This window comes from Dromiciops gliroides, chromosome 2 (assembly GCF_019393635.1).
Source record: "Dromiciops gliroides isolate mDroGli1 chromosome 2, mDroGli1.pri, whole genome shotgun sequence".
In the NCBI taxonomy this organism is placed as follows: Eukaryota; Metazoa; Chordata; class Mammalia; order Microbiotheria; family Microbiotheriidae; genus Dromiciops; species Dromiciops gliroides.
Window position 1 is genome coordinate 270,502,812 of NC_057862.1, and position 1,084,798 is coordinate 271,587,609.

The 1,084,798-nt window shown below is 36.1% G+C and overlaps 4 protein-coding genes, 1 non-coding gene and 1 pseudogene across 6 annotated transcripts; 3 read left to right on the top strand and 3 right to left on the bottom strand.

The window, feature by feature from the left end:
* Positions 1 to 7,549: 7,549 nt before the first annotated feature.
* Positions 7,550 to 9,754, bottom strand: NKX2-8 (NK2 homeobox 8). Its single transcript, XM_043980492.1, has 3 exons — positions 9,631 to 9,754; positions 9,120 to 9,341; positions 7,550 to 8,115 (listed from the first exon to the last, which is right to left on the bottom strand). The coding sequence occupies exons 1-3, from the start codon at positions 9,752 to 9,754 to the stop codon at positions 7,550 to 7,552; spliced, it is 912 nt and encodes a 303-aa protein (XP_043836427.1).
* A 164,954-nt stretch (positions 9,755 to 174,708) lies between these two features.
* PAX9 (paired box 9) lies at positions 174,709 to 188,686 on the top strand. Its single transcript, XM_043980654.1, has 4 exons — positions 174,709 to 175,411; positions 177,739 to 177,741; positions 178,628 to 178,767; positions 188,432 to 188,686. The coding sequence occupies exons 1-4, from the start codon at positions 174,709 to 174,711 to the stop codon at positions 188,684 to 188,686; spliced, it is 1,101 nt and encodes a 366-aa protein (XP_043836589.1).
* A 3,700-nt stretch (positions 188,687 to 192,386) lies between these two features.
* SLC25A21 (solute carrier family 25 member 21) lies at positions 192,387 to 937,748 on the bottom strand. Of its 2 annotated transcripts, none has more exons than XM_043989383.1 (10): positions 937,231 to 937,748; positions 560,900 to 560,948; positions 431,622 to 431,705; positions 299,844 to 299,910; positions 260,483 to 260,542; positions 257,796 to 257,903; positions 233,706 to 233,870; positions 197,386 to 197,567; positions 196,462 to 196,494; positions 192,387 to 192,972 (listed from the first exon to the last, which is right to left on the bottom strand). In XM_043989383.1, exons 1-10 carry the CDS (start codon positions 937,301 to 937,303, stop codon positions 192,945 to 192,947), a joined length of 849 nt encoding a protein of 282 aa, XP_043845318.1. In that variant the 5' UTR covers positions 937,304 to 937,748; the 3' UTR covers positions 192,387 to 192,944. The 2 variants fall into 2 exon arrangements, with proteins under 2 accessions (XP_043845318.1, XP_043845316.1); XM_043989381.1 differs by having other exon boundaries at positions 196,462 to 196,514.
* LOC122744940 lies at positions 389,599 to 389,706 on the bottom strand. Its single transcript, XR_006355270.1, has one exon. It is a non-coding gene; the product is annotated as a U6 spliceosomal RNA (small nuclear RNA).
* Positions 480,919 to 481,361, top strand: LOC122744052 (annotated as a pseudogene).
* Positions 930,733 to 931,809, top strand: LOC122744053 (pyridoxal phosphate homeostasis protein-like). Its single transcript, XM_043989384.1, has one exon. It carries the CDS (start codon positions 930,745 to 930,747, stop codon positions 931,519 to 931,521), a length of 777 nt encoding a protein of 258 aa, XP_043845319.1. The 5' UTR covers positions 930,733 to 930,744; the 3' UTR covers positions 931,522 to 931,809.
* Positions 937,749 to 1,084,798: the final 147,050 nt, after the last annotated feature.

The window sequence follows — 1,084,798 nt, forward strand, 5'->3', positions numbered from 1 at the left end:
GAAATAAAGTAATTTATGATCACTTCATCTCTATAAATGTTGTCTTTCTAAGTAGATAGTCCCTGATGTCAGAGTGTACTATCTTTTATATTTGCACTTCCACAATGCCTAACTTAACAGGTACTTAACAGATTTGTTGATTGACTCTGTATTTACAAGACAATGCAATAGACTACAACATCATCTGTATTTTAATAAATATTCTCAAGCACTCTGTATGAGACATGCTAAATGCACAATACTCCCATTTTAAAGAAAGGAAGTTAATTTTTCTAGCAGTCCTGGTTGAATGAATAGAACACTAGACTTAAAAGCATGAAGACCTAGATGAGAATCCTCCAAAGGCACTTAAAAGGTGTGTGACCCTGACCATGTCTATTAACCTCTCTGGGCTTCACTTTCCTCACCTGTAAAATGAGGATGTTGAACTATATTTATTCTTTGAAAACTTTCAGCTCTAAATAGATAAGTCTGATTCCTTTTTCTCTTTTGCTATTTATTCAAACATCAGTCCATTAGGACTACAAAGGACATGCACATGTTTCTTCTCAGAGTTATCACAAATAGGATTAGAAAAAACAATTTTAGTCTCCAATTAAATTGCTTGAGTTGCTTTCTGAGCCAGCTGCTAGTACAGTCTATTTTACCTCTGGCAAAGGAGGGGCATTTTACAGTCAAAGCAGTAAGAGAAGTTTCCCACAGTTATAGGTCTTTGCTAAGAATTCTTACACAACAGTCTCTGACATACTCTTCCATCCAGTGACACTGTGCCATGAACAAACAAAACACTCTCAGCTCCAGGTATTCCATGCCTGGAATAGTTTCCCTCCACTCCAAGTATTAACCTTCCCAGCTTCCTGTAAGTCCCAGCTAAAATCCCACCATCTACAGGAAGCTTCCCCAAACCCTCTTAAATCCAATGCCTTCCCTCTATTAATAATTTTCTGTTTATCCAGGATATAGTTCACTTTGAATATATTTGTTTGTATGTTGTCTCCCTTTGTAAGCTCCTTGAGAACAAGGTCTTTCTTTTGCCTCTTTTTGTATCCCTAACACTTAGTACAATGTCTGACACATACATAATAGGAACTTAATAAATGTTTATTGATTGATGTGGCAGGAAACTTCCTTTTTCTACTTCATACTCTAGACTAAAGGCCCTACTTTAGGGCCATGTTGGTAAGGTCAAGGTGGAGAATAAGACTAGATCTACTTCTTACTCCTAAGGACCTTCTCTGGGCAAATGTACCACTTTCCGATCTAATTCCCAAGTCCCTCCTGCTCTAAGAGAGGATTTCTGAGGTCTCACAGGATGCAACATCATCACCACCTGCCACAAACGTAAATCTTCTAGTCATCTTTCTCAAACAGAACTCTATCTAGCCATTCTGTCTGAACTTATTCCTCAATGTTCAGCAGACTCCAACTTTCCTCATCCCTGGGATTCTGAACTAAATTTTGTTTCTAACCATCCACTTCTTTATTCCCCATCCATTTCAACCATACTCCCTAAAATTTCCCATGGCAGATCTACCTGCCCCTTCCACTGTGCCCTTTGAAATACATGCTCCATAATTTATAAACTTCCTTTCATCTTAAACCTGTCCTTTTTTTTCACTCGTTCCATCTTCACACACTCAGTGAGAACAACATCTTTCTTAATGACATTGCTTCCCATAACATTTTCCAGTACTGGCTATATTTTCTTTTGTCATCACCTCCACTCCAATTCTGCTGATGACAGAGGACTCAGGATGCTTCTTGCTCCCCAAGTCACTTTCAAATCATCAGAAAGCCTTTCCTCCTTTGCAGTTCATATTATCTATATTTACCACTCAATTCAGATTTTGGTGGCCATTATCTATCAATTCCTAGAATATTTTCCTTTCTTCAATGACTCCGATGACATTCTAAATCTTTCTTTCCACCCTCCACTTTTGCCCTTGTATTAGATGACTCCAAAATATATAGATACTTCCACAAATACTTTGGCTTCCCACTTCTTCAGTCTACTCAATTCCCATCCTTGCTCCCCTACTCTTCCTCAACTACATTTATTGGCCTTGTCATTACTCACAAATGTTCTACTTCCATTTTCTTGAATTCTCAAATTCCTTTATCTAATTATAACCTTTTATCATTCCATCTTTCCATTTGCTTATGACTTATAAGCCTGTCTTCATTCTCACCTTGATCTCTATCCCTTTCACTCTTTAATACTTCTCCAGGTCATTGTCCCCTATACTTCCCTATCTTAACTAAACCAGCTAAAATTTGTTTGAGTTTGGTTGAGTAAACAAGCTAACCCTACACTCTACTCTACTCTAAAATATTTTCCACACTGTCCTATCACCAATCACACCTTGCCAAACCCCAGCACTAGATTATTCCTACCATCCACCTCCTTCACCTCCCACCATTCAGCTCTTTCACAAGTTGTTGATCAGAGCTAGAGAAAATCACAAAACTATGCTGACAAATTTATGTTCTCCAATCTGAAATGGATGTTTACTTCAGCAAGACAATTATTTTATTCCTTCCTAATTGATCCATTCACCACAGTAGCAGTTCCAAACCCTCTATTCTCTATTTAATCTCCCATAGCATTCCCATTCTCATCTTCTGAGCTAAGAACCTTGCCTCATGCTTCACTGAAAAAAAAATTGTGAACATTTTTCATCAACAAATGTCTCTCCTCCTCATCTCACTCAATCAGACACCTTCCTCCTCTATCATCTTTTTTTCTCCAGTCTCTAATGAAAAAATGATCCTTCTTCTGGGCAAGACCAACCCTTATATAATCCCCTTAATCTCATCATCTTCTATCTTCTGTTACAAATTGCCTACACTATCATTCTCACTTTCTTTTATCTTCAATCTCTCTTTATATACTGAACTGCTACCTACAAATATACCCAAACATCCCTCAGCCTTTAAAAAATCTTAGATCCTACCACCCTCAACATATGTCATTCAATGTTTCTCCATCCCTTCTTTAACAAAATCATTGGGAAAGTCATCTAAAGTCAGTGCCTCCACTTACTCTCCTCTCTCTGTCCTAAAAACTATGCAATCTAGCTTCCAACTTCGTTATTCTACTGAAACTGCTTTCTTTGAAGTTAGCAATCTCTTAATTGGGAAATTGAATGGCCTGTTTTAAATCTTTATCCTTCTTTACCTCTTTGGAGTACTTGACACTAATGATCATCTTTACCTTCTGGATACCATTTCCTCTCTGGATTTTTGTGACACTGTTCTCTCCTGGTTGTCCTCCTATCTAGCTGATCACTCCTCAGTATCCATTGTTGGTTCTTTATCAATGTCACACCTACTAACCATGGGTGTTTCACAAAATTCTACCTTGAGCCCTTTCTCTTGTTAAGGTGTTAACCTTTTTTCTGTTATGGTTTCCTTTAGCAGTCTAGTGAAAGTCTATGGTACCCTTAACAGAATAATGTTTTTAAATGCATGAAATACATAGAATTGCAAGGGAACCCAAATATATTTAAGTTATATTATAAAAATATTTGTTCAAAGCAAAATCACAGAATCTAGGTTAAAAACATCCTATACTATCTCATTTGTTAATCTTATCTGCTCCTTATGCATTCAGTTCTCATCTCTATGCACACCACCACTGAACCTATGTATCCAGTCATAGTATCACCAAGATCAAATATAAGTTACTACTTAAAGACCTTCATAATCTGTCCCCTTCCTGCCTTACTAGTTTTCTGGTACTTTACACTTCTCCAAAAACTCTGCACTTGCTCTCTAAGATGACCACTCTTCCTGTCTCTACTTTTGTTTTGTCTGTCCCTCATTCATGCCTAAAATGCTTTCCTTCTTCACCTCCACCTCTTACAATCCCTGCCTTCCTTCTAGATTCAGCTGCAATAATACCCTCTGCAGGAAGCCTTTTCCAGTCTTCCTCTGTCCTCTCAGCTTCTAGTTTCTTCCCCTGCAAAGTGATCTTCCATCTAATCTATATTTATCTTTCTTATACCTATTTTTATCCATAACGATTTTACAGATTACAATGGAAGCTTCTCAAGATCAGGGACTGTTTTTGCATTGCATTTTATCTCCACTACTTAGCACAGTAAGCATAGTAAGCATTCAACAAGTGTTTTTTGACTGACTGTCCATAGGATAGGAGAAAATCCATAGGCTTATAGAATAATAGATTTTGAACTGGAAGAGATGTTAAAGATGATCTAAGTCCAACATCCATATTTTAGATCTGAGCAGACTGAATGAGAGGAAAAAGCTTCTTGCCCAAGGTCACAGAAGTGATAAGTTGAACAATATTCAAACCCATGTCAATGAGCTTTAAATCCAGCACTCTTTGGGACTTGAGTAAAAAAAAAATAAGGTAATTTGTGGAAACCTTAGTTTCCATTAGGGGCAGAATCAGAATGTGTAAAAAGTTATTTCTCTTCCAACTTCTGCCTTATCTGGATTCCTCCAAGTCTCAAATAAAATCCATCCTTCTACAGGAAGTCTTTTCTTATCCTTCCTTACTGCTACTACTGACTATTTCCAATTTATCTTGCATATAGTTTGTTTATCCAATAATTACATGTTGTCTTCTCCATGAAACTGTGAGCTTCACAGGGATTGTCTTTTACCTTTATTTTTATCTTCAGGACTTAGCACAGTGTTTGGCACATAATAGTGGTCAATAAATGTTTATTGAATAAATAAGGGAGATGTGTTTTATTCCAGTGCTCTTCTACAGAAAATGATGAAAAGCTTTGTTATTGAAAATAGCAGGAAACAAACTGTGGACTTTTGTTCCTATTAATGGAGAAAACACCCTATTTCTAGAAGTTGAAAAACATGTAGGTGGACAAGATCATTTGGGTGAGTTTTTTAAAGGGAACCCTTCCCTCCTCCCCTTCCCCAAACTTTTTACATAAGGTTAACCTATAAATCAATCTGTTAGGTTTGAATATATGACTTACAAGGTCAGGGCTACTTCCCCAACAATCATTTATTGGAAAAGGATTTTATGATACCAATTTGATAATTGCCAACTCACAATGGCAGTATTCTAATTGAAGTTGTAAACCCATAAAATTCAAGTCCTTTGTCTTCCTGAAGGCTGAAAGGTTTTAAAAGATACCATTGTCTTGCCTAACACCCATTACTTTGTCACCAGGGACTGATTAAACAGTTTTGAATTGAAACAGTTCTGATTTTGTCCAGGTCCTTTTCAGGCTTGACAATACACTTTTCAGCTCCCAAGACAAAAAGAGGTTTAAGGATCTAGATTCTTCTAAGATTACACTATCCATATGGAAGACAAGGTGGCCAGCAGCTGAGACCCAAATATCCCAATCCCTTCCCCACTTATTTCCCTTCCTTAGCTACACCCCTCCCCGCCCCCCACCCTGCATCTCAGGTGATAAATCCTGGGATGTTTTCCTTAGAAGAGGGACCAAGGTTTCCCAATTTCCCGCTACATACTATTCAAGGTAATTACAATCCACTGTCTCCTTGAATTTATTAGGATCCATCTTGCTCCCTAGTTTCATGTCTTGGGGTTCCTGAGTCAGAGTCTGGAAATACACACCAGTTTAACCTCCTCACATCAAAGCTCAAGGTCCTGCTCCTTTTTTGCTTGGCAAGAGACAGGATTTAATCTCTGTGGAGATAGCTAGGTAAAATAGTGGGAAGAGAGCTGGACTTGCAGTCAGGAAGACTGCATTTTAATCCTGCCTCCCACATACTAGCTGTATGATCCTGAAATCACTTTACTTCTCTGTGCCTCAGGTTCCTCATCTGTAAAACAAGGCAGTTGAACTCAATAGCTTTGAAGGTCCTTTCCAGTTCTAAATATACAATCCCATGATACTATTAGTGAGACAGCAATTTCTGACAAGTGGGTTGGGCTGCTGGCAGAGCTGGTGAAAAGAAAAAGGCTTTTTTTTTTTTTTCAGTCATAAGGGAATGGAAAGCTGGTGACAGAAATTGGATCCTGTTTCTGAGTCCAGGTTTATTCTTGTGAGAGGTGGGAATCAGAGTATCTTCTCAATTACCTAAATGTAAACTGTGTTCCTTTTAATCAAGATCTAATCCCCAACCTTTGTCAGCTATTCCATCACTAAGGCTCTTCTTTTACAAACCTCTTCCTCCCCTTATATTTGACTCCCTTTCCTCTTAGGCATTTCTCTAGGCTCTTGTTTTTTGTTTTGTTTTGTTTTTTCTTTTAACTTATCCCAAAGCTTCTCTTCTGATCATGAGTCAATTTAAATATCAGAAAGAAAGACAGAAAAAACTTTAAAAACCTATCTGGAAGCAAGATGCAGAAGCAATTTGCATGAAATAGTAAAATGTTTTTACTTTCTGAAAAGAAGACACCCAGTAACTATCATCATTATCATCACTATCATCCTCATAGTCTAACATTTATATAGCTAACTTTAAAGTTTTTATCCTTGCAACAATCTTGGGAGATAAGTGCTATTATTATCCCAATTTTAGAGATGAGAAAACTTTGGCAAACAGAGGTTAAGTGACTTCCCCAAGGTCACACAGCTAGTCTGGGGGCAAATTTGCACTTGTCTTTCTGATTTCAAGTCTACAGTTTAAGTCTTTTTGCATAAATCTGTTGATCTGTTTATATTGAATGCAGGAATAATGTAGTGATGAAGAAGCAATTTACATCCTATGTTTGTGCTCTTTTCCTTGTCTGTACAATGAAGTGATTGATCTACACAACCTCTGGCATTCCTTTCAGTTCCAAATATATGATTCTATTATCCTTCAGAACCACTTAGGGCAAATATTTTTTATCAAAAATTGCAAAAGGGAAAGATCAGAAGAAATATGTCTCTGCCCAAGATTGTGATGTTGAGTTTGAAATTAGAAACCACAGCTTCCAGAAGGGGGGGGGGGGTAGACACAAACTTGTACACACAGGCCCTTTCCAGTAACAACTGTTTGCCACACTTCCACTACCATCTCCTTAATGCTGAGTGTGGATTTCAATTGTACTTATTTTGCAGTAGTGAAAGGAGGGAAAGAGCAAAGTCTTTAAAGCCAAGAGAAACAGGTATCAGGGTAATGTGTGCTCTTCAAGAGCATTGCTTTCTCTAGAATGTTCTGCAGAAACAGAAAGAGAAGGGATCCAAATACACTTTATTCACATTGTTACTACCACAAAAATATTCTATTTCTTTAAAAATAGATTGTTTTCCATACAAATTACTACTTTAAAAATATACAAATATGGTTTGAACAATTCATTTGACTGATGAATTTGCAGCTGGGGAGAGGACGAGAATATTGGCGAATTCTATTCCTGGACTTCTCCAAGACTTGGGCGCTTGACTTGGAGAGAACTAGGAATCTCAGAAAAGTCAGGTGTAAGGAGGGCAAAGAGCTGCCACAGTCATCCACTGCCCCTAAAATCTAAAAGATGGATTCGGGACTGCCAGGCAGGTTCTAGGTCTCTGGAGTGAATTTCTGTAAATCCACTTGAAGAGTGGAAATCAGTAGTGAGAGAGACCAAAGACATCCCTTCCACTCTGCGCTGCCGATCTCACCAGTTCCAAGAGACTAGTGCCGGGTGCGCTAAGTGCTGATTAGCCTGGAAGAGACTGAGTGCCGCTGTAGAACTGGTGGGAAAAGAAGGGTAGCCCGGAAGGACGCAAGCGGAGGCAGTGGCAGCTAGAGGCAAGTTGGGCTTGTCAGTAGCTGCGGCCAGACTAGGTTCGCAACCTTGGCAAGGCTTTCGGTCACGGACCAGCACCGGGACTACCACCCGGCGTAGCAGCGCAGGAGTTGGGCTCAGATCCACGGCACAGGTAGGACCCAGAGGCCCATGACCCCGGGCACGCTTCATCTTGTAGCGGTGGTTCTGGAACCAGATTTTGACCTGAGTAGGCGTCAGGCTCAAGAGCCGAGCCAGCTGTTCCCTCTCTGGAGCTGAGAGGTAACGCTGCTGCCGGAAGCGCCGCTCTAGCTCCAGAGTCTGAGCCTTGGAGAACAGCACCCGTCGCTTCTTCCTCTTTTCAGAGTCGGAGCCAGGCAACTGGACAGGAGGCAGGGGCCGCAGCCGCGGCGTGGAATCTGCAGGACTGGTCTCCGGGCTGCTCTCGTCTGAAGCTGAGAAGACGGCAAAGGAGATGCACCACGTTGAGGACGCGGCACAGAGTGTCCGAGTCCTAGCAACCCATGCAACTACCCCACATTGGTCTAGAAAGATTGTCTAAGGGCGCTTGTATCAGATACTCCCATCCCTTCCACCCACACCCTCCTTTCGGAGCGCTTGCCCAACCACACAGGACTTCAATATTTTGTTTCCCTTTCTCTGATTTTGCTACGGCACCAGTCCTTCCCTCGGAACACATAAATAATAACAGTGACACCGACCTGAGATTGTAACCTAAATACGCGTGCCGATATTACCCATTCATTAACATTTACCAAAAACACTGGTATTTAACTGAATTTGGATTATGTACCTCTGAGCATCCCTTAGTAGATAGTCTGCCGTAACGTCACCTATTCCCCATCCCTCCCCAATTCTAGTCGGCAAGGGAGGATGAATGAGTCCCTAAATCCCACTGATGAGCATTTCCCTGATCTGGCCTGGGGAGAAACAAGCTGCCTTTTCCAGCGTTTAAAATGGACATTAAAACCAAGGTGTGTGGGGAGGGAAAAGAAAATTCGAAATGAATGGATGGATAAAAGGAATAGGTTGGTGCTTTTTAAATTGTCCCTTTTAATAATCAGGAAACGGAATTCTAACAATCGGGAAATCTCATTCATAACCACAGCTCCAGTTTTTCAGGACTGACAAGTTTATTATTCCTCTCTCTGCCTGCCATGATGTTGAGTTTGAAAGGACAGAGTTCTTGGTTTCAGAGTTTTAGCTTAAATCCAAGAGCTATTCTGGGATCAGAGGCTTCCCAAAGCTCCACATGGAGATCTTCATTGAAACCTTTTGCTTTCTGGCTGCCTAGCAAAAGGGCTCCTGTGTGTTTCTGGGTTAGAGACATTCCTTCAGAGTTCAACCTAGTCAATTCCCCAATTGGAATACACCTCCCCTGTCCAGGTTACCCTCCCCGCAACCCCCACGGAGCAAGCCGAAATCGCCACTCACTCACAGGGGTAGTGACTCCGGTCAGTCTCCATCCATTCAGAATAAGGGCCGGGGCGGCGATGGGTTGATGGTTCTGGGTCCCGCCTCCGCAGGTGTTGTGCATCTTGTTCGGGTAAATCCAGGAGGCTGCGCACAGTGAAGCTAATACGTCCAGATGTGCCCATGGCTGCACTGGCCTGCAAGGGGTGGACGCAAGGGAGCTGCGGGGCAGCGGGAAACACGGAGGCTCCTGGTGTTGTGTGACCAAAGGAATATTAGTGTCGTTTACAGGAGGATCTCTATTTATATAAACAGTTCTCCCAACCCTGGCTGCTTTGAAAACTGTCTATAGGATATTAAGTACCTGAATTAGATTGGGGGTTTTAACCCTAAAAGGAGACAGTAAGGTGCCACCTCAGTCCTCTTCTCAGCCCCTCCCCTCCCCGTTACCTCCCAGAGACAGCAGGAAACAGGCTTTAGCTTTAGAGATTCTGTCTGATTAGCCTAAAGTGAGGACAGATAATGGGGATTCTTACCAGTGAATAACATCTTGGGTGGCAAGTGATGGTCCACCACCCGCCCACCTCCTCTATTCCCCATCCCCCCAGCCTTCACTAACACCCGCTTCCTTCTCCTCCACTGACACAGTCTGGTCCTCATCAGAGTCCTAGAAGTATGGAGGAGGGTGGGGGTGGACATGAGGGTGAGATGGGTGTGTTTTACGAGGATCCAGGAATTTATTCCCTGTTTGCTTTATTCATTGAGGTTGTTTGCTGGTTTGTTAGTTTCCCCCGCAATTATCTGGAAAGTGATTTACAAGGGTGGAGTTAAAAAGCCCTCCCTCCTCCATCTTCTCGCTCCTCCCCACTCTGCTTCCCCCTAAAGAAACAGTCTGCCATTCATCCATGTAGCCGTATATCCACAGAACGTTGGCATTTCTGTTTCTGCTGATGCCGGCCACACCGGATGAAGAATCATTCCTCATTTAGTTGAAATGGTCTCAAATTCTGGCTTTTCATTGTGAGCTGAAAGCGAAGTCCATATTTACATTTGTGGCTTCACAGGAGTGTTGAGAGGCAGGGCCAAGCTCCTCATGGCTACACAGCAACTCCAGACCTGTCTCGAGGGCTCCACAGGGAAAGTACAAAGAGGATCAAAATCCCACTTTCCTGAGCTACACAGACGGTTGGTTCTGACTTCCACTCTTATTTTACCTGGTGAGACCCACTGCCCAACCATCATACCCATTTTCATACACTTATTCAGCTCAGATGATGACTGTGGATCCAAATTGGTCTAGAAATAGATTCCCATTCACTCTTTTCCTACTGCTCACCTCATCTCTGACCCCTAGAGCTTTCAGGAAAAAAAAGCTGAGGTCAGTGTGATATCCCCAATTAAGGTTCACTAGACCTGGGGTTTAGGATTGCATGTCACTGCCAATGTCCCATCTCAGGGGTTCCAGAGCCAGTCATGTCTGATGATTACCCTAAACTGAAGCACTCTGGAGTATGGTAATATTGTTTTGAAAGCAGTACAATTGCTGCATATCCCAGCTTTAATCGGAGTGTCCCTCTGCTTGGCAGCACCAGCCAGAGTTGTGGTGAAAGTGGTGGAAAGAGGCAAGTCTGACTTCTGGAAAGGTGGGTTACCACCCATTTCAGCAGCAACTGGGGTACAAAAGTCCCCTTTCTCCAGAGATCCTGCAGAAACTATCCTGGAATTCTTGACCCTGCCACATCGAATTAGGGAAAAGGAAAGTGAGGGATAGGAAATCCTGTAGGTCACTGGTATCAAACTCAAATAGAAAAAGGTGGGTTATGAATCCACATGTGAGGATCCCTGCAAGAACATATGGACTCAGTTTTTAAAATGTGATGTTATCTGTTTTGTTGTATTTTTTATTTATTTTGTTAATATTTTCCAGTTACATTTAATCTTGGGAGTGTAATGGGCCTCATGTTGCCAGCAGATTACATGTTTGATACTTCTGCTATATATCATTTTCCTGGTGTTTTGTTTGTTTGTTTGTTTTTAAGATAAAGGGAGCCATCCCATGGAGCTTATGAGTTGCCCTCATTGGGCAATTCAAGAAAACAAGTAGATAACTTCTTGTTGTTTTTGGTTTGTGTGTGTGTGTGTGTGTGTGTGTGTGTGTGTGTGTGTGTGTGTATTGTTTTTGGGTTTTTTGCGTGTTGGGCAATGAGGGTTAAGTGACTTGCCCAGGGTCATACAGCTAGTATGTGTCAAGTATCTGAGGCTGGATTTGAACTCAGATCCTGCTGAATCCAGGGCAGGTGGATAATGGCCCCCAAAAGTAGCTAACTTCTAAAAGACTTGTTGCTTTAGAATGACACAGTAAACTGGGGATGCAATGGTCTCATTTCTTGAGAGCTAAAGGTGGGGAGAGGCAGGGAGAGCAAAAAAAAACCTGCCTCAAAACTGAAACAGGATAGACCTGTAAACCAAGGGCAGTGATCTTCTTAGTGGCCCTTTAAAAAAAAGGCATGATTGACTCTTAGACTGTCTAGGTTGCAGTTTGTAACTGGAACTTCCTTTGAGAGGAAGGGATGGTTAGATGGTCTACTTTTGGAATATGGAGAATGCTCTACCTACTACATTGCAGCTAGGGTACGGTTTGCAATAGGCCATATGAACAGAGGCCTTAAGCACCTTGATTCTAAAGCCTCTTCCGCTTTTTCTTTCCTTCACTAAGCACTGGTGACTGAATATGAATTGGAAGATAAACTGGACACTTATCTAGTGTTGGAGACAACCTTGTGAATTTGAGAGATCAGGAGGATCCCCCCAGTCCCTTCATCTGGGTTTCTCTAATGTCATGGGGGAGTTTCTACACACCAGAGGATATGCCAATTAACTAGCTGTGTGACCCTGGGCAAGCCACCTAACCTCTCCCTGCCTCAGTTTTCTTCAATTGTAAAATAGAGATAATAGTACCTAACTCACAGCATTGTTGTGAGGATCAAATACAATTGTTGTAAAACACTTAGGGCAGTGCCTGGCACATAGTAGGTACTTGATAAAAACTTATTTCTTGCCCCCCTTTCATGACAAGGAGAGAAATTCAGACCCTGGCTAGGCTTACCAGAAAACATGGACCTGGAGGAACTTGATTAGATAGTATAGATCTTAGGTGATATGTAAAATGCCTATTCATTGGTTTCTCAAATTTCATCATATATTGATGTTTCAAGTATTTCTCTCTTGGGAGAGTATAACAGTTCTTTTACTGCTGCTGGAGGTTTTTTTTTTTTTAATCTATTGCATGCTTGTGGATTCTATGTATACTAAACATTTCTTTTGTTTAGAGGAAATACATATCTGAGAAAAATCCTAAACTCCCTTTTGTGAAGTCAAGCTTCCCTAGGATTTAACCTAGTCTGCATGTCCATCTGGGTCCAAAGTAGAGTGACCCTTTAGTCCAATGGGAAATGGTTCAGTTCCCTAACCCTATTAACGTCATCATTAGGTAATTATGTTTACATTTAAATTTCCATCTATCATACTATATCATACCAAGCAGTAGCAAAATGATACTTCTCGATGTTGTATACATAGAATTATTGTTATTAAAGTGCTTTTCTACCCAAATTGTTTGGAGGCATTGATATATGTAGGAAAAAGAGGACTGGAAGAGTAGTCCTGTCAATGCAGGGTAGAGAAAGCTATAGCAATTAGAATAATACTCCCTGAGCTTGAGGCTTAGCTGACAGACAGATAATTGAAGCCGGGCAGTAACGGAATCCAGCTAAGGGCTGGCTTTGGCTCATAGTGGGGTGAAGCTCCAGATGTGGCCCTTCAGTTCCCAAGAAGCAATTACAGTATCTTGATTTCTCCCTTCCCCTTTTGTATTCCCCCCTCCCCAACCTCTTCCCCAACCTTCCCATCCTTGCCACTCAACCCCTACTCCCAAGTGTTCCTGGTTACAGCGGTTCTCTGCTACTTGCATGCTGGGTGGTCGGGCAGAGGGGAAAATCAGTACAGGCCAACTGCTAGGCCTCAGACAAAGGGGAAATGGAGCTCGACTCCCTGGACCTGTTGGAAGCATTTGTTCCAGTCAGGATTTTGCATTTGTTCAGATGGAGAATAATGCATGATTGACACCTCTTCACAATGCTTTTTAACTCACTGGGATAAATCAGAGCTTGTCCTGTGTTGTCATGGTTTTGAATAGGGTTCAATAGGATTAGTACCAAGATCGACTCTGCTGGCCATCTCCCGAAGGCCCAGGCCATACAGATTTATTAGTTATGCCTTTTTAAATGAGGTTAAATGGAAATGGCTAGGCTGTCCTCTCTGAGGCCATGTTGGGGAAAGAGCTGCCGAGTGAGGAACATGAAGGAGAGTTAGAGTCCAAGTTAACCCCACAACCTGATCTCTTCTCCCCCTCCCATGTCTAGATGCTGTTATTCTGTGATGGGTAGATACAAATATCCCTTAGGGCTACATTGATGACAACCCCTCCCTCCTGTGGTATTAAGAACAGTCCAACTTCCTTTTTCTCTCTATCAACTACTAAGATAGCTATAGAGAATATGTGAAAAATAAATCAAATGCCTAAGTAGATACATAAGGGACATTATAGGGCAACATTGTTAAAACAGGCAACAAAATTCAGACTCTTTAAGCACTGCAGACTTTGGAGACAAGTTCTAGTACAGAGTCTCCCAGTAGACAGCTGTGTGACCTAGGACAAAACACTTAGTCATAGTTTACTCATTTTGAAGTGATTAGGTGAAATTACATGACATAAGCTTTCTTATTTAAAAAAAAAAAACCCTTGCTGGAATTATTCAGAATGATCATGATCTGGATTATATAACTTTCCTAGTGAATTTGTGTCTCTTTCTCCATCCCTTCACTCCTCACTCCTGTCCCCTGAAGTCTTATCCTTTTCCCCTTGAAAGTACAGGCCCTTAATGAAGGGGTTTCATATATTACATTTCAGCAGGATCCTCCAAGGGGGGAAAATAAACTTTTGAAGAGAAACAAATCAGAAGAAGAGAAAACAAAGTCTTCCCTTGAGTGACTGACCTCTCTTAGCCTTTTAATCTATTTAACATCCTAAGCTCACAGTGAGGAGCAGAAATAAGTAAATGACACTCTTCATCTGTTAAGAGCCCTTCAGCATCAAATATTTGCTCTTACTCCTAGAGTTTGCTCCCAAAGCGGGAGAAATATTCCTCATCTAGCAGTTATACTCCAGAATTATATCTAGGTTTTAGAGTTAACTCAGAATATGTATTTTTTTCAAAGAGAAATATAATAACCACAGATGTTCTGGTCATAGAATGGGCTTCTGGGGGGGGCACTTTTTTGACTTTGGAAATTTTTATTAATATACACAATCTATCTCCAGTCTTCTCACTTCTTTTGGGTTACTCTGATTACCCCTTTGGAAGGAGAAAACATGGTCTACATGCTGCCTTGCTGAGGTAGATATCTTTATACCTTTTTTCTTCTTTCATTTCTGGACTCTCTCTTGCCCACTGTAATACACATCTGAAAATCCTGGACATAATTCTGTTTCCAGATTTCTATAAAAACAGAAAAGTATACTTGGTGGGGGAGAGGGGGGTGTTGGCATATCTAAGAAAAAATCCTTTCTTTGTTATATATTGTCCTCATGTATTCTTCTCATATGTTGTTCCAGCATACCAAATAACTTTAGGATTATATGATGTGAATTTAGCAAATTCACACTTTACATGTGTATGTATTTATGTGCATATATTCACATATGCATATATCCTTATGTACATATATATACATTACAAAAACCATAATATAATCTTTTGTGCACCTAATTTGTATCCGAATTTTCACACACATATGCATATACATGTGCTGTGCCTATCTTTGAGAGATATATACAGATTATGTTACTATAAATGGACACACATATAATTATTTCATTACAACTTCTAATGTGACATAATATGCTTACACATCAGTAGACATTAATTTGTATGGTGTTTCTTTCTAGTTTTGATCTATTTTCTTCATATCCATTAAACCTAAAAGTACTATTTTCTGAATTCACATAAAACTCTTCTTTTCCCCAGTTATCTTTTGCCCTGCTTTTGCTGGTCCACATCCCAGATTGAACCTAGGATAGACTATGTCTATCCTTAGAAACCCCAAGCTGCTCAGCTTTGAACTCTTAACCTAGGAAATCTAATTCTAACCCTAATTCTGTTACCTTTTTCTTTCCACTCTCTTATTTTGGCAATTGTACTAAAATCAATATTACCATTGCTTCTGGAAAGAGGACAATCATTAATTTCCTTTTTGTTCCACTCACCATCTCTGTAATTACTCTGATTAAAGCACTATTCCCAGGCCATCACTCCACTGGATATGTTGTCCCCATATTTGAATATAAATTCCTCGAGGGCAGGGATTTTGTATTTATATCCCCAGTGCTTAGCACAATTCCTGGCACATAGTAAGTGACCAATATATTTTTTTCATTTGTTCACTTGTAGCCATGAGATAATTTAGTTGAATTTTTTCTCTTATCCAAAAATGGAGAGAAATTGGAAAGCACTTCTAAGTTTTAGTTAATGAAACTCTTTGGGCATCAGTTACATTACAGTGAGAAGCAGTATGACACTTATAGTGAGGGCAGATCTCTTCAAATCTCCCTCTGATGCTGACTTGCTGCCTAACCATGACCAAGTGTCTTAAGCTCTTGGACCCTCAGTTTTTTCATCTGTAAAATGGCAATACCTATAATAACTATCACATGGTTTTAGTAAGACTCCATTTTAATAATCCATGTAAAGTATTTTGCAAACAGCCCTATTTGTATTGGTTGTTATTATCACAATAATATTTTTGCTATTCAAATGGTATTATTTTACCTCTCAGACATCATAAGGACACTGAACTTATGAAAATATTCCACTTTAATGAGTTCAAAACATTATCTTTGGATTATTATCATTACTTTCAGCCTAAAAACTGAGACAGAAAAATCTGAAATCAAATGGTGGTTCTATGATTTTTTAAATGATTGCAATATGCATTTACTGCTTGAATACCCTTTAAAAATCTCTCCATTTTAGATGAGAGTCTCACAAAATCCTTGGAATCTATACAGTATTGAAAAGAAGTAGCATTTCAAATCCTCATGATAGATGGAGGGCTCTCAACTGTCAGGAAATTTTTCTGTGCCTCATAGCAACTGCTCCCCCCACTCTATCAGTGTTCTAGTTAAAATGGTGAAAGGAAAATAAAAATGGGCTTTTTGACAGATTCTTAGAAGTGGATGATCTTGATTAGCCTTAGGATGGGAAGAAAAAGCAGCATTTAAAATCAAGTCCCTTTACCTTTCCTCTTGAAAACTGGTGCCATGAATAAGTAAATGGCATAATCAATTGCTTGATCGTGGTTTAAGCAAGACTGCTATCTCTCATGGTTATATTGGTACACATAGTGAAAGTAACAGAAATCAGGCCAAGACTTTCAAATATAGTATATTCAATGAATTGAGTTTTTATTGTGTTTCTATGCAAAAGCATAAAATAGTTAAGATCTTGTTGAAGGCTTTTTAAAAAAAATACTGTCTCTACATATAAAATTCTCATTATTTGATTCATTGGGGAAACAGTGTTTTCCATGCCTCTATATGCTTGCATGTGAAACATATAACAAAACTGGACCACAAATAATTTTATTTAATACAATAGAGTTAAATTCACTGTGACAAAAATAAAATAATTACATTTATTTTAATATAATAAACCTTACAACATTTTGCATCTTAAAAATGAACTTTTAAAGTGTCAATCTTTTGTTACAATCATTTGTCTGACATGATTTGCCATTGAGTTCACAAGATTTTGATACAGGTTCTTTAATTCATCATGAAGTCATACTTATATCAATTGGAAGAACAGTCCATTCCCCCTAATTGTAACCTTAATTATATATAGCCCACAATTTTCCTTTCCTCTCCTCTCCTTTCTTGTTTGAGTTTCTTTCTATCTCATCCAGGCTAGAAGTGCAGCACATCCGATTTGCAATACTGATCACCAAATAAGCTTTAACCTTTTTTCTAACATAGACCAGTTCATCCCTCCTTAGGCAGGCTGGTGGCCTCCTATTCCTGGGTTCAGCATATTAAGGGCCAGACTTTTTGTGGATACTCAATTCGTTTTAGGCCTACTACAGCTCAGAACTCTCAAGTTCAAGTGAATCACCAGTCTCAGCCTAAGTAAAAGATAGGGATTACTGATATTTGATAGTTTTTCAATAAGATTTAAGTCACTTGAATTTCTAAACTAATTAAGCTTGGTTCTTTCTATTTATTGCTTACAATTCTTAACTTTTTCTGATGTGTGGCATAATGCAAGTTCATGTCACAGAATTCTATCTCATTTTAGGAATAGTTATAATTCCAGGATAATTTATTTTTTCTTCCTTTCTTTTTCTCCTTCCTTCCTTCATTTCTCTATGTGTATGTATATACATATATGAATTTTATTGTGTTTCTATGCAATAGCATAAAATTCTAAAGGTTTTTTGAAGGTTTAAAAAACACTATATTAAAAAATTCTCAATATTTGATCCATGAGAAAGCTTTATGTATGTGTGTATATAGAGTACCAGTTTAAAAAATATTTCATACAAAACATTTCACATATATGTACAAACATATACATATTGATGTATATATGACATAAATATATGGTTCATCTGAGTTCATCATTCTTTTTTTTTTTTGGCAAGGCAATGGGGGTTAAGTTACCTGCCTAGGGTCACACAGTTAGTAACTGTCAAATGTTTGAGGCCCAATTTGAACTCAGGTCCTTCTGAATCCAGGGCCAGTGCTTTATCCACTGTGCCACCTAGCTACTCCCTGAGTTCATCATTCCTTTAATGGAAACAAAGTTTCCAGGTACACTGGAAGTAAAAAATTTTGAAAACTTATTTTTGTGTTAGATGTGATATAGTCTGATGAACATGCCCAGATCTCACACCCTCACCTGGACTTCTGACAATAGGTTTTTGTTTTTTTTTCATGAAAAATTACCTTTTCACAATCTTCAGTTTTCCATTGTTTATGTTGTCTTAGACATGACAAGTTTTCTTTTTCCTTCTAAGCATTGGTTCGCAGCTCTTTATTTTTACTGGTCTTCTTTCTGTTCTTCCAACTTCAGGAAACCTATACCACACTATAGAGGAAAGAATAATAAGCTGCTGAAAGTACCTCTGATGTTCTTTGCTTATTTTTGAAGGATCAACTAGACAGCAATAATAGTGTTTTTCATTTTCAGCTTCCTTTTTGATTGTTCTGATCCAGTTTCATTGTGGCCTTAAATGAGCTTTGAAACACTTGACTTCCCAAGCCAATAGACAATATTATACACATTTTCTTAGAGTAATATCCATTTAAAAACATATAAATAAAACATATGTGTATGGCTTTAAATCTAGTACCTACCAAAAAGAGTCCTAAGTAAATATGAGGAAACCAGTTAAATCTGGCTTTATCTACCCAGTCAGGCTTCTCAATCAGCCTACTGTCAATAGAAGCACATATATTTGACCATAGCTATCACAAAATGAAGCTATATCAAAATGAGTGCTTGTGCCAAGCATTGTATACATTATTTTATCTGTATTGCTCTCTAATATCAAGAAACACAAGTCTTTTCAAAAAGAAAAAAAATATATCTGATCAGCCCACCAAACTTTCTTAATCTTTCCTTTGATTCTGAGAATATCCCTACGACGAAGAATTCAGTACAATTTAATCCAACATGTATTTATTAGGTAGCTTCTATGTTCAACTAACAGTTGTTAAAAAGATAGTACCAGTTTGTACATAGAATGTTCTAAGATTCATAATGCAGCTTTTAGTTCTTTAAAATGCACTAAGACTTTTGGAATGTGTGCATGCACAAGCACACACACACACACACACACACACACACACACACACACACACACACATGCACAATCTCTTTTGCCCACTCTGATTTTTTCCTCTGCCCTCCCTTCTTCTCCTCCCCTCTTCTTCCTCCCCTCCCCCTTTCTCTACTTTTTCCTTCCTTTCTTCTTTACTTTTTTCCTAATGTACTTTTTTCCCCCTTTCAGTCCTTGGATTTATGAACTCTGTACTTATTTTATTGTTCAATATGCTTAATAAGGTAGAGTAAAGACTAGGATTTTTTGGTCCTTCTTACTATTCACTCTGTCTTTTTCAAAGAGGGTCCAGGGTAAAGAAAAAAAGCCACATGGAATGTCAGGTGTATAAAACTCATTTAGCAGAGCTGCAGCCACACATTAAAAGGGGGGGGGGAATCTACTGTTCAAAACACCCACATATACCCACATATAAATGGAAAATATTTAAAAGTAAATATACATTACAATAATTTATTCACTGAATCACTCCCCCCCCCCATGCTACTGGGAAAACAGCCTGAATATCTTTAAGGTTTCGGTTCATTTTCTGTGGAAAGATCCACAATTCCATAAATTCCAATGGTCACTTTTTATAATTTTCATATATAAAATTGAGAGTTTAATTGTGAGCATTTTATTCTCTCTTGAGGGTTCTCTGTCTAAATAGACATAGTAAAGAGCTATATGGGGTAAATTATGACTCTATATTTGGGAAGAGGAACTAGTTAAGAGAAATCTTTTTAAAGAATCATTACCTGTTTCAGTATCAACTTTCTGGGAGAAGTAAGGCTTAAGCCAGAATTTACTAGAAGGCAGGCAGTAGCTTGCCCAAATTTCTGGTTAATTTGAATTAAAGGATCCAGTGAGAGCAAAGGGAACTGCACAGGTAGAGGTTTATATAGAGATAGAAAAAGGCAATAAAATGTGGAATGGAAATGTTTGAGTGAAGGGGAAGATGGAGAAAAGTAGAAGGAGAAGAAGAGGGAGGAGAGGAAAGAGAGGTTTTAAAATAAAACTAGGTAGAATCATAGAGACATCAAAGTTGATTAAAATTTAAGCTCATATTGGTGACAGTAAAAACAGAAAAACCTCAATTATGGCTCTAATAAATATCCAAATCCACATTTGCCCATGTATTCCCATACAAAATAACAAATTATATAATCATTTAATGTAATACTACTTTCCAAAAATTGATAATAAAATTAAATATTCTTACATTTTAAAAACACACTGTATGTCATATTTAGATAAGACTCTTCAAGACTTTCCATTCTATTAAAGATATCTTTCTTCATATTTTCAATTGAGGAATATCTTTTCCCCCACTTTTAAGGAAAATTGGACATTTATAGAATATTTATAAAAAGAAAATCTTTAACTTCTTCCTACTGTTTTAGCAAGATCTATGAGAGGCTGTCTTACAAGAACTAATACAGTAAAGGTGACTGTCTTTATATCATTGATTAAATGGACATTTTAGATGAAGCCGCCCCCCCCCACACACACACATACAACACAAAAGAAAGTAAATAAAAAAGCCCCACTTTGCTAATTTTCAATCGTTTGTTCAGTAGGAGGTTCTTGGCTTTTAAAGTTGTCACAGTGAACAGTTGTGCTGTGGTCATAGACATTCCCCTCACCCTGTTTCTTGTGTGTCCAGAGCTTACCATGGAAACTGCCACCAGAACCATCAGACAAATGTATAAATGACAAAGCTGAGTACTAGGGAGTTTAGGTTTTATCTTTTCTCTCAAAGGTTTTAGATTTTTCTAAAAGATGGGGGGAGAGGAAGGTGTTGAGAATTTCTGGAGCAATTTATTTTTATATTTGTCTCATTCACAATCAAATAGGGAATACAAAGGACTGATCCTAATAAGGAAAAAAAAACTAAAAGATATCAGACAAAAGGATGCTTTTCTAAGGTATCCAAATATATATTTAGCACAAAAAGAAGCAGAAGTCTAAGACATTTTTAACTTTCCTATAAGAACATGAATAATTAGAGGGGTTTATTTTTTTTTGAATGATGAGAATGAAAATTCTACTCCCAGAAATGTTTTTAATTTTCTTTTCAGATTTGTCCATCTGGTGGTGTTTATGGCCTTCTTTTCAAAAATTAACATTTTGCCTCCAAAAGTCAACTCAAGGGGATTAAGGCAAGCGTTTTTTGAAGTCATATTTTAATTTTCATGCCCCACTTGCTTGATAAGACCTTATTTAAACCTCACAGCTTTTCCCAGTTCATCATAGTACTAGAAACGGACTCATAAGAACTTTTGAACTCCAGTGTCCACTAGCTCAGTATCTCAGTCAGTTATATAAAAATCATCTAATTTTACTTTCAGCATGATGATGACCTTTTTTTGCTGTTTATGGAACTGGAATTTAAATGATCTGGACTTTCAAGCTAAGTAAAGAGAGGTGGTATGGTATAGTTGGTAGAGTGATGAACTTAGAGTCAGGAAATCCTAGGTTCAAGACTGTGCCTCTGATCTATGGGATAGCTCTAAACTATGAGCAATTCTTTAAATGACAAATTATGTTTTGGTTGCTGTCTGCCTCAGGGAAAGGAATGGGGTAAGGAGGAAGAGGCAAAATGGGAATATTAGTCCCATGAAAAGTTGTTTTGCCTGCTTTAAACATTTTTTTCTCTTAGTTTTAAAGGGCTCATTTTTAAAAAATAGGCTATTCTAAGTGAAAACAGCAAATAAGCATTTTGATGGGGGAGGTCAAAAAGATTTCTATAATTACATGTGTGTCCAAGTTAAGAATGATATTACCTATGTTGACATGCTCTTAGAATGTAGAATTGGAGAACTGCTCTAATAACTCAGATGTCAGGTGTTGTATGTGTATTTTGAAACAGTGTAAAGGGGATGTCCTGGAGATGGTCGAGTGAAATTGATGAATCATAACAGCTGAGTTCCATCACAACTACTTTAATAAGGATTAAAAAGGAGGTAGGGGAGACAGGGACAAAGACAGAGAGGGAAGGAGAGGGAGAGATAGACAGAGAAGAGATGGAGAGACAGAGAGAGATAGAGACAGAGACAGAGAGACAGAGAGAGACAGAAAGACAGAGAGACAGAGAGAGAGAGACAGAGAGAGAGAGAGACAGAGAGAGAGAGAGAGAGAAAGAGAGAGAGAGAGAGAGAGAGAGAGAGAGAGAGAGAGACAGAGAGACAGAGAGACAGAGACAGAGAGACAGAGAGAGAGAGAGAGAGAGAACTTGACAGTCCAGGTCAATACAGATCAACAGTCAGTAGCCTTTAGGTAATAGAGAAGGGGTCCCAAGAGCAAAGCACAGTCCAGGAATCCTGCACACAAAAGCCTTCCTGCACATGGACGAGCATTGAATGAAGTTAACAAGCTGACTAGAACTGCCAGGAGAAGGAGATGGGATGCTGGAACAGGGTCTAGCTAAAAATATCTGGAATTTGCAGCTATATTGTTCTGACCTTGCAGGGCTAGCCTTGAGAGGGAAATAATCAAAGCTTGCTTTGGATCAGGCAGTCCCAGTGCAAATGATCCCTCATCAGAGTAGACAGCTCAGAAATAGACAACACTTATGTAGCTAACCCATGCCTTGGCGAACATAGTAATATTCATTACCAATAGCAGGCCTTGCTACCATTACCAAGGGAGGCCTTTCCCTTTCTTTTAGAAGTTCCCATAGCCTATACCTGACGCAAAGTCCAAATTTGGGAAATAGGGCTGGAAAAATGAAAAAAAAAAACACGAGAAAAAAAGTGATAATAAAGAAATATTATGGAGCCAGAGATATTTCAAGATGCAAACTCAGAACAGAATTATTCCACATCATCTACAGTTAAAGTCTCAAAGAAAACATGGATTATATATGTGCCTTATTGAAATTCTTGGAATAAATTAAGCAAGAGTTTGAAAATAATCACATAAATGAAATGAGACACTAAGAGGAAAAAATGAGAGAAAATTGAGAGTACCATAGGAAAGAATCTGAAGGTGAATCAATAGTTTAGCATAGAAATGCAAAACTTTATTCAAGATATTCTTTGAAAATTAAATTGAGCCAGAATTGAGTAAATCAATCAACTCACTTTGCCCTACTTAAAGTCAGATGCATGATGCCCAGATGTGTTAATGAAATATGACCAAATTCCAGTGAATTAATCAAATATTATAGATTGTCAGAAATATCCTTTAATGGTGTGAAATTGACAAGAAATGTTCAAGATGACTGAGAAAATTTAGTTTTGCCTTATGGGTTATCTGTAAAATAGAAGACCAGTTCAGAGTCCAGGTAATTTTTTTTTCAATTTTCAGTTTAATTTTCTCTCTCTCCCTCCATCTCCACGCATTGAAAGACATGAAATACATATATTTAAACTTTAGTCATGTTGTGGGGAAAAAGTAAGAAAATAAAAGAAAAAAATGTGCTTCAATCTGTAACCAGAACCAATCAGTTCTCTATCTGGAGGTAGATAGCATTTTTCATTATGAGTTCTTTGGAGTTGTCAAGGATTGTGATAATAATCAGAGTTGTTAAATCTTTCAGTTAGTTACCATTATAGTATTGCTGTTACTTTGTAGAATTTTCTGGTTCAGCTCATTTCACTTTGTATCAGTTCATATAAGTCTTTTCAGGTATTTCTGAAACCATCCCCTTCATCACTTCTTATAGCACAGTAGTATTCCATCATATTCATATACCATAATTTGTTTAGCCATTCCCCAATTGATTGACATCCCTTCAATTTCCAATACTTTGCCACCAAAAACAGAGCTGCTATACATTATATATGCCCTTTTCCCTTTTCTTTGATCTCTTTATGGTAGAGGCCTAGTAGTTTTACTGCTAGGTCAAAGGGTATGCTCAGTTTTATAGTTCTTTGAGCATAATTTCAAATTATTGAAATTATTGTACTAGTTTACAGCTCCAACAACCACCAATAATGCTATTAGTGTGCTTATTTTCCGCATCTTTCCAGCATTTGCCATTCTCCCTTTCTATCACATTAGCCAATCTGTTAGGCATGAAGTGATATCTCAGAGTTGTTTTAATGTACATTTATCTAATCATTAGGGACTTGGATGGTTTTTTTCATGTGAATATCGATAGCTTTGATTTCTTCTTTTGAAAACTGCCTGTTTATATACTTTGTTTTTGTTTGTTGTTGTTGTTTTTTTTAGTGAGGCAATTGGGGTTAATTGACTTGCCCAGGGTCACACAGCTAGTAAGTGTTAAGTGTCTGAGGCCAGATTTGAACTCAGGTCCTCCTGACTCCAGGGCAGGTGCTCTATCCACTGCACCACCAAGCTGCCACCTGTTTATATACTTTGACCATTTATCAATTGCGGAATGGCTCTTAGTTGTATAAATTTGGATCAATCCCCCTCTTTTTTTTTTTTGAGAAATGAGACCTTTATCAAAGAAACAAGCTGTAAATTCTGCTCTTGCAACTTTTCTGCTTTCCTTCTAATTGTGGCTGCATTGATTTTGTTTGTGCAAACTCCTTTTAACATAATCAAAAGTATCTGGTTAACCTCCTATCATTTTCTCTAGCTCTTGTTTGGTTATGAACCCTCCCTTTATCCATAGATTGGACAGGTAATTTCCCCATGCTCTCTTAATTTGCCTGTTATATCACTCTTTATATCTAAATCATGTACCCATTTTAAGTTTACATATGGTGTAAGCCTTTGGTCAATACGTACTTTCTATCAGACTACTTTCCATTTTTCCCAGAAGTTTTTGTCAAATTGTTATTTCATGCCCAATAGCTGGGGTCTTTGGGTTCATGGTCAAAGTAATATTTTTTTTAATGTTGATTCTGGGGCAGCTAGGTGGTACAATGGATAAAGCACCGGCCCTGGATTCAGGAGTTCCTGAGTTCAAATCCGGCCTCAGACATTTGACACTTACTAGCTGTGTGACCCTGGGCAAGTCACTTAACCCCCATTCCCCACAAAAAAAAATTTAAATGTTGATTCTAAGTAGTGAGGAATGGGTGGTGAGAACACTTCATCTTTGGTCTTGCTCTCCTTTCCTTCATCCCCTATATTTTTGAAACTTCCCATCTACATCTTAGCATTGTAACCAGGATAGTTGAAGTTGACAGCAATATCTGTATTGGGAGCCCTCATAAAGTGGATATAGATTCATATCTCTACAAAGAGCCCAGAAAAGAAGCTACATCATGCATAAGTGAATTGTCTTCAGTATCATATGAAAGAGAGAAAAGGAACTTCCAGTAACTAGGAGTTTTGAGTTATCCCTTTTCCATTAGCGATGTCTAATCCTGAGCACTATTTCCCCTGCACTCTGTACACAGCTGGAGGGAGTGTCATATAACTTGAGTGGGAGAAGGGATGTTTTATGCCAACTATACCACTTTAGTAAATATCCCTTTTAAAAAACTAATTATGGCAGGCAGACTAAGTGATAATCAATCCATGATTGTGGCAGAAAGCACTTTATCCATTGCCTTAAAGCCAACTCAAGAACCCTAAAGGGATATACTAGATGAACTTTGGGGACCCAGCTCATCAGAGTGAATGGAAGGCGGATTAAGGGTGCTCAGATCATGTGCTGCAAGTGAGTCTATTGGGCAAGAAGAAATACTAAAGCAAAATTGAAAGACTGGAAAAATAGAAGAAAATGTAGGTATTTCCTATCTTTTGATATAGACAGAAAAAAAGGTAAAGAAGAAATAATCTAAGAATTATAAGCCTATTCAAAACTTCAACCATAAAAAGACTACATGTACTATTTCAAGAAACTATAACTTAAATCTCTATTAGAACCAGAGAGAAAAGTGAAAATAGAAGAAACTTACCAGAAACTTCCAGAGAAAAAGGGAAAACTCTCAGGAACATTGTAGCCAAAACATAATGCTTCCTATTCAAAGAAATAATACTCTAAGTTGTCAGAAATAAAGAATTCAAGTAGCAAAGAAACACAGAAAGGGTCACAAAAGACCTGACAACTAACACTATAAAAGAGAAAATACCTTGAAATATGATATTCCAGAAGGCAAGAGATAAAGGCTTACAACCAAGACTATAATAACCTAGGTGACAAAACTCAGTACAATCCTATTGGGCAAGGCACTTTATAGGAGAGATGCCTCCATGGGGGTGAAATGGACTTTAATAAAATAGAAGATTTCCAACTATTTCTGATAAGGAGACCAAAACTTAGGAGAAGTTTGAAATGAAAACCGATGAATAAAGAGAAACTATGGTAAATACATATGAACAATTAAAAAGTATTCTACAATAATAAAAAATTCATGGTGAGAAAAAACAAGCATACTCTCAGAACACTAGTGCCTTCAATGACAACAGAACAAGAAAGATGGCTTGGGAGCAATTTTGTAATATTGTAAGGAGAAATTTTGTAATAATTTTATAGGGAAAAAGAAAAGGGAGGGAAGGAAAAAAGAATAAAGGGGAGAGGTAGAAATACTATTTGACATAATATGGATGCATAAAAAGAAAAACTTACAAATATGGAAGAAAAAGTGGAGAGAATTATACACACTGTGACATACAAAAGAAATTAACAAAATTGAAAGCATAACACATTAATTTCATGAATAAATTATATTGTATTTTCAAAATCTCCAAAATAATTCATCCATTAACTACTCTGAAATTCTGTTTCAAAAAAAAAAGAAAAAGAAAAAGAACAATGAATGAAGAAAGGAAGAAAATTAATACGATTTTTGCTTAGTTGTATATGCCAACAAAATGGGCCACAGAAATAAAATGAGTAGATTTCTACAAAAATATAAATCATTCAGGTTTATAGAAGAAATAGATTAAGTAGCCCTATATCAATAAAATAACTTGAAGACATAATAAATGAATGCCTAAATACGACTAATAGAACAATATGAATATACAAGTGAATTCTATCAAACATTCAAGGAACAATTCAGTACAATTATTACATTAAACTATGTGCAAGAATAAGAAAAGAAAGCATCCTACCAAATTTTTCTATGAAAAATGTGACAGAAAAGGGCAGAGTAGGTCAGAAAACTTCAAGCTCCCTAAATTTGTTCCATAGAAAAAGGATAGAACATCACCTCAAAATGAAAGTAGAGCAGAAGAAATAAGCAAAAGTCAGATAAAGTAGTTGTAGCAAAAAAGTGTAGAACTCAATGGAAAATATGACATATACGATCCAGGAGAAATATAAGGTCAACATTAAAGACCAACTATAAGGTGCTCAATAAGGTCAAACTGTTTACTTCTATGTCAAAATGTTATTAGTACTCTTATTACTATCTTCATTATTTGGGTAGTTTGAAAGAAAGGCTTGGCTTGAGCTGTACAGGATGGGCTCATTCAAAAAAACAAAACTGCATAGGAAAAGATGAAAAGGAGTAATTTTCTCATACAAATATGGCATGAAAGGAAGAATTGATACAAAAATAGGGGTGGAAGGCTGGGTGTGCTGGAACCTTACTCTCATGGGAAATGGTTTAAAAAGGGAACAGCATTTACATCTAGAAGGGCATAAAACCCTTCTAAATTTAGAAAGAAATAAGAGGGTTAGGGAATAGGATAAGGGAAGGATTTTTAGAAGTATGTGTAGATTAAGAATTAGGAGTGGGATAAAGGAGAAACTCTTAGAAAGACAAGTAGATTAAGGTAGAGGGTGGGAGGATAAAGCAGTGACTCAGAGGGGTGGCTTGATTAAAGAATGAGAGGGTAAGGTAGTGGGTAGCAGGAAATTAGATAAGTGAAGAAGGATAGAGCATATAGGGCAAGAAGGATAGTGAGGAAAAATAGGATGGAGAGAAATGCGCAATAAGTAATTATAATTTTAACGTGAATGGGATGAATTTACCAATGGAAATGTATAGCAGAATGAAAGAAAAATCTGAATTCAACAATATGTTCTTTTTAGAAAACACAATAAAATGAGATACACAAAGAGTTAAAATAAAAATGGGTAGAATTTATTATGTAAGAAAATAAGGAGGGGTAGTAATCACGATCTCAGACAAAGTTAAAGCTAAAATAGATTTAAATAAAGGAAAAAAAATAAGGAAACTGCACTGTTACCAATAATTCAGTATTGTTTTAAACCATTTAAAATGACTAGACAGTATAAAATACCTGAGAGTATATGCTTGCTAAAACAGATACAGGAATTACATGAACAGAAATATAAAATACTATACAAATGGGCACCTAGATGGCGCAGTGGATAGAGCACTGGCCCTGGAGTCAGAAGGACCTGAGTTCAAATCCAGCCTCAGACACTTAACACTTACTAGCTGTGTGACCCTAGGCAAGTCACTTAACCCCAATTGCTTCACCAAAAAAATAAAAACAAAAACAAAAACAAAACACTATACAAATGAAGTCAGATCTAAATAATTAGAGTAATATTTATTTGTCATGGGTGGACAAAACCAATATAATAAAAATTATAATTTTACCTAATCTATTTATTTGATGCAATAGCAATTAAATTACCAAAAAAAATTCCACTGAGTTAGAAAAAATAATACATTTGGAAGAACAAAATTTCAAGGAAACTAAGGGGGAAAATATAAAGATAGTATGGTCTAACAAATATGTATATGTGTGTGTGTATATATCTATATCTATATCACATATATTACATGTGTGTTTAATTGTAGCCTATGCATAGTATGGTCTTATATACAAATTTGTGTTAACATACAGGTATATATAATAGGCACACACACACACATATATGTATATGTGATGTAGGAGGGGAAAAAAAGGTTAATAGAAAAACCTAAGACCCAAGCTCTAATACAGATATTAGCTCTAAAAGGGAGTCAGATCCCAGTTAATGGATAACTTATGTTAGGTTCTCATATCCATAGTGATCAACATCCATAACAGACCAGAACAGATCAGGTCAAAATAACAATAAAGGAAAAAGACAACCAATAGAAATTCTAATTAAAAATGGAGATGTTTTGAAACTAGCCATGGGAATCAGAAAGAGACATGTGCAGAAAAGGCCAAATTTGTCCCCAGACTCACCTTATGACATGTAAACCCCCAAAACACACCTCCACTGAAAAAGGTACCTGCCTCGGGGGTTGGCTCAAGACCCCAGGAACTCCAAATTAGGATAAACCCTCCCCTGTACCTCCCCAAGGTGGAGATTATTATAATGAGACTGATAATCAATTTATCCATACTATAAATATAACTGTCTTCCTTTCCTCATTTGAGAGATACCTTTCCAATATTCTGGTTCTCTCCCTGTGATCACCCACAGTATTGCAATAAAACTTAGGAAACTGAGTCACTGAGTCTTGTAATTCTTTTGGTATGTTTCACAATCAATTTGACCCCAAATTCTAGCCCACATCATATATGTGTATATCTATATACATATATACATACATACATACATACATACATACATACATATATGTATATTCATGTTCAACATGAATTTGTAGTCAGTAGGATTGGAGGGGGAAGGAGAAAAAAATAAAATTTAAAAACACAGCAGAGAACAAAAGAAACCTAGAAGGAAGCACAGAAAAGCTGGGTTGCTTTGAAAACAACATGTAGGATTTATTACATATGTTTTTGTGAAATGGAAATTTGTTTTATATTGAATCCTCTCATGTTCTGTTGTGTAATGGAAATACTTATTTTCTTTTTTCACTTGGAGTTTAAATTTAAAAGGAATTTTAAAAATTAAAAAAGCAAAAAAAACAATTATGCTTTCAATATCTCAAGATATAGATTAATATCCATAAAATATACTGATGCAAAAATTTTAAATAGAATATTAGCAAAGAGAATCCAACAATACATCAAAAAGATTGTACATTATAAGCAGGCAGAATGCAAGCTAGGGATGTAGGGTTAGCTCAATACTAGGGAAATAAGTATTAACAGACTAAATTTTTAAAAAATCAAAATTATGGTTGTATAAATAGATGAGGAAAAGCTTCTGATAAAGTACAATATTTATTTTGTTTAAAAAACAATATGAAGCATAAGAATAAATATTTTATTACTATCCCAAATTGTGTATTTCTCAAACTAACAGCCAGTATTCTATTTAATGGAAATAAACTAGAACTTTGTCAAATGACACCAGGAATTAAGCAAGGATATTAAATAATAATAATAATAGTTGTTGTTGTTGTTGATGATGATGATGATGAGGCCACCTATATAAGTGCTTTAAGGTGTATAAAACTTGGGAGGTAGGTGCTGTTATTATTCTAATTTTATGGTTGATGAAACTGAGGCGGAGAGAAGTTAAGTGGCTTGCCCAGAGTTGCCCACATAGTGTTTGAGGCCAGATTTGAATTTTTACCTTCCTACATGTTTTACCATCCAAAAGGCATATACAGATCTTCATACTGGCTACTGAGTGGACAGAGGAAACACTGGTTCTTTACTCATGTGATTTGTTCAGACATGAGAAAGGGTAGTTTTTCCATTCCTGTGTGAATTTTCTTGTGACTGTTATTTTATCATTGGTAAGTGGAAGATTCTTGGAGGAATCTATTGCTTATTTATTTTTCTGGGGGGATTACCTTGCCATTCTAAGTAAGTACTGGGCTATTCAACTTCTGACTTCTATATAATCTGTGAACAGACTATATTGGAATGGAGGCTCAAGCTTTATTTGTATTTGCAGAAAATAACAAAAGAATGATGCTGCTTATTGCTTTAGGTGTGTCTGTTCCTTAGTTTCTCAAGGAGTTTTTTTTTAATTTCCCCCAAAACTTCTGAGGTACTCTGGGCCCATAACAACAAAAAAGAAAAAAAAGAAAGAGAGAAAGTTATACTTCAGTATGTATTCAGAGTTTATCATTTCTTTCTCTGGAATTGGATAGCATTTTTTCATCATGAGTCTGATCAGAGTAACCACTTGTTTCCATCATATCATAACTACAACATTGCTGTTACTATGCACAATGATCTTTCAGTTCTTGCTCCACTTTGCATCAATTCTTAATAGTTCTTGCCATGTTATTTTCTGAAATCATACTCTTTATCATCTCTTATAGAACAATAGCATTCCATCACAATCATATGCTACAAATTGGTTAGTCATTCTCTAATTGATGAGCTCAATATCTAATATTTTGCCACTACAAAAAGAATTCCTTTAAATATTTTTGGATATATAGATCCTTTTCCTTTTCATTGATCTTTGGGACACAGATGTAGTAGTGGTATTTCTGAGTCATAGGGTATGCACAGTTTTATAGTTTATAGTTTTATAGTTTTTATGGGCATAATTACAAATCATACTTTTGAGTGGTTTGACCACTTCACAACTTCATCAACAGCTTATTAGTATAGTATTTTCCCCTATTCCCTCCAACATTTGTCATTTAAGATAGGTCTAAGGTGGTACCTCAGAATTATTTTGATTTACATTTTTCTAATCTATAGTGATTTAGGAGATTTGTTCATATGACTACAGATAGCTTTGATTTCTTCTGGAAACTACTTGTTCATATCCCTTGACCATTTATTAGTTGGGAAATGGCTCTTAAGGGCTTTATTAGAGGAACTTACTCTAAGTTAAGTTTATTTTTACTTTTGCTTTTGATGTTACCACTGCTTTTTTTTACTTTACCTGAGGAATGATAGATTTTGTTCCAGCTCTATATTTTAACTCCGTGTGTGTCTTTCTGTTCCAAGTATGTGTATTGTAAACAACATTTTTCTTTTCTTTTTGGATTTTGGTTTCTAATCCATTCTGCTATCTGCTTCCATTTTATGGGTGAGCTCATCCCAATGACATTTATAGTTATGATTACTAACTGCATTTCCCTCCATCCTATTTTCTTCTGTTTATCCTTCTCTCTCTTTTTATCCTATCCCTCCTCAAAAGTCTGTCTTGCATCTGACCACTCCCTCCCTTAGTCAGGCCATCCTTTTATCATTGTCTCCATCTCTTATCTCTTTCCCATACCCAACTAAGTACATATGTTTTTCCCTCTTTGAACTAATTTATTTATTTATTTAGAATTTTCTCCAAGTTACATGTAAAAAATCCCAAATTTTTTCACATTGATTTTTTAAAACTTTGTGTTCCAAATTTTCTTTCTCCCTCCCTCCTCACCCCTCCCTAAGAAACCAAGCAATTCAAAATAAATAAATGTACAGTCATGCAAAACATCTTCACATTAGTCAAGTTGTGAAAGAAAACAGACAAAATACCTTTAGAAAGAGGAATTAATAAATAAAATTGTACTTCAATCTGTATTCAGATACCAACAGTTCTTTATCTGTTGATGATTTGCATCCTGTTCTTCATTGTGGTAACATCATGTTCTTCATTTCTTTGACAATTATTATTGCTAACTGTATTACTCTCTATCCTATTCCCTCCCTTGATATTTACTCTCTTTTTTTGTAAATTTTGGGGCAATGAGGGTTAAGTGACTTGTTTAGGTTCACACAGCTAGTGTCAAGTGTCTGAGGCCGGATTAGAACTCAGTTCCTCCTGAATCCAGGGCCAGTGCTCTATCCACTGCACCTCCTGCCTGCTCATATTTACTCTATTTTTTATGTTCTTTCAACCTATCCCTCCTCAAAAGTGTTTTGCTTTTTATTGCCCCCTCCACCAATCTTCCCTCCCTTCCTTCACCACTCCCCCCTTATCTTCTTCCTCTCCCCTTTCCCTTAAGGAAAATATATTACTATACCAACCTGAGTGTGCATGTTATTCTCTCTTAGAGACAATTTTTATGTGAATAAGGCTCACTCACTCCCCTGCTCCTTCCCCATCTTCTCCTCTACTCCATAAGGTTTTTCTTGTTTCTTTCATGGGAGCTACTTTACCCCCTTCCACCCTACCTGCCCCACAAAAGACAAGGATAAGCAAAAACAAATGCTTTATATATATTATCCCTTCATATTCAATTCACCCCTGTGCCCTCTAAATATATTCATTTCAGCTTCCCTAACAGTGAGAAAGTTCTTATAAGTTAGAAGTATTATCTTCCCATGTAGGAATGTAAATAGTGTGTGATGTTTAAAATCTAATGTGTGGTTGCCTTGTTTCTACTCCCAGTATGGGGGGACAACTACCTAAGATTTACTTATAAGCTAGAAATGTCAGCACCAGTTTTTGGCATTAAACATTTATTAAAGAGTAAGAGAGAACACATGGAGTCCAGAAAGTACAGAAAGAAAAGCCTATCACCGTTTGGATTCAGACTGGCCTCCTTTTTCTCCTTTCCTTTCTGCCATCAACCTGAAGTTTGGGAACCAAAAAGACCAGAGCCAAGAAGTCAGCCTCACTTCCTACTTCCTGTCCCCCTCCCCCAGAAGGGGAGGTCCTTCAAGCTGATTGGTTGAGGGTGGTCTTGTGTTGATGTCATAGTCCACAGCCTCTGAGAACAATACCCCACTCAAGGCCAGCCAGGTGCAGTCTGAATTTAAACATCCTTAAATAGATTCTCAGTCAGTCTTTCAGTCAGTCTGACCCAATTCAATCAATTCCAAATCAAACTTCAGGTGGGGCCCCTGGGTGTCTGCCAAATCCCATTATTTTCTCACAAGTGTAACCTAAATATCCCTCATGATGTCTTTTGTTTTTTTTAAGTGAGGCAATCGGGGTTAAGTGACTTGCCCAGGGTCACACAGCTAGTAAGTGTCAAGTGTCTGAGGCCGGATTTGAACTCAGGTACTCCTGACTCCAGGGCTGGTGCTCTATCCACTGCATCACCTAGCCACCCCTGATGTCTTTTTCCTGTCTACCTTTTCATACTTCTCTAGGGTCTTGTATTTGAAAGTCAAATTTTCTATTCAGTTCAGGTCTTTTCATCATGAATGCCAGAAAGTCCTCTTTTTTTTATTGAAGTCCCATTTTCCCCCCTGAAAGATTATACTCAGTTTTGGTGGTTTTTGGTAGTATTCCCAGTTCCTTTGCCCTCCAGAATATAATATTCCATGCCCTCTGATCCTTTAATGTAGAATCTGCTCGATTTTGGGTTATCCTGACTGTAGCTCCACAGTATTTGAATTCCCTTTTTCTAGCTGCTTACAGTATTTTCTCCTTGACCTGGGATTTCTGGAATTTGGCTATAATATTCCTGGAAGTTTTCCTTTTAGGATCTCTTTCTGGAGGTGTTAGGTGGATTCTTTCCATTTCTATTTTATTTTCTGCTTCTAGAATATCATGGCAATTTTCCCTGATGATTTCTTGGAAGATGATGCCTAAGCTCTTTTTTTTTTGGTCATGGTTTCAGGTAGTCCAATGATTTTCAAATTAACTCTCCTTGATCTATTTTCCAAGTCAGCTGTTTTTCCAAGGAGAAATTTCATAGGGCCTTCTATTTTTATTCATTTGGATTTGCTTTATTGTGCCTTGATTTCTCATAAAGTTATTATCTTCTATTTGCTCTATCCTAATTCTCAAGCAATGATTTTCTTCAGAAAGCTTCTGTGCCTCTATTTCCATTTGGTCAGTTTGGCTTTTCAAGCTGTTGACTTTTTTTCATGACCCTCATGCATCACTCTCATTTCTCTTTCCATTTTTTCCTCTACCTCTCTAACTTTTCCCTCTACCTCTCTTACTTTATCTTCAAAGTACTTTTTGAGTAGTTCTATGGCCTCATATTTTCTTGGAAGCTTTGGATGTAGGAACTTTGGCTTTGTTATTATCTTCTTCTGAGGTTGTATTTTGATCTACCTTGCCCACCAAAGAAACTTTCAATGGTTTGCTGCTTTCTCTGATTGCTCATCTTGGCCACCTATTTCTTCATTTCTAACTCCTTCTTAATGTGGAGCACTGCTTCCAGGATGCATTGTCCCAAGCTACAGGGGTTCCCAGTTGGTACGATTAGGCTCATTCTCTGCCCACCTGTCCTGTAAGTAACCGTAAGCCTGTTTCTCTATAACCCAGAAGCAGAAATCTGATTGAAATCTGATTCTCTATGATTGAAAGTTTGGTGTGCCTGTGCCCCTCCCCTACTGGGTCACTGTTCTTCGAGTCTGCTTACTGCTTCAGAATATGAGCAATCCACCTTAGCTCCATTAGAGACTGCAGCTATTTCCCCCTGGCCAAATTCTGGATCCCTTCACTGGTTTCTGAGTCAAGTTTCAGAAGTAGCTGCTGAGGCTGATGGTTCTGAGGCTCTGGAGGTGAAGCCTGCCTGAGGCTGGATCTGCACCATGTGCTGCACTCCTCCTTATGTCTGGTTCCACAGACTTTCCCTGTTATCCTTTTAAGAAGTTTTTGCCTGAAAAATGGTTTTCCTCTGTTCTTTTGTGCTACTCCAAGAATTGTCTTGTAGCATTATTTTGAAGGTATGTAGACAGTTCATGTTGGGAGCAACAAGGGTCACAGCCTTTCCTCCACCATCTTGGCTCCACCCCTGGAGTTATCCTTTGAACCAATTTCTTTTTTCTTTTTCTTTTTTTTTTTTTTTTAGTGAGGCAATTGGGGTTAAGTGACTTGCCCAGGGTCACACAGCTAGTAAGTGTTAAGTGTCTGAGGCCGGATTTGAACTCAGGTACTCCTGACTCCAGGTCCGGTGCTCTATCCACTGTGCCACCTAGCTGCCCCTAAACCAATTTCAATAAGAGTGAGACTCAAGTATTGTCTGCCACCTCTCCCCCTATTTTATCTTTTATTATAAAAATTCTTCCTTTTTTTTTTAAGTGAGGCAATTGGGGTTGTGACTTGCCCAGGGTCACACAGCTAGTAAGCGTTAAGTGTCTGAGGACAGATTTGAACTCAGGTACCCCTGAATCCACGGCTGGTGCTCTATCCACTGTGCCACCTAGCTGCCCCCCCTTGTATAACACTTTTATGGAAGAAAAATTTCCCCATTTTACTTCTTTCTTTCCCCTTTTTCCAGTGAATCTGTCTTCCTCATGCCTTCATGTTTTTAGAGGTCATCCCAAAATAATTGACTCACACTTGTGATCTCTGTCTATTTACACTCCTTCTAACTGCCCTAATAATAATAAAGTTCTTAGGAGTTACATGTATTATCTTCTCATATAGAAATGTAAATATTTTAACTTTATTGATTGATGTTTCTCATCAATACTCTTTCTTGTTTACCTTGTTATGCTATTCTTGAATCTTCTATTTGTCAAATTTTTTCATTCAGCTCTGGTCTTTTAATCAAGAATGCTGAGGCAGCTAGGTGGTGCAGTGGCTAAAGCAATTGTCCTGGATTCAGGAGGCCCTCAGTTCAAATCTGGCCTCAGACATTTGTGACTTACTAGCTGTGTGACCCTGGGAAAGTCACTTAACCCTCATTGCCCTGCAAAAACCTGCTTGAAAACCCTTTATTTCATTTGTATCTATTTTTCTCCAGAAGGATTATACTCAGTTTTGCTGATTAGTTTATTCTTGGTTATAATCCTAGTTTCTTTGTTCTCCAGAATATCACATTCCAAGTCCTCTGCTCCTTTGATATGGAAGTTGCTAAATATTGTGTGGCCCTGACTGCAGTTTTATAGTATTTGAATTGTTCCTTACTGCTTGCAATATTTTCTTCTTGACTTGGTAAGTATGAAATTTTGCTCTAAAATGTCATTTTGGATCTTTTTTCAGGAAAAATGTAATGTCCAGGCTCTTTTTTGATCATCATTTTCAAAGTAGTTTAATGATTTTAAGATTATTTCTCCTCAATCTATTTTTTTTTTTTGGTGAGGCAATTGGGGTTAAGTGACTTGCCCAGGGTCACATAGCTAGTAAGTGTCAAGTGTCTGAGGCCTGATTTGAACCTAAGTCCTCCTGACTCCAGGGCTGGTGCTCTATCCAGTACGCCATCTAGCTGCCCCCTCCTCAATCTATTTTCAGATCAGTTGTTTTTTTCTGATGAAGTATTTATTTAACATTTCATCTTTTTTATTTTTTTGACTTTGTTTTATTTTTTTCCTGAAGTCTCGTGTAGTTGTTAGCTTCCTCATGCCCAATTCTAATTTTTCAGAAATTATTTTCTTCAGTGAGCTTTTTAACCTACTCTCCTTTTTAAGGAGTTCTTTTCTTCAGTGAATTTTTATGCCTTTTTTTTTACCATTAGGCTACTTTTGTTTTTTAAGATGTCAACTTGGTGATCTCATCAGCTCCTATGAATTTAACTACCATCTATAATCTGATGATTCACAAATTTCTCTATTCTGCCCCAACCTCTCTGCAGACTTTCAATCTTACATATTCAACTGCCTTTCAGACATCTTGACTTGGATGTCCAAGTAAATATCTTAAATTCAATATGTCTACTACCACTCTAGTATAGGTTCTACTCAGCTCATACCTAGATTATGGTAATTGCTGTCTGGTTGCTTTGTTTGCCTTAAGTCTCTCCCTATTCCAACTCATACTCCATTTATCACAAAAGTGATTTTTCTAAAGTGCAAAATATATTTTCTGACTTCCTACTCAGTAAACTCTAGTGCTTTCCTATTTCCTACAAGATCAAATACAAAATCCACTGTCATTCAAAGCCATCCATAACCTGTCCCTCTCCAACCTTTCTAATATTCTTATACCTTACCCCCTACCATGTACTTTTTGATCCAGTGACCCTAGCCTCCTGGCTTTTCCATGACGAAGACACTCCATTTCTCACCTCTGAATATATTCTGTGGTTATCCTCCCTTCTAGGAAAATTTTCCCTCCTCAACTTCACCTACTGGCTTTTCTTTTAAGTCCCAACTGTAAATCCATCTTCTACAGGTAACCTTCTCAAACCCTATTAATTACAGTACCTTCCCTCTGTTTCTTATTTCTTATTTATCTTGTATATAGCATGTTTTTTATATATTTGTTTGCATCTTGTCTCCCATTAGATTGTAAGCTCCTTGAGGGCAGGCGCTGTCCTTTGCCTTTTTTTTTCTATCCCCAGTTCTTAGCACAGTGTCTGGCACATAATAGGCAGTTAAAAATGTTTATTGGTTGATTGATTTAAATTGCCATGACAACACTTTGGTAGGTAAAAAATGAATCCTAGAAGTGAGGATGAGGATGACCTTCAAAGTGAAGCAAATTTAGCTTTTCTGGGACCACGAACAACGGATACACAGATTAAATGTATAAAAACAAAGAGCATTTGAATATAGCCTTATAGCAAATGCTATTTGAGTGTACCATATATGAGATGATACAATAGAGATATAATTCAGCATAGTTACTGTTTAATTTGGTGTATGTATGTATATGTATATACATACACAAGAGTTTAGACAATTTAAAATTGTGCCTCATTTGACAATTATAAACAGCTGAGAGAAATTGCAACTTATCATCTAAATGCTTATTTGCATAATTCAAAATGTTAATATTATTTACTTGGTAAAGACTATAAATTAAAGGGAAACTAAACTTTTGTATTATTTGAGTTTCAAGAAAATAGAGAAAACTGAGCTTTTTATTGTAAATGTTCTTGTTTACTAATTCTGTTAATTAATAAAATATGAAGGTATTTAAAGGTATGATAATTGGGTAAAAAGAACTGATGTCCCTTACTACTTAACTTTAAAAACAATACAGAAACTTAAACATGAAACAAATGCATCAGAGATGGATTTAAGAGAGGTTGGGCTTATTTGTTTTATTGTTGTTATTGTTATTTTTGTTTTGTTTTTGCTGCACAAAAGAATTTGTAACAGGAATAGGAATTGGACCTATGATTTCATTTTTGTAGGAAGCTATTGATAAGGAATTGCCTTTTCTAGATGGGCATCTTCTTTACAGTTATAGTCTTAGAGATTATCCTAGAACATCGAGAAGTTAAGTGACATGTCTAGGGTTCAGTATATGTCAGAGATGGAATTTGAACCAACGTTATCCTGGCTTTGAAACTGGCTTTCTATCCACCAAGCCACATTGCCTTCTCCATAATAGCCTTGATTTAGACAGTAAGCTCCCTTAATGCACTTGGTATGCAACTTGCTTATAAATATTTAATTTCTGCACAATGTATCCAGTTGTATATCTAAAGTATAAAACAAGGTACACCTCTGTGCATAGCTCCAAAATTCACCGACAAAAGATTTGGTTATTTTGGACAAGAACTGTAAGCAAACTTCCATTTCCAATTCAGATTGGCATGTTCTGCAGTTTACTATTTAAAGAATTGTCTAGGGTCACTGATCAATCAATCAACCTATAAAAAATTTTAGGCACCTACCATGTGTTAGGCACTGTGTTAATCACTGGAAATACAAAAAACAGGCAACAGACAGTTCCTGCTCTCAAGGAGTTCAAAATGTTATGATAACAAGCAGACACAAAATATACAAACAAGCTATATTACAGGGAAAATAAATGAACAGAGAGAAGGCACTAGAATTAAGAGGTGTTGAGAAAGGCTTCACTTAGAAGATGGGATTTTAACTGAAGTTAGGGAAGGCAATAGAGTTGAGGAGAGAGAGAGAGCAATCAGGTCCTCTTGACTCCAGGGCTGGTGCTCTATCCACTGCGCCACCTAGCTGCCCCTCCCTTACAATTTTAACTGCATTAGATTTCTATACTCAAAACCTTTAAAATGTTAAATAGCAAGAATTGTCCATTTTATCTTCTGTTATATTCTGTATCATTATTTGAGAAAGTCAATTTCTTCTTTGCTTCTCTAATTTGCTTATGTTATCATCATTTATATCTAAGTCATATGTCTATCTGGAGTTTATTTTGTACTATGAGAGATGTTGTTCTAGATCAAATTTCTGACAAACTGTGTCCAAATTTACCCAGGAGCTTTTGTTAAATGGTGAGGTCTTAACACACTAACAACAGCCTTTGGGTTCATTGAACACAACTATTCTGCTTGCTTCTATGTTTGTGAACCTAACCTAGTTCACTAAATGAACTCTGTATTACCAACCATTAATGATGCACTTGAATGATTATTGCAGTTTGAGATGTGGTATTGATAGACTATCTTCCTTTTTCTTCTTATTTTTCATTACTAACCTTAGGATTCTTAGCCTTTTGTTTCTTTACCTGAGTTTTGTTATTATTTTTTTCTAGATCTATAAAATGGTTGTTTGGTAATATGATTGTATTACATTGAATAATGAAATAAGTTCAAGTATTGTTCAGTTGTTTCAATCATGTCTGATTCTTTGTAACCTCATTTGGGGTTTTCTGGACAAAGGTACTGAAGTGGTTTGCCATTTCCTTCTCCGGCTCATTTTTCAGATAAAAAAACTGAGAGAAAGAGGGTTAAATGATTTGCCAAGGTTATACAGCTAATAAATGTCTGAAGCCAGCTTTGAACTCATAAAGATGAGTCTTCCTAACTCCAGGCCTAAATCTTGATATATCCACTGTGCCACCTAACTGCACCAAATTTAGATAATATTGTCATCTTAATTCTATTGTCTCATCCTAATATTGAACAGTGAGTATTTCTTCAATTATTTAGGGGTCTTTATTTTTGTAGAAAGTATTTGTGGTTGTAGAGAAGAGACTATTGAGATTTTCATCTTGTATCCCCAGGGCCTAGGATAATAAAAAGAAAAGTAATTGTAAATTAAATCTGTTCAGGCTACTATTCTCCACTTTATGTAAGTTGATTTTTCACTTTAGTAAAGAAACATTCAGAGGGGGCCAGAGCCAAGATGGTAGAGGAAAGGCTGTGACTCCCCAAAGCTCCCAATAAACCTGTCGACTCACTCCAAAATAATGCCATAAGACTACTCCTGGAGTAGCCTAACCCACATAAGAACAGAGTGAGACTATTTTCTAGTCAAAGACAGCAACTGGGATCACCTGCTATGTGGGCTGAGAGAGATCAGCACATGGTGTGTACCCAGCCTGGAATAGACTGCGCCTCTAGGGTCTTAGAGTCTTCAGACATCAGCAGCTTTTTCTGAGGTTCGGCTCATGGATCAGTGAGGAGGTTTGGTGGTTGGCCAGGGTGAAATGGCTGCTGTCGCTGCTGGAGTTGGGGCAAAGTGCCCTGGTTCTGAAACAGTGGGCTGAATGGAGTAGTGGCAGCCCAGTTGGGGAGGGGCACAGTTATGAGAAGCTTCCAACCATAGAGAATCAGATTTTAATCAGACATCTGCTTCCAGGTGGAGATGAGTAGGCAAAAAAAAAAACACAGCAGACCATAGAGAGCTTCTTTGGGGAAAAGATAGACCAAAATACACCCTCAGAAGAAGATAATAACAAAGTCAAGGCTCCAACATCCAAAGCTTCCAAGAAAAATATGAATTAGTCTCAGGTCATGGAAGCACTAAAAAGGGACTTTGAAGAGAAAGCTGGAGAGATAGAAGGAAGATTTAGAGAGATGGAGGAAAGAATGGAAAGAGAAATGAGAGCAATACAGGAGAGTCATGAGAAAAAAGTTAACAACTTGAAAAGCCTGGAAAAGGAGATACACAAGCTCTCTGAAGAGAGCCTAAGAATTAGGATTGAACAAATGGAAGCTACTGATTTTATGAGAAACCAAGACATCATAAAGCAAATCCAAATGAATAAAAAAAATAGAGGGAAATATGTAAATAAACATGCAAAGAGTCATAGGAACTAAAAAGTGCAGAATGACCACTGGGAAAAGCAGCTGGTAAAAAAATGGGCCTGCCCTGGACTACTTGGGTCTTTAAAAGGAATCAATGGACAGGGAAGGTCCTTGAAAGCTTACCTAGTTTCCAGTCCCTGGTTACTAGTATCTCCATCTTCTTTTTCTTTGTGAGGCAATTGGGGTTAAGTGCCTTGCCCAGGGTCACACAGCTAGTAAGTGTTAAGTATCTGAGGCTGGATTTGAACTCAGGTACTCCTAACTCCAGGGCCAGTGCTCTATCCACTGTGCCACCTAGCTGCCCCTATCTCCATCTTCTAAAGATGTACATATCAACTTTAACATAGCATATTTGTATGTTGTTTTAGTTGAACAATTAAATTAAACAAATATTTTTTGTGTATACTTAATAGTGTTAAGAATTATATTAGGTACATAGAAAACAGCTCCTACTTTCTAGGAGCTTACATTCTGTTTTCCAATATAAAAAAATATACCAAAGTTTTTTTTTCTAGGAACAACATGAATTTCTAACTATTGTCATTTTAATCACATGATTATAGTCAAATTATATATTATTGTGTTTCTATTTTCTTCTCTCTGTTCACTTCATGTACTTCCATTTATTTTTTCTCTCAATAATATTCCAATAATTCATATATCACAATTTTTTCAATCATTCTCTGATAGACATCTAATTTTTCCAGTTATTTAAAACACCTTTTCTTATTGTTAAAAATTATATATATATATTGCTTAATAGTATTTTATTTTTTCCCAATTACATGTAAAGATAGTTTTCAACATTCATTTTTATAAGATTTTGAGTTCCAAATTTTTTCTTGCTCCCTCCTTTTACTCTCCCCCAAGACAGCAAGCAAACTGATATAGACCATACATGTATAATCATATCAAACACATTTAGAAAGAAAAAAACAAAAAAGAAAAAAAGTGAAAATAGCATGCTTCAATCTTCATTGAGACTCCATAGTTCTTTCTCTGGATGTGGAAAACATTTTCCACTGTGAGTGCTTTGGATTGTCTTGGATCATTGTTTTACTGCAAAGAGCTAAGTCTATCATAGTTGATCATCACATAATATCCTCTTTTTCTTCTAAGCAATGCTAAATTCCATAAAATGCAAATGAATGGTTGAGGTTCAATTCCATTGTGAGATTGAATTTTTGTTATGGATTCCTGATTAGGTGGATTCCTGAATAGCTGAACCCCCTGTTCCTGAGTGGCTATTTCATTTCATTCTAGTTGGTATGAATTCAATACAGAGGGATAGATTTTGGGTATGCTGAAATTGTACATGTTAATAATAAAATTCTGTACATCTTTGTTGCCTAATTGTACTTTTCTATTTTAATCAGAAAAGACCAACATTAGCATTTTATGGCATCTGGTGGTGTGGGCCTAGTTAAGTAATAATTCCCTGTTGAGGGAATTTTGTGGGTAAATAAACAGTGAACTTCTCATATGTCTAGTATCCCAGAACTAGGACTCAAAATGCCAACCTGCCTCAGTGACTACTAAAGGTCATGACCTTTATTGGATAAGGCAGGCAGAATAGAATAAAATGATGCTTCTGATGATATGGTTTTTGGGGAAAAATCCAATTTCTATATCAATTTCTATTCAAACCTTTTACTCCTGTTTTTTTTTAAGTGAGTTGACTCAATAAAGAGCTCACTAAGTTGTCAGCACCACCACTAGCACCACCAGCACCACTATCAAAATGATGACAGATTCTATTTTACTGGCTAGTTCCCAAGGACTCTATAAACATCCTTCCTTTTTTACAAGCAATTATTGATTTTCTTCTAGTCCTCATAGTTGACCTATCTGGCCTATCTGGTCTTGAAAAGAGAATGAAAGGTATGAAACAGCCAGAGAGTGGAGTAGAATAGAAATTAAATGGAGGGAGGGGCAGCTAGGTGGTGCAGTGGATAAAGCACTGGCCCTGGATTCAGAAGGACCTAAGTAAAAATCTGGCCTCAGACATTTGACATTAGCTGTGTGACCCTGGGCAAGTCACTTAAACCTCAATGCCCTGCAAAAAAAAAAAGAAAGAAATTAAATGGAAGACAAATAAAAGAATCAGCTTACAGATGAATGAAATTAAATAACAGTTCCCTCATTTTGCAGTTTTCCACATGAAGCTCTTCAAGGTTACAAATGGAATTACAACATCAGTAATTGTTCCTTTTTGTTTCCTTCTATAATTGAAACTATCTCTGAAAGTTGCTCTAAAGGGTTTTCAGACTTCAGAGGTATTTTTCTTTCCACCTGATGTTTTGTTGAGTCAGTATGGCTTTGCAAAAGCATTACACTCCCAGCCTTGCAACCAGCCAGATGTGGAGACTTACACATCTGGAGCCAGAAAGACTGGTACCTCAGGCAAAGCCTTGTGCTATTCAAAATGGGAATTCTGAAAGGACCAGGGTCTCAATTGCTAGACTAAACACTGAGCCAAGTGCATAATCCACATGTGCAAAATTTTCTGAGGGATTTCCCACACAGGAGGCAAGGGAGATCACAACAGATGGTTTTAATTTTCTTTTTTCTTTAATTCTTTTTTTATTTTTATGAACTTGACAAACATCATCCAACACAAATATTTCCCTATACAAGGAAGAATAGGATTAGAACTACAAATGAAGCAGGGAACATTAGCTATGTATATGTGGCTTGTTTGCTATGGCCCTCTCTCTCAGGGCCAGGGAGGTGATATTTGCTTCTTAAGATTCTAGGGTACCCTGGAGGATTGAGGGGATTCTTCTTTCCAACACTACTGTCTCAAACTCTAACCAGTTTTTCATTGTTAGGGGCCAGGGATTAGTGCCACAGTTTAATTTAACCACTTAATATCAGGTACCTGTTAGAAAGAAATATTCACTTTAAAGATATAACAAGAACAAGAATATGAACACTTTTTCTAAAACCCCTAAGACCCTGCCCCCTCTGGTAAAAGAGTAAGGGGAGAATAAACTCAACTTAGTTCAGTTCCTACATATTATAAATCCAACAAAGTTCACATCCAAAGATGGCATCATTGCTGGATGTGTCTTTTTCTCCTTTAGATTGGGATACCAAAGGTCACTCCTAAAAGGTTACTTCTTAATCCTTGGAACACCTGAGACCTTAATTCTGGAATCCCTGGTTACCAAGGGAATCTTTCTTTCTTTTATATGTCAGGACATTGTTGCTACACTGACTTCAAATTGGAAATCTCAAACGCTGGGATTCCAAGGTCTTCTACACCTTTCAAATTTATAGCTGTAAGCTCAACTTCCTTCATTTGTCACTGTAACTGAAGGAGTCACTGAGCTTCCCTCAAGAGCACTGATACAAAGAGAGAAAGTAGCTGAAGATGACAGGCCTTTTTGAATGACTCTACAAGCCAGTCATGTGATTAGCTGATCAAAACCATTTCAAAATGTCCAAGAATGCCTGACAGTCTACCCAAGGCACTTCTGTTCTGTGTCATCATGACTCTCCTGGTAGCAGATTCCACAGTCTCACCATAGAGAGAGACTCCAGGATAGAGCCCCGGCCCTGGATTCAGGAGGATCTGAGTTCAAACTTGGCTCCAGGCACTTGATATTTACTAGCTGTGTGACCCTGGGCAAGTCATTTAACCCTCATTGCCCTGCCAAAAAAAAAAATTGTCCTGAGAGAGACTCCATTAGAGGCACTCCATACATGTGGTAGACCCTATTACATAGAGAGTGGAGTTTTGTTTTAGGGTTTGTGTATATGTGTGTCTGCATGTGTGTATGCATGCATGTATGTAAATATATGTATATATAAATTATATATATATGCATTTTAAATTTAACCTAGTTTTTCCAACAATGAGTTGTTTTGTTTCATTTCTAAACTTTCTGCACTTTTCTGGTTATTGTTTAATGATGAATTGATGTTATTTTCTTTCTTTGCTTACATTTTTTAGCATTACTATCACTACATCTTCCTCACCCCTCAGAAACTCTCTTCTGATAAACAAGCATAGTAAGACCCTTCCCCAAAATCCATACATTGATTGTATCTAAAAATGTATGCCTAATTTTGAACTTCTAGTCCCTCATCTCTCTGACAAGAGTAGGGTATATGATTCCTCATTAGTCTTATGGAATCCTGATTTGTCACTGGAATTTTGCCATCATATTTTCCTGTATAGTGTTGTAGCCATTGCAAAAACTATTCCCATACTTCTCAGTTCACTCTGAATCAATTGATACAAGTCTTCCTACATTTCTTTGCATTCACCCTTTGCATATTTTTCCCCTGGCACAATAAAATTTCATTTTGTTCATATACCATATTTTATTTTGTTATCTAATTGATGGGAACCCATTTTGTTTCTAACTCTGTACTACAAAAATAAAAAATACTGCAGCATGTGGTTCCTCTTTTATTTTTTTGGAATATAAGCTCAGAAGAGTTTTACAATTGTTAGTGATTTGGGGAAATATAGTTCCAAGTTAATTTTCAGAATGTATGAACCAATTCATAGTTCTAACAAAAGTGCATTAGTGTTCTTGTTTTCCCACAGGTCCTTCAACAATTTTAATTTTCATTTTTAATGATCTCTGCCAATCTGATGAATGGGAAGTATTTTAATTTTCATAGTCTCTTAATTTCTCCTTGTCTCTGTCTTATTATTGATGATTTGGAAGATTTTTTTCATGTGGTTATTCATAGCTTGATTTCATCTTTTGAAAGTTAACTGTTCATATTCTTTGACCTAGTCTTTATGGGGCAGCTAATCCACACAGTGGATAAAGCACTGGGCTTGTAATCAGGAAGCCTTATCTTGCTGAGTTCAAATCTGGCCTCGGACACTTCCTAGCTATATGACTCTGGGCAAATCACTTAATCCTATTTGCCTCAATTTTCTCATCTGTAAAATGAGCTGGAGAAGGAAATGGTAAACTACTCCAGTATCTTTGCCAAGAAACTCCCCAAATGAAATGATAAAGAGTCAGACATTAATGAAACAATTCAACAACAAAAAAATTTTTGACCCTTTACCTATTGGGCAATAGCTCTCATTCCTTTGGATTTGCATCAATTTCTAAAATATAATATATTATGTACATAATATAATAATATCATTTTAAATATAAAATCCTTAACAAAGAAATTTGTATCAAAGATTATTTCACAACTAACAGGTTCCTTTATATTTCTAATGCATATATTTTGTTTGGGTAAAAATTTTTCAACTTTATGTGATCAGAACTGTCCATTTTATCTCCTCTAATGCCTATTTGGTTAAGAATGCTTTCCTTATACATAGAGAAAGGCATCATCTTCTTGCTCCTCTAATTTGTTTATAACATGTCATTTTATGTCTAGGTTTCATATACATTTGGAATTTGTTATGATATATGGTGTAGAAAATTGATGTGAACCAAATTTCTGCCAGTTTACATTCTAGTTTTCCCAGTACTGTTTGTCAAATAGTGAAACCTTACACTAGTATGTGAAAGTAACTGGGGGACACAGTAGATAATGCACTGGCCTGGAGTCAGGAAGACCTGCATTCAACTACAACTTTACATACCTACTAGCTGTATGACCCTGGGCAAGACATTTAACCCTGTTTGCCTCAGTTTCCTTTTCTGAAAATGAGCCGGAGAAGGAAATGGCAAACTACTCCACTATCTTTACCAAGAAAGCCTCACAAAGTGTTGGACACTACTGAAAAAGACTAAAAAACAACACTAGTATATGCTTGCAATGCTTGGATTTGGTTGAACACTATGATGTCATGTACAATTGCTTCTTGGCCTTGTGTACCTAATCTTTTCTAATGGTCCAGTTTTAAAACAGTACCAAGGAGTTTTTTGTTTTGTTTTGTTTTGTTTTGTTTTTGTTTTTGTTTTTTTGTGGGGCAATGAGGGCTAATTGACTTGCCCAGGGTCACACAGCTAGTAAGTGTCAAGTGTCTGAGTCCGGATTTGAACTCAGGTCCTCCTGAATCCAGGGTTGATGCTTTATCCACTGCGCCACCTATAGCTGCCCCTCAAAGAGTTTTAATGATTACTTCTTTTTAGTATAGTTTGAGATCTGATATAACCATGCCCTCTTCCTTTACATTTTTCCCCATTATTGCCCCTTAAGATTTTGAACTTTTGTTGTCCCAAATGAATTTTGTTATAGTTTTGTCCAGTTCTATAAGGTAACATATTAGTAACTAGATAAGTATGACACTACATTTATTAATTAATTGAAGTAGTATTGACATTTCTCTATTACAAATAGATGTAATTTACCATGTTAAGGAAGAGTCCATTTCTTGCTATACTTTTTGATATTCTTTTACATAATGGGATATTGTATTTTGTAAAAAAGATCTTTCCATGTAGCATTTTATTATTTTATAATTAATATGATCTCTTATGTCTATAATTTTCCAAATGTTTAATAAAACCCACAAGACTGGTATAAACCTAATTTAGTCATAGTGGATATGACTATATTATTATAACATAGTGGATATGAATATATTATTATAACTATTTTGCTTATATTTTATTCAACATTTTTGCATCAAAATGTATTAGAGATATTGGCCTATAATTTCTTTCTCTATTTTCTTTCTCCTGTTTTAGATAGAAGGATTCTATTTGTCTAATATTAGGAGTTGGATGGGATCCTTTCTTCTCCTCTTTTTGCAAAAATAAAACAAATATTGGAAGTCTTTTTTTTGCACGTTTGATAGAATTATCAGATAAATCCATTTGGTTCTCAGGATTTCTTTTCCCTAGGGAATTCCTTTATGGCTTATTCAATTTCTTTTTCTGATACTGGATTATTTAATTCTTTTATTGAAGGATCTTTTCATCTTTATATTTTGTACTTTTATAAGCTTCCATCCACTTCACTTGTTATTCATTTCATTAGACTAAAATTGGACAAATATTTTCTAATGGTTTCCTTTATTTCCTCACATTTGTTGTGAATTTTTTCATTTTTGATGTTGACAATTTATTTTTTCTATCTTTTTAATTAAATTATTTGTCTTATCTACTTTGTCATTTAAGTCTGACTAGATTTATTTAGCAATTCAATCTCTCGTTTTGTTTTATTTTCCATTTTGTTTATGTTTTGTTTGATTTCAAAATATATTTTTATGAGGAACTGCATTTTTTTATTTGTTACTTTTATTATTCTTTTTGTTGTGTGTATAATTCATTATTTTGTCTTTCTGTTCTTTGGTTGATGTTTAGGGAGTCAGAAAGTGAAGGAAATAAGTGTATATATGTGTGTGGATATACATATAGGAGTGTATATACATATATATGTGTGTATGTATATGTATAGTTATGTATATATGTGTGTGTGCAGTCTGCTACATACATATGTGTATGTGTAGGCATAGGCATATGTATATGTATATGTATATGTATATGTATATGTATATGTATATGTATATGTATATGTATATGTATATGTACATGTGTGGGGAGAGAGAGAGCGTCTTCTATGTGCCAGGCATGTGTTAAGCACTTTACAAATATCTCATTTGATCTTCAAACAATTGTTTGAGGAAAATGATGCCTTTCTTGCCATTTTATAGATGAGGAAACTGAAGCAAAAAGAAGTTAAGTAACTTACCCAAGGTCCCAAAGTTAGTAAGTAGCTGAGGTTGGATTTGAACTCAGATCTTCCTGACTCTAGGCCCAGTGTTCTATACAGTAAACTTCCTAACCTCCCATACAGATTTATTTGTAGAGTTATTCACATTTCCTTAAGCTTGCTTTGGCTACATCTCACAGGTTTTACTATGTTGTCTCACCATTGTCATTTTCTTTAATGAAATTAACTATTTTGTCTATTATTTTCTCTTTAACTCACTGATTGTTTTGGATTGTTATTCAGTCTCCATTTATGTTTCAACATTTTCTTTAAAGACCCAGAGGTGAATAAAACAAAGCAGGTAACTACTCATATATATATATATATATGTGTGTGTGTGTGTGTGTGTGTGTGTGTGTGTGTGTGTATACACACACATATGAATTACAAACAGACTGAAAGGAAAAAAGAATCATGTCACAAAAAGAGCCCCAAAAGTCCAAGTCCCAGGAATGATATAACCAGATCCAGAACTCCCACACAGAGCCTCTCCTCCCTCTAATCTGTCCTCCATTCAGCTGCTAAAGTGATTCTACTAAGTCAAATTCTGTCCATGTAACACTTCCTACTCAATAAACTCCCAATGACTCCTTACTATCTCTAGGATCAAATATAATGTCCTTTATTTGGCACATGAAGCTCTTCACAGCACAGCCTCTTCCTACTTTTTCAGTCTTACTCTTAATTCTCCTCCATATACTGTACAATCTAGTTATACTGGCATATTTGCTATTCCTTGTACAATATCCTCCATCTTTCATCTCTGTGCCTTTGACCTGCTTGCCCCCCAATGTCTGGAACACTTGCTTGTCTCAGTTCCCCTTCTTAGTTTCTCTTCCTTCAACACTGAGCTAATTTGCTAACCTTTTTAGGAGAACATTCCTTGTTCCCTCAATTGCTAGAGCTTCAATTCTGAGTTTGTTTTCCAAACTCTTCAGCCCTGAGATTGCCTATGTGTTTGTATGTACCTAGTTATTTGTGTATTGTTTTCCCCACTATAATGTAAATTCCTTCAGGACAGGGATTATGTATGCTTTTCTTTAACTCTAGAATTTAGCATAGCACCTGGACTATAATAAACACTTAATAAATGCTTGTGGACTGACTCTGCCTCTAACTTTTTTATCTTGGAGAAGAAAGTAATTTATCCTTATTATTTCATTTGGCTTACTGTTAAATGTGATTGATAATCCATGTCCTCAATATTTCAAAGGTGTCACAAGGGAATGGTCAATGAGAGCTCATTCTTAAGAGCACTGAAATTTACTGAACTTGTTTCTGGAAGTGTGTGATGACATGAAATATAGAGGATCAGTTCTCTACTTCAATGCATGGGCATAAGCTATTAGTGTTTCCTGTATGCTTACTGTATGGCAAAGAGGAGCCTTTATTGGCTGCTAAGCTGCAACTATGTATATCTGAAAAGAATTAACTGGTCAAATTGATCTTTCTTTTATCATGATGGCAACTAAAGCAAAAATTGCTACAAGTTTCTAGATGGAAAAAGAGATAGTGCTAGTGTCTGAAACCAATCTTCTCTATAAGGAGCTTTTTTCCTATAGCTAAAGACTAGACACTGAATCTTTCAGGCAAGAGATCTCTGACCATCAGCAGTACTGCATTTTGAAGTGCTTATTGGGGAGAATGCTAGGTAGAAATTACTTTAAATTTGAGCCCACTATCCCCTGTGACCAGTTATAGAGAGGAGAATTGTGGTCTTAGTTTTGGGGATATTTTTATGCTTTAATTCTTGCTATATCTTTTCAGAAAATACCCCTTTAAAAAGATTATTGATATAAATTAGTTAAATGACATTGGGGTGCTAATCACTGGGTCAGTGATGGAGGTGTAAGGGGCTAAAATTCTAGCTATACTGTCTAAAATATCTAATGAGTGGTTGCCAATAAATTATAAGCTTTGGCAAGAGTAAGACTTTTAAGCATTTATTAAGGAGAATAAGAATTTGGTAAAGAGAGAGAGAAAGGCCTAGATTCCTCTATCTATTAAAGGGAGAGTGCATTTTTAGCTCCGCACTCTGCCAGAGTTCACATGAAAGAGAGCGAACCAGTACGCCAGTCTCCCCCTTCTTCCTCCCACAAGCCAACGTCACTTCCTGACACCAAAGAAAAGATGCATGGTCCTGCCCTCAGAGGCCCTCTCCTCATGTTGGAGCTTTCCTAAAGTAAGTCTCCAGCAGGTGTCATCATTCCAATCATCACAGAGGAAAGACATTAAACACACAGAGCTCCACCACAAATAGCAATAAAACAACCCCTAGAGCAGCAAACCCCACAAAAAGATGGGCTAAGATTATTTTCTAGCCAAAGACAGATTAGAGGGGGCCATGCTGGGCTGCTAGCAGAGTCCAATCACAGGATCATGCCCACACAGACCCCAGGCACATTGCACCAAAGAAACTTAGCCCCTAGCCTCTGAATCAGCTGTAGCACCTGCATCTTCTGGAACTAAGCTTATGGTCAGGTGAAAGGGCTGAATCAGGGGTGGGGGGTGGAAAATACAGGGGTGTCTGTGGGACTGAAGGAGGAATTTGGCTTTCCCACCCCAGCAGAGAACCAGGAAGAAATCATGAGCAGCAGGAGGCACAGGTGGGGGTGGGCCTCAGGCCCATCAGAGCTAAGAACTACCACAGCACACAAAGTTCTGCTGGCTGGTTAATTAGCAAGTTGATTTGAGGTTATATTTGGACCAGAGAACCGGCCAGGTGAGAGAAAAACCTTCCCTTCATCAAACCAAACACCTGGGACCCTCTGAAGCTTGGGATAGTATAGCTTGGAAGTAGGGCCCCACTGTAAGAGGGAGTTAAAAATCAAGTAAAAGATGGGCAAGATGAGCAAGCAAAGAAAGTTGAGACCTATGGAAAGTTTCTTTAGCCACAAGGAAAATCAAGGTGCGCCCTCAGAAGAGGATAGCAACCTCAGGGCCCCTACATCCAAAGCTTCCAAGAAAAATATGAATTGGTCTCAGGCCATGGAAGCACTCAAAAGGGACTTTGGTTTTTTTTTTTGGGGGGGATTTGCAGGGCAATGGGGGTTAAGTGACTTGCCCAGGGTCACACAGCTAGTATGTGTCAAGTGTCTGAGGCCAGATTTGAACTCATGTACTCCTGAATCCCGGGCCAGTGCTTTATCCACTGTGCCACCTAGCTGCCCCCATCAAAAGGGACTTTGAAGAGAAAGTAGGAGAGACAGAAGGAAGATTTAGAGAGGTGGAGGAAAGAATCAAAAGTGAAATGAGGGGGATGCAGGAGAGTCATGAGAAAAAGTCAAAAGTTTGAAAAGCCAAATGGAAAAGGAGATACAAAAGCCTTCAGAAGAAAATAATTGCCTAAGAATTAGGATTGAACAAATGGAAACTAGTGACTTTATGAAATTGAGGAGAAGCAGCCATAATGGCTGCTCAACTCTATATTATTAGAAAGACACCACACTGCCCTTCAGAGGTAACCTCAGAACTCTTAGGGGGAGGTGTAGCTAACCAGCCCTCTTTGAATATAACCCAGCAGTACAAATGTGAATTGGGATAAAATCCTCAGAATTTTTATGGGTTACAGAGGCATTGTGAAAAGGATGCTATATTTAAAGAGTTGTGAACTTCTTAGAGGGAAGTTCCTGCATGCATTTGTGGAGTCACAGTTATATAATCATAGATTTAGAGCTGGAAGGGAACTTAGAGGTAACTGAGTCCAACTTCTTATTTTACAAATGAAGAAACTGATGCCAGAGAGGTTGAGAAAATTTTCTAAGTTCACAAAGTTAGTAAATATCTGAGGCAGGATTAAAATCCTGAACTAATGACTTTCCTTCCATGTTTCCTTCTATGTAGGTCAATTGAATTTATGGCTTTGGAAGAACACTATTCTATGTGGGTCAATTGAATTTATGACTTTGAAAGAACTACTATTCCCTCAAGACCTGGAGAAAGATAATATATTTTAGTTCTTGGGAAGTCTTACTTTCCAAGAGTTACGTTAAAACTGCACTTAATCTTTCTGAGTTTTAAGTAATTCAAATCTGAGGTTGGTGGGGAGAAAAGTGGGGTAGTTGGATGCTGTATTCAAAATTTATGATTATCTGAACAAATACAGTAATCTCTTCCTCTCACTTTTACTAGTTAACTTCCTCATTAAGTCTTTCTCTAGGTTCACAAGCAGCTTGAGGATATAACCATCTTTAAAATTATAGAAATTCTCTCTTTTTCAGCATGAGCTAAGGAATATCTCCACTTTTGATTGCTCTCTTCCCTCTAAATCCAAATTTATTTGGATTGAAATAATTGTGAATGGATATATTATTTAATAAGAGCTTCAAGCAACAGAAAAGCAAAAAATATTTAAAAGAATAGGCTTCTACTTGCAGGTCATGATGCTCCAGCATAGGGGAAAGAGATGTGGGAATGTCTTTCCTTCTCCCCAACTCTTTATCCTATTCATTAGAAGAAGAATAAAAAACTCTGCACTCCTGTTTATTCTAATTGATCAAAAGCCTCCATTGTTTTTATATACTCTGTCATGCCATAATCCTTATTCATTCTGCTTGTTTTCCCTAGTTATGTATTTATTTATTTATTTGCTGTAGCAACAGGATCCGTTCCCAGAGAAGCATAAGGTACTAGTGTGGTTTGTAATATTCTTTCTCTTTCATCTTTCCATGTCAAGACTTCTTGGTGAGGTGTTACGGAAATTTGAAGCACTTGAATTACTTTTACCTAGAAGTTATACTTTCATTGTTCTACTTAACATTTTCATCTAATACAATCATCATTCCTTTCATTATTATGTTTCTTTACATGTTTTTGTTATTGTTCAGTCATTTTCAGTTATGTCTTTGTGACCCCATTTGGAATTTTCTTGGCAGAGATATTGGAGTAGTTTGCCATTTCCTTCTCCAGCTCATTTTACAGATGAGGAAACTGAGGCAAACAGTGTTAAAAGACTTGCCCAGGATCACACAGCTAATAAGTGTCTGAGGCCAGATTTGAACTCAAGGAAGATGACTACAGATCCTCCAGGCATTCTAGCTTCCCCTTCTTTATGTGTAAGGCATTTTAACATGATACCTTTGATTTTATCCAAATTATATTTTATTTTTACTTTCCCCAACAGAGAACCTATTTTTGTTTTGTTTTGTTTTTGTTAAACAAAATACAGATTGGAACAAAAGGCATACCAACCACCTCCCTGTGTGAGTTTATGTTAATTCTGTATGTCCTTATTGCAGTGCCAGGGATATTCATAACCACAGCACGTCACACAAGAATGCCAGGTGAAGACATCCAGTTGTCATTTTAAGTATAATAATATCAGCTCATTGCTATTTATGGCTTTAATTGGTCCCAATCCAGGATCCTCTGAACTCTTCAAATTTTCTTTGCCAAGCATGCTCTATGAAGGTTGATGGTGCAAAGACCTCTGTCAATCACTGAGCAGAGATGATGAGTGCACAAGTATTTCTGATTTTAAGGAGTCATTTTTAATCCAATCAATTGCCAAGATTCATACTTCCTCTGAAACATGCATGGATTAATTCTGAAAGAGTACCTTTTTAGTTAAAGAAACTGATTGCAAACTTCCTTCTCATTGTGAAAACATTCACCTATTAAAAGTAAACACTTCTGAAAAGGCACTCTCGTTTTGCCTCAGTTATTATGCCTCAGCTAAGAATAGTGGAGTTTCAGTAGAAGTTCAAGATAGTTGTAATTCAATATCCTTTAACTCTCATAAGTAGAGAAATCCATGGTTGAGGTGAGAATGTCAATCTCTAAAGTCAGTTCTGAGTCCTTCCAGTGACCTTGAACAAATAATTAACTTTCCAGAAGCTCAGTTCCTGATCTTAGGATCATTCTATCTAGAGCGAGAAGGAATTCAGAACTTATCTAGACAACTTATTCATTTGACAGATGAGAAAAATGAAGCTTCAAAGAAGGAGCTGGCTTTCTCAATGTCACTGTAATAAGGACAATCCTGTGGAACATGTTCATGAAGCATAGTCCTTCCTGGTTTTGATGGACAGTGTGGGAGCTTTGGGGCTTGCATCTAGCCGTGTGGTAACCCTAGGCTGGATGGATTTGGTTTTTTAATGTGATGTGGCAAACTCTGAGTGGTCTCTTGGTTCTTCCCCATCCTGTGCTAGCAGAAAGGGACCGAATGCTGCATTGGTCAAAAGCAAATATTGCTTTTTGCTTTCACTCTTTGTTTCAACTTCCTTGAGTGGCAAGTAATATATTGTCTCTAAATTCCATGTAAAGTGGGTTTCAGGAATGAGCTATATTCTTTTCACCCACCCTCCCCATGTGGAGCATAAAATCAGCTACTTGAGTTTGCATCTGGGTCAACTGTTTTCACTTTGTTTCCTTTTTCTGAATAGGTAATCAGATATTAACCTCAAGTAAGATATATCCAGGCTAGGAGACAACCCTATGAGTTCAATAGATCTCTAGAAGGAAGTTGAATTGAGGGGGATTTCTTCATCTGAAAAGATGACCATTGACAAGAAAAGGATTGATCCAAGCCTGACCTATTTTACCTAGCAGATATATATATATATATATATATATATATATATATATATATATATATATATATATATATATATATATATATATATATATATATATATATATATATATATATATATATATATCAGGAATTGTGAGGAAAGTATAACATAAAAGATGAAATTTAAAATATCTAATTGCCTATAGTGTAAACTACTTTATTTTTACATGTTTTAAGTATCAGTCTCTTAGCCTGGTATAATAGTAGTTAGCACGGACTTCTGTTCAGTTTGTCCTATAGTCTATGTGCCTTTGTGAAAGTCTTTTAAAAAAATTTATTATTTCTTTAGCATAGAGGAAATACATACCTTTCTCATTCTTACTTTAAACTGTAAGATGAACACATTTCTAGTCTTCTCTTTTGGGGGAACCCTAAACATGAGCCATAATCTAAGCTATAAGTAAAATTTTCTCCAGAGTATCAGAATTTAATGAGCCTTAGAGCAAGAGGAAAATGTGCCTAATCCATTAGGGCCCATCCATTTCACTAGAGACTAGCCTCTGCCCAGGACTCAGCCCTATCCGAGAAACATGTCTGGGTTCAGAGCTGATGAGGGGGAGAAGGGAATAATATTCTCTCCCCTTATCTCAGCCTGACTTCCCTGGCTTCCTTCAATCCCAGATAAAATTCAAACATCTATAAGAAGCTTTTGCCATTTTACCTTAATGTTAATGCATTCTCTCTGTTGATTATATCTAATTTATCCTTCTAATATCCTTTCTGTACACAGTTATCTGCAGGTTATCTTCCCCATGAAACTATGAGTTCCTTAAGATCAGGAAAAAAAAATTTGTTTAGGTTTTGTTTTGTTTTGTTTGCTTTTATTTATACCTGCAGAATACAGCACAATGCCTGCCATAGAGTAGGTAATTAATAATTATAGTTAAGTTGACTTGGCTTATTGACTGGTACAATACTCCAGCCCCTGCAGGGCCCAGTAGTGGTTCCTTAAGTTTAGATCACACAAACAATGATGGTAGATTTGTGATTTGTTCATTGCAAAGTTTTTCACTGAGTGAAAATACAGTGGTTTAGGCAGGAGAAATGATTGGAATGTAGTGAACATAGATGGTTATTGTGGTTCACATGAGAAAACTGCTCCCTCTCACTACCACCACCACCACCACAACAGGCATTTAAACTGAAATACATTATTATATCATGTAGTCAAGAACTCCTCATAAAGCCTACATTTAAGGAGGACTCAAGGCCAGTCACATACTCATTTCCTACCTAACTATGCTTCTTTGGATTGGATTCCATCATGATCATGTCCCACTACTGGGTGCTATTTCCTACTGACCTATTCATCTTCCTTTCATTAGTGGTCTGGACCTATTAGATTGTGAGTTCCTTGATGGCAAGGACTGTCTCTATTTTATACTTGTATCCCCAGCACTTAGCATAGTGTCTGACACTTAATAGGCACTTAATAAATATTAGTTGACTGGGGGCAGCTAGGTGGCGCAGTGGATAGAGCACCGGCTCTGGAGTCAGGAGAACCTGACTTCAAATCTGGCCTCAGACACAACACTTGCTAGCTGTGTGACCCTGGGCAAGTCACTTAATCCCAATTGCCTCACCAAAACAAAACAAAACAAAAATATTAGTTGACTGAATTGAACAGTCTAATATTTCATATACCCAGTATGGAGGACAGATTGTTTCCCCATCTGGGACTGTGATAAGCCATAGTGAAGGCTGTAATTCTAATCAAGAACTTTTAGAGCTAGAAGTGACTTTAGAGATTTTAGAGATGAGTTGCCAATGAAATAATTTGCCCAAGATCACAAAGTAGGAAGAAGCAAAGCCAACATTTGAACCAGGTTCTTTTTAACTTCAAATCCAGTCACTTTCCACTCCCCTAGGGATTTGGAGAGCTGTTTTGAGAGTGGTGCTTATGCCAGCACCCTATTAGTTCAGGTCCATGTTGGGATGAAATGAGGCACTACACATCACTGGACTTTTATCAAAGGTTTTCTTTACCAAAACATAGAAAGGACATAATAGCATTTCTCTCCACTTCACATTTGCTGCTCTGCTTGGTTTCAGCTCCACAGAATAAGATGCCCCTCCCAGGATAAACTTATCACTCCTATAATCACCATCATGCTGACCCAAACTTTGATTCACCTCACCTCCCTCAGACTCCTTTCCCCTCTGATTAGAGGCTGTAGGGCAGAGTACCAAACCCCTCCGTATATTTTCCTTTGTAGAGAGAAGAAACTGGACTCTCAGATGACTCTCTTTTACATTTACTGCCTTGCAGGGTTTCAATTCTATGGAACTAGATGAGCCATTGGTGTCCTTTCTATCTCTTTTCTCCCCTCACCTTCCCTTCTTTTTTCCTTCCTTTTGTATGTTGTCTCCCCCTTTAGATGGCAAGCTCATCAAAAGTATGGACTGTCTTTTTATTAATTGTATCCCCAGTGCTTAGCACAGAGACTAGCAGGTCATAGGTCCATAGTAAATATTTACTGAATTCGATAGAAAGCAAGGATACAGTGGTACTTAGTATCTCAGGACACAGCCCTCCTTATCTCAATCTGGAAACTATGTAAGTCATCAGGATATGGACATTAATGCTCCTGGAACTTTTTGCCCCAAGACCAGGAAATTGCATCAGGGAAACTGAAGCCAATTAGGTTGTGTGGTGGGAGGGAAGCTGCGTCAGGAAAAAGCTAGTTAGGAAAACAGCCTGGGTCAAGGGACCTAAGCAAAATATGATAATTTTTCAGAGACAGTACAGAAAAGCTTTAAGGTTTTTGCTCTATTTGATAAGGTCACATTCCAAAGTCTTGGCAAATGCAAGAAACTAACTAACTTGGGTTCCAGTCTTCATCCCTATCCATTAGGATAGGTTTTTCATTCCATGCTTGACTCAGGCTAGTCAGAACCCAAACCGGCTTACTTTGGACCAGTGAATAGAGTTAAAAGAAGGTTAGTGGTTCTTCATGACATAATTTCAGGCCTTAGGTTATAGTCATACATTTACTACTATCTGGAGCAAGATTTTCAATGTGTTTCCAACTCTCAAAATAGTGCTCTTTCCACTTGATGTACATATCAAAAATTAAGAGACCACTCAGCTGAGCCCACGAGAGCTCAGTTCTAGACCACTTCCTGCCCGGTTGCAAGTCATGGGTTTTGGACTATGTTCAGTCTTAAACAACGTGGACTTAGGTGAGAGGGAGCTCAGAATGTAGATCGTTTTCACTGTATGTTGCACATGGTGCATTCCTGAGTGACTTTCATGGAAGTTAAAGTGGAATATACCTTTTTAAGTCATATTTTCTTCTTTTGAATTTATTTTTCTCTACTATATTTCTGTTAGAAATATTTCTAAATATTTTACTCTACTGTATTTCTATGTTTTCTGTTTCTTCACATTCATTAGCTCATTAAGTCCTCCACCCCAGTTTCCCCGGGATGATTTTCATTTTAATATATAAGATTGTGGCTCACAAATCTAGAGGTTCTTGAAAGAGAGGAAGTATAAACATACTCAATGTATAATATGAATTGGGTATGGGCCAGAAATTTATTTCCTCTGACTCAAGAAAGACTAAATATAAAAAAATCACAAGTGCAATACAGGATTTAATCATTGAACTTAATTTAACAGGTATAATCTTATGAGAGACTAATATTTAAACCTCACTAATTTATAAAGTAGTGTTGCAAGACAAATCAGATAGTGTACATTTCACCCTGGTTCTGTATTATCTTGCCACTTTAAATCTGAACCTCCTTTGAACTTCATTCTTAGCCTCCTCTACAATCAGCCACTTCTGTATGTGATGTTGTAACTAGCTGCTTCTGTGAACAGTATCACTATCAAATTTGAATACCTCTGAACCCTTTTCACTTTATAATATCACCTCTTGGACATGTCTGTCTATCTTAACACTTTGTGTTTCATGGACCCCTTTGGCAGTCTGGTGAAGCCTTCTCAGAATAACGTTTGTAATTTTTGCTGTTGTTATTCAGTCATTTTTCATTCATGTCCAACTCTTTGTAACCTCATTTAGGATTTTCTTGGTTTGCCATTTCCTTCTCCATCTCATTTTACAGATGAGGAACTGAGGCAAACAGGGTTAAGTGACTTGCACAGGGTCAGACAGTTAGTAAGTGTCTGAGGCTGGATTTGAATTCACAAAGATGAGTCTTTCTGGTTCCAAACCCAGTACTCTATTCACTGTGCCTCCTTTGATTTTAAAATACAAAAAATAAAATACATTGGATTGAAAAAAACAATTAAATTAAAATACAGTTGCCAAAATAAATATTTTGTTTAAAATTCATTGATCTTAGATAAAGAAACCCTAATCTAGAGGTACTCAAGTACCTACTTAGAAAAAGAATAATTAAAAAACAGTCCTTTATTTTTTCTTCCTTTTTCTATGGGGCAATGAGGGTTAAATGACTTGTCCTGGGTCACACAGCTAGTAAGTGTCAAGTGTTTGAGACTGGATTTGCACTCAGGTCCTCCTGAATCCAGGATCAGTGCTTTATCCACTGTGCCACCTAGCTGCTCCCAAAAGCAGTCCTTTTAACATTTATACAATTTATTCATCAATTCCTACCATCAACAGAACAAAGTAATTGGGCTTAACCTCCATACCCTTTAGGCTGTATATTGCTTTTTGGTGACTGATTTGCTATTTCAAAGCTGCCCTTAATGCTCATTTTAAAATATTTGGGAAGGGACTTAGAAGAGCCTTGAATGGTATTTGTACCACACACTCTTGTGATGGCATGTGTAGGGAAGGGCATATGTGAAATAGTAGGAAATGTAGTAAATTTCAAAATTAATTTTTATATTAGACAACTATTACTGTCAAAGAATCCCATTGCAAGTGAGAAATGAGCATACATGCCTCAGGCAGTATAACAGTTTAACTAAGAGACAATATCATTAAGAGAAGCTGTTGTTAAAAAGAAGTGGAAAAAGAATTCTTCTTAGATGATTGGCTTGGTTGGATTACAACTCACCAAAACCAAAATAAAGGTTATATATCTCCATCTAGAGGCCAAAGCCTTGAAGTATTCATTGCAGAAATTTAACTGAACTTAGTTGCACTTAGGAGAAATGCCCTTACTACAAGCTTGATTACAACTTTCAGACTCCAAGTTTTAGGCTTAATGATTTTTTAAAATAGATTACTTGGCTCCACTTTTCAACTAATCAAAAAGTATTGATTAAGTTTCTGCTATGTGCCAGGCCCTGTGCTATGATCTGCAGATCACACACACACACACACACACACACACACACACACAAATACAAATGAAAAAATGCCAACTCTCTAGAAGTTTACATTCTGAGACTACACACACACATATACATATATACACACATGTAGATATATACACACATACATATAGATATAGATATGTATGTATGAACACACACATATATTTATATATGCATATACATATTTATATATACTTCTCCTTCCTTCTTTATACCTGGAGGTACCTCTTTACACAGTATTAGTGGGATGAATGGGTGCAGGCTTAATATGCTGGCTTAGAGGCCACACTCTTAGAGATAGTTGATACTGTTATTGTTGTTTGTCTTTCTTTCTTAAAGAGGACCATGATATCAGGAGGTGATGATATGACTTTCAGTGAACTGATTTAAGTTAAAAAATGAGGCTGTTCAAAGTCACCAGTCTCATTCTCTCCTCCAGAGTAATCTGGGTCCAGTGCATATATGGTCAAGGCCCTTGTCTGGGAAAGTCATTTGACCTGTCTGAATTTCAGCTTCCTCATATATAAAAATGAAAAAGTTGAATTCTATTATTTCTAAATTCCCTTCTAGCTCTAACGTGTTATGATTTTTATAATGGGAGCACTATAGTAACTTAAGCGTCATGCAAATACTTATTCTATAATAGGCGATGAAGGCCTGGAACAAAACATTGCAGCATTCTCTAAAGACCAAATAATATCTTTAGTTCCCCTCTAGAATTATCTCCTACAAGTTTTACATTGATCATTTCCTTAAGTCACTAAGAATGAGAATGTCTTGATTTTGATAAGGCCTTTAATGCTCAAAGACATTTCCTATTCTTCTGGCAACATAATTTACCCATTTCAATTTTCTCTTTGTAAACATTTCCTTGTTCAATGCAGTTCTGGTCAGTATCATCACTCCACATTTTTGCCCTCTGTCCTTCTTATTTATAGCTTTCAAATATAGGCAGGTAGGTCAAAGCCAGTTATTTGAAAGACAGAGTCAATTTTAAAAGAAAAATTCTGCTCCCCAAACATGTCTCATCTGACTTTGACATATACAGTGGTACCAATGATGATTATTTCTTCTAGTTTTGGGAGCCTTTGACTCTGAAAATAGGCCTATATCTTGTAGAGTGTTACATTCTAAGAAATGTATGTACGAAAACCTCCATAGCTAGGTCAAAATTAAAAGGGAAAAAGGGAAACAATATTTTTAATGAAATTGTCAAACAGAAAGCTATATAATGGAAACTGTTACAGAGTTGAGATGCCAGATCCTGCCACAGTGATCATACTTCATTTACCAACTATTTAAGGATGAGTTATAATCAGTCTTTGATCCATCACTTCTGGTATCTGTCTATTAATAGAATAGACTAAGAGAGAGAGAAAGTGGAGGAAAAAACTCCTTTAGGCAGTTATAACTTTCTCCACTTTGGTAGAATTTCATTGTAAAAAATAAGTACTATGGGGACAGCTAGGTGGTGAAGTGGATAGAGCACCGGCCCTGGAGTCAGGAGGACCTGAGTTCAAATCCAGCCTCAGACACTTGACAACTTACTAGCTGTGTGAACCTGGGCAAGTCATTTAACCCCAACTGCCTCACCTCCCCAAATAAGTGCTATGGACAAATGAGTTATCACTAAACTAGGCAACTAGGCAGTGCAGTAGTTAGGGTACAAGGCTTGAAGACAAGAAGACTTGAGTTTGGATCCTACCTCAGATGTGTACCTCAATTTCCTCATCTGTAAAATGGCATCTACATCACAGGGCTCTTGTGAGGATCAAATGAATTAACACATGTAAACTGCTTTGTAAAATTTTAAGCATTATATGTAGGGGATTCCATTTAGTTATATCAGCATAAAATGCTGATGTATATATACATGTCAATGCTTATGCCTTTTTTCACACACAATTCTCATTGAAATAGTGGTGGGAACATATCTACAACCATCATGCATTTGTCCATTGTCTGTTGGGGGACTTGAAATTTTGATTCCTTGCAAACTATGGTGTTGAATTATTTGCTACTATATATCATCACCAGGAGAATATCAGTATGTTGAAAAGCAATGGTGGTTTTTGTTTTGTTTTGTTTTTGTTAAAGGATAACCTCAAAGAGATTAAGGAAGAGAGGAGATGGCCTGATGATGTAGCAAGAGTGAGAAATAACAGCTGTATTGAAACAACAGAAGGTTTATAGAAAGACATAGATAAGAATAGCAGGATAAGAAGTTATGAATGGATTAACAATTTGCACTCACATCAATGAGGTCACATATGTACATTAATATAAAAAGTACATTTACATATCTGTCATGATCACTAATTATATTTTGTTTGTTAACCACCAGGTGGCTTTGGTAGCTACTATTCTGATCCTATTCAATAGTAAACATCCAAGCTGGCCCATTCCATGATCACTCTACCAGTTATGCAAATGTACTTCACAGGGTAGAAATGTAAAGGAAGTGTCCCACATTCTCTATGATTCTCAAAGAGACTGATTTTTCCATCCCTCACCTTTTTTCCCCCCTTGGGGTCAACTTTAATAGGAAAGGATGTGGATTTATGGATTTGAATACCTAATGAGAATAGGTGGAGTCCATCTACTACTGGCAAAGCCATAGCCTTCTCTTTGAAGTAGATATGTTTTAGTGAATTCTAGTCACATGACACTAGGAGAATGAAGTCAACTTTCCATGGCAGGAGATGAACTTTTTGAATAAATTGTGTGCAGAGTTTACTCAGCACAGAATTAACAAACAAATATATAATATGTAATTCCAATAAAAATGCCTAATAAAACATCCATTGAGCAAATGTGATCAAACTACTGTCTTAGACCCAGGAAGTTCAAAGAACAATGCTGCTTTATACACAGGGATTCTAGGGAAAACAGTTCAGTGCTCTTTTGAGTGGACACACGTATGATTACAACAGAATCTATCTTGGGATCCCAGCTCAGCCTGGGTTTAGAAGCCAGGGTTTGGAATCTGATAAGGTGGAACTCATGAATGTCAGAGTTTTTTCTAGTTATGTTACATGACTATTATCAGTGGCCTTTAAACATTTCTGTTTACAACTAGCCTATCACAGAGCAGCAAACTCATTATCCAACCCTGGCAATAAACAAAAACACCATATCAATACCATGTTCCTTTTTCAGCATTCAACTCAGCACCTCTCACCTTAAAAGGCAGAAGAAAAGATGGGAGAGGAAACATGAAATAAGTTATGAAGAGGGATAACACTCCATAGTCTTTGTTTGACAATATGAAAAGCTTCACTGCATTAATTAGCTGAAGAATGTCCAGGGGAGGGTAACCATGAAAATGTATTAGTAATAGTATTATTCCATTCCATGAGTTAGTAATAGTCCATGCCATATGAGATCACTGAAGCTTTGGGGGAGGGAAGTTTTAGATGAGTAATGAGTGTTGAAGACCGATTCCAAGGGTCTGAGAAGTGATTGAAATGAAAAAAAAGTAGAGGTAAGTGTTAATAGTTTTCTAAGTTTTTGTCTTGAAATGAAGGAGAGTGATAGGGCAATAGACTGAGGAAATCTTATGCTCAGGTAGAAGTGATTTTCCTTTTTTAATTGGGGAGAGCTTGGCAGAATGAGGATCAATAGATTAAATATACAAGGAGGTAAACTTTAGGCTTGTTTCTTTTGAAGGAAACATTTCCTAACAATTATTGCTCCCCAAAAGCAGAATGTATCAAGACTGGATTATTACTTCTTGTAAAATCCAGTTAAATATATCCACAGCATTCTTCTCTGCAGTAGTTTAGTATGAGAAATCCTTAACAATATGTTGACTTAACCACCAAATTCTCTTACAACTCAAAATTCTGTTATTCAGTGTTATTCTGTGAGCATTAAGTTAAGGAACTGAAGGAGGTGAGCCAGGAGAAGACTGGAATTGAAGGGAGAAGAGGAGGCAACTCTAATTATTTTCCTCAAGACTTTAGGATAGTGCCTGGCATGTAGTGACAAATACTTGTTGATTGATTGATTTTTTTACCTCACAAGAAACTTAAATTTGCCTCTTTGCGACTTCTACTCATTGTTGCACTCTGGAAACAAACAGAACAAGTCTAATCTATCATTCCACATTAACATTTAACAACTGCTCTTTGAGCAGCTGTCCATTCAATCAGATCTGAATCCAAATAATGGTAATATCCATATTTCTCCATCTCCTCCACAGGAATAATAGGATATAACTTTTTTTTTTTTTTTTTTTTTTTAGTGAGGCTTGGGGTTAAGTGACTTGCCCAGGGTCACACAGCTAGTAAGTGTTATGTGTCTGAGGCTGGATTTGAACTCAGGTACTCCTGACTCCAGAGCCAGTGCTCTATCCACTGCGCCATCTAGCTGCCCCAGGATATAACTTTTCAAAAGCTTTGTTAAAATCTAGGCATTTCCCTTGCATTTTCCTCATACACTAGTTTAGTAAACCTGTGAAAAAGCAAAATTAAGTTGGTCTGGCATGACTTGGTCTTAAGGAAGCTACACTTTTCCTTTTTTAATCACTACTTTCTAGGTATTTGCCAATCATTTTCAATGATTTTTTTTTCTAAAACTCCCCCGGGAGGGGGAGATGTTGAGTGTACAAGCAAGTCAAGCCGCTGTTACCACCTTGACAACACCCTCTCCTCAGATCATAATGGAGATAGCTGAGTCTTAAGAAGCCCAGCAATAGCAGTGCTCCTCCTAGACTGCCAGTCCTAGCAGCCATCATCCAGAGAATCACCCTTGTCAGTAGCTAGAGCTAGTGAAAACCTGGAAAAAAAAAGCTCTTCTCTCCAAAGTCTTTAGTACTGTCAAGTGGTTCAACATCAGAAATATATTTAGTTATTTTTTTTTTATTAGAGAAGATAGGTTTCCATTTGCTTGGGAGGAGAAGAAATTTCTTTCTCTTTAGATCATCCAGCTATCTTTTCTTCAAGAAAAGTCTCAAATTTGCTTTTAAACTCTGTTATCCTCCCCCTTTCTCATCCATGTAACACTCTTCCATTCCCCATCATCTTTTTAAATTTTATTTTAATTTATAGAATAAAACAAGCATTTCCATAAAATAGTACAATAAAAAGATGTTTGTACTTGAAACTGCAAATCTACTATGTACAAGTTTCTATCCTTTTCAAATATACAACTAAATCATCATGTACACTTCTTTTTTTTCTTCACTCTGCCCCCCCAAGATGGCTACCATTAGACACAAATAGGTAAAATTGTTCTATACATACAGCTAATTCACTCAAAGTTGTTCTTAAAACAATATTGCTATTACTATGTAAAATGTTCTCTTGCTTCATCTTGATAAGGGTCAAGTCTCCTCTTCTCTACCTCAGATACCCTATACTCCATTGAAATAATATTTATGTTTCTTTTACCAGCCTTCAATTCTTCCTAACATACTAGATTTTGGAGAGACATTCATCAAGTTTCTTCACTTTCTCCTCTAGAAGAGAAATTAGCCTACACTTGAAACACAGGTAATAGTCAGTTGGCTGTGGCAGAAATGCAAATATCACAATTAATTGAAAGTCACTGCACACTTTCCCTAAAGTTCCCCATAATGGTTGCAATTTAAAACCTTTTGGGGGGGGCAATGAGGGTTAAGTGACTTGCTAGTCATACAGCTAGTAAGTGTCCAGTCCTCCTGAATCCAGGGCTGGTGCTTTATCCACAGCACCACCTACCTGCCCCTAAAACCTTATTTCTTGAAATTATTTCTGGATATTTGCACCTCAACTCTAAGTACATGGTTAATTTTTTTTCTATCAAGTATCACTACTTAATAACTTGCCTATCTCACTCAAATTCTTCTCTTTTGTCTCAACAAACCCAGAGCTAGAGCCACACTCACATTTCCTTAAGTCTTCTATGAAGCTCTTGCCTGTTTTACCAATTTGTCCCAAACCAACAATCCACTCTTGGATTTACTTAATCTGCTACTTGGGCCACAGATCTTATTTTAACTTAGTCTCTTTTATCTAGTTACAAAGCTTTTCCTTATCTTTCCTGAGCCTATCTTTTTGAGTGGAAGTTCCCTTCCTTGTCCTCAAACTTTCTTTATAGTTTGAAAGTAGAACTTAATCGGTATCTGGAATTAAATACTGTTCTTCAAATTTTGCCAAATTTCTCTTCTTCACATTCACTTGTCCAAAGCCTTCTATGTCTCCTATAAGACTTTATTCCTCTTTTGGATTAAATTCTTCTCTCTTGTTCTTTCTTCCTCACTTTCTTCCATGAAAGCCAGGAATAAAAATCTGCATGCTCTTGTTTTCAGATGACATTGTACAAATTCCATCAAGTCCAAAAACACCGCAGAGTTGCTTAAATGAGACCCAAAATCACTCAAAAGAATTCAGCCTAGGATCTAATCATATTCCACCCAGCTGTCAAGATATTTTTTCTAAATCATACTTCTACTTGTATGAACTGATGTATAGTGAAGAGAGCATAATTAAGAGAACATCGTCACAATTCCCAGAGCAGCAAAACCCACAGAAGAATGTGCTGCAATCATCTTCTAATCAAGAATGGCTTGGAAGGTCAGGAGGAGGAAGCTGCTATGCTGAGACAGGAGTGGAGCTCAATACCACAGTCACCCTGACACAGATCCAGTAGCAAGAAGGCCTCACCAGAGAAAGAGACCCTCCAGAGCCTCTGAATCAGCTACAGCACCAGTGTTGTCTGGAACTAAATTCACAGTCTTTTGAGAGGGCTGAGCCCTTGGCAGGGGTAGACTGCAGGGTTCTATGCTGTTGTTGAGTCAGAACTTGTGTTTTTCATCCCTTCTGGGAACCAGGAAGTAAGCTTGAGTAGCAGGGGCCCAGGTAGGGGAGGGACATAGGCTCGTCAGAGCTGAGAACCACAACATACAAAGCTCGTTGATTAGCATGTTGGGCTGGGGTCATCTACAGACCAGGGAACAGGGCAGATGAGTGAAGAACCTGCTCCTCCCTAAATCATACCACTTGGGACCTTCTGAAGTGTGGGATAATGCAACCTGGAAATAGTGTCCCACTTTAAGGAGATAAAAGTCAAGTACAAGAAAGTCAAGATGAACAGACAGAGAAAGGTGAGGAGCAAAGAAAGTTTCTTTAGTGACAAGAAAGATTGAGGTTCACCCTCAGAGGAAGATGTCAACATCAGGGCCCCTATATCTAAAGCTTCTGAAAAAATATGAATTGGTCTCAGGCCATAGAGGTGAAGATAAAGTTAGAGAGATAAGGGAAAAAATGGAAAGAGAAATAAGGTTGATGCAGGAAAGTCATGAGGAAAAAGTCAACAACTTGAAAAGCTAAATTGACCAAATGGAAAAGGAGGTACAAAAGCTCTCTGAAGAAAATAATTGCCTAAGAATTAGGATTGAACAAATGGAAGCTAGTGACTTTATGAGAAACCAGGACACAGTAAAGCAAATCCAACTGAATTTTAAAAAAAAATAGAGGGCAATATGAAATATCTCCTTGGAAAAACAGCTGACCTGGAAAAGAGATCCAGGCGAGATCATTAGAAAATCACTGGACTACCTGAAAACCATGACTAAAATAAGAGCTTAGAAACCATCCTCCAAGAGATTGTCAGGAAAAATTACCTGATATTCTAGAAGCAGAGGGTAAAATAGAAATTGAAAGAATCCACCGATCATCTCTAGAAAGAGATCCCAAAAGGAAAAGCTCCAGCCAAATTCCAGAGCTCCCAGGTCAAGGAGAAAATATTGCAAGCAGCTAGAAAAAAGGAATTCAAATACTGTGGAGCTACAATAAGGATAACACAAGATCTAGCAGCATATACATTAAAGGACCGGAGGCCATGGACTATGATATTCCAGAGGCATAGGAACTGGGACTACAGCCAAGAATTATCTACCCAGCAAAACTGAGTATAATCTTTCAGGGGCAAAAATGGGACTTCAATGAAAAAGAGGACTTTCAGGCATTTGTGATGAAAAGACTTGAACTGAATATAAAATTTGACTTTCAGATACAAGACTCTGGAAAAGCATAAAAAGGTAAACAGGAAAAAGACTTCATGAGGAATATTAAAAGATAAAATTGTTTACATTTCTACATGGGAAGATAATACTTTGAACTCATAAGAAGTTTCTCAGTAAGGAATTCACAGAAGACGCAGGTCTGAACTAAATATGAAGGGATGATATCTGTAAAGCATTTATGTTTTGTTCTTTGTGAGGCAAATGGTGTCTTATGTCTGGAACTGAATTTGGGCTTGGGGCCTCCTGGGTCCAGGGCTGGTGCTTTGTCCACTGTGCACCTAACTAACCCCATGATGATATCTTTAAAATAGGGTTGGGGGTAAAGAAAGACTGGGGGAGGGGTGTAGGGACCAATTTTTACTTGGGGAGTGCTAGTTAAGCGGCTCGCCGCAATATTGGGGCAAGGATGGAAACCTGGCAGCCTCCCTCAAACAGAACAAGATTTATTTTAATAAGAATGAACTTAAAAAAAAAACCACACAACAGGATCCAGTGGGATCAAGGGAAGGAAATAAAAATGGGGAAAGGGAAATTATAATACCTGAAAAATACCACCACCCAGGAATCAGCTGAAAATACGCAGCAGAATGCCTCCACCCACTGGTTGTAGCCGTTGCCAGGGCTCTCACATCATCACCACTCGCCGATGCCTACATGGGCCTAGCAAAACTATAATGATTGGAATCCTAGTGAGGGCAGTCATGTGACTGTCAGAGTGGCCATTCCATTGGCTGGTACTGTGTGGGGTGTTTCTAGGTTTGGGGAGGGGAATTGGGCATTCTAGGTGGAAGCTGGAAAGCGACAGGCATTCTGCTGCGTATTTTCAGCTGATTCCTGGGTGGAGCACAGCATGGCCTGTGGAGCCCCAGGCTAGTGTGTGCTGAGACATAAAAACCTCAAATAACAATTAATTCTTTACAGGGGGAAGGGGAGAGATGGTCTGGAGAGAGGTAATTCACATGAAGGAAACAAGAAAAAGCTTATGAGGAGAGGGGAAGAGGGAGAAGGAGTGGAAGAGTGACTGAACCTTATATTATCAGAATTGGCTCAAAGAGGGAATAACATACATCCTCAAGTAGGTATAGTAATATATTTTTGTCCTGGGGAAGGGAGGGAGATAAGATGGGGGGGGGCGGAGAAGAGGGAAAGGATGGAAGGGCAGATTGGAGGAGAGAGTAGTACAAAACCAAAACACTTTCAAGGAAGGGTGAAGATGTTCTGCATAACTGCACAAGTATGACATATTGAATTGCTGATTCCATAGGGAGGATTGAAGAAGGAGAGAGGAAGAAAAATTTAGAACACAGAATAGCTCAAAGACCTTATCTCATCAGACTGGGCTCAAGGAGGGATAAACATTCACCACCCAATTGGGTGTGGAAAGTAGGAGGGGAATAGGATAAAGGAGGGAAGGGTGAAAAAAGGGGGTGCACCGCAATGGAAGGGGACAGTGAGAAGTAAAACACTTTTGAGGAGGAATAGGTTAGAAGATAGAATATAGAGTAAATATCATTGGAAGGAATAGGATAGAGGGAAATAGTTATGATGAATTGTTATAATGGAAAAAATGTATGGTGCCTATTTTGCTGGGCTATTGTGAAGAAAATTCTTTGTCAAGTTTAAGGTTGCTTTATACAGGTTATGATGAACAGGATATTATCAGAAAAACCTTGAAAGACCTACTTGAATTGAAGCAGAGAGAAATGTACTGTATACAAAATAACAGCAATAGTGTAAGATGATCTGCTGGGAAGCATGTGATTATTTTTCAGCAATATAACCCTGAATGACTTATGAAAATTGCAATCCATATACAGAGAAAGAACTGATGGTATCTGAAAACAGATGGAAACGCATTAAAAAAATTTTTTTTTGACAATTCCTTAATCTGAAGTTTTGTTTTTTAACTGTTTTCTCTTACAACCTAGTTAATGTGGGAATATCTTCCATGATTACTCGTGTATAACTTATTTTGAATTGTTTGAGTTCTTGTGGATTGGGGGGTAGGAAGGGAAGGAGGAAAGAGAAGTTGGAACACAAAGTTTTTCTTTCTTTTTTTCTTTTTAGTGAGGCAATTGGGGTTAAGTGACTTGCCCAGTGGTCACACAGCTAGTAAGTGTTAAGAGTCTGAGGCCAGATTTGAACTCAGGGTACTCCTGACTACAGGACCGGTGCTCTATCCACTGTGCCATCCAGCTGCCTGGAACACAAAGTTTTTAAAAATTGATGTCAAAATTTGTTTCTTGTTTTTTTTTACATATATTGGAAAATAAAATTCTATTCAACTGAAAAAAAGAAGTAAAGCTAGTAAATATGAGAGAAAAATCATCAAGGGCACTAAACAAGGTTAAACTATTTCTTATATGGGGAGATGATACATGTAGCTCATCAGAATATGGGGGTCATAAAGGGAATCAGAGGGCCTGGATGAGATTCTATTGTATTTTGTATAACCTCAAAGTAGAATGTAATGAGTGGAGAAGAGATGGTAATGGAGAAAAAGAATGGGCAAAATAATTTCAAATAAATGAATTGAACAAAGAAGAATGGTGTGGGAGAGTTCAAATGTTGACCACTCCCTCCCCCCACTACCCTTCCTTGTTATATAAGCTCTTGTTCAGACTCTTCAAGGGGACAAGGAAAGAAGAGTAGGAAAAGTATAAGAAAATAGGATAGAGAAATATAGAGTCAGCAGTCATACTCATGAATTTGAATGGGAACTAAGAGCTCACCTATACAATGGAAAAGAAATGGATTAGAAATGAGAATTCAACAATATATTGAAACCACCTGAAACAGAAATATATACACCAAGTTAATATGAGCGGAAGCTATTGACTTCTATTGATTTTATTTTTAAAGTAGAGGCAGCAATCATGATCTCAGATAAAGCAAAAGCAAAAACAAATTAAATAAAATAATTAACTTCAACAAAGTTGCAGGATGGAGACTAAACACATATAAATCAACATATCTAATATTACCAACCAAACCTAGGAAGAAGAAATAGAATGACAAATATATTTAAAACAGCTACAGACATTTAACATACTTGAGAGGCTACCTGCCAACACACCACACACACAAGAATGATAATGACACAATGTAAAACATTCCACACAAATAAATATATTTAATATGAGAAACATCAATTACTCATGAGTAAGTCAAGTCAACATAATATAATCACAATACTATCTAAATTAATTTACTTATGTAATGCTATCACAATCAAACCACTAAAGAATTGCTTCATAGAGATGGAAAAGGAATAACAAAATTCATCTGAAATAACAAAAGATCAAAAATATCAAGACAATCAATGAAGAGAGAGGGGGAGAAAGGGAAGGAAGGGAACTGAGCAGTGCCAGATCTTAAATTCTATAAAACTACAACCAACAAAACAATTTGGTCCTGGCAAGACACAGATTAGGTACATAAGATATAGAAACAAATATAATAATATATGCTTCAGTTTGTCCTTTTAAAATTTGAGTCATGGCAGTCTGTACGAGGTACTAACAATAGTTTTGTGGCAAAAACTAAACTAAGACAGTAATTGGACTGTATCACAGGTAAAGGTAGGCTTGCATTTGGCCTAACACACATGAGGGGATCTCCAGGGACCAATGGCAATAGGGGAAAACATGGAGTTGATCAACATCTTCTGAAAGCCATATGTTAGGAACTGCCATACCAGAGCAGTATGGTGCTAGACTTATGACCATATGACTATATTCACTCATCCTCCCTCTTCCCTTCCAGAGTAAGATAGATTGAGTCCAGGCTTCTCAATTAAAAAATACAAAATAATTTGGGGAGTCAATTTTTAATTTCACATGTCTCATACTATATACCAAGATAAGCTCAAAATGGGTACTTCATTTAGAAATAAAGAGTGACATCAGAAATTTGTGGAGCATGGAAGAAATTACCTGTCAGGTATTTGGTTTCAAGGGAAGGTTCACAGGAGGTAAAATGGATAATAATGATTACATTAAATTGAATGGAATTTTTTTTTTCATGAGGCAATGAGGGTTAAGTAACTTGCCCAGGGTCACACAGCTAGTAAGTGTCAAGTGTCTGAGACCACATTTGAACTCAGGTCCTCCTGAATCCAGGACTGGCGTTTTATCCACTGTGCCACCTAGCTGCCCCAATCCATCAGTTCTTTATCTGAAGGTGGATAGCATGTTCACTCATAGGTCTTTTGAAATAGGTTCTTAGTCATAGTGTTGATCAGAGTTAATAAGTCTTTCAAAGTTGGTTATTTTACTGATGGATTCAGAATGCATGATGAAAGAATATTTTCTTCTCTTTCTTTTCATTTTTTAAATGACAATATGGTTAATGTGGGATATTGTTTTGCATAACTACACACAATATAGATAGATAGATAGATAAAGTTTCCTTTGCCTTCTCAATGAATGAGAGAATTCAGAACAGAAAAAATGCAATTGAGTTGATAAAACAGGACTAATATACTTTTTCAATGAAAAAGTATCCCATATATAATGTATCCCAATAACCAATTCAAAAAATGGGAAAGGATTGAATCTAGAGGCAACACCTTTTTTTGTCAAGTACTTCAGCTATAGAGTCTCTTAGTTTACAAAAATGTCCCCTGTAACAAAATGACACTGCTAGTTAGACTGGGTCATTTATGGTTCAGATTTAGATAAGGCTGAAGTTCTAATGAGGATTATTTTAAACCTATATCATCAATTAGTACAGGTATTATGGGTGCATAGATCAGCAGACTAAGGGAAGGTTAGAATTACCTGACCAAAGTCTTCAGACCAGACCAAGGTATAAAGTTCTGATAAAACAGGGAATAGTTCCACATGTAGCCAGATAATAATGCCAATGATAAGCCATGTTACTTAGGACCATTTGTGTTTTATTCTCATTTTTTGCTTTCTATTTGATAATCTGTATTTTTGTTTACATTTAGTTTTGCTGTCTGACATATTGCTTAATATGACCCCTGTGTTTATTTCTATCCTCGCTTTTGTTTTGTGATTTTGAATGTACATCTTTGAAACACACATATAATGTATTATGCATGAAACTTTGGATCTTTAGACATGAAGACATTCCTTCAAGTTCTGTTTTGTATTGTGTTCTGTGTGTTGCATGTATTACTGATGTTTATTTGCTGTGCATGGCACAGAGCAATTGCCTTAAATATTGTTAGTCGTCTTTGCTATATATGTACACTTTAGTACTATGCTATATGTTAGGTTAGTTGCAGCTGATTTTGCAAGAGACTGAAAAATTCCCAACTCCAGGGAGGAATATAACACGTCTGATGGAGAGAGGGAATTGCTTGAACCTATATGGATTGTGGGATTTGCTTTCCATTATTTCTCCCATCAGATTATGAACCTAACCTTTTGTTTTGCCATGTGACTCAAATATCTGGCTCTTTAAAAGTAAGCAGGGGTTAAGACTCCATAGTGAAACATAGTTTTACAGAAGTATCCACTCATTTTACTTTAAATTAAAGCCCATCCCTAATGGCAGCAACTTATGGTAAATGACATATTAGATAACTGCCACACAGATATCTTCATGACTGGAAAGTTTTGGTTACTGAAATGAACTGATGAAGTATGGATCCAATATCTGAAAGGAGCCTAATAAGCCCTGAAAGGAAAGTTTATCTTTGGGAGGAGAGAATTTATTAGATTTTTAAAAATTTTTTTCACTCAAACAGCTCTTGATATTAATTTCTTTGAAAGTCAACCACTTTAATACCATCACATTTGATGGAGGAAAGTCTCTTACAGGATAGAGTCTTAGTAGTCATCAAATATTTCTTTCTTTCTTTTTTTTTAGTGAGGCAATTGGGGTTAAGTGACTTGCCCAGGGTCACACAGCTAGTAAGTGTTAAGTGTCTGAGGTCAGATTTGAACTCAGGTACTCCTGACTCCAGGGCCGGTGCTCTATCCACTGCACCCCCATCAAATATTTCTTAATGTCTCTTCAATTTTCCAATCTTACTGTGATGAAAACAATTCAAACTTTTGACACTTTACTCCTGGGCTACTACAACAGTCTTGACTGCCCTGTCTAACTTTTCCTGTTCCTAATCATGCCATAGCCAATTCAGTTAATCCTCCAAAATGACGTCTTTGATCACATTTTGCTCAAAATCTTCATGGTCTATGAAACAAAGTTCAAATTGCTTATTGTAGCAGGTAAGACCCTCTTAAGTATATCCCTGGAGTAAAGTCTGAATTCAGCCTAAAACCACACAGCTAGTTAGTAGAAGAATCAGGACTATACCCCAGGACTCCTAGTTGTTTAAAGCCTGCAATTTTTATAACTGTTTTTATATGATTTTGTTTAACTTTTTTCTTAGTTTCTTAGTAAAACTGTAGGAATCAGGAAAAGTTTCACGTGAAAGATAATGTTTCTGTTAGATTAACTAGTACAACTTGCTATAATTATGTTGATGAGTAAACTGGGCTCCTGAGGTTAAGTAACTCATTTAAAGTCACATAGCCAATAAGTGGGTCAGGATTCTAATCCAGATCTTATAACTCCAAGTTAAGTACCCCAAATTCAGCTCTATTTCTCCTATACTACACTACTTATGAAATGCAGACTTGTATTAGTAATCTTTCCAAATGCTGCCTATGTTCTATTTCCTCAGCTATTCTGTATAACAAACACTTGTTTTGAGATGCTAATCCCAACCTAGATTCACCATGACAAATAAGAATTCTCAAAACAGGGCTACTATTGATGTAGGAGGCAGAAAAGGGGTTAATAGAAAAAAAACCTAAGATCCAAGCTCTAATTCAGATATTAGCTCTAAAAGGGAGTCAGACCCCGGTTAATGGATAGCTTTCAAGTCAAGATGCTAGGTTCTCCTACCCACATAAATCAGTACCCATGACAGGAACAGAGGGAGCTATGCCAAGGAGACCTGAAGACTATAAGGATAAAGAAATTGACAGCCTATAGAAATTCAGACTAGAAATAAAAGAAAAATGATTATGTTTTGAAACTAGTCATGGGAACCAGAAAGGGAAAGAGGCCAAATTTGTCCCCAGATTCACCTTATGATGGGTAAACCCCCAAAACACACCTCCACTGAAAAAGGTACCCACCTCGGGGGTTGGCTTAGGACCTCAGGAACTCCAAATTAGGATAGGCCCTCCCCTGTACCTCCCAAAGGTGAAGAATATTATAATGAGTAGGACAGGCCCTCCCTTGTACCTCCCCAAAGGGGAGATTATTATAATGAGACTGATAAATCAATTTATCTATACTATAAATATAATTGTCTTTTCTTTCACTACTCAAGAGATACCTTTCCACTATTCTGGTTCTCTCCCTGTAGTCACTCACAGTATTGCAATAAAACTTGGGAAACCGAGTCACTGAGTTTTGTAATTCTTTTGGGATGACTCCAAATTCCAGCCCACGTCGCTATGTCTCCTTTGGCATTCTTGGGGTATTCCTGAAGGGTTGAGGGGTTGTCTTTCTAATGCCATAGGCTCAATTGTGTGTTCTTCTGTTCTTTCCTCTAAGTTGAAAATCAGTTTAATCAGTCAGGCTTAAATAGTTTTTTGAAAAAGGTATTTATTAAGAGTGGACATGGGGTTGGGTGGGAGGGAGGTAGGAGGGAGTAAGGGGTTAGAGTAAGAACAATCCTCCCTTCTTATCTAATCTCCTGGTTTTCTTCAAGCACCAGATAAAAAAACCTGTCTTCTATAAGAAGCCTTTCTTTATCTCCCACTTAATATTAGCACCTTCCTTTGATTGGAGATAGATAGAAGGGTGTATAAATGGATATATTCATCTGTATAGAGATATAATTTGTTGTTTATTTGTATACAATTGTTTGTATTTTATCAACTCCATTAGAGTTTTTTGAGAGTAAGAACTGTATTTAGCCTTTCTTAGTATCCCCAGTTTTTAACATAGTGTCTGATACACACTAAGTACTTAAATGTTTGTTGACTGACTGATATTTAGTACAAAACATCCCCCCAACAGCCTATCACACATTCTTCCATACATATATATGGAGTCCAGTGAAAAGTGGGCGCAAGCTTAGAGAAAAATGGGCTCCAGCTTATAATTCATGATGCCTTATGTTTGGAAATTCTCTCCCCTTTGTGACATACTCAATAAATTCCCTTTGGTGGCTTCTTTTTCAGTGTTCCTTGTGTAGTTATAAATCTGCACTCTATCCAGTTGCTGGTATCCCAGGTGACTGATAGGAAGTCAAATATCCTCTGGATTCTTCAAAGGTTGCAAAGGTCTTCTTGAAAAAGGTAGGGGGCAGGAGGAAAGGACAGCTAGTTTAGAAGTCTCTAGATGGAAATCTCTCATTCTTCATCCAAGCATTTCTTCATCTGGAGTTTTTACTGTCATTGCTATGCATGCTAAGTCACAATTAAAGTTGAGGGTTTCTAACTGTGCTACTGAAAATATCTTCCTCCTTATTTACTACTTGGTAGACTATGTATCTCTTAAAAAATTATGGTTCTCAACTAACTTGATATTGAATAGACAATTCCTAGGGAGTGCCTGAGTTCCCTCCACTTATGCAAACACTATTCCTGTACAAAGTCACTCTAAATCAACCAAGGGCATTTTCCACTTAATCTAAAATGGTTAACTGATAGATTAACTGAGTCTTGTTGTCACCTCATTAAGGTACCAATACATCTAGTTACTTACTTGTTACTTAGTGAGATGAGGTGATCTGATTGATTTACTTATTAGTGCCCTATATACAATAGATGCTTATTCATTGACAGATTATGTTGATTTGGGTGGGAAATTTCTAGAGTTATTCCTGCTTAAAAGCTACTCACTGGCTTTCTAGCCTTTCTAGGAACCTTTGCTTCTAGTCATGTTGAACTGTGGATATCATTACACTTTTTAATCAAATGGAATTAAGCATATTTTCTACCAAAGTCATTACCTTCTCCTTCAGCCTGTTAATGATGTATAGTCAAAAGAACATCAGCACAGGAGTCAGTAGACCCAGTTTCTAGTTGCCAGTTCTTCTACCTCTCTTGACCATAGTTTCCTCCCCAAAGAATGAAAATTTAAAATACACACACACACACACACACACACACATCCTAGACTGTGACCCCCTTACAGCTTTATAGGCATGTATAAAATAAAACATTATCAAGATGACTTATCTAAGACTTTTGCCATTACTAAAAGACTTCCCAGAACCACCACTGGTAATACACAGAGTAGGTTCTAACACAGCAGGGCTAGGAGTTGACTTTTCAGGGAGGGAAAGTATTATACTTCTCCCCCCACAGCAGAGGAATGACAGCCTTAATCAGTGTTATGTTTACAACTATCATCTTGTGGCCTTCATACCTTTCCTCTGGGCTTTCCTTTCCCAAAAGATGGTCTACCCCCAACACACCACCTGGCCCAAAGACACTTCCCCCATACGACTCCAAGAGTCATTTGAGGGATGAGTGGCATATCTAGGATCACCATGAGATCAATGATGAATTAGCATTCCAGTTATTTAATTTTAATTTTAATTTTTTTTGCCGGGCAAATGAGGGTTAAGTGATGTAACCAGGGTCACACAGCTAGTAAGTGTCAAGTGTCTGAGGCTGGATTTGAACTCAGCTTCTCCTGAATCCAGGCCTGGTGATTTACCTACTGCGCCACCTAGCTACCCTAGCATTCTAGTTATACGTGGTCTAATGGTAATCTCTTTAGAATCTACTTTCCCCTGCACTCCTTTTCTTCTGTGCTCCCTTGAATCCTCCCTTGCTGTTCACAAGCTCCCCCTCATCCTAGATTTCTTCTTGAATATCTTCCATCCTTGAGTGTTCACTGGAATCCATTTTCCCCCTCTGTCCTTTGCTACTCTCTCCAAGGTTGTGTTATTTTTCTCATACCACTTGTCTCCCAGATGCAGGTTGAGAAGCTGACATATCCCTTGCTTCTTCATTGCCACATTCACACCCTCTATTTGCCTCCAATTTTTAGCAACCATCTCTTTTCCTTTCAAGTTCATTCAATCTTACTCAGACCTTTGTTGCTGTTATCTATGTATTTTGAAGCCACTCACATCTCCAATAAGTTTAATAGTCAAATCATAGCCTTCTTTCTTCATGCCTGTCCTCATTAGGTCCTCACCCTTATCAACTCCCATAACTTCTGTTTCCAGGTTATCCCAACAATGAATAGGAATAGTCATATTTAGACAACCCTACTCTGACCCCTGTGCATTCAACTATGCTGGAATTCCTAGTTACAAATATGGTGTTATACAGGGGAAGATGACATATCTTGGGGAAAAGGAAGAATGTACAATGATGTACTCCCATTACATTCTGGAAAACTGAGCCTTCTGTCTTCAGGCACTTTCCTGAGTGGGATTGCCCACAATCCAAAAGAAGATTAGGAAATTTTCCTGGATGTTGCTGGAAAATTCACTATACAGATTCCATCACATTCCTATTCTCCACAGATCAAGAAGTACATATCGTAAACATCTACAGCTATTGTAAGAGAAGCATTATATCCATAGATCCCAATCTTCCTGTAGAGAAGTAAACTAACCTCACATTCTTATTAACAAGTCTATGAACACATAAGCCATAAACATATAGGAAACTAAATTTTCACGAGTTCAGGCATTTTTTTCTTAGAATTATTCATAGCCTATGAAAAAACAAAGGTGGGAGAGTAGATATATTCTTCTATATGTGTATACACACATATTCTATCTATATACATAGATAGAATATATCTACTCTCCCACCTTTGTTTTCTCATAAGCTATGAATATATATAAATATATATGTATATATACATATAAATATCTAATATTTTCATGGCCTAATTTTGAAGAAATAGGAAACAGGAAGAAAGTAACACAGAACTATTATAACAATATTTATACTTGACAAGATATCAATAGCTATTGCTTTAAGAGGAAATTTTCTCCATGTCCAGTGAGTTTGACAAACTTCTAATTACTTCAAGAAACATCCCCTTAAAAAAAAAAAAAGAATACAAAATGATCCCAAGGCCCTCAAGCATGAACTATCACCCAAAACTTGGTTAAATACACAGGTCAGTTGTTTTAAAAAAATCAGTTCTTACCAGTGCCTCATTACTTGCCAGGATGAGCCAGGTCCCAGAGAGTTTATCATTTAAGGGGAGAAAAGGGAAAGGCTGTTTACTAGCTTGTAACTGTGCCCAAAAGTAGTCTGGAAGACTACTTTCAGCTTTATTCACTCTCCATTTCCCTCTCCTTCCCCTTTTCTTCTCCTGGATAGAGAGAGGGGACATGAGGAAGAAAGAAGCAGATTGGTTGTCCATACAAGGTAAACTATTTTAGGTGACTTCATCCTTGTTTTCCCTTTGGATATACATGGAAGAAAATCTGGAATTCCAGAAGGAAAATATGTGGTAGGAGATCATCAATGTGCCTCTCTTGACTGACATAAAAAGGAAAGGGTTAAGCTTCATGGCCTCTAAGGTATGTTCCATTTCAAATCTATGATGCTATAACTAAATTGAACTAATTCTTAAAGAATTTTGCAGAGGTATCTTCCTTTTCATTTCCATTTGTCTTTACTTCATAAAAACAGAATCACTGTTGGCTGGCAGAGTGAGCAAAGCAGTGGACCTAGAGTTAGAAAGTCTTGACTTTTTTTTTTTTTTTGCAGTACAAGGAGGATTATGTGACTTGCCCAAGGTCACACAGCTAGTAAGTGTTAAGTGTCTAAGGCTGGATTTGAACTCAGGTCCTCCTGAATCCAGGGTTGGTGCTTTATCCACTGCACCACCTAGCTGCCCCATGCCACCTAGCTGCCCCTTGACTTATAATATGTCTCAATCATTATCTGTGTTATCCTGGGCAAGTCACTTTACCTATTTGACTCAGTTTCCTCATCTACATATTGGGAATAATAATAGCACCTACCTCTTAGGGTTGTTGTGAGGATAAAATGCATGATATTTTTAAAACTCTTTCCAACTTCAGGGCAGCTGGGTGGTGCAGTGGATAAAGTACTGTCCCTGGATTCAGGAGTACTTGAGTTCAAATCCGGCTTTGGACACTTCACCTGTATTAGCTGTGTGACCCTGGGCAAGTCACTTAACCCCCATTGTCCTACAAAAAACAAAAACAAAAAAACAAACCAGAAACAAAGAACATGACAAAACAAACAAACAAAAAAAACCCTTTCCAACTTTAAGGTATTATATAAATGTCATTGTTGTTATTGTTATTATTTTACATTTATCAGTGATTCTCTGACCAAACTCTCTGAAGAAAGGTCTGTTACATTTCCATTTCATTTTTTTTATTCTGCTTGACTGATTCTTGGTGTCTCATGGATTCCTTATCTTCCAACTGTCCCACTTTAATTTTTAAGGCATTGTTTTCTTCAGTGAGATTATGCACCTTTTTTTCCATTTGGCTAAGTGAATTTTTTAAGGTATTGTTTTCTTCAGTGAGATTATGTAGCTTTTTTTCCATTTGGCCAAATGAATTTTTTAAGGCTTTGTTTTCTTCAGCTTCCTTTTCCAAGCTGCTGATTCTTTTTTCATAGGTTTTTTGTTTTGCTTTCATTTCTCTCCCCATTTTTTCTTCTACCTCTTGCAATTGATTTTTAAAATCCTTTTTGAGCTCTTCCAGGAAGGCTTTTTGTTCTTGAGACCAATTCACCTTCCCTTGTGAGGCTTCAGATGTAGACAATTTGAGGCTATTGTCCTCATCTGAGTTTGTGTTGGCTTCTTCCCTATTGATACAGAAGCTCTCAATGGAGAGGGCTCTTTTTTGCTTCTTACTCATTATGGCAGCTTAATTTATTTATTCTTTAAGTTGAGGTCTGCTCTGGGGGCACCAGGGTCCCTGTTTTGGGCTTCTTGTGCAGGTGCTGTGTGACCGGGCTTTTACTCTGAGGCCTTTATGGTGTGTGGAGATCCCCCGCCCTGCACTTCCTGTCTGATTGTGCTCCGCCAGCCAGGCACCAGACCCTGGCGTCTGATCCCGCCGTTCGTGGCCCTCTCGGCCGGTGCAGGTAGGTTTTTCCACTGTCCTTCTTGGCCACCAGATTTTTGAACCAGGTTCCGGGAGCCTCAGTTGTTCGGCTGTGGCCCGAAGCTCCTGCTGACTTGCCCCGACCCCCTCGGCGCTGGGTTGCTGCCCTGCGCTGGGCCTCCCTTTTGCCCGAGTCAGACCGACCTTTTCCTGAAGTCTTCTAAATTATCTCTGGTTGGAGGACTGTGTCTCTCTGTCTCTTTGCAGGTTCTGTAGTTTCAGAATCCGTCCAGAGGCTTGATTTAATGTTCGTTTTCAGGGAACAGAAGGAGAGCTCAGGCAGCTTGCTGTTTCCTCTCCGCCATCTTGGCTCCACCCTCCGACAATGGATTTGGATGACGCCAACCAATCACCTTGAAGCAGGGTGTAAGGACCGCCTCTATTCCAGATGTATAAAAAAGCTTCCACAAACAGCTTGGGAAAGGGTGTTCCTGATTAAAGCAGGCTCATGGAGGAGGACTTCAGGAAGAACCCAACCAGGCTGGAACTCTAGGCTAGACTGGAGCTGAAGCTTCTGATTTAAGGTGACCACAATTTAGATTTTAAACATCACAAAACCAAAAGCCACAAAGGCCTCAGAGCAGAAATCCAGTGACCAGGCAACAGTGGCCCCTGTTCCACAGGAGTAGACCTCAAATTTAAAAGTAAAAAACTAGGCCAGAAACAGAAAGGGCCCTTACCATTGAGAGTTTCTTTGGCAACAGGGAAGACCCAAACGGAAACTCAGATGAGGACAATACTGTCAAAATGCCTACATGTGAAGCCTCAGGGGCAGAAGAAGAATTGGTCTCAAGACCAAAAAGCCTTCTTGAAAGACCTCAAAAAGGATTTTAAAAATCAAATAAGAGAAGTAGAAGAAAAAAGGGGAAAAGAAATGAGAGAAATGAAAGTTAGACAAGAAAATATGGGAAAAAGTCAACAGCTTGGAAAAGGAAGCACAAAAATTGACTGAAGAAAACAATTCCTTAAGAAATGAGATACTGGGGCAGCTAGATGGCGCAGTGGTTAAACCACCGGCCCTGAATTCAGGAGTACCTGAATTCAAATCCGGCCTCAGACACTTGACACTTACTAGCTGTGTGACCCTGGGCAAGTCACTTAACCCCCATTACCTGCAAAAAAAAAAAAAAAAAGAAATGAGATACCAAGAATCTGTCAAACAGAATAAAAAGAATGAAAAAATAGAAGAAAATGTGAAATACCTCACCGGAAAGACAACTGACCTGAAAAATAGATCCAGGAGAGATAATTTAAGAATTATTAGACTACCTGAAAGCCATGATAAAAAACAATACCCTAGATACCATATTCCAGGAAATTATCAAGGAGAAATGCCCTGATACTGTAGAATCAGAGGATAAAATAGTCATTGGAAGAATCCACCAATTACCTCCTGAAATCCACCCCAAAATGAAAACTTCAAGGCATATTTTAGCCACATTCCAGAATTATCAGATAAAGGAGAAAATACTGTAAGCAGCCAGAAAGAAACAATTTAAATATCATGGAGCCACAGTCAGGATTGCACAGAACCTGGCAGCTTCCATATTAATGGATTGGAAGGCTTGGAATATGATATTCTGGAAGGCAAAGGAGCTTGGATTGAAACCAAGAAGTAACTACCCAGCAAAATTGAACATTATCTTTCAGGGGAAAAGATGGACATTCAATGAAATAGAGGATTTTCAAGGTTTCCTGAAGAAAAGACCAGAACTGAACAGAAAATTTGATCTTCAAATATAAGACTAAAGAGAAGAATAAAAAGGTAAACAGGAAAAAAAAAGTAATTTGATAAGGTTAAACTGCTTACATCCCTACAGGGTAACATAATATTTATAACTTTTGAGGATTGTATCTCTATTTGGGCTGATAGAATGAGTATACAAAGAGGATATAGGTATAAATTGACTTTGATGGGATGATATAAAGAAAATTAAGGGGTGAAAAAAGGAGTGTATGGAGAGAAGAGGAAAGGGGAGGTGGAATGGGGTTAATTACATCATATGAAGAGGTGCAAAAAACCCTATTACAATAGAGGGAAAGAAGGGGCAGCTAGGTGGTGCAGTGAATGGAGCACAGGCCCTGGAGTCAGGAGTACCTGAGTTCAAATCTGGCCTCAGACACTTAACACTTACTAGCTGTGTGGCCCTGGCAAGTCACTTAATTCCAATTGCCTCACTAAAAAAACAAAACAAAACAAAAACAAAACAAAAAACAATAGAGGGAAAGAAGGGAGGGGTGAGAGTTATTTCAAACTTACTCTTATCAGATTTGATTCAAAAAGGAAATAACATATACACTCATGTGGATAAAGAAATTTAGCTTACCCTTCATGGAGGTAAAAGGGTAAGGGGGACACTGATAGAAAGGATGGCAGAAACAGGGAAGGAAAAGGGAAAGAAAAAGGAGGGGGCTGAAAAAAGGGAGGGCAATATGTTTACAAGAAACAAATTTCAAGCAGAGAGATACAAAGTGAAGGTAAAAGGTTGAGCAGTATATATATTATGTTTCAGCTGAAGTAAAAAAGCAGGGGTCCAATCCTTATCTCAGACAAATCAAAAGCAAAAATAGATCTAATTAAAAGAGATAAGGCAGGAAGCTACATCTTGCTAAAAGGTACTATAGACAATGAAGTAATATCACTACTAAACATATATATGTACCAAGTGGCATAACATCCAAATTCTGAGAGGAGAAGTTAAATGAATTACAAGAGGAAATAGACTGCAAAATATAGTCTCATTCTCACTGGATAGCTTTCCCTCACCACTGATTCCTTTTCATTTAGACTTTTTCTTATTTGGTATAATTAATTTAAAAAAAAATAATTTATCTAGTTATTTAATCCCCCCTCCCTTTTTTCTCTTCAAGGAAAGCTCCCTTTCCTTTCCCCCTCTTCAACTAGTTCTGTTCATTATGGTTTTCTTTTCTTTTTTTTTCTTTTTATTGTGGGGCAATGAGAGTTAAGTGACTTGCCCAAGGTCACACAGCAAGTAAGTGTCAAATATCTGAGACCACATTTTAACTCAGGTCCTCCTGAATCCAGGGCCAGTGCTTTATCCACTGCACCACCTAGCTGCCCCCTTGTTTTCTTAATTTCATTTTTTGAACCTTTTTCCAGATAGTGTTTCTCTCATTTTCTTTACTATCCATCTCCTCTATCTACTCCAGACCTTCCTTTTCTGGTTCATGACCCCTATACTCATCTAGTCCTTCTTTATTGTTTGTATTCCTCATGTAGTCAAAACTTCCAAAGTGTGTATTCTGTGCTCTCCTTTCTAAGAAGTTTCAGCCCTTGACTTGTAGAGTTCAGTGCAAGAATTCTCCTTTTCTGTTTTGCCTCACTCCCAGAAAAACGTGAATTCCTATAGGAGACAGAGAGAACAATGCTCCATGACCTATATCCTTCTTCTGGTCTCTTTCATTCCCCATTTGCCTCAAAATCTCTCCCTCTGTCCATACTCTCCAGTTCCTCCAGATAGTTGCTTCCAGGAATTCCAGTTTCCTTATCTGGAGGCAGTACAAGTATTTTTTTTTTCAAGTACCAAGTACCTGCAGACAATACCCAACACATGATCCCCATCATCCTCCTTGAAGAACATCTCTCTTTGCCCATGAGAGCATTTCTCAGATGAACACCCTCTCACCACCAAAACAAGGCCTTCAAAAGGCAGGGGTCTTTTGAATCTTTTCCTCCTCTTCTTCCTCCTCCTCCTCACCCATTCCCTTGTAGGTTCTTCTCTTCCTGAGAAACCACAAGGATCAGCTTTTCTCATTGTTAACCTTGATTTGACCTGAACACAAAATATACTCACCTTTATCCTTTTCCTTCCTTCCCCTCTTCCAAGTACCCTCTCATTTTGTAACAAACATACCTTGATTTACTTGTTGACAGGGTGTCACCAGGGTCTGTCCAAAATGCCACAGGCCTGCCTTTCCACTATCACCTCCACCTGACTTCCTCCTTACCCCCATCTCCTTGTATATATTTTAAAAATAGTGTCTTACTGGCCTCTCTGCTGTTACTCTGTTGCTGTTGCTGTCTTTGGCTGCTGCATTCATTTACCCCTCTTGCATTTCTGTTTTCTGAGATGTTGGAGAAGCAAATAATCTCTTTAGGTCTGTTTTTTTCCTAAGACTATTTTGAATGCCTCTTTATTATTGACCATCCTCCTTTTTTCATTTATAATTAAGCTCAGATTTGTAGGATTGGTCAATATGGGCAGCATCCTAAGTTCCATTGCTCTTTAGGCCATATTATTCCATTCCCTTCTGTGTTTTCCAGTAGAAAAAGAATAGTCTTGTGTTATCTGAATTTCCTTTCCTTTGTATTTGAATATATTTTTCCTAGTCACTTGCAGAACTTATTTCTGGGGTGAATTGTTAAATTTAACTGCTTTCTGTTTTGGAGTTTGCGGGTTTTTTTCTGGAGGCAATCTAAGATTTCTTTTGATTGGTATTTTTATTTTCTGTGTTAAGAAGTTCTAGGCAGTTTTATTGTGTTATTTATTGCATTATGCTGTTCAGGTTTGTTGACCTGTCATGTTACTCCAGGAGACCTATTTTCCTTAGGTAATTTGTACAAGCCTATCTTCAAGATCAGAATGTTTTACTTCAATAGATAGCATGCTTTCTTTTAATATTATTGCTTTCTTTATTTTTTTTCCTAGATTGTACTTCATTTCTGTGTATTTAAATTCCCGATCACTTGACATCTTTTGGGGGCTTTTTGTTTTTGGTTTTTTTGTGAGACTTGACAGCAAAGATTCAAGTTTTTTCTATTCTACCAATTTTTTTATTTTTTATTTTATTCTTTTTGCTGTACAGATCATATTCTGCTTATAATTTTCACTTCTCATTTAATCTACTCAAGAAAAGCATGTTTTCATTCCATGTTTGCCTCAAATTCCATAGAGTCATCTGCTTAATGAAGTATTGGGTGATTTTGCTTTGTTTTGCAATATTTATTCAGAAAGGCCTAACCTCATTTACCAGATCAGTTAGTTGTTGTCTGATATCACTCCTCCCTTTTGTAGCAAAACTCCTTGAGAATGTCACCTACAATTAATTGATGCTTCTACTTCTCTCACTCTCTTCTAAACAACTCCATGCAGTTTGGCTTCCAGTTTCATAATTCAACTGAAATTGTTTTCTCCAAAGGTACCAATGGTTTCTTACTTGCCTAATCTAATGGCTTTCTCAATCTTTACCCTTCTTGATATCTCTTCAGCCTTAGACACTACTGAACACCCTCTTTTTGATACTCAGTTCTTTCTAGGTTTTTGTGACAGTAAGCCCTCCTGGTTTTCCTCTTACTTGTCTGATCACTCTTCTCAGTCTTCTTTGATGGATCTTTATGCAGGTTGCTAACCATGGGTGTTTTCTAGGACTCTGTCCTGGGACCTCTTCTTTATTCTCTCTATATTATTTTCTTTTATGATCTCATCAGCTTCCATAGATACAATGATAATTTCATTGTAGATGATTCTGAGAGATATTTATCCTTCCTGAACTTCTCTGCTGACCTTTAGTCTCTCATGTCCAACTACCTTAAACTCAACATATCCAAAATGTAACTTTTTTTCTTTCTTTTTTTTTGGTGAGGCAATTGGGGTTAAGTGACTTGCCCAGGGTCACACAGCTAATGAGTGTTAAGTGTCTGAGGTCATATTTGAACTCAGGTCCTCCTGACTCCAGGGCTGGTGCTCTATCCACTATGCCCCTTAGCTGCCCCCAAAACATAACTTTTTATAATGCATTCTTCCTGACTTCATTATAAGAGAAAGAAGGCACCAGCATCCTACCAGTCAAGTAAGTTTGCAATTTAGACATCATCCTTGATTCCTAACTCTCATTCAGGCCCCATATCTACCTTCACAACTTTTCTTATAAATGCCCTCTTCTCTCTTTTGACATAGCCACCCTCCTGGTGAAGACTCACATCAATACCTGCACTATTGCTATAGTCTCCTGCTTGGTCTCCCTTTCTCAAGTCTCACCTCACATCAGTTCATATTCAGTTCAGCTCCTGATGTAATCCTCCTAAATTACAGGTATGACCATGTCACTTCTACTCATTTAACAGTGTATACCTACTACCTCCTGGCTTAAATATAAAAATAGGAAATCCTCTCTTTGCCTTTTAAAGCTTTTCACAACCTAATGACTTCCCACTCTATGTACTTCACATTTAAATGACACTGATTTACTTGCTCCATCTACTGACTGCATTTTCACTGGCAGTCCTCCATGCTTGGAATGCACTCCCTCTTCAGCTCTACCTCCTGCCTCTCCTGGCTTCTTTTGAGTCTTTTCTAAAATCCCACCTTCTCAAAATGACTTTCTTAGTCTCCATCAAAGCTTTTAGTTCCTTCCCTGAGATTACTTCCAACTCTCTCTCTCTCTCTCTCTCTCTCTCTCTCTCTCTCTCTCTCTCTCTCTCTCTCTCTCTCTCCTTCTCTATCCCTCTCTCTCCCTCTCTCCATAGCTGTTTGTATATTGTCTTTCTCATTACAATGTGAGTTCTATGAGAGCACTGACTGTTTTTGCCTTTCTTGCTTCTCAATGGAGAGAGGGAGGAAGGGAGAGAATTTGGAACTCAAAGTTTTAAAAATGAATGTTAACAATTGTTTTACATGTAATTGGGGAGGATAAAATACTAAAAAAATCATAAAATGCATGTGGATTTGACTTAGAGTTGATTAGCTATATTATCATACAAGTGGTGCCTCTATATCTTGTCCAAAATGATATGGAGAGAGATTCTGTTAAGTATCCTGAAATGCAGATATACTATGCCTGTTGCATATCTTGGGTCAGTCTAGTTATACTTTTAAAAATGAAAATAAAGCAAATGTGGCATGATTCAAGCAATCATCACTACCTTTTTACAAACTATACTTTTAATACATTATATAATTTTTGTCAAGAATAAAAGTCAAGCTTTTGTTTTAGATATAGCCTCTCTGGACATGTTGACTTGAACTACTTGACCATAGTATGATATTTTATAACCTCAAATATGTACATGTTTCTTTCAAATATAGTTGGCCATTAATTGTTTGACTTAGAAGCCATACTTTTTCTCATGAAATCTGTTTTGTATAATAGCATAAGCCGTGCTATCATACAGGATAGGAGAGGAAGAGAAGCTGAACAAGAGAGATAGAAAAGAGAGAGAACAGGAGAGATTGTAGAATAATTAGAGGGAGAGGGATGAAGAGAGAGAAAAGGGAGAGAGAAAGAAAATTGTTTAGAGCTCTAGACTTGGAAAACCTTGTTTCAGATATAGTTTCAGGGATTACAAACTTTGCGTCACTAGGTTAGTAAACAACTTGAGCCTCTTCTTAGGATAGGCATAGACAGTCCTACATGCATTGCTGTAGAAAGATCTGATGGTAAGACTTTCCCCACACTGATGAAACAACAAATTATTTGCATACTTGTTTAAGCACACACGTATATATTTCCTTTCAAACAGATCTCATTTTAGAAGTGCAGCTTAGGGGGCAGCTCAGTGGTGCAGTGGATAAAGCACTGGCTTTGGATTCAGGAGGACCTGAAATAAAATCTAGCCTCAGACACTTGACACTTAGTAGCTGTGTGACCCTGGGCAAGTCACTTAACCCTCATTGCCCCATAAAGCAAACAAACAAACAAAACAATGGAAGTGCAACTTAAATTTGGACTTTATTAAGACAAATTCAGTATTTTGTTCATCTTTTGAAACATAAGAACAGGTAATGAAGCTGTAGTATTCAAAGTTGAGCACTTCGTACTACCTGCCTAAGGCAGTCTTTGCTGCATTCCAAGGGGTTCCATATCCATGGGTGATCTATAAAATAATTGTTAACTTTTTCAAGTACTCACCAGAAGCGTCCAAGGAGGACAATCTGGGTCTGTGCTCATTTGTTTGCTTGTTATTAGAGAAGGATTAGGCATTGCAGTCTACAAGTAATCATGAAATTACTTCCAGATGATGAATCCCACTCCCGATTATGAAACTAGACTTCATCTTTTTGGTGTACCTCAGAATTATATGGCTCACACTTGTTCTAATTAGATCTTTGCATTTGGACATATGTCTTCTTCTCTTCTATGTCCTCTCTATCATTCCTTCCCCTTTCCCACTCTTTTTGGATTAATCTCCATTTAAACCTAAAGAACAAGAACAAGAACAACAACAAATCCAGATTAAGCAATAGTCCATACCCATTTTCTAGAAGGATTCGAGTTCATATTTATCTCTGGTTCTATTAATGATGATAGTGACAAGCAAAAGCTACACTGATCTGGGAGAAGAAAGAACAACTTTTTATCTTTTGTTTGTTTTCTTTTTGTTTTTGTTGTTGTTTTGAGAAGTCACTTTGAGGCACCCTTGCTAGTCCACTAAAAGGCAAGAGAGGGCCCCAGGGAAATGCTGAAAAGTTCAGCCACTCAGTCAGCTTTTTCAGTGTTCTGAGTTTTCAAAGCTTCTGGAGGAACTGTACTTATGTTCAGAGTTGTGTGACAGAGAAAGGATTATTTCCTGTTGAAAATAAGGAAGGTTAACAAAAATTAACTCACATAATAAGGAAGTAGAAGTAGAAGTCTATACAAACAAGGAGGAGGGAGTAAGGAGGAGTGGCTGACATTTGAACCTCACTTTCATTTTAAGGAGCAAAGAATACACACACACACACACACACACACACAAATACACGGATATTGAAATATATTTTACTCAGCAGGAAAATAGAAAGGAAAGGAGTAAGGGAATAGAGGATTAGGGGAAGGGCAGACGAAGGGGAAGATTGGTGAAGGACAAATTTGAACTTTTAAAAAGAAGGAAGAGAATACAGTCTGTACAGTTAAAGGCTAATGAATTTATTTTTTTTCTAGATAAAATTCTAAAATGTTATGTAAGGAAACTTGCCCTACTCATGCCCAAATCAGCTAATCTAGAGACAATTTTTATCCTATACTTTCGTGCCTGATTAATGGGAGTTATTATTCCATCAATTCAGTTTTGTCTGACTCTTTGTGAACCAATTTGGAGTTTTTTTGACAAAGATACTGGAGAGGTTTGCCATTTCCTTTTCCAGGTCATTTTAAAGATGAGAAACTGAGGGTAAACAGCATAAAGTGATTTACCAAGGTTACACAGCTAATAAGTGTCTGAGACCAGCTTTGAACTCAAGTCCTCAACTCCATGCAGGGCAAATGCTCAATATCCACTGTGCCACCCAGCTGCCTGTGGGTGGGAGTAGCTTCCTTTTATTTGATGTAGCTTGAATAGGCTGAATCTTTAAAACTGGTAAGAGAAGGGCTTTTCTTTCTGTCTGTGGATTCTTTGCTCATACATCCACAGGGCAAAGATTAATCACAGTTCACCCACAGTGTGGGCACCACAAGCTGAACATGGAAAAGTGGTTACTTTCTTTTCTTTCTGTCTTTCTACTTTATGACTCTAGGTAATGAGCCTGGGTATTTCTTTTTCTGTTGTTTCATTTGTCCTTCTCAGTTCAGGTTTTTGCAGTGAGTGCCACCTGACCAGGAGTTTGAATCATGTTGATCATGAAGACAGGACGGCAAGCAGGATATTCAGATAGACAGCCTGACTTGGAAGCCTTGAGAAGCCAAAACACCTGGATTAGAAGATTTTGGACTTGTAACTTTGCTCTATAGAAAGTGAGTTAAGATGTTTATGTATTTGCTAGTATTCCTTTGAATTTATTTCAAACTATTTATTTGTAAAAGATAATCCAACTGTTAATGGATAAGTGGAACTAAGGCATAGGGGACTCCCCGCACATACTTGAAGGAGCACAATTTGTGGGAGCTGGAGCCATTTGCATTGTCTTGACACCAATATTCCCCTTAAAGGTAGTTGAGAATCCTTAGGGAAACATGTAATGTTCTTTTTTTATTGTTTGATATTTTTCCAGGGCAATGAGGGTTAAGTGACTTGCCCAAGGTCATACAGCTAATAAGGGTCACATGTCTGAGGTCAGATTTGAACTCAGGTTCTCCTAAATCCAGGGTCAGTGCTTTATCCACTGTGCCACCTAGCTACCCCATGGGGAAAGATGAAATGTTACATACCTGGGATACACTTGGAAGTTGGAAAGACCTGAGTTCAAATGTGACTTCAAACTCTTAGTAGCTATATGACCCTGGGCAAGGCACTAAACCTCTGTTTGACTCAGTTTCCACAACTATACAATTGAGATAATAACAATACCTTCTTCTCAGGGTTGTGAAGATCAAATGAGTTAATATTTTAAAAATTATTAGAAAAGGGTTGGCACATAATAGGTATTATATAAATGCTTATGCCCTTTCCCTTCAGGAAGTGGAGTGAGGATAGTCTGTGTTACATTAGTATTGGATAGATGGAGAACAGCTAGAAAAGAAAACAGAAATCTCAGAGACAGTATGACTTCATCAAGAAATCATGCCACACTCACCTCATTTCCCTTTGCCTCACCCTTTTTTGACTGAAATCAAAGGAATGCTGCAGATATAGTTTACATACCTCTTCAAGGAGTATTTGATAAAGTCAATTTATTCACTGGAACAAGACAGAGATATGTGGTATAGATAAAGTTAGTGGATTGAGACCTGGATGACTTTTCTGACCCAAATATTAGTCATTAGCTTAGAAGGAGGTATCCGATGGAGTGTGAGATCTCTGTGTTATTTGACATTTTATCAATAAATTTTATGCAGGAATAGATGGAATAATTCTAGAATTTGCAGATGAGGGGTTATTTATATAATGACAGAATAAAGATTTTGGCTCCCTGGAACATTGGACTAAATCTAATATAATAATGATTATGATAATAATAATGATAATCAGCATCATCCACATTTATACAAGACTTATCACGTGCTAGACATTACTCTAAGCAGTATATGAGATGGATTTTAATAGGCAAAAAACTTAAATTCTTACTCTTCCATTCAAAAAGTCAACTTCACTATATCCAAGATGGGAAAGATATAGCTAGACAGCAGTTCACCTGTCAATAGTATGATATAGAAACTAGGAAAGCTATTTCAATTTTAGGCTTTGTGGTAGAAGCAACATTTATTCTACATACATAGGCTAATTTTTCTCCCTAGAAGATAATGAAACTATCATTGAAAGTTAATTAGTTCAAGGAACAGTTCTCAAATCATTGCACTTTGTTGAGACTCCTTCAAGGCACTGAGGGAAACACTTAGGATGCTTAAGTCTCTCCAAGACCTCTGACAACTTTTCAGAATTGGGGTTATATAAAAATATGGCAAATGGATCCCAGTTGACTTGCTAAAGATACTAAATATTTAAGAGGGGAAAGTATGAAGGGTACAAAGAGATTACCACCACCCCATCTCAGGATTTGGGGCTGCTTCTAGTGGACCCGATTTAGGGTACAATGCTAATGGACCTGGTGCTTTGGGATAATGTAGCAAATCCTGTATAGTCCTTTGGTTCCCTCACACTTGCGGCAAGAGCTGGCAATGAAGGTAGTAGAGTTGTTTTGTTAGACGAAAAAGAGAAACAACTTATTTTCCCATGTAGGACTGTGTGACTTAGAATTCTCTTTTTCTCTGGGATTTCCAGTGAGGGGTTGGAAGGGTTCTTCATGGAAGCCTGAGCACACATACTGATCAAGATGAACCTGATACTAGATCTTAAGTCTGTAACGATTGGAATGACGCCACCTGCTGGAGACTTACTGTAGAAAAGCTCCGCCATAAGGCGAAGGTCTCTGAAGGCAAGACCATGCATCTTTTCTTTGGCGTCAGGAAGTGACATTTGCTTGTGGGAGGAGGAAGGGGCAGCCTGGCACTCTGTGGTGCACTATGCCCTGTGGACTTGGATGGAGAGCAGAGCTAGAAATGCACTCTCCCTTTAATAGATAGATGAATGTAGGCCTTTCTCTCTCTCTTTACCAAATTCTTATTCTCCTTAATAAATGCTTAAAAGCCTAACTCTTGCTAAAGCTTATAATTTATTGGCGACCACTCATTAGATATTTAGACAGTTTAGCTAGAATTTTAGCCTTAACAAGTCTCTGGTTGCCTCCTGTACATTGTTGCTGTTGTTTCCTGAGAGATGGATTTTGGAGGAAGAGTTCCCTTTGAAGTCTCTAGGTCTATCCAGTGTTGGCTGCACTGGAGGAGTTAACCTCCCCTTCACTCCTCCTACTACAGTACTTACTTGTGAAGAAGATGGCCACTCACAGGAGGAAGCCAACCCCAATCCTAGCTTGCTATACATATATATGTGTGTGTATATATGTGGATATGTGTGTATATATATATATATATATATATATATTAGATATATAATTAGATATATAATTAGAGGATGATATCTGGACACTGCAAAGAACCTGCAGAACTAGTGATACAAGTGTATAGTCGTTAGAGGCTTAAATTAAACCTCAGGAAGCTGATCAAATGTTGCTTATTTCAGACTTCTTGAACACTGGAAGCCATGGTTGATCAATAGCATTCCCAGAATCAATTAGGTGCTGGAAAGAAGATCTCAAGAGTGGAGATATTGTTCCCCTTCTATCATGCAAATTAGGCTAGTTTTTCTTAAAATGGTATTAAAGCTATATTCATTATTTTATTGGTCCAGAAGGGCCTATTGGCCTAAGTTCCTTGTCAGCTGAGCATAAAACAACCATGAAGAGCTACAGGTAGTGTTTGATATTAGACTGGTTAGACCACAACGGGCAATTCAAACAAGGGAGCTTTGGTCAGCTAAACCAATTTTGGGTGACCCTTAATATATAAATATATAAATTTGTGCATATTCTTTCACTGTGCCTAAAACCACTTTCTTTTGTCAATTGCTTAATGACATATAAGGATATCATTTTGTTCCTATATTAGAAATAAACTACTGGGGACAGCTAGGTGGCAATAGTGTATAAGAACCGACCCTTGATTCAGGAGGACCTGAATTCGGATCTGGCCTGTAAGGGTTGATATCTGTACAGGGTTAAATTCTAGCTAGACTGTCTAAAAATCTAATGAGTGGAGTAAAATTTATTTTTACATATACTTTGGAAAATAAAATTCTATTCAAGATGTAAAAAAAAATCTAATGAGTGGTTGCCATAAATTATAAGCTTTAGCAATAGTTTAGACTTTTAAATACTTATTAAGGAGCAAAAGAATTTGGTGAGGAGAGAGAAAGAGGCCACGATTCCTTCACCTATCTATCTCAGGGAGCTAGCATCTCAGCTCCACTCAGAATGAGGTCCCAGGTGAAAAGCGAGCTTGCTCACTCGGTTCCTCCTCCCAGAAACCTCCATTTCCAACCAGAAACCGAGCTGCTCATGCACGCGCTGTGCGCATACACACACACACACACACACAGCTCAAGCTAATTGACTGGGTAGCTCTGATTGACCAATTCCCACTGGTGGTTCTATAGATGTAACTTCCGGACACTGAAGTCACATAGTCTCTAAATCAACATGCTTTCTCCTCATGGCGGAGCTTCCCCTACAGTCCCTCTCCAGTAGGGGGTGCAATTCCAATTCTTCACCAGGTCTCAAACACTTGACACTTACTAGCTTTGTGACCCTGGGCACGTCACTTAACCCTCATTGCCCCACCCAAAAAGGAAAGAAAAGAAAAGAAAAAACCTATCAAGTGATTGGACTGTCAGGCCCAGTTCAGTTTCTTTATAGTATTTGAAAGGCTGAGGCAGCTAGATGGTGCAATGGAGAGAGTGCCAAGCATGGAGTCAGGAAGACTCTTTTCCTGAGTTCCAAATCAAGCCCCAGACCATTGCTTCAATTTCCTCATCTGTAAAATGAGCTAAGAAGGAAATGTAAAACCACTAAAGTGTCTTTATCAAGAAACCCCAAATGGGGTTACAAAGAGTTGGATATGATTGAAAAATGACTGAGGAGCTGAGGCATGGAAAAGGAATTCGACTTTTTCCATTTGGTTCCTAAGGGCAAAACTAGGAATGAAGAGTAAGAACTGGACAGAGATAATTTTAGGTCATACGTTAAAAAAAAAACAAACACTTCCTATTACTTATAATTATATAACTATTCAAAACTGAATGAAGGAGTGGGTTTCCTTTAAATATAAATCTTCATTTGGAGTAAAGATGATTACCTGTTATGTATGAAATAAAAATAAATCTTATTCTAGTGTGGGTTGAAGTTGGTAACCCCTGCTGAATGAGGGCCATTTGCAACTCTGAGTTTTTGTGATTATATCTTGGTGGAACCCCAGTTTACCTCAGACTGTGATAAAGCATCAGAATAACATATATTTATATGTGCATATATTTACATTTCTCACAAAATGGACAAAATAAACAATCAGATTTCCTCTTACTTCCAGAGAATTAAGAAGAATTTCTCATTTAGCCCTCCACTTTACATAGTCCCCTAAACTATCCTTCCATGAGTAAATGATATGATCATTCACATGCAGATAGGCACAAATGCAATATTGTCCCTTGACAAATTATTTCTTTTAAATTTTTTAACATTTTCTCAGTTACTATTCCTTTTAAATTATGGCTTCCTTTGCAAATAATTCATTTTTTCAATGTGACACAATTAATTCACAGAATTAATTACATGAAGTAGGTCTGCCTTTTGCCACTCATTCTCACTCAACCATTTTTTCCTACATATGTATATCACCAGGGTCTTAGAATACTATAAAACCTAGAATAACATCACAGTGAAATATGTGCTTGAAATATAAATGGAGGCTCATAATTAAACCAAGTGGTCCCCATGTCCTCTTTAATAGTACTTTATTTTTAAAAATTATATGTAAAGACTATTTTTAAAATTCATTTTTTAATATTTTGACCTCCAAATTTTCTCCTCTTCATTCTCTTACCCTCCCTAAAAGGATAAACAGTTTGATATAGATTATATAAGTTCAGTCATGTAAAATATTTCTATATTAGTCACATTAGGAAAGAAGAAATAGACCAAAAGGAAAAAAACAAAACAAAAAAAATAAAGTGAAAATAGTATGCTTCAATCTGCATTCAGGCTCCATTAGTTCTTTCTCTGGATGTGGAGATCATTTTCCATCATGAGTCATTTGGAATTGTCTTTCATCATTGTATTGCTATAAAAAAGAGCTATTATTCAGAGTTGATCATGGCACAATGTTGCTGTTACTATGTACAATGTTCTCCTGGTTCTGTTCACTTCATTTTCTATCAGTTCATGTAAGTCCTTCCAAGTTTTTCTGAAATATGCCTGCTCATTATTTCTTACATTATTTCCATTACATTAATATAACACAACTTGTTCAGACATTCACCCCATTGATGATGATCTCTTTGGGAAACAAACCTAGTAGTGGTATTGCTGGATCAAATGGTATGCACAGCTTTATAGCCCTTTGGGAATAATTCCAAATCACTCTCCATAAGGGTTAGATCACTTCACAACTCCACCAACAGTGCATTAGTGTCCCAAGTTTTTGTTGTTGTTTCTGCAGGGCAAGTGACTTGGCCAGGGTCACACAGCTAGTAAGTATCAAGTGTCTGAGGCCAGATTTGAATGCAGGTCCTCCTGAATCGAGGGCTAGTGCTTTATCCACTGTGCCATCTAGCTGCCCCACTGTCCCAGGCTTCACACATTGCCTCCAATATCCAAAATATTATTTTTTGTCATATTAGACACGCTTATAGTTGTGAAATGGTACCTCAGAGTGGCTTTAATTTGCATTCCTCTAATCAATAGTGATTTAGAGCATTTTTTTCATATGACTACATGACATTTTTCTTTTATTTCTTTACCTGAAAACTGCCTGCTTATATCTTTTGACCATTTGTCAACTGGGGAATGACTAGTATTCCAATAAATTTGACCCAGTTCTATATATATTAGAGAAATGAGGCTTTTGTCAGAGACATTTGTTGTAAAAGTTGCTTCCCAGCTTTCTGCTTTCCTTCTAATCTTGGTTGCATTGATTGTGTTTGTGTAAAACCGCATTAATTTAATGTAATCAAATGTATCCATTTTACATATCATAATGTTCTCTCTTGTTTGGTCAAAATTTTTCCTTTTACCATGTATCAGACAGATATATGGCTCCTCGCTCTCCTAATTTCCTTACGGTATCACCCTTTATGTATAAATCATGTACCTGTTTTGACTTTATTTTGGTATAGTATTTATTTATTTATGATTATTTATGTGGATTTCTTTTATATACTGCAACTTTGCTAAAGTCCATAGTTATTCCCTGGGATTCTCTAAATATACCATCATATCATCTGCAAAGAGTGAAATTTTTGTTTCCTTTTTGCCTATTCTAATTCCTTCAATTTATTTTTCTTCTCTGGTTGTTATAGATAACATTTCTAGTAAATAGTGAATAATAGTGGTAATAATGGGCATCATTACTTCACCCCTGATCTTATTGAAAAGATTTCTAGCTTATCCCCATTACAGATAATACTTACTGATGATTTTAGATAGATGGAAATTATCATTTGAAGGAACACTACCTTTATTCCTATGCTCTCTAGTGTTTTTAATAGAAATGAGCACTGTATTTTAGCAAACAGTTTTTTGATATTAGAATAATTATATGATTTCTGTTCGTTTTGTAACTGAGATGGTCATTTATTACTGATAATTTTACTAATATTAAATTAGTATTGGATTACTTGTGTAAATCCCACCTGGTCCCAAATCCTTTTTTTTTTAAGGGGGGGTCTTCTAAATGTTCCAAAATGATCTTGCAAGAGTATAAGTGGATCTGGGATTAAAAAAAAACTGTTTTCTAATTTTTTAAAAATTTGAGTTTGAGATCCACTTGAAGGACTTGTGTTCATCTCTTAAATAACAAACAAATAAAATAATTGGTGTACATAAAGGGGAGAAAAAAAGATAATCCTTGTGAGAATGCCTTCTTGAACTTCCCATAATACTTGTAGTATTTATAACTAGAAAGTACATTAAATATCACCCAATTCAATTTTCTCATTTTACAAACAAGAGAACTGAACCCCAGAAATGTTGGTACTTGTCACAAAGTATATAAATGTCAAAGGCAAGATTCAGACATAGGTTCCATAATTCAAAACTGTGCAGTCTTTATACTATACTGGAAATTAATGTATCCAAATTATGCTTGCTTTTCAAAGTCTAACAATGCTTTATATTCTTCTCATTTTGTTTTGTAACAAATAACATATCAAAAACCAACTTTTAAAAGAGCCTTTTATCCTAGATAAATAGTTTGATGCCAAGGAAATAGCAAAAGATACTAATTTCATTAATTTAGAACTATATTCAAAATTTTGACATTAAATAATCAGTCAACAAAACATGTCACTTTCTTCTGCTCCCAGAAGGCACTGGGATATTTACAAAGTATCTCTAAGTTTCTTCACTTAAGAAGTTTGACAAAGGACACAGCCAAGATGGTGTAAAGGAAAGGCTGTGACTCCCCTGAACTCCTGACAAACCCATCCACACACTCCAAAAATAACACCATAAGACAACTCCTGGAGCAGCCTAACTCACAAAAGAACAAAGTAAAACTATTTTCCAGCCTGGGATCACCTGCTGTTCAGGCTGAGAAAGGAGCTCAACACTGTGTACAGACAGTGCCTTGGAATCTTCAGTGCCAGCAGCCTCTTCTGAAACTTGGCTCACTGACCAGTGAGGGGGTTTAGTGGTTGGCCAAGGTGAAATAGCTGCAGTCTCTGCTGGAATTAGGGCAGAGTGCCCATATTCTGAAAAAGTAAGTGGACTCCAGTGGCAGCAACCCAGTGGGGGAGGGGCACAGGCAAGCCAGGCTTACAACCATAGAGAAACAGATTTCAATCAGACATCTGTTTCTGGGTCGAGATGAGTAGGCAGAGATAGCAGCAGACCATAGAAAGCTTCTTTGGGTGAAAGGTAGACCAGAATACACCCTTAGAAGAAGATAATAACAAAATAAAAGCTCCAACATCCAGGGTTTCCAAGAAAAATATGAATTGGTCTGAGGCTATGGAAGCACTCAAAAAGGACTTTGAAGAGAAAGTAAGAGAGATAGAAGGAAGATTTAGATAGATGGAGGAAAGAATGGAAAGAGAAATGAGAACAATGCAGGAAAGTGATGAGAAAAAAGTCAATAGCTTGAAAAGCCAAGTGGAAAAGGAGATACAAAAGCACTGTGAGGAAAATAATTGTCTAAGAATTAGGATTGAACAAATGGAAGCTAGTGACTTTTTAAGAAGCCAAGACAAAATAAAGCAAATCCAAATGAATAAAAAATAGATGGCAAGATGATATATCTCCTTGGAAAAACAGCTGACATGGAAAATAGATCTAGGAGAGACAATTTGAAAGTCATTGGACTACCTGAAAGCCATGATCAAAAAAAGAGCCTGGGAAACATCTTCCAAGAAATTATTAGTGAAAATTACCCGGATATTCTTGAAGCAGAAGGTAAAATAGAAATTGGAAGAATCCACATATCACCTCCTGAAAGAGATCCCAAAAGGAAAACTCACAGGAATATTATAAGCAAATTACAGAAATCCCATGTCAAGAAGAAAATATTGCAAGCAGCTAGAAAAAAAGAATTAAAATACTGTGGAACTACAGTAATGATAACACAAGATCTAGCAGCTTCCACCTTAAAGGACCAGAGGTCACGTAATATGATATTCTAGAGGGCAAAGCAACTAGTACTACAGCCAAGAATCATGCACACAGCAAAACTGTGCATAATCTTTCAGGGGAAAAAATGGGACTTCAATAAAAAGAAGACTTTTAGGCATTCATGATAAAAAGACCTGAACTGAATAGAAAATTTGACTTTCAAATACAAGACCCTAGAGAAGCATAAAAAGGTAAACCAGAAAAAATAAATCATGAGGGATATTAAAAGGTTAAACTGTTTACATTCCTACATGGGTGGGAAGATAATACTTCTAATTCATAAGAATTTTATCAGTATTAGGGCAGCTGAAAGGAACATACTTAGACAGAGGGCACAGGTATGAATTGAATATGAAGAGATGATATCTTTAAAGCATTTATTTTTTGTCAATTCTTGTTTTTTATGGGGCAGGCAGGATGGGGTGGCTTGTGTCTGGGGCCAGATTTGGGCTCAGGGCCTCCTGGGTCCAGGGCTGGTTTTTTGTGCACTGTGTCACCTAGCTGACCCATGATGACATCTTTAAAATAAAGTTAAGGGTTTAAGAGGAATGCATTAGTAGAAAGGGAAAGGGAGAGGTGAAATTGGGGTAAAGTAGCTCACATAAAAGAAACAAGAGAAAGCTTATGGAGTAGAGGTGAAGATGGGGAAGGAGTGGGGGACTGAGTGAACCTTACTCTCATCAGAATTGGTTCAAAGAGGGAATAACATACACAGTCAAGTGGGTATAATAATATATTTTGCCCTGAGGGAAAGCAGGAGGGGAAGGGGATAAGAGAATAGAGGGGAAGTAAGGGAGGGCAGATTGGGGGAGGGGCCAGGAAAAGCAAAACATTTTTGAGGAGGGATAGGGTGAATGAAGATATAAAATAGAGTAAATATCAAGGGGAGGGAATAGGATGGAGGGTAATACAGTTAGCAATAGTAACTGTGAAAGAAATGATGAGCAGAATGATATAAGGAGGATGTATGAAAAATGCAAACCATCAACAGAGGAAGAACTTATGGTATCTGAATACAGATTGAAGTGTAATTTTATTTGTTAGCTCCTCTTTCCAAGCAAAGTCATCTGTAGACTTGCACAGAGCTGTCCATCCAGCCTCTGGCTGATTTCATGTGCAACACTAAGTGAGCTTGAATATTTTGAGATGATGAGGCATTGTCTTTATTTGCTGCCGATGGGGAGAAGCTTATGTACTCATTTTATACTAAAAAAAGTGATCCTGTTTTTAGTGCTCTCTTCCTTTCTAGCTGTGTGCAGATCATATTTTTTGTTCAGCCATTCAGTCATTTCTGACTCTGTGACCCAGTGGTGCACAGCACTCCAGACCCTTCTATCCTCCACTATGTCTCAAAGTCTGTCGAAGTTTATGTTCATTGTTTCCATGACACTATCTATCAATTTCATCCACTGACATCTCCTTCTCCTTTTGCCTTCATTCTTTCCCAGCATTAGGGTCTTTTCCAATAAGTCATGTCTTCACACCTATCAGATTGGCTAAAATGACAAAAAAGGAAGATAATAAATGTTGGAGAGGCTGTGGGAAAATTGGAACACTAATGCATTGTTGGTGGAACTGTGAGCTGATCCAACCATTCTGGAGAGCAATTTGGAATTATGCCCAAAGGGCGATAAACTGTGCATACCCTTTGACCCAGCAATCCCACTTTTAGGTCTTTTGCCCAAAGAAATCATGGAAGGGGGAAAGGGACCCACATGTACAAAAATATTTATAGCTGCTCTTTACGTGGTAGCAAGGAATTGGAAGTTGAGGGGGTGCCCATCAATTGGGGAATGGCTGGACAAGTTGTGGTATATGAATACAATGGAATACTATTGTGCTGTAAGAAATGATGAGCAGGAAGAGTTCAGAGAAACCTGGAGGGTCTTACGTGAGCTGATGATGAGTGAGATGAGCAGAACCAGAAGAACATTGTACACAGTATCATCAACATTGAGTGTTGACCTACTGTGACGGACTATATTCTTCTCACCAATGCAATGGTACAGAAGAGTTCCAGGGAACTCATGATAGAAGAGGATCTCCATATCCAAGAAAAAAAAAGAAAGAAAGAACTGTGGAGTATAGATGCTGATTGAACCATATTATTTCTTTTGTTTTGGGTGCTGTTATTTTTTTTTTTCTATTTTGAGGTTTTGCATCACTGCTCTGATTCTTTCTCTTGTAACAGGATTAATGCAGAAATAGGATTAATGTTATTATGTGTATATACATATATATGTGTGTGTATATATATATGTATATGTATAGAGATATATAGATATAACCTATATCAGATTACCTGCTGTCTAGGGGAGGGGGGGAGGGAGGGGAGGGAGGGAGAAAAATCAAATTGTAAAGCATGTATAAACAAAAGTTGAGAACTATCTTTACATGTAACGGAAAAAATAAAATACCTCATACATTAAAAAAAAGAAAAAAAAAATAAGTCATGTCTTCTCATTATGTGTTCAAAATATTTAAGTTTAAGCTTCAGCATTTGATCTTCTAGTGAATAGTCTGACTTAATTTCTTTAAGTACTGGATAATTTGATCTCCTTTCCATCCAAAGGACTCTCAAAAGTCTTATTCAGCATAACAACTTTAAAGCAATTCTGTGGCCCTCAACTTTCCTTTATAACCCAACTCTCACAGCAATACATTGCTACTGGAAAAACCATAGCATTGACTATATAGACCTTTGTTGTTTCTGCTTTTTAATAGGCTATCCAGTTTTTCCATAGCTTTTCTTCCAAGGAAAAACTGTCTTTTAATTTCATGGCTGTAGTATCTATCTGCAATGATTTTTGATCCCCCAAATATAAAATCTGATACTACCTACTTCCATCTCTTTTCCCTCTATTTGCCAAAAAATAATGGGGCCAGTTGTCAAGATCTTAGTTTTATTTTTTTTCATGTTAAGCTTCAAGCTAGCTTTTACATTTTTCCTTTACATCCTCATCAAGAGGTTTCTTAATTCCTCTTCACTTTCTCCTATCAGAGTGGTATCATCTGCATATCTGAAATGGTTGATATTTCTCCTGGAAATTCCAGGTTTTGATTCATCAAGCCTGGCATTTCACATGATGTATATTCTGCATATAAGTTAAATTAAAAAGGTAACAAAAGGTAACAGCCTTGCCATGCTGCTTTTCCAATTGGAAACCAAACATTTGTTTCATGTTAGTGTCTAAAGGTGGCTTCTTGGCCAGTATACAGTTTCCTCAGCAGACAAGTAAGATGTACTGGTTATCCCATCTATTTGAGGACTTACCACATTTTGTTGTGATCCACATACTCAAAGGCTTTAGTGTTTGTTCTGTCCTGATCTCAGGTGAACGAGTACATATCCGGATACTTGGGCTTAGAGACAAGAGTTCAAGAGCTTTGGAAATCTTAATTAAATTTGGTTGAAATTGAGTGGAAATTTAATTGCCCAAAACCCTACCAATAACTCCAGTGCATTTGAAGCATATGTCAAGTCCAAATAGAGATTTTTCAGGAGACATTGGACTTTGAGGGAGATAGTACTGAGCTCAGGCAAAATATCATATGCTTAATCAAAAGTCCTGCAAATTTTCATGTTTAAATGGTTTTAAGATAAATAATCTATGTTAGGTTTATATGCCAAAAACATCCCCCAAAAGAGAAAAAGACCTATCTGTACAAAAATATTTATAGTAGCCCTTTTTGAGGTGGCTAAGAATTGGAAATCAAAGGAATGGCATCAATTGGGAAATGGCTAAACAAGTTGTGTTATATGTTTGTAATGGAATATTATTGTGCTATAAGAAATGACAAAGGGGCAGCTAGGTGGCACAGTGGATAGAGCACCGGCCCTGAAGTCAGGAATACCTGAGTTCAAATCCGGCCTCAGACACTTAACACTTACTAGCTGTGTGATCCTGGGCAAGTCACTTAACCCCAATTGCCTCACTTTAAAAAAAAAAGAAAGAAATGACAAACAGGATGATTTCAGAAAGGCCTGGAAAAATTTATGTGAAGTGAGCAGAATAAGGAGAATGTTGTGCACAATGACAGCAATATTTTTGGTGAAGAACTGTGTGAATAACTTAATTATTCTCACCATACAATGATCCAAGACAATCCCAATGAACTAATGATGAAGCATACTATCCACCTGCAAAGAAAGAACTGATATTGATTGAACACAGACTGAAATACACTAATTTTACTTTCTCTCATTTTTTTCTTTTATTTAGGTTTTCTTATAGAAAATGACTAATATAGTAATGTTTTACATAATTGTTCATATATATCCTATATCTGATTCCTTACCAACTCAAGGAGGGGGAGGGGGAAGGAGAAAAGGAGGAATAGAATTTGGAACTCAAAACTTTAAATAAAAATGTTTATTATTATTATTTTAAAAAGAATAGTATAAGAATAAATATTGCTATTAGTTTAGTTTGCTTTTTATCAATTCAAACTTTTTAAAGTATTGTGTGTGATGTTTTTCTTTTTTGTGTATAGGAAATAAATAGCAGGCTCATTTATGATCTAGGGCATATATTATACATTTATAATCTTCCATTAGGGAGATGCTTAACATGAGTCACAAACTCAGTTTAAATAATTTGTGCCTGGTGTGCCAAGGTAAAGGTTTAACAGGCCTAAAGAATGTAAGAAAATGTAGCCTAATATAACTTCTCATGAGAAACCAGACATCCCAGGTCTGAAAATGGTTTAGACCACATGCCTGGATCCAGAGAAGAAGGAGCCCTTAGTGGAAAAATTAATAGATGCAGTGCTCTAGTCCTTTGGGACTAGCCATATTCCTTATTGTTAAGAGAAACACATTTCAAGGCAGAGATGGAATAACTTACTTAGCATTTTGCTTTCCAATTATATGACACAATCACTATGTTATAGTTAATTGTGTATGTGTCTTTTTATAAATTTATTCATTTAGAATTTTCCCCAAATTACATGTAAAACACAAATTTTCGCATAGATTTATTAAAAACTTTGTGTTTCTAAATTCTATTCCTCCCTCCCTCCCCACCCTTCCCTAAGAAATCGAGCAATTCAATATAAGTTATACATGCACAGTGATGAAAAACATCTCCACCTTAGTCAGGTTGTGCAAGAAAACAGACAAAATAACTTTATAGAGGCACTAACAAAAAAAGTTATACTTCAATCTGTATTCAGATACCATCAGTTCTTCCTCTGTTGATGGTTTGCATTTTTCATACATCCTTCTGATATCATCCTGCTCATCATTTCTCATACTTGCTATTGCTAACTGTATTACCCTCCATGCTATTCCCTTCCCTTGATATTTACTCTATTTTCTATCTTCATTCACCCTATCCCTCCTCAAAAGTGTTTTGCTTTTACTGGCCCCTCCCCCAATTTGGCCTCCCTTTCTTCACCTCTCCCTCTTATCCCCTTCCCTTCCCACTTTCCTGGAGGGCAAGATATATTACTGTACCCACTTGAGTGTGTATATTATTCCCTCTTTTAGCCAATTCTGATGAGCACATGGCTCACTCACTCCCCCTCTCCTTCCCCATCTTTCCCTCCACTCCATAAGCTTTTTCTTGTTTCATTTATGTGAGCTACTTTACCCCAAATCCACCATTCCATTTCCATTTCTTCCAGTACATTCCTCTCACCCTATAATTTTATTTTAAAGATGTCATCATGGGTCAGCTAGGTGATACAGTGCACAAAGCACCAACCCTGGACCCAGGAGGTCCCAAGCCCAAATCCAGCCCCCCAGACATAAGCGACCCCATCCTGTCTGCCCCACAAAAAGGAAAATTAAAAATAAATTCTTTATAGGTATTGTGAGGGCCAAAATTTGATATACAGGGTGACTCGCCAGAATATTAGGGTCCTGGAAATATGAAGGATCTTTTAGATTCCCCCTCCCCTCTGAACTGCCCTTTTTAGATATTTCTCCCAGGCCAATAAGAAAGGAACCTTTAAGCTTTAATTCACAAAAGGATCGGATTTTATTAATTTGGAATTAATTAAACAATGAAGGTGAAATAATAAAAATCAAAAGATAAGGAAATAGGAACATAGAAACACATATAAATACTCTTAACTCTAAACTTAACCTATTTAATCCTCAGACCATTTCCAATTAAGCTAGTTCAAAGGAATTTAGGGTTTTCCGTAATTAACTCACCAACACCTGACAGTCTATAGTTGCTTGCACCATCAAGGAAAACAGCCCCCCAAGACAGAGTGAACTCGTACCACCACCAGGGGAGAAGACTGAGAGATTGTGTTCTGGAAGATGCCTAGCATTCCAGAAGCACCCTCTGCCTACCTTCAGGGAGCATTCAATCTTTCCTCCCCCAGAAGGGGAGGTCCTTCAAAAACTGCCTATGGAGAGTTCTCCTTCTGACCTCAGTAGCATACATAACCCTAGAGTGGGCCAGGTGTGGCTCCTTCCAAATGAGTCAGCTAAAAACTGCAATATTAATCTTTACCACAAATAATTTTACCACAGTGTCATCCCTTCATATTCAATTCATACCTGTGCCCTCTAAGTATATTCCTTTCAGCTGCCCTAATACTGAGAAAGTTCTTATGAGTTAGAAGTATCTTCCCATGTAGGAATGTAAATAGTTTGACCTTTTAATATCCCTCATGATTTCTTTTTCCTGTTTACCTTTTTATGCTTCTCTACAGTTTTGTATTTGAAACCCAAATTTTCTATTCATTTCAGGTCTTTTCATAATGAATACCTGAAAGTCCTCTTTTTCATTGAAGTCCCATTCCTTCCCCCCCAGTTTTGCTGGGTATGTGATTCTTGGTTGTAATCACAGTTTCTTTTCACTCTGGAAGATCATATTTCATGCCCTCTGATCCTATAATGTAGAAGCTGCTAGATTCTGTGTTATCTTGACTCCACACTACTTGAATTTTTGTTTCTAGCTGCTTGCAATATTGTCTCCTTGACCTGGGATCTCTGGGATTTAGCTATAATATTCCTGGAAGTTTGCCTTTTGGATCTCTTTCAGGAGGTGATTGGTGGATTCTTTCAATTTCTATTTTTTGTGTATGTGTCTTACCCACTCCCAACCCTGTGTGATAAAATAATTCTTAATAATGGACTTCTTGGAGTACTCACAGATCAATCCTTACCACCACCACCACCCATTCCAGAAAGTCCAGTTCTTGAGGAAATTCAGCAAATCTTGTCAGGGACAAACCCAAGGAACAAAAGAGTGGAGATAGATTATTTTGTCTACCTCAGTGAACTGATGGGATCAAACCACAACCAGATAATTTAGACCACCCTCAAGTCATTTCAACCAATGGAATTGAATAATGCTAACCAGTTAGCTTTGATCAATGTATAATGACCCGCCTCTACCAAAAGAGCATAAAACCCTTGGCCAGGGCTGCTCTCTTGGCTCTCTCTCTCTCTTGGCTGGCATTTGACTCTCCCTCTTAAGAAAGCATAGGTCTGAAGGCCTGAAACCATGAGAAGTTAGGGAGATATGTGGTCAAGCTTTTACTATATAATTATATTAATAAAATAGTAATATGCTTACTGCCAAAACTGGTGCCATAGCATTAATTAATAAAACACTGCTTTAACTTTAATAATATTTTAAAACCACCCCACCAGATTTTAAGTTCCAAGAGAGTAAGGACAACATGTCCCAAATTGTGTATTTCCTCCAAGGCCTAGAAAGGGGCCATGCATATAGCAGGGTTTAAATATATTTTGTTGATTGACTTAAATTGTTTTATCTGTAGTATGTGTGAGGAGGGGATATTAGGTAAAGTATAGCTATTTCCACACTAAGTGGGGGTCTAATTGAAAGGAGTGATATGCTGATATAGGCAGGGTCATGAAATCAATAGTTTTAGTAATCTATAAGTGGCTATGTCCTTAAGCAACTAGCTGTGTATTCATCCAAAAAAAAATGGGACTAATAATACCTGTCCTATATTCCCCATAGTGTTCTTGTGATAGCCAAATGAAGAATCCAGGTGAAAGCATTTGGGAAAGTAAAAACTGACATTTCTATAATGCTATTCCCATTTATCAATACACTTTATATATTCAATTCACTTATTATTATACCATTTTACCAGATGTGAAAAACAAAGGCTACATAGCTGCTAAGATTTAGAGGCAAGATGAAAATCTCTTATTTAGCAATTCTCTTAACATTTGTATCAATGAAGAAAGTCCTTTTTGTCCTCTTGAGCTATCAAAAGCAACATCATGAAACAGGGTCTCTTCAAAAATTCATGAAATATCAGTTAAACCAACTTTTTGACATATGGTCTAATATCAAAATTCAGATTTTGGCATCTCCCATGTAAGTGTCCCATCCTAAGTGATCTTGGCATGTACCAAATCCTGTTACATAGAGAGTCTCTTTTTTATTGAGCCCTAATAAATGTTTATTGATACATTAAAATAAAAATAAACATATTATTTCTCATTAGTTTTTTACTAACACCATATGACTTAATAATTTAGTGGAAAATTAGTTGGAAACAGCTTTCAAACCTTTCCTATTAACTCATCTTTTCATATACTTCAAATTTATACTGAATGCTTTTTTCTTCCTGAATAATCAGTAAGAACACCTGGATATTCTGGAGAGACAGTTTGTATTCTTTGGATCAATTTCTGGAAAAAAAATAGAGTGTCTCTTAAAGATACAATAGCAGCATCTATCATTTCTATAGGAAAAACTATTGGAAGCTGGTATTCACAATTTTATAAATGATGTTCAATATTTGAAAGAAAGGATTACTAATTTTGGCCTTTAAGAACTGTCTAAATTGGCAAAGATGAAGTCTGGGAGAAGTAAGGGAAACCATTTTTTTGGATAATTTAAAGAAAAAAAACTTCTTTCACTTGAAATATCCAGTAAATAAGGGATAATTATTCAATTGACTTTTTCCATTTAGTGAGTTTTGCGCATTCAGACATACATCTCAGCAGCACATGGAACTGAAAGGTAAATTCTTAGTTATTTCTTAGGATTTTTTAGAAAAATAGATTTAATTTGAAGATTTAGTGCTATACCAATCAAATGATCAAGGGGGATGAACCTAGGACAAAATAATAACAAAATTCATTCAGAGAAACAAAATTTTTAAAATCTTAAAGGCACTCACAAAAAGTAAAAGCAAGAATGGAGGAGAAAACCAGAGAGGAGAAAGATAGGTAAAGATTCTAATCATATCCTGGAGAGCAATTGGAATTTATACTAATATTATAACCAAATGTCCATCTTCTTTGATTAACAGTTAACATTTATATAGTTGCCTTTTAAAGTTTACAAATTTGCTTTACAACTATTATCTCATATGAATTTCACAATAATCCTCTCTGGTGGTTGCTATTATTATCTCTATTTTGCAGATGAGGAAAGTGAAACTGATAGAGGATAAGTGATTTACTCAGGTGTCATAGAACTAGTAAGTGCCTGGGGCAGAATTAGAACTCAGATCTTTCTGACTCTGAGTTCTGTACACTATGTATTGTACCACCCTAGCTGCCTTTGATACAGAGATCCTGTTGTAACATCTACCTCAGGAGATTAAAGACAGAAATAAAAGATCCAATATGTATAAAAAATACATAAGTGTATTTTCCATATATTCTTTATGCTTTGGTTTGTTTTAATGAACATTTTTTTCTCTTCCATTTAAAAGTTTTATTACTGTTCACTGGCTCAGTCAGGAGAGAGCATATATTTGGAAACTGATGTAAAAATAAACAAAATTTTATCAAGAAAAAGAAACCAGCAATTATGTAAAGATTTCTATTAAGTACAATTTGAATTTTCTTAGAAACCATGTTTAAAGTGCCCTGATCTTGATTTTTTTATCTTGTTTTATGCTTTTTCATGTTGACACATGGGTATCATTATAGAGCTTTTCATAAATTTAATGACAAAAATTAATATTATGTGGGTAATGGGGAGAAATTATCCTATATCTCATTTTGAGAAAGCAACATTATCCTAATAATGGCAATATTCAACTCAAGAGGTGATGGCTTATGGCTCCCTGGTAGCTAGCCTTGGTGCTCCTCTCCCAACTATTGTGGTAGCATCATCGTCCTTCCCTCTTGCAACTCCAGGTTTACAATCTTACAGTCCCTGGAAGAGAAACAATGTTATCTACATAGTAGAATAGAGGAAATCTTCCTATCCAGAGCCAATAATGGTTCTATCTACACAGAAGAAAATTGTGTAGATCTTTGGGCAATTTTCCAGTCTCTTGGTTTCAGATGTTAGTTAACAAACTGAATTGTTGCTAGCCTAACTTTTTACTTTGTGATGCCTCGAAGTCCCTTTTAAAAGACTGTGTTAAAATGAGTGGGATTATTTCCCATCTGGGAATTATATAGTAAGGCTTCAAAACTGAATAAAATTATTTAGGCCTGTTCATTTTGGATAGTAGCAAAAGGCAAAACCTCATGTAAAATGAATTCAAACTCTTTGCTTTTTTGTGGTTCTGGAAATCTGGAAATGTGATTGTTAAACTGGTTAACAGGACATCCATGGCGCCATAATAGCCCCATAAATATCTCCTAGCCAGAGCTGGGTGTCTTACAAAGCTCTCTTTGAAGTCCTCAAGCAAGATTTGTGCACGTGGAGAAGGTATGTGACTTGTTATTGTCATTATTTGCTATAGCTTTAGAAGCTTTTAAGTAACACTATATTTATCAGATTTTTTTAAAAGCAATTTTAGTTTCATCTTGCATTTCTTCTTCTGAAGCCTGAACCTATAAATGAACTCTTCTTTGTAGTTGATCTACTACAGTAGTTCCCACATTTTTCTGCCAAGGGCCTCCTTTGGAATCTGATTTAGTGAGTAATACAACATTTATAGCCTAGGAGATCAGAACACCTGGAAGGGAGCCCAGAATTTTCTAATCTCCTGGGGACCCTCTAGAATAGGCCGGAATGGACATCACTGAATGGCTTGACCTGTGGTAAGCCTCCTCTTAATACCCAATTCCTTGAGTCTACCCTGTTCTACAACTGCAGCCTTGGGAGTAGAGTTCTCACCACTATATACAGCATTTGTTTTGTTAACACTTGATTTGGTTTAATGTAGAAATCCAATGTCCACCTAAATGGTTCACAGCTCATGAGATGGAAATAACTCTGGAGCATTACAAAACTAGTTACATGGCTTAATACAAGTTAGAATCATTGCTTCTACATCTTCAAGCTCTAATTCTCTTCAGCAATTATTACCAATACTCCTCCATTCTCACCAACTCTGTAGCTATTCAAACTACCAATTTCTCTTCTTCTGTGTAAAGGGGGCAATCCCCTTAAGGAGGTAGATATTACAAATAGTGTATGCAATAGGAAAAGGAAAACAGGAAAATGTTCATTTAAATCTTTGGAAGTCTTTTCTCAGATGATTCTTGGGATGTCATCTGGTTGTAGCTCTGGATTCTGGCTCTGGATTTTGGGCATGGTCTCAGGTGTGGTTGCAGAAAAGTCTCTCAGGTGTTTCAGATGCTGATGATCAGCTAGAAAGTCTCCTCAGCTGGAAAATTTCTACAAAACTGATCTTACTAGCAACCTTTAAACAGCTTAGCCAATAACCAAATCAACAATGAGAGTTCTCAAAAACAAATGTCTAAAGGAAATTCAAAATCTCTTAGAGATTGTAACTATTATGTATTGTCCAGTTTGTTATATATGAACCAGATAAATAAAGACAACAATGGAAACTTAAAAAAAAAACACCTTAATATCACTGTAAACCCCCCTATAGAGAATAAATTGGGAAGATGTAATATAAATTTGTGAGATTCATTTTCAATTATAATAACTTCTAACAAAAGTTGGATGCCTCCTTAAGTTACTTGCAAGACAGTCCATAAGTTACTCTGGTATACCCTTCTTTAATACAGGGCTAAGACAATTGAGATATTAATTAAGAATAGAATTTATATCTTGATTTCATCACTTTTTGCCAATCATGTGCCTAATTATCCTCAGCCAGTATAGTAAAGAATCTAATATAACTGGTAAGAGATGTCAAGACCAAATTCAACATCGTGTTCATCATGACACAAGAGATAATCAGGGGTTACTATAAAAGAACAGAGAAGTTAAGAGAAATGAGTGTTGCCAAATCTTGTGGCTCTGCAGTTGGCCAATCTAGTATGTTGAGGGAAACTGAGTTAGGCTTAATCAGATGCATGGGATTGAGACATTCCATGGTATCATGCATGTAGGAGGGGGGATCAAAATCAGGCATAGAATGAGATGAATCTAGCCCGGCTGTCTGGTGCCATGTGGGAGGGAGGGGAGAATTAAACCAAGAGAATCCCACGTTAGTCTTTTTTTGTCAATTCTCTTCTCTCTTTCAATTCCCCTTTACATTGTTAGCTATCATAGAACCCTTTATAAGTACCTGTAATGCTATTACTTCATTTAAGGAAACTATGTTTCTTAACAAAGCGGGGGGGGGCGGTTGGTGGAGAGAAAATAATGGGTTTTGAAACACCCAGAGGCTCCTGTTCAAGGGGGATATATTAATATTGATTGGATTGACTTTGCTGATTGACTCACTTGAAGTTGACTTGATTGAAACCACACCTACCTGAGAGCCTGGCCCTCAGGGGGTGGGTTCTCTGACCTGGGCATGTTTTGTTCATGGACTACCCTCAAATCCAGTGATGCTATTCAATTGCTTGGAGGCAGTGTGTAAGGGCCTCTTGTCTGGACCCAGAGGTGTAGCTTCCTTTACTCAAAGGCACAGGAACTTCCTCTTTTTGGCCTGAGACTCCGAGGTAGTGAGGGCTCCTTGTTCTGACTCTATCTAATCCTAGGTAATGTAGGGCTTCTGAACTTTCTGAACCTCCACAAGTTCTCTCTTATAATATACTAATATACTTTAAATATATACTAATATACTTTAATAAATGCTTAATGCCCAAAACTGGTGCTAAAGCTTCTAATTTATAAGTAACATGCATTCCAGAGAATGACTAAACTAATACACATTTCCACCAATGATATATTTAATATGCCTATCCACACCTTTTCAACATTGACTCTTCCCATTTTGGATCATGTTGGCTAATTTGCTGGGCACTGTGTGAAAACCCAGAGTTGTTTTATTTGCATTCTATTATTTTCAGAGTTCTGGGTCAACTTTAATGTAGTTCTTAATAGTTTTGTACATGCAATTTTTCACTGAAAACTGTTTGTTTATATTCTTTGACAGCTTATCCTCTGAGTAATGACTTTTGGTGGTATATGTTTGTATATATATCTTGATATCAGGACAAGGTGATATTTTAATGAGTGAGAAAGGAACTGTTTCTTTGAACATAAACGTCATACTTTTCAAAAGAGTGGTTTTAAACAGTCCCTTCATTATGTGATTTTGGTTACCAAAAATGATGTGTAACCTATAAAAATGTTTATCTTCAATACTTTCAAATTTTCAAGATGGAATTTTCAAATCTGTTTAGAAGTCCCAAAGGAAGAGTTTCTATGGGTTTTAAACATTATATTACAAAATATGAAAAATGGACTTGTTTGTTAAAAAAATTGATTGATATCAGGAAGACAGAATTCACTAGTTGAATTTCAAACAAAACTTTAGCATAATTGGTGGGGATGGGATTTTAAAATAAGTATCATTTAAAGAATTTTTTTAAAAACTAATTTTTTTTAAATTTTATTTGTGATATATAATTAAAATTGTACATATATCAAACATAGATATATACACACATATATGGACACATATACTGTGTATTTTCTGTTATTATATTCAGAAATACCTAGATATATTCTCGTACATATACTTAGTATTTTAAATCTTCTCCTCTTCCTTTGTTTTTTTTTTTAATAACAGGCAGTTGTTGTTGTTGTTATTGTTTGGTGGGCAGGGCAATGGGGGTTAAGTGACTTGCCCAGAGTCACACAGCTAGTAAGTGTCCAGTGTCTGAGGCTGGATTTGAATTCAGGTACTCCTGATCCAGGGCCAGTGCTTTATCCACTGCACCACCTAGCCATCCCCTGATGTTTTTTTTAATACAGGTAAATATACTGTTTTATAAATAACATATACATATCAATTTTATATGAATAATATATATGACAAATTTTTAAAATATAATTAATATGTAAATAAAGACCTAAATACCTCATATATGAACAACATATATTATGTGTGTATATTAATTTTATATATATTTCATATATATGTACATACATATCCTGTACCCTTCCCAGCACATCCCTCCCTCACCTCTTTTTTTTTTCAGGCTAAACATTTTTATTTATATTTTTCTGTTCCAATCTCTATCCCTCCTTCCCTTCCTCCCTTCTCCCCTTCCAGAGGCAGCAAACAATCCATATAAGTTATACCTATATTATCATTGCAAAACATCACAATATTTGTCACTTAACAAAAGAATGTGAAAAATATCATGCTTCAATATATTCCATCAATATCAGTTCTTTCTTTGGAGGTAGATAGTATGTTTCATCAATATCTTTTGGGATTGTCTTAGATTATTGTATTGTTGAGAAAAGTCAAGTCATTCACAGTTCTTCATCAAAAAATATTGCAGTCTCTCTGTATAGTGTTTTCTTGGTTCATCATTTCATACATATCTTTCCAAGCTTTTTTAAAGTCATCCTTTTGGTGGCTAAAAATTGGAAATCAAAGGAATGTCCATGAAATAGGGAATGGCTAAACAAATTGTGGTATATCATGGTAATGAAATATTACTGTGCAGTAAAAAAAAAAACCCTTAATTTAAAATGAAAAAAATGAGTATCATGATTTACAAAAGCACAGCTATTAATGTACTTATTCCATTTAGAGCTACATAGCTTGTGACATATCTTTTTTCAGCAAATATAATCATTAAAAACAAGTATAAAAATAAAATAAACTTAGACCCACATAAATGTGTGTATATCATTTATTTATTTATTATTATTATTATTTTTTTTTTTAGTGAGGCAATTGGGGTTAAGTGACTTGCCCAGGGTCACACAGCTAGTAAGTGTTGTGTCTGAGGCCAGATTTGAACTCAGGTACTCCTGACTCCAGGGCCGGTGCTCTAGCCACTGAGCCACCTAGCCGCCCCTCATTTATTAAAAAGATATACATATGTAACAGGAATAAAATGGCCTATAGGGACTCTTCCTAGTTCTAGTTCACAGCATGGAACCTTTGGGGGTGGCCTATTTTTAGTCATGTACAGGGGCTTATAATATATGATGAAGAGTTTTCTAATTGGCTGCTGAGCTGGAAGAATAGATGATTTGGGGTGTATATAAAGCAAGCTACTGTACTTTCTAATTTCCTTTTTCTTTCTAGCTGTGAACATGAGGACTGCAAAGAGCTGCATCCTAAGAATAAGGGTCGGGTAAAGACTCATTTCCCTTGTCTTCTACCAAGCCTTCAAGCATTCTGCGGCTCAAGGCCAGGGCTCCCTCTTTTATGCTTATTCTTTCCTGGTCTTAGGTCAATGAGTATACATACCATGGTAAATATGTTCAGGCCTCGAAGAGACCTTTGGAATTCTGAAAAGTCAGGAAGATCTGGGAGGCCTGAGAGTTTGACAGTATCTACAATGTCATTAGACTGTCTGGCTATTGATACAGTGGTAAAATGAGTGGACTAAAGGCAATGGAAGTAAATATCTGCATTAGAGAAAGCAGCTACCTGAAAGAGATTGCCCCAGTTTAGATTAGCAGCCTTGTAGTAGAATTTAATCTGTCACAAGCTAAAATGAGATACAAAATAGTTTATTGTTAATTAACTTCAAATACTTACCTTTCAAAGTATTTTATATCCTTGTGAGGTTTAAGTATTGAACTTCCAGTAATATGATGGAATTTCACTGTTACAGTAAGTTACTGAATGTTGTTTGTCATTATGTTAATGAGATCTTTGTGAGTCTTCCCATGTTTTGCATTTCAATGTAGAAGAAATTACTTATCCCATACCTAATACATATCATGCTTTGGGTGCCTCTTTTCCTTTCCCCTTTGCAGATGCTAAAACATGGCCAAAACCTTTGCCAAAATCAGTATTGTCCCCAGTTTTTATTTTAACATTTACATGAGTATAAGAAGATGGAACCTGTTCCTCTTAATTTGAAGTCAAATTTCCCAGGAATGAACCTAAGACAAACACCAGTGGATGGGTGCAGAATAGGAAGTGGTTCAAATCAAGTCTCTGGGAGTCCCAACTAAACAGTACTTTATTTTTTTTTAAATAAACATTTTTATTTAAAGTTTGAGTTCTAAATTTTATCCCTCCCTTCACTTCTCTCCTTTTTTCCCTCCCTGCGATGGTAAGCAATCAGAATACAGGTTATACATGTATAATTACGTAAAACATTACCACATTAGTCATTTTCTATAAGAAAACTTGAATAAAAGAAAGAAGAAAGTAAAAAACTATCATGTGTTCAATAAAATATCAGTTCTTTTCTTTGGTGGTGGGTAGTATGCTTTATTATTTGTCCTTTGGGATTATTTTGGATCATTGTATTGCTGAGAATAGTAAAGCTTTCACAGTTCTTTATTGAACAATATTGCTGTCACTGTGCACAACATTCTCCTGGTCCTGCTCACTTCACTATACATCAGTTCATATAAGTCTTTCAGACCTTTCTGAAATCATCCAGCTTGTCATTTCTTAAAATACAATGATATTCCATTATAATCTTATACAACAGCTTGTTTAGCCATTCCCCATTGATGGGCATTCCTTTGATCTCCAATTATTAGTCACCACAAAAAGAGCAGCTATAATATTTTTTGCACAAATAGATTCTTTTCCTATTTTGGCAATATCTTTGGGATATAAACCTAGCAGAGGCATTGCTGGATCAAAGGGTTTTATAGGGCCCAGTTTTATAGCCCTTTGGGAAGAGTTCCAAATTGTTCTCCAGAATGTTTGGATCAGTTCACAACTCTACCAACAGAGAATTACCATCCCAGTTTTCCCACATTCCCTCCAACATCTAATATTTTCCTTTAAAAAAAAAATATTTGCCACTCTGATAGGTTTGAGGTGGTATCTCAGAGTTTTTTTTAATTTGCATTTCTCTGATCAATAGTGATTTAGAGCATTTTTATATGACTATAGATAGCTTTGATTTCTGTGTCTTGAAAATCGTCTTGCCTGTTCACATCCTTTGAACATTTATCAACTGGGAAATGACTTGTATTTTTATAAATTGGACTCAGTTTTCTATATATTTGAGAAATGAAGCCTTTCTCAGTGATGCTTGTTGCAAAAATTCTTTTCCAGTTTTCTGCTTTTCTTATAATTTTGGTTCTCTTGGTTTTGATTATGCAAAAGCTTTTTCATTTTATATAATAAAAATTACCTATTTTATATTTTGTAATGCTCTCTATGTCTTTAGTGCTAAGTTCTTACCCACCCATAAATCTTACAGATAAACTATTCCATGCTTATGGTATCATCCTTTATGTGTAAATCATGTACCCATTTTGACCTTATATTGGTATGTGGTGTAAGATGTTGGTCTATATCTAGTTTCTGCCATACTGTTTTCCAGTTTTCCAAGAAGTTTTTGACAAATAATGACTTTTTGTTCCAAAAGCTCAAATCTTTGGCCTTATCATATACTACATTACTATAGTGAGTTACTACAGTGTAATTATTACCTATTCTATTCTGCTGATCTACCACTCTATTTCTTATCCAGTGCCAGATTGTTTTGGTAATTACCCCTTTATAATAGTTTGTGATCTGGTACTGCTAGACCACCTTCTTTGCATTTTTATTTATCCCCTTGATATTCTTGAACTTTTGTTCTTCCAAATGAATTTTCTTATTACTTTTTCTACCTCTATAAAATATTTTTTGCTACTTTTATTGATATGGCACTAAATAAATAAATTTAAGTAGGATTGCCATTTTTATTATATTGGCTTGGCTTACCCATGAGCTACCACACATCAGTAGTTACCAGTTGGATGTCATAAGCCAATTCTTGTATCTTGGCTCTATTGTCAGTGACTATTTGTCACTTGATTCTGAGATCAATCAGAGGATTGGGAAAGCTACTTCAAGCATGTCTAAGCTTGCCAAGCGTGTCTTGGCAAACAGTAAACTGACAAGACAAACCGAATTTGCCATCTATAGAGCATGCGCCCTGAGTACCTTACTGAATGGCATCGAAACATGGACTACATACACTAGACAAGAGAAGAAGCTTAACAGCTTCCACATTCACTGGCTTCAGTGCATCCTTGACATATCTTGGTCAGATAGGATCACCAAACACAGAAATGCTCCAGCGTGCAGCTTCCAAGCATCTACATGCTACTGAAACAAAGACGGCTGCACTGGCTCGGTCATGTGTACTGCATGCAAGAAGGGCTCATTCCTAAACACCTACTCTATGGCAAGTTAGCCTCAGGCCAAAGACCTGCTGGACGCCCCCAGCTTCGCTACAGAGATATATGCAAGTGAGACTTGAGGGCTCTGGGAATAGACATCGGCAGCTGGGAGGAGATGGCCAAGGACTGTGCCTGATGGAGTTTAGTACTCAGGAGCAGTTTGTGTGCAGTTGAGATGGGCCTCCAAGCTCGAGAGGAAGAAAAACGAATGAGACACAGGAACCAACGGGCAACAGAGAGCACCATTTTCCAATGTCCTTGTTGCTGCAGGAGCTACGGCTCCCATATTGGATTGTACAGCCACACTGTGGCCTGTGGCTCTTCAAGGCACTGATCCATGGTTATCCGTGACTGGTGGAAGGCTACTACCCATGAGCAATTGATATTTTTCCAATTGTTTAGATCTGACTTTCTTTGTGTGAATAGTGTTTTATAGTTGTGTTCACATAGTCTATGGATTTGTCTTGGCAGGTAGACTATCAAGTATTTTATATTGTCTATAGTTATTTTAAATGAGATTTCTCTTTCAATCTGTTGCTGCTGGACTTTCTTGGTAATAAATAGAAATGCTGATGATTTATGTGGGTTTATTTTGTATCTTGAAACTTTGCTAAATTTGTTAATAATTTCAAGTACTTTTTTAGTTGATTCTCTAGGATTGTCTAACTATGTCATCAAATCATCTGCAAAGAATGATACTTTTGTTTCCTCATTGCCTATTCTAAGTCCTTCAGTTTCTTTTTCTTCTCTTATTTCTATAGCTAATATTTCTAGTACTGTACTAAAAAATAGAGGTGATAACGGACATCCTTCCTTCACCACTAATTGTACTTGGAAGGTTTCTAGCTTATCCACATTACAGATAATGCTTGCTGATGGATTTAGATAAATATTACTTATCATTTTAAGGTAAGGACCATTTATTTCTATGCTCTCTACTGTTTTTAGTAGGAGTAGGTGCTGTATTTTGTCAAAGGCTTTTTCTGCATTTATTGAGATAATCATATCATTTCAAAATTATTGATATGGTCAATTATGCTGATAGTTTTCCTAATATTAAACCAGCCCTGAATTCCTGGTTAAATTTCACCTGGTCATCCCACCTGATATATTGCTATAATCTCTTTGCTAGTATTTTATTTAATTTTTTTGCATAAATACTCATTAGGAAAATTGATTTATAATTTTCTCTCTCTGTTTTGGCTCCCCCCTAGTTTGGGTATCAGAACCATATTTGGCTATAAAAGGAATTTTGTAGCACTCCATCTTCACCTAGTTTTCCAAATAGTTTATTTAGTATTGTGATTAATTGTTCTTTAAAAGTTTGGCTTGTGAATCCATCTGATCCTAGGGATTTTTTCTTAGGAAGTTCATTGATGACTTGTTCAATTTCTTTTTTTTTTTTAAATAGGGTTAAGTATTTTGTTTCTTGTTTGTTTTTTTTCACAAAACCAGCTTCTAGTTAGTTCAATGGTTTTGTTATTTTTAATTTTATTGATCTCTCCATTGATTTTCAGGATTTCCAATTTTATGTTTAATTGGGAATTTAAAATTTGTTCATTTTCTAGGGTATTTCTTTTTAGTTGCATGACCAATTAATTTATTTGCCTTTTCTCTATTTTATTGATGTAAGAAGTTAGGGATTTAAATTCTCCCCTAGGTATCACTTTGGATAGTATCCCATAAATTTTGATATGTTGTCTCATTTTTGTCATTTTCTTTAATGAAATTATTGATTGTTTCTATGATTTGTTCTTTTACTAATATGCTTTTTTAGGATCAGGTTATTTAATTTCCAATTAATATTTTATCTCTCAGTTGTTAATTTTTGAGTATAATTTTATTGCATTATGATTTTTTTTTTGCTGGGCAATGGGGGTTAAGTGACTTGCCCAGGGTCACACAGCTAGTAAGTGTCAAGTGTCTGAGGCCAGATATGAACCCGGGTACTCCTGAATCCAAGGCCGGTGCTTTATCCACTACACCACCTAGCTGCCCCGCATTATGATTTTTAAAGCATGTGTTTACTAATTCTACTTTTCTGCATTTGGTTGTGAGGTTTTTATGTCCTAATACATGGTCAATTTTTGTGTAGGTGCCATGTATTCCTGAGAAAAAATTCCCATTCAACTTTCTCCAGAAATCTATCATATCTAACTTTTCCAGAATTTTATTCACTTCCTTAAGTTCTTTCTTGTTTATTTTTTTATTATATTTGTCCAATTATGAGAGGGGAAGTTTAAAGTCCCCCACTAGTATAGTTTTGTTGTCGATTTCTTCCTGTAACTCATTCAATTACTCCTTCAAAAATTTAGATGCTATACCATTTGGTGCATATATGTTAAGTATTGATAGGACTTCATTGTGTATGGTACCTTTCAGCAAGATAGAGTTTGTTCTTTTTTAGATGTCTATTGGGAGTGTATACTAAATATATGTGTGTGTGTGTATGTGTGTGTGTGTGTGTGCGCGCGTGCGCGTGCGCGAGCGTATGCTGATAAGTATGTGTGATAAAAAAAGTTTCTTTCCCATTCCCATAAGCATAACAATACCAGAGACCAGTTACCCTTTAATACCTCATGTACTATAGCTGACAGTTGGTTGAAACCTAAAACCTCTTTTAGGAGAGTTTGGGGTTTCATACTTATGATTTCATTAGTGGAATATACTCCCACTGAGGAAACTCCCTCTAATAACATGGATTGGGAACTTTGTCATAATCAATATCTTAGAGAATTAGTATTAATAATGAATTGTACAACAAATCAGAGAAAGGACTCAGATGTTCAAGGCCAGTTCACTTACTTTGTCATGCTTCCTCATATGGGGAGAAAGTATGGGTGTCCTTAGGATTCCTCTGTAAAGAATTACACTCTCTCGCAAGTCCTATTTAGGAATAAAAGAACAGGTTTATTGGGGTACAAGAGAAACTGGCTGTGAGGAAGGTTTTGGAGAAACAAAATGCTTTCCTTCCTGACTAGCTTGGGGAGCGCCCTTTTATAGGGTTCAGATGGCATGGGTAAGAATGTCCCTTGTTGAGTGATAGGCTTGGGGTACTCTGGTGGTAGGCTGAGGTAGGTGATGATCTGTCCTGAACAATCTGGTGATGGGTGTTAACTCCATCCTGGTGGATCTGAGCAGTCTGCTGGTGGGCGGTCCCAGGTGGTCTTCTCCTGATGTAGTCACTCCCAACAGGATTACCTCATTAAGGTGCTCAGGAGGACTGGAATTCAGGGTGGTGGTCCTGGAACATGCTTAGTTCGATCTGGTACTGTTTATCTCTTTTGGGTGTGTATGTCCTTGACTGAGCTCAAGGAGAGGCCTACTTGATTTCAAGGGAAAACTCCTAAGGTTTCAAGGAAAAAGTTCCTTGATCTCCCCAGACAACTTTTGGGGTAACCAGGGCCCATAATCCTCCCATAACATTCCTATCAAAGACCTCATGTCGGAGAAAATAATACTGAATATGATATCCATATGAGTATCCCAAATCAAAATATGACCTCTAAATATTTATAACATCAAGAATATTCAAGGTACATTTTTTAGAATAGTAAGAGAACAAGTATATATAACTCTAATCCAATGAGAGTTGTATATGGAGAAAGACAGAATAAGAAATGGGAGAATGAAATGCTTCTTAGTAAATCAAACACTCACTTTTGAAATTGTCCTAATAATTGCTTGATGGACTTGTTTATCACAGAACTAGGTACATGGGTATGTTAGCTAGTTGTGTAGCTATATAATTACTCAAGGATAAAAATCATGAGAAAAATATAATATTAAGGAGTATTGGTAAAAAAAAAAAAAGTTAGCCCAAGTTGAAGTTAGTGTTTTAGGTAAGAGAAATATGTCACTAAGAAAAAGCCATCTGCTAAAGAAGCCATCTACTTGGCTTCCCACCCCCACCCCCCCACCCCCCCACCCCCCCACCCCCCCACCCCCCCGGGTTTTGGAGTGAGCAATTACAGAAACTATGTGGTGGTAATTTTCTGAAAGTTAAGGCTCCTTGGCTTCCCACAATCAGATACCTTCTGAACTTTCTGGCCTTATGTCATATTCCTCTTTCCTCTGAGCATTTTATGCTCCAGATACACAGGGTTACTCTCAGCCTCCTAGCTGGAGGAAGTGGCCCCCAAAAGTGAACGTAAGGGAAGATGAGGGTTATGAGAGGTGAAGAAGAGGAAAAGGTACCTTCTAGGAATGAGGGGGAAAGGTTTATACAAATTCACTGAGGCAGGAAATGGAGGATTAAGCTTTGGAGAAGCTATTAGTCTTATTTGTATGTAATGTAGACTTAATGAAGAAGAGGAGTATGAAGGAAGGGAAGCTGGGACCCAGGCTTGGAAGATCCTTCAATGTCAGGTTATTGAAAAATTTGCTGCAAGATGTGGGGAGGGGGGGTACTAGGGTTTTTTAGCAAGGAAATAATATGTTCAGATCTTGAGTAAATTATTTTAACATCTGTATTGTTATGGGGGAAATGGGGTACAGGTTTGGGTTAGGGGTTGGGGTTCTTAGGAATTCCTCTTTAAAGAATTACACCCTCTTGCACACAAAAGCAGTTAGAATAAGGTGGTAGTTTATTTAGGGGCAAGGGAAGGGAAGGGGGTGGGAGGGAAACCATGAAAGAAATCCTTGGACTTCTCATGGGGAGATAGCACAAAGCACGTGGCTCAGAGGTACCAATCTCCTCGAGCAGGAGAATGGCAGGTACTTTTATAGAGGACTGATGGGGGGAAGGGAGGGACCATTTGACTGTGGAAAGTTCCTTTAGTGAGGGCGGACCATCCCCCACTGGTGGTAGCTGGGGGAACTGGGTGAGGGGTGGCTATGGATCCCTCTTCAGGACACAAAGACCGAAGCCACACCCAAATTTATCTCCCCAGGGTAAGTGAGACCAGAATGAAGGGTAAGAATCCGAAGCTAGCTCAGTCTGATTTGGTTCCATTTATCTCTATAGGCGTTATCTGTCCTCTGGTTTAGTTTCTCAAGGAGAAGATTCCTTGATGTGCCCCAGAGAACTTCTGGGGTGCTCTGCACCCCATGACAGTATGGAGGGTGGACTGGAGAGATGAGAGGTTCAAAATAGGAAGACCAATTAGGAAATTTATAATAGTCCCAGTGAGAAGTGATGAGGGTCTACTGAATTATAGGGGGAAGATGTGAGAAATTTCATGAATGTAAAACCAATAGAATTTGACAACTGACTGAATATGAAAGCTGACTTCTACTTTATACAATGCAAGTAAAGCATTTTAAACCACTAGGATTTTCTAATTCACTGTTAAGAATTCTTAATTGAGACCGGCTTACTCTAGGGACTTCATAGAGATGTTGGAGCTAAATGTCTAGGTACAGAGTTACCTCTCTCCCTCTCTCTCTCTCTCTCTCTCTCTCAAAGGCATTTATGAAGTGCCTACTTTTTCCAAGGTGCTATGCTAGGCATTGGGGATACAAATATAGAGGATGAAATAATCCATATTCTCAAGGAATTTAAAATCTACGTATCTGTGAGAAATGGGTAGTTGTCTCCTTTCAATGTGGATTTAACAGTCAGTCATACTCCCCCTGAGCTGTTTGTAGGAAAAAGGTCTCAGATCCCCTCTTTCCCCTCAGGTTAGCAAGGTCACATGGTTCAAGGAGCCCTGGTCTCAATAAGGTCGCTCCAGAGTTGTGTCCATATAAGGTCCATCCTGAGTTATGCCCATACAAGGAAGAGGGGTGGGAATACTGCGTTCTGATTAGCTAGTTTTCTCGCATAGATTTTAACCCCATCAGTGATGAAAAAGGGGAAGGTCCATTCCCGTTAGGGACTAGGGTTTAAAACAGGGCCTGTGAGTCCCCTTTCTGGGCACCCACTAGCTGCACACTAGGGTGTCTCCTTCTCACGAGAAGAAAATAAAGCCTTTATCACTTTGCTGCTGGGTTCCTGAGAATTATTGAGAAGAGGATGGATTTTTCCCTCACAGTATCAAACTATTTTTTTCCCTCCTGCCAGGGCAAAAATCCCGTGCTTCAAAAGGTTCCTGTGATTAGTCTCCTTATAATAAAACTTATCAGTTGATGTACTAAGGTCTTATTTTTTAAAGATAGACTCTTTAAAGGGATAGCACCACCTTTGTGTTCTAGCCTGGGTATTCAATAGACTAGCAAATTAGCATAGTTAAGTCTTTGTTTAATTTTCTCTTTACTTTTCCAATAAAAGGAAAAAAAACAACACCTGACTTCCTGCTCCGGCGAATGGAGTGTTCCATTTCATTTTACTCATGCAAAAGGAGTTTTCTTTCATGTACTAACATCACCACCTGCTGGAATTTCAAGTTTTTGTCTCTAAAGATGGCTAAAGCCATGCAATATTTAGTAGGAATTTTGCACTGCTGATATAAGTAAAATACATGAAACTTTTAATTACACAGAACTTTCTCCAATTACCTTACATGTTTAAATAGCTACACTGATTAATCAGTAAAATTTATTAGCTGGAAACTTTCTTGCTCCCCTAATAAAAATCCTCACTGTTCCCTCGTTTGTACTTAAAATGGAAAACTGTGATCTATTAAAAATTCTCACTATTTCTCCATGGGTCAGAGAATTAGGCATTTTGTTTTAAAAGATTACTTAATTAAGCTTTTCCTCTATCTCCCTTTTCTCTCTTGTCTTCTCTGTTCTTTTTTTCTCTTTTCTACTTCTATTCTTCTCTTTCCATTCATCCCCTTTCTTCTTAAGAGATTAATTAATTTCTAAGTACTCCAAGCCTCAAAAGTTTGACTAAAATATAAAACAGAAGTTTGATTGTCTTGTTGTTTGGAAGGGAAGGAATGATGGGAGGCTAAGGGAATAAGAAAGTACTTTTAGAATTTAGAATAACCCAAGGCTAGAAAGCATTTTCTATTTTTCTGGTTCACATTTATTTTTATTTTTTGTTTCAATCCTTTAGTAAACTCAGATTTTTTTTAATGTTATTCTCTTTAAAAATAAATAAAATAAACATATTATTGTAAATATATTTTGAATTTATTTCTATTAATTTATCCATAGATATAGGGATATAGATAGATAGATAGACAGATAGATAGATCCATAATGTGAGGGATAATCAATCCTCTTCTCAATAATTCTCAGGAACTCAGCAGCAATGTGACAAAGGCTCTTTTATTTCCTTCTTGTCAGAAGGAGGCACCCTAGTGTGCAGCTAGTGGGTGCAAAGAAAGGGGGCTTGCAAGCCCTGTTTTATACCCTAGTCCCTAAGGCAAATGGACCCTCCTCTTTTTTATCATTGGTCCAATTACTCAAGGATTACTATCTACAGGCAAAAACTAGCTAATTGGAACACAGTATTCCTACCCCTCTTCCTTGTATGGGCATAACTCAGGAGTGGACCTTATACTTCCTTATATGGACACAACTCCAGAGAGGACCTTATTGAGACCAGGGCTCCTTGAACCATGTGATTTTGTTAGACTGAGGGGGGGAGGGGATCTGAGACCTTTGTCCTACAAACAGGTCAGAAGGAGTATGGTCATTGAGAGGAGACAACTACCCACTTTCTCACACATACTATCTTTTTAGTTTCTACCTCTTTATCCATTTCCATTTGTTCATTCATTTCATTTCCTTTTAAGTAGTCTTTATTTTGTTATTGTTTTTTTCTCCTGGCTCTGTTTTCATTTTCATACATCATAATATTTTCAAATTTCTTGCTGTTTTTCATTTATATAATTTAATGGCATTGTAGTATTCAACAACAGCGATATATCATAGCATATAAAGCCATTCATCAATTTTTAGAAAATTAAGTCATTTGTATCTCTTTTTTATCACAAATATGCTGTCATATTTACTTTGCTATTTTAGTTGACATTTAAAATTTTATTTTTAATTTAATTTATTTTTAATTTAATCCTGAGTTTAAATACCATGGGGAGGGAGACAGAGAAACAGACAGAGACAGAGAGATTCTGTATGATCACCATGATCTCCATTGTTTAAAAGTATAATAGTGAGTTCTACACATTAATTTCAAAACTGCTCTCCTCTGTGCTTTCTTCAGAACTCTCCTCTGTTCTTTTCTGTGAATAAAGAAATAAAGCTTTCAATTACCTGATTTTGTTTTGGCATCACTATTGTTTACTGTTTTTCCTATCTCAGCCTCTCCCCCAATTAAAACCTGAGAGAAAGAAAGAAAAATTTTAAAAAAACAAACATGGGTAATTAAACAAGACAAATTTACATAGTGGTCATGTCTAAAGATACATTCCTCTTTTATAATTTATGTCCAATGAAGTATCATTGGACTAATTCTTCTGTTCACTTCATTCTGTGTCAGTTCATACTATTCAGGATTCTCTGAAATAATCCCTTCATTTCTTATGGCACAATAATATTCTATCACATTCATATACCAAAATTTGTAAACTATTCTCAAATTGATGGGTACTTCCTTTATATTCTTGTTAGTTCTTGTCTTTCTTTTTGTTATGCCTTTTTAAAGCCCCTCTTTTGTATTAGGAAGTTAAATTTTATTTGCCATTATTTCCACCTTCTTACCTCTTCCCATTCCTTGCTTAATTTGATGGATTTTTAGATTAAACAATTTGAGTGTTTTTGTGGTTGCAGTGGGGGGTAGAAAGGGATGGGTGTTCAACACTACTTTTCTAGTTCAGGTAAGAATGAGACTTATTTGACGTTTTCTCCCTATTTCCTCTATGTATATTCTTCACACAAATCCCAATTATGAGAAATAGCAAATTCTACCACATCTCCTTTCCTTCTCCTTCATACACTTGTTTATTTGTTCTTTTTATCTTCCCCTTTCTTTACCCTCTTCAAACACTCAGTACAAAACCAATGCACCCCCAGGCTTTTTTTATTTTTTTGATATTTAACTCTTAAAATCCTTCAAAGACATTAGATTTTATTTTCTTTTTTTTCCAGGGCAATGGGGGTTAAATGATTTGCCCAGGGTCACATAACTAGTGTCAAATGTCAGAGTCTGGATTTGAACTCAGGTCCTCCTGAATCAAGGGCTGGTGCTTTATCCACTGTGCCACCTAGCTGTCCCCAAGACATTAGATTTTTAAAGCAACACTTGTTTCTTCTCCTAGAATGTTAGCACTGTGTTGTTTTTTTATTGTGGCAACTGTATTTTTCTAAAATTATTGCTAGTTATATATTAATGGCTATTTATATAATAATGAGTATTGTACCTATTCTGGCAGTATTTATTATTAATTAATATTGAATATCAGTAAAAAAAAAAATGACCACATGGCAGTTTGCACAAGCTGGAGAAAGGCCCCGGAGGGCTCATGCTATCTCTCACAGATCCAGCATGTGGCCTCAAGCAGAGTTCAGAAGCCCATCACTACCAACTCTGTCCTAAGAGGAAAGATAGCAGCAAGAGACAGCATTCTAAGCCAAAAAGTCCAAGCCAAGATGATGCCAACCTCTCGACCCTCATGTGGTCAAGGATTTTACCTCTTTTGATTGAGGTGGGTCATTATACAGTGATCAAAGCTAATTAGATATCATCATTCAGTTCCATTGGTTGTCCTGACTTGAGGGAGGTCCAAATTAAAATGAGCTCTACCTGTTGACATAATGGCCTAATTGGAGAGACCCCTGAGGACCAAAGGGAAGTCCAGATAGGTGTGGTATAATTCCATCAGTTCACCAAGCAAGACAAAAGAGTCTATCTCTATTCCTTTTGTTCCCTTGGGCTTGTCCCAAACAGGATTAAAACTTTCTCAAGAATTGAACTTTCTGAAGGGGGTTGGGGGGAAGGAGACTAAAACTGGGTCTCTGGGTCCCCAAGAAATTAATTATTAATAATTAATAACTATTTTCTCACATTTGCATTTTAAGATTCATATTCAGTTCTGGCCTTTTCCTCAGAGATGCTAGAAAGTCCTCTCTTCCACTAAAGATCCATTAGAGGTGGAACAGTGTATACAGTGCTGGGCCTGGAGTCATGAAGACCTGAGTTATGCAGACTCAGATGCTAACTAATTGTGTGACCCTGAGCATATGACTTAATTTTTGTCTGCCTCAGTATCCTGGGGATCCTAATAGTATCTTCCTCATAGAGTTTCTGTGAAGATCAAATGAGGTATTTGTAAAGCACTCAGCACAGTGCCTTTTTCTTGTTTACTCCCTTCCCTTTTCCTATTCAGCTTTGTAGGGTAAATTTTTGTTGGTCGCATTGATTTCATTAATGCATTTATCTCCTTTAATTCATAGTGAAAATGGTCAATTTTGTATGACTCTAACTGTGATCCCATGGTACTTGAAATACTTCTTTCTGGACACTTTTAGGAGGTTTTTTCTTCCTCTTGGAAATTCTGGACTTTCACTATAATATTCCTGAGACTTTTCCTTTTGGGGTTTCATTCAGGAGATGATTGGTATTTTCTTTTTATTTTCACTTTTCCCTCTTATTCTAATAGATCTGGGAAGTTTTCATATATGATTGCTTGAAATATAGTGTGTAGACTTTTGTTTTGTTTAATCTTTCAAGAAGACTGCTGATTCTGAAAATATCTCTCTGGTCTATTTTCTAGGCCATTTTTTTTTTTGTATCAGATACCTTACATTGTCCTTTCCCCCCATCTTTTGATTTTGCCAATATTTCTTCATTTAATAAAGTTTTGTTGATGTCTTTGTTTTTATATCATCATACTTTTACCCAGGATCTCTCTCCCTCCACTTCCCAGAGAGCCATCCCACAAAATAAATATTATTTAAAAAAAAAAGAAGAGGAAAAAGCTAGAAGAAATGATGAAAACATTGAAAAAGTCTGAAAATATGTGCAATGTGCAACATGTGTATAAAGAGTTGGGGTAGGAATGATTTATCATCTCTTGAGTTATGCTTGTTCTGTATAATTTCATGATATTCACTTTTGATTATTGTGAGTACAGTCATTATTTCATTTACATTGTTATAATCATGGTATACATTGTTTTCTTGGATCTGTTTACTTTGCTCTTCATCAGTTCATGTGTATCTTTCCAGATTTCTCCATCATGTTCATTATTTCTTATAGCACATTAATATTACATTACATTCACATACCTCATTTTGTTTAGCTATTCCCTAATTAATAGGTATCAACCTTGTTTCCAATTATTTACTATCACAAAGGTGTTGCCATATATGGTTCTTTTTTTTTTTTAGTGAGGCAATTGGGGTTAAGTGACTTGCCCAGGGTCACGCAGCTAGTAAGTGTAAAGTGTCTGAGGCCGGATTTGAACTCAGGTACTCCTGACTCCAGGGCTGGTGCTCTATCCACTGTGCCACCTAGCTGCCCCTGCCATATATGTTTTGTTGTATAATAGGACTTGTTTATCAGTTTTCCCTTAAAAGTATAGGCATAGTAATGAGATCTCTGGGTCAAAGGGTATGGAAATTTTAATCATTTTATTTGCATAATTTTAATTGCTTTCTAGAATGGTTGTACTGATTCACAACTCCTGCAACAATGCACTAGTGTGCCTATCTTTCCACAATTCATTCAACATTAAATATTTCTACTTTTTGACATTTTTGTTAATTTGCAAAGTACAAGATAACACCTCATTGTTATTTTTATTTGAATTAATTTTATTAGTTGTTGGTGCATTCTTGTATGGTGTCTGTATGTGTATGTGCATATGTATAAATTATTCATATATCTTGGATACCAAGCCCTCTTTGGAGATATTTGATTCAACGATTTCCCCCCACTTGACAACTCCCTTTTGTATCACAAGTGGATTAATGTGGTATCTCTAGAAGTTTTTGTCTCATGTAATCATAGTTTATCTATTTTATCTTTTATAATTGCCTCTATTTCTTTTTTTTCTATTAAAATATATCTCCTACCCTTAGCCATAAGAGGTAGACAATAGACTTCTCTTCTTTTTTTAACAATATAAACTTTAATATTAAAATTACATATGCATTGTGGAATATAGTATAAAATAGTATTCTAAGCCTATCTGCTTTATTGTTGGGGAGCTAGGTAGTTCAGTGGATAGAGCACTGGGTCTAAAGCCAGGAAGACTCATCTTCCTGAGTTCAAATCTGGACATAGACATTTATTGCTGTGTGACCCTGGGAAAGTCACTTAATTCTCTTTGTCTCAGTCCCTCACCTGAAAAATGAGCTGGAGAGGGAACTTGCAAATCACTCCAGTATCTTTGACAAGAAAAAGCCAAATTGAGTCACAAAGAGTTGGACATGACTGAAACAACAGGTTTTTTTTTTTTAATTGCTGATAAACTGCTTTCTAGTTTTCCCAGGAGAATTTATCAAATAGAATCCTTTCTGAAGTAGTTCATATTTTCTACTCTTTTGAAAGGAAAGGGATATGCATTTGGTCATAATCATATAAATAAAGGTTCACGAATTTATTATTCTCTTAAAAGAATAATCATTTATTTTAATCTGTCATTACTATGGTTTATGGCTTATTTATTTCCACTGTAATTTTAAACATTCTGTTTCTTAATTTGTTGACTTTCTAACTTTGAAAAATGAATATTCAATTCATTAACTATTACTTTTTCTATTTTACTAATGTTCATGAGGAAATGATTTTCCCCCTAAGGACTACTTTACCAGATATTGTATGCTGTTTCATCATTATACATTCTTCCACTTAATTATTCATTGTTTCAATGACTTGTTTGTTAACTTACTCATTTAAAATTTCATTGCTAGGTTCTTATTATGTCTCTGTTTCTTATTTGTAGTCCCTGAAATTATTAGTATTTTTATGGCATTGTGGTCTTTAAAGGATATATTTATTATTTTGCCATTTGCAATATCTCTGTGCCCTAACATATGGTCAATTTTTATAGAAGTTCCATGTGGTATATATATATATATATATGTGTGTGTGTGTGTGTGTGTGTGTGTGTGTGTATTTAACAATGCCATGTAGAAGACATTATAAGTCTTTTAGCTCTAGTTTCTCTAGCAATTTGGACAGTTTTGTATTGTCCGTTTTGTTTATAATTGTTATACTTATCCAAAATCTATAGTGGGAAATTGAAAATTACTGCCACTGCTTATTCCTGTTTATGTATTCTTGTATTTCATTTTTTCTTAATGTATTTAGGCATTTGGAATATGTTTTTGTTGTTCAGTCATTTTCAGTCATGTGTGACTCTGTGACTTCTCTTGGGATTTTCTTGGAATGTTTTGCTATTTCCTTCTTCAGTGCATTTTACAATTGAGGAAACTGAGGCTAACAGGTGTAAGTGAGTTGCCCAAACCACATAACTAGTAAGTATCTGAGGCCAGATTTGTACTCAGGAAGATGAATCTTCCTCACTCCAGCCAGCACTATATCGACTGTACCAATTAGCTGCCCAATTGTGAGCATCAATATTTAATTTTGACAGTTTTATTTTCTATAGGTTCTTTCAGCCTAATATAGTTTCTTTGCTTGTCCTTTTGCATATTTTAAATGTTTATTTTTATTTTCTCTGTTAATATGCAACTCTTGCATTTTGGGGTGAACTTGATGCATACAGATTCTCATTTTTATAATGTTTATATCTTTTAAAAAATGTTCTTTGAGCAGTAATTTGAGGGCTTTTGCTTTCTTATCCATTCTGTGACTCTTAAATTTATTAATTTTTTTAATGCATTCATGTTGAAAATCATGACAATTAGTCATATTTTTCTACATATTCCCATATTTCCTTTGTAAATTCAGTACCATGTTCTTCAGTTATTTTAGCTTAATTCATTTTAATGTAACTCTATTCCTACCAAATCTCTCCTCACACTCAAACATTCTCTCACCTCCACTTGTAAATCATGCTCGAGTTTGGAGTTTTTCTTATTAGTTCCATTTTTCTTGATTTTATCTACTTATTTAATTTTTCCTCTTTTTCCTTTTGGCTTAGTAGTCCAGTAGAATTTTCCTTCTTTTCCTCCCCTTTCAATTTGTTTTTTTTCCTTAATTTCTTTTCATTTCATTTTATGTGCCTTTTTCTTAAAACGATTCTCTTCCTCATTCCCTTAATTTAAAAAAAAATCTTTTTTTTCTGTCCATTCTATATTTTTATTCTTTGATTCGTGGCCCTTACTTTTTAGTCCTTCTTTAGTCTCTATGTTCCTCATGGAATTAAAGCTGCTTAAGTACCTATTTTCAGTTCCCTTTCTAAAAATGTAATCTTGTATATTACATTTTCGTGTAGATTATAAGATCCCCTCCCCTTTCCCCCATTTTCTTCACTCCTAGAACTGCCAATTCCTCAGAAAGTTGAGGAATTTCTTTTTTATAAGTATCTCTGATTAAGGTCTCATCTCTCATTCAGAGAACTGAGTCAAACTTATAATAATACAAGTCAATCCCCATTTGATAAATGGTTAAAGGGTATGAACAGGTGGCTTTCAGACAAAGAAATCAAAGCTATTTCTAGTCCTATGAAAAAATGCTTTAAATCACTATTGATTAGAAGATGCAAATTAAAACAACTTTGAGGTACAACCTCATACCTTTCAGATTGACTAATGTGACAGAAAAGGAAAATGACAAATGTTGGAGGGGATGTGGGATAATTGGGTCACTAATGCACTGTTGGTTGAATTATGAATTGATCCAACCATTAAGGAAAGCAATTTGGAAATATGCTCAAAAAGCAATCTGTAAGAGCTAAATTGGATATATGGAGCATTAATCTCCCCCTTTAAACTTATTTAAACTTTCATATATATATATATATATGTATGTATGTATATATATATATGTATATATATGTATGTATGTATATATATATATGTATATATATGTATGTATATCTCACAGACCAATAAGAAAAGGAGCCACTGAGCTTTACTCTATGATGGATCAGTTTTTTATTTATTATTGCTTGGGAATTAATTAGACAACAAGAGTTGAAACCAATTAGGGAAATAAAGAAGGAAAAATACAAATGAATAATCTTAGATCTAAGTTTATTCTATTCCTTTATAAAACTCACCAAATCCCCAACTGCCTGCCAGACCATGAATCCCTGAAAAGACTGAACACCAAACCACATGCACTCCTTTCAATCCTGCTCCATCGCTGCTAAATTCACTGCCAGAGAGAGAGAACTTTCCTTCCTGCCTTCACTTTTAAGTCAGCGTCCCGGAAGTTCCTCACATTCTCCTCCCCAAAAAGGAGGTCCTTCAAAAGCCGCTTCAGTAACATGCACAATCTCTCAAATGATTCAGCTAAAACTTCTGACATATATCTTTACCACAAATAATTTTTACCACATTCCCCGCTTTGTTTCATTTGAAAAATGAATGAGTTTGCTCAATGAAACAACCAAAAATAATATCCTATGCTAACTAACAATATGTTAATATCAATATAGAAAAGGGAGAGAGAAAAGTTTTGTCTGGAGGGTCAGTCACTCATGAACATGATGCTTTGACATTGGTCTTGCAGAGGGAGGGCCTCTACAGAGGGTACATGTTACAGATGGTATATGATAACAGAAGGAGATAACAAAAATCAACAAAAGAAAAACTGTTCACATAAAGTCTCTGAGTTCTCTTGTCTTCTTGAAGTGGTAAGATGTCATCAGGAGGAAGCTGGATTTCAATCTGGAAAACTGGGCTCTGGAATCTGGACTGGAAAGCTGGATTCTCTTCATTAACTGAATTGCTGGATTTTTTTTACTAAACCTTAGCATAGCGTTGTCAATGATCAAATTAATAAATTCCATTATAAATCAAACTGTGCATACCCCTTGAAGCAATATTCCCACTATTAGATCTGTATCCCAAAGAGATTTTTTAAAAGGCAGGAGGAAGTACTTATATTTGCAAAAATATTTATGATTTTTTGTTGCAAAAAAAAATGGAAATTGAGGGGATGTCCATCAATTGGGGAAGGGCTAAACAAGTTGTGATATATGATGTAAGGATATTGTGGTATAAAAAAATGAGGAGCAGATGATTTAAGAAAATAAAAACCTGGAAAGACTTATATGAACTGATATAAAGTGAAGTGAGCAGAACTAGGGGAATATTGTATACAGTAACAGCAATTTGTATGATGATCAATTGTGAATGACTTAGCTCTTCTCAGCAATGCAATGATTGAAGACAATTCCAAAGAACTCATGATAAAAAATACTATCCACCTCCAAAGAAAGAACTGATGGAGTATGAATACAATTGAAACAAATTTCATTTTTTAAAAAATTTTCATGGTTTGTTTTTGGTCTGTGTTTTCTTTTACAATATAACTACTATGGAAATATGTTTTGTGTGATTGCATGTATATAGCATATCAAATTGTTTACCATGGTTGGGGGGGGTGGAAGGATAGAGGGAGAAAATTTGGAACTCAATTTTTTTAAAGAATGTTTAAAATTGGTTTTATATGCAATTGGGAAGAAATAAAATATTATTTAAAAATAATTGCCAATTCTAACAAGCAGTAGATGTTATTGTCCTATGGCAGGAATTTTCCTATGCCCCTGATCAGTTCACTGTCAATTTTTGCTCTCCCTTTGATCATTATCTGCACCACCCCCCCCAACCATTTGCCCTCAAAATCCGGGTCCAGGATCTATGCCTTCCTACTCTTTTGGTGTCAGTGACTCACAGGTCCTCTGATTTCCCTACACCTTATAAAGCAGTCTTAGTGGTCTCTCAAAGCACAAAATCCCTGCAGATCATAACCACTGTAAGGTCTCTTTCTCCTTTTATAGAATATCTCTCACCAACCTTAGGAGCATGTGTCAGGGGTACTCCCTCCCACTCAAACCAAAATTTTTCCAATTTTTTTCAACTTTTTTAATCCCTTCCTTTGCCTCCTTGACTATTTTCTTGTAGGCTCCTCTCTTCCTGAGAGACTACAAGGACTATTTCACCTGGACACTATATTTAAATAAACCCCAAATGACCATTGCTTGTGTTATTATAACCATAGAACAAAGTGAAAATAGAAAAAAATACACAAATCATTTCCTGAAAACTCCAAAACTTCAAGTCCTGGAATTATCATAGCTAAATTCTAGAGCTTATACTATAAGCATCGAGAAAGAAACTACTTAAGCACCTAGGGACTACAGTAAGTTTCACACAAAATCCAGAAGGTACTACTAAAACTCAAAGGGGATCTTCGAATGCAACTTTCCAAAAGATAAACCAAGAATAATTTACCTTGAAAAGCTGAGTATAATCCAAAAAGGCATGTGGGGTGGGCGTGAGGTCTAGGGGTGGAAATTTAATGGAATAAAGAACTTTCAAGCATCTCTGATGAAAAAACAACAATAACAACAGCAGAACTGAGTAGAGACTTAAAAATGAAAATACAAGAGTTAAAAGAAACATAGAAAAGTAAACACCTTTGAGGTTGTATGATGATATAGGACTAACATTCTCAGAAGTGAAGAAGAAAATGTACCCTATCATAACCTTAATATCTTCAAAGGGTATTGAGAGAATTACATAAGAAAAAGAAAGGACCTGGGAGTGGGTTGATTTTGTTCTGAGGATGTGAAGAATGAAAAGAAAGGGAAAATTTAAAGGAAAAGAATAGTGCACAAAGGAGGAAGAAAGGGTGGAGCTTGCAATTTCTCATAATTGGGATTTGTGAGAAGATGATACAAAGATGAAGGAAGGGGTTGGAGATCAAGTATCAGCTGAAAATCATTCTTATCAGAACTAGAAAAAGGAGGATTGAACATATACATGCATAAATGGATTGGTATAGAGAGACATCAAATTGAACAAGGAAATAAGTAGGAATAGGAAAAAGGGTGATGAAGAGGGAGGGAATAATGGTAAACAAAACTCACTTCCAATTACTTGTTAAGGGGCAGCTAGGTGGTGCAGTGGATAAAGCACTGGCCTTGGATTCAGGAGGACCTGAGTTTAAATTCAGCCTCAGACACTTGACACTAGCTGTGTGACCCTGGGCAAATCACTTAACCCTCATTGCCCTGCAAAAATGAAAACAAACAAAAAACAGACAACAAAACAATTACTTGTTAAAGTCTTATTGCCAGGGAATGGTTTCATTTATTGGGGGTGTCAGAGGGTGCATTGGCTTTTAAGAAACTTGGACTGCTGCCCAAATATTTAAATAAGAGAATAAATCATTAAAACTATGGTGAATGAGGGTGTGGCCTAATGGGGCAATTGGGAATTTTTTGTCAGTTATAGAGCTCGGTTGGCAAGGAGAGCTTACAGAAGATTTGATTTTGCAAAGTCAGGTTAATAAGTGAAAGATACCATAGCGGCATTGCCCTTTGAAGGAGGTAAGATTGACCTCCTAACTAAACTATACTTCCTCCTATTCCTACCTGGACTCTGGGGGCTTCACAGAACACAACAAGCACCTCCTCCAATGAGAGTGGTTTTCCAGGAATTATTCAAAATAGTCTTATCCTCCTCCTCATTCAACAAACCTCACCCTATCCAATAATAATTTTCCCAAACTCATTGTTCAATGATTAAATTACTCCAACTCCTTTATAGTATTCCTATACTGAAATCCAGGTTACTAAAGAAGAAATTCACTTCTTTACTTTTATCTACTTGTATCCTACTCCCCCAACATTCCACTGCAGATTAGCCAAGCCCTTTGCTGTATCCTCTGTAATGCCAGCTTCCTATTTTTTAAAAATCCTTTTCCCTTCTCATGACTAGAATTCTAAGTCCTGATTCCCTCCTAATAACACAGCTTCCCCTTCTTATTCTTTCTTTCTTTTTTTTTGGTGAGGCAATTGGGGTTAAGTGACTTACCCAGGTTCACACAGCTAGTAAGTGTCAAGTGTCTGAGGCCGGATTTGAACTGAGGTCCTCCTGAATCCAGGACCAGTGCTCTATCCACTGTGCCACCTAGCTGCCCTGCTTCTTATTCTTTCTAATATTGACTATACTCATACTCCTCCCTCAACTCACTGGTCCTGCTTTGTGAGGGAGGGATTGAAATTTTACTTGCTCCACAGTAAGGCTTCCAGATTTCCCTCTACCACCATCACTTAGAAGATTTCTACTCTTTTGAGGTCCATACTATTGAAATTTATCACCATTCCAAAATGCAGTGGCCACCTTCTACCAACTTCAAGCGTATTTTCTCTCCTTTCTCAATGAGTTCATTGCCTGTATCACAGTTTTTCTCTCCACCTCAAATCTTTTCTAGGGCACTAGAAAAAGTACACTAGGACACTTTCTCATGTGCTTCAATCTACCTATCTCCCATCACCTACTCTTCCAATCTACCTTAATAACACATAGAAATGGTAATACCTTTGATCTAATTATCATCCACAAATGTTCTACATTCATGTTCAAGATCCAATTTAAGGTATCAAATCCATTTCTCTGTGTATATATGTGTGTGTATGTATATATGTATACATGTGCATGTATACACATAGGTATAGATTGTATATACATATATAGACATGTATGCATATATATATACATGCACATATATACATATATACACAATCAGATATATATGTGTATATATATACATATATACACACACACACATATAAAATTACATCTTTCACATTGCCTAATTGCCTACAACCTTATCTTTCTTCCTCACCATGACTTCCATTCCCTCTACCTCTTAGTTGTTTCCCAGACCATAATACCTTCATTAGGTAAATTCATTTCCCTTCTCTACCTTGACCATATGGTGAATCAGTTAATATTTACGCTATCCTCTATTCTCAAATCACTTTCCCCCTTGACCAACTATGCCTCAACAAAATGGAACCATAGCTTATACTCACCATCTACCTCCTTTTCTCTTTTTCACCTGCTCCTAAATGGAACTTGAGAAAATCATGAAAACTATGGTGATTGAGATATGACATCTAATATCAAACTTATGATATCTATTCTCACATCAGTTCTCCTGACAAAAAGGAAGTTCCCTTCCCTGAGTGTACTATTATGCCACTCTTCAAAATGAGTTCCAAACATGCTAATCTTTCCTGCAGCTTCCCAGTATATCCTCTCCATTACAATCTAGGCTGAGATACTCAAATTTCACTGAAAATGGAGGCCATCTGTGAAAAGCTGCCCTTTCTCCCCTCCTTCTGATATCATGTTCCTCAGACAGCTCCCCCTATTATTTCCTCCTTCCTTCTATTCTCTAAGGAAGAATTGTTACCTACTGCCAAGCTCAACCCCTCTACTTGTGTTCTTGATCCCAATTCCTTCAACCTTTTCCATCAGAGGCTCCCTTTATCATTCCCATTCTCGACACCTATTTTCTGGCTCCTTCCCTGCTACCTGAAAACTTACTCATGTCTCCAACATTTTTTAAAAAGGCCTTTTTTGATTCTACTATCCCTACTAGCTATCATCCTATAGCTTTCCTCCTCTTCTCAGTCAAACTCCTTGAAATAGTCACCTGTACTCAATGCTTGCATTTCCCTCTCCCCTCCTCTCTTCTAAAGCCTCTCCATCCTGACTTCATTATTCATTTGAAATTGCTCCTTCCAAAGTTACCAATAAAACTCTTTGTTGCTGAATCTAATGAGCTTTTTCAGTGCTCACCTTTGACCTCTATGCAGAATTTGACAGTGTTGATTCACCCTCTGCTAGAATCCACTTTCCTTTATAGGTTTTTGTAACACTGTTCTCTCTTGACCTACTCATACATGTCTAATCATTCCTCATTCTCCTTTGGATTTTTGTCCATACCATTTTTACTAATAATGGGTAGTTTTTCTCTCACTTGTATCTTACTTGGATATTTCATCAACTCTCATGGACTCAGGATTCTAAAATCTAAGAATTTTGCTTTACTCTCTCTGAGCTATTGCATTGCCAACTGCCTTTTGGACCTCTCAATCAGGATGGCCCATAGACATCTCCAATTCAACACTTCCAAAACAAACTTACTATCTTTTGCCTATAAACCTTTGACCTTTCTAAATTTCCCTAAATTTCCCACCATCCTACCAGTCACCTAGGTTTGCAATGTCAGTTTCACCCTTGATTCATCAGTCTTACTTATGCTACATGTTAAACCTGTTTGCCATGTTTTGTTATTTATACCTTCTTAACATCGCTTCCCTTCTCAATATTCACTCAGTCACAGTTGTACTACATTAGGTCCTCATCAGCCTCATCTGGAGTATTGTAATAGACCTTCAAAATGCTCTCTCAGCCTTAAATGTATCCCCACTTCAATTCATCTTCTAATAAACTTCCAAGATGATTATCTTAAAGTGCAGGATCCATCGTGTCTACACACACACACACACACACACACACACACACACACATACACACACACCCCTCTCCCCCCACCGCTATTCATTCTATTCCATTGGTTCCCTATTACCGTCCGGATTGAATAGAAAGTCTTCTATGAGACATTGAAAACTCTTTAAAATATGGCCCCTTCCTACCGGACCAATGACCTTATACTTTCTCCTCTAAATAAACTCTCCTATCCAGCTAAACTGACCTACTCCTCTTCCTCTTGCTCAACTACATCTACATCTTTGTGCCTTTGGATAGGCTGTCCTTTCATACCTGGATTGCTTTCCTTCCTTCCCTCTATCTCTTAGAATAGCTGATGTCCTTTGAGGCTGAATTCAAACACCATCCTCTTTGCTTCCTAAAGTGGCATTATATGTGATATAAAAATGACAAGCAGGATGACTTCAGAAAGGCCTGGAAAGACATGTATCAAATGATGTATTGTGAAGTGAGCAGAACCAGGAGAACATTGTAGACAGGACAGCAATATTGTTTGATGAAGAACTGTGAATGACTTGACTATTCTCAGCAATATAAATGATCCAAGACAATCCCAAAGAACTATTGATGAAACATACCAGTCCACCTCCAAGAAAGAACTGATATTGATGGAATAGACTGAAGCATGCAATTTTTCACTTTCTTTCATTTTTTCCTTTAATCAAGTTTTCTTGTACAAAATGACAAATATGGTAATGTTTTACATAATCATACATATATAACCCATATATGATTGCTTCCTGCCTCAGAGAGGGGGAGGGGAGGGAAGGAAAGAGGGATAGAAATTGGATCCCAAAACTACGAATAAAACTTTTTATTATTAGAGTAAAAAAAAAAGTGGCATTGGGGGCAGCTAGGTGGCACAGTGGATAGAGCACCAGCCCTGGATTCAGGAGGACCTGAGTTCCAATGTGACCTCAGACATTTGACACTTACTGGTTGTGTGACCCTGGGCAAGTCACTTAACTCTCTTTGCCCTGCAAAAAAAAAAGTGGTATTAACAAAGTGAAATGTACTGTATACAAAATAACAGCAATAGTGTAAGATGATCAGCTATTCTCACCAATACAATGATGAAAGACAACTCTGAAGGACTTATGATAAAAAATGCTATCCATTCCCAGAGAAAGAACTGATGGTGTCTGAATATAGATTGAAGCATAATTTTTTAACTTTATTTTTCTTGAGGTTTTTGTCTTTCTTTCACAATCTGAATAATATGGAAATGTTTTGCATGACTACACATGTATAACCTATATAGAATTGCTTGCCTTCTCAAAGGGGTGGGGGAGGAGGGGAGAGAATCTGGTATTCAAAGTCGTTAAAATGTGCCACCTACCTGCCCCTCAATCTTAGGTTTTAAAGGAATTATTTTCTTCAGAGAGCTTTAGTACCTCCTTTTCCATTTGGCCAATTCAGCTTTTCAAGGCATTCTTTTCCTTAATGGATTTTTGTACCTCTCTTTCCATTTAGCCCAGTTTTGTTTTTTGGTTTTGGGGGTTTTTTTGGTGAGGCAATTGGGGTTAGTGACTTGCCCAGGGTCACAAGCTAGTAAGTGTTAATTGTCTGAGGCCGGGTTTAAACTCAGGTCCTCCTGAATCCAGGGCCAGTGCATTATGCACTGTGCCACCTAGCTGCCCCAGCCCAGTTTGTTATTTAAGGTGTTATTTCTTTAGTATTTTGTTGTGTCTCCTTTACCAAGCTGTTGACTTTTTTTTCATGACTTTCTGCATTGCTCTCATTTCTCTTTTCCATTTTTCCTCTACCTCTCTTACTTTATTTTCAAAGTCCCTTTGAGTGCTTCTATGGCCTGAAACAAACTCATATTTTTCTTGCAAGTTTTGGATGTAGGAGCTTTGATTTTGTTGTCTTCTTCTGTGGGTGTATTTTGATCTTCCTTGTCACCACAGAAACTTTCTAGGGTCAGCATTTTTCTTCTGTTTTCTCATTTTCCCAGCCTATTTCTTGACTTTTAATCTTTGTTAAAGTGGAGCACTGCTTCCAGGGTGGAGGGTGCACTGTCCCAAGCTTCAAGAGGTTTGAGCAGCTATTCTCTGAGATACTTCTAGCAATTTGTAAGTCCTTAGTTCTTCCAAGGTGGTATGATTTAAAGAGAAGTATATTTACTACTTTCCTAGCCTGTCCCCTGGTCTGCAAGCAACCACAGGTCTACTTTTCTGCCTTGGAACTATAGATCCTGCCTGCTCCACTATGGCTGCAAGCTCTGGTGTGCTTGTACTCCTCCCCTGCCATCACCCAAGACTGTGACCTGGATCTGAGTATGGGCAAAACAACAGAGTCCTGCCTCAGTGCTAGCAAAGAGACCCCTATTATCTCCTTCTGGCCTGTTGTTCGATCTCCTTATCATCTGTGGCCTGAGGTCTGCTGCTGATTCAGAGTCTCCGAAGGCCTGCTCCTGGTTTGCTGGGGTTGGGTCTGCATTTGGTTAGATCTGTGCTGGTGTGGCCTGCACTGGGCTGCACTCCACTCTTACCCAGGTACAAACAGACCTTTTCTGTTGACCTTCTAAGTTTGGCTAGAAATGATTTCACACCCTGTCCTTTTGTTTGTTCTGCTGCTCCAGGAATTGTTTTATGGCATTATTTGAAGGGTATTTTGGAGGGGTCTTTGGGAGAGCTCTGGCAAGTTACTGCCTTTCCTCCACATCTTGGCTCACCACCACCACACCCCCCAGTTTTAAATTTTTAACTTTTATCTCAAAATGTATTTTAAATTTGAATTATAATCCAAATGGCTTTTTTAAAATAGCAAACTTTAATTGTTAAAGAATGCCAGGATGAAGGATAGCAGATATGAATCTTAGCATGTCTGGTCTTAGAGTTTATAATACAGGCATAGGGGACTCATTTTTTTTGGTGCCCTTAGCATATAACACAGTGCCTGGTACATTGTAAGTATTTAAATATATGTTGAATAGCTGGCTGACTATCCCTTTCAGGTGTATAAAAATGAGGAATTCTGCATACTTGGCCCCATAGATATCAGTTGCCTCTGGAGCTAGTTCCCTAAGGAAATACAGCAAGGGAGAGAGTAATATTTTTTAAAGTATTCGTACAATTTTTAAAAAGAGATGAGTTTGGTGAATTTGATGTGTCTCCTCCCCAGAGTTACCCTCCTTACTCCCCATGATAAGTCCGCTTTAAATGCATTTAGATCCTGTGTGGTAAAGCTCATCTAAAAATCTCAGGCTTTTGCATGGGCCTTCCTGGTCAGATCACCAGTTATACTGGGAAATATCAATTGGTAAAACTGGACAAGGGAGTTGGGACAACCCCATCACCTGTCTGGGCCACACAAATAGGCCCTCTGGGAATCTTGGGAATAGACTTGATCTGATGTTAAGTGAATGGACAACAACAATTCTTGTAATTAGTTTTTTTGTATGGCTTTTGAAATATAGGTGGAATATGATGATTAGTGGTCAGCCTCTGGGTGTAAGGAACATTATATAGAAATTAGGGATCAGAGCAATAAGGGTCCTTTTGCCCCACCAACATTTAAGACATCTTTTAAAGTTCCTTCCCCATATGATTATTGTCTCACTCCTACTATTATTCTGAGCCACCCAAACCTTTTTATTCATATTTTAGGAGTCATTGAAGGTCTACTCAGATACAGGTGGTTCTAACTGCTGAATCTTTAAAAGACTTGAGACTACATATCCAAATCATTGTGGTTTGGAGGGAGAAGGTGATGCCAAATATATAAAGGATTGGAGGACCTTGTCCATAAAGACCAGGCTGTTTGAAGCCTTTTACAGGCACCTGTAGATTACTTGATTAAACAACCATTTGACATCTAGAGACATAAACTCTCAAAGTAGACCCTTCTTTACAAAATGGTTGTTTGCAACAACTGGGTCATAGTTACTACTTGCTGAATGGATAACAAAGGGTCTATCATTATACTTCATCCAGTTACCCATTTTGGGTTGGGTGATGCAACATGGTTCTTCTAACAATATGAACAGGGCACAGGAGGTTTCTATTTTAAATGGAAATGATGCATTCAAAATTATAGCTGTCTGGATCACTTAGGTATTACTGCCCATCACAAATAGTCTATGATGTTACAAAATATTTATAGCTGTTCTTTTGTGGTGGTAAGGAATTGTGGCTGAACAAGTTGTGGTATATGAATGTAATGGAATTCTATTGTGCTGTAACAAATGATGAACAGGAGAAGTTCAGAGAAACCTGGAAGGACTTGCATGAACTGATGATAAGTGAGATGAGCAGAACCAGAAGAACATTGTACACAGTCTCATCAACATTATGTATTGATCACTGTGATAGACTAGATTCTTCTCACCAATGCAATGGTACAAGAAAGTTCCAAAGGACTCATAATGGACAAAGCTCTCCAATCCAGAAAAAAAGGAACTGTGTAAGATGGATGCTGATTGAATCATACTATTTCTTTTGGTTTTGGTGCTGTTGTTTTCCTTTTTTGAGGTTTTTCCTTTTTGCTCTGATTCTTCTCTTATAACATGACTAATGCAGAAATATGTTCAATGTTATATATGTATATATATATATATATATATATATATAAAACCTATATCAGATTACCTGTTGTCTAGGGGAAGGGGGGAGGGAGGGGAGGGAGGGAGAAAAATTGGAAATTGGAAATCTTATAAAAACAAATGTTGAAAACTATCTCTGCATGTAGTAGCAGGCTTCCAGCTGTCGCAGACAACCATGGATCAATGCCTTGAAGAGCCACAGGCCACAGTGTGGCTGTGCAGTCTGATACAGGAGCTGCAGCTCCTGCCATAAGGACATCGGAAAACTGCACTCTCTGTTGCCTGTCAGTTCCTGAGTCTCATTCGTTTTTCTTCCTCCCAAGCTTAAAGGCCCATCTCAGCTGCGCACAAGCTGCTCCTGAGTACTGAACTCCATTGGGCACGGTCCTTGGCCATCTCCTCCCAAGCTGCCGATGTCTATTCCCAGAGCCCTCAAGTCTCGCTTGCATGCATCTCTGTAGAGAAGCTGGGGGCATCCAGCAGGTCTTTGGCCTGAGGCTAACTCGCCATAGAGTAGGTCTTTAGGAATGTGCCCATCTTGCATGTGGTGCACATGACCAAGCCAGCACACTTCAACACTTCAACACAGGCACAACAATTCATGCAATCTCTGCATGTAACTAGGAAAATAATAAAATACTTTTCTTCAAAGAAAAACAACAACAACAAAAACAAAAACAAATAGTCTATGATGTTACCAAAGGTTAAGACTTCTAATATCAGCCCCAATCCTTTGCTTCCTCTATAATGACAATGATTCTCTTGCCTATGAAAACTTAGCTCTTGAGGAATATTGTCTTTCTTGGTTCACCTATGGCTCTGCCTGTTATGAGAGAAGCATACACAACTGAAGCTCAAAGGTAATTAACCCAGTAACTGAGCACACCTGAAGGGATGGGAGAAGGTGTCTGGGTTAAGTTCTCTAAGAGAGATAAATTGTGTGGCTGGCATAGTGAGGGCTTTGAGGAATAGGGCAGAAAAGAAACAGTTATTTATTGTTTTATTCCTGGGGAGTAGCCTAGATCTGGGGCCTGGAGAGAATAGGCATTGCACAAGTAAAGCTTTCCATTTTGTGATCAGGGACAATGTTAAAATTTTTCCCAATACTTCCCACTGCATATTGTATTTTTGTGTGTTTTGTTTGTTTAGTTTTGTTTTGTAAGGAATGTCTATGTTCATCAAAGTCATTATATGGTTTCTGCTGAACTGAACAATCAGGTTGATGTTCTCATGAGAATTCCATTAATTGGGGGTTAAGTCTAACATCAATCTATTTTGTAGTGCACAAGGGACAATATGATCCTCTTTAACCAAGGATGATACAGCTCAAAAAAATGCTCATTGTGTTCATCAAACATCTGCCTTTTTAGGACCAGTGTGAATTATCCCATGCAGCCTTCCTTGGATTGTCAGATTAATTAGAGCAGCCCTGTTCTTTCTTCCATCTAAGGGCAAGAGGTTTGGTGTGACTTCCAGATTACAATTTCTGCTGGGGTGAGGGAGAGAACAAGTTGCTCCTTCCCCACCCTAATGTGTGAGGCAGAAACTATCTCTCTTTTATAAAGCTTATATAGCCCTCTTTCCCTTTGCTTTCACAAGGCTAAGGTTTTGATATGGGAATTGCTTTGCCATCCCGAAGCATTTGAGTTCTTCAGCACAGAATCAGCACATATGGTTGACCAGAAGCAGATCAATCCATGAGGTACAATGCTATTACAATTGGATAATGTGGTATCTTGAGATCATTTCTCATTTCATCAATTAAAAATGTGAGAAGAATGAAACAACAGTGATAATAATATTAATAGTAAAAAAAGAAAGCTATTGAAGATATGAAGAATTGCACTGAAAAATTACATTAACGTCTAGTTGGCATAAACAGGAGAAAACTTGAACATCATATTGATTCATGGGATGATCTCTATGTAAAGTATGAACAAGGCATAGTGTAATACTTCACACATTTCACACAAGTATATGAACACTCTCTGGGCTGGCTCAATTACACTAACTTGTTCTCATATTGACCTGTCTAAAGGCCCAGAGCAAGATTATTACCACTATATTATATTCCATTTTCCCAAGGTCCTTGGAGTAACTCTGTTGTGGTGGAAGACACTCCGCTACTCACCAGTCTAGTTCTCAAGCCCCCACATATCTGCTTCAATTTATACAAAATAAGCCATTCATAATGATGGCATCTTTATATCTTAAATATAGTAATGTATTTAACAATAAGAAAAAGATAGTAGTAATAAAATAAGATACTCATATTTTAGGTAAAATTCAAGAATAATAAATACATTACAATCCACACATAAGTATAGGGATGAGTGGGCACACACTTACAAATACCTAAGAGTTCACAATTAAGAAAAACCCATATGGTAACAGTAACAATATTGAAAATAAAAATAGTGGTGTCCTCTTTCTGCCTCAAGAACTTCAAAAAAAGTTCATTACTGACCTTTGTATTGAACAAATGCTTCCATTTGTATGCTTAGCTGATGCATGCTGGGCTTAACTAGTCTCTCCCTAGACATTATATCTCAGCCAAAAATCCTGGGTGATTTATCCAATTCTCTGCTTCCAAGTTGTTCCAAGTTCATCTGAACTTATTCCTCAATAGCCATCATAATTTTAGCAAATGATGTTCTGAAATATCTCCTGTCAACTCTATGTCTGCCTCTTCTATCGCTTTGTCTCTCTGTTTCTGTGTGTCTTTCTTTGTCTCTCTATCTCTCTCTGTCTCAGTCCTGTCTCTGTCCTGTCTCTCTGTCCCTCTCTCTGATTTCCTGTCACTGTCTTTCTCTGTCTGCCTCTCTCCATTTTCCCTCCCTCCCTCTATCCTTATCTTTCTGGTTTCCTCTCTGAAAATTATCCCATCTTAGATTGTAGTTAGTTTTCATATTTTCTCTATAATCATACAAATTGCATCTATCTCATAGAACAATTCTGTTGTATATTACTCCTGTACCTACAATTTGTCACATTCAAAATGAACAATTGCTTGTCTCTGAATCCAGAGTCAGAATAACTATTTCAATAACTATTTTTCATAGAAAATAGCACAACAGAGGTGTTCTAATTACCTAAATTGATAGTAACTTCCACTGCCAAAGCATCTTACCAGCTTCCTCTCAGACACATGCCAAATTTTACTTTTCTTCCTTCCTTCCTTCCTTCCTTCCTTCCTTCCTTCCTTCTTACTTCCTTCCTTCCTTCCTTCCTTCCTTCCTTTCTTTCTTTCTTTCTTTTTCTTTCTTTCTTTCTTTCTTTCTTTCTTATCTTTTCTTTCTTTCTTTCTTTTTTCCTTTCTTTCTTCCGTCCTTCCTTCCTTCCTTCCTTCATTCCTTCCTTCTTCCTTCCTTCCTTCCTTCCTTTCTTTCTTTCTTTCTTTCTTCTTTCTTTCTTTCTTTCTTTCTTTTCTTTCTTTCTTTTCTTTCTTTCTTTCTTCTTTCCATTCTTTCTTTTTGGTGATGCAAGTGGGGTTAGTGAAATTGCCCAGGGTCACACAGATAGTCAAGTCTTAAGTGTCTGAGGCTGGATTTGAACTCAGGTCCACTGAATCCAGGGCCGTGCTCTATCCACTGCGCCACCTAGCTGCCCAATAATTTTACCTTTCTTAACAGAAGGTATCATATTTCCATTACCCAAATATTGAGAACATCAAGGTGACCTAGTGATCAATGAAAATATGTCATTATATGTTAAAGTACTTTAAACAAAACATTTAATAGCTTGTATCATTTTCAAAATATATAAACACTGAGAAGAAAATAATATATTGTCAAGATAAAAAAGGATTGCCAAAAAGTTCCAAGGGTATAAGAAGTATATCACTATTATTTGGTCAATTATTGAATGAGCTGTCCAAAATTACCTAACATTTATACTGTCTTTCTAAGATTATGTAGACAGCTTATCCCTCTTTATCATGAATATTTTATTTTTTAATGGTCGACACTGGACATGGCAAACCACCAAATAATATCAAAAAGCATAAAACTAGTACAGTTTTTTGTTTTTTTGTTTGTTTTGTTTGGTAGAGGCAATTGGGGTTAAGTGACTTGCCCAGGGTCACACAGCTAGTAGTGCTAAGTGTCTGAGGCCGCATTTGAACTCAGGTAACTCCTGACTCCAGGACCAGTGCACTATCCACTGCACCACCTAGCTGCCCTAAAACTAGTGCATTTTAAAGGACAAGAAAAAAATATTGTGGTTTTAGGAGCTAACCCCATTTCAGCTATCTCTATATGATCAGAATGGAGACTCATTAAGATATGATAAGAATGTATAGTAAACAAGAAGGAAAAGTAATAATGAGAATATGACTACAGTTAGATTTTTACCTTGTGTTAATAAACTATTAAAAATTAAAATTGGGTAATGGCCAATAGAAATAACATTGACATCAATTATAGTAATTCTATTTAGAAGTTTAAAAATATAAATTAATTGCCACCAGGAAAAAGAAATGTTTGAATAACTTGACAATTAGAGATGTGGCTAACAAAGTCAATATTTTAGAATATAAAACTATCTGTAAAATCTTATGAAAGATTGACAGTCATGAACCATATTTTATAAAACAGAAAGACACAATAGAGAGTAAAATTTATTTAAAGAAAGCTTGGCAAAATATTCAACTAAGTCACTGACAAGGTATTAAAAGATCAAAATGGAATAAGGAATACAAATGGAAGGAAAATTTTTTAAAAGATTTGAAAAAAATCAATAAATTATTTTCCCCTCCAGGATAGTGGAACAACCACATTGGAACACTAACTTCATGGGACATAAACATTGTTGCTAACAGTGGTAGTGGTAGAGCAGATAGAAATGCTACTAAAGACAAAGACAGGAGAAGCAATGGAATTGAATAAAATATATATAGAAGAGCTACAGATTGGGGTCTATAACAATGGGGAGAGTAGTGAAGGATCAATATACAAGGTAGCTAAAGGAGGGATAGATCTCTATTTTCATCAGTACCACCAAAAATCAATTAAGAAAACATTATCTACTAACCTATACTTTTACTTTCCCATCTATGCAAAATCTTTATGAGGATCATCAAAACATCATTTTTATATTTAATAATGGACCATATCATTACCATCTCAACTGACTGAAAGGTATAGAGAATATATGATCCAATTGTTACATATTGATTATGAAAACAACTATTTAAATCAGTAGAATAAAATGATGTAATATACAGGCTCCTTTAAAAGAAGATGTTTTCTTTATATTACAATCATTCAGGATATTTTGGAAAATGTAAAAAGAGAAATAATAACCTTGTTCAATGACCATCTGATAATAAACACTAGCATAAAATTAGGAGATGTGTTCTCTACAAAAGTGTTATTAAAGACTGAATAATGAAGGCCTAATCTTTCAAGGACATGAAGGTCTGCTTTTGCTGGCAAGTTATACAGAATTTATACAGTATTCTTCTTTGCTGGCTTTCCAGTGAAGAAGATTATTACTATGAGCTGCATGGGTGGGTGAAGAGCAATCAACCCTATCTCCTACAAAACTATTTCGAATACATCACACCTCTGTTTCTTTTGTCTCTTCTTCATTTATTCTTTCCAGATCATGAATTAAAAACTATCTGGACATGTAATAGACCAGATTATGATTATTTGAGTTTTAAAAGGTAAAAAGGGTCAATAAAAGTCTCTTCAGCAATTGGAGTCAATAGTAGAGACTACCAGGAGCTTGTATCAGCAGAGATAAGTCCATTGAAAAGTCCACCCAAAGAGTCACCTTTTCCCATTTAATTTTTTTTAATATTTTTTATTCTGAATTTAAGAAATAAAACAAGCATTTCCATAACACAGAAGAGAAATAAAGATTTCTCATGAAACTGCAATTCATTTATGTACAACTAGCTATTCCTTTTAAATACATAATAAAATTATCCTGTGTCTTTAATTTTTTCCTCTCTTCCCCAAAGATGGCTACCATCAGAAACAAATATGTATATGTATGCATATATATGCATATAAATACACACATATGCTATGTATGTAAAACTGTTCTATGGATACTTCTATTTATCAGTTATTTCTCTAGATATAGATAGCATCTTCAGTGATTGGTACTTTTTAGTTAATTTTGGGTGTTTATAATAGTCAAAATAAACTTAGCCACTCAAAGTTGTTCTTAAAGCAATATTTCTTTTCCAAAATTATCTTGTTTATGCTCATTTCTCTCTTCATTATTTTGTACAAGTCTATCAATATTTTCCTAAGATCATCATTTTTTATAGCACAGTAGTATTCCATCACAATTATATACCACAATTTGTTCAGCTATTCTCCAATTGACAGGCATCCCTGCAATTTCCAGTAATTTTCAATAGCAAAGAGAGCTGCTATAAATATTTTAGAATGTATAGTTTCTTTTGCCTTTTCCCTGATCACCTTGGGAAAAAGAGCTAGTTAGTGGTATTGCTGAGCCAAAGAGTATAGGCAGTTTAATAACTCTTTCAGCATAATTCCAGATTTCTCTTCAAAATGGTTAGGTAAGTTCACAGTTCCACCAACAGTTAATTAATATTCCATTTTTTCCAAATCCCCTGCAACATTTTTGCTTTCCTTTTCAATAATTTTAGACAATCTAATAGGTGTAAAATATTTGCATTTCTCTTATCAATAATGATTTAGAGCATTTTTATATGATGATAAATTGTTTTGATTTCATTATTTGAAAACTGCATGTTCATAACCTTTGACCATTTGTCAATTGGGAATGACTTGTGTTCTTATAGATTTGACAAATTTTATATATTTGAGATATGAGACCTTTATCTGAGAAACTGTTTATAATTTCCCCCCCAATTTTCTGATTTCCTTCTGATCTTGGCTGCATTGATTTTATTTGTAATAAATAAATAAACATCTCCCACCAAAAAAATCCATATTACTTAGTGTAAACAAGATAATCCATTTTATACCTAGGACTGCTCTCTATCTCTTGTTAATTCATAAATTGTTCATCTACACCAAGTCTGATAGGTGATATGTTCCATGTTTTTCAAATTTTCTTGCATTATCTCTTTATATATCTGGATCATGTATCGATTTTTTACCTCATCTTGATAAATAGTATAAGATATTGTTCTGTCCCCAATTTCTGCCAGACTCTCATTCCAACATTTCTTTTATTAACAAATAATGGATTTTTATCCCCCAAACTTAAGTCTTTACACTTCTCAAACACAAACACAAACACTCATTTGCTGTTGTAAATTGTGTGTATACTTTGTTCCACTGATCTACCTTTCCATTTCTTAGCCAGTACTTCCTAACTCATTAAAAAAATTTTGGTAATTTAATTGGGATGGCATTGTATATATAGATTAATTTAGGTGAAACTGTCATTTTTATTATATTGACCCTGCCTACCCATGAACAATGTCATGCTCTTCTTTGAGAATGAAGGACAAACAACAACAAAAACATCTCTCCCATTATTTAAATGTGATTTTATTTCTACAAAATTTTTTATATAATTTTATTTACATAGTTCCTGGTGGTTCATTGGCTGGTGCACTCCCAGGCATTTTATGCTATCTAAAGGTATTTTAAATTGGTTATCTCTTACTATCTCTTCTTGCATGGTTTTGTTGGTTATATATAAGAATGCCAATGATTTATGTTGGTTTACTTTATATCTTGCCACTTAGCTAAAATCATTAATTGTTTCACCTAAATGTTAGTTTATTATTTAGGATTTCCCAAGTATGTGATCATATCATCTGCAAAAAGATATAGTTTTATTACTTCATTCCCTATTCTGATTCCTTCTATTTCTTTTTCTTCTCTTATTGCTATTCCTAGGATTTTCAATACAACACTGAATAATACTGGTGACAGAGGGCATCCTTGTTTTGTCCTTGATCTTACTAGGAAGGTTTCTAGCATATACCCATTTTAAATATTGCTTGCTGATGGTTTTAGGTAAATGCTTTTTTATTAATTTAAGGAAAAATCCATTTGTACCTATACTTTCTTTTTTCATATTTTAATTTTAATTTTAATTTGTTTTTTAAGTATTTATTTTATTTTGAACTTAAATGAACAAACATTTCCATAAAACAGTAGAATAGTATTAGAGAATAATCCCTCCCTTTCTCCCTCCCCAAGGCAGCAAACAATCTGATATGGGCCATTCATGTATGATCACTATACCTATACTTTCAAGTGTTTTTTTTTAAATGGAAATGAGTGTTGTACTTTATCAAAAGTTTTTTCTGCATCTATTATATCATTCTATGTATAATGATATATAAATAACTGTATCATACAATAATATTGGTTTTGATACTATTATTATTAATATAATCAATTGTGTTAATAGTTTTCCTTATGTTAAACCATCCCTGCATTCCTGGTATAAATTCTGCTTGGTCATAATGTATAATATTTGTAATATAGTGTTATCTCCTAGCTAGTATTTCATTTAGGATTTTTGCAACCATATTCATTAATAAAATTAGGCTATAATTTTCTTTCTCTGTTTTTATTCTTCCTGGTTTAGGTATCAGTATTATATTTGTTTGACAAAAGGACTTGACCTTTTTTTAAATTATTATTATAATAAATAATTTATTTAGTAATGGAATTACTTGGTTTTCAAATGTTTGCTAGAATTCACTTGTAAATCTGTCTTGTCCTTGCACTTTTTTCATGGAAGCTCATTTAAGGTCTATTTAATTTCTTTCTTGTAAAATAGGTATATTTAGATAATCTATTTCCTCTTCTGCTAATCTAGGCAGTTTATGTTTTTATAAATATTTAATTATTTCACTTAAATTATTATACATTTATTGACATATAATTGGGCAAAGCAACTTCTAATTGTTTTGATTTCATCTTTGTTAGCATTATATTTACCCTTTTTATTTTTAATACTAAGGAGCTGCTTTTCTTCTGTCTTTTTAAAATCATATTAACTAATGGTTCATCTATTTTACTGTTTTTTTTCATGAAACCAACTAGTTTTATTTAGTAATTCAATTGCTTTTTTACATTCAGCTTTACTTAATCTCACCTTTAATTTTTAGATTTCCAGTTTAGTGTTTAATTGGAATTTTGTTTGTGTTTTTTTTTCTTTTCTAGTTTTTAAATGCATATCTAATTCATTGGTCAGCTCTTTCTCTATTTTATTTATATAAACATTTAGAGAAAAATATTTTACCTCTGACTATTCCTTTTGCTATTTTTCATAGGTTGTAATATTTTGTTGTATTGTTGTCAGTCTCTTTAATGCAATTATTGATTGTTTTTATGATTTGCTCTTTAGCCCCCTCATTCTTTAAGATGAGGTCTTTTCCCATTCTAGTAAAGGATTGTGCCATCATCTGAGATAACTGTCCTTCAAGGAGCTAGCCTGGCTTAATAACTGAACAACTTGCTTCTTTGTGATGCCTAATCCAGAAGTGAGCTTGGTTGAGATTGCAAGAGAGAACAAAAAGGCCACACATCACTAAGGACCCCACAGTCACACATTGTCCACATGTATATATCTGTCTATTTTAGTTTTTTAAGCCTGAGCCAACTCCTCCAGGGACTTAGTGTATGCAGAGGATAATGTACAACCCTGGTTTGGGGGATACTTTTGGAACTTCTGTCCTTAACCTTCTCAATTAAGATCCTTTTATAAAAGCTAATTCATGACTGTTTGATTGCTATTTAGAAGGGTTCAATAAGATAAGGACTTGTGGGTGACAATATCAGAAAACACCTCAAAATTAATCCTACTTCATCTTTACCCCTACTTTTATCTTAGAGGTAAAGTTATCCATGGTGGAAAGAGTGGTCAGTTGCTTCCTGGGGATGTGTTATTCTAGACTAATGTGAGTTTGGAGAGTGAACTCAGAGAAGTGCTACAGAGGTATGCACCATTGTTATGGAGGAGATTGATTATGGAGTCTAGGTAAAGAAGGGATTCCCTGTGAATAATAAGGTCCTCTAGATTTTCCAGTTTACAAATGACATTGTGTTGGTTATAGCAAGCCCTGGGTTGTTCTGGTACACATTTAACAACAAATTCTCGGGGGGGGGGGGCGGGGAGGGAATGTATGTACAACATGCTTTTTAAAGTTTAGTTTGAGGGGCAGCTAGGTGGTACAGTGGATAAAGCACTGACCCTGGATTTAGGAGGACCTGAGTTCAAATCCAGCCTCAGACATTTGACACTAGCTATGTGATCCTGGGCAAGTCTCTTAACCCCCATTGCCCCTGCAAAAACAAAACAAAACAAAACAAAACAAAACATTTAGTTTGCATTGACATTTTCTCAAGTCCAATGATTAACAAAAGAATAAATCAGGACAATTTGTAGCATTTGCTTACTTCTGAAATATAAATTTTCAGACTGAAAATTTAACAATCAGTTTGAGTTGGCTCCAATACAGCCTTTAGGAAATCCTAGGATATTACAAAATCTTGTGGTTACCCAGAGGAGTATGAACTGTCAATCAGAGTCAAAAACACAGAAGAGAGCAGGCTGGTTTCTTTCAGGAAAAAGGAAGGAAGTAAATAAGCATTTATTAAATGCTTACTGTGTTTGAGGCACTTTGCTAAGTACTAGGGATACAAATACAAGCAAAAAAAAAAACAATCTCTATCCTCAAGGAGCTTACATTTTAATGGGGAAGACAATATACAAAGAAATCTGAAAAGCAGGTGAGGGAGGTAGAAAATGAAGGTAATCTATATGTAAGAATGTTTTTAAAGATGAAAATATGTCAGGAATAGGGTCAGAAAAAATTAATAAAAGCAGGCAGATATGGGCACCTCCATAAAATGGAGGCTCCAGGAGACAGTCACAGATGCAAGAAGCAGGGATTTGGAGATTCTAAAGTAAGTGGGCCATAGAGTCAGAAATTTCTCCCAGGGAGAGAGGCCCCAGGCTTTGTGGGAAGGTCCAGGATGGGCCAACAGTGAGGTATTGATGTCCAGAGGGAATCAGAAATGGCAAAGGAAAGGAGAAGGAATTTCAGGAAGTTGAAAGCATGTTTACTGACCCCAACCTTTCTATAAAAGCTAAACTCCATCTTTGTAATACAAACATTTTACTGGTATTACTTTATTGCAATGAGTCCTAGAATACCAATTCTTTTCAGTTGTATCTGAGTGTGATCCCATTTGGAGACCTCTTGGCATAGATACTAGAGTGGTTTGCCATTTTCTTTTCCTGATCATTTTACATTTAAGGTAACTGAGGTAAACAGGGTTAAGTGACTTGCCCAGGGTCATATAGCTAGGAAGTGTCTGAGGCCAGATTTAAACTCAGGATGATGAGTCTCCCTGACTCAAGGCCTCAGTGCTCTATCCACTGCTTCACCTAGCTGGACATGATTACAGCCAATGAACCAAAAGATGAATATCACCCTGAGAAAGGCACATTGTGAGCCTCATCAAGCTTCAACATATGTGTCACAAAGAAAATAAAAATTATGATACATATCACTGCATGATATAAACATCTAGCAACTACATAACACATATCAAGACATGACCTGGTAGCTACATCATCAGAAGCTCCATATTTTTCAAGAATTTAGAGGTAACAAATCCCTATTCAGATTTCCAAATACCCTGGAAAACTTACCCAATAAATTATACTGGAACAAGACTTATCACAGATAAAACTTTTACCTACAATAACCTAGACACAATATTGATACATTACTGCTAGGGGGCCCCAGAGATTCTGGTATCCCATTGCAAGGATTGAGGCTTCCCTATCCACCAGACCATGGTAAATTCCAAGTACCAGGAATCATTTGGCTTACAACATTCAATCTGAGCCTTGAGATCTCCTGAAGAAGGCTCTACTTCTGGCTAGGTAAATGGAGGCAAGGCAGAACTTGGGCAACTGCAAATGTTGCCTTTCAAGTAATTGATATTGGGGAAGGGGAATCTCTATAAGTGTGCATTTTGTTGGAAACAGCTAGTGTAGTTCGTGCTTTAACAGGGATCATTAAGTTTGAGAAGTAAGAGATAATGTTGTACAACTCCCTTTTATTGTTGAGGAGGACTGGTGCCCATAGATGGACCTAGTTTTACACTCATGTGATCATCACAACATCCCTAGGAAGTAGGTGCTATTATCTACATATTACAGTTGGGGAAATTAAGGCAGGCAGAGGTTATGTGCTTTGCTCATATCACACAGCTAGTAAGAGTCAGAGGCTGAATTTTAACTCCTCTTCTTGACTCCAGATCCAATGTTCTATCTACTAGTACCTAAGCACCCCATGGAACATAAAGATGAAGAAAAACCCAGTTGTGTCTGTCACTTAATTCAATCTCTTCAACTCTCTCTAGCAACTGAAGGTCATTTTCTCTTATTTCCACCCCTACCAGTCTCTTCCCAGAGGATACCATAATCTGTTCTGAGTCTAAAGTTCTAAGTTGATAGGTATTCCCTCCCTTTTATATAATTACCCTAGACTACAGTTCTCAAATCACTTCAAACTTGAGCCAGAGATTCTGTGCCTTCTTCATTAGCCCAGATAGGCAATGAAAGCCCCTATTTTCCTTAGTTGGAGACCTGACTGATACTCCACAGGTTTACATATCCTCAGTGAAGGAAGAATAACATCAACTACTTGCCAGCTAGTTAAGTCCCAGCAAGACAGACAACTTTTCCAAGCCACTCTGGCACAGGAATTGCCTCCTACCCATCCAAAGGGCTGCCCAAAAGGTTTGGGTCAAGGCCAGGAGGCAGATTTCTCCCATGGAGAAGGTCCTCCTGTATTGCTCTGAGCATGTAGTTATAAAGGGATTCAATGCAACCTCAGAAAGAACAATGTGAAACTAGAAAGGTTTTCTTAGAATGTGTTTCTAGTTGTGCATAGAAGATGGGATGGGAGTGATATGGGGGGGGAGGAACAGGGCAGTGAAATTCTTACTAATGCGTTATTAATAGAAATGAACCATGAAACTTCCCTGTGAAGTCATCACATGGGAAGAAAATTACTTGACTCAGTCCTGCTGGATATGTCCTGGCTTTTCTTAGTGACATCAGGCAAGCAAAAAGTTTCCCTGGCCATTGGTTTTCCAAAAGGTTTCCTTCTGTCAGGTTGGATTTGAGGCAGTGTTGAAGAACTTTCCTTTCCCTTAACACATACACCTTCCTCTCCCCCTAGCCTAAATCCACTTGTGTGCTGAAAGAATTCTTTCACTGACCCCACCTTTCTCCTCAGTGGGAGAGGGAAGTTAAGTGAATGGGGGGATTTGGGGTAGGGGGAGGTTAAGAGACTGCTAGAATTGGTCAAGGGGCAATGGCTTTTTCCCTTTCATCTTGTCTTCCAATATTCCTCATGGGATGATGGGGCAACAAAGAAGTCTCCTTTTTGTTCAATAATTATTTAACTGAGTCAATGTAGACTATTGATTTTTCCCTGGGAAAGACAAACTTGATCTTATCAAACATAAGATTTAATCCAGTAAATTTGGGTCTTTTGGGGTCCTCACCAAAGGAGTATTTCTTGCAATGGGTTTGAAGGGATCCCAGGGAATATTTAGGGAACTGACCCACTGACCAGACACTGAAGAAATCTGATGAAACTCATTTTGATGCTTTCTGAGTAGTAGACTTTGGTTGGCAGGGTGGGTGGAAGAGAAGAAGATGAGACTTTCATCTATCTTCCCTTCCTCTCCCAAGAGAAGAGAGTAAGCTATAAGAGGAATAGGATGTAAAAGACTTGAATTCCTTCTAAATAATTAAATTGAGTTTGAAAAATCATTTTGACACATGGAATTTCTAAGAGTAAGTTAGGCCACTGTCAAATTCAGGAAATACTTTTAAATTTTGTTTTAAAAAGAAAACAGGGTTAATGAATTAAAGAAACAAAATCAAAATCCAACTTTATTTTTAAAATTGAGTTTTATAATATTTTCCCAATAAAATCCCTCCCTATCCAACCTGATGGAAAATAGGACCAACGCTTTTTCAGCCTTCAATGAAAAGGGGAAGACTTTATGACTGAGGTTAAAAGGAGAGAGTTGGGTTAAGCCAAAGGGGCAGCAAGATTTTACTGTGTGCAAAAGCATTCAGACATTTGGCATTCCTTTTGCAATAAAACTTTATTGATGATCGTTTGAAAGTTATAGCAACTCCAAAGTTATAAAACTTGTCATAAAATACCAAGCAGTCATTAGCTTACCTGACCTCTTCTCAATATAAACATTTCCCTCCAAATGTATTTTGTTCTTACCTATAAGAGGGAAAGGAAAGGAGTTAAAGAGATTAAAAGTTCTACCCACTGTTGAAGACAAGAAATATTAAGCTTCACAGTTGATTTTTATTCCTTACATTGGAAACAATGGAAGTTATGTCCAATTATTTATATTTAGTGTTGATAAATTGTTTTGTGGAAAGAATTATTATATTCTCTCCTTCCAAAACACAATTTTATATTTTTCAGGGCTTAAAATGGCTAGAATCATATGTTGTATGTTCTTGGTGAACATGGGAAATAGGCATAGGAAATTAGTTATATCTAGGGAAAAGAAAGTCCCAGTATCTCTTCTGTCCTTAGGTATGTTTTTATTTGGAAATGGTGACCTATTGCCTGCTTTATGCAGAGCTGTTCATAAAATGGAACTAGTTACATATGAACTATTATGTTACTTGAGAAGTGAATTATTTAAAATCTATGGCTAGGGGACAGTTAGGTGGCACAGTGGATAAAGCACTGGCCCTGGATTCAGGAGTACCTGAGTTCACATCCAGCCTCAGACACTTGACACTAGCTGTGTGACCCTGGGTAAGTCACTTAATCCCCATGGCCCTGCAAAAAAAAAAATAATAAAATAAAATCTATGGCTTATAGTTGTCAGCCATTTCACATCTCTAAGTAGATATCATTCCAGGGAAATATAAGTCCCCTGAAACTAAAGTAGTAATGTAATTAATTCATAATTCTATAGCCTATAAAATATTATAGCCAATTTCAGTTTTAAAACTTGGATAAAAATCTAAAAGGGTATTGCAAAAAGTAACTGAATTTAACCTGACTTCCAACAAATTTCTAGAGGCTGTGCTATATGCAAATTTTATCATTTTTTATGTATGAGTATTAATCTACTTATATTGTGTATATAGGGAATATAGGACAGAAAAAATAACTTTAGAGTAATTTTCATATCTCTGGCTCCACTTTAATTTTCTAAAGTTCATAGTTACCTAGGATTGTGAATTGAAGTCAATCTACCATTAAGAGGCATCAAGAGATATAGAAATGTTTGACTCTTCTTAGCATGATATTGATTTCTGCAAAGCATATGAAACTCTGAATAAGCTCTTAAGACTTAAAGCATATATACATATATATGCATGCATACACACATATAGATGCATGCATACATACATACACATATATATGTGTGTATGTATTAGAAGAAATAACTTTCAAGGAAAATTAAAATCTATATGTGTCTAAGCAATCTAAAGTTTAGTCAGTTTATAAACTTCTTCAAACTCTTCTTAACCTAATGTCCTGTTATATTATTTTAAAATCTGTCAAAGGATGTCATGAGATTTTAATGAGAAAAGGAAGTTTTAAACAAAATTGCATGTAAAAAGTTGCTCTTTTCTTTCCTTTTTAAAGAGATAAATGATGTATCAGGGAAATATTAGAGGAAGGGAGGGGAAAACTCTAAGTTGTTATAATCATTAAAGAACCAAATTCTCCTCTGCGTTCAAGTCTTTTTCTAATTTTATGTTGGATGTTTCTTGCAGCAAAATAGAGATAGCATTTTGCATATAATTGCATTCCTCTAATGCACTAATGACCTAATTACCTAAAGGAATAAATGTTCCTGCCCGTGGTGTTCTAAGAAGGAAAATAAGAGAAGAATCCATAACTAAGCCCAGACTGATAGACAAGACACACAAGTCATATGCTGATCAGAATTTATCTGAAGATGATTCTGACTATGTAGAGGATATTCTATCTAAGGATATTTTTTTTATTCTAGGACAGTTTTGGAAAGCTCCTTTATCACAGCATAGATATTAGAGAGGATGAAGTTAAGCAGTACTATAACTTGGGTAATGAAATTACCTATTGATATGACTTTTACAAAATGTATGGCTAATCTATGCAGTAACAAAAAAGGGAAGTGAGTTGGCATGAAAACAGTGTGAAAATACCTGTAGCGTTGCTCTCTAAATACCCTAAATTCTCTAAATTACAGCAAGCTATAAAATAAAAGATAAAGTTATTTCTTTTAAAATAAGATTTGTGTACTAAATCCATACCCACATCCCTCTTCAGTCTTTCAGTTCATTTCCAATAGGATTAATTTCCAGTATACAACAATTTGCAACTTTATGTGTATCATTCCACTCTGTTCCAGTCTCATATACCATAAATACTACTGACTTATATTCACTGCTAATAAGCACAATCTTTACCTGGTTGTTGAGGATGACAATAAGCTAGAAGAGAATTAGATTCCAAATGCATTAGAGATACTTCATTTAACCATTGTGACCACATACCCCATCTTTATGAAAGCAGTTTGATAACTATCCAAACGTAACTCTGCTTTTTTAGGTGATAAATCATAGTGATACTCTTCCCCTTCTTCTCTTTTTATGCTTTGTGCATTCTGTGTTCATGAGAAAGGATTGTTTGTTCAAATTATATACATATTTGCTTTCTGGGATGATTCCAGTGTGTCTTCAACTTAATTGTATTTGAAGCTTTCTGTGTACAGTTGGGTGGTAAGATTGTGAAATCAAAACTTGTGCCTTGGAGTTCTAGTGGCATGTACAGACAACAGAGTTCTGCCTTCATCATTTCTATTGACACAAGAAATCCTAAAGAAAAAAAATGCAGTATAAATCAGCACCATCCAATTGTAACTTATGCATTCCTTCGTAAAATTTAATGTATATTTTCCCCCAAGGGTATATGTTCTCTGATGAGACTAATTTTCATCTAATAGTAATAATACCCTGCATGAATATAATTCCTTTTATCTTGAAAGATCCTCAAGTGCCCCAGAAGTTATATGTTCAAATTATATATATATATATATATATATATATATATATATATATATATATATATATATATATATATATATATCCCTGTTTAACCCTCTGTATTCTGATTGGCTTTCTTCATTTCTTTTGACACAAGAAAATCCTTAAGAAAAATGAAGTATAAGTGGAAAATTTATTTGGGAGCTAAAGTCTTTTCATCCAAGTTAGTAAAAAAAAAAAAGAGATTCATTATAACATAATTTGATAAAGTGGGAATGGAGGAGGAAATTCCCACTGCTTATTCATTCCTTGGTTATTTGAGTTTTAAATGCTGCAGATTTCTAGAGCCTGATCCCTTCTGATGGAGGAAAAATGTTTGCTTGGTTCTAATTTTAAAACAACAACAACAACAACTGAGAAACAGGCAATTTAAATGAATAATTGTGGAGTTTTTTAGTTATTTTGGTTGTGTCTGACTCTTTGTAACCCCATTTGAGTTTTTTGTTTTGTTTTGTGGGGGGTTTTGTGGGTCAATGAGGGTTAAGTGACTTGCCTGGGTCACACAGTTAGTGTCAGGTACGGGAGGCTGGATTTGAACTCGGGTCCTCCTGAATCCAAGACCAGTGCTTTATCCACTGGGACACCTAGCTGCCTTGTGACTTAAATTAATAAGAAAAAAAGAAAAAAGAATTTTTAACAAATCCAGGTTGGCTTTTCAAGGTGCTCCAGGCTGCATAAGAGTAAGGTTAGATGTGTAGTTTTGAATGCCATAATTCTGTGAATGGATATGCTTCTATATGGAAGTTATGTAAGACTTAGTAGTCTTTTCTTGTTCTTGGTTAGTCACAGATTGAATGTCTTGGCAGATAAGTACTTACTCCTGGATTTTTACATTTCTTTCCTTTACCTTTAAATAAATTTGTTTTCCAGTAACTTTAAATGTATGTAGTTACACTGTAGAGCCATCCACCAAATAATTAACCTCTGAAATCAAGTGAAATTAAAGCATTAGCCTAGAAATCAAACATTGAAGCAGTCAAGCAATACCACAGTTTTCTCACGTAAAACATGACACTGAACATATGCTGTATTTTGGATCATAGGTTAGGCTTGTAAGTGTACTATTTACTTTGCTATCTGCACAGTTTTGCTTCTATTGAAGCAAAGACTTGGAAAGTCTAATGTTGCCCATTTCCTGAGTTTCAAGGGTTGAAATTTTTAGCCTTAAAGTGGCATTATTGTAGGTTTTTACATTTAAATAGGTAATTATTTCTCCTGCACTGAAAGGCAGTTTCTCCTAGAGGACTGAACCGTGCAGCAGGCAGGGCATTGCAGCAGAACATAATTGTTTGGGACAGGAATTGAATATAAGTTCCGTAGCCAATAAAAGCTGTTAGAGGAATTTATGTAGGCAGAACCTCAGTTGTCAGTTCGCCAGAACATTAGACACAACAACTCTAGTTCTCCAGAAAGGTGTCAGGGGACTTTTAATGGTCCCCTCTGGTCTAGACCTTTGCTTTATCCACCTTCTAAAGAGGTGGCTACAGCAAAGGGCCACTCCGCTGTTGCTGTGCTTTGGGATAAACTGGAACTAAAGCACCAGATAACCTACTGTTACGGGTCTGTCCAAGACCAGAAGAATTGCAACAAGCAAAAAAGTTACAACAAAAGCTGCATAGATTTAGTTAAAAGTCTAGGATCCTTGATGGCGTGTGTGTGTGTGTGTGTGTGTGTGTGTGTGTATGTGTGTGTGGGGGGGAGAATTGAATAGTTAATTACCCAAAGTAAAATAAAAGCCTATTATTAAATGAATGATCTAGGAATGAGAAGACAATCTGAAAAATTACAGTCAGCTCAAAATATTTCAAGGTTTTAACTCTCCTCTGTGAACACACACTGCTTCATCTTTTGTCAAGGAGTCTCATTCTCCTCTGTTTCTTCCTCAGGCATTTTTATTAACAAAAATTTGAGGAAAAAATTGGATCATCAAAATTACAGATCTAAATAGGCTTGTGTGATTGATTTGTTATTTTCCAAGTATGTTTATAAATTTATTTTGAAGCAAAAACAGACCTGTTCATTTTCACTGATGGTATAAGAACATTGTTGTGCTGCATCAAAAAGACAGTCTTTTAGGGTCTTCCTAAGAAGCTTTGAAAAAAATATCCTTTAGATACTACACATTGAAATATGTGCTATTTGATGCCAATTTTTTCCCCTTACTATTTCAGAGAGAAAGTTGATTCCTGGCAGTGAAATGGTTTTGTGCTGCAGATTTCAGTGGCTTCTACCTTCTTCTCTAACCCCTTTTCTGATTAGAAAAGATTATTCTTAATTGTTCCTCTTTGTTTACAGCACACTGCATTGCTCTAACACATACCCCAGTATCACACAGAAGAATTCCCCATTTCCTACAATAGTAGCATCACAGTATTCCAAGACCTCATACAGTCAAACCCCCTCATTTTACCAGGGTAGAAACTGAGGCCCAGGGAATTTAAGTGATTTGCCTAAGATATGGGATTTGAATGCAAGTCCTCAAACTCCAGAATTATTCTATCTTTCAAGTTACTGTGCTGCCTCCCCTGATACTTATACTGTGCCTTTAAGCCCTAAGTCACAGGCATCCCTAGAATTTGTGTACAATAACTGAGTATTGTGTGCCTCTCCTTCAAGGTTGGCACCAGCCACACAACATTTGATCTGTTGAAGTTAATACCAGATTCGGAGCTCTCTTAGGAACCTACCAAAGAGAAGTTTAAGAGCAGAGGGACAGAAAGAAAAGTCACACCAGGTTTTGTCTGGGAAGCAAAGCCCAAGTTGGCTAGTTGATGATACTGCTCATTGTAGGGGCTCGGACAGAATAGGAATTGACACAAAGAGGAGGCCTGGAACTACTGTGAGTTACTTGTAAAAGAAACATGAAGTTGCTTGCTTGCAAGAGGGAGAAGGAAACTAACATCAAAAGTTCCCTAGAGACCCCAGTGCTTGCTAAAAGGGACTAGAAAAATCTCGTTAATCTGCCAAAACTAGATGAACTCTTTCTGACAAAGAGAGGCCCTTTGTGACCCTGTGGATGACCCAAGGAATAATTTACCAGACTAGATCTGACTCTGAGACCTGAAAATTGGGGTTTAGAATGGTCTTGGGACCGTAGAAGGTTTAATTTTTATAGTTTTAGCTGGAGACTGAGTGCCTCCACTGGGCAAGAGTTTCTTCGGAATTTAGCTGGGTGTGGCTCTAATCTCTTCTATCCACTCTTTCTTCTGGACCTAGACCCTTTCAGAAGAGACACCCCAGAAAAATAATTCCTTTGGCCTAGGAAAAGATGTGGTTGTTATATTCTCCTATTCCCTACTCCATGCTTCTCCAATGTTCCCTAAACTCTTTTTTTAAGGAGTTAAACCTACTTCCCATTGCCACATTGGTGTAAGGGGAAGGCATTGTGCCAAGATATATGGATTGGTGCTGTCTGAGACCTGAGCTGTCTGGAGGAAGCCACCCTCACCTTGACAGATGTGTTAATTATCCATTTTAATGTTATTGCTTCACTGATCCTCCCTCTGTCAGTACCTAGTTTAACTCTCTTTAAGAAGAAAATTAATAATAATAATGAAGGAAGAAGTTTAAAGTATGAGGGAAGTTAATACTTAGAATTTTAACAGAAAATGAGAGAGGAACAATTGAATAACACCCCCACACACACACACACACACACACTTCTTCCCATCTTCTTCCTTTGAACTCTGCCCCCGGTTTGGAAGTTTCTGAAGAACTGGTTGAAGATAGAAGAGTCAGCAAACATTTCTAACAGAGAGATTTATAATGGACTTAAAAACTCAGATGGGCCCTCAAGCTTTGGAGTTAGGACTGAGAAACTATTGTTCATCTAGGGAGGCCACCTCTAGGTGTGAGGATATCTCCTGTGGTTACCTATCCTTCCCCCACCTCCATCTATCTAACGTTTCAGTGTTTCCATTGCCTGAACTGTGAGACCCTTGATAGATGGGTAATCTAGAAACCCTCTTTAGTTTCTTAAAGTCAGGCCTGAGTGGTGGTTTTTAGTTCTCCTCATTAAGCCCCAAGTGAAAGACAGACAGAAAGGCAGATGATAAATAAAGCATTTGCTAATGGCTTGCAATGTCCAGGCACTGTACTAAGCACGAAATAGCGGGGGATGGAGCTAGGAAAATTTAGAGTTCATCTGTGTGGTGGTTCCAAATAGGCAGGGAAGCAGAATTGTAGCTCTTTGAAAGCCTAGACACCCCATCTCTTTCCTGCTGTACTCCAAGCATGTTTTGAACTTTGTACCTTGGCAGTATACAGAATCTTTAAAAAAGGCTCAGGACAACGATGTTCCAAAGAAGGATCGATCGCATCAAGGCAGGCCTCAGGATGTTAAAGGAGACCGATTAATTTGTAATTCAGAGTATTTAGGAGATAGGTTTGGCCCCTGTAAAAAACGAGGGGAAAAGAGATTCTTAAGCATAGGTCGAAACTTTAAAAGGTAGCAAGGAGATTGTACCAGAAGTTTATTCTGTTCCCATGTCCTTTCCAACTTTGCCACGAAGGAATATTTCCCCTATAGATGGCGCTTTGACAAGATATTCATTAAATAGGAAGAGATGAGACCCCGTTACACCTAGGGATCAGACAGCTCTAGGTTGATAAGGACCTGAGAAAGGGAAAATAATGAGGATGATGATGATGATAAGTGTGTGTCCCTCTCTCTCCAGGAAAGGCAGACTGTCCAAGTCCAGATCTTGGAGACGGGATTCGGGAATGGTTAGGAACTTCTTCGTTACTTTAAGAATTTGGCGGTGTTTAGGACAGCGGCCAGAAGAGCTGACCGATAATGTCTTGTTACAATCTTCAGAAGAGGCGGGCACAATCCATCTTTACACCCTGACCGTCTGAGCCCAGGAGCTAGTTAGCAGATTCCCGCACCAAAGTAAAGTCAAAGGACTTAAGGGCTGTTTCTGCATTTCTAGAGGGAACCCCAGAGCTCGAGGGCACGGGACTGCTATTCCTGGTCTTACCTGAACACACTTTGTTGTTGATTGCTCACCATTGACTTCACCTTTAAATCTTGACACTAAAAATCTGGGGTGAAGATGGGATTTTGGAGGTGCTGGTTGTCTTTCTCCCAGGGTGGAGCACCACCAGGACAAGGGGATATTCCCTCATATGGGACTAGCACAAATTCTTTTCGCCGAGTCCGGCTAGATGTGCTTGTTCAACTACCTTGACGTCCGGAGACCAGTCTCAGGGATCTTGACATCTCCTCATTCATTTGCTCATCCCAAAGACCAAAAAAAAGTCTTAGAGCCCTGCTGAGCACACTAATATAGAAACACCCCAAATAAATCATGTGACAGTAATTGGTTTCTTTTTTTGTTTTATTCCCCAGAGAAGAGAGAATTCCTCTGAACACAGTGTGTCGACCTAGGCTCCACAGGGGCGGAGAAATTTTGATGTAAGATGAAAATAATGGTAATGGGGAACTGTATTTTAGGAGATCTGCGTCAGAGTGTGTGTGAATGAATTTGATTATTTAATTGTTTTAAATGAAACTAGTCTTTTAAAAAAATGTCTGCCTAGTCTGCCCCCGTGAAAGACATCCCTAGAGGAATCTGTCTTCAGATATCAGTTCTTAGAACACGAATCCTAGCGAAAAATTCCTTAGCTTTGTGGACTTTATAACCGAAAAATGGTTGTAATTTACTTGGCGATTAGTAAAAAGTGCAAATTTTTAACCAAGATCCTCAGGTGCTTGCCCTTCACCACAGAACTCTATTTGTTGTGACCACAAAGATGTTGTGACACAATAGAGAAACAAAATAATTTCTTTGGCAAAGAGAGTTAAATGTTTGATTTAGATTCTCTTGATAACCTCTATCAGCCCCTTCAATGGTTATTCCTCCTCTTGTGTTAATATTACGCTAACACTATCAGAGCCTTTTCCACAGAAACATGTTCGCTCTTAAATATTGCATAAGAAAAACATTAACCACATTAAATTTAGACCTCGGTAATCCTTATAAAAATTATTCAGTCTTCAATCAGTGATAACTGAATTGGGGATAAAGTTCAGAAAGAGATGTTTGACCTAATAGCATTTCCCTCCCCCCTCCCCTTTTTTTTTTTTAAGAGAAAGCCTTGCCAGATCTTTACAGTCTTTAGAGTGAACCGTACCGCGTTGCCTCTCACCTTCGAATCTTTTTCTCTTCTGAAACACAAAGTGGGGGGAAGCCGGGGAAAGAAATAGCAACTGAGGTAGATGCTGGGAAACCGAAAAGAAATTCCCATTGCGTTTAATTGGAAAAAGTGGGAGCTGAATAAAAACGAGGCGAAGTATTGGAGAGGATGGGGGGGGGGGATGTAGTGACCGGAAATAGAAGAATTGAAAGCGGGTTTCTAGAATCAGTAGGCCCCTCCCCTTAGAGAAAGAAGGGGAATGAGCGATGCTAGATTAGATCCCAGAGCCGGCATACAGATCTTGTTGCACTCTAGATTAAGCCGCTTGTCCCTCCTGCGGCGCAGCTCAGAGTTAAGATTTCACCGCTTGTGGAAAAGGGCACCAGAAAGCTCTGGCTCCTTTCTCCGTAAACCAAAAGGCACTTTTCACTGGGAGGAGCTGGCGGGGGAACTGAAAGAGTGGGGAGGGTTGGAAGGAAAAGGCAGAGAGAGAAAGATGAAGAGGAGATGTGCTGAGACAATCGCATTTCCCATCTTCTTCGTAGGGTGGCCTCTGTCTTCCTCTCTGGAGAGGAGCTGAGACTGTAGATGGGTAGTAACTATCGTTTCCAGAGTGCCTCCCATCTCCTGTATCCGGGCACTGAGAATCTCCTTAATCCACTGTCTATCAGATGGTGTCTGGGAGAACTCCGTGCGTCCATCTACCTGTGCGCCTAGAGCCTCGTTAGATATTACTTTTCCGTTTTTCGAAGAAATACATCTCTTGTTTTTCAATTCAAGATACTGAGAGCTGCTTCCTCCCTATCCCCCCCCCATCCCACAATCTCTTTATATTTCTTCTTCTTACCTTTCCCTTCCCCCTCTGAAAGCTCTTTTGTCCTTTTCTTGAGCCTACGAAACCCGCCATAAACACTTTGTGACTTTCACCATCCTAACTTCTGCAAGAAAAAAACAAAACAAAACAAAACACAAGAAACGCTAGTTGGAGCCACCTCTCAATTTAGAGAAAGGCAATGAAGGAGTAGAGGAGCTCTTGGCTGACCCATACTAGAATCCAGGTTCATCTGGACAGAGGACCCGAGCTGGTCCCCGCAGCCACTGCTCCGAGCTCTCACCTGGGTCTGTATAGTTGAAAGCTGCTCCACTGCACTCTAAATCCCAGGTTGAGACTCAAGTAGCTTTTAGAGCAGTGTTTGTCAGTTTAGCCAACCTTTTGGTTAACTGTAACCGAATCTCTGTAAGTAAGACTCAGATCACGCACACCTGCTCGGTTTCAGTACAATCCCTCCCTCCCCTTCCTCACCAGCCTCCTCCCCCCACCCCACCCCAATCCATCCTTCTACTCAAATCTTCTCTCACAGGCCCACATTCAGTCACTAACAGTTAAAACGGATCCATGTTAGTCTTTTTTTTTTTTTTTGATTCTCGATAGATCCCCTCACAAGCCACAGAAAAACTTCTGTGATTTCCAAATAACGAAGATTCTGTGGTTCGAGCTCAGCTTCGACTTTATTGCTTCCACCGTCTCTCCATTCCCACCTCTAAAGGACGGGACAGGAGGTATCTTTAGGTGTTCCCGGCAATGACATGCCCTAGGCTCTGTCATTTGCTCAACAGGATTCATCTTCTTTCATAAGTGAAGAAAGACTGAGTATAATATTACCCTTTGGTAAATTTTCCTCTCTGTTCTTTAACAATTCAACTTGAAAACATCAGGACAAATCGCTCCGTTCTCACTCCTTCCTCCTTCCCATACCCCACTCATTTGCAAATGAAAAACACATAAACAAAACTAGTGCTCCAGCCTGCGGAACAGCCAGCAGCCCAGGTTTTTCAGACTTTACCAAGGCAGCACGTCCCTCATTTTTCCTTCTCCAGCGAGGTATCTGAAAAGAACAAACTTGGTGGTAGGGGCTCAAATGGGGAAGGGCTAACTGAGTTCATAGACACAAGAAGAGGGAAGCACCTTCTCAGGCCTACTCTGCCTAAAACGTTCCAGGAACTATTGGAGAAAGACGTGGGTGCAAGTGTCTATCCGTTTCTTTTGGAAAAGGTGTCTCAGTAGGATCTATTGGACCTGGAAAAGTTCAGGTAGTGGGCTTCTCCTCCAAAGCTTCGGGGGTGGGGCGGGGAAGGGGTGCATTACAGGTGAAACCCCAGGGTTCTGATTTTGGTGGCAGATTTATTGAGTTTTTATTGAGTCTTTAGTCAGCACCGCTGGGGGGGGGGGGCGGGGAGGGGAAGCCAAAGGAACCATCCGGATTTAAGGCGCTATTGGCTATAACATTCAGTTCTAAGGCAGCAGTTCAAACTCTCTGGGGGGTATTGACTGGAGTTAAACTTGTCTCTATGCACCTCTTCCCACTTTTCCTCCCCACTATTGTCGACCTTTTCCTCCCCATGTGAAGGCCCGTAGGCTTTAAGAAGACGGGATTAGGTAGGGTGGGGTGGGGTGAGAAGGGTTTCTTTCTCCCCTTTATACTCTTTGCCCCCTTTATATGCATGCTCGTCCTTCCAATTTGGAGTTTTCCGATGAGTAAATATTTACATTGAGAACTGAGAACGGGTCTCCCCTAAAAGAAGAGGAGGGGAAGGTTTTTGGTTTTTCTTCAGTTTGGAACTGCTGGGGACCTAGGCATTGGTGCTTTTGACAATTGTCTTGAAATTTCTCTTTTTGGTCAAATTCTTTCAGTCCATGTGTTATCTCCAGGACGAGGAGCCAGGCTCTACAAAGCAGGCGGCAGACCCAAATGGACCCTTCTGCTTCCTCACACTGACTTGGCCTCTCACCTATTTCTTATGTCTTCCCCTATAAAACTCTCTTGCTCTCAATTTTCTTTCCACCCACCTTTCCCAGGCTCTTTTCGCGGTTTCTCACTCTCAGAGAAGTACACAAAGTCTATTGAAGTAAATTTCTCCAGCCCCCTCATGCAGCTGTTCCAAGAGTTTAAACCTGGGAATTTAGTGCCCTCTGATTATTTAATGTTTGAAATTAGGGTCTTTACCAGGCTAGCCAGCGGGAGCAGATGATATGCATTTGATGTTGCCCTCTTCCAATAAACTTAGTCCGTGATAAGCAGTGGCGATGACCCTTAAGAGCTGCCCGAACACCTCACTAAGATGGAAGCAAGTCAAACACGTTCGCTGCTGAGAAACCTTTTCTCTAAGAAGCCACTTGGAGACAATGGAGGATCATACAAATTCTTTTTACAGAACGCATTGGGAACACACATTCTGAGCAGGTGAAAGAGGTCCAGAACTTTCGTGTTTAGGTAGTGGGAGCAGTAAATTAGACCCAAACGCAGCTCATAGCCGATGCACCCAAGGGTGAGAAACTGGACGGGGGGGGGAGGGTGGAGAAGTTGGTAGTTTAAAGCAAACCATAAGAAAAGAGAAACAGAGATGTAAGGTAGAATGACATTGGAAATGTTCTAGATTGCAGAATGTGGAACCTGTGGTGTAGACTGGGAACCCAGGGCAAACCCTGAGATGCCTTCTAAATCACTCTCAAGAAATCCCTTAGTGTGAACCACTATTCACTCAACCCTCTAGACTCCGGGGAAGGGGGAGACAACGGGAAAAACCTAATTATCAAAGATATCGGAAGAAGAACCATCCAAGCTGGCCGTCTCCCCAAATCCCCATTTTAGTAGAAAGGTGTTATGTGGTGAAGCTGACAGTTGTAGTCAACACATACTAGTGGGGGTGGTGGGATATTTTTGCATACATGAAGGACTTTAAATAAATTTAAGAATGACGTCTTTAACACAAATTCTCAAATAGTAAAAATCATCCTTTCTTATTGAACACTTAGCATCCCACAGAATTAATAAGGTCCCAAAAGAGAACTTCTCTTGGTAAACGGCTGAAGCAAATTATCATATTCTGAAAAGATGTGTGTCCTGATCAGGGTTTGGTGAGAATACTATCAAGGCAGATTAAAATTCCAGAACACTTTAACAAAAACAGAATACGTCCGAACATTATTTCTAGTTTTGGAACTTTCACGATAACTTTTACATGACTGCAAACAATTAAGGATCTAAATATATAAAATGGAATCTGTAGAGGAGTTCCAATAAGATTTTTGTTTGTTTGTTTTCAACAGTTGGGTTTTTGTTTTGTTTTGTTTTAAATAAGGGAAGCATTTCTTCTGGTGCTGTTTCTTACTAGACGGGTGATGTTAAGAACGTCAGTTTAATGTCTCAGAGTCTCAAACTCCTCTCCTATAAAATGGAAATAACTATATACCTAACCTGACTACCGACCTCACAGGGTTTTTAGGAGGATCAAATGAAATCCTGTGTTTTGTACCATTTTGTGAATTGCAAAGTATTTTAAATGTAAAGTACTCTTATTATTGTGGTTAAGAAGATTTAGTCCTCCAATCAGGTTAAAAAAGACATATATACTCAATCTTGTTTTCATTTTAAATAACACCCTCCACAATCTACGAAAACATCAGTATTCGATCTTAGTCAAAGTATCCAAAAAAGGCAGGATGGTTGGCTTCATTTATGTATACACATACGCACACACAGGAACACGGACGCACATAAGCACTGAGGCACAACATTTTCATCTTTCTTTCACCGAATCTTTCTGATTTAACTCAAATCACTTCTCCCCAACATTTGAACCTGAACACAATTGCGTTGGTTAAAAAACAGTTACGAACAACAGCAGTTCAATGGGAAACTTCATGGTTGGTTGGTACCAGGTGAAGATTTTACCTAGAGAACTAAGATAGCCAAACGCAGCTGTCCAGCTACGGTTTTAGTATCGCACTGTAGTATTGTAATTAAAGACTACTCACAAAAGCTGGGTTCTACTTCTCTCCGACCTGGCCGTTCTTTCTGGTGACAGCTTCTACGTAGAGAAGATAGTTATTTGGCGGGGGCACTAAATTTCTTAAGGTAAAGTCATATTTATACGATATGGTGGTGATGACCACCAGCTTGTCTTCTGATTTCGAACACTTAAACAGTCTCAGATAGTGGGTTTCTATGGTAAAGGATGTTGAACATTATCAGCCTTCTCCCAGACACTGAATTTGAGTGTTCTCACTTGGCCTACCTTTCTTTAGCTATGATGCAGTTTGTAAAGGTGGATCTTTATGACAAAGTTATGGCACCATTATGTAATTCTAAATACTTTTCTTTTCTTTCCTCAACCTGAACTTTTCAACTCATGTGTTAACTGCAATTCGCCTTAAAAGGTACGGATTTACTGCTAATCTTCTACGTGTTTTTGACCCAACAGTTGTTCTTTTCCTTTCCTGATCTCCCTTCCAATAATCTGGTTAAATGTTTTAATTTGACTATACAGTATATATTTAGTCCTGATTTTTGCCTTCTCTTTGAGTTACAATCGGGCAGATGTTAAATGTACATTTCTATTGTTATTTAGTAATCCAGGTGCTGAGCACGCCTAAAAGAGAGAACGGAAAGAGTTTCCAGGATTACTCTGTCTGTTACCATCTACAGCCAATCTCAAAGTCGTTTTCTTTGAGGCCCGCCTCCTTGGAGGTGGATCACTGGTGATTGATAGGCAGAGACACCCAGCCCAACTCAGCCCAGCCCACTTTACTGCTTAGATTGAAATGTAGAACTCATACCTCTTTCATCTGGGCACAGACTTCCTTTTATTCCTTTCCCACTTTAAGTTCTTGCTGTCTGCCCTGGGATCAACAGGAGGGACCAGTGGCCTGAGCTAGAGCAGACCGAAGCGCTGAAGAGGTAGTGAAAGTTAGTTCTTGGGAATCTAAAGCCGCTGCTTATTGGTGTCTTGCTCAAAGCAATGGGTAAGTGGCTGCGTGCTGTATCGGGGAAATTTTCAGTTCTGTCAGAATGGGTGGGAGGATAAGTGGCGGGAGGAGGAGGAGGTGGAGGAGGAGAGAGAGAGAGAGAGAGAGAGAGAGAGAGAGAGAGAGAGAGAGAGAGAGAGAGAGAGAGAGAGAGAGAGAGAGAGAGAGAGAGAGAGAGAGAGACTTGTTACTGGGAGTCACAACTTGCTTATTGACTTTGCTCGTGTTTCTACAAGTTGTAACAATGAGTTAAAGGTCAGTAGTACAGAGAGATCTAATGGCTGGCTGGGTGATTATTTAAGACATTAGGGTAAAGGAACTTTTACATCCTGGATCACTAGAGCGGTGGCATTTTGTTAGACAAGCACACTCAACATATTTGGCTTCCCCTCGAATCTATCTATAGAGCTGAACATAGGGTGATGAAACATAGGGAGTTTGTGAATCCGATGGACTAATTTAAATCCCAGAAAGTGTATCCGATTCCCCCTAGGTGGTTTTGAAGAGTTTTGAGAACTCCAATGGTCCCACCGCCTTATTTTTATTTTGCTTGCGTCTGGAGCAACTGGCCAGCTTGGACCGCGGGAGGAGGCTGCGGGATGAAGCAGTCAGCTAATTTCAGCGAGTCTCCCGAACCACGCGATTTGGGGAACCCACTGGGATTGGGGGAGGAAAGAGTGTCAGTTGATAGACCCATAGGGTTTTTAGAGGAACCTTCCCAGGGCTCCTTTTTTCTCCGAGAGCTTCAGGAAGGAGGAAGACTGGTGCGATGACAGATGTCACAATACTCTGTGTTCGTGTGCGCGCGCGGGAGCGAGCGCGCGCATTGTTTGCATGTCTGTTCTTTTACAGAGCCAGCCTTCGGGGAGGTCAACCAGCTGGGAGGGGTATTCGTGAACGGGAGGCCTTTACCCAACGCCATCAGACTCCGCATCGTGGAACTGGCCCAATTGGGCATCCGACCCTGTGACATCAGCCGACAGTTAAGGGTATCCCACGGCTGTGTCAGTAAGATACTGGCGCGTTACAATGAGACAGGCTCCATCTTACCTGGGGCGATTGGGGGAAGCAAACCCCGGGTCACTACCCCCACAGTAGTGAAACATATCCGGACCTACAAACAAAGGGACCCAGGAATCTTTGCCTGGGAAATCCGAGACCGTTTGCTAGCAGATGGCGTGTGTGACAAGTACAACGTGCCTTCGGTCAGTTCCATTAGTCGAATCCTGCGCAACAAGATTGGGAACTTGTCTCAGCAGAGCCAGTACGACTCTTACAAACAGCATCAGCCACCGCCGCAACCCGCCTTGCCTTATAACCACATATACTCCTATCCGAGTCCCATCACTGCAGCTGCAGCCAAAGTACCCACTCCTCCCGGAGTTCCCGGAATTCCCGGCAATATGGCCATGCCTCGAACCTGGCCCTCTTCGCACTCTGTCACTGATATCCTGGGAATCCGCTCCATCACAGACCAAGGTAAGTTCAGGTCACTGTGAGGTTAAGGTTTGAGATGGAGGGAATAGCGGCAGCGATGCTCTTTTTCTTGCCCCATGCTCACACACAAACTCCTCTTTAAGACCTTCAAACCGATTTATTATCCTCCACTTGGAGATTGTCCTCCTGACCCTTCTAACGGGAAGAGATTTTTATTAGGTAGTATAACGAGTCTTTTCTTCCTCTGCCCTAGCAATTGCAATTCACTATTTTTTTTAACTTTTTTTTTTTTTTGCGTCACCTCGATCTACCAAACAAACTTGTACCTCATATGCTCCTTTTCTTTTTCCGTCTTCCTCCCTTTCTCCCTTCAGGATATGTTCTAGATAAATTACACATCCAGGGTAATATAACTTCAGGTTTAAATAGCTGCGTAGAGAAGAGAGAAGGATCCAGCTAACCCTTCACAAGAAAAATATAGTCTACTCGGCTCTCAAATCCCGACTCATGGAGCTAGGGCTTTGCATTGAAATTGCAGGGTTCCCCTTCTCGGATTCTCGCAATCAGGCCAAATTTGCTCAGACAGGAAGTTCAAATGTCACCTAATTGGTTTCATTCTTATGCTTCACTCTATGAAAAAGTAAGCCAAAAAAGAAAACTGTCGGTTACTTTGTGAGGCTCTCCTTCCAGGGACTAATTTTCTGCTTTATTACTGTTCTTTCCTCCGTTCTACCTTTCATTTGGGGGGTGGGGGTGGGGGCCAGACGACAAAGGAAGTGGGAGGGAGATAATGTCAATCTTTGTTGATAGCTCTTTCTCTTTATCTAAAGTCTGCACATTCTTGTGAATAGATCTTTTAACCATGAATTTTGTCTGAAGCGAAATGGACTGATTCCCTATACTCTGCGCCTTCTCTTTCTTTTTTATCCCCCTCGTACTGTTTGCTCTCCGCTTGTCTTTCCCTTAGCTCAGCTTCCTCTGCACGTATTTCAGTTCCGTAACCATAAGAGAAAGCTGTGTTTTGATTTTGCGTTTTTAGTGGCAAAAGGATCAAACGATCCTTTTCTCCTTTCCTTCTTCCATTCCTTGCCCTATACCCCTCATCCCCAACACACACACACGCACACACACACATGTTCTTCCTCCCACGACCTTTTTCCACAATGATAGACCAGGGAGCGTCGTTTTGGGCCGGGCAGATTGACTCCCCAAGGTCCAAGGCGATCAGTATTTCCGTAGGCAAAGTTTGTTTTCTTTTACTAAGCTGTTAAAACACCATCAAGTCAGAGTGCCAAAGAGGCAGATCTCAAATAATAGCAAGGACTGAGGAGTATAAACCTAACTTATGTAACACGCGTTTGAAAAGAGCAGAGGGGCAATCCCATTTTGGGAGAGGTAGATATCTTTATAATTATTCCCTCCTTTATTAATACCACATTGGCACACTTGCCTCTTTAAGTAATCAAACAAGACTCATGGCTTTTCATTCCCTTGTTGTCGATAACAGCATTTAAAAGACTCTTCTAAAAACATAATTCTTACCCTCATCAGAGTCAGCCAGGTTAGGGTGAACAGAACACTGGAAGCTGCATTCTGAGGGTTGTTTACCCTTGATTTATAGGATAAATTGACCTCTCTGACATTTAAAGGAAGCTCCTATTCATGGGAAAGTGTGAAATCTGCAGGAATGGGGGCTCTCTGAGAGATCTCAGTTTCTTAAGACATCTGCTGGCTGATGCCCATTGACTGCATTTTGCTACGGAAGACGAAGAGATATAGCTGGAACATAGTCTCAATCCAAATGAGAACACGCCTTAATTTATTTATGGGGAAAACTCATTCAACTGGGTTAGACAAAGTTGAAAAGAAAACTGTTCTTCCACAGAAATCACAGTTAGACTAAGTGTCACTTGGCAGTTTCTCTGATTAGTGAGCGAGCAAGTCTTCATTGTGATGTAATTTTTTAACGTTCTAACATTGAAAATCTTGCTCCCCAGCATTCCCTCATTTTATCTATCTATCTATCTATCTATCTATCTATCTATCTATCTATCTATCTATCTATCTATCTATCTATCTGTCTGTCTGTCTGTCTATCATCTATCTCATCTATCTCTGTGTATATAAAATGTGTATATGTATACACACATGTACATGTGTTGAAGTAAAAAAAAAGATGATGTGAAGTATACCTTGTGTCTCTTCTAAAAGAAGTATACTAATAGAAAAGTGCTGACGAATAAATGAGCAATTGGAAACAAAAAGGATTCGAGAACTTTTCACTCCTCTTCCTAAAATTTCGAATTATTAAACTTGCTTTTATTTCTATTTTTTACTCTAACCCGTTCTATAAAGCCCAGGATTTGAAGGTGGTAAACAACTTATTTATTTTCATAGTCCCTTGTTTTCTCATAAATACTTTTACTGTTCATTTCGGATATCTGACTGGTACACACATCCCGACATTACCCTCCATCTGTATAACTTTAACTGAGTCAGACAATCCAGATCAGAAATATGTATGTATAATTCATGTTACTTGTTTATTTGTAGTTACGTTTCTCGTGTGCTATGTAGACCCCTTTGGCAAGTCTAGAGAGAGACACCTCCTTCTCAGGAGTAATGTTTTATTTTTTAAAATTCATAATTAAAGGAAATACTAAATTTCAGTTCTACATTAGTGAAAATACGCATTTTTTTTCTTATCCAAGTTCAGGATTTCACCCACCCACCCACCCAATGGATCGTGGACTCTTAATTCCATCATTTTATAAAACAGATTTAAAATACAGAAGGATATTTGTAAACGCAAACATTCAAACTAATGCTGAGATGCATGCATTCTTTCCATCTTCAGCGACAGCCTTCTCGATCTCGGTTAGCCTCCTAAGTACTTTGGGCTTAGGATGGAGAGGAGGAGGCAGGGTTTGCCTCTTGCCTCTTCGTTTTCTTTCCCTGGTGCGGGAAAACACGCTTTCTCAAGCTCCCTCCTCCAGTTTCTCCACTACAGTCAGGCGGAAAATAAAAGACCAAGAGATTGTTTGGCCCAGTGCTGGGGAGGGTTAGGTTAAAACAATTCCCTTGTCTGACTGAATCTGCGAATTCGAGACGTAGAGGCATCGCTTTGCTCCTTTCTGGGCATTCTAGGTGTGTGGGAGGATAGGGTATATGCCCCGAGATCACAGAGTCGTCCTCGTGCAGCTCCAGCCAGGCTCCAGACTGCCTAATTTCTTCCTTTCTCCTGTACTTCCACCGCAGTGAGCGACAGCTCCCCCTACCACAGTCCAAAGGTGGAAGAGTGGAGCAGTTTGGGCCGCAACAACTTCCCCACCCCAGCTCCGCACCCGGTCAACGGACTGGAGAAAGGCTCTTTGGAGCAGGAGGCCAAATATGGACAGGTAAGGAAAGACTGACAGACTAGGGGCACCTCTGAAGCTCAGCTTTTAGGAAGGGTTAAGATCTCCTCTTATACCTCTCTTTCGAAAGTAGCGGTGCTGGCACACTCAGAGACCGTTGAGACCTGGGTTCACAGTGTCTATTTTTTTAAACCCAGTGGTACAGTGAAGAGTCAGAAGACCTGAGTTTGAAACCTTACTTATCTGTATGCCTTGAGGGTTTTGAATAGATAATTATAATTTATAATAACAACTGACAAGTTTTACCCTATGCTTTACACACATTTGATCCTCAAAATTGTCCTATGATAGAGGTATGATTATCTCCATTTTACAGCCGGGGAAATCGAAACTAGGAGAGATTAAGTGAGTCTCTAAAGTTTCTTTTAACTCTGAATCCAAGATTCTATGATTTTCTGGATGTCGGGGAATATTCCAGGCCTACTCACTGTCAGGAACTCTACACCAAGTTGTTAGTTGTCCTTCCAAGGAGCAGAGGCAGAGAACTCAAAGTTCCCTTTCTCTATTCTCACCTACTGTGCAAGTCTCCAGTTCCCCAAAGTTCATTTGTACCTAAAGTGGGGGATCACAAATGGATACCTAAAGTCAGAGGAAATATTTTCTGCACATGATTCACCCCTGCTAGGATGAAAACCCCAAGAGGCCCAGGATTGACTGAACAGTCTTGAGGTTTCCATGCTGTCGTCGACATTTTGCTTATGGAGCACAAATCCCTTACCGTCACCCCTACTCCTAATCCTCATGAGGCACAGAGCCTCAGTGCAAAGACAGGAGAAATGACAGGGCTAGGTCCAGGTATTGAGAATTTCAGGATGGCATTGGATAAAGACAGGAGACAGGCTATCAGATCTGGGGCCCTGCATCTTGCATTCTCTAGTCTTCAGTTCCGAATACTGGAAGAGGAGGAGGAGATGGAAGATAACACATCCCTTCCTGGGATGGGGAAAAATGTTTGATTCTTGACTAGCAACCCCTGCCAGACTCAGGGCAGATGTTTCTGGTGGCTCAGAAGTACACAAAATGGAAAAGAAAGGTATGGAGAAGTCTATAGTTCTAGTTTCAAATTCAGCTGGTGTTCTCTTTCCCAACTTACCCTCCCATTGGCAGTTCTGCTGAAATCTTTAAATAGAGGTTTCTGATTAATGCCTACAATAACTGACTTGGGAGTAAAGACAACCCATCTGTGGGTACTTTATGGCTTGGGGATTATGCTCTTTATTCTTAATTTTAAGCACTTCCCGGAATTACTGTGGCCATCACAAACCAAAACCTGCCACACAGGGAAGTGGAGCAACTAGATAAACTTAATAAAATTAGCATTTGCCGATTAAAGGTCAAATCATAATGTCCCAAAAGAGGTTTAGTGAGAAAACCTCAAATTGTACTGAGTGGCGATGGACTGTTTAATTTTTGTTTCCTTCCCTCCCCCAAAAGGAGGTATTAAGGCACTCATTTTTTCAAAGAAAACCAACCAACCACAACAACAACAACTACAACAAAACCCAAGCCAAATAAAGATTACCACCCTAGAGTTTTAAATCTAAATTCAACAGCTAAGTACACACTCAGAATTTAAGTACATACTCAGGCTTGTAAGTTACAAATTCATTCAAATGTTTCTATATTACTCTTACCCCAAACATACCTCAAGTCCAAATTCTGAAAACTCCAAATACCCAGCTTTCACTGGGTGCCTTTATTTATTTTTATTTTTTTGTTTTGTTTTAAAGATTTTTCTTTCTGGAAAAAACAAAGATTACCAATGTAAATTGAGCTTTTTGATTATGTTAAGCTCTTGGAAAACCCAGAAGACTCTTCTCTTTACAAAAACATTCCTTGCCCCACTTTAATAACTTAAGGATAGAAGAAGAAAAAAATACATATATTGTCTTATTACATTCTCCCTACAACTCAATGAGGTAAGCAAGGCCCTGGATATCAAGAGTGAGAATAATCCAAAGTAACACCACTGTTAGGTAGCCCAGTGAAAAGATTATTTTTTAAACCCTCTGGCTAGAATCTGAATATTTATTTTTGCTCTTCAGTGATACATAATCTCTACCAAAATATTTACCAACAAGGAAAGAGTTTTCTCGTTGTAGATTCTATTCCTGCTAAAAGTATTATTGGTAAACAAAAAATATGAACAGGACTATATTATTTTTCTGAGCAAACAGGCTACACTCAGAGTAATAATGCTGAAACTTTAACAACTGAATTCACTTTTACGAATTCAAGAGCATAACATATTATGTATATTCTTGATCTCAATCTTCAGGTGATCTCCAAGGACTTTGATAGATATTATTATGCATCTTCTGAATAGTATGGAGAAATACACAGATGGAAAGGATTTTATTGTTCTTGGGCTGCCACTTTATAGCTGATGAATTAGTTGCTATACAAAAAAGACCTTGAGCCTCTTTTCCTATCTTTTAACCAAAGTGTAATTTTAAAAAAATTAAATAAATTCTATTCATATATTAAAGGTCATAAAGTTAAATCAAGAGAAAGTATAAGTTTGAATACTGAATTATTTGATTTAAGATGCATTCCAAACTGTTAATAAAATTGCTTACATTTGACAGATTGAATATTCAGATTCAGTAAATCTCAGAACTGAACCAGACACAGAACTGAAAGAAACAGCAAGTCAAATAATAAGTGATGTATGTGCTCAGGAGGAGAAAACTAAAGCTGAAAACTGATTTTTTTTTTCACCCTAAAGAAAAAAGCTGGCACATGTCAAAGTAACCCATGGATATTCATATTTGCATTCTACTTTTGTACTGCTAAGGAACTAATTACTACATTATTACATTTAGACAATTAAAAATAATGCAAATGTTTAAGTAATGAAAAATGTCTAACCACTTTGAAGTCTTTGAGTGCATTGTTGTAAATTTTCTAAGGATTTGAGTATTCAAAATGTGCTGGGCATTTCAATATTACATTAAGTTTACTTTAAATATTAATCAATATTTCACTTTAACTTTACAAAACACTTTACACACTTTATCTAATTTGAGCCTCATTGTAACCCTTTACTTTAAGGTATTATTATTAGCATTTTTCAGATAAAATAACTATTTAGAAAGGCTAAATGATTAGCTGATGGTCACACTTCTAAGTGTCAGAGACAAGATTTGAACCCATTTTTTTCTTAGTCCAAGTCCAGGAAGAAATCCACTCTCACCAGTGTGATTCTATAGATTAAGAAGAAACCTGTATGGATTTGGAGATTTAAACACCTTTTGATTCTGGACATGTACTGTAATTACTTGGCTAAAAATTCATACATACATATGCACACCCTTACATGTGTGCATGTTTATATCTTTTCATTGTCCAAAAAAGCACAACCGTATTAATATTACTTTTGAAAATGCCATTAACATTTTCAATCTAAAATATATTTTAACTCCAAGTATTCAACCTTTTGGGGTTGCATGGCAAAAAGGTCACAATTCATAACATTTACACAATTTGTTACCTTTAAAGGGCATCTATGAACACAATAGATATCATTATTTAACTTCCTTATGCTGTGCAGTGTACAGTGTATTACACATTCTCTCTCTCATTTTATAAATGAGGAAGTGTAACATTGCAGAGACTGAGTCATTTATCCAACAGTAGGCGTCAGATCTAGGGGAAACCAGATTCCTTAGACTCAAGTCATAAACGCCACCAAGGTAACTTTCAAATTATAGTCAGGGTCAGGGGAGGAGGGGGTGTGGGGTTGGTATGGGGAAGTTTCAAAGGAGAAATTTAGACTTGAAGTCAGGAACAAAAACTTCCTAACAATCTGAGCTATCCAAAAATGGAATGGTCTGCCTCAAAAAATGGAGGTTTCCAAGTGGATGCTAGATAGTGACTCACTGGTAGTGTGGAGATTCCTTTTGTGTTTGGGTTCTACTAGATGGCCACTGAAGTCTCTTCCAGCCATCAAATTCTATGATTCTATATGAAACTACAACAACAAAAAACATACATTTGATTGGCTGGTGTTTTTGCTTTCCAATTTAAGCTCCAAAGAATGTCTGCTTGATTCCTCATAATTAGAGCCTTATGCACATTTCAGCTACATATTCACATGTGTGAGGGAAAGCTCAGCATAATGTTTTTGTGTGTTTTTAACATTGCTGCCCTGTGTGATTGGCATTTTATGGTACCTTTTACTACTCCATATCTCCTACCAACTTAGACAAATTGCAATGTCTTACATGTAAATACTGATAAATTCAGATTGCCTTTATCCAAAGATTTTTAAAAATCGAGATTTTATTTTTAAGCTTAAAAAAAAAGTAAAATACCTACTCTGCTTCTCAATCTATGAAGCAATTCTTCTATTCTTTCCTGGTTAGTTCTTTTCCCACTTGCCCATTGGGACCACATAACCCTTGGTGACCATTGTCACATAATATAAAGGATTTCATAAGGAATGATTGGAATTTAGCTCACATTTAACTCTTACATTTCATTTAAGGAATTGATATCTTGTATCAGTTTAAATTACTTTGTAATTTATTTGCATACACTTCACCAAAGTTTCCCAGAAATTTTTAAAAAGTTATTTATTTACTATGTAACTGAAAAGAAAACTGAGAGATAGGTTTTCTGGCTTTGGGTCACAGGTATCATCCTCATTTCAGGATAAATTATACTTCTTTGGAATTTATAATGATCTCAATTATGAAAGTATTCAACCAAAAGTATTAACAAGTAAAACAATGATGAAACATGTCAAATGTAATGCTTTCATAAAACTTCATATTTTTCAAAGGTGATATCAATTTGTACAACATTTTAAAGCTGATAATATTATACTTTTTAAATTATAAAATGTAGGAAAAACATTAATGTTTCATAGTTTTCTATGACATTCTGGTGACATTTAGATCTGCAGCTTGATAACTAAATATAATTAAGCTTCTTTTTGATGAATGTTGAAACTATAATTACAGCTGTCATTTCATTTTATGATATATATACATATACATACATATATACATATATATGTATATTTGGTCAGCTCACTATACACAACAATGAAGGAAGGGATTGGTAGTCAGGAAAAAAATGATTTCACAAAACATTTAGGGATCTTTGCTTATGTTTTTTCTTGCTTATGATTTGGAGATTGGAATTCCAGGTAAATCACATCTATAATTTCAGCCAAGTTTACTTTACAAAAGTGCCAACAAAAAACAAACTCAAATGAGTATGAGGGAAGAGTATTTGGGAATTGTTGATTGGATAAGGGATCTGGCTCTCTTCCTCTGGATTTACTTTAAGAGAGACATTATTGAGTAGACAGACAATTCCCAGAATTTAAAGAATAGTCTGTAGTTTCCAATGGCTTGACAGTTGCTATACCAGTTTCTTCCATGGTGACAATTATTTGAATACTAAGAATCTTTCATTTTTTCTCCCTGAGGTGGGAAAGACACAGACCTCAGGATCAAATAATAAGATAGATAGGGTAGAATTTTTATTTGTCAGTAGCTCTTATTATTTTGGTCACCCAGAAGACAATGTTTACTCCATGACAAACTATGCATACTGATTCAAAGGCAAAATAACATATCTGGATAAAAATTTAATGTATTCAATAATTGTGGCTTTTTGAGGTCACAGACTTGTATGAGTCCCAGTAGCTTTAGTTATTTCTTATAATTTGGCAAATTATTCCTTTTCATTTTAATAACATCTTTACTCAACAACAGTATACATTAAAAGTTATTTATAATATTATATCCTCTAACATTGTCATTCAATCATTCAGTCATGTCCAAGTCTTCTAACCTCCACTATTTCCTAAAATCTGTCCAAGTTCATGTTTGTTCTTTCCCTGGATATTAATGGGTTTCATTTTCTACATTTTTGAGAAATCTCAACAACCAAAAAAGTGCTCTTTGTAGAGGATTCTCTTTTGTCTGTTTCTATTAGTACTAGTAAATTGTTTTCAAGACCAGGCAGAAGACAGATTGGGTTTGGGGAGCCTTTATACACTCCATTTTTGGGAAGAACTATTGTGGGTCTTGAATATACACATACAAAAGAGGCTAATGGATTGAGCTTTTATTTACAATATCATTAGGTAAAATCATTTTCAAAAATGAAATTTTCATTACTGATATTTCATTTGGAAAAGTTGTTTTACTCATCCCTGGGGGTTCCATATTATTGGTTGATTTGTAAATCGTATTTGCAATATCATTAAATGGGATGATTTAGTGCTTTTACTTCTATTTATGGTGTACATTTGAGAGTCTTTGGTTAACCTAAGTGTAGCTTTTCAGATTGGTTATACACTCTTCATTGAAAACATTAAGTACATGCTGGAAATCTAGACCCACATACTGATTTAGTGGAAAGAATAAACAAATAGTGTGGCTACCTGTAGTATTTCTTTCTTTGCTGTGGAAAATTTTACTCCTTCAGTGGCTGTTTCATAAATATCAATTGACTTTGTCTTGTAGAGACCTGTGGTTTTCAGCAGTGGCACTTTCTAAAATTAATAGTAAGAAAATGGAAGTGTTTATGGAGTTTCCAGAGTGAATGTATAATGAAGGTGGCAGGGGACAGGCTCGGTTTAGAGTTTATAATCTGGGCCTGCATCTATCCAGCTCTAAATTTATAAAGTTCAGAATGTATTAAAAAAACAGAACACTTTTTCAAAGTGGGGTTATTCTTTAGCTTAACCAAAAAAGAAAGACTTTCTGGATAACCATTTAAAGGAACATTTTATTGTTCTGGGTGTTAGAGAAAGCCTTTTAACCTTTCAGTGCTGCTATTAAAGGAAGATGACAAAGTTAACCTCTCTCATAGGGGTTTTGGGAGGAGCACATAATAAAAATTACTCTAAAATCTCTAGCAAATTTTAAAGTGCTATAAAGTGCTTAATAATAATGAGATTTCTAACAAACACCAAATTTGGGGCCCTGAAGATGCAGAAATTGAGTTGACATGAAAAAAGGAAGCAAATTAGCAGCATACCTACCCTGAGCTAGTAAATCTAGTCATGAAGGGAGGCACCTGAAGGCAATGTTGGCTAGATTCCAATGTTCCACATCCCCCTAGGTTCCAAAAGTCTTATATAAGATAAGAATCTGATCCAGCATTGTTTCCCAGAGAAGCTAAGAGCAAACTTTTTTTTCAGAGAGAGACTTTGGTGTATTTAGTGAGGTGTGGGCACCAGAACAAGATACGGCTGGAATATTTTAAATAGAGAACAGAGGGGAACACAATGATGATGGGTAAGGAAACATAAGGCACAAGGGAAAGGATTCACATTAAGAGGGTAGGGAGGACGAAATTTTGAAACAAGCAGAAATTCTTTTGGGGGGGGGAAGTCTGTTGTGTAAACAAACTGATAATAAAAAAACTTTAGGGAGAAAAAGCAATAGGTAGAAAATAGAGGTTGTGAAGGTGGAAATAGGATTCCTCACCTAATATTTTTTATTCAAAAAGTTAAATGGTTTAAAGTGGCTGAAGAGTTACGCTAGCTATATGATGCAGCTATTATTGCAAATACAATGATAGGTCTTTTCATTTTATAGGGAAAAAAGGAATGCTGAGCTTTTTAAATTTGAGAGGGGTACTATGTTATTCATTTTGCCAGAAGAAATAAGATTTCTTGTTTAGTATCAGAATAAAAAACACCGATAAGTTTATGCTGCTTACAATTCATAGTAGGCATGTAGAAGACCAGTTACAGATGTGAAAAGCTTTCAAAAAGGGGAACTAAATACACCTTCAGCAATTAATTTCTCCTAGTCTGTTAAAGCCCCCTCAAAATATCTTAAAACATCCTTTAGTTTATTATTGGCTAGGTCAAGCCAGTCAGGGACCATTTTTGCTCAGAAATTTCTATCCTGTAACTTGTCATCTTCAGAATAATAGGACTTTCTGGAAAGGTAACTCACCTTTAGAATACGCATGAAGAATTAACATTATATATCCAATTTTATGTTTTAAATTCTTAGACAAAGAAGACATTTTTAATGAAAAGTTCCAATTGAAATTTATTTTATTCTTTCTAACAGATACCTAAGAGAAGCATAATGATTTACTTTGTCAAATTTCACAGTTATCCCTTAAGACAGAAAATCATAGGGTGTTTATGTCAACTGAAGGAACATAAATTGCTCATCAAGAAGTCATAACTAATAATTACAGCAAGTTGAATTAAATTGAACTAGAAAATAGTCAGAGTCATTGGATTTTACATTTTGGAAGGAATTTAGAGATTATTGCAGAAAAGATCTTGTTTTTACTTTTGAACTGATTTTTTCTTAAAATAGTATTTTAGACATATAATACATAATTACATGTATATATACACATATTTCCATTATAAAAGATACATATATTTGTGTTTATGTATGTATATGTATGTCCAAGACACCATATATGTATGGATCCTGAAAATCCAACTTCCTCAGTCATGCTTTCATTTTAGTTCATTCAAGTCATCTATAGGAAGCAAGATTTATTCTTTGCTTTTTAGCAATGTAGAAAGTGAGACAAATAGAATTGATTTGAAGAGCACAAAGGAAGTCCATGCCAGAGTCAGAATCATAATTCAAGGTATCTTTACACTGTTTCCTAAGGAGTTGTTTCTGACAGACTGCAATCTTTTGTTTTGTTTTGAAAATTACAATTTTAAATTTATTTCTAATAGTTCATTGATATAGCTTTAAAATTTGTGATTAATTCAAGAATTTTAAAATTTAATTATCCAAACAATTTCAAAATGGTTTAGGAACTATTTTTATTCTAAATAGGAAGCTTCCTTCTTAAAAAAAATCCTGATGGAAAATTAATTTCTCACCCAAACACCAATTATGTCAGAGGTTCTTAATGTTTTTGTATGTAGTTGACCCTTTAGCAATTTGGTGGCATTTATTGATCCCTTCTCAGAAAATTATTCTTAAAAGCATAACTTTACAAAGGAAACTAAATGTTGGTGAAAATAAATATATAATTTGTTTCCTATCCAAATTCATGGACCCCTGAACTCTATCCACAGACCAGCCCTCCTGACCTCTCATCCCTTGCCTCTAAGGTTAAGAATCTTCAGATTAAGCAATCAAAAACTGGGTAAACACACACACACACAAACACACACACACACACACACATCCTAACCAAAACAACAAAAACCCTGTTGTTTGCTTGCCCTTTGCAAGTAGGCATTTATGGTAAGAAAGCTAAAACACTATACCATATTTAAGGAAGGTCATGTTCATTGTAACTTCCTAATGACAGCTGTGCCCTACTGTTTTCTTTATTAGAAGGGAAACATTCACTGTGAACTTCCACAAACACTTCAAGGAAAAAGCCAGAGAAAATGAAAGGAGTTTGATTTCTATAGCTGAACAAAGTGCTCAAGAGCTTGATGAATATCATTTCTTCCCTTATCCGATATTTGCCCTAGCCCAGAGGATTGAACAATAGTAAAACAGTGTTCTTTGGGGTTTATGCTATTTCTTTTGTCCTCATAATATGAAACCAAATCTTCAGACTCTGCAGTTAAATAAGTTTTGAGCCAATTTCTTACTCTTCCTAAGTACCTGCTTTCTAGTTTTCAAATGCAATAATATTTCTTCTTTCTACTTCTTTTCTTCTCCTATTTCAGGCACCAAATGGTCTCCCAGCCGTCAGCAGTTTTGTGTCAGCATCTAGCATGGCTCCATACCCTACCCCAGCCCAAGTGCCACCTTATATGACATACAGCGCTGCTCCTTCTGGTTATGTTGCTGGACATGGCTGGCAGCATGCTGGCAGCACTCCACTCTCCCCCCACAACTGTGACATCCCAGCATCGCTGACATTCAAGGGCATGCAGACAGCCAGAGAAGGTAGTCACTCTGTTACAGCTTCTGCTCTCTGATATGAAGTTCAGTTTTGAACAACTTCATCCCAAACTCTCTCACTCTGCATCAGTCTTCTTTTTCCCCAAGGTCACACTACCCTATCCCCTCCATTCCCAAATCTTCCCCACCTCCTTTTTCAAATTCACATCCTTTGTGTTAATGACACTTAAATATTTCTCGCCCTAGCTTCTCTTCCACAGAAAAGCTGAAATAACCTTAAGATTTAAATAACAGAAGCAACATTAAAGAATGGAGACATTTTCTGTTGCCCACACAGTATTTTTACTTGTGGAAGAAACCTGCATCCCTCAAAGGGCTCAAGAAACTTTTTTTTTTTAATTTCATTGGTAAAACCACACGTGTGTATTTATTCTAAATCAACCTGAACTTTTAAAATGTGCAATTTGTTGTTGAGGTTTGTGAAAATCAATAAAGGAAAATAAACATAGAAAAAAGTTATGCTATACCTTCTAATCAACCAAGGTGACTGAGTAAGCTTTGATTTACAGTTCATCCACTTAGAGAACAAATCAACAACCAACCAGTTTGAGTGAACCAATTTATTTTGACAGATGGCTTATTGGGGCAGGGTGTGTGGAATTGTATGTAGAACCAAGGCAATATTTCAATTGCTTTTCCTTCAGTGTTTCAACCTCATTCCAAAGGCATAATTGTTTATATTTTCTATCAGTTTGTAAATATGGCTTTGGGTAGCACTTGTGTTTTCATGCCTTGGTACTTTGCTCTTCCTCCATATCCCTACCAATCTTCATACACTTTAGAAGAAACTTTAAAAAAAAAAAAGGTGACTTTCTGACAATCTCTGACTTTGGTGGTGGGCTACTCAGGCACTAGGAATGTGGACTCCACACCCCACCAATTTTTGTGTATGCAGTGAAGGCTTCAACATCTCATGAAGGACATTTTCTTTCTGCAGCAGAGGAATCAAAAGACAAACAGGACAAGTCAATTTCCCTACTGTACCTTAACTGAACTACACAAATGCCAAGAATAAAAAGGCAAGCAGGTGGAACATATCTGAACAACAACAAAAAACTATAGAAGAAGTCACTTAGAAGCTTAAGTTTAATGTGAAACAAAATGCATAGACAATTTTTACAATGAACTTAAGTTAAAAGAAAAACCACTGTGAAACAAAGTTGTACTTTTATTGTTGACTCACATGTATGTTCAGCAATTTCAGCTCAAAATTGTGTTGTAATTTAAAGAAAATGAAATGTTCAGCTCTAGTGAATGTAAAAATGGCTTGCTGTGAAGTTTACATTGTTGTACAGGAGCATGTTTCACTTACAGGCAAACTGGTGGTGGTACTAGACATACAAATGCTATATAATTTTAACAAATTCCCTTTACTAATTTCTGGATTCGCAGGAAATTTTTAATTGTTAAATCATTCCACCTCAATTATTTTTGGATTTAATGTTAATTACAAAAAATGTGGTGTGTATGTGTGTGTGTGTATGTGTGTGTCATACATCTTTGCTAAGAAAGCAAAATTCTACAGGTTCTTTTTTCTGTTCTGTTTAGAAACTTCTTCACATGCTTGAAAATAGAAGCATGGAAATGATTTGGATTCTTTTTTAATTGGCAAATTCATTTATTAGAATGTTAATATATTGTGGGGGTTTTTTTGACTTGTGCAATAACTAAAAGGGTATGTCACTAGATGTGGATGTTGAAGATTACATTTATAAAATGATCTTGATTTCTACATTTCTATGCTATACACAGTTTAAATGGCAATCCAGTTCCTACTACATCAATTTCCTGGGCTCATCTTAAACCTAGATCGCTAGATTAGCTAGTTTTTCAAATCATTCCCACATAAACAATAGGCAAACTACCCACAGAAATCATAACCAAGGAAGTCCTTTCCCTCTCCCACCCCACTCAAGCAGCTGTCTTGCAGCAGCCAAAGCAACCTAACTTCTGTGTCATAAAGTCTTATAACTAAAGGAGTAGGAGTAAGCAAAAGGAGCAGTTCAATTCTCAGGGCTTCCTTTGATCTTGTTAAACTCTTATTGACATCTTGGAGTTTCAAGTCTGGTGAAAAAGTAGACTATAAACCAAAAGAATGAGAGGTGCCAATCCAACGTTTCATGGACACTTTAAAAATTGTCCAAAGAGGGACTTTTCTGCCTGTCAAAAAAACTCACATAGGTAATAGAATACTGTCAAATGTGTTACAGAGTTTTCCAGGTGACATAGGGTCTTTAAATAACAATGTTTCTGGGCAGAAATGAAACCAAATATTTTTATTTCTTTTTTCTGTTTTCAAAAGTTTCTTGTTAATATGTTATTTATAATTAGTTTCTTCTGGTTCTTGTATTTTTTTAATATGGAAAACTTTGTTTTTTGGTCCAGAGAATTCACATGGTGTAAATTGGAAATGACAAAGCAAACCCCAAACATAATTTGCTATTGAAACTATCTTATAACTTGAAGTCACTCAAAAAACTAGAAAGGAAGTGGAATGCATTGGTATTTTTGTTTGATTGTTTTTATTCATTATCATTGACATATCTCTCTGTTTTCCAGAGGGTAAAAGTATTCTTTTTAAACTGGCAGATATACTCTTTAGATGTATTTACCCACAATGTCCAAAAAGAGAGGCTAAAGCTTCAATTACATGGCCTTTCTGCAGGCAAAGTCCTCTTTGATATAATTTGGGCATATAACCTGTATAGCTAGGATGCAATTGGATCTTATTGAAGGCACATTCTCATTTTTCTTTGCATTTCTGTTTTTAATCGTCCTTTTGTTGAAAGATTGGGCTGAAATATAATGAAAAAACCATGTTGGAAAGGATGTACAACAGAAGGCTGTGTATGTATATAAGTATATTAAAAGCCTTTTATTTTTATATTTTGAATGCTCTAAATTAATAAAAATAATAATGACAGTGCTATCTTTTAATTTTAATTTTTAAAATATTTCTAACCAAAACTTCCTCCTAGTATTAGTTTACTCAGGAATAAGTATTGTCTAGAAGGGGAAGATCTCTTTGCTGACTTAAGCTACTGGAGTACTAGTTACAGTAACTAGGTGTAGTTACAGAATCTGATGCAGTTACATAAAAAACAAAGACATATTTCTGTTAATACATGCTAGCATGGGAATTTTTGGAAATGCTAAGAATGCTTACTTATTTTAAACATTTTCACCTTCATAATATCTCATAGACAGCAGACTTCACACCTGAGCTATCATTCAAGACTAATAATCAGGAAAATAATTTTACTTGGTGCATTCTTCCTAATATTATAAAAATATGCAAACAACTGGACAATAAATAGTAGCTCTCATTTGTGATGTAGAATAAAACAGTTGCAAGAAAGTGTTTCCAAAAATGGATTCAGAAAAGGAGAGTTTATTGTATTTAAATTTAATGTTTCCCAGTCAAGAATTTCTAACATTATGATTTGTAAACTTGGTCCACTTCAAACAATAGTTTAAAAATATGATAACCAGTAAAATTTTACATACATATGTATATAAATATATGTATATATGTTTATATACATATATGATATATAATAGGAACATTAATGTAGCACTGTATTTATGGCATCATATCCATTCAGATTTACTATTTGAAATAGTGAAAGTAGTCAATGGAATAATTAAAACATTTAAAAATTAACTTTCTTATCACTATTTCAAAAATTTATGTACAACAAATGTCCATTTCCATGTTCTTGAAACATTTTCACAGCATCTTTAAAAATTAAACTACTTATTTAAGAATTTAACTACTTAAAGAATATTTAAACAAATTTTAAAACCTTGTTTTTCATCTAGGCATCTGAGCACTGTTTAAAGTGGTAACAAAATTACTTAATTTCTTGTCCATATTTTGTTACTTTGTTTTATTGATACAGTAAAGATAAAATATGAAGTATGGCATCAAAATGTTATAGAATTCATTCAAGTCATTCTTTTGAATGTGGTTTCTATATGAAAATTCCCCCATTCTGATTACAATTTGCTCTAGATTACTTTTCTCTCCATGGTCCAGAAGACATGATCACAATTACAGTTTAAAATATATCCAGAGACATTTTAAAATAATTTCTAAATGTGTCTGTTCTTGAGGAAAGTTGCTTTCTCTTTTATAGTTTGTCAACCTTAATATTAGATTCTGCTCTGATCACTGTGTTATAAAAGCAAATGTCCATTGTCTCAAAGGGAAAAAAAAGATTTCATAGGCAGTACTTGGATCACCAGTGTTCCTGAAGCCAAGAATATACATATTCATAAGCCAAAAGCATCACCGCACCACCTAGAAAAGAAAAAAAAGTCATCATTCAGTTCTTTTGGGGTCTTCAGTCTTTTCTTTCCTGTCTTTTTTGTGTCCTTCAATGCTCTATTAAATATAATAGAGAGAAGCTATAGGTAATTGTCAATGAGTGTGTATATATACACATATACACACGTGTGTATATATACACATATACACACGTGTGTATATATATATATATGTATACACAGTGATATAGTCACATAGCATCCATTACATATGTTATCATATATGTTTCATAAAAATCAAGACCATATCAAATTTCATTATTTTCCCCTAAGAATTTTAAACCATTAAAAACATTTTAAAGTAAATAGAAACATATTTAATCATGTTAAGACATGACCTGAATGCAAACACATTTTTAGAATTTTCAAATGAAAGCAAAAGATTTATATTTTTCTTAGTCTATAATTTAATTATCTCAGTAGTCTTCAGGAAAAAGCTTCACCTTCCCTTCCAAAAAATATCAGATACTTTTTCTTATAATGATGTCAAATAGACTATCACTTCAAATTGTATTTCAATGAGTGACCAATATCATCTATAACTATAATACAATAGTTGGCATAGTTTAGAAGGAAGTTGTTTGACCCTATTTTTTAATCCTAGATTTAGACAGAATGGAATTAAAGTTATAAGGATGTGAGTTGTTATTGATCATCCTTTAGAGAACAATTTGCAGACATAGCAGCTGTATAAGTGTTTTGAAGGGTATACATTCTCTTTGATACTCCTATAGTAAATTGGAGGTGCTCAATGCTGACTTTATTCACATTCATGTAAAACTATGTGAAAACTATCAGAAGTTTACAAATATTTTGTGCAGAATCTAGATAACACTTAGTGGAGGGGGGGGAGAGATGAATGATTTATATTTCAGGGGAGAATAGAACTAGATTCTGATCTGAGGTATTTTATATGCACAGCCATAAATTTTTATAAAACTATGGGCTCCATATAATTTTGTAACCATATACATAAGATAATTTTCTTTTTTAGCCTATGAATATTTTTTCTACTAGCTTCCACTCAGCTGCAGCATTCCCTTTTTATCATCAGCAAATTGAAATGATCACATTTCAGGAGGCTAGCAATATGTTTTCTCTTTTTCCTCTATTATAATTATATGTTCACAACGGAAGACAAAAACATGCAAAATTAGATGGCTCAGATGATGTTAAGAGATTAAACTACATACTACAAGATACTTTCTTTTGGGAGAAGGACTGAATTTCTTAGCTACACAGCACCAATAATTCTAAGTTAGGCAGGAGTTGGATTGGATGTTTAAGCAGTATAATAGTAGAAACAAATATTGCCCAAGGAGTTGGATAGAAAGCCCTAATTCCAGTCTTGATCTTTTTACTTACTACTTGCCCAAACTGGGACAAATGACTTAGCCTTTCTGGGACTAATTTACCTTATCTATGAGATAAGGTTCTTCATCTAGGTGATCTTCAAGGGCAGTTTGGTGATTCTTTAGCCTAGGAATAATCATGTCAATCCTATGCCTTTCCTCTCTCTTCCTGGAGTAGAATATTTATCATTACCTCCAAACTTTCACATACACACCTCTCTCATTTTAATTTTCTTTGAAATTGTAGAATGGGAATTTAATTTCTTAAAAATTGTACATTGGGAACAAAAGAGCTCAGACTCTTTTGATGGGTATCCTGTCATTTAAAACTTTGCTTAGACGTAACAGTAAATTGAGAACAATCTTACTAATTGGTTTTTAACACCATAGCAATTGAGAATACCACATGGGGAAAAAAATTTGAAAGCCAATCAAACATTCACAAGAAAACTTGGGTTCAGATCATTTAAAAGTTTTGGATTAAGGTTCAACTCAATTATCATTTTAGCTAAACTCTCCCTGGTCACCTCTGTCTTTAGGCCCTTTCTCTCCAGAAGGGACTGTGATTTGCTCAAACACAGGGTCTTTTACTGGGCGGTGAAGGAAAATATAATGTACTTGCAAAGCAATTTTTAAAAAATCAACATTCTTTATTAATGTGTTTGTGAATGGAGTAGTGAAAGTAAGGCAGGTGGACCATATCCTGGCTCAAATCCACATTCAAAGCCTGTCTGAAGAAGCAGTTTAAGTAGAGATTTGGAGTGGGGGAGAGGAGGAGGCAGAGAAAGATCTTCCTGAATGGATGAAAATGCACTATCATTATTGATTACTGACTTCCGGTCAGCTTTGGAGGTGTTAAAAAAAATCAGATTCATAAGTGGAGCCCCAAAGTTATTTCTCTTTTAATGGGGGCAAATGTAATAAGAAGAAGACAAGTTAAGAACAGAAGAGTGTATTGGAGTAATTAATTTATTACCAGGGTGGCTGATTAAATGTGTGGGCTGGTAATTAATTTGTGTTGTCTAGTGCATGCTTTTGCACTTATTCACAAGGGTGTATATAATCCAGAGGTATCTGAATCCAGAGGAATAATATCATTGTCTATTTGCATAGGGGTACCTGACTTTCCCTATAGATATAACTACCATTTTTTTTTGTGGGGCAATGGGGGTTAAGTGACTTGCCTAGGGTCACACAGCTACCAATTGTCAAGTGTCTGAGGCCAGATTTGAACTCAGGTACTCCTGAATCCAGGGCTGGTGCTTTATCCACTGTGCCACCTAGCCACCCCCAACTACCATTTTTTAAAAGTGTGTGTGTGTGTTTGTACTTCACTCCTTAGGTAAAACAAATCAAGAGTTTTCACACGGGTGTTCCCGTCTAAATACAGAGGCAAGGAAAGAAAGGTAATGTACCTACATGTATGAACTGAGAAAACATATGTAAAGTCCTTAACTTAAGGTGTAATGTAAATGTGAATTATCACAACGATCATCATCATTATAATTTAAGCTAACTTTAGGAAATAGAATTGTCATCTTTCTTGGGTTTGTCTTTTTTCTGAAGTTATGGTGACTAATCATTCTTTGGCTTATGAAGTCTTCTTACAAAGAAAAGGTATACCTCTCTAATGCAACTTGATATCTTTCCCTTTATTCCTCTTCTTTATCCCAATACTTTTAAAGGTTGTTTTCTCAAAATGGAAGCAGGGCAGGATCCAAGAATAAACTGGGAGCAGAAGTATTTTCTTGATGGGATGCTTGTTATCTTACCAAAGGTTTACCCTTCAGCAAGAAGTCACTGTATACCCTAAGGCAGTCCAAGCTCTTCACCACTTGTGGGGTTTTCTGAGGGTTTATTTTTTTAAAAATTTACTTATCCTGGTGTTTGGTTTCCATCACCACTCCAGGAAGGTTATAAATATTTCTTTTAAAAAGGTATAGACAAGTTTCTTAAAGACTCACTAACAACTTTAAACCCTCAAGGTCTCCACTTTTTTCCCCAGTGTTTTGTCATGTGGGGAATTCTTATTGTGTTGCTTATAAAAATGATTTTAAAAAGACATGAGGAAAACAAAGAAAGAAGGAAAGAAATGATGGAGACATCATTACCTGGTCCAAGCCTCATAATCTTGGGAAGCAAGCCTTTGTACAAAGCAAAAAACCTACAATCAGAAGGATTGAGAAACATTTTTATTCTGAAAACAAAAATGGGATTGTCTCTAGATGCTAGCCCTGCACTTAAAAGTAATCATTTGAAATTATACATATCCAAAACCAGACACTACCTGCCTAAGTGGCCAATGCAGTCAATTGGATGAGGAGAAAGAGTTAATCAATGTTCCATTACCAAATCTTTCCTGATCCTGTCCAATCAGAAACATGCCTTTCATCAGCAAGATGGTTTTTCCTTTCAAGGAAAGTCTTATTTTCAAGACAGCTGTTATATGGGCAAAATAACTTCTATAATTGAATTTTTAAACCTCCAAGTCAATCCTTTCTTATGAGCAAAATACAGCATAGGTCAAAATAAAAATGTTACTTTTTAGTTTGAGAGAGACATAACAATTAGAAAGGCAGAGGAAAGGAAAGATTTCACAATTGAAACAGATGATGGCTCCACACTTCTCATATTCATTTTCATAGAAGAATATGGTAAAGGTTATATTTTTGTTTGGTTTTCAGTAAAAAATTTAAATTGTCTGGCCTTAGCTTTAAAAAAAATAACTAAACATGATGTGAATTGACAAGTAAAAGGCTCATCTTGGCCTTCTCAGGCAAATATAGGCACTGGAGATGAATTGAAGTACACTGTACTGTAGCAGAACATAAACTTTGATGGTGTCAGAACCCTTTGCAAACATCAGAGAATTCTCTCACTTTACAGTAAGTTTCTCAGATGTTGCAAAGAGATCTTCAGATGCATGCACAAAGCAAAGGGCTTTATAGCCCTAATAAAAATGGAAGTAAAATACAGTTTTTACAATAGTTGAGCAAAACCATAGGCTTTTGCCATGATTAAAATAGGAATGTTACCCTTCTTCCTGATAGATCGTTGCCATTGTTTTAAAACAGGTTATATACTTGATCTCTCCAGGAACTGGTTGTGGCCCTTGAATCCTACTTTTGGCAACATCAAAAGGAATGTTAATGACTGAAGCTGTTATGCCAGAGAGAAGTCCAATCCCAAATTTTCTCCAAAACTCCAAGGTTGGATCCTAAAAGGAAAGAGAAATTAACTAACACAAAGGGGAAACAAAACCCCCTAAATATGTTTAACACTATAAAGGAATATATACCTAAATGGAAAATTCACACTGCCCAACCAGAGTGCATATATGCTGGTCCAGAGAAGCCCGTTAAGATTTCCTCGGCTGGAACTTGTTTTCTTGACAATCCCATTGGCTATGTTTTTACACATGGTCTAAATTGCTGAAGTACACATTTCCTCACACAGGATTTATAAACACAGTTCATAAAGAAAGACTGGCATGGCATATGGGGATGATTTGTATAATTGGGCTTCACAATGTACTTAGTATTACTGTATCAAAACAGGAGAAATCCAAGCGCACTATTAGCTAATTGGCCAGAATATTTTACAAATGACAGCAACTTCCACCATGAAGCCTACTAAAATGCTCATTTGTGTGTTGGACCCCCAAATGTTAAATTAAATAAAGGCTAATCTCAGTCTGCTGCTATTCCCCTCCAGGTTTTTTGCATTTATTTTCACGTGTAGCTGATCCACTGTACTAGGAAGTGCTAGCTTCCTGTTATTAACAAACCAACTTGGGACGGCTGCAAAACAGCCTGTGACATTCTGTGCATTATAAACAGTAGTAGCAAGTCACTGAGGTAATTGGCTGAAGAATTTACAACACATTGTTTCTGACTCTACTCTTCCTTCGTGGCAAGGAAAAAGAAGAAAAAAAGAATAGAACAGAAAAAGAAACAAGAAAAACAGATAGAAAACAAATGTTTTTAAAAAAATTCTTCCTCTATTTGAATTTTGGTCCTTCAAATTGGTTTGATTTGATTTCCTTTAACTTGCTTCCCTCCCCTGGTATGCTTTCTGACATCAAAGTACTTAATTAGGGCTTATGTGGGAGTCACTTTCCTTCAGACAAATTCTCAGCCTATTTTTATGCCCAGCAGAGCTCACATTAAGTTCCTTTATAATGAATTTGCTGGGAAGTTCTGATAAGTTTTTAAGCCCTCATTCTTGTACTGCAGTCTGGGTAACAATTTTTTCACAACTTACCCCATGCTGCTTGCCTACCTTCCCTCTAAGGCAATGGTTCAGTAGAGTCTTTATATATCATCAGTATAAAGAGAAACAAATACAGAGTTATGCCATGATATCACTCTATTAAACAGAAATCTCTAGAGGGTGTAAAGTACACCTGATTTCTACTTTAAAAACAAAAACATATAAAAAAAAGTTTAGCCATCACATGTTTTTAGTATCTATAAAGGAAGATAACTTCTATTACTCTAAAAATTTCATTTAAACCAAGATTCCTAACCTATGAAAATTCCTACATGACTAAGAATATAAAACGTGAAAGATTCTGTAAGACTTCTTGGACCTGGGCCATACCAGTACCTTTTAGGGTTAAAGGGATTTTAGAACCAACAGGGTGTTTCAACAGCAAAAACAATGCAGTGATTGCAGCATGAGCGAAATGTGCTTAAATAATATCTTTCTTTTCTTTTATAAGAAGAGAAAAATGCCTTCCTACTACCACTTTAATATTTTTGCAGCAGATTGTAGTCAAAAAAAGTACTAGATTCAGAGTCAGAAGACTTCAGTTCTAGTTTTGTGGCTTACTTACTTACTGGGTGACCTTGAGCAAAGCACAAGGTGTCTGAAGTTCATTTTTATTCTCTTTAAAATACCAAAATACTTAGATAATAGATAGTAGAGTGCTTTCAAAATTGTTTTTAAAAAACTCATTATACTAAAATATTTTGTGTAGTTATCCTTTAACAATACTATTTTGTAACAATATGAATTTTGTAACATTATATGAACATTATCTTGCAAGGACCCCAAAGCATTATTTAAACAATTTCATAGCATTTCTCTGACATTATAATAGCTAACATTTATATGGTGCCAGGAGAGAGTAGAGTGGGATGAATAGAATTGGGGAGTAGATTGCAACAATGGAAAAGAACATTGACTTTGGAATCAGAAGGCCTAGGTTCAAATGCTATCTCTAATGATTACTGCCTATGTGACTGTGGGCAAGTTATTAACAACCAAACTGTCAAAATACTCATTAGCTAGAAATAAAAGTAATGAAAACTTATTTTACAGTTCTACTTTATAGTTACCAAGCTCTTATGTACATTGGAACCTCCCAATAACCTTTGAAGGACATAGCTTAAATATCACTATCTTTATTTTACAGATAAGATACAGATTTGCTACTGATGCTTTTAAATTTTTTTAAAAAATATTTAATTTGTTCTAGCCAGACTTTTTATCTTTCTACCCCAAACACTTTTTTCTACTTGAAAACCCAAAGAAGATACACACACACACACACACACACACACACACACACACACACACACTGTCAATCCAAACAAATTTCCACATTGGCTGTCCAAAAAGCATACCATAACTTGTTCATCTACTCTCCAATTTATAGGTACCTCCTAGACTACCATCATTTGACATCTAAAAAAGATATATAAATATTTTTGTATATCCCTACTGTTTGTTTTAATTAATAATAAATGTAATAATAATAAATAAATAAAATAGGTGGGGGAGTGGAAGGGAGGAGGAGGAGAAGGAGGAGGAGGAGGAGGAGGAGGAAGAGGAGGAGGAGGAGGAGGAGGATTTAGAGGGCAGGAAAAATAAAGGTGGTGATAGGGATGAGGGAAGCCAAGGCCAGAAAAACTAAGGGCCACTGTATTGTTACTGTATATGCTTGTTGTCCTTGGACAAAGTAAACCTTCCTTTGCTCAATGACTCACAAGTGCCTCATTTTATCCCAATTTTGAACTTCAACTAAGAGGGAACTGGAGTTATTGCACCCACAGTAGCTTTTTAATAATGGTGGCTGCTAAATCATTGGTGCTCCTGATTGTGGTTTCTCAGTTCTTGAATTCTTTCTGACTGCTCACAATATTTTTCTTTCACCTGAAAGCGCTGGATTTTGGCTATGATGTTCCTGGGAGTTTTCATTTTGAAGTTTCTTCTTGAGGTGATCACTGGATTCTATCTATTTCCAATTTGCCCTCTGATTCTAAGAGATCTGGGCAGTTTTCTTTTAAGATTTTTTGAAATGTGATGTCTAGGCTTTTTTTGTCATAGCATTCAAAGAGTTCAATTACTCTCAATTGTTTTCTTTTTGATCTGTTTTCCAGGATAGTTGTTTTTGCCCTGAGATATCTTGATATTAGGGCTGTGGTCTGCCACACTTCTGGAGAGAACTGGGCAGGTTCTATTACTGTTTTCTTGGGGTCTTGAGTTTTGTGTTATTCTAGGATTTTAGGGACAAGCTGGGAACCTGCAAACTTTCAGTGTCCTTAAAATGATCTCATCCAGGGTAAAGTCTGACTGCTGCTCCCTCCCCTGTACTGCGGTCTGCAAATTCCTGGACTAGGTTCGGTTCTGTGCAAGAATAGACTGCTGGACTCAACCCCTGTCAGCCAGCTAAAAAGCACTGGAGGTGGAGAGCCACAGAATTGTAGGGCTCCCTATACAGGGTCTCTACCCCTTTATACGGGTCCTCTTTTCAGTCTGCCCTGAATCTATAACCTACTACCAGGTAGTGGGTGACAAAGCTGCCAGTTGGCACCTCTCTAGGACTTCATCTTGCCTTAGTTGGATGTTAGAATACTCCCAGTGTACTTTGGGCTGATTCCATCCCCAGTGTGGATAGACTTCCATCCCCAGTGTGGATCTGTCTCCCTAAGCTAAGTGGGGCTGGACAAATGAATCACTGGGACTTTTCTGAATTTACTCATTAGGATTTTGTCTGGTGCATTTTCTATATCTGTTTGGAGAAGTTTGTGGAGTGAAACTCCTCACATGGCTTCCCAACACCCTGCTATCTTGATTTCAACTCCCCTGACCCCACCTTGTTTTTTGTTGTTTTGGTTTTTTTTACAATTATTGATACCTTTTGTTTTTGACACCAAAATAATTCCTGTTATCCCCACTACCACCCCGAAAGGACACTCCTGTATTAAATAGAAAAAAGTCAAAGAAAACCAGATTGGACATAATTAGTCTATGCAAGTATGCCATGTTTGACAATCATAATCTTCCTTGGGAAAAGGGAGGTTATGAAATGTTTTCAGACAACATTGTAGTCAGACTAGGTAGATCAATCAATAAACATTTGTTAAGTGAGTACTATGTGTCAGAAATGGAAGCAGATTATCAGAGACTCATCCCTACTGTAATGGTAGAAGTTTGAAGAAGGTGAGAATTTTTGGGGGTGGGGGGGGCAGGGCAATGAGGGTTAAGTGACTTGCTCAGGGTCACACAACTAATAAGTGTCAAGTGTCTGAGGTCAGAGTTGAACCCAGGTCCTCCTGAATCCAGGGCTGGTGCTTTATCCACTGTGCTAGCTAGTTGCCTCTGAGAAGTTATTTTTAAAAAGCCTAGAAAATGGCTTTAACTTCTTGGTTACTACTAGTAATTACAAAAGTTATGTGGTTTTTTTTTCTCATTACCCATGACTTAATTTGTAACATGGTTTATTTATGTCTATTACCCAGAATGATTATGAGGGTTTTGTAAGTTTTGTTGTTGTTATTGTTTAATAGTTCCAGGAAGCATCCAACTCTATGTGACCCCATTTGGGGTTTTCTTAACAAAGATACTGCAGTGATTTTCCATTTCCTTCTCCAGATCATTTTACAGATGAGGAAACTGAGGCAAATAGGGTTAAGTGACTTGTCCAGTGTCACACAGTGTCTGATGTCAAATTTGAACTCAGGAAAATGAGTTTTCCTGAGTCCAGGACTGGTGTTCTATCCAGTGTGCCACCTAGCTATACAAACTTTTTTTACACTTGCCAAATATGTCTTCCCTCAAGTTGAGCATATATCAAGCGAAATGAGGATAAGGCTTAATTTCTTATCACTTTTCCTCTCACAACTAATAAGCTTCTCTGGAAATTAACACATATACATCAAATTAGAGGAAATATCCAGTGAAATATTCTCAGCCTTCAGGTGTCCTTAGCTTTCTATTCCAACATTTTAATCAATAATTTTAATAAAAGCAGAGATAGTGTTCTTATCAAATTTATAGATAACACAAAGTGGAGAGATATCACAATAGACAAAAGTGTCAGGATACAAAAACAGATTCTACCAGACTCAACTGCACAGTATTGGGCAGGTATGAGTAGTCAAAACTAGGCATTAAAAATGTGGGAATTTTAGTAGAATGCAAATTTAATATTAGTTGAATGTGTGACAAAAAAAGCTAATGTGACCTGAGGCTAAATTAATAGAATTACAGAAGTAGGTTATCATCTTCCTAGACTGTCTTGGCTAGAAAATGGAGTACTGTATTCAGTTATAGGAATCACACTTTAGAAAGAACATTGACAATGGGTATAGAGGATAGTGAAATGGTTTTAAAATAATTGTAGACTATGTCATATAAGGATGAATTGAATGAAATGAAGATGAGTCTGAAAAAGATAATTTATTTTTTTACTGGACATGGTAGCTGCTTTCATATATTTGAAGGGTTGACATATAGAATAAGTACTAGACTCATGCTGCATAACCCCAGAGGGAAGAATGAAAATAAAATAGTATATTGTAGGGAGGCAGATTTAAGCTTGTTTTAAGGAGAAAAAAAACTTCCTAACAATTAGAGCTGTTACAAGTAGAATGGGCTGTCTTGAGAGGCACTCCATTAGGTTCCCTCTCATTAGTGGTATTTAAATAAAGGCTGGGTGACCATTTGTCAGAAATATTTCAACAGGGTTACTCTTCATATACAGGTTAGAATAGATGGCCTTTTAAATCACTTCTAATGCTAATATTCTATGATTGTGAATTCTTGTAGGAACTGTGGCCTGTACAGATACATTTTGAGTGGAATTGGTACTTGGCATCTAGGAGTTTCAAATCCTTTAACCTTAGAAAATAGATTATTCAGGCCTCATTTCTCATATATAGAGAACCAAATCAAATTTATAACAATAGAAGTCATTCCCCAATTGATTGATGATCAAGAGGCAATTTTTTTTTAATGAGGCAATCAGGGTTAAGTGACTTGCCCAGGGTCACACTACTAGTAAGTGTTAAGTGTCGGAAGTCGGATTTGAACTCAGGTACTCCTGAATCCAGGGCCGGTGCTCTATCCACTGCACCACCTAGCTGCCCTAAGAGGCAATTTTCAAATGAAGTTAAAGATATCCATAGTTATATGAAAGGATGCTGTAAATTACTATTGATTAGAAACATGCAAATCAAAATAACTCTGAGGTACCATCTCACACCTATCAGATTGGCTAATATGACAGAAAAAGAAAATGATGAATGTTGGAGAAAGTGTGGAAAAATTGGAACACTAATGCATTTTTGGTGGAGTTGAGAAATGATCCAAACATTTTGGAGAGCAATTTGGAACTGTGCCCAAAGAACTATAAAACTGTGTATACCCTTTGATTCAGTAATACCACTATTAGGTCTGTTTCCCAAAGAAATCATTAAAAAGAGCAAAGGACCCACATGTACAAAAGTATTTATAGCATCTCCTTTTGTGCTAGTAAAGAATTGAAAATTGAGGGAATGCTCATTAAGTGGGTAATGGATGAACAAGTTGTAATATATGAATGTAATGGAATACTATTGTGCCATAAGAAATTATGAGCATGGGGCATCTAGGTGGTGCAGTGGATAGAGCACCAGCCCTGGATTCAGGAGGACCTGCATTCAAATTTGGCCTCAGTCACTTAACAGTTACTAGCTATGTGACACCCTGGGCAAGTCACTTAACCCCAATTGCCCCCCCCCCACACACAAATAAATGATGAGCAGGTAGATTACCGAAAAAAACCCTGAAAGGTTTACATGAACTGATGCTGTGTGAAGTAAGCAGAACCAGATTCTTCATGAGGTGGTCACAAGTACCATTTCAATGTATTGAATTTAAAATGAAACAAAACAAAAAACAATCTGCATAGTGAGTTTCAGGGATTTACTGCCATCACAGAGAAAGTAAGTGGTAGTCAAATAATGACATTTCAGAGAATTGTTCTTTATAATTTCCCCTACAAATAAAAATATACAAAAAGGGAATCAGGGATCATTATTACAAAGACCAAAAAGAGGAAAAGCTGATTTAGGGGGGAAAAATCAGGTAATTGATGTTATGGAAAATTATTCTTTTTATACATGTCTCTGAGGTCTTCCCACTGACTCCTAGTTCTCTCTAAGCAATTTAGCATGGTCTTTAAACAATAATAAGAACATCCACTTAGTACCTTATGGTTGACAAACTGATTTCCATGTTTTCCCATTTGATCTTCACAAAAATACTGAGGGACATTCATACAATTAAAATTCTTGCTGAAGGCCAAATGGGATAAAAGGGTTTACACTGGGACTTGAAACCAGATCTTCTCATTCCAAAGTACTTTCTGAAGTGTTCTTTCCTTTATGTCATGCTGCCTATTTGAGACATGGAAAGACTTTCTTGTAGAGAAGATGGGAGGGGGCAGAGTTGGAAAAAGATGTTAGAAATTATCTAATCTAAACACTTCATTTTAAAGATGAGGAAACAGGTTTAGAGAGGCAAAATGTGGTTGCATATCTGAGGGACTGGGAGGAAGATACTGCCCTCTACAGTAATAGAAAAAGCAGGAGGTTCCCTTTTCTCTCTTTCCTTTCCCTTCTTCCCCAATTCCTTGCAGTAGAGCTTTATATTGAACTGGTTCTCATTGTTTGACGTGTTATTCTTAGCATTTGAACTCATTAAGGCATTGTCTTTCCTAACATCTCTGACCCATAGCCCTCTCCTTAGACATGAATTGGGAACTCTTTCAAGGACTTAACCTATTGATAGCTTCACATAAACTGAAGGAGTATGTCACTGCGAGCCAATATGGGAAATCAAGGGCCAATATGGGAAACCTATGTCCTCCCAGGAGAGATTCCCTTATAGAGGATTGTCACAAAATGATATACAAAGATACATACATATGCACACACATACATGTGTGTGAATATATGTGAATATGTATATACATATACAGACATATATGCATATACAATATAAGTCCCAAAGACTATTGATTTGAGACTCTATCTTTATTGGTGGATATCAATGCCCTGTGCAAAAGTGGGAGCGAAAAGAAATCTGTTCTCTTCTGGCCTCTGGCTTTGAGAGAGATGGAATTCCAAACTCTCTTAGTACCTCCCACCCCCGAGAAGGGAAAAAGACTGGGAAAAAGCTGACATGAAAGGAGTTGGCAGTTTCCATCATGTGATTATCTACTATTTGGTGTACCAGAGACTTTGGGGGAACTTCCCCTTCATGAGATCTGGTCTCTCTTGCTCTCAACTGAACTGAGTTACCTCAATCTCACTGGAAGATCTCCTTCAATCTATATTGTCTGGGATATGTTCTCATCTATATATTTTATCTGATTTCTGTTTTGATTTGTCTTCTCTTTGCTATTTGCTATGTGTGTTTATTGTGGAAGTGGTTTTTGGTGGAAAAGGAATCAGGCTTACGAAATAAAGCTTGGGGCTCCTTTTTTTCGATGAAGAAATAAGAATTTAACTTGAACCTAAAAGTTAAATCTCTAAGGCTAATAATATTTAAGGGAGGAGACAGATCTAATCCGAGTCCAGTAGACCCTCTCTTTGAGGAGAATAGAGCAGTAGCTTCTGGTTCTAACCACCTGCTTTCCCTTCTTGTAAGAATGAAAGTCTCCTTTGGAGAAGAGTAGGGGGGAGGAGACTCTAGAGATGTATATTCTTGCCTCTATGCAAGGCACAATACCCCCATTATAAACACACAAAAATGTATATATACACACACATATATATTTATGTACATATATGCATACATTCATGTATTGCATATGCATGATGTATGTGTATGCACATGTACTTATATACATGCATTAACATGTATCTTTACACATTGAACAATTGCTTTGGCACAATTGATAGATAATCTTAAAATTCTAGGGACCTGCCTTGGTTTGCATTTTGTCCCTGTTGGGGTTCCTTATATTACCTATTAACTGGCTAGCTATGTCCCTATCTAGTTATGGGGCTGAAGACTGCTTATTTATTACACTGTCATTTCCAAAAAAGCCATTCTAAACCAAAAAGTTATATGTCCATTCACACATAAATCTGACTCCTACAAAGCTTAGAGAGGACCTGGGTCTCTACTGAAGTAATCAATGGTAATGATGACTACTAGTAATAAAGATAACCAGTATCAGTAAGGGAATTCTGTATTTTTCCTTTTTTTAGTGAGAGAAAAACCACTTTTAGTCACCCCAAATTCAATCCCTTGTAATTGATTTGAAGGGAACATGAGTTCTGAAGAAATACTCTAGTACACATATTGAATGATCAGAGACAGTTTATTCTCTAATTTTCTGTGGTGGAGTGAGGTAGGGACACCTCCCATCACTAGAGGCATTACCAAAAGCATGACAAGAAGCAACAAGGTCAATCTAGGTTCATCAGTTCTTCCGCACTGCTTCAACAGGATCATCCTGTTCTGATGTGAAAGACCACCAATTGTTCTGGGCTGGGTTTAACTTAGGCCAATTCCCTGGTGGTTTATGTCCAATTTTGGAGCATTTAGTTAACAAAAGGAGATTTACTTGGACAGAAAAGGATATTCAAAGAGGATAGGCACCAATGATGCCTCAAGATGAATTAGCCAAGTGAAGCTCCCTTATGGTCCAACAGCCAAGTATGAGAGAGAACCTGGAAATCCTTGTCACTTGTTTGTACTCAGATGAATAAGACATGGTGTCAACAGCCTGAACCTTAAATCTTCTGATAAAATCAAGTCTCAACAATGATTTCAATACCATGTAAGAATAAAAATTAGTTCAATTTGTACTAGAGAAGACATTAAAATATTACTTCTACCATATCTTGGCTAGTGATTTTTATCACCTAAAATGGTGGCAATTATATTTCCCCTTTTGTATCTTATAGAAATGTTATGAAAAATTTAAATATATTGAAGTTCTACATGAAGCATATGGTTTGATATAAAGAATGATGAACTGAGAGACTGGAGGAGCTTTTGTCCAAATCCTGCTTTTCATACATTTTCTGGTCACTGATAGTGGAAAATCCCACTTTTCTCAAAGTTGTTGCAAGTATCATATGAGTTAATTTGTAATACCATTTCTGTGGTGCTCATTCCTCCAATGCACACTGGCATTCATGAATTGAATAGAGGCAACTGTTACTACTTTTTAGGGTCTAGGGGTAAACCTATGGATAGCTATCTATCTAAAATTGTACCTAATGAATCCCTATTGGTGTGTTTTCACTAAGTTCTTTGCAAAGACATTTATTTACTCAAATGGCATAGCAAGAATGGTACTTACAAAACACCTGTTTCCCGCCCCCCCCCATGATGGGGTGTATTCTTCCACAAATACACATAGAGTCTGCAGGGGGAAGAGTGGGCACAAACTTAAAGTACAAAGGAACTGAGGCATATGTAGGGAATAATCATGGCCAAGGAAACTTGCAACTCTGGAATTACAGGGCCTGAGTGTTTTTTCTACTGAGGGTCCTGTTGGACTTTGCTGTGGGGCACAGTTTTAGTGATTAATAAGGATTGACTAGTTCATCTCAGGTACAGTCTCAGATGGGTACACTGATCCTCTAACCAGTCTTTTGTGTGCAGCTGCAATGTTTATCCACTTTGGCTTAACTGGGTGGTATTGGGGTCTCTTTCGTTGGAGTGTTACTTTGCCTCTTTCAGATGGAATACTACTTTGGACCTATGACCATTCTAACCTAGACTGTTAAAAAAAATCTGTGCTCATTTTTTGTTTTTAATCATCCTCTAGAAATCTTCAGAATTCAATAATTAGACAGTCTCCTAGGTTGAAAAATTACATGTCATTTACACTTTTGCTCATAGATTTTATTATCTTATCCACTGGTCATTTTTATTCTTTTGTTTTAAATCCATTTCCATTTTCCTTTATAAAATGTGAAAGTCTCAAATGGGCACATACCCATCAAATGTGAGGGTCTCATGCACCCAGCCAATGCTGAATATAACTGAATTGAATGGCTATTATACACACTGATTTCTTGCTACAAAACATGCTATTTTGGGGGAATTCAAGGTTGAGTAAAATTTCCTGTCATTTCTTAATCAGAAAGTACCATAAGTTTTCCTAACAGTAAATAATAAGGGGTCCCCAATGAAAAGAGAATTCAGAAAGGATTGTGGACCCTGTGATAGTCTAAGAGTTCAACCAAGACACCAGAAATGTGATCACAGGCCTCAGAAGAGTTAACAATCAGCACAAAGCAAATTATTTGACCTCAAAATCCCAACTAATTGGACCATGGCATCCAAAGTATATAGCCAGAAGCTAAAGACAGAATCAGTAATTTAATGCAAGTCCACAGAGTGGTTAACATCCATAGAGACAAAAATCTCTTCAGCAAAGCAACATATTCCTTCTCTTCTCCCTTCCTTTGAATGACATCTGAAAGCACTGTTCAGTTACTGGCCAGCTGGCGGAAAGTGTAAGCTTTTGCTTAAGCCTAGTCCCAATTTCCCAGCACTTTGTGATTAGGACTTATCTGCTGAGAGCTATTATTCACAAAGATATGCTTGAAGAAAAGAATCCAGGGAGATATGGAGAAATATCTTTTGGCATGCAAATGAAGAATGAGTAGTCAATTGGGGATCTTTTTTTTTTCATTACATTGATACAAAGATAGGACTTTTCTTGAAGCAAGAGCAATATTAAGATATATACACAAAAATTTAAGTCCTAGAATCCTCAAATATAATAGGCAAGTGAAATGTCTTGGTCCTTTCTCATCTCTGATTCCAACCCCCATCCCCCACCCCAAATATTAAGTTTGGTTTCAGCTCTGGATCATTATCACAGAATTACATAGGTAATTTGTTTCAAGAAAACCCAGGACACAAATGATCTATTAACCTCCTTTCCTTGGGTTTTCTTTCTATATCATGATTCTACACAACTAAGATATATTTGAAAGATCCAAAGGTTCAAAAGCTCAGAACTTTTAGAATTTCTTTTTTATGATATTATTATTATCTTTTGGAACTGTTCACTCGTGAGACAAAAAGAAACTTTTAGCAGACTTTTTAAGGAAATAAATAGGTAGATGTGTGTGTGTGTTTGTGTGTGTGTGTGTGTGTGTACAACTTGACATCCATATCAGTTAGCATTACATATAGTCAATTAGGGTGTCACTGAGCATATTTATCATTAGTCCCAAATTCTGGAGAATTCTCTAGTGACTACTTGTCAAACATAAAAGACATCTTACATGTACATGTTCCAACAGTATATAAGTAAATATGCATAAAAAGCAATGCAATAATAACAAGAGGGGATCTACTCATAACAGAGAAATGCATAAAAGAGAAGCATATGTAAAACATAAACATAAAAGTATATATTCTTTTTTTTTGTGGGGCTATGAGGGTTAAGTGACTTGCCCAGGGTCACACAGCTAGTAAGTGTCAAGTGTCTGAGGTCAGATTTGAACTCAGGTCCTCCTGAATTCAAGGCTGGTGCTTTATCCACTGCACCACCTAGCTACTCCAGAAGTATACATTCTTAACAGGCAAATCTATGGTATGTAATATATTATTGTATGTAACAATATCCAACAATTCCCACATATATCAATGAAAACATGCAATTATATGTCAGATACATCTTATACTCCATTTACCATCTGTGCTTTTGCATTGACTGACTATGCCTGGAGTTTCCCCCTTCCTCATCTCTATTTCTTAATTTTCCTGGCTTCCTCAAAAACTCAATTCAAATCCTACCTTCTAGAAGAAGCCTTTCCTTGCCTTGCCTTGCCTTTCCTTTCCTCTTACAGGACAATAAGGGTTAAGTGAATTGCCCAGGGTCATACCACTAGTAAGTGTCAAATGTCTGAAGCCAGATTTGAACTTAGGTACTCCTGAATCCAGGGCTGGTGCTTAATCCACTACACCACCTAGCTGCCCCCAGTCTTCTATTTTCATATTACTTTCCATATACTCTGAACCTATATCATATGTATCTAATTGTTTATTTGTTGTCCACCCCCACTCCCCAATTAAAATATTAGGCCCTTAAAGGTAAGGTCTGTTTTTGCCTTTCTTTGTATCCTATGTTTAGCACAGTGCCTAAAACATAGTCACCCCTTAATAAATCCTTTTTGGTTGAGTAATTGATATAGACAAAAATTAGGATTGTTATCCGGCTACATATGTAACCACTTCTACAGTTTCCTTTTTAATAGCTTCAGTTAGAATGGTCACAGATCCAATAGACCCAGGTTTTTTCTGATTCATTTCCTCCATTATCTGAACTAGTTGATAATATGGGTTGACCATAGTCATCATAATCATCAAGAAACATTTATTACGGGCCTATTTTGTACAAAGCACTTAGCACTTTGCTAAGTGATTGGGGATATAAAAATAAGCAAAAGATAGTCCTTGCCCTCAAGAATCTTATAATCTAATGTGAAGACAACATACAAACAAATATATCCAAAGTAAGCTACATATAGGATGAAGAGAAAATAATTAACAAAATGAAGGGACTAGAATTGAGAGGGTCGGGAAAATCTTCAAAGGGATTAAATTACAAAAAGGCTTTAAATGACAGAGACTTTTATGTTTGATCCAGGAGGTTATAAGAAGTGACTGGAGTTTATTGAGTAGGGGGTCAGACTTGTGCTTTAGGAAAATTGCTTTTGCTGTTGAATGGAGCATAGATTAGAGTAGGGGAGAGACTCAAGGTAAGTAGATCCACAATCTACCTATTGCAATAATACAGGCATAAGATGATGAGGGTTTGCACTAGAGTAGTGGCCATGTTACAAGAAAAAAAGGGATAATAAGGAATCAAGAATGATCCCTAGGTTGCATGCCTTAGGGAGTAGGGGGATGATATTGTCCTCTATCATAATAGGAAAGCTAGGAGGGGCAGAGAGTTTAGTGGAAGAAATAATGAATTCTCCTTTGGATATGTTGAGTTTAAGATGTCTCCTGGACTTTGAGTTAGAGATGTTGGTAAGATACTTGGAAATGCAAGACTGAACATTGGTAGAGAGGCTTGCGTAGAATAGATAGATTTGAGAATTATCAGCATAGAAAGCTGATGAGATCACCAATTAGGACAGAAGAAGAGAGGGCCAAGAATAGAACCCTGAGGAACACCTATGCTCGATATAAAATCTGGATGCAAATTCAGCAAAGGAGATTGAGGTAGGATCATATAGTTAGGAAGAGAATCAGGAGAAAGTAATGGACTAAAACCTTAGAGAGAAGAGAGTATTAAGGAGGACAGAGGCATGGGCATATCAGCTGCTGAAATTTGAGCAGGAAACCCAGAGAACAGCGGCCACAAGGACAAATACAGCCCAATGGGCCCCTGCCATAGTGGCCACATAGATCCTAAGGAGTGCCATTTTGCCTGCTTCACTCCCTACATGTGAATTCTTTGAAGGGATGGACCGCCTCATTTTTCTATTTGTATCTCCAAATTTTAGCAAAATGCTTGTATACCAGGAACTACTATGCTAAGCACAGGGGATACAAAGAAAGGCATAAAAAAGTTCCTGCTCTCAAAGAACTCATAGTCTAATGTGGGAGACAATATGTAAGCAATTCTGTAAAAATAAGATATATAAAGGTTAAGTTAGAAAGTCTTATAGGGAAGATACTTAGGTTAAGGAGGATTGAGAGAAGCTTCTTGAAGAAGATGGGACCTTAGTTCTGACTTGAAACACAAAGGAAGCCAAGAGGCAGAGAGGAGAAGGGAAAGATCATATTATAAATGTTTATTAAATATTTTTTCATTCTTTATTTTATTTTTAAAATATACTAGTTGATACTGCAACAAGGATGTAAAGTTGGTTCAACATTTGTGTCTAAAGAGTTTTGGCTAATGATCTCTTTTCATGTGTAAATATGATATGCCAAACAACTGTTGATTGATATGCTATAGGACTATCTTGTTCAATACTTTTATCAATAGCTACATAAATTTATTTGTCATGCACATTAAATTTTTGGATTACACAAAAGTAGGAGGGAAAATGATATGATAGATAACAGACCCAAGAAAACACAAGCTGGAATAATGACCTAAAAAAATTAACATAATAAAATATACTTGTGTTAAAGAAATCAATCAGCTAAGTTCAGGTTTGACAGTAGTGAAAAAAATAATAGTTGCCGAACTATTAATGTTCCTTAGAGGTATTTTAAGCAGAGCCTAGATAATTATTGGTCAGGGATACTGTAGAATAAATTCTTCCATTGGTTGATCATTAAGACCCTTTTTGACTCTAATGATCTAACAATTAATTAACAAACACTTCACAAGCCAGAGAAAACTCTAATAATTGGAAACCTGAAACCACATCTATCCCTCTTAGGTCACTGTGTATGAAACATGGAACATTATGCACAGGTTATGGAAATGTACATTTTATAACATTGAGTGTCAAGCAGAAAGAGGTCTAAATTGGTGCTGAGATTTAGCACTTGGGGACTGTGCAGGAAACCTGAGACCAGAGTGATATGCAAAATTCCTCTGAGTCCTGTCAGAAATATAGCAAAGGAGAGAACTAACTCCTGATTCTGGATGGCACAAGGAGAAAAATAAAGAGACTTGCTGGGGCCAGGCTACATAATGAACCACCAGGAGATTGAGATGGAAGTAAAGAAATAAGGCAGAGTGTGGTGTTTAATACCAGTCACTGATCAGATGTAGCAAGGACAGGACCAAAACCAAGGCCTACTCAATTCTTCCAAGACTTCTGGAGAGGACTTTCTGAAACACAAAATCCCAATATAAGATGTGAGGATGAAAATATCAATAAATAGAAGAAAGCACTGAACACAATTAATAAGTATGAATTAAAAGAAGATGAAGAAATGTAAAACTCAGAAGAGGAACACAACTATAAGCAAAGCCTCAGAGGAAAAAAGTAGCTTGGGCTATAAGAATTACAAGAGTAGCTGCAAGAAAATTTAAAAAGAGATTAACAGCTCAAATTATGAATGAAAATAGTTTTGGAGAAAAAAATTGAAAAGAGAATAAATATCTTAGCACAGATAAAAGGAAACTTTTCCCAATTAGTGGGCACCTTGGAAAAATAGGATGAAGCAAATGGTACTACATATTTCCATGAGATAAAAATAAATGTTAGAATGGAAAAACAAAGACAATATTTTAAAAATAGCAATTATTTTTATAAAAAAGAAGGAAAAATAGATTGAATAGAGGGAATTTAAGAATAGTCTGTCTCTCTAAAACTATGACGAAACAAAAAAGTATACACACTTCATTTCAAGAAAATAAAAGAAAACTTCCCATATCTATTTATTAGAAACCAAGGGAAAAAGAAAATAGAAAGAATCCACTTATTACTTCCTGAAAGAAATTCCATGCTGGAAACACCCAGAAATGTCAAAAACAACCAGAGTTTCTAAGTCAAAGGAAAAAAATACTGCAAGAAGTGAAGACTTTAATTAGAAAGGGACCATAGTCTGTATTGCATCATTGCCAGCAACCTTTATAAATGGGAAAAAATCTTGGAATATTATATCCCTAAAGGCAAAAGATAAAGACTTACAACTAAAAATAACTTACCCTGAAAAGCTGAGTATAATCTTGGAGGGGATAAAATGTATATTTAATAGAATGAAGGACTTTAAAGCATTCCAGATGAAAAGATGAAAGCTATGTAGAGACTTTGAAATACAAACACAGGAGTTAAGAGAAACCAAGAATGGTCTAACAACTGGAAAGTGCTATTAGAATTGAATGTACTTAGATTCCAATATTCAAAGAAGAAAAAGTGAATCCTTATAATTCTCTTGTCTTCAAGGGCCATAAGAATAATTAAATAAGATAAACATATGAACTTGAGGTGATTTTGTTCTATTTTGTTGGTTTTAAGAGAGGAAAGAATAAAATGGGAAAGAGAAATACACTAGGCAAGAAATGAGGAGAATGTAGAGCAACTTAATATTTCAAATAAATGGGGACTATAGAAAATGATGGACTATTAGGATGAAAAAGTTCCCAGATTCCTCACAAACACTCTCGCAAAGCCTTACAAATGTATCAGAAGGAAGAATGACAAGGAAAACTAAAGAGTGCCACTTATAAACTATATTACAAAATGGTAATTATCAATCTGGTTCTAGATAAGAAACAGAATGCTTGGTCAATAGAATTAAAATAGGTTTACAAAAAAGAGAAGTAAGTACCACATTAATCCTGTGTTTCATAAACCCAAACATTCAAGCTTTTGGACAAAAATACACTATTTGACCAAAACTGCTAGAAAAACTTGAAAGCAGTCTGGCAAAAACAAGGCATAGACCAACATTTTCTACTATATATCAAGATAAGTTTCAAATGAGTACATGATTTAGACAAAAATGGTGATATAATAAGCAAATTAGGGGAGCATGTAAAAATTACCTTTCAGATTTATGGATAGATGAAGAGTTGATGACCAAAGAAGAGACAGAGAGGATCATGAGAGATAAAATAGATAATTTTAATTACATTAAATTTTAAAAAGGGGTTTTGCAAAAACAAAACCAACATAGCCAAACTATATTAAAAAGCAGTAGTTATCAAAACCATATGTCAGCAGTTAAAAAATAGAAAAATTTGGTATCACTTAGGCACACAAGTATATGAACAAAATAGTATAGACTTCAATGAACACAAGGACATCAATAAACACAATAAAACTATGGTAATGATAGTAATAGCTAAAATTAATATAACACCTTAATGTTTTGAATGTACTTTGCATATTATTTCATTTGATACTAACAACTCTATGAGGTAGGTGCTACTATCATTTCTATTTAGGAGATGAGGAAACTGAGGCTGATTGAGGTTAAATGATTTACCCAGGGTGAGTATTCAAAATTATGTCTTCCTGATTCAAGGTCCAACACTGACAGACACTAAGCCTTTTAAAGTATTTGTTATTCAGCAAAAACTACCAGGAAAGCTGGAAAGCATTCTTGAAGAAATTAGATCTATATGTGATTCTCTACATTCCCTCCATTCAATTAATGCAGTCATAAGAAGGCCCAGAATGTAATTATAGTTGAGTTAATGAGGTGTTAAACTAATTGTAAAAGATGATCACTGATCCATTTATGAGGTGGGAACACCTCTCTGACTAAAGGGAACAATTCAATCGACTAAGCAAACAAATAAGTCATACTTCTGGATGCTTTACATGTTTAAGTTCTGGAAAGATTTCAGCAGTTTCTAAGAATAGGAGAGATTTCAAACCAATAGCTGCATGTGGAGAAGATACATAGTGGTGGAGGAAAAATAAATGTCTGTCTTTTCCTCCCACTTCCTTGAACATGGAACTTTGAAGGGTAGTTGTTGGATTAGTAAGGGACTTTGTCCAGTGAAGAACAGAGATACACACTCAACAGAGATAGATAATTGTCTAAGGAGTAAGCAGCTTCAAGGAGCATGGTCCCTGATAGCTGAGAGAAGATCTTGGGAGCCTATTTGAACTACCTTCCCAGAAGGGACTGCAAATGCAAGATGTGAAGCTAAATGTGAGCTGTGTGAAGACTGTGAAGATTGAAAGGACTTTCAAACCCTTTATTGGCAAGAGTGTTAATTGCCCCTGGCAAATATGCTTCCTACATGTGTGTTTCGTTAGCATTGTACTCTAAGCTTAAGCCTATTCTTTTCATGGACAACATATGCATTTATGACAGAGTAGGCCTTAAATTAATAGGGTAGGGGGAGGGTTTTTTTTAAAGTACTCTTCTTGCTGTGTCATAAGGTAAATGACTTTTTGTTGTTATTTAGTCTTTTTCAGTCATCTCTGATTCTTTGTGCCTCCACTTGGAATTTTCTTCGCAAACATACTAAAGTGGTTTGCCATTTCCTTCTCCAGTTGATTTTACAGATGAGAAAACAGGTAAATAGGGTTACATGACTTGCCTAGGGTCATGTAACTAGTAAGTGTCTGAGGCCAAATTTGAACTCAGGAAGATGAGTCTTCCTCACTCCAGGCCTGGCACTCTATCCACTGCATTTCCTAACTGTCCTATAGTTAGGCTAATTAGTCTATTTGATAGTTGTTCATAGGATAGGAAAAGAGCTAGAAGGGACACATCCATTTTCCATATGAGGAAATTAATGCAAACTATAGTTAAGTGATTTGCTCAAGGTCAGAGAGGTAATAAGTATAATAGACTGGATTTGAACTGAGGTCCCTTAATGCCAGAAGCAGTGCTCATTTTGAATAACCTTTGTTGTCATTGTTTAGTCATTTTTCCATCGTGTCTGACTCTTGGTGACTTCTTTTGGGGTTTTCTTGGCAAAGAAAGAGTGGTTTGCTACTTTCTTCTCTCGCCAGTTTTATAGATGATGAAACTGAAGCAAATTGGGTTAAGTGGTATTCCCAGGGTAACAATCTAGTAAATGTCTGAGACTGGATGTGAAATCAGGAAGATGAGTCTTAGGGGCAGTGAAGTAATGTAGTGGATAGAACACCAGCCCTGGAATCAGGAGGATATGAGTTAAAATATAACCTCAGACACTTACTAGCTGTGGTACATTGGACAAGTCATTTAACCCTGATTGCCTAAAAAAAATAGATGAATCCAGGCCTGGCACTCTACCCACTATGCCACATAGCTGCCTACAGTATAATTTTAGTTGACTTTTGGTGGGAAGTATACCACTGGGAGTTCATGAGCTATATAGTATTATGAGTACAGACCCACAGGTTTACTCCTAGAACTTTAGATAACAGCCATGCTCAGAGGTCCCTACCTGTTAGGGAAATGTCCTAGAAGAGGATCATCTCTAAACATATGCAACTTAGATGTAAGACAATAGATTATAAGCAAACTATAGAAGTACAATATGTGTCTTTCATAAGTACACATAGGGAAAACAAAGGAAATAGTGGATAACAGAAAAAAATGGACAATTTTTAATATATAAAATTAAGAAGTTTTTTTTTAACAGATAAAATCAATGCTGTTAGAAAAGTAACATCTAACTACTGACTTTTTTGGTAACAACTTTCTCTAATAAAGTTCTAATATCCAAATCTGATATAGAAATTGGTCAAAATGCATAAGAATAAGAGCCATTGAGCAATAGATAAGTGAACAGGGTGTTCTCAAAGAATAAAAAAGGGAAATATTAAGAACTACATTTTAAAATTGCTCCAAATCATTAATGATAAGAAAAACTGCAATTTGATGTTCCATTTCACACATACCAGATAGCTAGATAAGAAAAATACTTTATTTGTTGGAGGGATCTTTGGAGGGCATACACACTGATGCACAGTAGATCGAACTAGAAAGTCATCAAGTCATTCTAGAAATCAATTTCGAACTGACTGAAAGTCACTAAAATGTGAATATCCTTTGACCCAGTGATACCATTACTAGCCTTAAATGCCAAAGTGATAAAAGGAAGATCTTTGGGAAGAGGGGAAAACTCATATACACAAACATATTTATAGCAGCATTTTTTTTTTTTTGGTCATAGCAAAGGTATGGAAACAAAGTAAGTGCTCATTATTTGGGGAATAATTGAACAAATTATGGCAGATGAATGCTGTGAGAGTTGGAATAACGTCCCCCTGCTGGGAGGAACATTTTGTGAGCTCTGACCTGAGGACAAAGCCATGTGGCCTTGGTGTCAGGAAGTGATGTTTGCTCATGGGTAGTATCTATCAAAGCTATCAGCCAATTAGCTTGGAGCTCTGTGTGTGTGGATGGCCCTGTTTCCTGTTTCACAAGAGGCTTCTGGGAGGAGGAGGGGGAGAGCGAGCTCTCCTTGGACTGGGACCTCAGTTTGAGTGGAGCTGAGATGTTGGCTCCCTGAGATAGATAGATGAAGGAATCTTGGCCTTTTTCTCTCTCCTCACCAAATTCTTATGTTCCTTAATAAATACTTAAAAGTCTAAACTCTTGCTAAAGCTTATAATTTATGGTGAACACTCAATAGATTTTTAGACAGTTTAGCTAGAATTTTAGCCACTGTACAGATAGCAACTTTACAGTGCAATGGAATATTACTTATCCATAAGAAATGACAAAAGGGATGGATTCAGAGCAACCCAGAAGGTTTTGTATGAATTTATGCAAAGCACGGAGAACCAGAAGAATAATTTATACAGTCATTACAACATTGTGAAGGAAAAAGAACTCTGAAAGACTTAAGAACTCAGATAAGTGCAATGAAAAATCAGGACTTCAGAGGACTAAAAATGAATTATATTTCCCACCTCTTGACACATATGTGATGGATTAGAGGTGTAGAATGAGATACTTTTAGAAACAGACAACAATCAGATTTGTTTTGCTGGGATTATGGTTATTTCTTATACAAGAATGTTTTGGGGGAGATAATTAGGAAGAGGAGTGATGGAATAATGTTAATGGCACCAAAAAATGAAGAAGAAAAGAAAGATAAATATCAATGAATTATTTTAAAAATTAACATGAGATAAAAAAAAGGAAGTTCAAAAGTAAATACAGACAAGCAGAATGGTCACAATGCCAAATTTTAAATATACAAATAAAAAACAGCTCTATGAACTAGAGACATTATTTTTCAGTTCCTCTCTACATATGGGACTATTCATGTTTGTTTATGTATATTTGTCATTTATAAAAATAAAAGAAAAATTTAAAACAAAAACCAAAAAGACTATCATGAAAATGCATCTGAGGTACCAATATCCATTTCATAGGATAAAGAGGTAGAGAAATTCTACAAAGAACTCAAAAATACTCTCTGAATTAAACTAACATATTGTTTGGCTAACTCGATACAAAAGGAATTTGATGTCAAAGTGGCAATAAGTGAAGATGGTGAAAAATTCCTTGAAAAATATAGATCAGGAATGAAAGAGTTTGACATCTTGTAGACTACACAGAAGTTTCATACTGATATCTCATGTATACTTTTCCCTAGAAATGAATCTGTGGGCACTGGACAAGCACAGAATTAATCATAAAAATTAACTTTCTTTCATTCTATGAGAAAGTAAGTAGCTCAGTAAAATTGAGAATAGTAAATGGCACTCAAAACCATACTAGTATGTCTTATTAATAAAGTTATTGATATAAGAAATGGGATATGGATGGCCAAGGGGTTTTCATCACAATTAAAATAATTTCATACAGAAATGTAATTGATTCATCAATTGCCATATCATGGAGATCTAAAAAAAATGTTAGTCAGCAAACCTTAAAAATTTTTCAAGCAGAGAAATATCTTAGTCAAAGGGCACAACTAGCTTAAAATATACACTTATTTGTAAAAAAAATTAAGAGAAAAATTCTGGGAGATTTTGAATGGCATTGCCTTATAAAACTTATTGGATGGAATGGATATGTCACACATGATGGGCAAAAATACATAGGTGGCAATCACAGGTTAATGCAATCAGAAGTCACAGTTTGAGGGATGTCAGAATGTTCTCAATAATAAGACCTACATATGTGAAATTAAAATTAAATTAATAAATAATATTTTTAAAGTATATGAAATTCCTATGCTAGATCCCCTGAATAAAAAGACAAAAATAAAATAGCGCCTGCCCTTGAGGAGTTTATATTCTATCTCCATGAAATATCCATTACATTTCAGTTTTAATATAGTGGTTTTCAGTAAACTTCTCTTAGAAAAATCTTTTGGAGTGTTTGTTTTCTATTTAAGTGAGATAATCTTGGGAAAATGCTAGATCCTCACTCCACAGAAGGTCACTAGCTCAGAAATAAGATGGTTTAATTGATAAACATTCTTTATGGAATGTGGACTATTCCCAAGATTATATCCTGGCAGGGCTCTGGGCTTTGGAATTAAATCAAAGTCCTTTTTAAAAGCTACACATCGAAATGTAGCCATGCAGAAAATAAGCATGAAAATTCCACTTTTTTCTGTTCCTCAAGTTATCTTTTTAAAAATGTTGTCAAATGTAAGATAGTCTTAAAAGCTTCACCAAAGTAGCACGAATAACAAAATGTTTTTTGATATCAAAACAGTCAGAGTAGAATCATAATAGTAACCATCTGATTTATTAAAGCAAAGAATATACCAGACTTCTCACATGAGTGCATATTAATGGCTAACATTATATAATGCTTTAAGTTTGCAAAATGCTTCACATATATTATGTCATTTGATCCTCACAACAACCCCTTGGTGGTAGATTATTATCCCCATTCTACAGAGGGGTAAACTGAGGGTAAGGACTTTGCCCAGGGTCACATAGCCAGTAAGTGTTTGAGTCAGGATTTGACTTAGGTCCTTATGACTTCAAGCTTAGCTCTCAACTCACTGTGCCACCCAGCTGCCTTTCAGTAGTACTTTGCAACTTTCCAAGAAGACCTAGTGGATGAAGGAAGAGCTTTATGCATTCCCTCTGTGAGTTTAGAATACTGCTCCATTTTCTTAGGCAATATCCACATCTCTTCTACAATGGCTCTCAAAACTAACAATTTAGGATGTGAAAGCAAAAATTTTGGTGGTAAGACTTACAATTGAATGTATGAAAGTCATTTTTTAATCAAGGTTGTTGCTTGAGTTGTGCTCCCTAATTCTCTTTTTTATTAAATTTTTTAATTCCACCAAATAAAAGTCACTCAACATTTTACTTATATCATGTTTGATATAGTTATCTCCTTAATTAAATGACTTAGAAATGGTCAATGGCTTCAATATATACATGCACAGTAAACACTGAGAATTCAAAACTATCCTCAGCTCATTTCTATCTGTTTGTGTGATGCACATTAAGAAGTTCCTTTAGGAAATGACCATTTTTCTTTCTCTTGTGGAGTGGAATGAAATCTATGCCAACTAACAAGAGAAGGGATATACTTTATCCCCAGTAAAAAAAAAAAATTAAAATCTAGCTTAGGGTTTGATCTCACACATCTGAGAATTTTATGGATAGTATGTAGATTCAATAGTTTCTTAAGAGGAGAAATTTTGGTTCCCTGAAGCAATTTATTGCTAATGAAACCATAATGCCTTTATCTTAGTTTCATTGGATGACCTATAGGGCTAATGATAATAAAAAGGAAATATATGAAAAAGCTGTCATAAATTTAATCTTGCTAATATCCAATTTTACTCAGATTCTTTTCTTTCTAGATATAAGTAGTTAGAACTAAGTCCCCACTTAGACTTTTCAATTTCCACTGAAATCAGTGTACTCTTCAGGTAAGGATTTAGTCCTCAAAAGTGAAGTTAAAATATTTGCAGTTTGACAGCTAAAATGTGTAAAGATATCCTCAAACTAAACAAAAATGTAAAAAATGGGCAAATCATTATCAACACCAATAAAATGCCACCTAATTAGACATATTCCTAAAAGGCATATGTTACTATGTTAGTTACAAATTTAATGATACTTGTACTAAGCTGAACAGGGGATCAGATTTAAATGCTCAACTAAGCAAGATAGTTTGATTATATGAAACATTATTCACTGTTTAAATGCTTTTGATTCCTTATATTATTATATATTATATATTATTATATTATATTATTATATATTATATATTATTTTTATCATGGTGAAGCAGTACAAGAAATATTGTCAAAAGAAACTGAAAACATTCTAAATTATTATGTATTTTTTATTGTCTGCTTAGCACGGTGACAAGAATATAGATGGCACTTCATAAATGGCTGTGAATGTAATGCTATGGGCAGCTAAATGATTAATTTCTATCTGCTTTTTACTACTCACAGTATGTAAGAAAATCATGCAATAAGGAGATAGCAGTTAAAATTATTAAGAAATCTTTATACACATGTCAACGCCATAAAATCAATATGTTTTATGTCTCCTTAACTTAGAATAGAGGTTGTTTTCCCAGTGAAAACAAAGTCCTCAGAACACTTGAAATAGATATTTATGGGGTTCTCTTCATGGATAGGGAGTTAATTAACATTCTTTCCTGATACGCCTGATCCTGTGAAATAAATGACTCACTTTGGGCAGATACAATAACTTTCCCAGGTTGGTGGCTTGGCATCCCACTTATGTCACTGGGAGATACAATCCAATAAATGGTCATTTGTGGCCTGAAGGAGTTAATTCCTAGAAACAAACTATTTTCCATTGTAATTAATTATTTGTTGTTTGATACCCTCAAAATATGAATTTAAAAGATTGTAATCAATAATATAGACCACTTCCAAGTTGACAGTGTTTCTCCTGGGGTCATATAAACCCATATATCTTGTGTGGAATTTCCAATAAGGAAGAATATTATAATGAGACAGAGTTAGCATATGCATGTGTTTTTCTGATTTTGATTCAGATGATGGGTTGTTTATATTTGTTTTTTTGGTTTTTGTTTTTTGGTGAGGCAATTGGGGTTAAGTGACTTGCCTACCGTAACACAGCTGGTAAGTGTCAAGTGCCTGAGGTCAGATTTGAACTCAGGTCTTCCTGACTCCAGGGCCAGTGCTCTATCCACTGTGCCACCTAGCTGACCCCTGATGATGTTTTGATGATAAATATTTTTACTGTCATTGTTGAAAAATATGGTGATTTAGGCTATCCATAAATCATTAAAGTGGCGGCATTTCATCTGCCATCTAATATATATGATAGGGTTTTTAATCATATAAAAAAACTATATAAATCCAAATTTGGACAATATAGACAATTAACCTGAAGAAATTGGGTTCAATTACTTCCATGATCAGTTTTGTTACCTACATTTTCTATGTACATATTTATTATTTTGCTTTTTTTTTTTTAATCAAGGAGTGCAATCTTCAGACTGGGAATAACAGAATTTAAAAGGTTGGAATCCCAGATAAATGAAGAGTTAGTAATAAAGCACCTACTTTCTTTTGTTGACTGTCACTAGACCTAGAGTTGCAATCCAGGATTCTGAAAGAACTAGTGGATATGATTACAAATTGCTTTGTTCAATGATGTTCTGAACACCTAGATGAAAGATGGGATCAAAAAGAGCCACATGATCCTTGAAGATGTTCACCAGTGCCAAGAATGTCCTGTGCAAAGTCTAGATAGAAAAGGCATTCCTTATAGGTTTAAGATTCTTTAGATACTTCTGTTTGTATTGTACTGATTACATAAAACCCCAGAAAACTACAATACCTTCTCAATAAGACATGCAAAAGAGATTTAGCAATTCACTTGGCAAAAAACAAGGTGGGTAAAGAACCCATACCAAGCATATTATGAAATACACTTGTAAAGGTAAATGATTTAGTTAGTTCATCAGTACATATCCCTGAAACAGACAATCTATATGGGTCTAGAATTAAAGGGAGAGATTAATCTGGATAATATTTGGGAAAATGGATCCCAAGGCCATCTTTTAAGTACTCTCCAAGTGATGCTATATGACATCAAATCACAGAGGATTCCTATCTCAGAAAAATCAAAATTGTAGATGACCCAAAAGGCAACAGGAAGATGCAAGGTAGGCATAAGTAGTTTATAGCATATTACTAATGATTACTTATATAGCAATGAATGAGGGTGTTTCTATATCCTGGCCCCTTCCAGGGAGCCATATAGACTCTGTTTTTTTTTTGTTTTTTTTTTTGTTTTGTAAGGAGTATGCACGACCAGTGTATGGTCCCTTGTTGCCATGAAGGGTCAAGAGAATATAACAGGGGAAGAATATCCCTCATTGTGGAAAAGGGAGAGATGGCTTCTATTCCCTTTTGCCCTTTTGAGGTAGCTTCTTTATTGTGACCACCATTTATTTCTCTCTTGCATCGCCAGCAAAGGGTAGAGGAGATTTCTTTCCCAATAGATATGGCAGTTACATACACATCGCAAGAAGCTTATATAGGTGAGCTTCAAGGTAAATAAAGTATAGTGCCTGGGGTTTTCTTGAAGTAGTGGTATCAAAGAGTCAGCCATTAATCAGGACAGCAAAGCAGCAGGGTAGAAGATTTTGATAACTTCTTAGTGTGATTTTTGATAACTTGTATTTCTTAAACTTCTTTTGGCCTTAGTTTCATCCTCTATAAAATGAGAGATGGTGACCTCTGAAGTCCCTTCCATCTCTAGATGTCCTATGCCTGAAAATATCTGGTATACTGTTCTTAGTTTGGGGTTTCACATTTAGAGGGTGGCAAGAGCAATGGTGAAGAGCCTTAGGTTCATGCTATATGAGAATCATTAAAAGAAGATTGTAAATTCAGCTTTTAAATGAGAGAACTGAGTGGGGGAGGTAGGTGGAGCTATCATCTTTTAATACTTGGAGGACTGTAATATGAAAGATCTGATAGACTTATCCTGTTTAGACCTAGAGGACAGAACTAGCAAAAGTGGGTAGAATATGTAAAGAAGAAAATTTTACCTAAATAGCAATTAAAAAAAACCTTTCTAACAATTATTGCTGTTCAGTTATTTGGTCATGTCCAACTCTTTGTGACCCAATGGACCATGGCATGCCAGGTTTTTGTTTTTTGGTTTTTGTCCTCTACTATTTCCCAAAGTCTGCCCAAGATAATGCTGTCCATGGGGTTTTCTTGGTAAATATCCTGGAGTAGTTTGCCCATTCTTTTTCCAATGGATCATCTTTTGTTAAAACTCTCCACTATGACCTGTCCATCTTGGGTAACCCTGCATGGAATATCTGGTAATTTCATTGAGTTACAGAAGCCCCTCTTCCATGAAAAGGCAGTGATCCAGAGTGATTCAGTGATTCTAACAATTAGTGTAATCCAGAAGTAGAATGGGTGTTTCTTTTTTATTATTATTTTCCAGTTACATATACGAATAGTTTTCAACATTTGTTTTCATGGGATTTTTAGTTCCAAATTTTTCTCCCATCCTCCCTTCCCTCCCTAAATGGAGTATTTCTCAAGTGGCATGTCTCCTTTCCCTGAAGAAGCTGGATAACGATTTATCAAGCTTGTCACAGATGAGATATTTGTCCAGGTATACATTTGGCTCCTAAGATCCCTCTAATTCTGTGATTCTCTAAAAGGAAGAATGGCTCATACCTTTTCTTTAGAGAAGTTAACAAAGGCCTTAGTGAGTTTGTTTAATGTTATGCCCAAAGGAAAAAAGAAATAATCATTTCCTGGGACATTACATATTGCACAAGCAAGATTATAATGAAGGTAATTGCAACTTATGCTCTAGTAACTATGGTGATGATATTTTACAAAGAATTTGTCAATATCTTCCAAAGTAAGTCATCACATACTTTGATACTCAATGAGTTAGGTAGAAACAGAGATTATAAAAAAATATGTTCCAAATTACTCAAAAGTCTCATAGCACTATTTCTTGAATGCCCTTTTTTCTTATGAAAATCAGAAGGTACTGGATATGGTAAGCAATGAATACCATCATACAAAATTAAATTGACTAGATCTTATCACATAGGAGACAACTTGTTACTAATGTAAGAGTCATATCAACAACAAGGGTAAAAAATCATTATCAAATTAGAATTAAGGCTAAAGGCAAGAAGATATTGCAAACTGCAATGGCTTCAATTTAACTTATTCTTATAGATCAATCAATAAACAAATATTTATGAACTAGGTGTTGTGCTAGGTACTGGAGATACAAAAACAAAAGTAAAAGAGTCTTTGGCTTCCAGGATCTTACAATCTAATCAGGAGAGGCAATGTGTGTGTGTTTTTGTGTGTATGTACATATGTATATATGTGTACATATGTATCTATATATTTCTCTGTGTGTGTTACCTGTGTTTTGAGTGTGGCTATATATGAAATATGCAAGCAAGTGCTATCTGCCAGTTTGTGATATGTTTTAAACTTAGATTTCTGTGCCTGGGTTTTGAAGGATTCTGAGTCAAGCTGGATGAGGAGAGTTTATTCTCTATATTGGAGTCAGGCAGGCAGGATTGAGTGGTGCATGTAGTTTGGGAATGTCTGCTTAACTGCTCTTTCCTTCTGAGGTTTTCACGGGCTGCTATTGAATATGGACTTAAAAGGTATTAAACAGACTGTAGAGAAATGGTTTATGGCCTCACTCAGATGTGTCCATCTCTTCCTCTGTCTCCTTTCTGCTGTGGGAAACTGGGGAGCAATTCCCATGAATTGTCTACCTCCTTCCAGTTTTTGTCTCTCCTTACTTCCCACAAAGGAAAGAAGTTAAAGGGAGAAGGTTTTGCATATGCAAGCATGAGTGCTGACTTCTTCCAATCTATATGAATTTTTGCCCTATTGCTCAATGTTCTTTCATTCCTGTTGTTTTACTGACCCTTTATATAAAAGAACATTTGATGGCCAATAATGTTTGCATGGATAATGCTGGTAAGGGTAGAGATTTGAAGAAAGGTTTGTATTTTTTAGAGGACGACTATAGTGAGGTTGAGGTGTGGGAAAGGAGGAGGAAGAGACAGTGATTTGATTAGGAAGTCACAAACATAGTAGAGGCACATTGAAATCCTATCCCTAAGTAAGCACAAGTTTCCATAAACAGGAAAGTCTATAAGTAGAGAGAGATTAATAACATACATGTAAATATACCCTTAGACCTAGGAGAGATAAGATCATGAGACACAAGCTAGCCAATCTGGGTGGGGATGGGGGGGGTGGGGGGTCAGTAAATCTGTCTTATCAGTGGAGTCAGGCATAAACTCCTTGTGTTACTGGTGGGACATCCCACTAAGTGATACAAACAACCTACCTCCGTATTCTTGATACATGATAGCCTTCCATTCCCCTTTTCAAAGATTACACGTATTGGCCTGATACAAATGTTAAAAATATAACATAATTTGCATAGGAGGACTTTAGCAGCTGGGAAGATCAGGAAAGGCTTGTAAAAAGCAGTTTTCAAGTTAAGCCTTGAAGGAGACTGGAGATTCTAAGTTGTAGAGGTGAATAGGGAGTGAACTTCAGGTATGCGAGATAGCCTGGTGAAAAGGCATGCAGATTGGAGATAGGGTGTTGTATATGAGAAACAGTAAGGCCAATTTGGCTAGATCTTAATGTGCTTGAAGGTGAATAATGTGTAAGGTTGGAAAGATGTGGCCAGGCTTTAAATGCCAAACATAGGTATTTATATTTGGTCCTGGAGGTAACAGGGAACCACTGAAGTTTATTGAGTAGGGAATGCCATGCCTGTGCTTTAAGAAATTCACGTTGGCAGCTATGTGGAGGATGGATTGAAGACAGGTGAGAGGTGATGAGGTCCGAACTAGGGATGTATCTGTGTAAATAGTTCAAATGAACTTTTGGTTATGAAAAATTAATATAGCCATATGGTCTAAAAGTTTAGCTAATATAAAAGTAACCTCCATGAGAAACCAAGAGTGACTTGAAAATGTCTTTAGTAGCAAACATTTTTCTCTTCCCAAACAGAGAGATGGCAGCCAGGGTTAACAATAGTTTAGAATATAAACTAATTTACTAGTACAATGGAGGGAGATGATGGAAAATTAGAAAGAAAATTACCTTATAAAACACTGAAAAGCAATGGAATCAAAAGCAAACATAGAGAAAGTTTAGTATGAGAAACACCTGAGCCATAAACTACATAAAATATCTGTTGATGTTTCTATGATAAAGTATTTTCATTATCAGTTAAGGAGAAACAACCACATCTACCTTAACAATTCACTTCCCAAGATGATGTATAAAGAAATATAACTAGCATCTAAAAATATTAAATCAAGAAGAATGGCTGGTCCAGAACACATTGAGGAAATTCAGCACAGAAGTGACAGTCTTGAGAGAATGACAGGATTATAAGATACCTCCATGAAAGAAAGGTGTCAAAGAATGGAAAAAAAATCACAGATAATATACATAAAGACAGCATTGCACAGTTCACATGCTGGTCATGGAGTCTGTTGAACCAGAGTTCAAATCCTTCCTCTGACCCTTAATAGTTCTGTGTCCCTTGGTAAATAGCTTAGCCTTGCCTGAGGCAACTCTTTACAATATTCTGCTTTGTATTGGTGGTGGGAGTTCCCCCCATGAGTTCCTCAAGTCAATGAAATCAGGGACTCTTTGCATATTCAAGATATTTTAACATTCCAAAAGTTGGCTGAGAGAACATCAGTAACTATTGATTCATATAACTACTTCTCATTGTTAACAAAATCTTTCTAAGAATGATGAACCATTCACATAGAGAGAGTATCTTTAATAAAGCTGTAAGAAGATAATGTGAAGTCTTTTGCAAAATTCTCTTTAGTAGACTACATTTTTATAATTTAAGCCCCCTTTAATTGATCTCTTTTTCCTAAAATGGAGGGAATTTAGCCTAAAAGAGCTTCAGGGATTTAGGGAGGAATTGTTGGGTGTAGGTGTGTTTTGCTTTCTAATGACATAGGCAAAAGGAGAATGAAATTGTTTATACATAATTGCAAGGAAGGCAAATTCACCTGGAAGAAAGGGAATCCCTTAGCAGACTTGCTGGAAATCCTGAAACCCTGGATAAAAGTGAGGAAGCTTAAACCTTCATAGAAGGAAGCCATCAGAAGATACCTCTATATAGGGCAAATATTTAGTATAATAAGCCTGATGAGGATGAATCTAATTATGTAATAAATCACATTTGGCTTCAATTACTATTTGATCTAAGACTGCTACTATGACACCTGGTATCAGTAAGTCAACCAATCAAGGAACAAGCAATTATTAAATTACCAACAACCAATTATTAAGTACCTAAACACTATGCCAGGTGTTGGGGATATAAAGACAAAAGTCAATAGTTTTTGACCTTTAGGAACTTACAATCTAGTCAAGTAAAACAACATGGACACATGTACATAATTGTGTTGGGAAGGAATTAGCATCTGTGTAAGGGGTTAGGAAAAAATTCATGTTGGAGGTAGTATTTAGCTAAGCCTCAGAGGAATCTAGGGAATCAAAGAGGTAGAGTTGATCAAGGAGTGCATTCCTCATATGGGGCACAGCCAATTAGAGGGGATTGAGAGTCATTTATGAGAAATACTATGAAGGCCTGTTTGACCAGAATGAAGTATAAGTGAAGAATGAATAGCAACAATTATGAGAGTAATAAGCATGTATATGGCATTGTGATGTTTTTAAAGTGTTTTAAGTTTTATCTCATTTTATTTTCAAAACAATCTAGAGAGATAAATGCTACTATTTACAGAGGAGGATAATGAGGTTGAGTGAAGTGACTTGTCCAGCACCACGCAGCTTGTGTTGTATACAGGCAGCATTTGAACTCAAGACTTCCTAACTGCAAGGCCAACACAATCTACTGTGCCATCTAGCCCTCTATAATGGCAATGTGTAATAAGGCTGAAAAGATAGGTTGAGGACAAATTGTGAAGGTCTCTAAATGCCAAATGCAGGAGTTTTTACACATGACAGTGGCAAGGCCACTGGACTTGGAGTCAAGAAGACATGAGTTCAAATCTCACCATCCATACTTACTAGCCATTTGACCAAGCATATAGCTAAGTCATTTAAAGTTCTTGGTGCTTCAGTTACTTTATCCGTAAAATAAGGAGGTGAAGCTTGATTCAGTAGCCTCTAAGGCTAGGATTCAGTCTATCATCCTATGATCCTATAATTGGCAATTGCTTAAGTTTATTGAGTAGTGGAGTAATATGGTCAGATCTGTGCTTTAGGAAGATTATTTTGGGAGATGGAGCATAGACTGAAGTGGGGAGAGATTTTTTTTTTTTGTGAGGCAATTGGGGTTAAGTGACTTGCCCAGGGTCACATACCTATTAAGTGGTAAGTGTCTGAGGCCAGATTTGAACTCAGGTACTCCTGAATCCAGGGCTGATGCTCTATCTACTGCGCCACCTACCTGCCCCAGTGGGGAGAAATTTAATGCAAGGAGACAAATTAAGTTGCTATTGGCAATAGTCCAAAAAAAACTTGAATTTCTGAACCAAGGTAATGGTTGTTTGAGTCAAGAGAAAGTGAAAGATTGTGATATGGAGAGATGAAAATGATAAGATTTGGAAACTGGTTGACGTCTCAGATGAGTGATAGTGCAGAATTGAGAAAAACAAAAAAGTTGTGAACATGGGCTCTGGTCTCAATAGAATTAGGGAATTTTGGAAGATGTATATGTTTGTAGGGTAAGAGAATTAGATTTGTTTTGAATATTTTGATTTTGAGATGCCTATAGAACATGGGGAATGTACAATAGCCATTTATTGATATAGAACTGGGGATAGAGATAGAAAGAATTGGAGATAAAAAGCTGGAAAGAAATGTCATGGGGTGCAGAGCACCCCAGAAGTTCTCTGGGGCACACCAAGGAATCTTCTTCTTGAGAAACTAAACCAGAGGACAGATACCCTAGAGAGATAAGCGGAGCCAGTTTGGACTGAGCTAGCTTTGGGACCTCCACCCTTCATTCTGGTCTCCCTTACCCTGGGGAGATAAATTTGGGTGTGGCTGCAGCCTTTGTGTCCTGAAGAGAGATCAGTAGCCACCCCTCACCCAATTCCTCTAGTCACTACCAGTGGGGGATGGTCCTCCACTCCTCACCCAATTCCCCCAGCTACCACCAGTGGGGGATGGTCCTCCCTCACTAAAGGAACTTTCCACAGTCAAATGGTCACCCCTCCCCCCATCAGTCCTCTATAAAAGTACCTGCCAGTCTCCTGCTCAGGGAGATTGGTACCTCTGAGCCACGTGCTTTGTGCCTATCTCCCCATGAGAAGTCCAAGGATTTCTTTCATGGTTTCCCTTCCCTCCCCGCTTCCCTTCCCTTGCCCCTAAATAAACTACCATCTTATTCTAACTGTTTTTGTGTGCAAGAGGGTGTAATTCTTTAAAGAGGAATTCCTAAGAACCCCAACCCCGTACCCAACCCGTACCCCATTTCCCCCACATCAGAAACAAAGCCTGGATATATAGATTAGGAATCATCTTCCCAAAGATGATGATTAAACCTATGGAAACTGAGAAGGTTACTGAGAGTGTATAAACAAATATAGGGTATGTATTGGCCACATAAGAAAGACATATTTGCATAGATTATCATACAGTCTTGGAGGTAACAGGAGTAGATATCTATAATCTGGGCAACCCTTCTCCAAGGAAGACTGAGATTCCTAATTAGAAGGGATCAGAAGGGCCCTTGGTTGGCCACTTGCTCCTCCCTTCTTCTGTCTCCAAAAAGAGTATTGGGATAGATAGATAAATAGATAGATAGATAGATAGATAGATAGATAGATAGATAGATAGATAGATAGATAGATAGATAGATAGGTAGATAGATGATAGGCTGACAGATAGATGTGTGTATATAGATATCCACCTACATCAACTACATTCTATATGTATATGCTGGTTGATGGGTACACTAGGTACTTCCCTGGGTGCTCTTAAAGGTCAGGGTAGTTCCAACCTTGCACCTGTTAGCATGGCTCCTTCCCATCAAATGCTGGTTACACAAAAATCCATCACAAAAAAGCAGAGAGAAAACATATTTATTCAAGTAAAGAGTCAACAGAAAGAGGTGTATGCATGTGTATATCCACACATAAATATATGTATGTACATATATGCCATATATATGCATATGTTAGAATATACTAAAAATACACAAGAGGGAATGTGCTCTTTAGGTAGAAGCAAGATGAGATTTTTCTTTAAATCAAGAAAGAGAAATCACCTAAGGGAAAGGCCCTCAGATTCTCTAGTGAGGCAAATTGGAAATCAAGGACAAGTTGAAGAGCAAACTTTCTTTACATGTCTTCAACTTCCATAGTTGTTCTGTCTCTGCATGTCTCTCCCAAAGAGTTGCTAGATACTCTGTCCTCATACAGGTATACAAAATAAGGTAGTGTTCTTTCCACCAGTATGGAATCACCTCTTTCCACATATTTAGTCAAATCCAAAGCTCCCCAGGCTTGATTGGAAATTCAGTTAATAGAGAGCAGTGTATGCACTAGGAATGATGGGTAGAGGTTTAGGTCATACTGACCAACCAGTTCTTATCTCCAAAGTAACTTGATTTTTTAAAAGCTAAAGCTCTCATGCTCTGGATTCAGGAAGAGCTCTGTTCTGGACACAACATGTATGACAAAGTAGAAAGACCACTGAACCTGGAGTCAGATCTGGGTTTAAATTCTGGCTTTGCAACCTGTGATACTTAGGGAAACTCATCTCACTACTTTGTGCCTTAGTTTCCTCATCTGTTAAATGAGAGGCTTTCACTATAGCATGTCTAATTCAGTCCTCTTCCAATTCTAAATCCTATAAACCTTAATTTTAAAGAGTTAGGAATACATTCAAACAAGCCAATATCAAATATTGACTGTGGGAAGCTAGCCAGAACCTGCAAATAGTATTCTTTCCAAGCTGCTATGCCCCAGTACCCCTCAGATTTATCTAGTTCACTTTGATGCTCTAGCTTCTCTGTTTGGTTACAAGAAGGAGAGGGGTTTGTGTTGGCAGGGAGGGGGGTAGTGATCATGATGCCAAAACTAATTATAAACATTTAGCTCCATTGCATACCATATGCTGATTTTCTTTTTATGGAAGAAACTGAAGGCACTTATAAGTAATTTCTTGCCCCCAAATTCTGTGACTAGAGTAGTTGATTTAATATCTTTATTAACATAAATGAATTTTTATACATAATCATGACATATTTATATGGTACTTTAAGTTATATAAAGTTCTTTCTACACAATAAACCTATGAAATAGAGAATTATTGTCTCCATTTTACAGATGAGGGAATAGAGAGTTAGAAAATTGAAATGACTTTTCCCAAAGTTACACACTTTGTAAGTGTTAAAGTTAGTGTTGCAAAGGTTAAAATCCCAAGGTGAGAATTTTCCTTAACAAGCTCATTTTATTTAAAATTATGAAATTCATGATTTGCATGAAGATAGCAACAGCTGAGAGGCAGAAAAATTATGGAGATTTTATGTGAATTTATGAAGTACCAACAGAAAGATATGGGGTAGGGGGGAGAACTATATATACAGAATAATCATGATACTCTTATACAAGATGAAGTAATTTAGTATTTTTACCAATAGGAAATACTCCTCTGAAATGAAATAGCTGAAAAGAGAGCCACATATCAAATATATTGGGAAATTGTTTATGCTTTATATTTCATTCATTAGATAGTTACCTTATTGACAGGAATTATGTTTTTAACATTGAAGTAGAATCCAAAATAAACCATGTTAAAAATGCCATGCCGTCCTAAAGTAGCTGTGAGTCCTTTGTTGAGTCCCTGGAGTCCCAGACCCTTCGTTTTAATGATGTGTCTTGCATAATTCAGAGTGGTTGGTTGCTGCAGCAAGGAAACAAACAAAAAGAGCTGTCTTTGAAGCTATGAAGAAGAGAAAATTACCTCCTAAACTGCTATTTAAGTCAGAGGCATTAGAGATTTTTCAACCATGCACTGACATTATTAATAACTGAGTTAAAGAAAATGAAGAGTCTAATAAAATTAACAAGAACATATTTACAATGAAAGACTTTATGGAGGAGTTTGTTTGGAAAATAAAGGAAAACCATCTTCTATAGAACTAAAGGACCTAACATCATCTAATAATTACTACCATCTTTAATAGGTAAACAAATAGAGTCAACTCCAATTTATCTTCACTAATGGAGGGGAGTGGCAAGGTGGATAATCCAAAGCAGTGGATAACACTTGAGGCATTTATATTTGATCACTGAGTGCATTATGTGACTTCTCTTACAGCAGATTTACCTTTCTAATTATGTTTCTTTAAGACTAATACTAAAATTGCTTCATCTTTCCTAATACTTTTCCCTAGATAGAAATGGGGAAGTGAGTCCTGGATTAAAAATTAGCTATGGGTATGTGTAGGAAAAGAGTGGTACTCAGCACATCTTATGTTGTAGGAGTTATTCATAGTTTGTTATACCTACCCCAGTAGCCACATATTATTGTCTGTGGTTCAATAGCTTTGGGTTACTAAAATCTCTGTGGGACTTGAATTTTAGCCACTTCTAACATTCATAGGGCAGCTAGGTGGCACAGTGTGGATAGATAGAATTCTCGGTCCAGAGTCAAGAAGATTCATCTTCTTGCATTAAAATCTGGCTTCAGACTAGCTGTCACTTAACCCTGTTTGCCTTAGTTCCTCAATTGTGAAATGCGCTGGAGAAGGATATGGCAAACCACTCGAGTATTCATCCAGGGCTATTCCCAGTTGTCCTGATATATATCTTGTCACTGGACCAAATGGCTCTGGCAGAGAAAGTGAGGCTGGTGACTTTGCACAGCCCTCCATCACTTAAATCTAATTCATTACAAGTGAGGATATCATCTCCCAATGTCATGGTCCTCTTCTAGAATGAAGGACAAACAACAACTCCTAACATTCACCAGTGAACTCCCCTTCATTAACAAAGAGGTTTGCCTAGTGTTCATTTGACTGTTTTTAAATGATGAGCAGGAGAAGGGACTCCTACATGTTTTTCCATAGCAATAAACATGGGTGAAAAGGGCCCAAAATTTGAATTTTTGTGAACTGAATGGAAACATGAAAAGCAGGGCCCCAAGATGCAAACAATGGCATTTGCTTGAACCCTTCATCTGGAGCAGTGCTTATTAGAGAAAGTCATGGAAATATTATGAGTTTTTCTAATTAAAGCTGTTTTCTTGTTAGTAAATGTGCAAATAAAGCCAAATCACCAGGATAAACAGAGCAAGTATTATATAGTCCCTTTAAACATCTTACATTCACAGTCATCTAATTAACATGATGCGCAGGAATTAGTCTGTATGGTAAATTCCTACAGTTCCTGCTAATACATGTTTAATAAATTCATAAATCAGGTAAAATTCTCTAGTATCACTCATCTCTTCATTTAGATGGATTACATAGATTAACTAAGACAAATAGTATTAAATTCAAGGAAATCTTTTCCCCCTTATAAATCATAAAAAAACACATAAAAAAACAAATCAATAAATGATACCCTGTAATTTGGAGAGCAAAAAACCCAAGTATTCTGAGGTTTAAAGTCAGTTTTCAGCTCCAAAAATAGGACTTTCTTTGGTGTGTGCATTCCAACAATTGAATAAAAACATCAAATACTTGTTTTTATTTTAAAAATATTCCCAGGGGCTCATCCCTTCAGGCAAGATAATTATGTTCTCAAGCAACACAAACTGTCAGGGCCCACTACTGATTACTCAGATCAAGGACAATCAAAGGGGAAAAGTGAGAAGAGTTCAGTTATCATTTGTAGAAGTGGTACAGAACAGAAATAAAGTCATAAAGTTCCCTAATTCCAATATAAACATTTTTACGAAGCCTCCTTATTTTGCGGTGAACAGGATGAAAGGTGTACAAAGGACTTAGAACTCAGCCTAGCAACATTAAGAAGACTTCTACTCCTGGGGGACTGGAAACTCTCTTGGGTTAGAGTGTTCATGGATAACACATTAAACATATATTCAAGAAATATCCATCAAATGGTTGGCATGAGCTATCACTATGTTGCATTTTTCAGTGAATTCAAAGAAGTATATAGCATGTTGTCCCTACAAGGAAGGGGTTGATAATAGTTATATTAAAAAGAAGAATCAATGTTTTTGATTCTCTTCTATCCAACAGCAGGCATTATCCACTGACAAAAGTTGGAAGAGATTTGTGTAAGAGACAGAGAAACACATAGTAAGCCCTCAGTAAATTATTATTGAAGGAATGAATTAGAAAATGAATGAGTAGTCTTTTTTTAAAAATCCTGTTTCACTGAGGTATCCTTTCCTTTTCCCACAAGGTATTATTCCCATTTCCCTTTATCCCTGAATACTTGTAACCAATCAAAATCTTCCAGATCTAAATTACTTTGAAATTAAGTCGTTTAACCTGTGTAGTTGGAGATGACTTCTTCATATATATGAGCTTTTCAATACCATCCTTTCTGTAGTTCTAGTAGGCATCTCTTTGTGTGGGGGGAATAGGGTGGGGGTGGGGTGTATCTAATTAATTATTTTCCTGTTCTTCTCTTCAAAGTAACAGTTTTTATGATCAGCCCCACTCTAGCAGTCTTTCAGCTTTAAAATTATACATAATATGTTTTACATATGACAAGAATTTCATAGATGGATTCAGGTCACTGAAGTACCTAGAATTGTGAGAAGTTAGACAATAGAGCCAGGACATGGTAGAGGCAGGAGTGGAACTCAGAACTTCCTGATTTTAAGGTTAGTTTATCCACTAGTCTATTCTGACTTTATATATAATTCCTCCATAGTATGACTACATATTCATAAATTTCAGAGCTTTGGCAAAGAAGATGACTCAAAAGAATTCTTGTAAATTATTCTAAATTAAAGTGTGAAAATTTGTCTTCATTTGTTTTGTTCTTGTATATTGAATCATCTACACATAGGCAAATATTTAATTAGAAAGGCAAAACATGACTTTCACTGGGATGCTAAATAGGAAAATATAGACCCATTTTTACTAGTTCTCTGTCAACATGGGGAATTTTACTAAACTTATTTGATTACCAGGCTGCCATTTCAAAACAAAAGGCTGACTAATGAACATCATCAGCCAAATGATTCCAATAATATCCAACCGAACAAGTCATTCCTGAGGAGATGATCGAGCTCAGTTTCTTTCTAATATTTTAGTTCCACTATAATTTTCATATTTACTTGCCAGTCTTTGGTCAGGATGCATTCTAACTCCCTCATGGGTACCTTAAGAGGAAATATGTGCATGAGAGTGAAAATAAATCATCTAACACCAGGTAAAATAAAATATTCAATTCACTGAGACCTGTGAAAATTACTAACATTTTAAAGGCTCTCAAAACCCTGCCAATAATGATTTTAGTACTACTAATTACAATAATATAACAATAACCAGAACTCCTCATGTTTAAAAAACTTAGCAGAGAACTCCTTAATTGTTCATAAGAGATATGACAGTTTTTAATCTGGTGGTTAATGTACAGTTAATTAAGGTAACAAAGTAAGATGTATAATCTAATTATTGTCTGCCATTTTTATAAGAGCTCAAAGTTAAAAGTATGCAGTTTTGTTTTGTTTTTTTAAAGTCATGTAATATAATAGACAAGAACCTTTGGCTGAACAGTGCTCTCTGACACCACGCTGGGGCACTGATTCATTACAGACTGAGGGAACAGTCTTACCAATAAATCACTAAGACAATTTACGGCAACTTGCTGTATTTTTTCTGGACTCCTTCCATTCAAATGGTGACCATGTCTGGCTCAGTTTAACATGTGAGCTCACAGCAAGAGGTGTTAGTCTGTAGGCATTGTTCTTTAGGTAAATAACCACCCATGTGTGGCCAACAAGTAGAATGCTATATGATCTGCCAATTCCAAGATAAGATGCCAGTGGCTTTCCTACTATTAGAAAAACCCCTTGGCTGAAGCAACACCATGTCAAAAGATAGCATGGTTCATATATGTTCACATCTTCACTTCCTAAAAGCAAGGTGAATTTTATGGCATTCCAAAGCCAACACATTGCATGTATTACATTAGATTTAATTGTGTGACTGAAAAGCAAACCAGATGAAACCTTTACACAACTGATTGAATGTCCACCAAGAGGTTTTTAAAATGCTCTATTGTTTAAAAAAAGAGAGAAAAGAGAGGAGAAGGAAGAAGAGAGGAGAGTCAAGGAGAGAGGAGAAAAAGGAAGAAGACAGGGGGGAGAGGAGGAATGGGAAGAGGAGGGAGAAAAGAATAAAGGAGAAGAGAAGATAGAGAAGAAGAGAGGAAAGGAGAGGAGGGGAGAGGAGAGGAGAGAAAAACAATCGATTCGGGGGGTTAGCAAATACTCTTGCTTTTCAGCACAAAAGAGGTTATTAGTGCTTTTCTTTTGTTAGGTGAAGCCTTAAAAATTTGAAAAAGTACAACAAATATTTCTTACTTTTGAAAGCAAAATGCAAGTGCAGGTTTAGGAAACAAGTGCAGATATTCTACCTTTTTACATTTCCTTTAGCTTAGACTTTCATCTATCAGCTTTATTATGTGAAATAATATTAAAAATAAAAATGACAAAAAAAATAAAATAAAATAAAAATGACATTATTAAAAGCAACTGTATTTGACAATGAATAAGAAAAATTTAAACTAATTCATTAGGTCCCATCCAAACTTCTATTTTGTTGGCTGGGTTTTCATAAACAACTCCTAAACAAAGGAAATTAATACTGTTTAAACACAGGACTGTTCCCCATGCAAACCTGGCTGGCTATCCACAAAGGAAATAGGTCTTGCACGCAGGCTGGTTGTTTTCCTAGGTATGTAGTTAGTATCACTGTGCCTCTGCTCCAGTAACTAGCTACTAGCATTGTGGGTATTTTTTTTACAACTATTTTCTATTTATTTAATTAAATATTTCCCAATTGCACGTAAGAATATTTTAACAATAATTTTATGCATACATTCTTTCTTTTCTTATCTTTCTTTTGTTCTTTCTTTTTTTGGGTGGAGCAATGACTTGCTATTAAGTGCTAAATGTCTGAAGTCCGGGTGTGAACTCAGGCATTCATGAATCCAGAGCTGGTACTTTATCCACTGCACCACCTAGGTGCCCCTAACAATCATTTTAAAAAAGAAAATTTTGAGCTCCAAATTCTCTCCTTCCCTTTAGCCCCCGACCTTTCCTTGAGAAGGCAAGCAATTTGATATCAATTCTACATGTGAAGGCATGGAAAATATATTTCTGTATTAGCCATGTTTCAAAAGAAATGAGAAACAAAATACAACAATAACTTTTTATGTTTAAAAAAGTATGTTTCAATCTGCAAAGTTCATTAGTTCTCTGTCTGGAAGTAGATAAGCATATCATGGGTCCTTTGGGGCTGTCTTGGATCATTGTCTTGATCAAAGTAGCTAAATCTCTTATATTTGATGAACAATACAAAATGAACTTCAATCTGCATGAATTCGTATGTCTTCCCACTTTTTTCTGAAACCATTCTGCTCATCATTTCTTAGAGAATAATAGTATTCTATCACAATCATATACAACAGCTTGCTCAGCCATTCTCTAATTGATGGATATCCCCTCAATTTCCAATTCTTTGCCATATCAAAAAAGAGTTCCTGTAAATAATTTTGTACACATAGATCCTTTCCTTTTTTTCCTTTGATTTCTTTGGAATACAGATCTAGTAATGGTATTGCTGGGTCAAAGAGTATGCTCAATTTTATAGCTTTTTGGGCATAGTTCTAATTTGTTCTCCAGAATGGTAGGATAAGTTCACAACTCCATCAACAGTGAATTAATGACTTAATTTTTCCACATTCCCTTCAGCATTTGTTATTTTCCATTCTTTTTTAAAAATCATTTTTAGACAATCTGACAGATGTGAGTTGGTATCTCAGAGTTGTTTAATTTGCATTTCTCTAATCAGTAGTGACTTAAATTTTTTCATGTGACCATTGATAGCATTAATTTCTTCTAAGAACTTCTAATTTGACCATTTATCAATTGGGGAAGGACTCATATTTTTATAAATTTGGCTTAGTTCACTACATATGCAAGAAATGTGGCCTTTATCAGAGAAATTTGCTGCAAAATTCCCCTTCACCCTCAGTTTTACTTCTAATTTTTTCTGCATTAGTTTTATTTGTGCAAAAACTTTTTAATATATTATTTAATATATAAATTATTTAATATATCATATTAAAAAAACCACTGATTCCCTTGATATTCTTGAATTTTTTTTTCTTTCAGATGAATCTTGCTATTATTTTTTCTACCTCTTTAAAATAATTATATGGTACTTGATTAGTATAACAATTAATAAGTAAATTAACTTAGGTAAAAGTGGCCTACCCTTAAGCAATTTTTATTTCTCCAATTGCTTAGTTCTGTAATTCTGTTTGATTACAAAAAGTGTTTTGTAATTGTGTTAATATAATCTCTGAGTTTATTTTAGCAGTTAAATTCTCAAGCATTTTCTATTGTCTTCAGTTATTTTAAATGGAATTTTTCTCTCTTCCTTCTGGGTTTTGTTGGTAGTATGTCTAAATGGCATCATGGAAGTTACCTCTATTCATAGACTGTCTATAAGTCATGTCAATCAATGGACCAGCCAATTAGCTTGGAACCGTGTGTGGTGCCTGCCCTGCTTCCTGTTCTACAGGAGGCTTCTGGGAGAAGTGGCTGAGGATTGGGCCTTTTCCTTGGGGAACTGGCTGTTGGCGGCAGGGGCAGGAAGAATAGGCAGAGTAGACAGATTTTCTTTCCCCAGAGGTTCTCTTTACTAATCCCTAATATGCTTTAATAAATACTAAATGCCCAAAGACTGGTGCTAAGAGCTTTTAATTTAAGGTGACCACTCATTAGATTTTTAGACATCACAGTTAGATTTTTAAGCTTCACAACTCTCAGCAATACAGTGATCCAAGACAATCCCAAGGAGCTAATGATGAAGCATACTATCCACCCCCATAGGAAAAACTGGTCAAAAGAGCATTTGTGGATATATAACCTATATCAGATTAGTTAATGTCTTGTGGTGGGGGGAAGAAAGGGAGGGAGGGAGGGAGGGAGAGAGAAAAATTTGTAACTCTAAATCTTATGAAAATGAATGGTGAAAACTACCCTTACATGTAACTGGAAAAAATAAAATAAATATTTGTTGAAAAAAAAAGAATTTGGATGCTATGACATTTTGTACATATGTGTTTAGTACTGATATTACTTCATTGTCTATGGTTCTTTGTAGCAAGATGTAGTTTCCCTGCTTATCCATTTTCATTAGGAATATTTTTGCTTTTGCTTTGTCTGACATCATGATTGCTACCCCTGTCTTTTTTACTTTAGCTGAAGTATAATAGATTCTGCTCTGGCCCTTATTTAAACTCTGTTTCAAGTGTGTCTCATTAAACAATATATTTGGGGGTCCTGGTTTCTAATCCATTTTGCCATTCATTACAATTTTATAAATTAATTCACCCCTTTCACATTCACAGTTATGATTACTATGTGTTTCCTTCCATCCCACTTTCTTTTGTAATCCTTCTCTATTTTTATGCTATTCCTCCTCTAAAGTATGTTTTGCTTCTGACCACTGCCTTTTTTATCTCATCTTTTTATCATCCCTCCCCTTTTCTCTTGACCCTCTTCCCTCCTCCTACCCTACTGGTAATATAGAGTTCTATTACCAATTAAGTATATAGATATAGATATTGATATTGATCTATATGTGTATGTATATATTCCCTCTTTGAACCAATTTAGATGTGAGTGAAGTTCAAACATTTTCCATTCCCTTTTTCCCATTTTCCCCTCCATTGTAAAAGCTTTTCTTTGTGTACCTCTTTTATGTAAGATAATCTCCCCCACATTCTTCCTTTACCTTCCCCCTTCTCTCAGAGAATTCCTCTTTCTCACCTATGCATTTTTTACATCATTTCAACATAATTGATTCACTCTCTATGTAGAAACCTTCTAACTGCCCTAATAATGATAATGTTTATAGAAGATACATGTATCACTTTCTCACATAGAAAGGTAAACAGTTTACTGTTATTGAGTCCCTTATGATTTCTCATTCATGTTTACCTTTTTATATATCTCTCAAATTTTGTAATTGAAAGCCATTTTTAAAAAAATTTAGCTTAGGCATTTTCATCAGAAATCTTCAAGGAAAGAAAATGATATTTAATTAAATAAAGAATTTTGAGGCATTTCTGATGAAAATGCCTAAGCTAAATTTTTAAAATCAGTTTCAGTGGGTAAGTGATTCTTGGTTATAATCCTAGTTATTTTGTCTTCGGTAGTATAATATTGCTAGCCCTCTGCTCCTTTAATGAGGTAACTTCTAAATCTTGTGTAAACCTGACTGTGGCAGCACCATATTTGAATATTTTTTTTCTTGATGATTAAAGTATTTTCTCTTTGAACCAGGAGTTCTGGAATATGTTATAATATTTCTACAAGTTTTCATTTCAAGATATCCTTCAAGTGGTAATTGATGGATTGACTTGAGGTCAGTTTTCCTGTGTAATTTCTTGAAATATGATGTGGAGGCTCTTTCTTTGATCTTAGCTTTCAGGCAATCCAATAATTCTTAAGTTATCTTTCCTCTATCTATTTTCAAGGTCAGTTGTTTTTCTTTGAGATATTTCATATTTTCTTCTATTTTTTTTTTATTCTTTCAACTTTGTTTTTATTGTTTCTTGATATCTCACAAGGTTATAAGCTTCCATTTCCCCAATTCTAATTTTTAAGGAATTGTTTTCTTCAGTGAGCTTTTGTACCTCTTTTTCAATTTGGCTAATCCTGCTATTTAAGGAATTTATTTTCACTAGTGAAGTTTTATACCTCTTTCCCACTTTGGCCAACTTTGTTTTTTAAGGCGTTTTTTCTTTTTCCTTTGGTATATATTTTTGTCTCTTTTACCAAGCTACTGATTGTCTTTTCAGAATTCTCTTCATTGTCTTTTATTTCTTTATCTAACTTTTCCCCCACCACTCTGATTTTTAAAATATTTTTGGGGGTTTTTCCAGGAATTCTTGTTGAGATTGTGTCCAATTCACATTTTTCTTTGAGATTTTGCTTGTAGCTGTTTAACTTCATTTTCTTCTGAGTTTTTGTCTTGATTTCCCCTATGATCATAACTTTTAAAGGTAGGGTTATTTGTTGTTGTTTGATTATTTCCCCAACATATTTCTTGATTTGGAATTTTATGCTACTGTTCCTGTGTGTGTGTGTGTGTGTGTGTGTGTGTGTGTATGTTGGGGTGGCAGGAAGAAACAGTGTCTCAGGCTTTTTTTTGCACATGTGTTTTCAAAAGAGCTAGTTCTGGGGGTTTAGAGGTTTTCTATGCTTTTAAAGTAGCTTGATCTGGGGAGCAATGTGGTTACTGCTCTCCTGGTATGCACTCTGGTTCTCACTCAGAAAGTACCACTGATCCATTGGGATTTCAATCAATACTGTTCCTCAGGTTCCCTGACCCCTTGAAGCTTGAAGTGATACTGCCCTTCAGGGTTTCCATCCTCTCTTGACAGAAAGTGTTCCTGTCTACTTTTGAACCTAGATACATTTATAGGCACTGAAGTTGCCAAACAGTTGCTCCTCAGGACTCCCACTCCCTCATGGCCAAAAAATGCTCTTTTCTGCCCTTGAACTTTGACCTAGAATTGGGTATAGGCAATGGGGTTACCAAAAAGAATCTATTTCCTGGGTTAGCATAATGGTCCTCTGCAGTCTTTTTCTGAGCATTTGCCAGGTATTCTTACAATCTCTGTCTTTAGAGTATCTGAAGCCACTGCTGTTTCTATCACCACCACCTAGTTTCTGAGTGGTGTTTCATCCACATTGGCACTGGGTAAGCCTCCTCCTCCTCAATGTCACCAATCTCTTTTTCTGACCTCCTATGCTGTCTTGGGATGAAAGAATGTCTCACTTTGACCTTCTGTTAGCTCTGCCACTCCAAAAAATTGATCTGAGGCATAATTTTAAAGTTGTTTGGAGAGGAAAGTTATATGGGTTCAAATCGAATACTTCCTTTATTCCTCCATCTTATCTCTGCACCTCAGTATATGATATTGTTTCTTTGTTAACAAATAAATTTCATATTTATTGTACTCCAGAATGGGTAAATCAGTTCACAACTCCACCCAAATAGATTAGTATCTCAATTTCCCCACATCCCTTCCAACATTTGTCATTTTCTTTAATGTCATATAAACCAATCTGATAGGTGTGGGGTGGTAGCTCAGACTTCTTTTAATTTGCAATTCTCTAATCAACAGTGATTTAATTTGTTCTTTTTCTTTTTCTAGCTTTTCAAGTTGCACGCCCAATTCATTAATATCCTCTTTCTCTTTTTAATTCATGAAAGCATTTAGAGATATAAAATTTCCCCTAAGCACTGTTTTGGCTGCACCCCATAGATTTTGGTATGTTGTCTCATTATTGTCATTCTCTTGGATGAAGTTATTGATTGTTTCTATGATTTGTTGTTTGACCCACTCATTCTTTAGAATGAAATTATTTGGTTTCCAATTAATTTTCACTCTACCTTTCCATGACTCTTTATTACATGTAATTTTTATTGCATCATGATCTGAGAAGGATACATTTACTATTTCTGCCTTTCTACATTTGACTATGAGGTTTTTGTGCCCTAGTACATGGTCAATTTTTGACCATGTGCCATGTACTGCTGAGAAAAATGTATATTCCTTTCTGTCCCCATTCAGTTTTCTCCAGACATATATCATATCTAACTTTTCTACCATTCTATTCACATCTTTAACTTCTTTCTTATTTATTTTGTGGCTAGATTTATCTAATTCTGAGAGGAGAAGATTCAGATCCTCCACTAGTATAGTTTTGCTTTCTATTTCCTCTTGTAACTTATTTAACTTCTCCCCTAAGAATTTGGATGCTATACCACTTGGCAGATACATGTTTAGTATTGATATTACTTCATTATCTATAGTATAGCACGATGTAGTTTCCTTCCTTATCTCTTGTAATGAGATCTATTTTTGCCTGTGCTTTGTCTGAGATAAGGATTGCTACCCCTGCTTTTTTTACTCTAGCTGAAGCATAATATATTCTTCTCCAACCTTTTACCTTTACTCTGTGTGTATCTCTCTGCTTCAAATGTGTTTCTTATAAAGAGCATATTGTAGGATTCTGGTTTTTAATCCACGATGCTATTTGCTTCTGTTCAACCCATTCACATTCAGTTATTATTACTAGCTGTCTATTTCTCTCCATTCTATTTACCCTCTTTGTACTTCCCCCCTTCTTTCACCCTATTTCTCCTCACCAATGTTTTGCTTCTTACCCCTGCCAACCTCAATATGCCCTCCCTTTTCTTTATCCTTTTCTCCCCTGCTTCTCCCCTCCTCTCTATCAGTGCCCCATTTCCCCTTTCCCTTTTACTTCCCTAAAGAATAATCAAAAGTGATTTAGAGCATTTGTTCATAACACTATATATAGCTTTGATTACTTTATCTGATAACTGCCTATTCATATCCTTTGACCATTTATTGAGTATGACTCTTATTTTTATAAATTTCACTCAATTCTTTATATAGTTGAAAAATAAGGCCTTTATCAGAGAAAGTTGCTGTAAAAATTTTTGTACAATTTTGATCATTGTGTTTGCCTCCATCCTATTTTTTATTGTTTATCCTTCTCTCTCTCTCTCTCTCTCTCTCTCTCTCTCTCTCTCTCTCTCTCTCTCTCCCTCTCCCTCTCCCTCTCTCTCCTTCATCCTGTCCATGTTTTGACTCTGACTTCCACTTCCCCCAATCTGCCCTCCCTTCAACAACTCTGTCCCCAACTTCTCCTATCCCCTTCCCATCCTACTCTACAAAGTGTATGATAGATTTCTATACTCGACTGAGTGTGTATGTTATTGCCCTCTTTGAGTTCTAATAAGAGTAAGGTTCAAGTGCTTTCCAATTCTCCCATCTTCCTCTTTACTGTAAAAACTCTTTTGTGTCTTTTTATGTGAGATAATATAGCCCATTATATCTCTTCTTTCCTTTTTTTCCCAGTACATTCCTCTTTCTCATCCTTTAATTTTATTTTTGTAAATATCCCGTCATATTCAACTCATACTCCTACCTTCTATCTTCCCTAATGATAAGTTTTTTAGGAGTTACGTGTATTACCTTTCCATGTAGGGATGTTAACAGTTTAACCTTATTGAATCCCTTATGATTTCTCTTTCCTGTTCGCCATTTTATGCTTCTATTGAATCTTTTATTTGAAAGTCAGATTTTCTATACAGCTCTTATCTTTTCATCAAGAATGCATAAAAGTCCTTTATTTAATTGAATATTCATTTTCTCCTGAAAGATTATACTCAGGATTGATGGGTAGGTGATTCTTGGTTGTAATCTTATCTCCATTGCCCCCCTCCATATCATATTCCAACCCGACTTTCCCATGATTTGATCATTTAATGTAAAAGCAGCTAAATCTTGTGTTATCCTGACTGTGACTCTATAATATCTGAATTGTTTATTTCCTACTGTGTGTAATACTTTCTCCTTTATCTGGGAGCTCTGGAAGTTGACTACATTATTTCTGAGAGTTCATTTTGGAATCTCTTTGAGGAGGGGATTGGCACGTTCTTTCAATTTTGGTTGTAGAATATCATGGCAATTTTCTTTGATAATATCTTGAAAGATTATATCTAGGATCTTATTTTTAAAACTGTCTTTCAAGTAGTCCAATTAATTCTTAAATTATCTCTCCTAAACCCATTTGCAGATCAGGTTGTTTTTCCAATAAGACTTCACATTTTCTTATTTTCTTATTTTGTAATTCTTTTAATTGTTTTATTATTTCTTGATGTCTTGTGGAGTCATTAGTTTCCACTTGCCCAATTCTAATTTTTAAGGAATTATTTTTGTCATTGAGCTTTTGTACCTCCTTTTCCATCTGGTCAATTCTTCTTTCTAAGGACTTCACTTATGGGATTTTTGTGCCTTTTTTACCATTTGGTCTAGTCTGTTTTTTTAAGGTATTATTTTCTTTAATATTTTTTTGCCTCCTTAATCAAGCTGCTGACTCTTTTTTCATGATTTTATTCCATCAGTGTAATTTATTTCCCTACTTTTCTCTCTACCTCTCTTATTTAATTACAAAACAATTTGAGCTCTTCCAGGAATTCTTTTTTTGCACCTGAGACCAATTCACATTTTTCTTTGGATGTAACAGGTTTGACTTTGTTGACTTTTTCTGAGTTTGTTCCTGATTTTTCCCTATCAGCACAGTAACTTTCCATAATCAGGTGATTGTTTTTTTCTTATTTGCTCATTTCCCAACCTATTTCTTGACTTTTAACTTTATATTAAAGTTAGGTTCTCCTCTTGAGGTGGAGGGGGAGCTGTCTCAAGCTTCAGGTTTTTTTTGTTTGTTTATTTGTTTTTGTTCAGCTGTTTACAGAGTTAATTCTGGGGATCTGTAAGTTTTCAATTTTTCCAAGGTGGTATGATCTAAGTAGAGGTGTGTTTACTACTCTCCTGGTCTGTGCTCTGGTCTGTGAAGAACAACAAGCCCTCTTTTCTTGCTCCAGAACTGTAACCAGGGCCCCTGTTTCCCTGCTGCCACAAGATCTAGTATGCTAGTGTTCCTCTTGAGCCTGCTACTGTAATCTAGGACTTCAACCCAGATCCAAGTATCAGCAATGCAACAGAGTTTTGTACCCAGTACCAGCAAAGGGATCCCTATAATCTTCTTCTGAAAAGTTGTTAAATCCCCTGGCTTAGAACTCCAGAAGCTGCTGCCGCCAATTCAGTTGCCCCAAAAGCCTGCTGCTGGTTTGCTGAGGCATAGCCTGTACTGGACTATGCTCCAATCTTAACCTAGGTATGAGAAACCTTTCCTGCTAAACTTCTAAGTTGTTTTGGGCTGGAAAATTGTTCTGCCACATCAAAATTCATTTTGAAGTGTTATTTAAAATTGTTAGGAATGGGACTTTGGGACAGCTGAGGTGAGTTACTGCCTTTTTTTCTGCCATCTTTGCTCCACCCCCACTATAGTATTTTTCAAAAGCAGCATGAGAAAGCTTCCCATAATGGTGAAATACTCTAAAGTTTTTATTCTAAATGAAAAATTAGGGTTATTAATAGAGTCATATGGAAGAATATAGCTTTTCTGAGTAAATTTTAATGAAAAGTATATTTGGCTAATGAATTAGGTATCACTATGATTCATTCTAATGCCAGGGAGGATTATAGATGGGAGAAATTCAATTCATCTGCTACTGAGTAGCTCTCAGGCAACATTTCATGTACTAAATTAAGAAAAATATACAATTTAATTCAACATCACATATATTGACATTTTGATGCTGTCTGCTCAGATTATCCATAAACAGTACAATAGGCTTTTTAAAATGTATAAAAATACTTCCAATATATCCCTTTGTTCAATGATTGGAGTAGTCATAAAATAAAACAACAATTTTAGTCGTTATGTATTGGGACTGTATAAGGTAATTCAAGCAAGTAATTTAGAACCAACTTAATCAACTGATAAGAGGAAATATTTATTACTTGCTACCATACACAAGGTGCTGTGCTATGCTATGCTATGCTTTATGTACACACACACATATCAGCTAGGTGGTGGAGTGAATATAATGATAGAACACTGGGCCAGGAGTAAGGAAAATCTGAGTTCAAATATGAACTCAAATACTTACTGTGATCCTGTGACAACAACATACTTAGATAGGTAGATAGCTAAACAGATAGCTAAACACACACACACACACACACACACACACACACACACACACACACACACATATATATATATATATATATATATATATATATTTGTAGATATAGCTATATCTATCCCGGTCTTATTGCTGAGATTAAACCCTTTCAGGTGTCTTTAAATTTCAGCATATATTCATGACTATATTTTAGCCCAATTATCCTATTTATTTTCCACCATACACAACATTCTACTTCCTGTCTCTGCCCTTTTGAATGGACAGTCCATCCGTGTCTAAGGTGCATTCCTTTCCTTAACTTTAGCCTCTTTGAATTCTTCAAAACTTGTATCAAATGCCACCTCCTATATGAGGCCTTTGTGGCAAATGTCCCTTTATTGGCAGTTTTCAAAGGAAGAAGCACAAGTTATTAATAACCATATTCAAAAACATTTCAAATCACTACTAATTAGAGAAATACATAAAATTATTCATACCCATCAGATTGGCAAAGATGAGAAAAAAGCAATTACTAAATCATGCATACCCTTTGACCCATCTTTAGTACAACTAGGCCTAGAGATCAAAGAAAAAAGAAAAGGACCCATATGTACAAAAATATTTTAAGAAGCAGCCTCAAGGAGCTTATATTCTAGTGAAGGGATATAGCATCTAATTAGATGAGCAAGGACAAAGAATATTTAAAGTAATACAAAGTTAATAGAAGAGGGAGGGGACTAATACCTTGGAGTGGCACCAGAAAGATCTTGTAAAACAGGTGGGGGCACAAGTTGTATTTGTTATTCTGAGAGGTGGGCATGAGGACAAATGAATTCCAGGCATAGGGAGCTACTCTTAAAAAGGCATGAATATGGGGTGAAGCCAAGATGGCAGAAGAAAGGTAGTAAGTGCTCAGAGCTCCTGACACAATTACTCCAAAACATTCCAAAAACAGCCATAAGACAACTCCTGGAGCAGCAGAACCCACAAAAAGACAGGCTAAGATAATTTTCCAGCCAAAGACAGCTTAGAAGTTTGGCAGGAGGAGTCTGATATACCAGGGTGGAAGTGGAGTCTAACCCTGTGCTTATACTGACACAAATCCAGCCCCAGGCAGGCTGCACCAGAGAAATTGACCCCTGAACCTTTGAATCAGCTGCAGTGCTGGTGTCTTCTGGAATTACACTCATGGTGGGGAACCAGGAAGAAATATTGAGTGGCAGCAGCCCAGGTGGGGAAAGGGAGCAGGCTTGTTGGAGCTATCAACCGCAGCAACCAAAATTTTGTTGCCTGGTTAATTAGCAAGTTGGTTTGGGGTTATTTACAGACCAGAGCATAGGCAAGATGAGTGAAGAACCTGCCCCTCCTTAAATTATACCACCTGGGACCCCCTAAAGCTTGGGACAGTATATCTTGGAAGCAGGGCCCCACAAAGATGGGCAAAATGAGCAGACAGAACACAGAAAGTTTCTTTAGTTACAAGAAAGATCAAGCTGCATGCTCAAAAGAGGATAGCAATGTCAGGAGTTCTACATCCAAAGCTTCCAAGAAAAATATGAATTGGTCTCAGGCCATAGAGGTGCTCAAAAAGGACTTTGAAGATAAAGTAAGAGAGGTGGAGGAAAAAAATGCAAAAAATGCATGAGTGTGGGAGGTTTTTTTTATAACTTAATAGAAAGGCAAAATTTCAGTAATTAACCATCTAGTTTTGAGTTCTCCACTGTACTTAATAAACTATATATTCCTCTTTTCCAATAAACTTTCTCAGTGCCCCCTTGTCTTATAGTTTTAGAAAAACATCAGTGTTACTAGCTAGTTATAGATAGTTGTCATAAATAATACAAAGACATGAAAACATTTTAACGTGTCAGTTGTGAAAAAGGTCATATCCTGAGTCATCTGACATTTTCTAGATTATATATCAATGAAATGCAATTTGCCTTAGAATTAATAAAGCTAAGAATTCTAGTACTTGTGTACAAATACAGAGATAAAGTATGTACCTTGTCAGGAAACACAAAAAGTCTATGAAGGCAATCAGCTGAAGTTATATTGTTTGACAAGATTTGGAATAAAAATTTAGATTCCCCCTCCAAAAAACAAAATCAATGGACCAATCAAGCTAAAACCTTCAAAGATGCCAAAGCAAAATAGGATGTTGTTTAGGTTTAATATGAAGGATGCATGAAAATCTGGGTCTATTCCAATATTATTTGAACATATTTTTTTACACCCACTGAGCCTAACCAGGTTATGACAAAGTTGTGATTATTTTGCTTCAAGCAGAAGGTCAAACATATTTGATTTAGAAATGGGTTTTCCTTACTCCCTGTGAATTTTAATACACTAGCCAAGATGCTGACATTGGAAATGAAGAAGGTGGAGCAGAGATTATAGACTGACTGAAATGGTGGTAATTTAAAGATTGAAGGATAGTTAGGCATCTATTGAAATACTTTATATAGGAATTGGAAGGGATTTTGGAAAGGTCTAAGAGTATCAGGAATTATACTTACCATATTTGTACACATTATATCTATTTATTATTGAGGATATTTTGTGACTAAAATGGGGAATGATTTTATAGGTACTTAGCTACTATTTACCAGAAGTAACAATTTTAAGTATTTGGGGGTGTGAGATTTAAAATTGGATATAAGATCATTAAACTTCCCCTTTAACTTTTTCCTTTATATATCTCCCAGACCAGTAAGAAAAGAAGCCTCTGGGCTTTAATCAGAGAGGGATTAGCTTTTACTGTTTGGGCAACAAACAGGTGATACTGATTAGGGAAATAGGAAAGTAGAAATACAAATGAATAGTCTTGGATCTAAGCTCAGTCTATATTCTTTTATAAAACTCACCGAATCCCCAAACTGCCTCTCAGGCTGAGAACCAGAGTCAAACGTGTGCCACCACCGAGAACCAGAGCCGATCATCAGAACGCTCCATCACCGCTAAACTCAGAAGCCAGACTGTGCGAGCTGACCCTGAACTTCCGTTCTACTACTCAGTTTTAAACTGGCATCCCAGAAGTATCATGTGCTTGGCCACGCTCTCCCAGGAAGCAGCAGGCGCACAGCTGTTCATCATGGTCTCCTCCCCAAAAGGGGCTGTCCTTCAAAAGCCACTTTACCACATTCCTCCCTTTGTTTCATTTGAAAAACGAATGAGTTTGCTCAATGAAACATCCAAAAATAATATCCTATGCTAGCTAATAATATGATAATATCAATATAGAAAAGGAGAGAGAAAAGTTTTGTCCAGAGGGCCAGTCCCTCATGAACATGATGCTTTGACATTGGTCTTGCAGAGGGAGGGCCTCTGCAGAGAGTACATATGGTATATAATAACAGAAGGAGATAGTAAAGTTTCATCAGCCCAAGTGGGTTGATATGTATTAAATATAGTCCTTAACTGTGAAAGAGGGAAAGTCATGATAACCAGTAGTGGAGAGGGTGCCCAGAGGGTAAAACTATTAGTAATGGGTGGCAATTACAATCAGGCAAACCAGGCTTATGTAAGTATCAGAGTGTAATCAATTAAATCAACCAGCTACCCCACCCCAATTAAATTATCTAATAAGATTACATCCTAATTCTTCTATCAAGCAGAACACTTCTATGCAATCAACCAATCAATTAAGGACATTAGAATAGTCTTTGATTAATTGTGAATGCTATTGGATGAAATTATACTGAATAAGAAAAATATTGGTGGTAGCTAGGTGGCACAGTGGATAAAGCACTGGCTCTGGATTCAGGAGTACCTGAGTTCAAATCCTGCCTCAGACACTTGACACTTACTAGCTATGGGACCCTGGGCAAGTCACTTAACCCCCATTGCCCCACAAAAAAAAAATAAATATATATCTAGAGAGAGAGACAGAGACAGAGACAACAAAATTTATAAAAAGAAAAGAAACATATTGAGATTTCCTAGAGAGACTCCATCACTCCATCACACCTTGAGGGTACTGTATAAAATAGCAAGCCAGTTCAAAACCAAGTATTTGAGTATTTCCCCCCACCACCCGCCAAGTCCTTAAAAGGGAATCCATGGCAAGGGGATTGTTTGGGGGAAGGCAGGGGATAAACCTCTGTTACTGCCCACTTCCCTTGACCAGAAGATGAGTATGTGAACTTCAAAGTGGCAAAGCATTTGAACTTCTTATTGGCATTCTAGTAGTGTCCCTGAAACTAGACTGATATTGTTTCCATTAGAAAATTTTGTTTGTTAGTTTTGTTGGGTTTTTTGTTGCATGACAAATTAAGAATAATCTAGATATACTGAGAAAAGGCAGCTTTGGAACTTTATGAGGATTCCAGAAAAGAACCACACTATGCCAAGGAGAAACTTCATGGTGCTCCCACAAAGAGGAGGGAAGAAATTTCAGGAGAAAGGATTTCCAGGAGTAATGATTTCCCTACTTTGCCACATCATGTTCTCTAAGCTTAAGACCATTTTCACCTAGGTTCTGTGTGCACTTGTGGGTACAATATGCCACAGTTTTTGTGTGTTTGTTTTTTTGCAGGGCAATGAGGGTTAAGTGACTTGCCCAGGGTCACATAGATAGTGTCAAGTGTCTGAGGCTGGATTTGAACTCAGGTCCTCTTGAATCCAAGGCCAGTGCTTTATCCACCTAGCTGCCCCAATGTGCCACAGTTTTAAGGAATGTTTTGTGCCAACTATATCACCTTAGCAAATACCTATTTCTGAAAGGAAATTGTCTGGCTGACTAATTGATATCAACTGATGATCTTCAAGAGAAGAACTAGTGGTGGCTCATGAGCAATAGTACTAGAGAAACCATGACCAACCACTCAGTCTGGAACTAGTACTACAGGATAAAAGCAAAAAATCAAAAACCTCCCTAACAATGAATGCCATCCTAAAGTGTAATGGGATGACTAAGGATGTAGTAGATCTCCTAATGTGCTCTCACTGGAGGTCTTCACGAAAAGGCTATTTGCCAGATATGATGTTAGAAACTCATCTATTTGGGTTGTTCTAGAAGGTCTGGTTCTAGAAGGTCTTTGAGGTCACTGCTACTTATGATCCTGGGCCAACAATTTATACTTTAGGACTTATCACCATTGGAATCAAGAATTAACATTCATGCCTCATTTGCCAGTGGCCAGGGTAGCATTCTGAAGGGACCTTTTTATTTGAAAGGCCTGTGGTGGGGTGTCTATTCTGTCAATTATGACAGCTTGCCTGAATCAAAATAATATTGGTGCAGGAAGTTATTTAACTTTTCTGAGACTCAATTTCCCCATGTGTACAATGATAGGGTTAGATCATAGGAAGTGGTCTTCAAGATCTAGAATTTTATGGCTCTAATCTTTTTCTGTAATTAGTCATTGTATTTGATTCCATAGTGATGACAACTTGGTTATGATTATAAGATTGGTCCTCCTTTCTCTTTCCCTTCTAGGGACAGCTGGTAGCACAGTGGATAGAGGACTGGGGATCTGGATGACCCCAGCAAGGAAAGAAGACCTGAGTTCAAATCTGGCCTCAAATACTTATCAGCTATATGACTCTGGGCAAGTCATAACCCATTTGTCTCAGTTTTCACACACTGCTACCCCCCACCAGCACCCCATGGGGATAATAATAGCACATACCTCCCAGGGTTGTTATAAGGACCAAATGAGACTATAATTGTAAAGTGCTGAAAACAATGCCTGGCACATAGTAAGCACTATATAAATGTTTTTAAAAAATCCAGCTTCAGAGACTAAGCAAGTCACTTAACCTCTTTTTGCTTCAGTTTCCTCAAAGCTAGGATGGGGATAATAACAGTAGGGTTGTTGTGAGGATCAAATGAGATTATATTTGTAAAAATAACAGCACAGTGCCTAGCACACGGAAGGGGCTATATAAATGTTAGTCCTTTCCCCTTCCCTTCCTCTCCTCCCTATTCTTGGTGCTTCTCCCTATTCTTCTCCTCAATTGCCAACAAGGAAGAGCAATGGGAAAATAAAGAAGAGAAAATGATTTATGGGATAAATTCTAAAAAGTTCAATGTCTCTCCATTCAGTTTTAAAAAAATGTTAGGTATAAACCTCCAACAGAAGGTAAGGTTTCTCCTCCTGGAAAAGGAAAAACAATAATGCTTCCCCCAACCTACTGCTATAACAGTATAGTCCTTCATTTTACAGAGAAGAAAATTTAGGCTGCATAGAGGAATGTGAGTTACTCAAGGTCACAAATGAAGGAACATAAGAGAATAGATTTAGAATCTTAAGAGACCTTAGAAATCATAAAGCCCAACATTTTTGTTTTACAGATGAGTAAACTGAGACCCAGACATTAAATGACAGGTAGTAAGGGCCTCAGGAAAGATTCAGATCTGGTATTTCCTTGACTCCAAGTCCAGCATTCTATTCACTACAACAAGATACTTTGTAGGACTCATTTGATTCTTACTAACATTGAAGCTTCTTAAGTACAATGAAGTCAAATTGATGCTAAATCTAATAAACTCATGTTAGAGCTGGACATAACTTTCATTTTTCAGAAGAAGAAACAAAGCAGAGACTGTCAAAGTAGGGACTGGAAAATAGGCTTCATGACTTCTAGTCCAGGGCTTTTTTAGAAAGGTTCTTGATATTTGACTTTCTGAGATATGACTAAAACTTACTTTGTGTTACTGACCCACAAAGCATCAACCCATGGTCTCATGATAAGCAGGTTATCAGGACAATCTTTGGAGATGCCTCCTATGTGCACTCTGGCTTTAAACTAATACATCCCATGGAGTATCACAGTCCAGTAGCCTCCTGAGAATAGCAAGATCCTTCTTTTCTCTGTCACATTGCTAGAAATCCTAGTGCTAGCAGTATAACATAAAAAGGAACTGATAATGGGGAGATTAGTTTAAAGCCTCTTTCTTTAAACCTAAGCTGAACTAGAACCACAGTTCCATCAGATGCCAGGTCCACCTCTGGCTTTTCTCCCTCTTTGTCCATTGAACTTCTTGAGATAGAATTTAAATCAAGGCAGAGATTACTCCCTCTTTCCCAAGAAAAACTCTATGCACCTGTCCTATTATCATCAAGGCTCCAATCTTCCACAACTCCTATGGCTCTGTCTTAATTCCTTAAAGCCATTGAAAAATTGTTTACATCTCCAGATTTGGGCAAACTCCCCATCACCCTTCCCTAGTTTTAGATCTTAGTAAAAACAGCTCACAGGAAAGAAGGCTATTTACATGGAGTCTTACATACCAATAAAAACGTTGAGATCTAAGCTCTCTTAAAATGGTTTTATTTACACAAGACTTTCTCATCCATCACTCATATTTATCTTAGAAGCAAAACTGGTTCTAACAACTGATGGGATTTCTGAGATTTGGAGAAAAACATTTCCTCTCAGCCATGAGAATGATTTAGGCTCTCTTTGAGCTGAAGGTGGTCTTGAGTTATTTATGGGAGTTTTGGAAGAGATCAGACTGAGAGGAAGGAGCTGGAATTGGATGATTTGAACAACAGTAAGAGTAGATGGAGAAAGAAATTTTCATACCCAACCAGGACTTAACAATATGATTTGGAAAGAAGCAATGCTACAGGAACAATAGATAAAGGAAGGGAAAGGAAGGAAAGTTGAGCTCCTAGGAAAGGCAGAGCTAACAGTGAATATCTTGGGATAAAGAACTCACATTGATGTTGATGGTTGTAAACTCCCCTTCAAGGATTGAGGGAAGTTCATATACCCTTTTCTGGCTTCCCCTTTCAGGGACTATCCAGTAAGAAGTATTTTATACTCTTCTCAATTCCTGATTTTCTTCATATATAAGGAAACCTGGGGACAGTCATAAAACCTTGTCTTATATACTTAGTCTAAGCTGAGAAAATGGAAATGGAAGAAGCCAATGTTAGCTAGAAATACACAAAATTTAAATTGGGGAAGAGAACCAAACTGCCATCTTAATATAAGAAAAAAATCCCAACTGGGGGCTTAGAGTTATTGTGATTGTTTTAGTAACTTTATTTTATATAAATTCTATAAATAGTCAGGGAAAGGGATTATATGGATCTGAGGGTCATTATATTGTCCCTCGGCTAAAAGTAATCTAATTTTGTAACAGATTGTCTCCAAAGGGAGAGAAGCAAGGGGAAGGGGACAGTGACTAAAGAAAAGATCTCTCCCCAAACCACCCAATAGGGAGAGGATAGGCTATGCTTGGGAAGGATTTGGCTTCACCATTTTTCAGAAGGGAGGGGAAGCAAAAAGGATAAAGTACTGCCTGGCCAACACTATAACAACACCCACCAGTATAACATAAATATCTGGGGTTTTTGAGTGGGAGGGGGTGAAAATCAATGGTACATCACTTTTTTTTTTTCGGTAAGGCAATTGGGGTTAAGTGACTTGTCCAGGGTCACACAGCTAGTAAGTGTTAAGTGTCTGAGGCCGGATTTGAACTCAGGTACTCCTGAATCCAGGCCGGTGCTTTATCCACTGCGCCACCTAGCTGCCCCGGTACATCACTTTTGAAATTGTTTCACAACTTTAAAAAATAAGAGCAACCACATTATCTCTTCAATGGCTTATACCATATATTACTCTACTATATGCAGGAGTTTTGCCAAAAGTAAAGAAACTGTTTCCAAAGAAGCCACAATCAATTATAGTATAACTTGAAAACAATCAATATGGGGGGCAGCTAGGTGGAGCAGTGGATAAAGCACCGGCCCTGGATTCAGGAGGTCCTGAGTCCAAACCGGCCTAAGACACTTGATACTTACTATGACTTTGAGCAAGTCACTTAACCCTCATTGCCCCACAAAAACAAAAACAAAACAAAACAAATCAATATGCATAAACTTATTTGGTCTTCAGAACTCACTGAATTTTGGTTAATGCTTTACTTGAAAAAAAGATTTAATTCATCCCTGAGCAGCTTCCTTGACAATAATTTATATTAACACTATCACTTTGAGAGAGAAAGAAATAGATATCTTTATATATCCCTTAAAAATTAGCCTTCAGTATTCTCCAACAACATTAAAAATTATTACCTTTGCAGATGTGTCCCGATTGGCCTGCAAACCAACTTTTACAACCTCAAAAGGGTTAACCACAATAGCTTCTGTCAGTCCAGATCCCAATCCTGCAACTGCAAATGCCTAAAACAATTAAATAGATCAATATTTTAAAAACAAATTATTATTTGTACTATGTTAAAGAACTATACCCTACAGCTGAATGTTATCATGAATATGTAGAGATCTACACAAATACACAGTATACCATTACTAAACAGCTTTAGCCCTTGATTAGATGCTGACAATTCATGATGAAGAAATTACAGAAGCCACAAACCACATTCTAAAAATTCAAAATAAAATGTCAAAAGTCTATCGACAACAACCTCTTTCCATTAGACAAGAAAAAGGCCACATTACTAATTTAAGAGGTCTGTTAACATATGCCCTTATATTGAATTTGAAAAGACTTTGAACTTGTAAAGTGAGAACATCATTTTTAAACATTTAAGTGTACTTTTTAGGGCTAAAAGAGCAAAGCCAAAATAAAATGTTTTGTTTTTGTTTTTTACTCAGAATTCAGGTCATCTACAGATTGGTTTAAAATATTTAAGTATGTATTCATAGTTACACAATATTTATTCTTAAAATTAAATATTGTTATAGTTAACAATATAGCTTTTCCTAATTTAAAAAAAATCTATTTTTCATTTGACTGCCTTAGTTTTAGAACTTTGATAAAATATTAAATCAGGAGTAGTTGGGTTTTCCTATGGCATGAAACTAAAAACTAGAAATATTATGAAAAAATAGTAATATGGGAAATAGCAAAATTAGCTGTTGAGAATTTCTGCCATAGGAAGGTAGAATTCTTTGTATAAACACTTTCCATACACAATATCTATGTGTTATTGCAAATCTTAAAAATTATATATAATAAAACACATATAAGAGACAGATTTAAGAAGAAAAGTAAATGTATGTGTATCTATAATATTTCAGAAATAGCAATAGAATTTACATTTTATAAAACAAATGTCTATAAAAAGTGAAAAGTCACCCTAAGAATTGACTATCTCTTGTGGCATCATAGTAAAGAAGAAACATGGCAGATTTACATCAGAGGTACTAAGTTCAAATCCTGGATCTCTCATTTACTACTGCCTGTGAAATCATGGATCAATCATTCAACTTTTCTGGGCCTCAGCTTCCTTTTCTGTAAAATGAGAGATTTGACTAGATGATCCTTAAGGTCCTTCTACCTCCAGATTTATGACCTTAAGTGCTATTTCTTTTCTCATTTCCAGTAGTTAATTATTCTCTTCAGTTTCTAGTATTGTTGACTTACTCTCTCTCTCAAATAAAATTGTCATTTTTATATTGTTACCTTGGTCTACCTGAGAATTATTAATCTTTCTTCAACTGTTTAGATTTGTCTTTATTTGTGTGAAAAGTGTTTTGTGAATGTGTTCATATAGTTTCAGGTATACTGCCAAGTATTTTATATTGTCTGCAGTTATTTTAAAGAGAATTTCTCTATCTTTCTTTTCCTAGAGGGTTTTGTTAGTCATAAATAGAAACACTGATGATTTATGTTGATTTATTTCATATCCTGCCAAATGTTGTTAATCATTTAAACTTGGTTTTTTATTGATTCTCTGGGGTTATCTATGTATACCCTCATATTGTCTTGACTACTTCTCTTGAAAAAAACTATCTCTAGGAACATTTATTGGAAGTTCTACCATCTTGACTTGTCTTTGGTGGATACTTATATATCTGACATATTATATGTTTGTGTATATAAATACACATGTGTACATATATACACACATGTACAAATTGACATGTGTATGTGTGTATGTATCAGAGCTAGGATTCAAATCCATGTTCCCATACTCTAAATCCATCAGTCATTCCCTTCTATTTTGCTACTTCTCACTCCTCTGGGGGAATGTTATTCCTTTAGGACTTGTGTGTATATCATTACATTAAATTAATTTCATTTGTAGCAAAGACAATAAAACCCAAGAAGGAAGCAGAGGGTGGTAGGGGGAAAGAGGAAGAGAAGAGAATAAGCATTTATATAGCACCAACTAGGTGCCAGGCACTATGTTAAGTGCTTTAAAAAATGTCCCATTTGGTTCTCACAAAAATCCTATGAGGAAGATGATATAATTTTTATAATTTACATCTGAAGAAATTGAGGCAAACAGAGATTAGGTGACATACCCAGGGTCACATAGCTAGTAAGTATCTGAGGACAGATTTGAAGAGTTTAAAATCACTATTTTAATTATATATTGAAGTAGTGTTATAGCCATTCCTCAAAAAGCTCTTGTAATCATTCTTTATCAAAACTAATTTCATTCTAGACTCCTCAAATACCAAAGTGCCATTTTTATTACAAGTGAAACAAAAGCTAAAAAAAGTTGCATGTTTATACATGACAGTTCACCCACACATGTGCAATGTAAAAGTACATGTTTTAAGGTATTTCACATCATTGAATCACATCTATGCAAGCTTTCCTATACATTTTATTTTCAGGTTTGTTTCTAGGATTGAAATAATAATTTAGTAGGAAGATCATTTTTAACAAATAACACAGAATCACTCGCCCTCATCTTTTGAGTTAAATTTTATGAATAAAAATGTATTTTGTTCTATATTTTGCTTTATGAAATAACATTCAATAAGTACAGTAAAGACTTACTTACCAATCCTGGTGACAGTGACACATATCCAAGTAATTTCTTATATTGTTCAAAGGCAAAAAACTAAAATGAAACAATACCAAGAGATTGGTAAATTTTTCCTTCAATAAGACATTGAAATGAATCAAAATTCAGGTTGTACTTGTTCCAGCAAGTTATTAAATTAATCAGTACTTTAAAATGATGTGCTATTTCATATAAAATCTTCCCCATGACTTATAAATTTTAGTCTGCTTTCAGGTAATAGCTATTTGGATCTTACCCTAACATTTTCAAATGCTATCATAACCTGCAGAATAACTGATGACATTTTTTATGGCAGTAAATGAACCATGCAGCTTCCATTTACCAAGACCATCAACAGACTTCTTTTTATGGTAGTGATTCAAAGTTATATGTTGAGAAACCTACAATCTTTGCTCTTTTATGTTTTCTAAATGAACTTCTTTCTCTATGAATGCTCAAGTTTTTAAGCAATGTATGTAAAAGAAAAGTCAACCTTTCTGCCTTCATTCAGGTTCATACTACTTTTATTTCCTTAATATTCCAAGTATATTGTCACAAACTCAGTGAATATTTAGGGATGGTGAAGATCCAAATATGTGGGTGAAGATCTAAAGTCCCATTTTCAGTTTATTTGTTTTATTTTGTTTGTTTGTTTTTGGTGGGGCAATGAGGGTTAAGTGACTTGCCCAGGGTCACACAGCTAGTAAGTGCCAAGTGTCTGAGGTCGGATTTGAACTCAAGTCCTCCTGAATCCAGGGCTGGTGCTTTATCCACTGTGCCACCTAGCTGCCCCTAAAGTCCCACTTTCAAGCAGGATTTCACTGAAAGTACATTACCAAAAATATGTATTGATTGACTTAAGACCTTCAAAGTTGGAGACTCTATAAACTCCTGTGAAGATGATGGAAATAATAAGTGTGACTTCAATAGAAAGTGAATAATTGTGCTGTAAGAAATGACAAGCAGGATGGCTCCAGAAAGGCCTGGAAAGATTTGCATGGACAGATGTATAGTGAAGTTAGCAGAGACAAGAGAACATTATACACAGAGATAGCAATAATGTTTGATAAAGAACTGGAAATGACAACTATTTTCAACAATACAATGATCCAAGACAATCCCAAGGGACTATTGATAAAACATAATATCCACCTTTTAAGGAAGAACTGATATTGATGGAACATAGACTGAAGCATACCATTTTTCACTTTCATTTTTTTCCTTTTATTTAAGTCTTCTTAAACAAAATGACTAATATGGTAATGTTTTACATAATTGTACATGTATAACCCATATCTTCTTACTGCCTCAGGGAGGGGACAGGGGAGGGAGGAGGGATAAAAATTAGAACCTCACACTATAAAGAAAAATGATTATTACTTTAAAAAAAGTAAATAATGCAATTTATTCCTAAATCAATTTCCATTTTAAATAGCTATAAAACAACTACACTATGATTTGTTCTCATATGTATTTTCTCCATGAGTTTTCTACTTTGGGTATCAATTTAAATTTTTTTTCTTTGGTGAGGCAATTGGGGTTAAGTGACTTGCCCAGGGTCACACAGCTAGTAAGTGTCAAGTGTCTGAGACCAGATTTAAACTCAGGTCCTCCTGAATCCAAGGCCAGTGCTTTATCCACTGTGCCACCTAGCTGCCCCTAATCTTTAAAATTTTAACTCCTAGCACATAGCACAGTTAGTTCCTAGTATCAGGATAGAAACAATCAGGATGTCTCTCACACTACATTCTACTCTTAAAAGATGGGCTTTTTTGCACCCTATTCAGTTCATTTTCTAATGAGATCCTTAAAAGATGTATGACTTGACCTGAATATATGTCCTGCTTTATTATTTTTTATGCTATAGACAGAGCAAGAAAAAATATATATAATGCATACAGATACATATACATACATGTGCCTATATTTTGAGAGAGAGAGAGAGAAAGAGAGAGAGAGAGAGAGAGAGAGAGAGAGAGAGAGAGAGAGAGAGAGAGAGAGATTGATTTACAGTCTGAGGACTCATCATGGTGTGGAAGAAACTATGGGCTCAGTGGATTGAAAGATCTGAAGGTCTGGAAGATACTACCATCCTAGAAATGCTTTTGAAAAGTGTGGCAAGTGTGTTTCTAAGGAATGACTTAGCTAAAGTCAAAGAGATTCGTCATCAATAAGTTGGCTACTTGGTGTTTAATTCTTTGACTTTGGCCATACATGAAACTGAGATATTCATATATCAATAAAGATAACCATAACTATATAGATATACTCACATAAACATATGTGTGTATACACACAACCATATTTATATATGTGTGAGAATCAAGCATTGGGTACCTTTATCTAACCCCTCCTCCCCCCTACACACTTTATGTGTTGCCTCCCTCATTAAGATATAAGTTCTTCTCAGGCAGGTACTGCCTGTTTTTCTGTTTTTATTTGTTATATTCTTAGTTCTCAGCATAATCACTTAATAAATGTTTGTTGACTTGACTTGACTTGACTCCAAAGTAAAAGATGTTTACTAGCTCATGAAGACAGCTTCTTTTTTCTTCTTTGGAAATACCTATGCTAATTATTACCTCCTTGGAAACCTAATCTGCAGAAGATAGAATAAATCAATACCTAAAAAAGAAAAAAGCTCAAAATGGTATCAAAATTTGTTGTTATTAATTTTCTTAATCATATTTTATTTCATTTTTCAATTATATATAAAGACAGTTTCCAACATTCATTTTTGTAAGATTTAGAGTTGCAATTTTTGCCCTGCCTCCCTTCCCCACTTCCCCAAGATGGCAAACAATCTAATATAGGTTATACAATACAATCATATTAAACATATTTCCACATTAGTCATGTTGTGAAAAGAAGAATCAGAACCAAACTGAAAAACCACAAAAAAGAAGAAATAAAAAAGTGTAAATAATATGCTTTGATCTGCATTCACATTTCATACTTCTTTTTCTGGATGTGGACAGCATTTTCCATCATAAGTCTTTTGGAACTGTATTGGATCATTGTATTGCTTAGAGGCACTAATTCTATCACAGTTGATCATCACACAATATTGCTGTTATTTTGTATAATGTTCTGGTTCTGGTCACTTCACTCAGTTCATATAAATATTTCCAAGATTTTTCTGAAACCTGCCTGCTCATCATTTCTTATAGCACAATAGTATTCCATTACAATCATATACCACAACTTGTTCAGTCATTGTCCAATTGATGGACATCCCCTCATTTTCCAATTCTTTGTTACAACAAAAAGAGATGGTATAAATATTTTTGTACATGTCGATCCTTTTCCCCTTTTTTATGATCTCTCTGGGATAAAGACCTAGTAGTTGTATTACTGGGTCAAAGGGTATGCACAGTTTTATAGCCTTTTGGTCATAGTTCCAAATTGCTTTCCAAAATGGATGGATCAGTTCACAACTTTAACAACAATGCATTAGTCTTCTATCTTCTCCAACATTCATAACTCTCCTTTTTTTTGTCATAATAGCCAATCTGATAGGTGTGAGGTGGTACATCAGAGTTGTTTTAATTTGTATTTCTCTTTTCAATAGTGGTTGAGAACATTGTTTTTCATACGATTATAGGTATATGATTATAGCTTTAGCATCTTCATCTGAAAATTACCTCTTCATATTCTTTGACAATTTCTCAATTGGGGAATGACTTCTTAGAAATTTGATTTGGTTTTCTACATATTTGAGAAATAAATACTTTATAAGAAATACCAGCTGTAAAAATTGTTTCCCAGCATTCTTCCTTCCTTATAATTTTGGTTGCATTGGTTTTGTTTGTGCAAAACCTTTTTAATTTAATGTAATCAAAATTATCCATATTTCATTTTATAATGTCCTCTGTCTCTTCTTTGGACATAAATTCTTCCTCTCTTCATAGATCTGAGAGGTAAACTATTATTTTCTTTCTTAATTTGCCTATGGTATCACCTAAATCATGTAACCATTTTGACCCTATTTTGGTTTTTGGTATAAGATGTTGGTCTGTTTCTAATTTCTGCCATACTAGTTTCTAAATTCAATACCTGCATCTTGTTGTTGTTGCTGCTACTGTTGTTTGTCCTTCCTTCTCAAAGAGGACATTGGGTTGATGTTGACTTGCAGTGAATTGGATTTAAGTGAGGGAGTACTGTGCAATGTCACCAACCTCACTCTCTCCTCTGCATCTGAGTCCAATGGCAAGATGTATATATGAATGTATGTATGTATGTATGTATGTATGTGGATATGTATGTATGTATGTTGTATGTATGTGTTTATATATATATTTATGGCTGTATCTGTGGATGTATACATGCATTATGCAGCCACAAAGGTATATATGTCTAGGCACACACGTATATCACATGTGTTCATGTGCATATACTCATGCACATATATACATTAATGCATACATATGCATATGTAATACACATACATACATGCACATACATCAGGATGACTGGAGACAGCCCATAGTATTTTAAGGCAAATGGGGTAAAGTGACTTGCACAGAGTCACTGAAATAGTAAGTGTCAGAGGTCAGATTTGAACTCAGGTCCTCCCAACTTCAGGGCCAGTGTTCTATCCACTGCAGCACCTAGCTGTCCTCTATTGAGCTACCCAAATCTATTAAGGTAATCATATGATTTTAATTTGTATTATTATTGATGTGGTCAATTATACTGATAGTTTTCCTAACATTGAACCAGCCCTACATTTCTGGTATAAATCCCACCCCGGTGATAAATTTCTGTAATGTTTTTGCTAATATTTTATATAGAATTTTGCAGCAATATTCCAAAGGGGGGTGGAGGAAAGGCAGTGAGCTCTTTAACTCATGACATGATTGCTCCAAAAAACATCCAAATAACACCATAGGAAAATGCCATGAGCAGCAAAACCCACAGAAGAATGTGCTGAAATCATCTTCTAACCCAGAACGGCTTGGAAGGTCAGAAGGAGGGAAATTCTGTGCTGGTTCAGGAGTGGAGCCCAACCCCACAGTCACCCTGACATAGATCTAGTCCCAGGAAGGCCTCACCAGAGAAGGAGACACCCAGAGCCTCTGAATCAGCTGAAGTGCCAGTGTCTTCTGGAACTAAGCTCACAGTCTGGTGAGAGGGCTGAGCACTTGGCAGGCATAGACTCCAGGGGTCAATGCTGGTGCTGAGGCAGAACTTGTTTTTTTCACCCGTGATGGGAACCAGGAGGTGAGATTGAGTAGCAGTGGCCCAGGTTGGGGAAGGGCACAGGTTAGTAGGAGCTGACAACCAAAACACACAAAGCTGGTTGATTAGCAAGTTGTTCTGGGGTCATCTACAGACCAGGGAACAGGCCAGGTGAGTGAAGAACCTGATCCTCCTTAAATCATACCACCTGGGACTTCTGAAGCTTGGGAAACTGCAGGCTGGAAACAGTGCCCCACTTTAAGGAGCTAAAAGCCAAGTTAAAGACAGGCAAGATGAGCAGATAGAGAAAGGTGAGGACCATAGAAAGATTCTTCAGTAACAAGGAACATTGAGGTGCACCCTCAGAGGAAGATGTCAATGTCAGGGCCCCTATATCTAAATCTTTCAAGAAAAATATGAATTGGCCTCAGGCAATAGAGGCACTGAAAAAAGGTCTTTAAAGATAAAGTTAGAGAGGTAGAAGAAAAAATGGAAAGAGAAATGAGAGTGATGCAGAAAAGACATGAGAAAAAAGTCAACAGCTTGAAAAGCCAAATGGAAAAGCTCTCTGATGAAAATAATTGCCTATGAATGTGAAATTTAAAATTGGATATTAGATCATAAATCTCCCCTACTTAACTTTTCCCTTAATTTATCTCCCAGACTAGTAAATGGAAGAAGCTTCTGGTTTTCTAGATAGAGCCTTTATTGTATATAAGGTGTTGTTGATTAGAAGGATAGGAAAGTAGAAATACAGTAGAAATCGTCTTAAATCTAGGCTTAGTCTATATTTCTTATAAAAACTCACCAAACCAAAAAAGGCCACCTTTGGAGTGAGGGAGACCGTCTGTGCTGCGCCGCCAGGAGTCCCGCCAAGCAGGCAAAAAGGCCTCTTCCGTTCTCTCCACCCCGGAAGTCAAAAAAAAACCCCGGCAGGCAGTCTGACATGCGCAGCAGGCGGACTGCACCCGGCAGGCAGTCTGACATGCGCAGCAGGCGGACTGTTCATCTCCTCCCCAAAAGGGTGGTCCTTGAAAAACTGGCGTCCTTCAGTTATCCTAACCGACTGTTAAAAACTTTCATATTTTACTACATTTCCCCCCTTTGCTTCCTCAAGAAATGGAATGTTTCCTTGATGGAACAGTAAAAAGAATATAATAACCTTTGCTGACTAATAATATGCGAACAACAATACAGAAAAGGAAGAGAGGAAAGTTTTGTCCAGAGGGGCGATTTTTTTTTCTTTCCTCATGAACCGACGCTTTGACATTTGTCTTGCAAAGGGAGAGCCTCTGCAGAGAGTACATGTTACAGATAGTATATAACAGAAAGGAGATAGTAAAAGCTAATAAAGCAAAACAGTTCATATAAAGTCTCTGAGTTCTCTTGTCTTCTTGAAGTGGTAAGATGTCATCAGGAGGAAACTGGATTCTGGTCTGGAAAACTGGATTCTGGACTCTGGTCTGGATTCTGGACTCTGGACTCTGGTCTGGAAAGCTGGATTTCTTCTTTAACTGTTTGAATTGCTGTATTTTTTTTTTTTTTAACTAAACCTTAGCATAGCATTTTGCAATCAGTAACACTTTTTACCACCATGTGTCTGGATCAAAGCAAATTTAGTATGTGTTCATGACACCTGAAAATGTTATGGAAAGGTTATCATACCATATCTCATGGTTCCGAGACAGCCAGTGATTGTGCTAGGCCACAGGTGAGTTCAACTGAGTGAGATAAAAAGATAAATAAGTTCAGTTAAATTAGGTTAAATTAGGAGGGAGAGAGGATGAATACTGGACTGTGCCTAGTAATTGTGCTCTACATAGTCACCATCATAAGCAAACCATGGACTTATGTATACCTGTCTCTCCTTATATTCTCTCCAGGGCCTGCATCAGAGTTCACAGCAAGTTAGTCTCTGAAATGATAAGTTTCCATATTTCTGAAATCTCATTAATTTCACCAAAGACAATATGATGGTAAAAATGTGTGCTATGCTGCATAACTGAGAATATATTAGTGATATATACAATAATTCCAAACCATACCCAGAGTATAATGACATATAAATAATAAATGAATGTAAATAGCTGATTATATTAGACATTGTTACATAATCTTCTTTTAGACATTATTACATAATCTTCTTTTAGCAAGTAGACCACATCATCTTATACATGAATTCTCTAGTATAACAGTAGCAGATACTTAAAGTGGTGATTAATTCATCAAAAAGAAATGACTTCAATTAGCAAGATTCGATATTCAATAGCATATACTTAAAATGTCTTTGAAAAGTCACTTAGTTTACAAAATCGGGTTTTTAAAGAAAAGCAAAAGAAACAAAAGTAAAAAAAAAAAAAAAAAAGCAAAACCAAAAACCAAAAATAAAAGGCAAAAGATTCGCTAAGCACCCTTTTGTGCTCTTAAAGAATTTAAAGGTGTGGTGAATTCCAGGTCTTTTCAGTGCCTTTCAAAAGTCAAAACAAAACAAAAAGCAAAAAGGATTAAAAAAAAAAATAGGTATAGGGTAGGGAAAAGGGTGGGAGAAATTGAGGTGGGCCAGAAAACTAGGCCATGTGCTTCAGTGCTTTTGCCTGTGGAAGGAAATGCTTGTTAAATTTTAAGGTATTTAAGCTGCTAGAGTTTGGGGTATGCCACATTGTTTTAACTGGTTCCCCAATTCTCTGCATGCCAAAGTGGCAGGGGTTTCTGAATTGTCATTGATCTTTCTAATGCTGTCATAATGTTCTTTATGGTAGAAAATGTGGAGTTCTCTAGCATCAGTTTTGTCTGTGCCACTGATTCTCAATAAAGGCTGATTTAATTGATGAACCACAACATTCAGCTGATGCTGCTTAGCAAATGCTACAATTGTATCATTTCCTCCCCACTTTCCAAATTTCTTTAATTCATCAACATATTCTTCAAAAGGGGAGTCATTTACTATAAAAGACTCAAACTCTTGTCTATGGTTAATCATATAAGAAGCAGCTTCTTGTCTGTGTCTGAGATGATTTCTACAGTGACCTTCTAGCTGGTCTGCTAAAGCCCTAAAAAGGCAATTTCCGTCTCCTGATACTTTACGAAGACTGAGTCCCAAAGCATTTAACTGATCAGTGGGATTCTTAAATGGGAACTGCCTGTTTCCTCTGAACTTTCTTTGCTCTTTAACAGTTGCTATCGTTAGGGTTTTTACCTCTTTAGCGTCTACCTCAGGTCTATCTGAAATGTCTTCACCTATGAATGGTGCAGGCTTTATATGAGAGCAATGAATCCATGAGTCTTTTTCACCAATTTTAATGGCAGTAGGAGTTGTCAATAATACCTGAAAAGGTCCTTCCCAGGCAGGTTGAGTTCCACTGGTTCTCTGAAAATTCTTTACATATATTTTATCTCCTGGGTTGAAGTTATGCAATGAAAAGTCTAATGGTCCTGCCTGGACCACAGCTCCTGCCTCATGGAGTTCACGTAGCCTGGTTTGTAATTCCTGTATATAGGAAGCAACAGAAGTATCACCTCCCACCAGTGATGTATAAACTGGGGAAAAAGTTTTAGCTTGGATAGGAGGGTGACCAAAAAGCATTTCATAAGGAGATATATGAAGTTCTCCTCTTGGTCTACTTCGTAGATAGAATAATGCCAATGGTAGAACATCAGGCCATTTCAAATGGGTTTCAGTACATAATTTGCCAATCATACTCTTAAGCTCTTTATTCATACGTTCAACTTGGCCTGAACTTTGTGGATGGTAGGGCGTGTGGAATTTTGGAGTCACTCCCAAGAAAGAGTAGATTTGGGATAAAATCGAATCAGTGAAATGTGTGCCTTTGTCAGAATCGATGCGGGCTGGTGGGCCAAAACGAGGTACTATCTCTTTAAGGAGAATTTTGGCAACAAAGGCAGCTGTGGCTCGGGGGCTGGGAAAGGCCTCCACCCACCGAGTGAGCTGATCAACTATAACAAGGCAAAATTTATAATGTCCTGCTTTTGGCATAGTAATATAATCAATTTGTAAGTGCTCAAAAGGTGTATATGCTAGAGGACGCCCTCCATAAGCTTTGGCCTTAAAAGCATACTGATTATAAGACTGACATGTGGAGCAGCCCGAGCAGATTCGAGATGCTGTATTAGTCACACCTGGTGCTATCCAGGTTCTCTTAATAGAGTCTACAATGCCTTGTGTACCAAAATGGCCTTTTCTGTGAACAGAGAGGCATACCTGGTGGTAGAATTTCCGGGGAAGAAATGGCTTACCTTCCGGAGACACCCAGATGCCATTGATCTGTTTCGCCTTAAATTTCTTTTTCCACTTTTCTACTTCAGAATCGTCATAGGTTAGGTTGGAAGGAATATCCTCAGAAGGTGAAAGGTTAAATACATGTTCAGGAGCTTCTAATGCAGCAAGCTTGGCTGCAGAATCGGCTCGTGCATTTCCCTTTGAAACAGGATCACTATTCCCTGTGTGGGCAGGGCAATGTACAACAGCTAGGGAAGAAGGCAGTTTCAGGGCATCTAAGAGGTCCTTGATAAGGTCCCCATTGGCAATAGCCTTGCCCGAGGATGTTAGAAAGCCTCGTTGACGCCAAATCATACCAATAAAGTGGCATATGCCAAAGCCATATTTCGAGTCAGTAAAAATAGTGGCACTCTTACCTTTGGCTATATTACAGGCCTGTGTAAGAGCCACAAGTTCAGCAGCCTGTGCACTAAAATGGCAAGGCAGAGAAGCTGCCCAGAGGGTGTCATAATCAGAAACTACAGCAGCTCCAGTAAAACGGGTTCCCTCTCTCATAAATGAGGAACCATCTGTATAGAGGACAAGATCAGGATTTTCTAAAGGTGTATCAAAAAGATCATCACGGGGTTTTTCAGCCATATCAACTAAAGAAGCACAGTCATGCAACGGTTCCCCCGAGAATGGTAAATTAGGGAGTAGTGTTGCTGGATTAAGAACTGTGCAGCGTTTTAAAGTGATATTCTCATTACCTAACAGGGTTATTTCATACTTAGCCAGCCTTTGATCTGAAAAGGCTTGTGTCCTGTGACGTAGTAAGAGAGCCTCCACTTCATGAGGGCATTGCACAGTTAGAGGGTTACCTAGGACCAAATCAGAGGCTTTTTCTACCAAAAGCGCTGTGGCCGCCACTGCTCTAAGGCAAGGTGGCACTCCAGCCGCTACAGGGTCCAGCTGAATTGAATAGTAGGCTATAGGACGCTGGTTAGGCCCCAGTGACTGAGTCAGGACTCCAGAAGCCACCCCCCTTTGTTCATGCACAAAGAGAGTGAAAGGCTTACTATAATCTGGCAGTCCTAGGGCAGGTGCTGATAACAAGGCCCGTTTTAATTCTTTTATGGCTGAGAGATGCTGGGGATCCAACTGTAAACTGTCTGGAACAGAACTTTTTGTAAGAGCTATGAGGGGTTTAGTAATTTCACCAAAAGAGGGTATCCATTGTCTACAGTACCCGGCTGCTCCTAGAATGGCTCTCAACTGCCTCTTAGTAGTGGGGGCAGAGAGTTGTTGAATGGCCTGGACTCGCTTAGAAGAGACAGAGCGAGTTCCAGCAGCCAAAATAAATCCTAAATATTCTACCTGGGGCAAACACCATTGTACCTTTGTCTTGGAAACCTTGTGTCCTCTCTTGTGCAGCTCCAGCAGTAAGTGACGGCTATCTTCCTGACAAATTTCAGCATTAGGAGAGGCCAAAAGTAAGTCATCAACATATTGTACTAGTGTGGAGGCTTTAAAGGTAATAGAGGCCAGATCCTGCTGTAAAATTTGGGAAAATAATGTGGGACTGTCTACAAATCCCTGTGGGAGTCTAGTCCAGGTCCACTGTCTATTTTTCCAGGTAAAAGCAAATAAATATTGGAAGTCCTCATGTACTGGTATGGAGAAAAAGGCAGAGCAAAGGTCTACCACTGTGAAACATGTAGATTCATAGGGAATTGAGGAAATTATCATAGCCGGATTTGCGACTATAGAATGTCTAGGAATAACATAATTATTAATCGCTCTAAGATCTTGCACAAAGCGATAAACAGGTTTACCATCTGGCCCAGGCTTGGGTTTTTTAACTGGCAAAATGGGAGTATTGCATGGAGAGTGATGACATGGAATAATAATACCCTGGCTTTTCAAAGCCTCAATTATAGGGGTGATCCCTTCTATTGCTTCCCTAGACAATGGATACTGTGGAATGGAGGGGGGTGGTCCCCCCTTAACTTTAAAGGTAACAGGCATGGCAGACTTAAGGAGCCCCACCTCATTAGGGGATGAGGCCCATAAAGACTCAGGAATGTCAGAGGGGATTTTGGATACCTCCCCTGCTGTTCCTTGAGCTTCTGTAAGTAAAATTGGTAATAAATGAACAGTATCCTCTGGCAATTGTAAGGAGACAGCCCCATCTGGAGCACAAGATATGGTTGCTCTAAGCTTGCAAAGGAGATCACGACCTAATAAATTTACAGGGGCATCAGGCATGAGTAAAAATGAATGTTCTACTGTTAAGGGCCCCATAGATACCATGCGAGGATTCAATTTTGCCACTCTCTGGCTCTTTCCTGAGACTCCCACTACATTTAAATATCCTACAGGTCTACACCCAGCATCTGGTTTGCTTACTAATACTGATTTAGAGGCTCCTGTGTCTAGCAGACAATCATAATAAGTCTCCCCCACTTTTAAGGTGACATGTGGTTCATTACTCTGGGGAGGTGAATGGACTGGCACAAGTGCATTCAAAAAATCCGGATCTGGGAATATATGGCTTTCATTATCTATGTTCCATTCCTCCCCAAGACACCGTCATTCCTGTGTCCTCTTCTGAGGGGGACCTTGGTTACCATTATTCTGGTACTGCCTTTCTGTATTCCTCCGAAAAGATCTATTTCTATTTTGATTTCGCCTGTAATTAGAATTAGAATTTCTTCTCCAAGTCCTACATTCTCTCAATTCATGCCCCTCCTTACGACAGTAACAACACACCTTAGTGTCCTTGCTCCGGTGTTCACATGGCTGACTAGGAATCGCTGGTGCCAGAATGCTCTGTTTAGGGTGATCTGGATCTTCCTCACGTGAGTCAAAGACATAATTTGCAAGTTCCTTAATTCTATCTACTGTGAGATTTCTCCAGTCTGGACATTGTTTCAGAAAGTATCTGCGTATTTCTGGCAGTGAATTATAAACAAATGTGTTGAGAACGATATAGGAATCTCTTAAATCTACTGGATCCAATCTGGTGTACTGTCTAGCGGCCTCACAAAGTCTATCATAAAATCTGTTTGGTCTTTCATTAGCCTCCTGAGGTAGGCTTAAAAATTTCTGCCAGTTTTCCGGTTTTCTAGAGCAAGATTCCATTCCCTTCAGAAGTGTTTCTCTAGCATCTTTTAATCTTTGGAAATCCCTATCATCATTATAATTCCACTCTGGATCCTTTAGAGGCCATTCCACATTGGCCTTACCTTTCGCAACAAGGGCATTTCCTGCTGAGATAATATCTGTAATCTCAGTTGGGGACAGTAAAGTTTCCAAAAGGCAAGTAACATCAGCCCAACTGGGTTGATATGCATTAAATATAGTCCTTAACTGTGAAATTACAGTGTTTGGATTTTTCTCAAAACTAGGGATGAAAGATTTCCATGCGCTCAAGTCACTTGGTCTAAAGGGGCTATATTTTCTGACTTGAATTGGCACTCCCTTTTTACTATGTTCTATAGCTTCCTGCAGAGGGAGTAGTTTCTGTTGATCTGATTCTAAACTTGGATCATCTCTAGTAGAAACAGCCATTTTGAGGTCTCTCTCCATATGTGAGAATTTCATTTCGAGGTCTCTCTCCATATGTGAGAATTTCATTTTGAGGTCTCTCTCCATATGTGAGTATTTCATTTTGAGGACTCTCTCCATATGTGAGAATTTCCCCCATATCATAACAATGATAATAACAAAAACAAAACAAGACAAAAAAAACCCCAAAAAAATAAAATCCTTAGTCGTATGAACTATGGATGTGGTATTAAAAGGTATTTCAATTGCAGGCATAAAATTTCTACTTATATTAAACGTATTTTCCCAAAGATTCTCACTTATACTATTATACAAAAAACTTTTTGCTGCCTGAATGAGGAAAAAACCAATAATGTTTTGAAGGACCATTGAGTAAACTATTCCTCTAAGTCGGGACGTTATGCTGTCCCAATACATTCCGATGAGAAAAATCAAAGGGATAGTAGAATATTCGAGCATCTTGCCCTTTAAACTGGGCTGGCTTTTCTGTTTAAAGCAAGACTTTTAGAGGCTTAAAGTCTTTAAGGGAGATTAGACAAAGGGAAAGTCCGTGGCGGGGGGGGGGGGGGTATTCGGAAAATCCACCGAATTAGCCGGCTTATGGCCAAACTAGGGAGGGTGGGAGGGTCCTTAAGGTCCCTTCGGGGTCGCCAAACTGTGAAATTTAAAATTGGATATTAGATCATAAATCTCCCCTACTTAACTTTTCCCTTAATTTATCTCCCAGACTAGTAAATGGAAGAAGCTTCTGGTTTTCTAGATAGAGCCTTTATTGTATATAAGGTGTTGTTGATTAGAAGGATAGGAAAGTAGAAATACAGTAGAAATCGTCTTAAATCTAGGCTTAGTCTATATTTCTTATAAAAACTCACCAAACCAAAAAAGGCCACCTTTGGAGTGAGGGAGACCGTCTGTGCTGCGCCGCCAGGAGTCCCGCCAAGCAGGCAAAAAGGCCTCTTCCGTTCTCTCCACCCCGGAAGTCAAAAAAAAACCCCGGCAGGCAGTCTGACATGCGCAGCAGGCGGACTGCACCCGGCAGGCAGTCTGACATGCGCAGCAGGCGGACTGTTCATCTCCTCCCCAAAAGGGTGGTCCTTGAAAAACTGGCGTCCTTCAGTTATCCTAACCGACTGTTAAAAACTTTCATATTTTACTACATGAATTAAGATTGAACAAATGGAAGCCATTGACTTTATGAGAAACCAAGACACAATAAAACAAACCCAAATGCATAAAAAATAGAAAGCAATGTGAAATATTTTCTTGAAAAACTGCTGACCTGGAAAATAGGTCCAGGAGAGATAATTTGTAAGTTATTGGTCTACCTGAAAACCATGATCAAGGAAAGAGCTTAGACATCATCTTCCAAGATATTCTCAGGGAAAACTGCCCTGAAATTCTAGAGGAAGAGGGTGAAATAGAAATTGAAAGTATCCACCAATCACCTCCAGAAAGAGATCCCAAAAGGAAAACTCCTAGGAATATTACAGCCAAATTCTAGACCTTTCAGGTCAAGTAGAAAATATTGCAAGCTGCCAAAAAGAAAGAATTCAAGGACTGTGGAGCCCCAGTCAGGATAGCACAAGATCTAGCAGCTTCTACATTAAACTACTGGAGGGCATGGAATATGATATTCCAGAGGGCAAAGGAATTGTAATTACAACCAAGAATCACCTACCCAGAAAAGCTATGCATAAACTTTCATAGGAAAAAATGGGACTTTAATGACAAAGAGGACTTTCAGGTATTCATGATAAAAAGACCTAAACCGAATGGCAAATTTGACTTTCAAATACAAGATTCTAGAGAACCATAAAAACTTGGAGTTGGGAGACATACCTGGAGTCATGCAGTAGGTGATTGTCTTGTGTCTGAGGATGGGTTTGGGCTGGGATCCCCCTGGGTCCAGGGGTGATGCTTTGTCCACTGTGTCACCTAGTTGCCCCATGATGGATTTAATTGAGAGGCTAGGGGAATGCACTGGGGGAGGGGGAAGGGCAGAGGTGAAATCCTACATGAAAGAAACAGGGAAAGGCTTATTGAGTAGGGCAAGAGATGGAGGAGGAGCAGGGAAATAAATTAATTTTACACTCATCAGAATAAGTTCAAAGACCTTAATCTCATCAGAGTCACCCGAAAGAGGGACTAACACACAAACCCAACTGGGTGGAATAATCTATTTAATCTGAGCAGTAAATGAGCCTAACACTCATCAGAATTGGCTCAAAGACCTCAATATCATTAGAATTGGCTAAAGGAGGGAATAACATAAAGGAGTAATCTCTCTAACCCTGCATGAAAATAGGAAGGGAAGGGGATAAAGAGAGAGGGGCAAAAGAAGGAAGGACAGACTGAGGGAGGGGACAGAGAGAAGCAAATCCCTTTTGAAGAGTGATAGGATGAAAGAGGATGGATAATAAAATAAAGATCATGGGGAAGGGAATAGGATGGAAGGGAAACAGTTAACAATAGTAATCATGAAAAAGAGAAAAGGGGGAAAATTGTACAAAAAATATTTATAGCAACTCTGTGGTAGTTAAGAATTGAGAATCAAGGGAATGTCTATCAATTGAGGAATGATGGAAGAAGCTGTGCTGTATGATTGTAGTGGAATGGTCTTGTGCTATAGGAAATGACAAAGAGGATGATCCCAGAAAAACCTAGAAATTCTAATGAACTGATGTATAGTGAAGTGAGCAGAGCTGGGAGGATATTGTGCATAGTGACAGCAGTATTGATCAGTGAGCAATTCTGAATGAAATAACTATTCTCAGCAATGCAATGATCCAAGACAATCCCAAGGGACTAATTATGAAGCTTACTATCCAACCACATAGAAAGAACTGATAAAAAGAACACTTGTGGATTGTACATGTATAACCTGGTTGCAACCTTGTGGAGGGGGTAGAAAAGGGAGGGAGAAAATTTTGGAACTCTAAATCTTATAAAAGTGAATGTTGAAAACTACCCTTACATGTAACTGGAAAAAATAAAAAAATGTTCGTTGAAGAATTAAAAAAAAAAAAATATATATATATATATATATATATATATATATATATATATATATATATATATTCAAAAGGGAAATTGGCCTATAATTTTCTTTCTCTGTTTTGACTCTTCTTGATTTAGGTACCAGTACCACATTTTTCTTTTCTTTTCTTTTCTTTTCTTTTCTTTTCTTTTCTTTTCTTTTCTTTTCTTTTCTTTTCTTTTCTTTTCTTTTCTTTTCTTTTCTTTTCTTCTTCTTCTTCTTCTTCTTCTTCTTCTTCTTTTGCAGCAAACAAAAGCAAACAGCTTTTTCCATCATTCCTTAATTGAGGGACATTCCCTTGTTTCTCAATTCTTAGCCTCCACCAAGAGTGGCTATAAATATTTTTTGTATGATTTTCCCCTGTTTTCTCTTTTTCATGATTACTATTATTAACTGTTTCCCTTCCATCCTATTTTCTTCCCCATGGTATTTATTCTATTATCCATCTTCTTTCATCCTATTACTCTTCAAAAGGGATTTGCTTCTCTCTGTCCCCTCCCTCAGTCTGTCCTTCCTTCTTTTGCCCCTCTCACTTTATCCTCTTCCCCTCCTATTTTCCTGCAGGGTTAGAGAGATTACTCCACCCAATTGAGTGTTTATATTATTCCCTCTTTGAGCCAATTCTAATGAGATTGAGGTCTTTGAGCCAATTTTCATGAGTGTTAGGCTCATTTACTGCCCAGATTAAATAGATTACTCCACCCAGTTGGGTGTGTCTTTTAGTCCCTCCTTGAGGCAGCTCTGATGAGTTTAAGATCTTTGAGCCTTTTCTGATGAGTGTAAAATTCATTTACTGCCCTGTTCCTCTCCCATCTCTTCCCCCATTCCATAAGCCTTTTCCTGTTACTTTCATGTAGGATTTCACTTCTGCCCTTCCCCCTCCCCCAGTGCATTACCTTCACCCCTCAATTTAGCCCTAAAGGTGTCATCACCCCAGCCAAAACCGAGCCTCAGACACAAGACAGTCGCCCACTGTACGACCCCAGGTATGTCCCCCAGCTCCAATTTTTTGTGGTTCTATAGGGTCTTGGTCTTTTCATCACAAATATCTGAAAGTCTTCTTTTTCATTAAAGTCCCATTTTTTCTGATGAAAGATTATGCTGAGTTTTGCTGGGTAGGTGATTGTTGGTTGTCATCCAATTTCCTTTGACCTTTGGAATATCATATTCCATGCCCTCCAGTCCTTTAATGTAGAAGCAGCTAGATCTTGTGCTATCCTGACTGGGGCTCCACAGTCCTTGAATTCTTTCTTTTTGGCAGCTTGCAATATTTTCTACTTGACCTGAGAGCACTGGAATTTGGCTATAATATTCCTAGGAGTTTTCCTTCTGGGATCTCTTTCTGTAGGTGATGGGTGGATTCTTTCAATTTCTATTTTAGCTTCTTCTTCTAGAATTTCAGGGCAATTTTTCCTGAGAATTTCTTGGAAGATGATGTCTAAGCTCTTTCCTTGATCATAGTTTTCAGGTAGGCCAATAATTTTCAAATGATCTCTCCTGGACCTATTTTCCAGGTCAGCTGTTTTCCCCAGAAGATATTTCACATTGCCCTCTATTTTTTTATTCATTTGGATTTGTTTTATTGTGTCTTGGTTTCTCATAAAATCACTGCTTCCATTTGTTCAATCCTAATTCTTAGGCAATTATTTTCATCAGAGAGCTTTTGTACCTCCTTTTCCATTTAACCAATTTGACTTTTCAAGCTGTTGACTTTTTTCTCATGTTTTTCCTGCATCACCCTCAATTCTCTTTCCATTTTTTCCTCTACCTCTCTAACTTTATCTTCAAAGTCCTTTTTGATCACCTATATGGCCTGAGGCCAATTCATATTTTTCTTGAAAGATTTAGATATAGGGGCCCTGACATTGGCATCTTCCTCTGTGGGTGCACCTCAATGTTCCTTGTTACTTAAGAATCTTTCTATGGTCCTCACCTTTCTCTGTCTGCTCATCTTGACTTTCTTTAACTTGGCTTTTAGCTCCTTAAAGTGGGGCACTGTTTCCAGGCTGCAGATTTAAGGATGATCAGGTTCTTCACTCACCTGGCCTATTCCCTGGTCTGTAGATGACCCCAGAACAACTTGCTAATCAACCAGCTTTGTGTGTTGTAGTTGTTAGCTCAGATGAGCCTCTGCCCCTCCCCCACCTGGGCTACTGTTACTCAAGCCTACCTCCTGGTTCTCAGCAGGGGTGAAAAGTTCTGCTTCAGCACCAGCATTGACCCCTGTAGTCTGCCCCCTGCCTAGGGCTCAGTCCTCTCACCATACTGTGAGCTTAGTTCCAGAAGACGCTGGCACTTCAGCTGATTCAGAGGCTCTGGGTGTCTCCTTCTCTGGTGAGGCCTTCCTAGGACTGGATCTATGTCAGGGTGACTGTGGGGTTGGGCTCCACTCCTGAACCAGCACAGAAGTTCCCTCCTTCTGACTTTCCCAGCCTTTCTTGGTTAGAAGGTGATTTCAGCACATTCTTCGGTGAGTTTTGATGCTCGGGCCATTTTCCTATGGCATTATTTGGATGTTTTTTGGAGCAATTATGCCATGAGCTCCCCACATTTTTCTTATAAAAGGAACTTACTATGACTTCTTCTTTGTCTATTTTTTTCAAATAGTTTATATAGTATTGGAATTGTTCTTTAAATGTTTGGTAGAATTCACTTGTAAATCCATCTGGCTTTGGAGATTTTTGGCTTGTTCAATTTCTTTTTCTAAATTCAGCTTATTTATCTATTTTATTTCCTTTTCTGTGAACCTGGGAAATTTATATTTTTTGTACATATTCATCCATTTCATTTATATTGTCAAATTTATTGTCATACATATGGGCAACATAGCTCATACACAGTGCTTTAATTTTGTCTTCATTGGTGGCAAATTCACCCCTTTTGTTTTTTTCCTTTTTGTGGGTCAAAGAGGGTCAAGTGACTTGCCCAGTGTCACACAGCCAGCAAATGTCAAGTATCTGAGGCCAGACATGAACCCAGGGCCTCCTGAATCCAGGCCTGGTGCTCCATCCACGGCACCACCCAGCTGCCTGCTTTTTCATTTTTGAGACTGGTAATTTGGTTTTCTTCATTTTTAAAAAATCAAATTAACTGTAGATTTATCTATTTTGTTGGATTTTTCATTAAACCCACTCTTATTTTTATTATTAATTCAATAGTTTGCTTATGTTCAATTCTATTAATCTCTCCTTTGGTTTTCAGACTTTCTAATTTAGCATTTAATTGGGGATTTTAAATTTGTTCTTTTTCTAGCTTTTTAAGGTGTGTGCCCAATTCATTGATCTCCTCTTTCTCCATTTTATTCATATAAGCATTTAGAGATAGATTTCCCCATAAAACTGCTTTGTCTGTGCCCCATAAGTTTTGGTAAATGCTGTCTCATTGTGTCATTCTCTTTGATGAAATTATTGCTTCTTTCTATGCTTTGTTGCCTGATCCACTCATTCTTTAGGATGAGATTATTTAGTTTCCAATTAATTTTTAGTCTATTTTTCCAAGACCCTTTATTAATTATAATTTTTATTTTATCATGATCTGAAAATGATGCATTTACTATTTCTTCCTTTCTGTATTTGACTGTGAGGTTTTTAATGACCTAATACATGGTCAATTTTTGTGTAGGTCCCTTGTACCACTGAGACAAAGATACATCCTTTTCTACTTCCATTTAGTTTTCTCTGGAGGTCTATCACATTTAAATTTTCTAAAATCCTATTCACCTCCTTAACTTCTTTCACATGTATTTTGTGGCTAGATTCATCTAGTTCTGAGAAGGGGAGGTTGAGGTCCCCCAATAGCATAGTTTTGCCATTTATCTCTTTCTATGACTCACTTAACTTCTTTAAGAATTTGGATGCTATACAACTTAGTGCATATGTGTTTAGTATTGATATTACTTCACTGTCTATGGCACCTTTTAGCAAGATGTAGTTTCCTTCCTTATCTCGTTTAATTAGAACTATTTTTGCTTTTGCTTAGTCTGATATAAGGTTTGCTACCCCTCCCCTTTTTATGTCAGCTGAAGCATGATAAAGTCTGCTCCAATCTTTTACCTTTATTCTGTGTGTATCTATCTGCTTCAAATGTGTTCCTTGGAAGCAACACATTGTAGGATTCTAGTTTTTAATCCACTCTGCTATCCACTTCCATTTTATGAGAGAGTTTGACCCATTATTTTAGCCTATTTCATGCCTTTTGAAGTCGAAATTTCCTACCACCTTGCACCTATCAGATTGTCTAATATGACAAAAAAGAAAAATAATAAATGTTGGAGAAGCTGTGGAAAAATTGGAACACTAATGCATTGTTGGTGGAGTTGCGAACTGATTTAACCATTCTGGAGAGCAATTTGGAATTATGCTCAAAGGGACCCAGTAATGCCACTACTAGGTCTGTATCCCTAAGAAATCATAAAAAGGGAAAAGCACCCACAGAACAAAAATATTTATAGCAGCTCTCTTTGTGGTGGCAAAGAATTGGAAATTGAGGGGATGCCCATCAATTGGGGAATGGCTGAACAAGTTGTGTTATAAGAATGTAATGGAATACTATCGTCCTGTAAGAAATGATGAGCAGACAGATTCCAGAAAAATCCTGCAAAGACTTAAGGGGACTGATGCTGAGTGAAGTAAGCAGAACCAGGAGAACATCGTACACAGTAACAGCAACATTGTGTGATGATCAACTGAGAGACTAACCTCTTCTCAGCAATACAATGATCCAAGACAATTCCAAAGAAATCATAATGGAAAATGTTCTCCACATCCAGAAAAAAAGAACTGTGGATTCTGAAAGCATATTGAACCATGCTGGTTCTACTTTTGTTTTTGTTTGTTTTTGTTGTTTTTTCAGGTTTTTTCCTTTTTGTTCTTTTTTTTCTTTTTTGGGTGGGGCAGTGGGGGTTAAGTGACTTGCCCAGGGTCACACAGCTAGTAAGTGTGTCAAGTGACTGAGGTCAGATTTGATTTGTATCAGACAAAAACATTCTTTCATTTGCTTTAGTTTTCATCAAGTTAATACCACATAATCTTTCCTAAGGGGAAAAAAAAAGCAAGTCCAGAAGGCTCTCATACAAAAATATAATCATTTCCATTATTTTAAATTTATTTTTCTTTTGTTATACTTATCACCTTTAATGATCATTCTTATTATGCAGTAAACTATGTTTTAACCTTGGGATTAGAATGGCTATGATATAAGATTGCTTAGATTTGTATTTTTTTAAAACTAGCTAACTAGCTAAATCATTTATTAAACACTTGTGCCAGGTACTGTGCTATGGGCTAAGAATACAAATACAAGTAATCAGAGCTGTCCCTATCCTCAAAGAGGTTACATCCCAAAGTGTATGTAAGAAAAAAAATGTAAGCTAGAGTTTGAATCTCAAAAGTATAGCACACAAAAAAGTATAGCACAATTAATTAATCATTGCTTCCATTTCATATTTTTTTTATAATTTTTTTTTTGCAGGCAATAGGGGGTTAAGTGACTTGCCCAGGGTCACACAGCTAGTAAGTGTCAAGTGTCTGAGGCCGGATTTGAACTCAGGTACTCCTGAATCCAGGGTCAGTGCTTTTAACCACTGCACCATCTAGCTGCCCCTGCTTCCATTTCATATTAATAATTTTTTCAAAACTATTCATAATAGAGGATTCTTAAAAGTTGAACATGCTACATTGTCTTATTCAAGTTACATTTGATGCTATTAATGATTTAGAAAATATTTATAATCAGGTAATCATTCCTCTCACAAATTCAATATTTTCATATACTGTACCTAAAAGCCAGTGCTGTCCATCTGGCAAGTAGGAACTTAAGTCTGAGTTATGCTTAAAAAGCTTACCACATGTCTTAATAATTTTCAGGTAACATGTACTTGAAACAAGATGTCTGGTACCCAGACACAATGTATAGTTGCCCAAAATTTCATCTGTTAATCATTGTTCTGGCAGGATGCTTTTCCCTCTATATCCATAGAAACTAACTCAGTTTGGTAAACCTCAACTTTTTCCTAACTAAAAAACAGTGCTCAACTTTGATAAATCTAAATTCCCTCAAAGTTCAAATTCTTTACCATATTTAGTGTCAAGAAGAAATAGACCAATAGAATAAATGTTACAATTTATTTTGTGTATGCAAATTTCAGTAGAAATGAATATATTACTTTACAGAAACAAAGCAACTTTTCTTTTGAATAAGACCTCTGCCTTGTTTGATTATCTGGGTATCTTTTATCAGTGAAGCAGTTACATAATTCAATTCAGTCTTTTTGTATACTTTGGTGTACTTTCCCCCCCCGGATATTCCAGTGTAGTAACTCAGATCATCATGACAAACTTCCTCCTGAGCTAATAGTTAAAATATCACAAAAACTTAATAATTTGGAAGATGGAAAGACAAATTAAAGTATTATTTCAATCTTTTCATTGTTACAATCTTGAATCAAATGATATTGTTACTATGTTAATGTAGTGAAATTTTGTATATGTTTATATGTTATGTGTATTTTTTCTTTTGCCACTCTCTTTCATTATGTCTTCATGGCTCTAAAACTAGGAATAGTGTTTTTCTCTTTCAATCTTTTAATGATAATTATATTTTCTAGTTTGTTAAATCTGTCATTATCACTGTGGGTATTATCCAGAAACGCAGATATCACTATGTTTTCTAAACCTATTTAATTATTGTCCTTATCTTTGTGTGTGTGTGTGTGAGGGGCAATTGGGGTTAAGTGACTTGCCTAGGGTCACACAGCTAGCAAATGTCAAGTGTCTGAGGTCAGCTTTGAACTCACGTCCTCCTGAATCCAGGGCTGGTGCTCTATCTACTGCACCATCTAGCTGCCCCCTTATCTTTCCACAAATTTGTTAAAAAAAAAAAAACTTTTGGTGATGACTTCTGTTTTTATGTCAAAGTCATTTATAGATGTTTCTTCCCCTCTCCTACCTCCTACTGAAACCCAACCCAGGGAAACCTTACTCTATAACAAAGATCTGTAGTTAAGCAAAATTAAAATAGTCACTATACATATAATGTTCAATATTCTGTCCAGATAGTCCCCCTTATCTCCAATAAAAGAAGAGACATATATTTCTTTATTTTTCCTCTGGGACATAAATTGGTCATTATAATTACAGATTGTGGCTTTATTTTAATGTATTTCTCATTGACATTATTGACTTCAATAATGTGTATGTGCATATTCAATAATTAGATATATTGTTTTCCTGGTTCTCCTAGTTTACTCTGCACCCATTTATGCAAATCTTTTTATGCTTCCCTAAACTCCCCATATTCATCATATCTTATGGTAAAATAATATTCCATCTGATTCTTAATTTTCCTCATGCAAAAATCTTTTAATTCAATGCTACAAAACTATTTTTTCAAGAATCTTCTTCCCTTTGGAGAGGATTTTGGAACTGTGCCCAAAGGGTTATAAACTGTACATACCCTTTGGCCCAGCAATACCACTACTTGGTCTGTGTCCCAAAGAGGTCACAGAAAAAGGCAAAGGTTCCAGATGTACAAATACTTATTAGTAGGTCCTCTTGTGGTGGCAAAGAATTGGAATTTGAAGGGATGACAATCAATTGGAGAATGGCTGAATAAGCAGTGGTGTATGATTGAGATGGAATACTACAATAAGAAATGCTGAGCAAGATGGTTTCAGAAAAATCTTGTAAGACTTATATGAACTAATTCAAAGTAAAGCAAGATAAGCCAGCAGATCGTTGTATAGAGTAAGAATAATACTGCAAGATGATCAGCTGTGAATGATTTAGCTGTTCTCAGCAATACAATTATAACAAAGGACTTATGATAAAAAAAAATGCTATCTTCCTCCAGAGGAAGAGTAGATGGACTCTGAATACAGCTTGAAGCATATTTAAAAATTTTTTTTCTTGTTTTTTTTTGTTTGTGTTTTATTTTGCAATATAGCTTATATAGAAATGTTTTCCATTATTGAACATTTATTATATATCAAAGTACTTACCTTCTCAAAGAGGAGAGAGGAAAGAGAGGGAGGGAATTTGGCACTCAAAATTATTTTTAAATGTTAAAAATTGTTTTTACGTGTAATTGAGAAAAAATAAAAACATTCCTTATATGTTAAAAAAAGAATCCCCTCCCCATCCGCAATTGTGAAAAGTATATCATTTGCTTTATTTTCTAAAATATGATATCCAATATCAAATCATTTATCCTTTTTGAATTTATTATAGTATAAATGTTCCTTACTCATCCTGATCAAACGATTAGTTCTAAAGTTTGATATGTGTAAACAAGATGGTTTATACAATTTGATTGAGTCAAGAAAGAAAGTTATATGATCAGTTATGGCCATTGAGCCTAGGTATAAAATATCAGTCAGTCTACAAGTGAATTTAGTACATAAAAGTACAGTCCAGCAGTGGATGATATTAATTTGGATTTCATTTTGAACCAAGCCCATGGAGAGAAAGCTGCCCAAGAAGCCCTCTTCACCACAATAAGAGCTGCTATAAATATTTTAGAACATGTAGATTCTTTTCCTTTTTTTCTGATCACTCTGGGAAACAAACCTAATGTGGTCTTTCTGTGTCAAAGCATATACAAAGTTTTACAATTCTTTGGGCATAATTCCAGATTGTTCTCCAAAATGATCAGCTCATTTCCTCCCATTTTTTCCATCTCTCCAATTTAATTGGGTCCATTGATCATAGAGAGAAGCAATTAATAGGAAATAATACATTTAATTTACAACAGAAAGACACCAATGACAAAGTGGGAGGGGAAGCAGCTTCAAGGAGTATGACTCCTCGAATCAGAATAGAATACAGACACTGTACTCAAAGAAGGACTTCCACTAACTAGGAGTTATGAGTTTACCCTTTGTCCATGAATATTCTCTACACTGTACCTTACTACCATCATACTCTAAGTTTAAGGTCATTCTTAACCTGTACTCTGCGTGTACTCATGGGAAAGTATGCCTGAGGCTTTTGGGGGAGAAATATTTTATACTAACTGTTCTTAAAATAATATCTTAGTAAATATTATTTTTCTAATAGCTAACTGAGGCTACAGAAATCACATAGAATGAGCATAATTAAAAAAATCCCTCAGCCACTTAGAGTCCTGGAGATTCCAAGAAGGAATCTTTTCAGAGAATTTTTTCAATCTCCTCCTCCTGAGAAATAGTCAACAACTCTTTAAGAACCCAGCCTCATTTTATCAGCAAATTTTGTCAAATAAGTTATTTCCTAAAACACTTTTGGAGATTTTTTTGCATTGTCTAAGTTCAATTTTTCTGAATTTTTCTTGTTTCCATTTCATGGATTTACTTTTCTATTTTTTTTAAAACCAGCATCCAATAGTTTTTGATTATTTATAATGTAATTTGAGGAATGTAAGTGCTATTCACTTTTCATTCCTACCTTTTTTATTAGTTCCAATGACAGTCTAGATCTTTTGTTGCTACTGATGATTTTTTAAAAAATATAATTTTTTTTGTAATTATCACTTTTCAAATTTGATTTTATAGTACCAAGACAGTAATTTTGTTTTGGTAATAGTAGTCTTTGTTGCCTTTCTCTTCAGCTGTTTGTTTGGTTTATCATATAGTCCTTTTCCCTCCTAGGTTGCTATCTTTTTAAGAATTAAATTAAATTAATTTTTCATTATATTTTAACTTTAGAAAAGGCTCCCTCCCTCCCCATCCTGCACTAGAAATATATCTATATTTATATCTAACTATCTATATATGTATGTATATATGTGTGTGTGTACTTTATATAGAGAGATACACATACATATACATATATGCATATACATGCATGTGTGCACACACACTATCTATGGTTATTTTAAAAGGGGTATCTCTTACTATCTCTTCTTTTGTGTGTGTGTGTGTGTGTGTGTGTGTGTGTGTGTGTGTGTTTTTTAGTGAGGCAATTGGGGTTAAGTGACTTGCCCAGGGTCACACAGCTAGTAAGTGTTAAGTGTCTGAGGCCGGATTTGAACTCAGGTACTCCTGACTCCAGGGCCGGTGCTCTATCCACTGCGCCACCTAGCTGCCCCACTATCTCTTTTTTCATGGTGTTGTTGGTGATATATAGAAATCGTGATGATTTATATGGGTTTATTTTATATCTTGCTACTTTGCTAACATTTTTAATTGTTTCAACTAGCTTCCTGGTTGTATCTATAGGATTTTCTAAGTATGTCATTATATTATCTGCAAAAAGACAGTTTTATTATCTCATTGTCCATTCTAATTCCCTCAATTTCTTTTTTCTCTTATTGCTATTGTTAGCATTTCCCACACAATGAATAATATTAGTTATAATGTATATCCTTATTTCACTCCTGAATATCCATGTTATGAATAATACTTGCTGATGGTTTTAGGTTGATGCTTCCTAACATTTTAAGGAAAAAATCCACTCATACCTATGCTTTCAAGTATTATTAATCAGAATGAGTGTTATATTTTGTCAAATGCTCTTTTCACATCTACTCATATAATTATGTGATTTTTTGCTTTTATTTATTGATATAGTCAGTTATATTAATAGCTTTCCTTATAGTAAACCACCCCTAAATTCCTGGTATAAACCCTACTTAGTCATAACATATAATCTTTGTGATATATTATTGTAGTCTTCTAGCTAATATCTTATTTAGGATTTTTGCAACCACATTCATTAGGCAAACTGGTCTATACTTTTTTCTGGTTTTGCTCTGTTTTAGGCATCAATACCATATTTATTTCATAAAATGAGTTTTGTAGGACTCCTTTTTTGCCCATTGCTTGTTTGTCTTCTACTTTTTAAAATTACATATTTATTTCTCTCTTTTTTTCTATTTTGTAAATACATGTTTTAAGGATTTAGTTTTTCTCCCCTCAGAGGACTATTTTAGTAGCATTCCAAAAATTTTGATAAATTGATACATCATTATCATTGTATTTTGTGTTATTTATTGTTTCAGTGATTTATTCTTTTGCTTGTCCTAATTTGTTTAGGATTTGCTTATTAAAATTTTTTTAGGCCTATGTGGTTGCTTTTTAAATACAAAATTAGATTTTAATTAGATATACAGGAAATCTGAGTGTTCTAACTAACAATTCACATAGGAACAAAGGGAAAAATGAAAAAACCCACAAAATTGTTAGGTTATATTCTACAATTGTGTTTACAATACTTTGAGTTAGTCTATCAATTAATCTCTTTTAGGGCATCTAGGTGAATGATGAGCTGTATGCAATGTTTCACAGAATGGGATCAGTTGGATTGCATTTGAGAAGTCCTGGAATTTAAACTTTTTTGGGTTTGTGGTTTCAACATCTTTGCTGCTGCAAAAGTCAGCTCTTGTTATATCAATGCCCTCCTAGTTTTGCTATATGCCACAGAATTATGGAACCTATATATTTTGGAAAAATCATGATTGCAATAAATAATGAAATGGGTGAATAACCTATGAGTGTAAGTAGGTGACAGCTTATTCCCTGTGTGATTTATACATGAGATATATAAAAGACAGACACCCCTTTTCTCTAGTTGTGGAATCATGACCATGTTCTGCATACTTCCTTGGTGTTGGGAGAACACAGCTATACCCCAAGGCTCTGTATCTTTGTGGAGTCCACAGTATTTCTCCAGAGGTAATAAGGGGTGTTGTGGTGATAGAAACTTTTTTCTCTCAGGTTTTTTGCTCCTTAACCATTGGTCCTTAGTGCTCTATTTTCTATCTTCTTTCATCCTATCCCTCTTCAAAAAGGATTTGCTTCTGACTGCCCCCTCCTCTGATCTGCCCTTCCTTCTTTTAACCCTCCCTCCTTATCCCCCTCCTACTTTTCTGCAGGGTTAGATAGATTACTCCACCCAATTGAGTGTGTATGTTATTCCTTCCTTGAGTCAACTCTGATGAAATTAAGTCTTTGAGCCAATTCTGATGATTTTAAGATTCATTTTTTTAGGCCTATGTTTTAACTTGTGTTCCCTGTATTGAGAACTATTTTTATTATACTATGCTCTACACAGTATGTGTTTATTGTTTCTGGCTTTTTTATATTTATTTGAAATTTCTCTATGCCATCATCTGTGATCTGTTTTTATAAAGGTGCTTCATTTTGTTGAGAAATACACTCATAGACATATATATGTGAAGTATATATGGTGCATATATATTTAAACATATAAATATATCTTTAGAATCAGAGAGAGAAACAGAGACAGAGACAGAGAAAGGGAGAAGTCCGATTCATCAGATACCATAAGTCTTTGAGCTTTAAATTCTCCAATAGTGTGTTCAGTTCTATTTTTTTTCTATTTTGTTGATATTTCTGTTGGATTTCTCAAGCTCTAATAAAGGAATATTAACATTTCCTATTATTATCATTCTACTATTTTTGTCCTTTAAAAATTCAGTTAATATTTCTTTTCTGAATTTAGGTGCTATGCCATTTGGTATATTTATGTTTAATATCAACACAGTTTATTTAAGCACAATATGCATCTCTTATTAAAGGTTTTTATTTTTGCTTTGTATTGCCTTTTATAGTATCCTGTGGTGATTGGAATGATGCCACCTACTGGAGACTTACTGTAGAAAAGCTCCACTATGAGGAGAAGGCCTCTGAGGGCAAGGCCATGTGGCTTTTCTTTAGCATCAGGAAGTGATGTTTGCTTGTGGGAGGAAGAGGGGACGAGACTGGCTCTCTCGGGCTCTTTTGCCAGGAATCTTGTAGAGATTGGAGCAGAACTGTAGCTCCCTGAGATAGATAGATGAATCTAGGTCTTTCTCTCTCTCTTTCCCAAATTCTTATTCTCCTTAATAAATGCTTAAAAGTCTAACTCTTGCTAAAGCTTATAATTTATTTATCATTAGATATTTTATTATAATTTATTTATCATTAGATATTTTAGACAGTATAGCTATAATTTTAGATGTTACAATCCACTTTTCTGCAACTCAAGATACATAGTCAATTTTGTTCCAGAATCCTATTTTTATTCTGTATATATCTTTGCTTTTGAGATGTGTTTCTTTTAAATAATAAGTTGCAAAGTTGTTCTTGTTGTTATTGTTTTAGTCATCTATTATCCTACTAATTCAGACAGGGCCCAGACATGCTTCTTTTCATTCTCTACTCCTCCATCATCTTCTCTCCAGCCTTTTATATGTCAGAGGCAGTGACTATGCCCAGGAGATTTTTAACTCTTCCATTACCGGTACTTTTCCCTAGGACCTTATTGTACTGATTGGTTAGTGCTTCACCTGGACCATTATTTCAATCAGGTCCCAGTCATGCTTAGTTTACTCACTAATTGTTAGCCATCTTTTCATTAGCCTCCTTGTTACCACTGATCATGTCATGGAAATTTTAACCATTTCCTCTCTGGATATTCTGCCTTGTGGCCTGCTATCCTAATTAGTGAGTAAAATTTTGGCTCATTATTAGAGGCATATTCATCATGCTTTACTTCATTATCTATTTCTTTTTATCTTCTCACCTTCGTACTTGTTGCCCAGATTAAAAACAACAACAACAACAACAACAACAAAAACAAAAACATGTCCCAAACAGAAGTTCTGGGTTAAAACAGAGCCTCAGTAAATTATTGGCTGAGCAAGTCACTTAAACCCACTGGGACTCAATTTCGTCAAGTCTAAACTGGTAGAGTTGGACTAGAAAGTCTTTAAGGTCACTTGTGGTTCTAAAACTATGATCTTATAAGCCTATATTTTCTTGATTCATGAGTGCCTCAAACAGGCCACTATTTTAGGCAGACTCAGACTATATTCCCTTTTATCTCCTACTCCCTGACTGTCTTTTCAATCATTTATTTCTCCATATATAACCTATATCAGATTGATTGCTGTCTTTGGGAGGGGAGAGGGAAGGGAGGGAGGGAGAAAAATTTGGAACTAGTAATCCTTTAAAAAAGAAATTTTGGAAACTATCTCTACATGTAACTGGAAAATAATAAAATAATTTTATGATTAAAATAAATATAATGTCTGCAAGGACTTGCATGAACTGATGGTGAGTGAGATGAGCAGAACCAGAAAAACATTGTACACATTATCATCAACATTATGTATTGATCAACTGTGATAGACTTGATTCTTCTCACCAATACAATGGTACAAGAAAGTTCCAAAGGACTCATGATGGAAAAGGCTCTCCAAATCTAGCAAAAAAATAAAAAGAACTGTGGAATATGGATACAGATTGAACCATACTATTTCTTTTGTTTAAGGTGCTGTTGTTTTTCTTTTTTGAGATTTTTCCTTTTTGCTATGATTCTTCTCTTATAATATGACTAATGAAGAAATATGTTTAATGTTATTATATAATATATATATATATATATATATATATATATATATATATATATATATATATATATATATATAAAACCTATATCAGATTACCTGCTGCCTTGGGGAGGGGAGGAGGGAGGAGAGGGAGGGAGAAAAATTTGAAATTAGAAATCTTATAAAAACAAATGTTGAAAACTCTCTCTACATGTAACTGAAAAATAATAAAATACTTTTATAATTAATTAACAAATAAATATATATGTGTATAAAAATAAATTAAAATGTATTTATTTCTTTATCTTGCCTCTCCTCACATATACTCCCTTTCCCTCTTCTCCAGCCCTGAAAGCATGATCAAGTAAAATTTTCAATTCCTTCAGGAAGTTGTCTCTTACTCCCCTTTTATTCATCATCCTTTCTCATATGATTATAAATTTTTTATTTCTTCATTGAAAAACTGCCTGTTCTTATCCTTTGGCCATTTATCAATTGAAGCATGACTCATACTCTCATAAGTTTGACAAAGTTTTTTATATGTTGAAGATATGAGACCTTTATTTGAGACATTTTTACTATTATTTTTTTTTTACTTTTCAGACCCACATTCCCCTTCAGTTAGAGAAACAAGGAAGAAATTACCTATAAAAATCAAGTTTAAAGGAAGACTTTACCACCAACTCCCAAGGTTAGGGCCTCAAAATTATATCAGTCTTATTCCATGTTGGGAAATTTAGGGTTCATTGGCCTACATACATGCCCTAAGTAACTTAGGAGGGAAGAAAACTATTCTTGAAAGGCATTAATTAACTCCAATTTTCTCTAGGTCTTGGAGAGCCATGTACACTAACCCCCTATGCAAGTTCCTGTCTTGATCCTTCTTTCCTTCTCTGGCTATGTTGAATCAATATTTACTGCTTTTTTTTTTTCAGGATTAGGAGAGTATGAAAGGTGTTTCATACAGAATCTCTTCAGTATTGGGGGTCTCTATCTAAGGGGATGCCCCTGGAAAAGTGAAAAATAATTTCTTACACCTTTTCTCCTTATGACTGGTATGCCACTTGTATTAAAGGGTCATGTAGTATATGGTATTTCTTCAGAGTCTACAGTAAAAAGGGATATTAATATGTGCCCTCAGTACAAAGCCAGAATTCTCTCTCTCTCTCCCTGCCTCCATGCTTCCTTCCCTCCTCATACTCCCCACCCTGATTCAGTTTGAATTGTTCTATAACTGGTACATAATTCCTCTTCTTATTTTTGAAGGAGAGACGTTTGAGAGTTAATGGGTACTGGAGAAACTATCTAGTCTGTCATCTTGTCAAACTTTCTTTACATTGGTTTTACTATCTACTTCTCTTTCCATTATGAGGTAAAACTGTCTTTATCCTTTAAAAGATTTTAGGGAGCAGCTAGGTGGCACAGTGCATAAAGCACAGGCCCTGGATTCAGGAGGACCTTAGACACTTGACACCTACTAGCTGTGTGACCTTGGGCAAGTCACTTAACCCTCATTGCCACCCCCCCCCAAGAAAAGGTTTAAGAAGTGATTTCATATTCTAAAATAGCATTATCCTCAGCTATGGTATTTTTTTATTTCTCAATTAAGTCAAATATTTATTAATTAAACTGGTTTTTTAGGCTTTAAGTGGCAGAACAAGGCTCTTGGTATAACTACTGTAATGGTTGGAATGATGCCACCTACTGGATACTTACTACAGGAAAGCTCCACCATGAGGAGAATGCCTCAGAGGGCAAGGCCATACGGCTTTTCCTTGGCATCAGGAAGTGATGTTTGCTCATGGGTGCTGTCTATCAAGGCTACCAGTCTATCAACTTAAGGAGCCTTCTATTTTCTGGGAGGGGACAGAAAGGAGGAAAGAGGGCCTGCGCGGAGAGCTCTGTGTCTTTCTGGTTCCTGACTTCATGGTAGTGGTGGGAGCAGCAGAGGACTTCACAGGAAAATTGAGGAAAGATAGCAATACCAGGCTGTTAGAATTCTGTTCTCAATCTTTCTCTTTCTATCTTTCAATAAACCCTTAAAAACCTAAACTTGTTTTATCAGTGATTTTAGTCAGTTTCCCCCAAAACTGGGGGAACAGATTAGAACCCACATTTAGAATCTTAAATTACACACTACTCCAAATAGTTTGGCCTCTATGTGTGTGTGTGTGGGGGGGCTGGAGGGCAGGAAGTTGGAAGAATGTTTACTATTCAGATTATTACATAAAGTTTTTCCTTATAGTTCATCCTTTTCTCTCTTTATCTGCCTCTGTAGCCCTAGTGGGGCCATGATTATGCTTTTCTTCAGTGAATTCAATCTGTTCTTAGCTCCCCATGTAGACACTACTGTCAACTGCTGGTATCTGGAATATTACTAGGACAATTAAAATTAAAATTAAAAATCCTTTTGTTCTTCAAAGTTCTTTAGGCTTGTATCCAATAATGGGGGGAGGGGAGGAGGAAGAGGAGGAGAAGGAAGAGCAGAAGGAGGAAAAGCAGGAGGAGGAAGAAAATAAGGCTGAGGCCAAGCTTCTCTCCTTTTCCCTAAATGATTCCTTCCCCAGGACTTAGCTGGAACTACCCTCTCCCAGCTCAACACTCACTCTAATTTCTTAGGTTTTGAAGTAGCTCCTGGTTTTGTATAAACTCCTCACAGCACAACCAAGTCCTCACCCAATTAGAACAGACTTTTGGTTGGTTTCACTTCTAATGTTAGCTGCATTGTTTTTATTATTCAAATTATTTTTTAAATTTTATTTAATCACATCTCCATTTTATCTCCTGTGATACTTCCTGTCTCTTGTTTGGTCAAAAACTCTCCTGTAATCCACAGTTGCAAAGGTTATTTCCTTTGTTCTCCTCAAAATAGTTTATGATAAATATCTAGCTTACGTATTCATTTAGATCTTAATGTGAGATTTTGGTCTAAAAATATAATTTCAGCCGGACTGCTTTCAAGTTTTTAAAATCATACTTGAGTAGTTGAGGTCTTTTGGTTTATCCTATGTTATACTACTATTTTCTCTCTATATGTGCCTAATCTATTCCACTTTTCAATTTTTTTATGTTTAACTATAATTTTAATGACTATGATTTTGTAATATATTTAGAAATATGGACTTTGAGGACCTCTACATTCCCTCTTTAAAAAAACATCCTACTAAGCTCTAGTGTTTACACCAGTAATGTGCAAAAGTCTTCTTTTCCATTAAAGAGTCATTTTCCCAGGGCAGCTAGGTGGCACAGTGGATAAAGCACCGGCCCTGGCTTGAGGAGGACCTGAGTTCAAATCTGGCCTCAGACACTTGACATTTACTAGCTGGGCAAGTCACTTAACCCCAATTGCTTCACCAAACAAACAAAAGAGTCATTTTCCCCCAGTATAATTATTCTCAGTTTTAAAGTTATTCTTCATTGAAATCTTTTATTTATTCTTTTGAAATTTTATATTCCAAAAATTCTTCTCTTTTCTAGTCACAGCTGCCAAATATTGTATGATACTGAATGGGGCTCCTTGTTGCTTGAACTCTTGCTGGCTGCTGGTGTGTAGTTTTTTTTTTTCTTTCTACTGGAAGTTCTGTATTTTATCTATGAAAATCCTAGTTTTCAATGGGAGTTCCCTTCTGAAGGGAATTAGTAGATTCTTTATATTTTCACTTTAGACTTTCTAATTTTTCTATTTCTATTGATGAGCTCTTAAAATATGGTATTCAAACATTAAAAACATTTTTTGTCATGTTTTTCATGGAATCCAATGTTTCTTAGAAAATCTGTCTCTGATGTATTCTCCAAGGTGGCAGTTTTTATTTATATACTTAGAATTTTTTACCCCCAAGTTACATGTAAAAACTAAATTTAACATTGATTTTAAAAACTTTGCATTACAAAGTCTCTTCCTCCCTCCCTCCCCATCCCCCTTTAAGAACTCAAGCAATTCAATATAAGTTATACATGTGCTGTCATGTAAAACATTTCCACTTTAGTCAGGTTGTGAAAGAAAACAGACAAAAAAACTTTAGGAAAAGGAACTAACAAAAAAAGTTATACTTTAATCTGTATTTAGATACCATCAGTTCTTTCTCTGTAGATGGATTACGCTTTCAGAATTGTCTTAGATCATCACATTGCTGAAAATAACTAAGCCATTCACAGCAGATTATCTTAAAATATTACTGTTATTTTGTATACAGTACATTTCACTTTGAATCAGCTCATGCATGTATCTCCAGGCTTTTCTGATAGCATCCTGCTCATCATTTCTAACAGCACAATACTGTTCCATCATAATCTCAACCCACAATTTTTTCAGCCATTCCCCAATTGATGGGCATCACCCCAGTTTCAAATTCAACTATTCTTTTAAATCTCTTTTAGGATAACAACCTAGAAATGGTATTAGTAGGTCAAAGAATATGTATAGTTTTATAGCCCTTTGACCATAGTTCCAAATTACTCTACAGAATGTTTGAATCAGTTTACAACTTTACCAAGAGTGTATTAATATCTCATTTTCCCCATATCCTTCACAACATTTGTCACTTTCCTCTGCTGTCCTGTTATCCAATCCAATATATATGAGGTAGTACTGAGAATTGTTTTGACCTGAATCTCTCTAATCAATATTGAGTTAGAACATTTTTTTTTTATATGGCTATAGGTGGCTTTGACTATTTCATCAGAAAACTTCATGTCTTTTGATCATCTATCAATTGGGGAATGGCTCTCATTTTAACACATTTGACTCAGTTTTCTATGTGTTTGAGAGCTGAGGCCTATCGGACAAACTTGCTTCAATTTTTTTTTTCACAGTTACTATTGCTAACTCTAGTTCCCTCCATCTTATTCCCTCCCCTTGATATTTACTATATTTTCTATCTTCTTCCACCCTATCCCTTCTCAAAAGTGTTTTGCTTTTTACTGTCCCTTCCCCCAATTTTCCCTCCCTTCCTTCACCTTTCCCCCTTATCTCCTTCCCCTCCCACTTTCGAGCAGGGTAAAATGGATTACTATACCCAATTGAGTGTGTATATTATTCCCTTTTTGAGCCAATTCTGATGAGAGTAAAGCTCACTAATCCCCCTGTACCTCCTCCATCTTCCTCTCCACTCCATGAGCTTTTTCTTTCTTCTTTTATGGGAGATACTTTACCCAATTCCATCTCTCCCTTTTCCTTTCTCCTAGTGCATTCCTCTCATCCCTTAATTTCATTGTTTTAAAGATATCATCCCTTCATATTAAGCTCACACCTATGCCCTTTGTCTCAATATATTTCATACTACTGCCCTAATAATGAGGCAGTTCTTATAAGTTACAACTATCATTTTCCCATGTAGGAATGTAAACAGTTTGACATTTTAATATCCCTCATGATTTCTTTTTTCCTGTTTACTTTTTTATGCTTCTCTAGGGTCTTCTATTTGAAAGTCCAATTTTCTATTCAACTCAGGTCTTTTCATGATGAATGCCTGAAAGTTCTCTCTTTTATTGAATTCACATTTTTTCCCTGAAAGATTATACACAGTTTTGCTGGGTAGGTGATTCTTGGTTGTAATCCCAGTTCCTTTGCCTTCCAGAATATCATATTCCATGCCCTCTGGTCTTTTAATGTAGAAGCTGCTAGATCTTGTGTTATCCTGATGGTGGCTCTACAATACTTGAATTGTTTCTTTCTGGTTGCTTGCTCTTGGGAGCTCTGGAATTTGGCCATAATATTCCTGGAAGTTTTCCTTTTGGGATCTCTTTCATGAGGTGATCAGTGGATTCTTTCAATTTCTATTTTATCTTCTGCTTCTAGAATATCAGCAATTTTCTCTGACAATTTATTAGAAGATGATATCTAAGCTTTTTTTTATCATGATTTTCAAGTAGACCAATAATTTTCATATTATTTCTCCTGGACCTATTTTCCAGGTCAGCAGTTTTTCCAAGGAAATATATCACATTGCCTTCCATTTTTTCATTCTTTTGGTTTTGTTGTAATGTGTCTTGATTTCTCATGAAGTTATTAGCTTCCATTTGCTTGGTCCTAATTTTAAAGCAATTATTTTCTGCAGAGAGCTTTTGTATCTCCTTTTTCATTTGGCCAATTTGGCTTTTCAAGCTGTTGACTTTATTTTTGTGACTTTCCTACATCTCTCTCATTTCTCTTTCCATTTTTCCTATACCTCTCTTAATTTATTTTCACAGGCCTTTTTGAGTGCTTCTATGGACTGAGACCAATTCATATTTTTTTTGGACCTTTGGATGTTGGAGCCCTGATTTTTCTTTCCTCTTCTGAGGATGCACCTCAATCTTGTTTGTTACCATAGACAGTTTCTAGGGTGAGCATTTTTTCTGTCTGCTCATTTTCCTAGCCTATTTTTTGATTTTTAACTCCTTCTTAAAGTAGGGCACTGCTTTCAGGATGCACTGTTACAAGCTTCAGGGGGTCCAAGGTGGTACAATTTAAGGATAGGAACATTCACCACTCCCCTTGCCTGTGCTCTTGTCTGCAAGCAACCACAGGCCTGCTTGCCCTTTAACATGGAACAGACTCTTGTTTCACTGTGACTGCAAGCTCTGGTGTTCCTGCACCTCTCCCCTGCCTGGGCCACCATTCAAGACTAAAGCCTGGATTTGAGCATGGGCAAAACAAGAGTCCTACCTCAACACCAGCAGAGACTTCTATAATCTCCGCCTGGCCAGCTGCTCAACCCCTTCACCATCCATGAGCTGAGTTCTAGAAGTAGATGCTGCCACAGCTGATTCCCAAACTCTCAAAGCCTGTTTCTCTGGGGTGGCCTGCCTGGGACTGGATCTGTACTGTTGTGACCTGTATGGGTCTGCATTCCACTTTTACCCCAGTAAAATAGACCTTTCCTGCTAACCTTTTAAGCCATCTTTGGCTGGAAAATGATCTCACCCTGTCCTCTTATGTGTTCTGCTGCTCCAGGAATTATCTTGTGGCACTATTTGAAGGGATTTGCAGGGGTCTTGGGAAGAGCTCAGGGAAGTCACTGCCTTTCCTCTAAAACTTTGATCTTTTAATTATTTGATTTTGTTCCAATGAACCTTATTGTCTCCTGGATTGTGTATAGTTTACTACTTTGTTTTAAGAGTATGATTCTTCCAATTCTTTTCTTCAGAGATTTTATTTCTATCATTTTATCCTCTTATTTCATTTTTATTTTATTCCTTCTTTATTCCATAATTATTTAAAATTTTTATTTTGTAATTATTTATTATCTTTCCTTTCTACTCACTGATTTCCTCTCCTCTTCCACAGATCTACATAACAACAAAAATATACAATCAAGAAAAACAAATTCCTACATTTATCTTGTCCAAATATGCATTTACATTGTGGATATTAAGTTCTCCAGACTCATCTCACTCTATTTCTTTCAATGGCAAAGCCATTTTTTATTCCAAACACTTAACACATAGTAAGTTCTTTAAAATGCTTGTTCATCTTTTATCTATAAATCCACTTATTCTTGCTCCAAATCCATGAACACCTTAGTTTGTTGTTATTTTTTTTAAATGTTGATAAATTTTTATGAATTCATTTTATGTTCTTTATTGAAGCTATTTTCCCCAATTTATTTCTGTATTGATTCTCTGGTATTTTCTAGGGAAATCATCATGACTTCTACAAATAGGAATAATTTTCTCTCCTCTTTGCTCATATTTATGTGTTGAGATTCTTTCTGTTGTCCCATTGCTGTCACAAGTATTTCTAGAATTATTTCAAAATAATAATAGGAAGAAGGGATATCTCATATAGCTATTTGTAAAATCACTATTATTTCTGAATTGTAAACAATACTAGCTTTTGTTTTTTATTACATACTTTTTTATTGCATGAAAAAATGTGATCCTGACATGCCTATGCTTTTTAGATGTGTGGTGTTTGTGTGTGTGTGTGTGTGTGTGTGTGTGTTTCTGTGTAAATAACTCTTTTTTTTGTCAAAGGCTTTTCCTGAAATTATTGGAATAATTATATAACATTGCTTTTCAATATGATCAACAATATTGGTTAATTTCCTAATATTGAACCATTCCTTTTATCTTTGACATAAATTCAACATGCTTCTTTATACCACACCTGAGTAGGATAAACAGAGGTAAGGGGATGTATAAAAGAAATGTCATAGTGGTAGAAATAACAAGATTTGGCAATTAATTAAATATGAAGAATGAGTAAAAATGAGTTGAGGATATCACTGTAGTAGTGTTTTGGTGATTGGGGATATGATGTTGCCCTCAACAATACTAGGAAATTTCAGAAGAAGGAAAGGTTTGGAGAACATCTGTCTTCCCATTGGTTTTAGAGTATTTATAAATTCCAAAATCATGTTCCATGATTTACAGCCATATGGTGTCACTCAAAGAATATTAATATTAAATAAAAGGTCTTCTCCAGCAGTGAGCATTTAAGGATCCTTAAAATTATTACACAAATTCTCAAGGGTGATGCAACAAACATAATGATGAACCACATTTATTGCCTGACTGCTTGTTTCATTTATTTTGTTTTCTGCTCCAGATAGGTAAGATAGTATTTTTCATAAAACCTGAGTACTCAGCATAAAGTATAATGCCTGAAAAAGAGTAAGCCCTTACAAAAATAGTTTGGTTCTGTGATTCAAATTTAATTCAAGGGACAGACTGTGGAGAGGTATGTTTGGAGGGAAATTATTCAAAACAAATATTGAAAAATCTAATATCTAAACTACAGCCATGTTTTGCTACTTCTTAACAAGACAGTATAATTACTTGGAGAAATAAAGAACCTGAGAGCTGCTAAATATACTTGAGAGAGAGAGAGAGAGAGAGAGAGAGAGAGAGAGAGAGAGAGAGAGAGAGAGAGAGAGAGAAATTGTAATTCAATGTGTGCCACAGACTGTCAATGTTAAGAATTTTAGGGCCTTGAAAATAATTCACTTTACCTTAATGACCCATACAGGAGAATATTGAGAAATACCATAAAATATTCTGCTGCCATAGCTGTTTTTTATTATTATGGAACTTCTTTTCCCAAAGGTAAGGTACATAATACTTACCTTCACTGCTCTTTTTGGTGTTTCAACCAAGATGGGTGGGAGAATTCCTTTGTAAAACCCAAACAACCTGGCAGGGATGAAAACAAAATATTTTCATTTACTTATAGGCATTAGGTAAAAGGCAATTTGGTCTTTGTTTATGGACAAAACCCCCTAATCCTGACTCATTTCCAAATATCCAGGTTACCATCACTAATAATAAACTCTCCTTTTGTATTAATTGAAATAGTTAGATTAATAGTTTAAAATGGTGTGAATCTCACCATTACCAGAATCATGATACTACTAAGATCATGAATTTGACATTAAACTTGGAAACTTCTTACTAGTAAAATCTGATGAACAGAAAACTGCATCTATCTTCCTCTAGCTGTGAAGAAAACAGTATTTCTTATCAATTTGATTTTCCAAGATGTATCATGGATTCATAGGGTCATAGTTTCAAAACTGACACAGATTATCTAGTTTAAGCCACTTATGTTATAGCTGAGAAAATTGAGTATCAGAGTCATTAAGTGACTTCCCAAAGACGAAACAGGCAGCAATTAGTGATATGAGCTCTCATCTTAGGTATTCTGATTGCAAGCATCTACAGCAAGCTGTAAGTCTCATTTGCACTAAAAGCAACTTGGATGAATTGGACTGGAAAATATGGAGTTTTAGGGGATCTTTTTCATAATTAATCCCAATTTAAAAATTTTTCCCTAGTCATAATAATTTATTTGGTGATTATAAGGTGATGTATTATGGTGCTGGTTGTGAATTACTATTGAGTGAAGGGGAAGAACAGATGAGGAGATCCATGGAGAGAAGGAACAAAGTGGTAGTCATGTTTGGGGAACCCAACTCTACATTAAGGTTTATCTACAGAAAGAACTAACTAAAATAATGGGCATTCATAATTGCTAAGCTGATGGTTAGTTTCTATACTGAATTCAAAATTTAAGAATTTTAAAATCTGAAATGCTTTACATATTTATTGTAGTTTCATTTTGAATTTCAAAAGTTCACATGAACATAATGCTGCTTGGGTTTCATAAATGTTATATATAGTAATATATTGAATAATATAAAAAAATCCAGAATGAAATTACAAAATCCAGTAATTGCATAATTGAAATCTGTCTAGGGGTGATTGTATTTATTTATGATAAAATATGATTTAAATATCTGATATTTAATAACACTTTACAGCTTATAAGCATTATCTCATTTCATCCTCAAACCCAGTAAGATAGGTAGTACAGATATTATTATCTCTTTATATATAAGGAAATTGACACACTGGTTAAATTAGTGCTCTTATGCTGAATGGATGACTAAATAGTTCCCTGATACAGGCCAATTATGTACCTTGATTCTGTTCCTGCCCAAAGGCCTAAAACACTGAGATCTGTGAGACCTTGCCACTAAACTGTTTGAGATATTGGTTTGGTTTAAGGATCTCAGGTCCAACAGGCTTGTTTGGGCATAATTCTCTGGAAAATTGTGTTGAATGTTGTTTCCCCAAATAACTTAGGTGCTATTCATTAATTTTTTAAATTTTAGTTTGTGTCCCATACACATTTCCTTAATTGTAGTTATTTAAAAAAAAAAGAAACAACTCAGAGTGTTATAGTGGAAAGTCTGAAATTTGGAGTCAAGAAACATTTGAATCCTGACTCTACCTGAACCTCCACAATTAGAATTTGATTTTTTTGAATGGATTGTTTCTTATTAAAATGCAAATAATTCAGGGATGTGCAACACGGTAATAAATTTATTATAATTTAAACTTAATCATTAATTAATTTATTAATTTTTTTCCAACACATTAGCAATAAAAAATCAGTCATAAGGAAATTAGAAATCCCCTTGAAGGGGGATAGAGTTGAAAAAAGGAGGTGAGCATACTGGTCTCTCAGAAAATTATTGAGACATATTAGATGTAAATTACTGCCCCCTTTATATGAGTTGTTTGGTTTCTGAAAAGGATAGAAAAAGAATATTTGTGTAAAAAACTCATAAAATACACTTATGAACAGATAAAATATCACAGAAAAATTGAGGAAAAAGCTCTCTTATGAGGAATAGAAAGAGCAATGACTGAAATAGTGATAGTTTCAGGGAAATGTGGATGCTTTAAATTAAAAAAATTATCATTGACAAAAGTATTGATTGTTGATTGGAGAAAGGCTAGAGCAGCTGCTGTGAGCTTATTGGAATTGAGTTGAATATTGCTGTTCTGTAGTGGCATCTATAGAGTGAGAGAGGGGAAACCCTCACAGGTATTGCTTTCTACAGTCCTATCTGGCTAGAGATAGAGAAACAGAGTAGAAAAGGCAAGTTTTGCATCTGTTTTGCTGTGAGAAAAGGTTTAGAATTGATTACTATTTGTCAATCTGAGGAACTGGGATTTTGTGGCCATATGTTTAATAGATATGAGTTTCTTAAGTTTCCTTTAAAATTGTCCAGAAGGAGCAAAAGAAAATAATCACTGGGAAGAAAATACCATCGGGAAGATACTTCTAGTTTAATCCATTGACCCCAGAGATTGCCTTTCCTTTGGAAAGCAATGAGTGCTAGATACATTTCCCCCCACCCCACCCCCACAGACACATTTCCTCCCCCCACCCCCCAATTCTGTGGCTTTCTGTTACCTCCAGGTTAAAATATCTGCTCTATCTGGCACTTAATGCTCTTCATAAACTTGTCCCTTCCTACCTCTCCAGTCTTGTTATCACTTACTCCTTTCTATATACTCAGCATTCTAGCTATACTGGCTTACTTGGTGTTTCTTGGATAAGACAAACTATTTGCTATCTCCATAGCTTTGCTCTGCCTGGCTCCATTCCTAGAATACTTTGACCTCTCATCCTACCTCTTAGCTCTGCTGTCTTCCTTTAAGACTCACCTTTGGCAGAAGGACTTTCCTAATCTTTCAAGATGCTAGTAGTGCTTTCTCTGAGATTACTTTCCATCTGCTCTGTAATACATGTTGTCACCTTCACTACAATGTAAGGTCTTTGAGGGTAGGGACAGTTTTTGCCTTTTTTTTTTTTTTGTATCTTCAGCATACAACAAAGTGCTTGGCACATAGTAAGTGTTTAATATATGCTTGTTCTTGGTCTTGAAAGGAGAGCTACACCCCAGAAGGGTAATTAGCTGCTAGGGAACCCATTCTCATATGAAGGAAGGGAAGTGAGTTCTCCAGGCTTGTGCAAACAGGCTCAGGCTCAGGGATGATTGATATCTTTCTAGCCAATGATATCTGATGTCTATATTATATGCACACTCTAACTCATTATTCTAGTAATCAGGCTGCTAAACCTGCCCTTTGGGTTCCTAGGGTATCCTAAGGGATTGGGGAATTCTCATTTCTCTACCACCATCAGCTAAAGATCCTGTATGGTTGTCTCTCTCTCCCAATCCTTATTGTTAGGTGCTTGTGATTAGCTTCTTAAGTCCACTTAATCATTTAGCATTGATTAACATTTTAAAGATGATATTCACTTCAAAGATAAAGAAAAAATAAAGTAAAAACATTTTCTACAATACCTTGAGGCATACTGTACCCCATACCACCTTGGTCTCTGGGGGGAAAGTAGTCTCAATTTACCTCAGTTCCTACACAGCACTGGTCCAATAAAATTCATGTTTAGATGTGGCATGACTGCCAGATGAGATTGAGTCTCAGTTACTACCTGATTGGAGTCTCAAATGTCATTTCCAAAAGTTGCTTCTTTGGGCACAATCCTGTGCTGGTTGCAAAATCTGGCCTGGACTCTGACTCCCAGATTTCTCTGGCTCCCTTACCCAACTTTTAAAAACTGCCAAGGCAGAGTACTCTGCGTTTACCTATAATGGGAAAAAAGGCCAAGGAAGGAGGCCTGTCTGTAAAGGTCATGTGACTTCTGAGGAGCATCACCAAGAACCCTAGAAGTAAATGAGTCATAGAAGGACGGCAGAAGCTAACCTTTTAAATGCCAATAGCCAATCAAAGAGCCTCTTCTTTACCATGTGGTAAGCCAATTGAAACCAGTTGTAGAATGTCTACATATGCTCCATAGTCTCTCCAAGGCATTTCCCTTACCCACCATCATGATTTTCCCTAAAGCAAGCTCCCTACCCTTCTGTGGAGGACACCATCCCAAGACAATCTGTGCACATTCATTATGGTTCTTTGTACTTTATGAATCACAGGGTACTTTTCTTTGCAACAATCATTGCACAAAAAACGGAAATGTTATAGTTCTTATTTCACAAATGATGACACTTCAGCTTAGAGAATTTAAATTCATTATCTCAGATGACACTTGCCTTAGTAAGTGGTGAGTAGAAATTCAAACCCTGTTTTTCTGACTTTACATCTGGAACTCTTTTTAGGATACCTGTTGTTACACATATATTACAAAAACAATGAAAAAGGAAGTTCTGAGAAACAGAAGAAGAAAGCCAACATTTTACTAAGAGTTTCTAGAGCACATTGTAGTGCAGGGAGCAATGGGCCGTAAGTTGGAAGATACTTGGGTACTTCAGATACTAGCTATGGGACCATGAGCAAGTTTCAGCCTCTTCAATTCTGTTTCCTCATTTGGAAAATGATGATAATAATAGCACTTACAAGGATCTAATTAGGTAACTACACCCCACTCCACGTACACAAAAACGCAAACATGTATTGCTTCATAAACTTTATTATCTCCTTAATATATATAAATCTGTGCGGGAGCTTGATGCCATATGTTTATATTCATTGTTCTACAGATGGAAAGTAGAGAGTCCAGGACCAACGTTAACCAATGCCCTGCTGTCAGGATTTTTGTCATTTTCATATCATTATTAATAAGCAGTAGAGTCCTCACCATGTGCTATGGCCTGAGTTCACATTTGTTCTCAATTTTATACAAAAGCCAAATCCTTATAGTATTTATGTACACATATAAAATTAAGATCAAAAAGTTCATTGCCCCCTTCTCAAAGACACAGCTTATATACAGCATACTTGAATACAGATTTGTGCCAAAGCCTAGAAAATAAGTGATTTTACTCCTCATTTCCGTCTGTGTGTGAAACAAATTAACATGTTGGTGGCTCCAAGGTCTTGTCAATGAAAAGATGTTGATTGTATGGATACACAGAAATATGGAATTTCCTGTGATTAACAGTATACAACCAGTCTCAGTGGTTTATTTACAATAAGCCACATCTTCAAAGAAACTTTAATGTTATCACTCATTAATTGATTCATAGATTCCCAAGAGTTAAAGCACAAAACTTAGGGACACTCAGTTCTTCAATCTGTTCACTCAAGTAGTCATGTTCTTTTGTCTTTGGGGAAGGCTGGAGTTTAAGATACCTAAAAACTTAATTGTATAAAATTTTGTAGCATTTGTTAAACTTTAGCCCAGTTTACATAAATGGGAGGACAAATATAAAACACTCCGAAGAAATGGAACAATCAGATGTTTTATCTAGTCCCTGTGAACCATTTGTTTATTGTTTTTTGTTGTTGGTGTTTCTTCCCCAATGTCTGTTCAAATACCATTGGTAGAGTAGCCCCTTTTAACATAAAAAATCAAATGCATTAACACATTGGACACTTTACAGTATAATATAAATGCTAGCTTTTTTATTTTTTTAAGAGACAGCTATGTAATACATTGGATAAACCACCGAATCTAGTCTCAGAAATTTATTAGTGTGACCCTGGGCAAGTCACTTAATCTCTATCTGCCTCAGTTTTTTTCATTTGTAAAATGGGGATAATAATAATCCCTAACTACTGTGGTCATTGTGGGAATCAAATGAGATAATATTTTTAAAGTCCTATATAACTTATTAAAAGTTGCTATATAAGTGCTAGTAGTAGTAGCAGTAATCATAGTAGTAGTAGTACTACTAGTAGACGTATCAGGAGATTGCCCATGATGCTTTTAGGCAGGATTCCAGAGATGTACAACTGAGTCCTGATTTTTTTTCTATTCTGTTCATATTTGCCACTAAAAATATTGTGTGGTTTTCCTAAGGGCTGTTTTTAGGGGGCTGATAACTATTACATAATGTCATGTGAGAGGGAAAAATGAGCTAAATATCATCTGATAAATCAATATATGTGATCTTAGGACCATAGATTTCTAACTTAATCTAGCCAAATCTTTCATTTTACCAACAATAAAGGACCAGGGAGATTACTTGCTCTGATTATATAGGTTATGTGAGAGGTAGTAAATGATAAGAGCCAGGATTCGAACCCCAATCTTCCAACTCAACATGCCCCTGTTTGGTAAAGCAGGGAAAGGGCAAATTTAAAAAGCATTACCTATGAAAACCAAACCTTTGCCTAGGTTAGGTGGTTTTGTCAGAGCTGAAGGACCTAGGGTTCCTGTCCTAGGAGAGATATAATCAGATTACTATGACCCTTAGGATATGGCAGATTTCAAATGCTGGGGATGTCAGGATAGATCTACATATCATTTGAAAGCATGAAAAGGTCAATCAAAAGAAATGATTTCCAAGTTCCAAAGCCACCTGTAGTCAATGACATCCAACATGAGAAGAATCATATCACCTGGATCACAGCTTTTGCCAAAAAACCTGGCATTCTGCAAGAGTCCAGAGCAGCAATAACAATCACCAGTGAAGCAGAAAATAGATGTGACAGGTAAAGTGACATCAGATCTTGAGTTGGGGAAATTGGAAAGCATTAACACATTCATAGACCTAACAGAGCACAATTACTACATTTTATTTCATTTCAATAGTCAGGACCTAAATGAACATCACCATTCAATTTTGTTCTGGGCAGTGGCCCAAACTCATCTTTGGTGAGGTTGATTTTGAAACATTACAGTCAATCATATCTTCACAATTTGTTCTTCTTCCAGGCTTTAGGCATCCTTCTGGTTTCCATTTCTTGTTTGGAAGCCTTGAGTCATCTGTTCTGGCAATATGACCAAACCAAATCAGTCATTTTCTCCAAATTATATTGAAATTGGGAACTTGCTAGTTTGTTGTTTTCTTCCTCTTTCTTCCTTTCACATAATTTTCCCTTTAAGGATCTCCTAATACAAGGCTGATTGAAGGCATACAATATCCTCTTTCTTTTGCTGCTGTCAAATGCAAGTTTCTAACCCACATACTATAGCTCTATAATTAAAACAATGAGGGCCAAATTCAGCCCTGGGTTAAAAGTGAGCAGCTCCCTTTGCTAGCTGAATGCATGCAACCCAGGGCAGAATTTTGGCCCTGATGTTATACCTTGAGGGCATTATTCTGACTTCACTTACACTCCACAAGTCTCAGTGGTTCACAGAGTCTAAATGAAAGAGCTGGGTTTCACGGCTCTGTCATTTGAGTTATGTGGAATCTACAATTTGAAGTTCACAAAATTGCATGCATCTTGGGGTCATTTTCATTTAGGCCTAGGGAAGTGGGAAGATTAGCCAAAGGGAATGAAAAACGATTTTTTTTTAAGTTACATCGAGTCTTCTTTTGAATGCAACAAATAAGTTTTAAGGGAGACAACAAAAAGTGAAAACTTTAGCAAATATTTTTAGCTCAAAGTTCCTGCCACTCAGCCTGTATAAAGGCTTCAGACAGTGTTTGCAGTACCAATATGGGTTGAATAGTTACCAGTATTGTAGATTTTTACCTCGAAGGGACCTTCGAGGTTTTTTTGCCCAGTACCTTCATTTCACAGATGAGAAAACTGAAGCTTGTGACTTGCTAAAGTTAGCAAGTGTCAGGGCTAGGATTTTCAATGAGGTCCCCTGACTCCAAATGCACAAGGATAGTGCCTTTCATTTTTGTCTTTGCATCTCCAGAGCCTAGCACTATGCCTGCCACAAGGTAATGAATACATGCTTAGTGACTGATAGGTCCTTCAGCATGTTACAGAGGTTGACCTTGGCTTGGGAAGGCCATGCCAATAGAACCCAAGATCTTTGCTTATCTCCCTGCCATGTAAGATTTCCTCATGTGCCTCCTGAATTTTCCTGGTTGATACTTTCTCTCATTACTGACTTCTTCCTGGAATTTCCATTTAGAGGATGGGATACAGACTATCTCTGGTATGCAAAATGCTTTGGAATATATAAGGTAATTTTGGGAGGGGGAGGCACTAGAAGTGAATAATTTATACAGGGAGATCAGTAAAGACTTCATATCTGATGTGACAGGAACTCCGTTTTGATTTAGCCACGATGCTTCCACCCTTACCCCTCTCACCCTTCAGCTCCCTTTTATGTTTTGTCTTCCTTCATTAATATATTAGCTCCTTTAAGGTAGGGACTATTTTTTCTTTGTTTGCATTTCTATCTCTAGTGTTTAGCTCAGGGCCTAGCCACATAATAAATAAATGATTGATTTGTCACTCCTACCAAAATGGAAATACTTTGAAAAAATGATCCATTGAGTATATGTCTCTTGCTCAGCTAAGTTTGGAGAGATTGTATAAATGAAGGCTGTCCTATAAGTATTTTTTTAAAGAAGCTATAGTAACATAAACTTACAGTATACTGAGGTGTAGAAAGATGGAGATCTGCATTATTGGAAGCAGTAACTATACTAATGAAAGCAAATATACCTGAAGTGCTGAAATAAATATAGAAGAACAGTGCAATGCTTTACATAAAACTGAAAACTTCTTCTCTAGGACTTTTTCCCATGGTTCCTAGTTCCTCTCTCTGGAGTCAATTATAATAAAATTAGTTACACTTCTGCATGACATCTTTCAAATATTTAAAGGTAATGTGGCACAGTGGAAAGAGTAATGGCTCTTCAAAGAAGTAAAGGTTAAAATCCTGCCTCTGATGCTTATTATCTAGGTCACTTTAGGAAAAAAAATCACCTTACTTCTCTTGGCCTCAGTTTCTTCAAATGTAAAAATAAAGAATACAGTAGATGGCCTCTGAAATGTCTTAAAAATCTCTTCTTTAAAGTCTCTAGGTCCATATTTATGAATGAGATCTTCACTATTACAACTGAGCCTATAGAATGTAGAGCTCTAACTATAGGTGTCAAACCCCAAGATTTTCTTTTCTAAGTTAAAAAAAAATCACCTCAGCTGCCAGTATAGTTCATGATGCAACCTGATGATTCCATTCCCTGGAAAGTTAGCCGGGTGCACTGCTGCACAGTGTAATTTAACAAAGCCATTATCATGGTACAAGAACCTAGCCATTCAATGAAAATCTCTAAGAGGGAAGAAGCCACTGAAATGGTGAGTAATATTTGTAAAATATGAATGCCAGCTACTAAACTAGGAAAGTACAAGTAGTGCCTAGCTCAAATCTACCCAAAAGATAAACTTCATAAAACCTGGTACCACCAAGATAATCTGGCTTAACAACTATTCAGATATGACAGTTTTGCTTAGGAGGGAAATAAAACTCAGGGTATTCACAAGGACATGAGAACCAACCACTTTACTTGATGAGGGCCCTGCATAAACTCATTTCATGGCAGAAGTGCTGAGTGACAGAAAAGAAGTAAGGGACCCTTGAAAATTTCTGTTGCCTCCTTGTTTGTCTTGTTGGATCAATAAGTAAGGAGTAGGGACTAGAAAACAGGCAATAAGGTTTAGTCAAAGTTGTATCTGATTCAGATCTCTTCTAAGCAAGTGCCATTCAAATTCTGCTTCTCCAGCCTATATACTTATTTCCCCCTGAGGGGCAATGAAGGTTAAATGACTTACCCAGAGTCACACAGCTAGTAAGTGCTATATACTTCTTAATCTGTCCATATCAAGCTAACTTAATCTCTCCTTAACAGCCTGTCTCTAGGCCTTTTTCTACCCCTTTCCAATTCAAGGAATAACCTACTTCTTCTTTTGTGACAAGTTTTGACATTTTTATTCAATAAAACCTAACTCAGAGCCTACTTCCCACAACAGCTGCCTCAAGGATGTAGACAATGACTCTTTTAACAAGTTTCAAATGATTTCTTTCATATCTTGTGTATAGGCTTCATACCATCTTGTATAAACATTCCTGGTTTAGAGAGTTTAACCAATTGTCTACATAACTCATGCAATGAGGGAGAGGACAGGTATTAAGGTATCAGTGAGCTTGGTTAATGCAATCTCCCACATAGATGAAGCTGTGGAATCTGCTTCTAAAAAGGCATGATGATGGGTAATCAAAGTACCTCACTTCATGAGATAGAACATATATAGACATTTTTGTGCTAGTTCTTTTTTTCTAACCACATGACAGAGAGGAGCCTCTTGTATTGGCTATGGAAATCCACTACACTAGTTATTCAAAACTGGACTGTATTAAAAAAGCAATAGTAAGCCAGAGCAGTCTTTTGTCAAGGGCCATTTATGGACTTCCTGACATTGGAAAAGGAGGATATGATTTTGAGGGCATCTATTTGTGAGAGGAGCCTGGGCTTCTCTCCTACTGGGAGTTGAGCTCACAGTTCACATCCTTGCTGTTGTGTCTGTTTCTATCACATCCATTCTTTCTTACTTTAAGGAGCTAAGAAATAGCTGTAACATTATGAGTTTGAAAAGGTCAAGGGAGCATACCACTAGGAAGTAAAGAAGTAAAGTTCATGCTAGATTTAATAAACAGACTGTTTAGTATTTATGGTTTGAGGAACAGCCTTCAAGGTGAAGTAGTAGTAGCTAGGACATGTACACATCCAATGGTAATGCTACTTTTGGACATGAACTTGGTGAGGTCAACGCTAATACAAAAACTATATTAAGTCTGCATTAAGTCTCCCCAGGCTCTCTGGTGGCATAGAGGAAAATATATCCTTAGGTGTATCTTTTTAAGGAAAATTGTTGTACCTTTTTTCTTTCTTTATCTTTGAAGTAAAAGCCTATTTGCAATTATTTAAATGGAACTGGATCATTACTGGTGGTTAACAAGGTGGGGTTACACATCCCAGAATGGGGAACTTGAGTTGATAGCATAGAACAAAACCCTCCTCAATCCCTCAGTGTTAGCCCTATAGTCCTGAGAGGATGATATACCCTTTCTGTTTCTGAGGTGAGCTTAGAGAATTGCTACCCTACCACAGAGATGCTGCATGGTCTAGTAATAGAGAGTCAGTCTTTGAGTTAGGAAGACAAACACTAGCAGTGTGACCATAAGCAATTGCCATTGCTAGATATGGGAAAATTTTCAGAGTAAATAAGGTAAACTCACCCCCCCCATCTCTTACTCTCCTCCCACTTTTCTAAACTTCATTTTACTGAAATTATAGTATTTCCTTATCTCTGGCACCATTTCATATTATTGTTCTGTAGCAAGGACCTCCTAGGGTCAGAGATGTAGCTCCTAGATTATTATTTAAGGGGAATAGAGAATGTGGGTCCAGACTGTTGTGGAAAGTGAAGATGTACTATGCCTCAATCCCACAAATAATTTCTGTAATTTCAAGAGGGTGCATGGCTACTTTGCATCAATGGTCATCATTTATTGCCTTCTTGTAAATATTTTTATTATTCTGAAACATATAAACTGAATTAATATTTAATATTAGAGAGGCAGCATGATATAGTCCCCACTGAACTAGGAATCTGAAGACTTCTGTGTAGTCCTTTGTGGTGAGTAAAACTGGATTATTATTTTCTCACAGTGCCTAACTCCATTTTTTCTTCATTTGGATTGATATGTTTATTATTAAGTACTGCTTTCCTGACCATTTGGAAAATCCAATATTTTCTGTACCCCCTTCCTTATAAAATTACCTACCATGGAGTTTATAATCTGGGGATGATCCAGTTTAGTTATGGATCTACTTATTTTCAGGCAGAACATCAGCCTTCATTGTAAATTTCATTCCCTTTCAGGATACATTGTTTCCTTCTGCTTCCCATTTCTCTCCCTTAGAAATCACAGAACATCTCATTCTTTTGCATCCAAGTCTGCCAATAATAAGGGCTCAATAAGTCCACACCATGGGATGTCAACATATGGCTATTCCTGATTTCTAGGCCTATGTAGCTGCTGATTATTCCAGCTAGTTGGAGCCATAAACTGAACAGAACAGGCTGAAATGTCTCATCTCTGTAACAGTATATAAGGCTGGAGGTGCTTCTTCTAATTGATATTTTCCCATCTCCCCTAGTTTGGGGAAGCAACTCTAACACTTGCCAAAAACATTTGCCTACAGGTTCACAAAAGAAATTAATACTTCATTGCACTCAGATTTGGCAGAAATCCTTATTTGAACAGAATGAGGTATTTTTTTCCGTTTAAACACTAGAACAAAATTTAAATTAAGGTGTTTTCTCTCCTACTAACAGTTGTGCACTTTGCAGAACAGGTGCAACAGGAAGTAGCCACTGCTGCAAAGCAAGCAGGACCACACCTAGGACTGTTTACACTGAAGAATGTAAGAAAATGCCTTCCTTGTGATTTTTGGAGTGAAACAACCAAAAATTAAAGGTCTGTAGTGGTTCTTACATTGATTTCTTTTTAGTCAACTAGTACTAATTGTGGGAAGCTAGCCAAGGATTTTGTTTCCAAAATGATTATTTATACAAGGAAAATGACCCCTTATTTGTCCATATTTACATTTATCTTAAAAACCACCGTCTGGGATTTATTTTTTCCTAAAGAGTTTTAAATACTTTACAAATGGGTTGTATGTATACAACAGTTTCAGGTCAGATACTTTTTTATGGCCATTATGACTGAATTGTAAATAAGTAATTGAGTACCAAATATTGGCAACTCACCCAGGTAAACTCAAATATTTACTTGAGGGAGAGATACACAATCATAGCATGCTCATGAGACATACTATAAGGGAGGGAAGAGACAAATACTATTTCCTCCATATGTCAAGTGAGGAAACTGAGGCACAGAATTAAAATGCTTTCTAAAATAAGAAATGGATGGATGACATTAATTTATTTTCAATGTTTGGAGTTTTAGTTGATCTTACTATAAATGTCTTACTATAAAATATCAAGTGTTTAATAGAAAAGAATTAGAAATGAAGTCTCCTAGGAATCAACTCTTGTTTCTGGATGTCTCAACAGGAGAAATGAAAAAGTCATTTTATCAACCTAAGCCTCATTCTTTCCATATGCAGAGGAAAAAAGGTACTATGTGATATGTGGTTTCCTGGGATGTTTTGTATTTTTAGAAGACATTGTAAACTGTAGATTTTCTCCGTTTTCTGGGAAATTTGATACACCAAAGATTTTCAATACTTTGAAGCCAAATTAGCATTAGGTCCAATATTAAATATGAGTAGTTTCCTGAAGGACCAGGTAAATGTGTTCTGTGCATAGGAAAAAGGCACTAAAATTACTTCCTACTAAATGCTTAGAATAATAGCAAGATGTTTACATAGAAATTATTAGAGAAGCTGAGAGAGTAAGAGAAGGGAATACAATAAAAAAAACAGAACTAGATAATCTCTGAAGTTCATTTTGCAGCCCTATGTCAAGGAAAAGTACGTTTACTTTAAGACTCACTGCTATAGAAAGTAAAAACTTTTAGAAAAATACTGCATTTTTGAAAATTATTAACTAGTGTGTCAAGGAGAATGGAATTTTGAGGTAAAAGTGAAAAGTGAAAAAAATTGTTTGGATAAATGTTGACAGAAAAGAAATAAATAGTCATTGTGTCCACATGATCTTGACTTTTGTTAGATTTTGGTACAACAATTTATAATGAATTATAAATACAGGGACAACAGTGTTTACAAATCAAAACTTTAAATAAAAATAATATACTCCTGACAATAAAAACTAGGATAATAAGGATAATGGGAAGAAAGGATTTGGTCTCTTTCCATTCCACTCCCAATTATTTTTCTATACTCAAGCCTCCATTCTAACGAAATAGTTTATATCTATAGGGGGGAGGGAGGAAGGTAATGATTGGGAGTAGTTATTGTAAAATATGAGTATGAGCCCCAATATGGTGATAGATAAGACAACATTTTGGCAAATTTGTAGCCCCGATGGGCAGCTAGCCAAGGTTATAAGACTTCCATGCCAAAGAAAGAAAGCCATTCTGGACACTGAAAAAGTAACCCTAGTAGTGACATGGTGTGGGGGGTGGAGGGGGAATCATCCATGAAATCCAGAGATGTAGCATTTTATGCTGAAAAGAAACACTTGCTAGAGATTTCCTTTTTCCCTATCTTTCTGTCAGAGCCCTGTACCCCCTTATTGTTTCCTGCTTGCTCTATATACCCATATGGTTTTGCAGCTCATTAATACTATTGCATATTAAGGCTGAGATTTTAAGTGAAGGATTCAAAGACCTCACTCTCCCCCTTTGGGCTGAATAGTCTGTCTCTACAGTGTGTCTTGCCAGGATAGGGGATGAGGGCCCCAGATCCAGAACTGAACCTGGATTTCCTGCATGGCAGGACCATGTACTTCCAATTCTACAGCCAGATGTTTCTGTATAAGATACTGGCAGCTTTAACTCGGGTGAGTTCCATAATTTGTCATTACGTTCTCATTGAAAGGTTTTATGGCATGCTGAGGGGGTTGGGAGGGGGGAGGGTAGGGGTGTGCTGTCCTATAATAAAAAGGTGGTTCTTCAGATCAACACACTGTTTTCATTTGTGTTGAAAGAACCACCAAAAGGGAAGAGGAATATAAGCAAAAATGGGTGTGACTACCTAACCATACCACGGTGTTATCATGGTGGGGGGAAAGGTGACCCAGAAAAGAGGATTTTGAGAGGAAGATGGTGCCAGATGTTTCTGGAAAATCAAGTACTATTCAGCACCTCCACATGTGCTAGCACCAGGGAATTGCCTGGTTATGTATGTTGCTTTATATCTGTCAGTTAAATCAAAGATCCAAAGTTGAAGATGTAAAAAGAGGAATATTATGTTGCTTTGCAACACTCCCAGGAAGATTAGTGACCCATAAGATGATGAATAGAATTCAATGAAACATGACAGAATTTTCATCTGTGACAGATATACTATTACTGCATCATTACATACAAATGTAAAGGGAAATCATGACTATCCCTTTGAGCCAGTGCTAGAAACTTTGAAAAAAAAGTGGGGGGGGGGAGGCAAGTTCCTTGATTGTACATATTTCTCTGTGTACTCCACAGCCTTACTTCCTCTGAGAAGCTTCTTTGGAAACCTCTGGAATCCCTGGGATGCAATGAAAGCTACGTCTAAAAACGACTCTTCAGTGGGAATGAGCCAGGAACATGTTTGTTAGTTATGATCATTGATCTGGCACAATTTCTTATGGCTAAATCTCAATGGAAAGTTCTCCTAGAAAGGATTTGGACTAATTCTATGTTTCTTTCACTGCTGAGGAGATTGCTGAACACTTAATAAATGTTCACTGGGGTAAACCAGCCTTTTTAACAAACACAAAAAAGTTTTCCAGCCCACAGGATTTATTTTAAACCCATCTGGCCTCTTCCTAAGAGGCACACTAGTAGTCAAATGAATGGAATGAACACTCATACTACTTTCACCAGGTGTAAGGCATTACTTTTTCTAGGTGAGAGGGCTAGTTGCAATTTGCAAGACTGCTTAGTAACAACAGGATGAGTACTTTCAGCAGGAGTTTTTGTCTTTTCATCCAACATCAGGGGGAAAAAGTTAAACAGTGGAAGTGGGCTGTCTAACATATCACAGGGACCTGACAGGCACTAAAAAATCCTTTCTATACAGTGAGACTTGTAACCTTGTGCAAGAGAATGTTGCACAATCTGTCTTCCTATTATGAAGTTGCTGGTTTGATGGCAGATTAGATCTTTGTCAGAAAGACAGAAGGAACTGTGTATGGAACATAGGAGAGGGTCTAACCCATAAGCCAATTTCCTTATCTGCAGGTTCTTGCTGAAGAAGAGAACTTTAGAGGCTGGGTAATTGCCCACACAATTTTTAATTTCCCAAACTTACAAGTCTTCAAGTGCCCCATCATGGTTACATTAGCTTTGTGTATGTATAATCCACATTGCCAGAAAAAAAAAAAAGATGTAGAGAAGACTAGCTTGAATATTGACCCTGTAATTCTAGCTCCAGAGATAGATTATGACCTAGTAAGAATGAACTGAATATTTTTGCCATGTTTACATTTAAGAATTCAATAATTAATCTAATTCTCTAAGATTTTTAGGCATTCATGAAATATCATAAAGGATCATGGGTTGAAGGAAGAATGCTCAGGCAGGAAGACATGTTTTCTATTTTTTCTAGGCTTGCTAGGTCAGAAAGTAAAGAAAGTTCTTGGGCTGTACCTATAACAAAAATGACAACAACAAATAACATATCTTTTTTGGTACTTACTGTGTGCTAGACACTGTACTAAGTGCTTTGGTCAGCATAGATGGCAGAAGATAAAGTAATAACCACTCTTATAAACAAACCTGATAAATTTATTTTTCAAAAATCTTACTTCCCCAAAGTTAAAAATAGTAACAAATATTTAGAGCATTTTACGATTTACAAAAGTTTATATTTGTTTAATTTTTTCTTCCTAATAACCCTGTGAGAGTGGTACTATTATTATCCTGATTTTCCAGACAAGGAACTGATGCTGAGAGCAGGTAAGTGATTTACCTAGGGTCACACAGCTAGCAAGTGGTGGAGATAGGATTTAAACTCCAGTTTTCTGCACTTCATGTCAAGCATTCTATCTACTATGCCACCTAAAGGTGCCTAAAAAATGCCAATAATGTCTATGTCCAAGCTCATGTATTTACATTATAACTGGAATTTTGAAATGACAGCAGGAACAGTGTAGATATAGTAGACTAAAACTTCCAAGTTGATTTTTATGGGCATCTCTAAATAGAACAATCCAGATGAAAGATCAGAATAGGATAGCTCCAATAAGGTTCAATTTATTGACCCATTTTTTTAAGTGTAAGCTAGAGAAGTCAAAGTTATACCAAGCCCTTATGGTAAGATCCCCGCCAAAGTTTTCATTGCTAGCCTGTTGCACAGTCTGGGTTCTTGCCACAGAGTCCCTGGCTATGTTTCTTGAAAGCAGTTCTCTCCCTGTCACCAGGGACATTGTTGGCCACTGATATAGAAGCTCCTGAAGAATTAATTTCTTTTAAAGCCCTGCAAAATGTCCTTTGAGCAAGCAAACTTGCCTCAGCAGGTCTGCCTTACACAATCCCTTTGAAAGGTTCTCTTTTTTCCACTGAATGTATTCTTTTAAGTAGGTAATCTTTCTGCTCTTAGACTTTTGTGTGGAAAATTCACGCTACCGACTGAGGCTGATAGAAAGTGAAATAATTGAAAATAATTTTGAAAATTTGCCAATAATTCTTAGAAAACAAAGAAACACTACCCATGTATTTAGCACCCTCAAAACAATTTTTAAAATTTTTCTCAGAACATTTTTCTCTACTGATAAAGATATAAAAATGGGCTTTTTTTAAGATTATGAATTTCATATTACCTAGCGGGATCAGAGGAGGGAGATTCCTAAGAGCACCAATGAAATCACAAGTCCAGATCCTACCACGACCCTTTATTCTCAAAATGTTCCTAGTTAAAACTTCTGATTTTAATTGTATAAAATTAAATACATTAAAATCAACTGCTTGATGCCAGAAAAATAAGTGTCTGCAATGATCTTTTTTTTTAAGCAAAGGATCTCTCATGGTCCTTAGCACTTCTTACTGCTATTTTTGACAACATAGCCTCATTTTTATTTTATAGATGTGGAAATCATGTCACAGGGATACGAATTGACTTATTCATTCACCTGGTAAAACAATTAATACAACTAGGATAAGAACTACTCCTTGCTTCTCCTTCAAAAGATAGTTAGATCATGATTTCAAGAATAATGGTTTAATGCTAAAATATTATTTTTAAATTTACATATATACTTGTGTATAATGGTAGCCATCTCTAGGGTGAGAGGAAGGGAAGAAAAAATGTACATGATAATTTTTTGTTTATTTGAAAGGAATATCAAGTTATGCATGGTAGATTTGCAGTTTTATGTATAATCAACTTTGTCATTGTACTATGTTATGACATCCTTGTTTTAATTCCATAAGTTAAAAATAAAATGTAATAATAAAAAGAATAAAAGTTGAAATATATTCTTTTCCTTGCATTACTAAAAAAATTCAAACCAAGATAAAAAATATCCAAATCTATTCAAATACTATTTTATAGGTTCTCTTTTTGTTTCTGAGATCATTTGGCTGTTTGCTAATACTACTAAACACCAAATTAATGCTAGTCCCTGGCTGTGCATTTAGAGTACCCTCTTTAAGCAAATCAGCATCCTCACTAATATTTGCCATGATTTGAGGAGTGGCAAGCACCATTTCACCTTGTAACCACAACACTGCTTCCTTGTTCTGCATCATCCCAGAGTATTACAAAGCCAATACAAATAGCATTTCACTAAGCATGACTAAATGATTACCTGTTACATTATTATAATGTTGATTTATGGAGCTGAGTAAAAAGACTGTGTGTAGATGGTAAATTATATTTAAATGGTGAAAAATATTTTTGTATTGTTTCACTCAGGCAAGGAGAGGCTTTTGGCTGCAATTACCCTGCTTGACCAAAGTCTCTCAAAACTAGTTAGAATAAAAGAGAAAACACAAAACCAAATATCATTCAAAACTACCTGTCATGAAAATGGAAGATGGAACATTTCTATTCATTAAGAATAAAAACATCGTTAGCCAGAGGTGTTTGAAAATAAATTGATGCTGCCTGGTGCATGATTTTGGACCACTATTCTTGGAAATACTACTCCATTGGAAGTGTGTGTGTGTGTGTGTGTGTGTGTGTGTGTTGTTGAAGGTGTTCCTGTGCTGGGGCTGTCTTTGAAGGTAAGTATGCAAGCACTGAAGTGCTATTGAACCTTCCTCATTGGATTTGTGGTGGGGTGGAGAGAGGAGAGAGGGAAATAAATAAAAGGAAAGAATAAATACACACACACATACACCCTCATATGTGTGTGCGTATATATGTAAAAACAATTATATATACACACATATATAACCATATATATGTGTGTGTGTATAGAGAGAGAGATAAAGAGACAGACAGAGAGACAGAGAAACAAAGATTCAGAGATAAACAGGGACATGGAGAGAGACAAGGAAACAAACAGAAAAAAACAGAGAGGAAGGAGGGAAGGAAAGAGAAGAAAGGAAGGAAGGAAAAATAGGGAGGGAAGGGAAGAAGGCAGAGAGGGGGAGGAAGGAAAAAGTGAAGGAAGGATGTTAACGAAGATGAAAGGATGAAGGAGGAAAGGAAAGAGGGAATGATGCTTAGATAAAACTCATCTCTTTTATTTCTCTGTTTTTTCATTTACCAAATTTGTATGATTCAACTTTTTCACTAGTTATCATATTCTGAAAAGCTAAACATACTGCATCATAATTCAGTTTGTGGATTCAAATAAATTATTCCAAGAATTTTTCAATTGAAAGATGGTAGGACTTGTCCATACAGTGTAATTCTACCACTCTCATTACCCTCTACTTTTTCATTTGTTTACCTTATGAAAACTTAGCACATTAGTGTACTGTTAAATGCCAGATAAATCTTTCATTCACACATTTAATTTAGGCAACTTCCTTTAAAGACCTTGTTTCTGTCACCACTTTCTATAGAGGCTGGAAGTTTTAAAAGTACATGATGTTTTAATCCTCATTGCCAGGTCAAAAAAGGGAAAAAAAAGTACATGATTCTTATTCTTTTGTTTCAATAGGTGACACATATAAATCTGACCTGATTATGTCATAAAAACCCTATTGGAAGTCAATTTTTTTGTTGTTTTTGGGTGAGGCAATTAGGTTAAGTGAATTGCCCAGGGTCACACAGCTAGTAAGTGTCAAGTGTCTGAGGCTGGATTTGAACTCAGGTCCTCCTGACTCCAAGGCCAGTGCTTTATCCACTTTGCCATCTAGCTGCCCCCTGGAAGTCAATTTTGAAAAAGAATAGCAAAAAATATTGAAAGTTGACTAATCTATACAACTTTTCTGCGAGGATTTTTAACAGTTCTTTGTTCCTAAGAGGAAAGAAATCTTAGTGAATTCTTCAAGATCACACAGCAAGTTGGAATATAAAGACAAATAAGAGTTAGGGATTTTCAGATTTCTATTTCTTCCTATTCTACAACTGAAGCCTAGGCCCTTTCTGTCAGCAATAAGATACTATATCAGAAAAGAAGATGATGATAGCAAGAGATGATAAGTAAACAGAGTTCTTCAATGACATGCTCAAGATATCAGGAGAAAATCAGGAAAGTTTCCATCATGTTTGGTGTACCCCATGTGGTGAATTTATAGGATGATGTGGACATCTGTATCATTGATATCCAAGTCAATAAGATCATAGGTCCACTTGAATATTCTGAATATTTGAGTATGTGGAGTAGGAGTATAGCAGTAGGTATAGCTATGGGGGTCTCCTGATATATATGCTATGCCAGTTATTTACCTTTAAACATTTGAAATTGTCCTTGAGACTTAAAGGCATGACTTATTGATAGCCTTCTGTTTGCCTGAGTACAAAAGATCCAGTGCCAGAAGAGCTCTTGCCGTTCCCTGAAGCAACAAAGCTGCAAACAGGTACATCAATGTTGTAATCTTATTGAATATTTTCTCTTATGGCTAACTGAAATAAATGTTAAGTAAATGTTAGATGGATTACAATTATCTCATTTCATTCCCATCTCAAAACTGAGGCACTAGAAAATTCTTGGTTAGCCCTTGCCCACTAGTCAGTACATCAGCTAGTCAACAAGCATTTATTAACCACTTATGATGGGATAGGCACCATGCTTGGAGCTGAAGATACAAAGAAAGGCAAAACCAAACCTGTCCCTTTCCTTAGGACTCAACATTCTAATCGAGTAATCAAATGTATACAAGATATAGACAGAAAAGATGGTAGGTAATCTCAGTAGGGAAGGCTGAAAAGGCTTCCTGTAAAAGATGGGACTTTATCTGAGCCTTGAAAGAATCCAAAGAAACTACAAGGCAGAATTGAGGGGTCAGCATATTATATATATGGGGAAGAGACAGAATACAGGCATGGAGACAGGATATGGAATCATGTGAAAAGATCAGCAAATAGAAGAGTGTACTTGGATCATAGGGTGCATGGAGCAGAGTAAAAGTGTGAGATGAGTTGAAAGAGGGGCCAGGCAATGAAGAGTTTTAAATGTCCAACAGAGGACTTTATATTTGATCTTGGAGGAAAAAGGGAGCTACTAAACTTCTTTGAGCAGGGAGTGACATGGTCAGACCCAATCTTTAAAACAATTACTTTGGCAACTAAGTGTATGAATTGGATTGGATTTTGAAGCAGATAGACCAATTAGAAAGCTATTGTACTGCCAACTATAGGACCCATCACTTCTATCTTTAAGCTTAAGCTGACATCTTCGTTTTTCAGGAATTGTCAAAAAGCCCCTTCAATTCTTCTTTGCAAGATTGTCTTGCTCCTTATCCATCTCTCAGGAACAACAGCTACTGAGAAGGTACAAAGAAGCATATTTCCTCTTCTCCTGAGAATAAAATTTCAATAGAGATTAGAGTATATTCTATCTCTTTTTAGTCTTCATTTCATTATCATATTTAGAAGGCTTATGTAATAGTTCAGATGAGAGGTGATGAGGGCCTAAGCTTGGGAATCATCAAATTGAACAAGAGCTCCCTTGACTTATTCCATTTCACTTAACCCCCCTGTTACAAATAAAATGTTGATATTCAAAACTAGGAAATACTCTTCTGTCATGCTAATGAAATATTCTCATAAAGATGATCGTTGGGGCAGCTAGGTGGTGCAGTGGATAGAGCACTAGCCCTGGATTCAGGAGAACCTGAGTTTAAATCCGGCCTCAGACCCTTGACACTTATCAGCTGTGTGACCCTGGGCAAGTCGCTTAAACCCAATTTCCTCACCAAAAAAAAAAAAAAAAGATGTTCATCTGAGAAATCCTTTTTCAACAGAATACCAGTAATTTAAGAAATTCTCCTAATAATTATGCAAACATGATTTTAAATTAATTTAAATTGTATAATTCTAAAATTTCAATAATCATTCATTATAGTGACTTTTTAAATGCCATATGCTTATGATGTTAGCATAACAGAAAGGAAGGAAAGAAGGAAAGAAGGAAGGAAGGAAGGAAGGAAGGAAGGAAAGAAAGAGCATTTACTAAGTACTTACTATGTGCCAGGCCTTATGCAAGTTGAATAAAATTTGCAGAACTATTCCTTTAGCATTTATTGCTGATTCAGAAATGGTATGTTTGAATTGTTAATCACAGGATTTTAGAGTTAAAAGATAACATTTATCCTTGTATATAGAGATAATTGAGATCCAAAGAGGCTGACTGATTTGTCCAAGGCCCTACAGTTAATGACAGACCCACTACTATAACCCAGGTCTCCTGATTCCCATTTGAATGTTCTTTCTAATATGTGGAGTAAACAATGAATACTCATGGTATTCAAAGAGATTACCTTTTCCTTTGGTGTGCTTTGAAGAAAGCATTCTGCAAATATATGAATATGAAATGATGAATTATTAAAGAGAGAAATGTGAAGATCAGATCTTCAAAAATTTTAAAGCCAAAGGTGACAGATCATGAGTAAGTCCCAGGATGCCACTTATTAATTTCTTTTGGTAACTGTTTTTTTTTTAATTCCTTATGCTAATATATATACCACATTGTTTGAAGCAAAGGTGTAACTAAATCTGTTTAGCTGACACATGATACCAAAGTGGAGTTTTTTATCCCTGCAAAGCAAGTACCTGGTTGGGTGCTGGGAGGTGATGAATAATGAAATAACCATGCAAGATTGTCTCATCATGGTATTTTGTGACCAGGTGGCAAAACAGAATTTGAATCTGATGTTTTAACCCTTTTTACTGAACATCTGGAGCTGGAAACTGACATTGCCATGCTGTTGTAATTCTAAGACACATCTGGGCCAAGCTCTGTAGCACATTTCCATTGAATTTTGTAGTGTGGAAAAACATGTAACTGCCTGCTGCTCTATGATCCAACTGGCCTTTCACATTTCTGTGGCCCTGGAATCAGCCACTGGCAATAGCCTTTGTTTAATGTTTTCAATACATTTGGATATATTTCATGTTGTAATCACTGGAGAAGGAAGGAGTCCAGGCTAGGGCCTATTTTCTGACCAAGATGGAATAGAAATGAGCCAGAAGCATTTTGAAAGAAGCAGTGTGCCATAGTTCCAACAGTAGTATGTCAATTAACTGAGGGGCAAAGTAAAATAATTAAATTTATTGACATGCAATAAAGCTAACAACTTTTTACATCTTTAAAAACTTTTTAATATGCAATATGACCTTCCGCTTTAACTGCTTATTTTGCATGATTTGGCACTGTGTTCAGAGGATTTTGACTCATTCTTTAATTCTTCATGATGAAAACACACTCAGTAACTTGTGTATTAAGTGTATGTTTGATGAATTGTCCATCTTGCCAAGTCTAGCTTTCATTACTGACAGAAGATTTTCTTTTTAAATTTTAACCTTTTTTTGGTTATCCTCTATTTGACAAACATCAAATATAAGTATTTCCACATACACAGAACAGAAAAAAGATAATTGAACATGAAATCATGAATCTCTATTATGTATAGTTGGCATTTAGAAAGTAACATACTTAATCTAATATTGGTTTCAAAACTGTCTTTCTTGTCTGTGTCTCCTTCTGAAGCTCTTTCTGGTTTCTTCTTTGGACTTTCAAGAATGCTATAATGGCTCTCTTTTAATCTTACTCCTCCTCTTCCTCCTTCTTTTGATATTCCTATTACTAGTTCCCCACTCCCAAAACCTTCCTTCCAAAAGTGAAAAAAAAACAAAAAACAGGACAAAACAAAGCAACCCTTCCTTGTAACAAATAATTGTAGCACATATAGACTCTGGTTTAACTCTACCAAGTATTTTGACTAATAGATTATCTCCCCAGAACAAAGCTACTACCTCTTTTCATGGCCCCATGAATAACCTTGAAGATTTCTAGGGGGAAGGGGTACTCTGCCATTCTAATGAGATAGTGCATAAGTCCCCACTAATGTGCTTTCTCCATGATTATCAGTTATAATCAGTCAGCCAGACTTAGTTTTTAGTAAGGGGTATTTACTAAGATAGTATAGTTGGTACAAAACAGAAGGCTGACATAATCTAATAATAGAATACATGGAGCCTAGGGGAAAATGCACTTAATTTTAGAGAGTATATATGGAAAAGGGAACTCACAGCTTCTAATTGCTCATAATCCTTTTATCCACTTTGCAGAGTACTCAAAACATACCTCTCAGTCATAGTATATTCTGGTGGCATCCTTGTGGTCTTAAAGCTGTTTTCCTCCTTGTATCTAGTTTGTCCTTTTCTCTCAATATAGACATTCTTGCCAGTTGCTGCTATTCCAGGGAAACTGCTAGGATGCTAAAGAATAAATCCAAATCCCTCCATTCCTCAAAAAGTCATATTGTTCCTCTGGCTAAGCAAGAAGGGAAAGAAGTGGAAGTATTCTCCTTCCCTAAGTTATTCCTTCTAAGGGACCTGGCTTGAATGTTTTCCATCAATAATAGCTTGCTGGTTTTATAGAAAATCATAAGGTATAACCTAATTCTCTCAGCCAATCTGAATGGACTTCTGATGAGTTTAGTTACATTTTTTTATTGATTGATAAAATTTGATAGATTTCATGAATATAACTAGGCCTTTTCTGTACCTAATTGATACCTCTAATTGCTTCATTTATTTCATATTTTTTGTCTAATAAAAAGTAACATGAATAGAGTATTCTGTTAGTTACTTTATGGGGTGAGGTGATTAACTCCAACCTCCTCCTTTTGTGAGGGCAAACAAAACCAATCAAATCCACACATTGACCACATTAAAAAATGTATGTCTCAATCTGATTCTTGAGTGCCATACCTCTGGTAGTGGTATAACCACTGTTTCTGTTTTTATTTTTTATTCTGTGCTTACCAAATAAACATGAGCATTTCCACATAAATAGGAAATAGAAAATTATGATTGCATATGCAACCATAAATTTCTATTACGTACAGTTTGCTTTTAAAAGAATTGTAGTAGACTTCTGAGTTTTGTGACCAACAAGATGAAGGACTAGACATTTTCTCTAATCTTCATGACCTCTCAATCTTCTCCAAAATAAGAATTATGTGTAAAAGTAAAGTTATTGCAGCTATCTCTATAGGCTAAGGCATCAAAAACCTTAATGATATAACAACCTGATGAATTGATAGAAATTTAAGCCCTAATCCCTAATGTACTCACTCAGCTCCAATTTTCTCGCCAGAACTCATGTTCTATTTTAGTGGAAGCCAAGAGAGTGCTCCAGAATCCACTCAACAAATTCATTGCTGCTGCGGCAGTCTCTGTCAGCACACCCCTCTGATCCTGCCCTCATCCCACCATTCTAAGGCAATAGCAATAGAACTCATATCAGTCTCTTCTGATCTCATCTGGAGGAGGAGAGCAAAAGGAATCTGCCTGGAGTGGCAACATGAGTGCTATTTTGGAACAGTGGTCAGACAGAAAAGTGTAAAACAGAAGGGACTAGGGTCCTTGATAAGAAGAAAGTACTCATATGGACCATATTTCTAACAACAATTTTTTTTGTGATAGTAAAGATGTGGAAACAGAATAGATGCTCACCAATTGGGGAATGGCTAAATAAAGTGTGGTACATGAATGAAAAAATGGGCATGATTAATTTAGAAAATCTTGGAAAATTTATATGATCTGATAGAGAATGAAGTAAGCAAAGTCAAGAAAGGAACATATATGATTATTACCACAATGTAAATGAAATGAACCACAAAACAATCAAAAATGAATTTTACAAAATTACAAAGAACAAGCAAGTCTCCAAAGAAGAAATATGAGATGACCCCACCCACTCACCCATAGAGTTGGAAAGCTCACAGGTATGGCACATTATATACAGTTTCAGACTTTTCAATATATAGATTGGTTTTGCCAATTTTTGTTTCATCTGTCTTTTCCCCTTTCTTTTTCTTTAAATATATTATTTATTATATGGGATGGCCCTCTGGGAAGGAGTAGGAGTAGAGAAAGTGGGAAAAACTAATGAAATAAAAATATGTCAATAAAATTTAAGCTTGTAATAAATTAATGTGCTACTTTCAAAACTACACTGTTTGTCTGTGTCCTTCTGAGATTCTGTTCTGTCCCTTCTTTTTTTACATATTTTTTAAATGCTTCAATTACTCATTTATTTGACTTCCTTTCATTTTGGCAGCACTATCTTTCCCATCCACTACCTGAATCCTTCACCCATTGCAAAAGAAAAGAAACAAATCTTGTAAAAATAAAAAAAGGAAAACAAATCCACGCAATGGATGATTGAAAATGAATCTCATTAATAATAGTATTTTTATAATGCTTCAAGATGTATGATACAGTTTATTTATGCTATATCATTTGATCCACATGTCCACCTTTTGAGGTATGTTATTACTATTATCCCCATTTTACGTAAGGAAAGCAAAGTAGATGCCCAACAACATAGATGAGGATGAAAATGGCTAAGTGATTTTCTCTAGGTCACAAGTATAGAAAGTATCTGAGGAAGGAGTTGAATTCAGATCTTCCTGTTTCTCATGTACTTGGTTTTTTTTTTCAGTTTCAGATCAAATTTTTTATTTTTTTTCCTCTGAAAGGTTTTGTTCTTTCTTTTTCTTTTTTTAATTAATAAAGTATTTTATTTTTCCCCCGTTACATGTAAAGATAGTTCTCAACTTTTGTTTATACAAGCTTTCCAATTTCAGATTTTTCTCCCTCCCTCCCCCCTCCCCGAGACAGCAGGTAATCTGATATAAGTTATATATATATATATATATATATATATATATATATATATATACACACACACATATATATACATATATATATACACACACATACATACATATATGTATATATATACAAATGCATACATATATGTATATATATACACATAATAACATTAATCCTATTTCTGCATTAGTCATGTTATAAGAGAAAAATCAGAGCAATGATGAAAAACCTCAAAATAGAAAAAACAACAGCACCAAAAACAAAAGAAATAGTATGGTTCATCCAGCATCTATACTCCATGGTTATTTTTTTTCTTGGGTTTGGAGATCCTCTTCTATCATGAGTTCCCTGGAACTCTTCTGTACCATTGCATTGGTGAGAAGAATATTGTCCATCACAGTAGATCAACACTCAATGTTGATGATACTATGTACAATGTTCTTCTGGTTCTGCTCATCTCACTCATCATCAGCCCACACAATACCCTCCAGGTTTCTCTGAACTCCTCCTGCTCATCGTTTCTTACAGGACAATAGTATTCCATTGTATTCATATAGCACAACTTGTCCAGCCATTCCCCAATTGATGGGCATCCCCTCAACTTGCAATTCCTTGACACCACATAAAGAGTAGCTATAAATATTTTTTTACATGTGGGTCCCTTTCCCCTTTGCATGATTTCCTTGGGAAAAAGACCCAAAAGTGGTATTGCTGGGTCCAAGGGTATGCATAGCTTTATTGCCCTTTGGGCATAATTCCAAATTGCTCTCCAGAATGGTTGGATCAGTTCACAGCTCCACCAACAATGCATTAGTGTTCCAATTTTCCCACAGCTTCTCCAACATTTATTATTTTCTTTTTTTGTCATTTTAGCCATTCTGATAGGTGTCAGGTAGTACCTCAGAGTTGTTTTTATTTGCATCTCTCTAATCATTAGAGATTCAGAGCATTTTTTCATATGGGAATAGATAGCTTTGGTTTCTTCATCAGAAAACTGCCTGTTCATATCCTTTGACCATTTCTCAATTGGGGAATGACTTGGATTCTTATAAATTTGATTTAATTCCCTATATATTTTAGAGATGAGGCCTTTATCAGAAGTACTGGCCACAAAAATTGTTTCCCAGCTTTCTGCTTCCCTTCTAATTTTGGATGTATTGCTTCTGTTTGTACAAAATTTTTTAATTTAATGTAATCAAAATCATCCATTTTGCATTTTATAATATACTCTATCTCTTGTTTAGTCATAAACTGTTTTCCTTTCCAAAGATCTGATAGGTAGACTATTCCTTTCTCTCCTAATTTACCTATGGTATCACCTCTTATGTCTAAATCATTTATTAATTTTGACGTTATTTTAGTATAAGGTGTCAGATGTTGGTCTATGCCCAATTTCTGCCATACTATCTTCCAGTTTTCCCAGCAGTTTTTGTCAAATACTGAGTTCCTATCCCAGAAGCTGGAGTCTTTGGATTTATCAAACACTACATTACTAGTGTCATTTACTACTGCATTTCATGTGCCTAGCCTATTCCATTGATCCTCCACTCTATTTCTTAGCCAGTACCAGATAGTTTTGATGACTGCCGCTTTATAGTAAAGCTCCAGGTGTGGTACTGCTAACCCACCTTCCTGTGAATTTTTTTCATTATTTCCCTGGATATTCTTGATTTTTTGTTTTTCCAGATGAAGTTTGCTAATATTTTTTCTAGCTCTATAAAATAATTTTTAGGTAATCTGATTGGCATGGCACTGAATAAGTAAATTACTTTAGGCAGTATTGTCATTTTTACTATATTAGCTCTGCCTATCCATGAGCAATTGATATCTTTCCAATTATTTAGATCTGATTTGATTTGTGTGAAGAGTGTTTGGTAGTTGTGTTCATAGAGTTCCTGGGTTTGTCTTGGCACATAGACTCACAAGAATTTTATATTATCTACCATAACTTTAAATGGAATTTTTCTTTCTATCTCTTGCTGCTGGAATTTGTTGGTCATGTATAGAAATGCTGATGATTTATGTGGATTTATTTTATATCCTGCTACTTTGCTAAAGTTGTTGTTTCAAGTCATTTTTGAATTGATGCTCTAGAATTCTTTAAGTATACCATCATATCATCTGCAAAGAGTGATAGTTTTGTTTTCTCCATGCCTATTCTAATTCCTTTAATTCATTTCTCTTCTCTGATTGCTAAAGCTAACATTTCTAGGACAATATTAAATAATAGGGGTGATAAAGGACATCCCTGTTTCATCCCTGATCTTATTGGGAAGGCCTCTAATTTATCTCCATTACATATAATACTTGCTGATGGTTTTAGGTAGATACTGTTTATTATTTTAAGGAAAGTTCCACCTATTCCTAAACTCTCTAGTGTTTTTATTAGGAATGGGTGCTGTACTTTGTCAAAAGCTTTCTCTGCATCTATTGAGATAATCATATGATTTTGGTTGGTTTTCTTATTAATGTGGTTGATTATGTTAATAGTTTTCCTAATGTTGAACCAGCCCTGCATTCCTGGTATAAATCCCACCTGGTCACAGTCTATTATCCTGGTGATCACTTGCTGTAATCTCCTTGCTAATATCTTATTTAAGATTTTAGCATCAATATTCATTAGGTAAATTGGTCTATAATTTTCTTTCTCTGTTTTTGCTTTGCCTGGATTTGGTATCACCACCATATTTGTGTCATAAAACGCATTTGGTAGAACTCATTCACCTATTTTTCCAAATAATTTGTAAAATATTGGAATTAATTGTTCTTTAAATGTTTGGTAAAATTCACCTGTAAACCCATCTGGCCCTGGGGATTTTTTCTTAGGGAGTTCATTAATAGCTTGTTCAATTTCTTTTTCTAATATAAGTTTATTTAAGGATTTTATTTCGTCTTCAGTTAATCTGGGCAGTTTGTATTTTTGTAAATATTCATCCACTTCATTTAGATTGTCAAATTTATTGGCATACAGTTGGGCAAAATAATTCCTAATTATTGATTTAATTTCCACTTTATTGGTGGGAACATCACCCTTTTCATTTTTGATACTGGTAATTTGGTTTTCTTCTTTCTTTTTTTAAAATCAAATTAACCAATATTTTATCTATTTTATTGTTTTTTTCATAAAACCAGCTCTTAGTTTTATCGATTAATTCTATAGATTTTTTGCTTTCAATCTTATTAATTTCTCCTTTAATTTTCAAGATCTCTAGTTTAGTATCTAATTGGGGATTTCTAATTTGTTCCTTTTCTAGCTTTTTAAGTCACATGCCCAATTCATTAATCTCCTCTTTCTCTTTTTTATTCATGTAAGCATTTAGAGCTATAAATTTTCCCCTAAGCACTGCTTTGGCTGCATCCCATAGATTTTGGTATGTTGTCTCATTATTGTCATTCTCTTGGATATAGTTATTGATTGTTTCTATGATTTGTTGTTTGGCCCATTCATTCTTTAGAATGAAATTATTTAGTTTCCAATTGATTTTCATTCTACTTTTCCCTGGCTCTTTCTTACATGTAATTTTTATTGCATCATGATCTGAGAAGGATGCATTTACTATTTCTGCCTTTCTACATTTGACTATGATGTTTTTGTGCCCTAATACATGGTCAATTTTTGAAAATGTGCCATGTACTGCTGAGAAAAAGGTATATTCCTTTCTATCCCCATTCAATTTACTCCAGACATCTATCATGTCTAACTTTTCTAGTAATCTATTCACCTCCTTCACTTCTTATTTATTTCTTGGCTAGATTTATCTAATTCTGAGAGGGGGAGATTCAGATCCCCCACTAGCATAGTATTACTGTCTAATTCCTCTTGTAACTCATTTAACTTCTCCTCTAAGAACTTGGATGCTATAACACTTTGCACATACATATTTAATATTGATATTACTTCATTATCTATAGTACCTTTTAGCAAGATGTAATTTCCTTCCTTATCTCTTTTAATGAGATATATTTTTGCCTGTGCTTTGTCTGAGATAAGGATTACTACCCCTGCTTTTTTTACTTTAACTGAAGCATAATATATTCTGCTCCAGCCTTTTACCTTTACTCTGTGTGTATCTCTCTGCTTCAGATTTGTTTCTTGTAAACAGCATATCTTAGGATTCTGGTTTTTAATCCACTCTGCAATTCGCTTCCATTTTATAGCAGAGTTCATCCCATTCACATTCACAGTTATTATTACTGACTGTCTATTCCCCTCCATTCTATTTACCCCCTTTGTACTTTTCCCCCCTTCTTTCACCCTATCCCTCCTCACCGTTTTACTTCTTACCCCTGCCTCCCCCAATATGCCCTCCCTTTTAATCAACCCCCTATCTTTTCTTTACCCTTTTCTCCCTTGCTTTTGTCCTCCCTTCTATCAGTCCCCCCTTTCCCTTCCCCTTTTGCTTCCCTAAAGAATGAGCTAAGTTTCTTTATCCCAATGAATGTATATGTTATTCCCTCTTTCAATCAAATCTAATGATAGTAGGGTTGAAACAATGTTAACTCCTCCTTTCTTTCCCTCTATTGTAATAGGTTTTTTTTCACCTCTTCATATGATATAATTCACCCCATTCCACCTCCCTTTTCCTCTCCTCCCCATAGACTCCCTTTTTACCCCCTTAGTTTTCTTCGTATCATCACATCAAAGACAATTTATATTTATACCCTCTGTGTAAAGTCCTTCTCTCTGCCCAAATACATTTACAGTTCTTAAGAGTTATGAGTATTATCTTCCCTTGTAGGGATACAAACAGTTTAACCTAATTGAATAACCTTTTTTTCCCTCTGTTTACCTTTTTTAACTTCTCTTGAGTCTTTTTGTTAAGATCAAATTTTCTATTCAGTTTTGGTCTTTTCACCAGGAATGATTGAAAGTCCCCAATATCATTAAATGTCCATCTTTTCCCCTGAAAGAGAACGATCAGTTTTGCTGGGTAATAGATTCTTGGCTGTAATCCAAGCTCCTTTGCCTTCCGGAATATCATATTCCAAGCCTTGTGGTCCTTTAATGTTGAAGCTGCCAGGTCCTTAGCAATCCTGACTGTGACTCCATGATATTTAAAATGCTTCTTTCTGGCTGCTTGGAGTATTTTCTCCTTCACCTGAGAATTCTGGAATTTGCTACAATATTCATTGGAGTTTTCCTTTTGGGGTCTCTTTCAGGAGGTGATCGGTGGATTCCTTCAATGATGATTTTATCCTCTGATTCTATGATATCAGGGCAGTTCTCCTTAATAATTTCCTGGAATATGGTGTCTAGAATCTTTTTCTGTTCATGGCTTTCAGGCAGTCCAATGATTCTCAAATCGTCTCTCCTGGATCTGTTTTCCATATCAGTTGTCTTTCCAATGAGGTAATTTCACATTTTCTTCTATTTTTTCAATCTTTTGATTCTGCTTGACTTATTCCCGGTGTTTCATGGATTCCTTATCTTCCAACTGTCCAGTTTTAATTTTTAAGGCATTGTTTCCTTCAGTGAGATTATGCACCTTTTTTTCTATTTGGCCAAATGAATTTTTTAAGGCATTGTTTTCTTCAATGAGATTATGCACCTTTTTTTCCATTTAGCCAGATGAATTTTTTTAAGGCATTGTTTTCTTCAATGAGATTATGCACGTTTTTTTCCATTTGGCCAAATGAATTTTTTAAGGCATTGTTTTCTTCAGTGAAATTATGCACTTTTTTCCCCCATTTGGCCAGATGAATTTTTTAAGGAATTGTTTTCTATAGTCAATCTTTGTGCTTCCTTTTCCAAGCTGCTGCTTCTTTTTTTCATAGTGTTCTTGTTTTACTTTCATTTCTCTCCCCATTTTTCTTCTACCTCTCTCAATTGATTTTTGAAATCCTTTTTGAGCTCTTCCAGGAAGGCTTTTTGTTCTGGAGGCCAATTCACCTTCCCTTGTGAGGCTTCACATGTAGGCAATTTGAGGGTATTGTCCTCACCTGAGTTTGTGTTGGCTTCTTCCCTATTGATACAGAAGCTCTCAATGGAGAGGGCTTTTTTTTGCTTCTTATTCATTATTGCAGCTTATTTATTTATTTTTTAAGTTGAGGTCTGCTCTGGGGGCACCAGGGTCCATGTTTTGGGCTTCTTGTGCAGGTGTATAGGTGCTGTATGACCGTCCTTTTACTCTGAAGCCTTTATAGTGTGTTCAGTTCGCCCCCCTGCACTTCCTGTCTAAGCAGGCTGTGTCTGTGTGCCTGGTCCCACCTATCCTGTCCTTGGCCCTACCGCTGGCAACTTGCCCTCTTGGCTGGTGCAGGTAGGTTTTTCCACTGTCCTTCTTGGCCACCAGACTTTTTGAGCCAGGTTCCAGGGGCCTCAGTTGTTTGGCTGTGGCCCACAACTCCTGCTGACTTGCCCTGACCCCCTCAGCTCTGGGCTGCTGCCCTGCACTGGGCCTCCCTTTTGCCTGAGTCAGACCAACCTTTTCCTGAAGTCTTCTAAATTATCCCTGGTTGGAAGACTGTGTCTCTCTGTCTCTTTGCAGGTTCTGTAGTTTCAGAATCTATCCAGAGGCTTGATTTAATGTTCTTTTTGAGGGAACAGAAGGAGAGCTCAGGCAGCTTGCTGTTTCCTCTCCGCCATCTTGGCTTCGCCCCCCCCCCACACATGTACTTGTTTATCTGCTTTAGCACCTACTTACCTCATTGTTTTGATAGCTTGCTTTCTTCTTCAGTCAATCAAAATTATTTTTTTTTCTTTACAATGTTGACATTATGTTAGAAATAGTTCTGGTCCTGCTCACTTAAAAAGTCTACTTAATCCTTGTATATGCCAGGTAAGTCTAACTACCACCACTTTGACCAGTTTAGATCATAATGAAAACAATTCAAGACCCTGAACCCAAGAACTTTGAGATTAGCAGTGTCTTCAAACCATCATACCTGCTTTTTCCATCTGACCGATTGCCACCAATACACAGATAAGCAAAAAAGCCCAGGGAGTGACAGCACCCTTTATATCACTGGTCCTGCTTCCAGCCTAATCCTTATAGCCATTAACCAGGGAAATATCTTTTATGGACAAAGGTCCAGCCATTTCTACCAACTGCTACCCACTGTCCAAGCAAACTTAGCTAAAGCAACATGACACATTGAGAGAAAGAAGAGAGGGGAAGTATGTGCCAAACAAAACAAGCCAACCCCCTCACTTTGACCACTATTTTACCTCAGTCCCAGTGGAAAATGCCTAGAATCTTGAACCCAAGAACCTTTGAAATAGCAAATCTTCCATTCCACTGTCCATAGCCATCATCCTGGGGAGCAAACCCTGTGGAGATGCAATTTGGCAAATGCTTCTGCAGGTGCTATTACCACATCTATTGGAGATCCAGGAAAGAAAGTTCTTAGACCAAAGTCCATGGCACTATCAAATAGTTCAATACCAGAAATTGATATGTTTTCATTAATGGAAATGACATTAAAGAAGCATTAGCATGTGGTTGCCATTGCACTTCACCCTAAGGGACATGAAACCTTTCCATCTGACATAGAGGTGAAATGTATGTTATTTCCTTTATTTGAATGTGAGCTCCATGAGGGTAGGAACTATATTACTTTCCTGTTTGTGTATTTAATGCAGCATTTTGTACATAGCAAGTTTAATAAAGGTTTCATTCATTCATCTCACAGAAAGTCGGTTCATATAAGTTTTCTCAGGTTTGTCTAAAATGATCCCTTTGTTAATTTATTTTGGGACAATAGTATGACTCTCTCTATATATACATATATATAAATATATTTACACATATACACATATGTGCATGTGTGTATATATATGTATATATGTATATAGATATATATATAAAATTTGTTCCACCATTTTTCAAGAGATGGGCACCCCTTTTGTTTCCAATTCTTTAATAAAGAATAAGAGAGGCTAAAATATTTTTGCACATATGTATGCTTTTCCTGTTTTTAAGTTTTCTTTGGGCTATATGGCTAAGCAGCGGAATTGGGTATGTATAGTTGACTGACTTTGAAGGTATAATTACAAATTGGTAAATTTTATTGCAAATTGCTAAATGGAGAATTGCAAAACCCTTCCATAGTTCTATCAATAATGCCTAACTGTGCTTGTCTTCTGATAGCCCCTGCAACAACTGTCACTTGTCTTTTTGATCATCTTTATCAATCTCAGAAGTTTTAAGAGGAACCTCAGAGTTGTTTTAATTTTCATTTCTAAAATTATCAGTGATCTGAACAACTAGGTGATTTGGGCAGCCCGGTGGCACAGTGGATAGATCACTGGCCCTGAAGTTGAGGGGACCTGAGTTCAAATCTTACTTCAGACACAACAGATACTATCTGTGTGATCCTGGGCAAGTCACAACCTCAAATGCCTTAAACATTCCCAGCCATCTCCAGTTGTCCTGATAATACAACTTGCCACTGGACCTAGATGGCTCTGGAGGAGAGCTGGTGACCTTGCACATCCATACCTCACTTAAATCAATTAATTTCAAGTCATGACATGTCGTGGTCTTCTTCAAGAACAAAGGACAAACAAAAAGTGATCTAGAGCTCTTTTCTCATATACCCATTGATGTCTTGGATTTCTTCCTTTGAAGACTTCATACTCATATCCTTTTAGAATTTATCTATCACAATGACTCTTGGTCTAACATATCTAGGTCAGTTATTTTATATCTTTGATGTTATACTTTTATCATGGCCACAAAGACTTCCCCCTGCCCCCATTTAACTGGGTCCCTTCTAATTTTTTTTAATTGAATTTGTTGGTGCAAAATGCCTTTGATTTAAGCAATCAATATTGTCTTTTTATTTTCTGTAATCCTCTCTCTGCTTTTTTGGTTATAAACTCTTCTCCTGTCCATAATTATAAAAGGTACTTCCTTCCATGTTTTTCTAATCTTTTTATGCATTTATCATTTATATCTTGGTTATGTAACAATTTTGTGCTTATTTTCATATATGGTATGAAATTTTGGTTTAAAAGTAATTTGTCAGACTACTTACCAGGTTTTTTTTGTTTTTTGTTTTTTAGGGTGTTTTGTGGGGCAATGGGGGTTAAGTGACTTACCCAGGGTCACACAGCTAGTAAGTGTCAAATGTCTGAGGCCGGATTTGAACTCAGGTACTCCTGAATCCAGGGCCAGTGCTCTATCCAATGTGCCAGCCAGCTGCCCCCATTACTTACCAGTTTTTTTAAAAGAAGGTCACATTTTTTAAATCTAAAATTTAATTAATTAATTTATTTATTCTTTGGTGGGAGAGGCAAATTTCCTTTAATAGTCATCTTGATCATAGTAGTTTGAGGCCGTTGGGTTTATCCAACACTATGCTACCAGGTTTGATTGCTTTTGTATGTTATGTACATAGTATGATTGCCTTATCTATTTTTAAATAGTACTAAATGTTTTGATGATTATTGCTTTGTGGTAAAGCTTGAGATTAAGTACTACTAAACCCCATTCCTGCCCACATTTAAAAAAATTATTTCCCTTGAAACTTTTGATCTTTTTTTCCCTCCAAAAATATTTATTTTTCTAACTCAATAAAGTGGTCATTTGGAAGTTTGATTGATATGTCCAGAATAAGTAAAGTAATTTGTTTAGGATCATCTTTGTTATACTGACATGGCCCAATCACGAGTGATTCTTATAAATTTAATTAATTAGGTCTGTATTTCTTCAAAGACTGTCTTATATTTGTATTTATATAGTTTGTGAGTGTGTCTTAGGAGATTAACTTCCATTTTTTTACATTATGAATAAATTTCTTTGTATCTCTTCCTGAAAAGATTTTAGTAATAAATAGAATATATAAATGACTTGCCTCTTTGTTGAAGTAATTGATTCTTTTTAAAGTTTTCTAAGTATACCATCATATGATCTGCAGAAAGTGTTTATTTTATTTGCCTATTGATTTCCTCAGTTTCTTTTTACCCTATTGCTATAATTAGCATTTCTAGCACTATATCAAATAATACTAGTCATGATGGATATTTGTTCTTATTGTAAAGGTCTTCAGTTTATTTCCATTATATATAATGCTGGCTCATGATTTTAGGTCAATTTGATTTTTAATGTATTTTTAAACTGATTTACTTTGTCCTCTCCAATATTTCCCATTTTCCTTTTTTTTTTTCTTTTGGTCAACTTTGCTAATTTGATAGGTATGAAATGGAACATAAGAGTTGATTCAATTTAAATTTTTTAATATTGGTGATTTGGAGCATTTTTTCATATAACTGAAGATAGCTTGCCTTGAAGAACTACATAAATCTTTGAATACTTATTGATTTGGGAATATCTAAGTTTCTATACATTTGAATCTATTATATTTGAGAAATGAGAAATGAATCAGAGAAACTTGCTACAATATTTTTCACCCAGATAACTGTTATCCCTTCTAATTTTTTTTTTTGGTGAGGCAATTGGGGTTAAGTGACTTGCCCAAGGTCACACAGCTAGTAAGTGTCAAGTGTCTGAGGCCAGATTTGAACTCAGGTCTTCCTGATTCCAGGACCAGTGCTCTATCCACTGCAACACCTAGCTGCCCCTATCCCTTCTAATCTTAACTGGTTTGAATTTGTTTGTGCAAAACCTAAAATTTAAAATCAAAATTATCCATTTTATCTTTTGTAATTCTCCCTGTCCTTTATTTACTCATAAACTCTTGCCCTATCCAATAGATCTAAAAAGCAATTTCCTCCATGTTTCTCTTTTTTTTATGATATGACCTTTTATGTCAAATTATCTATCCATTTGTATCTAGATTATCTTGGCATATAATATGAGATGTTGGCTAAAATCTAATTTCTGTCAAACTGATGATAGGTTTTCTCAGTAGTTGTTACCACAGAGCTTGAGTCTTTGGTTTCTCAAACACAATAATAATAGGTTAATATATTTTGATAAGTTGTATACCTAATCTATTCCACCAATTGACCTCTATTATTTAACCCACTGTAGAGGTAAAAAGTGAAATGCTTTCTTAGCAGCCTTATAGCAAAAACTCCTCTATTAGGACTATCAGATTCCTAGTCACCTGTATCTACTCTGACGTGATTAAATTACTGAATCCTGTTTACATTGTTCTGTTTGTTTATGATGTGTTTTTTCTATGTGGTCTTTGTTTTCTATGTAAGAGTATTTGACCTGTTCCATGTCCAACTTATATTGTGTATTAGGTATCTCTGTCTCTCTCTTTCTCTGTTTCTATCTTCCTCTCTTTTTCTTTGCTTTTTTCTGGGGAAACCCTTTGACTTTTAATTCATAATTATTATTCTAATTAGCAATTGCCCGCAGGAACCTGGATCAGAGTGATAAGCCAAATAATTTGAAAAGGAGAAACCCAATCCCTAAGTGTAAAGAAAAGGCTTCTAGCACTGAGCTAGATATCCCTCTGGCCTCAGTTCAGTGGTACCTCTATGCCATATGGTATAATAGTTTGAACAGGGACTTCCAGGGCAGAGCCAAGATGGTGGAGGGAAGGCAGTGAGCTCCCGAACTCATGACATGATTGCTCCAAAAAACATCCAAATAATGCCATAGGAAAATGCCTGGAGCAGCAAACTCACAGAAGAATGTGCTGAAATCATCTTCTAACCAAGAACGGCTTGGAACATCAGAAGGAGGGAGCTGCTGTGCTGATGCAGGAATAGAGCCCAACCCCACAGTCACCCTGACACAGATCCAGCCCCAGGAAGGCCTCACCAGAGAAGCAGACCCCCAGAGCCTCTGAATCAGCTGAAGTGCCAGTGTTGTCTGGAACTAAGCTCATAGTCTGGTGAGTGGGCTGAGCCCTGGGCAGGGGGGAGTCTACAGGGGTCTATGCTGGTGCTAAGGCAGAACTTGGATTTTACACCCTTGCTGAGAACCAGGAGGTAGGCTCAAGTAGCAGTGGCCCAGGTTGGGGAGGGGCACAGGCTCATCGGAGCTAACAACAATAACACACAAAGCTGGTTGATTAACAAGTTGGTATGGGGTCATCTAAGGACCAGGGATCAGGCCAGGAGAGTGAAGAACCTGATCCTCCTTAACCTGGGACTTCTTAAGCTTGGGATACTGCAGCCTAGAAACACTGCCCCATTTTAAGGAGCTAAAAGTCTAGTTAAAAAAAAAAAGGCAAGATGAGCAGACAGAGAAAGGTGAGCACCAGCAAAAGTTTCTTCAGTAACAAAGAAGACCAAGGGGCACCCTCAGAGGAAGATGTCAACATCAGGGCCCCTATATCTAAAGCTTCCAAGAAAAATATGAATTGGTCTCAGGCCACAGAGATGCTCAAAAAGGACTTTGAAGATAAAGTTAGAGAGGTAGAGGAAAAAATGGAAAGAGAAATGAGGATGATGCAGGAAAGACATGAGAAAAAAGTCAACAACTTGAAAAGTCAAATTGGCCAAATGGAAAAGGAGGTACAAAAGCTCTCTGATGAAAATAATTGCCTAAGAATTAGGATTGACTTTATGAGAAACCAAGACACAATAAAGCAAATCCAAATGAATAAAAAAATAGAGGGCAATGTGAAATATCTTCTGGGGAAAACTGCTGACCTGGAAAATAGGTCCAGGAGAGATAATTTGAAAATTATTGGTTTACCTGAAAACCATGATCAAGGAAAGAGCTTAGACACCATCTTCCAAGATATTCTCAGGGAAAATTGCCCTGAAAGTCTAGAAGAAGAAGCTAAAATAAAAATTGAAAGAATCCACCCATCACCTACAAAAAGAGATCCCAAAAGGGAAACTACTAGGAATATTATAGCCAAATTCCAGACCTTTCAGGTCAAGTAGAAAATATTGCAAACTGCCAAAAAGAAAGAATACAAGTACTGTGGAGCCCCAGTCAGGATAGCACAAGATCTAGCTGCTTCTACATTAAAGGACCGGAGGGCATGGAATATGATATTCCAAAGGGCAAAGGAAATTGGATGACAACCAAGAATCACCTACCCAGCAAAACTCAGCATAATCTTTCATCAGAAAAAATGGGACTTTAATAAAAATGAAGACTTTCAGATATTTGTGATGAAAAGACCTGAAATGAATGGCAAATTTGACTTTCAAATACAAGACCCTAGAGAGCCATAAAAAACTGGAATTGCAGGCCATAGCTGGGGTCATACAGTGGGCAACTGTCTTGTGTCTGAGGCTGGGTTTTGGCTGGGATCCCCCTGGGTCCAGGGGTGATGCTTTGTCCACTGTGTCACCTAGCGAGGTGATGACATCTTTAGGATTAAATTGAGGAGTGAAGGGAATGCACTGGGGGAGGGGGAAGAGCAGAGGTGAAATCCTACATGAAAGAAACAGGAAAAGGCTTATGGAGTGGGGGAAGAGATAGGAGAGGAGCAGTGGAGTAAATGAATTTTACTCTCATCAGAAAAGGCTCAAAGACCTTAAACTCATCAGAACTGCCTAGAGGAGGGACTAACAGACACACCCAACTGGGCAGAGTAATCTGTTTAATGTGCGCAGTAAATGAGCCTAACACTAATCAGAATTGGCTCAAAGACCTCAATGTCATCAGAATTGGCTCAAAGAGGAAATAATGTACACACTCAATCAGGTGGAGTAATCTCTCTAACCCTGCAGGAAAATAGGAGGGGAAGGCGATAAAGAGAGAGGGGCAAAAGAAGGAAGGGCAGAGTGGGGGAGGGGCAGACAGAAGCAAATCCCTTTTGAAAAGTGATAGGATGGAAGATGGATAATAGAATAAATATCATGGGGAAGGAAATAGGATGGAAGGGAAACAGTTAACAATAGTCATCATGAAAAAGAGAAAAGGGGGAAAATTGTACAAAAAATATTTATAGTAACTTTTGGTGGAGGCTAAGAATTGAGAATCAAGGGAATGTCCATCAGTTGAGGAATGATGGAAAAAGCTATGCTGTATTATTGTAGTGTCTTGTGCTACAGTAAATGACAAACAGGATGATCCCAGAAAAACCTGGAAAGACTAATGAACATAGATGTATAGTGAAGTGAGCAGTGCTGGGAGGACATTGTACATAGTGACAGCAGTATTGTTCAATGTGCAATTGTGAATGACTTAACTACTCTCAGCAATGCAATGATCCAAGACAATCCCAAGGAACTAATGAGGAAGCTTACTATGCCCCCCATAGAAAGAACTGATAAAAAGAACACTTGTGGATTGTACATATATAACCTGGTTGTGATCTTATGGAGGGGGTAGGAAAGGGAGGGAGGGAGGGAGGGAGAAAAATTTGGAACTCTAAATCTTATGAAAATGAATGTTGAAAACTACTATTACATGTAACTGGAAAATAAAATAAATGTTTGTTGCAAAAAAAATAGTTTGAACATTAGGAACTCTTCATTCATTTCATTTTCCCTATATTAGATGATTTCCCTATATTAGTCTTTGAATGATTATTGATATCATTTAGGAGACAACAGTATTCCAGGGTTTGCCACATTCAAGAATAATATAAGCTGCTAAAGAAGAGCATATGGAGGACTTTAGCATTTATGGACAAGCTTTATTTTAGCCTACTCTGAATAGCCTTCATGACAGTGGCAAATGACTTTGGAAAACATAACTATTTTATGCCACACTTGATATTAGTAAATCAGTGTTACCAAAACAAGTTACCTCTATTTTAATGTTTTTTAAGTAATTTTCCATTATTTTAACATATGCATGAAAGCTATCTTTTGGGATAGCTTCATGGTTGTATTTTGTTTTGTCAAATCAAATGTGTTTTTTAACAATTATTAATTAATTCAATGATATCTTGCATTCAGTACCTTTCAGTCAATCATGTGACTATTAAAGATATGGTCTACTGTAGAATAATGTTTCCTAGAGCCTGCATATTCTATTCTCATATTTTCATTAAGGATGCTCTTTCATATGTAGACTATTCTCATAAAGAATTTTAAAGAGGTGATATCCAAGAAATGGATATGTATTTACTGATCACTTCTTGATCAGCCTTTTCACCTCCAATAATAATAAAACCCCTCAGCAGCATGCCAGAGTGTTCAGAAAACTGGACTTGGATTCAGGAATATTTGAGGTCAAACACCTACCTATCATTTATGAGGTATGTGAACCTGTATATATTTTAATTTCTCTGTGCTCTTGCAATCTTACTAGGATTTTTTTCCCACTGAGTCACTGACAGGATTTATTTTGGTATGATAATAGTCCTTATTTAAATTATTTAATTTCCATTCATTTAATATCTTTCTATCAGATTATCTTTCAAATCAATCTTTTAATTCCCTTAAAATTGTGCCCCTTGCCAGAGGTCATTTCTCTGTTTCAGCTATTCTTCTCATCTTCTTTTTTTTTTTTTTAAAGTAGCATTCCCAATTATTCACACATTGCTTTGAGGTCTGTGATGTTAATGTCTAAACATCATGATTCCACTACAGTTGATGAAGAAAATAGTTGATTATTGAAATGCTGGCAGATCTTTTCTATTTCTCACTTTGTATCTTGACACTTTCTTTCTCTTAGAATGATCTAGATCAGGAGTTTGCAAATTATGGCCTGTGGGCCAAATCCAGCTTCCCACCTATTTTTCTATGGCCTAGATGCTAAGAATGGTTTTTACATTTTTAAATTAAGTTTTATTGTAACCATTCCTAGTTCATGGACTATACAAATAGGCAGTTGATAAAATTTGGCCCTCAGTATATAGTTTGCCACACCACTATCTAGATTAGTTTGATTTCATGACTAAGTGTGGTACTCTCTTAGCAACATAAGATAGTCTATTGCTGCCAACCATGAGTGCTGCTGATCCAGAACTCCATTGGTATTCTAAAGGGGAAATCACTGTTGGAGAAGATTTTAGAGGAGAGCCAATATAGAATTTTTCTTAGATATTTAAGATGGGGGTGGAATTGAAGCTCTTGGATCCTAGTTCTCTTATTGAGCAGGAAATAGGTAACTCCAGAGTGATGAACCCAGGACAAACCACCAGGAAAGGTTAAAGACAGGAACTGGTAGAAGTTGCCAGCCTCTATGGCCTCAGTTTAGCAGTAACTGGTAAGGCATTGCTCTAGATGTGGGGGCTACTCCATGTTTTAGATATGGGAATTCTTCTGTTTTGAAGGAGTCATTCCAATCAATACTTAATTCCATTTAGGAACATCATAAATGACCAGTGTTTACTGAACTCTGTTTCTTTTTTTCCTCTTCTTTTTGAACTAAGGATATTGGTCCTAATATTGTGGGGATAAATTCTAAACAATTCCATTAGGATTGATTTGTAATAGCAAGGATCCACTGGGGAAATTTTGGGTGCCCTTTGGTGTAGGAACTCAGAGGAAATTTGCATAGATATTTATGGGGACTGTCTATGACATAGAGATTTCTAGAGAAACTTTGGTGTGCTGTGTTTAGAAAGGGCCACCAGGAACTTTTGCATAGACCCTAGCTGGATGGCTCTATTTTTTGAGGGAATCATGGAAAAGTTTTCACCTATACAGTTTTATTTCTCATCTGAAGGTGAGGGGGGGGGGTGAATTCCAACATACCACAGGTATTAGATTTTTAATTAGAGTCCACATTGGGGCAAGGTCCAGGTGCCTTGGGAGATAGATTGAGATTAGAGTTTCCCTACAAGAGGAAACTTGGCTTCTTCTTTTATCCTTCTTGTAAATTGCTTGTAGTTGAGGTTTTTTCTCCTTCATATCTATTTTTCCCCACTTTTATTATTTGCTTGGGTTGGGACAGGAACTTGTTAAGTATTAAGCATTCAATTATTTTTGTTATGCCCTATAAAATGTAATTTGTTTGGTTGAGGGAAATTATGATTATTGTGTATAAGTTTGGGATTGTATGAAATCTATGTCACATGGGCTATTCTGAGACACTTTAATTTTGTACTGGAAAAGCACAATACTGAGCCTCTTCAGGACCCCTGTGGGCTATTTTGAATGTAAAGAGTTTAACATTTTAATATACCTCATGATTTCTTTTTCCTATTTACCTTTTTATGCTTCTCTAGGGTCTTGTATTTGAAAGTCAAATTTTCTATTCAGTTCAGGTCTTTTCATCATGAATACCTGAAAGTCCTCTTTTTCCCTGAAGTTCCATTTTCCCCCTGAAAGATTAAACTCACTCACTTTTGCTGGGCAGGTGATTTTTTATTGTAATCTCAGTTCCTTTGCCCTCCAGAATTTCATATTCAATGTCCTCTAATCCTTTAATGTAGAAGCTGATAGATCTTGTGTTATCCTGACTGTAGCTCTACAGTACTTGAATTGTTTCTTTCTAGCTGCTTGACCTGGGATCTCTGGAATTTGGATATAATATTCCTGAAAGTTTTCCTTTTGGGATCTCTTTCAGGAGGTGATCAGTGGATTCTTTCAATTTCTATTTTACCTTATGCTTCTAGAATATCAGGGCAATTTTCCCTGACAATTTCTTGGAAGACGATGTCTAAGCTCTTTTTTTTTTTTTTAAATCATGATTTTCAGGTAATCCAATGATTTTAAAATTATCTCTCTTGGATCTATTTTCCAGGTCAGCTGTTTTTCCAAGGAGATATTTCTAAGGGTTGTTTTGGATTGAAGACATGGACAATAAAACTATTAAGTGAATTCCCTAAGGATTTGCTAAGGACAGCAAATAATTTAGCTTTAGGAAGAAGTAAGTATAGCACCCCCTTGGGGAATCCATGATGGTGGGCCTTTCCTGAAGCAATAAAGACTTATTCAATTGGCTGCTGAGCCAGCACTCCATTGATTTGCTAAAGAAGTAGCTCCTGTCCTTTGGTCTTTCCTTACTGCTGTTCTTGAAGTATAAGGACCATTCTCTGAGCTCTAGAGGGACAGTAAGAAGAAGTCCTCTTCCCTTATCAGGCTGGCCTTTTGAGCACATAGCCTTCTAGGCAATTCTGTGGATGGTGCCACATCTTACTTGTGTCTTTTTTTCATCAATGGACTCCTTCACAAGTGCCTTGAGAATTGGCATCTTCCACATGCTCAGTCATCCAAGCATGAAGGTTACAAAGACTTGAGTAGTTGTGATAGCCACAGTGGCAGAAGCAGAGGGAAAGGCAGACCAGGGAATAGGAAAATAATTACCCACACTAAGAGAAACTGCTAGAAAGAAAAGAGCCCATTTGGCATTGACCAGGTTATATTCAGTGGTGATAAAATATAAAATAGCAACCCTGTTACAAATGTTACAATGAGGCTCATGTCACAAACATCTCCTCTCTGTCACAAATGTCCTCTGATTCTTTTTGGGGGGAAGGCAATGAGGGTTAAGTGACTTGCCCAGGGTCACACAGCTAGTAAGTGTCAAGTGTCTGAGGCCAGATTTGAACTCAGGTCCTCCTGAAATATAACTGCCCCTGTTTGCTACTAGGACTCTACTTAAGCCTTTCCAGGATGGTTAAATCAGCCAAAAATTATGCTACACTTCTATAGATACCTTCATCTAATGGTCATGCATTAGAGAAGAATTATTTTAAGGACTTTTAATTGTGGGTTGTTTTTTTTAATGTTGTAGGCCATTGAAATATTATTCTAGCAACATGTGGACTTCTATTTATCTATTTTATCATCTATTCAAAGCCACTGTCCATATATTCATTTTCCCCATCAAATCTCTTCCCAATTTGGCCCACAAATTCATATGTGAGATATATAAATAACTAAGTGTTTAAAAGAAGCAACAATCTTACCACTTTCTAAACCTCTTGGGAAAGAAAGCTATTAGTCTCTCCCACTGTATTACCCTTATTTGATTTTCAGCACAATGGAAGGAAAAATAAGTAGTTTCACCATCTTCCAATTAATCTTATATCATTTCCTATGGAAGTTTAACTGATGTAAAACATCCATCACAAGAAAAATCTGAAAGAACTCAGAAACTGCTTCACCTAGAAAATACTTTCTCTGTCAAAAAGATACACCACTATTTTTATATATGTATGTATACACACATACATATATATAATATATAGTATATTTATATATGTGTATAATCACTGTATAGTACATACTAATAGCAGTATCTATGGTTTATAACATATAAGATTTTAAAGTACAGAAACAGGCAATGGATCAGATTTGGCCTTAAGAGCAAATGACATGGAAAAGAGAGAACCATGTGACATGTTCTGTGAATTATTCTCAGATAGATAAGCAACATATTTGTAGAAATTAAAAACTGACAATAGTAAGAAAAATTTAAGAACTTTAAGAAATCCAGAAGTAACAGTGAAACTCAGAATTAATATACAAAAATAGAATGAAAAGAGAAACATAAAAAATGAATAACAATTTAAAGTGTTTTTAAAATCCATACAACAATATATAATGCATAGAACTACTGCTGAAAATAGCATGGTACATAATGCAAAGTATGGGCTCAAAACTATCCAAATATCCAAACTATTGGAAAATCCCCCCCCCAAACCCCAAGCAAATTAGCAATGACAAATTGCCAGAAAAACTTAGGAAAACAAAATAATCTAGACACTGTGTTCTAGCAAATAACCAAATAAAATTCTCAGAATTGGCCAAAACAGGATCATCCAGAGGATGAACCCAGAATTCAACATGTCTAGATACATCATAGTTAGACTTCAGTGCTTCTATGATAGGAAGCAATATTATGTTTACTGAAAGAGTCAAGAAAAATCACCTTAGTAAGGAATAATAAATAGGATCACAATGGACTTTTTCATGAAAATAAGGATTACATAAATTGGAATATGATATTTACAAAATTAAGATGTATAAAGAACTCAAAATTATCTAAAAAAAAATCTAAGCATGCTTAATGAAGATGTTTAAGAAGTGCACTTTGAAAGTTTAGAGACACAACTTCTTCAAGGAAGACTAACAAATTATCTAGACCACCCCCCCCCAAAAAAGATATTTAAAACAGTCCAGAAAAAAATAGTTGCTAATGTAGTATATCTTCTAAAATGACTTTCCTAAATCTTATTCAGAGTAGTAGATTCAATCACAACATCCCAGATACTATGTGTCCTCAGGACTCTAGGGGTAGCTCTGAGGGGTGAGTGTGGGAGTATCTTTACCAATACTGTAACTCTTAATTCTCTACCACTGTGCTTCCTGCCACTATTATCGATTGGTATTAGTCGAACTGACTAATTTAAGCAAAATTAGATTTTAGAAAGGAATATTTGCTAAGAACAGTTGGTACAACATATTCCCCACAAAAGTCTCTTCCATTGGCACATGCAGTGTCCAGTGAAAAGTCAGTTTAGGTGGAAAGAGTACATGTTGTACTAGGTGGCACAGTGGATAAAGCACTGGCCCTGGATTCAGGAGGACCTGAGTTCAAATCTGGCCTCAGACACTTACCACTTATTAGCTGTGTGACCCTGAGCAAGTCACTTAACCCTCATTGCCCTGATAAAAAAAGAGTACATGTTGTGAAGAGGTAACTCAGTTCCCAAAAGTGCTTTTGCTGGAATCTTCAAGATGTTTTCTTTAAGCTTAGTATAGTGTTTTGGTTGTACACTTTGTACAGTTGTGAATCTACTTTCTTCATCTCATCTAGTCTATACTTGGCTCTTGATAAATGACATCAGCTGTTACAGAACTATTGCTAGCATGCCAATTGGAAGTCCAAAATATTCCCAGCTTTTCAGTTTACAATGTCCTCCTCCAACAAAGGCTGAGGTTAAGGGATTCTCTTTCCCACCCAAGTGGTTCGTTGTCAGGACTTTGGCTTAAATTCTCTCTTATGGCTCACTGCTCCCTCAAATCTGATTCCAACTAGCTCAATGATTTTATACAGGTCACAGAAGAATGGCCAAGTCCTTCAGACTATCTAACTAGGTTTTCTGATGTAACTAGAATGGTATTCAAGCCTTGTTCACACCTGGTAAGTAAACAAGATGTTCTCACCTGATATAAGTATTAGACATAATGTCTACCCCATCATTGCACTAATTAAATGTGAATCCACAAATAACATTATATTAGATAAAACAGTAACATTTTAATAGGTGTTTGATGGAAACAAAGATATCTTCTTTTGTTTTGAAGGGTGACCAGTGAAATCCTTTACCTAAAAGGGGGCAGTCCAAAGTAAAGCATAGGTAATATTGTCATAACAAAAAAATTGTTTGGAGTAGTTCTGTTATAGCTAGATAATAATAAAAATAACAAAAATAAAAAAGTGTAAAATTTCATTAGAATAGTTCAAGGAAAACTTGCAATTAGGCTAAGTGAGAGATTTCTATATAATCAAAATATATGTCTGGTTTAAAATTTGCCATACTATTGCCAAAATTAAAAAAGTAGGAATGTCACATAAGACAAAGTTTAAAAGAGATAAAGAAAGTTTTGAAAGAGATACAGAAAGATGTAAGATTATGCCAAAATTCTATAAAAAATAAAATTGATCTTAAATGTACATATATTTGATTCTGTACCAAATTCAAAATTTATTCATATTTTGGGCAAATAGTACAAGATAAAAATGAATGCATATATATCTATGTATATATGTATATAAAACAGAAAATACACATTCTCCAGTGTAGCAATGCTCAAACAACATGAAGGGACAATTTATTAAAGAGGAGAAGCAAATGGATAATAACCATGTGAAAAGATAATCAGACTCCTTAATGGAGGAATACTAGTCAAAATAATTCTATATATCAGACTTTACTGACTAGAATGTAAAAAAAAATTGTGAAAAAACACACAAAAACAACTTCAATTTACTCTTATTGAGTCACTAGGCAAGCAGGCCCTGTGATACATAGTTAATATGATTGCATGCCGCTACAAATGTTTTGGATAGCAATAATAAGTATCAATAACTAGGATAATAGTGCATTTTTCAGAAAGGATGACAGAAGAAGATATACAATATTAAAAAGTATGGACCATGAACCCTAAATTTTCTAACCAACAATGAATTCAAAAGTGATCATGACTTTTGACCTTAGCAAGTCCATTGCTAGAATTTCTACCCCAAAAAAAATCCTTAAAAAGGATCCAGCTGTACAAAAATATACATGGATAGTCTATTTTTCCATTTTAATAGCAAAAAAGTAAACACTTTATATATTTCCAAAATGCAGACGATAATGTATTAAAAGTAATTATTAACTGATAGCCTGAAAACCCCATTATCTAGGTAGTATGTAGAGACCTAGAATATTGCCCCCAGAATGTTGGGCTTTATTATTTTTATTTATTTTTATTTTTTTGCGGGGCAATGAGGGTTAAGTGACTTGCCCAGGGTCACACAGCTAGTAAGTGTCAAGTGTCTAAGGTCAAATTTGAACTCAGGTCCTCCTGAATCCAGGGCCGGTGCTTTATCCACTGCACCACCTAGCTGCCCTGGCTTTATTCTTTAGAAAGGATTTATGGGAGTAGATGGACAAAAGTTGTCCATGTTGAGAAGTCATTGTGGATGGGGCCTCTAGGTGGCACAGTGGATAGAGCACTGGCCCTGGAGTCAGGAGGACCTGAGTTCAAATCCGACCTCAGACACTTGACACTTACTAGCTGTGTGACCCTAGGCAAGTCACTTAACCCCAATTGTCTCAAAAAAAAAAGAGAGAGAGAGAGAGAGAAGTCATTGTGGTGCACTACTTGGAGGGAGTGTGAATGTTGATAATATTGAAATACTGGAAAATATCCCAGCATTTGTGCAGCTGTTCAAATTTTCTACATATATATTTAATATAAATTCTGAATAAATTATGCACTAATGCTCAATTTGACTACATCTTGATATAATAAATTTCAGGGATTTAAAAAAATCAAATAAGCATTCATTCAAAAAAAGTATTAATAGAAAAGACATCTAAAATTTTCTAAACTTCTACCAGACAATAGCCACTAATAAGTCAACAGCACTATGTGATAATATATGGGATTCAACTTGGCATATGTTGCATTTAGTGTTAAGAAGACCTGAGTTCAAATCCTACCTCAGACACTTAGTAGCTTTATGGTCTTGGTCAAGTGCCTCAAAGTCTCTCATTCTCTGTTCTCTCATTTCTAAAATGGGTAATACAAGTACATACCTTATAAGATTCTTGTGAGAATCAAATTAGATAACATAGGTAAAGCACTTTACAAATTATAAAGCCCTGCATAAATATTGAGTATTATTATTGTTGCTGTTGTTATTATTAATTATAGACATCAGTTAGTTGAAGATATAAGCTTTCAAGAATAATTCAATCATTATTTACAGATCATCTGGTCTTCAACTTGACAATTTAAACCTTCAATATTCTCTTCACTGATTATTACCCTAAATTTTAAAATCTTAGCAGTTCCCAGGCACACTAAGTATTTTACAAATTCAGAGCCAAGGCAAACACACACACACACACACACACACACACACACACACACACACACACACACACACCCCAACTCCCTCCCCCCCCCAAATAAAAAACACTAATTCAATCATGTTCTTGCCATTGTCAGTTGCTGGACTATAGCCAAAAAGAGATTTTCTGATAGTGCTTATAAATGTAAAGTACAACACACTCCATTGTTATCAGAACAAAGATCATTTACTTTGAATGGCTCAAGATATGTAAACACAGCTGGTCCAATAACTTGCCTTGTAATGCAATGTGCTGCCACATAAGGGAGCCTGGGTTAGGTATGACCTCAGGACTCTCATTCCTCCCACTCAAAAAGGCTGGAGGCTTTACTGACAAAACGCATCTATTTCTCACTGAGAAGAGGGAAAGGACTTAGCTTCCCATGAAAGCTTCTCCTTTTCCCCTTCCCCTGCCTGACTACTGAGCTTTCATAAAGAATCCTCAGTATTGTTTGAAATACAATGTGCAATACCCTCAAATGATATTAAAAAAATGATTACCATTTGTTTGATATTGTTTATTGGAGAGAAGTACTATAAATAAGCACTAATAAAAGACAGGTCTCATAGGTATGAGTATGTAAGAACAGAGAAAAGAGCACACTGTTTTCTTTGCTTTTTAAATATTTATGGGTGATTAGAGATATTGCCAATCCATGAGTTTTCCTATGCTTCTCAGTTTTGCACTCCTAATCTAGAGCTGAACTTCATAGTACTGTATGTAAAATAGTCTCTACACATGATTGCAAATGATGACCTTGCTATATTAGATTAAATCAATCAGTGAATAAACATTTATTAAGCACCTACTATATGCGAGGCACTGTGCTAAGCAATGGAGATAGAAAGAAAACTAAGACACAAGTACCTGTTCTCTAGGAGCTTGGAGTCTAATAGAGGAGACAACAGACAACTATATACAAACAAGGTATATGCTATTATCCACATTTTACAGATGAGGAAACTGAGGCAGATAGCAATTAAGTGACATGCTCAGGGTCTCTCTCCTGAGACTGGATTTGAACACAGGTCTTCCTGACTTAAGGCTCATCTAGATGATTCAGACACATGTCTTCCTATGCATACTACTTTGCAGAGAGGTGCCCTTCAAGTTACATGGATATCAATCTGTCAATCAGGCAGTGAGTTAATAAGCATTTATGAAGCACTTGTATTTTACCAAACACAAAGACAGGCAAAAACACCATTTTAGGACCTTCAAATAACTTACATTCTGTAATGATTGGAATGATGCCACCTGCTGGCGACTTACTGTAGGAAAGCTCCACCATGAGGAGAAGGTCTCTGAGGGCAAGACCATGTGTTTTTTCTTTGTCATCAGGAAGTGATGTTTGCTTGTGGGAGGAAGAAGGGGGAGGCTGGCGCTCTGACTCGCACTCTTTCCTGTGGACTCTGGTGGAAAGCGGAGCTAGGAATGCTCTCTACCTTTAATAGAGGAATCTAGGTCTTTCTCTCTTTATCAAATTCTTATTCTCCTTAATAAATGCTTAAAAGTCTAACTCTTGCTAAAGCTTATAATTTATTGGCAACCACTCATTAGATATTTTTGACAGTATAGCTAAAATTTTAGCCTTAACAATTCTAATGGAAAGACAACATGTAAATAACCATACACACAAGGCATATACAGAATGGAGTAGAACAAGAAAGGCCTCCAAGTAGTGAGGATTTGTGGAGTCCTGAAGCTGGGAAAAGGCAGAGGTGGGGAGAAAGAATATTCTAGGCATGAGAGACAGTCAGCAGAAAGGCCTGGAGGCAGAAGTTGATTGTCTGGTGTGAGAAAAAACAAGTAGTTGGATTATAAAGTATGTATGTGTGTGTGTTTGTGGGGGGATGTAACAAGACTAGTTAGAAAGGGACCAGCCTACAAAAGGCTTTAAATATCTCATGGAGAACTTTTGTTTTTTAAGTTATATTTAATTTGTTTTCCAATCAGCAAAAAAATGACCTTTTCTCTGTCCCATGCCAACATCTTACAACCCCCCCCCCCAAAAAAAAAAGGGAATGGAAGAAAAGCAAAGCCTCTATTACAAATATGTGCAGTTAAGAAAAACACATTTCCATATATTTGTAATAGGGGTTTTGCTTTTCTTTCATTACCCCTTTTTTGGAGGGTGGTGGTGGTGGTGGAAAATGTTTTCATGATATTGGGAATATACATATATGTGTACATATATACACACATATATACTTATACACACATATTATATATATACATATACACACATATATTCACATATACATACACATGTGTGTGTGTATATTTATAGTCTTTTTTTTTTTTGGTGGGGCAATGAGTGACTTGCCCAGGGTCACACAGCTAGTAAGTGTCAAATGTCTAAGGCTGGATTTGAACTCAGGTTCTCCTGAAACCAAGGCCAGTGCTTTATCTACTCCACCACCTAGCTGCCTTTATTTATAAGACTATTCTGCCACCTGAAACCCTTACCTTTTTCTCTGGAGATATTTACCATTTTTCATTAGTCTTCTACAATTACATTGATCAGAGTCCCTAATTCTTTCATGTTTTTGTCTTTACCATATTGTTGTCATTGTATAAATTCTTCTGATTCTGTTCCATTAATTCTATCAGTTTATACAGGTCTTCCCAGGTTTCTCTGAAACTTCTCCCTTCATCATCTCATATAGCAGAACAGTCTTCCATCACATTTATATAACATAATTTAACATAATTTATATAATTTAACATATAACAACATATAACATAAGCCATTCCCCAATTTAATGGGCACTTCTTCAGACTCCCATTCTTTATCATTTCAAAAAGAGCTATAAACACGTTTTGTACATCATTAGTTAAAGTTTATTTTGCCTAGTACATTTCCTTCCCTTAACTTGCCTTCCTTCTAACTCCCCTTTTTCTTTCTGCTTTTCCCTCCTATTTACCAATTTTGTTTGTATGTTTCTGTTTGTATTCTTCCCTCCTTACCAGTTCAGATCAGAATAAGGTTCAAGTTATAGCTGCTTCTTCCTATCCCTTGTTTACATTGGTGCCTACTTGTACACCCTGATTATGTGAAGTAATTTTCCTTAAACCTTCTTTTACCTCTCCCCACTCCCTCTTTCCATTCTTCTCCAAAATTAAAGGAGACATAACTAAGCCACTCCCAGGACTTATCCAAGTGATGATGACAGAAATCAGGAGACACATATATCATATCTCCATATTAGAATGTAAGCAATTTATCTTTAGTCCCTTATCATTGTTCATTTATGTTTGCTTTTTTATGTTCTTCTTAATTCCTGTGTTTGAACTTAAATATTTCTAAGAAGCTCTGTTCTTTTCATTAAGTATGCTTGGAATCTTCTATTTCATTAAAGGTCCATCTCCCACCACCACTACCACCCCCATCCCCTTGCTCCATAGGATTATAATCAGTTTTGCTGTAGTAGGTTTTGTTTGTTGGTTTTTGGTTGAAAACCTATATCCTTTGCGTTCTGGATTATCAAACTCTATTCCTTTATAGGGGTGGCTGCTAAATTCAGTGTGATCCTTACTGTGGCTCCTCAGTACTTGAATTCTTTTTATCTTCTTGTAGTGTTTTTTTGCTTTGACCTGAAAGTTTTAGATTTTGGTTACAATGTGTATGGGAGTTTTAATTTTGGGATTTCTTCCAGGAGGTGACTGGTAGATTATGTGTTCACTTTGTTCTCTCTTTCTAAGAGATCTGAACAGTTTTTTTGTTTGTTTGTTTTGGTTTTCGGTGAGGCAATTGGGGTTAAGTGACTTGCCTAGGGTCACACAACTAGTAAGTATTAAGTGTCTGAGGTCAGATTTGAACTCAGGTCCTCCTGAATCCAGGGTCGGTGCTCTATCCACTGAGCTACCTAGCTGCCCCTGAGCAGTTTTCTTTTAAGATTTCTATAAGTATGATGTTTAGGTTCCTTTTGTGGTCATGGAGTTCAGGTAGTCCAATGACTTTTGGATTTTTTAGTTTTCCATTTTCCAGATAATTGTTTTTGCTATGATATATATTTCCTCCTACTTTTCAGTCTTTTGATGTTGTTTTAATATTTCTTGTTGTCTCGTAGAATCATTGGTTACTATTTGGTCTAATTTTCAGGGGTTTTTTTTTGTTTTTTTTTTTTGTTTTTGCGGGGCAATGGGGGTTAAGTGACTTGCCCAGGGTCACACAGCTGGTAAGTGTCAAATGTCTGAGGCCGGATTTGAACTCAGGTACTCCTGAATCCAGGGCCGGTGCTTTATCCACTGCGCCACCTAGCCACCCCCCCGCCACCTAGCCACCCCCCCTTTTCAGGGTTTTTTAATGCAAGGTTTGATAATTCTTGTGTCATGCTTTCTAATTCTTTCTTCCACAGTTTTCATTTCTTTTCTGATTTTTTCTTCAAGCATTCTCATTTAATTTGTTTAAAAATTTGCTCTTTTTTTCAAAATCTCTTTTGTTACATTCCTAAACATTATAGTTGACTCTTTGCCCAAGCAATGTTTTTCTTAGATGCTTTGAAAATATTTTCTTCTTGGTTTGAGATTTTCGCATCCTAATCATCATAATAGTGAGACATAACTTTTTGCTTATTCTTCCAGTCTGTCTCTTGACTTCATTCTCTAAGTTTCTTACAGGAATTGGGTCTGAGAAATATTAGACTACTGCTAAGATACTATCAGCTATTTGGAAAGTTCTACTGGTTCCAAATGACAGGACTCCAGGCTCCCTTTAATTGTGAGATTCCTGCCCTGGTTATTCCTATGTGGGCTTCAGACTGGGCTAGAAACTGGAATTGAGATGTTGTTCTGTTCCTGGGAACTGAACCACTTGCTCTTCTCTTGGTATACCACTTAGGATCCTCATTTGGCTCCATTTCCCATAATGACAACTTTAGGTGCTGCTCCCCTTCCTCAGTCTACCCTGGATCTGTGACCTGGAAGTGGGTAGTGAGAGCCAATGCTAGCACTCGTGGTACCCTGGTGAGAATTTGGGGTTAGGGCTGCTTTGGCATGACTAGTATTTTCTCTTGCCCAGATGCACAGTTTTAGCCCACTCTGGAATGATCAGTGCATGTCACAATCCTGGTCGGACCTCATCCTCTGTGTCTACAGACCTCTCTAGCTATCTCCTTATGTCAACTTGATTTGGAAAAGTGACTCATTGTGATGTTTTCTTGGATTTCCCTATTAGTATTTGGTCTGCCATGGTGGTGGCGGTGGCAGTGGCAGTGGTGGAGGAAAGCTCATTGCCCTTCTTCCTGCTAATCTGAGATCTCTACTCTGTCTTTTCTTTTATTGGGGAACTTTAGATTCAATCAGTGAGGAAATAGGGAACCTCTTTATTTGATTGAATAGAGGGGTGATATGGTCAGGCTTGAGCTTTTGGAAGGTCACTTTGAGTTCTCTTTCTAGGCATTCTGGAATCAGATAGGTTTGGTGATCTCTGATCAGAGAATGAGTGCTGGCTCTGTCTTTACAACCACAGAAAACACTATGCCATTTCCAGAAACAGCTTTATGAGATACAGGTTAATAAGAGGATTGAATTGGTCAAGGCTGCTAAAGATTCCATCCACACTTACCAGTTTATGTATTGTGGTAAGAAAGCTTAGGTCAAGATTGGCAGTGTCCTTCCATTTGGCACTATGCCTGAATTTATCATTGTGTGCTGTCCAGAAAAAAAACACAACCCCATTATCTGTGGAACACTGGACATCTGGAAACTATGTCAAATTTACCTTCTATGATCCTGAAACCAAGAATTATTGATGGAATTTCATTTAATACTGAAGAAAGTGATTTCCTCTGCAAACAGAGCTATGGTTAGTGTTGCTGCTTGAGAAAGCCGAGATGAGAAGACTACTCTTAAGGTAGGTCATGATTATTACAAAAATAAGCCCAAGAGAAACCACTGACCACACATCTGCAGTATGGCCATGAACTCTGTGGAAAAGCCCTTTAGAGAAGGTAATCACCAGGACATTGCAAACCATTCAAAAACTATTCGAGGAGATACTGTAGCTGGATGTAAGGCTGTCCAACCATGGTAGCAGCACTATACAGGGGAAACATCACTATGTGCCAGGCGCTATTCTAAGTGCTTTACAAATATTATCATTCAATCCTTACAACAGCCCTGAAAGGTAGATACTATTATTACCACCATTTTATAATTGAGGAAACTGAAGCACATAGAGATTAATTGACTTATCCAGGGCCACATGGCTGCTGTTTCCTTCTGAACTTGTTCCTTGCTCAGTACATATCTTAGGGCCCCCAACTACTGCTAATTTAAATGCTACATTTTTACATAGGATATATTAAATCAAAGCTTCTTAAACTGTGGGTCACAAACCCATGTGGGGTCACATAAAGGAATGTGGGGTTGTGAAAAATTTGACAGTAGATGTTTGATTTGTGTACCTATTTTATATACCTATAAACCTGGGGTTGCATAGAAAATTTCTCAGGTGAAAAGGGGTTATGAGTGAAAAAGGTTTAAGAAGCCCCATATTAAGGCAACCAGAGAAAATATATTAAGTGGGTGTTCTAGAAAATACTTATGGAAAGATACCTACTAGAATGGAGGCAGCTAAGTGGCTCAGTGGATAGGTAGGTCTTCCGGATTGCAGACCCTATGCTCTAAGTTAAAATCAGGCCTCAAACACGATGGAGCTGTGTGACCCTGGGCGAGTAACTTAAGTTCTATTTGCCTCAATACACTGGAGAAGGAAATAGCAAACCACTCCGCTATCTTCACCAAGAAAACCACATAGACAGTATTGGCATGCAGATGAACCACAGAGTCATGAAAATTTGGACATGACTGAACAACACAGATAGGAATTGCACAAAATGAATGTCATAAAGAGGTTGTCATTTAAATGGGCAGAGGGATGAAACCACAGAGCCACAAAACCACAAAGATACCATGTGAAAGTATCTTCCTTCATTGCAATTAGAAGGAAATCTTAAGAGAAATAAGCTAATTTTAAAACAATATTCCTTATCTTTACTATTTACTGATTTCTCATTTATTTACATGGTGCTGTAGGTGGAGCACAAGTATTTTGAATGAAGTAACAAGCTGTACAATTAATATTACTTAATGGTAAAAAGTTGCCTCAAAGTTTTTACTTCTAAGGTATCATAGAATAGTCATCTAATACTTTTCTGCACACCTAAGCATTTTATGCTCTTTCTAATTCAACTTAAAATATGGTTCTCAGCTGCCTATGTGATGACAGAGTCTGAGGGAAAACAACTCTGCTGTAGATGCAAGGGTTGCTAAAAAGCAATAAGGAATGTTTGAATCTTCTAAGTTCTGAGAGATGAGTTAGTCATTCCAGACAACTGATGGAAGTAGTTCATCATCTGAAAGGGAGTAGTTAAATTTGAAATAGTTTTGAAATATAGTGGGAAAACATGGTCAATGATTGCCTCATCCTAAAATGAATTTAATCAATATTAAATAAAATATAACATTTCAAAGTCAATTCAACACATACCTATTAGGCACCATGCAACACTGTGTCCAGAGCTATGAGGAGCATAAGAACAGTAAAACATGAGGTCCCAGCCTTGACATTCTATCTCATCACAAAGCACAAGAGCAAAACAGCTAGACAACAATATGAAGAAAGCTCAGGTTTCGAGTTCCAGGATGTTTGCTGCTGCCTTATGCAAACAAAAATAATATGCATTCCATCCCTAAGTTTCCTAACTTTTAAGTGTCTTGAATGGAGAGTACATCTACTTCTACATAGGCAAGTTAGGTTAATTCTAAATGCTGAGAAAAGTTCTAAAGGCTACAGAAATTATGCATGACAACTCACGAAAAGAGCTACAGTAGTTCAATAAAAAATTCTTTGTTGCTACCTTCTTACATTCCCTATCACCTCTAGAGAAGTATATGTATCTCTGCACATTACAATGTAGGTAAACATTTTGTTAGGTGGTCCAAATTTGACAGCATTGTAATGATTTAATTTTTAGATTTATTATTTAGATATAACACCTTAAATATAAAATAATCACTATTGTTACTTCATAATTCTAGATTCCATCGATTTTGCATTTTTTCTATTTCCTTCTCTAGGAACTCATCTTCCTGAGTTCAAATATGGCCTCAGACAGTTAGCTGTGTGACCCTAAGCAAGTCACTTAGCCCTCTCGGTTTCTTCAACTACAAAATGAGCTGCAGAAGGAAATGTCAAGCTACTCCATTATCTTTGTCAAGAAAATCCCAAATGGGGTCACAAAAAGTTGGACACAACTGAAATGACTGAACCACAAAATTTCTTTTTTCTAATTAAGGCATGGTCAAAAGGTTTGTTTTTGGCTTTTATCTGAATTAATGAACATCTGAACACCAGAATGCTCTCAGAAAAGTGGGCTAAACTGTCAAGAGTCAAAGATTCTAGCTTTAAGGGTTTAGGTATATTTATCACTAACATAATTGAACTTCAAATTCATATAATAATGGTATTATATGAAAGAAACCATATGGTTTGAGGTATGGATCACAATCATTTAATTTTTCTACTTGTACATAATATATATGCTTAATATAAGATGGTTAAATATAGCAATAACTAGATTGTTTTCCCTAGTAATCTTTTAACAAAAATAATTGTCTAGGTACATTTTGGTACTATATCACTTCCCTAACCAATTCTTGGTTTTATCTCATATTTATTTAGAATGCTCTTTTGTGAAAGGCACCACTACATAGTGGAGGGAGAACTGGACTTCAAGTCAGAAGGCCTGAGATCAAATCTTGGCTTTGTCAATAACAAACTGTAGCACTAGAACTGCTATTGATATTCTTTGAAAAATCTTAGAGAACAGGAAAAGTGCTGGAGGACTGTAGAAGGCCAGATATTTTTCCATTTTTTTTTAAAAGAGAGGGGACATTTTTCCAGAATATCACTACCCCCTTCCTTCCCTCTTTCTTTTTTTGATTTGGTGCTGGACTAGCCAGTTGCTCTCAACAAAGGCTGATATTCTAGGCTTTCTCCTACCTAATCAAGAAGCTTTCTGACTCTGGTGGGATCCCTGTATTCTAACTTTACCTTCCCATATCCCTTCTTTGTGGGAAAACATCACTTCATTTAGGGTAAAGTAGGACAGCAACAGACAATATGTAGTTACCATAATACAGGTAATACCCTCCTCAAGGTTTAAAAAAAAATCCCCTTTTGGATTACACAGCCAAAGGTCATTGAACAGGCAACAATAAATATTTATCGTTTGTCTTGACACATGTTCTAATTTGGATCTCTGACCCACAGGAGAAGATTCAAGCAAAGACAGTTTCCATCATGGGAAGGGTGAGTGAGAAAGGATACTATTGGAACAAAGACTGTCACTACTTTATTTCAAGGTGAGGTAACCCTGAGGCTGGAGGGAATTGCATATCCTTCAGTAGATGAGATTTTGAAGGAAGATAACTGCTAATAAAAAGCTAGATAAAGCATTGAAGAGTCCTCCTAAAATGTCTGCCAGACTGGAATTGCTTAAGAATTTAGCATTGTGGCAGAGATTTACTAATAAGGAATATTGATTATGCCAATTCACCTTGATATGAATAATTGATGGCCATATGTCCTACTCTCCTATTGACCATTAATCAAAAAGTATTAGGAAACTGTTGAATAGATTTGAGAAGAGGAATCATAGGATCATACCTGTGCATAAGGAAGAACAATCTTCCTGAAGTATAGAAGATAGACTGGGTGGTTGGGAGAGTAGAGGTTGGGATACTGGTTGGGAAGTAGTAGAAATGAGGATAAATAGGGTAATTATTTGAGACACATTATTGATGTTTCTTCCAAGTGTAAAAATGAAATTGGTGACAGATTAGAACTAGAGGCTGAAAGAGAAATAAGGCTCAAATATGACTCTAAAGTATCCAGCCAATATAGTGGAGAACCATCATTATTATCATTATAATAGGGCCATGCCATATGCCTAGGAAATATGCCAAATGCATTCATGTCTTTGCTTTTGTTTTTGTGTGTGTGTGTGTTTTTGTTTTTGTTTTTGTTTTTAATTTTTGTAGGGCAATGGGAGTTAAGTGACTTGCCCAGGGTCACACAGCTAGTTAAGTGTCAAGTGTCTGAGGCTGGATTTGAACTCAGGTACTCCTTAATCCAAGGCCAGTGCTTTATCCACTGCACCACCTAGCTGCCCCCCATGTCTTTGCTTTTGAAAGTGGATAATATAAACAAGACAATAATAGTTTGGGTAGCGTGTTTCCCAGATTGCTACACACACAGTTATACCAATCTAAATCAAATTCATTAAGAAGAGTACTAAATACATCATAAAGCCTGAATTGAACATTTAAAACATCTCAGAAAACCATCCTTTCTTAGTCTATAAGCCTCTATAGTGAACTTACTTTCAGTGTATGATTATCCTAATTATTATTAATGTTTTCATACTCTGCTCAAAGTATTTCCAACAAGGGCATTTACTGTGATTGCTAAATAGTATCTCCATTGATTTGGAATTGCTCTATTTCCTTTCCTAATTGATGCATGGGCAGAGGTTCTGTTCTTGGCCTTTATCTGAACTGATGAACACCTGTACACAAGAAGGGTCCCATTGGAGTAGGTTGATTGTCAAAAGCATTTGCACATACATAAGTGTGTTTACATATTGGGAGCAGCACCACCATTCATCAATAGATTTTGTTCAGTTCGAAATTTAGTTATGACTCCAACATGTGTACATGTAGGTCTATAAATCATTAAAAAAGAAAATAATGTGATTAAGTAGTGCTATTTACTTTGGGACAAGGCAAGGATGCTCTCCATTATTCTCAATTATTTTACATTAAATTAAGTATAAACTACAATTAGGTAAACAACAAAACAAAACAGCACAACGTTAAAACTATTTCTAATTGTTCAAAATAATGCCAGATTTGTTTGCAACATATTCAAACAAATCCAGGAGGGAGTTATCTCAATGATTAGGAAACTGAGGTAGAAAGAGTATCAGATTTGACCTAGGATTCAGAGAGAATCAATGTCAGATTTTGGATTAGAGCATTAAATTCTCTACTCAGAACATACATCCTGGGATCTTTAGACAGTGCAATCCCATGGAAGTACTGCCTGAACTTGTATTATGTACACTGGGAGAAATAATAGAATAACTACATGAAATTTAGATGAATAATGTGAGAGTCTGTGCAACATGCTCTCCTATATTTTTTTTGCTTGCTGTAGAAAGGTTCGATCTGTCCCACCCAGAAATGACCTCCCATCACCTCAAATATTTCATTGATGAAAGTTATTATTAGTTTTTAGCCTAAAAGCAACCAAAATGGTAGATGAACTACTAATGATAAAAAATGAGGAATGTCTAAATCAAATTTGGGCCTGAGGCCTTATCTAGAACAGAAGTGAGTTGAATCTATTTAGTATCTATTGGTTACAAGTACTAGAGATATATTTATTTTAATATTAGGCCTACCCCACAATCATACCACCTTAATCCTTAGAATTCAATTTGGGCCATCTACTTTTGCCCAGAGCACTCTGGTCAATAATATAGTGCTAATTCTTTCCCACACCTAGATTTAAGTGTTATTTCATGGGCTTATGTGTGGGTCTATGTCCCTGAGAATGAGATAAGATTCTATTTCAAATCAGTATCATTAAGGCCAATCAGATTTCATCTATATCTCAAAGTCAACCTCAATAGGTCTGAAACAGACACAGTCTTCCTTAGGTTGCTGAGATAGCTTCTGATAGCTTCTAAATGGATTTATCTTGGGTTGGAGCACTTTTCCAGATTTAAATGTTAACATCTAGGCCATTGCTGAAAACAAGTCTGCTTCTGAGAATGAAGTAGGCAATAGAAGTAAGATTTCAAATCAAGTATATTATGGCCATACTTCTCTAGCTATGGGCAGGAAAAATTCAGTTTTGAAATTTAGCAACTCATATAAAAGGGTGATAGGATATGATACTGAAACTATTAATTAAAATACTATTTTGGGGGCAGCTAGGTGGTGCAGTGGATAAAGCACTGGCCCTGGATTCAGGAGGACCTGAATTCAAATCCAGTCTCAGACATTTGACACTTACTAGCTGTCTGCCCTGGGTAGACACTTAACCCTCATTGCCCTGCAAAATAGATAAGAAATAAACAATAAACTATTTGGATGTCATAATAATACTGGTTTGTGGTCATAATGTATCCATACTATTATCTTATTCTTTCTAGGAAAATTAATTAATTTGTTGTTACCCATTCTGAGGTATGCATGTTTAGGGGCAGTGCTCTCATGGGATAAGATGATGTTACTTAGCAGAGCCACAAACTAATCCACTATACATTACTGCTTAAGGTATTTCAGTATGACCATAATAACCAGAAAATCATGGAACCAAAAAATTCAGTCAATGTAGTTTACTGTGAATCTTTCATGCCCCAGAAGGGAAGGGAGAAGGGAGGGAGGGAAAGAAGGAAGGAAGGAAGGAAGGAAGGAAGGAAGGAAGGAAGGAAGGAAGGAAGGAAGGAAGGAAGGAAGGAAGGAAGGAAGGAACACCCCAAAAAATAAACCTTCCAAGATCTACTCATATAGCTTTGGAATGTTGAAAAATTTTAGTGAACTGAGTGGTTTAAATTTTTTTCTCTCTCTCACACACATATAATATACATATACATATAAATTCTGGTGACAATCTTTTTATTGGTGAAATAGGGTTACTTGCACACCTTGAAAATCAAAATATCATGCTTCTAGTATTATAACTAGGTATATCAGACAATATAGCAATTGAAAGTTTCCAAAGTATTATATCATTTGGTGCTCAGAACAACCTTGTGATGTAGGGGCTATTATTATCCTAATCTTCCAACTGAGCAAATGGAAACTAAGAAAAGTTCAAAGACTTTCTTGGGGGCTCACAGCTAGTAAGTGTGTGGCCAGACCCGAACTCAGGTTTTCCTGACTTCATGGGCCATCCAGATACCATTCATCCACAAATATTTAGTATGAAGGCATAGTACTCTCGGCTGACTCAAAATTCTTTGCTTAAGTTTTTTTTGTGTATGGAACATGGAGATGTTAATATTTTCTCCCAACCTACCCTAAAGGTATGGAGTGAGGATTAATGAGGCAACATACATAAAACAATTTGAGCTTCTTGCAAAAACATGCTACTGTGATACAAATTAATACCATCATCATTATTATTATATGGTTTAAGATATTTCCAAATTTAAAATGACAATTTGAAAAGTGATTATACAGAAGCATATGTCAGTATACTGCATAATTCACATTCAGTCTGAAGATAGTTGTCTTTGCATGCTTGAGGCCTCCATTAAAACATTCTTTTGACCAGAGCACATTCAGTAGACCAGTTATATTCACCACTGCAAGGAATATAATGCACTTACAAGAACAGGCATGAACAGGTAACACCTGTGGAAAATGGATGTTTCAAGCAATCAGTTCTTTAAGGCATGTTTATATTACAAAGTCCATCATGATGACTGTGAAGGACACCAATAAATCCACACTAAGTGCTTGACATACAGGGTATGTGACCTATTGACTAAAAATTACACAGCACAAGAATAGTTAACACCAGACAACATTTCACTGAGATATCTAAGTTTTTCTTAATACAATTATTATTTTAAGAGGGAAATCCTTTTTTTATTTCTCTAGAATCAATTCTATAAAGTACTCCTCCCCTGGCTATTTCAAACCTTCTTATCTCTCCTTAAGCCCCACCACATCCTTGAAGACGAGAACTTCACCTTGCACTTTACTTGGGGCCCCAGAGGGTGACTGCTACCTTGGGTACCTTTTGGGTGGCTAGTTCTGACACTATAGCACAAGTCATAAATAAGGTTTCTTTTTAGCAACCAACCAGCAGACACAATTAGCTCTTAGCAAAAGCATTTATTAAAATGGCACTATAAAAATAGTACATCAATAAACATGTATTAAGTGCCTACTATGTGCAGGCAATGTGTTAATTGCAAGGGATATAAAGGAAGACAAGAGAAAATCCCTACCCTTGAGGACTTGACAATCTGGTGAGAGAAACAAGAAGCAAACAAATTCATACAAACAAGTTCTATACTAGATAAATAGGAAATAGTTAACAGAAGGAAGACACTAGAATTAAGAGGTATTGGGAAAGGTAGGATTTTAGTTGGAACTTGAAAGGAAGTCAGGAGGCAGAGATGAAGGGAAAGAGGATTCCAGGTATGAGGAACAGCCAGAGTAAAGATCTGGAGCCAAGAGATGGACAGTAGCTACAAAACATTACCCCCTCCCTGTCCATATACCTAGGAGAAAAAGTCCCCTAGGTATTGATTGTATTGATTGTGTTGATGGATACACAGTGTCAGTGAAAAGAGTGGGAACATGTCTAGAGTAGGTACATGCAAGGTGTACATGTATACCAAGACAGCTCACTACTTCTAATATTGCAGGGCTTAGACATACTGTCTTTCTTTGTCTAGCTCTTCTGCAAGCAGGGATCCTTCCCTCAAAAGTGCTTCCTCCCTTAAGTGAATGACTTTCTGCATTTGTCTCTGGAGTGTGTGTTTCTATCTTTTCTCATTTGTGCCCCAAATACTTTCAAACTGATGAACTCTCAAATAATTTCTTAGGACATCTTCCACTCTGCTACTATATGCCATGGCTTGTAGGGAGGGGAGGAATGAGATGCTCCCTTCCAACAAGTTTCCTCCACAAAACACTCCCAAGTCTGCTCTCTCTTGACTTGGAACTTCCTTCAGTGATTAGTTTTATTTAAAGTCCTGCAAAGATTTGTCCAATTTTTCCTTATCCACAGAGGTTGAACCCTTAATTTCAGCAGAAAAGGGGGTCTAAATTTGATAAAGGGTTCACTGGGTCACTGCAATTTTACAGATAGTTTAACATCTTGGTACTACCTTCAAATCTTATTTTCTGTGATTGTCTCAACTGGGCAGGAATGAGGATGGGGAAATCATATCTCATTCCTTTACACTGAGAAAAAGAAGCCATGGCATGTGTTTCATATTCTTACTTTCTCTATATTTCACAAGCTCTTCACATCATCCCCCCATTCTCTCCTTTTCTACTGCAATCTCAGAAGTGACTGTTCTTTTCACAAAAGTCAACTCCTCTACATTTACCCTTATTCCCTCCCCCTCCTCTCTTGTGTAGAAAATTGACCCCACAATAATCCCCTCTATCTCCCTACTTTTCAATCTATAATTCTTCCCTGATTGCAACACACAAATCTCTTCTGTCTTTAAAAATTTTTTCCTTAGACCCCAGAATCCCTCAAGCTATTTTCCTTTACCTCTTTCTCCTTTCCTTAACTAAACACCTAAACAAAAGTCTACATTCAGTCTCTACCTACTCTGCCCTTAACCTACTCAACTCTTTGTAATTTGATTTCTTACCTCATCACTTAACTGAAATAGCTCTCTTTAGTGACAACCTGATGGCCTTTTCTCAAGCTTTATCCTTTATTTCTTTATATTTGATGCTCATTGTTAACTACTCTCTTGGATCCTCTTTCCTTCCTTGGTTTTTGTGACATTGCCATCTCTAATTTTCTGATCACTCCTTCTCAGTCTTTTTTCTTGGATTATCATCCATACTAAACCCCAAGGTTCTTCTTATCTATATTCTCTCTTGGTGATTCCACTAGCTCCCATGGTCTTAAATATCATTTCTATACTGAAGATGCCAAGATTTATATAAACAGCTCTTGTTTCTCACCTGTTTAATAACTACATCCAGTCACTAACTGCATATTGGACATTTCAAACTAGCAGTCTTATAAAAATCTCAAACTCAATATGTACAAAAAGAAACTCATTATCTTCCCGCCTTTCCTCCAATCTATTCTTTTTCCAAAGTTCCCTTACTTCTGTTAAGGATGTCACCATTTTTCTAGTCACCCAGGTTGAATTTTCTCCAAGTTGCCATATCCACTTCTTCTCTCCCCAGGATCTGTTCTGTTCCAGAATATACTAGGATGGGGCAGGTGAGGAAGTAAATCACCATTAAGAGATTCTAACCTCCTTGCTTTCCCCCTTGTCTGGGCTGCTTGACTGCTTACAGTGTTTGAGATGCAAGTCCAAAACTGCATTCCATCTGATGAAATGGAAGAGCACTAGACTTTACCATCTGCCCTGTCTCTACAACCAGTAGTCTATTGCTACTGTCCTCAACCACTTAAGTAACCTAAGGGACTGTGGGACCTTGCCTTCCACTCTACACTCTTAAACCTTCTGACTTTATATTTGCCTTGCATTTGAATTTTCTTTTATGTGTTGTCTCCACTAGTTAAAGGGTGAGCTCCTTGAGAGCCTGGGATCTTCTAACCTTTTCTATTTTTGTTCTCAGTGTTAACTATAGTACTTGACACAGAGTAAATGCTTAATAGATGATTTTTCATTCATTCATCCTCACCATATCATTCAAATTCATTTCAAATATCAAATCAGTTTCCACATCCTATTATTTGTAACTCTACAAATATCTTCCATTTGTCTCTTTCTCTCTACTCGCAGTCCTTAGTTCAGGCCCTCATCACCTCTTGCCTGCCTGGATTATTGCAATAGCTTTCTTATTGGTCTCCCAAATGCCTTTTTTCTCCAATCTATTCTTCATTATGATGCCAAAGTAATCTTCCTAAAGTGCTGATACAACAATGGTAGTACCTTATTCAATAAATTCTGGTGGTTCCTTATTATCTGTAGGACAAATAAAAACTTTATCACTTAAAGCCTGTTACAAATTGACCCAAACCTGTCTTCCCATCTTTCTAATATATTATAGAACTTCATACATACTGTGGACCAGCCAAACTGACATGCTTCCTATTTCTCATACACAGTAGATATGGTAAAGGGGTACAGTTCCAATTTGGCTATAACATAAGTTATATATCAAAATAGTGTGATATAAAGTAATAAAGGTATCATTAGAGTCCAGCTATGGTCCATCCTCATTAAATGTTAATAGTCCTTTATATAACATATTTATATGACAATAATAAAATAAATTTAAACATAAAATAAGATTTTCTTTATTTTTTTCTTCAGGTCAAAATTTTAGAAATCTTTAGAAAAGAGCTTCTTAACCTACAGTCCATGAATCTGATTTCTAAAATATTTTGACAGTGGCATTTTGCTATATTTGGCTTCCTACTTATTTTATTTTATGCATTTAAAACATTATTCTGAGGAGGCATCCATAGACTTCATCAAACTACAAAAGGTGTCGATGAAACAAAACAAGGCTTAAAAAAACTTTGCTTTAGAAAAAAAAGTCTACTGTATCCTATAATAGAAAAATATTACAGTTATGGTTATAGTGAATAGATTTTATTGTCTGATGTAAGTTTAACACATACATTCCCTATTTGGTTTCTTTCACATGCAAAGAATTGTCTTCTGTGACTAGTTCTTTGCATACATGAATATTTTCATCAGAAGGCTTATGCAAAACAAAAACAAAAGCTTAGCTATATTAAACTCAGAAGGTGAAATCAGGTACTAGATTCTCTCAGAATAATTTGTTTGATGTGAGACTCCAAGTGACTACAAACACTAACTTAAAGTACATTACTCTATGTATTTATAAAGGCTAAGGCTTGTTTTTCTGCAACACCAGTATATTTCTCAAGAAATGCAAAAATAAAGAACCACTTTTATAGTTTGGGCATATTTATGGGATTACATTATTTTCTCAAAGCATAACAGCACCCATTCATCACTCAGAAGTAGCAAAGCAGTAACCTGATATATGACAAATATTATGAGCTCAATGGCTGATGTCCATTACTGATGGGACCTGCTTACTCTTTGGAAAAGATTGGCACTGAAGGATTACTAAGCAAATACAGCACCTGAAAAAACTTGCACTCAACAGTCTGTCATCTGGTCTCTGATCGAGGGCATTACCTGAGAAGAGCAGCTCTTATCTAAAGCTGGAAACTGTTGAAATTGCCAACAATTCTCAACAAAGAGTTTCCATCACGAAAGGTTGATCCACAGAGGCGGCCAGATAGGGGTCTTTCCTTCCCAGGCACCTCATTCCTATTTATATATGACTTTAGACCATACTACTTTTAAAAATTTGTATAGCTTGACCAACTAATGACAATTGTCTGTGATTCTTACAGCTGTAAGTACTATAATTAGTTTGTATCTCTGTCAAAAACAGAAAAGATGGCAAACATTCCTTTTAATAACTATAAAATATTTATCACTTAAACTGTGTTTCTGATTTATCATAAAACCAAGCATAATGTATTTGAATTCTTTAATAAATCCCTACAGAAAGATTTGGAAACTACTTATAAAAAAAGAAAACAGTTCTTCCTTTCCATCTCCCATCTAGCCACCCCCTTCCTCTTACTCCTTAAAGGGTCCTCATATTCCCTAGAACTAAACTTGTTTTACTGGTTTGGCCCTCACAAAAAGTATGTCACTCCCCTCCAGTCATTTCATAACAGATATAGTTTTCAGTATGCTTTTTTAGATTCATTTACCTTTAGATTAATTGTTGTTATTTTTCCTCTTGGCATGATGATTACAATGAATTTAGGAGGTAGAAACTATCTTCTGACACAGATCAATAATGCATTTATAATTTATCATATTAGAAAGTTGCTTGGGAGCACTGAGAGGCCAAATCAGAGGGGTATTTGATTTGAAGTCATGCTCAGAAGCTTGATTTCTATCCAATATTGCTATACTTCCTCTCAATCATTGTTATATGGATTCGGAAATGAATAGAAAATCCCTATGGAAGGTATAATATAGTTATATAATAAAGTGTTATTCATGCCTTAATTTTTTTAAACAACCAGTATGCAAAATATTTGGTTAAAACAATTAGTGGCCATGTTGTCCAAATAATAAAGAAAATAGGAAGAGTCGCTGCTTTTCTTTGTTTGTTTTTATGAGAGAGAATGTATTCTTCCTCAGAGCAACACAGATGAAGAACTTTTTTAAGAAAGATATCATTGGCATACAGAACAGAGAACATGGAACTGAACAGAATAATTCTATTGCAGAAAATTCCTTTTCATTAGGATTCCAATGTTATGTGATGTTTAAATGACATATCTTTTCCCCCTAAAGTTCCATGTCACATTTCCAAAACAACAGGATCCATTCATTCACTGTGCCCAGTGATTATTGTTTGACTGGGAAACAGTACATAGATGGGTTGTGGTGAAAACAAAATAATCCAAAATTGAGAAGAAGCTTGAGAAATCAACCATTTAGATTACATAGTACTTAGTCATATTCATGGATAGAATTTTTCAGACCTTTAACAAAGATGATTGTTCTTGAAAAATTAGTAAAGGAAAAGAATAAAAAATAACAAAAATTGTGAGAAGGTATATCTGGGGAGACTATTAAGGCCAGCCTGCTCTACCATGTAGCATTCAATTTATACCTTGGTTTTGGTATGAAAATGACTTATGTAATAGCATTTTGTGAAACATGGTAGCAACTTTTGATGAAAAATAATAAAGGAAAATTGCTAGCTAATATAGTTATGTCTAATAAGGGACGATGACATGCATTGTCTGAACTATTTAAAAATCCTCTAGTGTTATTTTCTGGGAATTGTTGTATTCTCATGAATTTTAATCAAGAAATGCCTTCCTTTCTGCCCATGATCCTTTGCAACATTTGCTTTTGCTAGGAAAAATGCCAAATGTTGAATTTGTTTTGCTTCTAGAAATAAGGGGGAAAAAAGTCATGAATCTTGCCCCTATACTTCCCCTCTCTCTACCAACATCTTTGGAGTAAATACCATGGAAAATCTAATCAACAACACAGTATTCTGATTTTATTTTTTACCAGTTATACCTGTATAGTACAAACACTTGATACTGCATATAATTTACTTAATTTGCCCCAACGATTCAATCAACAATGGATTCTTTAGAACCCTTGCTCCATAAGGATCTTGTAGCCCCTGAAAGAGTTGAAAAAACCCAAATCTTATGGGTGTTATACTGATTGCTTAAAACCGGGGCCAAAGCAAAAAAAAATTGCTAGCTTACACAATTTTTTTGCAGTAATAATTTCCTTATTTTAAAAAAAAAACAACTTCAGAATGAAAATTTAAGTCAAAAACAGTAATTTGGGATAAAGTACTTTTTCTTTCTTTCTTCCTTTCTTTCTTTCTTTCTTTCTTTCTTTTTAAAGATAAAGAACATCACAGAGCACAACACCAGTTAGAGCCCTTATTAGGCACAATAGAGTTCATGTAGCTGCCAATTATGGGCAGCCAGGTGGTGAAGTGCTGGGGCTGGAGTCAGGAAAACCTGAGTTCAAATTGATCCTTGGATACTTATTTAGCTGTGTGACCCTGGGCGTCACTTAACCCTGTTTGCATCAGTTTCTTCCTCTATAAAATAAACTGGAGAAGTAAATGGCAAACCACTCCAATATCTTTGTTATGAAAATCCCAAATGGGGTCACAAAGAGTTGTACATAACTGAAGAATAAAAGCTGCCAATTACAGCTATGTAATTTTCATTTAGTAATCAAAATCATATAAAGCAAGAACACTTACTGTAAGATCCTGATCCCCTGTCTATCATTATAAAATAAATGGAGAGAAATTATTGAGATTAGCAATTCATTATAGAATTTCAAACTTATCTTTGCTTTTATAACATTAGTTATTCTAATAGTAATCCAAATTACTAAAATTGAAATTTTCATTCAAAAACATTTTTCCAAAAAATTTGAATTGTATTAACAGATGTATAATTTTCAAGCTTTTTTCCCATTAACTAATGCTTTTAAACTATGTATTATTTGGAACCTAATTTTAATAACTACCACCATGTTGCTTTTAATAAATACAAATCCTATCCTTTATAGATTTTTATTCATTATCTGTTTATTTCCATCTAAATAAAATACTTTGCTTATAAAATCTAATTGGCTTTGCCTGGTAAAGACATATGTGTGTATGAATATGCAATCTCCATCTATGTGCAATTTATATTATACACAAATATATATTGCACATCTGAGATAAACTCTTGAAGTTTTAGCAACTAATACCTGTGAAGAAAATCCTGGCTTAATTAGAGTTCTTAACTCCACCAACAGCCATTTTAAACAGAAAACTGGTTGAGTTGTGTTGACAATCACATTTTAAACTGATTCTTTCCAGATGAAAAGATACTTTTTCAAACAATGTAATAAAAATGTAAACTCAGCTGTTTCACAGACATAAAAGTGATTTATATCACATGTACTGTGCTCACTGAGTTTTTTTTTTTCTTATACAATGGAAGTTTTCTTTTGAGGAAAAGTTAATAATTAACAGCTAGGAAAATCTCACAATAAAGGAGGGGGGAGAGAGCAACTAGAGAGGCTTTACTAAGCATACCCTTCAGAAAGTGACTCATTTTTTTTTAAATAAAAAAAGACAGTCTATGTAAGTTCTTATGTTAGTAACATGAAATGCTTTCACAACAAAGGAGAGGCAAGATGGCATAGTGGATTATGCGCCAGCCACAGACTCAGGAAGACATGGGTTCTAGTCTTGTCTTTGACAAATAGTGTCCATGTGATTCTGGGTAAGTGAAATAACCAGCTACTTAACCAGTGGCCCCAAGCCACCCCATAAAACTAAAAATTAAAGATAAATTTGCATCAGTACACTCCTAGGAAGTCAAAGGGTTAGACTGCAGATGAGATTAAATATATATATATGGGGCATTGGCTATCTACATGATTTCATAACTTATTAGTGCTACAAGAGATATATTTTAAGTGACTCTGGCTAGTTTAATGATCAGATTTCATATTATAATGACATTGTATGCTAGTAGATTATCTAACAGTTAACAAAAGGAAGTTCACTTAGAAATAGCATGGAAGGATTTTCAATAAGGATACAACAATGTTTCTCTTGGGTGCAGTTTACCTGCTTCCAAATTTGTTATTATGGTGTGCTGTTCAGAAGTGTTTATCAAGCCTGAGGGAGGGGTCCCTGATATTTCATCATCTACTAGCAATATACGATAGTACCAGGTAACCAGGAAATGATGGTTACAGCCTTAGACTACTCCCAATTTATTCTTGAGACAGATTTCATCTTTTGAGAAAAGCTAATCTATCCTTTATGGAAAAGGTTAATACTTGGTAACAAGGTTCTTAAAGTTTTCTAAAGAAGCTTCAACTACTTAAAATGGCTGCTACTGTAAACTACTGATCTCAGGAATGTGCTAAGTCTGACAGGTACCATTACAAGTAGAGCTTAGTTCCAATAAAAGAAAAACTAAAAACTAGAAAAACAGTGTAAACAATAATAAGAGATGTAGTGGACCCCTGAAGAAATGACAAAAGATAGAGGAAAATGAAAGCCAGAAATCCCAGGCTTCACTTCCAACCTTCAGAAGACTTAGTCCCAGATCTTGATGATTCTGCCCATGTGTTTATTGATAACAAATCTTTACAGTAGATTTTGGGTCTCCCATTATAAAGAAGTGACTATGAACAGCAATAGCACCAGGAACAACAGGGTCATAGCACATATGGTGACAGCTTCAGAATAGCCATTAATCCTAGCATGTCATGGTCATTTGTAATACAGTAGCTCGGAGGTCATCATTGCCTTCCTGCATACAATCTATCCTGGTGCAAGGGTCAATACCATGAATCACCTGTACCACCTAGTAAATCCTAACCCACCAGTCAGTGCTTCTCCCTCTCTGGAAGTTGAAGTTGTAGTGAGATACCACATTTTTATCCCTTTAGAGGCCTCTGCTGAATGCCTTCTTTCTTCTAATAGGCCTGGGTAGAAAATTATACCTTTCTCCTGTTGCCAGTAAAGAAGGCACCTCCCAACACATATACCCTTTGCTCCTCCAAATCCTTTTTGAGAAACTGTCCAATAACCATCGTGTACAGTATGGGCAACAACATAGAGGGAGCTTAGAGTTCTAGACTACAGTAAACAAAAGGCTACTGTGGTCTTACTGCCCATTCCCTGGGAGCAGAACTCAGATTTTAGCAGTAGCATAGTACATAGGAGAAATGAGAATGGAAACTATTTAGCCAAAGTGAAGCACATTTTGGGAAATAAGAGAAATGCTTGGCTAAGTAAGGTAGAATGACATAACTGACCATCTTGGGTTACAAATTAAGGAGCCTGGTCTTAATCCAATAGGCAGTAGGGAACTATATAAGTTATTGGGTCCAGAAGCAATACAGAACTCCTCAAACTTGAGAATTATCTTATTTAGATTATATATAGTACATAATATGTAAATTAAACATATATTTATATCATAGACACATATATGAGTATAGAGAGAGAACAAGGAGGAGGAGGAGAAAAAAAAGAAGTGGAGAGGAGAGAGGAAGAGAGAGGACTGAAATAATCACACTCCTTCTTTCCTAGTTATTTGTGTACATATCCTAGGGTTAAATTCAATACTCAAAACCTCATGTGCAGTTTCCATGGAGATAAGTGTAAACACAAAGAGGGAAACTAACTTCAGAGAGACTTTTTATGTATTGATATATGATCTTCATTCTTTTCTGGCTCTATTTTTTTGACTGGCAAGTTTTGGCTTGGTTTTATGTATAAAAGAGAAAACCAGCAACAAGCACACCTTCAAATGACTGTAGTCACATATTGTAGAGATAGAAAAACTTGGCACAAAGAAATATTTCAAAGAATGACATGAAGCAAATTTATTTTATTAGTCAGGGAAAAAATGGAGACTTAGAAAATAAAGGGGATATAATATTATAAGAAAATATTCAGTGGTGATGTTGTCATTCAATGGGTACCAAAATATAGGCACTGAACAACCCTCTAGGAAGAAGCATGGCCTTGGAATCAGGAAGACCTATATTCAAGTGAAACCTCTGACATTTAGGATTCTGACCCTGGCCAATTCTTGTCTAAAACTCTCCTTTTCAAATTGAATTCCTATCAGGGCAGCCAGGTGGCTCAGTGGACAGAGCACTGGCTCTGGATTCAGGTGAACCTGAGTTCAAATCCATCCTCACACACTTGACACTTAACTAGCTATGTGACCTTGGGAAAGTCACTTAACCCCAATAGCCTCACCACCACCCCCAAAAAATTATTCATATCATTAGGAAAGAGGAATAGTTTTATCTCCTCTTTATTACTTTGATTTGTTTCTTTTGTTTTATGGTCATTGCTTTAATTTCCAGTACTTATCATATAACAGTGAGAAAAGTAAGCATGCTTACCTAGTCATATTCATTGGAAAAGTTACTAGTCTTCACTTATTACATAGGAAGTTTACAAAATAGGTCCCACTGTGCTTATATATTGTAGGGTTTGTAGTATCAATCAGTTTTATACATTTTCAAAGAGTTTTTTTCTGCTTCTATTAAAATTATGTGGTTTTGGATGTTTTTGTTTTTAATGATTAATTATTTTGACTGTCTTCATAACATTGAACCATTCTTGCAACCCTGGCATAGACCCAACTTGGTCATGATTAATTTCTTGGGTGAATATTCCATTTAATCAGTTTTTAAATATTTTAATAAATATTCATTAATGACATTGGTCTACAGCTCTCTCTTTGCTTCTTTCCTTCCCTGATATAGGTATCAGGACTATATTTATCTCATACAATGAATGTGAGGCTGCCTTCCCCCCCACCCAATTCTGGAGGATCATTTGCATAACTTTGGTACAATTTGTCCTTTCAAAATTTAACAGAATTCTTCTGTAAATCCACCAGGACCAGTAGCTTGTTTTTATCTTTCGTAGATCCTGTCCATTTAGTTCTATGTTCTTTTCTGAGAATGGGTTATTCAAGATCTTTATTTGCTTGTGTGTTAACTTAGCTATTTTATATTTATGAAGGTATTAATTTTATTTCTTTTGTGCTTTAAGTTCCACTAGCATATGATTTTTAAGTTTTGATTAATATTTTTATTTCTGCTTTCTTATTATGATTTCACCTTATTCATTTATTACCTTGTTGATTAAATTTTCTTTCCTCTTCAAGTGTCTGAGGCTAGATTTGAACTCAGGTGCTCCTGACTCCAGGACCAGTACTCCATCCACTGAACCACCTAGCTGCCCCTTCTATCTCTTTTTTATGCTTATTCGAGATTTATTTGCTGTCTTTTTCATTTAAAAAATGTATATCCAACCCATTAATCCTCTTTTGTTCAATTTTGTGAATGTATGTTAAAGGAATATGTTTCTTCTGAGGATTGCTTTCTTTAGTTGTACCCCAGGAATACTGACATGTTGCACCACTATTATGATTTTTAAAAAATGATTATTAATTATTTATATGATTTGTTCTTTTATCCACTCATTATTTAGAATTCCATCATTGAGTCTCCATTTGGGTCTGTGTCTTTTCTTTGTGGCCCCAGAACTGATTACTATTTTTATTATATTATGATCTATAAATTATGTATTGACTATTCCTGCCTTTTTACATTTGTTTGTTGTTTTTTTAAGTGAGGCAATTGGGGTTAAGTGACTTGCCCAGGGTCACACAGCTAGTAAGTGTTAAGTGTCTGAAGCCGGATTTGAACTCAGGTACTCCTGACTCCAGGGCCGGTGCTCTATCCACTGTGCCACCTAGCTGCCCCCTACATTTGTTTGCAATATCTCTGTGCCCTCTAACTTGGCAAATTTTTGTAAAAATTCTATGTGACATTGAGAAATAAGTTTATTATTATCATTTCCATTGAGAAATGATAATCATCTCTCCAGCAATTTCTTCAGTTTTATGTTTCCCATTTTGTTTGTCTTTCTGTTAGACTTATCCAAAACTGAAAGACATTGAAATCTCCTATCTCCTTACTATCTATCTCATTTTGTAGTTCAGTTAATATTCCCTTATGAGTGTAGATGCAAATGCATTTCAAACATATAAAATTAATATTGATATTGGTTTATCATCTATAGATACTTTCAACTAATGTAGTTTCCTTATTTACTTCTCTTTATGTTTTGAAGTATAACTGTACCTCTTGCTTTTGTCAATTCATCTGATGTATAGTGAAATTTTTTTTCATTCCATTTATTTTGTGTATGTCTTTGTTTTTAATGTATTTCTTATAAGCATAAAATTGTGGGGTTTTTTGGGGGAGGGGGACAATGAGGTTTAAGTGACTTACCCAGGGTCACACAGGTATTAAGTGTCAAGTGTCTGAGGCTGGATGTGAACTAAGGTCCTCCTGAATCTAGGGCAAGTGCTTTATTCACTGTACCACCAGCTGCCCCCAGGGTATTGTTTTCTTACCCAAATTGTCACTTTTTTGTATTTGGATTTTTTTATTCCTTTCATAAGTTATAATAGTCAAGATGGCAGAAAAGAAGGATGCAGAACACTCAACTCTACTACCCCAACAAAAACTCCAAGAAGAGATCTAAAATGTACCAGACTGAATCTTGATGTAGAAATCCATTTAAAAAGTCACAATGAACCATTTTTCCAACCCCAGGTCAGCACAATTAGATAGATAGAGAGGTCTATGGACATTAAGGATGGGGGTAAGGCTAGAAGTAAACTGTACTGGTAGCATTCTATTGCCCAAGAAGAGGTCCTGAACTCAGGGAGTAGTAGGCTCCAGATCCATGCCAAGGCACCACCAGATTCATGCTAGGAAAGATTGCAGAAACAGGTACCAAATGGCAGCTCTGTCACCCACTACCAGTTTAGGGTTACAGATAATAGTGACCTATAGTGGCAGGTGGTATTCCAAGGTAGGGAGTCCCTGAGAAGTCTATTGAGAAAGGAAGAAGTTCAGAAGCAAGCAACAGCACAGTGGCTCAGATTCTAGGAGGAGAGCAGTGGCACTATGGTTCAAATTCTAGTCTCAGATTCAGAATCTACTACAAATGGTAGAGGAATTACTAGGAGAAGAATCACAGAACAAAGAGGAGTCTACATTTCTGTCAGTTTGAACAAAAAGAGTTTTCTAGTTGGCCTATCAAGATTAAATCCAGCAGCATTTACCTGTTGGTCAAACTGAAACTCAAGTCAGGAACTTTTCAGAGTTTAGACCAAGAAGACAGCAATTAAACTTTGCCCCAGATCAACCTAGTCTGGACACACTGAAAACTTACAAATCCCAGTCCTGTTCCTAAGATCCTATATAACTCTCAATAACCAAAGAAAGCAGCAACAGAACCCCTCCAGTCCTTCTCTTCAGAAGTGTGTATACCCAGTCCTAATATCAAACCTGAAACCAAGAAATAGGCTGGAAGAATGAGCAGACAAATGAACAAAAAATGTTTGTCACCATAAAGATCTATTATAGTGTCAGGGAAGCACAAGACACAAGGAGAAGGAGAAGGAGAAGGAGAAGGAGAAGGAGAAGGAGAAGGAGAAGGAGAAGAAGAAGAAGAAGAAGAAGAAGAAGAAGAAGAAGAAGAAGAAGAAGAAGAAGAGGAGGAGGAGGAGGAGGAGGAGGAGGAGGAGGAGGAGGAGGAGGAGGAGGAGGAGGAGGAGAAGGAGAAGGAGAAGAAGAAGGAGAAGGAGAAGAAGAAGAAGAAGAAGAAGGAGAAGAAGAAGAAGAAGAAGAAGAAGAAGAAGAAGAAATCGATTAGCAAAGTCTCAGAGAAAAACACAATTTGGACCCAAATTCAACTAATGTTCCTGGAAGAGATAAAGCAAGAGTTTGTTAAAAAAAAAAAAAAAAGATTTAAAAATGTTTTTTAAAAATAAAATTAGAGGGCCAGCTAGGTAGCGCAGTGGATAGAGCACCGGCCCTGGAGTCAGGAGTACCTGAGTTCAAATCCGGCTTCAGACACTTAACACTTACTAGCTGTGTGACCCTGGGCAAGTCACTTAACCCCAATTGCCTCACTAAAAAAAAAAAGAAAAGAAAAGAAAATTAGAGCATTTGAAGAAAATAAATTGGAAAAATGATAGCAATAGAAGAAAGAACTGGAAAGGAAATTAACAGTTTTGCCAATTTTATAAGAAACTACCCAGGCAACAAACTCCTTAAGAATAAGACTGGACCCAATAGAAGCCAATGACTACATGAGACTAGATATGTTGAAACAGTAAAAAAAACTGAAAAAAAATTAGAAGAAAATGCAGGGTATCTTGTAACAAAAACAACTGATCTGGAAAACAGAATAAGGAGGAAAAAAATTAAGAATCATTGTACCATATGAATATCATGATCAATAAAAGAACCTTCCCATCTTTCCTTTTAACTTGTTTTGTTCATTCATGTTTTAAATTTCATTTTTGTGCCTTTTTCTAAAAAAAAGAATTTATTTCTCTCTTTCTACTTATTATTTATCTTATTTTTGGTCTATTCTATATTTTTATTCTTTGATTCATGTACCCTATAGTTACTTAGTCATTCTACACTCTCTGTATTCTTCATGGAATTCCTTCATCTAAGTTTGTATATTGTCTTATAGCTCTTGCCCCACCCCTTTTTTTTCTGCTCTGCCTCACTAGTAGAAAGATCAATTTCTGCAGGTGGTAGAGAGATATTGCCCCTATGATGGGAGTCTTCCTGTATCCTTAATTGTGCAGTTAATTATTGACCTTTGCCTCCCCCATGGTCATCTCTTCTTTAAATCCATTCTTTCCTACTCTTCTATATGTTTATTGCCTCCACAAATTTTGATTTCCTCTACTGCTGAGTCAAAATGAGTGGTTGCTCTAAGTACCAAAAATCCCTGCAGATTATATTCATTGTAAAGTCCTCATATCCCTTTTATACTAGCTTTCCAATTTCAGATTTTTCTCCCTCCTCCCCTAGACAACAGGTAATCTGATATAGGCTATACACACACACACATACACACACACACACATAATAACATTAATCCTATTTCTGTATTAATCATGAATCAGAGCAATGATGAAAAACCTCAAAATAGAAAAAACAACAGCACCAAAACCAAAAGAAATAGTATGGTTCATTCAGCATCTATACACCACAGTTCTTTTTTTTTCTTGGATTTGCAGATCCTCTTCTATCATGAGTTCCCTGGAACTGTTCTATACCATTGCATTGGTGAGAAGAATATAGTCCATCACAGTAGATCAACACTCAATGTTGATGATACTGTGTACAATGTTCTTCTGGTTCTGCTCATCTCACTCATCATCAGCTCACGTAAGACCCTCCAGGTTTCTCTGAACTCCTCCTGCTCATCATTTCTTACAGCACAATAGTATTCCATTTTATTCATATACCACAACTTGTCCAGCCATTCCCCAATTGAAGGGCATCCCCTCAACTTCCAATTCCTTGCCACCACGTAAAGAGCAGCTATAAATATTTTTGTACATGTGGGTCCCTTTCCCCTTTCCATGATTTCTTGGGGAAAAAGACCCAAAAGTGGTATTGCTGGGTCCAAGGGCATGCACAGCTTTATTGCTCTTTGGGCATAATTCCAAATTGCTCTCCAGAATGGTTGAATCAGTTCACAGCTCCACCAACAATGCATTAGTGTTCCAATTTTCCCACAACTTCTCCAACATTTATTATTTTCCTTTTTTTGTCATTTTAGCCAATTTGATAGGTGTCAGGTGGTACCTCAGAGTTGTTTTAATTTGCATCTCTCTAATCAATAAGTGATTTAGAGCATTTTTTCATATGGGAATAGATAGCTTTGGTTTCTTCATCAGAAAACTACCTGTTCATATCCTTTGACCATTTCTCAATTGGGGAATGACTTGGATTCTTATAAATTTGATTTAGTTCCCTGTATATTTTAGAGATGAGGCCTTTATCAGAAGTACTGGCCACAAAAATTGTTTCCCAGCTTTCTGCCTCCCTTCTAATTTTGGATGCATTGCTTCTGTTTGTACAATTTTTTTTAAATTTAATGTAATCAAAATCATCCATTTTGCATTTTATAATATTCTCTATCTCTTGTTTGGTCATAAACTGTTTACCTTTCCAAAGATCTGATAGGTAGACTATTCCTTTCTCTCCTAATTTACCTATGGTATCACCTCTTATGTCTAAATCATGTATCCATTTTGACCTTATTTTAGTATAAGGTGTAAGATGTTGGTCTATGCCTAATTTCTGCCATATTATCTTCCAGTTTTCCCAGCAGTTTTTGTCAAATACTGAGTGTCTTTGGGTTTATCAAACACTATATTGCTAGTGTCATTTACTACTGCATTTCCTGTGCCTAGCCTATTCTATTGATCTACCACTCTATTTTTTAGCCAGTAGCAGATAGTTTTGATGACTGCCACTTTATAGTAAAGCTCCAGGTTTGGTACTGCTAACCCACCTTCCTGTGAATTTTTTTTTCATTATTTCCCTGGATATTCTTGATTTTTTGTTTTTCCAGATGAATTTTGTTATTATATTTTCTAGCTGTATAAAATAATTTTTAGGTAGTCTGATTGGTATGGCACTGAATAAGTAAATTAATTTAGGCAGTATTGTCATTTTTACTATATTAGCTCTGCCTATCCATGAGCAATTGATATCTTTCCAATTATTTAGATCTGATTTGATTTGTGTGAAGAGTGTTTGGTAGGTTGTGTTCATAGAGTTCCTGGGTTTCTCTTGGCAAGTAGACTCCCAAGTATTTTATATTATCTACCATTGCTTTAAATGGAATTTTTCTTTCTATCTCTTGCTGCTGGACTTTGTTGGTCATGTATAGAAATGCTGATGATTTATGTGGATTTATTTTATATCCTGCTACTTTGCTAAAGTTGTTAATTGTTTCAAGTCATTTTTGAATTGATGCTCTAGGATTCTTTAAGTATACCATCATATCATCTGCAAAGAGTGATAGTTTTGTTTTCTCCATGCCTATTCTAATTCCTTTAATTCATTTCTCTTCTCTGATTGCTAAAGCTAACATTTCTTGTACAATATTAAACAATAGGGGAGATAATGGACATCCCTGTTTCACCCCTGATCTTATTGGGAAGGCCTCTAATTTATCTCCATTGAATTTAATACTTGCTGATGGCTTTAGGTAGATACTGTTTATTATTTTAAGGAAAGCTCCACCTATTCCTAAACACTCTAGTGTTTTTATTAGGAATGGGTGCTGTATTTTGTCAAAAACTTTCTCTGCATCTATTGAAATAATCATATGATTTTGGTTGGTTTTCTTATTGATGTGGTCGATTATGTTAATAGTTTTCCTAATGTTGAACCAGCCCTGCATTCCTGGTATAAAGCCCACCTGGTCACAGTCTATTATCCTGGTGATCACTTGCTGTAAATCTCCTTGCTAATATCTTATTCAAGATTTTAGCATCATATTCATTAGGGAAATTGGTCTATAATTTTCTTTCTCTGTTTTTGCTTTGCCTGGTTTTGTTAACACCACCATATTTGTGCCATAAAATGAATTTGGTAGAACTCCTTCTTCACCTATTTTTCCAAATAATTTGTATAATATTGGAATTAACTGTTCTTTAAATGTTTGGTAAAATTCACCCGTAAACCCATCTGGCCCTGGGGATTTTTTCTTAGGGAGTTCATTAATAGCTTGTTCAATTTCTTTTTCTAATATAGGTTTATTTAAGGATTTTATTTCCTCTTCAGTTAATCTGGGCAGTTTGTATTTTTGTAAATATTCATCCACTTCATTTAGATTGTCAAATTTATTGGCATACAGTTGGGTAAAATAATTCCTAATTATTGATTTAATTTCCACTTTATTGGTGGGAACATCACCCTTTTCATTTTTGATACTGGTGATGTGGTTTTCTTCTTTCTTTTTTAAATCAAATTAACCAATATTTTATCTATTTTATTGTTTTTTTCATAAAACCAGCTCTTAGTGTTATTGATTGATTCTGTAGATTTTTTGCTTTCAATCTTATTAATTTCTCCTTTAATTTTCAAGATCTCTAGTTTAGTATCTAATTGGGGATTTCTAATTTGTTCTTTTTCTAGCTTTTTAAGTCACATGCCCAATTCATTAATCTCCTCTTTTTCTTTTTTATTCATGTAAGCATTTAGAGCTATAAATTTTCCCCTAAGCACTGCTTTGGCTGCATCCCATAGATTTTGGTATGTTGTCTCATTATTGTCATTCTCTTGGATATAGTTATTGATTGTTTCTATGATTTGTTGTTTGGCCCATTCATTCTTTAGAATGAAATTATTTAGTTTCCAATTGATTTTCATTCTACTTTTCCCTGGCTCTTTCTTACATGTAATTTTTATTACATCATGATTTGAGAAGGATGCATTTACTATTTCTGCCTTTCTACATTTGACTATGAGGTTTTTGTGCCCTAATACATGGTCAATTTATTAAAATGTGCCATGTATTGCTGAGAAAAAGGTATATTCCTTTCTATCCCCATTCAATTTTCTCCAGACATCTATCATGTCTAACTTTTCTAGTAATGTATTCACCTCTTTCATTTATTTCTTTTTATTTTTTGGCTAGATTAATCTAATTCTGAGAGGGGGAGATTCAGATCCCCCACCAGTATAGTATTACTGTCTAATTCCAATTGTAACTCATTTAACTTCTCCTCTAAGAACTTGGATGCTATACCACTTGGTGCATACATATTTAATATTGATATTACTTCATTATCTATAGTACCTTTTAGCAAGATGCAATTTCCTTCCTTATCTCTTTTAATGAGATCTATTTTTGCCTGTGCTTTGTCTGAGATAAGGATTGCTACCCATGCTGTTTTTACTTTAGCTGAAGCATAATATATTCTTCTCCAACCTTTTACCTTTACTCTGTGTGTATCTCTCTGCTTCAAATGTGTTTCTTGTAAACAGCATATCTTAGGATTCTGGTTTTTAGTCCACTCTGCAATTCGCTTCCATTTTATAGCAGAGTTCATCCCATTCACATTCACAGTTATTATTACTGACTGTCTATTCCCCTCCATTTTACTTACCCCCTTTGTACTTTTCCCCCCTTTTTTCACCCTATCCCTCCTCACCGTTTTACTTCTTACCCCTGCCTCCCCCAATCTGCCCTCCCTTTTTATCACACCCTCTCTTTTCTTTAGCCTTTTCTCTCTTGCTTTTGTCCTCCCTTCTATCAGTCCCCACCCTTTCCCTTCCCCTTTTGCTTCCCTAAAAAATGTGCTGTTTCTTTATCCCAATGAAAGTATATGTTATTCCCTCTTTGAATCAAATCTAATGAGATTAAGGTTGAAACAATGTTCACCCCTCCTTTCTTTCCCTCTATTGTAATAGGGTTTTTTTCACCTCTTCATATGACATAATCCATCCCATTCTACCTCCCCTTTCCTTTCCTCCCCTTAGACTCCCTTTTTAACCCCTTAATTTTTTTTTGTATCATCACATCAAAGACAATGTATATTTATACCCTCTGTGTAAACTCCTTCTCTCTGCCCAAATACATTTACAGTTCTTAAGAGTTATGAGTATTATCTTCCCATGTAAGGATATAAGCAGTTTAACCTAATTGAGTAACCTTTTTTTTTTCCCCTCTGTTTACCTTTTTTAACTTCTCTTGAGTCTTGTATGTTAAAATTGAATTTTCTATTCAGTTCTGGTCTTTTCGTCAGGAAAGATTGAAAGTCTCCAGTGTCATTAAATGTCCATGTTTTCCCCTGAAAGAGAATGATTAGTTTTGCTGGGTAGTAGATTCTTGGTTGCAATCCAAGCTCCTTTGCCTTCCAGAATATCATATTCCAAGCCTTGTGGTCCTTTAATGTTGAAGCTGCCAGGTCCTGAGCAATCCTGACTGTGGCTCCATGATATTTAAATTGCTTCTTTCTGGCTCCTTGGAGTATTTTCTCCTTCAACTGATAATTCTGGAATTTGGCTACAATATTCCTTGGAGTTTCCCTTTTGGGGTCTCTTTCAGGAGATGATTGGTAGATTCTTTCAATGATGATTTTATCCTCTGATTCTATGATTTCAAGGCAGTTTTCCTTAATAATTTCCTGGAATATGGTGTCTAGATTATTTTTCTGCTCATGGCTTTCAGGCACACCAATGATTCTCAGATTGTCTCTCCTCGATCTGTTTTCCAGATCAGTTGTCTTTCCAATGAGGTATTTCACATTTTCTTGTATTTTTTCATTCTTTTGATTCTGCTTGACTGATTCCTGGTGTCTCATGGATTCCTTATCTTCCAACTGACCAATTTTAATTTTTAAGGCATTGTTTTCTTCAGTGAGATTATGCACCTTTTTTTCTATTTGGCCAAGTGAATTTTTTAAGGCATTGTTTTCTTCAGTGAAATTATTCTCTCTTTTTTTTTTCCATTTGGCCAATCTTTGTGCTTCTTTTTCCAAGATGCTGATTCTTTTTTCATAGGCTTCTTGTTTTGCTTTCATTTCTCTCCCCATTTTTTCTTCTACCTCTCTCAATTGATTTTTTAAATCCTTTTTGAGCTCTTCCAGGAAGGCTTTTTGTTCTTGAGACCAATTCACCTTCCCTCATGAGGCTTCACATGTAGGCAATTTGAGGGTATTGTCCTCATCTGAGTTTGAGTTGGCTTCTTCCCTACTGATACAGAAGCTCTCAATGGAGAGGGCTCTTTTTTGCTTCTTACTCATTATTGCAGCTTATTTATTTATTTTTTAAGTTGAGGTCTGGGGCAGCTAGGTGGCGCAGTGGATAGAGCACTGGCCCTGGAGTCAGGAGTACCTGAGTTCAAATCCGGCCTCAGACACTTAACACTTACTAGCTGTGTGACCCTGGGCAAGTCACTTAACCCCAATTGCCTCACTAAAAATTAAAAAAGAAAATAAAAAAGAAAAAGTTAAATTGAGGTCTGCTCTGGGGGCACCAGGGTCCCTGTTTTGGGCTTCTTGTGCAGGGGTACAGGTGCTGTGTGACTGGCTTTTTACTCTGAGGCCTTTATAGTGTATGCAGTTCACCCCTCTGCACTTCCTGTCTGAGAGCTGGGCCAGGCGTCCTGATCCCAGGGCCTGATCATGCCTGACCCGTTCGTGGCCCTCCCAGCCGGTGCAGGTAAGTTTTTCCACTGTCCTTCTTGGCCACCAGATTTTTGAGCCAGATTCCAGGGGCCTCAGTTGTTCGGCTGTGGCGTGCCGCTCCTGCTGACTTGCCCCAACCCCCTCGGCGCTGAGCTGCTGCCCTGCACTGGGCCTCCCTTTTGCCTGAGTCAGACCGACCTTTTCCTGAAGTCTTCTAAATTATCTCTGTTTGGAAGACTGTGTCTCTCTGTCTCTTTGCAGGTTCTGTAGTTTCAGAATCTGTCCAGAGGCTTGATTTAATGTTCTTTTTGAGGGAACAGAAGGAGAGCTCAGGCAGCTTGTTGCTTCCTCTCCGCCATCTTGACTCTGCCTCTCCCCCAGCTCATTTTATATATGAGGAACTGAGACAAATAGGGTTAAGTGACTTACACAAGGTCACACAGCTAGCATGTGTCTGAGGCCAGATTTATTGACTCTAGGCCTGGCACTGTATCCACTGTGCTACCTAGATGCAAATATTAACAAAACATGGGTCTTATCAACCTAAGGCAGCAATAGAAAAATTAATACTTCCTTACCAAAAACAAGATTGTTAATCATTCTTAACACACATCATACTTGGCGATCTTCATGCCAAGGCACACCTAGTAACTATATGAACACAATTACAAAACACTTTTCACACAAATAAAATCAGATCTAAACAAACAGAAAAATATAAATTGTTCATGGGTAGGCAAATTAATTGACTTATTTAGTGCCATACAAATCAAACTACCAAAAATTATTTCATAGACATAGAAAAAATAATAAAATTCATGTGGAAGAACAAAAGGTCAAGAATATTGAGGGAATTAATGGGAAAAAATGCAAAGGAAGATGGTCTAGCTGTACATGATCTAAAACTATATTATAAAGGAGAAATCAACAAAAGTGTTTGGTACTGGGTAAGAAATATAGGGGAGGATAAGTGAAATAGGTTAGGCAAACAAAACACAGCAGGAAATTAATATTGCAATCTCTTATTTGATAAAGCCAAAGAATCTAGGCTCCAGGATAAGAACTCAGAGGGATTTGATGAAAACTGCTGGGAAAACTGGAAAACAGTATGGCAGAAACTAGGCATAGGCCAACATGTTACACCATACACCAAAATAAGGCAAAATGGGTAAAAGATCTAGACATAGAGGGTGATAACAAAAGGAAAATTAGAAAAGGAAGGAGTAGTTTGCTCATCAGAACTATGGAGAGGGGAAGAATTTATGACAAAAGATGAGATACATTATGAAATGTATACTGGATCATTTTGACTACATTAAATTAAAAAGGCTTTGCACAAACAAGACCAATGCAAAAATCTGGGAAACAATTTTTACCAACAGTGTTTCTGATAAAAGTCCCTATATCTAAAATATATAGAAAACTGATTCAAATATATAAGAATATAAGTCATTCCCCTATTGAAAAATAGTCAAAGGATATGAACACGTAGTTTTCTGATGATGAAATTAAAACTATCAACAGCCATATGAAAATAATCACTACTGATTAGAGAAATGCAAATTATAATTACTATGAGGTACCCACCTCGCACCTATTCAATTGGCTAATATGGCAAAAAAGGAAAATGATAAATGTTGGAGAAGATGTGGGAATATTGGGACACTAATGCACTGTTGGTGGAGGTGTGAATTGATCCAACCATTCTGGAAAGCAATTTGGAACCAAGCCCAAAAGGTTTGCAAACCCTTTAACCCACCAATACCACTACTAGGTCTGTATCCCAAAGAGATAATAAAAAAGGGAAAAGGACTCACATATACTAAATTATTTATAGCTGCTTTTTCTGTGGTAGCAAAGAATAGGAAATTGATGGGATGCCCATCAGTTGGGGAGTGGCTAAACAAATTGTAGTTTATGAATGTAATGAAATACTGTTGTGTTGTAAGAAATGATAAGCAGATGGATTTCAGAAAAACTTATGTGAGGGCCAAATTTAATATCTGGAGAGTTAATTGAGTGGCTCACCACAATATTGGGGTCCCAGAAATAATGAGGGACCTCTAGTTCCAAAGCTCCCTCCCCTCCGAACTGCCTTTTTAGATATTTCTCCCAGGCCAATAAGAAAGGAGCCTTACAGCCTCTTTTCCACAAATAGATCATATTTTATTAATTGGGAATAAGATAAACAGCAAAGGTGAAATTAATAAAAATCAAAGATAAGGGAATAGTGAAAAAGAAATACAGATAATCCTCCTAGCTCTAACCTAAGTCTATACAATCCCTAACTCACTTCCAGTTAAGCTCATTTGTATGTTAACTCACCACCTGGGGCATCTACTCCTGCTGCTCAAACCACCAGAAAGAAGGAAACTCCAGAAGAGACCAAGACTCCCCTCAGCTAGCGTTTAATCTTCCTCCCCCAAAAGGGGAGGTCCTTCAAAAACTGCCTATGGAGATAGGTTTTCTCCTTCTGACATCAGTAGCATACATCACTTTAGGGCAGGCCAGGTGTGGCCCCTCCCAATGAGTCAGCCAAATTCCAATAATCTTACCAAATCTAGAAAGACTTACACGAATTGTTGCTGAGTGAAATGAGCAGAACAAAAAGAACATTGCACACAGTATCAACAACATTCTGGGATGATCAACTGTGAAAGACTTAATAAGTCTTCGCAGCAATACAAAAATGATCTAAGACAGTGTCAAAAGACTTAAGATAGATAATGCTCTCCACATTCAGAAAAAGAATTATGGAGTCTGAATGCATACTGAAGCATACTATTTTCACTTTTGTTGCTCTTTTGTTATTGTTCTTGTTTATTCTTGTGGTATTTTTCCTTTTGTTCTGATTAATGTGGAAATATGTTTAACATGATAGTGTTGTATAACCTATATCAAGTTGCTTGCTGGCCTTGGAAGCGGGGAGGAAAGGGAGGATGGGAGAAAAATTTGTGATACAAAAATGTTTTTACATGTAATTGAGACAAATTAAAAATTAAAATAAAAAAATAAAACACATGATAAGTTGATTTTAAAAGTCTATAGAGGGGCAGCTAGGTGGCACAGTGGATAGAGCACCAGCCCTGGATTCAGGAGGACCTGAGTTCAAATCTGGCCTCAGGCACTTAACACTTACTAGCTGTGTGACCCTGGGAAAGTCACTTAACCCCAATTGCCTCACAAAAAAAAAAGTCTATAGAGGGGGAAGTTAGGTGGCACAGTGGAGAGAGTACCAGCTGTGGATTCAGGAGAACCTGAGTTCAAATCCAGCCTCAGATACTTGACACTTACTAGCTTAACCCTCATTGCTGCACAAAATAAATCTATAGAAATACTTTTATAATAAGCAGACATCATTTAATGAAGTAATAGTAAAACTGAAAGTAGGTACATGCCACAGGAATTGTCAAATGTATACACAAATATCTTACCTATGGACAGAGCCTATGAAATGACTAAGATCCAAGAATGGAATAAAAAAGCTCTCCATGGGAGATAGCTGTAACAATTCAGCCAACAATATGTCAACCAAGAAGATTTAAACAAATCACTACGTCATGCATATTGTGCACAACTGTGCACAAATGTGTACATGTGGGGTGCATATATATGTGTCTGTGTGTATGTATATATGTATATATGTTTGTAGTGTGTGTGTGTGTGTGTGTGTATAAGTACATAAATGATTGCAATTCAAGATCAGGTCACTGTTACCTGAAATAACAGTACAGGCCAAGAAAGTTTAGCATCTACTGAATTCCTAGCAAGGTATGACTTGGGGCCTAGATTCATACATCAAAGAATCTCATTATCTTTCATGACCTGACAAAATGCAAATTACCATGGTACAAATGCAGACATCAAAATATCATGAAGAACAAAATCAATAAATTCTACTGGGACCAGAACATCATAACAAATTGAACTGTTGCCCACAATTACTCAGTCATAACATAGATTCATAAAACAGTTAAGAGCTATCCCAAACATTTATTATCTCCAAGGTACATAGAACAAAAATAGTTCAAAATATAGAGATCTAGCAGAATCATGTATGAACAGTTTTAGATATATATCATCCCTGTTGTCTGCCAGTGAAGTTTTACTGAAGATACTTTTAGTGAATCTAGAGGATTAACTTAAATCCTTTAAAACTATTTTATTCTATTTTTTAATTGACAAAAAATTCTCTCATTCTCACCTCTCCCTCTTACCAATGAAAGAAAAAGAAAAATCTGTAACTAATATATAGTCAAGCAAAACAAATTCATGCCTTGACCATGTCTAAAAATATATGTGTAATCCTGCTTTTGAAATTGTATTTGGTTGCTACAATGAACTGAATTCCTAAGTTTTTAAAATTAGTTTATCTTTATAATGTTGTTATAGTATCAGTTGTTCTGGTTCAGATTACTTCACTCTATGTTAAATGGATTCACACAAGTTTTTGAAGGTTTTTCTAAAACAATCACTTTTTGTCATTTCTTAAGGGATGATGGTGTTCTGTTATATTCTTAAACCACAGTTTAGTCATTGTACAATGGATGGGTACCCCTTTGGTTTCCAGTTGATAAGTTTACATCCTAATGCACTTATTCAACTACAAAACAGCAATTATTTTATCCATTTGTACAATAGTGCAGGATAGTAACAACCAAGGACTGTTTCTATATGAAAACTATTGAAAAAGATAATGGTGTACTGACAACAAACATTGGCTGAATATATTATGAGATTTATTGCTATCTTTTTTATCAATAAAAATGTTCATTATTTAAAAATATGGAACTCTTCAGGAATTTGTGTGTCATACTTGTGCAGGAGCCATGCTAATTTTCTCCCTATCATCCCAATTTTAGTATATGTGCTGCTTGAAGTGAGCATGAGATTTATTGCTATCTTGATAGCAAAGCTAAATGGTGAAAGGTCACATGTAAGATAATTAATATCATTGTAAGAGTTATCTGAACATATATCTTCTGAGTTGTAGAAATTATTCTTCTAATCCTGCTCACTTTTGTTCAATAGGAATAATAAGAACACCCCTCCAAAAAAAGAGTCTATGGGGATGGAGAATGTAGTAAAATGACAAAGTAGATGAATGACAGCATGAGGGAGGATGTACTGTGGGGACTTCACATGCCTTGAAACTGTTATGGTAGCTTTGAAGCCTCATTGAATGCTATATAAATTTAGCACCTACTGAATGCCTAGTGAAGCAAGAGCTGATGGCTTGAATTAGGCATCAAAATCATGCTATCTTTCATGGCTTGAAAGACAGCAAATCCCCTGAAGACTAACATAGACCTCAAAGTAGAGTGGAGAAGCTGACCAATAAACTACTACAACTAAGCTATTAATCCAAGCGAAACTGTTTGTCCATAATCACCTGAACATATTGAATCTAAACACTTCTGAATGATATCTTAGGAGATGTTCCCATCTCCAATACTCATTATCTCTGAGGTATATAAGCAGAGGAGATTTTCAAAATCATGTTGGCAAAAGGATGAGGTACATATATATATTGTATTTCCCTGTCTGCAATTATAGCTATACCAAGGGCACCTGCAGTGAGATATGGAGGATGAATTTGTATCTGAATGTTTTATTTTTTTTATAAACTGTTACATAGAGTTGCTTTATTTACCTGTGCAACTCTTTGTAGCATATCAACTATAAAAGTATAATATAAGGATATTAACTTGTCTCAGGAATATTACTGTCTGAACCCCACTGAAAAGAGATAAGAAAATTGAGATAATAGTAAGAATAATGATATATTTTTGGCACATCCAAATGGATGATAATGAATTTAGAAGATGTTGAAAAGTTGTTATATTAATGACATCACCCCTAAGTATATACAGAATGATTAACATTTACTCATCAAATAGGAGGGAAAAGATTTATAAATGGTCTCAAAGGACATAGTAATCAGTATGGTTACTGCCTGGGGAACAAGAAGTTGTCATTTCATAGAGCAATGGCGAAGACAGACTATTATAGTATAACATTGGATTTGTAGAATGCAACTTCTCAATGGAGCCAATAAAACAATTGAGAACCAAGAAGGAAATCAAAAGGATTCCATTAGGTGACATCCATATGAACTAAACCAGCAATATACAACAAATTAGCTTTCAATGAAATATCAATGAAGATGCTTTAACCAAATATCTGAATCATGTGCTTTTTTTCTAGAAATGGGTCAAGTTGGGTGGGTTCAAGGTTTTTGATAGTAAGTAGGAGCTAGGTGATTCACCAGAAATTACAAATGAGTTATCTTTAAGGAGCCTGGGCTTATTAATCAATGCAGATTTTTTAAGGAAATGGGAGAAATTTTGAAATATATCATTGCTTTGTTAAAAAATTTAGCCTCAGGGCAGCTAGATGGCACAGTGGATAGAACACCAGCCCTGGAGTCAGGAGTACCTGAGTTCAAATCCGGCCTCAGACACTTAACACTTACTAGCTGAGTGATCCTGGGCAAGTCACTTAACCCCAATTGCTTCATTAAAAAAAAAAATTAGTCTTTTTTGGATACCTAAAGAGACATAATCAGGTGGCTGGAAGTACCTTTGTAAACTAACAGAGGTAAAATTCCTGAACTACAAATATGAACCCCCAACTCACCTTGAGAATTCAACAAATAAACTATATTGGAAACAGAATACCATAACAGACATAATTATTGCCCACAATTGCTCAGACAGCACATTATCCATAGAAATTTAAGAAAAAATCTTAATAGCTATTGCCATAGAAAACATTTACAATTTCCAAACTACATGTAACAAAAAGCTCAAAAATATATGGAAGACATGAAACCCACATGGGAATGTTATAATTTATATATTTTACCCATGGCCCTGTCTGCTGACGTTATGCTGAAGATGCTTTCAGTGAGCCTATAGAAGACTGATTTATATCCGAATACTCTTATTTTTTGACAAAATAGTCACTTCATCTCCATGTGCAATAGTCTTCAGAACATTTAATTTAAAGTAATAATAGCAGGGTAGCAACTTTCCCTCATACTGTTTCTAGCTGAACTCCATCAAACAGATGAGGCTATATGAAGATGCTTTAAAATTTGAAAGCACTTCCCTCTCAACTCTATGAGGTAGGAGGTGAAAGACTAAAATTAAAGAGAGGGAAAAAACATAGTATGAATTGCCCAATTACAACTGGATCTAGCATTTCTAGTATGCTGTTTTACATACAGAATACTTACAACCTCAATTAAAAATGTCTATAGGAGGGATTTGTATTTAGTCATAATATTAAAATATGGCATAGTGGACCTTAGAGTCAGGTAGAACGGTATTTGCTCCCGGCCTCTAACACATACTATGTGATCCTGGGCAAGTCACTTAACTTTCAGGCAATGTTCTAATACTCTTGAGTTGCCAAAAGATCCATGTTGGCCCAAGTGGATGCTGGAGCCAGATCAAATGGACTGTCAATTGTCAAATTTTTAGTGTGAACATTTACACCTCATGTCTTGATTTTTTGTCTAGATTTAAGAATTTATGTAGAAAATGCTAATAATTCATATTAAACTTAAAAGCGTGTCCAAAATACATTTTGTCCAGAGAATGGGTTGTTAAACATTTTATCATCACACTCCCTAAAAGTTTTCTTTATCATAAGATACATCCCCTTCTCCCCCACCTCTCCCTAATATCTTCAATCCCCAACTTTTCTGACACCCCAAAAAAGGAATGTGAACAAAACCATATTCTCCTTCTCAAGGAGAAATGAATACAAATGTCACCTTTTTCAGGAATTATGTGCCTTTTTTTTATGTTTTATTTTTTACACTGAAGGTGTAACATAGTTTATAGCTAGCCCTTAGGCTTTACGTGAGGAAACCTGGTTTCCATTTTCAGCTACACCACTGACTTCCCAGATGACCTTCAATTAGTTACTTAACCTTTTTGCCCCTAACTTTACTGAAGAGTAAAATAGAGGTGGTGAATGGGGGAAGGGTTGAGTAGTACATACATGTCCTTTTACCAGCTTGAATTAACTAACATGAAAAGTCTCCTAAACTTTAAAAGGAAAAACATGAGAATAACAGAGGGTATTTTAGTGCCAGTAGAGATCATCACCTTCATGTTCAGTAATGTCTCTAAAAAGGAGTGCCCTTTAGGGAAAGTTCATTTTTGTTTCAGAGATTTATAAGTTTCTATATTCCATTTACAAACAAAATTTCAGTGCAAAAATGGGAAAACTTCAATTCTTAACTACAAACCAGCTAAAATCTGTTTTGTTTTCTTCATGAAAACAATGAATAGCAGTGTTCAAGAGACCCAATGTGCATAACCTATAGCATATAACACTAGAAAATGGCCAGGTTCTCAATCACTCCTAATTTTCACAACTTAAATCTTTAAGTGGTCAGGTTAGAGACTTTTTGTCTCTTTATCAGGCATCCAGCATGTTTAGAATAAATTTTACATAAATGAACCTCCAAAATACTGGCTCATTCCCTTTTAGGGCATCACTTATACTATCAAATCTTCATATTACCACCATAATTTGGGAGAGTGGGCAGAGAGGGAGGGTTCAGTGGAAACAATTAGGGAAACAGTGCAAAGGCTATTGGGCACAAAATGTTTTTATGTAGCTGTTCCCAAATCTTATTTGCAAAGACTAAAAAGGATAAAAAGATTTTCTGCATTCAGTAGTTTCAGTTAATCCTCTGTCCAAACATTTGTCCCAATAAACATTCAATTATTTTTATGTTAGCCATAAAGCTGTCAGTCCTCAATAAACAAATATACTCCTGGTGGTTTTGCCTCTGCTGTCAGAGCTTTGTCTCTATACATATTGGCTCTTAAACTAAAACAAACATACAGAGATCCAAATGTAAAACGTATCATGTAACATAATTTAACAGACAGTTGTTCATCACATGAACAAAATACCAAGAAATTTTTCACCAAATTTAACACTCCTGCTTTTTCTTAATAGAATGTTCTATGATCTTTAATATGTAGTGAAAATGTGCTCTTATTTTAATGTCTTTCAAGTACATTTTATATCTGAGATGCCAAATTTCTTGTATTGAAAGAGGTCAGGGGTACTTTGAACATCTTTATTCCCTACAGGAACATTTTTCCCCAGTAGAATATAAAAGCAACAGTAGTTTGTTTGTTTGTTTTTTCTACTCTAATAAAAAGCTTCCACCAAAGTCTTACTCTGATGTCTCACTCAAGTGCAAAAGTGACCGTGGTTTCTTGAAGTCAAGCAGAGCATCTATTCTATTATGCTGGGGCAACTTCAAGTGTGGGCCTGGTGATGAACTGCATATCGACCAAAGATGAAACAAGTTTGGAGAGGCTCATTTCTGTTCAGTTTCAGGCTCATGATTTTTTTTTTTTTTTTGGCCATGACAACTGGAGGCACAGGGGAGTTACAATCTGCACAGCTGGAGGGAGTAACCAGATGGATTAAATGATGAATTATTCAAGCATTGAAGTAATTGAAGCCAGTAGTTTAAGGAAATCTAATTGATGTCATTCTAAATTCTATTTGATTAACTTTTTAAAATAATTATAGTAAGAAAAAGCTTTAAGGTAAGAACAAATAAGAAAATATATCTGAAGTGGTAGAGAGAAATCCTGACCTATGTCAGGAGATTAGAGAGTAGAAGATTGTGATGCAGAGAAAAAAATACATCGTATCAGTGTATATATATATATATATATATATATATATATATATATATATATATATATATATATATATATATATATATGTCTCACTAAGAGCAGTAACAAGACTTTTTTGAGGCCTCTAAAAATTCTGGTTGAGGAAGACAGGACTATAATTTTGAAGAAGATTTTTATTAGCTCATGTAGTCAAATAGCACTTATATAAAAATTATTGGCAGGTCATAGAAGATGGAGGATTATTCTGTAATAAGATTATTTTATGATATCCCAGTTGAAATAACCATATGTAGCCAAATGATATTGCTAATATTTACTCCTGTAATATATGGCTTGCATATAATGATATACATTCATTGATGTTATTCATTAATTATTATATGACTAACATACTTGTTTTATCTTTTCTCCCTTGTTTGTTTTTATTAGTTTTGTATTATCACCATGAATATATTACAACTGCAGTATTTACTAATGAGACTTATTTTTTGCTCTTATCTATATCAAAGTAATCTGTTTTTCTTATTTTGACATTTTAGAGGCTTAATCATTTTTTCCTTCAATTTGGTTTCTTTTTATGTATATTCTTTTGTGTTATATGGTATCTAAGAAAAAAATTAACACTATACATTGTGTTTTGGGTACTAATCCATCAAAAACAATTTTCATTTAACTTTATTTCTGAATATTTCTATTTGAAATTAAATCAAGTTTTTAATATACGTCCACAATAGATATGAATGTATTGGTAAAGTGCAATATAATATATCCTGTATATAGTTTATACCATAGTCACCAAAGCAGTCTGTCAACTGATGCTCTGAATTGTATTAGGTTTATTGCAGGTATTGTTAAAGTATAATTGCTGTGGGGCAGCTAGGTGGCACAGTGGCTAAAGCACCAGCCCTGGATTCCAGATGACCTGAGTTCAAATCTGGCCTCAGACACTTGACACTTACTAGCTGTGTGACCCTGGGTAAGTCACTTAATATTCATTGCCCCCCCCCAAAAGTATAATTGCTGTGATTGGCACCCTAAAGTAATTCCCCAGGAATTAACAACAAAACACAAGATGCCAAATTAATTGTCCTTGTTCTGTTAAGTTCTGATACAATTTGATGTTATAATGTAAAATTCAAGATGTCGAGTATACTTTGGATTGTGGATTGTTTGATTTAATTTTTTTAATTAGCAAGTTCTTTCCTTCTCATGTCTCCCTCCAATGTGGTGGGGGTCAGGATTGTGGAGAGAACTTGAAACAAATATGTATAGTCAAACAAAATTAATTTCCACATTAGCCATGTCAAAAATATATGTCTCATTCTGCTTGTTCAGTTCATCACTTCTCTTTCAGCAAGAGAGTAAGTTGCTTCTATCAGTAGTCCTCTGGATCTGTGATTGGTTTTTGTGCTGATCAATGTTCTTACAATTTTCAGTGATTTACTTTTTTAATCATTGTTATATAAATTGTTCTCTTGGTTCTGCTTCCTTCCTTCCACATCAGTACATACTTGTCTTTGCAGATTTTTCTAAATCCATTCCTTTTGTCACTTTTATGAAACATATTTATTGTATTCATAAACCAGAGCTTGTTCTTAAATGGTTACCCACTTTTGTTTCCAATTCTTTTACACAACAAAAAAAGTTGCAATAGATAATTCTTGTACATATAGATTTTTTTTCCTTTATCTTTGATCTCTTTGAGATAATAATCTAGTAGGGGTTTCACTAATCAAAGGTAATATAAACCATAGGAGTATTTCAGGCATAATTTCAAATTGCTTTCTACAATATCTGAATGAGTTCATAGCTTCACCAAATGCATAGACCAAACCAAATGTGTCTGTTTTCCCCAAAGGCAGTGCAATACTTGACTTTTTTTTCAGTGTTGCCAATCTAATGGGTATGAGGTAAAATCTCAGAGCTGATTTAATTTAGATCTCTCTAATGATAAGTGATTTGGGATATATTTTCATGTATATTTAATAGCTTGAATTTCCTCATTTGAAAACTGCATATTTATACCCTTTGACCATTTATCACTTAGGAAATGGTTCCTTTTCTTAGAAAATTAAATTCACTATTTAGCTATCTTATAAATGACAGCATTATTAGAAAAACTTGCTGCAAAGATTCTCCCCTGCCCAGGAAACCCTTTCCTTTCTAATATTAATTGTATTAGTTTTGTTTTGCAAAAACTCCAACCCATCCTCCAATCTTCTCAAATTGTAGGTCTAACCACATAAAAATTTCATTTCTCTACTTAATGAACTCCAGTGGTTCTCTATTTCCTTTAGGATCAAATATAAAAATTATTTACTCTTAAATCTTTTTACAACCTGATCACTTTCTACCTTTGCAATCTTCTTATACTTTTTTCTGCTTCACAAACTTTACAATCTTGACATAATTTGGTTTTTTTCCCTGTGTTTATTCTCTCAATCTCTATTTTTTGTTTTGTTGCTCTTGCTAGCATGTCTAGAATTATATCAAAAAGAAATGGTAATAATAGATATTCTTGCTTTCCATCTGATCTTATTGGAAGGGCTTCTACTTTATTCCTATAGTTGTGCCTTTAGTTTTAGGTAGTTATCACTTACCATATTTAAGAAATGTCCATTTATTCCTGTATTCTAGTATTTTCTCTTAATAGAAATGAAATTTTTGTTAAGACCTTTTTATACATCTATTGATATGACTATATGATTTTTGTTTTACATGGTATAAATGTTGGGGTTTTTTGTTTGTTTTTGTTTGTTTTTAGCATTGAGTCAATTATGTACTTGGTATAAATCAACCTAGTCACATCATAAAATCTTTTTGAAGTGTTGATAAGTCCTCATTGTTAATATTTTATTTTAACATTTTGTATCAATATTCATTACAAATAATTAATCTATAGTTTTCTTTCTCTAATTTGTCCCTGCCTAATTTAGATATCAAGATTATATTTCTATCATATAGGGAATTTGGTAGAATCCCATCTTTTTCAATTTTTGTGGATAGGTTATATGTAGAAATTAATTTTCTTTGTATTTGTGATAGACTTTCTTGTTTCTCTCAAGCCCTAGAAGTGTTTAAATAGTTTTGCAGTAATTTTTAAAATTAATTTTGGCTCTTGGAGGCTTCATTGCATCTTTTTTTTTTAGAATTTTATTTTCCAAATTATATGGAAAAGCAAATTTTGATATCAAATGTTTTTAAAACTTTGTGTTCCAACTTCTCTTCCTTCCTCCCTTCCCACCCCCACCCCCAAAACTCAAATTAATTCAATATAAATTATAAATGAGTAGTCATGGAAAACAATTCTATATCAGGTAGGTTGTGAGATAAAACAGATAAAAACAAAACTTCAGATTAAGGATTTGTTGAAAGTTTCAGTCTATTTTCAGATACCATCAGTTTTTTCTCTGTAGATAGACTGCAATTTTCATAAGTTCTTCAGAATTGTAATGGATCATTGCTTTGCTGAAAATGACCACATATTTCCCAGCAGATCATCTTACACTAATGCTATTATTTTGTATACATTACATTTTTCTCTGCTTCAGTTCATATGGGTCTTTCCAGGTTTTTCTGATAGCATACTGTTCATCATAATTTTTATATAGTACCTTGAATTTGACAGAGAATTTTCTTCAAAATAGCCCAGTAGAGTACGTACCACACATTTTGACATTGTAGTCAATCATCATAACTATTTACCTCCATCCCATTCCCTTCCAAAAATATTTACTCTATTGTCTATCTTATTTTGTCCTAATCCTCCTCAAAAGTGTTTTGCTACTAACTGCCCTCTCCCCCACTCTACCCTCCCTTCATTCACCCTTCCCTCCTTATCCTCTTCCCCTCCTACTTTCCTGTATGGTTAAATAGATTACTCTTCCCAATTGGGTATGTGTGTTATTCCCTCCTTGATCCCACTCTGATGAGGTTAAGGCCTTTGAGCTAATTCTGTTTTCTCAATTTTTCTTCCTCTGTCCCTCCTTAACTCTCCCTATGAAATCAAGCAATTCAATATATGTCATACATGTGGTGTCATGCAGAACATCTTCACCTTCCTTGACAGTGTTTTGCTTTTTACAGCTCCCTCCCCCAAACTTCCCTTCCCTCCTTCCCCTCTTCTCCTCCCACTTTTACTTAGGGCAAAAATATATTACTATACCCACTTGAGTATGTATGTTATTCCCTCTTTGAGCCAATTCTGATGATAGAGAGGTTCATTTACTCCCCCACTCCTTCCCCCTCTTCCCCTCCCCTCCATTTTCATTGAAATCCCATTTTTTCCTCTGACAGATTATACGCAGTTTTGCTGGGTACATGAGTCTAGGCTGTAGTCCCAGTTCCTTTGCCCTTTGGAATATCATATTGCATACCCTGCATTCCTTTAATGTAGAAGCTGCTAAATATTGTTTTAGCCTTATTGGAGCTCCACAGTATTTGAATTCCCTTTTTCTAGCTGCTTGGAATATTCCAGACCTGGGAGCTCTGGAATTTGGCTATAATATTCCTGGAGGTTTTCCTTTTGGGATCTCTTTCAGGAGGTGGTTGGTGGATTCTTTCGATTTCTATTTTACCTTCTGCTTCTAGAATGTCAGGGCAATTTTCCCTCACAATCTCTTGGAGGATGGTGTCTAAGCTGTTGTTTTGGTCATGGTTTTCAGTAGTACAGTGATTTTCAAATTATCTCTCCTGGCTTTGTTTCCCAGGTCAGCTGTTTTTCCAAGGAGATATTTCACATTGCCCTCTATTTTTTTCATTAAATTTCATTTGCTTTACTGTGTCTTGGTTTCTTATAATGTCACTAGCTTCCATTTGTTCAATCCTAATTCTTAGGCAATTATTTTCATCAGACAGTTTTTTAATCTCCTTTTCCACTTGGTTTTTCAAGCTGTTGACTTTTTGCTCATGACTGCTGCATCACTCTCATTTCTCTTTCCATTCTTTCCTCTCTCTCTCTCTCTCTCTCTCTCTCTCTCTCTCTCTCTCTCTCTCTATATATATATATATATATATATATATATATATATATATATATATATATATATATATATCTTCCTTCTATCTCTCCTATTTTCTCTTTGAAGTCTGTTTTGAGAGCCTCCATGGCCTGAGACCAGTTCATATTTTTCTTGGAAGCTTTGGATGTAGGGAGCCTGTGGTTGATTTCCTCTTCTGAGGGTGCACCTTGATCTTCCTTGTGACTGAAGAAACTTTCTATAATTCTCAATTTCCTTTGCTTGCTCATCTTTCATTTGACTTTAAACTCTCCCCTGGGGAGCCCTGCTTCTTGGCTACCCCAGCTTCAGAGGGTCCCAGGTGTTTTGGTTTGAGGGAGGGCAGGTTTTACTCTTGCCTGGCCTGTTCTCTGGTCCGAAGATAACCTCAAGCTTACTTACTAAACAACCAACCAGCAAAGCTTTCTGTGTTGTGGTTTTTAGTTTCTAGAGCCCATGTCCCTCCCCCACCTGGGCCTCCTGCCCTGGTATGGGACAGCCAAATTCCTCCCTAGGTCCCACTGATATCCCTGCAATTTCCTCTCTGCCAGCCATTCAGGCCTCTCACTCGACTGCATGCTCAGTTCCAGGAGATGCTGGTGCTGTATCTGATTCAGAGGTTCTGGGAAAAATTTCTCCTGTGCAGCATGCCTGGGGTCTCTGTCCATGCAATTGTGGGGTTGGACTTTACTCATAGCCCAGCATGGCCCCCTGCAATCTATCTGTAGCTGAAAAATAATCTCATCCCATATTTTTGTGGATTTTTCTGCTCATGGGGTTCTTTTATTGCTGTTTTGGGGGTAATTGTATCAGGAGCTCTGTGTGTTTAATGTCTTTCCTCCATTATCTTGGCTCTGCCCAGCTCCATTGCATCTTTTTGTATTTCTATCATTTCCCTCTTGGGGAGTTTGTTTATAGCTGGTTCAATTTCTTTTTCTGGGACTGGATTATTTAAATTATTTATTTCTTTTTTTGTTAATCTGGTAATTTTGTATTTTTGTAAATATTTAACCATTTCATTTGTTATTTTTATCACATTTATGATCAAATAAGTTTCTTGCAAATTTTTATTGCTTCTTCACTTATAGTAAATTTTCCTTTTTGATAATAGTGATGTGACTATCCTCTTCCTTTTATAAAGACATATTATCTAATACTCAAACCCATCAGTGAGTTAGGGAGTTATCTACTCTAATTAAGCACTTGAAACCTTACCTTGGTGGAATGGGCAGATGAGAACAATTTTTTCCAATAAACATGAAGGTGGCTGAAGCAGGAGTTGTGGAGCACTTAGAGCTTGTTCAGACATCAAACACAAAGATCATCCACTGTATCCTGAGCCATTGCTAGTTGTCTTGACTTTTGTCCTGACATTGGACTTTAATGACTAGAAAAAAGAGTGAGGCTGATGACTTTATGCAACTCTGCCTCACTTAAATCCTCTTCATGTGCAAGACAAGATATTATCCCACGCTGCTTTTGGTTCTTTTCAAAAATGAAGGATGAACAACAATTTAGTGCATATATTGACATTAATTTATTGTCTAGTGTACCTTTTAACACTAGGCAGCTGGTGGCTCAGTGCTTTCATTGGGCCTAGAGTCAGGAAGACCAGAATTCAAATTCAGCCTCAGATATTTCCTACCTGTTTGACCCTGGACAAGTCACTAAACATGATTACATGACAAAAGGGATCCACTAGATCCACTGGATAAGGAAATGGCAAACCTTTCTAGTATTTTTGCTGAGAAAACCCCATGGTCCATGGGGTCATGAAGAGTCAGACAAGACTGATTGACTGAACAAAAACAATGGCTTTCACCATAAAGTATTTTTCCTGTTTCTTTTCTTTTTTTTTTTTTTTTGCGGGGCAATGGGGGTTAAGTGACTTGCCCAGGGTCACACAGCTAGTTAACTGTCAAGTGTCTGAGGCCGGATTTGAACTCAGGTACTCCTGAATCCAGGGCCAGTGCTTTATCCACTGCGCCACCTAGCCGCCCTCCTTTCCTGTTTCTTTTAATCAAGTCTATTTTCCTTAACCTTTTCTAAGATTCATATGGTTGCTAACCCTCCCTTTTATTTTATTTTTACTTTAGCTAAAATGTAATCTATTTTACTCTAGTTATTTATTTTATCTATGTGATTCTTTGTTTCCAGTGTGTTTCTTGTAAACAAAATATTGTTGGATTCTGTTTTTTAATCCATTCTTATATCTTCCTTTGTTTTATGAATGAATTCATCCTATTCATAGTTACTATTATAATTGTTAATTGTATGCTTCCCTCCATACCATTTGACTATATCTTTTCCTTTTAGTACCCCATGATATTTACAAAGAATAGGATGCTGAGAACATAATCTGTTTTATGCAATCTATTTCTGCTCCCCAAACATTCTCTTTTTCTCAGACAAAAATCTTAATTTCTTTCCCTTTCTATCTGTATCCACTGTCTATTCGCTATGGTTAAAGCTTGTTTTGCTCATTGAAACTATGATCCCTCACCCCTCTCTCTATTTATTCCTATTTTCTTGTTGAGTTGAATGTATTTTTACACCAAACTTTTTTTGCGTGTCTTCTATATTCCTTTGACCAGTTCAGATGAAAGAGGTTCAACTGAAACCTACTTCCCAACTTCTTGCTTATTTGTAGCCTTTTAGTTGCATACCCTGATTACTTGAGAAAAGCTCCCCCAACTTTCTTCACTTTTTTTCTTTTTTTCCCTTTTTGATCTAGTATCTTTTCCCCTACCTTACTTTTCTTCTTTCAGTATAACCAGAGAATAGCAAAAGACTCTTAGGACTGCTATCCTATTGAATTCCCTCTCATGACCCTTAATGATATTACGATTGTGAGGGGATTCTAATATGATCTCATTCATCTTAGAGGGAATTGGTGGCACAGTGGGTAGGGTGCTGGTCCTGGAGTTGGAATGACCTGAATTTAAAACCAGCCTCAGACATTCAGTAGCTGTCTGATCCTGGGTAACTCACTTATTTGACTCATTTTCCTTAACTGTAAAATGGGGATAAGAATAGCACCTACCTCACAGGATTTTTGTGATGATCAAATGTATGTAAAACTATTTAACACAGTGCCAGGCACATAATAGGTGATATATTATGCTTATTCTCTACCTTACTTCTATTAGAATATCAATACATCCTTGACTGGTCCATTCTTATTTCTCACTTACATTTACGTTTTCTTTGTTGTTGTTTTTTTTCTTGACTCCTATTTGTAATTCAAAGCTCCTATTTGGCTTTGGTATGGTCACTAGGAATAAAGAGAAATCCCAACTTTTATTAAAAATCCATTTTTCACCAATTAGGGTTGTTGTTGTTTAATTGTTGTCAGTCACATTTGACTCTTCATGACCCCTTTTTGTTGTTTGCTTGGCAAAGATGCTGGACTGGTTTACCATTTCCTTCTCCAGCTCAGTTCTTTCTGACTCCAAGCACAGAATTCTATTCACTGTACCACCTAGCTACCTGAGTTCAAATCTGACCTCAGACACTTACTAGCTGTGTAACCCTGGGCAAGTCACTTAACCCTTTTTGTATCAGTGATCTCATCTTTAATAGGAGCTGGAGAAGGAAATGGCAAACCAGTCCAGCATCTTTGCTGCAACTAAAAGGCTACAAATAAGGAAGAAGTTGGGAAGCAGGTTTCAATTGAACCTCTTTCATCTGAACTGGTCAAAGGAATATAGAAGACACACACAAAAAGTTTGGTGTAGAAATACATTTAACTCAACAAGAAAATAGGAATAAATAGAGAAGGGGGTGAGGGTACAAAGTGATTCTGCCTTCTTGCTTTAACCTTTTCAAGACCCTGACCCTGGTTTGGGTCTGGGTGACAAAATTATCCTCACCTGCTGGTTGGAGTTCTAAGAAATGGCAATAGATCTCATCCCAATTCAGTTAATGGATAGGCTGTGTATGTTTAAAGCAACAGACCCAGAGTCTTTCTTTCCCAGTACTAGCTGTACCTTTCCCAGTACTAGCTGTACCTTCACTTAGCTCATTGATCAAGGAAGGAGAATTTGGCATATTCCTTGAACCCCCATTGCCACTTTCAGGTTTTCCCCCTTCCTCCATTACTTAGTAATCTCTCTTCCTTTGAGATTCATTCTATTTATATCCATCACCAAATCAAAATCTTGGTAGCTGTTGTACACAGATGCCCAGGTCACTCCCCTTCTTTCTTCAAAGCACTCAATATCTAGCTTACAATTGTTCTCTCCTCTCCAATTCTTGCCCTCATACTAGGGGACTTCAACATACATATTGATTTCCCTTCATATGCCCCAACAACTCAGTTCTTCAACTTACTCACCTGCCCATGACCCACTTTTCCATCACCACATACTAATACTCTTGATCACACCATCACCCATAAATATCTTGTAACCACATTCAATAATTTTGAAATCCCCTTATCCTGCTATAATCTATTGGCTTTCTATTTATCCTTCTACCTTCCTTTACATAATCCTACTCTTTATCTATACCATGACTTCCAATCCCTTGAATCCAATCCCAGCACCCTAGCCTCCACCTCCAGTTCTCTCCCAGGCCATCTCCCCTGCACTAGTAACTCTCTCCTCTTCTCCTTATCTTGACTCCTTGGTCAAGGACTGTGCTCCTCTCTCTCTCTCTTTTTTTCCTGCTTCTTTTATTTATTTTTTTTCTTTAGCAACAAAAATTTATTTTATTTTTTTTCCAGTTACATGTAAGGGTAGTTTTCAACAATCATTTTCATAAGATTTAGAGTTCCAAATTTTTCTCCCTCCCTCCCTTTCCTCTTCCCTCCACAAGACAGCAACCAGGTTATATATGTACAATCCACAAGTGTTCTTTTTATCAATTATTTCTATGTGGTGGATAGTAAACTTTGCCATTAGCCTCTTGGGATTGTCTTGGATCATTGCATTGCTGAGAGTAGTTAAGTCATTCACAATTGTTCATTGAACAATACTGCTGTCACTATGCACAATGTCCTCCCAACTCTTCTTACTTCACTATACATAAGTTCATGAGTCTTTCCAGGTTTTTCAGAGATCATCCTGTTTGTCATTTCCTATAGCACAAGACCATTCCACCACAATCATATACCACCACAGCTTCTTCCATCATTCCTCCATTGACGTACCCTTGATTCTCAATTCTTAGCCATGACAAAGAGTTGCTATGAATATTTTTTTGTACAATTTCCCCCCTTTTCTCTTTTTCATGATTACTATTGTTAACTGTTTCCCTCCTATCCTATTCCCTTCCCCATTATATTTACTTTATTATCCATATTCTTGCATCCTATCCCTCTTCAAAAGGGATTTGTTTCTCTCTGTCCCCTCCCCCAATCTGCCCTTCCTTCTTTTGCCCCTCTTTCTTTATCCCCTTCCCCTCCTATTTTCCTGCAGGATTAGAGAGATTACTCCACCCCATTGAGTGTTTATGTTATTCCCTCCTTGAGCCAATTCTGATGAAATTGAGGTCTTTGAGCCAATTCTGATGAGTGTTAGGTTCATTTACTGCCCAGATTAAATAGATTACTCCACCCAGTTGGGTATGTGTGTTAGTCCCTCCTTGAGGCAACTCTGATGAGCTTAAGGTCTTTGAGCCTTTTCTGATGTGTGTAAAATTCATTTACTGCCCTGCTCCTCCCCCATCTCTTCCCCCACTCCATAAGCCTTTTCCTGTTTCCTTCATGTAGGATTTCACCCCCTCCCCCTCCCCCAGTGCATTCCCCTCACCCTTCAATTTAACCCTAAAGATGTCATCATGGAGAAGCTAGGTGACTCACTGGACACAGCATCCCCCTGGACCCAGGGGTATCCCAGCCAAAACCTGGCCTCAGACACAAGACAGTCACCTACTGCATGACTCCAGATATGTCCCCCAACTCCAATTTTTTATGGTTCTTTAGGGTCTTATATTTGAAAGTCATATTTGCCATTTAGTTTCATCATGAATACCTGAAAAATCCTCTTTTTTATTAAAATCCCATTTTTTCCTCTGAAAGATTATGCTGAGTTTTGCTGGGTAGATGATTCTTGGTTGTAATCCCAATTCCTTTGTCCTCTGGAATATCATATTACATGCCCTCTGGTCCATTAATGTAGAAGCTGCTATATCTTGTGATATCCTGACTTGGGCTCTACAGTATTTGATTTTTTTTTTTGGCAGCTTGCTAATATTTTCTCCTTGACCTGAGAGCTCTGGAATTTCACTATAATATTCCTAGGAGTTTTCCTTTGGGTATCTCTTTCTGGAGGTGATTGGTGGATTCTTTCAATTTCCATTTTAGCTTCTGCTTCTAGAATGTCAGGGCAATTTTCCCTGAGAATATCTTGGAAGATGATGTCTAAGCTCTTTCCTTGTTCATGGTTTTCAAGTAGGCCAATAATTTTCAGATTATCTCTCCTGGACCTATTTTCCAGGTCAGCAGTTTTTCCCAGAAGATATTTCACATTGCCCTCTATTTTTTATTCATTTGGATTTGCCTTATTGTGTCTTGGTTTCTCATAAAGTCATTAACTTCCATTTGTTCAATCCATTCTTAGGCAATTATTTTCATAATAGAGCTTTTGTACCTCCTTTACCATTTGGCCAATTTGACTTTTCAAGCTGCAGACGTTTTTCTCATGACTTCTCTGCATCATCCCCATTTCTCTTTCCATTTTTTCCTCTACCTCTCTAACTTTATCTTCAAAGTCCTTTTTGAGGGCCTCTATTGCCTGATACCAATTAATATTTTTCTTGGAAGCTTTAGGTATAAGAGCCATGATGTTGACATCTTCCTATGAGGGTGCACCTCGATCTTCCTTGTCACCGAAGAAATTGTCTATGGTCCTCACCTTTCTCTGTCTGCTCATCTTGCCTTTCTTTTCTTTGACTTTTAGCTCCTTAAAGTGGGGCACTGTTTCCAGGCTCCAGTATCCCAAGCTTAAGAAGTCCCTGGTGGTATGATTTAAGGAGAATCAGGTTCTTCAGTTACCTGGCCTGTTCCCTGGTCTGTAGATTACCCCAGACCAACTTGCTAATCAACCATCTTTGTGTGTTGTAGTTGTCAGCTCCTAATAGCCTGTGCCCCTCCCCAACCTGGGCCACTGCTACTCAATCCTACCTCCTGGTTCCCATGAGGGGTGAAAAACCCAAGTTCTGCCTCAGCACCAGGATAGAACCCTGTAGTCTACCCCTGCCAAGGGCTCAACCCTCTCACCAGACTGTGAGCTTGGTTCCAGAAGACACTGGCACTTCAGCTGATTCAGAGGCTCTGGGGTTCTCCTTCTCTTGTGACGCCTTCCTGGGACTGCATCTATGTCAGGGTGACTGGGTTTGGGCTCCACTCCTGTATCAGCACAGCAGCTCCCTCCTTCTGACCTTCCAAGCCATTCTTGGTTTTAGAAGATGATTTCAGCACATTCTTCTGTGGGTTTTGATACTCCAGGCATCGTCCTATGACATTATTTGGATGTTTTTTGGAGTGATCATGTCATGAGTTCGAGAGCTCAGAGTTCCTCTGCCATCTTGGCTCTGCCCTGGAAGTTTACTGTCCTCCTCTCTTAAATTCCTAGCTTCCTTATCATATCACCAATTACACCCAGTCAAGTCTCAGACTTGGATCACTCCCACCATTTGTTACTTTTGTACCTACACAAAGATTGCTGAGCAAAGGTCAAAAAAATTATGCAATAGTAATGACTCAGTTCACTATAAGTTTATGTTACATAAATTTGTTACATTGGGCTCTCACTTCTGCTTTCACTTCTGACCATCCTCCTATACTTCCTTTATCAACTCACTAATCTACTCTCCACAGAGACTTTTCCAAACCTTTTCATTCCTTCTTAAGCCTCCCTTGGCTCCCCCTCCCCCCAATCTCTCAGCTAAGAACCTTGCCTCATATTTTACAGAAAAAAATGAGGCCATTTTTCATGAACTTCATCTTCTCTCCTTTTCCTCATCCCCCATCACTCAAAACCTCTTTCACTTTCTCTTTCACTCCTGTTTCACATGATAAAGTGGTTTTCTTACAAATGCTAAACCCTCTTCTTGTTCATGTGATCCCATTCCATCCTGTCTCCTCCAATAGCCTGCCTCTTCTGTCATCCTCATTCTTTCAATTAGTTTCAATCTCTCCCTCTCTATTTCATGTTCTACTGCCCACAAACATACCCATGTCTTTGCTACCCTGAAAAAAAAACCCTCACCTGATTCTTCTGTCCCTGCTAACCATTCATTGTCTCTTTTTGTATTTTGTACTGTCTCTTCTACCCTTTGTAACTAAACTCCCAAAGTGGCCATCTACAATAGATGCCTCCACTTTCTCTCTTCTCACTCTCTTCTTCACCCCTTACTATGTGGGTTCTGACCTTATCATTCCACTGAAAATTCTCTCTCCAAAGTTATTTAATGATCTCTTCATTTCTGACTCTAATGGCCTTTCCTTAATCCTTATTCTCCTTGACCTCTATGCAGCCTTTGACACTGTTCATCTCTGTCCTCCTTAATACTTATTTTCTTCTCTTTGGGTTTTTAGGAAACCATTCTCTCCTAGTTCTCCTCTTATCTATCTAACCACTCCTTCTTAGTTACCTTTTCAAAATCTGCTAGATCACAGGTGTCCATCAGGGTTCAGTTCTGGGCCCTGTTGTCTTCTTCCTTCATACTGCTTCACTTGGTGATCTTATTAGCTTCCTTATATTTACCATCTATGTTGATGATTTTCAAATTTACCTATCCTGCCCTAATCTCTCTGCTAGTATCTCAAAATGGGTGTCCAGTAAATATCTTAAATTAAATATGTCCAAAATAGAACTCATTATCTTTCCCCACCCCCTACCTTCCCTATTATGATAGAGACCGACATCAGCCTCCCAATCCCTCAGACTCACAAGCCAGGAGGCATCCTGGATTCTTTGCTGTCTCTCATCCTCCATATTCAAGTTGTTGCCAAGGTGTTTCACCTTTGAAACACCTCTTGAATATGCCCCCTTCTCTATTCTGACACTGCCTCTACTCTAGTGCAGGCCTGCATTATTACAGCAATAGTCTGCTAGTAGGTCTGGCAAGCTCAACTCTCTCCCTATTCCAATCCATTCTTCATTTGGCCACTGGGCTGATTTTCCTAAAGAAAAGATCTGATCATGCCATTCCACCTTGCTCCTAACACTCAATAAACTCCAGTGACTTCTTGTTGCCTCCAGAAGCAAAAGCAAATGCTTTGTTTGGAATTCAAAGCCCTTCATAACATATCCCCCTCCTACACTTCCAGTCTTCTTACACCTTTCTCCCTGACATGCTCTTTGATCCAGTGACCCTGGCCTCCTGACTGTTTACAAACAAGACACTCCATCTGTCTGCTCCAGGTACTTTCTTTGGCTGTCTCCCTTGCCTGGAATGCTCTCCCTTCTCTGTTTTCCCTCCCCCTTGGTTTTCTTTAAGTCCCAACTAAAATCCCACCTTCTATAGGAAGTCTTCCCTTTTATTCCTTTTTTTTTTTTCAGTTATGTCCAACTCTCCATGATCCCATTTAGGGTTTTCTTGGCAAAGATACTAGAATGATTTGCCATTTCCTTTCTAGCTCATTTTAGATTGAGGAACTGAGGCAAACAAGGGTAAGTGACTTGCCCAGGGTCACACAGTAAGTTTCTGAGGCTGGATTTTAATTCAGGTCTTGACTCCAGGCTGACCGCTCTAGCCACTTTACCATCTAACTGCTCTGTAGGTCTTTCCTATGTTCTTTAAATTTCTCTCTTGAGTTCCTATTTATTTTATGGCTGGCATTGTATATATTTCTTTACATATTATCTCTCTCATTAGATTGTTAGCTCCTTGAGGGAAAAGACTCTCTTTTTGTATCCCCAGAACCTAGCAAAGAGCCTGGCACATAGTAGATGCTTAATAAATGTTTATAGATTAATTCCCCTTGGTTTGAACTTCTGGTCCTGGTCATTAAACTGCAGACCTTCTATTCTTGAGTCAATGACTCTCAGTTGCTGCCTGCTTTTTTTTCTGTTCTGTGCCCAGTATGCAGCCTCAGGCTAGGTCTAATCAAGATCTGTGACTGCTTCTTGCTTTCATAAATAGTCACCAGAGCTCCCTCTCACCCTGAGCCCAGGCAAATGCCCTCTCCTCACTCCCTACTACATCAGGGACTCAGCTCTAGAGATAGAGATCACAGATTCTGGCTGGCTTTTGTTACTGTTCCCTGTATGTAAACAACATCTTATTGAATCCCTGTTGGATTTATGATTGCTTATTTCTTTGATGCATGTTCTCCAAGCCTAATTTAATCCCAATGAGGGTAGGCTCTGTTTGGGATATTCCTTGCTGCATTTCCTTTAGTGCCTATACTCTCAGAACATAGCCTTTATCTATCTTCCTATTATGAACTGAATAATGAATCACTCTGGTTTCTCCTTGGATTCCCTATTCCCCAGTTGGTCTCGTACTCTTCAGTTTTTGTAGTGGGAATAGTTAGGCAGTACTGCTTCCTTCTATTCCCCATTTTCCCCCAGGTGTCAGCTGTCACAGGTGATTTTGAAAGAAGCTGCTAAATTCCAAAATACATGGAGGAATGTAATAAAGAACTGACTGGCATCCTGAGCTAGTTCAGAGGGAGAAACTTTCCATTTCAATTCTCAGAGTGATTTTGCATTATCAGCATATCTTAACTGGAATTTTTAAGCAGACACACAGACAATAGACTAGAAGAGGGAATCAGTATTAAATGAGCAGAGAAACAGAATGAATGGGGGGAGAGATTGAGTTCCCAACTCTTTCCTGGACTTAACGAGTTTATCTTGTAAGGATCCACAGCACAGGACATCAGATTGAAAGAGAAACTGAAAGTAGAGATGGTCTGTGGGAGACAATTGAGAGATCAAAATGATCTCTCACTTCTTTAAGAACAGGAGAAAATTCAGAAAGGTATACTTTTTCTCCAACTTTTCTTCACCATGCCTGCCCATAAACAGACATTCAGCTTGCCACTTTTAACTAAGACATTCTTCTATTCTGGTTTTGTCTCAAATATATAGAAGCCAGGTATTTAGCTAGTAAATGCAAAATTTAAATTTTGGCAGAGAGTCAACTCTCTGTTGGAATTTTAGAGATTTGCCTGAGAAAGGTATTGTGATTGTTTTAATAATATTTTATACAACATAAATCCTATAAAATTACAGAGAAAGTGACCAAGTAGACCTGAAGGCAATTATGTAGCCCCTAGGCTAAAAGTGACTTAATTGTTGTCATAAGGTGTGACTAAGTAACTCTCCAGGGAGGAGGGAGAAGAAAGAAGAAAGTAGAGATTTTGTTTCTCAGTTGAGGAATATTGAAGTAGCTATTATTAATATGATAACAATAAGTTATAAGAAGTCTGGTGTCTTCCCCAAGCAGGTATCAAGGACATGATAAAACTCATAGAAATTTGTCAAACTGAGTGACTACTGCTCATTTTTTGGTAATTCACATAGACATAAATAATACCTGTAAAAGCAACTTGGGAAGTGAGGCTACCAATGATTAATTTGAAACAACAAACCGAAGTTTTAATTAGTACTACTTATTGAAGACAAGGTTTTTAGAACAGAAAGAATTCAGATTGGAAGTGAATTTTAAAAAAATTATCTGAGTACAAGGACTTGGACTTTTGGATCATGCCTTAAAACTTAGGAATGACAAGCATGGCCTGTCAAAATAACTTGATAGGTATAAAGAAGCAGAGGAAAGTGGACTGGATAGCATTCTCTACTAAGAATAGTCACAAGAGAAAAGGCAAAAAACAAAGGTAGGCAAATAAGGTGGAGAACATTTGGGTGAAGATGAACAAAACTGGTGATATTGTCCTCAGTGTATACTACAGACCATCTGGTAAAGAAGAAACAGATTGGAAGAAAGAGAAATGTACCATAAATGTTCCAGTAATTGGGACTTCAATTGTCTGCAAATACACCGAAACTTTCTCTGATGAAAATAGAGTAGCTAATAATTTCTAGACTTAATGATAAATGTATGCTTCAAACACTTGGACAATTAACAAGGTGAATTTCTATTCTGGATCTTATTCTCACCAACAAGGAGGAACATGGATCCATGCGCATTAAATATGGCTTATTTCTTTCCTTTATTTTTTAAGTTTTACTAGTGCCTTTTCATTCAAAAAACAAATAAAAATTGAGGGTAACAAGTACCCAGATACTGTATTCATAGTCAGATATACCCAACCCCCCTCCAGACACACACATGTTCTTTCCCTAAACTATCCAAGGAAGGAAGCTGTGTTTCATTATCTGTACCCTGGCACTGACATTGATCAATGAATTTGATCTTAGTTCAGCTGCCTTTACTTTTGTTTTATTGTTCATTGTTGGAGAGTATTTTTTACTGGTTATTTTATAATGTATAAGTCCTTTCTTTCTATCATTGATTTCCTTCTGCTACATCCCCAGGAGTGGGATTGCTGGATCCAAGGGTACAGAGAGCTAAGTAATATTTCTTGCATAATTACACATTGTTTTCTATAATGTCAGGACCAAACCAGTGTATTTGTATGCTCATCTTCGAGAAGCCCCACCACCCTCATTGCTATGTTTTCTTATCTTTGTAATTTGATGGTTGTATAATGAAACCACAGAGCTGCTTGGAATTATTACTATTACTGGCTAGAAATACTTGGGCATGGTATGGTTGTTATGGCTTGTGAAAGTTATTATTCATATTCTTTGATCATTTCTAAGTGAAGCAATGGCCTTTAACCCTAGATATTTCTTTCATTTTTCTATATATTTTGGATCGCAGATTTTTACCAGTGACAATTGTTGCAAGTAATTTTTCCAAACTGAATAACTTCTTTTCTTATTCTAGCTTGCATTGTGTGTTTATGCAAAAGCTTTTAAATTTTATAGAATTTAATTTGTTAATTGTTTTCCTTTATGATCACTTCTCCACATTCTTTGATTGCGAAATACACTCCCCAACTATAGTCATGAAATATACCACTTTATGTTTTCCTTTTTTTGATATAACCTTTTATATTTAGATAATATATCTATTGCAGATATTTTATTACATAGAATTATGTCCAAGTTAAAAACTGTTTTCTGCCAGATTGTTTTTCAGTTTTACCAGAAGTCTTGTTAAATAGGGTCTTCCTCCAAGTATTTTGGACCTATCATATTAATTAGTAAATGGGTCTTGCTTTTATGTAATTTGTTGTACTGATATATTTTTTATTTTTAAACAATGCCAAATAAATTTTTATGATCACTATTTTATAATATAAAGATTGATCATCTCAGTAACTCTTTAATCCTATTTTTTCATTATTTCCCTTGAAATTACATACCCTTTATTCCTCCAAATAAATTTCATTATTTTGTTTAGACCTATAAAATAAGTCCATGGTGGTTTGATTGGTAAAGCACCAAATATGCACACTAATGTAAATCGTACCATCATTTTGATTGTATTGGCATGGCCTAACCATGACCAATAAATGCTTCTTCAATTATTTATCTTCCTGAATTTTCCTCTGTGGAAGGCTTTGTAGTTGTACCACAGTTGTAAGAACTGGATTTGACTCAGTAAGTTGACTCTCAGATATTTTATTTAATGTAAGTTATTATGTGAATGCATTTTACTATTATTTCTATTAACTTTTATTAATAATTTATAGAAATGAAGATTTTTGTGGATTTATTTTATAACCTACTAATTTAATGAAACTTTATTAATTTCTTTTCTGAGGTTTTCGATAGGGTTTTCTATGTTAGTACTTGAGTAGTGTGGTTAGCAGGGTTGTTTGACCACTTCTATTTATTCCTTTCAACCTACTACCCAATTTGTGGGCAAGATTAGTTTTCCTCATTTAATTTTCCCCTACCTCTTTTTGAGGAGCTATATTAAATGATCCACAATTCTCTCTACATTTTATAGCAGTGAGCCCCAGCCAGATACAGTGCTCTGGGACAAACATCAGTGTTAAATTTATCTCCCCCCCACTTTCAATTTCCTTCTTATTTCCAATAAGTAAACTCAGACTAGCAAGAGATCAAAGTCAACAGTGTAGAAAGACAAAGGAATATTTGATACAAAAAAAAGGTAAACTGACTTTCTCATGATCAGAAAGAAAGGTTTCAGGGCTTTAATGCAGGAAGCCAAGGAGGGAAGAGAACAACATGATTACTGTGGTAAGATGTAGAGTCCTATGTATTTCATCAACACAGCTTCTATCCCAACAACCCTCATGTTCAGTCTGTATAGGCAGATTTATTCCTAGAGTCCTGGTCCCTTTTCTTTTGGTGGTTATTTCAACTTTTCATTTCTTTCATTTCAGCTCCATGAGGCTTCTCACTGTTCTCCTTTCTCCAGCTTAATATGCCTTCAATACATATCTTTAGGAGTTGGTTTCCTCTTCACGTCTCCTTCCTAGACTCATTGGCACTGACTTTTAAAAGTCACTTGGAAGTGTGGCCTATCATTTGTGATTCACTCAAGGGATTAATTGGCACCTCATAAAGGTATCACCTGGCTGGTCAAATTTTTACAGTTAGTTTAACACCTCATTAACCAGTCCCATTTCTGTTATTAGGCCTATGAAAGACCAACCCCTTTACATAAGTAAACCACCATGTCATCTGTGAATAGGGATAATTTTGTGATCTCTCTGATGTTATTTATTTCCTTAATTCTTTTTCCTGTATTATTTCTATGACTACCATTCTAGTACCAAGGCAAATAACAATGGAGGGGAATTTTTTCCCCTTTCATTTTGTGTTTACTGGAAAAACTCCAGTAGTCTTCATTCCAAATGATAATAGGTCTTAGTTTTAGACATATGCTTTTGATCATATTAAACAAGGGCCCTTCTTTGCATATGCTTTTTAGGTTTTAACATAATTAGTTCTGTATTTTGTTGAAAGCTATTTTGTGTGTCTATTGACAAAATCACATTTTGTTGTTTTATAATTTATAAGATTATTATGTTAATTCTGTTCCCAATTTGGTCCATCTTGAGTTTCTTTTAACTTGATTATCATAGTTTTGATTGGTGGTGTAAAATCTTGTTTTTAATGTTTCCATAAATATTTACTAATGATGTTCAATGACACATCTATTAAGGGCTTAATATGTATAGGTGATGCTGATAGAGCTTACAACCTAGGGAGAGATATTTCAGGAGCAAAATTAATAGAATCTTGCAAACTATTTTATGTTGGAAAAAAAGAAAAGAATAGAAAATAGCTGATACTTTGAGCATTGCTGCTTAGACAGGACATTTTAGAGTTAAGAAGAAGGATGGGGGGCAGCTAGGTGGTGCAGTGGATAAAGCACTGGCCCTGGATTCAGGAGGACCTGAGTTCAAATCCGGCCTCAGACACTTCACACTAGCTGTGTGACCCTGGGAAAGTCATTTAACCCTCATTGCCCCACCAAAAGAAAAAGTTTTAAAAAAAAGAAGAAGAATGATATTGCCATGTTAGGACATCCAAGGGAGATGTCCTATAGACTATTAGAAATGCTTTGGAGTAATATAAATAACTGAGTCATTGAGAAAGTCTAAGGACAGAGCTTTAAGAGATATGAATCAGGGGGCAGCTAGGTGTCACAATGGATAAAGCACCAAGCCTGGATTCAGGAGGACCTGAGTTCAAATTTGGCCTCAGACACTTGACCCATACTAGCTGTGTGACCCTGGGCAAGTCACTTAAGTCTCATTGCCCTGAAAAAAAGAAATTTCCTTGTTTCATTGTTATTAATTGGTTTGATTTTTTAAGTTTTTAAAAAGTAGATACTTAGTAATTAATCCTCTTTTTATATATTTTAATGATATAAATTTTTATATCAGGACTGTTTCACTATATCCACTATATAAATTTTAATACTTTGAACCATAGTTATCATTCTCTTTAATATAATTCTTCCAAGTTTATATTACCCATTTTTTTAAAAAGTTTTATTTGTTTACTTATTTTTTTAAGCAGGGCAATGAGGGTTAAGTGACTTGTCAGGGTCACTCAGTAAATGTCAAATGTCTGAGTTCCCATTTGAACTCAAGTCTTTCTGAATCCAGGGCCAGTCCTTTATCTACTGCACCACCTAGCAGCCCCATATAATACCTATTTTCATTATGTAGCACATTGTTATTTAGTGTCCATTTAAGTCTGTATCCTTTGCCTATTTTAAAAAAATAGAATTGGGGGCAGCTAGGTGGCACAGTGGATAGAGCACCGGCCCTGGAGTCAGGAGTACCTGAGTTCAAATCCGGCTTCAGACACTTAACACTTACTAGCTGTGTGACCCAGGGCAAGTCACTTAACCCCAATTGCCTCACCAAAACCAAAAAGAAAAAATAGATTTTAGGGTTTATTGCATTATGATATATAAAGTTTACATTTATTACTTCTTCACTTTTTCATTTGTTTATTATTTCTTATGGTTTAGTACATGATTTATATAGGCAATATTAAGAAATATGTATTTTGGGGCAGCTAGGTGGTGCAGTGGATATAAAGCACCGGCCTGGATTCAGGAGTACCCTGAGTTCAAATCCGGCCTCAGACACTTACTAGCTGTGTGTGCCCCTGGGCAAGTCACTTAACCCCCATTGCCCTGCTAAAAATTTAAAAAAAAAGTGGAAACAAACAAAAAAAAAGAAATATTATTTTAAAAATATTTACAGTTAGACATTTAAATAGTCTTTCAATCCATTTTTTCTAGATTCTTCAGTTCTATACTTTCCTTTTAGTTTTTGATTTGATTTATTCTTTTCTAAGAGGAATAACAAAGTCTCCTATAATTTTAATTATTATATACAAACACATATATTTGTATATCTGTTGCTGATTCCTTTACTATGCCATTTGGGTACATATGTATTTAATAATGATATTGTTTCCTTGTCTATAGTTACTTTAGGGGGCAGCTAGGTGGCACAGTGGATAAAGCCGATGCCCTGTATTCAGGAGGACCTGAATTCAAATCTGGCCTCAGACACTTGACACTTAGTAGCTCTGTGACCCTGGGCAAGTCACTTAACCCTGATTACCCTGCAAAAATACATACATACATACAAATATAGTTACTTTAAGTATATATAAATATATATGTATATATAATTACTTTAAGTATGACATAGTTTCCCCATTTATTACTCCTAAGAGAATAATTTTTATTGCTGCTTTATCTGAAATCATGACTGCAACTTCTGCTTTTATGTAGACTTTCTTCTATCAGCTTGGGACATTGAAAGGATTTGAAGTATCTAGCTGAATCAATGCTTAAAGGAGACCTGGAAACATGAAGACTCTGTGAAAACTAAATATATTGGCATCCCATAAACCTATATCTCTTGGTATGGAACTCAGAGTGGGTATAGCATATGGTTGCAAAGGCAATACTGTGAAATATAAACTTCCTTTAATATCTTCACATTTAGAAGTAGCTTAGTGTAGAATATAAATAGGAATTGTGTCTGTAATTTCACCAGTATAGGCAATTCTCCAAAGAGAAAAATCTCCTTTCTAAAAGCAGATCTCAATCTTCTCTGCAACTTAAGTCTTAAAGAGTTACAAAGAGCTTTGAATGGTAACTCCAAAGGAAATAATAATTTGCTCAGAGTCAAATGGTCAGAATGTGTTAGAGGCAAGACTTGAATTCAGGTCTTCCTGCCTCTTAGCTCTCTATTACGCCATGCTGTCCCTCAGATACAACATTGTTAGCCTGCAATATGACCTTCTGCTATTTTTTTGTCTTTAGGATTTTCCTTCAGTAGAGTTATGTAGCCTCCCCTCTTCTTGTTTTCATTACTTAATATTTGAAACATTTCTTGAAGTTTTCAGGTGTAGTGTGGGGGGGTGGGAAACACCAGATAGAATTGAGATATTTTGGTGAAAATCTTATTGCTATTTCTTTTTTTGTATCCTCAAAAATAAATCATGCAAGCACTCAGGCAATCAAAAGATCTGTAATCATTTTATTCTACCTAAAACAAACTCAAAGTGTTTGGTCTTTAGTCCATAAAGATTCAAGATACCTCCACTTCCTATCCATTAGGATCTTCACCTTCCCCAGGTATCTATATAATTTGCAATACTTATTTATGTAAGTGGATGGACTCCCTCCCTTCTACCCCCTACCAAAAAGGAGGAAGGGTTCAAGGTCAACTATATTAAGAAAGTTCCACCCTGTGGTGAATATTTATTTCTCCTGGAGTCCTCTTGGTTGTAGTAAAGGGGAAAGCATTCAGACTGATAACAGAGCTAAGATCCAATATCCCGCTTTTTTGGTAGACTTCATCTGCAAGGTCCATAAGACTCACAGTTCAATTGCTGCCTCTGATGCTTATGGTCATTGGTAGGCCACATCTTCACTTCTCAAATTTTCCTTTGAGTTGGTGCAATAATTAAAACACAGCTGAACCCCCCTATTATATTCAGGTCTTGACTAAAACTTTATAATCCTAAAATATTATACCTGAATTATTCCAATTATTAAATTCTTTTAGGAAGTTAAGGGTTGTTATCTTTGAATATCTTCTTAATCCAATAAAAATCTGTGTCTAAGATCCTCATGGATTAATGACTATATCTACTTTCTTTACATGCACCACAAAATGTTTTTTGTTTTTTTGGTGGGGCAATGAGGGTTAAGTGACTTGCCCAGGGTCACACAGCTAGTAAGTGTCAAGTGTCTGAGGCCAGATTTGAACTCAGATCCTCCTGAATCCAGGGCCAGTGCTTTATCCACAGTGCCACCTAGCTGCCCCTAAATGTTTCTGATATAGCTAGAATAGCCTGTAGCTTGCAGAATGCAAGAAAAATATAGTTCGTTATGTATGTGATGTCATTGTAAGAAATTCTTTTCACAATTTGAACAGACATTTCTAGTTTCCAGTGTCCTCCTATTGTTTCAAGAATTTATCAGAAGTTCTTTTGTATTTGTACCTTTATGCCAACCTGTGGGAACTTTGTATTTAGATTTTTAAAGTTATGATTGATGATGTACCTAAAAATTTAGAGTACACAGTATTTGGACTGAGTCTCAATTGTTTCCTTCTCCCTTTTTAAATTACATGTCTTGTGGTATACATATTGTCTCATTTAAAAATATATTAAATTTTTAAAAAACAAAGAAAATTAAAAGAAATATCCTCATTGCCCAAAGTTATATTCTAGGAGGAAAACATTTTCAAAAACCAGAATGCAACTTTACCTTTTTCTTAACCATTATGAAAGGCATGAGAAATTGGCTGCTTTAATTTCCTTTGAATTCACAATTCCATTTTACTATAATTTTTCCATGTTCAGACAGGGGAAATTATGAACATGGTATTCATCAGCAAGGGAAGAAAAAGCAGCTGCTTACTACTGGCATCTGTTCTAGGTTTGTTGACCACACATTTCAACATACATTTCAAATAAAAGTATAAGAGTTTTCATCCTCCCTGGTCCTCAACCATGGCATCTTTATCCAGAGAAATTCAGCTAAATATCTTATTTAATGTTTAGTATAGTTCTTTTGATTATTAACCAATTTGCCAGTTGAATTAGACAAAGACATCAAACAAAGGTCAAGAGTTAAGCTCATGCGGTGAGTCAGTGTCTTCATCTAGAAATTCATTCTATATCTCCCTATGTGAAAGGATTCTCTCTTAAGAGACCTTTCAATTACTTGTTTGTTATATAGGACAATGTTGGCAATCTTAAAATACAGCATTTTAGGAATCCAATATTTCTCGTTTAGTTTTGTTTTGTTTCATTTTGTTTGTTTTTGTTTTGTTTTGTTTTTGCAGGGCAATGAGGGGTAAGTGACTTGCCCATGATCACAGTGTCAAGAGTCTGAGGCTGGATTTTAACTCAGGTCCTCCTGAATCCAGGGCCAGTGCTTTATCCACTGCACCACCTAGCTACTCTAGAATCCAATGTTTCTTTTTTTAAAAACTAAAAGTATTTTATTATTTTTCAGTTACGTGTAGAGATAGTTTTCAACATTTGTTTATATAAGATTTCCAATTTCAAATGTTTCTCCCTGCCTCCCCTCCCTCCCCCCTCCCCTAGATAGCAGGTAATCTGATATGGGATATATATATATGTATATGTATATATATATATATAATTAAACATATTTTTGCATTAATCAAATCCAATGTTTCTTAAAAGCTTTATATATTTTTCCAAATTTTGAGGGCCAACAAGTTATTACCTTGAAAAAAATCATAGTACTTCTCTCTATTTCATGTTTCTAAAATTGAAACTACATAATATAATACTAACTTATTTACTTCATGGGGATTCTGTACAGGTAGATTAGATGATAGATATTTCTATGATACCTAAGATCCCTTCAAATTCTAAATATATGCTCCTAAATAAACTATTTTGAATTCAAAATGGAAATGATTTGTGTTTTTCCATAGATATGTAGATGGATGGATGGATGGATGGATGGATGGATGGATGGATGGATGGATGGGTGTCCAAATATGTCTATATATGTCTATATGTATAGTGCATATTATTTATTACATAAGAACAAATTAGAATATTAATTCCTCTTTGGTCACTCCAAAGGAAATATGAAATTTAGGTAAAACTGCCTAAAATATCTTGATGAAAAGTAAAATTTTGAGGACATTGGAAAATGTGTGAGTCATATTTCCCAATGATTGGTAGATTCCTATGAAAACCTGTACTATGCTGGATATCATCTTAAGTAAAATTTACAGAGTACACCCATTGAAAATGATCATGAACTTGGTTGAGAAGAGTTGCAGAATAAAATTTACATACTCTTCAACTTTGAAGAATTTAGTTTCCTAAGCCACATGAAAATAGTTGACATATATTTTGATTATTAGTACATAAATTGTTCACTAATATTCCAGTGAGAAAGAAAATACATTGATTAACTTTCTCTTCCCTAAGGAAAATAAATTGAAGTAATCTTTGGATTGTTAGAAAAAAATAAGATTAGTGATTGAAAAGAATGAGATAAGAATAGCTAGGTGCACAATGGACAGAACACTGGACCTGGTCAAGAAAACCTCACTTCAAATCTTGCCTCAAAGGGACATAATCTGTGTGACTCTGGGTCAATCACTTAACCTCTGTCAGTTTTCTTAATTGTGAAATGAGGACAATTATAGTACACAGCTTATGGTGATGTTGTGAGGATCAAAATAAATAATATGTGTAAAGTACTTAGCATAGTACCTGGCACATAGTAGGTGTTTTATAAATGCTTATCACCTTCCCTTTCTCAACAGAAGCAAAGTAATTGTGTAAAAGCCAGCTATGTATATAAATATTTATGTACAAAAAAATCTTTTGCAGGATATTTCAAAAACAAGCCATCAAAGAACTAATCTACTAATCAAGCCATCAAACTATCCAACAAGCACTTATCCAGAATCCACAATATATCAGGCATTATGCTAAGTGATAAAAGTGAGCAAAACTAGAATTTATCTGTTTTTTCATCAAATAATTCAAAATTTAATTTCTGTAAACTGTCTTCCTATTTAACAATCACCTTCCACTAAAAAAAATAACTTGCTTTCTAGTAAATACTTTTTTTAACACTGACAAAAATTATGCTAGAATTTTATCTCTAACCCTGGAAACCAAGGGTAAGTTTTATTTTTAAGATACTGAGAATTATTTCATCTGATCATTTGGACTTCTCTATCATTTCCCTTTCCACTGCCATTTATATGCTATAAAATATTACATCTCCTCTTTGCCTCTAGGTTAAGGGCACTGACCTTTCAGAAACACACACACATACATAGACAGACACACACATGTATGTATACACACACAAATAAACTATCATCCAAATAAAAGTTTTCCTTTATTGTTTGTCAACACCATTGACTGAAAAGTTTCATTGAATCTTTTAATAAGCTCTTGCTGATGATCTGACATCACTGCAAATATTTTTACTTGCTTTTTGGCAAGAGTTAATACTTTGCCAAAGGCAAGCTAGTAAGTCAGAAAATATCTGTTGGTAGGGTCAGCTAGGTGGCCCTGTGGATAGAGCACTGGCCCTGGAGTCAGGAGGACCTGAGTTCAAATCCGACCTCAGACACTTAACACTCACTAGCTGTGTGACCCTGGGCAAGTCACTTAACCCAAATTGCCTCACAACCCCCCCCCCCAAAAAAGAAAATATCTGTTGGTGAGAGGCTAGAAGAGACCATGTAACTATGGTGCTGACAGGAAGAAAAAATAGAGGCCAAAATAATATTAAAGGTCATTCTGTAGGCAGAACAAAACATCTTAGACATTAATGAAAACATACTCTGAAATACTAAAGATCCTAGGATCCTAGTGTCTGAACATTCTGGAAATTAATCAATTGTTCTCCTGGAGCTAAACATTGGGTAGACTTTTACATACCTTTACCCAATAGGCAACCTACATGACCAATTATTCAGCTCAATTACAGTTTTATTAACTAACTTGGTAAAATTCAGGTGTGTAATAAGTAATATGCCTTTTTTTCCCATTGGGAGTTGAATAAGCCATTGCCTATTCTTCTTATATACTTTCCTTTTAATTTTCTTTTACTTTTTCCTTCTTCCTCATTTTCAAATTCAAAATGCTAGATTTAAGTTCAAAGTTCTTCATACAGAAGCTTATCACAAAAAGGGCTCATATATATTTAATTAAAAAATAACATGATCAATAGCTATGATAATGAAGGAGAACACATTTCTATTAAATCTATATAGAGGCACATATACCAAATGCAAAAATACTTGGTTACCATCTCTCTCTCTCTCTCTCTCTCTCTCTCTCTCTCTCTCTCTCTCTCTCTCTCTTTCTCTCTCTCTCTCTCCCTAAAAACCCCTTTTCCTCCCTAGAACAAAAGAATACATAGAAAGGAAATATGCCTTCTTTCTATTGGGTACCATATTGAGTCTAGAACTCATCATTCTGGATGTTTATCTATGTCATCTAAATTTATTTTTGCTCTTTCTCTAATATCCACTCTGCCATAAAGTATTTTCCTTTACTTTCTCCTCCAGCTAGTGCATAATATTTTATTTACATCTTAAAGTTGCACCTAGAGTTCAAGACAGCATTGGACTATACTCTGTAGAGTAATAGTAGCTAGAATTTTTGTTCTGTCCCCTTGTCAACAAATGAAAAATTTAGAGAGATTAGAAATTATCCAATAATATTTTATAGCTATCTGGAAATTTCTGGGCACTAGGAAACTGACCACTGTGGTCGCACTTTTCATCTGTACATCAAAAGTATACAGGGCAAAATAGCCTTGAGATTTTGGCAAAATTTCATTCTACACAGATGACCTGCATTGCCTGTTCTTTGGTCCATCATGTGAGAATAGATTGATGTAATTCACCTAGACCCAAATTGGCTAGGCAATGAGGGATTATGGAGCAAATTTACAAGTGACAGAGGTCTCAGATGGATGGTAAAGTACACCAAGGTAGCTGAGAGAAGAGAATTTGGCTAAGAAATTTGCACTAAGTGCTAACTCTGGATATGTAGATAACAGCTGTTTCACTCTCCTCCCTCAGGTCCATGTGTAAAGAAGAAATGTATTTCAAGAGAACTGGTTTGGGATTTTTCCCCCTTCAAGTAGCTTTCTTTAAAAGGCAGGACTTTCAGCATTTGGTGACTTTTTCAATATCAGCATCTCTAAGATACAGTGAAAAATTTAAAAAATCTTTGGGGAATGATATTTTAAAAGTTAATGACTTTTAACAAACATTGGTTAACTTAGAATTATAGATATTTATGTCTTCTATATGTGTCAGAAGCTTGTTATAACCTTCATGAATAAAAAGAGATTGTGTTGTCTTTAGCTTGTGCCTTTGATGTTATCTGAAAAGCACATAAAAAAGTAGCACATTATCTCACACATCTGGGTTTTAACAAAATAGTCAATTATACAATTTACAAAATTAGTTCATGAAATGAGGCCTTAAATGTCAGTTAACTAGAAAATACTATAATTACTGAATGGTCTGATTGTAAAATGATGGCAACATCATTAGAAAACAGCTAATGAAAAAAAATTATAAATACCATTAAAATGTGCAGTTATCTTTCAGTCTCTTATCTCTTAAAATTTAATGGCAGGGGGGCGGCTAGGTGGCGCAGTGGATAAAGCACTGCCCCTGGATTCAGGAGTACCTGAGTTCAAATCTGGCCTCAGACACTTGACACTTGCTAGCTGTGTGACCCTGGGCAAGTCACTTAACCCCAATTGCCCCGCAAAAAAAAAAAAAAGTTAATGGCAAAACTCAGTTCAGTGGGCAGCTCAATGAGCACAGGTTGGCTCAGTGGCCAGTTCAACATTGCTGCAACTTGACATAGCTAAGAGTGGGGCAGCTGAGGAACAGTAAGAAGCTTGCAACAGTGAACCCTGTGCCCCAGGATCAGACTTCAACTTTATAAGTTTAAAAATAGGCTCCAACATGAGCAAGAAACCAAAAAGAACCCTTACCATTGACAACTTCTATGCTGAAAGGGAAGATCAAAACTCAAACTCAGATGAGTTGGTCAAAACACCTACAAGTGAAGACTCAAGTGGGAAGATAACCTTGTCTCAAGACCAAAAAGCCTTCTTTGAGGAGCTCAAAAAGGCTTTGAAAAACCAAATGAGAGAGGCAGAAGAAAAAATGGAAAAGGAAATGAGAGAAATGAGAGTTACACTGCAAAAAGAAGCACAAAAATTGACTGAGGAAAACAATTCCTTAAAAAATACAATTAGCCAAATGATAGAAAAAATTGGCCAAATGGAAAAAAGAAGTGCAAAAGCTTACTGTTGGAAATAAGGCCTTAAAAATTAAAATAGAGCAGATGGAATCTGATAACTCCATGAAACACCAAGAATCTGCCGAACAGAATCAAAAGACTGATAAAATAGAAGAAAATGTGAAATACCTCATTGGAAAAACAACTGAACTGGAAAATAAATCCAGGAGAGATAATCTGAGAATTATTGGACTGTCTGAAAGCCATGATCAAGAAAAGAATCTAGACACCATATTCCAAGAAATTATCAAGGTGAATTGCCCTGAAATTGTAGAATCAGAGGATAAAATCATCATTGAAGGAATCCACTGAACACCTCCTGAAAGAGACCCCAAAAGGAACACTTCAAAGAATATTGTAGCCAAACACCAGAATTATCAGGTGAAGGAGAAAATACTCCAAGCAGCCAGAAAGAAACCATTTAAATACCATGGAGCCACAATCAGGATTGCACAGGACCTGGCAGCTTCAATATTAAAGGATCGCAGGGCTTGGAATATGATATACAGGAAGGCAAAGGAGCTTGGATTACAACCCATGATCAACTACCCAGCAAAACTGATCATTCTCTTTCAGAGGAAAAGATGGACATTCAGTGAATTAGGGGACTTCCAAGGCTTCCTGAGCAAAAGACCAGAACTGAATAGAAAATTTGATCTCAAAATACAAGACTCTAGAGAAATATAACAGGTAAACAAGGTGGTGTGTGTGGGGAAGGTTGTTCAATGATGGTAAACTCCTTGCATCCCTATGAGGGAGGATAATACATTTAATTCTTGGGATATGTATCTCTGTTAAGGTATTGTTATTAAATGAATTTTGATGTGATGATATAAAGAAACTTAAGGGGCAGAATAAAAGAAGACTAGGGGGAGGAGAGGAAGGAGGTGGTGGAATGGGATTAATTACATCATATGAAGAGGCACGGAAAGAACCTATTACAATAGAGGGAAAGAAGGGAGGGGTGGCATTTTGGCAACCTTACTCTCATCAGACTTGGCTCAGGGAAGGAGTAAAATACACTCCCATTTGTATAAAGAAACTCAGCTTACTCTTTAAGGAAACAAAAGGGGAAGGGTAAAAGGGTGGTATTGATAGAAAGGATGGCACAAGTGAGAGAAAACAGGGCAAGAAAAAGAAGGGCACCTCATAAAAGGGAGGGCAGATTGAGGGAGGCAGTGGTCAAGCAAAACACTGGTCAAGTGAAATAGGGTGAAAGAAAGAAAAAAAGAATACAGAGGGGAAAAGAAGATGGAGGGAAGTAAATAGTTAATAATTTTAACTGTGAATGTGAATGGGATGAACTCTCCCATAAAATGGAAGCAAATAACAGAGTGGATTAAAAATCAGAATTGTACAATATGTTTTTTACAAGAAACATATTTGAAACAGAGAGATACACACAGAATAAATGTAAAATGTTGGAGCAAAATATATTATGCTTCAACTGATGTCAAAAAAGCAGGGTTAGAAATTCTTATCTCAGACAAAGCAAAAGCAAAAATAGATCTAATTAACAGAGATAAGGAAGGAAACTACATCTTGCTAAAACTTACTATAGATAAGGAAGTAATATCAATACTAAACATGTATGCACCAAGTGGTATAGCATTCAAATTCTTAGGGGAGAACTTAAATAAGTAATGAGAGGAAATATGCAGCAAAACTAAACTAGTGGGAGATCTGAATCTTCCCCTCTCAGAATTAGATAAATCTAACTGCAAAATAAATAAGAAAGAAGTTAAAGAGGTGAATAGAATATTAGAAAAGTTAGATATGATAGACATCTGGAGACAACTGAATGGGTATAGAGAGGAATATACCTTCTCAGCAGTACATGGCACATACTCAAAAATTGACCATGTATTAGGGCACAAAAACCTCATGGTCAAATGTAGAAGGGCAGAAATAGTAAATGCATGCTTCTCAGATCATGATTCAATAAAAACTATATGTAGTAAAGAGCCATGGAATGGTAGACTGAAAATTAATTGGAAACTAAACAAAATCTCATCATAAGGGGAGGTCAAACAACAAATAAGTGGGTCAAACAACAAATCATAGAAACAATCAATAACTTCATCTAAGAGAATGACAATAATGAGACAACATACCAAAATCAATGGGATACAACCAAAGCAGTGCTAGGAGAAAATTTTATATCTCTAACTGCTTACATGAATAAAGAGGAGAAAGAGATCAATGAATTGGGCATGCAACTTAAAAAGCTAGAAAAAGAACAAATTAAACCTCCCCAATTAAATGTTAAATTAGAAATCCCAAAAATCAGAGGAGAAATTAATAAAATTGAAAGCAAGAAAACTACAGAACTAATCAATAAAACTAAGAGCTGGTTCTATAAAAAAAATAAAATTGTTAAAACTTTGGTTAATTTGATTTAAAAAAAGAAAGAAGAAAACCTAATTATCAGTATCAAAAAAGAATGGGGTGATTTCACCACCAATGAAGTAGAAATTAAAGCAATAATTAGGAGCTATTTTGCCCAACTGTATGCCAATAAATTTGACAATCTAAATGAAATGGATTAATATTTACAAAAATACAAATTGCCCAAATTAGCTGAAGAGGAAATAAAATCCTTAAATAGGCCCATTTCAGAAAAAGAAATTGAATGTCATCAATGAACTCCCTAGGAAAAAACCTCCATGGCCAGATGGGTTTACAAGTGAATTCTACCAAACATTTAAAGAACAATTAATTCCAATACTATACAAACTATTTGGAAAAAAAATAGGTGAAGAAGGAGTTCTACCAAACTCCTTTGATGATGCAAATATGGTGTTGATACTTAAATCAGGCAGAGCCAAAACAGAAAGAAAATTACAGACCAATTTCCTTAATGAATATCAATGCAAAAATCTTAAATAAAATATTAGCAAGGAGATTACAGCAAGTGATCACCAGGATAATATACTATGACCAGGTGGGATTTATACCAGGAATGCAAGGCTCGTTCAACATTAGAAAAACTATTAATATAATCAACCACATCAATAACAAAACTAACCAAAATCATATGATTATCTCAATAGATGCAGAGAAAGCATTTGACAAAATATAACACTTATTCCTATTAAAAGCACTAAAGAGCACAGGAATAGGTGGAGCTTCCCTCAAAATAATAAGCAGTATCTAACTAAAACCATCAGAAAACATTATATGTAATGGGGATAAATTAGAGGCCTTCCCAATAAGATCAGGGGTGAAACAGGGATGTCCATTATCACCTCTATTATTTAATATTGTATTAGAAATGTTAGCTATAGGGGCAGCTAGGTGGTGCAGTGGATAGAGCACTGGCCCTGGAGTCAGGAGGACCTGAGTTCAAATCCGGCCTCAGACATTTAACACTTACTAGCTGTGTGACCCCAGGCAAGTCACTTAACCCCAATTGCCTCACACAAAGAAAAGAAATGTTAGCTATAGCAATGAGAAGAAAAAGGAATTAAAGGAATTAGACTATGCAAGGAGGAAATATAACTTTCACTCTGCAGATGATATGATGGTATACTTAGAGAATTCTAAAGATTCAACTAAAAAACTACTTGAAACAATTAACAACTTTAGCAAAGTTGCAGGATATAAAAATAAACCCACATAAATCATCAGCATTTCTATATATGACCAAGAAAGCTCAGCAGGAAGAGATAGAAAGAGAAATTTCATTTAAAGTAACAGGAGACGATATAAAATACTTGGGAGTCTACCTGCCAAGACAAACCCAGGAACTCTATGAACACAATTCCAAAATGCTTTCCACACAAATGAAATCAGATCTAAATAATTGGAAATATATAAATTGCTCATGGATAGGGTGAGCTAAAATAATAAAAATGACAATTCTACCTAAATTAATAAACCTATTCAGTGCCATACCTATCAGGCTACCAAAAATTGTTTTATAGAGCTAGAAAAAATAATAACAAAATTCATCTGAAAAAACAAAAAGTCAAGGATATCAAGGGAATTAATGAAAAAAATGCACAGGAAGTTGGGCTAGCAATACCAAATTTGAAGCTATATTATAAAGTGGCAGTCATCAAAACTATGTGGTACTGGCTATGAAATAGAGTGGTAGATCAATGGAATAGGTTAGGCACAGGAGACACAGCTGTAAAAGTCTATAGTAATCTACTGTTTGATAAACCCAAAGAATCCAGCTTCTGGGATATGAACTCAGTATTTGACAAAAATTGCAGGGAAAACTAGAAGATAGTATGGCAGAAACTAGGCATAGACCAACATCTTATACCTTATACAAAAATAAGGTCAAAATCGGTTCAGGATTTAGACATAAAGGGTGATACCATAGATAAATTAGGAGAGAAAGGATGTTAAGGGTTAAAATTCTAGCTAAACTGTCTAAAATATCTAATGAGTGGTCGTCAATAAATTATAAGCTTTAGCAAGAGTTAGGCTTTTGGGTCAGCTAGATGGCTCAGTGGATAGAGTACCAGCCCTGGAGTCAGGAGTACCTGAGTTCAAATCCGGCCTCAGACACTTAACACTTACTAGCTGTGTGACCCTGGGCAAGTCACTTAACCCCAATTGCCTCACTAAAAAAAAAAAAAAGAAAAAGAAAAAAAAAAGAGTTAGGCTTTTAAGCATTTATTAAGGAGAATAAGAATTTGGTAAAGAGAGAGAAAAAGGCCTCGATTCCTATCTATTAAAGGGAGAGCACATTTCTAGCTCTGCTCTCCACCAGAGTCCAGAGGAAAGAGAGCGAGACAGAGCGCTAGTCCCTTCCTTCTTCCTCCCACTACCCAACGTCACTTCCTGATGCCAAAGAAAAGACTCCTGGTCTTGCCCTCAAAGACCTTTGCTTCATGGGCGGAACTCTTCTACAGTAAGTCTCCAGCAGGTGGCGTCATTCCAATCATTACAAGGATTAGTTTACCTCTCAGATCTATGGAGAGGAAAACAATTTATGGCCAAACAACAGATAGAGGATATCATGTAGCGTAAAATGGAAGACTCTGATTATATTAAATTAGAAAGTTTTGTACAAACAGAAGCAATGCAGCCAAAATTAGAAGGGAGGCAGAAAACTGAGAAACAATTTTTACAACCAGCATTTCTGATAAAGGCCTCATTTATAAAATATATTGGGAACTAAATCAAATTTATAAGAATCCAAGTCATTCCCCAATTGAGAAATGGTCAAAGGATATGAAAAGGCAGTTTTCTGATAAAGAAATGAAAAAATGTTCTAAACCACTATTGATCAGAGAAATGCAACAAATTTGAGGTACCACCTCACACCTATCAGATTGGCTAATATGACAAAAAAGGAAAATAATAAATGTTGGAGAAGCTGTGGAAAAATTGGAACACTAATGCAGTGTTGGTGGAGCTGTGAAGTGATTCTACCATTCTGGAGAGCAATTTGGAACTATGTCCAAAGGGCCATGGGACTGCTCATACCCTTTGACCCAGTGGTATCACTGCTAGGTCTGTATCCCAAAGAGACCATAAAAAAGGGAAAAGGACCCACATGTATACAAATATTTATAGCAGCTCTCTTTGTGGTGGCAAAGAACTGGACATCGAGAGAATACCCATCAATAGGGGAATGGCTAAACAAACTGTGGTTTATGAATGTAATGGAATACTATTGTGCTGTAAGAAACAATGAGCATGAGGAGTTCAGAGAAACCTGGAAAGACTTATATGAACTGATGCTGACTGGGAGGAGCAGAACCAGGAGAACATTGTACAGAGTAACAGCAACATTGTGTGATGAACAATGGGCATAGACTTGGTTCTTCTCAGCAGTGCAACAATCCAAAACAGTTACAAAGAACTCATGATAGAAAATATGCTCAACATCCAGAAAAAATAACTGTGGATTATGAATGCAGCCTGAATCATACTGTTTCTACTTTGGGACTGTTATTTTTTTGTTTATTTGGGGTTTTTCCTTTGTGCTCTGATTCTTCTTTCACAAGATGACTAATGTAGAAATATGTTTGATGTGACTGTACATATACAACCTATATCAGACTTACTTGCTGTGTGACCCTGGGCAAGTCACTTAACCCAAATTGCCTGCCAAAAAAAATAGATTTTAAAAAAATCCCCATGTTAAATGGGAAATAGTAAAATAAATGCCTCTGGCATGATACCTAAGTCATTCCTAGATAGTAAGTTAAGTGAAAAATTAATTAGGTCAGCAAGACACCATACGCACTAGTGAATCAACTACTGAGATGTATAGATGCCAATGCACAGAAGCATATTCCAACATCTTTTCCACGTCTTATTGAATTTAGTTAACACAATATCTATGCCCTTTCATATCCCTTTTTCTTGTTAGTATTTACAGGAGTCTGATTTCTTCCCCATAGACTTAAGAATCTGCTAACATTCTACTGGGTTTTTTATTATTATTACTGATTTCAAGCCATTCTATTAAAGCCAAATGAACATTATAACTGAAAGCAAACTCAAAAGTCATTTAATCCAACCCCTTCATTTTACACATGAGGAAAATAAAGCCCTTAAATCTCAAGTTCATGTGTCTTATCCAAGATCACATGTCTAGACAATGTCTAAACCAGAAATTTGTGTCCTGATTCCCAGTGAGGGGTAATTTCCATTGTACCAAGATGTCCCTATGAAAAGAGCTTCTGAAAACATATCTAAAATATTTTGGAAGTCTTCACTGAGTAAAAACTTGGACTGAGGAAATTTGGGAAATAATAATAACAATAAGCAACTAACATTTATATAGAATATGCTTTGTACCAGGCACTTTACAACTATTATCACATTTGATCCTCACAACAAACCTAGGAGGTCAGTGTTATCATTATACTCCTTTTTAATATGAGGAAACTAAGGTAAACTGGTGGACTTTTCCAGGATCATACAGGTATTAAGTATGTGAGGCTGGATTTGAACTCAGATCTTCCTGACTCCAGGCTTAGTCTTCTGTCTCTTAGATACCCCAAAGGAGGAACAGAGACAAAAAAAAAACAAAAAACAAAAAACATTTAGCATATCTGATTCTGGTGTATTCATTCATGTCATTCTTGTTATGGGAATGGTATATCTGGATCCTCCATGTGACCCTGTGAATGTCACTTAATCCTATTTGCCTCAGTTTCCTCATTTGTAAAATGAGCTGCCACTCCAATATCTTTTCCAAGAAAATCCCAAATAGGGTCATAAAGAGTTGGACACAAGTAAATAATGATTGAACAGCATGCTCATATGTATACACATACACAAACACACATTTATTTATTTCAAAGTCATTATTTATATTTATTCTCTATATAGAGAAATATACCTACCTTTCTGTATGGTAAATTTTGAGAAAGCTATCTCCCAAGCTCTTATAATTATTTGGATCAGCTGACCCTCTCTGAATCTGGAACCTAGAAAGCAAAAAAGGGCATAAATTTAGAAAGTTCAATGTTATATTAAATGGCCTTTTATAATTTCAGAGTGCCAAGGATTTCAGTTTTAAAAATAATTAGATTACCATTATTTTGCTTTTTGCTACAATTATATTTCTTTCTGTTTCCAATCTCTTTCCTTATTATCCTATCCTTTTAAATTATATTAGGCTGAGACAGTATCAATTAAAGAAATAATATTGTTTAACTGTTTTTACAATAAATTAAATAAATATTTATTTAGTGCCTACTGTGCCAGGCATTGTGCTAGGTGCTAGAGGAATAAATAAGAAAAAGAAAGATCATCCCTGACCTCTTGGAGCTTACAATATAATGGGTGATAACAAAATTCATATGGAAGAACAAAAAGTCAAGAATATCAAGAGAATTAATGAAAAAAAAATGCAAAGAAAGGTGGCCTAGCTGTACCAGATTTAAAAATATATTATAAAGCAGCAATTAACCAAACATTTTGGTACTGGCTAAGAAATAGAGAGGAGGATCAGTGGAAAATTTAGGCACATGAAACACAGCAGAAAATGAATATAGCAATCTCCTGTTTGATAAACCCAAAGACTATAGCCTCCAGGATAAGAATTCACTATTTGACAGGAACTGCTGGTAAAAATGGAAAATAGCATGGCAGAAATTAGGCATAGAACATCTTACACAATACATCAAAATAAAGTCAAAATGGGTACAAAATCTAGACATAAAGGATGATGCCATAGTTAAATTAGAAAAGGAAGGAATAGTTTACTTGTTGGAACTGTGGAGAGGGGAAGAATTGATGACTAAAGATGAGATAGAGAACATTATTAAATGCAAAGGGGATAATTTTGACTACATTGAGTTAAAATGATTTTCTACAAACAAAACCAATGCAAACAAGATTAGAAGGAAAGCAAAAAGCTGGGAAATGATCTTTACAGATAGTTTTTCAGATAATGGCCTCTTATCTAAAATATATAGAGAACTAAAAAAAATATATAAGAATACAAGTCATTCCCCAATTGAGAAATGGTCAAAGGAGATGAACAGGCAGTTTTCAGATGATGAAATTAAATTTATCTACAGCCATGAGAAAAAAAAATGTTCTCAATCACTACTGATAAGAGAAATGCAAATTAAAACTAGTCTCAGGTACTACCTCACACCTATCCAACTGGCTAATATGACAAAAAAGGAGAATAATAAATGTTGGAGATGTGGGAAAACTGGAACACTAATAGACTTTTGTTGGAGTTATAAACTGATCCAACCATTCTGGAAAGTTTGGAACCATTGCAAAAGGGTTTAACATTGTGCATACCCTTTGACCCAGCAATACCACTTCTAGGTCTCTATCCCAAAGAGATCATGGAAGAGGGAAAAGGAATCACATGTACAAAAATATTGATAGCTCCTCTTTTTGCGGTAGCAAAGAATAGGAAATTGAGGGATCCCCATCAATTGGGGAATCACTGAACAGGTTGTGGTATATGAATGTAATGGGATACTATTGTGCTGTAAGAAATGATAAGCAGTTGGATTTAAGAAAAACCTGGAAAGACTATCATGAATTGATACTGAGTGAAATGAGCAGAACCAAGAGAACACTGTACACAGTATCAACAATATTTTGTGATGATAAACTGTGATGGACTTGGCTCTTCTCACCAATGCAATGATCTAAGACAATGCCAAAAGACTTTATGGTGGAAAATGATCTCCATATTCAGAAAAATAACTATGGAGTCTGAATGCAGAATGAAGCATACTCTTTTCACTTCTGTTGTTGCTTTTTTGTTATTGTTCTTGTTTATTTTTCTTGTGGTTTTTACTTTTTATTATGAGTAATGTGGAAATATGTTAAACATGATTATAATAATTATAACCTATATTAAATTGCTTACTAGCTTTGGGAGAGGAGAGGAAAGGGAGGGTGGGAGAAAATTTGGAACTCAATATATTTACATGTAATTGAAAAAAATTAAAATAAACAAATACATTTTTTAAAAAACCAACAATTGAACAGGAGAAGACAACACAGAAAAGGAAGCTGATAAGGGGAGGTTGTACTAGGCATGGGTGCAGCAGCAGATGCAAATTAGAGTTAGCTGCTAAGTCTAAATCCTGCCCTCTGTAGAGGAAAGCTTTGGAAAGAGCTTAGTGCTCCAATCTCCAGCTTTCCAATCATAGGGGAGAAGCAACTGAGGGAGATAGGAAGGAGTTAAATTCACATCATGCTAGTGAGATATAGAGCAGGATAGATTATTTCCAGAGGTGTTAGATCTACTGTTTGGCCCAAGGTCAGAAATCAATAGCAAAGAGTGAAATCTATGCATTTGGGTTTGATACCAAGAAAATCTTAAAATTTGAGGTGGTAGGGTCAAACTCATTGAAGGGCTTCCAGGAGAGACTAGATGACTTCTAACTGGACAAGCTATAATGGAGATTTCTTTGAATTGAAATCTGTTCTAACTCTAAAATTCTGGGATTTTGCAATTTTGAGGAAAACCTTCAACAGAATTCTTAGTGGCATTAAAGAAATGCATTAGAAGAGCCACTAAACTAACTCCATTGAACTTTCTGCTTAGACCTCAGCTTTTTTGCATGTTCAGCAGGGTGTATGTAAAATACTCTGGCCCCAGGTCTCCTTGAGGATGATGGGTTTAGTTGCTTTCTGCCAGGTTGAGCACTTCCTGGACTAGCTTGCTTTCAAGTGAACAGAATATGTGCTCTCAGGGATATAACATAACAAATACTTTAAAAAAAATTTTTTTTGTGTGTTTTGTTTGCAGAGCAATGAGGCTTAAGGGACTTGCCCAGGGTCACATAGCTAGTAAGTGTCAAGTGTCTGATGTCGGATTTGAACTCAGGTCCTCCTGAATCCAGGGCCAGTGCTTTATCGACTTCACCAAATAGCTGCCCCCAACAAATGATTTTCTCAAAATACTTTGGAGACTGTAGAAGCCTTCTAGTTTGTTATTGATTACTTGGGTCTGTGCTACTGAGTGAAGAGATTCTTCAGCAGGATGTTGCTACATTCTTCTACTTCTCTTCCTCAAAAGAACACATCTGTTCATATTAACTCCACAGTTTTGCTGCTCCTTACATGCTCCAGGAAGCAGTTTAGGATGATGGCACTTTCTTCAGAACACTTCAGACATAAAATCTCACACTTTTTAAATATATTTATTGCCATCCAGGGCCCAATAAAAGATGAGTGATCAGTATAGCATTGTCCAAACTGATCCCAAAGCATTCCTAGTCAATCCCTTAGCTGGTTCTATGGAGATTGTAGATTGTTTAGTTTCCAGGGGAAGGTAGAATCCCCTCCTGGAAAAGAAAGGAAAAGCTTTTTGACTATTGAGGGATTACAATTGATCTGACCTATCACCACAAGCTATTGCCTTATATTCCTTCTTCTTTGGGGGGATAAAGTTCTTGAAAAATCATTTTTAATCTATTCTTCCACTTCCTTTCCTCTCATCTCCTTTTAAACTCTCTATCATCATTTAACTTCATAAATCAACTGAAACTACTCTCTTCAAAGTTACCAATGATCTCTTTAAAGATAATATTTATTTATTTTAAGTATTTTTTTTCATTTTGAGCTTCAAATTCACTTCCTCCTTTCTACACCTCCTCCAATCACTGAGAAGGCAATCAATATTACATCAGTTATACATGTGAAATCTTGCAAAATATTTCTATATTAGACATATGACTAAAAGAAAAGAAAAGAATGAGAAAATTATACTTCGATTTGCACTAAGAGTTCATCATATCTCTCTCTGGAGGTGGAGAGCATTTTTTTCATTATGAGTCTTGGATCTCTGTACTGATCAGAGTAGCCAAGTCTTTCACACTTGGTCATCATAACAACATTGCTGTTACTCTGTATGATAATATCCCAGTTCTTCTCACTTCACTTTGCAACAGTTCATATAGGTCTCACCATATTTTTTTTTTCTGAAACCATCCCCATCATCATTTCTCACAGTACAGTAGTATTCCATCAGTGTTATATACTACACCTTGTTCAGCCATTCCCCACTTGATGAGTAGACACAAACACACATACACAAACACACACACACACACACACACACACATATACTTTTCCTTCTTTAATCTCTTTAGGGTAAAGACCTAGTGCTAGGTCAAAGAGTAAGCATAGTTTTATAGTCCTTTGAGCATAGTTCTAAATTGTTCTCCAGAATGGCTGGATCAGTTCAAACTACCATCAATAGTACATTTGTCATTTCTGCTAAATGTGAGTTGGTATCTCAGAGTTATTTTAATTTGCATTTCTCTAATCAAGAGTGATTTAGAGAATTTTTTACCCCAGTGGATACAGATAATTTTGATTTCTTCTTCCAAAAACTACCTGTTTATATGCTTTGACTATTTATCAATTGGGGTATGGCTTTTATTTTTATAAACTTGACTCAGTCCATTATATATTTGAGAAATGATACCTTCATCAAAGAAACATAATTTTTTTATTACTTCATTGTCTATGGTGCCTGTTTAACAAAGTGTGGTTTACCTGATTATCTCTTTAAATTAGGTCTGTCTTTACATTGGCTTTGTCAGAGATCATGATTGCCACCCCTGCTTTTTTTATTTTACTTGAAGTTTGATAGATTCTGCCACAGTCCTTTATTTTTTAACTCTGTGTGTCTCTTTGTTTCACGTGTGTGTCTTCAAAAGAACATATCGTTAGATTCTGATTTCTAATCCATTCTATTATCAGCTTCCATTTAATGGGTGAGTAAATTCTGCCCCTTGCTATGACCCTGACTGGTACCTGTTTGCAAACCTCTTGTAAAACCCCAGGTGTTTTGCTTCTGAAACACTACTTGGCTCTTTCCCCTGCTTTTTCTACTGCTGTGGTTCAGAAGTGGGTTGACAGGGTGGTGATCTGTCCCAGTGTCCTGCTATGTTATGGATACAGTTTCTGTTTTGAACTGCCTTGCTTCTCTGGGTTGGGCATGGACAGCCAAAGTGCTAGATCAAATTCAAATTGCCTGAGTGCTGATCTGACCCTGTTCCCTGCTACCATGAAAAGATGAGCTACCTTGCCTGGGCATTCGTCTGGCTCTGTCTCCTGGGGCAGAGCTCCTGGGTCCTAAACTACATGCCTTATCTTCTGCTGCTGGTTTGAACTGTTTATACATTTTTATTTCTTCAGGATATGGACATCTTTTTTGTATAGTACGAGACAGAATAGAACTTATAGCTATTTTTCTTTGGCTTTCTTTAGAATTTTTTCTTCTGATACACTGCTTTACAGGGGCATGTTTGGAGTATTGTGGGTTTATCTGATCCTAACATGCCACCATATTTTTTTTTGTTTATCATGTTATCTTTCTATGGCATTCACTGTACTCAAACTGCCAACACAATTACCCTACCTAACCTCTTACTTCCAGGAAATAATTCCTATCCCATAATACAAAACACATAAATACTGTAAATATTCACATATGTGGTATGATTTTATAGGTACTAACATTTATCTGGCCATTGTGTAATTTGAGAACTAAATTCCTAGACAGCAGAAATGGGTTTTGCTCCATTTGACTTACATAGGGTCTAGCACAGGGCTGCACACACACAAACACTAGTTAGGAACTATGTGTTTTCATCATGGAGGGGATTTCAAGTAAATTTTTGTAGTACATAAAATTACTATACTTAGGACTTCTATATGCCATTGCACAAAGGGAGGCTGTAGGTTATCATTATCAGTAACACAAAAGAATGGGTGACCGTGATAAGTAATTCAGTGAAAACTCTGAAACCTTTTATACTATAACTCAAAGAATAAGAGGGCCTAGAAACATAATTATTTCTTCTATTGTGCATGTTATGTAGTATATATCCACTCTCTACAAAGCTAGATAATGATCAGACATTTTAGGAGGATAGGGGCCAGATCTTTGATTTCACTGGTATGAGGGAATTTCTTCAGAATTTATAGTTTGAGTTTACTAGAGCACTGGGATATTAAATGACTTGCCCAGGGTCACATAGACAGCATATATCAGAGGCTATACTTGTACCTAGATCTTCCTTACTCTGAGTATGACTCAGTATCCAATTTATCATATTGAACCTATAGTACCATAACTTACTCTGGTGACGATTGTAACTTCTTCTAAGGAATCTGTTTCAAATGGCTAAAATTACTTGATCCAATCATCTTAAAAAGCCATTTCCTTCTTCACTACAATCATTAATCACTTAATAAAGGTTTTTGTTTATTCTCTTTGGAACATTATCTGTTTCTTTAACCTATATATTTTTAAATTTTTGGTCTGATAATTCTCTTTAAGCTTGGAAAAATAATTTCCCATTTATATTATAAAATTCTTTGGGAAATAGTAGAAGCAAGCCATATCACATTTGATTGTATTTAGAAGGAAAGGTTGCACTGTCAATTGTCCTAATGAATGAAGCTTAGGAATGTCTGGAAACTATACATGGGTAGCTTTTTTTTTATTAGAAAGAAAGTTCTGTTCACTCTGACTCCTCATCATCCCATTTGGGATTTTCTTGACAAAGAAACTGGAATAGTTTGTCATTTCCTTCTCCAACTCATTTTACTTTTAGGCAAATAGGGTTAAATGACTTGCCCAGGGTCACACAGCTAGTAAGTATCTGAGCCCAGATTTGAACTCAGGAAGATGAGTCTTCCTGACTCTAGGCCTGGCACTCTATCCACTGTGCCACCTGCCTACCCCCAAATTAGAAAGAGAACATGATACTAAACTGACAAAATAAAGAATCCTATTCAATAGGCTAATGCTCAGGTAAGGCATAATATTTGGTCAGAACAGAGCCCTGAGGAAAGACTCTTTTGAGAAGCATGAGATTCCATACCAATATTGCACACAACTAAAGGAAAATTAGTATTACATGATAAGGTACTGCATACATCTTTTAAATAATGGAGATGACAGGAGGGAGGCAAATATACACAATTCACTCTACGTAATTATTAAGATGTTGTTGGTTTTGGGTTTTTTTTTTTTGTAAATTGCAAAGGCAGTAAGAGACTTCTTAAAGTTCTCAACTGAATATTAAAGTACATTTTCATTCCAAAGATTATTTTCATGGAAGGGATATTCCTCACCAACAGTATAAAGAGCTATGATCTAGTAATTCAGGTTAATTAGTAAAATGTTTTTTGACATGTCATTCTGTGATTGATTCAGCAGACTGAAAAGCCTGTGTCAAACTTTTAGTTTGTCTGAGTTTAAGTTGTTTCTAAAATGTAGAAGAAATGAATATCTTTAGGGATTTAAAAGTCTTAGTCAACATCTCCAACATACTGTTCCTTGTCCACAATTGTGATTTTATCTATTTAGAAAACTCCCAATATAGATACTCTCTCCACCCACAGAGTTCAGCAACTCATCTGTAATTCAATCTAAGAAAGTTTTCTAGCACACTGAGAGCTAAAGTTTTTTGTTCATAGTCACAAGGTGATTCTATATCAGAGACAGGACGTGAATCCAGGTACTTTTTATTTCTTTGTAGTATATCGTGTTATACATAGTACCTCGATTTTCAAATCTCTTTCACATTTACCACCTAATTTTGTCATTAAACAATCCAAGGGCAGAAACAGCCAGACACAAAAATTGCTAAGGAGACAAAAGATATCCTTAGCAAGAAAACTCTCATTTTTTTCACACAGGACTTCCCATAACACATCACTTTACATGTCCTCTTCATCTCTCCCCTTTAAAACTTCTTTCAGGAACGTATCCAATATCATTCACTACTAAATCAGTTATATTTGTATTTCAGATCTCATTTCTAACTATAGAGGCACCACTCACTGAGTGATACAACACTGAATCTGGATTCAAGAAGACCTGGGTTAAAATTTTGCCTCATTACTTAACCTCAATAAGCCCTGGTTTCCTTATGCAACTAATAATATCACCTATCTCAAAGGGTATCTAGGAGGATCATGAGATAATGAATGTCAAGTATTTTATGAACTCTAAAGTACTAAATAAATCTGAGCTATTATTATTATTATTATTGTAGCATGAAAGTCTTTGTTCCCTATTAAAGGAATGCTAGGCATCAACAAGCAAATGGTAAGATGTTTTGTTATTTTTTTTTTCAGTAGTGAGGCCCCTTTCTGGAGCCCTTGAAATTATGTAATAGAGGGGGGTTGTCTTTTGTACTTACTCATAAAACCAAGCCTTCTTATGAAGTACATGACAGCAGGTTACCCAAACCAAAACCATTAGCTACTTCATAATTGGTACTAGAAGAGGCCAGGATGATTTTGGAAGCTAAGACAAGCTAAGTATATAAGAGCAATAAGTTATATTTTCTAGGATACAATTGATTTGTATTGTAATATTATAAGATAAGTCATTACTCTTTTGTGGATTTCTCTTAAATAAAATGGCATGTGGGGGATGGGTGAGAAATATGAGGGACATGGTAACAAAGAGCAAATGTTTCTGTTGCCAGATATAATCTGCAGTAATGCTTTTTCTCTATCTCCTATAGTACAAAATTTATTGTTTTGTGTAGATGGATGTTAATTTATATTGCATGCTAATAAAATGTGATAATATGCTAATAAAAATACCCACCACACAACTGTTTACCAATATAGTGCTATATGGGAGGAAAAAAAATACCTCTTAGTAATAGCTATAGGAATGCCATATAACCACTTAATAAGGTAAAGACATAACAAGCCCTGTAATGAATCAGCAGTTTATAACCTTTATGCTAAACACAAAGAGATAATTGGAGAAAGATCAAATAAAGATTTTGATTCATCTTAATGAGCATTCTTTAAGAAAATAAGATGCTGCTACTCCCTAAGTAGCAACTTTATTGGTTGGCTGATCATGGCAAACATAAAAGTAAATATGCAAAAACATGTTTGAAGTTATGTAATGTAAATGTATGTCTGTCCTACCAACTTTGAGGACAGATCCCAAAAAGAACCTCTTTAGAAAAGTACCAGATTGTGTCTCCTCTCTTCCCCACAAAGACTGGATTTGTCAGTGTGAGAAAATAAGTAATAAATATAACGAATTAAAGGTGATTGACTGCATCTAGTGTGACTGAGGCTGTGTCTGCCAGAGGTATAAAAAGAACAACAATGTATGGGGAAAAGGTAAGTAGAACAAGTTGACCATTCATAACACCAGCTCACTTTGGAAGGGATGGCTCTTTTAGTTTAATTGTCAAGAGCTATGGAAAATATATTCTCCTAATACTTTGGCATTCAATTAAGTAAATAGTTATTAAACTCCAATATGTGAGATAATATGCTAGGTGCAGTCAAAATATACTACATATCAATTTCTGATTCTCAAATAGAATTTATCTTTAATTTTTAGTCATATGCTAAATACATTTAGCAAGTTTTCACATTTTGTATGTTCATTTAGACACTATTAAAGCTTAGGGATCAGTGTCAACATATCATTCAGTTCCATTGAAGCAAACAGCCTGGTATACATGATTGATCCAGGTTAAATTACACCCTGGTTCTTGATGGTAGGATTCATAATCCATCCCAGTCACAAAGATGGAATAGAGTCATTTCTTGATAATAACACTTAGCAATCCCTGTCTTTGAGCAAACATTTTTCAATTCTGTTTTACTTAAATGTCTACTCCTTTTTATACATAGGCTCAGAAAGGATCATAAAACATTTTCTGTATTCCATGTATTCAGAGATTATCTAGTCCAACCAATCATTTCATAGACGAGGATACTGAGGCCCTGGAAGATTGTTATTTAACCAAGGTCACAAAAATAAAAAAACATTAGGAGTGGGATTTGAATCCAGATATTATAACTCCAGAGCCAAGTACTCTTTTCACTACACTACATTGCCCAGCTAAGTTTTGTTCACTATCATCATTGAAAACTCTACTTGCAACATACTGTGCCATTGGACACCGATTTGAAATAGTTATTTTTTCCCTAATAACTACTTCAATATTTCAAAAAAAAAACCACTATATAATGGTTGTGGCTCCTCTCTCCTCTATTAGAGATCATAATACCACCAATGTGGAATAATTGCCTTCAATGATTAGATACCGGTTAAGCAATACAGCTTTGTAATTGAGCCCATATTTGAAGGCATAGGGCTTCCCAAAACTTTGACATGAGTGCTAAGGACAGTAAATTTTTTATGTTAAAAGTGCTTAATAAATGCTTTGTTATCTTTATTTAGCTTGATTAGACACTGTTAACATTTTTGTGAACCAGAATAACCTTCATGAATAATTAGGCATCAAAGTTAAACTTTAATGAATGTTTACCTAATACAATAGTTGTGAAATAAAGAAAAATCAACCCTTCTGTAAAAATTGGAGTTTATTCTACCCATTTAAAGTTCTATACCTTTTTAATAAGATAAGTAAGACTAGCTGTGCCTTTCTTGGCACAAGATTTAAGATACTGACTTTTTTAAAAAGCCCTATAAATTTCCCTCTGCAATTTTGAAATGTGTACTAGTAAAACACCTTACACATTAAGGAAATATGTGACCTCAAGTGCTTAATCAGTCTAGATGTTATTATAGATAAGTTAACAACATTTTGGCATGGTAACAAAAGCAAGTGAAATCTTCTGTGCAATGTAATTTCTAAATGAGTTTTTGAGGACAGCCTAAAGAATATTATCTTTCTGAAACATAAGATCAGCCCAGATAGCTTGATTATGCTTTAAGTAATTTCCTGTGATCCTAGACATATCTAACTGAAGTTGCCTCTCACAAATGCTAGAAGATTTAAATACTGATATTGTAAGAATATACATTTTACAGGTCAGACTTTAACTTAAAAAACAAATGTCCAGTGAAGGAGTCATTTTTTCCTCAGTTAACAAATTTGCTAATATAAACATTTACTTAGGTGTCCTTTATTAGTGCAAAAAAATAGATTAAATTGAGGACGTCTTACAAAATTATAACACATATAGTGTCTCCAGCACTTAGATATCATGTAACACTTGATATTGTAAAATGCATCTTATTGGGGGCAGCTAGGTGGCGCAGTGGATTAAGCACTGGCCCTGGATTCAGGAGTACCTGAGTTCAAATCCGGCCTCAGACATCTGACACTTACTAGCTGTGTGACCCTGGGCAAGTCACATAACCCCCATTGCCCCGCAAAAAAACAAAAAAAAAATGCATCTTATTAAAGGAATTTTTTTTCTATCTGGTACTAGCTCCTCCAGGTGTATGTATTTCTGTGGAACAAAGGATTAATATATTGATAATATGGATCTAAAATTCATTTTACTAGCATAGCCTGAAAAATAACAAACTAGTGACAAGTGATCACAAGAAATAACAAGCCAGAATCAATTTTAATAAGCCACAAGAAATAAAGTATGTTTGTTGACATAACTATATAATTAACAAGGGTCATACAAATTCAAAGAAGCCCTGAAATAGGTTAATTTAGACAAAAACAAGAGCATGGTTTGAATCATTCTTTTGATCTTTCAATCATATCAAACATTTATAAAGTGTATCTTATAACTTAAATCTAATTTAAAATAAGGACATAGTGTGAGAAATTCTATTTGAATCATATAAATATATACATATATGCAAAGATAAATAAATATACACAATATATAAATATAACTTTGGATTTAATTAAATTGTCTTTTTCAATGTCTAGAAAATTGAGTTCACACTCAGATACATCTTCCTGCATTCTACTCTACATTCTATCTTCATAATAGTTTTGGATTCTGATGAATAATAAACATGAAACCAACTAAATGAGTGCCTAAACAAATTATGGCATATGAGTTAATGAAATGTTATTGTGCCTTAAACATCATGAAAGGGTCAGTTAAGACAAACCATTATTCATTTAGAGTCAAATGAACAGAACTACAAAAATATGTAGTAGCAGTAACATTGTAAAGAAAAATAATTTGAAAAGACTTAAGAACTCTGATCAACATCCTAAAGAACCATAACTCCATAGGACCAATGAATAAAGCATTCATGTTATCCACTTCATAACAGAGAAGTGATGGACCCAAGGTACAGAATGAAACATCTTTTTGTACATGGTAAATTTGTGTATTTCTTTCTACCTGCTTATTTGTTATGAGGGGGAAACCAGTGATATGGTTACCCCTCTCCCCTTGCCATGCCTGCTGCCCAAAAGAGGAAAGAAATAAGAGAATTAGTCAATAAACATTCATAAAGTCCCTACTATGTGATAAGATTGTGCTAAGTGATGGGGATACAAAGAAAGGTAAGACAGTCTTTGCTCTCCAAGAACTCACAGTGTAATGAGGGAGACATCATACAAACATCATACACAAACAAGGTATATACAATATAAATTAGAGATAATTAATAGAGGGAAGGCACTCAATTTATGGCAAAACATAAAGACTTCCTGTAGAAGGAAGAATTTTAGCTCAGACTTGAAGGAAGACAAGAAAGTCAGGAGGTAGAGATGAGGAAAGAAAACATTCCAGGCATGAGAAACAGCCTGTGGGACAGACTTTCCTTTTGCCCATATAGAACTGTTTTAGGATTCCATAAGGAAACCTAAGGAGGAAATGGAGATGCAGAATTGCCACTTAGGAGTTTATAGGTCAGGATGCAAATCCCACAACATAGCATATGCCTGACTCCTTCCATCTTTGGCTCTCAATGACACCTAGCTCCTTCCTGTTGACACAGCTTACCTGGCAACCCTTTACATTTTTTTTTTTTGCATTTTTACTGAAGCTTCTAGAGAAGTGAATTCTGGTAAGTGAATTGGAATCCTCCTTACTCTTCATTGTCTTGTATAAACTTTCCTTTTAACACTATCTCTCAGTAACTGCTCCTCATTTGAGATTCATTCAGTCTATTATTATCACAGTCAAGATTCACTAGGTCTACTATGCCAACTCCAAGACACTCTCCTTTCCTCAGAGAGTTCATCCCTTGGCTCACTGCCTTTCTCTCCTTACCTACTACAGTCTTCAAATTAGGGAACTTGAACATACATATTGATATTCTCTCAAACATCCTTACTCCCTAGTTCTTCAGCTTATTCATTTGCCACTCTCCTACCCCATCTTAGTTATGCATAAAGCAAGTCATGACATTGACTTTGCCATCACCATCAAGGGTACCACACTCCCATTTTCATGAACTCTGAAGTTCTGTTATCTGATTATAATATGTTGTCATTCTTCTTTTCCCCTTGCCTTGAAACCCCTAACTCTGTTCTTTGTCCTCTTCCTCATTTCCAATCCCTCTACCCCACAGGTTTTCTTTTTCCAGACTATCACTCTTGCAATGATTACATTCTCTTCCCTTGCCCATATCTACCATTTAGTAAACCTTTCAACTCTACACTATCCCTCTGCCAAAGTCCAGGATTGTATTACTCCCACCATCTGCTGCCTTCACTCCTGTTCATGTCCTGCTGAATTAAGCTGGAAAAAACATGAAACCATGATGAATAGAGCCATTACAAATTTATATCATATAATCTCAACTGGACTCATTGCAGTAAGGCAATTCTTTTAAGCCTCTCTAATCAAAAATGTTACATCATTCCTCAGGCCTTTCATTACTTCCCCTTCCTCTTCTCTTTCAGTTGAGAAAACTGCTTCATGTTTCAATGAAAATTTTGAGGTCAATTTTTAAGAGCTTCCTATTCTTTCCTCCTCATCTTATATTACTGACATGCCTTCCCACACTATTTACTTCTTCACCTCTGTCTCACATGTAGTGGTCTTTCTCCATGACAAGGCAAACCTCTACATGCATAAGTGACCCTATTCCATCCTGTCTTCCTCAGCAAATTACCTCTTCCATCATACCCACTCTCATTAGCTTTCAGTCTCTCACTGTCTACTGGCTGCTTCCCTACTGCATCTCTCTCATTCTCAAAAAGCAATCACTTGATCTGTCTATCCCCACTATTATTTGTCCTATATTTTTCTTCCTTTTATGACTAAGCTTCTTAAGATGGCTATCTACAATGGGTACTCCACTTCCTTTCCTATCATTCTTTTTGGTCATCCTTCATTCTCACTCTAAATTTGGGGTGAGAACTAAATACCTGTCCAGTCTATTTTCACCTTCCTTCCTTGTTTAAAACAAGATGCCTGGTTGTTGAAAAGAAGACGATGGAGGGATTGAGCCAAGATGGTAGAGGAAAGACATTAAACACACAGAGCTCCTGATACAGTTACCCCCCAAACAGCAATAAAAGAACCCCTGGAGCAGAAAAACCCACAAAAATACGGGCTGAGATTATTTTCCAGCCATAGACAGATTAAAGGGGGCAGTGTTAAGCTACCGGTAAAGTCCAACCCCACGATCTCGCCGACAGAGACCCCAGGCATGACACACCAGAGGAAACTAACCCCCAAGTGTCCAAATCAGCTGCAGCACCAACGTCTTCTGGAACTGAGTTTGTGGTTGGGTGAAAAAGTTAAACAGCTGGCCTGGGGGGAAAGTGCAGGGGTGTCAGTGAGACCTAGGGAAGAATTTGGCTGTCCCTCCCCAGTGGGGAACCAGGAAGAAATCATGAGCAGTGGGAGGCCCAGGTCGGGGAGGGGCACAGGCTTATCAAAACTAAGAACCACACCACAGAAAGCTTTGCTGGTTGGTTGTTTAGTAAGTAGGATTGAAGTTATCTTTGGACCAGAGAACAGGCCAGGCGAGAGTAAAACCCGCCCGCTGTCAAACCAAAACACCTGGGACCCTCTGAAGCTGAGGACAGTCATATAGCCTAGAAGCACCCCCCCCAATTGTGGAGTTAAAAGTCAAGTAAAAGAGGGCAAGATGAGCAAGCAAAGAAAGTTTAGAATGATAGAAAGTTTCTTCAGCAACAAGGAAGATCAACATATATCCTCAGAAGACGATAACAACCTCAGGGCCCCTACATCCAAAGCTTCAAGAAAAATATGAACTGGTCTCAGGCCATGGAAGCTTTCAAAAGGGACTTTGAAGCTAAAGTAGGAGAAATAGGAGGAAGATGTAGGGAGAGAGGAAAGCATGGAAAGAGAAATGATAGCGATGCAGCAGTCATGAGAAAAAAGTCAACAGCTTGAAAAGTCAAATGGAAAAGGAGATTTTAAAAAGCTGTCTGAAGAAAATAATTGCCTAAGAATTAGGAATGAACAAATGGAAGCTAGTGACCTTATGAGAAATCAAGACACAGTAAAGCAAATCCAACTGAATGAAAAAATAGAGGGCAATGTGAAATATCTCCTTGGAAAAACAGCTGACCTGGAAAATAAATCCAGGAGAAATAATTTGAAAATCATTGGACTACCTGAAAACCAGGACCAAAATAAGAGCCTAGACATAACCTTCCAAGAAATCATAAGTGAAAATTGCCCTTATATTCTAGAAACAGAAGGTAAAATAGAAATTGAAAGAGTCCACTGAGCACCTCCTGAAAGAGATCCCAAAAGGAAAACCTTCAGGAATATTATAGCCAAATTCCAGAGCTCCCAGGTCAAGGAGAAAATATTGCAAGCAGATACAAAAAAGGAATTAAAATACTGTGGAGTTCCAATAAGGATAAAAAAAAAATCTAGCAACATCTACATTAAAGGACCAGAGGGCACGGAATATGATATTCCAGAAGGCAAAGGAACTGGGACCACAGCCAAGAATTACATACCCAGCAAAACTGATTATAATCTTTCAGAGGAAAAAATGGGATTCCAATGAAAAAGTGGACTTTTAGGCATTTGTGATGAAAAGACCTGAACTGAATAGAAAATTTGGCTTTCAAATACAAGACCCTGGAGAAGCATAAAAAGGTAAACAAGAAGAAAACCTTGAGGGACATTAAAATGTTAAACTGTTTACATTCTTACATGAGAAGATAATACTTCCAACTCATAAGAAATTTCTCAGTGAGGAATACCCAGAGGACACAGGTCTGAACTGAATATGAAGGGATAATATCTGTAAAGCATTCATTTTTTGTTTATCCTTATTCTTTGTGGAGCAGACAGGGTGGGGTGTCTTATGTCTGGGGTCGGATTTGGGCTCAGGGCCTCCTGGGTCCAGGACTGGTGCTTTGTCCACTGTGCCACCTAGCTAACCCATGATGACATCTTTAAAATAGGGTTGAGGGGTAGGAGGAATAGACTGGGGGAGGGGAAAGGGGAGAGGTGGAATGGGGAGAGGTAGCTCACATGAAGGAAACAAGATGGGGAGGGGAAGAGGGGAAAGGAATAGGGCAGTAAGTGAATCTTACTATCTTCAGAATTGGCTCAAAGAGGGAATGACTTACATACTCAAGTGAGTATGGTAATATATTTTTGCCCTGTGGAAAAGTGGGTGGGGAAGGAGATGGGGGGGGGTGGGAGAAGATGGGAAGGAGCGAAGGGAAGTTTGGGGGAGGGAGCTGTAATAAGCAAAACACTTTCAAGGAAGGTGAAGATGTTCTGCATAACACCACATGTATGACATATATTGAATTGCTTGATTTCATAGGGAGAATTGAAGAGGAAGGGAGGAAGAAAAATTTAAGAAAACAGAATTAGCTCAAAGACCTTAACCTCATCAGAATGGGCTCAAGAAGGGAATAACATACACACCCAGTAGGGAGGAGTAATCTCTTTAACCCTACAGGAAAGTAGGAGGGGAAGAGGATAAGGAGGGAATGGTGAATGAAGGGAGGATAGAGTGGGGTAGGGGGCAGCCAGCAGCAAAACACTTTTGAGGAGAAAATAGGGTAAAAGAAGATAGAAAATAGAGTAAAATCATGGGAAGGGAATAAGATGGAGGGACATCGTTATGATGATTGACTACAATGGCACATGTATGGTACCTACTCTTCTGGGCTATTGTGAAGAAAATTCTTTATCAAGTTTAAGGTACTATATAAAAGTTATGATGAGGCAAGATGCTATCAGAAAAACCTGGAAAGACCCACAGAACCTGAGGCAGAGAGAAATTTACTGTATACAAAATAACTGCAATAGTGTAAGGTGACCTGCTGGGAAAACGTGGTTATTTTTCAGCAAGGCAATGATGTAGTATAACTCTGAAGGACTTATGATCAATTTGCAATGCACCTATAGAGAAAGAAACTGATGGTATCTGAAAACAGACCTGAAACACATTTTTTGGACCATCCTCAGTCTGGTCTTGTTTTTATCTGTTTTCTCTTACAACCTAGCTAATGTAGAGATGTTTTCCATAAATACTCATGTATAACTTACCTTCTCTGGACTTCGTCGCCATTCCCCCTGCTCACTGTACTTTTATTCTCCTTTATATGTCTCTTCCCCCTATAGAAGTTCCTTGAAGGTAGGGAATATCTTTGGTTTTGCTTTTATATCCAGATACAATAATATCTATTATTATTATTATTATTTGCTTTTTTATCCAGATATAATAATATCTATTAAATGCTTAATATATAATAATTGATTTGACTTGACTCTCTTCTTAGCTCTCTGCATTGTGGCTTCTGATCTCATCATTAACTGAAACGCCTCAACTCCAAAGTTACCAGTGATCTCTTAATTGCCATATCTAATAGACTTTTCTGTATTTGCATCCTTCTTGACCTATCTTCCAATCTTTGACACTGACAATCACCCTCTCCTCGTGATAATCTATACTCTAATTTTTGTAACACTGCTCTCTTCTGCTTTTCTACCCTTCTGATTGTTCATTCTATCTCTCTTTGCTGCCACTACCATCTAGCTTCTAAGTGGCATCTCTAATTGTGAGTGTACCCTAAGCCTTCTTCTCCAGCTACACTATTTTGCTTCCACAGATTCAGAAAATCCGTTCTTTGAAGATGATTCTCAGATCTATTTATTTACCTATTTATCCAGCCCTAATCTCTCTTGTGACCTTCAATATTGCATTGCACTCTTATTGGACCTTCTCAAGCATATTTTCTAGGCATACTAAACTCAATATATCCAAAATTGAACTCATTCAATTTCTCCTAAATCTCCCCTTCTTTCTACTTTCCCATTACTGTCCAAGGTACTACCATTTCCAAATCACCCAAGCTCACAACCTTGGTGTCACTTGAGTGATATTTCTCTTTCTATCTCTATATCCTGCTGATTCTATCTTAAGATCTCTTGAACATGCCCTCTTATGATAATGCCACCACCACTCTGGCACAGACCCTCTGCACCTCATGCCTGGGCTGTTGCAGGAACCTGCTAATCTCCCATCCTCAAGAATTTCCTGACTCCAATCCATCCTACACTCAGTTATTAAATTGATCTTTCTTAATTGCATATCTGACTATTTCACACATACCCTACCTCATTCAATAAATTTCATTCATTCCCTATTACCTCATAATCTGAACTCTTCTCCTTGCCATAACCTTGCCATTCTCCTTATATCTTATTCCCTTCCACATACTATAATCCAGTGATACCGACCTTCTTGCTCTTCTTTGCATATCTCTTGACACTGAAGATTTTCACTGGTTGTACCTCATGCCTGGAACTCTCCCTCATTTCTGACTACTGGCTTCCCTGACTTACTTTGAGTCTCAGCTAAGCTCTCAGCCTGTACAAAAAGCCTTTTTCAGTCTCTCTTGATGCTAGTGCTTTCAGTCTGTAATTATCTCCAATTTAGGGCAGCTGGGTGGTGCAGTGCATAGGGATATGGCCCTGGAGTTATGAGGACCTAAATTCAAATCTAGCTTCAGAGATTTGACACTACCTGCTCTGTGACCCTGGGCAAGTCATTTAACCCCTATTGCCTCAAACATCCGGAGCCATGTGTGGTCTTCCTGATGTATATCTTACCACTGGATCCAGATGGCTCTGGAGGAGAGAGTGAGGCTGGTGACTTTGCACAGCCCTCCCTCACTTAAATCTAATTATCTGAAAGTCATGATATCCCCTTCTAATGTTACTGTTCCTCTTTGAGAATGAAGGACAAACAACAACAACAAACAAAATCTCCAATTTGTGTGTGTGTGTGTGTGTGTGCATGTGTGTGTGTGTGTGTGAGAGAGAGAGAGAGAGAGAGAGAGAGAGAGAGAGAGAGAGAGAGAGAGAGAGAGCAAGAGCGAGCGAGCGAGCGAGAGAGAGAGAGAGTCTTGTTTGTGCAAAGTTGATTGCATAAAAGAGATATTGTCTCTTTTAGAATATGGACTTCTTCGAGGGCAAGGATTATTTTTATCTTTCTTTTTATATTCATCTTAGCACAGTCCCTTGCATATAGTGCCTGGTTTAATAAATGTTTTTTGACTTGATTTGACTGATACTTCTCATCCCTGGTCAACCCAAATAATTTTTGAACTGCCTCTGGCCATGCTTCTGCTTTCCCAAATTTATCCAGTTTCTCATGGCCACCCCTTCCTCAGCTCTTCAGTCCCTAACATGGTCATTGGATTCCTTGAACATGAGAAAGTATAGTTCTAGACTTCTAGATGCCAATCTAAGATAATATCTCTTTAAAGAGTGTGCTTTCAAAGCTTCTGAATAGATCACAATAGATACTGGCATCAAGAAATGCTTGTCCTCTGATATTTTAGCAACTGTGCAACCTTCTTGTTTCTTGTCAGGAAATATATGCATACTTTGTGGAATGGATAGTCACCACCAGAATATGACTTATATCTTTACTCTTTCCTTCCAGAGATAGAATGTCAATGCAAACAAGATTCAAAGCTTTTTTAAGAGATTACATTCTTTCCAAATATGCAACACAATTTTATATTATTTTCGTTTGCACATAATATGCTTAGGTCTCATATTTCTTAATGACAACTGTGACCATCTTGGGCCAGTTAAATATGTTTCTTACTAGCTCTAAGGTCCTCTCTTGTCCTATATATCCAAAATCATTTTATAAAGCTTCTTTGGTCATAGTGTGCATATTCTGGGTAGCAACAACTGCTTCAGTTTAGCACAATTCTCCAAACATTTCCAACTTCCTTCATTATCTAAATATTAAGGCACTTTCAAGGATCTAGAAATTGAATCCATTAGCTTCATTGCTTTATTCCTTTGCTTATATCAATTCTCACTCATAAGCCATCTACTCTTACTGCAAGTAACCCACAGAAAACAGAGGCAGTGAATGTTAGCTCAGTGAAATAAAGTTCAGGTTCTTCTTAGCACATCGTCTTGTAGAAGTCCAAAATTTACAGCTGTCATCTGCTTATAGTCCAGTTCCCTGTATGTCGCATATTGCTTTCACTCTTTCCTTAGGTATTACTATAGCTTAGGTATGTACTTTCACATTATCATTATATTTTTGTGAGGCAATTGGGGTTGCAATTGCCTTGCCCAGGGTCACACAGATAGTAAGTGTCAAGTGTCTGAGGCTGGATTTGGACTCAGGTCTTCCTGATTCCAGGGTCAGTGCTCTATCCACTGCGCCACCTAGCTGCCCCCACATTAATTTTCTATAGGCACTAGTGTTAAATAAAAAATATTAATACTTCAACTATTTTATGCATAAGTTTGATGGAAAAACTTTTCATTAATGTAATATTATTAGAAGTTCAAGTATTTCTAACTTATAAAGAGACATATCCAAATTTACATAGTCCCAATTCCTCTTGTCCCTGAATATTTTTCTACCAAAGGATTATTTGAGGTAAAATTTATTGAAATATCAATAGAAGAAAAGGATATAATGTTAGAAGACAATTACAGGTTAATATTCTATTTCATCTAATTGAACAACAACCACTTAATCTTAAACTAAAACTACTCATTTTTTCTTTAATCACTCCCTTCAAAAGTTTTCAAGAAGTAATCAAATTAATTATATTATTGTATACCTAATTATATTAAATTAAATAATATAATTTTATATGTTTTATATTACATATGATATATTATATTATAAACTAATAATCTAACGAGTGAGACAACACACAAACAAATCTATAGAAAGCAAGCTATACACAGAAACTAATTAACAGGGAAAGCACTACATAAGTGGAGTTGGGAAAAACTTCCAGTAAAAAATTGGGATTTTAATTGGGACTTAAAGGAAGCCAGGAAGATCAGTAGTTGGACTATAGGAGGGAGAAGGTGCAAGGCATAAGGGACATCCAAAGAGAATGCCTAGAACCGAGAGATGAAGTGTCATGTTCATCAAAGAGTCAAGAGGCCAATGTTACTGGAGTGAAGAATATGTGGTGTACCAGAAGGGTAGGTTATAAGGGGCTTTAAATGCTAAAGAGTGCATTTTGTATTTGACCCTGGAGGCAATAGCAAGGCATTGGAGTTTATTGAGTAGGGAGGTTATATGGTCAAATCTGTGTTTTAGGAAAATTATTTGGTTGGCTGACTGGAAGATGGATTGGTATGAGGAGATACCTGAGACAGGCAGACCCCACCCCCCACCAGCAGACTAATACTAAATTACAGGCATGAGGTGATAAAGGCCTGTCCTAGAGGGATGGCAGTGACAGAAGTGAGAAGGCAGCATGTTCAAGAGATGTAAAAGTGAAACTGACTGGCCTTATGAACAGACTGGATTTGAGGAACTGTCAAGGATAACAATGAGGTCAGAGAATTATTATTATTATTTTTAGTATTTTAAGTTGAACTAGAAATGAGGTGGGTTTGGTTTGTCTGTTTTGGTTTGGTTTGGTTTGGTTTTTAAATGTTCTTTCACACTAGCATATGCCAAATTGATGATTAGCTAGTTCAACTACTCATTTCTGACAAGCAGTGAATTGCTTTCAGTCCATATTTGCAGTTTGCTCCCTATACAGAAAACTGAGTAATTAATAAGAGGACCAGTATTAGTGCACCACAAAGCTTAGAATTCATTTGTCTATAGAGTAACAAATCTCCATGTCACTCAAGCTTTCTACTAGCAAATGCAACTCAGTTATGGTAACCATCACTCTCTTCATATGGGGCTGATTTCAAGGATGTGCATTGGCCAATATTATAGCACTCACCGTTCCACTATTCTTATACATTCCACTCTTTCCCTTTTGTTGTTTGCTTTTTGTTCCAGTGACTCCGGCGTCCTTGCTGTTCTTTAAACAAAACACTCCATTTCTTGGATCTAGGCATTCTCTCTGGCTGTCCCTAATTCCTGGAATACTTTCCCTCCTTATCCCTGTCTCCTGCCTTCCCCAGCTTCCTCCAAGTCCCAATTTAAAACCCATCTTCTACAGGAAGACTTTCCCAATCTCCTTAATTCTGTCATGGTCTTCTTTGAGGATGAAGGACAAACAAAAACAATTCTTGTGCCTTCTTCTCCGTTAATTATTTTCCTTTTTATCCTGTATAGTTTGTCCATTTTTTCCTCCCCTATTAGATTGTGGTTCCTCAAGGGTAGGACTGTCTTTGGCCTTTCTTTGAATCCCTGGCACCTACCACAGTGCCTGACACTTAGTAGGTACTTAATAAATGGTAAATGTCAGAAGCATACACTGTCTTTGAAAGAAGTAGGTGGATGTGTAGAGTTGAGTTAGAAAGAACCAGCAGCACAGCAAATTAAAGGGGAAAGCAAAAACAGGACTAAGTTGTAGTAGTGAGGGAAGAGGTCAAGGGGGCAAATGGCATCTATAGGCATTGAAGAGCAAAAGACTAAGACTGATGGGTTTAGAGAAAGGGGAGTAAAGTATATTTTTAAATGTGCATCAAAATTTCAAAATCAACAACCAACTTCTCCCTCAAATTATTAATAAGTTCAGCTTCCATCTACTTCAAATTCAATCTTGGAAAATACTGCTTAAAAGAAGCTAGAAGAAAGTATTTTAAATAGTAGTAAGACTAGAAAATCAGAGAAAAACAGAAATACATATTTATTACTTCATGTAAGTACACATGAATGTATATAACATATTATGTATGTATGTATCCCAAGGAGAGTTGCCACTTGTAGCAGTGGTGGGGTGGGAGTGATGAGTGGGGTTCTTCAACTCTTATTTGTCTCCTTTCCTTTCTACTACAAACTCATTGACTGCTAAATATCCTTGTATTAATGCTCATGCTTTGATCAAGGAAGTTTTACCAAAGGATCTTGAAAAAGAAAAGAGAGAGAGAGACAGAGAGACAGAGATACAGAAAGACAGAGAGACAGAGACAGAGAGAGACAGAGAAAAAGACATAGTCAGAGAGAGACACAGAGATGGAGAGAGACACAGAAAGAGAGAGAAAAACAGAGACAGAGACACAGAGAAAGAGACAGAGACACACAGAGATAGAGTGAGACACACAGAGACAGAGACAGAGAGAAAGAGACAGAGAGAGACACAAGAGGGAAAGAGACATAGAGAAAGACAGAAAGAGAGATGGCGAGAAAGAGAAAGAGACAAAGAGAGACAGAGACAGAGAGACAGAGAGGGCACTCAAAGGCCCCTAGCAATCTGATATAGTACCTCAGGAAAGAGACTAAAAGAAATATACAATTTACAAAAATCACTATCTTGGTGTCTATAGTTTAGGTTGGTATTTTAGCAACACAGAAGCTGTTCCTCATTCCAGGAGGTCATCAAAAGTGAGATTACTTTCAATATTAGTTTCTCCTGGACAGATTGAACTGATTTTTAAAGGATACCCAGGAGTGTGGCTGATAACTGTTTTTCTTATGAAATTGTTACATTTCTAATGTACTCAAAGGATTTAGTTACATTGTATAAAGGAATCACTTGGCATGGCTACATTATTATAATTTAGTTTAACACCTCATTATCAGTTCTTTTTTGTGATTAGGTCCTGGTCTTCCAAAGACAAAGTTCTTGTATTTGCAAAATAAATAATAGTTTTAGGAGGGAGTGCATAGCAGCTGAGGGATCAAGAAAGTTTTAATATTTAAAGTGGCATTAGAGGGGCAGCTAGGTGTTGAAGTGGATAGAGCACCAGCCCTGGAGTTCAAATTTGACCTCAAACACTTGATACTTACTAGCTGTGTGACCCTGGGCAAGTCACAACCCCAATTGCCTCACCAAAAAAAAAAAGGGGGGGCACTAGAGCTGTCTTTTTTTTAAGTTTTTATATTATAGTTATTTGTTTTATTGCACTACGATAATTTTTCTCCGTATCTTCCTCTTTCTCTCTCCTCTTCCAAAAGAGCCATCTCATATAACATGTAATATGTGTTAAAGAAGAGGAAAGATCAGCATAACTGAATGTTACATTAAAAAGTCTGAAAATATGTGCAATATAGCAAGCATATGGATGTCTCATTTCTGCAAAAGGGTAAGGTTGGAGTGTCTTTCAATCTATGCTTGACCCCAAAGACCCCAAAGTGGTATTGCTGGGTCAAAGTACTATGAATATTTTGATGGTTTTGTTCTTTTCAATAGTCACTTTTCATTTTTCCCATTTTATGTTATGGTAATTGTGTACATACATACATGCATATATATGTATGTATACATAAATACATATATTTGGTTCTGCATACTTCACTCTGGAACAAATCATATAGATGCTTCTCTGTATTCATCACATTAATCATTTCTCACTGCATAGAATATTTTATTAATTCATGTGCCACAATTTGGCCATTCCACAATCTTTGGGCATCTTCATTGTTTCCAATTCTTTGCTATCACAAATAGTACTATGAATATTTTTTACATGTACAGATAGTTTTCAACATTTGTTTTTATAAGATTTCCAATTTTAGATTATAACATTAAACATATTTCTGCATTAGTCATGTTATTAGAGAAGAATCAGAGCAAAAAGGAAAAACCTCAAAAAAGAAAAACAACAGCACCAAAAACAAAAGAAATAAATAGTATGCTTCAATCAGCATCCATATTCCACAGTTCTTTTTGGTTTTTTTTCTGTATTATGGAGGAGCCTTTTCCATCATGAGTCCTTTGACTTTCTTGTACCATTGTATTGGTAAGAATCTAGTCTATCACAGGTTGATCAACACATAATGGTTGATGAATCTATGCATATGTTCTTCTGGTTCTACTCATCTCACTCATCATCAGTTCATATAAGTCCTTCCAGCTTTCTCTGAGCTCCTGTTACTCATAATTTCTTACAGCACAATAGAATTCCATTATGTTCATATACCACAACTTGTTCAGCCATTCCCCAAGTGACAGGCAGCCCCTCAATTTCCAATTCCTTGCCACCACAAAAAGAGCAGCTATAAATATTTTTGTACATGTGGGTCCTTTTCCCTTTTTTATGATCTCTTTGGGGAAAAGACCCCAAAGTGGTATTGCTGGGTCAAAGTACTATGAATATTTTGATGGGTTTATTTCTTCTTATCAATCACTTTCTTGGAGTTTAAATCTAGGTGAAATCTCATGGTCATTTAGGTTTGTATTTCTCTTATTAGTAGTAATCTAGAATTTTCCTTCCTATGATGTTTTATAGAGTTCTTACTTTTTTCTTAAATTGTATTAATGCTTGACTAATTAATGATGATTTTAATTAATACATTCCATTTGATTGTTGAATATTTTATAATACTGAGGCCATGACTCTATTTCTTTTGTGTTCTCAGTTTTGTTGATCTACGTGTATGATTAAGAGGTTCTGCTCTCTACTCCTTTATTATGGTGGCTGCTAAACAGCAATGAATAAATGATTCTGACTGTGTCTCCTGGGTACTTGAATCCTTTCTTCTAGCTGTCTTCAGTACTTTTTCTGACCTAGAAGCTCTGGATATTAATTATAATCTTTCTTAGAATTTTTATTTTGGGGTTTCTTTCAGGAGGTTACTGGGAGATTCTTTCTATTTTTACTTTGTCCTCTTGTTCAAAGAGATCTGGTCAGTTTTCTGTTAAGAGTTCTTCAAATATTATATCTAGGTTCCTTTTTTCTCTTGGTAATGGATTTTAGGTAATGCAGTGATTCTTAATTTATCTATCCTCAATCTATTTTCTAGAACATTTGTTTTTGTAATGAAATAACTTAAATTTTCTTTCATTTTTTCAGTCTTTTGACCTTTCTATCAAAAAGAATGAAGAGTCTGAGAGACATAGTTTCTGATTAATTGATTAATTATGGCTAGTAAGTAATCAATAAATTGAGATTAATGTTTCTCTTAGAAACCAAAGACAGATAATTGAGATTGTGTAATGTTTAAATACCCTTCGAAGAGTGGGTGTTCCTGACAGAGAAATTAACTCTGTTTAATAATTAATAAGAGAATTAATATTTTAATGAGAAGTGGGTTTATTCTAATGAAGGGCTAGGGGACCTGACTCTAAACATGTCACTCCTGAACAAAGAAATATCTCAAGCCAGACCACTCTTGCCCTGGGCAATCTAAACAGAAGGATTTATTCTCCACCCTGTCCTACCTAAGTAGGGCAATGGGCTAGAATTCCTGTGGATTAGATTCTCTTTACACTTCAATTAGGAATAAGCTCTCCCAGTTCCCAAGGACTAGACTTTTTAATTTAAAAAATAAACATTTTTATTTAAAATTTTGAATTCCAAATTTTATCCCTCCCTTCCTCTCCCCAGTCCCTGAGGCTGTAAGCAATCAGATATAGGTTATGCATGTGCAATTATGTAAAACATCACCATATTAGTCATTTTGTACAAGAAAACTTGGATAAAAGAAAAAAATGGAAAAAGTGAAAAATAGCATGCTTCAGGATGTGTTCAATCAAGATCAGTTCTTTCTTTGGAGGTGAATAGTATGCTTCATCATTAGTCCTTTGGGATTGTCTTGGATCATTGTACTGCTGAGAATAGTTAAGTCAGTCATAGTTATTCACCAAACAATATTACTGTCACAGTGTACTATGTTCTCCTGCTTCTGCTCACTTCACTATGCATCATTTCATACAAGTCTTTCCAGGCCTTTCTGAAATCATCCTTCTTGTTGTTTCTTACAACACAATAATATTCCATCACTACATATACCAAAGCTTGTTTAGCCATTCCCCAATTGATGTGCATTCCTTTGATTTCCAATTCTTAGCCACCATAAAAAGAGTTGCTATGAATATTTTTGTACAAATAGGTCTTTTTTCTCTTTTTTGAGATCTGAGAAAATATAGAAGGGAAAAACCCTGGATCTCCCCCCACCCCAATATTAATAATTGGATATTAACTATAATTTATCTCACTAATGCCTCACAGAATCAGAAGTTGCATAGCATAGGCTTACAAATGAAAAATAGGAATATATTTAAGTATATACATGCGTGCATTTGCATGTATGTTTATGTATAAATTTAAACATATATAAATACATAAATATAGGCTTATAGCCAAGAATAATCTATTAGCAAAACTGTAGTTTTATCCCATGGGGAAAAATTGGTCCTTTAATGAAATAGAAGAATTCTGATCATTCCTTATGAAAAGAACAAAGCTACCAAAAATAAAAAGACTCAAGTGCAAATTCAGGAGTCAAAGGAAAGATAAAAAGGTAAAAATGAATATTCATTCATAACTCATAAGGGACTAAGAAAAGATAACTTTTTACATTTAAATATATAAAATTGGTACATATCTCCTCAGAACACTATCATCATCAGGGGTCATACAGAGAGTCCAATGAGACAGAGGACCTGGAAAATGAAGGAAGAGGAAGACATGACAAGAGGCAGAAAGGAAAATAAATGATGTGGAAAATTATCTCACATAATCAGAGTATGCAAAAAAGCTATACATAGGGTGGGAGGAGTGGGTGATACTTGAAACTAACTCTCATCTGAACTGGTTAAATGAAGTTAGAAATGAACACACAAACATACAGAGTTGCATACAGAAATATATTTCACTGAACAGAGAAATAAGATGGAAAGGGAGAGGGAGGAATGAGAGGTTTTATCAGGAGAGGGATCATTCCTAAGCAAACTAACTATGGATGTATAAAAGTACTTATTGGAGCTCTCTGTGATTCAAAGAATTAGAAATGGAAGGGAAAATGGAAAGGAATCCCATATCTGGGGGAATGGCAAAACAATTCATGTTCTATAAACATGATGGAAAACTCAAAAAGTTATGGTAAATAAATGTGATGTTATGCTATAAGAGATGATGAAGGGAATCATTTCAGAGAAACCTGGGAAGAATTGCATGAAATATTTCAGAGTGAAGTGAGCAGAACCAGGAGAACAGTTTGTGCAATAATGATATTGTAAATACAAATGACTTTGAAAGACTTAGAAACTCTGATCAATGCAGTGAATAACCATGATTCCAGAGGACTCAAAACATGCTACCCACCTCCTGATAGAGGTGATGGACTCAGAGCACAGGTTATAACTTTTTTTTAGACATGGCCATTGTGGAAATTAGTATAAATTTACTATGCATGTTTGTAATGGAGATTTTGTTTTTCTCTTTTTTTAATGAGGAATGGGGGGAAAAGGGCAGACTTTAATTGATAGAAAAAATAAAATTTAATTCAAAATACTATCTCAACAAGCAGAATTGTTATTTATTGTTGTGTATGTCATTGGCAGAAGGGATAACAAGTGCTACACTTCTATTATATATATAATTTCATAAAATGTTCACCACAAATTCAAACATATTTTCATAGTCTGGTTTTCAAGAGCAAAATATATTCTTTAAAGTTGCTCAAATAAATAATAACAAAATACATCAACTTTAAGTAAAAAAGATACTGTGGCAACATAACAAACCTTTTAAAATTATTATGGAGAGAAAGTAACTTTATAAAGTGTAGGATTTACTATTTTATGAACTCAACATCCTGTCTCAATGAATTCTCAAATAGCATTAATGAAGTAGCTTAAAGTACCTCTTCTGAAAACTGCTCAGGTCATAGCTGGACAGTTGAGGAAAAGCTGAAGATGCAAGACATGCCCATGGTTTATATTATATTCCCTATTTCTAATAACACAGTTTTAGTCAGTCCAATAAGACACAAAGAAGACCTAGAAAACATCAGAAATTGTCAGCACCTTTTTACATAAAAAGCATGTTTTTCATTGAAACAAAAATAGCCAGTTAGTCCAGAAAGTGTTGGAAAGAGCTGTTTATGGAGAGACAGTGGCTGGGAATCAGTAGAGAGTAATGAAAATTTAAAAATCCTTTTTTCCTCCAAGTCCACCTAATGACTCCATAAAGTAGAGCACAAAACATTTATTATAATGAGTCCCAACAACGATTTGTGAGCGTCCCAAGTTTTCATTTATGTTCCTCTGTTTTCCCTTAGACAGGAGGAGAGACAAAGACTGGAAAGTTTGGGTCATATGGATCACAGCACCACTGCTATGTCTGGAATTTTCTTATAAATATCCTATTGCTCTGAAGTTCATAGACCTGGCTAAAACAGCAGGGACAATCTCATTTGTACTTTTATTGTTGTAGAGGGATTTGCAAGAGTTAAAGCAATTTTCCACAATATTTCTTACTATAACTTAAGGGACAAGAGAAAGTTCCTTTTGTTATCAGTATCTGAAGTGTGATTGCTATTATGTTAGTACAATCTTCAGCAGGCTAACAGAAAAACAAATAACATTATAACAAATGCCAAGAGGAAGACAGACTCGGGTACTTCAGAAGACCTATTTTGTAACAGATTTCACAGTCTGTTTGCAACTTCATGCTTTTTAAAGATAAAACACACACTATAAATGACTATTTCTAGCATCATGAAAACCTTTACTTAAAAAGAAATATTCTGTTTGAACAAATCCCCTCCTACCCCTAAAAAATGTCTCAGCAACCCAAACGTCTCTTTTTTTGTCATCATACATACATACTGTTATTTCAATGTTATTAAAATGAAATGCTCATTTTAGCAGCATTCTTTATATTGTCATGTTACCCAAATACCTCACCACCAAATTAATAAAAATTATTTTAAATTGAGCTTTCTTATAAATTCAGCAGAGTGAATCACTCATGAAAACTACACAGAAATTCTCTCACAGATCACTCTCAGGGTGAGAACAGTTTAGAAATAGTCCTTACCTTCAAAGTTTCAAATGCAAACTTGGTAATGAAAATATTACTATTTTCCAAGGTTACAAAGGATCACTTCACTACTAAATACAATGACTTTTTCTCAGCACTCATCCTTCTTGACCTCCCTTCAGCATGTACACTTTTTTTTTTTTTTGCACTGTTGACTACCTCATCTTCCTGGACACCCTCTCTTTCCTCAGCCTTCGTGACACTGCTCTCTTTGATTCTCCTGCCAGTCTCATCATCTTCCTTTTGGATCATTCCCCTTGTTTTACTATTGGACTGACCATTGCCCAAGATTCTGTTCTAGGAACAGAAAGTATTTAAGATAGTGCCTGATCCAGTGTCCTATTCACTTCCTCACCTAGCTGCCCTGACTGGCACACAGTAGGTACTTAATAACTTATCCTCTTCCTCTTCTCCTCCTCCCTTCTTTCTCTAAGTACTGTTTCTTGGTGATTTCATCAACTTTCATGGGGTCAGTTATTATCTATATGAAAATTTATAGATTTTCTGGATGTCTCCCACATCTAAGTATCCAGCCCTAATTTCTTCTCTTGAACAATTCATCTCTTCTGGACATCTCTACCTTATAATGCATATACATCTCAAACTTAACACTTAAAAAGTGGGACTTGTTATATTTCCTCTAAAACTCATTTATCTTCTAGAATTCCACATTTCTGTTTGATAATATCACCATACCCTTTCCAAAACTTTGGAATCAATTTTTTTGTTTTTTTGTTTTTTTATCTTTGTTTTTGTAGGGCAATGAGGGTTAAGTGACTTGCCCTGGGTCACACAGCTAGTTAAGTGTCAAGTGTCTGAGGCTGGATTTGAACTCAGGTCCTCCTGAATCCAAGGCCAGTGTTTTATCCACAGCGCCACCTAGCTGCCCCGGATCAATTTTTATTCTCTTGCTTCCATATTTAATCAGTCTTGTCAATCCTTCCTTTGAAATATCTCACTGACCCACCCCCTATATTTGCTGATAGCTTCTGTCTTAGTTCAGGACCTCATTACTTTTTTACTATTTTGACATTTTTACTATTGAAATAGCCTCCTAATTGGTCTCTTTCACCTCCAATTTATATTTGATAAAGCTCCCAAAATTATATTTAACGTCAAACATAGAATTGACCAGCTAACTCTGCTACTCAGAAATCTTCAATGATTGCTTATTGTTTCTAGAATAAGGTATAAAATCTTTAGCCTGGCATTCAAAACCCTAGATCCCCTTTATTATTCCATTACTATTTCTCCTTATCAACCTTCATATACTTTTCATTCTAGCTAAACTGGCCTTTGGGTTGTTTCCCATATAAAATGATTCACCTCCTGCTGTTGTGCCTTTGAAAGTGCTGCCCCATTTGTCTGGAAAGCATGCCCTCCTCTATCCATCTTCCTAGCTTCCATCAGATCTATAGTTATTCAAGCAGCATTTATTAAGAAAAGAGGCAAAAAGACAGCCCTACCCTCAAAAAGCTCAAAATATAATCAGAGATACAATAAGCCAACAGATAGGATATATTTTGGATAAATAGGGAATAATCTACAGGGAAAGGCACTAGAAGGAAGAGGAGTTGGGAAAGCTATAGAAAGCAAAATTTTATTTGGGACTTGAAGGAAGCCAAAGAAGCCAGAGGCAAAGGTGAGAACAGATAGAATTCCAGGCATGGGAGACAGTCAGAGAAAATGCCCAAAGCCATGACAGGGAATATCTTGCTCATGGACCAGCCAGGAGGCCAGTGTTGCTAGTTTGAAGAATAACTGGTGAAGATTAAGATATAATAAGACTGGAACTGTATGCGGAGGGGGGTGGGTGGTGGTGAGGAGTACTAAGTAATGAAGGGCTTTGAATGGCAAGTAAAGGATTGTGTTTTGCTCCTAGATGTGAGAGGGAGCCACTGGAGTTTATTAGTAGAGAAATGACAGTAAGAACTACTTTTTAGGAAAAGCATTTCAGTGGCTAAATGGAGCCTGGAGTAGAGTGGAGAGAGACTTGGGACAGGAAGATCAATAAGCATGCTATTGTATTAGTCTGGTAGCAGTATCAGAGCAGTAAAGTAAGCATACTTGAGAGATTTTGGAAAGGTGAAATCAACAGGTCTGGCAACAGATTGGGTGGGAGAAGGAAGAGATAGTGAAGAGTCCAGGATGACTTTTAGGTTCTGAGCCTGAGGGACTTGGAGGATGGTATTGCTCTAAACAATAATAAGGAAGGTAGGAGAGGGGAGGATTTAGAGGAAAAGGTTATGTCCAAAATAGACACATTGAGTATAATTAAGATGTCTACTGGACATCCAGCACAAGATGTCTGAAAAGTAGTTCAACATGTGAAACTGGAGGTTAGCTGAGAGATTAGGGCAGGATAGGTAGATTTGAGAATCATAATATGGATATGGTAATTAAATCCACAGTAGATGATAATAATCATCAAGTGAAACAATATAAAGGGAGAAGAGAAGAGGGCCCAGGACTGAACCCTGAGGCACACCTACAGTAAGAGGGCATGAGCAAGGAGAAAGTAGTGTCCTGAAAACCTAGACAGAGGAGAGTATCAAGGAGGAGGAAGTGACCAACACTGAAGAGAGGCAAGTTCCGTCTCCTTTAGACCCCATTTTCTGATTTCTGTCTCATCCACTCCTTGCTTTCCACCCAGGTTATTAGTGTTCTGAATTTCCCAAAACTACTGCGCATGTTATTTATTTACTTATGTACATTTTGTATCTTCTCATTAAAATCCTTGAAGTGAGGAATGGTTTCATTTTTGGAGCTCATGACTAATGCATAGTAGAAACTCCATAAATATTTGCTGAATTGAATTGACAACCCAAAATTTAAGTGCACTACAATAAAGAGTATGTTTTGATAAATATAATAATTACATAAAAGCTCTCTATAGAGATAAGGTAGATAGGTTGATGGAATCAGTAAGTTGGCAAATGGATGGGGTTAACTGAGGAAAGCTTCCTGAAGCAGATGAGCCTTGTGCTATGTATGATGTTAAGGAAAGAGGGAAGGAATGATGGCAGGAAGGAAGGGATGTAATACAGTGAACAGGCTGTTTCATGGGTGGTTGGAAAGCCAAATTCGAATAGGGAAGGGCATGGTTGAAGAATCTTTAAAAAAAAAAAAACAGTTACCGAATCAACAATGCTTGGTGAAATTTATCTAAGAGTATTCACAGAAGTTATGGATACTGCTAAGGAGTAAGTAACTTGATATTATTTTTGAGAAGTACTGAATGTCTGAAAAGGTCAAATGTGACATTCATATTTGTAAAATTATTTTATTTATCTTTGGTTTTCGTATTACCCATGTTTCCCAATATATATCTCTTGATTCCCTTTCCCAGAGAGCTGTACTTTATAAAAAAAAAAAAACATTTTGAAATGGGAAAACAAGTCAGTTCTTTAAAAATAATCAACATATTAAAAAGTTTGGCAATATAGGTAATGTTTCACAACTACATGTTTCTCTTTATTCAAATAAGTATTAAAAATTGTCCTCTCATATCTCTTTTTGGAGGCCAAGTTTTGTTGCTGTTCTCTTTCTCTTTATATTATATTTTACCATTCTATAATTCTTGTTAAGCATTACAATGTTTTTTGGCATTCAAAATATGCATCTTCCCCCCCAAAAAAAATTGAAATCTTTCATATTCTAAACAACAAACATCAATAAATGTGAGTGTTTCTATATACATGGTAGAATAGGGGAGAAAGGGCATTATATGTGAAACCACATACCTCTCTTATGTAAAGCATATATTTTTTTTAAAAAGTAGTCAATATGTCAGTGTCAAAGTTGTCATTCTTCTATGTTCCTTTTTTTTTGCAGGGCAATGAGGGTTAAGTGACTTGCCCAGGGTCACACAGCTAATAAGTGTCAAGTGTCAGAGCCTGGATTTGAACTCAGGTCCTCCTGAATCCAAAGCTGGTGCTTTATCCACTGTACCATCTAGCTGCCCCCTCTATGTTCCCCTTTTTGAACCTTCTTTCCTCTAAATTAGTAGATGGGGGGGATGCTTAGAGTTTACTTAGATTTTATCCAATCTTTTGATAAAGTATATCTTACTATACTTCTACAAAAAAGGAAGAGAAAAAGATTAGACAATAATGCAATAAGGTAGTTTCCAAATTGATTGGATGGCCAGACTAAAAGAGGAGCTGTTAGTAGTTTAGTGCCAGTATAGAACAGTTTCCAGTGGAGTAGCCCAGGAATCTATTGTCCTATTCTATTTCACAGTTTTATCAGTCACTTGGAGAACAATAACAACATTGATAGCAAAAATAAGTTCGAGTCTGTCAATAGTGAGGAAAATAGCAGGAGGGGAATTTCTGAGTCCATCCTCAAACAGAAGCTAGAATGTCAGACTGTAAATTATGCCAGCATGTGGGAGTGCTTGGTGAGTGTGTTAAGGATTAGTATTCTTTTCTATTAACTGATAAGGCAGGTATGTTATTAGTGTTCTTCATGTTTTAAGAATGAGAAGACAGCTAATAATTTCTTTAACTCTAGCATAAAGTTCTGATTTGTGGGAGTATTTGTGAGTTAGTAAGGATTGTAAAAAGTGTTTAGTCTTCCATCTTGTTGACATTCATCATTTCCTACATAATAGTAATATTTCATTAAGTTCATGTAGTGCAACTTCTTTACCCATTTTACAGTTGATGAGGGTCTACTTTGTTTTTATTTCTTTGTTATGAAAAATAGACTGCTATAAATCTATTGGTCAATAGCCTTAGAACCTCTGAGTCAAATGGTATAAACATTTTAATCACTTTCTTAATAGAATTTCCAAATTGCTTTTGTTTGATAAAAGGAAAGATATCAACTACTGAGGCAAGGACTCATTTAACTAAAAACTTTTGGGAAAACTGGAAAGCAGTCCAACAGAAATTATGTTTAGACAAGAATTTCATAACCATCTTCCAAGGTAAGATCTAAATGGTTACATGACAGATATATAAAAAAATCACAAGATAAACAAATTACATTACAAGGAAGAAATTACCTCTTATAGCTATATTATGGGAAGAAATAATGACCAAACAAGGGATGAAGAGGATAAGAAGGATGGAGAAGATAAAACAAAAAAAAATTACAAAATATTAAAAAGATTTTTCCCGAACAAAATTAATGCAGCTAAATTTAGAATGGAAATAATTACTAAAAATGAACTGTATAAAAGCAAATTTCTCTGATAGATGTTTCATTTTCCATGTATTCAAGTACTGAAGGTCATTGGCATAGGATTTTTTTCTCATTAGTGAAAATAAATACCCTGACCTTTCAGGAGGAGTGGGACAGTTGTTGAGAGTTGGAGAGAGGAGAGTGCTGTTCTCTTTAGGCTCTGCAATATCTTTGGGATCTTTTGGCTTCCAGCTTCAATTCCAGCCTTGAGAGAGGGGAGATGGACAATTCTATTTCCACTTCAGGTTGCTGAAGGGAGAATAAAATTCTAAGAAGGAGCCAATATGAGAGGAACTAGGACTCTCTATTATTATGTCCCTATCCCTAACTTGCTACACTAGAAATTTGGTGGAATATGCCCTTGGGTGAGATTTGAGATTCTCTGTGTGTATCTCTCTGTATCTGTCCATCTCTGTCTCTTTGTCTCTGTCTTGCTTTGTTGCTCTATCTTTGTCTCTATCTCTGTTGAGCTGAGTTACCCGAGTTACCTTGCTCCCAATGGGAGAGCTCCTTCTCTCCATATTCTCCTATGTGATTTCTCTGATTTTTGTTTTGCTATTAACTTTGATAAATTGTTTTTTTTATTATCTGCTCTATGTGTCTGTATCTGTATTGTTTATGCAACTGGTATTTAGTGGGAATGAAGTCAAGGCTTGGGTATAAAGTTTAAGTCTTGACCCCATTAATGAACAGTAATCAGAAGTTCAGCTTGAACATGAAAATTGCAACCCTAGACCAATAACATTTAAGATGCAGATAGATGTAATTCTAACCTGGTACTATTTTCTCTGAGGAAAGCAGAGTTGTGGCCTTTGGCCTCAACTTCCTGATGTAAACCTCTTCCCTCCACCTCCTTTTTTTCTTCCTAGCAAGAATTAAAGTCTTGCTTGGAGAAGAGTGTGGGGACAAGAGGCTAGAAATGTCTAATTTGCCTCATGTCAAGACACACAACAGCCCCCTGCTACACATGTGAGAGACAGCCTCACTCCATGGGGAAGGGGAGGGCTGTCAGAAAGTCTAGAACTACTCCTTACAGTCCTCAAGGAGACGCACAATCTGAACATTTTAACTGCACACTGTTGACTGTGTTGGGAAATTTGAAACCAGAACAAAAGGCTCAATGAAATCAACATGTCTCACTTCTATCAAACGCATATAATTCTATCAAGCATGATGCTACAAGCATTACATCATCTATTTTTCACTTTTGGACAAGAATCACATTTACCTATTGATTTATGTTTTGGTACCTCAAATGGAGGAGCTCATATAACTACTTACCCTCAGTACATCTCTCAGTTTAAGAAGAAACAGCTAGCCACAGCTTCAGCTGAGAAGATCTGTGACAGAAGCAAAATACCTTATGATGCCAGGATATGGTGTCAAGACCTTCAACAAGGAAACAGAGTTCTGATGAAAAACACTGGCATTCAAGGGTCTTACAAGTTAGCTAACCAATGGAACTTACCCATACACAATTATTGAGATGCCAAGCAACCTGCTTGTTTACAATATAGACCCAGAGAATGGAAGGGGGCTATTAAGATTATTCACTGCAACCATCTATTTATTGCCCATAGGAGAGTTAGTTGGCTTTTCTAATGAGCAGATGGATAGAAATGGTGGACACTAACCTAGGCCAAGGTTGGAAAGAAGTGTCTACTAGATATACAAAGTCTTTCCAACTGAGATATGGGCACTGAAAGTGATGTGTCCAGTGAAGAAAACTGCATGTATTAATATAAGGCAAAAGAATTAAAACCAGAGCAGCTAGGTGGTGCAGTGGATAGAGCACCAGTCCTGGAGTCAGGAGTACTTGAGTTCAAATCTGGCCTCAGACACTTATCACTTACTAGCTGTGTGACCCTGGGCAAGTCACTTAACCCCAATTGCCTCACTTAAAAAAAAAGAGAGAGAGAGAGAGAATTAAAACCAGAGGGAATTGCTTTTCTGCTGAAATGTGCTACAGGGCCTGTGTATGGTACAGATTCAACACATAGAGCTCAGAAAATACTGATAGCCAACCTAGAATGGCTGATGGTCAACCTATAACAGCCACTAGGTGGTTGCAGTGAATAATCCTGATAGGGCTCCTTCCGTTCCTTGTATAGAAGCTGAGAAATCAGTCTGTGACAAAAGGACCAGGTCTATTAGATCAGTTATGAGACTATATTATGACATTACAGATAATCCATATGATAAAGTTATTCATGTATGTAAGTGACAATACTAGAAATTGTTTTCTGTGAACCTTACCTTGCATGTCATTGTTTACTACTGTACGTGTTTATTACTGCATGTTTCATATGTCATATGTCATACTCTAGCAATGTCTATTTGTTCAGTATTTTTTGCATATACTCCCCTGTTCATAGTTGAGTTGTATTTTACATATAGGCCTATTGATAGTGTTTATGAAATGTGAATGTGCTGTGTCTACTACATAATTAGGTATATTGTCACTGCAGTATTCTTCTAGGTGATGCTCTGCATGATGCCATGTCTACTACATGTACTGTTAATGTGCATTTGTTTATTTTAGTTTCAACAATAACAAAGGTTGGTTACCTAGGACTCCAGGAAGATCACCCTTGTTGTTTTAAAGTGCTCATGCTTATTGAAGGTACAGGTTCTTGACTTGCCCCAGGTGATTTTTGCAAGGGATTACAAAGAATTTTGGCGATGGGGAGAAATATAACCTGGCAGTTATACAGATGATACAGCAGGTAGAATGCTGTATCTGGAGTCAAGAAGACCTGAGTCCAAATCTGACCAGATGTTATACTGGACAAGTCAATTAATCTTCTTTAGCCCCAAATTCCTTATATGTAAAATTGGGGTGAACAAATGAGATAATTGTAAAATGCTTAACATAGTAACCTGGGAAGAAGCTCACACAAGAGTACCTAGCAATCTCCATCATATTTCTGCCCCCAGCTTGCTGCACTAAAGACTTTGGGAAATTTCTCCTGGAATGAGATCTGAGACTCTATCTCTTTGGTCTGAACTGAGTTATCTTGTTCCAAATAAAAGCACCCCTTTACTCTGTATCATCTGGTATATAGTCTATCTATACTTTCCCTGATTTCTGTTTTGCTAACAACTTGGACAGTTTTTATTGATAAGTGCTATGAGTATTAAATGTAGAACTGGTATTAAATTAAATTAAAGCAAGAACTTTGAGGTTTTACCTCAAAGCCCTCACACTGGCAAAACTATTTTTTGAGGAAATGATAAATGTTGGAAGGGCTGCAGAAAAGTAGGCACATTAATGCATTGTTTGTGAAGCTTTTAATGAGTCCAGACATTCTGAAAAATAATTTGGAATTATGCCCAATGAGTTCATTCCTTTTTTTCTAGAAATTCCACAATGAGAAAGAGGGAAAGGATTCACATATACAAAAATATTTATTGCAGCTCTTTTTCTAATGTCAAAGACCTGAAACAAAGGGTGTAACTATTAATTGGGGAATGGCTCATCAAATTATATTATATGAATAAAATGGAATGCTATTGTTCCATATGAAATGATGAAAGGGATGTTTTCAGAGCAACCTGGGAAGATTTATGTGTATTGATACAGATTTAAGAGAGCAGAACGACAAGAACAATTTATACAACAACAACAGCATTGTAAATACTTCAAACTGAAAACTCTCAACATTGCAATAACCAACAATAATGAAGAGGACTGGTGATGAAGCGTGGTACCCACTTCCTTATAAAGAATAATGGCATTAAGATGCAGAATGAGTTATGAATTTTAAGATATAATCAATTCTGTAATTTGTTTTGCTTGACCATACACATTGATCATAAAGTTTTTATTTCCCTTTTTTAACCAGTGTAGAAGATAAAAAGGAAAGAAAACACATGTTCATTAATTTAAAAAATAAAACTTATAAAGAATAAGTATAAATGTCAACGTAAATTTATATTATATTTCTTCCATGAGAAATTAACATCTCCAATCATTTAATCTTTTTTTTTCTATAAACTGTTTTCTAGATGTAATTTGGGCAGCTAGGTGGAGCAGTGAATAGGCCTAGAGTCAGGAAGAACCATCTTTGTAAGTTCAAATCTGGCCTTAGACACTTACTATCTGTGTGATCCTGAGCAAGTGAACCTTTTTACTTCATTTTCTTCATCTGTAAAATGATCCTGAGAAGGAAATGGCAAATGACTCCAATATCTTTGCCAAGAAAACCCCAAATGGAGTCATAAAGAGTTGGGCGTGATTGAAATGACTGAATAATAACAAAATTATAATCATATAATTGAAGTGTATGTCTTTGTAAGTAGATCATATATTCTGCAGATATTTTTGATGGAATTTCTTCTTCTATCTCTTTCTTCTGGGTTTTGTTCACCAAAAAAATAAAGATGCTGACTTTTCTGGTTTGATTTGTGTCTTATCGCTCATTTGAAGTTGTGTTTCACTTAATATTCAAGCTGAATCTCTAGGGATCTATAAGTAAACTATCATTTTATCTGACAACTCATCTTCTTTCAAAGAACAGCTCAGGTACTTCCTTCTCCATAAGGTGTTTTCAGACACCCCTAGTTGTTAAAGCTTTCCCAATAGAATTATTTTCTATTTACTCAATTTACTCTGTATTTAATCTTCAATAACTTAAAACTACACTAAGACTTTTGGGGATGTTCTATATATCTATGTATACCTTCTATCCCCTCTTTAATATGAATACTCCTTAAGGGGAGAAGCTATTTAATTTTTGTGATAATAATAACAATAATGATAATAGCTAACATTTACGTAGTGCTGTGTGCAAGGCAATGTGCTAAGAACTACCTCACTTGATCCTATCCTCATTTTACATGTGAGGAAACTGAGGCAAAGAAGATGAAGTGACTTGCCCAGGGTTAAACAGTTAGTAAGTGTCTGAAGCCCAATTTGATATCAGATGTTCCTGACTCCAAGCCCAGAACTCTGTCCATTGTGTCACCTCACTGTCTGTCCAAAGTTCTTCACATAGTCCTTGGAACATGGAAAAAACTCATTAAATGCATGTTGAATTGATTTCAATTGGATCCTGTACTAAAGATATGGGATTCATCATCTAAAGGTAAAGTTCTATAAATACTTTCAATAGTCAAATATAGGAATATAGTACTAATATATAGATATATGTATATATGTTATGTTATGTTATATTATATATTGTATTATACACATATACATATATATATATACACACATTTTTTTCTCCTTTTATGTTTTTGCTAATTTGACATCACTATCTAAGGAAGACTATAGTTCCACTTTCCTATCTACCTTTTTTAGAACAAATCTTCAGCATTGTTTTAACTCAAGATAACAGAAATAAGCTGAAGTGTGCTGAGGAGAGTGACAAGGATTAAAAAGGGATGGAAGGGGCAGCTAGATGGCGCAGTGGTTAAAGCACCGGCCCTGGATTCAGGAGTACCTGAGTTCAAATCCGGCCTCAGACACTTGACACTTACTAGCTGTGTGACCCTGGGCAAGTCACTTAACCGCAATTGCCTCACTAAAAAAAAAAAAAAAAAGGGATGGAAGAGGATTGCTTATTTGAGGACTGGGGAAGGGAAGTGACATTGTTAAGATGGTAGAGAAAGGATTACTATTTTCACATATGAAGGAATATTATGTAGAAAGGATTTAAAACTACTTTTAGCCAAGTTGTAGTCACAGGTGGAAGAACTAGAGCCCATGGGTAAAAGTGACACAGAAGGAGATTTTGACTTGTTATTAGGAAAATTTTCCTAATAGCTAAAACTGTCCAAAAGTGGCCCAGTGGATAGAGTGCTGGGTCTAGAGTCAGGAAGACGGGAGTTTAAATACAGCCTCAGACACTTAGCTGTGTGACCCTGGGCAAGACACTTCATCCTCTTTGCCTCAGTTTCCTCACTGTAAAATGAGTTTGAGGAAAAAATGGCAAGCCACTCCAGTATTTCTGCCAAGAAAACACCAAATGTGGTCATGGAAAGTCAGAGAACTAAAACAACTGAACAATAATAGGGAGTTCCCATCACTTGAAGGATTTTAAAACAGAAGCTTAACTTTCCTTTGTTGGGGATTTTGTTGAGGAGATTCCTATTTAGAGCCAGTTTTGATCATATGACCTCTGAAGTAACTTCCCACTCTGAGATTCTGTGATATACTTTTTAATTTTATAATGAACATGAAAAATATATAGGATTTGTTAATAATTGGCATTAAAACTTAATGCCAAAGTAGTGTGGCAGTGTGGTCAAATTAATGAAGGAAGCATGTTGAGTTTTAGAATGCAAAATTATAAATTATAAATTCATGAATGAAAATTTTTGCAAACAAAAGAATGGAATTTCAATTGGGAAGACATAATTAGTTTTCAGGTCTATTATTTTTCTTAAGATGAAAACCCTTACCTTGAGTGGATGCAAGGAGAACAATTCTGACTTAACTCCTTATCATTTAAGGGAGAGAGAGGAACACAAAGTAAGATCCTCCTTTTACCTTTAAAACCTTGATAAACATTTCCTGATGCTGTAAGAAAGTATTTACATTCACACTGGATTTTATTTTGCTCTTTTCCCAAAAATCACTGTTCCAAAAAAAAAAAAGGTCCAAGTATCTCCCAAAATGAGTTTGCAAACTTTCCCCTTTTCAATTGTAATTAGGAAGAAAAAGCAAATAAGAATATTAGCTCCACAGTGCAGTAATAGAATAACATAGTTAGGGCAGGAAGGGGTCTTGGAGGTCATCTAATCCTACCTCATTTTATGTATGAAGAAACTGAGGCCCAAAGAGGTTAAATGGCTTGCCTAATGTAATAAGAAGTAGAGTGTAAGCCTATGGCTTAAAAAATAACCCTCAGGTTATTTCTGAATTTTAGTTTGTACTGAGAAATGAATGTCTGTTCTTCTAATTTATTTCTTTATTATATTTTCTTAAGCAAATTTTCATTGTGCTAACCTACATTTTTATTACTTCTACGTAAAGAGTTAAGAATTACAAAATGCCTTGGAATTTATTATTTCTAAACTGAGACACAAGTCTTTGAGGATTAATATCAAGCTGGGGGTTAAACTTTACTCCCATGATAGGCCAAGTATTGCCTAAGGCTGCACAGATAATGAACCTGCAAAGGGATTAACAAGGAAACACTTGTGTTATTATAAAGCATATACACTTCCCTTTCTAACCGAGTTTATCCTCTGTGACATTAACAAATTGCTCATTCACTCTCTTTCACTGCCCACATTTCAATATAATATGAGGGTGCCAGTGACCCTGAACCAAGAGGACATTAGACAAGATCTTCTCTGCATAAATGACTGTTAGACTTGTTGGAGAGATCTGAAACTCCTGTAAGGAGAACGGAGGCATTTTATCTTTCCACTCCACTATTTAGGTAACAAATATATATTTTTACTGGTAGACACATAGTAAATAGAATATGAACTGGTAAGAAAATTAAAAAGAAATACTTTCAGCCACAAAAGGGGATTTCCTAGAAACCACCAATGACAGATGGACCCATAAATAATTAAATTTCTTCAAAAGGAAAAATGGAATTATTTAGCACTAGTTTATTTTGGCATTATTCTTAAATTTATTTATTTTGTTTTCATGCAATAAATACTTCACAATGAACACACAAACACACTCCCTCACAAAGTCCATTTCCTGAAAAGCAATTGATCAAATTTGAATGACAAGGCAGAATGTTTCTGTCTTTTGACTTTGACAGCATGTAACTAACACTGACCATTGTATTTGACTAGAGGAGTCTGTTGCCTGTCCATATCTACATTTTTGGAATCATTGTGTATTGGTTTTTTGGGCTGGCTTTATTCAGTCTGCATTATTCCTAAAAGTCTTTTCATGTTTATCTGAATTCTTTCTATCCCTCTTTTCAGCACAGTAGAATCACAGATTGAGAGTTGGAAGGTATTTTAGAAGTAATTTTTTCCAATCCTTTCATTTTTCAAAGCAGAAAATTTGGACCCAGAAAAGCTAAGGGATTTTCACAAGGTCAAAAAAGAAGTAAATGGCAGAACTTGAATTTGAATTCAGGTCATTTGATTCCAAATCCAGCACTTTTTCTTCAAACCTTGCTCTCTTCCTATCAATGTAAATTGGCAATTGTTTTCATTATATAATTTATTTAGTCATGCCCAATTATTTGTTACAATATATTGCTTGAGTTTTTGAAATTACAAATTCAATTTTTTTGATAATATTTGTACATGTAGATCTTTTCTTGTCAATACTTCCTTAGGATATAGTTCATCATCAATCAATCAAGTATTTATTAAGCCCCTACTATGTGCCAGAATTTTTAGATGCTGAGGATACAAAGAAAAATAGTTAAATAGCTTATATCCTCAAAGACATTATATTCTATTGGGATATACCATATTTATGCATCCATACATATATGTGTATGTACATGTGTCAGTATAATAAGGGTGATCCTATGTAGTAGGCTCAGTTTCCCTTCCTAGATCCAATCAACCCCATGGGAGCTTTGGGTCTTACTTTCAGTCATGTGATGACCTAGCCCCAAATAGGCATCATATTTTGGTATACAACAAACCCTAGGTGGTCCCTTTGTCCTCACCTGCCTTATGACAGGGGCAGGAGGTCAGGGTACTGTGTCAGTTAAAAGAAGAGACAGTTCTGTTTCATTCTTATTTCAATACCCTGGAAGGGATCATGTAACTCTAAGACTTCCAGTGAAAGACAATTCAATAAAAGAATAACTTTGCTTTTTTGCAAAAAAAAATAATAATAATAAATCAGAGAAGCACTGCAAACAACATAAACACTAAAAAGGCAAATCATACAATTATAAAGAAATATAATGAAATTAATTACTCCATCTCTAAAAATTACTAAAAACATGCATATATTTCACAGTATTACATAGAATCTTAACCCAAAAAAAAGCAATGATGGATTAGAGCACAGAGAAATTTGCAAATAATTATAAAAAGACATACTAAACCAATTCTTCATAGAAAAAACACAATAAAAAGTAAAATAAGAAAAGAAAAGACAAATAATTCTCAGAACCTACTATGCACAGATATATGCCAAGAACACTGAGAATGAAAAAGGAATAGATGACTGCTTTAAAAATACAAAATGCTCAAACTAAAGAACACTAAATAGAAATCTCTAATAATCTAATTTCAGGAAAGGAAATATAATTACCTGAAAAGGAAGTGTCAAAAGGGTTTGGTGGATTTTCAGAGGAATTCTATCAAACTTTAAAGAATAGGACCAATACTACACAAATTATTTTCAAAAACTAACAAAGAAAGAACTCTACCACAAAAGAATACAATAAGTCAATATCGTTAGTACATATTTATTCAAATTCTGTCAAGCAGATTACAGTAATTCAAAAAAGAAATCCATGATTATGACCATTTTGGATACAAGAATGGTTCAACATTTGAAAAAATAATCAACATAATTAATCATATTAAAACAATAATATCCAAAACTATGTCCTTATCTCAATATAGAAAATAAAATCTATATTATGTAAAAATAATAGTAATAATAGCTAACACTTATATAGTGCTTTGAACTTTGCAAAGTGCCTTGCATGAGCTATATAATTTGATTTTTACAAGAACCCTGTAGTCACCCTTCTTCTCTATCTATAGTTATAGAAGTTGTTCAGTTGTTCAGTTATATACGACTTTATTTGAACCCATGGATGAAGTCCATGGAGTTTTCCTGGCAGACAGTGGTAATATGCCATTTCCTTTTTCAGTGTATCCACATTTTATAGATGAGAAACTGAGGCAACTAGGGGTTAAGTGACTTGTCCAAGGTCACACAGTTAGAAAGTATTTAAGGCTGGATTTAAACCAGGCCTGGTTTAAACCTAACTATAGAAACTCTTTTTAAAAGTTGACTAAGTCATGGAGATATAATCTGTAATGGTTGAAATACTTAACAGTAATGAAACTATAAATGCTTGAAGTGTTAAAAAAAATTATTAGAATGCTCAATCAGAGGAATTCTTTTAGAAATAGGCACACAACTTGATCTTCTTGTGACCAAAATGGAGGAAAATATATTTATGTATGTATGCATATATGTGTGTGTATGCATGTATGTGTGCATGTATGTATGTTTAGGAAGATTTTGTAACTTTTAAAAAGAGTTTCTATAGTCAAAAATTATAATAACAGCAACTACATCTTATAGACTGCAGGTTAATATTTTTTCTGAGCTCAACTGGGCTGGTTCCCTGGTAATGCATATAAAGGATATGATTGAGTGTTACTGAACACTTTTTCAGAATGGAAAGCTATAAGATGTCCCACTCCACTGGCATAGTCTTAAACAAGAAATCTAGGGTCACTTACATAGCACATTGAAGAATCAGAAAAGGATTTCAATGGAACATGTTGCAAAAATTTCTAAGTCACGTGGTCAGACAAAGAAAAAACAAAGTCTCCAAGTCAAAGAAAATAGGTTTATTGAGAGAGGGATTCTGTCTCACTATAAAGCCAACCTCAGATCTAGAATCCAAAGACCCTGAGCCTCAGGATCCACAACATGACTCTACCCACAAATTAACATAATCTCAGGAGTACAAATACAATAAATATGGAATAGGAAGAAAGAAATGATCAATCATACACCAGTGCAATCATTTGCCATTCTATATATCCTATTTAGAATAGCCCTGTTACTAAGTAAGAGGCTCATAACATAAGAAGGCATTTACTGGATTTCATCTTTGCCATCTCAGACGTAGCCTCTCTGGCCTATCTTTCTCTGAATTGTTTCTCAGCTATCAAGACTTTTCACCATATTGCTTAAGCTTGGCTCTCAAACTTCTTTCCCTTTCTGATTGGTCCCTTATAGTTCAGAAGTTACTATTTTAGGTATCTGACCTTTAAGCTGCTCGGTGGCTATACCTAACCACAATTGGGAGTCAAATAGTTGAATCTTTGGTTAAGCTTGTAGAGTAGACAAGTTAGCATTTGCCTTAGCTTCTTTAAATATCTATCTTACTTACTCTTAAGCTAGTAAAGAATATCACAGTTTGTAGTCTATAAACTACTTAGTACTACCTTTAAGTCACTTGTTTCTAAGGGGTGGGGCAAATCTCACTCACAGGCATTATTAATTTTTTGATGTCTTTATTTTTTATTTTCTAATAATAATCACTTTTTATTTGTAGCTTGAGTTCCAAATTTTATCCCTTCGAAACAGTTGGGAAAAGAAGAGAAAACAAATGGCAACTGCTTCAAGCTGAGACCAGATGATTGGAGAAAGATAAATTATATGTGTGTCAGCTGCTGGGAAAGCACCTCAGTCAATCAATAAACATTAATTAAATGTCTACTATATGATGGGCATTGGAGATACAAAGAAGGGGTTCCTGTTCTCAAGGAACTCAATCTAATGGGTAAAACAACGTGCAAATAGCTTTGTACAAACAACCTATGAATGTTTGTGTATGAACGAGGTGGAGTGAAGACATGGTCATAAGAGTTTAGTGAGGGCTCACATGTTAGTAAGGGCCACCACACCCCCTGTGGCATAAGGCTTTCTTGGTGTGTCTGTAGGGAAGGCAGAATAGATATCTCTAGCCTCTTGTCCTCCCACCTTTCACTAGAGGAGACTATTTCTAGGATGAGAAACAGAAAGTTGGGGCTAGAAGCTTGACCACTCAGAGAGAGAGAGAGAGAGAGAGAGAGAGAGAGAGAGAGAGAGAGAGAGAGAGAGAGAGAGAGAGAATATACAAGGCTAGAATTACATCTTCATGCTGCAGGCTAGAGAATGTGAGTTTGATTCAATCTAACCTCTGATCACTGTTTATTTATTAGGAGAAGGAGGATTCTAAGATTGAAATCCAAGGTTTGACTCTTTCCCCACTATATACCACTTATACAATGAATATATATACCACTTAGCCAAAAACAAACAAAATCTTCATTGATCTAAATTGGTAGTAAAAGACAAATCAGAAAAGGTACATATAAAAGAATATATACCAGGTAATACAAACTGAAGGAACTCTCTCAGTGATAGTGAGGCAACTCAGCTCAACCAAGAGAGAGAGTCCTAGATCTCAACCAAGTGAAAGTTCCCTGGAGTCTCTAGTGTAGCAAGTTGGAGATAGGTTCATGACAGAAATTGTCAGCTCCTCTCAAATCTTCAGAGAAATTTTTCCTTCAGCAACTTCAAGTGGGACAGGTCACCTCTATTTTACATCTTGAAGTTGAAGAGGACAAGAAGTTATTCAATGAGAACTCAAAGAACACTGAAACTCTCTATAGCATTCATCAACTCCACTCCAACCCTCATTCAAAGCAGGGCATTGATCTACTAATGAGGAGACAATCCTATATCAATGGGCTTTGTGACTGAGGTTACAAGAGTTGATGAAGGTCAGAATGTCTAAAGGGTGCAAAGTGAAGTCCTTAAATGTGAGGACAAGGCTTGCAGTATAGGGGAAGATGAGGCACCATAGGAGATGGGAGTTGTCTTGTACTGGGGTAGAACAAAATCTTGTCTTACCAACCCCTCATAGCCTGAGGTCAGAGATCAGGTAAGAGGTGGAAGGCATGTGGTCAAATGAAGGTCTTGGTCCTTTTCTTACCAGATGCCAAAGATAATCTAAATAGAAGAAAACTCCCTTGTCCAAAAGAGTTATTGGAGAATAGAAGAGTCCTTTGCTGTTTGAACATCTGTCTGGGGAAAGGGAAGGTTAGACTGCCTTATTGACACCTGCAATTTAAAAAGCAGAAACGTTAAATATTTGTCTTATTTTCTCTTTTACTTATCTTATTATACTTATGAGGGATCCCTACTCTGCCACACCCCAGCACCACTGCCCAGAGTCTAGTGAACTAACTTGAATAGTTCTGTGGATTCCAGACTGAGATACTAATGGCAACTCTGAGACCAGCCATAAGTGTAGACCTTGAGACTTCCAGGGGAGGAGCCAAGATAGTGGAGTAGAACAGCATTCATCAGAGCACTCCCAACATTCCCCCCTAAACAACTAAAATTGAATTTTGAAGTGGCAGAGACAGGAAAACATCAGAGTGAGATGTTCTTCCAGCCCATAGCAATATAAGAGATAGGGAAGAGAAATATGTGACATAGGGGTGGGGGCTTGTCCTGGAGCCTATGTGGATGAAAAATTAGTGGTGGGACTAGGTGATGATGACAAAAGTAGCTGCAGCTTTGGGAACTTTAAAGCCAGAGTTGGTAAAGAGATTTGGCAATTAGAAAAAGATTATGGGTACCCCTGTGCTAGTATTGTATGCAGGACCAGGAACTGTATGGCAGCTCCATTGCCTATACCCACTTCTGAGACATAGTACCATGGCAGAGAGAGCACTTTGGGTCAGGAGAGAGTGGGAATCTTGAGGGGCAACTTCTGAAACGCCATTGCGATTGGCAGAACAGTTAGAAGGAGTCGACATAGAAAAAGAGTATACAAGTGTGTCAATTATGTTGGAATAAAGTAAAAGAAAAAAAGAATGGAAGGAGGAAAAGGGATGCCTTGGGAGAAGGGAAAAGGAATAAGAATGGGGGTAATCATCTCATATAAAAGAGGTGTGCAAGGAATAACTTTTACAATGAAGAAGAAAATGGTGGGGGGAGTCAATGCTTTAACTTCACTCACATTTAAATTGTTTCAAAAAGCATGTGTGTGTGTGTATGTCTGTGGGTGTGAATTGATAATAGAAACCTGTTTATCAACACAAAAGTAGGAAGAAAATGCACAATTAGCAATCATAACTGTTAATGTGAATGGGATGAACTCACAAATAAAATGGAAGCAGATAACAGAATGGATTAGAAATACAACATTTGATGTCCATAAGAAACATCCCTTACTGTATCCCAACAGATCATAGAGGAAGGAAAAGGACCCACATGTACAAAAATATTTTTAGCACCTCTCTTTGTGGTGGCAAAGAATTGGAAATCAAGGGAATGAACATCAATTGGGGAATGGCTAAACAAGTTGTGGCGTATGAATGTAATGGAATACTATTGCACTATAAGAAATGATGAGAGAGTAGCGAGCAATCGAGGCAGGAGCATTGTGTTGTGTTGCTCCCGGAGTCCAGCTTCCCCTCAAGTGGAGACTACTTCCTCACAACCCCACCATGGCTGAGAGCGACTGGGATACGGTGACGGTGCTGCACAAGAAGGGCCCCTGGCGGCCCAGGCAAAGTCCAAGCAGGCCATCTTAGCAGCTCAGAGAAGAGAAGATGTGGAGACTTCTACGAAATGGGCTGCTGGCCAAAACAAACAGCACTCCATCACAAAGTACACAGCCAAACTGGACCGAGAGACTGAAGAGCTTCACCATGACAGGGTCACTCTAGAAGTGGGCAAAGTGATCCGACAGGGCCGGCCGAGCAAGGGACTGACACAGAAGGATCTGGACACAAAAATCAATGAAAAGCTCCAAGTTATCACTGACTATGAGTGTGGACGGGCCATTCCTAATAACCAGGTGTTGGGCAAGATCGAAAGAGCCATTGATCTCAAGCTTCATGGGAAAGACATTGGGAAGCCACTTGAGACAGGACCAAAGGGGAAATGAACACAAATCCTCAAAATCAGTTTGTTCAGATTGATCTCATCTGGCAGGTTCTCCTTCACCACCAGAACCAATGTGTCTCTTCACATTGCCAAGCTGAACACAGGGGTATCAGACTTGTTTGGGGGAGGAACCTTCCAAATGTATATCTGCTGTAACAAAAACAAAAAACAAAACCTTGCAAATTAAATGATTCTCCTGACTTTTCCCCCCCCTTCCTTTTCTGAAGATTGAGGAGCCAGAACTAATAATCCTCTTAATTTTGTCAGAAAATGTTTATCTCTAGAAGCAGTTACAATTTTTTGAGGCATTGGGGCATATGTTGGAATGGGATCGATTTAAATTAATGTGTTTTAAGGGGAGAGTTAGTGTGGAGGGCATTATATCTGTTTGGTACCCAGGGATCTTGCTCCCTGTTTTTGCAAAGAGTGCAAACATGTCACCAACTTAAGTGACCTCTGTTCTCCCTAACCTGCATTTTCAAGAGATAAAAATAAAAGTTTGTTACTCTTCAAAAACAAAAGAAAAAGAAATGATGAGCAGGAGGAGTTCAGAGAAACCTGGAAGAACTTACATGAACTAATCCTTACTGAGAGGAGCACAGCCAGGAGAACATTGTACACAGTACCAAAAACATTGTGTGATGAACAGTTGTGATAGACTTGGCTCTTCTCAACAGTACAATGATTCAAAACAATCTTAAAGAAATCATGATAGAAAATGTTCTCAACATCCAGAAAAAAAGAACTGTGGATTATGGAGGTATTATTTTAAAGTTGTTTAGAGGGGAATGCAGATTGAACCATACTGTTTCTACTTTTGTGCCGTTGGGGTTTTTTTTTCTCCTTCTTTTTTTGAAGTTTTTCCCTTGTGCTCTGATTCTTCTTTCACAATATGATGAATGCAGAAAAAAAAGAAACATACATGAAACAGTGAGGTACACATGGAGTTAAAATAAGGGGCTAGAGCAAGATCTATTATGCTTCAAATGAAGTAAAAAAGTCTAGGTGGGGCAGCTAGATGGTGCAGTGGATAGAGCACCGGCCCTGGATTCAGGAGTACCTGAGTTCAAATCTGGCCTCAGACACTTAACACTTACTAGCTGTGTGACCCTGGGCAAGTCACTTAACCCCCATTGCCTCACTAAAAAAACAAACAAACAAACAAACAAAAAAGTCTAGAGTAGCAATCACAATCTTATAAAAAGTAAAAGTAAAAATAGACGTAATTAAAAGGGATAAGCAACTACATCTTGGTAATAGGAAGAATAGACAATGAAGGAACATCAATACTAAGTATGTATGCACTGAATGGAATAGCATCCAAATTATTAAAGGAAAGGTTAAAATGAGTTATAGAAGGAAATACACAGGACAACTATCCTACTGGGTGACTTCAACTTTCCCCTCTCAGACACAGATAAATCTAACCCCCAATAAATGAACAAGAAAAGAGTCAAGGAGATGAATAAAACGTCAGAAAACTTAGATTTTTCTGAAGAACGATGAATAGGAAAAGGAAGGAGTACATATTTATTTTCTCAGCTGCATATTCCATCTTCATAAAAATCGGCCATGTGTTGTTGTTGTTGTTGTTGAATTGGTTCAGATATTTTCAAATCTGGTTAGCCATTTCCTTCTCCACCTCATTTTTTGTTGTTGTTGTTGTTTTGGGGGGTTTTAAAATTTTTTTTTGGTGAGGCAATTGGGGTTAAGTGACTTGCCCAGGGTCACACAGCTAGTTAGTATTAAGTGTCTGAGGCCAGATTTGAACTCAGGTCCTCCTGAATCCAGGGCTGGTGCTCTATCCACTGTACAACCTAGCTGCCCCTCCACCTCATTTTACAGTTGGGGAAATAGAGGCAAAAGAGGGTAAGTGACTTGCCCAATGTCACACAGCTAGTAATTGTCTGAGGATGAATTTGAATTCAGGTTCTCCTGACTTCAGCAACAGAGCTCTATCCATTATATCACCTAGTTGCCCCCTAGCTTCTGTAAAGTTTTTAGGAAATAACCTCACAATCAAATGTAGAAAAGCAGAAATATTAAACGCACCCTTTTCAAACTATAATGCAATAAAAATTACACTTAATAAACAGTTATAGAAGCAGCTAATTAGAAACTAGATAATCTAATCCTAAAGAATAAGTGGGTTAAAGAAACAATCATAGAAATAATCAGTAATTTTACTAAAGGGAATAACACTATGAGAAAAAAATTCCAAAATTTGTAGGAAAGAGTTAAAGCAGTATTTAGGGGAAATTTTGTATTTTTAAATTCTTAATATATTTATACATCCATAAAATAAAGAGAGGATCAATGAATTAGGCAGGCAACTAAAAAAAAAACTAGAAAAAGAGCAAATTTTAAATTCCCTATTAAACACCAAAATGGAAATGTTAAAAATCAAAGAAAAGATTTTTTGAGATGAAAGTAAAAAAAACCCTAATAAATAAAACTCAGATATGGCTTTATGAAAAAACACGTTTTAAAATTTGTTAATTTGATTTAAGAAATAAAAAACAGAATAATTTTGTCAAAAATGAAAATGGTCAGGAGCAGCTAGGTGGTGCAGTGGATAAAGCACCAGCCCTGGAATCAGGAGTACCTGAGTTCAAATACAGCCTCAGACACTTGACACTTACTACCTGTGTGACCCTGGGCAAGTCACTTAACCCCCATTGCCCTGCAACAAAAAAAAAGAGTAAAGAATAATTAATCCCAATATTATAAAAAATGGTAAAGAAGTAGTTTTATCTACTTCCTTTTATTACACAAATATGGTTTTGATACTTAAACCAAGAACAGATAAATAAAACTATAGACCAATTCCCTTCATGAATATTGATACATTTCCTTAATGAATATCAATACAAAAAAATTAGATAAAATACTAGCAAAGTGATTACAGTAATGTATCATAAAGATCATACATTATGACCAGAATGGATTAAAACCAGGAACGCAGAGTTGGTTCAATACTAGGAAAAGTATAATAATAATTTACCATATTGGTATAATAACAACAGAAACCATATGACTATATCAATAGATGAAGAAAAAATCTTTGACAAAATATAATATCCATTCCTAGTTAAAACTCTGGAAAGCATGGGAATCAATGGAATGGTTCTTAAAATGAAAAGTAGCATCTATCTAAAATCAAGCACAAGCATTATCTGAAACAAGGATAAATTTGAAGCCTTCTCAGTAATATTAGCAGTGAATCAAGGATGTCCATTATCACCACTATCATTCAGCATTGTACTAGAAATGCTTACTATAGAAAAAAGACAAGAAAAAGAAATTTAAGGAATAAAAATAGGCAATAAGGAAATAAAACTATTACTTTTTGCAGAAGAGATGGTGATACATTTAGACAACCCGAGAGCACAGTTTCAGGATATAAAATAAACCTACATATACCATCAGCATTTCTACATACTATCAGCAAAACCCAGCAGGAAGAGGCAGAAAGAGAAAGTCCACTTAAAGTAAGTGATGACAATAGAAAATACTTGGGATTTAACTGCTAAAGGCAAACCCAACAGTTATATGAGCATAATTACAAAACACTTTTCACACAAATCATGACAGATGTAAACACCTAGAGAAATATCAATAGCTCATGGGTAGACTGAACCAGTATTAAAAAAAAGACAATTGTACCTAAGTTAATTTACTTATTGAATCCCATGCCAATCAAGTAACCAAAGAATTATTTTATAGAGCTAGAAAAAAATGTGACACAATTCACCTGGATATCAATAAAAAAAATTAAGGAAGGTAGCCTAACAGTTCCAGATTTCAAATTATATTACAAAGTGGTAATCATCAGCATTTAGGTGGAGCAGTGGCTAAAGCACCGGCCCTGAATTCAGAGGGACCTGACTTCAACTCCAGCCTCAGACACTTGACACTTACTAGCTGTGTGACCCTGGGCAAGTCACTTAACCCTCATTGCCTGCAAAAGGGTGAAAAAAAGAACAATATAGTACTCACTAATAAATGGGGTGGTGGATCAGTGGAATTGATTCATTATTTAATAAACAATACTACATGACCATAGTAATCTAGTGTTTGATAAACCCAAAGATACAGGTTTTTGAGGTAAGAACTTAACATTTGACAAAAATTTCTGGGAAAAGTGGGAAACAATTTGACAAAAATTAGGCATAAACCAACATCTCACATCTATAACAAGATTAGGTAAAAATGGATAAATGATTTAAGGCATAATGAATGAGTGATATAAGTAAATAGGAGTGGGCAGCTAGGTCACTTAACCCTCATTGCCCCACCAAAAAAAAAAAATAAGTAAATAGGAGAGAATAGAAAAATATACCTATCAGAACTATGGATAAGTGAAGAATTTATGACCAAATAAGAGATAGAGAAGATTATGGCAAGTAAAATAGATAATTTTGATAAAATGAAAGTAAAAAGCTTTTGCACAAATAAAACCAATATAGCCAAAATTAGAAGAAAAACAGGAAACTGAGGCGGGGGGAAGCTTTGCAAAAAGTTTCTCTGATAAAGGTTTCCTTTCTCCTTTCTCAGGGAACTGAAGCAAATTCACAAAAATAAAAGCTATTCCCTAGTTGATAGTCAAAGGATATAAACAGGCAGTTTTCAAAAGAAGAAATCAAAGCTATTAATAGTCATGTAATAAAAAGTTCTTTGCCATTACTGATTAAATAAATAGAAATTAAAACAAGCCTGAGATACTACCCCACACCCATCAGATTAACTAACATGAGTGAAAAGGAAAATGATAAATGATAAAAGGAAAAATTCTTGGAGTTGTGAACTAGTTCAATGATTCTGGAGAACAATTTGGAACTATCCCAAAGGGCTATAAAACTATACATACTCCTTGACCAAGTAATACCACTACTAGGTCTATATCCCAAAGGATCAAAGAAAATGTAAGGAGACCCATTTCTACAAAAATATTTATAGCAGTTTTTTCTTGTGGTGACAAAATATTGAAAATCAGTGGGATGCCCATTAATTGGAGAATGGCTAAACAAGTTGTGGTATTTAATTGTGATTAAATCCTATTGTGCTAATAGAAATAACAGGATAGTTTCAGAAAAACTTGGAAAGACTTATATGAACTCATGCAAAGTGAAGTAAGCAGAACTAGAAGAACATTGTAGACAGTAATAACAATATTATAAGAATAATCAACTGTGAAAAACAACTACCATGATCAAGACAATGATCTAAGACAGTTCTAAAGGACCCATGATGAAAAATACTATCCATCTACAGAGAGAGAGAAGTGATGAACTCTTCATATTGAAACATACTTTTTTAAATTTATTTTTATTGTTTTATTTTGCAACATGAAAATATAGAAATGTTTGGTATGGCTTCACTTGTATAATCTAAATCAAAGTGCTTGTTTTCTCCAAGAAGGAGGAGGAAATGTGGAACTCAAAATTTGAAGAAAAAAATGATTATTGAATTTTACATGTAATTGGGAACTATTTAATTAAATAATAATTTTTTTAAATAATAGACCCTAATTGTTTTGGAGATACTAGAGTAGGCCTGACCCATAGACTCTAGGTTTAGGATGTGTTTTTGCCCTAAAAAAGCCTTAATATTGCTTCAGCAGTCCAAGGGTAGCAACCAGTAGAAAAATTATTTTTTCCTAGAAGAACAGAAAGATGCAGAAGAGCAGTCCCATCAAGCAGGTGATGCAGAGTCATTCTGTTCTTGATTGAAATATCTAGGTCTCCAGGACAGAGTTGTGAGTTACTCCAGGAACATGGGTTTTCCTTACTAGTAGGCCTCCCTATTAGGTTTCCATAAGTTTGTGTCTACTACCCTCTGTGGGCATTGTTGGAAGAATGTGACCACTGTTTATGGATTGATTGGTGTATTATCAGGAGTGTTCTGGTGCTACCTCAAATTGGCTTGTAAAATTGATGGTTAAATGTTTAATGCAAGCATTTATACCTCTGAAATTGGCAGAAAGAAAAATCAGAGTTTGGTTCATTCTTTTGTTGTTTGGACTTCAGAAAGTTATGAATAGAATATTAACAATGTAGATTAAACTTAAAAGTATATTATGCATACATTTTAGGGGTGGGACATGTTGAGGAGCCAAGTTTGCTAAATGTCTGCATCTTCCAAAGTATATTTGAATAAGACTCTTTTGGTAGAGATTGGTTACTGAATGAGTGAGAGGCAGAGATGGCAAGAGCTTGAGAGATGAGTGATCCTAGTCTTCTGGTTTCTCTCTCAAAGAGATTCTTATACAAATGGACTTTGAACCATGGGTTACATGTATTTATTTTATGTAATTAGGTTTCAAAAAAAGCCTAGTTCATTTTGAATACTGATGTGGTTATGGAAGAGAATGCTAAACAATTCTGCAGCCCAGTGTAAGAGGTAGAACTGGTGTAAAAAATGTCATACCAGGAACTCTGGGAAACACATGTGGAGAGAGAAAAAGACTGAAAGCTGCAGGGAATGTGGCTTCTCTGTATGTCACTGAGTTCTACTTCCCTGCTGACTTTAGATAATTTCCCTTTTAGTATAACTTTATTTTTTTATTTTCCATTTGCTTAGATAAATGGGTTTACCCACTATTCACTACTGGTGATGGTCTTTTATGTAATCATTATGTTGGAGTATTAGAGGCAGACTTGATTCTGCCTGGCACCCTATTAGTAGTTCAGGTTTGATATTAGGAAGAAATGAGGCATTCATCCTAGTATTAACAAGAGGAAGTTTACTTGGTCACTGCATAAAAAGGATATTCCTTAAGAATACTCCATATTTAGAGTAGATAGGTACAGACCTCCTCATCTCCATATGGGAATGTGTCTGGCCAGTAGAGCCAGAATACCATCTCTGAAGAGCCCCAACCCAATGTGACTGGGCCTTTTATGGCTTAAATAACCAGTAATTCATGTCAATATGTCCAGAGGCTATTAGAAATTTGTGTCAAGGGATGCATAACAAAAGCTTTCATCCCCTGGACTTATCAAGCTCTGAGGACAGGTTTGTCACCTTTAGGTTACAGAGGAAGTGGGAAACCTTAGTTATTATATTGGTCCAATCACAGGTGGCAAGGTCCTAGGGGTCTTCTAGAAGACCTTCCATTATTTAAAACATTTAAGGGCTTTTATTGAACAAGCCTCCTGACAAGGCATGGGGAATTAACTTTTAAAAACAAAAGCAAAACATATGCAGAACAGTAATAAGAAAAAAATTAATAGCCTACCTGAAGGAGTTATCATAAAGGGCAAAAAAGGAAAAGGCACATGGAAGAGAGCTAAAGCCAGAAACTCCAGATTCCTCCCTCCTTTCCCTGTTCACACCTTGTCAAGGAAAGAGAAACACTAGTACACCACATCATATCACTCTTTCCTTACACTGATTGCTAAAGCCCAAGCAGCTTCTTCTCTGAGTCCGGGGGCTTTCTAACTGATAGACCCTGAAAGCCTGTAAAACAGATCATTGTTACCACACCAAGAACACACATACTTTTATTACTTTCCTGACATCTATACCAGTATATTAAATAATTTTAAAAGTATTCATTGTCCAGTCACATTTTAATACCATCATCTACCTAACTTACATCTAACTATTCAATTTTTAAAAGAATGTGTTTCCTGACACTGAAAATTATTACTACTTTTCTCAAAACTAACCAGTTAACGGAGTCTATGCATCACTTATTTGTTATTCGTCATGGTCTGGATAACCAGATATGCATCTTCTTTAAGAAATCAAACCCAACCACCCAAACAGTTAATAAATTATCTCGTTCACATGGACATGCAAATGAGAGAGCCCAGAAAGCAAGATCACATAAAACCATGAAATACATAGCAAGTGTGAGGAAAAGACAAAGCTAATCCTGAAATATGATCCCTTTGCCACACTATAATCTCCATTTTATTTTACCTAATGAGGCAGGAGTGAAAACAGTTGACCTGATCAGATTCAGATGGAAGCCCTAGAGGAGTAAGACCCCTGCTGCACTCCTGTCCAGACACCCTTTGTTACTTCCAAGTGAGCTGAGACCAGGCTGTGAACCATGTAAATAGAAGGTTTCCAGGTTAATGAAAAGCTGTAGCACCATTTGAAATCCTGGATGCAGAATTGTGTTTTGCCTAATGCAAAGCAACCTTCATGTATTTCAGTAATAAAGTTTAATGAATGCTGGTGAGTTTGAATCTTAAGAATGAGAGACTATTGAAGGGCTAATAACTTACTTCCTTTTTAATTGAGATTCAATTGGGATTCAAGAAAAGTGAAGAATAAGAGAAGGAAAGAAGAAGGGAAGAGTAAAGGGAAGAGAGAATAAGAGAAGGAAACAGAAAAAGAGAAGGAAAAGGAGAAAGGAAGAGAAGGGAAGGGGAAGGGAAATTAAACATAAAAAATTAAAAACATTTCAAAGTTATACATGAAATGTAATATTCCTTATCACAAAATTCAAAGGGAAGACTCTCCCTTAGTAAATATTTCTCATGAATTTGTGTTGCATTTCATTAGTTATCTAAAGAGAACTTTCAATACCACATGGAAATTAGTGTATTATAATCCCGTTGTTGTTTTTTTAACAAAATCTGATTTTATTAGTAAAAGGAAATCTTAGTGAGGAAAATTATTTTAGCAATGCTTAATGGTATCTGCTAGGCAGCCTATGGGCCTAAAGATTTGCTTAGGGTGTTACATATTGAAATGATATGACCTGGATCATGCAGCAGGGAGGTTTCAGAGGTGAGACTTGCAGCCTATTCTTCCTTATTCTGAAGCCAATTCTCCATCCACTACGTCACAATCACTTTCTACAACTGTTTCTTTTTTCTTTTTCAATCTGAACAGAAATTTTCCAGTTACATGTAATGATAGTTTTCACCATTTGTTTTTATAAGATCTTGAGTTCCAAATTTTCCTCCCTATCTGCAGTGCTCTTGCCCCCTCCACAAGACATTATATATGATATTAGTTATATGTGTACAAGCATGTTAAACATCTTTCCACATTAGTCATGTTGTGAAAGAAGAATCAGAACAAAAGGGGAAAACCTCAAGAAAGAAAAAAAAGTGAAAATAGTATGGTTCAATCTGTATTCAGATTCCACAGTTCTTTTTCTGGATGTGGAGAGCATTTTCTATCATGAGTCTTTTTGAAGTGTCTTAGGTCATTGTATTGCTGAGAAAAGTCAAATCTAGCACAACTAATTATCACACAATGTTGCTGTTAGTGTGTACAATGTTCTCCTGGTTCTGCTCACTTCACTCAGCATCAGTCTACTTAAGTCTTCCTGGGTTTTTCTGAAATATGATGGCTCATAATTTCTTATAACACAATAGCATTATATTACATTCATATATCATAATTTGTTCAGTCATTCCCCAATTGATGGGCATCCTTCAATTTCTAATTCTTTGCCACAACAAAAAGAATTGCTATAAATATTTTTTAACATGTGAATCCTTTTCCTTTTCTTATGATCTCTTTGGAATACAGACCTAGTCATGGTATTGCTGGATCAAAGTTTATGCACAGTTTTATAGCTCTTTGGGCATAGTTCCAAATTGCTCTCCAGAATGGTTGGATCAGTTCACAACTCCACCAACAATGCATTACTGTTCCAATTTTCTACTATTATTATATACCATAAAGTTTACTTGCTAAGGGACTGTTCTATCACAATGGAATCCATAACAAAGCAAGGACTTAACTAAAATGGCACTGGGATAATTCATTACTTCTTAGAAATACCAAGTATGAATTCATCTAAAATGATGAAATCGAGCCAATCAAAAATAAATACATGCTTTTCTGAAATAAGTTTTAAGACTATTGGGGGTGAGTAACTAGACATATTGCTGTTTTTCATGTGCATGAATTGCAGCATTTTTAGACATTTGAAGAGAGCTGTGATTTTATTTCAAGTAGGTAATTAATTCCCCCCCCCCATTTTTAGTGTCAAAAGTTGCTCCGGCAAAAGAAAAATAAATAAAAATAATCATCACCCGATGGCAAGACTTTTGGTGAAGAATCTATCCAAAACTTGGTTAGCATGTTCTTCAGATTACAGTCAATCTCAAAGCTTTTTTTTTTCTTGGTAGACTTTGCTTATGCCTACATTCTATTGGTTTGTGATTGAAAAACACAAAATTATCTGCATGTCCTTATCACAGCATCCGTAATGAATGAAGAGCTATAAAGGTGTCAGGGAATGTGAAATTTTACCCATAGCCATGCAGAATTTAATAGGTATCCAATTGACCCACAGTCATAAAAGCAGCCTGAAGGATTGAAAGAAATACAGGACTAGAGTAGACAAATGCCATTTAGTTGTTACTTCTGGGTATTTGTGGTGAGAAGGGGGCTGGGGAAACTGGAGTCTTCTTTTCTGAAGTTCCACAAGTGCTATAACTTCATGGTTTTCTCCTACTCACCAAAGACCGAGAGAGAGCATGGCAATAGAAATCAGGCAGGTCTCAGTTCATAAATATTCCTTCTATATAACAGGCTGGATACAGAGATGCTGGAGCTGTGGTGGGTAGATAGTAAATCTGTGGTTCTTTTGCTTCGAAACTGGAGGTGACAGCAAGATCTTGGCTGCATGTCAATCTGCTTAGACTTTCCCATGAAGACGACATACTGGGGGTCAAGACTGGAAGATTTCCCCAAAGAAATGGGACTCCCATCATTGTAGAAGGTAGGGAAGGAAGAAGCATTCTGAGAGGGAGGAAGACATATTTGCCTTGGGCTATATCTACAAACACTGAAGGGAGAGATGCATTTGGCTCAAGGATGTACTACCTTTCCCCCTTCTCTCTAACTCTCAATAAACATAGGAGGAGTGAGACTGACTGGTCAAATCCATGGTTAAAATCTTGCAAATTTTGCCTGCATGTTTTAGTGGACACTTCTGGACCCATGATATATCATAACCCAGGTTTAGGGGTATATAGGGTATTCAGGGAGGATTAACACATCTGGTATGAGGGCTTGCTGAGCCCTTTTCAGGGCTGTTCACCCACCTTTGGTGTCCACCTTTCACCCAATTCTCACTTGTGGCTCCAAGAAGCTGTAGCATGTGCAGCCCAACACACCCTTGTAAAATTGTCTTAGCAGACAGGCTAAACTAGGTTGAGAGTAATCAACAGGCCTTAAACAAGTTAATGAGTTAGGGGGATGTCAACCCCAAGCATTTGAAAACTTCTCTCAATGGAATGAGCAAATGAGGACAATTTATTCCAATAGTCATGAAGGCAGCTGACACAGGCATTGTGGACTTCTTAGAGATTGGTCAGAAAAAAAATGCTAATCCATTTCATGCTGGGTCATTGGCAGTCATCCTGACTTTTGTTTGCCACTGGACCTTGATCACTCTGGAAGAGGGGGTGATGTTGATGGCTGTTCAACTCTGCCTTACTTAAATCCAATTCATTCCCTGATGTTACTGGTCTCCTTCAAAAAGAAAGACAAGCAACAACTGGGATTTGACCTACTAACACAAGCATGACCCAGGGCCTTTCCTGTTTTGGTACATAAATAGTGGTGATGGGGAGGAGAGTCAGATAGATAAAGAAGGTGTTGGACTAAGCTTTGTTTCATGCTCACTGTCCCAAGTCCCCCTGGACCAGCTTCTGAAACTGATCTTTCACTTCCATTTCACTACACTGGCTATTATCTCTAAATACACTCCCTTCTTGGTTTCTGAGCCATATTTTATAGGAATTCTCCTGGATCAAACTAGTTGTTAATGTTCTGTCCTTCCTTAAGTAATCCTGTATATATTTAACTCTTTACTTCTTATATCTTTTGTTTTTTAGTGAGGCAATTGGGGTTAAGTGACTTGCCCTGGGTCACACAGCTAGTAAGTGTTAAGTGTCTGAGGCCAAATTTGAACTCAGGTACTCCTGAATCCAGGGCCAGTGCTCTATCCACTGCACCACCTATCTGCCCCTTCTTATATCTTTTCAACACAATGTAAGCACTTTGAAAATAAGGACTATTTTTCATTTTGTCGATATATCCACATTTCCTAGCATTATGCTTTGCACAAAGTGAGATTTAATAAATGCTTATTGAGTTGAATTAGACACCCATGAATAGGCTTTAAGAGTAAGTTTCTCCAATCCTTTGTTTTTCCTTCCCCTACCCCATACAAAGATACCATATGCCAGTATTCCAGGTTTCTATCTCTTTACCTTCTTGGTCCTGGAGTCAGACAGTCTTTGTCACCTTAGGAGAATCATTTAACCAACATGAACTTTACTTTCCTCATGTATAAAATATTGGACTAGATGGTCTCTGATATCCTCTCTAGTTCTATATATAAGATGCTATGATCCTATATGGAAATATTTCCTCCCTTTTCCCAGCTACAAAGATTAAGTCTTTGAGGGGAGAATTCTTTAGAAACACTTTGAAATGCAGATATCTGGATCATGTGACCAATAAGATGAAAGGATTAGATATGCCATAAGACAACTTCTGGAGCAGCAAAACCCACAAAAGAACAGAGTGAGACTATTTTCCAGCCAAAGACAGCTTAAATAGGTGGCAGGGATTGTCTGCTATACAAGGTGAGAGAGGAACTCATTGCGTGGTGCAGACCCAGCCCCAGGCAAACTGTGCCTCCAGAAACTTGCAAACTTCAGCATCAGTGGTTTCTTCTGAAACTTGGCTCATGGACCTGTGAGGGTGTCCAGGGAGAAATAGTAGCAGGTCTCTGCTGGAGCAGAAGTGGGAATGTTGTGGTGTTAGGAAGCAGACTTCAGTGGCAGTGACCCAGTTGGGGAGGGGCACAGAAATATGAAGATTTCAATGACAGAACCCACAAAGGAACAGAGTGAGACTATTTTACAGCCAAAGACAGTTTAATTAGGCAACTGGGATCACCTGCTTTTTAGGCTGAGAGAAGAGTACAGCATGGCACAGAACCAGTTCCAGGCAAGCTGCACCTCCAGAGTCTCAGAATCTTCAGCTTCTTCTGAAGCTAAGATCACAGACCATGAGAGGGTCCAGTGGTGGGAGGTATAGCTGCTATCTCTGCTGGAGCTGGGGTTAGGCACCCATGTTCTGAACCAGCAAGCAAACTCCAGCAGCAGCCAACCCAGGAGGAGGGATACAGGCACACCAAGCTTCCAAACATAGAGAATCACATTTCAGACATCTGCTTCCAGGTCAAAGAGAAAGTGGGTCATGGTTACTTACTGGCCAGGCAGGCTGAGAATGAGCCTAATCACTTTCTGAGCTACTCTGTAGCTTTGGACAGTGCATCCTGGAAGCAGCACTACACATTAAGAAGGTGTTAAAATACATGAAATAGGCAGTCAAGATGAAAGAGAAAGCAGCAAGCCATAGAAAGCTTCTTTGGGGGAAAGGTAGAGCAGAATACACCCTCAGAAGAAGATAATAACAAAGTTAAAGCTCCTACATCCAAAGCTGCCAAGAAAAATATGAATTGATCTCAAGCTATGGAAGTGCTCAAAAATGAATTTGAAGAGAAAGTAAGAGAGGTAGAAGGAATATTTAGAGAGGCAGAGGAAAAAATGGAAAGAGAAATGAGTGATGCAGGAGGATCATGAAAATAAAGGCAGCAGCTTGAAAAGCCAAATTGGACAAAAGGAAAATAAGACAAATAAACTGAAGAAAATCATTGGTTAATAATTAGGATAGAGGGGGTGGCTAGGTGGCACAGTGGATAAAGTACCAGTCCTGGATTCAGGAGGACCTGAGTTCAAATCTAGCCTCAGACACTTGACACTTACTAGCTGTGTGACCTTGGGCAAGTCACTTAACCCTCATTACCCCACCAAAAAAAAAAAAGAATTAGGATAGATCAAATAGAAACTAATGACTTTATGAGAAATCAAGACCCAATAAAGCAAATACAAATGAATAAAAAAAATAGAGGGCAATATGAAATATCACTTTGGAAAAATAGCTGACCTGGAAAATAGATGCAGGAGAGATCATTTTAAAATCATTTGACTACCTGAAAACCATGATCAAAATAAGAGCTTAGACATCATCTTCCAAGAGATTGTCAGCGAAAATTGCTCTGATATTCTAGAAGCAGAAGGCAAAATAGAAATTGAAAGAATCAACTGATCACCTCCAGAAAGAGATTCCAAAAAGGCAGGAATATTATAGCCAAATTCCATAATTCCCACATGAAGGAGAAAACATTACAAGCAGCTAGAAAAAAGGAATTCAAATACTGCGGAGCTACAATAAGACTAAAAAAAGATCTAGCAGCATCTATATTAAAGGACTGGAGGGCATGGAATGTGATATCCCAGAGGGCAATGGAACTGGGGATTACAACTAAAAATCATCCTACCAGCAAAACTGAGTATAATCTTTCAGGGGAGAAAAATGGAACCTTCAATGAAAAAGAGGACTTTCAGGCATTCATGATTAAAAAGACCTGAACGGAATAGAAAATTGAGACTTTCAAATTATCAAAGACCCTTAGAGAAGCATAAACCAAAGGTAAATCTGTAAAAAGAAATAATGAGGGAGGTTATGGTTAAACTGTTTTACATCCTACAGTTGGGAAGATAATACTTCATACTCTAGAAAAACTTTTTCAGTATTAGGGCAGCTGAAAGGAATATACTTAGACGGAGGGCACAGGTCTGAACTGAATATGAAGGGATGATATCTGTAAAGCATTTATTTTTTGTTTATCCTTGTTTTTTGTGGGGCAGGCAGGGTTGGGGGGGGGCTTGTGTCTGTGGCTGGATTTGGGCTAAGGGCTTCCTGGGTCCAAGACTGGTTATTTGTCCACTGTGTCACCTAGCTGACCCATGATGATAATTTAAAATAAAGTTAAGGGGTAAGAGAAATGCACTGGAAGAAAGAAAGGGTGAGGTGAATGTGGTAAAGTAGTTCACATAAAAGAAACAAGAAATGGTTAATGGAATGGAGGGGAAGATGGAAAGGAGCGGGGAGGGGTGTGTGTGTGAGTGAGCCTTTCTTTCATCAGAATTGGCTGAAAGAGGGAATAACATCCCATAAAGTGGGTATAGTAATATATTTTGCCCTGAGGGAAAGCTGGAGGGGAAAGGGATGGGGGGGGTGGGTAAGGCAAAGGAGGAAGGGAAGATTGAGGAAGGGACAGTAAAAAGCAAAACACTTTTGAAGAGGGACAGGAGGGCGTAGGAAGATAGAAAACTAGAGTAAATATCAAGGGGAGGGAATAGGATGGAGGGTAATACAGTTAGCAATAGTAACTGTAAAAGAAATGATGAGCAGGATGCTATTAGAAGGACATATGAAAAATGCAAAACGTCAACAGAGAAAGAAATGATGGTATCTGAGTACAGATTGAAGTATAATTTTATTTGTTAGTTTCTCTTTCTAAAGTTATTTTGTATGTTTTCTTTCACAACCTGACTAATATGAAGGTGTTTTGCATGACTGCACATGTATTACTTATTCTGAATTGCTTTATTTCTTAGAAAGGGGGTTAGGAGGGGGAGGGAGGGAGGGAGGGAGGAAGATAATTTAGAACACAAAGTTTTTAAAAATCAATGTGTAAAAAATAGGGGGTTTTTTACATGTAACATGAAATTCTAAATAAATAAATCAATTTAAAACAAAGAACAAGAAAAAAAAAGAACAAAAAACCACTCAAAGATGCTGAATACATAAAACTAAGTGTCAATTTAATTAATCCAGAGATCATGACCATGGCGGGGGGATGGGGGAGGGACTATGTGTTTGAACCTCCAACACACATAGAACAATTTAACAATTTTACTGATGAAAAAGAAATGTTCAAGTAACCAAGAGAGAGACCTTCAAATACAAAGGCAAAATAAATTGAATTCCAAGAAAATGCAAATAAGAAGATGAATAATATGCTTTGAATAACAGATATTCTAAAGGAAAAAAGGGGGGGGGGATGAAAATGACCATAAAGGGATGTTCTCTGAAAACCTGAATCTAACTATGAAAGAAAGAGATATATGTCTGATAAATGAGACATTAGCAGCATTTCTATAAAGGAAGTCAGACCTGAACAAATTATTGCTTTGCAAATACCCCAGAGAACAGAAAACATAAGAAAGGGAAACAAATGGTAGCAACCAAAATAAAGCAACTATATGTCTATATCTATGTGTACACATATATATGTGTGTGTGTGGTGTGTGTGTGTGTGTATGTATGTATTATATACACACATACACACACATATATAGAGCAAATATAATAACATTTGCTATGTATTATATGTTATACATTACATGTATTTATATATTTATATTTATAATATTATATATCTATATATAATACGTTACAGTACTATGTAAAAAATAAAATATAAACATATATGTAATATATGTGTATAGACCTATATATAAAGCAAAATATAGCAACAATAAAACAAAATAAAAACAGAGACCATTAAGGAGATTTATTTCTAAAAGTATCCAAGGTGGAAATAATCTTGTCTCAAATGGATTAATCCAAAATAACTAAAAAGACAACAAATTATTTGCATGGAGGAAGAGGGGAATAGGGTAATTGAGTTTGAGAAAGCAAGAGTAGAGACAATGGAAGAAAATATGAAACTAATTCACAATGATAAATGTCAATAGATTTAAACAATCCAATAAATGAAGAGTTACAGATTAGATAAAAAAAAAAACCCTCCATAATCTGTTCCTTACTAAAAACACATTTCAAAAACAATACATAAATAAAAATGAGGAGCTGGAACAGAAATTTACTGTGACCAGAAAAATAAAGCAGGGATGTGCAATTATGTCATTAGAGAAAACAAAACAAATAAGTCAAAACATTAAAAAGAGATAATAAAGGAAACCACAGTATGCTTTAAAAAGCTAAAGACAAGAAACCAATATCAACATTAAAATTATTTATGCCAAATATCTTAGCATCTACATTCATAAAAGAAATAGCGTACAGAAAGACAAGAATTATAGTATTGTAGTGGCAGGAAATTTCAATATTGTTCTTTCAGTTTTTGGATAATTTTAACAGAAAAATAAAAGGGAAAATATAGAATTAATTTTTAGGGAAATGATAGCAAAAATATTGATGGCATCTTCTAAATAGGATTGCTAGACAATATATTTTACCTCTATACTATATAGATATATATTATATGTGTTTGTATGTCTGTATGTCTGTATTTGATACTGATATTGAAAACAAATTTAAAAAAACCAAAAATAGTTATACATCCATTAGAAATTGTAATGCAATAAAAATAGTAATCACTATAGGAATACTAAAAAAAAGGCATGTAATCAAACAGATACTTAACAATGAAATCCTAAGTAATGTGTGTCATATAATAAATATAGAAAAATATGATAATTATGTGGAATAAAATGATAATGATGAAGACAGCTATACCAAAATTTATGTGGCGCAGCTAAAGCAAGGGAAAATTATAGTTCTATAAATATATATTATCAAGAACTTTTTAAAAAGAGGATTTGTGAGCTGTATATACATTTAAAAACAAATTAGAGATGAGGGCAGCTAGGTGGCACAGTGGATAAAGCACTGGCCCCAGATTCAGGAGGACCTGAGTTCAAAGACAGACTCAGACATTTGACACTTACTAGCTGTGTGACACTGGGCAAGTCACTTAACCCTCTTCAATCTTCATTGCCCCACCCCCCCCCATAAAAAGAAGAAAACAAAACAACAACAAAAATTGAGGGAGGACTTCTGGGGTAGAGCCAAGATGGCAGAGAAAAGAAGTGAGCTCTCAAACTCATGACATGATTGCTCCAAAAAACATCCAAATAATGCCATAGGACAATGCCTGGAGCAACAAAATCCACAGAAGAATGTGCTGAAATCATCTTCCAACCAAGGACAGCTTGGAAGGTCAGAAGGAGGGAGCTGCTGTGCTGAGACAGGAGTCAAACCCAACCCCACAGTTACACTGACACAGATCCAGTCCCAGGAAGGCCTCACCAGAGAAAGAGACCCCAGATCTCGGAATCAGCTGTAGTGCCAGGGTCATTTGGAATTAAGCTCAAGTTCTGGAGAGAGGGCTTAGCCCTTGACAAGGAGTAGATTACAGGGCTCTCACCTCTAACTGGGAACAGGAGGAGGCTTGAGTAGCAGTGGCCCCAGTGGGGGTGGGGTACAGGCTCCTTGAGCTGACAACCACAACACACAAGCAGGTTGATTAGCAAGTTGGTCTGGGATCATCTACAGACCAGGAAATATGTCCCTCCTAAATCATACCACCTGGATCCACCTGAAGCTTGGGACTGTGCAACCTGGAAACCAGTGCCCCCTATTTAAGGAGCTGAAAGTCAAGTAAAAGAAAGGCAAGATGAGCAGACAGAGAAAGGTGAGGAGTATAGAAAGTTTCTTTAGTGACAAGGAAGATGAGGTGCACCCTCAGATGAGGGATGTCAATGTCGGGTCCCTATTAGCTAAAGCTTCCAAGAAAAAATAAAATTGGTATCAGGCCATAGAGATACTCAAAAAAAGACTTTGAAGGATAAAGTTAGAGAGGTAGAGGAAAAAATGGAAAGAGAAAAGAGGATGATGCAGGAAAGACATGAGAAAAAAGTCAACAGCTTGAAAAGCCAAATGAAAAAGCACTCTGAAGAAAGTAATTGCCTAAGAATTAAGATCGAATAAATGGAAGCTAGTGACTTTATGAGAAACCAAGACACAATAAAGCAAATCCAAATTAATAAAAAAAAAAAGAGGGCAATGTGAAATATCTTCTTGGAAAAACTGCTAACCTTGAAAATAGGTCCAGGAGAGATAATTTGAAAATTATTGGTCTACCTGAAAACCATGAACAAGGAAAGAGCTTAGACATCATCTTCCAGGATATTCTCAGGGAAAATTGCCCTGATATTCTAGAAGCAGAAGGTTATTACTTCTTCTTCTTCTTCTTCTTCTTCTTATTATTATTATTATTATTATTATTATTATTGTTTCATTAGAAATGAAAAGAATCCACCTATCACCTCCCAAAAGAGATCCCAAAAGGAAAACTCCTAGGAATATTATAGCCAAATTCCAGAGCTCTCAGGTCAAGGAGAAAATATTGCAAGCTGACAAAAAGAAAGAATTCAAATACTGTGGGGCCCCAGTCAGGATAGCACAAGATCTAGCAGCTTCTATATTAAAGGACCGTAGGGCATGGAATATGATATTCCGGAGAGCAAAGGAATTGGGATTACAACCAAGAATCACCTATCCAGAAAAACTGAACATAATCTTTCAGAGGAAAAAAATGGGACTTTAATGAAAAAGAAGACTGAGATATTTGTGATGAAAAGACCTGAACTGAATGGCAAATTTGACTTTCAAATACAAGACCCTAGGGAACCATAAAAAAATGAAGTTGGGGGACATACCTGGGGTCATGCAGTGGGTGACTGTCTTGTGTCTGAAGCCAGGTTTTTGGCTGCAATCCTCCTGCATCCACTGTGTCACCTAGCTGCCCCATGATGACATCTTTAGGGTTAAATTGAGGAGTGGGGGTAATGGACTGAGGGAGGGGAAAGGGCAGAGTTATCATGGGGTAAAATACCACATGAAAGAAACAGGAAAGAGGTTATGGAGTGGGGGAAGAGATGGGGGATGAGCAGGGCAGTAAATGAATTTTATACTCATCATAATAGGCTCAAAGACCTTAAAAGTATCAGAGTTGCCTTAAGGAGGGATGAACACACACCCAATTGGGTGGAGTAATCTATTTAATTTGGGCAGTAAATTAGCTTAATACTTATCAGAATTGGTACAAAGACCTCAATCTCATCAGAATTGGCTCATGGAGGGAATAATATACACACTCAAATAAGTAGAATAATCTTTCTAACCCTGCAGGAAAATAGGAGGGGAAGGGGATAAAGAGAGAGGGGCAAAAGAAGAGAGGGCAGATTGGGGGAGGGGATAGACAGAAGCAAATCCCTTTTGAAGAGGGATAGGATGAAAGAAGATGGATAATAGAATAAATATCATGGGTAAGGGAATAGGTTGGAAGGAAACAGTTAACAATAATAATCATGAAAAAGAGAAAAGGGGGGAAAATTGTACAAAAAATATTTATAGCAACTTTTTGTGGTGGCTAAGAATTGGGGGTCAAGGGAATGTTCATCAATTGAGGAATGACTGAAGAAGCTGTGGTATATGATTATGGTGGAATGGTATTGTGCTATAGGAAATGACAAACAGGATGATCCGAGAGAAACCTGGAAAGAATCATATGAACTGATGTATAGTGAAGCGAGCAAAACTGGGAGGACATTGTGCATAGTGACAGTAGTATTGTTCTATAAGCAATTGTGAATGACTTAACTAGTCTCAGCAATCCAAGGGACTAATAATGAAGCATACCCCCTTAGAACTTATAAAAACAGCACTTGCAGATTGTACATATATAACCTATATCAGATTGGTTGATGTCTTGTGGAGGGGGGAGGAAAGGGAGGGAGGGAAAAAAATTTAGAACTCTAAATGTTATGAAAATGAATGTTGAAAGCTACCCTTACATGTAACTGAAAAAAAATAAATGTTTGTTGCACAGAAAAAAAAATAAATATAAAAATTAAAAAATTAGAAAGCCAACAAATAAATACTCCTAAAATATGTACAGAAGAAATCATATTAAGAATGAAAATAGAAATAACCTGAAAATAAAAAAACCTACACAAATACTAAGTAAAAAAAAAACTGGTTCATTAAAAGCCTTATAAAAGTAATAAACTTTTAGTTTATCTTAGAAGAATTAGAGGCAAAAAGAACAGGACAGAAAATCAAATCAACAAACTATCATATGAACACAAAGAAATCACAACAAAACTAGAGGAAATAAAAAGTGATCAGAATTTCCTACACACGGTTATGTGCTAACAAAAGTGAGATCATAAGAAAATAGAGGAATTCTTTCAAAGATATAAAATATCCAAATTAAAGGACCATATAATCTAATATCAGAAAAAAATAATATTATTTTAAAACATTACTCTTGTTCCTGATGGATTGATGAGAGAATTCTATCAAACTTTGAAAGGATAATTAGTACCAATGCTCTGAAATTGATCTTTAAAAATTGAGAAATAAAGCCCTCTATCAGATTACTTTTTGAAGATAAATGTTGTCCTAATACAAACCAGGGAAGGAGGAATCAGCACAGAACTATCAATACCATTAATGAACACAGATTCAAAAAATTTTGAGAATGAACAATCTAGCAGACTATAGTAATGTATCCAATAAATCCTTCATTATGACTTCTTCATAAAATTTGATTTATACTACTGAGCTAAGGATAGTTCAACTTTAGGAATTCAATCAACATAATTAACCATATTCAAAACAAAAACATCCCAAAACATTAGTATCTCAATAGACATAGGAGAAAAAACTTTTTACAAAGTATAGCATTCATTTATGTTTTTATAAAACATTCTAAAGTATAGACATATGGGGCTCTTTTAATGTGATAAAAATTTTCTACCTAAAAGCAAAAGTTACCAATGAATGCAATGAAAATAAAGTAAGACCTTTCCCAATAAGCAAAGGAGTGAAGCAAAGATGCCCACTCTCATTTTTATGTAGTTCTGGAAATAATAGCAATGGCAATAAAAAAAAGAAATCAAAATCATAGAGTTAAAAAAGATATAAAGCTATCTCTATTTGGTAATGAAATAATGATATATTTGGAATATCCTAGGCAATTAGAAAATACTAATTAAGCAATTAATAAATACCTTCAGTAAAGTTGCAGGCTATAAAATAAAACCTCAAGCAACAGCAGCATTGCTATATAATGATGAGAAAACCCAGTGAGTAAAAATAGAAGGGGAAATCCCATTCCAAATAACTACAAATTACATAAAATAGCTTTGAATCACTCCTTTAAAACAATAACAACTTAAATAGCTAGAAGAATAATCAGTGTCTAGGCCATTCTGATACAAAAGTGAAAATACTACCAAAGTTAATTTACAATTTTATTGTTATACTCACCAAATTATCAAAGGGATATATTTCTGAACTATATAAAATATTAACAAAATTCATTTAGAAAAATAAAACATCTTAATACCAAGGAAAATGATGAAAAGAGATGAGTACAGAGTGTGAAAAGCACTTCCAGACCTCAATCTATATTGGAGAGTGGCGAACATCAAAAACATCTGGTATTGCTTTAAAAAAAAATGTTATGTCAATGGAACTGATTAGATAAGGGGGAATCAGAAACAATGGAACTCAATAAAATAGGATTTGATAAACTTGAAAACATAAATGACTTTGGAAATAGGACCCTATCTAATAAAAATTGCTAGTAAAACTAGAACACAGTCTAAACTTCAACCAACACCTTATACCATTTTCCACAATACATTCTAAATATATATATTTCATATATTATTTCACATTCTAAATATGTATGTGTATTAAGGATAATACTAATAAAAATTAGAAGAGAAGCAGATTATATGCCTTTCATAAATATGAACAGAAAGCATATTCATAAACAAATAAAAGATATAGGCAATTATAAAAGATAAAAGATAACTGATTACATGAAATGGAAAAGCTTATACAAAAACCAAATTAATGTACCTGGGAAAAGAAAGAATAGGATTAAATGAAGAAAAAAGTATCAAATTCCTGTGATAAGGGCTTATTATGCAAGATATACAAACAACTTGTATGTATAAAATTATAGGTGGCATATATTTATATGTGCCATATATGCATGTTGTCTATACAAATAGAATATACATACACATAAATATGTCTAGATAGATAAATACATACATGCATATATGCATAGATACATAAATAGCAAAAAATCTTTTCTCATTAGATAAATGGGCAAAGGATATGAGCAAAGAGTTCTCAAAAGAATTGCAAACTATTAACAATAAGAAAGAATACTCTAAACCATACATAATAAAAGAAATACATCTCTGACATTTTACTTCATACCCCCAAAATGAACAAATATGACAGGATATATTTTATAATAAAAGATGGGAATAGTGAATGTTGGAAGGATTCTAACCTCATTATCAAAATTGCTCTCTCTAAAGTTATCAGTGATTGACCAAATTGTTCTGTCCAAAGTTATCAGCCTTCTCTCAATTCTCATTCTCCTTGACCTCTCTGCGGCCTTTGACATTTGATCACTCTCCCCCTCCTTGATGTACTCTTCTGTCTAGGTTTTTGGGACATCATTCTCCTCTTACCTATTTGACTGTTCCTTTTCAGTGTCTTTTGCTGTATCCTTATCTAGATCATGCCTATAATCATAGGTGTCCCATAGAGTTCTAGCCTGAGTTGTCTTCTCCCTTTATAATTATTTCACTTGGTAATTTCATTAGTTCCCATGGATTTAATTATTATGTCTATGTTGATGATTCTCAAAACCACCTTTCCTGCCCCAAACTCCCTGCTGACCTCCAATCCCACAACTCCAACTGGCTTTCAGCCATTTTTAATTGGATGTCCAGTAGACATTTTAAACTCAACATGTCCAAAACAGAATTCATTATTTTTATTCCTAAACCCTTCCCACCTCCTGACTTCCCTGTTATTGTCTATGGCAATATTATTTTCCCGGTCCTTCAGGGTTTCAACTTAGGTGTCATCCTTGTTCCCTCACTATCTCTGACCTCCCATATTCAATCTGTTACCAAGGCCTATCAGTTTCACTTTCTCTCCTCTGACACTGCTTCTACTTTAACACAGGCCCTCATCACCTGACACCTGTATTATTCAATAACCTGCTAGTGGATCTGCCTGCCTCAACTCTCTCCCCAACCTAATGCATCCTCCATTTAACCACCCAAGTGATTTTCCTAAAGTTCAGTTCCAACCATTTCACTTCCCTAGTGAATGAACTCCAGTGGCTCACTATCACCTCCAGAATTAAATGTAAAACATTCTGTTAGCATTGAATGTCCTTTATAATCTAGGCCTCTTCTATTTTATCAGTCTTATACTGTACTTCCTAACACTTACTCTTCAATCCAATGACACTGGCCTCCTGGATTTTCCATGAACAAGACACTACATCTCCAGGCACGTTCACTGGCTATTTTTCATGCCTGAAATGCTCTCCCTCCCCATCAACAACTGACTTTTCTGGCTTCTTTTAAACTTAAACTTAATTCCCAGCTTTTACGGGAAGCCTTTCCAACTGCTTTTAATTATTTTTCCTTCGTTCTGTTAATTATTACCTGCTCATTCTGTATATAGCTTGTTTGCACATATCTGTTTACTTGTCTCTCCTATAGATTGTGGGAAGGCAGGGACTCTTTTTTAGGGCAGGGACTGTTTTTTGCCTCTTTTTGTATTCCCAGCACATAACAAAATGCCTGATACATATTAGGTACTTAATAAATATTTAATGACTGACTGATTACAGGAAGCAATGCACACTAGTATGTTGTTGATGGAGCTTTGAATCAATAAAAGCATTTTGGAAAATAATTTGGAATTATATACCTAAAATTACTGCCATGCCTATACATTTTTTAACTTATAATTCCATTACTAGGTTCATGCCCAAAGTACACCATAGTTATAAAAAAAAGTCCCTACATACACCAAAAATATTCAGGGAAGCACTTTTTATTATTACAGAATTGGGAAAAAAGTAGATATCCACTAATTGGGAGTGGTTAAACAAATTGTGGTACAAGAGTATAACAATATTATTGTGCTGTAAGAAATAATAAATGTGATGAATATAGAGAAATATTGAATGATCTACATGAACTGATACAGAGAATGAAGGAAGCAGAGTCAAGAAAATAAAATATACTGTAAGCATTAAAATTAGCTTCAGGTTCCCCAAATGGAGCTGCCCCTCCCCCTCTGTTTCAGCTACAGGGACCTCTGAACCCAGCTAAGCAGCCTGGAAGAAAACCCGGGGCCCAGGGTGTGGGACAGCATGACCCATGCGGAGGCCCCCAAACAGCGGGGAGGCCCACGGGAGACCTGAGGGACGCTGGAGCTTCCTTCACCCAGCCCCCAGCTCCTAGAGCACCAGACACAGGGCTTTGAGGCGGGACTAGGGCAGCTAAGCAATTAGATTGATGTGTGGGGGGGCTTGGCCCTGGGGTTTTCAAGGAGAAAGGCCTTTTACATATGGGGTAGTTAGTCAGGGAAGAAGCTACAGATACGCTAGGAGGAGTAAAGGGAGGACGCTAGAAGAAGTGGACGGACAGTGAAAGTGGAGAAGATGTAGCGAGAGATGCTAGAGACGCTGAGGGGTCGCAATGGTACAGAAAGAAAGGAGCGGAGCAGTGAAGTGGGGGTCACTACAGTGAAAGAGGGAAGGTAGTGAAAGACATGAGGGAAGGAGAAAGTGCAAGCAGCGAGATAGAGCTGGGGAGGCCAAGGGGTCAGAGCAAGGTGTGGCTGCTGGCTTTGGTGGCAGCTGCCAGCATACCCTCAGGCAAGAGAAGGCCAGGCTGCAGGAGAGAAAGCTAAAAAGAGAGAGTGAGTCTGTTTTGGCCAAAGTTTCAGGTAGTATACTTGGTATTTCTTTACCCTCATCTCTTACATTTATTTTTATAAATAAATCCTTGTGCTTTAATTGAAAAGAGAGGTATTTGCTTATCAATTTGGGAGAAGCACTGGGGGAATTTTTAAAGGGCCGGACCATACTAAATTAAAAGCAGTCAGATAGCCAGCCAGGAGTTCACAGATCAGCCCTAGCTAATAAATAATTTTAACATTAAATGGCGACCCAGATGGGATTTACTAGCTAGTTATAATTTTTCAGTTATAGATATAATTTTTCATATAAGTCCAGTTATAAAATTTACAGATTGGGATATAGTTAAATATTTTTAATAATATAATGACTATATTAATGTAAATGGAAAGAAAACCAAAATAAAAAGACTATCCCTTCTTAGCTGCAAAGTCAAGTGGCTGGTAGGAAAATGAAAAAGGGGAATATCTTCTTTGGGGTTTTTTTTTTTTGTTTTTGATAAGGCAATTGGGGTTAAGTGACTTGCCCAGGGTCACACAGCTAGTAGGTGTTGAGTATCTGAGGCCGGATTTGAACTCAGGTCCTCCTGACTCCAGGGCCAGTGCTCTATTCACTGTGCCACCTAGCTACCCCAGGAATATCTTTTTTTTTCCTCCTCCCTTCTCCTGTCTTTTTCTTTATTGACTTAGAACTAAGGAGGGAAATTGTCCTATTTTATTATTGCTAGCTGTTATTGGTAGTTTGTAAGCATGATTCTCTTTTTATTAATTAATCAGGTTTTTTTCCCATTGTCCATGGGATTTTCTCTAGGGGTTATGTATTTTGGGTAGTCATTATAAATAAATGGTTGTATAATTTCGATTTGAAAGATGTGTTACCTTCTGAACAGGAACCTTAAAGACCATACATACATACATGCTTGCATACATATATTTTCACCACCATATGTTACTTGTGCTATGACACAAATAATTTATAAGTACATTTTTAAAAAGCACATTTTAGATATAAAAAGGCAATAAACATCGTTAAATAAATATCTAAATAGAGACAATCATGAGAGTCAAAGGGCTGGGTTGGGGGGGAGAAGAAGAAAATGAATATAACATGAAAACTTTATTATATATTTAAATGGAATAGCATGTTGTATATAATAGCTTTGCAGTTTCATGTGGAATTACCTTTTTTCTTTCTACTGTTATTGAAATGCTTGTATTTCATAAATTAAAAATTAAAATTAAAAAATACCAAATTATGTAAACAATTAGTACCTACAAAAGAGACAATATACCAAAATTTCTGGGACTCAATTAAAGATTTTCTCAGAGGAAACATATTTCTGAAAACATACATTAACAAAATAGAAAAAATGAGGGTTAACACAATGTGAAAATAAGGGGAAATTGAAAATTATAAAAGATGTACATTGATTAGAAAGAAAAAGACAGAATAACTGATAAACAAAACTAAAAGTTGGTTCTCAGAAGAGTAATGAAATTTATAACCCTAACCAACATGATTAAAGAGAAAAAGAAGAAAAATGAAATGTCAGAAATAAAATAAAAAAGAACAAGGTAAAATAACAACAGAGAAAAAAATTCAAATCTACTATACAAGCAAAACTGAGAATTTAAAAGACAAGTAGTAGCTACAAAAATACAGAGGAAAGGATTAGAATTGTTATTTCAAAGGTATCATATAACTCCCAGTGAAGAGAGGCTCCTCCAATCAATGAAGATTATCTATTCTTTAAATTATTCTCCCATGGTATAGTCCAAGAATTTCCTGAACCATTGGAAGGTTGTGGATGTCACAGGTTTCCAAAACCAGTATATGTCAGAGGTGTGAAGGCCAAAATTTGATATACGGAGTGTTATTTGGGTGACTTGCCTTAATATTGGGGTCCTGGAAATATGAGGGACCTTTTAGGTTCTCCCTTCACTCTGAACTGCCCTTTTTAGATATTTCTCCGAGGCCAATAAGAAAGGAACCTCTAAGCTTTAGTTCACAAAAGGATTAGATTTTATTACTTGGGAATTAATTAAACAACAAAGGTGAAACTAATAAAAAAAAACAAAGATAAGGAAATAGGAAAATAGAAATACAGAGAAATGCTCTTAACTCTAAACTTAGCCTATGTGATCCTCACACCATTTCCAATTAAGCTAGTTCAAAGGAATTTAGGGTTTTCTGTAATTAACTCACCAAAGCCCAGACTGTTTGCATTTACTTGTACCAGCAGTCAGCAGCCACCAGAGACTGCGAGAAACGCCGCACCACCACAAGGGCCAGGCACCAAAAAGTCCGAGTTCCAGAAGACCCCTAGCATTCAGGAAGCAGCTTGCCTCCCTTCATGGAGCATTCAATCTCCCCTCCCCCAAAAGGGGAGGTACTTCAAAAGCTGCCTATGGAGAGTTCTCCTTTTGACCTCAGTAGCATACGTAACCTCGGGGTGGGCCAGGTGTGGCCCCTCCCAAATGAGTTAGCTAAAAACAGGAATATTAATCTTTACCACAAATAATTTTTACCACAAAGGCAAGACTGAAACAAGATCTTCCTGACTTGGAGGCCAGCTCTCAATCCATTATAGCAGACTGCCTCTCACAAAAACATAAGAAACCAAAGTTAACAGAACATCAAATAGAAATTATAAATAGTCCAATTCCATAAAGAAAATTGAACTACCTACAAAAGAACTACCAAGGAGAGGGAAGACTTAGCCAGGTAGTTTTATGGAATTCTACTGCTTTTTATTTTTATTATTGTTTCATCATTTCAGAGAATTCCTAGTGAGGAACATTTTCTATCAGTGCAAGATTGACAGTTAGATGCTAAGACAAATAGTGTAGCTGGGTTACAGCTGTGGGAATCCACACAGCATAGATGCAATGTGAGCTAAATACAGAACTGGTAATATCCCACTTGCCCATCACTTGCATCACTCTGACTTTCATAACAACAAAGCACTGTAGTGTAAGGGTAGAGTCAAAACCATCACACCCTATTTTAATTCTGACACCTTAAGTAGATAATACATGTCAATCAACCAAGTATAAGATCTTAGTAGACCAATATCTTATACCCTTTAGCAAGATAAGATCAAAATGGATACATGACCTAGATATAAAGGGAGAAATAAGAAGAAAACTAGAATATGGAACCTATAAGATTTATGGATAGAAGAATTCATGAATAAACAAGAGATAGAGAGCATTGTGAATTGTAAAATGGATAATTCTGATTACATTAAATATAAAAAGGTTTTGTACAAATAAAACCAATATAGTCAAGATTAGAAGAAAAGCAAAAAAGGGGGAAATTTTTATAGACAGTTTCTCAGATAAAGATACATCTCTGAAATATATGGAGAAACTTCATCAAATTCATAAGAATATGAGGAAGATGAGTCATTCCCCAATTGACAAGTGGTCAAAGGATATGAACAGAGCTTCTGAATGAGGAAATCAAAGCTATATATAATCATATAAAATGCTCTAAATCATTATGTATTAGAGAAGTACAAATTAAAACAACCCTGAGATATTATCTAATACCTATAAGACTGGCTAAAATGATAGAAGGGGAAAATGACAAAAGTTGGAAGGAATGTGGGAAAATTAGGACACTAATACACTGTTGGTAAAACTTTGAAAATATACAAATATTTTGGAGAACAATCTGTAATTATGTCCAAGATTTATAAACCTGTATATATCCTTTGACCCAGCAAAAGAATTATCAGGTCTGTTTCCCAAGGTGAAAAGGGAAAAGAAGGGGCAGCCAGGTGGTGCAGAAGATAGAAAACCATCCCTGGAGTCAGGAGGACCTGAATTCAAATCCACCCTTAGACACTTACTAGCTGTGTGGCCCTGGGCAAGTCACTTAGCCCCAATTGCCTCACCAAAAAAAAGAAAAACAAAACAAAACAAAAAGAAAGAAAATAAAATAAAAAAGAACCTTATTTATAAAGCCCTCTTAATGATGGCAAATAATGGAACTTGAGGGGATGTCCATCAGTTGGGGAATGGCCAAACAAGTTGTGTATATCATTCTATTGGAATACTATTGTGCTGTAAGAAATTATGAATTGGTTGATTTTTAGAAAAAAATGGAAAGATTCGCATGAAATAATGAAGAGTAAAATAAGCAGAACCGTGAAAACATTGTAGACAATAACAGCAATATTTTTCAAATAAAAAATATAAGATCTTGGAACCTAAGGCTTAAACTAAAAGAAAAAAAATGTCCTCTGAAGTTGCACAAAAATGGTGCTTGAATTGGAAGCAGAAACAAGTCAAAGATCATCTATAAGTCATCAAGTATATTGGTGGGATGGTAGAGGATAGGGGATTCCAGAAATGTGAGTAATAGTCTCAGTTTAAAGCCCTGAAAAGGAATCCCCTGGGGGAGTCAAAGGGAAAAGGAGAGACCTAAGCCTTGGGTTTAACCAAGTCTCCACCCCTATCCTCCTTGGCTAGAGGAAGATTTTACAGCTTCAGGTCTGGAGGATGTTGGACTTCCTGTCATCTTATTGATATCTTAGCATTGTAAGCTAATAGTAAAAACTCTCATCCTTGCACCAACACATCTCTAGTTTGCCCCTGGATCAGCTGGCACCAGTATCTGCATGCTCAGCAGCCCAGAGGCTCATAGCTCTACAGGGAGCACAGCAGAGAGACTACAATCCTCCCTGCCTAAGGAGAGAGCCATATATGCTATCTTATGTTTGAGCCTATTGAGCCTTAAGTTCTATATGGAGGAGAGCTTCTCCCATCTCATAATTTGTACCAAATGCTTTTATTGTTCCACCTTAGTAAATATCCCTTTTCTAAAAACTGCTGGAGGCTAGGTGACTACATGATTCTCAACTGATTAATTTGAAGGCAAGTACACAAATGGGCATTATAGTCGATAGACGTAAGCAGCTTAGCTCTGGAAACCCGATTCCTTGGGTCAAGTAGGAGTTGGGAGAATGATCCTCAGAGCTTACATGAGCTATACCTTGCTACTCCAAGTTTAAGCCTGCTCTCCCCATGGAAGCTGTATCTATTAGTGGGAAAGTGCATCCAGGGTTTATGGGAAGAATGTTTTGTCACTTCGATTTTTATTCTGAAACTTTAGTAGATGCCTTTTCTAAGATCTAATCATTAGAGTCAGGTAGGTGGTATAGTAAATAGTGTATAGTACTTGGAATGAGGAAAATCTGGGTTCAAATCCTGACTTAGACACTTACTAGCTATGTGACTCTGTGTAAATCACTTAAGCTCAGCCTCAGTTTCCTCAAATCAAAAATGAAGATAATAAGAGCACCTACCATTCAGGGCTGCTGATAGGATCAAATGAGATAATGCACTTTGTTAACTTTGAAATGTTACTTAATGAAATGTATTAATTTTGTATTTCCTGTCTAACTGTAAAGTGGACCAGTGAGGGCTTATGAGTTTTAGTTTATGGGTGGTTGATTATCTACTGTAAACCCTGGAAATATCCAGGAAGAAATGCTATGCTGTGAAAGAAACACCTCCAATGCAAAATATTACATTAAGTACATTGTGAACATGGAACACTTTTATTAACTGTCACATATTCTAAGTATCTCTTTTCATTTCAATCTCAAAGCTGAGCTCTCTTTTTTGATGCCAGAGGTTTTGGTCCTGGCAGCTGCTTTCTTCCCCAACTGATTTACTCTATTTATTGTTGTCTGTCTGGAGAATGTTTTCTTCTCTCTCAACTGTGCCTCAACTTTGTGGAACTGATGCTCCAACCTCTGGATGGAGTACTTCCTTCTGGAGTAATAGTTCTATTGCTAAACTATATCGCAATAGAGGTAAAAAAAGGGCTAAAATCCCTTTCTTTCTGCAAGAAATGTAAAGATATTTTCAGCAATACAATGATCCAAGACAACTTTGAAGGACTTATGAAAAATGTGACCCATCTCCAGAGAAAGAACAAATGGTGTCTGAACACAGATTGAAGCATAATTTTTTTTTTACTTTCTTTTTTAAGTTTTTTTAATCTTCCTTCTCTCTCTCTCTCTCTCTCTCTCTCTCTCTCTCTCTCTCTCTCTCTTCCTTCCTTCTTTCCTTCCTTCCTTTCTTTTTTAGTGGTTCAATGTGGGTTAAGTTACCTGCCCAGGGTCACACAGCTAGTAAGTGTGAAGTGTCTAAGGCCAGATTTGAACTCAAATCCTCCTGAATCCAGGGCCAGTGCTTTATCCACTGTGCCATGAAATTGCTCCTGTCTGTTTACTTTCACAACCTGACTAATATGGAAATGTTTTGCATATGGATAACTTCTATTGAATTGTTTGCATTCTTAAGGGGCAGGGAGGAAGGGAGGAAGAGAATTTGGAACACAAAGTTTTTTAAATGATGTTAAAAACTGTTTTTACATAAAATTGGGGGGGGGGGATAAAATTCTAAATAAATAAAAAAAGTAAAATAAAAATAATAAAACTAAAAAAAAGAGGTGTAAAGTTAGGCTCTTCCTTGACTGCTAGCCCCCATTTCTACTGACCTGCTGACTATCTTCAGGGCTTAGTTATTTAAAGCTCCGAAAGACTGTGGACAATTTTTGCTCCCTCAATGACTTTTGTTCCCTTCTGACTTAGTAAGAGACAGACAGAAAGACGGAGAGATAAAAATGGAGAGACAGAAACAGAGAACTAGACAAAGAGATAAAGAAAGAAGTGCATGTTGGGGAGAGTTGCTTAGTATAGAGTGTTAACACCTTGTTAAAACATTTAAACTTTATAATAATAGATGATTACATTCTGTGATGAAATCAACTAAACTGCAGAGAGGGTACTCAAACCAAACTTCCTTAAACATGCAAACAAATACAAGGCAGTTTGAGGCAGGGGGACACTTGCTGTTTGGGTAACTAGGAACACCTTTATGTAGTAGGTAATATTTGAACTTAGCTACAAGTTTTGAAAGAAAATGGGAATTTTAAGACATGGAGATAAGGAGAGAAAGCATCAAAATTTGAATGTCTATTATGTTTTTTGTTTGTTTGTTTGTTTTTGTTAAGTGACTTGCCCTGGGCCACACAGCCAGCAAGTGTCAAGTGTCTGAAACCAGATCTGAACTCAGGTACTCCTGAATCCAGGGCCAGTGCTTCATCCACTGCGCCACCCAGCCGCCCCCATCTATTATGTTTTAAGAATAACAAGACCACCAGATTGGCTGGCCCATATGAGATAGGAAAGTAATGTATAAGACTAGAAACATAATTGACAGAGGAGTTTATATTCATTCCTAGAGATAACTAGAAATCATTAGAACATACTTCTGAGTTTATTAGAGTGCATATTAGAGCACAATCCTCCAAAAGAGGATTAATATAGTCAGACATACTTTAGAGGAATTAGGATGAATTGGAGATGCAAATATGTAATAAGAGCCTAAACCAGGGTAGCAGCAGGGTTACTGGAGAGAAGACAGATAATGCTGATGTTGGAGAGGTAGAACTGGCAAGACTTGACAACTAATTGGATTGGGGGCAGCTAGGTGGCACCATGGATAAAGCACTGGCCCTGAATTCAGGAGGACCTGAGTTCAAATCTGGCACACTTGACACTTACTAGCTGTGTGACCCTGGACAAGTCACTTAACCCTCATTGTCCTGAAAAAAAAAAGACAACTAATTGGATCTGTGGGTTGAAGACTAAGTGACTAAGATGACTCTGAAGTTACAAGCTTTTATGATTGAAGAATGGTCTAAGCTTCCCTAATTTTGTCAAAGGGTGTAGAATGATAATGAGTTCAATTTTTGACATGAAGTTTAACTGAATAGATGACATACAATTTGAAATGTCCAAATACGAACTCTTCTATTAGGTATTACAAGTATTACAAGTAGCCCCAACATTTCTAAACTTATATATTACTCCCTTTTCTTTTCATGAGCTCTACTGGATAGGTAAACACGTCCCTTCTATATGCCTTTATACTGGCTGTCCCCCATACCAAGAATGTTCTTCTGCCTCTTAAAATCCCTAGTTTTCTTTAAAACAGATCAAGTTGCATCTTTCTACACAGAGCCTTTCCTGTTTCCCTTCCCACCCATCCATTCTGGTTCTAGTTATTAGTATTTTCCCTCTCCAAAATGCCGTTGTATTATTTTTGTATCTGACTATATATGTACATGTCAATATGTTTTCCTCAATAGAAAGTAAACTCTTTGAGAGCAAGGATTGTTTCATTTTTGTCTTTGTATTTCTAGTGCTAGCACATAGTAGGCATTTAATAAATGCTTATTGCAGGGCTGATGTGGGATTAAAACTCAGATATATAGAGCTTAAAGTCAACTGCATAACAATGATAATTGAACCCATGGGCAGAAATCACAGAATCATAGATTTTGAAGGAAATCCAAAGGACACCACTGCAACCCATTCATTTAATAGATAAGAAACTGATGTCAGAGAGGTTAAATGATTTAACTAAGTTTTTAAGTAGTAAGCATTAGTGATGGGATTTGAACTCGAGACTGCTTGAGAATCAGTGCTCTTTTTACTCTACTACATTGCCTCCCATATTCAGTAGGCAGTTATAAATAAAGGGCTAGCATACCATTTGTTGTGTAATTACATCTAGGTGGCACCATAGTGTTCAGAGCTTTAGGCCTGGAGTCAAGAAATCCTGACTTCAAATACAGACTAAAGAAATCTCTCTTTGCCTCAGTTTCTTCAGCTGTAACACAGGAATAAAAACATCACTTATTTCATAAGATTATTGTAAGGATAAAGTGAAGTTAATATTTGTAAAAGTATGCAGGCACAGTACCTGGCACACAAAGCGCTATATAAATGCTAGCTCTTGGTATTATTATTATGAATGCACTATTATTAATATTAATAATTAATATTTAATAGAATTACTGTTGTTTTTATAATAATTTATATTAATAATTAATTGTTAATATTATAATTATTAGCACTGAATTGCTAGTTAGGTAAAATGGGTTTAAATGTGTTTTTATCACAAAATAGATGTGACCTCAGAGGTATGTATTATTTAATCCTTGTTTTCTCATATTTACATTGAAAGCATTCCCATGGATCTACTAGCAACACTTAGGTATGGGGTAGATTTAATTTCCCAGTCTGGAATTTGTCCAGAATACAAGACTGTCATTTTCTTGTTGGCCATGTGACACATACATTCATGACCTCTAATGGTCAATGCAATTTTTTATTATAAATTATCAGTGTCAAATTGATATATGCATAACAAATTATGTTTCTTGTTTTTTGTTATTTGGGTACATGGTGGGGACAACTAGATGGTGCAGTGGACTGAGCACTGACCCTGAAGTCAGAAGGACCTGAGTTCAAATCCAGCCTGACACTCAATGTGTCTGTGTGACCCTGGGCAAGTCACTTAACCCCAGTTGCTATTTAAAAAACAAAAACAACAACAACAACAACAACAGCATCTGGGGCCATCTCCACTCATCCTGATGTATATCTTGCCACTGGACCCAGATGGTTCTGGAGGAGAGAGTGAGGCTGGTGACTTTGGACAGCACTCCCTCACTTAAATCCAATTCACCACAAGTCATGATATCACCTATTAATGTCATAGTCCTCTTTGAGAATGAAGGTCAAACAATAACAATGGGTACACGGTACTTATAGAAGGTTTCATGTATTCATGTTTTTAGAATGATAAAACTACATGGACATTTTTTGTGAGCACTAAATAAAGATTGGTCAAACTGAATGAATTAAATTAAGTAATCCAGATTTCACTGAATGGAATCTGTGGTAATAGAGAACTCTCATATTTGTGTATATTTTCATATTTTGTCCATCAAACAATGAGCATTTTTAACTGCCAGCTTTGTACCCTGAACTTTATATCATAGGATTATAGGTCTTATATTATAAGACTTGGAAGGTTCTTCAGAGAACATCTATTCCAATCCCCTCATTGGATGCCAGAGTTTTTGGTATTCTTCAAAGAAAATTTAGTAAAAACAAAAAAAGAAATTTCTCTATCATTTTAAATTGTAATTTCATAATTAGTTTCCCCTGTGTGCTTCCTTATGTTAGAACAGTTTCTTTGAGAGAACTTGAGTGCTTTGAAGGTTTTAATACTAATTACTATGCTACTGAATCCTTTTTAAGTGACTATAGATGCTGGTGTATAGCTGATAAATGTCATTTTTCTTTAGCTTTTAATACATCTTGCTTGACTGAGACATCTATAGGTCCATAGAATAAGTGTCTCCCATCCTAGAAACCCATACTAACCAATGCTAAGTTCATCATGTTCTTGGGGAGCCTCAAACGTCTTTGAAATCTTTTCTGAATTTTCTTTTATTTTGTTGTGCTCTGTGTGGAAGGGGTTACTTGATAAAGAATACAATTGGGGGCATCCAGGTGGTGCAGTGGATAAAGCACTGGCCCTGGATTCAGGAGGACCTGAGTTCATATCCAGCCTCAGACACTTGACATGTACTAGCTGTGTGACCCTGGGCAAGTCACTTAACCCTCATTGCCCTGCCAAAAACAACAACAACAAAAAGAAGAATACAATTGGATGCCTGATGTATTTCTCCAGGGATCCCTGGAGAAAAAGTCTTGTTGCCCATTTTGTTCCAGGAAATAGAAGAATTCTATAGCACTGAACTCAATGTGTGAAGATGGGTCTTCAGTGATTTAATTCATCCATCATCAGTTCGCAAGCACCAAAATTTGGTTTCTTACCTGAGGAAAAAAGGGTGACAACAAACTGACCACAACAACTGGATCCTTTTAGAAAGTGGTCTACATGGTCCAGGAATCTCTAAAAGAGGCAAGTTTCCTTCTAAGATGGAAAGATAAGTTACTTTGTGTGTGTGTGGTTTTTTTACTTTATTTCTATTTAGCTTGTATGTTTTTTCTTTTTCTCTGTTTTGCCTTTAGGTCGGGTAAGGCCATTTTCCTTACCAAGACAGGAACTTTAAAAGTTCTAGGCAAGCAGTAATCTCTGATAAACTTTGCAAAATGTTATTTGTTGAATTTTTATTTGGGGATAATTGTGATTTTCTCTCTTAATGTGTATTGGTATAAACATTGTATAAAATCTAAGTCACATTGATTTTTTTGAGACTCTTCCCCATGTAGCACTGGGAAAACAAGTGAAAGAACAAGGTTTATATATATCTAGAGCCCTAGAAGACTCTTCTGAAGGTGGATAGGGAAAATGTGTTCAAAATGAACTCTGGCTGATTTGCCAATGAGATCAAACTTTTTAAAGAGGGGGAGAATGTAATTGGGAAGTGGACCCTATGAGCCCATCCTTACCTGAAAGCTCTGACTGTTGTATGCCCACAAAGATGCTAGGTAGGACTACTTCTGAGGATGAATAGGAGAATGGCCCTACTCTCCATTTTGGAATATGCAATGATTCTATGATGGTTTTAGATCCATGAACTTTGTGTCTTTTGTTTGATCTATAACTGTATGTAACAGTACGAATAAAACAATATGAGATCTCATTCTATTTTTCTTGTCTGGTTGTATTCAAATGAGGAAGCAAGAATTGACATAATCAACTTACTCTCCCCACAAAGTGTCTTAAATTTTCTGTCAGAATAATATTTGGGCATTATTTTCATGATATTTAGAGCATAGAACTAACAATGTTATAATCATCTTGATTTATATATTTTTCTGCTCCAAAAATTCATACTTACTTTACAAAAAACAAATAGCTGTCAATAAAAATAATTTAAACAGAGGGGAACAAAAATTATCAAATGCCTTTCTGGAGGGAAAGTGGGAATTAGATGCCAACTGTCTCTAATCAGTTTATTCAGTTCATTTTAATTAAAGGCTGATAATTAGGAAATGTAATCTTTAGGTATCTTATAATTTCTAAAACTCTGAGTCAAACTAATATTGGAAAAATATGGTGAATCTTAGAAGAGTTTTCAACAACTCATGTTATGGTATGGGGAGAATTGGAACAGGTTCAATGGAACTTTGGGAACTGTCATACATGTGCATGCACTCTAGTAGGCTTCTGCCAGTCATGGACGACCATGGATCAGCGCGTTGATGAGCCACAGGCCACAGTGTGGCTGTGCAGTCCAATACAGGAGCCGCAACTCCTGCCACAACAAGGACATCGGAAAATTGCATTCTCTGTTGCCTGTCGGTTCCTGCATCTCATTCATTTTTCTTCCTCCAGAGCTTGAAGGTCCATCTCAGCTGCACGCAAGCTGCTCCTGAGTACTGAACTCCATCAGGCGTGGTCCTTGGCCATCTCCTCCCAGAGCCCTCAAGTCTGGCTTGCATACATCTCTGTAGTGAAGCTGGAGGCATCCAGCAGGTCTTTGGCCTGAGGCTAACTCACCATAGGGTAGGCCTTTAGGAATGTGCCGGTCTTGTATGCAGTGCACGTGACCGAGCCAGCGCAGCCGTCTTTGTTTCAGTAGCATGTAGATGCTCGGAAGTTGCACGCGCTGGAGCACTTCTGTGTTGGTGATCCTAACTGACCAAGATATGCCAAGGATGCACAGAAGGCAGCACATGTGGAAGCTGTTAAGCTTCTTCTCTTGTCTAGTATACGTAGTTCATGTTTCACTGCCATACAGTAAGGTACTCAGGATGGTCTTTTTGAAATTCTCTTGAGAATTGGTTGCCCTCCTAAACTCCATAGCCTCATTTGCTCCTTTCATTGCAACATGCAGGGTGTCATACAGTTTGAAGGCATAACACCTCTGAAGCATTCAGCATAAACAGTGGAGTCAAGCAAGGATGTGTGCTTGCTCCCACGCTGTTTGGAATTTTCTTCTCCATGCTGTTACGTCATGCTTTTGGTTTGTCAACTGATGGCATCTATCTTCATTCCCAGTTGGACAGAGGCCTGTTCAAAGTTTCACATCTGAGATCCAAAACCAGAGTGAGAGGTAGCACCCTTAGAGACCTGCTTTTCGCTGATGATGATGCACTTGCCTGTCACTCAGAGTGTGAATGGCAGACCTTGATGGATCACTTCTCCCAAGCTTGCACGGATTTTGTCCTAACCATTAATCTTAAAAAGATGAAAGTCATGTGTCAGAGTGTTATGTCACCTCCATTGATACACATTGGTAGCTACCAGTTGGATGTCATAAGCCAATTCTCATATCTTGGCTCTATTGTCAGTGACAATTTGTCACTTGATTCTGAGATCAATCAGAGGATTGGGAAAGCTACTTCAACCATGGCTAAACTTGCCAAGTGTGTTTGGACAAACAGTAAAGTGACAAGATGAACCAAATTTGCATGTGCTCTAACCACCTATAATTAATATTGGATGTACATAGTATAGAAGATACTTGGTGAAATAAAAAGACCTATAGTCATGATTAAATTTCATGGATCCCAGAAAGCAAAGTTGCAGCTAAAGACAAAAACTATGAAACCTAAAAGAGTGCTTTGTAGTCCGTTGCCTTAAATCATATTTTCCATCATGCTAAATTATACAAAAAAACCTTTATAAATTGATGGATAATTAATTCCTTTTAACATCATTTGACTAGAATAGTTGTATTGCCTAATCATCCAAAGAGACCATAAATCAATTAAGCCAAGATTAATAATAATAATATAATCAATGAAAATGATAATTAGCATTTATATACCTCTACAAAGTTTACAAATTCCTAAATCAAAGTACTTGAAAACAACTATGATAAAAGTTATTTTAGCTAGAAAGGCAATCAATGCAGCCAACATGTATTTTATAATTACATATTTGCCCTGATTATGCTCTATGAACTTCAGTCCTTTCTTCTTTAGAAATGCATGAATTTCAACATTCCTACATAAGCCAGAGAATATGCAGAGACACCATAACAAATATCATTGAATCAAATTTATGATTCATCCACTGTAATAAAGATGGTGAAGTATGTGATAATAATAATGATTTCCCTCAATCCCTTCAAATTATATCAGAGACAGAGTATATAGAATTGTTTGAAATCTTTATTGAAAGAGTAACTTATTGTCACTATTGTAAATCAGCTGCCAGATGCTTTAATAAATGTTCTTTGATGAAAACAAAACAATTTATATAAAAAACAAATTGGAAGGTGACATGATTTCTTGGGGGTCCAAGTCTCCTAATTTCATTGACTATGGAAAAAGAATCAGATAATTAAGGCAAACTTTCGTCAGCTTCTGTTAAACTAAGGACCGGAAAATAACACAGCTGGAGACAATTCTAAGCAAAATGATTAGAATTCTTTTTACCTTAACTAAAGTCTTGCTAACAAGTTGATACCAATGATTTTCAGCAATTAAACAGGGAGTGTTTAATAAATCAGTAGGACAACATACTCTGAAATATTCCTGAACTACAAACCATTGTCATTTTTGAAGAACAGGGATTTTTATATAGTTACAGTAGAAGATATATTGATAAGCCATAATTTTATAAAAGAATGATTTCACTTAGTTATTAACAAAACACTAGCCAGGTGCCAAAAGACTTAATCAGTTCACGTGGATGCTTGTGGAATAAATCGGTGCATTGTGAAAAAGACATAAACTATGCTAAAAATGAGAATGTTCAGTGCCATAAAATTCAGGTATTTCTAAACACGGCATCACCTACCCTTTTAAAATGTATTACATTTTAATACATATTCTCCAAAATGAGTATTTAAGAGGCCTCTATGACTTGTTAATAACAGTCCCCAGAACCCTGTGAAAAGTTGTATTATAAACACGGATGTTTGCTTGCTTACTTGCCAGCAACTTTTGATGAACACATAAAGTCTTTTCCTTGGGACATATCTATTCCTTTATAGAGGTTTCCCTAATTCCTAAATAATGAACATGGTACTCTGGAAAACTACCAAGCACATTAAATATTTGGAAGACTTAATGAAAACACTGTTACACATTTTTTCAATAAAAAAATATATCTGCCTGCCTCCACCACCCCACCCCAATAATTTTTGCAGTCCCAGACTAATACGAAAGAAGTATTAAAAACATACTCATTCCTGATCTAAATGAACATACTTCATACTCTCTCTTCTAGATGCCCATGGAGCAGCCATTCCTGAGGGACAAAAAATAACGAGAAAAAGACGTAGTCTAAACTCAAAGCCAACATAAAAGCTACACTCATTCCCATACACTCATTCTCATACATTCTGAAATCAATTACACAGTCCAATTTGTTTTTACCAGCAGGAAAAGGCAAACCTGGTAAGTGGGCTTCAGCACCCATACAACCTCTCCAGGACCTATGTCTTTAGCTAACTATGACATAGCTTCTTCGAGGAAACAATTAGACACACCTGCTTAAAGTGCCCTGTACTCTGTTCACACTCTGTGTAGTATCTTAAAGTGACAGCATATTAAAATGTCAGTACAAATCTTTGGCATTCTTTGGCATTTTATAACATCTGAAAGCATAATTAAAGAAATCACTGTCATATAACTGAATTCAATTCATAGCTGAAAAAAGTAGTACATTCTGATAACAAGCCTCAAAAAGAGGATTAAAAGATAAATTACATAAAATCAAAACCTTCAATGTAATTTGTCATTGGTTGTATAATTTCTACACAACATATATTCTTTGGTGAAGTATGGACATAATTGTCATTTTAATACTACTAAGACAAACAAACAGCTCAGCTGACCCTATTCAGCTCTAAATGATTTTCCATATTCATGAGAAGGAGAAGCCCCCACTGAATTTTTACTTGGAAAACAGACTGAATTTGAATATAATGAAATGGCATCAGCACGAATGAAATAGGATCAAATTGCTTCCATGCACTGAAACCGGAAAATTGTAAATCTGTAAGGATACATATTCTTGGCAATAAATTGTGAAGCTTTTCCCCCTGAAAATCATGACTGCTATGAGAAATTTCCACTACATAGGTACTGAAGTACTCCAAATAAAATGTTATCAAGGAATTTGGCACTAAAATCTTAAAACAAGACTTCAAGGGAGAAAACATGTAATTAAGTTGTTCTTTTAAAGATATGAATGATAAGATTTGAATCACATATTTTAAATAAATCCTTGGCAGGGCCAATGACTTCCTCTGAAATCTCCCAAGGAAAGCTCTATAGTTTTAAAATAAGAGAAGTTGGCTCAATTTATGTCATACCCCATGAAGTATTTTATAACTGATTACCTGAATGACTCATGTTAATACCACATTATTTCAATTTTCCAACTTTCTGTAAACAACACTTTAAGTACATTCAAGTGTAGCATTCTGAAGATTTCATTTCAATTTCTCTATAACTAAGTATAATAGTTTGATCGGTGAAAAACTGCCTGGAATTCTGGATACATCTCACTTAAGGGGTTGACTTGATCCCCCTCATCCCCCTGAGACCCATACTCCTAGACCTTGTCTCCAAGCACCCTCGCTTCTACCTATTTCTTTAAGAAGGTGGTTCACCCACTGGGACACAATTAGCACACTCCTAGAATGCAAACCTTCCGCTGACTCTACTACGTAGTTGGCTATCAAGCGCAACATGCTTTAGTAATTGCATTTGCTCCCATTTTGGCCTCTGTTGGGCCGGGAATCCATGGCATAGCCTTTTAAAAGCATTCCCACTAGGGCACCGTATCAGCCAACACTCTATTTATTCAGAGAGTTTTAGGCTGTTCTCTAAGACCCTTGACAAACCAGTGCTGCATGTACATCTAGTGCTGCTGTCCACTGGTTTGCAGAGCACAGTTCAAGCATCCTCTTATTTTCTCTTCTTTTACATGAATTAGGTAAGAGTGATACTCTCTTCAAATATGGAAACCAGAAGCACAACGCTCACCTCCAGGATTCTCTTCAGCTCCTGTTTGACAATCAGTAGTTTTCTATGCCTTACATTTCCAAATGGTTTCTTTAAGGGCAGTTCCATGAAAAGCAACACTTGGCAATAGTTAGGCTTGGATTGCTCCCAGAGGGTAATCAAGCATTTGCCTAGAGTTGGGGGGGGGGGCATAAACTGCATTCTTTGTACTTTTCCAGGGTAGGGGAGAGAAGGTAGGTATTTGCCACCCTTGGAAACTCTAATTATTAGTAGTTTTAGCATTACAAGACTCAGCCTAGCCTTATTATATGGATACAGTCCAATGCTGAAAGTAGCCTCTAGGCTATAGGAATATAGCTCAATGTTGCAAAGTCCACTTCTGAAATCAACAAAATCTTGCCCCAACCATTTAGATACCCTATTTCAAATGTCATCACTAGCAAACAGTCGAGGAAATGAATGCCAAGTAAGATGCTAAGAAATACTATAATCCAGCTACATGAAAGTCACATGGAATATATATATATAACTGAAAAAATAACTTGTAATTTTACATTTTCCCTGTTCGTTGTTTCGTTTCTACTATCATTCATATTCTGTCTCACTATAGTCACCTATCTTTGTCAATCTTTCCTATAATTCTGTCTCCCTATCTCAGTCTCTCTGTCCTTTGCTCTCTTTTTTCTGTCTCTTTCTTGTCTCTTTGTCTCTATATCTCTGTCCTTGCTCTCTTTCCCTATCTCCTGCTCCCCACCCCAAGTCTCATCTTTCATTCATTTCTCTGTAGCATTATGTTCACTGTCTTCACAATAAATGGGCACCCCTCACCCTTCAAGTTCTTTTGCCGCCACTAAAGAGATTTTTTTAAAAACATATAGAACCTTTTTTCCCCCTTTCTCTAACCTCTTTTGGATATAGGCCTAGAAGAGATATTAATGGGTCAAAGGGCATACACAGCTTTTGGGGAAATAGTTTCAAGTTCCTTTACAGAATGACTATACTAATTATCAATGCTCCATCAATTCCTGTTTTCCTATGGTTTCAACATTTTTCATTTTCCTTTTTTTCACCAACTTTGCTGAGCAGATAGTTGTGTGGTAGAACCTCAGAGTTCTTTTTACTTCCATTTTCTAATAATTAGTGATTTGGAGGATTTTTATGTGGTTATAGATAGATTAGATTTCTTCCCTATTCATATCCTCTAGTCATTTGAGCAATGGTTCTTATTCTACTAAATTTGAATTACTTCCCTTCTATATTTGAAATAGACCTTATCAGAGAAGCTTGGTGCAAAGATTTTTCCCCATGTAGCTGTATCTCACTTCTAATATTAGTTGTAAAAAATTATTGAATGCTTGATGAGTTTGAATATTATCCCCTTTGCAGGGGCATGCTACTCTATGTCTCATTTCAATTGTTGTAGACATGATACTGAAGTGAACACTGTTTTACATTTTTATCAATGAATAGGATAAAGGCCTTAGATGGCACGATGGTCAATTTTGCCAATAACAGAAAACTAGGAGCAATAGCTAGCAGAATGAATCAGGATCACAGAATTGGGATTAAAAAGGATATTGACAAGCAATATCATTGAGATAAAATTAATAAGATAACGGGCAGAGCCAAGATGGCAGAGAAAAGGCAGTGACTTCTTGGAGCTCTTCCCCAAAATCTCTCCAAATTCCATCAAATAATGTCATACAATTCCAGAGGTAGCTGAACCCACAATAGGATGGGAGGAGATCATTTTCTAGCAAAGATGACTTATAAGGTTGGCAGAAAAGATCTGTTGTGCCAGGCTAAGAGTGGAGCACAGTCCCTCAACCACACAGTGGAGATCCAGCCCCAGGCAGGCTGCTCCAGCTGTGGCTGCTTCTGGAACTCAGTCCACAGATGGTGAGGGTATCGAGCAGTTGGCCAGGGGGATATTATAGGAGTCTCTGCTGGCACTGAGGTGGGACTCTGTTGTTTTACCCAAACTAGGATGCAGGTCACAGTCTTGAGTGACAGCCCCAGGTAGAAAAGGCTCAGGAAACACCAGAGCTTGCAGACACAGTGGAATAGGATTCTCTTCTGGGTTAGAGGATAAGCAGGCCTGTGATTGCTTGCAGATCAGAGAACAGGCCAGAGGAGTAATGAATGTGTCTCTCCTTAAATCATATCACCTGAGACCCCCTGAAGCTTGGAACAGTGCACTGTGGAAGCAGTGCCCCACTTTAAGAAGGAGTTAAAAGTCAAGAATTAGGCTGGCAAAATGAGCAAAAAGAAAAAGATGCTAACCCTAGAAAGTTTCTTTGGTGACAAGGAAGATCAAAAGACACTCTCAGAGGAAGAGAGCAAAGTCAAAGCTCCTACATCCAAAGATTCAAGAAAAAAATGAATTGGTCTAGGCCATGTTATAATGCTCAGAAAGGACTTTGAAGATAAGGTAAGAGAGGTAGAGGAAAAAATGCAAAGAGAAATGAGAGCAGGAAAGTCATGAAAAAGTCAACAGCTTGAAAAGCCAAATGGAAAAGGAGATACAAAAGCTCTCTGAGGAAAATAATTGCTTAAAAAGAAGGATTGAACAAATGGAAGCTAATGAATTTATGAGAAATCAAGATACAATAAAGTAAAACCAAAAGAATGAAAAATAGAGGGCAATGTGAAATATCCCCTTGGAAACACAGCTGACCTGGAAAATAGATACAGGAGACATAATTTGAAAATTATTGGACTACTTGAAAGCCATGATCAAAAAAATAGCTTAGACATCATCTTCCAAGAAATTGTCAGGGGAAATTGCCCTGATATTCTAGAAAGAGAAGGCAAAATAGAATTTGAAAGAATATACAGATCAATTCCTGAAAGAGATCCCAAAATGAATACCTCCAGGAATATTATAACTAAATTCCAGAACTCCCAGGCCAAAGAGAAAATATTGCAAGCATCCAGAAAGAAAAACTTCAAGTATGGTGGAGTCACAGTCAGGATAAACTAGATCTAGCAGCTTCTACGTTAAAGGATCAGAGGGCTTGGAATATGATATTCCAGAGAGCAAAGGAACTGGGATTACCACCAAGAATCACCCACTCGACAAAACTGAGTATAATCTTTCAGGGGAAAAATGGGAATTCAATGAAAGAGACGGCTTCGATGCATTTGCAATGAAAAGACCTGAGCTGAATTGAAAATTTGACGTTAAAATACAAGACCCTACAGAAACATAAAAAGGTAAACAGGAAAAGAAAGCATAAGTGATATTAAAAGGTTAAACTATTTACATTCCTACATGAGAAGATGATACTTGTAACTCATAAGAACTTTCTTATCATTAGGGCAGCTTAATGGAGTATATTTAGACAGAGAGAAAAAAGTGTTAGTTGAATATGAAGGGATGATATCTTTAAAAAAAAAGAAAAATTAATGGGTGAGAGAGGAATGCACTGGGAGAAAGGGAAAGGAGGGGGTGGAATGGGGTAAAGTGTCTCACATAAAAGAAGCAAGAAAATGCTTATGAAGTAGAGGGGAAGATAGGGGCGGTGCAAGGGAGTGAGTGAGCCTTACATTCATTGAATTGTCTCAAAGAGGGAATAAAATACACACTCAATTGGGTATAGTAATTTATCTTAGCCTGAAAGAAAGTAGGAGGGGAAGGGCACAAGGGGGAGAGGGGTTGAAAGAATGGAGAGCAGATTGGGGGAGGGGACAGTTAGAAGTAAAACACTTTTATGGAAGGATTGGGTGAAAGAAGATAGAAAATAGAGTAAATAACATGGGGAGGGAATAAGATGGAGAGAAACACAGTTAGCAATAGTAACTGTGAAAAAACTTTGAAGCAGAGGCAAGAGCAATGTAAGATGATGATGAGGAGGAAGAGGAGGAGATGGTGATAAAATGTATGGTATTTACTTTGCTGGGCTATTGTGAAGAAAATTCTTGGTCAAGTACTATATAAATGTTAGCTATTATTGTTGTTGAAATAATCAACATCATGGGTTTATTGTAAGGAAATCTCTCTTTAAAATACTATATAAATGTATTTTACTATAAAAAATGATGAGCAGGATGCTATCAGAAAAATCTGGAAAGACTTACATGAGCTGATGCAAAGTGAAATGTACTGTATACAGAATAACAGTAATATTGTAAGATAATCTGCTATGAATGACTTAGTTATTTTCAGCATCCAAGACAATTATCCATCTACAGAGAAAGAAGTGATGGTATCAATACAGATTGAAGCATAATTTTTGTTAGTTCCTTTGTCTTAAGTTTTTTGTCTATTTTCTTTCACAATCTAGTCAGGTTGTGGAAATGTTTTGAATGACTATACCTGTATAACTTATATTGAATTGCTTGGGTTCTTAAGGAGGAATGGGGAGGGAGGGAGAAAGAGAATTTGGAAAACAAAGTTTAAAAAATCGATGTTAAACTTGTTTTTACATACAATTTGGGGAAAAATAAAATTCTTAATAAATAAAAAAATAATAAGATAAAATTTAATTGGAGACGAAAGTAAAGTATGACATTTAGGCACAAACATTTAACTACACAAATATAAGACAGGCAAAGTGTAGATGGACATCAGTTCAAGAGAATGATGGAGCAGGCAAAAAAATCTGGTGCAATCTTCTGACATATTAATAGAGTCATAGTTTCCAGGAATGGTAAGGTTGCAATCCTACTGTACTCGGCCATCAAATGGAACATAGTGTTCAGTTATAGGCACCATAATTTATAAAGAAAATTGATAAGCTAGAGAGCATCCTATGAGCAAACAGGGTAGTGAAGGGTCTGTGTCATTTAAAATATTGTGGGACTAGGCTGGGATTTTCTAGAATATTGCTACTTATAAATTAAAGGCTATAGCACCAATTTTGGAAGTAAGCATTTATTATTAATTAATATAACATATTACTAAAGTATTGACCACGTGTTTGACTGACTTCCTCAATTTTTACAGGTCTTACAAGCCTGGACATACCCAGCATGAAGAGTCCCAGGAAGCAGGGGGAGGGAGAGGGTGTGTGCCTAGTTCAAGAGCATGTCTGGTGCATGAGAGTAAGAGAAGAGCAAGAGCATCCCCAGGGATTTTTATGCTCTTTCAGGTAGAGGCAGGTCACCACACATTGATCTAAGCTAATTGGTTAGCATCATTCAGTTCCATTGATTGACATAACTTGGGGGATGGTCAAGGTTTGTTTCCTCCCCTAACTAATCAGAAATGTCAATCTGCATTCCTGTTTTTAACCTGCAGATTCTTCCCAGGCTGGGATGGGGAGAAAGTAGCTTCTGGGTTTCTCCTAGAAATGCATTATTAATAATCATTTTCTCACAGGTCTTAAGTTTAGATCATATGAGAAGGAACTGAGCATGTTCCTCCTGGAGAAAGAAGAATTAGGGGAAACATTAAGGTATTTTAAGGCTGTCATATGAAGAAGGTATAAAATTTGGTCTGTTTGGCCTGAGAAGTAAGGACCAGGTGTAATAGATGAAACCTTAGAAGTACAATAGGCTAATTAGAGAAGTAATGGGTTCCCACTAGCTTATTATAAAAATTATAGGAGGATTCATATATATATATATATATATATATATATATATATATATATGTGTGTGTGTGTGTGTGTGTGTGTGTTTGTGTTGGACTAGATGACCATTTATATCCCTTACAGTTTTGAAATTCTGTGATTCTGAATGATGAAGAGAATGAAGAGATAGCTCTTAGGCACATTGACTTTTGAGCAGATTTTATCAAGTATTCAAAGAATAATTAATTCCTGTTACAAAACTAAACTCAAAAATAGAGATGCAAGCACTCTAGCAAATATTTTTTGGCAAATATGAGTCATATCTAAAACAGAAAGAGAAATACACCCCCAAAAGAACTACAAAACAATTTTATCAATGACAATTTGTTTAAAAATGTAAATGTAGTACTTGTAAGGAGATTACAGCTATATAATCAGAAAGTAATTGACTCTGACCAGGGTAAATTCATACCAGGAATGAAAAGATGGCTTAACTTTAGGACAATTTGAGTTTTAAGAAAATTCCTAGCAAAGAAGCCAAACCAATTATTTAAGTCCTAATTCCCCAGACTAATCAAAACTTAAAGATAACCCCCTGATGAACACTCTTCTTTTCTCTTTAATGTGTGGCTTGAAACTCTCCTCTAGGACTTTCAATGGAGGGATTCTGGAAGGAAGGATCATACAGAAATATAATTAGAGCTAGAAAGGCCCTTAACTGCCATTTAATCCAACTCTCCTATTTTGCAGAAAGGGAAGCTGAGACTCAAAGAGATAAAATGATTTGTCCATGGTCATCTAACTAATGTCAATTAGGTCTATTACCCTTTCTACTACATCAAATTACCTATCATAAGTGGAATTCTTTTCTCCCTACTCCATCACTTCAAAATTATGGTTTGTTTTCAATAATTATGCTACCTACATAAGTCTAAGCCTTATTCTTGGATTTCTGCCTATACCTTCTGCTTCATATTTCTTTCCTTGAACATAGACACCTGAACAGCAATCTTGAGAGATGTACTTCGGGGGACCTCTTGCATATCCCTACACCCCACAAGCAGAGATAAACTTTAAAAGTTATGAAATATGATTGAAATTGAGTAAAAATTAAAGAAAACAAACAAAAAAGTACCTGAATATAAAAGTTGCCATGGTGGCAAGGAATCAAAACACAAACCCAGAAGAGGACAGCAGTGTCAAAAAGTCTACATTCAAAGCCTCAAAGAAAAATGTGAATTGCTCTCAAACCTAAAAAAAAAAACCTCCTGGAAGAGCTCAAAAAGGATTTTTTTAAACCAAATAAGATAAGTAGGAGAACAATTGGGAATAGGTTAGGTACACAAGACCATAGTAATGTAGTATTTGATAAAACCAAAGAACCCAATTTTGGGGACAAGAATTCACTATTTGACAAAAACTGCTGGGAAACTAGAAAACAGTATAGCAGAAACTAGGTAAAGACCAACTTCTTACATTGCATTCCAAGGTAAGGTAAAAAATGGGTACATGATTTAGACATAAAGGGTAATGCCAGAAGCAAATTAGGAGAGGAAAGAATAGTTCACATGCCAGATCCATGGATAAGAGAAAATTTTATAACCAAACAAAGATAGAAAGCATTACTAGATGTAAAATGAATAATTTTGATTATATCAAATTTCTTTTTTATGTAAACAAAACCAATGTAACCAAGATTAGAAGGAAGGCAAAAAACTAGGAAACAATTTTTACATTAAAGTCTCTGACAAAGATCTAGTTTCTCAAATTTATAGAGAACTAAATCAAATTTATAAGCATAAAATCACCCCTCATTGATAAATTGTCAAAGGATATGAACAGAGAGTTTTCATATTAATTAATCAAAGCTACCTATAGTCATATAAAGAATTCTCTAGGGGCAGGTAGGTGGCACAGTGGATAAAGCACCAGCCCTGGATTAAGGAGGACCCGAGGTCAAATCCAGCCTCAGACACTTGACACTTACTAGCTGTGTGACCCTGGGCAAGTCACTTAACCCCCATTGCCCTGCAAAAAAAAGAATGCTCTGGATCACTCTTGATTATAAAAATTCAAATTAAAACAACTGAGCTACCACATCACACCTATCAAATTGGCTAACATGACAGAAAAGGAAAAATGATAAGTATCAGAGGCGATATGGAAAAACTGCAACACTAATGTACAATCGTGGAGTTGTGAACTGATCAGCCATTCTTGGAGAACAAGTTGGGACTATATCCAAAGGGCAATTAAACTATGTATCTTCTTTTGTCTAGTAATACCACTACTATGTCTGTATCTCAAAGAGATCATAAAAAGTGAAAATGACCTACATGTACAAAAATATTTATATTAGCTCTTTTAGTGGTGGCAAGAAATTGGAAATTGACGGGATGCTCATCAATTCAGGAATGGGTAAAAAATGTGGCATATAATAGTAATGGAATAAAATTGTGCTATAAGAAATGATGGGCAGGATAATTTAAGAAAAACCTGGAAGGACTTTAATTGATGCAAATTGAAGTGAGCAGAACCAGGAGAACACTGAACACAGTAATAGCACAATTGTATGATGATCAGCTGTGAATGACAGCTATTTTCAGAAACACAATGATCCAAGAAAATTCCAAAGGACTCATGATGAAAAATGCTATCTATATCCAGAGAAATAATTGATGGAGTTTGAATGCAGATCTAAACATACTATTTTTTTTTGTTTTAGTCTATTTCTTCTTTCACAACATGACTAATATGGAAATGTGTTTTACATAATTGAAACTATATCAAATTACTCACCATTTTGGAGGGTGAGGGAGAAGGGAAGAAAAATTGGAACTCAAAAAAACTTTAATGAATGTTAAAATTAATCTTTACATGTAATTGGTGATTTTTTTAAAAAGACTAATCATCAAAATATATAATCAATATAATTATAAGAAATATCAAAAGGAAAAGTTTAAGAAAAACTTGGGAAGACTTACATAAGTAATGCAAAGTGAGGTAAGAAGTACCAGGAAATCAACGTGTGTGTATGTATGTATATGTACATTATTTTTTTTTTGAGGACAGAAACTGTTTATTTTTTTTGTTTTTGTATACAAAGCACTTTTCTCAGTGCCTTACAAATAATAACCACTTAACAAATGCTTGTTGAATTATGTTAATAGCAAAATTACTTTCTTGAACAGATAAACTGTAGACCCTTTTATTGAATTTGATAAAATGCCAAGTATTTACTTCACATATATTTTATGCTTACTATGCATGTCCTATGAAGCCAAGCAATAGAGCACAGTCAAGCCAACTACTTTGTACTGATAGCTAGATGGCATAACTTTTGTTTTCTTCCTTTGTTTTAAAGAAGACCAATGACATCATTGGGTGATGTCTTGACTCGTCTGTGAAGTAGATTTAAGTGAGGCAGAGTTGCACAAAGTCATCAGCTTGATCCTCTATTCAAGAGTCATTGAAATCCAATGGGAAGACAAAAGTCAAGATGACTGGAAATGCCCTGTGATGCAGTGAATGACCTTGGTGTTTTCAAGGTCTGATCAAGCTCTAAGCACTCCACAACACCCGTTTCAGCCACCCTCATGGCCATTGGAACAATTTGTTTGCATCTACTCATTCCACCAGGGGAAGTCTTCACATGCTTGGTGTAGACACTCCCCTAAATCAACAATAGATTTGAGGCCTGTCAGGTTGCCTTCAACCTGGTTTAGCCTGCCTACCAAGATGGTTACACTGGACTGTGACCGCTGCCCATGTTACATCTTTTTTTTTTTTTTTAATGTATGAGGTATTTTATTTTTCCGTTACATGTAAAGATAGTTCTCAACTTTTGTTTATACATGCTTTACAATTTCAGATTTTTCTCCCTCCCTCCCCTCCCTCCCCCCTCCCCTAGACAGCAGGTAATCTGATATAGGTTATATCTATATATCTCTATACATGTATATGTACATTATAAATATAAACAACTTTGAAAGAATTAATAATTCTGATCAATGAAATGAACAACTGTCATTCTCAGAGAACTATGGTTAAACATGCTTCCCATCTCATCAAAGGCATTATAGATTGGGTTATATAAATTTATTTCTCCCTACTCACTTTTGTTACCAGTGAGGATGATGAATGGAAATGTTTTAGGAGAATAACTAAAGTTTTCATTTTTTATCTTCTAGGTACACTATAATCCATTTTTCCTCAAATTTTTGTACCATCTACATTTTCAGATTACACATGTCAATTGCCATATATTTTTTTTAAATGCTCCTGTAAAGTATGAAATCCCAAAAGGGTCTAAAAGTAGGAAACTCTATAATAAACTATTTGGTCTGTGTCAGGGAAGAGAGAAGAGCAAATAATATTTAAATGCTATAATAAAGGTCTATTTAATATATCCAGAGCCAAATGACAGACCAAACCAATGAATAGCTTGGCTTTCACACTTTCTTCTATCAGGGCTTAATTTTTCCTGAATGAACAGATCATATTTGTCTTTTAATATATTTATCAGTTTGTCCATCCCTAAGGTCTTGGTTAGAATGAAAATATATGCCTATATTGTAGAGACATATGTGCACACCGCCTATTAAAATCTACTTTCCATTTAAATCTGTTAAGAGAAAAGGAAATCTTAGAGCAGGACTTCTTAACCTAAGGTGAAAGAGCATATTTTTTTGAAAACTATATTTTGTTAGATGCACATACATATTTCTTTAATATCTCATGTATTTTATTTTATGCATTTAAAAATTTTGTACTAGGGAAGGGATCCACAGGTTTCATCATACTTTCAAAATGGTCTATGACAGGAGACCTCAGGAGGTCAGAGCTAAGATGGTGGAGGAAAGACATTAAATGCACAGAGCTCTGACACAACTATCCCCAAAACAGCTATAAAACAACCACTGGAGCAGCAAAACCCACAAAAAGATGGACTGAGATTATTTTCCAGCCAAAGACAGCTTAGAGGAGACCATGCTGGGCTGTAAGAAAAGTCCAAACCTTTGATCATGCCAACACAGTCCCCAGGTAGGCTGTGCCAGAGAAACTTACCCCCATGCCTCTAAATCAGCTACAGTGCAAGCATCTTCTAGAACTAAGTTTATGGTCAGATGAGAGGGCTGAACGGCTGGCTGGGGATGGGGGTAGAAAATACAGGGGTGTCTTTGGGACCTAAGGAGAAATTTGGCTATCCCACCCCAGTGGGGAACCCCAAATAAATCTTGAGCAGCAGGAGGCCGAGGTAGGGGAGGGGCACAGGATCCTAGAAGCTAAGACCCACAACATACAAGGTTTTACTGGCTGAATAATTAGCAAGTTATCTTGAGATTATCTTCAGACCAGAGAACAATCCAGGTAAGAGAAAAACCTGCCCTTCCTCAAACTGAAACACTGGGGATCCTCTGAAGCTTGGGACAGTGTAGCTTAGAAGTAGGCCACACTGTAAGAGGGAGTTAAAGTGAAGTAAAAGATGGCAAGATGAGCAAGCAAAGAATGTTTAGAACTATAGAAAGTTTCTTTAGCAACAAGGAAGATCAAGATGCACTCTCAGAAGATGATAGCAACCTCAGGGCCCCTATTTTCAAAGCTTCCAAGAAAAATATGAATTGGTCTCAGGTCATGGAAGCACCCAAAAGGGACTTTAAAGAGAAAGTAGGAGAGATAGAAGGAAGATTTAGAGAGGTGGAGGAAAGAATGGAAAGAGAAATGAGAGCAATGCAGGAGGGTCATGAGAAAAAAGTCATTAGCTTGAAAAGTCAAATGGAAAAGTTCTCTGAAGAAAATAATTTCCCGAGAATTAGTATTGAACAAATGGAAGCTAGTGATTTTATGTGAAACCAAGACACAGTAAAGCAAATCCAACTGAATAAAAAAATAGAGGGAAATATGAAACATCTCCTTGGAAAAACAGCTGACCTGGAAAACAGATCCAGGAGAGATAATTTGAAAATCATTGGACTACCTGAAAACCATGACCAAAATAAGAGTTTAGAAACCATCCTCCAAGAGATTATAAGGGAAAATTGCCCTGATATTCTAGAAGGCAAAATAGAAATTGTAAGAATCCATATCCTAAAAGAAGTACCAAAAGGAAAACCTCCAGGAATATTGTAGCCAAATTCCAGAGCTCCCTGGTCAAGGAGAAAATACTGCAAGGAGCTAGAAAAAAGGAATTAAAATACTGTGAAGCTACAATAAAGCTAAAACAAGATCTAGCAGCATCTACATTAAAGGACTGGAGGGCATGGAATATGATATTCCAGAGGGCAAAGTAACTGGGACCGCAACCAAAAATCACCTACCCAGCAAAACTGATTATAATCTTTCAGCGGAAAAAATGGGACTTCAATGAAAGAGTACTTTTAGGCATTTGTGATGAAAAGACCTGAACTGAATAGAAAATTCCCAGAGAAAATTCCTGGAGAAGCATAAAAAGGCAAACAAGAAAAAGAAATCATCAGGGATATTAAAAAATTAAATTGTTAACATTTCTACATGAGAAGATAATACTTCTTACTCATAAGAACTTTCTCAGTATTAGGACAGCTGAAAGGAATACACTTAGACAGAGGACACAGGTCTGAACTGAATATGAAGGAATGATATCTGTAAAGCATTTATTTTTTGCTTACCCTTGTTTTTTGAGGGGCAGGCAGTGTGGAATGTCTTATGTCTGGGGCCAGATTTGGGCTCAAGGCCTCCTGGGTCCAGGGCTGGTGGTTTGTCCACTGTACCACCCAGCTAACCCATGATGACGTCTTTAAAATAAAGTTAAGGGGTAAGAGGAATGCACTGGAAGAAAGGGAAAGGGAGAGAGAGAATATGGTAAAGTAGCTCACATAAAAGAAACAAGAGAAAGCTAATGGAATGGAGGGGAAGATGGGGAAGGAGCAGGGAAGTGAGGGAATAATATACAAACCCAATTGGGATGAGTAATCCATCCAACCCTGCAGGAAAGTAGTAGGGGAAGAGGATGAGGAGGGAAGGGTGCAAGAAGGGAGGGCAGAGAAGGGGAGGGGGCAGTCAGAAGGAAAACACTTTTGAAGAGGAATAGGGTAAAAGAAGATAGAAAATAGAGGAAATATCATGGGAAGGATTGTGGCCATTTTTTTTAAACTCTGTTTTAATTGGGGCTTTGTCATAGAAAGAAACCAATCAGATACAACAGAATATTATTGTTTCCCACACCTTTATATGCATATACAATAAGAGCAATTTCCATCTTTCTTTGAGAGTTGTATTAGTATACTTGTCACTCTGACTTGTTTGCTTTGAGATGAATTTCTAAAGTACCTGAAGCAAAGCAAGACAGTTGTACATGTTCAAACTACTACAGAGTGACTACTCTGTCTGTAAGTGCTGCCCTTGCTCTTTTAGTTATATTCATCATAATTGGCTTGGCTGTATTAGTCTAAAATGTACATTATTTGGAAGACATCCAAAGAAAATGAATGTGTGAGGCAGGGAATAGATTTGAAAGCATTTCCCACTGAAACCAATAGCAGTTAACAAGAAAGAAAGTACTTCACTGTCTATTTTTCAATGTCCTTTACATTCTTAAAACCACTTCATTTACAAAAGAGAGTTAGCACTGGTCAGAATGCAGAGGCTTCTCATTTTTAAAAAGTGATTTCTCTAGAAGAGCTGCCATGTATGCACCTGAAATATACCTCTAAAAGCAGAAATAAAAATACCATTTAGACACTTTTTATAAAACATTACATCTTTGCATGGGTGTAATCTGATATATAAAATTGGAAAGTACTTCAGAGATCATCTAGTACAACCTCATTCCCTACCTGATCCATAAATTCCCTCAGCAACATTCCTGCCTGTTGATCACAAATTCTTTACTTAAATACTTTTAATTATAGGAAATTCTCACAACTCAGAGCATTCCATTTTGGGTCAATTGTAGTTTTCAGAGTTTGACTTTGTTGGCTAAATTTATTTCCATATAGCTTCCAATTATTGGTTCTAACTCTGTTATCTGGAGCTACACAGTAATCAATCCTTCTTGACACATTTTTCTGATTTAGCAATGTCATGACATACACATAACAGAAAAAAACAAATCTTTGAAAGTAACCAAGATGTACTCTCTAATCCTTCTCTTTTCTAGGCTCAACAAAGCAGCTCCATTCCACCATTCCTTTGAGAACATTCTTTCATGTCCCTTCATAATAATCAGTAATCTGCCATTTATTAAGGTCATAAAATATTCCAGGCAGTAAGTGCTAGTCATTCTCCTCTGAATGCCTTCATTTTCCAATGTCCATCTTAAAATATGAAACCTGTAAGTTCATGGCTTAATAACAGCACCAAGTAGTTTGCAGTTGTTACTTCCCTGGTTCTTAATGCTTCATTTTTATTAATGTAGCCTAATGTAGCACATTTTTAGTTAAACAGATCAAATTTTGGGGACATATTGGGCTTGAAGTCAAATAAAACTCCTAATTAGCTTTCAAAAGAACTGACTTAAAGCCATATCTCCATCATCTTCTCCTTATACACTTGGCTATCTCAATCTGTATTTATATTTATCCTAATAAATTTCATCTGATTAGATTTTCCCATTTTTCTAGTAGTCTAGTTGGATTTCATACAAAGGTAATTTAGGTTAAAAAAAAGTTAAGACATTTTATTAATACGATTTTATAATCGTCTATAAAGTTGTACTCTGATACCTTATCATCACGTGGAGAAGATTCTGGATTTTCAGTAAACAGATTTTTAAAATGCTTAAAATAAGTCATTATTGTGCTGTCATGCAATATAAATAGTGAAAAACAAAACAAAACATACAAGCCCTGCTGCTTTCAAGCAGATCATATTCTTTCAAATGAAATAATGCATATGTATGTATATAACTATGTAAAAAAAATATGTTACTCCAGTTGACAGTCAAGCCTGAAACTTTGCATAAGACTCTCTTAATTGGTGAAGAGAATGCTAACACAATGCTGCATGCCTGAATTAAGAGTACAGTTGGAGGGAGAACTTTGGAGAGAACATTCTTTATTCCTTATTTCAGAGATTATGTGGTGCCAAAATGTCTTGGAGAATGAGTCCAGACACATGTAGGAGGATAAACTTTAATAAATGACAGATCTATAGAGGAAGATTTCTCAACATTTCTGTGATTTCTACCTTGCATCCTATATACTTTAAGGAATGTTCCCTTGGGTGAAACTGTGGTCTTTCTCTTTTGTTAAACTAAGAGAAATTTGCTTGCATCTAAAGAGCTCGTTCACTCTCTTTTTTCTACTAGATATTAATCTGCATAACTCTACTGATTTTGATTTTGATTTGCCTGTATAAGTGCATTTACTCATTGGTTACTGTGTTCATCTTTTGTATATATTTGGTGGAGAGAAGCTAAATTGAAAAATGTATATTAAGGGTGCGCTCCCCCATCTATTTGATGGTGGCCAGGAAATCTAGTGGTATTGTTCTGAACCTTAAGTTCAGCAATATTTATGGATATAAAATCTGGCACAGTCTGTGTACACACATGTATATATGTATGTGTGCATATATATATTTATATAGAGAGATATATAATATAGATACACACACACACATACACACACATATATATATATGGATAGCTGAGTGGATAAAGAAATCCTTATGTAGAAAAGTGGCATTGAAATGATCTTGAAACAAAACAAAGATCTTTAAACATAACTTTAAACAAAATTCTAAGAGTAAGAGGTAAGGAGGGAGGGCATGCTAGCTAGACATGGAACCTGCAAAAAAGCTATGACAGTGACCATGATTTTTAGAAGGTTTAGAGTATGATCCTGAAAATGTTTATTCAATGTATACTTTCTGAATAATGATATAACTAAGTAGAGAAATGTTCATAATTTGTAAGCTTGCTGCATGTCAATGAATTCCCTGTCTATCACAATCCAGGAAACATTTGTGAGAAATAATTATTGATAAGTGATATTGGGGGAAGCTAGGTGCCACAGTGGATAAAGCACTGGCCCTGGATTCAGGAAGATGTGAGTTCAAATCCAGCCTCAGACACTTGACATTAACTAGCTGTGTGACCCTGGGCAAGTCACTTAACCCTCATTGTCCTGCAAAAAAAAAAAAAAAACCAAGAATAAGTGATATCTTCAGGAACCCAGAGATCTCCCCTTCTTTCTTAGTTCCTCCCCCACTCCAAGGTCTAAGTTCTCCCTGAAAGTAAGTAAAATTGTGTGAACTCAATGATAAATCTTGTAAAACAAGGGATTGTAGCAAAAAAGGTGATATTATATTTTTTGATGTAAATATAACCACCTATTTGAACTTAGCTATAAAGACTCTAAATTTTATATCCTTATCCAATTACCAATGAGTGGACACACTACTACAAAAAATAAATCACATTACTCTTGATATGCTCAATATGTGGATCACAAAAAAGAAGGAAGATTTTGTTAGATGGAAGGATAGCTCACAGGCTTTCATTGGAGAGGCATAGAAATACATCTGCAGAATTATTCTTATTGTGCTCCCACAAGAAACAAGAAACATAATTTCTTAGGACATTTGATAATTTTGTATTACATCTTGGGTCAAACCAGACCCAAGCTCACAAAGGAGTTTTGGTTAGAGACAGATCCTTTTGTCCAGATAGCCCAAGGATGTTACTGATGAAATTAAACCACACCTAGATAGAAAGAATTTTGCCCTCATTAGCTTGAGTAGGGGGTCTTACATTCATTCTCTGATGTCATTGCTAAACTTCATTTTGATATAACCCACCTCAATCAAGTCAACCAATTAGATTTGAATGAAGGTCACCAATTACATTTGATTGCTGTGTGATGGACATCATAAAGTTGGAAGGATATATGAACTGAGACCTGACCACCATAAAAAGTCTTTAGTCTGAGAGAGATGGCCAAATGACTTCTTTTTATTACTATCCTGCCAGCATATTAATAAAATGATTAAATTACACAGAACCTATGTCTCTCATATTTTTAATCATCACTCAATGAAAAATATAAAAACAATCTTTAGTTCTATGAAACTGTTTTCCATTTCTACAGTGACAGAGTGGTTTTTAAAAACTCCAGAGGGTGCTCAGAATCAGTTTTTAGCTTGTTTATAAACTTACATTTTGTTCTTAAATTAAGCCTTTCCACATCATTCTAGTGCATAGGTATGGTTTCTGTCTCTTCTGTCTCTGTTTGCCTTTCTCAGTATCTCTTCCTTTGTCAATTTGTCTCTTTCTTCTCCCCATACCCTCATCATTTGTACCACTTACTTGTGCTTGCCAATTCCTCCTTTACTATTTTTAATTGTTATTTGACTTTCCTAGTCTGTGTTTTCTCTCCTAAGATAGATTATAAGCTTCTCAAGAGGAGGGCTCTTTTCATACATTTTTTGCACCTCCTTCAAGGTCTATTACAGTGCAATTATAGGTTCACAGATTTAGAGCTGGAAAAGGCCCTTTAAGATCAACCATTCCAATCCCTTCGTTTTACATGTGAGGAAACTAAAACCCAGAGGGATTAAGTAACTTACTTAAGGTCAAACATGTAATAAATAACAGAAGGAGATTCTGAACCTAGGTCTTCTTACTAAAAATCTTGTACATTTCCCTCTACATCCTATTGCTTCTCCAGTGCACAGAGGGCATGCTCAGTAAAGGTTTGTTTTTTGTTCAGTGAAAGATCAAGCTCATTTTATTTATAAAATAAGTAGTATATAAGCCTACTTATATAGGAGAAACCAATGTGCTTTAAAAAAAAAAAAACCTTGCCTGGGAATCAAAAACCCTGGGATTAAGAACCACCTCTGCCACCTGCTTGCTATATGCTTTTGAGTGAGTCATGTGACTTCGCTAGAACTTAGTTTCTTCATCTTAAAATGAAGACAGCTCTCCATCCCATGGAACTTAGAAGGGCTTTGTTTTTCTCTTTTTCAGTGGTGATAAGGGACAAAAAAGGGAGTTTTGTTTATTAAAATAACTTTATTTACAAAAGAAAACTTATGAGCAATAGTCAAATAAAATTGGAAAAAATAGACTGTCAAAAGCGTGCCTTATATTCAACATGACAAAAATACAGTTTTGAAAAGAATTAAATAATAGGCCAAAATTATGTGAACTTGATGCCAAATCATATAAAACAAGTGACTGTAGCAAAAGAAGGTGATATTGCATATTACATTTTTGATGTAAAAATAACCACTTATAAAAACTCTAAATGTGATATCCTTATCCAATTACCATTGAATGGACACACTACTAGAGGAATTGAATCATATTAATCTTGACATGCTCTATAAAAAGATCTATAGGAAAGAAGGAATTTTTTGTTAGGTGTAAGAATGGTTCACAGGCTCTCATTGAAGAGACAAAGAAATATATCTGTAAAATTTCTCTTATTGTACTCCCACAAGCAACAAGAAACATAATTTCTTGGGATATTTGCTCATCTTGTATTACAGCATTTATGATAAATACTTGCAAAAAACCCATAAAATAAATGTAGCTTATCAACTAACATATGTTACAGTGAACGAAGAGGTCAAGAAATTCTATAGTGAGTAAGACCTTCCAATTTAAACCAGCATGTACTTTGATATTTGGTAAATATAGTACCAAGGGGTGACTTTATGAGTATGTGAAACATTTTGGAAAATATTGATCAGGAAAAAAGGAATGGAAAAAAGGTCAAAGGAATTTAGACTTCTTAGAGGCCTCATAACAATGTCTCATGAACACTTTGATAAAGAATTTGGAATTGCCAGACATGGCAGGAGCTGAATAACATCATACCAATGCACTGAAATAGATAATATATATTTTTTATTTTTGTGGGGCAATGAGGGTTAAGTGACTTTCCCAGGGTCACACAGCTAGTAAGTGTCAAATGTCTGAGACCAGATTTGAACTCAGGTCCTCCTGAATCCTGGGCCAGTGCTTTATCCAGTGCACCACCTAGCTGTCCCTGATAGATTATATTTTAATAGACAAGAAACATCTCATTGCTAATATGGGAGTCATTCCTGAATTACTTATACATTTAGACCACCAAGTTGTTAAAGCAAAGACCAAAATTAGTACAAAACTGAAAGATAGAAATGAGAAAAAATATGCTGCATATTTGAACAACTTAGTTCTGATCTCCTCAAACAAATTATTAATGGTGAAAGTGAACTATCAAAAGAATAAAGGAAATAGATATAAACCATAATATTCCATTCATATGTGCAAGAATTGAAAATCAATTTCTGTGTCAAGTGAATCAGAGGAGCCTTCCCAAAAAACACCTTAGTCAAGTACTTGACATACTTGTCAGAATATAAGATATAATACCCAAGGTTTAAAGTATAAACTTATTTATAAATTCTTATGGAGAAAGACAGGAAAAGTTTATGAGCAATATGACTTTGTATAAAAGAGGAAGTCAGAGGAATGTAAAAGCAATTTTTAAAAAATCTTGATGAGAGATCAAACTGAGCCAAGTTATCCCAAATGTGCTTAAAGATGAAAATGGGCAAAATAAAATAAAACAGTAAAATAGAAAAAGTTTTGAGGGGGAGTTTATGTCAAACTTCATCATCAAGGATGGGTCAGTCACTACTCTTGTAATCTTCATAGTCATAGATGTACTTTTGGAAGAAATGTAAAACAAGAAATTCTGGAGAAGGGTATGAATAAAAGTTATTATCTTCTCACATGGCCACAACTATGAAAAGCTCATGTTCTCCAATGGTATGCTCATGATGTCAGAAGAAAGCTAGACCCCCAGAAGACTGAATGAACTCTCATACCCTCATGCCAAGTACACAAACCTTTGAAAGATTATAGGCAGGCATGGATGGATTGTAAACTGGATCAATGGAGAAAAATCTCACACCATAGAGCCATTTGAGCCCTTGCAATTTGGCACTGAAAATATTTGTGTTTTAAGCATTCTTAAAAAATTCATAAAAAGCTAAAAACTATTCAAAATAAAAAGTTTCTTTTATATATATATATATAATATGTAATACTGTCATATATTAATCTCAGTGAATGCTTTTTCATTCATTTATTTATTGACTCACTCCATCCATTCACTTGCTCCATTCATTCATTCAGAAGCTGCGAATTAAGGTTTTCATACCATTTCCAATAGCATAAATCCTCAAGGGTCTTGAACCCATGATCCCTCCCATTACAATTGAATGTTTCAATAAAGGGACAAATTTAATAGAACTATACAATGGATTCATTCATAAGACAACATGACCTTGCAATCATATAACATACAAACCAATCAAGGCACAGAGTATATGTGGAACTGGGTAGATTTGTCTGGGGGTAGGAGTTTTATCTGGATTAGTATGTAAGTACTTATGATAAGTGCTGAAATACAAGATGACTAAGTGTCTCAAATATTGGATACAGAATAGAATGTTTCTACTTCGAGTGTCAGGGTAGGTGCCCATGAAAAGGTTCAAGGAAGTGTGTTCAGTTGTGAGGAAGAGACATTCTGCTGAAACTATGCTATGGGAGACTGAAGTGTTTTCATTCTCTAGGCCACAATACCTCTACATACAAAACTTAAGTATTTAATAAACTAAATTACCCAGAATACAATTGAGTTATGAAGTCATAGTCATGGAATTTTAGAGTTGAAAGAGATTTTAGAAAACACCTAGTCTGGTTCGCTAAATTTACAAATGAGAAAAGTGATGCCAAGAGACACTATGGTTTCCCCAAAATAAGAGTTAGTTGAAGGCAATTAGAATTTGCTGTACTTTGGTTTCCTGATCTTTAGTTAATGCAAATTATCTTTCCATTCTCAACTGTCAACAAACATTTTTTTAATCTGTAGATTTGTTGGAAGTGATGTGGAAAAAATAGGTCCACTAATGCACTCTTGGTGAAGCTATGAACTAGTCCAACCATTCTGAACAGTTTTATGGCTGCCTCTGTCTGTGTGTGTGTATATATATATATGTGTGTATGTATGTGCATGTGTAAGTATATATTTATGTATGTATGTATACATATATATAATTTCCTTTCCAAAGAAAAAGGTAATATATGTATATGTTTATAGTAAATCCAGATTTATAATCAGAAATGGAAACAATAAACAGATCACCTTCTGAAAAAGATCCCAAAATGAGTAATATTTTTGAAGAATATTATAGCCAAATTCTAGAGTTCCCAGGTCAAGTAGAAAATGGAGCCACAGTCTGGTTCACAAAAAAAAAAAAATTAGCAGCTTCCACATTGAAGGATTAGAGGCCTTAAAATATGATATTGCAGAGAGTAAGAGCTAGGAATATAGTCAAGAATTCCCTATCTAATAAAACTGAATCCTTTGGGGAGGGGGGAGGAATTAATATTTAATGAAATAGACTTTCAAGCATTCCTGACGAAAAGACTGGAGCTAAAAGGAAAATCTGATTTTCAAATACAAGACTCAAGAGAAGCAAAAAAAGGTATACAGAAAAGAGAAACCATAAGAGATTCAATCAGGTTAAATAATTTGCATTCCTATTTGGAAAAAATGATACTTGTAATGCATAAAAATTTTCTCATTGTTAGGGAAGTTAAGAGTACACATAGATAGAGGGCATGTGTGTGAGTTGAATATTATGAGATATCTTAAAAATAATAAAATTGAAGGGTGAGGAAGAGGGATGCATGAAGATAAAGAGAAAGGGAAAGGAAGAATGGGGAAAACTCTCTCAGATAAAGGAGATGTGGAAAAAAAGAGCTTTTATAGTGCAGGGGGAAATAAGGGGGGGGGCAACACTTGAACCTTAATTTCATCAGACTTGACTCAAAGAGGGAAAAACATACACACTGCATTGGGTCTAGAAATCTATCCTACCCCAAAGGAAAGTAGGAAGAAAAGCACATAAGAAGAGGGTAGGGTGATAAAAGGAAGGGCAGATTAAGAGAGGCAGCGATCAGAAGCAAAATAGACTTTTGAGAAGGGGAAGGAAAGACAGAAAAAGACAAAAAGACAGAGACAGAGAAAGACAGAGACTGACAGAGAGAGAGAAAGAAAAGGGGGATAGAGTGGAGGGAAATACATAATTGGTAATTAAAACTGTGAATGCAAATGGAATGAACTCATCCATAAAATTGAAGCAGGGAGCAGAATGGATTTAAAAAAAAAAACAACAACACAGAATCTAACAATATGTTGTTTACATAAAACATACTTGAAACAGAGACACAGAGTTAAAATAAGGAGATGGAGCAGAATCTATTATACCTCATCTGAGGTTTAAAGAAAAACAGGGGTAGCAATCATGATCTTATACAAAAGAGAAGCAAAAATAGATGTAATTAAAATAGATAATAAGAGCAAAGAAATATACTACCAAGGAAATAAATTCTGAACTTATGCACTAAAAACATGATCAAAAACATTTTATACATATTTTATTAATACCAAAAGAACATTCTATATAATCCACAAAACTCCATTTCATTCGACTTGCTTTTTAAAAAGTATATAATAAATACTACATATCGCTTTCAAAACATTACTGCTTATCTGTGCTTCATTTTAAACTTCTTTATATTCTCTTCTGTGCCTTTTTAGAAGTATCATAATAACTCACATCTCTTCATTCATACCCCATCATTTACCTCAGAAAAAAATAGGGGGAGGAATAACCTTATAACAAATAGAAATAGTAGCATAGTCAGGGAAAACAAGTCACACATAGGCCATATCCAAAAATACATGTCTATGTATCTTGTGTCCATCTCCTCTGGACAGCATGCTTCAATTCTGGATGAGCTCTATTTATAACCTCAGAAAACACTAAAAGCAAAAGGGATGACTGAGAAAAGAAAGCTCCTAGTATTAGCTGAATTTGGGATCCTCAGGCTTTGCCCATGAAAAAGATTCTTCTGAATTGACCAAACAATGGGAATCATACAACTGTAATGAAAAATAAATTCCTGAAAACCAAGTAAAATTTTAAAATATGTTTATTCTGAGCTTTTGGGAAGTTCTATTTTGTTAAAAAACAGTGAAATTCATAAATTCATTCAGATATTGGACCAGCAATATAACATCTCCTCTGATATCCTTGACCAAAAATTGATTAAAATATTTAACATTACTATAGAAGTCTAAATTAATTCTCAGGATAGCCTTATTGATATGGTTTAAAAATGATCTTTGTGTTGCTTTCTCTTTATAATCAGTGCACAGCTGAGATATAGTTTTGCCATAGTGAAATAGTTTCCAAAATGACAAATAAATCCGTATATTCTCTGATTATGGCTCCAGCTGCTTTGAGCCAAGGTAGTTATATATATATATTTTTTTCTTTTTGGTGTTGTCGCAAAAATTTCTCCAATGAAACTATTGGTTATGACATTTATTCACTTAAGCTAATAGGATCTAAAAATATATCTAAAATAATAAAAGGAGCCTCAATATATGAAATGACAATAATGCTTTTTATTTAGAAGAAACTATTATAATAAACTTTTCTCATTTGAATATTATCCATTTCTATTGAAAAATCAAAAACTTCACTTTGAATCTTAAAACCATTTTCTCTTCCTTTTAATCATTTAAATTTAGGCATTTTGGTGGTCCAGTAAATACAGTTCCAGGCCTGAAGTCAAGAAGACTTGAATTCAAATCCTGCCTCAAACACCAACTATGTGACTATGCAATTCACTTAAATTTTATCTGCCTCATCTGTGAAATGAGGGAGGGCTATAAAAATAGCACCTACTTCCCTGGGTTGTTGTGAAGATAAAATGAAAAAATATTTGTAAAACACTTTGAAAACTTTAGAGTACTATGTAAATGCTAACTATTATTATTATTTCTAGATGTTGAATACAAGACAGCTAGGGGGCTTAGTAAATAGAGCACTGGGGCTAAAGTCAGGAAGACCTGATTTCAAATATGGCCTCAAATATTTACTATGTGTCCCTGGACAAGTCACTTAACCTCTCTTTGCCTTAATCTACTGGAGAAGGAAATGTTAAACCACTCCAATATCTTTGACAAAGGAAAAATAAATAAAACCTTGGAAAATATGGTCCAAAAACAAAACTAAACAGTAACTGGAGGAGGGGGAAGGGAAGAGGTAGACTGGTTGAATGGGGTGAAATTTCACATGAAAGTAGGAGAAAAGGGCTTATGGAGCAGGGGGAGAGATGGGGAGGAATAGGGCAGTGAATGAGCCTTACACTCATTAGAATTGGCTCAAAGACCTTAATCTCACCATAGTTGGCTCAAGGAGTGAATAACATACACACTCAATTGGGTGGAGTAGTCTATCCAACCCTGCAGGAAAGGAGGGGAGGGGGATAAGGAGGGAGGGGTAAAATAAGGTAGGGCAGATTGCGGGTGGGGCCAGTCAGAAGCAAAACAGTTTTGGGGAGGGATAGGGTAAAAGAAGATAGAAAATAGAGTAAATATCATGGTAAGGGAAAAGGATGGAGGAAAACAGTTAACAATACTAAGTGTGAAAAAAAATTGCAACAAAGGCAAGAATAATGTAAGATGATGATGATTGATGATGATGGAACAATTGATGACTGGAGGAAGATAAGGATTTATTATTTTTTAATTTTTTTAGTGAGGCAATTGGGGTTAAGCGACTTTCCCAGGGTCACACAGCTAATAAGTGTTAAGTGTCTGAAGCCAGATTTGAACTCAGGTACTCCTGAATCCAGGGCCGGTGCTCTATCCACTGCGCCACCTAGCTGCCCCTAAGATAAGGATTTATTGATGAGGATTCACTGGTGATGAGAACTGGTTGATGAGGAGGATTGAATGAAGAAGATGATGATTGGTTGACAATGATGAGAACTGACTGAGGATGATGATGAGGATTGATGGATAATGATTGATTGATAAGTGATTGAATGATTATGATGGTGGCAAAATGTATGGTACTTTGCTGGGCTATTGTGAAGAAAATTCTTTGTCAGGTATAAGGTACTATATAAATGTTATCTATTACTATTGTCGCAATAATCAACCTCATGGGTTTATTGTAAGGAAATCTCTCTTTAAAGTACTAAATAAATGTAGTTTACTATAAATAAATTTTAAAAAAATTGATGAGCAGGATGCTATCAGAAAGACCCATATAAGGACCTGCATAACCTGATGCAAAGTGAAATGTCCTGTATACAAAATAACAGCAATATTGTGAGATGATTTGCTGTGAATGATTTAGATATTTTCATCAATGCAATTATCCCAGACAACTCTGAAAATCTTATGAAAAATGCAGTCCAATCTACAGAGAGAGAACTGATGGCATTTGAATACCGATTGAAGCATATTTTTGGAAGTTCCTTTACCTGAAGTTTTCTGTTTTTGTCTGTTTTCCTTCACTGCCTGACTAATGTTTTGCATGACTGCTCACGTATTGCTTATATTGAATTGCTTTAGTTCTTGAGAAGGGGGGAGGGAGGAAGGAAGAGAATTTGGAACACAAAACTTGAAAAAAATTGATGTCAAAATTTGTATTTTACATGTAATTTGGAAAATAAAATTCTAAATATAAAATTAAAAAAACCAAACAGTAACAAAAAAGTTGAATAACAACAGAGTAGCATAATCAATATATCAATAGCTTTTTCACTATGTCATTTTTCCCCTACTTTTTCCCCCTAAAGTGCCAATTGGTTGGAAATGAAATTCCTCTGGCCACTACTTCATTTAAAGAAGAATGAGGAGGAAGAAGAGGAGAAGGAGAGGTAGGGGAGGGGGAGGAGAGGAGTAGGGGGATGGGAAGGGGAGGGGGAAGAAGAAGAAAAAGAAAGAAGAAGAAGGAAGAAGATGAAGAAGGAGGTGGAGGAGGAAGAGCAGGAGGAGGAGGAGGAGCAGGAGGAGGAGCAGGAAGAGGAGGAGGAGGAGAAAGAGAAGAAGAAGAAGAAGAAGAAGAAGAAGAAGAAGAAGAAGAAGAAGAAGAAGAAGAAGAAGAAGAAAGAGGAGAGGGAGGGAGGAAGGAAGGAAGGAAGGAAGGAAGGAAGGAAGGAAGGAAGGAAGGAAGGAAAAAAGGAAGGAAGGAAGGAGCATGACAAGGACAAGGAAAAAGAGGACTGGACACCTGACACAGTTTGAAATGTATTTTCTCTCTATTCTCTAAGTGTTTACCACAAACTTTATAGATGGAAATCACAAATACTACTGTTTCCTAAATATCTGCACATTTCAAAGAATTTTTCCACCAATTGCTCTGTCACTCACTCTGACACTGACTCTGGAGACTACTGGGGTGACTTTGAGTAAGAAACTTCACCTTCTTAGGTCTTAGCTTTCTCAGCTGTAAAATGAGGGAGTTGGAGCATATAACCTTTGAGGTCCCTTCCAGCTCTAGATCTATGATGCCATGACTTAATGATTGATTCTACACAGTTCAAAACATTTCTTCTTATTTCAATCTGTGCACATCACTACAAAAGGTAATTTCCTACATTTCCCCAAATAGTTTTTACTCAACATCTTAGTTAGGGAAATAATAAAACCATTGGCATTAGAACAGTTGGCTGTATTGTGTTGTGTTCCAAGTCATCTCCAGGACATATTTGAAGCCAACTTGAGAAATACTTCTAATGCTTTTAGAATCTTAATTTTTCCTTCTCCAACATTCATAAAACAAACTATTTTATATAAGTAATGACAGGCAGGGTTTGCTCTTCCTTTGAAAGTACTATTTGAAACTCAGAAGACCTTTCCTCCATTGTCATATCAAAAAAATACAAAAATATATTTTTTTCTCTCCAATGAGAATTTTTTTTTGCTTCCTCCACAAAAGGTATTCACAAAATCATGATAGTAACTAATTTTGTCAATCATATTGAAAATTCTAAATGATTTCTTAAAGTTATCACCATACTAATAAATGTTGCAAAGCTGAATCCGCAATATCCAACTCTCCATTAACTTCTCCTATAGCCCCTCCAAAAACACAGATGGCAAAGGGAAGAGAGAAATGAAAATCAAAAATGGCTTCAAAGTATTTTCCTGAAGTAACCTTAAGGTTTTGCTAACTTTAAATTGAGTTTTTGCCTTCAAATTTCCCTTCATTCCATGCCTGAAGGTTTCTGATACTAGTCCTTTATTTTAAACTATTTATATACTGAAGCATGGATATTGATAGAAATTCCTGGAAGAGCAGTAGGGAGAGATGGGAAGCACATTTTTTTAATATATTTTTATTTCCAAATATGTAGAAATTTTCCCTCTCTAGATAATTATTCAGCTCTAATATAATATTTTTCATTAAAAAAAAGTTGCACAGGGAATTGAGGTCTTACATGTGGGTGTTCCTAATTTCATAATCTTTCAGGGGAATAGGAAAAAAGGAGGAACTATTCTGTATGAAATGCAGTTTTAGGAAATGAGCCACAATACCTGTGATGGGTCAAGGGTTCAAAAAACAGAGCAAATCCAGATGTCAGTGTTTTAATCTTATTACATAAAAGAAAATTTTCATAGATAGTGGACAGAAGAAAATAAGGTTCCATTTTGTTTTGGCTATGTTTTAAGGAACTATGGGGTCTCATTTTATATTCTCTGTAACTGGGATAATTCTTTTTTTAATAAAAGTATTTTATTGTTTTCCAGTTACATGTAGAAATGGTTTTCCAAATTTGTTTATGTAAGATTTCCAATTTCAAATTTTTATCCCTCCCCTAGACAGCAGGCAATCTGATATAGGTTATATATACATAATAAAATTAAGCATATTTCTACATTAATCATGTTATAAGAGAAGAATCAGAGCACCAAGGGAAAACCTCAAATCAGAAAACCAACAGCACCAAAAACAAAGGAAATAGTATGGTCCAGTCAGCATCCATATTCCACAGTTCCTTTTTTCTGGATTTGGAGAGCTTTGTCCATCATGAGTCCTTTGGAACTTTCTTACTCTGTTGGATTGGTGAGAAGGATCTGGTCTATCACAGTTCATCAATACATAATGTTGATGATACTGTGTATAATGTTCTTCTGGTTCTGCTCATCTCACTCATCATCAGTTTTTGCAAGTCCTTCCAGGTTTCTCTGAACTCCACCTGCTCATCATTTCTTACAGCACAATAGAATTCCAATACATTCATATACCACAACTTGTTCAGCCATTCCCCAGTAATTGGGATAATTCTAAAAAACATTTCCAAAAATGAAATGGATATCTTTATCTTGGTTCATACTTTTAAGTATAAATTAGAAAAATTATTCACCCATCTTTTTTTTTTCCTCAGGAGTTCTGAGAAGCTTTCTAGCTAGATTTTTTGTTGGCTATTTTAAGGGAATAGAATAAGAGATGATGATAGTTGAACCTATACAGATTGATAGATGCCACCTCTTTTAAATAATGGATAATTCCTTTCAATTGAAAGAAAAGATACTTGAAAATGGTTATTTTATAGGACATCCTAATAAAAAGGTGGACATTTTCACTAATCTCATTTCCTTTTTCTTTACACTCTACAATTTACCTTATTTTGTCATGTGTCAAATTATAACCTTCTTTGTCAACTTCAAATGACTATTCAAAGTCTGAAGCTGACATCTACATTTTTATTTGATGGCTACATTGTGTTTTCACATAATCATGCAAATATCTTCTTTATCTCCCCCTAACCAGCCAATTAAAATAAAGTATTAGAGCCTGAATTACAGTATTTGCTTGTAATCCTTGACCCAACAGATACACCGAGAGGAATAAAGGGGCTGTTGTTAGGCCTGATGATCCAACTGACTGTGGGTATCTCAAATGAATGAAATTAGCATTTAGTCTCTTGGGGAGAGTTAGGTGATGTCAGCACAGCAAAGCAGAACAAGATTTGACCCTTAAATCATTTCATATTCAAGCGGCTGTTTTCTCCTTTTTTACTAGTCCCTAAAGAAGGCAAGAGTGCCAAAATATCTGATCTTTCTTTTTATCTTTACTGGAAGTATTTAAATGTTTAATTAAGTTTAAAACTTTTATTAAATTAATATCACTTTGCTCATTGGTGTTTTACAGTTATGTAGCAACTTTCAAAAAACCTGCAAAGAATTTTCTTTCCTTTATATCCTAGAAAAAATCATGTGAACTCATTAAGTTCAGGGGTCATAGGAACTGCATGCAGCATTCCATCTCTTGCCTCTATGACTGTGCACAGGCTGTCTCCTAACCTAATAATGCTCTTCTGTCTGATCTGTGCCTCCTAGAACTCCTAGCTTCCCTTAATTGCCAAATTGCACACAAAGTCTTTCCTAATTCTCTGAAATGTCAATGCACTCTCCTTCCTCTGAAATTGCTTTGTGTTTACTTTGTACACATTTTATATTTAATTATCTATTTCAATGTAGTTTTCTTCAGATAGAATGTACATTAACAGATGAAACTGTGGCATTTTTATTACTGTATTCTCCGTGCCTAGCATAAATACATAAGAAATGCTTATTGAGGGGCAGCTAGGTGGCACAGTGGATAAAGCACCAGCCCTGGATTCTGGAGGACCTGAGTTCAAATCTGGCATCAGACATTTGAGACTTACTAGCTGTGTGTGTGACCCTGGGCAAATCACTTAACCCCCATTGTCCCACAAAAAAATAAATAAATAAAGTAATGACTCTTGCTTCTTATGGAATAAAATCCTCAATGTTTCATATTTCCTTTTTTAAAAAAAAGAAATGCTTGTTGAATTACATTGAATTGAATTGACTGGCCCATGAAAATGTAGAGGATTGTAAAAAATGGTTTATAAATAGGTGTTCACAAATTAAATGGAATTCCAAACCAACAGTGAGTTTTTCTGGACACAAACAACACATTTACACTTATTTCCCTGTGCTTTGCTTATTCCTCTAAGCTACATAAAGTATATCTAGGTACTAGTGGTAGTTATTGCTCTCACTCATTCTCCATGCCTATGACATTTTCTCCAGACCTAGTCCAAATTACCTTTGTTGGTCATACCTCCATCTCTAGTCATCAAGTTTACAATAGTCTTTCCTTAACACCTGTTTTCCTGAGTCTGGTTGCTCACTTACACACTCAAATCCTAATATTATTCCATATACTACCCCGCTACTTGCATAGTGCCTCTTAATATTTCTTTCCAAACAATTTCACTGAATTCCTTTCTTCACTTGCCTCTCCCTTTTTTATATCACATTGGGTAAGAGAGATAAACAAATTCTCTCTGATGCCCCCTTTTCTGGGGCTTCAACAACTAGATCCCACAAACTGATAGCATCCAGTATCACTCCTCTTTGCTTATATATTGAATATATTCAGGATCCTCAAGCTTTAAGATACATATCAGAACTGACCTCATATTTTTGCAGTCAAAAATTGAAGTCAAGTTAAAAATAATATACAAAAAGAAAAGCTCAGGAAGAGAGCAAAGGTCATAGAGCTCTAACTTACTTCATCAATCAACAATAAACAGAGCCTGTAAACATTCTTAACCACACAGCTAGCAGCTAGCTTAGGATTTTAGCTCAAGACACTAGCATGGATGCCTGCTTCTCCAACTCTCTATTTCCCTAAATGTAATAGGGATACCAGAGAAGGTCTAGCCTTTTTAATAAGTTCAGGAAAGAAAATAATTGTTAGAATTATATGTAATCCACACAAATCCACATATATACACTAAACATTCATACATACAAACATGGATCCTACAAAAATGTAGCACCCACAAATGCTACAACCAATTTCTATTAAAGATCCAGAAAAGAAAGTTCTTGCCAACCAAGTCCTTGGCAGTGTCACATGGTTCAACATCAGAAACTGGTATGATTTTATCAACAGAAATGACATTAAAGATGAGGAATCTACTATGCTGCTGTATCCTAAGTATCACAGGACCTTTCTGAATGATTTATACCTGGAAGTTTCTGTGTGTATTGTATTCCCCATAGCATGTGTGCTCCATGAAAACAGAGACTGTCTTCTCTTTTTGTATACCAGTACTTAGAGCATTTTGCTCATAGTAAGTGCTTAATAAATGCTTTATTCATTCATTAATATGTGGACATAGATTTTTAGTGCATAATGTCACACTTTGTTGTTAGAAGGATAATATAACCCAAGTACTTTACCACTTTTATAAGACAAAGCTTCATAATCAACCCAGCATCTATTGGGGTAAATACTGTGATTTGAGTTATGTGCTTTATCCAATGTTCTGTTTTAATTTCCACACTCTCCACACTAATAACTTTCTTCCTATCCCCAATCTGTCAAGGGTTCCCTATTGTTATCACCTCCAGGACTTGACTTACCCTGGTAGCACGGTATCTGTTTCATTATTGCATGCCTCCATCAAAATCCATTTGCATTATTTCCTTTTCTCATCTACTCTCTCCTATATAATCAAGTAAATTAATACATGATAAAGTAATTAAGGGTTAGCCAATTAATGTATTAATCCCACTAGAATTTTTATCCTCACATTACATCCCTAAAAATGGAAATTTTATTTCCCTTAGCAGGTCAGAATAAAAAAAAAAGGGTGTGGTCAATAAGTCTAGGTTTTAAGAATCTGAAATTCATTGGTGTAATTATTACCTTCCACTGACACAAATCACAGATGCTCTCTAACCTAGTATATCGACTGGGTTGTTGTTGTTCAAAAAAGTTCATTAGGAGCAGCTAGGTGGCACAGTTGATAAAGCACTAGCCCTGGACTCAGGAGGACCTGAGTTCAAATCCAGCCTCAGACATTTGACACTTACTAGCTGTGTGACCCTGAGCAAGACACTTATTGTCCTGTGGTGGGGTGGGGGGATAATAATAGTAGCTTTAAAAGTTCATTAAAAAAATAACCAATCAGATGTTGAGCATCTTCAAATGTAGATGATTCTCACTCAAGAAATACATTCTGAGTCCATCACTGAGGACACACTTGAAGACTTACCTTAAAGTCTGAAAGGATCTGACAGAGCTTTCATTCAAGAACCCAGGAATAACTCCTTGTAAAAACATGAAATCAGATTAGAATTTCAGTGTGACAACCACACATGACTTAAAAAATGGATCTTCTGCTTCTGTCATCTTCACCTGACAAGCTAGATTCATGTAGCTGAGGACAGACATGCCCATCTAGCTAACACAAATAATAGACAAATTGAACTAATCTAGTGAAGTTGGATTCCTGTAGCAATCTCAGGGATTCATGATAGGAATTTGCTGCCTACAAGTACTGTATAATATGTTTCTACAATTTCCTCTAAGAATTCTTAGAATAATAACAGGTTCTAATTTCAAATTGAGAGACTAAATTGTCTTTCTCTTTTGCCAGAATGAAATAACAAAGTACTCCCTCAGAACAGCTTCAGTATATGTGATATTGGGTGATGTTATTGAAAACAAGGGGAAAATGTAATTCTCTTCATTTTTTATAAAAATGCTTTAGTGATATTTTGTCATATATCACAGTCACTTTTAGAAAAAGATATCCCATGCTTCCAGGATGAACCTTTTGCAACAACAAAATAATAAAAAAAAAATTAGTATATAAGATAGGGTCTAATATTGTATATATTTTTCCCTTGAAGTTTCTCCTGGCCCTAACCTCCATGAATTGAGAGGAGGTTCATTCCATTATTTGCTACCTAGAATCATCAGTTTTTCTAATTATTCAGAATTTGACTTCATTTTAGTGATCATTTTTCTCTACATTGTTATAAGTGTATAATATTCTTTTGACCATACACATTTTACACTACACTAACTTAAATTAATGTCCCCATGTTTCTCTAAAAATCTCCAAATTGATAATGTCTAATTAATTACAGTTATATAATATAGTTTTCCAGCCATTCTCTAAGTTATAAACACTCAGGTTTTTTCCAGGTTTTGTGACCATAAATAAAACAGCTATGAATATTTTGACTTTTGAATATATTTGGCTTCTGAATATATGAATATATTGGACTTTTATTTCTGCCTTCAATTTCCTAAAAAACATGTTCAGAAGTGGCCTATGCTCAAAGGGTGACACATTAATTAATCTCATTTCTTGTTCATTTGCCCTTTTATAAAATGTGAAGTAAAACCTTAGACTTGTTTTAATGTATAATTCTCTTACTGTAAGTGATTAAGACAATGGCTTCAAATGATATAATCATTATTTAGTTAAAAATTTCTCTGCTTCAGTTTTTCACCAAGGACTGCTATATCTAAATTCTGTAAGGTTTAGTATTTGGTATCGAGTATTTGCTCTTTCTGTCCTTCTCTTTAATATACCTATTCATCATTACTATGATTTGTTCTTTAGCCCACTCATTATATAGAATGTAATTATTTAGTCTCTACTTGGTTGTGTATCTTTAGCTTATATTTCCTTTATTAATTCCTACTTTAGCTTATATTTCCTTTATTAATTATTACTTTACTACTTTATGGTATGTAAAGAATATTTATTATTTGTGCCATTTTATATTTAGTTATGAGTTATTTATGGTTTAATACATCAATTTTTCTTTAGAAATGTATTATAGGGGGGCAGCTAGGTGACGCATTGGATAAAACACCAGCCTTGGATTCAGGAGGACCTGAGTTCCAATCCAGCCTCAGACACTTGACACTTACTATCTGTGTGACCCTGGGCAAGTCACTTAATCCCCATTGCCCCACCAAAATAAAATGTATTATAGGATACAGAGAAATTTATATGTTTTAATATGCCCATTCAGAAGTGTCACAAATCAATCAAATCTAAATTTTCCAACAATCCAATCAGCTCTACATTTTCCTTCTTGTTTACATTTTAGATTCCCTTTCACAGTTAACATGCAGTAAATTGTAGCAATAACTTCTAAGAAATGTTTTTAACTCCTCTCACTTCTTACTACTTACTTTTTTACTTACTTTTGGTGATACTATAGAACCTATTTCTAGGGATTTTAATTCTCAAAGGAGGCAATGGAGTACAGTATGGGGTTTAATAAAAAAACAAAGAAAAATACTTTTCTATGCCATACTTATGTATATTTCTAGACCTATCCATGAGAAAACAAACATTTAATTTCATATTCTTACATTATGATTTAACTTTGTTTTGTTTAGTTTACATATTTAATACCTTGTTTACCTCTTAGTTCTCCTAAAAGAATGTCTTGATATTTTCTCTTTGTTTAAGTCCAAATGTCATTTTTTATAAATAGGTTCCCATTTGTAAAATATTTGGGGAGGATGTAAACCAAGCAATTTTTTTCCTTTTTCCTTTTTTTTTGTTTTTGCTTTTCAGAATGTCTTTTACAATTGTTTTTTTATTTGTTATAATAAATAGCAATAGTGTGATATTTTGCCTTTGACTACAAAATGTCGCCTCCCATTATTTTTTTATATTAAGATTCTGAAATTTGACTATGAAAATATCCCAGTGAGTTAAACTTTAGGTTTCTTTTTTTTACATTCCATAGATTTTCTGAAACTATACTATCTGCTTTCTATATCTTTTCCTTTAGTTTTCAAATATTTTATAATTTCTTAGATTTTTCTCTTTAAACTTGAAACCCAATAGAAATATTGAACTCATTATGTCTAAAATTGAGCTCATCATCTTTCCCCTTAAATCTTCTCCTCTTCCAAATATCCTTATTTCTGTTAAAGTCACCACTAACTGTTCAAAGGCTCAGGCTTGTAATTTTCCTCCACTCCTCAGTCTTTTCCACCCCAAATATCCAGTCAAGTGCCAGATCTTAACATTTCTACCTTCCCAACATTTCTTGCATCTGACCACTTCTCTCTGCTCACACAGTTATGACCTTATTTTGAGACCTCATTACCCCCAACCTAGATCATTCCAAAAGTCTTCTAACTGGTGCCTCAAGTCTCTTACCACTTCAATCAATCCTACATACTTCTGTCAAAGTGATTTTGTGAAATGGTTCTTATTTTATTAAATTGACTCAGTTCCCTATATATTTGATAAATGAAGCAATTATCAGAGAAACTTATAAAGAAATTTACATTACTTTATTACCTTTTGGCAAAATGTAGTTTCCCAAATTATCTCTTTTAATAAGGTTATTTTTGTTTTTCCTTTGTCTGAGATCATGATAGCTATTAATGTTGCTATTCCATTGTTAAGTAAAATGAAAAGGTCATATATGTACAAAAATATTTCTAGGAGTTATTTTTGTAGTGGCAAAGAATGGGAAATTGAAAGGATATCCATCAATTGGGAAATAGCTGAACAAGTTGTGGTATATGATTGTGATGGAAAACTACTCTGCTATAAGAAATAATGACCAGGGTGGATTCAGAAAAACCTATAAAGACTAGTGTGAACAGATGCAAATTGAATTAAACAGGGCCAGAAGATTATTGTACACAGTAACAATAATATTGTATAATGATCAACTGTGAACAACTTGGCTATTCTCAACAACAAGATGATACAAGAAAATCCTGAAAGACTTATGTCAAAAAATGCCATCCATTTGCAAAGAAAGAACTGATGGCATCTCGATGCATATCAATGCATGCTTTTTTACTTTCTTAATTTTTCTTGTGTTTTTGTCTATGTTATCTTTAGCAACAAGGTGAATATGTAAATATGTTTACATGATTGCACATGTATAATCTATATCAAAGTACTTGCCTTCTCAAGGAGATAGGAGGTGAAGGATGAAAGGAGGGAATGTGGAACTCAAAAATTATTTTTAAAATGAATGTTAAAATAGTAATTGAGGAAAAATAAAATTAAAACATTTTTAAAAGAAGAAAACAAAATTACCATGATCAAAAAGGAAAAGGGTGAATGTACTCCCAATAAAGATGAAATTAAAACAATTATTAGGAGATATTTTGTCTGTTTTCTTTCACAAACTAATATGGAAACATTTTGCATGACTACACATGTATAACTTATATTGAATAGCTTGCCTTTCTTAAGGAAGGAGGGGTAGAAGAAAGGAAGAGAATTTAGAGCACAAAGTTTTAAAAATGGATGTTTAAAATTATTTTTACATGTAATTAGGGAAAATAAATTTCTAAATAAATGGAAGAAATGGCCAACATTAAAAAAAAAGAAATAATGGTGGATCAGTGGAATAGATTAGTTTATACATAATACACAGTAGTAAATGGCCATAGTAATATAATGTTTGCTAAACTTAACAATCCAAGGTTTTTGGAAACTAATTCACTATCTGATAGAAATTGCTAAGAAAACTTAAAAACAATTTGACAGAAATGATATCTGTGAACATCTCACACCATACACCAAGATAAGATTAAAATGGGACTTGGACATAATGGATGATGCCATAAGCAAATTAGGGGATCATAGAAAATTTTACCTGTCACTTCTATGAATAATGGAAGAATTTATGAGGAATCAAGAGATAGAGGATCATGAGGAGTAAAATGGATAATTTTTATTGTATTAAATTAAAAAGGTTTGCAACGGAAAAACCCAATACAGCCAAGATTAGAAGGAAAATAGGAAACTAAGGGGAGGGGCAGAATTTAACAGCATGTTTCTCTGATAAAAACCTCATTTTTCAAATATATGGAACTAAATAAAATCTATAAAAATAAAAGCCATTCCCCAATTGATAAATGGTGAAATGACATTAACAACTGGAAAATGACTGAGCAAGTTGTGGTATATGATTTCAATATAATACTACTGGGCTATCCGAAATTATAAGTGAGATTGTTTAAGAAAAACCCAGAAAGACTTATATGAACTGATGAAAATTGAAGTGAGCAGAATCAGGAGAGCAATGTATACTTTAACAGCAACATTCTTCAATGATAACTGTAAATGCTTCAGCTATTCTTATCAATATAATGATCCAAAACAATTTTGAAAATTTATGATGAAAAATGCTATCAACCTCCAGAAAGTTGATGAAATCTAAGTGCAGATTGAAGGAGCATGTTGTTCTGTGGAGTTGAAACCAGGCAGGGCAGGAGATGCAAAGGGGAGAGAGCAAGGTTTGAGATGAGGGACTGACTTCTGGTAATAACACTAGGAGTTACAGTATAGTGAAATGGTTGTCAGTTTTATTTTTTCCCTGAGAATGTTTGTGTTGTGGGTTCTATTAATTTCTCTTCTTCTTGTCACTAATGTTCTTGCTATATTTGGGGATATTTTTGTTTAAAAATGTTTCTTGGACTTTATACAATAACTGCTATTATATGTTACTGTTTTTATTAAACTCTTACATGATCAAGGTCAGGATTCAAGTTGAAAAGAAACTTTTCCAGGTAGAAACATAATTTAAAGTCATATAGTAAACTTCTTATTGTCATCTTAGTAATCCTGCCTCAGGATAAATCTTTTTTAAATTCCATAGGTTATGTTGAAATTACTAAATACAGAAGGAAAATTACTATGATTTTTATCTATCATTCCTGGAAGCATTTTATACTGGCATACAGGTTCATGAACAAATATTTTGAGCAATATTTGAATCACCAAATACTAACTATAAAATGACAATCTGTTATATACAATTCTATGTGAAATTTTTATTTCATAATTAACTGTCACTTTGATAAATTTAGCATTTACATGAATACATCCACAAGTAATACTATCTTATAAAGACAGTAAAATATCAAACACCTTCAGATGACCTTAACAAAGGAATGCCTCATGCTTTTCAAATTTGGACTGTCAGGTACTATTTTTGTTGAAAGAAGTAAATATAAATGCCATTTGAAGGAGAAGCTACCAGACTGAGACAAGTCCTAGCATTTAGATTTCTAACAGATCTTAATTTGGATATCATCCAAAGTCAATAAAACTTGTTTAAGCAGAATCTTACCTGGTTTTCACCACATCTAGAGGATGCATCAAGCAGATTTCTATAAGACCTGAAAGATGATAAAGAAAAGACTGGTAACCATTTATATAAATACCACTTCTTATTTCTTCCTACTCTTGATTTCTTACCAAAGAAGATTGGTCTAAATAAAGAACTTAGGACAGCAGATGTGCCAATTTAAAGTAATGATAAAAAATAAATACATAGGCAAGGTTTCAGGCAAACAAATAAATCATATTGAAGACTTGATGTAGAATGAATTTTTCTTCATGAGTCAATTTCCAGCGAAGATCCAAGCATCAGATGTGCACATCTATATGAACATGTTATAGCCTATTTTATGGAAAATACCATCTCATAAACAGATATCTCTTTTTTTCATATACTTAAACCCTGAACAAGTATGGAGAAGAATCACATTTGACTTGTATATAGTACTTTTAAAGTTTGCAAAGCCTTTACGTATATTATCTCTGTAATAGGGTAATGATCAATAGGGATACAGGCATTTGGGCATGTACTTCATACTTTACTCTTGCCAAACCACAGAGGGTAGTTTGGAGAGCCTGCATCTGAAAATGTGTGCAATGGTGTGTAATGAAAGAGCCTGCCCTCCAGTTTGAAGCATGTGCAATTACTCTGTGACTATTTCCTGTACACTTGCTTGAATGGTGATGAAAAGACTTTTATTTGACTGCTGAGCCATGACAGCGTGCATACAAAAGGCTCCAAAAGAGAACCCCAATTGGAGTTTTCTTTGTTGATGGGGAGTGAGGAAGAAATGTTGTAACAGCCCCCAGGCAAAAAGAGATACCAGGAGCTACTGCTGATGCTGCTTCTGGAAGCTTTGTCTCCATAGTCAGGCTGTGATGATGTAGCAAACACATTGACATCAATGTTTTATTGTCTCATGTTTCACTCTTTCCTGTTCATGAGAGAAAGAGTATAGAAGGGACAGCTAGGTGGCACAGTGGATAAAGTGCCAACCCTGGATTCATGAGGACCTGAGTTCTCACTTAACCCCAATTGTCTCACCAAAAAACAAAACAAAACAAAAAAGTCTTCACATGAAATTCACAGAAGACAGGGCTGAACTGAATATGAAGGGATGATATCTGTAAAGCATTTATGTTTTGTTCTTTGTAGGGCAGACAGGGTGGGGTGTCTTATGTCTGGGGCTGGATTTGGGCTTGGGGCCTCCTGGGTCCAGGGCTGGTGCTTTGTCCACTGTGCCACCTAACTAATCCATGATGACATCATTAAAATAGGGTTGAGGTGTAGGAGGAATAAACTGGGGGAGGGAGAAGGGGAGAGATGGTCTGGGGAGAGGTAGTTCACATGAAGGAAACAAGAAGAAAGCTTATGAAGGAGAGTAGAAGGGGGGAAGGAGCTGGGGAGTGAGTGAACCTTAATATCATCAGAATTGGCTCAAAGAAGGACTAACATACATACTCAAGTAGGTATAGTAATATATTTTTGTCCTGGGGGGGGGGGGTTGGGAGAAAAGGGTGGGGGGGGAGAAGGGAAGGAGGAAAGGGCAGATTGGGGGAGAGAGCAGTAAAAAGCAAAACACTTTCAAGGAAGATGAAGATGTTCTGCATTATTGCACCTGTATGACATATTGAATTGCTTGATCTCATAGGGAGGGTTGAGGAGGGAGGGAGGAAGAAAAATTTAGAATGCAGAATTAGCTCAGGGACCCTGATCCCATTGGAGTGGGCTCATGGAAGGAATAGCTTTCATATCCAATTGGTAGGAGTAATCTATGTAACCCTGCAGGAAAATAGGAGGCAAAGAGGACAAGGAAGGAAGGGTGAAAAAAGGGGGTGCAGAGTGAGGGAGAAGATAGTCAGAAGTAAAACACCTCTGAGGAGGAAAAGGTAAAAAGAAGAGAGAGTAAATGTCACGGGAAGGGAGTGGGAGGGAGGGAAATAGTTATGATGATTGATTATAATGGCAAAATGTATGGTACCTACTTTGCTGGGCTTTTATGAAGAAAATTTTCTGTCAAGCTTAAGGTACTACATACAGGTTATGATGAACAGGATACTATCAGGAAAACTTGGAAAGACCTACATGAACTGAAGCCGAGTGAAATGTACTGTATACAAGATAACAGCAATAGTGGGGGATGATCTGCTGGGAAGCATGTGGTTATTTTCAGCAAGGCAATGATCTAATATAACCCTGAAAGACTTATGAAGATTGTGGCCCATCTGCAGAGAAAGAACTGATAGTATCTGAAAACAGATGGAAACACATTTAAAAATTTTTTAGCCCTAATATGTGCCACTAACCAACTTTTTCTATTTCTTAACCTCTAATGAATTATTTTGATGATTACTTCTCTGTAGTACATTTTAAGGACTAGTACAATAGGGTCATTTCCTTCCCATTTTTCTTTATTATTTTCCTTGAGATTCTTCAGCTTTTGCTTTTGTAGGTGAATTTTTATCCTGCAAGTTCTATAAAATGTATCTGCTATGCACTTAAGCAGTACTAACATTTTTATTATGTAGGCATAGCCCAACTCTGAGCAAGTAATAATTCAATTATTTAGAATTGTATATATTCTTGGAAATAATATTTTGTAGCTATAGTCATATAATCCCTATGCATGTTTTGGTAGGTAAAATCTCATATTTTTATACATTCTTTATGTATTTTAAATGAAATTTCTTTTTTATCTATCCCTAAGGAATTTTGTTTGTAATATTCAAAAAAGCCAATGACTTTTGTACATTATTTTATATCCTGTTTCTATATTAAAGCTATTTTTCCAGTTGATTTTTTAGTATACTTTATAAGTTTCACAGGTCGTAGTGTGCCAAGTGTTTCAGTGATTTTTTAGAAAATTTATAATTTTTGTAAATATTTGCCCATTTTCGACTTAAGAGTAACCTATTTTACGGGCTTATGATTGAGGAAAATAGTTTTCATATAATTCCCTAATGTCCTCTTTCAGTTTGTCAGTTTTCAATTTTTATTTTATATAGGAAGTTTAATTGTTCCTCTTTTTTCACAACGTATTTGTTATTGTTGTTGTTGTTGTTCTTGTTTTAAATACAGTGCCCCCTAGCTTTAGCAATTCAATGAGTTTTGTAGCTTTTTGGCATTTCAATTTTGATTATACACACTTGAAGTTTAAAGAACATCCTTTTCCATGGAAGTTTGAGGTTTTATTGTCTTTCCATTTATCTATTTTTTTACATTTGCTTAGTATTTTTGATTTATTACTTTACTAATTTTTCAATTGAATGCTGTCTTTTTCTTCTATTATTTAAAGGGTTTTTATAAATATACATTTTTTTTGATCCAAGACAATCCCAAAGGACTAATGATGAAGCATACTATCCACCTCCAAAGAAAGAACTGATATTGATTGAAGGATGCTATTTTTCACAGACTGAAGCATGCTATTTTTCACTTTCTTTCATTTTTTTCTTTTATTCAGGTTTTCTTATACATAATGACTAGTAGTAGTAGTAGTAGTAGTAGTAGTAGTAGTAGTAGTAGTAGTAGGCTTCCACCAGTTGCAGACAACCATGGATCAACGCCATGAGAGCCACAGGCCACAGTGGTGGCTGTGCAGTCCAATACAGGAGCCGCAGCTCCTGCCGCAATGAAGACATCAGAAAACTGCGCTCTCTTTGGCCCGTTGGTTCCTGTGTGTCATTCGTTTTTTTCCTCACCAGAGCTTGAAGGCCCATCTCAGCTGCATGCAAGCTGCTCCTGAGTACTGAACTCCATCAGGTGCGGTCCTTGGCCATCTCCTCCCAGCTGCTGATGTCTATTCCCAGAGCCCTCAAGTCTCGCTTGCATACATCTCTGTAGCGAAGCTGGGGGCATCCAGCAAGTCTTTGGCCTGAGGCTAACTTGCCATAGAGTAGGTTCTTAGGGAATGTTTCCATCTTGCAAGCAGAGCACATGACAGAGCCAGCACAGCTGTCTTTGTTTCAGTAGCGTGTAGATGCTCAGAAGTTGCGCGCTTCTGTGTTGGTGATCCTAACTAACCAAGATATGCCAAGGATGCACTGAAGGCAGCGCAGGACTCAGGACGCATGCTCTATAGACAGCATAGTCTATAATGACTAATATGGTAATGTATTCCATGATTTCATGTTATAGCCTATATCTGATTGCTTACCACCTCAGGGAGGGGAAGAAAGTAAGAAGGGATAGAATTGGGAACCAAAACTTTAAAATGATTATCTATACTTTTTAAAATATGTACATTTTCCTCTAAGGTTGCTTTGCACTATTCCATATAATAACACTACTATGTCTATATACCTGAATGATATCAAAGGAAAAAGATCGATATGTACAAAATAATTAGAGCAGTTCTTTTTCTGGTGGCAAAGAATTAGAAATTGAAGGAGTGCCCATCATTTGGGAAATGGCTGAACATTGTGACATATTAATATAATGGAATACTATTATGCTTTAAGAAATAATAAAGAGCAAGCCTTCAGAAAAATCTGCAAAAACTTATAGTAACTGATGCAGAGTAAAGTGAACAAAACTAGAACAATTGATATAATAACAACAATATCATAAAAACAAACAACTTAGAAAATTTTATGAATTCTATTGAACAATGATCAACTCTAATTTCCGAAGACTCATGACAAGTGCTATTCACCTCTGCATAGAAAGGTAACAGACTCAGAGTGCTTTTAGAGACATTTTCTGGACATGACCAATGTGAGATAGTTTTTCTTGACTATAAATGTTTATAACAGGAGTTTTGTTTTTCGCACCTCTTCAGTGGGGAGGGGCAGAAAGGGAAATAATGTAGACTTTTGCTAATTTAAAAAATCAATTAAATAAAAAAATAAGAATTTCATTGTGACATCCCCAATTAAAGTTCTGCGGTGTGCTATGCACCACAGGTTGTCCCCAGTCAAAGAACTACTTCAGATGGAAGGCTCTTGCAGGACACCCCAGTCACTGATGAAAAATACTGAACAAGATAGAAGCAGAGATAGATCTAGAAAAGCCAAACCTCCAAGTTGACATGGAGTCATTAACAAACTTAATTATTCAAACAACAATCAGTCTAGCTTATTTATTGCTTTCTTAGTAAAACACCACCTTTTATCTAACTGTGATAATTCTACTTTCTGCTATACCAAATCTCCAATCTCTGTAAAAATGTGAGATAAGACATCATTTTCTATCTGACTACTCTTCAAACACCTGCTGCCTGTGTCTACTGAAGGGAAAAAGGGAGGAAAGTCAGTTGCATTCATCTCATGCTGCATAGATTCAATTTCCATCTCTTGGCTTTGGCAGGAAAAGGAGAGCCTTCTATCTGACCATGTGATTTCTGTTACACATATCTCCTGTCCAGACTTTAGTCTTGTCTTGGAAAAGGAGAAGCATCTTCCACTTAATTCTCAATGTACTCAGACCTGGTCATACCCTATACATATTAGTGATTCTGAACCTCTATGGGTCATCATCCAAACCCCATTCCCTATTTCCTACCACATCCTTCAGACCTACCACCCCAAAGTCATTCAAACAATAAATAAACATTCATCCAGAGGTTACTATGTGCCAGGAACTTCACTAAGTGTTGGACTTACAAAAAGAGGTAAAAGACAGTCCCTGCTTTCAAGGAGCTTACAATCTAAGTCCCAACCAAATATTATCCATCCTCTCCAATTTTCCCTCTAACATACCAGTTTCATAGACAACAACAAATTTTCCTTCAGTTTAAATTTTTTCCTCTCAATCCTTCCACCACCTGGCAATCACAGAGACTTGAATTTCTGCCCCTACCCCAATGACACAGCATCCCTGGCCAACCTTTGCAGTACTGGCTTTACCTTCAATCATTTCCCCTGGCTCACTGGTTAAGATAGTCAAGTTGAAATCCTCCTTTTTTCTCCATTGATATTTTCAGGTTATTTCCCTTGCCTCCATTATTCAGTAACCTCTTCTCCTTTGATGTACATACAAACCCCATCTTCCAACTAATCAAAATCTTAATGGCTATTGTCTACAGTCCTCTTGGTCACTATTTCTGAATGAGTTCAATACCTGGCTCATAATATTTCTCTTCTCCCCAACTACTATCCTCATACAAGGAACTTCAACATGCATATTGATATTCCCACAAACATGCTAACCACTAAGTTGTTCAGCCTACTTATTTTCTATAACCTAGTTTTCCATCCTACCTTAGCCACATGCAAACATGGTACCTTGATATAGCCATGACTGTCCCACCTTCATGTTCAAGAACTTGGAAATTGCCTTGTCTTACTATAATCTATTAGTTTTCTATCTCTTCCTATGCTTTCCCAAACCAAACCCTACTCTTCCTCAACACTATGACTTCCAGTCCCTTGATCCCTATTTTCCCTCTATAGAGGGTAAGACCATCTTCCTAGTCCCTCAGGCTCACAGTATAGGAACCATTGTAAACTCCTCACTATTTCTTACTCCCTATATCCAATTTGTTCCCAAGGCCAACTTATTTCACCTTTGATATATTACTCAAATAACAATAAGCCTCATTCTTTTTTTATATATATATTGCTATTACTCAGGTACAGACCTTCATTACCTCATATCTGTACTACTGCTAGTGGTCTGACAATCTCAATTCTCTTTAACATTCAATACATCCCCTCTATTCAGCCCACCAAAGTGATTTTCCTAAAGCACAGGTTTAACCATGTCCCTCCTTGATTCAATAAATTCCAATGGCTCTAATGCCTACAAGATAAAATATGAAATATATTTGATGTTCAAAACCCTTTTTAATCTATCTTGCTCCTACATTTCCAGTTTTCTTACACCTAACTCCCACGTTGTACTCTATGATACAGTGACACTGACCTCCTTGTTGTTTCAAGAAACACTTTATCTCTTGGCTCCAGGAACATTCTTTCTGGGTTCCCCCCATGCCTAGAATGCTTGATTTCCTTGCTTCTATTAATTCTCAACTAAAACCCTATCTTTTACAGGAAGTCATTCCAAACTCCTCTTAATTCTAGTACCCCTTTTAATTATATTATCTTGTTTATAACATGCTTGTATGTATATATTTGATTATTGTCTCTTGATTTGATTGTGAGCTCCCTCAGGACAAGGAATCACTTTTTCCTCTTTTTGTATTCCCAGTGATCATCACAGTTCTTCACTTATTAAGCACCTAAAAACATCAATTCATTGAAGTCAGGGATTATTTTATTGCTCCTATTTGTGACTCCCAGAGATTAGCACAATACTTTACTAACTGACTAAATACAGCGGATTTTCAAGGTCATTTTACTCTATATAATTTTTGCCTTATGTGCTGATTTTAGAACCTAAACCCTCCCTAAAATATAATTTTTCAGTAACTATCAAAGAACACATGAATTTATACAACTCAAAGTGACTGACCATGTAGCTTAGCTGAACATAGATGACTAGAATAATAAACTTTTCTGAAAAATATGATTAAGTTGAAGAAAGAACAAGTGGCTAAAAATTTAGTGGTATCTTAAAGATTCAGAAGAGAAGTAAGACCTAAATAAATATTCCATGGACTAAATCATGCACTACCCAATAAGTGAATTAGTGCATTTTGTGGAAGGGATAACAAAATGGGAAGTCATTTGAGTTAGAAAATGGGAGGGGAGAGACAAAAGGGTCCTGGAGATGTACCCCAACCCATTCCAAAAGAGAAAAGAAAAGAATAGCAATTTTTATAGTCTCTTAAAAAGAGTAGAGGGATTTCTGGGAGAGTAGGAGGAATGCAAAGGAAGAAAGTGACTGGGACAGGGGATTGAAGTGAGTCTTAAGAAATAATCTTAGAGTTGGGGGGCGGGAGAATTAATATGTAAATTTGGGGTAAGAAGCAGGAGTCTTATAATGGGTTCCATTGGGGTGGAGGGAGAATTGGCATAAAAATAAAAAAAAAACACTAAAATAATTATACCTCCAAACACTAACTCCCATTCATAGTAGAGGACAAATCTTTGGGGACAGTTAACCTGTAGGGAGAACATAAGACCAGAGATAGAATAATCTGGTCTTTGTAACTATAAGTGATAAGGGGGGGGGGGTAGGAACAAGCCTCATGACTCACAATACAGAATTTACATATGACACTACTCCCTTCATGAGTTTTTATATTTATAAGAAGGAACAACATAAAAACTCCACTTACCAAAAGGGAAAATATTAAGGATAGATTTTGATCTACAATTTATATTAAAAATCAGTAGAGGGGGGCAGAGTCAAGATGGTAGAGAGGAAGCAGTAAGATGCCTGAGCTCTCCTTCTGTTCCCTCAAAAAGAACATTAAATCAAGCCTCTGGACAGATTCTGAAACTACAGAACCTGCAAAGAGACAGAGATACACAGTCTTCCAACCAGAGATAATTTAGAAGACTTCAGGAAAAGGCCGGTCTGACTCAGGCAAAAGGGAGGCCCAGCGCAGGGCAGCAGCCCAGCGCCGAGGGGGTCGGGGCAAGTCAGCAGGAGCTGCACGCCACAGCCGAACAACTGAAGCCCCTGGAACCTGGCTCAAAAATCTGGTGGCCAAGAAGGACAGTGGAAAACCTACCTGCACCAGCCAGTAGGGCAAGTTGCCAGTTGCAGGGCCACAAATGGGACAGGAGCGATCAGGCGCCTGGCTGAGCGCAATCAGACAGGAAGTGCAGGGGCGCAAATTGCACACACTATAAAGGCTTCAGAGTAAAAAGCCAGTCACACAGTATCTATACCCCTGCACAAGAATCCCAAAACAGGGACCCTGGTGCCCCCAGAGCAGACCTCAACTTAAAAAATAAATAAATAAGCTGCAATAATGAGTAAGAAGCAAAAAAGAGCCCTCTCCATTGAGAGCTTCTGTATCAATAGGGAAGAAGCCAACACAAACTCAGATGAGGACAATACCCTCAAATTGCCTTAATGTGAAGCCTCATGAGGGAAGGTGAATTGGCCTCAAGAACAAAAAGCCTTCCTGCAAGAGCTCAAAAAGGATTTTAAAAATCAATTGAGAGAGGTAGAAGAAAAAATGGGGAGAGAAATTAAAGCAAAGCAAGAAAACTATGAAAAAAGAATCAGTACCTTGAAAAAGGAAGCACAAAGATTGACTGTCCAAATGGGGGGGAAAAGTGCATAATTTCACTGAAGAAAACAAAGCCTTAAAAAAATTCATTTGGGGGGGCAGCTAGGTGGTTGCAGCTAGATCTAGCCACCAGCCTTGGAGTCAGGAGTACCTGAGTTCAAATCCGGCCTCAGACACTTAACATTCACTAGCTGTGTGACCCTGGGCAAGTCACTTAACACCAATTGCCTCACTAAAAAAAAAAAAAATCATTTGGCCAAATGGAAAAAAAGGTGCATAATCCCATTGAAGAAAACAAAGCCTTAAAAAAATTCATCTGGCCAAATGGAAAAAAAGGTGCATAATCTCACTGAAGAAAACAATGCCTTAAAAATTAAAATTGGACAGTTGTAAGATAAGGAATCCATGAGACACCGGGAATCAGTCAAGCAGAATCAAAAGAATGAAAAAATAGAAGAAAATGTGAAATACCTCACTGGAAAGACAACTGATCTGGAAAACAGATCCAGGAGAGACAATTTGAGAATCATTGGACTGCCTGAAAGCCATGACCAGAAAAAGAATCTAGACACCATATTCCAGGAAATTATTAAGGAGAACTGCCCTGATATCATAGAATCAGAGGATAAAATCATCATTGAAAGAATCTACTAATCACCTCCTTAAAGAGACCCCAAAAGGAAAACTCCAAGGAATATTGTAGCCAAATTCTAGAATTATCAGGTGAAGGAGAAAATACTCCAAGCAGCCAGAAAGAAGCAATTTAAATATCATGGAGCCACAGTCAGGATTGCTCAGGACCTGGCAGCTTCAACATTAAAGGACCATAAGGCTTGGAATATGATGTTCTGGAAGGCAAAGGAGCTTGGATTGCAGCCAAGAATCTATTACCCAGCAAAACTGATCATTCTCTTTCAGGTGAAAAGATGGACATTTAATGACATTGGAGACTTTCAATCTTTCCTGACGAAAAGACCAGAACTGAATAGAAAATTCGATCTTAACATACAAGACTCAAGAGAGGGAAAAAAAATGTTACTCAATTAGGTTAAACTGCTTATATCCTTACACGGGAAGATAATACTCATAACTCTTAAGAATTGTAAATGTATTTGGGCAGAGAGAAGGAGTTTACACAGAGCGTATAAATATAAATTGCCTTTGATGTGATGATACAAAAAAAAAACTAAGGGGTTGAAAAGGGAGTCTATGGGGAGGACAGGAAAGGTAAGGTGGAATGGGATGAATTATATCATATGAAGAGGTGAAAAAAACCCTATTACAATAGAGGGAAAGAAAGGAGGGGTGAACATTGTTTGAACCCTACTCTCATTAGATTTGATTGAAAGAGGGAATAACATATACATTCATTGAGATAAAGAAACTTAGCTCATTCTTTAGGGAAGCAAAAGGGGAAGGGAAAGGGGGGGGACTGATAGAAGGGAGGAAAAAAGCAAGGGAGAAAAGGGTAAAGAAAGAGAGGGGGGGTGATAAAAAGGGAGGGCAGATTGAGGGAGGCAGGGGTAAGAAGTAAAACGTCAGAGAGGAGGAATAGGGTGAAAGAAGTGGGGGAAAGTACAAAGGGGTAAATAGAATGGAGGGGAATGGACAGTCAGTAATGTGAATGGGATGAACGCTGCTATAAAATGAAGGTGAATAGCAGAATGGATTAAAAACCAGAATCCTACAATATGCTGTTTACAAGAAACACATTTGAAGCAGAGAGATACACACAGAGTAAAGGTAAAAGGCTGGAGCAGAATATATTATGCTTCAGCTAAAGTAAAAAAAGCAGGGGTAGCAATCCTTATGTCAGACAAAGCGCAGGCAAAAATAGATCTCATTAAAAGAGATAAGGAAGGAAATTACATCTTGCTATAAGGTACTATAGACAATGAAGTAATATCAATATTAAATATGTATGCACCAAGTGTATAGCATCCAAGTTCTTAGAGGAGAAGCTAAATGATGTTACAAAGAGGAATAGAAAGTAATACTATTACTGGTGGGGGATCTGAATCTCCCCCCTCTCAGAATTAGATAAATCTAGCCAAAAAATAAATAAGAAAGAAGTGAAAGAGGTGAATACATTACCAGAAAAGTTAGATATGATAGATGTCTGGAGAAAATTGAATGGGGATAGAAAGGAATATACCTTTTTCTCAGCAGTACATGGCACATTTTCAAAAATTGACCATCTATTAGGGCACTAAAAACATCATAGTCAAATGTAAAAAGGCAGAAATAGTAAATGCATCCTTCTCAGATCATGATGCAATAAAAATTACATGTAAGAAAGAGCCAGGGAAAAGTAGAATGAAAATCAATTGGAAACTAAATAATATCATTCTAAAGAATGAATGGGCCAAACAACAAATCATAGAAACAATCAATAAGTATATCCAAGAGAATGACAATAATGAGACAACATACCAAATTCTATGGGATGCAGCCAAAGTAGTGCTTAGGAGAAAATTTATAGCTCTAAATGCTTACATGAATAAAAAAGAGAAAGAGGAGATTAATGAATGGGGCATGGAACTTAAAAAGCTAGAAAAAGAACAAATTAGAAATCCCCAATTAGATACTAGAGATCCTGAAAATTAAAGGAGAAATTAATAAGATTGAAAGCAAAAAAACTATAGAATTAATCAATAAAACTAAGAGCTGATTTTATGAAAAAACCAATAAAATAGATAAAATGTTGGTTAATTTGATTAAAAAAAAGAAAGAAGAAAACCAAATTACCAGTATCAAAAATGAAAAGGGTGATGTTACCACCAATAAAGTGGAAAATAAATCAATATTAGGAATTGTTTTGCCCAACTGTATGCCAATAAATTTGACAATCTAAATGAAATGGATGAATATTTACAAAAATACAATATGCCCAAGTTAACTGAAGAGGAAATAACATCCTTAAATAAACCCATATTAGAAAAAGAAATTGAACAAGCCATTAATGAACTCCCTAAGAAAAAATCCCCAGGGCTAGATGGGTTTACAGGTAAATTTTACCAAACATTTAAAGAACAATTAATTCCAATATTATACAAATTATTTGGAAAAATAGGTGAAGAAGGAGTTCTTCCAAATTCGTTTTATGACACAAATATGGTGGTGATACCAAAACCAGGCAAAGCAAAAACAGAGAAAGAAAATTATAGACCAATTTCCCTAATGAATATTGATCCTAAAATCTTAAATAAGATATTAACAAGGAGATTACAGCAAGTGATCACCAGGATAATAGACTGTGACCAGGTGGGCTTTATACCAGGAATGCAGGGCTGGTTCAACATTAGGAAAACTATTAACATAATCAACCACATCAATAAGAAAACCAACTAAAATCATATGATTATCTCAATAGATGTAGAGAAAGCTTTTGACAAAATACAGCACCCATTCCTAATAAAAACACTAGAGAGTTTAGGAATAGGTGGAGCTTTCCTTAGAATAATAAACAGTATCTACCTAAAGCCATCAGCAAGTATTATATGCAATGGAGATAAATTAGAGGCCTTCCCAATAAGATCAGGGGTGAAACAGGGATGTCCATGATCACCCCCATTATTTAATATTGTACTAGAAATGTTAGCTTTAGAAATCAGAGAAGAAAAAGGAATTAAAGGAATTAGAATAGGCAAGGAGGAAACAAAACTATCATTCTTTGCAGATGATATGATGGTATACTTAAAGAATCCTAGAGAATCAACTCAAAAATTACTTGAAACAATTAGCAACTTTAGCAAAGTAGCAGGATATAAAATAAATCCACATAAATCATCAGCATTTCTATACATGACCAACAAAGTCCAGCAGCAAGTGATAGAAAGAGAAATTCCATTTAAAGTAACAGTAAATAATATAAAATACTTGGGAGTCTACTTGCCAAGACAAACCCAGGAACTCTATGAACACAACTACCAAACACTCCACACAAATCAAATCAGATCTAAATAATTGGAAAGATATCATTTGCTCATGGATAGGCAGAGCTAATATAGTAAAAATGACAATACTACCCAAACTAATTTACTTATTCAGTGCCATACCAATCAGACTACCTAAAAATTATTTTTTACAGCTAGAAAAAATAATAACAAAATTCATCTGGAAAAAAAAATCAAGAATATCCAGGGAAATAATGAAAAAAAATTCACAGGAATGTGGGTTAGCGGTACCAAACCTGGAGCTTTACTATAAAGCGGAAGTCATCCAAACTATCTGGTACTGGCTAAGTAATAGAGTGGAAGATCAATGGAATAGGCTAGGCACATGAAATGCAGTAGTAAATGATGCAAGTAATGTAGTGTTTGATAAACCCAAAGACTCCAGCTTCTGGGATAGGAACTCAGTATTTGACAAAAATTGCTGGGAAAACTGGAAGATAATATGGCAGAAATTAGGCATAGACCAACGTCTGACACCTTATACTAAAATAAGGTCAAAATGGATACATGATTTAGACATAAGAGGTGATACCATAGGTAAATTAGGAGAGAATGGAATAGTATACCTATCAGATCTTTGGAAAGGAAAACAGTTTATGACCAAACAAGAGATAGAGTATATTATAAAATGTATAATGGATGATTTTGATTACATTAAATTAAAAAGGTTTTGTACAAACAGAAACAATGTATCCAAAATTAGAAGGGAGGCAGAAAGCTGGGAAACAATTTTTGTAGCCAGTACTTCTGATAAAGGCCTCATTTCTAAAATATATAGGGAACTAAATCAAATTTTTAAGAATCCAAGTCATTCCCCAATTGAGAAATGGTCAAAGGATATGAACAGGCAGTTTTCTGATGGAGAAACCAAAGCTATCTATTCCCATATGAAAAAATGCTCTAAATCTCTAATGATTAGAGAGATGCAAATTAAAACAACTCTGAGGTACCACCTGACACCTATCAAATTGGCTAAAATGACAAAAAAAGGAAAATAATAAATGTTGGAGAAGCTGTGGGAAAAATTGGTGAACACTAATGCATTGTTTGGTGGAGCTGTGAACTGATCCAACCATTCTGGAGAGCATTTTGGAATTACACCAAAGGGCGATAAAGCTGTGCACTGCCCTTGGACCCAGCAATACCACTTTTGGGTCTTTTGCCCAAAGAAATCATGGAAAGGGGAAAGGGACCCACATGTACAAAAATATTTATAGCTGCTCTTTATGTGGTGGCAAGGAATTGGAAGTTGAGGGGATGCCCATCAATTGGGGAATGGTTGGACAAGTTGTGGTATATGAATAAAATGGAATACTATTGTGCTGTAAGAAATGATGAGCAGGAGGAGTTCAGAGAAACCTGGAGGGTCTTGAGTGGGCTGATGATGAGTGAGATGAGCAGAACCAGAAGAACATTGTACACAGTATCATCAACATTGAGTGTTGATCTACTGTGATGGACTATATTCTTCTCACCAATGCAATGGTACAGAAGAGTTCCAGGGAACTCATAATGGAAGAGGATCTCCAAATCCAGGGGGAAAAAAAAAAGAATTGTGGAGTAGATGCTGAATGAACCATACTATTTCTTTTGGTTTTGGTGCTGATGTTTTTCTATTTTGAGGTTTTTCGTCATTGCTCTGATTTTTCTCTTATAACATGACTAATGCAGAAATATGTTTAATGTTATTATGTGTGTGTGTGTGTGTGTGTGTGTGTGTGTGTGTGTATAAAACCTATATCAGGTTACCTTATATCAGAATACCTTATATCAGATTACCTGCTGTCTAGGGAAGGAGGGAGGAAGGGGAAGGAGGGAGAAAAATCTGAAATTGGAAAGCTTGTATAAACAAAAGTTTAGAACTATCTTTATTTTTAATTTTTTTTTGTGTGGGGCAAAGGGGGTTAAGTGACTTGCCCAGGGTCACACAGCTAGTAAGTGTCAAGTGTCTGAGGCTGGATTTGAACACAGATACTCCTGAATCCAGGGCCGGTGCTTTATCCACTGTGCCACCTAGCTGCCCGAGAACTATCTTTACATGTAACGAGAAAAAAAAATAAAATACTTTATTAATTAAAAAAATCAATAGAAGGAGCTCAAATTTGGTATTCCAGAAGCTTTACCTCCACAAATGACTTAGAGAGTATAAAGGAACAACCAAGGATATATTCAATGAATGGGTGACCAGAATTCAGAACAGACAATAAGAGGACAGAAATAAGGAAGAAAATAAAGAAAATGTAAACATCTTGAAAAGAGTTAGAGAGAGTAGAGGAGAAAGATTTTTGAATCATAAAATATCTGTATACAGAAAAGGAAAATTGAAAAAGTGAGGAAAACAGATTAAAGGTGGGAGAAAAATTAGCAATTTAAGTAAATTCAAGCAACTCAGTGTAGGACAGGTAAAGGGGAGTTGGCTGTGGAAGCCTGTACCAAAGTAGCATATTCAAAATGAAACCAGGGATAAAGTGCTGACTTAAACGAAAGAGAAGATTAAAATAAATACAAAAGGCCCAATGTCAAGTGAGGTTTTTTTAAATGAATACTTGTGTTGCATAAATTATTTTCAATAAGGAATAATTACAATAACCCTATGAAAATTCAATTCAAGGGGCAGCTAGGTGGCACAGTGCATAGAGCACCGGCCCTGGAGTCAGGAGTACCTGAGTTCAAATCCGGCCTCAGACACTTAACACTTATTAGCTGTATGACCCTGGGCAAGTCACTTGGCCCCAATTGCCTCACTTAAAAAAAATTAAATTCATGATCTGGGTTATAGGGTTATATATGTTATAGGCAACAGCAAATCAAGTGAATTCCATACATTGGGAACTCAGTTCCCTAAGACAACAATGGAAGTTGTGAAGGCCTGCTGGGAACTGTGAAACAGTGGCTAATTGGGATCTGACAATATCATTGACTGGGTAATGACCATTCAGAGTAATCAAATCACTTCAATAATTGATATTAGGCAAATGTCCACTTCTCTAGACATCAATTTCCTCACCTATAAAATGATGGAACTTGTCTATTTTATCTCCAAGTTTCCCTAGCTCTACAATTTTGCATTTATATGATTTTCTGACAAAAAAATTTCATAAACTCTAGTACAACCAAAGTTATTTACCAAAATATGTACAGTTCATTTTTCTAAAATTTATAGTAACTACATTAATATTTTAACTCATAAAGATCATAGGCATGCATTTTCCATATAAAATTGTTAAAATGTATAAAGACTAGATTCAATTTTGGGGGGAAACGAAGGCATCACAGTAATTATCAAGGGTATCACATTCATTTTACAGAGGAAAAACCTGAGGCCCAGGCATATGAAAGTAACTTAGCCAAGATAACACACAAATTATGTCAGAGATATGAAACCTGGTCTCCACTCCTATTTCAGGGTTCTTTCCACTGCACCACACTGGCTCCCCTTGTCATTTATGACATATTAAACATTATTATAAATTCCTCAGCAAACACTACATTGCCATCAGAGATAGCCAAAACTTTCAAGGAGAAGAATGAATAGAAAGTTTTTAAAACAGGATGGTAGAGCCCATTCAGGTTAGCTCTGTCTAATACTATAAATCTGCCATTATTAGAGGACCAGCTATCTCAGTGCATATTGAACCAATATCCCTGCCATGAAACTATGTAAGCTATATCCTTTGTCACTGTAATAAAATGTCCCTCAATAAAACTGTTTTCACAGGACACTTGCCCACTCATCTGTCCCAAAGGGGTTGTGATCTTCATTGTTGAGTCTGATCTAAAAACAGGGACATCATTCTATTTTTGACACATTTAAAGTTCTCTAATGAATAAAGCTAACAAATTATGGCTTCTCGAGCTGTCACTTAATTACTTCAGAGGGATTTTTTTTTTTGTCTTTAAAATAAGCCTCCTAACTTTCTTTTTAACTACCTCATCCACAGAGGTCTGAACAGGATTACAGATCAAAGATGTACTGGCAACCTAAAAAGCAGCTGTTGTTGATTAAAGTTAAATGAAGGACATCTGACCAGATTCTTTATGAGCTCCCTTATCACACATCCAATAGTCTATATTCCCTGTGACTTTGTCCCGCAGTATTGAACAGAAACCAGAGTTGTAGGCATAGACATTTCTCAATTTATATATGAATGGAAAACAAGAAAGGGATTTTCCTTCTCTTATAAGGAAGGTATAACTCAAAGGAAGAAGAAATGGGACTGAAGAAGGATAAGGCATAAGTACATTGATTTGAGATGACACCCAGATTGTGCCAGCAGTTGTTTTGTTTTGTTTTATTTTTCTGGTGAAGTAATGAATGTGACTGTATCCTTTTGATAGCACAATCATCAAAGTGAGAATGTGCTGAATGTAAATAAGTTTTATTCCAGAACTAACCAGCTACCTTCTGAAGGATATTAGATGATGTGGTTACAAAAGATTGTGTGACAAATGACTCAGAACCTGAGGCTCTAACTTCACACAAGCCAAGTACAATCTTGAGGGCTTCTTAATAATAACATGATATAATGGAAAGAGACCTGGATTTGGCTTCAGAGAAGAATGTTTAGTGTTAGAACCTAGAGTAGCTTAGATATATCACAAACACCCCCAGGAAAGCTTTTAAAATCTAACAATGATAAAGAAAGTAACACTGATTCTGAAAAACAGGTAAATCACCATGAGCTGCTCTTTTTATAGTCCCTTTTGTAGAATAAGGTACTATGCAAAAAAGAACACTAGACTACCACAGAAGCTCTGAACAGAGACAATCCTGTGTAGTAGAAGGCAAAGTATATATAAGTACCTCACATGCAAAGCCGGAGCCAAGGCCAGACCAGCAACCAACACTCAGTAAAAGCCTCGTTCCATGATCCCTATCTCCCAGGCTCCAGGACAGGGGCTGGGAAGCTGGGCCAGTAGATAAAACCAGAGAAGAACTCAGCTTCAGGCCTATCCCAAGATTCCATAGAAAATGGGGCCAGATGAGCACCCTGGCAATTCATGCCTGACCAAGCATCCAGAAAGCCAATGATCAAATTAAAGCCCAGGCAAGCCAGAGAGAACAATATGAGAAGTCAAGGCTTTATACTTTTGTGTATAGAGAGGTTTTATTGTTATTAATGATCTTGGGGTATGTACCTAACAGTAGAATACCTGGATGAGACATTTTAGACACTTTATTTGCATAATTCCAAATTGCTTTCCCTAATGGTTGTAATAATTCACAGCTCCACCAGCAAGGCAATAATGTACCTGCCTTTCTATTACCTCTTTAACATCAATTATCAAATCTTTTGTCATTTTTGCTAATTTTCTAGGTGTAAGGAGAAAATTCTGGATTGAGACTCACATGTCTCTTCTTATTAGTGATTTGGAATGTCAGAAATTCTTTTCTTTTTTTTTTTTAGAATTATTTGTTCATATGTTTTGACCACTATTGATTGAAGTATGACTTTTGGTCATATACATATATATACATACATACATATATATATATATACATACATATATATACATATATATATATATATATATATATATATATATATATATATATATATTTGGCGAGGCAATTGGGGTTAAGTGACTTGCCCAGGGTCACACGGCTAGTAAATGTTAAGTGTCTGAGGCCGCATTTGAATTCAGGTGCTCCTGACTCCAGAGCCGGTACTCTGCACCACCTAGCTGCCCCTTGGTCATATATTTTTGTTAATTCTCTCTCTACATATGGCTACCAGAACCTTATTAGAGATATCTTGTAAAAGAATTTTTCCCAGTTGACTACTTCCTTTATGGATTTTGATATATTGATTTTTGTTTGTATAAAAGTTTTTTATTTAATACCATTAGCAAAATTGCAGATTACAAAATAAATCCACATAATCAGGAGTATTTGATATAAATAATAATAAAATTCAAGGGAAATCCCATCCAAAATAAGTATATATGGGGAAAATACATATGAAATAAGTATATCTATATATAAATATCTATGTATGAAAAAATATATGGGAATCAGTCTACCAAAATACATTAAATACTTGGATAGATTAAACTACAAAGTGATCCTTAAAGAAATAAAGAATAAATTAAATCATTGGTAGGATGTTCACACATTTAATGCTACATTAATCAAACAATTAAAGACATGCTTTATAGAGTTAGCTAAAGTAATCTAGAATATCAAGGAAAATAAGAAAAAAGGGGAGGCATGAAAGAGGAATAACTCTTCCAGGCTTCAAACTATGTCATAAACAAATAAGAGTGAAATTCAATTATGAAACATAAAATAGATAACTCCCAAGGAACTTACAGTTCAATGTAGGAGACAGCATGAAAATGATGATATAGCAAGATATCTATATCTATATGTCTATAGAGATATGTATGATAAATGAGCAGGTAGTTATCTCAGTGGAGAAGGCACTAAAATTAATAAAGAGTAGAAAATGCTCCTTGCAGAAGCTAGCACTTTGGATGATACTTGAAGCCAGGAAAGTTAAGAGTTGGAGATGTGAAGAGAAAGCATTCCAGACATGAGGGAAAGCCACTGAAAATACTCAGTTGAAAAATGGAGTCTCATGTAAGAAACAAAAAAACAGCCAGTGTCACTGAATCACAGAATATGTGAAGGTATATAAGGTATGGAATGAGGCCATGAAAGTCTTTGAAAGCCAAAGAGAATTTAGATGTTGAGCCTACTGGAATTTACTGAAAAGGGGCATGATATAATCAGAACTATGTTTTAAGAAAATCACTTTGATAGCTGAGTGGAAAATGGACAGGAGTGGAGAGAGACAAGGCACAGAGAGCAACCAAGAGATTACTTCAATGGTCGTGAATTAGAATGGTGTCAATGTTAGATAATAGTTGTATGCAAGACACATTAAAATATAAAAGCAACAGGACTTGACCACTGATTGAATGTGGAAGAGCAGAGCATGAGACAGAATAAGGAATTTAGAATGATACCTATACTGGCAAGACTGAATGACTGAGAGGCTGATGATACTCTTGAAAATAAAAGGGAAGTTTGGAATATGGGAGGTGTTAGAAGGAAAGATGATGAGTTTTGGACATGTGGGGGTTGGTAGCTAACTCTTTCCCCACACCACAACCTCTAATCCATTGACTCTTCAGTTCTTTCTCAGCTACTAACCATTTTCTCCTCTTTACCTTATATTGACAACCCCCCCTCCCCCCTGCCCGCTGAACAAGTTCAATTCTACACCATTCTCTTTTTAAATCTCTGGTCCCCTTACATATCACTTATTATGCCCTGCCAAACTACAGACTTGGCTCACTCCCAATATCCATGACCTTCACTGCTAAGTATATGCTACTGAATGAAGGTGGAGAAAATCATGCAACCATTCTGACTACAAATTTGTTACACAACCTCAATTGAGCCCTAAATGCTGCAAGATAATCCTTCTAAATCAACATTATTAATTCACTGTCCCACTGTCCATAGCAGTTCTCCCAAATCTCTTTATCCCTCCTCAACCTTCCCATAGCTTCCTCACCCCACACTCTCTCAGCTGAGCACTTTGCATCATATTTGACTTAAAAAAACAAACCACTAAGATTATTCACAAGGAACTCCATGTTTTCCCCACTTCATTATTTCATATCAATCAGCCTTCTACCACTATATTATCTTTCATCCTTGGCTCACACAAAGATGGCTCTATATTACACTAAGGAAAACCCCTATCTGCCCAAACAATTTCATTCTATCCCATTTCTTCCAACAGAATGACCCCCTCTTTCATCTCTCCCTGGTTATTGCTTCATTTTCTATTACCTACACACATGTTCACAAAATATCATCCACTCCAATTAAGCACATACAACTTGTCAGGAACTATACTAAATGCTAGAAGAAAAATTAATAAAAAGAAAGATAATATCTACTATCAACAAGCTTACAATCTAAAGGGGGAGACAACACACAAAAGAAGACTGGAATGCAGTGGGGAGGGGTTAGGGCAGGACAGGATAACAGGGGTTTCCTTGGCCTGGGGGTATCTTGTTCTGTGGAACTTAAACCAGGCAAGGCAGCAGAGAAAGGAGAGTACCAAGGAAAATAGGGTGATCAATTGTCAAAGCATGCAGAGAAGTTAAGATGGGGATGAGGACTGAGAAAAGACCATTATATTGGGGAATTAAGAGAGCATTAGTAACTTCAAATTAGAAAGAGTTTCAGTTGAAGAAGTTATAAGCCAGATTGTAAAGAGTTAAGAAGATAGTGACTGGGGAAAAAAGGTGGAAGCACCCATTATGGATGTCCCCCTCAAGGAGTTTCGCCATAAAAGGGAGAAGAAATATAAGGTAATAGCTATGGGAATGGGCAGATCAAGTAAAGTTTGTTTTGGTTTTGAGGATGGAGGACCAACAGCATGTTTGTAGGCAGTAAAAAAATAACCAGTAAAGACAAGGAGTAATATAAACAAAGAATTTTTTGAAAGAAAAATTATAAACCATCAACAGCCATATGAAAGAATGCTACAAATAACTAATAGAAAGAGAACTGCAAATCAAAATAAGCCCTAAGGTTTTATACAGCATCTTCAAAATTTACAAAGATGACAAAAATGGGAATAGTGAGAGATGAGCCTATACATTGTTGGGGAATATGTCAATCAGTATAACCATATTGTAAATTAATCTGGAATTATGCAAGTGGAGAGACTAAAATGTCTATAAGCCTATATATGTGTGTGTATGTATATATGTATATATACACACATACACATATTTACACATACATAGGTATATACATAGGTATGTATATGCATATACATATATATATGCTATTAAGAATCATTTGAGAAATTGTTGAAATCACTAATAGTAAGGGAAATATGAGTTAAACAGACTCTGAGATTCCACCTTAAACACATCATATTAGAAAGGAGAATAGGGGCAGCTACATTGATAAAGTAGATAAAGTACCAGCTCTAGAGTCAGGAGGACCTGAGTTCAAATCTGGCCTCAGACAGTTAACACTTACTAGCTATGTGACCTCGGGCAAGTCACTTAACCCTCATTACCCAACCCCCCCCCAAAAAAAAAAAGAGAGAGGAGAATAAAAGAAGGAAATGTAATTTGTGGAAGGAACTGTAGGAGGATGGGCATATTGATAAACTGTCGCTCCAATTAGTAAGTTATTCCAAATAGTCTGAAAAACAATTTGGAACTAAACCCCCAAAACCCACTCAACTATAAAAATCTTGTGACTGAAAATCACTACTAAGCATATAACCCTAGGAAGTTAAAATGTGATGGAAAGGCATTTATACTGGTATTATTGTTATAGCAAAGAAGAGGAAACAAAATGGATGCATATCAATAGGGGAGTGACTGAACTAATTATCATATATGAATACAAAGGGATAAACATTAAGCTTTAAAAAATGGTGAAAGAGATAGATTCAAAGAATGAACTGATGAAGTTGTGACCAGAAGTAGAACAATTAATACAATTACTAAAATAATATAAACAAAAACAATTTTGAAATACTAAATTACTCTGTTAAATGCAATGATCCAATATCAGAAGACTAATAAGAATTTTCATGGTTCTCACCCCTTAGCTGAGAGGTAATATATTAAAGCTCCGGAATGAGCTCAGTGAATATGCTGATTGTTAAGTTGTCAATTATTGTTGTATTGGAAACTATATTTATTTCTTACTAGGTAGGGTTCCTACTATGGGAGAGAAGAACTTCTGAGAGGTTGGTGGGTAATAATGCAAAAAAGATAAAAAGTATCAGTGAAATATAAAAATATACAGAAGCACAAAGAGGGAATATCAGAAGACACATAGACAAGTAGGATAGTTTGTTACTACCATGTTATATTGTGTATGCACTTAAAAACATAACTACCCACAACAAAAGTTCAGTTTCATGTACAATCCTCATTTCCCTTGTATATTGAAATTGTCATATATCTTAAGTTCATAGAAAGGAAAATTTAATTTATAAAACAAAATGAAAATGACATTAGATAAAGTACAGATGCATCAGAATATTTTCCGCAAAAAATAAATTTTAACATTAAACATTAAAATCTTTTTTCCTCACCACTAAAATGGTGCAAGGTAACCATGATTCCTACAGTATTGTCAAATATACAGGGGTCTTCTTATTTCATGGTTTTCTTTTTTCTTTAGTAAGGTCTGCCTTGTGGAAACAGGTGATGACAGCAGAACTATTTTGTGTTATTTTAGCAGTCACTAGCCTTACTAGCATTTTTCACCACTCCCACTTGCTGGCAGTATATCATGGCAAAGTTTCAACAGAAATCCACTATGAGCTATGCACTAACTGGGAAATGTCAACATGTAAAGCCATGTCTAGAATTAACCTGTCTTTAACAAGGGCAAACTCCCACACCCTTCCTTCACTTTCAAACTTAATTATACCAGCAAGGGGTTGGAGGGTGGGGAACAGAGACAACTCTATAATAAAAAGGGAGGACAATAACATAACATTCGTCATGAGCATTTTACCAAGGCCCAGAAAATAATACTGTTGATCTTTTGAAGGAGCAATCCCTTCTAATTAAAAAGCATATGGGCATCCAAATGGGAACAATAATCCCTTTAGACTGAGAGGATCATATCTTTCTCTGTGTTTGATGTCCATTTCTCTGAAGGAGGAATTGAAGAAAGCATTGAGGTTCCTGTTCTGACATCATTAAACTCTCAGGCATTTTCCTAGGTGGTAACCATCTCAGTGATCCTCTAAAAGAAGAGGTCAGTTTTTAATCCAGTGTAAAATCATATTTGGTGGGTTCTCTCAGCCTAGATTATGTGTCTTATTATTGACAAGTGCTCAATCACCACAGATATAATCAAAAGTGACTTGAATGATCTATCCTCCCTGCTGTAACTGGATCAGTATTTCTAAAACATTTCTTCAGAGTCAAATGGATATGAATAATATACCAAGAAGACCATGCCATTTCACCATTTCATGCTATCTTCTCAAAGAAGAGCCACAACCAGAGGTACCCAGGATATCTTGGTTGATCTCTCCAACCTTTTTATAGAAAAGTTATAAGATAAGAATCAATATTTTTTTATTTAACATGGGAAGACACAGATGTGATTGGTGACTCCTACCTAATGAAAAAGTAACTAAGATACAACAAAAGCTACATAGTGAAAGATGTAAAATGAAAGGGCAGGAAGATGGTATGATGACCATCCATTTCCTCATCTGTAAAGTGGGGATAATAATAGTACTGCCTAATTCACGGAGTTACTATAGAATGTTAATTGAACATATTTAAACCTTAAAATTGTGTGCAAACTGCATTGAAAGAAGAGACATTTCATAAACCAATTTAAGAGACCCATGAATATTACAGCAGCAACATTAGTAACAATGATAGGGTAAAGAATAAATTCTAACATTTTCCAATGTGGATACTGCAGTATTTATTTTTTTAATCCTTTATCTTCTCAATAGACCAAAGGAAAAACAAATTGTAGAAGGAATGAACATCTTATACCCATACATGTACACACACACACACACACACACACACACACACATATATATATATATATATATATATATATATATATATATATATATATATATATATATATATACACACATATATACATATATATACATATATATACATATATATATATATATATATATATATATAAATCTACCCTATGATTCATGGCACAGAGTAATTAAAACTGGTACACAAGTGATACAGTATAGTATAATGAAACTGGAAACAAATTTAACCTACTTCAGGTAAGGGCTTCATACTGCTTTGGTACCCAACAATACAATGGACTAGTATGGCAATGATAAAAGCAAAAAACTAAAACTAAACAAACAAAAACTCAGTTCATTCCTAAGGATAGATTAGATGAAGTGAGAGATGAAATTGAGGAGATCTTCAAATCCAAAGAGGGGAAAGTTAAAGAAATTGAGGTAACTGAAAATCTCTACTTTTTTCAAACTACAGAATTTATATCTAATAATGAAATGGATGACAAAAAACAGTCTACATATCTCAAATAACTTTTAAAAAGAGATATGCATACTTAATATACATACTTAATGTGGAATTCCAAAGATTGAGTGTAATGGCATGAATCCAACTGGAAGACAAATTATACAAAAACAAAATAATTCAAAAAATTTGATATCTATTATGGCTATGTATGATCAGTTTTTGACAGAAAGCACAAAAACATTTCACAACCTGCCTGCAGAAGTGCAGGTGGTAGATGATAATATGGTAAGAACTTTCAGAGGAAATGTAGAGCTATCAAGCAATAACTTGTATATACAGGTGTCATACAGTACCAGAGCAGAAATTATTTGAGTGAGCTATTGAAGATTTAAGAAAAGGCAGTGAAAGATTACATCAATATTTACAGTAGCTGGCAAACACAATGGAACCCTTGAATACTATATTGCCCATTAAAAACCAACAACGTGAAATATGCAGAAAGGAATGTGGGGGAAAGGTATATCAGAAATTCTAGAATCAATTTATCAGCAATGGAAAGCAAAATTTAAAAGTTAGAGGAGTCAAAGCAGCAAAATAAAATAAAATATCCAGGAAGAATTAAATTTTTACTCCAGAAACTTGGTAATCAAGGAAACCAGAGATCAGAGAGAACCTTTGCATAAGGAAAATGTGGAAAACTTTTAGTCATCTGTACAAAAAGTCTACCACAATGAAAATGCAAATCAGATAAAAAAGAAACAGAAATAGCAGAATAATTATGTTGAAGGGGGAAGAGGACAATGAAAACTCACTCCTCTATAAAACTGGGAAATGGCAGGACTAGATGAGTACCAAAATTATTGGCTCATATGATTCATAGTCACTAGGAAAGAACTTTACCAGCCTGTTTTCAGAGTCATGACTATAAAGAATTAATTTAATTCTTTACACGACTGACCCCATCTTTCATAATCCAGACTCTGGTGGCTGTTGCCTGCCAACCTCCAGGACATTTTCTTTCCCCAATAAATAAACTTTTTGCTTCACAATCTCTCTGTCCTATGCAACTCCTTCCTTCATACTAGGGGACTTCGATATAATTATTAATATTCAAACTCCCCAACTTCCCAATTCCTCTATTCATTTCAGATAATTTAATTCTATATTCTTCCTCATTTAACACACAGATTAAATGAAATACTATGAACAATACTTCACAAACTTTGAAGTATTGCATAAATGCTAATTATTATTGTTATTATTGCCTATCTATGTATCCCTTTTTCTGAAGATAACCTTTTATCATTCCATATCACATTGAATAATGACCATTACCCACTACAAATTTAGGTTATATAATCTCAACTAGTTGAGATTACATCTCCCTAATCAATTCACTATCTCACTCACTACAACAGCATTCACAGACTTTTTTCTTCCCTGCTTAATGCCATTACTCTCAATTTCCCAACTGAGAGAACCTAGTCTCATATTTCACTGAAAAAATTGAGGCTGGTCACCAAGATGGCATCCTCTTTTTCCTCCTCTTCATCTCACACTTCTGCCATCATCTACTCCTCATTTTTTCATTGTCTAGCTTTTTACTTGAATGTTCAATTAATTAATCTGCTTTTTCTCTATTTTATTGATGTAAGTAGTTAGGGATATAAAATTTACCCTAAATACCACTTTGGCTGCATCACATAAATTTTAATAAGTTGTCTCATCATTGTCATTTTCTTTAATGAAATCAATTGTTGCTATGATTTGTTCTTTGACCCATTTATTTTTAGGAGCAGATTGTTTAATTTCCTATTTATTTTTAATCTCTTTTTCAATTGTCCATTATTGAATGTAATTTTTATTGCATTATGATCTGAAAAGGATGTGTTTACTATTTCTGCTTTCCTGCACCTGGTTTTAAGCTACATTGGTCAATTTTTCTGTAGGTCTCTTGTACTTCTGAATAGAAGGTAAGTTCCTTTATATTCCCATCAAATTTTCTCCAGAGATCTATCAAATCTAACTTTTCAAGAATCTTATTCATTTCCTTAACTACTTTCTTGTTTATATTTTTATTACATTTATACAGTTCTGACAGGGGCAGTTTAATGTCCCCCACTAGTATAGTTTTATTATCTATTTCCTCCTGTAACTCATTCAACTTCTCCTTCAAAAATGTAGATGCTATGCTATTAGGTGCATATATGTTAAGTATTGATATTACCTCTTCATTGTTTATTTTACCTTTCAGCAAGATATACTTTCCTTCTTTATCTCTTTTAACTAGATCTATTTTTGCTTTTGCTCTGACTGAAATCATGATTGCTACCTCCTGCTTTCCTTTGTTTCAGTTGAAGCATAATAAATAGTGTTCCAGCCCCTTACATTTATCCTGTGTGTATCTTTCAGCTTCAAATGTGTTTCTTGTAAAGAACATATTGTGGGATTTTGTTTTTTAATCTATTCTGCTATCCACTTCCACTTAATGGGTTAGTTTGCCCCATTCACATTTATAGTTATGATGACTGTTTATTTCCCTCCATGCTATTTATCACCTGTTTATCTCCTCACTAGTACCCCCCAAAATTCCCTCTTCACAAGTGTTTTACTTATGATAACTTCCTTCCCCAATATTCCCTCCCTTGTATCAGTTCCCTCCTCCCCTTTCTATTATCCCTGTCCCTTTTTTAACTTCCTTATAGGGTAAGATAGATTTCTATATCCAACTGAGTGTGTATGTTATTTCTTTTTTGAGCCAACATTGATGAGAGTAAAGTTTAATCTTTGCTTAACACCACCCCGTCTTCCCCTCCATTATTATAGTTATTTCATGCCTCTTTTTTGTGGAACAATTTACCCCATTCAATTTCCCACCTCCTTCTTTTTCCAAGCAATTTCTTTCTTAGCTATTTATTTTGTTTTCTGGTGTGTCAACCCATCAATGTCACCTTATAGCAACACCTTCTGTCTACATATACTCCTTCTTTTTTTTTTTTTAATGTATGAGGTATTTTATTTTTTCCATTACATGTAAAGATAGTTCTCAACTTTTATTTATACATGCTTTACAATTTCAGATTTTTCTCCCTCCCACCCCTCCCTCCCCCCCTCCCCTAGACAGCAGGTAATCTGATATAGGTTATATCTATATATCTCTATACATATACATATATGTATATATATACACACACACATATATATATACACATAATAACATTAATCCTATTTCTGCATTAATCCTGTTACAAGAGAAAGAATCAGAGCAGTGATGCAAAACCTCAAAATAGAAAGAAAAAAAAAAACCAACAGCACCCAAAACAAAAGAAATAATATGGTTCAATCAGCATCTATACTCCACAGTTCTTTCTTTCTTTTTTTTTTTCTTGGATTTGGAGATCCTCTTCTATCATGAGTTCCCTAGAACTCTTCTGTACCATTGCATTGGTGAGAAGAATATAGTCCATCACAGTAGGTCAACACTCAATGTTGATGATACTGTGTACAATGTTCTTCTGGTTCTGCTCATCTCACTCATCATCAGCTCACGTAAGACCCTCCAGGTTTCTCTGAACTCTTCCTGCTCATCATTTCTTACAGCACAATAGTATTCCATTGTATTCATATACCACAACTTGTCCAGCCATTCCCCAATTGATGGGCACCCCCTCAACTTCCAATTCCTTGCTACCAATACATATACTCCTTCTAATTATTCTCATAATACAGTTGTTAAGACAGACAAATATCCCTTCAATGTCACTTTATCACCACATCCTCTTTCTATGTATATTCCTTCTAATTGATCTTATAATAAAGTTGTTAAGATTCACAAATATTATCTTATCATATAGAAATATAAACAGTTTAACCTGATGGAATTTCTTACAGTTTTTCTTTCTTGTTTGTTTTTTACCTTTTTATGTTTCTCTTTAGTCTTGTATTTGGAGGTCAAATTTTTTATTCAGCTCTGGCCTTTTAATCAGAAATGCTTGAAAGTCCTCTGTTTCATTAAATGCCCATTTTTCTTCCTGAAAGATTATATACAATTTTTCTGGGTAAGTGATTCTTGGTTGTAAACCTAACTCCTTTGCCTTCCAGTATATCATATTCCAAGCCCTGCAGTTCTTTAATGTAGAAGCTGCCAAATCCTGTGTAATTCTGGCTGTAGCTCCACAATTTTTGAATTGTTTCGTTTTTGGCTGCTTGAAATACTTTTCTCCTTGATCTGTGAGCTTTGAAATTTGGCTCTGATGTTCCAAAGAGTTTTCATTTCTTTCAGGCAGTGGTCAGTGGATTCTTTCAATTTCTGTTTTGCCCTCTGCTTCTAATATAACAGCAGTTTTCTTTGATATTTTCTTGAAAGATATTGTCCAGGCTTTTTTAAATCATGGCTTTTAGATAGTCCAATAATTCATTTATTATCTCTCTTAGATCTATTTTATCAATAAGTTGTTTTTCCAATGAGAAATTTCACATTTTCTTTTTTTCTTTTTTTTAACTTTTTTTATTTTTTTATTGTATCTTGAAGTCTCATAGAGTCATTAGTTTCCATTTGTTCAATCCAACTTTTTAAAAATTATTTGCTTCAGTGACCTTTTGTATTTCCTTTTCCATTTAGCTAAATCTGTTTTTTAGGTAGTTATTTTCCTCAGTAATTTTTTGTATATATTTTCATGGTTCCCTTGCATTACTTTTATTATTTCCCCAATTTCTCTTCTACTTCTCTAATTTGCTTTTGAAAATCGTTTTTAAGGTCTTCCAGGAATTCTTTTTGGGTCTGAGACCAGTTTACATTTTTCTTTGAAGCTTCAGCTGTAGCCAATTTGTTTCTATTCTCCCCCTCTGAATTTATGCCTTGATTTCCCTATCACCATAGTAACTGTCAGTAGTCAAGCTATTTTGGGGGAAGGGGGTTGCTCATTTTTGTACTTTTTTGTGACTTGATGTTTTTATGAGAGAATTGAGCTCTATTACTGAACTATGCCAAGTTTTTATGCTGAGGTTCTGGGTCTTACTAGTGACTTTCACTGGGCTTCAGGGCTTAGCCCCTTGCTTTTTCTGTACAGTGGGCTTCCCTTCTGACTGATATTGGTGGGGGGGGAGTAGTCCTTCCTTCTGGCCTCCCCTGGGTGTGGGCTTGCTTTCTCCAGGAGTGGTGTCCTATTACTGGGTTGCAAAAGTTAACAAAGTCTTTCTGGTGGCTGGCCCTGGAAGAGTGATCTTGTTGTTGGTTGACCCAAAGGGTGGTTCCCTGCTGCTGGGTTGCTCTGTTAGCAGGGACTCCCTTTTCATAAGCCCTAGAGGAATAATTTTGTTTCTAATCTGCCCAAGTGTAGGGACCCTGCTGCTGGGTTGCTATATTAACTGAGTCACTCTACTAGCTGACTCTGGAGGGATAATTTTATTGCAAATCTTCTAAGGGTTGGAGCCCCTTGCTGATGGTTTGCTTTGGAAAAAGAGCCTCTCTGCTGGTAGGCCCCATGGACAGGAACTTATTGTTGACTAGTCTTGGGTGGGGCTTCACTGCTGGTGAGCAGTGGGGTCAAAGCCTCCCTGGTGGTCTGTGCTAACTGTGGGGTACCTGGTGAGGGTTGCTATTATGCTTACCAGGCCACTTGACTAGCAGGCTGCTGGTTTACAGGAGGGCAGGGCTTCACTGGTGATCTGCCCCAGGTTCAGAGACCTGCTTCAGGCTCCCTGCTGTGAGTCCAGAAACTGCTGCTACTGCTACTCTTAGACCTCACTTTTCTCCCACCCAAGTAATACAGACCTTTCCTGCTGGGGTGGTAAACTGCTTCCCTGATCCTAGAATAATTCAGAGGCAGTTTTCTATTGGTTTGGAGGGAAAATGTTTCACATGAAGAAATATCTCTTCTCCTTGCTAAAGCAAATTTTTCTACATGTACAAACCATCTCATTCCCTCTTGTTTCCTCCATTATACTGCCTCCTATAACATCCCTACTCTCATTAATCTTTAATATCTCCTTATCTTCTGTCTGTTTCTCTCCCTCACCTGAGTCATCCATTTCCACTAGACTTTGTCCTATATCTCTCCTATGTTTTTGGCTAAACTCCTTGAAAAGGTCATCCACAATTATTATCTCTGCTTCCTTTCCTCATATCAAAATTAAATATAAAGGCTATATGAAGGAAAATACTATCTGCATCCAGAGAAAGAAATCATAAAAAGAAGTATGAATAGAATGACTCTACACATATATACTTATATACATAAATATCTATTTATATATACATATTTGTTTTTAATGGTAGTGATCTCTAGGGTGAGCAGAGGCAGAAGGGAGGAAATAAAAAGAAAAAAGAAAAATTTACATGATAAACTTATATATTTAAGAGGAATAGCAAATTGTACATAATACATCTACAGATTCATGTGCAATCATTTTTATTATACTATGTTATGGAAATGCTTATTTTATTCCATAAATTTAATTGAAAAAAGAAGACATCTGATAAGTGTAATTATGACAGATACAAGATTTCAACTTGCTGTGGGATTTTAATCACACTTTCTGGGTCCTGTATAAAAAGACCAAGTTAGCTGGAATTATTGGTTATTGTATTTTATGGTTATTGCAGTAAATAGAAAGAACAGTTTCAGTTGAAAAGACTGAGAGGTAACCACATGAAAGAGGGAAGGAGGAGGCTTGCCTTCAATTTTTGGCCAGCTCACATTTAGCTCCCACTCTCACTATAGGAAGACATTAGCAGCTTGGGCCTGGGTATGGATTCTCACTTTAATTAATGAGCCACAGTCTTTAGATTTGTAGTTGTCATTGTACTTTCCAGCATCTCCAAGGAAGGAAGGAGCAAAAGCTGAAGAGGAACATATCCTAAGATGAACAATCATTTACTTAATCACATCAAGAACTTCTCAAGTTTACTATATCTTCATCATGTTGTTCTATGGTGGGAGAGAACACCTAGATTCAGGTATCTGGCTTTGAAATCCAAAGGTAACCCTACATTTGCATTTTATGGAGTCTACTTAGGTCATTTAAAAATTCTTTGGTTATGCTAATTTTTAGATCCATCTCTGGTTTTTTATAAGGCTAATGGTTTGTGGGTTTATATTTCCAATTTTTAGGGATATTTTTATTTCCCTCCAAAGAACATCAGAGATAACTTTTAACTTTCCCTTTTTTTTCTTAAATTAGGCTTCTTAAAGGCTGACGATCTTTGCAGTGGAAGTACTGCTTATTAGACTGAAGTTTTGTATAAGAATATAATAAAACTGGCCATTAACAATCAGTAAATTTTTAACTTCTAAGTCCTTCTATCACTTACAGACTCCTGAACACTTACCAATCTCTCAAAACCACTCTAAATGGTTTATTACCTTCAACTTCATTGAATAGATATGTAATTATTAGAAAACTAAAGCAGAGTAAATCAGAGAATTGTTAGTTACTGTCACTTAGTTTTTCAGATCCTCAAAGACCTTTAAAATTACTTTGGGTCTCAAAACTGCCAAGTATTGCAATAAATACATGGAATATTTTCCCATTCAAAACAAGTTGAACAATTATCCACTTTGATTTTCTAGATGACTGAGGGGGAAAAAGTTTTTTATAATGAATTTCAATAAGATTTTCATAAAGTATCTTCCTAATAAAAACACACAGAAAATGTAACTAATAATGATGATGGTGATGAGAATTCACATTTATATAGTTCTTTAGAAAGTACTCTCCATGCAACTATCCTATGACACAAGAAGTGAGAGTAATATTTCCCATTTCACAGATGAAGAGATGGAAGCTCAGAGTTTGAATAACACACCCAAACTCATACATCCTAGACCTAAATCTCAGGTCTCAATTCTGCCAGGATTCTGATCACTAAACCAGTCTGTTTCTAATAAGATTGCCTTTCAATGATACATTAACTTTTGTATATCAATTTTTATTGCTGCCTCATTCAAATATATTATTTAAGCTATCATACATGTCATGATTTAAACAGGAAGACTTAAATACATGAAAAGGTCTGTACAGTTGCATATGATGATGGCAGAATATTAATTTTGTTTTAATATAAAAATGAGGATATTATTTTAAATACCTGTTATCCCTTACTAGATTATAAATATTTAATAAGCAAACTACTGTTGCCCAATGGCCTGGGCACTGAACCCTTTCTTTCTCCACTAAAGAAAATTCTCACTGACACCATGTATTAGTTCTATGCCATGTTTAGTCCTAAGGGATTACATATTTCAGTGAGAAGCATCAGAATCTTTGACTTACACTCTTTTTTTTTTCTCTCTTCAGTCCTAACACCCTGAAGATAAGTTACTTAAAGCTTAAATTTGGCTCATGTTTAAGGTCTTCCAACGGGTAAAAAGGTAGTCAATGTACAATGTAATTAATTATTGAACAGGTATTTATTTCCTATACACTAAACATTTTTTCTACACATGATAAAAGTAATTAAAAATAGGATTCAGTAACATAACTATTATATTATTATCACTATATAACCTATGGGTATGAGTAGGGCAACTAGGCCTCACTTTTATCCTTCTATCAAAAGGCTCAAAAGATACTCAAAAGGTCTTCAGCTAGGAGGAGAGAAAAGCAACTGAGGATTTGTCACTCCCTTTTTTATGACCCAAAGGGTCATTAGCTATTCATGCTTAGTGGCCAATAAGGGCATTATTTTATTGGTACTGAAGTACCCATCCAGTGCTGGATGGACCAGAACCAGGTAGAAGCAGTCAGGGTTTCATCATTCCCAAAGCACCAAAACTAACATAGAAAACATGGAAAACTAGAATAGTCAGGAAAGATCTAAAAATACTATGTGCCTTCAGTTGTCTTTTTTCTCCTTTTGTCTGAAGACCTTTTGAGTACAGTCTTTTGAGAATGTTCATACAGGGGTAGAGATGAGGTCTGGTTGCCTTACTTCTACTCAGAGGTTATATGGCAATCACATGGAGTTTCAACTGAGCCTCAATCTTTGGCTACCTCTTCCACTGTGTGTGTGTGTGTGTGTGTGTGTGTGTGTGTGTGTGTGTGTGTGTTACAGATGGCCATGACTGAAACATGAGAAGGAAATACCAATTCCAGAATTCAATGATTTAAAATATTCAAAGTGGACAAGTCCCTATATTTTTCTTAGTCTCTTTCTGTCTCTCTGAATTTGTCTGTCTGTCTGTCTACACAGGCAGACAGATAGACAGACAGACAGACAGTTAGATAGATAGATAAATAGATGTAGGCAGACAGATATTTAGTAAAAATTATGGAACATATATAATCATATAATAATCACATGATGTATTATATTGTGATATTTGTATAATATATACATGTTATACATATAACAAATGCATCAAATTGAATGTATATTATAGCTTTGTAGATGGAAAGACATCCCTGATGAGGAAGAAAGCTGGGATCATGAGAAACATTGAGTCTTAAAATCACAGAATTTTAGAGCCTATTACAAATCCCAGGCACCTAACTTTACCCAATAACATAAAAATTCATAGTAATAAATTGCATTTGTTCTTTGCCATTAAAAGAAAATTTAGACACAGACATGTGGTTAGAGGAGAATATAAGTTTCAGGAAATATAGATTCTACTTTCTACTCAAATATTGATAATCATGGACAAATCAGTAATTTTCTTTATATCCTTTGAACAAATATTTATTAAATTACTAGCATGTGCAATGCTCTATACTAAGCACTTTGGGATTTTCAAAGATAAATAAGCTACAGTGCCTGTTTTTAAAGAACTTACAATATAATAAAAGAAGACATGTATACATATAACTGAAATAGAAATTAGAAGATGAATAAAAGTAAAAGAGGAATATTTCAGTTGCACAAGAATTTAATTCCAACTAGGTATAGTTAAATTGAACATTATTATAAGAATACCTTTTGAATGATACCATTGACTGAATTGTCCAAAGTCAGTGATTCAAAATTCAACAACAGTACTAGGTTGTCATGGTTCAGTCATTTTAAGCATGTCCAACTCTTGGTGGCCCCATTTGGTGTTTTCTTGGTAAAAATACTGGTGTTGACGTTTCCTTCTCCACCTCATTTTACAGATGAGGAAACTGAAACAAACAGGTTTAGTGACTTTCCAAGAGTAACACACATAGTAAGTCTCTGAGGCCAGATTTGAACTCAGGTCTTCCTAACTGCAGACCCAGTGCTATACCACTATAAGGTCTCTACCTCATAGAGATCAAAGAAGAAGAAAAATTTTATATATATATATATATATATATATATATATATATATATATATATATATATATATATATATATATATATATATACACACATGAATTTTTAGATTTTTGTGTGGTAGCCAAAATTTTGAAACCAAGAAAATGTTCTCCTATTGAGAAATAGATAAACATATTGTGGCATATGATCATGGAAAATTATTATCCCATCAGAAATGAGGAAATTGATCATTTCTGAGGTAACTGGGAAGAACCTGATGAACTATAAACTGATGCTGAGCAAAATGAGCAGAAACAGAACAATTTCTAAAGTGATAACATTACAGAGGAAAGACAAAATTTCAGAGACTTAGAATTCAGATTAATGAAAAACAAGTGCAAAAGAATGGAGATGAAATATGCCACTCACCTACTGATAGATAGGTGACACTTAAAATGCAAAAACAAACATTTTTTTTGACATGGATAACGTAGGAGTTTGTTTTGCTGAACTATTCAGTTATGTATAGAAGACTTTTTGTTTGGTTTAGTTTGCTTTGCTTTTTGCTCAGTAGTTTGGGAGAGAATGGAATGGACAGGTTAGGCTTTTTTAATGCTTAAAAAAACAATATTAATGACTATAAGATAGCTACGCAAATGTAGATCAATATAGAAATTCTACCTCACTTCACTCTGCAGCCTTACTATAGGTGACAAATCGCCTCCCAGAAAAGGGAAAAAAGGAAAAATCAGCAAGACAGAGCCTTAAGTGTCTATTACAGAATAAACAAAAAATAATAATTGAAAGCATTATTTAATTTTTGACAGATCCAAAGTCTATTTGGCCCAGGTGGTAGCACAAAGATATGATATGTGGGAAGGAAAGATTGTTGTCCTTAATATCAACTATAGATACTTATAAATGTATCTACTAAATCTTTAGAAAATCAGAGTTAAATCTAAATATCATTAACAAAACCAAGGTTTAGATTAAGGGCATTCTTTTGGCTCAAATTAGAATATTACAAAATTTCAGAATGAGAAAGAAAGAAACAATATACCATAAAGAAATTTGTGGGGGCAGGAAATTTGCCTTCTATAACTATGTGCATCTATGCACATGTGACCTATGTTGATTTATCTTAAATGAGCCTTATATTTTCCCATCACACATACACAAAGCAAAACACAATTGTAAGGAAGAAAAACTGCAGAAGCTAAAACTTTGTCACACATCTTTATTACCTTTTAAAAATAACTAATGAAAAACACATAAAACAAGCAAACTCTCTCTCCCCACCCCCAGCAAGTGAAGCTATAAAAGAAAAAAACTAAAAAGACCTTTTAAGTGTAAGACACATAAATTTCTTTCTTTTCTTTTCTTTCTTTCTTTCTTTTCCTTTTTTTTTTTTTTACAACTTTCCTCTCTGGTATGAAGAGGTTTATATGATCATTTGCAACCACTAGAGTCTAACTACATACACAGAAATCTATATACATTCTTTTTCTTCCTACTACAGCCAAGAATATTTATCTTAAAAAGAAAAAGGCGAATCTCTTATCCCCATAACCTCTAATTTTAAAATACCCTCCAAATCCCTTTAAAACTTAAGTTCATTTAACAAGCCTCCTGGGCCCTGAAACTCGAAACACTAAATTTATTTCATTGTGAGAATAAAAACATGGAACTAAGCCTTAAAATACTCCCATATTTTCAACTAGGATCATTGATTATCAGAGTATAGCTTACTGAGACATATTTACCAATGTTTTTAACATTGTTTAATTTTGTAGTCACCTTCTAAGGTATGAATTTCAGGGAATTGACCCAAAGGACCTGAGTCTAATGAATTTTTGAAGTACCAAATGACTCTAAGGGATTTGTAAATGTTTATAATACCTGCTTTAAGTACTGCAGCAAAGGGACAATGGAACAACCTACCCCCTGGTGGTCATGTTCCCATATTTCAGGTTCTTATAACAAAATAATTTCTCTATCATCATCTCTATCCTTCAATGGTGTGGTAATATCTTGTCTTCCTAATGATGTCTTATGTTGTTCTTATGTTGATTCCCCACCGCAGGCCCTTAATGAACCAATTAAACTACCCACTATTCCTTACTCTTGTCCACTTGTTCTTTCACACTTGGACAAATTCCAGCACTAGGTTACTTCCACTAACCACTTTCCTTCTTGCTAGGGGCAGCTAGGTGGCACAATTGATAGAGCACTGGTCTTTAAGTTGGAAGGACAGAAGTCCAAATCTTACCTCACACACTTACTAGCTGTGTGACCATGGGCAAGTCACTTAACCCCAACTGCCTTCAACATCTGGAGTCATCTACTGTCACCCTGACCTATATCTTTCTACTGGATCCAGATGGCTTTGGAGGAGAGAGTGAGATTGGTGACCTTGCACAGTCCTCCCTCACTTAAAACCAATTTACAGCAAGTCATGACATCACCTCCCAATGTTGTGGTCCTCTTTGAGAAAAAAATTTATGTTACTTAATCTTATCTGAATCCTCATTGCAGCAAAGAAGCATTCTGCTCCTTCTATTTGATTTGATAATCCACTCTCCACAATGAGTATTCCAAACTTTGTCTCTCCTTAAAGCTCCCTCACCCCTCATCTCCACCACAGCTTCATAAACCACTACAAAATAAATTTGAGGCTATATTTACTAGAAACTCCTGCTTCATCCTTCCTGTGTTTGCCATTACACAGGCATCTTTCTCTACTATCTATTTCACCCACTCTTTCATATAGCTGCCTAGAGATAATAATTAAATCTGATGAGATCACCAAGTAAGAGTAAAAGAAGAGGTCCCATCACACAACCTTAGGGAAATACATACAAGTTAAGTGGGCCTGATAACTTTTGTATTAGCATTTTTAACAGCTCTAGTCTCTCCCCTGGGCTCCAGGCATTCATTACTAACTGCAGTTTCAAACTGGATATCTATACATATCTCAACTCATAATGGTTCCAAACAAAAGTCCTTATCTTTCTCTATAGATGCATTGCTATCTCAAATGTCCTTGCGTCTGTTGAGGACACAACCATCTTTTACTGGATTCACCATCTGAGTTATTCTTAATTTTGTATTTTCCTTCATCCCCCCACACACAGTTATGTACCAAATCTTGTTTTTCACCTCTTCAACTCCTCTAACATCTGTTGTTTTCCCATTACTTACAGAGTCACTACCTTCATTCAAAACTCTCATGACCTCTAACCTGGACTGCTAAATGAAATTATTCTTCCTGCCTTAATTCTCAACCATTTCCAATCCATTGATTCACTGATTGAGCAAATTATTACATTGGACCTTTTGAAAGGTACTATGGTAAATATAAATACAAACTTAGATATGATCAGGTGATTCTCCTAAAAGAGAAATGAAAAATGAAGCAAAGTCAGTGGGAAAACTTTGGAGGTATAGAATTAAATCATTAATATAAATAAAACCATTTCTCTCTATGAGCTCAATAAGTAGAAAAAAATGCTTATAGTAAAAAATGATCTAGTTTTACAGATTCAAACCAATATGAAGGCAATATCAAGGCAAATCGTGAAAGACAACTCATTCCTTAATTAGAACATCTTCCCTGACCTTCAAAATGAAACTTACCAGCAACTTCAAATAAATAGTATTATATAAACTATGTCTCTATATACTGGGAAGAAGCCATAAGTTCTTATATTAGAAAATAAAGTTCTCTAGGAATATGTTTTTTATGATATTTTCTACTGTTTCTTAAAATCTAGAGGGGAAAGGCTGCTCAGAGAAAGTGCAGGAAAAAGTCATCTTAACGTTGTAATGTTAAATTGCATGATAGACTTTTTCCACTTTCAAGTCTTATGTTGCACACATATTCTCATAGAAATCAGATTGGTAATAGCACAAATCCACATGTGATCCACCTTCCAATAGAATATCAAAGTAAATATTTTAATAACTACAGACAGATATTTTAGGATTGGTGTACTCTTCCTTGAAAACCAACTATTTACATTGTCTTCTCTTAAAATCTACTCTATTCATTTTAATGGATTTTATTAACTGATTCTTGAATTAGGATTAATTGCTATAGCCTTTTCTTTCTCACCAACAGTCTTCAAACTCACACATATGCACTGGTGTAAGTGAAAGCTATACATATTGTCATTAAATAAGTACACCAAGGGGGGCAAGTGAAAGAGAAAATAACAGAGCATGAGATAGAACTCATAAATATGAAAGAATGAATTAGCTGTGGGAAAGGATACCTTGAACACTGCTAGTACAAGTCATTTGGAAGCTCTAGTGCATCACCACAATCGTAACAGCAACAAGTTTTGCCATTTAATTATTTGACCTTTGCTGATTAAATGAAAGTCTTCCATTCTTAGGCATGAGTGACACACTATGCCAAAATTGTGCTTGAAAACCACTCATTGCTTTTGTATGAAATTAAAGGAGTAGATGTGTAAAAGTTTTAAATCTTAACAGTTGTTGAAATAACTAAGCTTCTATAAGAGATGAATGATTTCTAAATTTTACAACACAGGAATCCTTTTATCCTGATTAATAAAGAATGAAATATTCTTATAGTCAATCTTAAACTACTTGGAAACTGCTTAAATCTAGAATTTTATTCCTTGCAATTAGCAGCAAAACTAATTTAAAATATTATCCACAAGCTGTTGTGGACAATAGTTTCAATATTTAATAACAGACATAGTAATGTTCACATTACTGCAACCTTGAAGATTTTCCATAAATCTTTTCCTGTATTAAGCCAAAGAAAACTTGGCTTTAGTCTGAATAAATGACAAATGTGTACTTAAGAAAATTTCTTACTCGTGCTTTTGTTAATAGTCATGTTGTTTCAGTAGTTTCATACCTGAAATTCATCTATATGGATATGGTTTCAGTTTGAAAATGCAAAAGAGAACTCAAAAGTAGTTTTCTCACATATTTTATTTTCTGTAAAAAAAAATAGAGAATACTCATGGTAAGCCGGGCTAGAAATTCTTGGGCCATCGGAAGTATTTTTTTAAATTTCTGACATTTTTATTCTACTCTCTATAGAGATTCTGTTGTCACACATATGTAAATGAAAAGTAGCTTCATAAATAAGATGACAAAAATGGAAATGACATGTTAAATGTTACATTATTCTTACAAGGCACTTTTGCATAAAATATAATAGAATATAAGCTCTTTGAGGGCAAGGACTATTTCATTTTTCTAGTATAGCAATCAGTCAATCAATGGTCATTTTTGAACATCTGTTATGTGCCATGAACTAAGAGCCTTGATGCATGTTTGTTGAACTAAATTTGTTTTTATGAAGCCAGGTGGCACAGCAGATAAAGGCTCACCCTAGAGTTAGGAAGACCTGAGTTCAAATTGGACCTCAGAAATTTACTAGCTGTGGGACCTTGAGCAAGTCATTCAACCTCTGTCTCAATTTCATCATCTATAAAAAATGAAGAGAATAATACCACCTATTTCTCAGGGTTGTTATGAGGTTCAAATGAGATAACTATAATGTGGTTAGCACTAAATAAATGTTAGTTATTATTATTCTCATATTTTTCATTTGATTTCTCAAAAGAACCCTGTGCAAACTTTGTAGTACATGTATCACTATCTCCATTTTTAGGTGAGGAAACTGAGGATCTAAAAAGTTGTGACCCCAAGTTCATATAGCTAATAAGCAGTAATCAAAACTAGAAGTAGTCTTCTAACTCCAACTTTCTTGTTCTTTACCTTACACCAGACCCATTTAGGAAACTTTTATGATGTAAAAAGTTGGATTTTCCCAAAGGTCTACAATAGAGCTCAATCTAAAAAGAAATTAACAATCACACATAGATCAACTATTCCCTTAAATTATCTGAAGTTTGACTTTGTTTGCAAATATCCAACACATATGTGTATACATATATGTAAATAAAATACACATATGTATATATGCACAAATGTGTACACACAACTATATATATATATATATATGTAATGAAATGTTCATTTTGTGGTTGCTGAAACATCTATAAAACCTAAGAACCTTATCAACAGTATATAAATGGCTATTTTTAAAAATATTCACCCATTTCCTTCACCAAGCATAAATCAGTCCTTCATTAGGTCCCCTGAATAATCAGCAAATAACTGGGGGAAGTGGCTGCTATAATTGAGTAAAGCTACTATAGTGTCCTGGGAAGAATTAATGGCGCCTTTCTTAAATGTCTGACTTGCTCCCAGGGAGTAAAATTATTGCCACTGATAGTCTGTCTCATTATGATAGTCCTGACTTGATGTCTTCATCAGATAAAAAGGAGTTATTATGTACGCCCAACAGCCATAGTAAGAATATTCACCTTTAAATGAGAGAGGAAAATCCAAAAATGATCTGTAAATTTGGCCCTTAAAGAATAGGACCAGAAAAGTAAAATTGATGGTTTTGCTATGTTTTAGTGGAGTTACCTTTTTCTTTGCCAAATTTCAATTACTTCCATGGCAGGATTAAGCCCTTCAGTAAAGGTCTTTATAATGGAAGCACTTATCCAAACTTGACTGTAGTTAACCATTGGGAGGTTAATGTTCAACATCATAGATTAGCAGACCCTCAGACATACTTATGCACAATACATATACGTTTAGGTCTGTGTTTGAGTGTGCAAGCATGTGCATTGTGGACTCTCATAAATTCATAACAGCTTAGGCTGTGATTTTTATTTGGCATCCTACTGTGGAACCCAGTAGAGAATACTAAACCGCTCAGCTAAACATTGTCAAATCCATAACTTTCCATCTGGTTATTCAATCAGAACAAAAACTGCAAAGAAATCCACTTCTAAAATGCATTCCTTCCTCCCATTTCTGTTGCTGTTATTGTTTTTAAACAAAAGAAAACAAGTTCTTCATGGAGTTTATTTGCAGAAATAAATTAACACTATCAGCCCCATTTAACAAAGATAACTAAGAATCTCTTTGGACAAGTATTTTCTTTCATGCCACTAATTTATTTTGAGTTTCATTTTGAAAAATTGCACTTTGAAATGGAAAAGCTGACTTCATTTATAACAAACTTCAAATCACAACATAAACATTATCTCCCCCAACTAAAATCTATCAAGTGAATTAATATCATTTCAAGCACATTTGGGAGACTCAACAAATAGTTCATGACAACAAGGATAAAGGAACTCACTGGAATCTTCAAAAAATGTAAATTTAGAAATAATTGAAGAAAAAAAGAAATAATTGAATGGATTTGATACCCTCAGGTGCAGTACAGCCTGAGCCAAACATCATTAAAAGAGGTTTAGATGAATTTATGATAGAAGTATAGAAAGGTGTTGCAATGGATGGAGCACTGGCCCCTGGAGTCCAGGGGAAGTGAGTTCAAATCCTGTCCACAAACATTTGGACATTTACTAGCTATGTGACCCTGGGTAATCACTTAACCCTGCCTGCCTCAAACTTTGGGGTCATTTCCTATCTTCCTAATGTATATCTTGCCACTGGATCCAGATGGCTTTGGAAAAGGCAATGAGGTTGGTGACTTTGCACAGCTCTCCCTCACTTAAATACAATTCATTGCAAGTCATGACATCACCTCCAGATGCCATGGTCCTCTGACAAGGACAAACACAAACATTCATAATAACAGTCTCAATTTGCCTGAAGCAAGAGAGTGATAAGATTGATATTAGCATGTACTTCCTGAGTGTTCTCTCCCTACAAGGGAAGGGGAAGAAAGGAATAAAATCTAGGGGTGCTTACAGGACAGGAGAACTAGGTAATAAATGGGAACAGGAAAAAAAATCAATTCCCAGAATATATTCTTATAGATACCTTTTTTTTTCATGGAGAGCCATTGGATGAAAAATAGCCAATAATGTAGTTAATGTGTGCCTGGTTGTTTTTCTATATAGATTACTTCCCCAGTTAAAGTAGGATAAGGCAAAGCAAACAGTAGTTTTTTTGTTTGTTTGTTTGTTTTTTGTTTTTGTTTTTTTTTTAGTGAGGCAATTGGTGTTAAGTGACTTGCCCAGGGTCACACAGCTAGTAAGGTGTTAAGTGTCTGAGGCCGGATTTGAACCCAGGTACTCCCTGACTCCAGGACCGGTGCTCTATCCACTGCGCCCACCTAACTGCCCCAAACAGTAGTTTTTAAGAGATAAATCCTTCCAATTGGCAGAATATCATAAAAAGGCATTTTTAAAATGAATCTAAAATTTAATATTTAATATATATAATACACACATATTATATATATGTATACATACACATATACATGTAAATATATGCTTCCTACTATACCAAACCACTGACCGTTAAAAAATCAATCAGAAAAGTATTACGTGGGTCAGCTAGGTGGCGCAGTGGAAAAAGCACAGGCCCTGGAGTCAGGAGTACCTGAGTTCAAATCCAGCTCAGACACATAACACTTACTAGCTGTATAACCCTGGGCAAGTCACTTAACCCCAATTGCCTCACTTAAAACAAAAACAAAACAAAAAAAAGAAAGGGTATTACTTAATTTCAGACTGCCACTGGTTCATCAAATGACCTCTAACAATACGATTTGAAATCTCAATTCTTTTAACGTGGCCAGGGCCTCTGTTTTTTATTTTGTTGAAGAAAAATTCAATAATGGATTTTTAAATTCCTTTTTATTACACATTAATTATTTTTTCCTTTCATGGGTCCTTCCCCCACCCTATAAACATTTTTTTTAAATAGGGGTCAAAAAAACAAACAAAAGAATAGGGACTTTCTTATTTTTTTTCCTTTGGTGAGGCAATTGGGGTTAAGTGACTTGCCCAGGTCACACAGCTAGTAAGTGGTCAAAATGTCTCAGGCCGGATTTGAACTCAGGTAACTCCTGACTCCAGGGGCCAGTGCTCTATCCACTGCACCACCTAGCTGGCCCCCAGAATAGGGGACTTTCTGATCCAACTTTATGCCAATAAAACTGAAAGATCTCATTGAAATGGATAAATAATTGCAAATATAGAAATAGTCACAATTGAACAGAAAAGGAAATAGAAGACTTAAATAACCCTATCTAAGAAAAAGAGATGAAATAAACTATAATAAATCAGCCCCTAAGACAAAACAAACGAGAACACAAAAAACACACACACACACACAAAATAACAGACTAGATAGATTGACAAGCAAATTCTACCAAACATTGAAAGAACAAATAATTCGAATACTATATAATTAACTGTTTGGGAAAAAAAAAGGTAAGGAAGGCATCCTACCAGTTTTCTTCTAAGACACAAATATGTTTTGGATACCTAAATCAGAGAGAGCCAAAACAGAGAAAGGAAACAATAGATAAATTTTCACATAGGTTATTACCAATAAGGTATAAGTCTCATTCCAGATTTTAAGTATATTATTTCTTTGACAGGAGATTGTTTGCATGCTTCATGTTAAATTCTCTGGACACATAGTTTATGATAATATTAAATCCATCTCAAGAGTCTGTCCATAGTTGTTTTTTCTTTAAACTGTTGTTATCATTATATAAAATTGTTCTCCTAGTTCTGCTCACTTCACTCTGGTCAGATCATAGCAATTTGTTTGTTTGTTTTTTAATTATAAAAGTATTTTATTGTATTCCAGTTACATGTAGAGATAGTTCTCAACATTTGTTTTTACAAGATTTCAAGTTTCAAATTTTCTCCTCTCCCCTCTTTCCTCCCCTCACCAAGAGAGCAGTAATCTGTATATAGGTTATATATGTACCAGAACATTAAACATATTTCTTCAATTAGTCCATGTTAATGAAGACAAGAATCAGAGCAAAAAGGAAAAACCTCAAAAAAAAGTGCTGTTGCACCAAAACTAAAACAAATGGTATGGTTCAATCTGTATCCATATTACACAGTTGTTTTATCCTGGTTTGTGGAAGCATTTTCCATGAGTCCTTTTGGAACTATCTTGGATTGCTGAGAAGAATCAAGTCTATCACAGTTGATTAACACCATAATGTTGATGATACTGTGTACAATGTTCTCCTGGTCCTGCTCATCTCACTCATCACCAGTTCACACAAATCCTTCAGGTTTCTCTGAAATCTGTCCTGCTCATTGTTTCTTACATCATAATCATATTTGACATTCATATACCAACAATATTTACATTCATATACCACAATTTGTCTTCAGTCATTCACCAATTGATGGGCAACCCCTCAATTTCCAATTCCTTGCCACCACAAAGGAGAGCAGCTAAAAATATTTTTTGTACATGTGGGTCCTTTTCCCTTTTTTATGATTCTTTAGGGAAAAGACCTAGAGTGGTATTGACTGTGTCAAAAGGTAATGCACAGCTTTATAGCCCTTTGGGCATAATTCCAAATTGCTCTCCAGAATGGTTGGATCAGTTCAAAGCTCCACCAACAAGTGCATTAGTGTTTCAATTTTTCCACAGCTTCTCCAACATTTATTATTTTACTTTTTTGTCTATTAGCCAATCTGATAGGTTTCAGGTGGTACCTCAGAGTTGTTTTAATTTGCATTTCTCTAATTAATAGTGATTCAGAGCACTTTTTCATATGGCGATAGATAACTTTGACATCTTCATCAGAAAACTGCCTGTTTCATATCCTTTTGAACCATTTCTCAATGGGGAATGACTTGGATTCTTATAAATTTGATTTAGTTTCCAATATATTTTAGAAATGAGGCCTTTATCAGAAGTACTGTCTATAAAAATTGTTTCCCAGCTTTCTGCCTCCCTTCTAATTTTGGATGCATTACTTCTGTTTGTACAAAACCTTTTTAATTTAATGTAATCAAAATCATCCATTTTGCATTTCATAATATTCTCTATCTCGTTTGGTCATAAACTGTTCTCCTTTCCAAAGATCTGAAAGGTAAATTATTCTTTCCTTTCCTAATTTGCCTATGGTATCACCTTTTATGTCTAAATCATGTACACATTTTGACCTTATTTTAATACGTGTAAGATGTTGGTCTATGCCTAATTTCTACCATACTATCTTACATTTTTCCATAAGTTTTTGTCAAATACTGCATTCCAATCTCAGAACTAATGACTAAAGTCATTTACTACTGTGTCTCCTATGCCTAGCCTATTTCAATGATCCTCCACTCTATTTCTTACCCAGTACCAAATAGTTTGGATGACTGCCACTTTATAGTAGAGCTTTGGGTTTGGTACAGCTAGTCCACCTTCCTGTACATTTTTTTTTTTAGTTTCCCTTGATATTCTTGACCTTTTGTTTTTTCCAGATGAATTTTGTTATTTTTTTCTAGCTCCACAAATATTTTTTAGGTAGCCTGATTGGTTATGGCACCTGGTGAATAGTTAAATTAATTTAGGTAGAATTGTCCATTTTTATTATATTAGCTCAGCCTATTCCATGAGCAATTGATATTTTTCCAATTATTTAAGATCTGATTTGATTTGTTGTGAAAAGTGTGTTTGGTAATTGTGTTCATAGAGTTCCTGGTTTGTCTTGGCAAATAGGCTCCCAAGTATTTTATATTGTCTACCATTACTTTAAATGGAATTTCTTTCTATCTTTTGCTGCTCTCTTCTTTGTTGGTCATGTATAAAAATGGTGTTGATTTATGTGGATTTATTTTATATCCTGCTATCATTGCTAAAGTTGTTAATTGTTTTCAAGTAAATTTTTAGGTGATTCTCTAGGATTCTCTAAGTATACCACCATATCATCTGCAAAGAATAATACTTTTGTTTCCTCCTTGCCTATTCTAATTCCTGTTTTCTTCTCTGATTGTTAAAGCTAACATTTCTAGTACAATATTAAATAATAGCGGTGATGATGGACATCCCTGTTTCACCCCTTATCATATTAGGAAAGGCCTGTAACCATATCTCCATTATATATATGCTTGCTGATGGGTTTATTATTTTAAGGAAAGTTCCACCCATTCCTAAGCTCTCTAGTGTTTTTATTAGAAATGGGTGCTGCTATTTTCTCAAAAGCTTTCTACTGCCTCTATTGAGATAATCATATGATTTTTGGTTAGTTTTTCCTATTGATGTGGTTGATTATGTTGATAGTTTTACCTAATGTTGAACTAGCCCTGCATTCCTGGTATAAATCCCACCTGGTCATAGTGTATTATCCTGGTGATCACTTGTTGTAATCTCCTTGCTAATATCTTATTTAAGATTTTTGCATCAACATTCATTAGGGAAATTGGTCTATAATTTTCTTTCTCTTTTTTGTCTCTGCCTGGTTTTGGCATCAACACCATATTTGCATCATAAAAGGAATTTGGTAGAACTCCTTCTTCACCTATTTTTCCAAATAATTTGTATAATATTGGAATTAATTGTTCCTTAAATGTTTGGTAGAATTCAATTGTAACCCCATCTGACCCTGGAGATTTTTTCTTAGGGAGTTCATTAATGGCTTGGTCAATTTCTTTTTCTGATATGGGCTTATTTAAGGATTTTATTTCCTCTTTAGTTAACCCAGGAAGTTTGCATTTTTATAAATATTTATCCATTTCATTTAGATTATCAAATTTATTGGCATACAATTGGGCAAAATAGTTCCTAATTATTGCTTTAATTTATACTTCATTGTTGGTGTAATCCCCCATTTCATTTTTGATACTGGTAATTTGGTTTTCTTCTTTCTTTTTTTAAATCAAATTAACAAATGGTTTATCTATTTTATTGTTTTTTTCATAAAACCAGCTCTTAGTTTTATTGATTAATTCTATGGTTTTCTTGCTTTCAATTTTATTAATTTCTTCTTTATTTTTCAGGATTTCTAATTTAATATCTAATTGAGGATTTTTTTTTTTTGGTGAGGCAATTGGGGTTAAGTGACTTGCCCAGGGTCACACAGCTAGGAAGTGTTATGTGTCTGAGGCCAGATTTGAACTCAGGTCCTCCTGAATCCAGGGTTGGTGCTCTATCCACTGTGCCACCTAGCTGCCCTGAGGATTTTTAATTTGTTCTTTTTCTAGCTTTCTAAGTTGCATGACCAATTCATTGATCTCCTCTTTCTCTTTTTTATTGATGAAAGCAGTTAGAGATATAAAATTTCCCCTAAGCACTGCTTTGGCTGTACCCCATAGATTTTGATATGTTGTCTCATTATTGTCATTCTCTTGGATGAAGTTATTGATTGTTTCTATGATTTGTTGTTTGACCCACTCATTCTTTAGAATGAAATTATTTAGTTTCCAATTAATTTTAAGTCTACCTTTCCATGGCTCCTTGTTACATGTAATATTTTTTGCATCATGATCTGAGAAGGATGCATTTACTATTTCTGCCTTTCTACATTTGACTATGAGGTTTTTGTTCCTTAATACATGGTCAATTTTTGAATATGTTCTGAGTACTGCTGATAAAAAGGTATATTCCTTTCTATCCCCATTCAATTTTCTCCAGACATCTATCATGTCTCACTTATCTAACATTCTAGTCACCTCTTTAACTTCTTTCTTATTTATTTTGTAGCTAGATTTATCTAATTATTAGAGGAGAATATTCAGATTCCCCACTAGTATAGTTATGCTATCTATTTCTTCGTGTAACATATAACTTTTTCTCTAAGAATTTGCATGCTATACCACTTGGTGCATACATGTTTAGTATCAATATTCCTTCATTGTGTAACGATTGGAATGACACCACCTGCTGGATACTTACTGTTCTGTTCTGCCCATGAAGCGAAGGTCTTTGAGGGCAAGACCGGGCGTCAGGAAGTGACGCGGGCTAGTGGGAGGAGGAAGGAAGAGACTGGCGCTCAGTCTCCCTCTCTTTCCTTTGGACTCTGGTGGAGAGCGGAGCTAGAAATGTGATCTCCCTTTAATAGATAGGAATCTAGGCCTTTCTCTCTCTCTTTACCAAATTCTTCTTTTCCTTAATAAATGCTTAAAAGTCTAACTCTTGCTAAAGCTTATAATTTATTGGCGACCACTCATTAGATATTTTAGACAGACTAGCTAGAATTTTAGCCCTTAACAATTGTCTATCATACCTTTTAGCAAGGTGTAATTTCCTCCTTATCATTTTTAATTAGATTTATTTTTGCCTTTGCTTTGTCTGAGATAAAGATTGCTACCCCTGCTTTTTTGACATCAGCTGAAGCATAACATATTCTGGTCCAACCTTTTACCTTTACTCTGTGTGTAATCATGTATTCTCTTCCAAATGATCAAATGTGTTTACTGTTTTTATATTCCTTCGCTCCTGTTTCTCTTCAGTTCTTACTTTTTCATTAGAAATGCTTAGGGGCAGCTAGATGGCGCAGTGGATAGAGCACCGGCCCTGGAGTCAGGAGGACCTGAGTTCAAATCTGGCCTCAGACACTTAACACTTACTAGCTGTGTGACCCTGGGCAAGTCACTTAACCCCAATTGCCTCACTAAAAAAAAATGCTTAGAAGTTCTTTATTGTTCTAAGAACTATCTAAATTCTCTATTTAAGTTTCTCTAAAGGTCTATATTTCCCCCCACAGTGGGATTCTATTCAATTTTGCTGGATATGCTATTCTTGCTTATAATCCTTTAGTTTTCTTTTGCTATTTGGAATACTGGATTCCAAACTCTCCAGTTCTTAAATATGGTGCCTCCCAAGCTTTTCTGTGATCCAGACTCTGGCTTCTCAGTGCTTGACTCCTTCATTTTGTCTGCTTGCAATAGTTATCTTTTGACCTTACAGTAGTTTAACTTTGAGCTAGAAGCTCTCAAATTTTACTATGATATTACTAGGTATTTCCATTTTTTGCCCAGAGGAAACTAGGGGGAGAGGGACAGAGGTATTCCTATTATACTTTGTTCTCTGATTCCCATGGGTTTAGATCAGTTGTATTCATGAAAATGCTCACTTGAGAATGTTATGGTTTTCAGGTGGCCCAATTATTCTTAAATTTTCTTTTCTTAAACTGTTTTGCAGGTCAGTTGGTTTTTTGTTTGGTTTTTTTGTTTCATTTGTTTTTTTCCTTTTTAGCAGGGCAATGGGGGTTAAGTGACTTGCCCAGGGTCACACAGCTAGTAAGTGTCAAGTGTCTGAGGCTGGATTTGAACTCGGGTCCTCCTGAATCCAGGGCCTGTGCTTTATCCACTGTACCACCTAACTGCCCCAGGTCAGTTGTTATTTATACATAACACCTTCTATTTTCTAATTTTCAGTCTATTTATTTTGTATTATTATATCTTGGTGTGTGTTTTTTTTCTCTCATGGAGAAAGGAACTTTTGTTTTTCCATTCAAATCTTAAGGAAATCTCTTACTTGAGAAAGATTTTGTATCTCTTATAATAAGCTTCCAATTCTCCTTTCAATCCTTTCTCTGGAATTTTCATGTATTTTCTGTTTCCTCTACTATTATTTCATTTATGATTACAAATTTTTTTAAACTTCTTGCTTCTTTTCTTCTAGGAATTCTATTGACTTTGTGACCAAGGCTTTTATTACTTGCTAGCTGTTTTTGGCATTTTCCTTTTCTTCTAGATTTGTGCCTTGTGAATCCTCTGATCCAAATTGGATCTTTATCATGGATCTTTGCCTTACTTCCTGATTTGGGATGTTGTGTTGAACTCAAACTCTACACACATGTAGAGAAAATACTGGGGCCCTGTATGGTTCTAATCTTTATTATATGGGCTGCTGCTGAATTGTTCTCTTGATTTTGGGTAATGTATGTTTCAAGGATCTCAACTGTAGCTTAGGGCAAAGGGAAGAGTTTCTGGGGAGCTGGAAACTTTCTACAGGCCCTAAGTAGTCTAGTCTGATATAGGACACAGTCTTATCACAGCCCAATCTCCAGCTGTATATACATTGCAAATGGTTTGGAAATCCAGTAGAATGTGTTGGGTCCATCCCATGCACTCTAGCCACGAGATTCCACAGGTTCAGCACATCAGATCTATAGGTACATCCTTTTCCATAGTCCATAGGCCATGACCACGTTAATCACTTGCAGACCTCAGCCTCCTTCCTAGTCCCTTCCCTGGATATTTACCTATAGGCTAAATCTATGATCTTTTTGTAGAAAAATGACCCACTCTGATTTATTTTTAGATTTTCATGTAACTACTCTGTTGTTCTTTTTTTATGTAGTTGTGGGAGAAAGTTTCTCTATCACTCCATGGTCTTTAAATTTTATAACTTTAAACATGAATGAAACAATCCAATGAAAAAGAGTAACACATTTGGATAAGAAGCTAAAACCCTATAATCTGTTATTTATGAGAAATACACCTAAAAAGCATATTCATAAGCAGAATAAAAATGATGGGTAGAAAACAATTTACTATGCATCAGATAAATAAAAAAGCAAAGAAAGAATATGAATAAATAGAAGCAAAAAATTATATTATGCTGAAAGGAACTGTAGACAACAACCCATATCAATGTGAAATATATAATGCTTTAAATGCCTTATTACATAAATTAATAAAATAAGAATTAACTGAAATATAAGAAGACATAGATAGTAACATAATAATAGTAGGAGAATTTAGATTTAATCTCTGAGCTTTGGACAAACCTAACAGAAAGATAAACAAAAGGGAAATATAGAATAGAACAAATTGCTAGAGAAAACAGACCTAAACGACTTATGTCATTTTCTGAATGGTGCTACTAAATAATATATATATATTTCTTAACACTATCTAGAACTTTTACAAAAACTGACCACATATTAGGACATGGGGATATTACTAATAAATGCCAGGAGGACCAAGCATAGCATTTGTTGGGAGGTTGCTTGATTTCTGGTAACAAGAGTAACTACAGATACCGCCCCCCCCCCCCCCACACACACACATACACAGAGAGAGAGACAAAGGGGATCAGTCCTTCAGGAGCATTTAATGGAGCAAAATTGTTATACTCCTCTTCCCATGTGCTTCCAGGAAGGGAAAGGTCTTGGCTCATGGGTTATGGAACACTAAGTAAATAGTGACACAGGACAATTCTCCTTGACTCATAACTATACAGAAAGTATCATCATATTCCCTGTAGCTCTGATGAGCCTGGTGTTTCTCCTGCTCATGGACACCTCTTTAAAAGCAAGAGATGCACTGTGAAATACAAAGGTTTAGCATTGTCCAGATAGGTTTATATCAGGGATCTTTCTAAGGGGGAAGGAAAAGTAAGGGATGAGGCCTGGTATTTGTTCTTCTTTCTCCTTATTGGGTCATATCCTTCATCATTTGCTGTATTGTCTTTTGTTTTGTTTTTATCTTGCTATTTTGTTGTTGTTTTTTTTTTCTTCATACAATCCTGTTTATGGCAGCCTTCTCACATCCTCAAGATCAAGGTTATCCATTGGTCTCCATAAAACTGTATAAGTGATAGTCCTCTTGAAGGCCTTTGGGATCTTGCTTCCAAGAGGTGGGATTTGATAGGAGCAGTCAGTTCTCCAACATAGGAACTGGGATAGTTTTCCCTAAGCCCTGACCATATGCAAATTAATTAAAAAAAAAAAGATAATAAAGCTGGGCCAGCTAGGTGGCACAGTGGCTAGAGCACCAGCCCTGGATTCAGGAAGACCTGAGTTCAAATCTGGCCTCAGACATTTAACACTTACTAGTTGTGTGACCCCGGGGAAGTCACTTAACCCCAATTGCCCCACAAAAAATAATAATAATAATAATAAAGCTACCCTTATCATTAGATCGTGAATAGGGTTCAGATGGTTGTTAAAGCTTGCTGGTTATCTAAAAATGCAAATTAGGCCCAGCCCATATGAAATCAGGACCTTCAGACTTGGTGGATGACCAAAGGCATCACTAGAGTGTACCCATTTAGTTGACCAGATAAATTTTAAGTTGGAGTTTGACGTGGGTCTTGTCTACTCCAGCTAAGTGCTATACCTTGTTGAGTATCCTTCCTATGCTGTAAGTAAAACTCCTTTTGTTATCTATTTGATAGTGTACCAGTGTCTTATTGCTTTCCAATTCTGAACCTAGATGACCAAGCTGATAATTACCCCACAACAGGATTATGAAAATCTCCCATTTCAATCTGTGAAGGGTATCCTTTATGTCAGCAAACCCTCATTTGCCCAATTACTATCAAATTGCTTTAAAAATCAAGGATCCCTAATTGCCAAACCAAAAGTTCATTTACTCTTCTATATAGGTGGAATGAATTGAACAAATAAAAAGACAGAAAAAATAAGCCCTGAAGACATGGTCATTGTCTCTTCTACCAGTTTTGCCACATTCCTGGACTTTTCATATGCAGATATCACCAGCCAAAGCCTGAAAGGGGCTTTGAGGCACACCCTTCCATCTTTAAAAAAAAAAAAAATCCCTTTTTTTGTCTCTTGGATTCTTCACTGGCTTTAGCTCTTTTGAGCTTTAATATTCAACATACAGGATCATGCTAATGCTTTTGCATTCATTTTCAGTTATTTGACCGCCATTTTCGGTACATGTCTCTTTTGACCTGTGAATCCAAAGAATAGTGAAAAGTAACTTTCACACCTGGAAAGTGTGAAATAGAAATTTATTTTGCATATTGGGACCATTCTCTCCATGTTTTCCACTGAGGACTAAACTATTTTTTAAGGGGCAATGAATGTCATAGCAAAGTTCCCTAAGTTATCTAGCCTCTGGGTAATTATTTTTTTCATTTTTTAAAGAAGAATTTTGTTTTTCCAATTACAAGTAAAGATAGTATTCAACATTCATTTTTTTTAAGATTTTGGGTTCCAAATCTTTCTGCGTCCCTCCATCCCCACCCTCTGGGTAATTATTTTTAACAAAATGGGTGCATGAAATCTATCTGTATTATTCCTTATAATATGGTTCAATGCCTTGCTAATTATTAGGCAGTTTGGTTCTTAGTTTCCCTTACTGTCAACTTACATCCCACTGGTAACTTGTCACGTTCTAAGAATAATGTCATTAACTTGTAAAATTCTACAGAACCTGTTTGAATGAAATCTTCCTACACATACTAAAGGGATTTTAGATGCTAGCCAGAGAAGTAAAGTATTTCTATACATCTCCAAAATAAGCTGCATTTTGATTTCTTAATAGTGTGGTCACAGGTTTGTCTCTTCCACTGTGGCTTTCAAATCAGGTTGCTTTGAAAGGTTGATTATTCATTAAAAAGTAATGCTATGTTGAGGCCATTTTCTCTAATAGGCAGCACTAACATAAGCCAAATAGTTTAAAAAGCAGAATTTTGCTTCTTTGTTCTCACCTCCCCCACCAGTGTCAAGGTGAATTTATTTATTCAGTATAAATGTATTTATTATATAATTATTTATTTAGTTTATATCATATATTATATATTATAGAGTATGTATTTATTATTTTATTCTGTTTCTATATATTTATTCAATAAAGACAACTTATTCACAAGTTATATCCAAGATTTCCCAAGGAGACACAATTTAAGTTTTCTTCAGCTACCAAGAGATTTTATCTATCAATGTGCCCACAGTATCTGTTTCTAAGTGTTTCTCCCACTTCGTATTACAGGTTATGAATCCCATGAAATAAAAGACCCTCCATCACTGGGAGCAAGTGATAAAGTGCTAGTATGACTCTAATCACAGCTAAATTAATCTGCATCTTGCCTTATTCCAGGTTGAATCACAAACAGTCCACACCCTCCATGATCCTTCTACAAATAATTCCTCATTTACCTGTGTTATACTTCCTGAGAGTATGAATAGACTTGACTTGATGAATTATTATCTCATTAGTACTTGTTAAGCACTAAGCAGATTGGAATGCTTTTCAACCTTTTCCCTCCCCCATCTCCCTTTTCTCATACTGCTAGCTAGAATTTAATATTTAACATCAATATTTAACTTTCTGTTATAATTTTATTTTGTTGGGGGTTTTTAATGTATGTGTTTTAAGCCTTTAAATAATTAATACCTTCTCTTTCTTAACCTTAAGTTTAGGCTAACTAAGTTAGGGACTGATTTGTCATAACTCCAAATGCAAAACTGAGTCACAGAATATAGTCACTGGAAGAAGAGGAAATAATATGAATTTCTTACTTCTGTTTCATGTTTTTGGAATTTCTCATACAGGAAAAAACCATCCTGAAAGTAAATGTCAAAAAATGCTGCTACTCGTGAAAGCTAAAAAATGCCTATTTTCACAGTTAATATATTAAAGCACTAAAATGCATAGACATATAATTTTAGGATTTCATAAATAAAATCCTAATGTTCAAGACAAGCAGATGCTGTGAAGAAGTAAAAAGTTTGATTTTAAGGTCAGAAGATATGGGTTCAGACCTAATTCTTCTACTTATTACTTGTGTAAGTCCTCAGCTTCTTCATCTTTAAAATGAAGATATTAGATTAAATATACTCTGAGGTCCATTTGAGTTTAAATCTATTAGGAAAATGAATTAATATATTTTCTATTATTTTTCTGTTATATTCTAAAAAGAAATATTTCAGAGTGAATGGTAAATGCTGGGGGGAGGGGTTGTTGTTGTAAATGAAATAAGTAAAGGCTCATTCATGAGAGGTCAAAATAAAGTCCTTTTTCCTTTTCCTTGTTGTATTAATTTATATTTATGCTGCTTAAAGTTCATCTATGATAGGTGATTTGGAACTATACTAACTAGAACTAGAAAACAATCAGTACAGTTACATTTAAGCTCATTAGATGAGGAGAAAGCAACATGACAAGATCACTTTACTAGATATTTGCTTCATTTCAGCATGTGACTAAACTTTCAGGAGCTAGTTTATTGAAAGTCTTGAAAAGCAAACAAACAAAAAATTGAAGTTAAAAAACTGATGTAGCTACAAAATCAAAACCCAAAAGTCATGATATAGGGGATATGATGCAGAAAAATAAGCTTTAGATTTGGAGGGGGAAAAAACATGATTAATAAATATACAGAATAATATTGCTAACGTTTCCCAATTTAAATAAAAAAAATACTTCCAATGAAATGGAAGAGTGAAGGTTTTGTTAATCACTCAATTTGTCTATTCTCACTTTATTTTAATTACCTCAATATTTTAAAATATGAATAGATAAGGTGACCATTTTCCATAGATAAAAATGCTACACTTGGTCTTGTTCCATCTGAATAAGCATAGTTAAGAGACTTATCTTGTGATAGTCTGTTGAAACAAGTGTTTGAGCCTGAAGAGCATATTATGTTTTGGCTACAGGTAAATAAAGAGTTCTCTGATTTAGCATAAAAGCAATACAAATTTTACTACCATTTATAATAACTTCTTTGTGTGAAATGGGATTTTCTGCTGCAGCCCTTATAAAAACAAAACATCAATCTCAGTGGTTGAAAAAAAAATCTCATCAGTTTCACCACATTTGTAAAACCTTGTGCCTAAAAACAAGGCCATCAATAACATTATAATTTTTTTTAACCAGATCTGTGATTTCATACACATAGTGAGCTTCTGGGATTTTCCCTACCAACATAGATCAGCACCTTCAGAGGTGAAATTACTATTTGTCTTATATGAAACTTGAACCCAGGTATAACTGACTTAAGTAAGCTCTCTATCCACTACAGTAGGTTTAAAATTGCAAAAGATTTTGTTGCTAAATCTGTTACATTATTTTGTTACATGTTTATACTTTTAACATATTGTAAAATTTCAGTAAATTCTGAATTACATTTTAATAGCTTATGAGCCAAGAAAATTATTTGTTTAGATTATTTCATAAAAAGGGGTAGCCATGTCTTTTTTTGTAAAGAGGGAAGCATCACACGTGATGACTAAGGTTCCATTTATCTTTAAAGTTCTTTAAAATTTTAAAATAAAAAGGCCTTAGAAAGTATTTATACTTATTTTTACTTTACTTTCCTTAACCAATTAAACGAGATTAGTTCTTCATTGTCTAATTGGATAATTCTTTGCCCTCTAATGAACAAAAATAAAATAAAAATGTTCATTTATAAGCAGAGCACAATGACAAGTAAATGAAACAGACTCATTGGGGTAAAAACATATAGAACTTCCTTTCCCCTAGTTGTGGTTTTGTTGCTATGAAACATTCAGAGGAGATGGAATTAGAGGGTATTCATCTTATCCATTCATCACTTCCCTCAAACATGGATGAAAACAAAGCATTTTTATACAGAGGAATTGCTAATTTGGGGGTAAAGAAAACAAGTAGAATTAATTTTCATTTTACAATTATGTATAGCACATTGATTTTTAATCAATTGTGGTTAAACTGATTCATAATAGAAGGAAAGCCTTTTTTTCAAATTGAGAAAGCAATATGGTTCTGTTTTCAACAGGTTTTTTTGTTGTACTTGATGTACTCAGTAAAATTTGAACCATGTAGTTCTTAATTTTACTGTGTTTATTGTTTGTCTTGGGACTATTTCAGAGTTTGCTAGGCTCCCCCCTCCCCCCACTTAAAAATATAACACAATGTTAGATCTCAGTTCTCTTGTTTTACATCACCCTTAATTCATTTAGATAAAATTTCTCCATTCAACTCTTTATTCAACTAAAGCGACACTATGTTTGATAACAAATCAACTCCCAAGAACACAAGGAGGTCTGCACCAGGATCTCTGACAAAGTTGCATAGATATTGCATTGAACTGAAGGTACTCAAATGTCATTTATTCTTAGCAGCACCATATATCTCTTAATAAGGCAAATGCTACTTTTGTTTGCATGTTGTGGCAAAGTACTGCCTGAAATTATTATACTTTGTATATCAGTTGAATAGAAATAATTGCATCATTAGGATTTCCATGCTATCCTTTAAAAGAGGCTATGCATATGTGCATGATCAAATCAACCTTTTTTCTGGATGATTGATTTTTTTTTTAATTGTAATAGCAGAGTATTGCCAAACAAATCATTGGATCACTGCACAGCCCAATCTGATTTTGATCACTAAGAACACATCTGTTATTTTAGCCATCCCTAATGTCCCAAATTCAATCATCTACAAAGCATTCTGTTTCCTTATTGAATACACTCTTCAGAAATGAATCTGATGAGAAAAGATTCACTGTGGTATGTACACTCTGCATGGCCTTAAAAATGGTTATTAATCCATTTTAATAAATAACCATATCTCTGAAATATAACTGAATGTTTAATACTGAACCACAGGATTATCAGTAGTTACATTACATTTTTCTTGTAAATCAAAAAAAAAAATTAATGTTATCTGGGTGGTTTGAAGCAAAGAAATTGCTCCCTAACAAATCCTTTATATAAATTTGAAATCTTAAGTATAAGAATTACTTAAAAGTGAAGAACCCTTCTATAACTTTGTTTCCTGGTCTAATATGTGCCAGTTTTTCAGTAGTCATAGAAATATTATCTTCTGGTTCTACATGTTCCACCCCCCAACAACAACAACAAAAAAAGCCCTTCTCCTAGAAAATTATTTGGGAATAAGGAAGAGTCGCCTAACATACATATTTCCTTTTTACCCCTTCTTTGATGGATTTGACTGCAAAATGATTGAATGGGGCAAATTCATGTGCACTTCTTGTTAAGACAGCACTTTTTGGAAAATGGCTCTGTCAAAGTAAACATGATTTAATTCCTTTTTCTCTTACCCATAATCTTCTTCTTGTCTGACTAAATCTTTCTGACATACTATCTGTAGAGTACCTGGAAGGTTCTTGTCATATCTCACTAACCCCAATTTCTCTTCTTCCTAATGCTATCTCCAATAGTCTTCATTTTATAATGTATGGGAAAACAATTTTTTAAAAATTTCTCATAACCATTGTGCGTCAAAAAACAACATCAGTGGTTTCTTTTATGCTATGTGTATGTGGGTATAGAGATATTCATAATATGTTTTAAGATACATATTTATATATGGATACACATATATTTATATACATTCATGCTCATGTTTTTTTTTTATTTAACCTCAAATAAGTAAAGGAGGAATGAATTATAAAAATTATAATTCATTAAATTTGATGCAATTATTAAAATTTAATTAGTAACTCTAAAATTGTTGCCAGAAGACAAATTTTAGGCATTAATAGAATGAAATGGAACAGCAAGCAACATGCTGCCTTTTCTGTCCTGCTTGTTTACTTCATGTTTAGGCTTCATTCTTCCACAAAGTAGACTGCAGGGGTCTATACTAACATAAGCACTCTATAGTTCAGTGAAACCCTATTAAGCTTATAGATCTTACGCAAACCTTAAAGCATGGAATAGAGAAAGAATATGATTCTAGATTTAAAAAACTATGCTATAAAATATTATATTTAAAAGTCCCATTAGTTTATTTTATCCAAATGTTTATGGCTTAAAATTACTGACAAGTAATAACTTTGAATAAAAGCATTAAAACATTTCATTTTATAAAACAGCTTTTATTTTAATTTGGAAAAGAGAAAAAAAATCCAAAGCACTGACATCTATTTCTCTTTGGTTTTATTTCAAATTTCAAAGATGAAACAAAAAAAAGTTTTCAATTCATTCATAGACTAAATTCACTTCCACACTAAAAACTTAGCACTCAGCATCTGACTTCTAGATTAGGGTTGGTTTGTTTGGGTTTGGGTTTTTTTTAATAGTTGAATTATGAACCAAAACTCCTAGAAATAGGAATTTATGGTACAAATGACCAGAATTTTAAAGAATAAAGACATAAATAGTGTCTCTGTACAGATGCTTAAATCAAAACATGGGGAAAAAATGATGTACTGCCAGGACATTCAGTGCGCAATATTTTAATTGGCCATATCTAGTTAATCATTTTGTTGTCTTTAGAAAACAAATAACAAAGTTGCAAGCAACTTGATTACACAATTTTTTTTTACCATAAAATATATCAAAAACAATGAATTTAATCATTCTGTGGTCTGGATTGAATTCAACGTTGTGATCTTTTATTGAACTCTAGAGCTACAAAGAATTACAAACTCACTGATGACCATCTTTGAAGTTGAATGACCCACTATTAATTGTATAATGCTACAAAAGGACAAGGTACAGAATTTGGAATTCCAATGCAAGGTTTGTACTTATCAAAGAAACCCAAGGAAAGTACTGTTAAGGAATTAAATACAGAATTACTGAATTGGTCATTTGATTTTGATTCTGAGATTAAACTTTAAAATCTGTTTCACATTAAGCAGCACTTTAATTTCTTTTTGACAAAGAAATACTTAAAAAAGAAACAACAGTAAGTCAAATAATACAATAGCAGTGAATAATACATAATAATTTTACATATATATGTTCATAGAATTATATGAAATATGAACAACCACTAGTTTACTCAAATGCAAAATAAATTAATATCCAACAAAATTATGGATTTATAAGGCATCACAATGCTCTGAATTCTTAAGCAAAATCAATTTTTCCATTTTTCACATTTTGATGAATGTAAAAAGAAAGCTCTGTTTCATAATTATTTTAAGACAAGCAAATTAAATTGAAATCCCTAAAACTTTAGCTGTACACAGCTGCTAATGTACCTTACTTATTTGTTTTCAAACATTATATTCTCAACCACTAATGTTTATAGAAATTTTCTGTTACATTATCAAAGTAGTATCATCCAACTTTATTTTTATAATCAATATGAAATGTAATATTTAATTATTTTATTCTATGATGATCCTATTAACATCATTACCTGTACATGAAGTACTCTGACTTTTCTTAGAGAAGTATTATTTATGACAGGAGCTTATAATATATAAATTGCTTCATCTTTTCCACTCTCTCCTCCCAGAATAATTTAATGCACTGTTCTTCTATGCTTCACCAATATATCATTTTTTGTTCTGGTAAAAAAACAAGGTGTTTATTTCAAAAGTTTAATAAAATCATAATAAATGCTATGGGTGGGGGGGCAAGTTATTGCTTTTTGCTATTTGAAAGAATTATCAAACTTGTAGAAATAATTGTTATTGTCACACATGTAAAATGTTGTACAAGAGTTGCAAATAGTGTCAGTGCTATGCTAAGTAAAAGTTTTGCATGGTACTAACATTTATATGTATATAATTTAATATGTTTGGAACATTATTCTAAATTAATCTTAAAATGAGATTTTAAATGAGGGAAAGAATGGAAACAATTAAAATGAACCAAATTAGGCCAACATTCAACAAAGACTAATAGTTCTTTGCTAACAGTGTACAAAGCCTACTGAAAGTATTATATTGGTAAACTTGTCTAGTGACAACTGACAAAGGCAACGTGCAACTGGGGCTCTCTCTACAACTTTCTTTAAAGTAACAAGTGGATTGTTTTCAGCTGTGTTCACTATTCCACTCATGACAATTAATCTGCATTATAAGGAGCTTGGTGGTTCCTGACCTTCCATAGTCAAGAGATCTGGGGTTCTAATAGTAGTTTGTGATGCTTGCTAGATCTTATCTTGGGCAAAAAGCTTCATATCTCTGGGTTACAGTTTCCTCACTGCTATAAAATGTGGAATAATTGGAAAAGATGAATCCAAGGTTTTGCCTTCTGGTTCTAATATTCTGATTCTGCAAATAAGGGTTCTTATGACAAGAAAAAAATAACCTTCTTGTGTTTTATACAAATTAATGTCTCTTATTTGCTGCACTGTGATTTTAATCTGTTAATTAACTTTGCTAGGGAGTTGTATGAAACTCTTCTTTCCGTACAAGACTCTTCAGAAGTGACAGAAGCAAGCCACAACCATTTCTGATATAAAATAAAACATGCTTTGCATATCGATGGACCAAATAAAAGGTCTGCTTTTACTTGAGCAGAACACTCACCTACAGAAAACTACAAAAAGCTGTGCTGGCACCTAGTGGATAATGGTTGTAGCAAATTCTGCCTTCTACACAAATTGTACTGTTGCTAACAGGGCACATTTTGAATTACTTTCCACTAACTTTTCTATTGCAAGCTTCACTTATGATTCAAGGGCTAAGCCCAATTAATCACCTAGAATAAACTTACTACACCTATATAGCTGAATATTTTGGTTTTATTTTGGGGTTAAGGACAAGAATTTTGGAAACCACAAGGCACAAAACAAGGAAACAAGGCACAGTGTCTCTGGATGTGCAGTGCCAAACCTTGTGCAGTTCTCTCCACAACAAAGACTTCTGATGAAATCAAATGGTAGCTGTAAAGTACTATCAATGTGGACAAAAGGCACCCTTCCTATGCACTACAGGAAAGGCAGCTAAATGGAGTGCACAGAAGGCAGGCCTCAGAGCCAAGAAGACCTCAGTTAAAGTCTTACCTCTGATACTTATTGGCTGTGTGGTCATGGGCAAGTTTCCTCAGACCATAAGGTGGTTTTGTAGTCAACTAAGATATTAAGCTTCAGACAAATTGCTGATTTGTACAAGTGTAGGAAGTTTCCATGCTAAGAGTTCCTTCCCCCTGTTGAGATCACATTTGTACCAAAAAAATAATCCACTGCAGACTTTCAGTCTGCCATTAAATTTTGAGGTTTCAAGTAACCACATTTATTTACTTCTTTGCCCTTTAAAACATTTGTTCACAGAAGTGCAAATCTAAAATCTGCCCCAAGGTGTGCTGAAAAGCAGCTAATGCAAAAGGTGCTTTATGGGGCTACAGATCCCAAATTTAGAGCTGGAAGGAACCTCACAGGCCATCTGTTCCTACCCCTTCACTTTTGTAGATAAGGAACCAGAGGCTAAGAGAGGTCCATAGAATGAAAGATATTGAACTACAAAGGATCTTGGAGGACATCTAGTCTAACCCCACCATTTAAAAAAATAAGAAAACAAAAGCCCTGAGAGGTAACAGAGGTAAGAGATATCAAAGACAAGATTTGAACCCACATCTTTTTATTCCAAATCTAGTGTTCTTTTTACTGCACCATACTGCAACTTTGTTAGAATTCATTCTGTCTCAAGGAGGCTTCAGCCTATTTATGGATTCATCCACTGGGGCTTCCCTATCTGGGCCCCAAAGTTTGGAGAGTCTACTGGAGCAGGATCTATTCCTTAGTAATCCATGGTTGGTAGATAACCATTGTGGAGTCCACAGAAGGATCAAATTACTAAGGTTAAACTAATTATAGCACTGAAATGGATTAAAACAAAGTCACTCAAGAATCGGTTTGCAGTTGTTGTTATTGATCACTCATGTCTGACTCTCCATGACCTAATTTGGGGTTTTCTTGGCAAAGATACTGGAGTAGTTTTCCATTTCTTTCTGCAGCTCACTTTACATATAAGGAAACTGAGGCAAACTGAGGTTAAGGGACTATCCTAGGGTCATATAACTAGTAAGTATCTGAGGCCAAATTTGAACTCAAGAAAATAAGTCTTCCTGATTCCAAGCCCAGCACTTAATCCACTGTGTCACCTACCTGCCCCTAAGGCTTTAGTCTGGTGAATTCTAGATTCGGTTTGCCAAAATATCCTATTCAGTAAATATTTTTTTAGCCCTTAGTGTTTGCAAAGCATTGTGTTAAACAGTGTCGAGATGATAAGTCACAATCTCCCATCTCAAAGAAGTCATAGATAAGGCATAGATCCAAGGGCTGGGGAAAGTTTGATTTGAAAAGGTTTAAAACAGAACTTAATTTATTTGAACCAGAGAACAGTGAGAAGAAAATTTTACAATAATAAAGAGAATGAATATGTGAAAAGAACTCATCTTAATTGTGAACCAGAGAATAGAAAGTAATATAATGCAGAAGTATATCCTGTCACTATCAGTTTTCCTTTTTTTTTCTTTTTTTTTTATGGTTGACATAATTTTGTAGATCATACATAATGGCAAACTTTTAATTCCACATTTTTAATGCAGCAAGCATTTTCACATTTTCAGTTTTCAGGTTTTATTTTCCAAATTGTAGGGCTGCCTACATCAATTCTGGCTTGTGTTTTTCTGAGATCCAAGTGGATAGATTGTGTGCACATTTTATCATTGACATAACAAATTAGGATTTCTTTTTAAAGAGAGGTAATTAAAGTATTAGATTACCTGTCACTTATGCCACTGCCACAACACTGCCACCCTGGATTCAATGCAGCAGATAATTTTATTGATTTTTATGTTTGTCAGCTATTTTATTTACTGAACACAAGACCAGGTTTAAGAAACATCAATAAGTGCCATATAAATGAATTGGAAATTATTAGAATAATTAGAGTGGGCATTCTTTTTTGTGTGAGGCAATTGGAGTTAACTGACTTGCCAAGCATCACACAGCTAGCAAGTGTCAAGTGTCTGAGGCTGGATTTGAACTCAGGTCCTCCTGAATCCAGGGCTGGTGCTCTATCCACTGTGCCACCTAGCTGCCCCAGAATGGGCATTCTTAAAACTAAGCATCTAAAAATTAATATTTCTATAGCCCAAGAGAAACAAGTAATCAAAATGCAAATAGTTATATTCATGAACCCCATCCTTTAATATACCATTCACCATTAATTAAACTTTGATTTTAGGGGGAAAAATCAACATTCAAATCTGAATTGAAATAAAAGTAAGAATCAATCAATAAGTATTTAATTCATATTATATATGTGTATAAATATATCTGTTGATAGTATTTTAAAAAGAAAATATAAGTACTAATAATGAGCTTTCATTGAATTTACTAAATCAATATTTCTGTTACTTAGGTAAAGCTAAATTTAAAGAGTTATGGCATAATTAGTATAATTAGAGTTGCCTCTCACCTTTATAACTCATATCCCTGTAGTCCAATCTATGGTCTTACAAGGACAGGGTTCAGTCATGGGGCAGTTCCCAACGTAAAAATCTTTGTCTCATATTGCCCCACCTAAAGTTGTCTCTGGAAAATCTCTGAATATCACTTGAATAAAGCCTGTGAATAAATCACCACTAATGTGTTGAAAGGAGTCCTGAAATCCTATACAAATACTCAATGTAAAAATAGGCAAAGAACAATCTTTACTGTATCCCATAGAAAATGCAAAAATAAAAGACTCATATAATAATTAATGTCCCTCTGGATATCAATTGAGTATAGTTAACTATCCCTCTTTTGAGAACCCAACTTTTTGACAGTGCCTTACAGTCTTCCAGATTCATAGCACTACCCTGAGGTTTTAGATTACCTCAGAGCAAAAATGAATTTAAATTTTTTCCAGTAAATCCTACTTTTTACCACAGAAATGAATGCCAGCCTTCAGCTTTATAGTACTACCCTGAGGTCTTGGACTCTCACCAGAAGAAAAGATTTTCTGGAGCTGTTAGGCCATCCCAATCAATCAGTCAGATTAAGTGCACTGGGTATACAGATTCAAAGAATGAAACAATCTCTATTTTCAAGGAGTTCATATTGTAGTAGAGAAGACAAGTATATATATATATATACAGAAAAATGGGCAGCTAGGTGGCACAGCACTGGCCTTGGATTCTGGAGGACCTGAGTTCAAATCCAGCCTCAGACACTTGACACTTAACTAGCTGTGTGACCCTGGGCAAGTCACTTAACCCTCATTGCCCTACAAAAAAAATACCACAGAAAAACAGAAAGTGAGTAAATACAAATAAATACAAGTGTTTAAGTAGAAAGTAGTTTGAAAAGAACACTAGCAATTGGAAGGGGAGCCCAAATTTCTTCTTGCTGAAGGTGGGACTTGAGCTGCATCTTAAAGAAAGAAAGGGACTCGATAAGGCAGAGGTAAGGAAGGAATGCCTTGCAAGCATGTGAACTGGCCAGTGCAAAGGTACCCACATGGGAGATGGCATGCTGCATGTGCAGGATAAAGGGATGAATTTGGCTGGATCACAGTGTGCAGGGTGGGGAATGATGCCCAGAAATTCTGGAAAAAGAGGGACCAGATTGTGAAGCAAGATATTTAAAGCTAAAAAGAAGAGATCATATTTTACCTTAGAGGCATTAGGAAGCCCTTGGAGGTTATTGAGTAAGGGAGCCACATGATCAGCCCTGCCCTTAAAGAAAGTTGCTCTGGCAATAATTTGTAGGACAGACTGCAGTAGTGAGATACTAGAGGTAGGGAAACAAATTGGTGTTGTAGTAATACAGGCAGGAAGTACAAAGGCCTAAAATGAGGTGTTGACTGTGTGTGGGGTAAGGTGAGGGAGAGTGAAGAGTTGAGGATAATGTAAAGATTACAAATTTGGGAGAGTGAAAGTATGGAGTTGCCTTCTATAGAAATAGTGAATTTTGGAAAAGAAGAGAGTTTTGGAGGAAAGATAACGAATTCAGTTTTGGATATGTTGAATATAGGATATCTATGGAACATCAACTTTGAAAGTCCAATAGACTTTGGGGTTTTTTTTGTTTTTTTGCGGGGCAATGGGGGTTAAGTGACTTGCCCAGGGTCACACAGCTAGTAAGTGTCAAGTGTCTGAGGCCAGATTTGAACTCAGGTATTCCTGAATCCAGGGCCGGTGCTTTATCCACTATGCCACCTAGCCGTCCCCCAATAGACTGAAAGTCCAAAAGTTCCAACTGGTGATGGAAGATTAAAGCTCAAGGGAAAGACTGTGGCTAGATATATAGATATGGGAGTTATACCCACACAGATCCATATACATATATACATGACTCCCAGATATATATGTATGTTTTATACATGTATATATGTGTGTATGTGTGTATGGTTATACTTTTCAGTAGCTCATCTGCTTCTATAGGTAATTAATATATACACATACATATCTAATAAACCATGGGATCTTATATAACACCAAAATTAAACCCACAGTAGCAAATGAAGCTACCAAAAAGAGTAGTACCCTTAATTCTTGGACTGCTTTGGAAGGGCTTGGAGTTGCTACAAAGGGATCAGACTTTCCTATCAGTATTGCATTTCCTACATAAGTCAGCAATAAGAGAAGGCAGCTTTATTACGTTTCTACTTGATCTGTGCATGTGCAAAGAGTTGGGGAGGAGATTCTTCTTTCTATAAAAAGGTCATTCTGTTCAGGAAATCTCTTCTTTCTAGAAGGAGAGATTTTAGGATTCTATTGCACAGAAAATCACTCCTCTATCCAGGCAGCTGGAGTTGAAGAAATCTCGACATTCCTTCAGAAAGAGAGTTCAGAAATTTCTACTACTTGTATCATGTGGTTTCCCTTCCTGTTATCTGCAATCTGTACAATGAAAGGTATCATTGCCTTTCCTTGGCCAGGCCCAGGTGCAGAAATTTTCCATTCAGGACTCTCAGAGCCTCAAAAATGAAAGGATGTACAAGTCATATTCATCTTTGACCTTTGGGAGTAATTAGAGGCCATTGAGAGGAAGAAATTCTGTACTCTCTAGAGCCCTAGCCAGGGCTCATTATCATTTCTGCTGCTCTCTCAGCTTATTACTGGAAAAGGAGAAAATTGTGAGTGGGGGACGGAGAGCGAGGATGACAAAAGGGAAAAAAAAGCCAAGTTGGTGATGATGGTCCCTTTTTTATAGGCCTGCACAAAACTCATCCTACTTTAGCCCATCTAAAAACAGTCAGAATTAATCACTTCATTCCTAATTGATCCACATAATGTTGAGAATGGATTAATTGGGCAAGCCAACATTCTTTACGGAAGAATATAAATAAAGGCTTAGCATACTATAGTATACTGTATAATGATAGTAGTTCTCAAACTTTTTGGTTTCAGGACCCTTTATGTTCTTAAAAATTGAGAACCACCAAGAGCTCCTGTTTATATGGGTCATATCAATTTACCATAATAAAAATAAAACATTTCTATTATTATAAAAATAATTTTGACTTCAAGGACCCCTAAAAGTGTTTTAGAAGCCTCCAGGGGATTCTAGACCATATTTTGAGAACCTTTGTTGTAAGCTCATTCTGGATCAGCCTCTTAAGATCATGTTTTGGATACATGGAAGTTTCTTCCAGAGTAGTGAAGGAACTGTTCTGAGTGTTATTTTCCATTTATAATAAAAAGACAAGAACAATGTCTTATGTCTCCATGGAATTCCAAGACATTGTGGGGTGCTTTCTTCCTAGGAAAATGGATCATGAACTTCCCCTCCTGAGAAGTTTAACAAATCATTTTTCAGTCCACATAAGTTATAGAGAGTTATCCAATAACCACAATGGACCAATATGGTTTGTAAAATTTGCATTATATTTTCTAAGAATACTAGAAAGTTATATCAGGATGAATTCTTAAGTCTTAAAAAAAGAGAACAGGATTCAGGAATTTCCTCAAGCCACCTGATAATAACTTTCAAAGTAACAAGTATGCTTTATATTAAGAAGGTGAGTTAAAAGTCTTCTAGTAAAAAAAAAATTGAGAACATTTGGAAAATTGGTTTAATATACAAATTTTTGGAGAGGACAAAATTGAAAATGTATAAATATGAATAAAGAATATTCTTAGCCTAACATAGCAGATAGAGAACTAGATTTGAATTCAGAAGATATCAGTTCATATACTAGATCTCAGGATCTAAACCTATATCATTTTGGGCAAGTCCTTTAACTTCTGAATTCCATTATTTTTGAGAATATCATTCCTGAACCCTTCCCCTAGTCCATAACTTAAATCTCCATATGTCAAGTGGTTATATAGGTAGATAAGGTTGTGGCTTGTACATATGAACTGTTTCAAAAGAGATTACTTCAGAACTGCTTCAATAATAGAACTTTTGAGTTATGAAATCTAGCTAAAATGTTTTAAACAACCAATTAAAATAACAATAGAAAAAATTAAACTACTTTTATTGTTTTTGTCCTGGACATCTGGAGTATCACAACCACCTTCTAATCAAATTGATTGATGTCTCTTCCCTCTCCAATCCACAAAACTGCTAAAATGATATTCCTAAATCCAGTAATGAATATGTCCCTTCTCAGTTCAAAATGGTCTACTGACTCCTTATTGCCTATAGTATATTATAAAAACTTCTCAATTTGACATTAAAAGCCTTTCAAAGTTTGACTCCAGTGGACCTTTCAAGTCCTATACATTACTCCTCTTTATGCCCTCACACAATGGTCATCTCATTGCCATACCTTTTCACAAGCTTTCTCTATGGCTAGAATTCACTCATTCCTTATTGCTATATTTTTGCTTTACTAACTCACTTCAAAATTCAACCTAAGTCGGGGAAGCTGGGTGGAACAGTGGATAGAGCACCGGCCCAGATTCAGGAGGAGCTGATTTCAAATCCGGCCTCAAACACTTGACTCTTAATAGCTGTGTGACCCTGGGCAAGTCACTTAACCATCATTGTCCTGCCCGCCCCAAAAAAGAATTCAACACAAGTGTCATTTCCCACTCAAGACCTTTCTTGGCACCCTCCTCCTTCCTGCCTTGAGCTAATACCTGCTTACTCAGAGATTTCTTTGCATTTGTGCATATAACTATATTTGTATATGTACCCAGATTCATGTAAATTTGCATATATGCACATATGCATGTGTTTGGGCATATATATGTATTGGGCATATATAAATTATATTTTAAAGTTACACATGTTGTTTCTTTCAATAGAAAGTAAATCCCTTGAAGGCAAGGACAGTTTCTTTTTTTGTCTTTGTATACCCAAGGCCTAATACAGTTGACTGAATTTTTAGACCTCAGTTTCCTTATCTGTAAAATGAAGAATATCTAAAAATAATTTAAAGATTGATCCTAATTCAATAGATAGAATTGGCTGGCATCAAGGTACACAATGTAACCTCAGCCTCCCCATAATACAGTGAGAAAATGATAAAATCAATAGAGGCCTAATCCCACCTCAATAAAATAAGTAGAGCAGGAAGCATACAGTGAGATCCTGTAGGAGGCAATTTTATTGTCACAACCAGTTCTTCAACTCTACTAAAGACTGGCAGAACTGCACTGGTAGCTCCAGTCTAATCTCCTTTCCTGTCACGTTTTTGCCTGTGCCAAAGAGGAGAGGAGAAAGAGTATCCCTTTCTAAACCCAAAGGTGGAAAAAGTAATACACTACATACTTCACAGGGTCATAGGAAAATGAATGTTGAATCCTAAAACACCATATACATGTGAGCTATTATAACTACAGAAAGGGACTGAGGCATGTATTCCAAATAATGTGTCCAGTTTCTAGTTTTGTGAATCAAACTGACCTTTTTGAAATCTAGACTGAGTGATGTGGGAAGGATTGGGTTAGTTGGACAGATGTAAGCCAATAATTCAGCCAGCATCAATTTGATAGTACAAGACAATCCCAGAGTAGATAGAAGAAAAGCAATTAAATAGCTAATGGTTCACTAAGCCTAAACAAAGACATTATTTTTTTTATATGTCTATATTGAAAGAGGTTGAGCAATATTGAAGGAAGAGCACTGACTGGGAATCAGGACATCCCACACAGCTTGAGTGCTGGCTCAGATAATTGCTATCTGTATAAACTTGGCAAATCATTACACCTCTGTGAGACTCAGTTTTCTCTTTATCCTTACTTCTCTAAAGCAGAGATAATAGTACTCGCACTGTCTTATTATAGGACTTGCAATAACACAAGATAATGGTGACATAAAATTAATGTTAAACTGAATTAGAAAAAGAAATTAAAGAAGGGCAATTTCTGGAATTACAGAGTTTTTTTGAAGTTTTTTGAATCATAACTATGACAATAAATAACTGCTATAAATCTGATGTCCTATATTTCTAAAAGAAATTTCATCATGCAAATGAAACAATTTATAAATTGAAAATTAGATTCTTTATCCTCACTGCATTAATTCTGGATTTTAATTTTTAACAGTCTAAACATAAACATATCACAAATCTTGTTATTCAAATTTACTCTTGCTTTTTTTTTATAAATTGTATCTCACTAAGTATTAGTTAATGAGTGATGTTCAAAGCTTTTTTAAGTGTTAGGAATCTGAAAAAAGACTGAATGATAAATGTAGAGAGTCACGGAAAGACAGGCATACTGATAAATTATTATTGGAACTATCAATTGTTGCAACCATTCTGAAAGCAAATGGAAATTATTCAAATAAGGTGACTGAAATGTTCATGCCCTTTTGATACAATGTAATCTTAATGTACCATAGGAAATAACAAAGATGATGAATAAAAAGAAGCATGGAAAGACATATGAAGAGATGCAAAGTGAAGTAAGCAGAGCCAGAAATACAATTTTCCCAATACAATATTGTAAATAGAAAAAGCGAAGACAAAACAATTGAAACAACACTTTGCAATATTATAAAGAACAAGGCTGTTCTAAAAGAAGAGATATGGGAAAACACAACCCCCTGGTTCCTTTGCAGAAGTCAGGGTTCATAAGAGTAGAATTTTCCATATAAAATCAGATATCTTGCTGATGTGTTGATTAATTTTGATTATTTTCCTGTTCTTCCTCTTTTTCTTTTTAAAGAAAGAAGTAGCTAGGGGGTACAGTAGAAAAAGTACTGGACCCTGCATCAAGAAGACCTGAGATCAGGGGCAGCTAGGTGGCGCAGTGGATAGAGCACCGGCCCTGGATTCAGGAGTACCTGAGTTCAAATCTGGCCTCAGACTCTTGACACTTATTAGCTGTGTGACCCTGGGCAAGTCACTTAACCCCAACTGCCTCACTAAAAAAAAAAAAAAGAAGAAGAAGAAAACCTGAGATCAAATCCAGCCTCAGTCACTTACTACTTGTGTCGCCATGGACAATGCCATCTCAGTTTACTCATCTGTAAAATGGGGATGGTAATATATAAATATATATGTGTTTAATATTAATGTACATAATATATAGCAACATGCATTATTATATATTATATACTATAATATATTACTCTATTACTATATATAATATACAGGAATGTGCTATTATATATTACTATACATAGTAATATTGTAATATATAAAGTAATATATAATAGCATATACCTCCCATGGTTATTGTGAAGATTGTTGAAACAATATTTGTGAAGTGCTTTGTCAAACTTAAAGCATTATATAAATTATAACTATTATAATTAAAATATTTTTATAAGGGAGAAGGAAGGATACAAAGGGGAATTTAGGGAATTTTAAAAGAAAATCTATTGCAAAATTTCAGAAATTTTTACATTGCAGATGACTTCCAATATTTATTCTCTTACATCCAAATAATTACTACAGTTCTCTAAGTAATAGGTATGATCACACAAGAGAAAAGTATCGTTACTTTCAGAAATTATACTTTAAATATACTCCAGATATACTTCAAATGTGATTATATTTTTATGTAACAAAGTATATTAAATATGTATATATGTGCTAATCATTATTAGTAAAATAATACCAATAATCACTAACAAAAACTATGTATGACCTTAAAATCTTGAAAAATGTCATTTATCTTCTATTTTTACATGAATTTTATTGTTGAACATGATTGTTATTAATAAAAAAGAGCCACTGACCTTAATGATATTTATCATATTGTACTCATGAATCTAAATATATTTCTTAAATCCTTTAATTATGAATTAATAAGACAAGCACAGGTATATCACAATAGGTCAAAGATAGATGGCTACTTAGTACCTATTTATTCTTTTTTTTTCTTTTTTTTTTTTTTAGTGAGGCAATTGGGGTTAAGTGACTCACCCAGGGTCACACAGCTAGTAAGTGTTAAGCGTCTGAGGCCGGATTTGAACTCAGGTATTCCTGACTCCAGGGCCAGTGCTCTATGCACTGCGCCACCTAGCTGCCCCCAGTACCTATATATTCTTAAGGGGGCACAATTTGAACATGAAATATAATAAAATGGACAATAGAAGCTGATATCCACCCAAAATACTCTGTGCTCAAATCTTGTTTTACTACTGCTTGACAAACATTTATTCAAGTTAACATAACAACATGGCAGAGTGGATCATGAACTAGTCTGGGATTCCAGAGGACCTTGAATCACATTCTTCCTCTGATACATCCTGGATGTGTGCCTATGCAGAACAGCTAATCTGCCTTGCGGCAGTCTTTTCCTTTGCCCAGAGTTCCCTACTTCCTTACACAGAAGAAATTACAGGTCTCAGAAAAAGAAAAACACTTTCTAAAAACATTAAAGTATTTCTTATTAAATCCATTAAAAAAAAAAAACACCTTTCTACTGATTAACAGAAGACCATAAGAACTTCCTCAATTCCTTTTTTTTCACCCATTTTTAAGTTAACAGGGAAAAAAATGTTAAAGCTAGTTCTTTGCTTTTATGTATTTAAAATGCTTATCTTTCCTTCTGAAGCTACCCATAAGAAATAATGAAATCCTGAAAGCAGTGAGAAAAATAAGCCTAATTCCATCTACCTGCATAGTTAGGCTAGATACTAACAACAACCTAGCAATTTTAAGTCACAACATTTCACTGGAAATGAGGCAGAACTTGTGTATTTTAACAGCTTTTTACAACTAGTAACCTGTACTACATTTATTTTACTTTCTGTAAGAAGACCAGAGAAGGTCCGTAATTTCAACCAAAAGGCCTTTTCAGACCTAAGGACAAAAAACATTTCTGCTTAGCACCTGAGTAATAATGTGGGATATGTACAGGTGAATCAAAGATAGTTTGTCTTTGGCCAGTCTGAAATGTGTGACTCATTTCCAGTCCTGTGATCATTTATTATTCAGTAAAGAAAGGCGAGCTTTTTGCTCTACAAACACAGTGGTGGTCCTCAGGTCAAAATGATTTACCATGTCTGCTCAGAAATACATTACATAGGCTTTTTTAAAAAGGTCTCACACAGAGACATACAGATTGTATGTTCTAGCATACTAAGAGAGTTGACCGGTTGGTTGCTGAGACATATTCTTTTTCATCGCAAATGATTGTATACAAAGAATATCTTAAGCAATTCTTTATTTTAAATTGTTTTCCTTATAAATATTGCACTTTCATATTTTGTCTAAATATAAGGACATCAAGCTTTTGATGAAATAGAGCCCCTGTTATTAATTTTTTAGAGCTAGACTAAAGTAAATTAGAAAACTGCAAGTTGTGAAAACTAACTGGCTTATAGATTTTATATATGTCTGTGTATACATATGTGTATATATTTTAATTGAATAGTTTGTATAGTTACCTACAGTTATCTGTAACTATATATGACTACATATAAATTTACATATATATTTAATTTAATATATAGATCTATGTAGAACTACATATATTCAATCAAAATGTTATATGTGAAATAAAATATTTTAATTGAACAGTTTTATATAGAGCTCTACATAACTATATATTTAATTAGTATATTTACATACACAAATATATAACTATATAAAATGATTAATTAAATATATATGTGAATCTAAAAATCAGTTATTATTAGCTTTTTTCTGTCTTTTTTAGCTCTTATATAAATAACTAGGGGTCTGAGTTTCATATTTGGTATCTTACACATATCATGAGAAAGACTATACATGTATGTGTGTATATACACACATATATACATAAATATGTATGTGTAGGAACTGGACATAGGATTTCTTTGGTATAGAGAACATTTTCTGGATAAAAGTGTGAATTTTTCTTATCCTGAGTATAGTGATGATCATCAAGTGGATACCACTTGATAACTTGATAACAGTAATGGAGTTCGTACACTTGAGCTGGCTACTTGGCCTTTAAAATGGAGCCACCAGTGGAAAATTAATAGGATAGACAAATAAACTGGGAGAAGGGAAGTTGTAGAAAGAGACAAACATAGACCTTGATACTGACACAGACATGGACACGGACAAAACTATAGACCCAGATATGGACATGGACACAAACCTAGATATAGACACAATCACAATCATAGACTCAGATCTACTAGGTTATATGCAGATCTAAAAAAATAAGAAGGCTATGTATCAATGTGGTTTATTCAAAGGACTACATAAAGGCCCATGACAAACAGGGAAGATGAAAGAGAAATTGAGCTTCAACAGGGAAGAGAAGGAAGAAAGACTTTATGAGAGAAGGTGGGAAGGGTGAAACAGATGCCTAATCTTACTTGTAGAGAAGGCTTGCAGGCCAAACCATCTACATAGATCCAAAAGGGAAGAAGGATTGGCACAGTGCACAAATGCCAAGGAGCCCACATGGACTCTGTGTGTCTGTGTGTTTGTATATATATGTGTGTGTGTGTGTGTGTGTGTGTGTGTGTGTAGATAGAGATAGAGACAGAGTGTATAGATAGATATGTATACATATATATGTGTGCATACATACATACATATATGTTCTGGAGGATGATGGGATATGGGAGAATATATGAAATGGGAAAATGGAAGGAAAGAAAGAGGGAAATATTGATCCAATGTTGAGAGGGGATCGCACTGAAGAACACTCTTATGGGGAGATACATACATATGTATGTGTGTATAATATATAATGGGAGATTGGAATGTTACCATGGATATAATCTAAAAGGACTTGATCAAAATGAATTTGCAATAGTAGCAGTGGCACAGTGGAAGACCCAGAATCCCTAGCCTGCTTTATTCCATTGACTTTTTTTTTTCAGCCAGGGCAATGGGGCATTGACTATCTTTGCTCCATGTCACATAATGACTCCATATGACATATTTCCTTCTGAAACTCATCTTTAATCAAGTTCCATCCTCTTGGATTTTACTCCACTCACAAAGGCTTCTCCTCTGCTGTCTCTGTCCAAAGCCAGCACTGCCTGACTCAGATGTTTTAGTGGTTCTAGTTCAGGGCTGAAACAAAGTGAGAAGCCAAGAAGTTAGCAAAAGGAGGTGACTTATCAATAGTATGGAAAGGGTATTTTTTTTTTGCAGGGCAATGAGCGTTAAGTGACTTGCCCAGGGTCACACAGCTAGTAAGTGTCAAGTGTCTGAGGCCAGATTTGAACTCAGGTCCTCCTGAATCCAGGGCCAGTGTTTTATCTACTGCACCACCTAGCTGCCCCTGGAAAGGGTATTTCTAAAAGAATTGACTCATTTGGGTGCATCTTCCCTGCATCCACAATTTCCCAAGGTATGCCAGTTAGAAACTTGTTTTAAGCCTGCAGAACATATTCCTCATGTGCTGACTTTTTTTTTTACAATACTTAGGTGACCAGCAAGATATATAAATAGTTTGAGTCTTAGTACCCTGGTCAGAAAAATATTTATTCTCTGATTTAATTCATCTTTCAAACTATGCTTCTTCAAGTGATACATAATATGGAGGGATTACCCATTTATCCCAATTACCTACATTCTCTCAATGTCTCATCTAACTGGGTATTTTCCTTCTTAAGTTATTGTGGAACTTAATTTTTGCTATTACATCAATATTTCAGTCATACAGGTATACAAAACCCTACTAATCTTGGCGAAACAGCTGATGTATATATTGAGTTGGTTCCCTAAATAGATAAGTGTATAAGGAGACAAAATATAATAAAGAGTTTAAATTTCAGTTTCCATTAAAGGTTTTCCATGAGTGGTTTGAAAGTACTATAGAACTTTCCACAATATAAAAAAATTCATCATGAAATATTACCTTTTCATTTGCAGATTGTCATCAGATAAAGTTATCTGCCAAACCTTTTGAAATGGGGTCCTTATTAGAAACAGTGGGTGATTTAATGGTATCTATATGTGGCTTAGTGTGGCATCACAAATTTTTTTCTGGGTAAGAGGGTCCCTAGTAGCTAGGAATATACAAGTTATGTATGACTCAAATTGTTACTTGAAAAAAAAAAGACTAGTAAGGCAGTTTGCTTATAGGAGTCTTAATTCCAACCCATTATCAGATGATAAGTTCCCTGACACTGTGAAAGGAAAACTTTCTTATACTCCACCAAAAAGCAAGGAATCACCATTCTGCTAATCATTCCAAACAGCCTTACAAAGTTCAAAGCTATAAGCCTAGATAGATAAGAAAAAGAGTGATTAGTGTTTTAATTAATTCCAAGGAAACAAGATGATCATAACCACACGTAACCTACTCTATCCAGGGAAGGCCCCAGTGAAATAAAACCAGTTATAAATTGGTTTTGATGTTTAATATTGATAAATTATGTTTAACCATATCTCAGGCATGTTAAATTCAAAGAAAGAATTCAGCAAGTCATAACCCATGTATCAAGTCACTAGCTATTTACTTACAATACATTTAAATTAGATTGCTTCCACATAGAGAAATGTCTCAAATTTATAAAAAATAATACAAGTCAATTTTCTGAATGACAAATGGTCAAAGGATATGGGCAGTTTTCAGACAAAGAAATTAAAGCTGTTTATAGTCATATGAATAAATGCTCCAAATCACTACTCCATTGAGCATTATGGTCTTATTGCTCCAAAAACAACTATGAGGTACCACCTCACACCTGTCAGATTGGCTAATATGAAAAAAAGGGAAATGTTTAATGTTGCAGGAGATGTGGGAAAACTGGGACACTAATGAACCACTGGCGAAGCTATAAAGTGATCCATTTTGAGAGCAATTTGGAACTATGCCCAAAGGGCTATAAAATTGTGCATACCTTTTGATCTAGGAAGGCCACTGCTAGGTCTATATCCCAAAGACATCCCAAAAAAGGGGAAAAGGACCTATTTGTACAAAAATATTTATAGCAGCTCTTTTTTGTGGTGGCTAAGAATAAGAAAGGAATTCCTAGCAATTAGAGAATGGCTAAACAAGTTGTGGTATATCATTATAATGGAATATTATTGTGCTATAAGTAATGACAAACAAGATGATTTCAGAAAAACCTGAAAAGATTTACATGAAATGATGCATAGTGAAGTGAACAGCACCAGGAGAACATTGTACACAGTAAAAGCAGTATTGTTCAATGAAGAACTATTCACTATTTTCAGCAATACAATAATCCAAAACAATCACAAAGGACTAATGATGAAGCATATTATATACATCCAGAAAATAATTAATATGATTTGAATGCAGACTGAAGCATACTATTTTTCACTTTCTTTCATTTATTTTCTTTTAATTGAGTCTTCTTGTACAAAATGACAATTATGGAAATATTTTACATAATGGCACATGTGTAATCTATACCTGGTGGCTTACCATCTCAGGGAGGGGGAAGGGAAGGAGAGAAAGAGAGGTAGAATTTAGAAGCCAAAACTTTAAATAAAAATATTAATTTTTAAAAGAAAAAAATAAATTTTATTGTTCCTCTCTCACCCAGCTGTGAATGCTTGTTCTTCCTGATAGCCATCTGTAATGAAATGGAATTTGTTTTTATCATTATGCCTTTTTGCTTCTGGTTTCACCTATTTTGTTAGTTTTGAGGTGTAAGTCATGTGTGTTAAAATAATAAAGTGTCTTTTGGGGGTGTACTACATATAGATATTTTAAAATGTTATCTTCAAGGTTTAATCACCAAGAAAGAAAAGAAATGGTCAATATTACACAAGAGCTCACAATAAATGACATTGTGAAAGAGATCGTTTCTGTTAGTTTGGGAGAGGGTGGGGCATGTTGCAAGAATTCCCAAAGAAAACTTTTTGACAGAATGATCCTTTTTCACTAAGTGATGAGATAATACTAAATAATTTTGCCTAATTTTGAGCATTATGGTCTTATTGCTCCAAATATTACTCATGATAAATTAGTACTAGGAAGAGCATTATAATAAGCAATTTGGGGATGACATTCAACTAGACTGAGTGATTTATTTAGTCTTTTCCATCTCCAATTTCTGTGGTTTTAATCTACAAGTATTCTTAGTAACAAGTCTCTTTTTATCGGTGGGATTTTAGCTGCACACACACACTGACAATGACAAGCAATGAGTAAAGGCATAATGTACTGAATACCTTACCCTGTAATTTTTCTTATTTAGCCATCAAAATTACATCTCCAGTAATGAGTACTTGGGTTGAAGTATGGTTTGGTTTTCTTTTTTAAATGATGTTAATGTTGTTGTTGTTTTAAGGCAGCAATCCATCTTGGAGAATACCTGTGAAATCACTTCAGACTTTTTGCATGTAAGGGAAGAAATACAGGGAGTTGAAGAGAAGAGATATTTCTAATGAAAGAAAAAGTCCACTGTTCCAAATCCCAGGTTGGTAATACTTTTTGGTACTGGTCAATAAAATCAAGGACTACATATAAACAAAACATTCCATTCAACATTATGTCAACCTTTAACAAAAAGATCATCCATCACTGTAAATGAATGTTCCGTGCACCTGTTAAAGCTGATGTGCATTCTTTCAAGCTGTTTTTTTAAACCTTGTGTCTGTTAGAGCTACACCCAACCTTATACTATTTATGTGAGAAGTAGCTTTCTAAATGTCACCCTAATAAATTGTATCATACTGCATCTGTGAGTTAAAAGTCACCATGTGCATTTATGTGTTTTCTCTCCTCTAATACTGACACATTTATATCTTTTCCATGTATGCTTATTTAACTATGACAGTAACAAAATAAAAGTTTATTCATATGAATTTGGCTAAAAAAATACACTGGCCAAAAATATGATGCTCATTAAAGGAAATCTAATATAAAAAATTTCTCATAAAAATGGTGCAAAATATAAGATATTTATTGCACAGCTTAACAAGTTTAGTAATGTATACTATATTTCATCACACCTACCCAATAACATCAAACTAATGAAGTTAGTTTTATTTTCTTTTAATAATCAGCACAATCTCTGCAGATAGCTACCCTTAAGCCCCTGTCCTCCCTAAACTCATTGTGTATCTGGGGGAAAGTTGTCATATTTATTATCTATGTACAATAAAAAATGCAAATCATTATGGATTAGAAAAAAATTTAAACACAGAACTTTTTGCCTAATTTCTCCAAGAATCTTAAGAATATTAGTTCATTAATTATAAATATATCCCTCAAGTTCTAGGTAGATTTTTTTATTTGTGGTTTTGTTGGTCTGTGGGGAGGAAGGGAGGTGATGGATGTTGGAAGGAGGGATTCTGTAGCTATTATATCTTCAGTCTGAGGAAATCTGGTGTGGAAACACCGAAAAAGGATTCAGGTAAGTAACTAAGGACTTTGGAGAATTGCCTAGTTGAGACAATGGATTAGATGTGCTGACTGAGAAACATTTTTGGACAGAGTAAATATGGGAATATTTTGGCTTGCCTATGATATTTGTTTCAAAGATTTTGCTTTTCTTCTTTTTTTAGTGTATTGTGGGGGAGGTAGGAAAAGGAAAAGATCACTGATCATTGCATTTAGAAAATTAAGAATATTTTAAGTTAAGTGATGTGCTCATAATCACACTGCCAGTATATAATTTGAATCCAGGTTGTCCTGACTATGATGTCAGCTCTCCATTAAGCCACCCTATTTCTCATTTTTACATATGGAAAAACTTGAGGATGAGCTCACATTACATACCCATATAATGGTTTAACATCTACCTATTCAACTGATATTTGTTTTTATAACATAATTTTGGGGTTGGGGAGAAGATTGAAGTAAAGCAAAAGAATGATGAAATTGCATTCACAGAATCATAAAATTTAAGAATCAAAAGGGACCTCAAAGGCTGTTCATCCATGAAAGGAAGCCACAAGTAATCATTCAGTCTCTGCTTAAAGACCTCCAAGAAGGAAGAAGCCACTAAATCTCAAGGCTGCTCATTCTACATTTGGAAGCAGCTATATAGGGGGTTTTGGGGGCGGAGAGGGATGGAGCTGGATGGGATGATTATCATCAAGCCTTAAATGATCTTTTTTCTACTTGTTTCTATTGTTTCTGGATCTGCCCCGCCGGGGGACAAACAAAAGAAGTCTAATCCCGCTCCCATATGACAAAGCTTCATATAATGTCTTTGTGAGTTTTCTCCAGATTGACATTCCCAGTTCCTTCAACTGATCTCCATGTGAAATGGACTTAATGCCTTTCACCATCCTGATAGCCTTTCTCTGGATACTGTCCAGCTTTTCGCCATCAACCTTAAATTGTGTCATCAGTCAGTCAATATTTAAGGACCTACTCAGTGCCACACATTGTTCTAAGCACTAGGGACACAAAGAAAGGCAGAAAATAGCTCTTTTTCTTTAAGGAGCTCACAATCTAATGGGAGAGAAAACATGTAAATAACTATATAAAAACAAGCCATGTAGAGGATAAACTGGAGATAATCAAGAGAGAGAAGGCACTAACATTAAGGAGGAATCAGGAAAGACTGCTTATAGAAGATGAGCTTTTAGCTGGGACTTGAAGGAATCCAAGGAAGCCAGAGATGAGAAAGGAGAGAATTCTGGATATGGAGGACAGCCAGTGAAAATGTCCAGAGTTAAAAAAAAATGTCCAGAATTGCTAGATATACTCTTTTATTTGAGGAAGAGCTCAAACGAGTAAAGCTAGATTATTGACTATGTGTGGGGGGTGGGGTGGAGGAGAGGATAGTAAGGTGTAAAAAAGACTAGAAAGGTATATGGAGGTGAGGTGGTGAAGGTGGCTTCAAATGCTAAAAAGAGTATTTTATATTTTATCTTGGAGGTAACAGGGGGCTGGCTACTAGGGTTTATTGAATGGGGGGATGACATGATTAGATGTTTGCTTTAGGCAAATCAGTTTGACACTTAAGTGGACAATGAACTAGAGTGGAAAGAGACTTAAGGTGGGGAAAGTAACCAGCAGGCTATTGTAATAGTCTAAACAAGAGATGATGAGGGCCTATACCAGGGGGGGTGATAATGTCAGATGAGATAAAGGGGCATATATGAGAGATACTGTGAAGGTTAAATCAATAGGATTCAGCAACAGATTGAATATGGGGATGACAAAAAGTGAGGAGTCAAGGATGATAAATATGTACCTAGGGGCAGAGACAAGATGGTGGAGGAAAGACATTAAACACACAGAGCTCCTGATACAATCACCCCCAAAACAGCAATAAAAGAACCCCTGCAGCAGAAAATCACACAAAAATACAGACTGATATTATTCTCCAGCTATAGATAGATTAAAAGGGGTCATGGGTAAAGACCAACCCTGCCATCTTGCTGACAGAGAACTCATCCACACCACCAAAGGAATTTACCCCAGAGCCTCTGAATCAGCTAAAGCACCAGCATCTTCTAGAACTGAGTGTGCAGCCGGGTGAGAGGGCTGGATGGCTGGCTGGGGGAGGAGTGCACGGGTACCAGCTGGACTTAGGAAGGAAGTTGGCTGTCCCACCCCAGCAGGGAACCAAGAAGAAATCCTGAGAGGCAGGAGGCCAAGGTGAGGGGAGGGGCACAGTCTCATCAAAGCTAAGAACCACACCACAGAAAGCTGTGCTGGTTCGTTGTTTAGTAAGTAGACTTGAGGTTATCTTCAGACCAGAGAACAGGCCAGGTGAGAGAAAAACCTGCCCTCCCTCAAACCAAAACACCTGGGACCTTCTGAATCTGGGGACAGTTGTGTAGCCTAGAAGCAGGACCCCCCAGTGGTGAGTTAAAAGTCAAGTAAAAGATGAGCAAAGTTCAAAATTATAGAAAGCTTCTTCAGTGACAAGAGTGATCAAGGGACATGATCAGATGAGGAAATCCACCACAGGGTCCCTCCATCCAAAGCTTCCAAGAAAAATATGGTCTTAGGCCATGGAAGCACTCAAAAGGGACTTTGAAGAGAAGGTAGGAGAGATAGAAGGAAGATGTAGAGAGAGGGAAGAAAGAATGGAAAGAGAAATGATAGCGATGCAGCAGAGTCATGAGAAAAAAGTCAACAGCTTGAAAAGCCAAATAGAAAAGGGGATTAAAAAACTGTCTGATGAAAATAATTGCCTAAAAATTAGGACTGAACAAATGGAAGCTAGTGACCTTATGAGAAACCAAGACATGGTAAAGCAAATTCAATTGAATGAAAAAAGAGGGCAATGTGAAATATCTCCTCAAAAAAACAGCTGACCTGGAAAAAAATTCCAGGAGAGATCATTTGAAAATCACTGGACTACTGAAAACCATGACAAAAATAAGAGCTTAGACATCATCCTCCAAGAGATTATGAGGGAAAATTGCCCTGATATTCTAGAAGCAGAAGCTAAAATAGAAATCAAAAGAATCCACTGATCACCTCCTGAAAGAGATACCAAAAGGAAAACTTCCAGGAATATTATAGCCAAATTCCAGAGCTCCCAGGTCAAGGAGAAAATACTGCAAGCAGCTATAAAAAAGGAATTCAAATACTATGGAGCTCCAATAAGGCTAAAACAAGATCTAGAAGCTTCTACATTAAGGCACTGCAGGGCATGGAATATGATATTCCAGAGGGCAAAGGAATTGTGATTACAACCAAGAATCACCTACCCAGCAAAACTGATTATAATCTGGCAGAGGAAAAAATGGGATTTCAATGAAAAAGAGGACTTTCAGGCCTTTGTGATGAAAAGACCTGAACTGAATAGAAAATTTGACTTTCCAATGTAAGACCCTGGAGAATCATAAAAAGTTAAACAGGAAAAAGAAATCACTAGGGACATTAAAAGGTTAAACTGTTTACAATCATACATGAGAAAATAATACTTCCAACTCATAAGAATGTTTTCAGTAAGTAAGAAACAGAGGACACAGGTCTGAACTGAATATGAAGGGATGGTATTTGTAAAGCATTTATTTTTTGCGCATCCTTGTCCTTTATGAGGCGAACAGGGTGAGGTGTCTTGTGTCTGGGGCCAGATTTGGGCTTGGGGCCGCCTAGGTCTGGGGCTGGTGCTTTGTCCACTGTGCCACCTAGCTAACCCATGATGACATATTTAAAATAGGGTTGAGGGATTGGAGGAATAAACTGGGGGAAGGGGGAGGGGAGGGGTGGAATGGGGAGAGGTAGCTCACATGAAGGAAACAAGAAAAAAGCCTATGGAGGGGAGGAGAAGAGGGGAAAGGAGAGGGAGAGGGAGTGAACCTCACTATCATCAGAATTGGCTCAAAGATGGAGTAACATACATACTCAAGAGGGTATAGTAATAGATTTTTGCCCTGAGGAATAGTGGAGGGAGAGGGAGATGGGGAAGGGGGGGTGGGGAAAAGAGGGGAAGGAGGGAAGGGAAGTTTGGGGTAGGGAGCTATAAAAAGCAAAACACTTTCAAGGAAGGTGAAGATGTTCTGCATAACACCACATGTATGACATATATTGAATTGCTTGATTTCATAGGGAGAGTTGAAGAGGGAGGGAGGAAGAAAAATTTAAGAAAACAGAATTAGCTCAAAGACCTTAACCTCATCAGAATGGGCTCAAGGAGGAAATAAAATACACACCCAGTAGGGAGGAGTAATCTCTTTAACCCTACAGGAAAGTAGGGAAGGGTTTTTTGAGGATGTAAGAGACATGGACATATTTGTAGGCAGTATGGAAGCATCCAGTAGACAAGGTAAGTTTGAAGAGAACTGAGAGAGTGGTCATAATAAAGGATCAATCTACTAGAGATGGGATGAAATGCTATCACTTGTACATGTAGAGAGGTTTGTCTTGGCAAAGAAAAGAACCATTTCTGCATGTGATACCCAGATAAAAGAGATATAGGGTAAGGCATTTGAGTGATGTGAGATGCAAAGGAGAGGAGAAAAGGGAGCTCATGCAATGGGCTGTTTTTTAGTAAAATATTGTTAGGATGAATTTTATTGTAAATCAAAATTGTGAAGGTTCAATCTTATTATAAAAATAATGCCTTAATGGGGAATTGTTTTAATAATCAACCACCTGTTGCCAGCTTAGCATATTTCCATAAATATCATCTTTAATAAACTATAAATAAGATTTCTAAGCATATATAACTTGAACTTAAAGGACAACATAAAAACTAATTCTGGGGGCAGCTAGGTGGTGCAGTGGATAAAGCACTGGCCCTGGATTCAGGAGGACCCAAGTTCAAATCTGGCCTCAGACACTTGACTAGCTGTGTGACCCTGGGTAATTCACTTAACTCTCATTGCTAATTTCTTCCTTTTTCCCTTAGTTTGTTTATGATGTCACCATTTTTGTTTAAATCACATGCCCATATGGAGTTTATCTTGATATACAGTATGAGATATCGGTCTATAGCTATTTTCTGACCAAATAGCATGTGTAATGAATCTAGAAAATATATTGCAGCCAAGTGGTGAAGGATATTATAAAGCTGGGTTTTATATTTGATCTTAGAATCAAATAGAGAGTCAAAGGAGTTCATTAAATAGGAGAGTGAAATGGTCAGATCCACACTTAAATAAAGTTACTTTGGGACTTAGGTGGTGGAAGAATTGTAGTAGGAAATAAAATAGTCCAGGTGGGAGGTGATGAGAATCTAAACTAAGGTAGTGGCTGTATGTAAGCAGAAAAGGGGTGTAATATAAAAACTGTTGTGGAATTAAAAGCAAAAAGATTTAGAGAAGTGACTGGATATTAGGGATAAGGGAGACCCAATGGTGTATTCTCTGTATTTTCTCTGTGTGTACTAAGTATGAGAGACAGAGAGATAAATAGACAAATAGACTCTGGAAATACTATATCATCATTGTAGAAAACTCACTGATATATAAATTGGCCTTTGGAAATTTCCTGAGGGCATTTAGAAGTTAATTTCTGCATGGACAAACAATTGTGCGTCAGAGGTAGGACTTCGATTTTCCTTACCCTAAGGTCAGTTTTCTCACCATCACACCAGGCTGTCTCTTATTATGAAGAAAAAAACAGAATCAAACATTTGGAAATTGTGAGCTCCTTAATGGTAGGAATGGTTTTTGCCATTCTTTGAATTCCCAGTGTGTAACACAGTGTCTGACACATAATACATGCTTAATGGATGCTTGCTAACACATTTTTGGGAAACATCTTATTAACAATTTTATTTATGTCCTATTTTGGCTCCTCAGAGGCAAGGTATTATAACAGATATAAGGAATTCTCCCTTTTCTATGCAGTTTAGTCGTTGAAAGAAATAGAAAAAATCAATAATATAAGGAAAAATTAAAATCTACTCATGAAGAAAGTCTACAAAAATGTACAAGAAAAGCAAAACATTTTAAGTTGGGGATTTCAATGTGTTCGTATCAGATTAAGAAAAACATTGTAAGAAGATTATACAAGAATAAAGTTCATGAATGGAATACAAATTTTTAAAAGTTGCATATAACTGTAGACCTCACCATTCATATGATTCTGCACTCTTATATCAGTGATGTCTTAATTGCTGAATCTAATGGCCTCCTCTCAATATTGATCCTCGTTGACTTCTTTGTAGCCTTTGACACTGTTAATCCATTGCTTTTACTGGACTCTCTCTACTCTCTAGGTTTTCATGACACTGATCTATTTTGGTTGTCCTCCTATGTGGGCAGCCACAATTTGGTTTCATTTGCTGGGTATATTTTTTTTTTGTTTAACTTAATTTTGTTTTCAGTTTTGAATTATCTTCCTCTTCTTCATCCTCACCTGATTGCTGGGCAGTGGTGTTGTTCAGGTTGTATAATTTCCCTTTTCCCCATTTTATTTCCTTTCCCTTGATCCTACTGATCCTGTTTGTGTTTTTTAAAGTTTGTTCTTGTTAAATAAATCCTGCTCTGTTTTGAGGGAGGCTACAGGTCTCCTTCCTTTCCCCAATATTGTGGTGAGCCACCTAGCTAACACTCCTCAATTAAAAATTGGTTCCTACACTTGGTTAAAGGGCAAGTGGGACTGTCATTGCTTGAAGACCAGAGCACAAGCCACAGGGAGTGAGGAACCAGCCTCTCCATAAATTGTACCACCTTGGACCCCCTGAAGCTTGGGACAGTGCATCCTGTAAGCAGTGTTCCACTTTAAGAAGAAGTTAAAAGTCAAGAAATAGGCTAGGAAAATGAGCAGACAGAAAAAAATGAGGACTATAGAAATTTTCTTGGTGACAGGAAAGATCAAAATACACCCTCACAAGAAGATAACAAAGTCAAAGCTCCTACATCCAAAGCTTCCAAGGAACAATATGAATTGGTCTCAGGCCATAGAAGCACTCAAAAAGGACTTTGAAAATACAGTAAGAGAGGTAAAGGAAAAAATTGAAAGAGAAATGAGAGAGATGCAGGAAAGTCATGAAAAAAAGTCAACAGCTTGAAAAGCCAAATGGAAAAGGAAGTACAAAAGCTCTTTGAAGAAAATAATTGCTTAAAATTTGGGAGTGAGCAAATGGGAGCTAGTGACTTTATAAGAAATCAAGACAAAATAAGGCAAATCCAAAAGAATGAAAAAGTAGAGGACAATGTGAAATATCTCCTTGGAAAGACAGCCAACCTGGATAATAGATACAGGAGAGATAATTTGAAAACTATTGGACTACCTGAAAGCCATTATCAAAAAAAGAGCTTAGATATCTTCCAAGAAATTTTCAGGGGAAATTGCCCTGATATTCTAGAAGCAGAAGGTAAAATAGAAATTGAAAGAATCACAAAATGAAAACTTCTAGGAATATTATATCCAAATTCCAGAGCTCCCAGGTCAAGAAGAAAATATTTCAAGCAGCCAAAAAGAAAAAAATTCAAGTAATGTGGAGCCACAGTCAGGATAACACTAGATCTCGCAGATTCTACATTAAAGCATCAGAGGGCATGGAATATGATATTCTGGATGGCAAAGGAACTGGTATTACAACCAAGAATCACCTACCCAACAAAACTGCCTATAATCTTTCAGGGGAAAAAGTGGGAATTCAGTAAAAGAGAGGACTTTCAGGCGTTCATGATGAAGAGACCTGAATTGAATAAAAAATTTAACTTTTTTTTTTTTTTTTTTTTTAGTGAGGCAATAGGGGTTAAGTGACTTGCCCAGGGTCACACAGCTAGTAAGTGTTAAGTGTCTGAGGCCGGATTTGAACTCAGGTACTCCAGGGCCGGTGCTCTATCCACTGCACCATCTCGCTTCCCCAAAAATTTGACTTTCAAATACAAGACCCTATAGGAGCATAAAAAGAAACTGTGAGGGATATTAAAAGGTTAAACTGTTTACATTCCTACATGGAAAGATGATACTTTTAATTCATAAGAACTTTCTCATTATTAGTGTAGCTGAATGGAGTATACTTAGAAATAGGGCACAGGAACAAGTTGGATATGAAGGGATGATATCTTTAAAGCATTTTTTTTATAATTTTTTGTGGGGCAGTCAGGGTTGGGTGGCTTGCCCAGGGTCATGTAGCTGTTGAATATTGTGTGTCTGAGGCCAGATTTGGGATCAGGTCTTCCTGGGTCCATGGCTGGTGCTTTGTCCACTGTACCACCTAACTGCCCCATGATGATATCCTTTTAAAAAATAAAATTAAGGGATGAGAGGAATGCACTGGGAGAAAGGGAAAGGGAGAGGTGAAATGGGGTAAAGCATCTCACATAAAAAAGGAAGATGGGGGAGGTGCAGGGGAGTGAGGGAGCCTTACTCTCATCATAATTGGCTCAAAGCGGGAATAGCATACACACTCAGGTGGGTATAGTAATATATCTTGTCCTGTGGGGAAGTGGGAGCCAAAGGGGATAAGGGGGGAGGGGTGAAGGAAGGGAGGGCAGATTGGGGTAAGGGGCAGACAGAAGCAAAACAATTTTGAGGAGGTGATAAGGTGAAAGAAAATAGAAAAAATAGCAAATATCAAGGGGAGTAAATAGGATGGAGGTAAATACAGTTAGCAATAGTAAGTGTAGAAAAAATTTGAAACAGAGATTAGGATGGACCACTGCTGCACTGTAAGAAATGAGGAACAGGATGCTATCAGAAGGACTTATGAAAAATTCAATCCATTGACAGAGAAAGAACTGATGGTTTCTGAATACAGATTGAAGTATAATTTTTTGTTGTTTTTTTTATTAGTTCCTCTCTCTAAAGTTTTTTTTTGTCTGTTATGTTTTGCATGACTGCACATGTATAACATATTGAATTGCTTGAGTGCTTTAGGGGAGGTGGGGAGGGAGGGACAAAGAGAATTCAAAACACAAAATTTTAAAAATTGATGTGAAAATTTGTTTTTACATGTAATGGGGAAATAAAAATAAGTAATTAAAATTTTAATAATTTATTAGGATTTAATATGTATAGATCACTATAATAGGCATGGGTAATATGCAATATATCATCCCTTCCTTTAAAAAATATTCAATCTAGTTAGATGATACACAGCTAACTAGAGAGAAAAGTAATTCACAAGTAGAGTGGGAGAAGGGATAATAAAGAGAGGGTGTGAATTCAAGGAAGGTATCTTAAAGGAGGCAGCATTTCAACAGATCTTTGCATATCAGAGCTCTGTTATTTTTTACCTATATGATTTTTAAATAATACTTTTGTTTCTCTGTTCTTTGGTTCCTCATCTATAAAATAAGGTCCTTGCAATTAAATTATTTCTAAGGTCCTTTCTAGCTCTAAATCATATCTTCTTATATATAGACTGGGATTTGGTAGGAAGAAAGGCAATGGATAGCAGTCCAGGCACAGGGGCTAAACAGTGGGAACAAAAGCATGGGGACAATAAAGCATAGGTATGTAAAAGAACATTAATAGCCCAGTTGCCAGTTTCAGAAAGTATCTATTGAGGAAAAAATGGTAAGACTCTTATTTGGACTTCATCAGATTGTATCATACTTGGGATAAAAAAGCTAAGCTTTATGGGATAGGCAACATGCATTTACTGAAAGGTTTGGTCCACAGAACAATCAGATATGTGCAGAAGCCACATATGTTTTAGAGTTGTGTGAAGACAAAGGGAAAAAGCGGAAAGAGGATTAGTTAGGAGGCTACTGAAAAAGGCCAGCTAGTAATGAGTGTTTCTGCTGAAGCAGAAATATAGAAGATGGGACAAATGTGAGAGATATTACGGAAGACATTCCAATTATGCTCCCCAAAGTATCCAACTTGCATAAAAGCATGCCATCCTCATCACAAGATGTTTGGTGCCAAACAACACAATTCAAAAAACCACAAAGTCCCTGTTCTCTGGAATTTTATAATTTAAGACAGACAGCATTGACATGAACAGACAGATACAAAGACAATCACAACTGTATATAAACACTCAATTAAAGTGTTTTCATTACACATAATCAGTGGAACAAATGTATTTCACATGGTGAAAAGCAAAGACTGTCTGGGCATTTATGTCCTGCATAATAGAGAAATGAATTTAGGAGAAAGACCTCATATCTCAAAGACTAAATGTGATCTTTGGTCAAGTGCAGCTATTTGTTTTAGTGTAATTCTATATTCAGATTTTATTATAGAGAAAGGAGAATTGATGCAATTCATACAATGTAATAAATACTAAGCTCGGTTAGTGGGGAAGTGAGCTTCTCCCACATTCTGACATCAGTGAACTCATTAACATGCTCCCTGCATTCCCTTGAATCTGGGAGACTGACACTCAAGTCTCTGGTCATACTACTAATGACTCACAGTCATGGGAACAAAGGACTAGGTCCTAGTATGGGACAGAGGGAAGGAGTAGAGGTGGAAGAGAAGGAAGAAGAACCACTAAGGACAGTAGGGAATTCAGAACCTGTATCAGAGTGGGAGACTAAGATGATCCAGTGTCATTTTAGCAAGGAAAAGTTTCTGAGGAGTAAGACACCTCACATGAGGCACTGCACTGAAACTGTCCTATGACAAATTTCATTTATGGGCTAAAAATCTTTACCTTTTGTTTGTTTAAATAAATGAATATTAAATAAGAACCTACTGTATATCTGACACTGTGGTAGGCATCAGGTATATAAAAACAAGAATATTTCATTCTATTAGTTTGATAAACAATGTATATGTATGCATAAACTTCATATGTATTTATTCATCATATAAATATTTATGAGGCATACAGACATATATACTCTCTACTTCATGTTGAACAATTTATTTAAGGATTTTGAAAAGAAAGTACATGGGAAAAGGTTGCTTTGTGGTAATGCCTTTTGGCTGAAGAAATGTGACAGCTCCCTTTATCAGCATATGGAGTATTTGAGGGCAATAAACAAACATCAACATCATATACCAAGATAGAATACCCAAATTTTTGAATGTGGCTCTTATATTGCTCTTCCTAATGCAAATGTTTATTAGTCATATATCATCCATCATCATCATCATCATCATGTTTCACATTAATGTAATACTTTATAGCCTACAAATTGTTTTCCTTGAGCAATTAGGGTAAATATTACTATTCGCATCATATAGATAAAGAAACTAAGATTCAGAGAGGCTATAATTTGCCCATAGTTACATGATGGTGAGTTAGAGCCATAACAAAAGTCCAAATTCAGGGCTCATTCCATTGCCATACTTCCTCTCAAAAATAAAGGACATTGGGGCATCTAGGTGGCGCAGTGGATAGAGCACTGGCCCTCGATTCAGGAGGACCTGAGTTCAAATCTGGCCTCAGACACTTAACACTTACTAGCCGTGTGACCCTGGACAAATCACTTAACCCCAATTGCCTCACCAAAAATAAAAAGACATAATAAGAATTTATGCATCGTAGCATGTATAGAGTTCACTATACATGGTTCTTTTTTGTCAAATGCACTAATTCTCAGTCTAGCATTCTGGGAGTACAAGCCTACAATTTAATTCCTTTTGGTTCCATAAAACATGATTCTATCTCTTCCACATTGCACTTGGCTTAAGGGGGTTAAATTATCTCACCCTTTCATCTTCTCCACTCCTTAGGAACTCTGGGATAGGGTAAAAATGAACCATTTTCAAAAAGTGCAATAGCCAAGCCATTACTATTATAACACTTTTGGTTGTGAGTTAAACATGGAGTGTAGAGTTTTCTAAAGTCACCACCCTCTCCTCCCTACTCATTTTGTCTTTGGGAATTTGATCATACACAGTTATAATTATTATAATTTTTAACCTGGGCAAGATTTAGACACCTCAGATCCATATAGTCTTTTCCTTTATTTTTTTTTATGAAATTCATATTATGGAAAAGTTAGGAGTGCAATCATAATAGCTCAGACCCCCCCCCCCATTAGGAAAATATCTAACATTTAGGCACAAGTTTCTCTCTGCCCTAATTTAATTTAATGGATAGGCTCTAGGAAGGGAAATTGGGGTAAGAGCAGACTTTTTCAGAGAATTCCTACATTCCCTAGAGAGTTGAATAAAAGAAGCAGCTTCAGTTTTTTCTGTTTCAAGGTGCCTGTAAAGGCTGATGTCTTTTTATCTCTACCTTCTCTGCTGCAGTTCAGCCCTGATTTTTTTTCCTCCTCTCACCTGTATCCCCTTTGCTACCAATTCTTTCTGGTTCAACTCTTGGGGTCTCCCTTATTCCTCTCACTCTATCTCTTGAAGACTGTGTGTCTCTTTAAGAATTCCAAAACTTGACTTGATTCTGTAATCCAACTCAAACATCTTGATAACCCCCAAAGAGCTCTCAGGGTTGAGAAAGAATGTTTATCCCTTTGAACTAAAAATTCCTGGATGCCAGTCAGTTCTCAAAACCCTATTACACTAAAATTACAAGTCATTGAATCTGATCTCACTCATTCAAAACAGTCCACATTCATTTCTATAGTTTCTAAAAACAAACATTGAGAAATTTTTTAAAATTCCTAATCCTCCTTAATCTCTCACTGAATTATGTGGAATAGTAAATGCCTCACCTACATGTATAACCTATGCTTTATGGACCAGAGCATTGTCAGTCTGTGCCCAATATTCTTAGAGTTCTTAGAAATGGGAGGTTTCTCCTTACAACAAGGTAAATGGAATGACAGTGAGGGCATCTGAGCTCATGCAACTAAACTGATGTGAGAGGGCTACAGAAAGGTGTAAGGAATAATATATTTAACCCACTTTCAGTGCAACTTTGCTTATTCTTCTAAGCACACATTTTACAATTTATGAAATAATTATCCTGGTTAAAGGATATTGCATTCCTTCACACAGACTACCTCTTTATTGATGTTCAATAAACTTAACAATAAAAATAATATCCTAGTATGATATTCAGATATCAAAAAGGAGGATCCTTTCTGACTATTTTAACTAGGACAAAATCCTAAATCTTTAATCATAGATAAAAATTGAGGTAGTTACTTTTTATTAGATACATATATTTGATATAATGCACATACTTCATTCCTATCCCTATCAAATTAAACTCCATTCCTATGTAATTCAGCCTGTCCATTTTTATACTTCTTTAAATTACAGAAGCTAAAGATGTTCTTGAGACATGGGTTTGGTTTTTGTTTTTTTGTTTTGTTTTGTTTTGAAGAGGAATGAAGGTTAAGTGACTTGCCCAGGGTCACACACCTAGTGTCAAGTGCCTGATGTCAGATTTGAATTCAGGTCCCCCTGAATTCAGGGCCACTGCTCTATCTACTATACTACCTAGCTGCCCCCAAGACATATTTTTGTGACTAGAAAACTTTCTTAGAGTTCATCAGGGAGATAACAAAATAAAAAAGGATGAAAAAATAAACAGATTTTTAAAAAATAACTGAATAACTAGATAAACTTTACAGACAAAAGCCTAAGTTGATAAAATGCTTGAGAGGCAAATGGCAAAGAAGACAAGTATCCCTCATAGATAGGGAGATTGAGTGACTTGCAAAAAGTCATATGGCTAGCAAATAAAAGAACTGGGACTCAAACTCATTTTTTCTGACTCCAAGATCAAAATCCTTTCTACTGCTACATGTCCATGTCATTTTATAGATCAGGAACTGAGACAAACAGGCTTAAGTGACTTGCCCAGGGTTACTCACAGAGCTGGGAATTGACTTAGCCCACATTTGAACTCAGAAAGACAAGTCTTCCTGACTCCAGGCTGGGCACTCTATTCATGACATCATCTAGGTGCTCCAGTGAATTTATCTAAACATGATTCAGTGCTTACTAGCTATGTGATTATGGGCATGGAACATAACTACTCAGCCTCGGGTTTCTTACATATAAAATGGATATGATCATTAAATTGAATATATTTATTACATATTATATGCAAGACATTTTACAGAAAATGGGGGATGTGAAAGGTATAAAAATGGCCTGGTCCCTACTCTCAAAAATCCATACTATCTACATTGAGGAACTGATGAGAAGAAAATTCTTTGTAAGCTATGAAGGACCACGTAAATGTGTTATTATTCTTCCAATTTATACTCTCTTGGACCTCACTTGTGTGTCTTCTATTCTCAACAGCACACCCCTCCCTTTTTTCCCTTCTGGCTTCTCCTCTGCCACAGCATGCTAAGCTATCCCTTTCCTCCCACACCCTAGACCCATTCAGAAATCTCTGTGTGCTCAAAGTAGGTGGGAAAGAGAAGGCAGAAAGGTTGATCAATCTCCCTAAAGGAAGAAATTTTAGTTCAGGAGGTTATTTTCTGACATACTGCTCAGCAGCAGGGAATGTAGCCATAGCCAAGACAAGCAAGAGAGTCAGTGGGAAACACCTATCCAAACAGAAGTGGTGATTCTGTTCTCTTAGCCATCAAAAACAGGGAGTCATTTTTTTCCCCTGTGTAATTCTCACCTTTTGGTAATGAGAAGGGGAAAGCACAACTAATATAGACTAAAAAGTGATATGATAGCTTAAGAGTCACAAGCATTGAAAATATGAAAAACACACTGGTAGGTCAGATAAGAAGGTAACTAAGCTCTCTAATAAAAGCTATCATTTATATCCAGTGTAGCATTTTCTTTGCAAGGACCAAGTGGGGTAGGTAGTAAAGGCATTACTATTGTCATTTAACAAATACGGAAACTGAGAGATTAAACAACTTGTCGATCATCACATAACTAGCTAATAAGTATAAGAGTCCAGATTCAAACCAGTTTCACTTGATTCTAGATGAAGTTTACTTTTCATTCATTCATAAAACAATGTGTCTCCCAAGAAAACATGCATAAAGTTCTTTTGAAGCAGTGGCCACCAAGGTTGGGGTCAACTAGGCATACCATGAATATCTAAGATGTTCATGGGCCTAATGCATTCCAAACTTGGATTTGGCACTATGTCAGTTATTTTTAACAAATTCAAATTATGTATCCTATTGGCACCTTCCAACACTGAGTTTATCACTGACAAGGGAAGAAATCATTGAATGTATCTGGGCCTCATTTTCCTCACATTTAAAGGAAAGGGTTGGACTAGATGGTTCCTAAGGTCCCTTCCAATTATTCATCTTTGATCCTATGATGAAGGCCATATTTATCTGACAGAAATAAAATGTTCTACTCCTGATCAAGAAACATTCTTACTAGAAAAAGGAGAGAGTATAGCTCTATAAGCACTACCTAAAAAAGGCATCCACTTCACTTTAAAATGTTCTGAACAAAAGGATGGCAAGGCCATTATGTGGAAAAACTACCTTGATAACTCAGGGAATGAGAAATATTCTGGAATTTCCTTCTGCTCTGGTTTGTGTGGCTATGGTGAAACATATAATCTTGCCGCTGCATATTGTAAAATATATTTTCCCACAAGAAAGGTGTTATAAATTGTGTTTAAGTTCCAAAGTTAGCCCACAAAAACCTGTTGAAATTTATAATGACATTATTTTTCCCAAATTCCAAATAACCAATGTAACAAACTTTAAAATACAGCTTATTTGTAAAATGGATATGTAGAAACCAGGAAAAAAAAGGCAAAACAAAATGAAGCAGTGTAGTTCAGCTCTTGCCTACAACTACTACAACAAAAGATAGACCATAAACAATAGGGAATTTGTAGGGGGAGTGCAAGTCACTTGAGTCTTACTTTACAGTACACATACACGCACGCATAGACACACACACACACACATGCAAACATAGATTTTGGTGAATATGCACATTAAATCAACATGGAAACAACAACAAAAACCTAAAAGTGAAGAGAGCTAAAATAAGGATGAGAGATTCAGAAAGAGGTTATTCATAAGCAAAACAAATTCTGCCCTTAGAGAGGAGATTGTGAAGGGAAATTTAAAAGGAAAGAATGAAAGAGGAAGAATCTGTTACTAGAATCTGGGCCAGGGGAAGAGCAGTGAGTCAGAAGAGCAAAAGCAGAATGCATGAAGCAGAGAACACTAGTTCTTTTCTCTCACCACTCTATACTATGTAGAAAGAAAGAAAGAAAGAAAAGGGGGTACAAAGAGAGGAAAATGATAAGAATAGGATAGAGACAAATCATAACTGTGAAGAAGAATGGGATGAACTTACCCATAAAATGAAAGAGGATAGAAGAATGGATTAGAAAGTAGAATCCACAAGTTTTCTTACAAAATTACAAATATGTTAATGATTTACATAATTGCACATGTATAACCTTTATTTACTTAACACCTCAGGCAGGGGGAGAGGGAAGGGAGAGTAGGAAGGATAAAATTTGGAACTCAAAACTTTAAAGAAAAATGTTTATTATTAGAAAAAAAGAAAGCAGAATCCAACAATATGTTGTTTATAAGAAACACTTAAAAAACATTATCATAAAATTAAAATAAAGAGATAAAGTAAGTGTTATTATGCTTTAGCTGAAGTCAAAATAAAAGCAGGCAACAAGGCAACAGCAAAACCAGACTTAATTAACAAAGATTAAAAGATGAAGCACATTATGTTTAAAGACACCAATCACAATGAATTAATATCAACTTTTAGTACATACTCGTCTAATATCATAGTATGTAAATATTTAATGGAAAAGTTAAATGAATTACAGAGACAAATAAATAAAGAGTAAAACTATGATAGTTGGGGACCTTAATGCATTCCTTTCACATCAAGACAAATCCAACATTAAAAAACATAAGTATCTGAATAGAAATTTTGAAGAGTTTACTAAGATAGAGTTCTGATGATATCTGAATAGGAATTGAAAGGAGTATATATATTCCTCATCTGTGAATATATTAAGATATAAAACCTTACTAAAAATTAAGAAGAACAGAAATATCAAACATATTCTTTACTGACCACAAAGCAATAAAATTGTATTCCATAAAAAAAAAAACATTTGAAAAAAGTATTAAAATTAATTGGATGCAAAATAACTATCCTGAAGAATTGGTTGAGCAAAGACCAAATTATAGAAATAATATATCATTAAATAAAATGACAATGAAATAATATACCAGTATTTGGTGACATGGTAAAAGCAAGTCATAAAACATTTATATATCTAAATGCTCTCACCAACTAAATAGAGAAAAATCAGATCAACCAATTGGGTATGCATATTAAAAAATCCAGGAAAATCAGGAAATTTAAAAAACTCAGTTGAACATAAAATAGGTTTTTTTCTGAAAAGTAAAAAAGAAAAATTTGAGAGAAAAAACATTCAATTAATAAAGAAAACAGAACTAGGAAAGAAAACAATAATTAATTAATTAATTTGATTTTTTAAGTAAGAGGAAAAGTAAATTACCATTATCAAAAATAGAGAAGGAAATTTTACAACAAAAAAGAAATAAAGAAAATTATTTTAAAATATTTTAACCAATTACATGCCAGCAAAACTGACAACTTACATTAAACAGATGAATATTTACAAAAATATTGATGATTCATATTGATAGAAAAAATGAAGAAGTTTAAAATTTTAATCTAAGAAAAAAAATAAATAAACAATAAAAGAACTCAAATATTTAAAATAATGGCACCTTGTCAATTTACAAGCAAATTCTAGGAAAAATTCAAAGAATAACTTGTTCCAATATTATATACCATTCGCAATAAACAGGAAGAAAAGGTTCTTCTATAATAAAAACCGTCAATACCAAGGAGAGGAAAGACAGAAAAGAAAAAAACTATACAGACCAATATTTATGCAAAATATTCAATAAAATACACTATAATAAAAGTGTATTGGTAAATTTTTAACAATCAGTTTTCTGAAAATGCACTACATATGCTTTTAAGTTTAATCTGCATTATTAAGATTTTCTCCATTATTTTCATAAATACAGACAATGAACAAAGCAATAAATCAAGTCTTGATTTGTACTGTTTGCTGATTTTGGAGGTGTAAATGCTCTCAGTAAAAATTAAATAATCAAATCTTGCTAGCTGGTACAATCCAGATCCAGCATAATCCTGGGCTACATGACATACCAAAAAGAAAATTTGCTGTGATCAGGTTGAATCCATATAAGGAATGTAGGATTGGTTCAATTAGGAAAACTATGAACATAATGGACCATATTAATTACAACAATAGTAAAATTCACATGCTCACTTTAATAAATGAAGAAAAAATCTTTTGACAAAATAGAATGCTTATTTTGGTATAAAAAACTTTTAAAAGCATAAAGATAACCTGGTCTTTCCTTAACATGATAATCTACAGCCTACAGACAGTATTACATGTAATGGGGAAAGGGGTAAAGCCACGATGGTGGAGGAAAAGCATTAACCTCTCAGACTTCCTGACACAATTACTCCCCAAAAAACCCTCCAAACACAACCAGGAGACAACTCCTGGAGCAGCAGAACCCACAAAAAGATGGCTGAGATTATTTTCCAGCTAAAGACACCTTGGAAGTTTGGCAGCAGGGGAAGCCAGGCTGGAAGTGTAGTTCACCCCCGAGATTGTGCTGACACAGATCTAGCCCCAGGCAGACTGCACCAGAGAAACTCACCACTGAGCCTCCAAATCAGCTGCAGTGCCAGTGTCTTCTCGAACTAAGCTCACTATCTAGTGAGAGGGCTGAATGGCTGGTGGGGTAGAGGGGGATATGTAGAGGGGAATATGCAGGAGCTAAGGACAGATTTGGATGTCCTACCCCAGAAGGGAACCAGGAAGAAACAAGTGGTGGTGGTGCAGGTTGGGGAGGGGTACAGGCTTGTTGGACCTAGTAACCATGGCACATAAAGTTTTGCTTCCTGGTTGATTGGCAAGTTGGCCTGGTGTTATCTACTCACCAAAGAAAGGGCCAGGTGAGTGAAGAAACAGCTCCTCATTAAATCATAACACCTGGGAACCCCTGAAGCTTGGGACAGTATATCCTGGAAGCAGGACCCCACACTAAGAAGGAGTTAAAAGTCAAGTAAAAGATGGGCAGGATGAGCAGACAGAGAAAATTGCAAACTATAGAAAGTTTCTTGAGTGATAGGGAAGATTGAAGTGCACCCTCAGGAGAGGATAGCAACATCAGGGCCCCTACTTCTAAAGCTTCTGAGAAAAATACGAATTGGTTTCATGCCATAGAGGTGCTCAAAAAGGATTTTGAAGATAAAGTTAGAAAGGTCAAGGGAAAAATGGAAAGAGAAATGAGGGTGATGCAGCAAAGACATGAGAAAAAAGTGAACAGCTTGAAACGCCAAATGGAAAAACTCTTTGATGAAAATAAGAAATTAGGATAAGAGAGTAAGAATTAGGATTGAACAAATGGAAGCTAGTGACTTTATGATAACCCAAGACACAATAAAGCAAATCCAAATGAATAAAAATATAGAGGACAATGTGAAATATCTTTTTGGAAAAACCACTAACCTGGAAAATAAAATCCAGGAGAGATAACTTGAAAATTATTAGTCTACCTGAAAACCATGATCAAGGAAAGAGCTTAGACATCATCTTCCAAGAAATTGTCTGGGAAAATTGCCCTGATATTCTAGAAGCAGAATGTAAAATAGAAATTAAAAGAATCCCAAAACAAAAACTTTCAGGAATATTATAGCCAAATTCCAGAGCTCCCAGGTTAAGGAGAAAATATTGCAAGCATCCAGAAAGAAGCAATTGAAATTCTGTGGAGCCACAGTAAGGATAGCACAGGATCTAGCAGCTTCTACCTTAAAGGATCAGAGGGCTTGGAATATGATATTCTGTAGGGCAAGAGAATTGGGATTACAACCAAGAATCACCTACCCAGGAAAAGTGAGTATAATCTTTCAGGGGAAAAATTGGGAATTCAATGAAAAAGAGGACTTTCTGGTATTTGTGATGAAAAGACATGAACTGAATAGAAAAAATTGACTTTCAAATGCAAGTCTCTAGAGAAGCATAAAAAGATAAACAGGAAAAAGAAATCATGAGAGAGGATAAAAGGTTAAACTATTTATATTCCTACATGGGAAGATGATATTTCTAAATCATAAGAGCCTTTGGAGTACTAGGGCAGATGATAAGAAAAAACTTAGACAGAGGGCACAGGTGGGAATTGATTATGAAGGGATGATACCTGTAAAGCACTTATTTTTTGTTTCTCTTTTTTTTGGGGGGGGGCAGTCTGGGTTAATGAGTGTCTTGCATCCAAGGCTGAATTTGGACTAAGGTCCTCCTGGGTCATGGGTGGGTGCTTTGTCCACTATGTCACCTAGTTGCTCCATGATGACATCTTTGGGGTAAAATTGAGGGGGGGGGACAAATAAACTGTGGGAGGGGATAGGGGAGTGGCAGATTGTGGTGAAATTTCACATGAAAGAAACAGGAAAGGGCATATGGAGTGGGGGGAGAGATGAGGGAGGTGCTGGGAAGTGAAGGAGCCTTGCATACATCAGAATTAGCTCAGAGTTGGCTCAAGGAGGGAATAACATACACACCCAATTCCGTGGAGCTATCTATCTAACTCTGCAGGAAAGTAGAAGGGGGAAGGGATAAGGAGGGAAGGGTGAAAGAAATAAGGGCAGAACAGGGGAGGGGGCAGTCAGAAGCAAAACACTTTTGAGGAGGAATAAGGTAAAAGGAGATAGAAAAAAGAGTAAATATAGGAAGGGAATAGGACGAAGGGAAACAGTCATGATGATTGATTATAATGGCAAAATGTATGGTACTTACTTTGCTGAGCTATTGTGAAGAAAATTCTTTGTCAAGTTTAAGGTACTACATAAAAGTTATGATGAACAGGATGCCGTCAGAAAAAACTGGAAAGACCTACATGAACTGAAGCAGAGTGAAATGTACTGTATACAAAATAACAGCAATAATGTAAGATGATCTGCTGTGAAGGATGTGGTTATTTTCAGAAATGCAATCATGCAATATAACTCTGAAGGACTTATGAAAATTACAATCCATCTACAGAGAAAGAACTGATGGTATCTGAAAATAGATTGAAGCATCATTTTTTTTAATTGTTCCTTAATCTGAAGTTTTGTTTTTGTCTGTTTTCTTTCACAAGCTGGCTAATATGGAGATGTTTTGCATGACTACTCATGTATAACTTATATTGAATTGCTTGAGTTCTTGGAGGTGGGGGTTGGGAGGGAGGGAGGAAGACAAGTTGGAACACAAAGTTTTAAACAATTGATGTCAAAATTTGTTTTTACATGTAATTTGGAAACTAAACAATAAAAAATATAATAGGGAAAAATTAGAGGCTTTTCCAATAAGATCAGGAATAAAACAAGAATATAAGTTAATATGATGCTAGTAATGGTAGTTATTGCAATAAAAAAGAAAATTAAATTAATGCAATAAGCATAGGCAAAAAACAAATAAATTTATCACTATTAGTAAAGAAAAAAATTGTTTACTTAAAGAATTCTAGAGAGTAAACTTTTTTTAAAAAAAAACTGATATTCAAGGAAATAATGATAAAAGTAGGAAGAATATAAATACCAAATCTCAAACTAAGCTATGAAAAAGTAATTATTAAAAATAGTGAGTAAAGATAAACACATAGAGGGATTTGATCAGTCGAAGCTATTATGTATGCATGCAAAAGCAAATGAACATAGTAACATAGAATTCCATAAACCCAAAGGCCCTGTCTATCACAGAAAAGACTCACATTTTGATAAAATCTGACAAAAACATTGGAAATTATTCTGTTAATAATTAGTCATAAATAAATATTGCACTCCATGTGAGGATGGAGAAGATTTCAGACTTAAAATTTTGAGTATATAAAATTTAAATGGTTTTGCACAAATAAAAGCAACTAGTGGATGGAGCATTGGACCTGATGTCAGGAAGACCTTAGTTAAAATACAGCCTTAGACACTTACTAGGTGTTTGACACTAAGCAAGTCACTTAATTCCCATCAATCTGTTACCTCCTACCTCACAGGGTTTTTGTGAAGATCAAATGAGATGCCATTTGATGCTTTACACAGTGACTGGCTAATAATATGTAATTAATTAATGCTTATTCTCTTCTCTTTCCCCTTCTTTTCCCTGATAGTGATGTGGTTTTTGGAAGATATATTTTAAAAAAGATTCAAGATGATTAAAAACATAAGCCAATCACCAATACTTGGGATCAGTAAAAGTGCTTTGAAATTTGCTAAAAGCAATTTAGCCTTACAGTCCTCCTCCTTTTCAGCTTTGGACCCAACTCATTGTCCATATATAATGCCTGTCTATCTAAAAGATATATATCCATCTGTCTATCTATCTATCTATCTATCTATCTATCTATCTATCTATCTATCTATCACATACTCACATATGCATATGTGCATATATGTAGGTGCATAGAAGTAGACAGATAGATATCTCTGTGACAGAAATTATATATATATATATATACATGTATGTACATACACATGCATGCATGCATGATTAGGCCAACTCTGTACTGTGGCCATTCAAATATATATTGAAATCTCAGCAATAAACATTCTTTACCAATGTAATCTTTTCTATGTGAATTGAAAAGACATCCTCAATCATATTATATCATGTTCATTGAATACACAATCAATTCTTTAATTGCTATTCAAGAAGCAGCATTATATCTTGGATAGAGAATGAGCCTTGGAAGCAGGAAGACCTAGGTATAGATCCTGCCTCTGTCATAGTGGGTTTGTAAGCGAGTTAAGTCACATAACGTTTTAGTGCTCTAGGAAATTCTTTAAGAATATAATTTGCAGAGAAGGCACCAACTTGAACTGACAGATGGAGATTCTTCATAGGGGAATATATTCTCTATACCAATGAAACCACATGTTTCTATATCATAGAATCTGAGCAATGTATGTTGAGTTTATGAGAGGGCCACAGTACCTATTGAATTTGCACATACTTAATGGTGGTGACCTTAGTATATATTATAATGTGTTCTCTGGGTTTGAACTGGGGCTACAGCTCATTTAATAATGAAGTTTTGTGCTCCTACTCGAAGATTATAAACTTAAAATTGCTTCTGGATACCTTTGGCAAGAAGTACCAGTGATAAATCATGCATGACTGTTTATGATTATGATTATGTGCAATAACTTTAAATAAATTTAAGAACCCTCTGGCCAAATTTCCTGTTTGCTAGGTTCTGAGCACTCCCTAATGGCATAACACTTTGAAGGGATAGATAACCAAAGAGTTTCAGAATTAAATTGGAAACTGGTGTACCTAACAATTAGGAATTACTGTACTTTTCATGCAGATGAGTATCTGTCCAAAAAATGCCTAGACATATTGAACACACACGTCTTTACAGAGTAGCAAGAATCTATGTGGCCAAACACTAAAGCTAAAATTCCTTAACCATTAGCCAAAATGATGACCCAATCCTTTTATATAATGCAAAAAAAAGGAAGGAAGGAAAGAAGGAAGAAAGAAAGAGAAAAGAAAAAATCTAACAACCCCCATCATTCTATAACTGTTCTTGTTTCCAGAATTTAGGGTGCTAATGATAGACAAAACATTGAAAGTCACTAAAGTAGCCAATCTCTTTTTGCTACAAGGGTAGCACCATGGATACTAGTAACATTAGCTTGATTTTAGCACAAAAATCACCATGAGACTTGAACTGGCAGCCTTTTAGCTTTTATATTATTATTCCACTAGTAGTTTAAAAAGTTGAGAGAAAGACAAAGAGTTCAAAAATATTTTTCACATTATGGGTGTTATAAAATAGGCCTCCATTTTCCACAAAAGGTTAGCACATTTACCCCCACAGTGCTTTAAAACAGTTAAAGAAAACAGAATAGAGAGTGCCATTAAATAGGTTCTATTTTTAAAATTTCCTCTTTTTCCTGTTATATTCCCCAAAGTCATGCAAAAATGTTACTAGAGCATGTGAAAAGAAAACATAAAACTGCCCTCCCAAGATTGTAGAAATTCTAAACAATATTTTCAGTAAAAGAAGACATATATCATTGACAATGTCAGTTGGAGAATTTGTACTGTAGAATATTATTCTAGTATAATAGCTTTGTCTTTTGTCAGTATATGGGCAGAGAAGAGCACACTTATATTCTTTAAATGGAAGGCTTAACCAATAGTTATATATGCCCAGGGTCTCTTGATTAGCTGGATCATATTACATGGGGCTTTACTAGGGAAAGGAGGAGCTACAACATTCCCAAAGGCATTTACTAGCTCTATTATTTTAGAATTTTCTTTTTCTTTCTTTATTTGGGGGGGTGGGCAATAAGGGTTAAGTGACTTGCCCAGGGTCACACAGCTAGTAAGTGTCAAGTGTCAGAGGCCAGATTTGAACTCAGGTCCTCCTGAATCCAGGGCCTGTGCTTTATCCATTGAGTCACCTAGCTGCTCAATGTCTTAGAATTTTTATTGAAGGTAACAGTGGAAAGACTATTGGGAGTGAGAAGACCTACAGTCGTGTATTAATTACTTGTGGGAATGATTTTTAAATCATTGAATGTTCTGATAGCAATGGTCTTTACAATGTGCTTCTATCGATACTAGGTTAACTCGGGAATATTTTATCTGGGTGAGATGAAGCCAGATTGAGATCATTTCTCCAGCTTTGTGGGGCAGCTAGGTGGAACAGTGGATAAAGTTCTGTGCCTAGAGTCAGGAAGACCTGAGTTCAAATCCAGCATTAAATACTTACTAGTTGTATGACCATGGGCAAGTCAATCAACCCTCTTTGCTTCAATTGCCTCATCTCTAAAATGAACTGGAGAAGTAAAAAGCAAATCACTCAAGTATCTTTACCAAGAAAATCACAAAAAAGGGGGAGGGGCACAAAGAGTCAGACATGACTGCAAATGACTAAACAACAACTTTAGTTATTTTTCAGATGAGTGCTAGATTTTGTACCATACACATGTCTTTCATTGCTCTATTTTATTGTGTTTTTATTTCCATGTTTCTTAAGAATAAATATTCCTCCCATTAAGTTCATATTATGAGAGACTGGCCCGGTGGTAGATAGTGTACCCAACTGGGATCAGAGTACTGGAGGAAAAAAAATACATCTGAGAGTAGTGACCCACCAACTACAAAAAGATGGAGAAAGGTAGTTACTGGGGGAATGGGAGCAGGGAATAAGTTGCACCAGAGAAGAATGTTAAGGACTTCCAGGTCACAAAGAATGAGAAATTATGAGTTACCCTTCTGTCACAAATATAACTCCACATATATGTTACTACCATTGTATGATAATTTTGTGTTCACTCCTTTGAAGGACTTGAATGTATTTTTGAGAGATTGTGGCCCAAACTTGGGGGGGGGGGAATGTATTATGCCAAGCATTCTTACCATACCATCTCAATAAATAACACTGCTAAAGGATAATGAACTCTACTGGCTATTGTTAGCCAAAGGCACATTGGCCAGGGCTCATTAAAGAAACAGAACAGAAGAAAAGGACATTAGCATTTATATAGCACCTACTATGTGCCTAGGAAGATAAGTGGTACATTAATTAGAGCCCTGAGCCTAGAGTCAGGAAGACCTGAATTTAAATCCAACCTCAGACACTTTACTAGCTCTGTGACCTTACTTTGTTCCTGGCACATAGTAGGTGCTACTTAAATGCTTATTCCCTTCCTTACTCTCTTACCAGTGTTCTGAGCCTTTACAAATATTATCTCATTGAGATTTGCTTTTATTATCACCATTTTACAGCTGAAGAAACTGAAGCAAATAGAGATGATGTGGCTTGCCCACGGTCACACAGCTATTTAGGGTCTGAGGCTGAATTTAAACTCAGCTTTTCCTGATTCCAGGTTCAATCTCTATCTTCTGTGCCATGTATAAGTTACAATAATAGGAGTACTGTACAGCTTCTCAGGGACACTCTGAGTGAGGAAGAACTCCAAATTAGAACTAGAACTCTGGAAGCATTTTTATTATTATTTTTATTATCCATTTTCAGAATAATGTCTTAAAATACAGAAAATATAATGTACAAGATCAGAAAGGAAATCAATTACACTGAAGTGGTGATTAGAAAAAAGTTCATAGAACCTAGGTTAAGAACCCCTTTCCTATATAAAGGTCATAATCATTATTAACATAATAATAGCAAACACACATAGAAACAAATATCTTGTTTCAGGCCTCATTTAATAGTAATAATCAGATGATTATTGAACAAAGTTTTTTTTTCTGTAATGATCTTAACTTCTGTAGGGGAGATACTTTGATAAAACTCTTTGAAGTTGGATTTCACTCTATGAAATAAAATTTTTTTTTAATAATCAGCAAATAATAAGCCCAGTAATATCTTGTATTATTTGAACTTTTCAGACTGTAGATATCCATGGCCTGCTGCTATTAAGTAATATTCACAAAAATAAATCTGTTAATTTTTAAAATATTTTCATCAAGAAAATCAACATATGGTTTGATAGTTATTGGTAGTTTCATGATAACTTCTGGAGGTATGTAAATATTACTTGATCCTTTCCAGTTATTTTGTATCTTCCTTATTGTTTGATATCTTTAGACCTCATTCACACTAACCCCATTTATCCAATTCTTTCGACAATCTTATCATTTCTACCTTCTTCAGAAGGGATCTCCTATCCCTCTTCTCCTATGCTTTATCTATCTTCCATCTATACTATATGTAGCTGGTATGTACATAGTTAATTTCATCTTGTTTCCCCCAATTAAAATGTGAATTCCTTGAAAGAGGGAATTGAAGGCATGTTTTTGCCTTTCTTTGCATTCCCAGAATTTAACATGCCACCTTAACATATAATAAGCACCTAGTCAATATTTGTTAACTGATATTTCACTGTTTAGCTGATTAAATGAAACAATTCCATTATTTAGTCCACTATTTATAAAATATAATTTCTGATTATGATTCATTCTGTATTTTATTATTTATCCATTTATTCTAATAGGATCATATTCAATTTAGACAAAGTTAGAAGTAACTTCCTTCCACTTAGAAATATAATACTATTTAAGGGAAAGAACTACATAAAACTTAAGTGGTTTTGGATGTGTTTTGAATGTTTCATCTCATTGGAATCAAACATATTTTTCAGGCAAGCAAGTAACTAGCAGTTTTTATATACTTACTATGTACCAGACATTCTGCTAAGTATTGGACATACAAATATAAGAAAAAAGAAAGGATAGTACCTTCCCCCCAAGAATCTTACCTTCCACTGGGAAGACAACATATAAAAAGGAGCTAAAAAGTGGGGTGGGTGAAGGTTAGAAAAGTTACCCATGTAGAGACATGGCAGTAAAGTCCATGGAGTCAGAAGCACAGACACAAAGGGAATGAAGCATAGATGTCCTAGGTCTGTTGCTAAAATGGAAAACCTACAAGGAAGCCACCAATTGGATGAGAGAGTCACTATACCCCATATATCTGGGACTATACGTAGGGCATCCATTCAAATGTATAGTATAATTATGGGCAAAAAACATTCCTTATTCACTTGTTCTTTTCTGTATAGATGGTTAAGTCAATTTTTCTTTTTAGTTTAAAAAAAAGTGTGTCCCATACCCCAATCCCAATTTAATGTAGCTAACAAGATGTTCTAAGCCTTGATGACTCTATAGGGTAAAAATGCCTCTTGGACTAAGTTATAGAATCAAACAAAGGTGTAAAGGTGTGAAAAATGCCTAGTTCTTTTTATTGAACCAAGCTATCAACTAGAGTCATAAACTAGGTTAAACAACCTACTTAATTCGAGGAGCAAAATGCTTTGAACCACTGGATGATATCAGATGATGAAAGGTATTGGGATTGGTTGAAAGAATTAGGCATACCTATAGGCCTAGATGTAGAAAAGGGGAGTCCTGAAGAAGCAATCATTCCAGCATGTGCTTCAGGAGTCACTTAACTCCTTACACTTAACTTTTTACAGAAGCAGGCACCAAGATACTCATTGACGATACACAATAAAAATGTAAATGTGAATGTGGAAAGCATCAACTACTACATAAAAGGAAGAATAATGGGGGGGATAATTAATCATTTGTAGTAGAAAATAACTAAAAAGTGGGCTGATTTCTGATGGTGATAATAATAATTCATTTATTTAATGTATAAGGTTTATACAGCATTTTTCACAAAGCAACCTTGTGTGTTAAGAGGTGCACAAGTATAAATTTCTTCATTTTAAACATGAGAAAATTGAGGTTAACAGGGATGAAGAGACATGACTTGCCTATAATCACATACTGGCAGGTGACAGAGGTATGATTCAAACTCATATCTCTAAATGTTCTTCCTGTTATTCCACACTGCCACTCTCAGCTACTAATATAACAATGTTAAGAAGAGTTTAAAATTGAGAGTTTAAGTTTTGAATACAAAGGACTAAATATGCCATGTTTTCAGGGGCCCATGTGAAAGCACAACAAGAAGGCAAGGACCAAGATGAGAAAAATGTCATATAAGGAATGCTGGAAAGACTTGAGGATACCTGTATCAAGAAAAGAAGACATAATGTGTCCAAGACAGCTGTCTTCAAAGATCTGAAGAGCTATCATGTGGAGGGGCAGGGCCAATAGATGAAAATTACAAAAAGATAGAATTTGACTCAATTTAAACATTTCCTAATAAACTGCCTAAATATGAATGTTATCTCATAAGACAATGGCATTCCTGTCACTAGTGGTCAGACAGAAACCAGATGATTATTTGTTGATGTTGATCTGATAAGGAAAATGGACCGAATGGCTTCTAAGGTTTTCCCAATTTTGTGTTTCTCTTATAATAAAGACCTAAAAATAGTAAGTTATTTTCATATATCCAAATTATTATTTCTTTGTTCTTTTTAATAGTTTAAATATTTCCCCATTTCATTTCACATGAAAAATAATGGAATATTTCCCATCATAAATTTTTACCCTAAACAGGCTCACAATAGTGACTGAATGAAGAAAATGTCTTAATAGTGCATTTGTATAGCAACTTTTTTTGGCCATTGACCATGACCTTTGAGTTCTTTTCCAATATATTACTATTATACAGAATACTGACATAGATATTTTGTATAGATGATTTCAGACTTTGTCCCATGTCTGGAATATATTCCCTTCACATTTTCTCTTTTTGAAATCTTTATCTTCTTTCAAGTTTCAACTCAAGTGCTATCTCCTATAAGAAACCTCCTCTAATTTTTCCACTGATATTATCATCTTCTGCCTCAAGTTTTCTTATAGCCCTTTGTCTGGCTTTTTGCTTTTCACTTGTGTTATATCATATTTATTTGTTTAAATGTTAATTTTAAATTACAAATTCTTTCAGGGATGTGATTGTGTTTAGTTTTACTCTTCTATTCCCATGGCATAGGGCTTTTCCTCTAGTAGGCACTTAATAAATTTCTGTTGAATTGGGTTGAAACAAAAAAATAAGCAAACCAAGCTTTAATCTTAAAAGTTCCCTACAATGTAATCCTTTTATATGTGTCATGCCTCTGAAAGGAAGCAGTGAGATTGAGTCAGCAGCAAATCCCTACTACCCTAAAGTTGTACAATGTCAACTTTCAATTGCAGTCATGTTACCATGAAGTAAAGAGAAAATATTTTTAAAGACTAGAAAATGTCAAACAAACTTGAAAGCCACTTCTTTTGTTTTTAATTTATAACTTGTTCTTGTCCCTCCTGACCTTTTTGCTCTCTCAGCACACAACACAGCTGTACACCTCTTCCGTGAGTAAAAGATCCTACTGATTGACAAGCTACACTATTGACATAGAGTGGCTCCCTTAAAATTCAGTCCATTATTAAACATTGTGGGGCAGAGAATTTACCGGGTAGGACCTATATTAGAGAGATGCTGTGAGAAACCAGGAATCCAGGTGAAGCAACTACAGAAAACCATCTCCTTAGAACAGGAAGTTCTTTTTCTTTTGAGGGAGTCATCCATCAAGTTGGGGAAAACTGCAGGAACGTAACCTACTACTTCTTAATGGGCTTCAGCACAGAGAGCTGCTTTGAAGCAGCAGCTGTCCACAGTAAATTCCACTGACCCATGGAGCCTTTTCCAAGTTTTTTGACTGCTTTGTCTCTTGAGCTACAACTCAGTGTTGGGTCCAAGTTATACCACCTGACAAAACTAAGCAAGCTCAACAATATGAGAATTTAAGATTTTCAGGGATGTTATCTTTTCAAAACTATATCACCAGTAAGAGATGATGCCATGCTATCTACCTATTAACTGGATACTCTCTGGAAGACATATCCAACAAAAGGTTTCATTTGGTATCTGGTGTTTCATTGTGCACTTATTAATGCATATGTAGTGAATTGTGGGGCCATTCTAAGGAAATATAATAGATTATATACTCCATTCTTAATAATTAAGTAATTACTAGCTTGCCAGGACCTAGTTTAATAATTAAATAATTACTAGTTTGCCTTTACATTGTATTATTTTTTTGAGAGAGAATATCAATGAGTATTCATAAATGCATCTATTTTTCTCTTAAGAGCTGAAAAATTCTCCAATTCATATTTATTTCAACTAGCCAAATTTGAGAGAAATTTAATTTTGGTACAAAATAGATGCTAAAAACACAAGATAATTTTGATATACACAGATGATGGTATTAATTCATTCTTAGTGCCCTTTAGATCTTTTATTCTCCCAATCATGATGATAAATTTATCTAAACCTATCCATACTCCCTAATTTCCATATTTCCCTTTGTAATCCAGGAAAGTAATTCATAAAATAGGTGACCATGGGCATGTTTGTTGGATGTGTCAAGTGTCCCCAGCCATATCATGTCTCAAATTTTTTTGATATTTTGTATACCACTTTTTGTGTTTTAAGTAAATTTTAATTTTTAATTTTAAAAATTAGTTTTTAGTTTCCTTAATTTAGTAAATGAAATTAGTGGCCTTTTTATTGAGTATTCAATGAATTTTAGCCTTTAAAAAATAAAATTCCATGAGTATAAACCCTAATGTTATTGTTGTATATATGTGGGTGACTATAGATTTGGGGTATAATTTGTGCCTGTGAACCATAGCAAATCTAATTGAGCCTTAGAGGAAATGAAATCACAAGCTTATTTTTAGTGTCATTCTTACCACCTTCTTAGAAATATGATGTTGCAGAAAAAGTGCTGTGTTTAGAGCCTACTCTGACACTGCCTAGCTATACAATCCCAGATAAGTCAATTAAGGTTCTCAACTGCTATTTACTTATCTATTTAAAAATGATAATAATAGTTGCACTACCTACATCATAGGGCGATAGTGAGAATCAAAAGAAATAATGTATTTAAAGTTCTTTGTGAGATTCTGGAGCAAAGGCAGTGACTCCCCTGAACTCTCCCCCAAACCTCTCCAAATACCAAATAATGCCATAAAACAATTCCTGGAGCAGCAGACCCCATAAAAGGACAGGGTGAAATAATTCTCCAGTCAAGTAAAACTTAGAAAGTTGGCAGGAAATGTCTGTCACACCCCAGTGAGAGTGGAGTACAATCTAGCACAGGCCATGCCAGGGCTGACCCAGCCCCAGCAAACCAGGAGTAGGCCTTGGGAGCCACTGAATCAGCTGTAGCAGCAGCTGCTTCTGGAACTCTCAGCCCACAGATGGTAAGGGTGTCAAACAGCTGGTGAGGAGATTACAGTGGTCTCTTTGCTGGTGCTGAGGCAGGACTCTATTGTTTTGTCTATACTTAAATCTAGGTTGCAGTCCTGGGAAGCAGTCCCAGGGTGGGGAATAGCACTAGCACACTAGAGCACCCTCTTCACAGTTCCACAGAAAGCTACTATGGTGATAAGAAAGATCAAAAGATATCCTCAGAAGAAGATAACAAAATCAAAGATCCTACACCCAAAGCCTCCAAGAAAAATATGAATTGGTCTCAAGCCATGGAAAGTCTCAAAAAGGACTTTGAAAATAAAGTAAGAGAAGTAGATGAAAAATTGGGAAGAGAAATGAGAGTGATGGATGAACATCATGAAAAAAGAGTCAACTGTTTGGTAAAGGAAACACACAAAAAAATACTAATTAAAATAACAGCTTAAAAAACATACTAGGACAAATTGTAAAAAGAGGTACAAGAAACCAATGAGGAGAAGAATGATTTGAAAATCAGGATTGGCCAAATAGAAAAAGAAGAACTATTTACATTTCTACATGGGAAGTTGATACTTGTAACTCATAAGAAGTTTCTCATTATTAGAGCAGTTGGAAGGAGTTGTATATGAAGGGATGAGATCTAAAAAAACAAAATTAAGGGGTGAGAGAGGAATGCACTGAGAGAAAGTGAAAGGGAGAGGTGGAATGAGGTGAATTATCTCATTAAAAAGAAGCAAGGAAAACCTTATACAGTGGAAGGGAAGATGGGGAAATGAGGGAGAGTGAATCTTACTCATCATAATAGGCTCAAAGAGGGAATAACATGCACACTCAATTGGGTATATAAATTTATCCTATCTATTCTATCTATCCTGCAAGAAAATAGGAGGGGAAGAGTATAAGGGGGGATGGAGTGTGTGATAAAAGAGAAGGCAGATTGGGGGAGAAGTAGTCAGAAGCAAAACACTTTTGAGAGGGGACAGGGTGATAGGAGAAAAAGAATAGAATAAATGGAGGAGAGAGTAGGGTGGAGGTAAATACAGTTAGCAATAGTAAATGTGAAAAAAATCTGAAGCAAGTTTCTCCAATAAAGGCCTAATTTTTCAAACATATAGAGAACTGAGTCAAATTTATAAAAATAAAAGCCATTCACCAAATGATAAATGATCAAAAGATATGAATAGTTTTCAGATAAAATAAGCAAAGCTGTCTATAGCCATATGGGAAAAAAATGTTCTAACTCACCATTGATTGGAGAGATACAACCCAAAACAATTCTGGGGTACTACCTCATACCTATGAGATTGGCTAATAGAATAGAAGAGTAAAATGAGAAATATTGGAGGGGATTTGGGGATAAAATGAGACATTAATGCACTGTTGGAGGAGCTGTGAACTGATTAGACCATCCTGTACAGCAATTTGGAACTATGTCCAAAGGGTTATAAAACCATGCATTCTCTTTGACCTAGCAATACTACTAACTAGTTCTCTATCTAAAAAGAGATTTTTAAAAAAGAAAAGAACCTAAGGGTACAAAAAATATTTATAGATGCTCTTTTCTTATGGCAAAGAATTGGAAATTGAGGGAATACTCATCAATTGGAGAATGGCTAAACAAATTGTAGTATGTGATTATGATGGAATACTACTGTGCTATAAAAAATGATGAGCAGGATACGCTCAGAAAACCCTGGAAAGACTTACATGAGACTGTATACAAAACCCAGCAATGTTGTAAGATGATCAACTGTGAATAACTTGGCTATTCTCAATGATCCAAGACAACTCTGAAGGACTTATGATGAAAAATGCTATCCATCTCCAGAGAAAGAATTGATGGTGTCTGAATATAGAGTGATGCATATTTTTTCACTCTCTTTGTTTTTCTTGAGGTTTTTTGTCTGTTTTTTTTTTCATAACATGACTAATATGGAAAAGTTTTGCATGACTACAAATGTATAACCTATTTTGAATTACTTGCTTTCTCAAAGGTTGTAAGGAGGGAGAAAGGGAAATAATATGGAACTTGAAGTTTTAAAAATGCATGTTAAAATTGTTTTACATGTAATTGCAGGGAAATAAAATACTAAATAAAAAAATAATAAAGTGCTTTGCAAACCTGAAAGTATTGTACAAATGTCAGCTGCATGATAACCAACTTGGCTAAATAACTTATTAATTAACTCATGAATATGATCTAACCTTTATGTAAAGGGTGGAAAATATATAGTCATTTATGAATTTTTATTCCACCCTCATTAGTAGAATATTAGTATATGAGACATCTGATGACTCAGGACTTCTATAGATATGGTCATGGACCTGAAATAACAGTTGAGGTGGCTTAACAAATGAAGTAGAGTGAGGGGAATAATTCTTGGTCACTTGCAAAAGGTCAGATATTCTTTAGAAACATATATGAAAATCCTATGTCTCTAGTAAGTAATCTTAAGCATAAGACCAAGTGGGTTTTTATAAAGTTGAAATAATAGAGTACATATTTAGTAAAAATGGCTCACAACACTGCTATTATATAGCTTTCTTGATAACTGATTTTTTAATAGCAGAACTCACAGGAGATAAAATAATACATCAAATTATGTTTAGAAATTTTTAATACATACAAGTAGTCATCAAAGTATAGTTACTATATCTTTATCAGAATAGCTTGAAGGAAAGGAAATAACTAATTTTATATTATTTCCTCTTAGCATATGCTGAGGAGGTATGAATGGGTTGTTAACTTAACAGATGGAGAAAGTATACTAATGAGATCCTAGATTCATTTGGAGTATGGAAGCATAATTTAATCTAAACTAATCACTAATGCCTATTAATTAACAGCAATTGGTATGGGAAAACATTACTAATTTGCATTCTGTAATTATCTCCACCTGCTCAGACAAAATAGAAATGGAAATGAAACAAAATAGAAATAGTAAGTCAGCTGGGATCAAATAAAGACTCCAAATAATCTATGAATCAATGAACATTTATAAAAATTTTACTATGGGTCATTTTGATGTAACAAGGGATTGGTGAGCAAAGCTGCTCAGCTGATACATTCCCCCATTGTGAAAAGGGCTAGGGAATCTGTTTTTGAAAAAGCATGATGTCATGTAATAGAAATGCCTTGAAGATATTTGGAGCATGTACAGACATTCTTTAATTGGTGCTAGAGTAGGGTTCTATACCCTCTGATTACCTATAGAGCTAGAATGGGTCATATTCAAAAAGGCAATACTCAGCCAGATTCTACTCCCTTGGCTCCAACTTTTTCTAGATTTTCTGATATTTGTGAAAGAGGATGAGCTACTGAGGGCCCTCAGGTAGAGGAGAGTTATTGGGGCTTCTCTCAGCCTGAGCCAGTATAAAGCTGAAAGTGCATGACCCTACTATTGTTTCTGTCTCTATTGTGTCAAAGGAAGGAAGGAAGGAGGGAGAGAGAGAGAGAGAGAGAGAGAGAGAGAGAGAGAGAGAGAGAGAGAGAGAGAGAAAGGAAGGAAGGAAGGAAAGAAGAGGAAAGAACCCTCCAAGTTAAAGCAAAAGAATCATGGACATCACCACCACCACCAGCAGCATGCTGCAAGGTTTGACTTGACTTGAGACCTCCTGAGAGAGGAAACGTTTGCCCTGCTACATCCACCTACCCATCTGGGCTGTATGTCTATCTTCCACCATCCAGGGATTGTTCCTGCCCATTCTCCCTTCAGGCCATGCGTCCATGTGACTGGCCTGGCCTGCACATGTTCCTCCTCCTGATTTAGCTTCTCTATCCCCCACCCCAATGTATCCTTGAACTGGTGTGCCATCTCTCTTCTTCCACAGGGTCTTCTGGCAAATTTGCATTACTACATAGAGGTCTACAGAACAGTCCACTTATGTAAAGTGAGAACTATACTGAGATGGAAAGCAACTCTGAGACAAGTGTACTGACTAAGGTAGGGATAATTACAGTGCATTATTATCAGCTAATTTGCATATAACTTTGTTTTTTCCGATTTTTGAAGCCTAAAATTGAGAAACTAAATCACATATCTCTCAGGAGCAATTATGGGAGGATTGTTGCATCATGCCTGACAAAAAGAAATACTTTTTAAGTTTAGATCATAAAGAAGAAATGAGTCACTAAATACAAGGCTCTGTTTTGAAGCATTGATCCTGTGGCAGATGGGAAGAAGTCAGAAGCCAGAGTAAAGACATAGAAAATAAGAGAAGCTGCTTACAAAAGACAGAATGCGGAAGCTGAGAGGAGCTGAGCACAGTGACAGGCAGGTTTTTCAGCTGATTCAAGGAACTATTTGATTGGAAGAAAGCTTATTGGAGAAAGTAGAATCCTCCTCCTGTGTGAAAAAACTGATTGGGCTTTAGAACCATGTAGCAATCTGACAGAGGGGAAACATTTCAGGATCTTGCCTATGTTGTACTTCCCTGCCATCCATGGCTCAAGAGACAGAAACAAAGGAGGAAAGATGATTTATATCCACTTTGCAGTGAGCTGTATTTACTGAAGAAGTAGTTTTGCACTGGAGAAAACATAATCTTCCTGGTATTTGAAAAGCTGGCTGTGGAAAGACATCATGGCTCCTTTAATATCTACGGATTGACTATTGCCATATTAAAAAATGCTCTAAGTCACGACTGATTAGAGAAATGCAAATTAAAACAACTCTGAGGTACCACCTGACACCTATCAGATTGTCTAATGTGACAAAAAAGGAAAATAATAAATGTTGGTGAAGCTGTGGAAAAATTTGAACACTGATGCATTGTTGGTGGAGTTATGAACTGATCCAACCATTCTGGAAAGCAATTTGGAACTATGCCCAAAGAGCTATAGAACCCTTCAATCTAGCAATACCACAATTAGGTCTTTATCCCCAAAAGATCATAAAAAATGGGAAAGGACATGCATATACAAAAATATTTATAGCTGCTCTTTTTTGTGGTGGCAAAGAATTGGAAATTGAGGGGATACCCATCAATTGAGGAATGGCTAAACAAGTTGTGGTATATGAATGTAAATATTATTGGTATATGAATGTGGAATATTATTGTGCTGTAAGAAACAATAAGCAGGCAGATTTCAGGAAAACATGAAAAGATGTAGATGAATTGATGTTGAATGAAATGAGGAGAACCAGGAGAATATTGTACACAGTATCAGCAACATTGTGTGATGATCAACTGTGAAGGATTTAACTCTTCTCAGCAATACAATGGTCCAAGATAATTCCAAAGCACTCATGATTGAAAATGCTGTCCACAATGAGAAAAAAGAACTGTGGAGGGACAGCTAGGTGGCACAGTGGATAAAGCACCGGCCCTGGAGTCAGGAGTACCTGAGTTCAAATCCGGCCTCAGACACTTGACACTTACTAGCTGTGTGGCCCTGGGCAAGTCACTTAACCCCAATTGCCCCCCCCCAAAAAAAAGAACTGTGGAATCTGGATGCTGATTGAACCATACTCTTTCATTTTTAGTTTTTATTTTTTTATTTTTTGAGGTTTTTCTCTTTTGTTCTGATTCTTCTTTCACAATATGATTAATGCAGAAATGTGTTTAATGTGATTGTTCATCAGATTGCTAGCTGTCTTGGGGAGGGAGGAGGGAAGGGAAGAGGGGATGGAGAAAAATTTGGAACTAGAAATCTTATAAAAACAAATGTTGAAAACAATCTCTACATGTAACTAGATAATAACATACTTTTCTGATAAAAAAGAAAAGCATGGGAAGTCTTGCATGAAATAATGAAGTGAAATAAGCAGAATCAGGAGAATATCATATATAACATCAACATTGTTTTAAGAATTTCTTTGAATGAAAAAGTTATTTTTACATTTATAAATCCCCAAATTAACTGTAAAGAGCATATGAAAAAGATGCTATCTACACCCATAGAAAGAACTAATAAATAGATGTATATATATATATATATATATATATATAGAATAATTTTACATATACATGTCTATTTGTGTCTAATGGTAGCCTTCTCTAGGGTGGGTGGAGGGAAGAAAAAAATATACATGATGATTTTGTTGCTTTTTTGAAAGGAATAGCAAGTTGTGCATAGTAGATTTGCAGTTTTGTGTGTAATCATTTTTACCATACTATATTATGGAAATGCTTGTTTTATACCATAAATTAAAAATAAAATTTTTTAAAGTCCAAAAAATGTATTTAAATAAAATTTTTAAAATTATCTCTAGCCTGAAAGGAAGAAATTCTACAGAGCACCAAAGCATATCTGAGGAGTTTTGTAGTTCTCCAAGTTAGGTGAATTGCTTATCAAATTAATAATTTAATACCAACTACATCAGCAACTCATAAGTAGCAAAGATGCCATTTTCCCCTGAAGTATACCTGTGAAGACAAAAAAGAAGCAGCTAATGGAAAAGTGATTTTACCTGGGAGGTAAGACTATGTGAAGCAGACTATTCCCTAAGGAGATTAATGAAATCAAACTTTTAAGTCCAGAGTTCCCTTAGTCACATGGGTTTTCATCATGTCTACGTTTCTGTAATGGGGTGCCTTCTCCCTGCCACAGATATAACTTGCATTAATTTAAAAGAAGGATCTGGATTTATGCATGGTTGTGACATTTCAAATATCCCTGGAGGTTTTTTCTATTGAGTAAGTTATGATATTCCTGGTTTTCTATTGAGTAAATGGTATGTTTATTAATGCTTTTGCCTTACTGATTAGTAAATATTTCATGTTTAAGAGTTAATAGTGGGGCAGAGCCAAGATGGCAGAAAGAAGCCAGGAAATTGCCTGAGCTCTCCCAAGTTTTCCTCAAAAACAACATTAAATCAAGCCTCTAAACAGATTCTGAAACTAGAAAACCTACAAAAACACAGAAAGACACAATCTTCCAACTTGAGATAATTTAGAAGACTTCAGGAAAAGCCACTCTCACTCAGGCAAAAGAGGAACACAGTGAAACTCAGAAAGCTCAGAGAAGCACAGAAGGGGTTTAGGCAAGTCATAAGAAAGGTTTTGGCTACAGTGGATCCTGACTCAGCAAGCTGGTGGCCCAGTGTGGCAGTTGTGAGAACCACCAGCAGAGAGGGCAGGCTGGCAGCTGGAGGGTAACCCACAGGACAAGCAAGACTGAGCCTGGCCATTCCAGCACCTGGAGCAAGCACAGGGAGCAAGCCCAGGTTGGTGAGAAATCCACAAGCCATAGAGGCCTCAGAGTAGAAAGCCAGTGACACAGCTTCAAACAGTGACCCTTGTGCCCTAGGAGCAGACCTCAGCTTTAAAAAAAATAAATTGCAATATGAGAAAGAAACAAAAAAAGAGCCCTTACCATTGAGAGCTTCTTGTCAACAGGGAAAAGCTAAACACAAGCTCAGATGAATTCAATACTCTCAAATTGCCTACATGTGAAGCCTCAAGAGGGAAGATGAATTGGTCTCAAGACCAAAAAGCCTTCTTGGAAGAGCTCAAAAAGAATTTCCAAAATCAATTGAGAGAGGTAAAAGAAAAAATGGGGAGAGAAATGAAAGCAACACAAGAAATTATGAAAAAAGAATCAGCAGTTTGGAAAGGAAGCACAAAGAATCAACAGCTTGGAAAAGGAAGCACAAAGAATCAAAAACTTGGAAAAGGAAGAACAAAGATTGACTGAAGAAAACAAGTCCTTAAAAAATTCATTTGGTCAAATGGAAAAGGAGGTGCAAAAGCTTACTGAAGAAAATAATGCCTTAAAATTTTGAATTAGACAGATGGAAGCTAATGACTCCATGACACAACAGGAATCAGTCAAACAGAATAAAAAGAATTAAAAAATAGAAGAAAATGTGAAATACTTCATTGGAAAGACAACTGACATGGAAAATAGATCCAAGAGAGGCAATTTGAGAATTATTGGACTGCCTGAAAGGCATGATCAGAAAAAGAGCCTAGACACCATATTCCAGGAAATTATCAAGGAGAACTGCCCTAATATTATAGAATCAGAGGATAAAATCATCATGGAAAGAATCCACCAATCACCTCCTGAAAGAGATCCCAAAAGGAAAACTCTAAGGAATATTGTAGTCAAATTCCAGAATTATAGATGAAGGAGAAAATACTCCAAGCAGCCAGAAAGAAGCAATTTAAATATCATGGAGCCATAGTGAGGATTGCACAGAACCTGGCAGCTTCAACATTAAAGGATCACAAGGCTTGGAATATGATATTCCAGAAGGCAAAGGAGGTTGGATTGCAACCAACTACCCAGCAAAACTGATTATTCTCTTTCAGGGGAAAAGATGGACATTCAGTGAAATAGGGGACTTTCAAGGTTTCCTAAGAAAAGAACAGAACTGAATAGAAAACTCGATCTTAACATACAAGACTCAAGAGAAGTTTAAAAAGATAAACAGAGGGAAAAAAGTTATTCAATAAGGTTAAACGGTTTACATCCCCACATGGGAAGATAATACTTATATAGCTCTTGAGAACTGTATATCTATGTGGACAGACAAAAGGAATATACACAGAGGGTAAAAATATAAATTGTCTTTGATGTGATGATATAAAGAAAATTAGGGGGTGGAAAAAAGGAGTTTATGGGGATAAGAGAAAGGGAGAGGTGGAATGGGGGTAATTACATCATATGAAGAGGTGGAACAAAACTTATTACAGGGGCAGTTAGGTCATGCAGTAGATAAAGCACCTGACCTGGTTTCAGGACAACCTGAGTTCAAATCAATCTTAGACACTTGGTACTTACTAGCTGTGTGAACCTGGGGAAGTCACTTAACCCTCATTGCCCTACAAAAACAAAAACAAAAAACAAAAAAGCTCTTACAACAGAGGGAAAGAAGGGAGGGATGAGCATTATTTCAATCTTACTCTCATCAGATTTGGATCAAAGAGGGAATAACATATACATTCATTTGGATAAAAAGAAATTTAGCTTATTCTTTAGGGAAGTAAAAGGGTAAGGGGGGAAAGGGGCACTGAAAGAGGGGAGGGCATAAGTAGGGGAGAAAAGAATAAAGAAAAGGGAGGGGGTAATAAATGGGGGGCAGATTGGGAGAGGAAGGAGTAAAATGCAAAACATTGGTGAGGAGGAATAGGGGGAAAGAAGGGGAGAAGTACAAAGCGGGTAAATAGAATGGAGGGAAATAATAATAAGAACCAGAATGTGAATGGAATGAACTCTGCCATAAAACCAATAAAACAGATTAAACCTTTTGTTAATTTGATTTAAAAAAAAGAAAGGAAAAAAATAAATTATCAGTATCAGAAATGAAAGTCGTGATTTCACCACCAATGAAGTGGAAATTAAAGCAATCATTAGGAGCTATTTTTTTTTGTAGGGCAGTGAGGGTTAAGTGACTTGCTCAGGGTCACACAGCTAGTTAAGTGTCAGGTGTCTGAGACTGGATTTTAACTCAGGTACTTCCGAATTCAGGGCCAGTGCTTTATCCACTGCTCCACCTAGCTGTCCCCCATTAGGAGCTATTTTGCCCAAACTGTATGCAATAAATTTGATGATCTAAATAAAATGTATAAAGATTCACAAAAATACAAATTCCCCAGGTTAACTGAAGAGGAAATAAATTCCTTAAATAGGCCCATTTTAGAAAAATTGGGACTTCAATGAAAAAGAGGACTTTTTAGGCATTTGTCATGAAAAACCTGAACTGAATAGAAAACTTGACTTTCAAATACAAGACCCTAAAGAATCATAGAAAATTAAATAGCAAAAAGAAATCATGAGCAACGTTAAAAGGTTAAACTGTTTACATTCCTACAAGTGAAGATAATACTTCTAACTCATAAGAACTTTCTCAGTATTAGGGCAGCTGAAAGGAATATACTTAGAGGGCACAGGTGTGAATTGAATATGAAGGAATGATATCTGTAAAGCATTTACCTTTTTATCCTTGTTTTTGTGGGGCAGGCAGGGTGGGGTGGCTTATACTGGGGCCGGATTTGGGCTCAGTTCCTCCTGGGTTGAGAGCTGGTGCTTTGTCCACTGTGTCACCTAGCTGACCCATGATGACATCTTAAAATAAAGTTAAGGGTTTTAATAAGAATGCACTGGAAGAAAAGGAAAGGGAGAGGGAGAGGTGGAAGGGGATAAAAGTAGCTCACATAAAAGAAACAAGAAAAGGCTTATGTACTAAAGGGGAAGATGGGGAAAGAGCAGGGGAGTGAGCCTTACGTTCATCAGAATTAGCTCAAAGAGGGAATACATACACACTCAAGTGGACATAGTAATATATTTTGCCCTGGGGGAAAGTGGGAAAGGGATGGGGAAAAGGAGGGGGGGGGGTTGAAGGAAAGGAGGGCAGATTGGGGGAGGGGGCAGCAAAACAGCAAAACACTTGGGGCACTAGGTGGCGCAGTGGATAAAGCACTGGTCCCTGCTTTCAGGAGGACCTGAGTTCAAAGCCAGCCTCAGACCCTTGACACTTACTAGCTGTGTGACCTTGGGCAAGTCACTTAATCCTCATTGCCCTGAAAAAAAGAAAGCATAACACTTTCGAGGAGGCGATAGGGTGAAAGAAGATAGAAAATACAGTAAATATCAAGGGGGAGGGAATAGGATGGAGGGTAATACAGGTAGCAATAGTAACTGAAAGAAATGATGAGCAGGATGCTATCAGAAGAATATATGAAAAATGCAAACCATCAACAGAGAAAGAACTAATGGTATTTGAATACATATTGAAGTATGATTTTATTTGTTAGTTCTTTCTAAAGTTATTTTGTCTATTTTCTTTCACAACTTGACTAATGTGGAGATGTTTTGAATAACTGCACATGTATGATATATTGAATTGCTTGATTACATAGGGAGGGTTGAGGAAGGAGGGAGGAAGAAAATTTAGAACACAAAAGTTTTAAAAAATCAATGTCAAAAAAATTTTTTTTTCTTTTCTTACATGTAACTTGGGGAAAATTCTAAATAAAAATAAATAATAAAAAGGAAATTAGGGAAAAAAGTAAAGAGATGGCCCTGAGGTGGGAAAAAGAATTAATAGTGTCATTATAACTATTCTGTGTAAATCAGAAGTCCACCAGTGAGACCCCCTCCAAGGTTTAACCCAGGCACCTTGAGAATTGAGTGTAACAACATGATAGTGATGTGGGATGGAATTTGGAGTCAAATTCATCATGAGTCATCCCCAAAAGAATTATAGAATGAGTGATTCAGTTTCCTAAGTTTTATTGCAATACTGTGGGTGACCACAGGGAGAGAACGCAGAATAGTAGGGAAAGGTAACTCTCTAATAAGGAAAGGAAAGACAGTTATATTTATAGTATGGATAAATTGAGTATCAGTCTCATTATAACAAATCTCCATCTTAGGGAGGTACAGGGGAGAGCCTGTCCTTATTATAATTATCTCTACCTTTGGGAGGTACAAGGCAAGGCCTATCTTAATTTGTAGTTCTGGGATCCTCAGCCAATCCACAAGGCGGGTACGTTTTTGTGTGGACGTGTTTTGGGCGTTTACGTGTCATAAGGTGAATCTGGGGACAAATTTGGCCTTTTCTGCATATGTCTCTTTCTGTTTCCATGGTTATTTTCAAAACATCTTCATTTATCATTTATTCTTAGTTTTGAGTTTCTATAGCCTGTCACTTTTTCATTGTTATATGACCTGCCCCTTTATGTTTCCCATTATAGATCTGATTTATGTGAGTAAGAGAACTTAGCATCCTGACTTGTTTCCCAAATCTTAAGTTATCCTTAACTGGGTCTGATGCCTTAGAGCTCGTATCTGAATTAGAGCTTGGTCTTGGGTTTTCTATTAACCCCTTTTTGGGCCTCCTAAACCAGTAGTAAAGGTGGTCCTACTAAATTATGATAACATTCTTATTGGTGATTATATTTTATTAATCTATTTATTTCCTCCACAACACCTAGCACATTATACATAGTTAACAAATATGTTTAATAAATGAAAAAATATTTTGACATCAAAGATTCTTAAGTTGAAAATTTTTGCAAGCTTCTTGGCTGAGTCTTCTTGAACCCTTACAGTTCTCTCAGGATTTCTGTCAGGCAAAATAGCATAGTTCCTTCTGTAAGGAATTAATTGTGATTTGGGGTTTTCATAACCCTATCTTTTCTTTGTTATGGTAGACTGAAAAAAATACGTAAGCTTGAATAGCCTAAGAGAAGCTTGGGTGTGTACTTTGAGAGATAATTGAACAAAAAAGAGGAACTCTGACCACAGGGAACATTTATTGAAATCTAAGTAACTAGCCTTCCTCTAATAGCTTTCCCAAACCCACGTTGGGTCTGGCCAGATTATAATGGGGTCAACCCATGTGGTGTGCTGAGCCAATTGGAAACTCCAGTTTGGCTAAGAACTGCCCCTCCCTTCCTGTGGGGAGAGTCAGTTAGGATACAGTTAGATACAGTTAAAAGTCAGTTGGAGAGGGAGTGAGAGGAGAAGGCAGTTAGAGTGTGTTAGGGAGACTGGGAAGGAAGGCAGGGACAGTTAGAGGAGCTTCTGGTGTTTGACCTTTGAACAAAAATGGAAGAGACTACAGAACTAATTCTCCTTAGAGCTACAGATTTCTCGTATTGGTGAGTTTGCTTTGTTTTTGGAGGCAAAGCTAGCTCTTTGGACCTAGCTGGGCTAGAAGTATGTTTGGGTGTCTGGAGCCTTTTTACCCCAGAGATTTATACATTGTTTATACATTGTTTCTAGTTCTATTAATCTCATTTGTGTTTTAAACTTGTTACTATTAACAAACCTGTGTTTTGTGCTTTTGAAAGAGGCTGTTTCTTTTCTTACCCCAATATTAAGGTGAGCCACCCAATTAACTCTTCTCATACTAAATTTGGATCTCTCACTTAAAAGGAAACTCTTGATTAGAAAAGTAGAATAAGAAATGAGTCTGAGAATATTGTCAAAGTTAAGATACAATAGTTGTGGGCTTTGGAGAGTGGGGATGGGGATGGGAATGGGAATGGAATGGAAATATTAATAAAAGAAAATGTCAGGGAATTAATTTTATGGATAAAAGTGATTTGTTGAACTTCCTGGATGGAGCCAAGATGTGGGAGGAAAGGCAGTGAATCCTCAGAGCTCTCCCACACATCCCTTCAAATCCCTTCAAATAATGTCATAAGACAATTCCTGGAGCATCAGAACCCACAAAAGGATGGGGTGAGATCATTTTCCAGCCAAAGACAGCTTAGAAGGTCAGCAGGAAAGGTCTGTTTTATCAGGGTGAGAGTGGAATACAGATCTGGGTCACACCACACAGACCCAGCCCCAACCCCAGAAAATCAGACCTCCAGAGCCTTGGAATCATCTGAGGCAATGGTTACTTCTGGAACTCAACTCACAAACCAGTGAGGGGGATCGAGCAGTTGGCCAGGGGGAGACAATGGAAAAGGAGATACAAAAGCTCTCTGAAGAAAATAATTGCTTAAGAATTAGGATTGAGCAAATGGAAGCTAAGGACTTTATGAGAAATCAAGACACTATAAAGCAAAACCAAAAGAGTGGAAAAAATAGAGGGGAATGTGAAATACTACCTTGGAAAAACACCTGACCTCAAAAATAGATCCAGGAGAGATAATTTGAAAATTATTGGACTGCCTCAAAGCCATGATCAAAATAAGAGATGAGACATCATCTTCTAAGAAATTGTCAGGGAAAAATTGCCCTGATATTCTAGAAACAGACGGTAAAATAGAAATTGAAGGAATCCACTGATAACCTCCTGAAAGAGATTTCAAAATGAAAAGTTCCAGGAATATTATAGTCAAATTCCAGAACTCCCAGGTCAAAGAGAACATATTGCAAGCACCCTGAAAGAACCAATTCAAGTATTGTGGAGCCACAGACAGGATAACACAAGATCTATCAGCTTCTACATTAAAGGATCAGAGGGCTTGGAATATGATATTCCAGAGGGAAAAGGAACTGGTATTGAAACCAAGAATCACCTACCCAGCAAAACTGAGTATAATCTTTCAGGAGAAAAATGGGAATTCAATGAAAGAGGACCTTTCAGGCATTTGTGATGAAAGACCTGAGCTGAATATAAAATTTTGACTTTCAAATACAGACCCTGGAGAAGTATAAAAAGGTAAACAGGAAAACGAAATAATAAGGGATATTAAAAGTTAAACTGTTTACATTCCTAAATAGGAAGATGATAACTCATAAGAATTTTCTCATTGTTAAAGCAGCTGGGTAGAGTAGATATTTTAGACAGAGGACACAGTGTGAGTTGAATATGAAGGAATGGAATCTTTCAAAAATAAAATTAAGGGGTGAGAGATGAATGCACTGGGAGACAGGGAAAGGGAGAAGTGGAATGGGACAAAGTATCTTAAATAAAAGAAGCAAGAAAAAGCTTATAGGGAGGAGAGGAAGATGCCAGAGGTGCGAGGAAGTGAGTGAGCTTTATTCCCTTCAGAATTGGCTCAAATAGGGAATAACATACATACTCAATAGGGCAGAGGCATCTATCTAACCCTGTATGGAGTAGGAGAAGAAGGGGATAAGGGGGGAGGGGTAAAAGATCGAGGGCAGATTGGGAGGTTAGTCAGAAGCAAAACACTTTTGAGGAGGATTAGGGTGAAAGAAGATAGAAAATGGAGTAAATATAATGGGGAGGGTATAGAATGAAGAGAAAGACAGCAATAGTAAATGTGAAAAAAATTGAAGCAGAGACAAGAGCAATGTAAGATGATGACAATGTTTGATTGGCTTATTGAATTGATTGATTGACTGGTTGAATGATTGATAGATGAATGGATTGATGAGGATTGGATATAGATGATAATTGATGAGGATTGATTGATATTTTGCTGGGCTATTTTAAAGAAAATTCTTTGTCAGGTATAAGGTACTATATAAATGTTATCTATTATTGTTGTTGCAAAAATCAATCTCATGGGTTATTGTAAGGCAATCTCTCTTTAAAGTACTATAAAAATGTATTTTACTATAAAAAATGATGATATACAAACCTATATCAGACTGCTTTCTGTCTTGCGGAGGAGGAGGGAAGGAAGGGGTGGGAGAAAAAAATTTGGAACTAAAAATCCTGTGAAAACAAATGTTGAAAACTATGCTTATATGTAACTGGAAAATAATAAAATACTTTTTAAAAAATGATGAGCAGGATGCTATCAGCAAAACCTGGAAAAACTTACATGAGTTGGTGCAATGTGAAATGTACTATATAGAGAATAACAGCAATATTGTAAGATGATATGTTTTGAATGACCTTAGTTACTTCCAGCAATTCCATTAATCCAAGATAACTCTCAATGACTTAAGCAAAATGTAATCTATCTACAAAGAAAGAACTGATGGTATCTCAATACAGATTTGAAGTATAGTTTTTTTTTTTTGTTAGTTCCTTTATCTGAGGTTTTGTTTTTGTCCTCTTTTACAAGATGGCTAATGTGGAAATGTTTTGTATGAATACACTTGTGTAACTTATATTGAATTGCTTGTTTTTAAGCAGGGGTGGGAGGGAGGGAGGAAGAGATTTGGAAGACACTGTTTTAGAAAATTGATATAAAATTTGTTTTTTACACTTGTGTAACTTATATTGAATTGCTTGTTTTTAAGCAGGGGTGGGGAGGGAGGGAGGAAGAGATTTGGAAGACAATGTTTTAGAAAATTGATATAAAAATTTGTTTTTACATGTAATTTGGGAAAATAAAATTATAAATAAATAAACAACATTATCTTGCTAAAAAAAAGTGATTTGTTGACTTTGAATATAAGTTCAACCAATAAGCACATAGACACTTTCATTAACTCAAAGTAGTATAAGGTGTATAATTGTTGTTGCTGTTGCAGTTGCTGCTGTTGCTGCTGAATAATAGCAATTTGTATTGTTTATGAAATTACTTATATAACTTATGCAATTCTTGTACAATATCCTTTTCCTGTTACATATGATACCTTTTTCCCTTGCATTTTTCAAGATCTTAAGGTACAAAAATAAGACAGAAGTGCCAAGCAGAACAGATTCACCTCTCCTGAAAAAAAGGAAGCTATCAAAATTGTGCTTAGTCATTCTTCCAGCATAACTTTCAAAAAGAAACAGCTTTACTGCAAGAGCTTTCTGGAATCTGTTCTCCTGGCATTTTCTCTTTTTTTTTTTACTGTCTTGTATACATGGAGTACCTGTGCCACATCTGACTCATGAGTAGCCTGGGGTGAAAGGACTTAGAACCAACCTGTGGAAGTACCAATTATGTTTCCCAGTATCAGTGACACATTGGGAGGAAACCCAAAGAAAGAAGCTGATCGCATGAGATGGCATAAAGAAATGTCTCGCCACTCCAATGTATTCTCCTCAAAGCTCCTAAAAGTCTTTACTGAGAGTGTATTTCTGACCATGGCAGTCCCCTACTCAATAAACTCCAGTAACTATTATCTCTAGTATCAATTTGTTGCTTTTAAAGTACTCTACAATCGAGCCCAATATTATCTTTGCTGTGAATTACATACTACTCCACAGTCTTATTTGTCCTTCAGGTGACACTCCATTTCCTATCTCCAACCTTTGCTTTGGCTGTCTCCAGTGCCTCCTCACCTCCACCCTATTGAAATCCCTATATTCCTTCAAAGCATAGATCAAATCTTACATGAAATCTTTCTTACCCCATAGCTTCTAGTTCTTTACACTCCAAATCACCATCTATCTATTTTGCATATACCTAGATGTGGATACATTCCTACCCCTACGTAAAAAGCTCTACAAGAAAAGGATTGTTTCATCTTTGTCTTTGTATCTCAGAGCCTAGTATAGTGCCCTAGCAACAGCAAGCACTTTAAAAGTTTATTGATTAATTGATTGAGAGTGCACAGGGCCAAGAGAGACCTGCCTATTAAAATATTGAAAAGCCTGCCATGACACAAAACAACTCCATGTGCTCATAAAAATATTGTCCCTCTAGAAATTCAATGTTCTTGTGTTTGGTAAAGGAAAGTATTTCATGTGGGAGCTTCCTTTGATATTTTGTCGAAAGTGGGGATTGTTTATTTTCTTTAAAGATAATTTCTATTAAGTGGATTTGATACTATTTCACTAATTTTTTATCTTTCTATCTCCTCTTTAATAAAATTATTTTCTTTCAATATAAAATTTCTTTTTCTTCCTAGGATTTCCTTTCTTCTGAACAATTCAGCATATCCTACACCAAAAGTTCATTGTGTCTTTGTCTATCAGTGTGTTGTTGCCATTGATATTATGTATTGTTGCATATAGTAGTATAGCTCTGCAGTTAATGACTGCTTCCTGTACCCCTGATATAGTAATACTATTTTTAATTATGTGTTGCATTGGTCACATTGCTATTGTATGTCTTATTCAATGTTTATGGCTTATCATATTACATAATATGTACATAAGGTCTAGGGACTATATGTTTTATTGCTTGCATTTCCATATTGCTTTGTGTAATTTACTTTTAACTAGAATTGGAATTCACTGTTGATCAAAAATGTGGCATTCAGTAGTGAGCATAGAACAAGCTGGGGGGGGGGGGGGGGGGGGGCAGGGGAATTTCATTTCAAGGATTTGACCCTGAGTAAAGATAAAGGTATTTTAAGAACATTCAACAGCACTTTTATAAAGGATATGGGGCAATGTGAGGTGATCACTACAGGTGTGAAGAGGCAGACAAGACCCAGTCTGTCTTCTGAAAATTACCAGAAATAGTTGATCCTTCCAAAATTCCTCATGAAGAAAAGTTGGGGAGAATATTGAAAAATGGTCACTAATTCTCCCTCTGAAGGCAGCAAGATTGTTTTAAAGAGTTTGAAACCATAATGGCCTAAGAAGGTTTACCTATAGATTATACCACAATGTTATTGTTAAAAAAAAAAAAGTAATGTATTTTTTTTTAAGTTAGAGCTTCCACAGATGGCAAGAAGTTGAGATTTTCCTCAATTCATGTTAACAAGTTTCTCAGGGATATTTTTGCATACCCCTGTATCTTGTAGTCATCTGACTAAAGTACTAAAGTATGTTAAACATTCAATTTTATTTAATTTTCAGTTCCAAATTCTCCCCCTTCCTCCTTTAGGTAAGGAATTGATAAGGCAATAAAAAACATCTTATGAATATGTATTACTCAAGCAAAATAAATCCATCTATTAGGTCCACCACTTCTTTATCTGGAGATGGATAGCATATTCATTATAGTCCCCTGGAAATATGATTGGTTTCCTTTATATCTTCAGAGTTCCTAAGACTTTCTAAATTGTTTGTCTTAACAATATTTATTACTATTGTATAAATTGACCTCATTTCTTTTCAGTAAATAACTATAGATGTGATTAGTAATTGATGCAGAAAAAAGCGGTAGGCTAATGTCAAGTCTTAAAAGGCCACATTTTGGGCTTGTATAGAGTCTAAAAGAAGCAAATACTGAAGTAAAATAGCAGTAATTCATGCAAATACTAGCAGTTCAACTTGTCAATAAAGAGAAAATGCTGAAATTATATGTACGCTCTATATGACAATTCTCACTACTGCTTTTCAAAGAGAAGAAATCACTGATTTTGTGATGTAGTTGGGCTGAATACTACATAAGCTGTTAATAACAGGGGGAAAATACAAAGATTCAGATTAATTCAGAAAGATATAGGTGTTCTATGATCTGTTATACCACAGGAAGATGATTAAATGATTTTGAGGGAGACAAGAAATAAATGGACTATGAGTAGCTGATAAAAGAGTAAAACTGACTAGGATACAACTGGCCTTGCAAAGGGTAACCAATCAAACAGGAAAATCTTACCACCATTGACCTCAGAAAGAACATCTGTCTTCTCATCAATTAAACACAAAAGAAAGGAAAGAGTCTAGTTATATAGACTTGAAAACAAGAGCTTATAGGAAGCCTTTCCCATTCATATTGGAAAAGTAAAGGAAGAGTGGCCATAACTTTCTGATTAATCTATCACTTCAACAGGATGTAGCCAAAAAAGAAGAGCTTCATTCTTTTATATCTATGAACTAGACAGCTCTACAAATATTTAGCATACTGAGTAGAATCAAATATTAGTTGATCAGAAGGTGAATGGGATGGTGCAAAAGTTTTAAAATTATAGGGCCAGTGACAGAGGTCATCCTAGACCCTGAAAAAATTAATTCTGACTTTATCAACAATTTTCTACCATTCCACCTGGACCAAGAGTCTCATACAGAAGTAATTAAAGATTAAAGATGTTGAGCCTGTCTGCTAGATAACTCAACTTGAATGCCTCAGTGACCCAAATGGAACTCGTTATTTTCTCTCTCCACAAGACTCACTCCTTTCTTAATTTTCCTATTTATATAGAGGATACTATCATTCTTCTTTGTCACTGGTTTTTCAAACTCAAAGTCATCACCTTCTCCTCACTCTCCTTTTCTCCATCCCATATATTCAATCGATGACTATTTCTTCTTAATTCTATGTCTTATATCTATGCCTTTTTACTCACATAACCACAACCTTAGTTCAAATTCTTATACCCTTATACCTGGACCATTGCAGAAATCTCCTAATTGATGTCTCTGCCTCAAGTCTCTCCACTCTATACACTATCCTCTTCAAAGCTGGAAATTTTCCTTAAAGAAAACCTAACAATATCAGAAAATGGTAGCTATTATTTTATTGGTGTAGGAAACTCTGGGGCAAGGAAACTCCCTTTATCAATATTGTTTGACTGTAATTTAGATATAAAGATTTAAGACTTACCTAGAGCAATAATAGATTAAATGACTTCATATGATCAATGATTCATAGATTTAGAGCTGCAAGTAATCTTGGACTTCATTGTATCTAATGCCTTCCTTTTGTAGATGAGAAAAATGAGACACAGAGAAGTTGGCTTGCCCAGGGTGACACAAGTATTAAGTATCTGAAAAAAAATTTTGAATCCAGGTCTTCTTGACTATAAGTCCGGTGACCTGTCATCTTTCCTCATTCTCAATAAATTTGATTAGTTCCTGAATATTGCTAAGGTTAAATATAAACTCTTTATTTGATATTTAAAGTCCTTCCCAACTTGACCCAAACTTACATTTAAAGTTTTCTAAGACACTATTTACTTCACATACACTGCCAGTCAAATTGGACCTTCTATTCCTCATATGAGGCATTCCCCTGGCACTCCATCTTTTGACTTCACACTTTTGAACTACTCTCTTTGATGCCTAGAAGGCACACCCTCCTCACCTCCACCTTCTAAATTCCTAATTTTTCTTCAGAACTCAATTCAAGTACCACTTTTTGTACCTAAAGCAATACCTGAAAGCCTTCCCTGATTGATCCCCCAGAGATTAGTGCCTTTCTCTGACAAACCCCCTGGTATCTATTGTGTATATACATATATGTTATCTTCCCTAATTAGCATGGTCCTCAAATGGCAGTGATTTTTCACTTTTGCTTTCATAAATCAAGTACCAGGAATAGCACGTAGTGCTTGTTGCATGCTTATTGGATGGATTTATTTATACTTGGGCTATATTAGAATAAGCCTAACATTTTCTGAGAAAGTTATTGGTGTCACTAAGAAGGAAGGTATACAATGAAATTTTAGTATATCTATATCTGTAGAATATCTTGAGTGATCCCCATTGATCAAACCAAATCCATCCTATACAAGATACTCTAGAAATAGTGTGGGCAATAATCTGGATTCAATACTATATACCTTGATCATCTATAAATACTTTTTTGAACCTTGCATAAATATAAAAACAAGTGATTGCAGGGAACATTCATCAGTGGAGCACTGATTCCTTCAACTTAGAAATGGATCTAGATAAATTTAACCCTAGTGACTCTCTGGTGCCTAAAGAATGAAATCTTTGATTGGGAAAATAACATTAGCAAAAAAGATAGACATATCCTCATTGAACAAGAAGGATGGCGTGCCAAGGGAGTTTTATGCAAATTTCACTTCATTGACTCCAAGCCTTTTAGAAATTGATCTTGTTGGTAGCTAGGTGGCGGAGTGGATAGAGTACTGGCCCTGGATTCAGGAGGACCTGAGTTCAAATCCAGCCTCAGACACTTGATGCTTACTAGCTGTGTGACCCTGGACAAGTCACTTAACCCCAATTGCCTCACCAAAAAAAAAAAGAAAGAAAAAAGAAATTGATCTTGGACCTATGACAGATGAAGACAAGGATAAATCTGTTTTTCTTATGCCCAGCTGCATTCAAGTTTGAGTATATCCCCTGTGGCATCTTAGGAGTAGTTACTACTTTCAGAACCTATGTTGTTGAACCTAAATTCAAATATGGATGGATAGACTCATTGTTTTTGGAAAGACATTGGAAAAACACAATGATTTATGAAAGTGTTGGATTTCAGCTGTCAATTCACAAGTGCCAGTTGTTGGGTTTTTGTTTTTGTTTTTGTAGTCAAGAACATATGTCACAAAGTGGCCTCAGATAGCAGTGAACATTGACACAGATTAAAATGAATTGCCCATGAATTGGCCAAGTCCAAAGAAGTTTGATTATTGAAGGATATTCTGAAATATAGGGAGCTATAATTTAAATTTCATGAAGACATGTGGTGCCATTGCTAAAAATCCTTAATGAGTTTACTTATTTTGTAATGTTTAATGAGAACTGGAAACAAAGGCCAGAAAATGTCAGTTTGGTCTGAACTATCTGGAATCATTTTATGCTGTTGGAATAAGAGATGCACAAAAGCTTTTAAAGACTTATTTAACTGTGTTAACTTCTTTAACTGATGTTCACCAATGTTAAACCTTTTGGCCTGTTTGAGAGTAATAGCCTTGTAGTCTAGGAAGCAGTATCATGACCAAGAGAGTGATGGCTAACATAAATCAATGGTATTTGTCAGTAAGGGCCTCCTGAGAGTTGAGCTGCATTGCCCAGTGAAGTAGACTTTCACTGAGAAGTTCAAGAACTGTGTATGTGGAGCTAAATTTCAAGAATAAATAGATAACAATTTCCTAATCAGCACCAAGAGTAATCTATCACAAGAAAGTCTGTCTTTGGTTTCTAGAACAGTTTTCTCCATGAATATGTCATAAAGCCAGTTTGAGACCATTATGAGTGAACTAGATCAAAGGCAGAAGCTTTGAGGAAGAAATGAAGGCTATCTGTGATCCAGTAGGGTTGGTTCACAGTCCATTGAAAGTAACATGAGAATCTAGGATGTCCATCAGTTAAGATTATAATGTGTAAATATTAGCTAATACTAATAATATTAGCAATACTTTACATAGAGCTTTAAGATTTGAAAAGCACTTTTGTAAATATTATTTCATTTGACCATCAAAACAACCCAGGGAGATAGGTTGTTTTTATTATTATCCTCCTTTTTTCCTTTCCTTTCTACCTTTCTTTTTCTTTCTTTTTTAAATAGATGAAGACATTGAGACTGAGAGAGGTTAACTGACTTGCCCAGATTGCACAGAAAAAATAAGGTGTCTGAAGTGTGAATCAATTCAAATTTTCTAGATTCCAAGTCCAAAACATTGTCCACTAAGCCATCTAGCTACCTATTGTATTACCTATCTGTTTAGACACTGGGAATTTGTTTTGCTAAATCATCTTCTTTTCCTCAGTAGACATTGGAAAACTGGTCTTATTGAATCATTGGCGTAAGACTAAAAGCAAGGTAGAGAATGTCACAGGTGTAAATTTTATTTCTATTGCAAACTAATTGACACAACATAGAGCTGTGTAAATAGAATGCTTTACAAGATTGTAACTCACCAATACACCAGGAAACATGTGGTGATCTTCATGATGCTTTCTTCATTGGTAATGAAGGCATCAAAGGAAGACTTTAGCATCTGGGGCCAAAACACTTGAGCTAGTAAAAAAAAGCATTTTCTGGCCCAGGATGGCATCAAATGTCATTAAGAAGTACAAAACATTTGATTTTTTGCAATTAAAGAAATGCACAAATAATATCAATAAAAAGATATATATATATATATATATATATATATATGCATCAAAAAGCCTAGTATCAAAATCCTTAAAGGAAAAGTTAAAGGAATTACAGGAGGAAATAGTAAAACTATACTAGTGGGGGAACTCAACTTTCTCCTCTCAGAGATAGACATATCTAACCATAAAATAAATAAGAAAGAAGTCAAGGAGATGCATAAAACCTTAGAAAAGTTAGATATGATAGACCTCTGGAAAAAATGGAAATGGAAACGCATATATCTTTTTCTCAGCTGTACATGACATCTTCACAAAAATGGACATAAAACCTCAGAACCAAATGCAGAAAAGCAGACCAAAATTCAATGAAAATTGAATTTAATGAAATGCTGCAAATGCATAGATTAAAAGCTAATTAGAGGGGAGCAGTTAGGTGGTGCAGTAGATAAAGCAATGGCCCTGGATTCAGGAGTACCTGAGTTCAAATCTGACCTCAGACACTTGACACTTACTAGCTGTGTGACCCTGGGCAAGTCACTCAACCCCCATTGCCTGCCAAAAAAAAAGGCTAATTAGAAACTAAATAATCAAAGCCTGAAGAATAAGTGGGGCAAGGAAAAGATCATAGAAACAATCAATCAATAAATTTTAAAAAATAAATCATTAAATAGAAAGACAATAATGAGATAACATTCTAAACTTTGTAGGATGTAACCAAAGCTACTGCATAGTGGAAAATTTCATCTCTAAATGCCATACATCACAAAAGAGTGAAAGAGCAGATCAAGATTTGGCCAGGCAACTGAAAAATGGAAAAAGAACAAATTACAGATAACAAATTAAAAAAAAAATAGGAATCCTGAATAGGAAAGGAGGGATTAATAAAACCCAAAGTAAAAAAGAAACAAGAAACCCCATTATACTTTTTTTTTGGTGAGTAATGAGGGTTATTGACTTGCCCAGGGTCACACAGCTAGTTAAGTGTCAAGCATCTGAGGCCAGATTTGAACTCAGGTCTTCTGAATCCAGGGCTGGTGCTTTATCCACTATGCCATCTAGCTGCCCCCCACAAACCATTAAACCAATAAATTAGTCTAGGAGCTGGGTTTATGGGAAAAAACAATAAAACAGATAAACCATTAGTTAATTTGATTTTTTTAAAAGAAGAAAACCAAATTAGTGTTATCAAAAATGAAGGAGTAAAGGTACCACCAATGAAGATGAAATTAAAGGCAGTTATAGCAATTATTTTGCCCAATTATATGCCTTAAAACTGACATTCTAAATGAAATGGATAAATATATTAACAAAGTAAAAATGTTCAATTATCAGATAAGGAAAGTAAGAATACTTAAATAACATGTTATTAGAAAAAGAAATTGAAAAAAACAAAAATGAGCTCCATAAGAAAAAATCCCAAGGAACAGATGGATTCACAAGTGAATTCTACCAAATATTTAGGAAAATTAATTTCGATACTAGATAAACTATCAGGAACCAGAAGTGCATGACTGGTTCATATAAAGAAAAACTATCAGCATAATTGACCATATCAATAACTAATAACAAAAATCAATTTAGTATATCAATAAGGCAGGAGAAGACTTTAACAAAATAAAACACCTTAGGAAGTCTTATCTTCATGATTTCAAATCTGGCCTCAGAAGACTTACTGCTATGTAGGCCAGGTAAAATCATTAAACCCTGTTTGCCTCAGTCTGCTCATCTACAAAATAAACTAGAGAAAAAAATGACACACCACTCCTGCCAAGAAAACCCAAATGGATCAGGACGAGTCAGACACAACTTAAAACAATTGAGCAACAATAATTCCCTTTAAAAACACTAGGCGGCAGAGGATCAATGTAACCTTTCTTAAAATGATAAGTAATATCTATCTAAAACAAGAGCAAGACTCATATATAACAGGGATAAACCTAAAGGCCTTCCCAATAAGATTAAGAAGGAAGCAAGGATGTCCATTACCACCACTATTATTTGATATTGTAATAGAAATTCTAGCTAAAGTAATAAGACAAGAAAAAGAAGTCAATGGAATAAAAACAGACACTGAGGAAACAAAATATCACTCTTTTGCAAGTGATATGATGGTATACTTAGAGAACCCTAGGAGAAGAAACTAAAACATCAGTTGAAACAATTTACAACTTCAGCAAAGCTGCAAGATACAAAAGAAACCCATATTAATCATCAGCAATTTCTAAATACTACTAAAAAATAACCCAGCAGCAAGAGACTAGAAAGAGAAATTCCATTTAAAATAACCAGAGACACGATAAAATACTTGGAACTCTATCTGCCAAGACTAGCTCTGGAATTATATGAACACAATTACAATACAATTTCACGCAAATAAAGACAACTATAAACAAATGGAGAAATATTAATTAATTGCTTATGGATAAGCTGAGACATATAATTAAAAAGGCAATATCGCTAAGTTAATTTACTTATCCAGTGTTGTACAGATCAAACTACCAAAGAATTATTTTAGTGAGTTATATAATAGATAATAATAGTGACATGATTCAACTGGCAAAACAAATGTAAAGAATATCAAGGGAATATGAAAAAAATTTTAAGGAAGTTAGTTTAACAGTTCCAGATTTCAAACTACATTACAAAACAGTAATCATGAAAACAATCTGGTACTGGTAAAGAAATAGTTAACCAAATTGACTTTGGGGAGACAAACCAGCTCATTAGGTGCAGAAAAACTGAGCTAGAGCTGAGTAATTCATTGCGTACTGTACCTGAGGAAAAACTTAGTCCAGAAATATAGGGAAGGCTGAAAAGGAAATGCCTTTCCTATCTTTAGCCTTAACTACAGCAATCTCTAGGGTCCAGAGACAATTAATAGCTGTATGAGAATATGAATATATGTATATGTGGGGGGGCATATATATGAATATGTGTGCATGTGCAGATAGATAATTTTATATCATATGAGAATGCTGAAAAAAAATTGCCCCATCAATTAATCTGGATTTTATAGGCCAGTAAATATGAGGATGCTGATAGTCACCATAGATTGTCAGTCATTTCAGGTAAAGATACAAAAGGGGTTAGAACATCTAAAAGTGTTGGAACTATATGGACAGTAAGCAAAATAACTTCTAATAATCTAGTATAACTGGAATTGTTGGCTGCAATGTTATATGTACTATTTTCTTTTCTTTTTTATGCCATATACTTGTGATGTAACTGCATGTTTCTATGTGCTGATATAGATACATATGTTGTTTGTTCAATTGGCATATTTTGCTTAAAATTTGTTTGCCAAGGGTGCTCATTGTATGCATGTCATATTGCTATATCAGATATGTTATTTTTTTTTAGTGAGGCAAATGGGTTAAGAGACTTGCCCAGGGTCACACAAGCTAGTAAGTGTTAAGTGTCTGAGGCCTGATTTTGAAACTCAGGTCCTCCTGAATCCAGGGCCGGTGCTCTATCCACTGCGCCACCTAGCTGCCCTAGATATGTTATTTTAACATGTAACCAGTTTCCAAAGCAAGTCTGCAAAGTGATGCTTTGCATTATGCTATCTACTGAATGAAATGGTCATATTAATGCTATGTAAATTGTGCCATTAAATTTTTCTATATACATTGGATAATTCTGTTGCCTATCATGAATTTGTCCAGTATATCTGCAAATGTTCAATGGCATCTCACTTAATATATAAGAACTAGAAAATATTTCCGTGAGCATAGCAAGCTAGGAATAGCAAGCATCAAAATGTCCACTACTTTACTTAACAGACCTTTAAATTCTAAAGAGACAAGGAACTACGAAGTGGAATAGGCTCAAGACGACTATAAAGAACCAATTAGCTGGATCATGGTTGTTGATGTTCCTTTACTTAGAAGGCTTTCTGGCACAGACCTCTCCTGATGTAAAGTCTTTATTGATTGATACCCTTAGACAAAAAGTAGTACTGTGATGCCTCATCCTTAGTGGAGTTATGCCAAATGAACTCAAGGTCTGAACTGTTCCACTGTTACAGAATGGCTAAGAGCAGTGATGTCAAATTCAAATAGAAACTGATCTCTGGCTCAATATTGACTTAGAAAATCACTAATTAACATTATAATCTGTCCTATTGTAATTTGTTAAATTTTGTTAAACATTTCCTAGTTATATTTTAATCTACTTCAGGTTAAGAATTGTATAACCCACTGTAAGTTTGAGATGTCTTACTGAGAGCATGATCCTGGGATTAAATTGAATCTCTTTCTGAGTATCAGCCTAATCAATGAAGAGGATCATGACATCATTCATGACTTGAAGTGAATTGGATTTAAGTTAGAGGGCTGTGCAAAGTCCCATCACCAGTATGGGGACACCTAATGAAGAAACTGTGGGAGCCGTATCAAGCTATAAAGAAAGATTTGAAATGGCTCTCAAACCTGTCACATGTCACACTGTTCCAGAGGCAGGGGACAGAGTAGAGAAATGGAGCAGAGAATCATATGATTTTTAGGTCATCAACAACTTTAAATTAACTGTAGGTATTCTAAATGTGAGATCCTTATCCATTTATCAAGGAGTGGACATATTGTGGAGAGATCAATTATATCAACCTTGAAATTCTGGCTATCACCATAGCTAGATGAAAGAAGGGATCAGTAGGTAAGTGAAAGTGTAGCACAGTTGTTTCTTGGCAAGGAAAAGCAAGGACTTAGGGGAATGGGTTTTATCTTACACACAATATATTATTCATGGTATATTTGGTCATCATGTATGGCGGTGCTCATGATAAATATTTTCATCTATGCCTTGGAAAAGAATAAATATTTTCAAAAGACTAACCATTCAAATAAGTGTTGCTTATCCACAGACAGAGGTTTCAGTACATAAAGTGGTAAAGAAATTCTATGAAGAAATCAAGTCACTCATATTAAATCAAAATATACTTTGATATGTGGTGACCAGTGCAAAGTTGAGGTTAAAAATAAATAATACATGGTTAAGTATGATTCAGTAGAAATTAAGGATGTCAAAATGTTTTATGGTTTTAAAGTTCATGCACTATATCAAGAATACTTCCTTAAAATAGATGGTTGGAGGAAAGGTAGTGACTTCCCTGAATCTCTCCCCAGACCCCTCCAAATACCTCCATAGGAAAATTCCTGGAGTTGCAGAACCCACAAAAGGATGGGTGAGATTGTTTTCCAGCCAAAGATGGCTTAGAAGGTTGGCAAAAAGGAGCTATCCTTACCAGGGGTGAGAGTGAAGCCACAGTGTTGACACATAGACCCAGCTCCAGACAGGCTGCCCCAGAGGAGTCTTGGAATCAGCTGCCCAGTAGCTTCTTCTAGAACACAACCCAAGGACAGTGAAGGGGTAAAGCAGTTGGCCAGGGGGGATATTACAGGGGTCTCTCTGGTGCTGAGTGAGACTCTGTTGTTTTGCCTGAGCTAAGATTCAGGTTGCAATCTTTTCCCAGGTTTGAGAGTGGGGCACAGGTAGTATAGAGCTTGCAGAGACAGTGGAAGAAATCATTGGACTACCTGAAAACCATGACAAAATTAAGAGTTTAGACAGCATCTTCCACGAATTGTCAGGGAGAATTGCCTGGATATTATAGAAGCAATTCCTCTGCAGAAAAGAACTGATGGTATCCAAAAACAGATTGAAGCATATTTTTTTTGACAATTCCTTAATCTTAAGTTTTGTTTTTATCTGTTTTCTCTCACAACCTAGCTATGTGGGATGTTTTCCATGATTTACTCATGTATAACTTATATTGAATTGCTTGAGTTCTTGGGGTGGGGGGTGGGAAGGGAGTTTTTTAAAATGATGTCAAATTTGTTTGTACATGAATTTGGAAAATAAATTCTAAACAGAAACCAAATTTGTTATTGAGCAAATGGAAGCTAATTATGACTTTATTAGAAATCAAGACACAATAAAGCAAAACCAAAAGAATGAAAAAAATAGAAGGCAATGTGAATATCTCTTTGTAAAAACAACTGACCTGGGAAATAGATAAGGAGATAAATGTCATCCAAAAAAATTTAAAGTACATTAATTTGTTTACAAAAAGACTAAAAGAACTCCCAAAATCACTTTAATCAGTAAATGTTTGACTTACTTGCCATACTGAAAGAGATGGCTATCAATAGCAACAAAGCAACACAGGATTGAAATATAAATGTACCTGTAAAACTTTAAGAAGAAGAATGATATGTGATAATGAAAAGTATTATTTCATAAGGAAAAAAGAAAAAATGAACCAGACTAAATTCAGCTTAGAAAGATAACTAAGCAAAAGTTATTCAAGAATGAAAGTGGGAAGAGAACTACAAACAGAAGAAAGTGGAACAATTTGCAAAAATTATTACAATAGTTTTCAATATCATGTACTGTAGAAACACTATAATTGCATCCTAACATCATAGTCTCTGGTTGATCATGTGGAATTTTTGATGCTTGCTTCTGGAAATCTGTGATTCAATAATAAAGGGCTCATACTTTGAGATGATGAAAAGTCTCAATATTGCCCATAGAGCTGGAAGAGCTACATATAAAAGGGAGCAATAAACCTCTCCCTGGATTCTCTCTTCCTTTGACTTTCCTGGTGGTAAATAGTGAACTCTATCTCTATACTCCCTTGGAGAAGGGTGCAGACATTGATTGTCCTATTTCTCTCATCTACCACTGAGAGATAATAGTGAAGGTAGGCATGACAAGACTTAATAACCAATTAGATATGTAGGTTCCAAGTTGTTGTTTTTGCTTGTCCTTTGTTCTTGCAAAGGATTGTGACATGAGGAAGTGATGTCATGATTTGCAATGAATTAGATTTAAGTGAGGGAGGGCTGTGCAAAGTCACCAGCCTCACTTTCTCATCTAGAGCCATCTGGGTCTGGTGTATACATCAGGATGACTGGAGATGGCCCCAAATGTTTTGAGACAATTGAGGTTAAGTGATTTACCCAAGGTCACACAGCTGGTAAGTGTCATTGTCTGAGGCCAGATTGGAACTCAGATCCTGCTGGACTCCAGGGCCAGTGTTCTATCCACTGTGCACATAACTAGCATTGAGTCAGAATTAGTGAGAAGTTAAATACGGTAGCTATGTTGTGAGCCTGGGTGACTGAAACTGTCACCTTTCACACAACATTAATAGAAAAATAGAAAAGAGATGAGTTTGGTATGGAGTGGGGAAAAGATAATGAGTTCTGCTTTGGAAACAGTAAGTTTGAGATATTTATGGGACATCCAGTTTGAAATGTCCAAGGAACTCAGGACCTCCCTTTCAGTAACCACAGAAAGTGCAGAAAATTGCACTGGCATCTGGAAAGAGTGTAATGGTTGTATTTCTGCCTGATATTCTGTAGCCATATTCTGGTCTTATAACTATTATCTATATTTATAGTTCTGGTTAGTATCTCTATTGATTAGAAGGTAAGGGACTCAAGAAATACATTTTTAAAAATAGAAGAAAACAAAGTAAAAGCAAATGAGAAGTGAAGGAAATGTGTCAGAAGGTAGGAGGATGATAAAAGGTTAAAATGAAAAGAAAGAAGAAAAGAACTATTGAATTTGTGGAGATGCTATGAAGTTTTTCAGAAGAGGAAGGAATGGTAAACTCCTCTTCCTCCAAGAATTGATGCCATGGATCTACTCTACTGCCAAGTTAGAATTTAAACCTTTTATCTTGGGATGGCAAGGGTCAGAGGAGGATGAGTGAAGGTTGTTATGGGGTAAGGAGGTACCCTTTGCCAGAATGATAGTAAATGATAGTAAAGTCTACTTCCTCCCTGGGACATATGTTTGAGATATGATCAAAATTTGCCAAGACTCTTCAAACCAAGGAGAAAATAGAAAAACAAAAAGGTTTGGGGGTGTTATTGAAGTTGTTATATGCAGAATATTTCTCATCCATAAAAGTAAGGACAAGGAAGTATCTTTTGTTTTTCTCAAGGTTACTCTATTTATACTGAGATTTCTGGATCACTTTACAATGTTTTGGGGACAAATAGAAAAACAAGCATATATGTTTTTAAAAGTTAATAATAAATACATATTTAAAGCAAGGTAGTTTAAGTTGGTACTTTCTCAAAGGGGAAGCACCCAACAAAGTCAATGTTTATGCCTCAGCTGGTGGCCAGATGATTAATTGTGTCTATGGAATACACAGATACATTCCCTAGATCACTTTCACGATTTAATGCCCTACCCCACCACTCAAATCTCCTAACACATGAAAAACAGAGAGGAAAAATTGGGGGCCCTGATTATAATACATTGCTCTTAGAACTACAGGAGAAATATCCTAAGGAAGTATACATCTAGACATTCTGCAGAGTCAGAGTAGCAAATAGACTGAAAATGAAAGTTGCAGAGAAAACATCTGTAAGCAGTGCTACTGTTGGGGGAGGTACATCCTCATACATACCACTGCCAAGTAGTCTTCAATGTAAACCAATACCATGGCTATGGAAATTTTTTCTCTTTGGATCAAAAGGACAGCAGCAATGCCATCTGCTGTTTTCTTAGAAAAATGGATAGAGCAGATGTTACCATGTACAGACCTGCCATCCCTTGACTAAAAGGCTACATGAAAAATAATCATGAGATAACATGAGAGAAACATCTGCATAGTATACAGCAGACCACCAATAATGCAAGAAAATAGGGGAATCAGACAGGAGACTGGAACAGTTCAACTGTATCCACAAATAGACCACAAATAGGACACCACCAAGTGGCACTGCTTCTATATGTAACATTTCTATATTTCTACATGCTTCCTTTCAATATTGGGTAAAGGCCAGATAAAATTTCATACCCAGTCCTGGTTAGTGTTCCTATTAGATAAGAAAGTAAAGCATTAAAGGGATACCTCTTCATTCTCCAGATTATCAAGGAGAATTATGTTCTTTAAAAAAGAATAGAAGAGTGCCTTTAATGTGGAAACAAAAGAAAAAATAAATGAGAGGTGAAGGAAGTGTGTCAGGAGGTGGAAAGTAGGAGACTGACAAAATTTCAGAATGAGGAGAAAGGGGAGAAGAATCACTGAACCTTTGGAGCTGGTATAAGACTTTCCAGAAGAAAGACTGTTTCAAGCAGGAAGTGCATTCTCATCAGTACCTTTAGGGAGAGGAGGAAAAAAACTAATCAGAATGTAAAAAGAAGGCACATTATAGAATCTTTGAGCCTATCTTTTTTCTCTAGATTGTCTAAAACATAGGGGACTTTTGCTTAGTCCAAAAACTTAATAATCACTTAAATTAATCAGCAATACCTTAGGAACATGCTGTAGCTTGTGGATGCAAAATTCTAAGTCTATCCCATATGGGTCATGGCATGGTTAAAGACCTTACTTTAGAGGGTGTGACATAAACCACAGGTCTTTTCATGCCTGGAATGCACTCCTTTCTCACCTCCACCTCATAAAATTCCATCATTCAAGACTCAACTGAAGTATTGCTTAATGCACAAAGCATTTTCTTTCCTTCCCCTGAAAATTCTAATTTAACCAACTTGCCTTTATTTAGTATGACTATCTTCTATGCCTGGAATGCTCTCCCTCCTCATCACTGCTCCTGGTTTTCTTGATTTCCTTCAAGTCCCAGCTAATACCCATACTTCTATAAGAAGCCTATTCCATCCCCCCTTAATTTTAGTCCCTTCCCTCTCTTGATTATCTTTAAATGGCCCTTTATATAGTTTAGTTGTATAAAGCTGTTTGCATCTTTTCTCCCCTATCAGACTGTGAAATATTTGAGAGCTGGGATTCTCTTTTGCTTCCCTTTGTATCCCCAGAGTTTAGCGCAATTCCTGGTAAGTGTTTAATAAGTGTTTATTGACTGACTCACTGACTGATATACTATATATGCATATGCTTGTCTTCCCTCATAGTATGTATATAGGCTCCTTGAAAGAAGGAACTGTTTCATTTTTGTCTTTGTATTGTCAGTGCCTAGCACAATGTTTTGGCACATAGCAAACAAATAATAAATGCTTGTTGATTGGTTAATTAGTGCGAAAATTCTTTGACAATATATAGCATTCCTTTATTAAAAAAAAAAAACAAACACAGGCATTTAAGGACTTTAATATTATCAAAGGGTGATATCTAAGGTCAAGAGTTAGGAACATAAATGGTAGTGAAACAATGGAAGTTTCCCTCACAAATACAGATTTTCCCCACTGGTTCTCATTATTATTTGACACATTTATGAAGGTCCTAGCCATACCATTAAAGGAAGTAATAAAATAGAGATATAAAAATAGGAAAAGAAAAGAAAAAATTAACCTTATGTGCATACAGAGGATAGCTTATTTAGAAAAGCCCGAAGAAGCACTAAAGAAGGAAATTGAGTTTGATGAAAAGCTTCAATAAAGTAGCAAGATAAATAATAAATCTCCCCAAATCATCAGCATTTCTATACATCACTAATAAAACAAGAAGTAATAGGAAGATAAATTCCAATGAAAATAAATGGACAGCACACAATATATCCAACTAACCTACAACACATCTGAATGTGTCTTGGACATGATAGATTAGAGAGGGAGGGGGATAGATGATGATGATTATGATGATAGAAAGATGGATGATAGATGATAGCTAGGATAAGAGTAAGAGAAGATAGATAAAATATCCTTAACTAAAATAAAGAAGAAAATGTATTATGATTGTAGATAGATTAAATGTTCATGGTTACACTGCACTAATTATAATATAAGTGAATATACCAACTTAAATTATAGACTTATTTTCCATGAAACTAGAAAAAATAATAAAAATAATTTGGAAAAATAAATATGAAAAAAGTCCGGAAAGAAGGAAGTATAACTTTTTTATAAAACAATAATTTTTAAAACTTGGTAACTAATATAAAAAGAAAAGTAGATCACAAGAACAGGATTGGGGGCAAAGCCAAGATAATGGGGAGAAGCCAGTAAGTTGCCTGAATTCCCTTGAGTTTCCCTCAGAAACAACATTAAACCAAGTCTCTAAGTGGATTATGGAGCTATAAAACCTACAAAAAGATAGAGAAATACAATCTTCCACCTTGAGATAATTTAGAAGACTTCATGAAAGGTCTGTCTCACTTAGGTGAAAAGGGAGCACGGTGCAGCTCAGCACAACATGGGGGTATCTGGTCAAGTCAGAAGGCTCTTGGACACAACACAGATCAGCAGCTGAGTCCCCTTGTTCCTGCCTCAGCAGGCTTGTGGCTCAGCAGGCCAGTTGTGAGACCCCCCCCCAGCCCTGGCTTAGAGGGCAAACTGCGAACTAGAGAACCACCCACAGGACAGGCATGACTAGACAGAGCCACCCCAGGGCAGAGAGCAAGTCCAAAGGAGTGTGGAATCTGCAAGCCCCAGAGGCCTCAGAGCAAAAATCCAGTGATCAGGCCTCTGGCCCCCAACACAAGAAGCTTGCAAAAGTGGCCTCTGTAGCCCAGGAGTAGAGCTCAACATTAAATGTCACAAAATAGGCTAAAATATGATTAAGAAATAGAAAAGAATCCTTACCAAAGAAAGCTTCTATGGTGAAAGGGAAGACCAAAACACAAACTCAAATGAGGATAACACTGTCAAAATGCCTACATGTGAAGCCTCAGGGGAGAAGATGAATTGGTCTCAAAGCCAAAAAGTCTTCTTGGAAGAACCCAAAAAGGATTCTAAAAATCAAATAAGAGAAGCAGAAGAAAAAATGAGGAAAGAAATGAGAGAAATAAGAGTTATGCAAGAAAATTATGAAAACAAAAGAGTCAACAGCTTGGAAAAGGAGCACAAAAGTTGACTGAAGACAACAATTCCTTAAAAAAATATAATTGGCCAAATGGGAAAAAATCCACTAAAGAAATCAACTTCTTCAAAAGTAAAATTGGTCAAATGGAAAAGGAGGTGCAAAAGCTTACTGAAGAAAATATGCCTTAAAAATTAGAGTTGGTCAGGTGGAAGCTAATGACTCCATGAGACAGCAGGAATCTATTAAATAGAATCAAAAGAGTGAAAAAATAGAAGAAAATGTGAAATACCTCATTGGAAAGACAACTGACCTGGAAAATAGATCCAGAGGAGATAATTTAAGAATTATTGGACTACCTGAAAGCTGTGATCAAAAAAAGAGTCTAGACACCATGTCCCAGGAAATTATTCAGGAGAGCTGACCTGATATTTTAGAATCAGAGGATAAAAGTCATTGAAAGAATACACTGATCAGATCCCTCCTGAAAGAGACCCCAAAATAAAAACTGCAAGGAATACTGTAGCCAAATTCCAGAATTATCAGGTGAAGTAGAAAATACTGTAAGCAGCTAGAAAGAAACAATTAAATATCATGGAGCCACAGTCAGGATTACACAGAGCCTGGCAGTTTCAACACTAAAGGATCAGAGGCCTTGGAATATGATATTCCAGAGAAGACAAAGAAGCTTGGATTGCAACCAATAATCAACTATCCAGCAAAATGGGGCATTATCTTTCAGATAAAAAGATGGACATTAAATGAGATAGGGAACTTTCAAGCTTTTCTGATGAAAAGATCAGAACTGAACAGAAAATTCAATCTTTAAGTACAAGACTGAAGAGAAGTATAAAAAGGCAAATAGGAAAAAAATGGTTATTCAATAAGGTTAAACTATTTACATCCCTACACAAGAAGATAATACTTCTAACTCTTGAGAACTATATCTCTATTTGGGCAGATAGAAAGAGTATACATAAAGGGCACAGGTATAAATTGACTTTGATGTGATGATATAAAAAATGAGGGGTGAAAAAGGGGAGTATACAGGGAGAAGAGGAAAGGGGGTGGAATGAAATAAATTACATCACATGAAGAGACACTAAAAACCTATTAAAATAGAGTGAAAGAAAGGAGGGATTAGCATTGTTTCAACATGACTCTCATTGGACTTGGCTTAAAGAGGAAATACATACACACTCATTTGGATAAAGAAATTTGGCTTACCCTATAAGGAAGTAGAAGGGGAATGGGGAAAGGAAAGGGAGGAGGGCTGATAAAAAGGAGGGCAGATTGAGGGAGGCAGTGGTCAGAAGCAAAACACTTTTGAGGAGGAACAGAGTGAAAGGAGAAAAAAAGTACAAACATAGTGGAAAACAGGATGGAGTGAAATACAGAGCTAGTAATCATAACTGTGAATGTGAATGGGATGAACTCTCCTATAAAATGTAAGTGAATGGCAGAGTAGATGAAAAAACAGGGTTAATCAGCAACAGTTCGATTGCTTTCTCAAAACTGAATAGAGCAGCCCAATGTTCCATAATTCTAAGAACATAAATTAATGAAGAAAGTGTTCTATTGGACAAGAATTACTTAGACAACTTCAAAGAAATATGACTGAAAGCAGGCTTAGACTAGCAATTTACAACAATTGATAATAATCTCTAAGATGATGCATGAACTAAATATAAAATTTATATCATTAGAAAATAACTAAATTATGGCTGGGAACAATTTTTTAATTGAAACAAGGGACAGGTGAATCACACAAAAATAAAGCACATGATTTTACTTATACAAACTAAAAATCCTTTGCATAAATGATATCAATAGAGCTAGGATAAAAAAGAAAGTGGCTTAGTAGAAGGAAAATCCCAAAACATGAAGAATTGTAAACTACAATCTTCCATATGAAGGATTGATCAAAATCAATAATATGAGAAATATTAATTAAAATAGCTTTAAAGTAACACATCACATCCCCCAAAGTGTAGAAGCAGTTAACATTAGAGATGCAATGCCAAGATAGCCTCTCCAAGAAATTATGGCTAGATTTGGTCCAATCAGTTCATAGTATATAATCTTTTTGATGGGATGCAATAGCTTCTCTCTGCTATTGTATTTACTACTTTTGAATTTATATATTCATTAGGGATGTTGGGTGATTGTTTTCATTCTGTTTTGTTTTGCCCTACCTTAGCTATCAAGATCATGTTCATATGGATTTTAGTAGAAACAATTTCATAGAATCCCTTCTTTATTATTTCAAAGATTTTGTGAAATATTAGAAATAATTTTCCTTTGAATTATAAATTCAGTTCTATGTTCATATTTTTGACCCAGCAATTTCCCTCCTGGAAACCTATCCCTGGGAGGTCAAAGACAGAGACAAAGTAAAATTTAGACCAAAATATTTCTAACAGATGTTTTTACAGCAGCAGCAACAATAACAACAAAAGTAGAAATAATGTCGAGTTTTTTTCAATTTAATATGGCTCTAGAAAATTTTGCTTAATAATGTAATGAAATATTATTGTACCACAAGAAGTTATAATTATAGTATTTCAGAGAAATGTGGCAAGACTTGTACAAACTGATGCTGAATGTAGTGAGCAAAAGAAACCAGGAGAAAAACATGGATACTGACTATAATAATTTACATAAAAATTTACATGAAAGGGATTGCACTTTGATTAATCATTATGACCAATCTTGCTTCTTGAGGAGCAAGAAATTATTGATGTAGAAAGTAGAACACACTATAAGACATTCACTATTAGTCGAAATATTTTACTTTGTTATATAAGGGAGCAGGGAGTGAGAAGAGGGTTTTAGGGGAAATGACATGTCAAAAGAAAAAATAAAATGTTTGATTACTTGCTTGTTCAGTTTAAGAGAAGGATGTGAAAGGAAAAAATTAAGAGAAGGAAGATGATATTGTGAAAATTGATTTCAAAATATATAGTCTTTCTGCACCTCAAAAAAGGTGTTATTATATGGAGGTTCCAAACAACCTGGTAGAGTGTTGGATCTAGGTCTTTTAACATTATGAGGCTAGATTTCTGGCAGAGATGGTTAGGTAAAAGGTACCAGCTAAGCCCAGCTACTCTGCCTAGAAATAGTGAGGGGGTGTGGTGAGTAGGGCATTGGGCCTGGAGTAAGGAAGAGCTGAGTTTAAATGAAGCCTCAAAAGCTTACTCAATGTGTGACCCTGGACAAGTCACTTAACCACTGTCTGTTTCAGTTTCCTCAACTTAAATAGGTATAATAATAGCTAATAATTACAACTAACAGGGTTATCATGAGTTTCAAATGTGACAACATTTGTAAAGTGTTGACCATAGTGCCTAGTTCATAGCAGGCAATGAATAAATGTCTCCTCCCTTCTTTATTTCCTTCCCTGAAAAAGCCAAGTTAAACAAAGATTCAACAAAATCAGAGATTCATCAGTAAGCTGGTCCATTTAGTCCAAGATACTGCCACATGCCTTTGGATAGCAGGGTCAGGGGGTGCTCCAGTTCAAATCTCTAATTAGGACCAGAAAAGGGGTAGTTAAAACAACAACAGGGGACAAAGTCTGAAACTACAGACCTTTCAGTAGGTAATGATGAAAGGAAATGAAGCGAAGCCATCAGATTTGCTGGTTAGGGGCCACCAAGAGACAGAGACAATGCCCTGAGGTAAGAGACAGGACCTGGCTTTAGCTCAATGTCCAGTTCTGAATTCCAAGTCAGGACTGAGGAAGAAAGCAATTTTAACCAGAGACGTGTGAGGAAGAGACACACCTCAAGCCACTTCATCATGGAATTAAGGCCAGCCATAGTTAGAACACTATGACTATGTAGCATCATGCTGATTGCCATAAGGAGAGGTAATTAACCCTATTACAATAGCATCTTTCTCCAGAACTATAGTCACTAATGGAGTGAAAAAAGGCTGTGTGCTTGTTCTCATGCTTTTTAGCATGGTGTTTTCAACAATGTCAACAGATGCTTTCAATGAAGATGAACACAGCATCAAGGTCACTGATGGTAAATGAACTTGAAAAGGCTACAAGGCAAGACTAAAGTGGAGGGAGAGTTGGTGCATGAATTTTTGTTTGCAGATGATTATGCACTCAAAGCAGCCTCTGAAGCTAAAATGCAACAAAGTGTGGATCAATTTTCTGCTGTTTGTGCTAATTCTGGCCTAAAAATTAACACCAAGAAAACACAGGTGTTCCATCAGCCAACACCAAACTATACATATATGAAACCATCAGTTGTAGCAAATGGAGAAATTTTGAATACTATGAATAAGTTCATTTACTTTGGCAGTGTACCTGCCAGGGATGTACACATTGAAAATAAGGTTAATGCACACACTGCCAGAGCTAGCTTAGTGTTTGGGAGGCTCTGGAGGAAAATGTGGAAGAGAAGAGGTATTAGATTGCCTAACAAACTGAAGATCTACAGAGCTGTTGTGCTGACCTCATTGTTGTATGCCAGGAAACTGAATTGCTCCCATCTGAATTGTTTTAGGAAGATTCTGAAGATCACCTGGCAAGATAAGACACTGAGGTCCTTTCTCAAACTAAAATGCCAAGCAGAGAGTGCAAGTATGATGGTCTGGCCACATTGTTCAGGTTGGGGATTTCTTTCAAGAGAAGAATTTTGGATTCTTTCTATTTTTACTTTGACTTTGAATTCTATTTGTTCTGTGTAGTTTTCTGTTATGATATCTTGAAGTCTGTACATCTACATTCTTTTTGTTTGGTAATGGTTTTCAGCAATTCCAAAGATTCCTAAATTATCTCTGTGTCCTATTTTCCAGGCCAATTGTTTATAATATTAATGGGCTTGTGTAGTCTAATTTCCTTTGGAGAAAACTAGAACTGTGTAGAAATGAGAAAGTTAGAGGGGAAAATACATTTTAATAATTTGAAGACACTTAATACTGATCAAGCATTTACATTATAAATGGAGAAGAAAACACCTTCAAAATGTCCCTTGAAAGCCCCATTGAATTCCAGAGTCAGAATGACAGCAAGGATACAAAAACTTGGAATAAGTGTGAATAAAATTTTGGAAAAGTTAGAAAGAATAGGGCTTTAACAATAACTGATTAGAACAGAAAAAAAATATACATGTTTTCAGGTATTAAATTATACTTCTGCAAAAATTGTCTATATACTAGGACAAAGAAATTTGTAGAAGAAATGTAGAAAAACAAATAGGTTAAATATATCTTTTGCAATCCACAATGCAATAAAAACTATAATCAGTAAGGGAAATTTAAAGAAAGGATTCAGATACATGGAGACTAATAAAATAATACTACAGACTGAATGAATCAAAGAATAAAAATAATCTTATCAAAGTAAATTATGTCTAGATAATATAATAAAACTTGCATGATGACAAAGCAGTCATTGAAAAATATATATATCACTAAACATATTCATCAAAGAAATAGAGAAACAAGTTATCAATGAATTGATCACACATCTAAAAAAGAGACAAGCACCAAATTAATAAACTCCAAATAAAAAACAAAAAATTGAATTTTGGAAATAAAAAATATAAAAATGAAAAACAAAAATTTAGAAAAATATTGAAAACAGAAACAGTTACTGAATGCAAGTAGCAATTTGTTTTAGAAACTAATTAAATATGTAAAACATTAGTAATTTGATCTCAAAAAAAGGAAAAATCATTTATCCAAATCAAAACAAAAAGGGAAAATTCACAATAGATGAAGAGGAAATAGAGGAATTTTTTAAATTATTTGGCTCAGTTAGAGACCAACAAAATCAATAATTTAAATAAAGTGATATGTAAAAATATATAATATACAAAGTAACAGTACATGAGATAAATAATTTAAATGAGCCAATCTCACAAAAAGAAATTGAACAAAACATAAATTATCTCCCAAATGAAAAAAAAGGACTATATGGATTTACAAGTGAATTTGATTAAATATGGTTAATATAATGAACTCAATTACAAAATAAATTATGTGGAAAAACAGAGAGAAGACTTCTAACCAAATCCCTTTTATGAAACAAATATGGTTGTGATTATTAAGTAGGGAAAGTAAAAAAAAAAAACAGAAGAAAACTACAGATCAATATTTCTAACAACAATTTGCAAAAAAAAATTGAATAAAATTCTAGCAAAAAAAACCCTATAGCAATGTATTTAAAAGGATGAAGATGGATTTAAATGAGGAATGCAGAGGGAAAATAATAATAATAATAATAATAATAATAATAATAATAATAACTAGCATTTCTATGGCACCTACCATATACCTGGCACTGAGTTAGCACCTTACAAATATTACCTCATTTTATTCTCACAACAGCCCTTGGAAGTAGATGCTATTATTAATCCCATTTTACAGTTGAGTAAACAGGCAGAGGTTAAGTTAGACTAATAAATTTTTGAGGCAGGATTAGAACCCATATTCCTAACATCAGGCCCACCACTCTATCCACTCTGTCACTTAAATACCTTGATAAGGTTTGGGAACTATAAACATTATATACCCGTTTAACAACAAAAAAACACATGTTACATCTACAGATACAGACAAAAAGCCTTGAAAAATACTAAAAGCATATGAATAAATGAACTTTTCATCAATAGAAAAAATGGTAGCTATTATCTATAATGGAAAAACACTAGGTATTTTCCAGTAAAATTAAGAGTAAAGATAATATGTCAACTTTCACCAGAAATATAAGAAAAAAATGAGGAAATAAACACAGCAAAAGAAAAAAATTATCACTTTTCCTGATGATAAGATGGTTTACTTACATCATGTTTAAGATTTAATTGAAAGTTAATTTAAACAATCAATAACTTCAGTGAAGGAACAGGAAATGAAATGAAATGAAATGAATTATTTTAAATCAGGTTTTCTGTATGTTACTAACAAAATCCCATAGAAGATGGGGGAGAAAAATTCTCATTGAACTTAACTAGAGATTTTATAACATTTCCTGACATTTACCCATAAAGACAAGCTCAGAATTCATATGAGTACAACTGAAAACATTATACAGAAATAAATGAAGAAATTAGTAATTGTCATGGGTGGGCCATGCCAATATAATTAAAATTATGGTTCTGCCTAAAATAATTTCCCATTAATTGCCATAGCAATGAAACTAAAAAAAACCCTACTTTTTATAACTAGATAAATAATAACAAAGTTCATTTGGGGAAGCAAAAGGTTAAGATTATCAAGAGAAATAATGAAAAATATTAGGAAAGAAATGGGTTTGGCTGTACCAGATCTCAAATGAAACTGTAAAAAACTCAGGAAAACAATTTGTTAATAGTTTTTTTGTTGTTTTTTTGTTTTTTTTAATTAATAAAATATTTTACTTTTTTCCCATTACATGTAAAGATAGTTCTCAACTTTTGTTTATACAAGCTTTCCAATTTCAGATTTTTCTCCCTCCCTCCCCTCCCTCCCCACTCCCCTACACAGCAGGTCATCTGATATAGGATTATGTATATATATATATATATATATTTTATATATATATGTATATATATACATACACATAAGAACATTAAACATATTTCTGCATTAGTCATGTTGTAAGAGAAAAATCAGAGCAATGACGAAAAACCTCAAAATAGAAAAACAACAGCACTAAAAACAGAATAGTATGGTTCATTCAGCATCTATACTCCACATTTCTTTTTTTTTTTCCTGGATTTGGAGATCCTCTTCTATCATGAGTTCCCTGGAACTCTTCTGTACCATTGCATTGGTGAGAAGATGTTAATAGTTTAAAACAGAAAAGTTCATTAGTGGAACATGTTAGGTAAACAAGAATCAGAAAAAATTAAATTTGTTAGCATAATGTTTGAAAAAGTGAAGGACACTTACTACTAGGGGAAGGACTACCAATATGACAAAAAGTGGTGGGAAAACTGGAGAATGGTCTGGCATAAATTAGATTTAGACAAATATCTTATGTCAATAAACTCCAAGTGGATGTATGACCTAAACATTAAAAGTCATATGATAAAAAGGGGAGAAAAGAAAATGTTAAATTATGCAATTATGACTAGTGGAAGAATCCTTACCTAAATTCGACATAAAGATGATCATAAAAGATAATATAAACAGTTTTGATTACATAAAATTGAAGTGCTTCTGAAAAATAAGATTAATGCATGTACAAACAGAAGGAACAAACCAATTCGAAAGAATCTTCACAATAAAAATTATAAATATATCATATTCATGACAAATGGGTTGTTAATAAAATTATATTAGAAGGTCCATTCTCCAATACATGAATGCCAAAGTAAATAAACAGGTAGTTCTCAAATGAACAAATGCAAGTTATTGAAAACTACATGAAAAATGATCCAAATTATTAAGAAAAGATGAAATGCAAAGTAAAATAACTTTCAGGTTCCATCTCACACCCATCATGGAATTTGTTGGAGGTTCTATGGGAGAATAGGCACATATTGTTAGTAGAGTTGTCAATGGGTCCAACCAATTGGGAAAATAATATGGATCAGTAACCCCCAAGTCATGAAACTGTGCATATTCTTTAGTCAATGATCCTAATATTAGCCTTGTATCTCAAGGAGTCCAAAGGGAAAATATTCAAATGTACACACACAAAAAAAAATCCAAACAAACAATAAGACTTAAATTTAATCCATGAATGTAATATAATTATCTTGTGCCTTGGGAACTTGTTAATATGAAGCATACAGAGAAATATGGAAAAACTTATGTGAACTTTTACAAAATAAAATTATTAGAGCCAAGATAACAATTTACAGAGTAACCTAAATAATGTGAGGAGAAATAATTTGGAAGGATCTGAGAGGCTTTCATTAGTAAGTAATGATGGATATTAAAAATAGCATCCATTCAAAAATATTATATAAATGAAAGCAGAAGGGGACTCAAATAGGAATTTTTTGGTACTACATTCATAAAATTTACATATACATGTATATTTCTCTTTACAGTACATATAACAAGTTTATAGTTTCTGGTACAATTTTATCTTGAAATGTTTGGGTTTATTAATGATTATTAATTGCAAATTTAAAAGAAGTTAAAAGTAATTGACTTGAAGGAGAATAATTTGAATTCATTCTGCAAAGATGAGTTAAAGGAAAATTATGGGGGAATTTTAATGCCAAAAAGAATAGTTTTAATTTTATCACATAGGCAAATGGAGCTTGAAATTTTTTGAGTAGTTTGTTTTACCTTTGCTTTAGAACTGGCAATATGTCATCTGTGTAGATGATGGGATATAGAGGGAAGAAATTGAAATCCCATTTAAGAAGCTATATAGGTGAGAGATAATAAGGACCTGAACAAACATCCTAATAGTATGAGCAGAGAAGAGATAGTTATTGTGGAAGGAGAATCAACAATACCTGGCAAGTGATTCAATATATTAGGTAAAAATCAGGCAAGACTTGGGGATGACTGAGGTTGTGAGCCTCAATGAGCAGAAGAATGTCGGTATACTCCACAGAAATGGGAAAGTATGGAAGAAAGGTGTGAAGAAGGGAAGGAAGAATTTAGACATGTTGTATTTGGGATGTCTATGACACACTCCAAGGGAGATATCCAATAAACAGTAACATTTTGTGGGATATGAATGTGTGTATTTAGGATAAATCTGCATAAAAATGATAGTTGGACCAATAGAAAATATTGAAATCACTGAGAGAGTATATATAGAAAACAGAGTACCCAGGACTGAATTCTGGGGTATGCCCACACAAAGGGAGCAGGACACAAATGATACTCTCTTATCAGCACTGAAGCCTGCCACAATCTGGCTTCATTTTACTTTTTTTGGCTTATCACATGTTACTACCTTCTATAAGTTTTATGCTGAAAGCAAACTGGATTGTTCTCTGTGTCCCTAACATTGTCTGTTACTTTGCCCTATCCCTAAAACATCTTCTCTCCCTCTTCTTTATTTATTCCTAGTCATTCATCAAAGCTCAACTCAAGTGCTACTTTGTTCATGATGGTTTGTTTCTGTTTTGTCCCATCGGTAATCCAGGGAAGCTAGGTGGTGCAGAAGATAGAGCACTAGGCTTGGAATCAGGAATACTCATCTTTTTGAGTTCAAATCTAACCTCAGACTAGCTGGGTGACCCTGGATACGTAACTTAACCCTGCTTGCCTTAGTTACTCATCTGTAAAATGAGTTGGAGAAGGAAATGGCACACCACCCCAGCATCTTTGCCAAGAAAACCCAAAAATGGGGTCATGAAGAGTTGGAAACAACTGAGCAACAATAATTTGTTGCCTCTAGACTAAATACTCCATCATATTCAGGGGTAAGGTTTCAAGACAATAATCTTTTCTTATTCAATTGGATTGCTTCATTCTCCTACTTTTCATTTTATTATGATCTAATGTCTTCTTTTTTCCTCTAAAAACATTTTCCCAATAGTTAAGGAAAGACTTTTTCCTGATGTTGACACATTACACAATTTATAGTAGCAATAACTCTGTTTTTTTCTGTGAAAGTGGAATATTCAGTAGAGTATTTTTGTTTCACCAAAGAATGCTTTGAAGAAAGACCGTTAGTGTAAATATATTACAAAAGTTATCTATTTTTAAAACTATTAGTATTTTACTACATTTCATCATAAAACTCTGAGAAAACAGTAGTGGAGACCCTGTGCTATAGAATGACTAAAACATTGACCCTTCCCAAAATGTAACCCTAACCCTAACCCCAAAATGTTTGAATGGCAGAAAGATTGCTGTTTTCTTATACTATATGTTCTTACCTTTGGGAAGAAAATATTCCAGTACAACAAAACAAAATGTTGAAAATTTTTCAAATATTGTTTCATTTTTTTCTATATGCACACCTGGATTCCTTCTTGTTGTTCATCCTTCATTCTCAAAGAGGACCAATTACAACAGGAGGGTGATGTCTTGACTTGCAAGTGAACTGGATTTAAGTGATGTAGAGCTGTACAAAGTCATCAGCCTCACTGTCTCCTCCAGAATCATCAGAGTCCAGTGACAAGACATAAATCAAGATGATTTGTGGCTGCCAGGGATCCAGTGGAAGACTTTGGCCTCAGTCTGTCTGAGGCAATGCCCATTCAGCAATTAAGGGCTAGGTAAAAATTGAGGCAAAAGGCAAAACTAGGCAAATTCAGAAAAGAATCAGTCTGGGAAGGGAAGACCCTCAGAGTTTCTGGACAGAACAGAAAAACATTGCTATTTCCACTCACTCTGAGCCATTAAAACCTAAACAACAAGCAAGAAAGGCTTGGGCTGGGACCTAATGTTGACCAATCAATGAAAGCCAAAGTGATTTGGGTTTGAAGGTTGAGTCTAGTAGCTCCATTTGAATAGCAATGGGCTTTTTAAAGCCTATTTTTCAAGAGCTATATACCAAGAAATAAGAAATGAAAACTACATGAAACAAACAGTTAATTGACCCAGCTTTCAAAAAATAAAGTGGGGGATAATCTAGCCACTGAGAAGAAGAAAGAACAAGAAAAAGAAGAACAAGAATAAGAATAAGAGCAAGAACAGGAACAAGAACAAGAACATGAAATAATAATAGCAGCATTACCCAATTGAAACTGGCAGTTACTACTACTCACAGATTGTAGCTCATCCTTCATCCTTGAAAAGCCTCAATGATATCATAAGGTTGATGTCTTGACTTGTGAGTGAATTGGATTTAAGTGATACAGATCTGTACAAAGACATCTCCTGAGCTTTCCATAATCAAACTTATACACCATTGGGCAGAGCTCACACAGCAAAAGATGGCAAGTGTGATCACCTGATGATCGGGCTGAGCAGCTCAGCCCATGGTCCAGACCCAGTCAGGAACAGACAGCTCAGTCCGTGGTCCAGACACAGTCAGGAACAGACAGTGCTTCCAGTGCCTCAGAGTCTTCAGTGCCAGCAGCCTCTTCTGAGGCTCGACTTGTGGACCAATGAGGAGGTTCAGCCGTAGACCCGGGTGAAGTGGCTACAATCTCTGCTGGAGTTGGGGTGAAGCACTCTGCTTCTGAATGAGTGGGCTGAATCAAATGGTGGTGGCCTAGTAGGGGAGGGGTATAGTCATGCCAAGCTTCTTACCATAGAGAATCAGATTTCAATCAGACTTCTTTTTCTGGGTCAAAGATAAAATGGCCATGGTTATTCACAGGCCAGGCAGGCTGAAAAGAAGCCCAATCACCCCATGGTCCATGCTATAGCTCAGGAACAGTGTGTCCTGGAAGCAGCCCTACACTTTAAGAAGGAGTTAAAAGCCAAGAAATAGGTGGCCAAGATGAGCAGGCAGAGGAAGAAGCAGACGATTGAAAACTTCTTTGGGGGAAAAGTAGATCAGAATACACCCTCAGAAGAAGATAATAACAGTCAAAACTCCAACATCCAAAACTTTCAAGAAAAATATGAATTTGTCTCAGGCTATGACACAGAGCTACACAGTCATCACCCTTACTCTCTCCTTCAGAGTCCATGCCTGGATTCAGTACATTACAGAAAGAGAAGTATTTAAGAGGTCGAAATAAGTTAAGAGTATTCCAAGCATAAAATATGGACCCAATAAATGTCTGGAAGTAGAACAAGATCAGGGAATAGTCAGTATTCTAGGTTGGTCAGAATGTAAATTGAATTGTTTGGGAAAGTAGATAGTGTTGAACAAAGCTAGAAAGGTAGGCTTGAACTAGAAGGTAGAGAAACTTGTATTTTTTTGAGTAGAGGTATAAGTGATACAATCTGACCCAGACATTTTAGAGCATACCTTTAGATTTCAGTACATTTATAGGGATACAAATTATTGACTACTCCTAAAACAATCAACACAATTCAATCAGTATTGATTTAATGTTTGATTCTCTATACCAGGCATTATAGGAATTCAAAAATGAAACACTATTTCCCTGTTTCGTTTTTTGCCCAGATCCTGGTATAAGAAGCAGTGCAATATAATAGATAGAGAGCCAAGGCTCAGAGCCTGGAATGTATACATTCCAGTCCCACCTCTGATACTTCTGATGCCTGGCTTTATAATCCTAAGCAAGTCATTTAATCTTTCAGTGTTCTATGTAACTCTCCAACTTTAATGCTATAAATTATTTTTTAAAAAAAGAAGAAAAGAAAAAAAAGAAAAAACTTACCAATCTATATTAGTAGAGGAAGTTTCCTCATCTGGGAGTTTCATAGACCAATGAAATCATTGGATCAGTACCTATTCCCAAATGCCAAAGCCTAGCACAGCACCTGGTAACTATGTTTAATAAATATTACTTTAAAATGAGCAAAAGGTAGAATTATTTGTCCTCAGGCAGCTTACTTCAAGGCATAGAAGTATTTGTTTAATTCTACACTTTGCCTTTCTGTCCATTGTGTCTACATACTATATACATACCACTACCCCCTTTCTCTCTAAAAAGAGACTACTAACAATTAAATTAATGAAGATGGTCTACTAAATGAATTCAGGCCTTCAAAACACACTTTAAAAAATAATTAGTCTCAACACTATTCCCTGTTTCTAATTCTGAGAAACCAAGTGTTTAATTATATAATATTAATTATAATCATGTAAATGAACCAGTTAATTTATCTATACAATTCCAAACATAAGAACCAATCAGATTTTTTTTTAAACTTGAACTAACATTAGAATTGGCTCAAAGACCTCAATCTCATTAGAATTGGCTCAGGGAGGGAATAATGTACACACTCAATTGGGTGGAGTAATCTCACTAACCCTGCAGGAAAATAGGAGGGGAAGAGGATAAAGAGAAAGGGGCAAAAGAAGGAAGGGCAGAGTAGGGGAGGGGACAGATAGAAGCAAATCCCTTTTGAAGAGTGATGGGATGAAAGAAGATGGATAATAGAATAAATATCATGGGGAAGGAAATAGGATGGAAGGGAAACAGTTAACAATAGTAATCATGAAAAAGAGAAAAGGGGGGAAAATTGTACAAAAAATATTTATAGAAACTCTTGGTGGAGGCTAAGAATTGAGAATCAAGGGAATATCCATAAATTGAGGAATGATAGAAAAAGCTGTGCTATATGATTGTAGTGGAATGGTCTTGTGCTACAGGAAATGACAAACAGGATGATCCCAGAAAAACCTGGAAAGACTAATGAACATCGATGTATAGTGAAGTGAGCAGAGCTGGGAAGACATTGTGCATAGTGACAGCAGTATTGTTCAATGAGAAATTGTGAATGACTTAACTACTCTCAGCAGTGCAATGATCCAAGACAATCCCAAGGAACTAATGAGGAAGCTTACTATGCACCCCCATAGAAAAAACTGATAAAAAGAACACTTGTGGATTGTACATATATTACCTGGTTCAGATCTTGTGGAGGGGGGAGGAAAGGGAGGGAGGGAGGGAGAAAAATTTGGAACTCTAAATCTTATGAAATTGAATGTTGAAAACTATCCTCACATGTAACTAGAAAAAATAAAATAAATGTTTGTTGCTAAAAAAAAAAAAAAAAGACAACAGAAAATGCTATCCACATCCAGAGAAAGAACTGTGGAATATGAATGCAGATGTAAGCACACTAATTTCACCTTTTTTTTCTAATGGTCTTTCCCTTTTGTTCTGATTCTTCTTTTACAGTATGAATAATGTGGAAATATGTTTAACATGATTGTACATGTATAAGCTATATCAGATTGCTTGCTGTCTTGGGGAAGGGGAGGGAAGAGGGTGAAAAATTTGGAACTCAAAATCTTATTAAAATGAATGTTGAAAACTATATTTACATGAAATTGGAAAAAGTAAAATACTATTGTCAGGAAAATGCATACGTGAGGAGTAAACTATCAATTGTTTATATTGTTTTTATAAAGAAAATAAATTTTAACAAATAAAAAAATTGAACTGACATTAAAAATCAATTTATTCAACCAATAAATCAATAATGACTTATTAAATACATATTAGGATTCATCCAGTCTGCTACATTCTAGGAATACAAATACAAAATTATAGCCTCTGCCCTCAAGGAGCTTATATTCCATTAAGGAAGATAATTTGTAAATTAATGAAAATATACCTAATTAATACATGGTAGTTTGGAGGGAAGGGGGTACACTAGAAGCTGAGGAGATCAGGACAGTCTCCAAATAAAAGGTAGTTATTTTGATGCTATGTAAGTACAGTGATAAGTTTAATTTTCAGGTGAATACCAGTTATACTCTACAAATTTTCAGACTAAGCATTTACATTAAGATTGGTACTGAATAGGTTTTAATAGCTCTCAATGTATTCTTCATTTAACTTTGACTGTAGGATACTAGCCAGTCACTATTGCCATCCTTACCACCCACAAGTGTTCTAATTCTATCTTCAAAAACTCTGAAATTAATTTATCTGACCATAATTTTTTTAACTTTTTATCTTTACCTATGACTCTCTGCTCCTAATCCTGCTCTTTGTCTTCACTCTAACTTCCAATTCCCTTCTAGCTATATTCTCCTGCTTTCCCAATCTTGACCTTGGGGTGAACTAATTAAATTATCCACTTTCTGTACTCTTGAATCTCTTGTTCCCTTGTACAATCATTGAGCACACATTATCAAACTCCAACCCACTATCCTTCTCCTTCACTCTTACTCATGTGTGGCTAACAAGAATTGGAGGAAATCATGAAATTATGATATCTGGGTACATTATAAATTTATGCTAGCTAGCTATTCTCAACTGAATTTTCATTATAACATGGTAATACTGCTCCTCCTTCCTAGCTTCCTTTTCCCATGTAAGATGTGTGTGTGTGTGTGTGTGTGTGTGTGTGTATGGTGTGTGTGTGTGTGTGTGTGTGTGTTGGGGGTTGGGAGGAATGTGGATAGTTTAACTGGTTCATTCATTCTACAGGTCAAAATTGGAAGGGAAGGAAAACATAATCCAGAGCAGAGATACTACTGAGAGATGGAGGAATTTGAAGTTTTAGTGAAAACGAAACATAGGTTTAAAGCAGTGAGTCATAAGTAAAGATGGACTATTTAAAAGCAGCTATTCCCAACCTCTTCATCATTATTGCTGCTGCTGGTATTGACATTATTAAGTGATTTGTCCAAAGTCACATAGGTAGTGAGTATCAGGGCCTAGGATTTGAACCCAGGCTTTCTGACTCCAAATCAACCTATCATGATTTTCTTTTTATTTTGTTTTGTTTTGTTTTGTGGGGCAATGAGGGTTAAGTGACTTGCCCAGGGTCACACAACTAGTAAATGTCAAGTGTTTGAGGTCGGATTTGAACTCAGGTCCTCCTGAATCTAGGGCTGGTGCTTTATCCACTGCACCACCTAGCTGCCCCATGATTTTCTTTTTAATAAAGCCACTAAAAGCACTTTATTTAGCCTCATATAAATAAAATATTTTGCTTTATATGGAGTTTAAAATGGGAGAACAAAGTTTTTGCAAAAAACCCTATGAAATTGTTCTAATTAAAAACTTCTGTGTGCTTTCCTTCCTTGTTTTCCCTCCAGTTGTGAAATTGACTAATGCTCTTAAAGCCCCAAGGGAGTCTGAGTCACAGCTCTGCTAGTAATTTCAAAGCAGAAAAAAGCAGGAGTTGGTGATGGGAAGTTATTAAGGAATACATTTTATTGATTTTCTTTTCAAAGTTGATGGGTTTGGGATGGTAAATAAAAGATAATATAAGACTAAATACAGAATCAATAAATAGAAAATACAATCAATAAATACTGAATACTAAAAATAAAACCAACCAGGAAAAAGAAATCATAAGCAGATCTTATTGATTTACCTTTTTGACTTATCTCCTCTGCAATGGAGATTAAGGACTTATTTTAGAACTTTCTCCTATGATCCTTGATTTTTCGATCAGAAGACTATATTTTTCTTATTTATAATTATCTGTCCAGTCAATCACACTATCAGTTATTGTTCTAACTTGCTTTTCAAAAGGTTTTGCAAAAAAAATCTGTTAGTATTCAACTTATTTTAGTGATTTATAAGATGATTATCCTTATTCCATAGAATGAGAACATAAAGAAGAGACTGATCATTTCTATAACCAATAGAAATATGTGTTTACAAAGTTCAAAACCATATGAAATTCCCACAGGAAATTAATTAGGTGACTTCACCAAAAATAAAGACAGTAGGCCCTGGGCAGTACAAGCAACCTATCTAAAATATTGACATTTATGCTGCTTAGCATTTCTCCAAATTTAAAAATGATACTCTGGATAACTATTTCTCTTGAATCCAGCAAAATGTATTAGAGTAGTTCTATGTGGTTACAATTAGTTGTAAAGCTAAAGCTAAGACTGATGCATAGCTTTCTAAGAAGAAAATTACATGCCTTTCCTCTTCCTCTCTATCAATCCAAATCTTACACTCATTTCAAGGCCAAACTAAAAACTTGGGTAGATCTGTCTATAACACTCCACTATTCAATAAATGCCAGTGGCTCACTATCGCCTTGAAAACCAAATATAACTCTACTGTTAGGCTTTAAAGTTCTTCAGAATCTGGACCCAAGCTATCATTCTAGCCTTATTAAACATTACTCCCCCTCTTACTTTTTATGGTCTAATCAAACTAGTCTCTCTGTTCTTCCCCACTGCATGCTAATTCTAATCTCTATGCTTCTTTACCTATGTACCACTGCTGGAACTGACTCCCTTTTCACCTCCACCTCACTTCCTCCAAGACATAGCTTGAGCATTACCTTCTATGAAAAGCCTTTCTAGACCTTCCCCACCCCTAACTGCTGGTGTCTTACCTCCTTGATTATCTTTTATTTAGATTCTTATATGTATATGTAAGTGTTGTCTTTTCTGGTACAACTTAAGCTCCATTTTAGGCCTAACTTTGCTCTCTGTTTCTTGATTATTCATAAATGGTTTGCCTATCCATAAGTCTAATATGTTCCATGTTCTTCTAATTTTCTCATAATATCTCTAGATCATGTAGCCATTTGGACCTTATATTGGCAAATGGCTATGCCCAGTTTTTGCCATACTGTTTTCCAGTTTTCCCAACAATTTTTACCAATAATGAATTCTTATCCCAAAATCTTGTCTTGAACTTTATCAAATACATGTTCATCCCATTCACATTCATAGTTATGATAACTATCTGTGAATTTTTCTCCATCTTATTTTTGCTCACTACTTTCCTTTTCAGGCTCTCTTTTTGCCCTGTCCTTGTTATCTTTTCCCCTTAACTTCCTATTCCTTATTTTACCCACCCCTCTCAGAGTCCCTCCCTTATTTTCTCTGTCCTTGGGACACTAATTCATTATTGATGGAATTGTGAACTGATATAGCCATTTTGAAGAGCAATCTGAAATTATGCCCAAAGAGTTATTAAACTGCCTATACCCTTTGATCCAGCAATACCACTATTAGATCTATTTCCAAAGATGATTAGGGAAAAAGGAAAAGAACTTATATGTTCAAAAAGGTTTCAAGCAGCTCTCTTCATGGTGGCAAATAACAGGGAATTATAAGGATTCCCATAAATTAGGAATAGCTAAACAAGTTACGGTGTATGGTTGTGATGGAATACTGCTGTGCTAATAAGAAATGATGAGCCCAATGGTCTTAGAAAAACATGGAAAGACTTGGATGAAATAATGAAATGAAATGAGCAAAGCCAAATGAGCATTGTACACAGTAAGAGCAATATTGTTTTAAGAATGACTTTGAGTGGGGGACAGCTAGGTGGCACAGTGGATAAAGTACTGGCCCTGGATTCAAGAGGACCTGAGTTAAAATCAGGCCTCATACACTTGACACTAACTAGCTGTGTGACCCTGGGCAAGTCACTTAACCCTCATTGCCCCCCCCACACAAAAAAAGAATGACTTTGAGCAAATAAATCATTTTGAGTATTATAAATGCCCAAATTAACAGTAACAGACATATTAATGCTATCCACAGACAGAGAAAACTGATAAATAGAAATATGTATATGTGGATGGACACGTATTTGTGTGTAATGGTCTAACTGATAAATAGAAGTATGTATATGTGTGTGTACACCTATTTGTGTCTAATGTTAGCTATCTCTAAGGTGGGGGGAAGAAAAAAGAAAAAAAGAAACTTACATAACAACTTATATATTGTAAAGTAATAGCAAGTTGTATTTAATAGATTTGCAGTTCAATGTGAAATAATCTTTTTTATTATATTATGTTATGGCAATGCATCCTTTATTTCATAAATCAAAAATAAAATATTTTTTTAAAAAACAATGTAAACTTCATGAGATCAGGCATTCTCTTTTTTTTTAAATCTTTGTTTTCCAAACAAGTAGCATAGTGGCTGATACATAGGAGATAATTCAGAAAGGTTTCTTGATTGGTTTGTTAATTATAGATAGAGGGAAAAGCTAGACACACACTAAATTTTGCAAGGCCAGTGTAGCCCAAATAAATTCTCTACTCCTAAACCCCACTCTCATAGACAAGTGTTGAGTCTAGATCAGGGCAACATCTCTCCCTTATTGTTTTAGGGGTTAGAGTAATTCTCTAATCCCAATGATTTGAGTCCTCACCAGTGCATTTCTCCCACCCCCCCCAATAATATCAGTTAAGAATAATTTTAGAATGAAGTAACTTTTATAAATACATGTTTACCAAGGTAATATGTTAAGAAAGTTGTTACCAAGTATTCCTTCATTAGTCTGTGACACATTCTACCATTCAAGAGCTGATGATGATAAAAGTAGTATTTTTAAATTTGCAATTCATCTTAGCATCCTTGTGAGCTACTTGTACTATGTAAAACTACTAGTATTATGATAGTAATGCTAATAATAGTAATCATAATAATACTAGTATTATGATGCCCATATTTACAGATGAGGCAACCTAAGTTTAGGGAAGTGAAAGGATTCAAGATCACACAGAGAGTATTAGAGGCAGGATTCAAAGACATTTGAGTCAAGAGTCAAGAGAAGCATGGGCTCAAAGCCTCTGCAAAGCATATGTGACCAAAGAGCCATGGCTCCAGATTGTGATAAGTCCTTTTATCTTTTTCTGGGGTGCTAAACTTCTACTTAGGCATAGTGGAGAGTTTCTTTGCTATGCTCCTTAAGGAGCCAAAAATCAATGTCCAGACTGTTCCTGGCTCCCAACGCAGAACCTGCCATCAGTCAATTCAGGGATGCTGCTAGGAAACCAATGAGTAGATAAGTAGTTCAACATCCTCCAGACCCTTTGAAGCTTACAAAAGAGGGACAAGGAGTCAAAGCCAAAGACAAAACAAGACCTCTCCTGCCCCACTAAAACAGTTCTTCCTCAGGGTTTACACTGAAACTCAAAGCTTGCCTGAATATCTCAAATGACAACTGGAAATGGCCCCTGATGTTTGAGGTAATTGGGTTTAAGTGACTTGCCCATGTCACACAACTAGTAAGTGTCTGAGGTGAGATATGAACTCAGGTCCTCTTGACTCCAGAGCCAGTGTGCCACCATATGTCTTTGAATCCTGCCTCTGCCTCTAATACTCTCTGTGTGATCTCAAGTTTTTTCACTTCCCTAAACCTAGTTGGCCTTATCTATAAATATGTGTATCATAATACTAGTAATACCTAGCTCACAGGGATACTAAGAAGAATTAAAGAATTAAGAATTGAAAACTTTTAAAATATTGTTTTTATCATCATAAACTAAAATTCTATAATGACTTATGTGGCATGAAATGCTCTCAAAAAGGAAATGCTGATGAAGCAAACACTAATGAACCTGAGAGAGACAAAGGAGAATTTTCTACTTATGTGGAGAACTCACTAACCAGCTCCAAATTTTTAAACCAAGGATGGGAAATTGAAAATGAATTCAAAAGATCAGCATTTCTCTGTGAGATATCAGGAATATTAAAGTCCAAAACAGAAGAGTTTTCTGCTCCTACAAATGTACTAGATATACTCCAAGATCTCTTGTTTCTGAGATTCTATTGTTAATAAAATATGCCAACAAATTTGCAAATAGTTTTTACACTTTTATGTCTTTTCTTCTTTGTTATATCTATCACATACTACACAAGCATCAGGGGAAATTACAATATTTACATCTGTAATAAAGTGTCACAAAGAAATGTGAGGAACATCATTTATCTTTTGTACAGTAAATAAGCATATTGGCCTATATTTTTCAATCACTAGGATTATATTTATTCTCAAATATAAATTCTTCTTTTACTTTTGCCTGTCTTAGCGGAGCCTCCCCCACAAATTTCCTGTGTTATTTCTACTTCCTTTGAGATATTATCAAGATGGTTCTTAATTTTTAAATGTATTATAATTATTTTAATTATAACATTATTCTAACAACTCCCAAGTGGTTTTTTTGTACATAATGTAAGACCTATCTACTATTATCTTTCCTCCACTGATGTCTCCCTCTAATTTAGTGATTTAAGAATAGGTCTTTTAAGCCTTTAATATTGCTTAGATACATTGCCCCCATCACAACAGTAGAGGGGATGGTGCTGATATCAATAAAACTAGGTGGAAATGTACTGAAGAAAGTAATTTTATAATTGTTTCCATTGAAATTATGGATATTTGAAGTAATTGTAACCCTAGATCTGTATGTTAGGACCTGACTATTATTATTCAGTCGAGCTCTTGAGCTTTACTTAGAGATTTGTAAACAAGTGGACTACTCAGAAGAAAAGAAATAAATATGTGTATGTATATATATATACATATATTTGTGTGTTTGTATATAGTTCCATATGTATGTATGTCTATATACATACATATATTTAATTTTTAATGAAGCTTCAACTCCTAATTTTCCTAAGTATGATCTTGTTCTGTCTTCCATAAAACAATTCATACTATAATAGGCCTTCCAGAAAATTTTCAAACTATGCAAAAATGTCTGGGTAATTTATTGATTCATTTGGGTATATTATGGGAAACTTGGGACCTAAAATATTTTTTACTTGTAGGCTCCATGTACACATTCAAAATGCACTGAATGCTCTTGTTGATACTAGAGGCTTTTGGTACCACCAGCTATAGTTTCTTTTCAGTATTTTTCTTGGATTGAATTTGTAGCCAAACTGGTTGTAATTGACCTTCTATTGGGACAAGTTAGGATATGCTTTTCTTAAAAAAAAAAAAAAAGAGGAGTGAAAGAGACTTACCAAAAAACAAATTATCACTGATATTTATTTTAAGCCCACTCTATTTCCAACCTTCCTGGCAGCCAGTCAAGCCTCTGTAATAATGCAGAGCACTCTCTCTCTCTCTCTCTCTCTCTCTCTCTCGCTCTCGCTCTCGCTCTAAGTAGCTCCTTGCAGAAAAGATTACAGTTGCTCTCAAAATCTACTTTTAACACAAAATACAATAAGGCAGCAAAGTTTTCCTGCCCTTTGGGGTACAGAACACACCAGAATATTAGCATAAAATTGGGTTTAGCATCTGAAATGCCAAGCTGGCATTTCTCTTTTGGGCAGTCATTAGTCAATTTGTCATACACCATACAAATACAAATGACTGAGTTATATCTGCAGATGTACAAATCTCCAATGGTTCTTTACCCCAGGCCAAGTATTTCCAGGCAAAACTAACTCCAAAGGCAATAGGAAAATTCCATAGGGATCCCCAAAGACACAATCCGTGAGTCTATTCAAAAATACACAAAAGGTCTTCCATTTATAAGGGCAGTGTTCAAAAGCACTTACTGGCTAAAATTTTGCACATTAAATGAAAGATTTATATTAAGATTTATTTCAGGATAATCTTCCACGGTAGATTTTAAGAGCAAGAGTAGGGAAATCAAAGTAACTGTATTGCCAGCATATGAAATGTTAATCAGCCTAGTTTCAAATGAACATTGTTCTGTCTTCACTATGTCAGTTGCTGTAAAAATTGCAGTTTCATTCAAATTTTGAACCTTTACATTCAACCATCTACTTTGATCTTCAATTTTATCTCTTGTATTAGAAAACCAAGGCAATCATTCCATTAAATAATTGTGAAATTTTTTTCAAATTTACTTTAAAGTTAATATTTCCTGAAACTTGCTTTAAGTTCGGTTCCTAAAGTAAACATTCACATCATGAATTTTTCAGAAATAGTTCACTTAACTCACTGCTACACCAAAATTACTATTGACTGCTGGGTTCTTTGCAGAGAGGATGGCTGAAAGGAATGAATATTCATCCATTAAAATAGTTGTCTACAGAACAGAAGAAGTGAGGGCATCTTCTAAGGGAGCAGTTAATAGAGAACAATTAACAATTAATTATTTGGGGGGGGTACATGGGGTGGGAGTTAAATAATAGACTATCTGTGTGGTTGCCCAGGGATCCAACTAGGTAATTCAAGGCAACTAATTGCAAAATAGTTGGCTAATAAGGTTTTGGTCCCAGCAATGAATGAAGACCATCTACTGAGATTCAAAGGTATTGTAATCTATTGTATCATACTAATTGCATTTGGTAGAGGTAGTGTCTATATTGATGAAACTTAATTGAGGTAACTTAAACCATAGGTCTTTGTGTTGGGACCTGGCTATTATTTATTATTTAGTTGAGCTCTTGAACTTTACTTTGTGATTTGTATACAAATGGACTACTCAGGAAAAAAAGAAATATCTATGTATGTATATGGATTTTTATATATTTACATATATAATTCAGGTATAAAAGAAAAAATTAGGTAGAAAGAAGGAAGCTGTTAAAGTAGGGATATAATGTTTCTAGGTAGAAAAGAATGGTTGAAAAGAAATAGCTGATCGGCCAATATTTTAAAGTTATTGTGCAGGATACTGTGACAGATCTTATATACAATGAGAATCCTTTCCCTCTGGTAACTTAAAATTGAATTCAGAACCAACTACTCAGTAGAAGCAGAAAAAAACACAGCTCACCAAATCCTGTTGCAGAGATAGTTTCCTACCCTAAACTGCTGTCTAAAAACATATATATATATATATATATATATATATATATATATATATATATATATATATATATATATATATATATATATATATATATATATGGTGCTTTGGACATCTTCATTGTTCTTCTTTTTCAAAGAATTTGACATACTTTATATGTTATTTAATTTTATATGCATTAGATCTCCCCTTTTCAGAAGTCAAGTGACCAAGTAAAGGTACATATTGAAAAGGCACAATTAAGAAGACTAAAAAAATGGGTTCTTTGTCCATAGTTGGCTATTTTCTAGAATCTCTTAGGGTCAGTTCTTCCATTTTAAAACTTTGTCTCTCCTGTTTTTCTACATAAAGGAACTGAAGGTCATGGTCCAGAGGCAAGTCCTTCATCTTTGCTAATACTCAGCAATGTTTCCCAAAGCTTTCATAAGTAAATATGCAATTCAATATCTAAAATCAGAGAACTAGAATGTAAAAGTACTTTAGAGGCCATTTAAACCAATGCTCTCCTTGATACAGATAAGAAAAGAGATGACCAAAGAGCAGATGAATTGCTCAAGTTAATATAGGTAGTTAAAGTATCAGAGGCAGGATCTGAGCCCTGGTCCCTTGACTCCAAAGTCAGTTTTTATACTGCAGTGCTACCTCTTATCTCCTTGTCTCTTACCTGTCCCTTAATCCTATAATTACATCCAAAGATGTGAGGGATTCAGTCTATCATTATATAAGATGTGATAGTGTGCATAACCTTTGATCCAGCAATACCACTACTAGGTTTATATCTCAAAGATATCCCCCAAAATATAAAAAGACTCATTTGTACAAAAATATTTATAGCAACTTTTTGTGTTGACTAAGAACTAAAAATCAAAGGAATGCCTATCAATTGGGGAATGATTAAACAAGCTGTGGTATAAGATGGTGATAGAATATTATTGTGCTTTAAGAAATAACAAGCAGGATAATTTCAGAAAGACCTGAAAAGACATGAACTGATGTATAGTGAAGTGAACAAAACCAAGAAAATGTTGTACACAAAAACAGCAATATTGTTTGATGAAGAATTGTGAATGACTTAACTGTTCTCAGCAATACAATGATCCAAGACAATTCCAAAGAATTCATGATAAAGCATGCTATCCACCTCCAAAGAAAGAACTCATATTGATTGAACACAGACTGAAAGCATGTGATTTTTTCACTTTCTTGAATTTTTTTTCTTTTACTCAAAATTTTTTATGCAAAATGACTACTATGGTAATGTTTAACATAATTGAACATGTATCTGATTGCTTACTGCTTCAGGGAGGGGAGAAGGAAGGGAGATAAAAAGGAATACGATTTGGAACTAGAAGTTTAAAGAAAATCATTATTTTGTTTTTCATATTTTGGGGGGGGTTTTGGGGGGTGGATGGGCAATGAGGGTTAAGTGACTTGCCCGGGGTCACACAGCTAGTGTCAAGTGTCTGAAGTCGGATTTGAACTCAAGTCCTCCTGAATCCAGAACCAGTGCTTTATCCACTGTGCCATCTAGCTTCCCCTATTATTTTTTTAAAAGAAGTGATAGGGTATGGCTATATGCATAGCATAAAGGTAAGATTAATTAGATAAGAATTTTAAAATATTTTCAATCAGCATAAAATCACCTCCTCTCCTCCACAGCACCTCTCCCCAAATCATTTAGGAAGAAAAACCCTCTTAAAAACATGTACAGGCAAGCAAAACAAATTTTAGCATTAGCCATGTCAAAAAAATTACTCTATACTGATTTCTTTACCTCTCTATCAGTAAGTAACATATTTCATCATGAATCTTCTGGAATCATGATTAGTCATTATGTTGATCAGTCTTTCAAGGTTGTCTTAACAATATTGTGGGCTATAAACCTATTTGACTTGCAGAATATTGTATTCCATGCCTTCCTTTATATTGATGGCTGCTAAACCATGTGTGATACTGATTTTCACTCCTTAGTACCTGATATCTTTCTTTCAAGCTGGTTGCAGTATTTTTGCCTTGACCTGAAAAATCTACATTTTAGTTATACAGTTCCTGGCAATTTTCCTTTTGATTTCTTTCAGGGGGGGTCCCATTCTGTTCTTTTTATTTCCACTTTTCCCTATGGTTTTAACAGATCTGGGTAATTTTTGTTTATGATTTCTTGAAATGTAATGTCTATGGTTCTTTTTTGTTTTGGTCATGACTTTCAGGTAACCCAATAATTTTTTTTTTAATTTATCTCTCCTCCATGAATTTCCAGTTCATTTTTTTCTACACTACACTTTATATTTCCTATAATTTTTGAGGCTTTTGACTTAGTTTTAATATCTTTTCTTGTCTCATGGAATCATTATCTTCTATTTGTTCTATTCAAATTTTCAGGGTGTTTCTTGGTTGTGTGAGGGGTTTTTTGCCTAGTGTAACAAAGAATTAATACTCTATCCAATTCTTTCTTCCATAGCTCCAATTTCTATTTCAGATTTTTCCTGTCTCCCTATGCCAACCTAATCTAGAAAAAAAATTAACAGCAATTATTTTCTTGGATTTCTTAACTGCTTTCTAGTTGTGTTCAGAAGAGTTTTAGGGGGAAAAAAATTCCCTATACTTCTTGTCACTCTGCCATCTTGGCCCCACCCCCATGAACATTAGATTTATGAGGACATGCTAAATAACAGAATTTTCATCTAAAAAGGATCTGCATCCAAAAAAATCTCAACTGGCTAGAGCAGTGAGCTAGATATAGTAAGATCAATTTTTTTTTAATTTAGTTTAATTTTTAAAATTTTCTCCAATTGCAGATAAAGATTTTTTTTGAGTTCCAGATTTTTCCCCACCCTCCCTCCCTCCCCCCTCCCAAAGCCATCAAGAAATCTGGTATAGGTTACACATTACAATCATGTTAAATATATTTCCACATTAATCATGCTGCAAGAGAAGAATCAGAACAAAAGAAAAAAACACAAGAAAGAATAAACAACAACAAAAGCAACAACAGAAGTGAAAATAGTTTGCTTCAATATGCATTCAGACTCCATAGTTCTTTTTCTGAATGTGGAGAGCATTTTCTATCATGTCTTTTGGCATTGTCTTGGATCACTGTATTGCTGAGAAGAGTTAAGTCTTTCACAATTGATCATTGCACAGTGTTGTTGATACTGTGTACAATGTTCTCTTGGTTCTGCTCATTTCAATCAGCATCAATTCATGTAAGTCTTTACAGGTTTTTCTGAAATCCATCTGCTTATCATTTCTTACAGCATAATAGAAATTCCAATTATATACCACAACTTGTTTAACCATTCCCTAAATGATAGGCATCCCCTCAATTTCCTTTTTTTTTTTGCCAAAAATCACTTTTAATAAACTTACATATAGGGACAGGAAGATGGTGCAGTGGATAGAGTACCAGCCCTGGAGTCAGGAGGGCCTGAGTTCAAATCTGGCCTTAGACACTTGACACCAGCCCTGTGACCCTGGACAAGTCACTTAACCCCAATTGCCTCACGAAAACAAAACAAAAAACAAAAATAAGCTTATATATAATGTCCTATACTACTTGAATTCTTAAAAACAAAATGAATGTGATGAATTTTAAGAACTGATGCAGAGCAAAGAAAGCAGAACCAAAAGAACAATATAAACAATGACCACAAAGATATAAATGAAAACAATACTAAATCTGGGTACAGTGGTGTACACCTAAAATTTCAGGTACCAGGGAGGCTCAGGCTGGTAGATCCCTTGAGCTTAGAAATTCTGAGGTGTAGTGGCCTATGCCAATCAGGTGTACCCCTTAAATTGGATATTGGACGGTGAGCCCCAGGAGTAGGTTGCCTAACAAGACAAACTGACCCAGGTAGGAATTAAAGTAGGTAAAAGCTTTCATGCTAATCAGTACTGGGATTCAGTCCACTAGTAACCCCTGAACTTCCAGCTTGGATGAAATGGGAACACCCTGTCTTTAGTAGTGGTAGTGGTGGTAGTGGTGGTGGTAGTAGTAGTAGTAGTAGTAGTAGCAGCAGCAGCAGCAGAAGAGGAGGAAGAGAAAACATTATTAGTACTGTTAGTAATAGTGGTAGTCATGTTTTTAAAGCACATTAGATTTCAGATAGAATGCCATGACCAATCTTCATTCCAGATGACCAAAGATGAAAAACATCTCCCTTCTCTCATTAGACAGATGATGGACACCAGGTGCAGAATGTTGCAGAAATTGTCAAATGAGGTTGGTGTGGTGGTTTTTTAATTGTTTTTCTTTCTTACAAGAGAGTACTCTATGGGGAAAGCAGTTATTGGAAAGGGACAGTATTTTTTCAAGCATCAATAAACGTTTTGTTAAAGAACACAAGATTTATGTGGACTTCAAGCTCAATATTAATCAATAATGTAGCCTGTCAGACAAAACATAATGTGATCTTAATAGAATCATGGTATCTAGAATGACAGGTTAAGGGTTTCAAGTTACAGTCCTGAAGCACTCTATTCTGGTGAGACCACAACTCAAGTGTTGTATTTAGTTCTGGGTGCCATATTTTAGGAAGAATTTTGGAAAGCTAGGACACATCCAAAGGAGACTGACCAAGATAGAGAGGTATGGTATGGTATGGTCAGAATTTAATTTTACCAAATTATTTTGAGTTCTTTTGGTTATTAAGGCTTTTTGAATGAAGTTTTTGTTACTATCTTGTTCAAAGAATCACAATGATTTCTAAAATGAGTTAATGTTGGAGATTTCTGTAGTAGGACTATAGAACAAGGTGCCATGCTATGAATTGTTCATGAAATTATGGATGTTTAGCTTTGAGAAAAGATGTGAAGGTGACATGATAGCTGTCTTCAGGAATTTGGGAAACTGTCATACAAATAAGAGATTACCAGACTCCAAAGGGAATAACTTAGAGCAATAAGTGGAAGTTAGAGAGAGGGATCTTGAGGGTGGAAATATGGAGCAAGTTTCTGACTTTTGGAACTGTACAAAAATGAAATTGATTATCTCAGAAGGCTGTGAGTCATCTGCTGAAAGCTAAATGACCATAACTAGGGACACTGCATAAGGGGCCTCTTTTCAGGAATGGGTTAGATTAGATGACTTCTAAGGTTCATTTCAAAATCTAAATTTCTATAATTCTAAGATGACTCCATGCCTTTCCTTTTTTTAAAATCATGAAAATATTTTATTATTTTCCAGTTACATGTAAAGATAGTTTTCAACATTTGTTTTATAAGGCTTTTACTTCCAAATGTTCTCTCTCCATCCCTTCCCTCCCCCCTCCCCAAAAGAGAAAGCAATCTGATATAAGTTATATATGTACAATAACATTAAATAAATTTACACGTTAGTCATTTTGTGAAAGAAGAATGAGAACAAAAGGGGAAAACATCAAAAAAGAAAAGATAGAAACACTATGGTTCAATCTCTATTCAGATTCCACAGTTCTTTTTTTCTGGATGTGGAGAGCATTTTCCATCATGAATTCTTTAGTATTGTCTTGGATCATTGTATTGCTGAGAAGAGCTAAGTCTATCACAATTGATCATCACACAGTGTTGCTGTTATTGTGCACAATGTTCTTCTGGTTCTGCTAACTTTACTCAGCATCAGTCCACTTAAGTCTTTCCAGGTTTTTCTGAAATCTTCCTGTTCATCATTTCTTATAGCACAACAGTATTCCATTACATTCATACACCGAAACTTGTTCAACCATTCCCCAGTTGATGGGTATTCCCTTGATTTCCAATTCTTTGCCACCACAAACAGAGCTTCTATAAATATTTTTGTGCATGTGGGTTCTATTACTTTTTTAGGATCTCTTTGGGATACAGACTTAGTAGTGGTATTACTGGGTCAAAAGGTATGCACAGTCCCATAGACCTTTGGGCATAGTTCCAAATTGTTCTCTGGAATGGTTAGACCAGTTGACAACTCCACCAACAATGTATATAGTGTTCCAATTTTTCCATAGCTTCTCCAACATTTATTATTTTCCTTTTTGTCATATTAGCCAATCTGATTCCACTCCTTTTCAAATCAATACTGTATGTCTACTGAATATCTGCTATGGATGGTGCAAGGCATTGTATTGTTAGGCCTAGTGATAGGGCATCAATATATCATATAGAATCCTTTCTCCTTCAAGAAATAAACTACTATTCAGAGTAGAATTGTGCCACGAGAGTTTTTGTTCTATCAGCTAATCCTGATTATGTCTCCTCTATAGCCAAAACATTAAAAAGAAGAACCCTCACTTGGGCAATTGTTGATAGAAAAGAGTATGTTTCTATCTAGCTAGAACTCTCCATCTGCAACAGGATACTTACAGACTGTATGCCAGAGAAAGGGAGAGACTATTAACCATGCAAACTAGCCCCAAATGGCTTTTCCGATTATTTGTTAGAATGCAGGTGGTTTGAGGCAGAGAAGTGCAATTCTAGAATGTTAGTTTAATGTAGAATGAGAAAATTTCAACCTCTTTTTTTTTCCCCAGGAACTAAACTTCTTCCACAGATTTAACATAATAATGTGTTACAGGCAAGAGGTTTATAGGGGCTATGTTATCGAAGCTAGAATCATCAAGAAATTCTATCAGAAGACACAGTGTTTAACTATAAGTCTAATTATGGCAATCATTTCTTTTTTTGTTTCCTTTGCAGAGATCCACTTAATCCCATCTCTTAGTGTGGGCACAAGCTGACAGTTGCATGACAAGGAATGTTTCCCTTTGTAAAAAACCCACTTCCTTTCTGTGTAGTTTTAGTCTAATTGAAATGTTTCCTATTAAGTTCAATCAAGACAGCAATTATCTAATTACTCACTTATGCTTTTCCAGCCAAAAATTTGACCAAGGCAGTATATTAGAATGAGTTAGCACACATCTATTATTGTTTTTACATTTTCCTGTTTGGCTTTAAACAATAACTATAAATATTTACTTGCAGTTCATTGGAATACACCTAATTAATTCTTTTATTTCCTACTAACATTTTATAGGCTACTTGATCATTGTAAACTAAAGCAAAGTCAGAAATCTGGTTGGGCCTACAAACTATTTGTTCTAAGAATGATATTTATAGTACATGAATGGTGTCATTAAAGAAAGATAGCAAGGAAAGAGACTTTTGGAACAAATCACAAACATGCATGAAATCTTTTAGTCTTTTCAAAACCATGAATTTTTATGGTTCAGAAAGACATAGTAAATTACTGAGATCATATTGGGAAAATGGTAATTTTATAAAAATCTTTTTTGAAAAAATAGTATGTGTTCTGCATATCTGGATTTTCTCTCCATATAAATGGCTTAACTCTCTAGATGACTACAATCAGTCAACAACCCAGGTGGTCTAAACTCTTTAGATATAAATTAGTGGCATATATCATTAAAACCAGAATTAATTTTAGAGTTATTGACCCTATGAGGTCACTCATGATTAACTCCATTTTTATTTGGGAAACAGATCACAAGCCTCACATGGAGCCAAGACATAGTAGTATTTGGATATTTCAATTATCCAGACATCTGCTGGAGCTTGCTTTCTGCCAAAAACAAAGAAGCTAACAATTTTGTGACTTGCCTTAATGATCATTTCATATTTCCGAAGGTGGAGTAACTAAGGGGAGGAATTTCTACTTTGGACCTGATTCTCATCAACAAGGAGGTTTCCAGGATGGAAATGATGAGAATTTTGGCAGGAAGAAACTGTTCCATCTTAGAACTAGTGACAAAGGAGAGGAAACCTAGACATAATTTTAACATGTACCCTAGATTATGGAAGAACACACAAAAGAACCACAAATATAATAAAGAAGTCAGTCAAGAAAAAGACAGAACAAAACAAGAAACTCTAAAGAATTAAATTCTGAAAAAATAAAGGAAAAAATTCTGATGATAATAATGGAGTTATCTAAAAAATATCAGGATGTGTAAACTGTTGATTTTTTATGAAATATGTAGAGAAGATGAAAGGAAGAGCAGGTATAAGAAGATGAATCCCAAAGAATATCATGGGCCTATAATTATAGTGTAAGAAACAATAAAGCTCAAAATTAATTAATACATTAAGAATAAATGAAAGAATAAAAAGCAATTATTAAATGATTGCTATATACTGTAAGGTCTAAAATTCCAGCTGTGATGTCTAAAATCTAATGAGTAGTAGCCTTAAATTAGAAGCTTTAGCAAGAGTCTAGACTTTTAAGTATTTATTAAAGTGCATTAGAAGTTTGTGAAGAGAGAGAGAGAGAGAGAGAGAGAGAGAGAGAGAGAGAGAGAGAGAGAGATAAACCAGCTTTCATCTATTTCTAAGAACCAGCCTCTGCTCTCCCACAAAACCCAAGTCCGGAACCAAAAGGGCCGCTTCTCACTGGCTTCTCCCAGAAGACCCCTCTGATACCGGAATCCGTGCTGTCCTCACACACAGCTCCAAGCTAATTGGTTGATAGCACTGATTGACAGGACCCACAGAGGGCAGACACAACTTCTGGATGCCAGTCACATGTTTTCTTTTCATGGCAAAGCTTCCCTGCAATATCTTTCTCAACTGGTTGGTAGCGCTCTAATTCTAAGGGTTTCTTTTTTTATGCTATTGCAATTATATTTTGAACTCAATAGTATGGGCTTATTTTTGTAGAGATTCTTATTCTTTTAAGATTGTGTTTTAACTTGTATTAAAATATGTTCTGGTTTTTCACAAAAGTAATTGTATACTTAGTAAAAAAAGGTTATTACTTGAAATTATTACATGTTTGTATATTATATTCTGAGTCTAAGCACATTCACATTTTTTGTGATCATTATTATCCTCAACTTTTAAATCTATATGACACTTGGATTATGGGAACTTATCATTTAAGACATTAATTGCCTTCATTCTGAGTTCTCAGGTGCCAGTTGGCCAGGGTGCTATCCAATCACAAGAGGAATACATACAAGAGCAGACAATGAACTGTCATATGAAGGGAGACATGCTTGAAGTCCAGGTACTGCACTGGTTTGGGAAAGACCAAGAAAATGGCTTTTGGCAAATGTTGAGGTTGGATTTTCTTGGTTTAATTTTCCTCCACATGGCACTGGGTGGCTGGGCTATGCCATCTCATTTGACACCTGACTTCAATTCCCCCTCCTATATACCTGATGTTGTGGACATCTCAATCCTATGCCTGACTCAGTTATTTCTCTATTCTTTTATGGTAACCCTCATAATTATCTCAGGTGCCATGATAAATATAATGTTGGATTTGGACTTGACATCTGCTACCAATTACATTAGATTCTCTAATTTCTCATAATGGCATGAGGATAATTAGGCAGATGATGCAAAAAGTGATGATACAAAGATAAAAATTATTTTCTAAATTAATATCACAATTGTCTTCTCAATTTATCCTCTAAAAGAGGGAGTGTAGTAATATTAAGTTTTAGAGGAGTGTTGTAATATTAAGTTTTAGAGAATGTTTCAGTTTTTTGTTTTTATTATATATTACATTTCATGTGTAACAACTAAGATTTTGAATTTCCTTAAACATTTTTTGAGAACTCTCATTTTTTTATTTGATTATTGGCAAAGCTATTTAAAGTTGTGTTAAGCTCAATTTTGTAGGAAACTTTCCTGGCTGATTACTAGCATCTGAATCACCTGAAAGACTTCCATTCCACAACTACACCCAGAGGACATCCCAAGAATCATCTGAAAAAAGACTTCCAAAGACTCAAATGGACATTTTCCTGTTTTCCTTTTCCACATTGTATACACTGTTTATAATGTCCACTTATAAAGGGGAGTTCCCCCTTTAGTTTTTCTGTTTGTAATGTTCACCTGCTAATAGGGGACTGCCCCCTTTAGCCTTTGTCAATGTGTCACTCAATTTATTTTTCTCTCTTTTCATCCCCTTTACTTTGTTAGTCATAGGGGTCTATAACATTTGTGTCATGTGAGGAAAACATGTTTCTTTGCATGAAGCACTGTGAGAATTAGAGTGCTACCAACCTGTTGAGAAAGATATTTCAGGGAAGCTCCACCGTGAAAAGAAAACATGTGACTTCGGCATCCAGAAGTTGTGTCTGCCTTCTGTGGGTCCTGTCAATCAGTGCTACCAACCAATTAACTTGGAGTTGTGTATGAGGACAGCCCAGCTTCTGGTGTCAGAGGGGGCTTCTGGGAGAAGCCAGTGAGAAGCAGCCCTTTCGGATCCAGACCTGGGTTTGGTGGGAGGTCAGAGGATGGCTCTTAGAGATAGTTAGACAAAAGCTGTTTTACCTCTCTCTCTCTCTCTCTTTCTCTGTCTCTCTCTTCACTAACTTCTAATGCACTTTAATAAATACTTAAAAGTCTAGACTCTTGCTAAAGCTTCTAATTTAAGGTGACTACTCATTAAATTTTAGATATCACAGCTAGAATTTTAGACCTTACAATACAAAGCACTATGCTACACTCTGGGGATACAAATGGAAAAGTAAGACAGTCCTAGCTCTCAAAGAATTCACTTTCTAAGGGAAGACAGTACATAATGAAAGTTTCAGCTCCAAGTCAAGTGGAAAGGCATAGATAATCATTTTTCTTCCATAGTGTCATTTCCATTAATAAAATCATATCCATTTCACTGCTGAGCCATTTGATGGCTCAATATTAAACATTTAAACATAAAAAATTAAGATGTACAAAAGAACTTTCTTTTTTATTTCTTCAGTAATGGTAGTAGCTAAGGAGAGGAGGCTACCGCACCTACAGATGCAGCTACCAGGTTACATTTCCATAAGGTTTGCTTCCCTGGGTGATGGCTGGAAAGAAAAAAGGGGGTAATCTAAAAGCACAGCAAGTGGTCTATTGTGGGGAGTCATTGCTCTTCCCATATAACTTAAGAACTATATTTTACATAGATGTTGTCATACCAAATAATCATAATATCAAAGCGGCCTGGAACAAAAAGCTTTTAAAAAACATAAATCTAGCAGAGTTGATAAAAATCATGTGGGAAGTAGCCCTACCTGCTACTGACATTGTACTGAGGATATTTTCAGTGAATCTACTTTATATCCCAATAGTTTTATTTAATCACAAAATGATGGTATTTTACCCGCATGAGCAATAGTCCAGACAACCTTGAATATAAAGGAATAATAGTAGGACAATGACTTAGATGACAAATATTTTGTATATGAAACAATCATGTTTACTATGTGTTCTCACATCTACATTTTTCTATTTTTCTTTAGCCTCTCTCATTTAACACTTCCTCATGCAAATTTCTATTACCTTCCCTTTTAACTACTTTTAGATTTTAGCAGGATACTTATTAATTTTTAAAGCTTATTGTAATTTATTTTATTATATCATTTATTTCAACAACTGCTATCTTTTAAAATTTGAGACCTATTTACTCTTCTCTTTCTCCATGTCCTTTTAATATATTAGTGTGAAAAAATCGAACCATTCTGAAGAGCAATTTGAAACTATGCCTAAAGGACTTTGCATACCCTTTGATCCAACAATATCACTGCTAGGTTTACATCCCAAAGACATCACCCCAAAAGAGAAAAAGACCTATTTGTATAAAAATATTTATAGCAACTCTTTTAGTGGTGGTTAAGAATTGGAAAACAAAGGAATTCCCATCAATTGGGGAATGTGTAAGCAAGTTGTGGTATATGATGGTGATGGAATATTACTGTGCCATAAGAAATTATTTCAGAAAGGCCTGGAAAGACTTGTTATAAGTTGATATATAGTGAAGTGAGCAGAACCAAGAGAACATTGTGTGCATACAGCAATACTATTTGAAGAAAAACTGTGGATGACAACTATTCTCAGCAATACAATGATCCAAGCCAATCCCAAATGACTAATGATGAAACATACTATCCACCTCCAAAGAAAGAACTGATATTGATTGAACAGAGACTGAAGCATACTATTTTTCACTTTCTTTCATTTTTTTCTTTTATTCAAGTTTTCTTGTACAAAATGACTAATATTACCATATGTTTTACATAATTGCACATGTATAACATATTTGATTATTACTGATTCAGGGAGAGAAGCCGATAGGGAGGGAAGGAGGGATGGAATTTGGAACTCAAAACTATAAATAAAAATGTTTATTATTTTTAATAAATAAATACTTAACTAAAAATATTAGTTTGATGAGAAGGGATTTTTACGTTTTGATAATGCTTAGCTACATTGTCACAATCATAACAGTGAAGATGGAACTAATGGAAGTGAAGCTATGAGAAATGCACTTTACAAAATCATGGACCTCATGAAAAGAATGAAAATTATATAAGTAATAATTAAAATAAAATATTATTAAGCTCAAACTAACAACTGACAAATTTTTGTGCCATGACAATAATTCTGAGACAATTCTCAATCCTTAAAAATTTACCATGTCAACTGTACTAGGATTTGCACATTATCACAGATAATAAAAATTATAATGGCTGACACTTTTATAACACAAAGATTTACAAAGTACTTCACAAATATTTGATCCTCACAACAACCTTGTGAATTAAGTGCTATAATTGTCTCCATTTTACAGATGAGGAAAATGAAACAGAGAAGTGAGTTGCTCAGGATCATTCAACTAGTGAGTATTTTAAGGGAAACTTTGAACTGAGGTCTTTTTGATTCCAAGTTCAGAGATCGAGCCACTGTGCCATCAAAATGCTTCCACTTTGCTTAGACATATCACTGATCCAAAGTTTCATAATATATGTTGTCATATTCAAAAGTTATGATATCCAAGCTACATGAAATTAAAAGTTTTCAAGATGTAAAGACCTAACGGAAGATATTAAAACCATCTGGGAAAAAGAAATATACAACATCCTCATCACCCCATCTGCTATTGGAGTTGTCCCAAAGAAGCTAAAGCTTCACCCAAATACTTTCATTTAATTTAAAAAAAACATGTTTATCTCCCTATTCCATATGTTGCCAAACACTGAACATAAAAGAATGAAAGCACTGTAACAGATCCTCTGGGATATTCCTCTATAATTATACTTACACTTACAGTTTGGATCCCCAGAGGCATAACTGCTGCCTTGGGTTCTAGAGGAAAACCTGCGAGACTATACTTCTAATGTTGTAGTGCATGATAAAACCACAGATATGTTTCCCATTAACAATCAACTAGCAGAGTTGGCTAGCTTTTAGCAAAATTTTTTATTAAAATGATAGAGAAGAATAGTTGGTCTAAAACATTCCCTCCAGACTCTGGGTCATATTCCCCTAGAAATTCACATAGGTCTATAAGAAGATGACTTTCAATCAGAGTAAAATGGTAGTCATATCTTATGATGAAGGCAGCCATGTGCTCATGACTACATGGAGGGTGTGCAGAAGAAAAGGCAGCTTCTGTTTTCCTTGGGATGAGCTCAAAAGTTTACATTTCCTACATAGAAGGGCAAAAGAACTCCAAGAGTCCCATAACTTCGTTATGTATGAACCTTGAGTCATGATTATTAATGACACAGCGACCAAGTAAAGATTCTCTTCATCATCAGAAAGTGAAAGATGGGGGCAGCTAGGTGGTGCAGTGGATAAAGCACCAGCCCTAGATTCAGGAGGACCTGAGTTCAAATCTGGCCTCAGACACTTGTCACTTACCAGCTCTCTGACCCTGGGCAAGTTACTTAACCCTCATTGCCCCGCAAAAAATAAGCAAACAAAACACCCAAGAAAGTAAAAGAGTTCCTACTCACGATCATAAATAGCCCCTCCTGTAAATTTTCCACATAATGGATGAATAAGTCAAGGAATATCTGTGGAATATATCTATAGAAGCCAAGCCAGTAGCTTCTATAGACCAATTTGCCCATATTACAGTAGAACAACTTGTCCCAACATCTGAGTTATATTGATCAGAAATGAGAATAGTGAATTTACAAATTAGCTAAATTTTATAGTGTTCTGATGTTTACAAAGATACACACACACACACACATGTGTGTGTGTGCACGCGCACTCATTTATGAGGTAAGTACTAACAAATATCCAGGACTATGGATTTGATACTGCCACAGTACTCTTCACTGGCCAGATGACATCTCACCCAAACAGTGATTCTTGAGTATACTATAAACTGAAGAGCTTCCAGAAAAGAGAAAACAAGATGATGAAGATCTTCATATCTCAATGGTTGAAAAAGCAAGGGGTAGGGGCAGCTAGGTGGTGCAGTGGACGCAGTGGATAGAGCACCGGCCCTGGAGTCAGGAGTACCTGAGTTCAAATCCGGCCTCAGACACTTAGCACTTACTAGCTGTGTGACCCTAGGCAAAAGTCACTTAACCCCAATTGCCTCACCAAAAAAAAAAAAAAATTACACCCTCTCCCACACAAATTCAATTAGAATAAAATAATCTTAAAAAAAAATAAAAATCAAGGGGTATATATAGTCAGGAGAAGAAAATATTACATAGATACATGAGAATTGTCTTTAAAGATTTGAAGGACTATCACATGGGAAAAGGATCTGATTTGTTCTATTTGACCCCAGAGGGCTGAATTAGGATTAAAGGTCAGAAACTATTATAAGGTCAATTAAGGCATGACATAAAGAAAAACTTTCTAACAAATAAAGCTATCCAAATGCAGAACGAATTCTTTCAGAAAGTACTGGGTTCCACCTAAGAAGAGGTCTTCAATAATTTTTCCCAATTACATATAAAAAATAATTTTAAAATTTAATTTTGTAGTTCTTATTTAAATGTTTTGTTCCAAATTCTATCCCACCCATCCCTGAGACAATAAGTAAGCATATAATAAGCTTATGCATGTGCAATCATGTAAAACATTTCCATATTAGTCATTTTGTGCAAGAAAACTCAGAAAAATACAGTGAAATTAGTATGCTTCCATCTTTATTCAGATGGAGTCATTCTTTTTAATATATATACATACATGTGTGTATGTAAGTGTATGTGTGTGTGTATGTATGTATATATATATAATAGCTAGATGTCCTCTGAGGTTGCTTCTAATTCTGTAATTGAGATTATAATAAAGTACAACTAAAAAGTACTTATGAAGGACTGGCATTTTTGAAAATGTCCAGAAGTTTTCTCTATTGATAAAAGATATTAATAAAACATTAATGAAGCATTCCCTGTCCAGAAAGAACTTGGGGTTTATTTATTTATTTATCTGTTTGTTTAATTATTTCATTCAGAAGCAAAAGGTTCCCTTCCAGAGGAATGTAAGCTTCTCAAATGTAGGGAGTCTTTCATTTTTATCATTGTATACACAGTCCCTAACACAGTGTCATGCATATAGCAAGTGCTTAATAGGTGCTTGAGGGAATGAATTGAATTTATCAACCCCCTGAAACATTGTGGAATTACCTAGTAGGAATCAAAAGCTGTTTAATCACAGCTGAGATAATATTTCCAGAATGTTTACCACAGGAAAAGAAGATATAGCAATGCTCAATTGAACCTTCAGATGAATTTTAAAATATAGAAGATTGTAGTCCATTGCAGAGGGGGAAATATATTATTAAAGCATAAAGCTTTAAGTGTGAGTAAAAATATAGTTATTTTCCTCCTGCATTTAGTGGAGAAAAAAAGAAATTTTTTACACATGACTGCAACATGTAACACAAAAGTACTTTAATTCACCTCAGGAATTATTGTGCACAGACAAACACACACACACATACAAAGAAGGAATGGGTAAAAAAGGTATTTAGTAAATGTTTATTATATGGTAAGCATTGTGTTAAGTTTTGGGGGCTATAACCAAAAAAGGAAGACATCCTATGCTCTCAAAGAAATCACATCTGAATAGGGAGAGATAACATTATATGAGGTTTCAGCTGCAACCTCAGGTAGAAAGATTCAAGGTGCACCAGCGAAGCAAATGGCAATTTAACTTCTTCTTTTTTTTTTTTTTTGCAGGACAATGGGGGTTAAGCGACTTGCCCAGGGTCACGCAGCTAGTAAGTGTCAAGTGTCTGAGGCCAGATTTGAACTCAGGTACTCCTGAATCCAGGGCTGGTGCTTTATCCACTGCGCCACCTAGCCGCCCCTGCAATTTAACTTCTTTAATGTAATTTCTACTAAAAAATACCTTCTCTTTTTCTGATATTGAACCATATTGTTTTAATTCTAAAAAGAATTAAAAGGAAATAATGAAAAATCACCAATTTGGAAAATACAAATAAAATCTCAGACATCCACAGAAGCAATAACCAATAGGAAATTTGGTACAGAGGAAAATTAAACTGCACAAAATCACAACAACTCAAAATAGAGGCTTCAAAATCATTTATTATCCAAATAATTTTTAAAATGCAGACCAAAGTGGCAGGTCAGGAGGATAAACCATAAACTCAACATTATAGGAATACCAGAAAAATTAGAAGAATAAAACAATCTGACCATTATATTCTAGGACATCATCCAAGAAATTTCCAAGACGGGGTGAAAAACAACAAATTACAAATAGAAAGAACTAACAGGACCCTGGTAAGGAAGAACCCAAAATTTAAAAAGCTGAGATACAAGGGGTATACCCAATACACTGCAAAAAATCTTTGAGATTAATTCATACAAGTTGCCAATCAATTACTCCTTCACCCACAATTCTCATCATGTGACTAACATTTCTTTCCTGGTCATATCTCTGATGACAATAAGTTTACCAAATACTCTGAAACTCATAGTCTTAGAAAATTGTCAGTGGCATTGAGAAGTTAAGTGACTTGCCCAGAGTCACATATCCTCTATTTGTCAGAAGCAGAATTTGAACCCAGGTCTTCCTGACTCCTCTATCATGGCTCTTAAGGATACAAAGGTGAATATTCTACATTTGTTGTTGTCATTGTTATTTGTCCTTTCTGGAAAAGGACCAGAATAAATGCCATGACTTGCAATGATTTGGATTTAAGTGAGAAAGGGCTGTGCAATGTCACCACCCACACTTTCTCCTCCAGAGTCATCTGGGCCCAGTGACAAGATATAAATCAGAACAATCAGAGATGACCCCAGATACAGGGAGAGACCTTGGCCTTTTAAGCTAAGGCCTTTCAGAGACCTCAGTTTGCCTGAGGTAAGACCCATTCATTGATTAAGGCTAGGTATGAAGGGAAGCAAAGAAAGGGCTCTTTTACCTAGTCAAAAAAAAAAATAGATAAAAGGGGTAGGGGAAACCCTCAGGGTTTCTGACCTAAATAGATATAATTACTATTTAGGCCTACCAAGAGCCAAGAAGAAGCCAAACATTGGCAAAATGAGGCCTGGGCTAGGATTTATTGCTGGCCAATCAACAAGGACCAGAGCTCTTTAGGTTGAAGGAAAGGTCCCTAGAAGACACCTTGCAAATAAACCCCAAGAAATAGTGAGGTTTCTGCAGACAGATTTGTTCTACATTTAATTTATAGCAAAGAGGTAACATTTTGGAATATAACTTAAAAGTGGTAGTTGCCAAACCTCTTGTTTTATATATTTATTTTGTAACCTGTATTTCTTTTATAATATTTTAGAATGTAACTTAAATGTATTTTGCCAAATCTTCTGTTTTTATGTTACATATTCGCAGAATCAATCTTAGATGTGTCTGTAAAATATTAATACCAATGTACAAAATCACAAAAATTTCACTTAAACTTTAACAAAATGAGGAACAAGTAACTAATTGCTACATAATCTTACATGAATAGAGTACACCAAGCATGCCATACACCCTAGCACACCTGTCTCAAACTCTAGCATTCCTGTGAAGATAATCCCACAAAACAACACCTGAATTCCTATACTTTGAAAATAAGTTAAAGAATATTGAAAGAAAAAACATTTAACTTTCAGTGATAAAATGCTTCAAACTTATCATGACTTATGACACCTAGAACTGCTAGAAAGTGATCTATATTATTGTCCTTCATTTCTTCCATTTCTGTGTCTTTCCATAGGTGGTCCAGAGTTCTAGTACTTAGGATCATGCCTGGTACATAGTAGACAATTATGAAATGCTAGTTGACTGACTATCCATCATGTTGGTAATGTACTCCATCCTTAACTCTGCCACTTAGAATTCTTAGCTTCCTTCAAAGTACAGCTCAGGTGACATCTCCAACAAAAAAAAAACTTTTCTGGTGCCTAAAATCAATGTACTCACCAGTGGGAATTTACTTTTTATTATAAGAGGAAATATGGTATGGTGCATTAATAGCCAACAACAGAGTGAGGAAGACCTGCGTTCATGACTTGCATCTAACACATACTGCCCTAAGTGACCAAGAAAAAGACATGGCTACTCAATGCATTGTAAGGGCTAAAATTTTAGCTATACTGTCAAAAATATCTAATGAGTGGTCGCCAATAAAGCTTTAGCAAGAGTTAGACTTTTAAGCATTTATTAAGGAGAATAAGAATTTGGTAATGAGAGAGAGAAAGTCCTGATTCATCTATCTATTAAAGGGAGAGAGCACTCCTAGCTCCGCTCTCCACCAGAGTCCACACGAAAGAGGGTGAGCCAGCATGCCAGCCTCCCCCTTCTTCCTCCCACAAGCAAATATCACTTCCTGACGCCAAAGAAAAGACGCATGGTCCTGCCCTCAGAGGCCCTCTCCTCATGTTGGAGCTTTCCCACAGTAAATCTCCAGCAGGTGGCATCATTCCAATCGTTACAGTCCCTGTGTTGTTTCTTCAGGAAACGGGGGATTTCCTTGATGAAACAGTCAAAAATAATAGAATATAGTAACCTATGCTAACTAATAATATGTTAATAACAATATAGAAAAGGGAGAAAGGAAAGTTTTGTGCAGAGGGGCAATCCCTCATGAACCGACATTTTGACATTGGTCTTGCAAAAGGAGGACCTCTGGAGAGAGTACATGTTACAAATAGTGTATATAATAACAGAAGGGAAAAAGAAAAACAACAAAACCAAACTGTTCATTTAAAGTCTTTGAAAGTCTTTTCTCAGATGTCCTCTGGGTGTAGTCATGGAATGGAAGTCTTTTCAGGGGTTGATGTGTGGATGTTGGTAATCAGACAGGAAAATTTCCTACAAAATTGAGCTTAACACAACTTTAAAATAGCTTTGTCAATAATCAAATCAAATAATGACAGTTCTCAAAAACATGTCTAAGGGAATTCAGAATCTTAGTTGTTACATATGAAATATATAATAAAACAAAATTGAAACATTCTCTAAAACTTAATATTACTATAGTCCCCCCTTGTGGAAGGTAAATTGCTGTGATATTAATTTTTTTTAAATAATTTTTATCTTTGTTTCATTACTTTTTGCATCATCTGCCTAATTATCCTCATGCCATTATGAGAAATTAAAAAATCTAATATAATTGGTAACAGATGTCAAGGCCAAATCCAACAGTGTATTTATCATGACACCTGAGATCATTATGGGGGTTACCATAAAAAAACAGAGAAATGATGGGATATGAGCATTCCCACACTTGACCAATATATACTGCCCATGCAGTATAACAGGATTAAAATAGGTGGGTGGAATATATGTCCATGCCACCGAACATATTGGAGGAAAATGAGTCAGACTTAATCAGATGCATGGGATTGAGACGTCCATGGCATCAGGCATATAGGAGGGGACATAGAAGCCAGGTGTAGAATGAGATGGGTGGGATCAAAACTTCCAGCCATCTGTAGAATATTGTGGGGAAAAAGAAAAAAAAAATTAAACCAAGAGAATCCAGCCTCAACATTTGTCAAAAACCATTCCCTCGGCCATACCTTGACTTCATGCATGTCTCCCCTCATGTGACAGTTCAATGTCTGCTCTTGCATGTTTTCCTCTTGTGATTGGATGGTATCTTGGCCAACTAGCATCTGATAACTCAGAATAAAGGCAATTAATGTCTTAAATGATAAGTTCCCATAATCCAAGTCTCATATGGATTTAAAAGTTGAGGATAATAAATGATCGCAAAAAATGTGAATACATCTTGACTCAGAATATCATATAATTATGGAACAGTTTCAAATACCCTTTTTTTTCTACTAAGTATACAATTACTTTTGTGAAAGATCAGAACATATTTAAATACAAGTTAAAGCACAACACAATCTCAAAGAAAACCTTAAAAAAAAAAAGAAAACTTTTACAAATGTTCCCCTCTTTTTCTTAATATGCTAATCAAAATAATACTTCTAGAATCAATTTACACTTGCCATGGCAACCAATTTGCCAGGGAAATGCTTTATAGAATTCGATGAAATAATCAGTTGAGAGAAAAAAATAACAAAAACAAACAACTCAGAATATCGGAGCACAATACTCCTAGAATTAACATTGTATTATGAAATCAAAAACTGTGGTAAAAGTTTTAACAGTCGGTTAGATAATGGAGAGACGCCAGTTTTTTTTTTTAGGACCATCCTTTTGGGGAGGAGACCAACAGCATGAGCTATGCACACCAGTCCGCCTGCGACACACACCAGATTGCCTGCTGAGCACTCAACTTACGGGGTGCAAGCTTAAAAGGCAAGGAGAGAACGGAAGTGGGGCCTTTTTTCCTGCTCTCTGGTCTCCTGGCTGCGCTACACAGACAGACGCTGACTGGAGTTTGACTCAGCCCGGCTCTCGCACTTGACTCAGTCTCTTTCCCCAAAGGTGGCCTTGGGTTTTGGTGAGTTTTATACAGAATATAGACTAAGCCTAGACTTAAGATGATTTCTATTGTATTTCTACTTTCCTATCCTTCTAATCAACATCATCTTGTGACTACCATACAATAAAAGCTCTAACTAGAAAACCAGAAGCTTCTTCCATTTACTAGTCTGGGAGATAAATTAAGGGAAAGGTTAAGTAGGGGAGATTTATGATCTAATATCCAATTTTAATCTCGCAAAAACCATCTTGCAATGTTTCAAAATTAGATAGATGAATGAATAGAAGAAAATACACATGGAACAATAAAAGACAATGAAATTCAAACTAGGGAAATCTAAATGAATATGAACTTAATAAGAGTATTATAAAATATTAACTTGATCACATGACTATAAAAAGCTTTTACAAATATTCTCTTTTAAAAAAACTAAGTATAAAACACAGTTTCAAAAGCATGAAAATCTCTATTAAAATAGACCCATACCATTAATTTCAAAATGTAGATGTAATAGCACAGAAATCCTATGTAACCTCTGAACTGATACTATTACTCTGAGTGAATTTACAACACTTTTGATTCTGGTGTCTAAAATCCCCAATACTCATATCAATACCTTGCTGCTTACTTCTACATTTCTGTAAAATATGTACCCTTCCATGGCAAAAGAAGCAGAGTCTTGAACTATGATGATGATTGTCATTTTTATTCAGCTTAAGTTTGCCTTCTCTAACCCCTCTATATTGTCTGTCAGTTCTTTTACCATACAAATGCTTTATAAGGTTACTAATTAAAGACAAAAGCAGATTAGAAAAAGTATGAACAAAATGAGTATATCTGGAATTTAAAGGGCTTTCTAAGGTTGAGTCAGAAGCACAGCCAGGCTAGGAAGGACTGAGCCTGAAGCTGCAAATATAGAAGCTGCAAATGCAGGTAGAGAGAGAAAGCAGCACATGCACATTACATCTCTGGACTCCCTGGCAGGGGAATCAAGGGGCTTGGCCAAGGGCAAAAAGATGGGGTCTGGAGAGGAGGGAGGGACCAGGGTAATTTGAATCAGACTTGATTTTGAACTCAGCCTGGTTTCCCCTTCCCCCATGCTAGGGATTAAAAGCTTCTAGAGGTTGGGTCATCACCTCCAGGCATGCAAAAATTAGAGCAGCAATTAGTGTTAGAACCTGGAAAAGCTGCAGGAATCAGAGGTTTCTCTGAAAAACATGGTTGGGAGAGAGGGGGATATTTATATTCCCTTGTGTGAGCACCTTGCTGGCTCTTCTAACAAAAATTAAAAATCCACAAAAACAAAGCATAAACATGATCTTATCCCCCATTTGTCTGGTTAAACAGACTAAAATCAGGAATAGGGTACTTAGGGAGTTGAAAAAAAAACCCATTTGAAAATTTAAAGGGAAAAACAGCCGGTACTTAGCAGTTTAAAGGGACAGGGTAGAGGAAATTTCTTACCCAACCAGAAGATCAGAAGACTGAGGTTCAGCTTTCCTCTTCCTGTTCAGCCATCTGTAAGGGCTAAAATTGTAGCTATATTGTCTAAAATATCTAATGAGTGGTCACCAATAAATTATAAGCTTTAGCAAGAGTTAGACTTTTAAGCATTTATTAAGGAGAATAAGAATTTGGTAAAGAGAGAGAGAAAGGCCTGATTCATCTATCTCTTAAAGGGAGAGCGCATTTCTAGCTCCGCTTTCTGCCAGAGTCCACACAAAAGAGGGCGAGCCAGTGTGCCAGCCTCCCCCTTCTTCCTCCCACAAGCAAACATCACTTCCTGACGCAAAGAAAAGACACACGGTCCTGTCCTCAGAGGCCCTCTCCTCATGTTAGAGCTTTCCTACAGTAAGTCTCCTGCAGGTGGCATCATTCCAATCGTTACAGTATAATGAAGTACTCTAAATTGTGGTCAATTACTATCAGGGGAGGGAGTCTCCACAGAGTTCTTTACATTGGTAAACTCAGGTCTAGACCAAAAAAAGTTATTATGCATACTCTGTCATTACTCATCTTCTAGGTACATATTGTATTTCCTTCACTTTTCTCAGTAGAGTATAAGGTTTTTTTTAAATTGAAAACCCAAAGCCCAAGGTTTAATAAACTCAAAAACTTAAATTATTAATGAAATAACTCCCTATTTGACAAAGTAACATGGATCTATTTTTTCCCTGAAAATCTCTGCCACAGGAAGAACAATAAGCATGAAACTGATACAACGTGGGGCTTGGGGGCAGCCAGGTGGCACAGTTGATATAGCACCGGCCCTGGATTCAGGAGGACCTGAGTTCAAATATGGCCCTGGGCAAGTCACTTAAACCCAATTGCCTCACTAAAAAATACCCAACCAAACAAATAAACAAAGTGGGGCTTGGAGTCAGGAACAACTGAATCCCAGTCTTCCCAAGTCATTGAGGTAAGGAGATAGCTATCCAAATTGGAGTTATTACCTCTGTTGCTTATTAGCTGTGTGACCCTGGTCAAGTCATTTATTTCAATATGTCTCAGGCAACTCTTCTAGAACATAGCAATTAAGTCATAGGTAGATTGTTGTAGGAAATACCTAACTCGGTCCAGTCAGCTGGCAATTTAAGGTCAATAATACAATGACATAATACACTTATAGATCAATCAACAGTTCATTAAGGAGAAATGCTTTGCCATAGCATAGAAAGGATAACCAACGGGATATAATACTTAGTCAACTTAACTTAGTCTCCATATGGAAACCTTCCAGTCAGCAGGACTGTGTAAAGTGATTCAAACAGTCCAGTAACATCTGTCAAGTGTGAAGGTCTCCAACTCCACTTGGGATGGAATTCTTTAATTCCTTTAAGTGACCAAGAAGCCCTTCTGAGACTTACTTCCCTGAGCAATGAAATCGCAATACATTTGAAGAGAAACTAGCCTAACCTGCATGAGGCTTGCAAAGGGCCTTTTAGGAAATGCTCGACAACCTATGGGACTTGGTAGATAATATTGTTCCCACCAAAGTTGTGATCTCTGCAAGCATTTTGTTGGGTTTTTTTTTAACATTTCAGGGGTTGTACGGAAGCCTATAGACCTCTTCAAAGAAAAAAATACATATATATGTATAAAAGGCATAAAATAAAATTCAAACAAAATATCAAAATTTAACAAGAAAGCTTCACAGACTTCAGGTTAAGAATCCTTGGGAATTCACAAGACTGACGAAACCAAAGAGTCTTCATATCTTCAAGTATGTATGACCACTCTAGTTTGAAGGTTACATGATGAATGTTCTTTATTTAACCTATAGCAAAGAGGTAACATTTCAGAATTATAACTTAAAAGTGGTGAACATCAAACCTCATGTTTTATGTATTTATTTTGTAACTTGTATTTGTTTCTTAATATTTTAGATTATAATTTAAAAGAGGTAGCTACCAAATCTTCTGTTTTTATGTTACATATTTTCAGAACCAATTTAGGATTATTTTGAAAAGATTAATACCAATGTAAAAAAATTATAAAACTTTCATTTAAACTTCAACAAATGAGGAGTGGTGTGTAATTACTACATATTTTTTCTATCTATGATTAGAAAAATTAGAGTCAAATAATACATGAAAACAATTATATACCAAATAACTTGTATGAATTATAAGTGCAGTGAGAAGCAATGAATAATTAGTTACAACAAAGCTATCCATTTAATTTCATTTTTTAAAAATCCAGAAAAAACTTTTAGTACATTTAGGAAATTTTGTAAAAGAGAAATTTTTAGCATAATTATGACATATCTATTTTTTAAATTCACTAATACTGAGTATTCGGATCATTTAATTAAAAGGAATGTGCATATTAACACATAAGAAAAGTATTGGTACATTTTCACATTTGGCATTCAATTTCAAGATTTAATAATGGTTGTTTAATTCAAAGGGGCAAATCTTTATAACGTGTTACAATGTCTGCTTCTATAGGATGTAGAGAATTATTAAGTTACATGGGAAATCTTGTTGAGTTAAAATGAAATAATTCTCTTCCTTTTAAAATCTTTGTCACAACAAGAAACCTTGATAACTTAAGTGATTTAAAATAAGATATACATGCAATTTTAAGGCCTTATCCCCATCTTAAAATAAATCTCTAGGGCTGTGAAATGAAATATCAAGTTTTTACCTATCAAAATCTGAGTTCTACTCTAGAGTTCCAAATCTTTGACTGTCAGTGTTGGTTATACAGATAGAAATCAACTCCAAAGCATTTTAGCAAATGAGTTGCAGCTAATCCCCAGTGTCCTACTGAACATTTCCTTTCTTAATAAAACAGAATCTAAATCTTGATACACATAGCTTGAGTGACCTCTTGCTGAGCTAAGGCTGTGGGTTTTTTTTCAATAACCTGCAAAGTATACAATTGCTATAGAAAGTTTGCTAAGGTACTCAAAATTTTACAAAAGTACTTTATCAAACAAAAACTGTTATTTTTACTCTCCCTTTTAAACAACAACTACAAGAACACCAGTATTTGTTTGTATAGCTCTTTTAACACATATAATTAAAATAAAACTTGAGCTTTTCATTGATAGTGCAAATGCCTTCTAGAAGCAACTTGCGAACCGTTTTTCTAATGTTATCAAGGTGTGTAAATCAAGGAAGAAAAACAAACATATTGATTGTTATGAAATATTGATCCTCCTTCTTCCTTCCCTACAACACATACTTCATCCCCCAATATTGCCCATCCAATCTTCAGAAAACATTTTAGACTTTTTATCTTTTGTTTTATTCAAGAAGGAGGTGGATTGTAATATATGGGACCCTGAAATGATCATGTTAAAGGCAATAGGGAGGAAATGGATCCATATATATTGACCTTGAGATTCAAGAATGGTCATAGTAAAGTCAAGAGTAGGATTATATGCTATAACTCAGGAACTGAAGTTTCATGAATTTAGATTTCTGAGTGGGAGTCAAAACAGAAGGGCTTCATAAAGAAAAGAAAATAATAAACCCAACTTTTCAAAGAGTTAATGAAAGAGTAGAGAGACAAGTTTGGGGGTTTTTTTAAGGATCTCTGATAATGCCTAATGGCTAAAATATATAGGAAATTGATTGATACAAACAAATAAGAATGAAGCCATTTCCCAATAGACAAGAGAAAATAATATGAATTAGAAGTTTTAAGAAAAAGAAATGTAAATTATCAATAACCCTATAAAAGAAGGTCCTAAATGATAAGAGGCATGTTAAATAAAACAACTCTCAGATATTGCATCAGACTCATGAGATTAGCAAAGATGTCCACAAGAGGAAATTATAATTATTGCAGGGGATATAGTAGAATAGACACAATAATACACTGTTGGTAGAGCTGTGAATTAATCTAGTCATTCTGGAATTTTTTTTAAATTTTAACCAAGAAATAACTAAAAGTTTAAGTACCTTGAACATCTCAATGAAAAATCACTTTTAAGAACCTGTTTGGGGATAGGTGCTGGTATACATATGTAAAAGTAGGATAATATCTGCCTTAAAATAGTTTACTTACCAAGAAAGGGATAGAACAGTCATAGGACATTGATATCAAAGGGATAGAATTTTGTTCACTAGAATCATAGGGATAGTGTTTGAGTCATAGGGGTATCAATTATCATGCTTTTTTTTTCTTAGCAAGCAATGATAGTATGGATCTGATTATTGTTCTTAGAGAAAAAGCAAGAGGTAGAAAGAGAAGAAGAGAAAGTAAAAGAGAGTGCTGCATAAATAGTCCCTGGTTTTCTAGCAAATGAGTACATACAATGTGAAATATGGTCTGGGACTGGGTGTTAAATGAGTTTTCACTCACCAATCATAACTAAGCATCAAGGCAAAGTCTCAAAAAATGGACAATATGGTCAACCAGAGTATGAAAAGAAAACAAAGATAGAAGAAAAAGTTACATATATACAAAAATATTCATAATGGCACTTTTGCAATAGCAAATTGGGTACATGTGAATTGTGGAATATTTAAATAATTTACAGTAAAAGAATATAACTGTTGTGGATTAAGCAACAAAAAATATGAAGAATTTGGATGTGATAAATTTGAGAAGACTTATGTGAACTGATACAGAATGAAAAAAGCAGAACCAGGAAAACAATTCACAATATGACTAAAATAAAACAAATTGAAAGACTTCAGAATTATGATGAATGCAGGGGCTCATCATTATTTCATAAAACTGCTTCTAGCATCATAGCAAGAGAGAGCTAGTAGATTAAATATGAGATATGAGACATATTTTAGACATGGAAATATGTTGGGGGGTTTTTACTGGATTATAATTGTTATCAAGTTTCCTCTTATGAGTAAAGGAAAGTCAGTGGGAAATGACATCTTTAAAAAATAAAAATAAAAAAAAAAGATTGACTTTTTTGGAGGAATGGCTAAAAGGAGCTGTTTCTTGTGAAGCTGCACAAGAGAATAAGAAAGGAAATGAAGGGAGGAAGTAAGGAAGAAAGGAGAAAGGAATGGAAGGAAAAAGGAATAAAGGCAGGGAGTGAGAGAGGGAAGAAGGAAGGAGTGAGCGAGAAAAGATAGAAAACAAACATTTATTATAAATGAATGGTTAAGGTTATTTAATCACCTGGTCCTTTAATGTTCAAACTTATTTATCTATCTAAATTTCTTTTTTCTGCCACATTAGTTTTAGAAGATTTTGTCATGATTTGATTTTCTTGACATAAGTAATTGTGAGAGAGGGAAGGAAGGAGGGAGGGACAGAGGTTAGAAAACATTTATTATGGTTAGGGTTAGGATTAAGGGATTAGGGTTATATTTGTTATATTAGGTTGATATTTATTAAGTGCTTCTTATGTACTAGGGCACTGGAGATACAAATACAAGCAAAAAGAAAGACAATCCCTGACCTCAAAGAGTTTATATTTTGAAGGGGACAAGCAGCACACAAAAGGGAGCTGAAAAGCTGAGGCAAATGGGGTGGCAGATGAAAATATCTGGTATAGGGGCCAGGAGGGAAATGAAAGCTAGCTTGGTCTCTTACACAAAATCCCTGGAGGAACTCACCAATAACAGAAGAGAACGGGTCTTTGCAAAGATATTCTAGGTTGAATAGGCTACAGGGATGATTGAATGTTCTAGAACAATGAAACCCCAGGTGCTGAGGTAAATTCTAGGATGAGATAGCAGGATGGTTTAGATGAACAGAACTCAGGAACAGAGTTAAGAGGGGAATGAAGCCTGGCTTGGGCACCTCTGCAAAATGTAAGTAGTGGGAATCTCACAAACCTCATTCTAGTCAAAGATAGACATGGAAAGGCTTAAAAAATATTGTCATACCTCCCACTAACTTCCATAAACTAATGAACTAGATCTCTGAGAGAGGTGGATATCTATCATAACTGTGTGGAGCTTGAGAAGACAGGGGAAGAGATTTTATGACTGCGCAAAGGGGACACTGGGACACAGCAAGGGCAAAGAGAGTAGACTGTTCAAGAGAGACCAGATGTGCACTGCAGGCAGAAGGGGCACCAACCACCAGAAAACAGCACCTGAATGGAAGCACTAACAAGCAATTAGTGGACTTAATCCCCCATTGGATGCCAGACAAGGGGCTCCCCTTCATCTGCAGATGGAGGGCTTTTTTTCCCCTAAAGGTTTCTACTCTGTCAAATGAATCTTTCCCAGTGCAATGTTGTCTTGTTTTGTTTTCTTTTGTTTGGGGTTAAGCCTGATTCATTTAAATAAAGAGCCCATTCTCTAGTTTTGCTGTTTGATTGTAAATGTGTGCTAAGAGCAGGAGATGAGAGCTCTAAAGAGGTTTTATATTTCATAGTATATATAAGCTTGGACCTCAAACACTGGTCTGGTGGTCCAGGAGATGACCTGGGGGCATACTTTATGAGCCATTTATCGTATATGTTTCATACCTAAACTCCCAAGAGCAGAATAGGGAAAGAACTTTGGGCTTTCTTTCCATCTGCCTCTCAACACAGGAGACTATCTTTCATTTCTATTGGTTCTAATCATTGAGTGTGGCTCCCTGCCTAGCCTAGAGTCTGAAGCTAGGTGTTTCCACTCCCCTCCAGTTTCCAGAAAGAGAATGGGAGGAATAGTGAGGGGAAGTAAATAGAGGACCCAGATCATCCAGGAGGTGGAAAGAGGAAATCCTGTAGGTTTTTATTTTTAACTTTCCTCCTTCTGGAAAGCAGGGGCAATAACAAAGAGGGCTCTGAGAACCCACCATTAAAACATATCAAAACAAACTACATAAAGCTGATTAAAAGGGTATAGAGAGGGGAGGGAAGAATAATGCTGAGCTCAATGACAAATCTAGAATGAAAGAAGATAGGGAAGAGACAAGAATGGAAATGTGTTATTCCAAATAATATAAAATAGAGATGTTTACTGCTGACAACTTTTTCCCCTTCTTTTTCTTCTAAAAGTAGGGAAAGTGGGAGAGGTGAAAAAAGAAAATTTGAAGTATGGGAAAAGAAAACTAATCATCATAATCTTTAAGGTGGATGGAATGAACTCACCCATAAAATGGAAGGTGGAAAATCAAATTAAAGAAGAAACTCCAACAATGTACTTATTGGGTATTCCCTGCCCTCTATCTCCACCCTCTCTAACCCCACTCCTCCCTCTTCCTTCCCCAGCTGGGTTTCCTTTTTTACTTTATCTTATTCTTAGCACCCTAGTAGAGATGAAAATACCTTTTTAAACACTTCTTTTTTTTTTAATGAGGCAATTGGGGTTAAGTGACTTGCCCAGGGTCACACAGCTAGTAAGTGTTAAGTGTCTGAGGTCGGATTTGAACTCAGGTACTCATGACTCCAGGGCCAGTGCTCTATCCAGTGTGCCACCTAGCTGCCCCTAAACACTTCTTTAAAGAAAATACACAATTAGGGCAGCTAGGTGGCACAGTGGATGGAGTGCCAGCACTGGATTCAAAAGGATCTGAGTTTAGGTCCGGCCTCAGACACTTGACACTGGCTGTGTGACCCTGGGCAAGTCACTTGGCTCTCATTGCCCCACAAAAATAAAAGAAAATACACAATAATAAAATCAACATTCTTATGCTTTAAAGGAAAATCTTTTCTTGTTGTTCTAATATCAATTAATAGTTAAAAATATAATTCATGGCATAAAATGTTATGGGCCTGGGGTGTCTCAAAAGTTTTCTGGCAGAAATCTTCTTCTTGAGAAACTAAACCAAAAGACAAACACACCTAAAGAGATAAGCAACCAGATAGGGACTGAGTTAGCTCCAGGACCACCACCCTTCATTCCAGTCTCCCCCACCCCTTAGGGAGATAAGATTAGGTGCAGCTACTGCCTTTGTGGTGTGACAGGGAGAGAGATGACTTGAGACATATGGAGCCACCCCTCACCCAACTTCCTCCAACTACCACCGGTGGGGGATGGCCCTCCCCAATAAAGGAACTTTCCACAGTCAGATGATCACCCCATTGGACCACCATTGGTCCTCTAAAAAATTATCTGCCTGTCTCCTGCTCAAGGAAGATAGGTATCTCAAAGAGCCACACCTCTGTGCCATGCCTTCTCCCCATGAAAAGTCCACGGACTTCTCTTTTGGTTTCCTTTCCCTAGTGCCTAAATAATATATTGTTTTATTATAACTTGATTTGTGTGCAAAAGGGTGAAATTCTTTAATGAGGAATTCCTAAGGACCCCTACCCCAAACCCCCATCATTTCCCCCATAGCATAAAAGATATAAGGGATACATTGATTTTGATGACTGAAAGTATATAAAGTTCACTGGCTTCACCAGTTTCACACAGCTTTTTACTCTTTTTCCCCAAATAATTTAAATGGCAAGCAGGTAAATTATGAGCATTGAAAAGTATCTCCTGATCTAAGCTTGATCCTGGCCTTTTACACTTTTGTTAAGAGAAATCCCAAGATGATTTCAAAGAACATAGTATATGATAGGAGATAAAATGACATTTGAATTATGTCTCAAATAAGAATATAGTTTGAGATCCAGAGTAAATAAAAGTTATCTACAAGACAAATTTAAATACAATAGTTTCTTTATATTGATGGATGGGTACAGCTGGCTGTGATCTGTATTGGGGGGGGGAGGGGGGAAGAACTAAAGTAGACCTTGCTTTCACAAGTAAAATATCTGGCAGATACCACTACCCATAAGGAAAAAATTTAATTGAGAAATATGTTCAGTCAGCTTACAGAGAAAGAAATCAAAGCTATCAATAATTATATAAAATGCTCTAAATCATTACTGATTACATAAAGGCAAATTAAAATAACTTTTATGTATCACTTCACAACTATCAGGTTGGCTAAGATGACAGAAAGGAAAATTACAAATATTGGAGGGGATGTGGCAAAATTGAGACACTAATGAACTGTTGGTGAAGCTCTGAAGTAGTCCTACTATTCTGGAGAACAATTTGAAACTATGTCTGAAGGACTATAAAACTGTGCGTACCTTTTGACCCAGCAATACTGCCAGCAGGTGTATACCCAAATGGAATCAAAGAAAAATGAAAAGGATCCATATGTACAAGAATATTTATAGCAGTTCTTTTTATGGTGGCAAAGAATTGGGAATTAAGGAGATACCTATCCTTTGGGAAATAACTGAACAAGTTATGCTATATGAATGTGATGAAATACTATTTTTTCACAAGATCTAATGAAGGGGATGATTTCAAAAAAAACTTGTGAAGATTTCTTTGAACTGATGTAAAGGGTGAATAAGAACAATGTGCACAGTAACAGCAACATTGTAATCAATGGTGACTGACTTAGGAACTCTGATCACTATAGTGACCTGCCATAAATGGAAAGGACTCAATGAAAAAAAAAAATACCATCCACCTCCTAATAGAGAATTGATGGTCTCAGAGTACAAATTAAAGCATATTTTTTTCATTTCTCTATTTTTCTTTTTTTTCTGGTAACATGACTGATGCAAAAATGTTTTGCATGAATTTATATGTATAATTGTATTGCATATCTTGTCTTCATGATGGGGGCAGAGAGAAGGAAAGGGAAAATTTGGAACTGGAAATATATTTTTTTAAGACATGCACTTAATAGCAGAAAGAAGCAGCTGCTCAATGGAGAAAATACCTTTAGCTAAAGCCAGGCAGAAAGGTCAGCAAAAAGCTACACTGCAGCTAACAACCAATAGATGACAGCAGAGAGCAGTAGCATATTATGACATTAACAAAAGATTTTGGTATGGAGGCATATGTTTCTCTAGCTACAGATGTTTACTATCTACATCTGTTCCCATTATAAATGCCCCTACATATGCTTCCTGGCTATATATATAACTTGTTCATATGACCGTCTATTAATGTTCTGCATTCACATGTGTCCCCAAAGAACACAAATAGCTGGAACTACAAAAAACATTATTAAACAGGAAAGCAATTTGACAGAAATTAGGTTTATACCAACAACTTACACCATATACCACAAAAGTATGAAGTATGTAGTTAAAATATGTACACTATTTTTGAAAGTACTGTCAACTACTATAACAAAAAAACACTAAATAAAGGAAATGCAAGTTAAAATCAACTCTGAGGTTTTATCTTCCACCAAAAAAAAAATGGAAAAGATGACAAAATAATAAAGTAATCAATGTTAAATGGATTTTGGGAAGGGGGCACATTAAGATATTGATGCTAGAGTTGTCAATTGGTTCAACCATTCAAGAAAAAAAACACAGAATGCAAATGAAGTAACAAAACTGTTCATATACTTTGACCTAAGGATTCCAATGATAATTATATGCCCAAAGTGCATAGAAAAAAGTGCTCTCACTCTCTCTGTCTCTCTCTCTCTCTGCACAAACACTCTCACACACACACGAGTGTATGTATGCATTGCAGGAATTTTGGTAGCAAAAATGGAAACAAAGTATGTGTCTATTGAATAGAAAAATGTTTTAAAATTGTGACATATAAACAACATACAATATTGTGACATAAATTACATATTTGTGAACTCTGACCTTTGTTTATTTGATAATCATCTGCTATCATTTCACTCTCCTTCTCCATTGTAACTCCAAACCCTGTTCTTTGTCCTCACCAAGACCTTCAAATGTTTCATCCCTTGTTCTTTTGTAAGCCATCAATCTAGCACTGGCTACACTATCTTTCCTATCTTTACTCTTTAGTAAATGAATTCAACCCTGCACAGTCCTTTTGAGTCCTTTAACTATCTAAGATCTTATTGAAGATCTTGCCCACCCAAATTCCAATTTTGGATTACTCCCACAATTTTGTGCCTTCCCTCCTATTCACATGGTGCTGAATGAAGATGGAAGAAATCATAACATTATGCTGACTGGGGCCAATATAAATTTCTGTTAAATAATGTGAACTGGGCTCTAACTTTTTCATGGAAATCCTTTTGCGCCACTCTAATCAATTCATTATCTCACTCCTCACAACAACTTTTCTAAACCTTTTCATCTCTCCTGAAACTTCTCCACTTTATTTAAGCTAAGAACTTTGCATCATATATCACTGGGGGAAAAAAATACAGCCATACACTTACAATTTCCTCTTCTTCCCTCCTCCTCAACTCATACCACTCAGATGCATTCTGTCACTATCTCCTCTTTCACCACTGTCCCACATTAAGAGGCCTTTATCTTTGCCAAGACAAACCTGTCAACACATAGAAGTGATTTCATTACATTTCATTTTCTCCAGCAGATTCCTACTTCTACAAAATATACTGTCACTAATTGTAAATCATTCCACATCTATTTGCTAATTCCTTACTACCCACAAAAATGTCTATCTCTACTATCATCCTATTTTTTCCTCTTTTTTGTGGCTAAATTACTTTAGAAAGTCACCTACAAGAAGCACTTCCACTTCCTTAAACATAACAGAATCACTCCCTGCACATGTCTAAATATACTCCCTCTATGATCCATGATAATAATAGAGTTCTGAGTAGCTCCATGTGTTATCTCCCCATATAAGACTGTATACAATTTAACCTTGTTTGGTCCCTTATGATTGCTGGTTCATGTTTACATTTTTAAACTTCTCTTGACTCCTATATTTTTCTGTCAAATTTTCCACTTAGCCCTGGCCTTTTCATCAGGAGTGTTTAGAAGTCTTCTATTTCATTAAAAGTCCATTTTTTTTCCTCTGAAGAATTATATTCAGTCTTGCTGAATAGATTTTTCTTGATTATATACCTACATCTAGATCTCTTATTTTCTGGAATATAATATTCCAATCTCTCTACCCCTTCTTAGATGTGGCAATTAAATCTTGTCTGTCTCCTAATATGTGACTACTTTCTCGATACTTGAATCATGTTTTCCTTGCCTTAAGTATTGTGGGATTTAGCTAGAATAGACCTAGGAGTTTTCATGTTGAGGTTTTACTCAGGAAGAGAACAGTGGGTTCTAATTTTTACTTTATCCTCTGGTTATTACATATCTGAACATTTTTTCTTTTATTATGATATCCTGAAATATGATGTCTAGATTCCCTTTTTGCTCATGGGTTTCAGGTAATTCTTAAATTCTCTCTCTTCAATTTGCTTCTGATATCAGTAATTCACATTTTCTTCTATTTTTTTAAATCTCTGGACTTTATTTTATTATTTCTTTAGGTCTCATGAATTCATTAGCCAATTCTAATTTTCAAGTAGTTATTTCCTTCAATAAAGTTTTGGGCTTCATTTCACAATCTGTTCCTTTTTTTCATATTGTTATTCCCTAGGTTTTGCTTATTTTTCCATTTTTCCTATACTGATCTTATTTTTTAATCATTTAGCTCTTTTTGTAACCCATGGAACTCTTTTAGGAATTCTGGTCAAACTTGTGTCCAAACTGGATTTTTCTTTATACATCTTGAGCTTCCTTGTTATCATATGATGGGATTCATTTGTTTCTTTGCTCATTCTTCCAGCCCATTTCTTGACTTTGGGTTTTATCTTAGTGCTAAGATCTGTACACTTCTAAGGAGGATGCTGCTATCATATGTCTAGCTGGGAGCCTGCAAGCTTTCAGTGCTCCCAAAGTGGAGTGAACCAAGGAAAGGCCTGTCCACTGCCCTCTTGGTCTTAATTCTGTAAGTTCCTGATTCAGCATTCAGTATGTTGGCTTGTCCTTACTTGGAAATCACAGAGTCCAGTGCTTGACTCAGCTATTCTTAGTCAGATTCAAGGCCACTGAACAGCCAGATCCTCCTATTTCTGGGATGCTGTGGTCCCCTCTTGGTGTCAGAGCCATGCAGTTGCTATTTGATTCAAGAAATAGTTTCTTACAAGGGACCACAGCTTAGTCCAGTGTTTATAACCACTCTTCTCAGCTTCAGCTCTATAACGTGAAACAGAGTATGCAAGAACTGCCAGGTAGCACCCATTCCTACATCTTGGGATCTCTTTCTGCTTTATTAATTCATGCTCTGGTGCCCTGTGTGGGCCCTCTTTTAGCACCCTGGGCACTGAAATTCTACGCACTCTCCTTAGCAGGACCCTATGCCTAGTGTCTCTCTCTAAGCTACCCTAGATGGAAAAAAAAATGACTCAGAATAACTTTTTCTGATCACTTTCCTGATCAGAATTCAGTTTGTTGAATTTTGTAAATCATTGTCAAGGAAGTGTGAGGGAGTGAACCAGACTCTATTGCTTCCTCTCATTCTTCCACTGAAACTTCACCTCAACATTAATTCTGTTCAAGTTCTATAGGGTAATGCTTCAGTAATCAGTGCTTGATTCCAGTGACTTGGATAAAGGCATAGATAGTATATTTATCAAATTTGCAGAGGGGAAAATAAGCATGTTAGATGATGCAAACAAGATCCAAATACCTATGAATCTTAGAATACTGGACAAAAATCTAATAAGATTAAAAATAATGGTGATAAACATACACATTTATAAATCAGCTTTACTAGTATAAGAGAGTAGGCAATGCTAGAGAAGCAGTTTATCAGGAAAAGATAAGGGGTTTAATGAACCTTACTATGAATCAGCTATGTGATGTGGTAGCAAAGAAAAAAAAAGTGCTAATTCATTCTTAGTTTGAATTTCATGGAGAGGCATTGTATACTGGATTAGGAAGTGATAGTCCTGAAATACTTTGTTAGGATCAGCTCACATCTGGAGTATTATGTGCAGTCTTGGGTGGTATTAGGGAGGACATTGATAAATCAGAAAGTATCCAGAGAAGAGTTACCAAGATGTTGAAGGTTATTACTATATGAAAATCTGTTTAATTCACTAGGGATATTTAGCCTAAAGAAGAGAATAGTTGGGGGAACATGATAGGTATATTCAAGTATGGGAAAGGAAGAAAGACTTTTTCCTGTCTGGTCTTGGAGAATTAAATTAGACAGAATGAGTAGAAGCTGCTGAGAGGCAGATTTAGGCTTATTGTATGTAAAATTTTATTAATAAATTAGAGCTATGCAAAAGTGAGTTGAATTGTTTTTGCAAAGTAACAGATTCCTCCTACTTATGGTCTTCAGGTTTCTTAAAAAATAAGGGGTTCAGAATTCTTGGGAGGAGCATATCTTGGACTACATGGCCCATGAGGTTTTTTCCAACTCTGAAACTTCTCAGTTCTGTGAAAATATAAATTAAATCTTGTTAATCTTTAATTTTTCATATATTATGTATTTGTTATGACATAAATATGTATGTATACTACAACTTTTAAAATAGGAAGAGTAAATGGTAGAAGGGTAGGAGAAATATAGTCATATTGTATAGCTGTGAATTTGTCAAACTGTTGTGGACAAAACTTTGAAATTATGTAATAAAAGTGACAGTTTAGCATAGTGATTGGCATATAGAAGGCTCTAAAGAAAGGCTGACTGCAACATGACTAATTCAGAAATATATTTAATGTGATTGTACATATATAACCTATATATGATTGCTTTCTGTCTTGGGGAGGGGGGGAGGGAAGGGATGGAGGGAGAAAAAATTGGAACTAAAAATCTTATAAAAACAAATGTTGAAAACTATCTTTAGATGTAACTGGAAATTGTAAAATACTTTTATGATAAAAAAAGAAATCCTGAATGCTTAGCTCTTTATAGGAATCACATAATCTTTTATAGTAGCAAAGAAGTAGAAATAAGGTGGGTTGTGACTAGTCAAGCCATGGTTGAACAAATAGTGGTTCATGAATTGAATATTATTTTATAGAAATAAGTTCAAGAAAAAAACATAAACAGATTTGTGTGAATTATTTGAGTGAAATAAGATATGCCAAAATATATACCCAATGACTACAATAATAAAAACAAAAACATCACTAAAAGGAAGCTGTATTCTGAGCAAATAAAAAGACAATAATGTTTCAGAATAGATAATGTGCCTTCCTCCACCTTCTCACTACCACTTTTCCTGGCAGAGAGGTGGAGGGCATCTAGAGCAAGCAAGATTATATATATATATATATATATATATATATATATATATATATATATATAGCTTTTGGGAAGAGTTAAGAGAGGTAGTAAAGAAGTAGTATATCTAGAAATTACTATAATGTAAAAACAAAAGGCATAAATGAAACTCTTTAAAAGAAAAATAATACTATTTCAGACCTAGAAAAAGCTAACAAAAGGTAAACAATAAAGAAATTAAGACTATGAAAAGAACTTTAGAAAAGTTAAAATGATAGATTTCTGATGGCATTTAAGAGTAGTATACATATTAATGCAATGTGCATCACATATCACAGCACTTACATCTGTTAAAATATATTTAAAACAGGAGTAAATAGACTTTTCCTTGATATGCCCCCAAAACTTTCTAAAACTAGCAACTTAGCTTTTTCAATAGTGAAGAAAGGCAAAAAGTCTTTCTAAAAATTTTGGAGGTAAAGCAAAAAATTTCAGAATCAACACTATTCTTTTACATAATCCTAGAAATGCTAGCTATTTCAGTAAGACAGGAAAGAGAAAATGATAGAATAAGCACAGAAGAAAAAAATCATTTACTTTTGTAAAGGATAAAATGGGGGGCAGCTAGGTGGTGCAGAGGATAAAGCACCAGTCCTAGATCCAGGAGGACCTGAGTTCAAATCCAGCCTCAGACACATGACACTAGCTGTGTGGCCCTGGGCAGGTCACTTAATGCTCATTGCCCTGAAACAGGGGGTAAAAAAGAAAAAAAGAAAAGATAAAATGATTTATTTAGTGAACCCTAGGGATCCAAATGAAAAATTATTTGAAATAATAATGTCAATGACATAAAAGGATAATGAGCCTTTCTGTCTATTACCAACAAAATCTAGTGAAAAGAGATAGGGGGGAAAAATTGTTTACAATGACAAGGAAATGTATTAAATGTGCAAGTCCACCTACCAAAACATAAAAACAGCAATAGATTATGATGATAAATGACCAAAATCTAACTGATTAGGAAATATTAAAAAGTTATTTTGCAAACAAAATAACTGCATTTAGAATTAGAAGGGAAACAGTTAACTGGGGGGTAGGGGAGGGGGAATTTTTGCAACAAAGTTCTCTGATAACATCTTGATACAATAACTTGATACAAATGTGTAAAACAAAAAGCCAGAACCAAAAAAAGGAAATGGTCAATGGATATAAAAAGGTAGTTTAAAAAAATTTTTTAAATAATAAACATTTTATGAAGTTTTGAGTTACAAATTCTATCCCTCCTTTCCTCCCTCCTCTCCCCCCTCCATGAGGCAGCAAGCAATCAGATATGGGTTATACATGGACAGTTATATAAAACACTATCATATTAGTCATTTTGTATGAGAAAATGAATAAAAGAAAAAAATTAAAGAGTAAAAAACAGCAAGCTTCAGTCTATGTTCAGTTAATATCAGTTCTTTCTTTGGAGTAGATACTATGCTTCATCATTAGTCCTTTGGGATTGTCTTGGATCATTGTATTGCTGATCATAGTTAAGTTCCTCATCAAACAATGTTGCTGTCACTGTGCACAACATTCTCTTGGTTCTGCTCACTTCACTATACATCAGTTCATACAAGTCTTTCCAAGACTTTCTGAAATCATCGTGCTTGTCATTTCATATAGCACAATAATATTCCATCATAATCATATACCATAGCTTGTTTAGCCATTCCCAATTGATGGGCATTCCTAAAAAGGTAATTTTAAAAAGAAGAAAATCAAGCTATCAAGAACCACATAAAAAATGTCCAAAATCACTAATAATCAGAGCAACAAAAATGGAAACAGAAAAATTTTAGCTAATACCTATCAAATTGGCCCCTGGAAAAAAATCACCAAAAGAGAAAAGAAAATGGCAATTATGGAATGTGATGCAGGAGAGCACATAAATGTTCTCTTACTAGACCTGTGAATTAATCTAACAATTGTGGGAAAAAATATTTTATAACTTAGAAAGTCATTAAACTGTGATCCAACAATACCATAACTAAACAAAGAAGTCAAAGAAAGAGAACAAGGATTCAGACATGTAAGAATATTTATAGAATCATTTCTTATTGTCACAAAGAACTAGAAACAAAATAGGTGCCTATCATTTCCAGAATGGCTGAATAAATTATGACATGTAGAGAGCCAGTCACCATGTTGTAGAGAGCAAGCTGGCCTTGTAGTCATGAAGGACTGAGTTCAAGTGAAGCTTCTGACACATACTGATAATGTGACCCTGAGCAAGTCACTTAATGTTCAAAATTAGGATAACAATTTATACGGTGACTATAATAATTTAAAGGAATACAACTTTAAAAGCTTAAGAACTCTGATGAACGCAATTAATAATCACAAACCCAGACTCCATATTTCCTTCCTCTTAACAGAGATGTCTAGACTAAAAGTAGAATTAGACATACATTGTCAGATAATGATGTAAAGTAAAGATGGAGAAAAGGAGTGGGGAAAGTGCCAATAAAGCAGAAAGAACTGTAAGAAGAAGGAAGTTCAGAAGTGGATACTGACAAGCCAAATAGGTTTAATGTTATTGTTAATTATAATAATAGTTTTAAAACTATATAATAGACATCCATGCTTTGAAATCCAATCTTTTTTTTCTAATATGTATAGAAATGTTCATAATTATTAGGTTGATAATAACGAAAGAATATTTACTAAAAGGGAAAATAAAACTTTGGAGCCTACCTTTAAAATCCATATTAAAACTTGGTTTTGGCAAAAACTTAGTTGTATTCTAAATGATTAACATAACCGACTTGAGAGATATGCTAAGAAGTTATTTAGGAATATTGTGAATTCAAAGATCAAAAAAGTGAAATTTCTGAATGAAATTAATTGGGTATTTATTTTCACTTCAGTTTTTTCTAGAGGAGTTAAGGCCATAAAATTGCTAAATAAAAATCATTCTTACTGCTATATTCAATAAAGAAATAAGATGAAATATTCAGCTACATAAGGCCCTTACAATGAATGGCCATCTGATGGATACTTTAATAATTTCATAAAGTGTAAGTTTTTGAAGATGCAGTAGAATGGGTGTGTTGAATAAGCTTTAAATTTCTAGTATTAGCATAAACAAAAGTCAATAAATTCTTAAAAATGGAAATGATGTACAGAAGAATAAATTCAGATCTCAGTATTTCCAGTTCAGTTCTCCAACCATTATTAAGCTAAAATACCTACAGCATGTATCAAAAAGCTATGTTTTTCAACTATATAGCTTAGATCTGACCTGATCTGACCTGGATTCTACTGGATATTTTGTAATAATATAATCAGAAATACAGAGTGTGCTTGTTCAATTTGTCTGTACTATGTAAAATTGATTTTTTTTCTTTAACACTAAAATTCGGGCCATCTGTTGGGAAAACAGAGAATGTTCTAAATATATACAAAGAGTGGAAATGCTTCATTCCACTGCTGTATCCTGGGGTAGATGCATTTTCATCCGTATGTTTGTCTTGCAGACAAAATGAATATCAGATGGTGGTTTTGAAAAAGGGCAGACCTAACATGTGGTGATTAGTTTCAAAAACAGATTTTTATTCTTGATAAATTATTACCAAATACAATCATCTGTTGATTGAGGATATAAAACAGATTGGTCATACTACAATCTACAGGTTAAACGAAAAACGGAAATAATAAGTTTATTTAACATGATCTTGCATCAAGTTCCCAGCAGTGCGAATCTAAGGCAAATAATTAGATTTCCAATTTAAAGATATACATTTGTTAAGCCAGACATTTCCTTAGGTCATCTATTTCTTTGTTGGCAATTCTCTGTTCACTGGCAGCATTTTCAGGACAAAAGTTAGAGCTTTTGATTAATATACCTTAAACATTATTTTGATCAACTAACAACATAGTTTGATTTAGTTATAATTCACACAGGGTGGCAGGGGCTAATAATATGAGATCACAGCTGGTTGCAAATAAAAAACAAATAAGCAGCATAGTTCTACAGGAAACTAACACAGAGACAGCTAAGAAAGAAAAGGATTTAATGAGAAAACTTATAAACAATACAAATAAAAATGTTTTGCCCCGCCCAAAAAATGAAGTGACAAATAGAATATACTTCATCCTTTAAATGCCTGGGGAAGGTTTTTTTTTTAATTTCTTGAGTATCATAATCACTTACCTGTGTGGTGAAATTGTTTTAGAAATAGAAAAGTGGCTGCTCTGATAATAGTGCATATTATATTTCCCTCACATTTTACTGAACAAATTATGGCTCTACTATGTAAAGTGGCCTGAGGGAGTTGAGATTCCCATTATAAAGAATTCTTTAAATATTATTGTGCCTTGAGAAATAATGAAATAGACAGTTTCAGAGGAAACTGGGAAGATCTCTAGAAGCTGAGCAGAATGAAATTAATAGAACTAGGAGAATAATTTCTACAATAACAATATTAAAAAAAGAAAAAAAACTTTGAAATAATTAAAATCCCTGATCAATGTGATGATAAGCCATGAGACAAGAGAACTAAAGATGAAACTTGCCACACACCTCCTACTGCTGAATAGACTTAAAATGCATGGCTATCGTAAAAATTTGTTTTATTGGACCATGTATATTTGTTATGAGTGATTTTTTTTGTGGGGCAATGAGGGTTAAGTGACTTGCCCAGGGTCAGACAGCTAGTAAGTGTGAAGTGTCTGAGGCTAGATTTGAACTCAGGTCCTCCTGAATCCAGGGCCGGTGCTTTATCCACTGTGCCACCTAGCTGCCCCTGTTATGAGTGATTTTTTAAAATTTTTCTCCAGGCTTGAGGCTGTGGGAGAGATGATGAATGCTTATAAAAACCAATTAATTGATTATATGATTATGGAGAGCTACATTAGGTAAATCAACAAGCTGAGTTTTCTAAAGATTTCATATTCTTGAGTGGGAAAGTCTGAGAAGCAAGGATTAAGAATAAAGAGTCTGGTTACAACATAACCAATGTTTGTTTTTCCTGAATTTTATGTCCTTCTAAAAGTTATATGATCTTTAAATGTTCTCTGTTCATTTTGTCTTTGAGGTCAATTGCTTTTGCTTATTTAAAGGCCCTGTCTTCTTTTAACATTATTGTCACTTGCTTTTCTTCTTCTTAATTGTTCTTAATGCAAATGGTTCCAGAGTTGGGAGATGCAGTGTCTCGAATGAGGAACATCAAGGAAGCTAATGACACTGGATTACAAAGTACATATGGGAGAGGAGGTATAAAGAAATTGGAATGGTAAGAGGGGGCCAGGTTGTTAAGGCCCTTAAAGACCAAACTGAGCTTCCTAAATCACAGGTCTCACAATGTTATCACCCTATTCAATAAAGCCTAGTGATTTTCTATTACTTTCAGAATTAAATAAAAAATTCTCATGTACAGCATCCCTCCTCATCTCCATCTCCTGGCTTCTCTGGATTTCTTCAGTTCCCAGCTAACATCCTACCTTCTACATCCTTTACTCATCCTCTCAATGCCTTCCTTCTAACAACAATCTCCAATTTATTCTTTTTGGGTTTTTTTTTTTGGTTTGTTTTTTTGGCAGGGCAATGAGGGTTAAGTGACTTGCCCAGGGTCACACAGCTAGTTAAGTGTCAAGTATTTGAGGCCAGATTTGAACTCAGGTACTCCTGAATCCAGGGCCAGTACTTTAACCACTATGCCACCTAGCTGCCCCCAATTTATTCTTGTATAAATATTGTCTGGACATAGCTGTTTGCATGATATCTTCCCCCATTAATCTGTGAGTTTCTTGTGTGGACAAACCCTGACTTTCTTTGTATCCCCAAGAGTTATCATAGGGACTGGCACATGGTAGGTGCTTGGTAAATACTTGTTGACTGACTACTAACTAAGCTCTAACATTAGCTGTATGGCCAAGAACATGTAATTTCACAGCCCTGCACTTCAGATGTGTCATGTAGAAAATATGAATTATAGCAGTTACAATATTCACCTAACAGGGTTATTGTGGGAACATGTTCTCTAAACATTAAAGTATCATAGAATCACAAATCTTGAGCTACAAAGGACTTCAGAGGCCATCTAGGCCAAGAATTTCATTTTACAAATGAAAAATTGATGACCGTGAAGATTGTGATTTACCCAAGGTCACACAGATATCAAGCATGAGAGGGAATATTTGAACCTAGGACCCCTAAATCCAGAGCCATTTGTTTTTGCACTATACAACACTGCCTCTATAAATTGCTGCTGCTATTGTTGTTGTTGTTGAAGCAGAAAGTATTAAAAATGTATAGTTACATATAAGGTCAATTTTTATTGTTCCAAAAATTATTTTACTTTGCAAATATGCCTTTGCTAAAAATCTGACTGTTGTGATGTTTTACATACCTCTTTGAGCAATTATATTGTCTTCAGAGTTTATGGGTTGTTAACCATTTGAGAGAAGGGAAAGAAAAGCATTTAGAAGCTGGACATTTTTATAGATCTGTTAGAGAAAGTGAGAGGTTTCAAAGATAACTAAAATATTAAGTTAATTTCAAAGATACAAAAATATCAAGTTAATTTCTTTTCATGGAATTCTCTTGTCATGTTTTCAATTCTAATTGCCACCATAATGAAAGTTACATCATAAACCCCAACTTCTCAACAAAGGACTAATCTTATAATCCTCATGCTTCTTTGCCTGACCACCCCACTTCCAAATACTGTCTTCTCTGAGTTTCCATCACACTCCTCTGAAATGTTTCTTTTCTTATCGGCTGAACTAATCTTTCTTGGTCTCCTTTGTAGGTTCTTACTCCATGTCTTGCCTCCCTATTTAAGAGCTCTCTTCTTTCTCCAATTCACCTTTGAATTGGCAGACACAGCTGCCCAAATGACATTACTAAAGCAAAAGGTCTAGCCATAACATTCCTCTTCTTAAGAACATTCACTGGGGGCAGCTAGGTGGCACAGTGGATAGAGCCCCAGACCTGGATTCAGGAGGACTTGAGTTCAAATCCAGCCTCAGACACTTGACACTTACTAGCTATGTGACCCTGGGAAAGTCACTTGACCCCAATTGCCTCACCAAAAAAAACAAAACAAAACACACAAAAAAAATCATTAACTTTCTATTGACCTTAGGATAAAATACAAATTCTTATGTTTGGCATTTAAGTCCTTTATAATAGGGCTCCCAGCCTATCTTTCCAAGATTATTACATATTATTCTAATACCACACCCTCACACTTTCCATATAATCCCAGAAAACTAGCCATCCCTCATACATGACATTCCATCTGCCACCTCCATGCCTTTGCAAAGACTGTCAACCATGCCTAAAATAATTTCATTCCTCATCATTGCTTTTTCTAACTCCTACATTCTTTCAAGGCTGAGATGTTCCGTCTACTTCAATAGGCCTTTCCTGATTTCCCTAGTTCTTGGTGCCCTGCTCTAGTCATCCATATTTATTTGGTAAATACTATCTTTCCTTAACTGTGTACATGTCTTATCTCCCTAGCAGATCCTTGAAGACAGAGAGTTTCTCACTGTTGTCTTTATATCTGAAGGGCAAAGCCTGGTGCCTAATAAATGTTTATTGATTAACTGACTTAAAAGAGGCTATCTTATATATGCCCTAAAGTCAGAATATTACAAATTAGTCTTATTAATTTCTGCCTAAGATGGTGGCATGGCAGGTCTTAGAAGAACCCAATCTCTTCTTTCTCCTATCCTTGGCACTAACAGCCAAGCAAATCTCTAAAAATGCAGCAAAAGAGTGATTTTAAAAACCAAATAAGACTACTGACTCTCTAGATTTTTTCAACCATGACACTGTAGCCTTTCCACCATGTAAATTCACTTTTTTTCTGGCCTTCCCACCCTAGAGGTGGGGCAAGTCATTTCCTTTTTTAAGTCAAACAACTTCCTACTCTTTCTACTGATCCATAGGTAGGTTGTAATCTACATTGTTGGAGGGAATTCCTATGCTGAATATTCTTTGTATTGATGAAATACTAGACCCTTATCGTTGAGTTGGGTTTTTTGTGTTCAACTCTTCATGGCCATACTTGAGGTTTTCCTGACAAAGATACTGGAGTAGTTTACCATTTCCTTCTCTGGTTCCTTTTTATAAATGAGAAACTGAGGCAAATGGGATTAAGTGACATGCAAAGGGTCACAGAGCTAGTAACAGTCTGAGGCTGGATTTTGAACTTATCAGGATGCCATCCTGATTCCAAGCCCAGTGCTCTATCCACTGTGCCACCTAGATGCCCCATCCTTTCCATATTAGTGTATTCATATTTTTAGTTCATGTATCTTGAAAATACATCACAAAGAGACAAGTTGGACCTAGAATTAAATGGGAAGAAGAAAGCAAAATAAATTACCTTTGGGAAATTCCACAATTCTTTAATTATTCACAAGTTTCTCCCTGAAAACAAAAGCTCATCTTTTTGAAGATCTATGTTCTTCTAATTATAGTCTATAGCTGTAAGTCACAGAAGATTACAGACTCCAAATAAATAATCTAATGATCACACAAGCTACAATACATTGAACATGAGGAATAATGGAGGAGAAGCAGTTCAAAGGATATTATCAGAGAAAACATAATGCCAGGAAAAGGAGAGGCTTATCATATAGCAAAACTTAGGGATAACCAATTGATAGGCTGCAAGTTCAACTGGTATTGACCAAATGCTTAGAGAATGATCCTTGTCTCAGATTTTAGTTGCATCACTGCTTTCATACAGAAGTAGATGTAAATTTGATCTTTGTTTCTTTAATGAGAGAGCAGTCCTATTTCCCACTCATCTTTCCTATATTTTGTAGAAATGACCTGACCTGTTTTATTCAAATTGAAGGGCAGCACAGCAAATGGGGGTGGGGGGAACTATATTTAATTCAAATGACCTAGGTTGATCACTATAGAACGACACCGCAGAAAGGGTCCCAGAGAATTGACCCTTTGTGACCCTGAGAAAGTCCTTTCATCTTTCTTACCCCCAGTTTCCTGCAGTATTTATAATAATAATACACTTATTTCATTGCCATTGTGTAGAAAGTTTTATGTAAATTGCATTATATAAACATTATTATTATAAGAATATCTTGATGTATGAGCAAAACATAAATTATATCCCTAACCACTGCCAACCATCTCACAAGAGGGATAAGGCAAGAATTTTAGTAGTTTAACAGGATTACTAACAGCTAGACAGCTAGGTTGAATAAAGAACCAAACCTATAGTCAGGAAGACCTGAATTCAAATCCAGCCTCAAGTACTTACTGGCTATATGACCCTAGGAAAATCATTTAACCTCTGACTATCTGAGTTTTATCATCTGTAAAACGTAGATAATAAAACTACCTAACTTTCAAAGTTAGAGATAATATTTGTAAAGAGCTTTGCACATTTTAAAGAACTATGTTATAAATGCTATCTACCATTATTACTAGTGTAAACTTAAGTTGAAGTAATGTTCTGGTAAGTTAATCAAATCATCTTTATATGGAAGATAGCATATTAAATAATAAAGTAAGTCCTGCTTCAAATGCCCTTCTAAATACTCTGTATAATCTTCTGAACAGAAAACAAGATGTAGTTCCCAAAATAAAGTATGTTTTGGCTGAGAAAATATGCCCTGAGTAATTATATTTTAAGGGCAGATAGGGTGTGCATGACTTTGTATCTGTGTGTGTGTGTGTGTATATATATATATATATATATATATATATATATATATATAAAATTATTTCTTTTTAAATAAACAGATATTACAATTTCAATTTACATTGTAAGTAGTGCTGTTCCTCTTTTTATGTGAGAGTTAAATTATTAGTGGCAACATAAATAAAGACTAAGCAATAGATTAAAAAATGTTCAATCTATTGTAATCCTTATTTTGATACCATATGATACTAGAAGACATCTTTGTGCACAAGTTTATTATCTAAAGAATGAAAAAATCACTGATCTTATTGAGCTCCTATGAAAAGTAAGTACAAAAAAATGTTGAGGAAGTTCTCAAAAACATGTCTTTGAAAGTAGGTCAAATATTCAATTTTATAAATAACTATTCCAAAGCAAGGTTCAATACTGAAATTTTCAGGTACATTCATTCATTCAGGATCAGGGCTTGAAGAAAATCAGTGGACAACAACTAAGAATTTTAGTGAAAATTTAAAATGTGCATAAAGACTAGTATTGTACTTCCATCCAGTCATGCTGAACATTAGATACATAATTGTCATACCATTAGGAAACAGATGAAGAACTAAGAGCCATATTTATAAATGAATTGATTTTTTAAAGCTAAAATGAACACTTCTTTTTTTATAACATTAGGTAAAAGTGGGTTAAAAACAACTTTAAGGTATCTTAAGTGAATAAATTAGAACAGCTATAATAGAAACTGTCCCAATAAATAACCTATATTCTTCCCTGTTTCTTCATAAATATGTTATCTAATGTCAATCATATTTTAATTAAATTGACCATAAAAAAACTTCTGACATGATTTTTTTAGCATCTGGATCCCTTGACTTGTACATTTCAGATGGAATTTTAACTCCTGTTTATGCTTCATGAAAAATAAATGTACCTGGAAATAGCCAAGAGCAGCTGTATTTTTATTAAGAGGCGAAAGCAAGAAAATATTAAGTAAAGTCATATGAAAGTTAAAATATGAATGACATATACCAGCAGTTGTGGTAAATGTGGCAATTCAGGAGTTAAATAAGGGGCTTGATTTGCTTTGTTCATGCTAAAATTAAGTATCAAACTCAAGGAGAAAGTTCAGGTTCTTTTCTTTGGCCAGAGTGTCATCTGAACTTTGATAAGAAAACATGCTGAGGATATATCTATCCCTAAAAAAGAGAGTTTCTTGGTAAGGATCAAAGCATTCTCATGAAACAAGCAATCTCTTCAATTAGTACTGCTTTCTGGAGAAAAACAAGTAGGAATGCTTTTGACCAAAATAGTTTTACCTCCTTTTACTTTCAATCATTATCTTCATTTTTGAATGTTGCAATAATATTTAGTCATCCTGTATGAATCAATCAACAAGCATTTATAAAGTGTTCACTATGTATAAGGCACTGGAGAAAAAAAGAGACAAAAAATGAACCACTCCTTTCTCAAAGAGCTTATATTCTATCCAGGGAGACAACATGTACATAATTAAGTATACATTTGCATACATTTTATTTATCAATAGATATAAAAAATAAAATGAAATATTTTAAATTTTAAAGGAAACAAATTTTAGGTTTTTTTTTTCATTTGCGGGGCAATGAGGGTTAAGTGACTTGCCCAGGGTCACACAGCTAGTAAGTGTCAAGTGTCTGAGGCTGGATTTGAACTCAGGTACTCCTGAATCCAGGGCCAGTACTTTACCCACTGCACCACCTAGCTGCCCAGGAAACAAATTTTAAGAGCTAAAGGTGAATTGGGCACAAAAAGAGTTGCTATAAATATATTTGTACAAATATGTCCTTTTCCCTTTTTTATATCTTTGGGATGCAAACCTAAAAGTACCATGGCTGGATCAAAGGGTATGCATAGTTTGATTATCCTTTGGACATAGTTCCAAATTATTCTCCAGAATGGCTGGATCAGTTCACAACTCCACCAACTGTTCATTATTGTCCCAAGGGACACAAAAATGAATTGTAGGGGAAAATAAAAGAGGGAACTACTTAAATGCCAAAAATTTCAAGAAGAAAACCCAAAGACCATGACCATAAGCAGAAAAATCAATAGGAAAAACAGTAACAGGCCAGATCTAGTGAATGAACTCTTGAATGTATTAATAAGTACTGCAAAACAAAGAAAATAGTCCAATACTTGATGAGACAAATGAAGCTGTGAAATTGGAGGAAAACATGGGGGGGAAAATGCTGTTCCAGGGTGGTTCAAAAGAGAAATTAGGATTATAAGAGCAGAATTTATGGCCTACACAGCAAATGCAATGGGCAAAATAGAAAAATGATAATCTGTAATTGCAAGCCCCTCCAAGGAAACAAAAGAACAGAAGATCAAGAATACAAAAACACAAAAGTAAAGGACAACTTAGAAAAGAAGCAAAATTCCTTTAAAGAAAATATACTCAATATGGAAGCAAAACATACTGATCTTGAAGGCAAGATGCATACAGACAATATAAGGATCTTATGTCTCCCAGCGGAAGAATAGGACAGGACAAAAACTTTTAACATCATAACAAATTAAATAACAAAAAAGCATTGCCTAGAACTTCTGAACAGTGAATACAATATATCATTGAAAGAAGTCACAGATCACCTTGAGAAAAAAAAACAAAACCCAAGCCTAAAAACTCCAAGACACGGTGGGTAAAATTAACAACTCAATTCAGATGCAAGTTCTACAAACAATCAGAAGAATGACTTTCAAATACAAAGGAAAGGAATTTCAAATAATTCAAGATTATTCTACACACACACTCAAAAATATAGGAGGGAATAGAATAATATGTTCCAAACAGCAAGGAAGCTCAGGATGATCCAAAGGTATGCTTCAAATCCAAGCTTAACCATAAATAAAAAGATAGATGTTCAATAATAAAGAGCTGTTTGAAAAAATTTAGAGGGAAAATTAGAATGGAGGAGATTATTTCCTTCTTAAACACCTTCAAAAAACAGAAATTGAAAAAGAATAAGTAAAAACAACAGGCAAGGATAGAATAGTTGATAGAGTGAAAGCAGTAAGACCAGTAAAGGATTTCTTTCTAAAACTACAAAAAAAAAGTGGAGCTAAGATGGCACAGTAGAAGAAGCACTGAGCTGAACCTTCTCAACATTACCCTCTGAACAACTTAAAATAATACCTCAAATCAAATTCTGGAGTAGCAAAAAAGAATGAGCAATATTATCTCACATAAAGGAGGCAGACAAAGAAAAACTTTTATATTAGAAGGGAAAATGGTGGGGGGGCAGGCAAATCTTGAACCTCACTTTCATATAAATTAGTTCAAAGTGTAAAATGTGTGTGTGTGTGTATGTGTGTGTGTGTACACTCAGTTGAGTATAGAAATGTATCTTACCTAACATGGAAGTAGGAAAGGAATGGGGAAAGAAAAAAAGGGGAGAAATAAAAGGAAAGGCAGATAAAAAAAGGCAGTGTCCAGACACAGAACAGACTTTAGACAAGGGAAAGGACAAAGGGAAAGAGAGAGAGAAGGAAATATAGAGTTATAATCATAACTGCAATAATAATTGGGATAAACTCACCAATAAAACAGAAGCAGAGAATAGAATGGATTAGGAACCAGAATTCAACAATATGTTGTTTATGAGAAACAAACTTGAAACAGAGACATAAACAGAGTTAAAATAAGGAGCTGGAGCAGAACTATTATACTTTAATTGAAGTAAAAAAAGCAGGAATCACAATCCCAACCTCAGAAAAAGCAAAAGAAAAAATAGGTCTAATTAAAAGAGAAAAGCAAAGAAACTACATCTTGCTTAAAAAATATATATAGACAATGAGGTAGTATCAATACTTAATATATGGCATAGAATCCAAATTTTTAAAGAAAAAGAAAAATGGACTACAGAAGGAAATAGACAGTAAAACTATACTAGTGGGGGATTTCATCTTTTTCTCCCAGAGCTAGATAAATATAACCATAAAATATATAGGAAAGAAGTTAAGGAGAAGAATAGAATCTTAGAAAAGTTAAATATGATAAGCCTCTGGAGAAAACTGAGTAGTAATAGAAAGGAACATCCCTCCTCAATTAAATGACACTTTAAAAAGGTATAGATTAAAAATTAACTGGAAACTAAATAATCTAATCTTAAAGAATAAGTGGATCAAAGAACAAATCATAGAAACAATAATTTCATTAAAGAGAATGAAAACAATGAGACAACCTTCCAAAATCATTAGATACAATTGTTTTTATATATCTAAATATATACATCAATAAAAAAGACAGAGTAGATCAATGAATTGGAGATTCAAGTAAAAGAAAAAAACAGAAAAAGAAAAAATTTAAATCTCCAATTAAACAAAAAAAAATGTAAATCCAGAAAATCAAAAAAGAGACACATAAATTTGAAAGCTAAAAAATTGAACTAATAAAACTAGCAGCTAATTTTATTTCTAAAAACTAAAAATTTTTATAAAATAAAGAAACCCCTGGTTAATTCAATTGTAAGAAGAAATAACTAAATTACTAGTATCAAAAATAAAAAGGGTAATATGCCACCAATGAAGATGAAATCAAAGCAATTATTAGGAATTATTTTCCCAATTATATACCAATAAATCTGACAATCTAAGTGAAATGTGTGAATATTTCCAAAAATATAAATTGCCCAGATTAATAGAAAAAAGGGAATACTTAAATAACCTTATTTTAGAAAAAAAATTGAAAAAGTCATTGATGAGCTCCATAGGAAAAATTCCCCAAGACCAGAGGCATTCAGTGAATTCTACCAAACATTTAAAAAACAATTAATCCCAATGCCATATAAGCTATTTGAAAAAAATATGTAAAGGAGCCTTAACAAATTCCTTTTGTGAAACAAATATGGTTTTGATACCTAAACTAGGGAAAGCAAAAACAGAGAAAAAATTATACATATATATGTATATATGTATGTACATATATATATATGATGTGTGTGTAAATATATAGATAGATCAATGTGCTTAATAAATATCAATGTGGGGGAAAAAAGTTTAAATACTAATATGAGATTATAGCAATATATCACCAAGATCAGATACTATGATCAAGTGGTGTTTTTACCAGAAATTCAGAGCTGGTTGAATATTAGAAACATTTTAAACATAATTGATCATTTCAAAAAAAAAATCATATGATTGTATTAATCAATGCAGAAAAAGCTTTTGACAAAATACAGCATCCATTCCTATTAAAAATACTAGAAAGGGGGACAGCTAGGTGGTACAGTAGATAAAGCACTGCCCCTGGATTCAGGAGTACCTGAGTTCAAATCAGACCTCAGACACTTACACTTACTAGCTGTGTGACCCTGAGCAAGTCACTTAACCCCCATTGCCCCACAAAACCAAAGCAAAACAAAACAAAAATACTAGAAAGGGCAGTTAGGTGGTGCAGTGGATAAAGGAGGACCTGAGTTCAAATCCAGCCTCAGGCACACTTACTAGCTGTGTGACCGTGGGCAAGTCACTTAACCCTCATTGTCCTGCAAAAAACCAAAACAAAAACAAAACAAAAAAACTAGAAAGCATGGGAAAAAGTGGACCCTTTAAAAAATAATAATAATAAGTAATAACTTTCTAAAACCAAAATCAAGCATTATCTGTAATGGTGATATACCTGAAACCTTCCCAATAAGATTGGACTTGAAACAAGAATTTCTATTATCACCACTAATGTTGTATTAGAAATGCTAACCATATGGGGCAGCTAGGTGACACAGTGGATAGAGCACTGGTTCTGGAGTCAGGAGGAACTGAGCTCAAATCCAGCCTCAGACACTTGACACTTACTAGCTATGTGACCCTGGACAAGTCACTTAACTCCAATTGCCTCACCAAAAAAAAAATACTAACTATAGCAATAAGACAAGAAAAAGAAATTTAAGGAATAAATATGCACAATGAGGAAATAAAACTGATATCATTCTATACTTATAGAATCCTACAGAATGAACTAAAAAATGAATTGAAGCAACTAACAACTTTAGCAAAGTTGTAGTATATAGAATACACCTACATAAATCATCAGCATTTCTAGATATTGCCAACAAAATCCAGCAGCAAGAGACAGAGGAATTCTATTTAAAATAGCCACAGACAATATAAAATATTTGGGAGTCTACCCATCAAGACTAACCCAGTACAAAACAAGTACAAAAAACTTCTCACACTACACAAAATGAAGACAGATCTAAACAACTAGAGAAATATTAATTGCTCATGGATAGGCTGAGCCAATATAATAAAGATGACAAGTACCAATATAATAAAAATGAAGTCTACCTAAGTTAACTTACTTATTCATTGCCATACCAATCAAACTACCAAAGAATTATTTAATAAAACTAGAAAAATAATAAAATTTATCTGTAAAAGAAAAAGGTAAAAAATTTTAAGTGAATGTATAAGAAATGAAGGAAGGTGACCTAAAAGGACTAGATTTAAAACTATATTACAGGGGGCGGCTAGGTGGTGCAGTGGATAAAGCACCAGCCCTGGACTCAGGAGTTCCTGAGTTCAAATCCGGCCTCAGACACTTGACACTTACTAGCTGTGTGACCTTGGGCAAGTCACTTAACCCCAATTGCCCTGCGCAAAAAAAAAATTAAAAAACTATATTACAAAGAGGTAATCATGAAAACAATGTAGTAGTCACTAAGACATAGAGTGGTAGATCAGTAGGATAGATTAGGTACACAAAATGAAGTTGTAAATGACTATAGTAACCTAGTGTTTGAAACCCAAAGATCCAAGCTTTGGAGGCAAGAACTCACCATTGGACAAAAATGCTGGGAAAACTGAAAAGCAGTTTGGAAGAAACTAAGCACAGACGAACATCTCACACTGTATACAAAGATAAAGTCTAAATGGGTAAATTATTTAGACATAAAGGGTAATATCATAGGCAAATTAGGAGAATTTGAGAAAATGCATCTGTCATAAATGGACAAAGGAAGAGTTTACAACCTAACAAGAGCTAGAAAGGATTATGGGAAGTAAAATGAATAATTTTGATTACATGAAATTAAAAACAAACAAAACCAATACAGCCAAAATGAGAAGGAAAGCAGGAAATGGGAAATAATTTTTACAAGTTCCTCTCATAAAAGCCTGATTTATCAAACATATAGGGAACTGGACAAAATTTATAAAAATAAGAGCCATTCTCCAGTTGATAAATAGTCAAACAACCTGAACAAGCAGTTTTCAGATGAAGAGATCAAAGCAATCAAGTCACATCAAAAAAATACTCCAGATCATTACTGATTAAAGTAATGCAAATTAAAACACCTCTGAGGTAGCACCTCACACCTATCAGATTGGCTAATATGACAGAAAGGGCAAATGACAAATGTTGGAAGGGATGTGGAAAAATAGGAATACTATTATACTATTGTAGAGTTGTGATCTGGTCCAACCCAAAGAACTACAAAACTGCATACTTTTTGATCCAGCAATGCCACTACTAGTTCTGTACCTCAAAGACATCAAAGAAAAAGAAAAAAGACCCATTTGTACTAAAGCATTTATAGTAGCTCTTTTTGGGGTAGCAAAGAATTGTAAATTAAGGGAATAGCCATTAATTGAGGAGGGGCTGAATAATTCACAGTACATGATTGTGTTTATTGTGCTATAAAAATTGACAAGCAATATGGTTTCAGAAAAAACTGGGAAGTCTTATATGAACTGACACAAACTGAAGTCAGCAGAACCAGGAGACCATTGTGCAAAGTCACAATGATCTAATGATGATCAACTGTGAATGACAACTACTCTGATCAAGATAATAGTCCAAGACACTTTCAAAAGACCCATGATGAAAAATTCTATCTACATCCAAAGAGAATAGTTATAAACTCTGAGTACAAATTGAAGCATTTTTCTTTTACTTAATTTTTCTTGTTTTATATGTGGAGTTGTGTGTGTTATCTTTAGTAGCATGGTTAATATAAAAATATGTTTTACATGACTTCACATTGTGATGGGTAAAAGAGGTGAAAAAATACCGGTCCTTGGATTTCCTCAATTAAAGAATTAAAACTCATACATGTCCTGATTAAATATTAAAGCAAGGTTTCTAGAACTTTGACCTCCCAGAACCAGAAGAAGCACAATGCTTTTATAGAGGGTAGATGGAAAAGAAAAAACTTGAAAGTGGATAATTACATTTTTTTTTTCTTTTGGGGAGTGGGGTAGGGAAAGCCTGGATGCTTGTCACACTCCTGAGATGATGGGGATTTTTTTTTAAAATTATGATTCTGATCTTTGAGGTTACCTCTGTCTCCTGGCTCCAACCAGGTTTGCAGACACACTCAGCCAACATTCCTGCTATAAACCTTCATCTCCCCTTACTTCCTCAGCATGTCTGTCCTGCTATCTGGCCATCGTTGATTCCATTTCTCACAGGAGAAGCGCCCTCTGATTCCAAGCCCTATGTCACAACATGTATAATCAATAAGTTATAGCTCAAGGGATGAGAAAGGGATTGGAGTGAGAGAAATTGGAATTCAATTTTTTTAAATTAATGTTAAAAGGGGCAGCGAAGTGGTGCAGTGAATAGAGCACCGGCCCTGGAGCCAGGAGTACCTGGGTTCAAATCTGGCCTCAGACACTAAACACTTACTAGCTGTGTGACCCTGGGCAAGTCACTTAACCCCAATTGTCTCACTAAAAAAAAAATTAATGTTAAAAATGTATATTTGGGGGCAGTTAGGTGGCACAGTGGATAGAGCACCAGCCCTGGAGTCAGGAGTACCTGAGCTCAAATCCGGCCTCAGACACTTGACACTTACTAGCTGTGTGACCCTGGGCAAGTCACTTAACCCCAATTGCCTCATTAAAAAACAAACAATAAAAAATGTATATGTAATTAGGAAATATTTAATGAAATAAAATATATTAACGGGGCAGCTAGGTAGTGCAGTGGATAGAGCACTGGCCCTGAATTCAGGAGTACCTGAGTTCAAATCCAGCCTCAGACACTTCACACTTACTAGCTGTGTGACCCTAGACAAGTCACTTAACCCCAATCACCTCGCAAATATATATATATAAACAAAAATAAAATAAATTTATGAAGATGCAAGAGTAAAAGTGAAAATCTGGTAGAGGTAGCATTGAAGAGTCAGACAGGACATTATAGACTGAAGAAGTCAATCTTTTTTTGTGGGACATTACAACATATACAATATATGAGTGATAAGTCAGGGTCAAATCAGAGACTAGAAAGGAGGGGAAGTTGATCTCTGTGACATCAGAAAGAGAAGCACCTACAAGGAAATTGGTGGAAAATAGAAAGGGAGGGTAAAATATTGAAAGAGTTGTTGATGGGAGAGGGTTCTACTGATGAATACTTCTATGAGTGTAAAGAGGTCTCTGAAGGATGAAGACCTTTCACTAGATTAGGACTGAGGGATTTGGTGCTTGAAAAGTCTACTTATCCTACATTGGAAATAGGGAGAGTTGGAAGTCAGGTGAGGGGGAGGACTGACACAACATTGACCCAGGGCCATTTTGAGATAAATGTTGGGGGGGGTGCCTTGGGGGTAGGGGTACAGAGCAGTTAGGGAAATTATCAGGAAGGGGTTCTTCTATGAGGACACATGCAATAATTGGTGTGCTTTTAGGAGTAAGGTACAATGGAAAAAGGGGACAGGGAAATCTCCATAAGACAGTAGCAGAAATCACCTAAAGAGGAGTGCCCAAAATGAATACCTTAGAGGCTTTGATTGTATGAGGAATATAGAAAAAAGAAAGAGATCAGGTAATCATAGGGGCCATGAATAAAAGAATGAGGGTCCAGACAGAGAGTAAGGATAAGGAAGAGAATGAAAGCAATCCTTTTTGGAAAGGAGCCCCAAAATTAAAATTTTTAAAGTAATAAATAGGACTAGTTAAAGGGGAGGAGAAAAAACTTGGGGTGGGACAAAGTGGAAAATTATATAACCAAATAAAATCAGGAGAGAAAAAGCAATGGATAAGCAAAACTCCAAAGAGAAAGAAGTAACAAATGAGAGGATGGGATCAGAATAGAGTCATCTTTTTTAAAAAATTAAAGTAAGCAAAGGAACATCATATTTCATTTAAAGCAGAAGAATGTGGGGAAATGATAACTTTAAAAAAAGAATAAAATATTAGAGACAGATGGAGAAAAAATTAGACCTCACTCAAAACTTTAAATGTGTATGTATTAAACAATCAAATAAAATGGAAAAAATACATTGGTAAGAAAATAAAACCTTACGATCTTTTGATTACAAGAAACCCATTTAAAAAACAAACAAAATTAACTGAGGCAATGGGGGGGAAACACTATGTGAAAAACTTACTAGTGAATAAAAAATTGAGGAGTTTCAATCATACTATCTGACAACGTAAAAAACAAAACATTGAAAAATAAAAAGGAATAACTAAGGAAACTATCATACTGAAAGGAACCACAGACAACAAAACCAATATCAGTAATAAACATATGTTCCAATGCCTTAGCATCTGAATTCATAAAGGAACTTACTACCTGGGCTACAAAAAGACACAGACAATTACACAATAATGACAGGAGACTTCAGCATCTCTCTCAGTTTTGGAAAAATTGACAGAAAGATAAACAAGTGGGGAAATGTGGAACTGAACCAATTGCTGGGAAAACAAATATTTAAAGATTTGGATATCTATGTGCATATACAGATAGGTCCATGACATGTATATATACAATGCCATTATGGTGTGCATTTATGTGATACACAGGTACATATACATGTGTGTACATGTACATACACACATATACATGCATGCATATGTACGTTGTATTATGCCTATGTATGTGCATCTGTGTACATACATATATATAGTGCACAAAAACATATTTGTGTTGTTGTTCAGTTGCTTCAGTCATGTCTGACTCTTCCTTACCCTATTTGGGGTTTTCCTGGAAAAAAATATTGAACATGCTTTTCCTTTTCCTTTTCCATCTCATTTTACAGCTGAGGAAAACTGAGGCAAACAGGATTAAATGACTTGCCCAGGGTCACACAGCTAGTAATTGTCAGATGCTAGATTTGAACTTATAAGATGAATCTTCCTGACTCCGGGCCTAGCTGTGGCTGTATGGATATGGATATGGATATGGATACATATATATGTGTGTATATGTATATATACACATATATTACATTATCTATCTATCTATCTACTCTACCTACCTACCTATCTACTTGCATGTGTGAGATGTATCCTGCTTCCCCTCCAACTGGGACAGGTTTTTTTTAAGGGACAGTCCTGTGACCTGCATTAAATATGTTTCAGTGGATGTGACTCTTGATTGGTTGAAAAAATGCTGCACTATGACACTATGAAGCAAAAGAGACTTATTTTACATAGCTGGGTATATACTTTAAGAGAAGATAGGAGATGAGGGAAAAGAGACAGCAAGCAGACATGGGTTTACGAATAATGGACTGTAAACCCTGGAGTCTCAGACATATAGGGGACTCATCATGCCCCTTGACTTTCAGCCTTTGTAACCCTAGAGACTACTGAGAATGGACTCCCACTTGGATAGCATTGTATCTCTCTCTCTCCTAGTTTGAATTGACATCCTACCCCATTCCCAGATGATAACCTATATAATTTCTCTAGTTTCTGTGAACTAGCTTTCTTTAATAAAGATGTTTACTAGTTATTTCCTGAGATTTTGTGTTACCACTGTTTTGTAGGAATAGACACTAGAATACACTAGAGAGTGTAAGCTAAGAGCTCTGTTCCCCTTTTGAGAGCAATCAGGAAAGCAGCTTTTATTATGAACCCAGATTCATAAGGCCAGATAAGAGATATTTGAGGGTAGTAGATAGATCTAATTCTAGCCTAATGCCTCTTGGAAATAAATAAGACAAGGAATATCACCCAGATTCAGTGGTCTAGAACTTTTCCCCACTGAGACTACTGGAATGGTCCCTACTCCTATTTTTCACCTAAGATCATATCTGTCTGTGTCATATTTTACATTGCACACAAACATATATATGTTTCTACATGTAAATGCATATGTATGCATATATGTATTATATGTTTATGTGTGTGTGTCTTGGATTGATACTGGAACATGGACATCAATTTGGCTCCATAATTAAGCAGAAGGAGTAATGTAGGATAGATTAGGCCATTTCAAAGTTCTTTGAATGACCTCAAACTTCTCCCTGAAACAAAAGCCCATATTCTTTTACATTAAACATTCTACAATAAGAGCTAGTGTGGTATAGTGCACAGAGAACCTACCTTAAAACCAGGAAGTCCTGGGTATTAATCCCACTTTTGACACATACTTGGCTGTTTAACCCAGGAGCAAGAAACTTGACCTCTGGTGCTCTACACAAATTTCTAAGACTCAGTTTCAGAAAATCGACCAACCTGCAATGGTAGAAGTATTTCCTCTTCTAGGAGTTCCCTAATACATCCCCTATTCTTACAGTATTGTTATTTAGCTGCAAGTCATTTAAAGAATTAAAATTGAGGCTTACCTAAAGGGCAATGATGTAGTGAGTAGTGGCCCAAGAGCACACTTGCAAAGCTTACAAATAAGGGAATTAGGAAGGAAAAGCTGAATAAAATATGTTATCAAAATTAAAGTACCAGAAAAATTGGAGGCACTGTAGTATAGTGGGAAAATATTGGAATCAGAGGAGCCAGGTTCAATTCCTATATCTTTCACTTTCTGTGTGACCTTGGGCAACTCCCTTAATTTTTCTAGGCCTCTCCTTTTTTTTCTTTACATGTTAAAAAAATCAGGGTGCTCAACCAGATACCTCTAAGGTCTCTTCCAGTTCTAAATATATAGATTTAGATCTTGTGCTTTTGTCAAGTAGATGATAGAAGAAGAATATGGGTTTATGAGGTGAAGAGAGTGAGGTACAGCTAATAAATAGCCTACATGCTCTAGTTGTATTGTTGCAATATCAGAAGGAAGTGAAGAAGGCCCTCCAGATGTGTGTACCCCCTGAGGGGAACTTGAGTGAGAAAACGCACAAGAGTTGCATGGGATAGGTAGATATGAATCAGTTGGGAGATGTATCATTGGGTAATGTACTTATATAAATTTTTATTTTTTAGTGAGGCAATTGGGGTTAAGTGACTTGCCCAGGGTCACACAGCTAGTAAGTGTTTAAATGTCTGAGGCCGGTGTTTGAACTCAGGTACTCCTGAATCCAGGGCCAATGCTTTATCCCTGTGCCACCTAGCCGCCCCTTATATAAATTTTAAGAAAGCCAATTGAGAGGATTTAAATATATATATATAAGAAGGACCCACCCAAGTGACCTTTGACATAGCAGGAACCTTTAGTCACTCTGTATATTATGTAGAAAGAAAGACAATGCAGTTATGGGTAGAGGGGTGAATATCAAGTAAAAAAGATCTGAATTTAAGCCCAACTTCTTGTACTGAGTATGCCACCCTGTGCAAATTACTTCAAACTTTTGGTACCACAGAAACTAACACACTAAGTTATATACCAATTGTTGCTCTTCACTGATAGATGGAATTTCCTTACATGGAGTTTCCTACACCAATAAAAATCACAGTTCAGACCCTGTCTCTCTCTGCCAAGAGAAAATATATATGTACAGTCAATTCAACTATAACAAATTCACCCAAGCAGAGTGTTGTATTCACTATAGCAAATCACTGGATGAGATGTTTCATTTCTTTAAAGGGTACAAAAAGAGCCAATCTCTAAGGTAAGAGAAAAATCAACCAAACCCAAGAATCTTACTTCTGGTAAGGAAAGTCTTTCAAGTTTGGAATCAGGTGCCTAGAGGAAGTCCCACAATCCTGGATATTGTTTGACATTTTTTATCAGGGATTGATATGTTTATGTGGTCATTTCAAGGTAGAAAAGAAAATGCATGAATTCCTCAACAGCCTTAGTGCCAAGGGAAAGAATTAGTAACCATCCTAGTATCTGGGCATGTTACATTAAGGTTTTTACTATATAAAGTAGAAAAACATGGGGATTTTTTTATTTGTTTGTAATCTATGTATTTGGGACAGGGGGAGTGGAGAGGAGCACAGTAAGGTAGGCCTGGACCTGTGATTTTATCTCTATGTGGAAATTACCTGGCATGAAAACTCCCCCTTACTGATGCAAACCAGCAACACATAATCACATATAATTTCCTAGGATACTGGGAGGGTAGATGATAGTCATGATAACACAGATAGTATCAAAGGCAGAATTTGAACCCAAGAAGACTTGAATTCAAATCCTATGACTCAGGTTCAAATCCTGCCAGATTAATCTAACTACTATACAACACTGCCTCCAGATGCTTTACAAGGCATAATAGACTACATAATACAACTGAATCCAAGTAAAAACAAACCATGCTATAATTTTGGATTCCAGTACCTAGAACTCTGACCTAGTTTAAGGTACACCTGAGGCCAGTTTTTAATATGGCTATTACCACTACAAGAGCCAATTCTCAAAGTCAGAAAAATGATAACCATCAACTTTTTAAAAAGAGAGAGAGAAAGAAGAGTCTTGATTTTATCTGCTTCTATAAAATCCCTCTATTTCAGATGAAGCAGACATCTTCTATAGGACCACAGTAGCTCTCTAGCATGTTCAGTGGCTGTGACAGTTCAACCATGCAATTTTATAGCAGGCAGCAAACAAGGTAGAGAATTTAGGGTTAAAAACTCAAGTGAAGTTTTGTCTTCTACAGTAATGAAAGCTGACTAAACGAGTAAATCAAACGGATCTCCTAACAAAATGAAAACAGCTGTTTGGCCTAAGTTGGTCTCTGATTTAGGTTAAAGAATTATTGCTCTAGTGTGGTTCAAGGTTGTTCTCTATTAGTGAAATAGGATATCATATGAAAATCATCCAACTTTTTAATTTACTGTAGCATCAGAAATTCCACTGCATAAAAGAAATTCCAGAAACATAATCTTTTAAAAACTTACCTATAAACCTTTTCAAATACCAATTGATTAAATCTTCTAAGACATAATTATGCTATACATAATTACATTATAGTAATAATCTTCAGTGTATATTTACTGAGAAAATATTTAAGATTTTAACTCTTAAACTGTTATTTTAATTTTACTGAAGTGATACATGTCAATATATTATACAATTGTAAAAACAATACTTTTTTTTAAAAAATAGCAGCTGATAAATAATGGTAATAGCAGAAAAATATTGAGCACTTGAATAACAACCTTCAATCTTCTTATCACCAAAGGTTACCTATCTTGATTCACAAAACAAACCCATCAATACATTATAAATATCTTTGTTCAACCTTTGCACACTGAAGTAGTGAGAAAAAACAATTATGGTGACGAGAATTCACATTAAAGGACTGATTTTTGAGGAAGAGGCTTACATGGTAAATACTTTTACAGTAAATATACAAAATTCAGTTTCAAGATTTTGGTGCTTCATTCTTTTACTATCTTACTCCTATCATTCGTCTGTCTATGTAAATTATTAAAAGAGACATTACCTTATCTAAGCATTTTTATCCTTGATTCAGCATGTCTGTGCTAACTGCTAGTAAGTCAATGGCCACTTTTAATAATTTCTAAGTAGAAAATAAATAGGGGCAGCTAGGTGGTGCAGTAGATAGAGCACCAGCCTGGAGTCAGGAGGACCTGAGTTCAAATCCAGCCTCAGACACCTTAACACTTACCAGCTGTGTGACCCTGGGCAAGTTACTTAACCCCAATTGCCTCACACACACAAAAAGAAAGAAAATAAATAACTATTTATATTAATCTGTGAGCAAAAATTATGGGATTTGTAGCTTAAGGGACTTTAGAGGTCATTAGTCCAGCACCCTCATTTTTAGATAAGGAAACTGAGGAAATATCATATGCTCTAAAATGTCTAATCAGGCTGCTATTTTTTTTTAAGTCAATCTCCATTGTGTCTCTGGACACAATGCTTAAAATAATAAGAATATTTTAATAAAAAGACAATTCCCATGAAATTCCATCAGATGAAGAACTAGCACTATTTAGATATTTGACTCAAATGAGAGAAATTAAAAAAGGTCTGGGTGATTCAGTTCAGCAAAGAGGCAACATGTTCACATCCAAAAATTATTATTCCAGGGAAAATTACTTAGGTCCTAAAAGACAAAGGAATGATTCCAGATGTTCTTATTGTAACTAGTTGCTAGGCTCAGAGAACAATAAATTTTCCTATTAAGTACCAAAGCAACAGAAAAGTAAAATTCATACATTTTATGGTACCCAAAACCTTATTGCATGACAATTCATTTTCAGTTTCTATGTTCCTTGCATAGAACCAAATTGTTTTTGCTTTCATTTTCACTCAGAAAATTGTCTGGTAGAAATATACCAACAACCATACAATACACCAATATAAGATCTTAGTGAAAGGCAAAAAGAGTTAATTTTCACTTTCAGACAGTTAATTCAAATCCTTCTTACTACAGATCTTTAAAAATGATAGGGCAAATAAAGCAGTCTACATTCTTCTCTGTCTGCTATTTGAGGAGGGTAACAGGAAAATAGTAACCATACTTTGTACAGTCACAGTGTTTTTCTTTTAAGCACAAAGCACTCTGCTGAAATCCCATTAGTCTCTATGAGACAGAATATAAAGAGCATAGTGACTATTACTGTTATAGAAGTAGGACAAAGGTTGTCAGTTCCACTCAACCCCTTTCAGGATTCCAAGTGAAGTGATATTTGTATGGACCACAACTGTCATCATAGGAGCAGAAAGAAATTAAGAGAATTTTTTGGAGGGGGTTGACTGAGTCTTGCTCTCCCTCCCTAGTTGGACATATAGTTTTTCATGAGCCTGACATACTATTCATTAGCACAGGAGCTGGACCTGATCTGCTTTTTGACCTGGACCAGTTTGCCTAGTAGTGTGCTGGAAGGAGGAGAAAAAGAAGCAGGAGGAGGAGAGAGAAGAAGGGGAGGAGAGGGTGAAGAGAAGGAGAAGGAAAAGGAGAAGCGGAGAAATAGAAAAAGATTTAGAAGAATGGACAATATACTGTAAAATTTAATCTGCTTTGTTAACATTTTCTCCATCAGTTTCTAGATAAATCTAAAAAATCAACAAAACAACACATTGTAGTGTTTATTGATTCATGAATTGTAAATATGCACACTGAAAAATCATAAATTGCAAGCCAGTTCAAGACAACTCTAGCACATCCTTGGGTTTGACCCTCGTGAGGTAGTTTGGTGGTCTTGCAATTAGTTTAGCCCACTGTAGGTCAAAACTCCCAAGCTCAAGCAATCCATCAGTCCCCACCACCTGGGGATTACAAGCTTGTGCCACCACATCTGGCTGAAAGCTATTTTCTAATTCACATATTTGCAAGATGAGGCAGGAATTATGGAATGAATAAAATAGACTTAAATGCTTATGGACTTCTCAAGTTAGTTGGCTAGGTGCACTTGGCATCTACATCACAAAAAGGTTGGAATAGTCCAAGAGCCATGGGTTAAAAGAGCTAATTAAGCTCTTTTAATTAAGGGGAAGAGGTCTCATAGCAGGTAAAGATTAGTAACTGGCAGGAAAAAGTAGTTCAGTAGAGCTATCTAACAGAAAGCAGCAGAGAACAGCTCAGCTGAGAGAGAACCACAGCTTAATCAAATCCCAGTGATGGAACTTAGCAATCAGTAACAACACTGTGAAGAAGCATGTAGCATCTGAAACAAAGAAGGGTTTCAATAGATATGCTGCTATAGGATTATGAATCATCCTGAAATAGATGTTGTCACAGGTACCCATGATCCACACACATATACCTACTCTGTCCCCTGGCTATGTAATGAAACTTCATTCCCCTCCATTAACTGCTTCTAAGTTAATAGACTTTGCTACCATGATGTCTCAAGTGCTGTCTCAATATGGAATTTCCCTCAAAACCTAGGACCTTTGCAGTATGTTACAGGCTGCCTATTTTGCATGGTTTGGGGGAGGGACCCATACAAAACAACCTTTATTCTCCTCCTGGGTCTGCTTTTGACTTTCCAGACTTTGACACCATTTCAGGATGTAGGTCTCTTCACTCCCCACTTCTGTCCCCAGCTTACTCCCTGCTTTTTAACTCCTTGTTAAGTATTATCTTTTCCTTATTGTAATACAAGCTTCTTGATAGTAGGTACTGTATTTGTATTCCAAGTTCTTAGCACAAGGCCTGGCACATAGTAAGCAGTTAACAAAGGCTTGCTGCCTTATTGTCTTACATGTGTTCTTTATGTCTCCCTCTACAGTTTTTCTCTTAAAATGGAGAAAGGTTTAAAAGTCAGTTTCTTAGTATATATTTTCATTCATCTTAATCAAGGGAAGTAAGATGAAATCCTATTTTATAATAAGGTGGAGAGTAGAGAAGAGGAATAGAAGTTCCTACATGTATGTCTCCACTATTCGTGAAAAATCTCACAGGGCCTTCTAATATGGGAATGTGGAGCTTAGCTAAACTCCAATTCCCTGAGCAAGATAATTAAAATGAATAAAGTGGTGATTTCAAGACTTCCTTGTCCTCATGAGATACTTAGACCTATAAGTTCATGCCTGAAATTCCTATAGTTTAGTAAAAAGCCTTATACAGTTAGAGATAGGCTTAAATCTCAAACATCATTGGGAAATATAATGTATAAACTTAAAACCATAATAAGATATTTAAAAAATTCTTGAATTATAACTTAGAACTGGCAGGTCTTAGTGGCCATATAGGTCAAATTCCTGTTTAATCACGCTGGTCATAAGCCTATACTTATACTAGTTGAAGGGCATTCATTCCCTCACAAGATAGTGCATTTTAATTTTGGGACAACTCAAGTACTCTATGATAATTATTATTGATTATATTATTCTTCCTACTATCTTACTTCCCTATAGCTTCTACCCATTGGCAATCATTCTTCCTCAGAATAAAAACAGAACAAATGTAATTAATCTTCCCTTTCAAATATTTGGACAAAATTATCATGGACTCCCTAGTTTTTGCCCAGACAGAAGAACCCTATTATTTACTTCAAACATTCTTCATATTATGTGATATCTAGTTCCTTTATTTCAGTCACTTGGCTATGAATGCACTCCATTTTGTCAATATCTTTCAGAAAATATGGTGCCTACAACTACCTCCAAACTCCATATGTGTCTGATCAGCACAGAATACAGTAGAACTATCAGTCCTATGTCATGAGCACTAAGCTTCTATTGATGTCATTTAAGCTGCGTTTTTAGCAACTTATATTGATTTTTACTTATATTGAGCTTTCAGCCAACTAAAACACAGAGATCTTTATTACATGAATATCTTGTAAATTACATATCACCTATTCTATATTTAACTGATTACCTAATTTTATTTTTATTATTTGATGATAACAAATATGATCCTTTTCATATACAAAGAACAGAAAAATAGGATTGTAAATGAAACTCTAAATCTACATTATGTCTAATTTCTTTCATTTACCTAAATAGATAGGTGAATCAACAAACAAGCTATCTTCTTTGTCTCCCTCTGAACCTCCTATTTTCTTATATACGTTCCTTTAATTATTCATTGATTCTCTTTTCTTTTTCTCTTTTTTACATCACTATCACAAGTCCCCCTGTTTTTACTTTTCCCCCCAACCACTCATATATGCACAATTTTAAAGACCTCCTTTACAAAAATAAGCATAGTCAAGCAAAACATATCCACACTTGGCCATATATGAAAATGTGTTACCAGGGAGAATCCTTTTTGTAAGAGTGAGAGGAAGTGGGGGGCAGCTAGATGGCACAGTGGATAAAGCACTGGCCCTGGATTCAGGAGTACCTGAGTTCAAATCCGACCTCAGACACTTGACACTTACTAGCTGTGTGACCTTGGGCAAGTCACTTAACCCCCATTGCCCTAAAAAAAAAAAAGAGTGAGAAGAAGTAATTGGGAGATGACAATAAGGTCAAAAAGTATTAACAAAATAACAACCAAAAAATAATCAATAACAGTTAATTGAGAAACCTTCCTTTTTAGAGTCCCTTACCTATCATTTTTTTGAACATTGAAATATGCCTTCATAAAGCTTATTATATTCATTCTATGTCTGTTTATACTCAGAATTTTCTTCTTGAGCTATTATGAAACCTTAGCTATTATAAAACCTTAACATTTTAATGACTCAAAAAACTCAACTTTTGGAAATAAACATTATTCCAGTGATTCTATATGGATACAAAACATGAAATACCAAAGTTACTGAAGAATTAAAAGTGTCAAAACACTTGAAGGACAATGGAAAGGCTTATATTTAGTGTGTGTAGGATGCAACATATTACCAATGAAGAGCTGTATGGAAATATTATAAAGAGTGACATCAGAGATGTGTATGTTAGAAAAGAAGGTAGGATGGTGATATAAGAAGTTAGAGACAACAGATAGATAGTCAATGTCTTCCATTGCTACCTACATAATATCAAGAATTTTTTCTTTATAATATATTTGGCAAATCCATTTCCTTCCTGCCAGCCTGCCTTCCAGCCTTCTTTCCTTTCTTCTTTCCTTCCTATTTGATTTTCTTCCATAGCAACTTTTCAGCTTTAAAAAAGACTTTACCAAGTGACATTTTGGTGTCCTAAAAGTCAATTTCCTGTCTAAAAGATAATATATTAACATATGAGATGATTTTACTCAAGTTGGTCCAACATAGTTTTAGAGCCAACTAAAACTATGTGAATTTCTTAGTCACTAAATGCTACTGTCACATTACATGCAGACACTTTTGCAATTTGGCCTCTGGTTGAGCTCTAAATTCCCCTAGTCACCACTCTCTTGGGCTCTCTAAATTTCCAGGCTTGGATTACACAAACTGATTAATGGTGGAAAGCCTGGTGCATGCTGATGTCAGTATACTGAGCATCCTGTATATCAATGACAAATATACCCATATGCATTAACTGACTTGCTCTCCTTCATAGGGATAATATATTCATCCCAGAGTGCAGTCAGCCATCTGCTATTTATTTTATTTTCTTTAGCCATTATTTTCTGTAATTTTTTTAAAAGCCAGGACCCAGGTAAAAAGAGGTAAAAAGCAAAGGGGAGTTACTGTTGTTGGACACAGAGATGGGGAGTAGAGTTCCCCAGGGGGGAAAGTACTAAGCTCTATAGAAAGGGTCTAATTGCAACCCTGAATACTTAAACCTCTGTCTAATGGAAATGTTTGGGAGAGACCCAATCATAACCAGCTAAGACTAGACCCCTGTGGTGGGAAGTGTAAAGCTGGGAAATTGTGAGTATCCTTAATAGTAGCACTGTAAGAAACTGATACACTGAAAGTCCAGGAAAAGACTGGGCTATGAATTTTCTGTTTGGTTAAATGACTCATAAAGAGACAACCACCTGATTTCATACATGTGTTTTTGGCAGTCAACGAGCTTGCTAAATTAGCCATGGTTCTATTTTTAGTTGCTTTCTTTCTCTGCCTAAAATACAATATATCTGTATAGTTTTATAACCATGTCCAACAAGAGCTTAGAAAAATAGGAATTTGATATCTCTCTCTCTCTCTCTCTCTCTCTCTCTCTCTCTCTCTCTCATCGAGAATTGTGCCCTTTATGAAAGTCTGAAACAGTGGAACAATTTTCTTTTTTTAAATTTTCTGATCTGGCTTTAAGTTGTTGTTTTTTAAAAAAACTATTAATGGATTGTTTAACTTAATGTGTTTTAGTTTTCTAGTAAGTGCCAATTATTAAAAGCATAACTCCAAGGATTCTCAGCTTATTTATACTATAAACTATTATAGACCGTGTTATTATAGGCTAGTAAAGGAATAAGAAATACTTTTTTTTTCCTTTAGGAGGAATTGCAGTATCTCCTGTCTGGGGAATTTCAGTGTTTATCCCAGGAACTTTGGTCAAGCTGGTGTTTGACCTTTGACAGAGAATTTGCTATTCCCAATGAGGCCAACCTGAGACAATAAGCTGCTTTATAGTTGTTAGCCAGATCAATCTGTTTCTCCAAGGAAGACCTCAAGCTGAAAAGCCAACATGCCTGACAACCACAGCTAAGATACTGAGAGCCCAAGCACTAGACACTGGGAAACAAATGGAAAAGCATGCATGGCCACATCTGGAATCTTAATGGGCCACCAATGGTTCTCAGCTAAAGGAATAATTACCAGTGTTATTTTATCATCCCTTGTGCTTAACTTAGCTGTTTATATACAGCAGTAAATGATTTTTAAAAAACATATTTGGGTCATTATGTCATATACCACCAGTAAGTAAGATTGTTTTATTGTGCTCGATATTACTTCTGTATTCATTCCTATTGGACAACTGAGTGAAGTCTTTAAAAGTGAAAGTAAGGGGTTTTTTATGGCCAGAACTCCCAACTTACTAGTAACATTTGCAACAGTGTTTTTCTACAAGTCACATTTGCCCAGCCAACACTAACACCAAATACTAACAGAAAGCAAAACAACTTTCAACCAACAGGAAATGCCAGAGATTGTTTTTAAAGCTTTTCTCTTTTGCCAAGTTGGAATCTTCTGCCAGGTCTGTGCTTACACTTAAAAAGCAACTGCTGCTCAAAATAAGAACAAAACGTGAAATGAAGAACAGTTTTTCACTTTAACTCCCCAGCAGGCCCTAATTCAATATGTGATGGGATGAGGGAGTAGGAAAAATTGAGATTTTTTTTTTGTTTTCCATGAATACAGTTTTAAAATGTACCTGTACTATACTGTCAATCTCCTCACTATACGTGCTCAGCATTTTCCTCCAGTCTGGACAAATATGCTAACAGTTACAAGATCTGATTTTTTTAAAGTACCAATCCCAAATACTTCACTCAAACTTATTTTTTGTCCAGTTTATTTATGCTTCTTTCTCTTCCCTCTACCTGAATTCCTTCCTCCATTTACTCTAACTTCAATAGTATCTGTTTACATTTTCCCCATCCCTTTATTAATGAGTATTTTTCAGCTTTACATAAATGAACAAAATCAATAATTTTATGCATTTTAAAAAGAAAACCAGATGCTCAAATGTATGTCAAGACTAGCCTACCTACCATGAGATTCAGTCGTTGTGTGGATGTTTGGTTTCTTACCCAGGAGATGCTCTCCTTCCTGTTTATTTAGGAAGCCACTGTTAGTGGTTTACAGATGGCCTGGAAAAAACATTAAGTAAAAAAAATATTTTCTATACTCATTTCTATTTGACAACAGACAATATGGCATAATGGTTCAAGTACTAGACTTGGAATCAGCAAGACCTGAACTCAAATCCTAGTAGCAATTTGATCATAAGCAAGTCACTTTAACCTACCTGAGTCTCTCTGAGTCTACCTGAGTTTTCTCATCAGTAAAACAAAGGTGTGGGAATAGATGGCCTCTAAGGGTACCTTCTAACTATGATCCTTATTGCATATTCCATAACCTACAGTGAATACTTCATACAGTCCTGGAGAGAAGGTGTTTAATTTTTCTAATCCACCAGAGGACACAATTAATTCAAAGTAAGAATATTTAATAAAATAGCATACAAAAAGTAGAAATAAGCATATTCCAAATAAATCTGGTGAAACCACTCCCACAAATAAACACATAATCAGAGGGAAGAATGCATGCATATAAGGAATAAATGGGGAAAGGTATGCATAGAAGGAACATGAGTAACTAGAGAATACAGATAAAGGGACAACTCATTCCTCTGAAACCATAGGACTACCCATGTACTGTTCCTGCTAGGCCTGCTCTCCACTTGTCTCATGTGACATACAATCTACTTATTGTCTTGTCTCCAGTGAGCCTCTGGTTAGTCTCTGTTCACTATTGGTTGATCATTGCTGGGTGTTACCACTGTTTCCTAGGATTCTGCTGGTCTTGTGATCACTCTTCTGGAGACAAAGTTGTGGAGCTTCTCTCCTTCAGATTCTGGTTTCAGCTGAGATGTGACTTCTTCCTCATAAGAGAAGGAGTAGGCTCTGCCATTGTTCTTTTAACTTAAATCTCAAAAGGCTTTTGCTACAGATTCTTTAGAAAAGCATATCTCTCTTACGATCTTGATCATCAAAAAAGGCAAAAACAAAACAAAACAAAACAAAAAAGTCCTCTTTGGTGGCTTCTCCTTCCTTAAAGTGAAGTTCAGCTTAGGTGAGAAGGAGCATTTCCTTTCCAGAAGGAGATTCATTGCCCTAGACACTAAGCTTTGGAAAAAAAGTACCTTGTGTTTCTTCTAGATCTTCTGTATTGCATTTTCCATTGAGTTCTGGTCTATTGTCACAAATACCTTAAAGTCTTTCAGTTCATTGTATCCATTTATTTTCATTCAAAATTATACCCAAAGTTTCTGGATAAGTTATTCTTGATCACAACAAAGCTTCTAGGTCTTGTGAAGTCTGATTGTTATCACCACATCATTTAAATTTTTTTAATTGTTACTTGCAATATGTTCTCCTTAATCTGGAAGTTTTTGAAACTTGGCTATGATATTCCTCTAAGTTTCCTCCTGGAATCTCTTCAAGTGGTGAATGGCGGGGAGTTTTTTCTCTATTTCTGCTTTACCTTCTTGTTCTAGAACTTCAGAACAATTTTTCTTAATAATTTCTTATAATATTGTATCAAGCTTCTTTTTTGATGATAACTTTCAGGTAGTTCAACAATTCCTATATTGTCTCTCCTCAATCTGTCCTCCAGATCAGTTGTTTTTCTTTTTTTTTTTTTTTGCAGGGCAATGAGGGTTAAGTGACTTGCCCAGGGTCACACAGCTAGTTAAGTGTCAAGTGTCTGAGGCTGGATTTGTACCCAGGTCCTCCTGAATCCAAGGCCAGTGCTTTATCCACTGTGCCACCTAGCTGCCCCATGATCAGTTGTTTTTCTAATGAGATGTTTTAGATTCTCTTCTATTTTTTTCATTTTTCTGATTGTTTTATTATTTCTTGGTGTCTTATAATATCATTTGATTCCCCTTCCCCAATTCTAGTGTTTAAGGAGTTATTTTCTTCCTTAAGATGTTGGACATCTTTTTCCAACTGGTTAACTTTTGTTTCATAAATTTCCTTGCATAGCTTTTATTTTTTTCCTAATTTTTCCTCAACTTCTCTTACTTGATTTTTTAAGTTTTTTTTACATTCTTCCAAGAACTCTTTTTGGGCTTATGGACATTTGGTGTTGCTCTCTGAGGTAGGAATGCATTTTTTTTTTTACCTCACTATCTTCCTCTGAATATGAACCCAGATCTTCTTTTATACCCATAGAAGGTATCTATGGTCAGTTTCTTTTTTCCTTTTGCTCACTCATTTTTATTTTTGTTTTATTTTTTTTTACCAGTTTAATATTGTAATCAGGTTTTAATTTTGAGTTGTAGGTAATGGTGCCCCAGTTCTCAGGTCCTCCTTACTGTTACTTTCTGACTTCTGTCAGGGATCCAACCTCAGGCACTCCTCTCCTCCCCCTAAGCCACAGTTAAGGTCCCTAGTCATGTGTTCAAAATGTTCTCACTCTCTTAGTACCACACTCACCTAGCATTGTACTCCTTCCTCACCCACAGTCACAGTCCAGCTCATGTCTGGTATGCACCGTTAGCATCCCCTCTCAGTCATGATCCAGAAACAGTGGGCTCCTTCATTCTTTCCCCTCTCAGCCATTGATCCCCACATTGTTCATTAGATGAAAGTTCATGAGGTAAAAGTTTGTAAGGTGAAAAGTCCTGATGCCAGAAGGTAAAAGTTTGGAGGTAAAAGTTCTTTGAAGCCAAATCTGCTTCTGGACTGAGCTGCCCCAGGACCTACTGTTTGTTAATTCAGCAGAGTAGTTCTAGAGGTGCCTACACTCAATTGATGCCGAATCTCAGCCCCTGGAAGTCCTGTCTTTCCTAAAATCATCTCAAGTTTGTCTCAGGAAATTAACTGTTTAACCCTTTATTTTTGCCACTCTACATTAATTTTGAGGTGATGTTCTGTTTGTGGAGGAAATTTAGAGAGCCTGAAAATTTTCTGACCTATTCTGCCATCTTCACAAATCTTGCAAAATTCTAAATTCTAATCCTCTAAAATTCTAGAGGACTGATGATGCAAACTACCATCTTTAGACAAAGTGATGATGCACTAAAGACACAGAATAAGATAGTCATATTCAGACACAATCAATGTAGGAATTTATTTTGCTTGACAATATAGCAAATATATATTAGCAACAAGGGCTTAGCTTTTCTTTTCTTTTTTTTTTCAAACAAGAAAGTTGTGAGGATTATTGTACAGGTGCACTACACTAAGCCACAACGAACAATCAGTCCGGAATGATAGGAGTCCCACGTAACAAAATCAAGAAGTAGGTAGGTGGAATCTTCATTAAGAGGTGGCATGTCCTTTTGTCAGGAAGTGTCAAATGGTGGTCAGAGTCCTTTGTCAGATGGTAGAACTAGCAGCATAGTGCTTCATAGGGAGATGAAGTTTCCAGATGATTTCTGCCTTCCTGAGAATGTCACCAAGGGTCATTCCTTCTCTGCTCCTGTGGCCTCAGTGCTCAGCATGGCTGATTACTTTGGACCTCTGCCTCATCTTTCTCCTCTTGCGTTTCAGTCTACACATTCGCTTCTTCCTCCATTTGGCTCTCACGGTGCAAGCGGGAAATCGACAAGATGGCGCTAAGAAGAGCTTAGCTTTTCTTTCTTTCCCAATGGAGGTGGATGAGAAGGTGAAGAGGGATAAAGTAATAGTCAAAAGAAAAAGAAAATAAGAAGAGTTTTGTTGAGGCAACTTTTTTTTTAATTGCAGAGAAGAAAACATAAAGTTTTCTAGAATTAGTCACTGCATTGATTGGAGTTTTGAAGTCTTTCAAAATTATATTTCCTCATAATGTTATTGATTTATAAATTATTCTCCTGGTTCTGCTCACATCATTCATTCATTTAATTCATTAATTAATTAAATATTTATTAAACACCTAGTATGTGCCAGATACTGTGCTACATGCTGAAGATACAAAAAAGGGGGCAAAAGACTATTACTACTCTCTAGGAACTTACATCTAATAAGGGAGACAACATGCAAAGAAATATATACAAATCAAGCAATATACAGTGAAGCAGGACAGCTTTAATAGCTACAAGGGAAAAGGAGAGAAAAGAATTTATTATGTCTACTATATGTGAGGCATTATGCTAAGAACTTTAGAAATATTTCATTTGATCCTCACAAGAACTCTGGGAGGTAGGCACTATTACATCCCCCATGTTCATAGTTTAGGAACTAAGGGAGAGAGAGAGAGATACACATACACACTTTGTATTTGTTAAGTTTAAGGGGGGTAACACTATCCCCTTATGCTAATAACATCCTTATCCTATGCTCTACATTCCCAAATGATACAAATTTTATTCTCGTTGTGATCTCTTCCATCTGATTTTTTCCAGATCTTTCTTCCTCCTTCTCCCTGCTACCATTTCCATGAAGATAATGCTGTTGTGACCCAAACAGGCAATTTAAGGCTAGAGTTCTCACTGCTTCGAACCATTCTCCACCCAGTGCACCTGTACCAACTTCAACAGGCAGGAAGCAGCTGCTCAAGAATCCCCCAAGTAGACTCAAAAGCAGGAGATTGACAGAAGAGCAACCTCAGCCCTGGGAAATGGAGACTAAGTGAGCATCAGAGAAAAGTGTTTGGAATGTGATTGAGGACTTTTGTTTAAAAAAATAAAAAAGGTCTTTCCAGTTTATATGTGGGGAGTCTATGGTAATAATAATGATGATGACTGATGATTTGGTAGTACATAGTATAAAGGGAAAATTTTAACACTGATACTGATACTAGAAGCAGTGTGATATTGTAGGGAAAAAAAGTGGATTTGGAGTCAGAGGAAATGAGTTTGAGATGTGATGGCTCACTATAGATGGCTACTCATTTAAACTCTCTGGGCTTCATTTTCCTTACCTAAAAAAAAATCAATCCAAAACAAAAACAAAAATAGTTGTGAACATTTACAAAGCACAAGGCACTGGTAATACATACACAGAAATGAAATAGTCTCTTAACTTAAAGAGCTTATATGGGTGGTGGCGGGGAAAGTTCTCCATAAAATGATTACCTACTTCACAGGGTGGTTGTGAAGAAAGTACTTTGTAAACTATAAAGCACTACATACTATATACAGGTGAACTATTATATTGTTATAAAATTTAGAGAACTAAAAAAGGTGAGAATGAACCTAAAAACAGTTCAACTACAAAGAAGCAAAAAATTTAAGCTATTTTTTGCCATTCATGCCTAATTACTATGTAGCATAATAACATTACCTATTATTAAAATGTTTTCATTTTCATAGTTGGCTCCATGCAGCAACTATCTTAGCAAAACTGTTAAAAGGTAGAGGGTCCATTGTTGGCCTGCAGAAGGAAAAGGAAAAAAAACTCTATTTGTTCACTATAGTCCAGAATTTAAGCACATTTTGAGCTTAGTGATGTTTTGAAACCTACGTGGGTCCAAATCGGCTCCCCCCCCCCCAGGTTTTGGGAGAAGCGTGCTAAAATTACTGATAAATGCAAAAAGAGTTTATACTTTTAAGTAGTTATTAAAGTGTATTAAAAGCTAGTGGAAGAGAGGTTGAGAACAGATCCCTTTATGGAATGGAAAAGCCCTAGCTTTAAATCTAGTTCGGTCTAGCCAGTGAGAAAAATCCTGCTTTCCTAGCAGCCGCATGAAGTTCTGCATGAAGTCGATGTCCCAGATGAAAAGAGGCCCTCTCTTTTTCTCTGTCTGCCACCAAGCCAAAGTCTCCTGCAAAAAGAACTGATCCAGTGAGGCACCCTCACCTTCCCACTTCCCATCTCCCTCCCTGAAAGGGGAGGTCCTTCAAGCTGATTGATTGAGGGTGGTCTCCTGTTGATGTCATAATCCACAACCTCTGAGAACAACACCCCACTCAGGTCAGCTAGGCTTTTTCAGTCTCCACCCAATTCAATCAATTCCAAATCAATCTTCAGGTGGGGTCCCCTGGGCGTCTGCCAAATCCCATTATTTTATCACAGAGCTATGTTGTGATAATCTTAATCTACCAATTTACAGTGTTTTGGAAGCTCGAAACAGCATAAAACAATGCAAAAATATATATATATATATATATATATATATATATATATATATATATATATATATATATATTTTAAGTAATTTCAGTAGAATTCTGGAAATATGCCTCCAAGAAATTTTCATTCTAATGCCATATTATAATATGACATTGGGATGACATGAATTTGGTTTGGTTTTATGTTTGGGTTTTTTTTTTGGGGGGGGGGGGGGTAAGGCAATTGGGGTTAAGTGTCTTGCCCAGGGTCACACAGCTAGTAAGTGTCAAGTGTCTCAGGTCAGATTTGAACTCAGGTCCTCCTGACTCCAGGGCCGGTGCTCTATCTACTGCATCACCTAGCTGCCCTGAGATGACACGAATTTGATAAATGCTGTGCTAACAAAGGGCAAGTTCTGGCAGATTCTTCCAAAATGGAAAGGAATCTGATACAAGCATACTATGTGTCTGTCATCAGAGGACTTGCCTATCTGATTTTAGAGATGTTCATCCCAAGAGGGTTGGCCAGCAGATAATTAAAATATTAAAATATTAAGATAATAATATTTTACTTTTTGGCAAAGCAGCTCACAAAGACCATTTACCATGCGAGAGAAGTTTGTGAAATATACCAGCAGAGGAAATCCCCACACTGATGAAATCACAAAGCTTTTATATACCTACTCCTACCCCCTACCTACCTATTTTGTGCATCTTCACTTGATTGTAGGTGGCAGAGCAATGAGCCTGAGATAGACATGTCCAGACATGGAGGTCATCTTCTGAGTTCAAGGGTGCTAGGGATTCTGTTTCCTCAGTTGGTGTGGAAACTGACCTCTTTATATACACTAGTGTTTCTTAGAGAAGATGATCAAAACCTGGAAGGTGCTTGACACATAGTAAATGTTATATAAATGCAAGCTATCTTTATTATGAATCCAACTCCTGGGTTGGCTTGTCAAAAGACATGGATTGGGAGGAAATTATTTGAACAGTGCAGAGGAGATGTAAAACTAAATATCTATTTAGCAGTCCTGCAAATTGCTTTGTAATCTGTTTTCACATCTCAATCTCCCAGGAAAGTGTAATAATAATTATGTTACTATATCCTATTTTAAGACTTTGTCAATTCACATTATTAATCTTTTGTATTTGTTAGATTTTCTTTTGCATGGAGAAAAAAATAGTTTTGATATACCCTTACCTGATTTAAATTATATGTTCAGTTCCTTTCTATTCCTTCTTTTGAAGAAACCTTAGAAATGAGCCAAAAATCTAAGCTTTAAATAATTTTCCCCAGTGCTCCAGAGTGGGCTACACAGAGACAAAGAATGTGAAAAAGGGAAACTAAACATTTATTTCATAAAATCTTAATATATTTTGGGGTCATGTTTTGACAGTCTGATGAAACCTATGGACCCCTTCTCAGAATAATATTTTTTAATGCATGAAACACAATACATAGGATTACAAAGGGGAAAATATATTGAAATACAGTTAGCAAAGTATTTTTTAAAAACTCATGAACTGCAGGTTAATAATCCCTGTTTTAGGTGGTCAAACTCTGCCAGAACTAAACAGTCAGTAAATATATGGAGAGGGAAAAGGTATAGTATTCCAGCCCCTTGGGTCAGCAGGGGTTTTTATTGCTATTCTCTTCGTGTTGATGTGTCATTTTCCCAAATGGATTGTTTAAGTTGCTTGAAGGCAGGAATCCTATCATTTACTTCTTTTTACCCACCTACTCCAGACCTTGCATAGTGATTTGCACATATTTGCTGTTTAACTTCTACACATGGTCACCAACCTGGGGCAGCCTTAGGAACCTGAACCTTATAATAACTACCTCAGCCCAACTGACCCATGTCAATCACCAGGAAAGTCAAAATGATTAGACTAGCTATGCCAGTCTGTTGAAGGAGCTACCTGAAGACAAATTCTGTTTCTGTTTATCTTGATCTAGATTACTTTGATGCAGTTTTTCTTGATGTTAAACTTGAGTCAGTAAATTAAAAGGAAAAGTGCCTTCCAGTTTCAAACACTAACTAGCAATGCGACATGCATATTTCATCATAATATCATCCAGACACAAATACTTAAATGAAAATTATGTAACAGGCTTCTATCCCATGAAGTCCATGGGAAAAATGTGACTAGCAAGCCGAATGTATTTTGCTTAAATTATTAAAGTCCCTAATGTTCTAAATAGAATCTCCCCTCTCCTTACCACTAAAAATGTTGAAAAGGGCAGCTTTAAAAGAAAACAAACTACTGATAGTAAATATTTTTCTAATATTTAAAATACATTCATTTTAGTTAACTTTCGGAGGAACACTGGAACACTTTATGTCTCCCACCTCAACCAGAAAAGATGTGATTTAAGATACTTTAAGGCAAAAACAAGTGCTTTCCATGTACTTCCCCCACCCCCACCCCCATTCTTTTTCTCATTATGTTTTGTGGTGTTCTTACTTATCATGGAAAAAAGAGATGTATGAATTCAATATCTTAGGATCTTAATACGTTCTTGAAACTGTCTAACAAACAGAATGTGCAATTTGAAATGTTCTTGCTTCTACCACTACATAGAAGAGGGATAGGGCTAGACCTATGATTTCATTGGTAGAGGGAGCTCTCAGGTTAGGCAACCCACCACAGGCTTGTCACCATTTCTGCATTTTACAAGGACTGAGAGGTTAAGAAACCTGCCAGGGTCATACAACTAGTAAGTAGTAGGATGTGAACTGTGATCTTCATAGCTCCAAGGCCAGTCCTCCATCCACTATGCCATGTTTCCTCTTTTTTACTGCCATGGGTCCAGCTCAAAGTTAGCTACATTATAAATAATTTCTCCAGAGTCCCAATTTCCCTCAGGCATATAACAATATATGGGGGAGAATAAGAACCATCTTATTTTATCATTTCCAAGAGAAATAAAACAATTTACAAAGGAATTTCTTAAAGTATTGTTCTTCTTATGAAGTATTTTTTAAATTAAAACTAACATTGCTCACTAATACTTTCACACTTGTTTCCTAACATTTTTTCTTAGAAGTACTTTGCTGACAGCTGTGTGACCCTGGGCAAGTCACTTACCCCTCATTGCCCCACCAAAAAAAGAAAAAGTACTTTGCTGGTGTGCCTTAATGTTTAAGTAATTGGATGAGAAAAGTAGTTTTCACTTTTTCAAGAAGATTCGCCAAAAGTTCATTTAAAATTTGAGCTCCAGAGGACACTTAAAAATAAAATTTTATTTTAATCATTTAGTTACTTTTCATGAACACATTCATTATATTTGGAAAGTCAAATGTTAATGACTTAAAATGACAGGCACAGCATAAAATACAAACTAATTTGAAAATACATAATAAGAAAATATTTAATAAAACTTCAGCTACTGGGATAAGGACTAAGTATTAACAAAAATTGGAGGAAAAAACAAAATTATCTGGTAGAAATAAAGTTTAAACTACCATCTTATACTATACAGTATAATAAACTCCTAATAGATACATGTCATAACAATTATATATTATATTCCTTAATAAGTTATGGTCAAAATTATTCTACGGTATCTTTTACTGTTTAAGCAAAAATGGGTATTATATTTTCTCAAAAGCTTTTTTTTTAATCTATTGAAATAATTTGTGATTTTTTTGTTTTGTTTCGTTTGATTAGTTTTGTAATTAATATAAACTATTATGTCTATAATTTTCTAATTACTGAACTAACCTTATTTCTGGTACAAATGTAACCTGGGATTCTGTATTAACTTTTTTAAACTGTTTTCATATTGCTGTTTTCTTGATAATCATTAGGGATATTGGTCTACAGTATTCTTTCTCTTTTTTTCTCCCAGGTTTATGTATGAAGTGCATATTTGCACTTTAGCTATCTCCTTTCTTTTGTTATTTTAGCAAAAAATATATGTAATATACCCTGTGCGAATTTAATACAATTCATTTGTATCCTTTTGTTACTGGTTTTTTTACCTCCTTGGGAATTTACAGATGACTTGTTTGTTTTCTTTGTCAGAGCTTTAGTTATTTTAAATTCAATATTACTTGTTTTGTTCATTTGTTTTATATTTTTAAATATATTCATCATTCAATTTTAATTGTCAATTTTGTTTTATAACACCACCATCTTAACTGGAAGTGTTCAATATCCCATTTTAAGCAAGCTATTGTATATGGTAGGGAACTAACTGATATAAATTAATTTCTACCAAATTTCTTTCCCAATTTGGGGGTAGGAGGGGTGGTGTTTTGCCAAGTAACTTTCATTCTCATATTTATCAAATGCTAGGTTATTGAATGTAATTGCTTTTTTATTTCCTTCTTATTGAATCTGTTGAACTCATATGAGATTCTATTTTAACACTACCTGATAATACAAATATTACTGTTTTATAATATAATTGAAGTTTGCAAAGTACTCATTCCCTTCATTCCACTATTTTCTTTTTTAATGTATGTTATTTTTAATTTATGGAATAAAACAAGCATTTCCTACTATTGTCTAACAAAAGATGATTGCACATGAAAATTAAAGTCTAATAATATTAATTAAATAATTTATTAAATATTAATATTAATTAAGATAATTAAAAGGGTCAATTACATTACACTTTTTTCCCATTACTTCCTTTCAGATTCTAGGCCTTCTCTTCCTCCAAACTTTTTAGTCAGTGTTTTTTGGTGAATTGCTGATGATCTTCTAATCATCTTCTTACATAATGTCTTATAAGCAGTTTAAATACAACTGGATATACCCTTGGTTGACATATATCTTCTTAACAATGAGATTAAGGATTTTACTTCCCAATACAATGCTCGAATTGGAGTCGTCATTCATTTGAATCAATTAATCTTTCCTAGGAAATGGCATCTATTTTCCATTTTTCCAAACCACACCCTTGCTTAAATAAGTCAGATTGTAATTGCCACAATTGCATATATTATCTTCTCATTCTCATTCTTCCTGAATTTGAAATTGATGTATTGTCTTTCTGCAACAATATGCTTATCTGACTGTACATAGAAAGATAATTCAGAACTCTTACATTTTATCTAGTCATTTCCTGCTTATTATGTCATTTTTATGATGTAATTGGCATTCACTATGTATAGCACCTCCAGTACATACAATACATTCGCCTCAAAGAAAGTATTGACCTAGGGAAAGAAGCACCAAAGGGATCCTAAAATAAAGGGAAAGATGCTTATATCATCCAATTCAGGGAATCAAAAACCCCAGGATAAGACAAGTCCTCTTCTGGGGAAATGTTCTATCCCTAGCACCTCAGCTATCTGATAAGTTCCTATAAAAATTAAATATTCCTGATAACTAAACAATAAGGGCAATTCTTTTTATCTTACTCCCTTAAGGTAATAAAATCTTGATGACAATTTGAATACAGTTTAAAGAAAGAAAAAAACATTAATTCGCATGGTTCAGAATAATTTTTATAAGAAATAGGTGTTTTGAGGGAAAAGACTGAAAGAAGGCTTACAGTCAACTTCAGTATGTCCCAAAATATCATGTTAGAGGTAGAAGGAATATTAGGAGTTATTTCTCTTCTCTATTCTCTCTGTATTCTATCTTGGTGTTCTCATCAGTTTCCATGGACTTAATTACCAAATATATACTGATGACTTCAGAGTCTATACTGTATATATAACCAAAGTTTTCCATCTCAGTTTCAACCCTACATCACAGTGCCTTTTGGTCATTTCAAATTGGATGTCCTTGACGCATCTTAAACTCAACTTGTTCTAAAACAGAACATAAAATATTTTCCCCCAAATTAATCCCTCTTGTGAATTTGCTTTTTTCCTAATTTTTTGTATGAATTTTGTATGAATAACTGATTGCTTTGCAATGGGGTGGAAAGAGGTGAAGGGAGGAAAAAAATTGGAACTTGAATTTTTAAATGATGTTAAAATTACATAATAATAAACTATATATTTAAAGAATATATTGTGTATGTATATATGTATATGTAAAACATTTATTTCTGTCAAGTACAGAACCATTATTCCAGTCTACAAAGGAATAATCTCAGTGTTATTTCAACTCCTCATTCTCTCCATGTTCAGTGAGTTGCCAAATTTCCATGTTTATCCTCCACAACATTTCTTGCATTCTGATTTTTTCAATCATTTGTAGTCATTACCCTTCTTTCAGGTCCTTTCCCTTGGACAATTGCAAAACTTCCTAATTCATCACCATGATTCACATTTCTTCCCTCTCCAATTCATCTTCCACATAGCTCCTGAAGGAATCTTTTAAAGTACAAATTTGACCATGTCATTCTTCTATTAAATAAACACTAATGGCAACCTATTCTCTCTAAGAATAAATAAATATTTTTAAATATAAATTATAAAGTCTTATAAACATCAAGTATTATAAATAATAAAACTATAAAGTCTTATAAAATATAAAGTCTTCTATTTGGTATTATCTCCCTCACTACCAGGACATACCTTTCCAGTCTTCTAATACACATGCATTCCATAGTCCAGTCAACTGTTCTTTCTGATATTCTTTCTATATTCTATCTCTCATCTCTGTGCCTTTGTCTCTGTCTGTCCTTTATTCCTGAAATGTATTCTCTCCCTCTTCTGTCTCTTAGAATTCCTTGTTTCCTTAAAATTCAATTCAAATCCTCCCAGCTTCCAATGGCCTTCCTCCCAAATTTTCTTATACTTATTTTGTATATATTTCTGTGTGTATGTATCTGTATATATGTATATGTAACATATATACGTACATGTATTCTGTGTGTGTGTGTATATATATATATAGTGCTTAGCAACTTAATAAATGATTCATGATTAAGATCAATCAGTATAATTCTTTGATTTTACAGTGTTCAATACTGCCCCCTTCACAATTCCCAATGAAGAAATAGAGAACTCTGAGGCTGGAAAGTTACTTGTGCAAGGCACAAAGGAAGGTTCTTTTAACTCTTACTGAAATAGAGGCCAATCTAATCTGGAATCAAATCTCACCTGCATCTTACAGACTCATAACTATTAGATATGGAAAAGATATTAATACATTTTCTAATCTTTTTATTTCACTTCAGGACTATTTCTTTGTTCTTCATTAGAGATATTGATTTTCAGTTTCATTCTATTTTGTCTCTCCCAGTTTAGTTATAAGGACCATATCCATATCATAAGAAGAATTTGAAAGGATTCTTTCTTTTCTTATGTTAGCAAATCATTTCTGCAATATCAAAATTAATTTCTCTTTGAATGTGTAATAGAAAGCACTTGCAGATCCATATATTTTATAAATCATATATTTATATTGAATATATTCTAAATAGATAATAGATAATATTTTATAGAATGTATACACAGAGACACACCAGGTTGAATTTATGCCAGAAATGAAGGTTGGTTCAACATTAGGGAAAATTATAAATACATATACATACATATGTATATTATATATAAAAAAGAAATATCACAGAGATATAAATAAATGCAAGAAAAACTTTGACAAAATAAAATACATATTTCTGTTAACAACAATAAAAACCAGAGAAATGAATGAACCTTTGCTTAGTATGGTTAATGTCTCCCTAAAATCAAGAATTAGCATTATTTATAATGAAAAACATTAAAGATGTATAATGACTGCAATATGAATATGAAGGGGAAAAAAAGCCAAAACTGAACACCTTGTAATATATTGAAGTTGGACCCTAAAGAAGTCATATGACAATACATTTCCTTGCATCTTTGCAGAGATGGGGGCTGTGAATAGTGGAACACTGAATACACTGTCTACATATACTATCCATCTTGGTTGATATTTTGGTTAATTTTGTTTAACTGGTTTTATTTTCTTTTTACCTTTTTTGTTTATAATGATGTATATCTGAATGAGGAGGAGAGGAATATATAAGAAATGAACAAAAACACTAATAAATTTAATCAAAAGAGATATGTAAAATGTATATTTCATGTACAAATACCAATAATTCTTTTGTTGTTTTTGTTTTGTTTTGCAGGGCAGTGACTTGCCCAGGGTCACACAGCTAGTAAGTGTCAAGTGTCTGAGGCCGGATTTGACTCAGGCACTCCTGAATCCAGGGCCGGTGCTTTATCCACTGTGCCACCTAGCCACCCCAAATACCAATAATTCTACTTATTGGCCATGAAACTATAACAAATTAGAGGTGTAAAAAAACAAAACAAAACATGATTTGGTGTAGTCCATGGCAAAGCAATGGTTCATTACTTAAATGCTTCAAGTAGAAGCAAATAGGGAGATTTTATGTCTCATCAGATCCAGATGTTAAGCAGAAATAAAGGGATGCCAATTAATTATTTTTTCAAAACTTATGTTTGTTCTAGGAAAATAGAAAATATATATCATAACAATTATTTAATGAATATGAATAGAATTTTATGACAACTAATAGAAGTTTGTGAAAGCTATACTTATTTTAAAAGGAATTACTTCTGCTTTTAAATACATACATATATATGCATATATATGTATATTACCTAGCTTCTAGAAAAATTTCTTTTAAATGTTCAAATATGATTTTGTCAGAGAATTTTTTTCTTTAATATGCTGAGAAGTGTATGGCTTTTTTGATGCATCTCTTTTCAGGCTTCAACTCCACTTTATAATCTTCTACATAGAAAATGATTATTAAGAAAAAAAATTACGGCACAGAGTGGTAGATCTTGTATTTCATTTTAAACAGGAATTTAGAGATAAGTTTGGCCAATAAAAAGTATCATATCAGTTTAAGTAAGACACAATCTGAATAGCTTTAACTGGGGTCTAAGGTTTGATTCATTATTAGAAGGAAAATGCCTATTTAAAAAAAAGACAATCTTTCTTACACTGTTTACACTGTTTGTGTAAGTTATTTATGCTCTCATGAACAATGGCCATTCCTTCCATTAATCCTTTAACACAATGATTGAAATGAGGCCAAGGAAAACCTCTAGGATAAAAAATGATGTCCTCTGGTATAGAATAACACATTTAGATTTTGCAAGACTAAGAGGATGGTGTAAATCCAGATTCTCCCAGAGGCTTTGTCAGTCTTCTGAACATAAACCACTTTCTAGTAATATACATATAGGAAACTACTATTATCATAGGTTGCTTGTGATCACAATCATCTGCTATCTAACAAAAGTTATTTCTAAGGGTGAGAGATGCCAAATTCCCAAATCTTGTTAGTTATACAATAAGTAAACATATAAGGACCAGTCCTTTATATACATTAACCAAACACACAGGTAGGTTCACAATATATGAAGGTCTTTTTAACTAGATACATGAATGGTGGACAAACAGATGGAAATATTTTGATGAGTCACAAATAAAAATTACCAAATCAACTATATTTGTGATTAAAATCTTCATAGCAAAAACAAATAAAACAAGAAATCAAATGAAGCATTCCCTCCTTGGGAAATCAATAATTTGTATTCACAGGTTGGAACCTCTAATGGCTATCTGTCAGGTTTCTAACTATTCTGTGGGTCTTGCTTTCTAAAATTACAGTTCACAAGCTCCAACCAATGCATTCACCTTTAATAGTCAGCTAATGGTCACAATAACCTCAAAGCAAAGACATTTACAGTAATGACGCCATAAAAAGAGTAGCTACAAAAATTGTCTTGGTAAATCTGAGATATACTCTCCAAGCATCAATGAGAAGAGTGGTCTCACACCTCGAATACAATAATAGAATGACACACAATTAAGGAACATATGTGGCTAAAACAAATCATTTCTCTGGCAGCACTCCAGGACTGATGTCCTTTTCTTTCTTGAGGTGCACTCATGCATTTCTCACTGGCTTGCCTAGCTGGGCTCTCTTGGGCCTGCTCCTTCATAACTCAATTCCCAATAGTCAGAAATGGGTGTCTTCTCAACTCACTGAGCTCACATTCCTCAGAATGGTCTCCTGCCTTGACTCACATCTACCTCCCTGCTGGGTAGGGTTTCTCCTACCATTTGAGTAGCTCCATTGCAAGATATGCAATGTCCCACACAGGGGTTGGAAGGAGAACAGGAAGAGAAATTCTCTCCTCCCATCCCAGAGGCTAAGAATTATTTTCTCCCAAGGACTGTGTTCATCTTCTGTAGCTGGCTCTAGGGAGGCATGGGGGAATCCTTGGCTTCACATTGGCTAGCTGCCCTCTAATTCCATCAATATTGATAAGGAGAGGTGGAAGGAACTACTCTGTACCTTGTACATGAAGATGAACATTTCTTTGCACTTGGTTTAATTTATGATACCTCATTGTATTTGTTGTCTGACCCTTATTTTCTGTGATTTCATAAACTGGACTGGGAATAAATCAACTGATCATGAGTGTCTTTATCAACTCTAACCATCTATCCCTACTATATAAATAGAAAAAACCAGAGATGGGTGCTTGGATCTAGAAATTTAATTTATAAAAGATTATGTACATAAATGTTTGTTGATATTTGTCAAGTCATAATAAAAAAGGTTTTTAAAAGGCAAAACTGGGTAGAGAACCAATGATGAAGCATGCTATCCATCTCCAGACAGACATGTGATGGACTCAAGATACAGAAAAATATAAACATTTTTGCATATGACCAAAGTTTTATTTAACTATGTAAATTTGTTACAAAGGTGTTTTTTTCTCTTTCTCCCTCAATATTCTTTTTTTGTTTGGAGGGGAGGGTTAGAATTAGGAGGACAATGAAATATATGCTTGTTAATTGAAAAAAGAAAAAAAAAATTTAAAGGGCTGAAAATAAAATTAAAGTATGAATTCTATGTATATGTGTATATAATTGAGATAATGGGATAACAAAAAGTTTTATACTATAACCACTGTGATCTATCGTTATATTAAAGTGTTTGAGGGAGGAGTATAAGAATAAACTAAATTGGGGTTTTTTAATTTAAAATGTAGAAAATTGGTTGGTAAATACTCAAAATATCCCTATAAAAGTTTTCTGTACACAAAAATTCAAGGCAAAAACCATGGAACAAAAGCAATAGCAATGGGGGCAGCTAGGTGGCGCAGTGGATAAAGCACCAGCCCTGGATTCAGGAGGACCTGAGTTCAAATCTGGCCTCAGACACTGGACACTTACTAGCTGTGTGACCCTGGGCAAGTCACTTAATCCCCATTGCTCCACAAAAACAAAACAAAACAAAACAAACAAACAAACAAAAAAGCAATAGCAACAATATGCTGTGGTCTTGACCCTATTTTAAACTGTTCATGTTCTTGATCCAATTGTCCCCCTCCAAACCTGTGTACCTACCTTTTCCTAACACAAATGGTTGTTATAGAAACATTAAAACTTTTTAAGAAAAGGCACAGAGCAAAAAGAAAGACTCCAAAATCACTACCACCCACAACTTAATGCTACTTTTGACTCTTCTCAAAACACATTCTTCAAAGCATAGAAGCTACTTAATTCTAAAGAAACTCGGCTTTGCATCATAAAGGTCTTCCTAACTATGACTGTATGAGCCTCTAGACACTAGTCCCCTTGGTGCTGAATGGTGAACAATTGTTATATTTAGTATAATATGTTTAAAGGAATAGGGAATTTCTTTATAAATGCAGTCTTTAACAGAAGTAAAAGGCCTGAGTAGAAATTCATTCATTAGAGAAATATTAATTGCTCATGGGTAGGCCAAGCCAATAAAATAAAATGACAATTGTACCTAAATTAATCACTTATTCAGTGCCATACCAATCAGACTACCAAAGAATGATTTTATAGAGCTAGGAAAAACAATAACAAACTTCTTCTGGAAGAATGAGAAGGTCAACAAAATAATGTAAAGAAAGGAAGCCTAGCAATACCAAATTTCAAACTATATTACAAAGGAGTACTCATAAAAGCAATCTGGTATGGGTTAAGAAAAAGAGTGGTGGTTTAGTGGAATAGATTAGGTACATAATGTTGTTCAGTCATTTTTTCCATTGTGCCCAACTCTGTGATCCCATTTGGGGTTTTCTTGATGAAGATACTAGAGTAGTTTGGCATTTTGTTCTCCAGATCATTTGACAGATGAGGAAACTTAGGTAAACAGGATTTAGTGACTTGCCCAGGGTTACACAGCTAATGTCTGAGGCAAATTTGCAATGAGGAAAATATATTGTTCTGGCTTCAGGCCTGATAATCAATCCACTGTGCCATCTAGCTGCCTCTAGCTACATAATACACAGTGGTAAATAACCATGGTAATCAAGTGTTTGATAAACTCAAAGATTCAAGCTTTGGGGGTAAGATTTAAACCATTTGACAAAAAATGATGGTAAAAGTACAAAGCAGTTTGGAGGAAGCTAGACATAGAACAACATCTCATAATATATACCAAGATAAGGTCAAAATGGATGAATTATTTAGACATAAAGAGTGATGTCATAAGCAAAATAGAAGAGTGTGGGGAAATGTACCTGTCAGACCTATGGATAAGATAAGAATTTATGACCAAACAAAAGATAGGGAGGAACACAGGAAAGTAAAATGGATAATTTTGATTATATTAAATTTAAAATGTTTTGCACAAACAAAACTAATACAGACCAAATTAGAAAGAAAATAGGAAATGGGAAGAGGGTAAAATTTACAAGAAGTTTCTCTGAGAAAGAACTCATTTCTTAAATATATAGGAAATGGAGACAAATTTATATAAATAAAAGCCATTCCCCAATTAATAAATGGTCAAAGGATATAAACAGGCAATTTTCAGAAGAAGAAATCAAAGCTATCAATAGTCACATAAAATGCTCCGGGTCATTACTGATTAAATAAATAGAAATTAAAACAATTCTGAGATAACACCTCACACCAATTATCAGATTGACTAACATGACAGAAAAAGGAAAATGACAAATGCTTGAGGGGATGTGGAAAAATGGTACATTAATGCACTATTAGTGGGGATGTGAACTAGCTCAACCATTCTGGGGAAACAATTTGGAACTATAACCAAAGGGCTATAAAACTGTACATACTCTTTGACCTTGCAATACAACTACTAGGACTATATCTCAAAGAGATCAAAGAAAAGGGAAAAGGACCTATTTGTACTAAAATATTTCTAGCAGCTCTTTTTGTGGTGGCAAAGATTTGGTAATTAAAGGGAATCTCCATTAATTGGGGAATAGCTGAACAAGTTGTGGTTTATGATTGTGATGGAATACTGTTACACTATAAGAAATGACAAGCAAAATGGTTTCAGAAAATCCCAAGAAGTTTTTTATGAACTGATGCAAAGTGAGAAGAACCAAGAGGACATTGTTATACAATAATGGAAATATTTTAAGGATGATAAACTATAAAATACTTAGCTACTCTGATCAAGACAATGATACAAGACAATTTTGAAGGGCCCCTGATGAAATATGCTACCCACCTCCAAAGAGAACTGATAAACTGAATTCAATGTGAATGTGCAGATTGAAGCACATTTTCCTTTACTTTATCTTCTTAGGGAATTTTTGTCTGTTTTCTTTTGCAACAAGGCTAATGTGGGAATGTATTTTGCATGACTTCACATTTATAATCAATATCAAATTACTTACCTTATCAAGAAGTGAGGAACAGGATGAAGGGAGAGAATTTGGAAATATTTTTTTTAAATGAATGTTAAAAAATGTTTTATATGTACAGGGGAAATATATAATGAAATAATAATGAAGATATTTAATGAAATAAAATATATTTTAAAATTTCTTCTTGGGGCGGCTAGGTGGTGCAGTAGATAAAGCACCGGCCCTGGATTCAGGAGTTCCTGAGTTCAAATCCGGCCTCAGACACTTAATACTTACTAGCTGTGTGACCCTGGGCAAGTCACTTAACCCCATTGCCCCGTAAAAATAAATAAATAAATAAATAAAAATTAAAATTTCTTCTTGTGGAAAAATTGTAATTCATGCATTTATACAAATAAATCCACAAATATTTATTTATGAACTACTGTATAAATGGCATCATGCAAATGCCTTGTACTAAACATGTAAATTTATCAAACAGAATAGAACTACATATTTTAGATTCTACAAAATTACACAGATTCATATTTTCATAAAAAACATATCTTCATGTTTATAAAATGCATTTACTATTTCTCCATTTAGAACATTGTTGGGGGAAGCATACCCACAATACAGAATTGCTTTATGTACCTCATACACCCATCTTTATGACATTTTAGCTGGTATGTAGCACTGACCTCCAATTAAGCACATGCTAAGAATCTGAAGTCAACACACGGGGCAATCATACATCCATGACCATCACAACTTTAGAACTTCTCAGACTTCTGTTTCTCCCATATGAACTTCTAATAGTATTAATCCAGATATAACTTAGATTTAACCACAAAATCCCACCAAATTCAGATAATTCTAAAAACCATAACAAAAAGGGGAATAAAACAGTCCCTTTCACAAAAAATATTTAGAAATCATTCCCATTCTTTTTCTCCTAAGTGATTTTTACATCTCTCAAGGGATAGAGGGTTTTAAACTCCTTTTTCCTATGAAAGTGAATTACCATTTTAATAAGTTTCATAATATTTGTTCTTAATTTGACATTAGTCTAAATTTGCATATCTAATTTTTTATTACTGGCCTTTTGTGAAGAAAGTATCTTGCAAACTTTTAAATACTATATATGAAAAGATATGAACAGTAAGACTACTAATAATAACAATAATTTCACAAAGGCCAATCCATCATCAGTGCTTTGAGAGATTGGAGAAATTTGGCAAAGTAGTTTGATGTGTATCAGGAGGATGAGCATCAAACACTTCCTTATGACTCGAGATCTTGATTGATATGAAAGCCTGGCAGTAACTTGAAACTATTGGGTTTCGGTAATTAGCACTGGTAAAATTAGCAGACCAGTCAGTATGACTCCTAAGAGTCAAAAAATTAGAGAGACTGGCACAATGATACATGCGAGCCCTATTCAAAACCATAGAGATGATCAGCTTGACATGTAGAAGAGCAGGGCAAGTGATGTTCATTCATGTTCTAGTACCACAAGAAGCCAACATAAATCAGAATAAATCATACCCATATCTCACCTTTTGGAAATGATTCATCCTGATTATTAAGAGCTGGCATACCAAGAGAACACATGAAATAGACTGGAGATGTGAATGTTTTCATTATATCAATCAATCAATAAACATTCATTAAGTAAATACTATTATGTGTCAAATGTGAGTTGGAAATAGATATTTCAGAAATAGATGGGGGAAGGGTTTACTGCTTTATGTTGCTTGTACCCTCAACTCCACATCACATAAAGATATATTGCAGTCTAATACAGGGTGATTATAGGAAATAACTTCATCCTTAAGCTGAGATTAAATGAAATGAAATCAAGGAACTACTAAAATGTAAAGAAATTTGAACAACCTCAGATCACCAAAAATTTTTGCAACACAAATTCCAGAAATTTCATAGTGGGGCATGTGACAATAATTTTTTTTCAAAATGAGAAAAGTTTTCTGTTAAGCTTTAGCAGGAGGAAGGAAAATAAATCTCTCTCTCTCTCTCTCTCTCTCTCTCTCTCTCTCTCTCTCTCTCTCTCTCTCTCTCTCTCTTTCTCTCTTTCAGATTCCCATTCTTGGAATCAGTTTCACTACTCCCCTTTTTCTACCACCAGGCCTGACTTACTCTGTAGTTGCTGTGAGATGCTCCTTCCCTAAAGAGTTATCACTGCATTCATGGAGTAAAACCACTATAAAGCCCAGCCCTCCTTAGACTTAGATGATTCAACTGCTACTTTTGACTCCCAGGGAAAAGCTCAGGATTCATGTTTTACCCTAATTTGCAAAATTTATAAAAATAGGAAATCAATATCCGTCTGATTCTCTTGCATTTAGCTCCTGAGCCCCCAGTCAAGGAGATTTACTCTTTGGTTATTCTTGCCCGTTCACTTTTTTCTATATACTGAACCAGAGTTGCACTCTTCTGAAGCTCCCAATTCACAAATAGATAAACCTGAGAAGTCATGATCAATCAACTCTTCATCTACAGCAAGCTGGCATTGGTTTTAATTAAAGCAGGAAATGTATTTTAATTTTAAAAGACAAGTAAAGATTTTATTTAACTTCAGACCTCTCCAGCAAGTGAGAAGTGGGGATAAAAAAAGGATAAATCATTATCCCAAAATTATCCTGTTCCAGATATCCCCTTCTGAAGATCTAATAGGTGGACGTGATGGGGGCAGCATCAGTGGAGGCAGCTACTCAAATACAAGTGGTAACAGCCAGCTCTCTTTATGCCATTCCCTCTTTTCTTCCTCCTTCCCCACTTTTCTTGAATCACTCATGATCTCTCAGTGCTTTCTTCTAAATCACAAATAGCTTCACCCCAATAACACAGTTCATATCATCTTTTCTTCCAATAGTTTTTCCTTCTGGAGAGAAGAAAATCAACACTGTCCCTTTAAAGTACAATGCCTATTTAGGCTGTGGATCAAAACAGAACAGTGAATTTCTGACAGAGTATAATGGGTTACCAAAACCTATAAAACAAAATGGGTGACAAATATAATGCCAATATTTTAAATTAATTTGGAGAATTAAAATGAAATTTCAAAAAACTGAATTTTGATGGCACAATTCTAACTAGCAGTCCAACTCCACCAAAATAGTTTAATTAAATTTAGCATTTGTAAAAACTATTCTGAAAGAATGCATTGCCCCACAAAGTTTGACAAAAAAATGTAAAATATCAAAGGAACTTCACACAGAAGAATATCTGATAACCATTGACTCAAGTAAAAATAAAACATAGAAGGAAAAGTGGAAAAAACAAGAAATATTTTTGAGAGTCATTAAACACCATCATGTCAACAGTCACTTGAAAATGATATTGAATACATGAAAAGGAACGTAAAATTTACATCTAGCTGGTGGGAACAGAAAAAAAGGCAAATACCATAATGCCCAAATAAAGCCAACAAAAAAGAAATGTGGGAAACAAAAATATATTAGAAATGTAGATTTCCTTAACCAGCAATTAAAAGGAAAAGTCAAAAGTTTAAGGCAATACAAGGAATCAAAACTGTAGAAAGAACAAGATAAACAATTCATCATCAATCAACAACTTTGCTGCAGAGGTTTGAGAAACAAAGAAATCAGAGGAGAGAGAAAGTCTGAAGAAAGAAGATGTGGAAAATGTTTGGTCATCAATAGAAAGAAGTGCAAAAAACACTGAAAATTGGACAAAGGAAAAAGAGAAAGCTTGGATATCCTCAATGTAATTAGTGGCAGAACAGTTATGCCAAGAGAAGTGACAAACTTATCTGCAAAACTGGAAAACATAAAATTTAGGTAAGACTCAAAATTTTTGCCTCAAATGCTTCACTGTAGCACAGTACAAGAAAAAACACTTTACCAACTTATTCCCAGGAGCAAGTTTGGTCCTACCTTTATGAACAGAAGGCATCTTCTACCTCTTACCAAAGGATAATCTACATCAATTATCCCTCCAACTATAGAATAAAATATGAGTTTGTGTACTTTTTACAAAAATATTTTTTGTTTGTATAACCAAAATAAAACCTATCAACATGATAAAACAATAAATTGACTGAGTATGCAAAAAAGCCCAAGGATGAAAAGAGAAATATATTAGTCAGTCAAATATTTATTTACTTCCTACTAGGTGCCAGGTGATAAGTGCTAGAGATACAAAGAAAAATAAAAGATAAACCCTGCCCTCAAGGAACTTACAGTCTACTGGTGAAGACAACATGCACCCAACTACAAATAAGCTATATACAGAATAAAATGAAGATAATAAACAAATGGAAGACACTAGAATAAAGGACAATTGGGAAAAGCTTCCTGAATGAAGTAAGATTTTTGCTGGGACTGAAAGAAATAAAGGGAAGTCCAGGAGGAAAAGAGTTCCAGGTGACAGCAAATGAAAATGTCCAGAGTCAGGAGGTGGATTGCCCATGTTTGAGGAGAAATAGTAAGGGTAAGGGAGGGAGAATATATCAGAAGATGGAAAGAGGAGGAATGCAAGCTTTGAAAGGCTTTGAATACCCAACAGGATTTTATATTTAATCTTGGAGATGATATAAGAAAACACTGGAATTTAGCGAATAGAACAGTGATATGGTGAGACCAGTACATTTGGAAGATCACTTTGCCATTAGTGGAGAATGGACTGGAGTGAAGACAGAGAAAACAAATAGTAGATTATTACTATAGTACAGGTAAGAGATTAAGAAGTTCTGCACCAAGGTTGGAGCTGTGTCAGGGGAGAAAATGGGAAATATATGAGAGATATTACAAAGGTAAAGTTGACAGGACTTGGCAGCTGAAGAAATATGGGGGATGAGAAAAGAGTGAAGAATAAAGAATACACCACCTATGGTGAAAATCTGTATAACTGGGAAATGGTGTTACCTTTAACATTAAAATAGAAGTTAGGAAAGGGGGAAAGTTTGGGGTGAAAGATATTAAATTTGGTTTTGGTCCAACAGGTAGTTCAATAAGCCTCTTGAGAGTCAAATTGGGTGGTTAGGAGAGGGGTTAGGGCTAGAAAAGTAGATATGAGAATCACCAGCATAAAGATGAGAATTGAGTCCATAGATTTCATCAAGTGAAATAGTATAGAGGGAGAAAAGAAAAGATGCCAGAAAGAGTCCTGTGGAAAACCATAGTGAGCAGGCATGGCATAGATGAAGATCTAGCAAAAAAAGTGGAGAATGAGTGGTCAGATAGTTAGGTGAAGAAGCAGGAGAAAATAAGGTCATAAAAACCTATAGAAAAAAGAACATAACAGAGAAAAGGGTGATCAAGAATGATTTGATATAACTTAAAAAAGCCAATGGAAAGTGCCCTTTTATGTTGCCTTTACAATCACAAAGTCACAAACCTTTTACTCATTTCCACAATATACTATGAATACATATGAAATAGACCCAAATGTAGTGAGAACAATAGAGTATTTGTTGTTTTCCATGGAAAACTGTTTTCTGTTTCTCTATTTATAATATGCCAACACAATGTCAAATACAATTGATATAAAATGTGGCATATTTCAGGGATACTTCTTATGTTTCTGTTACCATTAAAAATTATGTCTCGTGAATAGAATTGACTATACCTCCCAAGTTAAAGAGGTTGTGTCAAAACATTATTAATCACTTCATATACATGGTGGCAAAGCATATAAAGTGCTGGATCTGAGAAATCCAACTTCAGGCATTGCTTAGATGTCTGATTCTGGGTGAGTCATACTGACTTCTATTTTCCCCAGGTTCATCATCTATAAAATGGGGATAATAATAGCACCTGCCTCCTAAAATTGTCCTGAGGACAAAATGAGATATTCATAAAGTGCTTTGCAAACCTTAAAGCACTACATAAATGCTAACTAATATCATATGGGTACATTGAAAACTATATCAAAAGCCTCTCTATCTTTTGCAATCTTTCTCCAATGATAGCAAAATGTCATTTGGATTTGATAAGTTCTTAGTGTAACTCAAGGAAAGATAGAGGTTGAAGGCTTTAACTTCAATTCTGGAAGTCAAATTGAACCAGTGCAGGAAACTAATACTTAACAAAGAACTTGATCTCCAGGCAAAATACATTGAGGAGAAATCTATCACAGAGAAAGCTATGACTTTCACTTACTAGCATCCTGAAATTAAAGGTCAATGAGGTCATATTTAAATCAATAAATACATTAGCAATATCAATTTTCATAAACTTCTGGACCTTTAAAATAGAATAACAGTTTGGGAAAGTATAAAACTCATACAATATTAACCAGAGACCACAACTGCTAGGCAACTATGGATAAATAAACATTTCTTCCTTAAAAAAGTAAGAAGATTGACATTGTCAGAACACGTGTTAAAAACTTAAATTCTTTTCAAAGCAAGCAAATAGCACTGCGCAAAAATAAAAGCTGACAATAAGCATAAACTAAATATAATCAAAGATGGAATGGGGTCAGAAGTCAGACACCTTCCTTTGTCAGAAATTAGGAATGAGCGAAATATGAAGAAAAAATTTCACTCTAATAATTTGCACAAAGGATTATATCCCATTCACTGTTGCCTGTAAATCTCACTGTCACAACAGTCTTCTCTAAGTTCCCTGTCAAAACAACAAAGCAAATAGACAAGAAACAATCATGATCAATCACTTTATATAACCAGCAAATTAAAAATTAAACAGAAATTATTTTTTTAAATACTTAGAATAAATAAGCTTTAGACCAACACTGCTCTCTCCCTGGGAGGGACAGAAGTTGAAGGTGAAGAAAGGAGTCAGATATTTCTCCATCTGTATATGTTCTTTATCAGGGGAAGTTCAGCATTAATCAGACATGCTTCTTGCTCTGTCTTCAGGCTGTTTCATCTTGCTGTGATAGGCAAAGTGGTGATGGCAATAATGGGTATTTGTCTTCAAATACCAACTATGGTAGCCACTCCTCTGACTATCTCTCCAGCCTCTCTCTTGCCTATTCCTCACTCCTACTTACCTGATCCCAATTGGACTACAAGCTTACCATCTGCAATCATCCCTGTCATTGTGCACTTTTTACTCTTGCTGAAATTTCAACCCTCCTCTTTAAGAACAAGGGAAGAGGGGCAGCTAGATGGCACAGTGGTTAAAGCACCAGCCATGGAGTCAGGAGTACCTGAGTTTAAATCCGGCCTCAGACACTTGACACTTACTAGCTGCGTGACCCTGGGCAAGTCACTTAACCCCCATTGCTTGCAAAAAAAAAAAAAAAAAAGAACAAGGGAAGAAGTGCAGTAAGGTGGTGTAGTAGATAGAACAATAGCCCTGGAGTCAGAAGGCCTTGAGTTCAAATTCTACCTCAGACATTTAACACTTACTAGCTGTATGACCTGGGCAAGCCACTTAACCCTGATGCCTCACCCCAAAAAAAAAAAAAAAAAAAGACAAGGGCAAATGGTCTTCCTCCTAACACAGATAGGTACACTCCTACTTTCAGATAGTTGACCTTCAATCCCTCCATTACTCAAGAAAATGGAAGAAATTATGAAACATCACTGCAGGCTGAAAAAATAAAAAAATAAAACAAAACTTTGTACCTAAAGAATAGCTACCAAGATAAAATCTGGTAGACAGAATTACAGATCATACAGACCTTAGAGTGGCCTTGAGAATTCATCCTATAACTAGACCATTATGAGAGACAGAACTGTTGTTCTTGTAATCCTTGTTCACAGATGGCGATGCTAACAGGAGTTTGTTTACTAGGCTTTTGTTCAACATAAAGTCTCAACTCAAATATAAAAGTGCCTCTTCATTTCTCTAATTATTGCACACAATCTACCAATGTTATTTGGCAGCATTCCACACCTCTTATTCTTCCTGCTTCTCCTTCTTTCAATTGCCTAGTACAACACCACAGAAAAATTGTTTCATAGTCTTGCTTTTTGGAAAACACCTGATAGATGGGCTAAATTTCAGTGGGTTTGGGGAGGGGTCAGGGAAATCTCCTGGCCTGCCAAGACAGAAATTACTCCTTGTTGAATGGGCAGGTTATATCTTTCATTAAAAGAAGACTCTGACTTCACACAAACAGTTTGTTTTTTGAAACTTGATTTCTCTTCTCTACTGCTAAGACCTTTGAAACCAATCTCTCAACTCTTTGCCATCTTGATTCCTGAAAATGCTGTAAGCTTTGCACTGCCGTAATTACATGTAAGCATTGTCTGAGTCTTAGCAACAAAATAATGTCATACTACTCTTGTATAAAATATTGAATCTTCTTTGCATTTCTGGTCATCATTCAGACTTCAAAAGGAGAATATAATAGAGCAGAAGAAAGTCCAGAGGAAGGATTCTTAAATAACTAAGAGAAAATGGGAGTCTGCTGTATGATGACAGACTCAAAAGGTCATGATGTAGGTCTGAAAGAAAAAAAACTAAATGGATATATGCTCATAATCTATAAATATTATATTTGATGACCATAATCCGGTCATCAAATCCTCATGTACGAGAACTGTAGTGTGTGTGAAAGATGTAATTGGGACAAATATAAGGAAGTACTACTTTACATAGTGAGTAGACACTTATGGAACTACCTCAAAAAGTTTTACAGACTGAAAACATAAGTAACTTTATAAAACCTTTAGCTAAATTCTTCATTCAATAATAGATATGGAGAAATCATAACATTTTGGTATATACTCTTAACCTCTGTCATCAAATGACATTACTTAATATAATTAGGCAGATGAAAGAGAATTTCCCAGGTAAAGTAAAGAAATTAGAATCTGTCTAGATTGGACTGGAACAACTGACTATGAATTCTATGGCACTGATATTCAAGATATTGTTAATGACTGACACTTGGTCTATCAAAATTTATTACACAAGAATAATATATCAGGATAGATAATAGTACAGTGGAAAAAGAATTGACTCTAAAGTCATGGGTTCCAATTCTCCCTCTGATGATTACTACCTGTGTAGTAACTTTACATTTCTTTCTGCACCAATAAAATGAAAGGATTGAAGTAGATGGCCTCTAAGATCCCTTGTAGCTCTAAATCTATTATCTTATATTGGCCATAGGGTGCTAAGGAACAATACAGACCTTCCTTTTCATGGACCAGTAAACTGTATTTTGTTGCCATTTTTCAAGTCTTTGTTGCAAGTGAAAAACAGGATTCTGTAGACAAATTAGCTCACAATAAATGAAACCCAATTATATATGTAAAAAGAAAAACAAAATAAAATGTTGAAAAATTTCCTTTAAACCATGCGCTTTAAAAATGTTCCTGGAAAAGGGCCTCCATTCTTTTATTTAAAGAAAAGCTGAAGATGTGGTAGAAATATTTTTGTAGTATTTTTTATGAATACATTTTATTGGCATTCTTTGTTGGTCCTCCCAGTATGAATTAGTTCCTTACATGATTTACTTCTGTTTTCAACAAAGTAGGCTGAAACTAATTTAATTTAAAACAGTCTGCATTTTTATTACGATGTGTGTGGTAATTCTTCTCACCTTCTATCTTTACCAATTATTACATGTTTTTTTTCCTTTTTGCCATGATGAATTCTTATAAACACATGTATTCACAAGCATATTCATATGTATATGTTTCATACTTACATATGTGTACACATTCGGACTCATTACATCAAGGAAAAGCATAAAAGGAAACAATATGGTTCAGTCTGCTGATGCTACAGATGTATGTAATGCAGTTTTGCTTGAATCATGGAGATTGGTAAAGACAAATGGATACTTTTGATCTTGGTATGTCTTGGCTCTAAAATAAAATAAAATGATAGCATAGTTTTCACTGAAATGCCTGAAGAATATGGTATATGAATACAATGGAATATTATTGTGCCCTAAGAAATGATAAAAAGGAATAGTTTGGGAGAAAATTGGGAAGACTTGTATGAAGATTTGCAGAGTGAATTGAGCAGAACCAGGACAATGATTTTGTATTTTGTATCTATATATTAGCACATTTCTTGGCACAAAGCCCTTAAAATGCCTGTTCATTCATTCATTCATTCACTTTGATCCTCAGAACAACTCTATGAAGTAGGTACTAAGTGTTTTATTATTCCCATTTTACAGAAAAGTAAATTGAAGATATTAAGCAACTTGGTCCTTGTTACATATTTATTATCAAGGTGCATTTTTGAATCTGCTGTCTCCTAAATCCAAGTGCAATCGTTTTTCCACTGCTCCACCAAATCTTCCCCATTTCTCTAGTCATCTATCTACAGCATTTATAGCCTCTATCATACAATTACTACTTTTTTATATGTTGTTTTATATACTTCCCTGAATGTTTTATGTGTGTAATTTCTATCTTTCTGGGCACTAGATACAAAACACTAGGATACTGTGAGATTTAAAATTGGTTACTAGAGCATTAATTTCCCCTCTTTAACCTTTCCCTTAATTTATCTCCCAGACTAGTAAATGGAAGAAACTTCTGGTCTCTAGTTAGAGCTTTTATTGTGTGGTAGTTACCAAGTGATGTTGATTAGAGGGATAGGAAAGTAGAAATACAAATAGTCTTAAGTCTAAGCTTAGTCTATATTCCGTATAAAACTCACCAAAAGCCCAAGGCCACCTTTAGGGAGGAGAGCCGCATCAGGCACATGCTGCTAACGGCAAGCCGGGCCGTGTCCAACTCCAGTCAGCATCTGTCTGTGTGTCGCGCCAGGAGAGCAGGAAAGAGATCCCACTTCTGTTCTCTCCTTGCCTTTTAAGCTTGCACCCCGGAAGTGGAGTGCTCAGCAGCTGGGCTGGCATGCATAGCCCATGCACAGCCAATGTTGGTCTCCTCCCAGAAAGAGTGGTCCTTTAAAAACTGGCGTCTTTCCGTATTCACTAACTGAGTGTTAAAAAACTTTTACCACATTCCCCCCTTTGGCTCCTCAAGAAACAAAATGTTTCCTTGACGGAACAGTAAAAAAAAAAGAATATAATAACTATCGCTAACTAATAATATGTGAACAACAATATAGAAAAGGAAGAGAGGAAAGTTTTGTCCAGAGGGGCGGTTTTTTGTCCTCATGAACCGACGCTTTGACATTAGTCTTGCAAAGGGAGGACCTCTGCAGAGAGTACATGTTACAGATAGTGTATATTATAACAGAAAGGAGATAGTAAAAACTAACAAAACAAAAGAGTTCATATAAAGTCTCTGAGTTCTCTTGTCTTCTTGAAGTGGTAAGATGTCATCAAGAGGAAACTGGAGTTTGAGTCTTTTAGAGTAAATGACTCCCCTTTTGAAGAATATGTTGACGAATTAAAGAAATTTGGAAAGTGGGGAGGAAATGATACAATTGTAGCGTTTGCTAAGCAGCATCAGCTGAATGTGGTAGTTCATCAATTAAATCAGCCCTTATTGAAAATCAGTGGTACAAACAAAACTGATGCTAGAGAACTCCACATTTTCTACCATAAAGAACATTATGACAGCATTAGAAAGATCAATGACAATTCAGAAACCCCTGCTACTTTGGCATGCAGAGAATTGGGGAACCAGTTAAAACAATGTGCCATACCCCAAATTCTAGCAGCTTAAATACCTTAAAATTTAACAAGCATTTCCTTCTACAGGCAAAGCACTGAAGCACATGGCCTAGTTTTCTGGCCCACCTCAATTTCCCCCACCCTTTCCCTACCCTATACCTATTTTTTTAATACTTTTTGATTTTTTTGTTTTGTTTTGACTTTTGAAAGGCACTGAAGAGATCTGGAATTCACCACACCTTTTGCTTTGTTTTTTGACTCTTGTTTCTTTTGCTTTTCTTTAAAACCCAATTTTGTAAACTAAGTGACTTTTTGATAACATTTTAAGTATATGCTGTGGGTGAGGCCATCGAGCCTCAGAAGCTACCAGAATTCTTTTAACTCTTTCTTTTTGAGTTCTACCACCAGGTATGCCTCTCTGTTCACAGAAAAGGCCATTTTGGTACACAAGGCATTGTAGACTCTATTAAGAGAACCTGGATAGCACCAGGTGTGACTAATACAGCATCTCGAATCTGCTTGGGCTGCTCCACGTGTCAATCTTATAATCAGTATGCTTTTAAAGACAAAGCTTATGGAGGGCGTCCTACGCCCTACCATCCACAAAGTTCAGGCCAAGTTGAACATATGAATAAAGAGCTTAAGAGTATGATTGGAAAATTATGTACTGAAACCCATTTGAAATGGCCTGATGTTCTACCATTGGCATTATTCTATCTACACAGTAGACCAAGAGGAGAACTTCATATATCTCCTTATGAAATGCTTTTTGGTCACCCTCCTATCCAAGCTAAAACTTTTACCACAATACAAAGAAAGGCAAAAGGCAGTTCTGAACCAGGAAGACCTGGGTTCAAATACAGACTGTGACAAGTTACTCAGAAGGAAGTTCACTGCAAATTTTGAAGTGAACTATTATATTAATAATAGTCAATGATTTTCTTTCAAGATCCCAGTATGTCTTTAACAGCACTGTTTGAAAGGCAATCAACTTAAATGAAATGCCTGAATAGAAGTACTCATCCCTTACTACCTAGGCCCATGAAAATATTTCTTAGTTTTATATTTTCTGCTCATAGCATTTAAAGAATTTAGATAAATTAACAAAATAGTGAAATTTGCAAACACAGGAAATGTTTAATTATGATATAGCTAAAATGGAAGAATGACCAAAAGACAAAACTGCATAACTTACATTTCCTTATAGGTATTTTATATTTTGTTATATGTTCATAAATTTTCTTTGCACAGAAAAATTCACCAATGCATTATTTTAGGTTGAGTTTCTGCAGTGGAATCAAATTATTTCTCACAATTTTCCCATAGTAGTCTTTGCCAGCCTTAACAGTGTCCTGTGCTTATGTCTACTTGAGGAAATGTCCTTCCCAAAGGCAATCATTCCAAAGAGCATTTCAAGAAAAGCCAAATACGTTGCTATTGGATATTTTTCCAGAAGGAAAACTGAACCACAATTTCTGAAGTTAAGTAGAACTTTCTAACGAGAGCATGTCATATGTCTAGATATATTCTGATATGTTTTTCATTATAATAATACAATAATATAGACCTTTCCAAATGATAGGGTAAACTCATTAAGCCTGTTGTCTTATTCATTTCTTTCACAACCCACAGTGAAAAGCAGAGCAAACTCTTTAAAATTTGACTTATTAATCCTTCTTCTAGGTTGTTGATGCAATTTGATTTTTTCTTTCTCTTTCTTCTGTTTATTGGATTATCTGTGAATTCATGTCATCTAAAATAGAATAGAGGGGCAGCTAGGTGGTGCAGTGGATAAAGCACCAACCCAGGATTCAGGAGGACTTGAGTTCAAATCCAGCTTCAGACACTTGACACTTACTATCTTTGTGACCTTGGGCAAGTCACTTAACCCTCGTTGCCCCAACCAAAAAAAGAGGTTAAAATAGAATAGAAAAGTCACAGTATTATTGATTTTATGATAATGCTTGATTGGCTTAAAAGAATTATTCTTGGGGGTTGCCCATCAATTGGGGAATGGCTAAACAAGTTGTGGTATATGAATGTAATGGAATACTATAGTGCTGTAAGAAACGATGTGCAGTTGGATTTCAGAGAAACCTGGAAGGACTTACATGAACTGATGCTAAGTGAGATGAAAAGAACCAGGAGAACATCGTACACAGTATCAACTGTGATACACTTGATTCTTCTCAGCAATACAATGGTCCAAGATAGTTCCAAAGGACCCATGAAGGAAAATGCTCTCAAAATCCAGAAAAAAAAACAACTGTGGAATCTAGATGCAGATTGAACCATATTATTTCTATTGTTTTTGTTGTTCTTCTTTTTTTGAGGTTTTTCCTTTTTGCACTGATTCTTCTTTCACAGCATGACTAAAGCAGAAATGTATTTAATGTGATTGTACATATTGGGGAGGGGTGGAAGGGAGGGGAGGGAAGGAGAAAAATTTGAAACTAGAAATCTTACAAAAACAAATGTTGAAAACTATCTCTTTATGTAACTGGAAGATAATAAAATACTTTTATGAAAAAGAATTCCTCTTGGGTTGACTTCAGAGAACCAAAGAATTAGTGAATAAGAGAGAAGTTACATAAAGAAGAAAATAATATTTAATCAAGGAAATCATGATCTTTACTACCATGAATAAAAGAGATAAAACCTATTTAAAAGAAACTGGGAAGTCAACATATAAAGAGGTGTATTAAACAAAACCAGCATTCTGGAAATTATTCTAAATGTTGTTACTTCAAACAAATATTGTTCATTAGGCAAAGACTGAGTCACAGAACTGGTTCACTGTTTCATTTCAGTAAACACCATCTCAATCATTACCTGCAATTATCTCTAAGACTGATTACCCCTGACTTTGAATGACTTCATGATTTCTAGAACTCAGACCTACTTCTAGCCACAAATAATCAGATTCCTTGACTTGGGACTTCTTAGTTTTCATAACTTGTCCTGCTTCCTTTGACCATACAGGGGTGAATATTGACCTAGCTCTTAAAACTTTGAGGGCACTCTGATCTCATTTATATGGTTACTCTAGCCAAAGTCATCCAGTGTAATGTCTGTCCATGTTCTCCACCACATCCTCTATAGTAGGTTGACCCAACATGGTGGAAATTTTCTATCAGTCTCAAAGTCACATGAACAAAATCATGTGACCAACAATATGCTGGAATAATCGTTTTCTGTAAAATGCTACAACTCCAAAACTATAAAAGAAAGAAAGTATGCATCAGATATGAAGTTAATTAAAAACTCATGGTGTAATGCCATAAACATCTAAAACTTAAAATTCTGTTTCAGATCCACTACCTGGAAATGAATCCACATGACATCTGCATTAAACACAAGCAAATTAATAAGCTCATAACTCAGGTTCTGGCTGAGAAGAACTCCCAGGAGAGTGACTCTTGCCAAAACCCTCCAATTCCACAAGAGGCAGCAAACATTGATTCTGCTTGTCTTTTCCTTTTTGAAGGAAACAATGACCTGGGGATAAGTAGAAGGGAGGAACATGTTGTGTACAATGTGTAATGCTCAAGAGCCATAGACTAGAGAGAGGGAAATAAGAACCAAGCCACAAGTAAAAGGAACTACAAATCCATCTGGGGCTAATCTTTCTCTCTCTCTCTCTCTCTCTCTCTCTCTCTCTCTCTCTCTCTCTCTCTCTCTCTCTCACTCACTCACTCACTCTCACTCTTACTCTTTCTCTCTGTCTCTCCCTCAAAAGGATTACCCAAAGTAATCATCTAGTTCTGAAAGATACCATATTGCTTAGTGAAAGGAAGCTGAATTTGCTTAGCAGTCCAGCTTTAGATATATGTGTAGCAATGGAAGGGGCAGTGACCAAGCAATGGAATAGTCAATAAGTGAGAATGATTCTCATAAGTAAGTGAACACAATACAAGAGAATAGCTGAAATACTAAAACATCAATAAAGAAAGACCTAATAAAACCTAGGTCAAAATCATATATAGAAGGAGTAAGGATCATAAAAAAGAAGGGAAGAATGAATAAACCCCTAAAGAGAAGCTAAAGCACGTTAAAAAATATTCTAATATAAAGGAAAATTAACCAATGATTTTGATGGAGAGGATTCTGTGGACTCCCTGAGGTCATAGAATAAATGGTAAAATGGGAGAGAGAGAGAGAGAGAGAGAGAGAGAGAGAGAGAGAGAGAGAGAGAGAGAGAGAGAGAGAGAAAGAGAGAGAGAGAGAGAACCAAAACTCTTCAAAGTTATAAGCAAATTTAGGTTGGAAATCAGAACTAAACCTGAATTTATAAATACAAAGAACTAATAAAGAAAAACAGCAATGAATGATAGAAAATCTAGACAAGGAAGTAGAAATTTTGAAGAAATAACAGATTTGGAACAGAAAAATACCAAGAGAAGGAAAAAGCAAAATATAAACACATAAATAAAGCAAAGGGGGGGAAAAACAACTAAAATGAACCAAAGTAACTCAATTGAAGAAAGAATGTGTATATATAAACTAAGGATCACAGTTCTCTCAATAGAATATGACAAATCAAAAATTTTGAATAGCATAATGAAGATAATTTATATAAGAAGATTGTTTAGAACTTCTGAATACAGAAAACAAAATACTGATCAAATCAATGTCACTGAAAAAAACACTGTTCTTCAGTCTCTAAAGCTTGTAGATGTTATATTTCACAGTACAATAACAAAAACAAACTTCTTAGGCTACTAGAAGATCTTAAAATATAAAGAAATTATTCTCAATTCACAAGAAAAAGCATGAATTAGAATAGCATAATTCAAAAAATCAAAGTAATGTAAGCTGCAATTCTTTCTTCTTTTGAGAATTTTTTTTCAAATGTTTTAACTATTTATCCAGTGGGGAGTATCTCTTGGTCTTCTATGTTCTATGTACCCTCTATATATCTTGGATATCAAACCCTCATCAGAAATATTTGATGCAATTCCTCAGCCCTCCACTATTGACAGCTTTCTATTTTATTCTAGTTGAATTGATTTTGTTCATATAAATTTCAGGTCTTCAATTTCATATAACTGAAATTACCTATTTTATCTTCTGTGATTATGTTTATTCCACATTCCATTAAGAAAATTCTCCCTAACCATAACTGTGAAAGGTACCTAATCAAATTATCTTCTAATTTTTATGATGTGAATATTTATATTTGGGATTCTTGTCCATTTTGAGCTTATCAAAAAAAGGTAAATATATGTGTGTGCATATATATATATATGTAATATATCAAACTTTAAAGTTTTCGCAACAAATAACTCAATGTAGCTTGAAAAAAAGGGAAGCTATCAATGAGAAAAAAATCTCTACATCAAATATCATTCCAAGATATACAGAGAATTAATATAAGATGAAGAATTGTTCTCCCAAGGATGTGATATAAAAATATGAACAAATAGTTCTCAAATAATGAATAAACATGAGAAAATACTTCAAATAAGAGAAATGCAAATAAAAAGAACTCTGAGGTTTTCTCTCAATCCAGTAAATTGGCAAGATGACAAAAGATGCAAATAATCAGTGGTGGAGAGGCTATAGGAAGTTAGGTTGTTATTGGTAGAGCTGTGTATTGGTTCAACTTTTATGGAATATAATTTTATATATGGTTAAAAATAGAGGTAGTAAAGTGGGTCAAGATAGAAAAAATCACTTTTTGTGGTAGAAAAAATGGCAACAAAAGTGGGAATGGCTAAAAAAAATAAGCTTAATGAATGTAAATGACTATTACTTATCCATAAGAAATGACAAATTTGAAGAATTCTCAGATGTATGGGAAGATTTGTGTAAACTGATGCAAAGTAAACAAAACCAAGGAAACAACATACACAATGACTAAAACAATGTAAATGGAATTAATATAAAAAATAACTGAAACTGAATGGTTCATAATTATAATGACCATACTTGGTTCCAGAGATGAAAAATATACAACCCTTCCTTCTTTGAAGTGCCAGAAGATTTTAAGTGTGGAATATTGCACTGGCATATAGGTTGATTAATTCTGCCAAAGTATTTTCCTTTATTCCTTTTTTAATAAAGGATGGTTCTTTAGCAGGAGAATAGGGGAAGTATATATTTGGAAATGAAAATATATAAAAAAAAAGAAATACACTTTTAAAATTGCACAGGCAGCTCTCTCATTCTCATTACATGACAAACTACCTACTCTTGAGATGGTATAGCTCTCAGCTATCTTATGTGATGCTTTGTGTAGATAAGATAGCTAGATGAATAGAGGCAGCTGGTGGAGCAGTGGATAGAGTACAGGGCCTAGAATTTGGACCATGAGTTTGAATCTGGTCTCAGATACTTACTAGCTATGTGATCCTGAACAAGTCACTTAACTTCTGTTTGTCCTAATTTCCTCAACTGTAAAATGGAAATAATAATAGTACCTAGCTCATAGGATTGTCATGAGGATCAAATGAGATAATATTTGTAAAAAAAAGTACTCAGTATAGTATCTGGTACATAATAAGTATATGTAAATACTTATGCCCCTGCCCCTTCTCTCTTCCCTATGAGACAGTTGTAGCCTACTTATGCCTATGATACAATTATTGTCTTTTGGATAACCTGAAAATCTGATACTTTGGAAATAATGGTATTTCATGATTTATGGCTGTAAGAGGAAAGTAGAAAAGGAATGTCTGTTGTAAAGATTATGACATAAACCTTATCCATATATATCTAGGACAGACAATATAAATGGACAGTAAGATGGGCCTAGAACAAAATGGGAAAAGGACACCATTGACTTTAGGATATTGCAGATTAGTGACCCAAAACTAAGAATAAAAGCCATACTTTTCAGTTCAATATGGAGAGGTGGCTATGAGCAGGTTGCAAAAAAGGAATTTCAAAGAACACGAGAAAAGTATGTTATCAGGGAAATATAAGAGGGATGGTCACATGGTGTGGATAATGGATAACATGTGGGCAGCATAAGTCCTGTACTAGTATCCTTGAAATGTAAGGAATGAAGGAAAATACCTAGCACATTTCAGTAATTCCCTGTAGCAAACTTATGGGAGGGCATATACAAGAAAAGATGGCTTATCATCGACATCACTTGAGGGAAGACGAAAATTGATAAAGTATACTCATTTGACAGCACAGTTCCCATTTGAGTTTAGAATATTAAGTTTACTATCAATGAAAGAATAATGGTGTTTAAAATAAGAGTTTTAACTTCAGGGAAAAGGTGGGAGCAATTAAAGTACTGCACAATTTCCCAAATGCAATCCTATTTGCTCTCCTTTTTTTCATTCAATTTTGAGCTTATTTCACTGTTCCTTAAGAATGTATGTACTGACAGACTATCTCAATAGTTCAAAGAATTCTTACTATGGATTAGACCCTAGACAACATTCATCCACTTATTTTTTTGTCTGTAGATTGTTAGGCTGAAATTTTGTTAAACAGGTTGCAAATCCCATTTTAGTTTTGTTGTTTTGTTATAGAGATAGGTATAATCAGCAAAGTATTACCTACAAACAGTATAGTCCGGATAAATTTACCATCCACAAGGAACCCCTCTTCCATTTGGACTCTGTACTAGATATCTTACTTAATAGTGGCAAACTAGCAAGCATATGTTGCAGAGATTGAATTGGCCTATAGATGTCATCCAAGGGAATATGCACCTGGAGCTCCCCTGAAAATGCCAAAAGACTTCAGGGACATCTATAGTGACTCAGAATTTAAGTGAGTTGAATATGATGACTTCTCTGTATATTTCCAGGCATGAAACAGTTTATCACTGTTGTTTATCACTGGGCACTTTGAAATGTCAAAGTGATCCCCTCGTTGGCTCCTCTGAGCCAGAGGGAAGAGAAGGGAAAGGAAGGGGATGCAAAGGAAGGGGAGGGAGTGAAGAGGAGTAAAGGGAAGGGTGTTAGCTGTGTGAATAGAAAAAAGGAATGGATCTTATAGAATTGATAAGAATTGGTGGTTGATTATATTCACAAAGTGTATTGAAATGAAGAATCAAAAGTGACCAATTGTAAATTTCATGAAATCAAGAACTGTTTCATTTTGCTCTTTGTATCTCCAGGGCCAAGAGAAGCCTAATAAATGGTTAATAAATACTTTTGGATTCAGATATCTTCATTTTACAGATGAGGGAACAAATCTAAAGATGATAATTGCCTTATCCATAAGGTCATATAACTAGTATCATTAGAAGAATTCAAGATTGTGTCTTTTCAAACAATGCCCAGCACTTACTCTTTCTAATACTCTAGGCTGCCATACTCATGCGTCTCCATGGGTGTTTTTGACCAAACACATAGGACCATTTGTAACTGAATATGTAATTGAAATATCATTTATAGGTAGATGTCCCATTGCAAGACTTTTTCATTTTTCTATGAGTTTACAATAAAGATGAAGGGGGGGAGGAAAACAACAGTATCACACTCCTTAACATAATCATAGAAAATATTCACTCAATTGACTATCTCAAGTATCCAAAAATATAAAATAATAATTTTAAAAGCACATGAATTATGAAAAATTGTTGTTTAATTTTAAAATTCAGATAGCAAAAAAAAATACTTAAGCTGTCTAGTATTAAATCACAAAGATTTTTAAAAATAGATCAAATAGACATATAAGTGACTCAGACATTGAAAGTAATGCTAACATTGTATTTGCTAGAAGATACAGTCAGTTGTTTGACCACACCAGATATCAGTTGGTCAATAATTTAAACAAGCATTGATAAAGTTTTTTACAAAAGATGCTATCAGTAAAACAAACAGGGTACTTTGTATTACTTCAAAGCTTATTTATAATGTGTTTAGAAAAAAATCAATGGAAACAGGAAAATAATGTCTTGATTTTCTAAACTTTACAACATCTGCTTTTACTTACTGTGCAGTATTGTAAAGTTCGCTGAATTTCAAATGGATAACTTTCTATTTACTTTTTTATTTGACTATCTCCACACTACCCTATATATACAAACACAATCTTTAACCACAGGAAAATCTATATGGCATTTATAACAAAGAAATTTTTAGCATATCTGATTAAGAACATGGGGAAATGTGTAACTAAAAGACAAGACAGTTGCACAGAGGACTACTTGTCCAATAAAAAACAAATTCAGAAAATTCTATTTTCCTCTTAAGCCACCCAATGCCGGGTTACTTGTATATCTTTTGCAATCTAAACTAAGTATAATTCATACAATATTTCCTGAAGGAAATAGCTTCTGAAAGGCTTTTGTGTATATATGTTGAACTAGTGACTTCACTGAATCAGTATGAGTACTAAGGCAAGTATGTGTTCAGTAAAGCTTTATGCTTTAAGAAGCACATTCAACATATCTCTCTCAATTTTACCAGCAGAAATGTATGACATTAACACAGCAGTAAGATCTAAAATTTGGAATAAATGACTAACAGTTCCATAGGAATTTCTTTCTTCCCAAATCCATCAAAAGTAGAAACTTGAACAATGCCTTTTTTTTCCTTTAAAAGAATGCCTCTATAATCAATTATTAGACATAATAAAACACAAGTACAGTTGTATGACACGCTAACTCCAGGTGTTTTGAAGAGGTTGGCAGTTTCTCATTCTATGTCCTTTCCACTCTGACTCTGAATTCCGTTTACATTATTTTTAAATGACAGTTAACTTGAAGAAACAAAATCACTTTAAAGACATATATAAGATTGAGGCTTTTAACCTCAGGCTTACCAGGAGGAAGGGAATCTTGAAGGAATGTGTCAAAGGAACAGGTATTTTATCAGATGTAAAGTTGTACACAATACAGCTAAGTAATCAATTCAATTCATTTAATTTTTTCCCCCACTCATTCTCTCTCATCCAATGCTAGATTATGGTACTCTAAGAGTTAAACTAGTGACTAATTTAGAGGAAGCATGTCATAAAAATGTGTCCAATCTGTTTTAAGAATTACTGCATTCTGGTGGCGGCTAGGTGGCACAGTGGATAAAGCACCGGCCTTGGATTCAGAAGTACCTGAGTTCAAATCCGGGTTCAGACACTTGACACTTACTAGCTGTGTGACCCTGGGCAAGTCACTTAACCCCCATTACCCTGCAAAAAAATTACTGCATTCTAAGATTACAAAACAATCTCTCTACATTTGCAGTAAATCACTCCCTTTTTATTAACTACTATATATTCAGTTCCTTCTATTAAAAGTCCTACTCTGATGTGTTGGGTTTTTTTGCAGTATGGAGTTGGTCCTTGGTTCCTGAAGGTTATTCTTACGAAGCATAAACTCTGGTGGATCTAACTGAACTAGAAAAGTTTTCAATACAGGAGTAGCAATGTTATCTGAGAAAGAGAGTTCAGAGGTTCATTACCAAATTGACCACAGGGTGATGCATTTTTCAGCCCCTGCAATTAACGAATACCATCTGCTAAGGCATAAAGGCATAATGATCTATATCCATGAAGAGAGGACCCACTGGAATGTAGTCATGCACTGTTGCTTGAAATCAACTGTTAAATATATGATTATATAATAAGACTAAATGACCCTATGAGGGCCATCCAAAGGAGCATGTACCCAGAGCATCCCTCAAAATCTCTGGGTACTCCAAGAACAAAGAGGCCCATTGCATTGGTCTTTGGGGATGATGAACCTCCTGGCTGTTTCTATTTTCTCTTGGCTTACTATATGGTCATGAAAAGCCTTTTAATTTGCTCCTGAACCAAAACTAATTGTGCATATGAAATGTTTGAGCAGGCAATCTCCTTCTTACTTCCCTGACAGCTTTTGAGTAGAAAAGAAGAAAGGCTATGAGCCTTCAGTTAAGGGGAAGAGGTAGTGACAAGCCACCTTAGTGCCATACCCAACCCGTATGTGACTATGAAAGCATGGCACTTTTGTTTCATTTATCTTTGTGTTATTCTTTCCTGATCATAGGTAAATAAGAATCAGAGAAGGAAAAATCAACTCTTTTCAACTTTTTAACCTTTGAAAGGTTGGAAGAACCACCAAAGGTTCCACTAGTAATAGAAGCTAACAGTTCCTGAAGCCAATAGCTCCCAGAGCCAATAGCCAGGTAAGGTGAGAAGTCAGCTCTGGGGAGAAGCCTGCTTCATCTAGCCCAATGTGAACTGACCTAGCATCCAAGCAAGAGAACAATTCATCCATTTGTTATGCTGCACCCAGAAATGAACTTGGCTAGGATTCTCCAAGGAGAGAAATAGATTTCTGATGTCAGGTAGTATCCCTCCACCCAGGTTGAAGTGGTGGAGAATGTTTTATAGCAACTGCTTTAAGTTTGAGTCTACTCTTTCCAGGTACTAAGTGGTTAAACAGAGGAGAAGTGCACCTCCCAATTTGAATGAATGTTTTACTCTGGTCTTAGCTATACCTCTTTAGTGAATATTCTTTTGTAAATGCTAATTCATATTAACATGTTAACTGATTAATTTATATTGGGGAAAATTTAAACGGTTATATGATAACAGAAGGAACAGATCAGATGAAAACTCGTGAACAATATTAGAAGGGGCAGCTAGGTGGCACAGTGCATAAAGCAGTGGCCCTGCATTCAGGAGGACCTGAGTTTTTAATCTGGCCTCAGACACTTGACACTTATAGCTGTGTGACCCTGGGCAAGTCACTTAACCCTCATTGTCCTGCAAAAACAAACAGAAGTATCAGATAACCTCAAAGCCCATCAGTTATACCCAAATCCTGAAAGCAGCAGCGGTAACCAAACTTTGGGGACCAGACCTGTTAGTCTAAGTGGCATTGGAAGAGTTAGCCTCAGAGCTACATGTATTTGGAGAAGCATAAAATAAACTTACAATGTCTTCTTCAACAATTTTTCCTGTTTTCTTTAGAATACTAGATTTCAGTTATTTTTGCATCACCAAGGGGCAGTCAGTAGAAGGCTGAGAATATATTATTGGTGTTCATACAATTGAAATTCTATAGGGAACTTTCTTGGAAACTTTGTTGAAATGCTTTGAACATTTGTTAGTGGCTTCTTGAGAAGCTGGCTTAAATATTGTGGGTTGTTATTTGTGGTTAATACATGAAAGGAAAAAAAGAAAAACAAGGAGAAAATGGCCTTTAAGGAGCACACTTGTGAGGTTCCACCAGTGGGTTAGTTGCCATTCTTTGCTTCACTTCCCTAGTTGTCCTGACCTCAAAATTCTTGATGTCCAAGACTTCTAAAAGAATGTAAACCACATTATCTTTCCTGGAGGGGAAAACAGAAACCTACTTGGATGGTTTGCCAGGGAAAAGAATAGGTCCACCATGTGTTTAAAAGAGAGAGCTTCACTACAATCACACCAAAAATCAAATATTTTGTGGGTGCACAATTTGCTCTTTCACATAGGAAAGAAGAGCAAATTTAATGTAATGAGAACATAGAGAGTCATTATTCTTGGTCTTTGCCACCTGCCAGTCCAAGCTAGAAAAGAATAAGATTCCTATCTCAAAAGAACTTGGAAAACAGCAGGATATATGAAGCTACCAAGAAGTAGAAGTGGGGATGCAATCATGGCAAAGTTCTTCTTTAGTTATCTATCACTCATTTTCTTTTATGGCTGCTTTGATTATGGCCTAAATTAAAAGAAATGCTAAACCTGGCTAATTCAATGCTTCAATTTTTAAGAAATGGTTTGTGCTCCAGAATGAATTTAACCACATCAGAGAAAGAACATGATTTGGAATTTTTATAACTTCACTGACATGGAAATTTACTGATGGAAATCAGTTCCAAAAAATGAGAGCAATTCCCTTCTCCTCATAAGCTTTGTCCCAATCCCAGAAGTAAACTTTATTCTCGTTTGAAAAAAAAAATGTGCATATTGCCTAGCCTATGTATTTCATTATTTCAATGAGAAAAGAAAACTGTAAAGGTTTTTTCCTTATGTGGCTTAATAGGGCACAGTCTTCTTTATGCTTGTCCATGGTTGGTCTATTCACAACAAATTCAACCAAATAATCAACAGATATTTATTAAATATTTACTATGCTGCAGGTGCTGTGCTGCTCCTGTGTCTTCAATTCAAATTTTATTATCTACTCTGTAAAGGTAAGTGTGTTAAGTATGGGGTATAAGGACCAAAATTAAATAGTCCCTGTATACAAGGAGAATGCATTTTATAGGGCACAGGGTTGGGGAGTGGGGTAGAGAGTGAGTATGGCTGAACTATATAGATACTGAGAATGCTATACAATCATTTAAATTTTAGGCATTCAAAAGCATGTTATTCTCAGACTCTTGCAAGTCCACTAGTAGGATTTGCAAGAGCCCAAGCAAGTATTCTTCCAAAGATTTCAAGCTAGTCTATGAAAGAGCTATCCAATGGGTAAATCAAATATTTGGGATTGAGTTTTACCACTCAATCAGCTAATTTGCCTCCTGTAAAGTGACTTTGAAGAAAAGGTTAGGGAGGGAGACTTACAGGGCAGGGGTGAAAGTCTGGCCAGGAAAATACTAAATTAGGAAAATACTAAAGTTGGCCAGGGGAATTATAATACTCAGTTGATGGAGTGATTTGTCTACTTCTGCTGCCATTTTTACTTTTCTCCTAGACACAAATCATATTGCTAGAAAGAAACTTTTGTGAAAGTTTTCCCCTATTTCAACTGCAGAAGAAAGTACTTGAGATTAGGGAGGTAAAAGGAACTGATACTAAGTTATATGTTTATTTTATCCCCACCTCTCCTCAAACTGATGGATGACTGCCAAACCTAATTGAGGGCTAATGAGTATGAGGTATACATAGCTCTACAAATTATGGGACTTAGCAAATTAATTTGATTACCTCCCACCCTGAAGTTAACAGCTCTTTATCTAAATACAAATAGATAATGGTTGGTAAAAGAGTCAATCTTCTGCTGAACTCAAAAAAGTTAGATTAACTCTGGATAGACAAAATGTCCCAAACAACAACTCTATGCAAATGCTTTACAATGCAAATGCATGGAGATCATTTGGTGTTTTTGAAAGTTATCCAAAAGAAAAAAAAGAGCAAGTGGAGTTCAGGCTATAGTAGGTTCTATCAAGTTTTGAGCATGATTCATTTACAGATTGTTTCCGGCATCCAAGAACCAACTTGACTAGGTACACCCAGACTCACTGCCACTAAGACATGAGGTAAGGAATTCTTTGGCCATAGCAAAAGCCCATGAAACAAAGACAAAGTTTTAAATGGCTCTTAGTCCTCTATAGACTCCATCCCTCTCCCTGAAATCTGCAAGTTATGATAGCAAAGTGGTAAAAAAAATGTAGAGGATACAAAAAAATTAGAGTTTTGGGAGCATTATAAACATTCATTTAAATTGTTAATACTGTGAAAATGAGATCCTTGGCTAACAACCAGCGAGTGGTCATATCAATGAACTGAATCATATTACTATTTAATATTTTTGATATAAACAAAACCAGAATGCTCAAGACTACATTGAAGCTAAATGTCAGAATGGCTCAAATGTTCTACATTCAGAGACAAATAAGGAAGTTGGCAGAATTAGTTTCATTGTGCTGAGATTCTTGGTCATCTTGTCTATAAGTAAAAAGAACAAACTAATTATTACAGTTTATGGATCAACAACTGTTAGCACAAATTAAGAGGTAAATGAAGTCCATTAAAATCTCAACAAGATTCTCCACATTAAATCAACATTCTTTAAAACTCATGGGTTTCAGGAGACTGTTGTACACACAGTAATAGCAACATTGTGTGATGACTTAGCTCTTCTCAACAATGCAATGATTCCAGCCAATTCCAAAGGAATCATAAAAAATGCTCTCTACATCCTGAAAAAGAACTGTGGAATCTGAATGCAAATTGAACCATACTATTTTTACTTTTTTGGTTTTTTTCTTCCTTGAGGTTTTTACCTATTGTTCTGATTCTTCTTTCACAACATGCCTAATATGGAAACATGTTTAATATGATTGTACATATATAACCTATATCAGATTGTTTGCCATCTTGGGGAGGTGGTAGGAAAGGGAGGGAAGGAGAAAAATTTGGAACTCAAAATCTTATAAAAATGAAGTTGAAAACTGTCCTTATATGTAATTGGAAATAAATAAATCCTATTAAGACTGAAAAAAACTCATTGGTTTCCATTTTTAAAAAGTAGAGATGGGATAGTATCATGAGAAATACAAGGAGCTTATGAAAAACATGGCTCATGATTTAAAAATTAAATAAGTTAATGGTTAATGGCAATTCAGAAGCCTCATGCCTACATAAAATAACATCTTTATTCAAAAAGAGAATCAAAGGTACCAGACATGGAAAGCATTGAACAATGTTACAAATAGTTAGATCTTCTAGTTACCAATGTGGGGATATAGTCAGATCACTGACTTGCTAAAAGATAACAGCAAAATTAACAACAGGGGCAGCTAGGTGGTGCAGTGGATAAAGCACCAGCCCTGGATTCAGGAGTACCTGAGTTCAAATCCAGCCTCAGACACTTGACACTTACTAGCTGTGTGACCCTGGGCAAGTCACTTAATCCCAATTGCCTCACAAAAAAAAAAAAAAACCACAACACACAAAAAAATTAACAACAGATCAGAAGAATAAAGGTAAGGAGACAACACTGCATAAAATTACAACTCCAAATTGATCTATTGAAAAGTTAGGTATATGAAAATTGGGAAATGGATATATATTCACCAGAATTATCCAATCCAAAAAACCTTTGTGGACTATTGACATTTCCTAAAGAATTCAGGAATAAGGGGGCAGCTAAGTGGTACAGCAGATAGAGTACCGACCCTGAATTCAGGAGGACCTGAGTTCAAATCCAGCCTCAGACACCTAACACTTACTAGCTGTGTGCCCCTGAGCAAGTCACTTAACCCTCATTGCCCCTGCAAAAAAGAAAGAATTCAGGAATATTCTCAAACATTTTACTTCATTACCAAGCAGAGTAATATGGAAGAGAAAAAGAGTGGCAATTTAGAACATAAAGTAATTGAAAAACTTAATGGCCTCAAACTTAATGCTTCAAAGAAGAGTAAAAGGAAAAAATTCTGCTGAAAACTTAGCATAAGATTCAGTTTATCCCAAAGGCATTTAAACATGAAATTAGAAAGAAGATAACAAAAAATGAAAAATGGAACAGATCAACCTTTCAGCATAAGGAACTATTTTTATCAACACTAAGTCAAATCAGTACATTTGCATTCCTAACATTTCAATCTCTAATGAATGTAAATACTATTTTAAAAAAAAGATGAGAATGTTTGGATCAGAGCAAGTACACAGAGATGAAATCTATGGTGGAGGCAACACAATTTTAACAGAATTAAACAATCAGTTTTCAAGATATTAGAAAAAGAGGAAGATACCAAATGAATTTTTTAAATCATAGGAGGTAATATTACCCAGAAAATCAAGAAATCATCAATAACTACTAAGGAATGTCTTTTTTTCTTTGTGTGTGTGTGTGTGTGTGTGTGTGTGTGTGTGTGTGTATTCATATATGAATTTATTTATTGGGTATCCTTGAGGAAAATATGAAAAGGAAATAAGTAGGTTTTCCTAGCTCGTTTTCTACAGCAAAGATCTTCAAACTTACATGGCTGAAAGGAGGAAAGAATTCAAGATCCCATTGTAGTATTTTTTTAATTGAAAATTAAACAATATTTAGGAAAATAAAGCATTGGACAAAGTCACTGAGTGCAGCCTCTGAGGTTGAGATGCAACAAAGTATAGATCAATTCTCTGCTGCTTGTACTAATTTTGGCCTAACAATTAACAACAAGAAAACAGAATTTCTCCACCAGCCAGCACCACACTATCCATATACGGAACCACTTTTTCCATGTGGTTCTCCATGGCAAATGGAGAAATTCTGAATGCTATGCGTAAGTTCACTTACATTGGAAGTATACTTTCCAGGGATGTACACACAGATGATGAGGTTAACACATGCATTCAATGTTTGGGAGGCTCCAAAGGAAAGTGTGGCAGAAAAGCAATATTAGGCTGCCTACCAAACGGAAAGTCTACAGAGCCATTGTGCTCACCTCATTGTTGTATACCTGTGAAACTTAGACAGTCTACCAGCACCATGGCAGGAAACTGAATCACTTCTTTTTGAATTGTCTTAGTTAGATTCTTGGGAAGATCACCTGGCAAGATAAGGTCCTGGACACTGACGTCCTTTCTCACACTGTCAAGCATTCAAACTCTACTGCAGATCACAACTCCAATGAGCTAGCCATGTTGTTCAAATATCCAAAGTACATTTCCCTGAAAGACTATTTTATGGAGAACTCACAAGACAAGCACTCAGATGGAGGCCAGAAGAAGTGATACAAGAACACTCTCAAAGTCTCTCTGAAGAACCCTGGAATTGATTGTGAGACATAAGACACACTGGCACAGGACCACCCATAATGGCAGTACTGTGTAAGGAAAGCAGAATTGCAGTAGCTCAAAGGAAATGTGAGACGCACAAATTTAGCCAATTCCACTCCAAATGTTCATATAGACTATTTGTGCCCAACCTGTAGTAGAACCTTCCACATTCATATTGGTCTGATCAGCCATAGTTGGACACACTGTATCTCTACCACAATGTAGTGATGTCATTTTGGTCTTCACTGAGAACAAAGGACAACAACCAACTCTTGTGGACAAGTTGGAGGTTATTGTTCAGAGATATCATTATAGATGGCAGAGTCTAGAATAAAAGAAAGAAAGAAAATATGCTGACAGTCTGCAACATTGGGGTGAATTTAATAAGATGAAACGTAATGAGATCAATGAAAAATCTTGAACTTGGTTTCAAAAAATAGACTTCACAAGAACAATATGGAAGAAACATGGGTAAACAGTAGTTCATCTGAAAAAAAAAGTCTGCAGGCTTGATATGAATCAGCAGTGTGATATGGAAGCCAAGAAAATTGATGCAATATTAGTCTGTATTAATATAAATATGGTGTTGAGGATTATGTACCATTGATAATACAACTCTGCTTTGATCAGACCACATATGAAATCTTGTGTTTGGTTTTAGGTATCACATTTAAGAAGGAAATTGATGAGCTGGAGGGTCCATAGGAAGACAACCGGTATCATAAGGAATTCAAGTTTTTGCCTTATGAGTAAAGTCACAAGAAACATGAGGATTGGGGGCAGCTAGGTGGCACAGTGGATAAAGCACTGGCCCTGGATTCAGGAGGATCTGAGTTCAAATCCAGCCTCAGACACTTGATACATGCTAGCTTTGTGACCCTGGGCAAGTCACTTAACCCTCATTGCCCCGCAAAAAAAAAGAAAAGGAAAGGAAAGGAAAGGAAAGGAAAGGAAAGGAAAGGAAAGGAAAGGAAAGGAAAGGAAAGGAAAGGAAAGGAAAGGAAAGGAAAGGAAAGGAAAGGAAAGGAAAGGAAAGGAAAGGAAAGGAAAGGAAAGGAAAGGAAAGGAAAGGAAAGGAAAGGAAAGGAAAGGAAAGGAAAGGAAAGGAAAGGAAAGGAAAGGAAAGGAAAGGAAAGGAAAGGAAAGGAAAGGAAAAAGAAACATGAGGATTGTGCCCATGATGTTGATATCCTAGAATAATGATTCATCCCTTCCCCGCTTTGGTCACCCTATCCACTTCTAGTTCCAGCCACTAAAATAGTTCATTCCTTCACATACCCTAGATTGCCATGCCACCACCATTCCCATCAGTACTTTCTCTGTTCTGCCTCTGAACAGCCATCTGATCTGAGAACCTGGGTCATGTGGTATGCCCATGTTTTGGTGTGGGATCAGCAAGAAAGGTGGTTCACTTTCTCCCATAGTAAATTCAGGCTTTCTATCTGTTAAATAGGGATAAAAATTGGCATTGTCTTAAAGAATTGTGAGAATCAAATGAAATAGCATATGTCAAGTGTTGTGCAGGCCTTAAAGTACTATATAAATGGTAGCTGTTACTAATGCTTAGCTTTCTCTTACTCATCTTCCATCCTCCACTCTCCCCTCTGAGAACCTTCCTCTGTTGTGGCACATGGCAAAGTTCACTGGATACAGCCTCAAACTGCCTGAGTTTGAATCTTGACTACCATTTGCCTGTAGAGCACTGGGTAAGTCATGTTTCCTTGCTGAGCCTCATTTCCTCAGTTAAAAAAAAGTTTAGGGCAGTTATGTGGCTCAGTGGATAAAGCACTGGCCCTGGATTCAGGAGGACCTGAGTTCAAATCCGACCTCAGACACTTGACACTTACTAGCTGTGTGACCCTGGGCAAGTCACTTAACCCCCATTGCCCTGAGGGGGGAAAAAGAGAAGTTTAGACTAGGTATCCTTGAACATTTCTTGTAGCTCTAAATCTCTAGTCTTATGACATTGTATCTCTTCTTTTCATGTTATTTCTATTTTCTGGTGCTTACTGAAATCTAACTTCCCCTTGAAGCAATACACCTGTTGACATTCCATCAAAAGCCAGCTACTTGTCTCACCCAAAATCATAGCATTTAAGAGTTGCAAGTGACCCCAATGGCCATCTTGTCTAAACCATACATGAAGGAATCTGCATTAGAACATACCCTGATGAGTGTTCATCTATCCTTGGCTTAAAAAAAAAAAACTCCAATTAGGGAGAAACCATCACCTCTATAGACATTCCTTTTACACTGATAGACAATGCTCGTTAGGAAGATTTCTGACAACAAGTATTTCCTCATAGAATATACTCCTGGTTCTGCTCTCCAGGGAAAAACAGAACAAGTCAAATCTCTCTTCCACATGACAGCCTTTCAAATGCTTGAACACAATTGCCATGTCCCGTGTCTTCTTCCTCCAAGCTAAACATATCCAGTTTCTTCAACCCACTCAGATATAACAAGGATTCAAAGCCTTTCATCAATCTGCTGCACTCCTCTGGAAACTTCAGTTTATCAATATCCATCTTAAACCATGGTTTCCAGAAATGAACACAATACTTCATATGAAGTCTGACAAGGAAAGAATACAGTGGCATTATCACCTCCCTATTTCTGGAATCTACACAACCCAAGGCTGCATTAGTTCTTTTTTTTTTTTTGGCCACATCACATTGCTGACTCATACTGAGTTTGTACTCTAGTAAAACCCAAAATTCGTTTCAGAATAATTTCTGTCTATGTCTCCCCCATGTCTCCCTTATATTGGGGGACTTGATTTTTTATACCCAAGTCTAAGACTTTATATTTTTCACTAATGAATTTTATGTCTTGCCACACAGGGCCAAAAGGAAAAAATTAGGATACTTCTTACAACCCCTTGCCACTTTCACATCCTTCCTCTGCCACAACTCAGCAACCACCTTTCTTCTTCTCAACTTCACTTGAGTCTGACCAGATCTATGATTCTGTTATCTACAGTCTCCAAATTACTCTACCTCCTACACAAGTTTAGTACCTAGCTCATAGTCTTCTTCTGCATCCTAACCCTGCTTTTAGAAACACCATTAACTCCTGAGATCCTGTGACCTGTATCTAATGGGAGAAGAGATCAGGAAATTAGAAATTGGGTCCAACTTTCTCACTTTAGAGTTGAGGAAAATGAAACTCAGAGAAGTTGAGTAACTTGTCCAGATTTATACAGCAACTACATGTATTGAACAGGATTCAAACGTGAACTCCAAGTCCAGTGCCTTATATCACACTACCTCTCTACATCTCTGTCTCCAATCCACTTCAACCACACATAGAATAATAATAACTTAGGCACTCCTCTTCACCAACTCCACCCCTCCCCCATCAGTTTGCATAAATTTTCCCCCATAAGAAAGTTCCTAGTTATGGTTCTGTATATGTAGATCAATCAAAGGAATTGAGGATGAAGAAGAAAAATATTTAAGGGCTAATGATAATTGTCTTCATATATCTTTTAATCTTTTTTTTTAATTAACAAATACTTATTTTCTCTTTTCCCATTTTCCCTGAATTGAAAAAGATAAGCCATGTAATAAACCTGCACAGTCAAGCCAAATACCACATTGGACATGTCCAAAATTTTATATCTCCTGTATGGAGCCACTCTGAAGTCAGCAAGCTAGCTCTTAAAGAGATACCAGGGTGTATGGCCAATTCTTTCGCAGACAATGATTAGCCTCACTTTCCAATCCAATAACAATTTTTTTTCACATTTCATAAAAGGTCAAGACATACTTTAGTATCTTCATACTTAGCATAGCACATTCTCTCTCTCTCTCTCTCTCTCTCTCTCTCCTCTCTCTCTCTCTCTCTCTCTCTCTCTCTCTCTCTCTTTTGTTTTTTGCGGAGCAATGAGGGTTAAGTGATTTGCCCAGGGTCACACAGTTAGTAAGTGTCAAGTGTCCGAGGCTGGATTTGAACTCACATCCTCCTGAATTCAGGGCTGGTGCTTTATCCACTGCACCACCTAGTTGTCCCCCACATTATCTCTTACTTTGATTACATACAAAGATGAATGTGAGCTATTGTTGTTGTTAATAATATTTATGGATTATGATTAAATATGATAACAAGGAATACCTCAAAACTCCCCTCCAATTTTAAAAATTCATTTCTATTTTAAAAGTAAGTAGTGTGGGGGCAGCTAGATGGTGTAGTGGTTAAAGCACCGGCCCTGGATTCAGGAGTACCTGAGTTCAAATCCGGCCTCGGACACTTGACACTTACTAGCTGTGTGACCCTGGGCAAGTCACTTAACCCCCATTGCCTAAAAAAAAAAAAAAAGTAAGTAGTGTGCATTTTTCCAGCACATATTTCCAGTGGATATTTACTCTATTCTTCAAATCCTAGTTTGCTGAAACTACCAAAATTTGAGAAAATATTTTTGTAGTTTTGTTTTTTATTTTTGTAGGTTTTGTTAAGAAATTATCAATTCACACCAAAATATAGGAGTTGTATGTAAATTGCTGACTTACTGATAAATCTTAACTCCTTGAAGGAAAGAAAAAGTACAAGCAAGCAGAAGTCAACTACTCTTACCACCAGTCAAAAGGAAGAAAGAGACATGAGGAAAGGTCAAGAGTCAAATTCCTAAAACTCTATTTCCCATCAAACCAGATCACATTCTTCCAGTCACATCTGACAATCCTCCCCTTTCTAGAACATAAGGCTATCTCTCAGCTCTATCCTCAAGTATTCCATACTTGGGAAGATCTGCCACCAAAGAGTAACAAGAATAAAGTCCTGATCTTAAAGCTTCCTCCTTGATTCAGTCCACATTATTGTTTGGGCTACATAGTATTAAAGCAAGAAAAACATCCCCTCATTTGACAATGATAAGTTGTACCCTCAATACCATGACCTGTTTGGAGAATATTACTCTATTGATGATATAGGTAGGAGAGGAACAGACATCTCTATCCCTCACTTCCCATTCAATCAGCTACATCATAAGGTATTATGACATTTAGAAAGCTAGTGGATCTGGAAGCATGGTTATAAGAAATCAGCTATTAATCATGATATTTCCAAGGAAAATGCAGAGATGACACCTGATGACAACTTAGTAGAGGATTTAATAAATGTAATAACAACATCTAATATATTTAAAATGTGTGGATTAGCACTCAATAGCTTACAAAGGATTTTCATCCTTTGTATGTTATATCATTTGATCCTTGCAAGCCCTTATTGTGTAGGGAGGTAGATATCATTATTTCCATTCTACAGATGAGTAAGCTTAGGGTTAGAGATGTTAAGCAATTTATTCTTAAGTGGCAGAAACAGAATTAGAACCAAAATCTATTTCCTAGTAGAATATTCCTTCTACAATATTTATGTATTTGATTTGTTGGATTATGGGAAAGATTTTTTTACTTTTAAAAGTATCCTTTGAAGAATTTACCAAGGATTACTTCAAAATACAATCTTAATGTATTTAAATATTTTTATTGGTCATCAATTATTTGACCAAGTAGTTATAAGGACAAAAGAGCCTTATAATTAAACAGGGCAATCTGTCTACTAAACATCAATCAAAAATTATAATAAAATGTTCTTAAACTATAATAGTAATGATAATTTACATTTATATAACATTTTAGTCTTGTAAAATGCATTAAATGGAAAGATATGGGGCAGCTAGGTGGCGCAGTGGATAGAGCACAGTCCCTGAAGTCTGGAGTACCTGAGTTCAAATCCAGCCTCAGACACTTAACACTTACTAGCTGTGTGACCTTGGGCAAGTCACTTAACCCCAATTGCCTCACTAAAAAAACAAAAACAAATGGAAAGATATGTGACTCACATGTGACTTATGATTTTAAAATATTCTCATTTCTAAATTAGTTGCAGCCAAGGAGAAAGGAAGGCTCCTAATTACTACCACCTTTATACTATGTTGCATTCTAAACCTGAAAATTTATACTCCTACAACTTTTTATCAATGACCCTTTTGACCACTACATTTACAATGAAAGAAAACTATGACTTTGTTAAATCTGATGGTATTTTCTTAGTCCTCATCCTTCTTGATTTCTCTATTATTTCATTATATACTCTCTCTTATTGTAGTTTTAAAAAGAGGCATCCTTTGCCTTATCCAATCTTGCTAAAGGATTGAACTTTTACCACTTAATTCAAAATAGACAACACGGGACAAGAGGTAATGACCCTGCATCATTCATTAGAACCCAGTAACAGGTAAGCAATTGCTTTTCAAAACCAGTGTAACAAATGGTCACTCGTAAGAGACAGTACCTCCAAAAGTCCAACAATGTTTGTTCTTTGGGTGCTTTGCCAGCACCAATCCTAAGGACTTGACAAAGGCTCCACTCAACGTGTTCTTTATTGGCAGACGTCTCCAACAACATAAGTCCCAAATGATCATAAATATATCTTAACTATCTTTAAAGGGGAAAGGATGGTGCCCATTTACATCCTTTAACTGATTTACCTGGCTTTGCAAAAATCTTCTCTGAGGCCCGCAAGCCAACTAAACTCCGAAAAGGTAGAAATTCCCAGCTCTTTAAGCTTCTGCTCCAATATCCCAAGTCCCTCAGTTCTGAAAGCCTACCTACATTCCAGTCCTACTATAGAGTTAGTAAGGTAAGTCTAAGGCTCTCTTATACCCATTTCTCATTCTTATTCATGCACCATGCTCTTCCATTATGGTAGACTCGACACATTTTCCAGTGTTAAGGAGTAAGGGTCTTGGAATCTTTCAGCATGACCAGATCCACTAACATGGATGCACCCTCTATGTATTCCCCTACCTCATGGGTGGGAGTAAACCTCCTTCATCTGTATAAAACAACAGCCTGTATAAAACAAAACCAAAAAAATACTTCAAGACTAGGGCAATCTTTCCCTTTCCTGTGTGTTTTTTCTTGCTTAGTCCAAAGGATGAAAATCTCACAAGTTCAACTAGAAAGGGAGGCAATAGAATGAAAATCCTAGATAGTAGGGACGACTTTGTTCTTTATATTTTTAATTGAAGCACCTAGCATAGTTTCTGGAGATAATAAGCACATAATACATGTTTTTAATTGATTATTTGGTTGGTTAGATTTCTTGCCTCAATTTTCCCCCTACACTAATCCATCTCTACATATCTGTGGTTCTTAAACAATAATTCTGACCATGTCATTTCCTTGCTACATAAACTACAGTGGCTGCCTATGATTTATAGTGGCTTCCCTATTACAATACAATACAAACTTGTCTGGTATTTAAAGTCCTTTACAATATGTCCCCAACTACTTTTTCAAATTTATTACACATTACTCTTCTGGGATCTATGCATACTGATCTTCTTGCTTTGTCACATTCAATATTACAGTGCTTGTCTACATGCCTTTCTATAGACTGTCCCCTATGCCTGAATTATCTGCACTTATCACTTCTGCCTCTTAGGAACCCTAATTTCCTTCAGAGCTCAGCTCAAGCATCACCTTCTACATGAGGCCTTTCCTCATCTCCTACTCCTTACTCTTTTCCCCCTGAACTTATCTTAAATTTGTTTAGTAAATATTTTGAATATATGTACATATTTCTTCCAATAGCATGGAAATTCCCTGAGGGGGGAGAACTGCTTCATTTTTGTCTTTCGCATCTTCCAGTGCTAAGCAAGAGCTGATACATGGGAGGTATCTAATAAATACTGGGAGGTGAAGGGGGTTCATTGATTCACTCATGAATTATTTAATGAGCAAAAAAATTTTATATGGTAAGTGAATACTGTTAGTTTCATTTCTTTTGTGTACTTATTTGAACAAATTTACTTATATCACCAAACATAAGAGACTGTCTTCACAAGATGAGAAACCTAAATGTTGGCCTACTAATTTAGTCCTTTGAAAGGAGTTAAATTCTATGGGAATAGAAATCAAAGTGGCCAAATTGTTTCTTTCCCTCTTTACAATTGTAGGTATAAGTAGACAGATTTAGTATAGCTCAATGTTAGCAATATTTACAAACCAATTTTAACAATTCTATATTAATTATGAAAGTGTGCCAAGATTCTTAGTGAAGTTCTAAATTATGAAAGCTTTATATTGCTTTAAGACTTTTAGGACAACCTTATTGATTATAAATATTTACCAAGTGTAGTGGGGGTTTTCTTTCATAATTATTAGTTTCTGCTCCTTGGTTCTTCATTTTCTAGACTTTGGGAAAATGTGTAATGATAATTTCTATATTTAGGAAGTGACATCAATGGCGTTCTTGATATTTGCCCAAAATGTCTCATATATAACTTCTTATTTATTTATAATGAGCCAGAACATGGACAAACAACAATAATAATAACTGGTATTTATATAATGATTTGAGTTTTGCAATGTGCTTTACAAATACTATTTCATTTTATCCTCATATCAACCCTTTCAAACTGGATGTCGCAAAGACAACTCAAATTTAACATGTCTAAAGTGGATATCTTCTCGCCTTTCTTTTTTTAAGGCATCACCCTTCCAGTCTCCCAGGTTTGTTATTGCAAATTTCATAACATTTTTCACATCTGTCTCCTCATTATTCATACAAGCCGCCAACTTGGTTCAGGCCCTCATCAAATCTCACCATACCTACTTTTGTTATTTTATTTACTCCACACTATTATCCCAATCTTACAGATGAGGAAACTGAGTCTGAGGGAAGTTAAATGATTTGTCTACCATGACACAGCTTCTAAGTATCTGAGGTAGGATTTGAACATCTCTTCCTAACTCCAAGTACAACCCCTCTATCCACTGCACCACATACCTACAATGCTTTTGCATTAGTTGTTCCCTCTGTGGAATGCTCTACTCATCTTTACCTTCTAGATTCTCTGTCTTCCTTCAAGACTCAGCTCCACTCAAATACTATATTATAAAGGACATTTCCCATCTTTCTGCCTTCATTCTCTCTAAAATTACCTTCCATTAACACTATATATCCCTTATATGTATATAATTATTTCCATCTTTTCTCCTCCATTAGAGTATGAGCTCCATGAATTCAGTAATTCCATTTTTTGCTTTTTCTCTGTATGCTCAGTATTTGGCACATAATAAGGACTTGTTGACTGGCTGATTGGATCCTTTTTGCCTCTATTATCAAAAATAAGCTCCTCTTACTTGAAACAATTAACAACTTTAGCAAAGTAGCAGGATATAAAATAAATCCACATAAATCATCAGCATTTCTATACATGACCAACAAAGTCCAGCAGCAAGAGATAGAAAGAGAAATTCCATTTAAAGTAACGGTAGATAATATTAAATACTTGGGAGTCTACTTGCCAAGACAAACCCAGGAAATCTATAAACACAACTACCAAACACTCTTCACACAAATCAAATCAGATCTAAATAATTGGAAAGATATCAATTGCTCATGGATAGGCATAGCTAATATAGTAAAAATGACAATTAATTTACTTATTCAGTGCCATACCAATCAGATTACCTAAAAATTATTTTATAGAGCTAGAAAAATGATAACAAAGTTCATATGGAAAAACAAAAATCCAAGAATATCCAGGGAAATAATGAAAAAAAAATTCACAGGAAGGTGGGTTAGCGGTACCAAACCTGGAGCTATACTTATAGTATAGTATAGGGGCAGTTATCAAAAACTATCTGGTACTGGCTAAGAAATAGAGTGGAGGATCAATGGAATAGGCTAGGCACAGGAAATGCAGCAGTAAATGACACTAGTAATGTAGTGTTTGACAAACCCAAATACTCCAGCTTCTGGGATAGGAACTCAGTATTTGACAAAAACTGCTGGGAAAACTGGAAGATAATATGGCAGAAATTAGGCATAGATCAACATCTGACACCTTATACTAAAATAAGGTCAAAATGGATACATGATTTAGACATAAGAGGTGATACCATAGGTAAATTAGGAGAGAAAGGAATAGTCTACCTATCAGATCTTTGGAAAGGAAAACAGTTTATGACCAAACAAGAGATAGAGAATATTATAAAATGCAAAATGGATGATTTTGATTACATTAAATTAAAAAATTTTTTGTACAAACAGAAGCAATGCATCCAAAATTAGAAGGGGGGCAGAAAGCTGGGAAACAATTTTTATGGCCAGTACTTCTGATAAAGGCCTCATTTCTAAAATATATAGGGAACTAAATCAAATTTATAAGAATCCAAGTCATTCCCCAATTGAGAAATGGTCAAAGGATATGAACAGGCAGTTTTCTGATGGAGAAACCAAAGCTATCTATTCCCATATGAAAAAATGCTCTAAATCACTATTGATTAGAGAGATGCAAATTAAAACAACTCTGAGGTACCACCTGACACCTATCAAATTGGCTAAAATGACAAAAAAGGAAAATAATAAATGTTGGAGAAGCTGTGGGAAAATTGGAACACTAATGCATTGTTGGTGGAGCTATGAACTGATCCAACCATTCTGGAGAGCAATTTGGAATTACGCCCAAAGGGCTATAAAGCTGTGCATACCCTTTGACCCAGCAATACCACTTTTGGGTCTTTTTTCCCAAGGAGATCATGGAAAGGGGAGAGGGACCCACATGTACAAAAATATTTATAGCTGCTCTTTATGTGGTGGCAAGGAATTGGAAGTTATGGGGATGCCCATCAATTGGGGAATGGCTGGACAAGTTGTGGTATATGAATACAATGGAATACTATTGTGCTGTAAGAAACGATGAGCAGGAGGAGTTCAGAAAAACCTGGAGGGTCTTGCGTGAGCAGAACCAGAAGAACATTGTACACAGTATCATCAACACTGAGTGTTGATCTACTGTGATGGACTATTCTTCTCACCAATGCAATGGTACAGAAGAGTTGCAGGGAACTTATGATAGAAGAGGATCTCTAAATCCAGGGGGAAAAAAAAGAATTGTGGAGTATAGAAGCTGAATGAACCATACTATTTCTTTTGTTTTTGGTGCTGTTGTTTTTCTATTTTGAGGTTTTTCGTCATTGCTCTGATTTTTCTCTTATAACATGACTAATGCAGAAATATGTTTAATGTTATTATGTAGATAGATAGATAGATAGATAGATAGATAGATATAAAACCTATATCAGATTACCTGCTGTCTAGGGGAGAGGGGAGGGAGGGGAGGGAGGGAGAAAAATCTGAATTTGAAAGCTTGTATAAACAAAAGTTGAGAACTATCTTTACATGTAACAGGAAAAAAAATACTTTATTAATAAAAAAAAGTGATAGAGGCACCTAAGTGGCACAGTGGATAGAGCACCGGCCCTGGAGTCAGGAGGACCTGAATTCAAATCCAGCCTCAGGCACTTGATACTTACTAGCTGTGTGACTCTGGGCAAGTCACTTAACCCCAATTGCCTCACTTAAAAAAAAAAAGAAGTGACATGACAGTTCATCTCTTCTAAACTCTCCCTGAAAGGTGAATTACCAGGACAAGCAATCCCTTGGAGTTATATGAAGACAAAAGTCACTAAATTGTTCATACTCTTTGATTCAGTGATCTTACAATTGGGCATTCAGGGAGGGCAAAGGAAAAAAAAAGGTCCTACATATGCCAAAATATTTGTAAGAGCCAGAAACTCAAAACAAAATGGGTCTCAATCAACTGGGGAATGGCTGAAAAAAAATATGGCATGTGGACATGAGAATGCAATAATGAGAATATCATAATAAGAAACAAATATTAGGAATTCTGAGTAACATAGCACCAGAATAACAATCATCCCCCAAAACTAGAAAAATGTCAATAAATAAACATCAAAACAAAAAATAAAAACTCCTCCATTTGGAGTTTAAAGTTCTTTATAAGCTGACCTCAACCTACCTCACTAGCCTTATTACAAATTACTCCCCTTCCTGCACTCTTTGATATAGTGCTTAGTACATAATAAATTCAAGAAATGTTTGTGGATTAAATGAGTGATTGATTATTAACATATAGGAATGGAAAAGTAGTATTATGCCATATGTGAAAGATTTTGAATTCTAAATAAATGAGTTTTAACTTTCCTCACTAGTCAATAGAGAGACATTGAAAGATTTCAAGCACAGGAGTGATATGACTAGATCTATTCATAAGGAAGATAAATTGAGTTGCATTGTAAAAGACAGTTCAGAGGAAGGCAAAAGAGAAAAGATTGGAAGACTACTGTAGAGAAGTGATAATGAGAACCTGTACTTATTAGCAGTAGGAGTAGAGAAAAGGAGTAAGGACAAGACATACTACTAAGGTAGTATGACAGAGGGGCAGCTAGGTGGTGAATTGAATAGAGCACTGGGTTTGGAATCAGGAAGACATCTCCATGAGTTAAAATCCTGCTTCAAACACTTAGTAGCTACGAGATCCTGCACAAGTCACTTAACCCTGTTTGCCTCCATTTCCTCATCTGTAAAATAAGCTGGAGAATGAAAGAACAAACCATTCCAATTTCTTTGCCAAGAAAACCCTGAATGGGTTCACGAAGAGTCGAGCATGATTGAAAACAACTGAACAACAACAAAGTTTGATAGAACTTGGTAACTGATTGAATATGAGAGTTGAGGAAGTAAAAGAGTCAAAACTATGTTTTGGAGAAAAACACTTGTAGTAGAGGGAGGATTAAATATATTATAAGAGAATGGGGGTTGGGGTGGGAATCACCAGAACTTCTTAACTGAATCAGTCAGAAGTATGACCTGGGTGTGAATAAGGCCTAAATGTCTCCATTAAATCAATCAGTCAGTCAATCAAAGGCATTTCAACTAGGTTTGACAAGAAGTATGTTAATATTGGCTGAAGAAACTTGGTCATGTCCCATAGGTTTTTATGTAAAATAGCATACCACTCTGAATCAAGAATTCAATCATCTGGCAGCCTAGAAGAGAAAGAAGTCCATAAAAGCGCTTCAGAGACAATTGCTTCAGGGAGGGGGGGGAAGAATAGATCCTATATCTCCTTTCTCTGCTTGACCATAGGAGAACCCTCTGAACTTCTGGAGACCGGAAGAATTAGACCTCTCATCAACATCTTCACATCATCCCCGAGAGCAGCTACTGGTGGTACTGTCTATATAGGAAGCCAAACTAAACACACTGAGGAAATGTAGCTTATAAGACTCTAAAAGGAGCTCAGTGGAAAGTTACACCATGCCTAAGGTGTAAGATAAGAGGTACATGAAAGATATAAAAGAACTTCAAAAAGCTGTGTTACCCCCCCCAACACCTCTCTCTCTCTCTCTCTCTCTCTCTCTCTCTCTCTCTCTCTCTCTCTCTCTCTCTCTCTCACACACACACACACACACACACACACACACACACACACACACACACATACTACATTTGTTCTCTAAACTTTAGCCTACCTTACCCAGGAATGGTTATATATTATTGGGAGAGTGTGTCACAGAATTGGGGTGAGGGGAGAGGATGTTTTATATGAACTATTCTTTCTATGCAACTTTAGTAAATATCTGTTTCTAAAATCTAATTAAATCTTACTTGTTAATTAATATCCATTTATACTTAATGAAGGGGCAAATTCCAGTGGGGGCTTGTAAAGAATAGCAGTATAAAGATATATTTCCATGGGGCAGCTAGATGGCGCAGTGGTTAAAGCACTGGCCCTGAATTTAGGAGTACCTGAGTTCAAATCCGGCCTCAGACACTTGACACTTACTAGCTGTGTGACCCTGGGCAAGTCACTTAACCCCCATTGCCTGCAAAACAAAACAAAACAAGATATATTTCCACCAACCCTTCAGGACTGTATAAACCTAAGGGAAGAAATGGCAGCAGCTCTGGGGACTCATCCAGTGTTAATGGAAGTTGGCAGAATAGCTCCAGAGTATGTGCCTTAACAAATCAGAAGATCTGATTTAAAGTACCAACACAGATACATATTAACTTGGAGGCCTTAGTTAATACATTTAGTAGAACAGATAGATTATATAGAAGAAAAGGTTTTATACATTATATTAGAAGAGATTTTATAGACTCAGATTCTTGAAGCTTTCCTTCTGAAAGTTGTAAACAATAATACTTGTGTTACTTGCTTCATACATTTATTTTGAATAATGTTTTTACTATTGTAAAAGGCTATGAAATGCCATTATTAACATTGCTAATGATATTAATAATGAAAGGTAGCATATTATAATGAATATAATGCTATAATGGTCTTGTAGTTGGGAAGATTAGGGTTCAAGTCCTATTACTGACAAATACTGGATCTGTGAGGGCACAACCTTTTAAGGTCAAAGAGAATTCTATAGTATTATAAATTGTAATAGCAGTTATCAATCTTCATGAATGAAGAGTTTTAATACAACAAAGGAATTATAAGTTCAGACTAAAAAGATGGTGATAACAATAGTCATACAGGGCAGCTAGGTGGCACAGTGGATAAATTATCAGCCCTGGATTCAGGAGGACCTGAGTTCAAATCCAGCCTCAGACACTTGACACTTAGTAGTTGTGTGACCCTGAGCAAGTCACTTAGCCCCCATTTCCCCACAAAACAAACAAAAAAAAAGATAATAATTGTCATACTCTTGTATAAAGCTAAAACTTCTATTTATCCTTTAACTGTTTTACATGCATTTTCTTGAGTTTTGCCAAATAAAATATCAAATAGAATATCAACAAATATTATTAAAGATGCTACACTAACTATGATGCCTAGGTTAGAATGAAGTATTGGTTCAAATTATAGACATAATAGATATATTTTAAATAGAAAAAATCACATGATTAAATAGCAAATTCAGTAAAAGCTCTTGACAAAATACAATATTCTTTCCTGTAAATTGGGGAACAAATCAAGAATGTCAATTATCACTACTATCATTTGATATGCTGTGAGAAATGATAACTACAGCAATAAGAGAAGAAAAATAAACATAAGGAAATTTATTTAAAATAAAGTTAAACAAAAAAGAAACAAAATTATCACTCTTGCAAATGATATAATAGTTTACTTAGAGAACCCTAGAGATTCAACTAAAAATTAGTTAAAACAATGAATATTATTAGTAAAGTATCTGGACTTAAAATAAACCAACAAAAATCAGTAGGCTTTGTGTATATTACCAAAATAACTCAGCAGGAAGAGATAGAAATTCAAAATAATTACAGAATATATAAAACATCTGGGAGCCCACATACCAAGACACGCAGAGGAATTATAAGAATACAAATACAAGGCACAATGTACAGAAATAAAGGATTAATTAAATAATTAGAAAAAAAAATTTTAATTAAAAATAAATAAATAATTAGAGAAATTCATGTTTCAGAATTGAGCCATGTTAACATAATATTTGAATATTTTGTGCCACATTAATCAAACCATCAATGGATTATTTCATAGATTCGGGAAAAAAAGAATAAGAAAATCCATTTGAAGAAAAAAATCAAGAAAATCAAGTGAAATTTTTTTTAATGAGGCAATTGGGGTTAAGTGACTTGCCCAGGGTCACACAGCTAGTAAGTGTCAAGTGTCTGAGGTCAAATTTGAACTGAGGTCCTCCTGACTTCAGGGCCGGTGTTCTATCCACTACCCCACCTAGATGCCCCAAGTGAAATAATTTTAAAAGTAGGAAGAGATGGATCTACTGGTATCATACTTCCTCAGATATAGAAAAACCACATATAATGTCTGCATTTTTTTCAATATGTTGATTCGTTTTGATGGATTTTTCCTATTCTTTTTCTTTTCATCATTAAAAAAATTTTTGTTAAAAGAGCTTTTATAGAGGCAGGATAGTACACAGAAAGTAATCTAGGTGACATAAATGCAAAAAAAATTTATAAAAATGTATTTAAAATGAAAGATAATGCATTATTATGTATTAAGTAATTACTGTGTTCCAAACACCATCTAAGAGCAGGAGGTTCAAGTACAAAGTGAGCCAGTGCCTGCCCTCAAGTACCTTATATCATAATGAGGAAGACAACACACATGAGGTGGAAGGGTTTGTGGCCAGGGAAGATAAGGTCTGAGAAGTCACAAAGATTCAGAGCAATTGTAGTGTAATTTTGATTACAGTTTTCAGAGAAAAGGGAGAGAAGAGCAGAAAATGAACTGGGTGAAGATGAAGATATAGGATTTGAGGTAGTACAGAGCTGAGTGGCTTAGCTTCTTCTAGGCAGGGCCTCCAGTGTTCTAGTCTGGAGCATCAGTAGGAGCACTGGGGGGGGGGGGGGGGGATAAAGAAAAAAGAAAACTTGTCGAGTTGAAGATGAGGCACTCTGTCAAGGAGTACAGATTTGAATGGATTAGGTCTTCCCAGTCATGGCCTCAGGTAGTACACCTGTGATGGTGGAACAGCAAAGCAGTAATTATCACAAAGGTGATCAATGGAGTTTTTTAAAGGGATACACATAATCTGTCAAAGACAAACTGAGTATCAACAGTGAGGACTATTAGAGCCGAGCTACAACAGAAGTGAGGAGCAGTCCTACTCAGGACATAATAAGCAGATTCAGAAAAAAAAATAGTAGCATATAGGCAACAACCAAAAAAAAATATTATAAAAGTAGAGTTGAGAAGATAAGTATTAAAATGGGCCATTGGGTCCTAAAGGCATCTCAGAACAGAGGACTCAGGGTGAAACTGTTGATTATACTCACCTGTTCAAAGACTAAGCAATGTCCTCCCCCACCAAAAAGTCTACTCTTTGCCTGATTTCCCCTCCCCAAATCTGTTCAGTAATTCTACTGGCTTCTTTTACCTACAAATTTCCTGTATCCTGATGCCTTAAACATAAAGAGACTAGAGATTAAACAGAGAAAAACAAAACTTTAAATTGAAACAGAAAGCTGACCTTTGTCTCTACATGTTAGGAATTTTCTAAACTGGGGGCTCTGAGCTATTGTGATTACACTAATAAATTCCTATTTGATATAAACTCCATAAGACAATAGAGAACGTAGTCATGTGAACCTTAAAGCCATCATTTTGTTCCTTGGACAAAAGTAAATAAGCATTTTTAACAGGTTGCAGTGTCTCTGAGGAGAGAAAGGAAAGAGGGCTTCTTAAAAACAGAAGAGGCCTAAGATTAAGCTCTGCCATTTTCACAACAGAAAAGAAGCAAAAAAGAACAAATCAACATCTACCAATATTACAAGATGTAAATGATTAGATTCATGGTTTCATGTACAATCCTCTTTTTCTACCTTTTTATGTGGAAATGTGTTTGTTGATCAATTCTGAGTAGATAAAAACATTTAAAACAAATGAATAATTTTAAATGATTAAGAACTATGATAAATATAATGACCAATCCCCTCTTGGCAAAAAAGGAGATGAACTAAAGGTACAAGATGAAATATACATTTTATGGCAAATGTTTGGATTTGGGTTTTTTTACTATACTTATTTTAGAAAAAGAGAGAGGCAAGAGGAGAGATATAGTGATGTGAAAAAAAGAAGAAAAGATCACTGAAAATGTAAATACAAATCTTAAAATACACAGAATGAAGCAGAAGTAAGATTAGAAGGGGATACCAACAAACAGAATACTATCAGAACCACTATGTTAAATTTAATATATACTTTTTAAACTCTAAGGTCTATATAATATTTACAGCTCTATATAAAAAGATACAATGAAACACTAGTGTTTGAATTAAATGATTCATCACAGTCTTGAGGATTTTTATATTAGTTGCTATTAAGTGTTTTTCCTTTTAAAAATATATCATTCTTAGTAGTTTCTTCCTCATATTTTTATCATCAATATTCTTCTATTGTAAAGGCAGTTAAGTGTCAATTTGTTGCTAAAGTATATAGTATATCCAAATTCAGATGTTTGCAACCTGCTTCAAAAACATCTTTACTTGTTATTTTAAGGAATTAATATTTAAAAGTTTATAAATTAGAAAGTTAATATATAAATTAAAGATCATTAGTAACCCTTTGTTATTTCAAAGGCAAACAATTGAATAAGCATGTAATTAAGAAGACCAAAACTGCTTTCATTTTAAAACTCATAGTCCATAATATTGATATTTAGGTTTTTATTCTTTTGCCCACTTTTTTGTTAGGCAAAGTTTCAAAATTGAAAATGGGACTTTGCCAAATCTCTGAAAATCTATTGTTCAAAATTCTTAATTATAAAAAAGTAAACAAGGAACCAGTTGAAGTAGAGCAGAGTTCTAATGAGTTAATGTAACAAAACACAAGCAAAAGCAATTACCTGCAAAGTTAGAAGGCTATTCTCTGACAGTCATCCATCAAACCCCAAGTCTCCTTAATAAATGACAATTATGGGGCAAATATGCACAAACATGGATAGCATAAGCCATGGGATCATTTCCTTCTGAGAAAATTAGTGACCAACAAAACACCCATGTAGTATAAACCACCAGACTGCCCTACAGCAAGGCTTCACTCCTGACCAGAATACTAACTAGCATTCGCATTCTCTCTCTCTCTCTCTCTCTCCTCTCTCTCCTCTCTCTCTCTCTCTCTCTCTCTCTCTCTCCCCCCTTTCTCTCTCTCTCTCTCTCTCTCTCTCTCTCTCTCTCTCTCTCTCTCTCTCTCTCTCTCTCTCTCTCTCTCTCTCTCTCTTTCTCTCTCTCACTCTCTCCCTCCTTCCCTCCCTCCCTTCCTCTCTCCCTCTAACCTTTAAAAAGTTCAGAACCACACAGAATTTTGTTTGGGGTTATACAAATTCCTTCACAATTTGTATAGAAGTCTAACATAACTTTTTAAAAGCCGTGACATGCCCATAATGTATACAGAGTATCTGACTTCCGCCGTTAGCGAGGCTTTTTCCTAACTTAATCATACTCAAATTTCACCCCTTTTAAAGATCCTGATTCAAAAATGTTCACGTCATTCTCCACAGTCCACAAATTTATACCATCTCTTCCTGTGGAATGTTATATGCATAAATGAAAAAAGAATGGCCTACAATAAGGATTAATAGGTTAAAATCATAGATATTTTAAAATTTAGTTTCACTTTGCTTATTTGAAAAACTAAAAATGTAGGTTCACACAAGCATATATATTTTTATAAACTCTCAAGAAATTATCCATCCATATTAACCACATTACCTAGAAGTTGAATTGGGTTCTGTATAGGAAATGAAAATATTGAAAGCTACAGGGGGAAATTATATTATTATTCAAAACAGATTAAAAGGATAGCTTTACCTAAAATAGTTTTTTTTTTCACTTTGAACACTAACTCACTATGTATAATATGTCTTTATATGGATGAAATTTTCATTGGGTATCTTGTTTAATATTGTCCACCTGACCAGACTCGAGGTTCATCCACAGAACAGGTTTCCTTTTTGATGTCTTTGATGTGTAATTGAAAAAGAGTAAACCTTCTTGCACAGCATTTCATAGGTCTTTAGCCCAGAGGTCACTCAAGTCCCAAACTTGATAACAAAGTACCATTTCATTAATGGTAGTAAGTGAGCTTCCAAGTAGTAACCATGTGCCTTGCTGTGATGACAGAGATAATTAATGCTATAAATGAGGGTGTACATGTTTGATATTTTTATACAAATGGATTAGAAAAGTCTGCATTATTTCCAAGTTGATGTCTTACCTAATTGCTCTCTAAAGTGACATTGCCATTTGCACATAGTGGACCATGATAAATTCATTTATTTCCATCTTGTCTGAAATTATGATGAATGGTCTGAGCTCCATTCAATTATTTAAAATGTGCAAAGAAACAGAAACAATGAAACTGGCAAAGCCTGCTACATTCTTAGGAACAATTTAGGTTAATTAGCATCAACTTCTCCCCCATTCATCATACCCCTTTAGAAATATAAACAAACTGTCAGCTCTAACCTAACAAACAGATCACTGAGCTACTTAACACAAATTATTCTTACATGAAAAGCTCCTTCTCAGGCAATATTCTCCTCTAGGGCATCTGGGAAGCTGAGCTATTAAAATTGAAGACATATGTTGCAGTCAAACTTAACTCCCAGATTGTAATGATCGCTGTTGTGACAGTTTTCAGTCAGCATATTTGCTGCTGGCAATGTAGCCCCAATCTCAAATGAAACAAAAGTCAAATGAAATGATGCAACGCAAAGGGTTCCTTTCTCACAGAACCAATCAATGTTTAATTAGTAGCTCTCAACCGTAATGACTTCAGGTATTCAAATGCCTGACTCGTTACAATTCAACATCTTGTCCTTTACGTTGGAGTATATGGAGGAGCAAGAGACAAGTAATGTGTGAAGCAGCTATAGATTCCATATGGCATTTTTGCTACAAGCTAGGAAGCTGCTTTTACTTTCCAGCTACAATATTATTAAGAATCCTAAAACCACCATACCCTATCAATTTTGGTCCAGCAGAGAGAGGGGTGGCATTCAGAAAGTACTAGATGGAAGAGAATGTGCTTTGCCTATAGTTTGGATATTCCTCTTCAAAGGGAATATTAACAAAGAAAGAAAAACCGTGTTCTTTTTTCAAATGGGAAGAGTAATAAGGACATTTATTTTCTTCAGAACATTTTGGAACATTTTGAAAAAAGTCAACACTGTAAATGAACCTAGGATAATATATTCTCCCTTTGTTTGATCCATGTGCATTTAGGTATCACAAATGGACCGAGTACTAAAGGCAGGAGCTAGGGAATCTGATTAGCAAGGGGCAGTTTTCTGATTTAACATATCCCCACCCCACTCATAGGTACTCACCTTGCTAATTCTCAGAAATAATCTTTTGCATTGATTGCCTTGTTCTACCTTGGATTCTTGGATTTTTTTCCTGTGTTTGTACCCTATGTCCAATTCTAGATCTATGATCCTATGATGTGGTCAAGGCAAGGACCCTTACACCAAAATAAAGTGCATGTTTCTGTACAAACATGATGTGACTAGAAATATTATGTTTGAGTAGTACCCCATTCCCATTATGACTAGCCAAACCTTAAATGCTTACCCACATTAGTTATACTCAGACCTTGCTGGACTTTCTCTGTGAGATATAAATTTATTTCCTTGAAGCTTATGACTTTACTGATTTATGCTCCTTGAAACTCCACAAAAGTCAACGCTGCTGGAGAGGAGGTCCTAGGTTCTTATGTTTTATAGCCAATTTGTTATAACATTGAAACAAGGGGCAGCTAGGTGGCACAGTGGATAGAGCACCAGCCCTGGATTCAGGAGGACCTGAGTTCAAATCTGGCCTCAGACACATAACACTTACTAGTTGTGTGACACTGGGCAAGTCACTTAACCCCAATTGCCTCACCAAAAACTTAATTAATTAAAAAATATATTTAAAAAATAACATTGAAACAAAATTCATTATAACACTGATTCCACTGCTATAACATGGTTTGTTGGGGCCATAACCTGAAGAAGTCTCCTTCACCACTAGGGGTTTCAATAATGCCATCCCTCTGATTTCCACTTTGCTGGAATTACAGAGATCAATGATGACTGCTAGCTGAAATGTGTGTTCCTCTTGAATATCCATAACTATGTTCCTTGACTCAAACCCAGACTACTGGACTGTCATTTTTTTAAAAAAGCTTATTGGACTGGTATTACTGACTGTGTTCTCCTCACTCATGATCCTCAATAACAGAAAATAATGTCAAAAATCTAAAAACTAATGTCTCCAGCTCTTGGGCTGGCTGGAGTAGGACTTTCTCTTCTAGTCAAGGGCCAGGCTCTCTCACTGAACTACACCTGGTGATTATAATCAAACAGAAATGAAATTAATCTTGTAGTCTGAGGGATAGACAGAAAAAGTCCCAGGTTCTGTTCGATTTGTGGGGTGTGATAGGACTAGTGTTTTCCTGATGCAGCTACCCTGATTGCCCCGGTTTGCCTGATGTAGCTTCCTCCCATCTCACAACCCAATTAACCCCAGCTTCCTTACCCCCCCCACTAAGAAAAAGGCAATTATTTCTTTTTTAAGGCAATTATTTCTAATGTAAATGGTTCTTAACTTGTCCCCTACTAGGAAAATGGCATTCTCCTACCTTAGGACAAGGGTTTTGTCCCTTCTGATGAACAACTGTATCATCAACTGCCCATGTCAGATGTCTAACCTCCAAAATCCATGTCCCTAATGTTGCTTTCTGGGAGTGGGATATTTTTGTAGATATGCCATGGAATGCTGAGTGGGTGGCAATTCAGGGAGAACCTCAATTTCAACTTACATGCTGGGATAGGTTGCATATAAGAAGCTTATGACTTCTTAGCTATTTTACTACCTGATAAAAGAGGAAGAATTATTAACTACTCTGTCAGAAGTAGCCATGCAGAAGCCATAATATTCCTCATGTTCATCATTACTACCTCACATCACGAGAAGACAACTGCAACTATATTGCCATCATCATCTACACTGTGGTGCTAATGTTCTAGGTGCTCCTCTGGCTCATCATTAGGAGACCTAATATGAACTTCAAAAATCCATCACATGATACTTTGAGACTTAGTTTTTGGAAGGGGGAAGGAAAGGCTTTTATTTTCCTCATATTTTTGTTTTGGCCTTATTTTGTTTGTTTTTGTTTGGTTTTCCTTTCCTTCCCTTATTACTACCCATACTAGGAAGATGGTGCAGTAAGAGATTTGAGACTGGATCTTTACAAAAGGAAAGAGAAAAGTTTACAAATTCTGGCTTTTGTTCTCCACATCCTTCCCTTTATTTTCACTTTTTCCCCTTTCCCCCTCCCTTGGTACCACCCATAATAGAAGGACTATCCAGTCTCTTAAATAATGGAAAATTTTCTAGAAGAGCATTAAGACCTTGCCACCAAGAGTTGGAATATGATAGGACCAGCAATTTCTTGGTTCAACTTCTTGGTCTAGGGGGAGAAAAAGGAGCCAGTCCCATATAGTTAGAGCTTCTTAGTCTTTGTGAGTATTTGAGACCCCAAAACGTATTGTACCTTGATAACTTACTGACCAGACTAATTTCCAGACAAAAACAAGGAGGGCCATGTCCAAAGGAGCTAAGTACCACTGACTTTTCATAGCATAATCTTTCTGTGTTAGAGTAAAATAAACCACCTTTGTTAAATGTTCAATAACTCATGAGTCACCTCATTCCAACATTGAACTTAAACTAAGAGGGTGCTGCTATTAGAGCCGTGCCTAGATAGTGGGTTTAACAATGAAAAATGTATAGAATAAATAGTTCATTAAATATTTCCCCAGATAGTCCCTTTACTAAATCAGAAGACAGAATCCTAGCTTAGATATTTTGCTAATATAAAGAAAAAACATTTCTTCAGAGCTTTCCTGCACTCTAAGAACACTTGGGTGGTATTTGCAGTAATACTCAGCAAAACAATGGAGAACAAACTTTCTTATGTAAATAAATCAACCTTAACAAAGTCAAAAACAACACCATTACATGGTGAAAGATCTGTGGTAAAGGGGAGAAATCTCCATCTGGGTAGATGGAAGGGAAGGAAGAGTAGACCCAATTAACATGGTCTTGTGATTTTCTCCAGCTCTGTTGAGCACAAAAATAGGAACAAAGGCAGCCAATGAAGGGGGAATCTAAGGTTAGAGCATTGTTAGGCACTAGAAAAGGGACATGAGGCTCTAGAGTAAAGATTACCATGTTTTAACTGGAGTCAAGTGGTCTTGACTAAGGAGTCAAGAGAAAAAGAACTGAATGGTAGAGGTATTGGTGATTATAATGAGAAAGAACAGGATTTGGAGTTGCAAGGCAGAAAGAGAAATTGAAAGACAATAGATTATAGTCAGATAATGGAATTTCAAGATTCATGAACGGCAACAAAACACTTGAGAATGAAGGCAAGATCAAGGTATGAATATCCCTGTGTGTGGCTAAGATAGGATAGAGGATTAGATCATGGAGGAAAAAAAAAAACAAATTGAGTCATTAGAATGTTAAGATGTTTGAAAGAGTATCACACATAAGTTGAAAACCACAGGGAGTGGGGAAGAGAAAAAACACTGTGATCTGGCACTGAACTCACTGAGGAAGGAAAGTGTCTGAGAAGGTCAATAGATAAGTTACCAGTATCTTTATTAGGTGAGAAATATGAATTGAAAGAACTGGAAGTCATGATTGCAGAACTATTCTAAGTATTATTTCAAAGACTTGGCAAAGTCTAGAACACGTTATTTATTTATTTTTTTTGCAGGCAATGGGGATTAAGTGACTTGCCCAGGGTCACACAGATAGTAAGTGTCAAGTCTCTGAGGCTGGATTTGAACTCAGGTACTCCTGAATCCAGGGCTGGTTCTTTTAACTATAACACATTATTAAAGAGTTTGTTAATGAACAGTCAAAAGGAATAATTTTTATTTGTCCAAAATGACAGCTAATGTATTTCACTAAGTGTGAAATTATTCGCCCAATATTTTAAAAGAAAGTGATAACTCGCCTAATTTGGAGAAAATAACCAATAGCAAACTTTGGAACTTGTCTATGTTAACTTTCTATTTCTAGAAAGAAACTTTCTATTTCTGAAAAACCATAGAATGTATGTTAGATGTGACTGATCATTTCATCAAGTTTGCATAAGCATACCCAATTAAACACTGGAAATCACCAACATAAAAGAGTTGTGGAATAAGCCATTTCTCAGCCTACAGATCTAATCTGTAATGGATCTATAGTGACCAAGGAAGAGACTTTAAGAACATGCTAGACAAGGAAAAGTTAGATTTGGAACATGTCAAGCAGTCAAGAACTATATCTCATCAAACATTGCCTGACTATACATTGCTGGATATTTTAGGAACTGAGATGAGAACCAAAAAAGAAAAAAAAAGTCAGTGGTGTCAACATGTAGCTTACGACTCCACTAGAGAGGATGACACATACAGTTTTTTTGAACCATGTGACTGTGCTGATTCACCTAATTGGTTAATGCTTATGCAAGTGCCATACTTATCTTTTGAAACACTTTGAAGACTCAGAAGATGGAGAGGATGCCAACACTTGTAACCAGTATATCATTTGCATAGTACAGCCTGAAAGAAACCTACCAACCAACTATGACATCAGCTAAGAAGACTTCTGAAGAGCAAGTGTATTATCAAAACCAAGAATAAGAAGACATTTCTCCAGAGAAACCATCATGGTTTTTTTAGAATTCTTTGTAGGATTTGCATCATGTGTTCTGCCAACACAAGTTGACAGATTGATGAAGAGCTACTCCATTACCAAGCAGTTGGGAGACTGGCAAGGTTTACAGGATAGTGCCAAAGAGTGTCACAGGTCCTGTAAAAATAATTTACCACAACCATTTATTGCCCACAGAATTAGTTGGCCTCTTTGATGAGCAGGCAAAAACAAGTGATAAGAAGAAAACTCAAGAAAACTCTAAGGAACCTGCCAGTGGAACAAAAACTGTCTGAAAAGAATCTGACTCAGAAAATGATATTTTCATTGAAGAAGACACTGTCACCCAGCAAGCTTTGGTGGGCCTGGTTTAACAAACTAAAAATAATTATTCCAAAGGTATCAAGGTTCTTGCCCAGAACTTTAATGTAAAGAATCCTAAAATACACAAACAACCTATAGAGATCAGAAATACTGATGGCCATCTTTAGTGTTCTTCAAGTTCAAGTTTATGAATGCAGGCCTATAATTCTGATAAGAATTTATACCTGCAAAGGTATAAGGGTAGATGGAGCAACAGATCACATGAGGTTGATCTATTCAATCCATGACAAGACTAACCTATGATGTTGCAGATGAAACTGGAGAACTAGTTGCACAGAAAGCCAAGCAATAATGCTAACAACCATGTAGTACATGCCTTGAACCTAATTTCACGAGTTTATGGATTCACATGTTAATGACTGCATGTCCTGAGTTGTGTTGTTATTTTATTATTTTTCTGTTTATCTCCCTTTGATCATTTACCCTTATTTTCCATGTACTGTAGTTATATTTTCCTGTTAGTTATACATTGCAATTCTGCTTCTTTATTTGGATACATGCTAATGCTTAACCATGTTCTCTTATTTGGTAGGATTTGCATCATTTGCTGCTATGCTCATTTACTTATGTACTATGGATATGCATGCATTGTTGTGATATGTGCATGTAATTTAGGAGTTTAGTTTACTGAAGTAGCCTGTCAAGCAATGCTTTACATTGTTCTCTGTCTATTATGTGTACTATGGATGTATATTTGCTGTGAGTGGCACCCAAAGATGATTACTTGGGATAATCATTGTTTTTCTTTTAAGTGTTTATATTTTCTTTGATGCTTGTAGTATATACTTGCAAATGTCAAGTATACCATGACTGATTTTGTAAGGGACTACAAAATGTTCCAGCCCTGGGGAGGATTGTAATCCACCTTTTAGGCTCTGCTCATTAAGGATTTGCCATGGAGCAGGGAGTGCCAGGGAGCTGTCTAGTAGCAGGCAGTATCCAACATTGTTCCATAAATTTGCTGTGGGGAGGAGCTTATACACAGAAGAAAAAGAAACCAGGCAAGCAAGATGGAAGAGAAAGCCATTGTAGTGAAAATACACCCAAGAGACATGCCTGGGAACAGTTGCTGAAAGATAAGCGATGAGTGCCTGCTGGAGAGTCAAGACTGATCTATGTTGTGACCAGGCACCAAAAGAAAGAGCAGAGGCAGGAATCTAATGGTGATGGGAGCCTGCCAGAGTTAGGACTAATTCTGTACCACAAACAGATGACAAAGACACTTTTTACTTTCTAGAAAAGCTAAATACCGCCTTGGGCTATTTATTCAGTTTAACCTACTGCTCCTTCTGTCTGTAGCATAGCTCTTACCCTTGCTCCTCCACAGGCTCTTTGAAAAGGGCAGCTAAAAATCTGGGGACATTGTCTTTTCTTAAATGTTTACTAGTATTCGTAGTCTTTCAATATATGATAAAACCCTATTGACCAGCAGAAAGTCTAAGCTGGTGTTTTATTTAATGCTTATAAATACAAAGAAGATAAAAGATGAGGATGGGGGTGTCTGAAATCTTCTCTCCAATTAAACAGATTGCCTTACTAATCTGGGCTGAAGGCTTGGAGCTAATTTAGAATGACTGAGAACAAAATGTGTAGATCTGTATTATACTTTGCATGCCTAAAAATGAATTTGAGACCAAGGCATTCCTAGTAAAATTAGAGTGAATATAAGCCACAGGACTGAGTGAGGCAGGGCCATTTTGGCAAACTTTACTTGAAATTGAAAACATATCTCCAAGAAGAGAGGGGGAATAAATTGGTAAGGAAGCTCTAGCCATGCAAAGTGAGAGTGAGCAAGCTCACAACTTTAGACTGGTCTCCCAGATTTAGGACCAAGAGGATAACTGATAGATTAGTCTACCTTGCTCCTAAGTGAAGTTTCTAGTGATAAGATCAAAAGATGTGGGCTAGAGGGGTCAGTTAGGTGGCGCAATGGATAAAGCACCGGCCCTGGATTCAGGAGTACCTGAGTTCAAATCCAGCCTCAGACACTTGACACTTTCTAGCTGTGTGACCCTGGGCAAATCACTTAACCCCCCATTGCCCTTCAAAAAAAAAAAAAAAAAAAAGATGTGGGCTAGTAAATGCAAGTAGATGGATATAGAATTGATTGATGGGAAGGGACAAAAGAATGAAAATTAATGGTTTGCTGTTTGACTTGGAAGTTTTCCATTGGGATTATGACTGGGATGTATTCATGGCCCTGTACTATTTACCATTTTCATCAGTTACTTGGATAAATAAATGAAGAACATAATTATAAAATTTGAAGATGGTACAATGTGGTAAAAGAGTGCATCAAAGTGTCAAGATCTAATAAAATCCTGACAGGCTGAAGCATAAAGCAGGGAAAGCATGGATAAACAACAGTTTGTATGAAAAAAGAGGTGGGGTCTCAATGGATTTCAAATACAATAGGAAGCAAGAGTTTACCAGACCAAAAAGATAATACATTTGAATTATATTAAGACAGGTACAAGGTACAACTAAGAAAGTGATAATCCAACTGTACTCTGCCCTGTTTGGAAAACATCTGAATTAAGCATTGTACTCTGTTCTGGATGGCACATTTTAGGAAGGACATTGATAAGCAGCAGAGTGTTTATATAAGGACAACCAGAAGACTGAAAGACCTCATGATCATGTCATATCATTTGACAGAATCACTTGAAGGAACTGGGTATGTTTTGCCAGGAAACGAGAAGATTCAGGAAGGACATGATAGCTGAATGCAAGTATTTCAAGGGCTGTTACATGAAAAAGGGAATAAATAGATTTGTTCTTCTTACCTCCAAATGGCAGAACTCATAGTAATGGGTATAGTTACAAAGGACAAATTTAAGCTTGATGTTAGGAAAAACTTCCTATGAACTAGAGTCATTCAAAGGTGGAACAGCTTCCTAGGAAGCAAAGAGAGTAAACACTTATCAGCTATGTTTAGAGGAAATTCTTGTTCAGACATAGATCAAAAAGGTCATAATATAACAACTGGGGTTCCTGTAATACCATTATAGTTTTTTGAGAATTAGGTGGTGAGAATTAGATTAGTCTGACATAACCCATTCTTGATAGAAGTTTTGGCTTATTTCCCAATCGATAAATGGTCAAAGAATATACATGGGCAGTTTTTAGAAGAAATAAACGCTATCAGTCATATGAAAAAATCTTCTAAATAACTACTGAATAGAGAATGCAAATTACTCAGCGTACCCACCTCAAACCCGTCAGATTGGCTAATATGATAGAAAAGAAAAATGACAAATGCTGGAGGGAATGCGGAAAAAACTAAGACACTTATTCTCTGTTGGCAGAGTTGTGAACTCATCCAAACATTCTGAAGGACAAACTAGAAGTGCACTCAAAGGGCTATAAATCCATCCCATACCCTTTCAGCATTACTATTACTAGGCCAAAAAAGATAAAACAAAAGTGGAAATTATGTATTTGTATAAAATATTTATAGTATCTCTTTTTGTTTTGGCAAAGAATTGGAAATTGGGAGATGCCCATCAGTTGGGAAATAGCTGAACAAGTTATGGTATATAATTATGATGGAATACTATTGTGCTATAAGATGTCATGGGCAGCATGGTTTCAGAAAACTTGGGAAGATATATATATAGATATAGATAGATAGATAGATAGATAGATAGATAGATAGATAGATAGATAGATAGATAGATAGATGAACTCATGCAAAATGAAGTGAACATAACCAGGAGGACACTGTATACAGTAACAGCCATATTATAAGGATGATCAACTGTGAAAGACAAATACTCTGATCAAAGCAAAGGACTAATGATGAAAAATGCTATTTACCTCCAGAGGGAACTGAAGAAGTCTGAATGTAAATTGAAGCATACTTTTTTTAAAACTTTATTTTATTCTTTGGTTTTTCCTCTGTTTTCTTTTGCAAAAGGCTAATATGGAAATTTGCTTTGCATGACCTCAGATGTTTAATAACAATAAAATTGCTTGCCCTCTCAAGGAGGGAGAAAGGTCAGGAAGGAGGAAGAAAATTTAGAAATAAAAAAATATATTGATTATTAAAAATATTTTACATGTAATTGGGAAATAGTTAACCAAATAAAAATAATTTAATTGTTTTAAATATATTTTGGCTCTTTGTGAATTTTGCCTTATTTTGGATATATTCATTAACAACATATTTAACAGTCTCTTATTGAGAATATTGCCAGGGGTTGAAGTAAAGTTCACTGGCCTATAATCTGCAGGCCTTACTCTCTTTCCATTCTAAAAGTGAGGACAATATTTGCCCTTCTAAAATTGTATAGAATGTTTCCCATTCCCTATAAGCTTTAAAAAATAATTGACAATAACTCAGTAAAAACAACAAAAGATCACATATTTAGAGCTAGAAGGGATCTTACAGGTCATTTAATCTAATCACCTTATTTTACAAATAAGGAAACTTGGTTTACCCATGGTCACATTCTGAAAGATCTCTCAGTACCTGAAGAGATAGTTGCTGTGTTGCTTGAATTCGTCAGATTCTTTTCTTGATTATCAACTCTTTATTACCTATTTTTGTTCCATCCTTTTCAGCCCAAAGATAATTCTTCTTTACAGTGTATAAAGGAAACCACCCCATAAAACATTCTCAGACTAACCACACTGGGTAACCACATTGAAACATTGGCAGAGCCTGCTTTCCACCTTGTGACAGGGTGTGCAATTTAATTTTTTCTTTTTAAAATTATATTTCATTTTCATCAGAAAAACTTTACCTTCTCTTCCTCTTATGACAAACTGTCCCCCAATTGAGAATGAACAAAAAAACAAAATCCCAATAACAAACATATACAGTTGAGCAAAACCAATTTTTTCATTAGTCAAGTCTACATGTATATATGCAAGTATATATGCATGCATATATGCATGTATATATGTGTGTGGGTGTGTATGCAACTCATATTTTGACAACTCAAAAAGAACAGTAAATATTTTTATACATCCTTAGTTGAGTTTGTTTTGTTAGGACTTATCTCTCCCTTAACCTGCCCTCTCTCTAATTCCTCTGGGTTTAGGTCTAAGCAACAGAAGACTGCTACTGGACTCAGACTTTATCAGTCAACACGGGAAGTTTTGCTGATTCAGAGACACAGAACTGTAGGCTTTCCTCTGGTCTGGATTCTTGCCCTGGTTATTGCTCTGCTGGCTTCAGATTGGTTGAGAAGCTGTGGCTGAGAACCTACTATGCTCCTGAGGTCTATGTCAAATTGTTGCTTCTTGGTACACAGGCTATGGTCCTCAACTGCTCCTTACCTCAAAATGCCACCCTTTTGGTACAAGTCTCCTCCTAAGAGCTGTGACCTAAAACAGAATTGTGGGCAAACAAAACTGTCAAATTGTGCTCCAGTATGGGTCTAGGGACCTCCTCTTATCCTGGTACATGCCTCTCTCTGGGTGCTGGATTCAGCTCCTGACCAGAGCCCTTCCCCAATATCCTCAGATCTCTCTCCTTATACCAAGATGGGTTGAAAAAAAAATAACTCATTGTAATTTTTTTCTTGAGGACAACTAGGTGGCATAGTCAGGAAGACTCCTTTTTGTGAGTTCAAATTCTACCTCAGACATTTACTAGATATGTAAAGCTGTGTGACCCTGGACATGTCACTTAGTCCTATTTGACTCTGTTCCTCATCTGTAAAAATGAAATAGAGTAGGAAATGGCAAACTACTACAGTATCTTTGCCAAGAACATTCATAAATTGGGTCACAAAGAGTCAGACACAACAAAACAAAGAACAAGAATATCATATTTCAGGAAACAATACAAAAATTACCTAGAAATATTAAAATTCACAGAATGCAAATAACTGCACATTCAACCTATTCTGAGGTCCTTATATGTATGTATACATGTATGGGTGTATGAATATGTATATATAGACACATATATGTACATATATGCATATATGTGTCTACATATACATAAACATTTGCATATATATATAAGAGAAGCAATTTGAATTGCACAGGGTGAATCATTGACAATATGAAATAAAATAAAGGAATGGTGGGGGCAGCTAGGTGGTGCAGTGGATAGAGCACCATCCCTGAAGTGAGGAGGACAAGAGTTCAAATCTGGCCTCAGACATTTGACACTTACTAGCTGTGTGACCTTAGGCAAGTCACTTAACCCCAATTGCCTCACCCAAAAAGAAAAGAAAAGAAAAGAAGAGAAGAGAAAAGAAAAGGAAAGGAAAGGAAAGGAAAGGAAAGGAAAGGAAAGGAAAGGAAAGGAAAGGAAAGGAAAGGAAAGGAAAGGAAAGGAAAGGAAAGGAAAGGAAAGGAAAGGAAAGGAAAGGAAAGGAAAGGAAAGGAAAGGAAAGGAAAGGAAAGGAAAGGAAAGGAAAGGAAAGGAAAGGAAAGGAAAGGAAAGGAAAGGAAAGGAAAGGAAAGGAAAGAAAAGAAAAGAAAAGGAAAGAAGAGAAGAGAAAAGAAAAGAAAAGAAAGGAAAGGAAAGGAATGAAATATGATCTACTAAAAAAAGGGAGGGGTTTAGCCTGCAAAATTAACCTTATTTAAGGGGTGGATGGGGGTAGGTAATGGATCATAGCAGAATTATATACTTAACAAACATAATCATTGAGAAAGGCAGAGATGAACAGAGTTTATTGAATGCATAGTCAAAAAAGTATATTACAAATGTTAAAAATGAATAGTAAATTGGGGCAGCTAGGTGGCGCAGTGGATAGAGCACCAACCCTGGAGTCAAGAGGACCTGAGTTCAAATCTGACCTCAGACACTTGACACTTACTTGCTTGTGTGACCCTGGGCAAGTCACTTAACCCCAATTGCCTCACTAAAAAAAATTAATAGTAATTTTTTAAAAAAATTATTACAACCAAACTGGCCAACTATTTCCTAAGCACCACATTACCAATGCTTATATCCATGCTTTAGCAAAGACTATCCATTACTCAAGCCTAAAAGATATTCCCTTCTCACCTCTATCTTAAGAATCTCTAGTTGTCTTTATGGACTTAGCTCATGTCACCTTCTACACAGTGCTTTTACTAATTCCTCCAGTTGCCAAAATTATTTTCTATTTATTTTTATAAGTGTTTTATTTATATATCTTTATTCATTTTGTCCTCCCCACCTACCCCAATACAATGTAAGTTTGTTGTTGACAGAAGACATTTAATTTCTTTCTTTGTACACTTACCATGTAGCAGATTGCTTTACACATATGAAAGAGCAATCAGCAAGCAGACAAAAAAATATACAGGCAATATGCATTAAAAGGTTAAGCAATGAAAAAGATTAACTGTTTGAATATTGTGGGAGGTGGGGGTGAGGCTTAGAATTGCCACCAAGCCTAGAGGTAATTAAAAAAACAGAAAGAAGAGTTAAGTGCTTGAGTGATCTAATAAAAGTATCCTAGAAGAAGTGAAGGGTCCAGACAGGCACAAGCTGATTCAATTTTTCTTAAAATTTGGATGCCATTCAAGTAGCAAAGTAGGAACAAGAGGGAGACTCAGGCACCATTTTATCTCTTTTGGTGGGACAGTGAGGGTTAAGTGATTTGCCAGTGTCACACAGCTAGTGTCAAGTGTCTGAGGCCAGACTTGAACTCAGGTCCTCCTGAATCCAGGACTGGTACTTTATCCCACTACACCCCCCTAGCTTCCCTCCAGGAAGACTCATGAATCACCCCTATATCTGGTCTGAACAAGGGAATTATGGGAGAAAAAGATCAATAAAAATGAGAAAATCTGAAACTGAGCTAAGAAATTTATGGGGAAAGATAGAGATAATATTTGAATCTTTGGGTGAAGATGAGCATCAGATTGGTTCAAGTAAGACATGGAGTATTTATCTAGGACCATATGGAGGGAAAAAGACAAGATTTAGCTATCTTGGTCCAAGCTAAGAAAGAAAAGGAAAAGATAGATAATTTTAAGTAAAATAAGTCATAAGTAACTAATGATTTATTTTAAGGTGACGTATAGTGGATGGAAAATCAATTATAATATATCATTTACAATATTATCAATTACAATATAACATTTAATAGGATAATCAATCCCATAAAATCGAAGAGAGTTGAAGGATAGATTTGAAAATAGGACCCAATAATTTGTTGCCTGAAGAAACACATTTAAAATATAAAGACTCATACAGAATTTTTGGGGGGTGGGGCAATGGGTGTTAAGCCCCAGGGTCACACAGCTAGTAAGTGTCAAGCATCTGAAGCCGAATTTGAACTCAAGTACTCCTGAATCCAGGGCTGTGTTCTTTATCCACTGTGCCACCTAGCTGCCTTAAGACTCATACAGAATTTTTAATTCTGTATTAATGTATTTAATGAAAGGATGCTGTAAATTTTATTATGTTTCAGCTGAATAAAAAAAAAGAGTGCCAATCATGATTTCAATTCAAGAAACTGTAAAAGAGAGGCAAACTACAGTGTACTTAAAGACAACATTGATAAATAGATAAATATTATAAGTATATATATATATATATATATACATCAAATGGAAAAAAAAACTTAGTTTTCAAATACTTGACTGGATTCTGTGATCTGATAAATTACTTTAGACCAAGACCCACTCATGCCCATCCTATGCAATCTTATAATTATATATATTTAAGTACTTATAGAAAAAGCCACTGAAATACAAAAAGACCTAGAAAATAAAATAATAATCATAGGTTCCTTCATCTCTTAAAACATGTAACAAAAAGAAAAGAAAGAACTCCAAATAAAATGTTGGGAAAATTAGATATGATAAACATTTGGTGGTAATTGAATGGGAATCAAAAGGAACAGAGACAGAGAAAAAATATGGTATATTTGTGTGTACATATATATACATATACAAACATAGTATACATATTTTTCAATATCACATGGCAGCTTTACAAAAAATTGATGTGCTAGAAATATAGAACTCAAATAAATGCAAAAAGGAAGAAATGCAAATATGTCTCTTATGGACCATAACAATAAACTAATATCAATATGGAAAAATATGAACAAAGGATAAAGACAAGTATAAACTCAATAACCATATCTTAAAAAGGGATTATTGAAGAAAATAATAGGATACAACATAATTTAAACTACAATAGGTAATTTTAAAAAGTTGTAGGTTGCAGATAAAGGAGTCTTTAGAGAATAATTTATATATGTGATCCCATTCTAACAAAAAAAAAAGAGATTGATCATGAAATAAAAAATTAGAAAACCAACAAATTAATAAATCCCCAAATAATCACAAAAATATATATATTTATAATTGAGGCAGAAATAAGCAAAACTTTAAAAATACAATTAAATTGATAAATAAAACAAAGCACCATTTACTAAACCCCAACAAAATCCATACACCATAAGGTAATTTTTTTAAAAAAGAAAGGAGGAAACCTAATTTAAAAGATGAACAATCAGATGGGGGAATGGAGAGGAAATAAATTATCACAAACTATTATAACCAAGAATATCCCATCAAAACAGAATATATACATGAAACTGATAAATATCTACAAAAACATGAAACCCCAAATATAGCATATTAGCAACCCAATCTCTGAAAAAAAAATGAGTAATCCATAAAAGAATTCTCAAAGTTAAAAAACCTCCCAACCCAGACAGATTTACAAGTGAATTCCATGAGATCATTAAATAATATATACTCTCCATAACCTATAAGTCCTTTTTTTTATAAAGAAAACTTTATCTTGGCAAATTCCTTCTATGAAATAAATATGAGCCTTCTATTAGGCCACTATCCAAAACTGAAAGGTATAGAACAAAAACTGAATATTGATGCAAAAGTATTAAGTAAAATATTAGCAAAGAGGCTACTGCAATATATTTTAATAGAATGACAAATTTTTATTTATACCAGAAAACCAGTAAACATGGTTGAAAAACTATAGCATAATATTAAAAACAAAAACAATAAAAGTAGCAATTATATCAATACATGCAGAAAAATCTACCATAATAGACAGCATTAACTTATGTTAGAAAATGTTTTCAAAAGCATGGGAATGAACAAATTTTAAACATAATTAAAGCATCCATCTAAAACCAAAGTTCCAACTTTTTTGTAATGTGAAAACACAGGCATCTTCCTTGATAAAATCAAAGGTGGAAGATGGTGGAGGAAAGGCAGTGAGCACCCGAACTCATGACACAATCGATCCAAAAAACATCCAAATAATGCCATAGGAAAATGCCTGGAACAGCAAAACTCACAGAAGAATGTGCTGAAAATCATCTTCTAACCAAGAATGACTTGGAAGGTCAGAAGGAGGGAGCTGCTGCGCTGACGTAGGAGTCAAGCCCAACCCCACAGTCACTCCTGGCATAGATCCAGTCCCAGGAAGGCCTCACCAAAGAGGGAGACTGCCAGAGCCTCTGAATCAGCTGAAGTGCCAGGGTCATCTGGAAATAAGCTCACAGTCTGGTGAGAGGGCTGAGCCATGGGCAGGGGAGAGACTACAGGGGTCTATGCTGGTACTGAGGCAGAACTTGGATTTTTCTTCCCTGCTGAGAACCAAGAGGTAGGCTTGAGTAGCAGTGGCCCAGGTGGGGGAGGGGCACAGGCTCATTGGAGCCAACAACCACAAACACACAAAGCTGCTTGATTAGCAAGTTGGCCTGGGGTCATCTACAGACCAGGGAACAGGCCAGGTGAGTGAGACCCTGATCCTCCTTAAATCATACCACCTGGTACTTCTTAAGCTTGAATACTGCAGCCTGGAAACAGTGCCCCACTTTAAGGAGCTAAAAGTCAAGTAAAGAAAGGCAAGATGAGCCAACAGAGAAAGGTGAGGACCATAGAAAGTTTCTTCAGTAACAAGGAAGACTGAGGTGCACCCTCAGAGGAAGATGTCAACATCAGGGCCCTTATATCTAAAGCTTCCGAGAAAAATATGAATTGGTCTCAGGCCATAGAAGTACTCAAAAAGGACTTTGAAGATAAAATGAGAGAGGTAGAGGAAAAAATGGAAAGAGAAATGAGGGTGATGCAGGAAAGACATGAGAAAAAAGTCAATAGCTTGAAAAACCAAATGGAAAAGCTCTCTGATAAAAATAATTGCCTAAGAATGAGGATTGAACAAATAGAAGCCAGTGCCAGAAGCACGCAAGGAGAACTGCAGACCCCAAAGAGAAACAAGTGACTCAAAGAAAACTCAATCAAAAACTGAAGAGCTCTTTCTCCCACTCTTGCCACCTCAGTCCCACCTTTCACACAGTCACAGGACACTCATCTCTATCAATAAAGAGTCCCATACAAATGGGCATTGGGACTAGAGTTACACTAGAAAAAGAAGATGAGGGCCAAAACTTAGATGGCGGCTGTGTGAGTAGAAAAAAAAGAGGTTGAATGCAAGACATATTTTGGAGATAGAAATGACAAAGATTTTGTGACTAATTAGATATGGAGGATGAGGAATAATAAGGAGTAAAGGATAACACTGAGTTTGTGAACTTGGGAGACTGGAAAAATGGTTTGTCATCCAGTTTGGAATACTCAACAGGCAACAGGTGAAAGTAGAACTGAAGCCCATGGGAGAAACTGTTTGCTAGAGATACAGATCTATGTATCATCTTTTTTTTAAATGTAATCATTTTAATAGATCTACTCTGTGCCAGGAATTGTTGTTACATCCTAGTGATACAAGTACAAAGAATAAAACAATTCCTACCTGCAAAAGACCTTAAATTCAAATGATAGAAATAACAAATACACACATAGCATAAAGAAATAACATATGTAGCATAAATATAAAGCAAAGATATTAAATATAAAGTATTTTGAGAGAGAAAATAATTGTAGCTAGGAGATTGATAAAAGGCTTCATGCAGAAATTGAGCTATTTATTAAAGGATGTGGGGACCTCTGTGAGATGAAGGTAAAAAGACAGTACATTCCAGAATAAGGGACAGTAAATGCAAAGGCATAGAAATGAAAGAAGAAAAGTTATGTGTAAGGAACAGAGAGAAAAACAATTTGTCTGGATCACAGATTTGGTAGGGAGATTAATGTTCAATGAGACTGGAAAGAAGCCAGGTTATGTAGAGCTTAAAGGACTATATATGTTATCCTAGAGGCCATTAAGAAGTTATAGGAATTGATTGTATAGAAGAGTCACATGGTCATCTCTACACTTAAGGAAAAGTACTTTGGCAGCAGTATGTGTGAAAGATTGAAGTAGTGAGAAAATTGAAGTAGTGAAGATTAGTTAGGAGGCTGTTGCAATAATATAGATCACAAGCAATGAGGGTCCTAAACTCAGGTGGTAGCTGTGTAACTAGAGAGAAAGAGTCAAATGTAAGAGATGTTGAAAAGGTGAGGGAGACAAAGGAGTCCAGGATAATTCTAGGTTACAAATCTAGGAGATTAGGTGGTGACTTTGAGGAGAAATCAGGAAGTGTAAGAGAGAGGAAGATTTAGGAGGAAAGATAATGAGTTCAGTTTGGGACATGTTGAATTTAATATATCTCCAGCACATACAGCCAGCCTGAAATGTCCAGTAGACACTTGAATAGTCATCTGCATAGAGATGATAATTAACCTATGGGAGCTGATAAGGAAAGTGGAAGAGAGTGTAAAGAAAGAAGATAAAAGGAACCCAGGGCAGACTTTGGGTAAGATACACAACTACAGGGAACAATATGAAAAAACAAACAAAAGAGACTGAAGGGTTTTTTAAACAAGTAAAAAGAAAACACGACAGATTGTCCCAAAACAACCCAGAGAGAATTGAATACCCAGATGTCAAATGCAGAAAGGTCAAGAAAGATGATGTATGAGAAAATGCCATCAGATTTGAAAATTATTAAATAATTGATAACTTTGGAGGAAACAGATCCAATTAAGTGAGTGAAAACAGATAAAGAGAAAGCAACAAGTGTAAAGATCTTTTTCTTTTCCTAGAAGTTTGGCTAAAAAATGGAAGAGACATATAGGACAATAGAATCAAAGGATGATAGGGTCTACCGAAAGTTTTTGTTGTTGTTGTTGTTGTTGTTCTTTAAAGTATAGAAGAAATTGAAGTTAGAACAAAAAACTAGAAGATAAGAGAAACTGAAGATTAGAGAAAAGACTGGGGATGATTGAGGTTGTAATCTGCTTGTGAAGAACAGAAGGATAGGATCAAGGGAACACAGGTTGGCTTTAGCAAGAACGACAAGTCTTGTTGTTGAGTAGGGGAAAGAAGGATAATGTCAAGTAGTTTTGCAATAAAAAGAAGGGAAGAAGAGTATGTTCACCATCAAATGCTCTCAATTTTCTCATTTAAACAAATACAAAGTTGTCATATAAAAGGTCAGGGAAGTTCCAGAAAGCTTGAGGAGAAAGGATGTTTGGAATAGCTTCTATAGGGAGTGAGACAGGAATCAATTAGGGAAGAATAAAAATATCACCTTGATACAATGATAATGCAATTGAAGTTAAATAATATGAATCCATACTATCCCAGTTAGTTCAATGTGTAATTTTCTCCAGGTCTGTAGCATCAGTAGGAGTAGAGGGAGTCAAAAGGTGGGTGTACTCAAGGCCTATGGTTTGGCAAGAGATAAAAGTTAATAAGAAAAGAAAATGAGAGTTTTAGTGGAGAAAACAATATGGAGTGAGGTTAGCAGACAACAGGTCAACATGAAAAAACAAAATTAAGTAGGGTGAGGGCAAGAGAACATAATAAGATGCTAAGGTTATTTGACTGGATATGAGAGGTGAAGACATTGCAAGAAATTAGTTACTCCAAGACTATGAATGTGGAAGACCATGATGACTATTCATGCCATAGACAGAGAGGGCCAAGTTAGGAGAATTGTATGAAAGGAAAAGGATAATAAGATTATTGTATGTTTAGTTTAAGGTGTTGGTTTTATTGTTGTTGAGTCATTTTCAGTTGTGTCCAACTTTTCATGACCCCATTTGGGGTTTTCTTGGCAGAGATACTTTTTCCAGCAGTTTTTACAGATGACAAAACTGAGGCAAACAGGGTTAACTCAGGGTCACACAGCTCATAAGTGTCTGAGGCCAAATTTGAACTCAGGAAGATGAGTCTTCCTGCCTCCAGGCCTGGCACTCTAACCACTGTTGCCACCTAGTTTCCCCTTGAGGTGTTGATAGGACATCCACTTGAAGATATCCTGTTGGCAATTCAAAATGTAGGTCTGAAAATCAGAAGAACCATCTGTATTAGATATAAAGATTTGGAACTTATCTGCATAGAAATGGTAGTTGAAGGCATAGGATTAAAGGAAATTATGAAGAGAAAGACTGCAGATAGAAGGTAGGGTCAGAATAGATCCTTGAGGAAAAACCAGATTAGATAGAGGATAAGCACCAAGGGAAAGAAAACAGAGAAGGCACATACAAATTTTACCTTATAAATATATACATAATTACTGGTAAGAATGATTTAAAATGTCATATTTGAGACAGATATTGATAATGTTTTAGGGGGCAGATAGGTGCTGCAGTGGATAAAAGCACTGGCCCTGGATTCAGGAGGACCTGAGTTCAAATCCACCTCAGACACTGACACTAGCTGTGTGACCCTGGGCAAGTCACTTAACACTCATTGCTCCATGGCAGGGTGGAGGGGGGAGAACAGGGAAGGAATGTTTTTAAATATCTTTAGAATATTGGTAAATATGTGTTAAATGGTAGGGATATGTTTGAACACATAATGCAATAAATTTCCTTAACACATCCAGATACCTTTATTTACATTTATTTGTTCTCTAATTCCTTTTACACTAAGGAAATATGGAACCACAATTGATATATGATTCCAAAGTCTGTGTCTTCTGAATGCTTGTAAACTGAAGGAAAAAAAAGATATCAAGTATCCTTAGATAAAAGTAGGGGTGAATATTCTGGCCAAAAGCCGTATTTTGAAAGTTTTGAGAGAGTAACCAAGGCCTGCAACCATGCCTGCATGGAATTGAGGGAATTGTGGCTGTTGCTGTTTGTCCTTTGTTCTAAAAGAAGACCATCAGGAAGGTGGTATCGTGACTTACAAGTGAATTGTATTAAGTGAGGCAAGCTGTTGCATAAGTCACCAGCCTCAGTCTCTTCTCCAGAGCCATGTGGTTCCATGGCAAAATGTAGATATCAGCATGACTTAGATGGCCCTGGTTACAGTGAAAGACCCTTGGAGTAGGAAGGGATATTATGGTGTTCCTCTCCTTTGGAGGAGAAGGATTGTGGGTGAGTTCAGGCACAAGCAATATAATGAAATGCTGTTGTGTTAAGAGGTTTTAAAATGAAACTTTAGCAGCAAATAGTCAGTGCCTCTCCACATGACATGTAAAAATTAGCTGTGGGAGAGAACAGTGGGTTAGTCTACAAAAGCAGATGGGAGAGCTATGCTGAGAGCATGGACTATGTCTAATCCTTATCTCTACCAACTCCCTTCTCCAACTTTATGTGCCAATGAAAATTTCACAAACTATAAGAAGCCTTTCCTTTCTTCCTTTAATTCTAGTTCCTTCCCTCTCTTAATTATTGCCCATTTAATCCTTTAAAATAGCTTATTTCGGGGCAGCTAGGTGGCACAGTGGATAAAACACCAGCCTAGGATTCAGGAGGACTTGAGTTCAATCCTGACCTCAGAATTTAGCACTTACTAGTTGTGTGACCCTGGGTAAGTCACTTAACCCTCATTGCCCCACAAAACAAAACAAAATGAAATAAAATAGCTTATTTGTACACATTTGTTTGCTTATCATTTCCCTTATTAGATTGTGAGCTCCTTGAGGGCAAGGACTCTCTTTTGCCTCTTCTTTGTATAACCAGCACTTAGCACAGTGCCTAACACAGAGAAGGTGTTTCATAAATGTTTATTAATTGATTGGTCAATAGTGAACTTGCTTTTGGCTGAGAAATTAAATAGGTTGAAGACATTTTTTTCTTCCTTCAATGTTCCCTTTCTAGAGGGAAGTATAAAACAGAGTTTTCAGTCCTTAAAGGTAATTATTTTCTATTCTGAGTAATATTTTCAAAATCTGTGACCAATTTTTTTAATGTGGCCAATTTAACTGTCTTTGATTCATGTATATATACAAAAGGATTACTATGGATGAAGTCAGTGAATAGCTAGGAATACACAGAACTAAAATAGGACAGAGGTATAAGCATTGTTCCAAAGTGTTAGGGTTTTCCCTAACCAAAGTAGTTCCTGAGCAAAGTGGTGAGAATCAGTGATTTTTAATAAGAAATCTTAAAGGCAGAACTAAATTTGACCCCCTTTGTCCTAGACAAAACTAGACAGAACCCCTTTTTTTCATTCTGAGATAAAGCAAGGACTATTGAATCATGTGTCCTCATTTACTGCTTTCCCTTTTTCCCTGTTCTCTCTGCAGCAATAAAATTAAGGGTGTTAAGTAGGGGAGTAGTAAATTAAAGACAGAAGAAGGAACTGTGTCTATATCTGGTTGGTAATGCCACAAATTTCCTAAGGTAGGAGCCAGAGAAGTACTTTTTAATTTCAGTTTCTCTCATAAAGCCAAACACTGCCAGACAGCTCCACCTGGTGGTTGTAAAAAAAATCTACCCATGACTAATTTATTCATACAACTAATCCCTATATCAGTCACATAAGCAGTTGGGAAGTGTAGTTTTTCCAACCTAAAAAGAGATTGAAATATCATTAGATTCAGAAGAAACAGAGGGAGTCCACAGAACATTAAAAGACTCTGCAGAGAAGGAACACAGGTATGGAAGTCCAGTAACAACCAGATATGACTGCTATCCCATATTGACCACAAACAGAAGTTGTTGGAGCCTTGCCTTGCTTACTTATCTGTTTGTAGAGTAATCTGCTTGGAAAGAAGCATATATGAAACACTTACTTTGTTCCAGATACTGTGCTAAGCCCAGGAGATACAAAGACAGGCAAAAGTCCCTATCCTAGTAGAACTAACAGTCTAATGGGGGAGAAATAAGGGAGAGATATGCAAATGACAATGTAAAAACAAACCATATATTAGATAAATAGGAAGTAATTAACAAAGGAAAAGGTCCAAGTAGAAGGTGGGATTTTAGCTGGAACCTGAAGGAAGCCAGGAGGCAAAGATTGAAAGTGAATGCTGGGGCAGCTAGGTGGTGCAGTAGATAAAGCAGCAACCCTGGATTCAGGAGTACATGAGTTCCAATCTGGCCTCAGACACTTGACACTTACTAGCTGTGTGACCCTGGGCAAGTCACATAACCTTCATTGCCCTGCCAAAAAAAAAAAGGAAATAAAGAAAGAAAAGAAAAAAAAGAAAAAAAAGAAAGAAAGAAAGTGAATGCTAATGGTAGTGAAGTGGATAAAGTACCAGCCCTGGATTCAGGAGGATCTGAGTTCAAATCCTGCCTCAGACACTTGACACTTACTAGTTGTGTGACTCTGGGCAAGTCACCTCATTACCCCACCAAAAAAAAGTGAATGGCAAGAGCTAAGAAATGGAATATTTTGTAGAGTCAATAGATGGAAGATTATGTGGTAGGGGACAGTTGACAGATATAAGAACAATGGAAAGCTGTGGGGAGGGAGGAAGTAATGAAGGACTTTGAATGCCCAACACAGGATTGTAAATTTGATCCTGGAGGTGAGAGGAAACCACTTGAGTTAATTGAGTATGGGGGTAACATGGTCAAACCTGTGCTTTAGGATAATCACTTTGGTGGTTGAATGGCAGATAGAATCCTATAGACACTTTCTTTGAATAATACTTTTAAAGGAATATAATAAAAAACACAAGATTGCAAAGGAAATTAATTATACTGAAATATTGTCTATAGACATGAATATGATCATATGGGATCTAGCAGAAGCTCTGATAACTAAAGTTAGTTTGAAGTAGTGATGAAGATAAATGACATTTTAAGGTATCTGCGACAACTATAATATGCTACAAAAAATACCTGTGATTTCTATGAGTGATAAAGATAAAGCACCTACTTTCCAGAGTTGTTAAAAGGTCAAATGAGATAATATTTGTAAAGTGCCTTGCAAATCTTAAAGTACTTGTCCCTCTAAGAAGTCGGGACGCTGGGGGTCACGTAACTAGTTAGCATGCCAGAGTCTCATTCGTTATCGGAATTAACCAGACAAATCACTATTAATATTACTGTTAATACCACCATAGTTTGTTCCCTATATTCATAATTAAAGGCAGTGCTAAATGTCAGTTAGTGAAGAAAAAAGATACGAATTTTAATGCCAACCAAATCCAGGGAACCTCCAGATATCTATCCATACCCTTCAGGTTAAGAATCCCTCCTATTTAGTGTAGTTGCTGACAAAAGACATGGTATTATATCAATATAATATAGGGCAGGGATGGGGTTTTTAAGCTTTGTTTAAAAAAAAAGGTGACATTATATTTTCTTTTCCTTGCACAAATCAGCTTTCCTATCCAAAAGAATGAAGATGGGCAGAATCATTCTATTGATGTGGCCTCCTTGGGGCATACCTGATAACAATTGCTCTAGCCAGAAAGAGAGGGAAAGAGTGATGACTCTATTGAGAACAGTATCCTGATCCAAATGTGGGATGGCCATATGCCAGTATATTATCAACTTTCTGGCTATTATATCTAGCCTGACCACTCAATCAAGAATACTTTCTCTAAGGCCAAATGTCGTAGACTTTTTGGCGTCTTTTCCCCTGGGTTATATTCTAAGAAGGCTGGCCTAAAGAGGTGGCTCTTTAGATATGATAATGAGGCACAGGTCTGAGGGCCACAGCATTGCCAAAGGATCCCATGAGGTTTGCCAAGCATTGATGCTGCCTAGCGTTGGAAACAGTGCCTACGCAATAGTCTGATGATCAACATCTGAATGAGCAAACATCAACAGGATTTATTTTCTTTAAAGACCTATAAGTATTAAAGACACATTAAAGACACAGAACCTGAGACACCAGAAAGACTGGTAGGAAAGGGGGAGGGTATGCTAATTTTTTTTATCTCATTAGCACATAGCTCAAAAATATTCAGAAGTTCTCCTCAGGTGATTTACTTACTTTATATATAAATCTTACCCTCACAAGTACATAGTGTAACCATGCTTGTCCCTACCAGAAATTTAGCAAGATCTAGTGTTTATTTATTAAATGTTTACATCCTATTAACTGACAAACCATTGTGAAAACAACAGAAGAAAAAATTCTACTGGCAACCATGTTCAACTATAAAGAATATTTTAATCATCAAATAAAATGCATGAAGCCAATAATGTGTTATTTACATATGAATTAAATCAGTTGTGTCATTCAATTTTCAAGGTTTTACATTCATCTGTCCTTATACTTTTATTTCAATTAAAATGAAAAGCAACAAAAAGCTCTGGTGAAGACTCCAGCTGTAGGAGTGCTTCAAGTGCTATATATGTATGTATTTCAAGTATCTCTTCTGCCTGAGTAACATTTTTTGTCATCTTGTAAAAAACGGCAATGTGAAGGGGGGTGGGGATGGGAATGCCACATTTATGTTAAGGTATTTTAAATAAGGCATATGTTTATGCAGAGGATGCAACTTTGGGGGGCTGATTCCTACTGACAAAAAGGGTGAAAAGGTAAATTTGAACTCAAATGGGCTTCAAAGGAGGAGAGATCTTAAGGGCCATTCAGTTCAATGCCCTCATTTTATAGGTGAGAAAAATGAGTCTCAGGAAAGTTACATAACTCACCCACAGTAATGGAATTAATAAGTGGCAGAGCTGAGATTCAAGCCCAATCCTTGTGCTATACCAAACTGTTTCAACTAAAACATTTACCCAAAGATAGTCTCTAAAATCTCAATCAGGGATGGAAGGGGAAGGAAAAGTGAATAAGTATATGCCTCCTACTATGTTCCAGGAACTTTACTAAACATTTTACAACCCTCTCATTTGAGTTTCACTACAACCCTGAGATATAGTTCCTATTATTATCCCCATTTCATAATTAAGGAAACTGAGATAAACAGAGATTAAGTGACTTGCCCAAGTGTCTCAGCTGGAATTGAAATCCTGACTCCAAATTCAGTGCTCTATTTACTGTGCCACCAGCTGTCTCTCAATGAACAGAAGTTTGTTGAGTGCTTACTTTGTAAGAAACACTATGTGTTCAATTTATTTCCATATACTTTTGTTACTCCTAGAATTCTGGAAGAGCCTATAATATAACTTCAGTGAGGATGTCAAAGTCAAAACAGGCTTTGCTGGTCACATATATACAACAAAGATGGAAATATGGCTAGGCAGGGGTAAAATACCCAAAGGACTTCATTTTCTTTCTGTGCCTTTACAAGCCACTTTCATCTCCATGGAACAGTGTTATAGAATTGAGAAACTGAGGGATCCAGGACCTGGACAGCCCTTCACAGTTTGTTAGGAAGGAAAGACTTGAACTGATCAGATATAGTCAAACCATGGGACATTAAACAGGGAGTAACCAGAAATATGTTTTGAAAAATGGAATGGAACCTGAGGGCACAAGTTAGACAATAAATAGACAAGTTAGACAATAAATGTCTAGAGATGAAAAGCCAATTCTGACCAAGACTCTAAAAGGAAGAGACAGATAACTCCTTCAGGGGAAAAAAAAGATGGGAAGGTTTTTGTTACCCTTAGAATGACTTGGTAGTTCAGTGGTTGAGTAGAGGAAGGAGGGATGCTGTTTTCTTAAAGGCCTGGGAAAAAATATAAAAAAGCATAGCAGATTCTGCTTCTCATTAAGAAGACACAGCATTCCAACAAAAAACTACAGCTGAAGCTAGAAACTGGAGGAAAAGATACTCAACCCAGTGAAGCCATGCCTAGCAGCAGACAACAGCAATCAAGGCCAGGAGTGAAGAAGATTCCAATAGAAACTATACAAATTGCAGAGACTATACAAAGCTTAAGTGTCCAGAAGGGAGAGCCAAGTTCAGGGGAGAAGTGCAAGATCAGTGACTCTGTAGCTTTGGAAGTGTAAGTTTCTCCTATTTGTATGTCCTAACCATAGATATTCCCTTTGTGAGTATATCCCTATATGTGTACATCCTGGTCAAACATGTCCTCTATCCTTTACATATAGATTTGCTTCTCCCACTGATGATGATGATAGATAGATAGATAGATAGATAGATAGATAGATAGATAGATAGATAAATAGATAGATAGATAGATGGTTGATTTGTGGGAGAATGTGCTGCTAATTTTTATTGTTATTTAATTTGATGCCCTTGTATTGAACCAATTGTAAATTTAGGCTGAGTAGATAAAATAAAGACATCAATGACTACTTGCCGAGAGCTTTGATTTTCACTGGGATAAAGACCCACAGGATTCCTTGAACCTGTGGTAGCCTTTTAGTAGGACCACCTATGAGAGTTATTGGGCACTGCTGGATTATGGCATAGGGACCTTGATCTCCATTTAAACTTACTGTGAATTAAGATTACTCTAATATGTGTGTTATATCACAAAAGGTATATAATACTCATATACATATATGGTATAATATTTCACACAGTTGTACCTAATGTCACACTATTTTATATTTGTTGGAGCTAGTTTTACAATATCAACCTACCAAAGTAACTAGCACACTTACTCTTTTTAAAAATGATAGTTTTTGAGCGGCAAAAAAGGGGATTACTTGCTCTCTACAAACCTCAACCCTCCAACCTCTAAAGAATTTTGAGCCAGATGTAAAAATAATTGGAGCTAAATCCTAAAGATTAGAAGACAAAACAACCCTGATGGGGGAAGGTAGGAATCTTATGTATTAACATTTGCTTTAGAGCATGTACTCAGCATCAACCCATCTTTCCCTCCCAAAACAGCAAGCACAAGCTAAATCATAGGATTGTGTGGAGATCTAGGAAAGAAGGACCCAGGATATCCTAAAGTTACAATGACACAAGTTGCTCTTTGTCTCCCACTCCAGAAAAGCAGCATAGATGCTACCAAGTCACAAAAAGGAATACAGAGGAAAGAACTGGGTAGGCTGAAAAAAAGCATCAGGTCTGAGAGAAACAGGACTGCAAACCACATAGGGACTACTTCTGTAGTCCAGAGAAAACTCATTGCAGAAACCTCCCTGAAAGCAGTGACACTATCAAAACACCCCTAACCTTTTCCCCTACCTGGCAAATTGCAAATGACACTAGTTCTGCCCATCTACCTGAAGGAAAAGAAAAGAGCTAAAAGAAGAATTGGGTGAAAGTTGAAAGTGAATATCTATTCAGAAGCCCCATAATTATCTTTATGTGTCCCATGATAGTATACCAAATGTGATGTATTATTGTTTGGGGTTGGGGAGGGAGAAGGAAATGGAGAAGGATATATTGGGAAGTTAAGTTATATAAAAGCAAAAAATATAAATAAATTTCTGAAAATTCTATCCTCAGTTTTAGATTTTATGATTAAAATTTACAATGGGGGCAGCAAGGTGGCACAGCGGATAAAGCACTGGCCCTGGATTCAGAAAGACCTGAGTTCAAATCCGGCCTCAGACACTTGACACTTACTAGCTGTGTGACCTTGGGCAAGTCAGTTAACCCTCATTGCCCTGAAAAAAAATTATAATGAATAAACATACCTACAGGATGGAAAATTATTTTGATTTTTAAAAAAGTCACTTGATGTATCAGAATAATAGGAAATGAAATTATTTTTAATTAAAAAATAAAAGAAAAGAAATTCTAAAGAAATAAAATTATTCTTGGTTCCTAAACAGAGCCTTTAAACCAAATAGATTTTCCAGCTTAGTTAAAGCCAAAAATTATCGGTCATATGATACTTCAATAATAATTCTAAGTAGCACATAAAAATTAAGGCATAAATGTTCTCACTATTAAACTCACAACTATCCCTCCCAAAGTTTTTTTTTTGTAAGTCATGGGATTACTTTAATAAGCTAGAAAAATTAGCCAAAAATTCATTTAGAGAAACAAAAGGTCTGGTTTTCAAGGGAAATGATGGGGAAAAGCAAGAAGAACTAGAGACCCAGCAGATCTCAAATTATACCTCAAAGCAGTTATCATCAAAACTATGTGGTGCTAGCTTAAAAAGATTGAAAATTCAGTCACTGGAAAGATAAAGGACACAATGTGCTGAAGCAAATGAACTAGATGCCCAGTGTTCAATAAGCCCAGAGAGCACTATTATTTTAATGTAATTGATCCAACCATCCCTACTAGGTTATTTTCCTATCTTGCCTCCTCTCTTTAGCTAACTAAACTCTTTGAGAAATTCATCTACACTAAGTGCCTCCACTTCCATTTCTCTCGCTTTCTTCTCAACCCTCTACAATCTGTCTTCCAATTTCATCACTGAACTGAAACGTTTTCTCACCTAAAGTTATCAATGTTTTCTTAATTGCCCAATCTAATGACTTTTTTCTCAGTCATCCTTATTTATCTCTGTGCAGCCTTTGACACTTGTGCTCACCTTCTTCTTTATACTCTCTTCTCCCTAGGGTTGTTTTTGTTTGTTTGTTGTTTGTTTTTAAAGGGTTTTAAAAGAGTTAAGTGACTTGCCCAGAGTCATACAGCTAGTAAGTGTCATGTGTCTGAGGCCATCATTTGAACTCAGTTCCCTCCTTAATCCAAGGACAGAGCTTTATCCAGTGCCACCAGCTTCCCCTTCCCTAGGTTTTGTTTTGTGGTTTCGTTTTGCTTTGACACTTTTCTCTCCTAGTTCTCCTCTTACCAGTACAATTTCTCCTTGCTGGCTCTTCAGCAAATAATGTCACCAAACATCAGTGTCCCCCAGTACTCTATGTTGGGTAGTCTTCTCTTTTCCCTCTACTGTCATCTCCTAAAGATGATTTCCAGAACTTATAACATTATATCTATATCCCATGTCCTAATCACTCCCTGGCTTTGCCAACTATCTTTTTGGGCATCTCAAATTGAATGTCCCACTAGCATCTCAAATTCAACATGTTCAAGACAGAAAATAATTTTCTCCCAGAAATTCCCCAAATTTTGGATTCTTATTAAGAGTACCACCAAATATCTTCCCAAACAGCCAGGCTTGCAAGACCAGTATAATTAACCCCCTCACCCCATGCTTAGACTCATTCTACATATCCAGTCTATATTCAATTCTTGTCCATGCTTACTTTCACAGCATTTTCCCATTGCAGGCACATTTCTTTCTGCCAATATAGTTACTACCCCTCTAAAGACCATTATCACCTCTCAACTGGGCTATTATTACATTGGCCTTCTACCTGGTCTCTCTCCAATCCAATCCATCCTCCATTCAGCTGTCAAAGTGAGTTTCCTAAAGTGCAGGTCCCAGTCATGTTACTATTCTACTCAAAAACCTCCAGTGGCTTCCTATCACCTCCAGCATAAAATATCAAATCCTCTGCCTTTTAAAGTCCTTCATAACCTTGTCTCTTTCTACCTATCCAGGGTTTTTTTTACTCCTCTTCCGTATAGTTTATGATCCAGATACACCTGGCATACATTATGTTTCTCATACATGACACTGCATCTCTTCTTCATGCCTTTTCATTGACTGTGTGAAAATAGGCATAGCAGTACACTGTTGATAGATCTAGGAAGTGTTCTAACCAATTTGGAAAACAATTAAAAAACTATGCAATTGGTAGGAGAGGGGAGGAGGAGCACATAGCAGAATTGTGGGAAGCAGTATACTCAAAGCTCCATTCCCACAAAACCCTTCAAACAGATTTAGAAATTTATTTGACTGAATCCTGATGGGAACCCAGAAAGAAGAGACAGTGAGTCATTAAATTATAAGCTCTTTGAGGACAGGGACTGGCTTTTGCCTTTTTTTGCATCCCCATAACTTAGCATAGTAAGTAGGTGTTTAATAAATGTTTATTGATTTATCCAGCCCAGCTTGTCATAGGGAGACAGAAGTTTTTGGATGCTGAGGATGGGATAAGCCTGGAGCATGCAGCATACAGCATACACTCTAGGGAGAGGTTATGGCTTCAGGCAAGAGGACATCCCATACAAATATCAGGGCACCACTAACTCCATATCAGGGCACTTTCACAGGGACAAGTGCCAAATGGCAGTTATGTTGTCCACTACCAAGTTCTGGGTCACAGATTATAGGCAGCCTGAGACAAGGATCTGAATATAGTGGTGTCGTCATTCACAAGTAGGTAGGCTCTGAGTCCTGTACTGAAAAAGAAAGAGGTCCAGAAGCAAGCAACAGTGGTGTGGCTCAGACCCCAGAAGAATCAGAGCTGGGTCTCCATTTCAGCACTTAGTCTAGCCTGCAATGAATAACCAGGTCAAGAATCCCAGGCAAAGGAGGGCCTACAGTTCCTTGACTGAATCAGCAAAGCTTTCCTGGGACTCAAAGCGGGTAAGTCCAGAATCATCTACCATGGTTCAGATTGAAACCCAGGTCAGGAATTTGCAGAGCTTATACCAGGGAGGGAGCAATCAGACCACTTTGGGAGAACTGAAATTATTTCTAATGTTATTCTATAATTTTAATGTTCAAAACTGTTTTCAAGATTTTGGACTTTACCTTAATAAGGATGATCTTCAATAGCTATGACTATTTTAAGACAAAAAGTCCACTTAATAAAATATTGTTAAGGGCCTTTTAATTCATCCTAATTTGAGCTCTTTGTTTCTTTTTTGCATGCAAATAAACAAGAAATAAAGTCTGAGAACATTGGTATAAAAGCAATAACAAGTATATGCTAATTTTAAGTGTTGTGGCATATATAAAGCATGAAATAATACAGATCCTCAAGAACAAAGGACAAATTGCAAAAAAATGGTCCCACAGTTCACTAATATCAGGACTTAATGCAAAACATCACTTTTATTGTAAATTTGTAGTCTGCTTCTGTGTGTGTGTGTGTTTATATAGGGTTTATTTGAATAAATAAGTTTCATTGGTTTTAACAACTGACATTAAGACATATCTAGACAAAAATACTTCAACTATTTTAAAGATTAGTCATTCATTGCAGTCATTCATTCCATCAACCTCAAGAGAATAATTACTGGCAACTCTGCTTATGTAATAAACATTTCTGCATTTTTACACCTCCATTTTGCTCCTACACTTGTTTTGTAAGAATTTTGCCAGTTTCGCCTGTTCCTCTTTTATTTGAATTATTAGCAACAAGTGACTAGGGATTCAGACATGTGACCAAAAGGAAATTTAACCTCACATGATTAAAAAAAAAACTACTGAGGAAACATAATCCAACTGTCAAGAAACTGGCAGGGAAAAAAAAAAAACGCAATAAAAGTAGGACAAAAAGGGAACTTGGACTCTAAGTGGAAGGATCTTACCATTATTCGGCATGCTATAATGTTCTGCAAATATGCTTTCTACTTTATATTGCCAAAAAAACTATACTAAAACAAATATAAATAGGCCTGCAAGGTCATGATTTAATTTTAATTGTTACTCTTGATAAAAGAAATCTTGAAGGATTTTTAGCAACTAAAACTAAGTATCATTATAGTTCTGTGCATGTCAGAGTACCATTTTTATAACTGCTATTAGTGCTTTTTTCAAACTTACATAATCATCATATGCTACTATACTATAAGCTACCCACTGTGCTAAATGCTTTACGATTATCACCTCATTTGTTCCTCACAACAACCCGGGGTGGCAGGCGCTTTTATTAACCCTATTTTACAGATGAGGAAACTGAGGTAAACAGAGATTAAGTCACTTGCTCAGAGTCACACAGCTAGTGTCTAAAACCAGACTTTCAGGCCCACCTCTCTATTCAATGTACCAGTAAAAAAAATAAAAGTCTGCCAGTTTTACTTTTTAAGATGGCTTTTAAGTATTTTAATTATTTTTCACATATCTCAATTTCTAATTTTCTATGTGTTTTCAACAGAACAGTTTTGCTAATTGCTACTCATGAAATTAATTAAGATTGCTACATGTGGGAGGTTGTTCAGTGTATCAGAAACAATCATGCTTATGGGTCCATTATGTTGATTTTAGCCCAAGAAAAAAAATTATTCAGTGAAGAAAAAGTATTTTTAAAAGTTTTTACAATATTCTAACAAAATAGTTTTCAAATTAATTTCTGTGATCAACCTCATTATAGGCTTTTACCAAACTTTTGGGGATGGTATAAATGATATGGTAAAATTTGTATTCAAATTCATGGAAATTTTCAAATCTGTTTCTTATTTAGTTGACCAGCCAAAACAATATTTTCAATTTGTAAACAAGCTGTTTCATAATCAGCCTTGTTGTACTCTGTAGAATTCCATTAAAATAGAACATTTTATTTGAAAAAACAGAAATTGTATTAATCCAATGCATTTCATTGATTAGTTTCTGCATCCTAATACAGAGTCTAACATAATGAGAGATTTGAAGGAGAATTTAATCTTGTGTCCAAATATAACATTACTTTAAACATGAGGTCATCTAAACATCTGTCTCCAATATATCCCTAGGGATTTAAATCAAAAGTCTGCTAAACATGTACAATCATTTTGAAAATAAATAACAGAACAAATTTTGTCTTGATTATGATTATCATGCATTTTAAAAGGAAACATTTATTTTAATAAGAAAAGTTTGTACTAATTTAACCTCTATTGACATTAAGTTAAAATAGTTTCATACAAAGAGGAAGAAATATATTTCCCTTTATATGCTGCCTAACAATATTTTTAACATTTAAATTTCTAAGCCCTATACCTTGTACACTTATTCCCTCTTCCCTCTGAATTTTTAAGTATGAGGTCAAAAATAACTTTCAAATCATTATTAATGTTTTACCACTCAGTGATTAAGAGACCCTAAAGTGATTAATAAATAATTCTTTTTGAACTTGACTTCCCCCGAGGTAACTATGAATCCTAGGGCAAAAAAGTAAGTTATTTTTACTTAAGTCCCTCTTGCTCCATTCTAGGAAAAAATAGAACACAGCTAATTATAAAAAGATACTTAAGGTAACAATATTCACACCAAAACCAATATCCAGTAGGGGGAAAATAAGATGTATCTAAAATAGTGATTTATTAATAATGCCAAATTTATAATATCTATTAATAGGCATCTGTGCCTAATGTTTGTATTATCAGAATTTTTTTAAATCAACAAAGCTGAGACTGCCTCAGAAACCATCTAAGTATTAAATGTGAATTAGCTTTAAAATAAAATAAAAATCTGAATCTATCCATCAAAATAGAAATTAATGTTTCCTCCTGACAACCTAATGAAATAAAAAATTAATTGCTGAAGAATTTGAAAGGATAAAAGTCAAGATTGTATTCTTTGTTGTAGTGGAAGTCACCAAAAAATTCAGCTGTCAGGTGTATTTGTGTGCATGAGTATCATGTATCTGGTTGATTGTTACAAAACATGTCTCAGTGGTGTCTATATGGTGGCAATGGTGTGTCCCCAATAATACACTTTAATTCTCTGTTCCTTCTTTCCAGAGTCAAGTGAAAAAGAGGTATGTATAATTTCTGGCAGAGCTAGCAATGTGAAAAGTTCCAGTTAAGACCAGTTCCCTCTAAAACTAACTCAGAAACATGGAAGGGAGGGGATGAAGAATAGGATGGACAGACAAGAGATATAAGCTTCATTTCACAACAGTGAAATAATCACACACACACACACACACACACACACACACACAGGATCACACTGTAAGTTCCTAATGTGAGCCATTGCTGAGTGGGGTCTCTGTCTCTCCTCCTCAACCCAATCTCTAAGACTGTGAGAGGGGGTAGGGCATAGACTCAACTCCCTAACCCTAGAGACTGCCACTGTGTTTTCCTGCCCCATACATTTTTCTAGGAGGAGACAGGGTTTGGCAAACCCATCCAGTACTTCTGGCGATGAAGGGAATATATTCTGGCATTAGTTAGCATTCTGCTTCCAGAATTAGGACCACAGGTAGCAGTGGGCAAGGTCAATAGGCCACAGCTCACTGTGCCATCTAGCAGAAAGTAGATCACAGATACAGTCTATACCATAGTGATGCAGAACAAGATTATGGTAGAGTAAACTATTATTAGCCAGGCTTTTTTAGTTTCCCTACTCCATACAACTCACTGAGAGCTTAGTGTGGCGGTTTGTCACCTTTCACTCATACCCCAATCCCTGAACTGATAATCCAGAATGACAGTAATTCCAGCAACTGCAGAATCAAAAGAAGTTTGGAAAAACAGCAAGTGGAGAATCTTACCAGACATCCCTAACAGAACTAAAGAAATGAGTAATCAGAAGAAAACTAATACAATGAAGAAATACAATAGGTTATGGGGGAAATCTGCTACAATGAAAATAATGGGCTATTTTGACTGAAAGGACTGCAGGAGTGGGTAGCAGGCCTACTAGTAAATAAAGAAAAAATTATATAGCTTCTCTTTTTGTGGTGGCAAGGAATTGGAATTTGAGGGGATGCCCATCAATTGGGGAATGGCTAAAAATGTTGTGGTATATGAATGTAATGGAATACTATTGTGCTGTAAGAAACGATAAGCAGGCAGATTTCAGAGAAACCTGGAAAGACTTACATGAACTGATGCTGAGTGAAATGAGCAGAACCAGGAGAACATTATACATACCATCCACAACATTGTGTGTTAATCAACTGTGACAGACTTGACTCTTCTCAGGAATACAATGGTCCAAGATAGTTCCAAAGGACTCATGATGGAAAATGCTCTCCAAATCCAGTAAAAAGAACTGTGAAATCTAGATGCAGATTGAACCATACTATTTCTCCTTTTTTTGTTTTTCCTTTTTGAGGTTTTTTCCCTAATGTTCTGATTCTTTTTTCATAGCATTACTAATGCAGAAATATGTTGAATGTGATTATACATATATAACCTATATCAGATTGTTTCCTGTCTTGGGGAGGGGGGAGGGAGGGGAAGAGGGAGAAAAATTTGGAACTAGAAATCTTATAAAAACAAATGTTGAAAACTATCTCTACATGTAACTGGAAAATAATAAGGGGACAGCTAGGTAGCGCAGTGGAAAAAGCACCGGCCCTGGATTCAGGAGGACCTGAGTTCAAATCTGGCCTCAGACACTTGACACTAGCTGTATGACCCTGGGCAAATCACTTAACCCTCATTTCCCTGAAAAAAAAAAGAAAATAATAAATATTTTTATAATAAGAAAGAAAAAATTAAAGCAAGCAATATAGAAGATCAAAGGAAAACCCTGAAAGGAAAATAAGCAGCTTAAAACAGAAGCTGGAAAGTATTCCAAAATGGTGAATATCTGAAAAAATAGATGAAACAAATAGAAATAAAAAATTCAACAGAAAATGTGGTTGTTGTTATTGTTGTTGTTTGTTCTTCATTCTCAAAGAGGACCAAGACAGATGTCATGACTTGCAACAAATTGAATTTAAGTGAGGAAGGGCTGTCTAAAGTCGCCAGCTTCACTCTCACCTCTGGAGCCATCTGGGATGTTTAAGGCAACTAGGGTTAAGTGACTTGCCTAGGGTCACACAACTAGTAAGTATCTGTGTTGAAATTTTAACTCGGGTCCTCCCAACTTCATGACCAGTGCTCTATCCACTTCACTACCTAACTGCCCCACAGGAAATATTAAAACAGTTAAAAGACCTAAAAAGATATAAGATAAAGAAATGAAATAACAGAAAGTATCTGCTATTTTTTAAAATTCATTTGGAAAAGAGGATGAAAGATAATATAAGAATCATTGGGCTCCTTGAAAATCATAATAAAAAATTCTGTATATGCCATATTACAACACATCAAGGGGGGGGGGAATTGCCTATAACTACTGGAATTAAAAGGTAAAATGAAAAATTGATGGAAACCAGAGTAAGAAGAGAATCCATCTGTAAAGGAGCCCCTGATTTAACACAACCAAAAATGTGCTCACCAAACTCCAGTTTCCAGGACAAAGAAAAATACTTCAAGTGGGCCAAGAACAGGCAGGTCATGTACCACAGAGCTAGTCAGGATCTTACAATGTTACACAGGTATTTTCAAAGACTCTCCCCAGAATCTAATGCTACTGTTGCTATAATTTTAAGGGTCAAATAGAATGCTGAGGACTTGGCAACTGCACTAGGAGATTTGAGAGTGTAAGAAAAGAGAAGTAACAGTGGTGGTTTAAGAGAAATTGTGAAAAAGAAAAAAAAACTTTCTTGGCAGGATGATTTTAACTTTTCTGAAGACACAGAATACTATGAGGAGTCTGTGATGCACTGGGAATTTACAGTGTTTTCTGAAGAGACTTACCTATGATCATCAAAGGTAGAAAAAAAGAAAAAAGGATGAAAATAACATTTCAAGAGAAACTGAATATGAGTCTTATCTTGAAAAATAGGAAGAAGATTCTTGAAAAACTGTAATCAGTAGCAGAAGTGAAATAAATTGTGGGGATGGGTTGAGTGATCATATTATGAGCATCAATTTTACCTAAAACAGGTAAATGAAGACTGGGTAATGAACAGTCTAGTATAGAAATACAATAAAGTAAAATCAAGGAACTGAGCAAAAAAAAAAGAGAGAGAGAGAGAGAAAGGGAAAGGGGTGGCATTAAGAGAGAATGTAGGGGGGCAGCTAGGTGGCGCAGTGGATAGAGCACCGGCCCTGGAGTCAGGAGTACCTGAGTTCAAATCCAGCCTCAGACACTTGACACTTACTAGTTGTGTGACCCTGGGCAAGTCACTTAACCCCAATTGCCTCACAAAGAGAGAGAGAGAGAGAGAGAGAGAGAGAGAGAGAGAATATAAAGTTGCCTAAGGGCATAGTCAATCAAAACAAAGTTCAGCCCTCAGGAGTGTGGGTGTGTCTGTGTCTGTATATGAGACAGACTGACAGACCAACCATTAAACTGGTAAAGAGAATAAAGGAAGATTAGCATTATACATTTTCATATATAGATTTCTAAAGCTGACATTATTTCCTTTCTTTTCCTTTATCTTTTTTTCCATTTAAAGAGGGTGTTTGGAGGTGGAGCAATGAGAGGAAACATCATAATAGGACATGATGAAGGGGGAAAAAAACTATCATAACCATCAATATACATGAGATTGGACCCATCCACAAAATTGAGTAGAGTTACAGAAGACATTGGAAAGCAAAACCCATTAAATATGTCACTTATAAGAAATACATTTAAAATGCAAATATTCATACAGTTAAAATGAGAGATTGAAATAAAATCTATTATGTCTCCAATGAATACAAAAAGCAGGGATGACAGTCATAATTTTAGACATCAACAATAAAAATAGATACAATTAAAAGAAAGGGTATAAAAACTACAATATGCTTCAGGGCACCAGATAATAAAACTAATAGTAAATATAGATGCACTAAATGGAACAACATCTAAATACTAACAACATCTAAAGCTATTCAAACTATGAAGAAATAGAGAAAGTAAAACAATAATTGCTGAGATCAACATTCCCCTTCAGACCTAGAGAAAACTACTAGAAAGATAAACAAGAAAGAACTTAAGGACCTCAGTAGAATGTTTGTAAAATTAGATATATAATCTAATCACCTTTGACAATCACTCAATGTTAATTGTAAAGTTTATACACATTTTTCAACTTTGTAGGGTGCCTTTATAAAAATTTATCATGTTCTAAAGCATAAAGAACTAATTCTTAAATGACCATAATATAATAAAAATAATTGATAAGGAAAATTTGGAGAAACAATAGTTACATGAAAAATAAATAAGTTAATCCTAAAGAATGAATGAGTGAAGGAAAAAACATAGAAATAATACATCATCTTATTTAAAAAAGAATAACAATTAGAAAACATGATAAATGGTTATGATCCAAATAAATCAGTTGTTGAGAGTAAATTTGTATCTCTAAACAGTTTTATGTGAGATAAAAGAGAGAGACAGAGAAAGAGAGAGGGAATCAAATAACTGAACATGCCAAACATTTTTAAAATGAGAAAATCAACAAAGCACCCCCTAAAATAAACACAAAATAAAAAAGCAGAGATTAAAAAATTGAAAAGAAAAAAGTTCTACTGAGATGATAAAAAACCTAAGAATTTTTAAATTAATAAAGTAAACTCAGCTAATTTGATATTTTTAAAGAGAAAAACAAATTACCAAATCAAAATTGAAAAGAGGAATTCATAACAGATGAAGGAAATTGTACAAAATTAAATTTTAATGCATCCACACAGGAAAAACCAAGTGGATGAAGAATCTCTATTGTCTTGATTATAATATTCAGTCAAATAGACAATCTACAAAGGCTGTCCTTTAGTACATACAGGTATAGATCCATATGAGGTATACATATACCTACTGATATAACAATATAAATATACATATATTCATATATTCATGGATGCTATATGTCATGTGTTTATGTCTTTATCGGTATATAAATGTATTCATATGCCTATATCTATATATAAAATCTGAGTTTTATATTTTTAATATTCTTCCATTTCATTTAAGTTTTAGTTTTGTTGACATATAACTGAATCTGTTATTTCATTTATGTAGATGCACCCTCTAACAATGCAAATTGCAATCTATCCTATACAAATCTTGACTATTTTTTCCTATACATTTGCCACAGGGGTTTTCCAAAGATTCCAGGGACCTTTCTTAACTTTCTCTTGACCTATTGAGGATGATATGGGCTCTATATCTCTTGCTCTCACCACATTCCCAGATCATTTTTGATGACCTTTTTATTTTGTTTTTTTCTTCATAGTATCTTATTTATGTTGCAGAATCACAATTTTTTAAGTTGGAAGGTATCTTAAGAGCCATCTAATCTAACCAATACATAAAGTAATCCTTAGACTAATCTGAGGAAGCTAGGTGGGTTGATGGATACAGCACTGGGCCCTAGGTCAGGAAGACCTGAGTTACAAGTCAGACATTCACTAGCTGTGTCACCCTGGGCAAGTCACTCTGTTCACCTTAATTCCCTGGAGAATGAAATGGCAAACCACTCCAATATTTTTGCCAAGAAAACTCAAATGAAGTCACAAAGAGTTGATTATAACTGAAAAATGGCTGAACAACAAAAACTTTAACCCATTACTCCTGGTTTGGCTGTCTGGGGCCAAAGAAACAATTCTAATCCCTCCTCCACAGCACTTCAAATAGTTGAACATAGCATTTGTATGCACACATGCATACACTCCAGCGCGCACACGCACACACACACACACACACACACACACACAATCTCCTACCTCCTTCTCTTCTACAAGCTAAACATACCTAGTTCCTTAAAACAATTGCCATGTGTCATGAACTTAAGGTCCTTTACCAAGCCCTAAGCCCCACAATGCTCTCCAGTTTGCCAACATCCTTCTTAAACTCTGGACCCAAGAACTGAACACAATATTCTAGATGAGGTCTGATGAAGGCAAAGTACAGTAGAACTATCACATCTCTATTCCTAGAAGCTGTGTATAGCAAGGTGATGTGAGCTTTTTTGGTTGTCACACTACCTGGTAAAATGAGAGGTGAAGTGATTTGACCAAGATCACAATAGTGTGTAAAAGGTCAGATTTACACCCATATCATCTGGACCCCAAGTCCAGTTCTAATTCATGCTGCCTCTCATTAATAATAGACTATGTTAATAACAAAAACAAGTCATGTAATTATAGTAATAAATACAGAGATGACTTTGAAAAAACTACAGTTAATTTTGTTAAAAAAAAAAACCACTAAAATCCATAGGAATAACTGAACCTTTCCTTAATATCATAATATAATATCTAAAACTGAAAATTAGCATTATTTATTATGAAGTAATAAAAGAAGTCTTTACAATGAGATCAGCAGTAAAGCAAAGAGGGCCATTGCCACTATTATTTCATATAATTCTAGAAATGATAGCTATAGTGTTAATTAATCAATAAGCATAACACCTAGGATATGCTAGATGTGGTGCTAAGTACTGGGGATACAAAGAAGAAAACAAAATTGTCTGTCCAAAGACGCTTGAGTTCTAATAAGGGTGATGACATGCAAACATATGGGAGTGTATAAAGCAAACCAAGGTAACTTTGGGGAGAAAGCACTTCCCTCCAAATTGAAGGAATAAGCATAGGTAAAGATATCAGATTATTTCTAGTTACAGATGATATGATAGCTTATTAAGAAAAAGCCTAGAAAGTAAGCAATACAAAAGACTAAAATCAAAATAATTACCAAGAAGTAAAGTAGCATGATATTAAATAAATCACAGAAATCATCAACCTTTAGGGGCAACTAGATGGCACAGTGGATAGAGCACTGGCCCTGCATTCAGGAGCACCTGAGTTCAAATCTGCCCTCAGACACTTAACACTTACTAGTTGTATGATCCTGGACAAGTCACTTAACCCCAATTGCCTCACCAAAACACCACCCCCCCCAAAAAAAAAGAAAAAAAAAGAAATCATCAACCTTTCTAATGAATACTAACAAAAATTTAGCAAGAAAATAAATTCAATTCAAAATAAGTATAAAATGAGTAAAATATCAAAGAGCTAACTTAACAAGAAATACTCAGAACTTATATGAATATAACCACAAAACAATGTTTACTAAAATAAAGGAAGACAAATAATAGGAGATATATTTATTATTCATGGTAGGGCTATTTGAGTATAGTAAAAAATAATAATACAACATAGATTACTTTACAGATTTAGTGCCAACCAAACTACCAAAGAGTTACTTTACATAGAAGCAGAAAATATAATAATGAAACTCATCTAGAAAAACAAGTTTCTAAATTTCAAATAAAATAATGAAAAAGAAAGTAGAAATAAAGGGGGCCTAGCATTATCAGATCACAAATTATAATATTTTATCAATGTCTTTTTTAAACATCACAGTCATTTCTGAATGTACCTTCCTTTGTAACAAGTAGAAATAGATAAACAAAGCAATACAATGATCCAAGACAATTCCAAAGGACTCGTGATTGAAAATGCATGTCCAGAAAAAGAACTGTAGAATCTGAATGCAAATTGAACTATATTTTTTTTTGTATTTTCTTCTTTCTTGAGGTTTTTTTCCTTTTTGTCCTGATTCTTTTTTCACAACATGACTAATGTGTAAATATGTTTAATGTGATTGTACATATATAACCTATATCACATTGCTTGCTGTCTCAGGGAGATGGGAGGGAAGAAAGAAAGGGAGAAAAATTTGGAACTCAAAATCTCATAAAAACAAATGTTGAAAACTATCATTACATGTAGCTGGAAAAAAATAGGAAATACTATTAAGATAGAAATAGATAGGGGCAGCTAGGTGGTGCAGTGGATAAAGCACCGGCCCTGGAGTCAGGAGTACCTGAGTTCAAAACTGACCTCAGACACTTAACACATACTAGCTGTGTTACCCTGGGCAAGTCATTTAACCCCAATTGCCTCATTAAAAAAAAAAAGATAGAAATAGATTAAAAAAAAACAGTCAATACAAAGACACGACTAAATGACTCAGCAATAAAGATCAAAAAAAGAAACACAGAGACAAAATGCCCAAGTCATTCATTCATAGTCACATTCAATACATGAGGAGATAAGGCCAGCAACAGCAACCCCTGGTAACTCTCTCCCCACCCAAAGGCTTAGAGCACTCATCACCAGGGAAGAGAGAAATTACGTTCCTACAGTGGAACATTCTGTGTGCACATTTCCAGCTCAGCAGCCAATTAGAAGGTTTTTCTTCTCCAAATAGACAGGAAATAGTGAAGATACTTGAGTGGATGGCTTCAGAAAAACCTGGAAAGACTTATATGAACTCATTCATATAAAGTGAAGTGAGCAGATCCATGAGAACAATGTACACAGTAACAACAAATATTGTATAGATGATCAACTGTGAAAGACAGCTACTTGTGATTAAGACAATGATCTAAGACTTATATGAACTGATAAGTAAATAGAACGAGGAGAATGTTGTGCACAATGACAGCAATATTGTTCAGTGAAGAACTGTGAATGACTTAACTATTCTCAGCAATACAATGATTCAAGACAATCCCAAAGGACTAATAATGAAGTATCCACCTCCAAAGAAAGAACTGTTATTGACTGAACACAGACTGAAGCATGCTATTTTTCACATTTCTTTCATTTTTTTCTTTTATTCAATACAAAATGACTAATATGGTAATGTTTTACATAATTGTACATTTATAACCTATATCTGATTGCTTACTACCTGAGGGAGGGGCGAGGGGATGGAGAAAAGGAGGAATAGAATTTGGAACTCAAAATTTTAAATAAAATGTTTATTAAAATAGAAAAAAAATGATGATCCAAGACAAATCCAAAGGACCTGTGATGAAAAATGTTATCCACCTCCAGAGAAAGAACCAATGAATTCTGAATGCAGATTGAAACATACTTTTTACTTGCTTTGTTTTTTCTCCTTTTTTGTCTGTTTTCTTTTACAACATGGCTAATATGGATATATGTTTTGCATGACTTCACATGTATAATCAATATCAAATTGCTTGCCTTCTCAAGGAGGGAGGAGAAGCAGGATGGAGAGAAATAATTTGGATCTTAAAAATATTTTAAATTAATGTCTAAAAATATTTTGCCTGTAATTGAAAAATATTTAACAAAATAAATAAAAAATATATTTTTAAAAATAACCTGCATGTTCTCTGAATTGGGGACAGTGTCCTTATATTTGATGAGAAGCAGCCTTCCCAAGCATGCACATATGTTGACCTAAAGCAGAGAAGACTAGCCATTTTCCTGTTATATACATTTTTGTAGTTTTATAAATATTCTTCTCCTGGTCCTGTTTATTGTACAATTTATCTGTTCAAATAAGTCCAAGATTTCTTATAAATGAATAGACTTGAACCTACACCCTCAGAAAAGTTTAAGCTTTAAGTTATTGAACCATTTTAGCCTGAGCCATTGCAGTATATTTTATTGCAATGCTGAAGTATTTTATTTTCCTGAGATTTATATAGAAAATCTGTATTTATTCTGTATTATTTTAATCATATTATTTCTATGCTCATTTTTATTAATCATTTTCATTAAAATTTTAAATCATACTAACAAATTTAAAATAAAATTAATTGTGCTCCTAATTGCCTTGCATTGTTCTTACTTTCTGATATATATATATATATTCAAAATTCAAAGCTGTCAAATTATGTTCATAATTTTCCTTTCTTCTTAGATATATAACTAGATGGTACACTGAAAAACTCCTTGAATGAAGTCTATTCCATTTGTTTACCTACCAAATCAGAAACAGTACTATGTTAGTAACATTTTCCTGGTATCAACTGTATCTTTTTCATCTTGAAAAGAACTAACATGGTAAGAAAATTATACTTTTATTCTACAGTATTTAGAAATAGCAAACTAAAGCTGAACTGAAGTTAAATGAGGGAAATAGAGGGGAATTCCCCAAGGGCTACAAGGATTTTTGTAAGACTAGAATCAAAATCCTCCCCCTTCCTTGATCCTCCTCCTACCCCTAACTGCCAACCAGTATGAATGCCAGCTTTTTCAAAGTAACATTTGAGGTAATGAAGGTAAGCAGCTTCCTGGTCCAAGTACATAACTCCTCATTCTCATGAATATAGTTAGGAACAATGAAGTCATTATCCAACTATTATTTTCTGGTGTCTAGTCAGCATATGTCTGTCTATAAACCACATCTTTGTACCCCCTGTGGATGAGGTGTGCTATGTCTATTTTTAGTGGTAGCAGAATAACCACAAAAGCATCATTCTCTGGAGAAAGCTATCTTTATCTGTCAGTATTAATCAACCACAGAACAGTTCTGAGGGCAGCTGAAAAAACAGTTTCTCAACTGTTTTTAAGCATATAAATGACCTTATATTGGAAAGTTTAACACACTAAAATTTCTTCAAGTGTAGCATGATTTAGAAACATCTGCACATTTTTAATAATCAATGATTAGGGATAAAATTTGACTAAATGAAATGATTTGATCATAGTAGGTTAGGAAAATAGGAGCTTAATAAATGTTTGCTGAATTGGACCAAAAGACTTCTACCTTTTAGAAAGCATTAAATTTAAGCATAGGGAAATAATGTAGCTCAAGAACTAAGCAACAAAGCTCTCATAATCTCAGTTCAGCTTCCTGTGTCACCATGGCAAGTTATTTAACTTTTATATGCTCCAGGTTCCTGAAACAAAAGCCCATTTTTGTAATACCAACATTCTTCTGGTAATGTATAGATAAAAGTTAGCGACTTACAGTCTCTGAAAAACTGAAGTTAAGGATCACCCAAAGGGCAATGGAAAAGGTACACAATGGGATGCAACCATCACAAAAAAAAAAGAATTGAATGAAAAAATGTCATCAGAAAACCATATAATTCAGGGGAAAAAAAAAAAGATGAACTGCTTATGTAGCAAGATCCATGATAACTGATGGACTGCCCACATGCTCCACCAGAATCCACCCAGTGGCAAAAGAACTAGAGCAAATCCCAGAACATTGAAGAGACATGAGTGTGATGGAGCTATGGAAAGACAAAATGCTGTTCTGATGCCTCCTTGGGGAAGGGCAGTGACTTCAGGTTTTCAAAGGCTATGCCAGTAGAATGCAAATTATACATCTAACACTCTAACGTGAATTATGTCTGTTTGCTTTTGGCAGGGGGGGGGGGGATAAGCTTAACTATAGATAGAGAAAGTTACTGATCCTTTGGTAACTTGGCCATGGAAATTCCATAAACAATGGAAAAGTTTAAAATAGCTCTCAGGCCTATGAAGACATGTGCCACTCTCCCCTCCCCTCCTCATGCTTCTGCAATGACAATGGCAAAGTGGTGGGAAAGGGGGTAGAATCACACAATAATTTCTCAATTATATACAAACATTATCTCAGTTATAAATACAATGAATACAAGATCTTTGTCCAGTGAGTAGAAACACTTCAGTAACTGAATTGTATTGCTCTGGTCATTCACAACCTAAATGAAAGAAGAATATAAAAAGGAATTGCAAACAAATGCAAGGATGGTTCATAAGTTCTGCTTGAAAGGTAAATAAAGGAACTGGCAAAGCTGGTCTTTATCATGAAACTATAAGTAGCATAAAACTTCATTTCATAGGGCATTTGGTCATTTTATATTTTTGTGCTCATGATAAGTTTTTGCCAAAAGATCACTGTAACAATAATTTCAGATTGTATGACAATATCTGTTAGAGAAGGGGAGGTAGAGAAATTTTGTGAAGAATTCATTAATAATCTACAAATTAAATCAACATATTCTTTGATGCTGGGTAACTTTAATGCAAAGGTATGGTGGCAAAAATATATGTTGAGAAAATATAGTTTAGGAGTAGGGAAGGAGATGTCAAAAGCTTGTGGTCCACACAAAAGTTTATTATCAATCATAACTGTATCATGAGTACTTCCTTTGAGAAAAGAATTGTGATATACTAGCCAAGCTGAGCAACAAATATAAAAATATTAATTTTAATTTAAAAGAAAGGAAATGAAAGGTTATTTTATTGAAAATTGAAGTTATTCCCAAATCAGATGTTCATATAGAGTTAAAATACTCATTTACTAGAACAAAGATTAATACAAAAGTAGAAGAAAGTTTATTTTTAAAGTGAAAATAAAGATATGGAATCCAACTAAAATGATCCAACACTTTAACAAGTTATTGATGCTAAAAACTGAGAATTGAATAAAATTGGATGTTGGCACTAATTGTAACAATTCTCTCAAGAAACTTTAAACAAAGCAGTTGCCCTAACAAGGAAACTAAAGAGGTTATACATAAACAGCTGGCCTGACTCTGTCAAGAATGCACGATCTGCCAAGCAGAGTGATATGACAGGAAATTTTTCAATATGAACTTATTTGAAAAATTTTTACACTGAAGAATCATGGAAGATTATGAGTAGTACTGTTTCATGAAACAAGAAAAAGTATTTGCAGTATGGGGGGGGTGGAGTACAAAGTAACATTGTCAAGAAACCCAACTAAGGAGTCATTTAGAGGGCAACAAAGTATAAAATTGGAAGGAGGACAAAAAGCAGATGAAAAATGGGGGCTGGGGGAGGATCTGTAAAAATATATGTTAAAAACTCTTTTCACCATCTAGGATAATGGAGCTCCCACACTTGGACTCTACTACACAGACCCAAAATACTATATAAGAAAACAGAAATAGCACTGAAAAAGCAAAGATGGGAAAAGTAGATGAATTAAACAAAGTATACACAGAGGATGTCTGTATTAGAGATGATACAACTTTGAGGTTGTGAGGAGTCAGTGCTAAAAATGTCAAAATTACATGTGAAAACAATTCAGAACTTATTACTATGCCCCCTAAAAAGAAAGAGAAAGAATATCAATAATTAATCAATCAAAATATTTAATAAGCACTTAAAATGTTCTACAAACTGTGCTAGGCACTAGGAATGTAAAATCAACTTTTCCAACTATACAAATATTTTTTCTAAGAACAAGCTATTTCTACAATGAGCGTAGCCCTGATAAGGGAAAGAAAAAGGAATAGACTTTCACAAACAATATTCCACAGTAACCTGTATCTTTATAATGACAAGTATATCACTTTACAATAAAAGGTTTAGAGAATATGATTACTGTTTGCTGACTATTTTAACATCTGATTGATATTGGAACCCACTTTAAATGTTCTCCTCAAACCAGTTATCTCTGATTCATAGATCAAAATCATACAAGATAATTTGGAAGTTGTAACAATAGAGATACTCTCTTTGACAGCCTTTTGATTATTAATATCAAAGAAAGCATAAAATTTATGTTTACCAAAGTATTTCCAACCAATCAGTCAACAAGTATTTATTAAGCACCTACTATACACCAAGTCTGGAGAAGGAAATGATACATTCCAGTGTCTTTGCCAAGAAAATCCCAAATGGGGTCATGAAAAGTCAGACATGACTGAACAACAAAAATACACCAAGTACTATGCTGAGTATTAAGGAAACAAAGACAAAAACTGAATAGTTGCTACCCTCGGGGAGTTTACATTATGTAGACAGAGATAATAGCTACACACATAAATACATAGAAAATATATGCAAATAAATACAAAGTGATTTGATGGGGAGAGGCTACAGCAGTAAATGAAGGAATTAGGAAAGGCCTGATGTAAAGAAGGAGCCATTTGAGCTAAGCTTCAAAAGAAACTGGGTATTCTGAGAAGCAAAAGTGATGGTAGGAAGGAAAGAATTCCAGATATGGGGCAAAAAGTTAAGAGTCATAGACAGAATGTCATGTGTGAGGACAGCAAAAATACCAGTATCAATGGGGAGGGGAGGGGAGGGGAATATATATATATATATATATACACACACACACATATACACACATATACATATATATATTTTTTCTGATATATAGTTATTGGAACATATATAGTTATGATGTCCAGCAATGAGATTCTTCAGTGAATTAAGGATTACTAAATGGACCGTCAGACTCAAAATAGTCTCCTCTACCTGAACTGGTCTACCACCATGAATCCTTTTTTCTTATTAAAATATAAACCTCCAAATTAGTTTCATTACCAAGAAAAAAATATGTTTAAAAAAAAAGGATAACACATTGACTGGTAAACATCCTTAAAGATATTAACAGTTTATCAGATTAGCAACTGCTTACCTAGGAGTCAAGAAGAAAATAGAAAATAAGACAAGTAAAGGTTTGTTTTCTTTGTTTGTTTTCTTTTACTGGGGAGGTGAAGGTAAAAGATCAGGAAAGGATTAGGTCATGGTGAAGAGAGGAGGCTGTATTAAGAAATCATGAAGATCAAGAGAGCTGATTGTACATGTGGATTTGAGGGTGGAGGGATAGCAAAAAGTAGCAAAAGGAATCCTGATCACACAGTTCATGTATTTCAAAAATTGGTCTAGGTCTTAACTAGGGAGTAAAACTTAGTTACTGATGTAACTGATGGCCCAGGGCATGATCCCACTGATAAGGGCCCTTTTTGTACAAGAATAGCTGACAATGCATCTATGGTTTGTAAGAACAGCCTGTGCACTACACCGTTTGTTACTCATTAATTCTGAGACCTAAAAGAATGTTCCCTCGCACATTAGGCAAACCTCCTGGGAAGGATTTACTGGAGGAAATAAACAAAGAATTGCACAGGATGAGAGGGAATGGATGGGTTGTTATTTGTACCTGTGGAGAAAGTAACTATATCAGTGAGATCAGGGATCCACTGAACTGTATCAAAGTATATGTGATTCCAAGACAAATAAGGACAGATCTTAAAAAGAAACAAGGAACAACTTTGGTAAATATTTTAAACTTCTGTGGTTACTATTTTGTGGTAGCATTTTAGCACATAAGGATGGACCATTTATCAGATTAGGTTGGTAGACCCTCACACGTGTGTGTGTTCTATTATTTGTGTTCTACAAATGAAGGGGTGCCTTCCTTGTCTCTGAGATTGCTTCTTATGTGGATTGAAGCAAATAGGGATTGATCCTACTAATAAACAGGAAGCATTTTTTAAATGTTTAAGGTTCAGTAAACTACATTTTGCCATCTTATTTTCTTTTTAAAATGTTCTAAGCACTTAAATGCTTAATGATTTGGTTAATCTGTGATTCACAATATAGTTATCATGATTATAACTAAAAATCTGTTTTAAAAAGAACAAAAATGTTATCCTGCCATCTTGTGGATAAACATTCGCTTAAACTAGCTAATAGCTGGAGATTTGTACTCAAAAGATAATAGATCTAGAGTTTATAGGAACCCCAGAAGCCATCTGGACTTCTTCATAATGCAGATAAGGAAATTCAAGGCCTGGAAGCATCATAGGCAGAAATTTGAACCCAATTCCTCTGACTCTTGATTGATTTCTCTTTCCAATGTACCACTTACTCTTTTCATTTAATTCTTTAATAGCACAAAAACAAAGAGGCGTAAACTTCTTTATTTGGTATGCCTTAAAATGTAATTTTCTATTTGAAAGGTTACTAAACAGAAAAGTTATTTTCAGATCAATTTAACTTAATTTAACCTATATTTATCATCTCTTGTGTAGAGATGCTAAACAATATTGTGGAAAAAATAGGTTAAGACATATGGCCCACTTGGTCTAAGTCTGTCTCAGTATCATAGGTTTAAGAAAAGAGGCACCAGGCAGTTAAGTGGAGCAGTAGATACACCACTGGCTCTGGAGTCAGGAGGACCTGAGTTCAAATACAACCACAGACACTTAGTAGCTGTGTGACCCTCAGCAAGTCACTTAACCCTGATTGACTCAAAGAGAGAGAGAGAGAGAGAGAGAGAGAGAGAGAGAGAGAGAGAGAGAGAGAGAGAGAGAGAGAGAGAGAGAGAGAAGAGGTATTTTTCAGCACAATTAATAGTACTGGACAGACCATGACTTCTGGGAATTTGAGGAATAAAGTGATGGGATTTTGTTTCTGCATAGTAATGTTCAAAATCTATTAGTAGTTACTATGAATTCTACTTAAAGGCAAGGCACACCAACATGTGTGTCTTTCATACGGAATAACAAAATGCTAAAGTATGAATTCCCATGAAGAAAATAAATCAACTTATAGCATAAAAATAATAATATGGTTCACCTCATCTCTCCAATTCAGGCAAGTTTTTCATCCCCAACAATCTTCTAACTCATAGACCTCCCTTTCTCCCCCACTGTATCCTTGATCTGCTCAACAAAGTCCTCTTAATTGCCTTGCAATAATAGGAATCCAGGCAGAAATACATCCACTTTTCAACATGACTATTTTCAGAGACGGTTCTTTCCTAACAACTCATACAAAATATAGGAAGACAGCACCATCTATAGATCAAAACAAGAGCTTAACTGATGTCAGTGAGCAAAGCAGACAATAAGGCCTAGAAAGAACACTGAAGTAATTTAGACCATTATCATTTGAAGTAGAACTACGCAATTTGTTCTGGAGTTTTTCTTAACCTATTTAGACATTCATCAGCAACTACAAATTTTACTGTTTTTATCAACTGTCACTGCTTTATAGTTTTGGTACATTTGGTGACCAAAAGCACTGGTAGAATCTTAAAAAAAAAATACCACAACTATGAATTTTATAATTGTTGCTATTATTGCTATTTACTTGTTTGGATTAGGACCCAGTTTAATTTAAATCAGGCAGATATTTGGCAGTTTTTTAATATAAAATGAGAAAGAATTTACCTTTTTCCTCAGTAACCTAATTCTAGCATTTCTCAACCCTTAAAAATAAATTATTCTTTATGCCAACATAAGCAGTCAGGCACAAGACAAACCGAATGAACATACATATAGAAGATGATTTCCCTCCATTTGCCTACCTGAAAGTCATTTTAACATCCAAACAGTAGAAGAGGAAAGGTCAGTTACAACTATTCATTTTGGTATCAGGCTTCCCTCAAATGAAACCCTTCTCAATCATCATCCTTCCTGAGCTCTCTGAAGTTTTTGACCTGAACTACTTTGTTGTCCATCCTCTCCTAGATGTTCTCTTTTCTGGGTATATAACTCTCACCTGATTCTCATCTTACCTGTCTGACCACTCCTTCTCAATCTCCTTTGCTGGCTTATCAACCAAATGCTCTCTTTTCCTGGGTGTCCCCCAAGGCTCTGTCCTGGGTCCTATTTTTTTTCTGCATATACTTTCTCAATTGGTGACATTTCTAGTTCTCATGGGTTTAATTATCATCTGTCTCTAAGCAAATGACTCCCAAATCAATAAAGCATGTCCCAAAAGGTTTAATTCAGTTTTAATCTTAAAACTGCATGAAGCCTTTTAGGATATCTGTATATCTAGCCCTAGTCCCTCAAATGAGTTTTAATTTCACATCATCAACTGCCTATTGAACATTTAAAACTGGATGTTCTGGGGGCGGCTAGGTGGCGCAGTGGATAAAGCACCAGCCCTGGATTCAGGAGTTCCTGAGTTCAAATCCAGCCTCAGACACTTGACACTTACTGGCTGTGTGACCCTGGGCAAGTCACTTAACCCCCATTGCCCTGAAAAAAAAAAAAAAAAAAAAGGAAAAACTGGATGTTCCAAAGACATCACAAATGTAACATGTCCAAAACAGAACTCATTATTTTTTTCCTCAAAACCTTTTCTATACTTCTTTATTTCTTTATAAGAGTAGCAACTTTCTTCCAGAATCCCAAGGTCCCCTCTCAGAACACTTCACTTTCATCTTTAACTAGTTGACAAATACTCATTTCTACTTCTATAACATCTCTCATATATACCCAATTTTCATTATTTACATAGCTACCACACTAACTTGGGCCCTCATAACCTCTCACCTGGACTATTATTATAGTCTCCTAATTGTCTCCCTGTCTCAAGTAATTTTCTTGAAGCATAGACCTGACCTTGTCACTCCCTTATTCAGTAAACTCCAGAGACTTCCTATTGCTTCCAACATCAAATATAAAGTTCTCTGTTTATTATTTAACAACCTAGTCCCAACCTACCTATCCAACCTCATTATATATTACTTCCCTTCCCATTCATTATGATCTAGCAAAACTGGTATTGCTATTCCTCACACATGATTTCCTATCTCTGTGTCTTTGTGTTAGTTCTGCCCAATGTCTGGAATACATTCCACTTCAAAGAATTACTTATTACTGTAGCACCCTCTCTGTGGTCACCTTTTTCAACCTATACTCACAGGTTGGGGTTGCTAAAGGGTAACTAACTACTATTCTCTCTGAGTTCTAAAGGTAACCCTTTATGAGCTAGTTTTCTACTGCTATAACTCAAAAGCCCCCATTGGTGTACTCACCATTAGCAACCAGAGAGCTAGACAAATAGCATTTAGAAAAAGTATTTACTAAAGTGGTTATAGTTAAAACAGATGGTACAAAACATTCCCCTTAAAACCTGGGGCGCATTCTTCCACAAATACTAATTGTCCATGAGGAGAGGAGGCACAAACTTAATGAAGCACATGTGTAGAGAATATTTGCGGCAAAGGGGTTACATTAGAAGTTCTTTTCTCCCTTTATGGAGTCCCCATGAAGTTTTCCTATATGTAGCTCTCTTCTGGGCAGGTCACTAAGTTAGGATGCCAGGATCTATGCCTTTATAAAATCTAAAGTTTCTCTCTAACATGGGAGATCTTTGTCTAAATTCCACATTCCTTATAGGCCTTTATACTGCTATCATCCAGTACTACTTATTTTAATCACTGCTACCACTACCACTCAGCTCCAAATATGAATGGGATGTCTGATGGAACCAATATATCCCCCAACTGTCCAAGATTGCCTATACTTCTATCTTAGAATACTCATTAGCCTAAGATCAAGAATGAGTAGAAACAAAGAGACAGAGGTAGTCATCCTCACTGCCACCACTGCCAAATTGGTAGCTTCCATCCTCCTACCTGTTTCTCAGGGTAGCAAAACAAAGTAGTCCTGCCTACTTTCAGTCTAGTCAGAAATTCATCTTTCTCTTTCCAGCATGATTCAGCAAATGAAAAAGAACAATGTATGAACAGATTGCTTCATTTTCATGCCCATTCATTTCCACCTCAGCAAATCCTGTGTACTTAGTTCTTCCAGTTCTGCCATCAATTGGAAGAATTTTCATCATCACATCATACAAGTTCCTTAGTCACACATGGCTAGAAACTGGATTCCTGAAGTTTCACATAGCTGATTAAAGTCAAGGCACACTCTGTATAACCAATGAATACAGGTAAAATAATTTGAGTCCACTATCTGTTATACTGCCTTTAAAGATTAGCTTTAAAGATCCACCTTTAATATGAAGCCATTCCTTATCCCTCAAGCTGTTAGTGCTTTCTCTTTAAAAATTATATTATATTTATTTTACATTTCATTTTATATATATTTATGTATATGTGTGTGTACGTGATACATGCAAGGTATTTCCCCCTGATAGGATGCAAGCTATCTCCCTCCGACAGGATGCAGGGACTATTACATTTTATTTTTGTTTAAGTGTCTGGGATATAGTATGTGCTTAATAAATGCTTATTTATTAATTTATGAAAGCTAATTTCATGGCTTTTAAACTTAGGAATGGTCCTACCAACTTATTTAATGTTATATGATAAAATCACTAAAGAACATGTTTAGATGGACATTTTAAAAATGAAGGACATGAAAACACATTATAGAATCATAGAATTTAGACTTTAAAAAGACCTTGTAGATAATCTAGTCTTGCCTCACTTCATTTTACAGAAGAGGAAATGAAGGTATGGAAAACCTGAATTACTTGCCTGAGGTTAGACAGTTAGTGCCAGAGCCAGAATTAGACTTTCAGAATCCTGACTCTCAGGTCATGTTCTTTCCACAATTTTATACCACCTCTCAGCTGAATATATATTCCAATCTTCATTTAAAGTCATGGCTTTGAGGCAGCTAGGTGGTGCAATGGATAGAGCACCGGCCCTGGATTCAGGAGTACCTGAGTTCAAATCCAGCCTCAGACAGTTAACACTTACTAGCTGTGTGACCCTGGGCAAGTCACTTAACCCCAATTGCCTCCCTAAAAAATAAATAAATAAATGAAGTCATGGCTTTAATAATGTATCCTCTTTCCACTCAACCTCACTCAAAGAATAAGTTCCAATTTTGTCCTTACCTGAATCCACCTAATCTCTTTCTCCCTCGGAGCTGCTTTGCACACATTGTGTACCTGTGGCCATACTTTATCCTCCAGTAGAATGTAAGCTCCATGAGAGAAAGGACTGTTTGTTTTTGTCTTGTTATCTTCAGCATCGAGCATAATGATTCATACATAATAAGTTCTCAATAAGTATTGGTTATTAAAATAGTGAAACCTCTTTTGAATTAAGGGATTATATTTGATTACTTGGGCCTTCCAAAGAAGTCCTATTTCATTGGGTCCTTGACAACAACAGAAAATGGACTATAAGTTTTGACAAGTCTTATGATGCTATAAAGGCTGTAAATGCAGGCCAATGTTTGTCAACACAAAACCACATTTCATCACCATCATGTACATCACAAGGTGTTAAGTTTTGTGTTGTTCCCTTCAACTCATGAAGAATATCTTGTAAAACTGAGAGGTTTATTATGTATTAATGGAAGAATATCCACACTGATAAAAACCACAGCTTTTTGAAGTATTGAATAAAGCCTCATAGACTAAAATTGCCTGAAAATTTAAGTTATGAAATTATTAATGATAGGAAAAGTCATGGGAGATGTTAGGAGATATCCTACCAATTAAGTAGAACTGCTGCAATAAATTCCACATTTTCTTTGTGATCAATGTGATGTTTTAAATCTAACCGCAATGTCTAAAATCTAATATGTGGTCACCTTAAATTAGAAATTCAAAGCACCAGTCTTTAGGGAATTAAGCATTTATTAAAGTATAATAGGAGTTAGTAAAGAGAACACGTGGAGTTCAGAAGGAAAGACCCTAGCTCCCTGGACCTGTACCTGCTCCTCCCACGATCTCCAATGGAAAGAGAGATCCCGTACTCCTCCAGCCGAAGCTCCCTGCGGGCCCATCCAGGGGCAGTCCCTGCACACAGCTCCAAGCTAATCGGCTGGTAGCATTGATTGACGTTACTTACAGGCATTTTGATGAATATATGTAACTTCTGGATGCTAGTCACATGTTTTCTCCTTAGGGTGGCACTACCCTAGTTCTCACAATGTCTTTCTCAGCAGGGGCTTGGCACTGATTTTCACACTCCCCCTGCCCCCTGCCACCGCCGTGCTTCATGAAGAAACATCGTTTCCTTACATGAAGCAATAACATTACAGATATTTATGACTAGCAAAGTAAAGGGAATGAAAAGAGAGAAAAAGAAATTGAGTGACACATTAACAAAGGCACTCCCCTTTAACAGGTGCCCCCTTTTAACAGGTATACATTACAAACAGAGAAAAACTAAAGGGAGTACTCCCCTTTAGTAAGTGGACATTATAAACAGTGCATACAATGGGGGAAAAAAAACAGGAAAATATCCATTTAAGTCTTTGGAAGTCTTTTCTCAGATGATTCTTGGGATGTCCTCTGGGTGTAGTTGTGGAATGGAAGTCTTTCAGGTGTTTCAGATACTGCTAATCAGCTGGGAAATTTTCCTACAAAATTGAGCTTAACACAATTTTAAATAGCTTTTCCAATAATCAAATCAAACAATGAGAGTTCTCAAAAACATGTCTAAGGAAATTTATAATCTTTTAGATATTTTACAATTATTGTCCGGTTGTTATACATGAAACATATAATAAAAACAAAAATTGAAACATTCTCTAAAACTTAATATTACTAGACTCCCCCCTGTGGAAAATAAATTGAGAAGACAATTGTGATATTAATTTAGAATATAATTTTTATCTTTAGTTCATCACTTTTTGCATCATCTGCCTAATTATCCTCATGCCATTATGAGAAGTTAAAGGATCTAATATAATTGGTAGCAGATGTCAAGGCCAAATCCAGCATTGTATTCATCATGACACCTGAGGTAATTATGGGGATTACCATACAAGAATAGAGAAATAAAAATGAGCATTGACAAACTTCATGGCTCTACAGACAACTGTATGCTGAGAGGAAACTGAGTCAGGCTTAATCAGATCCATGGAACCGAGAAGTCCATAACATCAGGCATATAGGAGGGGGAATCAAAGTCAAGAGTAAAATGAGATGGCATAGCCTGGCCATCCGGTGGTATACAGAGGAAAATTAAACCAAGAGAATCCAACCTCAATTCTTGCCAATGGCTGTTCTCTCGGCCTTTCCCAAGGCAGTGCAGTACCTGGACTTCATGCATGTCTCCCCTTTTGTGACAGTTCAATGTCTGCTCTTGTATGTATTCCTCCTGTGATTGGCTGGCATCTTGGCCAACTGGCATCTGGTAATTCAAAATGAAGGCAATTAATGTCTTAAATGATAAATTCCCATAATCCAAGTTCCATATGGATTTAAAACTTGAGGATAATGATGATAGCAAAAAATGTGAATTTGCTTTGACTCAGAATATAACATACAATATGCAATAATTTCAAATAATAAATTTTTACTAAGTATACAATTACTTTTGTGAAAAATCAGAACATATTTTAATACAAGTTAAAACACAATCTTAATAGAATAAGAATCTCTATGATAATAAACCCATACTATTGAGCTCAAAATATAGTTGCTTAGCAAAAATAATACTTCTAGAATTAATTTACACTTGCCATGGCAACCAATTTGCCAGGGAAATACATTATAGAATTTGATCACATAATCAGTTGGAAAAACAAACAATTTAAAATATGGGAGCACAATACTCCCAGAATTAATATTGTATTATGAAATCAAAACCATCTTGCATTGGTTCAAAATTGGAAAGATAGATGAATAGAACAAAATACCACATGGAAGAATAAGAGACAAGGAAATTCAAACTGGAGAATTCTGTCTTCGTGCCATGTCAACATTGCAATGGACTCCTCTGCTAGAGCCATAAACAAAACTCTGAGGTTCTCCAAGACTTATGAATGACAAATGCCACCAAAGAGGGTCGGCTTCAATATCAACATCTTTCTCAGGTGATGGCAGATACCCTTGGTGTGATCTTTGGGAGAGCCAGCCAAGAGATTTGGGGCCTGGATGACACAACTTCTCAGCAAAGTCTATCAAAAAAGTAATGAAAGACTTACTGAGTTCAGAGGACTCTCATCCTGGGAAGACAAGACATCATTTATAGTCACCTGCAGTTAGCTGGAGTGTAATGACAATTTTAAAAACCTTTTTTTTGGGGGGGGAGCTCAAGATGAAGAAGTTTAAAACAAAAAGGAGCTAAGATGATAGCCTATGTGAGATGCTTAATGTGAAGAAAGAAGAGCTTCCCTAAAAGCACAGTGCAACTCTATTTTCAGGTTCTCAGAAACTTTTCACTTGATGACTAAAACCTAAGTGCTATCTCTCTTTTTTCCATGCACCAGCCCCAACAATTCCTGCTACCAGAGCTACTGATAGAGAATTCTGGGAGGGCTCAAGCAATTATATTTCAAAATTGGAATAACAAACAAAAGCCATTTAGTATCATAAAATAACCAGAATCAATGCACATGGACTATTGTTTTTAGCCATTACTAAATGAAGCCAATTGCATGTTATATAATAGGAAATTTTATACATAATGCTTTAGCATGAAAAATTCTGAATAGCAGCATTTAACATATAATGGGCTATATATATCATATATAATATATAACACATATATATAATATGCTACAGTGAAATCTAAATTTTTAAGAAAAACCTCATTTCTTTACTGTATTCATGCAGGTGATGATTAACATTTCAGGAGATGCAATAGCGCATGCAGCTTTGTTGGTGGAGCTGTGAACTGATCCAACCATTCTGGAGAGCAATTTGGAATTATGCCCAAAGGGCGATAAAGCTATGCATACCCTTTGACCCAGCAATTCCACTTTTAGGTCTTTTTCCCAAAGAAATCATGGAAGGGGGAAAGGGACCCACATGTACAAAAATATTTATAGCTTCTCTTTACATGGTAGCAAGGAATTGGAAGTTGAGGGGGTGCCCATCAATTGGGGAATGGCTGGACAAGTTGTGCTATATGAATACAATGGAATACTATGGTCCTGTAAGAAACGATGAGCAGGAGGAGTTCAGAGAAACCTGGAGGGTCTTACGTGAGCTGATGATGAGTGAGATGAGCAGAACCAGAAGAACATTTGTACACAGTATCATCAACATTGAGTGTTGACCTACTGTGATGGACTATATTCTTCTCACCAATGCAATGGTACAGAAGTGTTCCAGGGAACTCATGATAGAAGAGGATCTCCAAATCCAAGAAAAAAAAAAAAGAACTGTAGAGTATAGATGCTGATTGAACCATACTATTTCTTTTGTTTTGGGTGCTGTTGTTTTTTTTTTTCTATTTGAGGTTTTGCATCACTGCTCTGATTTTTTCTCTTGTAACAGGATTAATGCAGAAATAGGATTAATGTTATGTGTGTATATATATATGTGTATATATATATATCTATATGTATATAGATATAACCTAAATCAGATTACCTGCTGTCTAGGGGACAGGGGAGGGAGGGGAGGGAGGGAGAAAAATCTGAAAGTGTAAAGCTTGTATAAACAAAAGTTGAGAACTATCTACATGTAAGGGAAAAAATAAAATACCTTATATGTAAAAAAAAAATAGTGCATGCAGCTATGCTTAAAGCATTTTGTAAAAGAACTAGAATGCATATTGATACAAGATGAAATTATAAATCCAGTGTTTTTTTAAAAAACTATGCATGAAAAGCTATATTAGATCATATGATATTCCTAACTGATTTGCAGTCAGAGGTATTTCTAAAAAAAAAGGCTCTGTGTTCCTGTTTAGTGTTCAAGAATGCATACCTGTTTCTGAAGCCACAACTTTGTTTTTGTAATTAAAATGTTTACACCCACCATTTGCTTCTACCTTTTGGCTGATCCTTAACTTCATGTCTTGAAAAAACTGCAATATTATTTGCTGTAAGATCTAGATGGATGGATAGATAAGTTATATAGATAAATACTAAATGTATACCTATGTCTCTCCCTATCTCTAAGTCAGACCAAAAATCAAAACAGTTAGCCAAGGCTTTGAATTTTCCTCCCTGTTTCCCAAAGGAAACTTGGGGCTTCAGTCATTCTTCCCAGAGGAAGCCTACTCTTGTAACTAACTACTCAACCATTCTAGCAGTCTCACTCTACAATCAGATTCCCACCCTGACTTCCTCTTTACAGGAGTTGAAGACTTTCATGGGTTACCTTACACTTCCAAAACATTGTTTTTGACCCAGGTTGTAGATTTTCTTATAGGTGGGAAATCAAAATTGATCAGGAGGTGGAGTGGGAAATTATACAAAGGCAAAAGGCATCAATAAAAAGTTTGTTTTTAAATTTTCAAGCCTTAGGTCAAATTTCCCACCTACAGGGAAATCCACAGCCTGGGGCAACACCTCCTCTTTGGCCCCCACCCCACATAAAACCATAAAACTTCTTCTACCAAGGTTATGACTTATCCAAGGAAGCTTACTTTTGTAGAAAGTATGTATCTAGTAGGACTGTGCTTGGTATTAAGTCTCTCCAATCACTTGAAAACAATTCAAACACATAAGTAGTATCATCTTCTAACATAAAGGTTATATATATAAAGCTCTATACAAAGATGAATTCTTCTGAAAGAATGTCAGATTCAATATAATTCAAGTAATTAGCAAACATTATTAAGAAACTGCTAAGCTAGATGAAGCTACAGATACAAAGATGATTCAGTCCCAGCTCTCAAGAAAAAAACCTCAAATCTAATCAAGAACATCATTTGGATTCTTATTAAAATTCTGAAGCCTTTTTGTAGCTTAAATTATTTTAGGCACTAGGTGAAGTCCAATAACAGCAGAGATGTGTGAGAAGCCATAAAAAACATATAGCAGGACTGATCAGAGGAACTCCCAGATTTATTAGATTAGATCACTTCCAATGGAGATTCCCTACACCAGGAAAGTTACATGTTTAGATACAAACAAAAAGCTAGCATATTATTCTCACATTCTAAATCTCCACCAGAAACATCATTCCATTCAATAAACACTTATATTAAGTGTTAATTATGTGCTCTACAGTTATAGATATTTAAAACACAATTCCTAACCCTCATGGAGTTTACAGAGCAAGTTATCAGAACCAAAGATATAAACATAATTATAAATCAAGTACAAAATAAGTTGACCTAGTCAGAAAAGAGAAGCAAAAAAACAGAACTTGTAAGGGTAAATGAAAAGAGAAATGTAGAACCAAAGAAGCCTGGGTTTAAATTCTAGAGCAGATGGACAGGGGACTATAAAACTAGATTAATGTTTAAACAAATTGTTTCATGAGATAGAGCTATCCAATGCCTCCTCTGGATAGGACAGGACTTCCTCTTCCTAGCAAATGCCACCTCTTATATTTAAAACCTTTGTGATCTTGGGCAACTTATTTAACTTCCCCATGTCCCAGTTTCTTCCTCATTAAAATAAGGGGATTAGACTAAGGTCCTTTCCAACTCTAGATCAATAATTCTATAATATCCTTATAGAATATAAGTTCCTTGAGGGCAAAGATAGTTTCATTTATGTCTTTTCATCCACAGTGTCTAGCTTTAATACATAGTAGGCATTTAATAAATGTTTGTTGATTGGTTGATTCTGTGACCATCAAGTCCAACCCATACCTGAAAGAGTGCCTTTTACAGCACAGCTACAAAGTGATCATTAAGTCTTTGTTTTAAGACTTCCAATGAGTGAGAACCTACTATCTCCTGAAGCCAACTTTTCCATTTTTTTTTATAGCTCTAGTTGTTAGGAAGTTTTTCTGAGTTTTAAACCTAAATTTGCTTCTTTGCAACTCGAAGCACTGCTCCTAACTCTGCATTCTGGAGCTATGTTGAACAAATTTAATCCTTCTTTCATGTGACAACCTTTAAATACTTGAAGCCTCCTCTTTGGGCCAAAAAACCCCACAACTAATTCTCTTATAACATGAACTCATGAATTACTTCACCATCCCAACTGCCCTTTTCTGGCCGCTCTCCAGTTTATCAATACTCTTCCTATACTGTTGTACACTGGACTTAATACAATAGTCCAGCTAAGGTGGAACTAGGGCCCAGCACAGTAGACCTATCACCTTCTGATTTTTGGAGCCAACGCTTCTCTTAAAGCATCTTGTTTGCACTCACTTTCTGGGCTGCTATATTACCTGCTGTTGAGATTATAATCCACATAAACCTCCAGATCTTTCATATATAAACTAATGTCTAGCCTTGACTCCCCTATCTCTTATTTCTAAAATTTATTAGTGGGACATCAAATATGAAGTTTGACATGTATCCCTATTAAATTTCTTAGTAGATTCAGCCCAGCTTTCTGGCTGATCAAAATCCTTTTGCATCTCAGCTCTGCCATTGTTTTTATGTCATCTTAATTTTGTAATAACCAGGGCATCTATGTCTGATCCATGTCACATATGTTTAGAAATATTCCAAGATGGGTCTCACTGTCAAGGGACCGCGTAGTCTTTGACCGGGAGAGCCCAGCGGCGTGTAGTGATTGGTCTAACTAGCTGGGAGTGGGCGGAACCGGAAGAAGGTCCTTGCCAGCGCACAGGAGGAGAGCCGGGATCCTTGTTGGAGTTGCTTGGGATGTATGGAAAGCTGCCAGCATGTCTGCTGAACTGGGTGTCGAGCTGGCGCTGCGGGCGGTGAAGGAACGGGTGCAGCAGGCGGTGGCGCGGCAGCCCAGGGGATCTCCCAGCCATTCAACCCCCGTGGTGATTGAGGCCTATGCTCATGGACAGCGCAGCTTTGGAGAGAACTATGTTCAAGAGCTGTTAGAAAAAGCATCAAATACTAAAATTCTATCTTCATGTCCTGAGATAAAGTGGCATTTCATCGGCCACCTGCAGAAACACAACATCAACAAATTGATTGCTGTTCCCAACCTCTACATGCTGGAAACTGTGGACTCAGTGAAGTTGGCAGACAAAGTAAACAATTCCTGGCAGAAGAAAGGTTCTCCAGAGAAATTAAAAGTCATGGTGCAGATTAACACCAGTGGGGAAGAAAGTAAACATGGACTCCCGCCTTCCGAGACAGTGGCCACAGTGGAGCACATCAATGCCAAGTGTCCCAGCCTGGAGTTCGTGGGTCTGATGACCATTGGGAGTTTTGGACACGACCTCAGTCAGGGACCCAACCCAGACTTCCAGGCTCTATTGTCCTTGCAGAAGGAGCTGTATGAGAAGCTCAGCATCCCCATTGACCAGGTGGAACTGAGTATGGGCATGTCCATGGATTTCCAACATGCGATTGAAGTGGGGTCCACAAATGTCCGTGTAGGAAGTACTATTTTGGGAGAATGGGATTACTCCAAGAAACCAGCTGTGGACAAGACCACAACAAGTGTAAAGGCCACCGTGGAGGTAGCCCAAGAGCACTGAACCAAGAAAGGCACAAGCAACTACCTGCCAAGGGCCCTGGTGTGGAAAACTTTAACTATGCACTAACCCAAATTTTAATTTTCATATCCCAGGTTGTAGCACAATAGTACTTTTGTTAAGACCTGGAACTCTACTAATTATTGTGTTGGTGGAACTCATCTTTACTTAGCATCTTTGACACCTTAGGGCCCATTTAGATCATTGACTTAGGATTGTCATGGAACTGGAGAATCAAGGCATTTCAGCAGGAAAAGTTCCAAATCAGAATTAATCTTTGATCCTATCCAGAAGTATTAACTAATCATGATGCCTTTTCCAAGTTGAAATGTGTTCACCAAAGCCTATACTTAACTGCTGTCAAAGGTATTTTCAGTTGCCCTTCACTGTTCACTGGGGCTTCATCTACTTTTAATAGAGATGAAAACCCTCTAGAATAGCCCCCATACCTGCCCTAAGATAGGATCGGTCCCTCTCATCCTCTCTCCCCCTTCATGATAATGCCCAAAGATGATGTACAGTTTCTCGACTGAAGAATAGCTGAACCAGGCAATTTCATGGCTCATATTGTTCTCCACACCCAAAAGGCTGCTTATGACTTAGCCCTCTGTGTGATTGGCTTTTCTGTTGTGTTGGCCTTGGAAATAAGATTTGTGATTAGCTGCATCTCACCACCTGCCTTCTAGGGAAGGGAACTTGCCCCCAGTCAGGTGGCAACATGAATTTTCCAATATGTAGCTGGCTTCCTTGTTTCTGGTGGTGAGCTTTAATAGTGAATAATGGTGGTTTTCCAGAAGCAGACAGAGCCCTTCAAGTCTACACCAGGTCGATAGCTTCAAACAGGACTAACTGTAAGAGTTCCTCCTTACAGAGTATTCCAGCAGCCAAGTTTGTTCCCATCTTGCCACATTTTTAAGTAACAGTTTTGTAAATTTTCCCATTTGCTAGCAAAGTAGCAAGGCTTTCATGAGCATGAAAATGGCCAAAATGCACTATTGAAAATTCATGAAAACAGATTTTTTGTGTGTGTTGGGAATTTTCCCCCTACAATTAACTTTTTTTTCTTAATTTATTCAATCCCTGGACTTAATTTCATGGATTAATCTTGAGAATATTATGCGAATGTAATTTTTAAAAATTCTTAAGCCAATATAATTTCTGCGCTTTCAAAGCTACACAATGTGATGGTTCATGGTTCATTAAATTAAAAAAAATGTGAGTTTGAATTAATAAAAAAAAGAAATATTCCAAGATGACATTACACAATTACTGACTATTATTTGAGTCAAATCATTCAAACAATTTGTAATCTAGCTAATTATACTATTTAGCAAAATATTATACATACATATGTCTATATAAACACACACACAAATACATATATCCTTTTCACAAGAATAACATGAAATACTTGATCAACAGCTTTGCTAAAAATCTAACTAAATTAGATATATTTATAGAATTTTGAGGAAGGAAAGAAAGAAGGAAGGACCAAAGGAATGAAGAAACAAATTAAGGAACGAACCAAGGAATGAAGAAACGAAAGAACAAAGGAAGGAAAGAAGGAATTCTGGCATGACTTGTTCAAGATGAAGCCATGTGATCTTTGTTATCACTACTTTCTTTTCTATTAGATGTTGACTAGCCATCCCTTTTAATAAAACATTTTAGATGGGGAATGGCTGAACAAATTGTGGTATGTGCTTATGATGGAATACTATTGTGCTGTAAGAAAAGATGAACAGGATGCTCTCAGAAAAACCTGGAAAGACTTACACGTGCTGATACAAAGTGAAATGTACTGTGTACAAAGTAACAGAAATATGGTAAGATGATCAGCTGTGAATGACTTAGCTATTCTCAGCAATACAATGATCCAAGACAACTCTGAAAGACTTATGATGAAAATGCTATCCATCCCAAGAGAAAGAACCATTGATGTCTGAATACAGATTGAAGCATAATTTTTTTTACTTTATTTTTCTTGAAGCTTTTTTGTCTGTTTTCTTTCACAATATGACTAATATGAAAATGTTTTGCGTTACTACACATGTATACCTTATATTGAATTGCTTGCCTTCTCAAAGGGGGTTGGATAGGGAGGAAGGGAGAGAATTTGGAATACAAACTTTTAAAAATGAACATTAAAAATTGCTTTTACATGTTATTTGGGAAAATAAAATGCTAAATAAAATCAAATTCATTAAAGGTTTCAAAAAATTTTAAATAAAATTTTGCCAGAAATCATAGTTATAGTTCCTAGGTTATTGTCTATATATTCTATTCTCTTCCTTTTGGGGGGGGGTCTATTTGTTTGTTTCAAATTTGGAACAGTTGTCCTTACCTAATTCTGTTCTATCATTGCCATTTTCCATCTTTTAAAAATCACTCATAGTGGTTCAGAAATCACTGTAGTTTGACTGGGCCAGGGGATCCGAACTGATCACAGGAAGGTAGGTGCTCTTTTATTATCTCCTTTTTTAAAAAAAATATCAACACCCTCTTAGCTACTTTTCCTGTCCTTTACACAATTCAAGGGTCATTCTCCTCACTCAGGAAAATGGATTAAAAAAAAAAACTGAAGGGGCAGCTAGGTGGCACAGTGGATAAAGCACCGGCCCTGGATTCAGGAGTACCTGAGTTCAAATCCAGCCTCAGACACTTGACACTTACTAGCTGTGTGACCCTGGGCAAGTCACTTAACCCCCACTGCCCCGCAAAAAACAAATAAGCAAACAAACAAACAAAAAACTAAGTACCTCCGGTTTTTCTCTATCAGTTATTATCCTCCCATTCACTCTGAACATTTCTCCTATTGCTTTTTTAAAAATCTTCCTGTTTTCCCCAGTATAATTTTATAAATCATTCATTGTCCTCATCAGTCTCAGTTCATTCTGAACTTTAGCACTCCTGACACTATTCTAACAGGATCGTGTTACTAGCTAAGTTGTATAACTGTCTTTTAAAAATCTAAATTGAATGGTGAATTTCCATGTTGTTCTCAACAATAGATTCAAGCAAAATGTTAATGAAAAGAATCAAGTGGAAAAGAAATAAATAGCTTGCAAGTATAGCCATAGAAGGGAACATGTGCCCCATGTGAGTAGTAAGGCTCCAAATGTGGCAGGGAGGCCTGCTTTAGTGTTGTTCAAAAGGAAGGTAGAAGAGACACCTCTAGTCTCTGGTCTCTTCTCCCTTCCTCCCCTGTCCCCTTTTCCAAGGTGGGGCTTTCATTACTACTGGAAAGGGAAGGCAGGATGTTAGAACCAGAGGCCACCACTCTGCTTGCCCTAAAGAGACAGGGTACCAAACTGCAAGTCTATCTGTTCCCTTAAATATTGTTCATCTAGGGCATATGATTGGGTTCCACCTAATTTTTGATCCTTTTGTTATTTTGAGGGAAAGATGGCCCAAGGCTTGCCCACTTTCCCACCTAAAACCAATTCCACAATGAACACACTAGAAAATAGCAAAGAAATCCATTTATCCAAAATGTAACAAAACAAAAATCAGAGAAGGAATACATAGGAGAACATATATCAGACAATATAGAGTGGAAAAGGTTTCCCACTCAAGTAAAATAACTTAGCTCAACCAAGAGAGACAATCCTTGATCTCACTCAAGGGGGAACTACCCAATGTCTCTAGAGTAGCAATATGGGAATAGATGGACACTACCAGCTCCTCTCCTATCTTCCTAGAGTCTTTTCTTCCAGCAACCTGAAGAGAGGGTGGATTTTTCTATCTTCTCTCTGGAACACAGGAACACTCAAGCAATGAATCTTCAAAGGGGCACTAGCTAAGGCTGGAGCTCTCTTACCTCTTGCCACCCTGCCTTTCACTGGAGGCACAGCATTCATATCCAACAATAAGAAGAGAGTACCATGCCACTGGGCTTTGGAACTAGGAGTACATAAGAAAAGCAACTCCCTATCTATTGTTACTTATAATAAATCTCACTCTACTCTCTACTCAACCACCAAAGTGATTTTCCTAAAGCACAATTCTGCCCAGTCACCATCCCCTCCACTCAGTAAACTCCCTTGTTTCCCTGTCACCTCCAAAATCAAATATAAAATCCTCTATTTGTCACTGAAAGCCCTCCATAACCTAGTCCCTTTCCACACACACAATTTTCCAGTTTTTATACATTATCCTCTGCCCCTCTCCCAGTGCTCTGCAAGCCAATGATGTTCACTTCCTTGATGCTCCTCAAAGAAGATACTCTCTCTCCCAGTTCTGGACATTTTCCCTAGCTGCCCCCAATGCCCTTTTCATCCCTGCTTCTTGGCTTCCCTGACTTCCTTCAAGTCCCAGCTAAATATCCACCTTCTCCAGGAAGCTTTTCCCAATCCCTCTTAATTCTAGTGCCTTCCCTCTGTTGATCTTTTCTTATTTATTCTGTATATAAATCATTTGTATATAATTATTTGCATGTTGTGAACTCCATTAGACTCTGAGATTTTCCAGGGTGGGGACTATCTTGCCTTTCTTTGTTTTCCCAGAACTTAGCAGAGACAATAAAAAATTAAATCAAATTAGGACAGCACTACCTGGTACGTTGTAGATGTTTACAAAAAAGTTTACTGACTGATGAATATATATTTATATTATTTATATGAACAACATTTTATAATAAGGTAGTAGCCTTTTACTAATTCAAATTATGTGTATTAAATATAGGATTATCTATAGAAATGTATCTACCTATATATCTTCTAGCCAAATGGCTTAAGTGGATATCTATATTAAAATATTCATCTGGTGATGAGCTAAGTACACTGAAGCACAGTATTATTGTTGCTGTTCAGTCGTGTCAACATTTCAAGACCCCATTTAGGGTTTTCTTGACAAACATACTGGAGTGCTTTGCTATTTCCTTCTCTAGCTCATTTTACAGATGAAGAAACTGAGGCAAACAGGGGTTAAGTGACTTGCCCAAGGTCACATAATTAGTAAGTGTCTGAGTCCAGATTTGAACTCAGGAAAACAAGTCTTCTTGATTCCAAGCCCAGCAGCTGCCCACATTGTTATTATTACTCCTACTGTAAATATTTTTATTTAAAATATTTCCTACACTCCAACATTAAATTTTCATCAGCCTATGGGCCATATGTTATATAACTATATCATTACCAAGAAAAATGCTAAATGTTTTAAGTTTTTTTTTAGTGTTTAAAGTTTTTCATAGCATGAATCTTCATGAATTATGTGCGTTTAACATAAAATTTTTCTTTAGTTTATGCCAACCAATACAGAGTTCTTCTAAGTAGATGCTGCCTATGGCAATATTAATGTAAAATTCTGTGGTGTTTCTGCTAAAGGAATTACAAGTAGTATTCAGTTTGAACTATAGTTTGTGAAGGGCACTTGTCTAGATAAAGCAAAGTAAAAAGTCATAGTAAACGAGAAGGGACTACTGATCAGTGCCCTGAATGCAGGTTTTTCTGCCACTTCCCCTTTTTGCCTAGCTCACTAGAAACAGATCAATCCAGCAATAAGACTTTCCATCTGTCTCTGGGGTGAAATCTTGCGCTTTAACTAATACTCGGGAGTCAGCCGGCCCCAAAACCAGAGAAACTTCCGCTACTGACATTAGTAGGAAATGAGCCTGCGCAGAACCCCTGGAAAGCGGCCAGAAATGCAGCTTTACTGAGAGAACTCTAAATGGGAGTCTGGGACCCTCCTCGGGAATGCCCAGGTCGGCCTTACCCGCTGAGCCGCCGGCCAGGATCTGCTGAACAGCTTCCCTCCCGAAGCCTCTTCCTCCAGTCTTTGAAGACATCTTCACTTTCGAAAGGGAGGCTTAGGAACTCAGCAAAGCACCCCTTGAGAAGAAGGACCGGCAGGGCAGGGGAGCAATCTCTTTTAAGGAATGTGGGGGAGGAAGTTTGCTAACCTTTGAAGGCGGAAAGAGCGTAACGTTTGGAGGTCCTAGTGGTACTGCAGTAGCAACAGAAGCAGCAGCAGCAATTCTCTGCCCGTATTCCTCTTTCACTTATTAGTCCAACTTGCCCATTCCACTTCCTCCAAGTCAAACTTCCAGCTCTAGTTCACACTTTGGCATCCTAAAACAGAGTGACATGACTTAAGAGTCGGGTTTTCCTGATGCGGTATGTTCCTCTAGCTTGGATCATGCAGTGTTTCCCTATCTGATCCCTCCTGCAGTGTCCTGGAAAGCTGGAAAGGCAGGTTTGGTTCGGATAGCATTAATGAAAAATGCCCCTGGCTTGGAAATCAAACCGAAGGTCTTGGTTTCGACCCTTGTCCCACTTGGTTTGCAATTGTTTATTTTACACCATGTGACAAGAAAAAAAAATAAATCAATAACCCTCAAAGATACTTCTTTGAATTCTTGCTATATTTAGAGAACAGTCTTGCCATTGCATGGAAGTTATATGTTTGAATAAAACATAGAAATCCCACTTTCTTTTTATTTCTTATTTTAGATTCCTTTAACTGTCAGTTTATTCTAGATTTCTTTCATGTGAAATGCTTTATAATATTTTATATTATAGGGTCAAAATGGATACATGATTTAGACATAAGAGGTGATACCATAGGTAATTAGGAGAGAAAGGAATAGTCTACCTATCAGATCTTTGGAAAGGAAAACAGTTTATGACCAAACAAGAGATAGAGTATATTATGAAATGTAAAATGGATGATTTTGATTACATTAAATTAAAAATTTTTGTACAACAGAAACAATGCATCCAAATTTAGAAGGGAGGCAGAAAGCTGGGAACAATTTTTATGGCCAGTACTTCTGATAAAGGCTTCATTTCTAAAATATATAGGGAACTAAATCAAATTTATAAGAATCCAAGTCATTCCCCAATTGAGAAATGGTCAATGGATTTGAACAGGCAGTTTTCTGATGGAGAAACCAAAGCTATCTACTCCAATATGAAAAAATGCTCTAAATCTCTAATGATTAGAGAGATGCAAATTAAAACAACTCTGAGGTACCACCTGACACCTATCAGATTGGCTAAAATGACAAAAAAGGAAAATAATAAATATTGGAGAAGCTGTGGAGAAATTGGAACACTAATGCATTGTTGGTGAAGCTGTGAACTGATCCAACCATTCTGGAGAGCAATTTGGAATTATGCCCAAAGGGCGATAAAGCTGTCCATACCCTTCAACCCAGCAATACCACTTTTGGGTCTTCTTCCCCAAGAAATCATGGAAAGGGGAAAGGGACCCACATGTACAAAAATATTTATAGCTGCTCTTTACGTGGTAGCAAGGAATTGGAAGTTGAGGGGATGCCCATCAATTGGGGAATGGCTGGACAAGTTGTGCTATATGAATACAATGGAATACTATGGTCCTGTAAGAAACGATGAGCAGGAGGAGTTCAGAGAAACCTGGAGGGTCTTGTGTGGGCTGATGATGAGTGAGATGAGCAGAACCAGAAGAACATTGTACACAGTATCATCAACTTTGAGTGCTGATCTACTGTAATGGACTATATTCTTCTCACCAATGCAATGGTACAGAAGTGTTCCAGGGAATTTATGATAGAAGAGGATCTCCAAATCCAAGAAAAAAAAAAGAACTGTGGAGTAGATGCTGAATGGACCATACTATTTCTTTTGTTTTTGGTGCTGATGTTTTTCTATTTTGAGGTTTTTCGTCATTGCTCTGATTTTTCTCTTATGACATGACTAATGCAGAAATATGTTTAATGTTATTATGTGTATGTGTGTGTGTGTGTGTGTGTGTATAACACCTATATCAGATTACCTGCTGTCTAGGGCAGGGGGGAGGAAGGTGAGGGAGGGAGAAAAATCTGAAATTGGAAAGCTTGTATAAACAAAAGTTGAGAACTATCTTTACATGTAATGGGAAAAAATACTTTATTAATTTAAAATATATATTTTATATTTATCTAGAGCTTTAAATTACAGTGCACACATTATCTCTTTTGAGCCTCAGAACAATCATGTCAACCAGCCCATTTTACACATTAGGAAAACTCATTTTGATATCTAAGTGAATGTCATATGAGAAGTGCAAGAGGAAGAATTTGAAACCATATTTTCTGAAATCCAAGACCTTTGCTCTAGCCCTATACTCCATGACTTCAGCTATACTTTAGTTTACAACACCACTAATTTCAATTTCATACTCAATCATTTTACTTAGAAATTGTACCAAGGTCTAAGAAAACCAAATTGGTAATGCCTAATTGATGCCTAAGGTTGCTAACAATAGTGTCCATTTTTGGTTTTATGCCTATCTCCTACAGGAAAAAAAAACACAGAGAAATTATTTTCATAATGTATCCTACAGGAAAAAACAGATCAGAGACAGACAGGAAAATCATAGTATCAATTTATTTGTCCCAAGAACAAGCAGGCATGAATCATGCACATGCCCCTTCCAAACAAGGAGCTTGAAGATTCCTCTGAGGTCTGAGGGTTTAAGGTTTCTTTGCTCACTGGTTACAAGGTATTTTCAGTTTCATTAGCATGATACAAAGCAACCTAAAAGCAAATACTATAACAAGAATGCTGGTAATGCAAATCAGTTTAACAATTTCAGTTATAACAAGAATGTAAGGGGCACCTAGGTGGCGCAGTGGATAGAGCACTGGCCCTGGATTCAGGAGATATCTGAGTTGAAATCCAGCCTCAGACACTTAACACTAGCTGTGTGACTCTGGGCAAGGCACTTAACCCCAAATGCCTCACCAAAAAGAAAAAAAAAGAAGAAGAATGTAGGAAATAACAATCAGTTTGGTAGTTTGACTTAATGGAAACACTATGGATAAGATTATATGATTCCAAAAAAAAAAAAAAAAAGGGTTTGGCCAGGACAAGGATGCCCAGACATTTTTGCAAAATAGGAATGTCCTATTCTGGGGAAAGAAGTCAGCAGATAGGACTTATTTGCTAGCTATCTTAATTTAGTTTGAAGTTCAGTCAAAGGGCATTTTGCTCCTATTACTCCAGGATTTAATAAAACCCTTTTGGATAATAAGGCAGCTCCATCAAATCCAAGTGGTCCATGTATTCATCATAACAATAGGAAGTAGAATAGGCTTCTTTCTCCTATGCTCATCTCCTCTCCTAGAAGGAGGGGAAACAAGAACTAAATAGTTTGGACAGATGACAGAGGGGTGTTCACTCAACAGAGACAGAGAGGGGAAAACAGGGGTGTGAAGTACCCAGTATAATTGCTTTACTAGCCCTTTCCAGCAGCTGTTGTGGTTTCTCATATCTTGCTTTCTTGTATGCCCCGACAAAAAGATTCTCTGCTCTTCATCTGTCTCTCCCAGCATCTTCTTTTAATGCCAAGTACTTGCCATGAGTTCTTGTGAACTATAATTGAGTTTTAAAAAAAAAGAAAGAAACCTTCCTATGTGGCACAATCCCATGTCAACATGTGAGAATATTACTCTACAGGGCCCTCCACTGGGAAAGCATGAGGTTACCTTTCTGAGGTCGAATTGGTCATGGACGGCCTTTAAGTCATGTCAGTCAATGGACTTGAATGCTACCAGCCAATTAGCTTGGAGCTGTGTGTGGGGACCGCCCCTCCTCCAGTCCCACAGTGAACTTCTGCTAGAACTGACTCACATGTAGGTGAAGGTGGCTCTCTCTCTCTCTCTCTCTCTCTCTCTCTCTCTCTCTCTCATAAATCTGAGCTAGGTTTTTCCATTCTTTCAGAGACACGTGTTCTCTCTTTACTAACTTCTAGTATACTTTAATAAATGCTCAATGCCTAAACTGTTGTTGAAGCTGCTAATTATAAGTAAATCCTAGGGGGTGGGGGGGAGGGGCAGATAAGGTGATTTAGTATTACAACTGTCACAAACAACACTATGTCTATATATTTTAAGATTGTGTTATGTGTGGGGCAGCTAGGTGGGGCAGTGGATAGAGCACCGGCCCTGGAGTCAGGAGTACCTGAGTTCAAATCCAGCCTCAGACACTTAACACTTACTAGCTGTGTGACCCTGGACAAGTCACTTAACCCCAATTGCCTCACTAAAATTAAAAAAAAAAAGATTGCGTTATGTGAGGGGCAGTTAGGTGACACAGTGGATTCAGAAGGACCTGAGTTCAAACCTGACCTCAGACACTTGACACTTACTAGCTGTGTGACCTTGGGTAAGTCACTTAACCCTCATTGCCCTGCCAAAAAGAAAAAGAAAAGATTGCATTATGTGTGCAAATGTTTATTTTTTTCATCTTGTTCATGATCCTCTTTTCAGCCTCATTAATCTCTCCCCACCTCCCCGCAATGGCTACAAATTATGGGAGATGAGTGAAATGGAATATTACTAAGCTGTAAGAAATCATGAACATTAGAAATACAGGGAATTTTCGAAATCTTTGCATTATCTCATGCAAGTAAAGTGAGCAGAGCCAAGAACACAAGTTGCAAATTGATTATTAAAATGTAAATGGAAAGAACAACCACAAAACAATCAAAACAATTGTGCATAATTACAAGGAACAAACATGACTCCAAATATGAGATAAGAAAAGACACTGCCACCCCCACTCCTTCACAGAGGATCATACCTGGTATGATACAATGCATATATTTTCAGACTTTTTCAATGTATTGATCTATTTTGCTTATGTTTTGTTTCTTCTTTTTTTTCTTTAAAAATATTGTTGTTTCCATAGCATAACTCCCAGGGATGTGAGATTTTTTGAAAAGATATAAATGAAAATTTATGGTTTACAAAAAGTTCCCAGCTCCAAGACTGTGTTTGAAAACTACATGGCTGCCTAAATACTTCTTCAAACACTTACTATCTGTGTGACTCTGGGCAAGTCACTTAATTTCTCAGCATGGGGCCTGTAAACTAAGTATCTTATGATGGAGGTATGACTGCTTCCTTTTTAGCCTGTTATAAAGCTATGTTCCACACCCAATCTGCTGTACTTCTCCCCAAGTACTTAGTGCTTGACTTGTGCTTTCAAAGGTCCATTTATTTTGGGGATCTGAGGGAAGAGATAACTGCTCAAATATTCAAGATTTTTAAAAGATTGAATTTTCAAAATGGCTAACACCCAAGGCTGGTTTTCCTAAACATCCTACTATAGCTACATTCTTATCCTAGCTGAGTTTTTTAGAGCATGAGGATGTTTTTCTGACTTTCTGAGAATCTCCTTTCTCTAAAGAGATAGACTGGCAAAAGCAAGGATAAATAAATGGACTTCTCTTTTTTATTAGGTCAATCAACCTCAGATTTTTTTTTCTCCTTACATATTGGGCTTCTTCCCCCGTAATTTCTGGCAAGAAAATATAAGAACCCTCGGAAGCTGGCTCCTATTTGCTCACGCTATCTTTTCATGAATAACCATATTTCAGCCTTGCAAAGAATCACCCAACTACTTCCCCAGGGTGTCATACAATCAATGTTGAGGAAATTGTAAAGAATGCCCATTTTAGGGGCAGCTAGGTGGCGCAATGGATAGAGCACCGGCCCTGGAGTCAGGAGTACCTGAGTTCAAATCCGGCCTCAGACACTTAACACTTACTAGCTGTGTGACCCTAGGCAAGTCACTTAACCCCAATTGCCTCACTAAAAAAAAAAAATGCCATTTTGGTTTTGTTTTTGTTTTTTTAGTTTTTAGCTTTTGTTTTGCTTTTGCCAATAAATGCATCGCATCTTGCTCCTAAGCAAGCCAGTAGAAATTTATTAAAGAACTCTGAAGACACAGAAACATGTGTCCACATGTGTCTTTAAGATAGCATACCCGGGACAGCTAGGTGGCGCCGTGGATAAAGCCCCAGCCCTGGAGTCAGGAGTACCTGAGTTCAAATCTGGCCTCAAACACTTAACACTTACTAGCTGTGTGACCCTGGGCAAGGTCACTTAAACCCCAATTGCCTCACTAAAAAAAAAAAAAGAAAGAAGATAGCATACCCACTGTCACCTTTCCCTTACAGATCTTAGAAAAGTCTTATATACCTTGAGTGTAATGGATGGTCTGGCATGTGTACAGATACCATTAGTTTGCTAAGATGCTATCAACCATATGGAAAATTCTAGAGAACTTCTTCTCAGAGGGCTAGAGCCTGAAGCACATTTGGACATTCTGCACTGACCTATCATGTGACAGGAATAGGCCTTTTTCCACTAGCAATGTTGCCAAAACTGTCAGCATTTTTAAAAATGCCTGATCATGCCTGTTGTCACAATAGTAGCAGTAGTAGTAGTAACAGGAGGATGAGGAAGAGGAGGAGGAGGAAGAGTAATAGCATCAGCAGCAGCAGTAGCAGTAGTAGTGGTGGTGGTGGTGATGATGGTAGTAGTAGTAGTAGTAGTAGTAGTAGTAGTAGTAGTAGTAGTAGTAGTGGTAGTAGTATCATTTATATAACACCTATTTTGTGCCAGGAACTTTACAAATATTATCTTATTTGATCCTCACAACAACCTTCAGTGCTTGTTATTATCCCTATTTTAAAGTTAAGGAACTGAGAAAACAGAGGTAAAATGATTTGCCAAAAGTTGCATATCTAGTAAGTATCTGACGATAGGTTTTAACTCAACTCTTCTTGATTCCAGGTCCAATGTTCTAGCCACTATATCACCTAGCTGTCCATTTGTGTCTTGAGGGAAGAGATGATTCCTTCACCCATACCACCTAAGGAGGAAAGGCCTTAGAGCTTCCTTCTTATTGGAGCCATGTGACTCTAAGAAATGGGCTTGCGTCTTTGATCTTTTTTCATTCATTCTTTTCCATTTGGTTTCTTGAAGTTGAACATTCAATCCATTTGAGAGCTCAAGTCACAGGGATAAAGGAGTCCACAAATCCAAGACCAGATGTTGCAATCAACCTAGCAGCAAAGTCCTGAGGAGCAAAGACAGCAATAATGTTGACTTTGGACATCACCTTTGTGAGACCAATGTCATGTAGAAACTGAGCTATATTGTGAGCCAAATCCCACCCAACCAGCCCTTTCCCCCATGGAGGTGATGTAGGGAGGATTATAACCCTGAGGTTTTAGGGGAAAATGTTGTTATGATTGTTTTTGCTATATCCATGAGGTAAATATCCTTTTATAAAAGCAAATTTGATATTAAGTGACTAAATTAAGTGACTAAAGTCATTGGGCCCCCTAAAAATGGGAATAACATTTCCAGTGGGTGCTTAAGCCAATAAAAGAGAAAAAGAAGCAAATATCAACCCCTTCAGACTACCTGAGAACCCTGACTGGGGTAAAATGGTCAAATGTAACAAGCATTTGTGGGGGGTGGGGAGAGAGAGAGAGAGAGAGAGAGAGAGAGAGAGAGAGAGAGAGAGAGAGAGAGAGAGAGAGAGAGAGAGGAGTGCCCAGTGTCATTACATCAGAAAAGAAAACCCTAGTTTTTACTAGCCTTGAAATTAGGCTAATATTATATTTCAGTATTGCTGAAGGAATATTATCATGGTCTAGCCTAAAACCAAAACTATCCATTTTTATTGCCTAGTACAAAGAAAAAGAGAGAAAGAACTTTTAAAACACAAAGCGGAGATGAGGAATATACACCTCCTATCTCTGTATGAACCAGACAGCTTCTATGGTGAAGTAATTCATGAAAAGGAAAACTAGAGGAGGTTAGATGGCCTCCTCTTGCCTTGCCTTCTCACTTTCACACTTGAAGTTACTTCAGCATCAAAGATATTCTTGTCTAATAAATAGACTCTGCAAATGTAGAGTCAGTAACCAATGTCTTCCAAGAAAAAGCTTCTAGGAGGGAGACTGGTCACCAAACTTAGAAATCTGTGGGACAAAGGGGGAGAAACCAAAGACAAAGGGTAAGGGAATTAACTCAGATTGCTGTTAAGGACCTAGGATAAAGATGGCTGTCAGGAATCTTGAAAGCAGGTTATAGACTGTATCTTTGGTTGTCCCATTATGTTTGGTGGAAAGTTCCAGATGGAATGGAGGTAGCTGATGTGTCCATTCTAGGTTCCTTTTTCTTTGGTCCAATGGAGCACATTGGAGCAAAACAGGAAAGAGTAATATTCAGAGTCAATGGTGGATAGTCAACTTGTGATGACCCTGGCTGGACATGGTAATGTTGGTAATTAGTAAAGCCTGAATGCACTCCTCCAATAGGGATAACGGACCTACTGATAATTCTTTCTACTGATGGGCCTGGTTTTCTGTTTGAAGGTTTAAGTAAAGAAGTTAGGCATTCAGGTTAGAATTTCTAATGCTTTTTGGTGATCAACAATATATTTCATTAGTGCCTGACTATAGTAGTTGTTGTCTCATTTTCAAAGTCAACAATCATTTATTATGTGTCTAGTATGTTCCTCAGATGCTATGAAGTATTGGAGATCTATTTGATATGCAGTGTCATGAGTCTCATGTGGTATTAGGCCATGCTTTCTATCACAATGTTCCCAGAAGAGAATGCAATCAAAAGGAGGAACATCAAGCCAATTAGATCAGATCTCAGAACAAAATATTAGTTCATATTTTTAATAATTAAAATTTGTGGGGGCAGCTAGGTGGCACAGTAAATAGAGCACCAGCCTGGATTCAGATTTGAACCTGAGTTCAAATCTGGCCTCAGGACACTTGACACTATTTAGCTGTGTGACTCTGGGCAAGCCACTTAACCCAATTGCCTCACCAAAAGAAGAAGAAGAAGAAGAAGAATTAAACATTGTCATTATGCTGAACCTATAAACTCTGATGAATGTGGGCTGTGAGAATGCTGATGAATCTTCAAAACTCATAATTTCCTTTATAATATTTTTCTGTAAAATTGGGTGTCCATGACAATACTTATAGATAGAGGTAAATCAAACCTGAGAGTAAAGTCCTTTAAAGTTTTGTAGTAACTATAATGGTATCTTCTTTCTTAAAAGGGAAAATTTCACTTCATCCTAAATGTTAGCAACAATTACAAGCACATATTCAAAAGAAAGAAATTGCCAATATAAAATCAACCTGTATGTTTACCAAGGGAGGAGCTTCTTTCCATCTTTATAAGCTTCCAATTTGTCTCCCAGATAGAGCGACTCAAATGCTATTGTTGGGTTACAAAAGGAATGTGTTTTAATTATTTTAATTTCTATTTTATTACTATAAACTTGGTAAAATCAGTAAACATGGAGATATCTCCACTTTAAAAAAAAAACAGAAAAAATGAACTACATATGAAACATGAATCTCCACTATGTAAAGTTTGTTTTTAAATCCATAATTCAAATTTAATATGTTCTAACACTGCTATATTTGTATAGACTTATTGCCCTCTGAATTTCCTTCTTTCTTTTGTGATTTTTTTATTGATACATCAGTGCTTTTTTCTTTTTTCTTCCATTTCCCCATCAATATCACTATCACTATTCACCAACCACCCTCTTAACTCTTCCCCCAAATCAAAGCCCTCCCTTATAAACAAATAAGTATTTTCAAGCAAAACAAATCCACACATTATGTCTGAAAATGTGTATGTCATTCTTTTATGTCTAGTCTAGTGCTCTCAGTAAAGAGATGGGAATTATGATATATCATCATTGGTCATTGTTGTTATTCAATCATTTTTCAGTTCTGTCCAAATCTCTGTGATCCCATTTGGGGTTTTCTTGGCAGACATGTTGGAGTGATTTGCCATTTCCTTCTCCAGTTCATTTTACAAATGAGGAAACTGAGGAAAACAGGGTTAAGTGACTTGCTCAGGGTCACACAGCTAGTAAGTGTCTGAGGCCAGATCTGAACTCAGGATGATGTCTTCCTGACTCCAGATCCAGTATTCTATCCACTGTACCACCTAGCTGCTCCATTGGTCACTGTATTTATCATAACTTTTAAGACCCTTGTAGTTGTTCTACTTTACAGTGCTAAAGCATTTGTAGAAATTGCTCTCCTGGTTCACCTCACTTCACTCTTCATCAATTAATGGAAGTCCTCTTAGACTCTCTGAATCTGTCCCCTTTTGTCATTTCTTTTGGCACAATAATATTCCATTCTTGTCAGATGACATAATTTGTTCAACCATTCCCCAACTGCTAGGCATCCACCTTGTTTCTAGTTCTGTGATTTATCAAAAAGTGTTCCTACAATTATTTTTTGTACATATGTGGGGTTTTTTTCTAATCTTTTTTTTTTTCATTTTCTTCCTGACTATGCTTCTGACTGTGTGGACTTCATCATAATAAGATTTAACTGCCTTCGTATACTAAGACATCCTCCACCTACTAGTCCTTTTCACTCATTGGTGAGTTCCTTCTAGGGACATGCTTCATTCCATTCCTATTTATGCTGCTGACTGTCTGGACTTTGCCACTAAGCCCTTCACATGGATACTTTTTTTCTCCTTTACCCCCATCTCTGCTTTTCATCTCCTTTTTATGTTTTGTCTTCACCCATTAAAATGTATACTCCTCGGGGCAGCTAGGTGGCGCAGTGGATAGAGCACCGGCCCTGGAGTCAGGAGTACCTGAGTTCAAATCCGGCCTCAGACACTTAACACTTTACTAGCTGTGTGACCCTGGGCAAGTCACTTAACCCCAATTGCCTCACTTAAAAAAAATGTATACTCCTCGAGGGGAGAGACAGCCCTTTTGCTTGTATTTGTATCCCTAACACAATGCCTGGCACATTTTAAGTGCTTGATAAGTGCTGGTTGCCTGCCTGACTTTGGGGTATATATAGGTCCAGTTGAGGTATAGCTCACTCCCTCAAATTACACTCATACTAGCTTATTGTGTTCCCAATGAGGTAACTGCTACCTTAAGTTCTGAGAGTAATCTATAGATAGAATATTTCTAAAACTGTAGTTCACAAGACATAATCACTATGCTTCTTGTTAACAGCCATGCCATACGCTCAATTAGCTCTTGAAAAAGACATTGAGTTGCTGTCCCATTACCCAACATGTCTCCTTACATGAAAATTTATACACCTATCCAAAGGTGATATGAAGCCATCCAGATGCTGCTGGTTGACTATGGTCAGACCTGGAAAGAGGATACTGTGGCCAAAGACATCAGGATGTATGGGGACCTCAAGGCTAGGTGCCTCCATGAAGTTTAGATTATTGATAGATGATTGAGCATTGCAATCACTGGAATCAATACTCATGGACCAGATTTAGATTTGATTGTATAGGTCTCAGTGGTAGAGTTTGTACAAGTTTAATTTCCCCATTCCTATAGGCTACAGCTTGATCACAAAGACTTAAAATCTGTATGTCTTTGCTTATCACAGAAGGGAGCAGGGGGGGAAGGGAAGATGGGTGAAGCTAGTCATGAGATGTGTTGCCTAGCATCAGGTCTCTCTGGTGTTAGGTAGTACCTGGCATGGGACTTTCCAGAGGATGTCTGCCAATTCTGTATTTTTCTCATTGCCATGGGCTTTGGAAACTCCCTCTCTGGGTAAAACTAAATGTAAGTCCACTCCCCCATCCTTAGTTTGCATCACTGGACCCTATGTAACCAATTGGAGAAAAAGCTTTTCTGACTGTCAGATACATTCCTGGATACTGAGGAGCCTGGGGTCTTATTTTATTGGCAATTGCTAGCCTTGCTAAAAAACTGTGCTCAGACCTTTGTGCCTTAGTTTCCCTGGGGCCACCCCTGCTAAGGAAGTCTCTCAAAGTGTTCCAGTAGGATTGCCCTTAGGATCAGATTTCTCCCCTTGGCCTAGATCCACATTTTCTCTGAGCCAAGGTAAGCCCCTAAATGAAAGATTTTGTAAACCAGACAAAAGTTTTTTCTGTCTTGATAGAGCAGGCTATGATAAAGGAAAAAGAAGCCTTATTGCAGATAGAATCATTTCTCTCACAAGAAGGGGGAGGAGATTTATTTCTCCAACAAACAAACTAAAGAATCTCTTTTGCAGATAGAGTAGTATCACCTGTGCCTAGAAAAAGTTTTGAGGCACTTAGACATTATTATGCAAACAGAATTAGAAAGCATAAAAAGGCCTTAAAACTTATTGTGCACACTAAGCTCTTAACAAAATGTCAAAAAAGCAAGTAAAAATTTAGCGGGGAAGATGGAAGGAAAATTTGTAATACTAATGACTTCCTTTTTTACAAGTTGCAGTTTGCAAATATATGAAAAATAGCATTCAGCTGATAAAACAATTGGTTTCACTTAAACTCTTTTCATTATTAAATTTAATTTTTAATTTGTGCAATAAAACAAGCATTTCTTTTTATTTTTTTAAACAAGCATTTTCAATAACAGTACAATAAAAAAGATGATTGCACATGAAACTGCAAGTCTACTATGCACAAAGGTTGCTATTCATTTTAAATATACAACAAAATTATCATGTATTTTTTTTCTTCCCCCCCCCTTCCCCATTCCTAACTTACAGGTGGCTATCATTAGACTCAAAGAGGTGTATATATATATATATATAGGTATACACACACACATATATACACACATACATACACATATACATACACACATATATATATATATGTAAAATTATTCTATATATAATTCAATTTACCAGTTTCTTCTCTGGATACAGATAGCATCTTAATGTGTCCTTTATAATTAATTTGGGCAATTGTAATAGTCAAAATAACATTCACTCAAAGTCTTTCTTTTTTTGTGTGAGGCAATTGGGGTTAAGTGACTTGCCTAGGGTCACACAGCTAGTAAGTGTCAAATGTCTGAGGCTGGATTTGAACTCAGGTCCTCCTGACTCCAGGGCCAATGCTTTATCCACTGCGCCACCTAGCTGCCCCCCCCAAGTCTTTCTTAAAACAATATTGCTGTTACTATAGACAATGTCCTCTTGGTTCTGTTCATTTCATTCTTTATTATTTTGTGTAAATCTTTCCATGTTTTTCTAAAATCATTGAGCTCATGATTTCTTTTTTTTTCTTTCTTTCTTTTTTTTTTTTTACAGGGCAATGGGGATTAAGTGACTTGCCCAGGGTCACACAGCTAGTAAGTGTCAAGTGTCTGAGGCCAAATTTGAACTCAGGTACTCCTGAATCCAGGGCTAGTGCTTTATCCACTGTGCCACCTAGTGGCCCCAAGCTCATGATTTCTTATAGCAGAGTAATATTCCATCATGAACATATACTACAACTTGTTGAGCCATTCCCCAACTAATGGACATCCCTGCAAATTCCATTTCATTGTCACTACAAAGAGAGCTGCTATAAACATTTTAGAAGATATTGGTTCTTTTCCTTTTTCCCTAATAATTTTTGGAAACAGACCTGGGTCAAAGAGCACAGATAGTTTAATAACTCATTGGACATAATTCTACATTGTTGTTCTCCAAAATGGTTGGATCAGTTTACAATTCTACCAATAATGAATATGTCTCAATTTTTCCACATCCCCTCCAACACTTGTATTCACCTTCTATCATTTTAAGCCAATCTGGTAAGTATAAAATGGCATCTCAAGGTTGTTTAAATTTGCATTTGTCTAGTCAATAATGACTTAGAACATTTTTTTCACATGACTATAAATCATTTTGATATCTTCTTTGGAAAACTACCTGTTTATATACTTTGACCATGTATCAATTGGGGAATGATGCATACTCTTATAAATTTGGCCAAGTTCTTTATATATTTTAGATGACTCCTTTATCTGATGAACTCTCTAAAATTTCTCCCTCAATTTTTTGATTCCTTCTGATGTTGGCTACATTTGTTTTATTTGTACGCATATTTTAAATTTAATGTAATCGAAATTACTCCTTTTGTACCTACCGTTGCTTTCTCTTGTTTATTCTTCTAATTTTCTTGTAAAATCTCTCTTTCTATCTAGGTCATGTATCCATTTTGACCTTATCTTGGTAAATGGTGTAAGATATTGGTCTATGTCCAATTTCCGCCATGTTGTTTTCCAGTTTTCACCAAAAATTTTTACCAAATAATGAATTCTTATCCCCAAAACTTTTTTAATACTCATCAAATAAATGATTATTTTGTTTATTTGCTGCTGTTAATTCTTTGTCTACTCTATTCCATTGATTAACCTTTCTATTTCTTAGCCAATATCAAATAGTTTTGATAATTACTCCTTTGTAATTTAGTTTAAGATCTGGTACTGCTAAACATTCTTCCTTTACATTTTTTTTTAATATACTTTTTGGTTTTCCAAATGAATTTTATTACTTTTTCTAACTCAGTAAAAAAAAAAAACTTTTGGTAATTTAATTGGGATGACATTGAATACATAAATTAGTTTGGGTAAAATTGTCATTTTTATTATATTGTCCCTGACTACCCCTGAACAATTAATATTCTCCAATTATTTAAATCATATTTTATTTGTATAAAAAGGTTTCTATAATTTTGTTTATATAGTTCCTGGATTTCTTTTGGCAGGTGTATTCCTACGCATTTTATACTGTCTAAAGTTATTTTGTTTGTTTTGTTTTGTTTTGCAAGGCAATAAGGTTAAGTGACTTGCCCAGGATCATACAGCTAGTGTCAAGTCTTCAAGGCTGGATTTGAACTCAGGTCTTCCTGACTCCAGGGCCAGTACTCTATTCACTACAATACCTAGCTACCGCTTAGAGTTATTTGAAATAGGGTATTTTTTGTATTATCTCTTCTTGCAGAGTTTTGTTTGTGGCACATAGGAATGCTGATGCTTTATGTGGATTTATTTTGTATCCTGCTACTTTGCTAAAATTATTAATTATTTCAACTAACTTTTTAATTGAGTCTTTGGAATTTTCCAAGTATATTGATGACAAAAAGAGATAGATTTATTGTCTCATTCCCTATTCTGATTCCTTCTATTTCTTTTTCTTTTCTTATTGCTATTGCTAGGGTTTCCAATACAATATTGAATAATATTGGTGACAGTAGACATCCTTGTTTTATACCTCATCTTACCAGGAAGGCTTCTAGTTTATCCCCATTACAAGTAATGCTTGCTGGTGTTTTTAGATAAATGGTTTTTTTTCATCAATTTAGGGGAAAATCCATTTATATCCATTTATACCAATACTTTCAAGGGTTTTTAATAGAAATTAATAGTTAACTTTAGCAAAAGTTTTTCTGCAACCATTTATATGATTTTTAGTATTTATTATTGATATAATCAATTGTGTTAATAGTTTTCCTTATGTTAAACCATCCCTGAATTCCTGATATAAATCCCACTTGGTCATAATGTATAATTTTTGTGATGTATTGTTGTAATCATTTGGCTAGTTTTTTATTTAAGATTTTTGCATCCATATTAATTAATGAAATTTGTTTATAATTTTCTTTTTCTGTTTTTACTCTTTCTGGCTTATGTGTCATTACAATATTATTTCATAAAAATAATTTGGTGAGATCCCTTCTTTACCTATTATTCCAAATAATTTATTCAATATTGGAATTAATTGATCTTTAAATATTTGATAGAATTCACTCATAAATCCATCTGTTTCTGATGCTTTTCTCTTAGGAAGCTCATTTATGGCTTGTTCATTTTCTTTTTCTTTTTTCTTTTTTTTATCAGTCAATTGATCTATTTTTTCATAGAAATATTTTATCATTTTCCAGTTACATTTAGAGATAGTTTTCAACATTTGTTTTTATAATATTTCTAGTTTCAAATTGTTCTCCCTCCCTCCCCTCACTGCCCCCTTCCCAAGACATCAAGTAATCTAATATAGGTTATATATGTACAATCACATTAAACATATTTCTGCATTAGTCATGTAATGAGAGAAGAATCAGAGCAAAAAGGAAAAACCTCAAAAAACAAAAACAATAGAAATATGGTTCGACTCTGCATCCAGATTCATCAGTTCTTTTTTTCCTGGATTTGGAGAGCATTTTCCATCATGATTCCTTTGGAATCATTGTATTGCTGAGAAGAATCAGGTCTATCACAGTTGATCAAAATATAGTATTGTTGATACTATGTACAATGTTCTCCTGGTTCCGCTCATCTCATTCACCATCAGTTCATACAAGTCCTTCCAGGTTTCTCTGAAATCTGCCTGCTGATCATTTCTTACAGCACAATAGTATTCCATTGCATTCATATACCACAACTTGTTCAGCCATTCCCCAATTGATGGGCAAACCCTCAATTTCCAATTCCTTGCCACCACAAAAAGAGCAGCTATAAATATTTTTGTACATGTAGGTCCTTTTCCATTTTTTATAATCACTTTGGGAAAAACACATAAAAGTGTTATTTCTGGGTCAAAGGGTATGTACAGTGTTATAGCCTTTTGGGCATAGTTCCAAACTGCTCTCCAGAATGGTTGGACCAGTTCACAGCTCGACCAACAATGCATTAATATTCCAATTTTCCCCCAGCTTCTCCAACATTTATTATTTTCCCTTTTTGTCATATTACCCAATCTGATAGGTGTCAGGTGCTACCTCAGAGTTGTTTTAATTTGAATCTCAATAATCAATAGTGATTTAGAGCATTTTTTCATATGGCAATAGACAGCTTTGATTTCTTCATCAGAAAACTACCTGTTCATATCCTCTGACCATTTCTCAATTGGGGAATGACTTGGATTCTTATAAATTTGATTTAGTTCCTGATGTATTTTAGAAATGAGGCTTTTATCAGAAATACTGGCTACAAAAATTGTTTCCCAGTTTTCTGTCTCCTTCCAATTTTGAACGAATTGCTTCTGTATATACAAAACCTTTTTAATTTAATGTAATCAAAATCATCCATTTTGCATTTAATACTATTCTGTATCTCTTGTTTGGTCATAAACTGTTCCCCTTTCCAAAGATCTGAGAGGTAAACTAGTCATTCCTCTCCTAATTTACCTATGGTATCACTGATAAACCATACATTACTAAAATGTTTACTACTGTAAAGGGGCTAAAATTCTAGCTATACTATCTAAAATCTAATGAGTGGTCGCCAATAAATTATAAGCTTTAGCAAGAGTATTTAAATGTTTAATTATTTATTAAAAAGCATTAGGATCAGAGAGAAAGGTAAAAATCTAACTGTTTCTAAGAGACCCCATCATCCGACCCACCATGACGAGGTCAGGAACCAAAAGAGAGCGAACCCCTCTGTGCATCTACTTCCTACTTCATGTCCTCCTCCCAGAAATGGGAGGCTCCTCAAGTTGATTAGCTGGTAGCCTTGATAGACAGTACCCATAAGCAAATTTCACTTCCTGAAGCCAAGGACCTTGACTGCATGGCTTGCCCTCAGAAGCCTTCTCCTCATAGCACAGCTTTTCTACAGTAAGTCTCCAGCAGGTGGCATCATTCCGATCATTACAGTCCCCCCGTGGTTTCTTCAAGAAACGGGGCGTTTCCTTGATGAAACAGTCAAAAATAACAGAATACAATACCCTATGCTAACTAACAATGTGTTAATAACAATATAGAAAAGGGAGAGAGGAAAGTTTTGTCTAGAACAGCGGTCCTTCATGAACAGATGCTTTGACATTGGCCTGCAAAGGGAGGGCCTCTGCAGAGAGTCCATGTTACAGATGGTGTATATAATAACATAAGGAAAAAAGAAAAACAACAAAATGAAACTGTTCATTCAAAGTCTTGTTTTGTTTTGTATTTTTAGTGAGGCAATTGGGGTTAAGTCACTTGCTCAGGGTCACACAGCTAGTAAGTGTTAAGTGTCTGAGGCTGGATTTGAACTCAGGCACTCCTGACTCCAGGGCTGGGGCTCTATCCACTGCACCACCTAGCTGCCCCCATTCAAAGTCTTTGAAAGTCTTTTTTCAGATAATTCTTGGGATTTCCTCTGGGTGTAGTCATGGAATGGAAGTCTTTTCAGGGGTTTATGAGTGGATACTGGTAATCAGACAGGAAAATTTCCAACAAAATTGAGCTTAACACAACTTTAAAATAGCTTTGTCAATAATCAAATCAAACAATGAGAGTTCTTAAAAACATGTCTAAGGGAATTCAGAATCTTAGTTGTTACACATGAAACATATAATAAAACAAAAATTGAAACATTCTCTAAAACTTAATATTACTATAGTCCCCCCTCATGGAGGGTAAACTGAGAAGACAATTGCTGTGATATTAATTTTTAAAAATAATTTTTTATCTTTGTTTCATCACTTTTTGCATTATCTGCCTAATTATCCTCCTGCCATTATGAGAAATTAAAGAATCGAATATAATTGGTAACAGATGTCAAGGCCAAATCCAATACTGTATTTTTCTTTTTTTTTTTTCAAGTTGTACATTTTATTTCCCTGTATTCTTTTTTTTTAATTAATAAAGTTTTTTTTTCCATTACATGTAAAGATAGTTCTCAACCTTTGTTTATACAAGCTTTACAATTTCAGATTTTTCTCCCTCCTTCCCCTCCCTCCCCCCTCCCTTAGACAGCAGGTAATCTGATTTAGGTTATATCTATATATCTATATACATATACATATAGATATATATATACACACACACATATATATACACATAATAACATTAATCCTATTTCTGCTTTAGTCATGTTATAAGAGAAAAAAAATCAGAGCAATGATGGAAAACCTCAAAATAGAAAAAAAACAACAGCATCAAAAACAAAAGAAATAGTATTGTTCATTTATCATCTATACTCCGCAGTTCTTTTTTTTTTTCCCCTGGATTTAGAGATCCTCTTCCATCACGAGTTCCCTGGAACTCTTCTGTGCCATTGCATTGGTGAGAAGAATATAGTCCATCACAGTAGACCAACACTCAATGTTGATGATACTGTGTACAATGTTCTTCTAGTTTTGCTCATCTCACTCATCATCAGCCCATGCAAAACCCAATACTGTATTTTTCATGACACCTGAGATAATTATGGGGTTACCATAAAAGAACAGAGAAATGATGGTATATGAGCATTCACACACTTGAGCTATATATACTGCTCATGCAGTATGCCAGGCTTAAAATAGGTGGATGGGATATACGTCCATGCCACCAAACATATTGGAGGAAATTGAGTCAGACTTAATCAGATGCATGGGATTGAGATGTCCATGGCATCAGGTATATGGGATGGGGCATAGAAGCCAAGTGTAGAATGAGATGGGTGGGATGAAAACTTCCAGCTATCTGTACAATATTGTGGGGGAAGAAAAATTAAACCAAGAGAAACCAACCTCAACGTTCGTCAAAAGCCATTCCCTTGAGAAAGGTAGTGAGCACCCAAACTCATGACATGATCGATCCAAAAAACATCCAAATAATGCCATAGGAAAATGCCCAGAGCAGCAAAACTCACAGAAGAATGTGCTGAAATCATCTTCTAACCAAGAACGGCTTGGAAGGTCAGAAGGAGGGAGCTGCTGTCCTGATACAGGAGTTGAGCCCAACCCCACAGTCACCCTAACACAGATACAGTCCCAGGAAGGCCTCACCAGAGAAGGAGACCCCCAGAGCCTCTGAATCAGCTGAAGTGCCAGGGTCATCTGGAACTAAGCTCACAGTCTGGTAAGTGGGCTGAGCCCTGGGCAGGGAGGAGACTGCAGGGGTCTATGCTGGTGCTAAGGCAGAACTTGGATTTTACACCCCTGCTGAGAACCAGGAGGTAGGCTCAAGTAGCAGTGGCCCAGGTGGGGGAGGGGTACAGGCTCATTGGAACTAAAAACCACAAATACACAAAGCTGGTTGATTAGCAAGTTGATCTGGGGTCATCTAAGGACCAGGGAACAGGCCAGGTGAGTGAAGAACCTGATTTTCCTTAAATCATACCACCCGGGACTTCTTAAGCTTGGGATACTGCAGCCTGGAAACAGTGCCCCACTTTAAGGAGCTAAAAGTCAAGTAAAAGAAAGGCAAGATGAGTAGACAGAGAAAGATGAGGACCATAGAAAGTTTCTTCAGTAACAAGGAAGACTTAGGTGCACCCTCAGAGGAAGATGTCAACATCAGGGCCCCTATATCTAAAGCTTCCAAGAAAAATATGAATTGGTTTCAGGCCATAGAGGTACTCAAAAAGGACTTTGAAGATAAAGTTAGAGAGGTAGAGGAAAAAATGGAAAGAGAAATGAGGGTGATGCAGAAAAGACATGAGAAAAAAGTCAACAGCTTGAAAAGCCATATGGAAAAGCTCTGATAAACATAATTGCCTAAGAATTAGGATTGAACAAATAGAAGCCAGTGACGTTATGAGAAACCAAGACACAATAAAGCAAATCCAAATGAATAAAAAAATAGAGGGCGATGTGAAATATCTTCTGGGAAAAACTGCTGACCTGGACAACAGGTCCAGGAGAGATCATTTGAAAATTATTGGTCTACCTGAAAACCATGATCAAGGGAAGAGCTTAGACATCATCTTCCAAGATATTCTCAGGGAAAATTGCCCTGAAATTCTAGAAGAAGAAGCTAAAATAAAAATTGAAAGAATCCACTGATCACCTCCAGAAAGAGATCCCAAAAGGAAAACTCCTAGGAATATTATAGCCAAATTCCAGAGCTCTCAGGTCAAGGAGAAAATATTGCAAGCTGCCAAAAAGAAAGAATTCAAGTACTGTGGAGCCCCAGTTAGGATAACACAAGATCTAGCAGCTTCTACATTAAAGGACCAGAGGACATGGAATATATTCCAGAGGGCAAAGGAATTGGAATTACAACCAAGAATCACCTACCCAGCAAAACTCAGCATAATTTTTCAGAGGAAAAAATGGGAATTCAATTAAAAAGAGGACTTTCAGATATTTGTGATGAAAAGACCTGAACTGAATGGCAAATTTGACTTTCAAATACAAGACCCTAGAAAACTATAAAAAATTGGAGTTGGGGAACATGCCTGGGGTTGTACAGTGGGTGACTGTCTTGTGTCTGAGGCTGGGTTTTGGCTGGGATCCCCCTGGGTCCAGGGGTGATGCTTTGTCCACTGTGCCACCTAGGTGCCCCATGATGACATATTTAGGGTTAAATTGAGGGGTGAGGGGAATGCACTGGGAGAGGGGGAAGGGCAGAGGTGAAATCCTACATGAAAGAAACAAGAAAAAGCTTATGGAGTGGGGGGAAGAGATGGGAGAGGAGCAGGGCAGGAAATGAATTTTACACTCATCAGAAAAGGCTCAAAGACCTTAAACTCATTAGAGTTGCCTCAAGGAGGGACTCAAACACAAATCCAACTGGATAGAATAATCTATTTAATGTGGGCAGTAAATGAGCCTAACACTCATCAGAATTGGCTCAAAGACCTCAATCTCATTAGAATTGGCTCAAGGAGGGAATAATGTACACACTCAATTGGGTGGAGTAATCTCTCTAACCCTGCAGGAAAAAAGGAAGGGAAGGGGATAAAGAGAGAGGGGCAGGGGCAGCTAGGTGGTGTAGTAGATAAAGCACAGGCCCTGACTCCAGGAGGACCTAAGTTCAAATCCGACCTCAGACACTTGACACTTACTATCTATGTGACCCTGGGCAAGTCACTTAACCCCAATTGCCTCTAACTTAAAAAAAAAAGAGAGAGAGGGGCAAAAGACCAATTTATCTTCCCTCTTGAGGCTTCACATGTAGGCAATTTGAGAGTATTGTCCTCATCTGAGTTTGGCTCTTTGCTGTCAACACAGAAGCTCTCAATGGTGAGAGCTCTATTTTGTTTTTATTCATATTGCAGCTTTTTTTTTTTTTTTAAGTTAAGGTCCACTCCTTGGGCACCAGGGTCACTGTTTCAAGCTTCTTGTGCTGGGAGATAGGGACTATGTTACTGGCTTTCTACTCTGAGACCTCTATGGCTTGCAGATTTCTCACCACCCTGTTCTTGCTCCTGTGGTTGCTCCCGACTCATGCTGGGATGGCCAGGCCTAGTCACGCCTGTCCAGGTGGTGTCCCCCTAGCTGGCAGCCTGCCCTCTCAGCTGGTGCTGGTGGATATCACCACTGGCCTCCTGCACCAGCAGCCTACCAAGCCAGGTTCACGGGGCCTTAGTTGCCCTGCTGTGGCCTATCGTTTTCCACTGACCTGCCCTGACCACCTCCGTGCTGTGGTGCACTGAGGTGCACTGCACTTCCCCCTGCCCAAGTGAGACTGACCTTTCCTGAAGTCTTTCAAATTATCTCAGGTTGGAGGATTGTGTCTCTCTGTCTCTTTGTAGGTTCTGTAGTTTCAGAATCTATTTAGAGGCTTGATTTAATGATCTTTTTGAGGGAACCAAAGGAGAGCTCAGGCCTCTTGCTGGCTTCTCTATACCATCTTGACTGCCTCCCCTCATTTTCTTTTTCTAAAATAGGTCTGTTTAGATATTCAATTTCATCTTCTGCTAATCTAGGCAATTCATTTACTTTTGTAAATATTCTTCCATTTCATTTAAATTGTTAACTTATTGGCATATGATTGGGCAAAATAACTCCTTATAATTGCTTTAACTTCATGTTCTTTAGTGGTATATTCAACCTTTTCATTTTTTGATACTAATAATGTGGTTTTCTTCTCTTTTTTAAATCAAATTAAGCAATTGTTTATTTTATTTGTTTGGTTTTTTTCCATAAAACCACACTTAAACTCTTAATGGTTATTTGACTTTATTTTTTGGTGGGGCAATGAGAGTTAATTGACTTGCCCAGGTTCACACAGCTAGTAAGTGTCAAGTGTCTTAGGTCATATTTGAACTCAGGTCCTCCTGAATCCAGTGTTGGTGCTTTATCCACTGTGCCACGTAGCTGCCCCTGACTTTTTTTTTTTAACTGACAAATTCGGAATTAAGAATCAGTCTTCAAGACCTCCTTTATAAACCATTAGTCAGGGGCAGCTAGGTGGTGCAGTGGATAGAGCACCGGCCCTGGAGTCAGGAGTATCTGAGTTCAAATCAGGCCTCAGACACTTAACACTTACTAGCTGTGTGACCCTGGGCAAGTCACTTAACCCCAATTGCCTCACTAAAAACAACAACAACAACAACAAAACCATTAGTCATAAAACAGATGCCCATCCTGGCACTACAGTTAGTGGCAGCACCTAGAGTCTTAGTTGAGCCTGACATTGTAATAGCAGTTGCAAAATCAATGACTACTGACTGTAATGTTGTGAATTGCCAGGAAAGACCCCCTAGAAAGACTTCTAGGGCTTCATTCATACATAAAACAATGACCAAGTCTGCGACTAAAGCTCTCAAAGCAGGAACACCTACTTAATAACTTAACCAGGTTAACTGAGCCATAATAGAGAAAAAGGGCTAAGGATTGAGCTGAACCATGTGGACCTTTGGAAGGGAAGTCCTGAGGGATAAAAGACCAGCAGGAAGTTTTTGCCCCTTACAGTAATTGTGAAGTCTTTCTCTATGCAACTGGTCATAAGCAAACTGTAGTAGTCTGAAAGGAGAAATCTTTGAATTCCATGCCTTGACTGGTAAAATGGGGGACAGCCCACTAGTCATTGACTTCTTCCACAAGGATATCGCTGTAGAGTCATCTGTGGCAACTTCCTAATCACCCTCCCCTGAGCCACTTATGACCACTGCTGCTGGTTTCACATTTAAAAGGGTAATAATGGAAGCAGCATTTCTATGTGCAACCCACTGGGAAAAGTTGGAAAAGGCACTGTGGAGTGCTTAGAGCTTGGTCAGACATCAAAGACATCAAGGTCATCCACTGAATCCTAGGCCATCACCAGTCATCTTAACCTTTGTCCTGGCACTAGACTTTGTAGAGAGAGTGAGACTTGTGCTTGTGCTACTCTGCCTCTTTTAAATCCAACTCACACAAAAATCAAGATATTACTCATTGTTCACTATTGTATTCCAACATCATGATGTCATTGGTCCTCTCTGAAAATGAAGCATGATGATGAAAGAGCTAAATGGTGAAGTAAGGTAGGAACTCACTGGATTTCTCCCAAATTCACATCCAAACAACAAAATGATACCACAAAATTAATTCTGGAGCAGCAGGACCAACAGTAGGATGAGGCAGAAAAATTTTCCAGCCCAAGAAAACTTGTAAGGTCTCCAGGAAAGGTCTGTCTCACTCAAGGAAAAGGGGAGTGTAGTCCAATAAAGTAAGTGATCAGGCAAGAGAGCAACAGCACACATCCCAGTAAGCCAGTAGCAAGGCTTTTTGGCCCTTGCACAGGCCAGCAGACTGGCCACATAGCCCCAGCTCAGGCCAGTAGACAGTTCCCACAACTCCAACTCAGGCAAGCAGTGAAGCTCCAATCTCCCAGCACAGGGAAGAAGCAAGGCCTTTCACCCCTGAAGCAAGACAGTCCCACTTCCATCCCAGGAGTAGAGATCAACTTTAACACAAAGTTAAAAGCCACAAATTTAGGCTGGGAAAATGAGCAAATAAAAAACAACAATAAAGAAAAATAATCTGACCCTAGAAAGTTACTATGGTGACAGACATGATCAAAACACAAACTCAGAAGAGGAAAATGAGGTCCAAAAGTTTACATACAAAGTCTCAAAGAAAAATGTGGTCCAAAAAGAACTCTTAGAAGAGCTCAAAAAAGATTTTAAAAATTAAATAAGAGAGGGTAGAAGAAATATTGGGAAAATAAATGAGAGTGGTGAATGAGAATCATGAAAACATAGTCAACAACTTGGTAAAAGTGGAAAAATATGTACAAAAATGCACTGAAGAAAACAAGTACTTAAAAAGTAGAATTGAAACAAATGGAAAAGGAGGCACAAAAAGCCCACTGGAAAAAAAATGAATGACTCCCTGAGACATCAAAAAACAATAAAATGAAATCAAAAGAATGAAAAAATAGAAGTAAATGTGAAACACTTAATTGACAAAACAACTGACCTGGAAAATAGATCCAGGAGAGATAATTTAAGAATTATTCGATTACCTGAAAGCCATGATTTTTAAAAAGATCCTAGACAGCATCTTTCAAGAAATAATCAAGGAAAAATGCTCTGATATCCTAAAACCACAGAGTAAAATAGAAATTGAAAGCATCCACTGATTACCTTCTGAAAGAAATCCCAAAATGAAAAATCCCTGTAATGGTACAGTCAAATTCCAGAGCTTCATGGTCAAGGAGAAAATACAAGTTGTCAGAAAGAAACAATTCAAATATTATCAAGAATTACAAAGGATTTAGCAGCTCCATGTTAAAGGAACTGAGGGCTTGGGATATAATATACCAGGAAACAAAGGAACTAGAATTATAACCAAGAATACCCAGAAAAAACTGAGTTTAATCCTTCAGGGGTAAAAATGTATATTGAATGAAATAGAGGACTTTTAAGAATTCCTGATGGAAAGGCCAGAGATGAACAGAAAATTTGATTTTCAATACAAGATTCAAAGGAAGTATTAAAAGGTAAAAAGGAGGGGGCAGCTAGGTGGTACAGTGGATAAAGCACTGGCCCTGGGGTCAGGAGTACCTGAGTTCAAATCCGGCCTCAGACACTTGACACTTACTGGCTGTGTGACCCTGGGCAAGTCACTTAACCCCAATTGCCTCATTTAAAAAAAAAAGGTAAAAAGGAAAGAGAACTCATAAGGGATTCAATAAATTTCAAGGGTTTACATTCCTACATGGGAAGATGATACTTATAACTCCTAAGGATTTTTATCATTATTAGGGCAGTTAGAAGGAGTATACATAGTCAGAGAGCATGGGTATAAGTTTACTTTGAAGGGAAGATATTAAAAAAAATTGAGGAGGTAAAAAGAGGATTACACTGGGAGAAGAGGGAAAGGAGGGGTATATTGAGGTAAATGATCTCACAGGAGGAGGTGTGAAAGATCCATTATAATGGAGCAAAATGTGGCAGGGGTGGCAGACAATGCTTGAACCTTATACTCATTGGAATTGGGTTAAAAAGAGAATAACATAACCACTCAGGTAAAGAAATCTATTTTAACTTTTAGGGAAGTGGAGGAGGGTTATAAAACATGGGAGATACTGATAGAAAGAAGGGCATATTAGAGGAGGCAATGATCAGAAGAAGATGGACAGGGTGAATGGAGAGAGAGAAGGATAAAAAGAGGGAAAATAAAATGCAGTGAAATACAGTTAGTAATCATAACTGTGAATGTCAATGGGATAAACTCACTCATAAAATGGAAGCAGATAGCATAACGGATTGAAAACCAGAATCTAAGAATATGTTTCTTCCAAGAAACACAGTTGATGTACAGAGACACACACAGAGTAAAGGTAAGAAACTGGAGCAGAATCTATTATCTTTAAGTCAAAGTAAAAAAAAGCAGGGTAGAAATAATTGTCTCAGACAAAGCAAAAGAAAAATAAATCTATTTAAAAGAGATAAGAAAAAAGTAAAAGAGATAAGGAAGGAAACTACATCTTGCTAAAAGGTACCACAGACAATGAAATAATATCAATATTAATCATAAATGCACCAAATGGTATAGCATCCACATTTTTAAAGTTAAATAAGTTAGAGGAGGAAATAGACAGTAAAATTATACTAGCAGGGGACCTTAGCTTTCCCCTCTCAGAAATAGATAAATATAATTTTAAAAACAAACCTGTGGGTAGCTAGGTGGTGCAGTGAATAAAGCACCAGCCCTGGATTCAGGAGGACCTGAGTTCAAATTTGGCCTCAGACACTTGACATTTACTAGCTGTGTGACTGTGGGCAAATCACTTAACTGTCATTGCCCAGAAAAAAGAAAAAAAAACTGAAAGAAATTAAGGAGGTGACAGAATTTTTTAAAAGTTAGATATGATAAACATCTATAGAAAATTCAATGGGGACAGAAAGGAATGTACTTTTTTTATCAGCAGTACAGGCCCCTACACAAAAACTGACCCTGTATTAGGGCATAAAAATCTCATTATTAAATGGCAAAAGGCAGAAATACTAAGTGAATCATTTTCAGATCATAAGCAAAAAAAGTTATATTCAATAAATGACTGTGGAAACATAGATTAAAAATTAATTGGAAACAAAATAATATAATCCTGAATGAGTGGACCAAAGAACATAATGAAGAAACAATAATTTCATTAAAGAGACTGACAACAGTGAGACAACATGCCAAAATATATAGGATACAGCCAAAGCAATACTTAGGGGAAATTTCATATCTCTAAATGCTAATATCAGTAAAATTGAGAAAGAACAGATCAGTGAATCAGATATGCAACTGAAAAAATAGAAAAAGAACAAATAAAAAAATCCCCAATTAAACACCAAAATAGAAATCCTGAAATTCAAAGAAGAGGATAATAAAATTGAAAGTAAGAAAACCATTGGACTAATAAATAAAAATAAGAGCTGGTTTTGTTAAAAAAAAATAACAACAACAACAGGAAAAACAACAATCAATAGATAAATCATTGGTTAATTTGATTTTTAAAATAAAGAAGCAAACCATTACCAATATCAAAATTTTTTAAAGGTGAATTCAAAAAGAAAGAAAAAATTAAAACTATTATTAAAGCTATGCCAACAAATCTGACAATCTAAGCAAAATGGATGAACCATTTGCAAAAAATATAAATTGCCCAGGTTAACAGAAGAAAAAAAATAGAATACTTAAATAACCCTATCTTAGAAAAAGAAATTGAACAAGAAATCAAAGAACTCGCTAAAAAAAATCCCCAGGGGGAAGCTAGGTGGCACAGTGGATAAAAGCACTGGCCCTGAGTTCAAATCTGGCCTCAGACACTTGACACTTACTAGCTGTGTGACCCTAGGCAAGTCACTTAACCTTCATTTCCCTGCCCAAAAAAAGAAAGAAAGAAAGAAAAAGAAAAATCCCAGGATCAGATGGATTTACAAGTGAATTCTACCAAACATTTAAGGCACAATTAATTCCAATACTGGGGGGGAAACATAGGATTAGAGCTTTCCTTAAAAATGATAAGTTGTAGCTATCTAAAACCATCAGCAAGCATTATCTGTAATGGGGATAACCTAGAAGCCTTCTCAGTAAGATCAGGAATGAAACAAGGATGCCCATTATCACCACAATTTTTCAATATTGTACTAGCAAGGGGCAGTTAGGTGGCACAGTGGATAGACCACAAGTCCTGGATTCAGGAGGACCTGAGTTCAAATCTGGCCCCAGACATTTAACACTTACTAGCTGTGTGACCCTGGGCAAGTCACTTAACCCCAATTGTCTCACCAAAAAACAAAACAAACAAAAAACAAAAACAAAAACAAATATTGTACTAGCAATGTTAACTATAGCAACAAAAGAAGAAAATTAAATTGAAGGAATTAGAACAGTCAAAAAAGGAACCAAAGCTATTTCTCTTTGCAAATAATATGATGGTATACTTAAGGAATTCTAGAGAATCAACTAGAAAACCTAGCTGAAATAGTTAACATCTTTAACAAAGTAGCAGAATATGAAAGAAAACAACATAAATCATCAGCATTTCTATATATTACCAACAGAGTCCAGCAGCAAGGGAGAGAAAGAGAAATTCCATTTAAAATAACAGTAGACAACATAAAATACTTGGGAGTCTACCTGAGAAGACAAACCCAAGAACTATATGAACACAATTACAAATCATTTTTCACACAAAGTCAGATCTAGACAAGTGGGAAAATATTATTTGCTCATGGGTAGGCTTAACCAATCTTGTAAAAATGATCATTCTACCTAAATTAACTTATTTATTCAGCCATACCAATTGAACTACCAAAAATTATTTTATAGAGCTAGAAAAAATAATAACAAAATTCTTTTGGAAGAATAAAAGGCAAAAAATACTAAAGGAATTAATGGGAGGAAATATAATGGAAGTTGGCCTTTTACAGATCTCAAACTATCAAAACTATCTGGTACTGGCTAAGAAATAAAGTGATGAATCAGTTGAATAGATTAGGTACACAATGCACAGTAATAAATAATCATAGTAATTTACTGTTTGATAAACCCAAAGATCCAAGCTTTTGGGCAAGAATCTACTACTCGACCAAAACTGCTGGGAAAATCTTTGTGTTAGACCAATCAGTCTTAGTTTCGTTTGTATCACTGGAACATAGATAACCAACTGTATAAAAAGGTGTTCTATCAGATACATCCCAGGCTACTGAGGAGCCTAGGATCTTATTGACAATTACTAGTGTGAGAAAAAAATTATTAACAATGAATTTCTTGGGGGGACCCAGAGATCAGTTTCAATCTTTCTCCCCCGCACCTCCCCACTCCAGAAAGTACAATTCTTGATGAACTTCAGCAAATCTTGTCTGGGATAAGCCCAAGGGAAGAAAAGTAATGGAGATTGATTCTTTTGTCTAGCTCAGTGAACTGATGAGACAAAATGGGTCTGGTGTTTTTCTTCTGCTGTGCTAACTGCCACATGGCCAATTCTTTACTGGTATATATGATATTAATTAATAATGAAGGCTTACTGCCAAAATGGGTAAATAGCCATTAATTTATAAAGTACAGTTTAGCACAATAATTTAAAAAACACACTAACCTGAGGAGCAGCTAGGTTGCGCAGTGGATAAAGCATTGGCCCTAGATTCAGGAGAACCTGAATTCAAATCCAAACTCAGACAGTGACCCTGGGAATATCACCTAACCCTCATTGCCCCGCACAAAAACAAAAAATAAAAAACCCACTAGATGGGGGGCAGCTAGACGGCGCAGTGGATAGAGCACTGGCCCTGGAGTCAGGAGTACCTGAGTTCAAATCCGGCCTCAGACACTTAACACTTACTAGCTGTGTGACCCTGGGCAAGTCACTTAATCCCAATTGCCTCACTTAAAAAAAAAAACAAACCCCACTAGACTAGCTAATAAATTGTGTTCAGATCTTTGTTCCTCAGTTTCCCTTTATTGAAGATACTTATCAGGTCACTCCAGTTCAGATCCCCAAGTTCATAAATAAAAAACACCTTTTACAGATGAACACAATTCCAAATTATCTATAATGGAGCATGGGAGAAAGAAAAGATCAGTATGTAAAGGGAATGGAAGGGGAAAGGAACAAGAAATGTAATGTGTCACCTACTGAGGGGTCCAGGCAGTATACTAAGCACAGAGCTAAAATATTATTTCATTTGATCCTCACAACAACCCTGGGTTATTATTATGGTAGATGCTATTATTATTCCCATTTTACAGTTGAGGAAACTGAAGTAGACAGAGGTTCAGTGACTTACACACAGTAAGTTTCTGAAGCCATATTTGAATTCAGTTCTTTTTTACTCCAGGCCCAGTCTTCTATCTACTGCATTACCTAGTTGAGTGTAAAGAATCTCTCCAGTCAGTTGAAACCTTTTGAGACCCTGCTGGCCAAGAACCAGGGTACTAGCCCAGAACCAGAGAGGCAATGGCTTCATCAGTGAAGAACATGTATCTTTTAAAGATTACAATCTGCTGGACCTAGTACTAATTCACCAGATACTGGTCTCTGGGTGACTGGATTCATCCTCCTCTACAAACTCTGACTCTATTCTTAGCAAAGCTTAAGGCCTTCTAGGCCAGCACACTGATCTTCCCATAAATGACAATATTATACAGTGAGAGCCTGGTTTGGTCCCTCCTAGTCAATAATGTTTGTTTGTTTTTAAGGAGAGAAGAAAAAAGAATAGAAAAGAAAAAAATAAAAGATAAATTTTCAAATCATGTGATGATTGTCTTTTGTTCTCAAAGAGGACCAAAATCATACCACTATGTTAGAGTCAAATTACAGTGTGTCCAACTGTGGCTGATCAGACCAATACAAGCTCGGAATGTTCTACCATAGATTGGACACAAATAATCCATATAAATCAAATAGCAGAGAAGGAAAAATAGGTATAAAATATTTCTCCCTAAAACATGAAGCATACTCACACACAAAGAAACAAAGAGTCAGGGGTTTGTAGAAGGGGCAGGCAAGGAGAATGAGCATAAACAAAGTAGTGAGGCACACATAGGAAACATGTGGCCAAAGCAACTCACAATTCTGGATGAGCTAGATGTCCTTTTCTTCTACTTCGAGTTATCACAAATTTCACTACAGGGTGAGGCATCAGTGAATAAGTGAGTCCTATTTTTTTATTCTTTTTTATTTTATATTTTATTTTTCCAAATTACATGTAAAATACAAATTTTGACATCAATTTTTAAAAAAACTTTGTGTTCCAAATTGTCTTCCTCCCTCCCTCCCCACACCTCCCAAGAACTCAAGCAATTAAATATAAGCTATATACATTAGCCAGGTTGTGAAAGAAAACAGACAAAAACAAAATTTCAGATAAAGGAAATAACCAAAAAAATATGCTTCAATTTGTATTCAGATACCATCAGTTCTCTCTCTGCAGATAGATTGCATTTTTTATAAGACCTTCAGAGTTCTCTTGGATCATTGCATTGCTGAAAATAACCAAGTCATTCACAGCAGATCTCACAATATTGCTGTTATTTTGTACACATTTCACTTTGCTTCAGTTCATGCAGGTCCTTCCAGGTCTTTCTGATAGCATCCTGCTCATCATTTTTTTTTATAGTAAACTACATTTATATAGTACTTTAAAGAGATGTTTCCTTACAATAAATCCATGAGGTTGATTATTGCAACAACAGTAATAGATAACATTTATGTAGTACCTTATACCTGACAGAATTGTCTTCACAATTGCCCAACAAGTACCATACATTTTGTTGTCTTCATCAATTGATCATCATCCATCAATCCTCATCATCCTCAATAAATCATCATCATCATCAATGGATCCTCATCTTCATCATTCAATCTTCCTCATCAATCAGTCCTCATCATCAATAAATCCTCATCTTCCTCCAATCATCAATCCATCAATCATCTTACATTACTCTTGCCTTTGCTTCAAAACCTTTTTCACAGTTATTATTGTTAACTGTTTCCCTCCATCCTATTCCCTCCTCATGATATTTACTCTATTTTCTATCTTCATTTACCCTATCCTATCCCTCCTCAAAAGTGTTTTGCTTCTGATGGCCCCCTCCCCTACTCTGCCCTCCCTTATTTCACCCCTCCTTACTTATCCCCTTCCCCTCCTACTTTCCTGAAGGGTTAGATAGATTACTCGACTCAATCGAGTTTGTATGTGATTCCCTCCTTGAGCCTACTCTGATGAGAGTAAGACCTTTGAGCCAATTCTGATAAGTGTAAGGTTCATTCACTGCCCTAATCCTCCCCCATTTCTATCCTCACTCCATAAGCCCTTTTCTGCTTCTTTCATGTGAGATTTGACCCCATTCTATCTCTCTCCTTCCCCCAACCCCAGTGCAATCCTCTCACCCTCAATTTTACCCTAAAGATGTCATCATGGGGGGCAGTTAGGTGGTGCAGTGGATAGAGCACCAGCCCTGGAGTCAGGAGGACCTGAGTTCAAATCCGAACTCAGACACTTAACACTTACTAGCTGTGTGACCCTAGGCAAGTCACTTGACCCCAGTTGCCTCACCAAAAAAAAAAAAATAGTTAAAAAAAAAAAGATGTCATCATGGGGGAGCTAGGTGACACAGTGGACAAAGCACCCTCCCTGGACCCAGGAAGGCCTGAGGCCAAATCTGGCCTCAGACACAAGACACTCACCAATTCTGTGACCCCAAGTATGCCACCCAACACAGACTGCCCTATAAAATAAACAAAAAATAAATGCTTTACAGATATCATCCCTTCATAATCAATTCATACTTATGGCCTCTGTCTAAATTTATTCCTATCATCTGCCCTAATACTGAGAAAGTTCTTATGAGTTAGATGTATCATCTTCCCATGTAGGAATGTAAACAATTTAACCTTTTAACATGCCTCATGATTTTGTTTTCCTGTTTACCTTCTTATGTTTCTCTGGGATCTTGTATTTGAAAGTCAAATTTTCTATTCAGTTCAGATCTTTTCATCACAAATGCCTGAAAGTAGTCCTTTTCATTGAACTCCCATTTTCTTCCTGAAAGATTATACCAGTTTTGCTAGGTGGGTGATTTTTGGTTGTAATCCCAATTCCTTTGACCTCTGGAATATCATATTCCATGCCCTCCAATCCTTTAATGTAGAAACTGCTAGATCTTGCATTATCCTGACTGTGGCTCCACATTACTTGAATTGCTTCTTTCTGGCAGTTTGCAATATTTTCTCCTTGACCTGGGAGCTCTGGAATTTGGTTATAACATTCTTGGAAGTTTTCATTTTAGAATCTCTTTCAGGAGGTGATTGGTGGATTCTTTCAATTTCTATTTTACCTTCTGTTTCTAGAATATCAGGACAATTTTCCCTGACAATCTCTTGGAAGATGATGTCTAAGCTCTTTTTTGATCATGGTTTTCAGGTAGTACAATAATTTTCAAATTATCTCTCATGGATCTATTTTCCAGTTCAGCTGTTTTTCCAAGAAGATATTTCACATTGCCCTCTATTTTATTTTTATTCATTTGGATTTGCTTTATTGTGGCTTGGTTTCTCATAAAGTCACTAGCTTTCACTTGTTCAATCCTAATTCAGTAATTATTTTCTTCAGAGAGCTTTTCCATTTGACTTTTCAAGCCGTTGACTATTTTTTTCATGACTTTCCTGCATCACTCTCATTTTTTCTTCTACCTCTCTTACTTTATCTTCAAAGTCCTTTTTGAGCACTTCTATGGCTTGAGATCAATTCATATTTTTCTTGGAAACTTTGGATGTAGGAGCTCTGACATTGCTATCCTCTTCTAAAGGTGTACCTCAATCTTCCTTGTCATGAAAGAAACTTTCTCTGGTCCACACCTTTTTCTGCCTGCTCATCTTGCCAGCCTATTTCTTGACTTTTGACTCCTTTTTTAAAGTGGTGCACTGCTTCCTTAATGTACTATCCCAAGCTTCAGGGTGGTATCCCAGGTGGTAAAATTTAAGGAGAGACATGTTATCAGCTCACCTGGACTGTGTTCTGGTCTGTAAGTAACCACAGGCAGCTTGCTCTTTAACCAGGGAACAAATCTAGTTCACTTTGGTTGCAAGTGTGGGAGTGCCTGTACCCCTCCCCCACCTGTGATGCCCACCTAAAACTATGTCCTGTATACAAGCCCAGGGAAAACATCAGAGTTCCACCTCAGTGCCAGCAGAGAGCCCTATAATCCCCCCCTGGCCAACTGCTCGACCTTCTCACCAGACTGTCAAGTCAAGTCAGTCCTATTTAGGTCAGTTTCCCATTTCTGGGATTACTTTTCCCAGAATATGTCATCTCTGGTGGATGGTTTGATCCACTGCCAGGAAAGACTGGGTTGTTTGCCCAGCCCCTAGGATGATTCTTCATAGGGCACAACTACTGCCAAGCTGGGACATACGTGCCACTTAGCTGTTAGAATGCCTCTTCTCTGTTGTATGAACCAATCTGTTAGACTCTTTGGGCTTTCTTTTCAATGGATAGCTATATTAGCTATCACCTCCAACCTGAGTCTTAGTTGAGTATTACTATGTTCTTTCAGGTGGGGTATTACAATGCTTTTTGAGTTTTACCGTATTTTTTCAAAAAGAGTAGAGACTAAGCAAGGATTTAGGCTAGAATTTACAAAAGCCTTTCCAGTTAAGCTTCCACAGGTTTGTCAATTACCAGGCAGGAGATAAAAGTGGCTTCTCTTATAATTTTTCCTAGTTCAGAGCTGGGGTCCCTTGGTAAAAGATCCCACCATAATTTATGGTGACCATCCATTTACATTCCCCAGACTCCCACTGGATCTTATGTAAAGAAAAAAAAGAAAAAAAAAACAGTGACTCAATTTGTTGTCTCAGCTGGCCTTTTCATATGTAATTGTGCTACTGAAAGACTCAAGATTCCTTGTAAGGTATGGAATGCTTCATTTACACTTGAAAAGATACTTCATTGTCTCTTTATTTTTCCCTTAAACTTTCAACTTTGCTAAAGTCTAAAAATGGCACACCCTCACAAATGATACTTCTGGATCAAAGGATAGGCAAAAATTCAGACTAGATGGGTTATTTTTCAATTCCACCAATATTGCACTAATTTGACAGTCCTCCTTTAGGTCCTCCAATAGCTGTCATTTATTTTTCTTCCTGGGAGGTGCTGCTCAGGGAGGACTAGCACCTCTGGTTTGAGGGCTGCTCATTCACCTTTGGTGTCTACCTGTCACCCAACTCTTACCTGTGGCTCCAAGAAGCAGCACACACAGCAGCCAAACCCTGGCAGATGGGTTAAACCATGTTGAGGGTAAAGAACAAGCTTCAAGCTTGTCAGTGAGTTAAGGGGATGTCTACCCCAAGCATGTGAAGAATTTCCTTGGTGGAATTGAACAATTTGTTCCAATGGCCATGAAAGCAGCTGAAGTAGGCACAGTGGAACACTTGGAGTTTGGTCAGATATCAAAGATGCCAAGGTCATCCACTGCATCCTAGGCCACTGCCATTGGTCTTGACTTTTGTCCTGTCCCTGAACTTTGATGATTCAAGAAGAGAGAGGCTGAAGACTTGGGCAACTCTGCCTCATTTAAATCCAATTCACATACAAGTCAAGACATCAATCTGATTGGTCCTCTTCATCATTCAGAATTGTTTTTTAAATGTTCATCTTGTAACAGCAGCAATAGCCCACATCATTTAACAATCAGGATAAGACTATTCCACATTACAGAAAAAAAAACACTTTTTCTCCCCTCTTCATCACTTTTTGTTCCTTATGAAAGAGGCTTTTAAAAAACAGTTTACCTTACAGTAAGTTATTGAAAACATCTTTTTTCTTTTGAGTAAATTAATTTTCCTGATTAAATGATAATGATGGTAATGATAGCTAGCATTTATTTAGGAGTTTAAAATAAACAAAGTGCTTTTTAAATTTGATACTTAAAACAACCCTAGGAGGTAGGTGCTATTATTAGCTCCATTTTACAGATGAGGAAAGGGAGGCAGACAAAAGCTAAATTAATTACCAGCTATTAAGTGTCTGTGATCAGACTAAAACTTGAGTTTTCTTGACTATCAAACAATTCAACATATATCTTAGACAATAGAAAAATTATTTACAAAGTTCCTTTTCTTTCTTTTCTTTCTTTCTTTTTTTTTTTTTAGCCAATGGGGGTTAAGTGACTTGCCCAGGATCACACAGATAGTAAGTGTCAAGTGTCTGAGGCTGGATTTGAACTCAGGTCCTTCTGAATCCAGGGCCAGTGCTCTATCCACTGCACCACCTAGCTGCCCCTGAAAGTTCCTTTTTGTTAGTTCACTGTTTCCATTATAATTTTAACTATCTTGATTTTCTTTACCCAGACATTCCAACTTTGTATAATCAAAACTATCCATTTCCTTTGATCTGTCAACAATCAAGTATTTATTAAGCACCTATTATATTCCATGAACTGTGCTAGGAACTGATGATAATACAATTAATGAAACAGTTTCTATTCACTGTGAACTTACATTCTGAGTTGTGAGATAATAATGATATATATAAGAATATGAAGAAGAAAAGTAAAAAGAATGAATACAAAATAATTAAGGATAGCTTGAGAGAGAAAGCATCTGGTTGCTTTACAAAAGTTATTATTTCAATTAATTTATAGTTAAATCTCTAGAGTTCTTTATGTAAGTCATATCATCTGCAGAAATAATTAATTTTGTTTCCTACTTGCACCTAATCCTTCAAATTATTTTTGTTGCCTTATTGTTATAGATAGCATTTCAGAAACTGTATCAAATAATAGTGGTGACAATGGGCTTCTACTATAACTCCATTACAGGTAAGACTAGCTCCTTTTTGTGTTATATATATATGTATGTATGTATGTATGCGTGTATGTATGTATGTATGTATGTATATGTATATGTATATGTATATATATATATATATTATTACCATATAAAGGAAAATTCTATTTTTTCCCTTGACTTTTTAGTGTTTTTTTTAAACAGGTGCTGTATTTTGTCAAAAGCTTTTTCTGCTTTGCTTCATATAATTATATTTTCTTATGGGGTTTTCTACTAACATAGTCTCATATTTTTAATATGGTCCCTTATATACATTCTGGAATATGAATTCAAGTACACCTTAGGAAGCATTGCTAACAATAAGGCTAGTGGAAGTGATGGAATACTAACTGAGCTATTTAAAATCCTAAAAAGTGATACTATTAAAGTGCTGTACTAGTCATTATGTGAGTAAATTTGGAAAACTCAACAGTGGGCACTGGATTGGAAAAGCTCAATTTATATACCAGTGCTAAAGAAGGGCAATGCCAAAAAATATTCAAATTACCAGACAGTTGCACTCACATGCAAACAAGGTTATGCTTAAGATTCTTCAAGCTAGCCTTCAGTGATATATGAACTGAGACTTACTTCAAGGGCTGGCTGGTTTTCAAAGAGAGAGGAAATAGTGACCAAATTACCAACATTTGCTGGATTATACAGAAAGCAAGGGAATTCTAGAAAAAACATTTACTTCTGCTTCATTGACTACACTAAAGCCTTTGTGTGAAACACAACAAATTGTGGCAAGTCCTCAAAGAAATGGGAGTAACAGATTATCTTACTTGTCTCCTGAAGTACCTGTATGCAGGTCAAGTAGCTAGAGTTAAAACTCAACATGGAACAACTGATTAGTTTAGGGTTGGGAAAAGAGTACAAGACTGTATATAGTCATTCTATTTACTTAACTTATATGCAGAGTACATCATGCAAAATTCCAGGCTGAATGAGTCAAAAGCCAGAATTAAAGTGCCAGGAGAAATATCAATAATCTCAGATATGCAGGTGACAGCACTCTGATAAAAGAAAGTGAAGAGGAATTAAGAAACTGTAAGAATCAGAGTGCCACCACCCTGCTGAGAAAGACACTGTGAGAACCAGGGCAGCTCCACCCTGAGGAAAAAGCATGAGGTGACCTTTCTGAGATTTTGAAGGTTAGATTGGCATCCGGAAGTTATGGCTACCACCTGTAAGTCATGTTAATCAATGGACCAGCCAATTAGCTTGGAGCTGTGTGTATGGACTGCCCTCTTCTGGTTTGACAGGGGGTTTCTGGTGGAACTGAGGGAATTCTCTCTCTTAGATAGCTAGGTGAAGATGGCTTTTCCTCTTTGCTAACTTTAATAAGTGCTTAATGCCCAAAGACTGGTGCTAAAGCTTCTAATTTAAGGCAACCACACATTAGATTTTTAGACATCACAGTTAGATTTTTAAGCTTCACAAAACCTCTTGATGAAGGTGAAAGCTGAACATTTCAGATTGATGCTTTTGAATTGTGGTCCTGGAGAAGCCTTTTGAGAGTCCCTTCAGCAGGAAGAAGATCAAATTAGTCAATAATTAAAGAAATTAATTCAGACTACTCATTGGAAGGACAAATACTGAAGTTGAAGCTTAAACTTTGATCATGTAATGAAAAGACAGGATTCATTGGCAAAATTGCTGATTTTGAGAAAGATTGAAGGCCAAAGGAGGAAGGGAAGGCAGAGGTTGAGATGGTTAGACAGTGTCATGGAAGCAATGAACATGAGCTTGGACAGACTTCAGAAGATAATGGATGATAGAAGGGTCTGGGAAGCTATAGTCCATGAGGTCATGAGGAGTCAGATATGACTGAACAACAACAATATCCAAGGAAATAATCAATAGAGCCAAGGCACTAGAATTAAGGGGAGAAGGCTAAGAAGTCTATCATCTCCAATTTTTCTAGAGTTCTTTTCAGGTCTTTAACTTCATTCTCGTTTTTTAAAAATTACATTAATCTAGGACTGAAAGGATTATATTGAGATCCCCTATAATTGTGGGGTTTTCTAATTTTTTTTTCTTTACAAGTTTGATTAGCTTTTCCTTGAAGTATTTAGAAGCTATGCTATTTGAAATAAAGACATATATAATATTGATATTTGGGATCTTAGGTTCTCATTTTTTTTTGAATAGGTTAATCCAGGGCTGAAAGGATTACACTGAGGTTCTCCACTATCATATTACTATTTTATTTCTCCCTTCAGATTGACTCACTTTTACTTTAAGTATTTAGGGGCTAAGCTATTTAATGTGTATTCACTTGAGAACTCTCACACATCATGCCTTTGATTAAGACTAGAGTAAATCCAGATAAAAAGAATGATAAAAAGAACAAACTACAATATGTTTAAAAATACAGATAACAAATAAACATTAACATACACACACACACATACATTTACTGCATTAATTGAAAGCATGATAGCTACCTGTTTTTTTAGTTGTTAAAGTATAATAGATTTAACTCCAACATTTTAACTCTATATTAATCTTTTTGATTCAAATGTATTTTTGCAAGGATATTTTTGAAGTTTGCTTTCTAATACATTTTGCTACACTATACCATTTCATCCAAATTGCATTTACATTTGTAATTGTGAATTTTTCTCCATCCTGAGCTCTGGAATATAAACTGAAGTTATCTTTATGCAATTTCTATTTAGGCTAATGAGCAGGAAAAATCAAAATTCAGTCACAATTTACAAAATGTAAGATTTGGTGAATGTTTACTATGTTCGTGAAAAGTCTTTTAGCTTTACTTTATGATTGCACTTATTTGCAAAGAACAATTTGTTTCTATCAGTTCTAGTACTGAAATGGCAGAATGAGCTTATTTAAATTTTTATAGTTCAGTTATATACCAAGCAAGGTTCAATATATTTTCCATATTATAGTTCAATCCATAAATTTCAATTTTTAAATAATTGAGATTATATATCTGATCTAATTGTATTAAGTATTTGCCTCATTACCCACAACTCAGGATTAAAACCTTATTATGTCAATAAACTGCTAAAAATAAAATAAAACAAAAGAAAAATGAATGAGCAAAAGAAAAAGAATCTGATGATAGATAGCTACTATGATATAAAAAAAGATGTTCAGAAGAAGATAGTGAGGTTAAAAAAAAAAGCACCCTCTTATCCCAAAGAGTAACATCAAATGCTATAAAGGACACATGATTCAAAAATCAAATAAGAGAAATTGGGGGAAAGTAGGAGAAAAAAGCAATACAAGAAAATTATAAAATGAAAGTTATCCAATGGGAGAGGTCCAAAATCTTAAGAAAGAAAATATCTCCTTGAAAATTAGAATGGGGCAAGGGTAATAAAATGGTGTTATCAGACACCACAAAAATAGAACAGAATCTGAAACCTCTCATTAGAAAAACAACTGATCTAGAGAACAGATCAAAGAAAAACAATATAAGAATTTTTGAACCACCTGAAAGTTATGATAAAAAAAAGAATCTTGAAGATGGCAGAGTGAAAGTAGGAAGATGCCTGAGCTATCCTAAATTCCCCTCAGAAACAACATTAAATTAAGCCTTTCAATGGATTCTGAAGCTACAAAACCTGCAAAAAGATGGAGTGAAACAATTTTCTGACTTAAGATAACTTAGAAGGTCTTTAGGAAAGGTCTGTTTCATCTGGGTAAAAGGAGAGCACAGCTCAATGCAGAGCATGTCTTGGCAAGGCAGGGAAAGGCTCTTAGCCACAGAATAGATCAGCAGCTAAGGACCCTCAGTCCTAGCTTAGCAAGCTAGTGACACAGCAGGCCAGTTGTAAGGCCCCAGCCCCAACACAAAGGCAATCTGATAGCTGTGGTATCTGCTACTCAACAGGCCAACTAGGCTGGTCCACCTTCACTGCAGTGAGCAAGCTTCAAGCAGCTGAGGCCTTAAAGCAGAAAGCCAGGGACTGGGTCCCTGGCCCCCAGCAAAAGAAGCTTGGGAACAGTGCGTGCTGTACCACGGGAGCAGAACTCAACTTTAAAAGGCACAAAGAGGTGAAAATGTGAATAAGAAACAGAAAAGAACTCTCACCATAGAAAATTACTATGTTGACCAGGAGTCCTCAGAAGAGAACAACAATATCAAAATGCCTAGATGTAAAGTCTTAAAGGAGAAGAACAATTGGTCTCAAAGGCCAAGAGAGACCTTAGGGCTCAAAAAGCATTTTATAAACCAAATAAGAGAGGTAGAAGAAAAACTGGGAAAAGAAATGAGGGTTATAAAAGAGAGTCAATAGCTTGGGAAAAGAAGAAAAAAATTACTCAGGAAAATAACTCATCAAAAAATGTGATTGGGGGACAGCTAGGTAGCACAATGGATAAAGCACTGGTCCTGGAATCAGGAAGACCTGAGTTCAAATCTGGCCTCAGACACTTGACACTTATCAGCTGTGTGACCCTGGGCAAGTCACTACCCTCATTGCCCCCCCCCACACACACACACAAAAGCAATTGGCCAAATGAAAAGGAGGTACAAAAGCTGACTGGGAAAATAATTGCTTAAGAACCATAATTGTCCAGACGGCAGCTAATGACTCAATGAGAAACAGGAAGAAGTAAAGCAGAATCAAAAGAATATAAAATAGAAGAAAATGTAAAATACATCTTCAGAAAAACAACAGACCTGGAAAATAGATCCAGGAGGAACAATTTAAGAATAATTGGATTTCCTAAGGACCATGATCAAAAAAAGAGCCTAGACAGCATATTTTCATGACATTTTCAAGGAAAACTGCCCAATGTCTTAGTACAGAGGAAAATATAGTCATTGAAAGAATCCACCTCTTGAAAGAGACCCCAAAAGGAAAACTCTAAGGAATATCATAGCCAATTTTTCAGATTTATCAAATAAAGGATAAAATATTGCAAGCAACCAGAAAGAAGTAATTTAAATATCAATGAACAGCAATCAGGATTACACAGGCCATGGCAGCTTCAACATTAAAGGATAGGAAGGCTTGTAATATGATATTCCAGAGGGCAAAGGAACAGGGATACGACCAAGAATGTATGGACCAAGCAAAATTATTCATAATCTTTCAGGAGAAAAGATAGGCATTCAGAGAAATAGGGGACTTTAAAAACTTTCCTAATGAGAAGCCCAGAACTGAACAGAAAATTCAATCTACAAATACAAGACTCAAGAGAAGCATGAACAGGTAACATGGTGGGAGAAAACAAAAATATTTTATTCAATAAGGTTAAAACATTTATAAAAAGATACTTGTAATTCTTGAGAACTGTATCTTTATTAAGGCAGATAGAAGGAGTGCACACGGACAGAAGGTGTGGGTATAAATTGATTCTGATGTGATAAAAATTTTTTTAAAATCCTTAAAAAGGATTATGCTGGAGGCGGAGGCAAGATGGTGGAGAGGAAGCAGCAAGCTGCCTGAGCTCTCCTTCTGTTCCCTCAAAACAAACATTAAATCAAGCCTCTGGATGGATTCTGAAACTACAGAACCTGCAAAGAGACAGAGAGACACAGTCCTCCAGCCAGAGATAATTTAGAAGACTTCAGGAAAAGGTCGGTCTGACTTGGGCAAAAGGGAGGGCCCAGCGCAGGGCAGCAACCCAGCGCTGAGGGGGTCGGGGCAAGCCAGCAGGAGCTGCGGGCCACAGCCGAACAACTGAGGCCCCTGGAACCTGATTCAAAAATCTGGTGGCCAAGAAGGACAGTGGAAAAACCTACCTGCACTGGCCGAGAGGGCCACGAACAGGTCGGGCAGGATCAGACGCCAGAGGTCCGGCGCCTGGCTGGCCGAGCGCAATCAGACAGGAAGTGCAGGGCGGGGGATCTCCACACACCATAAAGGCCTCAGAGTAAAGACCCCGGTCACACAGCACCCATACCCCTGCACAAGAAGCCCAAGCAGGGACCCTGGTGCCCCCAGAGCAGACCTCAACTTGAAAGATAAAGAAATAGGCTGCAATAGTGAGTAAGAAGCAAAAAAGAGCCCTGTCCATTGAGAGCTTCTGTATCAATAGGGAAGAAGCCAACACAAACTCAGATGAGGACAATAGCCTCAAATTGCCTACATCTGAAGCCTCACAAGGGAAGGTGAATTGGTCTCAAGAACAAAAAGCCTTCCTGGAAGAGCTCAAAAAGGATTTTAAAAATCAATTGAGAGAGGTAGAAGAAAAATGGGGAGAGAAATGAAAGCAAAACAAGAAAACTATGAAAAAAGAATCAGCAGCTTGGAAAAGGAAGCACATAATTTCACTGAAGAAAACAAAGCCTTAAAAAATTCACTTGGCCAAATGGAAAAAAGGTGCATAATCTCACTGAAGAAAACAATGCCTTAAAAATTGTTAAGGCTAAAATTCTAGCTAAACTGTCTAAAATATCTAATGAGTGGTCGCCAATAAATTATAAGCTTTAGCAAGAGTTAGACTTTTAAGCATTTATTAAGGAGAATAAGAATTTGGTAAAGAGAGAGAAAGGCCTAGATTCCTATCTATTAAAGGGAGAGCACATTTCTAGCTCCCTTCTCTGCCAGCGTCCCCAGGAAAAAGCGCGAGACTGAGCGCCAGTCTCTTCCTTCCTCCTCCCACTCGTCTGCGTCACTTCCTGATGCCTGGTCTTGCCCTCAAAGACCTTCGCTTCATGGCAGAACTCTTCTACAGTAAGTATCCAGCAGGTGGCGTTATTCCAATCGTTACAGTCCCCCCTGTTGTTCCTCAAGAAACAAAATGTTTCCTTGACGGAACAGTAAAAAGAATATAATAAATATTGCTAACTAATAATATGTGAACAACAATATAGAAAAGGAAGAGAGGAAAGTTTTGTCCAGAGGGGCGATTTTTTTTTTTTTGTCCTCATGAACCGACGCTTTGACATTAGTCTTGCAAAGGGAGGGCCTCTGCAGAGAATACATGTTACAGATGGTGTATATTATAACAGAAAGAGAAAAAAAAAACAACAAATCAAAACTGTTCATTTAAAGTCTCTGAAAGTCTTTTCTCAGATGTCCTCTAGGTGTAGTCGTGGAATGGAAGTCTTTTCAGGGGTTGATGTGTGGATGCTGGTAATCAGCCAGGAAAATTTCCTACAAAATTGAGCTTAACACAACTTTAAAATAGCTTTGTCAATAATCAAATCAAACAATGAAAGTTCTCAAAAACATGTCTAAGGGAATTCAGAATCTTAGTTGTTACACATGAAACATATAATAAAACAAAAATTGAAACATTCTTTAAAATTATAATATTAACTATAGTCCCCCCTTATGGAGGGTAATTGAGAAGACAATTGCTGCAATATTAATTAATAAAAATAATTTTTATCTTTGTTTCATCACTTTTTGCATCATCTGCCTAATTTATCCTCATGCCATTATGAGAAATTAGACAAGCTAATATAATTGGTAACAGGTGTCAAGGCCAAATTCAACACTGTTATTTATCATGGCACCTGAGATAATTATGGGGGTTACCATAAAAGAACAGAGAAATGATGGGATATGAGCATTCCCACACTTGAGCAATATGTACTGTCCATGCAGTATGCCAGGCTTAAAATAGGTGGATGAATATATGTCCATGCCAGCCGAACATATTGGAAGAAAACTGAGTCAGACTTAATCAGATGCATGGATTGAGATGTCCATGGCATCAGGCATATAGGAGGGAGCATAGAACCAGGTGTAAGAAGTGAGATGGGTGGGATGAATACTTCCAGCCATCTGTACAATATTGTGGGGAAAAGAGAATAAAATATTAAACCAAGAGAATCCAACCTCAACATTTGTCAAAAGCCGTTCCCTCGGCCATACCTTGACTTCATGATGTCTCCCCTCATGTGACTGTTCAGTGTCTGCTCTTGCATGTATTCCTCTTGTGATTGGATGGCATCTTGGCCAACTGGCATCTGATAACTCAGAATAAAGGCAATTAATGTCTTAAATGATAAGTTCCCATAATCCAAGTCTCATATGGATTTAAAAATTGAGGATAATAAATGATTGCAAAAAATGTGAATACATCTTGACTCAGAACACAATATATAATTATGCAACAATTTCAAATAATACCCCTTTTTTTAACTTAGTATACAATTACTTTTGTGAAAAATCAGATCATATTTAAATACAAGTTAAAGCACAACACAATCTCAAAGAACTTTTACAAATGTTCCCCCCCCCTTTTTTTTTTGGAATATGCTTATCAAAAATAGTACTTCTAGAATCAATTTACACTTGCCGTGGCAACCAATTTGCCAGGGGAATGCTTTAAAGAGTTGATCAAATAATCAGTTGAGAAAAACAAAACAAACAACTCAGAATATGGGAGCACAATACTACTAGAATTAACATTGTATTATGAAATCAAAACCAATTTTTTAAAATTAGATAAATGAATAGAAGAAAATACACATGGAACAATAAAAGACAGTGAAATTCAAACTAAGGAAATCTAAATGAGCATGAACTTAATATTAATAAGAGTATTATAAATATAAACTTGATTACATGACTAAAAGCTTTTACAAATATTCTCCTTGTTTTAAAAACTAAGTATAAGACACAATCTCAAAAGCATGAAAATCTCTATGAAAATAAACCCATACCATTAATTTCAAAATGTATGTGTAATAGCATAGAAATCCTATGTAACCTCTGAACTGACATTATTACTCTGAGTGAATTCAGAACACTTTTGATTCCGATATCTAAAATCCCCATACATCATATCAATACCTTGCTGCTGACTTATACATTTCTGTAAAATATATACCCTTCCATGGCAAAAGAAGCAGAGTCTTGAACTATGTTGATTGTCATTCTTATTCAGCTTAAGTTTTTCTTCTTTAACCCCTCTATATTGTTTGTCAGTCTTTTCACCATACGAATGCTTTATAAGATTTACTAATTAAAGACAAAAATCAGGTTAGCAAATTATGAACAAACAAGCATATCTGGAATTTAAAGGGCTTTCTAAGGGTTGTCTCAGAAGCACAGCCAGGCTGGGGAAGAGCTGAGCCTGAAGCTGCAAATGTAGTTAGAGAAAGTTGAGCATGCGCATCAGTTCTCTGGACTTCCCAGGCAGGGGAAGCCATGGGCTTGGCCGATGGGAGGAGTAGAGGGTGGGGTTTGGAGAGGAGGGGAGGGACCAGAGCAATTTGAAATCAGACTTGATTTTTGAACTCAGGCCTGGATTCCTCTTCCCCCACTTTGCCTCCAGGTGCTAGGGGATTAAAAGCTTCTAGAGGTGGGTCATTGCCTCCAGGCATGCAAAATTAAAGCAACAATTAGTGTTAGAACTGGGAAAAGCTGCAGGAATCTCTTCAGGTTTCTCAGAAAAAGCAATGGTTGGGAGAGGGAGAGATATTTCCTTGTGTGAGTAAGTTGCTGGCTCTTTTAACAAAAATAAAAAGAAAAATAGAAAATCCACAAAAACAAAGCATTAACATGATCTTATCTCCCATTTGTCTGGTTTAAACAGACTAAAATCAAAAATAGGGTAATTAAGAAGTTTAAAAGGTCCATTTGAAAAAATAATGAGACAACATACCAAAATCTATGGGATGCAGCCAAAGCAGTGCTAAAGGGAAAATTTATAGCTCTAAATGCTTACATGAATAAAAAAGAGAAAGAGGAGATTAATGAATTGGGCATGCAACTTAAAAAGCTAGAAAAAGAACAAATTAGAAATCCCCAATTAGATACTAAACTAGAGATCCTGAAAATTAAAGGAGAAATTAATAAGATTGAAAGCAAAAAAACTATAGAATTAATCAATAAAACTAAGAGCTAGTTTTATGAAAAAACAATAAAATAGATAAAATATTGGTTAATTTGATTAAAAAAAAAGAAAGAAGAAAACCAAATTACCAGTATCAAAAATGAAAAAGGGGATGTTACCACCAATGAAGTGGAAATTAAGTCAATAATTAGGAATTATTTTGCCCAACTGTATGCCAATAAATTTGACAATCTAAATGAAATGGATGAATATTTACAAAAATACAAATTGCCCAGGTTAACTGAAGAGGAAATAAAATCCTTAAATAAACCCATATTAGAAAAAGAAATTGAACAAGTCATTAATGAACTCCCTAAGAAAAAAATCCCCAGGGCCAGATGGGTTTACGGGTGAATTTTACCAAACATTTAAAGAACAATTAATTCCAATATTATACAAATTATTTGGAAAAATAGGTGAAGAAGGAGTTCTACCAAATTCGTTTTATGACACAAATATGGTGGTGATACCAAAACCAGGCAAAGCAAAAACAGAGAAAGAAAATTATAGACCAATTTCCCTAATGAATATTGATGCTAAAATCTTAAATAAGATATTAGCAAGGAGATTACAGCAAGTGATCACCAGGATAATACACTATGACCAGGTGGGATTTATACCAGGAATGCAGGGCTGGTTCAACATTAGGAAAACTATTAACATAATCAACCACATCAATAAGAAAACCAACCAAAATCATATGATTATCTCAATAGATGCAGAGAAAGCTTTTGACAAAATATAGCACCCATTCCTAATAAAAACACTAGAGAGTTTAGGAATAGGTGGAGCTTTTCTTAAAATAATAAACAGTATCTACCTAAAGCCATCAGCAAGTATTATATGCAATGGAGATAAATTAGAGGCCTTCCCAATAAGATCAGGGGTGAAACAGGGATGTCCATTATCACCCCCTATTATTTAATATTGTCCTAGAAATGTTAGCTTTAGCAATCAGAGAAGAGAAAGGAATTAAAGGAATTAGAATAGGCAAGGAGGAAACAAAACTATCACTCTCTTGCAGGTGATATGATGGTATACTTAAAGAATCCTAGAGAATCAACTCAAAAATTACTTGAAAACAATTAACAACTTTAGCAAAGTAGCAGGATATAAAATAAATCCACATAAATCATCAGCATTTCTATACATGACCAACAAAGTCCAGCAGCAAGAGATAGAAAGAGAAAATTCCATTTAAAGTAACGGTAGATAATATAAAATACTTGGGAGTCTACTTGCCAAGACAAACCCAGGAACTTTATGAACACAACTACCAAACACTCTTCACACAAATCAAATCAGATCTAAATAATTGGAAAGATATCAATTGCTCATGGATAGGCAGAGCTAATATAGTAAAAATGACAATACTGCCTAAATTAATTTACTTATTCAGTGCCATACCAATCAGACTACCTAAAAATTATTTTTTACAGCTAGAAAAAATAATAACAAAATTCATCTGGAAAAACAAAGAATCAAGAATATCCAGGGAAATAATGAAAAAAAACTCACAGGAAGGTGGGTTAGCAGTACCAAACCTGGAGCTTTACTATAAAGCGGCAGTCATCAAAACTATCTGGTACTGGCTAAAAAATATAGTGGTAGATCAATGGAATAGGCTAGGCTCAGGAAATGCAGTAGTGAATGACACTAGTAATGTGGTGTTTGATAAACCCAACACTCCAGCTTCTGGGATAGGAACTCAGTATTGACAAAAACTGCTGGGAAAACTGGAAGATAGTATGGCAGAAATTAGGCATAGACCAGACATCTTACACCTTATACTAAAATAAGGTCAAAATGGATACATGATTTAGACATAAGAGGTGATACCATAGGTAAATTAGGAGAGAAAGGAATAGTGTACCTCTCAGATCTTGGAAAGGAAAACAGTTTTTGACCAAACAAGAGATAGAGTATATTATAAAATGCAAAATGGAAGATTTTGATTACATTAAATTAAAAAATTTTTGTACAAACAGAAGCAATGCATCCAAAATTAGAAGGGAGGCAGAAAGCTGGGAAACAATTTTTGAGGCCAGTATTTCTGATAAAGCCCTCATCTCTAAAATATATAGGGAATTAAATCAAATGTATAAGAATCCAAGGTCATTCCCCAATTGAGAAATGGTCAAAGGATATGAACAGGCAGTTTTCTGATGAAGAAACCAAAGCTATCTATTCCCATATGAAAAAATGCTCTAAAATCTCTAATGATTAGAGAGATGCAAATTAAAACAACTCTGAGGTACCACCTGACACCTATCAGATTGGCTAAAATGACAAAAAAGGAAGATAATAAATGTTGGAGAAGCTGTGGGAAAATTGGAACACTAATGCATTGTTGGTGGAGCTGTGAACTGATCCAACCATTCTGGAGAGCAATTTGGAATTATGCCCAAAGGGCGATAAAGCTGTGCATACCCTTTGACCCAGCAATTCCACTTTTAGGTCTTTTTCCCAAAGAAATCATGGAAGGGGGAAAGGGACCCACATGTACAAAAATATTTATAGCTGCTCTTTACGTGGTAGCAAGGAATTGGAAGTTGAGGGGGTGCCCATCATTGGGGAATGGCTGGACAAGTTGTGCTATATGAATACAATGGAATACTATTGTGCTGTAAGAAATGGTGAGCAGGAGGAGTTCAGAGAAACCTGGAGGGTCTTGCGTGGGCTGATGATGAGTGAGATGAGCAGAACCAGAAGAACATTGTACACAGTATCATCAACATTGAGTGTTGACCTACTGTGATGGACTGTATTCTTCTCACCAATGCAATGGTACAGAAGTGTTCCAGGGAACTCATGACCAAATGGGGATAGAAAATAATATACCTTTTTCTCAGTGGTACATGGCACCTACACAAAAACTGACCATATATTAGGGCATAAAAATCTCATAGTCAAATGCAAAAAGGCAGAAATAGTAAATGCATCCTTCTCAGATCATGATGCAATAAAAAATTACATGTAATAAAGAGCCATGGAAAGGGAGACTGAAAATTAATTGGAAACTAAATAATCTCATCCTAAAGAATGAGTGGGTCTAACAACAAATCATAGAAACAGTAATTTCATCCAAGAGAATGACAGCAATGAGACAACATATCAAAACTTATGGGATACACCCAAAGCAGTTCTTAAGGGAAATTTTATATCTCTAAATGCCTACATGAATAAAATAGAGAAAGAGGAGACCAATGTGATGTAGGAGGCAAAAAAGGAGTTAATAGAAAAACCTAAGACCCAAGCTTTAATTCAGATATTAGCTCTAAAAGGGAGTCAGACCGCAGTTAATAGATAACTTACAAGTCAGGATGCTAGGTTTTCATACCCACATAAATCAGTACCCATAACAGGAACACGAGGGAGCTAGGCTATGGAGACCTGAAGACTATACCAATAAAGGAATTGACAGACTAATAGAAACTTAGACCAGAATAAATGAAAAATGAATATGTTTTGAAACTAGCCATGGAAATCAGAGACATGCTCAGAAAAGGCCAAATTTGTCCTCAGATTCACCTTATGACATGCAAACCCCCAAAACACACCTCCACAGAAAAAGGTACCCACCTTGGGGTTGACTTAGGACTCCAGGAACTCCAAATTAGGATAGGCCCTCCCTGTACATCCCAAAGGTGGAAATTATTATAATGAGATTGATAATCAATTTATCCATACTATAAATATAACTTTCTTTCCTTTCCTAATTTGAGAGATACCTTTCCACTATTCTGGTTCTCTCCCTGTGGTCACCCACAGTATTACAATAAAACTTGGGAAACTGAGTCACTGAGTCTTATAATTCTTTTGGGATGACTCATGATCATGACCCCAAATTCATCCCACATCAAATGAATTGGGCATGCAACTAAAAAAGCTAGAAAAAGAACAAATTAAAAGTCCCCAATTAAACAACAAATTAGAAATTCTGAAAAAACAAAGACCTACCCTTATTTGTATAAAAAGTGGGTTTTTTGGGGGGTTTTTTTTGTGTGTGTGTGTGGGTTTTTTTGTGGGCAATGTGGGTTAAGTGACTTGCCCAGGGTCACACAGCTAGTATCAAGTGTCCGAGGCAGGATTTGAACTCAGGTCCCTTCTGAATCTAGGGCCAGTGCTTTATCCACTGTGCCACCTAGCTGCTTCCCCCCAAAATTATTTTCTTTATAGAAATTGTAGCATAGTCTTCTGTGATCCTGACTATGGATCTTTGGTACTTGATTTTTTTCCTTTCTGGATACTTCCAGTAATTTGCCCTTTCACCTGGAAGCTCTGGATGTTAGTGATGACTTTCATAAATGTTTGTCAACTTACCTTGCTGTAATACACACAGTGCAAGCCTCCTTTTCAGTTCCCCTTTATGTGTTATAGTTCTTCATTAGAATGTAAGTTCCTTAATGACTTACTTATATTTCTATTCCCAGTATGTAACAGTGACTTGCATATACTAAGAGCTTAATGTTTAAATCTTTTGCTTCACTTTTTCTTATTTACTCTTGGCATTCATGTGGGATGGGTTTAATTGATCAGATTGATCATGAGGCATCCCAAAGAATTACAAGATTCAGTGACTCAGTTTCCCAAATTTTATTGCAATACTGCGAGTGCCAAAGGGAGTACACCATGGAGTTGTCTCTCAAATAGGGAAAGAAAAGATAGTATATTATAGTGTGGATAAATTGATTATCATCTCATTATAATAATCTCCACCTTAGGGAGGTACAGGGCAGGGCCTATCCTAATTTGAAGTTCCTGGGGGCTTAAGTCAACTCCAGAGGTGGATACCTTTTTCCATGGAGGTGTGTTTTGGGGGTTTATATGTCATAAGATGAACTGGAGACAAATTGTCCTTTTCTGCACATGTTACCTCAACTTGCCAAGGTCCCTGTGTTTTTCATGCTTGGGCCTAGTTTCTGGGTATTAACATTTATCAATTAGGATTTCTATAACCTGTCTCTTTATGTTTTTGTTGGGTTAAGGTCTCTATGACCTGCCTGTTTATGTTTTTCTTATTATTAATGGTGGTAATTAATAGGAGCCAGACCTTCAGGTACCAAGAACCTAGGCCCTGACTTATGAGGGCCCAGGTCTTAAATTATCCATTAATCCCTTTCAGAACTGGGGTCTGAATCTCTCTTAGAGCTCAGATCTAAATCAGAACTTGGGTCTTAGGTTTGTCTGTTAACCCCTTTTTTACCTCCTACATCAGCCATCCTTGTGGTCGGTCATTCTTTTTCCCACTGAAGCTCTACTTGTATTTATTGTGGCATTACTCCTCTTCTCAGTTTTATGTCTTGCCCTTCTCTTAACCCATAATGTTGCTTGATTGCTTTTGATGTCTTGTTCTGTTTTCTATTATTTCAAGCTTCAGTTTCTGGATTGGGACTTGTGTTAGAGCTGGTTCAACTCCTCTCCTATCCTCAATATATTCTGGATGTGTTCTCATTTTGGGTGGATTGGCTAGAACTAGGATTCACCCCTTTGTTACAGTCCCTGGATTCTTACTCCTCTCCTGTTAGTCCACTATGGGTGCTGATCTTGGTCTCTCTCTGCCCCATTTTCCTTTCTAAATTCCTAATAGGAGTTGGTTGAATTCCTTACTGTGGCTCTGGCAGACCTAATCAGATGTTAGTGATCATACTAGTCTCTGGAAACTTGGATGTGTATCCATTGTTTCCTGGTCTTATATTCTTGTGTGGCTCTTAGTACTCCAAGGGTTTTATTACCCTATACTGTCTCCATTGGCAGTCACCTCTGGGGGATAACTGTTCTCCCTTACTGCTTCACTAAACCAGGACCCAATATCCTGCTGGTTTCCGGTCTGATTACTGCATCTCTAACTAGCTTTCTTCTCCTCTCAATCCCTACTCAAAATACTATCATGCTTCAGGATTTATGAAATCAGGTCAGAGGACCTGCAATCTTTTACCACTGGGAGGTCAGCACCCATCTCCCTACTCCTACACCTGAATACCTGCCCCAACCTTTCCCCCAGGGCACTTCCCTTCTCAGATTGCCTGAAAACTACAAGCTATTTACCAAAACTTGTGCTGGCTTCTGCCTCCTCTATTTTGACCCCTCTCAGAGTGTCCACAGGTTTCTAGCCATCTCCTTTTGCAGTGCTGGATGAGATTTAGGAAATTTCTTATTTCTCTTTTGTCTTGATGATCATTGATCTTTCTGGTAACTTTTTAGATACTTTCTGGAATGTACATGGGGTTCTCTACTACTTTTCACATCAATATCTTAATAGGATGCTAAAAAGTCCTTCCCCTTTCAAAATTGACCAGAGTTATGTTGGAAAACTGTTTGCCATTTTCACTGAGGTAATTATTTCATATATGCACAGAAAAAGACAAATGAGATATGCTTTGTATTTTTTTCTTCCAGTAAACTCATCCACACAGAAGATATTTCTTTTCTGAAATCTATAACCATTATTTTGAGATTTGCCTTTTCTCCTCTATCCTAATACTAATTTATCCAGGTCTTTCTCAGGACTAAATTAGGAATTGATTGAGCTTCTTTTTCTTTCCCAGAAAAGCCCAAGTTGATGGAGCATGTTTCTCAAGTGGTTGGGATTTTCCACTTGTTCTCGGCTTAATTACTACTGAAGAACGAGGAAAGCAAGATTTGTGCATTAATTTAGAGAAGCAACCAATTTCTCTCTTTTGTCTGTCACTGCAATTTTGGTTTACTATGAGTTTTTATGGCTTTTGAACAAGATTTCATCTTTGTATTTAGAACCTTCTGAATACCAATTCCACTTGTTCAGAAACTTCTGATCTTGATAATAATTAATCATAGAAATATTGGGTTTTCCTTAAAGAAAATTCTAACTTAATTAGGCATATACATACCTAAATTATGGAATGAATGAGTAAATGAATGAATAAAAAGGCATATATTAAGTGCTTACTGTGAGCAAAACACTGCCTTAAGTGCTGGAGATTCAAAAAGAAAAGCAAAATGGTCCCTATTCTTAAGGAGCTCATATTTTGATATGGGGATACAATAGAGAGTTTTTTCAGTGGCAAATCAGATAGTCCTTCGGGTACAGTAGCAAAGTAAATGGTAGTGCATTGTCTTTAATTATATTTCCACGAATAAAACAATACCCATTCCTAATGCTGAACCATCTGAAAAGTCCCAAGGACTTTGTTGGTATAATTTCTTTCTGAAGTTTTCAGGAGCTGTGGCTAATAGAGTGTGCAATGGCAGTAAGGTTGCACCTCCACAAGAGCTGCTTCCTTGGGTGACAACTGAGGGGTCTGGGCTAGAAGCAGGGGCAATAATCAGAAAAGAGCTGCTATTCCTGGAGCCCTGGATTACCTTCCCTTTAGGAGAAATTAGTTCTTAGTTGGTTTGGCTGATGGTGATGATGGTGGGGCCCCATTTCCATAAGATTTGCTCCCTTCAGTAATGACTGAGAAGGGGGTTGGGCTAGAAGCAGTTCCTTCACACATACATAGAAAAGACAAGGAAGAGTTATTCAAGGCTTCCTACCTCTAAAGGTACTTGTGTACATATCAGAAGCTTTCCTGAGGTGGGAATAAAAATCCTGAATCAAGATAAGAAACCAGAGATGTACAAGGAGAGGGAGGGTTTTGCCTCTTCACAGACATGAGGGGAAGACCAAGAGACTCCCTAGCCTTACAGCTAAAACAGTTACTCTGCGGAGCTGGAGTCAAATTGCAGTGGAAAATTAGAAACCAGAGAAGCATTAAGGAGAAAAGGGAAAGTTCAGAAGAAAAGATTCAGACTGGGTCTGTTGTGGCTCTCCATGCTTTAAAGAGTCACATACTCTCAGTGACAGACAATACAGACTTAAACAGACAAACCCTCCCACAAAAGTTCCATGGAAGTGAATAAACACGTTGTTGTTTTTTCTTACATGATTCTACTCTTAGGAATGTCACCAGCCCTGAACAAAACAAAACAGAACTCTTTGGCTGCCAGTCTTTGCCAAATGAAATAATACAATGGAGCCTATAAGAAAAATAATAATACATATACTTCAAACCTGGACAGGGCAGCTTTTCTCTGAAGTCACAAAAGAGATGAATGAATGAAAAAGCATTTAAGTGTTTACTATGTGTAAAACACTGCATTAAGCATTGGGGATACAAACAGAAAAGGGGAGAAAGTCTCTGCTTTTAAGGAGCTCACATTCTAATAGAGGGGAGGTAAAACATATAGGAGGTTTCAACTGTCAGATGGAAAGTCCCTAGGTCCTTAAGGCATAGTAGAATAAACAAATGGAAATCATATTTGTTAATATAATTTTCACTGATAAAACCATATCAGTTTCTGATATTGAACCATTTGACAGTTCCAAGGACTTTGGTGCTAAGAACTTTCTTTTCTGAGTTTTCAACTGCTGTAGCTGTGGAAGAGGCAGGGGCTGAAGCATTTGGAGAGATAGTTGCCAGGTTGTATCTTTATATATCTTTAGACAATGTCTGGAAGCAGGACCTGTGGGTATTACCATTCTTGGGACTCTTGGGTTTACTTTTCCATTGTTTGCTGTTGTGTACAGTATCCTGTGGACTATGCCAATTGTTGGGTATGGGCAGGGGCTCAGATGTATACCTTCCGCATAGTCCCTAGATAACAAAATTGATACTGAAGAAAGCCATTGACAGCTCCAGATGAAGAGATAGAATTTACTTAAAGGAGACTTACTTGGGGAGGGGGGTGTCAGGGAGGGGAGTGTAAGTGTTCTGGACAGCTGATGGACATTATGTGAATTCCTATCTAACTCTCCCCAACCTTCCCTGATATTTTTACATGTAGGTTATATAAACATACTTGGCAGAAAGCCTTTGCAATTGCAAATCAGAGGTATAGGAACAAGTGCACAGAAGGTTGATTGGTCAAACAGTTGTTTGACTTCCCTATGCTTAGCTGGGATACACTGAATGTACTTTAAGTGCAGCACATAAGGCCATTCCTTATTTGGATATTCTGTTTTGCAAGTCTTGAATCCCACAGTCCACCTATACTTCCCCAGGGAAACTATTGATAAAAAAGTCTCTAAGACTCTCAAGGCCAGTCATATAGTGTGCCTACAAGATGTTCATGTACACATACTTCCCCTTGGATAACAGAGTGAATGGGAGGTCAGAGTTTTCCTTGTGAGATCTGGCCATACAACTAAAGCCATGATACCTTACAGTGGCTCTTGGTCTACTTTTTGTAATAACATTTGTGATTGTGAACTCCTTCTCTACAAGGAATATAATATTCAACACTGGCTGTGGGAGCTGAATTGGAAGTAATATGAGGAAACTGCTATTCCAAGGGTGTTTAAGATTCAGGATCTTGGGCTATCTCCATCAAAGTCTGAGTGGAGGTAGTATTTAACTTATCTGGTATATGCTGTCTTCTATCTCCTTCTTGTTGTTACAGCTAGTCTAGCTTGCCAGCCCCATTAATTTTTTGAAGGCTCTATGTCCAGAGAACAAACAGAAACAGTCTGTGTTCAGTCTTTCCTGGATTCATATCTTGAATTTCTCAGTCAAATTTCATCATAAACTTTTGGTAAAATGACCCCATAATTGCTTATAAGCTAGTAGAAACTTTATTAAGGCAATACAGAAGACACAGAAACATACATGGCTACAAGGATACTCCTTTAAGAAGCATTTATCACTTATAGGGCATAGGTGGCATAGCAGAATAAGCCCTGGACTTGGAGTCTGGAAGTCACTTCAAATTCTGCCTCAGATGCTTACTAGTTTTGTGACTGAGAAAAGCATTTAACTTCTCTCAATCTTAGATTCCTTAAATAATAATACTTACCTCACAGGGTTGTTGTAAGGATCAAACGAGACAACATCCATAAAGTGCTTTGCAAATCTTATAGTGCTATATAGATGCTGGATATTATTACTATTATATACTCTCAGGAACAATAGATTTTATTAGCCTTACAGATCTTGCATTTCAGTATTGCTGTTGAACTTTATCACTGTCTGGACTAAAACAAGGACTATCTGTGTTATAGACCTAGGACCAAAGACAAGGGTAGAAGGAGTTTTAAAGGACAGCGATGAGGGAGGGGGTGTGCCTCCTTGATTTGGGTGAAATGATAAACAAGATGAAATTGTTCATGTCAAGGAAAACTATAAGAGGTTATGTGATTGTCTCCTCTCCTTGCTCTATATTTTTTTCATTGCCTAGAAAGGACAGACAGGGAAAAAGTCAAGCTGAGAATTACTCCCAACAGTTCTTCAAATTCTTATTTCTTTCTCTCTCTCTCTCTCTCTCTCTCTCTCTCTCTCTCTCTCTCTCTCTCTCTCTCTCTCTCTCTCTCTCTCTCATTGTTAGTTTAAGCAGCAGGAATTGAATTGTCTTTTGTCTTCCCACCTTTAGTTTTATAACTAATTTCTTTTAAAAAGAGAGGAAAAAAATAGTAAAACTTCAGGGCATGTATTTCAAAGGAAAATATTTCTTTCAGAGCAGTTATGCAACTTCCTAACACCCATTGCCCAAGGGATTTATATCATATCTCTCTCTTCTTCCAGTAAGGCATTCTTTATCAGAGGAAGGACTAATCTTTCCACTTGAGGCTGGATGCACAATAAATTTATAAAAGATAATGTGGTAAAAAAAAAAAAGATCATGTGGTAACACTTTATGCAACATTGTCAGAAAATGAGGTATTACAGATTTTCCATCTAACTGAAGCTAATCAGTCTAAGTACCATTTTTAAAAAAAAAGAATTTTAATAATTTTATGATAATTATCTAACATACATTATGTTGCATTTTAAAATATTAAATAGTGTTCATAATTCAAATCATTCTGACTGTTTTTCTTAATGTCTATAACTGATAATTATAAACAGTAATTATTAGATTGATCTGTAATATTGTGATATTTTCAGTTGTTGAAGCTGTTCCTAATCTAAATATTCCACATTATTATATTTTTTGAGTTCTCTCAACTTTTTACAGTTTTTCAATTTCTTCTCTTATAGGCAGGCCTGATCAGGTCTAGAAACTCAGATTAAGAGCAGAACAAAATGAAACTCTGTTTCACTCCTAAATCTATTCAATTTTACCTCAACCTTCCATCTCTGCTGCCCTCCCTGTTTTCTCAGTTTATCACCCTTGCTCTGGCCTTACCTCCAATCATTTGACAATCTTAACAATTTCAATCTGGCACTGTCCTCTGCCTTAAAAATCCTTGTTCACTTATCATATGTTCATTCATGCCAAAATTAACCCTTAGTTACTTTTATTATCAGTCACCACTGCTCCTACAGTGCATACTGCTGAGTGAAGCTAGAGGAAATCACAGTACTTTACTGTACTGACTAGGGTCCCCTACATATTTATGTTTGTTGTTTAGTTTCAACTAGGTACTTGCTACTGTGATGTTTAAAAGATAATGTGTGTAGGGAACAGCTAGGTGGCACAGTGGATAAAGCACTGGCCCTGGAGTCAGGAGGACCTGAGTTCAAATCTGACCTCAAACACTTAACACTTACTGGCTATGTGACCCTGGGCAAGGCACTTAACCCCAATTGCCTCACCCCCCCCCCAAAAAAAAATCTAATGTGTGTGGTCACCTTTTTCTGCCCCCTGTGTGGAGGAGAAACTAGCTAGGATTTACTTATAAATTATAAGCTTCAGTAACAGTTTAGACATTAAGCATTTATTAAAGTATATTAGAGGTTAGTAAAGAGAGAACATGTGGAGTTCAGAAAATTGAGAAAGAAACCTATCTATCCTAGGGTTCAGACTGGCCTCCTTCTTCTTCTTCTCTTCAGCCACTAATACAAGGTCCCTGAATGAAAGAGACAGAGCCAGGGAGCCAGCCTCACTTCCTACTTCTTGCCTCCATCCCCCAGAAGGGGCCATCTTTCAAGCTGATTGGTTAGATTGGTTCGATGGACTTTAGGGTGGTTTCTGTGTTGAGTTCAAAGTCCTTAGCTTCTAAGAGCAATACCCTATTTAGGGACAGCCATGCGTGGTTTTGATTTAATTAACTTTAAGTAGGTTCTCAGTCAGTCTTTCAGTCAGTCTCACTTAATTCAATCAATTCTAAATCAATCTCCAGCTGGGGCCTTTGGGTGTCTGCCAAATCCCATTACTTTCTCACACTCCTTCCACTAATTCTTTTTCTTTTTCTGACTTACTAATGCCTAATTCCAATAGACTGAAAATTAGTAGAAGATGAAATGAACTGAAGTAGATAAGGTTTTCTAGGAACCTAGCTATGAAAAGTAAGAGATTTCTCATTAATAAAATTAAATAAATTAAAAATAATTAATAAATGGAGTTTCTCATTAATATATAACCTTTACTGTTCTCAAGGCCAACTCTTCTACTTTTGCTCTTGATTGTATAACCTCTTATCTGAAAGGTGTTTATCCTTTGGATAATCTTTTCATCTCTCTAATTTAAGCACCAGGACACTTAGGGGAAATGGGAAGCATCAAGTGCCAGGCAAATCACCACCATTACCTTGACCACCATCTCCTAGGTTTGTCTGAGGCAACACCCATTCAGTGATTTAAGGATAGGTAAGAGTTGAGGCAAGAGAGGGCTTAGTTTGCCTTCTCAAAGAATCTGTCTGAGAGGGGAAGACCCTCAGGGTTTCTGGCCAGAACAGAAACAATTGCTATTTATACTCTGAGCCATCAAAATTCAAACCATGAGCAAGTGAGGTTTAGGGTGGGACCTATTATTGGCTGAACAGTAAAAGCCAGGGTGCTTTGGGTTTAAAGGCATAGTCAAATAGCTCCATTTTAGTTCCAATGGACTTTATCAAAGCTTCTTTTTTTCAGAGCTATATTTCAAGAAATCATAAACGAAAACCACATGAGACAAAACTGTCCCAGGTTTAAGAACACACACACAGAACAAAACAGAAAAAAATGATAAAACAGATAAATAGGGAAGGAAAAAAATCAAATCTCCAAACTGATGTGGGCATGATTTAATTGATTAATTTCCCCAAGTTTTATTAGAAGACTGGTGGCCACAGGGAGAAGTTCCCAAAGTAAATAGGTGTCTTGAATAGGGAGAAGGAAGATGGTTATATTTATAGAGAGAAAAGTAGGTTTTCTTCTCATTATCTTAATCTCCTCCTTACAGAGGTTCATATCCTATTTTGGACTTCTTGGGGTCCTAAGATGTCCTCCAAGGCCAGTACATTTCCCCTAGGGGTGTGTTTTTGGGGTTTAAACATCACAAGTTGAACCTAAGGACACATCTTGGTCTTTCTGCTCATGTTCCTAAAGACATGTTCAAACTTGTCAGAGCCAGAGGGTCTCTGTTTATAATATCTCTTTACTTTAAGGTCTGGTTTCTAGTTGCAGTTTCTGTTTCCTGTCAACTAGGAATATTAATGGCTATTAATGGTTAATGGTCCCTGGTTACCTTCCCTAAGCTTCTGTTGATAGTGTTGGTTGATAGTAACCCTCTGGTTACAGGTGATAAAAACTCAAACCTTAGTTTCTCTGTTAACCATTTTGGCTACTATTGACCAAGTCTTAGGTTATCTATTAATCTTTTTAGCCTCCTCCTTCACAAACTTGCAAAGTATAAGCGATCAAAATTTATATTCTTTTGGACAGAGCATCCACGAGTAGGGTATGACTCTCCATGTGTACAGAGGGAGGGGAGGAGGAAGAGGAGAAGGAAAGAAGGAAGGAAGGAAGGAAGGAAGGAAGGAAGGAAGGAAGGAAAGAGCAGCAATGCCCACTTAGAACTGTCCAGTTGGGTTCCCAGTGGAGCAGCTACTATTACTCACAAATTGTTGTTAGTCCTTCATTGTAGAAGAGGACCATTGACATCAGGAGGGTGATGTCTTGACTTGCAAGTGAATTGGATTTAAGTGAGGTAGGGCTGTGAAAAGTCATCAGCCTCATTCTCTTCTTCAGAGTCATTCAGAATCCAGTGGTAAAACATAGGTCAGAATGACTGGAAATGGCCCTTGGATGCAGTGGGAAATCTTGACTTTTTTTTTTTCAATTTTATCAATACAAATGACATCAAAGAAGAGGTATTACCATTTGCTTTGCAACCTGAAACCCATGGAAGCTTTCTATGTTGTCACAGGGGAAATAGATGGTGGGGGTCCTTAGGTATTCCTCTGTAAAGAATTACAACTCTTGCATACAATACAATTAGAATATAATGGATCTTTTATTGGGTCCTAGAGAAAGTGACTGAGGGAAGTTGAAGAGAAGGAGATGAATTAGAAACATACTCCTCTCTGAAGAGAAGAAAAGCAAAAGCTTTTATAGAGGATAGCTAGAGTGACTACCTGACAATGGAAAGTTCATTTTGGGGGTGGGGAAAGCTGGAATGAGGGTGGGGATGGGAAAGGCTTGAAGGAGGGGTGGTGTCCTGACTTCTGGAGTTATCTTTGTCCCCTGGAAAAGTTCAGGCAACAGCCAGGCCTAATGGGCTTATCTCCCCTTACTTCTTAGGTGTGTCCATTCCTTTAGTTTAGCCTTCTTCAAGGAGAAAACTTCTGAGTTACCCCATATCATATATGACATGCCTCTGAAACCTTTCATATGTGTTGTCTCCCCTATTAGATTGTGAATTTCTTGAGAGCGTGGACCATTTTATTTTTTATTTGTATTCCCAGTACTTATCATAGTGTTTTTGTATATCATAAGTGTCTGATAAATGCTTCATTCATTATAATCTTCACTCTTTTTTTCTAGTGTCTTCTTTGATGTAGGAGGCAAAAAGGGGTAACAGAAAAACCTAAGACCCAAGCTTTAATTCAGATATGAGCTCTAAGAGGGATTCAGATCCCCAGTTAATGGAAAACTTACAAGTCAGGATGCTAGGTTATCATACCCACAGTGATTAGTACCCATACCGGGACCATAAAGGGTCAGGGTCATATAACAATAAGACACAAGACAGGGTATAGAAAATTCTAACGAAAAATGAAGATGTTTGAAACTAAGCATGGGACTCAAAAAGAGGACATGTGCAGAAAAGGCCAAATTTGTCCCCAGATTCACCTTATGACATGTAAACCCCCAAAACACACTTCCACAGAAAAAGGTACACACCTTAGGACCCCAGGAACTCCGAATTAGGACAGGACCTCCCCTGTACCTCCCTAAGGTGGAGATTATTATGAGACTGATAATCAATTTATCCATACTATAAATATAACTGTCTTTCCTTTCCTTATTTTGAGAGATACCTTTCCCCTAATCTGGTTCTCTCCCTGTGGTCACTCACAGTATTGCTTTTTTTCTTTTGTTTTGTTTTGGGTTTTTTTTGTGAGGCAATTGGGCTTAAGTGTCTTGCCCAGGGTCACACAGCTAGTAAGTGTTAAGTGTCTGAGGCTGGATTTGAACTCAGGTCCTCCTGAATCCAGGGCCAGTGCTCTATCCACTGCCCCACCTAGTTGCCCCACACTCACAGTATTGCAATACAACTTGGGAAACTGAGTCACTGAGTTTTGTAATTCTTTTGGGACGACTCAAGATCAATTTGACCCCAAATTCCAACCCACATCATTCTTCACTACTACTTACAAATGCATTAGGATCTTTGCCATCCTCTCAAGCTTTCCTACTATATCTCTCTTCCTTCTCATAGCCAAATTCCTGGGAAAATCTTGTTGCCTACACTTTATTTCCCTCTCATTTACTAACCTGTTATTCTTCAAATCCTATTAAAAGCCAAGAGAAAGGGGAGGAAAGCCTTGTAACTAATAAACCTAGTCAATCAAAACAAATCCATGTTGTGGCTTTGTTCAAAAATGTATGTCTCTTTCTAAACTCTGGGGAAGCAAGATAACTCATTGGTTCCTGGCCTTTAATACAGAAGACCTGTGTTCAAATCCAGTCTCAGACACTTATTGGCAACACTGGGCAAATCACTTAACTTCTATTTGCCTCTCTTCAAATGTAAAATGGGGAAAATAGCACCTACTCCTAGGGTTGTTGTGAGGATCAAGTAAGATTATATTTGTAAAGTGCTTAGCACAGTGGCTGGTGTATATTAGGCATTTAATAAATTCTTGTTTCCTTCTTTTCTGCCAGAAGGTGGGTAACATTCTTTGTCATATGTCCTCTGGAGATCTGGCTGGTCATTGCTTTAGAGTTCTTAAGTTTTTCAAAATTGTTTTTCTTTAGACTGATGTTGTCCATGCATTCGTGGTTCAACATTAGTTTATACTGGAATTTGGGGGTCAAATTGAACTTGAATCGTCCCAAAAGAATTACAAGACTCAGTGACTCAGTTTCCCAAGTTTTATTGCAATAGTGTGGGTGACCACAGGGAGAGAACCAGAATAGGGGAAACGTATCTCTCAAAATAAGGAAAGGAAAGACAGTTATATTTATAGTATGGATAAAGTGATTATCAGTCTCATTATAATAATCTCCACTTTAGGGAGGTACAGGGGAGGGCCTGTCCTAATTTGGACTTCCTGGGGTCCTAAGCCAATTCCCAAGGCAGGTACCTTTTTCAGTGGAGGTATGTTTTGGGGTTTACATGTCATAAGGTGAATCTGAGGACAAATTTGGCCTTTTCTGCACATCTCTTTCTGGTTCCCATGCTTAGTTTCAAAACATCTTTATTTATCATTTATTCCTGGTCTAAGTTTCTATAGCCTGTCAATTTTATCATTGTTATATGACCTGCCCTTTTATGTCTCTGTTATGGGTACTGATTTCTGTAGGTAGGAGAACCTAGCATCCTGACCTGATCCCATTAACTGGGATCTGAATCCTTCTTAGAGCTCATATCTGAATTAGAGGTTTTTCTATTTACCCCTTTTTGCCTCCTACATCAATACTACTCAGGATTCTCTGAAATCATTTCTTTCCAGTTCCTTTACTAGAGGAGGACCATCCCCCACTGGTGGTGGCTAGGGGAAGTTGGGTGAGAGGCAGCTCCAGATCCCTCAAGCCATCTCTCTCCTCCTCATGCCACAAAGGCAGCAGCCACACCTAATCTTATCCCCCTAGTGGTGGGGGAGACTGGAATGAAGCGTGGTGGTCCTGGAGCTAACTCAGTCCTGATCCAATGCCACTTATCTCTTTAGGTATGTCTGTCCTTTGGTTTAGTTTCTCAAGAAGGTTCTTTGATTTACCCCAGAAAACTTCTGAGGTACCCAGGGCCCATAACATCATCTTATACTAGTAAAGCATGTTGTAAGCTTTAAAGTGCTATATAAATGCTAGCTTAAAAGCTATTCTAGGTGAAGGGTTTTTCAGTTCCGTCCTACACATTGTGACTCCATTTGGAGTTTTCTTGGCAGAGATACTGGAGTGGTTTGCTATTTCCTTCTCCAGCTCATTTTACTGATGAGTAAACTGAGGCAAATAGAGTTTAAATGAGTTGCCCAGGGTCACACAGATAGTATCTTGGAAACAACAAACATGAACTTGGACTTTCAGAGATAGGGGAGGACAGACGAGCTTGGAGTTCTATGGTCCTTGGAATCATGAAGAAGAGTGGACTAAACGACTGAACCACAACAAAGGTGAAGGGTTAGTTTTGAAAGATGAGGAAGCCTGGAGTTGGAATCTAGGCTGGGATTTTTATAGCCTACCAGCCTTGTTGCCCCCAGGAGTCAAGTAACATCTCCCAACCTCTGGGGACCCAGAGCCAACAGACGCTGAAGACTTAAAAGGTAACCAAGCCACATATAGACATGGACTTGATGGGGTGGGGAGAAAGTCCAATGAGACATAGGAGCTGAGCTAAGTTTTGATTACTCCCTAAAGCATTTGGTGGAGTAGGGGGAGAGTATGCCCCTGAGCTTTAGGGGGGAAATATTTATACTTTGGTTCCTTCTATTGTCTTTGAGGTAAATATCCCCTTGTAAAAGCTAACTGATGTTAAGTGCTTAAATAGAACTGGCACCTACCAGCAGGGGAAATACCATCAAAGTCCATCTGGGTCCCAAAGAACCCTAAGAGCATGATATAAACTAGCCTGGCTCTGGGACAGTGATCCAGTTTTCTTCTTGCATTCCCAACTGGCAGCAATCTAAACTTAACTCGGGAGCTTTCCCTTCTGTTTGAAGACAAGGGAAGCCATTGTTTCACAGGCCGGGCCAGTAGTGGAAGCTAAACTCTCCCCAAGACCAGTGTAGGAAAAGGGGGTGAGGGGGTGTGGGTGGGGGCAGGAAAGGGGAGGCCCCATCCAAAGGAGGATTTGGTTTCTCCTACTGCGGAAAGGTGACCATCCTCAGCTAATCATCCACCCCTAGCACCTAGCTACAGTGTAACCGATCAATATCTTAGCCCTCAAATCATTTTTGCAATACTTCGCACTCAACAGTTATACCCAGAAGAGAATTTTTTAAAATGCCACCTAGTGTTAAGATCGCAGGAGGCTTCACCCAGCTGTGGGTGCTAACACCAAAACAAACCCTCAGGATGGGTTTTCCATCTTCACCCACTCAAGGCAGACCAAACCGAGCTCCCTCCTCAAGCACTTCCACTTTACAAGCTCTTTACCTGTTCCATAGCCCCAGGCACCCACCCTTTCCCTAGAGCACAGCCCCACGCCCTCACTCGCGCATGCTCCTTCAACTCCTATTCCCCGGCCACCCCCCTCCTCGCCGCCTCTACACCCCTCCCCTTCCGGGCCTGGACCGTGCTCGAGCAAAATTCTTTTGGCTCTTCTTTTCGCTCCTTTCCATGAGCGCGCACGCTCCACTTTCAGCCGGCCTTCCACTTTTTTTTTTCTATTTTGCTGCTGGGCGAGGGAGTAGGATTGGGGGAGGAGACCAGGGAAGGAGGCGGGGCGCTGGCCGTTTCTCGAGCTTCGATTGGTCCTTTGGGCAGCGACACGTCCGGTGTAGAAAAACTCTGAATGCGCGCAACTCACCGGGGCTGGGGGAGGTGTCGGGCGGAGCGCATGGTAAAGGTTTAGCACTTTGGGGCTTGGGCGCACTGGTGGGGCCAGGGGAGGAGGCTTGATTCTGGCCTCTTGCCTACCCGCCTAGAGGGACTCTTTGGAGGAGTGGAAGAGGGGAGATGAGCCATCTGCTGCCACGTCCTCTGGCACTTAGTCCGTGCTGCTAGTTCTCATTTGCCGCCGATCTTTGCGGATGATGGGGAGGGAGGAAAGGGATGGGATAGGGGGAGCTATGGAGGGGTCCTCCCTCGTGCTGCGATCTGTACTGAGGGAGAGATTAGAGATTTTGTGGCCTTCCCCTCTTTTCTCCCCGCCTTACTCCCTGTGTTGAGTGGCATTTGGCAGCGGGGAAGCAACCCAGAATTTTCCAAGTTGGGGTGCTTTAGGCAGACGCGTAATAAAGCGGATCCTTGAGGAATTCAGGCTTCGGGGCTTAGTCTTGCACTGACAGTGCTCTATGTTCTCGGGCAAATTATTTAACTTTCTCTGTGCTTCAGTCTCCTCATTTGTAACAATTGAGACACTATCACAAAGCCCTCTTGTCCAACTTGTGAAGGTTAAGGAGGTGAACTCCAAGGACGTTGGGCTGCTTGGTAACATTTTGAACATCATTGTCATGGGTTCTTAATTTAGAAAGTAATGCTACCCACCTCTGTTGGTGAATTTCCTTGTAGTCCATGAATAAACTAAGCTGAAAGAAGTGGTGGTACAACTTTGCAGTAAAGACAACATGCTGCAACTTTATAGCCTACTCTTTTTGTAACAATCTGCCTAAAGTACTTGTTTTTCTGGGCGGGGATGGGGGATGGGGAGGATAGGGAGGTGGGTTGTTATTTAAGCTATGAGATGGTAACAAAGGCCCGCTATTATTTGAAGCAAGATCATGGATTGAAATTATGAAGTCACAGGCCAATCTTTCCATCACCTTTTTTTTTAAGTGTGGCTTGGGAAATCTAGTTATGTAAATGGATACTTGGCTCTAAAATTATGCTGGATCTTAAAAATTACCCCCTTCTGGCCTCATCAGTTTTAAGGATGACTGTTTTGTGTATCAGAAAAATAATAAATGCATAGCTAAGAAATTTAGTTAATGCATATATAGTGACCATTTAGGATTATAGGTGAACAAGGGTCTCATGTTCTCTAGGAAAACGTGGAGATTTGGTTTAGATAATTTTATGGTTATGATGGTTTTGTAATTAGTTGAATGGCTTACAGTAGTCACTAATGGTTTGATATCAACTTAGAGGGGGCTCTGAGTGGATGGATAGAGCGATTGGTCCTGTGCTATTTTAACATTTTTATCAATAATTTGAATTAATTATTCAGAAACATCAAGCTCACTCCGGGTTAATAGGAGTTAAAGAGACTGGTTAAGTGATTTTGACTAGGGTCACATAGCAATTAAATGTCTGAGGTTGGTTTTAAACTCAGATTTCCCCAACTCCAGGCTCAGGACTCCATATACTATGCCACTTGCCTCTAGAAGGGACTAGAGTTGTTCCCTTTGGCCCCATAGGGTAAACTAGATAGAAGTTATTAATCTATAAACTTTGACTTCGTGTCAGGAAAAATTTTCTGTCAATTAGAACTATCCAAAAGTCAAATGGGTCTCCTTGACAGCTAATCTTACACAATGAAAATTTTCAGGTAAAAGTTGAATAAACACTCTGTGAGTTTGTCATAGAAAGGATTCTTGTAGCGTTGGAATAGAAGACTCCCTTACTCCATCCACTACTTTAGTTCTTTACTTCTGTGATTAAAGGCTGAAATTTTTTGTACAAGCCAAATATGGAGGCGGGAAAATGTAGCTTTTGTTCAGTCCAAACCATCTGAAGCTCTTAGCATTGTTTCTCCTCTTTTATCAGCTACTAAAACTCAGAATGTGAAGAGGGGGTAAGGTGGGGGGGTGGGGTGGCGGCTTGGTGGGTGGGGAGGGGCAATCTAGAGTATACTTTTTTTGGGGGGGAAGGGTAATTTAGAACTGTGATTTAATCAGTGTAGGAACTCTTGGTGTGAACTCCCTTCATTGTTGTGGATAGCTTATCCGCAAGTTATCTTGGATAATTTCCTGAAGTACTGACAGATTTTTACTTTTCCAGGGTCACACAATATATTGGTAGCATTTGAACACAGTTTATTCTGATCAAAGGCTGGCCAATCAATAATCCAATCAATAAACATTTATTAAGTGCTACTTTGTTCCAATTACTGTGCTGCAGAAATGAAAGAGGCAGTAGAAAAAGAGGCAAAGACAGTCCCTTTCTTTGAGGAGCTTACAATATAATGGTAGAGACAACAAATATAATACAAAGCAAGATATATATATATATAGGATTGGTTGATAGGTGCAAGTTGTTGAAGAGTTATCACTTGATGTAAGAAAACATTTCCTAATATTTAGATTCACTCAAAAATTGAAATGGGCTGCTTCAGGAGTTAAGCCATTTGATATCTATTTTAAATTTTTAATATTTTATTAATATTTTCAATTAATAAGTATTTATTTTCTCTTTTTCCTCCTTTCTTCCCTCTTTTTTTTGGGGGGGAAGGGCAATGAGGGTTAAGTGACTTGCCCAGGGTCACACAGCTAGTAAGTGTCAAGTGTCTGAGGCCAGATTTGAACTCAGGTCCTCCTGAATCTAGGGCCAGTGCTTTATCTACTGAGCCACCTAGCTGCTCCTTAAGCCATTTGATATTGATGGAATCTTCAAGGAGAGACTAGATGATGACTTATAAAACATATAGCATAGAACATTTTTATTTAGTTATAGGTTGGACTAGTTCAAAGCATCCTAAAACTGTGGGTTTCAACCCCATGTGGGGTTGAATTACTGTGGGGGAAAATTTTGGCCTGTATATCTACCTATTTTATATATCTGTATATCTGGGTTTCATAAAAATTTCTCTGGTGAAAAGGGATCTGGAGTGGAAAAAATTTAAGAAGCTCTGGACTAGATAACCTCTGAAGCCTTTTCTAACTTTGGGATTTTCTATTTTTCTATTTGATGTTTCTGTAATCTCATTTTAACTGAAATCTCTCATTTTAGAATTGGGAAAGTAAGATTATAGCATAGATTTAGAGTTGTAGTGATTCTTAAGGTCTGTTCTAAACCCTTCATTTTAGAGATAAGGGAAGATAACCCAGGAGAGATTCCTGCCCAATGTTGTACAGGTAGTAAGTAGCCAAGCCAGATTTTGAACTCAGGATCTCTCAGGATTAATATCTGGATTTGTTGTCGTCCTTTGTTCTCTAAGAGAACTAATGATGTCTGGAGGGTGATGCCTTACTTGCAAATGAATTGGATTTAAGGGCTTTGAAGTCATAAGCCTCACTATTTCCTTCAGAGTCATTTGGAGTACAGTGGCAAGACATATATTAGGATGACTGGAGATGGCCTTGGATTCAGTGGGAAACCCAGACCTTTTTAAGGGAAGGTCTTTCCCGGGGCTCAGTTTGTCTGAGGCAACACCCATTTAGTGATTTAAGGATTGGTAAATCTGGGAGGGGAAGACCCTCAGGGTTTCTGGCCAGAATAGAAACAATTGCTATTTACACTCTGAGCCATCAAAACCCAAACCATGAACTAGTAAGGTTTAGGCTGTGACTTGTTATTGGCCAATCAGTGAGAGCCCCGGGTGATTTGGGTTTAAAGGCACAGTCAAGTAACTTCATTTGAATCATAATTGACTTTATCTAAGCCTGCTTTTTCTGAGCTATTTTTCAAGAAATCTTAAATGAAAACTACACAAGACAAAAGAGTTAATTGTCCCAATTCAAATGTGGCCTCAGAAACTTACTAGTTGTATGACTCTGAGCAAGTCTCATAACCAAAAGTTTATATGTAAAATGGGGAAAGTATCACCTCCCTCCTAGAGTTTTTGTGAAATGAGATAATATTTCTAAAGTGCTTGCAATCCTTAAAGTTCTGTTTAAATATTATTAGAATAATAATTTTACAATAATAATTATCATTATCCTCCTGCAGGCTTCAGACTGGGATGGGGGCTGGATCCAGGGTCAAAGCCACACAACTACTGCCTGCTTCTCTTCCTGTTCCTTGCCTAGTACACAGTCTTAGGCCTGTGACCAGCCCTCCATTCCTAAGTACAGATCTTCTCCTTAGAGCACACTGGATCTGAACCCCAGTTCTGGTGTATGAACAATGAAGCCGACAGTTGGCACCTGTTCCTGCACCTTCTGTAGCTTCAGGCTCCTCTTCTCTGGGACCTCTTCTTGCCCTAGTACACAGCCCCAAGTTTTAGTTCAGAGCCTTTGGAAGGCTCAGTGAGGTGCCCTCCTGGGTAGATCCTGTCCCAATTGTCTGAAGACCTCTGTCTTCCTATGCTGGGCTAGAAAAATGGCTTATTGTGATTTATATTTGGATTTCAATATTTTGTCTGGTGTATTTTCTAGGTCTTTGTGGAGTAGTTGTTGGGAGAAGTTGGGCTGAACTACTGTCTACTCATCCATCTTGGCTGACTTCTCCTTTATTTTGTTGCTTAGTCCTTTGTAGTATTTTACCTCATTACTCATCTGAAATGGTATTTATATAAACTTTGGTATCTCAGTAGGTTAACCAATAAATATGATAGGCATTTTATAGTTAATTAAAAAAAATTTTTTTTTTCTTTTTTTTTTTTTTTTTGTGAGGCAATTGGGGTTAAGTGACTTCCCTAGGGTCATACAGCTAGTAAGTGTAAAGTGTCTGAGGTCCGATTTGAACTCAGGTCCTCCTGAATCCAGGGCCGGTGCTCTATCCACTGTGCCACCTAGCTGCCCCCTTGTAGTTAATTTTGATGGAATTTCTCTTATCATTTTTTCCTTGTTTTTGTTAGTACTCGGAATATTTATTATTTTTGTTGATGTGTTTTAATATCCTGCTATCTTTCTGATGCTATTTAATCTCAGTTTCTTCTTCACTGTATGTTTGCTAAATATGCTATCATGTCATCTGCAAATAGGAATAATTACTAGGACTTCTCACTAGGGGAGATAGTTCAAAGATATTCACTGAGATACCTATCTCCTTGAATAGGAGAAAGGCAAAAACTTTTATATATGGCAGATGGGGTGCTCACCACCTGACAATGGAAAGTTCTCTTTGGAGGTGTGGGGGAAGACTTGAGTGAGGAGGTGGTCCTGACTCTGTCCCTTGGCTCTGAACAGGCAGAAGCCATGCCTAATGGGCTTATCTCTCTTGCTTCTCAAGGTGTTTCTGTCCTTTAGTTTAGCTAGCCAGTTTAAACTTTAATAGTCCCAAACCTTATAACACCATCTCATCATCCCTTTTGGTGTCAGGCTAGCCTATTTTTTTAAATTTTTTTTTTTTTTTTAGTGAGGCAATTGGAGTTAAGTGACTTGCCCAGGGTCACACAGCTAGTAAGTGTTAAGTGTCTGAGGCCAGATTTGAACTCAGGTACTCCTGACTCCAGGGCCGGTGCTCTATCCACTGCGCCACCTAGCCGCCCCTAGCCTATTTTTAACCACTATTTTACCTTGTTTGAGATTTGCTTTCCTGTATATCCACCCGGATTTTCCCCTGGTGGAATTTGGTACTGGAATACTTGGTTTTGTAGAAGCTGATTTCCAGAAATTCAGAAGTTTCTATTCCCTTCTGTGCCCTGCTCTATAATTGGATTCCTTGAAAGACCCTGGTTTCACTTTAAATCCTTTGTGGAGTTGTTTCATGCTGCTCTGTTTCTACTGGTTATACCTAAATCTCACCTTTCCCTTTGTGATCTATTCTTAATCTTCCACCACTTCAGAGACAGGGAAAGAAATTGAAAGCCTTTCACCAATCTTCCTCTTAGTCTGGACCTGAACTAGCCCAGTACTAACCTCTGTTCTTATACATGGGACAGCATTCCTCTGTATCATCCCACCGTCTATTATAATGGTTTAGTAATGATGTAATGCCATTTTAATGCTGTTAATTCGCTTCTTTCACCTAAGTCTTGATTTTTTCATTATGCTGTTTATTTTTTAATATATTATACCTTTCCATTCTCTTGTGTCATTGATTCCCACCTTGTGTCATTGTCACTCACATATCTGAATTTTTATTTAAAAAATGTGTGTGTGTGTGTGTGTGTGTGTGTGTGTGTGTGTGTTCAGGGCAGTGAGGGTTAAGTGACTTGCCCAGGGTCACACAGCTAGTGTCAAGTGTCTGAGGCTGAATTTGAACTCAGGTCCTCCTGAATCCAGGGCCAGTGCTTTATCTACTGCACCACCTAGCTGCCCCTGTCTGAATATTTTTTAACAAAATCTATTGACAAATACAAATGATTCCCTACTTCCATGGCTATGAAATCATGAAAGTAAATGATTTATTTTTAATATTTCATTACTATCTTAAAGATTTAACTTTCTGGTGTTTGATTCATTTAATTGTTAAATATGCTGCTCAACTTCAGGTTCTTTTAAAGGAATGATTACTTCACTTTGAGTGAATATGTTCTTTCTTTGCTATTTAGGCCCAATTTTGCAGCATGTATTATTATTTTGGGTGCTGAGTGATGCCATTTGTTCTTTGGAATATCATCTTCAGAACGTTAATCTTTTTATTCCTTGTCCCTAACACTACTGCACTGATGAGTTCTTTTTGTAACTTGAAGTATGTTCCTTATTGCTTGTATTTCTTCTGTGTTTTAGTTCATTGTATTGTTTTGCTTTAATTTTTCTTTTAAAAAACTTATCTTGGGGGCAGCTAGGTGGCGCAGTGGATAGAGCACCAGCCTTGGATTCAGGAGGACCTGAGTTCAAATCCAACCTCAGATACTTAACACTTACTAGTTGTGTGACCCTGGGCAAGTCACTTAACCCCAATTGCCTTACCCCTCCCCGCCAAAAAAAGTTATCTTGTTTTTATTGATAAAATGATATTTAACACAGTGACATACATCAGTTTATCATGCTTTCTGAAAACAATTAGGCAAAATAATGCCAAAAAGGAACAGTAACCAATGGTGCAAACAAGTGTTTGTTGAAAGAAAGAAGATTGTGCTACCTTAGCAAGCTAGTACCATTGGCTTGTTTATTGTGTTCAACCTGACTTTTATTGGTGTTGAATGTTGCCTACTTTAATTAACAGAAATCTTAATTTTTTGTCTCCTACCCTCATCCTATTAGAAAAAAAGAGAAAACAAATTCCCTGAAACAATTTGGAGCCAGGTAGTAAAGAGCTTTCTAGGCCAAAACAAGAGTTTATGTTTGATCCTTTAGGTAATAAGGAGCCATCAGTTTATTGTCAGAGGACTGAGAAAAGGCCATTGGATTTAGCAGTGAAAATACTTGTGACTTTAGAAGGCCTAAGGAAAGAAGCCATATTGTAGGGGGCTTGAAAGTGAGTGGGAGGAAGAAAGGAGATAGCTTTTTCAAGGATATTGGCTATATAAGGGAGGAGAAATATAGGGGAAAAAAATTAAAACATAGAGAAGAAGCAGCATGTTTGAAGTTATCAGGGAAGGTGCCAGTAAGTACATAAAGAGAGGCTGAAAATTATGTTGGGACAGAGAGAGGGCAATCAAAAGGGCAAGCTCCTGAATGACACGGGAAGGCATAGGAACAAAGACAGAAGTAGAAGGGTTGACTTTTCCAAGGGTCACCTTACCCTTTGAGACTAGAGCAAAGGAGAAAAGTATGAGGAATGACACTGACAGTTCTGTAAGAACTATTTTATGCTGTTACTGAGCTATTGACAGTGATATTTTAAAGATCATGGAGGATGGGAGACCGTAGCATTAGAGATAGGGAAATAAGCTGTGGGGGGGGTTTTGGTGAGGCATTTGGGGTTAAGTGACTTGTCCAGGGTCACACAGCCAGTAAGTGTAAAGTGTCTGAGGCCGGATTTGAACTCAGGTCCTCCTGACTCCAGGGCTGGTGCCCTGTGCCACCTAGTTGCCCCAAGCTGTAGTTTTTAAAGGAAAAAGAATGAAATGTTTAAAGGTCAGCGAACTTCCTCTCTAAAATTCTATAATGGCTAAATTTCTTGGCTAAATTTCCTGGCTAAAATCCTTTGATTCCTGGCTTAATTCTTTAATGTCTTATTAAGGATATAGATATTGAACCTTTAGAAAAGGAGCCAGTGATCACAAAGAATGAACATAGCTTTGTGAAGAATAGCTTATGCCAGACTAACCTCATTTCCTTCTTTGGGGAAGCAGCATAGTACAGAAGATTTAAAGGCTGCTCTTTGATTCAAGTAAGCCTTTATTCTAGTCTTGATGCTAGTGCTTTGTGACCACAGGTAAGTCAGTTTACCTCTCAAAACCCCCTATAAATGAGTGCTGAATTACATAGGTAGAAGGAGATTTCGCACAGAGGAGTCCGAGCATGGATGAAATAGCTGGTCCAGATTCGCTTCTTCCTCCTCACACTTCCCCTCAACAAGAAAACTAACAAATATGGGGAGTGCTATAGATAAAGTTTAACTAGCTTTTAGTGAAGAATTTGGTTAAGTCTCTCATTCTGTTGTGAAAAAAGATGAAGAGATGTTGGCTAGATGGTAATATAATCAGTTGTTGATTATCCTGACCTAAAGGATAGTTGGTGTTTCATAGTCCACTTGGAAAGAATAATGCCCCATAGTAACCCTCTTGGATCTATACTGGGCCTGGTACTTTTTTTTTTAACATTTAAAAAAAATCAGATTCTTGAATAGAAGCACAAATGGTATCCTTATCAGATTTATAGCTGACAAAAGCTATAAGGGATAACTAATAATCCTGAATGCTAGAGTCACAATTCAGTATATATTGTTTGGCATTGTAGTTTTGAAGTCCCTTCTTTCTACATCTTCCTCCCCATCTGCTTCATCAGTACTTTGATTACTTAAGGGCAATTTTCCTGAATAAGTCTGAAGTATGGTAGTCAGGTGTTTCGTTTTGTTTTTTAAGTTGCATTTTTCTTCATAATCTTTTATTTTTGTTATTGTTCAAGTAGACTCCATTCAACTAAGGGAATGTATTGATCTATTAAAAAATGATATCTTATATGCTTAAGATTATTATTAAGCATTCTATTTTCATTATATAGGATTCATTTGATAGATTGGTAAATTGATTGCTGAATTGATAGTCCCATGTGCTTGGTACAAGTTTATCTTCTACAAGATTGGTTTGCTTCATACTGAATTAGGCAGGTTTGAGATGAGTTGGCAAAGAAAACAGTGGACAGTAGATAGCTTCTCTGAGGGAGGGGTAGACCTGGATACACCCTCAGAAGAAAATAATAACAAAGTCAAAGCTCCAATATCCAATGCTTCCATACTGAATTAGGTATATAATTTTGAAATTTCTCTCCTGTGGAAAATTAGGCAATTACTTCGTGGGGTTTGACTCTTTTGACATGCTATGAAGAGATTCCAGGAGTCCTGGACCCTAACAAATTTAGGGATATCATATACTCAGTAGCTCATACAAATTTAGGGTTTCCCTTGTTAAAGGCTAAAATTCTAGCTAGTCTGTCTAAAATATTTAATGAGTGGTCACCAATAAATTATAAGCTTTAGCAAGAGTTAGACTTTTAAGCATTTATTAAGGAGAATAAGAAATTGGTAAAGAGAGAGAGAAAGGCCTACATTCATCTATCTATTAAAGGGAGAGCGCACTTCTAGCTCCACTCTCCGCCAGAGTCCCCAGGAAAAAGCCCCCAGTCAGAGCACCAGGCTCCCCCGTCACAAGCAAACGTCACTTCCTGATGCCAAAGAAAAGACTCCTGGTCTTGCCCTCAAAGACCTTCACTTCATGGTGGAGCTTTTCTACAGTAAGTCTCCAGCAGGTGGCATCATTCCAATCGTTACACCCTGTTTTAACAGGGTGTTTTACTCTAATGGAAAGTTTTTGGTTATGAAAGTGATTTGTAGATGGTGTGAATGTGTATATGTGACTGTGTGTATACACAGGTTAGATTCATGGATTGTAGATGTAATTTTTTTATGCTTAGAAAATTCAAAGTAGTTTTTATTTTGTAGGAAATAACTCTCCATCACGTGAGTCCTGAAAAGATCTTTAGGAACATTATATAAAGGTAAGATGGCATCTTTAAAAGAACATGTTGTCTAACAGGATTTTAACAATTATAGAAGGATCTTGTTTTCTTGAATGTCATGTGAATGGTACTTTTTTCCTTTTTTTGATGAGTTTTACAATTGCATGGTTCTGCATTAATTTCCAAAGATATTTAGATCCAGTGGTCTATGTGTATTATAATCCAAAGGTATTTAGAGTCCTTCTTTATTGTGTAGTTTCTCCAAAGTAGTTTTTAAGTACTAATTGCATACCTCCCTACCTTGTGCCTCCCTCTTCTGTCCCCCCCTTGGAAATCTTGAAGCTAATTAGTAATGTGGTATTTTTGGAAGTATTAAAACAAGGAATATGAATTACTTTAGAAGTTTAACAGAAATTTATGCAGTGATGATAATTTATGTTTAACCGATTACCAGTCTGGATGCTGCATATTTTATATGTTATAAGTTATTAGTTTCCAAAGTAATACATTTTATTCAATGGCATGAGCTGGCACAGTGGGTAAGATTACTTTAATTCATTTTGATAAGTGAGATGCTGCTTAGGGGTTTATTCATAAAAACTCAGTGTCATTGATTCTTTGTAATTCTTCACTTGTGAGAGGCCCTAGGCTCAATATTACATTATCTTTGCAACTTTTTGTATTGTGTAAAAATCGATTAATTTATATAGTATATTATTTCTCTAAAATGTATACTCTAAAACATATATCCTTATTGATTTTCCATGGTATGTGAAGGGATTTCTCTCATAGTTAATTTAAATTTTTTTTTGTACAAAAAGCACCATTTTGTTTGCTGTTAAATCAAAATAGTGTATGAAAAAATCTTATAACTGAGTGGATTGGTTCACAAAACTATGATCATATACATTCATCTTCAAAAGTATGGTTTCCATTTTTTTTCTAAGCCTGTAAATCATTTCATCCAGCTTTTTTCTTTTTTTTTTTTTCCTGTCGTCTACTTGCTACTCTTACCATTTGAACATCTGAAACTCAATAATGTACAGTGTACTAGAACTGACTTTCTTCACCTTTTTTTCTGTAATAGACTCCTTTGGCAGTCAGGTGAATTCTTTGGGCACCTTCTCAGAATAATGTTTCTAAGTGTGTAAAATTTTATATGTATACACACATACACATATAGACAGACAGAGACAGAGAGAGATAGGATTATAAAAGAAACCAATTTTAATTATGGAGCAAAGTAATAAAAAATAAAAAAATCATGGACTCCTATTTAAAATCTGCTGCATTTTAGCAATCTCTCAAAGCAAGATTCATTCATTTTGTTTCTGAGACCATCAAAGATTTTCTTTCTAGCATTACATATCAAATATTACTTGATTTTCAATTTCTTTTCTTTTGAATGTTAAATGGAAATAGTTCTGCTTATTTCATAATCTATACAATAGACACTATTATGAGTGAATATTTATGAAATGCCATGACATCTTTAGGTGAATAAACATAGAATTATTTTAATCACTAAAGTCCATCCATAGAATTTTATTCTGATGCCTCATGGCATGCAGATGACCCTAAGTTCTTTTTTTTTTTTTTTTGTGGGGCAGTGAGGGTCACACAGCTATTAAGTGTCGAGTGTCTGAGGCCAGATTTGAACTCAGGTCTTCCTGAATCCAGGGACGGTGCTTTATCCACCTAGTTGCCCCCAGACCCTTAGTTCTTAAAGGTTATTCAATGGAGTATAAGTTTTGACAAGTTCTACCAAGGTGGAAAGGCTTTAAGACAGCCTGGTGTTAGAGGACCAATATGTGTGAAAACAGACCCATCAGCAATAGACTGGCCATGGAAACCTGGGAAGAAAGAAATAGAAAGATCTTCAGTTTTATGCAGTTCCTGTCCTCTTCCACAATCAATGGTAGAATTGTCAGAAAGGATGCTCAGAATGACTCCCATTTATATGATTTACAAACTTTAATTTAACTGATGGGTTCTTTAAATATGAGATATTTGAATTTACATATGAATGAAATGATTAAGTCCCTTCAGTTTTCATAGTTTCACAATCAAAAAACCAGAAGACAAAAGAAATCCAATGGAAGGATGGCTTATGGATTCTTCTGAGAGACAAAGCAAGTAGCAGAATTAATTTAAGTAAGAGCTTATGACAATATGCAATTTGACACATCATTTTATATGTCATTAGGTATCTCATCTTTCACTACTCATGATCATCATGGAAAAAGAAATCACCAGGAGTAGTCTTCTTGTTAACATCTCTTACAGAAGATATACAGAATTTCATTGTGAAAGTGAATATAGGGAAAGATGGAAAAATAAAGAATATAGGGACTCAATCCTGTTGTTTACTGAATGATGAAATTCCTTCTATCAATACAGCATTTTTTTTTTTTGCAACTTCGAAAGTGGGAATTTCGGAGTTCATAAACATGTATCCTTGAAGTCAGTAGAGACAGTAGCTACTGGAATTTTGATTGGGTGGTAGATATAAATTGATTGATCCTCAAAGGAAGAGAGGTTACTGAAAGAGAATCTGGAAGTGGCAGCGGAGAGCAAGGAGTATTTCAACTTCCCTACACAACTACTTTGTTTGGGGGAAATGGCTCAAAGTACTGCCAGTGCTGAAAGGCCAGGGAGGTCGTGTCATTTGGAGAAATACAAGTCTCAGTGAGATCCAGAAGACTGAAGGAATGGGTAGGAAAAAGAATTAAGATGAAAGCAAGTTTGTTGTCTAAGGAGTAGGCACTCCAGTGAACACAGTGGAAACATTGGATGGCTTTAGAGTGGGATATTGGGAGCAGAGAAGTTAAGTTGTTAGAAAGAGGATAGCAGATGTGTTAAGATGGCTATCTATAGCAATAAGTCAAGAAAAAGAAATTGAGAAAATAAGTATAGGCAAAGAAGAAACAAAATGATTACTTTTGCTGATTACATGATTTTTGACTTAGAAAACCCTAAAGAAATTAATTAAAAATTAATTGAAACAATAACTTTAGCAAAGTTGCAGGATGTAAAATCAAGCTATAGAAATTCTGAGCGTTTCTATAAATTACCACCAAAATCCAGCAGTTAGAAATAGAATTTCCTTTTAAAATTACCATGGAATATATAAAATATTTGGGAGTCAATTTACTAGTATACACACAGGAACCCTAGAAGTACAACTATAAAATATTATTTATGGACTTAAATAATTAGAGCAATATTAATATGGATAGGTTGTTATAATAACTGATAATACTACCTGAATTGATTTATTCATTTGGCATTAGAAAAATGACAAAATTCACATGGAGGAACAAAAGGTCATAAACCTAAAGGGAAATAATGAAAAAAAAAGTGTGAGGTAAATGGGTCTAGCTATACCAGATATCAAACTATACTACAAATAGTAGTGAGCTAAATGTTTGACTAAGAAATTAGTTGATTACTGGAACAGATTGAGTACACTACATAGTCATGCAAATGAACACAGCATTTAAACCTAAAGACCCCAGCTACAGGAGTAAAGAACTTACCATTTGATAAGATAAGAACTGAGAAAACTGCAGTGCAATCTGGAAGATAGTTTTATACTAACATCTGACACCATATACCAAGATAAACTTCAAATGACATATAATTTAGACATAAAGAATAACATCATAAACAGAGGAGCAAGGAAGCAGTTACCTTTCGTGATCATGTTTGATCACGAAATCATGATCAAACAAGGGATAGAGAATATAACAAGATCAGATTGGCAGTTTTGTTTATATAAAATTCAATTTTTTGTTCATAAAGCCAGTATAACTAAAATTAGAAGAAATGTTTTCAGTTAAATTTCCTTGACAGGAATTATATTTCTAAGATGTATAAGTAAGTGATTCAGATTTTTTTGAATAGGAGCTATTTCCCAATTGATAAATGGTCAAGGGGCAGCTAGGTGGGGCAGTGGATAGAGTACTGGCCCTGGATTCAGGAGGACCTGAGTTCAAATTCGACCTCAGACACTTAACACTTACTAGCTGTGTGACCCTGGGCAAGTCACTTAACCCCAATTGCCTCACCAAAAAAAAGAAAAAAGATAAATGGTCAAAGCAGTTTTTAGAGGAAGAAATACAAGCTATCAATAGCCATATTTAAAATAAACTGCTTCAAATTACAAATAATTTGAGAAATATAAATTATAGCACCTCTGAGGATCAGCCTAAAATGTATTATATTAGAAAAGTTGTTTTAAAAAAATGTTTAATGTTAGAGAGACTCTAGGGTATGATCATTTTAATGGGAACTTTTAGTGAAGCTTTGAATTTGTCCAACTGTTCTGGAAAGCAATTTGGAATTATGCCCCCAAAGTACTAACTAATGTGTATTGTTTGATTCGGTGATACTATTACTAAAGATATCCTAAAGAGAGCAAAGAAAATGACCTATATGTACATGTCAGGTCAACATGCATTTATTAATTGACCTTTACTAGAGGCAGCTAGATAGCACAGTGGATAGAGTGCTTTCTTGGCCTGGAGTCAAGAAAACCTGTTTTCAGTTTTGGCTCCAGTTGTAAGGCTGAACAAATCACTTAACCTCTGTTTGCCTCAGTTTCCTCAATTATAAAAATGGGGATAATAATATCTATGTCTCAGGGTTGTTGTGAGGACCAAATGAGATATTTATAAAGCTCTTTGCACAGTGCCTGGTGCATAGTAGGCACTTATATAAATGACTGTTTCCTTCCCTTTCCTTCCCCTTCCCTCCCAATTCAGTTACAGGCACTGTGCTAAGTCCTGGGAATATGAAAAAAGGCAAAAAATAGTCTCTGCTTTTCAAGGAGTCTGATGAGGAAGGCAAACAACTATATATAAAGAAGACAAACACAAGATAAATTGAAGATAACCAACATAAGGAAGTCTTCAGGGGGAATGGGAAAGGCTTTTTGTATAAGGTGAGGATTTTAGCTTGGAAATTGAAGGAAGCCATAAAGCCAGGAGACAGAAATGAGGGAGAGAATGTTTATAATGGCTCTTTTTGTAATAGCAAAGAAGTGGAGTCTATGGAGAGAAAATAAATACTTGTTAAATGAAAGAAATGTTTAATAAAATAAAATGAGGTTAGACTCAGTCTGTTTGAGCTCTAAAATAGATGTCCTTTGTCAGGTAAGTGGCTCAGTGGACAGAGTGCTGGGCCTAAAGGCAGGAAAATACGCGTGACCCTGGGCTTGTCATCTAACCTCATCTTGGTCCAGTTTTGTCAACTGTGATAATAACAGCACCTACCTCTCAGGGTTGTTGTGAGGATCAGATGAGATAATATTTGCAAAAAGCTTATCATAGTTCCTGGCCCATAGTAGGCACTTGTTTCTTTCCTTCTTCTGAACAATGATCCTAATTCCTTTTCTCATGTAATGGTCCTTCAGATACTTAAAGACACCTATTATATCCTTTTACATCTTTCTCTTTTATTGAATGAAATCCTGAGCGAGGGTATTCCAGGCATTGGGAACAGCTTATGTAAAGGTACAGAGATGATGAGTAGAATATCTGACTGAAGCATAGAGTGTGTGAGATAGAATAATATGAAATAAGCTTGAAAAGATAGGCTGGAACTAGATTATGAAGATTATTAAATGATAAACAGAACAGTTATATTTTATCCTACAGGCTTTAGGGAGCTCTTGAAACTTCTTGAGTATGGGAATGCCATAGTCATATATGCACTTCTGGAATGTCAGTTTGATGGCTATATAGAGAATGGATCAGAATGGAGAGGATTTGGAATCAGGCAAATCAGTTAGGCAGTTATTGCAATAATCCAGGCAAGAAATGGTGAGGGACTGAACTGGGATGGCAACTATATGAACGGAGAGAAGCAAACAAAAAGGAGATGTTTTGGAGGCAGAATTGATAAGATGTGGAAACTTGAAATATGGAGAGTTAGGAACAGTCAAGAGTTGAGGATGATTCTGAGGTTATAAACATTGCAGATAATATGAATAATGTTATCCTTGCCATGAATTTGGGCATTAAGAGGGAGGGGGTGAGTCTTTGATATACTGAATTTTGAGATAGTAGTTGGGGCTCAGTATGTTTGAGAGGTGGTGAGGGAAGGGTGCTAAAAAAGGTCAAGTTTTGAGTCAAATTTTGAAGGCAAGCAAGAGCAAGAATACAAATTTGTGGAGGTAGGGAATGGCACTTCTAGGGCATTCTGTGGAATAACATGTTCAGAGATATAGAGGTAGAATAAATTAGCACTAGGGCAGAAAGGAGATGATGTTTCTCTTAAGTGTCATCTGGAATTTTTATTGTTTTTCAAATAGAGTTTTTATAAAAGAGACATTAATACACAGATAATTTACAACTGGCTAATTTTTCTCATCTTCTGTGAAAGGTAAATTTATGTATATTTTGAGTCATTATTGAAAAATATTCTGACTTGGAAGTCATTAATATCACTGTTTAGAAACTCATTGAAAATTGATTTTAAAGGAGTCAATATTTCTTGTCATTTAAGCTTACCATAATATATGTGTGTATAATATATATGATTTATACAAATCCAGGTTAAAATCAGCACATCATTAAATATCTTTACAGTTTACAGTGTAGATGATCAATGGGAGCAAAGTCAACAAACTGTTTTAAATGGACCTACATTCTTGGCTCTATCTCCAAAGCTGTTTATTTAACCATGGTATCTTTAAATCTAAAGTTTTATATTGGCACCTGCCTCTATGTTGTAAAGGAGGATCTTTCACCACACCTAGATCCTTCTGCAGTAGCTTCTGTTTATTTCACCTTATTCCTTAAAGAAACAGTATGTGATACTGTTTTGTGTAGCTTCTTACACTGTCCTTTTGCTTATTTAAAATTGTTTAGTGAAAAGCGAGTTTTTACATGCCTACTTTACATGGTGACTGAAAATTCAGTGTTAAAATTTAGTGTTATGAGTGACATTGGACCCTCTTGAGAATTGAAAAAGAAGGGCAACATATGTCCTTTCTTATGCTCAACTTATTATACTGTTCTTTTTAGAACAAAGCTTTGTACTGTAGAGTAGTAGCTTATGACATAGGAGTCCTTGTTTTGGTCAATATTTGTACATTTTACTATAAAATTGTAAGGGAAACACTTAAATACTCAGGGTAAGGTTAATGGATTGAGCAAATTTAATATCAAATAAGAAGCACATGCAGCATTAAATGAATGAAAGTAGCATTACTATTTTGTAAAAAAATAAAGTTTCATTTGGTAACATTTCTACTTTTCTCAGAAAAAAAACTATGACAGCCCAAATTTTCTTATAAAATTGAGAAAAAGGTGTTTTTTTTTGTTCTAGCAGGATTGATAATAAATTTTAAAGTGGACTAGTATGCCTTAGAATTTTATTATAGAGGTAATATAATTAAATGAATTCATTCAGTATTTAAGCCCTTACATCATGCAATATATTGTGTTACTCATTTTGAAAAATGAGAAGATGAATTGGTCTTTGTTCAAAGAGATTACAGTAGATCATGGAAGAGATAAGACAGAATATAAGTACATAAGATAAATTTAAAGTGCTATGAGATCAGATGAATTACTTTCAGCTGTGGGGGAGAGCAGGAAAATTTTATGGAGGAGTTAGCATTTTACTAGACTAAGATTTAATGAGACTCTTGGACATCTCAGTGTTGTCTGTAATTGGCTTTTAGTAACTTGCTAAAAAATTTAGTTTTTGTCTTTAGTTTTCCTATGTGAATTAGCAAAAAACAAAACCAAACCCCAAACTCTTGTTATTCACAATGTTCCTGTGAACAATTCCTAAGAATGGTAATGATAATATCAGTTAAAATTTGAATAATTTAGTAGGAATGTTGATTAAGGCAGCATAGGTGATTATATAGTTGTTCTTTTTTATTGCCTGTTCTTTGCCACCAAATTTATTGTTTAGTAGATCCTATAGACTTTAGAAAAGACCCTAGTATATTTAGCCACTAGATGGAGCTGCATGCAAATGGGAATTATCTATAGGTCTCAACTCATTATTACTATTATGATATACTGAGGCTAACTGTAACACAAAAATTCAGTTAAAAAAATTTCCATTTATAATTTAGCTACAAATCAAGCCAATTAATGCCTTGTCCTTTGTATACAGTAATTGTACTGTTGACTCACCTTTACTAGGATGTGTGCCTTAATGAGGGTAATAATGATTGTGCATAGATATGTTCACTCTCTTACTTAGTCCCTATTGTGAGCAATCATATGCATTCTCAAAACATATATTTGTAGATAGGGGTAGAAACTGAGGCCATAGAACTGACTGAACAAAATTTAGTTATACTCATGAGGATAAAACCCATGATCATAGTCCTTTTTATATCGTGACCCTATAACTATCTCAGATTTACTTTGATATTTTGGAGGATCTATGATTTCATTTATAGAAATACTTTCTTCATAATTTCATGTTAAAGCCCACACCTTCTTATCCAATATTATTCTTTTTTTTAAACTAATGTTTTACTTATGCTTTCCATTTTTTTAATGTAACAATTATATACAGATTTCACAGAAAAAAGTTCAGCAAAACCAATTTACAGTGACTGCATCAGAAAATATATGCAATATCCTCTTCCTGTAGTCACGCTCATTTCCAAGGAAAAGAGGAAGGTACATTTCTTTTATCTGTTTTTCAAAGGCAAGATTGGTCATTTGTTATATACTGTTCTTCATTTTAGTATTCATTTATACTAGTATAGTTATCATCTATATGTTATTTTCCTGATTATTCTTATTTCACTCTGAATAACTTAATATCACTCCCCTCTTGTGATTCTCAGGAAAGGGGAGCTGGCCAGGGAACACTGAGTAAGTAGAGTGACATGAAAAGCCTCAGTATCTTAAATCTCAGGATAGGCTTATCACTTCTTCTTCTTTTTTTTTTTAGTGAGGCAGTTGGGGTTAAGTGACTTGCCCAGGGTCACACAGCTAGTAAGTGTTAAGTGTCTGAGGCCAGATTTGAACTCAGGTACTCCTGACTCCAGGGCTGGTGCTCTATCCACTGTGCCACCTAGCTGCCCCAAACCTTTTCTTTTTTTTTTTTTTTAGTGAGGCAATTGGGGTTAAGTGACTTGCCCAGGGTCACACAGCTAGTAAGTGTTAAGTGTCTGAGGCCAGATTTGAACTCAGGTACTCCTGACTCCAGGGGGCTTATCACTTCTTAATCACTTTACTCCTAAGGGTCCTGATGCAGGATGAACAAGTGTTGTCTGTATCAGAAATGTCTGTGATATGGCCCTGATGTCCCTGGAAGATGCTCCTGCTCGTTGACAGCACCTTACATCAGGATAAGAAATCCATGGCTGTATAAGAAATGTTATTATCTGTTCCTGGTGCTGCATTGGTTTATAGTCACTATCTTTAAGACAACCCCCATGAATTTCAAAGATCTGGCATCATCTACCACATGGAGACTATTGAGACTTGTTCCTTCCAAAGAGGGGAATAAAAGCCTAGGATCTTTGGCTTTTTTTCTCCATATTTTTTCTTCTTTTTTCTAGACTTATTCAGGAAAATTGCCCATAAGTATTAGAAATGCAGAAATGCATAGAGGGGGAAAAAAGAAAGAAAGTTTAACTCACCAAGAAACATAGACTTCAAAACTATAATGCCAAGCAACATATACTGGATTGTTACTAGCATTCAGGGTTATTAGTTATCACTCACAGCTTTTGTCAGCTATAAATCTGATAAGGATACCATTTGTGCTTTTATAAAGGTTCACTATATCTTTTTTTTTTTTTTTTGGTGGGGCAATGAGGGTTAAGTGACTTGCCCAGGTCACACAGCTAGTAAGTGTCAAGTGTCTGAGGCCGGATTTGAACTCAGGTCCTCTTGAATCCAGGGGCTATGCTTTATCTCACTGTGTCACTTAGCTTCTTCCTCGCTATATCTTTAATAAGACATTATAGAATTTAGCCAGGAATCAAAGAATTTTAGCCAAGAAATTTAGCCATTATAGAATTTTAGCCAGGAAGCTCACTGACCTTTAGTTTAAAGATTTTATTCTCTTTAAAAATCACAGCAGTATTTCCCTATCTCCAATGCTATCTGCCCACTCCTCCAATTATGGTGATTCCATCTGGTGATGGTAGGGAATATGATTTTTGTGTGTTTATGTGTGTATATCTCTTTCCCCTTTAGGACTGCCTATACAGGGAGAAGTTAGGTGGCACAGTATATAGAGTGGTGACCCTGAAGTCAAAAGACTCATCTTTCTGAGTTCAAATATAGCTTCAGGCACTATCTGTGTGACCCTGGGCAAGTCACTTAATCTCGTTTGCAGAAGGAAATGGCAAACCACTTCTGTATCTTTGCCAAGAAAACCCCAAATGGGATCATGAAGAGTTGGACATGACTGAAATGACTGAACAGCGGCAAGGAGAATTGTCCAGTAAAAGCTCTGAAAGCAGTTAAATGGTGGAAAATCCTTTGAAGATACTTAAGACCTTGTCACCATCTGGATAGTATGTGGTCTGACCACAGTTCCCTTGTTTCTTGCATTAGGAATTAGTCATTCCTTAAAAGCAACAAAGCTGTCCCATAGACTTGATTGACCCCTGACTCTTTTGCAGCTTCCTCATCTCCAAAAGGTATAGTCAAGGCCCCTCCAACTTGGTGGATTTCTGAATATCATGTGAGTGTCCTTCAGTATATCTTGCCTTGATGTCCAGGTGCTTTTCCACATGGAGACTAAGGGGACTATGACCAGAGAAGCTAATGACACTTCATCTCTGTTACATGTTATGGCTATGCTAGAGCAAAGTAAATAACTTAAAAAAACCCAAAAAACAAACTTCAATGTATCTCTCATTTCTACAATATTGAACTTAAACTATGTGCATGCTGGCATTAGTGTTGCCTCCAACAGCACTTTAAAAACCATAATGGAAAGAGAATAGTAGATTTGTAGGTCAAAACTAAAGATGTTGATGACAATTTGGCAAAAGAGAATCAAAAATAGCAACATATAGGATGAATGAATTCTCTAGAAGTCGCAGTCCCTGACTTGGAAGATGAATGATCAGAGATAACTTAAGGTCATCCATAAAAGCAGAATATATCAAATATATGAATACTATACTGCAGAAATAAAGAAAACTCCCTGCAACTTATGAACATAGAACACCAAGTACAAATTACTGCATAGTGATAAAGCATTAGATTTGAGACTCTAAGGCTTGTATTTCATTGTCTGTTTCACCTTCCCGGTCCCCTCAAAACACAGATACACACAGACACCCCCCCCCCCCCCCACACACCTTTTGCAAACTTCCATGAGATAGGTCTTTAGTTTGGAGTGTATTTTGGTGGTGACAGACACATAGTAGGAGACTACCTTTTCTGAAGAAGTGCCGTATTTTTCCAGATTTCACCCCACCCCCAAGAAAGAGGTGAACAGGTATTCAGAGATGTGATATACCATCTTTAAGTGTGTGTTCATTTTTGTTTTGTTTTTTGTTTTTGGTGAGGCAATTGGGGTTAAGTGACTTGCCCAGGGTCACACAGCTAGTAAGTGTTAAGTGTCTGAGGCTGGATTTGAACTCAGGTACTCCTGAATCCAGGGCCAGTGCTTTATCCACTGCGCCATCTAGCTGCCCCGTGCCATCTAGCTGCCCCTAAGTGTGTGTTCATTTTTAAAGGGAGGGTGCTGGATGTGATTCAAGATAAATGGATTTCTACCTTGCATTATTGTTTCTTTCATGAATTGCTACTTCTATAAGTGAGCCATAGCCGAAGTTCTCTCCCTAAGACACTCTCTTAATAAGTTCATAAAAGAAAAGATTGGATGAAATGTACAAATGCGTTAACATAGAATAGTATAGAGATTTGTTTCATATTTATTCAGATCTCTCCTGATGGATTGAAGGAATAAAGAAGAAATATGATGAGATTAAGTGGGAGAACAGAATTCACAATAGATTAGGAGAGAAAAATAAGAAGTAGAGTTAAAACTTCTTGCAAGTGTTGGTAAAATAGAATGTTACTTAAGCTTGGAGAGTATTGGGGAAAGGAAGGATTTTGCATCATTTCAACTTAATTCAACAAACATTTACTAAGAGCCTGTTATATGGCCTTTTACTCTTCTGGGTACTGGGGGTACAAATACAAAAATAAAATCACAGTGTTTTTCAGGGAGTTCATTTTATCGGGGGAGAGAACAACTTGTACACAGAAAATTACAAAGTGATGGGGTAAATAATATAAGAGGCAGTTTTTCTGAGGGCATAATTGAATTATAGGGTAGTGGGTGAGATAGGGTAAAACCACTCACCTGAGAGGAAGGTGGGGATATGGTCAACAAATAAAACAGAAAAGGAAATTAACAATGCAAATAAATTCAGGGTACTTGGAATAAGGCAGGTGGGGGATGGATGTATGGTGGGGGGTATAGAAAGGCCTTGGAAGTTTTACTTAGATTAATTTGATACTAATCCAATTGCAGGGGACAAGGGGCTGACTTAGAAGAGGGAAAGAAATAAAAACTATACAAAAAAACCTCAATAACAACAGGGTAAATACTACCCTATCCCTAATTTCAAATGTGAATGAATTAATCCAATAAAACACAACTAAAAAAATTAGAATGGCTAAGAAAACAAAATACAACCACTTTCCACAGATAAGAAACTCATTTAAAAAATTAGAAAGACCAAAGAAAGTGACAGGCTGGAAAAAAACTTAGTAGGAATTGAATCATGCTATCAGAAAAAAAAAAAAACCCACGCAAAAACCACTAAAATAAACATTCACATTATCATGAGAGAGAAAGTAACTATACTAGACTTAAAGGGTTAACAGACAGTGAAAGAATAGCATAAATGCATATGTATAAATAGCATAGCATCTATATTTATAAAGGAAAATTAGGTGAACTGCAAAAAGACATTGTAACCAGAATTGTAGGAGACCAGTTTTCAAGAAAAAAAATGAAGAGAACATGTAGAATGTACGAATATGCAAGTGGATGATTTAAATTTGGAAAGGTGTCTCTTAAAGAACCTCCATATTTTTCTTCATCTTGTGCTTTTAATGAAGCAGACCATGTTTGTAGAGAAATGATAAATAGAATATATTAAACCATAAACATTCTTTATAGACCATAAAGCAATAAAAATACTAATACAGAAACACAAGTAAAAGAGACTATAAATCCTCTGTTTAGAATTTTATTTTCCAAATTACAATGTAAAACCAAATTTTGACATCAATATTTTAAAACTTTGTGTTCCAACTTCTCTTCTTCCCTCACCCCCAAGAACCCAAGCAATTCAATATAAGTTATACATGAGTAGTCATGGAAAGCATCTCCACATTAGCTAAGTTGTGGGAGAAAACAGATAAAAACAAAACTTCAGATTAAGGAATTGTCAAAAAAATGTTATGCTTCAATCTGTTTTCAGATACCATCAGTTCTCTGTAGATGGATTGCAATTTTCATAAATCCTTCAGAGTTATTTTGGGTCAATGCATTGCTGATCATCTTACACTATTGCTGTTATTTTGTATACAGTACATTTCATTCAGCTTCAGTTGATGTAGTTCTTTCCAGTTTTTTCTGATAGCATCCTGTTCATCATAATTTTTATATAGTACCTTGAACTTGACAAAGAATTTTCTTCACAATAGCCCAGCAAAGTAGGTACCATATGTTTTGCCATTATAATCAACCATCATAACTGTTACCCTCCATCCTATTCCCTTCCCATGATATTTACTCTATTTTCTATCTTCTTTTCTCCTATTCTTCCTCAAAAGTGTTTTGCTTCTGACTGTCCCTTCCCCCACTCTGCCCTCCCTTCTTTCACCCTTCCCTCCTTATCCTCTTCTCCTCCTACTTTCCTGTAGGGTTAGCTAGATTACTCCTCCCAATTGGGTATGCATGTTATTCCCTCCTTGAGCTGACTCTGATGAGATTAAGGTCTTTGAGCTAATTCTGTGTTCTAAATTTTCTTCCTCCCTCCCTCCTCAACCCTCCCTATGAAATCAAGCAATTCAATATAAGTCATACATGTGCAGTTATGCAGAACAAAAAGATAGTATAAATTTAAAAGGAAACTAGGTACTATTATCTTGAATGATAATGTAAAAAATATTAGTAAGAATGCAAACAGAATTGGAGATATGGCTAAAGGAGTCTTCAGGAAAACATTTTTAAAAACCTTTATTAACAAAATGGAAAAAATAGGATTACTTAAATATGTACAATTTAAAATTAGATAATTAAGAAATTAACAAACCCAGAATAGTCACAAAAGAAATCGTGAAAATTAGAAGAGAAATAAATGAAATAGAAACCACAAAGATAATGGAAATTATAAAATGAAAACTAATTCTTTGAAAAAAAATTGATAACATTTTAGCTAACTTAATCCCCTCATCTCCTAACTCCCCTTCTCCCCATCAAAAAGAAAATACTTAAAAACTAGACTAAGTGAATTCACAGCAAATGACTGAATTAAAAATAATTATCAGAGCTAAACATTTACTAGCAAAATTGAGAACTGAGGAAATTATTATTAATTACAGAAATATAAATTAACCTAATACTTTACCACAGAAATTGAGGTCATTTACCAAAAGTTTTGTTTTCTTCTCCCCTCATCTCATCTCACTCAAATGTCTGCCCTTTACTATTTCCTCATTCACCTATTTCACATGAAGAAGTAAGTAAAAAATGAAGAATTTAATTCAATTTCAGAGGAAGAAATTAAATAAGCCATAAGTGAACTTTTTTTGGGGGGTGGGGCAATGAGGGTTAAGTGACTGCCCAAGGTCATACAGCTAGTAAGTGTCAAGTGTCTGAGGCCGGATTTGTAGCTGGGTTCTCCAGAATCTGGGGCTAGTGCTATATCCACTGTACCATAAATGAACTTTCAAGGAAAAAAAAAACAACCCAGGATTTGACAGATTCTTAAGTGAATTCTATCAAACATTTAAAGAATAACTAATCCCTATATTGTGTTTGCAAAAATAGCAGAAGTGGGGGGGGGGCACAGCTAGGTGGCACAGTGGCTAAAGCATCGGTCCTGGATTCAGGAGGACCCAAGTTCAAATTTGGCCTCAGACACTTAACACTTACTAGCTGTGTGACTCTGGGCAAGTCACTTAACCCTCATTGCCCTGCCAAAAAAAAAAATAGCAGAAGAGGAGATCCTACTATATTCAAAATCTGTTTTTGTCTTCACATCTCTTCTATATATTTCTTTCTCTCCACTCCCACAGCTGACATCCAGAGGGCATATCACCTCATACCTGGACTATATAGCCTGCTGGTTGGTTTCCTTGCTTTAGGTCTGTCCCTAATCTGGGCCATCTTCAAATCAGCTGTCAGTGATCTTCCTAAAACACAAGTCTGATCATGTTCCCTTCCTATTCCATAAACTCCAGCATCTCCTTATTCCATCCAGGATCAAATATAAAATCCCCTAGCTTGTAAAGTCCTTCACAACCTGGCCCTTTTCTATCTTTCTGGTCTTCCTATACTTTGCCCCCTTTTATATATTATAGAATCTAGCAACAGTAGCTTTCTTGCTGTTGCTGGCATATGACACTATCTCTTGTCCCCTGCCTTTTTACTAGTTCTCCCCATCCCTGGAAACCTTTCCTTTTTCACTTCTGCTTCCTGGCTTTGTGGTTTCCTTCCTGACTCAGCTCAAATCCTACCTTCTGCAAGAGGCTTTCCCAGGTCCCTCCACTGCTAGTGCTTACCTTTGAAATTACAACCTGGAGCAGAACAGAGGTCTTTATACATTATTCATAGACCTGACCAAGACCTTTGATACTGTCAGTCATGAAGGTTTATGGAAAATCATGTTTGGTTGTCCAGAGAAGTTCGTCAGTATTGTACATTAATTTCATGACAGCATGCTTGCCCAAGTTCTGGATGATGGACAATAAATACTCTTGCGCTTTCCCAGTCACCAATGGAATGAAACAAGGCTTTGTACTTGCTCTCCCACTTTTTAGCATATTTTCAGTCATGTTCTCAAATGCCTTCAATGAGGATGAACCCATATGGCATCAAGGTCAGCTACCACACTAATTGTAAATTCTTCACTTGAAAAGGCTACAAGCCAAGACTAAAATGGAAGGAGTGTTTATGCATGCTTTTTTGTTTTCAGATGATTGTGCATTCAGTGCCTTCTCTAAAGCTGAAATGCAACAAAGTATGGACCAATTCTTTGCTGTTTGTGATAATTTTGACCCAACAATTAATACCAAGAAAACACAGGTGCTCCATCAGCCAGCACCACACCATCCATACATGGAACCATCAGTTACAGCAAATGGAAAAGTTTTGAATACTGTGGATAAGTTCACTTGGCAGTATACTTTCCAGGGATATACACATTGATGATGAGGTTGATACACACATTGCCAGGGCTGGCTCAGCATTTGGGAAGTGACAAAGGAAAGTGTGGGAGAGAAGAAATATTAAACTGAATACCAAACTTAAGGTCTACAGAGTTGTTGTGCTGACCTCATTGTTGTATGCCTGTGAAATCTGATCATTTGAAGTATACCAGCCCCATGTCAGGAAACTGAATCGCTTCCATTTGAATTATCTTAGGAAGATTCTGAAGATAACCTGGCAGCATAAGATACCAGACACTGAGGTCCCCTCTTGAGCTCAACTGCCAGGCATTCAAACTATTGCAGAGAGTGCAACACTGATGGGTGGGCCACATTGTTCGAATGCCAAATATATGCTTGCCTAAAAGACTGTTTTATGGAGAACTCACAGAAGGCAAACACTCACATGGTGGTCAGAAAAAGTGATATAAGGATAGTCTCAAGGTCTCTCTTAAGAACTTTGGAGTTGATTGTACAACATGGTTTCACTGGCACAGGACCTCCCAGCATGGCATGCCCTCCTCAGAGAAGGTGCTGTGCTCAATGAGCAAAGTAGAATTGAAGTAGCTCAATAGAAACACAAGACATAGAAATTTAGAGAATCCAACCCAAATGTTCACATGGTTTATTTGTGTTCAACTTGTGGTAGAACATCCTGAGCTCATATTGGTCTGATCAGCCATAGTTGTAAACACCGGAACTTGACTCTAACATGGTTATGCCATTTTGGGCCTCTTTGAGAACAAAGGACAACAAACAACCACCAACCTCCCATTTACACTGTATATATCTTTTATGTATGTGATCATTTGAAGTCAAGTACCATGTTATTGTCTTTCTTTGTATCCAGTGTTTAGAATTTCATTTGGCACACAACAGATGCCTAATAAATGCTTATTGACTGACCAAATTATCTAAGAAATAGAGCTCTTAATATAATTTTATGAAGTGAATTTGACCAATTCCTAAAAGTATTGTTTTTAGAAAATTGGGCATCTGGATCTGAGACTTCATTAGTGTGGAGAATTAGGAAAAAACCACAGGAATTTATGTGGATGGGCAACCTTTCTATATGGTCTAACCTAGGGAGAGAGAACATGGATACAAACTTTTAAAAATAAAATCCCAGCAAAAGGAACATATCCAATAAATTATTCATTGTGACCAAATTGGATTTATACCTAAGTACAAGAAGGGTTCAACATCAGGAAAACATGATCATACGGCCAAATAATATGACCAGTGTGGGAATTTATTTGGCTTGATTATTCATATTTGCTACATATTTTTCTTTCAATTGAGGAGAGTGTGGGATTATAGTGATGGGGTTCTTCTCCCCCACCCCCCCACCCCCCTGCCAACTGGGAGAAGAGAACTGAGAAGAGAAGAAAGGTCAAAAAGTAATCATAGATAAACAGGAAAGCTTTGAAAGTTATAGGACAAATTCATTATACACTTAAAAAGAAAAACATTCTATGTAATGTATTCACTAGTTCATATACATTCCACATTTATATATATTTTATCTTCTTTTCTGTGTGTGTGCACATGTAAATGTTCATTTTATTTGATGTTTGTTAAATTTAGAGTTTTAAAAAATATACATTTCAGAAGCTAATTAAACAGCTTTGATTTTTATTCAGCTTATGAGAGTACATAAACTTCTAATTCAATGATATATTCCACACATTTATGTTTGGATCAATATGGACTAATACTTTCTCTCTGTGGAAACACTGGTTCCAGTTGAATATAACACTTTCTGTTGGTCCTAAAATATAATATTAAAAATATATATATATATTCATGTATGTATGTATGTATGTATATATGAGTTACTCAGGCATAAGTGAAACAAATTTTTCACTCTAATTGAGCAGATGCTCAGCCATTTATACTAGAAAATCAGCTTAATACAATATGTATTCTAAAAAACAAAAACCACCAACTTTTCCTATCTCCTTGCCTTCTAAAAGCTAAACAAACCAAACCATGGTTATAGCAATAGATGTAGAAAGCCATTTCATAAAATACAGCACTCATTTACACTAAAGCAGAGGTAGCTAGCTGGTAGTGCAGTGGTGAGAGTACTGGGCTTGGAGTTGGGAAGACCTGAGTTCAAGTCCAGTCTCAGATATTTAGTAGCTTTGTCACCCTGGGCAAGTCACTTAATCTTTGTTTTCCTCAACTATAAAATGAGGATTATAATAGCACTTCCCTTGAAGGATTATTGTGAAGCTCAGATGAGAATATTTGTAAAAGTGCTTAGTACAATGCTTGGTATAGAGTAGGTGCTATATAAATTCATGTTCCCTTCTCTTCCTTTAAAAACCTCAAAAGCATAGTCACAGACAGGCAATTAAAACATGACAAAAATTATGTTAACCAACAAATAGCAAAATTTGCAAAGGAGAGAGGAACTTTCTCAATAAATTCATGGTTAAAGAAACAATGCCCCCTTTTTCCTCATTATTGTTGTCCTCAATCTACTTGAGGAATCACTCCTTATTGTACAAATACTGATGGGCAAACTGGAAAGCAGTCTGGCCCTCCAAAAAGTCAAACAAGTCCAAAAGATAGCCTTTTATATTTTTGCTATTGAGCCATACAAAAACTGAAAGTGTTCACTGGACTTGACTTAAAATTGTTGAAGATAGTTGAATAGCTTTTGACAATTTTAGCCTGAGCTAGTCTCTGAGTCCCTTAGGGAAATTCCCCATGGAGAATTTTCCTTCCTCCTGTCCCCTAATTATTAGTCCAGCCTTAATCAGTTAATTCTTTCAATGTTATTCATGTTATCGGGATCCTGATAATTTCCTTGAATCTTCAATAAGTTCCTCAAAGTGGCACCTAGTAACTTGGGAGTGGCAGGGGCCAAAGGTGACTCTTGCCTTGCCTTTTCAGCACCACAGCTGAGATCCTTGCTTCCTTCATACTTACTTTATATATAAAACACTTTTTTTATATGAAACTTTTTTTTAAAAAATTGAAGGTTTTGTTTTTAATTTCATGATAGAGCAGAATCCAGAATGAGGTGACTCAAATTAATATCCCTGGATTTTAATCTTAGTCTTGTGTAATTTAAGATTCTAAATGTGGGTTCTAATCTGTTCCCCCAGTTTTGGGGGAAACTGACTAAAATCACTGATAAAATGAATTTAGGTTTTTAAGGGTTTGTTGAAAGATAGAAAGAGAAAGATTGAGAACAGAATTCCAACAGCATGGCAATCCTATCTTTCCTCAATTGTCCTGTGAAGCCCTCTGCCACCACCACCACCATGAAGTCAGGAACCAAAAAGAGACAGACCTCTCCGTGCAGGCCCTCCTTCCTCCTTCCTGTCCTCTCCCAGAAAATGGGAGGCTCCTCAAGTTGATTGGCTGGTAGCCTTGATAGATAGTACCCATGCGCAAATGTTACTTCCTGACGCCAAGGAAAAGCCGCATTGCCCTCTGAGGCATTCTCCTCATGGTGGAGCTTTCCTATAGTAAGTCTCCAGTAGGTGGCGTCATTCCAATCATTACAGTCTACAACTATCTGTAAAGTGTGGGTAATACTTTCTCTAACTATTAAGAGTTAATATAAATGAAATATATATAAAGTCCTCTATAAATTGGGAAAGCATTGGTATTGGTGATATTTTAAATATCATATCTCATTTTTTCCCTACTCAATTGTTTTTTCTAGTGATATCAATGGTTTTCTAGTGTGAGATTTAAAATTGGATATTAGATCATAAATCTCCCCTACTTAACCTTTCCCTTAATTTATAAAATGTGGTAAAATATGAAAGTTTTTACCACACTAGTGATATCGACTTTACTTCATAGCTTTTCTTACTCTACTTTTTGGAATCAGAGGAAGTCATACACAATCTGCTATTACTATCACCTGATTCTGGTGTTCTTTCTATCTTAGGGCAGATCAAAGATGTTTTTCTCTGTTGGCTTTTATGACTGTGCTTCTTAGAATACAGTGTACTTGGCCAACTACCCTGCTTGTTAGCAAGTGCCATCTCCCCTACTTAATTCTTTTGTGCTCCATAGAGTTCTACAAGTTCTTGATTGTCTAAATAGGCATTTTAGATGAATTATGTCTATGTAGCAGTTCAGAAGTTAAAAAGAAAAAAAGCTCAGTATCAGGTATATCATTGTAATCTCTAAGGAATATGTAAAATTTGGAATAATTTGAGGATTGACTTTTTTAGATGACAAAACATTTAATGAAAATTGTATAAGTGTAGGCTGTTTGATTTTGCTCCAAAATGTTAGTGCTTTGGTCCACCTCTGCTGATATGTGAATAATTATTTGTTTCCCCAATGGTTAATCAAATTTTGGGGATCATATCTTTTTAATTTTGGAGTTATATTTTTAACACAGTACAAATATAGAGTGATGATATGGTATTCAGAAAGTTATATCAAATTCAAAGTTACTTTTTAAAGAGTTAAAATGATAAACTATGGTGAGTAAAACTATATGTGGTTGCCCTATTACTGTCCCAAGTGTAGGGAAAATTAGCTGGGGTTTATCATATATTTGTTACTTAGAAATTAGAGGCTACTGCACCAGTTTTGGGGCATTAAGAATTTAGTAAAGTATATTAAATATTAGTAAAGAGAGTGTGCATGGCTCTGAAAGATAGGAAAGCCTAGCTAGGAGAGAGAGAGAGAGAGAGAGAGAGAGAGAGAGAGAGAGAGAGAGAGGGAGAGAGAGAAACTGGGCCATGTGGCTCCCCTTCTGCATTCCCAGGCCAAAAAGAGAGAGTGTCTATGCAATCTCACTGCAGGCAGGAGCAGAGCCCACCCATACATATTGTTTAAAGCTAATTGGTTAGCATCATTGGTTCACTGGATTTGAGGGTGGTTTGGCACAGTCCTGCTGATGTCAGAGCTCAGAGAACAGATCCTCTGGTGGGAACAGGGCTTTCAGGTGGGTGTGGTTTTGAATGAGGTAACTTCCTGACTCTGGACTGACCTTAAGAAAGGTCAGGCCAGGCTCTATTATTAATAATTTTCTTACATAACTGTTCCATGTTTTTCTTATAATTAAAGTGGTGTGGAACACAACCATGTAAAGGAAAATAATTTTGTATTTGAAAACTCTGAAGTGACCATTATGAATTTGGAAGACAAATGATGAAATGTGCTTCTTGCTTCTTGGCAGGGAGATACAGAATGAGACATTCATATTCAGACATGGTCAAATTGTTGATTTGTTTTCTTTGATTATACTCATTGATTATGCTAAGTGGGCTTATATACAATCCTTTTTATGTCCTTTGCATATTGAAATGTTCATGGTTAATTGTTAAATTCACAATAAAAGAGAAAAAGTTTAAAAAGGTATGAACTAGAGTTTTGTCTTAATAACCAGTAGTTATGTTGTACAGGATAATTGTTTTAATCTGTTTAAGGTAATCGAAAATTTAAACATAGAACATCCTACAAAAGATCTGTATAAATGTATAAAAAGAAACTGTATAAATGATACTGTCAGGCTAAATTTTGTTTTAATTGTGAACTTAACAAATACCATGTGAAATAAGTATTTCCATATAAAACCTAGATGATGCAGTGGATAGAGCACTAGGCCTGGAGTCAGGAAGACCTGAGTTCAAATCCTCCCTTCCTCCCTCCTCTTCCTATCTTCCTCCTTTCTTCTCTCCCTTGTTCCCTTACTTCCTCCCTTGTTCTTCCCTCCTTTCCTGTCTTTTATCTTTCCTTCCTGGCAACTAACTTGTCACATTCTATAACAGATTACTCATATGATATATTTTGGTCCTTTTCATTCAAGCTTATGTCTTGTCACGCAATCAAGAATCTTATAGCTTTCCTCTCAAGTAGAGAGTTATCCCAGCAATTCACAGGAAAAAAAATTATTAAGCTGAAGAAATAGCATTCAGTGTTGTTTTGAGGTTTTGTTTGGAAACATTGCTTTTTATTTCTAGTTCATTCTCTCACTCTCTGTCTCTGTCTCTGTCTCTCTCCACCCCCACCCTCCATCTGAAGTACCCTGACTTGCAAAGATGCATTTTTCTTTTTACCAAAACATGTCTATTCTTGTTTCAAGTCACCTTAGACAGATTCACTGTACTTTTGCCTGAAGGGCTGACATTTTATTTCTTTCAAACTTACTCAGTCCAGTTTCCTTGACAGTGTTCCCTCAGGGTACCACTGTTTATAGAATTCATTCTTCCTTTAGCTAGACAAATAGGTGGAAAAAGAAAGCAGATGTGAAGAATAATGCTATTCTGCAGTTAGTAGACAGACTTGGTGGGCATATCACTATCCCGTGACAGCAATAACCTTTGGGTTGTATCTCTACATTAATGTTAGTTCCGTAGTAATAAACATCTTCCTATGAAAAATTATGTTTCTCTTCCATAGAATTCTGTCCAGGGAATGAGGTGGCCTGGATCCCTGTCCTCATGTGGCTTAGAATTTTGTAGTTAATTATACCTTTGTATATGTATGGCATTTATAATATTTCAAATAATTTTCACATATTTTCTTATACTTTAGGATTGCAAAGGATATTTATAGATAAAGAAACTGAGGTACTGAGATATAATAACCCTAGTAACTAAGAAAATAGATTTGAAAGTAATCTGAAATATTAGATGTTTCATAAATATTTAAAGCTATAGATTCCAGATTATAAACTCTTTGAAGGCAGGAACTACTTTGGGTCTCAGTATCTTGCCCATAGTAGTGGCTTATTAGCTGTTTGACATAAATTAGTGAGTGAAGTAACTATGCTAAAATTTACCATGAACTTTTCATTGAATCAAATCAAATATATCATTCTAGAGTATTTTTATTTTCTCTCTCTCCTTCTAAAAAATAGCTGATACTCGGGTGCTTAAGAATAGCATGGATGGAGCTTATAAGTATTATGTTCAGACTTTATTAATAGTTTTTTAATATGACAGAGTCTAGGGAATGGATAGACTTTATGTTATCACAAGAGACTTTTTATACCTGACTATTCAGTAGTAAGTGAAATCATAGAAGACAATATAACTAATATATCTTACATTTGCTATCTGTTTACATGAGACCTGACAGGATACTTTGAAGTTCTTTCTTCTCTTAGAGCAATCTTGTTTCAGAAATTTTGCTTCACTTAGTTTAACAATCTGTTCCTAATAATAATTAGGCAGAAGTAATAGCAAGATAGATTTTTTTCTTTGTCTTAGCCTAAGAATGTAATCCAAGAGTGGAATGGGTTGAATAACGGGTTTTAAAATAGGAACTGGTGTGACACATCTTACTAGAGAAGCTAAGGCTTGTAGTTCTATTGAATTTGGGAATTCTGACCTCAATGGCTAAAGCCAATCAGGTGTCTGCAGTAAATCTGGCACTAATAAAATGAGTCCTTGGAATGTAAGGAATGAGCCAGGCTTCCTAAGGAGGGGAAAACTAGCTCAAGTCAGAAATGGATGAGGTCAAAGCTTCTATGTCATTCAGAATTGGGCTGATGAATGGCCACTGCATTTCTAGCCTTGGTCAGATAGACCTAGTCTCAAAACCCAACCAAGTAACCAATCAAATGTCAAATGGAAGCCAGATGACCATTATCAACCATATACCCAAAGTCACTAATAAAAGGAAAAATGAAAATCAAAAAAATTCTGGTTTCACCTCATACCCAACAAATTAGGAAAGATAACAGATCAATCAACAGTGTTGGGTGGGGCTATGGAAAGGCAGATTTATTAAAAACATCTTGGAACTATGAATTGGCCCAACCATTCTTGAAAACAATTTGGAATTGTGCTAAAAAGTGACTAACATAATCATAACTGGGCTTTCCAGATCATAAGCCCCAAAAGATGGAGGATTAGATATTTTTCTGATTCTCACTACCTCTTGGACCTCTCTAATATAGAAGTAATGTACTAAAGATAGAACAATTTTAGCTATTTCTATAGTCTAGCATACCAGGAACTTAAAAGGTTTATTTAAACAAAACAAAACAAACAAACATCAACAAAAAACAACAACAACCAATCAACCAACCAAAAAAACCCCCATGAAACCTTGAGCTACCCCTACCTTAAGCTCATTCAACATTCTTTCCTCCCTTGCCCACTATGCTACTGGGACCCATGTGCTTGCAACAAAACTCAACCCTATAGTCTGGTCCCTCTTCCCTCTTTCTAGTGCCTTGGAGATCTGGCCTCTAGCCTGCAGAAGTATGCAGAGGCCTTAGTGGCCAGTGGTGCAGAAGCATTTTGTGCTGGAAATTTCTCTGCATGGAGGGCAGAGAAACAGAGGGAAGAGGGGAAGGCATATATCTGGGCTTGAAATAGAGTTCAACCCCACAATTTGTCAACCTTTGCCTTGTTCCTGCTGAGCCTCAGAGATCCAAATGCCAAATGATAGTAATGAATTTCTGGCTACAAAAGCACCAGCATGTCAGGGCTCTTAACTTCCGGCCAGGGAACTGAGGAACAAAGACGATGGGACAAGACTCCATGGGGGTCATGGGGGGACTTTGTGGTATTGTGTACATTCCACTAAATCTGAGGGAAAGTTCTGTACTACCCAAAGGGCCAGTTGTGTATACCCAAAAGTCATTTGGAGCATAGACCTATGTTGGTGAACTGTAAATTGCCCCATGGGGGAGGAGGTTAAGACACTTTAAGAGCTAGTCCCCAGGCTTACTACTGAGATGAAGGAGTCAGAAAGTGAGCAACACAGGGAAAATAAGGAGGTAATAAAATTGAAATAAACAAAGATCTCAGTAAGAAGAAAACTTAAAAACATTGAGCACAAGCAGATAAATTACCAGGGAAAATATTAGCAGCAGAAGGAAATATCACCTTCAGATCTAGTAAATGAGTCAGGCATATAAGAATAAACACTGAAAAAAAAATTACTCAACACTTGAGACAGAATCCTGTAGAATTTGAGGGGAACATGGAACCACAAAATGCTGTTTCTCAGTGGATTAAAAGAGAAATAATTATCAGAATGGAATTTGTGGCCTGAATAGCAGAAATAATTGGTAGGATAGAAAAACTTGAATCTGTGCTGGTAAGTCTCTGCAGAGAAACAAAAGAATACAATCGATTGGTGTTGCAAAGACATAAAAGCAAAGATCAATCTCAAAGAGGAAAAGTAAAAGATTATAACATTGGAGATATAGCCAAAATGGCATAGTAAAGGCAGCAACCCAAACTTTCCCAACATTCCCCTTCAAACAACTTTAAAATAATGCCTTAAATCAATTCAGGAGCATCAAAGCCAACAAAAGGTCAGGGTGTTTTGTGGTGGTTAAGAATTGGAAATCAAAGGAATGCCTATCATTTGGAGAATGGCTAAACAAGCTGTGGTATATGATGGTAATGGAATATTATTGTTCTGTAAGAAATGACAAATAGGATGATTTCAGAAAGTCCTGGAAAGTCGTGTATGAACTGATGTAACGTGAAGTCAACAGAACCAAGAGAACATTGGGCACAGAGACAACAATATTGCTTGATGAAGAACTGTGAATGACAACTATTCTCAGCAATACAATGATCTAAGACAACCCAAAGGACTAATGATAAAATATACTATCCACCTCCAAAGAAAGAACTGATATTTATTGAACACTGACTGAAGCATGCTATTTTTCACTTTCTTTCATTATTTTTTCTTTTATTCAAGTTTTCTTGTACAAAATTACTAATATGGTAATGTTTTACATAATTGCCTATGTATAACTCACATCTGTTAACTTACCACCTCTGGGAGGGAGGAGGAGAGGGAAGGAAGAAGGAATAAAATTTCGAACTCAAAACTATAGATAAAAATGTTTTGTTTTGTTTTGAAAGGTCAGGGTGAGACATTTTTCCAGTCTAAGACAATTTAGGAGTTCACCAGGAAAGGTCTTTGACATTGTAGTAGGGGCCAGACTAGAACACACACAGCAGGAGCAACAGCAGTGTGCTTTGGAAGTGGCTACAACTGTAGCAGCAGCAACTTAGGGAACTCTCATCTCAGAGATAGTAAAGGAGTCAGACAGCTGGTCAGAAAAAGATTGCAGGGGATGTTTTGCTGGCACTGGGTACAGGACTAGATGCTATTTGAAAACTCTGTTGTCCACTTACAGTTCTGGGTTGCAGTTCCAGGTAAGAGAGGAGTACTTGTGGTGGTCACAAGGGAACAAAAGGTCCTGATTGCAGTTCCAAGGTAGAGAGGAACACTAGCACTTGCAGCTACAAGAGAGCAGAGGATTTGGTCACAGTTCCAAGGCCAAGAGGACTACTACTACATGTGGCTATGGGGGAACAGGGGCCTTTCCTGGGTAAAGACCAGAGTTCATACCAGGAGAGCAATTGCCACACCTTTCCCCAGATTATACCACCTTGGAAGCACTGAAAACTTGCAGACCCCAAGAACTAGCTCAGAAGCCACTAGCAGAAAAAGCCTGAAGCTTGGGACACCCCTCAATAGGCAAAAGCCAACTTTAATATACAGTTCAAATACAAGAAACAGGTTGGAAAAGTGAGCAAATATAACAAAAACAACAAAACCCAATTGACCATAAAAACCTACTATGATGGCAGGGAAGAACAAAACACAAACTTAGAGGATAACAATATGAAGACAGGTAGAAGCAAAGCCTCAAATTAAAAATACCAATTTTCCACAAGCCCAAAAAGAATTCCTGAAAGAGTTAAAGAAAAAGAAATGTTGTAGAGGGAAAATTGGGAAAAGAAATGAGAGTGACACAATGAAATTATTAAAAAAAGAGAATTAACAGCTTGGTGAAAAGAAGCACAAAAAATACTGAAGAAAACAACACATTAAAAAACAGAATTGGCCTAATAGTAAAAGAGTCACAAAAATTCACTGAAGAAACAAACTCCTTAAAAAGCAGAATAGGCCAAATGGAAAAGGAGGTTTAAAAAAATTCACTGAAGAGAAGAACTTCTTGTTCATCCTTAGATGGAAAAAGAAGTACAAAAGCTCACTGAAGAAAATAATTCCTTAAAAACTAGAATTGCACAAGTGAAAGCTAAGTTTATGAGACATCAAGAAGCAATAAAAAAGTCAAAAGAATGATAAAAATAGAAGAGAAATAAAATATCTCAATGGAAAAACAACTGAACTGGGAACATGGATGGAGGAGGGATAATTTAAGAACTATAGGATTACCTGAAAGCCATAATAAAAAAAACAAATTATCAAGGAAAACTACCCTAATATCCTAGAAACAGAGAGGAAAATAAAAAGGTAAATATAAGAGAAATCATAAAGGACTCAATAAAGTTACACTGTTTACACCCCCATATGGGGAGGTGATAACATATAACTCCTAAGAACTTTTGTCATTATTAGGGCAGTTAGAAGTAGTCTACGTAGATCTGAAAAACACAAATGAAGGGGTGAAAAAGAGGGATGCAATGGAAAAAGGGGAAGAGAAAGAAAAAAATGAAGAAAGTTTTTTCACTTAAAAGAGGCATGCAAGGATGAGCTTTTATAGTGGAGGGGACAATTGGAGGGGGATGGGCAGTGCTTGAACATCACTTTCATCAGAATTAGTTCAAAGTGGGAAGTGTGTACACACACACACACACACACACACACATACATATATATATATATATACTCAAGTATAGAAATGTGTCTTGCCCAATAAGAAAAAAGGAGAGGAAGGGGATAGTTAAGAGAAAAGGGAGACATAAAAGGAAGGGTAGATTAAGAGAGACAGTATTCAAAAACAAAATAGACTTTAGCAGAGGGATGAGGGTGGAGGGAGTATGGAGGGGTTCAACAGTAGAAAATAAGATGGAAGGAAGTACACAGTAATCATAATTGAATTTGAATGGGATGAATTCACCCATAAAATGGAAGCAAATAGCAGAATGGATTAAGAACTGTTGTTTACAAGAAAGAAAGAAAGACATAAAATAATGTAAAAAAAATCACAGCAAGTTTCTCAGATAAAGGCCTCATTTCTGAAATATATAGGGAAGTGAATCAAATTGATAAAAATAAGAACTATTTCCCAATCTATAAATGGTTAAAGGATATGAACAGACAATATTCAGAAAAAGAATTCAAAGGTATCTATAATCATAGGCAAAAATTTCTCTAAATCAGTATTGACTAGAGAAATGCAAATTAAAACAATTTTAAGGTGCCATCTCACATCTTATCAGACATGACAAAAAGAAAATGACAAATGTTAGAAGGGATATGGAAAAATAGTGACGCTAATGTACTGTTGGTGCAATTATGAACTGGTCCAGCTATTCTGGAGAACAATCTGGAACTATGCTATAGAAGCGTGCTTACCTTTTGATCCAGCAATACCATCAATACCACTTTTGTATCCCAAAGAGATCAAAGAAAGGAAAAGGACTTATTTTTACCAAAATATTTATAGTAGTTCTTTTTGTGGTGGCAAAGAATTGGAAATTGAGGGGATGCCCATCAATTATTTAAATGCTAAACAAGTTGTGGTATATGACTGTGATAGAAATATATTGTGTGAAATGACAAGCAGGATGGCTTCAGAAAAATCTGGGACAACTTGTATGAACTCATGCAGAGCAAGAATATCATTGTATATGGTAAGAGCACTTTTGTAATGATGATCAACTGTGAAACATTTAATTACTTTGATCAAGCCAATGATCACAGATAATTCCAAAGTACTTATGATGAAAAAATGCTATCCACTTCCAGAGGGAGAACTGATGAAATCTAAGTGCAAACTAAAATATCATTTTTTTCACTTTATTCTTGCATTTTTTCCAAGATGACAAGTATGAAAATAAGTATGAAAAATTTCACATATATAATCAATATCGTATTGCTTGCCTCTTTAGTGGATGGGAAAGGGGCTGGAAAAAGGGAGAGAAATTAGAACTCAAAATTTTTAAAAAAAAGAATCAGAAATAACAAAATAAAGGAGGGAGAATAAATTAGTGTTGAGAAAAACTAAATTTCAGATATGAGAGATTAAGGGATAAATAACTAGATCTTGGAATTATTTAAATAGGTATTTAAACCCATGGGAGCTGATGAGACTACCAATACTATTAAGGAAAAAAGAGAACAGGCCCGGGATAGAACTTTGAGGGACTCTCTAAGAACAGTGGAGCTCAGGATATAACCCCAGGTGACATATCCTTTAAATTTGAATTTAATCACAAATGAAAGAAGATGGACATCCAATAAGAGATGTTTGAAACATTCTTAGAAAGAAAACCAGACCTGGAGATTATTTGTGCCTTAAAAACTCCAAACAGCAGAAATGTAGGCATGACTTGAGTGAGACAGCAGTCCAACAGAGTTCAGTAAAAGTCTCCTTTCTATTTTCTTTTAATATATATTTTTTTATTTCATTAAATATTTCCCAATCATATTTTTAAAAAATTAACATTATTTTTTAAAGTTTTGAGTTACAAATTCTCTCTCTCTCTACCACTCTTTCCCTACATCTTGAGAAGGCAAATAATGTGATATTGATTTTACATATGACACCCCCCAATCCCCAATTACTGCTTTTTCATGATGGAGGGACTTGCATAGCTCAGAGACCATGAGCTATCAAATGCAGCCAAGACAGACAAGTCATAGTGTTTAGTGTTATAGGTCATAGTGGAGAATTCTGAATAATTCTCCAAAAATACAAAAAAAATGTTACATTCATCATAGGGAATTGGAATGTTAAAAGAGGAAATCAAAAGATAATTGTAATAACAGGCAGGTTTTGGCTTTGAACTACAAAATGAAGCAGGACAGAGAATTAAAAGTTTTGTCAAAATAACTTGCTGTTTATAGCAAATACTTTTTCAGCAACCCAAAAAGTGACTTTACAGATGGACATCACCAGATGGTCAATATAGAAATAAGATTAATTATATACTTTGTAGCCAAAGGGGGAGAAGTTCTATATAATCAGTTAAAACAAAACTTGGACTTGACTCTGACTCAGATCATGAGTTTCTTTCTTATTGTAGAATTCAGACTTAAATTGAAGAAATTAGGGAAAACCATCAGACCATGTAGGTATGAGCTAAATATCAACCCTTATGAATATGATCTGGTGGAATGCATGAAGAACTATGGACAGAGATTTTCAATATTGTATAATTGTATAGGGAGCAGCAACAAAATACTTTCCAAAAAAGAAGAGCAAGAAAGCAAGATAGTTTTCTGATGAGGCTTTACAGATAGCTGGCAAAAGAAGGAAAGTGAAAGGCAAAAGAGAAAGGGAAAGATAGATCCAACTGAATGCAGAATTCCAGAGAATAGCAAGGAGAGTTTTTCTTAAGTGAGCAATAGAATGGGAAAGAAATATTAAAGGACCATTGCATCAAAAAACAGGCTTGAGAAAAGACAAAAAGGTAGGGACTTCACAGAAACAGAAAAGATTAAAAAGAGGTGACAAAGATACACAAAAGAACTATAAGAGAAAGATCTTACCAACAATAACCACCATGATGCAATTACTGATCTAGAGCCAGACATCCTGGAGAATAAAGTCAAGTGGGCCTTAGGATGCTTTGTTAACAATAAAACTAGTGGAAGTAAAATTCCAGCAGAGCTGTTTAAAATCCTAAAAGATGATGCTGTTAAAGTGCTAAGTATGCCAGCAAATTTGGAAAACTCAACAGTGGCTGCTGGATTGGAAAAGATCAGTTTATATCCCAATCCTAAAGAAGGAAAATGCCAAGGAATGTTCAAATTATCAAACAATTATGCTTCTTTCACATGCCAGCAAGGTTATACTTTTCTACAAGCTAGGCTTCAGCAGTGTATGAACCAAGAATTACTAAAAGCAGTCTGTTTTTCAAAGAGACAGAGGAATTAGTGATCAAATTGCCAACATTTTCTGGATTATGGAGAAAGCAGGAAGTTCTAGAAAAAACATCTACTGCCTCATTGACTACAGTAAAGCTTTTGACTGTGTGGATCAAAATAAAAGGTGGCATGTCCTTAAAGAGATGAGACTACCAGATCACCTCACCTGTTTCCTGAGGTCAAGAAGCAACAATTAGAACTGAATATGGAACTACTGATTGGTTTAAGATTAAGAAAGGAGTACGATAAGTCAGTATATTGTCACAATATTTTTAAAACTTACATGCAGAGTACATCATGCAAAATGCCAGCCTGATGAATCAAAAGCCAGAATTAAGGTTGCCAGGAGAAATATTAACAGTCTAAGATATGCAGATGATACCACTCTGATGGCAGAAAGTGAAGAGGAACCAAGAAACCCCTTGATGAGGATGAAAGAGGACAGTGTAAAAGCTGACTGAAGCTTAACATCAAAAAAACTAAGACCTTGGCAACTGGTCCTATCACTTCTTGGCAAATAGAGGGAGAGGAAATGGAAGTGGTGGTGTTTTGTATTCTTGAGTTCAAAGATTGCTGCAGACAGTGACTGCAGCCATGAAATTAAAAGACACTTCTTGGAAGGAAAACTATGGCAAATCTGGACAGATTTCTAAAGAGTAGAGACCTTGCCAACAGAGGTCCATATGGTCAAAGTTATAGTTTTTCCAGTAGCTGTTTATTGTTGTTTGTTCTTCATTCTTGAAAAGGACCATGACATTAGGGAGGTGATGTTATGACTTGCAATTATCTCTCTTTTTTTTTTTTTTTCCAAAAGAAGAAATGCATGCTGTTTATTAACACCCTTATGAAGGAATGCTTCAAATCACTCATGATAGGAAAACTGAAGATCAAAATAGCTTGGAGGTTCTGTGTCACACTCAGAAAATTGGCAAAGATGAACACAGATGGAAACAGCCAATGCTGGAGCAGTTGTGGGCAGACAGGCATTATTAGAGCAGCTGAGTACTGGTCTAAATATTCTGGGAAGCAATCTGGAATTTTGCTTTTAAAAAGTGAATAAAAAGTCAATAACCTTTGTCCCAGAGATCCAGATCCCATTTCCAGGCATATGCCACATTCAAGCACAGTCCTAGGGTGGTTAGGACTTTAAGGCAGTGATTGTAAAAAACCTCAGCAATAGAGCAGGTAGGATCCCATGGGCTGAGGCTCTCGGTTTCCCTGACTGCATCTGCAGGTCTGAGTTGGAAGGGAAGGGGGAGGAAAGGGGAAGGGAGGAAGGGAGAGAGTCTCTGCAGATCAGATTCCTGCATTTAATTTCATGGGTCCTGGCCGGGTGGGGTGGGGGGGTGGTGAGGGTTTGGGTGCAGTGTAGAGGAGAAGAGGGGAGAGAGGGAGGGAAGAGAGAGAGGGAGGGAGGGGTGGGTAGGGGAGGGGGTAAAGGAAGAAGGAGGGGAAAAAAGGATTGCAATGATCTTTTTTTTTTCTTTTTATTATTATTCTTCTTTTCTAATTACATTTAGAGATAGTTTTCAACATTTGTTTCCGTAAGATTTCTAGTTTCAAGTTTTTCTCCCTCCCTCCCTGCTCCCCAGGACAGCAAGAAATCTGATATAGGTTATATATGTACAATCACACTAAACATATCTCTGCATTAGCCATGCTGTGAAAGAAGAATCAGAGCAAAAAGGAAAAACCTCAAAAAAGGAAAACAAAAAAAAAGTAGAAATAGTATGGTTCAATCTGCATCTAGATTCCACAGTTTTTTGTTGGTTTCTTTTTTGGATTTGGAGAGCATTTTCCATCATGGGTCCTTTGGAACTATCTTGGACCATTGTATTGCTGAGAAGAGTCAAGTCTAACACAATGTTGTTGATACTGTGTACAATGTTCTCCTGGTTCTGATCATGTCACTCAGCATGTGAGTCCTTCCAGATTTCTCTGAGATGCTCTTGCTCATCATTTCTTCACATTGATTTAAAAAAAAAAAACTTTTGTGTTCTAAATTTTCTTCCTTCCTCCCTCCTCAACCCTCCCTATGCAATCAAGCAATTCAATATGTCATACATGTGCAGTTATGCCAAGCATCTTCACATTAGTCAAGTTGTAAAATAAAATAGAATAACTTTAGAAAGAGGAGCTAACAAATACAAGTATACTTCAATCTGTATTCAAATACCATCAGTTCTTCTGTTGATGGTTTGAATTATTCATATGTCCTTCTGATGTCATCTTGCCCAGATGTCATCTTGCCCATCATTTCTTTCACAGTTACTATTACTAACTGTATTACCCTCCATCCTATTCCCTCCCCATGATATTTACTGCATTTTCTATCTTCTTTCACCCTATCCCTCCTCAAAAGTGTTTTGCTTTTTACTGCCCCCCTGCCCCAATCTGCCCTCCCTTCCTTGACCTCTCCCCCCTCCCTTTTCCCATTCCCCTCCCACTTTCCCTGAGGGCAAAATATATTACTATACCCACTTGAGTGTTTATGTTATCTTTGAACCAATTCTGATGAAAGTAAGGCTCACTCACTCCCCCACTCCTTCCCCATTTCCCCCTCCACTCCATAAGCTTTTTCTTGTTTCTTTTACGTGTGCTACTTTACACCCTTCCACCTCTCCCTTTCCCTTTCTTCAAGTGCATTTATCTTACCCCTTAACTTTATTTTGAAGATGTCATCATGGGTCTGCTAGGTGATACAGTGGATAAAGCACCAGCCCTGGATCCAGGAGGCCCCAAGCCCAAATCTAGCCCAGACATGTCACCCCACCCTGCCTGCCCCACAAAAAACAAGGACAAATGTTTTACAGATATCATCCCTTCATATTTAATTCACACCTGTGCCCTCTGTCTATGTATATTCCTTTCAGCTCCCCTAATACTGAGAAAGTTCTTATGAGTTGGAAGTATTATCTTCTCAAGTAAGAATGTAAACAGTTTAACCTTTTTTTTTTTTTTTTTTTTTTTTTGCGGGGCAATGGGGGTTAAGTGACTTGCCCAGGGTCACACAGCTAGTAAGTGTCAAGTGTCTGAGGCCGGATTTGAACTCAGATACTCCTGAATCCAGGGCCAGCGCTTTAACCACTCAGTTTAACCTTTTAAAGTCCCTCATGATTTCTTTCTCCTTTTTACCTTTTTATGCTTCTCTAGGGTCTTGTATTTGAAAGTCAAATTTTCTATTCAGTTCAGGTCTTTTCATTACAAATGCCTGGAAGTCCTCTTTTTCATTGAAGTCCCATTTTTTCCCCTGAAACATTATGATCAGTTTTGCTGGGTAGGTTATTTTAGGTTGTAGTCCCAGTTCCTTTGCCCTCCGGAATATCAGCCCTTTAATGTAGAAGCTGTTAAATCCTGCGTTATGCTGACTGTGGCTCCACAGTATTTGAATTTTTCTAGCTGTTTGTAATATTTTCTCCTTGACCTGGGATTTCTGGAATGTGGCTATTATATTCCTGGAAGTTTTCTTTTTGGGATCTCTTTCAGGAGGTGGATTCTTTCCATTTCTATTTTACATTGTTTCTAGAATATCAGGGCAATTTTCCCTGACAATTTCTTGGAAGATGATGTCTAGGCTCTTATTTTGGTCATGGTTTTCAGGTAGACCAATGATTTTCAAATTATCTCTCCTTGATCTGTTTTCCAGGTCAGCTGTTTTTCTAAGGAGATATTTCACATTGCCCTCTATTTTTTCATTCAGTTGGATTTGAATTACTGTGTCTTGGTTTCTCATAAAGTCACTAGCTTCCATTTGTTCAATCCTAATTCTTAGGCAATTGTTTTCTTCAGAGAGCATCTCTATCTCTTTTCCCATTTGACTTTTCAAGCTGTTGACTTTTTTCTCATGACTCTTGCATCACTCTCATTTCTCTTTCCATTCTTTCTTCCCTCTCTCTAAATCTTCCTTCTACTTCTGCTTTGTCTTCAAAGTCCCTTTTGAGTGCTTACAAGGCCTAAGACCAATTCATATTTTTCTTGGAGGCTTTGGATGTTGGAGCTTTGAGTTTGCTATTATCTTCTTCTGAGGGTGTATTCTGGTCTATCTTTCCCCCAAAGAAGCTCTCTATCATCTGTTGTTTTCTTTGCCAACTCATCTCAAGCCAGAAGTAGATGTCTGATTGGAATCTGATTCTCTATGGTCGGAAGCTTGGTGTGCCTGTACCCCTCCCCTGCTGGGCTGCCACCCCTTGATTCATCCAACTGGTTCAAAACCAGGGCGCTTCACCCCAACTCCAGTAGAGACTACAGCCATTTCATCCCGGCCAACTGCTGAACCCCCTCACCGGTCTGCAAGCTAAGCCTCAGAAGAGGCTGCTGGTGTTGAAGACTCAGAGCCGTCTGTTCCTAGGTGGGTCTCGACCACACACTGAGCTCCTCTTTCAGCCTGATCAGCAGGTGATCTCAACTGCTGTTTTTGGCTGGAAAATAGTCTCACTCTGTTCTTATGTGAGTTAGGCTGCTTTGGGGTTTTTTTTTAATGGCATTATTTGGGAGTGAGTGGACAGGTTTATTGGGAGCTTGTGGGAATCATAGCCTCTCCTCTGCCATCTTGGCTCTGCCCCCGCAATTATCTCTTAACCTCTTTTTCCATGTGTCTTAGGCCACTCCCTAGGACTTAATAAATGATAGGTGTGTTACTGTCTACGTTAATTGAGGGAGTTCTCACATTAGGTACTCTTAGAATTGACAAAATCATAGGCATATGATATATTCATGTATATGTACCTTTCAAACAAAGAACAAACATATATTCCTATAACGACTAAAGCAATACTTAGTCATGAGAAGCTTTGATCTAATAGGAGAGATAACAAGGGGAAGGAAAAGAAACAAAATATTTATTAAATACCATACTTTTCTTCTTTTTTTTTTTTTTCAGGGCAATGGGGGTTAAGTGACTTGCCCGGGGTAATCATATTTTTAATTATCTGTCTATGCCTATACCTTTTAGGGTTTTTAGGGGAAGAAAAGGGAATAAGCATTTAAATAGTGCCTACTATATGCCAGCTGTGCAAAGCTCTTTACAAATATATCTTTTGTAATCCTCACAATCCAATCCAACAACAGATCCAATCTGTTGCCAAAGCCTATTGATTTTACCATTTTAACATTTCTTGAATACTCTCCCTTCTCCCCTCTGACACTGCTATCACTCTGGTGGGGGTCCCAATCACTTCTTGCTTGTACTACTGTAATAGCCTCTTGATGGATCTGCCTTGCCTCAAGTCCCTCTGCATTCCATTGTACCCTCTCTATTCAGCTACGAAAGTGATTTTCTTAAAGTGCAGGTTGGACCACGTCACCCCCATTCCCCTTCATTCAGCCCTACACACTTAAACTCCATCAGCTCCTTCTAGGATCAAATACAAAATGCTTTCTGTAGCTTTCAAAGCTTTCATTACCTAGCTCTGTTCTAGTCTTCCAGTCTTCTAACTTTACTCCCTGACCTAGACTCTTTGATCTAGTGACACTGTTCTTCTGGCTCTTCCAGGAATAAGGCATTTTCACTGGGTCCCCAATGCCTGCAATGCTCTCCTTCCTCATTTCTACTTACTGGTTTCCTGTTAGTTCCAACTAAAATCTTATCTTCTACGGGAAGCTTTTCCTAGCCTCTTTTAATTCTAGTGCCTTTTCTCTTAATTATTTCCTATTTATCCTGTGTACAGCTTGTTTGTACATATTTGTTTGCTTTTTGTCTCTTCCATTAGATTGTCTCTTTTTGTATCCCCATAGCTTAGCACAGTGCTTGGCACATAGTAGACAATAAATGACTGACTACCTGACCCTGTGAGATAAGTGATCTTATTACCTTTATTTTACAGTTGAGGACACTGAGTCAGATAAAGGTTAAGTGACTTAGCACACTTAGCAAATGTTTACCAATCAGGATTGATTTTCAGTTGTCAAGGGAATTTCTTTTCAAGGATTATTTAAAGCTTCCAGGCTCTCCATGCCTGGTTGCTGAGAGAAACTAGTGACCATCAATTTATTGATTATTAGCTAGCCTAAGAAATTAATTAATTACCCAGAAACTGTGTTTCAGGGTTTTTCATTCTTAAAAACTAGCAATGCATCTTTTTTCCCTCCTGCATTTTTAGTTTCCTTTTTTGGTCATCTTTGCCAATGTAAATGGGGGTTGTTTTACCTCAGAGTTGTTTTAATTTTAATTTATCTAATTATTAGTGATTTAGAACATTTTTTCATAAAACTATTGATAACTTGAATTTCTTCCTCTTGTAATTTCTTCCTCTTATTCACATCCCTTGACCACTTATCAATCGAGAGAATAGCTTTTTCTTAAAAATTTGACTTAGTTCCACATACATGTTAGAAATGAGACCTTTATCAGAGAAACTTGTTGTGAAGATTTTTTCCCTGATTTTTTTGCTTCCCTTCTAATTTTAGCTAAATTGTTTTGTGCATAAGGTTTTTAATTTATGTAATCAAAACTGTTCATTTTTTCTTTAGTATCTCTTATTTGATCATGTACTCTTCCCCTGTGTTTAGATCAGCTCTTCTAATTTGTTTATGATGTCACCATTTATGTTTAAATCATGTAGCCATTTAGAATTTGTCTTGGTATACAGGGTGAAAACTTGATCTATGCCTAGTTTCTTCTACGCTGCTTTCCAGTTTTTCCAGTGATTTTTGTCAGATAGTTGGGATTTTCGAGTTTATCAAACAGTAGATTACTGTCCTTGTTTGCTTCTGTATATTGTGAATCAGTTCTGTTTCACTTTTCTCTTTCATACAAATACCAAATTTTTTGATGCTTATGGCTTTGTAGTACAGTTTAAAATCCAATACTGCTCAACTTCCTTCCCACCTTTTTTCCCCCTACTGTTTCAAACCTTGATATTCTTTTTTTTTTTTTCAGGGCATTGGGGGTTAAGTGACTTGCCCAGGGTCACACAGCTAGTAAGTGTCAAGTGTCTGAGGCCAGATTTGAACTCAGGTACTACTGAATCCAGGGCTGGTGCTTTATCCACTGCGCCACCTAGCCACCCCCTAAAGTGTAATAGTAACTATACCTGTGCATAACTTGTTTACTGTGTGTCTTTTTTTTTTTTTTTTAGTGAGGCAATTGGGGTTAAGTGACTTGCCCAGGGTCACACAGCTAGTGTCAAGTGTCTGAGGTCGTATTCGAACTCAGGTCCTCCTGAATCCAGGTCTGGTGCTTTATCCACACCTAGCTACCCCTAAACCTTGATATTCTTAACCTTTTGTTTCTCCAGATTTTGGTACTATTTTTACTAGCTCCATAAAGTAATCCTTTGGTAATTTTACTATAATGGAATTGAATAAGTAAATTACTTTAGATATTGTCATTTTTATTATGTTAGCTTGGCCTGTCCATGAGCAATTTATAATTCTCCAATTATTTAGATTCATATTTGTGAAGAACATTTTGAAATTTTGTTCATATAGTTCCCATGTGTATCTTGAAAGCAGAGCCTCAAGCATTTTACACTATCTATAGTTATTTTGAATGGAATTTCTCTCTCTCTGTTGAATTTTATTGGTAATATACAGAAATGCTGATGATTTGTGTTGTTTATTTTATATTCTGCAATTTTTTTGAAGATGTTAATTGTTTCAATTAGTTTTTTAATTGACTCTCTATGATTCTCTACCATATCTATTTCACATATTGCATAGTTTGACAGTGCAACGGACTTTAGCTTTGAGAACTTTCTTTTCTGGATCTTTAGTAATTAGGGCTGTTGGGACAGCTAGGTGGCGCAGTGGATAGAGCACCGGCCCTGGAGTCAGGAGTACCTGAGTTCAAATCCGGCCTCAAACACTTAACACTTACTAGCTGTGTGACCCTGGGCAAGTCACTTAACCCCAATTGCCTCACTAAAAAAAAAAAATAAAATAAAATAATAATTATGGCTGTTGAGGTGACAGGGGCTACAGCACCTCTAGAAGGAGTTACCATGTAAGAACTCCATAATGATTTATTCTCTGGATTATGGCAGCAAGGATTGAGTTTATAGCAAAGCCATTGGTCTGTTATTACAATCTCTTGGGCTTTGGTTAGGCTGGCTTGTTCTGTGAGTGGCATTTGATTGGTGTTTGGTGGGCATGGTAGACTTTTTTTTCTCGTAATCTTTGCTTCCCTGGAGTCTTTCTGGATGATGGCTACATGGGATAGAAGCAGGGCTAGTGGTTTGGAAGTCGGCATTTCTTGGGTATCCTGGGCTTTCCTTGGTGTAATGTGGTAGTGGAGACTAGGAAACTGGTTACTTATCCCATGAAAGCTAAGCACATATTTATCAAAGAATTCATTGGTCTAATACAGAAATCACATGGTCAAATTTTGACTAAAATACTGTTGTTGTTTTTAAAAAAAGATAGTTTTACTTATTTACACTGATTTTTTGCTGGCTTTTCTAATTTTTTTCCCTGTTATAGTATTAATTAGGTTTATTGTTGTTGATTTGGACACTATTCCAAGGATATTTCCAGGTATGGTTTTCATTTTTTTTTCCATATAAATATTTTATTGTTTTCCAGTTACATTTAGAGATAGTTTTCAACATTTGTTTTTATAAGATTTCTAATTTCAAATTTTTCTCCCTCCCTCCACTCCCTCTCCCCCTCTCCAAGACAGCAAGTAATCTGATATAGGTTATATATGTACAATCACAATAAACATATTTCTGCATTAGACATGCTATGAGAGAAAAATCAGAGCAAAAAGGAAAAACCTCAAAAAAGAAAAATAACAACAAAAACAATAGAAATAGTATGGTTTGATCTGCATTCAGATTCAGTAGTTCTTTTTTTTTTTTCTGGATTTTGGAGAGCATTTTCCATCATGAGTCCTTTGGAACTATCTTGGTATTGCTGAGAAGAATCAAATCTATCACAGCTGATCAACACACAATATTGTTGATACTGTGTACAATGTTCTCCTGGTTCTGCTCATCTCACTCATCATCAGTTCATGCAAGTCCTTCCAGGTTTCTCTGAAATCTGCCTGTTCATCGTTTCTTACAGCACAATAGTATTCCATTACATCCATATACCACAACTTGTTCAGCCATTCCCCAATTGATGGGCAGCCCCTCAACTTCCAATTCCTTGCCACCACATAAAGAGCAGCTATAAATATTTTTGTACATGTGGGTCATTTTCCCTTTTTTATGATCTCTTTGGGAAAAAGACCTAATAGTGGTATTGATGGGTCAAAGGGTGTGCACAGCTTTATAGCCCTTTGAGCATAATTCCAAATTGCTCTCCAGAATGGTTGGATCAGTTCACAGCTCCACCAACAATGCATTAGTGTTCCAATTTTTCCACAGCTTCTCCAACATCTATTATTTTCCTTTTTTTGTCATATTAGCCAATCTGATAGGTTGTCAGGTAGTACCTCAGAGTTGTTTTAATTTGCATCTCTCTAATCAATAGTGATTTAGAGCATTTTTTCATATGGTAATAGATAGCTTTGATTTCTTCATCAGAAAACTACCTGTTCATATCCTTTGACCATTTCTCAATTGGGGAATGACTTGGATTCTTATAAATTTGATTCAGTTCCTGATGTATTTTAAAAATGAGGCCTTTATCAGAAGTCATGGCTATAAAAATTGTTTCCCAGTTTTCTGTCTCCCTTCTAATTTTGGATGCATTGCTTCTATTTATACAAAACCTTTTTAATTTAATGTAATCAAAATCATCCATTTTGCATTTCAAAATATTCTCTATCTCTTGTTTGGTCATAAACTGTTCTCCTTTACAAAGATCTGAGAGGTAAACTATTCCTTCCTCTCCTAATTTACCTATATATCACCTTTTATGTCTAAATTATATACCCATTTTGACCTTATTTTAGTATAAGGTGTAAGATGTTGGTCTATGCCTAGTTTCTACTTTACTCTCTTCCAGTTTTTCCAGCAGTTTTTGTCAAATACTGAGTTCCTATCCCAGAAACTGGAGTCTTTGGGTTTATCAAATAGTACATTACTAAAGTCATTTACTACTGTGTCTCCTGTGCCTAACCTATTCCATTGATCCTCTACTCTATTTCTTAGCCAGTACCAGATAGTTTTGATGACTGCTGTTTTATAGTAAAGCTTCAGATTTGGTATAGCTAGCCCACCTTTCTCTGCATTTTTTTTTCACTATTTCCCTTGATATTCTTGACCTGGTTTTCACTTTTTATGACATTTATCTTTGTCACTTACTGTTTTTTACTTCAGGAAAGACCATTTCATAATAGCTTCATTCAATTATTAGATACGTTTAGTGTTTATGATGCAGCTATGAGGCAAAGCAAATCAGATTAAAGAAAACTTGAAGATAGGTGATTTGAAGCTATTTATTATACCTTTTCCCACAACATTGAGAACCTAAAGAAACAAAGGTCTTTTAGCTCACACTCCTTAGGCATGAATTCCTTACCTGAGATTTCAAATGTCAGAGTAATAGTTTCCTTTGGTTTATATTAGGCCTTGTGTTTTTGTTCAAGGAAATACTCTAAAAATGAGACAGATTATAGTCTAGTAGTTTTAAGCAAGAGGAATTAAAAAGATTGGCATTATATAATAGAGAGAGGTATTTTGTTGTTGGTTAAAAATCACATTTATCTTTACTAAAATCTTTTCTCCTTAGAATTACTACTTCATGAGTTGTAAACAATTGAGTTGCTTATTGTTAGGTTGCCTGTAATAGCTTAAATTAGAGATCATTTAAATGGTCTCCTAAATGTCTCCTGTGTCAAATTACTAAGTCAGACCAGTAAAATTTTAAAAGGTAATAACTGTTGCCAATGATCCCTAAATCACCTTTAAGCCATTAAATTTCAGACAATTAGGGATTGAGAGAAAAGAGACTAAAATGTGGGCTGCAGAATTAGAGGGTAGTTGAGCCAAATCAAAGATTTTTATTCATGAAAGTGACATAAAAATAGTTTCCTTAAACATGGACAGGTATTTTCTTTACTGCCATTTCCCCTTTCTTTAGCAAAAGTTTGATTGCCTAGAATGAGGAGAGAAGATTCTTAGATGGGTTCCAATGAAAAATTGTATAATCAGAACTCTGGATTCCCCATAAGTAATTATGCAGCACTTTGTTACTCTGAGAAATGAAAAGCTCCAAGGATCCTTCTTTGAGTGGTAGTGGGGTTACTGAGACAAAGGGTAGATTTTCTGGAACTTTAAACAGGAACTGTTTTCATAGATGACCAGAAGGTAAAGGTGAAGGCAGAAAGCTGGGAAACAATTTTTATACCCAGTACTTCTGATAAAGGCCTCATTTTAAAAATATATCAGGAACTGAATCAAATTTATAAGAATCCAAGTCATTCCCCAATTGAAAAATGGTCAAAGGATATAAACAGGCAGTTTTCTGATAAAGAAGTCAAAGCTATCTATTGCCATATGAAAAAATGCTCTAAATCTGTAATGATTAGAGAGAGATGCAAATTAAAACAACTCTGAGGTACCCCCTGACAACCTATCAGATTGGCTAATATAACAAAAAAGGAAAATAATAAATGTTGGAGAAGCTGTGGAAAAATTGGAACACTAATGCATTGTTGGTGGAGCTGTGAACTGATCCAACCATTCTGGAGAGCAATTTGGAATTATGCTCAAAGGGCTATAAAGCTGTGCACACCCTTTGACCCATCAATACCACTATTAGGTCTTTTTCCCAAAGAGATCATAAAAAAGGGAAAATGACCCACATGTACAAAAATATTTATAGCTGCTCTTTATGTGGTGGCAAGGAATTGGAAGTTGAGGGGCTGCCCATCAATTGGGGAATGGCTGAACAAGTTGTGGTATATGGATGTAATGGAATACTATTGTGCTGTAAGAAACGATGAGCAGGCAGATTTCAGAGAAACCTGGAAGGACTTGCATGAACTGATGATGAGTGAGATGAGCAGAACCAGGAGAACATTGTACATAGTATCATCTACATTATGCGTTGATCAGCTGTGATAGATTTGATTATTCTCAGCAATACAACAGTACAAGATAATTCCAAAGGAGTCATGATGGAAAATGTTCTCCACATCCAGAAAAAAAAAGAACTGTTGAATCTGGATGCAGATTGAACCATACTATTTCTTTTGTTTTTGGTGCTGTTGTTTTTCTTTTTTGAGGTTTTTCCTTTTTGTTCTGATTCTTCTCTCATAGCATGTCTAATGCAGAAATATGTTTATTGTGATTGTACATATATAATCTATATCAGATTACTTGCTGTCTTGGGGATGGGGGGAGGAAGTGGAGGGAGGGAGGAAAATTTGAAACTAGAAATCTTATAAAAACAAATGTTGAAAACTATCTCTACATGTAACTGGAAAATAATAAAATACTTTTATAATAAAAAAAAAGAGATAATGGAGAGGGGAACCTAGGTGCCACAGTGGATAAAGCACTAGCCATGTATTCAGGAGGACTTGAGTTCAAATTTGACCTCAGACACTTGACACTTAGTAGCTGTGTGACCCTGGGCAAGTAAGTCACTTAACCCTCATTGCCCTGCCACCAAAAAAAAAGAACAAAGATAATGATTTAAGGATGACACCTGTGTTGTGAGCCTGGGGAACTGGAGGGTGGTGGTTACTTTTATAGTAATAGGGAAGTTAGGAGGTAAGGAGTGTTTAGGGAGAAAGATAATGACTTTCATTTTGGTTATGTAGAGTGTAAGATGTCTACTAGACATCTAGTTTGAGATATCTGAAAGGCAGAACTTGTGAGATTGGAGGTCTGCAGACCATTTAGGACCTGATAAAGAGATTAGAAGATCATTAGCATAGCAATGGTAACTGAATCCCTGGGAGCTGATGAGATCACTAAATGAAATCATGTAGTTCCCAAGACACAAGTTCCCAAGACAGAGAGCCCTTTGGGACACTGGGTCAGTGGGCCTGAAATAGGTATAGAAATGCTTGCAAAGGAAACAGAAACAATGGCCATTTAGGTAGGAGAATCAGGAAGGAATAGAATCCCTAAAATCTAGAGGGAGGAGTATATCAAGAACAGTGTGATTGACAGTGTCAAAGGTTATAGAGAGGCTAAGATTGATAAGGATTGAAAAAAGGCCATTGGATTTGGTAATAAAGATATAATTGGTAGATTTGGAATGAGCAATTTCTAATGAATGATAAGGTCAGAAACCAGACTGTAGAGTTAAGAAGACAGTAATGAGGAAGTAAAGAAACCTGAAGTTTAGGGACAAAAAGCAGTAGAGATATAGGACAATAATTAATGAAGATGGAAGGATTAAGGGAAATTTTTTCTGGAAACATTTTCATTTATTTCATTAAGTACTTCCCAATTACATTAAACATTTTTAACATTTATTTTTTTAAAAATTGAATTCCAAATTCTTCCCTCCCTCTTCCTTCTTTACCTCTTGTGAAGATAAGCAATATGATATTGATAATCCGCAAAACATTTCCATATTAGCCATGTTGCAAAAGAAAACACACAAAAAAACAAGATAAAGAAAGTGTAAAGAAGGACACTTCAATCTGCACTCAGAGTTCATCAGTTCTCTCTCTGGTAGTGGATTGCATTTTTTGTCATGGGTCCTTTAGAAGTTGCCTAGGATCAGTGTCTTGATAAGAGTAGCTAAGTCTTCCACAGTTGATCTTCCTTACAATATTGCTGTTACTATGTACAAATCAGTTTATATACACACACACACACACACACATATATATATCTCCTCAGGTCTTTCTGAAACCAACCTGCTCATTATTTCTTTTTTTCTTTCTTTCTTTTTTTTTTTTTTTGGTGAGGCAATTGGGGTTAAGTGACTTGCCCAGGGTCACACAGCTAGTAAGTGTCAAGTATCTGAGGCCAGATTTGAACTCAGGTCCTCCAGAATCCAGGGCCGGTGCTCTATCCACTACACCACCTAGCTGCCCCTCATTATTTCTTATACGACAATAGTACTTCATCATGTTCATATACCACAACTTGTTCAGCCATTTCCCAATTAATGGGCATCACCTCAATTTCCAAATTTTGTCGCTACAAAAATAGCTGCTATAAATATTTTAGTACAAATAGGTCCATTTCCCTTTTCTTTGATCTCTTTGGGCTATAGACCTAGTGGTTATATTTGGTGGGTCAGAGGTTATATGCACAATTGTATAGCATTTTGATCATAGTTCAAATTGTTTTCTAGAATGGTTGGACCAATTCACAATTCCACCAACAGTGCATTTGTGTGCCAATTTTTCCACATTTTCTGCATTTGTCATTTTCCTGTTCTGTTGTGTTAGCCAATCTGATAGGTGTGATGTGGTATCACAGAGTTGTTTTAATTTGCATTTCTCTGATCAGTAGTGATTTAGGGCATTTTTTCATGTGACAATGGCTTTGATTTCTTCTTCTAAAAACTACCTGTTCATATCTGTTTACCATTTATCAACTGACAAATGGCTCTTATTTTTATAAATTTGGGCCAGTTCTCTATATATTTGAGAAATGAGGTCTTTGTCAGAGAAAATTGCTATACAATTCCCCCTCCCCCAACTTCCTGTTTTCCCTCTAATTTGGCTACATTAGTTTTGTTTGTGCAAAACATTTTTAATTTCATGGAATAAAAGTTGTCCATTTTACTTCTTGTGATCCTCTCTATTTCTTGTTTTGTCATGAACTCTTCCTTTATCCATATATCTTACAAGTAAAATTTTCCATTCTCCCCTAATTTATTTATGAAATCACCCTTTATATCTAAATCATTTATCCATTTTGACCCTATTTTGGTATATGGTGGAAGATACTGGTCTACACCTATTTTCTTCTAAACTGCTTTCCAGTTTTCCAAACAATTTTTGTTAAGTTCTTGACCCCAAAGCTTTGATCTTTGGTTTATCAAACACTAGATTACTATGGTCATTAGTTACTTCATATTATATACCTATTTATTTCACTGGTCCACCACTGTATTTCTTAGTACCAGATTGTTTTAGTGATTACTGTTTTGTATTGGGGTTTGAAATCTGGTGCTACTAGGCCACTTTCCTTCACAGTTTTTTTTCTCCATTGATTCAAAGGTGGACTTTTTGAAAGATGGGGGAGCTATGGATATGTAGGTAGGGAGAGATTGAAGATAATTAAGAGGATGTGGATGATAGAGGGGGCAGTCTGCTGGAGGACAGTATAGAATGGGATTACTTGTGCAGGTAGAGGGGTTTGACTTTACAAGAAGGGCCACTTATTCGTTTAAGATAGAGTTAAAGATGGAGATAATGACAGAAGGCATCTAGATTATATCAGGTGAAGAAGAGGGGAAAAGAGAGAACTCTGTAAATGATATACCAAACAATGCCATTCATTTCATTTACATTCACAAAGTAAGGATGGTACTTGGAGTTATAAAAATATTAAATAACAAAAAGATTCTAATAGCCATAAAACTGACATTGTGGAATGAATTGTAGCAGTCATATTTTAGCTGGTCTTGACATAGCGTTCATATTCATTATAGAATTTTGCATGTTTAAATTAAAAAAAAAACCAAAATAACAACCAAAAACCCCAATTACCCCTCTGCTGTTTGCTTTAGTCTCATTAGTCCATAACTATATGTTGGAATAGTGTAATGTAGCACAACGATCAAAGAACTATAAAAATCACAATGTGTAAGTTCAAATCATGTCTTTGGAGTGTGACCTGGGCACATCACTTATGACACTATGTCAGTTTTGTCATCTGTAAAGTGAAGGAGTTGTACGGGATAGCCAAAAAAGCTAGTGCAGTATTTGTCTATGTACAAAACATCATTGTTTTGAGGAATAAAGGGATCATAGTTCTTAGGTGACACACTTTAGGAAGGATAACTATAAACTGGAGCATGTACAGAGTGTGGTATCCAGGATTGTGAAGGGTCTCAAGTTCATTCCATGTAAGGATTTCATAAGGGAATGGTAGGGTTAACCTGGAGAATATGACTTGTTTTTATTATTGACAGGCTGTCACTGGTAAGAGGGATTAGACTAGTTTGTTTGGCTTTCTTATCTTCAATCTCTCCCTGTCTATTGGCTCCTTCCCTGCTTCCTATAAACATGCCTGTGTCTCCTTTCTTTAAAAATCCCTCACTTGATCTGACCATTCCTGCTAGCTATTGTCCTATATCTCTCCTCTCCCTCTTGGCAAACACTCCCCTACCCCAACTCCCCACACCTCTTTCCTTCTTCCTGTACTATTCTTTCTTTTACCCTCCCTTCTAATTCCCTTTAAACCATCAAAATTGAACTGATTCACCTTCAGTACCTCTGTTTTTCTCATTCAACTCCTTTGAAGATACTAAGGTTGTGAAGAAGGCTCAAAGCTCTTCATAATCTTTCCTTACCCATCACTTTCCAGTCATCTTATACATTACACTCTCCTCTTCCCTCCCTCCCAGCACACACACACACACACACACACACACACACACACACACACACACACACAGATGCACACATGCACAGAAACACACAGATACAGATACACACACTTTGACACAGTGACACTGGCCTCCTTGCTGTTTCTTGAAGAAGACACTTCATATTCTGATTCTGGGCATTTTCATCTCATCCATGGATTTACTCTCCCTTTTCATGTCCTACTCCTGGCTCCCCTGGCTTCCTTCAAGTTCCAACTGAAATCCCACCTTCTACAGGAAGCCTTTCCTAGTCCCTCTTAATGTGCTGTTCCTTTGTTGGTTATTTCCTACTTATGCATTATGTAGTTTGTTTATTTTCATGTTGTTTCTTCTTTATATCTCTAGTGCTTAGTTGACTACATAGTTATATTGAATAAAACGTTTATTTACTTACTGACTGACTGGAGGGACACTTGTTTCTTCTTTTTTCTATTAGAATGTTAGTACTACATCATCCTACACCTCCCTCTAGTTGCTTAAATAAATTTACCTTTCTTGGTTCCTCTGGAATCTTTCAGAGTTTCTTGTCTTTTCATGAGAAATGCTTTAAAGTCTGTTCCACCAAAGGTACATTGTTTTCCACAGAAATATTGTACTGAACAGCATATTTTTCTTGGTTATAATCTTAATTTTTTAGCCTTTTAGAATGTTATTCCAAGATTTATTTTAGTTTTTAGTAAAAGTTGCTAGGTCTTGTGTGATCCTGACTGTGATTCCTTGGAACTTAAACTGAATCTTTCTGAGTGCTTGCAATATTTATTTTTCTGTGGGAGTTCTGGATTTTGGCTAAATAATTCCTAGGACATTTGCTTTTCAGGTTCCTTTCAGGAGATGATCAATGGATTCTTTCTATCTTTACTTTGCCCCATAGTTTTAAAAGTTCTTGGCAGTTTTCATTTATGAGTTTTTGAAATATAATGTCCAGACCTTAAAACAACAACAAAAACCACTGGATTTTAGGTAGCCCAGTGATTCTTATATTATCTTACCTAGACCTGTTTTCTAGTTCATTTATTTTTCACATCAGATATCTTGCATTTTCTTTTATTTTTCAAATCATTTGATTCTGTTATGATATTTATTGCTGTTTTGTGGAGTCACTGCTTTTTATTTTGTCTGTTCTAGTTTTTAGGAGTTATATTTCTTGGGTAAGGTTTACTTCTTTCTGTTCTATGCTTCTTTTAGATTCTTTGTTGGTTTTATTTGCAGTGATTTTTAATACTCCATGGTGTTTTCTTTGATTTACTCATTTCAGTTTTACTTGCTGATTTAAAGCTTTGTGTCAGGGCCTGTCTTCTCCTTCTGCAGCACATTTGGGTGGTGGTCCTGAGGTAGAGGGTTCTTGTGCAGATCTCTATCTTCTTTGATATTTGAAGATCCAAGTACTGAATTGCCCTCTCTCACAACTCAGACAGTATGTTAATGACTTTAGGGTTCTTGATCCAGGTCTGACCTGATCTGGACTGCTGGTCTGAAGAACCTGGGAACACCACTGCAGGAGGCAGCTCCTTACTGATTGGTAGAGACTGCTTTCTGCCATTTTGACTCTTCCTGACCACCCTAGTGCTTTTCAGAGGAACACTGTTCTTGCTGCTTTGTGTCACAGAGCCTTGTAGGCTAAACATATCCCAATTATCATTTTGGCACTATGTTTCTTGGAGTATTCAATGTTCTTCTGGCTTAATTTTTTCTTTCTTTTTCCCTTTCTTTCCTTCTTTCTTTCTTTCTTTCTTTCTTTCTTTCTTTCTTTCTTTCTTTCTTTCTTTCTTTCTTTCTTTCTTTCTTTCTTTCTTTCTTTCTTTCTTTCTTTCTTTCTTTCTTTCTTTCTTTCTTTCTTTCTTTCTTTCTTTCTTTCTTTCTTTCTTTCTTTCTTTCTGTAGTTTTGGGGTAAAATAAGGCACTTACTGTAGTTTCTTATTTGATTTCCTGAGGTTTATTCTGTCTGGTAAGAACTTAAGGGTTTTGCTGGAGTTGCTGTGGGGATCTGGGAAGCCTATCCAAGTCACCTATTCAGGGGGACATTTTTTTAGGGAGTACCTCAGTCTATATTTCCACACTCATTGGACATTATTCCTTTTATTGAGTGTTACTACAGAGTAGAACCAAGTAGTGAACTCACTGAGGAAAGAAGAGTGTCCTGGAGGTAGGTAGACAACAGCTACCCTAATTTTGATTGGATAGTAGATATGAATTGAATCAGCCTCAAGGGAGGAGAAGTTACTGAGTATTGGTAGAAGAATTTGGAAGCAGCAATGAGGAGCAACTCCCCCCACCTGGACCACTGTGTCTGGGAGCATGAGTGAAAGTACAGTCAGTGCTAGAAAGGGAGGCCAGGAAGGCTGTGTTATCAGGATGGAGCCAGGTTTCACTGAAAGCCAAAAGACTGAAGGGGAGTGGGAAAGGAAAAGATTTAAAATGAAAACAAATTTATTTCTTATGAAATAGGCTTTCAGAGGGCACAGTGGGAGCACTGAGTAGCTTTAGAGTGGGGCATTGAGAGCAAGGAAGGTAAGACTAAGGGGAATAGGAATAAGAGATCCAGCAGTAGAGAACTGGGAATAGGGTTTGAATTAAGACAGCTGGGTGTTCGGAACCACTGGGCTGGGGAGGGGATAGCCAGGGGGCAGTTTGTTAATCATTGATGAATGATGTTAAGTTGATCTTCAGTATACATAATAGTTTGGCCTCTGAGTGGAGCCTTCTCAGAAATTCAGAAGGGGATAACTGCTTGGATTTGAAGAAATGGCGTTAATTCTCTTCTATCAAAGCAGGGGAACACTGGAGACTAGATGGAGTAGCTTTTCTCCTCTTCCCTGTAAGGGACAAGTCTAGTGCTAGATGTAATAGTGTTTCTCTCCTTCCAACAGGAGGCTAGAGATCAGGCAGGAAACCTGACTTAATGGAATGGCATTTTCTTCTCTTACCCCAAGGCAGGAGACTGGTATGTATTGGAAGTTGGAGACCAGTCAGGAGACCTGGCATGATGTAATGGCATTTCTCCTCTTTTGGAGAGAGGCTAAAAACTAAGCAGGAAAGTTGAAGACTGGAGCTTAGGAATCCAGATTTCTAATGTAAAACTAGTTTAACTAACTACTTTAATGATGTGCTTTTAAGCAAATCACTTAACCTCTTTGACTTCTAATTTCATCATTAATCAAATGAGGGGAATATAATAGAAGATTTTTTGCGTCTCAAATGTCTTTAACTTAGTCTGTGCCCACTTTGTGACCTCTGGTCAATCCATCCTTTCTTTTTTCACTGTCTGTCACCATTGTTCTGTTCGTTCTTTCCCAGTCTTGACCCTATAGTTAACCATTTACACTCTACACTGTTCTTTTCCCTTGAATACCTTATGCCCTTGTTTGATCACCCTTTATGCTGTTTCTACCATTTGGCTTTTACCATTTCACTACTCCTACTCACATTGTGTTGAATATACTTTTGGAGAAAGTCACAGAGCCATGTTGATAGAGTCCCCTGCAAATTTATGTAATAATAATGATGGCAATAATATTTTATCCTAAAAAGTTCAACTACTCATCCATAATTTGAAGAGATGCCAACCAACAGAAAAAGAAAGGAATTCTAGCCAGGGACGGCTGGGGAGGCTTTTGCAATATTACAAGCAAGAGATAATATACTAGGGCCTGAACTAGGGTAATGACTGTGTGAGTGAAGAAAAGGGTATATATGGGAGAGATATTCTGGAGATAGAAATGACAGCATTTGACAACTGGTATGTGGGATGAGAATGAAGCATCAAGAAAGACAGTGTGAATCTTTTTTTTTTTTTAATTTTTTTTTTTTTAGTGAGGTAGTTGGGGTTAAATGACTTGCCCAGGGTCACACAGCTAGTAAGTGTTAAGTGTCTGAGGCCGGATTTGAACTCAGGTACTCCTGACTCCAGGGCCGGTGCTCTATCCACTGCGCCACCTAGCTGCCCCCGACAGTGTGAATCTTGATGTGACTAGATGAATTGTGGTACACTTGGGAAATACAAAAGTATGGGCAGAAAGATAGGGAGTTGTTTGGGCATGTTGAGTTCAAGATACCTATGTTATATCCAGTTAGAAAGCAAGATCATAAAATGGCAGCCTTCTTGAAAACAATTATCATGTCTCTCCTGAGTCTTCTTTACTACATTCCAAATATACCCTTTTTCTTCAACCACACCCCATATGACATGGAATCAAGGTCCTACAGCATCTTAATTGTCCTTCTTCCTGTCCATTTTCCAACATATCCATGTCTTCTAAATTGTGGTATGGCGTGACATGGTGGCATATGTCTGTAGTCCTTTTTGCTGGGATGACTGGGATGGCAAGTTGTTTGATTTTGAGGATTCTGAGTTGCAATAGGACCAAAGCCAATTGTGTGTCTACATTAAGTCTGCCAGTCTTGGTGGCACCATAATATAGTGGATCCACTGAGGAGCAGAGAGATACCAGGCTGCCCTAGTAGAGATGAACTAGTCTAAGACAGAAAAATGCAGCAGATTCCGTGTTCATCATTATAGAGATCAGGCCCATGAGTGACCATTAGACTTCTTGCTAGCCTGGATAAGATTGGGGTGGTGGGGGAGGGGGGTGTCCCAGCTACAAAATAGATAATTAGAAATAAACTTTTTTTTTATTAAAAGAGCTGTGAAGTCAAAACTCCAGATGAGTTCTGCCAAGGGCAGCATATAGTGAGCCTATCACTTCCCTATCCTTGGAAGTTTGACCTTTCTTAATGCTGTCCAAGATTGAATTAGCTTTTTTTTTTGTTAGGGGTGTGTGTGTGTGGGGGGCACAATATCACATTACTGCCAGATGTTAAGATTTCAGGAAAACCCTTAGGTCTTTTTCAGAAAAACTGCTATTTAAATATCCCTCCTATATCTTATACTTATGAAGTTGTTGGGTTGTTGGTCTTTCATTTTCGTTTTTTTGTTTGTTTGTCTGTTTTTTTGTGGGGCAATGGGGGTTAAGTGACTTGCCCAGGGTCACACAGCTAGTAAGTGTCAAGTGTCTGAGGCCGGATTTGAACTCAGGTACTCCTCAATCCAGGGCCGGTGCTTTATCCACTGCGCCACCTAGCCGCCCTGTTTTTTGTTTTTGAGGAGGGTAATAATAATAGTATTTATATAAGACTTTAAGATTTGCAAGGCTCTTCATTTATGTCATCTCACTTGATCCTCACAACTCTGAGATAGGTGTTATTATCCTCATTTTACAGATTAGGAAATTGAGGTTGAGAAATGTTAGTGACTTGCCCATAGATGCATACTTTTTAGGTGTCTGAGGGAGAACTCCAGTTTAGGTCTTCCTGACTCCAATTCTAGCACTCTATTCATTGTACCAACTAGCTGCCTTGTACCAAAGACTTTCACACTTATTTATTTTTTTCAGGGCAGTGAGGGTTAAGTGACTTGCCCAGGGTCACACAGTTAGTAAATGTCAAGTGTCTGAGGCTGGATTTGAACTCAGATCCTTCTGAATCCAGGGCCAGTGGGTGCTCTATCCACTGTGCCACTTAGCTTACCCCCCTTTTGTATTTATTCTTTATCTTATTATTATTATTGCTATTCATCTTATTAGATTCAGTGTGGTGATTTCATTGGCTAAAATCCATTTTGAGCCTGTCATCTGCTTCTTCCTACCTTTGTGTCATCAGCCTGCCATCTATGCTATTATCATCATTGATCTATAATCATTGATAAAAATGTTAAATAGCATAGGGCCAATTATAGATCCTGCCACAGTAACACTGAATAATTATCAACTACTATGAGTGTAGCTATGCAACCAGTTTAGAAGTTATATGATTGGATGATTGTATAACTCATATCTATCCGTTCTTGAGTATCTCTCATCTTTCCTGAGCTGACTTTCCCTGAAGTAATTTATTCCATATGATTTTTAGCCTATTTTTTTTGTAGGGGAAGGGGGAGTGATATACTTTGCTTTTATTTTTATTTTCAGTTCCAAATTCTTTCCCTTCCTCCACCCCTCCCCTACCCATTGATAAGAAATACTATATTCTACATTATACATATTTTCATATTAGCTCTGCTACCAAAAAAAAAAAACAAGAAAAATAAAGTGAGAAAATATTCTTCAATTTGTTCAGAGTTCACCTGTTCTCTCTTCCTAGGTGGATTGAATTTTATTCATGAGTTCTTTGGAATAGTCTGAATGACTAAGTCTTTCACAGTCAATTATCATTACAATGTTGCTATTACCATGTAGATTATTCTTCTAGTTCTGCTTACTTCATTTTGCAACAATTCACCTGTCTTCCCAGGTTTTTCTAAAGCCATCCTCTTCATCCTTATAGCACAATGGGTGTTGCCTCAGTCAAACTGAGACCTGGGAAAGACTTAGGTTAAAAAGGCCAAGGTCTCCACTGCATCCTAGGCCATTTCCAGTCTTCCTTGCCACTAGACTCAGATGGCTCTGGAGCAGACAGTGGGACAGTGAGACTGGTGAGTTTGCACAGCCCTCCCTCACTTGAATCCAATTCACTTGCAAGTCATGACATTACCTTGGTTTGAGAACCAAGGACAAACAATAAGCAATTGTATCACAATCATATACCACAACTTGTTCAGACATTCTACAGTGGATGGGCATCTCCTCAGCTTTCAATTCTTTACTACCACAGAAAGAACTTCTAAAAATATTTTTGTATATATGAATCCCTTTCCTTTTTGTTTTTAATCTCTTTTAGATACAGACCTAGAAATGGAATCTCTGGATGAAAGGATGTACACAGTTTTATAGCCCTTTGGGCATTTAGTTCCTAATTGTTCTCCATAATGGTTGGACCAGTTCATAGCTCTACCAACAGATTATTAATGTTCCTGTTTTCCCACATCTCCTCCAGCATTTATCATTTTCTATTTCTGTTATCAGTCAATCTGATAGGTGTGAGATAACATTATAGTGTTGTTTTATTTTGTATTTCTTTAATTTTTAGTGATTTAGAGCATTTTTATATGGCTATTGATATCTTTAATTTCTTCTTCTAGAAACTGCCTGTTTCTATCCTTTGACCATTTATCATTTCTGGAATGACTTTTATTTTTATAAATATGGCTCAGTTCCCTATGTATTTGAGAAATGAAACCTTTATCAGAGATACTTGCTATAATTTTTTGACAGTTTCCTGGTTTCCTTCTAATTTTGACTATAGTAGTTTTGTTTGTGCAAAAACCTTTTAATTTCATGTAATCAAAATTATCCATTTTACTTTTTTCATGAACTTTTCCCTCCTCTAATTTGCTTATAATATCACCCTTTATGTCTAAATTATGTACTTATTTTGACCTCATATTGGTATGAGATGTTAGTCTATGCCTAGTTTTTTCTGCTTTTCAGTTTTCTTAGCAGTTTTTGTCAAATAGTTCTTGCACCACCAGCTTAGATCTTTGGGTTTATCAGACACTAAGTTACTGTGTTCATTTACTTGTATCTATTGTATACCTAATCTATTCCATTGATCAATCACTTCATTTCTTATCCAGTACCACATTATTTTGATAATTACTGCTTTGTAGTAGTTTGAGTTTTCCTTGATAATTTCTTGAAAGATGATGTCTAGGCTCTTTTTTTGATCATGGCTTTCAGGTAGTCCAATAATTTTAAAATTATCTTTCCTGTATCTATTTTCCAGGTCAGTTGTATTTCCAATGAGATATTAAATATTGTCTTCTATTTTTTTTTATTCTTTTGGTTTTGTTTTATTGTTTCTTGATTTCTCATAAAGCCATTAGCTTCCATTTGCTCAATTCTAATTTTTTCACTTGGATATTTCTCTTTTGATTTCTCTCCTGAGGTTTCTGGATTTCCTCACATTGAATATACCTTCTTAACATAATAGCTGGTTAGCCTTTATATAGTACTTTAAGTTTTGCAAGGTGCTTTAGAAATATTATCTCATTTTATCCTCAAAATGCCTCTTTTAGATAGGTGCTATTATTATCCCCAATTTCAAATGAGGAAACAGAGGTAGATAGAGGTTAAGTGACTTGCCCAGGTTCACACAGCTAATAAATGTCTGAGACTAGATTTGAATTCAGGTCTCCCTGAGTCTAGGTATCGCCCTATCCATTGCACCAACTATAATGTTGCCCTATTTCAATTACTTTTTAATTATCCTTTTTCTTTTGAGTAAAGTATGCAGATGACTATAATTCAGTTTTCATTTTCATATCAGCAAGTCACAGTGATACATGAGATCCAATTGGTCTTAGATCTTCTCATTTCTCATTTGTTGCTAAAACATTTGGCATTTGTCTGTAGACATGTAAGGCCATAGGTTGTACAAAGAACTCTTGTAGTACATTTCCTGTGAATTTGTGGCTCTTCTTCAACTTCTTTTTCTAATGTTAGTGATACCAATGTAATAATAGCTAACATTTATATAATGCCTACTATGTGCCAGGCACTGTGCTAAGCTCTTTACAGATGTTATCTCATGTTATTCTCACAACAGTCTTGGAAGGTAAATGCTATTATTATTCTCATTTAATAGAGGAGGAAACCTAGGGAAAGCAAATTACATAGCTAGTAAGTATCTGAGGCTGGATTTGAACTCTGGTCTTCATGACTCCAGGCCCAGCACTCTATCCATTCCACAGACTAGCTACTAGTCTTTCTGTATGGCTATTTTCTTTAGAATATGACTTGGAGGCTATATATTGGTGGCCAGACCTTCATTTCTCAAATTAATTTTTTCTCTTCTGTATCTCTTGTCTTGAGTATGCAAAAGTGAGGGGGGAGGGGAAGAAACACATCCTGTGCCCTTATGACCTTCAGTTTTTTGCCCACTACAAAGATGCCAAGTTGTATCAACTGAGGAACAGAAAGCTTACATATCATTAATATAATGAATAACAGAACCTTTACATCATGAAAATTGCCATACATTAGCTTCTCGGTAAAACTGGAAAGCAATGGCACCAGAGCTCAAATGCTTCACAGTGTTATATGGATTATTAACAAAGCATTTTACTAACTTCCTCTCAGATTTAAGATTGACCCCACATTTCTAACATAAGACATCACATATCTAGTACTAAAGGATTCAAGCAGCAGTCACTCATTCAAATGTAGGCCAAATGTGTCTATGCCCTATATATAAAACATTCTCAGCTTGTAATACAATAAAAAATATAATTACTTCCAGTAAAGCAATATATTGATTGTTGAATAAAAATGGTTGTGCCAAAAAGTACCAAGAGGGTATAGAGTAACTTATTTCTGATTCAGTAATTATTGAAGAAAGACATCCTAAAGCACTATAACATTTATATTATTATCATTGCAAAGTCTTTGATTCAGTTCTGCTTTATTCTTTTATCCTTTATTCAAAACATGTCACTAGCACCGTAATTCGCAATTACTTTAAAGTTTAATATTTTTCAGGAAGACTGTCCAATATGATTGTTAAGGGCTAAAATTCTAGCTAAACTGTCTAAACTATTTAATGAGTGGTCACCAATAAATTATAAGCTTTAGCAAGAGTTAGACTTTTAAGCATTTATTAAGGAGAATAAGAATTTGATAAAGAGAGAAGAAAGGCCTAGATTCCTATCTATTAAAGAAAGAGTACATTTCTAGCTCCCTTCTCCGCCAGCGTCCCCAGGAAAAAAAAGAGCCAGAGTGAGCGCCAGTCTCTTCCTTCCTCCTCCCACTAGTCTGCGTCACTTCCTGATGCCAAAGAAAAGATTCCTGGTCTTGCCCTCAAAGACCTTCGCTTCATGGGCAGAACTCTTCTACAGTAAGTATCCAGCAGGTGGCGTTATTCCAATCATTACAGTCCCCCCTGTTGTTCCTCAAGAAACAAAATGTTTCCTTGACGGAACAGTAAAAAGAATATAATAACTATTGCTAACTAATAATATGTGAACAACAATATAGAAAAGGAAGAGAGGAAAGTTTTGTCCAGAGGGGGGGGTTTTTTTGTCCTCATGAACCGACGCTTTGACATTGGTCTTGCAAAGGGAGGGCCTCTGCAGAGAGTACATATTACAGATGGTGTATATTATAACCGAAAAAGAAAAGAGAAAAAAACAAAACAAAACTGTTCATTTAAAGTCTCTGAAAGTCTTTTCTCAGATGTCCTCTAGGTGTAATCATGGAATGGAAGTCTTTTCAGGGGTTGATGTGTGGATGCTGGTAGTCAGCCAGGAAAATTTCCTACAAAATTGAGCTTAACACAACTTTAAAATAGCTTTGTCAATAATCAAATCAAACAATGAAAGTTCTCAAAAACATGTCTAAGGGAATTCATAATCTTAGTTGTTACACATGAAACATATAATAAAACAAAAATTGAAACATTCTTTAAAATTATAATATTATTACAGTCCCCCTTTATGGAGGGTAATTGAGAAGACAATTGCTGGGATATTAATTATTAAAAATAATTTTTATCTTTGTTTCATCACTTTTTTGCATCATCTGCCTAATTATCCTCATGCCATTATGAGAAATTTAAAAATCTAATATAATTAGTAACAGATGTCAAGGCCAAATTCAACACTGTTATTTATCATGACACCTGAGATAATTATGGGGGTTACCATAAAAGAACAGAGAAATGATGGGATATGAGCATTCCCACACTTGAGCAATATGTACTGCCCATTCAGTATGCCAGGCTTAAAATAGGTGGATGGAATATATGTCCATGCCACCGAACATATTGGAGGAAACTGAGTCAGACTTAATCAGATGCATGGGATTGAGATGTCCATGGCATCAGGCATATAGGAGGGGGCATAGAAGCCAGGTGTAGAAATGAGATGGGTGGGATGAATACTTCCAGCCATCTGTACAATATTGTGGGGAAAAATAAAATAAAATATTAAACCAAGAGAATCCAACCTCAACATTTGTCAAAAGCCGTTCCCTCGGCCATACCTTGACTTCATGCATGTCTCCCCTCATGTGACAGTTCAGTGTCTGCTCTTGCATGTATTCCTCTTGTGATTGGATGGCATCTTGGCCAATTGGCAACTGATAACTCAGAATAAAGGCAATTAATGTCTTAAATGATAAGTCCCCATAATCCAAGTCTCATATGGATTTAAAAATTGAGGATAATAAATGATTGCAAAAAATGTGAATACATCTTGACTGAGAACACAATATATAATCATGCAACGATTTCAAATAATACCCCCTTTTTTTTCTTAGTATACAATTACTTTTGTGAAAAATCAGAACATATTTAAATACAAGTTAAAGCACAACAGAATCTCAAAGAAAACTTTTTTTTTTGAAAAAAAAAACTTTTACAAATGTTCCCCTCTTTTTTTGTGTTTTTTTGGAATATGCTTATCAAAAATAATACTTCTAGAATCAATTTACACTTGCCATGGCAACCAATTTGCCAGGGAAATGCTTTAAAGAGTTTGATCAAATAATCAGTTGAGAAAAAATAACAAAAACAACTCAGAATATGGGAGCACAATACTCCTAGAATTAACATTGTATTATGAAATCAAAACCATCTTGCAATGTTTCAAAATTAGATAGACAAATGAATAGAAGAAAATATACATGGAACAATAAAATACAGTGAAATTCAAACTAAGGAAATCTAAATGAATATGAACTTAATATCAATAAGAGTATTATAAAATATAAACTTGATCACATGACTATGAAAAGCTTTTACAAATATTCTCCTTGTTTTAAAAACTAAGTATAAGACACAATCTCAAAAGCATGAAAATCTCTATGAAATTAGACCCATACCATTAATTTCAAAATGTATATGTAATAGCATAGAAATCCTATGTAACCTCTGAACTGACAATACTCTGAGTGAATTCAGAACACTTTTGATTCTGATATCTAAAATCCCCAATACTCATATCAATACCTTGCTGCTTACTTCTACATTTCTGTAAAATATATACCCTTCCATGGCAAAAGAAGCGGAGTCTTGGACTATGTTGATGATTGTCATTCTTATTCAGCGTAAGTTTTTCTTCTTTAACCCCTCTATATTGTCTGTCAGTCTTTTCACCATACAAATGCTTTATAAGATTACTAATTAAAGACAAAAGCAGGTTAGCAAAATTATGAACAAAACGAGCATATCTGGAATTTAAAGGGTTTTCTAAGGTTGTCTCAGAAGCACAGCCAGGCTGGGGAAGGGCTGAGCCTGAAGCTGCAAATGTAGTTAGAGAAAGTTGAGCATGCGCATCAGTTCTCTGGACTTCCCAGGCAGGGGAAGCAATGGGCTTGGCCATGGGAGGAGTAGAGGGTGGGGTCTGGAGAGGAGGGGAGGGACCAGAGCAATTTGAATCAGACTTGATTTTGAACTCAGGCCTGGATTCCTCTTCCCCCACTTTGCCTCCAGGTGCTAGGGGATTAAAAGCTTCTAGAGGGTGGGTCATTGCCTCCAGGCATGCAAAATTAAAGCAATAATTAGTGTTTGAACTGGGAAAAGCTGCAGGAATCTCTTCAGGTTTCTCAGAAAAAGCATGGTTGGGAGAGGGAGAGATATTTCCTTGTGTGAGTAAGTTGCTGGCTCTTTTAACAAAAATAAAAAGAAAAATAGAAAATCCACAAAAACAAAGCATTAACATGATCTTATCTCCCATTTGTCTGGTTAAACAGACTAAAATCAAAAATAGGGTAATTAAGAAGTTTAAAAGGTCCATTTGAAAAAATTTAAAGGGAAACACAGCCAGTACGCCAGTATTTAGCAGTTAAAAGGAGAGGGTAGGGGAAATTTCTTACCCAACCAGAAGATCAGAAGACTGAGGTTTAGCTTTCCTCTTCGTGGTCAGCCATCTGTTAAGGGCTAAAATTCTAGCTAAACTGTCTAAACTATTTAATGAGTGGTCGCCAATAAATTATAAGCTTTAGCAAGAGTTAGACTTTTAAGCATTTATTAAGGAGAATAAGAATTTGATAAAGAGAGAAGAAAGGCCTAGATTCCTATCTATTAAAGAAAGAGCACATTTCTAGCTCCCTTCTCCGCCAGCATCCCCAGGAAAAAAAAGAGCCAGAGTGAGCGCCAGTCTCTTCCTCCTCCCACTAGTCCGTGTCACTTCCTGATGCCAAAGAAAAGACTCCTGGTCTTGCCCTCAAAGACCTTCGCTTCATGGGCAGAACTCTTCTACAGTAAGTATCCAGCAGGTGCGTTAGTCCAATCGTACATGATCTCTTAGCCTTAAATTCAGTATTATCACTCCATAATCACTTCTCACAAGACAGTGAGTTGAACCAAAAAAAAACTGACGAATAAGGCAATTGGTGTACATAGATGACATCAAGCTATATAGGTTCGTCCTTCAAAAATAAGTTAAATAGCTCCTGTCATCTATGGAATCTTTCTCCAGTGATACCAAAATGCCCTGAACTCAATAAGTATAAACTTCTTAATATTTACCAAGGAAAGATAGACTGAAGATTTTGAGTTCAAGTATGGAGGTCAAATTGAACCCATGGACAAAGAATTTGTTCTCTTCTAGCCAATGTAACGATTGGAATGACGCCACCTGCTGGAGCGCTACTGTAGGAAAGCTCCACCATGAGGAGAAAGCGTCTGAGGGCAAGCCATGTTGGTCAAGGTCCTTGGCATCAGGAAGTGATGTCCTGCCCGTGGGGTACTGTCTATCAAGGCTACCAGCCAATCAACTTGAGGAGCCTCCCATTTCTGGGAGGAGGACACAAAGTAGGAAGTGGACGCTGGCAGAGAGCTTTTTCCTCTTTTGGTTCCTGACCTCACCATGGCAGGTCAGATGATGGCATCTCCTAGAAATAGTTAGATTTTTACCTTTCTCTCTGATCCTAATGCTCTTTAATAAATACTTAAACACTTAAATACTCTTGCTAAAGCTTATAATTTATTGGCGACCACTCATTAGATATTTTAGACAGACTAGCTAGAATTTTAGCCCCATACACCAAGACACATCAAACATAAAATACAAAGGAGAATGCTATCCTAAATATGTTGAAATTTATTGGAACTGTGAAAGCAAAGCTATAATGGGAGGAACACATATAAAAAATTCCACCTACATAATACCAATATCAGCATATACTATATAATGTAATAGAACTGCAAAATAGACAAATATAGATTTCAAAAGAATCCTAACAAAACCCTTTACCTTAAAGTACTGTGTAAATGATAGCTATTTTAATTTTTTTTAATTAATAAAGTATTTTATTTTTTTCCCGTTACATGTAAAGATAGTTCTCAACTTTTGTTTATACAAGCTTTCCAATTTCAGATTTTTCTCCCTCACCTCCCTCCCCCCTCCTCTAGACAGCAGGTAATCTGATATAGGTGTTATACACACACATACACACACACACACACACACACACACACATATATACACATAATAACATTAAACATATTTCGGCATTAGTCATGTTATAAGAGAAAAATCAGAGCAATGACGAAAAACCTCAAAATAGAAAAACATCAGCACCAAAAACAAAAGAAATAGTATGGTCCATTCAGCATCTACTCCACAGTTCTTTTTTTTTTTTTTTTCCTGGATTTGGAGATCCTCTTCTATCATGAGTTCCCTGGAACACTTCTGTACCATTGCATTGGTGAGAAGAATACAATCCATCACAGTAGATCAACACTCAATGTTGATGATACTGTGTACAATGTTCTTCTGGTTCTGCTCATCTCACTCATCATCAGCCCACGCAAGACCCTCCAGGTTTCTCTGAAATCCTCCTGCTCATTGTTTCTCACAGCACAATAGTATTCCATTGTATTCATATACCACAACTTGTCCAGCCATTCCCCAATTGATGGGCATCCCCTCAACTTGCAATTCCTTGCCACCACATAAAGAGTAGCTACAAATATTTTTGTACATGTGGGTCCCTTTCTCCTTTCCATGATTTCTTTGGGCAAAAGACCCAAAAGTGGTATTGCTGGGTCGAAGGGTATGCACAGCTTTATCGTCCTTTAGGCATAGTTCCAAATTGCTCTCCAGAATGGTTGGGTCAGTTCACAGCTCCACCAACAATGCATTAGTGTTCCAATTTCTCCACAGCTTCTCCAACATTTATTATTTTCCTTTTTTGTCATTTTAGCTAATCTGATAGGTGTCAGGTGGTACTTCAGAGTTGTTTTAATTTGCATCTCTCTCTAATCATTACAGATTTAGGAGCATTTTTTCATATGGGAATAGATAGCATTGGTTTCTTCTTCATCAAAAACCTGCCTGTAGGGGCGGCTAGGTGGCACAGTGGATAAAGCACCGCCCTAGATTCAGAAGTACCTGAGGTTCAAATCTGGCCTCAGACACTTTACACTTACTAGCGTGTGACCCTGGGCAAGTCACTTAACCACCCATTGCCCTCAAAAAAAAAAAAAAAAGAAAACGTGCCCGTTCATATGCCTGTGACCATTTCTCAATTGGGGAATGACTTGGACTTCTTATAAATCTGTTTTAGTTTCCCTATATATTGTTAGAAATGAAGGGCCTTTATCAGAAGTACTGGCCATAAAAATTGTTTCCCAGCTTTCTGCCTCCCTTCTAATTTTGGATGCATGTTTTCTGTTTGTACAAAAATTTTAATTTAATGTAATCAAAAATCATCCATTTTACATTTTAATATACTCTATCTCTTGTTTGGTCATAAACTGTTTTCCCTTTTCAAACATCTGATAGGTAGACTATTCCTTTCTCTCCTAATTTACCTATGGTATCACCTCTTATGTCTAAATTATGTATCCATTTTGACCTTATTTTAGTATAAGGTGTCAGATGTTGGTTTATGCCTAATTTCTGCCATACTATCTTCAGTTTTCCCAGCAGTTTTTGTCAAATACTGAGTTCCTATCCCAGAAGCTGGAGTCTTTTGGGTTTATCAAACACTACATTTACTGCTGCATTTCCTGTGCCTAGCCTACTGTGTTTCTTAGCTAGTACCAGATAGTTTTGATGACTACCGCATTATAGTAAAGCTCCAGGTTTGGTACCACTAACCTACCTTCCTGTGAGTTTTTTTTCATTATTTCCCTGGATATTCTTGATTCTTTGTTTTTCCAGATGAATTTTGTTATTATTTTTTCTAGCTGTAAAAAATAATTTTTAGGTAGTCTGATTGGTATGGCACTGAATAAGTAAATTAATTTAGGCAATATTGTCATTTTTACTATATTAGCTCTGCCTATCCATGAGCAATTGATATCTTTCCAATTATTTAGATCTGATTTGATTTGTGTGAAGAGTGTTTGGTAGTTGTGTTCATAGAGTTCCTGGGTTTGTCTTGGCAAGTAGACTCCCAAGTATTTTATATTATCTACCGTTACTTTAAATGGAATTTCTATCTCTTGCTGCTGGACTTTGTTGGTCATGTATAGAAATGCTGATGATTTATGTGGATTTATTTAATATCCTGCTACTTTGCTAAAGTTGTTAATTGTTTCAAGTAATTTTTGAGTTGATTCTCTAGGATTCTTTAAATATACCATCATATCATCTGCAAAGACTGATAGTTTTATTTCCTCCTCGACTATTCTAATTCCTTTAATTTCTTTTTCTTCTCTGATTGCTAAGGCTAACATTTCTAGGACAATATTAAATAATAGGGGTGATAATGGACATCCCTGTTTCACCCCTGATCTTATTGGGAAGGCCTCTAATTTATCTCCATTGCATATAATACTTGCTGATGGCTTTAGATAGATACTGTTTATTATTTTAAGAAAAGCTCCACCTATTCCTAAACTCTCTAGTGTTTTTATTAGGAATGGGTGCTATATTTTGTCAAAAGCTTTCTCTGCATCTATTGAGAAATCATATGATTTTGGTTGGTTTTCTTATTGATGTGGTTGATTATGTTAACAGTTTTCCTAGTGTTGAACCAGCCCTGCATTCCTGGTATAAATCCCACCTGGTCATAGTGTATTATCCTGGTGATCACTTGCTGTAATCTCCTTGCTAATATCTTATTTAAGATTTTAGCATCAATATTCATTAGGGAAATTGGTCTATAATTTTCTTTCTCTGTTTTTGCTTTGCCTGGTTTTGGTATCACCACCATATTTGTGCCATAAAACAAATTTGGTAGAACTCCTTATTCACCTATTTTTCCAAATAATTTGTATAATATTGGAATTAATTGTTCTTTAAATGTTTGGTAAAATTCACCCGTAAACCCATCTGGCCCTGGGGATTTTTCTTAGGGAGTTCACTAATGGCTTGTTCAATTTCTTTTTCTAATATGGGTTTATTTAAGGATTTTATTTCCTCTTCAGTTAACCTGGGCAGTTGTATTTTTGTAATATTCATCCATTTCATTTAGATTGTCAAATTTATTGGCATACAGTTGGGCAAAATATTCCTAATTATTGCTTTAATTTCCACTTCATTGGTGGTAACATCACCCTTTTCATTTTGATACTGGTAATTTGGTTTTCTTCTTTCTTTTTTTTAAATCAAATTACCAATATTTTATTTATTTTATTGGTTTTTTCATAAAACCAGCTCTTAGTTTATTGATTAATTCTATAGTTTTTTGCTTTCAATCATTATTTCTCCTTTAATTTCAGGATCTCTAGTTTAGTATCTATTGGGGATTTCTAATTTGTTCTTTTTCTAGCTTTTTAAGTTGCATGCCCAATTCATTAAGTCTCCTCTTTCTCTTTTTTATTCATGTAAGCATTTAGAGCTATAAATTTTCCCTTTAGCACTGCTTTGGCTGCATCCCATAGATTTTGGTATGTTGTCTCATTATTGTCATTCTCTTGGATATAGTTATTGATTGTTTCTATGATTTGTTGTTTGGCCCATTCATTCTTTAGAATGAAATTATTTAGTTTCCAATTGATTTTCATTCTACTTTTCCCTAGCTCTTTCTTACATGTAATTTTTATTGCATCATGATCTGAGAAGGATGCATTTACTATTTCTGCCTTTCTACATTTGACTATGATGTTTCTGTGCCCTAATAGATGGCCAGTTTTTGAAAATGTGCCATGTACTGCTGAGAAAAAGGTATATTCCTTTCTATCCCCATTCAATTTTCTCCAGACATCTATCATGTGTAACTTTTCTAGTAGTCTATTCACCTCTTTCACTTCTTTCTTATTTATTTTTTGGCTAGATTTATCTAATTCTGACAGGGGGAGATTCAGATCCCCCACTAGTATAGTATTGCTGTCTAATTCCTCTTGTAACTCATTTAACTTCTCCTCTAAGACCTTGGATGCTATACCACTTGGCGCATACATATTTAATATTGATATTACTTCATTATCTATAGTACCTTTTAGCAAGACGTAGTTTCCTTCCTTATCTCTTTCAATGAGATCTATTTTTGCCTGTGCTTTGTCTGAGATAAGGATTGCTACCCCTGCTTTTTTTACTTTAGCTGAAGCATAATATATTCTGCTCCAGCCTTTTACCTTTACTCTGTGTGTATCTCTCTGCTTCAAATGTGTTTCTTGTAAACAGCATATCTTAGGATTCTGGTTTTTAATCCACTCTGTAATTGGCTTCTGTTTTATAGCAGAGTTCATCCCATTCTCATTCACAGTTATTATTACTGACTGTCTATTCCCCTCCATTCTATTTACCCTCTTTGTACTTTCCCCCCCTTCTTTCACCGTATTCGTCCTCACCTACGTTTTACTTCTTACCCCTGCCTCCCCCAATCTGCCCTCCCTTTTTATCACCCCCCTCTCTTTTCTTTAGCCTTTTCTCCCTTGCTTTTGTCCTCCCTTCTATCAGTCCCCCCCCTTTCCCTTCCCCTTTTGCTTCCCTAAAGAATGAGTTAAGTTTCTTTATCCCAATGAACGTATATGTTATTCCCTCTTTGAATCAATTCTAATGAGATTAGGGTTGAAACAATGTTCACCCCTCCTTTCTTTCCCTCTATTGTAATAGTTTTCTTTTTCACCTCTTCATATGATATAATTCATCCCCTTCCACCTCCCCTTTCCTCTCCTCCCCATAGATTTCCTTTTTAACCCCTTAATTTTTTTTGTATTATCACATCAAAGACAATTTATATTTATACCCTCTGTGTAAACACCTTCTCTCTGCCCAAATACATTTACAGTTCTTAAGAGTTATGAGTATTATCTTCCCATGTAGGGATATAAACAGTTTAACCTAATTGAGTAACCTTTTTTTTTTCCCCTCTGTTTACCTTTTTAAACTTCTCTTGAGTTTCGCATGTTAAGATCGAATTTTCTATTCAGTTTTGGTCTGATTTTAAAGTCTCCAATGTCATTAAATGTCCATGCTTTTCCCCCTGAAGAGAATGCACATTTTTTGCTGGGTATAGATTCTTGGGTGCAATCCAAGCTCCTTTGCCTTCCGGAATATCATATTCCAAGCCTTGCGGTCCTTTAATAGTGAAGCTGCCAGGTCCTGAGCAATTCCTGACTGTGGCTCCATGATATTTAAATTGCTTCTTTCTGGCTGCTTGAGTATTTTCTCCTTCACCTGATAATTCTGGAATTTGGCTACAATATTCCTTGGAGTTTTCCTTCTGGGTCTCTTTCAGGAGGTAGATTTTTTCTTGTTTGTTTATTTTTATTTTTATTTTTTAGTGAGGCAATTGGGGTTAAGTGACTTGCCCAGGGTCACACACCTAGTAAGTGTTAAGTGTCTGTCGCCAAATTTGAACTCAGGTACTCCTGACTCCAGGGCCGGTGCCTATCCACTGCGCCACCTACCTCCCCGAAAAAATAAATTTTTAAAAGCCTAAACTCGTGTTGAATTTATCCGTGATTTAGCCAGCTTCCCCCAAGCTGGGGGGGCAGGAGAGATTAGAACCCACAATTTAGATTTGAAACAACACAATAGTGATTTGTTTCTCTGTTTCTTAACTCTCTCTTCAAAAAAAAAAAAAGATGAGAAAGAGCAAGATAGAATAGCAAATGTAGTAACAATAATAAGGCCCTTTATGAACAGATTCCACATAAACTTAACCAGTATGGTGATAAGCAAGTGTCAAATTTCAGAGCCATATGGATTATTTGGCAGCTAGGTGATGTAGCAGGTAGAGCATTGTGTCTGGAATCTGGATAATCCTAGTTCAATCCTGCCTCAGATTAGCTGAATGACCTTGAAACAAAATCAACTTCTATTTGCTTCCTTTCCCACTGTAAAATGGAGATAATAACAGTACCTACCTGCGCCCTGAGTAAGGAGCCAAATGAGAAAATAGATTGTAAAGCACTTAGGCCACCAAGTTCTGGCACCCTCGGAGACCCTATAAGTGGAAAGGTTAGCTGTTTTTATTATCATTTACAGAAATGGTAGCATTTATGAATAGTGGGTATTATCAGGTCATGTACCAGAAATTGTAGAAATGTTATCCTTAAGGAGCCTGAGATTAACTGATTTATATGGATGATACAAAGGAAGTGGCAGAAAGCATAGCAAAATATCATTGCAAGTTGCAAAAATTTAACATCTACTGAATACTAGAAAGACATGTTTAAGTAGCAGAAATTAATCACCTGACACTCCCTATTCTTTATAAATGAATGACAGATCTCTGTATTGTAAATACCCACGGATCAATACATCCTTAAGAAATAATGAATAAACTATACTGGAACTAAAGTATTATTACAGAGAAAAACATGCCTATATAACTGGATCTCTAAAAACAGAACAAATGTGGTTTTATAGATGGTCTCATCTATATATTCGTCCTATATTTCTATTATATTCATAATCTCTACCTTCAGAGAATTAAAAGCATGTTATCCCTGTTTCCTCTCTAATACTGGAGCTTAATCCTGAAGATATTTTCAGTGGGCCTATAGAAGGTAAGCTTATATTCTAATTTTTTTCTATTACATAAGGCAATCCACTGTACAATAGTTCACAGAATATTATGTTTAAAAGATAATAGCAGGAAGGTGCCTTGGCCCAGTTCTCTACTGAACTACACTGAAAAAGATGAGAAAAAAAGATAACAATCAACATTGATGATAATGCTTTAAAGTTTGTAAAGTGCTTTACATATCATACACTAACCAAAATGGGTCTGTAGAACATTTTGTGAGGTAGTTACCAAGGATATTATCAGCTCCAATTTGCAGGTAAGGAAAATGAACCTCAGTTTCTAATATCAGTTTGGCTTCAGTGCTTCTCAGAAGTACTGTTATTCTACATATTCTACTTTATCTACATTTTACTCTTATATTTCTCTATATAACATGCACCACAATGGCTATTCCAAACCTTCTCTATTATCCTAAGCTATGAACCTTCATGATAAGAAATCATCTTCTACTTTACCAAGATCACTCTGTTCCCATATTCCATACCTCAAAACCCCATCATTCCCCATTCTTTCCTTTGTTCTAGTCTGTTCTAGTCTGCTTTTTCCTTCCCAAGACCAACCCCTCACTCCACTTGTACCCCCTATCCAATCCCTTCTAGTCTCTTTCAGGAGTGCACCTGTTTGACCATCTTCTCTTGATTCTCTCCTTTTCTCTTTTTTTGTAGCTTACAAACAGATTCCAGTATTTCCTGCCCTTAAGAAAGCAAATAAATAGCCTTTTATGTTATCCTTATACCCCACTCAAGTCATCACTGTTTATATCTTAACCTTTTCAGGACAACTTTTAGAAAAAAAGTTATTCTCATTTTGACACCTGGCTTATGACCCCATTGCTGGACCATAACTACTCTTTTCAAAGTTACTATTAATCTCTAAAAATGTTAAATCCAATGGCTTTTTCTCATTAATCTGTCTGTAGCATTTGAAACTAGTTCCTCTTCTCTTGTGATATGCTCTTCTTTCTCAGCTTTCATGGCATTTTTTTTCTCCTGGTTCTCCTTCTATTTGCATGACTACTCTTCATTAGACTCCAGTGCTGGATCATCATCTCTCATGTTCTCAAAAGATCTCTTTATTTCCTCTTCTCTTTCAGTGATATACATAATTTCCATATCCATGCATCTATGTGTCTAACATGCAATTTCTCTTCTGAGGTCTAAGGCACACACAATCAGTGAGCTCCTTCTTGACTTCTTCATTTGGATGTCCTGTAGACATTTCAGCTCACATTTCCTATAGCCTGATAGTAAAGTTTATGATCTTTTCCCCACAGAACCTAACCCTCCTTCAGTCTTTCCTATCTCTGATCAGGGTCCTGGCTGTACAGCATTATAACCTTAGGGTTATTCTTGGGCTTTCCATTCTCTCTCAGTCCTTTCATTCTTTCTCAAGTATCTAAGTCGTATGTCAAATATTAGTCCATTAGACCATCCTATTGTGTCTGTCTCCTTGTCCCCACTCCACAGGCCATCACCTTCAAAGCCTCTCCCCATCTTTTTTTGCATAAATGTTTGATATGGTCCTAATTGATCTCCCTGGTTCCACTTTCTTCCGCACTCTTATTCAGCCTTCATACAAATGTCAATTGCTCTTTCTGAAGCATGGCTCTTACCATGTTACTCTTCCCTACTCGAAATCTTCAGTCCCTCCTTATCAGTTTGGGGACAAAATATAAAAAATCTCATTTTTTTAAATTCAGAAGATCTCTTCATTATCTGTCTCTATCCTGCCTTATTTCCCTTCCTGTCATTTTTTCCTTCAGGACAAATTAGACTCATGGCTCTTCATTCCATTTGGCATTTCATCTATAACTTCTATACCTTTGCAAATGTATTCCCCCTTCAAGTTCCTATCTTAAAATCTTTAGCTTCTTCCAGGCTTCACTTAGGTGCCATTTCATATGGAATTCCTTCCCTGTTTCTCTTCATTAATCATTGTACTTTCTTTCCTCAAATTAACTTGTTTAGTGCACTCCTTCAGGAAAATGTAAGATTCTCAAGAAAGGGACTGTTTTCCTTTTTTGGTTTGCTTTTGTTTTTGTTTACCAGTTTTTAGCATAGGTGCTTAATAAATGCTTATTTAATTATTGCATCTTTTTTTTTTTTTAGCACTTCCTATGATACCACCAACAAAAAACCCTGAGTATTAATTGGGAGAATTCATTTTATTTTGAAATAGTATCACAGCTTTTGGAACTTAAAAACACTTCAGAGATAATATAGATACCCCTTATTTACAGATGAAGAACTAAGGCTTAGAGCTTAAGTATAGGGGTCAAACAAATAGTAAGTAGTAGAAGATGGGTTCAAACTCATCACCTGATTCCAAAATCATTTATTCTTTTTCCTCTGACATGTTTCTTCCCCTCCTCAAAGTGAAGTAAAGAATTAATAAACTTGAGTAGTCTGGGTAATTTGACCATATATAATGCAGAAAGTGTTTTGTTAGCTTAACATATCAACTTTATTTTTTACAAAAGGTCTGTTAAAACTTGTGTCCCAATATCAGCACGCAGCTCTCAAGACTCCAGGCTGCCTGAAAAAGATTAATGTAATTGAAAAATTTTTATGAAATAAAGAAAATACTATAAACAGAAAATTTTAATTAGCGGTTTTCTAAGTCAATATGTGGTCTTTAGGGATCCTTTTCTATTTGAAGTTGACACTACTGCTCTACAGTACTTTTAGCATTTAGAATAGAATTCTAATATTAGAGACACTAATGGCTCTTCAAATGGATTGATTCATTCAGCTCTTAATTTGTTAAAAATAACTCACCTGGTCATTGCCCTACTTCCATTTGATTTTTTTTCGTTAATGACTTTAAAAGTAATACTGAGAATTTTCAAAAGTATATTTATTTCATGCCTGCAAAAAAAGGGATTGACTTCTCTAAGTGCAAAACCATTTCCCAGAGTATCAGCATAAATAACTATGGAAATGAAATTACAAAAGATTTTAAGAGTATTCTGTCTAAACCTTGTAGTTTAAATTTCCTGACTTAATATGAATGTCCTAAGCAAAGGAATAGGAAGGCTGTTGCTTCAGGCTCTGTCAGTTGGTATCTGGGAAAATGTAGTAAAGAAGATATTTGCCATGGGTAACATAGTGTGGCTTGTTTCCCATATGTTCTGGACTGGGGCCTAACTCAGGTCAATATCCTGGTAATTTAAGTCTGATGGTAGGGATGAAATGAGATAAAAGGAGATTTACTTGGCAGGGGAAAGATATTCAACAAGGCTATACTTGGAGTATACCATGAGTTGATTCAAGATGAGTGATGGTTTAATATCTTAAAAAAACAAAAACAAAAACAAAACCAATCCCATGACCCCCAAACTAATCTAACTTGCATGGGAATGAGAAATTAGGATATAATAATAATAAGATAATCATATTCTTTTAGTTAATAACAGCTGGGTAAGCATTTATATAGTGCTTTAAAGTTTGCAAAGAACTTTACAAATGTCTTATTTTATCCTCACAATAATTCTAGGGGGTAATAATAACCCATTTAATGGATAACAAAACTAAGGTTGATAGAAGTCAAGTGACTTGCCCAGGGTTACACAACAAGTAAGTATTGGAGTTCAGATTTGAACTCAGGTATTCCAGACTCCACACATAGTGCTTTATTCATTATGCCACTTAGCCGTCTACCCAATGACCATAAATTTGGGTTCTAAATGATTAACAGCACTGTGCTTCATATAATTCTTTTTTTTGGGGGGGGGGCAATGAGG

What these genes read in the sequence shown, in the direction of transcription:
- PAX9 (XM_043980654.1), top strand. Translation starts at nt 174,709, where the DNA reads ATGTCACAATACTCTGTGTTCGTGTGCGCGCGCGGGAGCGAGCGCGCG. An exon ending in AGGAGGCCAAATATGGACAG is followed by an intron (nt 178,768 to 188,431) that starts GTAAGGAAAGAC and finishes CTCCTATTTCAG; the next exon opens with GCACCAAATGGTCTCCCAGC.
- NKX2-8 (XM_043980492.1), bottom strand. Translation starts at nt 9,754, where the DNA reads ATGAGGACCAGACTGTGTCAGTGGAGGAGAAGGAAGCGGGTGTTAGTG. An exon ending in ACCCAAGATGTTATTCACTG is followed by an intron (nt 9,342 to 9,630) that starts GTAAGAATCCCC and finishes CAACACCAGGAG; the next exon opens with CCTCCGTGTTTCCCGCTGCC. An exon ending in TGACCGGAGTCACTACCCCT is followed by an intron (nt 8,116 to 9,119) that starts GTGAGTGAGTGG and finishes CCGTCTTCTCAG; the next exon opens with CTTCAGACGAGAGCAGCCCG.
- SLC25A21 (XM_043989381.1), bottom strand. Translation starts at nt 937,303, where the DNA reads ATGTCTTCAAAGACTGGAGGAAGAGGCTTCGGGAGGGAAGCTGTTCAG. An exon ending in CTAGATGTGGTGAAAACCAG is followed by an intron (nt 431,706 to 560,899) that starts GTAAGATTCTGC and finishes TTTGCTTTCTAG; the next exon opens with GTTCCAGATTCAGAGAGGGT. An exon ending in CACCAAAAAGAGCAGTGAAG is followed by an intron (nt 260,543 to 299,843) that starts GTAAGTATTATG and finishes GTTTCATTTTAG; the next exon opens with TTTTTTGCCTTTGAACAATA.
- LOC122744053 (XM_043989384.1), top strand. Translation starts at nt 930,745, where the DNA reads ATGTCTGCTGAACTGGGTGTCGAGCTGGCGCTGCGGGCGGTGAAGGAA.